The following is a 1,153,433-nucleotide window of genomic DNA, read 5'->3' as shown; positions in this document are numbered from 1 at the left end:
CACTTATGATTCTAATAATAACTCTCTGAAGCAGCCTGAGTTTTGAAGTTGGACAATGTTATGGAAATGTCAAATACAGTTAAAATGCAAGCTGGAAAACTGTTTCACAAAGAAAATGAAACTTCATATTGCTACAAAATACTGTCAACAGCCTAATTTTTCAGATTTTGTTTCCTGCTACCAACAAAGAATGAACCAAACCAAGCCATAGAGAAGCCTAAATTCTCCTGTGCACTGTTCATCTCTCTGGCATACTAAAACAATGCTAGATTAAGGATTAGTTATTTCAATAAAGCTTCTGTCACCATAAATATTTTGTTAATTAAAACAACAGATAATTTAATATGCATTGATAATTCTCACAATAATATGTAAACTAGTAGATAATTTAATATGCATACTAGTAGATAATTATAGATTTCCCCAAACACTGTGCAATCAATAAAACAGAGTTATTCTTTTAAAGTGCCTTGATTAACTTTGGATTTCCACCAACACTGTAGTTGGGCAGCGAACTGAAACATGAAGCATTTACAAGCCTGTGTGTGACAGTCTCTTGGTTCAGGAAGTTCAATAAAAGTTCATTTTCTTGAGGAGGCAAGATTACACTTGCCCAACAATTTTTATATTGCATAGATGATCATGTTTCAGCTTCATATCCTGAGGATTATATCTTGATGTTATTCCTAGGAACCAAAAGGTTCTTTAATTCAATATTTGTGATTGTAAATGACTCAGAAATAGCTTCCTTCCAGAACTGCAGGAAGGCAGGCAAACTGGCATGTTAGTCCAGGCAATGGGTGGCCTCTGACGAGAGCTCTGGCTTGCGGGGGGAGCCTGACTGGACTGGCATTTACAGTCCTCTGTTCCTTGGCAATTTCAGCAGCCCTAGCAAAGGGCTGGTTGGTTAAGTTCACACTTTATTTGTTCGTGTGATTTATTTTCCAGATATGACTGAGAAAAAAGGAGACACTATAATCTTGCTCCCTTTGTAGCCACTTCTGCTGTCACAGTATCATAGAATCATTTAGGTTGAAAAAGCTGTTTCTGCCTGTATCTTCAGCTTTTGAAGGTACAGTATGAGGATAGATTAATTTTTAAACTTAACTTTGTGATTAGTGTTTGCTTTTAGAATCATAGAGTCACTGAATTGTTTAGGCTGGAAAAGACCTTTGAGATCATCTAGTCCAACCATAAACCTAACACTGCCAAGTCCACCACTAAACCATGTCCCTAAATGCCACGTCTACACATCTTTTAAATACCTCCAGGGATGGTGACTCAACCACTTCCCTAGGCAGCCTGTTCCAATGCTCGACAACCCTTTTGGTGAAGAAATTTTTCCTCATACCTAAGCTAAACCTCCCCTGGTGCAACTTGAAGCCATTTCCTCTTGTCCTGTCATTAGTTACTTGATAGAAGAGACCAGCACCCACCTTGCTCCAACCTCCTTTCAGGTAGCTGTAGAGAGCGATAAGGTCTCCCCTCAGCCTCCTTTTCTCCAGGATAAACAACCCCAGTTCCCTCAGCTGCTCCTCATAAGACTTGTGCTCTAGACCCTTCACCAGCTTTGTTGCGCTTCTCTGGACACGCTCCAGCATGAAGGGAGAAGTTTCTGCCCTGGGCTCCCCTCCTCACGGCGTCTGCGTGTGTACCGTCTCACAGCAGTGCTCCCCGTTCACCCCATGCCTCCCTGTCACACAGACACCCTGCCATCTGTCTCAGATAAAATCACTCTAGGTGCCAAGCTGCTAAACTTTGCGCTGGCCTTTCAAGCCTGCTGACAATGGAGGGTGTGCTTGAAGTTGCGGTTGTGTTAGACACATACCCATAGCGTATCCCGAACAATGGTCAGAAAGGGCATTCATCAGTTCGTATGGTACAGACAGAAAAAATGTTGCTGGACTGGAGGCAAGAACTTACAACTTTACCCAAGACAGCCCTAAATAATAATTTTCATCATTGCCATTTACTGGCTTAGTTAAACATAAATAGGCACATTTGCTATTGGCCTTTTGAAGCATCACAAATTGCCAAACTTGTGCGCTATGGGCAGATCTATGTTGTGTTTTTTATGTGAGCCGGAGAACCTCAGCTGAGAACAGTTGAGTCAAAATGAGCTTCACGTGCAAAGTATTTTGGCACCTCTATTCAGGTGCTGGCTTTTGGTGAGCTTTCAGGGTAAGCAGAAAAGTTTCTCTGCGATTCTGTCCCAGCAGGGCTTGCTGCCTTGTGCAGCAAAGGCAGAAGGGGATTTATAGGCAGACCTGTTCAGAAAACAGCAATGTGGATGTAGGGACTGTCCATCAGAAAGCTTTATTCTCATGCTCATATTTCTGTGCATAGTAGAGGAACAGCCAAAGTGGTATTTCTACTCAAAACCATGAAGCTGCCATGATAACTTTTCAAATGGCACTATATCACATTTTTAAAAAGAAAGTTAAAAAGGTCTTGTCTTGAATACATCTAATCTAAATTAAAATCTTTTGAACTGCACGAAACCTTTTTATCTGAAGTCAGTTCAACTGAGTGTTATGGATGGTTTCATGGATTTGTGCAAATGTTTTCTAGCTCCCCTTTCCTCTATGGTCTGAGCTTCTTATTGCCTATACACCTCTCTCATGATGCATTATGGCATACTGTCATGGCAATCATGCACTGCAGGAAAGGCTGCCTAACCCTTAGACAGGAGGGAGGGCTCTAGAATGACAGGTCCTATGAGGCACTTCAACATCACAGGCTGCTGCAACTTCATGTGGCCTTCAATAAACTTTTCTTCATTTGGTTTTAATGCAAGAAAATTAAATATGTTGATAAGAAAATGCTGAAATGTCTCTTTCTGGTTGGGGAAAAAAGGCATTTTCTGTTCTTTTCCGAAACATTTCAAACAATTCCTCAGAATGTTTTGGTATTCAGTCTGTTCATGGAATGAAAGTAACATCAAAATATTTGAGCTTAGAAAACATTTGAATGAATGGTTATGGGAGTCTCAATCAGTCCCAAAAGGAAAAAGAGATGCTCTGGAAGACAAATAAAGAAAGAGGAATTCCCAGAAGACAGTGACAGCACCAAGAAATGTTGGGTACACAAACTGCATCAGACTTTGATGTGAATGACAGAGAACTGCTTTTCATGTATAGTGGAGTTGATGAGACTGAGCGACTCAAATCATCTTTTCTTAGCCTTTTGTCTAGGATGTGATACTACTTGTTTCCTCTGTGTGGATGTACCTCCATAAATCCTCCTTTGACTCCTGTACTATGCTATTATTTTATTTAGTTGAGTTTCCTGAGAAAATTTTTGTATTATTATTTTATTTTGGTGACAAAAGCAGTCAATGGAAAGTAGCTGGCTAATGTTTCTCACAAATTGTGACTGTGGGAAACTGCATGGATGGACCAGTATCTAAGAAGTGCTTTGGTTTTGGGCTTATCACAGTAATGAAATCATACTGCTTTTGTGCAAGCATATGCAGATGTGGGTTCCCTTTTTAATCACTTTTGAGCTCATTGTCCTCATGGAAATCAGCCCTCAGAGATACCTACATGCTGTGATTGGTTAGAGGAAGGAGATACCATACATGCCCTCAGGAAAAGATGTTGGGTGAGGTCATCCCCTTTTACATAATCAACAGCAGAGGGATGATACACAAATAAGCTGGTCATAGAAGAAGTTTCAGATGAGCTTGCACCTTTCTAGACAAGTAAGACAGAAGTGACTTACAAGCTGTAGAAACCAGGCATCATTCATTTTAGTGCTTGTAGTGTTTGAAGAGAAGGTTTCTATTCCTGCCTGATGCTCCCATGGTAGTCATTCATTCAAACAGGCAAGTTCTGAACCTGAATTAAGAAGCTGACAGAGAAAAGACTTTCAGTGAGATGTTTGTGTTCCCACAGTTCTCCGGAGCTTCCAGCCACCTTGCAGCAGTCCTGGCTGGAAAGTGTCAAGGGAAGAAAAGTAACTAAAAATACATGTTAAGTATAACTAATGTATTTCTCTCCACTCTGTCATGTAGCTATCTCAATACATGATCAAGGGACACTGGTGTCTGTTTATGCCACAGTGCTATGCTTGGACCAGGGTTGCTACAGAAAGAAGAGTTGACGTTGGATAGCATGAGGTTTATGAACTCTACATTGTTCCCTTTTTGTTTTGACATCCTGCTACCAAGCAGGTCTTCTGAGGAAGAAGAGATGAGACTGTTTGATAGGATTTCTAGGTCAGACTGGTGTTAAGTAGAAACAACTGAAATACTTGCATTTCATATAGTATGGAGTTAATACTCCATGACATTTTGATTTAAAACCTTGCTTTGTTTCAGAATGGGAAGACATTTTACTGTATTTATTAATACAAAGACCAGGGAGGGGAAGTTCCAGAAGGACCAAAATCCCTTCTTTAGGAACAATGCTATGCTATAAAAACTGTGCTAATTAAATTTGCATATTCTGCAAAGAGAGCTGAAATAACAAATTACTAAGCAATGGGTGTTGCTTAGTCAAATGCCACTTTGACTTTAGTGTAAATGTTCAGCAGAAAGCTTTTGCATGAGATTTAGATCTCTTTGTAAGAGTCATGCTTCATTTAGCTTCTGGGAGGGGAAATTCAGCCTAAATATGTGAGATCAGTAGAGATGATTTGTACTCATCTCAGTCTGAAAGCCACTAACATTGAAAGTTGGTCCCCATCTATACTGTGAACTGAACCTAATACCCATCCAAAGTAAACACTAAATCTGTGAGGAGGTCCAAATCAAAATTTGGATGCCATGGCTTATGTGTAACGTCTAAACTTTTCCTTCCATAGTTGGCAGTGTCTTAGATTTATCTCTATTATACTGCTGTCAGTGCTCATTGATTTTGCACACTCCAGCTTGATGGACCATTTAATTAACATTAATCTGTTTTGAATATACAGCCTGCATAGGTAAAATGAGTACACTGTAGTAACCAGTTTCTTTTAAGTACTATCTTTATACAATTAACTGTTGATAGCTTATACCTCATTTACAGATAAGCTCCTTATAAATTTCCTGTAGTGTGGCAATTCTTATTTTAACTTTTTTTTTTAATGCAAGGTCATTGGCAAAGTTGTAAGTGTAATTTCTTACTGTAAAGGCTGACTTCTAACACCAGTCTGGTAACTGGACTATACAGCTGGTTCTTGAAGATAGGCCTTTGAATCATTTGCCATCTGGTTACTTGGAAGTTTATGGAAAATGAATTTGGTGTCATTCCCCAGATGTCCAGCCTCTTTTGCCATTTATGTTAATTTACCCAGTTTGCTGGCCAGCTCCAAAGAAGGGACAAAAAATGAATAGATTGTAGAGATCAAATTTCTCCGTCTCTCACAGAAATGACTGAAAGGTTGGCAGGATGGAGCAGAAGAGCTGGCACTCTCATAATTTACTTTCCAATAGGATTTCTTCTTGCAGTAGTCAAGGAATTTGTAGAAAATTTGAATGAGATTTTTTTTGTCTTATTTAAAGAAAAGCTTTCATTCCCAGAGGATATGGTGTCTATTAGAGCAGTGGAAATGTGCATTCAAGGTGAGCAACCAATATTAGCCAAGCTGAAAATTATTATAATGGGTCACAGAGGAGTAGCTGGTTATAGGGGATTTTTTTGTCCTATAATCAAGGTCAGGAGGGAAGAACTAAAGATTTATTCCAAGTTTTTCAGGTACATCTGGAACAAAAAATTATTATGAAAGAAGAACAGGAGTTGCCTACCTTCTCAATGTAGGTATCAAACTACAGAACCGTACTATCTAATTTGAATCATTCTTTAGGAAGAGGTGAATATAATGACTCGGAATTGTGGAAGGTGAACTTACTGAGTGTAAAGAATATTAATATTAGAAATATGAAAAGATTTGTCGTATGCCTAGCTCTTGTGAAAGCTAATCTCTCAAGTCACTGGGGTAAAAAATGATACCAAGTTTGTGATTTCTAGCTCTTTGATTCTAAGATTAACCAGGGTCCAAGAATTTTGCTAAGAAAAGAACTTCAGACATGGGAACTTCAATGTTTCTGGGATGCTGCTTACACCGCAGACCTATGCAGACCATATCTTTACAATGGTAATCATGGGAGGCACGTGCACTCCCAGGACTCAATACGAGAGGGAACTGAATACCCACCACATCAAAGCTGGAACTTCAGTTAAGCAAGTACAAGAAGTAAATCATTAGCTTTGCCTCAGGAGCTGATTTCTGTTTTTTAAAAGGATTTACTAGGCAGACCTGTGATCCACATCTTAATCACTGCTTCTTAGAAGGATTGATTATTAAATGCAGACCTGTGATCCATATGGTAATCACTTTCAAAATTTTGGATGCTCTTCATGGCAAAAGGTCTAATGTCAGGTCTAGATTTAAAATCTCGTGGTATTTCACTGTCATTTTTTGGTTTATACCAAAGACTCCACTGAGAGGTGAAGTTAAAAAAGGGAAGAAAGAAAGCAGATGAACAAGGGCTATGCTCCTTAATTCTGTTCTGGGACCTGGTAGCAGCCATGTCAGCAAAATACTATTTTGCTGATATAAATGAGGCTGTGAACATCCATCTTTGTCCAAGCCAGGCTGTACTGACTGGAGATATTATTGTACCCAAGCTGCTCATTGTTTGCCTGCCTCCATCCACAGTCTTGCAGATGAAAATAATCATGCGACCACTTCTGATCCATCTGGGTGTACTGAAACCAGAGCCCTGGGTGGACTGAATCCACTGGCCATGCTGGCAGCAAGTGGAGAAGGGAAGGGTCCCCTGATTTTCCTACCTGGAAAACAGGGATGGTGACAGCTCCCAGCAAAGAGTAGGCAACAAAGAGGTGGGAATGCGACAGCACACTCAACCTGCAGGGCTGATGTGTAAAAATGGCAAAAGCTTCTTTTAGGATGGTGTGCTGCTATGGTTATTCCTATACAACAGGAAGGTTTTTCTAGTGAAAAGAGGTTTAAAATATTCCATAGACAGTAGCGTGAATGTGTATGTTCAGAAAGCCTGCATGTAATGAATATGCAAGAGGTTGTGCAGACACATTTAACTTTGGCTGGGTTTGCAGTCTCTATGTATTCTGAAGATAGCTTTTATATGGAATGTATATATATAATGTATTTAACATAATCCAATGCTTTTTCTGTATGAAAGAGCATAAAATACCTTGACTTCCTGTGATGAAACATTGCAAAAAAACCTCAGAACTAATGTATTTAAATTGACTGATGTAAAATGGAGGCTTTTTTTTTTTAAGGCTCTGAACATTTTCAGCAGTACAGACACTTTAATTCACGCTCTGTGCTTAACTAATGGCAGCTGTATTCTCCAAAATTGCATACTTGGTCCTGTCCTCCCACATGCTCTAACAGCTAACCAACAAAAGCTCTCAGAGGTTTAAAAATATTCTTACTGAGCTCAGGGCAAAGGAGGATTTTACAGTGATGATATGCTACAGGCCTTCGAAATCAGTTTATCAAACCCAAGATAAAGCTACAAACCTAGAGATAAATTTTTAATTCTAATTATGCATGTGGTAATTATTAATAAACTGATGGGCAGCAGTTCATTAGGTACTGAGTATTAGTTCTGCAAATGTCTCATTTATGTTGCTTTTAACATTCAGATACCAAAATAAATCATTAAAACAACCATTGGCATTTTTAATTAGTGACAAATCCAGATGATTTTGATGGAGCATTAATTTCTGAAGAACCGATACTTCTCATCATCACTGACACTAATTGACTGGAACCAGTAAGAAGTTTCACTGACCACAGTTTTATTTACACGATTAAGTTTAAGTAGCCAGGTTTGAAAACAGGGCACCTAATTTAAGTACTGTTTTTGACAGTGTCATGTCTAGGACGACATACTGCTCAAAAGACAGACGACGTAAAAAATGTTAACAGTTGGTACAAATGATCATAACAAAGGGAGAGGAAGAAATCACCCCTTTTTCCAGAGGAAGCATTTGTGTAGGAATTATATTGATCAGCAGTACTTGCTGTGTAAGGACGTGTATTGGCAGATGCTGCCTTACAGTCACGGTACTAAAAATTCCAAGAAACTAGCTTGCAATGCAACCAGGAAAAATACGCCGATAGCTAATAAAAACCAAACCCAACAACCCTTGATGTATATTGCTTGCTGTTTTTAGGTATTTCAAGGGTTTCACCTCCGCGTCCATGCATGGCATAGTCTCCAGCTGTGTAGCCACCCCTTGCCACTGTATTACCCTTTGTGCCAGAAACAGCTAGTCACTGTGTCATAGGCAGGCTCTGTGTTTGGGGTGGCTGGCTATCTCACCCTTCCTTCATGTTCATAGGAGTGCTGTGACTGTGCAGGGCATGCACAGTGGTTTCAATGCTTTTATCACTTGGACCATCCATGAAAATGTTAGATCAGACCAGTCTTTGACTTTTGATCTGCATTTTGCTTAAGAGTTCAAGGGTTGTCCCTGCACCAGGGCCACATCATACAAGTGGAAGAAGGGTTGTGGCACTGTCCAATGCTACTGGATAATCCAAATACTAGACCAGGGTCATCCTTGGGCCAACAGTACACCCATTCCGAGTTTACAGCTGGGCCATTGTTGTTTTCCTTTTTGTTTACCACTGCATTCAACTCCTGGTCTTCTGGCCAAGGGAAAATTTTGATAGACAGTCATTAGGATCAGGATTAGGACCTGTGCTGCCAAACATAAAGGATATGATCTTTTTGCTGTGTAACAGCCACTAGGAGAAGCATCAGCCCAATGTCACTTTGTGACAACAAGTATAGTAGGGCCAACAATTTTATCATCAAAGGGCTTTCACATGTCAGATGTTCACCCAGAAAGATTTTGAGAGCTGGAAAAGGAAACAAGTCTGGGCAAACCCCAAACATTTGGTAGCCTTGCTCACAGTCACGAGTGTCCTGATTCACCCCCTGATTCTACTTTAGTGCAGCTGCTTGCCATGTGTTATGGGAAACAAAGTCAGTCACTCTGTAAGAGATGTCTCTTTGTGCCATGTGTCCTCCCAGCTGCGAGCTGCAGCCTTCCTCCTGCACCTTGACCCCATATGCTGGAGGTGTAGCTGAGAGGGGAGACACTTCTACATGTGTAAGGGCATGATGCAGAACTAACTACAGAGTTTCAACTCCTTTTGAGCCTTACTGAGTCTGTAATTTTAACCACTGTAAATATGGGAGTCCAATTCCCTTCTCCACCTGTGCTGCTGTTCTAGCATCATGCCAATGAAATGCTGCTGGCTGCTGAAATCAGGAGTTGTGTTTAAAAACAAGACTAGTAGTCTTAACATATGTTAACATATGACTAGTAACTTAATATATGGTTTTTAACTGCAAGCAATCACTAGAACTGAGCTGGTAAAAAGGGACGTGGGACTAAGCAAGGGAATAGGGGAAAGTAGATTAAGGGCAGGAACCTAGAAAAAGGCAGAAGGATGGAAAAAGCCTGGGAAAATTAGGGAGGAAGAAAGAGGATGGAAACAGAAGAATTATTGCTGGAAGAGAAGGATGCATTGAAAGTGAACTCACAGATGCTGGCAGCACAGTGGGGAAAAAAGAAATACAGAAAAAGAGGGAAATGAATAATGTATTGCTCCATTGCACTTCAGTTCTGAAGTGGATTTTGGAGTTATTACTGCAATCTAAAAGTTTTCCAACTGAATTGGAATCAAGCCCTCACTTCACCCTTCACATCCTATTAGGCAGTTCTTAGATCATAACTTATTTATAGGTGCTCATAATGTCCCATCCTGACTATGGTAGTTTTGCTACAGCTTGACCTTCTTGAACCTTAAATGTCTTCCTGCTGGCACAGACTAAACACAGCCACCTCTGCATCCATCTGAAGCTGGCATCTCTTTTCATCTTATCACTCAGAGTTTCCTTTTCCCTTCTAGAACCTTTCTAACAGTTTCTCTGTTTACCTGACATGTTTTTGCCATCATCCCATTGGTTGTGTTTACGAGGCAGGCTTCCATGTACAATGCCTGTCACATCTTATATCATGTTGTCCTCTACGCCTTGAATCTCTTCTGAATACTCTCTTCTTCCATGAAGTCAAGAAAATGGTATCATTGAAGTGTGTTTTATGGAGTAGAAGCTACATTTTAACAGAAGAAGAAAATTTTCCTGCCAAGCTCAGTCACCAAGATGCAGCCTATTGTAAACTGCATCCTTTCAAGTATTGTTTGTGAATTTTATGTTCTTTGGGACAAGTTTTGCATTTTCTCCTGTGGCTGGAAAATACCTACCACATGGGTACAAGAAAACCATTTCAGAAAGTGCTGAAAGTCTTAATGAGTAATGGCCATAATAAGCAAACCTTGACTTGCAGCCTGGCTTGCTAAGCTTTTGCTTTAGGCTACTGGGTTTTCTGAATCTCTCCAAGAAAAGGAAATGGAAAAGCAGCACAAAGGTCATCTGATTTACAGCTGAATGAGTTTTGAGACTGAGAAAAGACAGCTTGACTGCCCACCTCTTACCCACCTCTTGCTCACCTTTGGCCCTTCCACTGCCTTCACCTCTCCCTCCAGCACAGAGGGATTTAAATTGTTGCACATTTAATTATTTCATAGCTTGAGGTAAAGGAAAGACTTAACTGCCTTCATCTACATGTGTTGTATAATGCAGGGAATTAGCAATAGGTGGTGACACTGATATACCCTCTCTAAGGCTGGAGAAAGCACCAGCAGTGCAACAATTCACCATTTTCGTAATCAGCAGATTAGTGTCTCCTAATATCTTTGGTGAGCCAAAGCAGTCATCATCAGAAACAGTTTGTCCCACCAGCCTTAAATCTGTTCACAGAGCAAACGTCAGGCCTTGTCCATCACACTCCTCGCCAAGAGAGGAAGAGCTGATCATGCTCAGTGAGAAATTGAATTACAGTCACAGCAGAAGCCCTGCTGTAATTTCATTTGTTTCTCATTGCATTCTTAAAATTATTTTGTTGTTTGCTTAAAAGTTATTGTTTGGCTTCAGTGATCTAGCAATCCAAAATATTTAAAGTATGCATTTTAAATATAATAATCAGATAAAGATTATAACATGGGAAATGATTAAAGTATGATCTCAGCCTTTAATAACAGGAAAAATATGGGCATTGACAAGATATCTGTAAGTCATCAAATCAAGTTCAATTGTTTTTAATAGAATTAATATTTTTAAGCTCACTAAAGTAGTCTTGTAAATTGGTACAGTTTGAGATTTTCAGAAAATTGAAAACTTCCCTTTGTGCTTTAGAAAATTGCCTGAACATTTTAATGACTAACAATTTCTTGTAAAAGTGTTTTGTATGTCTTTATAGTATTCTCGCATTAATAGAGTTCCCAGTTAAAAACAGAACCGTTAAAATACATGTGAGCAATTAAATATTTCCTTTGCACCAGGAAAGTCTGAATCCCAGTGAAATTACCTATTGTATCAGAGGAAATGTGATGTTATAAATGAGGCTGTTAAAGCCTGGTAAGATATTCAGCCCGTATTTCTTCTATGTGTAAGAGGATGTAATTGTGTGTGTGTGTGTGTATGCTATTTAATATTTGCCCATGTGTTGGCTTTGTGTGGCAAGGTTTTGGTTGCGGGGAGGGCTACAGGGGTGGCTTCTGTAAGAAGCTGCTGGAAGCTTCCCCTGTGTTCGAGAGAGCCCATACCAGCCGGCTCTGAGACGGACCCGCTGCCAGCCAAGGCCGAGCCAATCAGCGATAGCAGTAACGCCTCTGTGATAACATTTTTAAGAAGGGGAAAAAAAGTTGGGACAGACAGAAAACAGCAGCCAGAGAGAGGAGTGAGAACATGTAAGAGAAACAAGCCTGTGGACACCAAGGTCAGTGAAGAAGGAGGGGGAGGAGATGCTCCAGGTGCCGGAGCAGAGATTCCCCTGCAGCCCCTGGTGAAGACCCTGGTGAGGCAGGCTGTCCCCCTGCAGCCCAGGGAGGTCCACGGTGGAGCAGATCTCCACCTGCAGCCCAGGGAGGACCCCACGCCGGAGCAGGTGGGTGCCCGAAGGAGACTGTGACCCCGTGGGAAGCCCACGCTGGAGCAGGCTCCTGGCAGGACCTGTGGATCTGTGAAGAGAGGAGCCCACGCTGGAGCAGATTTTCTGGCAGGACTTGTGACCCCATGGGGGACCCACACTGGAGCAGTTTGTGCTTGAAGGACTGCACCCTGTGGAAGGGACCCACGCTGGAGCAGTTCGTGAAGAACTGCAGTCCATGGGAAAGACTCACATTGGAGAAGTTCATGGAGGACTGTCTCCCGTGGGAGGGACCCCATGCTGGAGCAGGGGAAGAGTGTGATGATTCCTCCCCCTGAGGAGGATGAAGCGGCAGAAAATAACGTGTGATGAACTGACCGTAAACCCCATTCCCTGTCCCCCTGTGCCACTGGGCGGGGGGGGGGGGGGGGGTGGTAGAGAATCCGGGAGTAAAGTTGTGCCCGGGAAGAAGGGAGGGGTTGAGGGAAGGGGTTCTGAGATTTGGGTTTATTTCTCATTACCCTACTCTGGTTGATTTGTAATAAATTGAGTTAATTTTCCCCAAGCTGAGTCTGTTTTGCCCATGACGGTAATTGGTGAGTGATCTCTCCTGTCCTTATCTCAACCCACAAGCTCTTTGTTATATTTTCTCTCCCCTGTCCAGCTGAGGAGGGGGAGTGATAGAACGGCTTTGGTTGGCACCTGGCGTCCAGCCAAGGTCAACCCATCACAGCCCACAGTCTAGAAGCCTTACTGAGTCTGTATTTAGTCATTACTCAAATTAAACATCCATTGGCTTTTGGAGGCAGCAGGTCTGCTATGTATACAGCCTGAAACTTAAGTACAGGTGTGTGGGCTATGTCTTTGGTGGTAATACTAATTGTCTAGTCTTACCTTTCATCTTTGTCATGCACTTATTTCTGGTACCTCAGCTGTCTATGGTGGTCACATCAACTTGGATGCACTGCGATGCTCTTGTGGGTCCTACAAACCTTGAAGCCTTGCAGACCCACCTAGTATGCACTTTCCCAGCTTTATCTGCATCCCAGCCTTATCCACAGCCCACAGTCACCACAAATCACATTATCTGGCCCTTTACCAGACTATTAAGCAAATGCATGACCATGCTGCCTAGTGCTCCCACGGCTCACGGCAAGTCACATGAGACCTGGGACTGGAAGGCCATATGATGCCTACTCCCAACTCACCTAGACTTACCTTTTCCTCAATATCAAAGGGAGTTAATGCAGGTTATGCCACCCAGTAACCTGCTTCTGCCTACCCTACAGAGTCAGCTCTGGAGCGCTATCCCTGGGTAGAACTGCCACTGGGTAATGAGATACCACCAGCTACTGCTAGGACCATGTACTTGACCACTCACACCTCTACATCAGGAACAACCATCATTATGTATTAGCATTTTTGTTTGTTTGTTTGTTTCTGACTACAATCAGCAGAACTGTATGCATACCATTAGACTCATAAAGAATGTTTTCCCCTCTGCCTATAAATGTCAGCACCTGTATCTTTTTTGTTTGTTTGTTTTTTGCTATTGCTACAACTTTATTGGCCACTTAGCTCATGCAATGAATGGACAAGCACATACAGACTTTGACGCATTTTGGCACCTTATATTGAAGTTATTTGACTTTGGAACAGTCCTAAGGTATTTTACAGTTCTGCAAGCACTTACAGTTTAAGAAGTGTTTGGCCAAAGCCTCCAGACAAGGATGGACCCATCTGCTTTTAGCCGTTTTAGAACAGGGAAACCAAAATGCTCTAGTGAGACCACTCGTCCTGCCACATCTGACACAGCCCACGGCATCCACTAAACCTCAAGAGGAGGAAAGTGTCCTCTCCTTCTGCCAGGAGCCAACTCCCATACCAAAGAGCAGACTCCCCAAACCAAAAAGCAGACATTCTAAATTCAGCAAAACAGGGCAACTCTGCCTAATCAGCAGCAAAAGAAAAACCTCTTTTACATCACACAGAAGAGGTATCTGTCCCTCTTAGGAGAATAGCCCTACCCACAGGGACGTGTGCTTTTTAACTGTTCTTTTTGAGGTGCCTGTACCCGAAAGACAAAAATCTTATTTTCCTTCTCTCTCCTTCTCGGCCTGGAAATCTCTTAAAATATTCTCTCTGGAAATCAGATCCATGATATCCAGAACATATGCTTAGTGTGTCCCATTACTCTTTTAGCTCTTAAAAGGCCTAGATGCTCTGTTCCTCCCCATCCTCTGGGTTTGAGTGCTCTCCCTGACAGAGGCTGCTGCATGGGCATGGTGGCTGGGTGCTACAGAAGCCGTGAGCATACTGTAATGCATCTTCTCTGATTATGGGCAGTTTGAAAGGAATGGGCAAAAATCGGGCACAGAAACTTGGCACTGATGCTCATAATTTTCATGTCCCATACTTCATGGCATTATCCTGCCAGTTTGAGCCTGTACTTGGAGCCACAAAAAAGTGTCCCAGGAGCAAATCTTCACTCTCTTCTGTCTCCTGGTGTGCTAGAAAAGAGGAGAGGGCAGGCTCTACATTAGAAGTCAGGCTCCTGACAGATCACTACTCACATTCCTTTGCCAAGCCTGGGCTCATTTCTTTGCAGACCTTGTCCCAGCAGAATTGCCTGGAGAAGATCTCTGGCCCCAGGTGGCAACACCTGGGTGCCTGGCAGAGCCGTGCTAATGGCACTGCCCTGCTGTCTGTCTGTCTTAGATACTTGACCTACATCTATGTTGATAGAGAACCTGTGGCTCCTTCATATGTCCTTGGAAAGTAAAATGGGCATTTGAGATTAGTGAAGTGATGGTGTGCTATGGTTACAGTACATCTGCTTAATGCCACATTGACCCACACTGGACCAAAAAGTGGTCTAGCCTGGAGTGTTATAACTACTACAGGCTGTTGACCACAGCCTGCAACTACCAGGGCTTGAAATTTGCCTGTTTACATGACTGATAGGTGGGGACTAGATTTGCAGTACAGGTCTGAGGAGCTGTGAGTGTGACTAGTAGAGCATATAACCCCTTTACTGTGACTGCTTTACTGCTGGGTGGATGAAGGGAGAACAGCAAAGATGCATATGTGGAGGAGCCTGGGAGAGGGGGGAGTCTTTTGGAGAGCCTTCCTAGCCCCAGGCACTCAGGTCTGCCCACTGGCTGCTGGTATGCCCTCCATAAACAGGGGTGTGCCGAGTATGTCCCCTCTCTAAAGATGACATTGTCTTCCCTTCAGCCTTGCTCCCCTCACCAGCAGCATGTGTACCTGCGCCAGCACACTCGCAGTGCAATGCCACAGAGCTGGCTGGCTTGGGCAGCTTAGCTTTGACTTGCCCTGGAGGGGAGGAGAATCATAGAATCATAGAATCATTTCAGTTGGAAAAGACCTTTGAGATCATCGAGTCCAACCATCAACCATGCCCCCTAAACCATGTTCTGAAGTGCCTTGTCTACGCGCTTTTTGAATACCTCCAGGGATGGTGACTCAACCACTTCCCTGGGCAGCCTGTTCCAATGCCTGACAACCCTTTCAGTAAAGAAATTTTTCCGACCATCCAACTTAAACCTCCCCTGCTGCAACTTGAGGCCATTTCCTCTTGTCCTATCTCCAGCCATCTGACAGAAGAGACCAGCACCCACCTCACTACAACCCCCTTTCAGGTAGTTGTAGAGAGCGATAAGGTCTCCCCTCGGCCTCCTTTTCTCCAGACTAAACAACCCCAGTTCCCTCAGCCGCTCCTCATAAGACCTGTGCTCCAGGCCCCTCACCAACTTGGTTCCCCTTCTCTGGACACGCTCCAGCACCTCAGTGTCATTCCTGTAGTGAGGGGCCCAATGTCACTGCCATGGCCGCAGACTGGGCTTAGAAAGAAATAGTTTGCCTCCTGTGTCTTGGAAACTAGTACAGACCAGATGGGTGATCTGGCTTGGTCATAGCCACTTTCTAAAGGATCTTGCCCAGCTTGTGGTAGCAAGGTTAAATCTGAGCAGCTCCAGACTGAAGATTTTTCTCAGGGAACAGCCACGTTCCACACTGGAGCTGTATTTTGAAGTGAAATGATTTCCTGATCTGTGTGTACCAGGCCTGGGACAGATTCACTGCAACCAGACCATTGCTTCTGGGAAATTAGTGCTCATCCTCACCACCTTTGCTGCTGTTACAGCGGATGTGAGGAGGTGAGAGCTGCTCTGTCCAGCAGTGCATGTCACAGCATGGAGCACAGTCACGGTGCCTGTGCCTGGTGGCACAGAGCGATGAGGGGGCAGGATACCTCGGGGGCAGCAGACAGGCAAACTGGAATCCAACCATGTGCTGTGACCGTCTGCGGATGCTGTGAAACTATCTGCCTGCCTCCAAACTTTTCCTCACAAACACATCGACATGTAGGCAGTATGGATGACTGTGGACTAGGACTCCTGCGAGAAATTCAGTCCAACAGTACAAACACACCTTCTCGGTACATATTGCCACTGTCAGTGCTAAGAGAACTAAAGTCATATTTTGTTTCTCAGGAGTCAGGTGAGAGATATCTGTAGTTAGGAACGTAGCCACAAAGTGTCAGGACGTTATCAACAAGATCATATGAGAAAGCATTGCAATTCCAATATATGGGGTTTATGCCCTAAATATTGTAAGTTTTCTCCCTCTCTTGGATGAAGTTTTGTGAGCAGAATCTTTGCTGAAAGGAATCCCAACTGCTTTTTCATCAACAACGCACGGTGCCAGCGCATATGTTCCTGTCTGAATTGTGAAATGGAGAAAATGGAATGTGAGACAGCTGTGACGAGGTTAATAGTAAATTAGCATTTTTCCACTGGAGTGTGAAGAGGGAGGTGAGAAGCATTGTTAATTCTCAATCTCCCTAAAATGTCTTAAGAAAACTAGTCAGTTATCTTGCAACTTAACATTTTGCAATGCTGCTTAACATTCAGCTACAGTAAGTGAAAGCCAGCGCTGGCTACTGTGCTGTACTTATTAAAGTTAACAGAGCATTAAAGAAAAAGATTTACGGTTACTAGCAGGTAAGGAGGGAATGTTTCCAACAAGAGGGAAAAGAAAATAATTCACAGTGCAAATGTTATTTTTATTTTGTTTTCATATACAGTCTATTATTTACCTAGTGCCCCAAACTCAAAATATAAGTGTTTCTAAAGAAAAGGAATCCCTTCATTAATGACATGTACTTTCATGTAAACAAATAAACAACACACTGTACCAAAAAAGTTTTATATTACTGACCAATTGTCTCAAGATTGAAGACATATCCATAGATTTAAACACTTAAGAATATAAACTGCCCTAAGTTACAGGGAGTAATTTCACTACAGTTGGTGAAGTTGCTTGGTGTTCACATCTGTATGAGGGAGATCTTTTGTTTCTATTAAATCCCTGTGCATTCAGGTGATACAGTATTCTTTTGACTGTTGCATGGTAGTCTGCTTAATCTTGGAACAAAGCACAAGGAGACAAAGATATTATTGAATAATAGTATTTCTTTAGTGATGTATTCTGAGTATAGGGCTTTATCAAAAAGGCATACACACATATATGTACATTCCATCTTCTGAGTTCCCCAGGTTAACTGTGTATTGGGGTGTTATAGAAGACAAATGTTATGCTTTTGCATAATGACATGAGGTATGGAGGGACAATTTGGGTGGTTTGTGAGCTGAATGAAGCAAGCTGATAATGAGTCCAGCCACTGCTCAGCTAGAATACCTCCTGATTCTTCACCCTTCTGTGCCAACACAGGCCTTCAAATACCTCCCCATTAAAAACTCAGTTTTAGTATATGCTTTCCACAGATACAAAGATATATAAACCTTTGTGAGAGATAAGCATTCCTCTTATGCCTCCACCCATGTATTTGCCTTCAATTTCCTGTTTGTTAGGGGTGATTTTCCCACATCATCTGTGTTTGGACTTTGCTTTGAAACCTGAACAGGCATGAAAGAAATCTGCTGTAGGAAGGCAGACTATCCTAGTGTTTATGCTTTTCACATACTGGCAGTAAGAAAGGAACCTCTGAGAACAGTGGCAGTGAGCACTGGGGATAAGGCTGGAGAAGAAATAAGTTGTGTAATGTTCCAGAACAGGCTTGAAAAGATTCTTTTAGTAACCTTTCTAGCAGGCTCAAAGCTTTATCTTGTTGGTTTTTGACTCAAGTGCTTACCCAGTATTCAGAGTTGTGCCCAATTACTCTGCTGGTAGGGGAAATTGATTTTTACAATAAGGTCTTTCTTTAGTGAAATTCAGTTTATTTACAAAGAAATCTACACAGCGTCCTGCTTGTGTGGACATACTAAGACCAAATAGCAGCAGCCAGTTCACTTCCTCACATTTTCCAAGCTGTCCTTTCCAGCGAGTTTCACCTCAGGAGCTCAGCGTGCTCCTTCCCTGCACAGCTGCAAACCTGGCTCCCTAGGGTGATGCCTCTGCCCTCCGTTCCTTGTTCCCCTTTTCCTTGGATCGACAGATGCACATAGCTGCTGTCAGTCTGTCTGCTGGTCCGCGCGGTTTAGCTGTGCTCTGGCCCTGCCGTCCTACCTTCTGGCCTTCAGCTTCACATTCAACCGCTCCTTCATTTAGCAGGAGCAAAGGGCACCCTGCCTGCCCAGGGGCTCGGTCCAGGTGTCCTGCACCTACAAACACCAGCTTCTCCCAGCACACCAGAATGAATGGCTTCCTCCTAAAATTCCGTAACTTCGGTATTGGAAATATTTGTTTCTTTTTGTGTATGTTGTGGCTAGCGCCTGCTGAAAGTCTAAGAAAAGTGTGACACTGCCTGTTTCAGCTGAAGTGTTTGTTGAATTTCTTACTATACATTTTTGTTACACAACGTATTGCCTCAAAATAAAAAGGGAGACCCTTTGCACATGTGGATTAAGAAAGGAATATGAAGAGCAAGTTTGGGAAGAAATGTGCACATCCCAATGTCAGGGCCACACTTTTCACATGGACCACCACTGCTAACAGCTCTGAATTCCCCAGGATAGAAAAAATAGCAGTGGGGGGTGTTTAATTTTATGCAGAAGACTTATAGATCCAGATTTTTAAAAAGCACAGTTGGATCACTTAAGAGAAAAAAAGTGCAAAGTTTGAAGCAAGTGTGAATGTGAAGTTTCCTTAGGGACTGAAGGAGACTTCTGCTGACCAGAATGTAGGAAAACTTCAACAGGAGAAATGAAGTAAATGTCTTGCTTGGTAATAAAATCAATGACCTATATTTACAAACATTCGTTTTTATTATTTTTAAGTTGGTAGTGTTTAACCTATTACTGTTTATAGAAGGAAGTTAAAGAATTTAAGTTAAGGAATTTAAGTTAAAATCCTAGTTGTGCTGTCATTTTGATAGTATTTTACTTCCAAGACTGTTGCTATCATGTGTATTTATAATGAATAGAAATTTTTGTCACTGGAAGAGCTATCCAAAGAAAACCAGACTTTTTATTTCACAACTAAAATATCAATATTTAGTAGTAGTCAACACACTGAGTTATATCTCTGATACTGTAGTTATTTGTTATTTTACTACTAAGATTTCACTGTAGCTGCCAGTATGAAAACTGCTGACTTTCAAAATATGAAAAAAATGCTGACTTTTAAAATATATGAATGGAGTGGAGGAGACAACCTCACTAGTTCCTTTACACTGAAAATTTTCAGGGTGTGACTTTGCCTAGATTTCCCACTGCTAAGGACACTGTCATTGTTTACATAACGCTGAACTTGGTTTTTCCTGCAGGGAGTGCATGACACACAAGCTGAATGTTTTCATATTTGTAACAACAAAATATGATGGTGTTTAATTTTCTGAGACTTTGTTGACTGTTTAGTCTTGAATTCTTTTATAAAATGTTGCCTGCTACACTGGAAAATATCACACCTGCTTTCTTTGTATTCAGACCAATAAAGAACAGCATTTGAGGAAATGCTACATCAGATCTTTTATCACTACTCTTCAAATTTATAAAATATAAGATGACTGACCTGTTATTTTGGTGCTCTGCAGACTAGCAACATAATCTCTAAGTCAATACTTAAACTGAATATTTACTAGAAAGACATCGTTTCAGAGTTTTTCATTTGGATGCCTTTAGAGTCTACTGAAATCGAGAAATGGGCATTTTCTTTTTTTATTTCCATCATTTTATATCATCTGATTGCTGAAATTCTATCTTCTGTATTCCACCAGTGAGCAGCTACAGCAGCATTTTGGGTTTGTTTGTTGGTTTTTTTTTTTTAACAACTATGACAGTAGATCAAATGGTAAATGTTATCTAACAGATGTTTTACATTTTTCAATTTACCAGTCTTTGATGATGTCTTGTTTTGAACAGTATTTTTCTGATTAAGACACTGTGTGATCCTTTTGTATTTCTGCAACAGTTAACTCGACTTTTTTAATTTGTCAGTAATTACTCTTAACGGACTGTTTGCTGAGCAAGCTAAATAAATGTTGGTAGTCATTCCACCCGTGGTAAAACTCAGAGGTCCTGTAGTATAATCAGTACCAGCTACTCTTCTGAATTAAAAATGTACAAGGAGGAAGATTCTGACAAGTTAAGCCACTTTGGAGAGGATGAAATATAGGTCAGATAACCCAGCAGATGAAAGACTGGCAGTGTAATGCTATGAAAGTGAAATGTGATTGTAAATTCCCTTCTCCTTGCAGCTGCTCGTTGCTAGCACGGCTCAGACCTTGGTATAAGCGCATGTACAGTCAAGCTGGTGAGGAGGGGTACGGGTAGGGACTCAGCCCTTTTTCCTGGCAGCCTCTGTACATTGGTGTCATTACAGAGCTCCTTACAGTGGCTGAATCCGTGTGGTAGCCACATGGCATATGTGCCTGATTCCAGATATACTTCACCTCCTGCATTCACATGCATGGAATTTTTTTGTTAAAGAAGCACTGGAGTTACCTGGCAGCATCTTTCCATTTCACCTCCAGAGCAAAGCGCACCACCCGGCACACATTGGCTTCTGCCCCAAGAAAGCAGCTGAGCGACCACGTGTGACAGGCAGTAGCCATCTCCCTAATCCCCTGCAGGATACTCAGAGATCACAGCAATAAATGCAGTGTAAAAATGTGTGTTGAATAAAATGGCATGAAACATTGTCTGCTCCCACAGGAGTTAATGGGTGTTTTGTTGTTGACTTCAAATTCATGTAGAATTCCACCTATGCTATTTCAAGCTAATTGGAACGTTTTCTTGAAAATTTCTATCAAATTTGGAATTTTATTTTTTTTTTTTTAAATACTGAAGGCTTCCTCCATATTTAATTAGGCAAGTTTGGATTTTACTGTTTATCATCCTACTGTCTCACTGGAGAGGAATCTCAAACTCATGTTGCTGTTGACTATGGAATTGCTCCTCTCTCCATGACTCCTAAAGTCCTATAAGATTTTATAGCTGTATCTAATAGCTATCTGATCCAATTCTGAACTAAAATACTAAGGTGTCATATGCCTTTTCATCTGCATCCTTTGACTTGTTGTTATTAGTCCTTACTGGTATAGATACATATAGATTTTCTTATTTATTTCCTTAATTACGTTTACTGAAGTTCAAGATATGCTTAGCAAATTGTAATTGCTAGTATTTCTTTATACATAACAAAAAACCTAATCAGTCCATCTTTTCATTTCCAATTCCTTAGATATGATTCCGGCTCTCCCTTAGCTTACAAAATATAATTACAAGTCATTCAGTAATTTTATTAGTGAATACCCTGAAGACTACAGGATGTGTATCTTCTAGACTGGCTCATCTTTATATATTCTGTTTCTTCATGTATTCCCTTACCTGCCAGATCACCAGACATAGTGACATAATCTTTATTACTTAATTATAATTATTAGTCAAGGGGTTTCTACCCCAGACATATAGCTTCCAAAAAGTCTGTTGAACAGATTAGCAACAGGTTTAAAAAATAAAGCATTGACACTGGGAATATTATCTGCTAGTCACCTAAGAAGAACAGTGGGAGAATAAATACTGATTTATTATTTGGAGAATGCTATGTAATGAACAAGCACAAAGACAGAATCAAGGCTGTATGTGCATCCATTGCTAAAATTTATTCACTTTTGAATGCACTGCAGTTTAAAGTACTTTTTCTCTTAACATATAAATTATGCATGCATATATGTATATCAAAAATGTTTGTATGTTGCTTACATGGGCTGGGGTTTCTTGGCAGGAGAAAAATGGGGGTGGGGTGTGCCTTGAAATTCCAATGAAACCTAATTTGCAAGCAATTTGCACTAGCAGCTATAAACTTCACTCAAGAGATCTCCAGGTGTTTGGTGCACATCTATACATGGGGAGCATTTCCCAAGAAATGAAACCTAATGGCTGCAGTAAAATGAATCAGAGGCCTTATCTTGATGCAGGGTATTTGCATCTCTACTCTCTGTGAGTCTTTACTTCATGGATGCATCTTTTGCTTTTTGTTGCCCTTGTTTTTTGAAAAGAAAGCAGATGAATAGGCTTTCTACTAATAAATTACACTAAGAGCCTGCTGAATTTCCAGACATACATTTCATGAATGTACTTGTCTTTTACAGAGGCAGTTCTTTAATTTAGTTTACTATACACATTATAGCATACTTGAAATCAGATTCCTTGAGCTATGGGTGCTGTGCATTCATGCAATGAGACATCCACCATCAAAATCTTTCCAGTTTAAATGGAAATGGTGGGCAAAGGGGCATTACCTCATTCTTTACCTTGGAAACTGAGACTCAGAAAGGCTTTGTTTTTTCTCAAGGTCAATGAGGATAACTGCAGCAGAAAAAGTTATCTCTTGATTTAGTGCCGATTTGTGCCAGCTCCCATGGAAGTCCTGTCAGCAGCACTCCAATCTTGTATTATTCTTGACCTTCCTTTTTTTCTTTTCTGGCAAAGCCTAAATGTCACAAATTGTCGCAGAGCTAAGTAGATCTTACAGCTAGGGTAGATTATCCTATGCAGAACTGTCTATACTGAAAGTGAGACTTTAGTCTGGGTTTGTTTAATGGGTAGTTCAAGTAGGTAGCAAACTGAAATATATGTGATAGGTTCCACTTCTCCATGCTACTGCTTGGAAGAGCAAGAAATTAGTAACTAATGAGCAGAGGTTTAGAGTCCACAGAAAAGTTGCAGCAATATGTGGAGCTTTCAGTGACCTTTCCTTTGTCAAGGACACTTTAATCCTTAGAGCAACAAGCACCATGTCTGTATTGAGCCTGGCCAGGAGAAGCCAGCATGTTAGCTGCAAACAGCAGCCGAGTTGGAGGTTGTCTTGATGTCCCAGGTTGGTGGAATGAAATTTTATAGTTCTGCGCCTATTTTCAGCAGGTTTTATCTCCTCCTACAGGAAGAAATTGCCAGACCAAGACAGGGATTTGTTCCTGCACTTTATGTCCACATTCAGGCTAGGAAGTTGAAGTCTTCCAAGGAAGCAACCAAGTGAGTTTTATCTTCTCCTCAGTGTCTACAGCAGCTTCTCTAGAAAGCTTTATCTGTTTAGGGGATTTAGAGATTAACAGCATGCCCAGAGTGTATACTGTCTCTGGACACACAGATTAAGTGTGAGGAAATATTGGCTTCCCCTCAATTTTTATTCTTCCAGCTCTAGATCTGTGATGAATAAGGAGGGGGAGGAGGGCACACAGAGGAGTGAAATGAGAGACGGGTGCTGCAGTGGCAGCTAGCTGGGTTTCTGTGACACAGACCAGTCATCAGGGACAGGATTGCAGATAGCGATGGAGGGTTTATTACTGACAGAGCCTTTGTCTTTACCCTTTTGCCCCGGATAGTTATGAATAAACAAGTAAAATTTGAACAGTGTGAAAAATAACAAAATGCCTTTCTGAATTTTAAGAGACTCACATGATAGTTCAGAAGAAAATGATCCCAGCTGCCAGCATTTCCAGGAGTCCCAGATATCTCCTGCAATGCAATTATGCGGGCGCAGTAGAAAACTATTCTGCACATTTGGAACTAAAGGACTATATAATAAATGACTGCAGTGAACTACATTGCTATTGCATCAGATTGCATCTGAATCCACTACTAGTGGGTTTGCTGGTGCTGGAAATCTGCCCTTCAGGATCTCATTGTCCTCTTGTTTGTTTGCTTACGTCCTTCTTGATACTGCAATACCAGTGTGAGTCCAAGGTAGATTAGAAGCAGCTGTTTTGTAGCAAACAAACAAAAGCCTTTGTCTATTAGCCATTATCACTTCTATCAGGGGGGGAGCCAGCTGTCTGTTTGCAGACAAGGGAAACTTCATCAAATGGTCGAACTTTTTACAAATGGAAAATTTGGAGCTTGATCCAAGAGTGATTTCAGGAAAACCTGGTATTAGTGGAGCTTCATTTACTTTGAGGAACAATGCTAATTCCTGCAGTTCATGATAGAGCCTGTAGCTCTGAATATTGCCATGAAAATATTTCAGTGTTATTGTGCTACTGCTCACTTGGAGTGTGTCAAAGACTTCTACAAGCCTGACAGGAATATATTGAAAACATCTTTTCAATAAATAATCATCATAACATAGTAGGACTAAGCTTGAAAGGAAAAATGAAGTGCAAAACTGTCTGGCACAGTGGAGAACTAAAATGGAAAATGACTGAGTCTAGTGCTAAATGTATTTTTTAGCATATTGAAATGCTCCTCCAAATGATCATGCTAATTGTAACCCACTGATCTCTGTGGCTACAGGGGAACAGCGAATATGAGGCAGTCTCTTCTGCTGTGGACCTCCCACTCCCACTCACAGCAAATGCACTGAAAGATGCAAATGGGATTTAGACACCCAGGCCTTAATTTACTCCTGAAGCTCTAATGACTAGGTGAAAATGTACTGTTGGTATGTTCTCTGAAATATAGGTGACAGAATGTGAATGTCATAATCTTAATCTTCTTTTCACATTTTCTTGTATTTTAATTAAAAGATGGAGAAATGCTAAAAACAAAATGTAGGACATCTTTCTTCACTACAGGATATCACCCTACCACAAGGTCCAATTAAAATACTGAGTTATTAAACTCAGGACATTTTATTTTAAATTATATTGCTGAACATTGTTCTTGAATATACTAATGTACATCTTCAGGCACAAAGTCTTGAAATGCACTTACTCTGCCTTCTGTGTAGATTAATATAGGTCTGCTTTTACAAATACAGGTAAGTTTGTATATTAGATTTCAAACAAAGGCAGTTTTGGCAGAGTAGACTAGAATGGTCTATAAAATAACTTTGTAAATGGAAACAAACTAAAAAATTAAATTACCTGCTTTAAGTTCTAATTTACATGTGTATTTTAAACACACTTGAGAACTAAAAAGTTCATGTTCATCTTGGGGACTTCCAGCGCTTTGCAAATCCCTGGCACTCTTAACATATTACCACGTGGTTTTTGACTTACCTTGAATGGGTGAGCATATGACTGTACTGCCAAGTTTTATTAGTCAAGTCATACACAAAGCCTTATTGAGAGTCTTACAATTTTTTAATAACCATGTGATTTGGGGCAAGGGAAGGTGAGACCTGGAATGACTCCTAAACTGTTTGGAATAGGTACTATTAAGATTAAGGTACCTAAATAAGAGTGGAAGGTGTAACAGTGTATATTAATGTAATACATATGTATATACAGACACGTGTGTGTGTGTGTCTACTATAATTTTGGACCTTTGACAGAATAACTGTCATGTTCAGAAGTTTAGGCGCAAAAGTGTGGTACTCCTTGGAACACTTTTGCTCAAGCCAGTAGCTGTCAGTTACTGGGTCTGTATTTAACAGCCTGAGAGAAGCTCTTAGAAGCCCTCTCCTCTAACCCTGTCTAACCTGTGGATTATGTTAAGGTCTTACTACAGTTAGCTAGATGATCTAACAGTTCTCATGAACCTTCACCTAAGAGATATCATTGCTTTCGGATTTAAGACTGGAGTTCCTTTTGCCAAATTTGATTCAGTCATGCATTACAAGCCAAATTATGACTTTGAAGGATAGTTTCCACTGGATGGAACAATAGAAAGGAAGAGTGACACAAAAGTAATGTAACCCCTCTCTGAACATCTAGCTCCTGTAGGGGTTCCTCCCTGTGAAGCTAGCAGCTATCCTATCGAGTGCTCGTGCCCACCTCTACAAGTTTACACCCCATGGTTTTCTCCAAACTGCAACTCACATCTATGAAATGGCATTAGGTATGGCTAAGCTGAACAAAATCCATTAAGAATTTTAAAACAGCAACATCCCGACTGCTATTGAGTAAGAAAAACAAGCACTTCAGTCTTGGTCCTGAAGAATTGTAGGCATCAGTTTTAGCACATATTAGGGAAGGAGACTGGCTTAAGTTCCTGAATGCACTAAAGGGCTGCAGAGCTCCTCTGGCTGAGATCCTGCACTCCAACTCAAAGTCCTCCACTGGGAGGTTATGGGTGTGCAGTACAAACAGGTGATCTGGAATCGTGGCTAAAGATTAGCTGCACTCAACAAGATAAAAAAAATCTATCTGGGCAAAATATTAATATATCATATTGGTTGTGTTTTCTTCCAGTCCTGTCAATATGCAGAACACGATTACCGCTATAAAAACTAGAGTTCGTTCTGCTTCTTTGAACTTTGGGCTATACTTTAGAAGTAGTTCACTATTTCAGACTTCATGCTGTTTCTGCCTTAATGACCAGTGGGGACATGATGTGCATGTGCAGGCCAGATGAAGAAGGTTCTAATTTAACCTAATTAGAAATCAAAAATATTAGCACTGTCAGTATGGAGCTTGAAAAGATAATTGCTTCAAAAATTGTGTGTAAGTAAAAATAAATTTAATTTAGGAAATGAAAAATTTCACAAAAAAAACTGTAGGCCTTTTAATAGCTCCTTCCACACTAGCTAATTAGCCTCTTAGGTTTTGAAAACTGCTCATGAAATGTTCTGTTAGTATTGAAGAGATTTTTTTGTTTTCTTTGCAATCATGAAGTCTTTTGTCTTGGCTTTTTCTTCCTTTGGCATATTTAGGTTTTCTGCCTTTCTTTTTCCCTTGGTCTTCAGATTTGTCTAGTCTAAAATTAAAATAGTATTACTAGTTTAGTTCTTCATTCTATCCATGAATCAGCTGAATAGTTGTGCTCTTTCTGTGATTGGATAATTATTAAAAATTATTTGAAAGTTTTATACAAATATCTTTGCCTATAAATTCATTGTTTTGACTAGACTTTAAACTCGGGCTTGTCTTGTGGGTTTATTATGTTTTACACAGTAATGTGTACACATGTAAAAATCATACAGATATTTCAGTGATAGACGTATCAATGAGCAGATCCTGTTCCTTACTCCTGAGAAACTAAATCCAAAGGTAAGAGAGTGGTTGCTAAGAGCAGCCTTAGGTCTCTAATGACTGGAGTGAAAGACTAGATTTTCTTCTGAGATGTGATGTGACTATGGACTAGGATTCTGTCCTATCTTCTGATGCTATTCAACCACTTTAGATAACCACTGATGCTTATCTAGTGCACTGGAAATCCTGTAGTAAAATAATGCTAATATAGCAGTGGTGCTTAAGCCATTTCTGGGGCTGTTATTAAGGATGCAGGCAGAGGAATGAAGGTATCACCATACTTGTTGACCTTTTCCTGCCATCTAGGCCTACATCTCCACAGAAAGAGTTAAGCTGCTTTAGTTAACAGTAAGGAAAGAACAAAAGCAGTTTTAACACCAGTAGTGTTACTATGTTGTAGGTACTCATCTAAGCATTACATTACACAGTGTGATTGCAGGCTGAATTAGGTCACACTTTGTCACATGGCTTATTCCAAACTGAAGTTCCTTCTGTTTTTGTCCTTGCAGCAGCAGCAGTGTACTTTAATAAATGAACAAGCTTGGGCAACATTTCCAGAAATGTCTAAAACTACAAAATTAGTCAATAGCAATTCATGCAGCACATGACAGAAGTGCTATTATTGTCAGGGAAACTATAGAGCTTGTGACTACAACTCATGATTTAATCTGAACAGTCAGTTGAACATAGAACAGTTGTAATAATATTTAAAGCATAATATCCGATACATGTAAGAGAGAGAGTCCAGATTCGGATGACTAACAGGAAAAAATAACTACTAGTACATTAGGGACATGAATTACTTTTAACAAATTTTGTAGGCAGTTCTTAAAACTTGCTTGTACACAAATCCCTTTCTCCTGTGGGGGATCCAGTTACTCAATTTAGATTCTAGGCAAAGAGCTTATAAACTGTCTACAAACAGGTCCTCAGGTGATAAAGCATGGAAAAAGAGCAGCGACTTACTCCAGGTGCTCTGTAGCGGTTTGAAGAAACTACTGTGAATCCCAGAAGCAGCTAGTGGAGCACAGTACTTAAACTAATATGCTGTACAAAATTAGTTTGGGTGCAAGTTACAAGGATGCAGCTACACTGCCACTGGCTTCAGACATACTTCATTCGCAGTTAACTGAGCTATATTTGGACTCTTTTCCACTGCACAACGTACAGCAAGTCCTATGTTTGCACAGTCCTTAGCAAAATGGGACCCTACTCTTGATTGGCCTCTAGACCGCACAATGATACTAATAATAAATACCAGAGAAATAAATGATCACTTAACACATTTTATATATTTCCTCCAACATGCAACAGTAATACTGATGTGCACATCAGCACAACGCAAGCAGATTCTGATGCATGCTATATATTTTTAACACAATGGCCTTGATCCAGACATTTCTGGCACCATCTTCTACTGTCTTTCATCAATTTGCAGTGAAGTTCTGTAGGGTACTCTAGATTTGAGGTAGCTGTAGAATTAAAATTAACGTAGGATAGAAATCTAGTTTATTAGCACCCATTAGATAACTGCTGTGCAAACAACTGTTAAAAAAAAATAATCACTGAATAGATGGAACAAATAATTTTTGTCCCAGTCTTCATAGGCTGTGCTGCAAAACAAATGCAAATCTGGGACAGAAATCTACTTCCTCTGCTGCCTACTTTTTTATGCTTTAAGTTTATAAATAATTGATTTTGAAAAACTAATGTCACAAAATAAGAATAATTAGAATTCTATTAATGTCCTTCTTATGATAAAGTACTTGAGTTCTTCTGCAAAAAACAGGTGAAGTAAATTCAGATGTGATAGAGGTCTCACCAAAAATTAAACACTGGTACTGAATAGAGCAACATTTCTTATGACCTCACCTGAAGGGGACAGAAAATAATGAGATTGGTGAAGGAAAACTACTGTTAACTCCATTTAGCTGAGATCTGGTCAACCTTTTAAATTGTCCCCATTCTTATGTCTTGTGTCTTAAAATGGTGCTGAGTAGTCCCAACCAGGACTTGGCATTAGAGAGACACTAAGATTGTCTCCTACAATTTTACAGACGTCAGAGCAGGAACAGAGAAAGGAATGGACTGGGGAGAACTTTTACAATGGGTCATAAAACTGCTGTTAAATCTGTGGGTGGCATTTGCTAATAGCATAGTCTGAAGTGACAAAAGAAAGGGAGAACTGATGAAGAAGGGGTATGAAGAGAAAAAAAGAAGAGCAAGGACAGAGAGAAGGAAGTGCTTGTGCCAGGCAGTGAAGTGAAGCTGAAGTGACTGTAAACAACCAATCATCAAAAAGAAAACAATGTTCAAAGTAAAACTACTGGGGGAAAAGATCATATGCTGATATCGTCAGTGGGTGCCTGATAATTCTTGCTGAAGCTGCTTCAGTAGCTTCATGTGCCAACCTTGAGCTTCAGACAGAAGAATGACTGCCTGTTACAACAAGGTGAACCATGTGTGTACTTTCAGGATGTTTTATCTTCACCTGCCTTCAAATACAAAAGAAAGACGGTGTCAACTTCTGTGCCTGCTTAAAATGATTCCTATTGATAAACTTCTATTAGTCATCTTCAGATAAGAGTAAAAAAATCCCACCAAACAAAAAAACCAGAATCATGATTATAATTTCATGCGTATAAAGCTATGTCTGTGATTTACTACATACTTTTCAGGTATAGGAGAAATGATATTCTCCTCCCCAAACATCAAAGAGATTAAGACAGACAGCAGACAGCTCTCAGCAGAGGCCAACAGAAGGAGCAGCAAAAAAAAAAAAAAACAGGAGCAAGACTTTTTACTCGGGTAACTTTGCTAGGAAAGAAGTTTTTTGAAATACTTTGAAGTTCACAGATTTGGTGAACTTGCTAAGGGTGCTACATGGGACGATGTTGCTTGACATCCCGAGTGTCTTACCTGGACTACTAACACATTCTCTTCCCTGGATTTAGAAGATCCAGCTCAGCTCCTATGCAGGCAAACTGCTCCTGCAGAGTTTTTTTTTCTCTAGATCATTACTTCAGTGTCTCAAATTTTGCTTGCCAAGCTCATTTAGTACTGAGGCAGGACTCTTTTGCATATCATCCTTCACTCTGTGTCTTTGAGAATGTTGAAATTAAGCCCATGATGCCAGGGGTTGATGCTTTGCTCTCTGCTGCCATGAACGATCATCCTGGGTACATGGTAAAGGGTAGCCACTTGTTTGTGCAAGTGATCGAAAGCAGTTTCACAAACAGAGATATCTGGGTTGTCTGGAATAGCATTTAATATGAAAAGATAATTACTGTTGTCTTCTTTGTTATGCAACTAAAATCTATGGAAAGAGACTCATATCACATCTCTCAATAACGTACAACTGGGTGGTAGAAACTGTGTTGACCTAGATAGACAAAAATAACTTTGGGAGGAATGGAGGAAGGCTATGGATCATGTGCTGATTTGTTTAATGTTGACCTATCTCTATGGCAGAGAGTTTAACAGGTTCCAGTAAGGACTTGCACCCAGCACGTACAGCTGTAATTACTGTGGGAGGGTGAGAAGTCCCTGTGTGTTCATAGGCTCTGTGTGGTGTCTGTTCATAAAAGCAGTAAAGCTTCTCTCAGTACTACAGACCAGACTTCCTAAGCATCCTTCCAGTGCCAGATTTAATAATTAAAAACAAAAAGAGGAATGGGATACACGGGGTGGAAAATAGGGCATCTGAGGTTTCACTGAAGAAGTTGGTTAGACTTGCAAATAGAAAGAAACCAAAAAGGTTGTTGGCTAGGATGCTGTGAATGCTTTACTTATTTGTATAAACCTGTAAGTGAAGGGTGTTTTCTTCTTCCTTAAAGTGTTAATTTTGTAGGCATACTCATGGCTTCCAAGAGGTGAAGTCACATCCCTCATAGGTTCAAACTGTGACTGGACAATTTTACTGAACACTAATCCATTGAGGATTATTAAACTCAATGATACCATCTCTAGTACAGGGTGTTCCTGGGACACAGCTTCTCAGAGCTGGAGAGCGTTCATGCTTGTCTGGTTTACCGTCCTTCTTTGGTGACTATTATTAATGCTGCATCTTCATCCAGATACTAACCCTTAAGTAAACCTCCCCTCCCTCTCAAAAGAGACATCCCCCCAATATACTTCTCTTCCTTCCCAAATAGATGGGGATTGGGAAATAAATGTGGGAGAAATCAGAGAACAACAAATGAAAGGAAACGGTCTCAAGCTGAGCCAGGGGAGGTTTAGGTTGGGCATTAGGAAAAATTTCTTCACCAAAAGGATTGTCAAGCACTGGAACAGGCTGCCCAGGGAAGTGGTTGAGTTGCCATCCCTGGAGATATTTAAAAGTCGTGTAGACGTGCCACTTAGGGACATGATTTAGTGGTGGACTTGGCAGTGCTAGGTTTACAGTTGGACTCGATGATCTTAAGGGTCTTTTCCAACCTAAATGATTCTACGAAAAGAGAGAGGAATGAGGAGAAACAGGGTAGAGCACTCCCCATAGCAATCACCATTTGTGGAGCAAGAACTTTGGTCTGATCCAACACATCTGTTCTCCTGGCATAGACACAAAGCCCTACCAACGTAAATTAACTTTTGTTTTCTCAGGAATGGTAGTATTTTGTTTTTCCAAGTCGGTCAGTTGATCTAGTACAACAGAGGCGATACGCTTCTCCCAGTCTGCAACAGGCACTGCAAAATTCAAGATAAATATAGATGTTGCGCTCTGAATCCCACTTGCTTTTGACACCCAGTTAAACAATTGAGAGCAATAGATAATTGTGCAACAGGAAAATGGTGTCATTAAAGGGTGAAAGACGGGCAAGCCTAATTGAACAGGAAGCGTCAGAAGGAATTTCTACGCGGTCCATGATTTTGGATGCCATGCATCCACAGCAGTTACGCTTTTTGCTCCCGCGGCAGTTTTTCGGTCTCGCTGGTGAAATGCAGATTCGGAGGTCAGAAACACAGGGGCCGCCAGCTTTATGGATTGGGTTTGATTTCGCACACAGAGCTTTCTTCAGGGCAGAGCGCCAGGGCACCCAAACACCCGTTCGGTTATTTTGCGGGAATCCAGGCTGCTCCGCCGCCGTGCTGACGGTAAGAGTCACCCTCCCTGCCCGCTCTGAACCCTCCTCCTCAGAGGACACCTCCTCGGGTCAGCGACACGGCGGCGCGGGCGGACAGGCCGGCCTCGGCCTCCGCCTCCGCCTCAGCCTCAGCTTCGGCGGGTGGCGGCTCCCGGGACGGGGCGGGCCTGGCGCTGCCAAGGGCGGGCCGAAACCCGCCGGCGGCGGCGACGGAGGAGGAGGGAGGCGGCGGCGGGGCGGCGCCGCGCCGGAGCGGGGCGGCCCGGGCCCTCCCCCGCCGTCTGGGGGCCGCTGCTCCGCTCCGCTCCGCCCCGCCCCGCTCGCCCGCCCGGCCCGCGGCTGCCGGGAGCGACTCCATGCGCTCGGGCCGCCAGTGCGCAGCCGCGGCGGAGCCCAGCCGGGGAGGAGGAAGCGGCGCGGCGCGGGGGGAAGGAGGCCGAGGCCGGTGGAGGTGGCGGCTCATGGCGCCGCGGGCGGGCGGATGAGGCGCGGGTGTGCGGGCCGCTAGCGCTCCCCGAGGCGGCAGCTCCGGTGGGCGAGGCGCGGCCGGCCCCTCTTGCGGCGGCAGCAGCAGCTCCGGCGGTGGCAGGTCCGGCTCCTCGTCGCCTCCCTGCGGGCTGGTGTTATGGCCCCTTGGGGGAGCGCAGAAGGCTCCCCGGCTTGGAGGTCAGCGCAGCTCTTGCTTCTCGTCGTCTCCTGCTGCGGTAGGTACCGGGGCAGTGACGCCACCCGTCCGTCTCCGGGGCCGGGAGGCGGCCGCCCGCCGCGGGGGAGGGGGACCACAGGCGGCCTTTCTCCCGGCCGGCCGCCGCCGGCGGGGGGGGGGTCGGCCCTCCGCGGGCCCTGGCGCCTTCCCGGGACCGCCGCCGCCGCCTTCCCCGCGGCGGCCCTGCTGGCGTCCCCGAACTTCCCCGCCCGCAGCCCCCTTCTCCCCTCCGAGCCCGGCTGCTCCAGGACTCGCTCCGGGTTTGTTTTTTTGTGTCCGTGGGGGTGGGCGGAAATCTCCTCAGGGAAGTCCTTAAAACGGAGGCTGGGATTCGGCCCAGCTGCCTTCGGCTTTCTCTCTCGCAGATGTGTGTTGCCGGGAACTCCGGAGTTGGCGTGGGGCCGCGTAAACAAACCAACCCCAAATCCTCTGAGTCACGAATAATCGCTGTCTGTGGATAATGGGGATGCTTGGGAGATGCTCCACGTCCGGCCGGGCCGGGCCGGAGGCGGCCTGGTGTCCGGGGGCAGGACGTGCCCCTCAGGGGGACGAGGGGCGGCTGGCGCCGGGTGCTGAGTTCGTGACACATCGGCGCAGGCCTGGAAGCCCTTCCAGGGACCTTTGCTTCTGCTCAGCCTGCTTCCAGTTCGTTCCCGAACGGCATTTCACCTCCGGTTATAGACCCGTCTTTAAACAGAACCGCTAGTGAAAAATACTTGTGTAAATGTGTTGGGGGGTTGGTTTGTACAGTGCGCAGGTGGCCCGGTAATACAGGATAGATCAAAATGCAAGTACTTGATGACGAGAGTCGTCACATGTTTTCTCACAGAGTTGTGTTTGTTTTACGAACTCGAGCATAGGTTGTGTCCGTGGGCCCCTGACTTGGGAAGCAGCCTTTGGCACGGAGCTGGGCATGTGCCTTGCTCTCAGGAGGACAGCAACAGGGCCCTGATTTAGCAGTTTCTTAAGTAGGTGCCTTTGCTTTAAACACGTGATTGAGCATCTGAAACATTTTGGGGTTGTCTGCGCAAAGTCTTTGTTCCGCCCATGCCTGTGCTGCAGAGATTAGTGCAAACTCTTTAAGTGCAGATGCACCACGAAAATTTGTAAGAACATTTCATATTTATATGAGTAGAAGTAAGGTAGGCTTCTTCAAACAGAACTACAGTTGTGCCAGTACCTGTAACTGAACAGTTAACACTCGTATAAGTTAATTTTTGAGAGGGCCTACTCACATGAACTAAGTGAGGTACTGACCGGTCTCTTAAATGCACACAAAGTCAAGGAAAATAGTTTTAATATCTGTATAGGCTGTTAAAAATTTGATATGTCTTAAAATGAAAGTACAGCTGGAAAGGAGTTGGCTTATGGTAGAGCAGGAACTGGCAGGGAAAATCTCAAGTCTGGATATATCAAGTTGTCCTTATGTTTGTATACTTAATGTACTTCATAAATTTAACTTCTCTGTGAAGGTTTTTAACAAACTCTGTTTTTGTTTATTATACTCATGACAGAATTGAAGTAAAAAGTAAAAATTATAATTGTTGTGATAGCCCTCATCAGCCTGACTTGAGTAGACAGATTCAGATTGCAATGCTGTAATTTAGGCAGTATTGTCAGCATTTCCACTACAAAAATTTAAACTACAAGCACAATCTTTAGTTAAAGAAAAAACAACCAAATAAAATTCTTGCTAACATTTTTCATAGACCTTTAATCAAAGCTTTCATAAGTTCAACCAAGAATGAAGGCTCCATAAGTTTCTTTTGCCTTGCTGAGAAACACATCGCCATCTGTTACTGCCACTGCTGGAAAGAAGCTGCTTCCGATTTGATCAGTGTGCTGCCTCATCCTCATGAGGGATTCGTTTCTCCTAACAGTTTTTGTTACAGATGTCTGAAGTTCTGACCAGTTTCACTGCTCAAAGGAGAGGAACTTTCTCCTCCCCCCGCTAGAGCATCCTAAACAAAAGCAAGCATTTGCTGTGTAGTGTAGCCCTATCTCAAGCTGTCATTTTGGTTTCTCCTGTTTGTTCCTTTTGGGAGAAGGAAGTGGGAGTGGGAACTATTCCCTAATAAAGCGTTTTACCTTCCCGTGCAACTGCTTTTGGCTCTTCCAAACTAAACTAATTTAATATTGGCATGAATATGGTCAAGGTACTGCTGACAGCAGAGCTCTGAACTGTGGTATTGATCCTGAGTGGAGCTTTGTAGATAGCATTATGTTACTGCATGCTAAGGCTTTGAATACAGCAGGCAGTACTCAAGGTAAATGCACATTTGGAAAAGCAGTGGTGCATCACTTTGGTTGCCTTCCGTTATTCGGCTGCACAGCTGAAATATCTAGAATTTTCCACTAATTAAAATGCTAAATTCGCTAAGGTTGATATGTGGGCATTGAGCTCTCCAGAGAATGTTTCTCTGTTTCCCTGTAGTTAGTGAATTTTTCAGACCTTCCTTCTGATGATGACTATAATTATAAAAATTTGAGAAGGAGGAATACTGATGAGTGAAATATTGGAATAGCACCGACTAACGAGAATTATAGCTTGGTAGGGTGTTGGGCAATGATATTTGTTTTTTAGTATGTCTATCCTTCCTGTTGGCTTGAGAGTTTTATATCCAAGAAATAATTGACTGTATGTGTCTATATAATCCTGGCATGGCTTTTACTGGGACAAATATGAAGGCATTTCTGCATATCTCAAAGGCCATAAAAGTTATCTGAATTCAAAACAGAACCATATGTGTCACAAAATAGTTTTTTTTAGGGAAAAAATGTCATTTGAGAAATTGGTCCTGTTCTTGAGGGCAATGTTTTTCAAACCAATGTTTGATGGTTGATCAACTGGAAATCAAAGGAATCTTAGAATCATAGAACCATAGAATAGAATCATTTAGGTTGGAAAAGACCCTTAAGATCAAGTCCAGCTGTAAACCTAGCACTGCCAAGTCCACTACTAAACCATGTCCCTAAGTGCCACCTCTACATGTCTTTTAAATACCTCCAGGGATGGTGATCTTACTTGTTTTCTTGTTAAAAAAGGAGCTTGGATTAGAGAACTGAATTCCTAATGTTACCATTTCGTTTGATTTTTATTTAACCTTTGGCAGGATGATGGCTTATATCTTACCGGTACTGTGATGCAGAATTTTCAGGACCATTTTGTGAGGGATTGGTGTTCTAGAGCAGAGGCTGAGTTATGAAAAGTCTCTGAGGTGGCACAGTGCAAAAGCTAGGACATGCCTTCCTTTGGAATGGAGTCTGGAAGCACGGGTACTTGGCTTCTTCAGATTTCTGGGAAGTTGATTTTTTTGTAGTCTTAACTATACTTGTCACCCTGATATATTAATTTGAATTTCTGTCCCACTGAATGTAAGACTACAGGAAACTTTTATAGTGTTCTGTACGGTTGGTAGTAGTCAATGCAGTAGTACAGTACATAAATTTCTCTGCTTCTGGCTTCATCAGATGTAAGGAGCATCAAAGAAAAATATTTACAGTAGTAGGACGACGAGACTAAAACAGTTAAGAGGTAGAAGTGGGAGCAGATAGAGATCAGTCTTCATTCTCATTATTTCCAGAATGGGTTTGGCTTTAGTGACTGAAGTACTAATGGCTGAGAAACATTAGCAGAGGTCAGAAAATGATTATTCCCCAAAATTGTAGTTGAAACAGTGTTGTATGTTACTACTGAGACTGCAGAGCTATTGACATTATTCTGCCCCATTAAAGAAAGACATATTACAGTTTCCTAAGCTTTGAAACGCTTAGTTTTGGGTTAGAACCATTCCAGGTTTCTGTGGTGCAAATGTTGCTTGAGATTACAATGAGACTATGTATATAATTCATTGTTCACTTGGTTTTAAGATAAGGCAGGTAAATTGTCATAAAAGATTCCTGGTCAGGACCCAAATTTTACTTACATGTCAGTTTGCTAATGATGGTATGAGGAAGAATAAATAATTCTTGAGGTTCGTTCACCTTGTTTGAAAGAATAGCCTGAATCATGTAAGCAAATAAACTCTGCCAGACAGTTTATTTAATTTTCTAAAGAAGTTGAACTATAAAGCCAGAACAGACTGTCCTAAAGGAATGGCTTGGCTTAATAAATTACTGTACCTTAAACTCCTGAATGTCACTCTTTAGTGATACTTTTGTGATACACTGAACAGATTTATTTTGCTAAGCTGTAAATTGTATTATTGGCAAAACTGCTTCATTTAGTTTATTAGAATGGTTTTGTAGTCCTTGAAGTGTAAATGTCCTAATTCTAGTGGCATAAAAATTTAGATTGTCTAATAAGCTGATGATATGTCAAGTTGTGCAAGTACATACATATTCAGCTGGCTGTTCAGAGCAACAGTTAGGTCTGTGGTCAAAGTATCTGTGAGGTCACGTGAACAATATTTATAGTGTTCGTTCGAGGGGAGAAGAAAAAACCCACACCCCAGACAACCTTGTAGCAAAAAAAGTTTGAAAATTTAATCTAAGGTAGTTGTTGTGATTGTTATTATGTGGTAAATGAGAACATTGTCAGCCAGAGGAAGAGCACAGAGGTACTTGTAACCAGAGTAGGGACAGAAGCAATCTGACTCCATTCCTGTCATCAGAGCAAAGCATGTAATTAGCATGGCTTTTTCATCTGCTTCTGTCATTGCTAGGAGAGGAAGAGCTCTGCTGGGTTAGTGTTGAAAGGGCCCTACAGGTGAATCTGACTTCTTTGCTTTAGTCACTCCTATTTTAGTATCAAATAGATGTAAACTGTATGGGTATTGTTTTCAACTAACCCCTAAATATATTCTTTTATACTTGTCCTGGCTAAAACTTGCAATTATGATCAGTCTTGCGGTTTGTTAACAGATCTCAAATTTGTAAACTTAGTGTCTTTGTTATGTTAGGTACATCCCCACACACATCATTTATCTTTTACCATATGCCTCCATTTCCCAAGCTGTAGACATTATTTTCATACTTGTTAAGTATAAATCACTAATTTCCTTACAGTTTTTAAAAAATTCATGAGTATTGTTTGTGCTGTGTGCCTAGTGTAGTTTTGCTTTCCTAGATGTGTCTGCATTTTCTAGTTTAGTGTTCCACTGATATTGTCCCAGATAGTTAATGATGTTAGATACTGGAACAGCTGAGGTATCTAGCTAGGCATTAATTGAAAGAGTGTGATTTGTCAACAACCTGGGATTTTTTGGCTTGTATGCATTTCAGAATTACTAGCTGTAACATTTTGCAGTACTCGTTATTACCGAGGTGTCAGTTGGTTGGCAACTTTCAGCCTACTTAGTTTACATGGTTATAAGAAGCTCTGGGTACCAATCCATTTGATACTATGGAAGTTGGTTGTAGATCCGAGTTCCTGTGTTTATCCCCTCAGTAGAAATAAATGCTCGAAGTGGTTTATAGCAGGCTATATGATACCATACTCTGAAGAACTGTGTTGTTGTTACTACATTTTTTTGTTGTTTTCTACACTTGATTTTTTGCTGCCCTTGTTACTTTACTAATGCTTTATTACATGAAGGTTTACAGTTGCATTGAAATATATAGTATTGATTCTTGTGAGGATCTAAGTTTAAACTACTAAATTAGTGTAATTGACAGATCAGTGCAAATACTTTCAAAAGCACTGTTCTAAATTGTGGTTCTGACTTGTTTCTCTGAACAGATGCTTTAAACTTGGATATACCATAATTTTTGCTACATTGTTAACATGTTGATGATGTTTTTTTAGCAAGGCAAGCATGTTTTGTAGCTATCTGCTAGATTTTTTTCCTGCTCTTCTATTTGGCACTCTGAGTTTTAGGTTATGAGGGAATTCCTGTATAACTTTCTCATCTGTTTTGTGAGGAACAACTTTCTGGAACTAGTCAGGAAAAAAGAGTTTAGAATCTTACACCCCCACCCCCCACCCCCCCGCAACTTAAATGTTACTGGATCAAAAGTAAGTTAGCAAGTAAGAATAAGAGCCCCCCAAAATTGTAAGAAAGCTTACAAGCAGTGTGTACTTTGAAGATGGGGGTGGAGGGGGCAAAGTCACATGAAAACATTTGGTTTAGTAGCTTGAGTTGTCGTAAGATGGTCTCTCTTTTCATTTAAGCATCTAGTGACTTGTCAGTACTTTCCCAGATACCTTTAGTCGGTTGTGGAATTTTTTGATGTGCAAGAAAGCTGAACTTGCTCACTCTTGGTGAACTATAAGATTTCCACAAAGCAATGAAAGAGAACCAGTTATATTTCTCTGCAAGTAGAAAGTACACTTAACTGTGTATTAGGATGTGAACTGCATGTTTTCACCCATCTGATTGTGTGTCTGTAATTCATGACTACCCTTCCATTAACCTCTGTTTCCTCCACTAAGTGGAAGCCCCCCGGGACTGACTCTGGGTAATCAGAGCAGACTTTTTAAGTCAGTTACAGCCAGAAAACAGTAGAGTGATCCTCTAACAAGCAGTGTGTGCACACTTAGGCATGTGGTGGAAGTCTATCGTGAAGTTGCTTGTGTTTGAAAGTTGGGGAAAAAATGACTCTGCTAGAGGCTCCTGTAACTTGGTTTTATTACTCCAGCTTTGCATGAACTTACTGGGAGATATAGATAGGTCCCTCTGAAAGTACACATTGTGAGAGTAGTTCTTCCATTAAAAAAAAAAGGATTTTGTTTTTCCTCTAATATATACAGTGTTACCAGTAAAAAGTTTGTTCTAGTCAGTCATGTCTCTTAAAAATTTAGTTATCTTACTCATTGAAGGAATCACTTGCTCCTTTAGAAAGAACTTTTTAGTAACTGAAGGTGAGCAGTTCAGAACAGAAAGTGGAAGTCTTGTTGATGAGTCTTGAAGAGGGAAGGCATGCGCTTACATTCATGTGCTCTGGCTTCTAGATTTTAGCTGTATATGAGTTTTCATAAGACTTTGGTTAGTGCCTTTTTTTCCTACACTTTATAAAGGGTATTAGAATCCAGTGAATTAGTGCACCCTGTTAGGGTGTTTTCTTTCTATGAAATTGTATTTTGAGTATCTCAAGTAAAAGAAAGTAAAAGCTTCAGTTAGGGATATTGTAGTAACTGGGACTGAGACAGATAATGAATAGGTCACATGCAGTAAACGAATCCATATACATGTTTTCCTCTCATCGCATAGTTTTAAGTGGAGGCTTTAACTCTCCCCTCTTTTTTTTCCTGCACTTAGGGCTCAACAGAGTAATTTCCAAAGAGGGAATGATTCTAGAGTCCTAATTAACGTGCAGTTTTATTCATAATTCTGTTGTATTTACTCCAGTCTGCTCTTCATACGACTAAGCAATTACATTTTTCCATTTGCTCTCTTCTAAAGAAGTGCTCAGAGAGAGTGCACAGGGATTTAACTCAAAATGCACGTCTAAACTGTATGGAAACGTTTGTAATTGGACTTGGAAGAGTACATATTTCATTTTTTTTTTCCACAGTTGATAATTTTTTTTAAAAGTATGAAGACAGAACATTGCTCCTTTCCATGATGTAAACATGAGTTTAAATGTTCTGAAAGAGATGCCTGTTGGTGAGTCAGGAAGATGAATGATAAAATAATCAGTCACATGTCTCTTGCTCACAGCAACATACAGCTGAAGTACTGACTGGGATAGATTTGGGTAGTTGTGTAATTAGTAGAAATGGCTTCCCTCGTCAGAGCACCTTCCATTGTTCATGTTTCCTATCTGAAGGTACTGAAAGAGCAATCAGTTCCATGGGTAGAGTTCAGCTGGTGTCTGTGGCTAGAGATATTCATGAAGACTTGATTGCTGGCATGGCAAGGGAGGGAAAGATTGGGACATCTTGGGAAGGCATGTTCATGGCTAAAAGAGGCAGAACCATTCCTCAGCGTGGAAGAGGAAGCCAAGCTGTCTGGGAGAGCAGCTATTGTTTAAGGCTGTGCAAGTGGAAGAGAGGAAGGGAACCAGCCTTTTTATTTTAAGGGATGTTATGGTGGCTTAGTGAGCATCTAATCGGTCTAAGAGATCACTCTTACAAGTTACCAGCAAGCAATAAAAGGTGTTTGAGTGCAGGAGGAACTCAGGAATCGCATGAGGTCTCACTGTCAGGCCTTCCAAGTATTCTCAGGCATGGGGATGTTACAGAAACACTAGATTCTTGCATTTTTTGTGTGCTTTAGAAAGCAAGTGGATGACCAAACAGATTTTTGAGCATTTTGTAACTCAGTGTATGGCTTTCCTCTATGTTTTGAAACATCCTTTTTTGTCACCCTGGTGTGCGTTCCACTTTCTGGCTGATACTGGCGTTTGGCAATTGTGTGCTCTTTAGCCGCTTTACTGCTGGATGTACCTGGGAGCTGTATGTTTCTAGAGTCTAGTTACTACTGACCTCCCTGTTGCTGCTGATCCAGCTAACGCTGTTTCCAGTGCTTGTTGCCTAGGTGTTGTCTAGCTTGTCTCATTCCAGTCCCCAATTTCAAGTTATCTGTTGTGTCTGTCATCTGTGCACACTGTAACAAAGCTTCAGTGGTATCATAGTTCTCATGTAAATAGCAATTCAATATACCAAAGCTGAGTGATAATGTTACTAATCTCTTGCTAAGTCCACAATACTAGCTTTCTGGTTTTCTTCATCCATTGTGGAAATCTGGGACAGTATTGCCTGTACAGCCCTTTTGCCTTTACACTGTAGATGAATAAGGCTTGGGAGAAGGACTGTAGCTTTATCCTCTTGCCTTAGGAACACAGTCTGCTTTCCCCATTATCATTTGGAACCACGCAGCTTGTGTGTGGTGCCTTTGGGAGGCACCGCACATTGCTTTGGGAGGGTCCATGGGGAGTTTTCCTGGAATAAGAGATCGTGTGTTCTAAGTGTGCAGATTAGGAGGAGTAGCAGTGCTGCTAACTGTCCTATGCAATGACATCTCCCAGGGATGACTCCCTTGCAAGTCAGATCTGTCCAGAGTGAAAAGTTAAGGTCATGACTGGGGAGTTGAGCGACCCTCCTCTGCACTCCTAACTAACAGAAAGTTCTAGTTGTGCTTGATAGTGACTTTTTGGAATGAGTATACTCAGCTGTACATCTCTCTTAAAATGCTAATTAAAAGCATGGAGGCCAGGGAGACGTATGTGGGAATCAAGTGAGTAAGTCTACGTTTGAATCTTCCACCAGTTTTCTGGAACTGTCCCTAGTTTGTGGCTTTACAAAGGAGGTGGATTTGAACTCTGGATATAGCCATTTAGAATGTTGGACATGAAGGAATTCAGCATAAAATGCAATAGCTTTCCGAAATTATTAATGACCAAAATAACACTGAATTTAACTTTTTAATCTGAGATCCTGCTTGCTGACCATACTGCACGTTTGGGAGCCAAGGAAGTGCTCAAAGCACCTGATTTGAAATAAGCATGCGCAGTTTCTCAGGCATGTGTGTGTTATTTGAGTAAAATGATCACATCAAACAGGTTTTTTCAAGGGAGATGAGTTACTGTGATGGGAAGGAGGTCTGAACTAGCTTTTAAACTTGTGAGTTGTTGGACATAGTTTATAAATTATTGCTATGAATGTAAGAATCATGACATCAGATTCTTGCTAAGCAACTCCTTCATGCCTGTACTGAAATACTGTGTACTTTGATGTATTTTTGAAGTGTCTGAATATATTTTAATTTATTTAGACATGTAATCAGAGTTTGTGTTTTGCAGTTTATGGGATTTTATTGTTCTGGGTCTACTTTTCTCCCTATACCTGGAAATCTGCTATTAAACAGGAAGGACGTGTACTTAAATGAGCGATATACTTCATTATATAAAAGCAGGTAAATAGAAATGTGAACATGTAGGCATTATGTCTGACATTGATCTTGTACTTGTCACCGTGCTATGTCACATTTTTACTATTTTAAAATACAGTGCCTCCCTTTAAAAAGGGTGTAGGAGCAAGTGCTGAATTTTGTTAGCAGGTTGGCTTTTAATAGAGTAGAATGTCTGCCTCTATATGTAATTTTTTACCTTTTATTTTACAGCTGAATTAGTGCATTGAAGCCTAATTTACCCATTTTCCTCTTCAAGCTGCATTCCTTAAAAAGGAAACCCATAGCTCTTTGAGCCTTAGAACCTTTCTGTAGCAGTATAGAGCGAAGCATCCCCTGTTGTAGCATGGTCATGATTATTTTTTTAAAAGAATATTGCCAAGTGTTGTATTCTTCAGTTAAACTTCTCAAGAGAGAGGATTTGTGTATTTGTGTAGGGCAGGCTAAGAATTTCTGTCTTTAATCTACAACTTTGTTTCCTATGCCAAGACTAACTCTCTGTGCTTAAGGTTGTCTCCTGTTAGTTTTGTTGACCGTTGCCTTAGTCCTCCCTTAGTGAAGTTAGTCATTGACTTCATCCATAATTCTGCGTCAGCAGAAGTTGACAAAATCAAGGTAAATCTTTGGGTTTCCAATGTGCACAGCATATGATTTTGTGTAAGTACTACTAAGTCCTGTGGTTGCTTTGAATATGTATGTACATATTTGGAAGCGGGAGGATGTGGAATTTTCATCCATGCTCAGCCTTGATTTTGCTGTGCTTTGTTGTGATCAATTTAAATTTTACTGCTGGCATCAATAAGATCAAAGTCAAATCAAACTGAACTGCTTTTCAAAATGTAGTAAAATTGTTACCTGCAGTTTGATAATTATAAGCAATGAAGTTAACCTTAGACCTTAGGAACTTTCAGTGGTGTGTTTATTAATTCAGAATTATCTTTATAAAAAGCTGCATTTGAAAGTTTCACCCATCCAAGGATTATTGTAGGACATTTATGTTGTAGGTGGTCCACATTAGAAACCTATACAATTTGTTTTGCTTTGAGAGGACAAAGACCAACAGGAATGCCATCTGTACCATAACTTTTAGCCACAGCAAGCCTAACAGTTACCTTCTGGGAACTGAACCAGCTAAAATACTTCGAGTGAAGTATTTTATAGCTCTCTTGAGAAATCATGTTGTCTTGGTGCCCCAACACTGGTAACGACTGAATCCATGTAAAAGTTGTCTTGTAATGTCAATGCTGAGCCTCTGAGTACTTCTGCAGACAATCCAGAAAGGAAAATCAAGTAAACAGTCAAGTGGGTAACAATCAGTGGTGAAGTATAAACAGTGTAAGAATTTGCAAGTATTCTGTCTTCACTGTATCTACTTTATGACAAATAAGCCTTGCTCTTCAGTTTTGCAATCTATGGCAACTTGAAAGTACTTCTTAATTTTAGAAAGTAGTATATGTATATAATATCAATAAAAGATGAGGAATGGAAAACTCAGATACCATGAAATATTCCAGACTTCCTTTATAATTCTTTCCCAGAACTGTACCTCTTGTAGTGATACCCTCTTCCTTTTTTGAATAGCCAACACACAGCGAAACCAATGCCCTTAAACTGTGCCTTATTATTATTCATTAGGCAGAGCTGCCAGTAAGGAATTGTAAGGGTTGTAATCTGCTTTCATCAATGCACAAGTGTAACAATGCTTTTCATGCAAATTGAAAAGAAGCTACATCCAAAAGAATACAACTGCCTGTCAAGTTTGGTAAATGGTATTAACATAAAAACTAGTATCTTTTTCACATAGCTATTTTTCCGAAGCATTCTTCATCCCTCTCTTTAAAAAAAATCATTTTGTTTCATTCATACACAGGTTGAATCTGAGTGTCCCAACAAATTGCTGCTGTTTGAGTTTCTTTCCCTTGTTGGCAGTTAGCTCATTTGTGGCATCTCTTTGTAAAAGAACACTTGTGTATCAAGCGGTGACTTGCTGGTACAGAGCTTTCTTCTTGAAGATAGGCTTATACCAAAAGAATACTATAAACCTAACTCGCATTTAAATTTACTGTGCTTTACTGATGTGACACACTTGGGAACAAACCTTCAATGAATATTTTTCTTTTAAAATATTCTTTGAGTAGTTGCTTAAAAGCTTTTTATTATCTGAGGTTTAAGTACTAAGACAGACTAATAACCCCTCACACTGGCAGTATTCCTGTGAAGTATTGTTGTTTGCAGGGTACAAGCTGAAGCACAGAAAATAAATAGCTGCTCCATGGTTGTGCATGACTAGAGTTTGTTAGTCCACATTTCTGGTCCTATGCTGATTTTGTGTGTGAGTGTGAAGTGGGGAGTCTTGGTTTGGCTTAACTTAAGGCAAAATCAGTGTGGGAAAAGGCAGGCTTACTAAAGGGATGAGAGGCAACAGGAATGTGACTTTACTGATCTGAACTGCACTTCAGAGACATCTGGTCTCGATTCTTGGTGTTAGGCAGACTAGTCTGTCCCTCGGAGGGAAGATAAAGGTTGAAGAGTGGTCCTAAAGTATTTGAATGCAAACAGCACCCTTTTGGCAAAGATGCAGTTGCTGAGATTTTGTTGTGGAACTGGAAGGAGGCTACTTTGAGAGCAATGTGTCTGTTCTCCTTCATTTAAAACTCTTAACTCCTATCCTTGTCTGTTTTTACAAATGTGATTACCAACTAATTTCTGTCATCCCCAAAATGCTAATCCTCTTCTGTTCATAAGAAACACAGTCCATTGTATAATTCAGCTATTGTTTCTTAAGTGAATGGATGCAGACTGCTTTAAAAGGTTTAGTGATGATCTGTCTGCTGCTGCCGCCACTTAGAGCTCCTTCAGACCAGCTATCTTTTATTGGAAGTAGACTGGTAGAACATTTTTTTATCATGGATTATTGTATTCTGTGTGGCATCTCGTACATTTTGTAACAAATTTTACAATGAAACACAAGTAGAAATGTATAATTTTTTTTAAAAAAAATCTTATTAACTGGATTTTTGGGACTTGCTCTTCTGCTAATGTGGTAGAAATAGTCCAAAGTGTTTGGAAGTTGTGGGGAAGGTACAGATGTGCACAACTGTTCTTATGCCATGTGATCCATGGGAAACTAGGCTCAAGTTGATATTCACATCACCAGATAACAGTGAATATGTGCAAACTAAACTGAAGTTGCTTTTGGAGTATCTGTTTGTGAACTGGATGGACAAAGGGGTGTGCAGTAGTTATGCAACTTGACCTTCAGTCATCTGGTGTATATTTGAATGATTCTTGGCAGGGATTTCCTCAGAGGAAGAGTCAAAACATGTTTTGGTTTAGTATCCCATATATTAGTAAGATTTTTTTTTAGAAAGATGGAGGGCAGAAAAAAGTAAGTTGTTAAGACTGTTCTCAGGAAGGAAGTTAATGACTCATCAAAACATGTGTAGTGAGAATTGTTTTTTTGGTCAAGAAAGGAATAGAAGAGAACAGTTGGAAGAGCTTGTGACAAGGCAAAAATGGAGATAAGGTGTACTGGGTCTAAAGAAACCTGCTGGAAGGTAATTATAAATATGAATGTCAGGGTAAATGGTGATAAGGATTTTGGAAATACCTGTTAGATCACATTCTTTTCTCCAAGGTGATCATTCCTCTTATTATGTTTAAGCTTCTCTTCCTGTTTGTGCTTTTGTCATAGGAACTCTGTCCGAGAGACAGTGCGTGCATGTGTGTACACGCTCACTCGTGGCTACCTGCTTTTCCCTCCCTTGGGGGGGCTGGTGGTTTGCTAAGATTTTTCAGTATACTGCAGTGTGAGGCTCTGTGTATTTTCTTGGTGAACATCCCAGGACCTGGAGGGGCTGGGGAGCATGTGCATGTGTGAACCCCCTTTCCTAGTTCTGGCGGTAGGACTGGCATGTGGGTAAGCCTGAGAACAGGGGTATTGGACATTGGCAGCCTCACGCTGGCAGTGTGGAAGCTGAGAGGGTTGGTACAGTCCTAGGTATGGCTGTTTCCGTAAAAGGAGGCAGTTTATTTCTTTGTCATTCATCTCCATAGGGCTTTTTCATTAAGATAGTAACATTAGGTGGAAGCGAATGGGCCAATTCACACCTCTTTGTAAATATGGGTATTTCAACTATCTAACTTCTTGGAAATCTGTTTGCTCTTTTGAATTGCTGTGGACTTACATCTAAAACATGAAGGTTCAGGGTGCGATGAGACACCAAACTGGGGTTTATTTGACCCTGAGATAACCAAATAAAGCATGTATCATGAATTTTATAGACATTTGCAATTTCTTCCAAAGTGCTCTGATGGTTTTGGGGCACTGGGGTTGCATGTATATGGTTGACAGAAGGTGAGGGTGGGAACATCTGTACATCTTTGAGAAGGAAAGCAGGATGTAGTTCAAATTGCGTGTCACAAAAAAGAGTGAGGTAAAGCTGAAGGTTGCAGGACCTTCTTGCATGCTTAGAGCTACTGTAATGTAATAAAACTTGGGATTTTGTGACCTGTACCATGTGAGACTTTTTCTTACTGACTCTATTGAGAGTAGGCACAGAAAGTGCATTTGGGGTCATACAAACAGCCTTTATTGTACACTATGGCATCTACAAGTCATTGTGATCTTTTAATTTCTGTAAAAAATATCTCGCCTTGCAAAAAAACAAAACCAGAATCCATATAGGAAATTAGCTGTGTGTCTACTTCAACATGTTAAAGTTTTCCAGTGGTAATTTGTGTGTCTCAGGGATGTCGTTTGACAGCAGGGAAATGATACACTTAAGTGTTTTGAAACAAACTTTGTTCTGCTCTTTTTGACTAATGTTACCTATGCTATGGCTGCCTTGAAAGCGCACTGTACTCTGCTGAATTGCAGCTGCCTAAACTGGCTGTCAAGTCAAATGCTTGTTCAACTCTACAGAAAGGATTTCGTTGCTTCATTTTGCAATTGTGGAGTCATAGTATTATCCAACACTCTTGTTTCTAATTCCTGATAGTAGAAGGTTGTGTTTATCTTTTTTAACTACTGGGAATCTTCATGGCAAGAAGCTCCAGGACGCTGCAGTACTATGCAATGTGAAAAGTATTCTGGCTGTCAGATGCGCACTTCTTTTTATTGCATATAAAGGTGGCAGTGTTAACTGTCTTTATACTGCAGTTCCTGTTTTACAACGGTTCTCACATAAGTGTTCCTGTCTCTCTAGCTACCTCCAGCACAATTAATGTGATTCAGACTTTCCCAAGGGACAAGCCTTTACCTTTGGTGTTCTGAATTTTGAACTTTGTTCTCAGTGATTTGGGGGAGAGAGGGAAGGTGAGGCACCATGAGGAGCTGTTAGCACGGGATAGTTATAAGTCAAAGTAATGTTTCACTTGGTTTTACTATCCTGTTGTCTGCGGTGGTTCTTTAGTACTGATAGCTTTATCATTTACTAACATTACTCAAGTTTAGCCGTTCTTTCCTTTGTGCTTCCCACCACGTGGGTAGATCTGTCCATGGGAAGCACAAAGCCATCATACTTGCTTTCTTCAAACCTTCTTGACTCTGCTGTGGTTCCTATAAAGCACTGCTATTTGATTATGTTTTGGCACCTGGTAGGCTGGGATTTCCAATTGTTTTATGTATTGTGCTTTTTTAATTGTGCTTTCCTTTACCTGATAAAAATGTAACATACACAGTTTTCACAAAGCAATGAGAGCTCTGTGGAGCAAGAGTTGTTTTTCTTGTTTGTACAGTACCTGACAAAATAAACCTATAATCATGATAAAAGGTTATTTGTGCTGTTATGAAAAAAATGCAGTAGTATGTTACTGTGTTTTACAGATATCATGAGCCAAATAAAGAAGACTAAACTTTTTGCAAATTTATTTTTAAGACACTGCATAGTGTTTGAAATAGAAGGTGTTGAACTCTTTTAAAAGTGTACTCATACTAACATGTGAGGTACAGCACCAGCGTCATTCTTGCAGGACAAGAATCACAGGATTAATATTTACACCTATTTGTCTATTTATTTGAATTATAAATACACGTAGAGTACTTCTAGACTTTATAAAGTATCTGTGGGGCTTCCTGAAGTTTTCTATTTTAGAATCCATGACTTTAATCAATGCAGTAGCTATAGCAGAGATTCTGGAATTGTACACATCTTGCATAAAACATTGGAGAGAAAATAAGTTTTACTGGATTATAAATTTTACTGGATATTTCCCTTATCTTTTATTTTGCTTTGATGAAACTAATTTGTTTGAACAAAAGAATGTAAAAGTAGCAAGGCTGCCACGCACAGAATTCTTACACGGGTGTTGAGTGTACTCATGTGAGTTATGTGTGCACACATGTTTTTACCAGGAGCATTCCTTGGCTATTTTAAGATCTGATTATTAATTAAAGAAGTTACTAATCTGAGTAAAATCAATTTCATATCTTGCAGGCAATCTGTCTTCTATTAATGTCTGTCTTTTTTGAATAGAAGCAATTCACAGTGCATTTTGAGGAATGCAGTATGTTATGACTGGCAAGTTATAGCAAGTTCATCTCCTATTCTTCCTAAGTCCTGAGGATATTTAATAAACAGTGTAGTTTAGGCAAGTCTAGAAAATTAGTGTAACTAATTAATAGCCTTTGCTATTGTAGTGATTGAAATTTTGAAGCTGACAAATAACAGTAGAGAAAGAGCTATGTGGATTGAATGTCTTTTTAGTAGTGAAAATGGAAGCATCTACATATTGTGGTTCCCTCAACTCAGTGACATCTCCACTTCTGTCTGCTATAACTAGAGCAGATCAAATTATTCATAATAAATAATGAAATTAATTTTGCATGTGGGTGTTTGCATAAGATTAACAAAAAGCATTGTTTTACAGATGTTGAAGGCACAGGCAAGAAGTGCATTACCTTAGGAGTTCTTCCCTCCTTTGACTGTGCTTTTTACTGTGTAGTTGCAGTCCATATGAATGATTGCATGCTGACTTAACACTGTGCAAGGTTACTTCTACACTTTAATTAGTTCAGTGAAGCAGTAATAAGGGACAGAGACTCTGTCCTGTATCACTGGAAGATAGCTGGGCAGACTGCATGACATTTTGTATAAGTTCAGTTTCAATCTGAAGAGGTGTTAGGTCTAAAAAGTCTGGTTGCCAGACTTTGCATAAACAAGTCTGCACAAGTATTTGCAAAGTCTGTGGTTTCTGTGAACTTTTTTTGTAAATTAAAGAAAACAAGCTTTCTTGGGAACTCTGCAGTGCTTTTTAATTCTATCAGAAAGAAACCAAAACGCATTAAAGACTATAAATGGTCATCAAAATCAAAGTTTTATTCCTAGTAATAAGTAGCAAGAAGGGAAGAAAACAGTTTTATCTTTCAAATGAGGATTTTTTTCCTAGATGCAATAAACATGCTGTGCTTTTATGATTTTTAGATTTGATGTATGTGCAAAATGTGCATGTAAATATACTGCTGCTTCACCACCTTTTCCAGTAAACTGCTTGCATCCAATTCAGTTATGTCATTACAGTGAATGCAGCTGGGATCCTTTGCAGTTAATTCTAATTTATTGTTGTTACCTTCATGAAGGCAGAGTTGAAGCTCAGCAGGTATATACTCTTGACTCCAGTATTCCCTGGTTTGCTCAGGCCAATGTTCCAGAAAGACTCCAGCAAATCTGGAAGTTATGGTTAAATTTTTCAATCCCCTGCTTTTGCTCTGGTCAGAAGTATAAAACTTCCTCCTTGATTACTGCCTTAATTGTAACATCTTAGTCCTTCTGTTGAATAAAGACTTAAAATAAATAGTTTTTGTAACTTTATTTTATGAATCCAACAGTCTTTCTTTCTGGATTTTGAAACCATTGTTCTCTGGATGTATCAAGTGATGATTATTCCCCCCCCCCCCCCTTTATAACAAGACTAGTGTTTTTCTTTTTCTCTTCTGTTTTGAGTTGTTGGTCACATGAGATGTAGGCTCCATAATAAAGATGCAGCAGTGGAGCAGTGTTTTTCTTCTTTTAAAAAATCCTCGTGATTCTCTCCCACCCCCCAATATCAAGTACTCCTACACTACTTAAGTCTTTTTTGGAAAAAAAATCAGTTGTAAATCTGAGTCATGCTGTCATCTGGAACTAGAAGCTTGGATGTTTTGAGGGTTCCTGGTAGGGATTCATGGGGTAATAGCAGATAATATTTTCATTTCTGCAAGCCTATAATAGATTCATGATGGCTGCAGTTATTAGTTTATGAATAATGATTTTGTTTCTTCTGTTAGCACTTTTTCAAGATGGAATAGAATAAAATCATTTGAAGGAAACAGGATAACCAGCAGTATTGTATCTTAAGAATATATGACCTGAAGCCCTGCTTTTTCCATCTAACTTCAACAGAGGCCTGAAATCTTCTGGTTGACTGGAGATGTTTGGGTTTTGTTTTGTTTTTTTTTAAATACAATAATACCAGCTGTATGTAGACTGTTGCCTACTGCCATTTGTTCCTGTAGGTATAAGGAATTAAGATGGGAAATCAATCTAAACCTGCATAGAGCAAAAACAAACCCAGGTTTTTTTACTGCAACAGTGATTTAAAGAAACTGTAGTAGATAAAAGTATGAAGCATGTGAAGAGTATGAATCAAATCTGAAATGCTCTTCCCCCTACTGTATAAGCACCGTGCAGCCCACACATTGAAATTTTCCCCTAGTCTGGCACTTCTCAAATGTGAAATACTTTCAGTATCTGAAATGGAATTTCAGAAGAAAAGAGTAGTTACTGCAGTTGAACATGTACAAAGGCTGTGAACAGTCCTTTGTTAAAATAATTGAGTTTTATTATTTTAAACATAGCTGTTTAAAATAGCTAGAAACTTTGGGTTTTTTCTAGGTTTGTAAGTAATACGGCAGTGGAATATTTTCAAATAGGAGAGCAACATTGTTAGGTTTGCGTTCATGATAGGTTCTAATCAGTTAAGAATAGGCACCTAAGCCTTATAAAGGAGATAGTTAATTTAAGGATGGGTAGGCAGTATACGCTCTCTTGCTCTTGCCTGTCCCCCCCCCCCCCCCCCCCCCGGCCTCAGTTTCTGGTCTACTCCCTTTTCCTCTGTTTCCTTATCATTTTTTTGAAGTAACTTGAGGTCTAGCTGTAATTTAGAAGACTGTATTTGCTGTTTGAACTGTTTAATTAGTTTTAGTAATCTGTTTTTTTCTTCTACTCTGTTTAATCTGAAATGCTGCACTAGATTACCACCTGAGAATGTGTACAACTTGCAGGCAATGCCCAGTCAAGTAACTTCCTTTATACCTGGCTGGGCAGAAGTATAGCGTTTGACATGAATAGAACTGCTTATGTGCTTAAAATCAGGAATCTTGTTGAAGCTGAGCCAGTGTCTCTGCTAGATTTTCAGTTTCCACTGCTTGCTGCCAAGTATATTAGAGCCGTCTATAAATAGTTTGTGGAATTTTTGAGTGAGAATAAAAAAAGTGTCAGGGTCTTTTCTGTCCCCACCTTTTCGAACTACAACTGAGAAGCTTTAACTGTTTTGGGGGGGTGGAACTTTCACACAAAAATTCTTCTCTTAAGTCAAGTTAGTTTAGTTACTAATTTAAAATTTTGTATTTTAATGAGAATAGACTAAAAATAAAAATTGTCTTGTGGGATTTACAGGTGTGACTAAATGGTTTTTTTCACCTGCAGCATTAAATCAGAGTTGCTGTAGTTACTACTCTAGCTTCTCTTTTGCAACCTAGGATAAAGGAACCTCAGCTTATTTTGCTAATTTGGTGTGCAAAGATCTCTTTCAAAAGTGTTTCCTGTTTTTTCTCTTGTGAGAGTCTCTCTTGCTGGTACACCCAAAGAAAAGGTTTGTGCTGCATTAAACACAGCCAAGTACAGAACTGCTGGTTGCTTTGTATGTTTGATTGTCAAGAAGGAAGAGCTGTCCCTTCCTATAGAAGGAAGAGTGGAAAGTGACTGAGAAGCCACACCTATAGAGCAGGAATGCGAGAGCTCACATTGTAGACTGCAGTGTCTTCCAGGTGTTTACCTGATGTATCCCAGTGGTGCTGAGGGCTGTGTTTGAATACTCCAGCATCATCTGGCTGGCATCATCTATGTCAAATTTGCATTATGCTAGCATCTTATAATGGTTTATATGGAATTTTGTAAATTTTGTGTGCTGCAACAGCATTCGCAGTTGGTGGAATACTAGTGAATAATGTGTGCAGTGCTTAATGAATGCAGAAAGAGAGCTTGTGTTGCTCACACTAAATGACTGTGGAGACTCTGAAGCTTATACCTGAGGTTGAGGTGGAGCCTCCCTGGCAGCACTGGAGCTGCGGTGAGCAGAGAGGACACTTGGGATGTTGGGTAGCTGGAGGTGTCTCTGCGTTGGCACATCCCACAGCCTGGCAGAAGTGGATTTGTGGACTAAAGTTAGGCTGAAGATGTAAAGTTTGTACCGTATACATTTTTGAAGGTTCTTCTTTGGACTAGCTATAGTGTGGTCCAATGGACTGAGTACCCATTACCAGTAGGAGTGTGTCTTCAAGATTAGTGTCATCTAAAAGGAGTCCAGTTTGAAGGTTCCAAGGCCACAGCATAATGTGAAGTGGAGCAGATCAGGAAATTAAGAAGCATGCTCCTTATGTAAAATAAAATACTAATGCAGACAAATCCCAAGTTAGCACCATAAAATTATCAGGAATAAAGGGTATTTTATGTTTTGGCAGAGAAGTTAACAGATCCGTTATGACCTGATCATTATATATTCTTCAAATTCAAAACATTTATTTGTGTAGTGAACTTTTTAGAGTACCTGTTTTAATAGTCAGTTTTTGAAGAACGAACGCACTTTGGGGGGGGGGATAATCTTACAATGCTAAAGAATGTAAAAAGTAGAGTATTTTTCCTTAGACATTTTTAAGTCACTGTTATCAAGATTATAGGAATAAAGGTATTTGCTGTTGTTCACTCAAGTACTGATTAACTTTGGGTTTAGGCTCTGTACAGTGAATGTAGATTTGAAAACTTCGTGGCTGTGTTTTATTCACCAAGAGATTAATAAAGACCTGTTTTTCAAAAGTACAATGCAGCTAGGTGTCATTTAAAGTCCCTCTGTGAGGAGGAAAGGACAAGTAAGAATGCGGGGGTGATACAAAAATGCAATGTTGGACAACAGGTTTTAAGTATACAGTGCAGACTTTCAGCAGCACCATACCCATTGTTCTATGCCCAAGAAATAATTTTCTAAGCACAAAATGGTAGATAATGGTTGTTGTAAAAAGTAAAAATAAAAGTCTAAAACCTGCATAAAACAATTCCATTGCAGAATTGATTCTCTAGTTCTTGTCTTAGTTTTCTAAATAAAACAACATCACAGTCGGTCTAAAATAAAAATGGTAATACACAAAACAGCAGCATCGGGTATTGTAAACAGATTCTGTGCTCTATCTGTTTTTACAGTGAAATTTTATGTGCTTATTTCCTGCTTTTTTATCATAAACACTTTGAAATAATCCACTATTTCAGTATAGTTTAATCTGTTAGTCATTTTTATTGTTTCCTTAATTAAAGAAATTAATTATGCCATTGTAGTGTTTGAGTATACAACACTTTCTCATTTCACGTGAACATTCACTTTCACTGTTTGAAATTGTAGGTATATTTACTGTATCTTCTTTGTAGCAGATGTTCTTCTGTTTATAGGGATTTGGAATAAATCTTGTCACCCTGCTGCTCAGCTTGCCTTTAGTAGAGAATTCTGACTGTCTGCACAGCAGTAAGGCTTTCTCTCAGTGTTCCTGCCTATTGCATGTGTAAATTTATATTAAAAGAAATGGTTATTTAATCCTTCCCTTACCTGAAGGATAATTTACATCTTGCTGCACAGCTTAATCCTGTTCTACAAATGACCACCTGAAATTCCTATGACTCCAGTACTTAACCGTAAGGAAATATGGAAAAGAACTACATATAACTAGTTAACACCAAACTGTTGATTTAAAAATAAATAATACAAAATTTGTCAATAACTCTTGCAAAGATGCTTTAGCTAAACTGGATTTTATTGATTAGTTAATGCCTAAAAGTCAATACTGGCCTTTCTCATGATGCTTTTTTAATTGCCTTTTGTCATGAAATACATGAACTTAAGCAAAAGCATGTGTTGCCCTTTGTCAAGGAAGTAAGTAGCAGTTAGGTGTAGGACAGAAACTTCTGGTCAAAGATCCACTGCACTATATAAAAAAGAACAATAAAGACACGACAATATGAGATGACTGTGGATCATGCATCTTATCTTGAGTAGTTAATCCAAATACATACTGGTGCACAAATGTGTTAATTTGATTTCATCCGTGTATCTAATCAAAATGCAGTGATTGCAAACTAAGCCATCAGAAGGCAGGAGATAATGGTGTCACCTGTAAAGGCTGTGACTCGTTTCTGTAGGAATCTGGGAATGACACTGCTGCTTCACTTTGTAATGGAATATAGAGACATAACAAATGTTGCCTGGCTTCAGTGGACTGTGTACTCTGAGCTCTGCCGCACCTTAATTTAAAGCATTCCCTGTAGCAATAATACTGTTTATTTCATGAACTGTTCTGGGAGGGTAAGTTTCAAATGCTTAGACTGCTTTTTTTTTTTTCTTTCTATTTGCTCCACTTTCAGTTCCTTGTCTCTCATAATGTTGAAGTTGCACATGCAGCTCTGTTCCTGTCTTCTGAGGAAGGCAAAGTCTGAATTTCTGCAATACAGTTTAGCAGTGGTGGGAGAACACATTTTGCATAGATGAAGAGAAAGTGCAGGAGAAACCATATTCTCAGAGACTTTTCTAGATTATAAAGGTTGAAAAAACAATTCTAGTCCCTTTCATACCTTCGTGTTCATTTGAGATTATAGAAAGTGTTTTTTTTCTCAGTTGCATAATCTCAGTTTACTGTGTACTGCTCCTTCTGCGGTATAGGAGTTTGGCAGCCGTATGGCCATATACCTATGGATATGTAGCTCTTTGCTGTTGTTACAGCATTAAATCCCTGCAGCTAATGCATTTAATTCTAAACACACAGTAGTTTAACAAATATAGGTGCAAAGTATTCAGGAGATGAGGTTGTAAATAATGAGCCAAAAGTCTGAGGATCCTACTTAACTTTTTTGGTTCATTAACTGCATGTGACCTACATGTAAATAATGCAATATAGTGTTTTGGGTTACATACTGAACAAATGTTTTTATCATAGAATGGTTTGACTTGGAAGAGACCTTTAAAGATCATCTCGTTTATCTGGAGGAGGGTGGTAGTACTTGTTTTTCTGTTGGTCTCCCACATGCCCTGCTCTGAGCTGTAACATCTTAACCTTAGATTAACCATAGGTGTGACGGGTAGGCAGTTAGCCTTTGCTGCACTTTTCTCCCACAGACTCAACAGATGAGTGTGACTGTGGTTCAGCCTGACATATGGCGTCTTCAGGTGGAGCTTGTTTCTGCACAACGGAGCTTAGATACTTTCAGGAAGTGGGGGGTGGGATGGCCACGGGCTGGGACTGTCACAGAAGGTGCTAGCAAAAGGGGTCATTTCCAAGAAGCATGGTGGAATATTGCAGAAGCATCATGGATGTTTCCAGCTCCATTATCTCTAGATCAAAAAGGATGTTACTATTTTTTGGACTAGGGCATCATAGGACCATTGCTAAGTGTCTGTTTAGTGAGGTGATATATAAGGCAGCACCAATTTGTTCATGGAACAAAAGTAAAATTCTTATTTTAGCAGCATCATCCGCACTTGGTCTCTTAGAAGCAAAATTTAGTGAAGATTAATGCAAAGTAACTTCAGCTGACAAGAGGTAGTGTAAACAAGTTAAGCTTACTCTTTTCTTTGTAAGGTACAGAGGGGACAGGAATTTTGGGAGTAGGATGAAGAAAGGAAGTTTGGTCATGAAGTACATTGTCTAAAGCAAAGCAGGTTGAACATGTACCATGATAAAGGGTGTTTGGAAATGCATTATATACAGGAGGTGTTGTTGATCTCTTCCTGGTAATTGTGGTTCAAGAGAAATGTCCTGTCCAGTCTGCTTGTGGAATATTCATTATGCACCACAGTACCTTTTAACTCAAGGTAGTTTAGAAAAAGCTCTCTCTTTGTAGCCATCCAGTTACAGCAGTTCCTCAATTTATACAGTTCTATTTATAGGGGGGGTTGTAATTTGGCTGTTAAAGCTAATGGCAGAGGCTTAATCTTTATATAGAATAATTCAGCTTTGATGGAGATACGTCTGCGTGATTTTTTTTGTGGACAGTAACTACTTGGTCTAACAGCAAAAATAAAGGTAACTTAAATGTGGTGTTTGCCACTATGGATATTTTTTTCATTTTTTCATTTCAACAGTCAAGTTAATTTCTCTCTGTAATACAATCTGAATTTAACTGAGTCCCAAGATACATGATGTTCTTCCAAACTGAAGTTATAAAATTCAATTTTATAATCATGGTGGACAAAGTTGCATGTACCAAATTTTTGGGGGTGCACTTTTACGGTATTCATCACTTCACTGTGTGTTCATATTACTAGTTTTAGTCAAATTGAAATTAAAACGGAGTTTTCATTTAAGACTCATTATTTGCTACCTCAAATATATCAATATTTAGGTAAACTTCTTGTTCTTTGTCTGAAACCTCCAAGTTCATATATCTGGAATGGAGAAGCTTATCTTGTTTAATCAGAATGTTTGGGCTAAAAGGGACACTCAGTTATTGGGGGTGGTGGGGTATCTGTTTGGCTATGCTTTTTGAAAACTGCATGAATTTGAGTACAACTTAAAGGAGAGGCTCATTTCAGGACTACAGGCTTAGTTTTATGCTCTGAAGTTATATGCAGATAATCCTCTGAGTCTGATACTGATCCTGTTTTGAGAGCGAGCTGTGCTGTGTAGGCTATGGGGAAGGAGGGATATAGGGGGGTAACATCCTAAAATGAAGCATGCTGCATTGTGGTTAGCCTCCGCATTAGTCTGAGCATCACTGCTGCTGTCTGGGTTTCAAACATATAGAACTTGGCAGCTATTTCTTCCAAACGTGTCATGTTTTTCAACTGTGAAAGCATTGTTTTTTCCGCACGCTCCCCTTATAGTCTTCCTCTGCAGTTTGGTTGGTTTTGCTGCTGCAATGTTTTCCTTGTTGTCAGCCCCACTCCCCTGGCCTGTGTTTATTTTCCTATCTGTGATGAAACTGAGAAGATGTTAGTGAGTCAAATGCCTTCAAGGCTACGGTTTTCATCTTCCACGTAGTTTTGTTCGCCTCTCCAGATTCTGTATAGGAGTACAGAGCTCATGGCTCTTGGACCAGGATGTTTGGAAGTGATGTTGAAGGTGTTGGGTTTTTCAAGGTGAGGTGGGGGGTGTTTAACATAGTTTCATATAGACTGATAGGGGAGAAATGCCACAACTGCTAGAAAACCTCAAGGCAAACCTAGCATTGTCTTGCCTTCTTATGTGGCCAGTCAGCTGTGAGACACAAATCAAAAAGAGTTAATTCAAGTGTTTGTGGAATTACTAGTCTGTTTCTGCCTGACCCTAAGACAAGGCAGCATCTCAACCTGGAGGATTTGACTGGGGTAGAAAAAATTGACAAAGGTCAAAGGGACTGGCTTTGTGCTGTGAAAATAAAATAAAATTTTATAGATGAGTCTTTGAATGTTTAAGAGATTTTTAAAGTTATTCAAGACAGAAAGGCATCTCAGAAATTGGAGATTGTTCCATACTGTAAACACACTCTATAAAGAGTCTAACTCATTTAATAATCAATTGGCAGATATTTTTTTAATTGCAGTCAAGGAATTTTTAAAGATACCAGCAGCAAGAAACTCGTGTGCATTTAAATAGAAAGCCATTAAAAGTACTTTCCATACTTTTGTTTAACCTATAGGTTACCAGTAGTTTAACATATCTTGTATCCTATTTATCAAAGAATCTTTTTTTTTTTAGAAAAAAACATAATAGACACTCATTTTTATCTTGAGCCTTGTCCGCGTGAATTTTTTAACTAAAATGCAGTTGCTGACCATATCTTAAGCTTCAGTGTTAAAGTTGACATACATTTCTGTTTAATACCACTTAAAATAAGTGATCCATTTGTCATAAGTGTTTATAAAAGGAGATGGGTATAGTCCTGGTTACACAAGTGATTTTTTTAAGAAGTCACACAAAAAAAAAGTGATGGAAGATGTCAGTTTTTGAAAAGCAAACTTGGTTTCTTGCAGGCAGAATGGATCCATGCAGGAGCTTCTTGGTGTGTGTCTTCCAGTGCTGTGCTGTCACATGTACTTAACCAGCTCCTGTAACTGATGTGGACAGACTTTGTGTCAAGTTTTGCTAGGTAGCACCTGTTTCAGTTTAAAACTTCAGGTTCAAATAGGAATGAAAAGTAAATATTTCTTTAAAGCATCAAGAAATATGAAAGCTTACTAGTGACCTAAGAAAAAATTTTTTTATATACTCATACTCTGCTGTATTAAATAGATAGACTAACAGGAATTTCAAAGATAATTATGTTCCCATATCTTAATGGAAATTACTGATCTGCTATCTGATATATGGATATTCTAGTGGTCTCAGTTTATATGGAACCATGTGACATAACTGTTGAGGTCATATAAGGATCATTGCCTAAAAATTTCTTAAAGGTTTCAGCAGTTAGTAATGCTTAAATGACATCTGAACACACTCTATTTTAGTGACAGTTTCCAATAAAAAAGGAAGTAATAATCTGAGAGGTTTCTAAGGTTCAACTTTAATGTAATGAAAGATTATTGGGAAGGAAATAATTTTTAAAAAAACACCTTATTTTTGTACTATAGTACTTGGGTCTGAGTTGAGGCTTCATCATCAAACAGTGCTTCTTCTGGCTAATCACTGATGTTAGTTTGACAATAAATCTGACATCACTTTACATCAAGAGATTAATTGTTAGATCATAAAGCACATTTAGATGGAAGATATTAAAGTGTTCAATTTTTTGATATTGACTGAAGTTTTCTTAATTTAACCCACTAATTCTAAGTCAATGTGTACAGGATTTGGATGTGAGTTCCATTTTAGTATGCTTCTTGTTGTTCCTGATCTATAGTTTTTGTGAATTTTTTATATATACATTGCTTTTCTTTCCACCACTACAGTGTTATGTCAGTATTTTCATGGTTTATTATTGTATTTTTATCAGAACTGATTTCATTAAAATTCGGGGGGATTTGTTTTCCTGGCCTTTATGTATAGGCAGCTTGTCTGTAATTCGGATTCCAGGGGCATCAGTGGAGTGCCCAGATATTGACTGCCTTCAATGCCTTTACTTCAGGGTTTATCATGTTTCGAAATGTTTGTGAATTCCTTTTTTTTTTTTGCCATGCTGTTTGTTTTCAGTGTTCAATAACAACTGCAGATACATTTCTATGTGCTATGTGCTAATAACCCCTTTTTGAAAATACAAAACCAGAGATAATCCCTACTGTAATTTGAAAGATGAAATACCAGTAAGCTACTTCTAGCTTAAAACAAGAGGTCTTGAAATGTGTTAATGTTTTCCCTATGTTGATGGAAATAATAGAAAACAAGACAATCAGAAATGTGCTTCTGTGGAATCAGTTACAAGTAAAATCACTTTACAGCAAAGACAGTGTTTATTTTGTACATTTAGAGCTGTTATTGAAGACATGAAATCAGAGCAGTAAACACTCCTTAGCATGTCAATTTATATGTAAAATGCAGAAATTATTTGGAGAAGAGCTTTTTAAAACTGATAGGTATATTTTACTTTTGAAAATAATTTAATTGGAAAATAGTTGCTCACTAATAGAATATTTGAAATAGTTTTTGTTTTAAAATACTTCTGTCTTTTGAATGTTGAGGGGAATTGTTAGTGTGGAATTTTTTTAAAAATTGAGACAAAGCAATGTGGTATGTAAATATATGCAGCAAAATTAGTTCATTAAAAATGGAGGGGAAAACATGTCACTTTTAAGAGCTCAGTAATTCAACTAAAAAAAAAAATTAGACTTGCTATTTTTTCTGCAAATTCTGATCATTGGGTTTCTAACTATTGTGTCTTTAGGAAGTAAAAAATTATGTCTTTGTGCATTTGGTGTCAACCCTGGGAGCAATTTCTGAAACATTTTATTTGTAACCACTGCAATGGCAGAGTGTTGAGATGCTTGCTTAGGTGTATATATTCTAGGTCAAGTTTAACAGTCTTTAGGCTTGCTATAAAAGGAATTTGAGTTTTCTTCTTATTTAAGTTTTCTTCATATTTTCTTCAGTATTTAAGGTTCTTGTTACCCAAACATATCACACTTATATTGCAGCGCTGGTAGAACAACTGATGTCACATGTATGAAAATCTGTGTGACATGGCAAATCTTCAATATTACAAAAATTTGAGGGATGAAGAGTTGTGGTTTTAAAATTTGCTTAGTGATGTATTTTACATTTTAGATTCACTGCCTGTGTTCAAAGGAGCTTATTTATGAAAGTAGGTCTCTCCTTCCAAAATGCCTGGAAGATTTTATTAAAAATTTGTTGTAAATGTTCAAAGAAAAGATGTTGAATAAAGAGGAGGGAAATGAGAGCTGTTCAGTGGGAGAAATACGCACAAAGACAACTTGATCTGTTACATCATGTAACAGGGCTATCACCTGTCAGCAAAAGTATTTGCCTTAGCAGACTACTTTTACTTTGGAGGAGTACAAAGTAGTATGAGATTTGGAGGAATAACTTTCTTGTCTCTAACTCTTGATGACCACATGGGTCTTGTTCATCTTTGCAAGTATGCTTAGTTTTAATGAACACTGATGGGGGGTTAGTCTGGAAGGTAGCTAGTTCCTGGCTATATCTGAAACATCTTTCTGGATAAAGGGTGTAGGCTGCAATTCATCATGAAATAGATGGATGTCTTCCCCTGGATGTCTTTATTTGCATAGTATTTACTTACAAATCTCGATTTAGGAGAAGATGGGGAGGATGCATTGAAATAAACCTTTCTTGAAAAGAAAAAGAGCATCTGATGCAAAATCATGCAAAGTCTACCATCTGAAATGCCTGAAGTTTCTCAAAACTTTCTTACTGTCAGTCTCTCGTTCCTTAACTTTCTAGTACATTTAATTGTCCTAGAACACTAATGATGCTTGGGGGTTTTTTTTTCATTGTATAGTAACTTTTTCTCTAGTTTTTCTTTTAAGTTTTATCATAAAATGAACGTAGGACCTTTCATGTTTAATATTAATTAAAATAACTTCAGTTTTGTTCTTTCTGTTCTGTAAAAGGGTATCTGAAGAATTTTTACAAATTTTATCTTGGAAATTAGCTTATTCATTATGTTTAATTTTAGGAAATGGTGCTCTTGCAGAACATTCTGAAAATGTGCATATTTCAGGAGTGTCAACGGGTAAGTCATTTTTTGTAATGTTTAAATTTCATGCATGACTTAAATAGTAAATATTGAAAGCCACCTGGTATCTTATGAAGAGATATTTGGCTATAAAAATTATTACTGCCTTTTGCAGCATGTAATAAGGAATGAAGCAACTGGAACATGGAAAAATTCTCATAAGATAAAATTGATACCTGCATGCTCATGAACAGATTATGCCTTTCTAAGTGGACTGCTTAATTATTTTTCCATACAAACATTGAACTAAGAGAAAAGTTGGTTTAAGTTGAATTGATATTTTCTTTCCACAGTAAAGTTTTTGTGAAATGAAATTTATTGAAATGTAATTTTGGACACTGCTACTATCAAATAATATAAATCCAGGAGTTATGCGTTTCACCTGATTAGATTGAAGCAGTAACTGAAACTACTGTACACTTGACTGCACAGTTTCCTTAATACAAGAAAAAAAGAATTTTAGAACTCATGAAACTGAGAAACTGATGAAATGCTGGGAGAATATGGGGTATAAAAGCAGCACATGTTGCTCAAAGGTTGCTACATTCTCTTCCAGTACTTAGGCCTCTTCTGGGCAGCAGCCACGGTTGGGACTGTTCTGTGTTACTGATATGACTGTATGTCTGTTAAGGCATTAGGTGATACCAGTGTATAGTCTTTGTTCTTCAGATGTTAAGCTGTGTCAGCTAAGCTGCTGGTCATGTTTTATGATACAGATACTCAGAATATGTGCAAATGGGGAGATAAACACTGTTCTTCAGTGGGTAGAAGAATGCAAGCCTGATTCTTTCAATAGGGAAGCTGCCACTAATCCCTGGAAATCAAACTGATTTTCGCATCCTTCTCCTAAAATAAGAGTCAAAATGCAAACTCGTCCTTTTTGACAACAGCTTGCACATCTCGCTGTAGTTATCTTTTCAGTATCGTTTCAAACATTACATTGCTACTTGTGGACATGGTTAAGTTTTTGGATAAATGTATTGTCAGTGGATGGTGTCTGTTACACCATACCACCTTCTTTTTCCCTTTCATTGTTTCCCACTCAAAGACTGTCAAAAGTCTAATTATGATCTTTGCTATCCATTCTTGTGCTGTATCATGAAGAATGTTGTTGCTTTTCAACAGTACTAATGCACCAAGTATCATATATACTACATTTATGGCACACTGTAAATAATAAATAACACAGGTACTTGCCACTATGGGAACCATTGTTGCTGGAATTGGCTTGTACAAGAAACAGACAGCCTAAAATCTAGCTATGCAGTTTTCAGGATGTGTTTTAACAACCTTTCACCCCTTTGTTTACTGCAACAGTCATATCACAGGTTGCAATACAGGCAGAAAAGCATCTGCTGGGTAAGAGGTGAATGGAATTTTTGACTCTGCTTTCAGTACTTTGGCCAGCATGCTTGAATAGGCAGTGCCAAGAAGAGGAGAACACAATGTACTTTCTATGCAAGATAACAGCAGCTGGTAGACAGACCTTTAACTACTGAGAAGAAAGATCCAGTGAGGACTTCCATTTAAAAATAAATAAATAAATAAATAAAAGTTAAAAAAAGTAGTTCTGGCGGTCCTGTGTTCTGAAACAGCTTCCTAGCTGGGGAAAAATAAATATCATTCTCTTAAAGTTTCTATCTTGATATAAAGTGAAAATTCCTCACTGGAGAATTTTGAGATAGTGGGGATGGGGGTGGTCTGTTAATGAAAACCTGAAGAAAGCATGTAGACAGACGCAGTGACATTTTTCTTACAGTTCTTTGTATGTACATCTTGGGTATATGGTCCAAGTATAAAAGATGGGGATGGATTTAGACGATTTTTGAGTTCCTTTGAAACAATCTGGATCTCCCAAACATGTTTTTGAACTTGCAGATTATATATTTGATCAAGCATACCTGGACAGCTTTATATTTATCAGAACAATTTTAAGCAGAGTTTCTGTAAAATAGAACCAAAGACATCTGGCCTTTAATCTTTCTAAATCCAACTTTAACATGGTGTTGAAATCAAGCAAGCGAATTTCTTGGACAGTTGCTACTGAGAAGGGATTTAAAATGAAATGATTGTCTTGATGGTAGATTTCCTGTCATGCTGCCGCTGTAAGGCTACATGACCTACCTTACTAAATTATATTTTAATAGCACAGACCTCTGTGGTCTTCGGTATTTATGCTTCTGCTGTATATTATATCTGCCAAGTTACAGGTACACCTCTTAATATATGAGCATGCTTTTTCTACCAACAGCAGTAATGGAATGTTGTCTCTTGCATATAAGCTATCACTAGAGAGCAAGTGTTTATGCCTTTAAAGTCTGAAAAATTGAGAAGTATTTTCAGGTCTGTCTTTAGGGTATGTTGCACCATAATTGTCACAACTGCAAAACCAATCCCTCTGCCCCCTCTGTTTTAAAGAACTTCTACACTGGTGAAAACACTAGTTCACAACAATTTAAAAAAAAAAAAAAAAAAAAAACAAAACAAAACAAACCAAAAAACCCAAAACCATAATGATTCCTTTTTGCTGAGTGTGTCTCTGTATTGCAGAGCAAAGGGCATTTTAAATTAAAGCTTTTCAGCTTGACCTGAAGGTAAAGATTCCTGTGCCTTCCTCCCCTGTAGTTCTCCAAATAAGACTTTCAGTGGCTCCTGAGAGTTACAAATGCAATAATTATCCTCCCTATTCATGGTTTAGACTTTATCACAACATTATTCTCTTTTTATTCTAAGCTGTTTTAAACACCTTCAGATCATTTATCCAGCTGCATTCATGTCCTTACCGTGTCCAATATAATGCGTACCTTATCATCTTGTGGTTCACATTGAAAGCTAATTCTTTTATCTTTTCAACTAATCTCCTGGCATTACTGTGAAGATAAATCCCTAATCTCCCTTTCCCTGCTTTTCTGAAGTGACTTTTTTCTTTGACATGTTGTTCACTGTTACTACAGGTACTTTACTTCTCTAGATCTTGCTACAGAATTTTTGCATAGGTTTCTTAATTATTTTCTTGTTATAACTTGCAAGTTGAATTTGGTACTGTAAAGTTTTCATTGGCTCTCTTCTGTTTACCAGTCAACATCCCATAGGTAGTTCATGGCCATGTTCTGTAATGTGGGGTGGTGAACAAATTTCAGGAAGAAGGGAATAAGGACAACTGTTGTACATGTTTTTAAAAAGTCCACAAGAAAATCCATATACACCAGAAAACCATGTGCACAACTTATTCTCTCAGCAGGTTTTTTTGACCATTATTTTGCACTTTAGTCTGTGAAACATCTTCAGTCCTAATTATAGTATTGCAGTCTACTGAACAGAGTTATATTATAGCAAAGTAACAGTTTTGCATATGGATTGTTAATGAAATAAAGGCTTACAAAGGAAAGAGTTTTAAGCACATAGGAGACGGATGAGCAGAAATGTACCAGAGAATATAGGGGGATTGAGAGGAATGTAGGCAGAGACAACACCCATGTAGAAATGGTTGTGCAGGAGGGATTTGTTCCACCCAGAAATCTTAGAGCCACCAGCATGAGATTTGAAAACATCTTGGACATGCATCACTGTGTGTCTTTGCTTCTTTATGATACAGCCTTGTCAGTTTGTTTTGTGCTTCTGCCTCGGTTGCAAAGTCATCTCCTCTTTTTCTGACTCCTGATTTTCATTCTGCAGTTTTCTTATATATTTTTAATACTTCTAATAAATTATGCCAAACTTAAGTCAGTTTTCCTGTAATTTCAAGTTCCTATAACCATAACTGACCTATATGACAAATGCCTGCAGGGCCACTAGCAATTGAAATTAGAAGTGCAAATTCTCCACAACTTAGTGTAAAGATGTTTGCTTCTATTGATAGATTTCTGTTTTATGCACTACAGTTGAATTGGTTTTTTGATTCCCATGTCCTTCTTGACCATGTTTACAAACACATGAATAAAATGTATGTTACATTATATTCCCAAAAGCTTTAGAAGAGACATCCTAGTTAAGCAGAGGGTCAGGAATTGATTTTGATGGGCTTGCTATTATCTTTATAAAGTAGATTCCTTTAAAAACTGTTCTGTTTCAAAAAGTTATCCTTGATTTTAAAAATCTTTCTGAGAAATTATTCTCTCTGAAAATGACAGCACTTCTGAAGTGCAGCTTCTTACACAGTTGATCTTGATCTTTATACTCTTTTTAAGCAAATGGGAGATTTCTGTTGTCTCCCAAGTTATAAGTAAGATTTCAGTTCATGGATGTATACCAAGTACACAAGTACATTCAGTTTATCTAGCTAACCTGAAGTTAAGGAAGCTGTAATTCCCTTTCCAAGTCCATTCCATTTTGTTTTTTGAACCCGCATTTTGTCATATGCACACTTTCTTCTGTTTGGTTCTCTCTTCTACAGCAGAAGTACCGTATTGTTCACTCCACCCTGTATTTTAGTGCCTGTGATCATTGTTGCTTCCTCATGCCCTCCTTAGTCGACTTCTCTCTTCCCATATTAGATGGTGCTGGAAATGGTCATATTTTGCCCCCAGCTTTTTAGTGTTAGCTTTGGTGGAAACAGAGAAAAGGCCATCTTAAGTAAAAAAAATATAGAAAATATAGGGATATGGCTGGTATTGCAAACAAAGGCTAAAAAAACTGAATTTGAGTAAAACTGGAAGTTTTCATGGTGCCCTGAAAATACTACCTTTGTTATACAGGCTTTCCATGTGGAATTTCTTCCGTTCAACCTCATGTAACAAGTAAAAGTTGCTGCTTGTACTACTGCAGGGATTGGATTGAGTAGGTTATAGTTGTCATGATGCGCTGTGCCAGCATAGGAATTTGCAGAGCTAATTGCGTAGTAATTTACAGTTGCTAGCAATGTTTGGAGGTTTCTATTTAATAGACACATGGTGTACATGTATTTCTAGCATGCTTAAGTTTTTGGAGGTGAACTTTGTAAAACAGAATGAACATGTGTTGAATGGATTATTTTTATTTTGTAGTGTAAGGTTTTTCTTTGTCAGGCAAATTTTAAAAGCTTCCTTAGGTTCTCAGTGACAAAATCTCCTATGTCAATTTGTAAATATCTAAAACCAGGTGAATGTTGTAATAGCATAAATTTCACCTGAAGGCAATTTATTTTAAGCTGAGTACTATTTCACTAGTAACCAAGTAGTGCATGGAATTGCTTGCCAACATCTGCCAGCTTGGTACAAAATGTTTTACACATTCTACTTTTTTGCACGTTTTTGTTTTGAACCTGTTAAAACTGCTATTTTACGTCAACATTTAATTGTGAATAACCAGTTTTTCTCTCCAGTCCTTCCATTTCTTGTCTGAACAGAGGTAAAGTATATCCAGATCATTCACACAGGAGCACTGTTCCAAAATATCATGGTATTAGAGCACCACCTATAGGGTTTATTCAAAATTAAAACAAGGTTTCCAGTGAACAGTTGATTGAATATTCAAATAAAATAATATCTTTCTTTATTTTGAGACTTTTTTATCCCTAGATATTAGGAGAGGTCCTGTGTTCTGTAGCTAAATTATGTTAATATTTAACTGTGCAGCATGAATGAAGCTCTAATAAGAAATGTGAAAAACTATTAAAGCAGTGTTTTCTTACAGCTGTACTTGAAAACAGTAAATTTACTGAGTTTTGTTTGTAGATTTCTGTATTTAAGCTAATACAGAAAATTCAGGCATATGCCAGCATTTTTGTCTCTTAATCCTTTTAAACCTATTTTTAGAAATGTATGTTATTCCATATAGAATATTTTTAAGTAATAATAATTTAAGAATATAGCTGTTTACTGTGTTAGAGCTGGACAGTAGTCTCAGGTCCCTGTAATCTTGAAAAATTATCTTAAAAGCTTAATTGTGGATAAAAATAGAAAAAATTAAGAATCTGTTTACAAATTACATGATTACAACTCTTGCACTGTTACAAATGCAGTTCATTCTTCATCGTGTTTGTTCACTGCATCAGTTCTGATTTGTTATTTTAATCAAATACATATTCAAAATTTAAAAAATTCTAACAGCTTTTGATCATCAGACAATAATGAAAGCGCTTCCTCATTTGTAATAGTTCTTGTGTTTGAACTACTGTGCATAACGGATTGTGCTACCAGTAAACTTTGAGAGCTTGCAAGTTTTGGACTAGCAGTGAGGAAATTGTAAAATAAGACCATAGAGGGCAATTACTTTTAATGTGTTTTCTGACCTCTGAAACTTCCTCATAATTTCAAGCTCTGTAGCGAGCCTGGCCTTCCTATTTATGTGATGGTTGTGAATATGCTATGTGACAGGTGTTGGACCTAAGGCTGCTAAGGGGGGGAAACCCCCCCCCAGCAAAACAAAACCACAAAACTAGTAAGTACATTGCTTGAAATAAAATCAGCAGAGCTGGTAACACTTCAGTGAAAGGAACAAGCAGCTGAGTTAAGGCCAATGCAGAAAGCAACACCTATAATAAAGTAAGAATACAAATGGCTGAGTTACTTCAGCTGCATAGAATTAATCCTATAAATATAAGCTTTCTAGTCCATTATCAGAAATATAGTATGCAAGTCCTTCTTAAGAATAATCTCTTGTGAACCTAACTTTTAATATCTATAAATGAAGTGTGCTGCAGTAAGTGTTCTTTGCCTTCCAAGCATTTGGAATCGTGTGTTTGAGGATGATTTCCATGCTAAGGGCTGGAAGGGGGTATTTAAGTGATGGCCAGGCACTGGGTCTTCCTGAGATGGGAAATTTCAGCTGCTTGATTATTTAGCTTTAATTTATTTTTCACCTTCTAATGCGTTTGTCAGTATGAGGTGTAAATGCATGGTTAAATTGAACTGAATCTTTGTGAAGGCTAAGAATAAAAATAGGAAATACGAAATCTTTCACTTCAGTAATAAAGTTGTCAAAGTCTGTATAGAATAATATTTTTTAATCTATAGTACTAATTGACATTAGTATAAAAGTCTGCACTGGCAACATTGGAAAACATCTTTTGGCTGACATGTTCCATTATGAACTCCTTTAGACATGTTTTTATTGCTACATCATCTAATTCAGTGTGATATTTTCCCTGATTAGTGCTGATTTTTTTTTTTTGTCCTACTGGCTTTTAAAAAAAAGTGGAATTAATCAAATTGCTTTCAATATATATGTATTTTTTTAGCTTGTGGAGATATTCCAGAACAAATTCGATCACCAAGTGGGACAATCACAAGTCCAGGGTGGCCCTCTGAGTATCCTGCCCGCATCAACTGTAGCTGGTACATCCATGCAAACCCAGGGGAGATCATTACTATAAGGTAACAGTGCTCCTGTATTAACCACGTGGACTGAAGAAGTAGTGCCTAGACTTTTTTAACTGCCAGTTGTGTATGTACCGATTTCTTCTTCCTTCCTGTAAATGTAGGATTTCTGTTTTGTGTGTTTTCTGCCTTTCCATTCATCTGATTTGCTCTCATGCAGCCACATAGCATTTGTTTTCAACTGGAGAATTGGTGACTAGAAAAACTTCTATGTGCTTATTCATTTGATTTCTTTTTAATGTCTCTGAAATACAGGAATTTTGCATTTAAAAATGTGTAGGGGAAATTCTATAATGCTTCATTGCTGTGAAGTTTCATGGTGTGCTTAAAAATGACAGGGTGCAAATAGTAACTTAGTAGAAATGATCGCAGTTTTGGAAATGCTGAGTTTTGGTGCAGGGAGCTCCTCACAGTTGCATGTATCTTGTAACTTCTCTGAAGAAGCAATGTAAAAAAGTTTTATCATAGGTTGAAGTTGTCATCAGTTCATTCCCCATTACTGCCATAAGGGAAATCTAGGCTTGTGTTTACCATCAAGATACAAATTAGTACTGCTTCGTAGGCTGATCATGAAACTACATTAGCTGAAGATTTACTTCAGTTTCCAGTACAGACTTGCTGACCTAAGAAGCAACTCTTCATTATGAAGTATTTGCTTTGACATCAGTTACTTATTTAAAGTACTGCTTTTTAATTTAAACAGTCTTTCTACTAAATATTAAACTGGCATAAATGCAATGTAAAGTAGGTAGAACTGTTCATCTACTAGTATGCTTTCTAAACTTTTTCATACTGGCTTATTTTTAATAAAACTTTTTTTCCTCTCACGTTGTTTTTTTCCACTCATACATTTCACATTTCATTTCTGGTTTACTGCTCTGCTGTCTGTACAGACCTGTTTTGCCCAGACTGTCTCCCATTCACACTTCATTACCATGACAGCCTGTCTTAGTATAGTTGTAGCCATACCATGACATACCTGTTGGGTAACCAAGTAGTGCAACTGGGAGAAAATCTTATCTGAAATCATAGTTTTGAACAATTTAGCTGTATTTATAATGTCAAGTCATATCATTGGCTAGGTGTAGCATTAGCTAAAGTTCTGATGAAATGTGGGTTAAATAAAACCACTTAGTAGTATATGAAAGTCATTAAATGAGACTCATAAAGACAATTTCATGAACAGAATTTGTTTGGTTTTAGATAAAGCTTGCTTAATGTGTTTTTTGTAGTAAAACTGAGGTGCTTTAAGTAGTGGATGCAATATTTTGGTTGACTGAATGGATTCATGCTGTCCTTATAATGTAAAAGCATCATCACCACAAGGTTAAATACTATTTTTACATGGGTAGAGAAGCTGCTCTTTTTATTTCAGACCAAAAAAGAACTTACAGCTAATTTCCATTTTTATGTGTAGTAATTTATCAGCTTGGTTGTGTAATATCCAGTTAGTTCAGTAGCAATTTTGACTTTTTTTTTTTTCCTCTTTCCTTTCAGCTTTCAGGATTTTGATGTTCAGGGATCACGACGATGCAGCTCAGATTGGTTAACAATTGGAAGCTACAAGAACATCGAAGGGTATAGAGCTTGCGGCTCCTCCATTCCTTCACCATACATCTCTTCACAGGATCATGTTTGGATCAGATTTCATTCAGATGATAGCATCTCCAGAAAAGGCTTCAGATTAGCCTACTTTGCTGGTATGTTTCAAATGATACCTAGTACAGTTTTATGGTTTCATTTTTTGTTTCCTGTTTCAAGAACTACTTCCTTGTAGCAGGGTACAGTATGTGTATTTCCTGTAGTCACTTCAAGGCTTATTGAAATTGGAAAATATACATTGTGTAAAGTATTTTGATCCCATGCACAACTTGAATATTCAAAGTGGGAATCAATGATTACAGTAATAAGCAGAGTGAATGATTTGGAGAGGAAAAAAATTCACTATTAATGCTAGGCAACTGGAAGGTTTTTTTAACAGTTTAAGATTTGAAATGTTTTCAAAAGACTAAAATTAGTTTGTTAAAATAGTTGGGTAGACTTCTGAGTACAGTAAATATGGCAGGAGAGGGAAGAAATGGCAGGATTTCTTTTACATTTCTCATAGAAATTGCATCATTTTTTCCCATCTCCAGAAGGTATACTATCTTTAAAAAATAAAATTTAAAAAACCCCACATATTAATATGATGGATTATCTAGCCAAGTACAGACATGGTTCTGTACATGCAGAATTTTTCTTGGATAATTCAAGTATGCAATATAAGCTAGTTACTAGTAGTAATAGTTTGAGACTGTTTTGTGGGCAATTCTTGCTCTAGTAGCTGTCATGGGTAGCCAGTCATGGGTAAAGACTAGTTCCAAACTTCTTTTTGGCCTTAAGAGATATTACAGTTTTATGCAATAGCATGATTTTGGTGTTCTATGTCCTGAACATCCCAAATACTGGATTATATTTTTCTTTGTTTTCATAATGGTTTCACGTTCTCTTGCTCCCAATATATGTCTATATCCACTGTCTGGCCTGCTCCAAATCTCTGTGCGCCAGCTTTTAACTCCTCTCCATAAAACAACTCATACTCTTACACCTATCCACTGCCACCCATCTTCAAAACTATTCCACCAAAATTCAGTAAAATGAGTCCTGATCTCCTCTAGCCTAAGCCATATTTGTTCCTGGTCTGTATTCTGTACTCTTTGTAATGACTTTCTCCACCTTGTCAGCGTCTTTCACAAACCTGAAGTTTCCAGGCGGGCTTATCCCTCTCTGTTGCCTGTTTTCAAGCTTACAAAAAAGTTCCCTCTACGGTTCAGCTCCTTGCAGCTTAGCAAGTCTTGGGAGAAGTAATGTAGCCTTGCATTTGATGCGGGCTCAGCTTTCAAGGCAATGTTCTACCTGTGCTTTGCTTACCATCTCACCAAGATGATGATGGGGGTGGGAGCCACTGTCTAATCAGTCATGCTCTACTACTGTTTCTGTGAACCGCCCACACACACACTGTTATCCGGTGTGAGGCATCGGCTTCTGCCCTGTTTATCTCTCTCTCTTCGTAGGCGCAGAGGGAAGGCAACATTCCTGCCTGAGGGGCTTTGAGAAGGAAGGACATTTTGGATAGGGGTGTGGAATGAGCAGGGGAGGCAAGCCACAAGCTCAGTAGAGTTTTTCTGAAAAATCCTTTCTTCTCTTTTCCTCCAATCTTGAAACAATTTCATGACGTAACCCCTCTTGGAAGAAGCTGTAATGTTTTCAACAATAAGCAGGTTTTTCTGTTACTTGATTTCTTGTTAGTGCCATGCAGTAGTACTCAGTTTAGAGCACTTAAGACTTTAATCCTATGTTTTCAAATGTTTTTTTAAAAAAAAAGTTTTGTTTTGGGGGGAGGGGCTGGTTGGTTGGAACTGTACTGAAACTTTGGTTTGAGCTTGGTCCCTGCGTTTGATATGATACTTAGGAAGTATTTCACAATTGAGGTGGAAACGTAGTGTTTCAGTGATCAGAGGAGTCTTCTAATGTTGTAAATTGGCCTGTGTATAGCAGAAGAGTTGAAAACCTGCTTTAATAATCATCTGATCCTTTTCACTTTTGAGTGTGAGAAGGAGACTTCTGAAATACTAACAACATTTTTGTTATACGTTCAACTGTGCCATTCTGTTGTTTGATTTCTTCTCATTAGCATCATGCAGTAGTGCTCAGTTTAATGTCTCAACAGACTATTTAATTCAGTGTTGTTAAGGCTACTCTCAAAGGTGGCATGTAATTTCAGAAGAAGGGGAAAAATAGTAATACTTCAGTTACATGGATGCAAGTTAGACCTACTTATGCTGGAATGATAGAAACAATATAGATTACAAGCACAAAAGGGACCATTAGGGAGCTCCATGTTTAAAATCTGATATGGAAGATAGGCCATGTAAATTGTTTGAATTGGTTCTTGTTTAAAGTAAATAATATCTTCCAGGTAAATATTCATATTTCATTTTAAACAAACAATAACAACAAAAAAGCATTACAGTTAGGAAGGGTACTTGACTAGAAGGTAAATTTGTGTCACTTGTTGTTCTTCCCTCTGTCTTCCTCTCACCACTTTATCAGCCTTTTTAATTATGGGTATCAGAGTGGGACAGAGTTTACTAATGGTGATGTAGAGTGGAAAATAGAGTTAATGAAAGTATAGAGGTATAGGTTCACTCTAAATGCATGGAAGGATTGTGTTAGTCCTTTGGTTACAACTGCACATGGGTTCTGCTAATTATCTTGTACTATCCTGAAGTCTTTTGTGGTACAGTTTGCAAAGGTATTTTTTTGTACATCTCTTATTATTTTAAGACTCTAATTTTTTTATTCATATGTAAACTTTCCTGATGTAATGACTTCAGGATCAGTGATTAAAAATGCTAAATCAGGATAAGTGGGCAGGTCTTTTCTGGGATGTTTAAAAGACTGCAGAAGGAAGAGCTTATGTTGAAATCGTATCCTGTTTTGTTACTACAATATTGCCATTAGTATTTACAGGTCTATTTTACAGCTTTCTGCTCAACCTCTTCCAGGCTCTGCAAGGTAGAAGCATTGAGCTAGAGTACAATCAGTACTTGAACAAGTTCAATGACTCTTCTTATGCATATTCTACTGTATTGCCTTCCACCTGTGGAGCATAGTCATTCAATTTAGGCAGGACAAGTCTAGTAGTTCAGTTTTACAAGTTTCAAATTCAAGGCCAAGGTTCTAAGTATTTGCCATACTAATATTATGAATGATGTGTGTGTTTGTGTTTGAGTGTATTTTATATCTATATAGATATAAAATACGTATATATATATGAATACATATATATGTATGTAACAGAACAAGATGATCATACCATTTATACTAGATCCCTGGGTTGTTTTAGTGAAATAAACATTTTCTAAAACTTAATTACCAGCAGCATATACATTTTGCTCTCCTTTTACTCTGTCAGCAAATTTTTTGGCTTAAACACTCTTCAGCAGTGCTTATAACATTTATCATTCTTGTTGGTTTCACTTTTTCCTGCATTCATTTTTTAAAAACCTTAGCATTTTTGAATTTTTTAAAATGCTGACATTGCACCTTTTTAAAAAAAAATATTTCAAGGTAGAGTATTTCTTTTTAATGCTTTCTAAGCTACTGAAAGAGCAAAAAGGAGAACAGAGTGACTTGACCTATCACAGCAGATTAGTTGCAGCAAGGGAAATTCAGGCTAGATATGAGGACTTTTATCACTTCGTGTGGTTAAGCACTGGAAATTTGAAAATACTTGATTGGACAAGGCCCTGAAGATCCCAATCAAACTTCAGTTAGCCTTGCTTTGAGCAGATGATTTGATTAGGTGACCTCCAGAGATCCATTCCAATCTGAATTGTTCCCTTGTAAAACAAGATAGAACCTGCTTCTCCTGGGAAAGTCTATATTTCAGTAAGTTCATCATGCTGTCTTTCCTGTTTCTTTTTTAAAACCCTAAGTATAGTGGTATTTAGATTTAGTATATATTTGTGTAAATTATTTCCTGAGTTACTGCTGTGCAGGACCATCTGCATTGCAGATTTTTTTGAGGGTTTTTATTTTTTTTGGAGGATTGACCACAGCAGTTTGTTTTATAGGCCATTTTACAGTCTGTACTGTCATTTTTAGAAACTGCAGTGATTTTAAATGATACAGCGGTATTTGACTCTGCTAAATAGCTTGCTTCCCAGCTATGCTTCTGTTTAACATGGTTGGAACTTTAATAAATGAAGGTGTGAAAAAAATATTCTTGAATTTACAAGTGTGGTAGTAGCCAGTAGACCACATTTTCTTAAATAAAGGTGTCTCAACTTCCCATGCCCCTGTCCAGAATAAAAAAAAAAAAAAAAAAAAAGACATACCACATCCCCCCCCAGACTCTTCCATGTTTTCTAGACTACTACTTGGATCCTTAACTTTTAAAGTATAATTTTGTGTTCAGGCAAGAATGTGTTTCTGCATTTGCTGCACTCTCCTCTTAGTTGCTGGAGGAGAGGCAGGAGTAGTGGGAAGAGGTGAGGCCAGAACAGAGGTTTTTCTTTGGTTGGTGGTAATAGGTAATCTTCAACTGTCAGCTTCTCTCTTGCCATAAATCCATTGGTACAAAGTAGAAACCTATGAAAATAGGAGAGAGGTCTGAGTGCTTTTACAAGAAAGAATTTGAGGAGGTAACTGGTACTGCAGGATAAAATGTTTCTGTATTTTGAGTGATAGAGGAGAAAAACAGTGCAGTATTTTTCTGAGTTATTTTTAGCACCTTATAAGCCAAATTTTTCAATCACTATAAATGAGCATTGTTTTCTTGCTTGGGTTAAAGTTATTTGAGTGAAAGCAGCTAAGGATGAGGCTCATGCTGATGTGCTGACAGAATTTTGACTCAAAAAAACTGTTTTATCTTGAAACTTACTGAAAGCTGTGATGATTTACAGAGACTTTAAATAGTTATTTTGCCATTCTGAACTACCTGGTGCAGCACATAAATGTGACACAAACCATAAAGTGCTAAATTCTAAAAAGAGAACATTTTTATAATTTCTTTTCTTTTTTTTCTTTCAGGGAAATCTGATGAACCAAATTGTGATTGTGACCAGTTTCATTGTGCTAATGGGAAGTGTATTCCAGAAAGTTGGAAATGTAATAATATGGATGAATGTGGAGACAACTCGGATGAAGAAATCTGTGCCAAAGCTAATCCTCCAACAGCTTCTGCCTTTCAACCTTGTGCTTACAATCAGTTCCAGTGTCTTTCTCGCTTCACCAAGCTTTACACTTGCCTTCCAGAATCTTTAAAATGTGATGGTAACATTGATTGTCTTGACCTAGGAGATGAAATAGACTGTGATGTGCCAACATGTGGGCAGTGGTTAAAATACTTTTATGGTACTTTCAGTTCTCCCAACTATCCTGACTTCTATCCACCTGGAAGCAACTGCACCTGGCTGATAGACACTGGTGATCATCGCAAAGTAATTTTGCGATTCACTGATTTTAAACTTGATGGTACAGGTTATGGAGACTATGTCAAAATATACGATGGATTAGAGGAGAATCCACGGAGGCTGTTGCGTGTGCTAACAGCATTTGATTCTCATGCTCCTCTTACAGTTGTTTCATCCTCAGGACAGATAAGAGTGCATTTTTGTGCTGACAAAGTGAATGCTGCAAGAGGATTCAATGCCACCTATCAAGTAGATGGCTTCTGTTTGCCCTGGGAAATCCCATGCGGTGGAAACTGGGGTTGCTACACAGAGCAGCAACGCTGTGATGGCTACTGGCACTGTCCAAATGGAAGGGATGAAACCAACTGCACCATGTGCCAAAGAGATGAGTTTCCCTGCTCTCGAAATGGTGTTTGCTACCCTCGTTCAGATCGCTGCAACTACCAGAATCATTGCCCTAATGGTTCAGATGAAAAAAATTGTTTCTTCTGTCAGCCAGGAAATTTTCACTGTAAAAATAACCGCTGTGTGTTTGAGAGCTGGGTTTGTGATTCTCAAGATGACTGTGGTGATGGCAGTGATGAAGAGAATTGCCCAGTCATTGTGCCCACTAGAGTAATAACTGCAGCTGTCATTGGGAGTCTTATTTGTGGATTGCTGCTTGTCATTGCACTGGGATGTACTTGTAAATTGTACTCACTCAGGATGTTTGAGCGAAGGTAAGTAGAACAGATGGCCTTGAGAACTTAAAAGATATGAAAATATTTAAAAAATTTATGGTATACTTGAAACATTTTTATTGACATACAGTTACTGTTGCGTGTGATTTCTAAAGGTGTTGTTCCTTCTTCTTCTTCTTCTTTGACAGTAAAAAGAGGTTAGTTAATCATAAAATCATAGAATATCTCAAGTTGGAAGGGACAGATGAGGATCATTGAGTCCAACTCCCTCCTTCTCACAGGACTACCTAAAGCTAAACCATATGGCTAAGAGCATCATCCAGATGCTCCTTGAACTCTGACAGGCTTGGTGCTGCAACCGCTTCCCTGGGAAGCTTGTTTCAGTGAGTGACCACCCTTTCAGTGAAGAAAAGGGGATAGAAGTATTCTGATTGCTTAACTATTGAGAGTTAAGCTTTCAGATGTTGTTACCAAAAAGAAAGTGTGGAAAAGCTGCATTTCTGCAATTAAATACCTCAATTCTGTATTTAACAGCCTGTTTCTTCTATTGTAGACTCTCTCATACAAGGATTATGCATTCTTCAATTTTTATAAAATAATAAAAGCATTTGTCATCATTTTAACCCCAGCCAGCAACTAAGCACCATACAGCTGCTCACTCACTCCCCCCTCACCCAGTGGGATGGGGGAGAGAATCAAAAAAAAGTAAAACTTGTGGGTTGAGATAAGAACAGTTTAATAGAACAGAAAGGAAGAAACTAATAATAACAACATTAATAAAATAACAATAATAATAATAAAAGGATTGGAATATACAAAACAAGTGATGCACAATGCAATTGCTCACCACCTGCTGACCAAAGTCCAGTTAGTCCCCAAGCGGCAATCCTTCCCAGCCCCCCTCCCCCAGTTTATATACTAGACATGACATCACATGGTATGGAATACCCCTTTGGCCACTTTGGGTCAACTGCCCTGGCTGTGTCCCCTCTCAACTTCTTGTGCCCCTCCAGCATTCTTGCTGACTGGGCATTAGAAGCTGAAAAATCCTTGACTTTAGACTAAACACTACTTAGCAACAGCTGAAAACATCAGTGTTATCAACATTCTATTCATACTGAACCCAAAACATAACACTATACCAGGTACTAGGAAGACAATTAACTCTATCCTAGCCAACACCAGCACAGCATCTCTCATGGTGCCTTTTATATTTAGTCCATGGTGGTTTGTTGGGGTTTTTTGTTTGTTTGGGTTTTTTTTTTTTTAGGAATTTATTGTTAGGTTGGTTTTGTTGTTCTTGTCTCAGCTGGACAGACCCATAGGAATGACTGCAAGGACTTACTGTATATTCTTTGTCAATTAAATTTCAATTAAATTAATAAAACTTCATCTGCTGAAATTTATTATTTCAGATTATAAAAGTCTGATGTAGTTTTACTCTTAAATATATCTATATATACACATCATAGTCTTACGTATTGTGAAATTTCTTTTCTCTTTGAAAGATCATTTGAAACTCATTTGTCAAGGGTTGAGGCTGAACTGCTAAGAAGAGAAGCTCCTCCATCCTATGGACAGTTAATTGCCCAGGGTTTAATTCCACCAGTTGAAGATTTTCCTGTTTGTTCACCAAATCAGGTAAGATTCCAAAATAGCAGGCAGACCACTTTAAAATTTAAGGAGGCTGAAATAAAGGTATTTTAACTTTCATCTGCTTTTTTTTGTTCTATAGCAGTTCATTTTCTTCCTTTCAGGCCAATACTATAATATTAAGGGTTAACCATTGGACAGAATCATGATACAGTAACACCACACTGTTTTCTTTGCAGGCTTTTTTTCTTGTTAGTAAATGCCAGTAATGCATACTATAGAATCCCTCTTGCATGAAAAGTAATAGATTGGTCGATCTAGTTGTATGTTCTGTATTGATGTCATTGTATAAGTTAAGATTGCAAGGTAGCACTTCGAAATTTGGGAAAGAAGAATTGAGACCTGTAATGCAAACCATAGTTCATATCCACTGTGCACATGTGTTTAGGTACGATCATGCCCACTGTGCATAGAAGAGATGATTGCAAAGGTAAGGCTGTCATATCATATAAAATTAACAGGAATGAGTAACGAAGTAAAAGCTAGTAAATGGGAGTTAATAGTGTCTAGCCATCTTGATTCTCAGATGGATCATTAGCACAATTCTGATTTGGTTGATGAATGAATTTCTATTGAAACAACTTTTTCATTTAAAAAAAGAGTGACTTTCAGTTATAATGCACTTTTGTGAAATAGAAGAAAAGTCTCAGTCTAAGAATCCTGCTGTATTAAAGTTGGCATTAACTTGTATTATGTGTTGCAGTTAATACAGTAAAGTTTACTGTTAGCTACTATTGCTGAGCACATAAGAAAAATAGTTTTAAGATGGTAAGAAGGGGAATTGGTTTCTTTAATTTGAACAGAACTGATCTCATTACGCTTATTCTGCCATAGATTTCACTTATTCTTTCACACATACATGTTCACAAGCAGCAGCTGTCATCCATCACAGAGGATTTTGCAGAGGAGAGGAGGAAAATGAGTTGCAATTTGCATGAGAAACTTAGAAAACATATCAGAAAGAAGACATTGTAAAGATTTTTCAGTAGCTAAACTAGCACTAAACTTACTAATTAGCTTATTAATGAATGCCCATAATGAACATGTAGAATTCCTCATTCTTACTGGATGGGTTATCATGTTTATTATAAAGATCAGTATGTTTCTGTTTAAAAAGAATTCTGTACTTTCATAAATTTGGCTTGTAGTCCTCTTTTCTGAAATTAAGCTTAACCAGTTTGTGATGCAGGTATGCTCATGAGCCTCTTGAGGTAGGGATAGGTCGAGAAAGTCTGTTAAGACAGTGAAATTGTTATGCGAAGATGTGTAAGTCCTCTAGTATAGGTGACTTGGAACAAACCAATGTTTCCTGCACACCCCTACCCTGTATGGGACACTTCAGGTTTGGTGCACATGAACACGTTTAGGAATCATTACAATTTTTAGACAAACAGCTTGCTCAGACCTGTTTTTCATCATGAAACCCCACAAAGGTAGCCTAAAGATCTTGGGTTTTATTAAAATGAAATCTCCTGATAGAGAGGACAATTCTGGAAAACCCAGACATGTAGTGGCTGCAGTCAGAGATTGGTACTGGAGCTTCTAAAAAGCTGTGCAATTACTGACATTTTCTTTTATCTTTAGTTTGACTTAAATTGAATTAACCACTGTTGCTTTAGATATATTTTAATTTTTTTTTCAGAACTAAAATATAATGGCATTTGAAAGACTTGCTGAAAGTGGCAATTTTTCATAATGAGACATAACAAAATGTAGTTGCTTCATAGTCTTTCTATGTAACCATGATTTCACAGTCCATAAAAATACTGATGCATGTACAATAGTTTTGAACAATGAAAGTGTGTTAGTGAATTCGCATTATGAAGACCAGTATTTCAGATAAGACTTGTGACCTTGAAAACTTAAGTAGCTGTACTGGGAAATTAACTAGCATAAAAATAAGGAATAGTAGGGAGCGGGCCATCACCTTCAAAAATAATGAAAAAGTCATTCTAGAGCATTGATGCTTCCATGATAAAAATTTATACTCTTATTTAACCAAGGAAGTTGCATTGTTTAAAAAATTGTTTTTCAGAGGAGAGAATATCAGTAAAAGCTTAATTTAATGTAAATTGAATTCTATAAATTATAAAGCTCAAATTAAATTTTTAATATGGTTAAGTGTTGGGGGCAGGGAGTCAGTATTAAGTTAGGATGTGTTCACTTGCTTTGTTTTGAGCAATATATCCATCTTAAGATTGCAAATCTGTGTAGGACTGAAGATACCTAGTTGAGGTTTCCTGGAAGTTAGTAGCTTCAAGCTAGAGGAATCTTGGTTGTTCTGATTTGTATGTAATGCTTTCCTCCTAAAACCGATACATGCCTTCAGACCTGGATTTTCAAGGATGAGTAGCAGTCTCGCCAGTAGTTTTTGAGTAAGGCTACTGAACATAAGTATTTATATGCTTGAATTCAAATATCATTCTATGAACTATTGGAAGGGAGGAGGTAGGTTGTGCATGAATGTATGTATGCCCAGTGGCATCTGAAGGATTGTAGAAGGGAGCTGAAGGAGACAGCATGAGAACATTGAAGTTCAGTGTTCGTAAACGAAGCGAAATACATGCATATATGTCAAGTGTTTAATTGGGGAAGAAAACCAGGCTGTTCTGAAGAATATTCTATATTTTTGCCATAATCGTCATTAAAAGATGCAAATATGGGCTTTATCCTGTAATTAAACACATCAGTGAATGTTTTCAGAATCATGGGCATCTGGCAGATCTTCTGCCCTAGAATTTGAGAATTGAGCTACTTAGCTGAGGCACTGTTTTCTGTAAGTTTGAGTAAGGGACACCCAAGTCAATGGTGTTAATATGTTTATGTTACCTTACAATTTAAAAGTTATACAAGGTTTTAATCAGAAAAATTCAGGCATGCATTGTTCTATAGGTGAATGACTAGAAAATGTATACCAGATTTGGGAAATGTATGGTTTAGAACATGTAAGATAATTTTAATTAAACAGAAGCATTAAAGCATTTTGAAACTGGAATTAACTGATTATGCCAGAATGGGGAAAAAATCAAACTACAAGCCTCTGTTAGAGAGGATATTTAATTTAGTCTCTACTCTAGGCAGCCCCATGGTAGTGGATAAGGAAAGGTCACCTCTGTTAAATCTTTCTGGAAGATTTAGTTTTTAAATCCTAAACTTTTTGAGGCATGTTTCTATGTACTGTACTTTTAACATTCACAGTGACTACTTCATCTTCTTTGTAAGATTATATGTAACATATCTTGCATACCTGGGTCTGCACTGGGTCTGTGGATGTACTTTTCTGTAATCAGTGTTCCACATCCAGGTTATAGTGCCTTGGTTTTTACTTTGTCTTTATTTAGAGGTTCTTGATTTGGGCAGAAATGTACCTTATACACTTCATTGCTCTTTTATTCCCCTTTTTCTTCCATATGTATTTCTGCTTAATTTCCTTGTTCATAATATTTTTTGCTCAAGAGAATCTAGACTTTTTTCGTGCTTGCTTTGTTTTTTAAACAGCCTATTGCTACATACACCAGATTCCTAATATTAAAGATGCAACATTTTTTAATATTTAAGACACTACATTTAACTTTGCGGTTATATGCCATTCTGCACAATAGTGGCCGTTCTTTTGTTCTAACAGTGCCAACATACTGTCAACACTTGATTGTTGCTTGTCTTCTCATTTAGGCTTCGGTTCTGGAAAACCTGAGACTGGCAGTACGATCTCAGCTTGGATTTACCTCAATCAGACTTCCTATTGCTGGCAGATCAAGTAACATTTGGAATCGAATTTTTAATTTTGCACGGTCACGTCATTCTGGATCATTGGCATTGGTCTCAGCGGATGGAGATGATGTTGCCAGCCAAAGTACTAATAGAGAAGCTGAAAGAAATAATACTCACAGAAGTCTGTTTTCAGTTGAATCTGATGATACAGACACAGAAAATGAAAGAAGAGACACAGCAGGAGCAGTCGGTGGCGTTGCTGCCACCTTGCCTCAGAAAGTCCCACCTGCAACAGCAATAGAAGCAACAGTTGGAGCGTGTGGGAGTTCCTCTGCTCAGAGCGGCAGTAGCGGTAACACGGATAGTGGAAGAGAAGTGACGAGTGTAGAGCCCCCAAGCACAAGTCCCGCACGTCACCAGCTTACTAGTGCACTAAGTCGTATGACTCAAGGCTTACGCTGGGTACGCTTTACTTTAGGGAGATCAAGCTCAGTGAATCAGAACCAAAGTCCTTTGAGACAGCTTGATAATGGGGTAAGTGGAAGAGAAGAGGATGATGATGTTGAAATGTTAATTCCAGTCTCTGATGTAGCATCAGACTTTGACATGAATGACTGTTCAAGACCTCTACTTGATCTCAGCTCAGATCAAGGACCAGGGCTTAGGCAACCTTACAGTGCAACACATCACGGTGTAAGGTCATGCAGTCGAGATGGCCCCTGTGAGAGCTGTGGCATCGTACACACTGCCCAGATACCCGACACTTGCTTAGAAGCAACAGTGAAAAATGAAACTAGTGACGATGAGGCATTATTACTCTGCTAGGTACGGATTGTTTAGGAAAGATTGTGTACAAGTTGGAGCAATATCTGTCATTGTTTTGTACTTCACAGTTAAAACTAGTTTTTAGTTTAAAAAAATCCAGGACAACATTATGTTAAAACTATTTTAGCCTGTGTGGTTGATTAAACATTTCTTATACTGGATGACATTATGGAACTATTAGAGTGAACATTTTAATGGCTCTGAATACACGATGTGTGTGTCCAGTATAATCTGATTACTCTTTAAACTGAAGATATCCCAGTTAGTTTGAAATTTAGTTTATCCTGGTACTGTAGTTCAAACCAGAAACATGGCTGCTCAAGACTTATTTGGCTGCCTGTTTAACCCCATATTAACAGGTGAATTTGTACAGAATTATTTTCCTTTAGGAATTGACTCTGTTGTATTATTGCCAACATACTTGTAACTTAATATACTAAATACTGGTAAGGATTGTTAATGTAAAATATGTACTTTCCTTTGAGTTTATACAACACTTTGTCTAAATATTCTTGAATTTCATCATAATGTGAACTTATTTAAAGGGAGGAGAAACTTTCTCCAGGAGCATTCTTTTTCTTTCAGAAGTACAAAATGCAATGATTTGTGAAATTTAGATGCAATAGATAAACTGATGGCAAAAGCTTTTATAGCGCTGACTTTCCTAAACTGCAATCTAATATGGTACAGCCAAATAGTATGTAAAATCCCCAGTCATTAGTCTTTTCGATTTGAAGGAAAAAAGGGCCGAAGATATTACAATATGTGTTAGTTCTTTAAATATCCAATATGTACAAATACACTACAGAATAAGTTCCAACTGGTAATAGATCTTTCCCTAATACTGTAGGGTATAAAGCTTGTTTGGACTCAAGGGATTTGCACTAAAATCATATTAAGGTCTCTAATGAGCTTAGTGCACAAGCACTATCACTTTAAGTACTATTATTGTCTAATATTGCAATGGCTATATATTTCCATGGCTCTTTTCTTGGGGTGTTGCATTTTTGTTGCAATTGAATTTGCTTTACTAATTCCCTATTTATTCGTTGTATTTAAAAACTGGTTTACTTGGTTGCAGACTGGTTGTTCAAAAAAAAAAAAAGTCCCTTTTAGTGTATTTTTTTATGGTATTACATGTTGGAGCAAAAGATCAGTGGGAAAAAAGCTCATAACTTCCAATTTTGTGATAAGCAGGTTAATATGTGGCTACTAGCGTGACAACAAGAATCTACACTTTTAAAAACAAAAATGTCAACTACTGTTTTATTTATTCTTTGCCAGTCTGTTTTCAGTAGGCTTAAAGATCCAGTATGAAATGTATTTGTGTGTGATTGTATGCTATTTATTAAATTTTAAATACTTTGTTGAATGTCATTTTAAAGCATGTTTCAAGTCTCGTGCATTTCTGTCGTGTTATGCTGTCGGGCAGAACTGACTAAAATGTTTTAATATGTATCAAAATTAAATTGAATTTTTGTTATGTTTTTGAGGTACTTTTAAAGATAAATCCAAGGTCTGTCTGGCTTTTTTTTTTTAAAAATATCTTCATCTCTGAAGTACAAATCACATCCAGAAGAAACAAATAATTGAATGGATTCCAAAGTGTATATATCTTCTCCCTCTTCTCTTCATTCACAGACACTGGGATGAGAAAAATAAACACTTTTACCATCTGGTTGATTTTATTCATGAGAGTTAGCAGGTAAATTCTGAGTTCAGGACACAGTATGTAGATTTGTGCTTTTGAGGAACCTTATGTGCAATACAGTTGTAAAAGTTTTTATTATAATGACCCATGCGGTTTCAAGTTTCAGAACAGATCACATCACACTGGTACCAGATCAGGTACAGATTGGCCCATAATTACACATACTTGAGTAAAAGTCATCAATGGCCATTTTTATTCACATTGAATAATATCTAAATCTGTGGGTAATCTTTAGTTTGATTTCAGTGGCATTGCTTATAGAGCAGGCAACTTTGCAATATGAACATGGTAACACACCCTGAAATATATGTGAACAGTATGTCCTGGTATAAAATACTGGGTTTTTAAACCTTCCTAACTAGTTGTCATTAGAAAGTGGTTATGGAAATGTTTGTCCCCAAGGCAGATACATTTTGAAGAAAGAGTCTTCATAGAATACCTTCAGTGTTAAACACACACATAGTGATCTAAATTTGTTCCATTAGATGCCCCAAAATAGCATGTACCTATGGACTCCATATTGCAGATGTGAAAAGAACACAATGTTTAATTTGTTTTAAAGGAGAAATGCTACACATTTAGCTGAGAAGTTGGATTTGATTGAGAATTTGGAAAATTGTAAATAAAATTCATATTTGTATGAGGCTAATTTGTTGCAGTGATTTTTTTCTTGGTGATTTTAAAGGGAGTGGTTGACTTTTCTTTTGATTAATGTATTAGTGATTGGGTTTGGGGTTTGGGGTTTTTTTGCTGTTTGGTTTGTTTTTACTGAGACTTCCATTAAGTCATATTACTTCATTTTGTTTTGGTGGTTTTTTTTTTTATTTTGGAGAGTTTGAATTTGTTTTTTGTTTAAGTGATTCTTGATTTAGCTATGCTACAATGCTAGGGCATTTTGAACAAAAGTCAGAATGATTCACTGTGGAATTATCTTACTTTCTGTAATAAATCACTTTCATCTGAAAGCTTTGAAGAATGCAGGTTATTGTGAGGCAAGTTTTCTCCTTAGGTAAAGCTTTCTAAGCATGGAAGGAGTTTGTCATTGTTCCTTTTCACATATCACACTTTTCTTGTCATTTGATTTGCATTGAAACATTAAGGGAGCTGACTGAGCTTCCAGTGCTGCAAGGGTTTGTTTTGTTCCCAAAGTCAAGTCAATTTTCAGTAAAAGTTCAGCAAGTACTGCTTTCAAAACAGGTTCTGGGAGAGGATGCTGGAATTAGTTACAGTATCTTGCGTTCCAGTTCCTATCCAAATGCCAAAGAAAGAACTTGTGGCAAAGCTTGGGTTCAGTCTAGGGAAATCACAGTTCAAGTTTGGGCCACAGATACTTTTTCAGTGAGTCTTTACATTAAATATTGCAGATCAAAGTTAATCATGGCTTTTCCTGTTGGGATGAGTTTTTGCTTCCTTTCTGAAAAGTGAATATTCCCTTACTGGCCTGTTTCATTCTCCTGCAGCTCTTCGACTGCTGCAGTTGTCCTGAGGAAGTACTGCACATTTCCCATAAATCTTGTTTTAAGTCAACAGCTTTAATCTTCGTGTAGTTGTGATAAGGCTTTTTGTGGAGTGTTCTGTCAGTTGGTTTGTGGGGTGTTTTTGGCTGTGTCTCTTTTCTTCCTCACCTGGGGGTTTCTGAAAATAACCCATTGGTAACTGAACTCCTCCAGGACATCAGCTACAATTCAATTGCCCAAAATGGGGTATGTTCTGAAAGGGCAAGGGAGAAGTTTCCCTTGTCCCTTTGCCAAGTCATTGCAAGTATGGAGAGGTAAGCAGATCAATAGTTAAAACTTTCCCTTCTATCCTCTTTTGGGATTTAACTACTGTATTTAGCTTTCCTTCATCAAAGTAAATTAAAGTCCATAATTATTGTACTTGATAGAAGTGTTATAGCAAAACATTCCTTTCATGTCAATGTATTTGTCCAGTTGAGGCTTCCATTCAGATCCAGTACCACACTGGTCTCTCTGGTGAATAGTAACTTGGGGGAAGAGAATGTAGTATTTGCTAAATTGAAGTATTATCTAACAATTTGGGTAGACAAGACTTCCTCCGTCACTGATGGAGGAAAGAAGTAGCTCTGTAAGCAATCTAGGTTAGTGATTCCTAATTGCACTTTGAGAACAGGCATTTGGGGAAAGCCAGCATTAACAAAATGTAGCTAATCTCTGTGAATATCCAGGCACAAATTAACACTTTTAATATTTACACGTACACACTGAAATCTAGCAGAAGTTTAGCTTTCAGCATTAGTTCCTCCTTGTGACTAAGTTGCATCACATTACCAAAGTACCAAAGCAAAGATACAATCTGAAATACTTCACTTGCTTTCAATTGGAAAGATTATTCCACATGACAGTCACCCCCTATGCTGCTTGTGCAGGAAGGAAAGGGATGGAACACAGGAGGCAAAAAAATTAAGGTGAAAAGATGAGTCACTGTATTTTGAATTTGAATGATGGGAGAGTTGTAATAAAATGGACTAGAAACTCTAAAGGAATATAATTATAATTATTACATTTTGCAAAGGGTTTTTTTTGGGGGGGGGGGAGTGAGGGGAGATAAGCAATTGTAGGAGGCCAAGTCAAAATGGGTAGGATGTGTCAAATCAGGAATGTGTAAGAGAAGGAAAGGAGGAGTTCTGGTTCAGGGTGCGCTTCCTAACAAATAATAATGGTTTCTTGTGCAAAATGTAAAGGACAAAGGAATAAGCTTGTTTTAAGGACTAAGGAAAAGATGCCTGAAATAAGGATATGTTGTAGATGTTACCTAGCAGAGGCAGATACCTGAATCTAGAGCAGAAATCTCAGATTTTGTCACAGCATTGTTGACTTGTGGTATTACAGAGGTAAGGCAGAATAATTAGTAGAATTGCATTCATACCTTTGCAGCCAAATAGTCATGTATCTAAAGGTTTGCCAACAGAAGTGCAGACATAATTTCTAGCTGCTTCTCCAGGTGTAGAAGATTGAGCAAAAACAATTGGTAAAATTTAGTGTTTTAAAGCTGTCATCTTTCCTATGGTCAGTTAAGAAGGACCTTTGACAGCCACAGTTAGAGGAAGCAGTTCTGGTGCACCAGATGAGAAACAAAGGCAAGAGCAATATACAGGATAGTGAGGAAGGTCATAAACATTTCTGCAGTGGTGTGGCAAGGAACAGAGGTGTTCAGCTTTGCTTTGTCTTGGCTGGTATGTTGGGCAACAGTTGCAATTCTGACTTCATGCTCCTTCAAGAGAGAGAGATTGAGTTTGAGAATTGGCCAAAATAATATAATTTGCAGTTTTTTCCTAGATAATGCATTAGTAAAAGTAACAGTTTCCAAAGGAAACTAATTTCTGTGCTTTTGTGGTTATGTTTCTTGGAGTTTAGAAAAATCCAACTTATGAACTGGCTTGTTTTGGCTGAAATTATCCACCAGGAAGCAACTGACAGATCTGATGAGTCTTTTTTGCCCAGAAAGTCCTGAGACCTAGAACTTCAATGCCTGAGTTGAACTGCCTTTATGGTGTCACAGATTTTTAGAAGGTGGCCATTTTACTGGACCCTTATTAAGCCACTATGGGAAATGAATAGTGAAAAGAGCATAGTGTTAGGGTTTCTTAGATGCTCCTCTGCTGAGTTCCTGGTCTTTCTTTTCTCTTCCTTGGTTGTACTGTCTGTGATCCATCGTTTGTGTTAAGCAAGTTCAAGGAGCAAGAGGCACTTAGCCTGATGAAAATGTGAAAGAACAGTCACTACTTATTGTTCCTTTAAAAAGTAGGATGGTCTTCAGCACATGGAACAGCTTCAGCTGCCTACTTTCATGTCACAGATTTGGGGCCCAAGGCTGACTGCTAATGGGCTGCAGCATCATTTCCAATATATTTGGGGAAAGACTGGCGCTAGGAGCTTGGATGTGGCCCAGTACTTACACTAAGGAGAGCATATTTATAATTGTAGAGATGATGTGGAACTACAGGATTCAACTCCTTTCATAATATTTTTTGAGCCTTGTTTTATTATAGGAAACCAATAAGGTGTACTTGCTAGTTTTGGAAAGCATTTACAACTGAAGAAGCCTTTCGAGATAAGATTTTAAAATATCACCACTTGTTTGTGTCTGCAAATGCATCTCATGAAAGTAGTCAGCATCAGATTGTTCAGAAAACTAGTTGTTAAGTTTTGACAAGGAGCACCTGACTGTTCTCACAATTACAAAGATTTTCCAGGTGCAATTACATGTAGATTTATTGAATGAGTATTAAACTCTCACTGCAGAAAAGAGGGGTGTGAATGTAAATCCCAGGTGAACAGGCATTATAGATTCTTTATAGGAATTGCAGAGAAATACCTACTGAGTATTCTAAGTCCTTCTGACTTTCTGAATAGGGGAAAAGATAACCATTTGTTCCCTTCTGCAAATCCAGAGTTCACCTCAAACTGACAGATCTTTACACCGATTTTTTCAAAACCAAGTGCTTTATCCAGCATTACTGAAAGTCAGTGGTACCCTTCCTGTTAATTTTCTTGCGTTGAAAATCTGGTTCATGATCCAGTCTTTCTTCCTTGGAGTAAAGTTGTCAAAAATGGAAAATATGATTAATAATGCATCTTCACTAGCTGAGCTTTCTCCCCACTGCTCATCATCAGTCTCTAGTTTCCTTCACAAATCATCTTTATTGTTTGTCCCAAAGCCTGTTTGTCTGCATCTCCTGAATTTGAGATACATCTCTGCTTCACCAAGTTTTATTTGAAGCTTAATGCCAGTAAGAATCTTTGGGTTAAGAAAACGCTGAAGGCTGAGTGATGATAGAAGTGCTTTTCAGAAGTAGGATATGGTAGGAAAGATGTGAAAATGGAAGCAAAGTGAGGATAAGAGTAAGATGGGATAATTACAGCAGAAGACAGAAATTAATAACATTTTATGCTGGGAGGTAACAGTTAAATGTTCCTGGGGAGGTGGGTGAGTGTGTGTGTCAGAAGATTTTGACTGTGTCTTCATTATAATGACTTTTAGAAGATGTTCTCAAGGTCTTCTGAATGTTCCAAACTTCAGTTGTCCATTTCTTAAAAAACTATTCCTTAATTTGCTGAATTATTTTCTTTTGGTAAATAATAGATGTGGATTGGGTTTTCTTCAGGGTTCTTCACCTTAAAATTAAATCAGTTAAGTTAATCATTAGGTTACTGAGAAGTCTCTTTGATCATATTTCTGTGATAGCTACACTAAACACTACTTCCAATGTTTAGATTTCCAGGATTATTTGCTTTGCTGCAGACCACAGAAGCATTACCATAAGATTCAATTTCAGGGTTGCAACTGATGACTTTTCTGCAATGTCTCTCAAATCATTGAACTATTATGCAATATTTTAGAATGACTAAATGTTTAACAGGAAACTTCTCTGCACGGTTGTCATGGTTTAACCCCAGCCAGCAGCTCAGCCCCACACAGCTGCTCACTCGCTCTCCCCTGCAGCAAGATGGGGGAGAGGCTGAGATAAAGACAGTTTAACAGGTAAAGCAAAAGCTGTGCATGCATGCAAAGCAAAACAAGGAATTCACTCACCACTTCCCACTGGCAGGCAGGTGTTCAGCCATCTCCAGGAAAGCAGGGCTCCATCACGTGTAAGAATTACTTGGGAAGACAAATGCCGTCACTCCGAACATCCCCCTCCTTCCTCCTCCTTCCCTGAGCTTTCCTTCCTATGGTCTGGAATATCCCTTTGGTCAGTTGGGGTCAGCTGTCCCAGCTGTGTCCCCCCCAACTCCTTGTGCCCCCCCAGCCTCCTCGCTGGTGGGGTGGGCTGAGGAGCAGAAAAGGCCTTGGCTCTGTGCAAGCACTGCTCAGCAGTAACCAAAACGTCCCTGTGTTATCAACACTGTTTTCAGCACAAATCCAAAACACAGCCCTATACTAGTTACTGTGAAGAAAATTAACTCTATCCAGCCCAAACCAGTACAACAGTTCAGTCGGCCACTGATGACAGAGCAAAGATTTGTTTAAAACAGTGCGAAGAGAAGGATAAAAAGAGTAAAATTATTCATGCATGAGTGAAGGTTACAAAGCCAATTAGGAGCCAGAAGCCTTGTTGTAGCAGCAACATGTGTTCAGTGATCACTAAGAACTTGGGGCCAGTTGTCTTCTCACAGTATTATAAGGATTATTTCTGTCCCACAGATGGTATTTCAGGCCATTTTTTCCAGGGACAGCTGAGCTTTGAAATATCGAATATTTACCAAATGTACATAAATGCAGCTGATGTGAGATTATCTTGTTGGTCCAAATGGACTAAATAAAAGGACTGCTTAGACAATGTTATTAACTACCAATAACCTATTTAATGTGTTCAAAACCACCTGTGGGATAAATTCAGTTTTCCTAGGCACAGTATTATAAGACCTGACATTCAATTACCTTGCCAGTTTGTGGGACCTGCAGCTTTGAGATGGGTCTGAAGTTCCAGGTAGCAAGGTTTAGGCACTTAAGAGTAGGATCCATGAAGTCGAAATGAGCCAGGAGGAAATAAGCAGGGAAATGGAGCTCAAGCCCAATGCTGTTCAGAAACAGAGGTAAATAGGATTTTGAGCCATGCTACTCTTCGCGCATTTAGGTGTCAAAGTCATGTCAGCTCTTTACTGTGCAACACATTAAAAAAGGGAACTGAATACCCTGGTGCTTACTATAGTCTGCTGTGATGTGGCAGGCCTGCCTTCAAATCTCCCTCTGCCCAATTTGGGGGAAGGATTTGAGCAGGAACAGTTTACCATTGCCACTAGCCCAAGAGCATACTTGGAGGTGATTATCTAGGTCTGTTGTGTAGAAACTCATGTCATGGAAATAACTAAATATTTGTTGGCCAGGGAGAAATAGTAAGAAAGTGACTATTTTACATTGGCAATTTTGGCACCGAGCTGGGAGATTCAGGGAGAAGCTTCTTTGCCAATAAATACTGGATGATTTGTTGATGCTGTTCCATGTGAAATCATTAAATACGCATTGGGGCAGGCATAGGAACTTGACTGCTGCACACCACCCACCACCCCCCCCCGTGACTGTGCATGATCAAGTGAACTTCTGTCTTTGCCACGCCCTCTCCTCACTTAACAAAAGCCATTTCATTTATATGAAGTAAAACTTTTGCACCCAAGACACACTGATCTCACATCCCCTGCAGTCCAGCTATTCGGGTGCCCATCTGCATGGTGTGAGAAATGGGTGCACTGCCTCAGCAGTGAACACTCTGAAGTATAGCCCCGTTACCCCATTTCAGTGCCCACCTGGACCTCTTCTGTCCTCACTCTCTAATGTTCACAATTCCTGTCTTAGAGCATCATCGTTTGACTTCTCTCCTGCGCCTTTATTCCCCAGCTCTTCATCTGAATAATCATATTGCTGAAACTCAACAGTTCCTGGCTCATCAATACCATTGTAACCGGTGAGCCACAGCGCCTGCCTGAATTCCCATCACAGTACCTTGACGCCTGCCTTTTTACTGGCTTTAAATGCAGCAGACGCGGTAGGTGCATGTTGCCCTTTCCTGCCCATTCGACACCACAGGGCTGCCCTGTGGGCCTTGGGGCATTTCACTTTGTCGTTCCCATTCTCTGCTCTGCTTTTCCAAATGAGTTTTGACCTTTTCTGTTGCTGTGTGGTGCGCTGGATGCCGGTGGGTCTCTGTCCCACTGTACAAAGGTAAGGCCTAAGACGAGACACTTTGGGATGAGGAGATACAAAGGCAAACTTCTGCTACTGCTCTCCTTCCTACCTGCTGGGAGAGAAGGCACAAAGGTGACATGCTGACGAGAAGGTGAGCATTTTCCAAATCTAGTGTCATTTCTCTAAGCGTCTTCTCGGTAGTGTGTGCGTGCACCCTCCCACGGCCCTCAGAGACAACATTCTGTCTTCTGAAGCCCTCGTGGCTGACCTGGAAGAGCTCGAGGGGACGAAGATGCCGGTGTTCGGCAGGTTCAGGAACACGCGTGAGCAGCGTTGCTGCGAGCGCGCAAACCCCGGGTTATTGGAGGGGAGAAAAGGTCCGTAGAAGCGTGTGCCTCTGGGACGGTGCAGAGCAGGTCCCTCCTCTGCTGCCGCTGCCAGCTTTCGGCTCATTTTCTACCCGTCCGAATTTCACTTTCCCGCCTCTTTCTCCAGGTCTATATCCTGCAAGGTGCCTCTCCCAGCCGGGGCACGCTGGCCCTGCGTGACACCCGCCGCGGGTTCCCCGACTGGCCCCCTTCGCCGGGATCTGGCCGCCTCCCCGGCCCCGGCCCCGGGGAAGGGGCGATGCGAGGGCGCGGGCAGAGCCCGGCGGGGGCGGCGGTTGCTGCCGGGGCGGCCGGCGGTTCTGCGGGCAACAGTGCGGGGCGGGGGGGGAGAGGGGGGCGGCGGTGCAGATGGCGCAAGGCAGCAGCTGCCAGAAGACTATTTTCATTTGGTCCTTCGACAGCGGCCATGCGGCCCCGGCGGTTGAGCCTCCTGCGGGCAGGGTGAGGAGGGGCCTCGGCAGCCTCCCGAAGTCCCCGGGGAGCTTCCCCCCCCCCCCCACTCAGGCCGGTGTATCGTCCAAGTAGCGGCACTGGGGAGGGTGGTGGTTGTGGGGTCCTGAGGGTTGGGTGTCCCAAATCATCTCCTGAGAAACAGCTCGGGAGCAGTTCCTTGATAGCCGGTGTCCTCCGGCGGTGGCTCAGTCCCCTGGCAGCAGCGCGGACCCCCACCATAGTGGCCTGCGGGGGCTCGGCCGAGATGGGTGCCACGCTTGGACCGCCGCAGCCCTGCACCCTCCCGGCCCCTCTGCCCAGGCAGGACTCGCAGGCTCCCCGGGCAGTGCTGCGGGGAGCTCAGGTCACCCTTGGTGTCCTCAAACCCCGTCGCAGGGAGCTCAGGTCACCCTTGGTGTCCTCAAACCCCGTCGCAAGGAGCTTGGGTCACCTTTGGGCCTCACAAGATGACGACGAATGGCCACGTTTTCCAAACAGCCCAGCATGTTTCAAACCCCAGGGTGCACAGGGCAGGCTGGAGCCAGTGCCATGAGATCCTGAAAGCCTGGTCCCGCTTTCTCCAGGCAGAGTCTGGAGCAGAAAGGGCCCGAAGCCATCGCTCCGTGCCGGCCAGCCACCGGAGGCGGTAGGTGGAGCTGCCAAGGGCAGAGGGGGCAATTCCTCTGGTGTCTGTTTAAAGAGCACTGTCTGGTGTGTGTTTAGGGCCATTTGGAGATAGCTGCTGCTCTGGGAGAAGGGTAGGCGGTGAAATACTCTCAGGCCAGAGCAACTTTCTGAGCGGAGGCCTCACTCTCGTCTTCTAGGCTCTCATGGCACACCAAAACCTGGCTCAGCAGAGACTTTTGATCAAGGGGGGAAAAGTCGTGAACGATGACCGCTCTGTGGTGGCTGACGTGTACGTGGAAGATGGAGTGGTGCAGCAAGTGGGACCGAACCTAAACCCTGAGCCACCGACTGGACTCGTTGTGCTGGATGCGACCAACAAGCTGGTGATCCCTGGGGGCATCGATACTCATACACACATGCAGTTCCCTTTTATGGGTAGCAGGTCAAAAGATGACTTTTATACAGGAACCAAGGTGGGTGCACATATGCGTGTCTGTGCGTGCATCTGGGATATGCAGAAAGAGATGTCTGCTGGTTATTCAGTATTACTTCCAAAAGAGAGAATAGAATGTGAATCAAACACAGGCAATTGTTGCTGTTCCTTGGCTGGGACACCATAATAAGCAGCTGGGGTACTCAGAGGTCCACATTCAATCAGTATGTTATTTGGGTTCCTTCAGAGACTTTTCTGGCTGTGGGTGGCAAGTGTTAAGCGCAGTCGTTTACCCTGGCTGTTGCCATGCAGGCTACAGCTTGCGTTGGTACATGCAACAAGCTTCATACTTTTCTGAGCAAAGGTTAACTAAAGCAACAGTTTAACCCTCCAGTGCTCTTATGTGGTAATCTGATCTTTCTCCTCTGTTATCGTGGTGGAATGCAAGCTTTTCTTCTGTCATTCACTTTGGACCTTACTGTGTCTCTCAATGAAAGTCCAGTTCAATACACTTTCTAAAAGTATCTCATTTCTCCTTTACATTTCCACTTGGAGTGGGTTTTTTTTAGCTTTTTAGCTGATCTCAGTACATTCCCTGCATTAGCAGTGTATCAATTACTAGTATTAACAGTATTATGCATCATCTCCATACAGTAAAAATACTCATACAGAGCTCCCTAAAATTTGTAAGGTACTTTTCTAAGAGCTTTGCTGTGCAGGCTGAAATCCTTTGCCCACAGAAGGGATCACATTTGTATTGGTTTTATGTGGCAAGGCTTTGGTAGCGAGGGGGGTTACAGGGGTGGCTTCTGTAAGAAGCTGCTGGAAGCTTCCCCTGTGTTCGAGAGAGAGCGAGCCCATACCAGTCGGCTCTGAGACGGACCCGCCGCCGGCCAAGGCCGAGCCAATCAGTGATAGTGGTAATGCCTCTGTGATAACATTTTTAAGAAGGAAAAAAAGTTGGGAGAGGGAGAAACAGCCGCTGGAGAGAGGAGTGAGAACATGTAAGAGAACCAAGCCTGCGGACACCAAGGTCAGTGAAGAAGGAGGGGGAGGAGATGCTCCAGGCGCCGGAGCGAAGATTCCCCTGCAGCCCCTGGTGAAGACCCTGGTGAGGCAGGCTGTCCCCCTGCAGTCCAGGGAGGTCCACGGTGGAGCAGATCTCCACCTGCAGCCCGTGGAGGACCCCACGCCGGAGCAGGTGGGTTCCCGAAGGAGGCTGTGACCCCGTGGGAACCCCACGCTGGAGCAGGTTCCTGGCAGGACCTGCGGATCTGCGGAGAGAGGAGCCCGTGGAGCAGGTTTTCTGGCAGGACTTGTGACCCCATGGGGGACCCGTGCTGGAGCAGCTCTCCTGAAGGACTGCACACCGTGGAAAGGACCCATGCTGGAGCAGTTCGTGAAGAACTGCAGCCTGTGGGAATGGCCCACGTTGGAGAAGTTCATGGAGAACTGACCCCGTGGGTGGGACCCCACGCTGGAGCGGGGGAAGAGCGTGATCAGCCCTCACCCTGAGGAGGTGAAGCGGCAGAAAATAACGTGTGATGACCGTAAACCCCATCCCTGTCCCCCTTGTGCCGCTGGGGGGGTTTGGTGGAGAAATCCGGGAGTGAAGTTGTGCCCGGGAAGAAGGGAGGGATGGTGGGAAGGTGTTCTGAGATTTCGTTTTATTTTCTCATTACCTTACTCTGGCTGATTTGTAATAAATTGAGCTAATTTTCCCTAAGCTGAGTCTGTTTTGCCCGTGACGGTAATTAGTGAATGATCTCTCCTGTCCTTATCTCGACCTGCAAGTTTTTGTTATATTTTTTCTCTCCCCTGTCCAGCTGAGGATGGGGGAGTGATAGAACGGCTCTGGTGGGCACCTGGCGTTTAGCCAGGGTCAACCCATCACAACATTGCCCTGCTTGTCTTGTGTATTAGCCAGCATCCTCAGAGAGCCTGTTATATCCTGTCCCTCTCACAGCAGAACTGGGGCTTGCTAAAAAGCAAGCAATAGTGCATCCCTTCTAAAGAAATGGATTTCACTGATGTGCATTTTTTCTGATGTGCAAAATACTAATTTGCCCCCTTGAAATAGTTGAAATAAGTTAAATTCAACTCTATTTAACAAATAGTGTGGTGCAGTAACCACACAACTGTTAAGAACCTTTAAAACTTGCCTTCTTGCTTAGATGGACCCTTTTCTTTTAACAGATTTCATTTCTTACTTGCCCCCATCATGTCATGAGAGTGCGACTTAGATTGTCTGAGTGGCATAACTGTACATTTCCATACTCTAACAAGGATTTGACTTTTTTTTAATGTTGAGCCCAGAGTACTGAAGGGAGAACTACAAATGACCTGTATGCTATCCTTAAATTACTGGCATATTTCTTTCAATAACAATATTCATTCCAACTCAAGATGGTTTTGCTGGTGTTGCTGCTGTTACTTGAGTGGAAATATTTTACACTGGATAGTTTTAAGCACTAGAATTACTCTTCTTAATGAGCACAGACGTTGTAGTGGCTCATTATAATAGACTGTAATTAGTCTGCAAAACTTTGACAAACAATTATTTTTGGCCATCACAGCAGATCTTTCCTGCCATATCAAAATGGCTGTTATGTCAAACATAACATGTCTCTCCAACTCAAACATAAGATAAGATGTAAAAGCAAAGCTACAGCACTGAATTTCCACCTCCAGAACCGATAGCTGGAAAGGGATTATAAATTTGATCATGGGAATTTTTTTGCCCAAACTTAAGTCTCTTCCATAGCTACCTAGTAGAATTGAGGGAATCTATTATTATATGGGCCTAACGATGCGGTCTTTTTCATTTACCCATAGACAATTTTGATAAGTTTTGATAAAGTTTTTTGATAAAAATTATAGTTACAGAAATGGCTTCCACAAGCAGGTTTTGGTCCTCACACTGCTTTTTGTAGTAAATGGAGAGAAAAAAATCAAGTCCACAATGTCTGTTCTGTTTGTCTACAGACATCACAAAGTATGTCACCTGGCTGAATAAGTGCTGAATTTGATTTCTGGAATACTTAGTTTACATGATTTATAGTACACAAATATATATATTAATGTTTTGTCATTTTCCGCAACAATCCTTTAGTTCTTTGTGATGACCATTTTTGTAAACTAATTATCAACAATGTATTTAGAAATTTGGCATTGCAAGAGAAATCAAACAAATGTGACTTGAAGCCAGAAGATGATTTTGTTTGACAGGAGAAAACATGTAAAAGAAACAGCAATGACTTAAAGTGCCTCCATTGACTTTAAAGAGAACCAAAGATGCAGACTAACTCAGGTGTAGGTGCCTACACTGTGAAATCCCAAAGTAGGGGAGATAAATTGTGTGCTAACTTGCAAAAAAAAGTAATAGTTTTTTGAGTTTCGAGGTTTTTTGAATAACTTTTTGAGGCACTGGACAGGGAAGCTGCAAAACAGAAACTACGTACATGAAACAGAATGTCCAGATAGTCGCTTTGGTACCTAGAAGAAGACTCTGGATCCAGCATAGTGATCAGATGTCAAAAACGTTAGATATTGTGGACCTTCTTAACACAGGTCAAAGTGTGGAAAGTGTTCAGAGCTATTTACTGAAGGTCATCATCTGACATATTTTGGCAAGAAAATCAGGGAGACGGAGTTGTGTTGCAACTATTGCAAAATATGCTACGTTGATTAGCTGAGATTGACCCATTCAGTTGAATAACAAAGGCACAGAATACCCCTCTTTACAAAAAGAGGGGAAAAAAGAGACTTTGAGTGGAGTTGTGGAACCCATGACATTTTTTTTTTCTTGAAGTCTATAAATATTCTTTAATTCTAAATCCAGTTTAACAAATAAGAAGTCAATCTGCCTTGTTGAAAAAAAAATTGACAGTTTGAACAACTTTTCTTGGAGAAAACGTTTTCCTGAATTCATCAGAGATTCACAAATGTTTACATCATTCTCCAAACTTCTTTTTCTTTTTGCAAAATATACTAACATATTTACAATTTTGCATCTGATTGCTAAGTGAAGAGAAGGAAGGAAGGAACTGATTGATCTAGAAATAGGAAGAGTAATGTAGCATTAATTTGAACTGTGTATATGTTGATCTGAATTGATTGTACCTGTTGTGCAAAGCTATGTTGTTCAGAGCAACAGAGAGGGTTTCTCTGGCTAATTTGGAAGATTGCAACAATTACAGCAAAGGAATTTCTATATTGGCTCAATTTCTGTTAGTCGAGGATCTCATTTCTGGGAATGACCAACAAAGATCCTTCAAAGGAAAAAAAAAAGTAATTTTGAATTGTCCATAAAGGAGAGGGAAAATTATTGGTTAAAAAGCAATTTTTGATCCTCATAACATACATAAAGTAAGATTTTTTGTTTATTTGTAAATACTTGTAAATATTTATATGGAGGATGTAAATACCTCATTCTATTTAAAAACCTCATATGCAGTTTTGTTAAATGATACTCTGTCAGTAATACAAATAATTTTAAAACACTTTAAAAATCCTTTTGGTGTTAGACAAGAGTTTGGGGATTTTCACACTGGATTTTCAGACTGAATCTGTTTTTTTTTTTCATTGTGTATCTGCCCCTTAATACTTTCCTGTCACACAGACTTGTTTTTTCAACTACATAGAGTCCAAGGAAGCATTTCTCAAGCTGACTATGGTCTTCTGTTGCTCTTCTTTCTCAGTGATTCCACCCACTTAAGTAAACTCACTGAGGCATGAATGCTCCAGACTCATCTCCAGATCTTTGATAAGATTTTGTACATGTGCAAGAACTTCTCCTTCAGTCTGAGAATTTCCCCGTGATTCTCCTGAATATCTCTTTGAGAACATCCTTCTCAAAGGACGTGAAATTAATCTCCACAATCAATTTGCAAGTTCAGACTTTACTCGGGGAAACTTCAGTGGCTTTTGGCTTTTCAATGCATCAACATTAATTATTGCACAGGGAATCAGAGAGGGTGGGAGGAAATTTGCATTCTTTTTGATTGCTAAATGTTAACCTTCTTCCTTTCAGGCTGCTATAGCAGGAGGAACCACTATGATCATCGACTTTGCCATCCCTCAGAAAGGCTGTTCTCTTACTGAAGCCTTTGATACGTGGAAAAGCTGGGCAGACCCTAAAGTCTGCTGTGATTATGCATTGCACGTGGCAGTAACGTGGTGGAGCAACAAGGTAGACACAATAGCTGATTTTCAATTCCATGAACTGGTACCACACTGGCTTTGAATTGGTCCTCACATGCTAAATATAGCTTGCTTGCAGTGTAATAGTATTTTTGTGTGTAAAAACTACATTTGAAATAGTTCACACCCTTCTAAATGTACATGTATTTGAAGAAATGAAGAAAGTCTGCAGATAGCCTATCTCTTTGGATAATACTGCACAAAGTTAAAGGAAAAGGAAGCAGTTCTACAAGACCAAGACCAGGGAGGCCAGAGGGGGCAAGAGGTGTTTGTATAAATTTTGCCTTTTGTTACTTGAACACTTGATAATCTATGCTTCTGTTGAGTCTTGGTGGGTTTTTGTTTTTTTTAATAAGGGTATATGTGAAAAATATGGTACTTAACTTTATTTGTAAAGGAAGAGTTCTATTCCTGGGTGACTGCAGTAATATCTCCTTAAAGTAAAGCAGGACTGAAGCCAATAATTACTTGAATGTGAGATTATCTAAAAAAACCTTTTTTTTTGGAAATTACATATGGGAGAATCGTCTTTGTTGTGTGAATGTTTGCTGATAGCCTGACAGCTTTACTGAATAAATTAACTTTTCAGGTGCTTGACATCTATCTGAACCTGACCCATGTTTTACAAGACCACTTTGGATCCTCAGAGGACATGCATCAGTACATAGATAAATTAAGTAAATTCCATTTTTAAGTATGAGTACTTCCTCTAATTTTTAACTTTTGAAATATATAAACCAAAGCCTTCACTCTGCAAACACCCTGTCTTTGGTATTCTGTGCACTAAGCACTAAATAGACTGACTGCAACTTCTAGCTCAAAGCAAAGACATAAAATAAATTCTCCAGTGAAGTTTGAGGAATGTGCATTTGAAACAGCCTTAGTGGAGAACAGTGGAATTGTACTGAAAAATCCAATAAAACTAGGGAGGTGTAAATCAATGAAATGTTCTGGTTTATGTTAAGAAGTTAACTGTTTTTAAAGGCCAAGATTGAAAGAAATAGAAAGGTCTGATGTTTTGTAGCTGTAAAAGACCTGGGTAAAGAAGTCTGATATTTCGTGCCATTCTAATTAACTATCATGTCCTCAAGATTTAAAGTATTCATTAAAAACATACATTCTTTACAATGCCTGCCCTTAGTCATAGTAATTAGTGAAGAAGAAAATAAATTACATGCCTCTGTATTTGTGCTAGAGCAGGGCCTTATGTAAGGTATTTATTTGTTTGATAATTCCCACTCAAGATATGGTCCCATCCCTCTTCTGGCTAAGTCCAGAAAATTTCCCTGAGTTTTATACCAATCTCTCACCCTTCTTGGACAGATCCAACCAGATTATTAGAGAGAAGATGAAAAATAATGTTTTACTCTTTGAAAGGAATTCATCCCATGGAAATTGTAATAGCATCACAGACACATGTCAATTACTGTCACCATCATTTTACTGGGAAGGGAGAGCAAAAATTAGGTAATGGATAGTTCTAGCTAACTGGCTGTACAAGAAACCTTTGGGCTAAATTCTGCATCTTTCTTTCTTTGGGACGTAATGTTTTGCTGGGCTTCACAAATGCTAGCAGAAGCAGGGAACCCTATCAAAGAGGGCATACAAGAATAAAAACAAGCTTGCACCTAGAGTTTTGGAGCCATTTTGTTTGATGACAAAATATTTCAAAAGGCTGTGTGTTGTTCAGAGTCAGAACAAAACTCTAGGGGATAAGGTCTTTTCTGTCACTCTAATGTGCCAGAAGCTGAAGTCTATTATGATCCAATTTTGAAAATCAGTTTTGCACAGATCTCCATACTGTGTAAGTTGGATACATTGACTGTAGTATCGGACTGGGTGTTTTCAACATCAGGAGGTTTATTTGGAATAAAAATCTGCTTCACTACCTGTTGTAAAAAGCATTCCCTTCCTGAAATTAGCTTGTGCCTCCAGTATCTTCACTGCAGTTGTACTTGTTTATATACTTTGAGAATCAACTTGATACAAGAAGAATAGTGTAAGTCAGTCTTCAAATATGTCACTTGGGCTGTTTGGACGGAATATGTTTGATGGGTGAGTAAAGGCTCACCTTTCATACTTACAATTTCTTTATACAAAATATAATATTGCTGTTTTTTGAAAATTGCTGACTGTCTTTCAGGTGAAGGAAGAAATGAAAAGTCTTGTTCAAAACAAAGGCGTCAACTCCTTCAAGATGTTTATGGCCTATAAAGACCTATACATGGTCAATGATGAGGAGTTATATGCAGCCTTTTCCTGCTGTAAGGAACTTGGAGCAGTTGCTCAAGTCCATGCAGAGAATGGGGAGCTAATTGCACAGGTAGGCATTTGGCATTTTGTCCATCAAAGTCAGGAATATAAATGATCCTGTTAACTAAGCACTTCAATAGATGTATTAGTACCATCATTGTATCATAGGGAAAGGCTTTTCTACCCTATTTTACTTCCAGGTAACTGAGGACAAACGTCTTGTCCAAGGTCCTAGAGGATGCTTGTAGTGGGCTAAGAAATTGTAACCTGGAGTCCTGGGTTCAGGGTAGACAGGAGGCAAATGATCCTGGTTCTGTGAGAGTTATACTTGTAGTATAATATATACTTGCAATATAATATGTATACTTGACTGACAAAGAAAGCAACAGTCAGAGCCTGACCGTGGACCAAGTCAAAGGGGGAATACTCGGCCAGATATTGTGATCCCTAACCCTAGGTCTCTCCAAACATAGTCAGCTCATCTAACAGGAGTGAATCCAGAAGTACCAAGAAAGCTTCACTGACTGGGCACAAAAGTCTCAGTGTCCCTCTATGCATAGTTAGCCTCACTTCATACTTGCTACTGCCACCTTAGTACTGTGTGGAGGCACTGTGAGTGTAACTACACTGATGTCTTTGATTCTTCAGCTATTCTAGTCAATAGTGCTTTGACTCTGCCCCAGGTCCCATAATGGAAATGAATTTATTGCTAAGTAATCTCACATCAGCAAAGCATAAGTTCCTGGAATATAGCAGGGACAAAATCTTATACCTCTTAAAACCTTGGAGCCTCATTCAGAGGCTCTGGATGTGTATCTTTGTGATTAGTAAGGATCTTTTTTTTTTTTTTTTTTCCCCATGAGGGGTTAGTACTGTCATCTCAGTTACTGGCTGCAATCATTTAAGAGTACATATTGAGAGAGGTATAGGGTTTTCAAAAGCGGTGATTTATCCCTGCAAGCCAGTGGAGTGTGTTCTCTGAAGTCACTTAGGTATTCTAAGACCTGTGTTTATTGAGAAATATATGGGATTTCAGATAACACAACAATAACTTCTCTTGAAAAAAACATAACTGCCTTGTTTTTTTTCCTCAAAATAGCTGCAGTGGCTGGTTTAGGATCCATCTGGCTGGCAGCATGTTCACAACACCATGGTTGCACTTCAGCTGACTCTTACATGTTTTTATGTGGTGTTCAGGGTGCAAAGAAGATGCTGGCAATGGGAATAACTGGTCCTGAGGGACATGAGCTTTGTCGTCCTGAAGAAGTGGAAGCTGAAGCTACGCAAAGAGCAATTACCATAGCAAATGCTGTAAACTGCCCCCTTTTTGTAGTCCATGTAATGAGTAAATCTGCAGCAAGGGTGATAAGTAATGCACGAAGAGAAGGTAAAAGTCCTAATTCTTTTATGCTTGGGCAATGGCATTGGAGAAAGGGTCACGGAAAACCAAACTTTGCATCAGTGTCCTACTTGTTGTGGGTGCCATAACCCTCAGAACATGGGTGAATTTCTTGGAGTCGGATGTCTAAACTGTGTGTGTGTGTTGTGGGGCCCAAGGGGAGCTAAGCAGCATGGAAGAACAGCAGCTAGGATTGAGACTTTCCCTTCTCCCCAGAGCAAACTTTTTTCTCCTTTGTACTGTAGCTCCAAGATCAAAGTGATGGCCAGGACAGCATTATTCCATTAAAAATGATCTGACCAGCCCAAGACAATGTATACTCTGCTATTCCCCTCCCTTGAGTTAGAGTCTGCAAGCCTTTACCAGCTATTTACAATGAGAAATTCTACAACAGAGACCACACCTTGTCTTTACAAATGGTGCCATGAAATGGCCAGGACTCCTATTCACTGGGCACTTAGAAATCATGGTGATGATGACACTGTCTGAAAGCCTCAGTTCCCTCCAGGGAAAGGTTTCTGAGGTCATGGACTGCAGAGTTCATAATAGTTCTCATCAGCCAAGGCAGCCTGACCCTTTTGACCATCTATTGGGCAGGCTAGAAGCAGCCTGAAGGCTGTAGCGATCCAGGATGTTTTACCTCCTCATCTGTAAGTTCATCCAGAGCAGCCTGTGGAACCATAGCGCTGTGAGGAGGCATTATATGGGTGGAAGGAGCAGGAACAAAGCCCATGATTTGGAGGGTCTAAAACTATGGAATATCTGTCCTCGTTATCTTTTTACATGTCAGCTTGTGTTCATCTGACCTACCATGAATTGCATACAGACCTCAGTTTCCTTATTTCTTGACTTTAGATGATGCTTACACAGGGGGTGTAGATTATTAATATTAAAATGCAGCGTATGAGTTCTTGACAGAAGTGCAGTCAAAACCAGCATGATATCATTGTGCTAACATAGATGGATATGTTTATGTGCAATATGTATTGATTATGACTTCTAGTAAGACTTATCAGTAATTCGAGTTTATAAAAGAATCTACCAAAATATTTTTACTAGTACATCTTTTGGTATTGTGCTATATTAGATTCCTCCACTAGATGACAGTGCTGCTGGTAATGTGGATTATATGCATCAGCATACGGTTATTTGTACATTCACAGGTGTGGTGTCAACATTAACTACAAGAAGCCATAACAACAGTTAAAATACCCAAATTAAAGATGAAACACTGTCTGTGAACAGAAAAGAGCTAAGATAGGAGGTGGTGTTTTACAACACACTATTCAAGTAAAAAATTCTATGCTGATAGTAAATACTGTAAAATATTGTTAGGCATGTGTTGTAAGAATAGTCTGCAGTGCCAGTTTGATAACTGATTTGATATATGTATACTTCTTTGATGTGTAAAAAGAAGAAATTGGTACAACTTATGCTTATTGTGGTGCAAATTGGATTTTATAGCTTCCTGCATTGAAGTAGTCAGAATCATCAATGCTTGCCTTTGTGCACAGCAACATATAACATCTCTCTATAATTAATTTCTATTTGCATGGAAGTATACTGTTTAGGAAACAGAAATCTAGGATTGATTAAGAAATTTCAAAAGATAGATAGTGTACCACATAGATAGTTACAACAATTATAGTTTTTAATGAGACTAATCTGTATAAATTCTGGCGATTAGAAATTCATTGTCATTAGTTTCAGTAAAAGTTATTTTTCCATTCTCCAATTAAAAGTGGTAATACAAAACAAGGAGTTCCAGATGAAAAAGTAAATTTGCAAAGTATTGTATGAATGACATAGTAATACCCAAATATTTTGCTGAAAGATACTCAACTTGGACAGGTTAAAACCACTCTGATGTGAAAGCTGTGTAAACTCTCAAATACTGGAAGGCTTTCAAGCATTTGAAATTATTTGAAACTCTAATGCAGTTTATTCATCTTTTCAAGATTATTTTTCCATCTCTTGATGCTAGCTTCCTGATATTTACAATTTGGAAGCTTTTCGTATTCCTTTCCAAGTATGAAGTACAGTGTGTGGGTGCATATTCATCCCTGCCCATGTCAGAGGAAGATTGATATCCCTTCCTATTACATCACTGACCTCAGAAGGGGAGAGACTGATCCTCAGTGAGCGTAATCTATTTTCTGGGTGACAGTGCGATACCAGGATTGAAGCATTGCTTCTCAGATTCTGTGGGATGGTGATTTTCCTACTCAAAAATGGAAGTCAGAGCCCAATTCTTCTTTGTCCCTCATTTAGCTATACAGGTGAAAAATAATATTAGAGCTAGAGACCAAAGGCCTGATTCATTTTGCTGAAGATAGTAGGCATAATTCTGTTGCCTTCAGTGAGTTATGGCTCAGACCTTAAAGGCTAAAATCAGTCATACACACTGTAAAGGGGTACTAGTTCTTATACTACAATAAGCAAACTTCAGGGGAATCACAAGTGACTGTCTTTCCTTCTCCCTTACGTGCCAAAGTCCACCATCTATGTCTGCTCTGATCTCCAGCAACAACACTCACTGAAGGAAACCTCCAGATTGTAGCAGCATCTTTTTCATGTACATCAGTAACAGCTACAGTGCTGCTGAATATTCAACAGGAAATCCAAGATTTCCACGTTGTGACTGTGTTGGAGACGGACAGGTTGATTCACGCCCCCATCCTGTTCTTTTTTTAAGCCCCACCAGCCTCTTTGCCAAAAGCAATGGTTTACCATTTCTCCACTTGAGGGGGTCAAAGACAGTACCCCTCTGTGAGAACTGTGCTTGCTCATCTCTTTAGGCTGTCCATGTGCAAAACATGATCCTGAATCTTGCTAGAATAGGTAGAGGAACTGTCTGCTTCCACAGAAGGGCAGTCTGAAATCTCTGTGTGCGTGACAGTCTCCTTCCCTTGAGTGGGAAGACAAAGAGGATCCTCTTTCTGCTATTGTGTAAAGTCTTCCCTACAATCAGATGACAAGGCTGTAGAGTGCTGGTGTCAGGCAGTGCAGCTCCCTCTCCTTGTTAGGACCACCTCGTGAACTTACTGGGGAAAACTAATGTGGCCCTGTCACCCACTCCTTCAGCCAGTAACACCTATGAGGAAGCAAGGCTAATAAAATGAAATTTAGGGGTATATGATTTATACTGGCTCCCACTTAAAATTGCTTTCATTCTAAGTGTACTAAAGGCCAGAGACCATGTCCCTTTGCTCATTTAACTGTGCTGTTACAGCTAAGGAAATAAGACTTTCTAATGCAGATCAGAACTGGAGAGCAGAATCTCACTAAAAAGTCATTTTTTTAAAAAGGTTTCTCCCTTTTAAAAAAGCTCATACAAAAAATATGTACTTGGTCAGATTACGAGAAGCTTGCTTAGACTTTCAGACCTCCTACCATCAGTCATGGGTTAGGTCTGCTTTTGGGCATGTCCATAGCTGTGGGTATACAGACTCTCAAGCTGACTCTGAGCCCAGGAGTGCAATTAAAAATGCCAACTTTTTAGCTGGCTCAAGCAGGATAGCTCAGGTTCAGACTGTAGATAGCCTAACTGATGCAATGCTATGCCTGATTCAATAAACAGTGCCTTGCAGTTCTGCTTCTTTGAGATCATAGCTGGTCAGTGAGTATCTTTGCCCCATATGACCTTATCTTAAGTGCTTCTAAAACTTTTACTAGAATAAGCACACAGAGACCAGTTTTTTTAATGCTGTAAATGTTAGTCAGTGTTTCTCAAGATTATAACTCTTTTTGAGTTCTGATAGGTGGTAAAATGAATTGCAATCGCATGTTCTTCTTTGTTATAAAGTAATTTATGTGAAAATAGCTCTTGCCAGCCAGTTTGGGCATCTGATGAGGAAGTCACCAAATACACAGCTATCTCCCAGCAGCTCAGAGATGTCAGAAAGACTAAACAGCAGAACACTTTCTGCTTACTGTTTTTACTGCATGTAGGAAAACATAACAAATGGAAAGATCTGATTTATTACCGCATTACTCCACTTTTATGCCTATAGGCAGAAGCCAGTTGAGCTAGAAGAACCTTAATGCAGAATTTCCTTGTTGCCAATTGAGCTAAAAGAGCCTTAATGCAGAATTTCCTTGCTATTTGGATTAAAGCAGTATCTTAATATTATTGTACCCTTTGGTCTGCCTAGTCACAGTCCAAATGAAATGCAAGAAATTGCACAGTCAGCAGAAGTGTCCAGATGTAGTCCATTGAAGCTGCAGTGTTCAGACTCAAAATCAGTTGAGGAAATGGCTTGTACTCGTTCCCACTCCTGGGATCAAGGGGAGCTGCTCAGGTCAAATTCTGAGTGCAGAAATACTGTCATCAGCTGTGGTACATGAGTTAGAATCAACTCAGCATAAACGACTGTGAGCTTGGAGACTTCTTTTCATTTTTATGTTGTGAAACCGAGATAAGAAAATTATTTATGGAAGCTAAACATTTACTCCTTTCCTACTCCTTTCCTACTCCTTTAACTTTTATCATTTATAGCTATGTCCTAATGATTCATAGTTCAGGTTTACTTTGAGTGGAAGTTTCTTTAGCTTTTTTAGATACAGTAGGAAAGACACACACCACACCACACTTACCCCCCCCTCCCCCTGCCCCTTCTACTGACTTTGCTCATGAAAAATCTGTGAAAAGCCTAATAGGTAAATATAGGAGATTGGTTAAATATATGCAGGACTTTTTCTGTGTTTATGTAGGTTTGTGGCAGCCTGCCCTCAAATACTGTGTTTGGAGTTGCACAGGGAAGGCCAAGATCCCTGTGACTCCTGCAACAGCTCTGAATTAGGAAAACACTAATCTGACTCAAACCTTCCCATTCACCAAGTAGTCATATCACTTCCATGGATGGCCCCATATTAAGTGCTTTAAGTTTTTAAAGTAAGATGCAAGGCCCAGAAAATAACTACTGAAGTCATGATTTCAAGTCCAAAAAATGGTGGTGGTCTCCCTCTGAGCCCAAGTGTAAATCTGTAATACATATGTAGATAAGTGGGACTGGGAGCTTAAAATGCTCCAAGCCAAAGAGTCAATATGAGACAAGCATGTTCAGCATGTCAGGTCATGCTGAGGTGGTTATAGCAAATTAATAATGCCAATAGGGAGTCTTTAGGTTGTGGAAGAAGTTATACTATGTAGTACTTGGAGTAAATGTACGGTACAGTAATGTCAGAGCAAGTCTTGAAACCTTGTAGAAATAACTGTAGAACTATGGGTTTTAAATGGTATGAAGCCTTTTTGCAAGTCTAGCACAGAAGATTTAAGGAATGGCACTACTGCAGTGGGAAACATATTTTGAAAAGAATTGAGCTCCTCAGTAGCTACCTATGCTAGTGTAGCAGTTATAATCCAGTAGCTCACAGAAGTACCAGAATCTAATGTACAGAGAGAAATCTGCAAAGGTTTGCTTTGTTGTTTTCCTACAGTACTGTGAATGTATGACTGACTGACATGCAGAAAGCCAGAGAAAGGTTACTTTCTTTATCACCAAGCAATTATCAGCTGAACCCTTGCTGGGGTAATGCAGTGATAGTTCTAATAAAAATTGTGCCTGGAGTGAAATCTGGGATCCATAGCAAGATACTCACTGTCTGTAGGAAACAGGGGAGGGAGAAGGCTCTTGCTGGGATCCGGCAGAGGCTGCCTTTAACCAGCACCAAGCAGCCTATGAGTGGGTGTGTGAGGTCCCAGCTCGCTCTGGTTCTTTGGTGACCATCACAGTCAGGGGCTTTACCACCTGTCGCCTACAGAACTGCAAAGTGGCTGGACTGCCTCCTCATCTTGTTTCATCTCCCCTCTTGTTCTGATGAGTGTCAAACCCATGTTTCCTAGGAGGAAAAAATAGTTAAAATATGTTAGCTCTATCCAAAGGCTAGCAGCTGGTCTGGGTTGGTGTCCTCTTCTGAGGAATCTAGAATACTGTGCAGCAAAGAACTAAAGATTAAAATTTGGGAAATAACTTTTAAAATTAAATTACTTAGAGTTTTTCATTTGGGAAATATTTTTACACTCTTTAGTTTATGTCTGGTGCCATATTGTTCTTCCTGGAACAATCATAGCCTGACAATTAAAAGTACCACCTTGCAAAGCCTGTATGCTGTATATATTAACTTACATTGTTACACAGTCAATAATTTCAGAGCACCAAACAGGTGCTACCAAGAAATATATGGGTCTTGAACATAATTAATGTAGCTGAGGACTGTGTTCCTTTTGAAATCTCAATCACATGCTTGGTAAACAATGTGTAAAACCCATTATAATATATCTGTCAAAAATTTAATTAAAATACTTGCCCAAGCAATGTTCTTATGAGGAAATATATTGGGACATCATCAGCAGAATATTCACAACAGAGATGCTGTGTTATAGCTTAGTTTATTATGTCCTTCCATATGTTGGTGTTTAATTTGAAACACTCATTCAAATTTAAATCCATTGCCACCAAAAAGATCCAGAACAGAGAAAATACAAGATAAGCATTTTTATGTTGTTTGATGATGATACTATTGCTTTACATTTTTCAGGAAAGGTGGTTTATGGGGAGCCTATTGCTGCTAGTCTTGGCACCGATGGCACCAACTACTGGAATAAAGACTGGGCTCATGCTGCAGCATATGTCATGGGACCTCCACTGAGACCAGATCCATCTACTCCTGGTTTCCTCATGAACTTACTAGCCAAGTAAGCAGATGAACAAACAGTGACAGCTAATGCCCAAATACACAGCAAATTCTGTCTGGAGGCTATAATAGCAGGTTGATGCCCTGGAGATTTTCTAAGTACAGCATGTTACATTATCAGGAATGAGAAATTGAAGGTGAAACCATAGATGAAAAACACTTTTTGTTGCAGAAATTAGAAAGCGTTCAGATTTTTTTTCTCTGAATTCTTGTGACCTTCTGTCCTCATTTGATTTTAATCAATAAGCCTTGCCTTGCTAAAACTGCAGCAAATATTGAAACATGACCAGGGGGACAATAAGGCTGTAAGTTGGTGGGAAATGTGTAAAAAGTGGGTCACAGCTAGGGGTTCTGGGTTTTGCTGTCAGCTGCCTTTTTCATGTGCAATTTGGATACTGCATAAAAACTAAGGCTGCTCACTTCTTAAAGTAGATATAAGTTGTCTGCTTCATAACATCTCCTTCAGAAGGAAGGAGGAACAGAAGTATCCTTCAGATACCTGCAGTTAACAAAATGTGTGGTTTGCTGGTATTTCATTACCAATAAAGCTTAACGCCACAAAAGGGTTGAATTTGACCAAAGAGTCTGTGAAGGTATGCCTGAACACTGGCTGATGGTTGTGCAGGTCTGTGATTTCACAGTGGAGTGACACAGTCTAAAAATGCTCTAAGTGAGGATGCAACCAAGCCCCTTGCTCTGGGCAAAGTGGGACAGTCTTCCATTTGTGGGACACCTTTGACGTATCCAAAGTAAAGGTGTTATTTTTGGTGCTTAGTTTCTTCTGAGGGGTTTCTGAAGAGGAAACTGCTTCACAGGGGAACTGGCTGTTACTGTGGAGCTACTCTTGGACGATGGGACTGAAGACAGGCTGGCAGGGCATTTCAATTTTTCCTTGCAGAGGAATGACTGGCTTTACCCAGTCTTGCAACAGATTTTCCTATGTGGCACTGTCTGGTACATGCTCTGATTCATAATGAACTTTGTTTCTCCATAGTGATGACCTATCTGTGACAGGGACTGATAATTGCACCTTTGACATATGCCAGAAAGCTCTGGGGAAGGATGACTTCACAAAAATCCCTAATGGAGTGAATGGTGTAGAAGACAGAATGTCTGTTATATGGGAAAAAGGCGTTGTAAGTATATCAAGATGTCTGAACATAGAGGTAATTGATTTCTCCAACGAAGTATAATCTCTCAGCAGTATCAACTCTCCAGTTTTATCAAGTGTATTTAACATATGATAGCTCCTTTGATGAAATACCATAACAGAGCCCTTGCTAACTCTCACTTTATGGTCCTGGGAGATAGAAGAAGATTGTTAGTGCTTAAAAAATAGCACTAGAGAACAATTTTCATCATTTAGCAGCAAAGGACTGCTATTGTTTCCACAGTAGTGTGCAGTACATTTACTTGCAGCGTTTTTTTCAACAGATGAAAGGAAAGTAAAAGGAAAGAGATACCCACAGTTTCGATTTGGTCAGTTCAGTATTTTTTCCTCTTTGATCTCTCTCAAATTTAGCTGTTGGAGGAGCTTCCGTACTGGGTGTGTGCCTGTCAACTTCTAATTTCTGTTTTCAGCCAGAGAAAACAAGCTAGAGACAAGAACTGCTTCTCTAATGTATGGCTCAGTCCTGTGATGTGATGAGATGAGCACTTTCAAGTTCCGTTGACTTCAGATTATCAGGGCCATCACAAGAATGCTTGGTGCTTCTTAGGACAGTGCCCTTCAGGCTCTAAACAAATATAAACATGAAATGCCCTTCAGGTTCTAAACAAATATAAATATGAAAGCTAGTGGCCAGGCTTTTGGGATGTGGAGTAGCCTCATGAGGGGGGCTGTGAGGCAGTCTGGTGAGGGATCTGCTGTTTACTGGGTGTTACGATTATTCTGGCTAATACAATACTGTTAAGTTCCAGAGGCTCTAGTTCAACTTTCTAATTAATATTAAGTTCTCTTGCAGCAGTGAAGTCTTGTCGATAATGCACTGCAGAGCGTATTTATTTGTCAAAAGTACAAAGTGGACTTCTGCCTATATTCACCTGTGGCATAGTTCTAGTGTGATTATTTATGGTGTAAACTGGAATACAATGTAGCTTGTGGTTAGTATGAAAGTGAGACATGAATATGTACATCAGTGCTGCTTTTGAACAGTGTATCCTGTTGGGCAAGATGATTTTTCAAAAGGTTCTTCAATCAGTAATATCCTCCCTTTTCTTACTTGTAAAATATTACACGGCTGTGAGAGTTTTTCTGGAAAACTTCCCTCCCTTCCCACACACCATTATTTAGAAGAGCAGTGTTCACCACTTTTGTTATGCTTTTCTTCTCAGATGGCTGCTGACAGGCCACCATACAAACATGTTTTTGTGACATTCTGATTTCTAGACTGACCTATGCACAATATTATGGCCAGTGTAGCTGGCTTTCTGAGCAAACAGTCATGGAGGCTGGATTAAATTAGATACGTAGCAGTGGACAGTCTGAAGACACATGTGTATCCATTCTTGTTTGCGATTTTGCTGATGTGTCACATCAGCAAATGTGCTTTTTATACTACTTGATCTCAAATGTTTACTGAACTGTGCTATCCTCTGTGTTATTGCTGAAGATACTTGCAAATCACCTTTCCTGTATCACTCATTGTGACTTGCCTCTCCTTTATCATGTTCTAGGCTCTCCTTAATACTGTCTCACTATTTTCCAAAACCTAGATACTTGAGAGCTGTTATGTCTCCTGAGGAAACTTGAGCAGAACTACAGATTCAAAGCCAGCTAAAAAATTTGATTTCAGTTGACTTGGGACTGGATTCACAGGGAGTTTGGCTTTAAAGTTGTCTCTTTCTCCCTTTGCTATGGCATAAAGTAGGATAAAGTTATGGTATTCAGTGAATGTAAATTGCAATATGTGCATCTGAGACAAATAGTTATTTTTATTTCTTTTAAACTCTTCGCTATGACATTAAAAAAAAAATTGATGTCATGTTGGCAGAGAGCTGTCATTCATCCTAGCCTTTTCAACAACAAGAACATTTTTTTCATTCCTTGTTTAAAAAAGTAATGAGTTTGCTTTTGTGTACTCTTCCGCAGTACAGTGGAAAAATGGATGAAAACAGATTTGTAGCTGTTACCAGCACAAATGCAGCAAAAATCTTTAACCTTTACCCGAAGAAGGGGAGAATCGCTGTGGGTTCTGATGCTGACATTGTGATTTGGGATCCCAAAGCTACAAGGTATGTATGGGTAGTTATTTCCTCCCATCCAGCCTCTCTGCAGGAAGAAATATCTCAAAGCCTCTGTACAGCAATAAGCCTTTGGGGTAAGGTTTTGGTGTTTTTCAACAGCACTTCATGTGAATTATTTACAGGTTATTTGTCTCCTAGAATAGTGTATGTAAGCAGAGATCTTTGATCTCTAGATGGACTTAAAAAAATTCTCCTAGATTGCTGACCAAGTGCAAAAATAACAAGGTCTGTACATTATGCTACCAGGGCTTGGTGTCCTAAGAGTAAAAATAACCACTTTGGGATCTTAGAGTAACTCTGTTAAGTGCTAGAGTACGTTTAGCTTCCTCCCACTGCAAAAAGAAGGGAGAGGAGCCTGCATTCCTGCAGAATGACCCGTTGCAAGCTTGTGTTTTGAACTTAGAGCTACTTCAAACATATTCAAAGGTGGTCAGGATGGGTGGTGAAACGGTGATGTCTTGACCTCCTAATGTATGCTCCCTAGCTGATAGAGCAAATATAGTGGTAGAGCCAGGAGTGAGCTTAGTTCTGAAGCTGAAGCTGTGCATTTAAGGAGTTTTCTGATTTTGTGCTCAGTAAGTCTGCTAGAATACTCACAACAACAACAGGTGTGCTTATGTCTCAACCTGCATGACTTGATGGCATGCTACATTTTTGCTACAAAGAGCATACAGTGTCTGGCTTTTGTGCCCATCCTGGTCTTGTTTGAACTGCCTGGAAGTGGTCTGGCGGCCGTCTGTCACAGAGCCAGCTCACCTGAGGAGTTGTCTTTCTCAGCTGAGATGCCTATGGGCTGTGCAAGTGCATCTCCACTGTTCAAATGTTGAGCAGGTTAGCTTAAATCTGCAGGCACTTCTAACAGCTGAGTCTTGCATCTGATCACATCCAGCCCTGCACATAGCAGCAGCAGCAGCAGATCAGGTGGTGTGCTGGGATGGTGCTTTTGTCTTGGGCTCAGCTCTAGTGAGCAGTGTGAGCGTACAACTGCCCTGACGGCACATGTTGGCCCTCTTTGAAATCTATTCATTAGTGTCATCCAAATAGTAAATCCACAGAAGATAGCAATCACTAACCCTAGATGAGCTTTGTGGGGTATTGGGCATGATGACAGTATGGGCAGCTTTCATCAAGGTACCACTATGTTTGGTGTTCCTAAAGCCTGAGCTGTTGTAACTCAGATGGCATTAGATTTTCAGCTTTTATTTTTAAAAAAAAGAGTTGAAGACTCTCCTCATAGTAGAGAAAAGTTTCAAAACATTACTGGGCAAATCTGATTTTGGAAGCCAAATGGAGGAAGAAAAGCCCAAATCCTGGATATACCTTACACAACCAAAATTTTCCTGACCAATCTTCTGGTTTGTGAATTTTTGATAATGCACTTGTCACTAATTTCAGTATATTCTTGAGTACGAAAAATGTGTGAGAGTTAGAGGAAAAGCATTCTGTGTTTTAAGCTGCAAAGCCTGAGGACATGGAGGTTGCTATTCAGAAGTCCCACAAAAAAATGGCAACACCAGCAAAAGAAGTTTTAGGAGTGTCAACCCCAATAAACATAGAGGCCTGCCCAGCACTGGGTCAGAGAGATTTTCACGTGCATTATGCCTTCTGGCATGTTGAGCAAGCATATTTTGAGATACTAGCAGTGAGCTATTTCAGGATGGTGGAGCTATGAACTCTGACTAAAAAAAAACCTGAAGGATTCTTTTCTGAGCTCACTTCTGCTCTGCCTGGGGACAAATGAATCTGGAAGAATAGCAGAGTTCTGACATTGTTCTCAAGGTGCTTTGTCAGCTTGTGAAATTATTTATCCTTGTGCCTCCCAAACATTCCTTATTCCTCCTTTCACTCTCTCCTGAGCGCTCTCATTGCCTTTTTGCCCACTGCAGCTGTAAAGGTGCAGTTTTTCTTCAAATATTTTTTCAAATATTAAACTGTATTTTCTTACTGAGCAAGCTGATTTTAAGTTCAGCCAATACTTTTTTTTCTGATCTGGTATTGTTCCCATTGTTTATCCCTTTGGCTTTGCTGGGAACTAGCCTCTCTGCAGGTACAATTGTGTGAACTACATGAGTAAGTATAAATAAATCTCACTAGTGCTTGTCTATTCATTTCACTACAAATCCTGAAGAGGGCACAAACAGCACAGCAGAAAAAAAAGATCTAGCTAATGGACTTCAGCCATTTAAGATATTACACAAGGTGCAGCCTCATGTGCTTTTGTTGACTCTGGGGAGTGATTTTCAATTTCACAATACGCTTGTTCCTCTTTCTTGCAAAGTCCTTCCTCTTTTGAGCATGACATTTTTTCTTGTTTGTAAATCTAAATCTCGTAAGAGAGGAAAATGCAATTTTCCAGTTCTGATTCGATGCTGTGTTGCTGTAGTCTTATAATACCGGCTGATACTAGCATAAAGAGTTAGACAATTGCTGAAATATTGCTGAGAGGAACTAGTATTATCACAATGTGTCAGAGGAATTCTATAGGGAAGATTCTGAAGTCATTCTGAAAGGTAGCGAAGCTCTCAAAAAATACAAAAACTTATATGCCTACAAACTCAGCTGCATTTCCCCTCCCACATCATTGCAAAATAGCAACATGTTGGGTGCTACCGGAGGATTCAGGATTTTCTCCTTCTAGGTTGCAAGAACCTAGTGAATTCAACGTGACAGCTCTGCAAGCTGGGAGCAATTGCAATTCAAGGTTCCACTTCCAGCACTCTGCCATTTTAGCTGAGGCTTTCCTTCTACAGGTCAGCTTCATTGACTGGCCTATTTCTGTAGCATTTTATGGTAATTTCTGCAAACAATATTACATGAACAGTAATCAGATTTGCTACTGTACTTAAAGGCTTCCAAATACTGGTTTTAGCATGTCTGCATGAAAGCAAAGAGTATTGGGAATGTATACATTAAATGTATAAATTCTTTAGAAACTGCATTAGAAAAGACGGGTTGTGAGTTCTGCCAGGTTAGGTCTGTTTCTTAGCTTCCTTATACTCATTGCATATTCATTAAAGAACACACAAATACCAAAGGGACCTGTTGGTTTATTGCAGCCATGTGCTACTAAACATCATCTTGCCAGACCTCAACACCCTCAGCATCCCAAGTACAGCCTGTGCACACAGGATTGTTTTGTGAGAACTCCTTGGAAAAAAGCATGTAGGCAGCAAATGTGTACTCACTGTACCATCTTATTTTAATCTGTGTTTTGATCAAGAATCTTCACTGACTTCTTTCAGCTGCACACAAATAATATAACAGCCCCAAGTCTGTGAAACAAAGGCAACTGTAAAGACTGTTCCGGAAGGAGAGGGCAAAGTAAGCAAGGAGAAGGGAATGTCACCTGTCAGCAAGTCAGCGTTCTCTGTAGCTGATGCCTTTAGCGATTTGAAAGCAAGCAAGAATACAAAATCTCTAGGGCTTGTTTCAGAAATGCTCAGCAAGGAATCTAAATACTGCAGTACCCAATTCAGTCTGTGAAAAGAGCTGAGCATCCCTTGTAAAGTAGGGGCAGAAGGTGCTGAAGATCTCATAAGAGACATTCAGCTCCTGGAAGATATTAGGGCTCAATAAACTCACTGTAGCCTATCGGAGCCTTGTAAATAAGCCCTGGCTCAGGCCTCAAAAGCAAGATCCAACACCAATAGGGATAAAAAACCTGTCTCAAATGGAGTTTAACTTTCTAAGTCCAGCCACTTCATTATAACAACGTGCAGTCTGGGAAGCCTCACCCACATTTTTTTTCCAGTTACCAAAGACAGCCTAAAAGTTAGGTACTTTTTGAATGCGGAGGCAGAGCTGGCTGTGCAGGTAGCAGTCTCTCACCCCATCCTCCTTGGACTCCACTGGAGTGGCCCTCTTTGGCGGACCCAGCATGTGCCCCACGTGTGCCCATGGAGCTGGGCTCAACCCTGAGCACAGCAGTGATGGCTGCAGTCCCAAGTGCACAGCTGCTGGAGCGGGGTCCCTGGTTAGGAGGGAATGCAGGAGTCCCGAGGTGAGGAGGAGAGGGAGGAAAAGGACGTGTTACTCTGTAATCTGCGTGCTATGACATGACTAGGGGAAGACGTGGTTTCTAGCCCGTTTCCAGTATTTACGCATTTTATGGGAAACAGTCACTGGATGCAAATCAGCGAGAAGTCAGAGTGCCCCAGTCTGCTGGTATATGTTCCCTCAGTGCCTTTGTTTGTGTGTAGATATGTTCGTGGATAAATCTTTTGCATTTGTTAGAACCAAAGTCTGCAGCCCATGTCTGTCTCATTTGTAGTCAAGTCTTTAGCCTCACAGGCTTAAGTGGGGACAAGTTACAACATTTAAGCACTCTTTGCCAAGCAACTGCCTGTAATTTTTCATAACATGAAAGAGGAAGAAACCAAAATGTTAACAGATGATTAGAATAAATAATGCTGCAACTGTCTTACTCTTTTGATGAATGAGCATAATTTTGAATACTGAGTATATGGATAACTGCATCTAGACACAATGAGGCAAAATGAAATAATGTGGCATACAAATATGTATGCATAGGACAAGTATGTTTTAGCATTTTCAATAACCCCATATGCTTTTTCACAAGTACAAGCATGTGCATGCATGAATGTACACTAATTCACTAGAATTAGAGTTCCTGTCAGAGGCCTGTTATCTCAAATTAGGGGGACATGGAGAAAGAAACAACAGGCACAAATTAAAACACAGGAAATTCCATTTAAACATAAGAAATAGCTTTTTTTTGCTGTGAGGGTGATCAAACACTGGCACAGGCTGCCCAAAGAGATTGTGGAGTCTCCATCTTTGGAGGTACTTAAAACCCGACTGGACACAGCCCTGAAAAACCTACTTTGGCTGACCCTGATCAGAGCAGAGGGCTTGGAATAGGTGATCTCCAGAGATGCTTTCCAACCTCAATGGCTCTGTGGTTCTGTGAACTGTAACAAAATAAGCCTCTGTGAGAGAGCATGATGTACGTTTCCCTAGTAACTTGCTGTCTCACGAAATGTCAGCTGCTCTCTTTAGAGAACTGAATCTTAGAAATGTTACAAAAAAAAAATTAAGTCTTTCTTATTTTCTCCTTATATAACCTTGCCTTTTTCTCCCTGGTAATCGCTTCCAGATCTTCTTTAGTCATTGAATAGACTAATTTGTATTTTCCTCTCTTGTTATGCTTTTCTGCAAGCTTAATTTCTCATTACTGTTTCCCTCCTGACCATTATACAGTTTGACAATTTTCACTTCCATCCCATATCAGCTTGGAGTGATTGATAGGACCAGACTGGTGGTATTGTTGACAAATGAGTTACTTACCGTAATCAGAAAAATAATTTTGTTGCTATTCTCTACCCATCTTAAAACAATGAATTTTAGGAGATATGATTGCATGAAATAGAGACCTGATCCCTCAGATAATTCACTTCTACTTGGAGCTCGCAAACATTAACTTCTTACCTCTTCTTGCATCTGTTATCCGCAAATCTCCTCACTTCATATGACTAGTGAAAGGCAATGCTTATTTAAAGATATTTTTTAAGAGGCTAGGAATACAACTTTACGAATAGTTGCCTGCATATATTTGCATGTGCAGTTATTGCAATTCCTTAATATAAAATAGGCCATGGGGGTTTTAATCCACATTATAGGCTTACAGCTAGCATATTTACACATAGATTTTAAGACTTTCTCTTTCTTCTTTTTCCTCTCTTTTTTTCCCCTCCTTTGCTTTCTTTTTAATAAAACTGACTCTTTAACAAAGTTCAACTTAATTATCATTATAAATGAGTGGTGGCTTAGGACAGCACAGAAAGATGAATGTTCTATTTATTTTTTTATAGATTTTAGAAAAGCCGGTTAACAATATGGAGAGTTCAAAGGCATCTGAAAGTGATGTGAAGAGGCAACTCGCAAAAGCTGATACTATCCTCAGCAAACTGGCATTTCTCACCTACCCCCAGCTCCAAAAAGCTTAGAGATACTGCACTGTAAGCACAGAGAGAAATTGCTTACAGCTCAAATATTCACTCTTACATAAGTTGGTTTTCTATGGCAGCTGTCAATGAAACAGTTGTTTTCTCTTCAACAATGGACTCGGGTCATGTTAACTGCCTTCATTACTATATTTTAAATTAATTAATTAAATAATTATAGAATAGGTGTCCTCCTTTTACTGAGACGTTGAGCAGCTATTTTTACCCAAGGGCTGTCAACTACAGAATTCCTTTGTATTCCTGTACCTGGAATTTTTTTAACAAAACTGTGAGGTATGCACCCACTTTCCATTGAAAGTAATTAAATTCTTCATTTTCTTATGCCCACTTTGAAAATTAAAGTGATAATGCTCACAGCAGTCAAAGTTTAGGTTCTAGAGCTCACTCCAGTCCAACAGATCCACCTTCGCTGGGCTGATGTAGCTTCATGTCCTATGCATTATGAGGGGTAGAAGATCATTCTAATGTCTAATGGTTTCCCTTCATCCAGTTCCCCCTCCTGCCTGACTGTAACTCACTATTTAGTATTTCAGGCTCTGACTGAGGCGTAGACATGTTTATGATGGTCCTGGGTTGTGTTTGACTTGAACTGAAAACTGGTACCTCTAACTCCTTAACAAACCTTCAGGGCATAACTTTTCAGCTCACCACCTGTACAATCTTGAATTTCACCCAACAGCTTACTGCGTTAGTCTAATCTGATGCTCTTTTCTAAATTTCAAACTTCAGTTTGTAGTTTATTTAGATATAATTTTCTAGGAGTGGCTGTAAAGTCCTTTCTCACATAGAGCATAAATAAATACAGGAATCCTCACACAGTCAGAAAAAATCTGGTAATTGCATTTAGACTAAAATAATTGCTATTTTAGCTGTAAATTAGTTGGACAGAAGCACTGCGTTGAAAAAAAAAAAACAATTTCAGAAGCATGTCTTCCTCTTTGGTACTAGAGGAATGTCAATTTTTATACTGACAGCCTAAAATGTCTTTGCAAGACAGGTGTATCAAAAGCAGCTGAAGTGAATTACATGGAAACACTGATGTAAGTAGGAACAAAACAGGGCCTGATGTCTTTACAGTATCCTCTTTGCAGAGGAGAATGATCTTTTACATGTTGAAGTAATCATTCTGATCTCAGTCTCTGTTTGAGAAAGGGTTGCCTGAAACAAGAGCCACTGTAATTTATAACTAGAATTAGAGAATTTTACAAATTTTATAAAAGAAATCCAATACAGGTTTTTGAAGCCTGGAGTCAGAATCTGCTCTCATATTGAGTAAACCTTTACATCAGGCATCACTTAGGATGCTGGAGTCAGCTGTTATGTTACACTTCACTATGGTGGCAGTCTTGGTTTCTTGGATGATAAGTAAGCTACAGCCATTCTTGCTATTAGCTGAGTGACCAATAGTGTTCAGACATTCGGAGCAAATAGTGGAATTTCACTACAATTCCCAGCAAGCTGCCTGCTACTGAAATGGCTGATACAGCAGTAAACAGTTGCATAAGGTTGCTGAGTTGTGAGCTTCAGATCCAAGCATACCATCTAGTGCTGTGTTAATTGGTTGTTCACTTGCTACCTGAAACTTTCACTGCCATTGATAACATCAAAGGGTTAAAGCACAGATGAATTTTTGTGATATCCATCAGGGAGAATGCGCTTCACCTTTAGAAAGGGCAGTGTGACCTAAGGCTTGTTTCAGCAGAAGAGTTATAAATGAGTTCTATACGAGTTTGCTGTTGAGACAAGCTCTGGGAAATGTGTTTTGTCATATTGTGAGGTTTATCTGTGCTGACTTCCATTCATTTTGTATCTTTCTGAAGGACATACTTACCTCTGAGGTGTGTTTACCTCTAGTGATCCTGCTCTAGCACATTTAAACAGCTCCCATGTTGAGTTGAAGTATCTTGCTTATTTTTCTGTTCGTTTGCTCAAATTACCTTTTCCATTTTTCTTTTCATGTCCCAGTGCTATTGTGCAAATAGACATGATGTATACCCAGAGAATGCTAAATATAATTATATTACAGTTGTTCTTACTTACTGTTCTAGCGTTGGACTCATAAGGGTAATGCAATAAGCTAGAGGAATATGTTCACAAACTCTTGGTAGGGCTATTGTAACACCCATGGATAAAGTTGTTCGACAGTATTCATAGGACCAGTGAATACAAGAGAGGTCTAACCTCTATTGCTCACTCTTTCCACTGTGAATCTGCAAGATGATGCTGATACTGGTGAGCAGGCATGCATAAGTTTTCTGTCCAAGGTGTGCTGAATAAGGAAAAGTTTTTATTCCTAGGGCAGACTGGTCATAGAGAGTATTTCTATGTATACAGCCTTTGGAAAGTCAGTTGCCACCAAGATTTAAATGTAGACCTTAGTAGAACCATTTCTCTTAGTTCAACAGAACAATATGAAAGGAAAGCTAAGTCTCCTTCCACAAATTCTTTTTTCCTCTGTATAAGTGATTACTTTTGAAAATGGCTATAGTTCAAGAAAGATACAGATTTTGTTGTGGTTTTCTCATTTTGATAAGGATGTTAACTAAAGTTTTAGAAAATTTCTTCTCCAAACAGATCAATATTTTAATCCATTAATATTTCATATTACTTTTGACTTTGATAATTCTTTTTCAAAAGATGCAGTCTCTGGAATAATGTTAATGCTATATATGCATGATAGGTTTTTGATTGTGTGAGCACCTACTCTGGAAAATTCTGACTGCTAGCCAAAAGCATGAAGCTTCCTTCCTTTCAGAAATTACAGATGACAATAAAAATGTAAACTCTCCAAGTTATTAAAAAAAAATATATCTGTAGATTGGAAACAGGAAGTTAACACAATAATTAACTAAAATTCAAAATCTTGTGACCCATTTTAGATACAGTAGATAGTAAGTAGATCAGTAGGGAAAGTAGATAATAAAGGAAGTATACACAGCCTGGACTTCCAGATGCTAATGTCAGCTCTAGCATTGGCTCTGCCTTTAATGTAGCCAGTTAGGGTTGGAGAAATTGGCTAGAAAAATGGTGATCATAAAGAATGAGGTCTATGCATAAACAGAGCAATAACACCATAGCTCAAATGAGTCCTGTTGAGGTCTAAAATTATAATTTGCTTAATACCCTTGGAGGAAAGGTATGTAGAAGTGTGACGTTGTCATTATTATTTAGTAGCATCGAGATATTTGTGCTGTCAGTCACTGGATCAATCCAAATCACATTAAGATTTACCAAAATTCATTACCATCTACTGACTTTCCAGTGAAATAGTCTTTGTGTTATTTGTGAGTCTCAATCTTTGAAACATTGCAGCCATACTTTTCAAACTTGAAATTGCAAGTCATTCTAGCTAAAAGGTCAGAGCTTTTTCTGACCTTATTGTGCACAGATATTTGCTTGACAAGGCAGAATGAAATCATGTTATTCAAATAAAATATTACAACCTGATTTTTTTTCCCCACTAATCTCTTCCTAGTGGAAAATTTTACATTTCAAGGCTGCAAAGTTCTGTCTTTTACTCTCCCTTTTCATTCTTTTGAAATGCAATTACTGTTCAATGAAATGTTATTGCTCTATCCTATTTTTACAGCTGTTCCATGATGTACTGTACAGTGTCATAGTTTAATAATGCTGCTAAATTTTCTTCCTTTATCAATTTCTCAAAAATTTATAATGAAGTAAAATGCAAGGATCATAGTAATTTTGGGCGTTGTTTTGTTTTGTAAACACAGGACAATATCTGCAAAGACACATCACCAAGCCAACAATTTCAATATATTTGAAGGAATGGTCTGCCATGGAGTCCCAGTTGCGACAATTTCAAGAGGCAAAGTAGTTTATGAAGGTGGAGCTTTCAATGTCACAGCAGGAGAAGGCAAATATGTCTCCCGTCCACCATTCCCTCCATATGTCTACAAACGAGTCAGGCAGCGGGAGCAGGTTAATTAAAATAATAAATCTCTGTAATGCTTTGTACAACATGAGGATAACTAGCTCTTGGGAAGAGAGGTTTGGGGATTCAATGGTAATTTCCCTTACTAAACAAAATCTGCCAAGGTGGGAGGAAATGAAACTAAGGACTCAATTTTTATTGCTCTTTATCTTACAGAAAAATATCATAGACTAGTTTCTGCTTGTAGGGTAGTCTGTACAGCTCATAGACTAAGCCTGGGTACTTTTTAAAATAAACACTTCCCACTTGCAATAAAAGTGGGCAAAGTTTTGCTCATAAGTAATCTAACTGTTACATTTCATCACTGATTTCACTGAAAATCAGAGAGGCTTCACATCATATGCAGGAGGAAATCTTACACTGAGGAAGAAATCAATAATTTTCTAAATCTTTCATGGATCAGATATTTGGATCTAAGCCCTGTAGAATGTTGAACACTTTGCTGTGTTCCAGCAAGAATGTGTTAAAAACTGAACATGTGCAAAGTGCACTGCTGGACCAAGATAGTTCTGTTCAAGCTCTTGTTCTTTTTTTTTTTTTTTTTTTAAGAGAAATATTGCAAAATACATGAAGATTGAATTTTCAGTGCTTATTTACCATGGAAGCATTCATGAAGAATGCTTTTGCATCCTGAGTGTTACTTATTGTGAGTAGGATTTTCAAAAGCACCCAGATAAAATGTATTTTAAAATCACAGCCTGAATCAGTGGGATTCACTGCAGGATCTAAAAGTTGAATCAGACTAGGATCCATGTAAGATATGGCCCATTGAAATGCTTCCAGTATAATTCTGTATATTTCTTCCTGCTGTTGTCTTGATGGACTGAGAAAGGCATGGAAAAGTGGCTGAGTGAGGCTTTCCTCCAAACACCACACTTTCACAGGAGCTGGTGGGCTGTCTGCAAGTTGATACATATAATACAGTGGATAGGCAGGGAAGTCCCCATGTGACCACACAGTTTTTCCCTGGGAGCTAAGAACAGAAAACAGATTATTGCATTTGGGGGTTTTCCAAACATGAAGGAACACTTTTTTTTTTTTTGGTGCCAGAACAAGTCAGTGTAAATTAGATAAACTAGAGAGATTTTTCACTTGCATTATGTTAGCATCTATGCTGTTTCTACTTTGCTTTTTATTTTGAAACCAGATTCCTCATTTAAATCTGTCCACAAATTTTATATATTCTATTCACCTTTTCAATGTGAATGAAGGTTAATGTTTCTCAGGGAAGGGAAGGGCAAATGAAATAATCTGTGCCTGGACTTCCCAGACTAGTAGAAAAGCGAGCCAGTAGTCCTAACTGTGAAATTGTCCAGATAAAAGATCTTCCCTTTCCACTGAACATGTGACTGAATTGAAACAATTGCTCCAAAAGTCATGCAATTCTATGGCTAGCTGCAGATAAGATGGTCTCACAGGCTAAATAGTGAGAACTGGTTACCTACAGTAGACTCATTCTGCATTTTTAATCTAGATAGAATCTCTTTGCAGTGTTCCTCTTAGAAATCGTAGTCCTTTGGGTCTGTCTTCAGTGGGATATATATCATACACAAAGTTGTGTGTGCCTGTGAGTCTATTTAATCCACTGGACATCACTGAAGATATTAGGTACTTTGTTAATGAGGGCTGCTTACTATTACAGCACGCACTTTGTTGTGCAGTGTTGATCCCTTTGCCTTTTAATGCAAAATAAATGTCAGGTAATAGTAATTGAAACTAGCTGTTGAAAACAGATTTGTACTAGCATTACACCAGCAAAAACTTGGGGCGTTACTTTTCATGTAAGAGAACATGTTGCACTTATTAAATGATAATTAGGTGCTTCCTGAAGCATAGCTGAGTTTTAGTGACTGCAAATCCTGGCATCTCCACTAAAGCCTTATATGCCATGTTAGAGGAAGATTAGTATCAAAACTAAACTACAATTTATAAGAAATTTGATAATTACAGAATTCTGAAAGACTTCCATGAACATGGTGGTTTCCATTTCCCATCAAAGCTAGAGAGAACTTTCTCTTAACCAAAACATCAAGTGCAGCATGTCTTCAGAAGTGATTTTTCAACCAGCTCAACCTCCTGTAGCCAGCAGCTGGGATAGTGGATGGTAGATACCCACACAAGCCAGGATTCACTTTGTTTCACTGATGTTCATTAACCTCTCTTACCTGTATTAAGAGCATCACTGGAAAATGTGATTACTTTAACAAAGAACAAGCTTGTAACTTGAACATGCAGTGAGTCAGCTGTTCTGGAGAGCAGCTCAGGTGTGTTTTCTCTGTACCTGTTCTCTCCTGGGATATCCTGAAGTAGCTGAACTGAGATTAAAAAAATACACAGAAGCAACCAGATTAATTGATTTGTGCTTGTCTTTTAGCATATCCTGATTATTTGTGCCATAATCTCTGGGATTTTGCCACTCCAAGATCTGTTTGGACTAAGGAAGGGAGAAGCATAAAAAAAATGAGGTGGAAGATACTCAGTTGTTTCTTTAAAAAAATGGGTTTAGAATTGCTTTGTTACATTGCTGAAGAGATTGAGCCACCCAGCTCCTGATGAAAGCTGAAAACTGAACAGTTTAATCCCAGTGTAAGGGTTCTTTTCAAGAGAGAGGTTTGATGAAAGTGTTGGGATGCATAACATAAAAAGCTGGGTTATCATAGGACTGCTATTTTCATTGTGTCCAATTAGCAATTGCAAGGGGAAGACAAATAACAATGAAAGATTTGAAATATTTTACTGCAGGTCTGCCAGCCTGTTCCTGTTAAGAGAGCACCATATACAGATGTGATCTCAGCAACATCCATCACACCAAAATAATAGGCTCATTCCCCAGCTTTGGCTCTTGCAGGTAACTGTCTCTTTTGATTAGTGAAAACTACTTTACTTAATGCTTCTTGGAAACTTCAAGAAAACAAAAGTGTAGCAGGCCATCTAGCTTGTGACAGGCTTGTCTGAAATAAGCCCTCTTAGAAGCCGAGTTGTCTCAGTATCTTTAAAGTTGATGAAAATGTGTAGCAGCCCAGGTATGGAGGACCTTTTTCTGATTGGAGCCTCATTTAAAAAGTCAGGTTGAGAGAAGCAAATGGTGTTTAACTGCTAGACTGAGACATGGGTATGAAGGCTCATAGAAAACCTGAGTTCAGTTAGCACCAGGAGTACAAACAAAACATAAATGTTTGGCTTGCAGGTTTACAGAAAAAAAAAACCCAAAAAATCACCTTGATGTGAAAAATTAAATTTTTTAGTGTCCCTGTGTTACAGACAATAACTGTCCACTAATTGTGCTGTTTGGGTTAAGCTGATGAGATCTGTTTTGCAAAGACAACAGCTGTCTTCATGCAGTAGAGGTGCTGCAGTCAATGCCAGCAGTGGTCTAATGGATGGCTGAGCTGTTGTAAGGCTCAGTGCTGGTAACAGGGGAATAACACCCAGCATCTCCCCTTCCTTCCTCTCCAGCGTCCACAGTGTGTAGCTTGATTATTGACACTCCCTCACCTGTATATGCCCTGGTGCTCAGCAGATCTTTCTGTGAGCTGATTTACTTGCTAAACCAGTGGAAAACAATTAGCTTCCTTTTTCTGGGTTAGTTTTCTGTCGGCAGCTGGCGAGAAGGACTAGGTGACAACACCTCGCTCTTTAACAGTTTACCAAACAGAAGAAATGCTTCAGGAAAAAGTAAAAGAACTAGGTAAGATCTTCAGCAAGCACAATTGAGACATGATGCTGCTGTATGCCAACTGCAGCTGAAATGTTGTCTACTGCAGCAAGGGATTTGATTAACGTGGGTCAGGGGGACAGTGGGTGGCAGTAAGCATGACAAAATCCAGGTTGAGTTTTTGGGTGCATATGTGTACCAGCAATGAGATCAGCTAGTTTGAGAAATGATTTCCCAACAGATGGATGTAAAGCCCCAGTTCGCACCTCATATAAAATGGGTCTGTTCTTAGTGCTAATTAATATGAGGATAGGAACAAACCTGCAATGGTGGGAGGGTGAAGTTAGCTTTTGCACATTTCATTGTATTATTCCTTTAAAGCTACCTCACAGTGAACCTCATCCCGGGCATCAGTAGCAGCAACAGAGTGCAGCATCCTATTTGTTTTCCTTTGTCATAAGGGAGAAAGCTTTTGTAATAGAGAGGACTAAAGGCTAAAGCTGCAATAGCGTGAGGGAGCAATAATCATTCTTTCTAGCTCCTAGCACTCTTTCTCCATTATTACCTCTCTGAGTGACAAATTGCAAAGCAGAGATTTTCTGTTGAAAGATTATATCATATTGTCTTTTTCTTCTCTGTAGATAAAAGCAAATGAAAATGACCCTGCTGTCCCCATCAAAGCAGTGCATTCTGGGTCCAACAATCAATCCACAATCAACTTCTCAAGAACCAACATGAAACAACAGTAACCAATAAACATTATACTGGGCTTCCTGCATGAAAGTTGTCATTGCAATTTCTCTTTCAAAGGAATTTTGTTATAAGAACTGGAAAATTCTTTTTAGAAAATGGGGCAATAATAAAATAATAACTACAATTATAATGTGGCAGCAGCTCAGTAGGTTCTTAAAAGTAGGTGAGTTTGGGGATGGTATTTCTTAATATTTAGAAGTTATCAGCTAACCTATAAAGTAAAAGCAATGAATAATGGCCTTTAAGCACATTTTCTACATTCTTCCTCTGTTGGGTCACAGGAGATGAATCCTAATTCTCTAGTTTCATGTGTTAGGAAGATGTCTGTTGTGCTTAGCAATGCATAGAATTCTGATAGCAGATGCTGATTTTGATTTTTTGTTTTTCCCTTCCTGGAAGGGGTCAGGTACAGAAAAATGCTGATTCAGGAGAACTGTCACAGTTTTAGAGCTGCTGCTACGTCTCCCTTCCCTGTCTTTAAAGGAGTTTATACATTTTGTCCCTGCCAGCTGCACAGCCAAGCATTTATTGGTGTGTTCAAGTGTTTCTTTTGCTACACCCTAAGCAAACCTATGCCAACCATATTGGTGAACTCATCTATGATACTGTTTTGTGTGCTGGCTTTATGGAGAGACACACATCCATAACTTGAAGGCTTATTAAGTGGGATCACCAGAGCAGGAGCATAATGTGTTAATTTCAAAAACCTTCTTTTTCTGAAAACGTGAGTTTTTTCCCAATGTAACTAACACTTTGTCTTTTGTAGGATAGGATTCTGGTAAAAAAAAATAATCTGATTTGATCAATTTATCTGATTTCCCATTTGAGAGATAATTGTATTCTTAGAAGCATGATTCTGCTACCATGTCTAGACAGGTTTTGCCTCAGAAACCTAGACTGTTGTTTAAAGTTGCATTTACACATGTGATAGCCCTTCTTTTCAAGCAATTGTTACTGGGGAATATTTAAGAGAGAAATGAGGTCAACACAAAAACACCTCTACAGTGAGTTTATTGTCCCGTGTATAGAAACAGTATAACCTGTACTTCTGTGCAACCCGTGGGCCAAACAGGCACAGAAAGACTTTCAAATTTTAAGACAGACACAGAAAGCATATGCTAATTACTGTTATTTTTAATTTGACAGTGGAAAGCAGACTTGTAGTTCCTGCTATGTTCATGGCATACAGTGATGTATGAGCTTGAATGAGAAACAAACTGTTACTAGGTTGGTAGTTCTTGTGTCTCTAAATAGCAAAGGAGAATTTTCTTTGTAAGATGGTGGAGGATAATCATGTTCAGGAAGAGCTAGCACAGGTTCCCATTTCTCATGTTGTATTTCGGGTGGCAGAACAGCAGAACCAGGCATCCAGCACTATTACAGTGACTATTACAAGGGAGTGGGGTTCACTGTTCAGTGGAGACTTCTATACTGCAATGGTTTGCATCTGAGTGTGTTGCCAAGTCTCCCTCTATAATCAACAGAGAGAAAGATGCCTCTGCAACATTATTCATCTCTGCATCAAGATCTAAAACAGGCTAGATGAACCTGTCCAGAGTTGTTCTCTTTTGGGATGAGATGAGTAGTTTTCTCACAAATGCTGGTTAGTCTCTGTTGACTACAAAGAGAATACAGTGTGACTATGATGCAGATGTTTACTCTGCAGCTGCCTTCCAGCTAGCCCATCTTTGCCTCTCAGAACTGGAACTTTCCGTTATGAAGGATGCCTGTTTTTTCTTATGTTTTGTCTCATCAAGAGTGCATGTCAACCATGGATCCATTCTTTTTAATTAATCTTCTGCTACCTTGGAAGAAGAGCAGAAATTTGAGAAAAGTAGGGGAAAAAGCAGGGAGGGGAAAGGACTTATTTCTACTTTCAACAATAACATATTTGTGTGGAGTCTTTCATCTCAGGCTTCAGGTTTTAACTATTATTAGAGCCTTGCAATTGCATGATATACCTGTGAGGCAAGTAAATATAATTAGAATATGTTTACAGTTGTGAGAACTATGGATGCTCAAAGCTCTGAAATCACTCAAATGATTGAATATATGTAGTAGCCTTATGTTTAACATCCAGTGAATATATGTAGTAGCCTTATGTTTAACATCCAGTGTTGGCTTAAGTGAGTTGCTCAAGGCCAAAATGACTCAATTATGACAGAAATGAAACCCAGGAGTAAAGGCTGCCTGTCCTTTGGATACTGTGGACGTGCCCAGGACTTTCAAATGTCCTTTGGGCTCTTGGGACACCTACTGAGATCAAAGTGATACAAAAGACTGCAGATCATGAAAGCCCAAAGGAACAAAGTTAGTGATTTTTCTAAAAACAGATGTTTTCACAGTGTGATAACAGCAAGTAGTTTTATGCGTTATATAAACACCCATTTTGTAAATTGAGCTCTCCAAACCATGAAAGTGTATTATCTGTGGAAAAATGTATAATATTTTTAGGTTTCCTACAGATTTTTATTAGATTAGAAATGAGGAAGCTTCTCCCTGTACAATTAGCAACAAGTTCCTGATCCCTAAGTTGTTATTTACTGCTCTCTACCATGGATTATTCTCACAGGAGGTATCCTTTGGATTTTGTTCTTAACAAATGCTTACTTTTTAATTCCAATGACTGTTTTAAATATTGTGCAGATGTCATAAAAAAAATTACCTGCATATTGTGAACTGGGGTTTACACCAAAGCATCTGCTGTATTTTTACGTCCTTGAGTGCAACAAGTTATTGAGCCTGTCAAGTTTTTGATATTTATGAGTATTTCTTTTGCCATGACACATGCTGGCCCTAGTACCTGAATCCTGCCTCTAGCCACAAGGAGCCAAGTAATAGCCCTTGAGAAACTGTGTAACATCAGAAGTATTTCAGCTGTGTTATTCAGGTACTGCTACAATGGTTGAGACTGTCAGGCTCCAAATCTCTGTGGTCCTTGTTTTTTTTCTACTTATGTGAGGCACACTATAATGGTGGGATCTCCACAGGGATATAATTTGGGAACTGCCCAGGTCACTATTCCAAAACACAAATAATGAGTGACAGCAGACCCAAATACAGTAGAGGTTTTTTTCTAGTAGGCATGTAATTAATTTGGGATGCAATGGGATTATAAAATGCATTTAAATCAGCACAGGTCCTGAACTGGAGCATTGGAAGGAGCACTGAGTGGTCTCCCAGTCCTGTCTCAGTCTCTAGACCCTGACAAGACTTCTCAATTTGTCCTACAACCTCATCCCAGCTATCGCTTCCTCATTACATTCTCACAAAGTTGTTGCTGGGCCTGTTGTCCTAAGACAACAGATGCCCCATGCTGTGTTGGAAAGCTGGTATAGAGATGATTTCTGCAGCCCACAGTTTCCTTGAGCATTTCAATGGGGAAGTAAGGCAACATTTCATGGGGAAGTAAGACAACAATTGCGTTCCCAGATGTTTAGCCACATTTAGCCACAATCCTCAGGCTTCTCCAGTGCCTACTGAGAAAAGTTTGCTTTCTTCGACTCTTCCTTCAATCCATTTGGTCACTCTGCTGGAGTACACTATCTCTGGTTGCTTTGAGAGGTGGCATTGCTGCATTAAACCCCTTTTTCTCTCACTACAGAGGAGCTGAGGATCTGTTTTGTCAAGGCTGAAACACAGAACAACCTTTCCTTGCTTAGCACTTCCCTTTGGGATTCTGCTGGTTTCACCTTGCTCTTGTATGGAAAGGTTGAAGACTCAAATACATTATTAAAGTAAGGGAAAATCTCAACCATATTTTTATCACTCTCCCCAGCCAGACAGAAATTTGGGATCTTTAGCATTCCATTCTCCCTGGCAACATGCATTCCAGGTGCAGGAGCAGAGAAGGCATTTGGGAGATCTGATCCTGGCATACCTAATATTGCTTTCATCCCCATCATTTGCCATAAAAATCCTCATATAGCCAGTATGTTGCCAGCACGCCCGGTTGTCTGTTGGCTGTCATTTTGCTACCTGAGCTGACACGTGCAGTGCTTCTCTCTTCAGCCTCAAGTACCAGGGGATCTCTGCAGGGAGTAGCAATACTGGGGCATGTAGCCTTACTGGGCCACTGGAGGGCAGGGCTGGTATTATGTATCAGGAATGAAACGCGAAAGAGGTTACTCGTGCACAGCAGCACCCATGAAGCATGCTCACCTATTTTGAAGACTGTGCCTGTAAAGTCGGCAATAATATCCCCATTTTCTGGCCTTATTTCATCATCAGCAGAGTGATCCTTTGATCCTTACTACCCACTTTTGTCATGTAAAAGAGAACTAGAGGAAAGGCTTTGCCTGTTCATTTCTTCTTTAATTGCAAGCATCTCTGGGCTATTTAAACTGTGATGAAAACACAGTGAGTCAGTGCGACAATATTGACAGAGCAGGGATGGGGGTGAAAGCAGTTGTAAGCCCAGCATCCTCTGACTTTGCACACCCAGCTGCCCACACAAAATACTGCAATGAAACTAGCACAGAGGAAAAAAAAGCCTTTAGCTTAGCTATGAAGCAAGCCAAGTTCGGGGGCATGGGGTGGTGATAAGGAGAGTTCGATAAACACAGTTGCTGAAAGGAAACATCCTTGTTTGTATTGTGTTTCAGGAGGGTCAGAAGCACTAGCATGTCTCTCTGAATTATCTTCACAAGACAATCAGGTCAGCCTTTCATTAATTTTACAAACCAGATTTGATCCAATTGGAGGATTTTTCACAGTAAATCAAACAGCTTCTACACTAGTGAAGGACATTTAAAAAGGAAGTTGAGCTCTGCTGTGAGCTGGGGGGAGGAAAGGGATGAATGAGTCAAAAGCCAAATCCAGACTTCTCCTCAGATGCTTGTTCTGAGTGCTGAGTGCATTTCTGACAAGCCCTAGAGAGGCAGTTAGAGACAATGCCCATTAACATGATATATATTAAAAATTTCCATTAAGCTAATAAATGAATAAATAAAATCCTTAATTTCAACTGTACCTGTAGTTCACTTGTGCTCAGCAGACAGAAAAAACACATGCTTTTATGTATGGGAAAGAATGACCTACTGAAGCAGAAGAAAACATACCAAAAGAGGAAAGAAGATTTTGAATGACAAAGACAGGAGAAAAAAACCAAAACAAAATGTAGGAAATGTGAGGAGAGGGTAGGCAAGAAGAGGAACAGAAATAATTGTGGATGGAATACTGGGGTTTTATGGTGGTAACTTGTAGACTTCTTTTTTTTTTTAAGAAAAAAAGAACAATGTAATCATGTGGTTGAGGGTTATGGTAAATAGCGAGGCAAAGGGAACAGCTGAACAACTTGCAGAGGAGACAGCTGAAGATAAACAAACCTCCAGACTTCCCCAGCTCACAGGACAGAAACAAGTGGAAGAAAACAGAAATCAAGTAAGGTCTGCAGAGAATGAGAGGTATGTCTCTGTGTAATACCAGTGGAGAGACAGACCTGCCTCTTCATCTGTATGACTAAAGAGGACCACTGGGCAGGTGAGGGAATAGACCTAATACTGTGGATCAGGGTAAGAACTGTTCTACCACTGAGATAAACCTCAATGTCTTTGAGGCACCAAAGGTGAATTTCTTTTAGAATTTAAAAACAAAATGTGCGGAATATACCATTTTCCCTGGTAACCCAGGTTTAGGGAGATGAGTGAAGAGCAACTTATCTCCTTTGCCTGCCTTCAGCACACGGGTATGCATGTGTATGGTCACAGAAGCAAACAGTGCATTAGTCCACTCAAGTGCGTGACTCCAGTATGAGTGTAATGGCAACAATATCTGTCAGGTGCTACCCTGGTCCTGGCATAGCACATTCACAAATTAACACAAGCTTTTGCTGTGTATGCCTAATATGTTTTCTGCAATGCTTTGTGTAAAAGTCACCAAATCACACAGTGGCTGAGGCTGGCAGTCACCTCTGGAGATATCTGCTCCAGCCCCGCTGCTCTGAGTTGCTCAGAGCTATGTCTATTGGGTTTTGAATATCTCCAAGAATAGAGACTCCATAACATCTCTGGGCATTCTGTTCCAGTGTTTGACCACCCTCACAGTAAAAAAGTTTTTCTTATATTTAGGTGATATCCTAGCCAAGTTCCTGGACTTTATGTTTGGAAATGGCTTCTAGGGGAAATTGCTCTATCACCTTCCCACAGATTGAGGTGAGGCTGACAAACCTGTAGTTTAACAGATCCTCCTTCTTGCCCTTCTTGAAGATGGGAGTGACATTTGCTTTCTTCCAGTCCTCAGTAACTTCTCCTGATCACCATGACCTTTCAAAGATAGTTGAGAGTTGCCTCTCAATGACACCAGCCAGCACCCTCAGCACCCATGGGTGCCTGCCATCATGTCCTGTGGACTTAAATATGTCCAGTGTGTTTAAATGCTTTCTAACCATGTCATGCTTCATGGGGGGGTAAGTCTTGCTCCAGACTTTCCCTCTGGTCTGAGGGGCCTGGTATGGCTAAAGATCAGTCTTACCTGTCAAGACCTGACAAAGAAGTACCTTGGGCTCTTCAATGTCTTTTGTCACCGATAGTAGGGTCAAGCATCTAGGTAAAATGTTCACCAGAGCTGAACATTTTGTACAGAATTACAATTAGCTTTCCAAGAAGGATTGGCTTTTATCACTGCCATGACTCTTACCAATCTGAGGGGGCAAGCTAAGCAATACTCAGTAAGCTGCCCTGCCAGTTAGTGTTGGGAGCCCCAGCATTCAAGTACAACACTGTTCTGTAAACTCTGCAAGGTCTCACCTATCCTACCAAAGACTAATGGCTCTTTTTAATAGTCATTCCCACTAGGCTTAATTTCCTGAAGTAAATACAAAGTACAGACATGGTATTGTCCTGAGACTGTACTCCAGAACTCAAAATCCTAACAGATTTAGGTATCTCTCCCAACCATTGACCTGCATCTGAGTCATTTTGATGAACCATTCCCATGTGCTGCAAAGCTTTTGCTTGCTGCTCGCAGAACAACGGAGGGAAAAGGTTGCTGGGTGGCAACACACCATCAAACAGGAAAGGCAAGAAACTCCAAAACAAATTTTGCATCCTGATGCCAAACGAAGCAGTAGTGTTTTGTGGTAGTGCTGTCAATCAGACCTGCCCCTGCCTTTGGGCATTGTAATCAGTAGGAGATCAGGGCTTCTCACCAGTCTGTCCTTTGGGACTGAAAGGAGCATATCCAACTCCGACCAGCAATGAACTTGTCAGAACTCAACCAAAAATGCTCAGCTCTTGCTGACATTTAACTCTTCAGCTTTCATCTGCAATGATAACAAGAGTGAACAAATATATCCACTTGTCAATAGTACCTGGACAGCTAGTCTGTTTTGTGAAAACAAATTTAGAGCAACCTTCATTTTGCTGCTTTTTCACCTGAATGCTTCTTGCTACTGGTCCTTGACAGTAGTACCTGGGATATAAATGATGTTCTGCTACTACCCAAGGCTGTCCTGCTTTAGCAAAAGAGGACATAGCCAGGCCACTCGGAGACATTCAGCACAACCCTCAATAATGCATGGCTTTAATCTAGCACCTCATTTTCTACAGACAATTTATTGGCACACCGGCAACCTGAACTACCTGTGTCCATGGAGGAGTGAGGCTTCGTTTCAAAGACCCAAAGAAAAAAAGACTTGTTTTTTTTCAGTGTTTCAAGTGGAAAATAACTTCTGACACTTGCTACTGTCTTTATTCATTCCAATAACAGAGACATCGATCAATAGCTGTCCTGAGACCATGCACCTATTATAGAGGAACAGAGTAGAGTTTGCTATTATGCAACCCAAAGAAAAAATTTGGCTGTGGCTGAAAATCAAGAGTATACTGCCTGTTGGGTAGATTTTTAGGTCTACATTAAATCTCTAGTGCCACGTCAGTCAAGCCATTCCTATGTCTTTATGCTTTTAGCATTTGTTCTTGTGTCATATGGTCACATCACCGATGTTAGTTGAATAGGTGAAGCACTCGGTATTGGCTCAGTTTTGTTTCTTTGAAGTCAATGGTGGCTTTATCAACATAATTAAGCCCATTTTTGCCACTTCTGCAGGCTCCCTCGGACTGCAAGATTCAAAGCATTGTTCACCTCTGCTCGTATGCCCCTGTACCTCAAAACCGGCTTGTTTGCACCCACAGCACCTGATTCCTCTGTATTATAGCTCTTGTGAGCATTCCCATTTCTGCATGTGCTACATTACCTGTCTCATGATCATCAAAGATACAGGACAATCTGCACTAGCGATACAGTCTATGGATATGTGAAAGTGGGAGACTAAGAACAGGTGAAGAATTCCAGGTAGGAAACTAGGATTAGAAGCTTTGGAGAGACAAATCAGCAGAAGTAAGTGGGGGAGCCAAGGTGGGAGGGAGAGTTTGGCTGGGCTAGAAGATTGACAGGGCATGTAGACCCCTGGCCCTGCAGAAGAGATGACTACAGATGCAGGAGCAGGTATATGAAGCTAGGGATGGGAAAGAACACGGCTGAAGGGTTTGGGGCAGTTGAGGGTTGAGAAATAGAAATGTTTAGAAACATCTAAGCCCTCTAGTTAGGTTTTTGGCTAGCCCAGAAGACAATGGACAGCCTCTGCTGTGTCTTCTATCTTCAGTGTCTGGCAAACGTGAAGAAGACAAACCTGCTACTGCCATTATGTCCTCTGTTAGCTCAACACAGAGGTTTGTGCTGTAGTCCTAAAAGGTCCAAGGTGTTTGATTGCTTTTACGCAGAAGAACAGACCCTCCACAGGTTTCTAAAGTACCAGACAATGCAGACCCCAAGTTGAAAAACAAGTATTAATGCAACACAGATCTCTCTGTGGTGGAAAGCACACTGTCTCCCGTGGCTTCTTTTCTGCACTTTTCCAAAAATACTGATAATTAGCCTTTGATCCTATTTTTTACATTTTAAAATTGACATTCCATAGGAAAGATGGCTGCGAAACACAAGTCCCTGTGGAGCTAGAGCATCTCAGCCTTATCCAAAGATTCACTTGGTCTCTTTCACACCATGCTGTCATTTACCACACTCCTTTCTTTCTTCCTCACTGCCTCAAGTATTGGAAACCAAAAGTTGACCTGAAAAGACAGAAATATGAGGCTATGGTCATAGTAATATTGCATTAGAGATCACCTAGACACTAACATCCTGTAGAGTCAGTACTGAAGGCTATTAAAAAAAACAAACCAAAACAAACTATATGTGTCTGCAGCTATCTATCTGGATTTGCCATAAATACATGCATATGTGTTTGTTATTTCTGTTAGTGTATATATACAGGGTGAATGTTTTCGCAGGCAAAAAGTTCTGTTTCCTAATGGTATTTGCAGTTGCACTCCCACTGTGTTTTAAAACAGAAATATATCACCTTCCATTTTGCTAAGCAACAACTTAACAACTTTCTCAACATTAAGAGGCTGCTCACAAATGCCTAACATTTTCTTTCTAGATTGCAGGAATACTTCTTGTGCTGGAGGTGCTTTTCATATATTCATGAAAACCAAGTTTCTTTTCTGGAGACCTCCAAGTCTGAGGGGTATGTTTTTTGCCAGCACATGGTCATCTGGGTGTACCCATGTCATGTCTGGTGCATGTGTGTTGAAGGACAGAACAAAAGAATTACATGACCTAATCTCACCATTAGGCAACTTGTCCCTGCCCCCTATGCAGGAGAGCACTGGGGAAAGTCTATTAGCACATAATTGAAGTTAACAAGTGTTTAAATATTTCCTGGATCTGGCTACCACCCTGAGAAAGGAAGATCTTTTTTTTCCCCTAGGGCTGATGGCTTACCGTTCTAGCAAACATGTTCTTCCCAGTTTTCTCTTGTAGCTTTGCTCTTTTCTTGAGTAATTTTGCATGCAAATAATGTATCCGTTTCATCTCAGTGTCAGGATAAAATGAAGTTGACACCAGTATTTTAAGTTGGGTCAGGAGGCCAGAGAATAACCCAAAAATGATTAAGAAGAAGATGATGACTCCAAGCTGGATCCATGTTGTGGAAGGAGCGAGCTCTGGCTGAGGGATGCAGTCATGCTTGAACAAAGAGATCTTGAAAGGATCAGTCTTTTGAATGCTCTCTGTCATATGAAAGATAAAGCTATTCTCATTCCTCTGCACAAGAAAAGGGGAAAAAAAGAGTTGATTATAGTACAGATTCCCTCCTTTCTTAATACTTCTCCCATTGGTCATTCAGATTTACAAAGGACCATAAAACATCTAGTCCATCCAGTGTCTATACATGCTATGCTCATAACAATATTATTTATTGGTTATTTATAAATGTTTCAGACTGCATTTTCACAATTTCTCTTGGAAGACTGTCCCACAATTTGGACTGTTAAGAACTTACATTTTCAGTGGCTCTGATAGACAAATATTTAGCTAATCTGGTTATAATGGTTTAATATATTCCCACTCCCACGAATGTGCTCAGATCCTCTGTTGGAGGGTCCTTCCTTCAAACAGCAGAGCAGAGTGTGTCCATCCCTTTGGTTGTGGCTCGGTACATGATCAGCAATGCATCCTCACCCACCGAGGCAAGTGCACTGACCACAAGGTTATCATGCAAACAAAGCCACCTCTCCTCCTCTAATAGATGCCTTTACTTAGAAGAGCTGATGTCTTGCACTGTTTGCAGACTGAAATGCTGAATGAGAGGGACTAAATTAGACATGCTGCTGGGACCAGTATTTCATACTGACAGGCAACTTTCTATGCTGTGTAGGAACACTGTAGGGACACTGAATCCCCCAGCCCTCTTTTCTGACCATGTCAGGGGGATATGTAGCTCTTCCTTGTGGCTCTTTGTCCTGGTTTCAGCTGGGATAGAGTTAATTGTCTTCCTAGTAGCTGGTACAGTGCTATGTTTTGAGATCAGTATGAGAAGAATGTTGGTGACACTGATGTTTTCAGTTGTTGCTAAGTCATGTTTAGTCTAAAGTCAAGGATTTTTCAGCTTCTCATGCCCAGCCGGCAAGAAGGCTGGAGGGGCACGAGAAGTTGGGAGGGGACACAGCCTGGGCACCTGACCCAAAGTGGCCAATGGGATATTCCATACCATGTGATGTCATGCCCAGTATATAAACTGGGGGGAGTGGGGGTGGGGGATCACTGCTCGGGGACTAACTGGGTGTCAATCAGTGGGTGGTGAGCAATTGCACTGTGCATCATTTGTGTATTCCAATCCTTTTATTATTACTGTTGTCACTTTATTAGTGTTATCATTATCATTATTAGTTTCTTCTTTTCTGTTCTATTAAACCATTCTTATCTCAACCCATGAGTTTTACTTCTTTTCCCAATTTTCTGCCCCATCCCACTGGGTGGGGGTGGAGTGAGTGAGCAGCTGTGTGGAGCTTAGTTGCTGGCTGGGGTTAAACCATGATACTCTTCTAAGCACCCTTCAGAGGCCAGGCAATTCTGTTAGATGCTCATTGGAAGGATCAGGTGCCCAAAGCATGCTGCACATTTTCAGCCTGTTAGTCTTTCCTCAACATTATCCCATTCCAATCTACCTCAGTACATTTTATCCCTAAACTGAACCAATGTATAAGAAAGGAAAAACTGCATTAGGAACTCAATATGAAACAGGGGTACAAGTGCATGAAGAACTTTACTGTTCATACCAAGAACAAACATCTCAAGAAGTTGCTGAGTCTGTCCTGCTCACCCAGCCAGCTTCCTAGACTCCCTGAGATCAGCAGCCCTGAGGCTTGTTATGACAAATCTGTTGAGATTAAATTTTATATTTTAATGTGACTAGCCTTCCTTGGGGAACTGGAAACAATCTGATGATGGCATAATTTTCTGTTTAAGGACAGTCAAGCAGCTTTCCACAGCAGTGAACATTGCACATAAAGAGAGCAAATTCATAGTACAGGACTTATGGATCAGCCAGACAGGGTCAGGCTCAGGCCCTTTGCCCATGGATGGTGGGACTAAGCTCCTTCTTTGCCCTGAATTGGGCCACACCCAAGGCAGGTGTAGTGTAACCCCCCCGCTACCAAAACCTCACCACACAAACCCAATACAGCAGATCATGAAAAGGGGGTGTCCTTAAGGTATCAAGGAGAAAAACACAGACAAAACCACACACTGCAGTACACAGAGAATAGCCAAGGCTACAGCAGGTTGCTTAGGATTAGGTTTTTAATATCTCCAGGCATGGAGACTCCACAACCTGTCTCGGAAACCTGTTCTAGTGTTTAATCACTTGAAGAGTAAAAAAAAAAATTCTAACATTGAAATGGAATTTCCTTTAATTTGTGCACGTTGCCTCTTGTCCCTGCACTGGGGACCACTGAGAAGGGTCTGGCTCCTTTTTCTTACACCCATCTCCCATCAGGTATTTACAGACACCGATGAGATCTCCCTGAGCCATCTCTTCTCCAGCCTGAACAGCATCAGCTCTCTCAACCTCTCCTCGTATGACAGATGCTCTAGTCCTTTAAGCATCTTCTTGACTCTTTACTCATGTCCTGGTTTCAGCTGGGATAGAGTTAACTGTCTTCCTAGTAGCTGGTACGGTGCTATGTTTTGAGTTCAGTATGAGAAGAATGTTGATAACACTGATGTTTTCAGTTGTTGCTCAGTAGTGTTTAGACTATAGTCAAGGATTTTTCAGCTTCTCATGCCCAGCCAGCGAGAAAGCTGGAGGGGCACAAGAAGTTGGCACGGGACACAGCCAGGGCACCTGACCCAAACTGGCCAACGGTGTATTCCATACCATGGGACGTCACATCCAGTATAGGAACTGGGAAGTGGGGGCAGGGAATCGCCGCTCAGGGACTAACTGGGTGTCGATCGGTGGGTGGTGAGCAATTGCACTGCGCATCATCTGTACATTCCAATCCTTTTATTACTACTGTTGTCATTTTATTAGTGTTATCATTATCATTATTAGTTTCTTCTTTTCTGTTCTATTAAACTGTTCTTATCTCAACCCAGGAGTTTTACTTCTTTTCCCGATTTTCTCCCCCATCCCACTGGGTGGGAGGGAAGTGAGTGAGCGGCTGCGTGGTGCTTAGTTGCTGGCTGGGGTTAAACCACGACAACTCAACTCACTCCAGTATATGCCTCTCTTGTAACTGGGTGTTGCCCTTTGCCTGCCTCACCAGATTCAGCTCCAGGTGGGCTTTGGCTTTCCTACCCCCATCCCTATACAATCAGACAGTGTCTCTCTATTCTTCCTGGGCTCCCTGTCCCTGCTTCCCCCTCCTCTATGCTTCTTTTTTACGTTTGAGTTTTGTCAGGAGCTCCTTGCTCATCCATGCTGCCCTCCTGCTGCCTTTGTTTGATTTAGTTGGGATGAATAATTCTTGAGCTTAGAGCAGGTGATTTTTTTGAAAATCAACCAGCTGTCCTGAACCCTTTTTCTCTCAAGGACCATATCCCAGGGGACCAGGGCCATTTCACATGCTATTTTGGTGATGCTAGATCACAGCTGCTGTGCAGCAACAGGGTTAATATGAGGTGTAAAGCCTCCTTAGCATGTGTAGCAATCTGCCTCCTCAACATATCTCACATTAGACTGACTGACCAGGTGATGAAAGCCTCTCTGCTTTTGCGCAGGAATTTGACCTCTCCAGGATAGCTATGACTTGCTATACGTGTGCTGATTGCACAGTTACAGTGAATCCAATGGCTTTTGCACCTACCTTCCTAAAGGAAAGTTCAGGTAACGATTAGAAAGGTAACAAGTAGAAGTTGGCAGCTGCCATCCTTTAGCAAAAAGTGGGTTTCCACTGACAAAAACTGGGAACCTTTGGCTTATGTCTGCCGTACAGATACTGACTTTCTACTCTTTGTTAAGATAAAATTGGACAATAATTTGATTTTTATCCCATGGAAGTGTTTGATATTTTGCTATACAATATAAAATATTATCATCTGAAGTATGACAGAATTTGACCAGCATCTTGACTTCATTTCGGCTAATTGCATTAGTAGTTCACATTTGCCTGAAGTGCTACCATTCCTCAAGGACACTGTGCACTACATCTCCCTTCTCCTTCATGGTTCAGTCCCAACCAGATGAATGTCCCATGACACACCGGGACCACCAGTCTGCCACAACACTGTCTAGGCTGAACCTGCAATGGTTTAGCAGTGTGTCATAGAAAATGTGGTCTGGCTGAAGTAGCCAGCTCAGAGGTTCAATATGTCATGTATGGAAAAGTGAGAATGAGAATCTCTCTGCCACAGATTGTATGTATGTCCTGTTCTCTTTGCTTGTAATTTCAAGCAATGCGCTTATTGCATTGCTCACCTTAATAATCTTACTCCGTGGAACTGCTTTTGGCTAGATGAATTTGGGGGGGGGTGGGGAGAAATGGGAATGAATACTCATTATTATGAGCTCTAAGAGGAAGTAATAGAAAATGCTGAGTGAGAAAAAATTGACAGAAGAAAAAGCATCTATCATATTGTACTAACACACCAGCATCCCCTTAAAATCTTTTTATCCTGACAGTATCAAAGGGTTATATGCTTTTGGGAAATGTTTTAAGCCTGATCTTGCAAGCTATCAAACTGGGCAGCTTTCCTGTGCCTGCACAGCATCACATGGGTCACACACTCCAGCGGTAAAATCTCCAGCTTTAAAAGTATTCACAGACAAGACCCTGAGCAATCTGATCTGACTCTGAAGTTGGCCCTGTTTTGAGCACAAGGTTGGTCTAGATGGCCTCCAGATGTCCCTTCCAACCTAATTACTCTATGGTTCTCAATGCACTGCTGCTCCTGCTAGAAGAACCTTGAGATTTCAGCAACGTGTTATTATTTCGTGTATATGCAGCCATGCTTTTTTAAATTATAAGCTCCTCACATTACTCAGCTAAAGAGAGGTAGGCAGTGTCACAGTGGCATTTGGACTATACAAATGTCAGCATTCTGAGTTTCCAATTTTAAGCTTCCGATATTTTCCACATATATAAATGGAGGAATAAAAGTCCTTCTTCCTATATTTACCATCCTCTGTAATTATGAGGACACTTTGGAAAGTGCAGAGAACTATCTGGTCCCATCCAACATACGTATCTGTAAAGGCAATGGCCCTTTTTGAAGCGAATGATAATGCCATGAAAGAACTGATGGCTCATTGGCTGTATGTTTGCTCCTGCAGCTGCTGAAGATGAAGGGAAATTTTTCAACACTAAGCTAAGAAATATGAAGTACTGATAAGTACTTACTTGCTGAAAGAGGCTGAGTTCAATCTCTAGATCCGGTACTTCTTGGAGATGTTTATTCACAGAAATAATTAGCCAATAAAACAAATAATCTACTGCAGCAAACAGAAGCCATATGCAAAGATGAATGATTACAGGGAGAAAAAAACGCTGCATGTTTTTTCTGTCCTTCCTTGTGAGGCAGAAAGATGGGATTGTCACATAATCTTTTCTTTCTTTTCTGTTAAGTGGCAGAAGACAGGGTCGTTGCTGTTGCTTTTGGTGCTCATCAAATGCAATAAACTGTTTTGTGATATAAGTATTCTTAAATTTGGCACTGTGAGAGCCCACGAATTTTTTGATAAAGAGACCAGTTCCAAAAGAAGCTAGAAAAATCCCCAATATAGGCAGTGCTTTCTGGCCTATATAGGGCAGTACAGTCAGCATGAAAGATATCTGGTTGGCAACTCTCTGGATTTCTTGCTTTGTGTCATTTAGTTCTTGTTTTAATGCATCATCTGAAATTGAATAAGATGGTACGAATTCATGCCTTAGGAACACTATCTGTTTAGATAGTTCAGGGGAAAGCTTGGCTGCCTCATAAATCCATTTTACTGCCTCAACATAATATTTTATCAAGGCAAATTGCTCATACTCTAAATGACAGGTTATACTGTCTGCCAGAATCTTTAGGTTGTGAAAAATATTTTGGATGTTGCCGGCCACCACAACACCTGTGCCAGCAGTAATAAGAGCATTCCTGCCATTTTGCAATCCACAAGAAAGGAGGAACAGGACACTAAAACAGCGCAGCTGCTTGAAACAGGACAGCGCGATAGAAAGTGAGATCCAGATGAATCCAGAAATCAGTAAGGGACCCAAAGGGTGGTGTGCCAGGGAGAAGTGCATGCCAAGGAATAAGAGAAAGCTTGAGAGGAAGCCAACTGCAGAGCAAACTGCAAAAAGCTGCATCAGATACTTCCAGCCGGGCTTCCTTTCAGATATAAAAATTCCCCATGCGTTCTGGGCTATTGAGACAAATGTTTGCATTTTCTTCTGATTGCTGCTGACACTGTGATGGCTCAAACTAAAAGGAAAGGAAAACAAAAATACTGTTAATCACAGGGTGACACTACTGACAAAGATGTGCTTTTACTGGCAGGTCAATACTTCTTCACATTGCAAAAAATGCAGGTCCGACTCACATGGGGGCTGAACTGCCCTGTGCGAGACCCAAATCTTCGTCTCCAATACCACATATATAAACATGGAAGAGATTACTCTAAAAGGTATTCTATCTTTTCTTCAAAGTATTTTTGTCCTTTTACTATTTGTGCGCTTTGATTTCTCATTTGCCGTACAGACACAGCAGTTCATATGTACATATACGTGTGCGTGTATTGCATCAGCAGGACGCCAGCCTCCTGTAGCACCCGGTGCTTCCCCACAGATGCTAGCTTTGCCTTACAGGGGCTCTGGGGAGGGAAAGAGGGAAGCATGGAATCTTCCCATTGGTACCCCGATGCAGGGGAGTGTGGCTTGACCCTCGGGGAGCAGCCAGAGCAGCTGCCAGGGAGGGAGGAATGGCTGGAGCAGCTTGTGCATGCTGCCCGGGAATGGGGAATGAAGTTCTCCTTTTTCAGCTGGAGATAGGTCAGTACAGAGGGAAGAAAGTGTGTCTCAAAGGCATCATTCCTTCTTTGTGTCTCTCCTGGGATAGCACAGCTACAAATTGGTCCTTGCACACTTTTAACCCTAATTGCTTGTACTTGTCACCATCTCTCCTGCCTACCAGCATGCCCGTATTGTAAATTCCGAACTATTTCTGTGACATTCAATTCAGTTTGATGGGAGACAGTCCAGTGCTCACATATTTCCTTCTTCTTTTACAATATAATATTTATGGTGCAATTTGTCCAAAGATGCAAGATCAATTTATATGCCTATTAGCCTTTTAACATACTAGAACAAATGAGATACTAATTAAATAAACTGTTGCAATTTTATCTTATAATAGGGAACAGTTGTCATTGCAAATACATCCCAAAGATATTACTTTGTCTTTTGTTTAGCTTGAACACAGCAAGTAGCCAGGAACTAAACTATTATTTTGTACACATACTGTATTTTACTGGCATTTGACTTTATGAGTTCTGCTAGCATTCGCTGCACCGTTTTCCCCTTCCTCCTGTTGTAGTTAGTTATTAGTTATGTCATTATCGGCTTTGCATGCAACAGGAGCTGACGGTGACTGGAGCAGGCATCTGACCCCAACTGGGACCTTCTTGGACTGCTGCGCCTCATGTGCTGCTTTTCCTTGGCCTCACTTGAGCCTGATCCTTTCTAGTGCTGGGGACTATCCTGAAAGATGCTGAGCGTTTCCAGTGCTTAACTGCTTCAGCAGGGATTAACGGTGGGTGATAGCTCTCAGGGTGGGCTCAATCCCTGGCACTATCACTCTGCTTGGGAAGGCTGAGGAAATTGCTTCCTTCCAGGGCCTCAGTGAACTCAGCTGTAAATGGAGTATAACAGCAATTAGCAGCTCCTTCACAGAAGCACAATTAGTTAATTAATGCCCTGAAGTATGTAGAAGTTGCCATGTGTTTGGGAAAGTGGCGCAAGTGAAATGGAGAGGAGAGGTAGCACGCAAGCTGCCGGGCTCCAGTTTTGCCATGAGCAGAGCTGTCCTCTGCTTCAGTGGATTGTGTGCTTTGCCCTTTTCCTGCTGAACTAGAAATTACCAAGGCGTTTTTAGGAAACATCATTAAAAAGAAGATGTTCATAATCCTGGAGTAAAGCAGAACCAGACCTAACAGCTAGCAAGCCCTGCCAGTGAATCCTGAACCTCCTAGATTGGATCCTTGAACAGTACATGCTGCCACATCTTCTTTGTAGAGCTAAGAAAAATTGCCCTGTACAGTGAATAGATCTGGAGTTCTGTTCTTAATTTAAGAAGCCATAAAAAATCAAATGCAAAAAAGCTAGCATTTATGTAATATTATACAAAAGCATCAGTGTGAGGAAATAACACATTTTGGGTTTTCTTTTGTAGTGCTGATTTCGCAGCTGTTCTCAAGCCTAGTTTCTGCATGGTTTTGTGTGGTTTTATGTATGGGTATGGTGTATTCCTGTTAATGTTTATAAGCATTTGGTAAATGGCTGCAATATGTGACTGGGAGTTTGGCATGACTGCATCTAAGAATTGGAGAGACAGTCAAGAACGAAGCCTTAGAATTAACAAAAGCTGTACCTCTGGACTAGGAGGCTGGACACTTGCAAAACAGGGACAGAGCTTGCAAATAATCAAAAAGTCTCCTTTACTGGGCAGATTCAAGGCTGTTACATGAGATCACTGCACTACTCAGCACATACATGGCAGTTTTGTCCCTAACCTGCGTGAACTCGGAGTTTTAAGGCAGGAAAGGCTTCATAAGGAGCCGCTGAATTTTGGAGCCAGTGGCACGGGTGCTCAGGTGTCTCTGCGTGATGACTGAAGGTTGGGAAGGGAGCGCTCCCGTCCCCTGCAGAGCCCGTCTCTGAGCTCAGCCACCGCAGGGGTCGGAGGCAGCCTTGCAGCGTGCAGCTCTGTGCCTTGTCCGACACCTCCGTTTTCCCCCATAAGACATCAGCAACAGATGTAGATATTCAGCACAGGAGAATCATGCGAAGGATGAAAACTCTAAACCTAAAAAAATGTGGAGGCTGAAAATTCTTGTATCAGCAGGCACTTAAAACAGCTGTGAATCTGGCTGAGAGGCAGAAATAAATCTTTGGCTTGACTAAAGAGGCTAATTCAGTGTTTAAAGAAATATTAAACCTTGAGAGCTTTCTGGAAAGATTCCTCTTGAAAACATAAATCACAAAAGCTCTCCTGACGCTGTTAGGTGCAGATATGAATTTTAACAGGAGGCTGACAAGAACAAAACCTTCATTTCAGTTGCAGTCTGAAGCAAAGTATTTTTAATTCTGTCCTGTAACATGAACTAATGTGGGGGCTGCTACCATTATTTATGTAGCATAAGGGAAGAGTTATTCTTGGAAAGCAGTTTCTTGCTCTGAAGTGCCAGTTTCTTTCCACCGTAGTTTCTCGTCATGTACGACACAGAGGGGAGCTGGAAACTGTTGTGCTCTAGCTCTGCCTTTGAACCTGATTTTTCTGTAGGTCCAAGGGGAACTTCTCTATACCTTAGTTTCCCTCTCTAGGAAATATTTACTCAGATCTGGAAGTGTGATCTTCACCTACCATATGGCATGCTGGCAGGAGTAATTATAAGAACAAATTCTCAAATGAAGCCTCTCCAGCAAGGAGTTTGGGCCGTACTTCTTAAGGCTTGTGATGTACTGAAATTAATGCAATATAATTAAGAGGTATTTCTCTAGTTTCATTTTAAAATAAAAGAGGAAAAATTTAAAGAGTTTTTAAGAGCCTGCTTGTGATATTTCAGATATTGGCTACAGTTTTTAAGTAAGTGGAGGATAAGTACATAGCATCAAGAGTCCCTAGAAAGTGTCTTTCCAGCTCAGCCATGAGCCCTGTGCTACAGCTATGTCATTTTTATACAGTACCTGTTCACACTGTGTATGATTTCTTCCCTGCCTGCTATGGAGACTCCTCCATATCAATTGTCCAAGAAGTTGTGGCCATCTTCACTACCAGTTTGATCCTGACCTAGTCCTTTGCTCACCCCATATCTGATGATGGCTTGCTACAGTTAGAATAGAATAGAATAGTTCAGTCAGAAGGGACCTACAATGATCATCTAGTCCAACTGCAATAGATTGAAACTCCTTATACTTGCAGGGAGTATTTCTGAAACCTTTTCTACCCAGGCTACTGTTTGCTGAGAGGTGATCAGCAGGCCTACATTTCTAGTATATGGATTATCCACCCATGCAAACTCTGCCAATTTTTAATGTAACGGAAGAAGCAGATGTTTCCTAAAAACGTATAGTGAGAAAAAGAATGGGATTTACTAAATAATTCCTTTTTAAATAGAGACACAGCTGATTTGGCAAAGCATGACAAACAGAGTCAGATCTTTAAGTCTACTTTCTATTTTGATATAGACCTAACTCAGAAAAAGCCTGGGGACTACGAGTACCGCTGAGTTAGGACCGATTAGTACCACCCAATTTTTTCAGCCTCACACAAAGTCTGACACAACTTTTCTTTGTGGAGCTCTTGTTTGAGCTGATCTCAGGGGTATGGCGGTTTGGCAGGCCCTTTGCTTTGCACAGTGCACAGGATCCTCATATATAAAAATAAAGTCTAATTAAGAGAGACATTAGGTTAAATGGGAAACTTATATCCCATTGATGCTAAAGCTTCAGCTACACAGTGATCTTTGCCTCATAAATCCTGTTTGGATTTTATACAGGAATTAAGGAAGAGAATGCACACAATAAGAATATAAAAAATATTTCCTTTTTTGGCAGTTTCAGCAGCCTTCTCTCCTAGCCTGGATCAGTTACATTGAAATGGAAGAGAATTACTTCCCTTTTTTGGACACCATCAAAAAATACAGTGCTGAACTATGGTTTAGTAAGAGGCAAAAATACAGGAGGGAGTCCCACATTATTTCCTTTGGTCAGTGCAGGGCATTCAGCAAAGAAATAAAAGCCCAATCAAAAATCCAGCAACATTACTGTAACTATCCCCAGGGCTTTGTTGAAACCCCTGTGATTTCTCATGTTCACTTTATTTGCTTTTAACTGCAAGGGGAAGGAGAGCAAATGGTACTAAACACAACAAACACAGGAGAGGACTAAAATATCTAATCAAATATATGCACATAGGAATATGAAATACTAAACACAGCAATGCAAATAAAACAACAATTTATACACATGCAAAAACAACCAAACAAAAATAACAACTGGTGAAGATCTCTTTTTCTTCATGTATTTAAAATACATGGCTCAGGAAAATTCTGAACACTGCAAGATATTATAAACTCTTTAGGATGCCACAAATTTGTTAAATGTCATCTAATATCAGATGTCTGTAGCATTGGGGGTTGGACTAAATGATCTTTAAAGGTCTCTTCGAATCCAAGCCATTCTGTGGTTCTGTAATGTCCACATCTGAGCTAACTGGTTTTATGTCAATGAGGAGAAAAGAGCAGTTACCCAGAGCCATACTTCAGACCTGTTTTAGAAGTCCATCCTCGCATAAGATGGATTGCATCCTATGAGAGCTTTTTCTCTATCTTGACTATGAAAAGAGTCTGGATTACTCAGACAGAGCTATCCAAAGCCAGGTGAGATGAACATCTCCCTGTGTTTCTCCATTGCAAGCACAGGTTATATTTGACTGAGCTGGGCACTCAGAGCAGGACACAGATAATGTGTCATGGGCAGCCATAGAAAATGGACAGCTATGGAAGGGAAACAGAACAAGAAATCAAATTTTCTCATTTATACTGCTATGGGCCGTGTTACATTTGGAAGCTCTGATGCAGCAGACCCACAGACATATTCTTCCTTTAAAGTGCAGGCAGGAATGGACACACGGTTTAGGAAACCCAAATGGTAGTTTGCTTATTGACAAAAACAACTCTACAAAACACAGAAAATTCCACTATGAGGAATGGAAGGGAACATAAGAATTTACATAGTCCCTTCTCCTACACATAATATCACTATACATAGTTTTGGGAGAGCTCAGGACTAAATTGTTTCATGAACTATAGGAATAGACCCTCCAATCAGTAAGGTGACAACAATGAACTTAAAGCAAGTCCTTTTACCTTAGAACAGCTAACTCAGTCCATGATACTATCCACAGTTCCTTGATATTAACCCTAAAGCATTACTTACAGGCCCTCCTGTAAAGCGCAGGAAGGATCTTCACAGTGCTCTGTCTCTTGATTTTGGTGAGGAACTGCGACGGGCACTAGGAAAAAATTTCACATGAGTAATTTGTTTCCCATACCCTCCCTCAATGAGTCAGGCACACTACAATTTTGAAATTATTCTGGTTTTGACAAAGATTCATGAGGAAGTAACTTATGCACAAGACCAAAATAGTATATAATTTGGAAGTGCCACTTTCCACCTTTTTTCTGGCAGAGTAATAGATATCAGCAAATGAGTTCTGGGCCCAGATTTCAAAGACTTAATTTTATGTTGAATAATGTCTGACGTCTAGAACATCTAAGCTATTTTGGTGGTTCCTATTGAAACTAGCAGCAATTCAGTGCCCAAATAACTTTGAAGCTCTAATTGTTTTTACCCTACAAATGTTCCTGCTGAGATCTGTGTAAATATTTCTGTAGACGATCTGTCAGAATATGGCCCTTAGAATGGTACCCACCTTAAATATCCAACAAAGACACTCAAATTATATACAACAAGTCCTTGGTTAATAAAGATAATTGATATGCAGGAGGGTAGAGCTGCTATTCAGAGGAATTTTGACAGGCTGGAGAAATAGATTGACAAGAATCTCATGAAGTTCACCAGAGGAAAATGCAAAGTCCTGCCCCTGGAGAGGAATAACCCCAGGCACCAGTACAGGCTGCAACTGACTGGCTGGGAAGTAGCTTTGCTGGAAAAGATCTGGATCTCTTTGTGGAAAACAAATTGAACAGAACACAGCAATGTGCCCTCATGGCAAAGGCGGCCAACAGCATCCTGAGCTTATTAGCAAGAGTCTTGCCCACAAGTCAGGGGAAGTGGTTCTTCCCCTCGACTCCGCACTGTTGAGACCACATGTGAAGCGCTGTGTCCAGCAAAGAAATCCCGGTACAACAGAGCAACATGATCTAGCTGGACCTGCTTTGAGTGGGGAATTGAACTAAATGGCTTCCAAGAGTCCCTTCCAACCTAAATTGTTTTTTTCTTCACCAGTTGCCTTACCAGTCAAGACTGAGATATCAAATCCATTTAAACTTGCTTCTGATCTCTAGTGGCACAGTACCATGTATATGTACCATGTTCATATTCTACATTTGCTGTAGATAAGTTTAATGAATATTACACACCTATGAAAAGTAAAACATTCTGCCTCAGTAACAAAAAAAAATCCACAACAAAATATTATTACTTTGGTAGCTTTGAGGTCTTAAAGAAAGGGTGAAATCAGTCTGTCTTCCAGGAGTTTATCTGCATAAAAGACTGCAGAGTAACTTAGGGATTGATGTTGGCATCTTAAATACCCTACAGCTTTTGTAACTTGAATAAGCTGACATATGATCTCTTATTTTTGCAGGACGGTACTTTTCCTGCAGAGAAATGAAAAGTTCATTTATTGGACGTGGCAAATGGATTTGCTTCTTGCTTATGGTACTGAGAAAAAAATTGTGAGAAGTACTAATTTGTGTTCAAACATGAAAGGAGTTGAAAATCTGGGACAAATTTCATTATCCCAGTGATATGGAACACAACACACAGCAGAGACTTCTAGTAACTTCTGATTCATTCAGTAGCCAAATAAGATCATATTTCTTACAACTTTCTGGAAAATACATAAGAATCTTATTTTGCTTTAACTTTGGCATTCAAAATTTTACTTTAAACTGTTCATTTCTGCAGACACTACAGTTTTTATGCATATTTGTGTGTATGGGAGAGAAATAAGGTAATTCTGGACACGCATACTCTGCACTTGAAATGGGTCACACAGATCCTACCACTTATTAGATTGATCCATTGAACCAGTCAGTCCTTTCATTCAGTTGTCATCAGGGCCATCTGATAAGAGGACTACAGATTTATTTTAAAGGAAATCAAAGGCTGATATGCTGCTTTACAAACAGCAACAGAAAGAATAAGAACCTCACACACAATCTACTAAGCACCTACGATACCTTTCCAGTAACATTCTCCACACACTGTCTCGTACAGCCACTTTCAGAGCTAACTTGCAAATATGGTTTTACTGTTTATGTTTAAACTTCCAGATCCATTTTTGGAATAAAATGTATCCATTGCTTTTCTCAGAAATGTCATAGGTGGTTAGGTCCATTGCAGAGATGCTACCTACTACACCTAACAAATTCTAAATTGGAGATTGAGTCTCATTTAGACTCTGATTTCAAAGATCCAGGGCTGTACACCAGGCTCAGTTCTGTCCTTGGTCTCTTTGTAGAGTCCAGTCCAACCAGCAACTACTGAAGTGCTGGCATGTACATTATCTATTTGCCCTTGGTTGAAATGTCCCTGTGTGTAATTTTTCCGGACAGCTGGTTTTCCAGCAGGTACAGATAGCACTGAAGTAGCAGGTCTCACTGGCTCATGGTACGACCAGGTTTCCCCTCCACAGAGCAGCCATACTCCTGCTGTTTCAAAAGCAGCTACTGCACAAGTTCAGAAGGCTGGCAGGCAGCAAGATGAACACAGCATAATGTTCATAGCATCTAAATTATGAATCATGTAAGGGTATAATTAGATACAGTGGACCATCTATAACTGGAGAAAGTCTCTGTTCATTATAGGATGAATGAATGAAATGATCTTTTAGCATAACATATCCTTCATAGTATTATATAGCGGAAAATTCTGTAAAATGATCCAGGTAAGCACATATTGAGCCAGACCTGGTCTCCATTGAGACCAGCATCTCAGCCTTGAGAGCAGCATACAGAAGATGTTTACAGAATCACGGAATGATGATTCTGGACCATCTGGACATGGTCTAGGTGACCCTGCTTGAGTGAGGGGTGGTTTGGACCAGATGACCTCCAAAGGTCCCTTCTGACCTCAAACATCCTGTGATTTTGTGACAGTCGAGATTCCTGTTGGTCCATTTCTTCAGCCTCTGAGGCCACTCCAAATGGCAGCACAACCATTTGGTGTATCAGGTACACCTGCTAGTTTTGGATCATCTGCAAACTTGCTGAGGGTGTACTTTTTCCACGTCGTTAATGAAGATGTTTTACAGTACTGGCCCCAGTATCAGCCCCTGGGACACACCACTAGTGAACTTTGTCCAGCTGGAATTTGTGTTGCCAATCAAAACCCCCTGAACCTGGCAGTTCAGCCAGGTTTCAATCCACCTTATTATCCATATATCTAACCCATAGCTTGTCAGCTTGTTTATGAGGATATTATGAGAGACAGTGTTGAAAGCCTTTCTGAAGTCGAGGTAAACAGCATCCACTGCTCTCCCCTCATCCACCAAGCCAGTCACCTCATTGTAGGCTGCAGGTAGGGTAAGCACGACTTCCCCTTTGTAAATCCATGTTGAATACTCACTGCAAATGGTTACCAGGATTAGTTGCTCCATCACCTTCCCAGGGATTAAGATGAGGCTGACCAGACCATAGTTCCCTGGATCCTCCTCCCTGCCCTTCTAGAAGGTGGGAGTAACATTTACTTCTTTCCAGTCCTTGGGAACCTCTCCCACGTGCCATGACCCTTCAAAGATAATCAAGAGTGGCCTCACAGTGACATCAGCCAGAGCCCTCGGCACCTGCGGGTGCCTCCTATCAGGTGCCCCGGACTGACTTTGTTTAAGTGCTCCCTGACCTGATCCTCCTCCACCAAGGGTAAGACTCCCTTGCTCCAGACTTGCCCTCTGGTCTCAGAGCCTTGGGATTCCTGAAGGCTGGTCTTTCTAGTAAAGGCAGAGCTGAAGGTGACATTGAGTACTTGGAGCTTTTCCATGTCCTTTGTCACCAGGACCCCTACTGCCCTTAGCAGTGGACCTACAAAAGAAAGACCCCCATGTCTTTCTTTTGCCACTGATAGACCTGTAGAAGCCCTTTGCGTTGCCCTTTGCCTGCCTCACCAGATTCAGCTCCAGGTGGGCTTTGGCTTTCCTACCCCCATCCCTATACAATCAGACAGTGTCTCTCTATTCTTCCTGGGCTCCCTGTCCCTGCTTCCCCCTCCTCTATGCTTCTTTTTTACATTTGAGTTTTGTCAGGAGCTCCTTGCTCATCCATGCTGCCCTCCTGCTGCCTTTGTTTGATTTAGTTGGGATGAATAATTCTTGAGCTTAGAGCAGGTTTTTGAATACCAACCAGATTTCCTGGAACCCTCTTCTATCCTGTGCCATATCCTATGGGATTCTTCCAAGACCTCTGAATAGACCTATGTCTTTCTCAACATCCATGAAGCGTTCATTGCTAATAACTTTGTTCATCTCTGCATATAGTCTAGAGAAGATGCTATTTTCCTCAGCTGGGATGCTGTCTGTCTCCTAGTCATTTCTTATATAGTGAAATAAAACAGCTTATAGGCACAGGTTTTATCTCTTGGCCATGGGAATTCTGCAGCACTTCATAATCTCTTTGGGGCTCCAGGAAGAAAAGGGGCTCCCACAGCACCATTACCAGCAGTGGCAGTGTTCAACAGGACTTTTCTTCCATGACCAGCCAGTTATGGCACTGAAAGTTTGTTCATAATAACCCAAATGCTGGTCAGGTCAGAAGCTTTTAGCTAAAGAAATGGGTCCAAATAGGAGGGCAGGGAGGAAGGAATTTTTGCATCCCCTTGGGCTATATATGAGAAAGAGAGTAGTTTGTGGTCATCTGGGTGAAATAACTTTCTCCACCCTTTATGTTTTCAAGAACAAGGAGTTGCAGGCAGGCTTTACCCGTGCTTGCCAATTTGAATCAAGTCATGGCAGTGACTGGCAGTGCTCCTAGCCTCTCCTAGAGAATCAAACCAACCCGTAAAGTAGATAAAGGCAATGCAGAAATTAATCCTGTAGCCTGAACAATGTCCTGACATTTCAATTACCTAAGGTCATAGCTCCCTTCAGTGATACAGCATGTAGATGAAGAGCCTCAGCTGGTCTTTCCCAACCCATATTCTGCAACCAAGGACGCCTCTCAGGTGTGCTGCTGTCACTGAGGGTTTTTTGGCGTTCTTTTAAAGCAAAACATTTTAGTGACCCACTCACAACACACCCTCACAAACTGTTGTGTCAGTACAACAGTCAACTGTGTTTTCTGGGACCAAGGTGGATGCCCCCTGACTGGGGGTGGCTGAGGCCACCGCATCACAAACTACAGCATGAACATGTTGGGGGAATTTTTTCTCTAGCTGTCAGCAGCTGCTGGGGCTGCCTGGTTCCTGGACTTCCCTGCTGTTGTCCAGTACTGGTCGCTGTAAAATGGGAGGAACTGGCAGTTTACTAATTTGAACAACAGTATGGTAATGGCTGTTGTTTTTTTCTTCCACTCTGTCTGCCAGTGCAGTACAGATCCCTCTGTCTGCACTAAAAAAGTGAGGATGGTTTCAGAATTAGTGCATTTCTGACCTCTTTTCCCATTTTGCTTCTTAATCCCTGCAGAATGACTAGCAAGATTTGCTTGCACATAAAAGCATTAAAAATGTCACTGCTCAAGATCCTGCTGTTCTGGCAGTTCCTTAATGCATTTCAATTGATAACAATGCTATGATTAACACAATTTTGGTAACACTGTGCTTCAACTGTTTCAACATAGGATGCAGAAGGTTGCTTTCTTTTGTGACGTACCTGTCTCCTGCAAGAACAAAGCAATTTCAGTGTTGTGAACACCATGTTGCATTGAAATCACTCAATATTCTGCTCTGCCTGCTTCTGCCTAAGGAAGATCAGCTAGCAGCTAATAGTCCTTCCTTGCGTCTGGCTTCCAGAGAGCCAGGAAAGAAACAAAGATCAGCATTTGTAAATATTTGTGCTCTTGTTTTTGAGTCATGGTTTTAATTACTGTTTCTGTTTTACTGCTACAGCAGAAATTTAGATTAAAATAAGACAATTACATTTTCTTTTCTAAAAATCCGAGGAAATGAAATAATGACAGTGGATCATTACTCACAGTGAGCAGAGCTCCACCGGATGAGCAGTATGTCTGGAGCCAGCGACACAACAGCTATGAGTAAATGGTTCTCAGAGTGAATCAGGATTGCAGAAACTCACTTCTGATGGGCTCCAGTGAAAAACCCAATCCAAATACTGCTGAGCTTGGGTAAAGCTTGTATCTGTTGCTGGTAGCTGAAGCTAATCTTTGTATGATATAAAGGTAGTGTTTGAGTCACTGTGAAAACACTAACTTGATGCTTGCTATAAAGAGCTATTCATGTAAGTTGAGCTGGGGAAGGTTCCTAACACTCTCCAGGAAAGCAGTTTAGCAGGGAGTTTTCAGGTGAATAGTCATCATTGATGGCCACATAAATGCTCCTGACTTGGTCCCAGGAAAATGAGGTCTTGATACCTCTCTATGGAGTCTTGATTGAGTGCCCAACAGATATCGTGCAGTTACTGCCCAAGGCACAGATTTGTCACATCCTTCTTCTTTTAACGAAAGCTGAAAATGCCCCCCTTCACTATTGCAAGTTACTTTACTTTGTTTATGTTTCATAACCTCTTCTGTGTTGGAGATGTCACTCCCAACAAATTATGCAGCCAGCTACAGCTGCTACCTCCAACTGCAGAGAGAATAGGCATTTAAAATGAAACATAAAATCAATGTTTAAAAAAGCACTGGTAGCAATTTCACAGTTATAATGAGGAGCTGCACCTGCCTGACTAGCTCTGCTAAAAAGGAGGATGCAGCCTCTGTGGGATCCTGGGTTAAGGGGTCTGTAATAACAACTGTATTTGGAAACAAATGCTTGCTGGGTCAGGGATGCCTGTGGGATTCCTGCCCTTCGCTCCATAGCCTGAACCATTGGGCAGATTCATGGACACATGCTTTTGGGCTGGAGCTTCCCCTGGTGCAGTCATGCACCTTGTTTTGGGCTCATGTGAGTCCTTGGCCTGAGTATTCCCACCCTCCTTAGAGTCACGTGCCCAACTGCTCATGTATTCCTGCTTTAACTCATTTCAAAAATCACACTGCTTAGAAAAAGTATGTGATTAAAAAAACCTTAAAATAAGTATCACTTTGACACTGTTATACTAGGTAGAGATTGCACAAGAGGTTATTCCAGAAAATCTGAGAGGGGAAGTAATCTCTGCTGAGCCATAATGACGGGGATGGGCTGGGGAGAGCAAGGCAAGTTCTCAGGCTGAGGATGCTGTGGAAGCTCCTGCTTAGTTGGGGGACACCTGGGGATACTCACAAAGCACATTTCCCAGAAGTAAGTTCCAGATCATTTTCATCAGCTTAAAGTAAACCTCAGGCTATTCATACATTGATAACTGATTTTTCATTCCTTTTTTTTTTCCTTTGTGTTTTCATCCTTTTTTTCACTCAATACCCTATTATCTTTTTCACCAAAGCAAAAGGTACACCAGACATAAGAATTGACTCTTTTAAATTACTCTAAGGAAATGAAAAACAAATAGGATGCACCACAAAAAGGGTTTGCCCCAGCTACACAGTAGTGAAATACCAAACTATTCCAATCTAATTTTTCCATAATATATGCTATTCCAGATAACTGAAGTCAGCATTGCTCCAGTGAGGGCACCCATACAGCAAAGACTGCCAAAGTGATAAAGGAAAAAGGTTATATGGAAAAAAGAGAAAAATGTAATAACAGCATTTGTTGGACCATATCTTACCAGGGAATCTGATACATTACTAATAAATTCCTTACTATATGTTATGAAAAGAATCAGTGAAAGAAGGAAAGAAATTATGTAGCCAAGGAACGGCAACTGGATAGCAATCTTTGCATAGAATAATGTCAGTAGAATTTATAATGGATCTATCAAAGCATCTGGCAATGTTGCTGTAAAATAGGTCTGGGATTTCCATCTTTACCCCTCAGTTACTTTGAAGGAGTTTATAACTTTGCTAACTTGATTGAAACTTGCAATAAAGTATTATTTTCCAGTCTTGGATGTTTGAGTTTTGTTAGTGACTAATAAGAAAGTTTCTTCTGACAAAAAAAGAGAAAAAGAATCAAAATGTAAGGCAGCCTAAGGCTTACAAGACAATACTTCACACAGTTCTTTCCAAAGCCTTTCCTTATGTTGTCTACTTCTGGCCAAAGACTGAATTCTCTGTCTTCTGTTTTCTGACTCTCCCATGGTTTAGCAGAAGAATGGCTTCTTTAAATTGAAAGAAAGAGGGGAGGAAGTGGCTGATGCAATAAAATTAGTTCTTGTGCACAATGAGTATATGATACTAAAACCAGTATAGAAATAGAGTATTTTGAGGAAGAAGAACTGGTAAAACAAAGGGGAAGGCCCAGAATGAAGCCCACAAGATTTATAAAACAAACCTAACACATACAAATTTGCAGAGTTATGGAAATAGTTAGAATTTCACTAGACATTAATATGTAGTGTTATGGGTTCCTATCTGTCCTGTAACTTTACAGGATATGCTACCTTCCCAGACAGCCACAGCCTATATCAGCTACAAAAATACTAACAATTCTCTAGCCATTAAACAATTAACAGCATAGTTTATCTCCTCAGAGGTATAAAACCAATGAAGGTTTGATCCTGAACTACTTAGGAACTGAGAATATGCATTATCCAGCAGTTCCCCCAGCTAATTAGGGCAAAAAACCTGTAGTTTAATGCTTCTGCATGGATGTGGAAAGGGGTAGTGGTGCTGTCATTTTAGCAAGAAGAAGAAAGAAAGATAAAACAGGAAAGGGAGTCATGAGCGTATATATGGCCTTAAAACTTAACCTTGACCCACCCTGTGACAATCCTTCTCTGCAGGCAGGCTCTCGGGAGCCTCTGCAAGGAGGGGGACTAGCAAACAGCACCGCCCTTAAAATGATGCTCCTGTTTCTGCCTCTGCAGGGCCCTGAGTTGCAGGACATCCAAGGGCACAGAGAGAAGACAATTAAGAGCAGACCTATCCTGGAAAGGACCCACAATAAGAATGGTGACAAAGTGAGATGGGAAAGATTTATATCAGTCCATTATAGCTTCTGTAATGGATTTTTTTTTTTTTTAAGAGTATTTGGTTTGTCTGACTGGAGGCAATTAAATTATTCTTTATGGAAACAAGCAAAGAGAGACAGCATACATTCTACCAACTGGAAGTCGCAGCTCATGACAGTTCTGGTCAGAAGGAAGAAGATAACTCAAATACGGAGAAATTAAATGTTTATTTATAATTAATGTTACAACACTAGTGAAAATTGAGCTCCCAGTGAAATGTGGGATGCTGCTTTTCTTCTGACCTACCCAGAGATTTTTTTGACCCCAAAATTCACTAATAAAATCAGAGGATTAGCTGTATGACATTTTCAGAGAAATTTGTTGTAGTGCAAAAGTGAAAGAAAACCTTTTTGTCATTGATGATAGTAAACACAGGACAATACTGCTAGTTGTTGGCAAAGAGGGCAAAATGGAAGAAATTTTCTGTGGTTATATAATTTTGAGAGATCTTAAACCAATTCATTATAAGTTTTGAAATAAGTCTGGTGCAATGATTCCAGCAATTAATTATTTAAGTTGTTACAGGTAAGCACTCTTAGCATACATCTAATGAAGAGAAATATAAAAAACAACACTAAATGTTGAAGTATGTCATTTATAAGAAAAGGAGTTTCTATTCTAGCAGATTTACTTCCTTCTGCATTTCTATGGAAAGCAACATTCAGGCTTCCACTATATTATCCCTTCTTCAGTAATCACAACTTCAGTTAGCATTTATCAACATCTATACTTTGTTAGGAAGAAAACAGCTAATCAGCCATTTCCTTTCCTGCAATCAAGCAAAGATTGTGTTCAAGATGAGATAAGCCATTTTGAAACTATAAAACATTCTGTAAATATGGGAAAATTGGGGGAAACATAGATTTTATGATCAGCCAATAGGTTGCAGCATGAAAGCTTTCACAGGTAATAGAACATGTTACAGAAAACAGGTGGGTGAGGAAGCTTTGAGGAAGACAACTTTCCAGTTGATGTTAGCCAGCCAAAGCCTGAGTTTTTCTCCAAGTACTCAAACAATACAGAACATATGCCAGCACCAGAAAAATATGGTTAAAAACTGACTTTACCAAGAGATTTATAGGAAAGGTAGCTGTCTTGAGGACACATTTGTGTTGAACTGTAATTACTAATGGGCTGAATTACTCTGTGCTGAGAGAGCTTGATAATAGCCATGATGCTAATAAGGATTGTTTGGAGACACCAGCCAAACCTCCTGGAAGCAGGACAGGGAGAGAGCCTGAGGCTGGTTCCTCCCCTGTGAGGACCCACAGCAGCAGAGAAGTACTTTGCAAAGAGAGTTAGCCTGGGATATTCTCAAAATCTGAAACGTAGGTCATGTTGTAAGTTAAAAGCTCTACCATACGATAATTAAAATCAGTAATTCTTGCTGAAAAACTTGCTCCTAGCTGACAAATGTCCTATTATGTACTTTTCAATGTTCCCAAAGAAAATACCAGTGCTATGACAGAATTACTGCATTTTCTTCGCTTCTGGCATGCAGTAAATGTTCGAGTCAATTGGATGGGGATAAAGGAGGATGCTCAATACACTGTAATTACTTTTCCTTTTTCCTGATTTACCAGTTCTTGATGGATCTTCCCCCCTCGTCACAATTATACTGAAAGCTTTTGTTCTATTTTCTTTATCCTTTCTATGGAGATTGTTTAAATATTAATGAGGTCATATGTCTGTAAAAGGAAATGCAACCAAGTCTTCTCAGTAAAAGTCCATGAATATCCTTGTCTCACTGAAGTTTCATAAGAAGATTTATATCTTAGTTACTTAGCTATTAGGCAGAGAGTACAGCTCAGATTAGGAAAGAAAAAAACCTTGTCGTACCTTTAGTCAAATTGATTTGCTACCATTTATTCAGAATACCAATGCCATGGAGAGTTTAATCTTGCTCCAATATAATGAGAACTGTTGATGGCTGTTATGTATTAACTCTTCATTTCCTGGAGCTTCCTAAATGTTCCTTCTCTTAAGATACAATTAGTTCCTTTCACACTATTAATGGTGAAACATTTTTTTTTAAGTGCCACAGCCCCTGTGTCACTACCAAGAGAAAATGCCTAGTGCTTAACATCAGTGGAATTTATGCAGGAGGTGGTTAGTTTGAGCCAATTGGTTTATCCTCTTTTTGGCAAAACTTTAGGGCAGTTGTAACTGACCTTCTCCTACAGCTCCAGTCCTCCATCCAAGCAGAAAATCTGGTTTTCAATTAAGACACATGATGTTTCATATCCATACAATCTATGTTAACATTTCTAATAAACTAATGATTCCTTTCTTTATGCAATCCAAACAAACCATAGATCCAGATGAAACAATAAAATACACCTTCCCATGCCTCCCTGCTTCCCCACTCCTGACTGTGCTTCGGGCTTCTCTCCTAGAGAAGGAGACCCCATGTCACACGCAAGGCATTTCCTTCAAGTCATGGGGCCTCTCGTATCGTCTCCTATCCTCCCTTTCTAAAACATCCAAATTTCCTTTCTGTATACCCTCTCCTCCATATCAAGATGAACCCATGAATGAACCCTTTGTCAGGTTGTTGTTACTGTCCCCACCAGACCTGCTGCTTCGCTACCAGCCAACCCAGGTGCTTTCTTGGCCTGGCCATGCCCTTGCTCAGAGATTTAAGCAGAAGTATTTTAGAGCTTCACAAATGTCTGTTGTTAGTCCTGTGTCACCACTTCCAGAAATTTCAATCCAAGATGAAGGCAAAAAATTTGCAGATTTGGCTAGTCCTGTAATCAAAAGAGCATTTGCAGTTCATGACATCAGCTGGAAATACCACCATAAATAGGATACATATCACAAAATTGCCATGCAGAAGTGATGGCTGTATTCCTCAGCCTGGATACATTAGAAACTGGCTGAAAATGAGTGTGTTTCAGTGTGAAATGATACAGGCCAGATCTGTCACTGTGGACAGGGTCAGAGCTGTTATATGCATCATGGGACCACCTGGCACTTCAGCTTCATCACAGATGTTACCCTCTCTGCCTCCAGCCAAAAGCCCACGCAGCAGCGCTCTAGCAGCACGCAGCCCTACAGTACCAACCCACTGCACCCAGTGCTCTCCTGTGATGCCCCTGCACAGTGAGAGTGGACATACTAGTTGGGATGGTAGCAGAACCAAGGAAAAAACTAAACTAGCTATTTTTAAGAATTTTCTGAGGAGGAGGGGAGGAAGGAGAGCTTTAGCCTTGGCCACTAGCCCTGGTCCACTCTCATGCCATGGTCTTTAGACAGGGTTGGGGGCTCTCCCCCATCTCCAATCCCATAGCTAGTGTCAGCTGTGCAGTCAGGCTTCCCAGCCTAAACTCGTGTGTGCATTATGAAGAAAAAAAATGAGGAGACCTTGTGTTGTGATGGGCAGACCAGATAGTCCTGGGGCAAGACAGCATGACAGAATAGGCAGAAAGGAAGGCAGGCAGGACGGAGAGAAGGCAGGCAGGCAGGCAGGCAGGCAGGAAGGAAGGAAAGAAGGAAGGGGTGGTGACCCTCTCCCCTTCTTTACCTTGCATGCTCATGATCATGATCGCTCCCTCTCTTCCTTGGGTTTGGGGTTTTTTTTGTTTGTTTGTTTGGGGTTTTTTTCCTGTCCAGGCTACATTTCTCCTTTTTGATATAACATAAAGAAAACTCACACGCTGCCTTGTCTGTCGACAGCTGGACTTGTGCTGGGAGAGAGGAGCTGGCTTCCCAAGGGACCATTTGGAGGATTTCACCTCAACCATGTATAAAGCTGTGTAATAACTCCATGCACATTTGAAGTTTACTTGGCTTTTTATCAGTAAAATACCTGCCTACCCTTCAGGGTTCTTCTTTGATGGGCCTTTCTCATATGTCTTTGCATTTAATGGATTTTTTTTCAGTTTCAGAGTGGCAGGGTGTGCCCCTGTGGGAGTGTGTGTCAGAAGAAACATAAGACCATTTTACAGCCTCGCTGAAACGTCTTCTTTCCACTTGTCAGAGTGTTATAAGGAATAAGAAAAGCAAAGCATCTCTTCAGTTGATCGTACATGTTAGATGCCAATGTGATACACATTATCGACAGCTTTTGGTGCAGACAGGGTCCTAAGGTGTGTCTGCGTGGGCACAGCCTTCCTGGGGTATCTTATGGCAAGAGCCCACTGCACTTCCTATCCAAAATCAGCATTACTCAGCGTGCACCCCAGGGCTTGCCAGTGATCCTTCACCTTAACATGATTGCAGAACGTGCTCTCAAACTACAGTAAACTGATTTAAAAACTCTTTGCAGGCGTAACTCCATGCAGCTGGCCAGGATGTGTCCTGCCCACACCCCAAGCTTAAATAGTATTTTTAATATAGCTGTAAAATTATAATTTTTTGCAGACTGTTATAATTTTTTTAATCTAAATGTGAAGTACTTCATTTATTTATTTCCCTCCCTTTAAACTGCTAACCAATACTTGGAAGACCATACAAAATGGCCGGTGGATTTTTTTCCCTCAAAGTTCAAGTTCTTTACTTAAAAAAGGTTGAGATAAATGGCTTTAGTGATACAAATGCATCACATTAAAACCAGTTATTAGCCTGTGTGGCAAAAAAGAATGGGATTTGTTCCTGTTTCCCAAACTCAAAATTATTGTGTGTATTTTATTTTGTTTTTGTTTTTAATTAAAACTCTAGTACAGCATCTTTTGTGTTTGTGGTAATTATTCTGAACTTTGTATCCCAAAGGAGAAATGTGTAAATAGTTCACTCTTTTGTGGCTATTTGTTCCTGCCATTAGCTCAGGAAATGTGTTTTCCAAGTTCTGCATTAGTTTAGCCAACTGGTGACAAAAGTAGTCATTTGTGTTAACACAAGCAGAGCAGTGTTAAGCAACAGAATAGGCTACGTTTCTGAGTAACGTAATATGACCAACTGATGAAACAGTAATTGTACAAAATGTTTTGTCTTAAGCGTATTCTTTATTATTCATGTGCTAGTTGTCCCTGTGGATGGAGAATGGTTTGTAAATCATGGACAGCTGTCACTGGAAACATTTATATTTTGAGGACTTTTCAATCCGTCCTGCTGTCCTTGAAGTCAATGTGGATGCTACTCTCGACTTACAGCATAACAAACAGGGGGAATTAGGTTTTATCCAAACATACGTTGTGCTACCTGCTTTGGATTTGAAGGATCCACTACAAACTCAGCCCAGAAAGGTGGCTGGGGCTCTGCCCTGAGCCAGCGAGACTGCGGCGTGCGAGCCGTGGTGCTGAGTGCCACATACCAGCTGTCGGAGGGGAAATAACCCCCGAGTGATCCTTCACCAGCACAAATGCAACCGGTAGAGCAGCAAGGCACAGGCGTTCCTGAGCTACCAAATCAACGATTTTAGAGAAAAAGGGGTGTGGATAAAGCCACATTCATCCCAGGCAGAAACTCTGAAGTCAGTCCAAGTCCATCAACTTGGAGCGAGCTCCTGTGGAGGTAAAAGTTACAGCACAGGCAGTTTGCACCCTTTGGATCCACGGAGAGCGCGAGACAGCCCTGGCTCCCCGCGGGACTGGGGGCAGTGACACCTGCCCGGTGGCAGGGAGCCGCCTGCAGAGCTGCCCACGGTTGCTGGAGAGCCCTGCGGTGCTCCTCCGTCCCCACCAGCTCACTGGGAGACGGGCAGGGACGCGGCCCCTGCGCTCACGCTGTGTTGACAGACTCCTGTGGGGCTCTGGAAGTGCAGACACCCGCCGAGCTCTACTCCTGGCCGTCCTCCAGCTCTGCGCTCTCCAAGCCTCCGCTCCCTCCCCACGTCCTTTCCCTCTCCCCGCTTCTCCCTTGGGCACCCCAGGGCTGCCCCTCCTGCCACCTCCGCTGCCAGCCTGCAGTCTCGGCTGATCCCTGCTGAGAAGCCAGCTTGAGTTTGGGCTGGCAGCACCCGCATCCCTGCAGGCAGCCTGCCACCACCCCGAGCTCCCTGAGCTCCCAGCCCCGTGCTGTGCCAGCCCATGCTGCGCAGAGCCCGTGCCCCATGCCAGGCAGCTGCCTGCTTCTGCAGCCCTGGAAATGCCTTTCCGAGGCGCTTCCCAACTTAATGCCAGGAGTCGGTATGGAACAATACTGACAGATCATTTAGAATGGCTAATATGTACTCCCTTAAAAACAACACCGCTAAACCCTTACTGGTCTACAGTGTTTCAAATACTCCTGTTTTACACCAAAGCCAGGAGCTAGTCCTATATCAAACTATTAAATGCAATAAATCCTGCCAAGTAGTCTTTTTGGTTAAAATTTCACTACATTTTGCACTTCAGAACTTGACTCTCATAAAAGGTGAGTGTTTTCTCAAATGTGTTGTGTCAAACTGAAGATCCTCCCATCCCATCCTGCCCCACCAGGCCACATTACCCAGACACTGATATCCATACTCCCTCAAGTCCCCTCTTCTCCTATGGCCCTAATGAGGTCCCATCCAACCTGAATTATCTGTTATCTCATGATTCTACTATTTCTCCCCAAGTGCAGGACTTTGCATTTGCCTTTTCTGAATTTGTCCTCTTGGCCCATTCCTCCAGCCTCACTAGGTGCTTCTGAATGGCAGCACAGCCCTTGAGCATATTGTCTGATTCCTGGCCCCAGTTCAGTGTTGTATGCAAACTTGATGAGAGCAGACTCCACCACCTCCTCCAGGTCATCAGTAAAGGTGTTTCGGTGGACAGGTCCCAGGATAGACCCCTGCACTCCACTTCTGCAGCATCCAGGTGGACTATGGCCCATTAACCACTGCCCTCTGAGCCTGACCACCCAATCAGTTTTTACCCATCTAGCTGTCTATCCATTCAGACTGTCACGACCTAACTCTGATACGTGAAGCACTTCATGTTTGAAAAATAGAGCACATGCCCTTCCAGCTTGTACTTCTTCAGCTTTCTAAGAACTGCCATGTGGGTCTCTTCATCCATTTTTCATGTCAACTTTAGCACCTTTAAGAGCTTCATCACATGTCCTTTCCTTGTCTGGGATGTGTCTCAAATGAGTCTGGTAGTACAAAGACACAGATCATCCAAACTTTAAGTGGAGCTTAAAGTCAGAGTAATCTTATGCATCAACCAGGTTTAGAAAAACATTACATTGTAAACACCCTAACCAATGTCTATTTATTTCATTGATTATTTTATATGACATTGTAGTTGACAGCTGGGAGTTTTCTCCTGTCTGACTGTTACCGTTGACCTGTAATGCTTGTATTTTCTGTAATGAATCAGCGACACATGAACAAGAGGCAGTAAAACTATTCTGCCCCTCACAAAATGCTGGTCTTTATAACAGAGTGTGCTAAGGAAATGAGGCATTTGGGAACTAAAGACAAGTAAGGCTTGGCTGGTTTTGTTCTGCTCTGGCAATGCAAACATGGTTTTGCTGGCCAGTGTGCTCTGACTGCTTTGGTCTGTTCTGAATCTCTCCTTAAAAGTTGAAAAAATTTAAGTGGTTCTGCCACCAGACTCCATAACAGCAAAACATTAAAAATAGCAAAGGATGTTGTTCAGTGTTTATTTATGAACTCTTTGCTAACTTTTAAAGCCCAAAGATATTTCTAGACAAACCATGTATATTAAAATGGAGATAAAGCTGCTCATCAGCAAGATAAGGCTAAGAATGAAACACATACCCCAAATAATCTATTCTGAGCCTGGAAAATTCAAAGTTGAACTAACTGAAGTGAACCATGTTGACTGCTACTGATGTATCACTGACACATCCACAAAAGCTTAATGCTTCCCAGCAATGACAATGATGTGAAGGAAAAATATTTTAAAACCAGGTCTTTAAAAAATCAAGAATCAAAGAGTACTTGAGGCTGGCAGATGCCTCAGGAGGTCATCTAGTCCAGCCTCTTGCTCAGAGCAGAGTCAGCTACAGCAGGTTGCCCAGGGCCGTGTCCAGTCAGGTTTTGAATATCTCCAAGGATGGAGACTCCACAACCCCTCTGGGCAACCTGCTCCACTGTTTGACCAAGTGAACAGTAAAAATATTTTTTTCTTATGTTGAAATGGAATTTCCTTTATTTCAGTGTGCCCCCACTGCCTCTTGTCCCTGCACTGGGCACCACTGAGAAGAGTCTGGCTCCTCGTCTTTACGCCCACCCCCCATCAGGTATTTACACACACTGACAAGACTGCCCTGAGCCATCTCTTCTCCAGCCTGAACGGCCCCAGCTCTTAGCCTCTCCTTGTATGACAGATGCTCCAGTCCCTTAATCATCTTTGTGACCCTTCACTGGGCTTGCTCCAGCATGTCCTTGTCTCTCTTGTACTGGAAAGCCCAGCACTAGGCACAGCGCTCCAGATGGGCCTCACCAGTGCTGAGCGGAGGAGAAGGATTGCCTCCCTCGACCTGCTGACAACATGAAGCCAAATACAGCTGAAGATACACTGGCTTCCTTGACACAAGGTCAACCTCTTGCCCACACTCCCAGGACTTTCTCTGCAAAACTGCTTCCCAGGCAGTTAGCCCTCTGCCTGTGGTGGGGCATGAAAACCCTTTTAATCTATTCTGTCAAGAAAAAAATAAGGGCAACATTCAAAATTACTTTGGCACCTCAGAGCAATTAGGTGGACCTCACATACCTATGGTCCCAAGAGCCCTTCCAGTACTGCATTCAGGTCCTGAGAAGCTGTGGGAGTGTGACTGGCCTCATCTGCTTCTACATCTCTGCATGCGGGTTTGCCCTTGGCAATTCTCTTTATGGACAATGTGTGCATGTACGGTACAATTTGCCCTGACTGCTTTAGGATGAAATGGGTCATATGGCACAGCTGCTTGTGTCCTTCCATCTGCTGTAAATCAGAATCTACACGACCACTTGGGTCAAATGAATCCATCCCTTGGTCTCCATGCTTTCACAGGAAAATGCGGGACACTAGATGATGCTACTTTTTCCTTCCTTGTCCTGTGATTCCCACCCTTCACTGCCAAGTGAGGACACCACACTTGGGAGTCCAGGTGATGAACAGAGAACTGATCTGGGCTGAAAATAACACATAACAGAAAATGGTTATTTTTTCAGTTGAGCTATGTTTCTGCCCAAATAGTTGTATCCACACCGGGGAGGGTAGCAACCAGCAGCTGCATGAGCAGGAGGAGATCTATGAGGAGCTGCAGCTAAGCACATGTTAGGTACACCCCACCAAAGTCATCTCGGAGGCCTGCTTTTAGGAGTGCGCTGAGCCTCTGACACATGCTGCCAACACAGAGTCCAAATCCTGCAGGTGTGATGCTGCCTTTTACTGCTGTGGCTGTACTGGTCTCGCCTTGGGAGCACCAGAACGTATTGCTTCTCCTTTGCTTCTCAGCCCTTCCCCAAGTTGCCCTGTGCTGAAGGCATTTTCTGGGAAAGAAAAAGAAAAATTACTTTAAAACACCTTAGATAGATAGTATATGGAACTGATACAAAACTTCCCTCCACTGGGCCACTGGGCAAAAACACACACAATGTCTTCTTTCTGGCTCACCTTTAAGGGAAAGAAATATAAGCCAGTCATTCCCATCCAAAGAATGTGGCTGTGCAAAACCAAGTCTCACAGAAGTGCCTCAAGGCTGCAGGTAGGCACTTGTGCCCAGGAAAGACAGAAAGAGAAAAAAAAAATAATCAGTTGCTTCTTCAGAGTCATAATTTATTTATCTCTCCTTTTTCCTCCCTTTCTATGTTTGATGTGCCAGCACCCTCTCAAGACAAATGGGATGGCTCTGGGATTTCATCTCTGCAGGGCAGAGGTAAGGATGTTTTAAGGATATTTCAAGTTAGTTCGTTTCAAGTTACAATTCAAATACCATTTTCCAGGTTTGTAATTCACAGTTTTAATAAAGTTATAACTTTGTGTTGCTCTGTGCTTCCTTCACTGTCTTCCTTCAATGCCATCTTAACACCTCTGGGAGCATCAACAAGCAAACTAATCCCATTTTTCCTATGCATTTAAAAAAAAATAAATTGCAAACATGGTTACTGCTAACTGAAGCTGCACCTCCCTCTACAAGTTCTTCTATAAATACACATTCTGTACTATTACTAAGAAAAATTCCTCAAATTCTGACTATTCTCGTAATAAAGCACTTCTGTTACTGAAGCTGTACATACAGGAATGACTCAACTTACTGAACCAAGGACAAAGGGTTGGAGGTTTTTTGCCTCGAATATGTGTGAGCCACTGAGCAATGCAAAACCTCAGGGTCAGGCTAAGGCTCTAATGGTGCCATGCCCACTTAGAAAGTCAAGTTCCTCACACACAGAAGAAGCTGTAATGACTCAGGCTGCAGGATGCACAGTGGCTGCAGGTTATAACAGCAGCAGCTGGTCAGGAGTGATCCAGAAGTATCTTCTGAACCACCAAGGGTCCCAGGCTGTGTTCACTGTGATGCCATGTCAAGGCCAGAGATAATGTGGCTTGTTTCTGTTTCAGGTCTTGTCTGAGAGTGGGCAAAATTCCTAGTGTGCACTTGACACGCTGCCTGAGCATTGTAATGGCAGTTTTTTTCCTTTCTTTGACTACAAGCAGAGAACACGCTGCACTCTATCAGAGCAAATATCACCAAAATCAATGGATCATGCCCATGGATTTCTAAATTCAGTATGGATTTCACTTTCACAGCACCTGTTCCTAAGTCTATGGTAATCAATGAATTTCACATAAGGACTAAGTATAGAAAATAATGATAAAAATGTCAGGTCAGATACTATGGCCTAATTTTTAACAGCGCTTACTAAAGTGCTTAAACTCATGGTTTTTATGTGTGCGGCACAGCAGACATAGTGGCGTAAATCAGTCACGTACCAGTAAATGACTCCTTCATCACACCAGCCTGTTCATGGGGAGACAAGCAATGCAAAGCTCCCTTCCCAGCTGAGGCTGAAGGGATCCCTTCTGCCAGGAAGATAGGATTGCCCAGGACAGCAGAGTTCCCATCACATTTCTTACGTAGCCCAGTGGCCAGAATGGCTCACCTTCAAAACCATGACCAAACCCACCCCTTTAGGGGAACGCTAGGTATAACTCCACGCTTAGGACTGGTGCAGCGGTTCTCGGTGGGAGAAGGCTGCCTCCTCATTGATGGTGCTGCTTTTCCGCTCCGTTGCTCAGAGCTTTCCTGCCAGCCTCCTGCCTACCCTAAGACAGCTCACTTGAACAGGCATGGTTCAGCTCAGGAAAGACGGATGAAACCAGAGCACATAATGATACAGCTGGAGACCATCTGCTCTCTGGTCTTAGCTCGAGGCAATAGGACCTACAGATGTGTAAGCACATGCTGCTACAAAGCACAGAACAAGCAATTGTGTGTATTGTGAGGCTGAAGCTGTGAATGGGAACAATTAAATAAGTGTAGAGGCAGAGGCAGAAGTAACTCCAGGATTTGTGGAAGCAGTGCCTACAGCACGGGTCTCCACAGCTGTGTAGCAGTGCCCCGGCCTGGTGCTTCTCTCCCGCCAGTGAATATCTGATTGTTACACACAGAATCGAGGACACTTAACAGCATGGGTAGTATATTCTGAAAACACTTCTTAGTTTGTGCCCCTCTGCCAACGTAGGCAGAGGATCACCTACTTTGTGGATCCAGGTAGGGCTTAGGCAGTACCAGGCAGGCTTAACTAAGACCTCAGTTGCCAAGGCAGCTTTGCTGCTTAAAACCTGACTGACACTTGTGATCAGTGAGGATAACTGTTAGCAGTTGCATGATGGGGGATTCGATGTTTACAGAGGCAGTTAACAGAGACTAGGGGTACACCTGCAGCAAGACTCTGCTCTATTGCTAAGGAGATACATGCGAGCTGCTCCAGCTGGGCAGCTCCAAAGCATGGTGCTTGAAGCCAGCTGTGCTGGTTTTGGCTGGGATAGAGTTAATTTTCTTCATAGTAGCTAGTATGGGGCTGTGTTTTGGATTTGTGCTGAAAACTGTTGATAACACAGGGATGTTTCGGTTACTGCTGAGCAGTGCTTGCACAGAGCCAAGGACTTTTCTGCTCCTCACCCCACCCCACCAGCAAGGAGGCTGGGGGGGCACAAGAAGCTGGGAGGGGACACAGCTGGGACAGCTGACCCCAACTGACCAAAGGGATATTCCAGACCATAGGACGTCATGCTCGGCATGTAAAGCTGGGGGAAGAAAAAGGAATGGGGGATGTTTGGAGTGATGGCATTTGTCTTCCCAAGTAACCATTATGCATGATGGAGCCCTGCTTTCCTGGAGATGGCTGAACACCTGCCTGCCCATGGGAAGTGGTGAAAGAATTCCTTGTTTTGCTTTGCTTGCACACATGTATTTTGCTTTACCTATTAAACTGTCTTTATCTCAGCCCACGAGTTTTCTCACTTTTACTCTTCTGATTCTCTTCTCGCTGCAGGGGAGAGTGAGTGAGTGGCTGTGTGGGGCTGAGCTGCCGGCTGGGGTTAAACCACGACACCAGCACAGGTCCCGTGCACAGCACTGAAATCCTGGGGCAGACCTGCCCTTATGGTGCAGCACTGCAGCCTGGGGCCAAGCTGCTGCCAAGGGAGGTGGTTCCTCCCTGCCCTTACCCAGTGCCCATGTATTCCCCACTCTACCTTCTCCTGCCCTGGATCCACCAACTACGTGGTACTGGATCAGAGAACGAGTGAGAGCTAATCCTGGGCATACTACAGCTTACTTTTATTGGCAGTATGACACAGCTCAGCCTGACTTGACCTGAAATCCCCCACAAATATATATGCTTCACGTTGAGGAACAAAAGGTTGTTCAAACCCAATATCCAACCCAATATAGAGTGGGTAAAAATTCCAAACGGTCGCATGCCGACTGTGTGAACAAGAAGCGGACTTGTATTTTCCTGATATCAAGATAATTACAGAAGGGATTTTGCAGATTGCTGTCATATGAGCTGTCTCTGCCAGTCCTTTTCTCAGCTCTCTGCTCAGGTTTTCATAAGGCCTCTTCTGGGCTGATTTTCCTCCCTCTATGAAATACTTAGTTTTAATTTTAGAGGGAACTGAGTAAGGTCTGTATAGCACAGTTCCTCAGGTAAACATAAAAATACAAGGGTATAGGTAAAAGTTGAAGTAAGCCCTTCTAGCCAGAGTCAAAACATGATTTTGAGTAGCATTTATCTGCTAATGATCCCTTAATGGTTGTGTCTGACAAGTAACACAATGAAAGGAACTTAAAAAATGTCTCTGCTGATAGCTATGACTACTGTGGTAGGAGATACAGATCTGTCTTGGATGAGTCAAAGGTAGGGTATGGCAAACATTACAGTGACAAGTACTTTGTTTCAGATGTTTCTCATGGTCTATGGAGAAATACCAGTTATGGAAGTGTTGCATTTCATCTGACCCTGACACTGTAGGAAGTCAAGCTTTCACAGATCGGGGTGGGGATCGTAAATCTTTGTCCCCTTGCTTTAAAACACAATAGTTGGCTCAGAGAGGCAATCTTCACATTTTTGGTCTGGCTGCAGAACATGTTTGGCTGCACAGCATAGCTGTGGTTTTCCTTCCTATTAAAACCAGGATATCATGTATTCAGCTATTACATTCCTTTATTTTTGTTATGTAAATGTATAATACCCAGTATTACAAGAGGCTGTCCCCAGCCTACAACATGAAACTCTGTGTTACTCACAAACCTTCCCACCAGCGTGAAGGAGAGCTTCCAGCCCTGCCAGTCACCTCCTGTGTGCCAGTCTCTGTCTACCACCACCGCAGCGCCAAGCGCAGGGTGCTCTCACAGCCCTCCGCGAGGCTGGTAGAAGTAATTCCTTAAGCCAGACACATTTTACATAAAATGTGGGTGTGGGAGATAACCATGGCTTTGGGCTCCTCAGAGCTATGTTTTGGAGGAACCATTTTCCTAATCTTCCTCCAGTTTGTTTTACAGCATTTTTTGTTTTCACGGCTGGCTTAGCAAAGCTGGAAATCATGGGAGGAGAGGCTGCAGAGCAAACTCCTGTAAACTAAAGGCCTGGTGCCTCAGGACTTCGTAGGCTGTGGTACTTGAGGTGTTTTTTTCCAAGTTATCTCCTCTCCTCCCTCTAGGTTATGGAGGCCTTTGCCTACAGGTTTTGTGGAGTCATTCCAGAGCCTTCACATGATTCTTTTCCCCAGCATCATTTTGGTCTTCAGTATTTACAGCAAAGGCAGTTTCTGAGCATAATGTTTGTCACACTGTAATCAATTAATATGTATAATATGATAGAAATAAACAGGGAGCTGCTAAAGTCCTGTGTACAGCCCCCATCAGCTAATATTTAAAATAGGGAAACAATAACTAGACATGATTTAGGGTTTTGGAATAAACTACTAGACAATGGGGCTTTGTAAATAGGTAGAATGCTTAGGTCAGAGAACGTAATGGATTGTGGTCTGGTTAACAAACCTTGAATAACCGCTTGGAACTGCCACGGCAGAGTAAGAAGTAGGTAAAAGGTAATTCCTACGGGGGGAGATCGCGACCACCGACTCACTAACCACCTACTCAAATGATACCACCTACTCAAAAGAAGACAATGAAGGAAGAAGGCAGAGTCTGTGCACTAATTTATATGAGGGGCAAAGAAGAAAGAACCAATCATGAAGGAAAATAATAATGAATATGTATTAGTTGAGTGTATAAATGTGAGAATTTTTGAGACAAGTGTGTGCTGTCTTGGGACAGGCACCCATTCATGCACATCCATGAAATTAATTTGAAAATACCTCGACTCTGTGTGTTATTGGCTTGCACATGGGGTAAATGGACCCTATTTGTGGGACAACACCACATTGTCTTAACAGGAAAAAAAAATCACATCTGCTTCTGCTGTTGCTTTTACTTTTGCTCTGCTTTCACCGACACAGGCAGCACATCCCCAGACCACAGCACTGGGACATCAGGGGACTGTGTAACCGTGTAGCCGTGTACTACAGTATTGCTTTCACTAGTAACAAGGACTAGTAACAGCAAGTTCTCTAATTGTTCACATGTCTACGGCTAACATCTTTTATTTTGTGTGACACAGCCCTAACTTTAGGTGGATACCAGGCAGTAACAAGCAGTTAACTTTGCACTGACTGAGATACCTACCACTCCAACACCATGATGTAGTGCAGAGGAATACAGACCTGGTGCAAAAGCAGAGGTCTTGAGAAGAAAGGACACAGGATGGAGCATAGAGGAGCACAGGCAATGGGTGATATGAAATGGGGCGCAGGCTGTCACCAGAGACCCTCTAGCTATAAACAATTCCCTAATGGTCAGTTAAAGAAGTACAGAGACAGAGCTGGAGAAAAATGGTTTTAGGGGTAACAAAGAGAACATGAAGTAGTATCTAACATCTGTAAAAGGCACCATTTATAGTGAATTTGGATACAACATGGAGCTGAAGACTGGTGAAGAAAGAACAAAGGTGCAAAAGTGTGTTAACAAAGGATGACCCCAGGTGGATCTTGGAGAGAGGAAGAGGAAACCATCAACATGAACATCATATTCCTCCAGAGAAGCACTACAGGTGCTGGAAACTTCCCCACCAACACCAGAATACAACCACCAACCTTAGGACCCATTGGAGCAGTGGAACAGTGAGCGGGAAAAGGGGTAGAAAATAATATGTGCATAACAACTTTTAATTGGTTTCTGGTTTTGGGAAGCACCCTCTAAGCACAAAAGTGAGGTACACAGAAATGCTGTGTGCTCTGAGGTGTGACGGTATTATTATTATTATTATTATTATTTTTTCTAAATTGGGAACTGAGGTGCACAGGAATATGTTTAGTGTACTTAGATATGACTTCAGTGACTATTCTGTGATTTCACAAGGAGTCTGTGAAAGGCAGGCATCCCAGAAGGGGTCACTGAGTACAGACCTTCCAGTTACAGGCACCACATCAGTCCTATTAGAAAACTCTGAAACGTCTCATGGTCTATCCATTCAGAATTACTTCTCCATTTACAGAAAACTGAAGCAGTTATGCCTCCCTCAAGACATAGAGCTTCAGTTCTTTCAGTGAATGTTTATACTTTCTGACTTGCTATTAATTTTATTAACATTATAAAAGATATTCTTGGCACTAAAGAAACATGGGGACAATATTTTATATGGCTACTGTATAGCATCTGGAAGTTTCATGTTTCATGCCTCAGCCTTAACAATTCATGAATGCATCCAATTCCTAAAAAAGTCCCAATAGCCACAAACAGTCTTATTCATTTCTGTTGTATTCAGGAGGTCTGGAGCCAAGGTTTTAGTGCAAGACTGCTCCTGAGATGTTTTCTGGAAATAGCATAAGTAAGTTGTTTAAAGTCTGCCAGCATCCAGAGGCAGTGTGGGGATGCTTCCATTACTACTGCTTTAGTGGGTAAAAGGAAGACTTTACTGCCCAGGGCTATCAACCCAGCCCTAAGTTTGTCTCCAGCAACTTCAGTTCAGTGTTTGCTGAAAGACAATTTTGTGAAATCAGTTCTAGTTATCTAAACAAGATGGCGAAGGCACAAAACCCCCTTGCATAGTCACTAGAAATACTCATGCAATTTTCAGTAATGAAAGTAGTGATTTGGTATTTGCCTTCTGAGCAAAGCTTTGAGGTAATTTCAGCCAAGCAGCCATGATATTGTAGCCTGGATATTTATCAGTCTGAAACATGTTAAACATTGAATGACTGTTACTGCATTTCTGAGGTTTTTGATCCCCAAACCCTTGGAAGTTAAAACCAGAGCTGAAATCTAGTCCAGTACTGCATATGTGTTGTACACAGTCGTTCTTGCCTCATAGGCCAGGGAGACACTGCTGAGAAGTGAAATTGGTTGCTGCAATTAGCAGAGGTCAGTGCTTGTGAAACAACTGCACCATCTTAACATCAGTGGTTTGTAGATCTTAGGATTTAGCTTTCTCTACATGTGAGATGAATAACTGAGCAGAAAGTAATGCAGCCTGAGCAGACTGCAAAAGTTTCTCGTTTGTCTTCCCTCTCTTTCTTTTATTCTCATGATTTCATGGGTCTCATTTATAAGTATTGATTCTTTTAAAAATGTTAGTATGGGATTCTCTTCCAAGAAAAAGGTCAAAATATAAAACCGTGTAGTCTACTGGTCATGTAACAAGGCTAAGTGGGACAGTGATGCATCTTATATCTACTGAAGGGAAAAGTGCCATCAGAGCAGGAGGATAGAAGAGAGGGTGTCAGGACCCCACTGAACAGATTCATTTCACTCCATGGCCTGCCCATACACTTGTGTCTTCACTGTGCCTGTGTGTGCATATGTCTGACTTCTGTCTGTCAAATACAGTATATGCATAAAGATAATTCTGAAGATCAGGGAAAGGTAGAATAAACTCGGAGAGAGGCATAAAAGCCCATCACTAAATCATGCTCTGTTCTAGCAGGGAAAAAGCAGTGGACATAGCACAGTTCAGCAAAAGGCTTTTCAGAGAAGTGCTGGGATGGCTGAGTGTCTGGTTGCAGCTGTGCTTTCCACGGAGCCTTGCACTTGAAGAGCGAAATAATCCAACCTGAAGTTCATCTCAGACCTGCACATCATGTGCCTGGGAGTGTGACTGCTGAGGCTGCCACGGACAGGCAGCCAAGCGGGCAAGGGCCGTGCGTGTGCTGGCAGGAGAGGCTGCTGCCAGCCTGTGGGTCTGCTGTCGTGTGCCAGTAACACTTAGTACAAGCATCTAATGTAGAGCTCTCTTTTTTTTTTTTCCTTTGAGTATGCCGTGATCTGCAGTGGAATAAATTAATCCTCCAGTACAAAACCACTATTTTCTGCAAGGATGAGAAGGAGAACCTAAACCCTTTCTCCACAGGCAAGGCAGAGCCCTCAGAGCTAATTAGCAGGGAACAAACTGTACTGATAACTCTCCACTTTGCCTTTCCTGGGGCAGGGGAAGCAAAAAGATTCAGAGCACCATTAAAATTGAAATTTATTGTAGGGAGCAAACCTTTTAACATAGGAAATGGGAGGCTTTAGTGGAGATAAAACCTTTTATGTCTTGGTTTCCTGCCACTCTTCAGTGCACAGGGCAAGCCTGTTATCTCCCACTGGTTTCCTGGGGCTCTGCAAGGCCCCCAGTGACTCAGAGCAGAGGCTGCACATCTTCCTCCCATCAGTCACCCTCAGCTGACTGCTGCTTTCGGTGGCTCTGTCCTCAGCCAGCCTGGAAATCATCTGCCCTTCTCAGCATAACTCTTTTGTTTACCTTTGCTAAATTCTGGAGAAAACCAGCGTTTTAGTAGAGATAATACATTACACTCAACAGCTGTTGTCAACACTGGTTTATTATGAGGTAATAAAACTTTTATGGAAGTGCTTTACAGTGCGCTGCCCTAAACCAAAAACATGTTTAAAGGCTGGCTCTGGAGCCGAGCCAGCAAACTGATGTTACACCTCTGCTGAATCTGGCCCGTCCTCTACTCACCCTGACCGGCACCAAGTCCTGCTCTCCTTTCTCTGCTAAACCTTAAAGATAAGTTTTAAGAGAAATGAGAGTTTTACTAGAGGGAAAACATTCAAGAAAGTGTCTTTTTGTGTTGCTCATCCTAATAGTCACCATAAAAAAAACAAAACCAAACTTTGCATACTTTTTTCCATTCCCAAGTGACAAATCCTTAAAAGTCAATGGATGGAAGTCCACCGGGTACAGTTCTAACTGCATCAGTCAACAGGAATTTTGTTGTTGACTTTGATGAAATAAGGATCTGAGACAGACATCTCCAGGGTGGGCTCCTCAAGTTTAAACAATAAATTGTTTTAAAAAAGAGAGTACAATTCCTGGGCTGGTTTTGTGTGTTCTCAGCTTGTACTGAAATCACGGAGGCTAACTTGCAAGTTCCAGTTCCTTCCTTTACGCAATATCTTTTCTACAAGCTTGGGTTTAAAATAATGTGCAAATTAAATAATAATCAGTTCAACTGAAGTTTAATAGCAGAGCCAGAAGATGGCCAGAGAGAGAAGCATAGGTAGAAGTAATGGCATTCAGCTTAATTTCAGCCACTTTAGAGATAATATATAATAATAAAAATAATTTATTATCAAATCTGCTCTCCAAGGTAACAATTATCTTTGTTATTTACCAACATACCTGCACAGATCTGGTTTGGATGCCATGATCATTTCCTGTTCCTCTGAGTGCAAAGGAAAAGAGATGGATGTGAGAAAGGATGGGTATACTTAGGCCACAGAACCCGTCTCTGAAATTCCTTTATAAAGCCACCAGTCTCCTCTCATGCTGGGGGATATCTTTTAGTACAACATCCAGACTTGAAAGGCTCACAGTGATGCTGAAAGCACCATGTCTGTGGTTTAGCTGCATCATTAAATAATAATTTTCCAGTGTTTCAGAAAAGAAAGTATGCCATTTAATTGGAAAGTGTCAAATGCCTTAGCATTTTGCCTTTGATCTTGTTAACTCTTTTCTGTGGGGCTGGACACCTGCCTATTAGCGAAAGTTTTGTTCCTGAGTAGAGCAGCTCTGAAAATTTGGAAGGGAAGCCCAGGAGTTATTGGTAGCATATAGAAAGAATTTTAGGAAATACAGGTAGTGTATTTCCCTCGGTGTGTTCTGGCTTGCTTTCTTCCAGTGTCTACTGGGTTGCATGCTTCTGGAGCAGCCTCAGGAGGCACCGCTCCTTCTCTACCTGTGCTATATGTTAAAGTATGGTGCTGTCACCTCCTTGGACTTGACTGGCCTCTTGGTGTCCATAGGACTCACAAAGAAACCTTTCTTACATGTTCATGTTTTTCTCAACCAATGTCATATATAATGTTTTAGGCTAGTTGTCTGTGCTACAAAACCAGTCCACTAAAATCAGGATCAACCTGCAGGCATAGCAGTGACTTCTCCTTACACAAGCGAGATCCCCTTTAGCACAGCACTACAATACAGCCCCGTGTCCTCCTAGCACATGGTCTATCACCTTCCCCAGCCACAGGTCTCACTGGTGTTACTGGAACAACAGGAGAAACCCAGGCCCAGCTGATGTGTATGCTGTGTGTATGTAATCAGGCTGCACATCTTTGTACCTTGTTGCGAGCCTCTTCTAGACCTGTTTTTCTAGCGTTAGGGCATTTCCTTCAGATGCAGGACAGACTGCTGCTGAGAATTGTGAGTGGGCAACAGTGTCAGGAGACCTTGGCTGAACTGACATCCTTCTCTTCACTGTTTCTGTAGGTGGAGTGACAGCTTGGGTGTTTTGGCTCATTTTCAAGTGTTGTCCATGTGTATTCCATGCAAAGCCTGGGTACCTCATTCAGAAGTGGAAGCCCATCGGGCAGTAGATTCAAAATAAAATCGGGTTAGAAACTTCGTTAATATACCCTAGAGATGTCAGACAGTACCATGGCTTTACTTCTATCTTCTATCTCTTCTCCAAAGTGCATGCTTTCTGATAGCTTTCCTTCTCAAGCATGTAGACTGACACTTTAGAAAAGGGAAGGACGCTTCTGAATAGGTGACTGGATAGTAACTACAACTGAGACAAAAACTCAGTAACAGGTTTTCCCGCTGAACATCATTCTATCCAAATGGAATGAACGTGCATCAGAGGAATAAAATTGTACAATTTTAGGATTAAAATGATGGTTGATAGTACACAAAAGACAAAATTGGAAGATTTAGGGAGATTAAAAGAAGAGGTATTCTTTCAGACAGCAGATATAGGCTGCTTACGTATGAAGGCCATGTCTCTTGTAGAAAGTGTGGTGGAGACACAGGGTTTAGTCTGCAGCAGAGGAAAAGAAAGGAATTGAAGCCTGTTCTGGGTTGTGAATAAGGTGGTCTTTGAGAGGTGGACAGTCTCTAGCCAGGGATGTTGGTGTGTATTTTATTCAGCAGCTGTTTAAATCCAAAATACAGAGAGGTTCTTCAAGTCCTGGACTGGAACTCAGGCATGCCTAACCCGTCAGCTCAACCAGCACTCCCACACGCCTGTCCGCCTCTGCCTTGGCTACCCAGCCACCTAGTTTCACAGAGGCTGGGAAAGTCCCTTTTCCATGGCATGTCTCAGAGCTGGCTCTTGGGAGCCCTTTTGTACTCAGCAAAAGATTTGGGAGTGAAGTCTTTCAGCAGTAAGGGGAAACTCAGTCTCATTCTCCAGCATCTGAGGCTCATGCTATAGGTGAAAGACTGAGCAGTACAGCTGCCTTGGCAAGCTTTTGAAAAACAGCCTGAGGCAGAATTAGTTACCTGAGAGAAGAAAGGCTGCAGCCATTTGTCTTTGGGAGAGGGCTCTCACTCTGCACCCCAGAAACAACTCCTGAAGCCCTACAATTTCAGACATATCCAGAGATGTCTCTGCTGTCTCTGCTGGGTTAGCTCAAGGCACCTCTTGCCCTGCAACCACTGAGGTTATTTCAGCCGCCATCCTGCAGCACTCAATATGTGTCTCCAGTGGCCTCAGACTGGATGCTGCAGCGGTGCCTCTTCTGTGCTGGAGCCACGTAGGAGGCTTCAGTCAAAAGCCCGTTTCAGTCAATAGCAAGGCTCAGTTAATGGGATTCAGTGGACTAGATGTACATCTTGAGCTATTCCCTTTATAGTCAGTGACGAGAATAGGTACAGCTAAGCTATGATTCATTTCCATCTTAAAGGAGACATCTAAAATGTCAGAGAAATTGGATTCTAAAAGTACCATTTCCATTGTCTATACAGGGAGACCAGAATGAACCACTCAGATAAACACGTCCACGTGGCTGACCTTTGAAATCAGGTGAGATGAGTCCTATCCCTAAAGACTTGGCAGACAGCAGAGCACCCTCAAGCTTTAGTACCAAGGCAGCTTTACATATGTAGGTGAAGGCACTGTAAAACACAGTGCAGGGAGCTAGGGGAGGTGGTGGTAGTTGACGTTCTAACACATGGAGCATGCATAACCCCATATCAGGCATTTATGTAACCCATGCAGCAGGGAATGGAGCCTGGTGCCAGGGCAGGAGGAGAGCCCAGTCTCTAACAGGGATCAATGGCCACAAAATCTGTCTAGTGTCACTAGATGCAAAAGCTGGAAAAGTCCCATCAGAGGGACATAATGTGCCTCTTATGCAGATACCAATGGGTAGTTTATTTACCTGCCCTGGCGAGACCCAATCTGCTGGAGGAGTGGAGCACTTGGCAGAGGGCACTTCTCAGACACTGCACTGAAAGGGTTTGCTGTGTATAACATAACTCAGTGCTGACTGGAGCAATAATTAGAGGGCAGGTCTTCTCCCACAGCTCATGGTGCCTCCATATCACTTGAGAGCCTAGGAGTCCTTCCAGCTCCTCCACACCACCATTTCACTAGTCATTTTTGGTACCTGCATTTTCATTTTTAGTGAGACATCTAAACGCTTCTAAAAAACCTGGCCCTGGCTACATGCTGATCACCATCGAACATAGCCATGCCCATCATCGCTGAAGATCTCAAGTGATCTGTGTGGTTTCACATTCCCAGTAAGCAGTTCCTCTGAGGCTGACTTGAGCTCCTCTCCCAACAAAAGAAAGTTTCAGTGAAGGCTCAGTGGGAGACAACTGCATCGCAGCTTCTTCCAGCTTATTCTCCCCCTGCAGAGCTTTGGGTAATAGTTCTTAAAACAAATTCATTTTTGTTCACTTCCAGGGGAGATGATGTATGGGATTTGGAGTCATTTGACAATGGCCCATTGTGGAGCCTTGCAAGGCAGGCACTTATTCCTTAACTTTCCTTTTCTGCATGAATTGTGAGCTGCTTCCTTCCAATTTGCCATTTTCTTCTTGGCCTCTACCCAAGACAACGCTTTTTTTTTTTTTTTTTTCAGAGAAGAACTTGTCTTGAACAACTCAAGCTGTATTAACAGTTATGACCTGTATACATGTGCTCAGTAAAGATAGGATAGTAAAATAAAAACCATAACCACATTTGGATGTAAGGGAACTTGAGAAAGAAAGAGGATGTCAATTGGAGACTCATAAACATGATTTTTACACCATCTCATTTCACTGTTACTTGGCATCATTAAAGACTGCAGATCAGCAGCAAGATTAAGGCTAGCCTCAAAGACCATGGGAGTCACCATCCTGGATCCCAGCCTCTTGTTTCACCTCGGTTTGACAAGTACCCCTGCTAAATGCTTCAGAAGAAAGTACATGACATTCCTTGGTAGATAGGAGCAGGATAACCTGCCCCACCAGAAGAGCTTGTCCTTCTCTCTGGTGTTTGGAGATCAGCTTCAGCCCTGAAACTCAAGTAACTGCATCCTTTCCAAAAACCAATTAGGAGCAGTTGTGATATTGAGGTCAAGGATGGCTGTATCAGAAAAAACACCTGCATGCTGGTTTGTTTCTTTTACCTGTTGAAACAATTGTGGGACAATATCACAGGTACTGATCTAAACAAGACAACACCCTGGATGCGGCCAAGGGATGGAGAGGAATGAATTGAACTGTTTAGTAGCATTTTGGGTTTTTTCCCCCCTCTCCTCAGGCTTTAATTACTTTCCTTGGTTCATTCATGTTATCCTTGTTAATTGTGATTAACTGGCCATGAGTCTGTCCTCTTTTTGCAAACTTGTACAAGTAGGACCAGCTTGAGCAAGGTAAGACTTGGCCAGAACAGCAAACTACTGGGAAAGTGGAAAATGGATCCTGTTGCTTACTCTTCCTGAAGCAGCTCCTCAGCAAGCTGGCTGGCTCTTACCCTTCCTGCTGATGGGGGGCAGGCAACATGCTGTAGCCTTTTCTAGTACCCCCTCCAGCTCCCACACCTCCCATCTCTCCTGTGGTGGCAGCAGCACATTGTGGCTTTTCAACACCAACCAGATGTTTCTTTTAACTCCACTTAGCCTAGGCCTCCTGGGGTAGGGAAGAATTGGCCCTTGTATGCTTGGGGCCAAAATCTCCGATTTTGCTCACAGTGCCTAGGAGCCTGGCCATCTTACAACAGCTTTTAATTCCTGAAATTCTTGTTGACTTGTCGTGGTTTAACCCTAGCCAGCAACTAAGCACCATGCAGCTGCTCACTCACTCCACCCCCACCCAGTGGGATGGGGGAGAGAATTGAAAAAAAGTAAAACTCATGGGTTGAGATAAGAATGGTTTAATAGAACAAAGAAACTAATAATGATAATGATAACACTAATGAAATGACAATAGTAATAATAAAAGGATTGGAATATACACATGATGCACAATGCAATTGCTCACCACCCACCGATCGACACCCAATTAGTCCCTGAGCAGTGATGCCCCACCCCCACTCCCCCCAGTTTATGTACTGGGCATGACATCCCATGGTATGGAATACCCCTTTGGCCAGTTTGGGTCAGCTGCCCTGGCTGTGTCCCCTCCCAACTTCTTGTGCCCCTCCAGCCTCCTTGCTGGCTGGGCATCGGAAGCTGACTTTAGATTAAACTACTTAGCAACAACTGAAAACACCAGTGTGTTATCAACATTCTTCTCATACTGAAACTCAAACATAGCACTGTACCAGCTACTGGGAAGACAATTAACTCTATCCCAGCTGAAACCAGAACATGACTTCAGCCTTTCTCCCTTAACAGATCTGCATTTATTTAAGCATTTATTTAAGAACACATGGAGTAAAGGAACAGGCTTCAAATCTGACAAGAAACATGCTGTGTGCCCAGTTTGGAAAGGACTGATCTATCCTTTGCTTATCCACCTAAATTCCCATCTGGCTCTGCGTCCCCACAGGCAAAGGTGGCCAGTCTGCATCTGTAAGCAAGGACAGGCCATACCCTAAAGCCCTGGCTGGTACCATGCCTGCTGTGCCATTGCTGGCACGGCCTCTGCCATTTTTAACCCATGGTTTTAACCCATGACAGACAGCACTCTCCCAGGAAATGCTTTGGAGATGGCATAGGCCAGCCCTCATTCGCAGCAGTTTGGGAGAGGCAATCTTATCTGACGAGGGGAAGGGAAGGGAGGAAGGAAGAGAGCTCAGCTTGCAAAGCAAGCCGTGCTGCTGGGTGTCTCTGCCTGAGGACTGGAGCTGGTGTGTTCTGTTGAGTAGTGCAGATGTGACCTGACTGAAGGAGGTCCAGAGGCTGAAGTGAGGCAGGTACACTGGGACGATGCTCTTGCAGGGCTCCAAGCTCCATCCTGCTTGTCTGCAAGTGAAACTCAAGCAGCTGTTTGAGAGCAGAAATAAAGCCCATCCTTATGCCATCGTCTGTCACCGAGGCCAAGGTCAGCCATGGTGTTAGTCTGAAGTCCTGAGGTTTGCATGAGAGGGCGGAGAAGCTTCAGCGGGTACATTTTCCCCTTCCCCACACTTTTGCCTTCACAACATTCAAATTCAGTGTCATTCAGGTCTCAGGAGAGAGACTTTCCCAGATGTTTTCTGGGAGCAGAAAGTACTGAAGGGAATAAGCACCAGGTATTCTTTTATGTCTTATCCAGAGGGTGGCATTGTTGTTTCGGGAACTGTTTGCAGGGCCTACCTTGGGAGCTGAACTGCCTTAGGCCTCCTATGCAGCTGAGAGTGAAAGGTGCTCAAAATGGCTTTCTAGAGGATCCTAAATTAGAATTACCCTGGAGGGCCTCCTGTCTCTTTCCATTGAGTACAATTAAATAGACTCTTAATTTTGGCCCTCTGAGTTTCACCTAAATTAGATGTCTGAAGACAGCCTGAGTATCCATTTTGGGCTGCAAGTGTGGCTTGCTGAACTGCATTGACATCCAGCCGTCAGAATTAAGTTTGTTAATCAGCACTGGTTAGGAAAGCAAAGTTACTGAGAGAGGGAAGGAGAAAACTATATGCCAGATTGTTCTGAGTCTGTTGCCTAAGTCATCTCCTCACTTTTAAGTATAAAACAGACACATATTAAATGTGGAAGGTCACAGGGAGGCAGCTCGGTCGTTCTCACAGTTTATGGATCGTTCTTAAAGAAAACAAGGAAGTAAAAACTGTGCCTATGCAGGTAAATAAAACAATTACTATATAAAAATAAGTTCTTAGTTACTCAAGTGTGTAACTAAAGAAAACTAGCCCTACAGCTGTACCAATACTGTGATCTTTACTGATACCTCAGCACGCTAATTGAAAACAAGAAATCCTGCGTTAGAAATGAATGTAGTTCACAGAAATCTGAAATGGGGATTCTTATGTTAATTTTTTTTTTTCTTTTTCATCTTACTGAAACTTTCAGAATTGAGACCTGTGCCAACAGGGTTTTTTTGGTTTAAGGTTCTTTAAGGTACTGGCAAGAACATGTCACCTCTGTATCTCCACTCAACATTTCCTTGTCTAGTACCTGGCTCGTATGTTGAGGGGACAAATTAGAGATGTGATTAATTTTTAGCTGATTTAGTGGCCTGGTTCCCTTCCTGTGACCCAAATGCTTCTTGGCTCACTCTGAGATCTACTCTTCTTAGCTTTCACTTTGTTTCAATGGCCAAAGTGCATCAGGATATATAATAAATATCTCTTCTCCAGCTTGTAACTTTGCCAGTGAGGAATAAAGTTATCTATTGGTGAAGTGCCATATTACCCCAGGGCTGTTCCTAGAGAGCCAGAGCTGTTGGCTTGCAGGCGGTTGGGCTTGTACAGCTGAAACACAGTGAAGGACAGGACTCCTTTGTTTGTGCAGGTGGCTGTGTAAATATGTGCACTGATGCCTCAGGCATGTGGCAGGTGGTAGCTAAGGCTTCTGAAAGACCAAGTTAGCAGATCTGAGAGTAAGCAGGTCTTGCGTTCAGACTCCGAAACAAAAAATCACAGCTTGGAAGTTGGTATGGAATCAGAATATGGGCTGAGAAAATGTTAAATAAGAAAAATCTTGGTGTCATTTCCAGTGTATGGTAGACTGTAAGAAAGCACTTCAAATGTCCCCAGGCTTCTTAACCAAGTTGCTTCCCAGGCAGCAGCACTCTCAGTGTGCTGCTCCCTAGGAGGTGGTGCCTGATATAAATGACTCTTCCTCATCTTCAGGGAGCTGTCTGCCACTACTCAGGAATGCTGCAGCTAAAGTGCTAATTAACCAGAAACAAAACAGGGGATCAATAAAGTATCTGCCCATTGTTACTTTGATAATTTCACATTCCTGCTTCATCCCTCAGTCTTCCCTAAATCTGCTTTTTATTCTCATCAAGGGGATAATAATTTTGGCCGCTATTGGCATTCAAACTAGGTTGACATGCACTGGCAAGTGTAGTACTGGCCTTTTCTTCATGTATCAGATGCACTATTGGCATAACAGGACATGTTGGTTGAGTTTTGGCCTAGTAAGTGTTGGTATATTGTGTTGTTTTCATTTCAGTGGGTGGTGTCACCTTAATATAAATATCATCTTTAAAACACTGATCATTCCCTACCAAAAATGCAGCTAGGCAGAAGGACTTTGACTAACAACTCTTACACTAGTCCTGCTAACACCTGTCCAGAGAAATCACAGAATCATAAAATCATAGAATGTCTTGAGTTGGAAGGGATCCATAAGGAACATCCGGTCCAAATCCCTGCTCCTCGCAGGACTACCTAAAACTAAACCGTATGACTAAGAGCATCGTCCAGACGCTCCTTGAACTCTGACAGGCTCGGTGCCGTGACCACTTCCCTGGGCAGCCTGTCCCAGTGACCGACCACCCTCTCGGTGAAGAACCTTTTCCTAATGACCAATCTGAACTCCCCCTGACGCAGCTTCATTCCACCTCCTCATGTCCTATCGCTGGTCACCAGAGAGGAGATCAGCACCCCCCCCTCCGCTGCCCCCCTTGAGGAAGCTGTAGACTGCGATGAGGTCATCCCTCGGCCTTCTCCTCTCCAGGCTGAATGAGCCAAGTGACCTCAGCCGCCCCTTGTAAGTCTTGCCCTCGAAATAGTCTACCGGTGCCAAATCCACTCCCACTGCATTGAGGTATCCTAAACCTCCACGTCTATAAAGCTAATGGCATCCAGTGCCACTCAGCCATTCCATCTTCATGCCAACACCAGTTCAGCAATATGTACATTTTGGATGGCACTTAATAAACTGTTCTTGGTTGCAGGAACAATCACAGAGGACAGGCATTTATGACAAACTTTTCCTCAGTCCTGTGTCATGCACTTTCTGCAGATTGAGGATGCTCTTTTCTTTCTGTGTGACCTCATGTCAAATATATTTGGGGGTATTAATGCCCTATGGTTTAATTAATATGGCTGCTTCTCTTTCTTCCTGGGGCTGGGCTGAAGAGTGACCTGACAGGGCAGTGTGTCAGATCTGGGAAATTAATTCCCAGCCATTTCCTCCCTCATCAGTCATCGGCTGCCTGCTGCCCTCAGACCTGATAATTATACAGGCAGTTCAGATAGGACTTGATAATGAAGGACCATGGAGTCTTTGTTCTTATTGCTGGCTGCTGAGGCTGCGTCCGCTTCTCCTAAGCTCAGCAGCTGTGAAATTAGACATTCAACCCAAGCCAGTCATCGCTTTCTGCCTCTGTGGTCAACGGGAAGAGAGGGAGAGAATCTGATCTCCCCAGAGTGACTCACCCCATCCTAAACAAGACAGCTAAAATAGGCAGGTATTAAACCAATAATTCCAGAAGTTAATTTATCTTTGGTATTAGTAGCATATAGCTTTAATTTTTGCCAGCTAAAGCTAGATCCCATTAATCTGTCCTAAATGCGGGCCATTCTTGCCTGGGAATATGTGCATCTTCTTTCTCACAGAGCTGCTTGCTCCTGATAAAGGCTCACTCTAAATACTTGCCAAGGAAGGGACAGAGAGAGTAGTCACAGTTGGAAGATTGTTGTAAGACCTACAGCTCTGGTGTCTGCTCTTTGCTGCTTGGGTGACAGGGAGGTGAGAATTGCACAGAGGTATGAGCTAAGGAAACAAATATGAACTGCTCTAGACTCCCTCACAGCATTACCTAACTTTGTGAGGAAGCTGTGAAATCTAATGCTTCGTTAACTTTTATGTCATATTAAAGCATTGGTATTTAACCTTCTGTGTAAAAACACTTATTTTTAAATTAGTAATACAGTTGAGAACAGCTATTTGATAGTGGGAGGCTACAAGAATGCAATGATGTACTGGTTAGCACGTGCTGGCCCCACACTCACCCTCAACATGGCAAGATCATCTCAATACTTAAGCCTTGAAGACCTGCAGTAAAGGTACGGCAGCAGAAAAGCCCCACAATTAGGGTGACATAGTGTTTTACCGCATTTTTTATTGGCACAAACACTTTCCAGAATAACCATCTGAGCCAATGCTTAGTAGTCATGAGTAAAGCGGGACTGTTAAGATTGAAACGATCTACAGTTTTGTTTTGTTTGAAATTAAGGGGAGGTGGGCAAGAAGGTGTTGGTGAGGGGAAACAGCAAGCAATCCGGAGAAACTGTCTCAAAGAAGAAAAGGACCCTTTAGAAAAGTAGTATATTGTGGCTTTTGGGGGCCTGTACAGCTGTATCAGCACACCTTCTCAAGCATTTGTGAAGTGTAATTGTGTTTATTTCTACGGAGTGCCAAAGGCAGATGAGCTCTGGCGTGTTGAGCTGTGGGAGGAGGTGGGTTTGCCCACCACTGGGCTGGAGGTGATGTCCTCCAGGGTACGGGGCAGCTTCACCCGCCATCACAGCCCAGCTCCAACCCAGGTACCCGTCTGCCCTGTCACCCTTGCAACAGCAATGTCAGCATTAGCAGAGGAGAAGAGGGACCTGCTGGGATGTTACTGGTTTAACACACCAGAAATTTGGGTCTGATCCCCCAGCACCCCACTTTCAGATGCAGTACACCAAACGGGAGTTTCCTTCTTCAGAGTTCCCACCAGTGCTCTGCCCAAAATACACTTGCTTTCTTTCTTGGTGGTTTTATCTCACGACAGTACCACAGTGCTTTTCTTTCACCTCGTATTTGGAAACGAATACTCACATTTTGCTGTGCAAACTGCCAGCCAGCGTCTCAGCCTTCAGTAAATTTCCAAGGCATAGGTACCCGACTTAGTGGCAGTGCTTGTGTTTTGCCCCGTCGCCACAGCCTGTGCTGATGCTGCCTCTGAGCAGTCAGGTAGAGAGAAAAGCCTCCGCTCCCACCATCTCCATCCCCATCTCCACCCTCAGCCCCTCACAGAGCTGTAGAGGTGTTGGACCACCGCCTGTTCCCTGCTGCAGAGGCTGCATCAGCCCCAGCAGCACCACTGCCGCCTGGCTGCTCTGTCCTCGTTTGTGCCCTGCTCATAGAAGAAAGGCACCTAATATTAGGTGGCATCTAGGGACGGGGTGGAAGCTTGCGCACTTACTCTTTTTAACAACCTGTTTAATATTATAGTCCAGCAGCTAAAAATCTAAGGCTACAGCTTTCCTAGTGGCAGGAACCATACCTGGGCAGGGAACACCGCTGGCGTTGCCCTGGGAAGGCCGGGCAGTGCCCTCCTCACCCACCCGGACACGGGACGGGAGTTCAATCCACAGCCACCCCCAACAGCCCCCTTGAGTGTGGCCACCCAGTTTCAAACGCTGGAAGCCTAACCGGGTGGCACAGCTGCTCCACGCCAGCCGGCAGCAGCACTTCACCCTTCCAGCACGTTCAGCGTGCTGGTTATATAGGAGACAGAGCACATCCTCGCAGCCCGGGGTGGCAGCTTGGAGGCAGCTCCAGCCCTGGAGCTCTGCGCCTGTTTCGGCACATGAGAGCAGGAGCGTGGCCGCAGCGCGGAGCCCGACGCCTGGCTGGGGGACGGGCAGACCCAGCCTCCCACCAATCCCCCGGCCTGCCTGCACACACCGTACCAAAACCTCTGGCCGTGAACGTGTTATCTTAAAAATGACGTTTCATTGGCAGCACTGCTCGGAGAAGAAAAGCTTGCTGCTTCTTCAGCTGCATGTGCCGTTTGCCACGAGCTCCGCTGAAGGATGCTGCCGACCATCTCAGAGAAAAGCAACAAAGTGCTGCACACAAGTTCTGTAAAGAAAATGTTTTATTTAAAGTGTTAAATACCATCACCAGAATGAGTTTGATTTACATTAGTTGGTGTTCATTACAGGCCTAATCTGCCCTTTTTTTTTTTCCCCCAACTGTAATTCCTTTTAACGTTTTAAAACGTACTATGTACAAGACAGCAGTGATCACTGGAATAGTGCTATTTACATGACTAAACCATAAGTAGAGTTGCAGACATGTGAAAATTAAAAAAAAATACATTAATTTTTTTAAAATAAATACTGCATAATGACAAGTATGTACAAACCTTCCATGCGTCATGTCCTTGATTTTAAAATTTGAAATAATTTATCTAGGACTATGCATACAAGAATGTGTGAGCACATCCCACAGTATCAGGAAAATGCGTATGTATTTTTGTTTAATATCCTAGGGGATACTGTAGACTGTATGTTAGTAGTATTTATTTGCTGCTGGTAGACAGGTGTCTAAATTATTTCAATAAATATAATTTTACCAGTCTGTCCATTAACTTAACAATAATCCATTATATAAACTCTGAAGACAAGACACAATCTTGATTTATATGATATTGCACAAAGTAAAAGGCATTTTAAGTGATACTGTTATTACTTTTGCCCTCTTATGAGGCAGGTACAATTTCTTAATGGGAAACTTCAATAGATTTTCAAATAAAATCAGAATAATTCTGTGTGGCCCTAAAGGTAAATGTAATGTGTATTTCAAAAATTATTACAAGGTTTCAATATTAAACCTTAAGTAGGTATTAAAGGCATACAAAGACCCAGAAAAAAAGGATATTTTGTTATTAAATGTTAGCCAGTTACATTCCTTTTAAATAATGAAATTTAAGGAGAAGCTTGAACTTGCAGCACCACCCAACGGTAGTTACTGTCTGCTACAAAAAAACAGGTTTTTGAAGATCCACTGACTGCAATGAGGGTTCTGGTAATGGTGTCAAATAGCTGTCGGAGTGGTACTGATAAGCTTTCTTTAAGGCTATTTTACAAACCAAAGACTGATATTTTCCAGACTGATATTACCTAATCATGTCTTTTGCAACACAAATAGTTTATGAAAATTGAACTTTACAGCAGAAGAACTGTATGAATTAGTAACCTTTGTTGCTTTTGTAATCTCAAAAATGTAGCAATTAATTTGGTTTAGTGCAAATAAAGGTGTTTAAATTTATTTCCTAAAAATCAACCATGTACTTAAATTTTTCCTCTTTCCAAAAACCTTCAAGAAATGATAGTTCAACCTTTGAATGAAAGATGCTGGTGCTGAAAACAAATTTATTGAAGACATCTTACAATGGCCACATGATTCCAGTATTTTGCTGTAGAATTCAATTTGAAGGTGAGAAAAAATGAAAATAAGTTACCATGCACTGTACAATAAATTGCAAAAAGTTCAAATATCTTCTTTATCAAATACATGCTGAATTACATTAATGTACTCCCAAGCCATGTTGCAAAATCCTTTTCAACATGCTTGAAAAAAAGTAAGTTCTTAAACAATATTTTTCTCAAATAATTCAGAAATGCAGAACAATCTGCAACCCTGAACCAAATACGGGGCATAAGAGAGTAATAAGTCAAAAGGTAGCCATTTTAGAATATGATGGTCATCCTGGGAGGTAGAGGGGAGAAAGAGCAAAAGGAAGAAGGGAGACTGGGAGGAGAGATAGAGAAAGGAGGAGGTAAAAGAAGTGTACAATTTGCACATTATGTTGAACTTTACAAGGCTTGTACCTTTTACATTTAAATAAATTTAATATATTACACTTATTTCTTGTCACATAAACAGAATTTTAAATATTTGCTAGAAATTATTTTTTATTTTTAATATATGTCTGCAAAAATACAGACCATGACTGGTTTAAAGAATGATAAACGTGGTGTGTCTTTGTATCACCCTGTTGCATTCTCTTCCCTTTAAAACCATGCACTAGTGAAATTTATTTTTAAAAATAATATAAATTGTTGAAAATGGCTGATTTATTCTTTTTTTTTTGCAAGTTGCAGCCCCAAGAAAATAATTTAAGTGTTCAGCTAAATCTGTGTCCATGCAAAAAAGTTTCTTTAATTTCATACAGTACAGTATATCCACAGAACTTTTTTTTTCAGAGAGTCCATCATATCTGGGTTTCACTGTATCTATAGCTGGAGGTATGAAGCCCGCCACTTTAAGTCTTGAACCTTTTCAGTATGAAGAGTTTTCGGATCTCCAGCAACTGTTTCAAACGACAGTTGACTTTTCTAGCATCCTTACATTCTTCTTTGCTTCCAATGTCTGCTAATCCACTGACTTGTAACATGGCTTCATGGGAGGGTAACTCCATTTCTGTGGCATAACCAAGCATTAGGAGGGCAGGGCAGATAAATAAAGAAACGGGAGCAACAAAACAGATATGCCATTGAAAAGGACTTTTGTTGCATGAAACAGATTGATTCTTTTAGTTTAGTCCATGGCTTCAGATTGGACCAAAACTGAGTGTCCCTGAACTCCAAACCTATCAGTTCTTCATGACTTCAGTCCTTCACCTGAGGGCCTTCCGTAGGGCACAATGTGTGCAACTTCCTTGAGAACACAGGATCGCGTTGCAGCCCTAGAAACAGGCTCAGAAGACACAACATTAAGCATGCAGTGTTACCAGGGTTTGCGACCTGTAATTTTATTTTTTTTGTAACGCTGGTTGCTATGACAACAGTTTCACAGCTGCTATGAGCGAGCATACGAAGGTCCTGTTGAACTTTCAAGAGATGATTGGGAAGCTCTTCTAGTGAGAGGAGCTAAAGTTGGGTCTACTAGGGAAGAAGGAGGGAAGAGTTTGAACCACCCAATCACCATGTTGGACAGGTCCAGTTCATCTAAAAGTATCTGTGCCACTCCCATGAAGGATTTGTGATCCATACGTCCATAGTCTCCCCAAACAATTATCTGTTAGCAAAGAAACACAAGAAAATAGAAAAATTTCAGCAAAAATGATGACAGCTTCAATCTGATTCGTCAAATGTCTCTGCTTATTTAATTATAGTAAAGAATGAAATATTTGACTGCTGACATAGTTTAGTTCTGTGTATACTAATCATGATGCAGTGACAGAAATGACCTGGGCAGTAACAGAGAAGTTATCCATGATACTAGAGAAAGCCCAGTGAGAGAAGGAGCCCATACATATAGTAGAAGCAAAATAATCTACAACTAACTTTTGCTCTGCACTTTCTACCTGCATCAACAGTTATTACTGTAGTATTTATCTGCTCAACAAGTATTTGAGATAGCAGAACTTGCCACATGAAGCATGAAAGGAAGTTTGAAACTCATTCAGTGAAAACTGTACAGGTGATGTTTTCAGATTTGGAAGAATATTGATGCAAATTACCTGTAAAACTTTTCCTTGGGGACTTTCTTCAAATGATAGAAGTTGCTGATAAAGTGGTTCCAGCGTTTTTCTTGCTACCTTTGTTTTCTTTTTGGCTATGCAGACTCCATTTTCTAATAGATACACCTTTACATATGGTGCTTAGAAGAAAGAAAATAAAGAACAGTAAGTAAAGAAGTCCAGATTTCTTGCATAACAGATGCGCTGTTCTATCACCATATGATAAAATCTGCCTTTTACTGGATATATAACTTATATGAACAAATCTCCACAAGCAATATTAACATTTATTCACATGCAAAGCATCCATGCATTTCCTTTACTTTTCTCCATGGTGTAATTTTTTCTTTACTTCTTTTTTAATGTCTCTCTTGCCATGAAACAATTCAGATTCTGACCTGGAAAATCAGATATTCCTATATATAGTATCCCTATACTGTACAGTATGCAAAATAGGCCTGTTAAGTAAATGAATGACTTGCATTGACTTTGGAGAGATTTGGATCAATGCTCCAAATTGTTAATAATTTCAATTTATCTACAAGGTGAAAATCAGTGAAGAAAAGACTCTGACACAATTTCTACTTTGGCAGAAGAGCTTGCTAAAAATATCATTATATTGTCCTTTTCACATAGTGTTATAGGACATCAGATTATAAAATAAGGAGTAAGTAGCAAATACTGGTCTACTTTTCAAGTAGTTACCTATTCCACACCTCTTGTTGATAACCTCTTCAGCCCTAAGATTCCTATATCACATCTTCAGTATATACCTTCCTTTCTACCGCATAACCAACAATGCATTTGCTGTTACTGAAATACTTTTTTGTCTTCTGGTAGCCCAAACACCAGTCTGATTTTTTTTCTCCTCCTTAAGTAGGGTTGATTTTTTGTATACTGTTATGCATTTCACTGTACAATACTGTCATCTACAGATATGTGAATTTGCTAAGAATTTACGTAAGTTGAACAGTAAAGCCTCAGAAGTTGGGGTTTTGCTGGATTTTTTTGGTAGAACTCTATTCTTGTTGCTAAGATTTTTCTTCCTTACCTGGCAGTGTCTTTGAACCTGGTTTTACAACAAGGCCACGGGCTCGGATTATTTCTACTTCCAGTTGTCCTTTCTTGTCCATCATTCCCACCTGGATATCTCCTAGACAACAGAAAGAAATCCTGGCATTGTAATTCAGAAATACCTCAATATATGAAAAGCTACGGGAATTTCTAGGATGAATGCATGATGACTTGTATGGTCTGCATTCTACCAGTAAGTATGATATGGATTTTAACACTACTAGATATTTTAATACTTATTCTCTTCACTGCTATTTATGTTAGTAAACAATTAAAAACCCCTGCAATAACATCTTGTCTCCCACTTCCCATGCCACCATCACTTCAAAATAAATTACTTTTTTTGTCTTAAGAATTTCTGACAAAAATAAAGGCAGCAAGGGCATTAGTACAAAGCAGCTTTGTAAAACTGTTTAAAATCTCTTCACCATGCCTCTAGTTTAAGACAAGCTGTGAAAAGATAACCTGCGAATATAAAAAAAGCCTGTAAGCACAATAATAACAAATACTTTGCACCTAAATTTCCATTTCTATTCAATACTATCCAAGTGATTCAGAGAAAGGACTGGTCTCATTAGCCACGTTTTAAAGTTAGAAAACTGAAGAAGAAGAGATACAAGACTGAATTTTTCAAAGCACCTTTCTACTTTTGAGTGTCTTAATGAGCATCCACAATTATGTTCAACTTTGGCTGAGGTTATAGTTTTGGTCTTAACCGAGTTGTTCAAAACCACATGGGAAATCCGTATTTAAAGACTTGGACTCTAGATAATTTCTATGTTCTAATTACCAGACCCAGTAGATTATGTCATATCTATAGGACATAAATGCTTACCCATTGATGGTGTTGCCAAAGTCTGTCGTCCTACAAGCTGGGCAGGACCAAGTCCATCCAGAAAATCACTGAACTGGCTGTCTGCAGCCAACCTTACACCGGGGAAAATCAAACTAAAAAATAATATTGAAAAAAACAAAAATAAATACAGTTGAATTTGCCCTTTTTTGTTTTCTAGATGTTTTGCATTTATCGTTTATGGGTTTGGTACTACTGCTCACAAGGAACTTATTTACACTGACAAGATTACAAAACAATTACTGTAATTTTCAAAACTTTACAGTGTTCAACAAGCAGCAATTTGGCTTCCGGCATATAAACAAACAGGTGAAGAAAGCACTAACCCTCACTAAGTCTAATTTCCACAGTAATATTTTTCCATCATGCTCTCTTTTCCCAATGTACTAAAGACCACTGTTAATTATTGTAGTATTCATATGTGACCAGTTCAGTAAGATATTAATACATGCCCTTACCAGTAATTTAGTTACATGAAGGCATCTCAGTCAACATGAACTCAATGGCTGAATGTCATATGTATCCAGTGAAATTATTACATTAGACTGAACACTGGTCACTACTTTTAAAATCAGCATTCTTTATAAACATTTTGTTTCAAATGTCTTTGGTAATGATGTCTATTCAATAATGGAACTGAAATCCATTGTGGCAAATGACCAAAGTAACTTAAAATCCAAATTCTTGCCATAAGTTATCTGTGACCCATTACAAGGCAGTAAGAACTAATGAGATTTGTAATGACCAACCAAAAATAAATGTCCATCTCAAACACATATATAGTGCATCAACTTGGACGTGTAAGATATATTGTCCAGTGTAGGTGTATCGTCCAGCGCTGTGAATACGACTAATAAATCTATGCAGAGTAAGATTTTTCTGGGCAATGTCTTGAATATACCACTCAGAAGTATTTTAACTTGGGCTTTTATGAAAAGCGTGACACATGACAGTCTCATACTTCTGCCCAGGATTAATTAGAAGAATCTTTGAAAAACTCTTGAGCCCAGTGAAGGACACCTGGAAATGCTCTGCTCTGCAAAGCGCAGACATATGCAAGGATTTTTCAGAAGAGGACCTGTCCTTTTCTGTGTTTTACCCGGCGCGCTGCACCCGCTGCCCCTCCGGCCACACCGCACGCCGATGCTCTGACCCACCAGGTGCCTTTCTCATGGCACACCAGAAACGATCCTCGTCCTTCCTGCACCAACAAGGGGAGATTCTTTTGGTCACAGGGGACGACTTAGGCTTGGTCCATCAATGACACTAGCTTGTGAAGGGAATTCTGACAGAAGAGGGCCTACAGCGCTCACCGCACTTTTGTCTAACTACCGGTTTCCTGGAGAAACGTCAGGCAACCCCAGTTGTAACTGCTGCTTACTTTCCCTCAGAGCTGTAGCTGTTCATGCTCCCATCCGTCGACTCCCGGCTGGCCTGACGGGTCATCCAGTTCCTCATCTCCACAGCCAGCCCTGTCTCAGTGCTCCTCTGGACGGTGCTCCGCAGCTTCTTGCCCCCTGCTTCTGCGGAGACAAAAAAGCAGCCCCCATCGCACGGCGCTGTCGCGGCTGGGCCGCCCTGCGGGCAGGGCAGCACACCACCGCTCCCTCTGGCAGAAACACTCGGAGCCAGAAATCGATGGCCTGTGCCAGAACTTCCAGTTAAAAAGGACCGTTTTTTTTAAATAATAGGCAAGCAGCAGTGTAAATCTCTTTTACAGGACCTTAGCTCTATCACCGCCTGCTTTCCAAGGGCAGACAGCATACGCACAAGTCTGCCCACCAAGGTAACCAGATTTACACTATCCGTAGTCCAGTGTGTTTAAAATATGTTTTCTCTGGATGAATACATCCCTCTTAGCAATTCAATTAAAATGTTACCATTATGTCAAAACCTGCAGTGTCTGAGGAATGTTTTAATTCAGATGAATTATTTGATTTAAAAACATTTGGTCATCATCTGCTAAATCAAGTTACAGATATCCATTAGTGAGGACAGTAAACAACAAATCAAGAAGTCTTCCCATTCTTTCTTCTCTATTCACGCTCTTCTCATTTCACTAGCAGCTTTAACTGTATATCTAAAAAATACAGTATTGACTTTTATGCACAATATGAAACTTTATTACCACCTCCAAGAGAAACATTTTTTTGTATCCACTTGCATAGTTTAATTTTAGTTGTAAAAACAGCAAAGTGGCAGATAGCTGAGTATCAGACAAGGGAAAAAATACTCAAAACTTAATAAAGCAGCATTTTAGTGTAGGAATTTTGATCAAGACCTCAGCCAGAACATATGTTGAAAGCAAAAAAAAAAAGGAAAGAAATTAATAGGAATGAAACTTCAGTTTCACTTTCATGGATAAGACAGTCACTCCATGTCATTTCTGATTTTAAATGCTGGACCCTGCAATGGGGCAAGGAATTCTGTATTCCAATTTCTTTTATCTGTTCACTACCCCCCTGACTTCAGCACAGTGGTGTGTGATATACTGATAATATTATAAAAGAACAGTAACTCTAAATGTACACAACACCAAATAATATCAGAATTCTTAAACAGTGATACAATGAGGATAGAGTAATATCCAATATCCTAGGATATCTAGGGACTCACTCTCTTCTGCAGTTGTTTGTAGCCTCTGCTACCCTTTACACCTTCTCTGGCTCATCATGTACCAGAGGTGAGAAGAACTGCTGGACCTGTGGGGTTGGTGAAGCTCTAGGATTCGAGAAAGGAAATGAGCAAGGAAGGAGATTGTCCTGGGATAAGGACTCTCACACCCCGAGAAGAACATGTGAGCACAGGGGCTGGCTTAGAGTAAGAGGACCTGCACCCTCAGACAGGGAATAGGAGTGGGACATCAATTTCAACGTCCACACTCAGTGTCACTCTGTCCTACAGGTTGCAGTGTAGGCTGAAGTCTCTGTGCTGGTTTTGGCTGGGATAGAGTTAATTTTCTTCATAGTAGCTAGTATGGGGCTGTGTTTTGGATTTGTGCTGAAAACAGTGTTGATAACACAGGGATGTTTCGGTTACTGCTGAGCAGTGCTTGCACAGAGCCAAGGGCTTTTCTGCTCCTCACCCCACCCCACCAGCGAGGAGGCTGGGGGGGCACAAGGAGTTGGGAGGGGACACAGCCGGGACAGCTGACCCCAACTGACCGAAGGGATATTCCAGACCATAGGATGTCATGCTCAGCATATAAAGCTGGGGGAAGAAGAAGGAATGGGGGATGTTTGGAGTGATGGCTTTTGTCTTCCCAAGTAACTGTTACGCATGATGGAGCCCTGCTTTCCTGGAGATGGCTGAACACCTGCCTGCCCATGGGAAGTGGTGAAAGAATTCCTTGTTTTGCTTTGCTTGCACACATGTATTTTGCTTTACCTATTAAACTGTCTTTATCTCAGCCCATGAGTTTTCTCACTTTTACTCTTCCGATCCTCTCCCCCATCTCGCTGCAGGGGAGAGTGAGTGAGCGGCTGTGTGGGGCTGAGCTGCCGGCTGGGGTTAAAGCACGACAGCCTCCCAGGCCCTCCACTCAGGAGGGATATTAGGTCAGATAAAAAACACGGGAATTTTAGTGATGTGGGAAATAGACACCCAAACCACCTTGAAACCCACTGGCCCCTTGTCAAGAAAGATTAATAACTTTGCAATATTTAGCAGTAGTGAGACATTTCTATAACAGTATCATGAGTGGTTTAAATCATATTGCTTATTACAAGCCTTCTATGCATTCCGTAAGACCATAACTTTTAATGAGTATATAAAAATAACAGAAGTAATAATTTTCCTCTAGAACTTCAACTACCCACATGAATTTATTACCCAAGAGAGTGAAATAATTTTTTTACTATGTCAAAACTACTTCTGAAAATTCCCATCAATACCTGGTGCAATAAATACAAATAAAAAAGATGCAAGGCTAACATTACATATGAAAAATGAAGGGCAGAAGTCAACAATTTCATTTCTATTGGTTTGTACTGTTCCAAGTGTCTGCTGGTTTTATTATTTATATTAAACTAATGAAAGCTGGCAGCTGACTTCCAACACTGGTCCAGAGTTGTTCTAAAATCCAATCACTCACATCAAAGAAATATTCCCACAAAACTGCCAGGAAAAAATCGTGCTACAGTTTTGTAGAAAAGGTACACTGCATCATAGTTACATGTGAAAGGCACCCAATTCCTGAAGCTCCATGCTCTTTTCATTCAAGTATTGTTACAGGATATTGCTCTTACTTTGTAAGAGCTCTTTTTGATTAGTAAGCATTCATTTTCGTTCAGCCTTGTTGAATGGTGGTCATTCTCAATTCATTGTTGCAAACATGATTTCTCTCATGCAAATTTAACAGAACATCTCCATCTTGCATGATTCTTCTATCTCTTCATGTCATATCTTTCAAAGATTTTGAGGTTTGAGATAAATATGTGTTTGAATATGTGATATGTGAAGGAGTACATAGTAACTTTTATTAATTAGTAGGGCAGATTTTTTTCTGAATTAGAATTAAAGTCTGTATGCCTTCACTCTAGCAGAACATTCACAGGAAAAACAATCAGCACATCTGTTGCACATCAATTTACTGAGAAATCAAGGCAGAATTGGTACAATTCCCATTCAAGTCTTCATAGAGGCACATGTGTAGCTGTTCTTAGCATCCCTCTGAATCTTATTTTTAAGCAGTTTTACTTTTTTTCATTTTAACCAAAATAAGTGCTCTTGCTCACATGAAGACAGGCCGACAGCTGCAAAGATACAACTTGGATACAGCATGAAAGTTAGGCATGCATAGTATATCCAGCTTTTGTATAAGTGCAGGTGGTAAACAGTAATTATTTTGACCTTAACACTGAATTTAAGGAGGGTTGAAAGGAGGCTCTGTGAATAACTGTTTTCCAGTTTTCAACAGAAACAGGCAGAGCAATCTAATGGTCTCAAAAGAGAAATATCTGACCTTTCAGCAATAAGGCTCCTAATCATGATGTTGATGCTTTGTGAAATAATAAATGAAGACTTTAACAGCAAAATGGCAATTTGGAATAGAAGTAAAGAAGAAGACCCAGATCACAGGCATGATTCCTGAGCCACTGCTTTAGAGATGAATATTCTTTCAGATTAAGCTAGGCTAAACTCATATGTAATAATACACATGAGAAATACCTACACTTGATTGCCCACAATACTTGCAATACATTGGTCCCTGGAAAAATGTAATAAATAAAAAATAATCCCACAACTCCTCAAACAATTTAAAAGCAAAGACAGTACTTACATAATCCATAATTTGTGTCTCATAAATTCAGCATTAAAATACTTAAAAAGTTGCAAGTAGCAATGAAAATGCAAAGTAGTTACTCAACTCAAAGAAATAGTCTTTGGTGCCATACTTCCAAGCTGTAGCTGGTAGAAGATCTGGTTGAAGGTCTTACCACTAGTAAATCCAAACTGTTTTCCCTCATTCCTGCCTGGAAATTAAAACCTTCTCTGTTGTGCTAATTCAACTACTTGTGTGGCTGCACTCTGTCCTGGACCCAGCCCAAAAGGAACAAATCAACAATATATTTTAAAGTTGTCCTTTTTGTTTTAAGACAAATCATTTCCCAAAAGCATTTGTGAAAACAAACATACAGTTGAATGAACTCAACTGAGGTGATGCTAATCTCTAGCAAGATGAATAACTTGGGAATGCATCTGACACTAACACAGAAGTAAACATGTAACTAGTGCCACTGTAAAAGTGTGGGTTGGTTTTATAATCATAAAGTATATAGACATATACGCTCACCTCATGCTCACCCTGTTTTTAATACTACCAAATGAAAGGATGTAGAAACAAGAGAGTTCAGTAGTATATTTTGTTGCTAAGCGTGTTGCTGACTACCTACATTGAAAATCACTTTACTCACAATTTACTAAGCTCTAATAAAGAACATTGAAAATGTTCTCCAAATTAGTCTAATCTAATTGCCCTAGAAAGAAGAAATTTCTCTCAAGTCCCCATCACAAATATGGAATATATTATCTGAAAAACACTAGTTCAGATTCTTGCAGCCATATTGTAAGGAGTGGAATAAATTACCAGAAATAATTGCTTTGGCATTTAAGAAAGCACATTCATTCTTACAGTTAATCACACTGGTAATTTAACTAATATGGTTACTGCAAATAGACTCCACAGGCCACATTTTCTAAATTACACATGGAATTATTTGTTCCCACAACTTGGAGTGCAAATCACTTGCAAATTAGGGGTGCAAAACTACCGATACGATCTTCAGTATCAGATGAGGACAAGTCGAAAACTGCAGTGAATGCAACAGATTGCCTTCCGTGATCTGGGATCTAGCCAGATGAAACTTGCCTGCGGCGGGGAGAGCTCGAGCTCTCAGCTCACTGTCAGCAAGAGCCTCCAACAACAGCTCACCACCAGGCACAGAGCCCCCAGGGGGGACGTCGCTGGCGCAGGCAGAGGCAGGCGGGCCATGCCAGTCCCCCGTGCTACGTGAGCTCTCGGTAGGACTTGTACTGAGCACAGAGCAGCTGCGGCTTCAGGAACACACTCAAGTGCTTGAGGTGCCTCTTCTCTCCTCTCCTCACCTCCCCTCACCAAAAAGGCTGCATAAAAACTGCCTCAGCCTTTTCATTTGAACTCAGGAGTTAGCTGCCTGTAAGTGACCCTTTTTCAAGAGTAAAGCTCTCGAGATCTGCTCTAGGCATGTTAAGAACAGGTTAGATAAAATCATCAGAGACAGTCCAAAAACCTTTGATCCTACCTAAGAAAAGGGAGATGGGGTAGGTCTCAAATTCCCTTGCAGTCACACAATTCTGCGTCTGGAACAGCCCAGGTTTGGGCCGCACTGAATGAGGCATTTAGCTCTTGTTTAAGCACTGCCGGGAACCACAGCTGAGTTGTTTCTTTCCTTGTGTCACCCACAGACCCCAAGCAGCAGCCACAGATTAAGATCTACTAATTTAAGCAGGCTTTGGGAAACCCAGATTCCACTGTCACCTCAGTTTGAGAAGCTATGAGCCCATCTCACCAATTCTCAGAGGCCAGTGCTAACGACCAGCTTATGAAGCATCCTGTTACGGTCCTTCTGATGGAGCTTTTTCACAGCACATGCCATAAGCATTTATGAAGCCCAAAGAGCATCTGCAGGTCCAGGGAGAAACTGTAGCCAGGGGACCTCCCTTACTTCGCACTTGTAAGGAAGAAGGGAAGACGTGTTCCAGTTCCTGCTCCCATGAGTATCTGAACGTAAAACACTGAGAAATTCCGACTGGGATGGGGATGTCCTGCCCTGATAGCCCAAAAGCAGAGCTGCCTTCAGTGGGGAAGCTCTTCATTATGGGAGCAGCCAGGTTTGGAAACTCTCAGAGTCTGGACTGACAGCCTGAGTTTGTCCTATGCATTTTTTAATTTCTTGGGAGACCTCACTAGTTTTTCATTTTCAGTCAAAAAATACTTCACTCTTGTCCTGTGCCTTTGTGTTTCCTCCTCTCTCTTTCCTCTGGCCATACTGGAAGCATGGTTAATTAAGGTTAAGGTTAATTAAGAAGCTTTTGGGTCCCATTCTTGATAAATTCCCATACAGAGGACCCAAGAGGCAGCCATCACGAATCTCAGTTGTTCCTGGGATATAAAGCTTCGGCCAGGTTGCAGCATCCTTTGCTGCATTTCATTTCCCTGTCATGGCAAGGCTGGTCGTACCTTCAGTCTGGAAAAGATCCCTGTGGCTTGTTGTGGCCGCATGATGCAAAGTCAGTTTACCACGCACTGCTCCCAAGCAACGCTGTGGTTTAAGGCAGGCACCTGCTTTTTATTCTCTCCCACTTTTTAATGTGTTTAAAGTTATATTCTGCCACTTTAATTTCACTGCTGTGCTAATGTCCATTCTTCAGTCCTAACTGACCCTTCAGCAAATTCTTACGAGCACCAGACAATGGAAACTGCTTTTCTCTGTGTGGGGCATCCATCAGTTTAAGCTCTTCAACACTGGCAGTCCCAAAAGTTTTTGAAACATTTTTACAAGACTGAAGTGTTAACAAAGAGCTGTTTTTCTACATACATGATAATTACTTCCTGTTCCTAAAATTCCAGTATCCCCTGTATTATTATTCAGAATCACTGCTGAATGTCCTACACATAAAAAGGACAAATAGCCATCTCTGACAGCTTAGAGCTTGTTTCCAATACCTGTGCTATGTAAAATGGAAATCCCAATTAAGTGTATACAGAACCACAGCATGGAGGTTTGCTGCTTGGCCATTCCCTTGACAAAGAATTTACCCCAATAACAGATAACAGACAGCCAACAGACTGGGAGCCATCCCAGGGAATCAAAACTAAATAACTGCACCTGTAAGGATGACAGATGTTAGTACTGATATGATTTCCACTTCTCTTTTGGTTACTTGGTTCTGACTATGGAACAACAAACTGGCTATGCAGATCTGGTTGGACCCTTTGTTTTAAAGATCTTGATTACAGATCTTGATTTTAATACACAGTAAGAAAATAAACTAGTTTTTATATTTTTAGTCACCTATTTGGCCCAAGAGAGATCAGGACATCTCTATTACTTTTAAATTATTTTTTTCAAATGTATGCCTGCAGGGCCAAGAAGGAATGTTTTCTTCAAATTTGTGTAAGATATATTTCCAAGTCAGCTGCTATCCTGAGGTTTACTGAGCTAGTAAAGTACCCCTTGACTAGCCAGTCCAACCAGAGATCCATAAAGATTTGAAACTAACTTGGAAAAACTCTGTTGCACGTTAAATGTCTCAAATATGGGATCATAAAAAAAGTTTAGTTCTGATTGCAATATAAAACCAGCAGACATCAAATGCAGAATTAATATGTTATCCTAATTACTTTTATTTAGAAATGCGCAACTCCTGACAGTGAGATGTGAATCAGGAACACAACTGCACGCAGCCACTCAGGCCTTTCCAGCACCTCTGCAGAAGTCTCTGTTTCTGTTACTAAGACCATTGGTTTTCTAGGTGTGGTCAAAAGCCTTGTATGATTGCTCTAAAACTGAACCCAGAGGTACAACAATGAAGTAGCACATGGCATAGATGTTCTTATCATTCAAATATCACAGGTCTGACTGTGCATATCTTGTGCATGTGTCAAAACAGAATGGTAGCATTTTACATCCACTTTGTACATCCTGTACAACAATCTACGTGGCTACAAAAAGTGCAAAGCAGTGGGAAATCAGTCTCATCCCGAAGCTATTAAAATCCTGAAAAAATAAGGCAAGTAATTTTGTGGAATTACATTCTAATTTTATATGCCATTTACATAAGGAATCACTAAATAGGTGCACATCTTCACCACAAGAAATTTTTAAACACAGTCTTTGATTTTGCCAATGACAAAGGATAACCATCTTAAGTAAAAAGAAACCATCACTGCAGTTTTGAGTGATAATGTTTTTACGTTTATATGTACATTCAAATTTCTGGATGTATAGCATTCTTATGCACTTATTAATAACAATTATTCCATGCAGTGCCAAGAGCAGATTAAAACTTCTTAAACAGGGAAGAGTGTATATATTGAGGAGCTTAGAATTGCTTTTTTTATTTTTGTGTTATATGAATTGAGAGATGCTTTCTAAATAAGCAATAATGACAGTAACACCATTCTTTAACCCAACCTTGATTATTTTTAGTGTAGCTAGGGTCACTGCATACACTATCAGATGGATCTGCACAGCATTTTTGAATGATGTAGCAATTCAACACCCTCTATTAGGGCTTAATGAGATAGATGGTGCCAAGTAGTTGGATGGCTACTGAGAATACACAAATTAGAAACAGTTCTTCCTCCTAGCTTTGTCTAAGATGAGTAATGATACCATGCAAATATCATTATTTAAATAACCACAGTTCCCAAAACTCTGAGCAAATTTCACACTGTAATGACCCATTTTCAAACTACTGCTGTTAAACATTTACCTCTCCAACTGAAACAATGGCAACACAGCGTGCCACTGCTCTGACTATACTGTTGACCTTGCCATTGAAAAATGACAATTACAGCATGTAGATATAAGTGAGATAGTTTTTTTCAGGTTTATGTAGGTACCACCAGAGATGAAACCTCTCATACAGTGTAGCTCCACTGCTGCTGTTATAGCCGTACCTGAGTTACCTGTTAGTTATTCAGGTACATGCTGCAGTGTAAGTAGCAGCTCAGAAGAGAAATACAACAAATGTAAGAGAAATACAGCTTTAAAACTCTGTTGGGCATTTCTATCATATAGTCAGTTTGAAGCATGTTGTACTTTCAATGTCAATCCTTCTGCAGTCTCTTCTACTTTTCTGTGGATCTTCCACGTTTCCCAGAATACATGTGTTTTGTTTGTCACACTCTTTACTTCACCAGCAACACTGTAGTTTTTTCTATGCTTCTTTTTTAAAAGGTCTTACCCGTCTTGGCATCTACATCTACTTCATCAGTATAGTACCTGAGTGTAATTGGTAAAAACACTTGGGAATGGATAGAGAGATGCAAATTGCTGGAAATGACTTCTGTACTGCTTCCACCCTGGAGTCAGCCCAAGGAGCTGCAGAAGCGGGAGAGACCCAGCCCCACCACACTGACGGAAAGGCTGACTCAGCTCAGCCCCTGAGCAGTGCCCTAGCAGCAAACATACAAAATTATCGACCATAAACTTAAATGTCATACAAATTCTGTATGGAATGATTATTACTCCATATTGTGAGCGATTTTTATCCTCTAAGATGAGCCACCCCGCTGTTGCATGAGATGCGCAGCAGACAGTCTCTGGCGTGTTAGCATTAATCAAGCCAAGGTCTTTAAAGCTTCATCTTTTACAGTGATACCCTGCCACAGGGCAGCATACCCTTCTTTCATATTCCACCTTGGCTCTGCTTATGAATATTGCACATAAACAAGGTCATCTTTACCACCAAGGCCAAAAAGTAGGCTAATTCCCCCAAGAAGATGTAGTTATTCTCATTTTCTTCATTGCTTGATATTCCTACTATTACTTTATTCTTTTCAAGAGGATAATTTTAAAGCATAACTACTTCATGTGCAGGATTCTCTTCACTTTAATAATTACTGTGTTAATGAATTTATTGTTACTACTTCCCCCATTTTCTATTTCTGTTTAAATTATTGTCTGCTTGTTATTGTCTACTGGGACCTCCACAGGGACAGTGTGATCTGGCGGCCTAACCACAGGAACAGAATCCAGGAACTGCCGAGCTTTATCCCAGCTCTACCAATGAGCAATGATTAATCAGTGAGAAATGCCACTGAAGCCAGTAACAGTGCTCAACTGAGCAGTTCAGCAGACATCTAAATAAGTCCTGATCCTTCACTCACTAGCATCAATGGCAACACTCCTGCTGATACCTGTGTGGGATCGAACAACCCCTCGAGCAAGTTTCCCAGATAGTTATCAGCCAGGTGACAGGAGCATATCATGTGCTTCTATTCCTGCTGAACTCCTGCAGGGACACTCAGATACTTCTTTTGGTAGACATCAATACGCAGAACTGTAATGCATCTTCTCCTCAGCTAACACAACTAATTCTTGCTATTTTTGGCATGATTGTCTTGGACTGAAGAACATTCTGTGGCTTTTTTTTTTCAATTGCCTTTTGTTTTTCTAACATACTGGGAGACCGAGATGCTTTCCAGTTCTTTCTGAATTAATTTATGTCTTAAATTATAAAGAATTATCTCTTGAATTGTCTTCAGCACCTGCAAAGCATTTTACTTTCCCCTTGAATCTCATAGCTTCACTACCACCCAAAAACTTTGGCAAAAGAAGACATTAAATTGAAATATACACCCTTTTGGAGGGCATAGTTCTGCACACAGATCTTGCCATGACTAGCAGTTCCCTAGCTGCACTCCTGGCAACCTGCTATTTAACAGTTTATATCAACACCTCAGTGTAAATGCAAATCAGAAGTGAATGTAAATAGAGCATAAAAAGGAAACTGTAGCGCAAATTTATTACAGCAAACAATACACACGGTATAACTTGAGGAAGCACCGAGTTAACCGTCCCACTCATAAAAATAGACATAGGCTTTCTAGTGACCACATGCAATCTGAGCCTCTCTTTTCTTTTCTCAGTGCATGTTGGACAACTGTAATTCTTCTCCAGTAACCTTCTTGTACATAAGAATCGTTTGCTCTAGCACATTTTCCAGTTGTCCACAGGAAAGTTTAGTAAACTCATATCCACTACTTTTAGATATATTATGTGCAAGAAATTTTGCACTATGACTACCCAGAAATCTGAAAGGATGTCACACACATTTACATTGGAAATTCCTTGGTCTTTTTAATTTAATGACAAGATTTCATTAATTTCAACAAAGTCAGGATTTCAGACAAAATGTGAGGCTTGGGATGCTCCAAGAGCATTCAGAGAGGGACTGATTTGCCCTCTGTCCCCATACCACTTCAACAATTTCTAAGTAATTTAAATCTGTTCCAAGCATTAAATCTGTTCCAAGCATATCCCCACTTTACTATGCAGGCTGTACACTTTATCATCAATGAATCTAATAAAAAATGCAAAAGACACCCTTTAATAACCTTGATACTTTGATAACATATGTAATTTGCCCTGGTACCATATGACATGTTAGTTCTGTGTGTGCACATGCACACATGCCAGAAATAAATTGATGATGAAAAAACCTGACTTTTCAATACCTTTTACTAGACAGAGCTAAGAATAGAATAGAATAGAATAGAATAGAATAGAATAGAATAATCTCCTTTCAAAATAACGAATGTGAATAAACTTGAAGGACTCATCTAACTGATCAGCAAGTAGGAAATGCTAGAGTGAACAGCAGTTCCCTGTGGTGCAAACCTGGTCCACCATGGCAGGGTCAGGCCTACCCATGGCAAGTTCATGGCTACCAACTGGAAAACTGCAGCCCTTCCACAGCCCGCTGCTTCAGTACATTACAGCTTGGATGCCAGGGCTTAAGAAGTCTCCTTCTTTAATCAACTGATACTCAAATAGATCTTCTCAATCATCATGTTCAAAAATAGTTTCTAAAATTATTCTTATTAATATGTTGTATTGAGTTACTTACTATTCAGTTACTTCTGAACTCAACAATACTCGTATTCTTTCATACCTGAAGATTTACCTATGGACCAGTGCATTCATTTCAGCAGTTAATGAAGAAAAGTCTTCAAGCGAGTGTCACAAATAAATGCCTCAACAGGTCAGATTTTCCATTTGTATTAAAAATGTGATTGAGTGGGAAATGTAAAAGCACCCCTATAGCAGGTTAACTTTTTTTAACCTATCCATCACATGCAGAAATAACTACATCTTGAGGATGCATAACTTATGAAGTAGGTTTAACAGCTATCTTTTTCAGATTAAACTGTAGAAGAGCATTAAGTACATGAACATGGGAGTGCATGTACAACACTCACTTAAGGACACTGGTGGTACATAAATATAAATTGCACAGAAGCACTCAAAAGACAACAAATTCTTATTTGAGTGCAGAGGTGACTTGCCATCAAAAAAACCCATCGTGTTTTTTCTTTCTAATCTCAGTGAAAGCACTTGGGAAAAGAGTTTAGCTGTCATGCCTGTCACTCCCTCCGTAACCTGGTATGTCTGAAATCTCAGGTAACAGAAACTCAGCTCCCTAAAAACTGCATAGCAATTATACCTCTGTTTTTTCATTGGAATTACATGAAATGCATTTTCAAGTGTAGCCTACATCTAAAATAGGATCCAATAATGTAAACCAACACAACATGTAAAAAAATCCGTATACATTCTTTTAACACTTCTATTTGGATAACTTGCCAGCACAAACCAAATAAATCAGTATAATTACCCTTAAATTAACAGATATTCTTCTACTGACTTCCATATATTTCATATGTCTTTGAACCAGTGAACAGTTTTAAACATTCACAGATCTCAACTGAGGAATAAGTTAAGTGTTTCTTAGAGAAGTCAAGAAAATAGATCAAAACAAAACAAATCAATACCCTGACTTCACACAGCATAATGCAATTGTTGTAACTAATAATCAGGATTGAAAAGACAACTATTCTGGAATGATGGAGAGAAAAATCTTTAAAGAACACCTAAGCATGTTTAGCATAATGCATGATATTTTCAGTGTTTTAAAAATGTGTGTTTTCAGCCATTGTGTTTATTAGCATGGCAAAAGATTAAAAATGCCCTCTAAAGCCTAGCCTGCAGTCTACTGGCAATATTTTGCAATTCACTTCATTGTTCAAGGCAGGGAGCAGATGAGAGTACTGAAGGACAGCACACTTCGCCCCAGGGGGCAGCTCCCTCTCTTTTATGGGAAGGGGCAGCGTGGCCAGCCCCAGAGCAGGGTCCGGGGGAAAGGCAGGGGACCACACCTCAGCATCGTTCGCATCAGACAAGGAAAGATGTTCTGGAGAAGAGGCTTTAGGCACTGTTGCACATGAGAAGATAAAGCAAGACATGTGAAGACTGGGGACAGACGTTTGCTGCTGAACCCTCGGTCTGAGATGTGGGAGGTGATATATGCAGATATTTTAAATACAGATTATGAATGGTGTACATGCATGTTTGCCTAGCGGCATTGGACGTATACTGATATCTTAATTTGATATTGCTCAAATCTGTTGAAGGTGCCATGTGCTCCATTAATCTTAATGAAATTAAAAATCTTGAATTAGTTCTGATAAACACTGGGAAGACCATCAGTTCATTCTGTATGTAAACATATTTAAACACACCATGCTATCTTCTTTATGAAATGAGTATTTTCAACACAAACTCATGAAACACAAGTTCTGTCCTGGGTAGGGGTTGGTGCCATGCTTAACTCTATATGTACATTTGTTACACACATTCCAAACACTAACAGGAACTTTTGATTTTTCAGGTTTTTTTGATAGCTAGCTTAGACTTTGTTCTTTTCTTTTTATTGGCCACAGTTACACAGAAAATCCATTGCATTTCTCTTCTTTTTTATGTAAGGTTGTGGTCCTGCAACAAATAGATGGAAATTATACACACACCTTACTGGTTGGACTTACTTTTATGGGTAACGATTTACTGTGAGTGACAGCTGCAAGGTCTACGTGTACGCAGAGCCTTGTACCTACACTGGTGTTCCCAAGAAAAAGTTAATCAGGGCCAGTATTTAGTTGTTCAAGTCTAGCATTCTTTGTAAATGATGTTGTAATAACGGACAAGGGTTACCTGAGCAAGCCCACGCCGTGCCAGAAAACCACCCGTGAGGAAGTGTGGCTTGTTTTCCTTATGAATGAGCAGAAAACGGAGAGACCCTCTACCCCATTTTTTTTCCCAACATAACTAGAGCTCAGCTAGTAACTTCATTTCCAGCGTGATGATAAACATCACCATTTAAATCACACCTCATTCTCCAGTTACAAGCCCCGTCTCACCAACCCCTCTCTCACCACCAGCAACTCTCCGGGCGCCGCGTCTCCGCGCCGAGCTCCGCGCTCCGCACCGCCGCTCGCCCGCCCGCCGGGACGGGGATGGGGACCCCCGGCCCTCCCCGGCGGGGTGCCACTGCCGGTCCCGCCCCATCCCGGGGACCCCCGGAGCCCCCCGCGGGACCGCGGGCGGGGGTCCCACCCCGCGCACACCTGCTGCCGCCGGCCCCGTCCCGGTCCCGGTCCCGCCACGGCCCCTCACCTCCGTCCTCCTCCTCCAGGGAGTTCATGCAGGGGAAGTAGACCGCCAGCGCCTCGAAGGAGGCGGAGAGGCTGCTCCGGCTCTGCGACCGCTGCATGGCGCGACCGCCGGCCGCCGTCTGCCGGCCCATCTTGGCCGAGCGGCACCCGCCTTTGGCGCGGTACAAGAAGCGCGGCGTCTTGGCGGCGGGCGGCGCGGAGCGGCGCGGAGCGGGGCGGAGGGGCGCGGAGCGGAGCCGAGCCCTCCGCGGGCGCTCAGTGCCGCCGGGGGTGAGGGCGGCGGGGAGCGCTGGGCGGGCTGCGCGCCGCGAAGCTCCGCTCGCTCTGCCCCGGCTCTGCCCCGGCTCTGCCCCGGCTCTGCCCCGGCTCTGCCCCGGCTCTGCCCCGGCTCTGCCCCGGCTCTGCCCCGGCTCTGCCCCGGCTCTGCCCCGGCTCTGCCCCGCTGCCTCCGCCGGCGCCGCTGCTCACGGCGGGGCGGGCCGCCGCAGCCAGCACGGGGCCGCCTATCAGCGGGGTGAGCCGTCAGCCGGCGGCGTAAGTCACCGGGGCGGGCGGGCGGGGGTGGGGGGGGGACGGCGCCCGTGGTGCCAGCCTCGCCGGCGGGGCGGCCCGGCCCGGCGGCCGTAAATACCGACCGCGCCGGAGGGAGGACCGGGAAACGGCGCCGGCCGACAGCGGCGGGCCGTCCCGTCCCGCAGGCACCGCCCGCAAACTTTGTTCCTCCCCGCCCGGTCCCCGCTGGGGCCGACGAGTGACCCCAGCGCGGCGGGAGGCGGGAGGGGAGCGCTGGGGGCGGCCGGGGGCCGAGAGGGACGCTGAGAACGGGGAGGAGGGGGAGAGGGAGAGGGAGAGGGAGAGGGAGAGGGAGAGGGAGAGGGAGAGGGAGAGGGAGAGGATGGGGCCCCCACGCTTCGCCGAGGCGCGGAGAGCGCTGAGCGGCCCCGGGGGCAGCTCGGGCCGGTGCCCACCGCCAGCGGCCGCGGCCGGCGCGACCCACCTGCAGCCGCCCGGCGAAGCGGGGTTTGTATGGAGGGGGAACGAACCGCCGGATCGCGGGAGGGTCGAGGTGGGACGGGACCAAGGCCCCTGCTCCAGCGGGGTCACCCGCAGCCGGTTGCCCAGGTCCGTGTCCAGGCGGCTATGAGCGCCTCCACGGAGGGAGACCCCGCAGCCTCTCTGGGCAGCCTGCGCCAGTCCTCAGTCACCCTCACGGTGAGAAAGTTCTTCCTGATGTTCAGAGGGACCCTCCTGTGTTTCAGGTCGCACCCACTGCCTCTGGTCCTGTCAGCGGCCCAGCAGCTGGCGAGGAACCAGCCCCAGGAGCCACAGGCAAATCCGTCTCCTCTCCTCCACTTCAAGCAAGCTGTTTTCCTCTAAAGCACACCTGCCTCCTTAGCAAATGTAGGTGTATCTCTGCTGAATTCACAGAATTTGCTCATACCTACAACACATCATTTTTATTTTTGATTCAGTTTTACTGCCATATTTTCCTCACCACTATGTAACATTACCTTTCTCTTCTGTTTATCCAGTATGTTATATTAATGGAGTGTATAGCATTTGGCAACCTTCCCCCAAAAGTGATAAGAAACTAAAGCACTGGACATCATTAAAAAGAGCTACGAGCCACTGTAGCAGTCTTCTGCAGTATCAATAGCTTACTCCACTATAGTTCATGACAGTGCAAAAGCAGTATCAAACCTTGCACATGGGTGTTGTTTCCTTACTGGCCCCTTAAACAGTAATGATAGTAAATGTGGTATTTTTTTTTCAGGTTTCTTTCAAAGGTCTTTAAATCCCCCCAAATAACGGTAAACAATATTTAGGGTTTGATCTAACTAACTTTGCAAACAGAATGCCAGTTTGAAGCCAGCTGAAACTCTTCATGAAGAACGTGTATAGAGTCACACCCCTGGAGCATATTTTCATTGAGTTGATGTTTGGAAAGGAATATTTGTGCCTGGATAATGAGAAGAGATTATAAATGGCAAACACTATTACTCTCATGCTTTGCTAAGGAATGAAAACTAATCAGAACTTCAGCACTCAGGGATGGAACCCATCATCACTCGATCTACAGGGAAACAGTGAGTTTTGGCAGCTATTTTTACAATATGCACAGTATTTTCATTTCTAGATAACTATAATCTAGTATTCCTAATAAAACATGTCTCATGACACCATAGGAACTCATTTTAGAACAACATAAATCCTCTTTTCCTCTGCACCGGCTACAAATGATGACCAGGGCAACTTGTCTAGGCTTTGACATCCTTTACACCTCTCATTCAGGTCATACTCCAAAATGTGTATTTAGCTGGTCATTCTACGTAAGTTCATGTTTCTCTGGCCGCATGCTAAAGATTGTCACCTTGCAATGTATCTGTGACTCTTTGCTGGTTATCAAGAAGGTGAGCGGCCGAGACCGATGGACACCTCCCCTGTATGCCACAGGCAGGCCTGTGGGCAGGCCATGGTCACCGAGAGCTGCTGAGCCACTCTGGTTTGAGGTGACCACCCGGTGGTTAGCCTGCAATACCTCTAGCGCTTCCTCTAAAATCAATCTTTGCATTTGTACCAGCGCTACATCACGTTAAAGTATGTTCAAGTTGCAAAGTGAACTTTCTCTGTTTACAGTTTACTCTAAAAAGATGTTACTAAAAGACTATAAAGCAGACAGCTCTAAAATAAATTGTAATGATAGGAATAATAATAATAAATCTCTAATACACAATTATCATGTAATTGGCAAAACCCAATAAAAAGTGTTCAAGTAGTTGCTAAAGATATCTATAAAAGACTTGGTGACTATATAATTTTCTATCTATAAACACTAAAGCAGACAAAGTAACTTCCTTCAACATTTTTATCAGTGTAAGATATGGCAGAAAAGTAAATGTCAGTGGCTTGATTAAATAAGAATTCGTGACTGCTTTTGAGAAGTTGGATGCAAAAAAAAAGTTAATGTTCATTACATTTCAGCTGAACTACCAATGACTTTCATGAAAACAGCTGAATAAAACTGAAAGATGTTGAGGATGCAGAGAAAGGCAAAACAACAGTTGGAAAACTTGGAGATATTTACAAAACTACAGGCAAACTGTAGAATATATATTCAGGGAAGACCAACTGATTTGTAACATCTGTTTAATCTACTTTCACTCCCATTTATAAATACTCCTTTTGTAAGTAATCCCTTTACAAGTATCCCTTGTAGAAGAAATAACACCTGCTTAGGAGTCAGCAAGCTTTCAAGCAGTCTGCTTTTGTTTTCCTTCCCAAATAAGAAGGTAAGCACCTCTGCCACCTCCCCCTAAGCTCTGACCTCAGCAGAAACTGGAAGTCCCCCTCTGACACGGTGGCCTGATGTCCTGCTGTGACACGACCATCACAGGGGTGGTCGGCACCCCGCACCAAGCAAGACGCAAGACACTAATGGGGCACTTTGTTGGTGATGTGTGGCCTTGGTGGGAATTTGGCTGCACCCTGAAGGCTGTGCCACAGTGCCAGCCCCCCCCCAGCTCTCAGCCCCTCAGCACTGAGCGAGACCTAGCAGCTACAGCGATTATAATGAGTTGATGGTTTTGCTAATATTGCACACTATATGAAAAACCCTGTTACTGTCATTGATAAAATCAGCCTTTACCAAGAAAATCACTTTAAATGTTCCACAATCCGTAGTCAATTCCCAAACAGAGGATGTGATACAAGACACCTATTCAGCAAATCTGTGACGAAGCACTGGATCATGATCCTGTCCAAGCTTCCTCAATATGCTTCTCTCTCCTGATTTTCTTGCTTTAAAATAAAGGTTTAAAGGGAAGAATGAAAACAGAGACAAAGAACTGAGATAAGAAAGCTATAAATTGTCAGGATTCTGGAATTTGGGGAGGCTGTCCTCAAACAGTTGCTAATGACTGCGTTATACAAATAATCTAGTTGACAGCAATCTAGACACGTCTTGACTGCAGAAAACAAGATTACTACCCTGACATTGACAACATCCCCCAGTTGTTTTGCGGATTTTTAAAATTTTAACTGCTACTTACTGATTTGTGTCACCAGTTGCAAGTGAATCAAATTCCTGTTAAAGAAACTGCATTCAAACTCCCATCTCAATGCTAAATATCAAGACAAAGCATGAGACGCCCAGGTATCGTATTTCTTTAACATTTTCTGATAGTTTGCTGAAAAAACAGTACGTTGTAAGAATCCAGGTCAAACAGAACAAGGTCAAACATCTGCTATAAATGTATGTACTGTCCTGAGGCAATTCTATTTGTAGAGTTGGATATATTATAAAATATTTTGGTGGCTCATCTACCAAACCAGGAAAGCGATTGCTTACTAGTTGTGTTCCCTGAAAATTACTACAAAATGTCATGTAATATGAATTTGTGACATTGGATCTTCAGTGCCAACCTGCTCTAAATACAGCCAGCTAATAATGGGATTCTGAATTTAATAAACGTATCTTACTCTTTTTAGGTATACTATGTGTGGTAATTAAAAAAATTAGTATGGAAATTAATGTATTCTTCACCTTTTTCCATGTTTAGACTGTAACTGGGTGTATTTCAGCACGCGTGCTCCAAGTGAACACAAATTGTTAGACTTTAAATGGGGATGCTTCGGAAAAATAATGAGTTGATGATTCCTTCATAAAAACATACCTTTTTCCCTGAGGAAAAAAAAAAAAAGAAAGACGTTTCTTTACTTCCTATTGCTACTTCTATGTACTGAACCTAGAGGTCATAATTTCCTGGACTTGAAGAATGCAAATTTATTTGTGCAGATGATTTTTTTTATTATTGCCTATATTATGGATTAATTCCTACAGCCTGCTCCGGCTCCTGAACACAAGATAAAAGCCCACATTGCCATAAAGGGGTTCTTAAGGCCTTGTGCACATTTTAGAGAGGATTGTCCAAAAGCAGACACTACGGAAAGATGATCTAAAGTTTCTGAATACTCTCTTTTAAACCTGCAATTAAGGAAAGTATTCTGGGAATGGGACTGGAAAGGAGTTATTGCCCTTTTATCTTTGTCACCTTTTCTGCTCTTTTGTCAATCATTGCTCACAGATTTCTTTTGTTTGCTACAGGAGGGATTTATTTTGGTCATGGTTGTCTTCAGAAAAGACAATTCAGCTGCCTAGCTTTCTGTACAGGTTAATTATCTTTACCTTGCACTACACCTATCAACTATGAGGCATAATATATTACAAGTATAATTCAAACTCTTTAATGACTTTCCACTTATGAGAAATCTTTGTGCAATGTATCACTACAAGAAGGGCAAGTGGCTTCCTCTTACAACACGAGGGACAGTTCCCCACACCTCCCACTGAGGTGCAATCCAGAAAGTGTTTTATTTAACTGAGTTTTGGTCTCCTCTCATACCCTCGGCCTTCACTAAGCAGAGACAGCCAACACACATCAACAGAGAAGAAAAACTTGATATACATCAAGGGCCTCAGAAAAAGAGTTAACTGAATTATCTCCCCCTCCAAAAATTAACCCAGTTTGAAAACTTGGCATTTCTCTAATTCTAGGAAGATAGAAAATGGAAAATAAATACCTGTATTAGTTGGAGGAAGTGTTATTCTCCAAAGAAGTTATTATTCAAGACATTTCCAGTATTTTGTCCCGGCTAAGTATCACTGGGATATAAGACTGCAATTATTACCAAATTAAACTTTTTGCCTTTTTTTTCTTTTTGAAAAGCTAAAACAATACAATGAAAAGATCATTAAAAGTACTGCCCAGTCAGTGTAAAATGGGGTTTATGTACGAACACTTGTAATATGTAGTAACAAAGTGTTACTCACTGTAATTTGCTAAATGTTAGGACGGTGCTGGCTGTCCCTGTTCCTACAGAGAGGGGCATGTGCCAACTCCAGCCAAGCACTTGGAAGGGGCAGATTCCAGAAAGCTACAAAGTCCTTCACAAAGTAATGGCTCTTTTTACTGTTTCCCATCATATAACAATTCACTGTTCTTGCCTTAGTATTTTTCTGATCATGACTAACATGATCATGAACTCCATCCCAGGGCAATGGCTCCCAATCCATGTAGCACTAAACTTCAGTGGTCTCCTACTCTTCTTGAAGTTTCATGATATAATGACCATTCCTCCATGGTTTCTATGGCCAGCAATTGGATATAAAGTTTTCTAAATTCTATTTTTTTTTTAAATCAATACATTTTAGATTTTCTGAGCATTCCCTACTAAGCAGTCATGGACAATACAGCCACGCTTTTCTGTCTGCTTACGTGGTAACAGTAAATTTTTCCATTCTCCCAATTCTTTTGGCATTTTCTATTGTAAGGTCAACTCCACCCCAAATATCAAGCTAGTTACACAGCACTGATTTCTACCAAAATAGCTTTGCTGACTGACACACCTGTTCTGGGAGAATTCCCTAGTTGTTACTGCAAGTGCAGTTATATGAGCAAAACAGGATTCTCCTAGAACAACTTGTTCTGCATGCCCACATTAGGACTCATTTGCTGATACCCAATTCCAGTATTCCTACAGTGGTAAAGTGCTCCCACTGTTCCCATCACCTTAACAGTCTGTGCCAGTGGAGCTCTACCTGTAAGTAATTTAGCCTTTGTAGGGATCATTTCAAAGTCTTGCACATTTTCAGAGGATATAGATTTGAAGAGCTGAAAGAAATTGCTTTATGTCTTTTCCAAACCCACAGATTTCAATTTCTGAAAATGAAATTGGAAAATTTTAACATAAAAAATGTTTTAAAAGGTAGAAATGGAAAAGTAGTTAAGATTTTTCTCCCTGGAAACATAGAATGCTTTCAGGTCCATGAAGATACCAGTTTTAGTTTCTTAAACAACATAGTAGGATTGTTTGTCCTGCAGTTGGCATTCTCTTCTGTATTATGCCTTCTTTAATGAACATGAAGGAAATCTGTATAAATAAGTCTCTCTTTTGCTTTAATGCTAATATTACTCACATGTGAAAGCTGTCTGTTCTTATTTAAATAAAATATGTTTAACTTTCCTCTCCAATGTTTATGATAAAACCACCAAACCAAACCAAAGTCATAACTTTTCTAAATAACAAAGGGAGTTGTTAATGGGCTAGCATGCAGCAATGCAGTGTAGCTAGCTCACAAGAAACTAAGAGGTCAGAATTGAAGCAGAAAACCTTTACACAGCTGAGTATTTCTATTTTGATTAGAATAATTTCACACCTTTGTGATCACAAGGCAATCTGCAAACCACAAGGTGTCTTAGAGCTCAGCAAAATATATTACTTCATAATGCTTCATCAGGGTGAGAAACAAAGAGCACAGAAATAAAAATGTGCATGCTCTTCTAAGGAAATAGTGTTTTTGAGAAAGATACTCACAGGAAACAATATCAAGCTGTAAAAAAACCAAAACCAGGTGGGGTTTTTTGGTTTCTGGTTTTTTTTAAATGCATACATGGAGACTATCTGCTTTCTCTGTTTAGATCCTAATCCACCTTTTTGTCTCTGAGAGTAACCTTCTTCATAATTCATCAGACCCATCAGCTTTGAAACAAGCTGCAGTTATTCAAGTATACTCTCAAATCTTATTATTTCAGCTGCCTGTGTACTCCACTGAAGGTTTTCAAAACGTCTTAGATGAGGACAATGTAATTAGTTTCTGAAACTGTAACTTCATGAAACATGATTTGTTTCCCTCTATGATTTAGTCTTCAGTACAGAAGGTACAAATCCAGTACAGAACTACTGGCACTTGAGCAGCCTGTGAAGCACACTGTACTGCACAATGAAGGCACCCAGTCAACGCACCTGTGGTAATGCAGCAGTCTGCTGATGTTACTTAAGAAGATATACTGTGGAAAAGCATCCTATGATCTTTATGCTTGTATTTTTCCAGGGAAAAAAAAGTGCAAAAAAACCCCTACTGAGATGAAATGTATTTTGCAAACAACCCGTGAAAATGACAAATGAAAATGACAACAGGATGGAAAGCAAGGTATGTACCTGTCACGCACTGTTCTCTGCACTCAAGGACTGCAATGTCTAGAGAGTACGTAGTTTGCCGAGGACGTTGCCACTACAATGCAGGTCTGGTTCAATACGCTTGCAGTATAAGACTATTACATTATCATCAAGTGGTGAAAGCTTTGGTGAGTCCAAATGTCAGCATTGTAAAGAGACATTTGTCTTGCAAGGCTGTAACGTAATTTTGACATAACCTGTAGAAGGTTAATGTGTATTAAGCAGGGATGATTTTGCAAAGTTCTGTGCCAATTAGGTTATCTCTTTTTCTTGAGACCACAGACTACATTTCTTGGAAACACTATACGCCACAGTCCTGTGCATTATTTCAGTGCAGAACAACCTAACAGAGCTTTACTGAGGCTTCTTCTGCTATGCAAAGCCCTGCAGAGACTTGCCCCATCTATTTTGTAAATCATGCTCTTTAAAATTGCCTGCGCTGTGTAGTCCACAGGTAACCAGCTCCACTCGTCAGCCAGCCTAGCTTCCACTTACATCCCTATGGTTAGTGCTGCCTGGTAGGTGGGAATCTCTGAATGCCTGAAAGTGCCACAACGTCAGTGGAAGCCACACCATTTTAATCAGGTCATGCAATTTATTTCTTAGTGGTGCAAATATATGTGCTGTGAATATTTTAAGTTGTAATGAGAATTTTACAAGGAGACCATATTTAGAGAATTCAATTCCCTAATGAAACACCTTAATTTTAATCGTTAGCTCTAAACTCACTGACTAGAATCTAAGTCAGTTGGTGGGCACTGGGATTCGTCCATAGCTCTCCAAGCGAAGTCTAAATGACCGAGAGGAAAGACACATATTTTTATCTACTGATGTCATGTTTAAATGACAAAATCACAAATTTTAGTTTTATTTTGTAAGTTTTCACACTGTTTGTATTTCTGGCAGAGGAATGTGTGCTGTTGTCATTACACTGCTCTCATTTCCATGGTGTTTGTGTCACAGCAGTATCGCTTCAGCCATGATCACACAATCAGTGAATCCCAAAATGCCATTGCTGATGAAAAAACTTATATTTTTCTCTTTCATCTGGTTTTATTCTGGTAATCCACAGCTACGTCTACATGAGTAAATACAATATCAAGACACATTCTGATGTATGGGAACGAGATCATTTTACTGCTACATTTTTAGAAGAGTCTCTAGCACAGTATCGGCTTGACGTTCTAGAGCATCTCCAATAAAGTCCTGGTTCAGGAGTTAAAATGGGCCAGAAACCACTTCCAAAAGGCTGTTTTAGAGGTTAGGAGAGTATCACAGTATGGATTTGGGTAACTCTGTGCCAGCTGGACTCAGTGCCAGAGAACAACCCTGTGTGTTTTAATGCTGTAATACAGCAGAAAACTATTTCTCTCAGAATACGGCACTACTACAGATTTAAAACTGCCAGGCAGGAATTGGATTGCAGGTACAAAACATGAAGTTATCTTGCCAAACAACTTATTTGGCTTCAGAGTCACTATGCTACAAATAACTTATTTCTTAAGTTAGCTGTTTGAAAGCCATTTACCCATGCTATCACTATATTAATGAGTTCAAATGTGATTCAAAACACCATATGTGAAGTTTTAATTGGTGTGTATGACCTGGAACTCTTAGAAACTTTTAAGTCACATAGGCTTACATGTAAGGCCTTACTAGACATCTTTTCACAATTTCATATTTAAGGACTGAGAATGACAGACAGAGAGCAGTAAAATTCCATTGACTAGTATGCTATTACTACTATTACTGTTGTTACTACTAGTAGTAGCACTAGCTAATATTGATTACAGACCTGCAGTGCTGGTATAAATTTGGCCTCATGCATGACCTGTGTTGGATCCTGCAAAATGCTGAACAACTTTAGCTTCTTCACCTACATTGGCCTTTAAGAAATAAAATTAATAAAATTTACTTCTCCAGCTAGTAGGGTGTCCCATCCAAGATGATTTAAAAATATCATACTTTCCAAAGCTCCCTCAGATATGTGGTTCAATAACTTTCAGGTATAATTTAGGCTGTCACCTAAAGTGTAAATGACTGAAAATAAAAGAGGTGAGAGAATACCATTGACGTCAACCTCAAGCCACTTTTGTTTATCTGCAAAACTACCCATGAGCATGAGTCTGTGAATAATGTTCACAATTTTGATCAATTTTCCTAGGATTATGCTATTTTTCTATATTTCAAAATGTTGGTCCCTTACCTTCAGCTGCCTACTTTTTGTTTTCATATTTAGTTAACATTTGCATAATGATAATGCTAGAAGACCAAGAAAGCTTGGACCTGAATATAGAAGACACTGCACAAACTCATTGTTTGAGTTTTTGCTCAAAAGAGCTTACAGTCTGAAAGGCACAGCAGATAAAAACCACAGGCTACAGAACAGAAAGAAATGGCACCAAATTGACACCAGCCCCAGTAAGGCAGCAGCAAAAAGTTCCTGCCATCTGGATAATCTCCATCAGCACACAATATTTCAAATGTATTAGCAAATAACATCCTATTAATCTTTCCCTACCTATATAGAGTAAGAGATAATTTGTATCAATTTCCATTTCATCAGTGTAAATTCAGACTGGCTTACTGAAGTGAGGACTCCGATTTCCTCAGTGCAAATGAAAGTGAAATGTGTGCCTTTTTCTTTATCTCCTTGTATGAGCTATTTTAAATAAAAACCAGCACTGGTATAATTCCAATAAAGAGAGGTCCATTTAACAGTACAAAATCTAGTAATTCTATTCTTTTTCAAGGGTCACGGCAGTCCCCATTGCTAGTGGTAGGTGACTCATCTAAGTGCACAGGTGTTTCTTCAGGTTAGAGAGGAAAAGAGAGTCTCTAACTAAAAAGAAAGAAAGAAAAAAGAAAGATTGGAAGGGTTCATGCTGTGTGACATAATGTGTTTACTTACGCAGCACAATGGAGTTGGTACTTTAGTCGCAGCTTGGGTACTGGAAGCTACATCAGTGCTGGCTTTGGCTAGGCTAATAGTTTAGCAGGATATGTCACTTGTTTGTCTGGAGTCAGCTCAGGTATTTGTGACCCTGCTATGCTTTGTGGCACTAACATGCACCAAGATTCACCTCATTTCACTGCTGCATATTAGAAGTAGGAGACTAGTTTAAGCCAGCTGCCTAAGCTCCCTCTGTAGTCAATGGACAAAAATTTGAAACAATCTGATTGTAGCAGACTGTAATTCCAGAGTACCAACTATGGCAAATGAATGAATTTTCAGTCCTAGAGAAGTTAACAGTTAATGTTAACTGAAAATAGAAAACCTATGGGCTCAATCAGGAACTACATACAGACACAAAAATAATAGGACCAAACCTAGAAGATGACAGAATCCCAAACAACCGATACTGCTGGTGACTGTCAGCTATGTAAAAGAGGTTCTCACACCTTTTTGGACTAGTCTAGTAAAGGCACATCAAGTTTTGAACTCAAGAGAGTGCACAGCGGTACAACACACAACTTCTTCCGACTCACCCATGCAGAAGCCCATGGGCCAATGTACCGATAGATCAAATAGGCAGGTTGCCTCCCACCTCCCAGTCCAGACAGAGATGCCTAGCTACGCTGTGACTGCTCCTTTGTAGTACACACTTCTGTGTCTGGCTATATGCACATGTATATTTATATTCATATATAACAACACAGACACACATATAAAAAATGCTGTCTTGTGTTTATTCACACACACTTGTGTCTATATCATATTTTAGTGGTTTTATAATGCAGAAAGTGTAGGAGTTGATGACGGACTGAAAAAAGCAATCAGGACGACAGCCCATCTGTTTGCCATATCTCACAGACAATGTATATTTAATTTGAAATATTCTTATATATAAATGATATGTTAAAAATAACCCCCAAATAATCAATGTAACTAAATTTTTATAAAAAATATACAATTGTTAAGCACATAAGCTATTTTGCAGAGGAGCTGAGAAACTCTCCCTCCCACTTCTTTTGGAGGGATCTGTCAGGAACTCTGGGTTCTCAGAACCCTAAAAGTCAAGCCAATAATTCTTTGCTTATTTCTTCCCCCCCTACCCCGTTCCTTTTGTTTCAGAAACAAAATAAAATAGATACACATTTTGTTAATTAAAATTCCTTTTTTTTTTTTTCCTGTATGAATACTGTCTATTGTTACTTTCTAAAATAATCTTTTGTGGATTTAACAAATGTCAGACTTTCATCAGGATTCTGCACCAGCATTCTTGTTTAGAGAGCTCTACAAAATTCAATTAGAATAGAAGCAACCCACTAATGCAAATGAGTTATTTGAATACAGTTTTTTTACCTCTGCCTATTACGTAGTGCGTCAAAGATAGTTGACTCTTTTCTTAATTTTACAATGTGGCCCTTCAGTTAATGTTTTAATGTAGTTTAGTTAATAAACTTCTTCTCATTTTCTCTCTATGCTACCCTCATTCAGTCCCAGCATATTTAATAATCTTAATGTCTTTGTGTTTAGTTTGGGGAATATCTTTAGGTTCAAGGTTGTTGAGTTCAGTCCTGTATGCATGAAAAAAGAGGAAAAATGTTCTCTAAGCACAAATGTGACAAATGACCATATGAGAACATTTTTTTCCTGTAAATATTTAGATGATGTTTTAAACTTGAATTTAAACCTTATTTTACTCTGTGCAATGTGATATAAAACAGAAAGGTACAGATAGTTAAACTGTTGGTGCCAATGTCTACTAAAGACATGGGGCCACCTCCTGGCTTTGCTTACACCTGTGCAAATATGGAGCTACTCCATGAGCCTCTCTAGATTAACATTAAATCTGAAGTTTCATAGAAGTATGTCAGGTAAGCATAGTAATCACCTGAGTTATGCACCTATTTGCTTTTAGATCTGTTATAATTAAGCTAAGATCATGGTTAGAATATTGTTCTTAGGGGAAAGATAAGTATTCTTAAATGGGATTAAAGACAAATAGTTTGACACAATGTTAAGCTGTTTAACTGGGATAATGAAACCCAGCTTAGATATGAGCTACTCAGACTTTTGCAAAAAGCCAAATAAAACTTATAATGGATTAAGACTTCTGAATGAGGAAACAAGAGATGTTTCTTTAAAGAGCTGAATCTGCCATGCTGGGTAAATCACATGAGCTTCTGGTTTCCAACATCCATGTAGTCTAATAATCAGACTGCTTTTTTTCATGGCCCAGACCAGAGACAAATACGGACAAAACATAAGAAAATAAAAATGGACATATCAGGAAAAAACAAGGGTCCAATTATTGAATATCCTGTCTGTCAGCATGGCTAGTACCAATGCCCAAGAAACATATGTCAGAAAAAAAAAAAAAAAGTTGTAGGAAGGAAAGCCTCTGTTTCACTAACCGCTGGTTTAGAGTCTCTGTGAGTTAGAGGCTTTTGTGTTTAATTGCCATTGCTAGATCCAACCCAACTCATTTTGTCTAATCTCTTTTTGAGCCAATATATACATCAGGTCCGTACAGTATCCTATAGAACGGGTCCCACAGTAGTTTAAATTTGTAGTGTGAAGAAGTATTTCCTCTTGCTTGTTTGCCTGGTAATTGCCTGCCATGCCCTAGTTCTTGCATTGTGAGAACAATGAATAAATCATTCTGTAGTCACCTTTTTCACAGTATTCTTGACTTTACAGCCCTCAATCATCTCCTTCAGTCATTTTTTTCTGAACTGAAAAATCCTATTCCATATTTTTCATCACCCTTGTTGCATCTCTTCCTACTTGCTCTAACTCTGTGTGCTTTCTGAGGCTGTGGGGCCATCAGAGATGCATACAACACAATAATGATATTTTCTGTGCTGCTTTGTTATACTATTTTCCTAATAATTGTAACTTCATAATTGGAGGGGGGGGGAACCCATAGGAGTTTGACTGTAGAGTCAAAACAAAGGCAGGAAAACATTAAAACACACTTTCAATTTGAGATGGCTTAGTAAGAAATAAGCTTTCTTGTTTTTTGAACAACTTCTAAACTGTAAAGAGTATTTCCCTTCTATTTTGGAAAGCCTCAACACATAAAAATCCATGTTCAGAGAGTGGCCTGAGAAAGCAGTGACCAGCTCTGGGTGCTTGAACTCAGGGACCTATGCCTTTTTCAGTATACAAATTTTGACTCGCGTTCTATGCTTACTTTGTGTTGCATCCAGCAGGACTGAGGCGAGTCAGATAATCCCATTACAAGTTCATGTATGATTGACACAGAAAATTATAAACCTAGACCATTTTACTGCCATATGACAAAATGAAACTATAGAGAAAAATGGGAAACTTTTTTAGACTTCCTAACTAGAAAAGTCTTTGAAGATAGGTAAAATTTTGTGACAGGATTAAGGAAAATTAGTGGCTAAGGTATTGGCAAACAGGTAATGAGATCCATCAGAGGAAGCCAGCAAACAAACCTGGGGAGATAACTGAAATGTTAGGTGAAGATGTTATATAAATGAATGATAAAATAAGAGAAATTGCTTCTTAGGCACACACCAACAAATGACAGAGTCAAAGAAATATATGTTTAACTAGAAAATACCTCAATCTGGAATTTGATGCAAATCACGCAATTAATTTTTATATGGGACTAGGAGAAATCACTGATTATCACTGCCAAATTTCAACTGGAACCCTTTCATGCAGTTCAGGCTAGCCAGACGAGAGTGAACTAGAAGGATGACTGTAGCCAAGTACCCAGTAAAATCTTTGGCCCAAGTCACATAAAGGAACCTGTAGACACAAACCCTAATGGCTGCAGTATCCTGGTGATACTAATGAAAGTCTGCAGGGACATAAATGCTCCTGGACTGCCATTTGCAAGACCCATACCTTAGGAAAAGGATTTTTGACATGGGCAACTACATGAAGAGGCTAGTTGGAAGACAAATAATGGGTGCAGTAGTTCTCCTTTTGAGTTCAGTATGACCAAGGATGGGCTTTCTTGAAGAGGAGAAAAGATCTGAAACAGGCAAAGTTAGTTGTGAAAGGGAACTTCAGTAATTGTATGAAAATTGTGAATGTGGGGAAATTTGCAATAGATACAGACAGGGGAAAGTAGACGGAGGACACAGACTGGGGCAGCTGCAGAAGGTTGTGCTGGGAGTGTTACCTCCTGAGATCTGAGGAGCCAATGTTGAGTTTAGAACAGACTGAATTCATTCCTTTGGATTGGGTGAAACTAACCGAGAAATGCATCTATTTTTATTACTGTGATTCCATTACAAAGACCCACAGAGGCTTTGGTTATATTCTAGGCTCCAACCAAATGCCCAGATAACACACATAACTGACACTATAGGAAATTTGCCTTGGCTTTCAGCTGACTAAAGCATCAAATACTGTGGTCATTGCCTTTTCCACTGCCTTGAGTCCCTACCATGTGCTCCCTGAGGTGCAGGGAAGCAGGTCCTTCCAGCTGGTACTCTCTGGCCAGCTCTGTCTGCCAGCTGAGGTGCAATCATGGGACAGACACCCAACAACGACACTGCAAAGCATGACCTCCAGTTGCTGTGAGGGAGTAAAAGGGCAGAAAAGAGGGGGATTCAGTTGCTGTGAGGGACTAAAAGGGCAGAAAAGAGGGGGATTCAGTTGCTGTGAGGGACTAAAAGAGCAGAAAACGGGGTCTTTGCTCAACACCTAAGATTTAGCAGGTCTGATACTGACAGTCATCAAAAGTGCTTTTGCAGGTATCTCTGCCCATGGCAGGGGGCTTGGAACTAGATGATCTTTAAGGTCCCTTCTAACCCAAACCATTCTATCATTCTACGATTCTATGATTTTCTCTTAGTCAGACGAATTATTTTTTTTTGTTTGCTTGTGCTTTCTTACTACGGTCCTACACCTTGGCACCACATCCAAGGTTACTGCTAGAAGGCTGTTTTATATACACATGAAGGCTGTTTTATACCTTATAAGAGGACATTGTATCTTTGATTCACAGTTTTAACTCCAACACACAAATTAGCAGCCAAAAGCTACTTAAACAGACACTTTTAAATTATGATGACTTATTCATTTTGTGTCATGGCTACCTCAAGAACTACCTCTTCCTTTTGTAATGACTCTGCTAGTATCATCTATACCTAATCTATCAAACAGAAAAAACGTAAGAGCAGAGTATTTTTAGAAAAGGTTCCTTCACTTTCAAATGTAGTTCTGCCTAGAGATCAGAAATCACTGACTTTTAGGGGAGTCTGTGAACCTTTTCTTCTTCCTTAGAATTTTGAAGAGGAGAAAGGGAAGCTAGGAGGGAAGAAATTGTAGTTTTTAATCCCAGTGGACTCCGAGTAAAAGTAATAATTTAATATAGACCTTGTAAAAAACAATCATTAAGTCAAATATAGGATGATTGAAATTTACAAAATAAAACAATTTTTAAAAACAGCACTATATGAAAAAAATCCTTTATTTCCCAAGAAAAGGAAAGAAATTTGCTCAGAATCATAGTACTAAATAAAGTTTGCTCTGTGAGTTATATAATAATTGACCGTATTTAGGAAGCAACTGTTTCATTAGAGAGGATTCTTTAGCCTCAGTTTATTTCAGGTTTGCATTGAATCAAAAATCTGACCTAGTACTTTGATTGCGCGGGGCAGTCCAGAACACATGGCTGGAAGGGACTTCTTGGGTCACTGAGGCTGCAGGTCGCTTGCTGCAGGACTTTTGAATCCAAGTTTGAAGAGACTTAGCATTTGCAGGTGGCCATGCTAACATCTTTATTTTTCAGTCTCTCAGCAAGAGGTATTAGATGCTTTGTGTCAACTGCGCTGCTTCATTGTACTTCTACAAGAGTGACAAAGGCCCAGTAAGCCTTTCTGATTCTTTGCAACAATCCTGTCTAGGAAGACTAACCAATGAGAATATCTGGATCTGACTGCAAAACAATCTTTTCAGTCAGCAAGGTGGTGGGAAGAAACAGTTAAATGCAGATTAACTGGGGTAAGAAATAATTATGCTGATACAAAAGAATATTGTCATCATAAGTACTGAATATGATGAATCTGGGTAAATGGTCATATGAAAATCAGGTTAATAGATTTCTAAAAGAGCTTTGGAGTTCAATAGCAAGGAACACATCTGTTCTTCCTCGTGACTGAGATACTTTTACTGATCTTTTCTTTAAAAAGCTGTACTCTCAAGACCACACATCTATTATTTAACATTGCATTAAATACTTCTGCAAAATCAAAAGAGAATGTATGTGCTTAGAACCTCTAAATGATGAATTTGAGAGTGGAATGAAGTCGCATTCCTGTTCCTTTTATGGTTCTCAAATGTCTCCCTGAACCGGCAATTTATTTTCAGAACAAATAGAAGTAACATTGTAATTATCTTTCTATGTTAACAGTTTTGTTATTGTATTAAAAATGTTTTAAAAGGAACACATGGCATTCACTGGCATAAACACTTGTATTGTGAAATGGCCCCACTCTGCTTATGCCTGCTTCTTTGCTGATATAATTTTCCGGCAGTATGTCTATATTGAATTTCTATTACTGCAAGTTATCACTTTCATGAACAAATACAGTATTGCTTGCTTTCACAAAATAGAAGGAAACACAGTAGTTCTCTAAATTATTAAGATCATATTATATAATTACTTGCAACATAACTTGTTAATTTTGAGCATTTATTATGACCAGATGAAGTAAAACGCAAAAATGTTCAGAAAGGGATCGAAACATCACCTGTTAATGGCTAGGATAAAACGAAATTTTTTTCTTTTTGGTATTATAAGACAAAACAGGGTGCAAAGATGTATGAGAAAGAAGTTTACTGGCATACTGTTAATGCCTGTCAGATGGTATGAATGAAGGTTCAACACATGTTCAGGAAGTGGGAAGAGTGCTAAGCATGAAGAAAACCACATTTTTGTCAAAGCAGTCAGGGAGCTGATGACATAACAGAGGTGCAGGTTGGGTAGAATCATTTTAGGCATTCAGTACACTTTACACATCAACCATGCACAAGACTAATCTTCTAATGAAAGTTACTTCCACTGAGCTCTGCACTGCCTGATAGCTTATGTTCATTTCTCCATCACTGAACAGTATCCCCCCCAAATTCTTTTCTGAATGTTCATCTTACCTCCCTTGTTGAATTATAATAATCTAATTTTTTTTTTCCCGTGAAGTATAGTGCTGTATATGTATATGTAAACAGAGTGAGTGAGAGAGAGAACAATCCTTTTCTTTTCCTATAATAAACATTCTTCATTTCCCCTCCCTCCTCTCGTGGGGTGGAAACACATTGTTCATGTGGCCCATTTTGTTTCCTAGCCACTGAACGACCATGTAACCCAAGCCTGAGGGCCTAAAATTATAAAAGAGAGACCTTTTACCTAGTCTGCAAGTGTGCAAGACTGTATTTTGTAATGAAGCAAAGGAATTTACTCATAAATGATGTCTGAATACGTATTGATAATACACTCCTTGCCATGGTCTACCCATAGCTGTGAATAAACATAATTTGCTAATTTTTATTAAGTTTAAATGCTATCCGTGCATCTAGCTTTGCTGTCAGAGTGAAAGGAACAGAAGTAATTTGATGAGAAACAAAACTGAGTAAGGATAAGAGGAAGAATCCTGAAGGTTGTTGAAGTTCAGGACACTGAGGTTAAATTTATGGGGATAAAAAGGAAGCGAGAAGGTCTGTCAGAGCAGTAGGTAAGGAAGATTATTTTAACTACTGAGTACATGAGGGCATGCCGACATACAGGAGAAACCAAGATATCCGGGGCTGCAGGAGAGAAGTGCGTATACAGCACAGACCTGTACAGCATAAGAATAGGACTTGCCTACTTTTGGGGAAGGGTTTTACTATAAAAAAGTATTTGCCTTAAAAACCACATTGTTTATAATTTTTTCTACGAGCAGGCCAAGACTAATCTCTTTTTGCCCAGAGAGCAGCAATGTCAAGTCTCATTATTCCTGTGTCATACTCCTGTCTAATAAAAGTAAGTACTCCACACTTATTAAGCTAAGCAAGGACCAATCATAAACTGCTGAAGAAAGTAACAGTAAAAAACAGCTCCAGGAATAATCAATGGTGAAGTCTTTCATTTCATTTCATTTCATTTCATTTCATTTCATTTCATTATTTCATTGTTTTATTCATTCTTTCAATTGATCTTCCTGCGTAGGGCTTAGGCTTTCACGTAACAAAGCTTTAGTGCGTTTTCAATCTGGTAGAGAGTGGGTGGGAGTAATAGTCATCACTAAGAAAACATTTCCGCACCTGCATGTAATCGCACCCTTCTCTTCTGGAGCACTTCCGTGGCTTTCTTCACTCATGCCTGAAATATATTAAATTTTGCACATGATCTGCATATGGAGAAGGATCTGTAGATTGTCTCTGAAGCTGTTTTTGACAGATCAGAAGAAAAAAGTCCATATCCTTGCTACTGCAAATATATTACAAAATGAACTGAAGAACTAACACAGTGTGGAACAACTTGGATGGAAAAGTCACAGATCAAGCTGTTGCTTGGCTGCCAGAGAAAGCGTCAGTGTAGGCACTGTGACATGGTGACTTTCTCACCGTGTCTCAGTTTGGAAGATAGGAATGAAGCAGCTAAATCAGAATAATAACTATCACATGTATAGAAAATACCAATTTTCACTGGGAGGATTACAGAAATTAGAAACAGAAAACTCTATTAAGCCAGCTAGCCATCGCCAACGCCAGAACAAAGGTATTCACTCTCAGGCAGCCCATTCAGGAAAGGACCAAAAATCCTACCGGCACGATGCTATTAGCTACCGTATGTTGCATGAATTACAATTTTTAAAATAACTCAGCATGTCTACAACATGCTATTAATTGTTAGGAAGAAATTAATTTACTAGCTTCACTTACATAGATTTGGCTTTAAATTTGACCGAGAGTCCAATTCACGATGTAATCCCTCAGAAAGACCTAACAAACTTTGTGACCAAGCATCCACCCAATTCACACATCCAGCTGACAATTCTATGCTCAGCCCAGGCTGAGAAGTGAAGATAAGAAAAGCTCCATTTCAGGACTGAAGTATACCATCAATATTAATTATCCTGTCCTGATGCACCGAGAGCCCACCGAGTGCTGCAACCTGACAGGGTAACTGCAGCTGCCAGGTACAAAAGCCGAGTGTGTGGTTTCTAGACCTCTCCTAAGGAAAAGGTTCTCACAGGGTTGCACTGACTGCCCATGCAGACATTCTCTTCTCCTTGCTAATTTTTGAACCTATGGAATATTTGCATTTGAGTTCCACAGTAGCTAGAGATCTTAAAAGTCTTAGTTTCCTACAGGTTTAATGAAAACCAATGGCTGCTAAGAGCTGCAAACCAGTGCTCCTGTGAAGGAGCCTGAGCTCAGGTTGGACTGTGCCAGTCACCATTTGCACAGCTTGCCTCCCACTAGGAGGGGATGGGGGAGAGGGATGAGAGCGCTCCAGGGATTTAGGAGATTTGATCAAGAACGGCAGTATACTGAGTAAGAGAGGTGAGATTATTGTTGAGAGGAGAGGTGTAGGTGCCAATGCCTCTAATATCTGTAGAACAATTGGTTAGGTAAAAATAAAAAAAAAATGTATATAGAAAATACATGTATGTGTATATTATATACATGTATCTTTGACAGAAGTGTGTACATCTCAAACATATTTAAATCACACTTGTTTTCTTTGAGACTGTTGGATCTAAATTTTTTCCAAAGAATTGGACATTTTCCCTCTACTTCTCATTACCAAGTCAAAAGACGTACTTCAAAAAGGCACCTTAAAAGGCATCTTAAGGTAACATAAAAATCCAGACAAACTTTAAATTCAAAATAAATAGAAAATTTAACACAGCTGGCTTATTTTTGTTTATTGCATTGAGGACAGGCCTGTGAAACTATAATCTGATTTCCTGTTCCCCATAAAGCAGTGATTTTCAATTACTATTTTTGTTTATTGAAACTACAACACTTTTATAACTGTTCGATATTAGAAACCCACAGGTGATACACTAACAATAAATAATTACTGAGCCCAAACAGTAGCAGAAAATTAATTAAGGATTACAAGGAACAGGGGAGAAGAAAGCATGACACCTAAGTAAAAAAAAAAGAATTTCTGTCTGAGTTGCTTATGTACTCTGCTTTCCCCGAAGGATTGTCCTAGTCACTCCAAGCAGTCCTACACAGTTCTCCTTCACAAAAGCTTTTCTCTTTTGCTATATTCTTCCCCAGCTGCTGTTCTTCCTCTAACTCCCTTGTTCCTGATTCCCACACTCTAACCTGCAGCCAGACCCATGCTGTCATTTAGTCCTCTCCTGCGTGTGCCTCCTTCTCCTTCTTTCACTGACATAATTGTTCAATGTCTCCATACTCCACTTCCCTCACCTCTTGACTCTCTCTCACCCTGAAGTCTGCCTTGCTGCCTCCTGCTGTTGTTCCTCCTCACCAATCACTTCTGCTCTCAGTCTGTGGTTCATCTTTGACGAAAATCTTCTCAGCAGGCTGTCTGCTACCAGCCACAGACGCTGAGCCCTTCATCCTGGATCTGTGTGGTTTTGCTACTCAGATATACCTTGCTACCTTCCTTTGATATCAATATTATACTATGATATCAGTACCTTCCTTTCATTCTGATTTAAGACCAGAGTCTTATGGGCCGCTGTTTCCATAAGAACTGATAGAATAGGTTCTTCTTAATATTTATAATTATCAAGTCTTCTTCCTAGAATCTAGAAAATTCCTAGGAAGTCACTGTTTTCCTGTCTGCTATCATGTCAATGCTACTTACTTTCAGTGAGATCCAAACTCTCTCTGCACTGAAAACAAAAAAGCAACAAAATTTGTTTACTTCTCTGGTATTTAGACACTGGACAGACATGCCATAACTCAGGATGAGAGGTGGAGAAAAAGCAGGAATTGATGGGCTGAAAGTGGAACTGGAAAACACAGATCCCTGCTAAAGGGAAGGAATGCAACTTAGCTAAAAATGGCTAATTAGCTACCTACAAAGTATTTTCAGATGAGAACAGAATTCTTGGTGATATGCCAACAAAATTGAAAATAATTTCAAGGATTTTAATGAGTTCTACCTGTGTGATCACTGACTGTGATTTCAGCCACTTCTATCCTGTCCACACATCTATATATATGTAAAAAAAAAAAAAAGTAACGCAAAGCTATAAAACTCAGAATAACTAATGTGCTGCAGCAGGATTTGCATGCAGGTAGGTATTATGAGCACATTGCTCTGCCATCCACCTTATCCTCCTGAATTTAATTATCTTTGTGGTCTACTCATTGAAATGTAGATGAAATTAGCCAAGGCATTATAAAACTACGAGGTATTATGGAGGGTGCACACAGGCAAATAAATCCTCCATCATGGAGGGATGATTGCATGAAACTAATTTTCTCAGGCTTTATTTGTAGTACTGAAGTCTACAGGGGCAGGACACTGACTTATAACTGTCCTCATGATTTCTTAGCCCACTCCTTGCTACTGTTTTGACCCAAGCCAGCAGAGCTTTCCCAAAAAGCAATTCAGGAGACAGCACGGGCATGGGAGGATTCCAATAGATATTAAGGATGAGGTGATCCTGTTCTGAGGAAAGCTTAAGATAGGTTAGCCATATGGACATCAGCCAGATCTTCCTCTCAGAACCAGAGACAAACCCTGGTCTTTTTATTTATCTGTACAGGTGTAACCTTAAGTGATCATAAGATTGAGAGCTTTAGAGGTCTCTCCAGGAGGAGACCTTCAGATTCCTTTCCACGTGTACTGTGAATCTTCAAATGCCAGATGACTATAGGATGGCACCAAGGTAAAATCAAATGACAGAAAGTTTCTTCCTCAACCCAGGAAAGCTGAGAATATGCAACATGGACAAAACTGGCACATGTTTAGATTCATCTCCCCACTGAGAAGAGACAAGCACGGTGGCAAAAGCCAAGATCCAGCTTGGACCATCTAAGAAAATTCATTTCAAAATTGCAAAGAATCCTTTTCCCAGTGGGGTTCTGTTCAACAATTCCTATAATCTGCCAGCACGCTGCATGAAAGCCCTTGCTTAAATGGAATAGCAAAAGGCGTGCAAGCTAATGACTTCTGCTGTGCACTGAGCACATACAGACTTCTCTGTAAGGAAGCCGCTGGACTGACTGATCTGTTCATTAGCATGCAGCCTGACCTCTAACAGGTACCAGTCACTGGCACATAGCTTCTGTCAGTGCATTAATGGAATATGAGGAGTCTCTTAGCTAGCTGAGAAGTGGTGCTTTTAAAGGTAACTCCTATGGCACTATGGTCTTCAGCCACCGGGCAGCTGATGGAACAGCCCAGTGAACAGTTCTCTCCAGACTTTTATGTATTTCACGTATTTAACTGCAAGTGATTTCCTACGCTTCTTGGCATTTCTCTCCCTTTACTGACACAGACATGACTTTGGCTATTGATAAGATGATGATGTTAAAGCACAAAGTGTAGTAATGGCAGCAGCAAGACAAGCTGGAGAGTTTCTCTAGTTCTCATCTGTTAGTGGTCCTAGCAAAGAAAGAGAGCTGGAGCAGAAAACAGGATTGCTTTTGTGTCAAAAGTGGATTCACATGTCTTCCCTCCCTTTGTAAGGGTTGGTATCCCTCAAATGTACCACTCGCTTCAGTGGAACTACTCATATGCTTAATAGCAAACACATGTACTCAGCTAATTTCCAACATCCATAAATAATATTCAACCTCAAAAATAAAATCAGAATGTCTTTACAAGAGGCAAATAATAAAAAGTCTCCCTAAACCTTTTTCTTCCTTCAAGTTACACATATCCATAGAAAACAATTTTATTCGCATCCTCTGGATGGGAGCTCAGTTTTCAGTCAAGTAATGCAACTCATGTTATACAGAGATCGTGAACTGAAACAACTTTTCAGTTGCCTACAAATTCCACCGAGAAACAAACTGAAATGCCTGCTCTGCAGATATGTGCAAGAACAGCAGGGAGCTCGGTAGTCCTTGTGAAACAGAGAGATCATATCTAACTGAGAAAGAAAGAGTGACATAACAAGGAAATATAGCTTGTAGCAGAGAGAAGAGGTTTTTTGCCCTGTTCAAGAAAAGGGACATTTTGGTGAAACACAGGCAATGCGTCTAACCGGACCTTCAAATTCAATACTAGTCCTATTTTAGTTTTGAAGACCCTTTCAGGATGCATGAATTTTCACAAGATAATGATTCCAATCTGTGAGTTTTAAGTTTCAAAAACATTACCCAATCTTGCACTCTCTTGAAATGACTGAAAATATTAAATATTAAAAAGTGATGTCAAAATTACAAAATGTTGACATTTAATCAAGTCATAATGTTTTATATGAATGCTTATTCCAAAAAAAGTACTTGTTAACTGATAAAGTTCAGAAATCAATGAGTAAATTAATTCAGTTATTAAAACAGATCTGTAAAGAATTTTTCTGATGTTCCGTATCATAGCATACTTTTATGCTGTATTAAAACAACAGTAGAATATTGTCTTACTAGAATATGTAATTTACAGATTTTAGAACATCTACGATACAGAGTTTCTATAAGAATCAATTTTATTTTGTAAAGTGTTACTATGTTATCCTTTCCACTTCATATTAGTTAAATATGGCACTGCCTGCACACTGCTGGTTTCACAGAAAATTTTGCATTCATTTTACATGTTCAAAAATACTTAAGATAGCCACCTTATAAAAAAACTCAGTAGTGTTGATAACTATTAATTAATTTAGGTAATCACAGGAAAGTAATTTTTCCTTCACAGTACAAATTTGTTCTTAACAGGTCTTACTGCAGCAAATAGTAACAAGAAGAGTACTTATTACTGTGAATATTTTCAATTAAGTCTCAATGTGATTTCATAGACCAAGCTAAAAATAATTTTTGCTGGCACCAAATTCTACCTAGACAATGGCAAAACCTAAATATTAGAGTACTATTAGTTACAAAAGTGGATAAAATCTGAATGTAACTTTCAGCTGGAATAAAGTTAATTTTCTTCTTAGCAGCTGGTATAGTGCTGTGTTTTGGCTTTAGGATGACAATAATGTTGATAACACACTGATGTTCTAGTTGTTGCTAAGCAGTGTTTATACTATGTCAAAGACTTTTCAGCTTCTCATACTGCCCTGCCAGTGGAGGCTGGGGGTGCACAAGGAAATGGGAGGGGACACAGCCAGGACAGCTGACCCAGATGAGCCCAAGGGATATTCCATACCATATGACATCACACCCAGTATATAAACTGGGGGGAGTTGGCCAGGGGGCACCTCGGCTTGGGGATTGGCTGGGCATCGGTCAGCGGGTGGTGAGCAATTGTAGTGTGCATCACTTCTTTTGTATATTCCCTTATTTATTTATTTATTTATTTATTTTCCCTTCCTTTTCTGTCCTATTAAACTGTCTTTATCTTAACCCACGAATTTTGCTTCCCCCCCCTTCCCCCCTGATTCTCTCCCCCATCCCATTGTGGGGGGAAGTGAGTGAGCAGTTGTGTGGTGCTTAATTGCCACCTGGGATTAAACCATGACACATATGTAGTTTAACATTTCACATTGTAATGAAAAGATCATGACAGTAAAAAAATTCAATGTCATTCACACAAGCACTTGCAAGCATAGGAAAACCTCCCAAAAATAGGTATAAAAAGACAACAGCCCTCCCAATGTTAAGGAGACTGTTTTGATTACTTTACAATAAAAAGTAGGACTGCTAAGAAAATATCTCCCAAAGGATCTGTTCATCTTATGCAGATACACAAAGAACCATACACAAATTGTTTAGCTGATGAGGAAAAAAATAAATTTTTGCCTTTGTTAAGGAATCATTTACCATTTCCTAAACATGTTCTATTAGGAAAGTTTTGAGAACAACTTGCATGTTTCTTCCTTCTGTGACATGTTCTCAATGACAATTTTTTGCTTCTTAATATATTCCCCGAGCCAGAAGAGAAAGTTTAACTGAACTCACGTATGCCTAACAGTATTAAAGAAAATCCTATCACTTTTTTCAAGCAGTAATCAAAACACAATAACAGAACCTGTACTGACGTTGAAGAAAGATCTTGGATGAATTCCTCAGTCGTAAACTACTAAAATATAAAAAACTCTAGCAAAAATATACAGTTCACCAATGCACACCTTGAACTAGATTCTCAAGTTTCCACTGAGTTTAGATGAGCTTGTGATGTCTTCAAAACCCTCACTATCCATTGCCAAAGCATTTGGTAATTGCTAAGTATAAGGATGTGGTTTACTTCATCAAATCGGAAAAAAAAAACCAACAAAAAACCTGGAGTTGTCCAACAGCATAGTTAAGAAGCACAATGTATACTCAGAAGGACAGAAAAAAATTCTCACAATTTTTTTTTTTGCTGTGTTGCTAAAGTATGGAACAGGGACTTGACAAGTTTTAGGCTTATATTCTGGCTCTCCATTGACTTCTGCTGGTCTCAGGTAACTTCTCTTTTCTGTTCTTCTCTTCTCCTCCCCCATGTTTGTCTTACTTCTCTATACAGACTGCAAAGGTCAGATATGAATAAAAAATGGTTTAAAAATGGATACAAGTGCCTAAAATGCACAGGAATTTGGCATCTCATTCCAAAGAAATAAGCCTGAAAAACCCTGCTCATAGCCCCAGTGGTGCCTAAATTCCCCCAAATCAGCTTTTTTTATCCTAATTTTCCCTCTACTTTTAATTCTGTGCATGTTGAGAAGCTACTGACTCTTGCCAACATGACATGGCAGGGACCTATCCTACACATCAGCATTCAGAAAACACAGGTCCTGCACATTCTGCCTCAGGGAAAAATCTGGTAAGCTTTACAAACTGCAGCAGCAGGACTCGGCTCAAGAAATGTAGTTTTGGCCACTGCTTTCTTTTATTACATCTCTAGAGAAGCAGAAACCGAATCTCTCTCTTATATTGCAACTAAGAGGATGTATCCATGATGGAGGGAGATCTGGGTTCAGAGCCCCTCACCTGCTGGAGAAGACTAAAATATTTCCCACTTTCTTGGAGAGTACCTGGCGCACACCGTCTGACACATACCTGACATACACTATTTTGCACACTGAAGTTTTTGCTAGCACCCAAAAAAAGAAAAAAGGAAGACCCAATGGGCCAAATAAAGCATTGGTAAGAGAGCTGTGACTGTAGGCTAATGGTTAGGGTAATTTATTTGGGAGTAGAGGGTTCAGCTTCCTGATCCAATCGTTGCTTGTGTATTTTCTGTGACTCATCACTGGTACACTTAGCTTATTATAAATTACTCTGTTGTTAATATCATTTCTCCTGTAAGAGTCTTCTGTTAGTGGCACATACAAGTTTCTTCTTCCATGGAAGACAAAGCCAGTCTAAATGGTCTGGAGATGCCTGGGAGGCATATCCCAGTTCATTTTGAGGGACATCAGCACAAAGAGTCCAGAAGTATGAAGAGCCCACACTACTGTATTCTCAGTATCTGCATGATTTCCCGTGAGCTGTATATCTTGTGCAGTGTTTAAAAGCAGAACTGTAATATTTACCTCCCCATTTTATCCTATGGAAAGCACAGATTACACTTACTTATAATACAGGCATACAACAGCCAGATGAAATGGGCAATATGGGAGTGCAGTAAAACTGAACTTTTTAATACTGCAACATTGACATAGGTTGCATACCAGTTGAGGCCAGAGGGCTGTTCTGAATTAGTCAGCAAAGCATTCCTCTAATATCACCTTTACTTTTGGGGCTATTTTACTTTCAGGTAATTATTTTATAAATTACCTTCTATCCTTAGGAAAAAAAAATTCGTTTATGATAAGGGTATTAATAGTATTGCTGATAGCACAGGTAGTGTTAAAGACATAAATTCAATATTGAGATATGACTTGCTAAAGGACCTTTAATATTGCATTCCATTTAAATACAAGGAAGGAAATCCTGTATTATTATGAAATGTTAAATTAAAAAAAAGATGCAGCCCCAATGAATCTGTAAATATAAATGTCATATTTATTTATTTTTGGTCCTAAAGCCATGCTTCTGATAACTGTCCAAGAGCAAAGTACAAGCCCTCTTTCTGGGGGCTGGCCTTCGGAGATCTGAAGTAAATGTCCCTTCACAACACATTGTTATTTAGTGAAGGTAGTTCATAGGGCAATATGTAGATGGGTATTATCCTTCTGGAACAATATGAACAGTAGTCATTGAGGTGGCTATGTAAAAAATTGACAATACTAGAAAAATTATTTCAACTGGAAAAAAAACCAACTGAGTTTTCTTCCCTAAAATATAAACTACATAGATACACAGAACTGTCGCTACAGATAAGTATCCTAGACATTTCAGGCAAACTAAAAACAGTAATTGGCAGAGTAGAAGTATGAAATTGCCCTATAAAGTTCTTTGTGCTCTCAAGTTCCAGTAGAATGAAGTCAGAACCCTCTTTCACAGAATATCCAACAAGAAATTCACATATATTATATCACATGTTAACTAAGGGATTACAAAATCCCAAAAGGAGTTTTCAAACTGAAACTTTCTTAAGGAAAGCCTAAATTATTCTGTTGACTAGCTCTCACATAGCCTAAAAAAGAAATGCTCTCCAGATTGAATTAATTCAGAAGGACTGTGATGGGTTTTCCTTATGTAACAACAGAAAGAACAAATCTTGTTTACTGTGAAAATAGAAATAAAACAGCTTTAAAGTTTTTTGATGAGATGTGTATTTTTTTTTTTAGCAGGGATCTTATGAGAATTCTTCTGCTCTGAATAAGAAAAGATAACTTAGCAGTAGTCTTACCAAGAAAGATCACCCTACATTTCTCTCTCTATTTTTACCTCTAATTATGGAAAGAAAAAAAACTTGTGGAAGGTCAAGCTAAACGTTCTGATCTCACTTGTAGCTTTCTCCTTTTTTTCCGTTATTAATGAGATCAAGTGGTAATAGAAGTAAGTTGCTTTTTAAGGAAAGGGTTGGCAGCACAGAAAATCATTTTTTGAAATAAAAGTAGATGTTTTTAATCATATAAATACCTACAACCAGGGGATTTAGTTTTACTTCTGCTACAGTTAGCTTGAAATCTCACTGGTGTATATCTTGCTGAGTTGGTAACTACATATTACAGAGAGGAAGTTCAAGGAGTAATTTTTGGCTGGGGCAGTATTGCTCAGTTGGTGTACATGACCTGCACATTTTATCCCCAAATTAAGCCTTTTATTCTTACTTCCTAGTCTCATCACAGGACTTCCATCTCATCTGCCTGGAATTTCTGCTTATGTATGGCATAAGGTGTATCCCACACTTTCTGTGTGAGAAGTGTCTTCCAGAGGACTTCTATAAGATCATAGCTAGCACTGCCTGGAGTTCAGTTCTGATACCTCACCTATATATTTCATTTCAGTGCATCCTTCTCTCACAGAAGCTTTATGAAAATACAAGGACTCAAATATATGCCTATGTCCTCTACAGAAAATCTGTTGAGGAGAGTTGCATAAATTTTATACTGCCTTATCTTCTTTCCTATTCTTTTCCTACATGTGGAAGAAAACAACTTAAAACCAAAAATCTATCACCTTAGTAAAATACATTTAAGAGCCTGTGTAGTCAGCCTTTTTAGTTTGCAATTAGAGTCTATTTATTTATTAGCATACTCTCCAGAGTTTATTTAGTAAAAGCTGATTAATGCTCTTGGTAATGTATTTATTATAATGGTACTTTCTCTTTGGTAGAGGATTCAGGTCACAATTCTCAACTAATCAGTGAGACAAATTGGTCTTAATCTCTTGTCAACTGCTAATCCTATATTTCTATCAATGTAATATGGGTTTATTTTGAAACTAAATCAGATTATACATCAAGAATACTGATACAAGTATAATACTACACATTAAAGCAATTTATTAACTATAGTGATCTGTCTCTGAAATAGGAGAGGAAATAAAACCCCAAACAAATGGCTTGCTTCAAATCACCTGAATTATATATGTGATTTGAAAAAAATTAAAATACATGGCTAGATTAAAAGTAGTGAGTGATAATTTCAGTTGCTATTTTGGCCACATAAATTAATTCTAGGGATGGAAAATAGTAATGTATATTATGAAAACAAATACACTTTTAGTTCAGTAAGTTGTTTGCTTAGCATATTCTATCCCATTTTAGACAATGAAAGGCAATCAATGTAGTTTCTCCTTTAGTTACCACTGTTAGAGTGATTAATCATCTTTTTAATAGGAAACATATGTACTCTATGTGTGGTAGAAGACTGTTTTTTATATAAACTGGAACTTTGAATTGAGAAATGTGAAATTCCGTACAAGACCAAGACCAATGTTCCCAACAGATTCCCTTCAATTATTCCAGTAATTGAGGAAATTGCTCTACAGGCTGCATGGTTGGTTCATGACAGACATAACTAAGACTATTCTACTTATGAATACAGTACCTTAGACTGTAGTTTCAACACCCTACAAACCATATAGAATCCAAAATTTGGTTTTGAACACACACACTCTCTCTCACAGAGAAAAGAAAATCCCACTCAAGATTTTTGTTCTGAGAGACCTACTTCTCTTACAAGTATCAAAATTTCAAAATACTTTAACCTTGTTTCACTGGGGTTACCCTTTGGACCTCTCCAGAATTTGTTAAAATAGAAATGCCTCTTTTTGATGAAAGCTATTTAATTGTCTCTAGGGCAATCATAATTTTATTTGCACTGAATCAACTGATCTTTGCTTTTTTTTTCTACACAGAAATATAACTTCAAGAATATAGTGCCACAGTTTAACCCCACCAAAATTATAAAGGATATTAAGAGAGCTCAGAACACCATGACGCACTGTCGCAAAACTCTACTTTTACAGCCCTATAACTTCATGCCACATATGGCACCTTGCCAAAATTTGTCTTCCTGTTAAAGGACGGACAGACAGCCTTTATCTTGGTCATTAAAAAAAAAAAAAGCTTTTTGGTTCTAATGAGATTCTAATAGAATTTAATACTTGTCTATGTCTTGGTTGACCTTGCATAGTTTTCCAATAGTTTTCTGATGCTTTCCTACACCTTTTATCTTGGGAGAATTCCCTATTAGAAAGAGTAATTAGCTTACATGGAGCAACATGCCGCCACAGAGAAACTGCTGTTCAGGCAGTGTCAGTTGACCCCCAGCGTCGTCTGCTAGGTTCAGGTGCGCTGGGCCCTCTAGAGCACTATGCCTTGGAGTAATGCTCTACAGAGACACACAAGGGCAGTTTATTTCTATTCAAACACATAGTTTCACCTCTCTGCAGGCCTTACTGCACTGGTCACTCTCAAGTCATGCTGTTACATGCTTTTTGTCATCTGTTTCCATAGATGCCATCTATTGTGGTCATATACCCAAAGATGTCATGGGACTCACTCTCTGAGAGTGCGCTGGACTCTGTACAAGTGACTGAATGTACACACAGGAAATGTTTTAGTATATATGGTCCATGGTGTGGTCCAGATTCTAAAAAAAGTCTTGGAAACATAAATTAAACACCTTAGGCTTTTGGCTATATTCAGCCTACAAACACAATAGGTCTTGGCTAACTAAAGAAAGACAAAATATTTTGTCAGCTAAAGGAGAAATGTCAGCTAAATAAGGGAAGTCAAGATGCCCAGGTATCCAGACGCCAAAGACAGTGCGTGTAAGTTGAAGGGGAGATCTAAATATAACTGAGAGTTACAGGTCTGCACCTGTATGGAAGCTTGATCACCAGCTCCCTCAGGGCTGTCCATCAGGAAAAGGATTGCATTCCAGATATGAATAGCTAAGCAAACAGTATTAAGATGCTGCTTGGGATCTGCATTTTGTATTTTATTTTCCTCTGTAAAGAGAGCCAGCTTTTCCACTGGGAAGAATGCCTGTGGAATCAGGACCTGAAGTTTACAACATAAACTCTTTTTAACCCACCAAATGTTAGCTTCTAGGAATGATTGCTTGACTCAAGTGTAGAGAGTATTCCTTTAGCTATTTTTTGTAACACTGAAAAGGTACAGGAACCAGAACTAAAATCAGTTCTGATTTAAGTTGCCACTCTACTCCATAGTATCTTGTCTTTTACTAACGTCTTTTCTTAAGTAAAAGTTACCTTAAGTAAAACTACTTTTGTGTCATCCAACCATTATCTTGATTTCAAGGTTAAAGAAATTGCAGCAATTTCCATGCTCTTTTTTTTCTTAAGTTGCTTTGAAATAAATCAAATCAGTTGACAAAATATTGATCCTGTATATTCTCACACTTAAAATTTTCATTCAATCAAATAATAGGAAAGAAATATCACAGCAGTGATACACATTGTTAAAAGGAGTATGAACATTTAAAAAATAAATTGCAACTCTCCTTTAAGCCCAAATGGAAGCCAGAGAATGAGTCTCATCTATTTTTATTCATGTTTTCTGTATTCCCATGGTCTTAACACTGGCATTTTTTCTGCTCTTTCTTTTCCCATAACAATAGTGATCCACAGAGCACCACTTAAGATCTTTTCATGTAATGGATATGAGAACACACTTGGATTCTCTTGCTATGATAAACTGAAAAGATCAGTTCCTAGTGCCTATGTTAATGAGGTCAGATCTTTTCAACTTCTTGAATTATTATTTTACTCTCATAAATTACCCTTGATGGGCTTGGTCAACAGAGTTACTGGATTAGCAATTTTCTAGGCATGTATATGTCTGAGGAGAAAAGAGCATTGCTTATTCAGGTTTTTGTCATATTTAAGATATATTCAGTTCTCTCTGGAGGCCTTCCAACACAGAATATACAGTAGCCATAGTTGAATGAAATCAAAATACCTTTGCTAGGTAATAAATTTTGTTATTATTATTTATTATTATTACTACTACTACTACTACAATTACTCCTTTTATTCCCACCTATAACAACAAATCAACATACCTTTTACCCACGAAAACCCCAAATAACTGTTCCTACCTGAATATACTAAAAGAATTGCAAATCAGAATAAAAAATACGTTGTTGTATGTATTTTGAGTGTCAATTTCTTAATACTATGCCAAATGACAAGAAATAACAGAAAATTAATCTGAAAAGGCAGTAAAAACAGACCTTTTAAGGCATTTATTGTAAGCCTGATTCACAGTCCTGAAAGCAATTATGATGACCTACTTTCAAAAAAACTTCTGGCATAGATTTAGTTATAAAATATGAATGAAGAAAACTACTAAAATACAATTATGCTGTACAAAACACTTGAAAAAAGTTTCAGAGATACCGATAGGCATTTCTTCACTGACTTCCATATGACCGCACAGTTTATAAAAGTCTAGTTGCTATAAATATGATCACAACTTTCAACAGAAGTGTTATTGTTAACTCATGATATCGGTACACTTTTTCAAGCCTGGTATGTAAGGAGATACTTAGCTGATCAATTGAATGACATAATTTCTTCAGAAACTACCTAAGGACCCTTTATACTTCGAGCAGTTTCTATGCAGTACCGAGGCCTTGCCACCTGAGTATCCCCTGCCTCCCAGTTCCAGAAAACTGTACTTACAGGACGTCTATAGCACATTAGGGTTTTGATCCCACCATCAATGCTTGTACCAATACACCGCTCCTTGTGCAGGCACTTACCATCTGAAAACAGGAACTTGATGAGATGGCAAACCAGGGAGGTTTATAAATTCATTGAGTACATTAAGTGCAAGTTTTAAACCTCTGGCATTCACGTATAATATTTTCTTTACGATAGGCCGATGGATGCTTAAGACATGCAAGACACTTCTTCGTGATGTGACCTCACCCTCACCCACCCAACAGGCCATCGCCTTGTTATCACAGGAGACACGGCACCATACACGTCCTTCACCCACGTGCCCACAGGCTTGCCTACCGCAAGACCCAACTATTGAAAAGACGCACAAGCGCGTCCTGTTAGGAGCAGCCCGATGTGGAAGGAGCGCTGTCGAACCGGGCAGCGGGAGCTGGTGTGCGGTGAGAGCTGCGCAAAACAACCCACAGGCAACCGAAACACGAGGGGCTTCGGAGAAGGCGGCAGCGGGAGGGAGGAGCGCTGGCTGCTCCTGCTGGGGCCAGGCACGGGCCAGCACCAAGCACGGACCTCTCCCGGGGAGCGGCCAAGGGAGAAGGGCTGCCGGCCAGCGCCGTGCAGGCTCCCTTGCTTTCTGCTGTGCTTCTAACAACGCTGAAATACAGCTCCTGATTCAAGAGCTTTTCAGAACACCCCGTTCACTGTCAATGGGCCAAAAGGCCTTGAGTACTTTTGAGAGTTACATTTCACATTTGTCCCTGGCTTGAGCAGCTAATCAGCTGTTGGGCAACTGATTGGTTGTCACAGAGAGAAAACTTCAGATTAAAAGTCCCAAATAACTGAGACAGCATGGTATTTAAATCAAATCTAGGCAAGGCACACAATACAGATTCTCTCTAGTGATGAGACATACTTGAACAGCATACAAAGAGCTGACATCCTTCCTTTAATATCTCTTACGATAAGAGAGACCAGATTAGACCAGAACTAGTAATGTAGTGCATTGTATTTGACTTGATATCCAAATATATCAGTACAGTTACATACCTGTGTACTATCACATGAGTAAAATTTAGATTTCGAGGTGAACAAGTGGCCCAGTTTTTTTCTTGCCCAACCAGACACTTCCCAGATCTGTACAAACATGACTTCATCTTTTGCCTTGCGTTCATTTGAACTCAGAGAAAATAGAAACACATATGAAACTGCCATTTCCATAACCCGCAAGTGAGTTGGTAAAACAGGAGACTGCTGCAAAGACTTGCCTACTGATGTGTTTACATCAGTGTCTGCATGATATTCAGAGCTTTCACTGTATACTTTCTTTCCCCTCTTCTTCATTGTCTTGTCTCATATCGCATTCAATAAGACACACGCTCAAGCTCCCTGCTTTCTTCCTCTGCTCCTCCTTCTTCTGCACTGTTACCCCTCTTGCATACCCTTACTTTCCCCTTTTTAACTTCTACTCTTTCCAGGTACTTTAAGTCCCCATCCTACAAAAGTTCACTTACAAAATTTATCATGATTTCTGACACTGCAAATCATTGTTTTGCTCCCTTTACTTGTACATTAAAACTCTTATCACTTTGGTTTCACGTTATAAACTGCAAGCCTTCCAGAGAACTGAAAAATCTCTTATCAATGTTTGAATGGTGGTTAGCACAATGGAGACCTTCAGACGGGACCACACACAGATGAACACTATAAACTTAAGCTGAACCACATGACAATGTTACAACAGTTTTGCTAAATACTGAACATACAATATATCTTATGTATACACCTTGAAAAATATAAATATATATGTGCATAACTATAAATTGCTTAAGCACTTTTATATATATATATATCATTCAAATATAGTCTTTTTCCATGTAAAATACATTCATCCTATACAGCTTCCTTAATTGACAATGAGAGCTTTTCAGAGTGCATTATATGGATTTTCCCTGAAATAGGAGGAATAGAAAAAAAGCGTGTAAGATTTTAAATGCTTTAGGCATCAAAGAAGAAAGACTCTCCATTTTTCCTAGGTAGAATATATCAGTATCAAATTTTAACTGAGAAACAGAAATGAGGAAAATTTATACTGATGGTGAATAAGCTTGTAGGCTGAAAAGAAATTAATTAAAAAGCAATAAAACAATTGTACTAAAGTAATAAAATATAACATATAATTTTGTTCAGGAAAATTGTTTTGTTTCAAAATAAGGCTGCATGTTCAAATGTGAAAAAACCCAACACATTGAAATATGCAAACACTATCTGTGACAAAAGCAAAGGAATTTTGCATCATTTCAGCAACCCTTCACAAACTTGCAGTAAGGATTTCCCCCAAACAGAAGTGCAGCAGCTCATGTTGGCTCCTGAGAAGCAAGGAATTAGTGAATTGAGCAGGTTCCAGCAAGAAGAAAATAAAAGCCTCAGTCCAACCTGAAAAGGACTTTGCTAAAAAAAATAGTTTAGTAAATGTCCAAAGAAAAAAGATGTTTGACCTTTTTCTTCATTCCGTAGAATATTGTTGATTAGGCAACTTCAACAGGATATCCAAATGGTTAAACCATAATACATACATATTATGTACATTTAAATGATAATTTGAGAGGGGGAAAAAAATCCAGTTCCTACCAGTTTGGCTGAGTTGTGATGTGCTACGGCTTTTTCGCGAGAGACCCACGATGGCGACCATCTTTGCCCCGATGCTGGAGCGTCTCTTTTTGCCACCACCGCCAACAGTGCCCACCGCTGTGTCCGACTGGCTGCCATCGTTCTTCTCCAGCGTGTACATGTCCCCGCTGATGCTGGTGCTCTTAGTCATGTTCTTTCCTGAGGCGCCCATCTGTCTGCTTTGCATTTTGGATGTAAAGACACTGTCAGCCAGTGGATGGATAAACAGCGCAGACAAAGAAGAGTAAAAAGGGGAAGACAGAAAAGGACAGGTTTCAGATGGAAGGTTTTGGGAGACTAGAGGGTAAAAGCAGCTAATTCACACAGGTAGGGTTTGGTTTTTGAGAGGTAAAAAGGAGCAATTTTAATTCTAGCTTCCTGTTTGATCTCCTGTGAACATACTTGACTCATCAAAATTTTGTTTTAAATAATAAGCTTTTATTTATTGATTGTCTTAAAATACATTACCAGCAAAAGCATATAAAAGAATTAATACATCAGTATACCATATATACATTTTTTGCTAGGGAAATTTAAGTTCTGCAATCAGTTTTCTGCCCCTCTTCTCACATACATACACACAAATAATCTATATTCCTCCGGGAAACAGATACTTGATTCATTACTGAGTGGAATGAAAGGATATCAGTCTGAAGCCTAACTTTGGTTTCTAAACATCCAGACATTTCAAGGATGTTTTCAGTAATCTGGTTTAGCTCAGTCATCCTATGATTTTGATGAAATTCCATAGTAATGAACAGCCACAGGGTTTTTGCTCCCTCTTCAGCAACAAATACATATATGATATATGTATTTCATACAACACTTGGCTGCTGTGTGAATTAGCTCATCACTACTGATAAATGGATTTTAATTCTAATATACCTTTTGTACTTATTTATAGACTGTTTCTGCATGCTCTCCATGGCTGCATCTAAATTATCTGCTGCAGCATTTCACAACCTCCCCCAGGGGGACCTGATGTCCCAGTGGTCCAGGCTAAGGGACCTTTCCTTTGCACAGAAATGACAATCTACACTGATGACAGCAGTACCTATCCAAATCTTGCCCTGACATCTAACTGATAGGTGTCTGGACAAACATCCAGACCTGGAAACTCTGGAGCACATGTGGGCCTGAGAATACATAGAGACTATTTCTATTTCAGTGTAGTTCTTGCACAGATCTTAGATCTTTATTATTCTGTTCAGTACAGTGCATCTTACTAAAAAGTCCCCACTTTGTGTTAGACAATCACAAAACAGTGCAATATTTCTGGAAACCAGGGGAAATTATTTTTGTGTTAAATCACCAGTATATAGACTAACAAAGAATATTTTTGCTTTTTAAACAGATTTTCAAAAACATGACAAGGCTATTCTTAGAGCTTTACCACTCAGCAAATGGCTCTAGAGTAAATTTTAGTGGGTATGGCCACACTCCTTTCCCCTTACCTATAATGGCCCGAATCTATTTCAAAAAAGGAAGGTTGAATTGCTGCTTTATGAAGGCTTTATAATACATGTTCTCTCACACAAAACTTATCTATGGAGTTAATGCAGTGCCCTCAAAAGCAAAGGGATCACTGGGTCCCTTCCCACTCACTCAAGGGGAAATAGGATGAAGCATCAGGTTCGGAACAATGCTCAAACTATTTAAGATATTTGAGAGGTACCCATAACGTGCTTTGCTCTTTAGGTGACAGCTGCATGTGCATGAAGGCAGAAAACACTTGGAGTTAAGCCACAACACAGAGGAAAACATAAGAGCTATTTTATAGAAGAAGTGGACCTCTGCCATTAAATCGAAAAAATATTGGGTGTGTTTTTCTGAAGGAAGTTATAAGGAACAATATGAATGAGAGTTTGGATCAAGAGATGGAGAGGCACAAAACAATGTTGAGAGAGCACAGTAGTGGCCTTGCCGGGACAGAAAATAACAAAAGAGAGAACCTGAAAATTTTTTTCTTATTCTTTTTTAACTCCCTTTGTTGTTATACATTAGTACACACTGACTTATATTGGTACATTTAACACTAAGCAAAGAGTGGGATAGGTTGTGGGTAAAGAGGAAGGCAGGGAAGAAAAAAAAAAGTGGATCTGTATTTCTTGGGCTTTTTAGCACTATGATAACTTATGTGTCAGATGATAACATCACATGCCATAATTTCTTTCAAACACCTTTAGGGATTGTTTTACAGAAAGGAGATGCCACAGAAACTAGTTCTCAGTTTCAACACTGTTTTGCATATAAGAAATACTAGAGAGATCTAAGAAGAACAGTGTTGGGAAGAGCTAGTATCTTCAACTTTATCTTATGCAAAATTCTTTCTGGGAATCAGCAAATTAGAGCCCCTTATCCAGTAATGCTGTTTTAAACCCAGGTTTTCTAAGGAAATATGATTAAAGTGACTGTGTTGTCTGTCCAGTCTCTCTCTTTTCAATGGTTTAAAAAATCAGTTCAAATCTGACACAGGAGTAGAAAACTAGAGCTATTTAGTTTCTAAAATTGTTTTGAAAACAGATCCCTGGAGAGAGATCTTATGAATGCCCTTTTGAGGAAAGACTGTAGTATGAGTCATTACTGAATCTCTGTTATTTCATGTGGGAGATCGTTCACACAGCACAGACTGATAGGGGCAGTAACATTTTTACTGCTTGAAGAACAACCTATTCCAATGATCCATTTTTCAGGAATGATATCCAGAAAATCAGTGGGTTCCTGTCATATTTACTAATAGGAAATAATACTTATGGCATTGCTTTATAAGTGATATTAACATTTAGGAAAGGTCTTAAGTCATAGCAGTGAAAACAGAAATATTCTATTTTCTCATAAAACTTACACTGAGGAGAAAGTTCCCATTTCCTGAATCTAATGTGCCTTTGAGGTGCTTCATGTGTCATTTCCCAAGATGTATAATTCTATTTAAGTGCAATGGATTACAATAATTACCCTTATTAAAGAAATCTATGTGCTTAAAAAGCTTGGCATGCAAACAAAGTTGCTATAATTTCACTAGGCAGTTAACTATGAAAGCACTATGCATTACAAAAATTTGCTCCTTGGCTGCTGTCTAAAGGCTTCTGTAGCATGAAATGAAGCTTTGCTGTGTACACCTGCCAACAATGAGGTAGACTTCATTCAACCACGTTCTTTTGACCAACTGAGAAATGTAGGAAAGATAATTCAAGTAAAGAAAAGGGGACTTAGATCTAGATTTGTGTGGATATACCACATACTATTACAAATGGCTAATATTGAAAGTTCATTCACAAAACCTTTTTTGTTTTTTTCAGTAGAGTTCTAAAAACATTTGCTTTAATTAAAGGATTGCTGTTGGGTTTTTTTCCCTCTGTAAAAGCAGCAGACAAGACATCTTTGCTATGCTTCCAACTAGCAAACAGCTCCTGGAGAAAGCCATCACAGCTTTGTTTTTTCTCAATTCTTCTCTCACCAAAAAAAGCTTTGAGAAATAAGTACCAGGAGAGTTCTGAGTGGCTTATAGTACCTCACAGTAAATCTGCAGTGGTCATGAGCAAGCCAAGTGCTTCATCAGCACTCTGAACCCTTTCTGGCCATCCAAACCCTAACTCACTAATTTTTCTTGGTAGATGCTTGGTAACCTCACCAGTGAAGCTATCTGTCTACCCAGACTGTCTTCTGATAGTGCCAGAAATAGATTATTCCCAGAAAAATAGGGTGTTGTGTGTCAGGATTAGCTCCTTTCTGAGGTAAGAGAAATACAAGATGGAGAGAGTAAATTAAGAGAGTAAATCCTACAACCTATTATCTTAACAGGAAACAGAAATTACTTATACATGAAGTTTTCTTTACATGTACATATACACAAACTTAATCATACACTCACACATCCAGTTAAATATGTACAACAATATTTTAAAATTGGCATGAAATAAAAGTAATTTATGAGATTATATGAGTTAAGGAATAGATATGTACTAAAAACAGGGTTCTCAAGGTGCCTTATAAGCTATTAATCTTAAAAATATCCTCTGCAAAAAGAATATGCAGCCAGATGAGGAAAAAAAACCCAACAAATTAGATAAAAGAATTAACTATGCTCGTCCCAATCACATGTGCATAATGGCATAATAATCACCCTTTATTAGAATCAAACCAAGAAAAAAATCATCACACAACCCCAGCTGCATGGCAGCCCACAGCCTACAGCAGAGTAGAGTGAAGGTGACAGCCAGGGCAGTGGCTTTGGCTTATGGCGACCAACTAGTCAACAAGAGCAAGGTGATGGGCAAAGCTCACACAGGAACGTTCCTTCCTGCATTACCTTGAAATTCAGGAAACTTCCTCAAGAGAACTGCAGACAGGTCTCTGTCTGTGTAAGTAGGCTAGAAACTCTAGTCGGATGCTTCCATTTTCCAGAGAAAAAAGAAAGATTTCTCTACTTTACCTTCAACTTCAATCACTGTCTTTTCTAGTTTTTCTCAGTCAGGAGAAGTATCTTTATACAGCCTTACTAACATACAGTATTCCTCTGTAATCTCTTCACAAACAAGCAGAGGGAATACTTAAGCAAGTTAAATGACTAATAAGCTGAGTGTAAAACAAACTCTGAAATCTGATCAGCGATTAAAACAGTCTACTTAAAGCAAACTCAAAACAGGTATTAAGCATATTTATATTTTCCCAAGTGATAATTATTCCAGATAGTCAGGATCAAGCTGGGCATGTCAGCTTCCTATGTACTTTACAGTACATTTTCTTAACTGTTTGTGGCCACCTACACTTTGGATAAATTTTAGAGGAATATGTTTCCAAAGCTAAAGCAGAAAGTTCTTCAAAACAAACGAGAAAAATAAGACATTAGAAAAGAAATTAGAGCAAGGCATCTGTATACATATGTACTTTAAAGCCAATGGTGGAGTATGGCAACCCTAAGCACCAGATAGTATTCTTAAAAATATACCATACTGGCCAACTGAGGGGAGTCAGACTGACAGACACCTATGACAGGAAATTTAATATGGTCCTTATTGTCACTGAAGACCCATGTGCCATACCTACAGTAGTTAATAAAATGGCTCAGGCCTGTTCTCTGACCTTGACAGCTTGCATATGGACAGCTAGCTTACATTCTTCCCAAAACAGGTTTTTCTCAGGCATGCTGCCTAGAGGAAACAGATCCCAACCCGTGCTATCTCCTGAATTGTGCGTGGGCTGAATCAGGGGCACCTTATCAGTGTGTCCAGCACAAAGCTATGCCAAGGAGGACACAAACTGTTTAAATGATATGGATGATCAAGACTATGTCCCAGCCCTGTCTAGCTTACTGGTATAGACATAGCCTTAAATTCCTTGATGATACTACAAATCTCAGATTGCTTTCAAATTCTGATATTCAACAGGCCAATTCTAGCCCATAAGCTTTCTCTGAGTGCTTTTAAAGAAAAACAGTAAGCAAGTACAAACCTGCTATTCATACATAGCCTTCTGGAAAATGCAATGTTATATTTCCAGATTTCTTAAAGGCATTAATCTACAAGATTTCTTTGCAGAGCCCCACTTGTTTTCAAAACAGGGAGTGCAATTATTCTCTGGAATCAAAGTTGCTGTCAAGGTTTTCCAGACTCCTACTATAGCAGATAATCAGAAACTATCTCGTTTTTCTCCCCAGTTTGTCAATATCTGTGCTGAATTACAGAAAGATTAGAAAACATTGGCAGAGAAACTCTCCCAAAATCCTAGGACTGGCTACTTGGGAAACGATCCCTTCTGGAGTTGATGCATAGCCAGAAGGGAACACCATAAAGCACCTAAGGAAATCTTCCTAGAAGGGAGGGAGAGAAGCAGGTCTCATAAGAAGATCTTTGCTTTAGTCTTGACATCTCCAGCTTTAGACATACCATTTCCTTGATATCTGACCAAGAAGGAAAGCAACTGTTTGTGAGGTTTGGGTTAAGGAGAGGGAAGATTTCACAGTACAAAAGGATCCTGCCCTCAAGGCAGAGAAACTGATTGAAGCCACTTTATAGACAACAGTATAGCTGGTAACTCTTCTACCAGGTAAGATGGACTGCACTGTGGGCAAATGCTTCAGATCCTAGATAAACAGGTTCCAGATAAAAACTTGGTTTAATCAACATTTTTGAATGTGAAGAAGTAAAAAAAACCACATCAGAAACTTCATCCAACCTCTCCCAATTTCTGACTTATTACTGCTTTAAAAATATTTAATAATCTTACAAGAAAATACTAATTTTAGATTGATAATAATGTTGGCTGCTTTTATATTTTCCATGAAGCAGTGGCAGACACGCCGAATCCTCATTTTTCATATGTACCAAATGGAAAGTCTCATCCTGTTGCCATAGTTAAAAACCTGCAGTCTTTGGCTGCAGCTTTTGAATCAGTTGCAGAGTTGGAAAGCATCTCACTAGTTGGTCAGATTCTTGCCGACAGAAACAGAAACTTTATAGCAACTGGCTGATTAGTATGGTAAGTGCCAAATTTCCTCAGGAACCTTTTGTTTAGGCCAGAAAAACGAAACAAAACACAAACTAAAAAAATCCACTGACACCTGGGAGTCCTTATGCTTTATTGTTGCCTTTTGAGATTTACAATATGTGACAAACCAACCAGAATGGGGATGGAGCAACTGAAGACAATGACTCCTCTGAAAGCTGTTACGGCTATAAAAAGTAATTATGAAGTCCCGCAGGTTAAAGAACCTCATTAAGATTTTTGCAGGCATCCTATGCTGTTGTGCAGGGCAGTACCGCCCATTCTTTCTGTACATTAAGCAATCCAACTGGCAGCAATGAGAAAGGCTAAGCTAGGAAAATACACTGACTTAGTCTTTCTCCATAGACAAGAAATACAAAAGACAAACAGGGCCAAACCCAAATCCTAGAACACCACGGTCACTCAAAAAACACAGATCATATCCTTTCAGACATCCTCTGCCACCATCTCATTCTTCTTTCCTTGACTTGTCAAAATTATAATTAGACTCTTGTAAGGTGAACACCTCTCTTTCCCTGTATCTCATTTGTTAAATAATATCACAATCCATCTGCCAGCTCAAAATAAGTCCCAGTGCCAGGAACCCCACACCTATAGCTTAGCTAGTGACTCACTGAACTGAACAGTCATTTCCCATAATCCATAACTGTTATACGGCAGTTTCTCCTGTCTCTTCTCCCTGCTCTTCCTTCCATCATCTTCCTCACTAACATACCGGCAAGACAGATGTTTTGTGTTGGTAGATGTAGAAAAGCTTCCTCTTCCCTCTTCACTAACCTGGTAAGTTGACATCACATCAGCAGGAGTTCTGCAGGAGTAAAGTACTGCTAAAGCTATGTAAAACTGACTTTTAAATCAGGCCCTGGCCCTGAAGTGTAACAGGCTGTGGCAGAAAGCAGCACAGGGAGCAGTACAGAATCCTTACACTCAGTGACTCCGTAATCACTAACAAATTACAAAGAACATCACTTATCCTACAAAGAATAAATAAAATTGCTACTCTATCTGTTTCTAAGTAAGAGTGATAGACTAAAACTATTATGAAAATATTGATTTTTTTTTTTCATTTACTAACAAATACACTTTACTAAAACCAGTATTATGAAGCACAGGCATTTTTCCAATCTGCAATACTACTAATATTTTTAAATGTGAAGGAGAATATATCAATACTATCCATTGTACTGTATATTGTTAGTGGGATTTTGGAAGGGTTTTTTTTGTATTTTTGCAGTTGTCTTTACAGCAGAATTGGAAATTAAAACACATGATCTTGCTGCTCTGTCAAAAGTGTATGTATTGGAGAATCAGATTTACACTTAAGTCATTTGGTGGATCTTGCAGGTTTCTTTTTCTCCCAATGCAAAGTCAATATTACCACTTCCTTGTCATTTAGCTTAGTTCTCTGGTAATGATCCCTAACGAAAATAAAGCACCTGCAATAGTAAAAATCCACTTTGCCAAGTGTGGAGTACAGCTGTGTGCTGTGATGTTCTAGGGAAAGGATTTTAACAATTTTTCAATTGTTGTAATAGTTTCTAATACATGTCTCTTCTGAGACTGGAAGACCCACTAACGGCTTTGTTTACAGCTTTTTACAAGCAGGAGAGGAATTTTAATGCCATTCTTAATAGACCTCTTAACTCAATTGGAGAGGCTCTCATTTCATTAATTTGCTGAAGAAATTTAACAAAAACAGCATTATGGGGACAGCTGTGATGTAGGAAATAACATTTCCATGGGAACAATGCTTCCGGCCAGTGCACGTACTCATCTGCCAATTCACATCAAAGAGAGAGACTGCAGGTTCAAAATTATAATGACTTAGTCTCCTGAGATTCACTTGGTCAAAAATTATCCTATTAACTCATTTGTGATATAAATCTCTAATAGCTACTGGACTGACTTAATTATTAGGTTTATTTTATTGAAATTTTAACAGGAAAGTTGGTGAGAAACAATAAAGCAATGATTATAAAGTATTTTGTTATGTATATTACTTTTCAAAGAAAACTTGTGTGCACATCTCAAAATAAAAGTAACAATATTTTTATATGAAGTATCTGTTTCAAAGGTCTCTCATTACAAATCAGAAATACCTCACCTGTTACAGCACATAGATTGATTTCAACCTCATCTTCCCCACTCTGCTAGATATCAAGCTCTGAACACTGCTTTATTATTATAAATTAAAAGATGTATAGCTTTTTCCATATCACGCCTAGCATGTTTTTTTTAAATAGGAACAAATCTCAAAACCGTTTGGGGATAGGCCATTGGGGTACTTACCAAGCATTGTCACAACAAATGCATGGTGCAGAAAAAACACTGTAACAGATAACCGTTTCCAAACACTAGCAGTTGAATCCTTCACAGAGATTCAGAGATTTTTGATAAAAGTTCTCACAGTCTCTGAGAGAATAATTGGCCATTTTTTGTATAAAAATACAATTTACAACAATTTTTTAATTTATAGCAACTTTAAAATTTAATGTTGTAATGAAAATTATTGTATTCATATTCATCTACTGTTGATAAACTTTCAAGTTTTCCTTTACAAAGTTACAGAAAAGCTTTATTACTCTGCTAACAGTAGTGAATCCTCACTGAAATCCCTTCCTTTGATGCAGTGAAGTAAACCAGCCATTTCCTATGTGTGAATGCAAAAGAAGGCTAGCAAAAAACCCTAGCTGAGGTCCAAAAGTCTTGCATTAGTCAGCTGTCATATTAATTTGTAAATACACGCAGTCCATATGAGCTCTGAAGGCTGGGAAATACAGTAAGTACATTCCAAACAAAGACAGAGTCTGTTTTGAATAACATCCAAAATCTTTGAGTTTAGAAAGCATCTTCTTTAACCCAGCCTGGCAAAGAAGCAGCTGCATTTGTAAAAGCAGATTAACCACAAGCTTGCCAAATTAAAACTGACAGTAAGCAACCTGATTTAACTGAGGGTGTCTCTTACAGAAATATACCTTGCATGTACGTAATCTGAAAGTTAAATGTTATGTGCTTATTCAAACATACTGCTGAATTACAGTCTTCCAACAGAGATGGAAGAGAGGGGCCATTCTGTTTTCTATATTAACACAGCTGACTAAGTCACAAGCTATACTGCAAGCTTGCTTAGTGCTGCCCAGATTTGTTCCTTGAAGGCCTGAAAAGAGCTCTACGAAATGAAAAGCAAGCAGTGAATTGATAAACCAGACTTTAAATCCACTAGGTGTCAAAACCTAAAACCACCAGAGAAATAATGTAAAATCAAGTCAGGAAAGTGAGAAAAATTTCAGACTTGAAGGCAGAAATGCTTAAAAATATATAGAGGTAAAAGTGATCATGTATTGCCTCAGGGTAAGAGGAATCACGATTTATCATCTTTACTTGCTAAACTGAAACTAGCTATAAGGAAGATTTTCTTATTTAGAAAACACATTGACAGCTAGAAAACTCTGGAAGATAGACATGCAGGAACTGGATGCACTACTGAGATGACATTAAGGGGAAAATAACATAATACACAGGAAAGAGCCAGATGTCCTGAAAAGGCTTTTTTTAAAATAAATTGCTGTAGTCAGTATGGATTTCACTATAGCTGCATGTATACTTCACTCATGAAAGACTGGATTGCTTTGATTAGTACTGTGCAATGTGGATATGCTCATGCTTGTTGTACTGCTTATGTGCATGCGTGTGACAGCGGGCTTCTAAAGAATTAAAGCAACTCTGACGTTTCCTTCATTCCTTGTAAATTCAGGTTGCCTGAGGACTCCAAAAAATCAGGGTCAGAATAGGCACTGCTAACATCTCACAAACCCATAGCATCTCTTGAATTGATCTTCTGGGACTAAGAGCTAAATGGACACGAGCAAGAGATCTGAAGCCATAATTACCTCAACCAAAGAGACATTATCTGGGACATCATGATCTTGCCTTGTCTGACTTCTGTCACTTTGACAAAATGACTTTGAGTCACTTTGGGCCTCTGGGGGAAATTAGAAAAGCATACAGAAAACTTAAGACCATCATAAAAGAAAATGTGAGGAAACGTGGCTTACATCTTTCTGAACACAAGTCTGCAAATTTTGTTCTTCTGACCTGGAGAGGACACATCTATGACCAGAACTCCCTGCTGAAGCAATGTACACTTTGTACACCATGCACCTTTGATGCAAAGGCTCCTCTTGTTTACCTTGGGCCTCCATAGGAATCATGCTCATGTTATCGCTACGATCTGGGAAGTGCTGGGCTCCCAGTGGTACTTGTAGGGAAATATATAGGCTTATTTCCTACTAGGGGCCACCTGATGACCCATCTCCCACCTTGTTTAGGTAGCACCTTATGGACTTTATAGACTAAGATGAGTATGAACACCATGCAGGTACAGTGATAGTACTGAACCAAAATGTTCGGATGCTTGGTCAAATAACATTAAAATCAGATAGACAGGCAACGGCAAACCACTGGGGCATCATCTTACCATAGGTATTAAGTATGCAATAGTAAGACCAGCACTGGGCCCCTGACCCTTAGTTAAAATATCATACTTGCCAGACGGGTCTGGGTCTGGCAATGAGTTTCAAAGGCACTGGCACAAAACCAGTAACTATGTTTTAGAAATACTTTTATGAAGTACAAGAAGGAGTTTATTTTTGTTTCTTAGAAGGCTAAGTGATAAGCTTATTAATTATTTTTAATGAAGTACATTTAGAGGAATCAGAAAATGAACTTATTAATTTTACAGAATCTTCACTTTTCTATTAAAATAATACTCAGGCAAAAATAGTGAAAATACGCAGCACTAAGACAGACCCACGGAATCATAATATCAAAGAAAGAAAAGCCCGATAAGCTTCAACATTCAATTCCTTCTTTTTATAAGTTTCTACCCCACTTTTAGTTGTTGCTATTGCTACTGTTGTCCACAGACCTGTTGTGCTCACTCCTGTACAAATAAAGATAAAAAAGTCTGTCTATTGAAGAACTTATGATTCAATCTAGTTTTAAATATCTTGAGAAAATTAAAACACTTAAGTGTTAGAACTAATTTCAACATTTATATTTGCTTCAAATCCTCATTTTAATTTTTCCCTTCATCCTTACTTCACTGCATGTCTACAAGGCTTTCCATCTGCACATCTTGTTTGGGTTTTTTTAAAGTACTGATGCACTGTTTTTAAATAACCTTTAGTAACAGGAGCACATCAGTACTTTCTGGATCACAGGTCAGAGTTGACTCAACAGAGGTTAAAGCACAGGCTGCATTTCATGGAGAGGGAAGCAGTCTCGATGATATTGTGTTGCTGTCAAAGAAAAATGTCTCAGTTCCCTGCTGGGCACCATATATCAAAGCTGCAGACTGTTTCAAATGAGGTATTGTCACCATTCACCTGTTAATAATGTGTACTTCCAAATTCATTACTTTATTATTTCCCAGTGGATCAAAATGAGTTTACTAGCTGTAAAGGAGTCTATACATCTTTTGTACTTACTCCAAAGTAACAGGAAAAAATGCGTCTCCAAGGGTTTGATAGATGGTGACAAATAACTTAGAAACAGGTGACTTTGCTAGATTTCTTAAATGATTTTTATTCTACTCTCAGTACAGATTTCACAACAAAGATATGAATTCATATAATTCCTTTCTGAACCATCAATATTTTGTATCCTTCTCCATAATATTTTTCCAGAAGTCACAGGTAACTTTCCTCTGCATGTCATCTACGAAAGTGTAAAAAAACAAATGGCCAAATTATTCACTCTGTGTGTTGCTACAGACCCAGTAGCTACATGAATTCACAGCTTTTGAAGATTTGCCTCTCTGTGGAATAGTAAAGTTAAAAAGCTTACATCAAAAAGTAGTGGCTTTGAATCTATGCTTCAAATGGGAGAAGAATTTGCCATGAACTGCTAACAGACTCTACACAGCCCAATAATACTAATGAAATCTTACTGAAAAAAAAGTTTGGTTTAGGTCCTGTGATTTCAGAGTCACAGACTGGCAATACATAAGCAGCCCTCTGCTTATCTAGTCAGAAGTATGCAGAAGAGATATGTTACAGGGACACGAAGTTGGCTGCTTTTTGTTAAAGGACTCAGTCCGTCATAACTGCCCCAGCTGCCTGAATAATGAAACATTTTGCAGCTGAAAAGAGCTGGTGAACATTGTACTGCAGTCTGCCGTCCTCATCCCAGGAATGGCAAGGTCACTTTGTTGTGACGTTAAAAAATTTGTTACACCAACATCTTGGGTTGAGAGCTGCAGGAAACTGCATGCTGACATGTTTTTGCTGAAAAATTACATGAACATTGACATATCTGTACCCAAGTTCTCTCTCCCTCCATGGCAGAAATCACAGTGGGTGAACCTTATCCATCTGTCTATACATATACAGATAGATAAAGCTATTGGGAACACAGACTGCCTGTCCTGTAATTTTGCTAAAGGACCTATCATACACTGGGGAAAGAGTCTCAGGCTACAGCTTTCACTTACAAACATATGGCCTGTTTGGCTAGAAAGGTTGGGCACAATTAACTTTCTCCATCCAGTAGTGCAGTTGGAGCAATCATTATAATCATTCTGAAATAGCTTTAAGAAACCAAACAGCACATGCACATTGAAAATGGTTTCTTGATTATCTTTTGCACAGTTTTTGATATTTTTACTAGAATATAGATTTTCAAAAAATGTTACTGGCTTTCACCCCTGTGAAAGAGCTTGCACAGACCAAACTGACGTGCTTTTTCATACAGCTTTGCAAAACACTGCATTTAACTGATAATGGCTGCAATCACAGTGGAAAGCTCATAAAAACTGAAATACTAGGATTACAATATAATGAAAAACTAAGGAACAAATACTTATCAGGAATCAGTTTTAAAGCCTACAAATTAAATTCTTTAAAGTTTTTTTTTACTGAATGACACAAAAAAGAACTAGAAAGTGAATTTGAAATGAATCTTTATACCCAATAAAGGAAGGGGCACAGAGATCATGAAGAACCATCAGGAAGAGAAAAAGTTTTGTATCTGAAGAAATCCATTACTTAAAACTACGTCCTGCCCTCTGTTTCTTGTATCTTCAAGTGCCTCTGCAAAATTACATCGAGCTGACTTTTTCTACTACAAATTCTCCTTCCTCAGTTGTGTCATCTTCCTACTTAATCAGCTCTATTTCTTCTAGTCTCCTTTAGCATTCACTTCTTTTCTTCACATGGGCTGACATTGATTTCTTCCAATACATAGCAAAGCACATGACTGATTCTTCTGTGCTGTCTCTGTATTCTCCTCTTTATACATTTCTCTCCCCTTGCCCCTGTCATGGGTGCAGAAATTTCTCACTGGATCTCGTCATCAACTGTTTGATTTGCCTAAGTGATCGTATGCTATCTTCTGGTCTCCTTTCCCCCTGTGCCTCTTTCCTTATTCTTACCTCTAGCCACCTGGTCATCACTGACTCTTTCCCCAAATCATAGAAACATGTTTTAGTATATCCCTTTAGAAAGTAAAGTAGAACTTCTAGACTCGCTCTTATCAGTTCTGCAACTACAGCCACATCTCCTTTCTCCTTTTCATCTCTGAATTAATTGGACACATTGTTTTAAGTAAGTCTCTTGAGTTCTTGTTTTCCAATTACATTTCAAGCCCCTTCCGAACAACTATCTTTCCCTTTTTGCATTCGGTTGAAACTACTCCTGCCAAAGTCTTTAACGATTTCTTAAGCTTTCAAAAGTACACTGTTTTCGTCTTTGCTTTGCTACAGTTAACCATGCTCTAATATGTTACTTCCCTTAAATGCCACAGTTCATCCCCTCTCAATTTTTTTCTCTCTCTAACCTTTCATTCAAAACGTGCTCTAGTAGATTCTCATTTTCTGCCCACCCAGTTAACTGTGATGGTCCCATAGGGCTGTAGCACTGTCTCCTCTATTGCTGTCCCTCAAACATCATCCCTTCATCAACAGGACATCAAAGCATTATGCCCTCTGCAATAAAAACTCCCTCTTGCCTCCCCTGTTTCCTCCTGCCTACACTAAAACCTCTTTCCTTGGCACCTCCTTGTGAATCACCGATCTCAACTCGGTATTGTTAAACTTAGTAATTCCCTCCAAGACCTCTCTTCTGCTTTTTCTCCCAGCCATGTGGATCATGTGTGTCATTCAGACCTGCTATTTGGGCAGGCCTTTTAATTCAGGCTTCATATTAGGTCCACTTTTTTGTGACTTGCGCGTGCTTTCTATTTCACAGCTCTACCCTCTCTGTCCACTCACACAGCTAATTATTTTGCTTACTCTCTCACCATTTCAGACACCAGCTACTGCAGTGCTTTTCTCCAGCCTTGGCAATTTACCTACCCTAATCCCTTCCAGGATACAGTAGGAAAGATAAGTTTCATAGCCTTTTAATTTGGCTGTGTCACCTTTCTCCATACATCGGTAAAAAGCTATAATCCCTTTTATCTAGCTGTATATAATTCATCTTTATTTTCCAGTATTTTAGCAGTTGTGCCTCATCGCATTTATCTTCTCACATTCAGGACTGAGAGATCAGCTCCTGCTGCTCATCAGACTTGCCCCATCATCCACTTGATATATTTTTAGTAAGCACCTCCTGTTTTTTCCTCATTGCCTCTAATGCTTGAAAAGAGCTCTCCAGAAACATTCTCAAAGCTATCTTATTTTCTTTCTTCAAATCTCCCCTTAGTACTCTCTGTTGTCAAGATGTCCTCAACTCAGTATTGTAACTATCTCCTGTCATGTGGAAGATTTCTTAATTCTACTGTGTGTTTCCCTCCCTGGACTCATATGTCATCTCATGATTTAGACTCCGTGTGCTTGGAACAGAGGTTGTATTTTTCTTCCATATTTCTACAGCATGTAGCATAGCGAAATCCTGCTCTGTGATTACAATTGCTCTGTGTTCATATGATAAAACAAAACTATCCTGACTATCAGAATTATTGCTTAGGATTGATATTTAGAGAAATATTAAGGAAGGTTAAGATTTAGAGCAATCTTAAACAGATTTCCTGCAATAAAAATCACGAGTGCTCACACATTAGATCTAAGAGTGGTTTTTTTGTCCCTGATATCATCAGGGAGCTGGAGTAAGAAATAATATCAGGGAACTGTACATAAGGAATCCTTAAAAATTACAAAACAGGGAAGCTTGATCCATGCTTTCTGTTCACTAACATGTATTGCCAAGAAAGAACACAATCATGTTTTCCCTATAGGTTAACCATATGCCAAGGTTTAGTTTTACAAGGTTTAATGAAGGCAAAATCTGATGCTGCAGCTATTTCTGCCAAAAAAGATTTATTGATTTATTGTGCTCCAGTGCTCCAAAAGCTAATGCAGTTTATTATGCTGAGGGACTCTTTAAAATAGGCATGAGATGAATCCATGATGGATATCTGTCTTCACGGTCATTTAATTTACATTGAACCCACCTATGATCTCAGTAGATTGAAGCCCTTAGTGTGACTATTACCATTACTCATAAAGTATATAAGCACAGTGACATCAAGAGGTATGATGTATCCTTAATGAGCTAATTTTTGATGGTGGAGTGATTGAGAGCAGCCCCTGCGTTCCAGATTGCCCAGAGGAAAGGTGACGGCTGTTCAACTACAGATGCACCTCTAAAGTAAAAATATATGTTGAAAATTCCCACCTGCAATATATCTTTTGTTGATGCCCAAGATCTCAAGAACTAGATGATAATTTATTACTGTTCTGTGATGGATGAACTGGCTGCTTCGGTTCTGTTGGGTCTCTCAAATACGTATTGATACGTTTAATTTTTAAGTGATGCTTTGGTGATTGTTTAATATTGGTGGCATGTCTGAAAACATTTTTTGGAAAGCTGAAGTTGTTAACTTATCTTACAAGTACCTTATAAATTTCCAGGTATACGGTATCTTATTAATTGCCAAACAAGCAAGCAGAAGGCACTGAATTTACAACAATGTTTAGGATCGATTTTGCCTTTGGGTTTGTCCACTGAATACACAGGTCATGATACTTCAGTATGTTACTGAGACACAATTATGTGGGTATATAAATGTATATATATACCTATAGCTGTACCTATATCTATATCAGAATCAATCTGTGCTTTTCAGTTTGCTTCTTACCTAGAAGAATGTTCACACAATACTAAAGAGATGAGCACTTATTGTACCTTGGGAAAGGAAGGTGGATTTAGAGAAACTTTCCTTTTTATTCATAACTTACTAAAAGTGGTCAAAATGGGCAAAGTGAGCACATAATACTAGAGGCTGGTTTCCATGTTGGAAGCCAAAATCTAAAACACGAACAAAAGTCACTGCACAGCAGTCTCTTAATAATATCTTGTTTCTCTATTAAGTAGGGACTCCTGACTTCTGCTGCTTCTTCCTGAAGGCAGAGAGCAGCTAACAAGCAGAGGAACAAGCTGGCATGGGGCACAAGAACTTGTTTCTCAAAGAGGACTTTTTGTGAGGGACAGTGTTTTGTCTGAAGACTAATGTGAGTGAAAGCTGGAAAGCAGACACAGGGTCATGCTTTTTGAGAGGCAGGACTTCCAGATCCATTAAACTGGGCACTTAGTGGGAGCTGGGAGGGAAAAAGGTCTTTGCAAAAGGTCCTTTCCCACACTACCATTTAGCAGTCCCTGGAACACATATGCCAAGGCAGTCTTAAAGACAGCTGTTTCTAAACAACTGCTTTTGCTGAATTCTAAAATGCATTCACGAGTGAAGGAATGATGGCACTTAATGTATAAAAGCAGTAGCATGGCTATATTGGTCCATATCACCCCAGACTGAACACTATGCATTTTGATACTCTTTTTGTACCACCTTTGCTTTGTGCATGTTCACATATGTGTGTACGTACAGGCATGTACACATGTAAGTTTATAGCAAAGGAAGAAAGTGGATTGCCATAGAGTGCTCTGTGCTTTCCCTAATCTATATGAGCACAGTTTTACAGGTGTAAGTTATCTATAGGTAGTGCAGAATTAGCAGGTTAAAAGAAAGTATTTTTTTCTGAGATTTTCTGCCATTCTTGTGTAGGTGAGAAGGGGTTCAAGAATATTCAACAAATCTCAAACTCATTTTTTGCTAATGAAGAAAGAAGGTATATTGTGTTTCTCTTAATGCAAATTACATGGATTTTGCAATACAAAATGTCACTCATTTACATTAAAAGTCATGGTTCAAAGTAATTGTGGTAAAATGTATAAATCCAGAATCTTATTTGATAAAACCTTAGCCAATTGTGCTGAAATGTTTCTGGACACATTAGAGCAGCAGATGTACACAAACCCTCCACAATACAGCAACCCATGACAGCTATTCACATGGAATAAAAAAAATGGAAGACTCTGCTTATCCATGTCGATTGTCGATCAATATGCACATTTATGAGCCTACACAAAGAAGATTACAAAAAAAAAAAATCCAAATTCTCTTCTTTAGTACTGTCACAAATGGAAGTAAAGATGGTTTTGATATTGATCAGATACCACTCAACAAAAGATTTTTCCCTGAAATAATAATTCAAGCAGGTAATATAATAAGGTACCTTATAATTTCTATTGTTTATTATAGTCAAACTCAAACTCTAGTCTAAACCAATTTAAAAAATAATATGCTGTAGTTGCATGCATAATAATGAGTCAAGTTAGTGTGCTGCATCATTTGGTATGCAGAACAAGCTCACTGAAGCTGAGAGTGAAACTTGCTTAAATATGAAAGCATCACGATTGAAAGCAAAAAAAGCTGCAGGGAATATAGACAATAAGCTAAGCAAAAGGGGAAAAAAGGGATAACAAGTAGGGTCCTAGTACAGGAGGAAGAAGAATAGGTCTATAGAAACAGAAGTATATTTTACCTGTCATCCTCTTTCCCTTCCTCAGCTTGGTCTTCTTGAGCTTTTTCATCATGCCCTGATCCTTTGATTTCCTCCTTATCACAGTTCTCTGTCACCTCTTGCCCTTCCCCTTTTTCATTAATTTCTTGCTCCTTTGCTTTTTCCTCCTCCTCCTCCTCCTCTTTTTCTTCCTCCTCAGGAAATATTCCATTTTGTTCATCCCCTTCCAGCCCTCCCTCTTTTTTTCCCTCTATATCCCTTGTCCTTCTGAAGTCAACAAAAATTGACAAAGACATGCAAAAAGAAAAAAGAAAAGAATAAATTAAAGTTAAGGTCATGGAGAAGAGCATGCATGAACTCGCAAGAAAGGAAATGCAAAAGAAAGGAAATAAAACCTAAAAGATGGAAGCAGTCATAAATTAAACCATGCTGGCTGAGACTCAAGCCTACTCTAGAGAACCTTGGGATGTTTTCTTAGGACAGTGTCTAAGTCCCTCTTCAAATAAAATTTGCATGGCAATACATCACATTTAGAAATGTATACAAAACTGTATGACAGAAATAATGTGGCCCTAACAGTGCTCATATAAGTAGCTGTTTAAACAATCTTTCCAAACACACGATTTCTCTCAAGAGGACATTTTTCTGAGAATTAATATAGGCTGGCATTGAATTTTGCTGAGAGATGCAGATGGGTTACACCTTCCAAGAAAAACAATCTTTCATTCGTTCTACAGGTAGAGCTCCTCTGAGTGTGCACAGGGCGCAGGCAAAGGCGATGTTGTGTTTTGCTCACAGATACACTGCGTACAACTTGTTGAAGAGTACTTCAATGGTTGTATGCTTACAGTTACGTTGGACTAGTGTAAATATTAAATAAATTGAATTGGTCTGTGTAAGCATTAAATAAGACTTCTATAAAAGTTCAGCAGCTCTAATTTAAAAGGAAATTAAGATGCCTGTGACATTGCTGGCACAAATTTTCAAGTTAAACTGTCTTTTCAGCTACATTATTTTACTAAATGGTTTTCAGAAAGTACAAATCTAAGTGTATCTAATGCTTGCTGACAGCACATGTTTGTTATTTTAGGGTATGTTAGTATAACCCAAGATGACAAAACTTGGCTAAAAACAGATACCATGAAGACTTCAAAAAGCATTAGATGAAGAAGACACTTAAACCAGTATTTTGCAATTTCCCTGCAAATTTCAAACTAGGCAAAACGTTAATTTCAAACACAAATGTTCAGTTACTTAAATTACATGGCTATGGCTGGCACTACAGCTCCTCGCACTCACCTTATTTTCTTGTTTCCTCTTGGACGCTCTGACTGGACGGACATGTAGCTTGTGCTGCTGAAACGTGAAGCACTGCTTGTCCGTGACACAGCGGAGACATCACTGACATCGCTGTCTGAAGACTTATTGGAAACATTGTCTGAGCCTCGCTGAGGATCCCGTCCTGACCGATACTGTAAGAGGAAAGGGACAAGGATACAGATGTTGTCAGTGACATATTACCATGAATCAGCTATGGAGCTGGTCCCTGATGCTATCTAAACTGCCTTTGTCACCAGACTGCCTGAATTTTTATAATGAAGTTTTTAACTGATACAGAGTACAAGTTATATCTTGGTTTCTATTAATTTTACTCTGCTTTGCTAGCCCATTCAAGCTATTGGCTCCTCAGCTTCTTCCATAGAGTGACTTGTACAAAACTTTCAGCTCCTCCAAAGGTTTCACAAACCTTAGCAAAGACATCTAAACCATCACAGAATATTCTTACCACAACTGTTTCACCAGTGCACAAAGCAAAGCAGAGAGACTTAATGACTTGCCCATGATTACTGAGCTCATGAAAAATTGAACAAAAGACAGAATGTGCTTCCTGCTATCTATAAAATACGTGTCTCTTTTGGGGCCTAGCCTATTTACAAGAACTTCTAGTTGACAAATGTTGATTTTTTTTTTTTTTTAAGTAAATAGATAGATGAGATTATCAAACCAGAGGACAGAGTGATGTAGCTGTGCAAACAAACCATGCATGTTACTGAACTGCTGGGCTGGGAAGTCTGAAAGAATGGGACAGGACTAGAGATAATTTGTACTGACAATGTACTAATACCTCAGAAACTAAAAAATTACAATAGTATTTGAACTTTTTAACAGTATATTCCAAACATGGAACTGGCAGGTGACTGATGGCCATACAAAATAAGCAATGTTTTGCAGAGGTATTCAAGTTAGATCTGAACAAAATATTATAGCTATTTTTTCTTGTTACACAAATTAGCTCTAAATTAATGCTAAATCTGTGCCACTCTGCATTGCACTACGTGCAGATATAATGAATAGCAGAAGGATATTTTTCCCTCTCCTCTTCATACACAGACATTTCTGTGTATACAGAAATCTGATGAGTTACTATTGATAATCTTTCCAGAAAAACAGTACTGCAAGATGAATTGTCAGTGATCACCAGCTAGTTGTTTGGCTGCCATGGAAAGAAGACAGTATGGAAAGATGTAAAGAGCAGCACAGACAGGACTGAAAGAGAACAATGGGGGAAAATAATCTGCATAATACATCAGTGGCTTGTTGAACTCTTGGGGGTAGCAACATTGGGCTCATCCACCTGGAGAAAATAATTCACAATGTAAAGTGACAGATCTGTGTAGTCCTGCAGAAGAGAAGGGTGTCCAGGTTTGGCTATCAAATTTGTCTGGTTTTTATAGTTTTAGAATAACTGTCTTTCATGAAGTACACAGATCATTTCCTTCTGTTCTTTTGCAAGGAATGTTACACTGGGAAATATTCTGAAAGACTGTGCAGTGTCTAAATAGCATTTCAGAATAGCATTTGAGTGCTTATTTACCATAAATGAATTTTACACTTAGAAGTAGTAAGTTATTTTGCCTATTTTAAGACAGAAATGAAATAAAAAGAAAAAATGCTCATGCAGGTTACGCTGTACACATGTTGCAGACAGTGACCAAGCACAACCTGAACTGCACGCTTACATAAAATGGTTGCACATGCTGCAGCTGGCTTCCTGATCTGTACTAATTTACAGTATTTGTGTCCATTGACAAACCACTCAAGCTCTCCCCAGCCTTTAAGTGTGAGAGTGCACTTAGCCAGACATAAACTCACAGAGTGTCTCTGTGATTACATTTAAATGTTGTAATATTTACTGACTGTTTTTACTGATGCCTTTAATATCTTTGCTTGATAAAGAAGACAGTACATATTATTATTGATATATTCATTTGGGAACATAAAAACAATGATAAAACAGCTGTCCTGATCAGCAGAGATAATAGAACATTATACCAGAATAAAAGGATTGTTCTTTTTCAGCAACTCCTTTTAAAAGAGCAACTACTTAGCCCTTTGGAGAAGAAAAAACCAACTATGTCTGGTGAAATGTGTATATATTGAGTCCCATCTATTCAGTTCCACCCACCTAACCCTCCCTAGAATAATTCTGCATTGAAGACCAAGTTATGAGTGCAATTCGTGTTGATTTAGCCTAAAACTACCAAGACTGGGAAGTACAGCCTGGTGTACTGGGCTACCACCACGCACCACAGAAAAGGCAACGCAGAGCTGCCCTCAGGCCTTCAGTCTTTGCCGAGGCTCCCAAGCAGATGTACTTGCTGTGAGAACCCTGTGCTGCCAAGGCTACGCTGCTACTGGCTCCCGACAGAGCTAACGTACAGCCCAGCTGTGCGTGCCTATAGGAACAGCTGTCGTGTTGACAGTGGCTAGTGACCTCAGGGTAGACACAGTGCTAGCATTACAGACCTAATGTGGCTGTCCTTTGGGAAAATAAGATAGACCGTAGTGTCAGACATAGAGATTGATGGAATTGTTAATTACATTCCAATTAGGGGATAGGTAATTACTTGTGGTGACTCATAGAATAACAGACCTCAACCTGCAGATCCCACACTGAGCTTGCCAAGCAGTCCATGGAAATGAGCCCTTCTAAATTAAATACTTGCAAGCAACATAAAGCAGCAAAGGGTATCAGCACTGCACAAAGTTATTCTAAAGAATCATTCTGCAGCAAACTGAAAGCTTCAAAAACCTATGCTTTTGATTTTGTCTGTTTCATTTCCACACCTGGAGAACATCAGTTCTTAAAATACGTTTTTCATAGCAAAGTGCTGTATATAACAAATCGACATTTTCATAAATAAAACAACCTTACTGTATTTTTTTTTTAAAAGCTAATGCAATAGTAATAATCTAGTGATATATGGTGAAGATTGATAATTGCTATGGCAAGAAAAGCAACTTAAAGGTAAATCATTTCAGAAATATAATGTGAAAAAAGATCATCAGATCATTACCTTGTCTCTTTTTTCTTAGTTGTATGTAATGGTACTTCCCATCGAATGTTTTCAATCAGGTCAGATGGCACAGAAATATTATTTGACCTTTACTATTTCAGGATGTTTTAGATTTCAAATTGGGAAAGTTAATGGATCCTTTCATTAAATCTGAATGTCTTAATATATAATATTTGGTTTTAAAAGTTTTATTTGCACATTGTCTGAGTTACAGTCTCAGCATCTGCTAGCTGCCTACCAAAGTAACATCTAGAAACTGAACCTAAATTGTCTTTCTTGCTGGACAAAGCTCAGACACCTCATATTCATCCATTAACTCCACTCCAAATTGCTCTTTATTCTGCTGCTAAGGTCTACTTTTGAATTTATATCATCTGACTTAATTTTGTTTAGGAAATGGATTATAATAGTGAGTGTATTGCATGTTAGTGTTTCAGTAACTGCAGCACAGAATACAAAAGGAAACATACTGCTTGTCTGACAGAAGCCATGCTGGCATTTCAATTTTACATTTGTTTCTTAAATTGCAATTCTATATAAGGCAGTTTCTGAAGTTCTCCTTTGCTCTCTGCCTCAACAGTAAAATGGCACTTCTACTGTGCGAATATTGATTTTATAAAAGTATTAGTTCTTTCATGTCATACACTCTGACTGTAAAATGAACCATTTTTGCATGATTTTGTACTATTCTTTCTTCAGTTTTTGTGTGGCTAAAGTTGCCCCAAGGATTACATCATCATATATTTCATATACCTCCTTGTTTCCTTCCTCCAAATTTCACTTTCTTTTTTTGTAAATGTCACCAACTGTATGATAAGGTCAACTATTAGACTGAAAAGGTCATTATTAACCAAGTGCCATCCACCCGTTGTACTTGAAACACTGCTACCATTTCCAATCCCTCTCCACTGCTGTCCCTACGTACCGTGCTGTAGGAGCCTGCACTGTCTGAATGCACACTGCTGGGGAACTGCAGCCCCTGGGGCTGGATCCTGGCAGTGGCATGGCCACATGTTTGGATCATCAGATCCAGCAACTACCCTGTATGCTCCAATTTCCCACAGAAGAAAATATGGGCACGAGGACAGTAAGGGAGCCTCATGTGCACTAAGAGCTGCCCCGGTCTGGACAATCAGGAGGTCCAGGCTGTGGTGAAGTGCACTTGCCTACTACGTAGGTTAATTAAATACTGTTTCTTTTTAATTTTTTTCTTTTTTCTTTTTTAAATAACAGCCACAGCAGTAGGAAAATTATCTCCTGACTTTTCCCCATGCTGGAATTATATGCCTCTTTTATTGGAATAAGGTTAAATTTTCATTTCCAACCCAATCGAGACTCATATAACATAGGCAGCATTCTGGACTTTACGACCCCTAAAGCAGTAAGACTAGCCAGCCTCTTCAAGCTGTTCCAACAATAGGAAGTCTGCTGCAAGCAGAGGGTTTGATTAAAAGTCACTTTTGTATTTTTAATAGTAACCTGATTTTGTCATATTTTGCTGTATTGAAGAATGGGATAAATTTCATTATTACAGATTCTATCAAACAAGTTTTAAAGTTTCTAAAAGCCCTTTCCCCTGCATTAGTAAAATAATCAGCTGGAGACCCTAATAAAGTGGCAGTTAGGTGTTTGTGCCAATATCTTGTAGCTGCAATAGATTACTTTTCTGTAGTAGTGAATTCGAGATTATTAAAGCTGAAAAACAAATACCTGCTTTGCTTGCTAATACAACCTCTGCAAACATTTTGACCTCTTTGTGAACTACCACTGTATGACTGACAAGCCACATGGAGCTACAACTGCTCTGATACTTATTTCTCGAAAGAAACTGTTTTGGAACTTCTAATTCAAAGGGAGTCTTAAAGTGTTTTATATTGCTTTAATCTATTGTTACCACTCTTCCATCTTGGACTATACAGTCATGCAGTTGTCCAGGCAATTGAAATTGTCAGTGATTTCCAACCGTCTTTCTATTTTATTATCTTTTTTTCTTCTGTTTTATAGTCTACTCATCAGTTTTTATTTGCTAGCATTTACATAGGAACATGTAAATCTGGTCAATGTTTTTACTGATCAAAATGTTGGGAAGATGTTTCAGACAATTGTCCATTGTGCTCCTAGAAGAAGATTAAAGAACCATTCTGGACTGTTTCAATAGTTCTTTGCCCTGCTGACAAAAGCTCTCTAGCAGCCAGAGCACAGCAATTGTATGAAATGTTCTGTAATTCCAGCTGTAGCTTTTGGTGCAAGTTCACAGCCTCTAAAGGCATTGCAAAGTTTAGTTACCACACATCATTTGAATGAATGTTATTGGATTGTTTGATTCTTCCTAAAACCTTTGTTAATGGCTGCCTAATGAAGTCTGCCATTAAAAATAAAGCCAAATACTTACTAATATTTATAACAACAACATTACATTTATATAAAGCAAAAGATTCTAAGCCCTTTTTACAAAATACCATATACAAATGAATACATAGAGAGGATATATGTTTAATCTGTAGCTTGCATACACACAAACTCAAGATGAAGGCTATGATGAATCTGCCCTTGCATGTAATTCATACTTAGCCAATTCAATAATCTGTGCGTACATTTGTCACTCCTGTCAGGCTCCATCAAGGCAACTGAGGTACATCTAGCCAGGTCAGACTTTGCCAGCCCTGCTTTAGCTATCAGCTGCACATAGCATCCATCAGTCCCTTGGGAGATTTAAGGACTGACCAGGGACCTTAATTCTTGCACTGCTCTGGTATTAGGTATATAATAAGCTGCACAGTTGCCTTGGGCTTCTCAATATGGAGCTATAACCAGTTCTAGCTCAGACTAATTCTTGGCTGCTGATCCTGATTTCTGCTTTTTAGTCCGGGATCCTATCCTGTATTCCTCCTTTTTATTCCTAATTCTTGGATCCTGCTTTCTTAGCCCTGTATTTGGCTTCTGGTGAGTCCCACTGGCACTGTTCCAACCCTGTTCTCTCTTCAGCCCATTCTTGCTCTGCATTAGGCACCCCTTGATCTCCTGACCCTGGCCCTACTGTGCCTCTCTTGGCATTCTTGTCTTGCACTAGCATAAAAGAGAGAGCTACACATGGTGTTGCTACTTCTGAGCAGTACAGTTCTTGAACCAGTAAATCCAGCTGGATGTAAGGTGGTTTCCTATACATCCATTCCTTGCCTCCATTCCTTATCCAAGATAATTTTTTCCCATTATTCAGAACATCCCAATCTACTTCTACCTTAAATAAAAAGAGCTAACTGTAACCTGATTTGCGAACCCCACCTTCTAAACCATCCTAATCTCCAGTAAAGTTAGGCCACCAATTGAAACATGTTGGTAAAAAGGAACATCCATATTTCTATTGAACATGTGAAAAAAACCCCTACTTCAGAAGTTCTCACATCTTTCCCGTAGTGGTTTAGTGCCATCTGTTTATTGATTTCACTAATCAGTGCTCATGTATACAGTCTTACAAAGGAGCTCCTAAAACCTGATTTCACTACGGGACTACGCAATGTTGCAAACAGCATCCTACTGCTAAATTAGTAAATTAAAACTGAACAATGAAAAAGATCGAGCAAGTCAGCAGTGGGCCTTGGCAGCAAAGAAAGGCAGCCTTGGTTGCGTTGACTGGAACATAACCAGCAGATCAAGGGGAGTGTTTATTCCCCTTTACTTGCAATCACTAGACCACATCTAGAATATTGTATCCAGTTTTGAGACCCCAAGTACAACAATGACATTGATAAACTAGGATGAGTTTATTGGGGGGCCACCAAGATGGCTGGGGCCAGAGTATTTGCCCTGTGAGGAGAGGCTGAGGGAGCTGAGCTTGTTCTGCCTGGAGGAGTGATGGCTTTGGGAGTACCTAAGAGAGTCATACAGGGAGGATGTCAAAAAGACAGAGCCAAGCAATTCACAGCAGCTCTGGCTGGTATAAGAAGGCACATTTTTACCACAGGTACAATGAAGCAGTGGATCAGGTTGCCCAGACAAGTTGTGCAGCTTTCATCCTTGAATGTTTTCAAGACCTGACCGGACAAAGCTCTGAGCAACCTGTGCTGATTTCACAGCTGACCCTGCTTTAAGCTAGGGGTTGGGCTAGACAGCTCCCAAGGTCCCCTCCAACCCCAATTACTCTGTCATCCTACAGGTCAAGGTGATCCAGGAGCTGAAGAAGAAACTGCAAGGGCAGCAGTAATGCAGAAGCCGCCAAAGGATAACTGGAAATCTAGAGGGTGGCAGTCTGGAGGCAAGCCAAAGCAAAAGACAAAAAATCGTCTCCTTAACATATGTTGGCATATGTTGCAATTTTTTTAAGAACCCCCTAAGTGCACAATGTGAAATAGATATAGGAAAGCACTAGAAAATATTCTGGGATTACATCAAGGAGAACTTACAGGACCTGCAAATATTTGGTAAAGTAGAAAGCAGCTCTTAAGAAGTATTTGGGTCTTTTAGTGAGTTTGAGAATTAGCTTGTCAACAAGTTTGTCTTCCTACAAAGAAATCTGTTCCTGCAGTCAGTTTCAAAACACCAAGCAGTCTCTTGTTCTGATGTTCTTTTTCATAAAATATGACTTTTGGAAGATCAAGACAACCTCTAATTTCAGCTGCATTGATATCTGTTCTGAAATCAAGCTGTTATAGATGCAGAATTAATTCATAAAGGTAGCATCATCCAGTCAAGGGAACTAAGCGTTCTTATTTAATCTTACTTTAAGTCAGGACCAAATTTTACAAATTTTGAAAGGAGAGAGCACTGAAAACTCTCTGCTGGGGTATATGAAGTTACCACATTATTTCAAAGGCTGTTAAAAATCACAAAGACACTGTTTAAAATCCCATCTGTCCTACGAAAAACACGTTGAGTAAAAAACTGTTGTTTAAGGTAAAGTAGAAGACAGGTGAAACAACACAAGGACAATTCTAAGCACCACCTCAAAAAATTCCTTAAAAGGCAAGCCAAGATGTGTTGCACACTGGAGTGAAAACATAAGGTTTATAATGGCCAAGCAGATGTTTCATAATATCTCATCAAAAGCTACCTTAAAGTCACTAACCACAGAGAGAGCTTTTACTCCAATCATCAAGTCATTGGAACAGGACTCTCGGACATGACATTTCATAATAACAAAAGGCTACCACCACTGGCCTGCATCCTTCGGTAGTATGCCTCATGTACTATAGAACTAGACATCTACTTTAAAAAAAAAGACAACTAATTTCTATTATCTATCAAGGAAAGTAATTGAGATTTTTAAGAAGAGTTTTCATAGTCTGAATATTAAAGTAAGGTCATCTTTTCCATGGTTCTAGTTGATTCTGACAGATTAAATGAGGTAGAAGAGAGATCCAGGTTTAGCATATAGCTAGGGTGAAACACCGGTAATTGACTGTATAAATTGGAATGAATAGAAAATCTCATGTGTCCTGTGGATGGACTTCACCTTGTTACAAGATCTGATGATTCAAACGTGCCTTAATAAGTTATAGGTGAACCATGGAATGCTCTCATGTAGCCAGAATATTCCCAACAATTTTTGAACAAAAGCAAAGATCTTGAAGAAATATGAGTCTACATAATATGAAGGTAAATAAGTATGAGCTTCAAAAGAAGAACCCTTTAATGAGAATTAAGGATAGGAGGATGTCCATCAGTCCCCTTTTTCTGACATGAAGGTAACTCAGGAAAGCAGGCAAAACGGAAAATAAAACAAAGCTCTTTCTAAGATTTATTTGAAACGTTTGCTGTCTAAATTTCCCTTCATACTGCTGACCTTCTCCTGAATTTTAACTGCTATTTAAAACAGGGTGGAGTCAGTCACCAAGTTTCACTTTAGAGAAACAGGTCCACAGTCTGGCTTTGTGATGGTGGGTAATAAACTCTTGATGTAAATCTTCTCAAACTCATTAGCGTCTTTTTAATTGCCACAGATTAACTTCTTGACTATCTTATACAGAAGGACAAATATCTATTTAAAATAGAGATCAGCAATCCTTTAGCATTCCAGAACACTGTGCCAAGTCTCCTGAAGGTGCATCATCATGGACGCTGCTCACTGTAAAATATCTGAGCTGTTCAAGTCAGGGTGATTACAAAAATGCAGGTGTCCAGGGCTTCACAATCTACTGTGCAACTGCATTTAACGGTACGTCCAGTGCTTTATCTCCTGGTGAACTCCAGCATGTTCGTTAGGACAAATTGGTGAGCCTGCCTACAGTTAACTCACTTGTTCAATGGGTTCAGTTTCAGTGATAACTCTTAGTTCTGTTTCTGGTCTGGTTTAGTCTTCTACCTCTAGTGAATCCTACTTACATTGGATAAACAGAATCAAAGTGTGCTTCCTGTATTTGCTTCTGTTCCTCAAGCTGTTCACATGCCATTTCTATCACTACTGCACTCAAAATCTCTTGCACTTCATGCAGTCCTGCCACCCAGGCAGCAGCTTATTTTTCGAAGAGACTAAGGAGGCAGGATTTCGGTTTTAAGAAATCCTCTTTTGCCTCTGATCGTTCTACCTAATTTGGGCTTCTTTGAGATGTTACTTTGCAAACACAAGCTAGGAAGTCAAACAATACGCATTTTAAGGAGTCCTCATTTAACCTGGATTTTAAACTACATTTCCATAATTTCTTTTAGTCCTTGGATCATAAAACCAAAAACAAATAAAAAGAGATGGAAAGGCAACCATCTTTTCTTATCACAGAATTTCTGTTTCATTACACTTTATTTCACCCCAAAAGCCTGTTAAGTATTTTAGCATACCTGATGGTTTGAGAACAGAGATATGAACTTCCCCCTTAATCCTACTTTCCCTATGTAACATTTAAATATGACTTTCACTGAATTTGTCCTAGGACACAGCACCTTCAAAGGAATTCATGCTAAAGAGAACAGCTGGATTGACACATGGGACATCTGGTGAGTGCTTATACCTGTAAGCAGAAGTGCCTAAGGATATAAATATATCTTTGTATGATTCCACTTTTTAAGTCCTTAAATCCATAGACATCAGAGGGTAGCCTCCATGATTTGACGGAAGGTCCCATAATTTTTTTTCTTAATCTCTTGTTTTCACTGATTATTAGAATACATCTTGGAAAATCCCTGTACAATAAGAAATATATGAGCTCAGCTGATAATTTGTCTACAAATTTGGGAAACAAATCTGCAAGATGTAGATACCACCATCTCCCCATCTCCTTATCCCTCCATAGGCAAGTTAAACTGCTTAGAAAACACTACCTTTCCCTAAAATGTATTTCCTCAGCAGCTTTACCCTTGTTACACTGCAACTAGGGGAAAAAAGGCTACAGGGAGATTCTGAGCATGCAAACCGCTCCTAGGGAATAGAGAAACTGAACTCTCTCTTTAGTCATTGTGCTTCAGTTCTCAAAGAGGGACTAATTAGAAAACATGTATTACTTATGTCTGTCATACCGCATTGTAAATACTATAATAATTTAACTTTTTGCTTGCTTGTAAGATTAATTTGAATTCACTTTCACAGAAAATATGCAACACCTATTGACATTACTTACAACTTCAATTTTATCACATAGAACGATTTAACAGTAGGATAATAATAGGTAATATTTCCAGAAAAGAAACAAAAAACAATTCAATTGAAACTGTATGAGAAATTTAGATCATTTCACAAGACAGGTATCTATATTGGAACTATTCTGGGGTCAAAAACTCTTTAATGTCTATGAATTATGAGAACCCTTGAAGTCATTTTCATTTTACAGATGTTTCCTTAGCATACCATTAACATAGCATTTCCTAAATTTATGTGACTAGAAACTAGTTTAGAATTGGGAAAGGAAACATTTCTAACTGCCTCCTAAAAAACACCCAAGTTACTTCTTTACAATTCTTGAAACTGAAAGTCAGCCTGTTTACCAGAAGTGAATTTGCATTATAGTCTCTTAGATATAGAAAACTATGTCACAGTGTTTTGAATTTTGTTTTTAGAAAATCATATTCAAACTACATAAAATGCAGATATTATTAATTAGCTAGTTGCTTCAGATTAAACTGCAGATGTATGCAAATCACTAGAATTGTTTTTTACCTGTGGCATGTGTCACTTGATAGAGAACAGAAACAGGATGATGCATCCTGGTTCTCTGAAATTTAATGGATCTAAGACACTCTATATGGGGAAAAGAATAAAACATCTTTTAAATATTTTACATAGTTTACAGAAAAAAGATATATCAGATAAATTTTACTGTGATAACACAAGTTGAACTTTTTGACAAAACTGGTTGTATGATAGATGAATTTTTTTCCTCAGCATAAACTAACTCTGGAAGAAACACAATTTCCAAACTTCTTTTCAGCATGGTACTTAAGGTTATTAGATGAAAAATCTCTATATATTCAAGGCACAGATTTTGGACAAGATGCTCTTTTATGGGGGGAAAAAAAAAGAGGTTTTGTTTATGCAGACCTTAATTTATTTGGTAGTTTTGCTAAAATTTCATTTTCTCCTATCTTGGATTACTAGTAGTAGAATAAGTTTGCTGCAATAATTTAACTATTCTACTTTTTGTATTATAAAAATGAACACCTTTGGGGTACATTATTATTCTGTTCAGAAGTAAGGATTAAATTTTCAGGACTGTTTTTATTTTTTTTCTTGTTATTTCTTGTTATTAGCTGATTCCAGACTGTCAGTGAAACCTCTGGTAAAACAAGGATTTCCATCTGCAGAAGGAGGATAATATTCCTTCTGATGTATTACTGAAGAAAATATTGTATTGCCTAACACTAAATCAATAATAATTCTTGTAAGCAAAGACTTTACTTCCAACAAATGACAGTCAGAAATACCATAGGTTAGAAGGGCCACAGAGGTAATGTCATTTCTTAGTAACATTCTCACGAGAAGTGTTGCTGAAGGCATTAAGGCTTTACAAAAGAAAGCCCTCTCTATGCTGAGACTCCAAGGTCCTGACCCTACTTTGCTTAGCTCCATCACGCAGAACCAGCTTCTACAGAATAATGGTGGTGTGTTACATATCCATCCAAATCCTTCATATATACTACTTGCAATACAGATGCTTGAAGACACCATTATATTCACTAAAATTAACTGCAAGAGATGATGTAGTTAAGATACTTCAAAAAAAAAGAATCAAAAAAATGCAATACCTTGGGGAAATCTGATTGAGATACATAGCTTTTTTCTTGCATGACAGATGGCAAAAATTCCTCAGAACCACAAATCTGTTGTTTGGGAAAAGGATGATAAACTGGCAAAATTTCCACTGATAACTCTGTGGCTGCCATCAAAGAAAATCAACCTGTTTAATCAAGAGAAGCACTCCCAGAGACCGAGCTGAAGAAACCAGCCACACTGCTAAAACCACTTCACAGGCCTCATCGTTAGAGTCAGAATTTCAGATGATTACAGTAAGCTCTGGGCAAATCCTCCCTCTGAGGCATGCCCAGCAGAACCGTGGGGAGCGGCTCTCGCGGGCCGTCCCAGGAGCACCTTCTCAGGCTGTGGCAGCACCGGAGAGCCGGGCTGGTCTCCTGCTGCTCGTAATGTCCGATAGTGCTCGGTGGCCCCGGAACCACCAGCCGTGAAGCAGACAAAGGTCCTGCTTCTTCATTTTGAATCCTACATGTTCAAGCAGGCTTCATGCAAGCACTGCACTGGGACTTCAGGTCTATCCTTTCTACCTGCGTGCCACCCTTTCCTTGTTTTTTCAAGGTCAACAGCCTAGCAAATTGATCTAGCAAACATGTTTCCATCTAGCCGGAACCACTGCTCTACCCTTGTTATCTGTCAAACGTGAATAATGTCCTTTTTGCGCCTATTCTGCCTGGCAGAGAATTAAGTGGCACAGACTGCAGTCTGGTGTGATACGTCTTATCATAGATGATTATTCTCATTTCTTGGAGCTCTCTGACTGTTGCAGCAATTCAATTAAGTTCATATATTCTCTATTTTTGAATGTCACACTTTGGCACCCAGATATTTAGTACATATTTCCCAGTTAATTTTCTTTCTTGTTTTCCATAGATTTTCTCATTTATTATCAGCATAACATCAGTTTCAGCACATCTTAGATAATTAATTCAAGCACAGTCACACTATTTTATACATTAATTGTTACTCAGTTCAATAGCATCTTGGAACTTCTTTACAGCTTAAATTCAGATAAGAACTGTAAACAGAAATAATTGAATTTACTATGAAAAGATAGCCACTTTGAAACAAAATAGACTAACAGTTTAGTAATTCACATGTCTATACAAAGCAGTTCTGAAAGGAAAATATCTTCTACTACAAAAAGGCTGAAAGGATTTAAGATAAATTGCAGTGATTACTCTGGCTGGAAGTTGGTCAAAACAGCACTCAGGTGATTTTAAAATGTGATTATTAAGGAAATGGTTACAATCACATAATTGAATCTGGCTTTGATAGAAATCTTTTGGTATACCTTTTGATGTATATTCGATTTATATGTGTTTGATAAAATAATTTTTTTCTGAAAAATATTTGCTTTTTTGCAAAAGAATATTTAACTCATTACTGTAAAACTCAAGACTTTGTGTTACACAGTATTTTTTTAAATGTAAAAATGTAATTTTCTGCTATTGAAAATCCTTTTTTTTCCAATAAACTCCAGTAACTGATGAATATTCAGAGCCAAAATAGACTGATAATTTTATATTTTTACTTTCTCTTTAAGATTCATTGTAAAATTACAAGGTACTTTAACAACATTGTATAACGTATTTAACCTTTGCTTTCTAGATATATGATTAGCAATAGGAGCTTACATAAAAACTAAGAAAATGGCTGACAATAAAAAGTACGTGCTGACAGATAAAGACAGCCAGTATGAGTCTATTGCCAGATGTTTATGTTTCAGCCATAATCATGATATGTGAATGCCGTATTTGTGTTAACGGCAGTATTTGTGTTAACCACAGTATTATGTTTACAATACCATGAATCTCTAATAGAGGCATGGATACTCAAGATTAAAAACTAAATTAGAAAAGCATCAAAACCAAAGTAAATTAAAAGAGAGCTTGAATTAAATGAAAAAAGAAAATGACAGCAACAGAAATCTTTTCTGAGAGTTTGGATATCATTGACTAAAGAAGAAAATACTAGAAATCACACCAATCCACACCTGTATTCAAAGTCACTAAATTACTTTTAACCCATCAGCAAAATACAGGTTGATAAAAATAGAAAAGAGAGAAGAGATGTTTTCTACATTACCATGCATATAGAGCTCAAATCTAGAATTCCGACTTTATTTCATCTAGCTACATTTTTAAGTCTTATAATTAAACTTTAAATCCTGTATTTATAGGAATGAGGACTGCAACATCAGCAATTTATTACACAAACTTTTTATATTAAAACCACAATAAAATGCTTGATTGAAAATATAAATGCTATCAGCACTATGGGCCAGAGAGTAGCAAAACTCCTTACGTACCACAAATGAGCATGATTGATTGATTAGGTAACCTGAGCACTTACAGGCTGTTGAGAGTGACAGGACCTGTCCTTCCAGACCAGACAGCTGGTTTAGCTATCAATTTTCTTATCCAAAAATACAATTACTGACTAGTCCATAGGAAAGCACAAAAGCCGTGGAACAGGCAGTAACTAAATAGTTTCCTCATATGGAAAATTCTTAGCCTAATTGGTGTTTGGTTTATTTCCTGAAGCAAAGAGCTTACCGGTTTGGCGGAGGCGAAGAGGAAGATGAAGGGGTTCCATAAAACTATGCACACCTATTCCCATTTATAAGCCTATCAAATTCTACTCTTTAGGCCCTTAGTTTTACAGGTATTTTATAGAAATTAATTGCATGGAATATTTGCGTGTGTTATTATCTGTGTTAATTTTTGCCTTCTTAATTATTCTTCAGCATAGCTCTATTCTAATTATTTCATCGTTCCAAGTTGCATCCAGATATCTAAAATTTTAAAATTTAAACTGGTATGTTACAAGGAAAGCTATACAAAACAAATTTCCATTTTCTGCACTGTTTTGAGGGAATATGGATAACTAATCTAGTCTCCATTTTTTATTCAATGTTTTGAATATTTCTAATTACATCCTTAACAATTATAGGATCAAAGAAGTATATTCATAATTATTAAAAATTATCAAATTATTACTGGGCATATCATGATCTTCCTAGAACTCCCAAACTCTAAGCTTAGATATTCAAAAACAATTGCCAATTTGAAACCAATATAAATCAACTATAGCTTATACACAGTAAGAATATCAAAGGTCTCATCATCCTATTACCTTGGATGTTTGTTCAACCCCTCCTCTGCAAGGGTTTCAAGAAGAAAAGTGACAAGTGTTTCTCCTAGCAATCTTTGCTGCTCTGTGTACTGCTCTGTTTTGATTTTTAAGGAGGGGCCAAGGGCATTCCCAAAACACCATTAAATCAAATGCTTCAACCAACACAGGTCAAAGGTTACCACATGTAGCTGTACCAATGACTCAACTACTTACTACAGGCTTCAGAGGAAAAAAGCAGTTCTTGGACACCTTTGCACATTGTGACAAGACTGAGCGTTAAGGAGATCTGCCACTGATGTATTCAAACTCAATCTCTTCCACCTCCAGTGTTACAGTTCTTACCTTTTGCACATTCTCTCACACAGGTAACCCATAAGGTGGTACTTGATTCATTGCTGAATCAAAGTATCTCAGTCTGAAGAACTGCAGCTTTTCAGAGCCTGCATGCTCCAAGGGCATTTCAGCAGCATCTACACTATTCAAATAAACTGAACGCATGCTTAACTCTTCTTTTCCACAGCTTAATTTGTCTTGGTCTTGCTAATAGGTTAGAAGATTGCAAAGCTGCATGCTAGTATGCCTAATACTACTAGTTTCCTATGCCAAACACAAAGAATTATGCTCACATCTAAAACTTGAATTGTGGCTATTGATTAACAGGAACTGCAGCATTACATCTGATGATGTAGAAACTTTCAGTCTTATCATCAACATGAATCATTAAAGGTGGAGTTAGAAAGTCCTATTTGGTGTTTTGTATTATTCTCTATTTGGTGTACTCTTTTCTACATTTGGCTAAATAATCTTGTCATCAGTTCTGCAAAAATTTCAGTTTTTCTCTGGTCTTTTACCTCTTTTACCCCAACTTTGTTCCTTGCTGCTCTAATATACTATATTCCTAATTACTACATTACTGGCTATTACTAATTGCTGTATTACATAACTGGATTTCTTTGCCTTTTTGTAGGTCATTATTTTCTCCTAATAAAACAAATAAAATGAGCCTCATGATACTTTGAGGTTTAAATGTGTGTCAGCTAGTTGTCAGTCTCTGTTTTACCTTTGTTCCTAAAAAACCCCAATCGTTTTTCACTATTCTTACTCCTACCTAAATTCAGCACCCTTTAGTTTGGCATTCAACGCTTTTAGTTACTCAGACCCTTTTGTAGTGGGCAATATGGCCTGGGTTGATGGAATTCTCTCTTGATTCTACATTGACTTCACATTGATTGCAAACACTTGTAGGGCTCCACATACAAGAAGTATCTTCTTGGATTTTTTCTTAGTAACAACAAAGCTTTTCAGCTCTCCCCAGTCGATCTGCTGGGCATCTTCCAGTCATGGGGACAATGAGTGAGGAATGGCACGATTCCTCACACCCTTTATTCTTTGTTTGTCTGCAGGGATTCCTGAATCTGAGCAGTGGTGGGAATGGCCAGGAGAAGGAGTTACTCACCAAGCACAGCACTATCCATTTGTTTGCCAGAAGAGCTAATGGCAGCAGCACCAAGCAAGAAGCAAGACAGAGAGGTTCAGAGAGGTTTTAAGAGGTAGTTTGGGACTTGACTTCAAAAGCCAGTTCAACCAAATGCAAACAAAGTGAATCTAGAATGCTGCTCGCTCAGCTTCTCTGAGCTCCCATCTTGGCCCTTCCCTCTTCACAGTGCATCTTGCTCAAACAAGAAATGGGAAGCTTTGTTTTTATGCAAAACAGTAAACTAGTCCTTGAACGATTTTTGAGGAAAATCAGGCTAGTATTGCAGAACCACAGTATGCTAAATGGCAATTTTTCCTCTGGTGGATCACTCTTGTGCTATTGTGCTTTTTTTCTGTATTACCAGAACTCAGGTTTTCCTGCATGTCAGCTGCTACCAGCACTGCAATTCAGACTTCAGTGTATAACCTATTTAGTACAAGTCTACAAGTACTCAATATTCAGAAATAAATAGTTGTTCCAGTACCAGAAATACTTTTACCTAATCCTTAATGCCCACGCTGTTTTTCCTCTCACATCTCCTTAGTTGTAAATATTTTTACATGAAAATAAAATATATTGCTTGCTTTCCTTATGTCTGTGCTGAAACCATATTAAGCACCTTCTGCATTTAAGAAAATAACTCTTATACACAATATATTACCTGCCAAACTCATGTATACAAAATACTATGGAAGCAGAATACTTAGTTTTCCAAAAATAATGAAGCATGTATATTAATAATAAAAATACAACCTGCAATTTTATCATGAGGAAAAAAATATAAGGGATAATCAGTTTCATATTTTGGCAGCTTCTAAGAATACAAATGTCTGGAAGTAAACTTTTCCCACAAACTTCTTAATGTATGATTATGCACAATAGAAGTGTAGGTACCTTCCTCTAAAGCCTCTAGTACTGACTTCCAGAGGTAGAACAAAACTAGAGAGGTATAATACAGGATGCCTATTTTAATATTTAGTATTTAATATAACTTCTACTGTTACAGCTTTTGCTTTCTCAAGAAGGAAGGATATTTTTCTTAACTCAAGGTAATCATGAGGGACATACAGTTGCTGTTGACTTCCATTTAGAGAAATAAATAGAACAGAAAGGTAAAAGAAAATTCCATGTGCTAACTTCCCTGAATTTCACTTAGTGCCTACTTAATGATATTTTTCTCAGGCATGGCACGCTTGACTGCCTGCTTGTGCCAGTTGACAGATTTAAAAAATGAAAGTCACTGTATAGTACACAGAACATGAGACTTCAGTCAGCATTTGAGATAGGTGTTTCAGTTCATGATTCCAGAAGAATTTTTGTAGAAACCAGGTAGATAAATTGTACTTACTAATTTTCTGTCTCTAGATAATATAAACACTTAATTAAGGGGAATTGAAGCAGTCGTAGTAAAAAAGTGAAGACGGAACTCTCATATGGCTTATGAGAGTTATGGTTCTCATATGGCTTTAAAACTACACAATTTTAAGAATGCATTTCGAATTAATACGTATATGTGAATACTCAGTGTCTAGTTCCACGAGTTCATTGACAGAATAAATAACTCATTTTCAAATACTGAAACTACACTTTGGCAGAAGAGTAAATTAACTGTTTATTTCTGGAGACAATTTGTTCGATGTGTGCAATAAATAAATCACCATATTCATAAAATAATTCCATTTATAATTTTCCTCTTTAATACATTCCAATAATACTGAAGGTAAATTTTTAATAAAAAGGATAAAAGATGTAGAGTGAGGCCCAATAATATGGTGTAGGTGAAATGGAAAAACAAGGGTAGGAAATGTTTCCTTAGGTAGTTATATTCTACCCAGCTCCTTTACATGAGAGCCCATTTATTCTCTTTTCTCCATACCAGTCCTACTTCTGACTCAAATTTCAGTCAAGCATTGAGGGAGCAGGAAAATTAGCAGAATAAGTCTGGTTATACATACAATACATAAAGTCATATTTTTGTGGTACATACAATCATAACACTTACGAGAAGGTCTGCTCACAGCATTATGCTCATCTCTAAAAGGTAACACCTTTCAAAGGCGACAATATAGACACACATGAAAATAATTTTGCCATAAGTGTCAACATAAAGGCATCTAAACATGACAGTATACCAAGTTCCTTCTACATGTTAATAAAAATTCCTATGCCTTCTGTAGTAAAAACTACATTTGTAAAATACCCAGATAATCATGCAGCACATTTACAGAGGTTTTTAAGTATTTTTAGTCATTTTCACAGCTTTCTTTTTGTTTTGTCAGTTCTAACTATTTCCATCAATAGCGTTTTCCATTTTGTCATGGGCTTTGCTAAAGCTTTTTCTCTATTTTCCCACACTGAAATGTACATTCTAGAAAGTAATTATATCAAGTATATTAGTCTACATTATCTGCAAAACTAATAATAATAAATTGGATGATTTCTTTGTCTTCAAATATTAAATGGCTCAGTTTACAGTAACTTTGCCAATCCTTGGAACATCCTGGAAATGAAAGTCTAAAACAGATTTCTCTTCCTCAGCCAGCTTTTATAGGTCAGAAGTCTCATGTTTTCCACTTACATTCTGACCTCAATTAATGAAATCTTTTAGAGGACACTAAATTATTTTTGTATAATAGAAGTTTAAATTGAAAATATCTTGATTATTTTAATTAACACACTGCATATGACATGACCCTGTTCCAGATAGCAGGAAATTTTGGATAGTATATTTGAGGCTATACTACTACATAATGATTCAGATTTTTGGCAAATTGCCACAGCTGGGGTGGAAGCTTTTGCTGATGTATAAAATACCTTTCCAAGAGCTACACTGCCACTATTAAACTAAGTAACACTACATCTTCCAGTTTTCAATAGATAAAGATAACCCTGTGTTCAAATATATGAAAGCTGTGAACAGGTTTCAATAGCTCTCATTCCATCTGTCACTCAATAAACCTCTATTTTCCTTCTCTTTGAGTTTTTAAATCATGCCCCTATTGTTCATTCCAATAGATAATTACACTGCCACTTTCATTTGCTTTAACTTATCCTTCTTAAATTTTAATAATCAAGAACGCTCTGTGTTAAGGGTTTTGCTGCATATCACCAATAATTTTATTATAGACACACAAGAAACTTTAACTGAAGAAACAACCTCCCACTCATCTATTACTTTCTAAAAGGATATTGGATATTTCAGTTTAGCATATTTTGTTGCTTTTCAAAACAAAACACCCTTGCCTTAGAATGATAATCTTGTTCCAGCCTGGAATCTGATCCTGCTACCTGTTTGTACTTGCTCATTTTCATTTGGCGACTCCGCTCTTCTACGTCCATTGCACCTGTTAAGTTAGAAAAAAGAAAGAAAATAAATACACAAGCAGTCCTCAATTCCAAGTTTAAAGTTATGCTCATGGAAGTTTTAACAGAAAAAGATGAAATCTGATTTACTTAAATTACAGTGCATATAATTTTAGTTTCTGAATTACAATTTTGCAGAAAGCCAAAAAGTTGTAAGAGGAGGAAAATAGTAGATGAGTATTTCAGCAGAAACTTAATATGTGTTGTATTATCTATACAATTCAAATGAAATCAACTTTGTGGAAGAAATGGATGTAAATGGAACACAATGTTTCCACAGAATAGAGTTTTACTATTTCAAAAATATTTAAGAGAAACTGAGTCTTTCATTTAAAAAAAGGAATGCAAAGACAACCTGCTCATTTTGGGTGGAGATCCTGGTTCTGCATTTGTTATAGTGTGATATACCAAATTACTAATGAAGTAGACCTTCCGTTTACCACTTGAGCATGTTCTTAGTATGCTCAAAACAATCTGAAGATGTCTAAAGGAATGTTAAAGAGCCACCCAGTGGCATCACTGTATTACGTTCTAATGACACGCAACTTCAAGAATGATTTCAGGATTCAATCTTCTTGGACCAAATACATGATTAGTCTCAGTTAGGGATGGGTTCTTACTACGTGACTCGGGCAGCAGCTGTTTTCAACCAACTGGTACTGTAACACCATAATTTACTATGTAAAATAATAAGGAAGTAAGTGCCAAAGCAGAGGTAGAAGAGTGAGAAATAGAAAAATGGTGTGGCGGGGGAGACTTTCAAGCAAAACATAGTTATCTATTACACACACACAGGCTTGATTCTCTTCCACTTTAACATGGTATAAATCAAGAGCAATTTATTATCCACTGAATGTTAAAAAGTATTCATTTTGACTGACATTTGTCTTAAACTTTCTATAATTCTAACACAAAAGTTGTCTAGGATTAAGATTTCAGAATCCCACTAGTCATAAATGGCAGTTTCTGTACATTATATGTATTGAACAATCTGGACTTTATTTATGGAACTGAGATGGCAATATTAGATTCCTGTCAACTATATAAACCTGATTTAAACTATAAACCTCAGTTCTAAGTTGTAATCTAATAATAAAGTGGGCCCCTGAACAGGGCCTCTGCAGGGCTTCTGAGCTTTGTATTTTCTTTCTTGACAACAGTAATGGTAGTAGCACATACTATGAGACCTGCCAACTAAGTCTTGTGGCACTTCATAGGAAATCTGGAAGGAAGGGGGTAAAAGGAAGAGGGAATGTGATAAGGGTAGACTGTACTGTTATCAATAAAACCTCTGGCTTCTGATTTTTGTTTTCAAATTCTCCATCTTTACTGCCTACAAACAACATGAATGAAAAGACTTCATCAAAACTTTTAAGAGAAATGAAAATCAAGATAAATGAATGAAAAAGAAGAAATGGTGTTTTATAGGGAAAAAAACAAAATGAAAAAGACAGCAGCAGATGAAAATTCCTGACACGAAATACAGCTAATTTTTCCTATCACAATTTTCCTCAACCATTATAGGCCCCAAAGCAACATTTGCCAATTTATCACTAAGATGCAGTGATTTTTTAAGGATCTAGTTTTGAAAGCTCTAAAGATATATTTTTTTCTCTTGAAAACAAAAACTTTAAACCGAAAAATGATATTTTTTTTTCATGACAGAAGTAACACATAAATGGTCTTGAAGTAAAATACTCTAAGTTTTGCTGAGAGAAAAAAATAATCTTTTGCTGAAATAACAACATTCTGCAAATCCACTTGTCATTCTTCAGTAACTTACAAAGGGGATATTTTTCACCAAAAGGGAAATTTTGTCAGTTTTTCTTATGAAATTTTTTAATGAAATCATCACATACATTCTTTGTCCACAGATATTCTGCCAAATTTCAGGAAATTACAAGAAGTAATGAAATAACACCTCTTGAGCATAGATTAGAAATTTCACAATTACTTGTGAAAATATTCATTCTTATCTATAATCAGTTGGCAAAATGAAAGTTAGTTTTCCACAAATCCAATTGCCTATGATCCACAAAACCAAGCACTCTGAAATATGCCATTGAAAAGGGGAGTATAACATGTAAGCCCTTGGTGTGAGTTCTCTGTAGCAAAATAAGCAAAATTGGTGGCTCATTTTAGTCTCAAGAGGAAAACAAGACAGAAAAATTTAGAAAAAAAAATATTCAATTCCCATAAAATCCTCTTAAAAGAAAATCTAACTTGCTATGTATTTTTGAAACTGTCTTTAACAAGTGAGTGAATCCAGTTGTATGCAAAAAAGAGGGAATCCTGAGGGCAGTGGAAAGCTCATAATGCAGAAGATCAGCTTTGGTTCTACTATGCATGGAACTGACATGCAGAAAGAGTGTGCAGGGTTACCAGCTGCTGGAGGCTAATCGCGATGTAACTTAGGCCAGATGCAGCCATGACCTGGATGGGAGTACGAAAGGTTGAGAGAGTGTCATGGCACTTCCCGTTCACATGGTCCAGCATAACACATTTTCAGGACTATAGAGACTGACACTAGGAAAATTAAAGCTACTTCTGATACACTTTCATGTACTGCCATGATTTACCAAAGTGTGTGCAACCAAATTTTGGCCAGGCAAAAGTGAGCTCAGTTGTACACTTCTGCCTTAACTTCCTTCCAGAATTTTGCATCTAGACAGTAGCTGTGCCTCCAACAGAAATATCCAAAGAGACACTCACAACACAAAAAATTAAGAAAGACTGATGGAAGAACAAAGCCTGGTGTTGCTCACCAAACACAACTGGGATCATCACACTGTAGGCAACATCTTGGAGTTTTGCTTATTTTGAACAACTCTCTAACATTAAAAACCCCGTGGCCTGAATGTTAGCTCAGTGGGGTTTTCATCAGCACAGGGAAACTCCTGGCTGACAAAGAGCCAGCTGCTGATTCAATACCAGCCATTTTCCGTATTTTTAGAAGAGAGAGTGCTGAGGGAAAGCAGCACGACTATAGTGCAAACACAGTCCTGAAATGCCAGAGTAAGGCACCCAAGTACTGTGCACATCAACCCTGTAACGTGGCCTTGAATCCACCAGGACTGTAGGGAGAGACTAATTTGTGCCAGAGTTTAGCACTAGTGACTAAAGTAAATTAAGCCTCAGGCTATATGAATTGTACTTTAACCTTTGTTTTTATCTATGGAAATTAAACTGGTAGATAAGGAAGTATAAGTAAAAATTTAACTGCAGGATATTCTGTAACAAAAGATAAGGAAATGTCTCAAGACACAGACAAAAAGGGTGCCTGGAGGCTGTGGGAGTAAACAGGATTGGATAAGCAGAAGTGCCATCAGGAAATCAAGCGACCTATAGAGCCTACAAAATCCAGTAACAATTGACAGGCAGAGCCCCTCCTCAGGGGGACCCAGCTCGAGTTGCAACTACTACTGCATATTAAATGTAGTAGGAGAAGGAAGTCCAATACTTTCATTAAAGTGGAACCCAGGGACAAGCCCTGTTGAGGTGGCATCCGCATAATTCCTACCATGATCTAGGTGGCGGCTATATAATTCCTACAACAGGACTCAGGGCAGGCACTAGAATCACTGCTCCATCTTCGAATGCAAACCATTATTTTCATGTTTGAACTTGAAATAAGATAAGTTTCAGTCACTTCACCACTAAAACTTTCCTAATAACTAAAATCTAAAGGTTTATTTCATGCTAAAAATTTTAAGGGACTGTAATCAGCGGTGTGTTAATACCCAACTTTCCCTGACCTCAAATGCTCATAGAGTCACATTTCTACAAGGAGATAAGCAATCATTCAAATCAGCCTGGAATTAAAGACTGTTATTTGCTCTTCAGGTCAAATGTTGGTTACTCTCTAAGGTAAGACTCTTCAGTTGATAGCCTATGGTTCACACCAGAGAAAAAAGGGACATCAAAATGGCCTTACCACCCAGCTTAGCCCCAAGGTAAACCTACCTATTTAAAAAATAAGAATAAAAACAGCTGGGAGATGTGTTCTTTCATTCTTTCTTTGATTGCCTTCTCCAGTGGGAATTATTAAACTATTCTAGCTACTATAGATGCTGGCAATGGTGATGTGTTTTGGAGAAGGAGTTTGCTGTACAGTGGGGCTCCTGGGGCACAGGGAATAAAAGGGAAATCTGGGGTATGGAAGTAAAGTGGAGTTTCTCGTAAAATATTAGGACAGATTTAGTTTTGGATAGGCATGGGCAAGAGGGATACAAAATTTGGGAGGTATAGATGCTCATGCATGGGGGAAAGCTAGTGATGAGGGGACTACAGAAACATTGAGATTTTGGAGGTCAGAAACCTGTAAAAGAGAGGAAAAAAGAAGTATGCCGGTAAGCACACTGTGCCTGGAGTGGGGAGGACAGAACAGAAGTCTTAAGGTGTACAAGAGCCTTCTTTGGCTGATTCTGGTCTCTTTCTGCCCATTTCTCACCCTAATTTGACTCCCTTAAAAAAAGCAAAGGAAATACATCTGGGAAAGCCCTTTCTTAGTTTCCATTTCCTAGTGTCTCTTTTGAAATCCCCAAAATACATTGAAATTGTGATCCAACTCTATGGTACACATTTGTTTAAATATAATAGATCAAAGAACTTAAGGGAAAAAACATGAAAATGTTTTGAATAAGTCACCCTACCTGTATCCCCATTCTCTGGATCTGCTTTCTTTTCTTCTATAAACAAATGAAAGCAATATGTAAAACAAAAAGAGGGGGAGAGAGAAAATGCAGAAATAATAATAAAAGTAATATAAATCATGCATTCAAAAGGAAAAATGAATAAAACCCACCAAATTAATTTAATTTGTTGAGTTTAGTTGACCAACCAAGTAAGGTGCTCTACATCCAGAGGCATATTCACTGCATGCTAGTGTACACATTTGTGCACTCTTATTGAAGACTTACTGGAGAGAACCCATGGGTATTTTGTGCACTTCCAGAATCATTAACACACTCAACACAAAAGAGAGTGAGGCAGGTGTCAGACATAGTTACTTTACAGTTTCCTTGAATAGGTGACACAAAAATAAAAGTAAAAAATTTGCTTGTGCTGTATGTTTTAGGCAGTGCACACACAATATGCAGTTTAATGGTTCAAGCATAAAAATTGAATGTATCAGAATGGTTTTCAGTAATTACTTTAAATCTTCATTGGTTTAATCAATTCTCATAGCTTCTACAGGTTAAAAGGTTCAATAATGATATTACCGTAGCTTGTCTTAGAGTTAAAAAATGATGAAGAACAAAAGACACTAGCAGCAATACTCAGAACCCAGTTCATGCACATAAATCCGGCTAACTGATGCCAACAAATATTCTGAATGCACATCAAAGGTTGCAAATGGCTCAGGGCAGTCCTCTGTCACAAAGAAATGAAAATACATTGGATCCCTATCAAATACTTTGGCAGCCCATAAATACTGCACTCTGAAATCCAAGTTTGGTAATTAATGTGAAAGAATTTTAAGTCAAATGAAATTTACTTTAATTAGAAATACATTAACTTTTAAACAGACTCTCTGTTTCTTTTTTCTTACTGTAAGCCAAAATGATACTAAATTCAATTAAAACAATCGCATGAATATGGAGCAACAACCCCCAAGCTACAAACCAAAAATAGCATGCATTATTAGAATTAAATATTTTTCCAGAATTATTGGTTATTGAGGGTTGCTCACAAAATTATGATCTACTTTATAGAACACAGACTGAAGAGGGAAATGGAGCTGTTATGTTTTAAGGAAATAGCATTTTGTAAATGGGTATCAAAGCAGAGGATGAAGTCATACTTAAAAAGAAATCATACAGGGGGAAGGTGGAAGTGTAAGAAAGAAAAATATGCTCCTGCAGAGAGCATAAATAATGCACCACACTTTAATAGGGTCTGGCATCCCATCCTGTGTGGGATCAAGGTTGTTCTTCTGCTGGCAATTCCTAGTTGGAACTGTTAGGCAAATTAATGGGAAACAGATATGGCAAGTCATAAGCCTACACTTTTGGAAATCAGTGGATACCAAATGAGTTCTTGAAATCTCTCCCATTCCCCGACCTTTCCTGCCCCATATTGTACACAGTTTATAAATAAGGCCTTTTGCATTCTTCTGCTTTGGCTTTTGGGTAGCCTGGCTTATATTATCTATGTGGGTTGTAGATATTGGTAGGAAAATAGCAGAAAGAGAGAGATAGTTGTATTTGCTTTTTAAGCTTTCAATTATTATTATTTTTTAAAATTGCTGTCACCTATATAAAAGCTACAAATACAACAGTCTTCTACTGCCTCATTACTTTCTAAAGCAGAAAGCAATTTGATAGCAATACCACTGATTCAACATAATGCAAAATAGATGAAAGTGAAATAAGAGTCATTAAAATACCCTTGAGTTTGAGCTCAGACAGAATGATGACATTTCTAAGTTATTTCATACACATGGTGAAAAGAAATCTTTACTTTGCCTGAAATATCATCTTAATACAGAAATCTCATACTATATAGGATAATTCCTTTTTTAAAATGCCTAGAAGTCCATTCATCCATACATCTGGATGTCTTACAACCATGAGTCTTTTAATAAAACCATTGTCAAAATAAGGGAAACTTGAAACCTGTCTGACTTTCACTTGTTCTTGCTCCATGTTTAAAAAGTATATAGAAAAATATTTCCAAATTGACTTATAGACAAGAATGCCATAGTATTAGCAAGCATAAAATTCTATTAGATTCTTGAATTTTGAAAATGTAATTGAAGTGCTGTGACATTTATTAAAAATCTCTACAATAAATAAATCCTTTAGATTTTTACAAGAAAGGTCAGCATAGTGGATCCTACTCTGCAAACTGAGGAGAGTTTGTATTGTGAAGAGCTGTCTGAAGAAGTACTAGAAAGAACAGAATATTGAATTGAGAAAGATCTCACTTGGTGGGAAGCAGCAGAACTGAACAATATTGGTATTGTCCATTGACCAAATAAAACAATGCTAACTTCTCAACTGCAAAGATCTTCACAGCAGCTATGGGCCTAGTCATCACCTCTTAAAAGAATTCCGAGCAGGTTCAGAATGTTGATACTAAAGTAATTAATGCTTTTCGTTCCCCCCAGTTATTAGGTGCTCGAATCAAAAAAAGCTACAAGAGCCTTAATGTCTTGAAAATGCTGAAAACCAGTAAATCACTAAGAGGTGATTTTAAAATCTCTCAGACTAAATAATATAACATCACAAAGTCACCATTCTTTCCTAAAAATCTTTGTCTATTTCTATTTACATGCTTTCTTCAATATCACCACATCAGTCAATATTTTTCTACATCACTTCAATTAACCTTGGTTTACAAAGTGAAAAGCATATACTGTATCCTGTGGTGTAATTATCTCAATTTAAGAACTAAAGTTTTTCAGAATTAAAAAATTTGGAGAAAAAAACCAATGCTTTCATGAAGGAGACGTTTCTATACATTACAGAAAATAAATATATGTTTTCAGCTTAATCAGAATACAGACATATTGAAATATATTAATGAAATACAGAGATGAACTATAGGGATAGAGAGATTGAAATGCTGAAAGATCCTCTCTCAAAACATTCTTCCACCATCACAGTTGACATTGCTACCATAATGACCACTGACATTTCATAAAATAGTAGACACAGCCATGTTCCCCTGGTCTTGAAATGGTCTATTCTTTCTAACAGGTATTAATATATCTAATAGGCATCTAACTGTCTGACACATATCTGGAAGATAAAATGAACAGAAGAGAATTCTAATCAAGAGACTCATACAAGAGTGGACTTAACAAGAACTAAAACTGATCTAAAATGGCCTCGATAAGGTATGTTTTCTTGGAAACGTCTTAACTCAATGAGTTCTGCTGTTCTCATGGGAACCTGGAGGTCCCATAGCCAAAGCACCCTAGCGGGCTTCACCCACCTCACCCCAAGAAGTCCCATGGACCCCACGTCCTTTGGAACGGACCATGACCATCTCCATACATGTCCAAAGAGAGTAACAGTTCCACAGAAGAAGCAGGATCGCAAACTTCTCCCTAGCCATGGAGACTGATGGCAGCATTGAACAATTGCTCAAAAATTGCTGGCTTCCTTGGGAGCATAAGGGGGAGCTTGAGTCTGCAGCCTTAAGATTACAGCTGCGAGGTGCTGGGCTTTAATGGTCTGGTGCTCTTGAACCGTCTCTCCCGCAATGATTTTTACCTATGCAGGGATCAGTTCAACAGGTTGGTTCAGGATAGTAATTTCACCTGGGATCCAGAAGAAAGAGATTTGCATCAGTTCAGGTTGGGGCCTAAAGTAAACCTAGACTTCCTTGCTTTGCCAAAACTGGTGGATGTGCATCTTATTACAACAGATAGACGTGGAACTCCTTGCTTGTCTCTTGAGTTTAGGCATAAGATAGGACAATGACATAAAATGTTTTATGCTTCTATTTTTCATATTTGCAAACACTTAAAATCAGCAATATGACCAGTATTTTTATTTATAGAGTGGATAAATTAGCTTCTTTACTTAAGTGCTTTATTGAGAATTGAGTCTGATTTTTCAAAATAGTGCAAATCATTAAACAACATTTTATTTTAAAAATCAAATGTCTACATAGGACCCTAACTTTTGGTAAGTACTTTTAAAAATGCTAGCCCAATTTCTTACCAGAGATTTCTCTTGAAATGCTAATTATAAGAATACAGGAAAATCAATTTTATACTGAAAAAAATCCATGAAACAATATTCTTATCAAAACAGGCAAAGGAAACAAGATTATCTCCTAAAAGCAAAATCTAAAAGTTATTTGCTTTGAACATCAAAACTTGTCAATTAAAGGACTTGCACTCAAAGGACTACATTTCTTCCTATTTCCAGAGCCATTTGATTCGAATTCTACCTCTAAGAGATTAACTCTAAATTTTGTCATTCTGGCTGTCTACAGTGTGAAAAATGTAACTGCCTAACTGCCACAGGTTTAGCAAAATATCAGGTGATGTGTGATATAAATGGTTGCTGAACTTTGCTCCAGGGCTTTATGCCCAATATGTGGCAAATAGAAAAAAGTTTTCGTTGCAGCAAGGCTTTTCCAAGAAGTCTGTGATCCACATCACAGTCTGAATGAAAAGAATATGGCTGACACCTACAGAAATGTGGAACAAGAACAAAAATAAAAGGTTGTTTAAGTGTTTTTCTAGTACCGTTTAAATGAGATTGAAGTGTCAATTATTGCCCTTAAAAGGGAATCCTAGAATGAAGACTATTTCAGTTAGCCAGCTTCCTAGTGGGGGAGCATGCCTTTGCATTCCTGTTTTCTATTTGAGAATTGCTTGATGATTTTGTTGGGTTTTTTTCTTCTTGGCTTCAAACTTGACACACTAAACAAAGACTGAAACCCGGGGGACATTTCTCACCAATTAAACACATTTTTATCACAATGCTTAAACCATGTTAACAATGTTGCTTTGGATTATTTGCAGAATACATGGCACTGCTTAGTAAAAGAACTGAATAAAATGGTGTGGTCATCTAAGCTAGAAAGTTAAAGAATCTCTAGCGTCATGTGTTCATAAATTGACAGGGTCAGCTTAGGTCTTCATCACTAGGGATAGATCAGTGCAGCTGGTAAAGGACAAAGGTCTTTTGAAGCAAGCTGGGACGTTCTACTTTGCATGTTTATTAAAGTAATGATTAGGGTTATGACCAGTTGTTTGGTTTTTTTTATGGTGTGTGGATCCTTTTCCAAAGTGATTTTTGCAGGGTACTCTGTCATGTTTGTCCTTGCTGCCTCATACAAAGGTGTACATACATTTTGGTGGCTTTTGAGAAATACTGAGCACCCACATGGAAAAAGGAAGAAAGAAAGAAGCATGAAGACAAATATTAGCTAAAACACCCTATTTCACTTCTCCAAATAATTCTGGCACATCCTCTCTATATGAATGATATGCAATAGGATTTTTAAAATGTAAAAGAAAAATATCTGAGGGGTCCATGGGCCCTTACATCCTGTACTCATAAAAATCCACTCAGATCAGCCATGCTATAAACTCTGCATTGTCTTCATGAAAGCCTGAGCACAGTCTTATTGTTACACTCTCCGACATCCTGTTTGCCAAGCATGCAAGCTCCCTGGAGTTCCCACCACTGATATACTCCACAGTATAACCACAGAATATTTCACATTCTGATATAGCCACTTCAAAACATAGGCACGAACACTTGGTGATAACTATGCCTCTGCTTCCAGAAAAGCAAACAGCTATTAATAGAGATTCTTCAGCCATCCTAAGAATGCAAGACATCTTCATTAGAACCTACATAACCAGAAATATGGTCAAAGATTTAACCAAAGACCACAAAACCAACAGTGGTGTATGCACCTGCATGTAAGACTCAGGAGAATTACAAATTCAACTAGCAAACCTTTACTGATAAAAAAATATACACATAATGCTATTCTGTCTTTTGCACAATTATGGTCTCTTTTTTAATTATATAATCTGGTGTTTTTACTGGTTTTCCTTCAGCAGACTGAAGATCAGCCTTTATTTACGTGGTTCAGTACAGAGGGCTATTTTGGGGGTTGGATTTTGAGGCCTTTGGTTTCTGGTTTTAATTCCAATAAAAATTAAAAATAAGGACAAAGAGCCTCCCAGCCATCCAATATGATCCATCTATTAGCATGCTAAGTACCTTTAAACTGAATCTGGAGTTTACCTATCCCTTTGGTTTTTGTTGACTGAATACAGATCTAGACTCTTTAAATGTCTCAGTCACAGTCTAAGGCATCAGATTTTAAACACGCCTGTCAAACTAAATATCACAGAAGCCTTCAGAGATGCACAAGTCATTCGATCATATTTGTGCTAAAAAATGTTACAAATTCCATCCAGAAATTTGTTTTCAAGATAAGAAAGATGGAAAAAAAACAAAGCACCATCCTGGTCTTTAAAGGAGCGTGTCACTGAATACTGACTATAACAATACCTCAAAAACAGAGGGGTGTCATGTTCTGTCTATAAAGGGCAAGTATATCACAGTAGATTCACTCTTGGAAAGCTTGAAAAATCTCTCATGATACTGTACAAGTTAAGAACAAATCCAAATAACTGCTCCTCCTCTTCTACTGCAGTTGACCTCTTAAACTCACTCAGTCTTACGAATTTTTTGCCCTTGCTTTCTCCAACAGTTTATTTGCCAGATTCTTCTACTGCTTGGCCCTCCACTGTCCAGGGCTACAAGCTCTTCCAATTTTGTCACCCATCTTTAATAGCGTTTTTTAGTTCTTGTAGGTTTCACCCCCAGCAATCATGTTATTACAAAGAAACATCACTTTCCACAAAAATGATAAAACGCAGGAAAAAATATATTTCAAAGTCTTTGCCTATTTGAATTTCATTCTCAAAGTTAGGAAAAACTCTAATCAATCCTTTGTGTGCTCTTAACATGAGAATTTTGCTCCAGATAAAAGATAGAGAGCTGGAGTCTCTATTTCCCTGCCTTTCACGGCCCTTCAGAAAGGGAGCTCTCCCCACTACTCCATCTTCTAACTTCCATCCGCCTCCTTAGAAAGCACCAATGACTGGGCATTGCTACACCATCTCTCATCCTGAAATAAATCTAGAATTAATTAGCCAGCACTATTTCTGCTACATGTACACTGCCTGCCTTTAAACTGTCATGGATCAGCCTTTCCATTGTATTGATCAATTTTGGGGTATAGTTACTTGAGTGAGCTCACATCTAGACCTAGATTAACTTTGCAAAGTTGAAGAATGTTTTCTGTATCTCATATGTTTGAAGACCACAGTAAGTATTACTTGCAATTGCAAGTAGTTGTTGGCACAAAAGTAACTGGTTGGTCTGAACCTTCTTCTTGATGAAAAGATGTCTGCTTCATCACTAAGGTTCTTTGGCAGGCAGGGGCTTATTTCCATTGCTCATACTGAATACACAGGGAGGTGAACAGACGTATGTCTCCCTAACAGTTTTCACAATACTTGAATCCTATGAAACATATTAAATTATTTCCAAAATATGATTTTAGAAACAATTTGTGAAAAGTTTGCAACACAAAGCTCCTCCTCCACCCAAGGAAAACAGGGTTTTTAAGGATAGCATCATTAAGGATAGCATCATTAAGGATGCTATCAAGCTGTACTGCTGTCAGATAACAAAATTTATATAAAAATATTATTGCTTGTTAGCTTTCTGAACTTGCTTCCGTGCTTGCAATATACAGTATAAGCTTTGCATGCACTGTCATAGGACTTTTCAATTTAAAAATCTAGATTTTTTTCAGGGAATAAAATTTTCTCATTTTTGTAATTAAAGATTATAATATCCAGACAGAGGAAATGGCAATATTTTTCTTTCAATACAATATTCACATATTCAGATATTTAGCTCTCACAACACCTCTTGGTCTAGTAACATCTAAAATCAATAGCTAATCCTTTAATTCACATGAATGTTTAGTAGCATGGTAAATACCGTGAAAGCCATTTCCTAATGAAGTCTGTAAATGGATAAGCCTAGTTCCACTCTTTTTAAAGCAAATTCTAAAACTATGGGAAAGCATCTCCTTCTAAAGGTATGCCTTTGAAATATCACCCATGCTTTTAGCTGCGTGCACAGCTGCTCAAAGTGCCTTGTACTGAAACATGTAAGCTATTTTGTCATTGAGGTAAAACATGGAAGAGTACCCATTTCAAATGTACATCTGAAAATATGTTACTATGCACAAAATAAACCAATTGCTCCTGAGTTTAAGGGCAATAATAATAACTTTTTCAACTGCACTGCTGATCATGCTTTTGCATTTCTGTGATAGACAGTTAAATTTATCAGCGCCTAATACATTTACTTAACACTGTTGGTGAGCTAAACAGTGTTTTGCAAAACTGCATCTGAATTGCAAAGTCGAAAAATTTTAATACACAGGTACTGCCTTCTCACATATGTTCAAGAAACATAGGTGATGAAAATATGTGTTTTTCTGAGACACTAGATACCATTTTAAGGTCTGATTTCTTCCAACCCCAAGAATCAGATGGGCTGATTCAATATTTTGATTCAATACATTGAGTCAGTCAATAACTCAGAGGAAGGTTCTTGAATAAAAAGGTCCACAACTTTCCCTTTTTTAAATTATGAACAGATAGGAAATGGGTCACTCAATCCTCTAATTTCATTTTTGTAATAAAAGAGATTCAGAATCACTGCACAAGAACTGGGAATGGATCATAAGCACAAGGTAAGTAGACTCAGTCTTTCTAGAGCATAATTTATTGATTCTAATAGTGGTGATTTACAGAAGATGAAATTTAGATCACACTACCAGTTGTCTTCTCTATCCATACTGAGATTTTGTACCCTGTAATTTAAGTGATTTCTGTCTTGAGATTTGTTTAATATGAAAACCACAGCAAGTAATATCTGCAAGATTCCGTAAATATAAACTCTGATTCTGATTAGGACAAGAGTAGTACCAAAGGTAAAACTGAGTTCTGAAGGAGCCAGACATGGTAGAGAAAACACAAAAATGTTTGACTAAATACCACCAAAGTTTAACGGACCAGTCAATGTACCCCAAAACTGCTTCAGATTTTAGAAGCTAAATGGCATCCAAGTGGCTTCTCTAATTTGTTGGGATAATAGCAGAAGCACAGGTAATTAATTAGAGCTTTGACACAATAACTGTAAAATTTAAATTTTATAGGTGAGTTTAATTAAATTAAATATGGGGAATTTTGTACATACCACAACTGAACAAGCAGGGAAGTGTGAACAACTACTGCATTTTCAGAGCTAGGATGCCTTGATAGACATTAGTTCTCTGCCAGTAATATCAAGTACATGGAAAATTCAATAAAATGGCAGATTAAAATTCAATATGAAAGGTGAAACCACAAGTAATGCACAATATGAAAGAAAAGCCATGAACAATCCAGCTAAGTTAGAGCTCCTTCAATGTTTTGACTTCTCGCTCTCTCTTGTTATCATAACCTTATGTTTTACACTTTTTGGCATAAGAGAATAGCTTTTGATCACTTACAACTCTACATCTAATCAAAATAGCTTTTATTCAATGAAGCTAAGTTTGAAAATCCAGTGCATGAAATTTAACTTACTAAAATTGTTCAGTTTTCAAATTATATTCTCCCCAGGGTGAAAAATAAAGCTATATCAGTGTTTCCATAATTTTTGTAGCAGTTTTCAAATACAAAGATAAAACAAATTATGGATTGTTTTCATGTGCTAGTTGGAAGCACAAAGGCTGTTTTACAGATAATGGAGATGGGAAATAAGAACTGATATGACAGAAATCAAATCAGTTTAAAGTCTTAAGGTATAGCACACGTCAGTTACCTTTTAATACTTTTTGTAGAGTACATAGTTTATAGGTAATAAAACTTGCATAAGCATCTTAAATTCTTACAGTTTGCCAATATTGAAATATATTGAGGGGGAAGAGAGTGAAAAGTATGTGAGGTGAGCTGTGATAAAATCTATAGGAAAGATAAAATGAAAAAAATAACACAGAGAAAAGCAGTAGAAGAGACAGACCTGAGTTTCTTCTCCTTGATGATTCCACTTCTTCTGTGATCACATCGTGTAATGTACAGACATAGACAAAGGAGATGGGCGTGAGAGGATGTATTCAGAAGGTTAAAACTGACACTGAGGGAAAGGGCCAAAAATTGTTTTAGAGAGAAGTCTGCAGAGCAGAGTTAGTAAATGGGGAAAAAAATAACACAGACCAGAAGGAAAAAGAAAGCTGAGGAAGAAGTGGTTAAACTACTGTTGTTGAAAAAGAACAGTAAGACAGGGTTAGTATAGGAGCTGAGGAAATAATAAAAGTTATAATTGACAGCAAAGTCAATCCTTGTAATGAAGCTGAAGAAAAAGCTAGATAGTAAAAGGTATGTTAACTAGCATAAACACTTTTGTTCATGACTGTTCAACTTTTTGGAACGTTACCTACTTGAACACAAGTATTATTTTTCTCTTTCAAGCATTGAACATTCAGTTTACCGTCACCAATGGGAAGTCTATTATTAGATTTTTCAATTATTAAATTGTTGTAATTTATGCTGAACCAAACTTCACATATCCAAAGCAGAAACCACATTATTTTCAAAAGGATATACAAGCTCAGGAATTTCAGAATCCACATAACACACTCTGGAAAGGACTGCATTACTGTAACACTCTGCCAAAGGCAATATTTGCAAGGCCAAAATACAGAACATGAGAAAAGAGAATGTATAGCTAATAACTCTCATAGTCAATGCAGCAGATACTTTGTCAGAACCAAATGTTACTCTCATCCCACAGAAGTCTAAGTTACTGCAAATGCATGCAAGTTAAATGCCAAAGCAACTATCTCATTACTTACTTTATTACTTCACATTCAAAAACACACTGCCATTTCAGACATGGAGAACATCTGAGGGACAGTGTCATTCCCTGTACTGAGAATCTCTTTGTAGCAAAAGAATGGGAGGAATTCATCTTGAAAAGTAATAATAATTACAAAGAACTGTGAAGCTACCATCACAAGCAGAAAAAGTGCATTCTTCCAAAAATTCATCAAAACCAATAAAAAAAAAATCTATAAGTCCTGATCTAATTTCAACTTGCAGTTTGTTAATGAGTCACGAAACATTGCTCACAATTCATTAACTCTGCAGATGTTAGACTAAGAATTGCAGAAAAGTTCATACACCACAAAAACATGCTATAATTCTATCCACATTTTACAGTCAATATCAAGATACCATTGAAAAAAGCAAAATTAGAATAAGCAATATAAATCAATAAAATGAAATGAAAGATAACACTAAATTTCATCTGATAACCACAGTGTTCTATAGTTAAACAGTTTTATTCTATAGCTGGCAGATCATAATTTTCATCTACTAGCAAATGCCAAGATGGTACCAAAACTTTGTTGGAAACACAAGCAGCTTGTAACATATATATTTAGAATGCATTTTTAGGCAATTAAATTTGCTTACAGAATGAACACACTAAGTGCTATATATGAGATATGCAATATGAAAGCATAGCACAAAGGATGCTATGTTTTCACATGTTAAAAAAAAGTAATGGCATATAAATATCTTCATCTGGGCAGGAACAATGAATCCATAGGATGAAACACAAAGAAGCAAATGCAAAGACCTACTTCTCCCTGGTGTGTTACAGCTTGTATTAACACAGTGTAGCTGTTAAATAAATAAATAAATAAATAAATGACTATTACCACCACCAAACCAGCTACACTACTTAAAATTTTCTGAAAATGTTTTCTATTACGTATCTACAACTCTGAAGCGAGCACTCCTACTATGTTAAAAACAGTTATTAGAAAGTCTCTATCATGACCTCCTTATAATTTATTTATTCTTTTTAATAGCCATAAGAATGCATAGCTTTGAGACATATACTGCATTAAGGTAAATCCTTCCCAAGAAATTTTCAAAGGATGTTTGGAATCACATTATTTCCAAATTAGGAATATGCATGGTATGGTAATGCAAGGCATTCTAGTAGTGTCAGTGGAGCTCAGCATGGACACGACTGAATACCAGGGAAGCTCTCTTTGAAGATTTTAGAACCAAATGACCAGTATTTCACCGCATATCAGTCACATGTACCAATACTTTTAAAAAATTGCATTTTTAAAAGTCCTCATGCAAAGTATTTGTTACAGAAAAAAATTATTTACACATCAAAGCAGGAAACAAAAATTATTTTTAATTACAAACATTTTTCAGTTTTAAGTTTTTACTGATAAAATATATTAGAAGACTAATTCTAATAGAAGCCAGAGAGGAAAATAAAAGATAATAGATATCACAGAGATATCAGCTGATATCTCATCTCTTGTGATAAATGGCTTATAATATTTTTGTATTAATTGTTGCAAATATTAATGACTTAGTAGAAGTTCTGGCATGGTAATGCACCAACTTCTTTCAATTAATGATGATAAGAAGTACTAATAGACTGACTAATTTAGACACAATAGCACTTATGTGAATCAATCTCCTCCTGATTAAGAAGCCATGCCATAAATCCCAAACAACAGTTGGAAAATTCTTTGGCTCTGTAGCTTGTAATCCACTAAAATAGATCTTTGTTGATAGAAATACATTAAAATCTGAGAACAAAATCACGGAATGAAATTCTATTAAATTTACATCATGTCAATAGGCAGTCTTCATTTGCATAGTTATTGCTTTGTTGTGGAACTAGCATTTAGTTGGATCAATTGTTCATCTTGACGTGTGAGAGTAGTATGTATAAGGATATTATACACAGATTTAGAAACAAATGAGGCTTTCAATGAATAAACATATAAAGTAAATGCAAACCAGGTATTGTACTGCAAGTCTGAATAAAACAAGGCAAATACCATCTATTTTATCATGCTTTGATACAGAACGCTGCATTGTAAGTAATGTCACTTATGAAAGAGAAGTATTTAGGAACTTAGTGTTCAAAAAACATGCTTGAAACCTTACACAGCAAACATGCCCATCTGAAAATCTAAAAGCAGCATAGGACAAAGAGATGTAAGGTAATTACTCTTTTTTTTTCCTCAAGGCTTTTCTTAATTTCAGTTTTCTGTTCTCCTTTAAAAACAAAGATCTTTCATTGCATACAGGGTCTCAGAAATTCCTGTGACTTCCAGATTTGGAAAACCTCATTTCTGGACACATTTTTCACAAAATAAGATGTGCAATAGCACAATCAAATAGGCATTATCTTAAAACATGGAGGAGACTTTAAGATAGAAATGTTCTATACAGTCTGTATCTTCCATAAATACACGTCATTAGTCTGGATATGATTAGATCTGAAGAATGACATAATGCATCTAACTCTCAGGAAAGATGTTCCCTGACACCATTCAAAATCAGCAATGCTAAGGATACAGATAAAAGAGGAAGAGTAGATAGCAGAACAGTAAAGAGCAGAAATATTTGTTAAAAGATTTAGAGTGAAAGTCTATTTGACTACATTGAGGTGTGAATATCAGTTTTCTTTAATCTTCTTTAACAGCATTAAGCCACATCTTCCAGTTACCCTCCCTGTAGATACAGAGCCTGTTCCACACTTCTGAATTTGTTTTAATGAGGTAATTCCCTACTAGTTAAAGGTGAGTTCTTTATCTTGAAGTGTATATCCATACACACAAAATCACAGGTGTATACTGGACAGATGCTGACATTTTTCCTCAAAAATACAAGCAGAGGACTAACTAGGATAAAGAAAATACAGGGAAGACAGAAGCAATACATTTAATTTTGCAAGTACATAATATACACCATGTAAAATATACACTATATATAATATACGCTATGTGAAGACAGTAAGAATATGGAAAATGTGAGTTATTCCTACCCAAAGATAAGGATAATAGAGAAGGTAGAAAACAACATACAAGAAGAAATACTAAATATTCTCAGTAGCATGAACTCTATAAATTAAATGAAAGCATGTAGACTGCATTACTTTTTCATAAGTCTCAAGAGATAAACTAAATAAGGAATTCAGAGAGAGAGCTTTTATGATTTTGTTTCTCTGAATAAGGTTCACATTATAATTTTACAAGTGGAAAAAAGACAAAATAGTAACATTGCAAAATATTAATGCACTGTAGTTTCACACTGGATTTGAAATATCATAAATCCTGAAAAGATAATAAATGTCACTAATAAGTTAGGTGATTCGGGTAGTCAAACATCAATACTACAAAAATGATACCTAACAGCATAGATACAAATACACCCTCTATTATCAATAAAGGGTAGATGAGCTATCCTAAATCAGATATCTCCATATTCTAAATCTATTCTCATCCTAGTGATGTCATGAAATTTTACCAACTACAGAATCAGATTGTGCAGGAGATCATAGTTAAGACTGCAGGAATGGTTTCCAAAACATGAAAAAGCAGTAAAAGGATATACACAAAAAGGTGTGTGGTTTGTTTGTTAGACATTTTCAGGCCACCTCGCTATTTGTGATCTATCATAAATTACCATTATACCCTGAATTAATGCAATTTGGCTAGGACACTGAAGTGCAATATTTGACTGCATCTGTGCCCCACTTACACTGGGACTGCAATTCCCATCTACAGAGTCCCTTTTTCTCTCTCAAATCCAATTCTTTGTTACTTTGGTACAGGCTAGGCATATTGTCTTTCAAAGTGGTATAGGAAAAAAAAGAAAGCAAATCTTTAAACAATCAAATATATGAGAGGACTATCTGTTTTAAACACACCATTTATTAACTGCAAGAAGAGTCCCTGGGAAGTGTGCAAACACTCACTTTTTTTCCAGAAAACAATTAGTCATGCCATATATTCAATCTATATTACTTCTCACTTGTCACAGGTTAAAAGATCCTCATAGATTCAACATGTAGTTCTTTTTGTAAACTTTAACCACGTCACTGCTTTTCAGACTCCACAGCATCCTCATAAGATCCTTTTCTGTACCTTCTTCCCCAGCCCTTCACAGCACACTGAGACTTGCATCAGGGCCATGGATTTCTTCTTCTTCTCTTTCCCAATCCATTTCTTTTGAAAACTGTTCTACTGCCCAGTCACTTTACCTCTTCAGCAATCATAAACTAGTCCATGACTCCACTCTGCTCCTCTCCTTTTCACAAGCTGGTCATTTTATACCAGCCTTCTTCTTTAACCATAATTTCGAATTTACCCAATGCTCATGATGTAATTTATATGAAGTACTAGTGTGCTCTCCTCTCTCTCTCTGTGTCCTATCATTATTTTATCTTTTCCAGCCTCATTCATTACCCATTTCTAACCATATCTCCCTTTTCATAATTTTTGATGTCATACTTTCAATTCTGACTACAAACGTCTTTTAAAATAACCACTACTTTGCTTTGAATTTTTTTGACTACTGTTTTACTACTTCGACTGATTCCATGGTGATAGATAAACTACAAAATTAGAGTCACATTAAAATTATTTATGAAAGGCTTTGTCTATGTACAGTCAAGGAATACTTCCACCCAGGAGAGAGACATAAATGTTCCATGGATAAAACAAGCCATGATTCCCTTGAAACTGAAAGCCAATCTCTATATATAAAGACTTACATTTGTAAGCATGCATTATCTTTGTATTTTTTGATATGTTTAACCTACCATTGTTATGATTCCTCTAAAATTTTAGTACTATATTAAAGAAATACAGCTTTCCCCCCAATAATTACAAGGACACTCCAGTTTTGCTTCATTCCATTCCAAGATGTATAAATCCATTTCAACTATTCTGTCTGCTTTTGGTCAGTCATATTAAAACATGTCAGCACTTCCCCATGGTTCTGTTCTTCAACTGTTGCTTAGAAATTAAACGTTTCTGTGGCAAAGGTTGGATATTTGATGACACTGCAATCTTCTCAACAGGCAACGATAATGAAACCATGATGGGATGGTTTTCAGATAATCATCAAATCTACTGTCTCCAAGTAGGAAAAATGGGGGAAAACCAATAGTGTTTCCTTTGCTATCTCATGAAGGTAGTTTCTGCATTACCTGTATCACCTCTGGATGGAGACACAGTTCTGCATTCATCTTCCAAAACTTTGGCTAGTGAGACTGATTGAACACTTCAGAAACAATTGACAGGGAACAGAAATGAGTATCACTGCCTTGGTACTCTAAACTACGTGCTTTCTCCCTTTAAGTAACCCTGATGGGTTCAAGAGAGACTAGTGATGATACTAGCTGAAAATAATTGCTCTTTAAGAAAAACAGTATCTTGCCTAACCTTATCTCTATCAGTACAGGACACATTCCCTACCCATAGCCTATTTCTTTTCCAACTTCTTCTCTTAAGGCCTCACATACAAAAATGCAAAACCATGTGAAAATGTTTGCATGCTGTGCTTTTCTTTCTTTTTTTTTTCTTCACTAACCAAGGAAATGTGATTAGAGGACTAGAGCTTTGTTCACTTTCTTTCATATGCCATCTATTACAGCTCAGAGGCAGGGGTGCTGAAAGTTGAAATGCTTAATAATATTAGATAGGAACAAATAACTATTCCACATGCTCTTTGATTCGGTGGTGTCCTGAGAATGCAGTATTCTCTGACAGAGTGCTGACATCGGCTAAAGGAAGGGCACACACAATCAAGACATGTCTTGAATTTTGATGCTATGCTTACCTATGATGCAATTTTACACTTCTAGTCCTTCAAAATCTTTATATAAATACAATTGACTCTTTGTAATATATGGAACAATAGTTTTGCAAATTGCCTTAGAACTTAGAGATTATGGGCACTGTTAAGACAACATGTTAATTTCTGATATTCAGGAACAGGAATTTTATCAGCATCTTCTACTGAAAAGCCTGAAACATAAGAACCATTCTACTACTTTATTTAATGACCTTAAATTGTCCTCCAACAAATTTGTTAATCTTATTTCTAATCATGCATATTTCTTGAATATTAATGCTTCACATGATACAGTATTACTGTTATTTTTTCTGTTACTTGGAACTATTTTTATTATCTATTTATGTTTTCATCCACAATTTGCTCACAGTCTGAATTCTTCACTCAAGGTATTTAGGTAACCAATATCTATTTTTTCTCACAGATTTTCATAGCTATAATACTGCCACAGCTATTTCCATGTGACAGACAAAGTGAACTTAAAAACAGGATAATCTTCCAATAACAGGCTATAGCAGAAAAATCATATGAAAAGGCAATCCAAACAGGGCAACAGCAATATGAGGTGCCCATATTCCTCCTTGCTTCTCTCTTCAGGCTGCCAACTGTAGCCAGGGATTAAGTTGTATTAGTATGACCTTACTGTTTTCTGTGCAAACAGAACATTTAAAGGATACTCAGATGAAAGGAAGCACAGTCCTGTGCAGAGGGTAAATCCCATATTGGAAAGCTTCAAGGAATTTGAAGCTTCCTTATGCAGATTCTGTCAGGCTACATCAGTGGTAGATCATGGTCACAGATAGAATATATCTCAACACCCGGGGGTGAATACAGTGTTATGGCACTTCCAGATGTCCTGACTTCTAAGCCTTGGAAATGACCTAAGTGTTTGTAGTGATATAGGGATGTCTATAGGGGACAGTAGTGTGTCACGCATAGCAGATGATGCAAATCCTGGGAGCTGCACTGGTTTGTTACACTGGTACACCTCTCCTTCTACCACTTTAGTACATAAGGCTTTTTGACGAACAGAGAGAATCAGCTTGGAAAAGCATCCTAGGAATGTAGGTATGCACTAGTTGGTGCCCACTGTAGGGTGTTCAGAACCACCTCAGATGTTTCTGCCTCACGTATCATTGTCCCATGTGAACATACCATGGAAGACATTATTGATAACGTAAATCAGAGCAGAATTTATGTTCTTATCAGGCACCAGCCCTCACAGAAAGACCTAGGACTGCAGACTGCAGAACACAGTTTTTACTCAACTTCGTATCTAGTCTAGACTTCGGCAATTGTGCCTGTGGCTTTCCAAATCAATTCTGTGTATTCCCAGCAGCACTGGACATCAGTGGTAATGTTCCAGAGGGAAAAATAGATAAAAATCAGATAAATATTGTTTTAATATACAGAACACTTCTAAAGTGACGACTTTTTAATGTCCATATTTGTTTCTGATTTCTATTCTTCTGGGTTTTTTTGTCTTACAAGATTTCAGTTGTTCCAAAATCTAGAATGCCTCAAGAGCAGCATCTAACAAAATATGGCTCCTGTTTCTAAAGAAATGGGGAAGGTGGCTCTAAACAAGTATTGCTAATAACCATGAATGTGCCATCTGCGTAGACCACAGTTCTAAGCCCACCTCAGCTGGGAGATGGAGATAAAGTTCTTACCTAGCTACTATGTAAGGGAAAAGTCTGGGCAGAGGCATTATTCTGCAGAACTCACCCTGGAAAGACAACAGCAAATGTCTGTAGACATTGTATTTTGAATCTCTCATGCAATAGTTAAAATACTCAGCTGGAAAAGAAGATAAATTACATTCTGATCCTGACTCTTACAAGCAGTACTTGTTTTATCCTGTAACTTCCTCTGATGCATTAAAAAGTCAGGGAATGGGAAATGCAACTGCAGGTGTGGCCTTTTGCAGCTAGGTTCCCTAAGTTACACAGCCAACCCAGATTTTGCTGCTCTTCAGTTCTGACTCTGGCACTTTTAGCTGTACAATAGTTAAGCTTCAACAAAAAATGTGGAAATGATCAGCATGTCAGTGAGCCTAAAACTGAGATTACAGCATTAATTTAGGAGGTGGCACAATTGGCCAATCTTGTAAACTTTAACATGTGTGATTGGGAAAAATGTTATTAGAGTGAGACAACCAATATGCCCAATAGAGAGAGATTTTGTCCTGGTTTCAGCTGGGATAGAGTTAACTGTCTTCCTAGTAGCTGGTGCAGTGCTATGTTTTGTGTTCAGTATGTGAAGAATGTTGATAACACACTGATGTTTTCAGTTGTTGCTCAGTAGTGTTTAGACTATAGTCAAGGATTTTTCAGCTTCTCATGCCCAGCCAGGGCACCTGACCCAAACTGGCGAACAGTGTATTCCATACCATGTGACGTCCCATCTAGTTTAGGAACTGGGAAGGGGGGGGCAGGGATTCGCCACTGGGGACTGGCTGGGTGTCGGTCAGCAGGTGGTGAGCAATTGCCCTGCGCATCATTTGTACATTTCAATCCTTTTATTACTACTGCTGTCATTTTATTAGTGTTATCATTATCATTATTAGTTTCTTCTTTTCTGTTCTATTAAACCGTTCTTATCTCAACCCAGGAGTTTTACTTCTTTTCCTGATTTTCTCCCCCATCCCACTGGGTGGGGGGGGAGTGAGTGAGCGGCTGCGTGGTGCTTAGTTGCTGGCTGGGGTTAAACCACGACAGATTTGCAGCCCAAAATGGAACCTAAGTATTCTTGGAACTGAAAAATTCCCATTCATTTGAGTAGATGTGGATCAATCTTTTAAAGATTCTATTGCTTTCTCTTTCCCCTTTTCTCTTTTTCTTTTCTTTTCTTTTCTTTTCTTTTCTTTTCTTTTCTTTTCTTTTCTTTTCTTTTCTTTTCTTTTCTTTTCTTTTTTCTTTTCTTTTCTTTTGTTTTCTTTTGTTTTCTTTTCTTTTCTCTTTTCTTTTCTTTTTCCTTTCCTTTTCTTTTCTTTTCTTTTCTTTTCTTTTCTTTTCTTTTCTTTTCTTTTCTTTTCTTTTCTTTTCTTTTCTTTTCTTTTCTTTTCTTTTCTTTTCTTTTCTCTTTTCCTTACTGTGCTTATCACCATAATATCAAGTACCTTAATACCTTTTGCAACTGCATAAATTAATGAGATCAGGACCTTTTATTGTCTGATTCAGAGGAGAGAACAATACTATTATTATCATCACGATCACTACTAGGCTTACTTTTTATTGCAATGCATTTGTAGGAAGAAAGATAGAGCCAAAGAATTGCACTTTATGTTTAGAGTGGAAGAGAGTTTGTGATAGTTTTTAGTTTCAGAAGAAATCCATTCATGTACAGGACAGAGGAAGGAAGAGTCCTCTTCGATTTGAGAACTCCAGCCATATGGAGATATAAAATGCAGCTTGTATAAAAAATGACATTGGAACATTATTTCTGTCATGTGTGATGGTGCAAGAAGGTTTCAGATACAAGTCCTTAGAAGATGACTTTCCCACTATACATGCAGTAGATACCTTGGTTTGGTCAACTAAATAAGAATCAGCATAACTCATACTTGGATTCCTGAGGCTTGCACACATAGATAAATCATAACAAAATTCAAAACTAAAAAGCAATCTAAGTCTAATATTGTGTTCTTTTCTAACACATGTGCATTCTAACACAATTGTTTACAAAAGCAGATCTATTTTGGCTATTCTAAAACAGAACTATGTAATCTAAATGGTCTCTACATACTAAAAATTTCACACCAAAGTGAAAAAAAATAAGGTACATCAAGCACACACGCATTACAAAAGCATGAAATGTGTTTTTATAGTCTCATGCTTTCATGTGGTTTTCCAAACCCTGACAAACCTGGCTCAGAATGGTGTTTCTTTTTCGGCAATGGTTTGTCATCAGTTACTGTACCATTCACCTTTTTCTGCTGGTCCTCCCATGTAACTTCTAGCATAAACCAAAAAAAAAATCAGAAATATTACGTAACTTACATTATAAGATACCTAATATAATTCGGGACAACTTGATCTAAACAAATGTACTATCATTAAAATGGCAAAAATTTAGATTAGTTCTTTAATTTAGAGGCCTGTGGTGGAGAGAATTAGTAAACATTTTAAACGTGGAACAGAACATACTATACCAAAGTTAGTATCTATGTAATTTGTCAAATATTCTGCTCTCTTTAATATTTAACAACTGGAAAAAAAACCCAGGAGGTTATTTACACAAGAATTTCTTACATTTTTAAAAGTTAGTACTCTATAGTTTCCTACAATACCTTTGTATTTCTGTAAATTAAAAAGGAAGTAAAAAAATATTTTGGTAAAAAAGTCCTTGCAAAGGTATAATTAAAAAAACCAACAAACCAAACCAAACCAAACTGAACCAGCAATCATGTATGTTTACTTTAAATTGACAAAGTATTTTTACCAATGAGTTGTTAAGCTAAAACTAGGTTAGATTTACTTTCTAAATCTGGGATTTAATTTAAATTCAGTTTTTATTTTAGGCAGATTAAGTTACTCAATAAAAACTTTCTTGCTAATTATGGATCCTGTACCCTGAAACCAGCATTTCTGATCTAACTTTTCAGAAAAAGAGCTATGAATAGGAGCATGTACACTCTTCTCCAGACAGAGACTCCATTCTCTAGACTTGCAAGACGCTAGTCTTTCTGACGTTGTCAGGTATTTTTGTTCTACACTTTAATTTTTCATCTTTTGACAATTAAACTGGGTGGTTAGCATAATACTATAGGTTTTAAACCTTTCAGTATCTCATGCCAAAACAAAATCTAGAGCAATTAACTAGACAGATTCAATACCCTAAACTCAATTTTTGCTTTGGGCTGTTAAGAATCAGCTTATTTTGCTGATCCCACAAAGTGCAAAGTTCCTCACAGCCATTTCTCACAGATACAACCACTTTTATGGTCATGAAAATAGCCAGTGATGGAGAAGAATATGGTAGATATGGAATACATTTTCAATCTTATAAATTCAAAATTTTGATTTTTGAAAATGATGGAATTGCGGGCTTCAAGTAATACACCAGCAAAATTTTCAATATAATGGTTTCATGACACCACAGATATGCATGCTGAAATAGAGGCTGTCATCTTTGAAGTACCATGTGTAGTAAGTACTAAATAAATTTCAAAAGGAACATTCTGTTTCCAAACTGTGGAAATAAAATCTTATTAAGTTTCTTCCTAACAAAAATGTGATTCTTTTTCTCTATGAAAATCGCATTTAGCAATAAAATATTTACTGATGCCATCTATGCTTCCTCTTTCTTGGATGACTCCAGAAATGTCTTCTTAACTAACACACAAAAAAAATTCAATGACCCTAGAATTTAAGGAATAATCACTACTAGGAAAAAACAACATTAGACAATCATTTAGGTCAAATAGTGGAGATACTCAGAATAAGATAAAAAGTAGGCAGACAGTAATCTCAAACACTGGATTTTGTCAGGATTTGTAACCAAGTCTAAACACTGAAGAATATCAGGAAGCCCAGAGTGATTTCCACGCTAGCTTTAGACAACTAGTCCTGAGACAGGACATTCTCAGTCAGAGTTCTTTCTCAGAACTCCTGATGCAGTTCTGAACCTAAAAACTGTAGTTTGCTCAGTCACCAAAATCATTTATCATACCAATGTTCCCTACCAAAAGAAAAGCTTTCCCAAGCCTTGCTCATTTTTTCAGAGCTAAGTATCTACAAAATAGTTAACCTACTTGGGAGCACTCTAGAAGTGCTTCTATATTAAAACTTGAATCGACAAGCATGATGAAATAAATATCAAATAAAAATAAAAGTCTTCGAATAAATATTTTTTCCATGTGTTGACCTTAAAAAAGGAAAAAAAAAACCAACAAAAAACCCCCCAAAACCTATTCTAAAGAGCAAGACAGGCTACTTTTTTATGTTTATACTAAAAGTGATAGTATGAGCATGTAAACACTTTCAGAAAAGGTTCCAGAGACCATCCTTCTATAGCTTTAGTTATTCTTATGGCATGTCAGTGTTAAATTCAAATGGCTGCTTAATTTTATCAGCAGTTAAGTACCACTCTTAGCCTGAGTATATGCAGATTGGAGGTACTCCAGATTAGATGAAAAGCTTCATTGACTTCTAGAACATTGCAAGAGTTTGGATAGTAATGGTTAGTATTTCAAGTGAGAAATAAAAAATAGATATATCCATTAGATTTACTCCAACATTTAACCTTTTCATCACCATTTTCTAATTCCATTTCCATCTCCATGCTCTACAAAGCTAAGAAAATATACTGTTAAATGAGAACTTTCTTTTGGGGAACTAGTAAGAGATGCTGATGAATAGGCAAAATGCTAAAAGTCAGTGCTGCCCATATCCTCTCTGTTTAGATAAACATGCATTATATTCTCTAAAATGTCTTTTCTTCCCCCAAGGCTAAGGGCCACCATCTATCCCCTTGTTGTTTTAACCAAAGCCAACTTTGGTTAAATTGTAAAAATTTGGAAAGAAACCATACAGTTGTCTAAGTCATCATTCACCTCTTACCACTCGCCCTTCCCATACAAATGAACTTCAATTTGTCTTCTGTTGTGATAATCAGTTTTGAATTACATATAAAGAAAGGTGTAAAATTCTTGAATATTTATACAAAAAGACGTCATAAAGATTACATAAAATATGAGATTCTTGAGTCAGATTATTTTAGTTATCTGATGCACCTTTGGGGCTAGAAGGATTTGACAGGTACAGTGATCCAGATTTTTCCCATCAGCATGAAAGGTACAACAATCTTTAGATGTAGTTGTTTCATTAGATGCAGTTGTTGCACCTACCCCCTGGGCACTGCCTACCACAGTGAATTATGTAGCCAGGCTCTCCCTGATGCACATCAGGATGACACTTGGTTGTGTGTCATTCCCTCTTGAGAATGATACTCACTTGTGCTGCCTGGGAGAGGGGGGTGGTGTGCTCCAGTACATCTAGTGTTAAGTAAAACCTCAGCATTTCTTACATTTTTGTTTAGAATATTCAATATAAAAAATATTAAAAAATCTGGAAGTAATATATGATAAGAACAGTTGCATATCTCCAGGTTTTCTGAATTTCTAAATGTGCCATCTTAGCACCAGGAATGTTGCAGCTGAACTGGAATGTTGCAGCAAACTGCAGAAGTACAAGATGATGCAGCAAAATACAAGATGCTAATGATGAGGAGTTTTCTTATGCAAATACTACCCCCCTCCTCTCTTTTCTTCGTACTGCAGACAGTAATAGCCCTTTTCACAATTACCCTTTGCTTGAAACATTTTAATATACTTTCTCTTTTACTTGAATTTGTCTTTTTTTATTAAATCCACTCAGCTTTTATATGCTTTTCAGCACCTAAAATTTCTGTGAACCAATTTTTATCAGTGCATTTCTAGTTTTAGACTTTTAATTAGGTTGTCATAAAGTTTTCACTTTTTCATCAGGACACACATAATTGAGTCATCTTTTCCTGCAAATGAAAAATCCTCAGAACTTCTTTCTATTTTTAAGTTTATAAGATGAATGCTCAGAAAGGAATTATGTTCTTAAAAACGTGTGGAGGCAACTACTGTAAAAATGAGTCAAAAGTGGGTTTGGCTAGTGCTTCTTAAACACAAAGCATCACAATACCAAGCCATTAGAGCTGTGGGATAAACTGTCAAAACCTGAGAAACTACGTTTTGAACCAGATACTGAAGATCTTAATGCATGCATTAAGAATACAAGAAGAAGAATTAATTAAAGACATAAAAAAGGCTAAATTCATGTTACACGTTTTAATTTACAAAACAGAGTCCCTAAGAAGATAAACAAAAGCCATCAGTCTCAAGAGTTCACACAGCGAGAAATATTCTCAGCTGTGTCAAACCTCTACTAGAGGAAAGCAAATGGCTTCAAGTCATGACACATGAATTGTCCCAGACATACTACATTATATGGAATTAATCCAGCCCCACCTTGCACCACCAGCATGCTGCTAAGGGCATCAAGGCCAGCTCCAAGTGACACAAACTCAGCAATGAAGGCTTTATGCCAGACTACTGCTACTCCTACATCACAGAGCCCTTCAGATGCCTCAGTAAAACAGTACTGATGTTCCCCTACCCTGCCGTAACAGGAACTAGGCTCGTCCAATACCTGAAGACAAATAACACCACACATAGTCTTTTTCTGACAAATTTAGAGCAAGACCTCCTGTCTCTGCCAGTAATGTTCTACAGCAAATCTGAGGACACCATTTTTTAGCTTCCTCTTTTGACACAGTAACAGTTGATCTACATTTTTTCCTCCATACACTGGAAGAATAATTTAAAGAATGATTCTACACATTAGAGCTCAAGGCATTCATCTGAGATGTGATGATCTGTGTTTCCTCCAAAGAGTGAAATGAATTTAGGTCTTGCATTGTCCTAGAAGTCTTAGAGCATTGCCCTAAATGCTGGTAAAGTATGGACAGTATAAAGGCAGGGACAGCACCTTTCCCTTGTGTGTTTTATGAGCCAGACAAAGAGCATGCATGCACACACATCCCCATTCCCCCTTCACACACACACACACACACACACGCCTTCACAGGAAATTAGTTTGTAAATTTGTGCCAAATCAACAAATGAATGCTGGGATATGTTAATAACACATGTTAACAACATTGTTGTTCATAAATGGCTATGTAAGCAACACTTTTATCATCGTCTTAACTAATACAGCATTCCAATAAAAATTCTGACATATCTTAATTATTTATTGTTTTGATTTCATCTTCCTTACTGAGCTACACATTCTGCAAAAAAAAACCCCTGGGCTTCATTCCCTGGGGCTGCAGTGGGAGTACATTAAAAGAACTTTAATGGAAGTCATTAGGTAGGCAATATAAAATATCGCCACGTATCTACTTTTAATGTTATCATTACTAGTGTAACAAAAATGATAGTGCACTGTAGGTTATTCCTTTACTCCAGAAATGTTTTCTTCAAATTGACTTCAAGGCTACATTAATTATTTGTAGCTGGAAATCACTTAACAAGCCTAGTCCGGTAGTAGTCTCTTCTCATCATATTCCCTAGCTGCAAATCCCATCAATTCTGTTCTAAGCTTATTTTTAAAATGTTTTACTAGTGGATCCCTCTATATGGGGAATAAATTGATTGAATCTTCTATTGCTTATTTTAAAGAAAAACTGTAGAAGTACTCAAGCAAGGTCACAGAGGGTACTTGTTACAGTATCACTTAGTTAAGTCACAGCCTACCTTTAGCTAAAAATCAAAGTGTCATGTTGCCGCTTTTATAAACATAAGAGAATTATAAAACATCAAGAAATACAGAAAAACTTCAATACACCAGATTAGTCAGAAGAAAAAACACAGTCAGTTAATGGTACATTAAATATGTGTATATTAATATTTAGTAAAGTATATTTAAATATCACAAAGTATATATATTATTTTTAAGCCACTATCAAGGCTTTTTTTCCAGGACTGTTTGGGGCAGGGGAAGGATTTGTTTGGTTCTTTCTTATGTGTTTTTAAAATATGGCAGTTTTGCTCCCTCTTCTGGTTATGTGCCTGAAACACGTTAGAAACGAATGCAATACAGCTGGCCTGCTGGCCTATTATCAATAGGTGTATTTTTAATATCTCAGAAGAATCGCTCTAATGAGTCACCTGTTTGGTTAAGCACTGCAGGTTTATGTTGGCAGGACTGATTTAAGGCAGGAGAAAGGGTGCAGAGAGCCTGAGGGAGGCGAAGACACCATGTAAAGATACCACTGATGTTTCTGTAGCTTCTTGAGGCAAAAGTCATAGGAGACTGGGGATCCAGTACCCTGGCTAAGCACTACTACACACTTGTTCTGCTCATATGCCTTTCCCCCAGCATCCACGCCCGGTCTGCTGAGGACCAGACACTGGGCTAGACGGATTTCTAGTCAGAACTGGTATGGCTATCCTCATACTGCTATGAAAGGCAAACACAAAGAAAGCCAAAATATCTCCAGAGTCTAATGATTAATGAGTTTAAATAAGGCAAACTACAAGTAATGGCCAACATAAATGTGGAGAAAAATGCACACCTCTGCTTTGCACCTCTCTTCCATAGTCTCTGCTCAGTTTGTGTTGCTCATTCCCTGGGTGCCAGCGAGTGCTCTGTGCATGCAAGGAAAAGTGAACACCCTACAAATCCACCCTACAGAATGCAGGATGTAAGTTTTAGCTTGGTACAGTGGGGTTTTTTCCAGTTATTTTTATTTTTTACTGTAAAAGGTGCAATCTTATAGCACGTCTTCAAATATTTTCTACGCAGAAAGGTAATTTATTATTATGTGACTTTACATCTCTCTCTCACACACACACACAAAAAAGCTCTGCAAGAAATCACAGGTGTTCTATCCTTAAGTGCAGTTAAGATTGAAGTTTATGACACAATTCTAAAATGTAAAAAAAATTATTCAGTTAAAAAATGGTTCTGAAAATAAGCCAGTAGTTTTAAGCACTAATACCAAGCAATAAAGAAAATAAAATAAATGGCTTACAGAAAGATGAAAAATACAGATTTGTTTCTTCAGAAAGCTCTAGGTTCTTCAGAATACCAATTACTACTAATTAATAACAGGTAAGTTTTCTTATTGCTCAAATTTACATGCAAATTTAAATGCAAATTTTACATGTATTTTTATATGCAAATGCTGTCCACAGCAAAACACCTGTGCTATTTTTCAGCATTACTTATAAAATATTACATTAGTAACCAGACAAACTATGTTTGACTAGCAGACAAAATGACATCACTTTGTCATGTACCAGTCTTAGAAAAGTTACTTTATATTGTGATGTAGTTTTTAAAGATGCCACCTCACATTTTGTGTAAATAAGTCAAATTTGAAGCTGTTTATGGACAAGTTAGTAGTTAAGACTCTTTCTCATCTGTCATATTTCCCTGGTAGTTTTAGAGCTAAATTCGTAAAATAGTCACCTATATCATAAGGAATTTCAGCAGAATGTAGGTTCTTCAGTCTGGAGAATTTGCATCTTATGGGTACTTTACTTCTACTGTTTTGTGTTGTTCTGTTGTTTTTCTTTTTTCATTTCACCATTTTCTTAGGGTGCAGATTGCAGTTATGGGCTCGCCTACAACTACCACCGTCTTAACTGGTCTATACCTTACTTAAACCTTACTTGGCTTGAACTAGAATTAAAATGTAGGATTATGCTAGGTACTCTTAACACATATGTATATGTTAAGTATTCTCACAGCCCACATGAAACACATGTTCAGTATAATTTTTCATGCAAAATTCAGAAGCTGTTATGGTCTCTTAGTGAACTCTACAGTCAGTGGGCTGGGGGAATAGAGAGCACACAAGGGACTTAGGGCAGTCATGTTTAGTGGTTCAGGCAAAGCATAGGCCCCATTTCCAGGAATCCCAAATGGTCTTACATGGAAGAAGCTGCTCAGGTCAGCCAGCAGGATGAGAGCTCCCTCTGGCATGACAGCCACATGCTTGTTTTTCAAAAAAGCGTATGTATACACTATTTCTGCAAGTCAGTTAAGCAGGTCCATCTGTCATCACTTCTTTGACTGGGGTCCCTTTATTCTGCCTAGTTTGCACTTGAGTCACCTAAATTCTTTAGATTGTGTCTAAACTGTGCAGCAAGTCTGGAATACAGCATACTTTCAGTTTTAGTCCTCCAGGCATCCAGACTGCTCATGAGTTGTGGGGCTCCCACGCATGCAGAAACCAGAGTGCATAGAAAGGGGAGGACTTGGTGATTTGGGTCTTATCTTGGTACAGACTCACAATACAAATAGGCTCCAGACACTTCTCAACCTGGGAGATGAGAACTGGAAAGCATTCCTGATTCCCATAATATAGACAAAGCTCTTGTGTAATTATGTAAAATATTCTAACAAGTGAGGGAACTGATAACCTGAAAGGCTTAAAATTTTGCTTTGGTAACTCTATCATCTTTTATGTGCCCTAAATTAAGACAGTAAAGGACAGAATTACCTGGAGCCTTTTCTTACAAACTCAAATGATCAAAAGGTGTCATATAAAATACATGAAAGAGAAATGCAAAAGACCTGAGGAAAAATTGAAAGGGATAGTGGTTTTGGTAATAAATATGTGAAATCGAGTATTAGGCACAGACCAGACCATTCTTTTGGAGTAAAAGGGCTCTGCAAAAAAAACTTCTAAAACATAAAATGGTCACCTCAGAAATTAATATATATATGAAAACAAACTATTTTAAATACCGGTTAGTAGCATTTAGTTTATTGTGCAAAGTACATCTTTCAGGCTCTATAATTAAGTATATAAAATACTGGTTTTGTTGAAGGAGTGGAAGAGAAACTGAGAACAAAACCAGCTTTAGCCTGACTTAATCACTGATTATTGGTTTGTCAACCTTGTCAAGTCAGTGGCAAAAGCCTCTAACTTTACCAGGATTGGAAATAGGATCTTAAAAGTATAAGACACTGAGCTATCTGGTAATTAGCATGCATTACAGTTACAGCAGCAGACTTCCAGCAACTGAATTAACTCAGGACTATGCTGGCGCAGCCACTAGAGTAAGGGGGGTGACCCTGTGCATTGCTCTTCTGGGCTGCCGACACAGTGCCCTTTCTGCAAAGGCATCCAGCCTGTCTACGCTGGATAATAAGTGGCATATTAAAAATGGTGTGGTCTTCCCTGCAACACAATGAACTAGCACAGGCAAAACTGCATCCCTGCTATCCTGATACCTGTATTCCCTCTGCTAAGTTATTCTAGGGAGGAGAAAGCTAGGAATAACCTGTAATAGTGTAACTGGGGCTATTCCTCACATGGGCTCCTGGTAGAGTTGGAAGTGTAAGAGTGAATATCCAAATTTTAATAAAGCCAGGGCACTATTTAGATGGTATTTCATTCACTGGCAGAAGATACTGATGAGACAAAGTCTAAATGTAATATGGCTTTAGAAGTACCTGGAAAAATAATAACAGGTTTCTTCAAAATTATCAAAGCAATTTAGAAGCATGAACTGGAATAAAACTTCAAAATAAGCTGTGGTTGTTCATTGCAACTTTCCTGTTCTATTTTTATATAATAAATCTAAATCTCCATGTTAACATTTCAGTGTTTTGAATTAAGCTTATTTCTACAGCATTTGAAATAGAAAAGAATATAAAACATAATAAGAACTAGACAATAGAGATGATTGCTAATAACATAAGCCTTTCTCTACCAGTATAGGCTAACTAAAATGGTCCAGCTCTCCTGTGACTAGCAAAAATGTGCCAAACTTGTAAAATATACAGCCAAGTGACATAGAAGTATATAGACATGGTAAAAAGTGGAAGACTGCAATTTTGTAGATGTCTGCAAACTGTACTTGGTCTCATAGGGCAAGGCAGACTGGGAATTCCTAAATGAGCAAAAGTACAGAAACAATTCCACTAGTTCTAAATAGGCAACGTGATCACATATCTAGGTGGTGTAAACTACATCTTCAGTAATACAATTAGCTGTAAAAAAAAAACAAATCTGGAGCTTTTGATTCCAAGAAAGATTTTTAAAACCACAGGTGAAAAAAATTATTTTAAGTGCAAGAAGTAAAACAACACATTAAAATTGAACATACACGAACTTGCTAATTTTGAGCTAGTAGAACTAAGCAACACACACATGCAGCAAAAAAAAAGCAAAATTTCTCAAGCACCCACAAGTCACTAGCAATATCATCATCAACTTGCCTTTTCGCCCATTAACAGGTGGGTTTTGATGTTTTTCCTCATCATCTTTATAACATTAAAAACAGACAACGATGATTAACAATTGGAACAGCTACTATGATGAACAATGTAACTATAGCACACACAAATATTTTGCAGACTATGTTAGCACAATTCCATGCACTATGCTTGAGTTATCACAAAACACACAGAGTGAACAGCACAGAGTACACACACCAGTGAACAATACACACTTAGAGACAAAACCATAACAAAAGCAAGAAAAATGTAAACTGTACTATAATGAAAAATGGGAAGGCAAAGATCTTAAAGAACACTTTGGGTGCTTAAGTGAAAACTAAATTTAAAAAAAAATAATAATCCTGCTTTCCGGCTCCCAAATCTTGAAATTACTCTAGCATCCAGATTTCTGAACAAGTAATGAGTCCTACAACAGTGATTATTCCTGACTTTGTTTCAAGAAGAAAATCATAATCCAGATTTTCCTCCCTTAAATAACAATGGGAATAGGGTCCAGGACACAAGATTCCAAATAAACTGTGATCCAGGCACTTACACTTTTAAGTAGGGATGGCATTTTAGCCATACTTATGTTTAGCTACTAATTTTTCCTACCAGCTAGTACTAAATGTGTTTCTTGCTTAGCTTGTCATTTTTCTGGGCCACCCTTCTGGAGCACTTAATTCTCTCCATGTAACTGCAGTAATACCCTCAGTGCATTATCCTTCTCTGGGCTGCATTCCACGGGCCTTGAGGTATGTACCACACTGCCTACTTTTAGGCAGCTAAGTTTAGCATTGGTCTGGCCCCAAATATTTATAGCCAGAAAAGCTTGTCTGTGCTGCTCCTCCGCATCCACCACAGCTGACGTATTGTCACAGACAATTATTAACAGGGATAACAGAATGTAACCTATTAACAGTGCATGTAAATGCACATTTATGCTTTCATGAGTCTTCCTTTGAGAAAGAATCTTAAGAACAGAAAAATGGTGGTTGAAAAGGTCTATAGATCTCTGCATGTCTTTGAACCCGTACAGTCTGTGTTTTCTGAAATTAGAAGGTAAAGTTGTTTATTTTAATCACATGGCATTTGAGTTGAAAAAATATTTGCATCTGATTGATTTGATCATCATCTATCAGTTCTCATCACAATAACTTCCTTTTTCTACCAACTGAACTGTCTTCCAAGCAGGATGAGGGACATTATACAAAATACTAAAAGTATTTCCATGTAATGCAGTTTCCTACTATTTTTGTTCAGCATCATCAGTCCTCCTACACAAACTGGGGGAAAAAAAAGTGTCATGATACAATAATCTTTACTTTCCCTGCTTGTAAAAAGTATCAATGCAAAGTAGAGGGTGCCACTTCTAAGGGGTGTCCTCCCAGATCTGCTAAGTCTGTAACTTGATCATAGTGACAGAGTACTTTCATAAAGAGGGATAAAAAAAAGTGAAAAAGGTAAGTGATTTTTTGCAGGTTGAACTATTTTAAGCATTCACAAACTGATAAATAAACTATGTTATATTGAATTTCTTTGTCTTGTTCTTACATAAAATTATATAATTATTATCTGGATTTTGACTTTTAAAATCTTTACAAGCTGGCTAGTAAAGCTTCCCTACATGCTCAGGGGAAAATGTTTCTAAAGGACATAGGCACTTGTGGTCAGACAGACCTGCCTTGACCTCTGATTCCTGAACTCCAGTATGCTTGTTTTCTTCATCTCCTGCTGCATTTGTATAAGCAAGGTATGACAGGGGGAAAAAAGCAAGACAAAAACATGCATGCTTTGTTACACGCTGTTCAAATAAAAGATAAACATCAAACAAAAGACATTCACAATAACATACAAACCCTCAGTCTGTGGCATAAATTATTTTTTGAGTCAATCAGAGATTAAATAAATCCTTGTGTTATTTTCATTAATATCTCTGGTTTACTCCAATGAGATCTGTCTGCAAGTAATGATGGTCATATGCAGCCCTTAATATCCCTTGTTGCCAATTTCTTATTAAATTATTGAAGCACTGGGAAGCAGACAGTAAGTGCCAATGCAGAGAAAGCAGACATGTATTGGTAGACAATTGGTTTAAAGGCATTTTCTGCTTGGATTTACTTTAGTTTTTCTAGAAATAAAAGTCCAAGCCTCTGTTCTTGAAGAGCATATTTAAAATTGTGTATAAATCGTAAGCAAGTGGGCATACTCAGTACCTTAATAAGAGTGGAAGAAACAATGCAAATGTTTTTCCAGCTTGGAAAAAAATCCTCAATTTGCCAGACAATATGCTTTTTACGTGGATTTCAGAGTAGTTAGAATTCAGAAAGAAAGACACTTTTCCATCAGTAACTACAGTCGCCTAGAGCATATCTAAATATTAGAGAACACTGAAATAGTTGGAAACAATGGTGACATTACGGTTAATGATAAGCAACATAAATATATTTATTTTATGTTATTAATAAAGAACCACAACTTTCCCTTGTGACAAAGCTCATCTAATACCAGGGTAACAACAGTAATGATATAGTAGAGTGTTGAGCTGAATAACTGGTCTACCATATGCCTGCTTTAATTTAAATGTCTGTTATTCATTAAACACTGTTTTGATGTGATGTAATACCCTGTAGTTTTTCAAGGTTCGGGTTCTGATTACTTACTGATTTTTTGTATTCTCTGTTCCCAGATTTTTTTCTAGTTCTCTCATTACTTGTATAGGTTTATGTACAACTAAATAGCTCATTGAATTATTTGACTTCAGGTTTAGCTAGCATGTAATAATAATTTTAAAACTACTTGTTCTAACAGGTTATTGTTGTTAGGGGGAATGATTTAGGCTATAATCAAAGCCAATGCAATGGAAACTAATCTCTACATAGATTTCTGCTCTATAATTCTGTGTCATAAAATCATGACATTTAAATTCCAGTTGAAATCATGACATTGAAAATTCCAATTAAAATAGTCATCACAGGCACCACCTATACAGTCAACCTTCTCTCATAGAAAAGAATGTATAGAAGGTGTGCCAAAGACTTTAAAAAATCTATTCCAGTAGAATTGAACTAAAATGTTCTTGGCATGTTGGTACCCTGAAACATAAATAAACATCAGCTATTATGAGCACAGCGGTATGACTCCTTACTCATTTTTCTTTATGCCCTTTGTAGTCTCAGACCTAGACATAAGACCTGCAACTGGCATAAAGATGGAGGTGTGTAATTCCTCCTTTTGCCAATCCAAGAGAAAATTATGAACCATTACTTCCCTTGAAAGGTCAGAACCTTTCAAGTAAGCACCCTAAGCCCTGTGTTATAGGTAATGTTTGTTCAAGTTTTTCTATGGAAATTGTACTAATGCAAATAAAATATTTTAATATTCTTCAGGGGCTGAGGACTCTGCCACCTATCAGGAGAGTGAACTAAGCATCCACAAGTAAAACCCAAAGGTATATTTTTTCAAATTCCTAGCTGAAATCAAAACCCCAAGGTAGATTCATGCATTATCCTAAAGCAGCCTTGTTACTGATGTTAACTAAGCTATTCTCCTTACTTTCCCATCAAGTGCACATAATGCAAGCTACCCTGTGCAAGCATGAAGGTGTCTAACATCATACAGTCAGTACCACAGAAATATCCACACAAAAAGTGGGTGGGTGCAAAGATATGTACCTTCAATTTTTAGACTGTTGTGTTTGACTAAGTCATCAAGTCAAGGCCGAGTTGAAGGTAGTCCAAGTTCCTACCCTATATTATAGACATGTGATCAATCACCTTTTACAAAACAAACTACCTGTATGCCATATATTTTTAAAAACCTGTGAAATCACAGCTGATAAAGTATGATAGAATTACAACCAATGTGAATACATGTTCTCTGCAATTGCATTAGATGTCTTCCTCTGTCTCCCATCAAACTATGATAGAGCACTGGAAAACAGACAATAACATTCCTTCTAATTTTGCAAAATTATGTCTCATTGAACAGAGAAATTGTATTCTGAATGAGACAAAAACCCTCAAAATAAGCAGTATGTCTTTCTGTCAATATTATCTGTGTTTTCACAACTGTCAGAGTGTCTCAGTAACTTGCACTCCATGCTGCATGAGTTGCAGCAACAATACAATTGACAGTTTATATATTTTCTTTTTAAAGATTCATAATTGTATCTGAGAGATATAAAAACTGGAGTCATGGCTGATAGCTATCCCTGATTAAACCTAATCAACTACCCCTGTTAATTCCATTTGTAGACAATTTTATTCTGGAATAAGATCACCCATACCTGAAGTTAAGAGGGGACAGTTAATCAGCATTAATGTCAGCTTTAACAGCTTCTGAAATAACTTTCTCCAGACACAAGATTATTATGAGGTCATGTAATTAAAGTCTGTACCATAGAGCATAAATAGAAGGGCAAATCCTCACTGAGCTCTACTATTTGGTAAATTTCTGAGCACTTCATTTTTATACTTGAAGGTTTTATTACATTTGTTTGGCTTGACATAATTTTCTCATTTTTATGGTTGGGTGGATGGTTGGGGTTTTTTTGTAGGGATGAAGAAAGAAAAGGCTATGTTGATTTTTAAGAGGAAAAGGAAAAATCTATATTAGGAAAAAATACTCTCTCTCTGATTAGTAATTAACAACTGAAAGGGCTAATACTGAATGCTTTCAAGAGCACTTTATGGTCTTCCATTTTAATCAGCAGCAAGCAGTCATTGAGTTCCTCCTTCTAGCAAGGCAAGTAAGAACAAAGAAATATATTATATCCACATATAAATAAAAAAAATCTTGTTAACCCTTAAGAACTATAAATATTCCAGTATTCACTTATTGTCTATAGTGCTAATAATACAGAACATTTAAGAGTACATAACCATTTCACTGCTAAAAATTAAAAATTTAATACTATTGTTTTTCTACAAATGTTCATTAGAAACAAGAAATCTCTATCTCTAGCATAATTTAAAAATATACAAGGAAAAGTTCAGCTAAAAAAATGTCTTCTGGCATTTCAGTAGTGAAAATCCAGGAAAACCTTAAGTGGTCCCAGACTTCTTTTCAGAACTATTTTCCAGCCATCTAACATGAAAATATACTAAACTAACAAACTCTAAAGCAAAACCCAAACTGCTTAGGCGCTTATGCTATATTCTGGTTAGATAAGATAATGACATGCACTTCAGAGATACCTTGTCTTTCTTCTGAATGGGTAAATCTGATACTGGCAGCAACACAGCTGTGGGAAGCTACGAAATTAGCCAAAATGTCATGACCATAAGAGACTGTAAATGCAATGTAGCTAATGGTATATGTATATTCTCCTACTGAGCATGTGGGACACTGAGAAAAAGATATATAGGTCAATACACTACTGTTAGAAATGGTCCTTCATAGCTACTCACAGCTAGATTTCTCAAAAACCCCCCAACTTCTCTGGCTATTGAAGAATTCTGAAATAAATTATTCTGTGGAAACCTAATTGTCCTGGAGCAAAAACCTGCAACCACATAACACAGTTCACGGAATTAAATCACCCCAAATCAATGTCTTTTAATTCTGATCCTAATCTGGAAAGCAGTTACCTGGAGGTTTTTTTCCTGTAGATTCCCTCCCTTCCAGTTCTAGTCACGTAGCCATAAACACACAATATTCCACGTTATACTGAGCACTGTACTGTGACAAAAAATCTCCCCAACTGCAAATTACTCCCTTATTTCTACTTGAGTCCCTGCATTTCTAGCACATTTTAAGAAATGGTATGCAGTTTCAACCTTGTAACAAATACAGATTATTCAAATGTACACAGACTAAATGAGACTACTGTAGGAGTTAGAAACATAGAAGTTTTTCTTTTTGTCTTTTACAAAACTGAGATGACTTCCAGTTCCTTTTTGTCTATAATGCATCTTTTATTAACTCTTTTCTCCAGTATGATTTTAATTTAATCTGGTCAACAATAAAATCCTTGATTTCAAAATACAGAAAGGTTAACCTTCACAGCATGTTTCCATGCAATATAAAATTCCCTCTCTCATTTAAGTCAAGCATATGCTTCTATAATTACAGAAAGGACTACTCTGTGAAAATGACATTTTCCGGTACAGTCATATAGCCTTCCCAACAACAGAAAACTGTTTCGATTCTCACCAGGGCATATAATAACATATCAAAATCTACTCAAATGTCTGTCAAGTTTTCAGGTTTACTTGCTGCTTTATTTGTTAAATAATAACATAAACCCCTTCTACTACAGTCAGCATTTTTTATTCTACTGAATTTCAGTTTTTAAGACTGGTACTTCATTTGGTTAAAATAACTTTTTGTAAAATTCAATTCTCCACAGTAAAAAAACCTGCTATTAATCATAATTACATTCTGTTACTGACAGAAGTTAGGTAATCTGCTGTTCTTGTAGAGTGTTATTCCTTTTAAAGAAAATTATTATTCCCCTTAAAGAAAAGGATTAGAAAATGCTAAAGAAGGATAGAAAAAGCCTCAAAGTAGAACTATATTGTTATTAGAATATGAGCTCTTAATTCATGACAGAAAATTCTATAGAATACTGTGTGAAAGCTGTATCTATGGTTTATGTTTTTAACTACAATGTTTACCACATTTATATGTGTAAAATTCAACATGAAATGTATCTAGTTACTGTATCTTGAGTCACTGATGATGCTTTGATTGTATATTAAAACTCCAATATCTGTGGATTTGGCAATTTTCCATAACCCAGATTTTCCAAAAGACTACTTTAGACAGAGGTACAGGAAAATATTACTCAGTCTTCAAGTAAAAACAGAGTTCCTCAAGTCCCAGCAGTACTTACCAGAGCAAACAATTCTAGCACTCCTATAAAAAGTAATTATTTGATTGTGTTTATTATATTTCTCTCTATAGAACCTAGGATCTAAATAAGACTGCTACCCTCTCTAATCAAACACAGTAAAAATATGCAGTACTTCACAACTGCTGCCCTAAAGAGCTCACAGTCTAAATAGATATACTAAGCAAAGAGCAGGGTAGACTGGTAAAACATGAAAGCATATACAGCAATGACAGCAAACGTCATGTGATTAGATGTGATTATTTCCTGGCATATCTAGACTGTACTTCATATAAGCATTTCACAACACATAAGACAACAAAGAAATGAATATATTAGGGTGATGATCTGAGAAAACAGAGTTTTCTTTTCATGAAGTTTTGCTTCCAAAATGGAAATAAACACTGTAAACATTGTAAATACTAAATTAAAAAAGTCTGATGACACAGTAATACTACATATAGACCCTCAGTGGTATAACCAAGGACTGCAATTGATATCTTGTGGCTTGCTATTAAGCAAATTAAATGGTTTTAATGGTATAAAATATAAGGGGATTTAATTTTAAGTGAAAGTATTATAACTTTTTGAAAGACTATCTTGATCCAATTAATTTTTGCTCCTATATTATTTGAAAATTACGTACTAATTCAGGAACTGTATAACATTATAACATATTTGCAATAAAAACATTGGTCTGATAAAATGCATGGCTAACATTAAACAAGTCAAATAGCCTCAAATGCTTAAATTTAAATATAAGACTGAAGCGCTAATCCTGAAAATGTACATACATACGTAGGTTAACTGAAATACTCTTACTTGCTGCACTATAAATCCTTGGTATTTAAAAATGGGTACATGTCTAGGTACTTTTCTAATGATGATCGTATTTAGATAGTATTATTTATACTGTCTTTTTTTCATTTAGAACCCTGTACAATTTATGAGCCACAGGCCTGAATATAAGAAAGACTAAATAATTATGACAATAATTCTGACTATGTCTGTGCAATCAAGTAACATCAATTGCAGTTGGGTTTATTTTTCCCTATATAGCCTCTCAAAAAGGCTTTCAGGTGAAAAACAAACCCTCCTTTATGTACAGACCTTCATAAGATTCTATCTCCTTGTCTCCATTGTCTAGGGAAAGTAACAAAAACAAAACAAACAAACAAACAAACAAAAAAAGGGAACCAAAGCACAGGGGTTAAAAACAACAGAAGTTTTATAAAAGATACAATATACATGTTAAGAAGGATTAAAAAAAAGGCGTGTATATGGCCATTTAGACTGATTTTGCACAGCACATTTAGTTAGCAGAAGTGGAAGGGTGAAAATACATTTGCTATCAAAAATGTGTTTATATACCTGTGTTTCTAAACATTTTGGAAAATGTCTCCATTGACCAGTGCTTTTATAAGACATTAAAGGTAAGCACAATTACAGTACCAGTAAAACATGAATCGTGAAATATCTCGGTGACCTTTCCTATTTTAAAGATTATTACCTCTCTTCTTGCTCTTTCTGTTTCAAGCTGCAGAGATTTTACATTAGCAATCTATAACACACTCCATGTGAACCCACAAGTGATCAGCTATGCTTCTAACTCCCCAAAGAGCCAGGGTTTTATCACTAAACAGCATACAAAAGATCACTTCCCGTGCCTGTCAAAGTCAATGACTAAACACCTATTGAGTTCAAAAGGAACAGGATTATGCTAATAGTTAGTCCATCTTGTTTTCGTGTGTATTGCACTGTTGATGATTATTGTACTGCTGATGAGTCATTTCAGTCAAGAGTACTGTAGATAATAAAACATAATAGAAGAAAATACAGTACAAAATACAATACTACTACTGGATCCTAATTCTGTACACAAAAACTCAAGAGATTTCAACTGTAATGCCAAAAGAAAAATAATAAATATAATCAACCTTCATGAGCAACTTTGCAACATGATTAAGGAGAAAACCATACACTTACTTCTCTCCAACGTCCCCTTTGGTGGGAGCTGCGGTAACTGCCTGCCCCTTCGCCCTACTATTGGAGTACTTGATGGACTTGTCTGAACAGACCCAGTTCGAGGATGTGACCTATGAGACACATATCAAAACAAACCATAGCCATTAAATGACAAATTCATCCTTAAATACCATCAAGAACTGATAACATGACTAAGTAGGCTTTAGATCACTTGGGACCCTTGCAGTCCCATAGTGAAACTATTATCTCTTCAGAAAAAGACCTGATTAAAAAGAGAAATCTCTCTGTGAAAAAGAATAAAAGAAAGCCAAACTAAGGCTGAACATCCATAAGATGCTTCTTTGCACAGTCAAGCCAGAAAATGTACTGTGTGTATATTCACATGCATGCGGATATAATACCCACATACACATAAAATTATCCACAAGTCAAATTCAATGATCTTTACTAAGCTTGTATTTGGTTAAATTACCATTGAGTGGCAATGAGATTACAGGGATTTGTCTAAACAAAGTAATAAACTGAGAAAAGACACTGGTATTTGACTCTAACTCGCACTGGGGATTTGATGTTATTAACTTTCAGAAAACAAAAGAATGTATTCTGCAGTTCTAAAATAAGGAGAAGCTTTACTGAACATCAACTAGACCAAAAGGTATGCATCTTTTTATTGCAGTATGTTTATTTAAGTTAAGAGTAATGTATAGAAATCTTCAAAATGTCAATCAGTAAAGTATAGCACTCAAACAGGAACAATACAGACTATGGCACAGTAAAATGTAGTCAGAGAAAATGGTGGTTAAAATGGTAATTAATAGACAAAGTTAGTACAGTCCATTTAAAGAAACTTTTTTTTAAAAAAAAAATAGTTTCATTTGATGTTGTTATGATTGTTGTTCCATAAGCAATGTCTGATGAACACAAAGAACTTCTCATACTGTAAGAGAAGAATATGATAGTTATGAGGTGCTTTATGTGAGAAACCATCCAGGATTCCTGATAAATGAGAAATCACAAACAAATGTAGTTAAATACTGTTAGCAAACAATTTGCAATGGCAGCCACACCATTATATCCAGAGTAGAATATAAATAGTGTGTTGGCACTGAAAGGGTTAGTATCTATTGCTACTAGTGATCAGCTAAGGATGAGGCGATACCAATTAGCTACTGGGAAAATAAAATGGTGAGCTGGTAGGGCAGAAGGGGATTAGTCTGATTGATTTGTCTGTTTCACCTCGGTAAGGCAGGTGAAGGAGGGGCAGATCTTCCAGTCATTAATGAAGGCATCGACCTGATGAGGTTTGAGTCAGGACGCTCTGTGGATCGGGAGCGGGAGTTGGTCCGCTCTAGCATAGGACGTTGCTCTGTTGATCTGGATCTTTGATATGGCTGTCTATCTGCTGCTTCACAATTCCTGTAATGTTAGTCAAAAAGCAGCTCAGTTGACCTTTGACTTTTCTATTAATTATAAAATATGCTGCATGATACTGGCTTGGAGCAAACCATTTTGTTATGTACATTTTTGGGGGGCGGGGTGTAAGTCTGAGTTCGCTTCTTTATAACATAGAGGGTTTTTATACACGTATGATTTGGCTTGCTCCATACTCTTGGTAAATGGGCTGAAATGTTTCCAATGTCTCTGTAATGACTATCCATGCAATAGTCTGTTTCCTGACAATTTCTGGGTTAAAAAATTGTTATTTTGTTAATTAGTATATCAACCTTGGAGGAAAAGAACAGCTGACATAATATTAAGTCTCACTAAAGCTAAGGACTCATTTAGTTGTGCAGTTTAATTGAGCATTTTCACTCACATGACTAGATTTTTACAGACTGCATTATCTTTAGAGGTAGTACTCTTATTCCAGATGTTATAATTACTATGTAGCACTGCTGAGTATTATTAGACTCAGGATGTCTGTCAAAATACAGGCTAGGCTACAGTGATGGATTCATATGCGGTGCTTGGACTGTAGTCGGATGAAAATCTACAACACCACAAGTACTTGCAGAGGTTCCACAAACTAGACAAAGTTTGGTTTGTAAGGAAAAAAATCTAACCTACAGCCTAAAGAACTGTGCCAAAACAGCAATGGAAAAAGTTAGCATTAGAGATGCCATGGGGAGAAATTAGACTGAGTAAACCAGAATTTCTTGATTAAGCAGTCTGGTCTTCTACTATCTTAGGCAACTAATCATGCCATTACTTTCAGAAATTAGTCAAGCCCCACCTTTTTTCACAATGTAATTGGTCTGTTTGCAAGGAGTAATATTTGCTAGCTATATCCTAAAATATATAAAATCAAGGTAATTTTAAAAGTAAAATCCATACCCTGATGGAGCTACTTATTAAATTCACACTCCTCCCAGCTCTCCTTGAGTAACTGAACAGCTATAGAATACAAATGGGGAACATGTATCCTTCAGGACTTTTCCTTGAGCGAAGTCATGCATTTTACAATGAAGTCAGTTAATACAAAGAGTGACTGGATGGTGATTAAGTGTAACAAGAAGCCGAATTCTAGGTAGTATCAAAAAAGAGAGAGACATACCACAGCCTCATTATGAAGAGTCTTATGTTATTAACAGCATTTTATTTCTAAAAACCATATTGAGACAGAGTATAGTTGTCTCTAGGGTGGCTAACTTTGCTGAATGGGTTGATAAAAGATTCATTAAAATGGATGTCTCTTCAGGCCTTGCATGAGGTAATAACTGGTCTCCTGGAGCATACAAAGGAATTGCCACAGACAGGTTCAGAATAATACCATTCACCATGAACCTACATCTATAAGCTCCTAACAAGCAAACACACCACAGTGAGACACATAATGGTAATTATAAGCTGAGGCACTAAAGATTGGAGGAAAAGTACAATGAGCCTGGCACAAAACCACAACAAAATTACCTCACTTGTTCTTCTATCAGTTCTGTTTCTGAATGGGAAGCTTCATCAGCAAAAACATCCACTGTCTCGCTTCTTTTACATTGTGGATAGACAAAGAAACACAACCTTAGCTTTGATATGAATGTTGCTTATTTTAGGTAACTGTTTAAGAGAGGTTTCAGTGCTATGGAAGGTGAGAAGGTGTCAGCCATCTGCATGGTGGTTAAAAAAATGACCATGGGAATAAATTCTTAGACTATGGGAATAAGTTCCAAGAAAAAATATTCCTAAATTCAACAAAATTACAAAAGAGAATATGACCAAGGTACAGACAACCCACCCCTACCTTGTTTACCCACATATTTAGAAAATTAGTGAGCCCACAGAGACTTTCTTCTTTGGGTCTGTCACACACAGAGAGCTACAACAACCCTTCTCCTGCCACTGAGTGGGAGGCTGCTGGAGCACACAGCAGCAGGGACTGAGCAATACGGTGAGAGGTATCATTCTGTTTTCTATTTCTCTCTCCTTCCAACAGCCAGCAGGACATACAGAAGGACAGGTGAGTAGCAACCACATGATTCTCATAAACACTTGATGAGAAGTTAAGCCTCTTTCACTTGTTACTCCTAAGGCTTCATTCTCTTTAGCTGTAGTATAAAAAGTATTTTTTAGGATGTTAGGGATCTGACCCATTGCCTGTATTAGAAGGCAGAGAGGCATTTTTACCATTAGGATCAATATTAATGGCTTAGTGGGCACGTTTTGTATTCTGCAGATCATCATGGAGCCGCCATAGCTAACCACTGTGCTAACAGATAAAGGCCTCAGAAATTTCATATTCAGTAGTTAAATATTCAGTTTGCCACAATCTGCAGCTGGCATTTACTTCAAGTGGAAAAACAACCAGGAGTTCCCAGAAGTGAAGGAGAACATGGATTTTGGCAGTGAACCTTTTGCTTTTATATGAAGCGTTGGCACCACTGTCATTTCGTAGACTGAAGGATTTGAGACTAAGTTGAACCCGGAGGTGAAACTGAGTTGTTACCCCCAAGCTACAGCCTACATGCTGCAAACCCCTCGGTACCCTCAGCAGCAAATGGAGAGCTATATAGGCTTACTGACAGTCTTCCACTTGGAAGCATCACTGTGTGGTTTTAGATCGTACACATAAAAAGAACGATTCAATAGATGGTTTTACTGTCTGTTCTTTGTCCTCACATATTTTTTTGTCCTTTTAACAGTAAAGACATGTGCTCTATGATCCAGGTCTTCAGAAATGAACCATCCCTTTTATAGAAAATATATCACTCCAATAATCTGCTTGGGCAGTGAAGCTCCTCACCTACCACAGTATACAACTATGCATTAATATCACAATCCAGCCATAAGTGTGGAGGGGTTGTTTTTAAAACACCTCAGTGAATTAAATACAGAACTTCATAACTTTTCAGGTAACATTCTTGAGGGCTTATGCTCCCAAGTTACCTAGATGAAAGTTTCCTCTCTTCTCATTATAATTTATATCAAATGAATTACTTATATTTAAAGAGGGAAATATAATAGTCTAACTTAGAGTATTCAACACTCATATAATATTTTAATGTATGCTAGAGCTGTTTGTCTTTGCTAACAGACTTTTCATTACAAAAAAAACAGTTAGTGAAATGTCAAATAGTGACCTCCTCCACTTAGTATTGCCTACTATAGCATCCTTCTACTTTTGTGAAGGAAAACATGCATGGTAGGTGGCCTGTTCCCCTGTCAAAGTCTACAAGACTTGTCAGCATAACTCTCCCCTGCATGGAGGACAGAGTACAGCAGTAAGCTTTTGCTTCTTAATCAAGCACACCTATCACTCTGAAACTGTTTGAGCTCTCTGTAAGTCACCATGCAAAAAGCTCTTTGAGTATTCACAATCTAATTTTATATTCCAAACCCATCAAAAATTAGAATTAGAATCCCATACTATACCACTGTAAACTCTAGTAACTACAGTATCTAACCAAAGGTGCTACAACATTTTGGTTTAACTACTGATTTATCTGCATTGTTCTATATTCATATTCTGGAAATTTCAAAAGCTACCTCTTTTCCCAATGCAGAAAATAACCATTTCTAATTTTTAATTTTTCAGATTTGTTACTTTTCTTACAAATAAGGAGAATTTTCAACAAATTAATATATTCATTGATCTAAGCTTATGTATAGAGAAAGCCTTATAAGAGATGAACATTTTTCAACAGTAAGCAATCATAACAGCTTACAACACAAATAAAAGTTATTTTTTCCCAAAAGTAACTGAAAGCAGTTTATTTGAAAGCCCATGTTAAATTCTTTTACTGTGTGCAAGACTAAAAAAGCAAGCTATGACATCATGCCAATCACAATTTTAGTACTAGGTTGTTCTTGTAACAAAAAACTGAAGAAATAAAAATAGAATTGCTGTAGGATTACAGTACACTACAATTCAGCTCCTAATGCATCTTTTTTCATCTAGAAACACTGAGCACAGAACAAGAAAAATACAGCGATACATTTTCTAATTATCGTAATTTCAAACTCCAGCTAATATACAATGGTAATACCTGTCAGTGTCTGTGGATGGCTGCTGGATTTCAATCCTTGGACATGTTATTCTTCTACTAGCTATAGGAACTTTGCTGTTTAGTCACAGACACAAGATCCTCTGTTAGCATAACATAGATAAGCATGTCTACAAACAACTGAGATTTCTAGTACCAAGCAGACCTAAATTTGATTCATAAGTATTGTAATGGAAAATGGGAAAATGGGAAGGAGCAGTATACTGCCAAATATCTAAATAAACTGGTGACTGGATATCTCACCAAATCACTCATCTATACCTATAAAGAAACTTAATACAAAATTATGTGCTGCTATAGTTTTTAAAAGCCAGGAATGTAATGCTTTTAGGTATTCTTGCAAAATAAACAAAAATATGAAGCAAAGCAAGATATTTTTGCTGCAGTAATATTTTATCATGCTTTATACATATGTAGTATATATATCTATACACATACATGCACACACTCATATGATGTATTCATGTGCACATTACACTGTGGCGTATGTGGTAGCTACAGGTATATCTACATGACAGTCACAGGGACAACTAAACTGTTACATGCCAGTATCTGAACTACTCTTCTACTAGCTAAGTCAGCTAAGCAGAAAAAACAGAGAACTCAGCTGCAATCCCAGGCATATTGTGCTCCACACTGCTATGCGCAGACTGCTACAGCTACAGAAACTCAGTTGCTTACAGCTTGCTTAGGTATCTGTGCATGTCATTGCAGTCACTTTGGTGATTCTGCTGTAGACCTATCTAATCATGCTAACACATGATGGCATGGTACTACTATAAAAATGCTTAAAGAAAGCACATATTGCTGTATCTATAGGGATTTACTCTTTGAAATATGTTTCATCATCGATATATTTACTGAGGAATAGCAAAGCCCTGCTTTAAGTAGGGAGTTAGACCAGATAGTTTTTCAAGGTTCTTTCCAGGCCAAATTAATTTATGATTCTATGGGATGCAGTCAGAGGTTTATGCTAGTTATTGCACTCAAGTATCAATAAAACCAGTAAGTAGTGTCAATCCTGGAACAATTAAGACTGAAATGATAATCTGAAATTCTTCATATCCCCTTTATCTGTAAAATCAGACCCAATTTTGTGTATTTTAGAGGAATAGAAAAGCAACTTGTACATTTGAAGGCAAAATAGTAAAAATATGTAAGCAATTTCTTCTTCGTAGAAAATCTCAACATTAAACAAAAAGAATTGGTGAATGATCTTGAGAAAGAGGCTTCTTAACTTCCAGTTAACACTATTTGTAACTGCATTAAAATGAAAGCAAACACAGCAAATGAGCTAGTAATAATACTAATTTCACTTAACTGGTTAACTTTAACTAGTTTAAGAATCATTTTCCAGTATTTTACTGAAACATAATTTCTTAAAAAATGAACCTTGCAGGCCACCATTTCCTTACACAGAGGTGAACCAATGAATGCAAGCAACATATATGTTGCCTTATGTCTTACCAATTGATTTAGCTTGCACTGACTTTATCACATTACATTTATTCATATTTTTATTCTGTGCCTACAATAGGAAATGTTTGGATGTATTCCTTCACTACTAATTTAAAAGTCTGAGAGACTTAGGCAGATTTTTGCTATAATGTAATATGTTAAGTGGGTTTTTTTACATTATTGTTTCTGGTACTTCTAACATACATTTTCATTTATATAGCCGGTTGCCTTTTATAGTACCTTGTATTTTGCCAACTACTTCCAATTTTCAGCATCTTTAGCAAAGACCATCAATTGACACATATGAAAGAATTGCACTGCAGGAACACATATCTCTATCTTCATGAGATGACTCACTGAAGATCATGATAAAACTGATTAGCATTCAAAAGCTGGGAACACAAAATTCTCAAAGAAGAAAGCTGAAATCCTCTTCCCGCCACTCCCCAGCTCAACTTTATAACTGAATATATGACTGCAATTCTCTCCAAGATAATAATCTAAATTTTAATAAAAATATTGGAAATATTCCAAAATATGTGTTTCAGCTTTACATTATAACTTTATTACTCATTTTTTCCCATTTCAGAACACAATATTTCACCCACTCAACTTGAATGTTGTATCATAATGTATGAGCAATGACAGGAACACTCAAGGGTTTTAATGAACATGTATTTCATGACTGAAGAGTAAGTGGTATGAAAGACAATGCATAGAGAAGCTTGAGAGAGAAGCCATGAGAGAGAATCATTTCCTAGTAGGGCTTGAATGTTCAAATGCAGTTCAGCAAAGCACTCAGACTATAGACTAATCAAGTGAATCAGCTGTAGGCTTAAAATTAAGCACATACTTAAATATGCCTTTGTACAGTGCAGTACTAAATGCAAAGTTTGAAAAGTACTTGGTTCTTAGTGGGTTTTGTGGGATTTTTTTCCTCAGATCTTAAATATAACTGTAGCTGTACAAGGCACACTGTATTTAGTTGGCCTCTATTTTCCAGTAGCATTTTAAAAGACCAATAATATGGCAGACATTTAATTAGTAAATTATCACAAACAGGGCTTAATACTGCAAATGCATGTTTATCTGTCTTCTCAACTTTTGGCAACAGGCCTGTAACTCTGACCTCACTGAAGTCAACAGTTCTGTCACTTGATGAGGCCAGGATTTCAATCAGATCATTCCAAGATAAGCAGTTATGTATGACTTTATTATTTTTTAAACTCTTAAATTATGAATGAGCAAAATAGCATACTGCTGCTGTTAAAGGCATTCTGTAAATCCATTGTTCTTAACAGAATCTGATCCATTTCAGTAGTCTTCATTCTATTAAAGTATGTTCTATGCTTTACAGTCTACCTAAAAGTCATATTGGTTCACAACAAATGTTCTTATCTATTATTTCTTTTTCCACAGCTTTTTGGAGTGAAACTTAAATGGAGTCAGAGAGTACTAACAAATAAGCTTCTTTTTCAAGTTAGAGATCTGGGGGTTTTTCCCCTGATATTTACCTACGTTAGCATCTATACAGTACTAAATCTAAGACAAGTGAAGTAAACCAGACCTATTTAATGTGACTATCAAAAGCAAATACAAAAACTTGGTTTACACTAAGCACTTTCCAGACTTCTTCAAATGCTGTCCATTTTCAGTATGCTTGTGCACTTTCCCAAGAAGAACTAATAAGCATGGCCCTTGCCATAAGCACAAATTAAACATATACTTCAAACACTTAAAATTGAAGAACCAGCAAACAATGGCACTCTGGTTCAAAAAGCTAGGGAAGAAATATGGTCTCAAGTAAGTCTCTGTGGCTGCACTAATGTTGAGCCAAAAGACCCTTACAAACTTCTCTCTAGAGAAGAGAGAAACTTGCATTAAAATATTGAAGGATTAATTCTGTGTTTTACAGGATTTTTTTAGTTTCAAGTCAACAAAGTCACTTATGTTCTCCTTCAGTCTCTGAATTCCTTAAACAGAATTCCTGTTTTAGTCAACATATACAGCACAAATATGAATCAGAATTTTATTTAAACAGCCTTAGGGATGCAGGTGAACTGTGACTAATTCCTTTTATATAAATCTCTCTCTTCTGTTTTTAATATATATTATCATTTTATATGGTTTGTTATATTCAGCAGAGTATAATCTAACAGTCTTCCAGTGATCTGCTTAGGTACATAACTATTTCTCCAGGGAGATATATTGACTTGTATCACCACAAAAGAATAAATAGAAAAACAAAATTCAAAGTATGGTTAATAATTAATTTGCTAATAAGTAATTAATTCAATATTCATGCACAATTTACATGTTATTAAGTATTTGTATGCACAAAGTTACAGCATTTGAGACACCAATGTCTAGCATTGTTCTGTATAATTTCACAACAAATATTTTTGAGATACATTTTGTAACTGTTAGTCTTCATCAAGGAAAAGTTCCCGGTAACTCTGTGGGGGTTTCATTTAAGAAGTTCAGGATTTACCAGCATTTTGGACCCACACCATATGTTTGTTTGGTTTAGTCAGCCAAAATGTGCCACTAGCATAATCCAGCTCCTACTTACAAGATATAGAAGGGCAGAAAGAAGCAAGCTCTGTGCACATTCACAAAGGAAGTAAGTAAAAATAAAGAAAAATGTTGCAAGAGCAAGAAGAAAATGAGGGAGAAGCAGTAAAGTCAAAGAACTAATTGCAAGGAAAAACTGTCCGCTCCCTTGATCAGGAGCCAACTGCAGCTGGGAGGAACAGAAGATTGGGAGGTACACAGCACTTTGCATGGGTTATGCATCAATCACACAGGAAGATAGGTTAGACAGTTGGAACTGGGAGTATTTCTAAAAGTAAAAAGTACTAGGTCTCAAAGACACATTCCCCAACACTGTGAGTGTAGGCAGGTATTATCAGTCAAAAAGCCCTTTCTCATTAAAGCAGCCCTGAGCAGTAAGAACATGTTTTAAAAATAGTTCAAACATAATTAATGTTCTTTTTCCATTTGTAACTGAATAAAACAGCTTAATCTTGGAAAAAGACTAGCACATAAATATGACTTAGTCCTGAGTCAAGAGGGAAAGACATCAAGAAAAATATACTTATTAGGGATAATTTTGGTACAATTATCAATTAACTCTTATTACAAAGATTAGAAATACATTTTAGCTATATCTGTAACACTACACTCTTTACTTACCCATAATTTTCAGCTGAACCATTGACTACATGATCTGCCCATGAACTTGCACCATTGTACCACCTTCACAATGCAGTTAAAATAAAGAAATGTTATAAAGAAACATAAGTATTATTACTAACACTCTAATTCATATGACTTGACCACTTCTCAATAAAATGGAAAGCTTTCCAAATATTTCCAAATCATTTTGTACATTTCCTATTTTCTCTCAGGTATGAAGAAAACCATATCTTTTTTAATTAAAACCCAAGCAAATTATATTTGATTTTTCCTGATATAATTCTTAGTATATTTCACTTTTATTCTTTTCAGCAGTTTAGCCATTAATTTCAGTTCCATAAAGACTAACTGATGCCTTATCTTTTCTTACACAAAAGTCTTCATGTTTTTCATGGCTATTGAGTTTGTGGCATAATTAAAAAGTAATCGTGGAGATATAACATTAACAAAAATAACATTCTAAGTGATAGTTTAAAATACTGCTTTTAACTTCAAAGATCTAACTTTTTCAAGTTTATTATTTTTTCTATTTGATAGAGTGGTTGGTTTTTACAGTTATTTAAGAAGCAGAAGAAAACTCACTTCCCTCAGATCAAACAATGAAAACTAATTAAATTTTATACCTGTATTATTCTTCCAGGTACTGAACATCATTTCAGCAAATCAGTTGAAGACAACATAAAACACATGTAGAAAGATTTTATCTTAAGTAGAACCATTGAGAAAAGAACTAATGGGACAAAAAAACCACTTTCATTTCAGAAAGCAGGGGATAAACTGTTTATGTGCCATTACTCCAGTATATTAAGAGTATATACAAACCATCCAACATTTGGTTAAGGAGTTTCAGCTGGACCTCTGGAGTTCCATATTTTCAGTATCTTGCTTGGGTAAAGCCTTGGAACTGCAGCAGTCCCACTATTCAATGATTTCCACATGACAGTGAGAAGCAAGGCAGGGATATTCAGAAAATATCAAGGGATGACCATATTATCAACTTGAATATAAATCTTCTTTGCCTGTACTGAAAATCCTAGCCAAAGTCTGCAGGATGAACTTTTTAATGGCTTGAATACACTTATCCAAGGGTTTTCATGAATCTGCTCCTGGGAATCACAGCAGGTTTTTTTGCATGACTCAATTTTTTTCTAGACTTCTCAGATTTCAGAATTGGAATTTTGCAATATGTTTACAAACTAAATAACCCCACACTGCCTGGTCATTATGTCGAGACAAGACAATATGGAGTGCAGTATATGTGAATGTCACTCAGCTGCTCTTGTTTCTTCTATATTAAATTGGATGGTATGGGGAATGGCATTTTTTTTGCATGGTTTGTAGCCAGATCCGTGACTAGATGAAAGTTACTTTACTTGGTTTGTAGCCAGATCAGTGACTAGATGAAAGTTACTTTACTTTAATCTAATTTAGGTTTAGACTACATTTAGATTTAGATCAATCTAAATTAGAATACAGCTGGACGATGACAGGTATATCTTTATAGTCTCCCTGATCATCCATATCCTTAAAACTGAAGCCAGTCTCTCCAGTTTGCCAGTATTTTAAGTAAGATTCTTCTGTAAAATTACATTATTATAGACACCATAAATACATAAGCATGGTTTTAAAATTGCAGTGCACTTTATTTTTTGTTAAGTATGACTGCATTTATTCATAGCAATCAAAAACAAAATTTCTTGCTATTAGTTAGAAAATAATCCCTGCATTACCTGCTCCCATACTGTAGACAAAAATCAGACACTGACTTAAAAATGGACAGAGAAATATAAAAGATCTAATTGTACAAAGGAAAAGGAAGATCAACTTGCTTCTCTCTTCAGATTTCTTCTTTTTAGACTTTGCCTAGCTCTTTAAACATGAAATGATGTTATTGAATAACTATTTCCAGACTGCAAAAGTTTTCATATTACACGTCAGATTTTAGTTATGTTCACTCTGATATACTATATGCATATCAAAATTTAGGAATAACAATAGTACTTTCAATCCTAGCACAGCAAGCACCCAAAAATCAATTTGAAGGCATTCAGTTAGTCCTTTTTTAAGCCAATACGGGCAGTAACACGACAAAAGCTGAGGACCTTCTTAAGTGACTCAGGTTATTAAAAGAATGAAATTGAGGAGTCTAAATTGTCCTATAATCACTCCTAGTGACTGAAAAGCTTAGCCATTAGATATATGCTGCAGTTAAGTGGGGAAAAAACTCTGTACTATTCAGTTTTCCTCCCACATCTAATGAATAAAAAAATTTTCAAGTTAAGAATTATGTTTTAAAAAAATCCAAAATCAAGTTAATGGACGGCTAAAGGAAAATGAAGTACTTAAAACTATGGAGATTAGTTGTTCTGTATTTAGAGAAATACTGCATGAAGTGCACTGTTAATTTAAATCTCATTAGTCTAGGCCAATTAGAAATTTTAGACTACACTTCAGGAAAAATGTATTACTTCACTTTATCTATTTTTATTATATAGATTAAAGTACCTTTCAGGAGTATAGGTTGTGTCGTCATAATATGAATTAGGCACTCTTCTCTCCTGCCTAGTCCTCCTGAATATGGAATAAACAGCACAGATATTTCAGACATTTTAAAGGGTGCTTCTTTCATGATGTTTTCCCTCACTGTACTATTAAGATAGTGATGAACATACAGCACATTTATCTAAAGTTCAGTGGTATATTCTGAATCTATTTTTTCATATATCTGTCATTTTAAACTTCTACTTTCAAATTATACTCAGAATTAATTAACAACATATTAAGAACACTTGATCAATGCACACATATTTCATAGGAGTGAAAAGTTACATCAATAGAAAAACAGTATTGGAGCAGTTAAGAAATTTCACCAAAAATAGGATATGGATGTTAGAAATTTTCTGACTGGTAAAACAAAAGTCAGAAAAAAAAAAAGGAAGCCAAATTTTGTTTCCTTAAGTGAAGCAACAGAAATTCTGCCTGAAATAAACCTCATATCCTGCACAAAATGTGCACGAACCAGCTTTTAATGACTTCCAAACACTACCCTCAAAGGGTAAGTAATGTTCTCAGTGACTAAGCTGAGCTCTGAGATAGGTAAGTTGAGAAAGAATGTCATACAGTAAGGTTTTCAGCAGATTTTTATTTGGGAGGAACTGCTAATATTTTAATTTTAAGAACAATTGGGATAATAATCTTGAGAACATTACTCTGTCATTGAGTTCGTGTGTATGACAGCCAATTTAAAATGGGTGACTGTCAATTTATGAACTAGCCTGTATAACTCTATAGGATTGTGAATTGGGGGATATAAATAGAGGCATCAGTAAAGCTCTACATGTCCAGCCACGTTGTCTTATATATGTTCAATCTGAGTAGCTGCAGCAGTGTCAACTGACTGATACCAGCTAGTGTTGCCATGCTATCACATTAAACAGTCAAGGAAAATTGGAGTAGGGTACTGAGCAGCTGGGTGTTCTTGAGAAAGCCCTGGGTCCAAAGGGCACTGAAGTCACTGAAGCTGCACATGTGCCTATTGACTTTCTCAGGCACATGCTGGAGTAAGTATCTTGTCAATGCTGCCTCTGTTTCTTTTGGGAGGGAAACAGTTGGACTACTTCAAAAGGAGGGAACTATCATGAAGACAAAATGACAAGTGCCGCAGTCTAAGAACAAACTCAGAAATTAAGGGTTTTGATAAAGTAAATGTGTCCTAGAACTAATGAACTAAAGACTATCAAATCTGATAAACAGTAACCGAAACAAACTTCAGCAGAGAAAAGATGAAAGAGAACCAAGTAGTCACTCTGTGGGGAAAAAAAAACACTAGAAGAGACCACAAGACTTAATGGGCTGGCTGTGAATGACAACAAGATAAGCAATGAAAGGAACCATGAATAACAAAGAAAGCAAGTAATTTTGACTAGTGTATCTGTATGACATATTTGGCTGCAGGACACCAACGCTGGTGGATTCACAGTGACATAAGATACAAAACTCTCTGTCCCAGATGAGAGACTATTCCCTGAATGCTGGACTGTGCAGAACAATGTTTGCTATTTTGATGAAAAGTGGAAAGTGGAAAGTTATTTCACATGCTTGATAAAGTGAAAGCATAAGGCAGGAAAAAAGCTTGTTTCTTGGTATCAACATGACATTGATTAAGCAGATGGAACTAAGACGACAGGACTAATACCTTAACCTACAAAAATAATGTAATTTAAAGTAAGCATTAAACAGGGGAAGAGTGTAAAGATAAATGAGGAAATACTGTTTAAAAAGTAATTTTTCATATATTTCCAATAAATAAAATATGGAAGAGGAAGTTACTTAGTGTTTTTCAATGGATAATGAGGAAATGAATAAAGATTATGCTTTAAATGGTCCTTAAATACCTAAAGAACTCCTGTCAGAATATGGAAAGACAAAAAGGATGAAAAACTAGGAAAAATTATAGTGGCTATGAGGTACTTAGAGTAGTTTCTATCTGGTAAGATGGCTCAAGTAACTTGAACACTAACATTACCCACAGCCAGCCTGGATTCAAGAGGGCCAGGGAATCCAGGATCGGTTCCTAGGCACAAGGAATCTCAAGATACTCTTCTAACAGTGAGCTAGAGATATTCCACTTAGTTTCAGATTTTCGTTTCTGACCCCAGGAGGAATTAACTTTAATAGCCTTCTCTTCAATAAAGCTCTGGAGAAGATTTACTCCATCTCACTGCTTAAATCCCAGCTTTTTCATCTTTATGCAGTACTATCACTTTTGCCCCTTATTTTCATTGATTTTACTTTCTTTTTAGGAAATTAATTTCTGTAGAAAGATTAAGATTTGCAAGTCAAGATCCTCAAACTAAGACAACTTGATAATAGCTCCAACTTTCAGCAATATCTTAACAGTCACAGGTACAACCAGCAATCTGAAACAGATTCAGATATACTAATGCAAATGTGAGTATATAACTAAGGGAAAAAACAGTATATAAAAACTAACTATTGAAATAGCATATGTATAAGCACATTTTATCACATACATTCAGAAAACAAACCAAAAATCCCTCTCCTTATTAAACTTTCTACATGCAGACTGTACTATTTACAAACTTCCTTTACATTAGGTTTCATGTAAAACAGCATCATTTCAAAACAAATATCTAACTGAGTTCTAAGGGTTATAATGTCCATTATACTATAGCTTTGGAGAATTTTTAAAAAGCAATATTTATTTGGAAGGAATACTTCTATGATATAAAATTTTCAGATTCTATTTTGTTTCTGCATCCAAAAGTAGTTTTACACTTACTAAAAATATGGTTATATATGATCTGAGTCCAGAGCAAACCTTAATAAACTTCTCAGAGGAACTCATATCCAGAGGGCAGCCATGAAGTTAATATACCAAGAGTTCTTTAGTTCTTGCTGTGGAAAATTTTACATGGCCCCTCTTGTAAAGCAATACCCATATCAACCATGATATCTGCTATTTGAGATCTGAAGCCACCACTTCCTTTTTATTGGCTCACAGTTTATCAGATTTATAGCCTTATTTCCATTCACACACAACCATGTAGACTTCTTCCTGTTTTGCAATATTTCTCAAAATATCCTAATCACAGTACTACACCAGCATGTCTTATTACAACTCTTGAAAGCCACTGTATTTCAAATATAATTATTTCATAGACATTATTATGGGCTTAACTTCTCTCTGCCGTATATTTCATATATAAATAGGAACTCTGATGTTCTGTAATCACACACAGGTATTGTGAATGTATACAAGTACTCATAAATTACAGAATAAGCACTATACAAATATCTACAACATAAGCTTATACTTTTACTTTTCACTCTATTTTTCAGTTAAGCAGAGTATGACATTTCAGGAAGACTTGATTTCTATGTACTTTGAAGTAGATAGATAGATTTTTCCTTATTATTTCAACGAGAATAATAAGTACTATAAGCACTTTGGAAAATTCCAGCAAAAATAAGGGTTATACAAAGACATTTACATATAATAACCATATAACCTAATTTATGAAACTGACTTCTATAAAGCTATTCATCTTCTCTTGGGATTTACCCATAGTCCTGAGTAGTCAGTTTTAGTTGCATACATACTCACAGAGTATTATAAAACATCTTCATTGTATGTGTTTATCACTTAAAACATACATCACATTCTCATTTTGGAAACTAAACACAGTACAGTCAAAGTATAAGTGGCAGAGTTAATGATATGCTCCACATCAGTTATACCTCTCAAGATCATAGTAAGCACCCTCAGAATAGGTACGGCACATCTTACGGGAGCGAAGTAATCTGATTGCATCTTCACAAAATAGAGGATATATTGTGTGATCCTGGCTGCCAAAACATAAAGGGTGAACACAATGAAAAGCAACACAAAGATGAAATGAGGACAAAACAACATGAAAAGCAAGTAATGTCAGCAACAGAACAAAACACTGGAACAAAACTCAGCTGGAACTTTGGTGAATTTTGCAAAATGACTTTTAAAAATTGAGGTATATTGGCCTGCAGCTGAGACTATGAGAAAGGTATCACTCCAGTTTTATCTATCATAACCTTTAACACTGCCATATATGTATGACATTCTGTATATGAAAATCACAGTATTAGCAGGTATTTATGTTTGTTGATTTAAATAATTTTCTTTATTGTTTTTTTAAAAGACATTAGAATGATGTAAATATAGCATCACCTTCATGGACCACCAATTACATACTATTGGCACTGAAAAAATGCTTAAAAAGTGAAACACTTGAAGACTTACCCAGTGTTTATCTACACACTATTAAGAAAACTAATGCTGATATTAACTCAACACTCCTGAGTTTTCTACCACAATACACAGACTAATAAAAACAGAAGTGGACATGTAGGTACATAGCAGTACATGCATTATCCACACAGAGTCACACAGAGGAAAACATATACCTGGCATCTCTGTAACGGTGATCTGTGGACTGGGTATACCGGGAACGAGGTAAAGTAACATAATGACTGAGTAGTAGATGGCAGAAAGAAAAATACAAATATGAGACAATAAGATGGAGAAGGAATGATACACATCACATAACAGAAGACACAAAAATCTGAGAATACAGAAGCTACAAAAGCATTGTGTAGAGCACTGAAATTATTAACAGAATTAGAAATCTGATATACATTTCTAAAGGTAAAATTATCTAGATGATTCACACATTTATTCTGACAAGCCAGTGGGTGTCTACGGATCAAGTGGATAGCTAAAATTTGGGCTTTTCTACATTATTTCAGTTAGGAGGAAAAAAATGTATAAATGTCTGTCTGAAAGCAATCTCAAGAAGTCAGTTTGCCTGTTCCCTTGCTTGAAGGCAGTGATAACTTCAGTATGAATAATATCTTTGGCAGAGGTTTACCTAGTCTGTTCAAAAGGCTACTACCATTGGGAAATCTGTCCCCACATAGCTAGCTCCAGAACTTTCCCATTTCTGAGCCTAAGTTTTCCTAATATTTATCCTATTGTGATAAAAGGTGAATTTAGATGAAAGCCTTGTTATTATTTAAATAATTAATGAAGAGATATAATATCTGTAACAGAATATGCCAAAAAAGTGCATGCATTTCAAAATAATAAAACCAAGATATTTGTTTTTTGTTTGTATTTTGAAAATGTCAAAATTTATATATTTTAAATATATTTGTTACAACACTAGATATTTTCCAATTATCAAAAACTGAAGAATGTTATTTCTCTTTTAGTATAAATATATGCACACACTACAGGCAAAATGGTTTTGAAAATAACATTTCTCTTCCAATTTACAAGGTATTATTAGAATGGAATCCCTGGTTTACAAGTCCTCTGAAGTTGGGGCACCTTGAAGGAATGTCTAATCACACAAGTCCACATTGGAAGTGTAAACTGGCTTCACAAGAAACATGGAAAACTTCATGTTTATCCTCCACTTTTATTTCTCATATCTTAATTTGCTTATAATTAATGATTTTCTAGTAATCAAACACATTGTTACAGGTAGCTATATTACCTACATTTATTATCGTTACCTCTTTTGCATGTGGATAAAATGTATTATCAGCCACATGTAAATATTCTTTATAAGCATATTAGGTTAATTATATATAGTACAAGAGATCTTTGTGCTCACTTTTTGCCAAATAAATGCGAAAGCATAGTCATCACTAAAAAGCTTCTAACTCAAAGTCCCTGATTACGCGATTTAAACTTTGCAGTTTGTTACAAGAATGAGGAGCCGTACACAACTCAGCAGGGCCCAATTTGACATGGTATGCTGAAAATCTGAAGATGAGATCCTAAGAAGGACTGACAACTAAGAAAATAATCATAGAGCTACACCGCAGGCTACAAAAGGTATTAGGGTTCTTCAACTAATGCACAGACCTGAGTACCAAAAGGACTCTAACCATCACAGCCTGGCAGTCAGCATGCTGCCAAGAAGTATTAAAAAATAATTCCATCATGTTCTTAATACTTGCTTTAGAATATATGCACACCCACAGGAAGAACAATCAAAAATGTAGGAGTCTACCCCACAGTGATGATGGCAAACAACTGCATACCAGCTTATTCTCACCACTATGTGGTGACATTCCCAGGCTATATCCACATGAATACACCCTTAAATGATTTAGATGCAACCATGCAATTAACATCACAAAACTCTTGCAAATATTATATTAGTATTAATAAGCAATTAAGTGTTTCCAACTGGTAGATGACATTTTAATGATAACAATTCACTTTCACTTCCCCTTTTATCTCTCCAGTGAATTGTTGACAAGTTTTCTTGATAGTCTTTCAAAAATATAAGACATCAATAAATATAATATATTCAACCAGTTTTTAAAGAGCAAAGCTTTAAACAAAACTAGGACTTCAAGCACAACATGTGTTACAGAACTTGAATTTCAGGGGAATGCAATTGCAAGCAGCTTAACTTACTATCCATAAGAAGGAATACCCCAGACTGTTCCCTTCACTTACTTGTATGTGAATGAAACATCATCAGTTAATGTTCTGCTTAGGATTTGAGCCCTAACTACTTTTCAAATCCCCACTAAACTATTCTAAGTGCCTAACCTCTGGTATCAAGTTTTGTCCTAATACTTCTAGAAACTCAGAGCTCTAGTGTTCTTACCAAGTTCTGAGACTTTTGCTTGCGAATGTATGGCAGGCAGTTCAACATTTTTCCTTTTTCTTTTTTTTTTATTAAATTCAGGAATTCAGAATCAGAGTAAGCTGGCATGTAGATACGACCACATATACAGTTTGATATGTAATAACTTTTAATGAGTTTGAAATATGCTTCCTCTTCATCCAGAACTCTGCTTGTCTATATAGAGAAGCAAGGTAAGCTTTAGCTTATGCTTGACCTGATTGTCTGGCATTACTAGCTATTCATACTTTTCCCTATTCTTTAGAGCCCATGTTATCCATGCTATCTAACTCATAATAGATAATAACTCATTATAAAATTTTCTTAGAAGTGCAACATAAAAAATGAGATTGTCTGAACTCATCAAGAAAAATCAGTTCTATACATGAATTAACACAGTAACTTACTAGAGTACAAGGCATTCATCATAAATCAAGAATATATAACCTAATGATGTTTGTATATTTTCATAATATCTCTAACTATATAACAATAATAAATATAGACATATTATTCATGTAAGCATGTGTCTTTCTTTGTCTGGAAATGGTTTCTGTTGAAGTACAGTAATATTTTCCATAAAATGTGCACAGTTAGTAAAAAAGAAAGGAAAAGTGCATGCCATGTCTGTATGGCAGAATTACCAACATCGCATAGGTCAAAATATTATAGTACGCGCATTAGGAGGCAGCATATTTTTCTGTGCTTTATGTATATCAACATTTAAGCAAAAGGCTTAAGTGCCATCTATCTTCTGAGCATCCAGTCAATACTCAACTATTTGCTTCTTTATTATTAATACTTTATGCATTTATCTTAAAATCAATTCTTTATGTTTTTATTAATGTGTTAACAACGTAACACCAGAAATGCCTATCACATACCTAATTATTACTGTCCAAAACTGAAACAGACGCAATTTTCCTTTGGCTATTAGCCAGTCTAAAACACTTAAAATCACAATGTAAGTAAATCATAATGTAGTAAAATCATTAAGCTTTGCATTGCGTAAGTGCAAAAGAACTCCAGAAATGTTCCAGATCTGCATCTAAAATAAACATTTCTTTTGAGTTCTTCATGAAGATCATGATCTTATATGCACATGTAGATGGGAATGCTTGGAAGACCATGGAGACGTAGAAAAGGTTTAGATATAGCAGATTTTTAAAAAGATAAAAGAACTCCAAGATACTTTTTTTTTTTTGTAACCTTCATTTAGACTTCTAGCCTTTTACCACACATTCCTCACTTGCTACATTATAGTATTTGATGGCAGAAGTATATCAAATAATGGTATGGCAAAATGAAAATATTCTTCTGCATCCTCACATATTTCTGAAACATTACACATTTTGTTACAGATAGCATATATAGAAAATTTGCAGCAGCAACTCAGTTCACTTATATTAAAATAATGAAGTTAGTCTGATAAGACAGCATTATAGGTTTTGCAATACATGATTAACGTACATCCCCCCCTGCCCCCCGCATCAGGTGAAAACACATTTCCACTATTCTGACAAGAAGATTCCAGACATATAGGCAAAGATGTTAACTTTCCTTTTTTAAAGCGAACAGAAAATGATGATTTAAAATTTTCTGATGTCACTCACTTATTTTTCCATTTCCTTACACCTTCATAAAAATTCAGTTAACCATGAGGGTAACAAGACAGAGGTCAGTGATTCAGTGACTAATTAGATTGCCTAATTGGAAGTACTTAGTATCCTGGAACAGGCTTGACATACCAGAATGGTCTCAGAAGCACACTTGAAAACACACACACATACACAGAGTACCTCACTTGAACCATCCATGGCATACCTTTCTGTTCTTCTTACTGTGCAAGGGGTGCTTAACCTGGTCTTTACTGCTTGGGATATTTTATTCAATGGTAAAGACAAGGCATTAGAAGATAATCTATTCCTTTCAATTTTCATTCTCTGTGACCAGGTCCCACAATTTGATTAACATTCCAGCTTCCTTATTAGAGTAAGAAGTTGACCCCCAAGTATTTCTGTGGAAAAGATAAAGTACTGGAGTACTATTACATCCTGACAATCTTGTGCTTATTGGAATACCCATAAATAATTCTGAATGCAAAACAATACTTTCTGTTCCACTGTTAGACCTACATGAATCAAACTCAGTTGACACAAGAAACTTCTATCACCCTATTACTGTTTATCTATTCTGATAGTCAGGTTTTTCCAGTGTATTATCTGATTGTAATTTAATTAATACATTGTATCATTGGCAACATGACTATCCTCCATTTTTAGTAACACTCTCTTACACTTTTTCAAGTGAAATAGCAAATTAAATGTATGACAACTATGAAATTATTAAGACTGCTAAAAAAAAAATCTAATTTTTTATTGGTGTGAATGTGTCTTTAACCAAATACTCCCAAACTTTTCAGGTTACAATTTTCTGAAAATCTAGCAACGTGAAAAAATAGGAATTAGCTTAATCAGACTGCAGAGTAAGAAACAGGTGGTTCTTTGGGTCGATTAGTCAGAAATTCAGGGGAAAAAGACCCACTGAAAGTGGTAGAAAGGAAAAGAGAGAGGGCTGGCATATGAAATTTAGGGCAAGTACTGTGGGAAGGAATGAAGTAAAAAACTGGGCCTGGGATCAATTTAGGACTGCAAGATAAAGCTCAGAGTTGCTCAAGGGAAGAGGAGGCTGGAATTAATAAAATGATGTGGCTTCAGGGAAAAGGTGGGCTTATACTTCCTATTAGAAGCTTACTCATTACAATGATTTTAAGCAACTACTACAACTAGTTACTTTTTCCAAACAAGTGAGGCCAGTGATATGGTTCTAAAAGTTTAGATTCTCATCTGAACAAAGCAGGAGTTAATCTGCTCTGTGGCAGAATGTTTTCCGTGTTGCTTCATAAACACCTGGGAAATCACACTTAAAAACTACATAAATAAAATGTGAAGTCGAGCTCTCAAGCTTTAGAAAATGGCAAATGCCGTTCAAGAATAAAGCATTGGTCATATAATTTCCCCTGCTACATTTCATAGAAAAGATTAACAGAATGCTTTTATTTAATAGTTTAGTGAGGTTTTTTAAGGGGAGAACTCATTTGCTTTATGTTTAAACATCAACAGTTTTTCCACCAATAATGGTATGGATGCTTTTTGTCACATTAAGTGTATAGAAATTCCTGCTTATGTCCTGGGACAGATGACATCCTAGAAATATTCCAATTGATTGCAATTGACAGCTTGAAGACTTTAGCTGTGAGACGACAGCAATTATCAGCAGAGAATTTGTGAACTGACACAAATTCAATCAAGATGACTTTTAACAAGAAAATCAGTATCACATTATCACAGTGCTCCCCATAATGTATTTGACGTTTCTGCTCCAAAGGGCATAACACTGAAGTCTTTTATCAGAACTGCAAAATTTTTCACATGGGCATTTTGTATGTGCATTTTATTCTGAGGAATGTATCTATGACTTTTTGTTGTTTGTTTTTTAATTCAGCTCAAAAATTCTGAATCATGAATCCTTACAGATGTAGCTACATTTGCAAGACTGCACTTCTCTTGCTGCCTTCCTACTCCATCCCTCTGTTGGAAGTTATGATCTTTCAGCAGATGCATGGAGGCACCAGGTGGGTGGTGCAGATAATTGTCCAATTTAACAGTAATTTCACTGTGAAGTAATGTGCCCACTGTAAATAACAGCAGCTAAAGAGCAAACACTCTTTTTCTGCCATCCTTACTGCAAGGCTAAAACATGGCAGTGCACGCGGACTGCAATCCCTTCAGCAGTTAAATCCATTAGGGCTCATGAGTGAGAGCCCGGGGAGAGGAAATTGTATTTAGCAACATTGTAAGTAACTGCAAACAGAATCTGTTAATGGAAAGTGCAGGACAGTCTTACTTACCTTACTATTGTACCAGTAGGAGTTCCTACTGGTACAATCTCTAGTATGTTTTTTACTTGCAATTGTTGGCGTAGATATAAAAATATTAGGCAGTGCAATATGCTATTAATGCACATAGTAAAATTTTGAAAGGAGAAAAAGAACTTAAAGAAATGCTGCAATTATTGAGATTTAAGTTGATGCACACATTTTATAACATAGCTATAAGAAAATTTTCAGCAATGCATTTCTTTTACTTTACTGGGTATTTGAAGAAGCAAAGAAACAATGACATTGCATACCCACATATAGGTATGTACCCATATGACACACAACCAAAAATTGAAAATATCCCAGATTTTCCACATAAAGCATCAGGCATCCTTTATACTCTACAATATCTTTGTATCTGTAATACACACTTAAACAATTGTACTGTAAAATATTATCTAAATAATAAATGACAACTTAATGACATATTATTCAGCTGTGTATTTAATAAAGAATGTGAAAATAGAATTATCTGTTAAGCTTTCTGATTTTACAATGGTGTCATGTCTCAAAAAACTCTTTTCCTAGTTTGACCTAATCTGGCACCTAGCTATTAACAATGCTGGATTAGGAGCCTGCTACTTATAGATAAAGCAACTGCCAGTATAAAATGACTTTTGGAAAAGTAGAATTTATATTGCTCTTGGCCACATTTAATTTTGTGTTAAATAATGGAAGCAGCTGATTAAATGGCATCTTATCTAACATGCAGCAGACTCATGATAGTGAATTATTTTCATCCTCACTGGTTTGATTACACTAACCAGAATTTTTGGCAGGTATTTTGGCATTTACTTTAAGGCACGTTTAAAAATAACCTTTCAACGGCACGAAACAAACAAAGTGTTCAATAGAAAGTCTGTATTTAAATGTGCTAATGAAATCACCTCAGTAATAGTGGTGTGATAGTCATGCTAGTCCCGGCATACCAAAATACCTTCTCTGAAGTGATTTAAAGATAATGGAGAATACTTCTTTAAATAATCATGGCTGTGACTACACCATTACTTTAACACAGCAGATAATATCTTTTGTTCTTTAAAATGGAAACTGCAATAGTCCTGATGAAGGGATAGCTGAGTCAAAATTTTTGTTTTCTCTCTTGTTTTCTTGTAAGTGCCTAGTAGAAAAATATTTATACTTTAGGAGTTTTCTCATACATTCCAACTGCAAGACTATTTGAGTTAGGCATTCTCTGAATCCCCTGGCCTACTACATCTACACTAAATTCAGCATTAGCAATTTCATGCCTCAGGGAGGGCACCTCTAGGATAAAGAATATAGTCAGTTGCTAAATAGTATCTAAGCTGGTTAGAGCTGTGGGCCTGAGTGCAATTTCCTTACACTGTCTTGGTGTTTGTTGTCAACTGCTGATATATCTTTCCGAAAGTAATACACGGATATAGTTCTAGCTGATGTCTTATTTTTGGAACTATGCTAAGTTTCTCACATTGTTCCTTTAATTCACCTAATTATATTGATAGCTTAAATATAAAACTCTGAGGTCAAATCTGGCTGTTTCCAACATTTTCTCTGTAGTTGGATTAGTTTCAGTTTCTGAAGTGAGGTAAAAGTCAGCTTTAGGGAGTTTATTAGAACATGTGAAACTGAAGTTTACAAGGTTATCCCATTACAGATAAAAGATCTCATGGAACTTGGGGCTGCATTAGGTCATAAGCATTCATATCTCTTTCCATTACAAATTTAGGCTATTTCATAAAAGAGTGTGGGTACTTGCAAAAAAACTCCTTGCGTTTTGACAAAAATGTACTAGTACATCTATATTAAATGTGTAGTTAACAAATTAACTTGATTTCCCACTTTGTTACCAGTATACACAGCACAATTCTGATATCTTTGATAATACAGCAACAGATATGAATTTTAACTGTAACTTTACCCGGTGAACAAAAATCACTATATGATTTGATAGCAACATTTGGCAGATTTAAAGGCTTGGTGTTTGAAATTAAAGCCATCTCAAATTAAATTTAAAAAATCATGTCTTTCAGCTTTTTAAAAATAATTTGATTTTCATTTCTAACTATACATTCAGTTTTGAAGGAATGTTTAAATTTCCATTAGACTTGAGGTCATTAGACATTTTTGTGTGTGGTTTCATCTAACTCCTTAATGCCATATATCTTAGAGAACTTTACACTGAATTATCTAGAAAAAGAAGGAAAGAATTGTCTTCCTTATGTTCTCAGTCATATTTTGACTTAGCAACTGAGCATGTCTACAAGAACATACTTTTTCAAAGACCCTTTTTTGCAAGTAGCTCCATGGGATAAATGGACCATGGAAACAACAAACCATCAGAGCTGTGGGAAAGCAAAGTGTGATTTTTTTTTCCAGAGGTAAGTGTGGAACAAAAAAAGGATGACAAGTAGAAAGATTATAAACCTATACAAAGGTTCAGTTTTTCCACTTCTCCAAACTGCCTGCAGTTCCAGCAGTTTTCAGAATCAATACAATGAAAGAGTTACTTTAGGGGCTTGTGTACACACCATTGTTTTTTATTATGTAACACAGACAGTATAACAAATACTCACTAACAAAATTTGAAGTCTAATACTCTCTCCATTCATAAGACCACTGTCAAACTAACAATGAATATAAAACATGATAAATGTTTGAGAATAGTCTTTTTCTATTCTCTTAAGTGTTGCCTAAAACCAATATGCTTCAGAGACTGTATGTTGCAATAGAGGCATAACTAGTCAACAATCTGATTACACAGGCAACCACTCACCATGTACAAACAACAGAACTTGTGTGTTTTGGAAAATACAGGTGACATAAACCTGTGTTCAGAGATTCAGAGCACACCTAACAATCAAATACCTATTCATCTAGAATGGTTGTGTGAAAATTCAATAATCACATCACCAACAACTTTCTGACTTTTTTTTTCTGACATAGTCTGAAAAAAACCAATTCTCTATCTCTAAGCTAAGCCAGTCCAGTACGGATTAATTGAAGTGATGGGGAAAGATTGAGGTTCTGTACTTCAAGCCACCTTTCACTGCTATTCATTTATCTGGGAGGCAGCAAGTAAACTTGCACAGTGAACAAACCCAGGAGCATTCTATAAGGTATATACAGGCTCTAAAGACAAGATTAGATCCTATTTCAAGGATGACTGGTCTAAAAAAATCAAGATAATATTATCCCAAAAGCATTCTGTTCTTTTAAGGAAACAGCTCAGAATCCTTAAGTTACTGCCTTCTGTATGAAAATAAGATAGCCTCATGAGCCAACTAAATAGCATTCTTCTTTTCTATAACTTAAATAGAAATATTAAATAGTTTAATGCAAAAAAGAGTTAACCTATTATCTATTATACTTGTAATGAATACAGATGAATACAGTTAACATTCTGGATGATAAATACTTGATTGCTTTTCACTATCTTATTTTTTTTGCCCTTTTGACTTTTTTTGGTCAAATTCAATTACAAATCACTTGAATAGATATGCACTTTTTTTTTTTTAGCACTCTTTTTTCTAACTTACCTAATTAGGAACAAAAAATTGTAATTTTTTTTTCTGAAAAATTTTGTCTTACATTCCTTACAATCACTGACCATCACATTAGTGTTCTTTTAAGACATATTCACCTTTTCTGTTCAATACTGCTAACAAAAAGCCACTGATTTCTCAAAGTCTTTGTATTACAGTTAGCAACACCAATTATGTGCTTTGATGCCACCTGAGGAATAACCTGTAATAATCACCTGTAAAAGTGTTAACTTCAAACACTAGTCAAATAGCACTCAATAAGATTACAAAATATATCTGTATTACTTCTTGCTATATACAATTATAAAATGGGACAACATCTAACAATTATGCCTCTCTGATTATAATGTGCAGGTTTTCAATTTGGTGTATAAGAAGCTGGAAGATGTTCAAAATTAAAGGTAAAAAATGCTTTTCCTTTTGATTTTCTGACCTGAAGACAATGAGGTGGGAAAGGTCTTATCAATATATTTTTTTAATGTCGGAAAGGCACTACCACAATTTATTCAGCAAAATTAACTACATTAGCCAACTATTGTGTGCAATTCTTTCTTACATCATTAAAATTCATAGAGGTTGCTATAGCTCTGCTCACTCTTTAAGAAGTTCCATTAGGCAAAACATTAGTCATGGGAAGATGTGCCTCTAAACACGAAGACCCCAGTTCCATTCTAACTCACATTGCCATAACCTTTTATTTATTTCCCCCATAAAAATGGCTCATAATGTTTAGGAAAGACAAACACAGTGCTAGAATATACTTTTGTTATATCCGTGAATTGCACTGTATCCAATGGGAGCATTACATTAATAATGAGCTGAAATTTTCCATTTTTATGCCTCTTTATTCAGCAGCAAAAATGACCAAATCTACTGCTAGAGTTTTTTAAAGATACTCAGCACTTAAAGAATTTATTAATATAGTACACAAAAATATTTTTATAAAAAAGGACAACTAAGCTATTTGTCTTTTATACAGTACAATTTCTCACAGATTGTTCTGATTCCCTCTTGGCAAAGATACACTAACTTGACAGTTTTGCCAACCTTGTGTGAACTGTATATTTTTTAATGTATATCATGTAACCAGTGGTTAAATGAGTAGGGAAATGCTCATCTGTGGGATTAGGTAAGTAATTTTGCTATTTACTTCAGTGAGCTACCATGCTGAAGTAATTCACCTTGATGAGTATAGGCTACAGCTGTCTCTAATTCCAGTCAGATATTTACCTCTCTCTGTCCGGGGAGTAGTGGTCATCTATAACACGGTGTCTATCCATTCGATTCAGGGTATTGTAATGCGCAGGAGTAGATCGAGTCCCTCGTGGTCCCTGATCCACATTCCGACTAAGGATAAAAGACATCAGATTCTGAGTTCTGGGTGTGCCTGGACCACATCCCCTCACTGGTTTGTACAGACAGTTATTAGCAAACACGGTGGTAATCAGTTGTGTTGGCTGACCTGTCTTTTGTATACTTTTACTCTCAAATAATTTTAAATCTCATGGTAAAAAAATTTTCTCCTACAGAAAAAGGTGTTAAGTCCATGCTAGGGATAGGGATTTTTTCTTTTGTTTCAATGTTTGTTCTGGAAATGAGAGGATATCTTTTTTTTTTTTTTTTTTTAATTAAAAAAGTTAATTTTAGACAAAATTTCCTTAGTCCTTCCAGACTAGTACATTCAAGGAAAATTTCCTTTCTAGCTGAAACATACACTGTGCAAAGAATTTTCTGTGAGCTCTTGAGTTTGGCTATACTATAAAGATGTAAGCTGTAGTAAGACACAAGGAGGACTTCTGGCCGTTATGGTAGAGTGCAGCCTGCTGAAAACTTTGTTATCTGAATTAAACAACAGGTGCTTGTTTTGCACTGGAAACTTTATTCTGTAATCTCACTAGCATAGAATCTGAAAAAGACAGAACTGTTTAATTAGGTGTAACTGGTACACATAGTGCAGGCTTCGTTAAAGGTGATTGGTGCTCTTTACAGTTTTGTACTATTTGAGACCAAAGCTTTGCCCATTGATTGCTTTACTCAGTTTAACTATTAATACCTACTGATACACACTAACTTCACTTTTTCTGCTCTGTAAAACATATCCGTAAGAATAGGAAGATAGAAAGACAACAGCTAACTGTAATAATTATTGGATAATTAAAACATAATTGTTTTGTATAAATTTGAAAAAAACAGTTTGCATGCTTCCCTCCATGCAAATGCAAATTTTAGACCAATAAATTCTTCTGCCTCCTGACTTTTCCTGCAGTTTTCCCTAATTTGGGCCTCTTTCCCCCCACTCTTTCTTTCTCTTTTATACCATTCAGTTGCTGCGTCCTTCCTTGTCACTTTGCCCTTTTGGTACCTGTCATCCTTATCCTCTGTCATTTGCCAGTCCCTGATTAGTGTTAACCTGTATGTGTATTCTTCGTTGCTGTTGCCATGCTGTTGTTTATTTCTGCATATAAGTGCTATGAAGATGTTGCACTACACATAAAGTTTTACCATCAGTTCTACTTCATTTCTCATAAAGCATTTCTCCACTCTGGCTTTCGTGAAGCCAAATACAAAGTTTACTCTGGCTAGTAAACTTTATATTTGCCATATTAAAAGTGAGTACAATTCTACCTTCTACTCTACAACTCTTCCCTGCAACTTCTCTGGATGTGTTTTAACCCCCTTATTTATACCCAAATGAAAGAAAATCCAGTATAGCCTTTACCCTGTCATTGGACTCTTTCATGTATATTTGTACTCCAAAACGGACATTGACAGGGCTCCTCTGTTGTTCTTAACTTTTTTACTCTTCCCAACAACCAATTCTCATTCCTCCTTTCTGAATTCGAGCTTCTGTCTGACTCTTTTCCTCAGGGTCTCTCTTTTCATTCAGGTTTAAAAAAAAAAAATCTTGGTTTTTTTTCTGACTATAGTATTATTGTCTTGTTTTACTCATCTCTTCTTTTGACTTAAATATTTAAGCTTTCTCAGGCTGTAATTTCTCTGCAAAACTTCCCAAAGATCTGACCTTTGCTGTCTGCCCACACAGTCAAAACTCCTGCCTAAACTCTGATTATAAGCCTTAGTCCTGAAAACTCAGTCCCATTCTGTCTGCCTAAAACAGTTTCAATAAGATTGTGTTATTGGCTTATTGTTCTAAATAAATAATTTCTTTGAATTTCTGTATTATATCAGATTCTGACTTCATGCTGCTTTTTAACATCCTACACAACTGTATTCTACTTCAAAGTGTTACTACTAATTCAGTTCTCTTTCACTCTGCTAAGGATGCCTTTGTCAGCCAGGTTTACTATTTAACAGAAAATGACATATTTTCTCCAGTGAAACTTATTCTATAGAAAAGTTGCTTTCATAACATATGTCTTCACTCTTTTGGAACTTTCTTGCAGTTGACAGAATGTGTATGGAGCAACCAGATAACAGGTAAGCCAGTGAAAAGGTGTAATTGCAGGTGGTGATGGTAGAGAATAATGAGCATCCTACCAGATTTACCACACCATTTCAGCCTAGCCACTTTCTATAGTCACCTTCATCTTGCTTTTTCAAATGCACAGTCTTAGAAAAAGCTAAACATGATGTTGTTCAGTGCCTGCCACAGTCTAAACTCTATTCTGATCTACAGAGTCCATTAAATGTATTAGCTGAAAACAGAAGAGCAGTAACAATTTCTTGTCAGCTACTATGCAATGTGGCTTTGGTGGAGTTTATTAATGAAATCCAGTAGAAGGACTGAGGACTGTGAAATGGCTTCTAAGATATAACAGCAACTTGCACTTTTATGGCCCAAGAGCTCCTGCCTGCAGAGGCATCAATTAGTACTTGGGAGATCTCTGGGAGTGCAGCATGCTTACAGCAGTTAGAACATGTCTGTAGGAGCACATGTATAACAAACTCAACTAAACATGGTGCAAATGTGATTAATAATGCTTATAGCTTTGCTGAGTACACCTGGATTTTTATTAGAATTAAAAAAGACATTTCTGTAACCCAAGGATTATGCTTCTTTTCTACAAACTCTCAAGTTCTGGCAACCCAATTCTCTGGGCTCAACAAGTGCTCAAAGAAATGATTTGGTGAGTGGGCACGGAAATAGTACATAAATAATGCATCTGATTGTGACATTGTAGGAAATAGCTGAAATATTTTTCTCTGTAAGTTCAAAATTGTATTTAAAAATTTAGCTTTAGGAAAGTCAGGAAGCAAGAAACATTTCATACATGTAAAAAATGCAAAACTACAAGAAAATGAAAAGGTTTTTCAATGGTGTTAGACAAGTGTTAATTACTAGCTCGGGTAAAAGTTCTGCACACAGCATGCAGGCACACACAAAAACACAGACATACACACACACAAAGAGATTTTGCTCACATTTATGTCTATATCCAAGACAAAAAAAACCCAGGAGATTTAGCATAGGCAATTACTTAGACTGAAATCAGTATAGTAGAAATCAGAATAGGCCCCTGTAGGGGTCGGCGTTCGGAAGATCTCGCGTTGTCACGGAAAGTTAGAGGGTTAGTCGCAGCCTTGTGATGTACCTGTAACCCCACCTCCCCTTGTTAGTATAAAAGGAATTAACTGCGCAATAAAAGGGGGAAGTTGGCGCTCACACTGCGTGTGTTATCTGTCTCTTTCCCTGGTCCGGGCCGACCAGTGATCTAAGCGTGGCACCTTGATATGTAGCGAATGCTACAGGCCCTTCTGTATCTACTGTTTACATCTCATTTAAAGTCAGGCTGCTTTTACATATGGTTTTAGATTTCAAGTAGAAACTTACAGTTTCTGCCTGTTAGCTGTCTGTGATGATATGGGATAATTTGGGATCCTAATACCTCACTAATGCAAAAGGATATCATTTATTCTGTGTCTGTTAGAGGAAATGTAAGAGGATGTTCTCTTAAGAGGAAATTCTCTTAGATGAGTAAGAGAATATGAAGTCAAGAGAATTTTAAGCTAAAAAAAAGACCAAAGCTAACAGAAAGGAAAGCAGAACACAAGAGTATCAGAATGCCTGTAGAAGAAAGGGATAGACACATGTACCTGACATTAAATATTGGATACCAGGTCTTCAGTATTAAATGGGAATTGTGAGCATTATGGGCAAAGAAAATAACTTCCCTTTTTATTCCGGACGAATTACACCAGCTGGAAACCTACCCATACATAGTGACAAAAACGCTGGAAAACAGGCTTCATTCCCCTTTACATCTGTCCTTCTGCTTCCTTTCAAGAAAGCTTACCCATGCAGGAAAATTCTTAATTCTAGCTTAAACAGTATATTCAATCAAGTAGGAGTCATTACCAAAAATGGCTAGCTTTTAGAAGAAATGTCCTGATCTTTGTTTCACAAGATAAATAGTTATCAGAGGCCTTATAAGATCAGAAGTTGATATTTTTCAGTATAAAATTGTATGTGTGTCAATTTATTCTTAATGCTTTCAAGGTTTGAAAAAAATAGTAGAAAGAAAGCTACTATGGGCAGGAAGTATGGCTCTCCCAGAACCTTAATTCTACACAGACAAAAGGGTTGAAAACATTCGCTGACAAATGAATGCTAAGAAAAAGTCAAACCATCACATGCTATAAAACATGGCACTTTCTAAATAGCTCTTGCAAATGAAAATCTGGAGAAATATTTTACTTTCCTTAGACTGGAATGTACTGATTTTGGTGAAAAATAAGACAAAACTAGGTGACTTTTTTCACATCAGTATAATGTAAGAAAAAACATTATTGGCTTTACATAATTTCATAAGATCTAACTAATTGATTGCCATTTTGAAAGTCTGGAGATTCTTTCCAGTATTGTACAGGATCAATACCACTTAAATTTATATACCTACGTAGTTAAATAACAGTTTACCTTTGTGGGGGAGGGACACTAGGAGACCACGATCTAGTCCGTCCTATACTATCTCCACGGTGAGGGGACCCTGATCGAGAGCAATGATTAGATGACATAACTTGTTCTGGCACTGATAGCGTTGAACTTTGAAGATCTCTCCCATTATGTCGATAATCTAAAAAGAAATGCAAATATTCAATTAATTTGAAATTGCATTTTTTAATTTCCTACCATATTTGTAGTAGCTAGAAGCATGATAAAAGGTAGAACTTGATCAAGAATGTTATCATGTATTCTTCTTGGGTTTTGTAATAAAAAATACATATGTAAAGTTGATTCCTGTTGTTATGCTTAATTTAAGCACAGCTACAGTTCCTATAGTTACACTTTAAAAGTATAGAAATAAATTGCCATGCACCAAACTGGGGAATTAATAACAATAAATATATCCAAATTTACCATGTATTTGTGGTCAATGTGATGGACTAATAATAAAAATAATAAAACTGACTTTTTTCCTTAGAAAACCATACAAAATTGATTATTGCATTTTTAATTAAAATTGTATTGTAACAATTGTGTATAATATACTTCAAACAGAAATATCCACAATTAAAAACTAATCCAAAATTCAGTTTAAAAATTTGGGATAGGAAACTACTATGGGGTTAAATACAGAGTTTGGGTTCAAGAAAGATGTGTAATTCAGAAACAATTAAAGAAACAATGACTCAATTACATCAGATTTCACTCACAGTTCTGAACTTAAACTTGATTCCTTCACAAATATATGAGCTAAAGCTACGCAGACACCTGCTTACATCCTGGACCTAATCTTGAGTTAGGATAATAGGCATAAATGGTCTAAGCAAAAGCCTTCCCAGTTACAATAGCTTAAAAGGCTACCACGTGGACATTTTACATAGGCTTTTAAGAAAAATCTTTTTTAAAAGCTGGATGTGTTAAAGTGACTGTCTGCATCTAATTGAAAAAGTTGAATTCACTGTCCCAGTGTACAATGCTCTCTGTGAAAAAAAGATGCCAGCTATACAGCAATTTCCAAGAAGTTTCCACAAATTTTGTGAGGATCAAGTTAATATACGATGATAAGAAATGGAAGAATTGCAAATATCTGATGGTAAAGTTTTGCAGAAATAGGTCTTCAGGCAGCTCCTGGTGGCTATGACAACTGATATAACTGACATTTTATTCTGAAGACAGTAATCAAGTAAAGAATATTTAGAGAAATCCACCTGGTGCTGGAAATATTCTGGCTTATACTGGTCTTCTACTTCAGATTGTTAGTTTTCTTCCTGGAAAATGTTTGGTAAGCACCTAAGCAAAACCTCATTAATTCAGTCCATTTTATGGTTCCAAGAATGTTTGATACTTCCAACTGAGTATTTATATTCATTGTATGGCCTTAGGATAAGGATATATATGGACCATTCTAATTGATAAATAACTTCCTCCTATGTTTAGGTGTAAGCTGCTTTGTGTGTGTCTGTGTATCTGTGTACACAGAGGGTGGAAATAGCACATCACCATTACATTAATATAACAGTGTTGAGGATCAGATACTCTTTCCTCACTTCAAAGCAATCAAGTCACATTAAGTGTAGTCTAAGCTGAGAGTCAGTAATGAACTACAGACTTTTATGCTCTGTATGAAGTACGTATATTAGCATACACACTGATTAAGTATATAAGGACCAGTGCAACACAGTTCTGGGTGAAATCACCAAAGGAGAGACAGGGGAAATTTTACCTGTGTTTGAAAGAGGGTGTTGCTCACTAAGGAGTAAAATATAGAAGATGTCTAAATAAAGTTTTTGCAGGTCAGTCTGGAAATCAATAGACTCTGCGATTCTGCAGTTCTTTAACCAAAAAAGAAAGAGCTAAAGTAACAGCTGAAAGCTCAATAATGTTAAAATAAAAAATGTAACAAAGCAGTAACAAATTTCTTAATTAAGGACATCCATGAGATATTTGCCAGTTTTATATACTAAACAAATATTGTCTTCAGTACAAAAATAATGCATAGAGAACTATTACTTATTGATAAAACCAGCATTTCTAGAGAAAGCAGCGAAAGGATATATAAGATATTTTAATTTGCCCAGGAGCTGGAAGAACATGAAATGCACTGCAGAGCAGAGAGAGGCAGGAAAATGAAGTGGATAATTTGGCAGGTTCTTTGAAGACTCTGGTCAAGATGTCATCAAAAGAAAAATTCTACAGGTAACAGGCAGCCAAGGGAATACAAGTGATCTGTGAGGAGCTTTGTAGGCCACTATCTGCTACTCCAGAGAGGAAAAGAGCTATAAGCAATTCCGAGTTAAGACCCCAAGTGAGAGCTCTGCAGACTGTTTTTGTATATACTACAAGTTATTGTCTCCATTCTTAAGTGTTATTTTTTATATTTTACTGTTTTTAATTTATGGTATCTAACACTAAGACAAAAGGTATTGTGTAAAGAGTAAGAAATGTACTGAAATAACCAGCAGTTATTATGCTATGATATCATGCCATAGACTGAAATAAAACAATGCCCCAAATCTGTATTTTCTGCAGAGAAGCCCAACAGAAATTGGGATAATTTAGAAAGGCTTGTTTTTTTACTATGACAACAGGTGATTAATTGCAAACAGCATCCTTACAATGCAAACCACATCTTTTCTAATTTCACAGTGAACAGCTTATTCAAAAAATGTTTAATATTTCCATTAAAAAACTGAAAAATCTGGAAAATGGCTTATCAGTTATTTTTGCTGATTATATTAATTTAAAAATATTGTAAATAGCAATAATAAACAAATTTCTAAAGATAATCTTAAAGTGGCAGAAAGGTTTTAATCTCTAAAAGACAAGATGATACATTTGGGGAAAATAAAAAGTTATCTCAAGGAAGGCATACTCTGAAAACACATTGTACTGGGTTTGTGTGGCAAGGTTTTGGTAGTGGGGGGCTACAGGGGTGGCTTCTGTGAGAAGATGCCAGCAGCTTCCCCCATGTCCAACAGAGCCAATGCCAGCCGGCTCCAAGACAGACCTGCCGCTGGCCAAGGCCGAGCCCATCAGCATCAGTGGTAGCGCCTCTGGGATAACGTATTTAAGAAGGGAAAAAAGTTGCTGCACAGCTGCAACTGCAGCTGGAGAGAGGAGTGAGAACATGTGAGAGAAACAGCCCTGCAGACCCCCAGGTCAGTGAAGAAGGAGGGGGAGGAGGTGCTCCAGGCGCTGGAGCAGAGATTCCCCTGCAGCCCGTGGGGAAGACCCTGGTGAGGCAGGCTGTCCCCCTGCAGCCCACGGAGGTCCATGGGGGAGCAGATCTCCACCTGCAGCCCATGGAGGACCCCACGCTGGAGCAGGTGGGTGCCTGAAAGAGGCTGTGACTCCATAGGAAGCCCAGACTGGAGCAGGCTCCTGGCAGGACCTGTGGACCCGTGGAGAGAGGAGCCCACAGTGGAGCAGGTTTTCTGGCAGGACTTGTGACCCCGTGGGGCATCCACGCTGGAGCAGTGTGCTCCTGAAGGACTGCAGCCCGTGAAATGGACCCATGCTGGAGCAGTTCATGAAGAACTGCAGCCCATGGGAAGGACCCATGTTGGAGAAGTTCCTGGAGGACTGTCTCCCGTAGGAGGGACCCCACGCTGGAGCAGAGCAGGAGTGAGGAGTCCTCACCCTGAGGAAGGAGTGGCAGAGACAACGTGTGATGAACTGACCCCAAACCCCATTCCCTGTCCCTGCTGCTGTGGGGGAGGAGGTAGAGAAAATCAGGAGTAAAGTTAAGCCTGGGAAGAAGGGAGGGGTGGGGAGAAGGTGCTTTTTTAAGATTTGGATTTATTTCTCATTATCCTACTCTGATTTGATTGGTAATAAACTAAATTAATTTCCCTGAGTTGAGTGTGCTTTGCCCATGATGGTAATTTGTGAGTGATCTCTCCCTGTCCTTATCTCAACCCATGAGCTTTTTGTTATATTTTCTCTCCCCTGTCCAGCTGAGGAGGGGAGTGACAGAGCGGCTTTGGTGGGCACCTGACATCCAGCCAGAGTCAGCCCACCACACACATAAGTGAAGAGCAAGTTATTATGAACTTATATATAATGAAATAAAACCCATGATTTACTGTACAAGTACACATGACAGAATATTTACTATTATTACCCTAATAATCCATATCTATAGATATAAAAAATGCAGAGATGGTTCTTAGTATTCTGCATACACAGGAAGCATTTGTATCATTTGGAGATGAAAAACATAATGAAGAGCAGTAATATGAAGAAATGGGAAAATCCTTTAAAAAAAGAAAATCTAACATTCAAATAAGCAGTTTTCTACAATAATTGGTATGTACAGACACTGAAGTACAAGGGGAATGAGCAACAGCATAAGGTATTCTACCTGAATGAACATAGTGAAGGGCAAGGAGTTCAGTCAACAAAACACAAAAAACCTACTCTGTCTAAAAAATTCCTAGAAGTGAGAACTAGTAAATAAAAATAATTAAATTTATTAAATTTGCATACCTAAACAAATTAATTAATTTTTTAAAAAGCCTCCTCAAGCTCTAACTTGTTATTGTATTGACCACTTGCACATTATTGTTGCAATAAATCAAAATATAAGACTATCTAATTAAATTGTCAAGTATAATTCTGATCAAAAAATGTTTTACATTAAATTAGAAGCAGACATGCAATGCTTTCTGGTAACTAACACTGGTAGTGCTTCCTTGTAACAATTTCAAAAATAATTTTGCATCAACAGAACTAGACATGTTAAGCTGTGTTTGAAGAAACAGATTAATACTCTCTATGCTTTGTTGCCAGAAAATAAACTTTGAAATTCATAATTAATTCACTGAAAACAGAAACTACTCTATTTACAAACTTCTCTTTTGCCAACAGGTCACACATTGAAAAGCAGCAGTTTCAGTAGGGCAACCCACCAACATGAGTTAATTCCAAAGTCATCCTTCAGTTTTGTAGAGTTAATGTAGCGCTCTGCCTTCTTTCACACTATGTATTTTCACTAGCTAGGAGTCAAAGCAACACAGAATGCTACCTCATACTGAAAATAACCATATCAGGTTTTCACATAACACAAGTTTCTGTGAACATCTGTAGAATTTAATACTTTTATTCAATAAAAATGTCTGTTCTATAAATTTGCAATACCAGAAAATATTAACGTGCTTAATGTGGAGAGGAAGGAGTTTAGGGATAGATCCAGTAAGGTTCTTAGGTTTCTTGAGTATGGTTATTATCATTCCAACACTTTACAACCAGAACAAAATCTAAGCTGTAAAGGAAAATATTTAAACTGTATGAATGCATGAGGAAAATCAGGTATTTCAGAAAAATGATCCAAAAAACTACATGTTGTTAACACAGCCATGAAGATGCAGGTCACAGAAGATGCCTTGTTTTGAACTTAGGTGCCAAAATCAAGGATGCAAGGAGGATGCTTCCATCCACTCGGTATCCAAAGCCCTGCATTTTCTCCTGACATAATGCATCTTAGAGTATTTTTTAAAAGAATTGAATAGGGATACGGTGAAAACTGTCTTTTCATTTCCTGGGAATGTAAGAAAGCTGCTAGGCTTATGTAGGGGCTAGCTGACTAGTCACTCAGACTATGCCAGTTCTGAGAAACATGTTCAGAGAAAAAAGTGCAATCATGTACAAAATTTTCAGACCCAAAAGGTAAGAGCTTAGCAAGTTTCTTGATCAGTTTTGGACCATGTCTTTATGCCACCTATGCACTGATTTTTTTTTCTCCAGCTGAAACCAGATGAAAAAGATGGCACATACTAGACTGTACCTTGAGACTTCAACTGGTATGGGATTTCAACCCCAAATTTAGAAACTATAAGAAACCACCTTGGATACAGTGGGATACGGCAGGAATATCAAAAGTACTTAAGAAATTGTTTAAGAATAAATTTCACAAGATGAAGTATATTGAGACTCTGCTGATACCAAAATAATTGTTTCAACCATCCTTCACTTGTTTATTCTTTCATTGAATTTCAATGGCTTTCGTTGCAATTACTATTTATCAAATAAAATACTTCTGTATATAGCAAATTTGTGCCTTTCATTGACACATGAGCTTCAGAGGAAAGACAAGCATGTGGTGACCCTGCAGTCAGAAGAGAGGCAGAGAGCAATGGGCCAGCTCCTCAGTTACAAAGTTTCAAGAAGATGACAGTAACACAAAGCTTACATGGGAGGCGTAACAACACACCTAGCACCAATCCCTACACCCAAGAAGTGGCCAGCACCGTAACAAGTATGTTTAACCATCAAGCTGGAGTTCTTCTAAACCCCAAACAGACTTTGAAGTTGCTACTGATGATTGATTGACCATGGGATATGAAGTGGTAACTAACTTTGGTACTCCTAACTTGAGAACTTAATTCTTTCTAGAACATGACTGGCTTTGCTTGCCCAGGAGTTTAAACATTCACGTCTCTCTCAAGACAGGTGACATTCCAAAAATTACAGTGACATTCTTGATTGAAAAAGGTATGGTTTAACTTCCAATTTCAAAAATATTCCATGTCCTGGAAATAAGGTTAGAGAAAGAAAGTAAAAATATTCTCTTGCGGAAAGAAATTATACCCAGTAAAAACAGGTCATAAGTGCAACTTGACCAAGGAGCTGTTACTGAGCAAAGCAGATAGTTATTTATAGCAGTAGTAAAAATAGGATAAACATTGGAATCTGCTTGCAGCTGGAAATATTAAGTCATTACCATAGAATCAAAGGCTCTATAACTATGGCAAGCATCTTAAATCAATGTACAAAGCACACAGAACCTGATAATCAGTATAGAAATAATCAGCAATAAACAACTGTGAGCTGCAGACACTGTGAGATGGGTACATGACAAAGATATCTGCAATGCTACCACCTTCTTCTTTTCATGGGAGTGTTTCATTAAAAACTATGATACACATCAAATGAGGGATTTTACAAGGCACACTAAATATAGCTTCCTCTGAGCTGAAGTTTTAATTTTATCTGCTTTAAGAGAGAATATTAATACATTTGACTTAAAGTATTCATCCACACAGTATGGCTGTACTGTGCTAATATTATGCTATGCAGTGTACATGTTCAGTAAATACTAATATTAATAAATTGTTATAAAATCCTGCAGCTTTCAGGCACAAAATTACAGAAAATCACAAACCTCCAAATAGGAGGTTCACATCAACAACACTAAAATAAACCTAAAAAACCCCACTGAAAAGTACTAATGAAGCTTTTAATTTAGATGTCTTGCTGCTTGATTGACTTGAGAGAAACTCTTTGTATTAAAATTGTACTAGAAAAGCAATATTAGAATTGCCGTTCATCACAGGCAAAATAATTGGCTTGTTTCAGACACTGATGTTAAGTGATGTTTTCTCCATTTTAACGTCTGTACTTGATTGAGGTGTCAAGCCTTCTCTTAATCAGATATTTAATTTTTAACACTCACTGTGGTTGGGTTTAGAACAAGCACTAATTAAAAACAATTATATAATCAAATTGCCAGAAATGCTTAACATACCAAGATTTCACACAGGGGCACTTTGGTGAGAGTTCAGTTCTTTTATACAAATGTGCTCAGCTTCTATGGTGATTTGAACATCTAAATGCAGAATTTGGATGTCCTCTGAAAAAGTGCTGACAGTAACTGATCAAATAAATTCAATTATTAATATTTGAACACTCTATAAATTGAAGGTATGTTATGCATGGGTTTGGGGATTTTTTTGGCATCAAAATATTATTCTACAGATATGGGAAGAATGAAAATATAGTGAAAGGAACCAGAAAACATTACAGTAGGAACAATTGGTTACTTGCTGCATAGTAACTCAGTTCCTCAAGAGGTGTTTCTAGTTCTACTGCTCTAATGGTATGTAAGGACCCATTACACTTGAGACAATTCATTTTAGCATTAATGCGTATGAAGAACATTCCCACAGAGCAATAAACCACAGCTTGACGAGTTTTCAGTGCTGTCCCTACACCCAGTATGACATAAAAAGCTTGAAAAAACCACAGTTACTATACAGATAACGTTTCTTCTTATTTAAGTACTCATCCATGTATATTTTCTGCTGTCCAGCAAGTCCCCCAAACTAGCCTCCTCTTGACACTGTTGATTGGAATTTATCAGTCCTTTCACAGAGCATTTCCTTCTTAGAAGTGCTCATCACCACATTTGTAACTCATCCCAACTAGGCTTTTCCTTATGTGAGAAGTATTGATCAAGTCTCTGATAGGAATGCAACTGCCTTGCAGCTTTCCACTATCTGTTAGATGCCTTTGTCACTCTGTAGATATTGGGACTGTGGTAGAACATGAACTAACATGCTGAGTTCATATTTGCTTAACTTTACTCGAAGAAGAGAATGCTGCTGATAATTACTGATCATCTGAAAATAAAACTTGAATTTAATTACATTTTTACTTTCAAAATGGAGCGATACAGCTTATACTTAAAAATATAAAACTAGTTTTAGGAAAAAAAGGTATTAATTGAGAGAATTTGGATGTTTGAAGAGAAAGATGTTTCTGAGGAAATGATACTACAGATTTTTTTTTTAAAATAGTAAAAGTATTACTAAACTTTGCATTTGATAAATTAAAAATGAAAATAAAAATACAAGGAAAAGCTTGAAGATTGATCATAAAAATTCCTGTGTTAAGAACTGTAGGCATAAAGTTGTAAAAATTACACACTTCATTTGTTTAAAAGCAAGCAAAATGGTTAAAGACCCTTTGACCTAATGGATCAGCAATAAGGACTATTTTAACATTGCTTGAATCTCACTTCCAATTTTGGCAGAAATTTTCGAGCCACATAGACTCTAAGTTATTTTTTACTGAAGGAAAAACCCACAAAACACATGGGGAATGGGTATCAACACATAATAGAAAAAGCTTGTCAATGTTTATGTCTATAGTTACCAGGCTTTTGGGACACTACAGACTCCCATTTAGGGCTAGCTGGTGATATACAATGACATCATTTATTTTAGTAAGGGTAGAAGTCATCCACTCTACATACTAATGCTGTAAGATATATTTCAATAGGCAGATGATTTCAAGCTGTAACCAAAGTATCTGTGTGCTCTGTATCTGCTCTGAGCAGCAATCATCAACAGAATCCAGGTATAAAAATGCAGTTCACATTATCAGCAAGTAGAGAGGACTTTTTTTCCTCTGCAGGAAAGGCTGCAACATGACAGTGAAATAACTCTTTTGAACAAAGGACTCCTCAGGTATTTTGAGACGTGAAGCAAAAATGAGTAATTGCTTTTCATTCTTCTTCAAAAACAGAATAATTTTTGTAATTTCAGTAAGAATTTCTTTACTGGTTGTTATTATGGTTTTTTAATCTACTTGGCTCTAACTATCCTCTGAATAAATATCTTATTTGCTCCTGAGACAACTTGCTATCTTTTGCCTAATGAGAAAAACTTATCACCATAAATGCTTTTCTTCTCAAGGCTGGAGACTGCATTCTTTTACTTGGAAAAGCTCTTCTCTACAGAGATTTGCAATGCAGTTTATGCAGAATTCACTGCCTTACATTCTTCCAGGATTCATCTGCCGAAACATATCTCAGATTACAAGTGTTTCATAAAGTGATGTAGTGCAGTTGAGATATTGGTGTAGAACTGAATTTTAAACATTAGTATCTCACACAATATTTAAGTCTCACAACAGTGATAGGTGAGACTTTTCATGATTAAAAGGTCTTGACAATACATGTCTCTGTTCATAAAGTCAGACTCAGTAGGTTACTTGTACTTAGTAGGTTACAGCAGGTTCAATATACACTATGAGGAAGTACCTGGGAAGAAAACTATTTAGAAATTATGGTCCATATTCATTGAACTTCATTAACTGTAATGCCCATTCAACTTTGGTCAATAGAAAGAAAAAAAGAAAACAAAACAAAACCGCACCCTGCTTTTCATTGAATTGTATTTAGTATTATGATAATTTAAAAGGTGTCCTCTAAAGTGATCTGCAATTTTTCTAAAATCAATATAAAAATACTGTATTGTTTTTATCAATAAGCATGTAAGAGCATTCTAAGGGGCTGATGTGCTCCCACACAGAATGGCTGATGACAGACAACTTTATGAGGGCCAAAGCTTATTGTTCAGGACAGCAAAATGAATGCTTTAAATGATTTGAAGGCTATGTACAAGCAATCTAAAAGACAAAAACAGAACTGCTGGTGACTCTCCTTCTGCTATCCTGTACTAAGATTAAATCCAGCAGACATGAGATATAATAAAGATTATGTTCTAGTGGTTTTGATACCGAGATGAAATGAATGTATATTGTATATAAAGAGAGCTATTTTAAAATCTCGTCAAAAATGGCTTTTGCTTACTTGTTTAAATACATAACGCTTTCTGAAAGTAGCTTGCGTAGAATACACATATAACTAGAAAAAAAGACACCGAAGTTTTTCAATCTGTATATCATTATTTTCTTAAAAGCCTTTCCTGTTGACAGGAACAACACTCTCTTTTATAAGCCTGAAGTTTATTAAGTTTGTCTAAGCAGGATAAGATCCAAGCCACTGGAAGTGATAGCTTTTATGAATAATTTTTCCAAGAAATACTTGAATTTTTTGTAAAAATTAAAGTATGGTATGGGAAATAGACATATTTTAAGCATTTTATCATCAGGAAATTAATTTTGTGGATCAAAAGTATGACAGCAGTGACAAACATCAACTGCATATATATTAAAAATAGATGATGATGCAGGGAACTGTAGCTTATAAAGTTCCCTCTATTTCAGCAAATACAGTCTAACACAATCTTGCTTACAGATGTACATTAAGAAAGATCTTCCATTGGTGGATTTCTACCTATCACCAGCTTATCCAAAGACGAAGTCAATTGACCTTATGGGACCAATACCAGAGCAGCTATATAAAAAGGTGTTGTGGAGAAAGAGAAAATCTCAGCTTCAATCAGGAAAATGGTGAAGCCAGACAGCATATATCTTTCAGTGAACTATAAATAAATACATAATGAGATCAAGGAAGGTCCATGGATTTCATAGAATCATAGAGTCATAGAATGGTTTGGGTTAGAAGGCACCTTTAAAGGTCATCTAGTCCACTGTTTTGAATAAAAGTAAATTAAAGAGAAACCAAAAGAGAATTCTTGCTCTTCTTAAAGGTTTCTGGAGTTTAGTTTGCAGGTCCAATATTTTGAATAAGCATTAATTTTATGGAAAGGATCGCTGAGAGTACGTGACAGATATTAGCAAACATTCTTGATGTGATACAGTATTTATATGGCAGAAGGAAAAAGAGCAAAGTGAAGTGTCATGTTAAATAAAACCTGAAAATACAAAATGAAAGAACTGGGGTAAGTAAGAAAGAAAGAAAACAAAGAGAGACAAATGGCTTCGTGCAAAGAAGGCATATATTTAAACCAAGATTGTGAAGAGTCTGCAAATGAATAGAAAAACCTTAAACAAGAGAAGGATGTGGATGATAAGACAAGACAAGGATAAATCAAAAGACTTGCTAACATAGTGACAGCAGCACAAAAAAGAAAGGCAATAAATAAATATTTCAAAAGCAAAAGACATCAAACTTTCCCACCCACACAGCCAGTCTGAATTAAAATGCAACTAAGGTGTAGAATTGTCAGCAGAAATCTAAAACCTAAAAGATCCTAAAGGAACTAAAGGTACATCAAAAACTTAGGTAAGGGAAGTAGACTCATTCACTGAACTGTAAAGACCATAATTTTACAAGTTGTCAAAAGAGGAGTTTATGAAATCATAAAATTGTAAATCTAGGTGTTTCACAAGAATCCTGCTGATGTTCAAGCACCTGGTAAAACTTCTGCAAAACTCGGTACTTTTTTCCAGGACAACAGAAAGATTTCATTTTCAAAATGGCACCATAATGGGCACTCTAGACATATATGCATCAACCCCCCTTTTTCCTCCCTTTACTATTAAACTCCAAAGTTGGGTTGCTGCATTTCTAATTTAATTGACCAACGGGAATGTGAAAGTCCTTCCCTTTGGGAGGACAGGCAATCTGAAAGCCTTAGTAACGACTAAGCACATATAGAAAGCTAACCAACCTAAGACCGAAAGTACAGTAAGTAGGAACAAGGGACTTCTGAGGATCACCCCCTCTCTGGTTCCAACACTTTACACCACTCTGGCTACGTATCCTTCCTGTCTTCTGACTGTAGTAAAGCAAATAGGGGAGTGGGAATATAAAAATGCCCTAAATTTTTCTAAATAACTTTCTAATTAAGGTAATAATCTGAAAACTGAGCCTATTACTGTTTGAAGATAAATGATTTAAGGAAGATAGAAAATTTAATGGTCTTGCATCCAGTGTTCAGTCTCTGGTAAAATTGCTGAAACCTTAGAGTAGAGCAAACCCTTTGAGCAGAGGTTAACAAAAATCTGAATGTTTTTACAGAAAAGATAAAAATTATTCCTTTGAGAAGGAGTAAGTTTTACTGTGGAATATCTGCAAGGTTAGATTGTTCCAACATGAACAAGGACAATTTGTGCTTAAAAAATGTCTGCTTTCTAAATATTCTAATAAGACACCTACAATGAAGCACAGCCAATAAACATGCTAACAATATGACTTGCCCTGTTTGTACCGCAAAGTCTGTATAATATTATGTTAGTTAAAAAAGGGGTTTCTTGATAAAATGTACATGCTATTTAATAAAAAAAAATCTGTTATCCCATTTTCCCAGCAACCACAAGACCTATAGCAAGGGAATAGCAACATAGCAGGGTCAAAAACTAAGCAGAGCCTAGGAGATAACCATGAAATATCTGGAAATACAGGGATGACTACACAAACAACACAGAAATGCATCTGAGCTCAGACTGGTAATGGTTTTTAAGACAGGACTGTGCAAACTCAAGTAAATAGGTAGCTCACTAAATGTTTGGATTTAACAATACTCAGCTGCACCCCACCTTGCAATATCCAGGATGGCCTATTTTACCTCCTTGTTTTCCTCTATGCCCAGGCCCAGCTGTGTTCCTCTGACTCTTGTTTCCTCTGTACTCTTCCTTAGCCTGCCAGCAGCATGTACTATACCCGGTGTAAAAGCTGCACCATATGCTGAGAGGTGGCTGCGTGGCAGGAACATGTTTTGACTGACCAGCTGATCACTGTCTTACAGCTGGTGCATAGACCAGGCAGCATATACTGTTCCACCTCTGCTGAGTGAGGTACACAAATCACTGTATATGTACAATTTAGCTAGACCTGAGCTGAGGGAACCAGAAACTGTCTAACACAAACTACTCTGAGTGGGTTAAAAATCTCAGTAGAGCAGTAGGGTAACGGAGTACACACTGAGCCGTTCAGCCTACTCTCTGCTGGCACCAGTAGCCATCAGTACTGGTTTAAAGGTGGCATGGCTGCATCCTAAATATATTCTCTGTTGTAGTCAGCAAAAGCATATGATTCTCTCATTTTATTGTTTTCGGCTATGACTACAGTATTATCTTTTCTCTTAGAAGAGGAGGAGAAATACTCTTTCACATAACAACTTTTATCTCAAATACTCATTAAACTCCTAATTCCAATACTTCTTAGTAAAACAGATTATCTGTTAAGCTATCTCCTGTCCTGCCTTAAATGTTCAGGCTTCAGACCTTTTGAAGTGTTATTATTCCACCATAAAGTTTTAAAGGGTATATCAAACCCAAATGTCTGTCAAAAAAAATCAAACACTTTCTCACATTTAATGGAAAAACACTTTTGTGCAATTGTTGCTTTTTATAAAAGCAACAAAGAAATTCACACATTGATTTTTTCCCTCTGTTGGTAATTTTTGTGGTTAAATATGCATTACCCATAAAACTTATTTTATGTCTGTTGGAAAAATACACACTTAGGTTCTACTTACTTGTCACTAGAAAACCATTATAAAATTCATAATAATAAATTATAAATAAAAAAGATTGCTACTTAACTAGAAGAGTAAATTCAGACAGTAATACCTGAAACAACACCAATTCCATCATCACAGTCATAATCAGAGACTTCACTGTCGCTGATTCTTTTGGACCCTGCCAAAAAAAAAAAAAATTAAAAAATCAGAAATGTATCATTTATCTTCCTGTAAGTTATAACTATTCTCAGCCAATAATACATAAATAAATGTAAGGATTTCATACTAGACAATGAAGCATTAATTTATGCACATAAGGGAAATTATTAATGTTACATTATTGCAAATGTATTACTGTACCAACTATTATCAGCTAAATGTTTAATGTAATATACAATGAAATGCTGAAATACAGCTCTACATTGCTGTTATGAAATATACTTTTTATCTACATGTATTCATTCCATATAGAACCTGGCATCACACTGTTCATCTTCCAAGTTTTCATATACAAGGCAGCATGCCTCCCCAAAGTCTTTGAATACCAGGAAAATTAATAATAGCAATAATATTAAATGGATTCTTTAGGGTATTAGTAATCATTATCAGGAGAACAGGCAGCTTCACACATATAGTGTGTCCTGAAAAACAAAATCTCTCTGTGATACTTTAGAGGCAGCAAACTATTAAATACTCTGTAAGAGTACACCTGTCAAAATAGCTAGAGCTTAGTTGGCAAAAGCAGATTCCGCATCCACAATTAGAGCCAAAATGTAGGTCACGTAGGACAAATATATGTGTCAGTTTGTGTTTAGCTTAATTTTACTTCTGCCTTCTGTGGCATCTTTTAAACAGCATTTGATTGCTGACATCAGGATTAAGCACTGGCATGTGAATAATTATTCATTTAGTTGTTTTAAATGTGAAAGTCCCTGTTCTTCAGCAAGATGGTTTGTCTGTTCTAATTCTCTGGCCATCTAAAAATAAGTAACTAGAAGGTAGAAGCTTTAATCTAATTGTCACCAAACCTTCAATCATGTGCAAGATTTTTTTTATTCATACCACAGGATGATTTATTCTGAAAAACACACACACAAAAATACCAGTAAAAACTGGGAGTAAATGTAAAGAAGCCCAGGACAAAGGAGGATTAATGTTCTATCTGAGTGACTGGCACAGAAGGACTCCTATCCTCCTTTCCCAACAGAAAACTGGGAGAACAAGTGCTAAGAGGATTTTTGACAAAAATAAAATTTTTTTCAGTCTAAAGAAGTTTTGGAAATTATTTAAATCATAAGAACTGCTGTCATTTGTCAGACTGTCTAACGTCTGTCTACCCACCATGGGATAGTAGAAGGTCCTCCTTTAGTGGAAAGAGTGTGCTTACAAGATCTATATGGAAAAAGTTTTCTGTGTTGCACCCTTTTAGCTTTCAGCAGGCAGGGGCCCTGGCAACTGACACTTCTAAGCCATCCTGTTTACTGTAAGTCATTAATCAACCCATTCTCCACAAATTCACATAATTTCTTTTTGAGTCACAGTATTCACTTGGCCTCTATAAGATGCTATGTCATTAAGTTCTGCAGTTTAATTTTGCATTGTGTGAAATAGACTTCCCTCTGTTTTATTTGTATTATGTTATTTCAGACAGTGGCCTCCAAGCTTTTGTATTCTGAGAAACATGAATCAGCATTCTGTATTCTCCCATAGACATCTCTTTTTCTGAGCTGAAATATCATTGTTTATTTCCTTACATATGCAAACTAGTCTGTATTTCTGATTGTTCCTGCTGTATTTGTTTGTATGTTTTCTCGTTCTTCTGTGCCTTTTATGAGAAGTCAGAACTGATTGCAGCAATCAAGATGTGGGTGTATGAATTGATAAACTAGACTGCAGACTATCTCCTTTGGGATAAAAAAATGGTCTGTTAAAAATTATTCAACTAGAACATGGTATAAGTGTGATATGTGTTAATTCTCAGAAAACACAATCTAGCCTGCTATTACATTATGCAATTCCAGTAGAGCAATGTTAATTATTGGTATTGAATTGCAGTAAAGGTTGGGGGTTTCCTCACAAATAGGAAATTAAAATTAGTACAAGGAAAGCCATGCTTTGGTTTCCTATACCCTGCAATTCTTACCTGGTAGAATTATTAGTTCAATTTATTATAAAAGTTTAGAAATAGCCATGATACAATGGGGAAGGGGAAAGGTGTCTTTGAACTCAAGAAATAACAAGAAGTAATGTCTTTCTCTAAAACAAGAAATAGCAAGCAAGTGATCATAATTAGCAGTTGAGAAGATCTAGAAGATGAGGGCAGGAGTGAAGGAAAAGTTTTCAGCCTCCTAATGGACTCTGAGAATCAGGATTTCCAAAAGCAATTAAGTCTGACAAGGACAATATTCAATCTGATTATTTTCTTATAGTATCACAGAGGCCCAGTGAAAATCTCTCTTGCTCCCCGAAGAAAGAGCATCCATTCCACCTGTGATGCTGTTCCTGCTGCTATTTGCAGCAGAGCCTTCTACTCGTGTGGCGATATACATGCCAGTGAGCAAGAAGGATTAGTCTCCATTCTCCTTAGCCACTAATTCAAACCCAGGTCATTAAATAAGGACAATATCTAAGCAAGAGAGCCCTACTAGTCTGGCTGGGATATGACTGGGATCTATAAGGCAGAAGCCCCCGAAGGGAGTGCAGAGCAGTGCAATTCTGACCTCTGGCAACCCTGGTACTGATCTGGCAGCAGGACTGTGGCTGCTGTGCAGAGATGCCAATAACATCGCTCAGGCTCTATCAGAAAGAGAGGGTTGTGGAATGGGAAGATGAGGGCAACTGAACAGTTTGCTGATGCTCATCACATGGATGCTGGGAAAGTTTTGTATCATGAAAGACGTAAGAGCGCTGACTCAACTATGATTTAAATGAATGTCATTTACTCATCATCTAATTCATCCTTATGAATGAATTACAACTGAGGCTGCTTTTTATTTATGTTTATATTTACAACTAAGTACATCTGCTTTAATGTATTTTTAGAATATTATATTCTCTATTCTGGAGAAGAGATTTGCATCTTTGAGGATTAAAATAGCCAGCTGTTGTCACAATGGGCTCTAGACTTCGCAGCTGCATAGCTAAAATTATATGTTGTAGTAGTCACAGGATACATCTGGCAGAGAAGAGAGACTAAGAAGCTTCAACGGACCACGGGTATAAAAGACAGGGGTCTCTCTCTCTTTCTCCCTCTGTCCCCTCAAACAACATCCACCTTTTCCAGATTCTCCTAATACCTCAACTCCAAATCAACTTCCAGGATCTAGAGATGCTTTTCTCTTTTTACATACAGACCTCTGTCTACACTCCCATCCAAGCTGCAGGGAAGAGCTGGGGCATGGGGAAAGCGAACGGGCCAGGATTGAGACCTGCCCTAAGGATGAGTGTAGGGAAAGAGTAGCATCAAGGGAAGAATTAGATTTCAGGGCTTTCTCCAATTGCCTTTGCTGCTGCGAAGAGGAAAGTCTCCTGTAATAGCTGACATCCCTCAAATACAAAAACTTTATCTGTAAGATGAGATATGAAGCTTGTTCAGATCAGAACATCTGTTCTCTCCTCCAGTAGAGGCTACTTTAAGCCAACTCTAACAGACTTAAACCAACTGAAAAATAATCATGTTTAAGTAATGTTTCACATTTACTTATAAATGTAAATTTAAATGCTGGTTAAGAAGTCAGAAGTCAGAAGAAATTAAGAAGTCAGAATTAATTACTTGGTTTTATCTTTGGAATTCAATGTTTTCAGGAAGGACAGAGGAAAGAAAGCATGTCAAATATGTATTGTCAAGAAGTACTGCATGGAATATGTAACTTCTGCAAAGGAATCAGATTATATTTATTTAAAATGTCTCCCATTAACTTCAGAAATGGAACAAACTAGAAAGCGCACAGGTCAAAATCCTTCATTGAACTGAGTATTTGAAATACCAGTGTAATTGCTGGCAGCTTAGTTTAATATTTCTTATAATTTTTGCAAGAGTATTTCATCTGCTATATATTAATTTTAGATGGTAATTTTCTTTTTAACCTATTGACAATGTAAAGTTGAAGATTTAGGCTTCAATCCCACCTTAGCCACATCTTGTCAAAATACCACTTCATTATTTACCACTAAGTAATTTGAACCACTGATCATAAAACAGAGAAAGGACAATTCATAGTTCATCTGGGAAATGTGACAATGAAGCCTCTCACAAATGATTCCAAACGAATATTACTAATGAAACTGTTATTTAGTCTTTTAAAGAATATCTTACAGTGTTTGACAAATATGTTATAAAATATGGTACTTATTTCAAGAGCAAAATGATTAAATGTATTCCAACATAAATTCAAAATTCAGTACAAAGTTTAAGCATGTAACACCCAGGACACTGGGTGCATCAAATAAACACATTGGTGCCAATGGTTTGCATTTAATTAACTTTTTCTTTGATGGATTTTAAACATAAGGAATGGCATTAATTAAATCTCACTGCCATCGCACTGGAATATAGCTTATTAATGAAACATTCTTAGGGATATTATTACCATTTTGTCTGATAACTGGGTGGTAACAGATGGTAAATACGGACTTTTGAATGCCTTCCACCAGGATTAATGGTTATTACAGTTACAGACTGAAGACAAAAAACACCCCATGCTGTATGATTAGCTAGTGTAAGCCACACTAAAAAAAGCCTTAATTCAGCATAACCCCAACCCCAGTGAAATCAAAATATATATTCTTATTCACTTTAGCAGGTTTTGGTTTAATAGCCTTAAACTATTAATAAAACTGTTTTCCAGGGACAGTTTACCTTGGGGAAAGACGAGAACCTCCCCATCAGAATTTGATAACCCTCAGCATCCTCCTTCCCTCCCATACCTACCTACTCCTTCCCTGCTGCTGCTGCACAAGCTACCATCCCACACAGCATGACAACTATGCAAGAGCATGTACACACTAGAACTGGAAGTTTATAGCACTTGCGCTGTACCTTTCATTGCAGGGTTGGGGAAAAACACCACCACCTAAAAACCATTAGGCCCATTATTTTAAATCTCCATTTAAAAAGTACTTTGTATTTAAATTTCTACTACTTTACTGTTTTTCCTATTTACATTTTTACTTTCTATTAGGCAGAAGAAGAATTTAAAATACAGCAGTGTCTTAGTTTAAAAATCTTCCTTTTTTTCATCTTGATGGCTAGGAATAATGTGAAGAAAGAACTGAGGTGTTTAATTCCATTTTATGAATCAAATACTTATTTTTTTGCTAACTTTTCATGGGCTGCAGTGTTGGTGGCCATGGAAAGCTTTAACAACTTCTGAGTAAAAATAATATGGAAATCATTGAAGAAATTTTTAGACAACCTTCTTTGGATGTCCCATGCTTGTCAGTGTTTAAGAAGCATTTGGACAATGCATTTAATAACATGCTTTAACTTTTGGTCAGACCTGAACTGGTCAGACAGTTGGACTAGATGATCATTGTAAGTCCCTTCCAACTGAAATTATTCTGTTCTATTCTATTCTATTCTATTCTATTTCAACAGAATCACATTTCTCTCCATAATAACATTCTAAATAACTAGAACTCTTCCCAATGAATGAAACAATATGCAATCATAAATATTTTCTTGCAAAGCAACCAAAATCTGTGGAGAGCTCTTGAAGGTATTCTGAATACTACATGACAACCGAAGTTGGCACAGAGCTGTGCTCCACTCTATTATTAATATACAGGGGAAACAATGCAAGATATAATACCTTTTGTGCTCCATATATTGCCCATTGATATTTCTGATAAAGGCCTCAAGAGAAGACCAACACGAGGTTCAAAACTCTACTAAAGCCTATATGGCCAACCAATATAGTTATCAGAATGGACTCGGACAGGGGATAGAATGAGAAATAAAATTTAATCAGCTTAAATACAGAAGGAAGCGCTAGATTTATGGCTCAGAAATTCTCTGGTTTTCTTGTTGAGAAAAAAAAAAGGAAAAAGAAAGTAGACCAAGCTCCTGAACTGGGGATTCTGCCCCTTACAATGCAGGAAGCTTTTACAGGGTTTTGTGGACTCCTTGGGGGAACAAGGGGTAGTGAAGCATGCTTATGAGCTCCTTCCCTGAAGCTCACAGAAGGCTTTCACAAACACTTAAAGTAACTTAGCAATGCCTGTAATTGTTCTGTGTTCAAAGCTGACATATAAGCAACCCTAAAATCAGTCTCACAACTGTCTTAAGAATTTGCTCTCTCATATTCATCCAGTCTGTGCCTGAGGGTTCTTAGTGTGAGCTGATTTCTCATGCAGTCCTGCTGTCTCCATGTCAATCTGTCACTTTAACCTCCTGCACAAAATAGTCGTTTTTTTATGGTTTTGACCAATTCAATCTATATTGACAGAGGGGTATAAATACCAAATTTAATTAAGTTCCTACAGATCTTTGAAAATGGTTGCTGGATAGAAGAGAGAGATACAAATCAGAACTCCTTAATGAAAAAGAAACATTATCAAGCTAAAATTTGTGGTTAATACACATGTGCACAAGTCCACAGTCATCACAGCAAATACGGTCTCTTCCCATATGAAGATATCATAAAACATGAGAAGAATGTAGAATTATTTTAGGAGATAATGGAATAGAATAAACACGGGAGACTAAAGGTAGATATAAGGGAAACTGGGTTTTATTAGTACTACTCTCAAGAAACACCCTGTGGGGTTTTTGTTTCTCGCCACCATGGTATTGGATCTATTTTCTTAACAATGTGTTTCATTTTTTAAACATAACTAAAAGATAATTAGACGAACCAATTCTCAAAGAGATTCCCATAATTAAAACTGCAGGAACTGCAAAAAGTCCCACATGAAATGCACTACAAAATTCAAGCTGTAAATTATTAATTTATTTATATTTAATTAAGGCAAAGTTCTCAGATATAGCAATTGGATTTGTAACTGGGGATTTAAATCAATATGAAACTGTAAAAATACATGTCAGTATAAATACTGATTTTGCCAGTACTTCACTTACCCCATGTCTGTATTCTAAAAATACTTACACTAGTTCTCAAATAGCTGTAATACAACAGTGTTCCTTTTAATATAGCTTAAGCAAAATAGCATTTTCCTAGTATAGTTAATACAGCTCACTACAGTTTACCTACCAAAGCTCTACCTAAAATACAGGCAGGCAAAGCAAGTATAGTGTTACAATACTGCTCCAATATCAATACTGAGATATTAAGAATAGAGAAAGAAAGCCAACAAAAGACCTATAACTGGAAAGCAGACAAGAAAAGCTAAAGAACATTTAAGCAATTTAGCATCTGCACAATAGGTAGCAAAAGCACACGAATAAAATATCAAATTAAATTTTGCATGTATATGGAAGCAATAAGCATTTCTGGCATGCTGAAAATTTACCTGAATTATATGAATATAAGCCTTTATCTGGAAAACAAATATTGAAATGAAGTAGTGTCAGGGAAAAATACATGAATCAATACATGTAACAGGGATGGTTAGAACCTTAAACTTTGTTATAATTGCTGCTGGAGACTGAAGAATTTGATATTGTAGGCCACATTCATTCAAAACAATAAAACTTAAGCAGCTAGGAGAAATTAAACCACAAAAATGCCAATCACTTCTGGATCAACATTTATACACAGTAGTCATGAAGGACTAGTAGAGCTATTACGGTCATTTTCAGTTCTGAAATACAACTGCACACCTTACTATAAGCAAGTGTTTAACATTTTAAGGGCAAAATGTATGTTCAGCTAGGCATACAATATGAGCTGCTACCCTTAAAGTTACTGCACACTGCTGTTGGCAACTCAGCAGGAAGTTATTAGCAGAACTTTCCTGAGATGTAGCTATGAATCCTACTTAAATTTAATAGACTCAGAAGTGATGTTCCAGTCAATCTTCTGTCTACAGTTAGGTCTTGATTAGGCAAATATGTACATACATTAATACCTTATCTACATTATCATTGTTAACAGTGAATTTAAGAGTCCTAATGTGAGCACAATGACTAAATAGTTGCAATATCTGATTTATTGTTTGCATTCCTTAAGTTCCTGGCTGTTTTATGTATTTTAGCTTTCCATAGAGCCATACCAGTTTTTCTAAGCTTGACAATATAATAGTGTGCAAATATCTGGACAATTATGGAAATGTGAATTATTACTTTGCATTTGTAGATTTTGTAAATGTGACTTCCATTAGGTAATATGAAGAAGCCAGGAAGTCAGAATAACATGAATAGTATCTTGCCATTAGCAAGACGTTAAGAATGTTTTTATTCCTTACAGTTGAACAGCTCACAGACACCATCTTAAAAACTAAAGAGTGACAGTCCATGAGTAAATGATGCACCTCAGATGACAAGATATGACAACTAGAGGAAAAATGAAAATTTCAATTTCTTGCTAACTGGTGCTGTTAAGAATTCACTGGATGACTAGGTACCTTCTGGCAAGTCACACTTTTTCTGACATCCAGGTACTAACTGTTTTAATGTGTAGACCTTATCACTAAATCATCTACTACTTACAATTTCTAACTCTCTGTATTTTCAAATTGGGTTTCTTGACAAACATAATTAATTTTTATGGCCCAGCTCCAGAATTCCATTAGGTTATATAATTTCAAAGTGAATTATGGGGGGTGGGGGGTGGGGGGGTGGCGTTCAGCATCATTTACTAACTTTTAGATGGGAGCTTTACTGCATAACTTCTCTAATATTTGTATTCCATGGTACTAATCTCTTCCAGTTACAAATTTCATGAAAAACTGAAGCTTCTTTGGCTACAAAATTATGAAAAATGGAGTATGGAGAAGTTTTCTAGTTTATTCCAGCAACATCAGAAAGTCACCAAAGGTTCAAGAGTGCCATCAAAAAAAAATAATTTAAAAAATCAATTAACACAGTCTAGAAATTATTTATATAATTAAAACCAATAGACTTTCTGATTTTAACTTCTGGAAAGATCTGTAAAAGGGTAGAGCTTCTTGAAGACCACAAGAATATAAAAAAAATGAGATTATAATCGGAGTGAGGACTAAGGAAGCCGTGTTTGTTTCTGTACGGTTATAATACAGAAAGGAAAAAGTCAGAATAGTATCAAGCCCATCTGAAAACTTCATCAGAACCACCACACTGTTATATGATAGTTTATTACGCTTCAAGAATTAGAAAAAAAAAATACACTCTACCTTTAGCCAGAAAAGGAAGCTACTGTAGGGACCTGTATCTTTTAGAATCTTTGTAAAGGTCACTTGACTTGCTATTTATTACACTGCCTAGCAAGGTTACTTTACCCTATCCACTGAGTTATTTCAAAAAAGAGCATTGATTTTCTGTCATCATTACATGACAGAAGAGTAGTTTAATAACATTATTCCATCAAGTAACCAGAGCAACAATGTTACAAATAATGGAATTCCCTTAAACTGCTTCAGAACAGGATTTTCAGTATTTTTGTAGTTTAATTACAATTTAATAACATTTATTTTAAAATTTTCAAACAACAAAAAATTAATATAGTAAATATTTCTTTTATAGGGAAAAGAAAAATATTTTTAATAGTTTAAGGCCTTTTCAGACACCCCTGTATCATGTTAAATACCTTTTAATTAAAGTATTTAATAAACAATAGATGTACAATAAATAGAATAAATAAATCATAGGTGTATAATAGATACAATACTGGTATATATATCCATATTCTATGAACAAAACATCAATGCATGCAAACAAAGATAACATGCCCAAGGCCTGTGCTCCATAAAAGAAAGAGAAAAATTAAGGAAGAAGCATGAAAGAGAAAAATTAGTGTTATTCTTGCCCTCTAAGGTGAAATTCTTATAATACATTCATCATTCATAGTCTGTGTCACTGACCATAAAATGCTCCATATTATAATTTGAAAAAAAGTCACTGATGCATGTTCCTATTAAGTACAACTCGCTTTCCTACTAGTGAACAGCTTTATTGTAATTCCCTCAAGTAAGATTTGGTGACCCTGATTTAAAATTATCACACTGACTTACCATATTCACAACAAACTAAAAGGAAATTGCTGAGAGAGCATGATCCTGATTCTGCAGTAAAATGAGACTCCACAGAGTTCCAAGGAAGTCAATAGCTTTCATTAGAAGACTGAGGTTTGAAATGCAGAGGCTCAGATTTCAGAGGGTAAAGTTTCAGGTACATTGTAATTAATTATTATTAAACTTTAATGATTTTGGTACTACCAAGTGTATCTCTTAACGTTCTACAATATAGACTTGAAATTTTTAAAGTTTAAATAATGGAAGAGAGGGCTTGAATTAACAGTTATAACATTCAACACATCTTTGATTTGATGGTACAGCCACAGAACTTTTAAAAAAAAGCCCTCAGCACCTAGCAATGACAAGTCCATCCAAAAATATTTTTCAAAAACTAATAAGCAGTGGGGTCCTTTATTTGTGAATTCAGTCTATCAGTTTGTTTTTTCTAGTCAGATGTAATAATTTTTACCATGTTAAAGTCTCAGCATTGCCCCAGAAAATATAGTCTGACTTGGGAAAACGTACAAAGCCGACAAAAGAAGATGACAAAAACTTTTCATGTGGTTTAAACCACTTTGCTTATGCATTATAGAATTTTTTATTCCCATCTGAATGAATACATAAAATTCAAAAAGGGGATGTTATATATAGTTTTTTGCACACTATATGCAGATTTTTTTGTTGAACATAAAGATACTCCATTTGTGTCCCCACAGTTTAAATACGCATTACTGTAATTTCTCTCCCTCCAGACTTTTTTTAATATACTTTAAGAATCATGAAACCCAGTGAATGGAGTCATTGATGACTTTAATTCTAAAAGTGATGAAAGTCAAATTCCCTTTCAAAAAAAGCTACTTCACAGTCTATTTATTTACAATTATTTTGATTCTGACTGATTTTTCTGGTGTTCAGTTCTTGAAAAAATACAATTTGATCCACCATTTTGGACTTCTACACGTTGATTTCCAGACTCTGTCATTTCTAAAATCTAGATCTTGTTTTCAGGAGAGTTTATCTCACGTTGATTTACTAATTTTCCCTTACTGAGGAAGCTCAAAATATTAAACTTACTTTTCTTTTTCAAACCATATTTTGCATTCTCACGGCAATTAAAAGCTCTCCTTCCATTGCTGTACATACCTATGCTGTAACTAGAGACCTGAAAATGTCTGGTTTTACTGTTATATTCACATTTCTTCCCTTGTTTGGGCATTTAGCTTTTATCTACACTGTGGACCCACTCTCTGTGGTCTGCTGATCAATAATTCAGACAGTTTGGTTTTAAAGCTGAAAAATCTGACTTAGAAAACTAGTGTAAGTTACTTTTTAATCCTAAGTAATGGGGAAATTCTTAAAATACTTGAAGTAAAACCCAGTCTGCTTCTAAAACAAATTCAGAGTCAATATAAAACTAGAAACAATTGCTGTTCTTCAAAATACACAATAAGCCAGTATTCTTTATCAACTAAACAGTACCAGCTCAAACCGCACAAATGCACACATTACATGGACATAACTGTAAAAGACTGAATAAGAATGCCTCAGTTCCAGTTTGATGTCTGTTATCTCTGTATTCTGGGCTACATGGAGAGAAGTAATTTTTGATTTGTAATCCCATGGTGTAGACTCTGCTTGATTTCTGCATCAGTTCTGAATAAATAGTAATACTAACAATAACTTCTATCCCATTGATCCTAACAACTGTGAACACACCATTCAAGTCACATTCAATTTTCAATGTAATCTGTAGTAAACCTCTTACCTAATGTGAGATGGAACAATAATACCGTGGCCTAACCAACAACACGAATTCCCAAATCTTTTTTTAAAATTATCTTTATTTTTCTGTTTACAATCTCTTTTCAGAGACAATATAAAAAGAACTTCAGTTCTTCTTTTTTCTTCAGTCTGTAATTCTAGTTAATGCTGTCTGGAATTCTTAATGTGTGGCTGATTTTATGTCAAATGTTAGAGAAAATGAAGCCATTTTAAAAATTCACTTCAAAAGTTCAGCACAATAAATAAAATAGACCTACTCATTACCTCACAATTCACATAAGATAAAGCTTAAAATATACTTATTGGATAAAAACCAGTCAGTTTATGAAAATCTGAAATATAATTAGCTGAAACACCTAGTAAGTCATAATCCTATGTTCTATATTAGTTCCAGTTTCTAAGTAGATGTCTTTCAAAAAATTGTAAGTAAAAAACATGTAATGATCCTTTATCACTAGGAAGTTAATGGATTGTATGGATCAGAGGATCGGGCAAGAGAAGGTGGACAGCTGGTTTAGATCAGTCTGTACCACAACATAAAGCCCGCTCAAAGATATTGAGAGATAAATACACGTAGAAACTAAGCTACTGCCTCTGAAAGCAGGTTCCTAAAAAAATGGCATATGGGGTTCTGTGGCAAGCTCACACTTTGCTACTGGCTATCTGTAAATATAGGAGTTCAGTCTTCAGGGCTGAGCGTCTGCTCTTCTTCAGGTATGTTACAATTCAGTGATATTAAAAAGAGAATAGAGGTAAATGGTAAGTGTAGGTGGTTCTTTTAAACTACCGTTGGAAAATAACATTTAAGTATTGTCTTCAAATATATATATTTATAGCTACTTGGCAATCACGAAGATAAGAAAGCTTAGATGTGTAGATATGTATTTATACAAACAACAAACAACCTTGTAATTCAAAATATCTCTCTTGCTATTTCTCACACTAACAATTTTGGGGGGCATGCAATAAAGTACTTCATATTGTACTCACTAATTCTATATATAGAGGCATCACAGAAATGAACAAAAGGTGGGAGGACTGAACTGCTCAGATTTTGCAGCCCCAGAAATTGAAAACAGCCTACTGTGCAACAGCACAGTAAGTGTTCTGAGATGTGCTTTGAAAAAGATAGACAAACTTGCAAGACATGCCTTCTCTTCATACTGGAGATTTTTTTCACATTGTCATAATGTGCCACTGGAGAAAGGGCTTCACACAAAACAAACTAAGATGTTAAGTTTAACTTAATATTCTTTTGAAATCTCCAAAAGAAAAGGTAAAAGAACCAGACTTCTATATGGTGTTAACATATTATAAATATTTTATTTAGTGAAGGCAAAGTCATAAGATGTGCTGTCCGCCCTTCACCAGTGCCCTTGTGATGACATTTAGGTTGGGAAGAGCTTTTTGGAGGCCATCTGGTGCAATGCCTGTTTCAGGGTTGGCCAACTGACATTGCATTGCTTATGGCCTTGTCCAACTGAGTTCTGGATATCTCCAATAGGATATTCCAGCACCTCTCTGGACACCAAGAAATACTTTTATTTCCATTTCAGAGATGTGACACCGATTAAAAAAAAAAAAAAGTATTTTTTAATTGCTAAATGTATTATGCTACCATTGCAGAACTCTGACCAGATGCTGAATTTCCATTTGGATGCCTTTTCAGTCCCCCAAAACGGGGGATTTTAATTCTGAGACCTTGTTCATTACATTTACGACTATCTGTTTAAACTGAAAGTCATTTATGACACACAAGGATTCAAGAAGTAGATATATTCCCAGGACACTAGAGAAAATCCTGCTTTATGGGATTCTGATCTCAGTACAAATGCAATTACCATAATTTATTGTAGGAGTATGTGAATTCTCCAGCAATCACAGTGAATATCTGACACTGCTTATTTGGCTGAAGTTTTTAGAACCTTGAGTTGTCAAAGTACTGCTCTGGGAAGAGTCAGGCTAAATCATCTTCATTGAAAAGCAGGACTTCTACACCAAATCTTTGTGTTTCACTAAACCAGAAATTTTGATAAGTCTTTCCCTCTACATTTGCAGGCAGGCATATAAGATTGCTCAGTTAAGCACATTATTAGTATTAGTATTAGTGTTAGCATTTGTTAGTGTTAGTGTTAGTATTAAAAAAACTTATTGACTTTCAAATTTTGATTCAGTATCATTGAACAGATCTTTAGTCAAGTATTACTACAGTCTTTTCCAAAATAAAGCAGTTACTGTTTTAGTCATTCTTTATGGCAGTCATTTACTACATAGACAGGAATTACTATAAACAAACAGGGTTTGTTTGCAGGACTGAATATTTCCTGAAAAACAGAATTTCACTAACTTCACATAAAAGCAGATACTGAAATGTGTGGCTGGTCTGTAAAAGTAATTTTACATGGAAAATTTAACTTCCTAAAATGTGTTACAAGATGGCAGAAAAGATAAAAGAAAAATAATTTTAAAACTTTACTGAAACAAGTCATGGTACTTGAGAAGACAGAAGAGGACTGAATTGAAACAGAACTTAGCTGTTCACTATCATTTCATTCCTCCTTTTCTGGATAAGTATAATCTTAACAGCTTGAAGGGTATGCACTGTAACTCTCTGTTAATATATCTATCTCAGAACATTATGATATGGAGCATTTTAACCCTTCTCACCATCCAGTGCACAGACACAAAAACCGTCAGCTACTTGAAATACTTATATACAAGGGATTAGGTAATAGAGAATCCACATGGAACATATGAAATATCCAAGCTTGTTTGCATGGCTACACGCATATGTTTCTGTGAGCTTGCGTGTAACATATGCACACACACACTCACATACAATGACTCAAAAAAACCCAAGAATTATTAGAAATAGTTTTTGAGATATTTTTTTCTTTACATCAGCACCAACTGATATTTTATAAAGTTAATAGCTTTAAATCACTGACAGTACTGAACAGTTAAACTAGAGAAACAATGAAGTATTAAGGAAACAGATTTTCACCCTTTACTGTATTATGTATCTGGTTTTATTAGCATATTGTATATACCCTGTTTTCAAAACATCTACTGATAACACCAAACTACTGTGGATCAAGTATACCAAACTCTACAAAACAGAATATTAAGAGAAATTCCATCTGTGAACGTAACCACGTAAAATAGTATCAAAACAAGGCAACAGGCCATGGTATTAATTTAGCTACATATGATGTTGTATACATGTCACCTTACTTTTAAGTATGAGCTAAAGAGAGAAGTCCTGCACATTCACTTTTGGTTAAACAATGAAATGATAAACATAATATAGAAGATGGGACTTCAAGATAAAAAAAGCATATTGCAAAAGACCAAGATAATTTGTTCAAGCTCAGGATCTGAACTAGGTAGTCTCATTAAGAAAAAACTGGTGTGTTGCACAGTGTTCAATATTACCATTTGTAGCACATCAGACTTGCATCAGTAATCATAAATGACCTAATTCATAACAGCTACAAATGCACACACAAATTCTGTCAGCTTCCCATCTACAAGAATTTAATATACTTTACACATTAATTCAAATAAACTATACACAGTGTGTAAAACTAACAACCTACTTTGTAACCTCCGTGTGGGACTCTCGCCATGGAGTTGTCTGCGTGGCAAATATGGTGAGGGATGGGGAAGTGGCAATGAAGAGACATCATGTGTTTGAAGTTTGTACCAGTGAGGTTCATCATCTAGTAATGCTGTCTCTAACTCAATAAGAATCTAAAAAAGAAAAAAATGGTTAAAAGTAGGAAAGCATTACATAACAGAATATTTTAAAATAGGTACGTTCATAAATTTTATTCTATTATTCTCTTATTGTTAAGGACTTTGTCTGAAGTTTTATAAAAATCTTGCATTTAATATGAAAGGAGTTCCTGTGCCTTTCACAACAATAAATATACCAAAAATCTTTCACAAAACCTTTATTACCTTATGAGAACCTTTACAGCATTCAAATATCTTGTAGCAAGTTAGTCAGCAACATGCCAACATTTTGGTAAAATACAACTATGGATCATATGGATTTTGACAAACAATTCTAAAAGAAATTGAGAAACTGTGTGCATACCATTAATAAAACAACAAACACAGAAAGAATCTCATGTCAGTACTATGTGATAAGTGCAAGATCACTTTTTTACTACTAATCAAAATAAGGACAAATACAACAATTTAAAACAGTTTTGCTTTGCTATATTTAATCATTTTTTCAAAAATACTGTATGTAGACATGAATATGTAAGCAACTGTATTTCTATAGTAACTACCAATAATTGTATACCTCTCCTAAAAATTCACTTTCTTCCTCTCGAACTCGTGCTTGGTCCCAAAGAGTAATTTCTAACATTCGTTCTCTAAACTCTCTCCGATGAACTGGAGAATAAATGAATGTCTGATTCCATTTAGGTTCCAATGTTTTCTTTACTGTTTTTGTTCTTCTTTTATTTTTATCACTGAAAAAAAACAATTAAATATTAAAAATGTTCAAAAGACCCTTATACTGTAATAAGTATAGCATGGAAAGTAGGAAATCTTAAATCAGCAGTACATTTTGTAGTATTATGGGCACTATAGCCTATGTCAGGATTAGTCCTTTATGATAAAACAAAGTTCAGCACATATATTGAGGAAAATTCATAACTTTGTATTAAAAACTAAAGTTACGTGATTTCCGGTTCATGTGCCAATTCCAATTTTAATAAGTTCCCTGAAAAAACAGAAATGTTTTAATACATTCGTTTTGGAAACAGGATTTTATAAGACAAAATATACTTCTGTAAACGGGATTTCCATGAGGCACAGTCTGACAGTAGAACACGTATGCAGACAATATTAGGCATAGCAAAAATCTGCATTTCAGATAAACAAGCCAGCTGGTTCACTCAAGCTTCCAGTCCTACAGCGGCTGACTCTTAAACTGGAGAGCAGGAGGGAGCAGCTGGCCCACACGAAGGAATGGTCAGGGAGCTGCGGGCAGCACGGGGCCTTCTCTGCAGGGTTTTCCTCACTAAGGGCTCCACAGCTGGGAAACCAGAAGCCCTGAGAATGAGTTACATGCCTTTTTCCAGCAACACTGGAAGAAACAGTGTTCTCAAAACAGCTCCCCAAATCCTTTTGTGTCACCCCAAGGAACTGCCCAGGTTGAAGGTGGATCTCCACTACGAGGTTTGCCTTACGTTTCGGAGCCCCGTGAGGTCTTCATACAAGGCTACCATGGAACTCCTGGCTCTGGCTCCAGGGTGGTGTTGAAAGCAATGTGTTTTGCAGAATATTTCTGCTTGAAAGAATTAGTATTTTCTGATGGAAACAAGTGCCGCTGGAAAACGCCCACACTCCTTCTACTGAGAATACTGACGAGAGTTCTCATAACAATGCTTAATTTTAAACCTGCTGATTGCTGCATAATGCAGCTGTGGTACTAATTTATGTGGATTTTTTAATATGGCAATGCAGATATTGTCTGTTTGCTAATACTTGCAACTGCAATATAGTTATTGTATTTCCAAACTGTTACTTAGAAGCTGGATGAAAATATTAACTAAGAAATAACATTTTTAGACACAGTGTTAAAACAAATAATGTAATTATTTCTATTATACTAAAGATTTGTTTGCCCTTGAGAACTGAAATAAGTTACTTTGGACAAGCTTTTCCAATGAAATTTGTTTAATGAAAGAGAGTTCAGTAGCTTCATCTAATTAAATGCTTGACTTATTTAAGTGTATTTTACCTCTAGCACCTTTCCCTCTACTACACAAGACATATATTGTTGCTTACTTAGCTTTTACCTCTAAGGAAAGGAAAATGAATTTGCACGTCAGAAAAAAACCACAATTCAATAAGACAAATTGCTGATTCTTACATAAGTGATAGAAAACACATATAATAATTAAAGAAAAAGTTCTGAATACCTCACATAAATAGAAAATACCAGTATAGCATAATAAACTTTTATGTTATGTAACTTTTTGTATCTGCATTCTTGAAAGTATTTAATTAAATATTTTCCTTCTATGTATTTTTAGCTATTACAGCTTACATCGTGAAGCATTCTGAACACAGACATTTTTGGTAGCTTTTTCCTGAAAAAGCAGATAAGATAATTTAAGCAGAACTGATTCTCAGTTTAGCGCAGCTTCAGCATCTCCAAACACACTAAAGCAATTTGAATAAACTAAGAATCTAGTCCAGCAGTTCAAATATTGGTGAGTCAAAGAAAATCCATCCAAAAATTTTTGTCATCAATGATACAGCAGATTATGCAGTCACAGAAAATTTTCTTGTCAACATATGATATATACAATGAAAGAGGAAAAGTACTGTCTTCCAGAACTGAATAGCTTTAATTCCTGCTGAAGTCAATTGGTACTGGAGGTAGCTAGCATCTTCCCAGTTTAGCTATTAGGAAAGGCAAAGGATGTAAAAATATAAACTATGAAGTTACATCCTATTCTACAGATTCAGCAATCCACTGGTCAATCTATATATACCGAGTCAGGTTAAATCTTTGCATTATTTGGTTGATACACTACAAAATAAAGCTAAACATGTTCCCCTACTGACACAATCTGAGGAAACACCAATAAAAAAAATCAACTGGGGAACACATTGTCCCCTTTGCTGTTCCTCCCACTGCCTAAGTTGAAATGGCAGAAAATCATGGACTAAAAAATTAAGGAGCTATTCAGGCATATGGGTCCCTACCACAGTTAAGTTTTCCCTAAATGCATATATAAGGCCAGTCCAGATTAATACCAGTCCTGTGCTGTAGGGGAAGTTTTCAAGGTACATCTGGGAAATCTCAACTAAGTCCCCTTCAGCCTTAACTCACTTATACTGTGATATGAAATCTATGGGTTTCGAATGCCAAACCTGTTCCTGCTTTGTTGTGTAAAGTCGGGGCAAACCAAAATGCTGGACTGATCAGTCCAGAAATTCATGAACCTAACTTTGTAGCATTTTCTTTGCACTAGACAGAAATAACTGTCATAGGAAATAAGGGCATTATAAAACACTAACAACATTCTTTGCAAATAACAGATCGCCATGCAATGACATAAGTTTACCTTTTTTTTTCTATTCAGTATTTAATAAAATATCCGGTGGAAGTGAGTTTGTGTTTAGACTTCAAAGACACATTGCCGTTTCGTAGCATGTTCAAAAAAGAAACACCAAACTAAGATTTTTCCGTATGACCAGTAAACTCAGCTGTGTGTACCATCTGAGTATCAGATTAATTCTTACTCATATGTTCCTTGTCTTTGTGTTCACCCTACCTTCTGTCTGGAAGAAAGTAAATTTTAACATAAGGATTCCTTGGCCTCCCATCTTCCCTTGAAGGAAGATCCTTTGCTCCCAAGATTGTCACTATTAACTGATGACCAACCTTGTCATACCACAGTTTTATCTGTAATGAGAAAATATTAATTAGTGAACTCATTTCTACAACAAAGTAGCATATTAATCCTTAAAATTAATTTTGCTCATAAGCTATTATTTATACTGTTTACTTAAACAGAAAATATCATGTTATACTTTGTATTTATAACAAAGCATAAAAATAGCTTCAGTATGTACCAGGAGTTACTCTTTTTTAAAAAGCCTGTACAATAAGTACATTATTTCATACTAATTGTTTTTCACATGGTGCTTTGGTTAGGATTATTCTCTCTTGGCAGTGATATTGTATTACTTGCATTACTGATGTATGGTATTCATATATATACATTTCTAAGGAGTCTATGCACAATGAGCAAATGAATTTTTCATGTCCTGTTGTGCTGGAAAGACTATGGGAAAAGACCATAAATATTTCAAACCTCTAAATGTTTTTCAAGATGCAGGGACTCATGCTGAAATCATATAAGCCCTCCAGAAACTGTAAGAGAGAAAGGCTCAGTAGTCCAGCCCTCTTCACAGTCCAACTCAGCAACAACAAGGCAAAAACTACTATTACTCATCTGTAGAAATTATTATAAATCAGTCTTAGACTTGGTCTGCTATCCTTTTTTACTACAGTCATTAGAAGCTGCTATTTAGCTATTTCAGTTTGAGTACTATAGCTGCAAATACATTATTCAAGGAGAGGATATACCTACTTTAGAGCAGTCACTGTGGAAGGGGGAAATGGTGCAGTTAGGACAAAACAAAGCTTTCCAAATAGCCAGGGAGTTATTACATGGTGGTACCATTGCAGTATCATTAACTATAGCTGACAGAGGAGGCTCTCTTCATGGGGAGTTTGCCTGAGACAGAGGACAAACTAGGACATTTAAAGGAAACACTGACCCTGCCTGAACTTAAGGAATTCAAAGAGGATAATGCCCAACTCCACACCTGACCAAGCAGTGCACCTTTAGACATGAATATACCCTAGCTAAGGTAAACATAACCATTGGAAGATGCACTTTCTGTGGAGCCGTTCTCACATAATTTCAGAGGCAGGGTCTCCATTTGCTGTCGTAGCTCCTCATCTTCAGCATTTCAGTCAGTTAAAGAAAGGCCTTGATGCAATTCTCAAGACTTTTGACCCACCAACAAGAGGCTGATTCAGCTTTCTGCCATTCCTAATACTTCAGTAAATGAGATTACACTAAGACACTCCAAGTCAATCAATGGTGGCAGTGTACTTCTTCCTTCTCCATTACTTTAGATCTTTCAACTCCTGTAGCCACCAACCAGCAGTGTTTGAATGGATGTTAAAAAGGGGAGAATACCTGTCCTTTATTATCATGTTGTTGGCCCTACTACTGACTTTATAGGTTTCTGGTACCAACAGTTAAAGGCCTCTGTGGCCACTAACACAGAAAACTGTGTGAAAGAAATTATCCTTAATCAGTCAGATTTAAGAGAGTTCTAGATGCTCTTCCTACATTACTGCAAAGCAAGGGGCTTTGTCAGTATTTTTTCTAAACTGAGAATTATCTGGACTGCTAGGTATCTTCATCCAGCTACAGATCACAAGTAGAAAGCTTCGCACCAACTGTATGAATCCAAAGCAAAGCTTTAATGACCTCTGAAGTGCAAATCAACTTAAATGTTCTCTGACAGTAAATGTATCCACCCACAGGCTTCCTTGGGAGTCCTTGGGCAAAGGACAGACTTGGCTAGTCCCACACCCCAAGGGTAGTAGCACTGAAGACAGTGTTCTTCATCTGCTTTTTTGGGAGAAATTACCCTTGCTTAAGCAGAATGCAATATATTTGTGATCCAGACACTATCACAAACTGTGACGGAGTGAAAGTGGGATAATCTAGACATGGGTGCCAAAAATATAACCAGAATTATGTGTTCATATTTAGGCTGAATACTTCGTCACTATATTTGTTTCAGACTGAATTTTTGCAGGAAAACTTCAGTCAAAATATTTGGAGAATGAGTCTAAGCAGAAAGTTAAATCATCTGACATAATTTCTTTGAGATGCTCTGACATCTGTGTTTTGGAACAAGAACTCGAAATTTGTATTGACTTATACCTTCTACTTTTATATTGATGGTCTGAAAAAAATTGGAAAAACTTGTACACAATGGGCGTATTTTCCCCACAATTCTGCTTGTTACAGGAAAGGTCAGGAGGCAGAATTATGACCAGACAGTTCTCTCTTTCCTGTGTACACACTGCTAGCGCTCCAATATATAGCACAGGCACTTGTAACCCAAGAATTCATTTGACTTGGATGCAAAGAGAAGAAAGGAAGAAACTTGGAGTGAGAGAATGGACAAAGAGCCCCATGGAGAGGAGGATGGGATTGCGTTCTCATGGGGTTAGAAGAAGGAAGGAGGGACAAATCAGAAACTGCTTTAGAATTACTGGGAAAGTAAAGGATACAGAATGCTTCTTGGTGAAACAGGAAGAATGAAGCCACTAATGTCAGGCACCATAGAAGAACAGAGGGGCAAAAAGAGACTGAATGAGAGAAACAGATTGAAGTGACAAAAGAACCAGCCATTCTGTAACTGGCACAAAATATGTTGCACAGAGAGACTGGGATGAAAGAAAATCTGACAAGAAGTCAAGACAGGAAATTGGAAAGGAAAATGAGAAACAAGGAGTTAGACTAGCATACTGAACATGGAAAATTAGTTTGGGAATAGGACTGATCTAATTCTGACTCTCCTGTGCATAAATATTATGACAATATTTGGATAGTATGGTATTTTCCTACAAGAACCTGTTCTTCTCTATTCACAGGGAGAGAAAGGGCAGCCATTTAAGACAGCCAGGTGCAGTCCAAGAGGAGAGGATTCCAGCCCTTCCTCCTTCCCAGAGCTCTTGTGTATCAAGGGGTGGATCCCTTAAAACATTTCTAAGGGTATTTACAAATTGAATGTTCTTCATTGTCTGGAAGCCTGGTATGAGACCCTCGCACCTGATTTGTAGTGCTAAGTAAAGCATTGGAACTGAAGTCTGTGGTGCGTATTATGCCTGGGTAGAACCTGGTTGTCTCAGACTCTGATCACAGTTTCTCAATTCTTAATTAGTAAATGCAAGACAATCCTACCACACCTCATAGAACAGTATATATATTTTTATGTTGTGAAATAAACATGGGATGGCACATGTATAACAGGAAAGTTGATGAGGAAATGATTTTTTCTTTTATAGCTTTGTTGAGTTGTATGCAGAAAAGATTCCTAACACCAAAAAGTGAAAAACATTGAATTATTCAATCCATAGGGTGAAAGTCCCACAAGAAGACACGGGTGTGATTCTCAGCACTGAAAGACTTAAGCAGCTGACTAACAGAGCAGAGTCTACAAACCCTCCATTCAGCAGTTTTTTACACATGCAGGAATGGCCCTTTTAAAAGCTTAGAACATTTAAGAAACTGTGATGGAAAGGGAAGGCTAAAATTACAACACATAAAATACACCACAGGAAAACCATCCTGGCTGATGCTAATGTGGAGGCTAACATCTGTAAAAAACTTCTTGAATAGGACTTTGTCTACCTAGATAATTTAGGATGTAGGTACCTAAAATTCACTTAGAAAGTCATCCAACCTGAATGCTTTCTAAACATCTTTCAACTTAGTATTGAAGTCCTGGTAACTTACTTGCCACACACATGCTCATATACTTTCCTTGCCTAGGCTCCTTCCCTAGGCAGATGTGCATCTAATTCTTGACTAAATTTACATTGCAACCTACATTCAGGCAAACAGTCATCTACATTCAATGCGTCCTGGAATTGTGAGATGGTCTGTTTTCCATAGAGTTATTCTGCTGCACTCCTTGAGACAGGCTTCCAGGTAAGAATACCTGCCATGCAGAGCGCAAGAAACAAGAACTCTTATGCAGTCAGGTGATGAAGGTAGTCATCAGGGGGAAACAGAGATGAGGGTCTGGTCCCAGCTTGGTAGGATTCTTTCTTGTTTTTAACCAATAGTAGTCTAATACAATATCAATACACATTCTGGGTAGCAGGTCTGGAATCTGCTACACCAAAATCAGGCTTTCTTTGCTATCACCACACACTTATATTCCCAGCCACACAGTATCTCAGCTTCAGATGAGACTTCATACTCCAGAGAAGAAAGGGATGTACAATAGTTTGATGATAAAGGCACTTTTCTGAGAGACAGGTTCAATCTCTTCAGTCTAAACAGGGCTTAACCCACAGATGTCCCGTTTCTGGAATGAGCCTCCTACACATAGAACAGTATTTAAAAGCTGACTGCTGGTGTTGCATTCTGAGAAATGAGAATGCAGGTATCTAGTGTCCTGTTTGATCCTCTGTAGCCTCAGAAGAAGATGCCTCCCTCTGGAGAATTAAGTCACCCTCTGAAGTAGCCTATATTTCAAATAGAGTTAATGAGGATAGGTGTCCTTTATTTGGGCTGGATCACTCACTGCAGATATTGAGGTATTTAGTTCTTTCCTTCAACTGTACAAGTCTAAGCTCCTTCCCAAGGTACCTCAGACTTACTTGAAGCTAGCACAAGTTAAGTTATATAAATTAAGGACATAAATTCAGTTTACTAGATTTCATCCTTTTTCTTTTATATCTCATCTTAACTAGAAATTTTATTCAGAGTGCTGACTGAGGTCAGAGTTCTTGAAAAGAAGTAATCACGTAATTAGGACCTATAGTCTAATACATATGCATAAGGGAAATCAGTTAAGAAAATCTAGATAATATCATTATTGCCACTTCCTATATTCCTATTTCATGAATGTTTGACTCTTTGCTTAACTATGCAATTCTAACATGGTTTTGTGCACAGCATATACAGGCATACTATATCTTAAGTGATAACTTTAGATTTAAAAACAGGGAATATTTGAGGTTTTTAATTCTATGCTACACTTTATTTCTTTCTTTGTTATATAAGGGTTGCTTCACGAATCTCATGGAAAAGAGATAAAACTTGTGCCACTGGGAGAGACTGCCTGCCCTGCAGCTTAATTTCTACCACCACAGCCTACTCAAATATCACTGGGTTTGAGAGACAGCTGGTCAGGCATTTTTGTTCTTCTGTTGTTCATTATAATTCTTCACGTAACCTACAGAGCTGTTTTTTAGTATAATATTTTGAAACTGAGATACTACTTTTCTTTCTTGCATTATGCTGAAACAAGAGGTACACCAGCAGTATCTTTTGTTGCAAAAAAAAACAAACAAACAAAATTTCTCAGTTTATTTAAAAAAATGCCTACAGCAAACTTTTTATTTGGACTTAAGCTTATGTAGATGCAGACACTGCCCTGAGGTGGTGACGTCTTCAGTATAGTGAGGTGAGCTTTGCATGTTGTTAAACATACCTCTAACAAATCCTGACTACTGAGGGTTGCTAAACCAAACTACTATTGCTGTCTGCTTCAGTTGCTGTCTGATATGCTGGAAAAAATACAAGAAAAGGCTGTCAAATTGAATAGCCTCTAGGATATGAGGGCCAGAAAATTATGGAGGTATTTAGGCTGCCCTAATCTAGATTTCTTTTAAAAATTTTTTTCTTAGTGGCTTTATCTTGATTTCAATAATGCCAAATAGGCGCATGCATATATCTTTATACATGATCAAATATAATGATGTTCTGTATTAAAGAAAAAAGGATGTCTGAAATTTTTGAAATTAGAAAAAAAACCAGTGGTTTCATGGCAACTCTGGCTCAAAAGGAGGCTCCACCAAGTAAACAAGAGATACTGCATGGAAAACACAAATTTAAGAACAGATCATTTCCTACAAAGATATCGCAAAGCACTACTCTGTAAGTTAGAAATTTGCTGGTACGCTAAACTGGATCTAAAAGTTAAGGAAATAAATATGCATTTTTCCAAGTACTGTAGTAGAATTAGTAAAAGTTCAGGAGAAGGGTGCATGTTAGGGAAAAAAGGAAATTGAGTGGGTTTCTTCCCAATAAAATAGTAATGATGATGGGTTTTAAATCATCCAGTGGTACAAGAGCTAGAAAATGAATGGAATGACACAGAGAGAAGTGTGGAACAGGAACTTGTGCCAGAATCTGGGACATTTATCACCAGGATCAGTTTCAGACTAACAAGCAAAGAAGATGCAAGCAAGAATAAAGATGTGCATTTCCTGTTGAGAGCAATGTAACAAATAGGTATAAACAGAATGTTTGGAGATCCTAATTCTTGTAGGGAATTTACAGACACAGCTATACCACAGCCCACAATGTAACGTATACTTCCTGACAACCATCAACAACAGCTCAGAGCTCTGAGTTAGCTAATTTCTCATGCCAAAAAGTAACCAGAGTTCTGCACTGCTGCTGGACCGCTTCTAACAGACTTGTTTAAAGATCACTGGAGAATTTATGTTCTTCTCTGCAGCCTGCATTGTAAATAGATCTTAAATTAATCCATGTTAAACTATCTACCATCCCTACTAAAAGAGGGCAGATCGGTGACTTTTTGTTTCAGTCTAGTTGTAAAGATGTTGCCAAGGTCGTAAGTTTGAGCTCTTCAGGAACTGGTCACAAACACTATGTTTAGCTTTGACTGTTATTTAGCTCTGCAAAAAACTGTTAGAGAGGTCCACAATGACTCCACAGACATTATGCAGAAACAAAATTGCAGCTAAAGATGATTCTTACCTACAATATCAAAAATAGTCCAGTCAGAGGTGAGAGAGTAAGCCTTATACACTTTCACCTCTTGTTGGATATTCTCTATTAAGTATCACACTTGTTTTATTTTCTTAAATGACTACCATAATTGTTTGGTCAAAGTAATTTTTTTTGTTTGTTTGTTACAGGATATTAGCCTAAGTAGAACTGACAATTTTTACATCTATTTCTTTATGTTATATAATGTGATTAAAATACGGAACTACTACATGTTACTTCTACATTACAACATTCCATGAAACATGCAGGTTTCAGGCAGACGTTTCTTTTTTAAATTGAATAATCAATTGTCATATCATTTCTTAATTTATTTTGCACATCTCTAAAAAGAAAATAAATATTAAAAGACTACTTCTGTCATATACAGTATTTACCTTTATGAACTACTTAACAACTTGTGATTGAATTTGTACCCCTCTGATTTCACTACCATGAGCAGAAGCCAGCTTTCTTAATCATGCTAAAGGATGTTTTAAGTTTTTAATACAGAGACAGTTTATGTCAGTAGCACATAATGATATGTTAACCTAAAACAATTCTATCAAGACATTACTTTTTTAATCTCAATTTTTTTCTTAGATTTTTTTATTTTGAATTTACATTTAAGCAGTTGTAAGGACTATTTTCAGGAAATAATATATTATGAAAAAAATTATACTTTATCAAATATGAGTCATAACCAAACCATTTCCTACACTCTTATTTAGAATTCCTTTATAAATATATATATATGATCTTTTTTCCATTTCAATATGAAATTTAGTCATCTTATTCTGATCATTTAGATCATCCTTTACATCTTTCTTTGAGCACTTGATCAAACGAGAGAAACATTTATACAGCTCCCACACAAAAGATTAACAACTCCATAAAGATATTTTGTAAGAAAAGCAGATAATATTCTATTTACAAAAAAACTGAAAAACATGCAGCAAAGAAAGATAAGCATTGTAACGTATTAGTAAAACCTAGTTTTGCATTAATCTACAGTACCTTAGGAGTTTCCTAATGAAAAAAGGCAAACAACTTGTACCTAAACAGAATACCAAAGCTAAATAAATTCAGTAACACAATGGAAGAATTCATTTTTTATTTAAATAGAGTTTTGATTATTTTGATGTACTTTTAAAATGCAAGAACCAAGTTTCATACAAAAGAAATCTGTTTCTTTAAACAAGGTACAAATTTTTTGCCTGTCTTCCACTCAAGGCGCTACTATTACTTGGAAAATGCAAAAAAGGATGTGTTAAGTAATGATAATGAATGATTTAAAGAGACATTCATCTTTATATAATGACCTCAAGCACAAGATTATTTATTTGCTTAAACAGTACACACATTTTGTATGTGGGATGCATAGCCATCATCACTATTGAAACCTGTATGAGTTTAATATTGGGTAAACAGCAAACTAAAACTAGTTGTCTCTTTAAATTTTAATTTAGTATTTTAACCCTCATGCAGAATTTTACAAGCTGCTTACAAGATGACATGGAACTTGTTAATATGGTTTAAAGCAACACACTAAAAACATGGGAAAACGAACTATAATGTAACGTTTTCCTACTATGCATTTTCCATAACAAACAAAAGAAAAAACCACAACTTTAGTTTCTGTCAGGCAGACGAAGTCTTTACCTGAACCCTAGGAACAAAAGGCGTTGTTCTTCTACTAAGGCTTTGGCTCTGGTAAGCAAAATTAAAGAAAAAGCAATAAAACAAAACCAAAAAGGACAACACGCTGGAAACTAAAAGACCAAAAGTAAAAACAAAGACACACAACTATTACTTTAAACACAGCTTTACACCAACGACATATTTATCTAACACAAAGTATTTTAATGCAATGCATAAATTAAATCTGCAAATCTGTTACCAAATCATACCAAAACCCTCCGATGGAAATTCTGGCCTTAGGGAAGTCAGCAGGAATTTTGCCACTGATTCCCCAGGAGCAAGGATTTCACTTTGCAGGTCTACAGATAACATTTGTAATAGATTTAGAAATAACATTAACAAAAGGAGCAGGTCAGCAAAGTGTGATTTAAAAGTGGGGTAGGAAACATAAGTTCAGCTTGATCATCCCTTTCAGGAAGATTGTAGATGCATATTCAGAGAGAGAAACAAGTACAGTTCACGCACTGACAGCTTTGGTTGCTTTCTAGAGTACAGCAAGTAAAGTAAGAGGCATTTCTACAAAAAGCCCTCCTAAATACTTTAAAAAATTATTAAGAGAAAGTTAGTGCTATCTGGTATTAGCATTACATGGGGGAAGGTACAATTGATGTATTTCAATTCTCCAGCAATCATGACAGAAATGACATATGGTATATACAGAAAACCCTTGCATGAAATGGGATCTGGAGCATTTAGCAAACTTAGTAGTTGCATTGCACACATAGATGCATTTATAACTCTTATTTTTGTGATATAACACTTCTGACCACATACAGCCTTGTGGATTCCAGTGGCTACATCAACACTACATCAGTACAGGCAACACTCCTAAGTTCCTGGACTAGCTACAAACTCCAACCAACCACTGTCCATCTTCAGCTTAGGGCAACAGCTAATGGAGTGGCACAGAATGGGTACTGAGTATGGGGAATGGACAGGAACAGGAGCATATGTTGATACCTCAGAGGGCCAGGGAGTGGGAGAACAGGAGCATGGGAGTAGGTCACAACAACCACAGCAATCTGATGGATTTGAATCTCCTTCACCTCCCTGCTCAGTTTTCCTGAGATTATTGATCTATTTTGAAGTGATGGAAATAAGCTACTACTCAATATTCACTTCCGTAAGAAATGTACCCGAAGTATGGAGATAGGCAGTGTGATGATGCTTCTGCCACCCTCCTTGCTTACTTGGCATGCACAGATCCTGGAGAAATCTGTTCCATAAAATGTGTGAAGTAATCTGTTCTCACACCAAAGCAAGAGGATATATAAGAAAATTTCACAGTCTGGATGACGTGTTTTCTCTGATGTGCTCCTGTGCTCTGCAAGGTGCAGCAGCTGCACACTGCCCCCCGCTCTGCACAGGCAGTACTGCATAGCCCAATGTATGGGTGACCTACTCACATAAAATAAAAGCAGATTTTCACATTGCTTCTGCTCTGTATTACAAGACAAATACAGATATTCCAGAATATCACAATCCTAAGAGGGATAGAATATCTCCAACCATGCACCAGGGACCCTCACCTGCCATATTCTGCCTTGGGAAATGGAGGGTAGTAAGCACCTTGTGTGCACTACCTAGAACTTTCCAGGTTTTGACGTTACAGAAAGAGCAATTTACTTGTGTAGAGGTAGAAAGGGGAGAAAAGAAAGGGGAAAAGAAAAAGGGGAAAGGGGGAAGGGGAGCGTGTCTCATACTTGACCTCATCCCCCCAACATGCTGACATATTATGTCCTTCAAAATGTACAATATCCGCTTTCTAATATGCTACAGATATTACAACTAAAATTAATATACCTGTATTTTTATTGCTTTATAAACTGAATATGTATGGAAAATCTACTGAAGTGGTTCTGTGGTTCAGCTGTACAAGGAACTAGATTAATTTTTAAAATTACATCCCTTTTCTCTTAGAATTTCCACCAGTACAAAAATGAAATATTGTAATTTTATACTGGTATCCATTTACACAGTCTTCTAGTCATGTTATCAGTCTCTAAACCTAACTATTGCAAAAGCATTCCAAGTTATAGTTTTCATGCAGTATTAAAAAGGTAGCCAGAATGCAGTAAGGAAGCGAAGAGCACCAATACACAAAGAATACTGACTTTTTCAAAATGATGTTAAAGGAAAAACAAATCAGTGAAAAATCACAGAAAGAGGAACCAGACGAAGCAAATAATAAAACAATAATTGCAATAAGAGTCAGATACTCCCCTGAAAGAACAATGTGGATCAAAAATGCCATAAAATAAATTGCACAGAATACAAATAAATTATTTATATATATTAGTAAATTATAACTGCACAATAGTTTACTGTAGCTGCACATAATTTGTTAAATTAAATATGTATTTGGTCAGAATAATCATTAATAGAAAGATTTCCTAACTATGTGAGATGGTTTGCTTCATGGGAAATCCTATTAGCCAGCTCTGGATTGTCACTGTAACCTCAACAGAAGAAAACTGGTACACAGACTAATGCCAATACAGAGGAAAACACAGAAGACTGAACAGACAAAGACATCCCTGAATAATATAGAGGCATCACTGCAGCTAAACTGGTTAAAACCATACTGAACATAAATAAATACATTCCAAAACACTATTAATATAAAAACCCTTGAAGTATATGTAGCACTGTCTGAATAAGGATGCATATATCCAATATTTATTCAAATACTTCAGACCTCCACCTGAACTGTAGGTATTTCCACTTCTGCCCACAACTCTTGTATTTCACAGCCTATTAACCACAGCTGCCCTAACAACAGCCCATCAGGACTACATAGTATTGTCCAAAAGTACAGAAAATACTTCCAAAATCTTGCCTATCATGTGTTTCCTCAGATTCATCACACCTGTCTGAACTCAGCCACCATTGCCCAGAAAGTCAACTGACCCACCACTTCCACAAAGAACAGCATCCTGTCCCCACCTACTGCCAGGGCTCTGCAGTTATTCTCCTGCCTCGGCTCTCACCATAAAGAACACATTCCCAAATACATTCGGAATTTAGTATTTCATTCCATTTAGGTCTTATTTGGCTATTTGGAACTAATGAGTGTTCCATGAACTGTTCTGTCAGAAAGGAGCTGATTAAAATCATGGAAAACCAAAATACTGAAGCTCATCCATTTTGTAGTGTTCAAACTAAAATAGTTATTGGAACTTCAGGAGACTTTTAAAATTCAATTTTTCCCTATTACTTCACCTCTGCTAAAGGCCCAAAATTAGAAAATCTCATAGTCTGTTCTAATTTTAAAAACATCTCCAACTTTACAAAGAGCTGTTTTTTTCACTAACTCTTCCAAAGTTTCAAAACTTTTTAAGATTATAAAATGAGAAACTAGAATTTTTAAAAGTGAAGGAAAAACTACTCATTGCACTACCTTCAAGGCACATAAACCCCCAAATTTGAAAAGTAAAAAAATTTGTGATTTTTCAAAACTAACTTAAAATATCAGCTCAGAAAGAAACTACAGATACACACTGTTTTGAAAAAACTGTTCCTCTAGCACACTTCAATTCTCTTAAAGTCAACTTTTTCTAAAAATACACTTTAGTCTACACATTTCAATGTGCCCAGTTAGGTGCCACATTGCTATGTATCTACACCATCTTCAGACATTATGACAGCCAGCCTTTGTCGCAAAGCAAAATGTTTAGTACTGGCGTCCCAAAGCCTTGAGCCCACAGCAGCAGGAGCTGGGTTGTGCCATTAACATGATTAACATGAAATACAGCTATTTCCAACTTTTCTTTAGCTGATGAGTTAAGATAAGTGTCCAAATTGTCAAACTGTCTACTAAAGTTAGGTGTCTATATTGAGACAGTGGGGCTTTAATTTAGAAAGTTACAGAGCATTTCTGACTTCAGTGTCAGTCAACCGGAGCTATGTGTTCTCAGATATCAGCTGCTCTCTGAGGGAAACAAGGATATTGTGTAGTAGGGGGTATTGTATATAATTGCAAACAGTACATAAGGGAGTACAAAGAGGACAAATGTAGGAAAGATCTTTAAATGTGTCCTAACATTATTTGGTTTCCTTAGATGGAAAGAAATGCTATAAATTTTTTAATAAAGGCATTTATATCTTGAAGCAAGAAAAAAAAAAAGGAATGATGCCTTCTTGAGTTAAACACTGAATTTATATGCCATTCTGAGATATAAAACCTTGTGAATTCTGTTATTGTTAATAAATTAGTATATACCTCCAAATCTCCTGATACTATTCTTATGCACCTCAAACTGCAGTATCCCGTCAAACCACAAAATCAACAGACTAACTGACTTTACTAATAAATCCTAATCTTAAACTCCTGAAGATTTTGGTTTTGAAACTGAGAAAGTATGAAAGTCAGTTCTGTGTGGTTCCTATTTGGACCATCATTCCACAGTGTCTGTGCATTGGATGTCTGAGCAGCTAACTCTGGATCTTGAATTTCATGCTGGTAGCTAGGAACCAAAACTTTTTGACAGCCTAATCTTTCATGAGATTTGGACAAAACAGATTTCCTTCCCCCCTGTTTCCACTATCAACAGTTTTTGCTGTCTTGTAAAACTAAATTGGTTTTTAGAAACCTTGGTCTGTGTATTTGACAGTTCATGTTCATGTTCCCTTGTCATTGTATTTTGTGCAAAGCGTTCTGCACTCTACAGTCAAGATTTCTAGTTTCCATTTATCCAAAGGATTGAGTCTTTCAAAGCAGTTAAGTACAACAGTTACAGAAAATTAAAAATTATATATTGTAGATGGCTGATCTGATGAGCAAAACAAATAATGGCTCATGCATTGCAAAATGGACCGAACACGGCTGCTGAATAGACAGAAAAGTATTTCTTCCCCTCCTCTATCAATACCATAAACCATTTCTGTGAGACTTATAAACAGTCTGCTTAGATTTTATGCAGATTTTTATAGCGCACTCATTATCTTAACATAAACAACTTGGAAGAAATATGAATGTGACATTTTCAAACTTGTTTAACACCAGTTTTGCACTGCTTCCATTCCATTTTCTTTCCTTTTCAATGTGTACCAGGCCACAACCGAGCACTTTTGAAAAATCACACTTTGGAGTTGTAAATGACACAGAAGGGTGTACAAAACCCAAGTTCTTCAGTTTAGTACAAAAAATTACCCTTTTAAAGAAAACATTCATGCAATGAACTTTGTTCTCAATGAGAATGAAGAACAAAAGTGAATAACACTGGTACAAATACATTAGTAAACAATCAAAAGGATATCTGGGGAAAGGTATATATGAAAGCTAGTGTATAAGAAATAAGCAATATTAATGTCCAAGCACACAGGTAATAAAATCTACCAACTGTATGTGTAAGTGTTACAGCTGAAAAAGCGTATATACTCAACAGCACAAACATAACTGGAGGCCAAGATTAGACCTTTCTGAAAATTTGACTCTACCAGTCTAGGTTACTAGATAAATATACATATATATATATATATATGTCTCTAATTCATCATATATAAAATTTCCAAAAGCTAATAAAATGGCATGTCCTTATGAAATTATGGCCCTGCCTACACTGAGATACATAGCATTAATCAAAAAATTTAGCTCGTTTAACAAGAAATTTGTTAGAAGTAGCTTGCCCTCTGCAGTGAGAGTTGTATATGCTGCAAAAAGCACAACATTAATATCAATGAAATGTTTACATACTGAAAGTTGTCCAGACAAGAACTGTGGAACATCCCTTAACATGCCAGGACTCATAGGAGAAGTCACTGAAATAGAAGGTCGGTCCATTTTTTGAGATTCAAATGAACTAGAACCTGTAATTATAAATAAAAATATTTTATAAATAGTAGCACTTACGCATTATTTACAATGTTCTTTAAATAAAAATTGTAGAAGTATAAGCAAACATACAATAAAGTTCTGATAAATATTGCTTTTTTATCTATGTAAAATTACCAAATAATGATACTCAATCTTTTGGTGCTCAGATGCAATCAAAAGCTTTTACTTATAGGATGAAAAATATTTTATTCAGATATTTCTGACTACGATTATATCAGTAAGTTGAAGGCCCAAAATTCCTAAATAGGAAAGCAAATACTTTATTGTTGTCAAAGAAATTCAGTCTTCTGACTTATTATCTTGTACAGACTAATTTTTAATTAGATTTTTACAAAAACATCAAGATGTATGTAATGGGTTTTGTGCATTTTCTTTCAAATCTACAAGGTCTGCAAACTGTCAGAGGACAAATTTTGACATATAAAACATAGAGTAAAAGTAAAGTATTTTTATAAATACAAAAGACAATCCACATCTCACAAAACATAAAATGGATTTTATTTTAAGACTTGGCTGATCAGTGAAAAGTTATTGGAGGAGTTTTTCATATTATTATAATCAAGTTTATGCCACTGCATTTATTCATGGCTTCTATTATAAAAGAGTTCTAAAACAATGATAAAAAATAACTGCAGGCTGAAATCCATCTTATCAGATCACAGCCAAAGAACAAGTTATTTTTCCCCACATGAAATATTTGTTTAGCCAATTTAAGGAGTGCTGAATGGTTCTAATAAAGTAGAAGTATTCTGTTTTCAAAGTAGCTATTTCTCAGGTTGTAAATAAAGAACATTTCATCCCCCTTTTTAGTTTATAAGGTTCAATTGAAATGCAAAACAACAAAACAGGAAATTAAAAATTACTATTAATGTTCTTGTATCTTAGTAAGAATTATGCTTTTCTATTCAATCAGAAATAGCCTAAGCTTGTAACCAAATGTCAAGCCTAAATCAAAACATCCTGACTTTTGATAGTTTATTATTAAACAAAGGTAGATAGGTAATACAGTAAGATGACATATTGAGACAAATAGGGACAAAGAGACGAGAGCTATACTGACTGTAGATGACATTTTTCAATCTATTTGTGCTTACATAAAAGAGAGAGAAGATTTTCCTACCCCACAATTGAAACTTACTGGACTCCAGCTGTGCATGTGTGCTGTCAGGTATTCTGGGAATGTCCCTGAAATCAGGAAAATTAAGACAGGCTGATCCTTTATCTAACAAGCATATTCAAATTTCAGTTACGCTATAACACTTCTCAAGTCCCCATGGAAGGCCTCAGGAAAGGTGTATGATCTGCTGGCTGTCTTCAGCCAAGGGGAAGATTTATCTTTTATCCAGTATAAATAATTTCAGTGGCAAATTAAAGCCTACAGAACAAGTGGTTTGGTTGAAGCAGGAGACAGGCTGTACAGTCACAAATAAAATAATTCAGTAAAAAAAAAAAAGAACAATCTCAGAGTTAATGGTTGACTAAAACTGTGAGTAGTAGACTTTCTGATGACATCATACATTAACTAAATCTATTGGACCTTCTTCGAACATACTAGACTGCCAATAATGGCTATCCCATTATGTCCTTCACTGTCCTAGAATCCCAAATTTGGACAATCTTACCTTTTCCGTGACTAAATAAAATGCGCGATTTCATTTGGCAAAACTGCATACTTGCATATTCGTGAGATGTTGCAACACCTGTATTAAATTGTGTGTACAGCTATGTAATTTTAAAGCACTTTCTTGCAATGAGTAAGTACCTCGTTACACCCACCCACCCCCAAAGGAACATATTCTTCCTACAAAGGGCAAACATTACTGTATGCTAAGAAAAACTATCAGGATGCTAATAAATCATTTCAGAGGTATTTGAGCAAAACCAAGCAAGATGAGGAGCTTCAGCTCTGAGTCACAGCAAGAACAATATTTAGAATCATAATGTGTGTTTCAGGGCAGTTGGTTTCTTCAAGGCTGCATTAAGCACAGATGCCCAGGTACGGGCAGTGGGGGCTGCAGGGGCCGGTTCTGTGAGGAGAGGCCGGGGCCGCCCTGTGCCGGACACAGCCGGTTCCAGCCGGTTCCAACTGACCTCAACAGACCCACCGCAGGGCATGGCTGAGCCTGTCAGCCAGGGTGGTGGTGCCTCCCTGACAACATATTTCAGAAAGGGTAAAAAAAAGCTGTGCAGCAGCTGTGAGAGAGAAGAGTGAGAAAAAAACTTGAGAGAGCATCCCTGCAGATACCAAGGTCAGAGCAGAAGGGGGGGGAGGAGGACTGACTGCAGCCCCCTTCCCCCACCCCCCTGCCCTGCTCGGTGGAGGGGGGAGGTAGAAGAGCCAGCAACAAAGGAGTGAATTTGAGCCTGGGAAGAAGGGAGGTGAGGGGAAGGTGGTTTGGGGTCTGTTTTTATTTCTCACTAACATATTCTCTTATTAACTTCTAATAAATTAAATTAATCTTCCCCAAGTCGAGTCTGGTTTGCCCATGATGGTAATTGCTGAGTGACCTCCCCATCCCTATCTTGACCCCTGAGCTTTTCTGTCTTATTTTCTCCCCCCATTCTGCTGAGGAGGGGAAGGGAGAGAGTGGCTGGGTGGGTGTTCGGTGGCCAGCCAAGGTCAACCCACTGCAAAGGTATGTGAAAAGGAAGGGGAAGTTAAAAATGCTTTCAGTGATATCTACTGTCTCATACAATAAAAAAAAAAGAGTCTGTACTATATATAAATAAAACTTATCTAGTTCCTTTTTGGTATACTGTTTCCAAACTTTTTTCAAGACTCACTAGAAAGACAGCTTTACTAAGCAGATTGAGGAATATTTCCAAGTGAACTGATGCACAGTACCCAATAATTCAGACAACTTCAAACCTTGAAAGCATGTATCATTGTGAACAGATTGAATATGAGTTTTCTATAGATAGCTGAAACAATAAACTTGAAAGCTTTGAGCACTATCATTTATGTTCCTAAAGCATACAGATACCAGTATTTCACAGTAGTGTGAATGGTATTTCTTACAAGGAATTCTCACTGAGATAAACAGATGTAGGAGAAGCAGAAGTAGTTTAAGGCATCTCTTTACATTTTAAGATATGTTCCACTGCAAGCAGATTGTACAAAATAATTAATAAAACACAATGCATCATTCCTTCCAAATTCAAAACAGTAGTAACTATGAAAATAACATGCATTTTAAAATAACTATTTCTGAGAATTAGAAAGCAGAAAATAGACAAGTTCTTGTGTATAAGAGACAGCCAGCTCGCATAGAATAGGAACTTGGCCATCAATTTTTATTTTAACATAGAAAAAGTGATAAATTGCATGCCAAAATGGTGTGATTTTTTTTTTAAAGGAGCTTTCCATTTTAACTTCCTTTATCAGCTTAACTTGTCATCTTCAGTTTTCATAGCAGACAGCCCATAATAAAATGAAGAACTAACAATTGTGTTTACTGGAATTTGGTTTGGTATGCAGAATATCAGGACGTGACAACAGGTTCTCTCTCTCAGCTAAGTTAATTGCCAGTAACTGCCTGAAGATTTTTGGCATGCATTAGTGCGTTGCCATGAGAACATCAAGACACTCTCTTTATAAGTAATAGGATATATTTCAATGCAAAAGTGAAATCCTTCAAGTGGTCATCAATTATTCTAATTATCGCTTCTGACATCTGGTAAATCTGAACTTTTAATGATTTTAAAAACATTGAAACTTTATTCTCTGGGGCAGAACACAGACCTATGGTGTTACATTCCCTTGGGCAAGGTATTAATTTCTATAGTCCATTTGATTATCACCTGAAATCTTCTAAACTGAGAAGGTAATATGTTATTTCCAGTTCATCAGTTCAAATCCCATGAAAAACATTTCTGAGGTTATATTGTCAATATCAAAATCCAAAGAGTTATATACATCTAACCAGAATCCAAAACCTTACAAACTTGCAGAAAGTATTCATCACTGAGACTTCAGTTATAAACCCATTCAGATTAGTAACTGAAATTTGGGAGGGGAAAACCCTCTTTTACATCTACTGCAAAAAGACACTGGGAATCAAGTACACAGAACAACCTTTTTAGCCCTGATCTGGCTCAGTTCTTCAGACTATGTGGCAAGCAGTTAATGCTGAAGAAGGCACCTTGAGAGCCCACATCACTTTCCTTAAAGAATTATAGATGAGCTGCTCTAGGGACAGCAAGTGGAGCACATGGTAACATAACAGAAGACATGATGATAATGAAGGCAAACAACAGACAGTAAATATAAAAGCACAAGAAAGAATACAGGAGGTTTTGCACATTGAAGAGAATGCAGAAAGAAAAAAAAAATTGAATATTTTCAAGACGTGAGCAGTTCCTTGAAACTTTTGCTATAAGCTTCTGTTTGAGAGAAACTATGAAAGATCTTACACCTGTATGAAATGAATTTGAAACCTCCTTTTCTGAAACTATATTCTTCTAGTAATGTAGTTTTGTCCCTTAGCATTACTATTATACCTACAACTCCCAAGTTATGCAAAGGTTTTGAAGGATAGGACAGATGATACAGCTTTTACCCTAAAGGGGTTGCAATTCAATATGTATTCAGGAGATAACCTCTTATCTCACTGAAAAGATAAAGCAGTTTTTGTTATTATCAAGTTAGTGTAAAATTCTCAAACCAAATTAAGTTCCTACACATTAAGTTCCTGATGCATCAAACACATTAAGTTGCTGCTATAGCTGAACTGGTAACCATGAAATTCCATCCTCAGATTATATGGTTCTAGATTTTTTTTAGTACTTCTTAATTTTAAGTTGTTATGTTACCCGTGCTTTCTTGTATAAAGGTAAGATAATTGTATGCAACTTACACAAAATAAAGGGATAAATATATTTATTAATATATAGTTATAGAATCATAGAATACCCCAGCCTGGAAGGCAACTTGAAAGACCATCTGGTCCAATGTCACGTGGAAAAGGGAGCCTAGATGAGATTACCTAGCACCCTGTCCAGTTGCATCATATACATCATAATAAAATCGGGGGGGGAGGGGGGGGGCAGAAAATTCTTAACAACTGTAAGCATCTTCAAATTCAGTGATAATCATCCCCCTCTTCACAGCCCTGGTGCGATCAGCTATGGAACTTCCAATGGAGAAGTAAAAAAGGGATGGATGTGACTGTAGGCTGTAGAAACTTGGAAGAAAAAGAACAGATGAAGAAGGGGAAGTATTCACAGTCTAATTTAACAAAGCAACTATTGTTATGCAAGAAAAAATTAAGTTTAGACATTCAGAGATAGGTCTGAAAGTTAAGAAAACTGGGCAATGGAAAGCACCAAAGAAAAAGTCCCACACAGTGGGAGTAGTATTCATTCAGGTAACAAGCATTTTAGGTAACAAGCAATAATTTAATAGATTTCATAGATGAAGGTGATGAGAATGTGGATTCGAGACTTTCCAAAGCATATTGATTATGTCATTAGCATACTGTATTTTGTGCAAAATTCTACACTGCAGACTCAATAAATAGAGTTCATCATCAGTTCATAGACCAAATATGAATATATTATTTTATATATACTATATAAAAATGGGAATGGAGAAATAAAAATCAAGAGTCAAGAATTGCAACAATAAAGAGTATAACTATAGTTTCAGAGCATATATAGGCTGGATCACCAACTAAACAAGCACAGAAGGGAACCTAATTTTTACCATATTAGCAGATAATGCCTGGGACTCGGAGAATACTGAATTTCGTACCAGCTCTTTTTACTTACTGGTGTGATCTATCACTCTAGCTATGTTTTTGCTTTACAGAATTTTGCATACAGTTTTACTGTTTACAATGTTTATGAATCTGTTTGATATGCTCTGCCCTAAAAGTGAAATTTAGCAACATTTTAATCATATTTAATACAAAAATTTATGAAATTACTTACCCTATTGGTCTTGAAACAACAAGCTCCACTTGTGGCTCAGGTTTGGATTCTAAAATGATGTTATACACCTCCTCAAAGGTGGCTCCTTGTAGTAGCCTTCCATTCCATTCTAATACTTCATCACCTATAATTTCAGTAATAACACTCTGCTTAGGAAGTCTGCTGTAGACTGTACTTACAATGACAATTTAAGCCATTCTACTTCCAGTTCAGTGAGTTGTGAAACCTGTGTTGTAGAACAAGTTTGGAGTACTTCATACAGGAAAATCCTGAGTATTAAAGGTTTTCCGCAGCTCAGCTTCAAATATGTAAAGTTCAGTGAAACAATAATGTCGTCAGTAGGGCCCCTACTGAATTAGATACAGCTCTTACTTGCGTTGGCAGATGTGGCTTACAGAAATCCCAACATGCTCTTTAGAAAATGCAGATCTTTAAAACAGTGTATCTCATCAACTTACTATTTTGAAGATCCATTTACCTCTACAAGTTTAGTATTTAAGGTTCAGATAGTTCTTATGTAAATAGTTAATATGTCTTGCACATTCTCCAGTCTAGCAACCCATGGTTTGCATGTTGGGATAGAAGTAGTTCCTTAGCCATGCTGGTTCTGTTCACACATTTGTAATAGCTTGATTTGCTTTAAATAAAATATACACCACAAAATGACTGGGCAGGACATCAGTGGAATATTATTTTGAGTATACAACCATGAATAAAAATGTTAAAATATGACTTTGAACATGAGAATTTATATATTTCACAAATGCAGTAATGTCAATAATCTAGAAACTGAATGTCAGGTTGAACTCTGCAGTAGTTCATCACACCTATTTAACATGATTTAACATCTAATTAAACTCGCTCACTTGTCACCTTCAGAAAAGCAACTCAGCAGTATAGATATATAGTAGATACATACCTGGTCTAAGATGCCCCACTGTATCAGCTAAGCTTCCTTTTTTAACTTTGGTGATAAATGCGCAGAGTCGACCTGATTCCGTCATCTTTCCTCCTACTACCTGTTTCAAAGAGGAAGTATTTTCATAGAATGAAAATTACTTTAAATGACTTAAATGTTCTCACAACAGAAAGAAGAATTCAATTATTTCCTTGCTTTTCAGGTAGCCCAGGTAAGACAGATACACTTGAAAAAAACCACCACAGAATTTTGGCTATGACAGGTTATGTTTGTACCTATTCCATCTATTTGTGTGATTTAAACACAATGCAAATACAGAATGCTAAAGCTTTTAAACTTTAGCAAATATATGTATAGTATTCACTGTGTTATAAATTACCACACCAAAAAAAAGTAAGGTATTGGTCATTAGACTGTTTACTTCAATACTTTTTAACTGAAAACAGATATATTAATGTAACAGAACTCATGATGTTCACATTAAGCATCAAACGTCTCAATTTATCAAATTCACTTTGGCTAGGCAAGTCAGATGAAAATACTTGTCATACTGAAGATTTCTCTACAGGAAACTTCAACAGGTTTGACTTTAATATTTATCTTACAATCAGGAGATTCACATACCAGAATTGGTTATAACAGCACAATCTTCAAATTCTTAAGTTTTCTTAACAGTTTTCATATTGGAATTTAAAATTTGTAATACTAAATCCAGTTTACGTTACTTTCCATAATACAAATATTTGAAAATTCAGGTCAGGAATAACTGCTGAAAATCACTCTTTTCAGATGTCTATTGAGATTAAAAAGTAGTTTCTCTTGCATCTAAACTGTTCTTGAATCTCAGTGAAGAGTTCATCTTTACAATAGAAGATTTTAGAATTTTAAACATAGAAGTTTAAACAAAAAGTACTTCATAGTACTGTTAGGCACTGTTAGCCTCTTCTCTTGCATTTTCTGACATTAAGACAATAACACACATACCAAAAGTGATGCTTAACTGGCTTCTCCACTGACTTCAAAGTAAAACTGTTTGTCAATTAAATAAAAAATTCAAAAATTTGCAAAGCATGTTAGTGTATAAGTAACTACACAGACTTAATCCCTACTTACAGTGCATGACTATAGCCTAATTCGTGTACCCAAAGCGAAGTCAGTGTCACGCTAAATAAAGAATGGAGAATTAATCAAACTTCTTAACAATTTCCCACAACAAGGACGTTGAATCAAAATAAATACATGCTTGTTTCTTTTACTGTGTATAATTCATTCTCATTCTTGTACTAGTATTGCTGGAACTACAAATAATAATATCACATGAAAATGAGATCAAGATATGAGCTAAAAATAGCTTCATAATGTGTTTGAAGAGTACTGCATCACAAAAAAGATGAAACACATTACTTTGTGATAATATAAAATAAATATTAAATAATTTTCTGTCTTGTGTATTTAAAATGTAGCAAACCAAACAAACAGAGGGGAAAAAAATCCAGAAACAGGCTCTTCTATTGGCAGACTCTGCTCTGGATTAAAATGTCCTTAACTTCCAGATGTCCCCCAGATCTTCAAAAGAGATAATTTATTTTTCACATTTCTCCCCTCTTTTGGGGAACAGAAGTTATACCATGGTGCAATGCTCAATATTGAAGAAAGCAGCCAGGGCTTGGCTTGCCCAGCAAGGATGCAATTAGTACCCTTGCAGAGCAGAAATTCTCAGCAAACTTGTGAAAACATGTCTAGTCTTTCAGAAAAAAAGAATTTTTTGAGCCTGTCAGGGACCCCCTAAGATTAATCTTGGTAATTGAATATAAAATGGCTCTATATTGTAATTTTGAGAATGATAAGGCATTATAGATATTGGTATGCATACACCATATAACATGAGAATACTTTCATTATAAACATACCTAGTTTAACTGAAAGAATTGTTAGTTCCAAAATTATTCATCACCAACCTTCAATCCAAGCATTGCTCCTGAGTCTCTAGGCACACTTCCGTCTTTTAGTCGTTTATTTAACAAAATCCGACCAATGAGACGGTCTCCATCTTTGGATGGTTGCCAAGTTACTGGATGCTATCATATGGTGTTAATGGAAAATACAGTGAATAGGATTTTAAAGAAAAATATTTCAGTAATACTTTTCATTTCCTGATATATTTTAAAAATACCATGAAAGTATTATGATTACACTAATATTTAATGGTCTAGTATAAGAGTAATACTGAATAAGTTTAACTCAAACCAGAAACTTGATGTGAGACATTTCTTCTTTTTCCACTATTCCAACATGTCAGTTTTCTCTTAGACTGACAAACTTTTTCAGTGTTTTACTCTCTCTCAGTAGTAGTACATTAAAAATTATAGAATACATTAAAAGGTATAGTCATTACTCTATTTAAATGTATTGTTTGTTTTTTGGAATAATTACTTCACATATGAAGCATAGTTACAGTGAACGTTATCATTCCGTTACTATACATGGGCACAGTTATCCTTGTATATTGGCATAATTAATAAAATTTTTACATTTTATTTTGTGTAATCATAGCACTTTTTCACAGAAAAATACTATTTCATGCTCTATTTCATGCAAAATTAGCAGGCACAGACAAATCTGCTCCCATTACAACTAATAACTCTAAAAAGATTTATCATAATCTCCACCAAAGAGAAAGCAAAAATAAAAAATACCAAAGCAGATGGCAAAGCCTTTAATTCTGCACAATACTGCACAAAAATGGCATGGCAACAAAACAAAAGAACAACCATGACAGTGAAAGGGAAAAAAGAAAAACAACTTTTCTGTGCAGAGAGACCCAATTTTCTCCCTTTTTCACCTGGGGTTTAAACTATTAATTTAATTTCAGCCCCAGGAGTTTGAACATAGTAAATCAAATAAGCCAATCAGTAGAATCCTTATTGTTAATTACTTTATACTTGAAGGTAATACCATGATATGCTATTATGCAACCATAAGAACAACATTCCTTTATGCCTCTCAATTTTTTTCTTAGGCTGCCAAACAGTAAAAGCTGCAAGCATGCAGAGACTTTTCATTTGTTTTTCTTTTCTGCACCTTAAGAAATGCTACATTGTCTCTAGAAACACCCTATCTTTTATTTTATGCACTATTTTAATGAGTGACAGAGAGCAAACAAAGACCAAATGAGCAGGTTAAAATGCAGGCTCCATAACTCAGTACCTTCTCGCTATGGCTATGTTCCTCGTTTAGAGTTGTGCTACTACACGTATCTACCCCAGAGTCTTTTATCTGAGGCTCAGACCATTCCAAGTCCTCTTCCAAAGAGTGGCCACCAAAGCACACCATTTTCTTTTGCCTCTCGGATAAGGTGTTAGAATCCGACAAAACTGCCTGCTCACTAGTTTTTCTTTTTCCCCTTTGACTGTCCCCTATAGGTGTGGGATAAAAAAAAGGATACAAAAAAAGAAAACATGCAAAAGTGTAAATAAAACAAAGGAAATGTGAAATGATAAAGGAAACTAAATGGTAAGGCTCCACATGTCTCACCAAAGACATTGGGGATGCCTCACTGCTATGCCAAGACGTATGGTCCAACCAGTTGTAATCCATGTCTCCTGCGAGAATCAGACAAACAAGATAGTGCAGTAAAGGAAAGGTGAAAGAAAGGACAGACAAAGATACAGTAAAGTTGTAAAGACTTCTGATTATCCTATCCAATTCATAACCTCAGCTAGCAGGACTTGCAAAGTGCTTCCAAGAAAAAGTTAAGGATCCAACAACAGAGTACATGGAATATGAAATACAGTGAGGAAGGAGGTACATTTGTGTGTGTCTATGTGTGCATAAAATTATGTAGAGTGTAAAGCATCATTGCTTTAGAGTTTTTAACTGTTCCTATAAAATTACTTACAGTAAATTAAATGAAAAGGCATATTGTATTGTATTCCTAACAGAATTTTCAGAAAGGAAAGCATTTGAATATGGAATAAGTTTTCATCATAATCTAAAGAAACAGTTATGTCTTAAGGAACATATTTCTTTGCTTTTCTAACACAAACTAGTATTTATTCTAATCACTTCAATAAAATACTTAAAACAATGGTATTCTATATTCAGCTGTATAGTAGATGATGTTTTAAGGAAGGTTAAATGATCTGGTAAATATGATACACTGATAAGAAAAACAAATATAGAAACTATTTTTAGAATAAAAAGCATATTAACTTTGCTTGAAATTCCCAGAGAAATGTCTATTGGTTAAATATCAGGAAGAATTCTAGTAAGTACAGATACCTCATAAGTGGGAATAAATGTGTAGGGTTTTGACAAAATATATATATCTTTTATAGAATCAGAATTTAACCTGTATGGCAGACACATGGCAGGAAGAAAGGTTTAAAAAACAGTTTTAAAGAAAAGGTCTAAATTAATGCTGCTGTCCATAGAACTGGAGAATGACTCATGTGTTTTAATAAAACATTCTCTTTTATGTAGGTACTTTAAATTGTAAATTATGCCCACACATTCTGCATTATTACATTTCTCTCTCTCACTCTTTTTTTTCTCACCATTGTTACTACATATCACACGAAAAATATTTTGTTAGTACATGCTACATAATATCTTGATACTGTTGTATGCAGGAAAAAATGTTGACTTTTCTATTTAACTACATGACCAAAAGAACACTAAACAAAAGTAGTTCTGCTCTTTTTAGCACAGACCGCAAACAACATTTTTCTATTATTTCCATTACTTCAGATCCTGCTTTGACATTGCTCAACTTACTCCTCTGAAACTACATCAGTAAGTTGGTGAAATATAACTAATAGGTCTAATCACAGTCTTAGCATTTGTCTAGAAAACCTTACAGAGAGGATGTGAAGATACAGCCCCATAAAACTAAGTGACAAAAAGCTAATACATGATTTAAAAAAGTAAAATATGGTCTTCTCAGAGGGATATTATGTACAATGAGAAAAATGATCTTTTTTCACTTGTTTTTCTCCTAATATATAGACTTGCATATGCTATATGGAAAAAAAAAATCAAGCCTCATTTTCATTTTAAAGAAGGAAATGTACAGAATATGAAGGTTTTCTTTACAAAGACACTTTGAACTTAGTCCCTTACATTTTACAGAAACATTGTAGCATATTAAATATCCTTTGATTTCATAAAAACAGTGCTAAAGGGACCTCATAAAATGATTTTGAAGCTTTAATTCATTCATATTTTCTAAGTAGTAAATAGGCCTGCTCTAAATGTATTAACTGTGTTTCTTGATTCTTGAAAGGAAGATAACATTTTAAAATGGGAAATTCTCACCAAAACTGCTTTCTCATGACTGTTAACATCTTGACTATATTACAGATAAAAGTGTGGCTATCCTGCTAAAGGGAAAAGAAATATTCTTCTGAAAGCTAATAACATTTTGCAAAAGGTACTTCTGCCATGGAATTTCCAGTGCTGTCTTACCTTGGCCTCCAAAGACATTGCTTCAGGGGAGCTGAGTGAAATCATCAGTGAGCTCATGAAGATCTAGCCTTTACTGCATAAATATACATCTAGAGCTATCCAGAAGATAGCAAGAGTTCCAGTCTACATATTGCCTATTCACAAATCCTGGTTTTAAAATACATTTAAAAATGAATCTTAAATGAGAAAAACTCATCTCATTACAGTAATGATGACTTCTCAGCTCTAATTGCATGAATTAAAGGCACATGAGCCCATACTGGTTTTTACCAGCAATTATTTTCTATGTTATCAATACTACTGCTGTACCCAAAACCAGTCTGACTAAAAAAGTTGTAATTTGGTTCCCTATAATTTGGTATCTAATTCTAGGAGCAGAGCACTGAAATGTAATGGGCTTTATAAGCAGAGCAGTTAAAACTGTTCATTCTCACTGATTCCAATTCCTGACTATTTCTGAGAAATGGTGTATTTTCATTGAAATGACTAAATTTAAATGTAGAGATCTACCATTAGGCATTAAGAATCTACCACTGCAAATTCCTGGCCATTTTTTAAGCTTTTAAAATTCTCAGCAACAATCTTGACTATCACTTATAATCCAAAAGTCACCAGAAAGGAATCCAGGAGTATAGCTATTATGTCCTTGCTGTTCTACAGTGAACATAGCAGTTTACCTGTACTTTATGAAACCCATTATGGCTTTGCCAGCTCTACTATTCATGCCTTTTCCCATATCAATTATACATTTTTGTATGAGCTTGTCAAGAGCAAGGATTCCTATCAAACTGAACTTTCACTTGTGTGTCTACATAGAAAATAACCTCTTAAAAATGGGAAAGTAAGTTACTGAAAATTTGAGGCCCCTGAGATGTACTGACCATATACATATTCCCGCTGCAAATGTGCATATACCTAGTCACCAAAAACTGGTCTAATCTTCACTTGCTACTCGCATGTCCACAATATGTGCATATAGGTACACACTCAAAGACAGAAATTAAATTAGCTTTACAGTAACTGTGCTTTACAGTACAGATGTGCTGTGCGTATATAAGTTCATCCTATAGGTGTTTATATGAGCAAATGTTGAGCAGTGTTAGGCTCTAACATTCTGGCATATGCACACCCACATTTGAAACATACACACTGACTTTCAGTTAGAGAAAGAAATTCTGGATCCTTTTTTTTTAAATAGAGCTATCCAAAATAGTTATCTACATACATTAATGCATACAATAGTATGTGATATCACATATTACTTAAGTTATTGGGCATGATAAATTATTGAGTGATAACTTAAAATTTTAAAAACTTTCCAGTAAAAGTAAAATACATTGGTTATTTTCATACTATATAACTTCCAATTTCTCTCTGCTTCCAGGGGAAAAAAATTATCTTAAGGTAAGTCTTTTTACATCCTGTTAGAGAAATTTTACAGCCAACTCTCAAATATACTGAATATAGGAACCTCTAATTCTTTTACCCAAACTTTGGATATTCATTTTACAGAACTGTACATCTGAATTAATCAGCCTATGTTCCTTTAACAATCAGTGAAAGGAAACAGATCTCTTTAAGGTGTGGTTCATTTGACCTGGTTTAGACATGTACTTCCAGGTGAGGTAAATCATACCTTTGTCATACCCAAAATGTCCTATTTCTCCTCCACTGCTTATAAAGGAGGTCTCAGGGGCTCATTCAGACGGTCATCATCTTTTCAGCAGGAGGATCCTGCTACCCTAACCTACTATTTTGACATGGTCTCAACTATTTGTTTACATATACAAGATAATACCAAAATTATCACAAAAAGGACTCGGGACTTTTCAAGCTCTCATGGAAGGCAGGTCTACTGGACTGATTTTATACAATTAGAAATAGCAGATATTTCTTTTAATATGTCATTTGAACAGGGTATCTGTCCCAGTTTTGGCTGGGATAGAGTTAATTGTCTTCCCAGTAGCTGGTATAGTGTTATGTCTTGGGTTCAGTATGAGAAGAATGTTGATAACACACGGATGTTTTCAGTTGTTGTTAAGTAGTGTTTAGATTAAGTCAAGGGTTTTTCAGCTTCTCGCGCCCAGCCAGCAAGAAGGCTGGAGGGGCACAAGAAGTTGGCACAGGACACAGCCAGGGCAGCTGACCCAAAGTGGCCAAAGGGGTATGCCAGACCATGTGATGTCATGTCCAGTATATAAACTGGGGGGAGTTGGCCTGGGGGAAGATGGCTGCTCGGGAACTAATTGGGCATCAGGCAGTGAGTGGTGAGCAATTGCATTGTGCATCACTTGTATATTCCAATCCTTTTACTATTATTATTGTAACTTTATTATTGTTATTACTATCATTATTAGTCTCTTCCTTTCTGTTCTAGTAAACTGTTCTTATATCAACCCACAAGTTTTACTTTTTTTTCCAATTCTCTCCCCCATGCCACAGGGTCAGGGTGGAGTGAATGAGCGGCTGCATGGTGCTTAGTTGCTGGCTGGGGTTAAACCATGACAGTATCATATACCCTCTTTTTCACTCTTCACCTTAGCAATGGTGACTAAAAGGATCTTTGGACCAGTTTCTGCGTTCAAGTCTTTAAACATAGGTCCGAGGCTCAGCTGCTGGTGTAACTGATTCCTGCTTAGTAAAAAAGTTTCCAAGAGTCCTTTCACCCATGTATTACTATATGGGTGCATATACATACTATATGTGTCCAAGATTAGACACATTTAGCCCAGCATACCCAAGGCATTAGCACATAGAAATTACTTGCATTTTAAAAGATCCAGTTATTTTGCAGCAACAGATAACTCTTTATCAAATGGTAAGCCCTGAACCTAAACCTGCACAGAGGAACTCATGCAAAGTTGAGCCTGTGCCTGATCAAAGTACTCCTGCTTCTTGCTCTACTATTTTCCCCTCTCCTTTTCAGTCAACATGTAGAAAGCTGACTTTCTTTTTAATTTAGTTGTGTCTCACAGTAAATACTAATTATTCTGAAATTAAAATGATAAGAAAATAAGCAACAACTCCATCCACAGACTCTTTTGTTCATATCTGTACTCTTTTTTCCATTAAAATATGTAGCTGTATGTTTCAAAAAAATTGTCATAGAAATTAGAAATTATAAAGCCCTTGTAGATCGTCTAGATTTTGCCCTTAACACTGTATTAAGTCATCTAAATGACAGATCTAAATACTATAAAAGTTAATAAAATGCAATCAAACTATTATTAATAAAATATTTAAACTTATAAAAATATAGCCAGGATGACTGTCTGGAAGCCCTGTAGTGTATCACATTTCTATGAGAGACATGTATTGCTTAGTATACCCACGCTTTTTTGAGGTAAAATGAATGACTCGATAAAATCACTGGACATAAATTTTTCAGTGCAAGTTCTATAAATATTAAAATCTTGACTGGGTAAATGATTTGTGAAATATTGTAAAATTAAAAGTAATACATGTAAGACACATAGTTCTTTGTTTCCCTACAAGAAAAATAGTTAAACCATAGTCTTTCTGTAACAAAGACACTGTAGTTTTAATTCTGACTACCAGAGAAAGCACTTGGTAGTCTCTTAGATATTTTTCTTCCACAATTGCAGATGCTTTATTATTGAGAATATGTGCATTTATGGTGTGCAGCAGAAATGACTCAGGAAAAAATGTCACCTCGTTGGCAAATTATATAAGCTATAATTTCAATGCCATCTTTCATGGAAATAGGAACTAATATATTATTAAGCAAGATACAATCTTAGCTAATGTCGTTATAACAGCATTCAGATGCCTCAAGAGTTCAAGAGTGCAGTTGGATACAAGAAAGGACATATGTGAGGTCTGCTCTTATTAATGTCAGTAAGCTCTATGTGTATATGGAACATGGTCAAATCAGGTTGGGAGAAAAATCACATCAGTGACCTAGCCTTTCTGTATAAATGGTGTTAAGCTGAAACCTTTGTAAGCTTACTGATGTTTAGCATGTTTTGCTCATTTTCTTTAGCCAAGACCAAATAGGCAGAGGATAAGATTTTCTTCTTCCCCACCCAGGAACCCACAGCGACAGGAACCTTGAATGACAGTGTATATTTAAAAGAATTCCAGTACGTTTCCATTCCCCTTACATTTTAATGTTTGATTATGTATTTTTTTGCTTTTTAGAACAGCCTTCCCACCCAGAAATATGGTAGTTAAGTATCTTTTAAAAGTCGCTAAGTAATTTGAATCTAATCTACACAGTATGTGTCTGCTCTTTCTTGAGTGTTGTCCAAGTTCATGGTCAAGTTCAAAACCATTTATCTTCTAAAGAGTTTAGACATAAGATGCTCAATTTAATTGGCTCTTCTAACATACAGAGTCATTTTAGATGCTCTGAGGTGCACAAAACCTTCACATAGGATATATGGATGACCCACACCCTTTCTATCTAAACCAAGACCTATCTAAACCAGAAAGTCCCTTGGTAAATTAAAAACATCATCTTGCTTTGAACCAAGTAAAACAAGAACATTTCCTCAAATTCAAATCTCACTGTCAAAAAGGACAGGTCATATAACTTTAAATTCTTCAAGCTGTGAAGTCTACCTGACTACATAGAGCGTGCTGAACGCACACTACATCCTTACTACGTGGGCCAATGACCTTCCATATGTGACAATTTATAATGGGGACTCAGTTCACCACTGCCAGCTGATATCTTCTTAATATTCAAGTTTCTCAGATTTTCACACCTTTGTCATGTTCCCTGCTACTCTATTTATAATAAGATCAAGGAAAACTGGAACTAATTAAGCATGATATCCTATGGATTTCTCTCTTGTGTGATTGTCTTTAAGACTGTTTTAGGAAGATATTTATTCCAGATTACACTTTTGACCCTACTTCTGGCATTTTCACTTTTCTACTTCTTCCTTCTCTTCTCTCTGTAGGAAGTTTTGAGCTTATGCCTGGAAAAGGAAATTCCTTCAGCAGAATACAAAGGAAAACACACTTTGGAAAGCTTAGATAGGACAGTATTTCTGGATCATGCCCAGTAGTAAGTAATTAAAAGCAATTTACTACTTTTTTATTATTATTCTAAATAGTCTAAATTTTCAGTCCCTTCTTACAGGATATGCCTTTTTCTTCCCTCTTCACATCCGCAAAGACCATACATATGTTCATGGGCTGACCTCACACATCTACTTGCTTATCTGTCATTACCATGCATCCCTCCACCCCAGGGTTCCAACTGACAGCTTCATTGCAAGTTCTTCACTGTCTCAGGCTTGGAACCAATATCAGCAATACCACCTTGCCTATACTTGAATGAGGGACCCGTTTAAAGAGGAAACAAACACTATTAGTAATGCAGGGGAGAATAAAACCTATTAATACTATTAAAGAATCCCCTATCTGGCCCTTGCTCCAGCAGCTCAGTCTTCTCTAACACTGTGATGATATTCCCATCAACTAAAAGTAGATAGCCTAGTTAGGTGTCCTGAATGAGTCTACCTCTCTTCACAGACTAGTCTACTGAAGTTAACAAGCTCTTGGATATAATGCACACAAGAATTAACTGGTGGCTGGAAGATGAGAAAAAACCCCTATGTTTCCCAAAATGCTGGCTCAGAAAAATGAGTCACCTTAGAAAACAAATGCTAAGAAGCACAGTTCTGTCATACAAGCATAGAAGATCCAATGGTTCTATGACACGTTGGTGCTGCTGCACAACTAGGAACCGATTTGCACATGCACAACAAATTCCTTCCTCAGACTTTTAAAATAGTCCCAGCAAATTCAACTGCCTTGCTGCCAACAGCAAGGCAACAGTAAAACCTGACGAACTCATTGGAAATGAGCTTTATAGCACCCTGGAAGAGAATGCGGTTTATAATTGGAGCACTATGAATATTTGTGAGAAACAGCTGCAATGTTTAAGAAACAGGTTTGGGTCTTGTGTGCTCGTGATACCTATTTCTGTTAGATTTTTCTTTTCATTACCATTTTATTTACACTCACGAAAGGAGGCTTGGTTAAACTGAAGAAATAAGTAGCTTCAGGAAAACTCTATTTAGCATTAGTAAACATATTTACTTATCCAGTTCACTTTGTGCTGGCTTACCCTGTATTCAGCTTTCCACAGATATACACTCTTCATGCATCCTGAAGTTGTAACTTCGGCAAAATGACTGTCAGAGTAGCTCCAACAAGGCTGCCTGGCATCTGGAAGTCTCAGGGGCCTAGGATTTACTGCACATGCACTGAATCCTAAATGTGAACCTATTTCTATTTGGATATTTTGGACAGACATACGAGCTCTCTACCTTTGAGAGGCAGTGTTTAACCAGGTGCATTTTAACTTCTTTTAGAAATGGGCATCTGCTGACACGGAGTCTATACCAATGTTTTCTTCAAATAATACATTTAAGACTACTAGAACAGCTAAAGCCAATGCAAGTAATAAAAATATGTATTTATTTTATCAACATGTATACATATGCATTGATCCTTCTCATACTTACTAGCAACAGAAAAAAATACAGAAAAACTAACCCCCTATATTGTGCACTCACTTACTTTCAAGCTTTAGTGCTTTGATGTCAACACTAATTATTACAGAAAATAACCCAAAGCTACTTGGAATCAGTATATCTTAATTACTAAGTAAGCCTCAAATTTGCAAAGTGAAGACACAGGAGACCATGAAAGACAGCAAGGGAATGGATTCTTTATGAGAGGTGATGTCAAATTCACAAACAAGAACATAAACTGAGCATTTCGTTGTACTTATGACAGAGCTGTATTAATTTCATCAAGAGAAAAATCAACCATAAATAATGCTGAAACAGTGAACATGTCAGGAAGGAAAGGAAAATCTTAGCTTAGTTTTAAAGAAACGTAAATATATTAATGCGTAATAGCTTTCTATATTTTTATCCCCAAAGTCACAGAGATAATCCTAATGAAAGGAGACACTACTAAAATAGAGATGCCTCCTATCATAGGCACATCATTATCTAGAATCAATTTCCATCATCAGCCCAAGAGCCACCCATGATTGAGGATCAGCCAGTTGTTTCATTGATTACATGTTTTTCCTTTCTCTCCACTACTTCCAGTCAGGATCACTGACATCTTGCTATCAAAAAGTAATATTAAGAAATACTCATCTTGTGATTTGCAGTACGAGATAACCAATAAACAAATAATGTATCTGTGTATCTAATAGAATAATACAATAAAAATAATTAAAAAAATGTTTAAAAATAGAAATATTTAAAATTTTGAAGTGAAACAATCTTATAAAATAACCAAACCAATATCTAGGTTCCAGTTCACCATTGCGTTTTTCTGTTCAGTTATTGGGTTTTGTGTGGGAGGAAAAAATATCCTTCACTTTTACCCTAGGACATAGCTGTTGTCCTATAAGGACAGCTGGAGGGAAGGTGTAATGCAAAAAAGGTCCAGTCCACATTTTTGAGCATGGTATTCCCAATAATTTATTACAAGCTCCCAGTGGGCACAGAAAAGGACTCTAAATTCACTTCAAATGTCTTGATCACCAATGAGGAAACACACATTTTAGAATAGAAATAAGAATAACCTTAAAAACAAAATCTTCTGTATTACATACTTCAACAACTAGACATTTTGAATAGCAAACCACCACCAGGAGTTAAAATGACTTATTTTCTTGTCTGTAATTCTCAGTTTGCATTATGCAGAAAGCCATAGGCAAATTTTGAAATTCTACCTAGCAATCAAGAGGGAAATACAACTACTGTGGTATATGCCACCAGTTTAAAATTAAACTATTTATAACAAGGAATACAGTATTTCAATACAAATCATATAAGTTTTTTTCTTTAAAGCTGATCTAACATTTCACATGTGGAATACTAATAACAGCTTTTCTGATTGTCTAAACAAGTGTAATTTTTAACTAATTCAACCTGCTACCTTCTCAAAACCAATTTCTAAACTGCAGCAGACACAACATAGACTCACTTCACTGTTAAAATGTTTTTATTTAAGAAACAAGAGCTCAATCACAGCAGTAAATCCGAAGTATCATCCATCCCTGGCAGCACACATACTGTAAACGGTCTAGAAATATGCAGTGCATCTGCTGATTCAGTAAGCTGGAGTGACAGCAAAAAAAATCAGTGCGAGAGGGTTTTTCACCACCTTGACACTGCAATAAAAGCCTCTGTAAACTAGTAATTGGATCACTAACTATTGATCTCCCCTTTAATAGTCACAATGAAGAAAGACATTTGGTATATGTAAAAACACCTATTGTTTTGAGTTTGGTTATATGTTATTTCTGTCAAACCATCTTCACTGAAGGAAATCAATTACCTCCTTAAAGAAGGACATAAAACCTGAAAAAGAAACTCCAGTGGATTCCAGAAGTAACAATCATAATCAGCTAATTTAGTTTCATACCTTCTATGCACAGACTTTACAGTGTGTTACTACATAATCAAATTAGTTTAGAGCAATGATGGTCTGTTATACCTGGTTTACAGTTTAAAGAACAGATGTGCAAAAATAAAATACCAACGACTGTGGCTGGTTTGTAAGACACCTTATCACCATCAATCTTATTTTGTGCCTGTATATGTTTATATATACATATAAACATGCAGGAAAATTCACATACATGTTACATTAAGACAAAGGTTAGGTTGCAAAATGAAATATTCAGAAGGCAAGAATGATATGAGACTTAAGTTTGCCATGGAGCATTAATTTAGTCCCTATGCAAATGTATTAATGTATAATCTTTCGTAATATGATGGCAAACTCCCCCCATCCCCCAGGACCACAATCATCTTCTATGCACAGAACAAACCATGCAGATTAAATAAGTAACTAATCAATATCTTTGTTTCTTCAGTTAATGACCCCTTTCATTAGTTACTGAAGATAATCTGAATGCAGACCTAAATACAAAATTATTTCTCTCCTGAGAGTATTTCTCTGGTGCTCTCAGACTATGTTAGTTCTGCAGGAGTCGGGGTTAAATTCAAGGAATTTTTGTTTGTTGCCTGTCTGCATAATGAAAGGAAGTGGATGCTACAATTACCTTCTTTTAAAATGAGCTCCTGATATACAGACATAGAAGTGAAAACTGTGAAATATTACAAACAATTTTCAGTGCCAAACTTGAGAAATATGGGACTTGATTTTTCTTCAATAATTTCTAGGGTTGTAGTTCTGCCTCTTCCTAACTCTATTATACTCATGCTTAGTAAAGGACATGAATTTATAAAAATCTATTTACCAAACAAGCATTAAATTTTATTATATGATTAAAACAAAAAAAATTCCTCTTCCCAACATCCATCCAGGACTGCTCATGTCTATGTATACAAACTGGATGGAAACCTCCTTTGAATAAAAATTGTCTAAGGATGTTCTTCAAAAAGAACCAATATGGTTAGTAAAATGTAGACATACAAGGGTAAGATTGTTAAAGTCAGAGAGAGAGAGATATGTTCACATTCCAAAATTAATTTTGAATCCTAACCAAAAAAAGTAGATTTCTTAATTGTAATTTTCAGTGTCTTCATGATTTCAAAACAATACAGAACAATGGAAGAAGGGTCCATGAAAGAATAGTTAGATGCTGTTAGCTCTGCAATTATTTCATTTAGCTGAATACATAAATAAGTATGTTGCTCAGGGACCTTTCCGCAGTCAACAAGAACTACTCCCATAATTATAGCCTTCATGGTAGCTAAAGCTGTAATAAAAGTTACGTAAGGGATTTAATCTCAGTCTCCTGTTTTTATATGATCACAATTATCCAAAAATATATCTCCCGAGACTAAAAATTACCAGTATGAGTTTAAGCAAAAGGTCAGTATTTTTCATTACTTTTTAAGGAAAATTCCCTCACATCCACTTGTTCACCTTTAAATTTCTGTAAAGTTGAGATGAGAGGAGGAAAAAAAAAGTCATAGTACTTAATGCCTGCAAAAACAGCAGGGAATTTCATCTCATCAATTGGACCAGGTCCTACATTATGGAGACTCATTGCACAAAGCAGTCCTTCAGCCAGTGTAACTTGTGTAGCTTACACCAAAAGAGTTTTTCAGAAGCAAACAAGTAGTGTAGATGAGCCTGGACCACCAGTCTCTTCTCCAGGTAGAAGAACTATAGTCACAGAATAGAAGTTGCACATTTCTGATGTAAACACTGAAACTATACTGCTCCAAATGATGTTAATAACTCATTCTTGTTACAAATATATCAAGGATAACAAAGCAAAATGCTTCAAAAGCCACCAAGTGACTTCAGATAGAATTGTGTAAGACAGTTGTGGTGCAGCCATTTTCAAAGCATCCTCTTCTCCCTTGCTTCAGTTGCTTATTTCCTTAGGTATGCACCTTACTTGACAATAAAGATTAACACAACCCCTCAAATAAAGCTTTTCACATTTGCCTTGTGACTCTTCACATCAGTTTTATCTTCAGATAAACTGCTGTTGTACTAACCTGCTACTACCTAAAAACTAGCAGCAAATGCATCATGTTCTCTCCATTGCCTGTCCTCTTCAGAGACATGCATTTCACTCATGAACTACTTATTTATCTCTGTGGAGAATAAAACTGAAAGCCTTTGATGGGGAATCATAACAAGAAATATCAAAATTACATAAACAATTTTTTTAAAATTTTAAATTAAAAGTGTCAAAATCTGCTGAAATTAAGTTCCAGGGTATTACCATTATTCAAATATTACCATTAAGGAAGATATTTCTGTTGCCTTTTATGGTGAAGGCGAGGAAAGCAGGGCAGAGGCTGCCTCTTTTCCTCATCATGCATTCCTGATATCTCTGTACAGGACTCAGATGTGAAAAGAAAGATTTGTGGGATCCAGCTGGCACAGGTGTCATCACAATGACCTTAACAGATATGGCCAGCTGACTTGTAAACAACAGAAGGATCATTGTCCTGATTTAAATCTGGCAGTGAACACTTGGAAAGGCACCCAACAGTCCCTTGAAAGACTGCTCAGCAAATTTTTCTTAGAATTCCCCAAAACACTCTTGTTTTCTGCCTGTGTCTGCTTAGCACAGACAAAATACCATAAAGCACCTTTGCTGTGCTGTGAGACCTGCAGTCCTTGCCCAAGTCAAGGTTTTTTAAAAAAGCAAAGCCTTGAATAAGCTATAAAATAATAAATTTATTATTAGAATATTGATTTTTAAATTTACATTTTTTAAAAGTCTGTGATAATATTTTACTTATTTTACTGTGATTAGAAATAATTTTAACCTCAGTATTCTTCTGATTTTGCTTACTATTACGCAAGTAAATTTGGACTGTTTGTATCTATCAAAAGAAAATAAAATTAGCTTAAAATGAAATCTTGCGTAGTAATACTGCAAATACAAATACTCACACTATTAACATTTATTACTATACATTTCATAATGGACTGTGATTTGTAATTCCCATTTCTAGAGTTGATTTGCTGAAATAAAGAGATACCACAGGTTTTGCAAACATAGGATTGGCTATGCTCATAGCCATACACTGTAAACAACACAAGCAGTTAATGACTTTTTAGGGTGACATTGCTCTTCCTGCCTATTTTTTTTTAGATCATCCTCTGTCAAATCCGATAAAGAACTGGCAAGTATGATATGCTTTGGGAATAACAACTTTGGCAAACTACATGTCTCAATGAAAACAGTTATAGAATTTAACTGCTTCTCTGCCACAATTCAGCATCTTTTCTTTTTCCTTGTTGCTTTCAAATGAGAAGTTATGAAAAAAATGGCTTTCATATATCATATATGACTGTGTTCTTAAGATCAGTTTCTTATAATTTTCTTTTTTGTTTGTTTTTACAACATCCTTTCTTTTATAAGCAGAGTATAATAAGCAATTTGTTATTTCTTTTATTAAAGTCAGAAGCAACAAAGGCTGATAATACAAAAATCCCCTACTCCCTGGCCTTCATATATTTCCAAGTGTAAGAGTGTCCCAATGGGGGAAAGGTTAAAAACTTACTGCACTTTTCTTTAATTCCAGGTACTGCACACACCAAGAACTTAGTAGGAGTTTGCCTATTCCTATAGAGAATAGAAGGAGTTCAATAAGACCCTTCACAGTCTTTTACTAAAGTGTCCTTTACAACCATAAAATCTTTACTCATCTCCAAAAACTGTCACATGCTATCAACATCATGTAATCAGACATGGGAGCTAAATATATAGGTGAATGCAATGCTAGTGAAAGACAACTTTGGATATAAATTTACTCAGCTATAACAGTTGCCCCAACCTTTACCAAACCATGAGAAAAGTTCCTGAGCCAGTATTACACTGCAGACAATGCCATAGTCCTCTCACCAGCAGCTGCAGCTTTCACACTTAATTTTACGTGGCTCTGAACAAGACAAGGAAGCACGTCAGTCAACACCTTCCTGTAAGCCATAGGTTATGAGTTACCAATCCACAGTGTAGCAGAAGACCAAAGTGACCATTGACCTCATCTTGACAGCTTGGGTATATTGAGGAATGGGAGCTATCTCATCTATGACAGGCATAATAAAATAGTTAACTCTGGAAGATTCATGCACTTCTTCGTGTCTGTAATAGTAATAAATACTTTCAGAACTGTAGTGTAACCAGCAAACAGGGTATGGTGGATGTCAAGACTCTGCAGTTCTTTCCCTGGCTTAAAGGCATCCAACAGGAGAACTAGTGGGCAGAGACAGCACAAGGAAATACTGGTGTGGATTGTTCTTTCTCAAACACTATAACAAAGGCAGGTATGCCACACTGGAGATTTCAGGCCCTGTTCCCAGCGATGGCTTTGTACAACGTCTTGGTTACTTAATCTGCCAGAACAGATAAATCATAAAAAGAGTAGATTTAAGAGAGCTTTGAGGATAGCAAAAGGGCTATGAAGTTAATGTACAGGAATGAACACATGCTAGTAGTGCCAATAGAAGAGAGTCAAATGGGTATCACAGTTTGAGAATTTAGATTTTGATTTTTGCAAAATCTTACAAGACCCAGAGCGGACCAAAGGAAGAAGACCATCACACAAAATCAAAGAAGCAAGCCTGGGGGTTAGAGGGAAGTGAACTGAGTGCAGGAAAAAGTCAGATCTATTGCTTTGTTTAAATGCTTTGTGCCTGAAGAGAACATCACTTCAACCAAAGTTTTGGCAAGTGACCCCCAACTGAAATCTAAAAATTATAACAAAGGTTAACTGAAATGTGAATCTTCAGTTCTTCCCATAACAGTAATGAGCAATGAGCTCAAAATACAAGGGATCTGAACGCTAAGCTTTGTTCTGACAGTGATCCATTGATTTCCAGTCGATAAAAATCAAGATAATAAAGCTTTCTTCCACCTACAGAGATAAAGGAATGAATGTGAGCTACTCAAATACTACTGTGATGAGTGTTCTGTAAAGGACCATGAAAAAATGGACAGTTACAATAATCCAGGCTCTTTCAATAAGAATTAAAAGAATAAATATGTCTCATTTCTCCAGATACCATCCATTCCCTACAATGAAAAAGGCAGATGCCTGCTGAAAAAGGACCATGGGGTAATCAAATTAAAGATATTGGTACAAAGCAAATATTTAAGGAAATTAAGTACAGCTGACCATGCAATATGGTTACTGAAATTTTTTAATTCATACTTGATTCTGAAACACAACAATGTTCTATCCAAATTCCAGTTCAAGGGAAGAAGTAATCAGAGATGGGCTCTGATTCTGTGCATAAAGGAGCAAATGCCTTCTCAAAGGTGACTGCTCATGGTTGAGATTCCTCAGGCTAGTATGCAGCAGCTTATTTTGTCACACTGTGAATTTAGTTTTCAAGAGTAATCTTAATTTTTTACACCAGTACTTTATTTACAAGCTCCTATTTACAGTTCTTGTTTGCTTTTGAGTTAAATCACATTCTAGTAGGATAATTAGGAAAACAGAAAGAAACTACATCAAAAGTTTGCCTAGTTCAGCTATTTCACATAAAGTGAATTGAAATTCAATTACTTAGCCCACATATAAATAAAATGAAAAAAATAAATGTACTTGCAGTTGTGATGTTTGGGAGTATACATACATAATTTTTTACTCAATTTGGATATTATTAATTTCAATATTAAAAAAAATCTTCATTATACCTTAGCAGGTACCATGTTCTATTAAACAACATCAAAATACTGTTCTCAGTCTATATTTGACATCAGGCAGATTGTTGTCAGCTGGCATTGCAAATACACATGTGAGAACCTGGTCAAGCATTTCTCCAATTCTATTTATATAGTAGTTTTTTCTTTTGGCTTAGGAAAATATTTGGCTTTGTTTTATATAAACATAGCCCTTTTAAATGCATACATTATAAGTTTTGATGGGGATTTTTTTGTTTTGTTTTGTTTTCTCCTAACATCACAGAAGTGAGGATCATACAAACACAAGTATCCTCGTTAATTAAATTACATTAAACACATTAAACATATTCATGGGCACACTATTTTGCAGAATAGAGAGAAAAAATGTGTTTCTTCATATACAAAATTCTCATTTTGGAATTTATAAAATACTATAAAAATTAGAATACCTCACTTTCATCTGTCAAGAGTAATTATTTTTGTAGTTTGAAAAAATTTTGCCTTGGGTGACTAGTGTCACATGGTTATACTAAGCTGGAATGTGTAAAGTAGCATTGTTACAAAAGCCTTACGTTAATATTCTGAAACCTTTTGGTCTTTCTGTAAGCACACACTGCTGCATTTAATAGAATTGTTCCAGAACTTCATCATGAAAAAGTTCTGCTTACAGTAAAACAACACACATTTTTCAGATATGGAATACTGCTTTGTTACTCAGTTTTACATCAAGCGTGTGTTTATTATTTAGCTTTTCCACACACAATGAACGTAAGCCCCCAGCCTGTTTCTCACTAGAACTTTCTGAAAAATCTACACTATATTGTGCAGCATATGGAGAACACAATGCAATAGATAAAGAAAAATGATAGTATTATCAGTCTGCTTCATCATTACTATCAACAGTCAGCATTTTAAAATATTACCACACTGTTTCAATACTTATTTCTGGAAACATATTTCATATGTTTCATACTACCATATTATTTCATATTGTTAGCTACTGGGACAATATGAAGTAAGTTATAGGTATAAACCAGTTCATTAAATTCCTAGTTTTGATTATACATTAACATTATAGTTACTGAAAAAGATCCATAATCTATATAAATGCCTCCAAAGGAAATAGAGAAATTCTCAGCTGCATTCTGAATTTCTGACTTGTATATTCTGCCCTTTGCTCTGTCATGTTCATTATTCATGACTCAGGATAACAGATACTAGTACACATTAACATTTCAAATTGAAAAGTGAATTCAATTTTTGTACTCTTTTCTAGCAGTGGAAATATTTTTCATCTACAGGCGAAAAGTATTTTTGTGCATATGTTAAACATTCTCTACAGCAAGTTCCATGTTTTAATGAAGAGCTTAGCATAAGCCAACATTATGCTAACAATTATATAAGCCAACCATAAGCCAACATTAGATATCACATGTACTTCACATGCTGGATTTCCACTCTCAATTGCTAGTATTTTTTCAGCCATTTTCTTTGCAGTGTTGTAAATGTCTGAATAGGATGCTGTGTAAACGAAATAAAGAATCTAATTTCTTAGGAACTGGCGTAAGTGGAAACTCTTAATACAACTCTTACTTTCAAAATGAGAACTTCAGCAATCAAAACACCAGAAAAAGGCAAAGGTGACTGTCCCAGACAAAAAGCAAATGTTGCCAACACACATCACAACTAGAACTGAGATTTCCAGTCATTGCTCAGCTGAAAGGGGTTATAAAAATGTGGAGCTCCACACTGAACTCTCAGTGATTTCTGGATGAAATCTGCCCATATTGCAATTTTAAATGTCAGTTCTGGTCACCATCTTCACAGGAAAATCAACCTGCACCTTAAGAGCCTCTTCAGGCTTGTACACCTCCAACCATAAATTGCTCTGCAAGCAGAACTTTGCTGATGTTTGGGAATGAGAGGCAAACCATCTCCTCCCAGCTCTCTGGGGTGCTTACAAGAAACACAGCAAAGAACAGGTTAGCAGAATGAAGAGATTTGACAGGGATAGCAGGTCTTTTCACTAAGATGCCAATTTTAGAGTCATCTTTCTGAGGAAAAAAAGCTCTTTCATCTGTAGCCCAAGAAGATGTAAAACATCTGATAATATTAGATTAATATACTGTGCTAAGACTACAATCTGATAAGCTTTATGAACACTTCTTTACTGAATTTCTACATTGAATGAGAAAGTAACTTCAAGTTTGTCTTTCCTCCATGTTCTAATTTACTTATATGACATATAAATCAAATAATAATAGGAGTAACCACTAACAGTAACATAATGAGTTATATATGAAAATAATTTTTGTTATAAATCATGAAGACCACAAAACAAAGTACTAAGAAATGGCAAATGCTTTGCTGGTGTCAAGTTCTCTGTTTTGTTTCTACTTTCCATTCTATTTCTTCAGTTGTGAGTTCTGTGTAACACTGCAGAGATACCAGGTATAAGCAAAAACACATATGTAAACTGTACAGCAAGCTTTGATTATTGCATGGTACATATTCTGCACCTTTTCTAATTACTTGATTGCTTAGGAAATGGGAAAAGTAGCTTTACCATATTTGTAAAACGTTGGATTTTTCTGGTTGTTCTTGAATTTACTGATGTTTCTAAATTTTTCCATTTGAAATAATAATAAACTTATTTGTATTGCAATTTGAAAGCTTTCAGTGAAGGCCTTAACAGATAAATTTCTCTGGTATAATGGACTCATTTCATATAAAAAAATTATATTTTATAAAATATTGGTAGTATTTAACATGTATTTACAGGTTGATCAAGACTGCTGTTATATACCTGCCTATTTTCTTCATCTAACACCAATATAGCAAATTTTACCCTTAGATCTCAGAACACTTTAAAAAGAAAATCATATAGAATCATAGAATAGTTTGGGTTGGAAGGGACCTTGAAAGGTCATCCAGTCCAGCCCCACTGCAATGAGCAGGGACATTTTCAACTAGGTCAGGTTGCTCAGAGCCCCATCCAGCCTGACCTTGACCCCATACCACAGGTTGCTCCAACCCAGGTGCAGGACCTTGCACTTGGCCTTGTTGAACCTCATGAGCTTCACATGGGCCCACTTCTGGAGCTCGTCCAGGTCCCTCTGGATGGCATCCTGTCCCTCAGTCATGTCAACGGCACCACTCAGCTTGGTGTCATCTGCAAACCTGCTGAGGGTGCACTCAATCCCACATATCATTCACAAAATATTTCAAATTTGAAAGATTAGGTAAGGAAGAACATAAAAGTGGGAATTTGTGTATATTTACTTAAGAGTATAGCATCTAACAGTCTTGAGGGGAAATAAACTTCAAATTTTGGTTCATAAATTCTCTCAAAACTTTATCATTCAAATGTTAAAATGAAAGGTGAAGAAAGGAAGTGAAATATGCATTTACTTTCTTTGTATGCAAAACTGCTTATTTGTATCTCTATTTTAGTCGTTGAGCTGGAGGTGGGATTAGTTTGATCTGACACACACAAGCAAAAGGATAAATGTTCAGAGTAGAAGATATGCCCTTCCCCCACTACAATTCATTTTCTCTTCAAAAACATATGCCATCCCATCCTATTTGTTGACCAAATCATCACTGAATTTCAGGACAACAGAACAGTATTTAAGAAGGTGAAATTGCAATAAAAGATTCAAAGTTCCAAAACCAGATCATTTGAATTTTTCTTTTACAGTGGCCATGCATTGAGCAGCCATGAGAGAACTTGGAGGATTTGTATTAGCAATGCTTTTAGCCATTTTAACGGTTCTACTCATGTCGATGACAGGCATTAACTTCACGATCACTCTGTTTGCTGCACTGCAATTCTGTAGTCTTACATGCAAATCTAGGGTGTTAGCCCGGATTTAGTGCCCTCCTATCCTACTACGCAGACCTAGATCAGCCCGGTGTCCCAATTCTCTTTGTTGCAAATGCCTCTTGCCAGGTCCACACAGTTCCCATTTTTCTTCATTTTCCTTGCTACCACTATGATTTTTGTCTCTCTCTGCTCTCCATTCTAACTGTTTTAGCCCCTTTTCTTTACTAGGGTGCCAGAAAAAGCAAAGAGTGATTCTGCTGTATGACTGCCTCCTCAGGTTGGCAGACGCTTTCTGACTATCTCATTATCCAGATTTTTTCACAGCATTGGACCATGCTACCATCACTGTTAGGAAATAACTTGCCAAATGTTTTATCACCAAAATACCATGGAAGTGAATCCACTGTGAACAAATTGTGAGCAAACCAACATAAATTTTTGCCCATGATATAAAGGTTCCAAGTTTTTCCATTCCAGAATGCAATCCTAATTTAATTTCTTTTGTGAATATGAATACTTTGCTTGATCAAATCTTACCCTGTGACAGAATGATTTTTTAAAATTTAATTAGGTCACAAACAGCTACCTCCCCCCTCCTTCTCCAAAAGCTCCAGTTTCTCTGTTTGCTAAGAAATATAAATATTTGTAGAAGAAAAAAAAAATCTTCTTAATAGTGTTACATACATCTAATGACACAGCTATTATATTAAAAGTCTGTTTTCTTAAGGGCAATGTTTAAACAAAGACTAGCAGGGGATAAAAAAAACAGAATAAAGAAAAGACTAAAGATTAGACACAGAAATATGTCCAGATAAAAGGTGGTTAATCCCAAAGACTTGAGTTATAGAGGATTATGGGGCTCCTGTAGGGCAGATGTTTGTTTATTGATGTCACAGAACATAAAAAGCAAACACAGAGGGAAAATCTATAGTTCTTCACTGACTACAGATTTCCAAATCTTAGATACACCTAGTAACAAAAGCAGTTTTCAAAACTGCTGAACAAACTCTGGTTTGCCTACAGACTTTGTGAAGGTACTAAAGAGTTCTGTTTTCTCAGTTTTCAGATATACCCCCCAACTTTTTCCATAGTTTATAACTATTATACTGCAACTTTCATGTGTGGCAAATCTTTACAGTTTGCATTTATAAAGAGAAGCATTAACACTCAGACAAATTACAGGATATAAAGAAGGTCACAACTAACAAGTCTGTCCTTTTAAGTTCACCTCAGTGCATGAGCACTACATTATAATGATTGTATTCTCTTGTCCTTTCCGTTCTTAACAAATAATGTGTTGTGCTGTTCTCACTGCCTTAGGAGAGCATCCCATCCCAAATGAACTCCTTCTGCAAATGTGAGTAATGTTAAACAAAAGATAAGAATGCGTAGGTTGTTTAATAATAAGTTGAATCAAGAAACTAGTTATGAAAAATAAAAGTCCCTGTAGATATAAATGTCTACAGCTGCAGAATAAGTTCTGGGACTGAAAACTGGGAGATTAATTCAGATTAAACACTTACAATATTTCATTGTCACTTTGACTGAACATGGTATTAAAAACTCAAAGTCTACAATCACATTATCTCAGCTTTATCATACTTAAGAATTTGTTGTGCCAAAACACTCTTTTATTATTTTCTAGCTGAAATGTCTGGCTGAAAGCAAAACATTACTTACCTTTTTTTCTTCTACAATTTATTCAGACTGTGAGCATTTTATTCCATGAGGAATGTACATCAAGGAAGCAGAACAGATATCATATGCACAATTTTCAACTGTATTACAATCCTACTTTTTAACATGCCATAAATCAAGTTTTACAACACAACCTACTATAGAAAAAAGAATGTAGATGACATGCTTTTTACTGCTTAGTCATATGTGTGATGCTATAAAAAGATGTAATCCTTACAGCCTACTTATCAGAGAGATATTTTAACCCTGGACTTCAAAAGTGCATCTGTTATCCACCATCAGTTTGAATTTCCCTGGCCTAAATACTACTCTTCACCAGTATACTTCCCTCTTGCACTGCTGAAACTACATTTGTGATGATACTTTTTTCTAAATATTCTCATAAAAATAAACTGTCAAAAAATCATTAAGATAATTCACCAGGGCCAACATATGGCAGTATTTGTATAAATGTAATTCAAACACTTTCTCTTACAAATAATATCAATGTACTTGAAAAGACAACTAAAAATTTCAATCAAAAATGAGGCATAGCTTTATAAAACCATTGCAATTGGGGCACAGATGCAATTAATAATTATGTGCAGATGATTTTCACAGCAGAGGTACAAATGCTTTACTTAGCCACATCTGCACAGGCATTTGAGAACAGACTTAATCTGGTATGCCAATTCACTACCATAACTCTTAACAAAGGTTTATAATACTATTAATTAATCTGATTTTTTTTTCCTCTTTGAGAAAATAATTAGAGTTTTCTAAAAGGCAACAAATATTTCATTCAAAATTGTGGCTCCCTTAAAAATTGTTTTGATTTTCAAGACTTTTTTCAAAAGAAAAGTTAGGAAAAAATAAACACTGTCATTGAAAGTGTGCAAGCAAGCAGAGTAATTTCTTCTTTATTTGTCTTTTAAGGTTTTGTAGGATTAAAAATATCAAGCACAATAAACCCCAGGTATTATTCCAATCCTCCACATAAATGTGCACTTGCCACTCAGATATTTAAATATTTCTCTATCACTTAACAATCTTTTCTCACTCATGCTTGTGTCTGGTGTTATAATATTCTGCCAGCTTCATTTTTATGTTGTTTTACTTGAGAAGAAGATTTCTTAAGAAATCTGAGTCAAATGACCACTTAACGCTTTCACAAACTGTATTACTGTCATGGTCAACTTCTATTGGCTTCTACAAGAAAAACCTAGGCTGTGAGCACTAATCTTTGCAAGAAAGTGGCTGAGCATTTGCATTTGTTAAAACAGGTTAACTTGAAGGCACTTAGATTAACTGGATTCATTTTTGTAATTAAAACATCAACCCTCATTCCAACTGATCCATCTGAGAGACTTCCTACTAAATTCAGGGGAGCAAAGATATACTGAGTGGATGAATTCAACAGAAAATAAACTCAATGTCCAAATCTTTGCATAAACTCTTCAAATTAAAGTATAAATTTATTTAAAAATAAGAAGTAGGAAACATACTTTCTTGCATTAGAATTGGACACTTTGGCGGCTTTGCAACCAGTGATAATGCCCCTCAACATTTAGACTGAAACCTGGCTATGCTGAAAACCATCGGAAAACTCCCACTGACTACAGTGGAGCCTAGATTTCACTATTGCAGAGCAACTCGGGGATCCTGCTGACCATCAGGGATCTGTAACTCTCATCTTACCATTCGGGAAACAAAATCTTTGCTTTTAGACTGCTTTACTCACCATTACTCATGCCACAGCTGTTCTTCCTGATTAGCTACATAGGCCAGACCAGAAACCTGTGAGGTGGTCAACTGGGTGAATCCGAAACAGCCTTCAGGAATACAGTCACAAGCACTACTACCTTTTCTCCCTTCACCACACTCAATTTTCTCTTCTGTCATTTTCTCAACTTCTATATAACCAGTTCCAAAAACATCCAGCTTTTGAACTGACTTCATGCTATCACCACCATCATAACCAGTATGAGAAGGTCAGATATAGTAAGCAATATCGTCCAAACTGATAAGAAAAGGAAAGGAGGAGAAAAGGCAAGGCAATTAGTATAGCCCCGAACGAAAGTGTGGAGAGTAAAGCCTACCCACTCTCAAACAATATATTTACATAGTCCTGTACCTATTCCACCAAACAAAGCAACCAGCAATGGGAAGAGCCTTTCCCTATTTCTTTATTGCCTCTCTTCCTTTTTTTTTGTTAACGGTACCATGATCCTAAATTGAAGAAATAACATTAGCAAATGCAAATGAGCCAAAACACCTCATTTCATTGCCTCTCCTTTTCCCCAGGAATAACAATTAGCACCTGTGAGAGTCCCTTTAAGAGGTGGGGTGTTTTTTTTTCCTTCTGAGGATCTTACAGGATATGAAACAAAAAAGAGAGTTGTTCATTATTTAACTTTCTTAGTCCAGCTATTTATTTCTTTTCTGTTTATTTGTAGGTGTTATAAATGTAAATAGCAATAACTAACAGAATTATTTTTCTGTGAAAGAAAACCCTTTATCAAAGCCCCACAAACCATAATGAACTGTTCTGCTGCTGCAACAGTGAAAGTAAAGTATTACCTTTACACATATTATTCCCATCCTAATAATAGGTATCATCTATAGAGTCAAAGGGAGCAAGGTTGATATGCTGGTTTAGATTATGATCTGATAAACTTCATTAGAAAGAAATCTACTCGCACTTTAATCCACTCTATCCTGCAGGAGGCTGGCAATATTAGCAGATATGCACAGATCCAAAGCAAAGTTTCTCAGCTTTGTAGACAGAATTGAATTTTTCTGCACTGAGGGCTAGTGATGTCCCATAGTAAGGGTCAGGGAGGCAGATGAGATGAAGCTGAAAATGAGGGCGAGAGTACATTCAGAGCCAAGTTTCTTGTTCCTGCTTCCTCCAGGCCATGGCTGTCACTGCCGCTTGAGGAGATCTCTCAGCTCACCCTCTCCTTCTCTCCAGTAGCAACCACTGCACCAAATACTAACGTCTCTTGCAGCAGCAACAGCAAGCTCAGCATGCAAAATAATCAACTGGGCAATTTCACCAACCCTGATTATTCTGGGCTGCTGCCTACTTAGATTAGTCCTGAAACACATCCAGGACATTATCTACCCAGTCAGTTGCAAAGTCCTACATGCTTACTTCTTCCACCACCTCTGCCAAAGATGCACAAACGAGCCCTCAATTGGAAAGGGCGTAATTGTATTTATGCAAACTGTGATCATGCCAGTAAAACCAGCCACTCTGTTGAGCTTATTATCAGTCACATACTAACATGTGGAAATGGCTGTTGAACTGGGGTTGGCAAATGCCCCTCTAGTTCAGAGTACAGAAGGGGCTAGCACTCAGCTCTGTGGACAAGTTCAAGTACTAATTTTATCCATTTGTATCTTGTTAACAATTCCAGGCAATCCAGGTAATAGAATACATCAATCTTAGAGACACAGAAAATTCTGCTCTTTTTAGCAAACCTGAAATACTTGGTGCCACATTTATTTTAATAGTCTCAATATGTTACTTCTACATGAAGAGGCCTTGCAGAGTATGTGATACCAAGTTTATTGACTATCCATAGTTTACTTAAACTCTAATTTTTGCTTTGGTTCATTGCAAGTACTTTAGGATAGAAGTTACAAAGCATTTCAACCTCTGCTCCTTCAGGCTGGTGTTACCTGGTACATCACAAAAACAACTACAGCTGCTCACACTTTCAGGAAGGTATGTCAATTCAGGACAAACCCTCCCTGGCATCAGCCTGCAACAGCATCCCCTCTGCCACCAAAAACTCAGTGTTCACCCCAAAAGAGCTGGCAAGAGACTTTTTTTCTGTTTCTCACACCGCCCCACCAGCGAGTAGGCCGGGGGTGCACAAGAAGTTGGGAGGGGACACAGCTGGGACAGCTGACCTCAACTGACCAAAGGGATATTCCAGACCATACAATGTCATGCTCAGCAATAAAAGCTGGGGGGGGAAGAAAAAAAATCTGAAAGAACACAAATTCTTCTGCAGTCCAGAGGAAAAATACTTCATGTCTGTTCTCACTCTTTGGCAAATGCATTCATCAAGAAATGGATGATGAAATCTAGCTCTTTTATTTTCTTTTTTTGATACTTAGCTTTCAGTTATCATAAACTTTTTTTTTCTTTTAAATATTATCTGAACATGTGAAGTCAAATTATTACAGCTTTTAGATTTACATATAGTAAAATATGATACTGAATGTTAACCAGTTACAAATTAAATAATACCAAGTAAATTTCTAATTTTCAAGTATATAATAAATCTTTAATGAATTATTTATTGAGTCTAATTTTAGAATCCATATTTTCTCCTCATATAATTTTAGGAATGCCTCCCCTCACTGAATTTAAATTCACTAAGACTATTTTTCTAATAAAATGAACAGTTAAATCATAGCACCATATAACATATTCTCTTATCACTGGAATGATAATGATAGACATAACCATTCTCCATTGATTTCTTGGATCCTCATTTTAAATGGCAGGCAAGTACTTAATCTAATGTAATTGGTTTTCAAATTTTCTTCCAATAAAACTTATCATTCTCTTTTCTGTAGATATTTTCCTATATTAATTTTTATTTACTATTAATATTTTTCATTAAATTATATTAATCCATTTACAGGTTTGCTAGCTCACAACATCTAAATGACTATATTGAAAACCTAAAGCAAATCAGCTAGTTCAGACACAGCACATGACGAAACATACTCTCAAACAGAAATGTCATTCTTTAATTAAATCACAATATTATTTTGTCTGCTCATGTCTTCACATCTTTTAAATTCAAAGCTCCACATATTAAAAGGTGGAAAAGATATCTAGCTACACTCCAGAGCAGACCAGTTAGATCTGTTTAGGGATCAAACCAAGAATATTTTATCTTTTTAGTTAGGCTGAGTCCTCATAATTATTAATGAAGATGCATCCAAACTTAATAAGACAAAGTTTTGCCATTTGCAGCAACCTTAGGAGCCCAGATTACATATAGGTATGAGTGTTGCTCTCTGTTTCTGTTCCCACACAGTCTTAGGCAAATGCAGAAACTTATAATTTATGATTAATACCACTGACTTTACCAGGCTGATTCAGAATACATAAAATTAAGCCTCTACATCTTTCAAGATGAAGGTTTAAAACACATGCAAGGCTAGATGAATGTCTGCAATCTAAATCCTCACCTTAAATGACAACAGAAATAATCTATTGAAATTAACTATTAAGAGACACCATAGATTCTCATCTCTCCTTCACACAAACGCTGGATGCCTTTCAAGAAATGCCCTTTGATCAAACACAAGATGTTCTTCAGTCATACAAGTTACGGAGCTCAATAACAAATTAACAGCATGACACTGAATGGACTGTAATAAATAGCAGGCTGTATTAGATGTTGTAATGGTAATTATTCATTTCAAATTCTGCAAAACTATAAAAATGGTTTAGAAAAAACAGCAGAAATACTACACAAGTACTAAAGCAGAGCTTTCCTGCTCCATAAAGCATTGTCAGTTGACCAAGTTAGACTCTAGACAGCAATATATTAGTTCTATTGCAATAGTACCTAAAAGCAGCAGTCAAGGATTAGGGCCCTCTTGAGTATGCCTCAGCCTGTAATATGAAAATGCAGCTACTATTTTATGCTTATGTTTTTATCATAAATAGTTCGCAAGTACATGATCTGATGGGGTTGTCTAGTTCAGCAAAATCTGCTTTATTTTTACAGGGAATATAATAGCCAAAGCATCTGGTGGATTATGCTACATAATACCAAATTTAAACCTCTAATAGGCAGGCCAGATCCCTGGCCTTGAAAAAGACCTACTGTGCACTCCTAAGCCATCAAAGTGGGCTTAGCTAGCCATCTGACGAATTGGCCAATGTGAGAAAGTTTTGGGGTAACATAGAAATGAAAATGCCAGGCACTTGGCATATACTTGTGGAACCAAAATATTTCTGCACCACAGCAAGCCTTAGCTAATAAAGTATAAACTGGAGAGGCAAACGCATATTTACCTTTCCAGTGAACACTGGGACATCCCAAGCTGATGTGATACAGTACAGCCACAGCTGTGCAACTGTTAGACTGCAGCTGTATCCACCACGAGTCACACTGAGATCCTATCCACCCTGTCCCCCAACAACAGTAGAGCTTTAGGGAGCTGTTGTATATATAATTGCAGTTACATATAAAATAAACAAACACAGTGAGTAACGATCTACAAATGAATACAGATCCAAAGCCTGAAATGGAGAGGAAAATGCAAATCCATCAATTTTTCTTTTACCATTGAGTTGAATTCCCTCGCATCATTCACTATTAGACAATCCATTTCAAAATTATTTACAACTCCTCTTGACAAATATGATTAGAAAAGATTTGCCAACTGTACTAGCTGTTCTCATATAAGGGTAAATCTTTAATAACTTCCACTCTTGCAGCAGCAGAGTTTTCAAAAGGAAGTTGGAGAAAAAACATCCAGCTAGAAGGATCTAAAGAACAACAAATACTCAGAAAACTGTATACAACAGCAAAAAGAAGAATGATGAAATATATTAACAAACTAAAAACTTATTGAAATTTTTTTCACAGAATGCAGTATCTGAAGTTCTGTTTTGTGAGATTACTGATCCCATTGCTATAATCTGATAAGGACTGTGTCACAGTGAACAGGAGAGACAGTTTCTATGGCCTGTTATTGCCATAGAAATCACTTAAAAATGCTGTTTAGTGCATCTGCACCAGAGGCCTTGACTGTAGCAATTTACTCAAGGAACAATATTTTTACAAGTCAAAACGAACTATGACAATGAACTTAAGTAAACTGCAGAAAGTACTATCTGAATAATATTTAAAGTATTATAATTCTTCCCAACCAATATAAGGAGTAGCCCAGTTTAAGCATGGGTCTGTGATGATCTATTCCATAAGGAACAAAATATTAACACATAGCTTTGGCTGAAAAAGATGCTGTTTGAAAAGGTATTACACTGTTTTCGTTTAATACAACAAGAATTTAATATAGAGCTCTCACTCAAATCTCTTTAATTATTTGGTATAACTGTTAAAAACTTCTTGTCTGGAGCATATTTCAACTTGCAGAAAGGATCTACCATCAACTGTGCAGACAGAGGGAAAAGTGTTTAACTTCTCTTGAAGTATTATGGGTGAATGAAACTCATTTTTCTCTGCACATTTCTTCCTTCCTCAACCGTGGCTTCCCCTTGAACAAGAGGCATTTTTAATGTTGTAACAACACCTAATATGAAAAAAACATATAGCAGGGGCTGGAATCAGGTAAAAACCCACTTGTTCAAGACCGCTAAGGAAATGGGACCTTGCAAGAGTGAACTTATTGTAGAAACCCTGGACCAGCTGTTCAGTTCAGATCTGCCTAACTATAGTGACATTAATGGAGTTAAATATCTAGGTAAACAAAACATTTATTTTGCTCTTCTTAAGAACATAACAGTTAGGAGAAATAGAAGGGCACTAGTCTAAAGGTCTGTTCTAGTTTAAAAAACCAAGTATTTGAGAAAAGCAGAGCAAGTAGGATAAAAGAGAGAACTAAATAAATAATGGATTTATGTACTTGCAGAATATCACAACAAGCTAATTTTAACAAAAATTGTGTCACCTCTGTTCAGCTATATTCTCTAGATGTCAAATTTTTTGGTGTTAGTACTCAAATAATAACAATGAAAACCCACACAGGGAGAAGAATAAGAAACGCAGATAGAATTCTAAGATCAAGTGCTCAAAAAACTGGGAAATGGCACAGTTAATACTACCAATCCCAGTCTCATTACCAGCTCCAGATTCCCACTGGCTAGCACTAGTCCTCCCCTCTCCCCCCTCTCTCGGCTCCCCAGCCTCAGTCTGCCCTTGCCAGAGTCACCAGTCCCCTCTCACTCCCACAGACCTCTGTCTCGCCCATCTACTCCCAGGGACAGTTTCTCCATTTCCATCTCCTGTCTCTGTCACAGAATTCTTGTCACAGTTTAGAGGTTTTCCTCCTGAAATTACCTTTAGTCTACTTTGTAAGTCATCTATTTTTCCCTCCCGAGGTCAGCAGGATGTGGAAGATACATCAAGAATACAAAATATATAGACTTTATTTGTACTCCTGTACTGCCTTGGTCCAGAGCAGTTACATGGAAAACTAGTTAATAATTCCTTTGGGAAGGTCCCTATATATTGTGGTTATACACAGGAGCTTCAACAAGTTCAGTAGAGCCATAGATATTAGCACCTGAATGCTAACAATTCCCTCCTAAGCCTATGTTACTGTGATTTTTATTTAGAGGCTTATAATGCAGCCAATTCTGTGCCAGTTTTCAAAGTGACATGAAATGCACACCCCCAGAATGAAGGTGATGCACCACTTCAAATTGGTGTCTTAAGTGTTTTAACATGGACAGAACAAAACATTTTCCTCTGGAGTCACCCTTCAAAATGGTTGGATTACTTTTTCTGAATTGTTATGGTTCATTTGCCTACAGCACAAACACAGCAAGGAAAACTGCAGCACAAACAGCCAAGTCTCACTGAGATGGAAACTACAGATAAAACAGTCTCCAAGTAGCGTAGCAGGTCTGAGGAAGTCTTAATGTAAGGCAGTGCTAGGACCTGTTTTTTACAAACAGGCCAGGTGACCTGCAACTGTTATCTATAATTAGCAACTAAATTATATAATTACAATGTACTTTCATTGGACTTCTTACAGCACATTTTACCGTTGTCAATAAAAAGCCAACTTCAGCTTCACCCAGCTCTGTAAAATGCTCAGTGATGCGTATCTGTGCAGAGTCACTGAAGGTCACTGCCTTCACAGGGTGATGAGATTTCACACTCACACTACACAAATGTAAATGACTCAAAGAGGTAGGGCACTGTGTACAAGTCTCTTTCCGGATATTTAAAAAGAACAAAGCTGTTGACTAAGCACTCTGTGCTCTCACTGAATTTCATAGGCACGCTGAGACTTTAGCACTTCTGAAAAATAAAGCTCTTATCTTCCACTGCGATGCATGTTGTCTAGTCATCTGATCTACTGTGAAGTGAATACAAGGAAGGTGTTAATGTTAGCAAATCAGAATGGTAATGTTTTACACCCACTTTTCAGTCACTTTGTACAGATAAAAAGGGAGTGGAGCAACAGAAAATCAGGCTCAGAGAATGCTGACTGGGAATCATGTCAAGATCCCTTCCTTTGTTACAGAAAACTATTAGTGAAAAAGGCAACAGCATCGAGCATATGATCCATTTTTCTGGTACAAAGTTTGCCATAACCATATATCTTTGTGAACTTAACCTATAGCAGTAACACAAAGTATTGCCATTTTCATAGATGCTTCTTCTTGTCTAACGGAGGTGCCATAACAGATTCTTATTTGCTCAAGCTTACTAAGTCATCTTCCAGAGGCCAGGGCTGAAAAGCCGCTTATCTCACACAGTATCTGTACACCAGTAGTCAGCCTCTGTAGTAATGAGGACATAAGCATAGGAGCTCAGCACAGACTCGTTGCATCAATATAGACTCGTCACGTGAATATTTACCTAGGCTCTCAGCAGTAGCATTCTCTGCAGCGCCAGCGCTATCAGTCCTTTAACTACCGCCCTCAAAACCAGTTCTTCTCTGTCAAGATGAGCTGCAGTCACATTTCGGACTGCAGTGCAGCCCTATCTTTAGGTACTTGGTTTCAATTTTAGGAAAATAGGAATTCCAAGAGGCTCTCACCTACTCTATCACCTCTCAAGCTGTCACATGCATCACCCTTTAAAATTTGCATTTTTGCCTATGATGTTGCCAGCGTTGCTTGAAAGTCATGCTATTATTTACCGGTTAGTGTAAATGTGGTCCATAAGATGGCTGAGTTACCTAACAGCTCATTGTCACTGGATGTGGTTGTCTCATTCCTCTTCTCCACGCTGCTCCCAGTAGTGTGACTGTGCTCTTTTGTGACAGTTCTGGTAACAGTGCAGAATGCTACAGCAATTCTTCAGCTTACTAAGGTGAAAGAAAAGTGTTCATTTGTTGTAATGGTTTAGTTTTGTACCAGTGTAGTGACCTAAACTGGGTCACTAAAAGTCAGATAAATATTAGATTTGGTCCAGATCAGTGAGCATGAGAGAGGATGAGGAATGGGGCTTTCATTCAAGCTGGCAATGAGCTGCTGGCTCACCACCACAGCTCACCTTACTGAACCACGCTTCAAGATGAAACCTTGTGCTCTCTGCTCACTGCTTAAAGTGAGACACTGGCACTTGGTGTCTTCTCAGCTTTTAACGAGGACTTTAAATTGGTTCAGCCACTCTATCGGCCTTAGCGTCCACGATAATTTTATACTTTTACAATGAAATTCCTGGTTTTGGATTGATTTATCTTTTTTTGCAACACTGCATACGTAAAACAAATAGCAGAAAACCTGCTGCAGCCAGCCTTAATTATACTGAATTACATCCACGAAGCTTCAACTACTGACCAGCCTTGGCTTTTGTAAAGGATCATAGCGATTGATATGAGGCAATGGATTACATATGTCTGAAAACAAGGAACTTTCAGCCTCATAAATATATTTTCTACACTGAAGAGATAATAGCAGCCTTTTAAATTGTTCTCAGATGATTAGTCTCAAGTTCAAACCTAATTCTGGTGGCTGCTATGGGGAGAATTAACTCCATCTCAGCCAGACCCAATACACCTTCATTAGTCAAAATCTTTCAAGAACAAATTAAATTCCTTCAACTCATCAATATGCTAGCTTAAAAAAAATGCTTTTTGTTGCAATTTTCTTTTTTAAAGTGTATTAAAATTGCAGGATGAAAACAGAACAGGAAGACTTTCAAAGGAACTCAGCTTTTAGATACTCTCATTATGAAGAGATTTTTCAGAACAGAGCTTAGAAAATTTTTTAAAATCAAACTACAATATGCAGAATAAATGTTAAAATTCTTAAAAATTATAAAATCCAATGGAAAATAATGGAAAAATTCTTGGATAAGTTATCATGTAGTATCTAGACATCCTGCATAGTGCGTCACAAGCCAAGCCTTTCCTTGTTCTTATAAATGTATATAAAAAAGGCCTATGCATAACAGTAAATAGTCATGGAGGTTTGTGATGAAAACTTTTATTTGATTCTTATTTAGATTATGTAACTAATGTCCATATATTTCCATTTTCCAAGTAAACAGATTATATAACTATGGTCCTAAAACGATATTCATAATCTAAATGTTCAGAAAGGCTGAAAGTATAAGCACTGGAACTATTTCTTAAAGAATGTTTCTCTAGAATGCTATTGATCTGAGTACATTTCCATAAGGATTGCTATCTTCAATCTGGTCTAAACTTCAGTGTGTGACACAGGTATTTTTATGTATGTATTGATTCAGTTCATCTGTCTTTACACATCTCAAAAGAATATCTTAACATAGAGAATATAGAGAACATTGAGAATATTGCTGTATGAATACAGGCTATTAAGTTCACTTTTCTATTGAAACAGATGAGACATAATCCAGAACCTGCATTACCACACACCCTTCTTTCACAATCTACATCTCCATGTTCACAAATGCTACCCAAGCTTTCCTTTACAATAAGTTACTTAATCAACAAGGTGAAATGGGGAAAACAGACATGTGTGACTTCCCACAGTACATGTGACAATTTAGCAAGTTAAATATTAGCCAGAAATAAACTGGCTTAAAAGTCTCTTCAAGTCTGAAAGCCTGTAAGTGCTGCAGCATGACCAATCAAATCATTGCCTAAACTACATGGCTTCAAAAAAGAGGGAAGGAAAAAAAAAAGTACAAGAAAAATTAAAAATTCAGTAAAGGGAAAAAGCACCACTGAATAATGGAAAGATTTTGATGGGTTATACAAAGTGGGAGCAGGCTGCTGTGTAAGTAGTGGCAATGTTGCCACAAGGAACTCAGTCAAGTTTTTAAGTGATCTCTCTCCGTTTTCCCCTCTCTCTTTTAACCTGTAATGGTTCTTTTAACATGTAACAATGCCCAACCATAATAATCTAGTAGGACCAAAAGACTGCAGACTTGTTTTGTCCTCAACACATCTTATGTTCTAAGATGTAACTATTTTAACAGTAGAACATGACACATTTTATAGGAAATATTTCAGAAATAAATTATAAATTATATTTTTCAAATGCTTTCACATTCCAAAGCCACGTAGAGAACTTTATAACTAAAAAAGTGATGATCTATAGCCAAGAAAAAACAACGCTGAGCTAAACATTATTCTTGTTTTCTCTGTGCAATAGTCTTTAACTTTTCCATGACAAATAGGATTAGTTCAGTAGAAAAGGTGAAAATGTTAGCATACATGTTAGCATAAAACTTCACTCTTAGGAGAGATGTAGGTACTTTGCAACCCAAGGCAAAATAAATTTCTCAATGAAATTTTACAACGGAACCACTGAGCACCAATAGGATAGACTGCAATGACCCAATTCTCTTCAACCAGTTTTATTTAATATTTTCTCAATTATCAGAAAAGTCATTATCATTACATCACATTTTCTCTATTTGCCCCTAAAATTAGGATTTTAATATCAAAACAGTGGACCACCACAGGAAAAATGCATTAACAACCCTTGAAATTAATGAAAGACACTAAAAACTTCAAAAGACATTTATAGGGTTTTAAATATATTTTCAAGAAAATATTACTGTTGGAAAAAGTTAGCTAGAATTTTCACAAATAGGGTGAAATTCAGTTCCTAAATCAGTAATCCGATTCCTAGGCCGCTGGCCTGATTTTCAAAGGCACTCATCATTTAGACGATTTTCACTGGTGGGGTGGTGAGGAGATGCAGTGTTTCACCCTTTTGAAAAATTTGGCCACTTCCTCAGGGCTCTGACTGAGAAGTGGGGACAGATTTCTGTAGGACTGTAGCTGTGACAGCTCCTGCCCTAAGCTGCCTGCCTCACCCCTCACACTTGTGCCTTCATCACAGGACCAGTTCCAATGTTATATAGCAGCCCCTGAACAGCTGTAGTTGAAATTACAGCCAGACCCATTAAAGGACACAGAAATTGGTGTCTCTTTACCTAGATTTTTCATGCCAAATATTCCTGGTGCCTAGATTGTGATTTGCAATGGATGAGGCTTGGATGGGGAGAGAACTGGGAAAAGATGGTAATTATATGCTTTCCTCTGGCAAACATACGCTTCCAGCTCTCACCTTTGACAATATTCAATTTAATCTCAAGCAGCTTCTGTGACTAACTCCGGGTCTTGGATGGCACATTTGGGGAAGCTTGGGGCAACAGGGCTAAAGGACAGAGCATCCTAGGAACCCAATTTTCAAGCGAATGACATATATACAGCCCATTCTGCTTACTCCCCTCCACTTCTGTTTCTCTACTTCTTCCCTTCTGATTACCCTATCCTTTAATATCCATAAAAATAACAGCAGAACAAGGAAGATGCTTACATTTTTAAAGAAAATGTAAAAAGAAGCATGCCACATTATTGATAGAATACTCCTAACTAAAAAAATCATTTTTTAAATTAATTAAGATTATTTGACAATGGCTCTTTTAGTTTCTGATAGTTAATTGGGGAAGTAGCAAAATTACCTGCAAAGTCAGTTTAAATATGTCATAGGAAAGCACTAACATAATTTAAAATGACACTGAGTCTAATCCAGTCATTAGATCTGTGACAGACAGGTTTGACTGTTTTGTTTTACTAGAAGAATAATGATTTCATCGAAGTATGCCGAAAATTATAATTTGAAAAAATAAATGTCCCATGTGTTCTGGAGATGTTACATGTCCTTTTTTTGGCTTTATTTCTGTTTGCTGGGATTCCTCTGTGAAAAGTCTATAAGTATCACAGTATTTAGCTAAATATTCTGAAAACTTCAGAGAAAAATTCCATGGTGGCTTTTTATTCTATCACGGCTTTGTAAAGAACTGAAATGTTTTACACAGAATCCATCAGGTCTTCATTTTGGCTTATCTCTGCCAAATCTGTATGAATTAATAGCAGTTCCTTCTGATGCAAGACTCAGATCGCAAGTCCCAAGTTCGTAACGTAGTTAAACTGAAATTTTGATTAGAAATAAGTGGACCAGGCTGGGTAAGATAAGAACTAACTCCATAAAAAGCCTTGCATTTCTTAGGATTAATCACTTCCAGGCATGTTTTGACAGTCATTTCTTTCATTGCTATTTAAGGTAAAAGGTTAATGAATATTTATTGAGTTTATTCAGCAAATATTCCAGCTACCAAGATGTGAAAGGATAATGGGAAATTATTTTGAAAGTATAACACAAGCTTCTTTTGTTTTCTATTTAAATTTGAAAAAGATTTGAAAGGTGCTCAAAGAAAGCAAAAAAGCTTTATATGACACTTTTAAGATTGGTCACTCAGACAATTCAATGGCAGAAAAAGAAACATCTTTACCTTCAGAATAGAAAATTTTGACAATTTCCAGGGCAAAATACATCTTGTAGCTAGTGTTAAAAATATAAACTGAAGATAAGTTCCAATGATAAAATTTTTCTCTAAGTTAAAAGTATTAAAAAACATGTTGTCCTATTAATAATCAACTTAATCTCATCTGGAACCGTAAATAACTACAACTAATGTGCTAAAATACTTTAATAATAACTCATAGTTCTTCCATTGCATCACATCAGGAGAGAACTAATCTGGTGCCCACACAACACTTCTGCTATAGTTGTAGTTCCAGCAAAGTCCCAAAGTAAAAGGAAATATGATTATAGAATTACAGTTTTAATGGTTTGTGTACGTTTGCATATAGAAGGTTCAGGTTGTAATTTAGTCAAGGTTTTAATCAATAAAATTGAGAAGTAGACTTTTTTGTTGGAATCAAAATGCTATGAAATTTTTCATGTTTGTTTACTTCTGAGAAAATATTCTGTCTTCTCTGACTGTTATGTGAAAATATTTCTTCTTCCTTACTTCAGCAAATCCCTGTCTACACTCAGATTCTCATATGGCATAATCAGTTACACACGATCTTTTCAGCATGCATTATAATATCTAAGAAGATATTCAATATAATTTTATCAAGAAGCTTCAAATGTTAATATTTACCATCTTTTTGCCTAATTAGTGTTACCCCACAAAAGTTTCCTGTCTTGATGCAGTGTGTACCTGCCTGAATGCTTCTGCCAGGAGAACTAAAGGAGTGATATAAGGATGTGAATATGCAGCCAAGAATTGGGAAAAGGCAGGGCTCTTTCTGTGAGGGATATTATTGGCTTATGCCAAGTTTGAGTGACTGTAAATTTAAGATATTATACAGTAGATTCCTCTAAATGCTGCAGAAGATCACATCCCTTTATCTTCTAAGGAACAAAGAACTGTCTAAAGTAGGAGGTTTGGCAAAAATATAAAAAAGCATTCTTTACTATTAGAAATCTCTGCATCTTTAAACATTCTAGTTCTGTTATCATCTACACATCTATGAAAAATATATTTGTAGGAAAACTCTATCTTAGCCAATTCTAATATTTTAAAGTAGCATGATACTTCTCATTCGATGTTGTAAGTACTTTAAAAGCAGTGATTTTTTTATTCCTTGAACATATAAGGAGAAAAGCGTAATATTTCTTATCTCTCAGTATTTCTTATCTTTGCACTTAAAATAGAGGTAGTTTATAGGAGAAAGCTGAAAAGAAAAAAAAAAAGAAGAAATAGAAAAACAGAATTCTGAATTTCCAGTCAAACTCTTTATACATTAAAACCACATTTACCTTACATAAGATGTAGAGGTCTCTATGGAAAAATTTATTTCTTTATAAATGCAAAACACAATCTCTTACACTGCAATATTAAGTGAAATAGTAATAAAAAATTTTCATAGAATCATAGAATCATTTAGGTTGGAAAAGACCTTCAAGATCATCGAGTCCAACCATTAACCATGCCCACTAAACCAGGTCCTGAAGTACCCTGTCCACTCGCTTTTTTAATATCTCCAGGGATGGTGACTCAACCACTTCCCTGGGCAGCCCATTTTGTGACTCCCTCAAATCTGGCTCTTAATAAAACATGTCAAACATCTCAGCATTTTAACTAATCAATTATTCTCCTTATGACCATTCAAAATTTCATACGTTGAATTCTAAGATATCTCTATACTGAAACTGTGTGCAATTTCAAAGCCTTTTGTGTTTAAGTCAAGTGCTGCAGATCAGCCCTAAAATTTTGCCTTCTAGTATAATTTGTTCCAGAGAAGTTAGACTTTCAGGAACTCTCTAACCTGAATGAAGCAAATTTTAGAAACAATGACCTCATTCTGATCTAATTTAGCTCAGTGTAACTTTGAAGCCAAAGTTGTTGAAGATATATCAAATTGGCACAAGTAGGATTGAAATCAGGTCCCTTATCTCTTAGAATTTAAAAGTGAGAGCACTGTGACAGTATCCCACTTGCTTGGCATCTCTGCTCATTTAAGACATGCACTGTTCCTGCAGTAGCACTCAGAAAGTGTGCTTTCTGCTCCTCGCACCATGAGCTACCATACATTTTCAACTTGTGATGAGTATATTGTTTCCAAATAGACTGTATTCTCTGTCAAAAATGGAACTGTATGTCTACCAGATTGGTTTGAATATTGCAATAAACAAGTAGGTCCTGCAAGCTGTTCCAGACAAGAGGACCTTTTTAACTTCTATAATGAAAAACTGCAGTTATTCATGTGTTTGTAAATGACCATAACAAAGCCAAGGCAGGGTTATATATCTATGTTTTCAATGCAGTTAGTGACAAAGAACAGTGTATTAATGCCTTGGCCTGCAAACACACATTTCTGCTCACACAGCCTGCGCTCTGCAGCTTTCAGTCAATAACACAGGGACGTTGAAGTACGCAAGATCACTGCAGCCTATCTATCCACATGTTATGGTGGGGGTGCTGGTTGACAGCCACCTGAATATGAGCCAGCAGTGTGCCCAGGTGGCCAAGAAGGCCAACGGCATCCTGGCCTGTATCAGAAATAGTGTGGCCAGCAGGAGCAGGGAGGTGGTTGTTCCCCTGTACTGGGCACTGGTGAGGCCGCACCTCGAGTGCTGTGTTCAGTTTTGGGCCCCTCACTACAGGAAAGACATGGAGGTGCTGGAGCGTGTCCAGAGAAGGAAGAGCAATGAAGCTGGTGAAGGGTGTAGAGAAGAAGTCTTATGAGGAGCGGCTGAAGGAACTGGGGCTATTTAGTCTGGAGAAAAGGAGGCTAAGGGGAGACCTTATCGCTCTCTACAACTACCTGAAGGGAGGTTGTAGCCAGGTGGCTGTGGGTCTCTTTTCCCAAGTAACAAGTGGAAACAGCCTCAAGTTGTGCCAGGGGAGGTTTAGATTGGTCATGAGGAAAAATTTCTTCGCTGAAAGGGTTGTCAAGCACTGGAACAGGCTGCCCAGGGAGGTGGTTGAGTCACCATCCCTGGAGGTATTTAAAAGATGAGTAGTTGTGGCACTTAGGGACATGGTTTAGTGGTGGACTTGGCAGTGCTAGGTTAACAGTTGGACCTGATGATCTTAAAGGTCTTTTCCAACCTAAATGATTTTATTATTCTATGGTTCTATGCATATGAGTTTCTTTGATAATAAAAATGGGCATCCATCTAGCTATCATGTTTTAATAAAAGAACAGTGAAAGAAAACACTAAACTTAAGAACTGCACCTCTGACAAAACAGAGACACATTTGCCTTTCCCACCACAGATTCCACCCACATCAGATGTCAGCCACCGTCTGTGCAAACAGATACCTCTCGCAGGGTGCTCTGGAGGGTGGCTGGGAGCATGGTATGCGCGTATGCCTGAACTGTTTACCACCATCGGAAAATCTACTATGTCCTACTTTATATTTAGAGCAAATTAGAGCAATATTTAGAGCTATCATGCACCTAGATTTCCTTGAATGAATTATCTCTTTCCATGTGAGATTGTCTCTTGCTGGAACCCTGGTGTTTGAGAGATTTTTAAAGAATTGTAGGACATTCAGGACCCCCAAAATATTTGGGGAAGGAGCAGAAGGAACCCCAGCTCAAGCCCAGGTCACCCCTCTGTTGCCTACGTTCTGAGTGGGGGGATGACAGCCCCAAGAACCACTGGCTTTTCTGAGCATGGCTGTGGCAAGTCTCTTCAGACCGGCACTTTGGCGGACTGCAGGTGTGACAGTATTGCCACAAGGAATATATGGGCAGTGGTACTGTTTAATTTTCTAACTCTACCTGGAAAGCCTGTAGACACAGAGAATAAGCCTGTAGGACTCTGCTTCACATCTGCTTCATGCTGGCTGAGAAATTTTGGGGGGCCTTTCAAACCTGCCCTAAGGCCTATTCCTTACAATTGCACTGACAAACATCTAACTGAAAATGCAAATAAAAAATACTTTAATATTCCCTCACAACAGAAGACACTTAAAATGGAAAAGTGATGGAGACAGCTTGGCCTAACTTGCACACCACAAAAAACATAGCTTCATTTAGAGCTTTGTAGATGACATAGTTCAATGTTCACTTTACTGCAATTAACACCACAACCATTCTTACTTTATAAACCATGTTTCTCAGAGCCTTGAAATTGAACCAAGTAAACAGAGATGGTTTTGAGAAAGAATTGGTGAACTGAACAATCTAGAACATTTAAAAGTAAGTCATTATGATCTTTATGTTTACTGACTGAGGATCCATTATGCTGCCATTTAAAATTTACAATTTCATAAAAGCACTAGCATTTCAAGAATTGCTTTTCTCTAACATTTTAAGCAATTTTGTTCTTTCAGTATTAGGGAAAACAGAAATATACCTAATATTTTGGTTCAAAACATATGGTCACCTTCTGGTTTTTTCCTCTGAAAAGTGTATTTCCTCAAACAGATGGGGAATCCTGCCGTGGAGATACAGCCTTGGACTACCCGCTACCCTGATCTGCAGGACTGGCAACAAATGTTGCAAACGGAGACACTGTCTTTGTGGTTTCAGAAGCCTGGTATTCACATCAAGAGTAAATAAAGGTCCCTTAGATAACTTGGAAAAAATCTTGGGAGCTTCAGAAAACATTGAATAGCACAATAAGTAGGAATTGTTCATCCTATGCACAGAAAAGGCAGAGGCCATCTGGTAAATTAGTATTCAGTTATGTCACCAAGGACAGTTTTAACGTGTATGAAGATCTGCACAAAATTCAATCTGCAAAATATGTCTAATTCTGGCACAACCTAAATTTCAAGTGAACACATCTATAATCTCACTTATGTCCATTTAACAGTGTTGTCATGCATTGTTTCCTGACCTTTTAAAGAATGAACTGGTCTGTCACACCACTGGCTCCTCACCACGCCACTTCTCATCTCGCCAACCCCCCTCTCAGCAGCTCAGGTCAATGCTGTCAGGTCCACGCTCCTTGCTAAGGGAGTCCCAGTCCCTCTTTGCCAAAGCTCTGAAGCCCAGCTCAGCCCTCCTGTCCTTCTCTCTGAACGCCCTTTTCCCAGCCCCTCACCGTCAACCCCAAACTGCTGCTTCTGCTTCTCAGCCAAACTCAGAATCCTCTAACCTACCGCTCAGGAAGCTCCAGTTCTCACCTTCCCAGTTAGGTTTATCAGGTCTGTTTCCTTCCCAAACTACAGGTCACAGGTTTGACCTACCTGCTTTGCTCTCCCCTCTTCTTCTTCAGCTTCCACTTCCATCTCAATCCACCTGTTTCCAGCCACCCAACGACATTTTGTTTTGCAGTTCCTAAACTTCCTCGCCTTGTCTGCTAATCCTCTTGAAGCCTCATGATTCCCATTCCAATATGCCAGTCCTCAGCCTAGTTTATGACCCGAATTTCCTGGTCCAAATATAGTTGCATTACAAAAACTATGCAGTATCTTAAGAATCTTCTCTTCTGGAGTTGAATCTACATCTACAATGCTTCTTCTCCATGCCTGTGTTTCATGTGGCTGTCTACTGGGTGTCTGAGTGTTGTCTAGGTGTTCATCAGCTCCCCTCGTCACCCTTAGAGAGGAGGCAGGACCATTCCAAGGCAATGGTTTCTCCGGCCATTACCAGAAACATGCAGAAAAATAGTTTTGCTTTGTCACCTCCATGAAAACAATCAGTTTACATTTTTTAAAATCAAGGAAAAAATTACCTTAAAGCAGATAGCTACTGAAGAGAGATCAGACCCAAATACTAGAAGTCACAGGCATTCAGTAATAACGGATGCTCTTCCCAGAGCTCTTAGTCCAGCAGCTAGTCCATGTCTCTGTTGGACATGTGAAATGAAATGGCTATCTTCATTTTGTATGCATATATATGTTCCAACCATATATATGTATCAATCCTTTTCATTTTGGAGAAAAGCTTAAAAAGGCAAACTTTCAGCCCTTTTAAGAGCATATGACTATAATTTTTCCTACATTTTCAGATAACTCACAATTTTCAGACTAGTTTCTTAAAAACAATGTCAGGGCCTTGTAAAATCTCAGATGTAATTCAGCAAACAGCTGCTCCTCCTGCTCAGGCCAAGGCTGCTCCTCACAGCTGAGCAGTTGTTAATATTTGTTTGCAGAATCTGTGAAAAGATATGGGTAGTCCATAGAGAAAGAGTTGGAGGACAAATTATTCTCCTCTTTTGGAAAACTTATTATTACTGCATCCAAATTCTCACTCTAACATTGCCACCCTTCATCACTCCAAGGCCAAATATTTTATATTTATCATTATATCTTTGGCTAAACAGACTTTGTATGTGGCTTAAAAGGACAGCTCAGAAATCCCCAGGTCTGGGGAGTTTTTGAGGGGCAGAAAACAAGTAATTTGGGGGGAGGAGAAACCCATTTTTACAGGAGGTGTCTAAATTAATTTATTTTATTTTATTAATTAAGGAAATAATGTATTGCAATACAAGGAAGGCTGGTGGGGGTTTATGTGCTGGATTCCTTTTGGTGATATTCATGAAGAAACCACTTGCTTATAGGGACTCTGAGTGCAGGCTGGTTTATATGGTAAGCGAGGTTCATGAAAATAAAAAGAATGACATAGGAGTTTGTGGGTCTAGCTATAGCAGCTGTGAAGTCTGGACCCAGGTGCTGAGACCCCCTCTTCCTGTTCATCCTAGAAGATCTCTCTTCCCCATGCCTAGCAGAAGCCAAATCTTCCGAAATCCACTCAAACAAATACTTTTCCAGAGCTTCCACTCCAGGGGTTAAAGAGTGGGCCAGAAGTATGAATGGGGCTGAGGTTACTGTCCGATAACGTGCCCAGGGTTGCTGAGGCTGGCACCAGCTGGCCCTGGCTCGGGTACAGGTGTTACTGCGGGGATGGCTGCCTGTTCCATGCATGGTCACTGCCCCCCAGCCCGTCAGCAAGGGCAGAAACAGGACCCTCCAGCTCAGGCAGCGTCAGAAGCAGTCAGATCTCTTCCCCAGTTCAAGCAGTTACTCTCTTTCTCTATGAAAAACCAAGGCTGTTCTCCACACTGGTTCCAGCCACAGGTCACCACTGGGCCATGTCATGAAAACTGCTTACAGTAATTCAGTCAAGATTAACAAAACATAAAACAGAGCACATTTTTCCTGGAAAATTTTGCAAGATTTTCATTCATTTATAAAACACATGCTCAATTTAGCTTCATTCACTACCTCAGAAATCAGCACAGAATTGATATTATCATTATTATTGAATACTGTTATCAATAATAATGTTTCCTTTGACAGCTAAAATACAAAATTATTTAAGTGAAAGCTATAATTTATGTCAGATTATTATGATAACAGAGAATCTAACATTGTATAGCATGTTTTAAACGTATATGTTTTGTACATTATGTGTACAAAAAATATATTGTTTGTATATTATTCTGTATCCTATGTTTCTTATGCTGAATTTTATTAAATAAACACTTTGTTACTACTTCTCATATATCGATTGGGTCTATTTTCCTCAAGGTTGCTACTAAGAACAAAATTGTGAACACCCTGAAGTTCATAGAAGTTTTTCTACTCATCAGGAAGACTAAGGGAGTCAAGGTTTCATCACAGTTGTTTCGTGTAAGTGCATGTAACCATCTACTTTGACCTGGGTGAGATTTCCTTCCATTCTACACTATCTTGCTCCTTATTTATCAGACCATGGTTGCTACTATTGACATGTGAAAATTCAGAGTTACTTCACTAACTGTAATTAATTACTTGCTTCAGAACAAATTTGATAGCAATATTAATAACAAAGAGTAGCAAATTTTCTAATTCCAATCCACAACAGCAGATGACCATTCACAAGAATTAGTAAAGGTGCACTAGCATAGGAATAGTAACTGAAAACAGGTTATAACTATTGTGCTTTAGACCAACAACATACAAGAAGGTAAGCAAACTAATATTATTCATTTGATTCAGTTTAAACTGATGGTCCCCAATGCTTTCATATTTAAGACATACATTATCTTTGGATAGGTTGGGAATAATTTCAATTAATCTTAGCTTTTCTTGCTGACAGTGGAGTGACTCCAACACCATGAATCCTAAAAGGCACTAAAACTGAAAAGCACCATAGCCCCACAGCAAAAAGAAACCTCTGTTGGTATAAACCACATCAGTCATTTTAAATTTGTTTAAAAACTTGAATGGGTTAACTTTATATACACAGGTTTTTTTGCAGATCAGATGCTTTTTAACCCACAGCAGACAGCATGAAACTGGCATAAGCTCTGTATCATGCGCTTTAGTGAAATTTAGAGAAATGTGGTCATGCACCCACACTTGATTCAGAACAAATATGCACTCATTGTGATCCAGGAGTACGCAAATCTGGTATCAATGGACATGAAACCATTGCCTTATATGACAGTCCAGCTTTAGATACTCTGCAGATTTAATTAACAGGTTTTTCAATAGGCATGTTTTTTCCCTTAATGTATTCAAATACTTCTAGTAGGTGTGACGTTCTTTTCCATGTAAATCTTTAAATTTAGATTTAAGTAAATGAAACACAAAATGAGAAAAAAACAACTTCCATCACAACAAACTTAAGTCACCTGGGAAGGGCTGTAGATATGTGGTTGCAATCAATTCTAACAGGTAAAATAAACATATAATTGAATGGAAACTAAACCACATCTATATATTGAAACAGTCAAAAAATTAGAAATCTTACCTTTTTCACTAACACTTTCACTTTCAATCTCTACATCATCACAACTCGTATACTCTGGAGTGGATGCCAGTTCTTCTTCTGAGCTACTTAATGAAACCTGGCGCATTTTACCTCCCTTTTTTGTTTTATGGGGCTTTGGTGGTGGAGGTCTGACTGATTCAGACTGGTCTGAGCTGAGTGAATCATTCCGTAACATGGTCTCCATCTTTTCACGTTTTGTTTTCCGTACGGCAGAATTGGGATCCAAATGGTGTTGTTTCCTTAATGAATCAGAGCGCCTCATGTCTGGTCTTTCCAGAGGAATTGGACTCCTCCTAGGTGTAGGAGGGCTATGATTTGTGGTCCTCTGACGATTGGGACTTGGTCCCTGAGCCTCTCGAGTTCTTTCCATAGAGTATGAACGCTGATTTTCCATGGCAGCCCTGCGCTCAGACACTGATCTTTGTCTTGACGGTCGTTCCATCCTCAGCATAGACATCCGAGAATCTTCCAACTCAGTATTTGCCAATGAGACATCACTATGTCTCCGTTCATGACGTGCTCGGGACACTTCGGCATGGATACGCATTTGTTCCTCATACGGTTGTGGCTTGACTGGATAACGAGCCAAATTAGGATCACTTCGGTACCGTGCCTGGTATTCCTCTTCCCTCCGCTGCCTTTCATATTCTTCCCTGTGTTGTGCATCTTCCTCTTCTACCGGATACTCCTTGGAACGCCTGCGACTCCTTCTGTTGGAATCTCTATAATCACCCAGTTCAGGTTCTTCATATAACTGAGGCCCACGCTGCGACCGTCTATCTGAATAATCTGATGGTGACCTGGGCATCGCACTGTCTGATGTAGCATACTGTGAATATTCGTCTCTCTCGTCCCTTTGGTCGTACCTTCTGTTCTGTTCTCTTGATATTGATGGGCTTCTTTTCCTAAATAATCATGAGAAGAAAGAAGAAAGAGAATTCTGTCAATATTTCTTGCAGCACAAATATACAGTTAATTCTAATTAAATGATAGAATGATCAGCTGATGGAAAAAAAATCCGTTTATTGCATTTCTTTGTGAATGTGCTCACACATTTTCTGTACTAAATTAAAGAAAGCATGTCATGCTACAAATCTGCTTATGGTGCACAGTTTAAATCAAAAACAGGTTTAAAGGAAAAATGCTAATAAGAATTATAAAATATAGAATACAACTACTTGTGCTACTTTGTAGTCGTAACTGCTTTACAAGTACCAAAATTTTATAATCCTTTGTAATCATTTTACAGCGATATAACTTGACCATATACTTCCATTACAGAGGGTTTTATAACCCACCATAGAAATTAAGGCTAGATGGATCATTCAGTTAGTTTGATCTTTTAGCAGCCATTATTGCTTAAAAATATACATTTCAGTTCCCACAAAACTATAATGTGTGCCAAAGGCATAAAACAGGACAGACAAAGATCCAATGGCAGCACTTGTCTAAATCAGATGAACTCAGAAAACAAAACATTTTTTGTGTTGCCTAAGAAGGGAAAGAGCTTCAAAGTCCTGCCTGACTTGACAAAAAAATCCTTACCATTCCTATAGGGATGGTGATAGTATTAGTCCAAGCATTTGAGCAAGACGCACCAGCCAGATACGAGAATGGTGTTCCTGTACCACTTTGACTCTCTGTCATAGAAGATATCTAGCCACAGACAACTTCTGAGGCTTCAGAGGAAGGTGAAAAAAGAATTATCAGCAGATATTCCTTCCTGACACTAATAAATGATTCACTGAAGCATGTGATTTTATTATAGGCAATATTTTAATAGAGGATGTGTCTGGAATATATTAGGAATGTTATATGTTCTGTTTGTTTGCTACAACATTGTTTGCTACTTGATTAGCAGGGATCAATTAAATAGGGAGTAGTGATTCATAGGGAAAAACCAAACTGGAGTTTCAGATCCTGCCTTTATCAATCCTAATAGGGTAATGAGCATTTAAAATGCTACTCTCAGACATGTCCAGATTCGTACTTAGTTTTTCAGCCCAGATGGATCTGAAGGAGTTACCTGAAGGAAACTGGAGCAAAGGTCCCAGATGTGGATAAAAGAGATCGAGAAGTGGGCCTTCTCTGGGATAAGATAGATCACCTCAAGCTTTAAGTAATAAAAATATGTATGTGAACCTATTTTTGTGTTACCAGTCCTTTCCGCTTATATTTAGTTCTATCTTTATAATTAAGATCCCTTTGAAAATGTTTTCTACCCTTACAAATAGCCACTGATCCTGAAGGGCAGCCTTGCAGGCAGCAACCAGAAGATCCTGCCTAGTGTCAGGAAGGATGGGAAAAAGGAGAGGAAAGACACAACCCTGTTGTTGCCACAGTTGTCCCAGAAGGGATAAGGAAAGGCTTCAACTTAGTGAAGGGAAGAAGGAAAAAGAGGCTCTCCTTGGTGCCCAGGAAAGTAGAAAGGGCTCTGCCTAGTTAGTAGGCGGGAAAATGCCCTTCTCAAAGCCAGAAAGGAAATGTGGTCTCAGCTCAGCAAGGGAAAACCAAAGCTGTCTGAGCAGAGCGTGCATATTGGTGTGACAGGCAAATTGCATCCTGTCTTAGGTACCACACAGGGTCATCAAACTGTGCTTGAAAGATTTGGACCCAGTCTTGCCTTGTAAATATTAAAGTATTTTAGCCTTACAAAGGCATCTGCAAATGAGGAAACTAACTCAATCTTGCAAAAATGCAATTCTTCCTGTGAAGCATGACAAGTAATATAAGCATCATTTGGATGCCTATTTGCTTATGGTGAAGCTAAGATGTCCTATCTGTCTCATTAAAGTGTCATGCTAGTACCAGCACAAATCATAACCTCTGTAAGTTTAACAAAAACTCTATGGATTCTGCTAGTGGGGACTCAAGTTGAGTCTTTCTAATGTGACGTGAACAGAGTTTCACAAGTCTAAAACCAGAATGGCCAAGGGGAACAGACAGTTAGGACAACACAACTACCAGAACCCAGACAGTTTGCAAAGACATAGAAGTTTTCATTAAGACAACAGAGATTAGATGTGGAAACTGACTTTAAGGAAAATAAATATTTTTCATTTAAATACTTCAGCTGATGAGAAATATGCCACATGCAAAATAAGTTGTTCCAATAGCAAATTACCTCATTGCTGAAAATTACTGCCATGCCTATAAAAAAATGTGCCTAATTTCCTCTCCCCAATTCTGTCCCCTATATAGGCAACATCTTTTATCTTTATGCAAATCCAGTTGGAATAAATTGCACTCAACAGATATGGTATTCATCCATGTTGATCTCATTGCAAAATTGAGACAAATACGTGTGCACGTGGAATGTACACATACTCTACTGTTAATACTCATACTGTGTATACTCAGTCTATATTACATATGGATCAAGTTGTATTCACAGCCACAGATCTTAGCATAGATTTGATCCTCCAAGACATCAAAGCACTCCAGTGAGTATGGTTTTATAGGGTCAACTCCATCATGAACCGTGTAACACACAAAACCATACAGAATCTAGTTTGACAAATCTCACATGTGCCTTGGAGCAGACTCAGTGTACACATTCTTCAGGATTAAACATCTACATGCATGTATCTATAGTAATATAAACAACAGAATAGTAAGAATTGTTTTAGCTACATATAGGAGATTATATATATACACACACACACACGTGCGACTCTATATCACAGTGTCCTCATATGGATGCAAAGAATAGTGGACAAATCTCTTCTGGAAACATTGCTCCTACAAAGTCATGGAGGAAGAGGCTGAGGGGATAAAAAAAGATGGAATTTCTGTATGAGTAAAAATACTTATTGTAGACCTTTTGCTGAGGCAAATGTACTTCTATCAAGAAAACACATCGTCTGAGAAACTGGCACAAGATTTACTAAAAAATCCACCTTTTTTTCTAGCATGAACTATGTTAATGAGAGGAGGATGTGCCAATGTAGCATTATATTTTTATACCTCTTACACAAACATTTTCTAACTTTGTCTGTTACATTTACCACAAGCAGTCATTGCCTTTCCTCCATTTTGTTGCTAATAAATGAATATAGGACATGTCACCATCTATGGCTGACAGTAAAATAACGATCAGCTGGGTCCTGAATCTATTCCAATCTTTCAAGAAGAAAAAAGCTTTACACAGGTGCCCTGCTTGTGGCAAGTACTAGGCCACATGCAAGAATAACGACCTTCCTGAAAAAGCAACCTTTTTCTTCAGAGGAAGCAGCCTGATAGATAAAAGTAACCAATTTAATTCCTGGCCTATGTTGATTGGCACTATCGAACTCCCTTTCTAATTAATTTCATCCCTGCTGAAGGGATCTAGCTTCACTACCAGGATCAAATGCCAGAAGTTGTAATCCTATCCATCAGAAATAAATTAACTGTACCTGTACACCTGATCGGCCAGAAACCTTGCTGGCAGGAGAGGACTCATCCTGCCTAGCAGTCACCATACCATTTAGCATTCAAGCCTGTCATTCTCTTTACTGGTCATCACAACACAATTAGCCCTCTTTTACCATCAGTCACTTTTTTTCATTTTAAAAATACCTGCTACAAACACAGTTGCACAACGTGTGCCGTACATTTTAAACCAGTGTCACTAAATCGTGGTAAGAGGAACAGTACTCATGAAAACTTATGGCCAGTCATTACTATTAAAAATCTGCTGTTATTTTTAGATCACAAGCTAGTTCTTACCTTCGTGAGCCTTTGTCTAATATATTTCTCACCATTAACTACCTTAAAGATACCTTACTAAAAGCCTTTCCTCATGTACCTCCAGCTACATACACCATGGAAAATGACTAGTCCTGCCTTTCCAGGACTTTCCTGGAATACTAAAAGTTAAGAGAACTTTAAATGTGTGTCAACAGCTGTGACGTGCCCTCCAGCTGCCAGCTCAACTAAGTACTATATATCTCCTCAGAACAAATACCACCTTTTCTGAAAAGGTTACCACACCACTGAAAAATCCTCCAGGCCATTGCGATTACTGCTTTTTTGAAACAGTAATAAAATAAAATCTTTATTATGGTTAGAAAACTCTAGAACCTGCACAAATCACTTCATCAGGCACATTCTATAAATATTATTTTTTCGGATATAGAAACTGAAACTTATTTTCTATTATTATAACTGTATATTTATTTTTTAATTGTAATTTATCGATACATGACATTTTGTCTTTTAACACACATCTCTTAACCTTACACTGATGGAAACATTATTTGCAATGCACTACAGATATCACTGGTACTATGAAAAAGCAAATAGCTTGACTGTAACCTGACCTCCTGCTCATAAAGTTAAATTATTCAACTCCCCCACACTACAACAGGAAGTAAGTATTTAAAAGATGGGATAGAAGAATATAAGACAGCTATTCTGCTTTGATGGCTCTGATTTCAGTAATGGAACTAAATACCTTGAAAGTCTTTGGCATTCATTTGTATTCTTCCTTGAAGAGAAAACACACTTCTGCTTTGATTTAGATTTTTAAAAAATTAACCAAAGCATTCTGAGGAAAAGGAAATTTTAAAAGGTAAGTTTCCATTGCATTTCAGAAGCCACAGATATTCAAAAACACTGTAACATGTAAAGTATTTATATCACAGTCAAAACTAGATCTCAGGTCTTCCTGGCTACTAATCTTGTTCTCAGACCAATAGAAGACACATCTGAAGTGGAGAAAACTTCCAAGAAATTACCATTCTAAAGATATGTTCAAACATATGGGTACCTGAATTAATCTATGTTTACTTGGAAATCTTTATAAATAAGAAGTTTTGGGTCAATTAAAAAATAGTAAGGGTTCAGTGGGCCTGAGCCATCATCAGCTATTTGAAAACAATATCGGTCACCTATTTGTAAGACCTAATTATAATTTACTTTCATATTTTGTTCTCTCTTTCCTGTAAATTAGAAAGAAATAAAAAATGACTGAAAAATTAAAACTGAAAATATTTTTCCTACACATATTGTAATTTTGCTTCACTGTTTTCAAAATGTGATCCTTACAGTACATGAAAGAATAATTTGGAGTAGGTAAAAATTCACATTTCCCACTGGAACTCTGTCACAAAAGCCATGCAGGAGAAAGGGCTTCTTGTTGGAGACCTCGTCAAATACACTGAGCACAGCTTTGTCTCTCCTTTACTATATGGCTCCTTTCAGGAAAACAGCATTTGTTGGTTCCTGAGTGATGATATAAGAATAGTTCTACTATCCTAAACTTTTACACTTCTATGTGTTGTATTCAACAGACAGTCAGGCACTTGTTTTAAAACAGTGACAGGGAGCAGATAAAACACCATCATGACACTTTGCAAAAAAGTTCCTAGGCTGCAAGAAGGTGAGCTAAACACACTCCGGACCTTGCAACCAAAACTCCCATGAGTGCAATGAACGCAGAAAACTTGCTATGCAAAATTAAGATCTGACTGCCTTTCTCAGGGAGGGTCCTACTCTCACTGTTAGGTACTCTTATGAAAGCATTTCCACAGACTTCCTTTGCCATACTGAAGAATCTGCAAAATGTTTACCTATTTTGGGAAGTGTTTTTAAGAAACTAGCTGGTATTGATTTAACTCCTTTTCTCATTCTCTGCTTATAACCTTTGCTTTTGCTGAGTCACATTGTGCATGAGAAATCATTTTGCACACTCTCCAAAGCAGCTATGGCTCCAGCTTATTGAAAAAAATAGCTTTTTCTGACTTCTAAGCAGTTCCAGTTTCTACTAAGTTCTCTTTTTGCAGTTCTTCTACGCTGTCTAATTTTATATTAGATGAATCTTCTGATCTGTCTGTTCCCCTCTCCTTGGTTTCTCACCCTCCCACCCCCAAAAAAAGAATGAACATAAGTAACCAATGCACGATTTGCAAGCTAATTTGTTTAACAGCCTACTCTGATAAAAAGAAAAGGTATTTCTCACATTTCTTGACCAATATAGTTTTAAAAAGACTGCCCTGGAGTACATCTAACACTCAGATATCCAAGCAATTCACTAAGTAAAGTTCATCTGACACATTATTTCATTTCTCATCTCAGCCATGCCTTACAAATTTTGTTTTACAGCAACCATATTTTGAACCATTAAAATACCTTCCTGCTAAATATCTCCAAACAATAATGAATTAAGTTTACAATGGTGATTATAAAATTTACTGAGGCATGAAAGCGATACTGCAGATGTTGATCTCTATTAGATTTTAACTGAAAATACAAATTCACTGAATGCAGGCTGGTATCAACGGAATGAAAGGAATCTGTAGTAACAAAACATTAACGTAATTAAATTCACCACTGATAACAACTTTGCTTTGAACTTGACATGACTGCACAGACATATAAACCAATACAATTACTTCAGAATCACATCTTTGCTATACAAGCAATTCAGCAAAAATTCAGCACTGCAGCTTTCAAGGGCTAATTTCAATTTGTATGGGGAAAAGGGTCAAAACATGGAAAAAATGAGGAACTGCTTAACAAAACTACTGATTTTAAATATTCCTTGCTAATCTACAAATATTTAGGTAATAAGTTCATTTCACAGTTTTTTATTATATCAGAAACATCACAGATAGGAATATGGGACCACCAATAGAAAATGGCTTTGCTATCCTTTATTTTGACTGAGGTTTCGGTAGCTCTTATATCATATCATTTGATTTTAGAGAACTGCAAAGAGAGAAATAACTGTATTTTAATCTTACTGTTCATTCAGCTACATTGATGAATGCTTACCTTTTACAAATAGGTTAAACATCCTGAGAGTTTTCTCTATTTCTACTTTTGAACATTTTGAAAATGAATATTTTGCTAATTATTTCCACTTAATATATAAACAAGTAATATCTCACCTACTTTTTCAGTAAAATCTCTTGTTAAAAAAGCTAATCATAAAAACAATGCTAAATGGATTAAATTGCTTTCAAGAATAATTGGTCAGAATGTGCATTCTAGTTACCTGTCTCAGCACTGACACCATAGAAATCATTTGCAGAAGGGTGGAATCAATTAACAGCTGCCATACAGCAGGTCTCAAATGAGTTTAAAACCCAGGGTGTTAGAAGAATAGTAGGTCACGGAAACATTAAAACATAAAATGAGTTAATACGATACTGAACTGTTACTGAAAAAGACTTCAAATAATATAAAATACAAGAAAATTCTGAAATTCTGCATATACTATTTTTATGAAAAGAAATCCAACTTTTTGAGAAATATTTTTGTCACAGAAAATATAATACAATTTCAAATACTAATTTAAAGAAAAGTACAAGACTTTGTTAAAGATACTATGCTCATATATCTGAAGCACAATAAAAAGTTTTTCAGTACTTCCATGGAGCTTTTTTTGCTAAAAGTAAAAAATATCTTCCTAATCATCCCCAAAAAGAACAAAAAATGCTGAGCGTTACACATCGTTTTCACACAACACATTCAGCATCTTTCTTCCCTGCTTTACCTTTTGATCAGCCACAGCACTTCTGGGAAGTAGGAAGCCTCGGGTTCATGAGAATACATCAATTTCTGTTCTGGCTAGGTCTTTCATTTAATCCTCTAGGTTCAGTGAAATCATATGAACAGTCTCTTAATTTTGAGACACAATTTTTTGGATATATTTTACAATCCTTTCCTTCCCCAAAACACAGTTACAAAATATAAGGCATCTAGGAAAAAAAAAAAAAAGTCTAGGATATGAAAAAACAGCAATTCAAGTCAGAGAGCTGACCCAATGGGAAGCTATTGAGAGCATGAGAGGAGTGTTATGGTTTAATGCTGTTACCATGTGCTGTATATAGCTGGAGGTCAAGTAAGAATTTACCCTATAAGGAGGATTATGGTACTTAGCTGATTAGTGCCTTGCTACAGTACTATTGCCTACAAATGTACATGCTGGTCAAGGCATTTAATTTAAACTATTTTTAAAATTGTGCAGCTCCAGTATTTCATGTTTTGTGTTACTAGGTTCAGCATCTTCCTTGTGTTCTAGGTCTCAAATGAAATTATATAATATCTATTATTTTTAGTTTGCTACAAGTCAAATTTTGACTTAATTTTCAACTGTTAGGTTAAAATAGCTGTAGCATCTACTTCAGTCAGACATACTGAACATACTTTAGAAATGAAAATACTTTTTTTACATACCATTTAAAAAAAAAACCACAGTGAAAATCAATGGACTAATTATTCCTAGCAACAGTCATCAGAACTCACTTTCAGAATACAGTGAGAATGTGAAAATAATAGAAAGTGAATGTGCAGACAGTGTCATTTGCATTAAATAATTATAAACACATTTTTCCACAATTTCACAAGCAAGGCATCTTCTATCTATGCAAACTAGCTTACAAATAAATTATATTTAATATAAAGTACCATACCCCAGCTAAAATTGACGGTAATGAATTTAAACCATGATAAAGTGGCATGACATGGGAAAAATACAGACTTAGCAGCAACCTAGATTTTCTCCACCTCAATAATAGTGAGTTCATACTCCTAGAAAAGGCATTCTGACACCAAAGTTTTTTCCCTCAGTCATCACAGAGAATATATCATAACACACTTCGTCTATGCATCATTACACCCAATTTTGATTCTAATCTTTTTAAGGTATTTCAGTTTCTTACCACAGGGACTGTTCAGCAGACGCTTTTCCCAGCAGTTGAAAGTATCCTGGTTTTTCAAAGGAAACCTTTAAGTCTGATGAAGAGGAGAATTCTCTTTCAAAGAAACACTCCATTTTACTAGGGTATTATCACTATTAAATAAAAAATATAGCTACTTTAATAATGATCAAACAGTAAGAAAATGTCAGCAATGTGGACAGTCATATGAGAATTGTGTTGCCTAATAACATCTCTGCAGGCTGTTTTGGATTGTTGAACTCCTAAACCTGTAACTTTACTAATGAATGTGAGTCAGCGTATCTTTTCTTTTTCTTCTCTTTTTATTCTATCCACAATTACAATAGATACGTGATATCATACAATGAACTTCAGTTTTAAAATATCTCTGTGGTTCATATTTCAGTCTGGAAGAGATGAAATAGGTCATACTGAGCTGTTTTGATGTCTCCACAAACGAGCAAGCAGAAAATAATCAGTATGAAATGTCCAGTTGCTTCAGTAATGTGAGGCAAAGGCTCATTATTAAATCCAGTGAATTAAATCAGTGGTGGCTCATCAATGAACGGTGGGCTGTGTGCAGTGGCTTCTCCGAGACAAAGCTGTCAGGCTAAACATGTTCACGCTAGGGAACATCAGCTGGACCACTATGAAATGACAGAGGTGTGTTCAATAACTCTTGGAAATTACCATGGTACATAAAACTTTAAATTTCCAATTCAGCTGTCATTCTCAACATGCTAGTGAGACAGTATTAAATGTGTGTGTTTTTAAAGCAGTACCTAACTCTATCCAACACAGATGCAGACCGTAAGTTTACAGAAAAATAATTTGTATTTCTGTAAAAAGCTATAGCACCTATATTACATATTGGTAGGACATGACTTTACAATGTTTTTCAAGCTGGAAGAACTTGCTCCACAGCAGTTTAAGTACTGGGCTCGCAATCCCCAGTCCTTGCATGAGCCCAAACATGTGCCCAAATGTGCAGGATGGAACAGTTACGGCTGCCTAGACAGACCTCCTTCAGTTTAGATCCCAGGGCTCAGACAGGAGGTAGGGATGTCCACCATGTCTGTGCTGCCTGGGTTTTCAGAGATGTTGTGTGAAAAACTTCCCACCATACTACCATGTAGTAACAACATCATGTGCATAACGACCACCTGGTTTCATGAAATACAGCAGATAGCAGGACCATCCTCAGATACCCAGTTCAGATCCCTGAATTAGGTATTTCTACCAGAGCTACTTTGCTTTTCTGCAGTGCTAAGACCAGCTCTGGATGTTGCCCCCTCTTAGTTTCTTCTTTTCTTCACCTCTGATCATCTCTTAGAGATGTCTGCACTAGAGCAAGCCTTCCATAAAAGAGGCTCAATACATAGCTTTCCAAAGAAGAAAACGTATTCCCGGATCTTTGTAAAAATCCATATGGAAGATCACTAGCTAGTCTAGAAAGTGTGTGGAAGTGAACACCTGGAAGTGAAAAGGGCAACCCTGGCTGCCTAGCAGCTTTTATGTGGAAAAGCAGCATCCAGTCAAGATGACAACAGTATAGAACATACGGAGGAAAATACCAACCTCTTCTAGCAGGAAGCAAACCAAGTCCTTGCAGAACTACTAGAAACACTATAGCCATGAAGAAAATTCACTGAAATATATAACTATGTTTCTTCCAAGAAAGTTGTGTGGGAATCAAAGGCGCTTTAAAAGGAAACAACTAAAATAAACCTAGTCTTGTAAACATAAACAAGCCCTTATATGTATTCTGCATTCTACTGCAATGAAGGTAGATTTAATTAGTCTTACTTAAAAAAAGAAAATAAGATGGTAGCTTTTTATATTCCACAGGAGAAATGAATGCTCATTTTGTAACTCCATGTGTATATAAACATCTCAACTAAGTCAAGCTTTACAGTTCCTGTCAACCAACATAACCTGCTTTACCCAAGAAGCTAGTTTTCAGTAGGTTTCTCCAAAGTCAAGATACGAATGATGAAATTCTAACTAAAATTCAGGGCTACATATTAGAAGATTTTGGACCTAACATTGGTCACTTCTTCAATAACAACAGCATTTCTAGAAGAGGTATGGGAACTAATAAACAGAAGGCCAGCCAAGACCAACTAGACTCAATTGGCAAATAGCTGAGAAACACTGAGAGGGAATTGTTCAAGTCGTACAGGTTCTCAGCACCTTTGATAACACATGATTATTATGAAAATTACAGAGTAATCTCAATACATTGAGATATTGACAATCTCAATACATAATTGAGATTACAGAGTAATCTCAATAACTCAGTCTTAAGTAGAATGTGAGCAATCAGCTAAGAAAACACAGTAAAGGAACAGGAAAAAAGTAATTAAGGAAAGTGATGACTTAAAACATTTTGTGAAGACACCCATGAAAGCTTTCAGAGATTAGTGATGACTTCATCACTCTCAGTACCGTTATTGTCAGATTGTTGGGATCAGTAGTATTTTTTAAGTTAACTTTTACTTTCATTGTTGAGCTAAACAACAAGAAATGTTAAATGCATGCTCACTGAAGCACTTTTCAAGCATGAGAACAACTGGATATCAGGCTGGGGAGCCAGGCTAACTTTGCAAGAAACTATAAAAGACATTCAAGATGTTTGAGTTGATGGAGCAGAAAATGAAGATCAAGTTTCTGTAATTTTACAGGAGAAAAACAATCAAAATGAATAGTTGGACAGATTTGACTTTTACAATTGGCAAAGAATATTTCATGGTATATAGCAATTTTGATGTGTATATCCAGGTGAACTAACACAAAAGTTACAAAATTAATAGATTAATATATAATAATGAGAGAAGGATAACCATGATCACATAAGTTCGATGTCCTTCCTCCACAGGGTGTTTTTTCCAGAAATTAGATTAATGCCAGATATAACTGAAACTTTGCTGAGAAGGAAGAAAAATCAAATTAAATTCTTTATATTTGTCCTTACTGTGGCACCAAGCTCATTTATCCTCATTGTTAGGGTGATATTTCCCAAAGCAATGGATTAGATTACTTGGGTTTATATGGAAGATATGCTATTAATAGCACAACCTAAAGAACTTTTACCTTTCCACTACCTGGACATTTACCTACAGCTGTAAGTCCTGTAGCAAGGTGAGAACCAATGGTAGTCAGTTGGAATTTTGTGTTTGATTTATAAATACATAGAAACTTGAGGTGGGGAGGAGGGGGGAGGGAGAGAGGGAAAGGAACTGGATAATGATAGCCATGTTGTTAGAAAATTCTTGCCACAGATATAAACACTTGAAACACAGATAAAATCTTGAGAGAATTACCACCATCAGAAAAAAATGGGTTTCTAAAAGCTAGTTTTGTGAAAAGTGGACAGAAAGATATTATTGTGCTAGATGTTATAGACATTTTTTCTTCAGCCCTTTCTTGCTTTTTTAAACTAGTTTAGAAATACCTTCAGTAATGCGTTAGAGACCATCTCTGAATGGAGAATTTATGTGCAGTTAGTGATCAATAGTGTAAAGGCTAAAAACTGACATTAATGGTACGAAAGCATTTTCTAGCTAGCATTTGCCCAATAGTCCCAAAATATTGAGCATATGAAGAAAAATTCCAGTTTAACAAAAATGTGAGATGGTATTAGATCAGTTTAACTGAAAGTAGAAACTTCACCTATGACTTCAAAAGGATATTCCATGTTATAAAAATACAATATTAAAGCATAAATTTATTTTTGAAAACAGGGACTTTATGACTTATTTTCTCTTTCTCAGTCATTTAAACTAACAGGGAAGCATTTTTTCTATGCTTTATGCTGTATTACTGCTTTACCTTGCTAATAGTTTATTCTGCACTAGGACTGCTCGTGCACCTTGGGACAACTCTGTTCCACTAAGCAGTTTAACCACATACAACAGTTAGACTGCACCAGCATTAATTTCAGCAGGATAGTTCCTGTAAGTGCAACAACCCTAGAGACTTTTAGAGACAAATGCCAGCCTAGGTTCACCTGCTCTGCTTTGACAGGCACTGCGGCTGCCCTATTCTATGCATACTTTTGCCACAGCTCTTCCTTAAAGCACTGGCTTAAGGGAATGTAGAGTGGAAATTTTTAATGCTACTGGAAGAGATACGAGAAAAAGAAGTCAAACTGCTAAAGTCATTAGGAATGACACACATTTCTGCAAGACAGCAAACTTAACATGGAAAATGTTCACAGCCAAGAGATCCATCATTTTGCCAGACATTCTGAAAACTCTTTGTCAAGAATCATCAAAGATACAGGCTCACAGGCAAAGGCTGGTCCAGCAAAATACTTGAGGACTTTGCAAGGCTGGCAAGGACTGGCAATTATGTAATTCAAATACAAAATTCTGCTTTCTCTCTTTCTCAATAAATTGCCTTAAGAGAACACTTATTGAATGAAAAGTCATTTTCAGGTCAGGTCAGCCTAACACTGGTAGGACCATGTTGTCTCACCACCTGCAAACACTACTTTTTTAGTTCAAAATTTTTCAGGTTTAAAAAAGAATCTTTCACTTATGCAGGAACCTGGCCTTGACATTTTGGTTCCAGATTATCAGGGATAATGGATCTATTCATCACATAAAATAAAGTGATTAAAGACTGTAATAGCAACAGTGAGATGATTGGCATTTTATGCAAATTATGTATAATCAGAGGGACTAACACAGGAGCCTATAAATACTGCAAGAACCTGGACTTGGAACTTGCTCAGGACTACTCTGCTATTATCTAAAAAATACAGCTTGTGTCTGCAAGCAAACACAGAGATATGCATTTCAATGAAGTGGACTAAAATGCTTTCATTAATTGTTTTATTTGGAAGTTTTATGTCTTGCAATCAGTATTGACCACTAGTTGATACGATAGGCAAAGAAGCTCATGAAGGAATGAAGAATACGATAAATTTTAAATCTAAGGAAGTTGTACTCAAAAAGATAATCAAATTTTGCTTAATAACAATTTGACAAAAAGATAAAGCTGCAAATCAACATTACAGCTTTACAAATACTGCCTACAGAAATCAAGCAACAAAAAAAAATCAGTGCTAGGAAAGATGGACACAAAATAAAACATAATTCAGGAAATTTCTAATCTAAGTTTCTGTCATGACTTTAGATTCTCTATAATAGCAATGCTTGTGGGAAACAAGAAGGGAGTGTTGTATATTGCTTCTGTACACTGTACAGGACTTGCTGGGTGTAAGTACGGGCTAAGTACCCGTGCAGGAGCAAACTGTGATATTCTGGTTTATTTACTTGCCTAGACATATGCCCAGAAATATTCCTGGTTTCAAGATGTTTCTTATCATTGCCACTCCCAGATTTTCAAATTTTGTTAGTTTATTCATAAACTTTGTCTTCTGGCTTCCTATGATTAGGAGTTATTTGCCCCTTATTATTCCTTCTTAGAACAGATATTGCCACAAGGATTCTTCTAGTCTGGAATAGGACAGCATTTCTTGCCTACAATGTTTAATACCTCCTTGTCTATGAACTCAAAGGAAAGGAGAGGGTTAGCTGAGAAACATATGTCCTAATCATCCTTAGACTAGCAACATGACAATAATAATTTATCCCTCACCTTTAAAAAAAACCCAAAACATGCACTTTTGCACTCCAAAAAACATCTGTGGAAGGCCAAGTTTGAGAATTCAAGATCATTAGGGCCTTATCATATATACTCACAAACTCTTTTAATTTTCAGTACATCTTCTTAATAAAGTTTAACAAGTAGGAGTGCAAGTCTCTATGCTTCATTGTTTATGGCAAGCTTGAAGGTGCTTGAAAATGTCTCTGGGATGATTGTCTCATAAAAAAAAGGGAATGACTGCATGAGTAAGTTTAGGGCCAGTACATCAGTGGCAGGTGTCCCTATAAAAATACTCCTATGAACAGCCTTTGGAAGTGAAGAATCACAAGTGATTTTGACAGGGACATGTGAAACATAGTTTTATCACCTGATTCAGTGACCAAGCTCAAGCACCAGCATAAGAAGAGGGGGTTTTTTAATGTATATTACTTCCAAAGATCAAAAGAAAATTAGTCCTCTGGACTTCTGTCTTAAGCTAGCTGACTATTAAAGGAAGCTTCAACACAGACATGATTTCCTTTCCTGATTCTAACTGCTGTCTAACAATACTTATGCTAGTGTTTCATGTAGTACAGCAAAACATAAATACTCCAAACATTCTAGTACATGGGTTCATTCATTCTGGTGCGCAAAACCCAAACATAGCTTTGTTCCAGTAACACAACCTGCACACCAGTTTTATTGCAAAAACTGTTTTCTGCATATGCATTTTTTTAAACTTTCCAGCTCTTTACATGTTCCACAGTTGACTGGCATATTGAGGCCCATAATACAAGATGGCAAAAGAGCAAATAAAAAGCAATACACCTTATATAGATATGCATTTCATTTTTCAGTTACTCTTCCTGAATCCACACATGTTCCTATTCTTTGCCATCAAAAGTATCTTGTGACCATGGCAAAATTGCAACCTTATCAACACCAGGATTGCGGGACCTATATATTCCTATACTACCTTTTAACAAGAGGCATTTAGCTTTCAGGTACAGTGCCGTGATTGTGTCCAACTGCAAATCAGATCTCTTCTGTGAGAGAATCTGTTTGCATCAGGCTTTCCAATAAAACATATTTTTGAAGTATTTATCTTCAGAACCTTTTCCTGAGAGATCATACTATCTTTTCAGGTCATCTTTACGACACCCCATCCTGAGGGTAGGCAACAAAAAAGTCGACTTTGGGTTGAACTGTAGCTCTTCATATGAACTGGAGTTATGGAGGATTTTCTCAAGTAATGATTCGAGATCAGCATGGGAGACAAAATTGAAACACACTGATATCAGAAGTGGATAGAAAGCAAATAGCAAGATTAAAAAAAGGCAATTGAAATTAGAAGACTCCCAGAATTCTTGGTTTGAGGTGACCCACACATTTCTCTTACAGTAAGTAGTACACTAAGGAATAGTGGAACAATTACTCTACTATTATTAACAATTACTTTTACAGTTGAAATCATTTAATATGCTATCTTGACCATTCTTATGCAATATTCTGTTGCAGATTGCAGAGTGGAAGATACCAGCCTTGAGCAGAAGTTCAGTGTGAAATCACAATTATGAGAACACTTAAGCAGCAGTTTGGCATGTAAAGACTCCAAAGTTGCAGCCGCATGAGGAAGTTTCAATGCCAATTGTTCATGTTCCCTTGTATGGAAGCTAGGACACATGTAACACCAATGCACACTTACTCTGCTCAGAAATAACATTTAAGTCTTCTGAATTTGTTACTTTAGTAACAAATGGATAAAAAAGAAATAGGTCAAACCTTATTTGGAATTCAGATGGATAATGCAAAGGAGGAGGGGGATTTATGACCCAAACTTCCCAAAAATTTCAGACAAGTAGTTATGCAATGGATGGGTTTACTGCACATCCAGAATGTGACCACCTCCAGATTATTCCTCTATACCTTCAGCATAAGAAGGAATGGTGAGACAGAAGAAAGAGGGAAGCATACATCTGCAGAACTTCAAAGAAAAGGCTGGGGGGAAAGAAATAGAATGAGAAGCAAGAGAGCATGTGCAGCATAACCTGCACCTACTGTAAATGAGGTTCCCTTCATTACATTAGGAGACCTATTTAGTGGTTCTGATATCACCAAATTTACTCCAGTTAGGAGTCTGAGATTCTCAAAAGTGCCTAACATCTGAGTCCATATTTCATGGCTTTTCCCAAACCCATTACTTTAAGACAGATCATCTTCACCAGAAAAACTGTTTTCCTCGTATTACTTATATCTCAGTAGAAATGCTGCTGTTGGGGATTTAAAACCTATTTATAACTTTTCCATAAGACCCAGACAAATAGAAGTCTGAACTTCAGAAATCTATGTGAAAAATTGTTTAAAATAAATGTTTCTTAAAATAATAAGCCCTGGTTATAGTATGATTAATTTTTCTCAGAGTAAATTGTAATATGGCAAAACACTAGTAGGTCTGAACATTCGTTTGGAATATTCAGTATAGAAAATTTAACAAAAAAGTGACTGGTTGAAACATGGTTAAAAATTGTTCTTATATTCCAACTACTGTTTTAACAAAATATTCTTTTTTTTTTTTTAAGACTTTATTATGCTAAAGAGTAAAAACTATTCTAGTATCACTAGCAATCTTCTGTAGTGTGACTACAGAACATGGTTTGCCTCATCTTTGAAGAATTTCTCACCCATTCCTTGAGAGGTGACATTCCTGTCACATTATTTTGTAGTGGTGTTTAATAACATAAAAGTTATCCAGTCAGGATAACTATCAGAAGCCAGTAAATTTCAAAGCCTATTCAAAATGAAAATAATGAAATCAAGTCCACATACTCAGTCATATCCAGAGAATTCAAGGGATTTCAACAAGATTTAAAGCTGGGATTTTTCAAAAAGTAACAACAGGAAATAATTATTCCATTTATCACTGGATTTTTTGGGTTGTAGTTGTCTTTACTAAAACTTTTTTGCTCCTTGCTGTTGCTATAATAAAAAGAAGACAAAAAATTAAAAGTATTAGGCCAAATGCAAAATGATGCATTTATAACAAAGCTTAATCTGACATTTATTACCTGTGACCATTTCCTACCAAGATCACTATTAACAATAATGTGGCATCCTCTAAAGAAATCCAGACCACTAAATCTGGAAACAAAGGCCATTAAAAAAAAGCTATCTCATTTCTAAATCTCAACTAAGCTGTATTTTCTGATGAAAACTAGAATGTCAGAAAAAATGTCTATATACGGATATCTTCTGCCTTTATTTTATGCGGCTAAAACTAAGTATTGTTAGGGAACCTGAATTTTAGAAGGACAAAGATGTCCAAATAGACATAACATCAATTGTAATTCCAGGCATGACCAACAGATACTGCCAATTTTTAAAATACGTCCAAAGACCTGTCAGTGCGATGAAAGCTGGCTAAGGCAATGGGCAACCATGCCATAAGTTTAATAAAGTTTCAAATCTTTTAACCAGTAGAGTGTTGACAATGCCATGAGATAATTTCACTGTAAGCCAACTTTCAGTGCTTAAACAGCTAACATCAAAACCTTCAATGAAGTGCATGTTTATGAACTCTCTGGCCCACTCTATATAGATCAAGATTTATACCTTTATATAAATCAAAATATTGCTATTTTACCACATTCTGTTCAGTAAAACAGATATTTCTGTTATGTTTTCAATAATGAACATAAAAGCAAACATGGCAAGTAAATGTCTTTAGAATTCAAATATCTTTTCCTAAATCCCAGATTACATTACTTCTGAAATAGAAAACAATTTACAAGTACTTGTAAAATACTTCTGAAATAAATGAAGGTATGCTTAAACATCTTATGCTCTTATAGCTAAAAAGTGCAACAGCTTTTCTTGTCAGGATCTAATGGGGACATTGTGCTGGGCATAACATAACTGTTGGATCAAAAGGCAGAGAGGGAGAGAAGAAAAGACGCTCTCTTGTCCCCTTTGGAATATTGCACCTACATTTGTCACATTTCCAAAGACATTTATATGAAAATTTCTCAATTATCAAAATTCACTGTGCGCCTGAAGTATGATCCTGAGGCTTAGAAAGCCTTGGAAATTTTAACTTATGTTTTCTCTCTTGAAAATCATACTTCAGTGATTTCATTAATTTGAGGTCTCTACACTTCATGGCTTTTTAAATCCACAGCATCCCTTACTTTCCAGCCAATGACGTTGTACAAACTTTTATTATCAGCTTAGAATAGAAAATATACTGAAATGCAAATAAATTCTATTTTTCAGTATTCAGAAACAAAATTATTTTTACAGTAAGTAAATTATTATCATTATTTTATTAAAATTTCCAGACTTCTGGCATAGAATATTTTACTCATTTTACCTATCTTTCCACAAAATTAATGATATCATGAAATAATTATATATAGTAGCTGTTTTAGTGTAAAAGTGGTTTTATATTCTACTAATGCATACATTTTTTGAAAAGTTGAAGGGTTTTTTTGCAGTGAAAGGGACAGTTTTTAAAAATAACGGTAGTATTTAGTTGATATTCTAAAAAGCTCCATACTTTTCATGCCATTATCAGAACTAGAGAGTACATGCTGGGGCTGCATTGTACTTTCCGGTTGAAAGAACAGCAAAAGGAGACAACTGCACATTTAGTCTGATATTCACTAGAAAAAAACTTCAATCCCTGCAAAACAAAAACCATACATGTTCACTCCGAGGGACAGAATAAAAATGTGAATACAGGATCCTTTCAGCAAATAATGACTCATGCATTTATTCTTTGTTCATTTTCTCTTATGGCTCATATGAAATGTTACAAAATACTGGGTCACTGAATATACAAAATGTAACTGCACACTTAGTATCATAAAGACATGCTTCTTTACAGACTCTTTTAATACTAGGACGCAGCTAACCAATTCAAAATATTAATGCAGTCTACTGAATAAACCATAAAAGCGATATGCCTCAGTCTATATTTGTGACTGTGCTTAAGAAATGTAATTAACTGGCCAAGTACCAACAGAAGAATCTAATCAGAGCTGGATTTCTCACAGAATTCAGTGCCCTGTACAAACACGCAGGTTTTCAGCAGAATTCTCAGAAAAAGCCAGTGAAATAAAATCATCAGAGGAAAACATACAGTAATACATAAGCAGCCTGCTTTTTATTTATTTTCCAAGGTGCAGACACCAAAAGAGAAGCAGTATCTACAGTAATTAAGGTACTGGATCAGTTATTCAGGAGCATTACCTTCCAAGAATATTTAGGATGAGCACAGATTTTAAAACCTCCAAAGGAAACTGAGGTCTTTTGAAAACTATTATCTTTACACTTCTATGAATCACCAGATATTATGCAATAGGTCTGGATGTGTCAAAATGTACTTAGTTCTTCCACCTGTGTCTGTAAAAACAAATATTTAATTTATCTACTTATTGTTTAGCCACTGCAGATCAGGGAGATACATACAAATTTCACGGGAAGAGGCAGACAGACTTTTTGGTAGTTTATTTTTAAGAGTAAAGGGTAACAAAAAAGATTCAAAATTTGTTTTTACAGCTAGCTTTTGCAGTCATCACTTTTGCACATAATCCCTTTTACTCTCTCATATATGGAGACTTAATCAGTTTGCCTGTTTATAGAAATAATCATAAGAAAATAAAAAAGGAGAGAATAATTACTTACCTTAGAGTAATTGGAGTTCTTTGAGATGTATCGCTTTGATGCACAGACACCTCAGGCACTCAACATGTAATCTTAAGGCCATCGGTATTTGTTGGGGCTGTACCTGACTGCTCCCACCCTACTCCCTACAAGGCACGAAAAGGGCGATGTGAGGATCTGCAGCTCCCTTGCGACTGCAGAATCCGGATGGGAGATTCCTCAGTGGTGAGGCTGGAGGAAATACCATACCTCCATATGCCCGGAATGCCTCAAGGAACCACAGGTATTGACATCCGCTTTCTTTTTGAAATGACTGGTCATCAGCAACTCATTTTTGCTGACTCACAAACAGTAACCTGATATGCAGAATCTAGATGCTCCAAGTCTATCTAAAAATGACTCATACGATTCTGCCAAAATGAGCAGCATACCTATAAGCCTTTATAAAGAAATAGTACCCCATAAATGTTCATATTAAGCCCCAGAGAGCAGCTTTTTAAGAAAACCTACAATCCAGTCCTGAAACTGAGGACTCAAGTTCCAGCATGTTCATCTTCATTTAAAATAATTCACTGAAATATTAAAAAACAACACCCCCCCTGCCCACAAAATATCAGATCACTCAACATTTCACAGTATTTTAGCCTGGGCAGAGTGCCCTCCCAGAAAGGAAAAACAAAGAAGAAAGGGGGAAAACGTTAATTCTGCTTCTGTAAGCTTGTTTAAAACTAATTATGGGGAAACATTATAGAACAACTTTTAACTCAGGGTTTAAAAAATGTGATGAAAAGGTTAGTCATAAATAAAACCTTTTTTCTTCTCCAATTCACTACAAGAATAGACTTGATCATAAAAGTGATGCTGTCAAAGGGACATTAAATTTCAGTCTTGCTAACAAAGAAAAGAATGATTTTCTATACCATTTTGCTCATTGTGTCTTATCTTGCATTAACCCGGGTATCCCTATCTGTTTAAAATTATTTAATTTATATTTTACTGCCAAATGACATTGCAGAATTTAAATGCTTAATTCAAAATATGTTAAGAATGCGTACACAGGGATTATGTTTTTGTTTTACTTTAATACATAGATGAGGTATCTATATAATTGTGTTTTAGTAAATTATGTTTACCTACCTAAAAGTGAATAAATATTGAGCCTAACATTATCAAGACTACATAAAGATAAAATTCATGACTACATATGCTTTTGCTGTGTTCAGTAGCAATGAAATCTGATCTATAATGTAATAACAGTGTGTGTACATGTGTGTATGTTTGGAATCTCGTATCTGAAACTCAGCATATCTAGAAAAGATGAGAACTAGTAAACTAAATAACACATGTACCAGAAACCATATCATTCTGTACCTTAAAATAAAAATCAAATGTAGTACATTTTACTCTAGAATTAACAGACTTTACTCCATCTGACATGCTGAATTGTGATACTGCTTTTAAGGATGCAAAGAAAATAGACTGAGGTTAACTATCTCTATGCAATATGGGACAAGAACCTTAATTTTCAACATATACCTTAGTGGGTGCACACTGACCTACAAGTGCTTACACAGCATTATGTTTTGTCTATGTACTTACATATTATTCAAACACTCTTTAAGTTAGCTCAGAGAATCTGCTCTCCCCAGGCTCCCTCTACAGTCAATGGAGAGAGGCAGACGACTCTAACGGGCAATTCAGGGCAGAAAACTAAGTTTAGTTCTCTGCATCATCCCCTAGCGAATCTATCTCTTTCCATCGACTATGAAGGGAGCCAAGGGAGATGAGCTTCAAGCTAAAGTTAGCATTTATGAATCTGTTGCATGGTATCACATAGTGTAAAGTGTGAATGAACTATCACAGTCCTCATGGCTAAGAACTGGAATCTACATCTCTTTTGGACAATGCTTTGTGAAAAATCAGAAGAATCATTAGTTTATATATGGCAGTTTCCAAAAATACTAAATGAAATTGAAACTTTTGCCTTTCTGATACTGAACATTGTATGTTAAGATGTTCAAACTAGCAACCGTCATCATTGTCATCATTAAGATTCAATTGTACATCTGGAAAAAAAACCAGCCTAAAGACATTATCAATTTGGGTTTCAATAGAGCAGCGGCCTTTTTTACATTTTTATTTAAAACAAAACTTTTTTTATTTAAAATTTTCTTTAAAACTAATGAAACAACAAACCTCAGACCCAAAGGTACTGGGTGATCTCACCTCGTTTGAGAAAACAGTAGTTTAGGCACTCCAGAGACAGCTCCCTGTCACCAGTCACTCCCTTGGAGTCACTAGAAAGAAATGGCACTTGTAGATTCTAAGAAATTTTAGATGTCTATCAAAGGAAGAGATTAATTGCTCCCTAGAAGTACTTATATGTCTCAGTTTACTGTAAAGGGAGACTAGGCAACTAAAATACAGACTTCTACATTGTAGAATTGTAAAGCCAAATGAGATTAATCCAAAATGAAGAATACCAAAAGCACTATCCCAACAACAAAAAAAACTCAAACACAAAAGGAAATCAATCACATAGAGAAATATGAAATATAGGAATAGAAAGCCCTGCTCTAAGCTGTGAAATAAGTGACAGAAAAACAAGTTTTATTAGGATCAGAGTACGAGAAAAAAACCTGTCACTAACTTTAGGACCATTATGGTATAGGTGGGGTATGTGTGATGCAGCTGCTGCATCATGAATCGACACCAACAGCATATTGACCTAAACCTAAACAAGTAATACTACATGTAGTCCTACCTGATCTAGATGATGTTTAAGAGTCTGTGTATTGCTAATACTCTGCTAATGCTTATATAACTTGTCATGACATGAAAAGTCAAAATACATTGAAAAAATTTAAATAAAATATTAAAATAATCTGTTTAATAGGACCCTTCTGCACCTTGGTCTCCTTTTGATGGTGTTTTCACTGAGTAAGAAGAATTGCACAGGCTGCTTATTTAGTACCAGGACAGACAGTATTTTATACAACCATAGAATGGTTCGGGTTGGAAGGGAAGGGACCTTTAAAGATCATCTAGTCCAACGCCACTGCCATGGGTGGGGACATCTTTCACTAGACCAGGTTGCTCAAAGCCCCATCCAACCTGGCCTTGAACACTTCCAGGGATGGAGCACCCACAATTTCTTTGGGCAACCTGTTCCTGTGTCTCACCACCCTCACTGTAAAAATTTTCTTCCTTATGTCCAATCTAAATCTACACTCTTGCAGTTTAAAACCATTGCCTCTTGTCTTGTCACTACAGGCCCTAATAAAAAGTCTTTCTCCATCTTTCTTATAAGCCCCTTTAGGTACTGGAATGCTGCTACAAGGTCTCCCTGGAGCCTTCTCTTCTCCAGGCTGAACAACCCCAACTCTCTCAGCCTGTCTTCATAGGAGAGGTTCAGCAGCCCCCTGATCATCTTCCTGGACCTGCTTGAGTGGATCCATGTGTGTCTTATGTTGGGGACCCCGGAGCTGAACACAGTACGCCAGGTGGGGTCTCACAAGAGTGGAGTAGAGGGGGAGAATCACCTCCCTCGACCTGCTGGCCAGGCTTCTTTTGATGCAGTCCAGGATATGATTCGAATCTTTATGATACTCTGCAAGAACTGAATAATCAATCCCCATCCTACATGATGAGGAAAATGTGGCATGCTAAACAGTTTCACAGATTTTCTTATTTTACAAAGTTCCACTTAAAGGTTGGGCAGCTGTTCTGATAGCTAAAAGACTTGGTGCAACACCAGAGCAAAGAATCAAGATATAGGATTATTTTACCAAAAAAAGTTAATCATAAAACCTTTCAAACTCAGTGTATTTCATTTTCTGAATTACAGTCTCAGTATTGGATATGTAATAACTCAGGAAAGTTGGCATTTCAAAACATCAACAGTCCTTAAGCTAACAAAGAAAAACTAGTCTGAGCATACTGACAACATAAAAAATGCTATGCAGTTCATCTTTACATATATCTTTAACATTTCTCTTAAACCTTTCAAGATTAATTAGAGTCTTAGAAAAACATAAAATCTCTAGTAGAACAAGAACTAGAGTTGAGAAAACTTTGTGTATTTTTGCATCACTGTTATCCTAGCGTTGCATCTTTGTACACTGTAAAGCCTAAAATTAACATGTACACTGCTTCCTCAGATGCAAAGGATTGCTGCCCTGCATTGGTATCTATTCCACTATTCTGCATGAAAGAAAACTTAAAAGTATCTGTCTGACATCTATATTTCTTTCCCCCATCTTATTTGTCTTCTTGCTGCCTAACTCACATGCTGTCTATCACCGTTACATATCTGATAAAAAGGATGAGACCATCTGGCATGAATGTTCTTTTCTCTCTCTCTCAATAACTGACAGCCAGGATGATGGCACCGCCCTCCAAATGTCCAATATGAACTTTCAGACAAAAAGAGGATTGACTCAGACCTTGCCAGCTTTAAAGCAGGATCCAAAAACAAGGCCTTTTTCCTTGACAACGCCTCAGCTGGTTTTGGTTTATTTTCCAAAACAGTCTCAAAGAATTTTTTCAGAAAAGTCAAAGAGCTTTGATTTTATTTTAGTAAGTGGCTTCACAGAATAATTTCAATGTCAGGAAACACTGTAGGACTAATAAAAAAGTTGTTATAGGATAGATGTATCTTGAGTAAATGTTTTTAAAATTAAAATATATCTTTTTAGTCCATATTAACAAGACTTCATGACTTCTGAGCAGGCAAATTTTCTGTTATATCCTTTTATCAAACATTCATAAATTTTATTGGAAAATGGCTCTAAGCCTAAAGATATTTTGTAAACTGAGAAGAAACTGAGTATTGTTAAGTGCTCCTGGAGGGTTCTGATTTTTAACTTGATATTTAATAAAATTATTTGGCATTATTCACTCAATTTTTTGGTTTATTACCTTGAATTACGAATATCTCAAGGCTCTGTCTACAAATATGAGAATGATTCCATCTAATTTAGTAAAAATTAGTATTCTGAATATGTTACAGAGCTTTAAATGACATACAAAGTGAATCATAGAATCACAGAATCACAGAATCATAGAATGGTTTGGGTTGGAAGGCACCTTAAAGATCATCTAGTTCCAATCACCCTCCCATGGGCAGGGACACCTTCCACTAGACCAGGTTGCTCAAAGCCCCATCCAACCTGGCCTTGGACACTTCCAGGGATGGGGCATCCACAACTTCTCCAGGCAACCTGTTCCTGTGTCTCATCAGCCTCACAGTAAAGAATTTCTTCCTTCCATCTAATCTCAATCTACCCTCTTTCAGTTTAAAGCTGTTAACCTCTTGTCCTATCACTACATGCCCTTGTAAAAAGTCCCTCTCTGGCTTTCCTGTAGGCCCCCTTTAGGTACTGGAAGGCTGCTATGAGGTCTCCCCAAGACTTCTCTTCTCCAGGCTGAACAACCCCAACTCTCTCAGCCTGTCTTCATAGGAGAGGTGCTCCAGCCCTCTGATCATCTTTCTGGCCCTTCTCTGGACCCGCTTTAACAGGTCCATGTCTTTCCTGTACTGAGGTCTCCAGAGCTGAACACAGTCCTCCAGGTCAGGTCTCACGAGAGCAGAGTAGAGGGGCCAGAATCACCTCCCTTGACCACACTTCTTTTGATGCAGCCCAGAATACGATTGGCTTTCTGGGCTGTGAGCGCACATTGCCTTGAATACTGAGAAAAATATATATTTCTAAAGTGTATTGGTCCCTCATGAAACAATCCAGATTACTTTGACAATATATTGATACCAGTTTAGATAAAATTAAGTGAAGCCCATTGCATCAAAGTTTTATGGGAAATTCTAGATTTTTGTTAAACAGAGAAGACACTTTTGCTTTCTGTTTTATTAAACTGATCTGCAAAAGCAAAACAGAGGAATAAACTTTAATAGTCTGTGGTTTTAGATAATGTGAGATCTTCCTGCCAATATATCTTTTTAAATAGTATGCTGAAGTACTATATTATTATCCCAAATACAATAGCCACTCTGACAGAACACTTCCAACCAATTTACAAAAGCTCTATCTAAATGATATTGAGTATAACAATTTTCTTAACGAAGTAACAGCTAGTGAAATATAAACTAAATATTTTTCTGAGAGACATTCAGGCACCACTGATTACCTACTGACTTGAGTATGTATCTTTTGCAGTCAGTCTTGAAAACCCTATTCCTTAACAGGGTCTGTTCCAGAACTTGAATGCCTTCATTGAGAAATTTTACTGAGTTTAAGCATTAATGTGAGCTGACAGAATGACTGGCTCATGTTCACAAGGTCAAAACACAGGACTGTGTTAAATACACATGGTTAAACACTGCAGGAGAGAATAAGGGGTTCTTGTGTGAGTTAATTCCATTTCAATAGAATCTGTGTTGCTTTATTGAGATCTGAACTTCTGCACTTCCTGACTAAGAGTTTCTCAGCTGGAGGGTCAAGAAAATCATGTCCCCTAAACAAGCAATGCTTAAGTAGACACTTGGAAGGCACACATGGTCATTAATGAACCATTTTTGTATTACCACCTATAATTTTTATTTACTGAGATTACATCCGATAACACTCACAGCTGTATCAAAGATTAGCTATTGCCCCTAATCTGATTTGCTGTATCTCCTCCTTAATAAGCATCTTCAGTCACCGTTTTGTCTCTTTATTCAAGTTATTTAGTAGGAGGAGATATCTTGCAAACTTGCTAAAGAAAACAAATGCAAATCATTTGCACACTTCCTATGCGTGATGCTGCTAAGAAGAAAGACCAATTTTGTTATCATCTAATGTAGACCAAGCCAAATCACTTAGAGCAAGGGTTATAAATTTTTAAACTTTGACTTACTCTTCACCCTTCAATCAGACTGCAGCACCTTCTCTAACTTCAACACACTTTCATGCTAGGAAATTATGGTACTACTCTATTTCCAAAAGGACTTCATTGAAGCTTGATATCTGCGTTCTTACATAGGCTTCAGAATCCAGATGTAAATCTTTATTTGGCTTTTGAAAGAGAAAATGGGAACTTATGTAAGCAGCTACTTTTACACCCACCAGGTATAAGGATCAGAAGGGTAAATATTCAGAAACCTGGGAAACAGCTTAGGTAAACCTTCCTTTCCCCATCTTCAGTCAAAATATACCCCAATATTATTTGCCTGTAGACTTTCACAGTAAAAAAGTGATATCGTGTTTCGAAGGCAATTCACATTTTTATGGGAACTTAAAGCCAAATTGAAAATTAAAACTCCATAATAGTCCATTTTTAATGCTAAAATCAGAATAGAGAAATGTAATTTTTAACCTTTGTCATAACAAGCTAAAGAAGCCAGAATAATATATATTTAGAGCCCATAAAAAAAAAACCAACACCTTATGTCAAAATTAAATAAAACTGTTGGAAAATAAAGGCTTGTATAAGAACACTAAAAAAAGAATAAGGAATATTTTAAGAACAAATTATTTCTTTAAAGACAAATGAAGGCTCCATTTCTAGTAACACTTGCAGCATGTACAGTGGTCCATAAGTCACATACTGAGAACAGGTACATGATTCAGTGTTGAATTTCAAATATGTTACATGAACATTTTGGTAACGCAATTCAATATCGTTCAGAGAGAAAAAGATATTTCAGTAAAGAAAGTACAGTCCAATTAAGTACAGTATACCCAGATTAGCTGTTCAGTCACTCCAAAGTAGGAAAAACTTGTAGTTACAGTACAATGAAATCTGAAATATTTTGCATTCTGATCATTCTTAACATTCTCAACTGTGCTTTCACAGCTCACTGCAACCTTAGTCAGCTATTCATCTCAAAATAACATCAACTTCAGCTAAAATTTTAGCATCTACATTTTGTTCTTTCAAGTTACTAAGTGTTAATTCACTGTTAAGCAATTTACAGAAAAAAAAAACCAAAACCGTAAAAGCTTGATTAAAATTACTCTTTTTCTACTGTTAAGGAAAACCCCCTACCTTTTTCATAACGGAATATTATACTGTGTGCTATATTAAGCTTTACCACATTCTATACTGTATTACATCAATATTGTAGTTTAACATACTTGTGCCTCAGATAAAAAGCCTATTCAACCATTCAGCTCTTCAAAAATAATGTGAGCAAAGTAAAATGTCTTCACAGATTATGCTTAGTGTCTTTTGTCCTTCATACTGGGACTTGTCAAGTGAAGAAAAAATCACTCTGCAACCAAAAAATGTAAGAGACAAAAGACAGAATTATACTTTTCTTTTTAAGCAATGTTTTCATGTGTAGGAATATCCACATTCAAGCCAGAGGCTACATGAATACCTTACCAAGCAGAAAACATGATGAACTAATTAATTTCCAGTGTGATCTCATTTAAAAATTTACTTCCCAGAAATAATGGTTCAGCAAGCAGCGTCCATTTTGCCACATTTACTTAAAAGGTATAAGTATTAGGAGTCTGTCATTAGTCAAAAAAAAAAAAAAAAAAGAAAAGAAAAGGAACAGGAGAAGGTAAGAGATACCTATTTCAGCTGTGTAAGCATATATGTATAGCAGTTTGTAATTCAGCCTAGCAAATGAAGTAAAAAAAAATACAATGGTACACAAGGGATTTTCTCCTAAATGAAGCTTCAAGCAAAAGCTCAAGCTGCCTATGGGAGCTAATTACATAGCCTTCAAAGACAGTTGGTGTAGGTGTTTAGGGGCATTGAGGATAAAAATAGGAGTCTGAACAACTAGTAAAAATTCTGTTTGTTGTTGGGTGGTATCTCTAATTTAAACCTTTTTTTTTTTTTAAGGTAAAAAAAAAATATTCTCTATATATTGTACAGAAGCATAACTAACAAATTATCCCTTAGCAACCAAAAAAAATCAAAATTTAGGGCACAGGTTTTTAATAACTGCTCTACAGTTAAGATGTATGGGGAAGAACAATGTAAAACCAATTGTGTTTCTTTTGTGGTGTAATTTCACTACAATAAATAGAAGTCCAGTACTGTAGAAGTGGACTAACACATTATCTCTGACCTTTATTAACAGATATTCTCTTTACCATAATCAAATACCAGTACCAAATAATAGAACACAAAGCTATGGCCCAGCAGAACTCCTCATGGGAGCACAGAAAGTACAGGGTCCCCAGTATCTGTGCTTTCAGTTTGACTCAACTGCTGTTCATTTAATCAGGATCTAAAATGCCATAAGAAGTCATCCAACATGCTGCTCAAGGATGCACTGCCTGACTTGAAGGAGCTATGAATGAGCACTTGCAGCACATGTCTTTAGAGGTGGGAATGTGGGAGCCAGGATATGGGACAGATGAGAATGGACCAAAAAACTCTTTGTCAAAGACAACGTGTCATCTAAACGGCATTCTGAGCAGGCTAATTGATGACTCACATATTCAAAGTTAGGTACGCACTTCATTATCTTCCTGCACAGAGATAGTCACTTGCATTTTTAAAGCCATATTTCATCACATTCATCTCATTATAGATGGTATTTTTCTAGGGCTCATCCTATTTTACCGGTTTTTTTCAACTCCAGTGTTAGCAAGAACTCTCATTTAGCATCATCAAAGTATTTAATTAACAGAATATTAATCTCTAGATACTTTAATAAAAATGTAGCATGTGATCAGATTACATAAATCCATGTGTTACTCACTGATCTCTCATCCTGAACATTACCATTAATCCTAACCTACTGTATGATGTCATTCCATCTCTTTTCAACACATGCAATTGTGCTTATACCCAGATGATTTGAAGTAAGACAACTTAAGAGATTGCATTGAAGTCTTCTGCAAAGCACAGTAAACTATGCATCCTCTTTATCCTCTTACACTATTTTGTCAAATAAAATAGTTTGTTAAGCGATATTCTTTCTTCCTACTTTCAATGTAACAATTGGGTTTAGGGTCCCGTACTGATTTACAGATCTCTTCCTTTACACTTTTTATTATTTTACTAGGAATTTAAGCTGGATGTAGGAGATGGAATTTGGCAGGTTTACATGCCATAGTTTTGAAGATTCATATTACATATCCTATCTCATCACCCTACACATTTTTATTAACTTTTAAAGCTGTGGAAATCCAAGATACAGCAACTAGGCTGGAACTCCTTTTGGATATTTGAAATTGCCAAACTAGTGAATAAAGTTGGAGAAAGGTAATAGACTCAGAGAATTAACAACAGGGTCTGATCCATCTCCTAGTGAAGTCAGTGGGAGACTTTCTATAGATCTCAGTAGAAGTTGAATTAGGCTATTAAAGTAGACAAAGGCAGTTGAGTACATACAGTACTAAGCATAATGGACCTCAAAGAAGCACTTATACTATCAGGGACTGGGTATCTGGGGACCACATTTGAAGGAAGAAGAAAGCACTTAGAAAAAGGAAAATCTGTGCTTCTCTACCTTTCTCTCTCCTTCCATCATATCAAACATTAAGAAGACCTGGGGTTTATACAATCCTCAGAGCCAGTGGTTGTAGAGTGGGGAGAAGGTTACCAGACAGACTCAATACTCAAGAAAAAGGGTCTTTAAAGGCAACAGAAAAGGCAAGCATGCAAGAAAGCACAATCAGAGAAAGACTGCTCTTCTTTGATCAAAATGTGTATTAGATAACTTATGACACACTCATCCACCATGTGAACTTGGGAAGTATGGATGGGTAATAATGGCTGCAGAATCGTAAAAATACATATCTGAGTTCCAAGTTTCCTGTTTCTCTTTCATGGGCACAAAAGATGTATGCTGATAATATTCAGTATATTTGCAGATGACTTCTAAACAGACTCAAATACTGATATGACAGTTTTCACCATTATTTAGAAGACAATGAAAACTGACTGCTAAGAATTACAATAGAGATCTTACAATAATGATTGGATAATAAACTGGCAGATATTAAATGTGAAAAATATAAAAGGGCAAAAATAAACCTAACCAGACTTAACTTGTAAAAGACCATATATTAGCTATTATCTACTCAAAAAACAGAGGCATTGTGGACAGTTTTCTGAAATATCATCTTAGCCATCAATAGTGGTCAAAAGCATAGTAATAATGCTTTGAAATGTTGAAAAGAAACAGGGAAAGCTGATGGAAGCAGACGTCAGTTCATAAAATCATGTACGAAAAGGAAAAGATAAACAGGAAACAATTACTCACTCTATCTCACAAAACTGCATGCACCTGATGAAATTGTCAGATTAGATTTTAAAACAAACAAGAAGGAAACACTTTTTTCCACAAAGGATGTAATTCACGTGTTGCAATAGTAGCCTGTGGATGCCAATACACCAGTTGGATTAAGAAAACTATATAAATATGGGATGACAGGGCTACCAGAGACAGTTCAGTCGTACCATGCCTCAAGAAGGCCCTGAACTTCTTTTTCTTGGCAGCTAAGATGTTCTACACTTTCACTGCTGTTCATATTCCTCCCTAAACCTCTGTTGCTCATCACTGTCAGAGATAGGACACTGAGGTACTCAAATCGCTGACCTGCACGGCCTCGCTTACATCACGAAAAGGCAATGGGGTGGGATAAGAAAATACAAAGGTGATGCTTCAACAGGCACAAGGAACCAGACTTTTACATTACCATTATACGTCATAGTCTATACCATTAGACTACGTGCACAGTTATAAGTGGCAACTATATAGCTAAAATAGTTGTTCTGTTTTCTCTAAATAATATCTTTGCTTTCCAATGGGATATCTAGTAAATCTTTTTGCCGCTAAAGTAGCAGATGGTGAGTTCTATGTAGCTGACCGTGCTCTACCCTCCATTAACTGATGGACTCATTGCTTCTTATGAGAATTTATGCAAGCTGAATATTACTTAAACGACCTACACATTAAGCAGAAAAAAAGGAATCTCAGCTTTCTCATTTAAAAAGTAAATACATAGGGTTTTTTATAAGATAAGTTTCTAGTCCTTTCAGTTACAGAGAAAAGTAGAAAACCTGAATCTAAAGATTCTGAAATGGGAATCTACAACATCCATTCTTGGGAACTGAAAAAAACCACAACACACCTCTGTGATTTGACAACCAACCTGAACTGAATCTTTGAAGTACAGTTTTGGTTTGTCTTACTCCTAAAAGTTGTCTGCACAAGTGTTGTTTTATAAAGTTATATAGTATATAGCAGAAATTAAGCACAGAAACGTGCAGCCCAGAACCATCCATGCTCACCAGCTGAATTTGAGAGTTTCCAGACATACAGAATCAAACACAATAACAGAAATGGGGAAATTTAATATTAAAAAATGGAATCTTGCTTAAATGAAAAAAACTGCTGAAAACAATGTGGTCCTTGACTGAAGCAGTTAGAGGAAGCAAGGGAGGTGTTTCTAAATCAAATGCAGTGTACATGCAGTGGCCATTCACAGCATGACTGTAGTATAATACAAAGGTGTGTTATAGTGAAAAAGGCAATCATGAGTCTAAGACTAATCAAAAACTTACTTTCAGCAACAGGAAGAAGTATTGGTATCACTGTAGGAGGCACTGTAAGACTCTGTTTAGGCTACCTTTAGACTACTTTGTACACTTGTGTTCACTTATCTTCAAAAAATTAAATCACATAAAAGACCTATTGCAATGACTAGAAAAATGGAGAATTTCACAAAAAAAATAATATTAAATAGTTTGGCTTATCTAGTTATGCAAAATGAAAGTCAAGAGGGAATATTATGACTCTATGTAATTGAGGACAAATATGGAGAGAAAAGCACAACTTAAGCTACAGGATAATGCTGTAACAAGATGAGATAGATACAAATTGGTCATGAATAAACTAAGACTAAAAACCGAAATGTTATCTAATCATCTACAAAGTATTTTCCTAGAGTTGCATTCCAAACAGTACCAGAGGCATGAAACCTACATTGTTTTACAACAGAAAGAGTAATTTTAAATGAGGTGTCATCTGACCATGATAGAAATATAAGCTTGAGATATGAGCACATAGAAGTCTGTTTAACTGCCACACATAAGGAAATCTTGAAAAACAAGGCGTGGATCCTGCTTGTTCCACCATCTTATTTAACAAGTCCTGTGCTTTGTGACTTTCAGTGCTCACATGTACATCCTTGTTTTTCCAGAAGCATGATTTGATTTTAGGTTTGCTAGACTTTAGTTTTCACTGATGTGTGAGAATTTGGCTCTATCTAGCAACAGATTTTTGAGAGGAGGACAAGTGTGCTCCAGATGGTATGAAAAAAAATCTCAGCTGTCTTATTGTTGTATTTTCCTTACCATTTCATGGATAGACTAATTGATGCGATTGAGGTCAAGAATGAATTTTAGCTATGTCAGATTGGCAGGGGCTTATTTTTTGTCTTTCTCTGGAGTATAAAGTATGGTCTATTTTTTAAGGTCATTTGGCATTCTTATTTATGTGTGTTACTCCTTTTGGAAAAATATAAGATACTGGTAAAGCTCTTGGTCATTCCTTCCCTTTCCCTGAAATCTTACACTATAGGTCTCAATTTTTTAAGTGTAAAAAGAAAAGGAAAAAAACAAAACAAACAAAAAACCCTACAGTGCTTTGTAGTAGGCAGTTATTTTGTAGACCTCTCAAAATTGTCTACTTGCATCCTTAACTGCAATGTAAGGGATTAGACCCAATTCTAGTACCTTTCACCCTATGCTCTATTTGAGGATATGTGATCTCCTTTGAAAACCTTTATACATTTCTGAAAGTAAGATGTTAATTAGCAGCACAACCCAGCCAAGAAGAGCCAAAGGATTCTCATTCGAACAAAGACTGTAACATAGTTTTCCCCAAATCAGAAATAAGATGTTAAGTCAGAGTAAGCATATTTAGTAAATGGGTGAATTCAGCTACAAAGAACTGTTCTATAAACTGCAACATTGAATGTGCCTCAAATAAATGTGACCATAGCCCTGCTTGGCTGAGCTCTTTATACACTAAGAATTTATGTGTTCTAGTAAGTCTTATTACATGATCTCATTCATTTGGAAAACCTTTAAATGGAATCACCTTTGCTCTTTTCCCCATAGGGTACAAACATTATATTTTAGTTTTTAAAGGTCTTTGTTCTCTCTCTTTCAAAAAATGATTCTATTTCACATTAAGGGCATGCAAAGGTTGGTGGGTTGTTGCTTTGTTGTTTTTTTCCCTGAGTAGGCAAGGAGCCTAAAGGAAAAGGACAGAAAGAAAAATAGGCTGTTTGACTTGAAAGTGTACAAATACTGGCAAAGTAAGTAAGAAAGTGACCTAAGGGACACTTCATCTACATGTCCTGTAGTGAGTAGTAAACCACTAGGAACTTTAATCTTGCAAAATGTCTGCCAAATATCATTATGGCTATAAGAAGGCAGCTTTAAGTAATAATTGTACAAAGGAACAAAGTTTTGGGGATTCAAATGCTGCTTGCAGTTGCATTTTAATCCACCAAGTTTAATTTCAAAGAAAGGGCTGGTTTTCTCACTAGTAGAAAAATATAGGCAAGGTCTTTTGAAGGTAACTAAACTGTCAGACAAGGTTATCCAAGATGTCAGTGAAGAAAACTGCCCAAGAATGTAACCATATCTTGCTCGCTGGAATGGAGTAAACTAAAGGACATATTGGTTTTAATGGCTACCCAGCCCAAACAGCAAGAAAAACAAACATGTCCATAGAGGGAACTATAAATATCCAAGAGATAGATATGGTCTTTGATGATCCCTGTTGATGGAATGTAATGAAATCTTAAAAAAAAATCTGCAAGAAATAGATACACTACTGGATGCCATACTGCCTTCTAAAGTCAAGATCCAAGATATAATTATTGCCTGATGGGCTTCTGCTACTGGTAATGATACGTATCAGAATTAATGACACAGCCATACAACATCTTTGCAGGTTATAGTGATTTCAGAACACTAAGAACTAATGATTATTCTTGAACACATTATTGATTGCATTTTGGAATTGAACTTTTGTCTAGGTGTGGATTTAGAACATACATGCACCATTTCTAAAAAGATTCATTTCTTCATACAATTCATGTCACTAAATGGGGGTCAGAAAATTCGCTTTACTATATTAGTTCCCTTTAGTTCCTTTACCTACCTTCTGTTCACTGAAGAAGTTTCAGTGAAATTATCTCAAACATTTTTAAATCAATGTTTTAACTTATAAAAACAAAAGACAGACTAAAAGCTTGCTATAATTTCCCAGCCAACCATGAGCAGCACTTAGTATGCACATAATTTGTGTCATGGGACAAAGGGTCAATCATCTGTACCACTTCCAGATTATGGTTGTCGAGCTTCAGACTAGGCACAAAGCATCTAGTTACACTGGCTAAGTAAATGACAAATTCCTTCAGACTCATCTACAGGGTAACAAAAGAAAAGTTTTTCATAATGAGGAGACATTCTTATAAGCATATATGCCACACATACTGGAAGTCTTAGCCTATCAATGCCAAAATGTCCCTAGAATTTTTTAGAAAGATAGCTGTCAATAGTGAAAAAAAAAAATTTCATCAACACCAGACAGCCTTTACAGAGATCATCCTGAGAGGATTAGGAACTGGAACTAAAACTTAGTAACATCCTAGGTATAAATGATCACAATTACTTTGTATTTGTTATATGATTCACAGTCAAGTCCAAGCCTGTAATATAGGCACAATGGGTTTTAAAGTAATCTGTGCCCCAAAGCTGAAAACAATTCCAAATCAGGATCCAAGGATCCAAATCAAAAGAGGGAAAAAAATGTGAACTGAAAAGTGGAAGTTCTGATCAAGTACTCCTCAGAACATTTTAGCGGCTATCCTTTACTTCAGCAGTAAGTGAAAGCAGTTACACAAATATAACAAGTGGAAAAGACAGGAAGCTGAGAATAATTAGCATAAAGCTAGAAGTTAACAGAAATCTAGTAATGGAATCAAAAAGATATAAGGAAAATCCCTTGTCAGATGAGACGAGAACAAAAAAATGTATGAAGTATTTCTGCAAGTATATTAAGAGCACAGGAATTCTAACAATTATATGAGTCTGTTATGAAATGGAAAATTTTCAGCTGACAGACAGAAACGCTAAGTATTGCTCTCCTGTGGTTTGGAAGGAAGCCAGAAGATATATTGATATTAGGTGGTGATGATCATAAATATTTCCCATTCCATCAGTAGCTAAGGAAATCTCTAATTTTAGTAAGGATTGGTTTACATTTTTAAATGATACAGAGTTTGTAAGTTTGTACCCAGTAGCTTCAAAAGGGCTACGCAAAGAGCAAGGTGATGTGTTAACAGTGATTTTCAAGATCCTGAAGCACTGAGGCTGTTGTGCCAATAGTTATTTACACCTTGATATTTACATATCTCCCAAGTAAGCATGAACTTGTCAGGATGACACTGACTGAATGACTAAAGGAAAAGGATAACTTCAGAAATCATGTTGCAGCACAGCTAAATGTAAATCTTAACAGCTGGGAAAAAACAGGTAAGCAATATCATTAGGATGGATGACTCCAAACTGAAAAGTGGTCACTTCAATTTTCAAGAAAGAATCTGAGCAAAGGGGCTAATACAATCCTTGAATGTATAAATAAGGAACTAAGGAAATTGAATTCATTACAGAAGTTGTATTTCCTCCGTTATTGCTATAAAGTTATATTGCAACTGCCTCTGAAGACCATGTCCAGTTCTAATGATTGAACTCCAACAAGTACAGATAGGGATGGTTCAACCACTAGGAACACATCACTTAACAAAGACTCGATTAATACAGTCTATTTAGCTTATGAAATGGGAAATAAACTTCCTAATAGGTACCTTCTTGATTTAGGAAAAGAGTAACAAGATCTAATATGTGGAAATGGAAAGTAAATGATGAGGTGTGCTCCTTTAACAATCCTCTTTGAATTGGAATGATTTTGAAATATTACAATGGATTCTAATGAAAACTTGATTGAAATATTAATATTTTCTCAATAATATCTATTATTTAAGCCATGAGGCCATTTAGTCTCAGCACTTATGAGGTGAATTGATAAGCATAGAGATAAATTGATGAGAATCATAACAAATATTTTTATAAGGGCCATAGAAAACAGCTACCTGTGACTGGAGTGGTGAATCAGCAATACCCACCATCTGGGGAAGCTTCTTAAAATGCACAGAAATCATATCCACCCTCCAGTCATTTGGACTGCTAAAATTGAACATAAGGCATGCAATACATACAATATAAAACATACAGTAGTACACATTTAAGTAATAAACTAGATTTAAAATTATATTGTCAGGTAAAATAGCTAAGCCTTTAAGGCTTGTTTTAATACAAAATTAATGCTAAAATCAATATTACTGGAAAATCCTGCTATGGAAAATTTGCTTGAATTAAAATATCTCTTCTTGATTGACTGCAGCTGCTAAATGCATTACTAATAGATGTCAAAAGAAAAGCAAGATTTTCTGAAACTCAGTAATCTGGCTCATTGGAAAGAAGAACATAATACAAACAAATGTCTGAGCGAAAAAAAATAAATAACATCATTGTGTATAATACTTTATTAGCAAGATGAATGGTTAAAATTAATTCAGAAAGCTTTCTTCAAAAGTTAAATAATGTTCACCTACTTGTGCCCAGTTAATATTGCTGCTTTTTCATGTTATTGTTGATAAATACATATAAGTTCTTCTATGTAGATAAAACAATAAAATTGGAATAATATTATGTTCACAAGAACTAAACATAAAGACCATTTCACACAGGAATATCTGGGGGAAAAAAAGATCTATCAAATGACCCTGATGTCTGATATATTCACAGCTTTGACCTGCTGGATGTCCATAAGCAGACCACATTACTTCTATGCACATTTGCACTCTCTTTCTATATAACATAGTTTTATCTCCACCTGGAGACTCAATTCCTTACTTTTACTATAACCTTCTTTATCTCCCTTTGTCTCAAATCTTTGAGGATATAGCTTTCTGTACAGAATTTTACCCTCCACTTGGCCTTTAGTTAGTTCATAAATTAAATTCTAAAAGAATTATGCTTATCAACCCATATGGTCTCCCACATTACAAAGGTCTAAAGATTTCTTACATCAAGACCATAAACTGCATTTGAGTTGAAAAATAAGCTTTTGAAAAACATTCAATTGTGATTTAGAGTCTTTTGATGTAAAGTCCCGCAATTCTAGAACAAAACTTCTACCCTCTTCTAGTCTGAGATGTTGCCTTCCTTTCAGCTAATGGATTTTGTTGGACCTAAGAAAACTTTTCAGGGAGCAGGAACCTATCAACCATTATCAAGTAAACATTTCACCTTCTTTAAATATACTGCATCTTTAGCCTCTTAAACTTTAAGACAAGTTTTCCAGACTTTGAAGCCGCCCTGTGAGCTTTCTTAAGCTCTTGCCAGGAGTGAAAATCCCTTTGGAAGACCTGAACCTAAAACTGGATACAGTTAATGACCTTACTAATGTTTTTCACACTTATCTCCCACATCGGCAAATCTGGTCATACTTGCTTTATGTTCACACCTCTCTGAAAGACAGAATTTTGTCTGAATGAAAGACTAAGTCATGAAACACAAGCCTACAGGCAACAAAAAAAAGGTACTGATTTGTCAAGCCATTAGGAACTCACCCATTTGACACTCCTACTGTTCCTTTATTACTTTTCTACCCAACTAATTGTCCTACAATTTTATCTCTATCATGAGTCAACTTTAGGATTGCAACACTCACATGAACAGTCCATGAAATATAAGCAGTCCATTCAATTTTTCAGATACTCGTGTTCTTGCTTCAAACTATACCTCACATCCAGTCCTGCTTGATCCTTCTCAGTTCTTTCTCATTTCTCATGTATAAGATTTAATCACAGAAACCATAACATAATACAATAACCATAATAATGATAATAAGTCACACGCTGCAGACAAGGTGACAGATTTTTTGCACTTCACTTATGATATCCACAGACAGGGTTCTTCCTAAGCCAAAGCCACAGGGAAGAGCCTCCTGATTCTTCCCTGCTTCTTTCACCCCCTTTCATCAACCCATCTTTTCCCATCCATCGGGTTGACTATACTGACTGCACTGTTCTGAGGTCAGCTGGATACCATTTAACCACTTCCCACAGTGTACTGTGTTGGAAGATCTACCTTACTATTCTCTTCCACGACTTGTAAGCAATTATTTCTGCCAGGGTTTGATCACCTCAAGCTACAGTACTGTATAAGACTACAATAAAAGTAGTGCTCTGCAAGCTCATACAATAATAATCTACTTATTTATTAAGTAATTAATAATTAATAATCTATTTATGGAAGACAAAGTAATAGTAAAATAAGTTTTTACACTGGGCCATAAGTCAAATATTAAAATAGAGAGTTGCATGGAAATTTTTCACTTTATTTATGTTTACAATTAAATCTTCACAGAGAGGTTTAGACAAAATGCCAAGATATAGTTTCTTCCTAATTTAGAAATTAAGCCCCTAATAGTGAAAACAGAGGACATAGATTTTTTTAAATAAAAGGAAAAGTTTGCATGATATGTCTTTGTTGTTGCTGATGCTTACCTTGTCACCTGTAATCTATGGACAAATAGCTAACTAATAGTAACTGATAATAACAGCATGCACTCCTGCGCTTACTTCTGATGTATAGAAAAAATCTCAAAGATTACCGCATCAAGACCCCAAAATACGTTTGATTACAGTCTGAAAATGCATTTCCAATACACAGTTTCCTTTAAATGAAAGTACTTGAATCAGTCCTGCCTCTCTCATACTGCCTCTGACAACAAACCCTGCTTTTCAACTTCTCAAGAGCAATCTCATGCTATGGGATGTCAAAGCACTCTGACCAATATTCTTTACTCCATCCCACCGTCCCCCCCAGCCTTGGCTGCTAACCCACCGAACAGAGGAAAACAGAAGCAAGATAACTCTGTATTTTTCAGTATCTCTTGCCAGAGCCTTAACTTACCACACTACCATCTAGAGCTGAAAACCAGGAAAAAAGCTGCTGATAACACAGAAAGTATTAGTATTGTAGACTAAAGTCTAACAGGTATCTTTAAACTCTGGTAACATCACTAACTGAGAATCCCTAGAAGGAGACTCCACCGGATTCCTTTGCGGTCCTTTAAATAGCAGAGAGGGAGCAAGAGTGAATAGAACAAATTGCCCTCAAGTTATGACTCTGCTCTGCTGACATTTTTAAGATACAACACTCAGCCCATTTGCTCAAAAATCTGGACAATACTTATCTCTGTACTATATAATAATTTTGTTTTCCATTTCTTCCTTCAATGTCTCCATCAGTAGAGAACTGGCATGTTTTGTATTATTGTATCTTTCCACAAAAAATATCTATAACATGTTGCTTAATGTGCTTAGCAAGTAAATTTTATGCAGCACATATCAACAGCTAAGATGTTTAACTACAGTTATCAAAGTCTCAGCATTTAATGTAAAAGGGAGCATACAAAACAATGTATCAAAGTAAAACCAAATAATGGATAAATTATTAATTATATATGCTTTCAATTAACCTATAAAGATTCCTTTATTTTCTCCAGTTTTATAGGACCTTTCTACAGCATACTGCTTTTAATATTTACTTTGTTGCTTGAAATTTTGTAAGCTTTATATGTACAGGAAATGAACTCAAACAGAAATGTTTACTTGTTTCTTACTCTAAGAGCTAATGAATATATTTCAAAAAGTACTGCTGCCAGATTTTATTACATATGTGTAAATATAACTATCCATAACACATATAAGAGAAAAATAGGTGTAACTGTTTGCCTCACCTTCTAATCAACAATATCTTAAAATCGGAAAATAGGAGCTGGCTATGCTAGTGGTGCAGAGTCAAAAATGAGAAGGCAAGATAATCTTGTTTCCTTACAAGAGCTTAGGTATGGGGACAATGACAATTGCCTCATAAGTATGTAGTTCATGAAGCAGGAAACAAAATAGTAAGTTAAGCATTAACAGTTCTTATATAGCAAATGAGAAGATTTAGGAATTTGAGAATTTGACTCACTATGTTTCTAAGCAGTATATGGGATACCTAAGTCAACAAATACATGGCCCTCCTCCAAGACTCCACCAAGTTCCCGGCCCTGGCGAAGCAGGCCATCCATGTCACCAGCAAAGAAAATCCTTCAGGGATTCTGGCATTTTGAGGATCTACTCTCACTCCCTCATCTCCTGCTTCCACTGACTCAACTGCGCCTCTGACTGGAGTGTCCCCCACCTCCTGGGTGCCTCCAGGGAGCAGTGGCCACTACCTGGAGGGCTCTGCTTGGTGTCTCTGCGGTCCAGTTTTGAGCCTTTGACACTCACAATACTTCCCTTTCTTCCTCTGTGTCTTTCGCTCTAGTCACCTTCTAGGAGGCCCTTATGCTTTTGCTAACAGGAGGACAAAAGATCCCAGGCCGCAGCTGGGTATTCTCGTAAGTACGCTGTGTTTCTGAGCGAGTGTGTCCACGGCCAGTGTGCCTTGTGCTGGCCTCAGGGCTCCCTGCTTCTCCTACCACATCAGGGAGCGCCTCGCTTGGGAATCCCATCCAGTACTACACATTTATTAGGTGGTAAGACGTTCAGCTCCGCAAAACTGGTAGGATCTCCTCAGAACTGCAAGCAGTATGTAGATTTAGTCATAAAAATGTGCGTGTCCATGATCTATCAGCTACCTGGGTACTTATCCACAGATTTCTCTGAACTGTTTAACTTATGAGATGCACACAGGTTTATTTTTCAAAATGTAAACCAAATAAACAAAAAAGAGTAATTCTTCTTTAGGACAGTCATAAATCTGTGTTAATTATTAAATGTATTTTAAAATGTGTGCAAACACACACTGAAAAACTTCCTTGATGGATTTTTACAATAATTTATAGTCTACATTGCATCTCTGGATGACTGAACAGAAAACTTATCTGGAACCAGTCAGACTGACAGTGCAGTTGGATGTGTGTCCTGAAGCATTCGGTGAAGTATATTTTTTACTTGAATGAATTAATTGTGATTGTCTCTGTACAGTATTTCAGAGCTATTCAATTAAATTTTATGTGGCTTCTGCTTTACAAAAAAAATAAATTGTAAGACAAGAAAGTTCTGGAGATTGTAGCGCAAGAGACAAAGTTAGAACAGAAATAAACAGCTAATGATAAATCTAATTTTAATTTTTAACATATTTGTATTAAATTTTTCTCCTGTGGCTATTCTTTAAACACAATTAGACTCAATGTAACCATCTTATTAGACAAAAAAATATCTGCCAAGCATTGCTTACTACTTTTAATGAATTAGTATTCTTATTTTTTATTTGGCACACAAAGCCTGAATTAATATTCTGGAAAATGTGGCTATATTTTGTGCTGATTCTTTTTCATTTCAGTGGTTTGGCTGCAACAGCTGCTGTTGACAGACATAAGGGAAGAAAAGGTAGACAGCACCATAGTTATCATTAGACTAGCATGAATGTAGAACAGATTTAAGAACAGATTTGAATACATTGAAATACATTATTTTAAAATGTACCCCCTTTGGCAGTATGCTGATTTTTCTATGAGTCTGCAATATTTTCTGAGAAATTTTTTGTGTAAGATTTTATTTGATATTTCCTCTTCACTTTAGAAATCATATTATCTTTGTAAAGTGCAGGAACTTGAATGGTGTTAAATGGTGAAGGCATTTGAAAAATAACTCTGAGAGCAGTATATTGATAATCAGTATAGTTAGAAATAAGCTGCTTCTATGGCAAATGATACAGTACAGAGCTCATTTTTGGCAAACCACATTAAACTGTGTTTGCAGTGAATCGTCTGACAAATTTACCTTATGAAAAGTTCCACTGCTGTGAAAGCATACAAGGATAAGCAAATATTGCTGCAGGCTTGGACTTCCACTTAAAAGAGGGTTCAGAGATTTTTTTTTGCATTTCAATAGATTTATTTGAGTAGCCTCAATCAAAGTTTTAGTTTTCACAGACTCAGGCTGTGGTAATTTGAATTTCATTAATCTTATATTACTTATTTCATTTAATTTTTACATAATAAATTTTTGTGTTTATTCTCCAAGCAGCACTGTTCCTCCTATCAACAACCATAGTAGCTAGATGAACAAATAACTTTTTTTTATATAGACACTACATCTCAACTACTAAAAGAAAAGGATAGCATTTCTCTATCGCACTATTTGAGAAATTATTTCTTTTCTACATATGAATTTTCTTACAATCTAAGTAGAAGGAACTGCCTTTGCCTAAGGAAAAATAAAGAAATTATTAATGCTATAAACAAATATTTATTCTTTAGCAACTTCTGTTTTCTTTAGAAGTTATATCATCATTAAATATTTCCGCACATTATAATGCTGAAATAACCACTCAAATCACTGTAACAAGGGTACACTGGCCTCATTTAGACAACTGATTCAAAATCTGGGTGCATCTAATAGTCACATTCATATGAGGTAATAAATATTTGTCTCACACTCCTTTTCTCAGAATACTCTGAGTTTCATTATAATTACCATTAACTGGTTAATTATCTTCAGCATGTAAAATGTTAGGCATGCAATGTGAGCCACGGGCATTAAGGTGCGATCTAGGCAGCTAGGAAATTTTCAGGAAATAGCAGTAATTACAGCCTTTGCACTCACATCCCTCTGTAAATGTTAGCTCCCCAAAAAGATGAAGCTACTACTACCTCAGCTTTTCTGGTGAGCAATACACTTAAATTAATGTAGCTGCTTAAAACATGTCAGCTGGTTTCTGCCCTAAAATATCTATGTCTCTCCACTGATTTCACAGGAAGCCTATGGTGCTTTGATTAGTATCTGTTAGGTGAGACAGAGCTCGGCAAAGTTCTCATTTCCTTCTGCAGCCTACAATGGTCTCAGTGCCTGATACGAGTCTCCTGAGCTCAGTGTTAGCTTTTGAAATGTCCCTTCTAGATTTTGAACTTTTAACACAAGCTCCATTTCAGGTGTTTGTAAATATACTGTCTGACTCAAAAAGTTTATATAACTGAAAACTATTTCAGCAATGCAAAGGGTAAAAATTTCTGCTGAAAACTTAGAAACTGCACATAAGTGCAGCAAGCATTAAAAATGCCTTCAGAATCTATACATTCTTTACCTGGGGTTTTTTTCTATTTCTTTATATAGATACTTGACTTCTGAATTAAGTTTTATAAAGAAAGACAAAATATAGAGTTGGAATTTAAGCAAACACAACTTCTGATGATGTTTTAACTACAAACTTCTCATGTGATCAGGTGGCAGCTACCTCTTTGGAAAAAAGGCTGTTAGATTGGTGCTAGGTCAAATTAATTTTAAACGTTATGGAAAGAAGCACATATTTTATCTGTGATACTATTCTTTAGAGAATCTTCCAAGCAAATAATTTACTCTATAAAAATTTGTGTAAAAGTTAACATACAAATGCAGTCCAAACACTTTTCTGAAAACAAGGTTTTGCTTGTCAAAGGGATAATTTAGATAAAGGGTAAATAAAATTAATTAATTTTCGTTTCAGTTCATTGGCTTGCCTTGCATTGGACTGAAAGACAGTAGAATTAGCAAAATATGACAGAAGTGATACTCACATGATGCAGAAAACAACAGAGATAGTAGCAGTAGTATTTGCTCTGTTAAAAATGTTATTTAGTCCACATGTTTTAATTAGGCATTCATGTACTGTAAACAATAATTCCTACTTAATCTTAATGAAAGATGAACTTCCAGGGATAGTATTGAAATCTCAGCTGTTAGTATACTATACCGTATTGCGAGACAGTAAAAATAATCAAAAATGCTTCCCTTTTCTATCTTCACCTGAAAATAAATGGCAAAAATAGAACATAGCTAGAGATGGAAAACATTTATTAGATCATCTAGTTTGTTTCCATGACAATGAAGGATCTTTCCCCACAGTACATTTTATAGAGTTTTCTCAATCTAATTTCAGAAGTTTTTATTTTTTTAAGGCTTATACCATTTCCTATGTGATTCATTCTATAATGTGGTAGATTAAGAAATCTGCATGGGCATTCAGTTAAAACCTTCTATTGATTACATCACACTTTGGGAGGGAGGGGTTAAATCTCCTAAATAAATCTCTTCCCTTCTTGCTGTTTAAGTAATTAACACATATATATGCTGCTAATCTGTCTCCTTTCAACTCTAACTAAACCAATCTGGCCATATTTCCATTTCTCTTCACTATTCTCTTCTGTATTTTTTTACCTCCTTTTATTGCTTTTCTGAACTCTAGATTTGCTAAAAATGTATGTCCAGAATTACGCACAGTGATCCCAGTGTCAGTGACTCAGAGTTGTTTAGGACCCCATGTTCCACCTTGCATTTAACAGTTAGAAATACTACACAAAACCTAAGATGATATTCAAAACTTTTTAGTTAGGTGGTAACCCACCAGTCATGGTCAGCCCCAACAGGCATCTGTGGGTTTTATGTGAAAAACATTGTATTTCCATTCTACAGATGATGTTTATCTGAAGTCCACTGCTATTTTCTAAAAGTCTGTTATCTCAGTCTCAGTTCCTGAGTGACATACAATAAACATATGTTCATCACGAAGAGTTCAAATATAAAGCCCCTTTTTCCAACTAGTTCACTAGAACCCAAAATTCTCATCAACACATAGAAAGATGGTTTAGAGAAGGAATAGAAGGATGCTTGGGAGGAACACTGTAAGAGCTTTTCATGGCAAACTGTATACCTAATTTATTGTATTAGATTTACTGAAGACAACAGTAGATACTGTAATCTTCTTTTAATAAATAAATTATTATTCTGTATATAGAACTTAAAATATTTAAACCAACATAGTAAAAGCAATCTTTATTGACTAATCAAGGTCAATAACGATACATGGAAAGCAATCTTTAGTTAGCCGGTTTTAGTCTTTTTTAGTTAGCAGATCATATAGCTACAAAGAAACTGAAAAAGGCTATACTAGTACCATATTCCTTGTAGTGTTTGTACAGAGTTGGAAAAAAATGAGACCCAGTATGTACATATTTAAAATATTATCTTACAGGATTAGAGATGCTTCAAGATACCCAGACAAATCTAGCTTTCCTGAGAGAATGCTAGGAATACCTGAGATTTTTGTTTTCCTTCATACAAGCAACAAAGTTAAATTTTCTGCTTCAAAGAAAAAAAGAAAAAAAGATTTAACATTAACTATGGAACCATAATTAATGAGTGATAATACATGGATACCTGTATAAATGTAGTATCATTCCTGGTTAAGTATTCAAACTGCTTTATTTATTATACATTATTATATACCACAAATAAAATGCAGCAGCCCTGCAGTAGAAAGTGCAGCTAATCAGCACAAAGTATATTATAGACAGAAAATATAATCAGGTGAAATGGAGGCTATGCTTTCACTGCAGAGTTAATACAGACTTCTGCTGTGATATTGACAGCATCCTTCCTCACAGCTGCTCTCATAAACCTCTTCTTCCAGTTCAGTAATGCTTCTAAATTGGAATTCCTGACATGTTTTGAGTACAGGCAAAGTCCAGATATACGGTCTATATGCAAAGGTCCCTACTATGACTGTACCAGTTTCATGCTGGCATTAGTCAATTTGTAATCAGTATAAAGTGCATTAAAATTAATCATTGTAGCATTTTCTTACATTTTCTCAGTGTATCCAGTTCAGTCTTTGCTAAAGCACACTCTAAAAATACACTGCACAGAAGTGATTAAGTACAAAACCTGTCAAAATAATAGAAAATAGAATTTTCTTTCTAGATCTGCTCAGTGCATAGACTCATCCACCACAGTGCTGATAAAAATCTGAAATTAATATATTGGCCTGAGAACATGTTACCTTCTCTTGGTTTTGATTATATAACTTAAAGTTGCAAATTCTCTTCTGGAAAATAAGAAAAGCCACCAATGGCTGTTAATGCAAAATCATTTGAAAAACTGAAATAAATATAATTTATTTGGTTTTAGCTAGTGATATGAGCAGGGAAAGATGTTGAACTTTGAATGAAGTGCTTTTGTTATGCAATAGAATAAGATTCATCCCTGTATAAAGTAACTAGGAAAGAAATTAAAGTTTCTGAAATGTGTTATTTAGGTACCTGGAGATAATGGAATATTCCACTCTATTGCCATAGTTTAAATGTTGCATTACATGAGGGACGCATGACACATGATTTAATAAGGATATTCTATTATTCTGCAGCATATTCTTGTGAGGGCAGAGAACTGAAGCAGGAGAACGAAAAAAATACAGACAGGCAAGAGAGAGAAATAACACACTGCAATTCAGTGAATAGGTCCATATCACAAACTCCATTTTCTATCTTATCTCCACACTGTTGCACTGCTTAGATTTCAGTGTACTTTTTCCACACATTTTCATGGCAATTACAATGAGCTAACATTATTTTCTGGAGACAAAACCATATCACATCACTAACACATCACTCCAAATTTGAAATTGTTATAATGAAACTCCCAGAATTCAAGTAAATCTGATGTATTGCCGAAGACCTATTTAAAAATATTTTTTTCTTTCTTCTTTTCAGTTAGCTCACCTCACTTCAGCTGAAGCAGCAGTAGATTCGAGATTAGTTCTCAGTCTGACCTAAACTGTTGTTTCAACATCCACTTGCTCAAATCAAACTAAATATATGCAACAGACTTTTTTCTGTATGAAACAAGAACAGTTTGGATATCACCCATATGTGATCAAAATGAAATACTGATCAATGTACCTTGCATAATTCCAGTAGAAAAGTGGTTATTGAGACAGCATTTAGAGGCCAGTGATTATTCAAAAGATTTCTCAACTAAAGGTAAGTAGGAAATGTTCAAATTTCTCAGCTGTGTTTATTTCTATATTTAGCTGTGAACTCTAAAATACAGACTTATTCATAGTGGATTGCATCAACAGACCAGAATCCAGTAAAGATCCCTTTGCATTAGTTGCGTGGAAGTACTGCGACAATAAAATCCACAAAAATGCAGATCTGCAGGTTTTTCTCCAGTTTAACATCAGGAGGCCACACGACACCCCCTGCAGAATTAATGATTTTTTTCTGTGCTTAACAGGAGAACAAGGTATTTCTGTACACTAGTGCAATCTTGTGAGCGCAGGCTCTGAGTATCTTGCATAGTAGCCCAAGTTTTCAGTGTTTCCATTACACTTGGCAAATATTATCAAACATGCCTACTGCACAACTTCCTCACGTGTTAAGAATTTCTTTGCAAATACAAATACATTTGCTATTTGTATATGAATACAGAATTGCATAATTACGTTCAGTTTTTAAATTAATGAAAAAAACTTCTGAAAGACCTATCCCAAGACAAAAAAAAAAATCAGTGTAGTGAGGACACTTCAGCTGTGTAGCTGACAGTGTGTAAGGAAATAATATAGTTAGTAATATGATGCAATTTGCAGCTGGTATGACGGAGGTCATCGTTGGTGCAAGTGAAGGATATGGCACAAAATACTTGTGTATCTCTAGGATATTTAAGCTACTCTGCCACATGGCCTAAAATCTAAAGATGAACGTAAATTCCCAGAAAATAGAATGCAAATTTAATTTGATCCTTCACTTGCATATACTTACAAACCCAGGATCACGAAGACCTTTGCAAATATTTATAAATTAAACTTCAGAGACTCCCATGAAGTATTAAATATGAAATACATCCCAGAAAACTCCAGCAGTGAAGTTTACATGATTTTCCTGGCACTAAAAAGGAGATGTTGACAGTGGCAGGTGTAGAATTCAGACCCCTGCACCCCCCAGTTCTTTGACTGAACGACACTAATACCTTCTTCTCATGCTTTATTCTAAAATAAGAGATCTGAATTACTATTACAGGTACTCCTTATAAACCATGACTATGCTGTGTCCTGCAAATGAGCGCACTTTAATATTAAAGATCTATGCTAAGCGCAAGCAAGCTTTTGTGCACATAAACTTGCTGTGTTTTTAATATCATAATTCTTGTTGCATTTTAAAATCTCTTCTGTTCTCCCTGACACTTTTCCAAAACTCCTAAAAGTCCGACAGTTAGATGAAGCAGTTTCTACTGGAAGAGTTCTTGAAAACAGGGCACACACTTACTTAGAAGCTTTTACTGTAGGTTATTTGAATAATGATCAAAGAGTGTTAGAGTCACTGTGATACAGAAGAGCTATAAAATTTGGGTCTTCTCTAAACCCCACATTTTACTTGTAATTTTGCAGCAGAACAATGCCACCATTAGCAGTGAAAAAATTGAAGTCCTCCAGTGAATGAAATGCTGAGCACCCCTGGGGTCCTAACATCTACACAAAATGCACTTGCTTTGAGTGCAATCTGAACACACAGGAGCAACAACATAAAAAATAATACTGGGAAAATCAAGAAATGTAAAAAAACACATTGGTATATAGAAGAGGAGAGGGTAAGAGGGGAGGAGAGCTTTTAGGCTTGCTGTTTCAGCCAAAGTTTTTAAAGTTATCCTAGATTCTTTTTAATTGTTTGTATTTCTATACTTGCAAATAAATTTTGTAGGATTACAGATAATAAATCAATAATTGGAGTGTGAAGCTGCGTTGAAATTCTGAGGTTCCATCTTTTAGCAATGTTTTATTCATCATCTTGGGTCACTTTAAAATACTATTTTGAATGTGTTACATGGAGAAAAAATGCTAAAATTTGTAACAAATATTCTCATTTCATTATTCTACTACTTATTTAATAATGAAGTGAGTTATTATTTACTTACAAATATACATACATAACACATGGCAAAAGGTCACATCTTTGGTGCACAATAGTTAAACCACGTACTAAAGTTCTTTGTTTTAGAGTATTTCTCTGTGACTTTATGTACTATTTCATAGGTTAAAAATAATAGCTATTTAAAAGCAATTATCATAATTGTATTACCTTGCTTGTCAACTTAATTTTGTGCACCTCCTAAAAAGTAAACATTATTGTTCCTATTATAATATGTATGGCTATTACTATCTAAGAGACATGGACTAAAAACTAATGTATTGAAAATATTGATGAAGTTTCATGATAAAAAATTATCTTGAATACCAGCAGATAGGAATTTGGAAGTATATCTTAATCATAAAGATAAGTCAAAAATTGCAGGGAGGATAAACTGTATTATTCAAGAAATATTTCATTCTTATAAATAAAGACACCATGCAAATTCACTCTGACTTCTGTACAATAAATCCAACTCAATTCTTATTCTAAAACCAATAAAAGTTATGTTTCAGCAATTAAATCTGTAATCCCTGTCACACTTAGACAAATTTGGGACAAAATTTTCCAATACACATTTTTATTTAATTTCTCACTCTCATAATTATTTCTTAACAGGTTAAGGAAAAAAAAAAAAAGCAGACAGCAAAAGCAGCTACCAGAAAGCTGCCTTTGCCTCCCTACTGCAAAGCACATGCTGAAGTGAAGCCAAGGACTTGAAATACTTCCAATTTCTGCTTCAAACCTTTTATCTCAGGGTAAAGCTAAAATGATACTGTTAACTCCAATACTCATCTTGGATTTCACAGTTTTTCAGGGGCCATTATTATATTTTTTATTCCTTTTCTCAGAACCTTGTAAATCACTTGAGGCCCAGATACCAATCTTTCTTGAACTGTTTTGAAACATAATGTTTTCTACAAGTAAACCTTCATTCTGCTTTTATAGTGCAAAATCAAAGAGTATATTCCTGAGAAATCTAAAGGGACACTAGTTCCACAGTTAGCAACTGGTAGGAAAGCCCTGTCACACCTGAAAGTAAAGAAGCAGTGTAGCTGCAATACTGCTCTCTTCCATCCTCCCCAGTTCAACGGGACCTACACAGCCAAACTTCCCAATTTTATTTGTGCTATTCTGCCCACCTGTAAGTTGTGGTAGTGGAGGTTTAAATAGGTTTGGTTTCCCTTCTAATCCTCTTCCTACTCAGAATCATGCTGTGCCAAAAAGATGAAAAAGAGGTAAAAAACCATCAAGAAACAGCAGGGCCCACACCAACAGGAGTGGTCATCTTCCATTCTACTGCTTCAATCAGTCAGTAATGGTGGCAGGAATAGCCAGCAAAACTTCTCTATCAAGGAACGCAGACATATCTTAGTTCTGATACGGAAAGTTTTGCGTTTCGAAGCCCCATGTTTCTACAATGCATTATAATTACTACTGCTGACCTGGTAAATTAATAGTGCCAATAGTAGGCACATTGTGCCATAAATGTGCATGTGATTTAACTTACTGACCCAAGAGGAAAAGAGCTAAAAGGATAAAAAAAGGAGTGAAAACGAGGTGAGGGACTACATGAGTGTGGTTAAACATTTTTTTACATACTTGGTATTGAGCAAAGCAGGACTGGTGAAGACTCTCACCAGGAGTTTTTGAACATACAGGTGGGAAAACAGAAATATTTATGAATATGAGTCTGACCAGCTGCAGCAGTCTGGCATATTGACTTTGCCTCATACCAATATACCAAACTCTAAACTGAGGCAGTATGCAGCCAATTTGCATAGCATTCACAGCAGTTTTACCGGAGTGACAGCACCGTGAAGAAGCGTCAAATGGATAGCTGGGGCTAGTTATTGTTTCAGTCATCACAGCTCAATCTATCCCCAAATGTATCTACTACCTAATCAAAGGTCATGACTAGCAAATTTGATTTCTGGATGTCTGTGTTGGAACATGCAGTTTTCATAAACTACTGGGCTCTGTCATTGAACAAATCTCTTTAAATGTTTCAAGTTGAGTACAAAAAATCACTCATCATTTTTTAATATCATGGCCTCTGCCTTTTCTTCTTCCAGAAAAAGAAGATAATACCCATATCTTATGTGGATGTTCTGAGGAATGATAGAAATTATCTGAGTTATTCAAGAATGGAAAGAGATTATATATTCTGATCAAAAATGTGGTACTTGGTAACTCAAATATAGCTTAGATTTCTGTTGCTCTCACCCAGGTGAGGAAAAAAAAATCAAGTTTTAAGGCATGTTTAATCATTTCCAAATTTAGGATGATTTAAATTTGCCAGTTTAACATAGTATCTGAATTGAGATAAATTATCCACCTCTGACCCATCCTCTTTTTTCTTCCTGGTGGGAGGTTAAGATCATATGCCAGCTAGGTTTTTATTACAATCATCAGATAACAGCAGCTGATGCACAATGAGAATAGAGAGAAACCTGTTATGGCTGCAAATATCCACAGCTCTGTGAGATTCATGGAGGAAGCATATGTCACCTTATTAAATCTGTAGCAACTGAGGTAGAAGTAACAGAAGGTATCTCTCTCCAGAGCTGGAAGACATGGGAAGAGAAATGGTTCTGTAAGGAAATCTCTTACTTTTCTCTCTCTGAAAATATCTGTAACAGGATGTTACAGGGATGGTTTTTCCTAGAAATAGGGATTTAAAAAACAAACCCAAAACCCAACAGCTGCCAAGACAGGATGGAATACAGAACTTCTTCTCAGAAAGAAATAGCTTTGGGGCAAGTTAGTACGTTCAGTTGCTTCCACCAAGGGAAATAGAGAGATGAGAAGTTTTAAAAACTCATGCTACTTGTCCCACTTTCTCCCAAAGTAGCAAATTAAGTGGCAAAGGATGGATGGTGTTAGATATACTTATCTGCAGCTCAAAGAGGACATAGAGTGCTCTATGAAAGGATGTATAGCAAAGGTGCAAAAAAGACCAAACACACAGCTGTAAGAGTCTCTCTCTGCCTTTTACATACAACCTGCTGCCCCAGCCAATCTTCCCTTGTGTTTACAGAAGTTTATGTATATATATATGCAGATAGGGATTCACCTGAATATGGCTTATGCCTCTAATTTAGGAAGAAAAAAAGATAAGAGGATCATTTGAGATGGATAACCTCTCTGAAGTAATATAGACATCTAGGGCTGGTGTTAACTTTGTTTTAGAATTCTGATTTTGTCTGATGCAAGACACGAACAGTTAAGAACCAGGGGAGGAAATAGCTTTGCTATGCCATTAACTCATTAAGGAAAAAATACATAGTAGAAATGCAAATAAAAGTTCTGGATTTTTTTCCAACATTGCATGGTTTTTCAACTGAGAAAGCACATTAGCTGCAAATTTCAGGAAATTATTTAAAACAGGATTATATGAATCTAGGATGGAGGTAAAAAGGGAGCAGATGTGAAAATCCCAACAAGCTAAATTTTTATAGGTAGTTATAGACAAGCTAGTTTTTGAAAGTGAGGAGAGGCAGTTTCAGTTATTATTCACTACTGTATGTCAGAATATGGACAATATTATCTCGGTTCTGATGCCATCAGTGTGTTTTTATCCTTGGCTCTGAGACTAATAATAGTTGAAAATGCAACATTCTCTTAGAATTATAGCAAACCTCTTGCTTTGTTGAACTGATAGAGTCAGGAAAAAACCTCAGATCTATTCTACAGAAATATCTCAACAAAATTGTTTCCCAACAAGGAACAGAAAATTATCTTTTTCCTTCAATGTCAAAGTAATCATTATTTGCACCATGACAAATAACAATTGTCTGTGCCAGTAATTCTTGACATCATGTGATGGCTTCATTACAAAATGGAGCATTGGTAAATAGCTCATAGGTATATTTAGGAAACAAAACTGAAAATTAAATAATGAAAATATATCATATTTTCTGCTAAAATGATATTTTCTGTGTAAATATCTGGTTTCATGAACAGGCTGATTTATTAGGTATTTTAGTAACCTTTTGAAAATCAATGTCTTTATGTAAAAGATGCTTACCAAGGGATTGAAAAAGTGAAAACACATAAGAATCTTTAAAAATTTTAGGGTTTCATTCAATGAAAGAAAATACAGTTTACTTTTTTAAACTAAGTGTGTCTAATTTCAAAACATGGATCATTCCTAAGTCTTTGCTGTACATAGAATTTGTGAACAACCTTTGTACTATTTTTGGGCCGAATATATTGGTTATCTTATGCCCCTGTGTGGCCAACCTAGACAACAAATTCACATTCACATAGCTGTAACAAAGAAGTAACAATGTGTCGTGGGAGCAACCAGGTTTAGGTAAATCCACTGTTTTCCATTCTCACCGAAAAGCTGTTAATATTTGCTGCAATGGTAAAATAGGACTGATACTTTTCTGTACAGTTTGTATCAATATTAGTCACAAAGGATACTCGCCATTATGCAGTGATGTGTTAATCTGAATATTGCCCAAAGTAACTGTGACTTCACAAAGCACACTGCTACAAATAGAGCATCTGACAGCACAGTATTTGTACACTAAACTCTAAATGAAGAATGGCAATCAGAAAACCCAGCTGATCTGATAACTAAAGGTTTTTAAAGACATTTAAAAACTTTATGTCATTGTCTTAATCATCTGAATGAAAAGTATGTCACTGAAAGTCATCAGAAAAATTTTAGACTGCAAAAAGCTGAAGCTCCTTTAGATGCTGCTTTAGAATTTGGATGTAATGTAAGAAGTTAGTATGTTTTCAGAAAAGGTCTCCTGATTTCTTTTCCCATACGTTCTTCTCCCAGACACATAAAGAATTTTATTCCACAAACTAGCTATTTGCCAAATGTTAAGAATGCAAAACAATTCTTGTGATTTCCTGACATGAGGTAATTCTAATCATTTTTCAATAGAAAGTAACCTATTACACAGGAAATAGCACTACAGTCCCCAACGTAGGTGAAACACAATTTTGAGGTAAAGTCATAGGTCTCTCTTACTGCTTCAACTGGCTGGAGTTGGTAATGTCAGATAGAGACGTGCAGGACCAGGAGGAAGGCCCAGTAAACCAGCTATTTCTTTTACACTCACAATAGCATCTTACAGCAAAGTGTTGCCATGTAGCTAGGAAAAGAGAACTAATAGTCTTCCAACAGAAGCTGTTAGCAGAGGATAACTAAACCCATTTAAATGGCAAAATCAATCTAACCCATGAGGAGTTTAATATCATTTGGGTCCTCTCATGTCACCTACTGCAATGCAAAAAATATGCAAATAAGACCCCAACTCATATAATGTTTCTATGGGAAATGAAAAAAAAACAGTTTTATATCTATTCCTGTTAATGTTTGGTATAATTTCAGAAAGCGAAGGCCAAGATAACTGGCTTTCCTGCAACAAAATCACAGCATATCTAAACTTTCAGAAGAACTGAAGAAGTCCAAGAACAGATGATATGAAAATTAATAGCAATGTATTTTCAGTTACAGTTATATGCCTACTACCTAGTTCCCTCTGACTTTCTGTTTTATAGTCCATTATCTACCATACTATTAGTATGCATTAGCCTGTTTTCTTCACATTATTACTTTGTGTAAGCAGCAGTTAATCATTCTGTGCTTAATGTCAGCTGTTATCTTTCTGGATTCTGAATTTTACTTTTCAGATGCAAAACCAGAAAGAAAAACCTTAAAAAGAAAAAGGATCATCTCTTTTCAGTCTGACAAAATGTTTAGCTTCAAAGTCCAAAGAGACAGACCACACTATACCTCACTGAAGCAGAACCTTTTACATGCTAGAGGTATTTTTGTTTTCCTTACCATAGTTCTGAAACATTAACTCTTAATGCATGAACAATTAGTTTTTAGACTTTAACTTCAGAAGACACAGAAAGCATGACTTAGTCTCTTATGATTACTGCTGGATAATGTTAGAAAACTGCATGATGTTTTCTTGAGGCCAAAAGCATTGGTACCTAGAAAAATATGACATTGCTCCTTATAAATATAGAAATATTCTCATCCTAAATAAGACAGCCCATAGTAGGTAGGAGGCTAGGTTTCCTAACAATCCTTTCTTGTTTGCCAGTCTTCTAGGATAAATATAATTCTAAATCTCAGGCACAGCAAATGCAATCAAATTCTCTGATGTCTTTTGATTTGAAGCTGATACTATACGCAGCTTTTGCTAGAGACTTACAAGCAAAATACACACCTAAAAGCACTATGCACATGTATCTGTAAAAATAACAAAAAGCATGCACCTTGATCTGCAAAAAGCATGCACTTTGAGCTGCAAAAATAGATCCAGAGAATCAGGACTTGGTTTGTAGCTGATTAGAACAGTTGCTAAGGGCTTTGTTGGTTGCTGCAGGCCTGAAACTATGCCCTTACAAATATGCACTGTTTTACAATCACAGTTGATAATACATAAATTATTGCTCCATTTTGTAGAGCTTCAAAGACTTCACAGTACACCAAAGGGATGTAAGAAAAATCTCACTGACTACAGATTTCATATATATCTAAGAAAATCTTAATTCATTAAAGTGATTATGATTGCTATAGCTACCTCCATAATTTTACATGTCTAATTAGAAATTCATAACCAAGATAGCAAAACTTGAAAACAGTTAACATTAAATAAATATTAACATATTTATAAAGAAAACACCAGCAGTAAGGGAGAGAATCCTTACAATAATATTCTGGGAAATAAAATGATAAGTTTTCTGAAGTATTAAGTGCAAATATCACTGTTTTAAGAAATAATATCCCATTTAAAAGGGATTCCTCCCACAGATACAGAGAAGAAGATTAAAATGCTGGATATAGTCTCTGCAATATTACTTCCACCCTTTTTCCAGAATGTTTCCATCAGTGCACTATCTTTATAAAAAACTAAAGGATTCTTTTTCTCCCTGATCTGCATTCACACTGTTTTAGATAAAATTCTTAATCATTTTTATTGTTAATATTTAATAGCAGTATGAAAAAGTTCTACACGAGTATTATAGTACATTTACTGAATAATGCCACAAAAATGAGTCATTATTAATTCAGTTTACCCCCCCAAAAAATCCTAAGAAACCAATTTAATAATTATCTCACACCAATAAACGACTTCTCCTTATCATTTCTAATTCCCACAAAAAACCAGCTGTTCATAAAAGGATAGCCTACAGAGCTGACTGACATGCTGCAAAGCATCCACTGATCAACTACAATTTGGCCAGTTAAAAAGATTATTGAAAAGCGTCGCACACAGAATCTAAGTCTTCTAAAAATAAGAAACTGCTTGCTGCCGATTTTGCAAAAGGTATGCAGGACTACTAATTTACATCTTCCAACAAATTATGTATGGTTAAACAGACATATCTTTGAGCATTTAATCCTTTCACTGCCACATCCACAAACAAATCATTTTCTCAGACAAATTTGTTTATGAATAGTTAATATGCTTTAAGGATTACAGCTAATAATGCTAGCTTCTAATGGTAGCTAATGTATTTGAAAGATACATAACCATCTTAAATATTTTATTCTATCTCTGCTGGCTTGCTTTCTGCAGATTGAGTTCTCATTTAAATCCTTACATAAACATAAAAGCACCAACAGAAGAGACTCACTGCTACCATAAAAATATTAATATCTAAGAGTGCGATTATAAAAGTACTCCACTGAAAAACATGCAAATAGATTACTGTCAGCATAAGCATAGCAATGGTAAGGCAAAAATGTTTCATTTCTACTCACCTAGTGTTGTTCAACGTTTGTCCAAAAAGATCATTTTGTAAAATATTTGGAGGGGATGAGAAAACCCCATGAAAATGAGATAAAACAGAATTGCAGACCTGGCGCAGTGTCTCAAATTGCATTTTCTCTCTTTCCTTCCCTTCTATTTTTCTTCACCACCTGTCTTAAAAGTCATCTATTTTGCACACACCATCAAATGCAAACATGCCAATCAAGTTCCATATTTTTCCTGATCTCTGTAAAAACTGTGCCTAAATGAGCAGGGGCTGATAGTTAATTGTACAGTCATTATTCTTCTAATTCAGTCGTAGAAGATTTAGTACCCGTGCGGCTTTCTCCTGACTGTAGCAAGAATTCTAAACAGCAGTAAGCTTTTTGGGCATTCCCAGCTGAAGTGTGAAGCTGAGCTGCTTTCACGTACTCTACTCATATTTCTCTAAGCCTATTAAAAACACGCAGTGAATAGATGCTGTCGTCAGGAGTTTCAGCACATCTGGCTGCCAGCAATAAAATCTCAGAAGTAAAAAAAATGAGGACAAGGCATCCTCACGCTGTTACTACTGTCTAAGAGGAGGAGGATTTCTGCATCTTCCCCTCCTCCTTCCCTCCCCTGTAAAAATGACTAACATCAGTGACCATGTATGTAGGTCTTTTTTTTTTCTTTTTTTTTTTTTTAATGTAAAGGCAGCTCTACAGGACAGAAAGAGCACTCTAAAAATATTCTTCATATAATAAAAAACATGTAGCACTGAGACTGTAACAATAGACCTTTCATCTCATACCTGAAAAACTATACCGTACCTTACATGAGATAACAAGTTTTTCAGTGCAAACATTTAAATGGAATATCAATCCATGACTGAAGCAAACAGTATACATTCTATACGTAACTAGTCTGTTAGGTATTGTACATACAGCATCAAGGCAATGATTTATCATTCAAACTTGATCAATTACTAAAAGGAATGACTGCATTATATATGTACTACATTTCAAAAATACGAAGTCTTCAGCATCTTTTAAAAGTTTATTGCACAGAATCAGCCATGATGCAACCGAGCAAAATCAATTTCTTCTCTGGGTGCTCCATACCTGTCTATTTCCAGGAAAACCCACTGTCTTAGGAGCCTACGTCTCCAGTACACATACAGTATAGGAAGTCAAAGAGCAAGAAGCAGACTCAGTCATCAAACAGAACACAGTGAGATTCTGCAGCATAATATGCATGGTGAATACCATTAAATGTACAGAAAATAAGTCTCCCTGACTACAAAACATATTCTTCCTCTTTTCTTTCAATGCTTGTGCCCGAAGATGACATTACATAACATTAGAGAATATATTCTATCATTGTCAAATTGAAAAATAACAATTAAAAAGATTTTCCTTAGAATATCTCATTTTCTATCCAAGCTTTTAACATCTTAGCACTAATTACAAAATCGCCAAATAAACCAACATAAAATGAGGGCCATTATTAAAGCTCTTCCACTGAAAGCGATTTTAATCCCAGAAGATATGGGAATAAGCAACCTTCCAGCTAATTAAAGTGTTGTATTGATGTGCTCAGAAAGGAGTACCCATGCAGGCTTCTTTGGCCAAAAGGATGGCAGCTACAACTCAGATTTTCAAACAAAAAAAGAAATAGGAACAAATTCATCTCTAGGTCCCTCTAAAAGAGATATAGAAGACTCCCTACTAACACCCATGTTAAATATTTAAAAAAAAAAAAATCAAGACAATATCTGCTAATAAAACTGTTCCCAAAACTGTTCCCAAAAGTCATGTGAAAACCTACAAAGTACTACACAAAATAGTTCTTAATATCTGGGTTTATGCCTATAGCATACTTTGCATTACGGAAACATTTGTATTTGAGAAATGCATTACAACTTATGGTAAAAAGTACCAGGCTATATGTATGGGAAAGCTGGTAACTGTTGAGATCCCAGAGTAGGACCTAATGGGTGTTTATGGCTATCTCAGTATAATAAAATGAAAACTTAATACTTGGTAAATACCTTGCCTACATTACAGAGAATTCATGTTTGTAAGATAAGAAAATTTGCCTTTACGTTCATTCCATCAAAAAGACAAAATTTTCGTATCTGCTGCAAGAAACAGAATCATCTTGTTACAAATTATTCAAGTTATTCAAATAATTATTAGTCTCATATGCACCACTTAACCATCCAGAGAAAATGTTGACCATGGAGCAGGTACAAGACCAATATTTTAACATATATTTCAATTATATCACCATTTTGGTTTGTGCCTTATGAATGGTCATCAAAGCCAAAATGTTCCTGTAGTTGCAACCAAGGCTTTCACCTTTCTGTGTCTTCACTTTCAGATATTTAAAATGGAAGTTATGACATACATTCTTTTTTTTGTAAAATTGTTCTAAAACTACTGACAAAATGGGATACGTATTTAAAACTTCTAATTTTTTCGTTTAATTCTGGGGTAAGGAATGAAGAGTACTCTGCAGATATTCATGCAAGTAAGACCTTTAATATGGAAAAGATAAAAGTAAAAGGATACTTTTAAAGGCAAATAATCCATAGTTGCTGCTAGCAGAAAAGTCAACTATAATGACAAGGGACTTGTACAAATACACATTTTTTTGGATGTCTGGAATTTTCATCAAGATTTAAGTTACTGTTGATTAGAAATACAATTTCTTTATTTCAAAAAATAAATGGTACAGAAAAATACACAGAATTGCCTTCCTTTCCTAACCCTTCTATTGCTCTCCATGAGACCCCTTGGCCAATAAACAATTCCTTCCTGTATTTACTATGTGGCCTATATTATTGTATTGACCCTATAATGTAGACTTATTACTAAGCCCTCTTCTTAGTTACTTCCACCTTTTCCAAAATATAATCATTTGGGCTGAGAAGAATTAAGGAAACAAAGAGCCCTAGCAAGAAGAGGCTGGAGGGGATGGAATGAAGGAGCACGAGCACAGTAGGCTGTGCCCACTGAAGTACCCATCCTTTCAGAGCCAGAATGGAGCTGATAATCAAAAGAAGTCTGTGGAACCACAAATAAAATTTATTTCCTGTGCACTAATATTGTTTGAGAACAAAAAGTACAGCTACTAGTTACCTTATGTCGATCCTGTTAGTGATCTTCAAATGTCTCAGTATTTTTTACATTAAAAAATTTCCTGTGGTGAAGGGCATAGTGATTTGGTGTCATTTTTAAGATTTAGGAAATTATATCCTCAGCATTCCCAGATTAAAAGCTTCACATAAGAATTCTGGAAAAGACAGGAATTAATTCTTTTCTCTATTTGATATTTAACTTCATTACACCTGAGATCTCCTTTTCTCTTCTTCAGGTCACTCACTCTACACCCACCAATATCCATATTATAAGAAAAAAGAGGTCCGCTGTGCACAGGCTTTTTTTTTTCAAAACACCCCTAATTGTATACTTCAACATGCACTAGGTAAGCCAAGCACTACTCAAGCACTTGTGATTCTGGTGTTTCCTAACAATTGAGGGCCTGATTCAAATAATTTTGATAGTGATCTTTATTATAGTATTTTGTGTATTTATACTTGCATATATATGTACACAATCTTGCTAAATATGGTTTAGTAATAATAAATTTCATTTCTTCACCAGTTTTACAAAGGATTTCATAGACATGAATATAAAGTGCTTTAAAGATATTACACAGAATGGGAAAAACGAGTACCAGACAGTCTAAGCAACTACCTGACATGGCTGACAGCCTATTTCAAAATGAAAAGACAAGCCTGGAAAAGCATCATTGGGTGCATTAAGCCAGGCTACACTGAGATCCATACAGATACCTATTTCTCTATCGAAGCTGAATCTTAATAAACACCCTCCAGCTACAAGTAGTTTGGAAGAAAAGTTATTCTAGAAAGCTCCCAAGTATGTGTGAATAATTTTCAATTCATATAAAACATTTCTATTTCAAATATAAAATTAAACTTCTTTGATTTTGATTCTAGAATTCAGAAAGTTCTTAAGGTAAACCTACTATACAAAGAAAGTTGACAATATATACAAATATGTTGTCCCAAACATTACTTATAGGCATGACTTCTTTATTATAGCCACACAGAAAAGACATTTCACAGAAAGTCGTAGCTTAAACAAGGTAAAGTCTTGCAACCTCATTAAAGCTATACATTACAGCTCATAAGGCAAAGATTGTTCTGTGATAAAAGATACTATCAAGTACAACTTTGGATTCAATGCCATTCTAATTTACTGGATATTACATAAATATAGCTTGATGGAATCACAGACAAAAATGGTAAAGATGAGTCACCTGGAGTTTGGGGGTAAGAGTAGGATTTTTTAAATGTACAGAAAATCAAACCTCTATTTTTTTCATCTAGACACTAAATAAAATTGGGTAATTAATAGCACATAAATACCTGTAATGCAGCTACCATTGCTTTCCAACATGCCTTTACCAAAGCATTTAGCTAAATATTTAGAATTAAAAAATTTTTACTTTTTCATTATTCTCATTATGAGAAGAAAAAACATCTGAACAAATGCTTTTCAGACAGGTAAGTTAACAACAGTGGCCTTGCACATTGGATGGTATTACATCATTACAGTTTATAAGACTATTCATTTTGGGTCAGATTAGCGAACTGATGCTTCAAGGTGGGACATGATTTTAAAGGACTAACTTAAATTAAATTCAAGGATGGACATTTCACTTCACTACTGCAAGTGAAATGCAACCAGACTTTCTTCTGGCGTAAAGCACACGTTCATTTCTGTTTCATCACATCAGTGTTCAAAGGTTCAGCTTCACAAGGGAAGATTAGCAAGAACTAAGGCAAAATCTACAACTGTAAATTTAATCACATAAGAATAGGAGTCATAGAAGCCAGTATCCTGAGTATCTAGGATAGGACATAATAAAGAGAGGGATGCAGATAAAGCCTCAACACCAAAAGGATAAAAGTACCTAAATCCAGGCTGCAGGGAAGCATCAGTCTCTGCCCAATTGTAATAATGAATCCTCTCCTTGAGCTGGCGCCTGAGCAGTCATTCAAAACGCACCCTTCTTTTTATTACAGGAAGTCTGGCAGTTAGAACATTGTCTGGGAACATGGAAAACTGAGTCCCAAGTTTCTCTTCTGGCTTCCTCAAATACGCCCACAAAGTCCTCATCAACACCCTCTTGATTATTCCAAAGGGAATTTGTCTTTGCTGTTGAGACTGTTCTCTCTCCCGTAAAATAATTAAATATTGAAAGAACTATTTAATTCACTGAGTTAAACATTCATTGAGAACAGAAAAGTGATACTGATTTTATTCCCTGGTAGTCAGGTCACAGATCTACGATGGAAGATACTGAAATTCCAGCTAAGAGACCAAACCTTGTTACAGAAAATATCCACTAACAAAGTGCAGTAATGTAAAAGAACGTAAATTCATCCTCATGTTCAACCATCAAATATTGTTTTTTCTTGCTTGCATTTTTATCTCAGTATCATCCACACATCCCTGATTCCATACTTTCATTTTTGAGGCATTCTATCCTTATTCATTTAATTCTTTTTAATGTGCTTCTTCATCTTCCTTCCATTTAGCCCTTTAATAGTAATCTATACTCTCCTTTTAGCCTAAGTTACAGATTTTAAACCAAGGATATGAGACTTAGAAACCTGGACAGTCTGTTTATGCATTTTTCTGTCCATATTACCATCTATCACCGTGATTAATATGCTTGAGGAGACTGGTTAATTTCACAGGGGCATAAATATTAAAATAGTTAAATTCCAGCAAGCTGTGTGACAATCAGCATCATCATAGGAGGAGAAAGACCCAAGTCAGTGCACATAGAGGAAGGGTGGGTAGAACTGAGCCATTACCCATTGACTTTGGCAGTAGAAAGACAGACAGAATATGGTCAGTAAATAGCCACGTCATTGCCAACTTAAGTTTGACAAAATTATTATAAATGGTAGGAAAAGGTGCTTAAGTTATTGTGATCCTCCACCACATCACAGAGGAAATAGGACAGAAAAACATGAGACACCATTATAGGCTGTATAGATTCTGGCGCTCATGGAACCACCTCTCTCTGTTGTATTTAACTCCCTCATTCCTCAGTTTCCATTGGACTTGCTGCTAATGGTATCCCATGCACAAAGGACTCACCAAAGTTTATCTCCTGGTCCACCAACAGTAACACCAAATGATGAAATAATAATAAATCATCCTTAGAATGAGCTTTACAGAAATAGTTAATCATCACAAACCTTCTAAGTACATTATCTATTAAATACTTTAGGAAACGAAGCTTAAGTGATCTGGTTCAGGTTACACATAAGAATAATGTCAGTGCTCCAGATAAGATGTGTGAACCCCAATCCATTCTCTTACTTGCTGCGTTTAGGGTACTAGAACTTTGCTGTTCCAAAGCCTGTTGAGCTACTGTTCCCTATAGCAGCAACTGTTTAGTAGCCTAACTCCAGTGAAATCAGGGATAACACTGCATGCCAATAGTCTTTGGATCAAGGCCCAAAAGCGCAGTTCAGCACTATGCCTCTAGCGCGTTTCCAAATTTTGGAACTGTTCTAGTGCCAGTGGAAGCAGTCTGTGCACTGCTCCTGTCCTGGTTTCAGCTGGGATAGAGTTAACTGTCTTCCTAGTAGCTGGTATGGTTCAGTATGAGAAGAATGTTGATAACACTGATGTTTTCAGTTGTTGCTCAGTAGCGTTTAGACTATAGTCAAGGATTTTTCAGCTTCTCATGCCCAGCCAGCGAGAAAGCTGGAGGAGCACAAGAAGTTGGCACAGGATTCAGCCAGGGCACCTGACCCAAACTGGCCAACAGTGTATTCCACACCAAGTGATGTCACATCTAGTATAGAAACTGGGAAGTGGGGGCAGGGAATCGCCGCTCGGGGACTAGCTGCGTGTCGATCGGCAGGTGGTGAGCAATTGCCCTGCACATCATTTGTACATTCCAATCCTTTTATTACTACTGTTGTCATTTTATTAGTGTTATCATTATCATTATTAGTTTCTTCTTTTCTGTTCTATTAAACCGTTCTTATCTCAACCCAGGAGTTTTAGTTCTTTTTCCCGATTTTCTCCCCCATCCCACTGGATGGGGGGAGTGAGTGAGAGGCTCCATGGTGCTTAGTTGCTGGCTGGGGTTAAACCATGACAGCTCCTCAGTCATGAACTCACCCAGCAAGTACCACAACACTCCGAATGGTTAAGAGGACGCTCTGATTAATCTACTTACATTCAGGATAAAATACAAAGATAAGCTGTCAGTTTACATTTTGCACCTTCACAGGAGTCTGGATATTTCCATCTCTGAAAATTCTCAGAACTAATGTCATCAACACGGGGGGGGAAAGGCAAGCAAACGTCTATTTTTTAATGAAAGACAAAATTAACCTTGACATGTACAGATTCCCAAGAAAGTCAAGGAGTATCGACTACATCAGCCCAAAAGGCCAAGTTGTGGGAGATTCCATATCAGCTTTGGACTTCCTTAGCAGGAAAGTGCCAACTGTCCCTAATTGAGTGTGCTGAAGTTCTGTGGTGAGACCAAACAATTCATTTCCCTGCGTCTCATCATGGTCTAAGTAAATGACAGAAATAATCATGATCCACTGATCAGTATTGCTTTAAAACCTTCTAGGTGGCAAGCAAGTTAAACATGAGATTTCACCTGTATACTTACTAGTTTGGAAAGAATACATTTTACAAATAAAATATTTGGAAGCTGAGTTTTTACCTTATTTTGACCAGTTATGGCTTAATTAAATTCTAAACCTATGAAAGGAAAAAATGAAAGCTTGTGAAAATTAAATGCTAGATGACTTGTTTATTATAAATAGTTTCAGTGTTAAAAAAAATCTACATTTTTTAAAACTCAGATAACACAATGATCTGCTCCTTATGCAGACACTAGGAAATGTGCCATATGTTCACTTGGGAAATCCTGCTGTTAGGCCTAGTATGGACACATACAAAAACTGGCACTGACTGTACAAATTGCGCATTCCAGAATAAGTAAGATAGAGGAAAAAAAGCCAAATAAATTGGACAAGGGAAATATGAAAATTATCATTTAAAATCCTTTTGCTATTAATGATGATAGACTATACCACGACAGTACTACTTCTTGAAATGAATCAGTAGTTATGCCTCAGAACCAGGTATACCTCCCAGTATAATTATTTTTAAGCTATCTTTAACACGAATAATTTTGACTTATTGGTTAATTTCCTTAGCTCAATATAAATTATGGCTTCTCAAACCTCTCCGTGGAATTCTCTTTAATACTTTAGTTGAAAGGCAATATGGGAAATTTTGTTTAAATATGACAAGCCACAGAATAGTTGAAAGTAATTACATGAAATGTTTAATTTTAATTATTTTTCTTACCTCTGTCCTTCTCACCCTTCTGAATATTACACAATATATACAACTTGCATGGTAAATCAAAAAGCTTCTATTGCTAGGGCACACCACAAGTTGCACCAGGTGACTTAAAAACATGGAATAGTACAGTGTTGAGTTTGAGGGGTTTTTCCAGCACAAGTGGAATAAGGCACTTTGGATTTTGCTGTTTTGATAATAATATTATATGCTACATGACATGTTCACAAAAAAAAACTCTGAATACTGTTTTAATTACATTGTTGCCTACCTGTGGTCTGCAACAAAGCTCCAGTGCCTAGTTCCTGCCTCACTTGCCAGAGCTGGGCGTTTCTAAGTATTCCTTCCTTAGGGAATTCTGTGCTTGAAAATGAAGATGTTATTGATTTTAGGCAAATTCAGAGGTTGAATTTAGATTGCCTGAATCATTGTCTGAAGTTATTAACACAGACATCCAGATTCATTCCACTTAAATATAGATGACTAAGGTGTGTAGTTCAGAAGCCTACCCATCTTTTTTTCCTGTATAATCAATAGAGAGAGGAGCATGTAAAAAAAAAACCCATGTGACGGAAAATTGCATGAGTGCCCAAAAATAGGTTTAATGAAGTGTTCTTACGCTTGTCTAAGTACCTTATTTAGGAGGTATGAATATAACTCTGCGGTTGCATTTCTATTGCTGGATCTGAGAACACTTTCCAATTCCTGCCTTGGCTGTGTTCTGACACCATGTCAGAAAAAAATCCAGGTGTGCACATTCTCTCCCTTTTTCCTACTCGTGCATTGTCCCAGCATATAATCCAGGCACTTTATGGATCTGCATGTTTTCTATCAAAATTCCTATTGATGGCAGATCTCCCATGTTAAAAAAGAAGCCCTAAAATCTAGTGATACATGGGTTTTAACACACTGCCCTGACCTAAGACATAATTTATCTAAAAACCTGCTGGGGCAGAAATTGCATTTGGCAAACAAAACCCAACCTATTTGTCTAATAAATGTAGAAATTACTTCTTCAACTTGCAAGACTGCAATTCTACTTTGTACTAAAATAATTCACAGATATTGCTAATTTTGTTTCATGTCTGCAGGACTGGTGGGCTTCCTACAGGAGAAATACGTCCGGTTTTCTCCACAAAATAATGTCTGTAAACTCTGGGTCATAGAATGATCTTATAATCAGTTCTCCACTTTCCTCAGAGTGTCTGACATTTTACTGAAATGGCTATACATCCTAAGCTTTTAGTATTAATATATACATTTGTGCAGGTTCATACATGTGGTATAAAATACATAAATAATATTTTTTAAAGTATTAAAGGAATACTATTAAGATGGAAGAATCGGGCAATCAGAGTTAGAAAAGGTCTAACTGAAAATTCATTTCCCTGACTAAAGGAATAGCGCCATTACCTGACAGGAACAGAAAGCTGTTATACTCTGGTTGAATAAGCAGAGGAGTACGTGTAATACACATTGATACAGCAGGCTCAATATGCAGTAGATGCTGCACCTTGCAGAATGTGTGGTTTAGAGTAGTATATTTCAACCAATTTTACCTTCAGCTGACTCACAATCAATTGATATTTCTTTGCACCTCATTACAGTACATGAATCCTGCTTTATGCCTCATTTGCAGTTCTGGATGGTTCACCAATGAGATGTGTCTCACTAGTCAAGAAGTGCTGGCCTAGAACAGAGATTTGATTGATTTTTGAAACAATGCATTGAAAACTTCATCTGCTACAAAAGAAATTTCTGTTCTTCACTCTCATCAAAAGTTATCATTTGTCACCTTTCAAAAAAAACAAAAGGTGATTTAAAATATTACTAACAAAATATGATGCATGATTAATAGTGTAAAATACTAAAAACAGGAGTTGAAAATACACGCACTAACAGTTTTCAGACATCTGTCTTTCCTCTCTGCCTCAGGATGATGTATTCAAGGCGAGCGTTGATTTCCTCACTGCTCACAGGCAGTTTGTACTTATATCCCTTATTCTCCTAATTATACCAATTTAATAGAGGACATGATTAGCACAAAGCAGACAGCAAAAATTAAATCCTACAACAGTCCACTGATGATTACCAACAACGTAAATGCACCCAGTACAGTAATGATTTCAATATACACACTCAGGTAAAGAGATAATGTTCTCTTTGTGAAATACACAGTTGTCATCCTCTGTGGATGAGATCCTTTACACAAACACTTCTTTGGGTGAGCAGGCTGGTCATAAAGCTCCTTATTATGTAAAGAAAGTAACAGTTATACTGATCTCAAAGTCCATGGTGGTTATGCATTGCAGAAATTGGCTCTCATTCCCTGTGAACCTGAGAGTTTAACTAATTTTAGAAATTCCTTTTAGTCACCTGGAAAATAACCTAAGAGATTTATTGCAGTATCTCTACTTTCAGACAACTAATTTGGACCTTAAAAGGACTCCAAACTTGTGTTGGGTGTCAATGTGTCCAGGGGATCTGTGATGGAAACAAAGGCTAATATATAGGCTAGAAGATAGATCATTCTCCAAATGACAGCAAGATTAAGATTAGCCTTTTCATTTTGTGAAACAGGAGCTAGGAGAACACATCTATGCACTGGATTGTTTATTAATTTCTGCTGTTCAGTACACTGGATAAAAGTTGGAGCCTTCCATATCTTGGGAATGAGTTCAGAGATACTAATTTATCTTCCTTTCATGTCATTATAAGACTTATGGTCTCCTGGGTTGCTCCTATCTTCAGCTGATTGGAATACCAGAAGAATATTTTCCTGATGATCACACACCTCTGGAATTCATTTCCTTTGACAGTGTCATGGAGCCTGGGTTTTATAAGCATTACAGCAGTGTAAATATTTTACTTTGGAAAGATTTCCATTTAATACTGGAGTTTTATGTTAATGGAGTAAAGGCACTTCTGGTCATTACATTAAAAGCTTTGGGAAGGGGGTTAGGGTTAATTTCATAATTGATTGTTATTTTAACTGTAAGGCTTCATGATACTGGGTGATATACCACAGTATAAATTTCCAAATATCATTTTCAGAGAGAAAAAAATGTTTCCAAAAGAAGTACCCATATGCCACATAAAGCATGAAATTTAAAATGCTTGTCTTGAGGGAAATCTCCTGGTTTAGTTAGCTTCACCAGGCTTAACTCTGAAAATAACTGACAGCTTTTCCGAATATCTACAAATGGGACACAAGCATTCTTATAAACACTCTTAATTACTTGAAGGGGGAGTGAAGAAGTAAAGTAGGTAAGAATGAATGTTCCTGATCTATGCCAGTGCATCAGTCATTACTGCAGTATAGTCTATCATCATCCAAAACAAGTTTGTTGAAGAGAAGTTGAGACACTACTAGTACTGGCCTTAACATCCAAAGTTCCAGAGTTTGTTTTGAGTCAGTCTCATCTATAAAATACTCCTCCCTTTTCCATTGTTTAAGTGACATATCTTCCTCTTTTCCTTCACACTCTGATTCTCAGGGTCTTTATAATTTACATTCTCGTTTAGGGAAGAATCTCCGCATCAAAAAAAAATGTATGCTGAGTAGCAATTAAATATCTAATTTCTTCCTTCAAATATTAATACATATTTTCTAAATTAAAATAAATTCTCCAGTCATTGTATTTACTTGAGCTATGAGACATGGGAAGCACCCAAAATATATATTGTTTTTTAATAGATGCAAACCCAAGTTAAATTGGGTTTCTTTCAAGAATTCTTTTTTGTTCCAATCCCTGTTAATGAATGGTACAGGAAGATGAATCATTGCATGTCCATTTCAGGAATAAAACGCAATTATCTCAGCATCATGAGGAGGTGAAATTGCTGAACTAACTGTTGAGTTGTCAAATTTTTTATATTCAAGAGGTGAAATTGTTGAACTAATTGTGATTCCTCTTCTAGGTTAAACATTTTTCAGAATTCTAACTGGAGCATAAAGAAACAAGTGATATAGGTCCATTTTTGTCAGCCCAGCACCTCATGCCAGAGTCAACAAGATTTAATTAAAATTAATCTACCTCTGGGAAAAAAAAATTGGTTTTGTGCACTGATTTGGAACTTTAGAATGCAATGTCCTTCTGAAGCTTCCCAGTTGATTTGGAATTACAAAGAAAATCAGATGCTTTCTGCTTTCATCTCATCTGCCTTGATGGGTATTTTTTTAATTATTTTTTTTAAGTGACCATCTAGGAAGTCTATCATTTAAAGTCCAGGACTTTCACAAAGTCATTACAGAATAAAACATCTTGCAGCTAAAATGCATTGCTTTCTATCAAGATATTACCATAAGAACTGTTGTCCTTGCTGTTTTCTTTTTGCCAGAGAAAATGGGTTTTCTGCAGCAAAGTTCATGGTTTGTCCTATTACAAGCTGCATAATAAAAACTTAATTTGGCAGATAAACTACATCTAGGGACCCATTCAAGCATGTAATATCAGCTGACAAAACACTGGACCAGAAATTGGGAAAACTGTGTTTGGAGCAACTTACCCTCCTCTTATTCTATGAAGTTGATACACTTACCAAGTCCCTAATGGCATTTCCAGGGAGCCCAGTGCTGCAGAAATGGGCACTTTCTGATGTCATTTTCTGAAACACCAGGGCATGATTACAGGGCACAGTGCTGCACAATGCACAGATGTCAGAGCAAGTTGTATATACACAACCCACTGCATATCATACATAGATATTACCTTGGAATTTAAAACTCCACTTTAAGTTAAGAGTCACTGACTTCAGGTCACCTACATTTTCTACTTAACTTGAAAAGACATTGTACTGCACTACTTTGCTAGAACAGGTAACTATTCCCTTAAAATATCTGTGGCTGTCTTCCTTTTGGCTAGTAAAGAATGTAGTGAGGCCTGTTTTTACTGAAAGCCACAAAATTAAGATTTCTCAAAGCTTGGGAGAGAAGTGTCCAATTACTTTACCATAAATCTGAAAAGGACACTTATGAATAGTTGCAGAATTGGAAATTGAGGAAGAGAGGTGAGCTAGAGCTAGGGGAAAGAAAAAGAACTGGGTTAGAGAAGAAAAGAATGTCTGTCTTTAAGTGAAGGAATACCATGACTATATCTTTGAAAACACTTCCAATGTCTAGCTAGAGTTTGGTACGAACTCACACCAGTAAGAAAGAGATGATGATACACAAAAGAAAACAAGCTAATAGAATAAATAATTAGCTAGATAAAGACATTCCAGAGTAGATAAAAGGACAAAAAAGGATTTGGCATGAAGAAGGGGCAGAAAAAGAAACAGAATAATCATGCTAAACACAAGGTAGAAAACAAAATAGTATTGCTTAATAATGTAATTTTTAATTATGAAAATATGGTCACCCTGGTCCTATTGCATTCGTTTTTTTAGTTTGGGGGTTTTTTTCCTCAGATCTGACTTAATAAAATAGATTGACATTTACTAAAATTATTAAACTTGCCATGTAAAAGATATATGACAACTAAATTGCACTGCAGAAGTGATTGCTTTATCATTTGTGACTTCTACAGGCACAAAAAAAGAGCCAAAGAAAAAATCTGTACCAGTAACAATTATTCATTCTCATTTTTATTTTATATAGTTTTGGTAAAAAGTATGAAAATATAAGGCCATTCATCGAATTGCCTCCTGCTGATTCCAGAACCACTTTGCTGCCAGAAACTACAAACTTGAGTTAGCAGAGTCCTTTATTAAATGTTAGCCATTTCCCTCGGCTGCACTCCACAGATGTAACTTATTCACCTTTACACATCAATTTTGTAAATATGAAATTCAAACAAAATCTGTTATTTATACTCCTGAAGAGAAATTAACCTCCAAAGAACAGAGCACAACACAACTAAGGATTATGAACACACAGTGAGCTCTAACATTCATGTTTGTGCAAGGTCAACAAAACAGCACTTTAAGAAGACATGTTCAACCCAGAAAGGTACTGGCCTCATTAATTTAAAAAAATAAATTAAAAATGGTACTACTCTCAGGTTTTTTTCTGGTATTGCTTTCTTTCAGGGTCAATTTAGATAAAAGCAAAACTACATTTAATTCCATAAATGTTAGCTGTGGTTAGTACTTAATAAAAAATGTTCAATATTCTGATACAGCTGAGCTCTGTGTTTAGAGATTTAGATTATTAATGGTCTTTTAGCACAGTTAAAGACATAGCTGTGATATACGGAAACATAACACTGCAATGGAAAGCCAAACTCCACTTCAAAGATACCAAATATCAGCACCAAATATCAAGACTTCCCTGAGATCATTCTGCATAAGAGTGAGAAAAGTCAAATAGTAAGTGCTAGTTTTCAGTAAGCAGAATGCAACAAATATGCATAATTAAGAAAAAAAATCAAGTAATCAGTAACAGTAAGCAAAATACAAACATCATGTTGCAATGGAATTATTTTTGACAAGGCACTCTACAGTAAATTATGAAAGTGAAATTCCCTAAAACCAACATGAGATTTGCTCACTGCAGAGAATGACTGCAGCTAAGGTCAGATTGTCACTTAAAGCTGAAGTTCAATCTCTTTGTTATGTGTTTAATTAAAACACTCTTTAATGTTTGAAAAGAAACAGCAGTTTTAGACTGTTTATTAAGGTAGGTTAGTTCTGCTACAGTTAGGGAAGTTTCCTCTTCTCTTTTTCTCTTCTCCAAACAGATTAGCTTTCTCTAAGAAAAGGATCCCAAATTGTATCTACCATTGGTCAGGGGCCCAATGCTACTCAGTACAGATTCTACAGCTAGATAAAAGCTGGCTTTAAAAAAAAAAAAAAAAAAGCATTTCTTTTAATAAAACATCATCAGAAAAAATTTAAGAACAGCCAGCTCATTGGTTGTTCTGCTACTGTGGGGAAAATAAAAGGGGACGAAGGAAGGGAGGGAGGGAAGGAAGCAATGCACATCTCAGAAAAAAACATACTGAAGTCACAGTGTGGCTGCACGGCCTGAATGTTGTGTTGGCATTGTCACTATTCACATGAGCAGGAGACCCACAAAACCGACATTAGGAGACAAACAGAATTGTACAAGCAGTTTTGTTTGCCAGAAGACAGACAGTTCTGCAAAGATAGTGGAGAGAAAAAGCTCCCCCTCTTTTCCAGAAGTTAGAATAGAATGGAGATGCTACAACCCCTTGCAACCTATGAACAACAGCATACCCGCTATAGGTAGTCTGCATTGTTGATAGACAATGTCAGTACCATTTAGGAACTTCTTACAGACTCTGCATTACAGATGGTACCAAACTCCTTACTCATCCTCAAAAGTAGGTGTAGTTTAATCCTTGTCATAAGTGTCTAATTATTTCATTAAAACTTCTGCACTGAAGGATATCTGACTTTCCTGGAACCAAGGTACTTCTTTTCAATAATTAAATACTGCATTTTCTCTGGCTCCCTTCCCATAAATTTCTATTACTTCCTCTGGCCATAGTTATTATTAATTTCCTTTTTATGCCATTCCAGATTGTGACAGCAGATAAGCATAGCTTTAGTTTCTACCGGAAAACTGGAATAGCCATGAAATGTTGATCCACACCCCTAAGCCTATACGTAGAGGAATGAAATAATTAAAAGAGGACATCTGTGAAGAAGAAACTAACTCATCTCTTCTAAGTTATTACCTCAAGAATCATACAAAGCATACACTGAAGTGGAAGATAGCACAAGAAACAAAAGCAAAACTACTGAGACTACAGTTTTTGGATTGACATTGGTTTCACATTACAGCTCCAAGGACTGACTATCAAAGTGGTGAAAAATGCTGGAACAGGAGCAGGAAGATAAAGATAAAACCTTATTTGGATGCAGCCCAAATCCTGTAAAACTTAAATCTTTGGTTAATATGTTAAAAATACTGTAGGGTACCTCTAATGCCTAAATTTTGCATCCTGTTCTAGCACCAGGGAAAGTCAGTAACAGCTCTTTGCAGTCATGCATGGAAAAGAATATTGATTCAATTTTAAACTCAACCTGCAAAATACTTGTACAAAGTATTAGATTTATTCATGAAGTGAAAGAATATCATTATGCTTTCGCAACAATTTTGTGTTTTTTCTACTGTGGTGGCCATCAATGTTAAAAAAAAATAAATTCATGTGAGTTAATACTTACATAAAGAATTCTAAAAAGTTTAGAGACACTGTTGTCCTTAGTGGATGCTTCTGCACACGAACAGATCTTCACATAACATTGCCAGTCTGACTCTTGGATATCAACTCCCTGATTTTAAACATTGTCGCCATACAATTATTTTAATATTTCTCACTGTCTTTAAATATGTCAGCAGGTAGAAAAACATAGGTAAAAAAGTTAAAATGCCTCTATTTTATTTGAGCATAGTTTCAAATATGCTTCATTTCCACAGGTCCAGGTAAAGATTGTACACTTTTTTAAGACACCTGGGCTAAAGATTTATCTTCTCAGAAATAGAAGCAATCAAAATCAGAGGCTGCACCACAGTGCTGTGTCATAAGTGTTGCAGAAGAAAAATAGTGATAATCGTGGGAAATGGCCAGTTTTCAGCCTTTCAGAAAGAAATGTAATTGACTGATTCTTTAATGTTACATTGTCGTACTTTAAATTGCAAAAAACTACCATCAGTGGTGTTCTCAGTATCAGTTGTTCATAATTCAGCAATTAAAGAAGAGCCATTTGAAAAAGATATAACATGAAACAGATGGACACACATTTTCATTTATTTAATTCATGCTGCTCTTTGATGTTTCTCAGCTAGCTTATTCCTGCTTTTTCCTCTCTCCTCCTCTTCCCTCTTATTTTGGTCTCTTTTTTCTCTCTGTTCACACCCTGACATCCCCAACGGCAGTCCCAAAAGACAGAGCCTACGCTGCCAACTCATACTGGCACTCCTTCCAAGAACGGAAGCAAAGGGACACAGGGGACCACTTTCATTCTACTGCCACTGGTAACGCAATAGAATAAAACCTTTATATGTGGGAAACGTGTATACATTCCATAAAGAATATATGCACAAAACCTGCATCTTCAGACTCAAGTAGCCTCAACAGTCTTGTTTGCAGTTCTTACTCAGAATAAAATGCATCCTCCAAACCCACTACAGTGTGTGGAAACCACCATGAAAATCCTCCTTTTTTTCTGAGATAAAAAGGATAGAAAATGAACCCCCAAAATACATATGTATCTCTGAAAGGAGAAGGGAAGGAAGGGAGAAGGAGGATATATTTTATCCATGTGTGCTGGCCTGGAAAATAAATACTGCTGTTGTACAATTCTGCAGCTGCTCACTCTCTCAATTTGTTGTTTTCGTTCTGTTTTTTGTGATTTGATCTCATATACTTACAGTTAATCTGAAAGGGGTTCAGGCAGCTTTCTTCATTAGTCTTGCTTTAAATCATGATCTTACAGATCACGATCTTTACAGATACCAAGAACTAATTCTTTTTTTCTGACATTGCTCACCCTCTGACAGATGCAGCAATAATAGATTGACTCATGAAACATGAAAACAAACTTCCTCATGATATTTTCACTTCTTTTTTTTGCATTGAATCTCATGAAAAGTATCCTTAAGGAGACCTCTTCTTACACTAATAGAATGCATGACAAATATATATTGTAAAATCAAAGTTAACATTTTCAAATTTTGGAAGCATTTTGGATTCATACAGGACGGATTGGGGGGATCGGGGGGGACGGACACGGGGACGACCACACTTAATCATTCACATCTACCTGAACTACATAACATCATTTCAGATAGGCATTAGATTAGAAATAGTAATGTCATCATAACTATGCACTGGGAAGACACATGGGTTGTCTCCTACTTCAAGAGAGTTATTGCTTAAAAAGGATAGTGAAATGCCACATATATAGAAAAGAGGTTTATAAAGCAACACCTCTGGAATGTCACAGAAGATTTACAATTTAAAACATTAAATTCATCTGTGGAATATGACTGAAATGGCTTTACAGTGGATCCTACCAAGAGCCAGAAAAATAATTATTTTAAAACTAAAGCAAGGCAACATCACCTGAAGATCTAACAATTCAGGCAAACAGAATGACACATAAAAAACCCCTTTGTATCAGCATTAAGGTTCCCTGTTCCCCAGCTTTTATTATTAGGAAGTTATACACATTTTAAGAGGACATTATAAACATTTGCTTTGGCTTAGGTTTTGGAATGAAGAAAACAACCATTTCACAAGCTGATTGCCTGATACAAAATGACTCAAAAAAGATTATGTCTATTCAAATAATTTTGCTGCTAGAAAGAAAACACAATGTATTGAATGATGAGTAGCGTAGGTCTCGGGAACAATAGAGTACATGAATGGTTTTGATCAAAATAAAATAAAAGACCCTTTTGTATAATCCAAAATTAATGTGAAATTGGATAGTACAAATCAAAGAACTGCAGTGCATACAGCCATAAATCTACCATCTGTGCACAGCAGACCTCAGAATGGACCTTCTGAGTCTATGGATTACACAGAGTAATATTTTGCATTTCTTTGGTTCACATCATTGGGCAGTTTTCAGGGAGTCTAGCGTTATACTACAACAGCATGCATACTCTGCTCACAAGGTTAAGTCTATGAAAACCACTATATATGGTTACTTTTCAACTGCTCTTAGCATAAAATCTCCATGTGATACAAATTATGCTAGTATCACCTCAAACAATGTCAAATATAAGACAGTCAATTATTGAAAGTAATCTAACACTGGACCCTATTGTGTGCTTGCTGCCTCTGCCTTCTCCATGGGTTTACTACTAAAAGCACTGTAAGGCACATTATAAATATTGGATATGAACTAGAAAAAAATTTAATAATGGAAAACTGTTCTGCTGGTGGTAACTACTTGCTCCTGAATAGTTCTTCTCTTTTCTTTTCTTCCGCAATAGATCCAGTGTAAGAAAAACATCCCTGGAGATGTGCAATCCAAAATCATCCCAGACTTCTTTAAGACAACAAATATCAAAACAGTCAAAGAATATTTACAATCAAGTACCTATCTGTCTGTCTGAACAGTTTGGGATCTATTGATTGCATACATCAAGGGAACAGAATACTAGTCTAATGGTTGAAACAATATTATTTTAAGGAAGAATAATACTAGCAAAGAAAACAGGAAAAGTATGGTGAGTAGTACTCAAGAATGGAAAAACAAAAAAGCACAACCAAGTAAAATATAGTAAGGAATGAAACAGAAATGGCATTGGTGTTCTTGAGATTCAAGGAGTGAATGTTGCCCTTTACTCTGTGACCAGTTTGTCTCCAGACGATCAAGATAAGATATATACTTGATATAAAGAACTACTAAGTAATGATTGCTGTAACATCAAAGGAAGCTGCCAATGTTAAAAAAACTTTGATAAAAAATGACATTTTACCTTTGTATTCGAATCATAAGAACCCAAGTATAGAGAGTCTTAGCAATTACTTTTTTCACAAGTGTTTTATTGTTTTTAACTTTTAAAATTATTTTTTGTGTCAAAACTAATGTGTTTGGGATGAAAAATAAAACAGACAATATAGTTCTCACTTTTTACTTATTTCTATTATTGACATTGTGCAAGGTAAATAACAACCACTTCCAAATATTTGAGACTTTTTTGGCTATTTCCCTATTATTTTGGACATTTTGAACAGCCATGGTTTTCTCCTAGAATTAGCTTATCTAGACAAATGGTCTACCATAAGAGAGTATCTCAATTTCTGCACAGAATTAATTTAAGAATAGAAAAAAAACCTGTCATGATGATCTCCCATTAAACATGTTTCTCTACTGGCTGGTTCTTTCAGTTAATGTTAAAAAAAAAAAACCAAACAACCCCAAAAAAACCCAAAAAAACAGCATAATATGAAGCGTTTAGAAAAGACAGAAGACGAGAAGCCTTTAGGAAAAGTTATCTACAATCACTTGACCACAACTGCAAGTTTCAAATAGATAAAATTAGTTTTCTTAACTTGATCAATAATAATAAAGAGAACATAGATGGATTTACAAATCTTAATATTAAAATTATATCAAATTATGATACATATTCTATGCATGACTTCAGTATAAAGATAATAATATATTATCTTCTGTTCTTAACAGTGGTTGAATGTAATAAAATTGTAAGCCTTCTCAATATTATTGCTGAGAACAGCAATGGCACCACAGCATATATAGGTACAAACTTAAGGCCTATCCCCAGCCTTGAATTCTGGGATAGTCTCTCTCAGAGGTGCTGATATTCTCCTCTAAAAGCCCATTTGACCAATCAGACATTGATTGGGCATCAAGGAGGAGTCTTTTTCATTATCTCCAGCAAAGGAAAGACAGTTAAGGTGAGGAACATTAGGAAAGAAAATTATTCAGAAGACCCTCTAACCTTCAATAGCATGTAATACATCTCATAAATATACTCTAAACATACTTGTATATGTTAATCAGGGAACACTAGTATTAGTATCTAAGTAAAACAGGAAGAGGATAATGGCTGAAAAAACAATCTGGATTTAAACAATATGTTGAGTAGAAGTGATCACAATTAGCAGAATGGTTCTGATTTCAGGCACAAATTCTACATTCTTCCTGTTGGTAAATATTACTTTATATTGTCCATGTTTATCATAACATTCTGTTTAGGATAAGTGCATATTACATATCCAAATTATATATTTATTTGTATATCCCGCCCTCCATCTCTCTTACTGCATGCATATAATATAAAAACACTTTCAGAGTTAAATTACTGCTGAAAACAAGAAGGGGGTTTTTCATCATCACTTTATGTATGATACCATCTTCCTGGCAAAATTAAGGAAAAAGAAGAACCACAAGAGAATCAGTCTCTCTTTCCTGCTCCTTAGCATCACGTTAAGCTGCCAGCTGTATTTCTCAGAGACCATGCATACAACTGAGGAGCACTCAGGGCCACTAAATACTGAACCCATCAGCTGAAGTCAGAGCAAAGGGCAACAGGCAGAGTAAGTTAAACAAAAAAGGGTTAGATTAACTACATTCAGTTTGTTCCCAAATAAAACCAAAAATAGGAAATAAAATATGGTAGAATACAAGAGGTGAGGGAAAAGGAAAACAATTTTAATTATATTAGCTGTAAAAGATATTATAGCTGTCTCACTTGTTTCAAGTTTGCGGAATAAATATTGTAATGAGGTCATAGCTGGGCAGCAGAGGAAGACTGCCAGATTATACTGCTCTGGCTGCCAAATTCCAAGGCAGGTGGAGGTCTCTGGAGAGAGGGCGTATCATTTCCATGGAAACACGTGAGCAAGCTCACTCTCTTCTTTCTCCTCTCTCCATATTTAAAGTTCTATTCTGGTCTTGCTTAGAAAGAAATTAAATTTATTCAATGAAACATTTTTTACTTTTGTGTTCCAGTAAAACATAGCCACAGAGGTTGAGAGCCTTCTGGTGCCTTTTGGTACAATCACATCAAGATAAAGGGAGGGAATTTCCAGCTCCAGCCTCTGGCTAAACTGGGTCTTACTACATTAACGCTGAAACAGCCACAGTTTCAACCAATGCCAAGTAACACTGAGATAAACCATTGAAGAAAAAAATTTTCATACTAATGACAATAACTAACAGCAAGAAACTGGGAAACCATGAAAAGACTCAAGGTCATCACACAAAGATTTCACCATCTTCAATACTATTTATTGCAAGTACTACCAGATGATTTAGTTCAGTAGTCTGGACAGCCACCATCTTCCATTAACTTGGTTTTTTGAGCCCTGTTTTGGATTACTAAGATTCTGCTATAAAGTTAGTAGCCACAAAAGAAAAATGGTAACATTCTGTACAGCACAATGACTATAATTCGAGAAAGTTGCAAACACATGGACAAGCTCTGTCACACTGCAACTGTCATTTTCCATGTTGTTTTTTTAATGGAAAGGAATGAAGAACACACATTGTCTGTGACCATCTGAATACAATAAGGGACTCCTCAGCTGCTGCTTCTTAGAATTGTTTCAAGAAGCCCAGTATATATTTTATAGGCTATAGAATAAAAATGAGATAAAACTTAAAAAGACAAAATAAAAATTGTAGCATAAATTCAGCAGATCTTATCAGTAGAAACATCAAAAACTTTCTTACCTGTCTGACGTTGTGTCACTTGTTACTTGATGCTTTACTCCTGAACCATTCTTAATTGAGTCTTGCCTTGTGAGCCCTTGAGATCTGTTTTTGTCCAAAACTTGTGTGGATATGTCACCTGATGGTCCCTGGTACTGTAAATGCTCCTGCAGCTTTGCTTTTTTCTCTTGAGGTGCTTCCTCATTCCGCAAACCTCTAATACCTTCTTGGTCAGGCTGCTGTGGTGCATTTGATCCACTGTTATAGAACCAGGCTCCAGATTTTGTGAGGATTTCTTGTTGTTTTCGGCACAAGTTACATACCCACATTACCTGTTCAGACACATTTAAATGGAAAATCTGTTAGCTTGTGAACACTGTACACAAAGTTTTCATCAAGCATATATCAAATAATTGTTGTCATTTTGAAAGGCAGAAAGAATACTGTTTTAATTCTTTCTATTAAAATTACAATAGTTTAGCCACAGCACAATAAAATATGTCCGTACAACCTTGGAGGAAATAATTTCAGAAAAAAATACAAACTCAAAAATACTTTTATTCTACTTTTGCTGCATCATTTGTAATACAAGGGAAAACCACAGACAGTAGCAATATAAATGAAAAGAATCTACATATTGACATTCCAATGGCAGTAAATGTAATATTTGAAAATGAAGACTATAGGTTGAGGATGATAGAATGATAGAAAAAAGGAATAAAAAATGAAAATGCATTAAACATTTAATCTCTTACGAAGTCAGAGTGAGGAACTTTGGAATAGATCCTCTCCTGTTGCAAACAAGTAATTTTATAATTGTCCAAAATGCCCTGCTGATTTACTTCAGTGGTGATCTGTATCTTACATTTACATGAAGAAGCTGACTTCAAAAAGTGACTTGCTTTTCAAAGCTATTGTAAATCAAAGCCATTTTATAAATAAAGTAACACAATATATAAGGTGGTGAGTGTCTCCATGGCCAAGATTTAGCTTTCTCTGTATGCTTACTAAATTATTAAAATGATTACAGCTTCTCAGTTGTAAGATCCTCTGCATAGTAATGAGATTTTTTTAATATTCTAAAATGTACTTGCTTGCAAAGCTTTTGTATCTGATCACCTTAGTCACATGGCAGTGCAGGAAATTGCCAATGCCAATTATCTGTAAATTAATTTCACATTCAGTTCTTCTGTTACATGAGAATAAATCAGGTTGTAATGAATCAAATACAAAAGACTGGTTATTAATACAATGGCACATTCAAACTGGTTATTGTGTTATCTTAAAATTTCGATTGTACATAGCATTAATTCACCACAAGTTTAGTCCTTCACTCCTTAATCTCCATTTTTCTTTAGCTTTAACTCAGTTCTTCTGTTATATATTTTTGTCTTAGCTCACAGACAAAATTGTATCTTTTCTACTACATGTTCCTTCAATGTCTACATTCAGCCTTCAACCTAGTTATCAAGCCTACAGTTTTAATCCTACACCAAGCTGCCTCTTTTTCAAGGGTTTACAGTACAGGACATTCAAAGGCTTACATTAATGCTCTTCATTATTCTTTTAAATGCAGTTAGTTCCATGGTTGAATCACATGGAAAATGTAGCTTCTACCTCCACAATACATCTGCCTCAGTCCACCAGAAAACATTTCAGGAGCTGCAATCTGTATCTTAGTTTTATTCTCCAGACAGCTATCTAATAGAAAATTTAGACCATGCTGTTCAGTCAAGTCTCACCAAAAATGTTTTGATGAAAGCATCATATAGAAGGTTACTTGGATACAAGGTTTGTACTCAAATTAAACTCACTGACTACCTCATTCACAAACTGCCATGCTGGGGCAGGAAAAGGAGGCATCACTTGTCCATTTAATGGTGGCAATATGCCCCATCATGGTAAACTTCCTTCTTAACTTTTTATAATGCTGATATTCCGTCTATGAGAACTCATGTCTGATGGTTTCAACCAGACAGAACAAAATATCAAAGCAGGGTAAAAAAGAGAGACTCCCTGAGCAGCAGCTTGCTGTCTGAAGCAAGTTAGAGGTCCTGAGAACAAAGGTCAATACTGTGTATGTTTCAGGCCTGGCCATCATTCAAATACAAATTTAAGAACAGCTCTGTTTTACCTTTGCTAATTAAGTTAGAAAGTACATGAAAGCTCCAAACTGAAATTTCAGCACGAAAGACAGAAGTATTTTTGCTCTCTTTAATCAGTAACAATTAAAAGCCTTTAATATTTCTGCTTGGTTTGTACACAGCTGAAAGAAGTTCTAAACTTTCCATATATGTGTCAGGGCAATGAAAGGACCAGATCTGAAACAATTCTTTAAGTATACAAATATATAACAATTTGAATGACTACAAGGTAAAATCCACCAGGTTTTTTGTGTTATTTTTCCTTCTATTAGTAGATGTTAAAATGTCACAAAAAATAGATATCACAGTCTAAACACCTGAGCAACTATGTCCTTGGCTTACAGCCACATTTTGTCCCAGGATAATGCACTCCAGGATGACCAGTATTATTCTCTTGTACCCAAGAGAATGAGAGGTCCTTCTGAATGAATAAGATTTAATATCTCCTCCTCTAAAAGTAGAATCAGGAGGAGTACTCCTGACCTAACCTCTTCCCCGTGATACACAAAATTTAGTGATCTGTTTCAACATAAATCTTAGCTCCTGCTAAACTAGGTAGATGATGATGTATAGCAGAACAGAGCAATGGAATTGTCAGTGCCATGAGACCCATGTGAAACAAGCAAACATTTTATGGTAAAAGTTTCATCAAACCCAATCCCTGATTAAAGATGCTATGTTATGCTATCTTTGTTGTTGTTCTCTACTGTATAATCATCTGGTATTTTATTTCCACCTCTATAGCTTGGAAGCTGTTTTTTAGTGACTGTCAGTGACACTTCAGGGAAGACACCATATTATCTCCCAGGCTCTGCTGAAGTCAAACTGGTTTCAACAGTTTCCACTGTGCAGTGTTTCTTACAGACTACCAAAGTAATTGGGTCAGGCCTGCAGGAAACAGTATGAGCACTTAAACTGAAAGCACTTCATGAAAAAAAAGAAAATTTTTACAGAAAAGAAAAATTTACTTAAAGTATTTCATGTTAAAAAAATTAAAATATACAGCATTAAAAATGCATATATTTATGTATTTTGCAGATTTTTTCTGCCCTTCTAAGAGTGTTTCATAATATTTATAGCTAACACTTCCAATAAAGCCTTATTTGCAAGGTACTTGCAACATGTAGACTTCCATAATGTTGACCCAAGTAGCTATAATTTTAGCTTCAAATAATCACATACAATGAGCAGATTGGCAACTGTTGCACACACATAGAAATTTATGTGCTTTCAGTGGGCACCAAGCAGTTAGCAGTTCAAGCCCTCAATGAGTACAGGGCTAAACTGGCTTCTCCAACTTATCGTAGCATGTAGAAGTACACTTGCAATTTAAAAAATAGTGGTAATTTACAGTGCAGACCTCTCAATTAAATGACAGACATACATGTAAGATAGTGTCATAAGAGCACAGACGGGAAGGTGGCATATTCCTGGACAGGATTTCTGCTTTTGCCCCCAGGTGCCTGCAACAGAGCGCTCAGCAGCTCACATACACGCAGAGCAGCTCTGTCCCTGCCAAGTCCCCACCAGGACGGAGCATTTCATGTGACTGTGACAGCAGCACAGCAGAGAAGGGAAGGGGAGACTACGTGAGTCGATTGGATGCTCAATACATGCATTTTGACATATCTGCAAAGACGACCCACAGAAGTTTCCCTTCTAAAACAGTAATTAAAAAAGGGCTAATCCCTTACATCAGAAATCTGCACTCTAATGTAGGCACGCTACCTACTACACCCATTTCCAAATCTCCTAACCACCACTCTAAAGAGTTCAACAGTCGTGAACATATTTTGTACATGAGCATCAGTGTTGCAACTTGTGGGTGTCAGTTCTTCTCAACATGGGAACACTGCCAATTTGAAAAGGAAAAAATGGACAAAAATCTGCTCTCCAACATCTCTAATTATTATTTAAGTATTCGTTTAAAATTAGCATCTAAAGTGCTAGGGGCACTGTATCGAGACGTGCATTTCAGTACAAAAGGCTGAAACACCACCTAGTGCCTAGGATAAGAACTGCTGAAGTTCTTTTCAAATAAATTTCTCCTGTAAACTGTGAAAATAACCACACAAAATATATCTAGCCTGACATTTTCGCATTAACTCTTAATTTAATTTGGGGTTTTTAAGACAAATTTCTTTTTTTATCCAACACTGAGAAGAAGTATTCCGAATGTGGATTAGACAGATTTACCTCAAACCTTCCATGTGCTTTCATTCACAAAGATTAACTCTATACATAGAACAAATAAGTTCTAACACATTTTGGATTTCTTCAGCAGTTTTTACAAGATTCTTCATAATATGCTCTCACTTCTGCTAACACTACCCAAAAGCTTTCATCACATAATATTAGCACTTTTTATTACAAAAGCCCACAAAAACAAATTCTGCAAAACCTGCAATTATCAGCCATTTCAAATCTACGTATCACACATAATTAATGCACAAAAAAATCACTCCCTTGTATTGTCCTAAATCAAACATTACAGATTTGTCTATTAGATTAAATTCTTCAAAACACATTTCACACACCACTTTAAATTCATAGAATCATAGAACAGTCTGAGTTGGAAGGCACCTTAAAGATCACCGAGTTCCAACGTCCCTGCCACGGGCAGGGACACCTTCCACCAGACCAGGTTGCTCAAAGCCCCATCCAGCCTGGCCTTGGACACTTCCAGGGAGGGGGCATCCACCCCTGCTATCTCTGGGCAACCTGTTCCAGTGCCTTAGCACCCTCATAGTGATGAATTTCTTCCTTATACCTAATCTCAATCTACCCTCTTTCAGTTTAAAGCCATTACCCCTTGTCCTATCACTACATGCCCTTGTAAAAAGTCCCTCTCCAGCTTTCTTGTAGGCCCCCTTTCTGGCAGGCTGCTATAAGGTCTCCCCAGAGTCTTCTCTTCTCCAGGCTGAACAAACCCAACTCTCTCAGCCTGGAAAAGATATTTATAAAGAAATTACATCTGCAGACATCTTAAAGCAAAAAATATGTAATTTAATAAAAAGGATATAGTATGACATTCATTTTAATATTTTCAGGTAAATTATGTGAAAAGACAGCTACTTTACAAAATACCATTCACTGTTCCCCTAAGTATAATTACAGATGGCCTAACACTAACTTCTAAGAACAAAATGGAAATCTCATTTTATTTAAAATTAGATTAAAAGGCACAGTATATTTGATTACACATCAGCCTGAGTTTGATAGCTTAGTCACTACAATCTAAGAAATAATGACACCAAATCCTCATCAGCCTTCAGAACACTACTTTGAATTACAGGTGGGCAGAGGTGCAAAATCGTACTGGAATGCTTTCATAGGACAGTAAGGTTTATTATTATAGTTTTATCAAATGTCTTAAGAGTTCAGCTGCTTGGCAGAAGCACCTAATATATTAGCATTATATTAACTGTTGTGCTTGCTGCTAGTGTTGTTCAGAAAATTTCACTTGGTTTAAATATAAATATATATTGGGTTTTTTTTGTCCTCATATTTTATGTAAGATACAATTCCTTAAACATTATACAAGGTAAGAATACAGCATTGAAAGGAAGGTGGAGAAAAATGGAAGAGTAGGAAAACTCTTTGCTCGGGTCCAACATCAAGGTAACTAATCATGTTTACTAACCGACATACATACAGTTAGTCCCTCTTTTTTTTTTTTTTTTTTTTTTTCAATCTGTCACAGATGTAAAGCAACTTCATTACATCACAGAGCAGTGCAATGTTTGAAGCCACCCTGCACCAAGGAAGTTTCTTCAAGGAAGGAGTACTTCATCTCCATTAGTCACTATGTTGACTTGGAATAGATAACTGCCAAATCAGCATTGGCACTCAGTAACATGAGTCAGCTTCCTCTGTACAATCACGGCAGTTACGATTATTTAGCAAATGTATGCATCTTTGGCTAATGTGGCCCTAGTATAAGTAGGACCCAATGGTGTCTTCCTTCCATCCAGTCTCAATTTCTGCTGATCTTTCCCCATTTTGCCTATTTGAAACATAACAGTGTTTCCAAGGAACTTAAGTTTAATCACTGGGTCTCCTGGTTCTGGGACTGAGAGGGTCACTTGGAACATTGTCTCCCCAGAAAATGAGACTGAACTGCTTTTCTGGTTATTGGTTTGTTTCTGAATACATTAAAATCCCCCAAAGTTTTCCAGTAAAACAGCAACAGCACTATTAATTGTCCCTGTCAGAAGTAAAACTTTTTAGTACTCTGCATATTATTTAGAGTTCAAAGCTCTTTGAATTAGAATAGAAGACTTCTTGAAGTTAGCTAAAGTATAAAATCCTACCTATTTGGTTCTATACACCACCAAAAAATGGCTCATGTTTGCTCTAAAAACAATAATTTACTTCCCCCCCCCCATCTGAAATCTGTATTCTCTCTTACAACTGAGAGTACTGATTTCCATTATGGGTGAGGGAAAATTTGTATCCCTTTATATGAGATGCTTCCTTTAAAATTTTTAATTTTGATATTCCTTTTTAATGGAAGCAACTGCCTACAACTGTGTAAGACATATACATAGCATGCACTATCAATAGCCAACATTCATATTTCAGGAAAACATAGAGGCTTTTACAATGGCTGGAGGATTTAGGGCTTATCTATAGGGACATCATTCTAGAGGTTTAGGTCCAGATTACTGATGCATCTTTTGTATTTACTAAGATCTATTTTAAATACACATTATCATTTTGCAGTGAATGGAATAAATCATACCTACTTCAAGCTCATACATTGTAAACAGAAGAGTCAGGATAGATTTTTAATGAAGCAGAAACTTTTCCAATTCATTTTACTGCTCTGACTGTACAGACAAGTCATCATCATGTAAACATGAGGGACCACCCATCATCAATTTCTACCTTTCTTCAAAGAAATCTTGTTTTTCTTTTCCTGCTGTCTTCTTTCCAAGCATCTATTATTTTTCAAAACTTAATAGTTTTTTCTTTTCCAGTATCAATCCTACTTTGAGCAGGAGGCTGGACTAGATAAATCCCAGGTCCCTTCCAAATGGAATGTTTCTATGATCATTTGCAACTGCATTTTGGTAACTATTTTTCTACATAAAAATAAATCCTAAATAACTGGTTTAAGGTCAATAGAACAACTCTGGATTTATTTGATTGTAACTGAGAACAAAAACTTGCAGTGGTTACAGTACTGTGAAATATTCCTTAATGATGGTTTAGGTTTTTATTTTCTATCAATCAGTTTTACTGCTTCTCTTTCAAGGCAAAATGAATCTGCAAGATTTCATATCCTCTAAAAAGGAATTAATAAAATTATTGGCATTGCATGGTACCTTCTCCTACAATCAGAAGATTGTAGGTCGGGGAGGTTTAGACTGGACATTAGGAAACATTTCCTTACTGAGGGTGGTCAAACATTGGAACAGGCTTTCTAGAGAGGTGGTCAGTGCCCCAAGCCTGTCAGTGTTTAAGAGGCATTTGGACAATGCCCTTAACAACATGCTTTAACTTCTGGTCAGCCCTGAATTGGTCAGGCAGTTGGACCACATGATCATTGTAGGTCCCTTCCAACTGAAATACTCTGTTCTGTTCTATTCTGTTCTATTCCATTCTATTTTAATCCAATACTGCACTATAGCAAATAGACGTTACAGCTCAGTGTTTATCTATTCAATTCTACTTCATTCATTCAACTATACCTGTGGAATACCTTCACCCTTTGTGTCACACCATTTCCTTCTGTGAAATTAATGCATTTAGTCAATGAAGTATATTACAGGAGCAAAGATAATCTCTGAATTTGCTACTGTTATGAGTTGATAAAGATTACCTATTTTTTCAATATTTTGCTATGCCACTAGTCTGTGCTATGGTACTGACTTTCACTTTCATGCAAGTAATAATCAGTTTGACCAAATGCCAAAACTGCTATAATGTTTATTGGCCCTCTATCCATAATGGCACATGGATACCCATGCCCCAAAATTGCATTAAATACCACAAGGATTCCAATACCAGTTAATAAAAGTGGGAAACATTACAATACTGGTATGAGGCTAACATCTTTAAATGTATTTTAAAGGATATCTGTACTCACACACAGAAATTCTGTATACTGAGAGGGTAACTATACTACACATTTGGTCTTGTGTTTGTAGTGAATGGATATATTATACATGAAAAGTTATGATAGTCATAAACAACCAAGATGGCATAAAATAAGTATATCCCTTCTTGTGCATGCATTTGATACAGTATATAGTTACATGATTCTATCTTTTAAGCATAAGAGAAAAATATTATAAGTTACTGCAATTTTTAAAAAGTATAGTCACTGTTTTGTACTAACGCAGTACTTGCCATCCTAATGGACAGTGCATCTTTCTTCTATCCATTTTTTTATTATCCTTAAGGCATATACTAGCAATTTTTTTCATACATTTTTTTCAACCAAGAGTACAATTAGCGAGTAAGACACTGACTAGCAAAACAGATTATTTGTGTTCAAAAAATGTGAAAAAGGCTGCCACAGTAGGACTCCACATGCATAGTAGGACTAGAAACTGTTAGTTGGAACACTAATCTAGGTGGGTTAATATAAGCCAGAGCACATCCTTCCTAAAGTATACTGTATAAAAGGAAGCAGTTCAAGTATAAAATAACTGACATTCTTCAAGATCTGTAAAGGTACTAATTTGCTTTCTCCGTTATGGCACAGGCATCAGTCAACACTGCCCAGTCCAAAGCCTTTCTGTCAATGCCAGTGGAAATAATGCATAATTCCTGCGCAGTGCCATATTGACCATACACAACTCCTTTACAAGCTTTCATGACTTCATGAAGAACTGGATGGTGTAAAGGCTTCCAGTGAGGAAATGACTAATGTGAAATCAGGTGTGATCTGGACATAGTACCCACTGGTGAGTGTTACGTCCCAGCAAATACAGCTGCACTGCTTCCAGAGAACAGAGTTTGTAAGCCCACACAGTACTCACAGGGCCATGAGGGCTCATTAAATAGGTGCAGTGGGTTTTGGCATGAAATAAACCTGCCCTAAGTGAACAGAATCTGCAACATGGTTCCACAAAGTCTTCTTTAACCTTGGAAACTTGCATAATTATGTAATATACTGAGAATGTACAGTTGACCAAGCTACACCTTTACTAAAGTTTCAGATTTGTAACAATCTTAGGAAAGCAAGAGAACTGAGCATACATCGGCTGTCCTTTTTCTCAGCAAGTTTAAGCTCACTCAATAAGGATACTGGATAGAAAGCAACCTCGTGTATTGATTCCAGTTGCCTGCTGCTTCAGGCAACAGCATTTTTGTTAACAACTTTGTAATTTAATAAAGTGCCATCTTAAAATTAACTAGAAATAATGAGGCCAAAATCTGTCAAAATGCTTTTCCAAGTCCTAGAGCTACAATGGAAAGAAAGCCTTTTAATTTCCAGTGCTCATTTATTCCAAGCTAGTTTATTGCTATTTATTCTTGTACCAGTGTTCTCATCTAGTTTAAATGGCTCCTTTCTCTCCTCAGTGTTTGCTGCCTGATGTTTTTATAGAGACCAGTCAGAACCCTCTCTGCTTTCATTTTTCAAGACCAAATAGATTTTGCTCTTTCAGGCTATGCCTATACTAGCAAGACATAATGACATCACAGGGCCAGGTGCTGGTCCATGATTGCCTGCTAATTCTTATGCTTCCTGACACAGTTAGGGCTTTGCTAACCAGCATCTCCCAGACAACGCCAGCACACAGTATAGGAGAACAGCATGGAGCAAGAACTCCTAATAAGCAGCTTAGACACAGCTACCCTGCTATGGAAAGCAGAATTCAGGGTTGTTGAGCAGGACTGAGCCACACAGGAGTCCCTAGCCTGTAGTTCAGAGTAAAAATTCTTACTAGTCCTTAAATTCCTGATTTTACACTTAGTGCTATTTAATCTCATTCATTTTTACTACTGGAGTTCACAAGGTCATCTGGTTCTTTATTGTAAGGTATCCCATTGCTCGCCTGTACTGATAAGTATCCAACTTTGTGTCACCAATGTATTTAATTACAGCATTCTTGTTCTCTATGCCAAGGCCACTAGTGAAAATATTAAAGAACTTCCCCAGCACTAATGCTTGAGGAACTCAGCTAGGAAGTTGCTTATAGCCTTCCCCTCTATATCATTATTCAGTTAATCCTCATTGTTTCAGTTTAACCAGCAATTTCTAGGTGGTCTTGTACCATTTAAACTTCTGCAAAGAAGTTATAGTTACTTGTTACACTCTAATCCCTAGCCATCTCTGCACGCGAAGGAGTTCCTTGAACTCCTCAGTCCAGCCACTTTTTGCCTATTTGTTCCCTGAATTCCTCAAAAAAAAAAATTTCTCTATAGAAACCGTTGTTAGAGCAACTTTGCTGATGGATTAAAAATTTCTGATGGCAGTTAAATTTTTGGTAGAAAAATACAAATAGTACAAATAGAGGGTTATGGCTGGAGTAAGGTAATATAAATAGACATTAGAATCATAATTTTCAACAGTTTTATAGCAAAGTGATTGATGCTAACAGTTTATAACACAAATCCAGGATGTCTGAAAATATTAAGTTTTATTCAAGAAAATATTATTACAACATTTTCTTGTTTTCTTAAATATTTTTGTAATAATTAATTCAGGCAAGTAAGTACTGTGTTCCACCAGATCTGGCACACAACAGAAATCATCCAAATGACTGTTCCAAGTTGTTTTATTTCACAAAGATTTTTACTCTCAAAGGTACTGGTAGAAATATCCAAATATCTTACAGTGATTTGATTTTGGGTCTTTTGTTGCCTGAAACTCTCAATTAGAAGTTATTTATGCCGCTTCGTTAGGGAACCAGCTAATAAAAATAACAAATGATCTACAGCACAGAGGTGCTGAGCATATTCATTAGTTAATGCTTGTAAACTGTCTGAAGATGAATGGTACTAAGTGTTCACAGGTTATTTAGTACTACAAGACACAGTATCAACATCAATAAAAGGCCAAAAAGGGAGAAAATGTGACAGGACCACAATAAGCCTGGGGTTTGTATGCAGACAGCATTAAATTGAAGTCAACAGAAGTACACCACTTACATCATCTGTGTCATCACTCATTACTGAAATTCTCTGAGAAAAATGAAAGATCCAACTGTAATGAAATGTATCAGAATGGTAATAGAAAAATTGAGATGCTTATCATGCAGTTACTGCTGTATTGAATCCCACATAAACATTCTTCAACTTAACATAAACTTGCTGCCTAGACTCTTAACAATGCAGTCACAGCAACACAGCTCCCAGTGCAAGCTGCAAAGCTCGGACAAAAAATAAGACATATAGAATCATAGGATATCTTGAGTTGGAAGGGACCCATAGGAAGCATTGGGTCCAACTCCCTGCTCCTCGCAGGACTACCTAAAACTGAACCATATGACTAAGAGCATCGTCCAGACGCTCCTTGAACTCTGACAGGCTCGGTGCCGTGACCACTTCCCTGGGCAGCCTGTCCCAGTGACCGACCACCCTCTCGGTGAAGAACCTTTTCCTAATGACCAATCTGAACTCCCCCTGACGCAGCTTCATTCCACCTCCTCATGTCCTATCGCTGGTCACCAGAGAGGAGATCAGCACCTCCCCCTCCGCTGCCCCCCTTGAGGAAGCTGTAGACTGCGATGAGGTCATCCCTCGGCCTTCTCCTCTCCAGGCTGAACGAGCCAAGTGACCTCAGCCGCCCCTTGTAAGTCTTGCCCTCGAGACCTTTCACCATCCTGGTCTCCCCTCTCTGGACACACCCTAATAGTCTGATGACCCTCATACATTGAGGCACCCAAAACTGCACAAAGTACTCAAAGTGGGCCGCCCCAGTGCGGTGTAGGGTGGGACAATCGCCTCCCTCGACTGGCTAGCTATGCTGTGCTATACAGGCTGGAAACCTACACTGAGTTGCATGCTGCAACAGCTACACAACTTAACCGTCCATGAGATGCAGCCACAGTTAACCGTGACAGAACAGTAAGAAAACCTAAGATTAAAAAAATACTTTACATGTATGTCAGTTTGATGAATTTCAAAATAGTAAAGGAGAATAAGAGTAGAAAAGCAACAGACTTAGTGACACCTAACACCGTCAGGTATATATTATTTATCAATATGCTGAAAAGAGCAACCATATTCTATGAAAGGAAAAAGGAAGTTATGTACAAGGAAATAAAGCTAATTTTTTAAATTCCAGTGTCAGATAATCCCCTTTGTTAGGAAACACATCTGGTTAATTGCCTACATTTCTACTTTATATATATTGACAACTCTTTGTACTTGCATAATAATTTCTTCCTTTAAAATATCTACAAATTCCACATATGCAAAGTCCTTCTGCTACTTCAGCAGCCTGTTGAGGTGCCTAGGTGAATGCTTCCACTTCACTGCCAGTATAAATTAGCAAGCTTTGAAAGTGTTATTTGTGAGAATTACTGCCTTCCCTAAAATAAGTACTACTTCGCATTTCACTCAGACAGTTGTATCTACAGTTTAACAACCACTTCCTGCTTTCTTGTTCTTTTGCATCCTTCTTACTTGCTGGGAAAGAGAGATAGAAGGTGGTAAAGATCTTCACATACACAATATATGTGAACTGACAGTATAAAGCACGACAATGCAATGTCTCAAGTCCTTCACATCCTTCAAAACTCATGAGAATACAGATGAAGTAAGAACAGGAAACAAGTCACGGACTAAATGTCTCAAAGAATACCAATAGCTGAATAGGCTAGTACGCTCTCTTCAAAAAAGTGTCCACACTATGCTTTCAGTTTGCAGCTAACAACTAGCAGAGTTTTCAAAGAATATTACCTAATTTTAAAGATAATTTAGTCCTGACAAACTTTGCATGAGGATTTGAAGGTCTCATCAGAAGAAAAGACTTTCTAGAAGCATGTCCTGGAAACTGTTTGTGCCTTAGAAATGACATGCAGTTTACCCAACAAGGAGCATGTAGTTTGTTAGGAAATCTTTTTAAATAGGCTGCGCAGTTAGTACATTCCAGCTCTACAGCTGGAAGTTCTTATCAATTTACCTTGATAAACCAGCATATCTTACTATTGTCATCTCCATGTGGCTTCTGCTTCTCCCTTCATTTTTTCAGCATACACTACAGACAATGTTGAGTGAAGCAAGTCAAGGTCTGTGGAGACACTGCATGCAGCCTACATAAACGGACTAGGTTAAATGCTTGAGGTTTCAGAAAGAAAAGTGGTTAAACAGGCACTTTCACTGAGATTAAATCCTGACACAATGGTTTCTTTATGAAAGAATTTTTACCTTCTCAAGATATGAAGTTATATGTGTTTTCATTCCCAATTCTGGACCAGACCTAACCCACATTTAACTCCATTGAAAGTGAAGACAGTGGTCTATTTCTCTCTGATAAAGCCATCCCTTTCTTCCCTAGCTGTTATGGGTAAGTTCGTAACTGGTGGCATGCTCTGCCTCAAAAAATTGCTTTATGCAGCAGACAGCTCCTGTTTTGTGGATTTGGGGCATGAACAAACCCTTACCTATGACAACTATATAACATGTAGATTAGAATGTGCCATAAAGGACACAGCATTATGTTACACTTTCCTGGAGTTGAATAAAAAGTAGAAATGGAAAGCATCTGAAATACTGACTTGGCAATATCATAATAAAATATTTCTGGCTCCCTCTAGTGGGCTTTAGTCGTGTACCACGTTAGCAATGTTACAGTAAGGCACCAACAGTAAAGGGCTTTGGAAAGTTGTAACAAAAAATTCGAAGTCTTCACTCAGTACTTCTGGCATTTCTGCAAACAATACCTAAAGTTGCCAGATTTCTTTAAAGGCTCCTGCTTCATTTTCTTTTTCTTTTAGATTTCAGATCTAGATACTTGAAAGGCTTAGAGGCCCTGGTTCAACAATGTATTGATCTAATACCTAGGTGTCTGAATAGTCCCCCCCACTACAGTGTTCTCTGATGAAATTGTCTTGTGCTACAGTGTCACCTTTTCTGTAAACAAAACTAAGTTTAGGTACTTTAAGATTTCTTAAAATCTGTGAAGTACAAATTTTCACAGTGCAAATCCTTGAATCTTTCTGAATTTGCAAAATCCCCTATGTCACCAGTGAACACCAGCCACAGATCAAGATGCTTCAACTACTTTTATTCTTAGAACAGTTTGGTTTGGTTTCACATCTTTTTTTTTTTTCCTTAAGATTTTTTCCACCTCAATAGTATGCAGGTTCTCCTTAAAATAGCTGGTTCCAAATAAAAGACTCATTTAAATATATTAAAGTGACCAAAAAAAATTAAAGATTTCCTTACAATTCTGTTGCACAGGTCATATTATCAGAGCATCCAGTAGCAGGAACTTTCAAGTTCCAAATTAGAACCAGTAAAGTGCTTTATTTTTTTTGAAATTGGCTAAAAATATACTTAAAGAATTTCAATTTTATTCTCTAATTTGATAGCTCTTCCTTTTTTTTCTTGCATCTGCCAGTACAAAGACATCAAATGTTTGAAATCCTAATTTAAATGTCATAGAAGCACTGACAAAGTTTTATGTAGTCTTTCAATTGGTTTTGTTCTTTGTTTTTTACAATTAGGACACTAGTTGCAGTAATAAGTTTAAATCAAAGTGGATGACAGATGACGAGTATGCCAGTAAACTGCCTCCTGGTTTTATGTAATGGATGACCACAACTGAGCTTATGAAGATCAGCTTACCATCACAGATTCTAGAACTGAAATTCCAGCCCATTCTTCAAAATACACTTATATACACTGATAGCATTTCAAAAGATTTTTTTAAAAAAAGGTAAATTGTAAAAAAGAAATTCTGAAAGATTGAGGGCTTCCCCTACTACAACTAAGGTTTGCAAAGGCAAAATTGTTCCAGCTTCAACTAAACTGCCACAAAGAGATAACTCTCTCAAAGACTGATTCCACATGACTCAGATTTTCAAATGAGGGAAGGAAAGCACTCTTTCAGGAAAATTTTATATCAGTATTAGTTAAGTGTGAAAGCAATAAAGCTACCAATAGACAGCACAGAAGACTTGATATAATAAAAGGGAGATGGTATTCTGTTTTTTAATGTATCTAATCTGAAAAACATGTTCCCATGACACAGCTGATACACAATTTACAGCCTGCTGTATCCGACTATGACTGACTCAGCTAATACTAATGAACAATGGAAACTCTGTCCTCAGTTTTGAACGAACATGATAGTACTGCATTTTTCTTATATCTGTTCAGAATTGTATGTTGTTTAAAAAAATGTTTGTTGAGTAACACTGGTTTTGAGAGAGTAACTCACAGATAGCTAACCTCACCACAGTAAATGCACACCTGCTCTGACTTCTGAATGCAAACAGTATGTACACTTCAAACTTTTAAAAAAGGAGCAACAAAACAGTAAGAATGCTGCACAGTTTGTTCTCATATATTCAGAGTATTTTCCTGAACATTCTCAAATATCCTATCAGAAAAGACAAAAATTTTGGTTCAGAGAGAAATTACTTCCAAAAATTATGATTTACAATTTTTTTTTATGTATTTTAGTGCAGTTAGTTACACTGCAACCAAGAGAAGTGAAAATAGCAGTTCTTCCACCCAAAATCAGAAAATGCTATGTTTCTTTATAGGTCAGAAAATGGTAACATATTTAAATTGATAACTAGAGGAACACTCATTCAATAAATCCTATAGAGTAAGGATACATACTTTTCTAAGTTTTCTATGATTTTTTCTAAATTCACTAAAATCATCCTACTCAAAAACCCAAGTCAATAAAACTAGCTACTTTCATCATTTTCATGACATTCACATCAGGTCCTCACATGGACATAGTATCAAGTTCATAGTTCTGAAGAATGATTTCTTCAAAATATAGAAGTTCATAATACTAAAACTATGAAGTACAGGCAAAAAAACCCACATTCATGCAATTTCACTGATTGTTGAGGAAAAACAGGATGAAGATGAAATCAAACTTCAGTAATTTAAAGGATTCCTTGGGACCTAGGTTGAAGTGATTGGAAAGGCAATTATTTTTAATCTATTAAAAATTTATTTGTAGAATTTCTTGGGATCAGTTATGTCTTCACTCCCATCTGACAAGTTGATTTCCTGTAAGTATATGGCACATCAGACAGGGGAAGAGCTGCTCACATCAAAATTAGCATCACCATATATATAACTATAACCAGAGTTTGAACATGATCACGCACAACTGCAAGGATGAAAGCTGCAGGATGTACTGGGTTTGGCTGGGAGAGAGTTAATTTCCTTCACAGTTCCTAGTATGGGGCTATGTTTTGGCTTTGTGCTGAAAATAATGTTGATAACACACTGATGTTTTAGTTACTGCTGAGTAGTGCTTACACAGCATCAAGGCCTTTGCTCCTCAGACTGCCCTGCCAGCAATTAAGTTGGAGGAGCATAAAAAGTTGGGAGGGGACACAGCTGGGACAGCTGACCCCAACTAACCAAAGGGATATTTCATACCATATGACATCATGCTCAGCAATAAACTGGGGCGGAGGTTGGCGGGCACCTGCTGCTCAGGAACTGGCTGGGCATTGGTCAGTTTGTGGTGAGCAACTGTTCTCATCTGCATTAATTGGCTTTCTTAGGTTTTATTTTCCTCTCTGTTTTTTTTTTTTTCTCTTTTCCTTACAATTTTATTTTTTATTATTTCTTTTTAATTATTAAACTCTTACTATCTCAACCCACGAGTTCCTTTCTCACTTTTACCATTCCAATTCTCCCCTGATCCCACCACGGCAGGGGAGTGAGCGAGCAGCTGTATGGTGCTTAGCTGCTGGCCAGGGTTTTAAACCACGACACAGGACAACAAAGCTTCTATTTCACAGTAAAACCACTTTTTATGAACTTACAATAGTAACATCTAAGCTCCTTGCCTAAGTAGCTTCTTTGCAGTGCTTTCTAATTAACTGTAGGAAATCTAGCAAATGCTGGGATATATGGGACAAGTCTCAGTAACTTAATTATATCCTCAGGCTTTAAGAATAATAGCCACAGCTCCCTCATTGGACAACCACAACTGTAAAGACATAACAAAGATCTCACTGCAGAATTTTCAAATGACAGGGGAAAAGAACCTGATTTGCTTTTTTACACTTCATGTAACAATCATAGGATTGCTTTAAGGTTTATTGTAACTAAACAGAAGCATATAACCAGATCTGGATGGAATGATTTTGGTATACATGGAAAGAGTTGCACTTGCACTTTGAATAAAAAAGGATGCTTCATGTCTAGTAGTTTTTAAAAAAATATCCAAATTATCTCAGGACTGTCTAAAAACAAAATGTGTTTAAGTTCCATTAATGCCCAAAATTCAGTGTTGTACTCCTCATGTGCCAGGACTGCTGCTAATGAGGTGAGAAATATTGGCTTTGGAGATGTCAATAAAAGGAAATTCACAGATTTGTATACAACTCTTCTCCTTCTGGCCTAGAGACAAACTCTTTTCAATTCAGCATCAGCTGTGAGAAGTACTGCAAGCTTGAGGGAAAAACAGGGGAGAGCATGCATGAGTATTTACAATGTAAATTACAAATTTACAATATGTGCATGTCATCTAGCTCTGTTTTTCCACATCAACAGATGTGAAGAAAACTTTTCCAGGCTAGTTAGAGGCTTGAGAAAAGTAGATCACTACAGCATCTCGCCTACTGAGAGCATTATCACAATGACAGGAACAAGGTGGCACATTGGGGCAGTGGCTTTGGATCAGTCGTGTCTTCACCATCCTTGAAGGAAGTAATGTTGTGTTTCCTATGCTTACTAATTTCGTCACTGCAGAGTACATCCAGATTTACAGTACTATTATTCTCAGTTGGCCTAGACACTGTATGCTTTCAAATCAAATGCATACTTATGCATACAAATGCATAGTTATCTTTTTTATTTATTTATTTAGGAATATTTTTGACAAAGGTATGACAAAGATCTGAAACGGTGACTGATCACAGAAGTTTTATGAAACTTCTGATTTAAAATATCTTGCAGCAGATCACTTCTGAGGGACATGCACTTCGCAGATGTGTTCCACAGAGCCAAAACAGTACTTTGATGATAAAGATACAGGCCTTAACATAAAATGACCCAGTTAGTTAGTTTACAGCTACCTTTTTCAGCATGTCACCTATGCTCTATAGGAGGCTTCAACTAACAGAACCCCATGCTGATCTGAATAGTTACCAGTAAATAGAAGTTTATCTATTGAAAAATCACTCAAAACATGGATCATGTCTCCTTACCTTTACTAAAAATGTTAACGTTTCATTTACACAAGGTTTTCCTTAAATAATACCCAGATAATCTCTGCTGCTAGTGTTGTACTAAACATGAAAAGGAAAGATTAATAAATAACATTAAGAAAAGCTAAAAGTTATAGGAAAAGGAAAAGCCTAATAGGCTTGGATTCATTATTATTTAAAATTGAATTTAAAATTTGTGACACAACTACAATAAAAGTATCAGAATCCTATTCACAATACAAAATGTATCTATGGTATTTTATTAAGCTTTTGACACAAAAAAATTACTGAAGTCTAATGTTGCAGGATCATAGCTATTTTATTTCAAAGTCTCTTATAAATAACCAGTTAAGATAAATACATCAAGAAGCTATAAAACAAAAGTAATTGTATTAATCAAGAAAGAGTCCAGAAACATACATTACCACAGAATAATCTCTTTGCAACATGGTCCATAATAATAAAGCATTTTCTCTTGAATAAAAAATAACTTTTTTAGACATTTTTAATGAGCACTTGAGATTGGTGTCTGGTTCTATGGGCTCAATTGCGAGCTGTTTTTCACTTTTTGCTACAAACCAAATATGTTAATAACAATGGAAACAATTATGCTTTTCCCAAATATCTGAGGCCAGACATCCACTATAGTGAAAGTTTTCTTTGGTCTCTTGCAATGAAGTCCATGACAAAAACAAGCAAAACCAGGATTTGATAAAACTAAAAAAGAATTTAAAGCAGATTAATACGAATTTCCTTCCCACGTACAAAGCAAACCCCATGATTTTATATAATCATAGAATCATTTAGGTTGGAAAAGACCTTCAAGATCATTGAGTCCAACCATCAACCATGCCCACTAAACCATGTCCTGAAGTACCCATCTACTTGCTTTTTGAATACCTCCAGGGATGGTGACTCAACCACTTCCCTGGGCAGCCTATTCCAATGCCTGACAACCTTCTCAGTAAAAAAATTTTTCCTAATATCTAACCTAAATCTCCCTTGCCTCAACTTGAGGCCATTTCCTCTTGTCCTATCTCCAGCCACCTGACAGAAGAGACCAGCACCCACCTCACTACAACCTCCTTTCAGGTAGTTGTAGAGAGCGATAAGGTCTCCCCTGAGTCACCTTTTCTCCAGACTAAACAGCCCCAGCTCCCTCAGCCGCTCCTCATAAGACTTGTGCTCCAGGCCCCTCACCAACTTGGTTGCCCTCCTCTGAACACGCTCCAGCACCTCAACGTCTTTCTTGTAGTGAGGGGCCCAAAACTGAACACAGCACTCGAGGTGCAGCCTCACCAGTGCCAAGTACAGGGGAACAACCACCTCCCTGCTCCTGCTGGCCACACTATTTCTGATACAGGCCAGGATGCCGTTGGCCTTCTTGGCCACCTGGGCACACTGCTGGCTCATATTCAGCCGGCTGTCAACCAGCACCCCCAGGTCTTTCTCTGCCGGGCAGCTTTCCAGCCACTCTTCCTCAAGCCTGTAGCACTGCATGGGGTTGCTGTGACCGAAGTGCAGGACCCGGCACTTGGCCTTGTTGAACCTCATACAATTGGCCTCAGCCCATCGATCCAGCCTGTCCAGATCTCTCTGTAGAGCCTTCCTACCCTCAAGCAGATCGACCCTGCCTCCCAACCTGGTGTCGTCTGCAAACTTGCTGAGGGTGCACTCAATCCCCTCAACCAAATCATTGATAAAGATATTAAACAGAACCGGCTCCAACACCGAGCCCTGGGGAACACCACTTGTGACCCGCCGCCAACTGGATTTCACCCCATTCACCACAACCCTCTGGGCCCGGCCAGCCAGCCAGTTTTTCACCCAGCGAAGAGTACACTTATCCAAGCCATGAGACGCCAGCTTCTCAAGGAGTATGCCATGAGAGACAGTGTCAAAGGCCTTGCTGAAGTCAAGGAAGATAACATCTACAGCCTTTTGCTCATCCACTAGGCGGGTCACCTGGTTATAGAAGGAGATCAGGTTGGTCAAGCAGGACCTGCCTTTCGTAAACCCATGCTGACTGGGCCTGATCCCCTTCTTATCCTGGACTTGCCATGTGAGTGCTCTCAAGACAAACCGTTCCATAATCTTCCCCAGCACCGAGGTGAGGCTGACAGGCCTGTAGTTCCCCGGATCCTCCCTCCGACCCTTCTTGTAAATGGGCATCACATTGGCAAGCCTCCAGTCCTCTGGGGCCTCCCCTGTTGACCAGGATCGCTGATAGATGATGGAGAGTGGCTTGGCAAGGACTTCTGCCAGTTCCCTCAGTACTCTTGGATGGATCCCATCGGGACCAATAGATTTGTGAGTGTCCAGATGGCGTAGTAGGTCACTAACTATTTCCCCCTGGATTAAGGGGGGGGTGTTCTGCGCTTCATCCTTACCTTCCAGCTCAGGGGGTGGAGTACCCTGAGGATAACTGGTCTCCCTATTAAAGACTGAGGCAAAGAAGGCATTAAGTACCTCGGCCTTTTCCTCATCTCTGGTTGCTACGTTCCCTTCTGTATCCATTAAAGGATAGATAGTCTCCTTGGGATTCTTTTTACTGTTAACATATTTGTAAAAACATTTTTTGTTGTCCCTTACAATAGTGGCCAGATTTAGTTCTAGCTGAGCTTTTTTTTGCCTTTCTAATTTTCTCTCTGTATGATCTAACGAGATCCCTGTACTCATCCCAAGTTGCCCACCCTTTCCTCCAGAGATGATAAACTCTCCTTTTTTTCTTGACTCCTAGCAAAAGCTCCCCGTTCAGCCAGGCCAGTCGTTTTCCTCGGTGGTTCGACTTGCGGCACATGGGAATAGTCTGGTCCTGAGCCATTAAGATTCCTTCTTAAAGAATGTCCATCCCTTCTGGACCCCTTTGCCCTTCAGGACCGTCTCCCAAGGGACTCTCTAAACCAGTGCCTCGAAGAGGCCAAAGTTTGCCCTCCGGAAGTCCATAGTGGTGGTTTTGCTGACGACCTTCCTTGCCTCACCAAGAATTGAAAATTCTATTATTTCATGGTTGCTAAGCCCAAGATGGCCTCCGACCATCACACCTCCCACCAGTCCTTCCCTGTTTGTAAACAATAGATCTAGCAAGGCTCCTCCCCTGGTTGGCTCACCTACCAGCTGTGTCAGGAAGTTATCTTCCACACACTCCAGGAACCTCCTAGATTGTTTACTCACTGCTGTGTTGTATTTCTAGCAGATGTCTGGAAAGTTAAAGTCCCCCACGAGGACAAGGGCACACGATTCTGAGACTACCGCCAGCCGCTTGTAGAATGATCCATGCCTCTCTTCAACCTGGTCGGGTGGTCTATAACAAACTCCCAGCACAATATCTGCCTTATTGTCTTTCCCTCTTGTCCTCACCCATAAGCACTCCACCTTGTCATCAGAATCGTGTAGCTCTGTACAGTCAAAACATTCCCTAACATAGAGAGCCACCCCACCACCTCTTCTACCTTGCCTATCCCTTCTGAAGAGCTTGTAGCCATCCACTGCAGCACTCCAGTCATGGGAGTTGTCCCACCATGTTTCTCTGATGGCGACTAAGTCATATCTATCCTGCTGCACGATGGCTTCCAGCTCCTCCTGTTTATTGCCCATGCTGCATGCGTTGGCATAGATCATCATAATCATCATGGTGTTATAGTTTAAAAATGAACTAATACTGAATGCAAACAGACAACTAGACAGTCATACATGTTGGGAGAAAAAAGCATTTGAACCCTATCTTCAATGTAGAAGTAAAACTATTCTACTCTCTTGGAAAGATACCATACATTCCCTACCTAGAACTGTAAGAAATCCAATTTGTTAACAATAAATATCATCTTTCATAATCATATGACCAAGTATCTAAAAGCAAGAACACCTTAATTAACCAGGTCATGACTCTGAAGTTATGTAACAATTACACTGAAACTGAAAGATGTACAGGCTAAATGAACACTAGTGATTAACACTGCCCAAGTTTAAACTTTTAAAGATAAATGGGAGGTGTACCTGTATACATAGTAAACTAAATGACTAACTTCATTTAATAAAGATACAGCTATGATTCCATCAGTATAAAAACACTCTAGGGATTTATTGTCCCCAACATCAAATAGAACTCCTGTTAATTTTTTTATGTATTTGGCTTACAAAGCACAGGTGTTTTAGTTCTTGCAGTTGTAAAATGGTAAGAAGGACTTGTGAACTACATGAAACTAATTCTCAACAAACTACAAACATTAATACACATAACTGGCTGAAATTGAATTAGCTACCTGAAATCCAGGCTTTTCCGTAGATCTCCTTGATGCTGAATGAAGGCACCTTTATAATAATTCAAACCAAGGAAGTTTTAATTTTCAAATACCCTCCTATTTATACTTCATAGGTGACACCTTGTTTAAACACAGTATTTTTCATATTTATTTAAATTTCTCCATGAATGCTCTTAAGCCCAATATCTGCTGAAGTCGTCTATATAAAGTCACTCATACTATGCTGAATAACTGTCTTGCATGTGCATCCAATATTTGATATATCAACAGATGCTTGCCATACGAATTCCTTTTTCACACAGCAGATCTAAACAGCAAACAGACAATATTAACCCAGATGCAAGGCCTTTTTCATTTAATTCCTCAAGCTATCAATAAACTGTTCCTTGAAGACAGTACCTAAATAAAGCTCTAAGTATACAGTTGAGGAAAAAAAAGCCACCAAACCACACCTTGGAAGGTTTGCCGCTTTATTACTAGCAATGTCTTCATTATTTATATATATAGGCACTGGTTTCCAGCCACTGAAGCTGAGTCTAGATAATTAAACATTTATACCATCCCCTGCTGTGCCATAATGTCTAACTGTGTCCAAAGAGTCCTAGGTGTGCTGTTACACACCTGGGACTGAAACAAGGAATTTGCTGAGCTACCTTTGATAAAGGTCTGCACCTGGAACTTAATAGCACATGATATGGTTTCTGAATATTGCAACAGGTGGCAAATATAACTTACTGCTCAAGAACTGTTTCGTCTCCTGGTTCTAGAATTGCAAATAGCTCTATTAATTTGAACAAAAATGAAAGTGAGAATTCACTGATGTGATAAAGTATATATTGTTATTACACTGTTTCCACACACATTTTAAGATAAGGTTATTTTAGGATAGCTTGAAGAAGAATTTAAATGGAAAATGGATCTATTTTGCACAATTTGGAATTAAAAGATAAATTTCTAGTGCTATCAGGATAAAAGAAATAGTCAGCAAAACGAAAGTCAGCCCCTCTAATTCCACCAGGCTCTCTCTAAATCAGCCCTAATGCTTTTCAGAAATTCAGTATCATCTAAAAGCAAACCAACTACTTCTAAATTCTGTACTATAAAATTGCAACACCATAGTGTACATGTACAGGACAAGGTTTATAGGAGGAACTAGTACCTTTTACACTGGCTGTTGTAGGTGAAAAAATTATACAGGTTTTTGGGCACATAAACCCTTGCTCATCTAATATAAAGTACATATATGACTGTAAAAAGATTTTCAGACTTACTCTTCTAGTTAGTTTTCTGTTCATTCTTAAGCAAGAAACATATCTGAGTGTGTTCTTCAAGCATGGAGCTTGCTAACAAAAGCAAAGTCTCTAAACCCCCATGGAGTCATTAGATTGAACCAGTTAAGACCATTCTGAAGCTACATCATGTCAAGAAGTTGTTTTATTTTTATTTTCCAATTAACATTCAAATGCAAGAGAAGCTGGAAAAGGAGACTGGCAGTTCCACATCGCCCTTTCCTTGAACACTGTGGAATTTATGCCATTGATCTGTGCATGAGGAAATGGCCCAAAGGGCACTGTGGTGAAGGGACAAAAAAAAAAAAAAAAAAAAGAAGGAAGAAGAATTCTTATTCCTTCCCCATGTTCCCCAGCTTCTCCAGCAGCTCACAGAAGTTAATACGAATATGAAGTTGGACTACAATGTAGTGTAATCCCTATTCCTTGACTGTGATGGCCAACACAGAGTGTATCTTAGTATGACAGTAAGGCCATCAAAGTTTATAACACCTGGGATCTAATTTAGAGAAAAGATTTGTATGCCAATTTAACCATCAGTAGGATGCATTTACTATGTGTGGTCTTCATCAGGATTTCAGGCAAGTTTAAATCTGCAACTTTAATAAGATGTATGTGTACTGACTACATTCTATTAAATGCCACATCATCAAAGTCTTGAAAATTCTGAAAACAGAAAGCTAGGCAACATTTTTGAGTAGAGGACATGAGTTGACTGTGTAATCAGAGTAATTTTGACAGAGAGAAAAGAAGCAACTTAGTATTTAAATATATTTTCAGAGAGGCCATTTTATTTAAGTTTTGCAATCCAACTCCAAGAAACAGAAGACAGAAAAACCATGCGCTTTCAGTGCTGTGTTCATTAAAAGCACCTTCTGCTGCTGGAGGTGCATTCTGTAGTGATGAAGGAAAAAAGAGTGAGCTCTGAACACAGTAAGATAAAGGAGAGCAGCTTAGACAAATGGATACATGAGAAATAGGATCAGAGAACAGTCTAGGACAAGTGGCCCAAGATGTGAAGGTCTAAGTTGCCAACTCTCTGAATTACTTTTAGAGATCCCAATCTGAAAGACAATACTCAAGAGCTGAGGAAAAACATTAAGCTTCCCACAGCAGAGAGATATCTTAGAAAATGATCCTAAATAATAGCTGGTATAGGAGGTCTTTGTCAGAGGTATTCTAAGTCTAGGAAATATCCTATTGTTTTTATGAGTCTCTTTGTAAAAATGGGTTTGGGTTTTTTTTCCAAATTTCAGTAATCTGGAAATTAACGTATTTCTTCGTTAAAAAACCCCACCCTTTAGAGCATATACAGCCCATGAAAACCTTGATGAGACTCAGAGTATGTTTCTTCATAAGACACAGTCTCAGTCAAGTGTCAAGAATAGGGTAGGAGTTTACCCAAACAGATATTTGCCAATAGCAAGAAGCTATGCAGCGGTAGGAGGAGCAACCTATGGTTTCTACAAATACTTGTCACATTTGTGCAATTCCAGGTGAGAAAGCTGTAAGGCATTGTGGAGGTACAGACCTGCAACACAGATAGTTTAGAAACAACAGGATTCTTGGTATGGCCCAGGACCTGTTCAGAATGGCAGAGGTAAAATGAGAAAAAATTTCTCTCTTGTTTAACAGTGAAATTTCCACAAAAATGACAGGAAGCACTCTCACCACCTTGGTCTCTGCTGACTGGAATAATAATATTCATTACTCCAGAACATGGTGAAGGAAAACTGGGGAATAGGAAGTTTTAACTGCAATAAGACAAAGGGAGGGAGAATAATGCCCTATGATAATTGCTTTTGATCTTTTCTAATGTAATTTTATATAGAACTGTTTTATGAGACTAATTTGCTAAAAATAACTGCCATTGTCTGAACTGTGTCTAGGAATCTCAAAAATTATTAAACTTTTATTTAATTATTAAAGTTCAAATAAAATTCCAAAGTCAGTCAAGTTATTAGGGAAATTAATCTAGGAAACTATTCAGTAAATACATTCGATTCTGAATTTGCTTAGAGGGGTCTTTGAGATAACTATCAAAAAAAGATTCTGCAGGTTCTAAGACTGGTGAAGGTTGAAGACTTGATTTTTAAAGACAAGCTATTTGTCTGTGTCTTAAGTATTTCAAAATTTATAACATTACAAAGGTAGAAGACTTAGTCCAAGGGAAGTGTCAAATGTTTTATCTACCTGCACAGGAAATAAAGACAGAACAAGAAGGAAGTTGCCTAGCATTGCTCCTCAGGTTCATCCTTTACAGAATTATAAACGGTTCTGTTGAAGGCTTTTATTTACCTATAGCAGTTTAAAAGAGATTCCTTAAAAACAACTTCCTGAACCCACTAAAAGAGATGAAAGAACAGAGGAAGTATCAGAACTTCCAAAGGCCAGGCCACTCAATTGCCCATTTCACGTCACTTTAAAACTTGTCACTTGAAAATGAACACTTGAAAAACATGAATTGATGTCTCTAAACCTCATATGTCCATAACTAAACACTCTACATGGATTGTATCAAAGTTTTTAAAAGCCAGATCACAACCAGCAAGTGTTTAATTTATTATGCAGAAATAAATCTATGAAAAGAATATCTATTCTTCCAGTTTGAGTTACAGGTCTGTGTTAGAATCTGTGAGATTAATACTGAGTAGTTCGGTCTTTCCAATTTCTCTGATGGACTACAGAGCAGGTTCCAGTACCATCAGTGCTTCCTCAAGAAACTATTCTTCCTAGCACTGAATGAAGGGGACGCAAGAAAATTAAGATGACTTCCTCTCACTACCAGGACTATAAAGGAAAAAATTCACTAATCACACTATTTTTTCAATTAAAAAATCAACTGTTTCCTTCTCAGAGATGATCTTTTTTATAATTGTCGTGGTTTAACCCCAGCCAGTAACTAAGCACCACGCAGCCACTCACTCACTCCCGCCTACCCAGTGGGATGGGGGAGAAAATTGGGAAAAGAAGTGAAACTCGGGGGTTGAGATAAGAACGGTTTAACAGAACAGAAAAGAAGAAACTAATAATGATAATGATAACACTAATAAAATGACAACAGTAATAATAAAAGGATTGGAATGTGCAAATGATGCACAGTGCAATTGCTCACCACCCACCGATCGACACTCAGTTAGTCCCCGAGCAGCAATCCCCCATCCCCACTCCCCCCAGTTTCTATACTAGATGTGACGTCACATGGTACGGAATACCCTGTTGGCCACTTTGGGTCAGCTGCCCTGGCTGGATCCTGTGCCAACTTCTTCTGCCCCTCCAGCTTTCTCGCTGGCTGGGCATGAGAAGCTGAAAAAACCTTGACTATAGTCGAAACTAAACATTACTTAGCAACCGAAAACATTAGTGTTATCAACATTCTTCCATACTGAACTCAAAACATAGCACTGTACCAGCTACTGGGAAGACAATTAACTCTATCCCAGCTGAAACCAGGACAATAATTTAACATAAATTATTTCTTTCTGGCACATTTGGGTCTCCATTTTTCAAAAGTACTTCTTTATATGCTGATACCAGACTAATGAAGGACTGGAACATTCATTAGTCATTCCCACCTTCTATGTGGAACAAGGCACAGTGAGCTTCATACTCTGAAGTGGTATTAGTATGTAATATAAGTTCTCTTCCATGCATGTTTAATGGTACAACTACAACATTACAACACAGTTAGAATCCATGTCCAGCTCCATTTCCCACCACCATAAATAGCACCAGCAGACTGGTGTATGATCGTCCCAATCATTCAATACCATGTCCTGTCCCAGCTTTTCCCTACAACCTTAATCTTTAGCAAAAGATGAGACGAGATTTCTACGGGGACATACTAAAATGACTTTCTACTCTCTAACTCTTCACAGACCTGATGGTTTGAATACCTCATTTTCCAAATCCGTGTCATTTAATTGGGTCAACATACAACCAGCAGTCACCAAGTATCTATAGCTTTATCTAGGAGCACTGTAGATTGAATTTGCCAATCTATGATTATAAAATACAATAGGCCTCTTAAGAAATACTGGAATTCACACCTTCTCTGATATGTTAACACGGAAAATGAAGGATAACCAGTAATATTAAGGATTCTCTAAGTGGGTTAACCTACCGGTAAATGCTGTATCACACAAAATTAAAAAATCCTGTTTATATTCAAGTATCTGTTTTGATGGTATCTGCTTACAATACACCAGGGTTTTCAACCTTACTGTTAGCACTAAAATAGCAAGATGAATACAACTGCTGTCCCTATTTCACAATGTTTGTAGTCAAGAAAAAGTTGACCTAAAATACTTACTGTTCTTTCTGCCTTTATAACTTCTAAAACATCTATTTCAAATCCAGCAGAAACAGATATTACCTTAAAGCAACTTGAGGCACCATCATTCTTTATGGAAAACTCTAACTAGTTGATTAGCTAGAAAAATTCCAGTCCTTTCCCTCCTTAACACATGTACATAGTAAAACTAGACAATTGTACAACCTTATTACTGTGATATCCTTCACTCTTTTTTATTTTCCAAGCGAATTTAGGATTTGATACTGATACAATATAGATGTGTACCTCACAGACATTAGTTGTTGGATTGACTGTGGGAATGCTGTTAGCTTGCAGCAATTACTTAATAAGATTATACTGAAAGGGTAAATTCTTCAAGGAGAAAATTGTTTCTTTTATTCATCTACCTTTTGTACTCTACAGCTACCTCTGTATTCTAGGAACTGGTGTTACTTCGCACCTTCTATGAGTTCACATCCTTTTAATTGTGAAAAACTCTAATGATGTAGGCCAAAAGAAAACTACGTAACCATCTGACAGACTGGGAGACCAGTGTGTTGCCCACCACAAAGATGGCTTGCCTGCTAGTGAAAACACATCCTAAATGGTAACAACAGCAGATGGCTTACAAATTCTGTATGAAGCAAAGTATTTCTGAACCATATATGTGAGTTAAATGTGAGCCTTGACACTGCTATCAGTAATAAAACATTACATTAATTGTAGCAAAAGACTTTGCTGTGTATACATTCACTAAATGCAGATGAATGCTAAAGAATTTCTTTACTTCATCTAATATAGGAACTTATTCGCCAAGCACTACAGGGTAAGTTGCTTTTGCAATTGCAATTCTTTAGAATACATTAGAGATTTTCATGGAAGAGCAGATTTACTGTAGCTCAGGTATTTTTCTCAATTCTGTTATTTAAAAAAATCACATTTAATTTGGTAAAATATTGAAATATATCCAGGCTTATTCTCAAATTCAGATTTATACTACCTTTTCTAAACATACCTAAAATAAAATCAGATTAAAATATTTACTGTAGGTGTAATATTAGCAAGACAAACACAGTGTCAATGACATGCATAACATCTAACATTATTTCAACATTATGCTCAATACAATATGTGCACTACATTTTAGGAATGCCTACATACCATTTAATTTAGAAAATAATTTCTATATTAGTGGATGACTCTATGACATTGGTGGCATATTCCTAAATGTTTAGAATAAATATGTTTTCTTAATGTTTACTTGTATCTAATTGTATTGTCATTAAAAATCAAAACTGAACTACCATGCTAAAAAAAAAATTAAAAGGTAAAATGTTGAGTGCATATATATCAATGATACAAACACGACCACCACAGGGTGCAAAAATTATTTTGATAACTTTATGCCACTTCGATAAAATTCATTTTTAATTTTGTAAGAGAAACACCTATGAGACAATTACCTATTTAATTTTTTTAAACTGTGCACATATCATATTGCAAAACTAAAGGAAAAGCAGGGGCATGCTCACAAAAGCTGCAAACAGAGAGGAATATCATGCATACTGTTCACAACAACTCACATATTATTAGTAAGTTATCTGAAAAACAGGAAAGCCTTTCATGCCAAACATTGCTTTCATTTTAATGACAGTAACTCCCCTTGCCTTCAGCAGGAATTACACCTGCGTAAATGAAAGCAAATGTAGGCCAGGAAATAAGTCTACCCAAAAAAGAAAAGAACTTTAGACAGAAAAAAGGCTCTAACCACTTTGTCCTCCTGGAGTTCATGTCCACGAAAGCAAGAAAGAAAGGACAGAAAAAAGACAAAGAAGGAAAGAGTCACTTCCATTTTGAAAGCAAGCAGTAGTATTTGTTAGTAAAATAAACAAACAAATATCAAAGGAATTAATATATATCTTTCTTATTTCCCCTAGTGGTGAAGAAAATCTAGTGAAAAATATGTCATTTTAATAATTTTCTTAGTCCTTTCATGGGTGAAATTGAGAAGATTTTATATATCAAAGAAAATATTTTACAAAAAAATTGCACAAAGAAAATTATTTTCATAAAAATAATTTGGGAGTCACATCCGAATTGCCTTAATAAAACAAACTGGTCTTCTCATAAAAAGGATGCAGAATTTAGCTCTACATGCCTTGGACCCCAGTACTGCAAATGATTAGCATGCATCAACCCTTTGCACTTGCAAAGAGTCCAGTGAAATGAAGAATGTTTATTTACTACAGCCAGATACAGGGTATGCATAATGGCATAACTGCATGTTAATCACTCAACAGATCTTTAAAATACTAGAGTTTTAAAGCATAAAGAGACAGAGTTTGTCACAAGTGTTTACTGCATGTCATGTCAGATCTATATCATTTATACTTTCTTTTTCATACCCATAAATATTAAATACAAACATTCCCATTGATTATTATTTTCCTTGAAGGAATTGTCTTTTTAGCTGTCTAAAATTGTAAATGGAATAATACTTTAGAAAACAAAAATATTCAAAATGCTTTTAGTCAAAACTATTCCCGTTTTTTGTGAACGGTGAATGATGATTTTTTTCTGCTACCTTAATTTCACATGCCAATACAGAGACTAAATCTAGGCATGCAATTAAGCACTTAGCTGTGTTGGAAAAACAACTGCTCACCAAGAAAGGGTGATAACTCATTTTATAGATTTGTTGTTTGGACACCTATATGACATGCAACTTCGTGCTCCTGTGCTCTTACAGAAGTTTTAGGTTCCCCCCAATACTAGAGATACAAACAAACAGGAGAGAATACAACAGAGGCCAACCAAGACAGTCAGGGCACTAAAGCACACAATATACAAGGAGAAGTTGAGGGAGATTTTGGCTTGGTTAGCCAAAAGAAGGCTGGGGTAGGGAAGGGTGCAGGAAGAGGGGAACTACTTGCATTCCTCAACTACTTAAAGCAAGCTATAGGGAAGACAGATTCTTCTTGAAGATATACAGCTAATGGACAAAATGCAACAACCAAGGTATTGAATTGGATATAAGAAAGAAACAAAACAAGAGTGGTTAAGCACTGAAAAGGCTGCTCAAAGAGCTTACAGATTCTCCACCCTTGGAGATTTTTACAACTCAGTTGGACAAGATCCTGAAAACCTGGTCTGACTTTGAAGTTAATCCTGCTTGTAGCAGGAGATTGGTCTAGATAACCTCCACAGGTCCAATCTGACCCAACTTACTCTACGATCCTATGTATGGTGGTAAAAGATTAAAGTATTTTCAAAGATGCTATGGGTTTTAGTGGCATTCTCAGTTATACAAATAGCAAATATCATTGAAAGCTATGTAAATCACAGGACTTCTAAGCATTATCACCCTGTGTGAAGAGACACATTTATCTGCACAGCACCAGGTGCTCTGCTACCTTCCTAGCAGGGCTTCCAGTCCTACTGCAATAAGAGTGGCAGTAGTGCTCACAGATATTTTGAATGGAAGAATCTAGTGCCTTGATTTCTTATCCTCACCTCTGAAGAAATATATTCTTCCATGCAAGAGGAGCATAATTCATAAGCAGGTATTTTTAGCACAGAGGCTAAGCAATTTTGAAATTGTAAATGCCTGATTAGGTTGCTTTCTCAGTGAATGTCTTGCAGCTGCAGGAAGGGGTAAGTAACAGCACGGAAGAGCAATTAAGTCAGAATAGTGCAGCTTCTCACTTTAGGGATGTAGAGAGCAATTAAACATAAAATTTTAAAACAAAAGAACTTGAGAAGCTCCAACAACACACAGTAGGTGAAATAGCACATGACAAAGATAAAGATTTTAAATACATTAAACCGAAAAGTAAAGGTAGGAAGTTTCACAAAAAAACGGGAAACAGACACAGTGATATTTCAAACTAGAAATTAGGAACATCTTTAAAACAATCAATATTGAACGAAAAATGTAAATATTAAGTAGAAAAGGTTAAAACATACAGATTTTTTAAAGGGGCAACATCCTTAAGAAAGCAAATTTTGAGACGAAAAGTATCTGTATTATTTGATTGTTTTTATCATATAGCTTAGCTTACATGTTCTACATGCCTAGGCTGACTATTCTTTAGAGCAGGATTGCCTGTTTCTACCACACTCCTTAATGTCTTAATAACTTTTAATATCTTCAGTTTTAACTTCTGTTTTTCATACTCTGCACTGCACCACTATACCAGAAAATTTAAAACAGACTATAAATAAGGCCTATAATATTTCAAGAAAATTCTTACAATTTGGGCTATTTCCTTATAATTTTCACTACACAAGACCCATAGTTTGGTCATTTCGTGACAAGTAGTATTATGTGTATTATTCTCCTCAAAGATACTGTATTGGTTTTATGTGGCAAGGTTTTGGTAGCGGGGGGGGGTTACAGGGGTGGCTTCTGTAAGAAGCTGCTGGAAGCTTCCCCTGTGTTCGAGAGAGAGCGAGCCCATACCAGTCGGCTCTGAGACGGACCCGCCGCTGGCCAAGGCCGAGCCAATCAGTGATAGTGGTAACGCCTCTGTGATAACATTTTTAAGAAGGAAAAAAGTGGGGAGAGTGAGAAAACAGCCGCGGGAGAGAGGAGTGAGAACATGTAAGAGAAACAAGCCTGCGGACACCAAGGTCAGTGAAGAAGGAGGGGGAGGAGATGCTCCAGGCGCCGGAGCGGAGATTCCCCTGCAGCCCGTGGTGAAGACCCTGGTGAGGCAGGCTGTCCCCCTGCAGTCCAGGGAGGTCCACGGTGGAGCAGATCTCCACCTGCAGCCCGTGGAGGACCCCACGCCGGAGCAGGTGGGTTCCCGAAGGAGGCTGTGACCCCGTGGGAACCCCGCGCTGGAGCAGGTTCCTGGCAGGACCTGCGGATCTGCGGAGAGAGGAGCCCGTGGAGCAGGTTTTCTGGCAGGACTTGTGACCCCGTGGGGGACCCGCGCTGGAGCAGTCTGCTCCTGAAGGACTGCACACCGTGGAAAGGACCCATGCTGGAGCAGTTCGTGAAGAACTGCAGCCCGTGGGAATGGCCCACGTTGGAGAGGTTCGTGGAGGACTGACCCCGTGGGTGGGACCCCACGTTGGAGCGGGGGAAGAGTGTGATCAGCCCTCACCCTGAGGAGGTGAAGCGGCAGAAAATAACGTGTGATGACCGTAAACCCCATCCCTGTCCCCCTTGTGCCGCTGGGGGGGTTTTGGTGGAGAAATCCGGGAGTGAAGTTGTGCCCGGGAAGAAGGGAGGGGTGGTGGGAAGGTGTTCTGAGATTTCGTTTTATTTCTCATTACCTTACTCTGGCTGATCTGTAATAAATTGAGCTAATTTTCCCTAAGCTGAGTCTGTTTTGCCCGTGACGGTAATTAGTGAATGATCTCTCCTGTCCTTATCTCGACCCGCAAGTTTTTGTTATATTTTTCTCTCCCTTGTCCAGCTGAGGATGGGGGAGTGATAGAATGGCTCTGGTGGGCACCTGGCGTTTAGCCAGGGTCAACCCATCACAGATACACACGGAAGCATGGGACAAAAGGCAACAAATACAAGTTGGAACATGGGAAATTCATTCGAGATATAAGAAAATTTTTCTTCTGTTTTTTAATCATGAGAGAGGTGAAGCACTGGAACAGGTTGCTCAGAGTGGTTGCTGAATCTCCATCCTTGAAAATTCAAAACTCAACTGAGCAAGGCCCTCTGAAAACTCATGTAATTCAATATTCTTTGAGCAAGAGGTTGGATGAGATGACCTCCAGAGGTCCTTTCCAACCCAATTATTCTATGATACTTTTTCTTCACTCATGAAGAAAATCTAGCTATATTACCCTTTTTAAATAACTTTCCCCTACATACAATAGACCTACATATATTTAAACATTGTTTTGTCATTCATATGGATTTCTTTCCCAATATTATCTCTATTCCAAAAATAATTACTAATGTAGTTTATCCATTGTCCTGACTACTTTTGTGCTGTTCTAATATAATATTCCAGTCTAGCCAAATTGGAAGTGATAATTATATATAGAAAATTTTACCTTTTAATTATTCTAATAATCTTCTGCAAACACACAGATGATCTGCACCTCTTCATACTATGAATTATGTTCTAATCTATTTTATTCACTCAGTAGTTTTCACCTAAGATACGAGGACTTTTAAAAGACTTATGAGGAGTAAAACCATAATACACAAGAAGAAATGTGAATTCATGCAAGAAAAGTAAATTCAGATGACAACATAATGGAGTATACATACAATCCAGTAATAGAGACGACTCAGAAATCAAAAAAATTTAAAAGAGAGAAACAAACTCTCACTACAACACTGATACATATTTTAGAAAGGACAGTTTAAGAGTTTTGAGACAGTTTTTCTAGTACCTACTCTTGCACCACAAGGTTCTAATGTAAGAAACTATTACCTTATAAATATTGACTTCGTAATACTGTTCTGTTCCACTGCTGTCTCATTTTGCCAAATCTTAATTTGCGTTCAAATCAAGAGTTTCCAAAAACGAAACTTAACTTTAATCACAGAAAAGATAAGACATACTAAATGCATCCTAGAATTGTAAGCAAGGAGAACATAATAACTCACATTTCCTAAAACCCAGACTATATTAGTGAAAATCATGGCTAATCAGTAATTCTCATGTATTATCAGATATTATCAATAGAGAAGTCTCGCTGTCTGTTATCTCAAATTATATTCCGAAGTACAAGCACCACTTAGACAACAATTACAATCATATATATGTATTTATAATCTATACACTAAAAGAAGATGAAAGATTTTTCTCATAAATTAATGGCATAATGAAGAGTCTCAAACACTTCACCATGTACGTGTAAGCTTTCCAACACAAAGCAGTAATCCCAAAAACTGGTGGCTTTGAAAGGGCAGTTAAGACTCCAAATCTTGTCATTCACACTGTGATCATAACAGTAAACAAGAGTTGGTTCACACAATCTACCTATGTTGAATAACCTCCAGGACAAAGAATCTCTTTTCAGAAACAGGCTATGAAATATAAAGATATATGAAGAAACAGGCTATGAAATATAAAGATATATGAAGTTCAAGATAAGCCATCACGCTTTACTAAACACCTAAGACTACCTCCATCCTCTCAGATGCCTCCCGCACATTGCTGTCAAACGTTCTTGAGTTCATAGCAGGACAATGCAAGTAGCGGCATGACTGACCATATGAGAGACATAGTTAATCATTTCAATAGCAAAGACATTCAAGAAATTATTTAATTCAGTTCTCAAAGAATTGAGGCTAAAAAAGTAACAAATCGGTCTGACTTTGGTGGTATTTGTTCTGTTCCACATGAAAAACCAAGTATATTTTAATATCGGTATTATCCTTTTAAAAGAAAATCTGTTAGAAGGTCAATATGGCATATGACTGAGTGAGCCAAAGCCACTCTTCAAGACAGTATTTTTTCACCTTAAGTGCCTAAAATCATCAGCTTGTCTAAAATTATCAGTTCTTCATTGTGTCAGGATCATAATAACCTCTAAGGTTTTTGAAAGCTTTGCAATAGAGTGAAGAGTTCAAACATGCCTAGCCTCTGTTGAAATTGAGACCATCATCTACCATTTAATGAGATTCAAAACAGCTACCAAATGAAATAGTTTCAAATAAATAAAATTAATAACAGAAATAGTTTGCGCAGTTGTCATTTGAAGGGAATAGTCATATCCACATAGTTTGTATTAAAATCACAGCGTTCTTTTCAAGAATCAAGAGAACACGAGGTGTCAACACAGACAAGCAGATTCTGAATATCAGTTCTGCTAGGCATCAATTTGCAAGAAAAATTTACAGGCTAGAAAGTAGCAACATCTTCTGGTTCAAAATTATAGCTGTGGCAAGGTTTTTACTCTTAATATTAAATGCAGCAATTTTGAAGAAGTGTTTTGCTGGGACAGCACATTATTTCTATACTGTCCAGGCACAAGCAGGGTCAGCAGCTTGGCCAGGGCCAGGAGCAGGGTACAGAGGGTGACACAAGGCAGGCTATGCCCCCACCTACAGGACTGTGTCCCACAGCACGCATGCAAGGGGAACAGGGTAGGGCCCAAGACTGTAACTAAGGTCACGCAAAGAATCCAAGTCCCAGCAGGTCTATGGTGATGAGACAGAGCTGAGGCCAGTCAGGAAGCCAAGCCTACAGATTCAGTCACCGAGGGACCCAGTCAGGCAGTGGCATGGCTCAGGCAGAGACCCAGGCTGAGCGCCTGAGCTGAAAATCAGGTGAGGGGCTGGAGGTCCCAAGAGGGCTCATTGCAGTCCCTTCTCACACAGCTCTTTCCCCAAGGCTGATCCCAGGTTACAGCTGCACCACATCAGAGCTGCCTGTGAGCACAGGCAGCCAAACCCCGTTTGGAGAAGGAGTGGGGAATGGTACAAAGGACCATGATGAACTGTAGTCCTGGTAAGTTTGGGTATAACTTTTGAAAGAGTAAAGAGGCCCATCACCTCAAATGAAATGGAGCTGATCATTGTTTAGAGATGTCTTAACAATCACAGATATTCACTATGGCATTAATGTTGGTCTCATATAATCAGGACAAGATTTCAGATTGGAAGTTTTTAATATATTTGATAACACAAACTCTATTCTATTCATGGAGAGACTGTGATGTGAAATTCATCCTAGTTAGAAGGATAACTTTTACAGCCTCCCGTTGTGAATTTACAACTTCTAAATAAGAGATTGTCTTTGGAATAATTTAGCCGTTGACTTTCATTTCTTTCAGAGATACTTGTACTGAGATTCTCCAGAAAGATGAATACAGTTGTAGGTTATCAGATTTTAGAGGTGTTACATGGACTAAACTGAAAAGAAAAAAAAGAAAAAAAAATACACTTGGTTTAGAGAAATCCTTTCCTCAAGTTTGCAATGTCATGTGTCTTTTCTAGAGAAATGCAGAACCAAGCTATGTCTCCTAAGGACCAACTTATTTGTATGGGATAGGAAATCATTGGGTTTATCCCAAATCCTAGTGACTTAGAAATCCTGATTGTGACAAACTAATTCTTCAGTGCTTGCCAATTGTCAACAGAATGAAATAGATTATGCATTAGCACAAGCATGCTGAAATTTTGTTTTGTGACTCCATACGGATGGTCACACTGCAAGTCCTGCAGTGAGAATCATTCAATGAAGAGAACTTGATGGTTATCTGAAAACCAAACATAGCCTCAGAGAAATAATCAGAATGCAAAGCTTTCACAGAACCAGAGGGAGCTGACAGAAGCTCCCTACTTGCACCTTACATGTTTTGCACACAGTTGCTGGGTCCTATAAAACAACTGAAAATCTCTTACTTTTGACACTCAAAGACAAAGAGAGAAGGATGTTTCAGTAGCTGCAAGTGATAGCAGGTTGCCAAACACCCTGAAAGAAGGTATTCAGCATGCATCAAATTAAGTTTTCAGATGAGTATTGTTTTTTTCTTCCACAAGTGAAATGTTGGTTTATTGAACTGGCATTCTGAGCTGTGGAAATTTATATTTACAGCACAAAAAGTTGTATCCATCTGGAAGCTGTATTTGTCCAATATTTTAGCATGTAAATCTCTCAGCTGCATAAAACTCATTCTGCTGTCTATTGCCTCATTCAGTGTGCATTTCCCTATATAAATCAGTATATAATTTAGAAAAGAATAGTAGGATATTTTGTATCTGAGTGGTACCTATATTGCTAAAAACAATTACTGCTTGCTGTAATGTGATTTATTATTTCGGTTTTAATCAACGTGGAGTTTTTCATAAACATAAAAGATAACAGTTCAAGGTCCCTTACTCCCATGAAATTTAAGCCCCCATCCTGGCTGAATACTCCATTCACTAAGATAATAAGCAGTACAGGAGCAGCAGTACCACCATTATCAGTTTTATTTGTTTGATCTAGAAGGAACTCCCACATAGTGATAATTTTTGTACAACCTGAACTGAATTTTAATGCCTGTATTTCAGGCACTGTAACTAAACTAAAAAAGGAATAAATCATTCAATCATTCTAAGAGTCCTGATCTAATGCTCAACATTCGACAAATCAACAGTCAAATATTTCCATGCTCTGCTCCTACTCATGACCATGAACCTTATAAGCAGTAGTCCACCTTGTGACCTTTGAAAGAGAAGTGTTCTTTGCAGTTCAACATCTTCTGAGATGCATGCTGCTAACACTGGTCTATACTAAAGTATTTAGTAGCAGAATCTGGTGTAAATGGCATGAATTTGGCTTGAAACTTGATATTATGAAAAAGATCACAAGCAGATCAAACAGCTCCATCAAAGAACATTTCAGACAGTTTAAGAATCACCCTATATAAGGTCCAAAGCAGATATATATAACCTGTCAAAAAATGTCTACAAAGACTGTAGAAAATCTAGCAAAGTTAAAACAGGAAGTTAGAAGTCATCCTTCAAGGAGTTGAAGTTGTATCCATTAAGGAAAACAGAAAATAAAGAATTCTGGTAAATTCTGGTAGAACAAAAATAATTTTCAGGAAATGATGTGTATAGGCATAAAAGAGATCATAAATAGGAGACTGCCACAGTCTGTCTGAATTAAATCTTTTGTATTCATGTTCATGGTGATTAGAGGGATATTTACTCTAGAATATTGTTTTATGCAGAAGGAACCAGAGGATATACTTCAAACTGATATTTCTGAAAGAGAAGCTATAAAGTAAGTCAACAAAAAAAACCTGTAACAAATTTTTTAAATCAGATTATATTCAACATAAAACATCTCAGCTTTAAAATATCTAACCATTAACTGCAATACAGAGTCTTTCATTGACAAGAAGAATAAAAATTGGCAAATATTATGCCAATTTATGCATTTTTAAGGAATTTCAGTGTTAGATCAACTGAACAATAGACAAGTGAGTCTGATATCCACATTGGACAGATCTGTAGAAACCAAAATAGAAAATAAAATTGGCAAGCATATGAATAAATTATGATAAAATGTGGAAAAGTCAGAATGGCTTTAAGTAAAAGGAATTTCTGTCTGTTACATGTATTAGAATTCCTTCAAGGAGTCACAGAGAAAGTGAGTAAATGGGATTTATTCATTGTCCTGAGTTGGGCTTCCAGGCTTTCAAAGAATCTCAGCAGCCATGGAATAGGAATAAATTCATTCATGAGAAAACTTAACTGATGAAAAGACAAGAAGAAAAGAACAGGAATAAATGGTCAGGGATTTTTAAGGGAGAGGTATCACCAGTGAAGCATCACAGGGGATCTGTCTAGAGATGCTCTGTCCAGCATATTCATAAATTATCTAGAACAGAAATGAATGAAAGACAGAAAAGCATATTTATTGCACTAAACTATCAACAGTAGTAGAAAAAAAGCCAGCTGAGAAGAGCTGCAGAACAGATTCATAAAACTAAATGGAGAAGTCAGCTTACAGAAAGACAGATTTAGGTTAGACAGTAAGAAAAGCTTTCTGTGGTGAGGATGGTGAAGCAGTGGAACAAATGACCTAAGAGGGTGTGGAAGGATCTCATTGGAAATCTGTCAAGAGAAGTCAGACAAATATCTGCCAAGTTCACATGATCCATCCTGAGGACAGTCTAAATGATGTATCAGAACATTTCATTAGGAGATGAAGCCTTCCTCCTAATGCACTTTTTCTATATTTCTAAGTATGTAGACAAAATGACTTAATTATCTGTCCTGATTGCCTTTTATAATCAGATGAAATTAATACAGAAATTATTCTATCTCATTACTGGCAACACAATTTAATTTGTTATAAAAAAACAATAAAAATATGTGAGCTTACTGAAGACAAAATTTTAAAATTACCTTAACAAAATCCAAGGCAGTTTGAGAGATTTACACATAATCTCAATTACTTTAATCATCAGGAAATAGAAGATTATTTTATACTTTATCAATCAAAAACTTTTTTTTTTTTTTTTTTTTTTTTGGAGTCCATTATTTAAGCCTACCTTTCAATCTTGGACAAAGAAATATATAACATTTATACCATTGTCTCCTACCTTCCAAAAGATTAAGATAATATTTGCAGATTGCATGGTATTTGCAATTAATGTATTACAGAAAAAAATAGATTTATTGAAATAAATTATACTGAAAAATTAATAATTATTAAATTATTGTATTGGTTTACAAAATATGTGTTTCCACAAAAGATGAGCATAAGATGTCTTGAGTATTGTCATGAATATACTACAAGTATCTGTCAGAATCTGAGACATGTATCAGATGTGAACGTTTTATCTAAAATGTTGAATAAACTGATATCAGAACTGTTTTCCATGATTATCTCAGTTTTGCTGAATTTTTTACTCTATGATCCAACTTTTTAAAAATTCAGATTGCTGTTTTACCTGTTATACAATAAACACCAGTATACTAGCTGTAACTCTATATTGTTAGTGCATTTAATTTTTTCCTAAAAATATTTTGACATTTGTATGCAAATCTATATATGCATATACATAATATATGTGCCTATGTATAACAGATAATTAAGATTTAAAAGCTCCATAATATATTGTATTTACTGTTCTAACACTAATTTTACAATATTCTTTACAGAAGATCCTGGGCAAGCAGAAAAGAAACAAACCCTTGCTCTAACTTGTAATAATTGGTGTCTCAATATTAGCATCACTAAATCACTAGATATACTTCCCTGTCTCCAATACAGAGACTCAGTCCTCCAGTCAAACAATTGTACTTTCATGAGTCTGTTAGTAGAAATGTGGCATGTATTAACTTAAAAGCCATAGTCACAAATCCGTCTGCAAATGGAAATTATTTAAATGAGGACAGATGTCTTAAAAGCCCTTAAAGTAGATATCATTACCTCCTTAAAGGAAATCGGTTTCAGTAACTATGTGATTTGGATGCATAAGCAATGAATAAGAGATACAGAGTTTAGGAGAAGCTTGTTACTGAACTTTTAACTCCATACCTTATTTGACCGTAAAGACACTCTTCCTCCACAGCGCGCACAGAATTTAGTTTGGCAATATGAACAGTTATGGCCACAGCCATCAGCAAATTTTGTTTTGTGGCAGATGCCACAGGTTGGGGCATCACCCTTCTGCTCCTGCTGCTGCTGTGATTCTTCACCCATCTTCTTCACTTGCTCCTTATACATTTCAAACTGCTGATGTAATTTTCTGCAGAAGAGAAGAGATCATTAACAGTTGTTTTATTTAAGCCCACAAATACTTTGCATGACTAAATTGCAATCAATTTCAAAACACGAATCAGAGAGAAATACTGTAGTAAAGCAAATACATGTAATTTATGATGCTCCAGAAGTATAACATTCAAGAATTACTTCTTTTTCATCATAACTAAACTTTAGGAGGAGGCCCAATGCTGATAACATGCAGCACACAGTCCAGCTGTTACAAAGAGAAGTAACTTGCCCTTAGGATGTGACCAGCTGTAAATTACATCAGTAGGAAATGGGCTGAGTGATCCAAGAGCCCATGGCACTAGACAATAAGCTAGTTAATATCAGATTAAAAAAAAAAAAATCTACTTTATTCTTCCAAGTGTACTTTTACCTAATTCCACCAGACAGATGCAAGTATCTTATCTTGATATAGCTTATTTTCATTTATCCAACAGTACTGCACAAAATAATGATTCTAAAATGCTTTTTTAATCACTTTTCAAGCACTGGGTGCAAGCTTGTAACAAGTTACCTCAACTTAACAAGTTGTTATAAATCATTTAAGCCATTCATATCATTATATAGGTACCACCATCTCGTGCCAAATATAAGGTAGAAGACTACCTTAGGTGTAAAATCCAGGGACAGTAGTTCAAGATACACACACATTTTACCTCCCATTTCCAGTGGACTAGGAACACATTCATAGTCAGCTGCCATGTGCATACAGAACTGCAATGATTCTTTCAGGCATGCTACTTCATTCGTATTTCTGAGCCCACAATAATCAAATCTCCATATATGATAGTTAAAACTCTCTCACTATGACCAAAATTACAGACTCATTTCACGTTCTACAAGGGCAGTTTTTTTCTCAAAGCCCCTATTTCTGAAGGTAAATTATGTCATGGAAAATTTCATTTTCATTGTAAAAAGTTGTAATGTATAGCTCCGGTAGTTGCTGAAAAAAGCTGGAAAATGTGACATTGTACTATAATCTCTTACAATATGCTAAGAGAAAACAAAAAGAACTTTGATTTCTTTTTTGTTTTTATCTTTGTGATTTAAAGGTGTCTGAACAGTGATCTTTAAATTCTTAGCATGGAATTCCACTCACATAATTTTGCAAATAGAGACTGTAAATTTTAGCAATCTAAAAATTATTAATCTAATTTAAGCAGGTTTTTTAGCTCCCTGTACAGGCACAAGCAAAACCCCCAAAATGAAGCATTTTCTATGAAGCATTAATATGGTATACTAAGCCAAAAAAGTAAAAGTGCCAGAGAGATTTATTTTTCTTTAGAATTATCCTTCCAGAGATTCTTGAGATGAGATTATTAAAAAACACACATGAAGGCTAGGATAGAACAAAGAATAACCTCCTGGAAAAAAACTAAATCCAGGAGACCAACTTCCTTAATGCAGAAATATATCCTTTATATAGTACAGATAAAAATTAATGATACAAAATTATTTCATCAGAAGTGTCAGAGGCTCTTACCAAAATAAATATTACACTGAGTCAGTTAAAAATTATCTCAAACAATTATTTGCCATGGATATTCACACACATGGTAAGAACTGTTGGGATTTGCTTTGTTTTTTCAGGAAAACTCCCCTAAGAATGTACTTCACATTATACCATAGAGGAGTTGTAGGAACAAACAGGCAGCTCCCTCTCTTCATCAGGCAAGACAGGAGGCTGCAGGCATGCCTCTTCTTCTGTGTACCAAAATGCTGCCTCGAGCTCTCAACTGCCACTGACCTTTTTCCAGAAAGAGGGAAAGCAGGGCTACTTCTGTTGCTTATGTGTCATTTTTCTAATCTACCTGCTCTTGTCACTTGACTTCAATTCCAAGTCCTCAGGACATGCTGTCCTCAGGACATAGCAGTTGCATGTTTTTCTCTTGCTTTCAGCCCTTCTTCCCTGTGTGTGCAAGCCTTCTGGCCTGTAGCAGAGCAGGGAGAGAGGTCATGTCTCTGGCCTCCACAGGAAGGACGTGAGGGTCACCATTGCCCTAACAGGCATTTGTGGCTTCCTCTGCCTTCTCACTGGTTCAGAAAGAGCTCACTGCTGACGGTTCTTTCAGGACATGAGTTACTAGTTAGAAACAGCTGAATGAAGTTGAGAGCAAAAATCGGAAATCTGGAAACCTGGCACATTTCAAGGTTTTACACTGACAACAGTTTATAATTGGTAGTTGGTAGTCTGGCCCATTTCCATCAATAACACATGTAATCTCTAAGACCTTGCTTGCCTTTTAATTTTGCCAAATACTGTGTTCTTCATTTAAAGCATATTATCTATGCTGAACTTCAAGTTTATTTTAGGTTACATTCAGTCTTGTGGCTTCCTTATAATCTACAGCCTTCGTTTGTACGATTAGTTGCTTACCAGTCTCACTGATGCATAAAAAGCACAAGCCTTTTGCCAGTTCTTAAGCCTCATGCATCGAAATAATTTCTCTTTTGTTTCCTCTTGGGCACAAGAATCTATGTAAAGGTCACAACTTTTACCTCAAAGTATAAACTTTTCAAGGTTATAGAGAGTAGTTTGCTAAAATCCTTGTTCTAGTAGCAAACAACTTATAGTCTGCCAAAATAGCTCATTATTACATCTCTTTCTGTTTCAAGAAAAATATTACATGTATGGATAGCTGTCTGAAAAAATAAAACATAGAAGACAAAAATCTGTTAAATAATCAGTTACACACAATATGTTTTACTTACTGATCAGAACCACTTGAGATGAATATGCATACTTCAAACAAAATACAAAGTATTCTTTTTAGAAAGTCCACAAAAAACCTTTCTGATCTATATAGATTAGTAATTATCTTTTATCATCTAGCCTGCAAGGATTTAAGACAAAAACTAAACTAATAACGTGCAGCAATAATTAGGTGTTTAGAATAGCACAGTATTTCAAACACATTTAGTAAAAATTGTATAACATTTTTCAGAAAACGCAATGCAAATAGAACTCCATTTTGTTTAAGTTGTCTTCACTCACATCTCTACCCGGAACATTGCTGCCTGAGAGGGCTCAGGAGTTCAGTTACCAGAGAACTGAAAGTACCAAGGCAAACTTCAGGGCCTGGAGCTGAACTCAGGTATCCCAAGGCTACAATTCCCACTCCCTATACTCCAGTGAGTTACTCTGCTAATGCAAGTGGCCAAGACCTCTGCTGTGAGACTGAACACATAAGGCTCTGCAGATGAGCTGCATTTTTAGGCCAAAATGCTTATCCATAATACAAATCTTATTCTTAGGCATGACAGGGGTTTTTTGGTTGTAAACTGGTTTGGGTTTGTGTGGCAGGGTTTTTGGTAGCGGGGGAGGGGCTTCAGGGGCGGCTCCTGTGAGAAGCTGCTAGAAGCTTCCCTGGCTCCAAGTCAGACCCGCCTCTGGCCCAGGCTGAGCCCATCAGCGACGGTGGTAGCACCTCTGGGAGAACAGATTTCAGAAGGGGAACCGGCAGTGAGTAGGGGATCGGAGTGTGAGAGGAACCCCTCTGCAGACACCGAGGTCAGTCAGGAAGGCGGGGAGGAGGAGCGGGGGAGGAGGGGATGCCCCTGCAGCCCTGGTGAGACGGCAGGCTGTGTCCCCCAGACCGTGGAGGGGAGCGGGGGAGCAGAGGCCCCCGAAGGTGGCCGGGACTCCATGGGAAAGCCCACGCTGGAGCAGCCTGTGCCTGAAGATCGGCCCGCGGAAAGGACCCACGCCAGGGAAGTTCGGGAAGAACTGCAGCCTGCGGAAAGGACTCATGTTGCAGAAGTTGGTGAAGGACTGTCTCCCGTGGGAGGGACCCCACGGTGGAGCAGGGGAAGAGTGCGAGGAGTGCTGCCCCTGAGGAGGAAGGAGCAGCAGAGACAACGTGTGACGAACTGACCGCAACCCCCATTCCGCATCCCCCTGCGCTGCCAGGGAGAGGAGGGAGAGCTGGGGGGAAGGTGTTCTAAGGTTTGGGTTTACTTCTCATTATCCTTGTTTTGATTTGATTTGTAGTAAATTAAATTGATTTTGTTTCTTCCCTAAGTTGAGCCTGTATTTTGCCTGTGACCATAAGTGGTGAGTGATCCCTCCCAGTCTTTGTCTTAACCCTCGAGCTTTTCTTTATATTTTTTCATCATCCCAATTGGGGCTGGGGGGGAGGAGTGAGTGAGCAGCTTTGAGGTGCTTTGTTACCAACTGGGCTTAAACCATGACAGGCACCCAACACGGGTAATTACATCAAATGATGCAGTAAGAGATCATTTAAGTAGAAAACTCAGCAATGCATATCTACAACCCTTATATATGTGTATTTTGACAATGGCCTCAAAAGCAGATGCCATCTATCTGTACTGATGCAAAATCTCTCTCCTTTTTCCACAGTTTCCAAAAATACAAGTATCCACTTTAATAGCTGCTATAAATTTTAGAGGTAAAGGAGAAGCTGGTATGAGTTTATGCAAAGACCTAATGATAATGAAAAGTTAGGCTGGAAAACTGATATTTAAGTTCTGCTCACTTTCATCTCTTGTGAGAATGAGTTTCCTGAATCACATTCATATCTTCTGGAAGTTACAGTAGTGAAGTTCATGAGGCTTATATGACTAGTCAAGAGTTTTTTTGTACTATAAAACATCGTAACCGAGACAGCTGCACAGAGGACTTCTCAGTGTCAAAAGCAACTGTTTGCAAGAGCTTGGATTGCTCTACCAAGGTCAAGAAATAGTTTCTATTGGAATACTCACTTTGTTCTGGAATGGAGTAAATTTAATTCTGCTTATTCTTGGTGCCACACACGTTTCTGGAAATGAGAAACTCAATACCAACCAAAAAGCAGCAATCCATGGTCCTCTCATGATCTATGAGCTACTGCCGAAGGCCAGTAAGAAAAGCAAGTTCAGTAGTCTGGGGTCTCTTATTGTGCAGAAGTTTTTATTTTCCCCTGTCCTCCAGAAATGCCCACAAAACTTTCAGCATTTTACCAAAAAAAATCCTTAATACTGACAAGAAGTTCCAAAGCCTTTCCTGCCTTCCAAAAGTTCACTTAAATGTTTCTGAAATTTCCAAAGCTGCTTAAAATCTGCCATTAGAAGGGCAACTATTAAGCAAGTATCCAGGATATTGAGGCCAGATGTAAGTGTAGCAGCCACTTCTCATTTCCTGCCTACACTTCTCTCAAAGCCCTATTACTGATTGTAGCCTGTGCTTCATTTCCTATTTCCCAGCATGAAGCACGGATGTGGCTGGAATCCAGGCTTCAAAAAAGTTTGTTCGCTTTCAGTTCTGCCAAGTCCATTCATTCAATAGTTTTTCTGCCTGGTCGCAATGACTATGTGGTAACATACAATGTTCTTCCCTGTACAGTATTAAACACTTAATGCTTTCTACTTTTACAATAGTGCTAGCTAACCTGCCACCAAATGCAGCCACTTCTCTTCTGAATGGATACCATTCTTATATATATAATCCCATGTGTTGGTAGAGTTTAGGAAACAACTGGCTGAGCATCAGCTTTGCTGATAAGAAACCCTGGAAAATAGGGTGGAAACCAGGCTATGAGCCAGTGGTGTGTGTGTTCTCATTATAAATTGGACAAATTAGATATGGGGCTACATTATCAAGAGTATGAGCAGCAGATAATGGGAAGTTATTTTACCCCTTTAGCTGGCACTGGCAAGGCTGCACCTGGAATAATGTGTCCAGATTGCGGTCCACCAGTTCATGAGGTATGTTGACAAACTGGACAAGACCAGTTTGTCAACAACAACAAAAATGGGTGGGGTCCTAAAGCATGTAGTCTGCAAGGTGGGAATACAGGAGCCGGGTTTGTTCAATGCAGTGAAGAGGAATGGACTATGGAGTGATCCAACACCTGCCTGAAACTAGCTATCGAATGTAAAAATTACCTGAAGAAATTACAGAACCAAATTCTTCCTGGTAGCCGCAAATCCAAAACAAGGAGCAAAAGGCACTATAATGGTATATTGGGAAGTTCAGGTTGGACATTAGGAGAAGTTTTTTCACTAGAAGGGCAGTGCAGCGCTAGAACATGTTGTCCTGAGAGGCTGTGGGATTGCCATCCCTGTAGGTTTTCAAAACTTGCCTAGACAAAGCTCCAGCTGCCCTGATCTAGTATTGGCAATAGCCATGCTTTGAGTGGGAGGTTGGTTCAGAGATACGCTTCAAAGAGCATTTCTATTATTATATACTTGGTAATGGTTTAGTGGAATAAGACAAGAAATATGAAGTATAAACTCAAGCAGAAACATAGGGAAAAGTATTCAACAACAATTATTTGGCTGAGCAGTGCTGAAAAAAAAAGTGACTTATTACCAATAGAAAAAAACCAGCCCTTCATGCTTTTTATAAACTACTGTGAAAATAGTTAACTAAAAGTTTGACCAATGACCTCACATATATTTTCAGCTCCATGTAATGCAATGGGCAGCAAAACTTTGAGTTTATGCTTTCATACTGATGTGTGGAAGCTATAAAAAAAGCAATTAAAAAAAAAAAACACAAAACAAACCTATGTTCAGTAATGCAAAACAGAACTTTTCTTAATTGCAAAATGCCAGCTTTGCCAGTATTCAACTGAAATGAGAAATGGCATAACATAAAACTCCTCTTCAGAAGACCATGATTCTGCTTTAAGTCTAGCAGATAAAGAAAAATTATTAAGCAATTAAAGACTCAAGCCTAACTTCAAACAAGAACCTCACATCCAATTCTGTTTAAAATTAATGGATTATCATACCCAGGCAGATAACACAACTACAGTCTTGATGCCATTCACAATTCAGAGTTTGCAGCTTTCATATCAGTGAAAATGAAATATTGACAGAAACTAGACGTCAGCAGAGATCTAATCCACAGCACTTTAACTTTCTCACTGGCAAAGAAACCTCTACTGCCTCATTAGAACTGATGTACTATTTTAATGGTCTGGTTTCCTCAAATAAACAATAATTAACTATTTTCCACTGTCAGTAGGTTTAACTTCAGAGCCATCTACCTAAGTGAAATGTCTAAGCTTAAACTTTAGTTAAAAAAAACTACCAAAAATATTTAGAGAATGCAAACCGAAAAGGGTTAAACCCCACAACGGTAGAGTAAAAATGCTACTTTTTAATCTATGCCCCAGAATTCACAATAACTGGGAGAAATCTCAGATATTGAAAAGAGCTAGTCAGAATTTTCTAATTAAATGTCTTTTCATTTGATGCACGCACTTTGATTTCCTGCTGTAAGTACCAGTTTTGTCTAAACTTTCACTAACTTTTTTTTTTTTTTAAATCTCAGATATTATATCCAGAAAACAGAAGATACCATCAGAAAATCCAATTCATTTGGGTATTTACTTGAAATGTAAGAGACCTAGAGTTTAGTTTCTACTTGCCTTGAATACCAGTCTTCCACAATCTATGCAGGAACAGCAACTCCCAAGCTTATCTCAAAACTGTGTATAGTCTTTCCTATGGGAGTTGTTGCACTTCGTATAAATAATCTGAATATTTTTAATCTGTTCAAGTGAAGAATGTAGGGGAAAATGAACTCCACACTGTTTTTTTCAGGTGGGAAATACATTTTTTTCCCAACTCTAAAACAAAAGTTAACAGATACAGAGATTTTTGCTAGCTGTCCTGGGTTCAGCTGGGATAGAGTTAACTTTTACAGGAACCTGGGAGGGGGCACAGCCAGGAGAGCTGACCTGAACTAGCCAAGGAGCTATTCCATACTATGTGACATCATACTCAGTATATAAATGGGGAGCGGGCTAGGGGGTGCTCTCAGCTTTCAGTAGGGGAAGTGGTGGAGCATCAGGTTCCAGGTGGTGAGCAGTTGCACTGTGCATCACTCATTTTGTATATTCTTTTATTAGTACCATTGTTGTTGTTGCAACTTCTCTTTTTATGCTGTTCCAGTAAAATGTCCTTATCTCAACTCACAAGGTTCCATTTTTTTCTCTTTTCTCCTTTCTGATTCTCCTCCACATCCCTCCAGAAGGGGGAAGGAAGTAGTGAGCGAACGGCTGCGTGGTCCTTTATTACAGACTGGGCTGAAACCACGACACTAGCTTTTTAAGTATTTTGTTTAGAACAAGAAGGTTAAATATAAGCCCTGTAATGACAATAACAGCAATGTTCAGGAGTGTCAAATAGTAAGATATTTTACTAAGTTTTTTTCTAAATGTAGAGTAAATCCTCCTGAAATTGTCAGTACAAATAATTCTGAATTTTTTAGCTTTTTCACCTATGTATGGTTTAAGTTGTTTTACAAATGGAGCTAACTGGAAAAAAACCACTATTTTCATGTTTCCCATTCTCTAAATTATTAAGGAATATGTACTTTAATTATTCTGTGATATTCATCAACCTGAAATAGGAACAGAGCAACAGTGATGAAATTTTAAGTGCAGAACATCTTTAAAGAGCCTACGAAATAGTCACAGAATAAGGAGGTCCTAAACATGGTGAAAGACTTACTTACAAAAGAAATTACCTCATTCACACTAAGAAAAATACTACCCGTCTCTCAGTCACAGAAGTATTTCTTTATCAATACAATACTCTTACTGAATTCACATGAAAAACACAAGGTGGCCAAAATCTGAATCCTAGGTTAAAAAGACACAGAGACAGTTAAAATAAGTTACTGCAGTTCACACATATGGGACATTATGTCTTCCGATAATTTCACTGGAAGAACTATTGTAAAAAACATATACTTTCATTCTAAGTGAGTAAATATACTCTAAATCTAAGTGAATTACACTGACTGTGCCTGAAATGCTGAAGAGAAGAAAAAGAGCTAAGAGCATGGAAAGAAAGGAGCATGGTTGCTAAATGATCTTGCCCTCGGTTGATACCAGTGCTGCTGCTCCCTTGTAACTCAAGTGGGAAAAGTCAACTACAGAAAGCTAATCAGCATCCAAAACTAAGATCTCTGTTTCAGTCTCTCCTTGTCATGCAAGGGAGCAGGGTAAAGACATCCTATTATGCCCTGACAGCATTTGCCTCACACTGGTGAATGCAACCAAAAATTCTCTGTTGGTGGGAACTTCATACAATCCGCTCTTGGAAGTAAAGGACATGGCCAAGATGAGGTCTTCAAGCTGCCCTGGCTCCATTCTCTCTTTTCCCCATTTACTAGGGCTTTCTGCAAAGGCTTCTAGTTCACACTTTACCACATTTTGTTCTCAGCTTATTTGACCTCCCTCACAAAATAGCAAATATTCCTCTCATTGCACTCTTCCCGATGTCATACTGAATTAATTAATTGATCTGGTATGACCCTAAATAAGTTTGCTACTACAGATGAAGTCATGTCAGTGAATCTAGTTTATTTTAATACATTCAGAAACTCAGTAAAAAAGGACAAGAAAAGATGTGGGGAAAAAAAATAAAACACCTCAGTTTTAATAACTGAGTAGGATATGACTCTGTGAATGAATCAACAGATTACACACCAGCTAGACAAAAAGTCTAGCTGGAACTGGCAGGATTACCTTACCTGTCTATGTATTGAATAAAACTGCAGCTTTTGTTCATTAACTTTGTTTATTAACAGCAGTGAGGCTGCTCTTCGCTGGCAAGGTAGCAGTGAACAATAGCCAAGTACAATAGTCCTGTGCAAGGCTACAAGAAAAAGTGAACATGGAGAAGATGAACATATGGCCAATTAAAGGCTGACCCAATTAATGTTACAATATTTCTGTGTGGTTTTAATGATATCAAGATAAAGCTAGACAATATATAAAGGAAAAAAGAATTAGGTAACTCCTGGCTGTACCTGTTACTTCCAGTTTTCCTCAGAACAGACAGATACTTGCTTCTACCTTTTCTGCAGCAGTTCAAGCTAACTACAAGATTAAATTGAGAAGTGGTATCTTTGTGACTAATTGTTTCTTCTTGTTTGTTAAAATTAATCTTTAACTGAATTGTTTATTGTATTTTTACAATCTGTAATATACAAAAAGCTATAAAGTCCCTATTAAGGTTTAAAGAGGCAGAACATAGTAACACATCCAATTCTTCTAGATCTGTTTCAACACTCTTTTTTAGCTATAATAAATAGAGGGGCATTTAAAAATAGAGAATACCACATTCGTCCAATAGTTTAACAATGGCCAAATCATTCAAAACTACCTAATTTCTCCATAACTGACAGTTATGAGACTAGCTGGCTATAAGTAAGCAAGGTTCCTTCATAACTCCAGACTGAAATTACTTTACACCTTTGGATATCTTCATACCCCTCTGTGTTTTATTTCAATGTAACTGAGAAGGTTTAATTATCCTTTTCTGAATCTTATTTAAACTCCTAACTTAACAACAGAAGTTTCCACAACTTTCATACAAATATTTTGGTGATTATACTGGGTTTTTTTTTCCTCATTCTCATTAGCTGCTTCTGTATTAGAAAAAAAAAAATCTATAAAAGAGCTTCTTTAAACCATTATGAGTCTATCAATTCCCATCATGTTTTTCTCATTTGTTTCTAAAATAAACATTCTTAGCTAATTTTTTCATTCTTTCTCCATAAAAATTCTTCATTATTATTCTAATATATTTTGCCACCTACTTCTGCACTTTTTCCACCTATACTGGAAATATCAGTAGGATTCCTTTTCTAATGTTTAAGCATCAAGCGGGTAAATTAAATCCATACTGTTACACACAATAGTGGTGGTTTTCCTTCTGCTCTTTACCTTTGTGACAAGGCCAACACTTCCCAGGTAACTTTAGGTCTCATTCAAAGTAAGATTAACCATGCCAGTTGTAACTGAAAAAGGGAATCTTCCAGTGCCTGACTCTCCAAGGAAACTCTCCAAGTCCATTCCACAACTGCATTCCCTCAATTAAAAATATTTTATCTCCAGTTCCATAGGCCTTGTCCTTGTGTTTGCAATCCACACTATCCCAAAGGGGTTGCTTTGGCAAAGTGCTGAAACTGTAAGTACTAATCCTCAGCTGACAATGAAGATCAGGAGCAAGCAGTTGAACTTCCAGTAAAAGTAGGCTACCAGGAAGTGTATGTGGCAAAGCACAAGACTATGATCTTTAAAGACAGGCATTTGTACTGTCATTTCATTTATTTTTCATCCCAGTTATAGTAAGTAAAAGAAATTACAAGATTACAGATTAAAAATTACAGATAAATATGGTCAATTTTTTCTTTACTAACTCATTACAGAACAAGATGTAAGCAGTCATTCTGTGTGCCTTACATATCCAGATATTGCTGCTGCTAAGCAGTTTGGACAAGTGGTAGTGGAGTTTTCAGAAACTATGCATAGGAGCAATGAGTCTTTCAGCATTCAGTGTCATATTGCTGATGAACAGCATCTGTCCTTAATTTCTATGACAGGAAAAATCTGTAGTATGTATGTTGCTATAAAATAGGCACAACAAATGTAGCATCATATACGTTTAGAATCATGATACTCTTGACTATCACCACTTGAGGTAGACTAGGTATCGGAAAACCCCAACCAGAACTCAAAATTTCTTAGACCTCTAAGTCAATCAGCCACAACAGACCCCCCCCAGGTAAAAAGGTAGAAAGAGTTAGAGCTCCTTGCTAAACCGAAGGGAAATAACATCTCCTGATTTACTCTGTAACAGAAAACTATTTTATAAACTAGAATTAGGATTGTTTTGCAGTTATTGCAGCACCCTTTTTATGTTATGAGCTTTATGCAAAAAATTAAGACTCCTATTCGGATATTTTCCATGCACAGTTGACACAGATGTACACAGACTTTCATCCCCTATACAAAAATTCTCACCTGAAATCTAAATCACTGAGGAATACACTTGGCTCTCATAAAAATTTTCTTTGACAGTCTATTTGTATCCTGTCATTCTACTTTTTATATTTAAAAAAATGCTGATTTTTATAGCTACTATTACATGTTTCTTCCTAATTCACTCACTTGATTGAAATGTTTTATAACAGAAATATTATATTAGTCTAAAAACATTAGAAATATAGCTGCATGTTGGCTATTACTACATTTTTTTCTGATACTGTTTGTGTTAGGAATTCAAATAAATATCAGTTTTAAGAAAGGTGGGTCACACCTATATACTTTTAAATTACTAGACCTTTATTTTTTAAACAGCCTAATTATTAAAAATATACAAATTACTGTTCTATCCAAATAATTCACACACAAAAAGTTTCACAGTTCATCTTATATTTGACTTGTTTTCATACATCATACTTTTATTTACTTTATACTAAATTTCATTTTAAAGGTATGCAATATTTACCAAATGTACCTTAAAAAGAGGTTAATTCAGTTGCTGGCAATTAAGCACATTGCAACATTATTACATTTATAAAGGGCATCTCCAGCAGAGATAATATTTCTTACAGTCACTCGGGTTACTTTATTTGCATCATCAGTTGACTTACAAAAGGTACCCATTAGCTTCACACCTGTAGTTTTAGAAAAGCCCAAAATAACTAAGTTACCGTGTTAAACTTTTTTATCCTTACTATGAAAGGCAAAATTACTTTTTCATTAGACAGTTACACACACCGATAAAATAAATACATCCTAAATAATAGGTCAGACTGTCTTGGCTCTGAAATGTAACACCTCCTGACTTTATAGTATCATGATTAAAGCGAGTTCATTCCACATTGTTTACAACATTCATGAGCATTTTCAATTATTAAGTAGCCCCTATCTTTTTACCTCTGTGACAGGATTGTTCCTATCTTGGTGATTTTCCTTTTTCAACAAACAGGAAATAAATTTGAGCAATGCTAGTAAAGCTAGTGTAAGCAAGTCTCAGTTGTGCTCACCATATCATTGTCTCAACTTCATCTAAGCAAACTACATCAACATGCTTGTTGCTGAATTATCACCACCAGAACTGCTGGTAGTATTTAGTTGTGGTGCATCTTGGTTTTGACTGTATCAGTATTCTTACTGTAAAAGTACTACCAGTAGAGCCATATAGCTAGCAGCACTATAGGGGGAGATCCTCTTGAAACAGTTTCCCAATTCTCAGAAGACTGTGATTTTCCATACTGTTCATATTTCAAAAGTAACAGGAAGTAGGGCCAAACCACAAATTATTTTCATAATGCTAATCTAACGTCTTCTAGAAACAAACAAAAGAAATGGGTCTTGAAACAGAAATTCAAATACAAAAAATAATTATGATTTTTTTAGGAGGAAGGAGCTCACAAATGGGGAGAGATGCTCTCACCTGCTGGAGAGACTTTTCATAAGTGCATGAACAAGGTGTGTAACAATTTTCCCCATACTAATTACATCTAAACCCGTGACTCCATAACTTCCCTTTCCTCAAAAAGTGCACTGAACTTAAACGTTACTTCTCAGAAGTAAAATATAATGTCAGTTTAGGTTGCAGCAGTATTTGTCCATTTTAGATAAACAGTATTTGATAATGATTGAAAAGATAAGAGATTTATGCCTCAAAAACTGTATAAGTAGTAGTTAATCTGATACCATTTCTGAGATATAATGCTTGAGTATTCCAAATGATTGGAGCTATGCAAAAACGCCCCAAAAAATCAGTGCCAGAGAGAAGATCAAAATTCAATCCTATATTTAAATCCTTTAACCTCTTAATTAAAGCTTATTAATTAACCATTAAGAGCTCAGAGCTACTGGGTATAAATGAGTGTTGTAAGAGAGTCACATCGGGCCACCAGTAGGCCTGCTGATCATGCTCTGCTGTTCATAATCCCATAGAGTGGAAGTATGCAGTAACAGCAGGCCCTGTAAACTAGCAGAGGGAGCAAGGACACTGTGACACTCAAAGGGCAGGAACCATCCCAGGGGCAGCTCTGTGATAATTTGTCTTCCTATAGCACTTGAACACTTTTCTCTCCCAAGAGTTTGATATCAGTTTATTAAAGCTTTCTGCTGGAGTACTTCTGTTTGGAAAAATGGTAAATATAAACAGATTCTACTCATATTTGGTTTAGCCTAATTGCACTTAAACAACTAGAACAAGTCTACTTCTGCTCTTCATCAACCAATTTTTTTCCTGTATAATAGTTCTCATGTTCATGCATTCTATTTTTTCATATTCTTGAGCAGGGTTCACAGATTACTATATTGCTATGTGATTATGTAAATTGCTAAGAAGTCTTTTTGTTTAAATACAAGATCTACGGCTGTAGCCCCTGAGTGAGTTCATCCCAGCTCAGATGTTCACTGCAAATCACATGTGGCAGACTCTGGCAGAAGGAAAACTTTACTTTAAAGTGTTGTTCTCCCTTTGCCCCTTCTCAGTGAGGTATCTTCAACTGCCATGGTGTGTTGGTTTTGGCTGGGATAGAGTTAATTTTCTTCATAGTAGCTAGTATGGGGCTGTGTTTTGGATTTGTGCTGAAAACAGTGTTGATAATGCAGAGATGTTTCTGTTACTGCTGAGCAGTGCTTGCACAGAGCCAAGGCCTTTTCTGCTCCTCACCCCACCCCACCAGCGAGGAGGCTGGGGGGGCACAAGGAGTTGGGAGGGGACACAACTGGGACAGCTGACCCCAACTGACCAAAGGGACATTCCAGACCATAGGACGTCATGCTCAGCATATAAAGCTGGGGGAAGAAGAAGGAAGGGGTGGATGTTCAGAGTGATGGTGTTTGTCTTCCCAAGTAACTGTTACGCATGATGGAGCCCTGCTTTCCTGGAGATGGCTGAACACCTGCCTGCCCATGGGAAGTTAGGAAGGAATTCCTTGTTTTGCTTTGCTTTGCCCACATCTTTTGCTTTACCTATTAAACTGCCTTTATCTCAAACCACGAGTTTTCTCACTTTTACTTTTCCAATTCTCTCCCCCATCCCGCTGCAGGGGGGGGAGTGAGCAAGCTGCTGTGTGGTGCTTAGCTGCCAGCTGGAGTTGAACTACGATACATGGCCTTTCAACAAATCTACTATCCTAAATTAAAGACATTGTGGACTATAATTTGAAGAAAGAAATATCTATCATCATTCCTACTGCAGAACATGGTCAATTCCACCTAAAGAAAATAAATCCAGATGTCCAAAATCAATCGCCATTCTTATTTTGCTTAAGTCTTTTGTATCCAGGATTGACCAGACATTACTATTCAAAGACGACACAATATCAATACTGATAAATTTCTAATTCTTCTTTCTGGTAATGTAACTAAGCTGTCTTTGTTACAGTAGGTTTCCAGCATTGGAAGTAGGATCTTTCTTTAAATATGGACACCCAAAAAAGAAGCTGATTATATATACATCTCTCTTTCACTTTCCCTGGCCTCTAAAGGTACAGTCAAAAGAGAGGCAAAAGCCTTGGCTATGACATAACAACCAATAGTTGAACAAATCACCAGAGGGGATAAAGTTGTGATCCTAGGATTATCATCACTCATTGATGTTACATGTTTAACGAAATATTTATTTAGTGTACATAGGTAATTAATATTGTAACAGTTAAGAAATATAGACAATAGAGTCACAAATTCAATAGTAAGTCTTTTAGAGAATAGTTTCCAACAGAACAGACAGCATAACATTTTCTTACAAGATTCAGTATGGATACTGTAAAGAGGAGAAGAGAATGCAGCATCATCACTACATTTATTATCTTACATTTATTACCTTAAATAAACATTTAATCTTGAAACAGACAACATTCTGCTGTTTCAGAATTCACCTGTTAATCAGATTTTTGTCATACAAATGTTAGTGGTTTTCACCCTGTTGGTGAACACTGCACTAGAAACCATAAAACATGTTTTGCTCTTAGGTACATAACTGGGAGATGGGGGTGTCCACAACTGTTCCAAACTGTTTTCTGCCAGTCTATATCCTTGGATAAAGCACACCTGAGATGAGAAGTCTGACTGTGTTCCTGTTGACATAACCCAAGTTCTCTCTCTGCTGAATATCCCTGCACTGAACCAAGAATATCCCTCTCCTAAAACAAAACTATCCTTAGCAATTAGCTGTGGAAGCAGAGAATACAGAAATGGATGTAAAGCTTCCTAAAGGATGAGAAAAAGGTGACATGTAGACCAAATAACTGGAATTACTGACAAGCTTTTAAATTTTGGAATCATTAAACCATGTTTGTGACAGATCAAAATTCCCAATAGGCCACAATAAAAACTGGATTTTTGTTTCTGAGACCACCTTTTTTTGCTCCGTGACAATCTTCACCGTCTGTTAATGTTATTCATAGATGAGACTTTGTACCCAGTAGTACTCATCCTCACCCCAGGTTTCTGATCGACTCACCCTGGCACCATCTGTCTTTGTTTGTTCTGAGTCCAAGATACTCCAGGAGCCACATCACTATGAATTTACTTCAACTTTCTCTCTATACGGAACATAATCAGAAAAACATCCTTCGGAAGAGATAAGTGAATTTCCTTCTTCTGTAAAATCATTACTTCTACTATGATCACAGAAAGCCACCTGTGAGCACACACATAAAAGCAAATGGGAATGATTATATTGAAAAATTAAAGAGATACATTCATCTGTAAAATAGAAGAACTCACTGAGGGTTTCATGATATAAATCTTTTGAAGACCATGCTCCTTTTGGAACATACCTGAAATGTTTTGGATATCTGTTCCATCATTCTCAGATCTCTAAAACCAGAACTAGAGTGAGGACTACCACCACATCACAAAAATCTGCACCTGGTGATAAAGGACAATTGTCTCATCTAGTAAGTCCTCCCTAGGTAAACATGGCAGAGCTCCACAGCCTGTAGTCAGCCTTTCTAAATCAGTCTAGTCCTTTCCTGCCTTAAAGAAGGGAGGATAAATAGACATTTCTTTCCTCTAGCCTTGCTGCCCCTCCACACCTCTTCAATTAAGGCATGAATACTTCATATTATTTTTATCTAGCGAATTGACCAAATACTCCAGCTATTCCTTATCAAAGGAATAAAACAAGACAACAGTGAAAAGAACACTTTACTAACCCTTACTCACTCTGAAACATGTAATACAATCAACCACCACAAATACATCAAAATAAAAGCATATAACTGAGAGAATAAACTCTTCCAAAGACAAACACAACACTGATTCATAGCTATCAGTTAATCAGAAATGTTATTGAAAGGAGTTGTGAGTTTAAAAGCATGTAACCAACATTTGAACTTTCTTCCAAAATGCTCTGCAGCTGGGAATCCTAATTGTATTTCCAGTAAACCTAATTGTGTTTCCTGACTCCAGGGGACAGGAATTCCCGAGATACTGATGACTGACAGGTCTGGTTCTGCTTTCAACCTGCAAGTAAAAATACCCACTGCTATATGAAGCTTAGTATGAAAAACAACCACTCTTTCCACTGGTATCATTAGCAGCTCGAAGTGCTCCATACTTCATAGCAGCATTCAGCACTACTCGCAAGTGGGTCATCTGTAGAAGTCATTTGCACAGGTACAAACTACTCTTAGTACACGCATTCAATAGCAAACATTAAAGTGTAGGGCTTAAACCACACAGGTAGCCTTTGTGAAGTGCAAAACATCTTTTACTACCAAAGAAACTTGATGGAGATAAAAGGTATCCACCAGCACTTCTAGAGTTACTGTCATTAACTGGTTTAGAACCTACTTCCTGGTTCTGAAATTGGTTATTGGTTCATGAGCCTGATTTTTTCTTTTTTAAGAATTTGATCCAACTTTTTGGGGGTAGTTATGTAGTTACAATGTTATAATTGATTCAACCAAGATCACTAAATCTCTCCTAAATATTTATTCAACATTGTTCATTATGCTCTTTTCATGTCTTAGTATCTCTAACTGTGGTGCAAAATAAAAATATTTAGAATCTTTTATATCTCAAATTACCATTCATTAAAACTACCCTTTGAAAGCCTCTTTTATTACACTAATCACTACTGATTTAAGAAGTCTGATGCATTAGATACAGATAATTAAAAGTCTTCAGTAAATCACTCTGTTTCAGGAAATGTTGGTTTGACTTCTAAATAACCTTTTATACATCTCTGACTTCAAATTCTTGGTCAACTTTCTTCCCAATTCATCCAATAATTAAAAGATGTCTCCTAGTTATTTTTAGAAACTTTCCAATCACTCAGTAACATGTACAGCAAAAGAAATGAAGGTATCCTTTGTTCATGCTTTCTTACTATCAGTTTATATGGAAAAAAAACAGGGATTACTCTGGGAGAAAGCTACTGCTCTGCAAAAACCAAACAAGTTACCATCTCTATGTTAGTCCTACCCTTACTCCTGTGTGATACTCAATATCCTGGGGTTTTATTCCGCTTCAGTAAAAGCCATTCTGAGTTTTTCCAGGTGAATTGTTAAGAGGATGAAAGGGGTCAAAAGAAGGTGAGAAGGAGGAATAAATTGAGGAGAGGTACTGAAGGACTGTTTTAACCTACAGCCTCATGCAAAAGGTCTAGAGAACCATCCCAGGAGAAAGTAGCTCTTAACCTGTAATACCAGGTGAGCCTACTTACAAGAGTTGAACGCAACAGTGAGCTCAAGTCAGCAGTTTTCATACAAAAACAGAAGCTGTAATGCCAAAACAAGCCGAAGTTACCTGTGCCATAAAAATATTTCCCAAGTGATGAAGATAGACACCCATATCTCTGCTGTCTTCTATGAGTGCTTCCTGAACATACTCTTTACATTTACAGTACTACTAAGGTAGCAGCATGACTCACAGAAGCATCTTTTTAGGGAAGAGATAGATAGATAGACAGATATCAGTTCCACTGAAGTCACTAACTCATTCCAACATCCTTTGATTTTGTGATTTTGACCACTAAGCTTATTATTTTCTCTTGGAAACCTCAACCAAAAAGAAGAACATTAACTAATAAGAATCTATTTTGACACATTTTTTAAACTAGATGATAATGCAAACAACAGTATAACATGTTGAGCTGTTCTTCCAATCCACTAGTATTAACTGAAATTTAAAATGTTTAGAATCACAGAAAATACTGACAAGAATAACTAATGTCCATGGGGAAGAAAACTGTAATAGAGTGGACAAGCCCAGAGACCCAAAAGAAAGTACATTGGGAGATAGAACTTGCCAGAGAGAGATGGACACAGAAATCTTTGAATGAGAAAAAGGGAAATCTTGAGTTTGAAAAAGATGGTCTATGAAAATATTTTGTGTGTGTTATTAAAAGGAACTGTCTCAACTAACCAAAGTCCAGAAATACTGCAGTTAGTGATGACAATTGCATGCTACAGATCTCAATTCTCCACACACTGTAGGGGTCCTATTTGCATGTTTACTCTACAGTACATAAATCTGTGCACACTGACTATTTCTGTCAGAGGTCAGTGTATAAGGAAACAATAAAAAACTGTTTCAGCTTTCAGAGTCACAAATAAAACAAACACACAACTTCATACTCTGTTGCTGACTTCACACCCTTCTTCTTAAATGACTATGTTTTTCGTTTACAAGGATGTTTCAGACACTTTTTCCATACACTCAGAAAAATAAAAGGTTTGTTAGCTATGTTCTGTGTTCCAAGAAAAGAACCACCATTTTCTTATAGGAATTTGGGATGTTTGCTACCTCATTAATTACCATATCTTGGTCCAATTTAAGTTGTTATTGAAAGTACCATCACCATTACTATCTGGTCTTCAAATGGTAGCAGGCTCAAAAGTTGTTAACATATGTAGTAAGCCTTCCAATTCTCTCCCCCATCCCACTGAGGAGGGAGTTAGCAAGTGACTGTGTGGTGCTTAGTTGCCAGCTGGGTTTAAACCATGACACCAAATTACATCATTACGCCTTCAGACCATACACCAAGCACAGTCTGACTGTACCATATGGTTTTCTCCTTTAGGTTTCAGACTAGGGTTCTGTCTGCAGGACTGCTGTAGAACTGCTGAGCTTCCAATCTTCCCGTCAGCTCAAGCACCTTAACTGCATTCCCATATGATCAAGTTTTTGTGCTGGACCTATATTCCCAATGGGAATATTGAATCAGTAAGAAAAATTTACTAGAGGGCAAAGAATAATTTAAAGCATGTTATGAAAAGTGATTTAGATAATATAAACCTCATGGAAATTCAGAATTCAGTATTCGTTATGTTCACAGTGAGAATCATGAACCTGGCTACTATTCATCAGTGTGATACCACTTCCCATATTCTTTATTTTCTACCCAAGTATCAGAAGACAAATGGTCCCTGCTTGAAGAGAAAGCCAAAAGTAGCAAATAGCTGACAATACTTTGTATCAACCTGCAAAAAAAACCATAAGAACCAGAAGGTATTCTCTTTTCCTTTTCTTTTGCTTAGTCTCTACCAAGTCATTTCCATGAATTTGACTAAGAGATTATTTTAACAAAATAGAAGCTCTATAAGAAAGCTAAGGATATGTTGCTTATGACAATATTTCATTGGCTAAAAAACCCAGTTATTAAAAACTTACTTCTGCAACCTTGGATTTCCCTCAAAACTGGTATTAATAAAAAAGATATACACCATGAATGCTTAAAAATTGAGACACAATCCATGAAAAATACTCTGCACATAGCAGCACATAGAGGTGCACTGAACAGTCACTTTTCTAAATAAAAGTCTAGATGTCTCTACAATGTAAATCTGTATTTTCAACAATTAATAATTACCTACATTTCCATATATGCTCTACCCTGAAAGTGAGTCTACCCTTTGTAAAAAAATGAAGCTTTTTTTAATTTCCAGCAAGGTTTAGTCAGATTCCCTCAGCAAAAACAGTCACTCCCTTTGCCAGCTTAGACCCCGACAGATACAAAAAAGGAAATAAAGGAGCAGGTATCTGTAATGGACTTAAAATTGCACGGGGAAGTAGAAGCATGTTAGAGGAGGGAAGCAAAAATTTGAGTAATGGATATTCACACTATTCAGACATAGGAGCTTGAGAGAAGTTGCTCACTTAGCACAAGAGATGGGATAGGAACTATACTGAATAGCCACATGTTGCTACACATGTAAGTGATCATTTTCAGTCTAAAATGATCGTGAACATTAGGAAAAGCAAGGTTCCAATTTTATTTGGCAAGTCAAAAACATCTTGTGCCATTTTTTGGAAAAATTCCTGATAAAAATAGCGAACTAGCAATATTGCAAGGAAAATAAGGTTCACATCGCTTTTAGCACAAAATACAGTTTGCCCCGTCATTTTAAGGAGAAAGACTTTAAATTATTAAGAATAATGCACAGCCAATAGTGCAGCAGCTGTGATACAAGCCTCTTGAGAAGTTTTGACCTTCCTAAGACAAGATTTGATAAACTTCATACAAATTGAACTTGCTGTATTATCTTTATCATCAGTTCTTCACAGAATGAAATGCACAATTCTTCTTTGGAAAAAAAAAATTAAAATATCCATTATAGTTATGGTCAATGCCAAAATGAGTGGATAGCCTCTTATGTTCTGCAAGAACCCCTTTTACCACTGTCATGAAGGTAGTTCCATTGGAGACTGAGGGCAGTGATTCAGCTGCATGCTTAACATGCTTCCCACTTATTATAGTAACAGTATCACTTCTGTCTTGTTTAAGTTAAGCTTAAGCCAGCATTTTCTAAATCTATTTGCTTATCTCATTCAGACAACCTGTCATCCCTCTAGGGGTACTGTCCATTTCTTTTGGAAAGCAGTTCAAAGCAGGATGTTCTCAGCATATTAGTAGTACCACAGCCTGTGACATCCACAAAAATTTCAAAAATTGTAACACAGAGAAAATACTCTCAAAGCTTTTAGGAGCTGCTTTAACTACATTACAACATATTGCAGTCTGTATTGTCTAGATAGCAACTGGTTTATTTACGCCTGTATGTATATACATATGGAAACATTCTGTTCTTCAGTCATACCCTTTTTTTTTACTTCTTATTATGTTGCATAACACAAAATAGCTAGAGATTTTAGTATACAAAATAGTTCAAATATAGCTCCATTTCAGCCATTCCATATAAATAAGTGGAATTATTTTCCTTTATTACTACTTTATCCAATTTCTTATTTGAGTAAAGTATATATGCTTGGATTATCTCAGTTTGGGGGGCTTTTTTCACCTTTCCTTTGCCCGTAATGCTAACTGCTGGCCAGCTAAGTATTTTTGCTTGTGTTCTTCTCTTTCTACTTGCAAGTCTGTTTTTTAACCCCAGATCCTGAAGAAATTCCTCATTATACAATATTACCTGATTTTTGTTCAAAGATTAGTTTTTTCTTTCACAAACATTTTCTTAAACAATAGGTTCCTCACATTGTCCCTGAATATTTTTTAATTCCTTATTAATAAGATTTCTTAATGTATTAAAAATGTGAAATCTATTCTCTTCGAACTAACATTCTGTAGGTTCGTCTGCAGAATCAGAAATCTGTGTGTATTTTAGGATTAAAATAGATCAGTTGGATTCCAAGTTAAATATAGAAATATATTTCTTATGATCACTATATTTACCTGTCCCCAACATATTTATCTTTGCCTTCTGATAAAACTGAGTTCTACCATATTCATGACTACTATCCTGGCCTCACTAACATTGTGAACAATCCAAACAAAATAAGTCTTTCGTGTATTAAATATTACGATGAAAAAATCTGAAAAAAAGTCCAGGGCATCTTTACAAGGCAAGCAACCATAATCTTATGCTTCAAATGGTAAATTTAATAGTCTTATAACAGTAAGAGTCAGGATCAGTCATCAGAATCACACAACAGAAGTTGTTTAGGTACCTCATATTTATTAAGGAGACAAAACCAGTTTTATAGTTAAGAAGGTATTTTGCGGATTTATATTTTACTTCGAAATAGCTACAATCTCCCTGTTTCTTTTTTTATACTGCAAATTATAATTTTATTTTTAGCTCATTTACTGTCTTTCCACCTACTGCCTAAGAAAATAAACACAGTAGAGTGCTAGACTTCTCATGACTCCAATTTCACAACTGTATTGGTTGTAGAGACATTTTTCTCTTTCAGAAAAATATTCTTTCAAGTGGAGTGTGTTAATTTCAACATGTTCTGTTAAACACCATACTGAACAGGAACTACACAGACTGCAAATAAACCCACTGACTATACATAATGTAAATTTCATTAAATAATTGTTTATGTGAGCTTGCTATCTGGGGTAGATAATCTGAGGAAATTCAAAGCTACCTCGTCATTGGTGGACATATTGTTTACACAGTAAATTTAGAATACAAAAATAATGATCCATTGATTTATGTTAAATATTTCATAAATGCCAATCTATTTTAACTAGAATTCATTAGAGATTCTAATAAATGGAGCAATCTGTTTCAAAGATTGCTTTAATTTAGAGACAAAAATATCCAGTACTATTTCCTTACTGGACATTTCTAATTTTATGAATAAAATAACTTATCTAACCTAAGAAAGTCTACTTGTCAAATGCTGAGTTTGGGGACTAGTAAGACTGCATTTGCATCATAAACCAAAAAAATGTAGTATGTATTGCATCTTACAATTTATTCTGCTCTTTTGCACAACTTTATGCAACAGTGCCTTAAAGGAGATGTGGAATAATGACACTGTCTTCTCTATAAATACAGTACCTGTTCTTTACAGTATACATATTCATATACTGAAAACTTTTCCATTACGTCTAGAGTGATTTTATACCAACAGGACAGGGCATGTCAACAAAACTATGTGTGTGATCACAGAGGATGACTACATATTGTGAAAATTCAGTATTACTTGACATTTCAAATAGCAAAGGAATTAAAATGTAAAAATCAAGCATTCTTCATGGATAATTTCTTTCATTTACAGTTGTTTATAGAACTCAATTTAAAAAAAAAAAATCTATCTCTTCAAGACTACAGGAAAAGGCACTTCACTGAAAATTTTACTGGTTTGCTGGAATGCTCTTCCAACAGAAAAATTAATTTCGTTTACAGAAAAATATGCAGAAAAAGGTTTTACTAAGTACCATTTTACAGTAATTTTCAATCTTCATTTCCCATAATGTCAACATAACTTCCAGAAAAACATATAAATATCTATTTATTAAAAAGCCATTTTTAGCAGAAAAATTCCCCCATGTTATGCTAAGCAATGTACATTTTTTAATCTCTCCTACAATTAGTCCAGTGAATGTACAAAAAGGCAATTAGATATTTTAATATATTTATTTTTAAATATTTTAGGTACAAAAGGCGTTATGCTTAATGGCTTTTGATGCTGACTGTATTTTGTCTAATGTTTATTAATAATGTCCTCATAATTATCAAAGCAAGAAGAAAGGTTCAGTTCCTGCAGCCAAAGTCAATGATAGTCCTCTTACAGTTTGTAGCAAGCCACCAAACCAACAGAGACTCACTTCCAGCCTGAAAATAAACAAAATTGTTCATGGGGAAAAAAACATCATCTTTTCAATATTTGGATATCTCTAAGCAGCAAATATTAGAAACTTTCTTTCCTAAGCCACTGTATACAATCACAGAGTACCATGAGTGACACCGGTGAACCTTAACTCAAAAAGATCTAATAGAATTTTTAAAAGAAGACAGGGCAACAGGGATGATCAAAAGCACAGAGTGCCTTTCATAGAATGAGAAACTGACTCTTCAGCTTAAAAGGATGACTGTATGAAATATAATAGACTGCATGGAATACAATAAACGTGTAACGGTTATGCATAGTATAGACAAAGTATATAATGGATTACATAACACAGGACTAGGACTCCCCAATGAAATTAATAGGCAGCAGGTTTAAAGCAAACAAAGGCTAACAACTCTTCTATAGAGCAGATAATTAAATTGTAAAATTCATTTTCCCCAAGTTCTGAAGCCAAATATATAAACAGGTTTAAAATGGGACTGAAAATACTTATGGCAGAAAAGATTCCTAATGGCCATGAAATAAATATAGCAATATGCATGCAGCCTTTTCCTCAGAAAGCCACTAAAATACCTGAAGTCAAGTGGCTGTATCAGAATTAGTCTATGCATGCCCTCCTCCTTATGTACATTCTTAAATATCCATTGCTGGGCACTGCCAATACACAATATTAGACTAGATGAATCTTTAGTGCCTCCTAGCATGGGAATTCCTGATTGGAGCTTCATACCATTACATAATGTTCCAAGATTCATACAAAAAACAAAAATATAAACTCCAAGTCAAATCATTAGGCACAAAGATCACCACCAAATCCTAATGAGGAACAATCTGAATATACCTTTTAAAAAATAAATGCCATATGAATTTGAAGAAATAAAAATTGACAGGCTAATCGTTGAGCATCAAAAGCAGTTACTTCAGAGGGCAGCTAAGGATTTCTATTCTGTAAAGATGACAATATGGAAATATCTTGAACACTGCAGATAAAACTCATGATGAAGTACACAGGAGCTGGAGATAAAAGTAACTCTCAATAATCTTTCACTGATCATAGCGATTGGGAGAGATGCCTGATGACTGGAGGAAAGCAAATGTCACTCCCACCTTGAAGAAGGGCAAGAAGGAGGACCTAGGGAACTGCAGGCTGGTCAGACTCACCTTGATCCCTGGGAAGATGTTGGTACAACTAATCCTGGGAACCATTTCCAGGCACATGGAGGACAAAAAGGTGATCAGGAGTTGTCAGCATGCATTCACCAAGGGGAAGTCATGCTTGACAAACCTGATGATCGTCTACAATGAAACGACTGGATGAGGGGAGAGCAGTGAGTATTGTCTACCTTGTCTCCAGTAAGGCTTTCGACTGTGTCTCCCATAAGATCCTCACAAAGAATCTGATGAAGTACAGGCTGGACGAGCAGATAATGTCTACACATTCCAGTATGATATTTATCTCTTTCACAATACCACCTCTTGCTCAACTTACATACGATTATGGGCCTCTGATTGTCTGACAAAGAACTTCTACCTACACCATTTTTCTCTATCCTATGTCAGCCACATAAACTATCCCTACATACATAACTACACCACCTTGCATTGATCCTTTTGAATGGCACCATAACCATAGCTTGGATCTTTCAGGATGATTTTGGAATATAAACCTGCTATTAGATGTTACACTTCTCCCAGCCTTGTGCAACCTGTAAATTCAGTGAGTATACAACTCAATTCATTTCTTAATTATTTAATAAAAACACTGAACAAAGCCAGTTCCCAAAGAGATCACTGTTCAAAAAAAATCCCTCCATAATAAGAGTAACCATTTATAAATATTTTTTGGCAACTATAACTCAACTGTTTACACTGCATAAATAGTATATAGTTTCTTCAAAACCATATGCTTCATATGTACAAAACTGGTAAGCAAACTGGGAATACAAAGGAGGTACTGATGTGCTGTGAATAAAATTTATAATTGCCAGTATCTAACAATAACCAATAAAGAAAAACTTCCCTATTAATATTATATGCAATATTATAAGAACTTAAGTGAGGATGTCAGAAACAGAGCTCAGAATAATACATTGCTTTACAGAATATCAATTTTATGGCCTATTTCTCCATTTAATTTTGTGAAAATTTCTCACTGTGTATTCTCAAAAAATAATTCACAGCTTTCATGGCCTGCAAGTATGAAATTCCACTTAAATATACACATTTAAAAATAAACTAAAACTGATTCTACCTGGAAAATAATTAAAAATAAGTTATATGCATGTTTTAAACCAGTTATGCATGGGTTCAAAAGCAAACATTTCTTTTATCATGTGAACTTACAAGGCATTCCCCTTTAGAAGAAAGAAAAGAAAGCAACTTAACTGTTTAAAGCTTAAATAATATCAAAAGTCAATTTTAGTATTTCAAAATTTGAAATAATAAATTTTTTTTGTTTCTATGAAAAGAATATTTTCAGCTCCATGCTTTAAGTTCTACTCTAAGACTGAATGTCCTAGCTTTGCCAGTTTCTGTTAAATCTTAAAATTTTCAGAGAGCAAGAAAAGTAAATTTTTTCATATGGCTCTTATACTGGCTTAGCACTGTAAAAGGTCCATGGATGAAATACTGGCCCCATCAAAGTCAAAATTCCCTCAGCTTTGACAGACCCAAGATTTCACCTTATATCTGCTAAAGTTTTGAAACTTCACAGATATTTTAGAAGCATGAAAAAAATGAAATGACATTTTCCTGGTCCTTAAAAAGCTCTTCATACATATTATGTAGATTTGTATAGCATTCTATGCATGACCAATATCACAAATACCATGCATGTGCATAGACATGCTATATACAATACTACATGTCTTATCATTCCAGCTCCTCATGCACAGAAAACACACCACTTCACTGGGAGTTTCATGTATGGAACATTTGCAGAAAAAGGCAAATGGAGCAGTAGTAACTCCTTAGATTGTATTCTAATGTAATCAATTAAGTTACTGAAAAGCAGAGTACAACCTGATTTTCAGTTTTCCCTTTGCAAATGAGGGGTCAGAAAGAAAACCGTGTCAGCCTGTGAAATACCCTCATCAGGATGTTCTAAATGGACAATTATTTTAAACATACTCTCCAGTATGTTTTAATGCTGTACAGACATTACTTAGTCTAGAGAGAGCAGCTTACTTACGTCTGGGGCTCCTTTTCATTTTGCTGTTTTTGCTGTGGTTGAAGAACGTTATTTACCAGCTCAGTGATCCCACTAAAGGGAAACCACCTGTTTAAATAAGCAAATAATGTGACTGAATAACCAATAAAACCACACTAGTTTAAATGTTTCTTATCCAATGTTAATAGAAATATACAGGCGGAAAAGCTAGAGCCAATGGGAATGTTAGCTGCAATACTAAGTCAGCCACTAAGGATGTAAGGGAAATAAAGTTTTACAGTTCACCAGTTCACAAGCAGGCAGCAAGAACCTACATCCAGCTAACATGTGGATGAAGTAAGAAGCTGCAGGCAGCTCTCTTACAAGCCAGTCAGGAAGCAGATGACAAACTAACTGCAGCCTATCAGGTATTAGTGAAAGCTAATACCATCAACGGTGCAGAAAGCAGAACATGGCAAAGGTAGAAAAGTCAAGCCTATTGCATTTTTAAGATATTTTACTTACTGTGTCAGCTGTGGTTTTTGCTCTTCTTTGACCCTAAAAAGATAAGTTTGCACAACTGAGTGCAACATGTTGCAAAACAACTACCCTGAAGTTCTATAATCTGTTATCAAATGGGCAGGAGAAAGTTCTTACTTTGAGTTAAAAGGTTTTCCTTTAATATTTATTGTATATTTATATTAAGTTGTATTCTGTGCATACTTCCACTTAGGATTAAAAATGGGGAATGCCAAGTATCTAAAACTTTTAGTTACAAAATGAAATCAGTAATGTTCTATAACTGGCTTCCAATTCTTTGGACAGAATATCATGTTAGAACATTTCCAGCAATACATTCAGCTATAAATTCAAAGGAAGGTGCTTTGATTATGTTAACTATAATCTATTTTTTTAAATTTTTATTTACAACCAAACTGCCTATCATAATTCAAGGTGAATTTACAACATGTAATATGCCATTTAAAATGCAATACCCTAAACTAATAGAGTAAAGGAATATCTGCACTATATTTATTAAACTACAATGATGTCAGGACCTGCAGATAATGTAACTCTAAAAAATAAGGAAGGAAAGCTAAGGAATTTTACTCTTGAGTAAAATTTACTAGAACTTGCTAAAAGAAATAACTAGATAGTACATACAGTAGGTCTGTATAGTACTGATTAATATTTGTCCATTGTCTTTAGGAAAATATTCTATCATCTGAAATACATGCTTTAACTTGAGTGAGAAAGCCAATGTTCTATGCAACTCCTCTCCATCAAACCCAAGAATGGAGACATTGATTCACAGGAATATTTACAACATCTAATTGCAGATATTGGTCTTAAATATCAAGTTAGGATCTAGCTTCCCTATATGTTCAAATAAACCAGAAAGGTTCCTGAACAGATATTCTGAATGTCTCTATGGAGAATCCTCTCTTACCTAACTAAACAGGGAGTGTAGGCTCCCAATTTAAGTGGATGCTTAATGTGGGACAGAAAATTAAGGCCACCAAAACAGCTCCACATCTCTGCCACCGTATGATAGATATCACAGTGAATACCTCTATAAACAGGGTTCAGTGACCACAAGAACCTAAATACATGGACATTAAGATACACTAAAAACTTTCCAAAACTGACTACAGAAAGAGAAAACTGAACATGCAGCACACAGTAGAAAGTCTTCTAGCATGGTTTTGCCTCTTCAGCACTTTAGAAATTTATATACAAAGAAATGTTCCAGTAAAAAAAAAAAAAAACAAACAAACAAACAAAAAACACCAAAAAAATCCCCAAGCAGATATACTCCAAAGGTAAGAAATATGAAAATAAAAATTTCTCATGCAGTTGCAATTCCACTCTACCATGCATCTTAATCATAATATTATCTTTAACCAAGAGATTCCATACTAGTTTTTTGACACAGGAAATTCAAAGGGGGAGAAGGGGGGAGGGCATCAGGGGGGAAGGGGGGAATCAAAGCATTTCCATACATTTTTTCACTAGGCCGCTTAGGACATTTAAATTCAGATCCCCCAACATTAAGAGCCTAAAAGCTCTATATGGTCAACTGTGAGAAGGAAACACTCTCAGACAATCATTCAAAGCTCCTAAGTCACATGCCTAGAGCTAGACAAGTGTAAATATCACCTCCCTGGCAATTGAAAACTGAATATGCAGCTAATCCTTATATTCCTCTCTGTACATGACTTCCAAACATATTTACTGGACACTTTTAAGTTATTACTTCATTGTGAATTTTTCTGTTGAACTAAACAAAGGAAATCTGAGTGCTTCACATAATCTGATTACAATCAACAGCATTCCTTTGGATAGTGACGATGGTCAATTTTTTTCACATGTGGAACTGAGATCAAAATAGAGTAAGATTAAAATTGCAATACTGCACATTAATTCTGAGTGTGCCATTTGAAATCTTTGGTATCTTTTTTTCAAGAGGATCTAGCATCTTTACATAATAGTGTATGTTTGGTGACTTCAATTGCAGCTGCAAAACCTTGGTATTTTTTAAAATCTTACAATCAGATTTTTAGTTTAGCACCATTAAATAAAAAACATTGCCCATTAGCAGACACTTTGAAAACCTGCATTCAAAATTACTTTCTTAGTTTTTTATAGGAATACTGTGTTCTAAGTCAGGATATAATTTGACCCTACAATCCAAAATATATCTCCTATGAAATAATCTTTTTTCCTCCTATAATTTTGTGTCTCATCCACTATACACTTTCTAACACTGCAGTTATGTGAGGACAACAGCTTCCATTATTATATAACTGTGACGCATTCCTTGAGCACTCTCCATATATCTTTCAGTCCCTGGTTAGCAACAATCTTCCTTGACTTTATAACAACCATGCTACAAGTTGAAAAGAAATTATGAAAAAATCTATTGACAGATGTTTTTAACACAGCTGTGGTTTAAATAGCCTTTTCTAGACAGAAAAGGTCTGAAGAGACTCCAGATTCTTAAACCGTGTCTACATACAAACATACACTTGTATTTGCTTTGGTTACAAGAACTTCTTTGTGTTTTACTGGATTGTGTACTCCCATATACATGCATTGCCTTCTCCCCTCCTTTCAAAAATCAGCAACCAGTAATTGCTTAAAACAAGTGGACTGACAGGTCAAAAAAACCCAAAACCTCCATTTACTCAACAGACCAACTGAAAAATCCCAAGCAGTATGACTGCCTGTCTTCAATTTACCTTCCCACATCTTTTCAACCTTATGCTCTCAAAACTCTGTCAAGGACAATGCCACTTCTAGTTATTCACTAGAAAAAATTTCCGATCAATACCTATTTAGTAAAAACACCAACGGGCTGCAGATAATGTGTCTGATCAACAGTGACTGGGACAACGTATTCTAACAATGCAGAATATTAAATACTTTACCACATGTTCTCAATTTTGATTATTTCTGTCATTATAGGAATTTACTCAACACTTTGCACAAGCATCAAATAATTCTAAAATATTAGAAGAGTCTGAAGCTTTTATCAGAATTTTTGCACAGATTGTAACTCCATGTACTGCTGCACCTGAAAACAAGCCAGGATTTTTCTACTTGTCAACTGTGCTGGTTTTGGCTGGGATAGAGTTAATTTTCTTCATAGTAGCTAGTATGGGGGGCTGTGTTTTGGCTTTGTGCTGAAAACAGTGTTGATAACACAGGGATGTTTCTGTTACTGCTGAGCAGTGCTTGCACAGAGCCAAGGCCTTTTCTGCTCCTCACCCCACCCCACCAACAAGGAGGCTGGGGGGGCACAAGGAGTTGGGAGGGGACACAGCTGGGACAGCTGACCCCAACTGACCACAGGGATATTCCAGACCATAGGACGTCACGCTCAGCATATAAAGCTGGGGGAAGAAGAAGGAATGGGGGATGTTCAGAGTGATGGCATTTGTCTTCCCAAGTAACTGTTACGCATGATGGAGCCCTGCTTTCCTGGAGATGGCTGAACACCTGCCTGCCCATGGGAAGTGGTGAATGAATTCCTTGTTTTGCTTTGCTTGTGTGCGTGGCTTTTGCTTTACCTGTTAAACTGTCTTTATCTCAGCCCACGAGTACTCTTCTGATTCTCTCCTCCATCCCACCTGGGGGAGTGAGCGAGTGGCTATGTGGTGCTTGGCTGCCAGCTGGGGTTAAACCACAACATCAACAATAAAGAATTTTTGCAGCTTGCACTTTGTCATCAGGAACCTCTGCCCTTTGAAACATTCATAGCACCATTCCTCTTGTGTTCCTCTGCAAGCCTACACAGTGCAAGTGCAAGACCCCTTTGATCTCTTCCAAGAGCTAGCATCATTAGTTTAGATCTCAATTCTCAGTGAACACTTTTTGATGTTAGATCCTCTCCATGTACTAAAAATTTGCTCAAAGATTATGGCTAGTCCCACTGGCACAGAGAATGAATAGGAGAACGGAACAGAAAGAAGAGGGAAAAGAACAAGAAAAACGGAAGCAGGAGAAAAGGGAGTGAAAACATTAACACAAAAAATATTCCTAGCCTTTTAAACTCCTAATTTTTTTCTATTCTTCAATCTACTGCCATCAGTAAAAGCTCCTCTCTAAAATCTACTATGTCAAAACCATAAGGCATTCTTCCCAAAAGGTGCATTGGTCATAGGTAAACCAACAAGCACTCCATTATCAGACCTCTTCTCTACTTTTACATACTTGGATGCATGCCACAAAAACATGTGGGCAGAATTCGGGGGCCTAAATCCATGAAAATGATCCTTAAAACACACTCTACACCTCCTAGATATCTGAAATGAAACAGGTATCTAGTTCTTCTTCAGCGAAGTTTAGGGAAATCCAGATTTCAGAATCAGCCATCCTTGGCAGGGATAAACATTTTAGTATTTATCTCAAACTCAACAGTGCTCTCAAGATTCACAACCTTGCCATCCACGGACCTACAAGCACAAGAAGATCCAATCTACAGGAATAGTCTGGGTGTACCTAATGTCTCCTAGAAACACTGAGTTGAGCATAAAGTGTATAACACTCTATGTCACTTTCATTTAAAAATGTTACAGGCCAGTAGTTACAGTCCTTTGCTCAGTAGCTTTCTACACTCTTCTTAACTCCTAACCACCTCAGTGAGGTGATTAGAAGAGGATAGACTAGGATAGAAGTTTTTTCTAGCCCTTTTGTTGAAGCTGAGAGAATTGGAAATACAAATCAATCTTTTGTTTGGGATTCTGATTTCCCTCATCCACAAACAAAAACATCTAAATATTTATCTGTTATTAAAATTAGTGTTGTAATTGATGTTGCTGGTATCAATTTAATGAAGTTGTTGATTCTTCTACAGTAGCTATTTTTATTAACTATATGACCCATGAAGTCCAGAGAGTGGGACACTTGTATGAAATTTTAAGTTTAGAGAACATAAAGCCTAATGGCCCAAAACCCAAAGCCGAACATTATGTACAGTAGTCTCAATGAGCAATGCATGTTACGCTAAACTTGATTAAGATGAGATTAAATACTCATGTGAAGAACTATCTGGTCTTCCTAAAGCAAATCATACAGGAACAATGAGGGATAGTCTCAGATCTATAAAAAGAATCTTCACATTTTGCTTTTTCTACAGATACAATACTGACATTGACCTCCAGCTGTGTTCACAGTAAAGAAGTAGAAAATAGTTGAAAGAAGATTGCAGCAATTAATTTTGTTTCAAATACAGATTTCTAGTTACATACATTAAAAAAAAAAATCTATAGAGCTGGTATCTTTCAAATAAAAACAACAGCATGACTGCTAACTACTTGACACCCACATATATTATAAAGTGAATTAATCTGGCAAATCAGGATTTGCCTTTGTTATTCTTTGCACTCCAGACCCCACTAGCCTAGATGACAGTACAGAGCCAGCAGCTCTCTCAAGAGTCAAGATGCCAACACGCAATCTTTAAAGGAAATGTTCTCTCTCTCTCTTCAATAACTGTCTCCAATTATTAGCAGATTTGAAATATTCCAAAATCATTTGATAATAAACAGATGTCTTCTTAATGCAAACCTAGTGAAAAGCAAAGAGTGAAGACAAAACTATAAATTCAGTTTATAGATTTTAAGTTAGATAGATACTGCTATTTCTTGCACAGAAGTCTAAAAATGGAGATACTACTAATTCACAGGACTACTGTGACTACATCACACTGTAGAGTATTCTGAAAAGTAAAAAGGATTATGCAGAAGCCATGTCCTGTAAGTAGTAAAAAGACAGTATCTCTGTGTTTGTGGTGCTTGTGACAGTTGCTATAGAAGTGAAAAATCTTATGAAAAGTCTATTACTAACAAATGCCTATCAAGGAGATATTTTTAAAGCCACCCTTTACAAGCTGATGCTTCTGTCACCTGACCAAAGAAGTTCTAACCCATCTGAAAGGCAGAGACGCCTATATCCTTAAGGGCACACCATTCAAAATGAAAGACATTTCATCAAAAATTCATAAGCAGATCAAAAAAATCCCAACTTAAATCACCTTAGTACACTAAATTGTGTTGGTATCCAACATACACTAGATGAACAAATTTGTTCAGACTATCATCTGCTCACACATCTGAAGTCAAGATATATGACACATACACGATATATAACTTTGCCTGCACCCACTCTTGACAACACAGGGGAGGTAACACAGTCACACAAAGCAGTGGAGGTAACACAGTCACACAGTCAAATATGTGTAATATTAGCTATTTCCTTGAAAGAGGGTACCTCTACAGATTAAGTTAAACTATGTAAGTATATTTAACTCCAAGAAAAGAGAGTGAAAGAGGTTAAATATAAACATCATGTCAATTGGATAACTGTAAAATACTTACACATTAACTGAATTGATTCTCTGCATTGATTATCCTATTGATGCTATAAGAACATTCACCTTAGAAGATTCAGCCTTATTATTTTTGATCAAAATCAAAGTCTTTATTTTACATGGCTGCTCCAAGTTTTTCATTAATTTAGAGAGTATAGGTAGTTGAATTAAGAAGGATCATATTTTGGACAATAAAGGAATGTCTTTTAAAAGGAAGATTTTCCTGAAGAAGTGTGTAGGTGATTTTCCTGACTAGTTTTGACCTGTTTGGAACAAAAGTATCAGCAGTTTCCACAAAAACACCTCCAAGATCAGTAGCTGAGAGGTAATTGAACATTTCATATTAGTGAACAAGCAGGTGGAGAAGTCAGGTAGTTGGGCTAGAAACAGTAACACATAATAAATTTAAAACCTGCCTAAATCCAAGCTGAAGAGGTTAAACATCCCTGAAGTCCAAACTGCAGTGATGTTAAAGATACAAGAGAAACAAGAAAGCACTACACACATTTTATGGATAAGCGCAGACCTATACATGCTCCTGTATAATTATAATCTAGGCTGAATGAACTCCCTGCATGAAACTCAGATGAACATCACCCATAAACACAATAAATTCTGTAAGCTTAATACTAATTATTGTCTAAATGTCAGAGTAGAAATGGGATAGTTTTATCAAAGGTTCCAGACAAACAAGTCTCAAAGTGAAATTTTGATAATAATATTTATAGAAAATACATACTAAAATGTGGTTCACTGCAAGTGAAAACATAGCACTCAACAACCCTGTACTTTCAACTCTAAAACTGAAGAGACTAACAGTATGTTTTGATTATTTTAGAACCAGCACAGTAAGTCAGACTCTGCTTATCTTAGGATATAAACTCTTTGGGGCAAAAATGTTTCCTATTATTTGTTTCTGGAGTAAGAAATAGAGACACTGTGTTCTACAAATGAAAGCTCCCACACTTCTCACACATCTCGAAGCTTGGTCAGACTTTTTCCTTTCTGTTATGGTGTTGATAGTAAAACCATAAAACAAGTGTCAAAATCACAAATCATCACATAAGAAAATGACTGTAGTACAACTGTAATAATAACTAAGTACTACACTGAATGGTAGCCGTTATGTTATGTGCAGTTTCAGTAATTAATTCATGGATCAATGCTCTCTTTTGAAGGTTATCCAAAATTGCAAGCAGGAGGCCTCGACCAGGGAGGTGATATAAAAAGGTCAATATTAAAAATCTAGTGTTTGTCCAAATATACCACATTGTTTAAAATGGGCTACTGCAGCTTTTTCCTATATTTAGCAAACAAAAGAGTATTTTGGTTATCACAGAGTAAGTGGGAATTTGTAACTGTCAGCAATATAATTGGTTGCCATGTGCAATATGCCAGCTGCTTCCCACTTGGGTATCCTGTGTCTGCTGAGGGAACGAGGCATGTACAGAAACTAGGAAAAACAAAAATTATAAAGCAATACTTAATAGAAACTCTTGGATCAAGCAAAGTTGTCAAAGAGGAGCAATAAAAATAGCTAGAAGACAGTAGCATTATTAAACCTGTATAAACAATATTAACATAAGAAAATATATACAGTGAAGAAGTGTCTTCCAATCTTAACATACCAGAAGTTTTTTTCAGATTGTCACATTACTAACTTCCTTGAATTAGGAGTTTCACCAGTCTGACCTTCTCTGGGTAAATTGTCCATTACCTGTTAGTTGTTCATCTCTGACACCGTACATAATAGTTGCAAGATCAGACCAGCTAACTTGCAACATGTAAAATCAAAAATTAGCCTGTATTAGAAATGCAGTAAGAGCAAAACATCCAAACAATGCATACAAAGGCTGTCAAGGGCAGCAGTTAAAAAGAGCAAGCAAGTTTTAAGGAGTCCTTGAGCCTTAGTAAATATTTCTTTAATAGAAGTTTACCCACTCAGTTTCTGTTGGCTCATTTAAAGAGCAGCTAGTATTACATAATTCTTCACTAGAATGAATTTCCAATTTCAAGGACTTGAGATACAGGTAAATACCTCCTTGAATATAATCAGTTTGTTCTGTCAGTGGATTCCTTTCTAGACAAAAAAAGGCTACATTCCTACAAATACCAATTTTCTTCTCTTTAAGGAGCTACATTGTGAGACAACAGTTTAATCATTTGTCATCTGTCCTGCACTGTATTTGGTCACACTAATGTCTCTCACACACAATCTGAAAAGCCCTGACTTCTCTATAATCTTAGTGCTCATACTATATACGGGATGAAAAGCCTCACATGGGCCTGATACTTCTTCAAGGCCTCTACATAAGCAGTAACTGCCTTCACTCAGGGTGTTCTACAGTGTTTTAACAAAATTTTAGCTGGTTAAACTTTAAAAACATGTATATTTAAGTTCACTGGCAAAAAAACAGCTTTAGGTTTCATTTTTTTCCTCTCCAGTTTAATTAATGTTACTCTCATAAATCCTGCAGGTATGTGTATATTTCAGGCAGGTGATTCACAGAGAAAAAAATATTCAACCTAAAATAGCAGGAGTCAAATCAGAAAAAAATACTGGACTTTCCTCTCATTTTCAGAGAAGGGACACAGGCAAAATTGTCCAAATGTCATGTAAGATTTGTTACTAAATGCAATTCTGTGTAATTATGGGAACCCCATAGCAAGTCTTAGGTGAGATTTGGGTTGAAAAGTGTTTGAGTTATGTATACTACTACAACCCAATCTCCTAATAAAGATTAATTTTTGACAGCTAGAATTCATTTGAATGTAACTATTTTTAAATAAAATTGAAGAAAATTCTAATTACCTTTTACCTTATTGTTGTTGTTAGTTTGAATTTAGCCAGATTTGGGGTTTGTTTGTTTATTTTCCTACTTTTCTAAGAACAGTTTAACAAACAGTCAACTGGAAAGAAAATTTTCCTCCAATACAATCCTTAAGACAAATACTCTACCCTTATACCTCGTTTTACTTTTAAAAAAAATCAGGTTTCACCGCAGGAGTGCTAGAATAGTACTTAGGTCTTAGGTCTACCACTTTAATCTTTTATATTTTCTGTAATAGAAAAAAAAAAAGTTTTATAGTCTTGCCTACAGAATATGTGAAGCATACCACAATAGCTGTGTTACAGTAAGCCATACTTTACTTCTGGAAATGAAGATGACTATAACAAGATGGCTGTGAATCATACTGTCTTGCTCATGATGAAAATGCAAACATTTACCAGTATCATTGATAGTAATAACACATGCACAAATATATCTCAGTGTAACATACAGGTTTACAAGACTACTCAAGCTTGAGTAATTCTGTAACTTCCATGCACTATTTTACCAGAGTGAACTTCAGGAACAGATAATCAAACACCAGTTTAGTGGTTGTCCTACACTTGTTTTTCTTAAAAAAAAAGACACCAAAAAAAAGTTGTGGGGCTTTTTTTTTTCCAGAGAAAGGTCTTTCTCTTAATACTTGATTCCATTTAAATGAGAATTTTAATCATAAGGATTTTTAAGGGATATTTATTACAGTGTCTGGATTGCAACTTTCCTTATTTAATGTAATTTCTATTAAACTTTATATTGGAAAGATGAGACTTTATTTTTACTTACGCTTCAAACTGGTTTGCAACTAACTGAAATTCTAAGGGAAATCATAAAACAAAGCAGAAAGCCTAATTTTAAAACTGATACAAAAGCTAGGATACTGAAATCAAACACATTTAAACACTTATCAGAGCATTAGTTGAATTCTACATAACATATTTTAAATATTCTGCAAAAAAGATGGCCTCACAAGTAATAAATGTATAGATGTAACAATGTAAGTAGAGTTTCGTTTTAGAACAAACTACTCCCAAAAAGTAGGTTTTGCTAGGGGTTTTGGTGGGTTTTGGTTTTGGGGGTTTTTTTTTGCTTCTTCAACAGTAGATGGCATTCCAAGCATCTCCTGCCGAAAGTGCTTACCTAGATGCTTGTACTGTCACCAGCTGCTACAGTGAAATATGCAACCCTGGGCTCAGCTGCTAGCAGGTGAATGAAATAAAAATTCACTTTCACTCTGTAATTAATTTGAAATGCACTAGTAATTACTTTGGTCTTGATATGTTATTTTGCCTGTTAAATAAGGATTTTATAACATTATTAGCTATAGTATATTCACCAGGTGAAAGTCATATACACTGAAGAGCTTAACAACTACACAACAGATAGTAAGTTAGTATTTCTCAGACTGTGACATTTAGCTGCGTGAAATGGATTCAGATTCCTTCCAGAGTGCAGACAATCCTAGAGAAGGACTGCTTGCAGAGGCAATAACAGGAACAGAAATGAGAAATATCATGAATTTGTTCTTGTTCTCAGCCTCCTCAAAATCAGCCTTACAGAGAGCCCTTTTGTAGGGCAGACTTATGTCCTGCATCCACTCATATATGAAGCTCTGAATTACTATCATATAATAAACTGTAGTATTGGCAGTATACATACTTCATCAGTAAGGCCGGCTTACTAAATGGCATGAAAAATACAAGTTCCCTACCAAAAAAGAAACACAATACAGCTTCTGCTATGAAAACAAGATTAGAATCTAAGATTTAAACAGGAAATGAAAAACCAGGAGAAGACAAATAAACGAGAAATACAACAGTAATGCAGAGTCTACTGTTCCATATGCATTTTGTGACAATACTTTCAAATAGATTTTTTTAATCTAGGAAGTGTTATTCTTACTGACACAGACTTTACTATGCCATCTTCTTGTTAAAGAACAGAAAATGTAATTACATATATCATAGATGTGGCCATGTCTAATAGCTAATTTATCAAGAAATCATTCATTTTTGCTGATTTGCTGTTGCTGTTCACATAAATCTTGAGGTGGAAAAATTTTTAAATACTTTGAGGGAATAATTCCAATATTCTTAAGACCTTCTGTTAATAAGAATAAAACAAAAAATACTGGTTTTTTTCTAAGAATATAATTAATGGAATAAAAATATAAATGGGAATACTTGTAGCTCACTTTGACTTCTCTATTCACCTATTCTACAGAATTTATTAGTTTATATCTGGGAAATCACTGGAAATTACTGTGATATAATCTCATCTATCTGTGATATAATTTCTCTATCCACATGAGATATCTGAGGTACATACAATGCCCAGTTTACATGCTACTAAAAGAAAGCACAAGTGATTTTCTTTAAAAACACATGTCTTGTGATTCATTTGATGCATGGAAGAGCTAGAATCGTAAATAGACTATTATTATAAACTGTCTGCATAACTAGTTACAGTAACAGTTTACATTAGTGGAAATGTTCTTTTCCATTAGTTTTATAAGCCTGAGTCAATGTTCCACTAAGAAATAAAAGATATCAGTCTATTATTTTACAGAATGGTTTGCTATTTCTGTCTACCTGTCTTCTTTGATCAGTACTCTGTTGGGGTTTGTTTGCTATTTGCATCTTTATTTCAAAGTGAATTAAAGTTAGATAATACTTGGAACTCACCAAATTTTTCTAGACTATTTCTGATTCTTTTTCTGAGTCCCCTTGTCTTGTACTCATTGTTGTATGAATAAGGCTCTCCTACTCTGAGGAGTTTATTTAAATTGATAATTTTTGTGGAAGTTGTTATTTCTTACGTTGTACAGATGTATTTCCAACTAGCAAGCAAAGTGATTCTAATGCTTTATCATAGATGCCAATGAAACTCAAGTGTTGTAATTGTTCAGTTATTTTTATCTAGTGACCAGGCATTAGGCTCAGATTAACATAATCCAATACTATGAACATAGCCAGATTTGAAACTACTGACATTCTACTCTCTCTACCATTAGTTTCAACCTTTAAGGTTTTTAAAATGATGTTCAAAGAATACTATCTGTCTTAAAAGAGGAATTGCTTTGGTAAAAGCATTCTAAACAGAAACCAACTCATCTGGTCTAATTCATGAAGGAAATACCACTTTAAAAAAAGAAAGAAAAGCTTTTGCAGAACACATTGGTGAGATTAATCTTTAACAATTTTGATTTTTTTGGCCCAGAACTAAAATTCTTTCAAATAGCTTCCATATCACAAATTGCACACTAAGCGGAAGCTTAAACGCATTTAAGTGATCTGCTATAAAAATTAATGAAAATCATTTCTTTCAAACTAAGATGTAAGGGCCTCTGATCAGAATTCCTTAGCCTCTCCAAAATATCTTGTTTTGGCTGAGAATATCAATAGTTTTAAAAGCTAAAACTATATTATTTTGATTAATTTTCATTAACTCCTGCCACATATGAACTTCTGCAATCACCAGTGGCTGAATCTAACTGAGACATTTCCTGGTTGAGTGAGTTGTGCTTTGACTCAGCCTACTAAAATCTTGTCACACCAAAACTTGAGCAGTGTGATGTTTTGAGTCCATTAGATTTGATGTCCCAGAGTGCAATGCAGATTGATGAATCAGGCTGTACTAAATTTTAAGGTTGTTGTGACATCATATATTTGTTTTCTCTTTGGGTGTTAATTTCCTTCAGTGTCTTTTTACAGTTTATTCAGCAAATTGGTTTTAATAACAATTGAAAAAATTCTTAAATATAATATCTCTCTGCATCGTAGAATGAAGAATGAAATAAGAATCTGATCTGTGTAACTATCCCCATTGCCCAATGAAAGCAAAACATCTACTCTCTAAATAGGCTCCAGGAAAGAACTCTGGAATCCAAAAATGAGAGACCATAACCAAACAAAAACTGTACTACCATTTAGTAAATTCTGTGTTTATTTACACTCCTTCAATTGGTTTTCATAGGACAACTACTCACACACAAGTATAACTATTCCTCTAAGCAAACTATCTAACCTCTAATATCTTACATAAATTAAAGTCTAAATCTATAAAAGTTGTTCAAACACTTAATTTCATTCTTCTTCAGGTTCAAAAATACCTCACAGTGGTTCCTGAAAGTAACACAGACATTTCTGTAAAAATTGAAAGTCTATCCCAGAAGTGGTGAAAAACTTTGATTGTGTGATTACTTTTAACATAGATTTTTAAAATCATAAAGAAAGTATAACTGAAACTGTAACAGTCGTACCGTTTCCTGTCTGACTTCACTTTCTTCTAATTTTTTCCTAAGATTAACTTTCCTAATCAGGCTGCAAAAAATCTTGCAACAGTCAGAGGCAAAATCAAGTGTCTAGGTTGGTAGCCTTTAAGCCCTTTCACCAAATACCAATGAAAATTTTAAGTGTAAAATTAAACATCATACTCTAATTAAATAAAACTACAGTATTCTCTCAACAATTAACATTTCAATGTTGACTTAACACCTAAACTTCTTGAAAGGATGTAATGTCTCTTGCATGACATTATAAAGAAGAATCTGAAGTCTGCCGCCTTTGTTTTCTGTTTCCTTGGAATAAAATTTAGGAACCAATTAAGAACCCAGAACCCTCTCCCTGACATACATGTCATCTTGAATGCTCACTACTACTTTGTAAGAGTGATCAGTTTTGGATTTCAGAAACTTAGGATCAGCCACAATAGGTTAAAGGCACTTGTAGGGGGAAGGCAGGGGTAGAAAAAAGAAACTTCAGTTCCCTAAGATCCCATCTTCTTCCTCCAGCAAAACTACACCTGTACTAGGGGCATAAACAGAATGCTACCTACAGAAATACTTACCTTTGGTGAGCATCATTCTTCATAAACATACGTTATTCAAATTCTTCTGTGAAGAGAAGTTCTAGATGTTTAATAAAGGAACTCTGAATTGCAGCTTTGGGTGATCATTTAACTCTTAAGTCTTTATTGTAATGCAGACACTCATTGTTCTCATTTCCAGCTAATTACAGGCATTCATTCATGTCTGTTTGCAATTAGGGTGCATTTAAAATGAATAGAACTACCATTCATGAAGACACTATATATAAATGAAAATTAGTAAACACAAAGTGACATCAAAAACAGCCCAGAAAATAGTCCTATGATTTAAAATGTGGCACATGCAAAACATTCTTGAAAAGCTCCCTAGTTAACACATTTTGCAGAGCTACAACACTAGTATCCATTTCTAATTGGGAGTATGAGACTAAATTTTGTAAATTCAGTATTTTCTTAAATCCACACTAGTAGTATAAATGAAAAGTAAAGACAATCTACAGAAAACAAGTTTAAAAGTGATTTTCAAGTTCATATTTTAGTGAATTTGTATGATGCTGTTTTCTAAGAAAAATACTAACCCCTTTCTTCTGAGGAAAGATGTACATGCATTTTTGCTTAAAGAGACAGTGAGAGAAAAAAAAAATGTACTTCATACATGAAAAACCTACTCAAAATCAGCACAAGGAGTAGAGTTCTCAAAACTGCAGAAATTACTGATGGAAGGATGAGTTTACTACATTTCAGTCATTATTCTCATTAGTCATTGCTATCCCAAGCACAAGTTCAATACACACAGTGATGTGTGAGGGGCAAATGAGAAAACAGTGCATTAAATAGCTTAAAGTGTAATAAATATTAGACCTACTACCTTCTATCTTGTCTGAATCTCCCAAACTGCAATTTAAGCTCAATAGTTCTTGTCCCATCACCTACTACAGGCATGAAGAAGAGCAGCCTTTCGTTTCTTTGAAAATCTTGAATTTCCCCTCAGTCTTCTGTCCTAAAGCATATGAAATCTGTTCAGCATCTCCTCATGGCATGTTTTCTAGAGATCTCACCTGGACTGCTGTCAACTAATCCACCCCTATTTTGAGCTGCAGTTTTCAAAACTGGACATATTCCAGCTGGGCATTTACTGGTGCCGATTAGAACTGAAAGATTGCCTCACAATTTTGGAGGACATAGTAATGTTTATACAACCTGTGGTGGCAAATACCCTTTCCATAACAACATGGACAATTAAAGTTCATGTTCAGCATAAGAGGCAGTTTACAGCCTAGATATTGCACTTGGGAATTGCCACCTAATCAGTTGCTAACTTCAATTTAAATGTATGATTACATCTAAGCATAGTACTTACTGAATAACGGCTTTGTTGTGTATCATTCAATAATTTTAGACCATACCTCTAATTTGTCAAAATCATTATAAACCTCTTTTCTAACATGCTTGCAAGTGCACCCTATTCTATCATTCTGGACGTTAATGAATGTGCTTGACAACTTCAGCAAAGTTTCATTTGGTACATCTTTTTGTTTAGACAGATTACCATCCAGAGATACAAAGTAAAATTTTCTGACTATTATTCATTGGTACATATTACTATTCTACAGCAGTTTCCTCTGTATCACCTGCCCTGGCTTGCTTAGGAGTATGTTCTGCAAGATGATATTAAAGCCTTCCTCAAGTCAAGATATGTTATCTATTACCACTTCTCTGTCTACAGAACCTGATACCCATTGCAGAATTAAATTAGATTTTTTGGCATGATTTGTTCTTGATAAATCCACATTAACCGTTATTAATTTCTTTTTTATCTTCTAGATAGTTACAGGAACTTTGCTTATTTCTTCCACTGTTTTTCTGGGAATTAAAGTGGGCTGATTCACTTCTAATACTCTGGCTCTTCTTCCACCCATGCCACCACCACTTTTTAAAGGATTCTGTGTTTGCTCTTTTCTAGTCTTCTCTAAGAGCATATCCAGAAAAGAGATTCCATCAGATGTCCTCAACTCTTGAAATAACTTAGAATAAAATCCATGAGACCCAACTAATTAGTAATTTTATTATTACTTTTTGACTCACAAATACATTTAAATTCACAGTTTTAGAGACAATCCTAGCATCTCAGTTAATTAAAATGCTACTTCAGCCAACAGAAACAGAAAACTACTTTCTAAAGCCCTGTCTACTCAGACCATTTTGTCTGAATATAAATATTAGTAGAAAGACTACTCTTGACCTTCTAGGATCAAAACAAGGTATAGAATATCTGGGATCACTTTTAAATTTTTTTCTGTTTTTTTGATGCAATAGTCCTGTGTACGTGCTGAACACTCTCTCCTATGATTAAAGTAAATGTATGAACCAAGAAACAAAATTTAAAAATGTTTAATACTTTTGGGCAACAACATCTAGGAAAGCACAACGCTTTCTTACTAATACAGATGATCCCTATTCACCAGAGAAAGTTCATCTGTCATAGCCCTGCAAGGCCTGTCTGTGGCACTGCTCGCCTGTATCAAACATTCCAGGTTTTTTTAATTTATGTGGCCTATTTCCCCAAGTTCTCAGGATTCTTAGTCACAGCTGAATTCTTACTTAAAGAAGTGACCCTAATGGAGAACACAAAATGCACAGAGATATGGATGTGTTTGTCACAGCTGCAGAAACAACACATTTGGAAACTGAGCCTAACTTATAGTCTCAATTTTTTCATATAGAAAATAATACTTTTTTTTTCTCCTCAAAAGAGACACCAACTAGAAGGAGAAGAACCCAAGTAGCTAAACTGAATCCCAAAACTCATGAACAGGGTATAGAATTCAAAAAATCTACTTAAACCTTTCTTTCCAAACAAAGTACAGCAAAAGAGGGGTGAAAAGAGTGACCAGCAAAACTGCAATATTAAAGAGTTCAAAAAAGATGGGCAAGAATGGCATGAGAACTGGGGAACTGTCAGTGAGACCTGAGTTCAGGATTTTTTAGCCTTGTTGGAAAAGTAGTAAAATCAGTAACTTGATTTCAATCTTATCAATTTCTATATATACACAGGAGACATAGACACTTTAAACAGTGTTTTGACTGTGAAGTTGGTTCATTTTCTCTCCCACTTTGGCACTCTAGCTCCTTGATCATCCAAAGTGTACACATACTAGTTACAGCCAGGCCTATTATGGCTGAACCAAACAGTCATCTTGATGCAGCAAAAACAGCTATGAATCAGAAGATAATAGAGATAGGTCTGCACAGTGAATACAAGTACCATCTCGCTTGGAAGCCTGGGCTTGTTTCTTAACAAACATAAAAGGACAGTATTAATAAAGACTGAAAAATCTGTTCTCAAGGAATAGAAGATGGCAGTGGGGGGAAGATTAGAACAAAAATGCAAATTTTAAAAGTTGAGGGTTTTTAAATACTGAAACATTTTACTCATAAAAGTAGTGAAACTTCACAATTTTAAGTCAATATTTGATGCATTCCTAAATATGTTCTATTTCCGCCTCACTTTCTTGAGCTTGATGCAATAACTGCTCAGAGAGATTGTATTACATATGTGACAGATGAAGTCAGATCATAATGGTCCCTCCTCTGACATAAAAATCTCAACCACTCTTCCCTTCTCTTACTATGCACTCAGAAATTTTCGTATGTGCATGAATCCAAACATGCAGCCTTTTTTAATTTATCATCCCCCCTCCAAGATAAGCCATCATCTATTATGTCCTAATCATATATTATTAACAACCACCTAACTGAAAAGTGAGATATATCTGAAATGAACATTATGTGAGTATTTTTACAGTTACTTTAACATTTTTAAAAATGGATAAATAACAACATGCACTGAAAAGATAAAGGTTGCATTCTACGCAAAGGGCATATTTTAAGTTAATACAGTACCACCACACAAATTTAAAGTTATTTCAAATGTATACTATACAGTTGATATTTAAATAACAATGAATAATGTTATCCAAAAAGATACAAGGGTTTTATGTGTCCGTTTTGTTCATACATTGTCAAACAAATCTCTGTAGTTTGCATAGCTAAAACTATAGAAGTCAGTTTTTCAGTTTGCCTAAAATTATTTTGTTTCAACATCTCTGATAATAGCTGTAATAAAAGCAATGCTAAAAATATTGCAATATTATCTCATTGACTGCAGGGACTAAAAAAAGTAGCACTGTGAAAAAAAAAAGGCCACATTCAATAAGACTAGATGAAACTATAAAAATGTAAAATTACTGAGCTTCAGAAGGAGAAAATCACAAATTCTTCCAATTTATGTGAAAAAGGATCTTTTTGTTTTCTGGAAAACTTGTATACAGTGGCTTATCATGCAGCTTAAAGAAGAGATCATACCTGAAAGAGAAACACTTAGAAAATGGAAGTGTGGAAGCAACCTCATTTCTGTACAAAATAAAAACACTCTAGACTGACCTATAAAAAGCACATAAAACTACCACCTAATTAATTACATGTAAAGTTTTTTACTGCTAATACAATGCTGCAGAATAACACTGATTTACTCAAGTACTCTGCCTTCTTCCACAGTTCTCATAAGGAAATAGCAAGCTCTCTTGATTTCAATAAAAAGGCACTCTATAAATAAAATGTATTTATATCTTTGCAAATAAGCACAAGAGTTACACTGATCATGGCTTTAGAAATCTTGCCTAATTTTTCTATGATGCTTCAAAGCCCAGCTTAGCATCTGGATGTACTGATTTTTATCACTTATAACGATAGCAGGGTTTCACTACTTGAACAAGATCTCTTCAGGAATGAAGAACAGCTGGTGGAAGCTGAACAAGATGAAGTGAATGGGCAGAACAGACCACTTTGAAATGTTTCTATCCCTATTTTGTTGAACATATATACCCTCAAGCTGTCAACTCAGTCAAATATTTAAGAATTCTCTTGGAATTCCTCCTGATAATGGCCTACCATACAGCACCTACAGCTGTTTTCTCCTTTCCTAGCTTGTCGGGAGATTCCATTTCACCTTTATGGGTGCCCATATTTATTAGCTGCCATTATCATTACCTATCTCAACCACAGTAATGCAAAATTCCTCAGCAAGAAGCTGTCAGCTGTTATCAAATTCCCATCTACATTTTTCCACCGTAAGGGCTGTAGCCTAGTTTTCTACTCTCTGCATTGATTTTTAACAGAAGAGAGCATCCGGTAGAAAGTTTCATTTCTTATGTTCAAAACACTCGGCATCTTGTGACCAACATGTCCAGGATAAAGATCATGGTCAACAATTTCACTCCTCAGGCATAATAATGGGTTTAATTTACATGAAAGGAGACAGAGCTTTTCTACAACAATCCTTGACTCTTAAACCACTCTGTCTTTTGTTTTAGCTGCAAGGTGCACTGATCTCACCTCTTCTAATATGAACACTAAGAAATGTACATATTTTAAAAAAACACCGTATTAAAATAAACCCCGCTAACTGCACATGAAATTCCTCCCCCAGGGAGGGAATGTGAGAGAACAAACCAAATGTAACAGATGTTAGTTATGTCATTTAATGCATGACTGAAAGACTAAAGATACTATGTTGATGAGGACAACACAAGAACCTCTGCAGAACAGAACAGGATTAGCTCTTCAGTATCTATTGTTAAAAATGAGGGAACAGTAGAAAATAAAAAAAGACAGACAATTCTCTTTTTCGCATTTAATTAAATTGAAAACTACGGAATGCCCAACAAAGATGCTTCAGAACTTCTAATATGCAATAAAGCCTGCCAAAAACCCAGAAGACTATGATTCAAAATTAACATTAAATCAGCCACAGATGACACAGCACTGCGGTCAAACTGATCGATACTAATAATACTCTGTTTGTGATGTTTTGTATTGTTCCTGTGTATGATTTCAGGATGTAAATTGGAGAGACTTCATTATAAACATTACACAAGCTAGTTACTGAAACCACAAATGAATGTCAAAATTCCTAAAATCATTGTATTTGAAAAAAAGCTATAATTAAAAAAATATTAAAAGTGACATCTAAAAAAAGTATAATTATTGTATTCATTGGCAGTTACTTAAAAACCTCAGGGTTCAACTCAAACTCCCATAAAAGGAGCACTTAAAGTTTAAATGTGTTTAAATACCATTTAAAATATTTGGAAAATGCTAACCACTTTCCTATATACTAGTTGAAGTTAAAAGAATTACAAAAGAAGGTGGTCAACTAATAATTTTTAAAAAACATATATGTATGATATGCAAACGTATCTGTGGAATGGCCAATGTAGTCTTTTCTGTTATGAAATTTCAAGTAGACAGGAGATGTAAGCTACTATTCATAAAATGGAGCAGCATAGCAGCATCTCTGATGACACTGTTACAATTAACATATTTTATCTTAAATCATCATCTCCATGATAACTATGCAAAAAATATATTCTGGTCGGAATGTCAATGACTATTTAAAAGATATATAGCTCTTTAAATATAAATCAATTGACTGTGGATACAGTAAGTCATTTTTAAAAGAAACAAAACACAAATTCATTATCATTCATCCCCCAAGAAAGAAGGGCAAATTCCCTATAATCATTTTTGGAAGGAATTATATCCTAGGATTCGTAGCCTTGTATACAATTGATAGCTTAGAGCTTTTTAGCACTCAGAGACAAAAATCTTAATTGCAATATCCTTAGACTTTCCAGGTTTCTAATTTAAAAATAACAGCACTATCTTATCCATGTCTGTTTGATATTTCTTACTATATCAGGGACATATTCATATGCTGTGGCCATAATATAAACATGGCTGTCAGGCAAGCAAATATACAGGTCTTAAACAAGGCAAGTCTAAATCAGTCTTCAAGAAACAGAATAACTGCCCAGTTAGATTCCCAACAAAATTATTATTTCTCTGCTTTATGATAGTACATAGAGGCCCCAGACAACCCTCTCCCACCATTTTTATGTTAAAGTCTATACATACAGTGAGAGAGCTGGAGAGCTCTGTTTTCAAATAAGTTGAAGGTCATGCTCAAAGACTGCAAATGTTTATGAACATGCTTAACTTTACATAAGTCTCTGCAGAGGCAAGGACTAAAGGCAAAATTTAGTGACTACCGTGCTGCATTCTTACAAGGCTTTAAAACTACCGCAAGAAAACTATTTAAAATGTCTAAATTATGCACTAAGTACAGTTAATGAAGTTAACTATCCTCAAAACAGAATCCACACACTTGAAAAACTGATCAAGAAACTGTATAGATCTAGCTAACAGAAGGGAAACTACACTGCTCTTCTGAACTTCTGACTCCTCCACGAATTTGGGTACCTGACTGAGGCCTCTCTACACATTTGAAATTATGTGCAATAGTACCATGAATTGTCTTTTCACAGAATATTCTTGGAGAAGTCAGAACCTAACTGAACAGATTCATTCTTTTTATAAACGTGGTATTGACCTTTTAGATAATAGCTTGTCCATCCAGAAATGAAAGTAACAGAATGGAAATCCAGACCTTTTTACACTCCCAGATGAAGTTTGTACCTGTACGACTAAAAAGCCAGGCTCTCCAGCTTGCTTTCCTGTCAGCCTCTGAGTTTTTCTGTATTGTCTGCATAATATCATAGGTTCAACACCTGGGATAATGAAGGTCCTATCAGACTTTTCACCTAATTCTTGTAGGAGGTGTGAGTCTCAAACATCCCAGGTGGAAGGTTATGGAGCAAATCCTACTGGAAGCCATGTCCAAGCACAGGAAGGACAGGAAGGTCAATGCAAACATGCCTGAATCACCTAATTGCCTTCTGTGATGGGATGACTGGCTGTGTGGACAACTGAATGTAAAGGCTTGTGACCCGATCTCCCATGGCGTCCTCATAGCCAAACTGGAGTGACATGGACTGGACAAGCAGATGAAAAATTGGTTGGACTGCCAGGCTCAAGGCATAGTGATCAGACATTGAAGTCCAGCTGGTAGCAAGGAACTAGTAATGTTCCCCCAGGATCAATCCTGAAGTCAACACTGTTTATTATCTGTATTAACAACATGGATGGTGTCCATCATCAGCACATTTGTGGATGATACCAAATTGGAAGGAACAAGGGGAATCTGTCAATATATCTGTCAAGGAGGGCAAGACTGTTATGCAGAAGACATCGAAGGTCTGGAAAAATGGCTAACAGGAACACTATGAATTTCAACAAAGATAAGTTGAAAGTACAGCATCTTGGAAGCAACTCATGGCGCAACTAGTTAGAAAGCAGCTTTGCTGAAAAAATACATGGAAGCCCTAGTGGAGAAGATGAACAGGAGTCCTCAGTATGCCTTGCAGCAAAGGCCAAACACATCCTAGGCCATATTAGTAGAAGTTTAGCCAACAGGCTGACATAAGTGATTATTCTCCTCTACTCAGCACTTATTAAACTACACCTGGAGTACTGTGTTCAGTTTGGGGCTCACCAGTGAAAGAGAAACATTGACATACTGAAGCAAGTGCAGCAGAGAGCCACCAAGATGGTCAAAGGTCTGGAGCACATTATGTACAAAAAGACGCTGAGAGGCTACGTAGCCCTTAAGAAGAAAAGAAGGTCAAAGGGAGGTCTTACTGCCTAATGGAGGGCACAAAAAAGATGGAGCCAGACTCTTCCTGGAGGTGCACAGGTATAGGTCAAGAGGTGGCAGACAACTTGGAACGGGAAATTCCAACTACGCATAAAGAAAACATCTCATATTTTGAGAGTGGTCACATAGCAGAAGGCATTGCCCAAACAGACTGTGGAATCTCAGTCCTTGGAGATGTTCAAAATTCAGCAAGTTCCTAAACAACTTCACGTACTTGATCTTGCCTTGAGCAGGACCACTAGATGACCTCAGGAGGTCCCTTCCAACCTGCACGATCTTATGATGCTATGACATGATCTGGGCTTGTATTCTGACCACCTTCTCTCGTTCCCTTATAAAAACGTAAGATGTTTTCAATTAAATATAGTCACATTTGCTGTGTTTTATGACAGAGTCAAAGCCATAGGTATTCATAATGTGAGCTCACTGTACTTCTGATGACGCTCAGACAGAGTTTAGGAACTTCTCTGACTGGTTTTTGTATCACAACAAGCTGAATATCCTGTTTCTTCATGCTAGGACATCTGTGCACATGCTAGGGCCCGAACTTAGACATGCAAGGAGCAAATACCTGGTTGCATAGCCATGGTTAGGTGTATGGCAGAAGATAAATTTCTTAGACATCTGGATCTTACATATATTCCTAAGACTGTGAGTAACCTTAGCAATTTTAGAGATTATTCACTTTACTAAAGTTAAGCATGGCTGTTCAAGGCAAAGTAGCACATTAACTGTTTGTTGCTAGCATCCGTGTTGTTTTGATCCTATTTCAAACAGAAATGGCTCATTCCACAAACAAGTATCAGCTCCACTTTTTATATTACATTTCATTCTGTCATCATTCATTACACTGCCCATTCATTTCCAAATCTTAATGCAGTTTACAAAATCAAATATTTGAATAAGGATTCAAAGAAGCTTCTGTACAAATACGATTTGCCATTTGGCTAAATGATAGATAAGTACTAGCGTAAAAAAAGAGTAATAATGATTTTCATTTAAGTAAATACTGTCCAAAAAAGAGACAAATTATCTGTTCAGCTTTGTCATCTGAAAAGCTGAAACAGCAAAATCTACACATGTTCCATTTTTGTGATTGTTGGAACTTACTACAAAATGTACTAGCTGTAAAAAAAATTAAGTAGGATAATAAATATTTGTACTGAAATGTGCAAACACAGTTCCTGTAATTGTTCTTACCTAAAGCAAAACACGTCTAACAAGCAACTATATCAAGCAACATGACAGGTGGTTTCTGACAGATGCCATTGATCCTTCTTTGTTTAATACAGAACAAGCTGTCACTAAGTGACAAAGTGAACATAATATTCATAGAGTCATTTAGGTTGGAAAAGACCTTTAAGATCATCAAGTCCAACTGTAAACCCAACACTGCCAAGTCCACCACTAAACCATGTCCCTAACATTTGCTTTTTGAAGGATTTACCACCAGTGACATGTTGACTGGCTACTTTCATTTTTTAATTATTTTTAATATTTTCAAAGCATACTGTAAAAAAGGAGTAAATTCATCCTCTTGATATTCATGGATACCAAACAGGCATTTCCTCTTCTTCAGTTCACAGAACTTATCTAAAACATTTCAATGAATTGATACATGAATTGATGTCTTCCTTTTTAATGGAAAACATGAGAGTTACAGTTCCAACAGTTGTCCCACCATGAAAAGTCATTCAAACCTGGGGACTAAAACAATCAGGCAAATGAAACATGCCCAGGAAATATGCATCTGAAAGAGTATGTTTCACGACTTTTCCTCTTGACCCAAAAATTTGAAAAACTATGTGTATACATTAATACACATTTGGAAAACAAGAGATCATGTGATGTGTATTGATAATAGCATGATTACTAGCTATTGTCAATATTTTTTCCTAGTTTTGCAACAAAAGGAGACAAATTCTGCTAATCTTCAAACCACAAAGTTTAATATCCAAAAATAAGGGGAAGATACAGCAGACTAGTTATTTCTAGCCAGCTCTCATAGCCAAAGTTTTTAACACAGACTACTACAAAAAATCTACAATCTGTTATACAGAAGTTAGACCATATGGTCATAATGACTCCTCTTTAGGACAAGCTATTCAATGCTTTAAAATGTATGACTGAACATTTTAACTATGAACTATTAGGATGCATGCTGAATTAAGTTTAAGACAGCTTGAAACATTTTGAGTAGAACTGACCAGTAACAGCAATTTTTAATTTCTTTCTGAAAAGAAAGCCTAAAATGTCACATAAAAAAAAATTTCTTAACTATAGCAAATAGTGACTATTGTTTCATTAGCATTCTTTTTTTAAATAAGGTTAAAAAAAAAATCTATTCTCTCCTACAATAGCAAGTCATTCTTCATTTTCATGACAATTTAGTGACCACATACAAATAGACTGATCTTTCAGTATGAATCTAATACAGAAGACTACTTAGAAATAATGACACTGGTAGGTAGAATATTTAGAAGGTACCATAAATAAATAAATCAGCACAACTATTCCCCTCTAAATATTTGGTTGAATTAACTTATTTCTATGGAATGTTTTTAGTTCCACTAAAATGTATTTAATTTTGCTTTGAAAATTTTTATAATACGAAATGGAAATTAGCAAAAAAATTGAACAACCCCACTTTCAGTAAGCAATTATTACACTATATATGATTAATGTATACATTATTTTATTCTTCCTTTTCATTTACATGTACAAAAGTAAAAAGAAGGAATTCTCAAGATTGAAAAAGGTCAGCTTACATCAATGCAGTCATGGGGTTTTCTCTGCCTTGAATAGGAGGTTAATGTGACATCCTAACTGCCACAATGATAACTGTGGGTTAAAACAAAAAAGCTTTCTAAGTTTAACAGTAGTTTACAAAAGAGTCTGTCAAGATTTGGAGACCTAAACTTCAACTTAAAATACCAGCTGGGTTATTGTATTGGAAATGTGCTTCTTGAAGTCTCCGTTGGTCTGTCACTGTGCTTCATTCCTAATGAACTCAGGATATGAAGATGCTGAACAAGAAGGAATCCTACTTTTGCACTAAATCAGCAATCTTGCATATTGAATTACTATAAGGACTCTTAAAATGTCAAATATCTTTGAACAATTAATATTGACAGGAAAAGATACAAGAGGCAGATAAAGTAAATTAGCAACTGAAGAAAACTTTCCTTTCAAAAAATACTTCTACCACCAAAGGACAGTGTGTTAATGATGAATAGTAAACTAATCAGAATGTCATAAATTAGCCTTAAATGATGGAAAAAAAATACCAATTGAAGAATGGGCTATGTTGGATTATTTATTTAGTCATCATTTGCCAGGACAATTTGCCATCCCCTCATCTCCTGTGGCCCAATAAAACAACAGTAACAAGCATTTATTGGCCTGATCCTAAGAAATACCCCAGCCAGACCAAAATTTTTAAAAAGGCATCTCAAGCAGCTACTTGTAAATCACAGAAAAAAAACTAGAAGGCAAGACTCAAAACCTATCTCAACGGTTCTTTTTCTTCTTTGCCTTTTATTTCCGCTTCCCTCCCACTGCCACCACCAGATCAGAAACTTCCTTCCTAGCCACAGCCCCACGGCTGCAGCACCCCCATGGGCCAACGGTGAGTAAGAGGGCTAAAAGCAATGACTTAACTACTTCAGGCTAACAAGACTTTGTGCTCTGCCTGTACTCCTCCAGCAATGAGTTGCAAACAAAAATTAATACAAAGATACAGCTTTTCTCTTGCTTTCCTTTGCCCTCTCTTTATGTTTTCTTTTACCCTCCCTTTACGTGTGTTTGTCAGTAAAAGGAAGAAGAATCAAACTAACAATGGTCGCTAAAGCCCATCTGGTCTAGTTCTTTTCTTTTTCCTGATGGGACATCTAAAGACTGTCAGATGTTGTGAAAAATAGTTTTCTTTTTAAAAAATCCCTTGCTAGCATGAAAACATTAAGATGGACTGTTAAGAAAAGTGTTATTTAGCATTTTACACTTTTAAATCTTTCAATTGTTTTCCTTCCTTTCCTGTCATTTAATCAGAGATTTTTTGTGGTCAACCTTTCCATAAGATTAAGCAGGCCCAAATCTCTTTTCTCAAAACTTTTAATTTCTTTTAGCTGTTCAGCAATATAAAGCTATGCTGTTAAACTATTTGCTGAAGTCATTCATCCCCTCAAAACTGGCAGACTATCACTCCTCTATCACAGCTCAGCTACTCTATTATTATTAATCTGCACTCTGGCAGCCTCCTGAGTGTTAAATGCTATATGAAGTATAAGACAACATGACCTCTCCTACACCAAATCAGCATTTTCAATCACTAAACAAAAAAAGACAGGGGAAAGTAATACAATATACAAGTTAATAATACCATATACCCACAGGGTAGGTAATCGCCATGAGGTCAGAAGCACACCTTGCTAAAACTTGAGGCTTTTGTAAGGTCAAGCAGCAAAATTATTAGTTTCACAATTCTATTTGAGAAAAACCAACACAATTTAATGAACAAAGAAGTGAACTGGAATTTATTTTTCTAACTATCAATTACATTGTGATCGGCAAAGTTACTGGTTCACTGCAAAGACAGAAAGGCTCACTAACTACAGCTATTTAAGCCTTCCATTTTACCAACTGCTACAATGTTAACATTGTGTTCAAATAATCTGTTTTCACACTGATATAAAGACAGAGTAAATGGCAAATACATAACATTTTTTCATTTTTTGTATAAAGTATACTTTAAAAAGTTAAATCCCACTTTCCATCTCAGAAGAAAATAACTAAGGTCATCCTTTGATTTACTGCCAAAACTTTTCAATACAATTTAAGAGATTATTTAGAATCTTAGAAAGAAAAACTACAAATTCATCTAGCAGGAAGTGCTGGTTCTTTCTGTGCTTTAGGCAGGCTGTGTGCATCACAGCTGAGATACAGCACTGCCCTCATAACCAGGAGCCACCACCAATGGGAATGACCATTCCTCATCCACACTCTATCGTGCACATAAATACACTCCAAGTAATACAGAGCCTCTATAGTCACAGGCTGGCGTGGAGAATGACGTTGATACATTTTATAAAAATAATACGTCAGCAAGCCAATTATTTTATCCCATGTTTACACCAGTCAAGCTAGACGCTCTCTTAACTTCAAATCAGATTATATCCGCTTCACTTAGCATACTTAAAAAAAACCCCTCACTACTGTATTTGCCACTTCTCTGCTTTGTACTCCTTAATAACATGAAAGAAAATGTTACATAAAGTATAAACAATTCATGTATCGAATGCAGACAATTAAGCAAACTATCCTACCTAGTCTCAATAAAAAGTAATTTCAGGATGTAAACACGTCATCAATGCATAGTTAAAAAACAAATTTATATTCTCTTTTTATGAATTTAAGTATCAATTCTCTGTAATATGTGAGGCATCCCACTTCTGTAGTACAAGTGTACATTCACAGACAACAAGCTTCTGATTCTGCCACAAATACACTTACAAAGAAAAAAAAAAAAATTCCTTTACACTTGAGAGTTGTTCTAGAGTTCTCCCAGTGCTGCCAGAGACCATAAAAGAGAGCAATTTTTTGTCTACAGTGTATAAAAAAAAACAAACTTAAAATTACTGTCTTAATATGTTCTTTTTGTGGTTTTAAGTCACGCTCCTACTTTAATAAGTACATTTTCATGAATTTTCACCTCCACTAATATCTCCAAGATAGCACTGTTCTGACAATGAAACAAATTTTATTTCAATTTACTTATTTTTCACTGTGCTATATTTTATGTTACCTTTAACCTCTATTCATTATTAGCAGAATTATTTACCAAATTCCTTTTCCTGATATCTGAATATTTTTATGATGAAGAACATAAGGGAAAAAAAACCCATCAGTTTAATTAGCAACTATGAAGTGCTAAGATTTTGTTTCGGGGGGGGGGGGGGTGTCTTTTTTCTGCTTTCTGAAAGGTGATACATTTAACCACATGTATGTGGAACTCCATACTGTCATTCATGTCATACTTAGCCATTTTTTAAAGCATAACCACATGATGGGTTGCCTGTTCCCTCTACTGTTCTCATATACTGTACTAAAGACATAATATTTCATACAGAGAGCACCAGCCCCTATATCCTAACAAATGTAAAATTAACCTTATTGAGGTTTTAGAGTAGATTCTGGATTTTATTTTTAGCAATGTGTGTGCCATACTTTCTCATAAATTATTTTTCAGTTCAGGTAGGTATAGGTTAATGAATATTCTTCTTCATTAATAGACAAGGATGACCATGCACTTCCCATTATAAAACACTGGTTTGAATTGCATAAAACTTTGTCACTTTTCAACCATTTGGCCTGACATTCTACATCACAGGTATTACTTCACACTGCATTTCTTTAATAACCTCTATAAAGGTTTCTCTATTTACAGAAACAAGCTGCAAGAGAACAAACTGCTTTATTTTCAAAAAATGACCACAAAATCTGATTACACCGTACTGAGCAACATACTTTGGAGGAAGGCCTTAACATTTAAAAAAAGATGTGCCATTGGTCATCATATGGAAATCAAGCAAAAAAAACTTCGGGAGCAACTTCAGATCACACATACTAAAGAGAATTCTTAGATTTTAGAAGCCAAATCCTCCAAACATTTCATCTGCAAGGAGACTCTTCTAACCTGGGCTGAACAAAACCATATCTGAAATGATAACTCTGAGCTTCTATGAGTCATATCAGGTTTTGATCCAGACACTTGAAATGAGAATAGAAAGGCTCTTTCTCCTGAGCTCCTTGCTGGGATCAGGCATCTTACAGGAGATGCATTATAATCCTCTATAAATCCTAATATGTATTACACTTATTTCCCACCTCAGCTAAAAAACAGAACCCACAACTATCAAGCATTCCTCTGCTAATACTGCTGACAGTCACTGGCAGCATATCCCATCATGCTCTTTCTATGCATTCAGGCAGAAACCAATGAGCAGTCACTGGTAACACTTTCTTAGCTCCTGTAACAGAGACAAGAGTGGTCACCCTGAAGGTTCCATCCTTATGAGGATCACTGCAAGGCAACCTGATGTGCTATGTTCACGCATCATCACTTCTGTTTACAAAGTGAGGAACTGAAGAGTTAGAAAATATATCAGAAAATTAGCATTGTTTCTGTGATCTCTACTTGGATTCTATGCATGTGTTACAATAACTACATCATCGCACATCGTTTTTACCAACAATCCTATGTCTCACTTAGCATAGTGTACGAGTCAATTATATGGAACTTAGTGACTGGGCCTGAAAGTAGCTCATGGTCGCAAGAGCATTCCAGACACCTTTAGAAGGCCTTGAACAGAATAAACAAGAAGACAGAAAAAGAAAGATCCCAATTAGAAAAACAGGGGTGCACATTCCACGATAAAGGAAACGTGGCACAAACAACCTCAATTCAGCAGTTTATCTTGACCAATTAGACTGAGACAAGTTTCGCATGTTTTAGTTAATATAGCCAATTATGTCCTATGTTTATGCGCGTGTACAGAGTTAGTATAACCAACTATATCTTATGTTTATATGCGTGTACAGTGTCGATATAACCAATCACATTTTATGCTTGTGTGCGTGGACACTAAATGCTTGCATGCAGCAGCCAATCAAAGCTTCTTAGGAACTTAGAGAATTGTATATGAATGATCAGCTAGGCTCAATAAACTGGCAACTTTGATCATCATATTGGTGTCCTGTCGTCCGTCCCACATGGAATTTCACAACAGCATAGTTCAGCTAAGCAGCAGTTATTCAGTATTTTGTGTTCGTTTCAGATGTCCTCATCCTCCCCATGCTGAATTTAATGTATACTATTCAAATCTAGCTCTCACCACATAATTCAGTATTTGCAATAGACTTTTCAGTTATTTTTGCTACTATAACCTGAACCTTTAAAAAAGAAAGGTTATTTATCACTAGTAAGAAATTCTTCAAGATATGTAATCCATAGACAGGTTCCCACCAAGTGTGAGAATCATACTTAAACATTCAAGATCAAGCATTTTAGCTTGAGAGTTCACACAGATTCCACTATTTCCTGTGCTGCTCACCCACAGCTTTATGGCAGAACTTCTCTACCAGATGCTGCATCACATTTGGAGGTCACTGAGGCATAATGCTTAGCAAGAGTCATTGATCTGCAGATCTCAAGGATGCAGGTTCTCTTTGCAGTTGATACTGTCATCACCGTCTCAGGCAGTTGACCCTCACCCCCAGTGTAGCTAGAGTGTAGCTAGCTGTTTCTTAGTGTTTTCATACCAGTCAAGAAACAATTCTGATAGCCTTTACTGTGAGGGTCTTCATGTACCTCTGATTTAGAGACAGAAAGATAACAGTATTTTGTTTAACATACATAAAATATAAATTATTCTAGACACCCAGGATGGAAAGTGACGTCCAGGATGTGAAGCAATGTCTCAGTTCTGGAACAATATACATTAAAAAATGGAAGAATTATCTTAATTTAAAGAACACATTGGAACTTATCCTGGATCACTTCCTACATGAAACCTTACTCAGAAAAACATCATATAGAGAGAATCATCCATAAGTCTTTCTACTTTTCAGGCAAAAATGGCAGCCAACAGAAAAGATGTGTTTGTCCAGAGATGAAGGAGTGACTTTATTGCCAGAGAATAAAACACAGTGAAGCACACGGGCACCAAACAAATCTACCATCACCATCAGTGATATCATTTATCAATGTCTGAATGGCAGAGAAAAGTCACCTCCAAGTACAATAGTGAAAAAATTACTCATAATGAGAACAGTTGAGGAACTGGAAGTAGAACAAAGGAATGTCGCTACAGTTTCGCAACCACCTGAGTAGCCACGTGTCACAAGTTAAAGAGGTTTCTTTGTTCCATGCAACACCACTAGATTCTGAATAATCCCCAACTCTCATATCTCTGTAGTGGAGCTTTTAGAAAGTAACTCTGCAGGTATACTGGGTCTGTCTGGGATGGAGTCAATTTTCTTCATAGAAGCCTGTATGGGGCTGGGGTTTTTTTGGCTTTGTGACAGTGTTGATAATGCACCAGGGTTCTGGCTATTGCTGAACAGTGCTTGCATCAAGGCTTTTTCCCAGTCTGTCCCTCCAGAAGTGGGCTGGGGTTGGCAAGAAATTGGGAAGACACACACCTGGGATAGATGATCCAAACTGATCAAAAGGATATTCCATACCATATGACATTTTGCTGAGCAATAAAAGTTCAAGGAAAGGACAAGGAAGCAGAGATAGTCATGGTTATGGAGTTTGAACTGTTCTGTGTACTGAGGCCAAGTTTACCAGAAATTGGTTAAACATCTGCTTGCTAGTGGGATGCAGTGAATAAATTCCTTTGCTTTGCTGGCATGTGCAGCTTTTGCTTCACCTCTTAAACTGTCTTTATCTTGATCCACAAATCTTTTCATGTTCCTTTTATTTTATCCCCATCCCACAGGAGAGGGGAAGGCACGAGCAGCTGTGCTTAACTTCCAGCCAGGGTCAACCCACCAAAGCAGAAGAGGAAGAGCTTCCTCTAGTGCCTCTGTGCAATGGGAAAGACCATGATATTAAGGTCAAAATGATGTTCTAAAGACCAGTTCTGAAGATGATACACACTAGGTAATAGACTAATTTTGAAAATTCCTTTCTTGTTCAAGCACAAGTCCAGAGAGAAACCCATCCGACATTCTAATTAGATTGACCTAAACTGCCAGACTGGAAGTTACATCTGAGTGAAACTCTCAGACAAGTTGTTTTGAGACTTTTTTGCAGTTCCTTCCTATTTCTGAGCTCAAACGTCTGGCAATCACTACAGTTCTTTCAAACATGTCTTCACCCAGACAGACATCCAAGAAGGTAAGAATGGCTGTCTGACAGAAGGATGCTATACTGCATGCCAAGGAAGGCCTGAAGCCAGAGGATTTTTTTAAGAAGCAGCTTTGTGAAGAAAATGAAGTCCATTAAAAAGTTATAAGAAATGAACTTCCCCCTGAATACAAACAGCCAGGAAAAGAAAAAAAAAGTAAATAAAATGTAAGTAAATAAAGCAAATACAAACAAAACAAAAAAAAACTATAGAAGAGTTCCAAACAAAGAGAGGCTGTTCCAACTTAAACATATGGCATCCAGGATGTGCTTCATTCATTTGCATTTCTGAGGAAAGTATATGGGGCTGAATAGGAGCATGGTGCACAGAAATGACTAAGGATAACAAAGTTCTTGAGACCACTGTAAAAATCACTCAGTCAATATTAGGAACTACAGAATCATAAACTAAAAGGCAGTAACCGTTCCATCGGTCATCAGGATTGTTCTTTACTGTGTACCTAGAGATATAATGTTTAGTCTTGTTTTGAAAGAATCAAATAACAAGAGTTCTGGCAATCCCTGTAACAGACTACCCCATAGACTAATAAGTCCTCATTCCCAGAATTTTTTTGTTAAAAATTTGCACTTTTTTCACTTCTTCTCCTTGATTTGCTTCTAAAAATGTGCCGACTGCTATATTCTTCTCCTTTTACTAAACCCTGTAATAACAGGAAAAAATAAAAGAATTCACATTCTTGATCCTTTCCCAGGTTCTTGTAAACAGCTTCGTAGTTCCCTGAACAACTTTTAATCCATCAATTTACTTCTTACCAGGGGCCTTAAAAGTGAATGCAATATTCTAGCAAAGGTCACACAGAAGATAACAGGAGAGGAATGGTAACATCTCCAAAAGAATGGAAATTAATTCACACACTATGCCTACATTAGGAATGTTTTTCATGGATAGGAATTCTAGTATACAACTGAAAAAATCTTACTAATTAAAAAAAACTGTTAAAAGAGAAAGACTATACTTGAAGAAAATAGTCCTTTCTACTGAACATGCCATCCTGCTTTAAAAGTTTAAGTGTGTCTCCATTAATAGTTTTGCCATCACAGCAAGTTGTTAATTACATTTTTATACCACTATTTATGCTGGTAGGAATCTCACCTAACTGTCCCAGTGATGCTTGGGCTTCTAAACGCTCAGATTACTTTTGCGAAGTTACCTCTCCTTCTGGTTGCAAAAGCAACTCCATGTTTGCTGGGCACTCAGCAGACAGACGTACCTCATGTCTGCCTCTACCTTAAGTCTGCTTAGCAGTTGCAAGATAAAGTCAGACTAATTAAAGTTTAAAAGTAAGTCAAACTAATCTTTGTCTTTCAAAATCTGTTGATTCTCAAGGAGAAAAAAAAAACAACACACACCAACTAGACTTAACTTGTCTAGATTTCAGTAAACTTTTAAGCTATGCCTCAAGGAAATTACTTGCACCAGTCAGGAACTGACCCAAAAAGATATTGTATCCTATTAAAAGAGGAAGCATTGAGCTGAAGGAACATAAAAAGTTCCTCTAGAATTTACCTCAGGAAGAATTTTTTTAAAATTTGTCATTAATCTCAGAAATAAAAGTCGGAGCACAACATGTATTTTTGCTGACACCACCAAGTAAGGCACACCACTAGAACTAAGGCAGACAAACACTTTGTACAACATAAACTAACTGACATGAAGTAAAATCACCACAGAAGTGGGATGAGAGCCTGTGTGGTTGTGTCACACGGAGCTGGGACCACTGAAACAGTCGTTACTCTCCAGGGATCCCCTCAGGACTCACCTCTGACCTGCAGCCTCACACAGCTGCCACCACCAGCCTGTGGAGAACCTTCCAGAAGGGCAGGCACAGCCCACACAGTAACACCCAATCATCAGTCGCCACAGCATCTCGAGCCAATCAGAATGAGGCCTTCCCTCCCCACACCTATAAGTGACAGGGTCAGGGTCCACTGAGGCCTTGTGGCAGTGGAGCTGGGGAGCTGGTGGCAGCAGCAGTGACCACCACAGCACCACCGAGGACTCCGGGCAGTGAGGTGAGGGCACCCCACAGCCCCGCACCCGGACTGCCCTGGTCAGCCCGACCTCTTCTGGGACTGTGCTCTCTCTCTTCACAGGAGGCTGTGTGAGGAACCGTAGCACTGACCCCAGCTTTGCTCCCGGCCATGCCACCTACCCCGCGGAGCAGGGTGGCTGTGTCACTCGTTAACGTTAAATGTATCCGTGATTAAGTGTGTGGCTGGTGTACGAGCTCATTCAGTCTCCACGCTCCCATTTCCTTCTTGAACTGCTACAGACAGTTGTGCTAAGTACAAGATCACGCATTTAAGAAGCCAATAGACAAAAGGCATTCAAGTTCACAGAATGACTAGGAATGGCCAATAATTAGCAGAATAAAAGAGAGCAACTGGAGAAAGGGAACCAGTCCAGCCACTTCTGCTAAAGGAAGGAGCGCCAATACCAACACACAGATCCTCCTAAAACTTCATCTTGAACACACAGTCCTGTTTATCCCTCTTCAAGAAAGATGAACTTATACCTGAAGAGTTAGGGGCATGATTAGGGAACAGGGAGCCTAATTTAAGAAACAGGATGAGAAATTTGAACTGTAGTAAAATAGATGAAAAAAATGGAGTAAAAGTAGAGGCAAATATCAGAGAAGGAAGAAAAATGTTAAAGAACAGGTATAGATCATCTGGGACTGGTTTAAACAGGAAATTAGAAAATGGTTTCTGGCTCTAAAGAGAGCGGTATACTAGCACACCTTCAAAGAAGAAAAAGTGAGAGCAAAATACACGTAAACTAATCAAGCTCTACCTTTAAAATAGTTATGAAATGGACTATTAAGACATGCTTGTCTGAGAGGTAGAGTTTGGACCTGGTAACCTAAGGATCATTCATTCCTTCTAGGGACTCATCTTCCATTCAGCTACACACTAAAAAGACAAGGATGAAGAATAATTATCAGTTTTCCTTTTAAAAGCAAAACAATCAATGATTTTTTAATTATGACATTGGTACTAAACATGCGTATACCAGTAGCAACCTGGCATTTCTTCCCTTTGCCTCAAACACTTCCATATCTTTATATGTGCATATGCCCCACACATAAAAATATCTACATTTTCAGTAGTTAGTTATAAAGGTGCCTTGGATATTGAAGCTTACTAGTAAGACTTGGAAAATAGTCTTCAGTAAGTATTCTGTGTGTTATGTGGAATCCTCTGGCTTGTAGGAGCCTTGTACATTTTTCAAGCACTGCACTCACAGAACACAGTGCAAATGCAGTACAGTAGGTGCTTTATAAACTTCCCAAAGCTATCAGGAAAAACTGTAATGCTAAATTTTCTAAATGTTATTAAAAAAACCCAGAGATGGAAATGGCTATTAAAGATTTAAATAAATAAATTTAAAAACATTAACACCTGGCAAGAACAGCACTCCATCTGTTCTGTTATCTAAATTATAGTCACATATACCATTTTAACAAGATTTCCAGGTAAGTAAATAGATCTCATACTATGACCATATACACATATATCTATATTCTCTAAATTGTTCCAATTGGCACTGCTTTATTCCTTTTAAGGCAAACTATAAATTCTTTACAAAAATTCTGAGCAAAAAAGATGGCAAGTTTTATTCCATAAAGTTATAATCTCATTTAGACCACATTTTCTATAATTTCTTTTACATTTGCATATATAACTATTACAGTCTAACATATAATAATAAAAGTCTGTCTTGTAGTTCTGAGGTGCAAAAAGATTTAAGTTCAGTAACTGGACTATTAGAAGGCGGATGAATAATATTTGTATTCAAATCAACTTCTGATATTATCAATTTAATAAAATTATCAAACTACAGGAACTCCTTATCTGTACTGTACTTAGGGACAAAACAAATCTGAGAAAACCTTCATATGGGGCATTAAAAAGTTTTAATTAAAATATATGGGTTTAATCCTGTATTTAGTGCATTCTCAGTTTAAAATGGCAGTTCTCAAAGCTTGGATATCGTCACCTAAACACAAGGCAAATATGAAAAAATAAACTTTGGTGAAAAAATTCCCCAGTGGTGAAAAGCTACTGGAATTTGTAGCTGATTGAGAAGAATTGTAAGAAATCTTAAAAGACTGAACAGACAGGTAACTAAACGTTAAATAATATTCACTGTGGGTATGTACAAAGTAATGCACATGGGAAAAATAGCCCCATCTACAGATATAAAGCTCGCTAATAAATTAGGTATTACGTTTCAGGAAATATAACTTATAGTAGTGGTCAAAAAAAGCAAAAGCAATAACTTTGGGGGTTTATTATGAAAGACAATCTATTACTATATCACTTGATAAAAATATGGTATGCTTGTACCTTTAACCTCTCAGTTCTAGTTACCACCCCTCAGAAAGAATAAAATTTATTCAAAAAAACTAGCAGCAGAAAAACAGAAGCAGAAAATTATTTCCATATTGGAAAATCTATACATGATCCTTTTAAGGACCCAAGATCAAACTGAGATAAACTGAGATTGTCTAAACCATAAAAAGAAGCAATTGAGGGGGAATATAACAAAAGTCTATCCAAACACAATGAATGTGGTCAAGGTGAATATGGCTTCACTACCTTCCTCAGAGAAGTAGAGCTATGTGGTGCCTACTAGAGTTATAAAGTAGCAAATTTAAAAATAAATAAAACTGAAGGCTTTTCTTTCACACTGCTTTCATTCATTCAGTTGGGAACATGATACACAGTATGTTGTTAAAAGCACAGGTATGAATGGATTCAAAAAAGATTAAGAGAAATTTATACAACAGATCATCAGTACCTCTCATGCCCAGTGGTGTGAGTACAATACCCAGCTCAGCAAGTCCTAGATTCTGGCAAAAAAAATTTCTGAACAAGGATAGCTATGAAAATGCTCATTGAGATATTCTTTCCTAAACATTCATGCCTGGCCACTGTCAAAGATACCAGCCTCGATACCAGTCCAGGGGGACCAATGTGGTAGTTTCTACATTTTAATAATTTAGTTTGTAATTCAAAAAAAATATTATTTTGTCTTTCTTTTCTGTTATTGAGAAGGTGAGACAAAACAAGGTATTTATTAAATAAATTCAAAGAGATTTACAATGCACAGGTAATCCAGATCATTCCCCACTCTGCAATGAACTGTAAAACCAGTGTAGTTCAGCCTCCCTAACTGTCAAGATGGAGACTTTGTTCCAACTCTTACAGAAAACCTAGAAAAAATGCAGAAAAAAATTATTTTTATTCCAGTTTTGCAGGGAGAGGGGGAAAAGACACATCTCCTCTAGTATTTAAAGATTAGTTCCTGAATTGCACTACTTACTGGCTTATTAAGTCAGGTTACTAAAACTGAGGGAAACAATAGTTTCCTTTACTGTTTCAATTCCTGATGTCTCTGACCTTTGCAATACGTACATCAAGTTATGTATCAGAAGACTCTAAGAAAGGCATAGTGCACTGTTTCTTTCCCAGCACATTTATCAATGAACAGTCAATAATTACATAGTACAGAATTTCAAATACTTATCAACATACTAAATCACGTCTGTCTTAACCTCATTTTATTATTGCCCATCCATAACTTTCTCAAGAGAATGGCAAACTTAGTGCCTCATATTCCTGTGGAAGTTGAAAAATACTTCTTCACCACTATTTGTGGTGAAAAAATTAAAAGTCTAAGGATGCACTTACATGACATCTCTGATGTTGAAGGTTGTTAATCTCCTTGGTACACGACTGTATCATTTACTGAAAGTCCCCTGTGGCCCCAAATCAAAACAAACTCTTACTTGCTTCTTCTGCAAAACCCCAGTTTGTCTGATACATCTGCTATGTTCTGTACATTTCTATTGGATAAAAGATCATTCCATAACAAATAATATTCCTGATACTATGTGATTTAAAAATAATTTTAAAAAATCAATATCTATATCCCCAGCTTCATCCAACAGGTTTCACATTATTTTTAATTCTATTCCTCACCAACCAGTAGAACAACAGGGGCTAGTGTTACACACCTGATACCAAACTTTATCACAAGCTACATGACTCATGCCCAGTAAACAGATCAATTGAAAGGTATTACAAAATGTAAAACATATTTGGTTTGCAAAATCACTTCAGTTGCGGTGCCCTCTTGTAAAGCTATCTGTAGGAAGTGAAAACAGTAGTCTTGACTTAGTATGCTTTTTCTCAGCATTCATTTACAATACACTTCTATGACTAATTTGCCTCATTAATTAATACTTTGTGTCCCATCAACACTAGCTTCTTGTATGGCCCTTACCATAGCATATTCTGTGAAGTCTGAGAGTTCTCATAACATTTCTTCGTGTGCCATGCTCTGTAAAAAAGCCCTCTAGCTTACCGCTTAGATTTTTCGGTCTCTGACTCTGCTATATCCTTTTCCATATATTTTCTTCAACACTTCAGAAATCACTGTCCTAGCAACATTAAACTAAATTCGTACCCATGACAGTTGTCTCAGGCATGCATAGTAGTAAATGTGATTGCTTTCTGTATCATCTTATACCCTTAGCTTGGGAAATGATTACTTATAAAGATCTCTTTAATATAAGAATATTTAATGTAATATGACCCTCTGTTTAACACAAACGGGAATTCCTACTGCTCCTGAGACACTTGAGCCTCATGAATTGACAATTTTTAATCCACAATTATTTTAGCATTTGACGAAAATTTAATACCTTAGTTTATCACAGGTATTGCAAGTCTATGAAAGCAATCCCAACTCCCACATTTTGCACTTGCGGTAAAGACAGAACAGCTTTTCTGGTTCCTTAATCTGACAGAGGTACAACAGCGCACCCAATCTGTAAATGGTAGAATACACAAGTGAAGCTTGGTCCATAGGGATCCCAGAAGTGGCAAAATAGCATTTTGGAAAGACCCACAGCGTCATTCAAACACAACTGGCAATGATCTGCCAGGGCTTGAGCAGTGTTGGGCTTCGGGTCAATAACATAAGGAAGAAAGAAAAGGCAAAACAAGAGCTAAATATAGGCATAACTATACTAAATTTAAAAAGACATAATAAAACATGCTTGGTGATTTCACATGGCCATATTACCAACAGACTTTCTGATCTGTGCCACTTTGGAAAAAAAAAAAAAAAGAAGGAAAAACCCCACACCTTCCTAAAACTCTCTTGGAAACTGCTGAGAAGTCCTTTAAAATATATGTGCATAATATGGCACAAAATATTCCCAGTAGATGGTCATATAACCATTTGGGTGGCCTCTTTCCTAAATGTTCTGTAGACCAAATAGAAGACACCAGAGGAACACAAATTTAAATAGGAACCCTGATTTCAATACACACTCTCAAAAAGTAAGTCTGTAAAAATTTTATTGTGCTAAAAATTGACAAAGATCTGATATCCACTGTTTCTTCATTCTCTGTCTGGAACAAATGGGCAGTGACTAGACTCTAAGAATGCAAAGCTTTTTGATGGAAACCCAGAGATTTCCCACTGGTCTTCTCTGATCTTCTACTTTGTACTTGAAGGAAAAGGGTCTGCTTTTCAAAATGAGGACATGAGGAAATTTCAAATTTTCTCTTTACTCAGAATTCTCCAAATTTCTCTTTAGGCAGCTTAATCTTCTGTCATCTAGTCCTTCAGACTCTTTGGACAGCCTGTCATTTTCTAACAGAAACTGAAAAAAAAGAGAATTTAAATAACCCAAATTTCCGAAGGACAGAAAGAACATGCTTTCAGTGCCATCACTATATTCTACTCCAGACAGAAGCCCTGAAAATCTTCTCGACACACTTCTCATCTTTGAGGACAACGAGCTTTTGGTGGTCAGGCACCATCCAGGCACATAACACTCCCCAGAAAGTCCAATTCTTATTTAGAATGAGCAAGGAGTTCAAGATGGGAGTAAAGGATCAAGCTAAAAGGTGAAAAGTCCAGTTTGATTCAAATTTCTTTATATGATTTCAGTCTGCCATGGGTATCAGGTACAGAGACTGAAGCCATAAACTTTCAGAACATCAAAACTGATCACCACACCACAAATTATTTCTAAGCTAATAAAAAATTCCTCCTCAGTTTCAAGGATCTTCAGAAAAAACAACCAACTCTTTCAAGAAAATTACTGTCCATCTGTAAGAAACAGTCTTGGCAAATTTGTTTTTATTTGCTATTTTATAAACAGCAACAGCACCATAGCGCTCCATGCTTTCACACAGATTTGCACATGTAGCCTGAAACAAGGAATAAATACAATTCTGGAAAAACATGCCATAGAATCATTCAGACTTGAACCAAGAATGGTGAAAAAGAGGGAAGTAGTTATATTCTCCCAAGTGCAACAGAGCAATTTGCTTCAGCCACAAGTCAAGTTTCAAGCTTTTTTCATTTGGAATGCTAAACAAACACAGGAGAAAAATATGAAAATAAAATCTTCCAGGTTTTCTTAGGATATAGTAATAATTTCCTCAACACCAGCAAGGGAAGTGAAAGTAGAATGTAATTTAGTCTTATAGTAAAGGTGTAAGACCACATCCTCAGCTAGTATAAATCAGCATCTTCCAAAATACTTTTCTGACTAGGTCACTCACTCTTCATCATTTGGAGCAATGTCCAAAGACAGTACAGCAGTAAGTGCATTTTTCTCAAAGCTGTTTATCTGTGAATAGCTCAGACACATTCCCCTTATTCTCTTGGCTCTCCTTGTGCAGATACCCATTCTTTTTTTCAGAGATTGACCCCTGACTAAGAGGGCAGCTGTCTGAGCCTGTGGAAGTGCACCAGTAAAGTAGTCCTGGGAGAAGAGCCCAACGTGAAATTCAGGTGGTGGAGGAAGCTATAAACCAGGAAACAGAAGGGGGCTGTTCTCAGGCCCCAACCTTTTTTAGAAAACTGTTCCAAAATTTTTCAAATTCTGACAGTTACAGTGACCAAAAAAAAACCCTAAAAAACAAGTGAAAGTGTGAAATACTGCTTACTTTTTATCTTAATCTCTTTGAATAATATCCGGTGATAAATGGAAAAAGAAAGAAAAAATCCACCATGTGTCTGACTTCGTAATTAGCTCGCTCCAATTCTATTTAAAGAAACTGATTAACAAAGATGCAGCCTTCAAAGAATTTTAAGGTTGAAATTGGTGTTAGTTCTGAGTGTTATTTACTATTCTCCTTTTTCATTTACAAATGTTTATTGTTGCCTCTTCATGTGTTCTCAGCATGAGCTCTCTTCTGGGTTGCCCAAAAATTAATGAAAGCAAAAAAGCATATTTAAGAGCAGTTCCTTTGGGGAATGTCAATCACAGTTACATTTTAACAAAACTTGCAGAAAGGCAAATAGTTACTACAAATTTTAGCATAATCCAGAGTAGACATGCACTTCTAAAACAACAAAAAGTCCTGCAAGCTGCCCCCAAATGCTCATGATATAAATTAGATAAGGAAGAATAGGGAAAGGTAGGCAATTAAATTTGTTCTCTATTATTCTCTAAGCATGGGACTAATTTAGTTTTCTGAGGAGTTAAACAAGTTTCTTGTTCTAAATGAGACAACAGAAGGCTATTTGTTAAGTGATAACAATAATTAGCAGTACATTTTGTTTGTTGGCAGTGCTGAATACACAGAAAAGAATATTTAAACACTATAGAAAAGAGGTAATAATGCAGTTTTTATAACAGAGGTTTAGCCCACTATGCTGTCAGATTCATATAACAGTGAAGCATTGGTTCAGCAAGAGATTTTAATCAAATAGATAAATAGAACAAAACCAATTTAACATTGTATGCCCATTCTGGGTGAAAACTGTTGGTTTATGTAGTTTCAGTAGTTAGTGGGGAGATTCCAGTCCCTAGTAAAGAGAGAGGTAGTCAGAGTTAATAATAATCTCTCACTGTACAGATTAGCTAGGCTGAATTGTTTTTCTTACCCAAGAAACATGTCAGATCACACATTCATAACAATTCAATATTTTTATTCATATTTCTGAGAGCACTCTTAAGGCATAAACATTGTTCTGTAACTATTTTCTGTAACTGACTGAAGAGTGAAAGGTAAAAGAGAGGAAGGAGTTACTTTCATTTGAAATACCAAAAAATCCAGACACGAGAATATTCAAAATCCACATACGGAAAGGAAGACACAAGGTTCAAACCTAGCAGTGATTCCGTTTTATAGAAGAATGAACACCAAAAATTCAGAAATTTTCCACAAAGTGCAATTATTGTTTTCGACCTAGTTTAATCTGGAGTCTGGGTTTTGCAACAAGCCACCTGACATGCTGCCCAGAACGAAGGGTCCTGGAAGCCCCAGCTGTCTCTGTTGCTGAAGAACTGAGGACTGAACAACTCAAAGGATGCAGAATACGGCTTCCCACCAGCCTGCCAGCGAGGCTGCCAAGGAGCTGGGGAGAGGAGCTGGCAGAAATTCTGGTTTCTCCCAGCAGAATCCAGATATCAAACCTTGTCTGGCTTCTAGCAGTACATGGAAAGTTCTGTCAAAAAAAAATCCTGACAAAAATTGAAAAGATTTTTTCATTACCTCGGTGAACACGCAAATCCCAACAAAAAGTTGAGAAAGTCTAACGAAGCCTTGAGTACACCCAGACCTCACTGAGGATGTGAAAACAAGCCAAGGAGCCCACAAGAACATACACCTTTTTAGTACTTCTGCACAATACACTGCAGTAGGAAACTCTCCCCTCAAGAACTTCGCAATATCACTTTCCACCTGGATCAGCCTTTCAGCGGTTACACTGAACAAAACTCAGACACTCTTCCTTCTGCCTTCCTTGGCCTCACATCTTCTGAATGCCATGTCTGATAGTGCATGCCATTCCTACAAAGAAAAAGTCACTGTAGGAGCAGAGTAACGGTTGCACTGGACAAAACCTGCCTGTGTCATAGAAAGCTCTTACAAGGAATAAGCACTGCAGGGGGAAAAAAGGGAGAGAGTGAAAGGAAGTCTGAAAGAGACAGTGAATGAAGAAAGAAAACAAGTGCTACCCAGTTCTGGCAAAGTCAGAATAAACGTACTATAACCTTAAATATTACACATCAAATAAAATCTTTCCCTTATCCCATTTAAAAATATACAAGGAATTTTTGTTCCCATTTTAAACTGAGAACCCTAAAATGATAACCTATATTGAAATGGAGTGTTAGACCATAAAAGAAATTGAAAAATACAGGGAAGATTCTGAGGCTAGCTGACGAGATCAGGAATGAGTAATACTTTGTCACAGATCACTTCTTTGATCACTTCAAATGAAACCAGAGGAACTAATAGCAGCCAGATTTAGTGCTGTGGTTTCTCCTTTCCTTGCCCTTTTTTTCTTTGTTTTTCCCTTTTTTTCCCTCCAATGTTATTTTACCTTTATTTCTGACCCAAAGAAATTTATGGCAGTGAGCTAAATTCATCCATCATAAATGTCCTCACAACAGATAGCCTGATTTATAAAAAGATTTTTTCTACTGTGTACAAGGCCTGAAAGGACAGGTCAAATAAACCCCACCTAATAGTATTCAACAGTAAAACTGTTAAAATAAGAATAAATGCTGTTATTCACTATTAGACTACAGCTAGGGGCACAGCAAGCTAATTGCTTCATTACAATGGACAGATTAGATTATTAAGAGTGAAATGATTATCAAGTGCACAGTCATGGGGTCATACTGGATTCTTCATTTCTCCTGGAGGCACAGTTGTACTGATGGCAAAGAGTGTTTTTAAAACCTTAAGTATCCAGGAGGCTGCACTTTTTCTTTTCAAATGAGGACACTGTCACTCTGATTCATGCTTTAATCATTTCCTGATCAGACTACTTCAACTTTTTCTAACGAGGATAAGAAAACATAACTTGTATAAATTCAGCAACCTCCCTGTCAAACAAGAATAACCTGGGTGAAGACACCTCACCACAATCTCTATGGTTAAAAACATCACTGCAGGCCAAACTGCAGATTTTGCTCTATAGATACTGCTATACTACACAGGCGTAGATACTACAGTGCAATGCACTCTGCTGGTAACAGAATTCAGGATAGGACCTCGGGTGAACCTAAACAAATCTTTCATTGTGCATCAGGACCCAGAGAGCCTCACATCTGAATTATCCAAACCAGCTATTTTTTATAGTATGCCATGGCTCTCACCTGATGCACACGGCGATGCTTCCTTTTTGTGGAAACCAGGGCACAGGGAAACGGGAGAAAACTGGTACACACTTTAATTTTGTCCTATTATGGAGTAAAACCTCAAAGTTGAGTTGCACACCTGGATCCAGAGAACTGGGACATGTACCAAGCTGCAGATACCAGGAAACGCATTCCGAGAAACTCTTGGATTCTCAGTATTGAGAATTGCATTCTCAATTTGGAACACAAGTTTTGCAACTATTTATTTTCAACTACAAGACTGAGCTCAAATTCATGTGCCCCTTAAAATGAATGGCCTGCCTTCCCATTGAAAACTTTTTGCAATAATGACATCCTTCCTCAAGGACAGAAAATAACAGAAGCAGAAAGAGAGAGACAAAGATGAACACACTAAGATACGAGTCTCGTGGATGATGTGCGTTTGCTCTATTTTTACTAAAAGCTCAGAGAAAGGAACAAAACCTACTTGTGCTGCTTCAGGGGCAACATTTGTTCAAGGCTGTGAAAATGTATTTTGGGAGTGCAAGGGGATAATCTGAGTCAGATTTGTTCTTTTTTCTAACCACCTCCTTCTTTGTGAGAGTGCAGACAATCCCCAAACTTGCTAACAAATGTTAAGGTCAGCTCCATCTCCACCTCTGCTCAGGAAACACCCACATAGCTGCTGGAGACGGAGCGTAGCAGGCCTCCTTCCTGGCCCTGAAAAGAGCTTTGTATCCCTCTTCAGCACGTAGTCAGGAACAGGACTGGGTGATTTCACTGTATGTTCAGCATTTTAGTGTCACTCTTACAGGCGCCTTGACTCAATCCATCCATCTTCTGACGAATTTAGATCAATCTGCTCTAACTAAAACTGGATAAAACAGCTTATTAAAATAAGAAAACACGGGAAAACAAAACTAGTGTAGAAATGCAGACTACAACTTAATTTAAGTGTGTCTGACAGATTGAGAGAGCACAAGTAGGTTGTAGCAAAGCAAGAAAGTGAGTAAGCAAATGAACAGAAACTGATAGCATCCAGGCTCTTGCATTTCGACTGGCACGGCTGTCTGTCACAAGCAAATTAAAAACAGCACTTCAGTTTGAAATGGTGCTGCTGACAGCACAGAAAAAACCTTCAGCTATCAAACGCCAACTGTTAGAAATAACATTAATTAAATACGCCCTTTTCAAATTTCTGTACTTTGATTCTTACTTGACTAAACTGGATAAATTTAACTACAGACAAGAGTTAATTTTGTTAGTACCCATGAAGATGTAGTCCTTTAGCAACAGACATATAGGAATTTGCCACCAAAAATTGCTAAAAGAAAGATACCGGGATAAAGATAATTCAAGACAGAAGACAACTATTTTTACATATTATCTACAACAGATAAAATAGTGCTAAAATGTTTTATAGTGTAACACAGAGAGTAAAAAACTTTCAATCAGAAAGATCTTCTTAATGAGACCCCGAAAGATATTGACTTGTTATTGCTTATTTTTCAAAAAGAATTTACATTTTTCACAAATATCGTAAATACACACATACAGAGGACATTTTAGATTTTTAATATTAGACAAATGCATGCATAATTTCTACTTTGCACATTATTAATTAAACAGCTTTCTTTTAGCTTTAAATCAGAAATATTCTTCAAATATTTTTAGATTCCAGAAAAATTTGTATAAAGACTGATTCAAGTAACTCAAATAATGAGCGTGCTCTTACAGGCTAGTTAACTGGCTGTAAAAAAAGAGAACGAGAACCACTGAAAGCCCTATTGTCCTCCCTTTATCTACTGCAAACAAATAAAAACCTAAAGCTGTATCTATATACAAGATGATGTCATAAGTGTAGATATCAAGTTGCAATTTCCTTCAACTTCCTTACTTTTTATTTTCATAAGCACAATACTTGCTACACATGCAATTATTCTTGAACTTTAACCCCAAAGCTTTATCATATTTGTGGAACGTACACAAGTTTCACAGTTTATTAAAATGCTAACCTTTATACTGTGCATATTCCACAAACTGACATTACACAAAAATATCTGGAGGTAGCAGAGTAGCCAAAGATGCGCAAGATTAACAAAGTATTTAAGATTAAAAAAAAAAAGGAAAGGAAAGGAAAAAAACTCTAGAAGCAACAGTGAACACAAGGAAGTGCCAACACTACAAGACTTGCTAATTTCTTCATTACTTTGTAAGTTCATTTTTAATAGGTACAGTGAATAGCTTGATTAATTTCAATTTTATAAAGGATAACCATCATTTTACTCGCTTGCTAGGGCATTCTGGGTAAACTGACTCACTTTTCTGTATCTATTTTACAGATTTTATCCACTTATCTACATCTAGTGGAACACTAGACATGATGTTTATCCACTTCAAGGAGGAAAAACATCATCAATCTTTGAAGAAATTACAAGCAAACACCTTACTGTGTAAGAATAACAAAGATATCAGCAAAATATTAGCAGCCAATCTACAATCTATGTTTTCAATACACACACCTCCAGCTCAAGCAGTATTAACAGTAAACCTAAGAAAATTCGGAAGCCTGTACAGTGATTATGGCAATACGATAAGGGTCCTCTGTATCAAGTGAGAATGGAAGAAGTCTTACAAGACCAAAGAATACAATTCCAACACGACACAATAGGGTTTTATTTGTTTCAAGATTTCCCCAGGATGGGCACTACACCTCACGTCAGACTGCTGTTCTCTCTGCTCTTCCACAGGCAGCAATGTCAGTCCAGGAACTACAAATTCACTGCTTAAATTCTACAGGAGAGGAGCGAGGCTGTCTGCAGTCTCTCACTCCCGCATGGCCATTATAGGTTTCGACATAAATGATGAGGAATAATGGGCCTAATTTTTTTTCTTTGACAATAAGATTAAATCAGAAGTGATCTAATGACATCAGTAGACTTACAACAGAATAAAAGAATGCAAGTTAAACCAAAATCAGGCTCAATCATTTTATTATGGAAACAAAATTTTCAGGAAAGCATCACAAAAAAGCGATAAAGCGTTTTATTTGCCAGTCATATGGCCTAACACAAGTATTTTCTTACAAGCTCCATCCATAAAAAATGAGTTGGTGAAAGTGTATAATTTAAAATTAATCTGTACTAAAATCTACAGGACTGACAGATTTAAATGTCCATCTCCCAGAACACTTTTATATATAAAATGGATATAAAATTACAAAAATTGGAAAATCCTATCTTCTATAACCTAAATGTAAGTAAAATTAAAGATATTAAACTAGCACTTATATAATTTAAAACATACTTGGAGCACTGGAAGAAATATATTATTTCTGGGATGGAAAAAAAGTCATCTTTAAGAGGAACATGCCCTCTATAATATCTTCCTTTTTTTCACAATAATTCCATTATCATCTCAGATAGATCTCTATTGAAGTTCCATCCTCATTTTCTACAGAAAGAAACATCTCATATAAGTGCATCTTCTTTACATACAGCATTAGGAGGAAAGACCTTTTAGTATTTCATTTTACAGTAATACTGGCATTAGAGCCAGCAGTACAAACCAGTAATGGATTCACTGTAATCCAGTCAGACACTGGACATTTGTTAAACCAGCCACTGAGACAGTCTGAATATTAACCTGTGAAAAAGTAAAAGCTTACTATACCCTCCAGAAATTTGTGTCTGATATTTATAGAAAAAATGTTCAAAAGGAAGTTAGTTTTAATAAAATTGCTGGCTTCTGAGTGAATATGACATTTTAAAAATGTATAATTTATTCGTATTTTGGGGCAGCAAATCATTCCAGAAGAGTAGGCTTTGATTCTGAAAGGAAGACCATCACACACATTTGGGGGTATAACACATGTTAACGTTAAAGTATTGCTTCTGTGGTAATTTTTACCAGCATTCTAGAGGGGAGGCATAAGAGAGGGGACAGCTGGTTTATTTTTCAATAAAATGCAGATCAAAGATGTCTGTTATAGCAATCTAAGAGGAAAAAAAACCCCAACATTTTCTAACCAATAGTAGAGTGTAGCTCCTAATGAATACTGGGCTAATATTAGCAACCAAGTAGTATAAAATATGTGAATATTTAATAGTCCTACATAATAGTCCTAGTCCTAATGGATTTATTTCTCTTCTGAAAGAATGAAATGTCCTGCTAAATATAGCATTGCTTAAAAATAAGACGGCTAGGTAGGCATTCAGAAAATTGCTACTAGCGTGGTAATATTTTTAATTGCTATATTTCTCAGTCATTTTTTCAAAAAATTCAATTAAGTCAATGAGGCTACATATCAGATGCACAAGTTTGCAAGTCTATAACTTAGCAGAAACAATTACTTTTATTATAATTAGAAAAAATTTAAATGCTTTTTCTTATGTGTTGGCATACACAGTAGCAATGGTAAGTTCACGCTTTGCATTTCTCTGTGTAGTCTTACAAACTTTCAGGAGTTCATGAGTTCATGACCGTACCATATTGAAATTCAATCATAATTGTTGTCATCTATGGGATTCACTATTTAAAATGATGTTTTAATAAGATATTAAATTACAACAAAATTATTGATAAGTCCTCTTTTTTAAAATATCCATGTAGTCTGTATTTCTAGTAAATTGCAAATAAACTTAGAGCCAAAGCCATCACATAATTTGAACAATCAGAATATCTTATCTCCATACAAAAGCTGAAATACTAGGGGCAAAGCAGCTCTCCCATTATTGTACACAATAAAAAGAGTGTCCGGTCACCTGTGAAAATATAAGAGCTTGTGTGTGCAGCAATTACAACTAGGACCTTTGCTACACATCTTTCATTATTTACGTCCCAGATCCCATTGGAAAATACAACACACAGCTTTCTAGAGCCCATTCACTTAGCCAGCTTCATCTAAGATATTTCCTCTGCCCTTTCTTTCCACGTCCTATGAGCTGAACAAACTTATTCCATTATGTCAGAAAATCAGAGTTGTAAGACTGTCTGAGGGAAAAAAACGTGCATATGCTGTTTGATATGGAGACACAAAACCTAGTTCTATCTGAACTAACACTGGCAATGGTCTTCCACCTTATTCAACAGCAAAATTTTATGAGCATTTTCTTTGTTTTCTTCACGAGAAAAACTCCGAGCACTAATTTTGGCTGCATTGACTCATAGACCTCAAACAGCACCTTCAAAACCAGAAATTATTTCATATGCGTTGACTGCTGCTTTTCTCAATGACTGCAACATACCAGTCATTGCAGACTGTGGAAATAATGGTGGAACAAGTCCATTGATCCCAGAAACTCCAAAAGTACTGTACCTGATCTCTCTCAGCCCTTCAGTTGTGCTAGCTCAGCAGCTTGCAGGACTGTGTGGTAAACCAGATCAGTTCTTTTTTGTAGCTTAAAAAAAACCACGTTGTGCTGAAATGGTGAAGGGGAAAATACTTTTCACTAGCTTAACTTCCCTGAAGCAGTTTCACTAGGCAGTTCAGCAGACACTTGCACCAGAGCCATGATGGAGCCACGGAGGCAGGAAGGAGCAGCTGGGCTGGCGATGGAGCTGCCTGTGCTGAACTGACAGCAGAGAACTGCCTGGGGTTCCAGAGCTGAATTTAGGCCCTCAGAGCTGCCTTCTGGAGAAGCCTTTCTTTCTCATGCTGTGCCAATTCCACAGAGAACCCAGGAAGAGTGGTGTCACTAGGCTCAAGTTAGCCTTTGTAAATGTATTTGCAAAATACTGTGGTGGGTTGACCTTGGCTGGCTGCCAAACACTCACTCCCCAAGTCACTCTCCCATTCCCCTTCCTCAGCTGGACAGGGCAGAAAATAAAGTGGAAAAGCTTGTGGGTCAAGATAAGGACACGGAGATCACTCACCAGTTACCATCACAAGAAAAACAGTCTCCGCTTTGGGAAGATTATTTCAAATTATTGCAAATTAATAACAGAGTAGGACAATGGACCTAAAAACAAAGCTAAAAACACCTTCCCCCCAATCCCTTCTTCCTTCCCAGGCTCAGCTTCCCTCCTGGATCTTCTACCTCCACCCTCCAAGCAGTGCAGGTGGATGGAGAATGGGCATTGTGGTCAGTCTATAACAGTCTCTCCGCCACTCCTTCCTCCTCACACTTTTCCCCTGCTCCAGCATGGGGTCCTTCCCATGGGATACAGTCCTTAGTGAACTGCTCCAACATGGCTCCTTCCTATGGGCTGCACCTCAAGAACTGTTTCAGCATGGGTCCTTTCCATGGGGTGCAGTCCTTCAGGAACAGACTGCTCCGGCAGGCGTACCCCCACAGGCCACAGGTCCTGCCAGGAGCCTGCTCCAGCACGGGCTCCCCACGAGGTCACAACTTACTTCAGAGCACATCCACCTGCTCCAGCGTGGGGTCCTCCATGGGCTGCAGGTGGATATCTGCTCCACCGTGGATCTCCATGGGCTGTGGGGGGACAGCCTGCCTCACCATGGTCTTCCCCACGGGCTGCAGGGGAATCTCTGCTCCAGCGCCTGGAGCATCTCCTCCCCCTCCTTCTTCACTGACCTGCAGGGTTGCAGGGTTGTTTCTCCCACATTTTTCTCACTCCCCTCTCTCACAGCTGCTACGCAGCATTTTTTATCTTCCTTTCAGCATGTTATTGCAGAGATGCCACCATGGTCACTGATGGGCTCAGCTTTGGGCTGACATAAGGGCAGCTCCTGGTGTCTTCTCACAGAAGGCATCCCTGCAACGCTCCCCCATCCCCAGCACCCAGACATGTAAACCCAATACAAACATTCCATACCAAAAAAGAAGTGATAAAAGTTTTAGTTAGGAATCCAGTCAGTTACATGTTTCCCTATAAATACTGATGTATGCAATATGAGCCTAATTATAAATTAAAAGGTGAAGAATAATCGGGTTGATGGGCAAAAGTTCAGTCACAATCCTTTCCTCCCTTTGTTTCACACATAGAGAAATTTTTTGAAGAAAAACTTTATTAAACTGAAACTAAGGCTAGAATACGTTTCACTAATGTAAATATAGAAACTATTATGCAGATGTTTAAACCATCCCTAAAAAAAGATACTAATGATGACCAAACATATTAAGAAATGGAAATGCACAGTAGAGCTCTTGTATAAATCTCCTTCCACATCAGGATAATACCATTCAGTAACTTTATAAATACTGAATAAAAGTTATTTATGTCCCAAGATAGAAGATATTTAATGGCAATTTCCCTCTTTTAACACAAGACACCATTTTTGTTGTGGGCAGCTTTACTGAACACCCAGCAGTGCCAATGGGAGGAAGGAGCTCTTTTAAAATAGGTCATCATTATTAAGGAAGTGCTTAGTCTTACTTGTGTTAGGAACAGCAGTCCCTTTGAAAGACAAATTTGTCATGAATTACTATAATAAAACACTTCTAAGCCCTTGGCAGATGTGGCTATGAAGAATGACAAAAAATGCTACCAATTCTAAACTACTTTTTCTTGTTTAACCTAAGAAAAAAATTATTTTAATAATAAAACCAAAAAATATACAACAGTACCTTTACTTATTTAATGACCTACTGAATTATTGAATTTTACTGGTAAACTTTCAGGAAATCCTTTCTTATTAAAAGAGTAAACAGTGTAACTTGCGAAGCATATTGTATATTCTTTATATGCACAATGGTTAAAAACTGAAAAAAACCACCTAAACTGATTATTAACTATTGAACCATGACTCAACTTCCACAGTGAAACTCCAGTTTCAGTGAATGCTTTTTTTTTATTATTTTAAAGTGTTATTAAGGCAAAATTATAAAGTATTAAAAAAGGCACTATTTCAACTCATATCCCCTTTAATTAATGAATCCCTTACTTGTAAATAACTGGTCCTACTGAGTTAAGAAATAGTTGTTTATGTCTGAGAAGTTAGATTGGGGCACAAGCGTCGGTGTGATCATGGCCTAACCCTACAATTATTATCACTCTTGTTTGTGCAGGGCAAATATGACCATTCATACTAATAGTTAAAAATCTAAATGTTTGTTTTGTCTTTCTGCAAATCAAAGCTTCTTTCATACAAGAGAATATCTGTGTTATAAAGACTTTTCAAACATATAACTCAGAACAAATTTTAGACAAGAACATGCGGTAAATGCTGCAGAAGACATGTTCATATAAACACTACAAAGTAGCTAAAAACACCTTCCAACCATGCCTACATAAATTCAAAATATATAAAAGTACATCAGTGCTCAGCTATAGTCCATTAAATTTCATTCATCTCTGGCTACCTGCATGTTCAGATATCAAGCAGACAGAAGAATTCAATGCTTTCAAATACCAGTACTTTCTCTGTACTCTACTCTGAAAATACCTATCTTGGCTCACTGTCTTCACAGCACCCTCTACAGCATTTTTTCAGATAAACCATACACAGGGCAGGAAAAAATATATTTGGATTTTCTGACACATATTCTTAAACATGGAAGACACAATTTTTAAAAATAAATGTGGACACTAGGTAAAAATACAATTTCCTTTCAATCATATTGGGGGTTTTCTTAACTTTCCAACCTGCTAACTTTTGAATTTCCCTGGCATTTTGGTAAAGTTCAGCAGAATAATTAAAATCACTGCTTCACTTGAAATGTCTTCTGATGTGATATATATTAACATGGAAGTAATATCAGCACTTGAGAAATATTTCCCATTCAGTTAAATTTAGCTCCTCAAACCTACCACTTATATGTAAATCAGACTATCAGCAAAGCATCCACAGGCTTAATTTTACAACCAATCCTCAAAGCCAATAAATTATTAAAAATCAGAACAGGAAGCTTCATTCTATTCATAAATTAAAATTAAGTTCTTGTTTTTAAATAGTTCATATTGTTTACTGTGATATTTCATATCTGTAATGCTACAAGTAGTTTGGAAAAAGATTTTCCTGAAGCATTTTAACTTTAGTACAAAACACGTGTTCAATAAAAGTATAATCCTCAGCCTTCTAAACGTGACAGTGATGCTATTTTCTAGCTGTTAGATAATACATGGTTCAGCTGTCACTTGCAGTGCAGCACTCGGTTACACAGAATGAAATGAATCATAATCGCAATGACTAACCAAATTAATGAAAGCATGCTGAATCAAAACCCATGTTCCCAAACTGTCTTAGGGCCTGATTCAGCAAAAATGTATTTGATTTCTATACCACACAACATCTTCCACAGATACCTGTTTATCCAGGCTTTTAAAGCAAGAAAGTGCTGAATTCAGAATGCATAGCAATTCAATAGTATGTTTTTAACAGACTACTATCAAAAGTGACCTATCAACTTGTAAATACACAGTAGCTAAATACTGTTAAAGCAATGGCTAACTGGCAGAAAAGAAGAAATTTAAAGCATAGAAGATATTCAAAGCATATGTTGAAATCTAACTTCCGTCGATGCATAGCAGAAGAGAGATAGTGTGTGAGTTACGAAAAGAAATCATCAACTTAAATTGAGTTTATAGAGTTTTCTTTGGGTCTTAATGCTACACTGTTTTAAGTTTACAAGTAGTAGACAAATCCGGTGTTTGTAACTTCCCATCTAGCAATCAGACTAGCTTCAGCTATGAGATTCTATCTTCTGACTTAAAATACCCACTAACAATTCTTACTGGTGAATGGCATGTAGATTTTCCTTGCAATGTACTTTTGTTGATAGGTATGCTTAATCCCACATGCTGGAAAGATCTTGTATTCGAAGGACTTCTTTTAGAACTCATTCTTCAAAGACTTTCTGAATTTAGTATAAAAGATATACCAAATCCTAAGAATAACCTTGGACTAGAAGGGAAACATACTCAGGTTCCCAGCAGTGAGTCTCAAATAGTAAAGATATGGATAAATGAGCATGCCCTAATTAATAATTGATTGAAATATAAGCAAAAGACGCAGATTGACAAACAGGCTTCTAAAGAAATCTAGAGAACTGTAAAAGTCAGTGCCAGTAGGGAAAGTGGCTATGACAGTCTTATAAGACCAAATAGTGAAGAGTTACTCTCAAAGGCAGAACTCTGAGGTTGAGATTCAGCTTACCTAGCTCAAGATGTCTGCAAGGTAGACCTCTACATCTGACACAATCACTTTATCTTCTTTTTAAGTCCATAGCCAGAAATAGGCTCTGCAATTCATTCAGCCTACTTGGAGTGTCTAATTTAAGATGAGATGGATCACATCCTAAAGGCACCTCTTTATTTCCATTTGCTTTAAACTGAATCCAAGTGATTTCAGATGTAGATGTCCTACACTATAGACATTCACATCTGGTCAGAAGAACCCCAGAGATTCTCTGGGCTCAATCCTTAACCCAAGCTCTAAATGTTGTAAGACAGGAATGAAAAAGATACCAAAACCGAGGCAATCATTTTCATTAACCAAGCAGTTCTATGAGTGCTGAACCTAAAGAAGTCTGACTTCGTGAGGACTCACAGCTCATGATTGATTTATTTTGATGTCTATGGTTGATTCTCCCCTATGAGGACTCCTTGATACATAACATGGCATGAGCAGACTTTTCCACAGTCAAGAGGTTGGACAATCCCTTTCTACTACCCACCTACTTACTAGACTCTTAGTAATTAAGTCTCTTTGGGACCTCAACTTTTTTGTCAAATTTGCTGTAAGTCAGCCAACAGCTTCCATGGACTGAGTAAATATAGCAGAGGACATAACTGTTACCCCTACAATAGTGTAGCAGTTGTGTCTTTCCAAGGAGGTGCAAGACCTGTGTTGTAGACCCTCTCAGCTTAAGGAGATTTGAACACAGCTCTCTCTTCCCTAACAAACAAGCTATGGGCAAAACTGGAATAAGATTATTCTGCACCCTACCAGTGAAGTTTTGCAACTGTGCAACGAATGTAAATGTATGGACAAGCAAGAGAAAGTCTAAATAGCTCTGTGATTAGGATACTCTCTAGAGGCAAATCCTTGTTCTTGCTCCAAGGGCTGTTTGTGCATTTTATTTAAGCACTCTAATGCAAAATTCATATGAGGCATCCGATACAGACAGAATACAACTCAACAGGGATGAAGACAAACACTATGCATAGCTGAAGTAATCAACTTCAAAATATAAAATGAGGACTGATTGATTCAACAGCAGTTCTGCAGAAAAGCGTGTTGAAGGTATAGTAGTAGATCACAAGCTGACCGTGAGTCCATAATGCTACATCACGACAGAAAACCCAAACACACATGACACTGACTGTACCAGGAAAGTGTTCTGTGCAAGACAAAGGGCGTTATCTTTGTGGTCTCCCCATACATTTTTATTTGGAATACTGTGTCTGGTTTTGGACACTGTATTTCAAAAAAGATCAGTTAGAAAGTATATAAAGAACAGCAAGAAGAATGGTCAAAAGTCCAGAAAATATGACCTGTTGAGTCTACAGAAAGCAGATGATGAGAATCTACAGGAGGAGATATGTTCATATTTATGAAATGTATAAAAAAGCTTGTTGCAAATGGAAAAGTAACAGACTGCTCTGCATTTCCATTGAGGACAGAGTAAGTAGCAAATGGCAGGAAAGAGATTTAGGTTTAACAGTAGGGGAAAAAATCTAATGGTAAGGATAATGACTCTGAGTAACTGAGACAAATTACCTAGGGAGTTCAAGGAATCTCCATCCCTGGTTAGGTCAGTAGTTGGATTCATTGTTCTCATACTTTTCACTAGTAAACTATAATTTGAAAAAACTATAAGTTTCATACTGGATTCAAGAGCTTTACCCTAAGATCTGTTTGGCCCACTCCTCACTTTCTGCTATGTAGGCAGCACAGCTCTTGCAGAGCTGATTAGCTCAAATTCTGTGTGTCATCTGTTATGTGCCCTTGCCTCGGCCATGAAGCCTATTTATTTCACTGGCTAGGTGGGCCCTCACAGTTGGGAATCGCTAGATTAGACAAATAAGTGTCAGGAATTGCTATTTTATAGTTGGTCATACCTCGAGGCAAAAGATTAATTGGAAGACCTCTTGAGGTCCAAACCAGCCCTATTTTCTATTATTCTACGTGTTATCTGGGCTTTAAACAGCTTTAAAAGCATTACTCCTCACTCATCCCTTCTGTAAAGAGAAAAATGTATAAATGCAACAAGAGTTAGAGTAACAGTATATGGAAAAAGATTTCTTGCTGACACACTGGAGTACTCATTTCTGAAAAGTTATTCGAAAGATGGTTGCAAAACATTTTCAAAAAAAGGCTGACTGCTTCTAACTCACAATTTTATTTAAAGGTCAAAACATTTGATGTGCCTCATATGCTTAAGATAATACACATTTTAAAGAAAGGCTGCCCTCACAAATACATAGAACCAAAATGCCATGTTATATCAAATACCTAGTAATGGTATATGACCTGTGAGATATTCTATGTACAAATACAATACAATACTTGCTATAAGAAACCATTCACCTTAAAAACAGTAATGTTAATAAAGAAATGGTAAGTTATCAGGAAGCATTTAAACACCTTCACATGAGATTTAAGAAGAAAGAACCAACCCCAGAGAGACAGTAAAAAGAAAATAACTTTTTTATGGTTTATTTGAAATTTAAAGATTTTCTTCATGAATTTTCTAAATAGAAGCACTCGGACTGTTTTGAAACACAAGTTCAGCTCTCACTAACTCCTGCTAGAATAAAGAGGATGTCTCACTATGGTTTTATTCAAAGAGTTCATAGTCTAAATCAAAGATATTCTTTAGGCTTTCACATCAAAACTTCAAAACTCCAAAAGATACCTAAAGTAGACTATTATAAACTCCTATCCTATCAAAATGCATTAATTTCATTTCATTTTATCAAAATGCAACTAAGATCACCCTGCAAACATATTTAGGCAGGGAAATGTGATGAAAGCTGGTATTTGAATTCAAGACTATAAAAGAACAGTCTTCCACCTTCAATGAAAACAGCAGAGAACAGTATAAATTACTTTGAACTCTTACTCTCCAAAACCAGTATGTATTAACTTCTTAAATGCACTACTACTCCCCTATACAATCTTCTACCATTACATTAACTCATATAATCTCAGTCCTCACTGATTCCTTCACAGCTTCAAGACAATACCTTGGAGAAACAACATGAGGAAACAGTCAAACATAGTATCATGCAGAAGCAGCTTTTCAGCACAGCACTGATTGTGTAGTTTTATTTTATCGCCAGAAGTTTAACAAATCATGAGGTGCAGTTGCTGGAGTTTACTGAGTTTACAAAAGCACTACCAGATTAGATGTAAACTGTTCATATTACTGAAGTATAATATGCCCTCAACAGACAGTTATACTTCAAGGTCATAACAGTTCCTCCTGTTACACCACATATAGTCCTGCAAAAGAAACAAAGTCTAAACTCAGTAAGCATTGAAAACAATGTGGTTTGATTTGAACTTAAATTTTCTAACATGAATTCATTTGCCTGAAAGACAACTGGTTTTGAATGCCATTTTTAAACAATTAGTATTTAAAGAGATTCTTCCTGCTTATGAGTTTAAATTAAGAAGACTCACTGTTGTTCACTTTTAAAGACATTAGGTTGTCTATGATAACTTGTAGCTATTAACGATGATATAGTAAGACTTATGATTAAGACAGCCCACATGACCTAATCTTAACTCAGAAAATCATCCCCACCTCAAAGCTCATTGTTAAGGTGTAATATCTGTTGCAGTCAAACAAGTATAACTCATAACTCATCATTTCTTGTGTTCTTTTGGGTTTTATTTCCTGAAGTTCCTGTCAAAAAAAGCCATCAGAGAAGATGTTCAGAAAAAAGGAAAGGTGGCAACACACAAAAAACACTTTCTTGGAAAAGGTAGACCTAATGGACTCAGAAACTTTCACAGCCTTCTGACTGACTGTCAATACAACAGTAAAACTTTAAGGAAGCCAGTAAAGCAGAGGGTTGAGAGGTGGCATTCAGGTGAAGAAAATTCTCAAGACTGTCAAGTCTACCTTTCAGATGAAAACTAAACATTTATATACATAGCTAATTTCACATTCCAGTGGATTAAATTTCAAAGTTCAAACCATTATATTACTTTTTTCCTCCTTATTATGGAACTTCGGATATGCTACAAGTATTTTAAAACTTCATTGGCAGGGTAGAAACACATTTTATATCAGTTCTGTAGTAACCTATCACTCCTGTGTATTTTTGCACTTACAATATATATACCAATTAAACTGTTGTTTCAATGGAAAAATCAATTATTTGACATTCTCAGTTATTTAGACATTACCCAGCTCACAGATGCATGCAGACAAAATCCAGAATGGACCATTCAGCCCCCTAACCTCACTTCCAGAGACCACTGAATTTCACCCAGTCACCCACCACTTTCTAGGATACAGTCCCAGCGCCTTAAAGTATGATCTACACTCTCGTCTTTAAGAGGTAAAATTAAATGTTTTTTTCTTTTTGTTTCAAAGAACACAAAAGCAGATTTATTTGACAAGATTCCAGAAAGCACCTACTGGCTGGTGTTAAATATCTATTTTTTGGCTTCTTTGTTAACTAAATCCTGTATCAACTTTTCTATTTTTTGGCCCCATATTATGTCAAACCTTTCTACATCCAACCCATCCTGCTTGAACTTTTTGAATGAGGGAACATCAGCACCATTGCAGTCTTCTGAAATTTTACTCAACATTGACATTAGCAATCCCAGTAATTAGTGTAACTGCCAGTCTGTATAATCTCCAAATACATTCTGCTTAGTCACTAAGAGGAAGTACTACTGCTGTTATTTGTAGACAGTGCCCAGAAGTGTGCTAGATGCTTTAGAGGACAGTTGTAAACTCTGGGTCTTCTTGAAGAGCAAATGGTACAAGCCATAACATCCTGGCGAGTATTATTTAGAGTATAAAATGCCCAAGCATGTGGTAAGGGAGAAAACTAAGGAATAATGACAATTTTGAGAGAGGCCCAAAAAGCAGTACAAATTGTTAAAACAAAAGAAAGGGGAGATGACAAAGAATATTGGGAGGGAGCAGAGAATGAGGTAGTAGGAAGGGAAAAGGGCAGGGAAGAGGGCAGGGCAGGGCAGAGGCAACTATCTTCCTCAACTATATATTTTTGTATAACTTCCCCTATCACTTATTTTACACTGTATAAAGTTATTACTTTTAAAGTCGCCTTGACAGTATTTTATTTTATAATAAATAGAAACAAGAGCAAAATGATGAGTGGTGTAGCGATGGACTGTTCTGATCAGCACTCCAGATTCAGATAAAATGCAGTGTAGCTGTGGAAGCATAACATGAACAACTAACATTGCCTGGAGTCCTAGTTTACTATCTAGCCAAAAGCAAACCTTTTTGCATTACCCTATAAACTTTGGAAATTCCCATATACATATCTCTGTTCTCCAAAAACAAAACCAATAATCACCACCTACTTCTCTTTCATTCCTCCAGCCCTGAAATCCAAATCCTAAACAAACAATACTTTTAAAGCAGTTTAAATCAGAGTTGATTATTTATAAAGCAGGATAATTATTTATAAAGCAGTATAATAGCTTTGTGAGGTGGACATTTACACTGCTATGACTCACAGCTATCAATCTATTGCCTCCTCTCCCCCAGGCCCAGTATCCCGCCCCACATCTCACTCACCCCCAGTGCCATCCAGAGTCCACACAGCCTAGCTTCTTTGAGGTCTGCTCGTCAGAGATTTTTGTTTCAGTCAGTGTAGCTACCCAATTTTTACCACAGCTGTAAAATCACCGACACAGCAATCGAGCACACGCAAGCCTGCAGTGAGTCGTGCCTTCCTAAAGCTTACTCTGGACTTGCCAGTGGTGGCTAACGGACAACCACCATTCTCTAGCTAGGCCACCGTGTTTCCACCTGTCTTCTTCCCCTGGATAAAACAGATGACAATGCCAGCTGATTTCAGACACACACACATACAAAAGAGATCTTTTATAAGGACCTCATGGTAAACCTGTGATGCTTTGCAAATATATGAAAAGCTGGGTGATTTCATAATGAAATTTCTCTTCAGAAAACTTGTCTTCTACTGGGCCAAACTGTCCATACCCATGAAAAGTTGAAATGCATCTATTTTCAGAGCTGCGAGTCTGACTTTACAAGGACAGCATTTTGTCTTTAGAATAGCTAGGCAAAGGAGCAGGAAACTCATGATACTGCAAGTAGGAAAGCGTATACGCACATCACATAGGCTGAAACATAAGTCTTTACAAATAATGTCATCTTCTACAAATCTTTTTTCTGTGTACATCCTCTCAAGCCAATCCTTATGATACTGCAAGTAGGAAAGCGTATACGCACATCACATAGGCTGAAACGTAAGTCTTTACAAATAATGTCATCTTCTACAAATCTTTTTTCTGTGTACATCCTCTCAAGCCAGTCCTTTGATAGAGAAATAAAGTACGAATGAAAAGTAAAAAAGCACAAGACTGATCCCATAAATCAATCCATAAGGAGGAAACGTGCTATCTAAAATCTGTTAGAAAGCTTACACACACAAAACTAGAATTTACAAGAGGAAGGATGTGCATAATGTAAAGGAAAAGCCATGATCAAAAGTTCTATGCTGTATCCAAGTGAGTAAAACAGCCACAAACATAAAAGTTGAAAACATGTAAATATTCCTGTAACAGAAGGACTTACACCCAGTGTGCAGACATAAATTCATTTTCTCTGAGTGTCATGCATTATGTGTATTAAATATTATGCAAAATATATGTTCGATAACCTTGTCAAGAAGGCACTTTCTTAGTACATGACATTCAAAATGCACTCTAAGGGTCCCAAAAATTCCAGAAGAGAGACAGTCAAAGCAGCAGAGTTTGCTGCCCATCCTCCTTTTTTAAAGCAGAAGCTCCGCCACAGGAACACAGTGCACAACTGTAGCTAGGCGTATTTCTCAGACCAAACCAGGCCAAAGGAGAGAGCAAATCTGGAAAGCTTCTGCTTTCCATGCCATCATGTTCCAGCAAATCCTGGCAAGAATTCGAGCTGACCTGTTCACTATTAGTTGCTACAGATTACAACTCACTACCATCTGCATTTCCTTTCCCCAAAAAGAGTAAAACAAGCATAAGGAGAATAAGTTATGTATCTATTTTAAATCCACACATATTTACCCCAGGGAGTGAAAGGAAAAGAATAAATAGTCCACATTACAGATGTGAGTCACACTACTTAATGCACTTTTGGAAGATACTCAAATACCTCAGTGATGGGCACAGCATAAGAATTTGAAAAGCACAAAATAGAAATAGAATGCAGAAAGGAAGTAGAGCCCAGGGACTAGCCATTCATACTGACACTCAGTCACCATAAATTATCAAAAAAATTAGAGGAAATCCACGCTTGCCACTTTCTACAACATTTGAACAGTTCTTCTGAAAATATCTCTAAATGTCAACTCTTGTTTTCAGCATCTTTTTTTATCCTCCCATATTTCTCCACGGAATGAAATGACACAATTTTATTGCTTAGTCAGACAAAAATACCTTCCACTTCTAAAGGAGCTTGCCTTCGAGGAGAATTACACTTGAACAAAGACTGCAGGATTTAGCTCTATATTTATCTCTATGCAATAACAGTAGTTCATTCATATAAATATGGAGGGGGGGGTGTTCTTTCTTCTTCTTTCTCTTCTCTTGACAGAAGGAAAACATCTGTCAAGAGAATTAAACTCAGTAATAGTTCCTTAAAAATGCAGAACAAGCTCTGGTATGACTTTGGTGGAGGGCTGTGCTTAATAAATCTGTAGATATTTTCAGAGTAAACATGTACTTGATGGTTCAAGGAGCCACTTCACTTTAAGAAAAATGAAACTGGTGAGTTATTCATCTGACACCAGAACAGTTCTCAGTATCCTGTAAAACATTGTGGGCCATCTATCCAAATTCCACTGACAACAGCATTTTCCTGAGAGCTGTTCTAGGCTATCCTCTGTGTATAAACTTTATGCCATACCATTTCCCTCACGGCTTACACAGAACTCAAGAGGAAGCTTTAGTGAGACACAATGGGAAACTAAACCCCACATGAAGTTTATAGTTTATCTTTACATTTGATGAAGACCTTTCTTTTGTCCATGTCTGCTTCCAAGATTCTGAAGATTACAAATGAAAACAGTTCTGTTTCATTTCTTAAGTTGGTTTTACCTGGTGATTACTTGAGAACAGTTTATTCTTCATTTGTAAGCTTAACAGTTCAAGCTGATCCTGGTATAATACTGAAATCATACTTTATAATGGATCATAAGTATTATCACCTGCAACAAGAGTTGCCAGGAGCCATCTTTAAAACTATAATGCTATTGTTATAGCTTTAAACTGCAACTTGAATAATTTTCCATTTCCTTCTTTGTTAATGATTTTTAAGAGGGCAGAAATTTTAGACAAAAAATTGCATTTATTTTGATACGCCACACAATTTAGAAATGTAAAGGAGTCTAAATTGCTTTAAAATAAAAGTATCACAATAGCAAGCAAACTGTATAGCATGAGACCGAAAGGCGGTGATAAAACCAGGTACGGCACTTTATTTCCAGTGCTTACATTACACTGATACTCTTCAAAATAGTCACCCAATAAAAAAGTCTTTTTTAAACAGACATTGAAATGTTTTTAGATCACCTCACAGTTCAGCAGCTGTCACACAAACGATACCTGAAGTTTTCATTACGACGCTCACAATAATGCAATGAACCTTGGAAACAGACTTCCAAAGTCAGCAACTAAAGCCCAGAAGACAGTTTCCGGGTACTGAGTGTGAAGGGCCAGCTGCAGTTAACGCGTCCAGGACACAACACTCATTTTGGTTTAAAAAACCCACTCAGTGCCTCAGCTTCGCCGCACTCGTAAAAGTCATGCCCGCGAGAGTAGTAGCTCTGCTTATTTTTAAGCCCTTAGAAGCCAGCGTGATTACTCCGCTACGGAGGGAGAACAGTTTTCTTCGGTTCGCTCGGTGCCTGCCAGCCAGCCTAGGGAAGGTCACGACCCACGCCGCTCGGGAAAGCAGGACCCCCGCGCCGCCGCCAGCACCGGTTCCCCCGCTGGGCCGGGGCAGAGCGCAAGGGGAAAGCTCAGGCTTCCCCGCCCGCCCCCCCACCCCGCGCTGCACGCCGCGCCCGGGCAGCAGCGGCAGGACGGGACCCCGCGCTGCCGAGCCGGGGACGCCCAGCCTCGCCTGGGGCTGCCGGGGTGGCGCCGCCCCGGACAGCTCCCGGGGCCGGGGCCGGAGCCGGAGCCGGGCTGCCACCCGGGACAGCTCCCGGTGCTGGAGCCGGGGCCCCGGCCCGGACAGCTCCCGGTGCTGGAGCCGGGCCCCCGGCCCGGACAGCTCCCGGGGCCGGAGCAGGGCCGCCGCCGGGGCCGCCTCCCATGCCCGCGCCGGGCGGGCGGCAGGGCGCCCCGCTTCTCCCGGCGCCCGGGGCTCACGCTTGGAAAGAGCAGCGGGGCGGGGGCGGGCGGCAGACACGTTGTCGGGGGAAGATGGCGGCTGTGGCAAACCCACCCAGCGAGACGGCCGGAGCCTAGGCCCCGGCGGTCCCCCTCCGCCCCGGGCGTCCGCGCCAGCGCCGGGCAGGGCCGCCGCCGCCGGCCCGGAGCCCGCCGCGCCCCCGGGATGGGGCCCGATGCCGCCGATCCGCCCCCTCCGGCGGCGCCAACCGCCGCCCCGACCCACCCCCCCCCTTCCTCCCGATGGCACACGCCGGGTGAGAACGGCACCTGTGCGGCCATGTTGGGCGCCTCGCCCCCGCCAGCGCCGGGGCGTGCGGGGCCGGGGCCGCCGCGCCGCCTCCCGCCCCGCGGAGCGCGGCTGAGGCGGGCGGCGAGCCCGGGCCGCGGCTCCCTGCCTGCCCGGCGGCCTCCCGGCCCCGGCTCTGCCCGCTCCCGCGGCGGCAGGTCCCGTCCCCCGTCGTCCCCCCCCCCGTCCCCGTCCCCCGCCGTGCCCCACACTCGCCCGGCGCCGAGCGGCCGCCGGGGCACGGCCGGCGGCGAGGGACACCCCTGCCCGCCCCCGTCCGCCCCGCTCCTCTCTCCCGCCCCGGCCGTGCCGCCCCCGAGGCCGGGGAAGAGACCTCCGCGCCCGCCACCGTGGGCCGGGAGGACGAGGAAGGGATGCGCCCGCCCTTACTTGAGCACGGATTGCTCCTTCTCCTCTTCCTTCTTCTGGCGGTCCATGACGGCCAGAATGATCTTCCGCTCTTCCTCCGTGAGGTGGCTGAGGTCGGGCATCTCGGGCTGAGGAGCCGGAGGAGGCTGGGGAGGAGCGGGGCCGCCCCGGGGCCCGGCGGGAGCCGACATGTTTGGTGGGAGCTCGCCGCCGCTACGGGAAGCGCTGCCCGAACTCCAGCGGCCGCGGCGGCACCAGCGGGAGCGGCCGCCGCCGGCGCCGGGAGAAGCACATACAAATCAATACCCTGTAATCAACCGGCAGCCTAATGACGGCCCCGCCGGGGAGGGGCGGGGTGGCCGGCGGCCCCGACCTCGCACCCACCCGCCCGGCCGCCGGCTCGCCGCGGGGCAGCGGGGCGGACGGGGCCGGCGGGGCCCGGGGGGCGAGCGGGGAGGGGAGAGGGCAGCGCCGGGAGAGGCAGGGCCGGAGGCGGGGTGGGGACGGAGGGGGGGGGAAAGGCAGGATTAGCCGCGGGAGCGCTGGGGTTTGGGGGCGAGCGCGATTGTCCTAACCCCGAGCACCCGGCGGGAAGAGGGGGGACGGAGCCGGCGGCGGGGGGGGGGGGGGGCGGGAGACGGGGCCAGAGGCTGCCGGGGGGGCGAGGCGGGGGGGGGCGTGCGAGAGCGGAGCCCCGGCGCCTCGGGGCGCGCAGCGGGGGAAGCCCCAGCGGGCGAGCGCCAGTCCCGGCCGCCGGCCGCGGCTCATAATTCCTCGCCGCCGTCCATGGAGGGGGCCGCGGGGCGCCGCGCCCGCCTCCCGCCGCCGCCGCCTCCCGCCGCCGCTCCTCGGCCGGGCCGCGCCGCTCCCTGCCGCCGCCTCGCTTGGCTGGTGCCCTCTCGGCTGCGGGATGGAGTCCGCCTAACCCATGGCATGGCGGAGAGCCGGAGTCACGGGAGGGGGCTCCGCATCGCCCCACCGCCTCCCTCACCCGAGCGGCGCGGGGCGCGGGGCCCGGCTGCCGCCCCTAGCGGCGCCGCGCGGGCTGGGCGGCGGGGGGCGGCGGGGGGGCCGGGGGGGGGGGGGCGACCGCTGTCCTTATTTATTTATTTATCCCCGCACAAAAAAAAAAAAAAAAATGGACGCGATAAAAATCACGCGAGGAAGGACGAGGAGGAGCCAAGGCGCCGGCGACGCGCTGGGAGGACCGAGCCCGGCGGCCGCGGGGGGGTCGGGGAGGGCGGGGAGACGCTGCGCGGCCGCCGCTCCCGCCGCCGGCTCTGCCCGGGGGGGCGGGCGGAGAGGGGCAGCCGCTGCGCGGGGCCCGGCCCCCAGAGCAGCCCCGGGGCGACAGAGCTGGCGGGGCGGGGGGGGGGAACGGCGGTCCCCGCGAGGCGGAGGCAGCGGGAAAGGCGAGGGGGGAGCGGCCCCAGAAGGCGGCAGGGCCGCCGCAGTCCCGTCCCCTCGAAGGCCCGACGGCGCGGGCTCCAGCTTGGGCCGAGAACCGGAGAGCGACGCCGCGGGGGGCGCCGGGCCGGCCTCCGGCTGCCCGGGCCGGGCACGGCCCCCCTGTTGGGCCGCGCGGGTCCTGCCCGACGGAGCTCCTGCTCCGCCGTCGCCTGGAGTGTCCTTCAGCCGACGCAAGGCGTGAAATTTGCCCCAGCGTCTGTCTGGACAGATTCCTCCGACCCAGACGAGAAGGAACGTGACACCGATGAGAGAAGGCTGGAGAAGGAAGTCTTCCTCCCACCCAGGAAGCCAGGCAGTGGCGGAATAAACCTCTCAAAACGCTTTTGCTGCCTCTAATCCCCCACCTGAGCAGTCACATTGATGGCAAGAAATAATTTCCGGCAAAAGAACCCTACGATGCCCAGAACGCCATCCGGCCCAAATAAACGGGAAATAACCTATCGAAGAATGCTGAAGAAACAATTCGATCCAGATCTGCAGGTTTTCAATCTAGTTACAGGCAGTAGAGTTCAACTGCCATTCTCCCACCTTATGAGACGTAACTCCTATTTCGCATCAGTGTTGAATATCATATAAGCATATGTAGCAATAATAAAGTGGTTTTGTAAGGTTTAGTGTGGACAGTTTGAAACCTCCACTGCAGATCATACGTTCCTGGAGCTGGTGCTATTTCTAGCGGACCGTGACATCAACTTATAACCAGGTGCAAAGGCCTCCCCCACCAAAGTCATCTTCCTGAAAGTATCCTGGTCCTCATTAGCTGTATTTCCACAGAGAATAAATTCTAGGATGTGGCTCCACTAGCTGAAGAGTTCTGCACGCGATAGTGGGCTGAAGACACAAGTCGTTTGGGGAAACAAGTTCTGGAGGAACAGATCACCAGAAGGACGTGATAGGTTGGCTGTGGTAAAGCAAGTCTTAACAGTAATCCATACCTATTATCATGCACATATATTCATCAAATTTTAATTTTGTCTAAGAAATGTCATCGGCATCCTTGGCTGAAAGTAGCCTGTTCCATTCCTTGAGGTAAAATTATGTGTAACAGACCCTTTGTTATTATACATAAACCATTGTGTAGAAACTGAGCACACCATATTTAAGCACATAGCCTTGTAAAATAAACTATATGATTTTTCATCGAGTCCTGAAAGCATTCTGCTCTTCCCATCCACATCACCTTCACCTTTCGGACTGGATTCCAGCCAGCTGGCTCTCACCCAGTTCCTTGTTTCTTCCAGGCACTAGATAAATCTGGCATCGAAGTCAAAAAGAGAAGGAAATGTAGAACTGTGTGTCATCAGATTACCAAAGATAGTACAGTCCTTATCAATCTATAAATGTTGAATGGAGGAATTAACTGGACTGATCCCTTTGGGAAACTGCATTTTGTCCTGGGGAAGTGAGGAAAGAGAGAAATCACTCCATCACTTCTAAGAATAATTAAAAAGAACCAGACCACTTGAAAGAAACCTATCCACCCCATCAGGTTACACAGTTGTTTCAAAAATATTTCATGACATGTCTCAACCATAAACACTAACAGTATCCTGACCATAGTTTTGGTTGCCAGACCTCACTACAGCTCTTTGTGCATTGCTTTATTCATCTGAATTTCTTTCCGATGGATATTTACCTCTGAACTTTCTGAATTTACAGTGCCTGCTTCCGTAGTCATTTCAACACGCCTGTGATTTTTCATCCACAAATTACAAATACCTGCTCTCAGCATGATTGTAGAATTTCAAGAGCTTTCTTTTCTCCCTGGTATTTGCCCTGGTCCCACCGAATCCTGTACCATTAAGCAGGTAACTATAAACAAAAAAATCCAGGCACAGGAACTCTAATCCCCATATATTATCTAGCTATTTGCTTTGAAAAGAGAGAGCAGATTCAGAGCAGAAGACATCCCGTGACTCACTGAAGAAATGGTTCAACCTGACCTTTCTATGCTTCTACCTTCCTTTCTCCCCATGAGTTCCACCTATCACTCCTCGCATTTTCCTGCAATTAAATTAAAACACTATTTGTTCGTGTTCCTGTCAGCCTGCACAGAATTGTCTCATGTTGTTACTGTTCTTTACATTACCCAGGTGACATACTGATGAAAATACAGCCAGAGCACAGACTTCTCTACCTACTCCGGAGTAATGGTGTCAACAATAATCTACAATCAAACAAGACAGATTATTATCAGCTAGTATGATCATTTATGAAACTTATTTTTAAGGAGCGTTCATTTGTAATTTCCTCAGTAGTGAAACATCTGTAAATTCTGACCTTCACATTCACGTGTCTCTGGGTACCTGCCCTTCCTGTCCATCTCAGCTCTCATTCTGAACTCACTACCATACTCTGAAAAAACAGATTTCCATCCCTGTTTTACCTTCTTCTGTTGGAATTGTTCTTGCACTGTATAATCTGCAACTGAAAATTCACTCCAGTCATATATCAAAGGTACATGATACTTTCTTTTGGTGGCTTCTCTAAGTCATATAAATGTACTGACACCAGCAGGGTTATTAATACTAAGTTTTCTGATACTGGGGGTTTTTTTCTGTTCCTTTCCAGTTCTGTTAGACAAGAGTGGTTCCCAAGGAAACAGTGGTATTGTAACCTGGTTTTATATATCGCCACAAAATGTCTTTCACTAAGGGTCTCATTATACTTACTCCCATTTCCTTCCTCATAGCAACTATGAGAGTAAATGAGTTGGTAGATTCATCATTCAAGCATGCTAAGTGTAATTCTTTCCTGAAAAGGTAATGCTAACATCTGCTTTATAATGTTTTGTATGAGGGAGAAATCCAGTGTAACTAATTCTTTCCGTTATTTTTGTCCCAAGTTGAAACATTCACTTGGAAAACATCTTTATGTAGCTGACATGAAAGGAACTTTAAAGTATTCTGTTATGGATCAGCGAATGGAGAAAATGAAAAACATGTTCTTCATTGAAAATCTCCAGCACTTAGACTCTGGATGGATCATATTAGATGTATAACCAGCAAGAAATGCATCCCATAGGACTCTTCCTGGAGGCATTTTGCCAGGGACTCCTCAAATTCCTGTTGAGGAAGGACAAAATTTTACACTGCAACAATTTGTGATTCCCAGGTCCTATACTAAGTGCTATCAAACCATCATGGACCGGTTTACTGGTGCAGTCTTGGATCTTTCCCAGCTTTCCCCTGTCTAAATTGAGGAAGCTAATTATATTGTGTAATGCCACCTACATTTTCATTTGGTTTCTTTCAGGAGGATTTTGCTTACTCTATGTGCAGTTTTGTTCTGCTCCAAGAAAATTTATTTTAGTTGGGTACTTCCCCACAAGTGATTTGAAGAATCCTAGACATTTATGGGTAAAAGCCAGTTTTCTTTGTTTGTTACTCTCATTTCTCATAGAAGAGGGTTATCCATGGTTTACACAGTACTGCTCATACCCCTATTCGACACATAAAGCACGGGCTCACGTTGGCACAGCAGGTGCTTAGAACGTTGTCATGTGTTCCTGTAAGGTATGGATGCAGCATTGCCTTCCCTGTTTGCTGCCTTCTAATCCCTCTTCCCTGACCTCTCCTACCTTTCTGAAACTCAAGTTGCTTCAGAAGAAACACCGGTATTCTTAAGTCCCGTGTGATTTTTTTTTTTTTTTCATTCAGTCATAAGATTGTCCTTCAGAGTTGGTACAGAGTATCCTGTACCAGATCTCAGGAATATATTCACTCCTATTGTAGTGACACCTTGAAAGTCCCAAATCTCCTGATTTTATACAAGATATAAATGATTGCTTGCCCCCCCCCTTTTTTTTTTGAGTCTACTATGTGATTCTGTCTCTCAATTCATTATTCATTATTAAAAGTAGTAATAATATCCTGAATTACTATTATTATTATTACAGTGATGCCTAGAAAGCCTAGTCATGTATGAAGAGCCTAGTGCCCTAGATATTGCTAGGAAAAATAGCACAGACAACAGCCTGTTGCTACAGAAAGGTCAGAGAGCCATAGACAGAATGCAACGGGTGGGTAACTCAGATAAATGCAGCAGGTTGAAATGAGAAGACAGCAATAAGATAAAGGTAGCAACACTAAATAAGTGGAAGATGACTATTTTTTCACAGACATTATTGTAAGATGAGGTTAAACTGATCTTTGAAGAAAAATAAGGACAGAGGGTTTTGGAGGCGGAGGGGCATTGCTGAAGAACTGTTGAAGCTTTTCCCAAGGTATCACACGAGTGGGAAGTTCTCAAGGTAACATGCATCCATGCAAAACCAGCCCATTACTGAGGCCCTTCTTTCACTGCACCCAGTTTAAGTTGTGACCTCCCTGTTGGCGAGAGAAAGAAAACACTGGTTTGACTGCTTATTTTCCTCAAAATCCAAAGGCAGATGGGCTTTAGCTGTTTGGATTTTCAACTAAGGTTAATTCTTGCAGACCTGGAATATAGCAGCTTTGATAATGAAAACGTGCCTGAAAGGGATGATAATTAAAACTTAGCATATGGTATTTTCTATCTAGAAATCTACCTATCTAGGTTTCACATCTGCCAAATGACCAGAAAATTAATCAGGAAGTTCAATTAATTCAAATAATGGTAAAGGCAAAAGTGGTAGCACTGCTAAACTCCTTCTAAAAGCATAAGGGTACAGGCAATTTTTTTTTTTTTTTTTTTTTTTTTTTTTTTTTTTATTCAAGCAAACAGTCTTTCATTACAATTTTAGCTCGGGTACATGAAGAAAGGAGCCAGTATTTTGTGAAAGTTCATTTTGTACTCCAGAGACAGAAGGCACTAGAATGACAAAAGCTAAAGTCTAATTGGAAAACAATTTCTTTCTTGTGTATTGAGATCATTAGCACTTATTTGACACTTTCTAGTACTGCTTTCCTGAAAAAGCTCCCCATGATACTAGTTGACATATCTTGGATAAAATTAAACTGTGCAGCATGAAAAGTTTATGAAGAACAGTATTAATCAACATTAATCAACTTTGGCATTTTACTAGGCTAAGGGAAAAATTGCATTAGGCCAAATGAGAGTCAGCAAACGCATGGTAACACAAAGATGCCTGCTTTGTGTTCTGCTCTGCAGACCAGGATTCTGCCATACTTAAAAGCACAAGTATGATTAAAACAAGATTCATCCACTAGCTACATTAATATAATTATATTCATAATGATTTCCTAATAACTAGGAAATCAAAACATTCTGAGAAGGGATTCATGTGCACTAAAGCTTGACTATTTTTACTAGCAATATTGGTCTAAGAAAATATACAACCTTTGAATATAACTATTACCTTTCCCTAGGCTACAGTATCTTACAAGTTGATGTGAAATGTATGTTAGGATTGCTGACAGACAGAAGAGATATTTAAAACATTAATGGATGATAACTTTATGTTTTTGTTTTTATTTCCAGCTTTTCCTGATGATAGTAAGGTAGAAGCAGCAGGAGCTTGGACACATTATCTGTTTTCACAGTGGACAGAAAAAAAAATCATTCTCTATGAAGATTTGTCTTGTGAAGGAAGGGACAGAAGGGAAGAGGTAATAAAACATCAGCTAAGTTTTGACATTTCATCTTGCATTTCAAAGAGGTATATCAAAAAAAAAGAAAGTGTAGTGAATTTCCTTCTTTGAATGTAAAGGGGGTTATTTCACTCTCAGTGTGCAAGGAATAAGGAATCTCTTAGTGAGACAATACACTATCAGATGTTAATGCCTGCCTTGTCTCTTACAAAAGGGACTACATCCACTATAAAACTAGTGGATGACACTTTCAAAAGCAGGGGGTTTATGAGTTGGAAAGGAAAAGAACAGAACCAGAACTACCCTAATAGCTAGAAAGTTCACAATACTGAGCTAAAACTGCTACTTAGCCTATATTTCATTAACAACCATACTACAATTCAGATTAGTGCTACAGAGTTGAGGTACTACAAAGCCCAAACAGGATACACTTGTCCAGAAAGACTTCCCAGCCTCATCTCTACTTTTGCACAGGGAAGATTTCCACAGCAAATTTATATGCTCTCCTGCAGAGCAAAATGAGCGGGCGTTGAAGCTTTCCAGCATCGACCACACAGTGCATTGAATTTGTTCTACGCATTAATTTAGGGGGGCAGTAAAGCTGTTGCATTTGCAAAAGCAAGAAGTTATCCAGCTGCACTGAGTGTCAGATGTTTATAGTTGCCTCAGTAATGCAGTCCTGTCCTTACAAAGCTCATCTCATTACTGTTGTACTTCTCTCTGTAACAGTGGCTAGATTGATAATCTTTTTTATTTTCAACTGATGTGTTAGCAGTAAATATTGAAATAAATTCTTCTAGTTATCTGGGTGTATTCTTTCCTATATTTCTGTCTTGAATATGAGTTGTTCTGATGAGTAGCCACCTTTCTGTGTGCGTATTCTCCCCTATGTCAGCAAGTTCAAAGGATAGCAAGCAAGAAACCATCAATAACAGTTGATGGCATTTTGTTGGTCATACTATGGATTTCATAGGTATTCACCTGTCATTCACCAGCATTTTCAAAAGCATTAATGGCTGTGTCAGCAGTTAAAAAGAAAAATAGAAAGTGTAGCCTGTAAGACACCCATGTCCAAAACTCAGTCATAAAAGATACAGAAAAATGAGTTATATATGGAAATAAAGCAGTGCTACTTATGTAAAAATCACTACACCCCAAGAAGAGCATAGGACAAGTCAACATTTGACAAATCAGCATCAAAACCAGGTTACCTTTCTGGTCATCTAGTTTTAACAAAACTGGCAACCTGCCTTCTCCAAGAAAATAATGATTTACAGCAGTGACCTAGGGGTTTTTTCTCCTTGCTTTCCCTAACTATACAGACCATGGATCCAGTCTCCAGGTTGCAAGCTTTACCAGTGTTGTCTTTGGTAGAATAGAATAGAAATATTATAGGAATAGAATAGGAATATTATAGGAATAGGAATAGAATAAGAATAGACTATTTCAGTTGGAAGGGACCTACAATGATCATGTTGTCCAACTGCCTGACCAATTCAGGGCTGACCAAAAGTTAAAGCATGTTGTTAAGGGCATTGTCCAAATGCCTTTTAAACACTGACAGGCTTGGCACCTCTCTAGAAAGCCTCTTCCAGTGTTTGAGCACCCTCTCGGTAAAGAAATGCTTCCTAATGTCCAGTCTGAACCTCCTCTGATGCAGCTTTGAACCATTCCCACACACTCTACCCCTGGATCCCAGGGAGAAGAGCTCAGCACCTCCCTCTGCTTCCCCTCCTCAGGAAGCTGTAGAGAGCAATGAGGTCACCCCTCAGCATCCTTTTCTCCAATCTAGACAAACCCAGAGTCTTCAGCCGCTGTGGCAGGTACACCCACCCTGATAAAGACCAAATCTTCTCAGCCACTGAAAGGAAAGAGTTAAACTAGAAGCCGTGGTTTGGGGGTCGAGCCACCTGGCCCACATGGTGACTGGAGTCACGTACACAGAGTGCCCCAAGTCAGGTACCCCAGATACCTGAGCCTGCCAGAAACACCTCATCCAACGAAACCCCTCAGGTAAGAGAAGTTTCTAGACCTCCGACCACGTATGACCACGAGCCCCAACCCGAGCCAGGGGTATAAATGGAGCTGCCAGAAGACCCCTGTGAGCCAGTCGTCCTCAGAGCAGCAGGTCTGCAGTCAGAGACTCTCCCCTCAGATGGGGACAGCCTCTAAGGAAGGTCCCTGGGGTTGAGTGCCTCGCCTTATCGGTGAGTGATATGCGCATCTTGAATCATCATTGTAAGCTTAATTTGGTTACAGTTCGTGTAGTGATAATGACATCCTGAACCTGTAAATAAGTTGTGTTTGTCACAGTGTTTACAACCTAATATTCCTGTTCAATCGGACTGTTATGTTTCAATACCACATAACATTCCTGTTCAATTTGACCATTGCATTTTGATATCATTAAAGAAAATTGACCTTTGAAACATATCGCTGTCAGCCTAGTGTTTCTGCAACAGCCGCTCCTCATAGGACATGCCTTCCAGCCCTTTCACCAGCTTTGTTGCCCTTTATTGACCAACAGATGAGACATTTGATCTGACTTCAAAAACAACCCACTTCAGTACAAAAAAAAATGTCATTTAGGCCATTGTCTGCAACGGAACATTGACAATCTCATTTCAAAATAGGCGGTCAGATTTTGCCAATCTGGCTATTACTGAAAGCACTTCCGTTGCTCAAGACCTCAACATTTCTGTTACAGAAGAAAAAGTTAAATTCTTTCTACCCTTCAGCAGATGCAGCCTAAGATTTAAAAACAGAAGAGCTGCATCTAACCCATAGTAGCAGATGACTGCAGGCCAGCTAGCGACAACACTGCTGACTCACATCCTGAAAGCAACAAGGACATGTTGGACACATGGCTGCTTCCTTCTCTTGCAAGGAACTGTTTCTCATTTCTTGTCAGAAAGTTGCCTCCTGTGACTTTGTCCACCTGATGTAGCATCTCAGCCTTTCATATATACATCTGCTATTGCCCTGAAGACTACACTGTTACTGTCCGTGATTTCATATCCAGCAACTATTTAATTCCATTGCTTTCTGTCTTGGTTTTTTCTGTATCAGTATATGAAATGAGAAGCATATGCAAAGATGTCTCAGCTTTGCTTTACTCTATCACAGAATAGCTTAAAGTGGAAGAGGTAAACCTGTTCACTACCTGACTAAACCCTTTCATAGGGAGGAATATATTGTCTCTCTATCTGATGAAGCCCACATGTGCTTATCATCAATGATGTTTTGCTGTGTTCAGACCTCCATCTCAGAAGCAGGATGAAGGCAGCATGAAGGAAGTAGCATGAAGCATTCTGGTTTTGTTTACATTAACTTTTTTTTCCTATGTGGTTCTATATCATGTATATATACTGATTGCCTCTTGTACTTCTCCAATTTTGGTACAATGAGTTCTACATTGTTCTTGAAAAGGAAGAAAAATCACAACTTATTTTTTTTCCAAAATGGTGACGTTAAATGAAGCAAAAAATACATGACAACAGAGTAGGGTGCAACAGAGCTAATCACTGGAGAAAGCAAGATCTGGGGTGATAGCAGGCAACATTTGCATGACTCAAGAAGGAATAGAAATTTCTACAGGGCATAGATTCATGAGTCAGAACCACATATAGAAAATAAGCAGCAGACAAATTTTGATTTATAGAGATATAAATCTATTGAGAGTTTCTGTTAACTGGACCATAAACTATCTGAACTTCACTTCTGTGGTTTATAACATCACTGAAACCTCTTGTTATAGTCCATTATGCCTCTCTATTTTCCCTCACATTATCACACTCACAAATGTAGGAGTCTGCAGGACCTGAAGGATCAGTTAAATACTGAAAAGACCTAATTTATCAGATTTCTAATCACGTGCCATTTAGGAGTGTTTTACTTCAAGACATTATGTGCAAAAAAAAGCATTTCAAAAAAACAATAATAAAATAGTCCACCAGACAACATATAACAGTTGTAGTATTTTCTATGTAAATGAAATTAGCTGATCGCTGAGAATAGGATTTTCAAAATCCTCTAAGCACCAGATATGAACAAATAGAGGAAAAGCTAAATTAACCTGCTTAATTCTGAATATACTAGAATACAAATTGCCAGAATTATGCAGAGTACATACACGCGTGCACACACACACACACACACCCCCCACCAGAGGCAAACCCACATTTTTCCCCATTTCAGGAGCTAGTACCTTGCTGTGTTGGGTTGCTTAGGAGACTCTGATCCAAAGAGTTATGTCAGCAGGATTATGTAAGCTCCCGACAGGTCTACCAAGGCTGGGTACATCAAAGATAGAGGCCAGACAGAAATCTCTCTCTCGATTCTTCAAGCGTGGGAGCTGGATGCAAGGCTGACCACCTTCCTCTTTAAAAATATTACTGGCTAAGTCTTCACTTTGTCTCCATGACAATTTCCATCTCAGTTCCTTGGATTAGTGGATAGTCCCAAACAAATCTGTGCAACAAGCATCAGTCCAATCCTGCCTCAGCAAGGAGCTCGAACCTTGAAGTAGCTGCTGCTCCAGAGTCACTCCATGGTATGTATAAGGTTCTGGCATGTACATACAATGCTGCAAGCTGGAAAAATCAGCTCAAGTTATGAGGGAGATGGAAAATTACAGTATTGATATTCTCAGCATGAGTGGGTACAGATGGTCAGGAACAGATTGTATCAAATTGAAGAACAATAATAAAATCATGAACTACTCAGGTTCCCCAGCTGGAGAGAAAGAAAGAGTTGCGCTGATTGTGAGTGACACCGTGTAAAGAGCCCTGCGAGACAGACGAGGAACCAATTAACAGCAAAGGAGCAGGTAGACAGTTCAAGGTAGTAGGTGAGGATGAAAACCCTCCAAGTGCTACCATGATACAAAACTACTTTCTAAAACATCCTACAGTACTTCATTAGCAGCAGCACACCCTCATTGACGTGGCTGGGCATGAATGGGAGAGTAGGGACAACTAATTATGGACTGAACATGACTTGGGTACCTAGAGATTGTTCACACAACAGCACTGATGAAGAGGTCATCCAACTTTGATAACTAAATCATCCATTGATAGCAAGAATATGCTCTTCTGCCCACAAAATCACATCAGACTGGTTGCAATGAAAACACAGGCATACCAGGTTTTAACCTGCAGAAATTTTTGTTTGTTCCTCCTAATGTTTGGGCATGTAAGTTGTATGTGCCAACAGTGAGCATGACATATGTGCTGCCATCGTGAAAATAAATTTAAAGCAAATACTTGCAGAAGCAGCAAATAAGAAAATCACCACTCAAATGTATGGAATTTAAATGTCAGTTCCTAAAAAGCAAGTTTTCCACAGACAGGCATAATTTTCAGCTTTCACATAAACAAATTTTGAGGCTCTTTGGTAAAACACGTTAGTAGAACTAAGAATTTTCTGGTATTTTTCAATGGCTAGAAAAAGGAGGGGGTGGGTCACTGCAATGCTACAGAGCGGCATCATCAGAGAGGGACCAGCAAAGCAGAACCTCCTAAATGCTCAGGCCAAAATGCCATTAAAAAAAGGAAAAAGGGAATAAATAGTTAGGGAATATATGGTTATGAAGAAAAGACAATCACATTGGCAGGCAGCAAAAAGAGGGCTCCTGAGGATTGTCTTCCAACAACAACGAGCTTGCAGGTGATTTTAATCATAGCTAGAATGAATTAATAAAAAACAAATGAGGAAATATTATTACCATAAAAAAAATTAGAGAGAATACTTTCACTGCATACTGAAATTGCCTTGTCACCTGAAAAAAATCAATTTGGATAACTCAAATAAGACAATAACTGTGAGAAAATCATCTTGCATTAAGCTGAAAGCAGCTTAAAAAGGAAGAACTGGAAGGCAGAGTGTAGGGTAAAACAGATCAGATCTGCTCAAAGGCGGCAGCAAAAAGGAACACAAAATGGTGCTCTAAATCTTGGACTGAGCACAAGAGAATGAGTCCACTGTAGAAGAACATAGAAGAAAAATCTTAAACTACCTGAAAGACACTTTTAGTGACTATAAAACTAACATAGCATCACAGTCCTCTCCAGAAAATTCTTCTACATACTTACACTGAATTAGATTTGCAACGTCGCTGCATCTTCAGGTACTTTAAGAACAACAGATTACACTTTTGGCAGCCTGATCTTATGCTGACTGTATTTTCAGGCTGTGCACTGTCACTGAACAACCAATGCACACCAGCAACACATGGCACATACCAAACATACTTGGATTGTGTTGACTTTCAGAAAGCTTTCAAGAGGATCTCTGAAATTTTTCAGTGACTCCTTACAATACCCAGAAAATTTGGCGGTTTTCATTAAGACACCAGGTGGGCCGAGATCTCTAACCAGTTACTTTGGAGTTAAGACTGAATTTGCCATATTTTGGAGGTAACAGATCTTCAAGACAGTGAAATTCTGTGGTGAGGTCATGAATGTGTAGGTCTGGACATTGCTGATGGTATCTGCCTCATGGAGACATTGATAAAAAACCCACGCCGCTGAAGAACTGTCAGAACCGAATGAAATGTCCTGAAGCCAGAAAGTCAAAAAACAAAGGTGGTGAAAACCAGTGTGACCTCAGATAATTGTATTGCTCTGTAAAAAGGAAGTCTTGAGAAGTGTTATTAGCTCACTTACTAAAACAGCGACTTTTGCATGATCACATCTGTGAGTAAATGACTCAAGTGGAAAGCCTTGCTTTTCCACGGCTGGCCTCCAGCAGGGAAATCTAACGCCCTCCACGACAAGCTAGGAGTCTTTTGTAGCTATGCATTAAACATATACCTGCGGGCCAGGGAGGAATGGATGGAAAACTGCTTTCCGCATTGGTATTCCCCTTGGTTACTCAGAGAGACATAGTTGCACAGACGAAAGCAGGCCCTGTTCTTGGACTGGGCATGCCTTTACATCAAGGCCCAAGTCATGTGAACTTCAGCATCCCCAGAGCCAAGCAAACCAGAGGGGCGTTTTCAGCAGAGCATTCACTGAAGCAGCAGTTTGGCAACAAAATTTGGAAAACTCTGAAGGCATTGGCTTCTGATAGCACATCTTAAAGGCAGCTGAACTCTTACGCTTTTGACGATATGAAATGTGGGTTGAATTAAGACGGACAGATAAAATGAGAACCTGACTGATCAGCAATTTCTTCCTTCAGATATCTCTTGCTGAAAGACTTGACTGGTTAGTTTAGCATCCCACTACACACTATTTCAGCTCTTCCCATCTTGTGAATAAAGTCTTTGGTTACTAAACATTTTAACAAAACTTTTTCAATGGATTTTTTTTTGAGTGTTTAGTTCTGATCTGTTCTGCCACATTTTTCTGTGTCTGCCACCATAAACGCATCCCTTAGTGTGACTACCCAATTGAATTTTGACTCGGTCCAAAATTCACTATGACATTTCTACAATGTACAGAGCTCAGTCAAAATCTGTCTAGGGCAGTTCACATAAAAGACTCCACAGAATAAGGCAGAAAACCCATAAAGGTATTTGTCTTTTGAAGCAAATTACTACGCATTGTCCATAATTTAAAGAATTGTCACTGAGCCAGATTCCTGTTTTTATTCTTTTTATTCCTGGGGGAAAAAAACCCTCTTCTGATTAAACCTTAGTTTCAAATCACATTTAGACACCCAATTACCACATTAAGTTTATTCCACAGTTTGACATCAATATGATAATCCAGTTACCTACTCCATGCTGCTTTAACTTGTGATAGTGAACATTTTCTGTTCAAGATGTTGTACCGCAGCCACTGGACAGCCATAACTGACAGGATTATGTAAAAACAGTGGCTTATCATGAATGTCCTAACATTTTCTGATGTTAAATACTCACTTGAGAATGACGCAACTGCAAATATTGCCAGTGGTTTTGTTTGCCAAGGTTATATTTTGCCTTAAGTGATGCAAAAGAACACAGGCTCCATTCCTGAAATAGCTGGTCTATAAATACGATACCTTTAGATATCCAGCTGAGCCAATGAATCTTTTGCCTTCAGACTTAAATGCTGGATTATCCCATTTGCGGAAAAAAAAAAAAGTAGGCATTTTAGATATTTCGCCTTACATTCTTACAGCATAAGAGAGATTGATTTTTCCCTATCGTCTTTACTCAAACTGAGTGAGAAAACTGCTGACACGCTCCTTCCTTTTCCATCTGTGCCTTGCAGCTCCCCCGACTCCTGCCATGCCAAACCCCACCCCTTTGGCCAGTTTGCAAAACCTTGTTATATTCTGGTAATAATCCTTCCCCTTTGGCTCTCCTCTCTTCTCATCCTCCAAGCATTTTTGAGACCAGGTTTCCTTTCCCCTAATACATCCCAAACACTATGCACACCATAGTGTAGGTTCATAGGCATCTGCAAATGACTAAAGCAACCATAGGTCTTCTGGAACTTAACGGTCCTCACTTTTGGGAGCAATTCAGGGTAATTTTCCACCAGATAATATTATAAGGTTGAAATAACCTCAAGAAAGAAGTATTTCTGTTTTCTGGTTAGCAAAAGCTGTCATACAGCCAAGTCAATGATGACCATAGAGAAAGCAAGAACTTCTGAGGTGTTATTTAAGGAAGAAGGGATGTGAAGAGAACAAAAACAGAAGAGAAAGAAAACTAACACTGGAAAATCTGTAATCCTCTGATCAAACCAATTTTACAAACACAAAGAAGTGATTTCATCCTCAGGTACTATTCAATCTCTACCTTAGATCTCAAAGTGCAGAAAAACAGCAAACAGCTGTTCTTGCAGGACAGAGTGAAAGGGAAATGAGTAATGACTGAATGCTGCTGCCTAGCTACCCGAGGATGTTTGCCCCAGATAGTAAAAGCAGGAGTGCTCAGACTGAGCCTCTGCAGCTGTTGATAAGGTTTGGCTCTATCACGAACTAGCTGACTTGTCTCATGCAGGTGTTTGACGCAGTGGCCTCTCTTAGCAGATGTAACAGATCCCCTATCCCTTGCTACCTCCCACCGTTCACTTGTACTTTATGCCATGACAGCTTTTATATGCTGTTTTGTAAATTAAAGGTATTTTTCGGGTCGCTGAAAAAAAATTGTCTTATTCTACAATAAGGCTCTTAGAATAAAGTTACATCTTCAAATAATTCCACTCTGCTTGAAGACAAGTTAGAGGTTTGGATGTCAGTCTTGTAATAAATACGTGACTGCAGCATGTCTACTAAATCTATATTAAATCTGTGGTTTTCTATCATATTGTGGTTTTTAATCACATTTTTACAATGACAGTCAAAATACCATCTCCATCCATTTATCTTCTTAATAATCAGCAGTGCTCCTTTGTCTGCTGAAAGATCTTTGGTTTTGCCCACACAAGCCCTAAAAGTAGAAAACATGATGCAACATGCTATAAACTCCTGATCATATCCATCTACCCACTGAGAACACATCATTTGCATCTGCTGAAAACTGCTCCAGACTTCGACAAAATGAAATCGCTAAGTATACTAACATTTATTAATATAAGAAAAACTTCAGAAAACAAGATCTTCCACTTTATATCCTAAAATCCACAGAGATCCCAGATCAAACTTTCAAGGCACTGAAAAACAGCAGCTCTGCTTAAAGTCAGTATAACAGTCAGTATAACTCATCACCTTTGAAAATAAGTCCTTAAGTTTGTTTCAAACTGTGTAAAAAGAACATGATCTTCAACTCAGAGGAAGTGTGTATTTTTTCATTTAATATAGCAAGGAATGACATTTTCAGCAGTTTTTAGTTGGTGGTATTTGAACTATGATCTTTGATTTTGTCCTAGAATTCTTCACATACCTTCTAAAGTCCCAGAAGTCCTAGGTGAGCACATCACAGCCTTTTCTTTCTAATTAAAGTCCCTCTTCTTCAAATGCCTTTCTATCTTTCTCTAGTGTAACACTGAGCTCTTCAAGTTTCCCAAAAACTATTGTCCACAGAAATTTCTTTGTCCTCAGTTACAGAACCTCATTCATCCCCCTTCAATGTCTTTAGACTTTTGTGATGCCAAATAGCAGACAAGAACTTCCAGGTGTTCACCTGTTACTGGTTTTGCTCATCTTAAACCTAATCAACTCTGTGTGTGATTCTGTCCAAACCTAGACAGATATTCACAAGTTAACTAGCCAACTTTCATATCACAATGTTAGTTATAAAATAAAATAAAGTTTTAAATGATAATATAAATGTCTTAAGTATGGGAAAAATGTCCCCTAAAATAACAATTTATCTCCACCAAGCATGGATCGAGATCAGGTACACAAAGCTCTTCACCGTGCCTGTACTGTAGATATCTAAGGTTAAGCAAGATTAATTCTACTCCAACCACCAGATTCTTGGTCCAATAACTAGGATTAGCAAATTAAACACAAAGCCATGGCAAGGATCAAAAGAACAATTAGTGAAAACCAAGGACACTGACTCACTAGTCCTAAAACCATCAAAGGAGAATGATTCAGATCATTGTTCCTGGTGCAAAACCAAGTAAAATAAGTGTAGGAAACTCCCTAGAAAGCCATGGAAACTGAGGAATTACCTAAAGGGTTGTTGTGGTTTAACCCCAGCCGGCAGCTCAGCTCCACACAGCTGCTCACTCACTCTCCCCTGCAGCAGGATGGGGGAGAGAATCAGAAGAGTAAAAGTGAGAAACTCGTGGGTTGAGATAAAGACAGTTTAGTAGGTAAAGCAGAAGCTGTGCACACAAGCAAAGCAAAACAAGGAATTCATTCAGCACTTCCCATGGGCAGGCAGGTGTTCAGCCATCTCCAGGAAAGCAGGGCTCCATCATGTGTAACAGTTACTTGGGAAGACAAACACCATCACTCTGAACATCCACCCCTTCCTTCTTCTTCCCCCAGCTTTATATGCTGAGCATGACGTCCTATGGTCTGGAATATCCCTTTGGTCAGTTGGGGTCAGCTGTCCCAGCTGTGTCCCCTCCCAACTCCTTGTGCCCCCCCAGCCTCCTCGCTGGTGGGGTGGGGTGAGGAGCAGAAAAGCCCTTGGCTCTGTGCAAGCACTGCTCAGCAGTAACAGAAACATCCCTGTGTTATCAACACTGTTTTCAGCACACATCCAAAACACAGCCCCATACTAGCTACTGTGAAGAAAATTAACTCTATCCCAGCCAAAAACAGCACAGGAGTATAAGACTTCTTACAGGATACAGGGGGGTGAGAACTTATGGACAGAGCAGAGAGAATTTGGGGACTATGTAAAATTTATTATGGTGTGGTTTTTTTAAGGGGATTGCAGCAGCATTGAAAACTTACTATGGGATGTTTAAGGGAAACACCAAAGGTGTGTAAAGGGAGGGACTAAGGTAGACTGGAGAGAAACAAGCATGGAAAAACCAAGGACAAAGAGGATAAAGGGGCCCAGTCCCATGTAGACAGCTTACCTATTACGCTTCAACGCATGAGCCTTGCACTTCATCACTGCAGTCCATCTGGTGTTCGTATTACACCCGTGCTGGTCTTGTGTGCACATACATGTCAATGCTAGCAAACTTCAAGTGGGACTAGCCCACGAGTGGGCCAACAGGAATAAGTAGGAGCCACTGGAGCAGGACCACACATCTTAGGGACTTGAGGGTCTAGGGGCCAGCAGCTGGGAGAGACAGGCTGGATGGCACTGACTGCATGGCCTGTCTCACAGCAGCTACCAGAGACCCATACTGCAAGTGTGTGCACACCCCGCAGGAGAACTCCACACCAGGCCAGCTGGAGAGAAGGAAGAGGCTGGCGCTGTAATACCCGAGCGCAGCCTGTGCTGACACAGGAGCCAGTAAAGGCACCGCTCTCTCCCCCTGTTGATTTGTGGCTGGCCATGTGTTTCTTGTCTGTGTTGTGTGTAGGTGCACACTCTGCATAGGTGTGCACATGGGTTTCGTTTTGTATTGTTACAGGCTTCTGGATACAAAATCACAGCAGCCTTGGATCCTTTGGATTGGGAGGGGAAAAATCCCCCCCAGTCCCAAAGGCCAGGGGATTCTGCTACCATGAACAGAGTGAAGAATGCCCAAATGGACACTGGCAAAAACACTCCTGTGGAATTTTTTTAGTTGGTCTAAAATTTTTATCTATTTCCATATACATCTCAGAAACCCAACTGGCAGTTTAGCTTGTTTTAGATAACTAGAATACACATTGAGTAAAAAGAAATTATTTTATTCAAATATCTGTATCACTACATAGCTTGGCTATGATAAACAGGAATAAAACGTTGATGACTCCATAGATGCTTTATCATGAAACAGCTAAAATTCACCAAGGCTATGAATACCGATTTAAATATTTCTGTATCAAAGAAGTTATTTCTCTTTCAAAACAGTCTTTAAATATCTTCCCACAGTAAGAATACATACAGAAGTTATCTTTTTTTAATCAGCAGGTATGTAGGCACTGCATTTGGTTTAGAAAATAGTCCATCATGTCCCTTTTTTTTTTAACTTTCTCCACACACCACCACACACCCCCAGTCAACGACACCAAAATTTTGAAGGCAATCATTAACAGTCTCCTTATATTTTCAGTATCTTATGTAATGCTAAGGATTTTATTCTACAAACACTTGGGTATGCATACATGCAAATGCATGTATCCATATTCTTTTTGCATATAATGATTTTGATAAATCTAGGTAACTCCTTTAAGGTGATTAACATGAGGCCAGACTACACCTCTCAAATCAGAGGGGGAAAAAAACCAAACAAACCACCAAATAAAAAAAAAAAAATTAAGAGCTCCAGCTCCTTTAATGTAATTTCTAAACTATTTCAGTGGTGGCCTGTGACAGACTTCTATGAGCACTTCTTGCAAGCAGAGCTACCACTTGGCAACTACTATATTTAAGTAAGTTTAAAAACCCTACTCTGAGGATTGTGGCATTATGGATGGCCACAAAAAGTGTTGGAGACCACCTGTAAGGGTTTCCAAAAAGGACAAATCAACAACAGCTAGCCCAACAGCATACAAATCCATGGCCAGGGATCCTCTGAACAGACAGACTGCAAATGCCACCTGCAAAATTCCAAACAACTGACTTCCCACCAGAAAGCCGCAGTCCACACCTACACTGGTTTTACAACTAACATGTTTCTAGAAGCCATAGCAAGACTTGATTTTGGAAAACAGGCTTTTTCCTGCAATGCTAAGAGGGTGCCCCACTTGATGACAAGACTAAGATCTCTTCATATCCAAATACACAGCCTCTGAGCACCCTCCTAACTTTAAATTCCTTTTTTCAGCATGCTGTTACAATGTCTCTAGCAACATTTTTAGTCAAACCTGATCCTTTGAGTTTACTGTGGGGCCTGTCTGAAAGCAATAGTGCACAAGGGTCTTCGGACATGAAGAGATCCTTTGGACATGGCTTATGCAGTAGAGCTCCACAGCAATACCACACCGTAACCAAACTAACTTCAGAACTGAAAGCTCCCTAGTTACATTCAGAGTTCTGCACCAAAGCTAATAAATTCCAAGCAGCAGAGCTTGTTCACACCAGAGGTTATCATGACTCAAGAAATCACCAACCAACTACATCAACTCAAGCTAAACTGACAAGGCTGAAAACTTTTAATCACATACCAGAAGATTAGTCTGGTTTTGCAAATTGTACAAGACTTGACTACAGCTGTGTCACAAGCCATACTTTGGACCACACATTCTCCCTCAATTTTCTCAGTGTTTCAGGAAGAAAATAAACTGTATTTGGCACAGAGTGCACTGTATTAGTACAACAGGCACACAGCCAGCATCAGTCTATTCCCTGATCTGTTCCACTGCTTTTCATCATCCTACTTATAGCTCTTCAGATCTGCTTCTCTTCCTGCATCACCCCATAAGGTAAGTGATCCAGAAAGTAAAAGATACATTATGGCCTCTTATCACCAAACAGCCATAATTTTGCCATGATGATCCAGGAATCTTGCCCAAACAGTGCTAGAAGAGACAAGTGAAAGAGTAAGAACTAGAAATGCATATGGATGTTAGTGTCAGTAGATACATTAAACAGGATGCTATATGAAGGCAAGTGCTCAAATTTGCAGATTGAAAAAAAAGTTAAACTATAAAGTTTATTCTAATTGAGTTCATAAATTTTTTTGTGTGCATAAACTCAGGACTGGGGGAGTGTAGTTAAAGATTGTGTAGTAATGCAAAGGCTTAAAAAATTCCTTTTGTACAGAAGATGTTAAGCAATACTTATAGTTATTATGTATCTCATATCCCTGCAAGAGAAGCCTTCAGCTAGGAGGCCTAGTTGAGTTCCAGCATGGTTTTCTGACCACCTTAGTATCTTTAGTAAAAAGTTAAGTTTATCCCATTGGAATTGAAGCAGAGCATTTTCCAGACAAACAATAAAAGAACTTTGGGCTATAGGTACCTGGTGAAATATGAAGCTTGTATTTTATTTTTTTTAATATAAACTTAAAATAGAAGGCTTATAATAAATCTTACCTAAGAAGTTTCTGTGTTTTATACAATTTATGTCATCTTTCATCCAGATTCTACAAGTTTTAAATAAGCTAATGAGAAAAGATACTTGTTCAGCTATGTCATTATTAATATTAGCAACTTCAACAGTCTGAAGTTTTGTCAAGTCATGTAACAACAGGTAAGAAGACAGAACAAAACTGTAAATATGTTTACATTTGTCTGAGAATCTCATTGAATGCCTTTTGGATAAAAGAAAAATAATATATTGTACTGTAGTAAGTATAACACAGTACATTTATCAGTCGGAATAATCAAGACCTAGTCCATTGCCTTAAGGTCACTTGTTTACTTTATTAGATTTGTTCAAAAACAACCCCCAAAAAACCAAAACCAACAAACCCCAAGCCCAGAACTAAACAGCATAAGGATAACTGCTTTTATAACTCTGTATGGAACAAAGTTTTGTTGCCTCTGACAAATCTGAATCTATTTTATCCTTCTTTTGTAGTAATGGTACCAATGAATAGGACTGGAACTACAGATGTCTTCCACCAACTACCAAGTTATCTGCTTATGTCAAAAGGGCCAAACTCCACTGCAATACACAGCATTGGGCCAGTAACATCAGACGGGCAAATGGCAACAGAAGATTACAGGGCCAATTCTTATGACTACCCAAAGCAGACAGACTTGAGAAATCAGAGCATGTGTATACTTGGAAGAAAAGCCACATTTCTGGAGCCATATGCTGTCTTACTAATGTCCATCAAATTTTTTACAGTGGAATCATTCAATAGTGACATTTTCTTTCATTGTGACATTTTGTACACGTGAAAACAATTACTTCACTACTGCCACAATATGTTTCTTCCTCTCTGACACAAATGGCATAGATCCTGGTTTGCTGTGCTTACGACGATTCAGTTCCCTAGAAACAAAAAACAGAAAAATGAAGTTCAGTAGTGAGCACAAAGATTTAACAAATGCTAGCTTCCTCCTAAAGCTACTAATGAAGATATCCTACAATTTAAAAAAATTTTAAAAACTTAAGAATTGCTCTGCTTTTATTAATCAAAAGCCACGTACTTCCTCCTTTGAGAAGAAGGATTGTCCCTTTGAAAAATAACTTTAAAATTGGCTAATTTAGAAAAGTTTCAAATCAAGCTTGTTCTTTGGAGCTCAGCTTACTTGGTTTTCATGTCAACAGGATTTGATTCTCAAGTTTGTAGAGTCTTTCAGCCAAGACAGATGACTAAAACCCACCACTTCTTGGGTTTAGTGTTATTTTGATGGCTACAATGTATGCCACCTAGAAAGTATACTCCTAGAAATTCCAATGTGGCAACGATCCAGGTGATGGAAAACACTCATCCTTGAGCCTAGCATAAAAAAAAAAAAACAAAACAAAAAACCCCAAACCCAGCCCACAAAAAAACCAAAACAAAACCAAAAATCCTCCACACACCCAAAACAGTCCCTTCTGTTTCCATTGCAATGTTGCATGATACCATGCTTAACACAGCATTGTGGCTCTTTCCAACATCGTATTTGCTCCCACTTCAAGTGTACTTTTGGGAAGCAGCCAGTTCTCACTGATACTGGCACTTGTCTGCATTTTCCTTATAATCAAAGGTTAATCAATCCAGTAGTTCATGATCACTTATTCAGATGTTAAAAGCAGCTCATACTTGTTCCTCCCACACAATGTAGCTCTATCACTCCCATACATTGCTGCTACGGCACTGCAGTGATGTATTTTATTAAAATCAAGAGGAAACAAAGCCAGAAGAGGAAGACATACTTTCGCCGACGAGCTTCTCTCATGATACGTTGCTCCTTGATTTGGCAAAATATACTTTTAGGCAAGTGACGGTGTTGAGCTATGCGTCTGATCTGCGGGTGATACTGGAACTTCTCCTTCAGCTTCTGATTGTAATTCATAGCTGCCTTCTCTCGTGGTGCAAGCTATGGGGAAAACAACACAGACAAGCATGGTGTAAAAGAACAGGGATTCAGCTGTCACGATTTTCTCTACAAAACAAAACTTTAGCTTTTAATTCAAATGGCTTCCTTCTAGCAAATGGCTGTAGCCACAGGAACTTCAGAATTAGGGCAGGTAAGTACTAAAACCCTACAATTTCAACAATATCCCAAACACAAAACATTATCACAGTTTCAAAGTTCAGTGAAGTAACTGAATTTACTCACTGAAAATCAGATTTTAATGTGCTGTAGAGAAAGAAGAGAGAATAGAAGTAGCTGACAGTAAAACCTCTTTGATCAGAGTCTGCCTGCTTTCCTAATGTCTGATGACAATCAACTTTTGCTGTGAAACAAAAATTTGCAGGCATTTTAATCACAGTACAAATGCTATAAATGAATTGTCTTCACGAACAGCTTTACAGACAGCTCTTTAGGTGGCCTATATCTTACCCAGCACCTTGATCCGTTAGGAAACACACGGCATGTATCAGATTTCAAGCATTAGCTTGACCATATTGCACACAGGGAGTTCCAACTTTCATCACACAGCTAAAAATATCTTAGTATCACAAACACATGAAATCCAGGTGAGCTAGCATTACCACAAAAGTCTTTAATTTTATCCATGTTTAAATTTATGTCTGAGCCACCATTAACAACACTGAAAGTGAGAAATGCCTTTTCCTGACAGCTGACCTACAGAGGATATATTTTTTTTCAATTAGGCATGTTTCCTTTGGTCCTAATGCTTATTTATCAAAAGGAAAAAAAAAATCTGTGTGCGCTGTCTTTATGTTTAAAGCATGCACTACATCATGAGGAATATCAGTTTCTATGTATTTTGGATTTGCTCTCATCTCTGCGAATTTCAGCTGCATTTCAGCCTAGTGAGCTTTCATATAAACAGAAAATCTGTTAAATATTAACAGTGGATAATCCTACCCTCCTCTTCTTACCCTCCCACCCAAAATACGCTCTAACTCCAGTATTTCAGACATCTTAAAGCCCTCCATATTTTCAAACAAGCAGTGGCAAAAGTTTTTTGCCCTCCCACATTTCTTTCACCCACTGCTACCTGCACCTAAAATATTAAAAACAAAACAATAGTTCAGATAACTTCTATTTATTCAGCTTTGCAAATGACTCCGTTTCACTAATTTCTTGCTTTCTCAAGAAAAAACAGAACCTGAGTTTCAGATGCTAACAAAAAAAAAAAAGGAGTAACAAAACCAACAATTTTATTACATACAAAAATTTGGAAATTCCACCTACAGGATTATGAAACACGCTTTTTTCCCCTTTGAAATCAGCAGTTGGCTATTTCTTCTCCAGTCAGGAGGTCACTTCAATAGAAGTGACTTCTGTTACAGTATTTAATGAATTCTGAAAAAATAAGTATCATAATCAGATAATTTTGGTCCAAAATACCATTAATGGTCTGAAAGCAAGTATTAATAAAACATATGGCAAAGGAGTTTCTCCTTTGGGATGATAAAGAAACCAGGTACCAGATGCAAAATTGCTCATCACTCAGAAAATTCTTATTCGGGCATCAGAGATATATAATGCTCTTAACCTCTGTTTCTCCACACCGTCTCATTCGTAAAAAACCAAACCTTTCTGCTTTGCTTGTATTTATCGTGACCTCTCAAATTGCAAGTGAGTAAATTTTACAATCTTAACCCATGAAAACTATGCCCCCACACCATTTACCGAAATTCCTTCTACTGAGCCAGCCTGAATAGCTGATTCACTCTCAATAAATCCCAGGTGTTCCTACTCAGCAGAAAACTGCCAACATAATCCAAATTAAAGAGCTTTTATTTTAATTAAATGCAATGATTTTCCTTTAATTTAAGAAGAGCAAATTGCTGCCGATTTAGTATAACCTTGATGATTCTACAGACAAGAGGTGAATCTGTAAATTAAAGATACATCCAGGATATCTTATTTAAAAAAATAATATAGATTAAGAGGTGGTTATGTTTGAGTCCGATTCCATTTTCACATTCATGTGGTATATAGAAAGGCACAGAGCTGGTGACTTTCCATCCAACTACCAAATGCCAACGCCCCATATACCAGGCTGTGCTAAGTGCACCCTCATCTACATGATGGTAAAAGAAGATTCTGCAGTAATAACAAGTTTCTGTCTATTTATGAGAGACAGCAGATAGCTAAGAAAGCAGACTGCAATAATACACTGAATTCCAACCTCTCTTGCAAGTTGTTTTAGAAAGGTCACCATAAACAGCTGAAGAGCACAGCATTAGTCCCCATTCTGTTTTGAGCTGCAGAAGATGCCGTAAACACAGCATGATTTAGCACGATTAGAGATTTTGTTTATAGGGACTAGAACGCTCTACAATATAATAAATCAGGATTTATATGACATCATGAGTGGAAGACATGCTCAAAGATGACGTATGACCCTTTTTTCATACATTCCAAAAATGAACATGCAACTTCCTTCCTATATAAGGGAAATAGAAATCATGTGGCAGAAAGACAGCTGATTTGTGCCATTACCACAACAGTACTTCACAGCAAATACCTAGAGTGAAAAAGGGGGGAAAAAGAACTCTAAAATGCAACCAAGTTGTCAGCAATAGGAAAATGTGTCCTCAAGTAAACTGCCTATGCCTCTCTCCTCCCTCCAGATGACAGAGGCTGGTTATTTTTCCCACCTAAGCAGAAGGAAGGTAAGCAATTTTCCGGAGCCCTGATTGAAGAGCTAAAACCACCTTTAACAAAAAGTTCTCCTTTTAAAGAGGACTGTATTTGTACTGTGCAGTATTTAAAACTCCACACTACTAGATTCTTGTAATTCATCATGAGAATATGAAATGGCTGTTTATCTATCCTGTCCAGGTTGCCCTTCTAGGTTAGGGCGGACAGAGCACAGATGCAACATATTTTTAGAATGCAAACAGTTTTCTACACTATAGCTTGTCTCTATTTTTTTTCCATTGCTCTGCTGAAAACACCTTTCTAAATTTACTGCTATGAAGTTTATTACTCATTGTTTCCTTGGACCAAAAACTTACAGCTTCTTTACATCTAAATGGATGACAAAAAAAAGAAAGGTACTGTAGATATTAAGAGCACAAAGTCATAGCTAAAGGGATGAAGTTACATGTGCATTGAATCACAAACCCAAAATCACTACAAAAAGAATGCCATGTCACACCGTATCTGGTACTGCTTGTTATCAGCCTTATCTCACAAAATGGAACTGTATACTAGAAAAAGACTGAAAGGACATACAACTACTTAGACAGTTTTGATGCACTCCTCCCCTAACACACTGCTAGACCAAAACCAAAACTTGTAACTGTGTCCTGGTTTCATCTAGGATAAAATGAATTTTCTTCCTAGTAGCTGGTATAATGTTGTTTTGGATTTAGTATGAGAATAATGTTGGTAACACACTGATGTTTTCAGTTGTTGCTAAGCAGTCTTTAGATTAAGTCAAGGATTTTTCATCTTCTCATGCCCAGCCAGCAAGAAGGTTGGAGGGGCACAAGAAGCTGGGAGGGGGCACAGCCAGGGCAGCTGACCCAAACTGGCCAAAGGGGTATTCCATACTGTGTGATGTCATGCCCAGTATATAAACTGGGGGGAGTTGGCCTGGGGTGGGGATCGCTGCTCGGGAACTAACTGGGCATCGGTTGGTGAGTGGCAAGCAATTACATTGTGCATCACTTGTCTTTCTTGGGTTATATTTCATTCTCTTTCTGTTATTTTCCTTTTCGTTATTATATTTTATTTCAATTATTAAACTGTTCTTATCTCAACCCATGAGTTTTACTTGTTTTCTATTCTCCTCCCCATCCCACTGGGGGTGGGGGCAAGAGTGAGTGAGCAGCTGCATGGTGCTTAGCTGCTGGCTGGGGTTAAACCATGACAAACTGCACTTTCTCGTATCTTTTTCAGTCCTTAATAAAAAGCTGTTATTTCTGCATCTTGTAAGAAAGCAGCAAACCTATGCTCCGCTACTGTTACATTCACTCCTGACACTAGTTTTACACTTACTGAAACACAAATCATTCCCAAGCAGAAAGTGCTCTGTTCTAGTTCTTAACTACCTTGGAAATTTAACAGAGCCAAAATTTGCAGCCGTTACTCACAGAAGTAACATTACTAAGCATTTACACTCTAAGAACTGCAGGTGTAGATTTTTTTATAACATGTCAATAGACTGAAGAACAATACAGCTTTCTGAAGTTTTACTGATGGTTCATTGCTTTCACTACAATTTAAAAAAACCCAATCTATCCCTCTCTTTGTATTAATTAGATTCATAAATTCATCCTCTTTTCCTGAACAGCCAAAACCATTTACCTTTTCAGAAATCCTAAACCTCTCCAAGAACACAGGTACAGAAGCCTCAAACATACTTAACATGTCATATTTTATGTATTTGAACAGAATGGAGTATCTTGAAAGTCTTGTTTAACTGAGCCTTTTGCTTCTGGACATGCAAAGCCAGATGTTTACTGCTTTAAAAATAACATCTGTTAGGTCTGTTAATAATAATATTTATTATTTAATCAACTTTTACTAAAAACCCAAAACATTGCAAATTATTTTAAAGCAAATTCTGCTGTAGCTGCAACAGAGAGATTTGGGTTTTGTTACCCCTATATAAAACCAATGCAGACTTAATTGTCAGTGGAGTGGAGACACAGCATGCCTCTGGCTCCTCCAGAGACTTTTATTCTTACTTTAATGTTTCACTGATTTTGAATAATGAGTGTGATGCCAAATACATTAAAAACCAAAAGAAACATGCATGTCAGAACTGATGACTGCTAGGGTAGCCACAGTTCAGAAAGTACAACTTTCCAACTGGGTAAATGTTCACCAGTCACAACGTAAGTACTATATACTCACTATAACTTCCTTGGAATCCAGCAACGCTAAAAACAAGACTAAGTACTCACCAAAATAAAAAAATAGTTGATTACCATTTTTCTTTCTCTTTCAGGACGCTGGTCTCCATCCACCCCCACCCCAAAAATATCCATCTTAAAATACAATGTATTACAAGATGTTAGCATTATATCAGAAATACAGTGACCTTTGGATGAGTCATTCAATCAAATCTTCTCAGCAAAGAAAAATAGCAGACCAAGCAACTAAGCATTTAAGACATATTCTGACACTTCTGACAGAATTACTGAATGTTCAGCTTTGAATATTCAAAATGTTCAAAAAATAGCCACAGACTATGGAGGAACTGGACATTTATAAAATGAGCAAGCATATGTCTATGAAGATAAGAACACCAATCCTCTAAAAATGAAGAAGCAGGTACTAAAGAAAAACAGTGGAACCTGATAAATAGCCATTAACAGTTGCAGTGTTAAGAACCACAGGAACTACCCGGTTGGATCAAACAAGGATTGGCACAGTTGCCTGAATCCAAGCAACATTTCCAAGGTATATCCAAGAACATGATAAGCCATAAAGATTCCACTCTTAAGTCCTGTTAGCAAGAATAATTCTCTAAACATCTGAAAAATAAAATTTCATAGTGCTTGTAAAAAAATTTTTTAACAAAACTACAGCAGCTTCAGACAGTTACTAACTTAATACCCAAATTCTTTGTCTTGCTAAATTCAAGGCTTCAACAGCATCATGCTTGAACACATTTCCACACAAGACATGAGGATGTGACACATTATCTCTTCTTATTACAGCATAATTCTTTACAAGTTCATTAGCATCATCCATGTGAAATGACAGCAGTTTTTCTACATAATTCACTATGCCCCTTGTAAGTTCTTCCTGTATTCCTAGATTTTGCTTTCTTAAGATGTCTTTTGATGTTGCAAGGTGGGTTTTTTTAAGATAGAATGACAAGTTTTGTATTCTACATGATGGGTGACTTTCATTTCTGATAGTAAAAAAAACCCAAACAAAACAAAACAACAAAAAAACCCAATGCAAAAAAAAACCCAAACAAAAAAAAAAAATCAAACAAAAAACCCCACATGCCACTTGACCTGTGTGTTACAGCTAGCTATTGAGGTAGTTCTCTTGGGAGCTACAGCCAAAGAGCTTTGACAGAAATGCTTACAAACCCTTACATGCTTGCATGCTGCAAAAGCTGTATTTGTATGATCCCACCACAGCAGAACTGAATCATATGTGCAGCCTCCAGAAGGCACGTCAAGCAGCAACACTGTACTTACAAACAGGGGAAAAAAAAAAAGGACAGGCTATTTTACGTAGGATTCACTGTCAGATCAAGAACACAAGAGTACTGATGCGGAGAACATACCCAATACCTGATAATCATAATTGGTAGTGCCTTTTTTAGGCTCATCCATGGCCAGTTTTCACTGATGCAAATACTACAGAAAAGAGCAGAATGTCATTTACCACTCTACATTTTGAACACATAAACAATAGCTAAGTTGTCCTTTTGGTATGCAATATTTCTACAATGCAGGACTCTTTGGGTTTGACTATTACTTCCCACAGCCAAGTTTCCTTACTCTTTCATAAGAAAAGGAGCCAATGCCATCTAGTAGTCAATAGAGTGAATTTTCTGTTCATACCTGAAAACATTAGGAATCATTCTATATGAAAACGGTATTTTCGACACTCTTTTTACCCACTTGTCCTTCACACAAAGGCCACAGAGTAAAGATGCATGTCAAAAATACCAGACAATTCTGTTACAGAGCAGCATCTTAGAGAGAGACAGCATGCTCTCTCACTAAGAATATAGTGAATAAAGAGAGAAAATTTCAGTTAATATTGTAAAACAAGGTGAAAAGGGCATTGCCATGAGCATATGGCTACAACAATAGGAAAACAGGTGATATTTCTGCCCAACACGACAATTTCTAAGCAAATTCAACATAAAAGTTACATCAAAAAGTAGAGTCTATAATGAGCTTTGCAGAGTCCTTGGAATTAGCAAGTATAGGACTGATACTTAAAATGTTTGACTGAAGCACTACATGGGCAAATTCCAAGAATCAATTAGAACAGAAAAAAGTCACCCTCAACAAAAAAGAAGAGTTATTCCTTTAAAGAAATTAAACTTAAATAGCAGTTTGCAAATACTGTACAAGCTACAAAGTTGTGGGTTTTTTTATCTATAGCAAAGATGAGAAAAATAACAGCGACTTCCAAATACCTATGGTGGGCCATGGCTAAAGATATATATGGTGTTTTAGCTCTGCTACTCCATATCCAGTGCTTCACAGTGTGCAACAGTCCACAGATTATCCCATCCCACATTGTAGCCCTAAGTACTCCTACCACTCCCATTCACCTGCCACCTCTCCCAGCTCCACTCCACTCCCCTTCTACGCAGATACTATTGCTTGATGGAGCTTCAGGTAGCCACAAGCAGCCCTAGACATAACTATGCAATAGATCCATCCCCTTAACTGTACAATATTCTTCCCTGAATTACAGCTTCCCTTTCAGCCCTCCTCAATCTTTCACAACATCAAGTAGAAATTCCCCCAAGCATTATTTGACAGCTATGCTGTTGGGCTCAGAAAAAGCAATGTAAGCACCTCCAAAATACCGTAACAATATAAAGCTACATAAAGGGATTACTCCCAGCAGCCAAAGTGTCAAATTCATTCTCCAAAGTCATTCAATACTTTAATACAACTGTGCAGATGAATATATGCAAGTGGTAACTGTAATAGAATATTTTGGCTTTGTCTATACATAAACATTTGAACAAGGGTAACTGAAAAGACATGTATCTAATTAGACTGATGTCTGTTTGTACTAGGAACACTTCAACCAAACTAGCTTACATTGAATTAAATGGACTTCAGACACCACACTAGTTTGCCCACTCAATATCTGAGAGTTATATAGGTTAATGACAATCTCACCTACACATTGGTGCAAATGGTCTATTTTACAACACATACACTTATCAGAGTATGAACTGCATGTGAACCAATAGTATGCCAGTCAAAATTTTTAAAAGTAATAATCCTGAGCTTCAGTAGAATGACCTACATATGGCAAACCAGAATTTATTGCTTTTTCTCTAGTGCAAAGGGATGAATTCTCACCTGTAGCACCCAGGTAAAAAACTCTAATTTAGTTTAGTTAGAACTGATGATTATTGTTAACATTAAACAAGACCAAAAAAAAGTCACCTTGTGTAGTAACAATGAGGCATGTAATTTTATTGTTATTATAAGCTGCAGTGAATGCAGTGAGCTATACCGTGCATGTCAGTTTTCAAATTAAATACAAACGTCAGACTACAATTTTGTATTTTCCCTTTACAAACAAGTTTTTAGAAGTTGAATAGGCTAACCAGTTGTAATAACAACAAACCCCAAACTTTTTGCCTTGTGATAACAAAAAGCAAAATGCAAGTCTTACCACTCCCAGTTTTTCAGAAGCATTAGCTTTCCACAGACGAATATTCATCTCATCTGAGCCACACAGAATATATTTGTTATCTGAAGTCCATTTTACAGTGATGACGTGCTGCATTCGTTTTGTATGATATACCTCCCTAAACCAAAAAGAAACATTTTTAAATGATCTATCATCTCTTTTCCCACCAACATTACTTTCAAATAGCAGAAAGCATTCTGTTCAAGGCAGAATATATTTTTTACTTTTTGTTGTTTGGGTTTTTCTTTTAAATCTGACTTTTTTTAAACACCGTGCTGATCTTAAATCTAGAGGGAGAGAAATTCAAATAAAGTGTGATGGTTAGACTGATAAAGGACCGCCTAGGATGAGATGCTTTTTAAGTAAGTGCTTTCATAGAAATAACAGTAAATAGCTAAAGAATAGCTAAAGAATGTTTTGCAAAACATGCCATGGGTATACAATATGGTATGTATACTGTTACCAAAATAATTTTCATTAATATGCTGTTACAGCAGTCAAGCATTAGAAAATTGGACTGCAGAAGAATGGGTGCCAAAGAATCTGGCACCACCATTATGAACGAGAACAGTAAACAAACACCTCCAGCTGTCCATTTATGACATGGCAATGGATTGGCTACTCCTCATTGTGATTTCTCTCCTTTCCCCAAAAATGGACTTCCTTATCATTGTCTAAAGGACTCCTAAGAAAAATTTTAAAACCCTACAAACTCAAAGAAAAGTCTCTAGACCTGCAAACAAGAACTCAACAAGAAACATCAGTTAGTAGAAAAGGATTCAAAACAGCTGTGTGGCTATGAAGTGTAAACTACATTTAATTTCTGCAGATCAGACTCCTGCTCAGCAAGTGCTGGCACCTGTTGAAAAATGCTTCTACATGTTACATTTAAAGCAATATTTAAATGAAACTCTTACCTAATCTTCATTAAGTACATACCAAACAAGCAGAACAATATTATTCATAAAGCTATTCTTTTATTTCTTCTATAAAAATATAGGACTAAGTAGAGTTTTCCGGTAATTTTAATTATTTATTAGCATTCTAAAGGTGAAGAGTAAGTAAGGCCTACTTATTGTCCACTAATACTCCTCCTTTGGTATATCAGTCATGCACTGCAGCTTATAGACCATTCTCTTTCTTCTACCCAGTTATTTTTACAAGTAAAATCCAAGTAATAACAGAAAGGAAATATGGGAACACCACCTATTCAAAAGCCGCAGGAAAAACTAGGCTGGTGTTGAGCTGGAGGATTTGTGGGAAAACCAAAAAGTAATCAATATATCACCTTAAATAAGCTTTAATAAGCTTAACCACCTCTTGTAATTCACACTCAAGTGATGCTCTACAAGAACAACCATGTGGAAGACTGAGCATGAGTACCTTTAGAAAACATTAATACTCACATCAGCTTTTTTCTGATATTGATGTTTAATAGCACATGTGCACACACTTATTTTCATAAGCATCTCTATGTTTAGTTTCATTTTACTAGTTGGCTCAATAGCAAAGCTTTTCTTCACCCACCTTTGGGGAACTAAGTACTTCTTTCCTTACTCTAAATTTTCAGCCTTTGCCTCTCCTGTTGCTGTCATCACAAGTTATAAATATTGTTCTCAGGGAAAGCAAAACCACAAAACATGGCCAAATAACCTGGATCTGTCATTTAAAAAATTCAGACATCCAGTTCTGTTTACCAAAATATTACTAAATTTATTCAACTTCATAATACATCTTATTTCTTACAGCTAATCAATTTCCTGATTTAAATTTTCATTTTAAAATAAAATAGAAAGCAATGGAAGTTAGGAGTTTTTCAGACTGGTGGGACATCAAAAGGCAAAACTGGAATACCATCAGGATCCTTGTTTACAGATACTTTTAACTGCCCTCTCAATTTTCAGAGGGGGATCAGATCTTCCATTTGGAGACTTTTCTCCATTGCATGGGATTAATTTCAACTGTGCAATTCTGAAAAAGCCCAGCTTCTAAAGAATTTTAAGTGTCAGCTTTCATGAGGCTTAGTTCTTCATTTGTAAGGCTCTTCCTCACTAGATTTACGGCCACCACCAGATGGGGGGAAAAAAGGGAGGACAAAGAGGAAAACTCCTTCCACAGGCCTTAGCAGCAATCTGCTATAATGTGGAATAAAGCCTTTTACTGTTGCATCACGAGGTCTGCAAACTTCCCCTCAATGATGTGCTTTAACTTTGCATATCACCACTTTTGTGAACATTACTATTCCATAGCAAGGAAAAATCTGTAGAACACAGGAGCTGCTAACCGTATTGTTTAATAACACAAGAATTAAAAAACCAAAACGAACCCACAAAGGAATTGCAATACCTAATTACATTTAAAATATTATTGCAAGACAGGAAGAAAATTAAAACTACCTGTAGATCAGATATAAAGGAAAATGTAAACAGTCCCTCTCAACCTTTAATGCAATATAGGAACATACAGTTATGTTGAATAATGCATACATAACTGCATCAAACAATAATAAAAATATACTCTGCCCCTAATCAATATTTCAACATTTCCACCCCCCAAAACCACCTAGAACTTGACCTAGTAGCAACTTTTTGGGGGCTGAGGTCGGAGAGAGGAAGGCATCTAGGAGTAAAATAAAGTTAGGAATATATAAAAAAAGAGGAAGAACTGACAACAGAGAATAATGACAGCAGGTTTATGAAGAACAAATGATACCAGACAGATCTGATAACTTGCTTCAATTTTCATCAAACTGAAAAAAAAATAATAATAATGGAGACACAGTAGATCCAATCTGAACTTCAGCAAAATATTTAATACACTACCTTATGAAATCTTACATGAAAAACTAATTCAAACTGAATTGTATTCAAAGCATTGTCACATGAATCAAAACCTAGTTAACAAAATATGAACAAAAGGTAATAAGCGTACTGAAACAGATCACAAAATTGTCCCAAACTGATCCTCAGGAATTCATACAACAATGCTTTTCATGAAACGTCTTTAGCAATCATCCATATAGGATGAAGACCGTCCCTAGAAAACCAAATGCTACAATGTTGTAAGGCACTGCAAACTTAAGTGGTGACAGATACAGTACAAAGTGACCTAAAAACATGAAAGGTCCATAGAGGGAAATAAGATGGGATTCATCTTAGTAAAATACATATGAGTACACCCAAGAACAATAATCCACACTAATTTAAATCCAAAACTGCTTAAGTACTGCTATCCATTAAGTAGAAGTTCTACTCTAATACACACTCCAGAATTATCTGTCAACTACATGACCTGTCAACTTCAAGTTACATACAGAGTAAGATTTGAATATTCACAGGAAGTGAATGCCCCAATGAAAATGGTTAATGAATGAATTAAGAATTTTGAGGACTAGGGAGGGAGGTCACTGGAGCGAATGACAGCAAGAGAGAAAGGTGTAAAATCACTCACCTGCTGTGACCTTTGTCTACAGGAAAAATGCGGACAGACTTATCAAAGCTGGCAGAGACAAATTCTTTCCCAGTGGGCGAATAATCCACATCAAGAACAGCAGACACATGATCCATATGCACCGTCACAGGTGATTCAAGATAGCGCATATCAAAAGTATATAGGCTTTAAAATAAATACACCACAGCTTAATATCTTAACAACTCCTAAGTAAATAATACATTTTTGCTGAACAGCTACTTTAATCATACATAAACCACACTTAAAGATAGATCCATATTGCAGAGGGAACTCTAAAACTGCTCGTAACACATGAAAAGAAAGAATGATGTATTGTTTAGGGCCTGAAAAAAGTTTATTAATCAGAAGCTTAAGTTATTGGATCATACCTAGGTTTCTTGCTCACTGTCAAAGAACAGATAGTCTCCACTATTCCCTTCATCATCTGTTCATGGGTCACTGACCAAACCTAGTTCTCCAACCACCACACTGTCCTCATTTACTCCATCTGCAGATACAAGTATATAACCTGAACTTGGACAACCACCTCTGAATCATTACGACAAGCCTATCAACTCTGCAAGGTTTCTAGATATTCTCATATTGGGAACTCCTAGTAACTCAGTGTCTACAGTCAAGTTCCCATTTGGTTGGCACCCTTTCCTACCGCCTAATTGTCTTTAGGCCAGACAATGCAGAAGTCCAAGGAAAGCTTGGTCCTTCAATACATGGAGTTACTAGTTCAGAAGAGCACACTACCTGTAGAAAAGCATTACATTAAAAATAAACATACAGCTGCTGAGCCGCAGCTGGTTTGCTCTTAAGCACTTAAAAGCTCACATGAGGTCTACCTGTACTCCCTTTGAATCACCAAGCCCAGTGATACATAGCAAGGCATGAAAACTGAGATCATTAATTTGCCTAGTGCCAATAAGCAAGGGTGCTTTACAGACAAAGCATTTAATGAAACCTGCTCAAGGCATACTATTTAGTAGAACTGCTATATTAAAAATTTGTAATTTAGCAGATTGCTCACCCTCCTTGCTGCAGATGAATGCATAACTGGAATTAATTCAATGTCTCTTATTCAATAGTTTACTGGCAACTATTGCTTTTTCCTTCTAAATTCCCCAAGAAAAAGTATGCTAGCATCATATTCAAAACCGCTACTCCCTATAATCAGCTAACGCTCGCATGTGCGTTGTTGATATATGTATTTGCCTTTGCACTTATATGAATTGCTTTAGTTTCAAGATGACAGTTGGCCCTGACAGTAACAGCTACCATTTTTAGTTTAGCAAGAGGAAGAAGGAAAAAACAAACAAACAAACAAAAGACACATAAACAAACAGATTAGGTAGCCTGGTAGCCTTACCATACCATAATCAAAATAGGTGAAAAGGAATACATTAGGTACAATGCCTACTTTCAAGGTCTGGGCCAGATTCCATTTCCTTGGAAAAACAGCCTTAAGACAAGTGATAAAATTCCTATGTTCCAGAAGAAAACAGTGATCTAACAATAGATCACTGACTTCCTGGAAAAAAGGATATGAAGCACATTTTGCAGTGGCCTAGTTTTGAAGACACAGCTTTTTCAATATCAGATTAGCTGTTCACATGAATAGTATTGTTCAAAAGTAAGAACTCCTCTGAGACATTGAAAGGATAAGTATTGCAGACTGGAACTGTTTCACAAAAGATTAATTTTATTTTTTTTTTTAAAGAAATGTTCTCATCAAAATAGCTGATCAGTACAATATAACAAGCTTCACAAGAGCTAGCAAGAAAATAAACACTTATATTGCCTCAGACTGGACAAATAGTACTTATTTTCCAGGTCCCATTGCAAGTTACACTTGCATTGGTTCAGCTGCATTTTTTCTAAGTTACACTGCTTCCCCCCCCAGGTACTGAAATACAGAGAAAGAGGCAGTTTACTATCAATTCTCTTTTTTTTTAATCAGCAAGCCTATAATTCTCTAGGTTATTACTTAAGTGATTCAAATTCAGAGCTTAAGTACTTTTTTAAAAATTTATTTTAGCATGGTGATAAATCACCAAGATACAGATTAAAAACATAACATGAGCAGGATTATCAAAAAGCAAGGTCACACTTACTTGTAATCTTCATTTGCTGCAGTAAAAACGAAGGCTTCCATTGGGTTCCAACACAGTGTATTTGTCCTCATATTCAAGATAACCTGGAAGATATTTACACATAGCTACCTTGTTATAGGCAGTAAAATACTTGCTATAGTTCAAAACTTCCTATATCACTGGAGACAAGTGCTTTCTAGATACAGAATTATGGCAGAGAAATAGTGACATGACAGAATGTTTCCTTAGCAGTGTTAGAATTGGAATTCAAGAACTTCCTGTTCCACATCATATGCTCACTGCTTTATGCTACACAGCAATTAAATTCTCCTCTGTAAGTCATCTTAGAAGCAAATTCTTCTAAGTGGTCATTTAACATGTAAACATGTTAGCAGTCAACATGTAAACCTGGAACTTCTGAAAAATTTCATTTCTCCATCATATTTGCAGGAACCTTTAGTTAAGTAATCTATAAACATGGCTAATTAAATGGTTATTTCAAGGGATATAGTCATTAATTGACACTGTGAACCAGCATTTGCAAAGCCATTATAACATTTTTATGTTCTCCCAGTTATTACTATCCCTTTGTTATTTTATCTCTGAAATTGCAGTTCATGAATTCTCCAGGACAGTTGCCGTTTCTTGTTGAAGTGCCAAGCAATGTAGGTAGAAACTACCGTGTTGTAATCTACTCACCACTGTCACTGTATTGGCAGTGAATCATTTGCTACATGTACATAAGACACGCTTGCTGCTAGTAAGCATATGGTTGCAAAGAGGCCAGTTTGCCTTGAAGTGGGAGGAAGGCAGCTGATGACAGTCTAATAAGACCCTTCTACTTTGCTAACAGTCGACTAGACAAGAAGCATTAAGAAGCTATACGTTGGATGCCTCCACCTTGGAGGAGGGCTGTGGCAGTAACAGCTGGGCCCCGGTGGGAGAAGGGGAGGCAGGGAGGAGGGCACCTGACACTCCGTACCGCAGAACGGCTTTGACTTCTGCCGAGTCTTGGAGGAGCTTTCAACCACTGTATTTAAAAATAAATCCCATAGAGTACGCCTGACACAAAGTAGATGTATAATTGCAGAGCAACTTATTAACAAACTGAACAACTCTAAACAGGATTTTCCACAATGCTCCAGGCCAGCCATAATCCTACTTGAAAATCCTGAAATTTGTGTGTTTAACGCTATGGTACTCCAAACTCATTTTTGTTCTCAGCTTACTATATCAAACACCATAAATTTACATACATATAACAAAATATAGTTGTACAATTACATCTCAAAGCAAGTTAATAGTGCTGACCTCTACTGAACCCACCCCCAAAAAAGACTGTGAGTTTATGAGTGTGTGCATATTCTCATGATTCTCATTCTCCGTAATTCCTCATTTCCGAGGTGACATTATCCTGTTCAACATGAAGTCTGTGCTGCAAAATACTGCTCATTTTCAGAAACTACATGCATCCAGAACTGAATGTAATCATCAGATGTCGAAAGTGATCTCTGCTTTAAAAATTACTTTACTGAAAGGATAGGCCACTGAAAGGCCCTACGTTTACAGTAATGTCACAACTAGAATTTGTTCAGATTTCAGTATTGTTCTAGTTATAAACCTTGCACATATCTGGGAAGCTAATAATTAAGGAGGATTCTTTATTCTTCCCTGTCCAAGTTTTTCAGCCACTGCAAAATGAGTATAAGATTAGTGTTAGCACATTATATGTATAATAAATATTTGAAATCATCACACAAAATAACTCCTAATATTGCTGAAAAATCCAGCTCTTTTTCAAAAGGGGTCAGGTTTGGTCAAAGTCTAGGTTCTGTATCTTGCTTCACTATTTTTTCCACCCAAATCTACAAGCATTCAGTTTATCTCAGCAGTGGCATTTGGAATTAAAATACTGCCTAAGAAAAGGCTTCTCTGTAGAGTCCTAGTATTATATTCAGTAACCAACCATATAAGGCAACCTGGGCTGGAAGTGATTTAAGTTGCTGTAAATATGTTAATAATGGCATTTCAGAACTATCTAAACCTGTAGAAGAGCCATCTTCTTACACTATTTTTTAATCAACTGTAGATACACTTAGTCATTTCATAAGAAAAAGTCCTCATTAAGACAAGTCTAAGTTGTGAAGTCCCTGAAGACTTGGCTATCTTGGTTGGTTTATTTTAACTGTGAGCATTTGCTTACAAAAAGTGTCAGCCTGCAGATTTTGAGATTACTCTAGCACAAAAAACAGATCACCCAAATAATTAATCTGTCCTCCTTTACTACCAACAAGGTATTTGGTTGAGGTGAACAGCTAAGAATGTTACAAGCAATTGACAACACAGTTCCTGTCAGCTGTTGAAATGCTAAGTCTATCTTTAAAACACCCTAAGCTTTCCTGTGATCCCACAGGTTGCACAAGAATGACTTTTAAAGTGTACCAACTTCTATTAAAATATCCCCATCTTGGCATGCAACAGGAGTGCTTCCCTTCATCTTTTCCCAGCTTTTTTAGACTAGTTCTTATTCTGCACTTAGGCAGCATCTCACCATCTTATCTGTCCCTCTTTGAAACTTAAGACTTCAAACCTCACAGAGAGGACAAAGGGGCAAGAGAGCTACTGCTTCATGATGTGGAAAGTTGTACTCCTATTTCCATTAAGGAAGGGACTCCCACTGAGTTCCAAACTCAGGGCAGTGTGTGAGCTGCTTTGCTGACCAAACACCAGGAACACAGCAGTGCTAGAAGCCAGTGCCCATACACAGGTAAGGTACCTCTAAAAAGCAGCACCCTTCTTCTGGGAGTTACAGAGCTCTTAGGTCTCAATGCAGAAACGGACATTCATCCTGCATCTCCCCAGGAGGATCAACCCTATCCCAGCAGGAAAGCCAGTACTGTATCCACAGATGCAAGGAAGTATTCAGCAGTGTTTTACTCCTATAGCAGGAAATACACCTAAGCATGCTGCTTACTACAGGAGATACACATATACACATATGTGCACACATGTGTATAAATGCACATGTATGTATACTTTTATATATTTAGCATATAATACATATGTAAAATTCTGTTAGATTTGAACTTAATTCACAAAGGCTCAAACTACATCCTTTTAACCTGTAACCGCAGACCTACAGCACTGACTGTGTTTGTTTTGACATTCAAGTCTCCAATTGGCATCACTGGCACCTTTTTATAAGCACTGCCTCAGTGGCCCAAATGAAACTTCATTAAAAATTGTTGGGGCACAGGGAGAGAAAGAAATACTGTTATGCCAACAACATTCATATTTTATAACTAAGTACCATTATAGTGTTCTACGGTATATCAGACCAGTGTCTTTGCAGACAGTACACAACATACCAGAAGGATAGTGACTGTATATTCACAAGCCAGAATATTGTATTTCAAGAAGAAAATTGTTAAGATAGTTTCGGGGCTCAAAACTACTGAACTTGACCAAGGTTAATATCTGCATATGAATGACGGGCTTCTTGTTTTAAATACATACATACATTCTCTTAAAGATAAATAGGAATCTTCATGTCATTGGTAAATTCCACATACAAATACAATTTTGATTCCACTGGAAAGGATTTATGAATGTTTATACTAGGTGCATAGTGGAAGGTTCATCTCCACACAAAAGAAAAACACCTTTTCAAATGCAGACCAAGGCTCGCCAATGGTGGAAAGGAAATGCCTTAGAAGTTACCTTGTTTCCTTCTGGGAAGGAGGAGGAGAAAAAAAAAATAATCACATATACACAGACAGAATGCAATATAGGAACATAAAGTTCTTATTGTGAAATTGCTGTCAGGTCAGGCACTTCACCAAGAATTACAAAAGTGTGAGCGCAACAGCCCATTTAAATGCAGAAAAGGACTCTTCTAACTCTTCGAGGTTTAAATCCCAACATTAATTCAAACTCAGTTAAAAGACTGAAAATTACACGCTGAAAACTCGGTGAACTCACAGTTCAGAGCTTCCCTTTCTCTATTGTCATCAACAGTTTACAGACTCTTCAGACTATTTACATATTCAGTATGATTACTAGTGCCAAAGCATCTGTTAAAAAGAAAAAGTTTACCTTCTTTAACGGAGTTGATTTTCTCATATCATATAGTACAATATTTCTGTCAGAAGCACAGCTTCCCAAAAGGTATGTCTAAAAAAAAAAAAAAAAAAGCCATGTATGGTCTTCTAAACACTTCTAGAGTATGGTTAACAGCTTACATTGGATATCTAAGCTATTTAGTCAAAGCTGGTAGTCAAATAGTTCTTTTTTCAGACACGGAAGTACATTCATCGTTCTTTCTGTGCAGCTAATTACTCAGCACAAACATTTTAAATAACTTCCCGCATAAGATTCAGAATCACCCAGTCCTCTCTACTTCAAAAGTAACAAGCAATTCCTCATAAACACTTTGTATGCGAACACAGCCCAGCCAAGAGGTATATAGGAACTGCTGTAGAAGATCAAATGCAATTGTTTTGCCATGGAGAGGGGGAGAAGTCTTGGTGACAGGGAGTACAATACTGGAACAGATGAGAGCTCCACAGTCACATAACTGCTACATTGTCTGATTAAGGTATGTATTGCTGTGGGCAGAAGAGAGACCACACTACGTTTCTTTCTCCTCTCCCTGACTAACAGAGATAAAAAAAAAAAAATAAAAAGATGAAAATATAAGGTACTACACTGCAAAGCAATATAGCTATAAAAATATATATACACACCCCTAAATATTATGTTAAAACACATATCAAAATCTAAATTTGGAACAAGCCATTACAGACAGTGTTAATAGAGTTTAGACCTTATACTGCTCAAGAAAAATATTGATTTCCAATATATAACAGAAACATTACCTCAATAGGATTAAATTTTACACTGCTTATGCTATCAAAACCCCATGTCAGAGAACACATGGGACTTGTCCTTTGCTCATCCCAAATGTCCACTTGATGGCCACAGGTGGCAAAAACAGCTTCCTTCCAGTGGTGATCAATTCCTGTATACACTGTCTTTAAAAGAAAAAACAAACAAACAAAAACAACAAAAAACACCCACAAAACAATTTACAAAACCAATTGTATACACAAATATGCAAGTATATTGTTACAAAAAAGATCAACAAATCATTGCATATCGAGCCTGCCATGTTTTTATCCATTTATACTACTGAAAACCAAGTCACCACTGCTACCAGAAACTAAGTCTTATGGGATGTACCCTTACACAATAGACTAGCTTTCTGTGTACTCACCTAATGTGCATACGTGCATTTCTTGTTAATTTACAATGGAGTCAGCATTAGAAGCCCATTTACAAAGTCCTGGCTGACTTTAAAGCAAATGGAAATTTTAAGGGTGCAACTACAAATTTTTTATGTGGACCACAACAGATTCCACAGACATTACAATAATTAAAGAGTTTCAATCTATTTACAAAAAGCATTTAATGTTGTTCTTAAAATAAGCTTATCATAAATTGAAAGTGCTGAAGTATACATTTTTAGTCTGCTTTGGTCAAAAAGAAACACATGAGGTTAAAATTTTGTATTGAATGGCTGCAAGGTATTGGCAAGAAAAGTTATTTAATGCAGACTAAGCACTGACAACGCACGTCTGAAGAGAAAGAGACTACAGAACGATCTGACCAGTTCGCAGGAAAGGGATTATTAGCAGAGACAGAGCTAAGTAGTCTCTGATGGCATTTGAGTTATTCCTTTCCAGTTACATGTAAAATAAATGTAACAAAAACTTGAAGATACTTTAAAAGTGCCATTATAAAATTTGATGCCATCACCTTACAACCCATTATGATAACATGATAACAAACTATTTATCTCTTTGTAAAAGCTAGATAATAATTGGTTCAAACTTAATACAAAAGAAGAGATGTGGGAAAATCAAAACTTAGATTTACTACCTTTCCAAGAATTGTATGAATAGGCTCCTCCTCTTCTCCATATTCCGGGCTCTCCATTTTCCACTGCTTCACAGTTTTGTCATCGCCAACCTAGAAATATTGGAGAAAGCAGGTACAGTTTTACATAAATATATTCTGTTTATTTTACTAGATACGCTTTGCAGTTAAGTACAGGCAGCCTTTCAAAAGAGAATGATCTATGACATACACAGAAGTAAAGTGCTCTTCTGCCTATTCACTGTTTCCTTTTATAACGCTAAGCTGAAGATTAATTCTCCTTGTCATAATATTTCACTAGAAGCTGAGAAGGTACATGTACATCGTCTGCCTGGAATGGAGTTAACATTCTTCATAGCAGTCCATATGGCACCGTGTTTTGGATTTGTGGCTAGAACAGCGCTGATAAGGCACCAATGTCTTGGCTGCTGCTGAACAGTACGGTATCAAGGCATTCTTGCCTCCCCCACTCTGTCAGTCATCATCCCTGCCCGCCCCATCAGCAAACAGGCTAGGTGTGGGCAATAGACTGGGAGGGGAAACAGGTGCGACAGATAACATGAATTGGCCAAAGGAGTATTCCATACCATATAACATCACGCTCAGCAATAAAAACTGGGGTAGCGGAAGAAGAAAGGGGTGGCGAGGGCTGGCTTCCAAAGTGGATGCTGTTCACAGACTGTCTGGGGATCTGTCTGCTTGTGAAAGGAGGTGACCGACTTCCCATTTGTCACTGCTTCCACCACCAGCTTTCCTTCACCTATTCAACTGTCCTTATCTCAATCCACGAATCTTCTCCAGTTTTCAAAAGAGATACTTCCAGGGTCAAATGGGAAAAAGGTGAGCTGGAATGATGACTGGTTTTTTAGGCTACATTTTGTGATTCTTAATCAAACAGCACCTTAAACTGCAAATTATTTTCTGGAAGTCGTTTTGATAAGCATGTAAACAGTTAAAAGGCACTTTCCACCTCAGTTGCTCCAGACACCTGTTCCTAACATCATGCTACCTCTTGCACTATGCCAGCAAACGCTTTTGTGTGGCTGTGCAGTGACCTGGATCAGGCACACTGGCCAAAAAAATGTTAGCTATACAAGTTTAACTTCCTCTCCTGACAGCACTACTACTGTTTCTTCTTCCTCTCTCTCAATTTTCAGGCAGAGTGTTTGTCAAAAGGGGATTCTAATTTGGAGTCACTTAGAATTTTTTGCTATGACTTCCCCTACATCCTAACTACTGTCCTCATGACCTGGTACGTACTTCAGAAAAGATAAATATATAGTAGCAAAAATAGCTCTTCTATGCACAGCTCAAAAGAAGCAAAACCGCAGGACACTATTCTTCAAAACCAAGTCTTTTTATTGTATCATCTTAGAATTGTTTCAATGCAAACAGGAGGACATACTATTTCCAGACAGTTTACATGGAACTGAATCAGTTATGGTTGACACAAGTTAATAAAGCTTAATTACCATGGAACCATCTTGACTTAATCAGCTTACCTTTAATCATAGTATATGCAAATGGTTACTTTAAGTGTTTGTAGATCTTTCAATGAACATAATCTATCTACTATTTTAATGAAAACTAGTTTATTCAAGTTTTAATTACATGACCATTCATTAGCAATTTTCTGGTATTTATCCATTCCATAGTCTTGAATAACATCCATATCGCAGCATCAAAAACAATTTCATCAGAAATAGAACTGTCAGGTTCACTGACAAATTTAATAAATGTATTCATACAATATTTAAATATTGTATGGCAGAGAGTAAGTTGCTCACTGGAAAACAGATGGTGAACAGGCACTCTACTGCTACACTGTACTAGGGAGACACATTATACTTACAGTAAAGAATGATGTACCACAGAAACGAGCACACATGCCTCGAACAAAGCCTTCATGGGCTTGTATAGTACGAATACACTGTCGTTTGGTCAAGTTCCAAATTTTAACCTGTTAAAAACAGAAAAGTATTCTGTTGTTACTTAAGTTTTCTACAGCCCACAACTGCAGTTCATAATTCAAGTACAAAAGATCACATATGTTGTAATGAAATAGCACAGCTGGCTTGAACACTGGTCAGATTTTATAATGTTAAAACTACTCAATTATTCCCATCTTGAAAAAAAATTTTAAAAGTGCAAGTCTTTCCTTCTTACCCCTTCCCCCCACTCAAGCTGTATACTAACTGTATTTTTGCATTCCCCTATTTTTGAACTAGAATCCTTGCCAGCAGCAACAATTTTAGCAAAAAATACCCCCCTAAAGAGAAAAGCACAAGGAAATAGCCTTTGGAACCAACAGAATGTTTCCAGTCCAGTTGCTGAGCTACATTTTATACAGATGTCCACCTCTCAGAGGTTTCGGTTTCAAAGCATTTGGGCCCATTTAAAACACAAAGAAACAGAGGTCAGTTTTTATATTTGTATATATTTATAGTACCCAGTACTTTACTCATTCTTTCAGTGGATAAGAAATCTGGCCAATGTTTCATATAAATTTATCCCCCTCCTTTCTGAAAAAGTTAATCTCCCTCACACTACTGCATGACATACGCATCTTCTATAAAAAGCAGGAAGCAACCAGCTACCCAGAAGACAACTTCAAAATATACCAGTACTATCAAATGAACAATACAAGGGTGAGAGAGGACAGAGAAGACAGAAAAGACAGGCAGTCTTTTTCTGCAACTGACTCCAATTAAAGTGCCCTTGCTTGCTATTTGTAACACTTCTGTAAAATAATCAAACAAATACAGGGTTAGCATTTTTTAGGCAATATAAATTATTATTCCAAAAAGTTTTTGGTTGTGTGCCCCTTCCCCCTAGCTCATCTGACTTCATGTAATTTTCTTCATCTGCAGCAATTTAACCTCTTCAAGGGGAGGAGGGGGATTGCATGGGCAGCAAAAAGCAGTCACTATGGACTGTAAATATTAACATTCAGTGCTCCATCCTAAGGAACTGAATGTCATGCCCCCTGCTCACAGCTGAAAGCTGCTCCCTTTGTGTTCTGGGAGATTATAACCTGCACTTTGAGAAACACTGCTCCAAACTGGGTAAGTTGCACCTTCTGAGAGAAGACAGGGTATCATACTGAACAAAGACACAAAAGAAAGGTAAGCAGGGCGCATTAAAAAAAGAAAAAGAAAAAAGAAAATAGAGAAAGAAAAAAGAAAAGAAGGAAGAAAGGTACCTCATTTGTTGTGGTTTGTAACTGCAGCTTACCTCTCCATCACAAGCTCCAGACAGCACCGTAGACAAACTCTTTGGATGTTTGGCCATGCAATTAACTCCATCTCTGTGGCCATCAAGCGAGCTAAGAAAGGGTTTTGCAAATACACGTTCTAGCTTTGTTGCATTCAGAGCTCTTGTGTACTCTCGTGGAACCTCAAATGGATGCAATGCAGGGTCATAGTTTCTTGGAACTGCAGTAAGAGTAACACACACATTAGAAACCCACAGTATGTAGTGTAGCTCAAGGTAAGCTGAATGTACAAGCTCTTCTCTTTGATTTCCCTGCCACGGGAGAATTTCCTGCAACACTAAGATTTTTGCCATTCCTATTGTTTTGAAATTGGTCCGTGGGATCATTACTATGTTCACTTAACAAGCTCAAAGTTAATAAAGTCTGAAATAACTCTGAAATTATTTTATGTCCTTTTCAAGGATATGAATGTACACAACAAACTGGAAGTTAGAATCATAGAATCATTTAGGTTGGAAAAGACCTTTAAGATCGAGTCCAACCATCAACCATGCCCACTAAACCATGTCCTGAAGTGCCTTGCCTACGGGCTTTTTGAATACCTCCAGGGATGGTGACTCAACCACTTCCCCGCACAGCCTGTTCCAGTGCCTGACAACCCTTTCGGTGAAGAAACTTTTCCTAATGTCCAATCTAAACCGCCCCTGGCACAACTTGAGGCCATTTCCTCTCATCCTATCTCCAGCCACCTGACAGAAGAGACCAGTACCCACCTGGCTACAGCCCCCTTTCAGGTAGTTGTAGAGAGCGATAAGGTCTCCCCTCAGCCTCCTTTTCTCCAGACTAAACAGCCCCAGCTCCCTCAGCCACTCCTCATAAGACTTGTGCTCCAGGCCCCTCACCAACTTGGTTGCCCTCCTCTGAACACGCTCCAGCGACTCAATGTCTGTCCTGTAGTGAGGGGCCCAAAACTGAACACAGCACTCGAGGTGCAGCCTCACCAGTGCCCAGTACAGGGGAACAATCACCTCCCTGCTCCTGCTGGCCATGCTATTTCTGATACAAGCCAGGATGCCATTAGCCTTCTTGGCCACTTGGGTACACCCCTGGCTCACATTCAGCCGGCTGTCAACCAGCACAGGTATCTTGGAAATATTATTTAAAAAGAAGCCCAAAACACAACCACCACAAAGCAAAAAAAACCCACCCCACAATACCAACCTCCTACCACTAAACTCTAACATACACAGAAAGGACACAGCTCCATGGACATGCATAAAGAGAGGCAACCTAGCTCTCTTCATGTTTAGTCAGCTGCAAGCCAGTCCCAGCTCAGAAATGAGACTAACGTTAGTTTAATTAGCTTGGTCCTCTGCTAATGCTATCTGGTTTCCCATACAGAAGTGTTTACATCCAACAAACTTCAAGCAAGAGTGTCTCTTCATCCACCTGCATAGATATACCCTAGAATAAATTCAGAAAGACAGTGGATATTGACATTGTGCTTCTGGTTTTTGTCTCTCTCATTCTGTTTCACACAAAAAGGTTGAAAAGTCAGTAGTGCAACTCACAACGGATCACTCATTAGGAATCCATACGCTAGTTCAGTCTGCTGGTTTCCAAAGACTATTTGATGCACATCAAAACCTCAAAAATCTCTGATGGAGTTGGGTATGACTCTGTAATATGACAGAGAATTTGATTTAACAGTTTACACACAAATCCCACTTAGAAAATTAAGAAATATTCAGCTACTGTCCCAGTGGATAACTTCGGTAATATTTTTCCATGTTGTAAGTATATAACCACTATTAACTAACTTATGATGCTACCTTGCACAACATAGCCACCTACCTCTATCTCAATCAAATAACGAAGCATACGCAATTTAAAATAATACAGGTCTATTGCCCTTCTCAAAGTAGTTTAATGCATCCAAGACACCCAGAGTTTTATTCCTGCTCTTTCTGACAAAGGGTGGCCATCTTACAAACTTTATTTCTGACACTAGGTAGAAGCTAAACCTCATTTCTATCATGTTACTGAGGTGGGACTGCACGACTGTGTAAGATCAATTCTACGGAGGCTGAGCAGAGCAGAGCATGGAAAGTCATCATCTCACCTGCCAGGCTACAGCTGCTGCATCTAAAAACGTGTAAAATCCACACAATTTTTGCCAGTTATAGTAAGGGGTACACAAGAAGCTGGATGAGATGAACCAGGAAAGAAACAGTAGCAAGCGCAAGAGGCTGCTAAGAGTAACCCACGTAATACTAAGAGTAATCTCGGAGTACCGGAGCGGTGACTAACCCCCCCAACTCCGCACTCCGGCTCTAACGGCGTTTCCAGGCCACGCTCTGGCAGCCCCAGCGCCCACGTTCCAGCAGCCGTGGCGGGGCAGCGAGCGTGCTTCTCGGCGGACGGCAACCGCACGCCGGCGGGGCAGAAGCCGGCGGGGCAGGCCGCACCGCCGCCGGCGCCTCACGGCAGGTCACGGCCCCGCCGCGCCACGAGCGGGGCTGGCCGGGCCGGCCGGGCGCACGCACACGGCGAGCGTTACCGCCCGTTCCGCCGACCGGCCGAGCCCGGCGGCGGGAAGACCACCGCCCGCCGGGGGCTGGGCGGCTGGCAGCGGGCTGGCACCCTCCCCCGGGGGCAGCTCAGCGGCGGGGCCGGCGGACGCCCGAGCGCCTTCCCTTCCTTCCTTCCTCCCTCCCTCCCCGCCACCGCCCTCGGTCCTCCCGGGCCAGCGGAGCTGACCCCGGGCCGGCTGCCCCGCTCACCGCGCTGCAGGTCCAGCTTGGTCTCGCGGAGGTAGTCGTCGGGGTTGCGGCTCAGCACCTTGACCCGCATCCTCGCCTCCTCCGCGCACGCCGCCGGGAAACGCGCCTCCCTCCCCGCCGCGCACGCACACGTGACCGGATGCGCCGGGCGGGCAGTTCTCGCGCGACGCTGCTCCGCCGCGGCCGGCTGTCAGCCCACGGCGGGCGAGGGAGGGGGGGGAGGGAGGAGTGCCGTGCCGCCCCGCCCGCCCGCCCGCGCTGCCGCCGCCGCCGGCGATGAGCGCCCAGGGGCCTGCGTGCGCCGTGGAGGCGGCGGCCGTGGCGCCGCCGCCCGTGCGGTCCCCCTTCCGCCACGTGCAGCTGGAGAACCTGGCGGCGGGGCTGAGCGGCGGCGTCGTCTCCACCCTGGTGCTCCACCCGCTGGACCTGGTCAAGATCCGCTTCGCAGGTGAGGCCGGACCGGCCGCGCACACACACGCACCACCCCGCGACGGGCCGGGAGGCGGTGGGCCCCACGCCGCGAGGCCGCCGTGCCCCGGGCGGGGGCTGCCGTGGCTCCCCGCGTCCGGGGTTGGGGCGGCCCCCGCGGGGCCGGGGCTCTCGCTGAGGCGGCGGGTGTGCCGTGAGGGGAAGCCCCCGAGCCTGGCTCCCCCCCCCCGCGAGAGCTCGCCGCTGAGGGCTACAAAGACAGACCGTGCTTTCAGCGAAAAACGCACAAATCTGGCTGAGCGCGGCCTTTCCAAGCCGGTGACGTACCGGCTTTTTTTTGAGGGAGGGCACGGCCGGATGAGCCTGCCCGGTTTTGCCCGCGGCTGCATGGCCAGAGGCGCCGGCAGGGTGGCCCCACGGCTTGGAAGAAACGGGCCGTAGGCTGAAAGGGTCGGTCTCCGGTTCTTTTCCCCCCCAAGCTTAATCTTCTTGTCGTTTCTAGGGACTGTAAAATGTGCTGTGTGCCGCGGGCTCTTTTCAGGCAGATCAGAGAGCTGACGAGGCTTTTCCCGCTCCTTCCTGACCGCCAGTGCCATAGGACACGGCAAGATTGTTTTTAACAGGCGGATTGTCTCAAGCCATCGTTCAAAGTTCGCCTTCATGCCAAAGATTTTCAACGCTCAAAGCGTAACAGAGTTTTATAATAATCTTGGTTGTTAACAGGAGTGGTACTGTTTTGCAGAAAACTCTGACTTGTTTGGTTTTCCACAGGGCAGCGCGTCGGCTTCTCCCTGTCGATTTTGTCATCATTATGAGAAACACGTTGCCCTTTTATGATATTCTCTTTTGTAGAGATTGAAACGTTTTACTGAATCTGTGGATTGTTACATGGCTGTTTAAGGTCTTAAAAACAAATAGTGAAGTATCACAGGGAAGTTTTATAAAATTTAAAGCATTACATTTCCAAACAGACTTCTTGCAAAGTTGGATTTAAACACTTCCCTGCATATCCTATTGTGGGCACGTCCTGGGCTGTATTGCGAAGAGCATAGCTGGCAGAAGTGCTCCTTTCTCTCTATTTCGCACTTGTAAGACTACGTCTGAAGTGCTGTGTCTAGTTTGGGGCTCAAACTGACATACTGGCGTGATTCTAGTAGAGGCCACCACACTGGTGAAGGGGCTGGCGCACATGACATAGGAGGACAGGCTGACAGAACAGGATAGGTTTGGCCTCACGAAGAGAAGGCTGAGGGGAGATATTGCAGTCTATGACTGTGTGACTGGAGGACACAGAGAAGTTGGAGCCAGATTATTCTTGAGGGTGTATAGTCATAGGGCAAGAGGGAACAGGCAGAAGCAGGAACATGGAAAATTCCAGTTATTTATTAGGAAAAAGGATTTTTATTATGGGAGTCATCAAATACTGGAAGAGGTTACCCAGAGAGGCTGTAATCTCTTCAGCCTTGGCAACATTCAGGAGCTGACTGGGTGTGTCCCTGAGTAGCCTGGTCTAATTAGATCTGTTTTGAGCAGGAGATTGGCTTCAGTCACCTCTGGAGGTCAGTTCCTTTCATATGCTTGTTTGGGTTGAAAATAATGATTCCTTTGTTTTGTCTTCAACCTGGAAGTAAGACCTGATATCAGAAATCAATGTTATGAAGATTCATGGCAGCATCATTGACAGACAGACTTGCCTTTATGTCTCTGATTTCCCATGTTGTTTACTGTGTTCATAAATCTGATCTAATGGCAGCATGGTAAAAAAAATCAGAAAGGCCTTTGGGAAAGCTCTAGCGGTGCTCATTCAGGAGGGAGAAAATAGGCATTTAATTTGTGTGCTAGTTTTGAGTGATTGTCAAGGTGTTGAGGCCTTGTCACAATGTGCTCAGAAAAAGCATTTTGTCTTTAGCCCTGAAGTCCGTCACAACACACAGTACAGTATAAAAGTTCAAAGAAGAAAGAATAGTAAGTGTGCCACTGAAAAGAAAACATCTGAAATTCATGATTACCAGGATTAATGTTGATGGGGACACAAAAACTGCGCTGACTGTAAAACTTTGAGATTAATTTTCAATAAAGTTGCAATCTAGCCTTGTGTCTATATTTGAAAGCTGCTACTGTGTTGGCATCATAATCTAGGTCAGAAGAGATCTATGGAGTTCACCCTCTACTCAGATATGGTCTGCTTAGATCGGATTGCTCAGTCTTGTCTGCTGGCATTTTGAGTAGCTCCAAAGATGACTCTTCAGGAAACTTGTTCCAGTATTTGATCACTCTGATGGAGAAAAAGTTCTGGTCAGAATTCCCTCTGTTCCAGCTTGTGTCTTTTACCTCCTGTAATCTCACCATGTGCCTTATCACACACGTCATCAGTAATTGACTCTCTTGCTGTTACGGTAGGACGAATAGTAGTTACCCCTGTAAGTTCTGTGAACGTCTGTGTTCTAAATGAAGTCTGTCAAACAAAAACTTGCATGTGTTTTATCTATTTGACAGTGATATTTTCTGAATATTTGGACAAACACCTGTTTGGTTATTGGGTGGGAAAAGTGTATGCATTTGGTGTTTTCCTGCAAATCCATTCAATGAGAATAGAAGGAGAACACGGGAATTTTTGACAGAAATAACCTTTGAGTGTTCTGGTGAAAACTGACTCTGGAATCAATAAGACATGACCCGTTGAAAATATTCAGACCTTTATAAAACATTTTAAAGAGGAAGGTTGAATTTAAGAGTTGTTATTTGGGGCTTGTCTAAACTCCTTATAGAAATGTGTTGTCAAAGACCCCACATGTATCACTTGAAATATGAAGTGAAATTGCTGGGGTACTAAGAAGAAGAGACAAAAAACTTCAATTCAAAGCTGCTGGTCACCAAAAATGCACAGCAGTGCATTTATTTAGCCTTGTCAGATTGATCGGAACTTTCATCTCGCAGAGCTTGAAAGTTCTTTTTCTTTTCTTTGGGTTGTTTGGGTTTTTCTTTAATTCTTTAACTCGAGACTTACGAAGCTGTAAACCCCAACTCTTGCATACTTTTAAAAGAATACTTTTAAAATACAGCTGATCAGTTAAGCTGCAAATAAACATGAAACCTGCTTTGGAGGCTGTGTGTACTTCTGTGGTGACTTTTACACAGCTGAACTTCAGCTTCCTGAAATGTTTTTCAGTATAATTTCTTTCTTTCGTAGTAAGTGATGGATTGGAGCTGAGGCCAAAATACAATGGGATTCTCCACTGTATGACCACTGTCTGGAAGCATGAAGGACTACGAGGCTTATATCAAGGGGTAACTCCAAACATGTTGGGAGCGGGGGCTTCCTGGGGACTTTACTTTTTCTTGTAAGTAGAACTGTAAAACGTGTCATATCCTGTGCAATGTAATGTTCAGATATACACCGCATCTTCTTTGGGGGGTATAAAGATGTGCTAAGTGGCTTATAAACTTATGAATCTTTTAGTAAGTCCAGGTCTGTTACCCTTTATTATGGTTTGCTGTTTTAGAATTTAAGCAATTTGAGTCAGAGACCTGTTACTTTGTCAAGTGCATTCCCCTGATGCTGTGAAAATACTAAGGAACTTGAGAGATGGTGACATCATTCATGTAGACTCCTCTAAAAGTGCAAATACACTGTGCTTAAAACCTCTTGAAAAATAAAACCCTAAACTGACATGTTAAGAATTAGAGAACATGATGAAGTTTTCTACTAAAGTTAAACGTTTAACTGATTTTTAATAATTTTAGTGACAGTCAGTTCATTCATTGTTTTTATTAGTTGATGGGCTTTGCTTATAAAGCCCATTTTTTAACACTCATTCTTTTCTTTTTTTATTAGCTATGTAACTGACCTGATTTACCGCTGATCCCTATTAATTGAAACACTTTAGGGAATAGTTGGTATGCCTGTGCAAACCTCACTTGTCAGTTGTCTAGACTCTGTTATTGTTATACTTCAGTCTTCAAGCTTTGCTATAGGTTCCTGTTGACATTTCAGCTCCTGTTGACAGTTTCTTAATCCACAAAGACTGGAAACTGGATCAAGAGAAGAGAGTCAGTGTATTTCTGAGCTAGAAGATAGATACCTGTCACTGTTGCTCTCAATAAAAAGGAGGCTGTCTAATAGGTTTCTTTTAGAAGTTAATTCCTGAGATCTGGTAGCTGTTTCATGATGCAGTCCCATTGATAGTGACAGTAATACTTTATCAATTTAAATATGTATTACCATAGTTCACTTTAACAAGCTAACTGCTCAGTTAATCAACTAAACAAAGGTAGCTTGCTTAGATACCTGTTTTCAAAGGCTGTGTACCACCTAATGTTTTCCACGATCTTAAGTGAGGTGTTTTGTTGTTTTGGGTTTGTTTTTTAGTGATGAAGGTTTGTTTCCACCTTTACCAAAATATATTTTACATTTTCCAGTTACAATGCCATTAAAGCTTACAAGAAGGAAGGGAAGCTGGAAAGTCTCAGTGCAACCGAACACCTAGTGTCAGCTGCAGAGGCTGGTGAGTTTAAATGCAAAGAAGATTAATGTTTGCTTCTAGCCTTTCCATATGTTGCTCCCTGCTTTTGTGTGTCAGTACTGCTTTTTCTTACAGGTGGCAAGTGTAAGTGTTCAAGTCCAAATGCAATCATTTATTGTCTGTAAATAAGTTAATGATGTCTAAGATGACTAGATCACTGTGGTCTCTTCAGTTTTGCTCAGAAATAGCAGTTGTCAAAATACCTTTCGACCTTGTTTTCATTGTGTATAAGCATTTTCCATATTTAGTACTATATTGAGTCCCAAAATATAACTATATAAATCTGCTGGCATCAGCTTGTTAACTTGTTAAATGTTTAACACTTAGACCTGGAAAAGAGAAGGACTATTGAAGTTAATAGAATAAGTGAATTGGTCATTGGTCTTTGAAAGTCTTTATCTATGGTCCAAGTTTTCTTAGAAACTAAAGATTCAAAATAAAAATGCAACTTCTATCAGCAGGACTTTTAATATGTTGTTTCTAACATATGTTCTTGTACATGCTTCTGTGTTGCGTTTAATCTAGGCAATTGAGAAGACTTTTTATTAGGATGTTGGAGCATTCATTTAATGTTGAAATACAAGACATATTGTTTGATGTGAAAAATAGTAATGGGTTATTTTAGAACTGTATTTTCAATAACCTATAAAGCTATAACAGGTTGTTTCTATAAACCCATCAATGATTAAGCAAATTTCTCATGACTGAGGTGTCCATTAAATTTTGAACAATTATGTACCCAAAGAATAACTCAGATAATCAGGAGTACATTAAGAAGTTAATGACGATTCCTATCTACTACAGATTACACTACTGACTGTGGAAAGGTGAAGAAAAGGGGGGATGTACTAGGAATATTCATAAAGCCGTATGCTCTACAGAAGTACCCCCAGCAGGAGTAGGTTGGACTTGATCGTGAGCTTTGAAGGCAGAGAGAGGCAACAATGGTGGGCATAAACTTTGCCTGTTTTAAGTAATATAAGTGCTCTTGTAGGAAAAGTAGTTTTGTCATTGTAGAAGCCTGTGTTACATTGGACTGAACAAACTGGGACAAGCTTTGGATTTGGCATAACAATCAGTCTAACTTCTATCTGTTCTCAGGAGCCATGACGCTCTCTATTACAAACCCAATATGGGTAACGAAGACGCGACTTGTGCTACAATATAATGCTGGTGTTGATCCATCAAAGCGGCAATACAGAGGAATGTTTGACGCTCTTATAAAGATATACAAGACAGAGGGTATACGTGGCTTATATAAGGTAATAAAATTTAAGAAAAATTCCAGGATTCACTGGCGTTACTCAGTAGCATGGTGAGACTTGTAAATACTCGTCTACAAAAAAAAAAAGAGCAAGTAATTTTTTATATTAGCTCACTTACTTACTTTTATTTTGTGAGAGTTCTTTCCCACTGAAGAACTGCAGCAAAAAGGCTTAGTCAGAAGAAAAGCTATTATACTGTTGAAATGTAGGAAATCACTGAAGAATAGAGTGTAACCTTTACGGCTAAGCCATCTCCTATTGGGTGATAATGCTGAAATAAGAGTAAACTACAAGCTGCTTTTTAATTTTTTGGAGTCTTTTTATAATTAAAATTTGCATAAGGAGGGCAGCAATAGTGTAATCTATCTTGCTGCTAGTGCTTTCTTCCATTTCATCCCTTATCTCTCTCTTTCTGACATCTTGTGGAACGTAACATATGACTAAAGTAGTTGCTAATTTTTTTCCTCCACAATGGACGGTTTCACAACTGCTCATTTGCCCTCTGGTTATTGAGGTCTGTAATCTGTCATCTGTAGATCCATAAAATTTGCAGACTTCTAAGTATGGTCTGCGTGTGTGGGGGTTTTTTATTCCCTTTAATTTAAGGAAACAGATGGCAACTGGATTTGGACTTTTTGCCGCCTCCTTCCTTCAGGCCATGACATGAAGATGCATTCATCAGTGCCTGGAAGGTGTGAAGAAACCTATTTTAGTTCAGTCTGGCTCTTCTGCAAGTAATGCTATAGAACAAGAACACTATCTCTTAGGAATTGTCCTAATTACTGAACATTAACTTCTTTTACTTACAGCAAAAAATATAATCCTTCCTATGTTGAAAGACTAGTACACCACATACCAATGAATGCCGAATTCTGACACTAGGAGCAAGGCACCTTACTTATTCCTAAATTGAAATTGTCAGTATTTCTGATTTGCCTGCCTGGATGTCTGCTGTGATCCATGTAGATAAGTTCAAATTTCTGAGGGTTTAAGATGTCCTTCCACTGAGTTACTGTTCAGATTATTTGTGCATGTAGCATGTGTTGCCTTTGGCCCTAGACACTTCTTTGTAGTGTTAATCTGCAAGCGGGAAATTAAACCAGGTACTTCCTTTGAAAGAGCAAATTACTTAAATCTGCAGAGAAGGTGACCTAGATAGGTCCTGAGTGACCTACATAACTATGCACACTGAGCAACTTTCATTTGATGTCAGGATTCTCTCAACCTCATCTATACTGGGGAAGAAGGCACCTCTTCAGGTGGCTATTTGACATGTCCATACTTTAGCCTTCCTCCATTTTCTGTTTTTGGGGGAGTCTTCATTTTTTCTCTTTCTTGCTTTATTTGAAATTTGATGGCTGAAGTTTTGTTAATTGCCCTGAATTGCAGGAGCTGTAGTGCACATGAATGTCTTCTTTTTCCCCATAATCTTAATTTCAGATAGAGTTCCTTATAGCAAATAAGGGGATCTCGGAGAATACCACCACAAATTGGAAATAAAATCTGGAAGTAGTTTCATTCTGATTAATTTGAGATTAGTCTTCTAAAGAATGGTATTTCTGTCCAAGCAACTCTGTGTCTTGCTCTCTGTTGCACAAGATGCACTGGTCTGAACAATTCCTTTCAGACAAGACTAGTAATGTCAGGATGCATCGATCTTTCTAGCAGGGATCAAAGCTGTCTTTATTAGCTCTGTTGGGTATTGTTCATTAACCTATAGTTCATCTGAAGTTGGGTTCCTCAATAAATTGTTCATCTTGAACTTGGCCTGGTTTTGAAAAGACAGGAGCCTTTCTTGCACTAATTATCCCAGTAATCATCATCAGTGATCTTCCCACCCTCCATCCATTAGGCTTTGTCCTTTGGCCTCCATCCCCCAGATGACTGTGGACAGAGCTGTTCTACTGCACACCAGGCTGAGGAAAAAACAGCTTGGGGTTATGTAATTTGAACATGCCTATAGATCTGTTGGAGGTCGGAGCTCTAAAAATTACTTTGTCATGAAGTTGAATGTCATGCAGCCATCTCCATGTTAAGAGTGCTATAAGTTTCTTGTCAAGCGTAAGGCAGGAGAGACCAAACGTCATAAAATAATCGTAAGCTTGTAGGAGTTGGCGCTTTCAGAAAAACGTAAAATATCTCTGAGCTCTTGGGAAACTGTTAGATGTCTAGTCTAGAGTGATTGACTACTAAAACATCAATCAAGAATGCAACTAACATTCTTCCTGGCCTCCATGCTTCTGTATTTCTATTTTCAGTTTTGTTCTCTTTCAGCAATGATGTAGAAGCAGGAATTAGAAATAGAGCAATCCTTAATAGACAACAGTAAAATAAAGAGGAAGTGCAGAAAATTTAAGGAGATTAAAGGAAAATACAGTCTTATCAAGACTGAGAATAATAATGCAGTATGCTAACAACAAAAAAAAAAATCCTAGCAGTAATGTGTACTCATTACCAAGTGAAATAGATATTTTGGACACTTCTGTATTGTCATTTCACCTTTGGTAGGCAAGATTCTATACTCTGAGGATAAAGTATTTTTTCCAGTCCATTAATGTCTCAGGCACTTACCTCTCTTTATTTTGCTATGCTTTTGCTTATGCTATTTTGCTGCTTCTTGCAAATGTGAAGCTTGTAAGCTAAGTGACTTTCTAGGTCTTTGTACTTGTATGTAGCAAAATCCACTGAGATTTGCCCATCTTGATTTTAACTTTAGTGCCAGGTTCTACAGAGAGACAGAAGGGTAAGTAACTTTCACATAAAAGATGGTATGATTTTTCACCATGAAGGAATCGGGAGGCATAGGGAGATAATGGCATATTTCCAGTGTCTTTCTGTGTAAGTTGTCAGAGCAGAGCACTCTGATACTACTGGTCTTTGGCACACTGAGAACCCAACTGAAGACAACACTAAACAGATTACAAGGGGAATCTGTGGCATTCTTTTGAAACACATAGCAGAGACTGCTCTGGCGTGAACGCTTTCAAACACTTCAGGCAGCGATGTGAGTACCCCATCACCAAATGAACCTTTTTCCTTACTTTACTGAGAAGTGCAGGCTTTCCACTATATATACTTGCTTACGTTCCTTTTCATTGTGATGGGCGACCTTTGAAACACTAACCAACGGGACCTTTTTCTCTTGTCTTGGATCCTCGGCACTTAACAGCTGTTTAAGTCAATTTTTAAATACAATTTTCTTCCCACTGTCTACTGGTCAGAATTACATGCTTTGCCATTTAAATTTCTAATGATATATTTAATTCTGCCTACTGTTCTAATCCTCCAAAAGAGAATTCAAACAGGACTTCTTTGAGCAACCATTTCTCCTGTCAAGCCCTCGTGGCAAAAATCTTCCAAAGATACGTTTAGAATATTAGAGTAAAAAATAAGAAGTACATAAAGTGAAATGATTTTAAAATTGATCTTCAGTCTCATTATATATGAAAAATAAATATCAAATTCTATCAAATTTTGAGGCAAGAAAGATTTTTGTGTAAAATCATAAGAATAAGAAAATAGAGTAAGAATATCTTTTGCAGACTTCACAGTAATGAAATATCTTGGCTGAGGAAGAAACCGGTTTTGCTTTGAAACATTTTTCCATAAGAACACATTGTTTTGTATGATCAATAGAAGCCTGGGTCAGCTCTTATTTTACTGAGGCGCATTGGCTGACAGTTGCTTCACTCTCTTCTTGCATTTTTTAATATTGGCTCAACATTAAAAGTCCTTCAGTCTTTGGAAGTTTTCCGCATGAGCACAAGACTTAGAGCGTGCTGGTACTCATTTAGCAAGTATCATCAGTGGATGCTTTAGGACTCTTGGGTGCAAGTTATCCAAATCTGCTGGCTTAAATTTAAAAGTTTAGCACTCTTAAATGTTGTTTAACATTCTTCTTTTTTTGGTGGGGAAAATATTGCCTCATTCTCCTATGACATAAATACATCATTCTAATTTTTTCCAAGTACAGAACAATTACTTACTTTGTCTTCTAATGCTTTTACTGTCTAATCATGGGTAGATGTTTGTGAAGATTTTCCCTGCTATCACTATACATAAGTTTTATACCGTTCCTTGTTCTTCTGACCCAGATATTTATTCTTTGATATTTTTGATAATCTAGTTTGTCTTTTTTCCTCCTCTTCTGTTTTTATATTACTGGTTAATTTTCTTCTGATCCAGGATTTCTGAAAACCGGAGTTGTCCTTTTCCCTGTTTTGTGGCCCCTTGGCTTCAAACTTTGCAAAATTCTGTGATTATGCTCACAGTTGAGGAAATATAGATGTTTGGTTTAATTACTTGTTCTCATTTGGAGAAGTGTTTTTTCTGGGACTTTATCTAGCCCTTAATGCATTTTGTTAGTTCATGGTCACTGATAATTAGTTCATGACCATTATTTTCTACCGTAAGAAGAAATTCATCCCCATTTATCAAAGAGATCCTAAAAATCACTTCCTGAATGGCTGTAATATTGTAAACTTAAGAAATCTATAGCATGCAGCGAGCTAATCTCTGAAGTGGTAGAAGCTCTGTGCAATTTTTATGCCTGCTGTTGTTTTAGGGTTTGGGGGGGTTTTTTGCTGCAACTTAGGAGTTTATGAAGTAATTTATCATTTTGTCCTGTTATACTATTCCAGTGGACTCCTACCAGGATCGCTTCTCTTTTTCTTCTCCTTCTCCAGGCTCTTAGTAGTATATTGATTGATAAGTCTTTATTCAACAATCTGGGCTACCGATTTAGCCTAATACAGAGTTCTGTGTCTGGACGCATCTTTTAATTCCTCTGTCTCACCTGAATGAATCATGGGAAATAAGATAAATTTTCCCTAAAATACTGGTATCAAACAGGTTTTGGTTCTTTGAGTCCTTTTACCCACACTTTGATCACTTACTCCATTATAATTGTCCCTTTGCAACAGTTTTCAGCAAGCTTTTGGCTCCCTTAAGTAATTTTTGGCCAAGATGATTAATTCCCCATTTATTTGTATTTTTCCAGTGTAAGTGACAAACTCTTCAAAAAGAGAGTTAGTGCATCTCAGAACCCGTGCAGCTGTTGGCTCATTTTCTGCTGAGCTAGTCCTGCTCCTGAAGGAACTCTGGCCTTCACTTTCTTGTAGAGACACTTCAGAAAATACCTGGTTTCCCCCTTCCTTTCAACTTTTTGAAACAAAACTCTGTATATTTTCATATTATACTCTTTACAGTCCATTACTGCCTCTTACAAATGGGGAACATTTCCCAGACTGCTTTGTTACACCTTTGGTCACCTCTGCTGGGCTGCCTTGGGATGTGCTCTGAGCAGGGTGAGGGACGCAGTCAAACTGATCCAAATCTTAGATTTCTTTCTTTAATGTAAATCATCCAAAAGTCCTTGTATGAGTTAGCTTTCCTTCTGTGCCCTTCAACTTCCCACTGTGCAAGTGTGTTTGTGTGTGTGTGAAGGACATCGAGGTGCTGGAGCATGTCCAAAGACGGGCAACAAAGCTGGTGAAGGGTCTAGAGAACAAGACCTATGATTAATTCATGACCAGCTCCCTCAGGAGCAGCTGAGGCAACTGGGGTTGTTCAGTCTGGAGAAAAGGAGGCTGAGGGGACACCTGAGCTCTCTACAACTACCTGAAAGGAGGTTGTAGCGAGGTGGGTGTGGGTCTGGAGAAAAGGAGGCTGAGGGGACACCTGAGCTCTCTACAACTACCTGAAAGGAGGTTGTAGCGAGGTGGGTGTGGGTCTGGAGAAAAGGAGGCTGAGGGGACACCTGAGCTCTCTACAACTACCTGAAAGGAGGTTGTAGCGAGGTGGGTGTGGGTCTCTTCTCCCAAGTAACAAGCAATAGGACAAGAGGAAATGGCCTCAAGTTGCACCAGGGGAGGTTTAGATTGGATATTAGGAAAAATTTCTTCACCGAAAGGGTTGTCAAGTACTGGAACAGGCTGCCCAGGGAAGTGGTTGAGTCATCATCCCTGGAGGTATTTAAAAGATGTGTAGTCGTGGCATTTAAGGACATGGTTTAGTGGTGGACTTGGCAGTGTTAGGTTTATGGTTGGACTTGATCTTAAAGGTCTTTTCCAACCTAAATGATTCTATGATTTTATATATACACACACATTTTTTTATACAGAAATGTATATATATAGATCATAGATACACATTTATATATACACACACATGCACACGTGTACATATCTATCTCCGAGACTTGATCACAAGAGGTTTTTCGTACCTCTACTCCTGATGGCCCTCCTCACTGAGACACTAGCTTCTGTCATTGCCTTACCAGTCTGAGGTGGGAACTGAACAGGGTAGTGCCAGTCCCTGGAAAGGGGCAGGCACTGAGCAGCACATTTGCGAGACTGCAGCTTGATTTGTATTCTTAACGATCCTGATCCATGTTACGAGTTTCTTAAGACCTGTGCTTGTGCTCTGTGAGGTGGAGTCCCTAGGCCACTTGTTTCATCTTGCTCACTCATTATGTGTCTTTAGCCTGCATGTCATTTAGAGAAAAGTAACGTATATTACACTTTTGTGCGATGCCTGCCATTAAGAATAACCAACCCAGAATCAGCTTTGAGTCCTACTGCACAGTGACAGTTGTGCAGTCACAATTTGTAAAGTAATGGAGGACATAGGTATGTGTGTAAGCTGAGCTCTGTCAAGTTGTATAGTTTTTGTTCATTGCTGTTTAACCTTGTTTTATTCCTTTTTTTTTTAGGGATTTGTGCCTGGTCTGTTTGGAACTTCACATGGAGCACTTCAGTTCATGGCATATGAGGAACTGAAACTGAGATACAACAAGTATAGAAACAGAGCATCAGATACAAAATTGGTACGATTCTTGAGAATAAAAATGTGGTGTGTATGTGAATAAGCAGAAATTTATTCCATTTGTCTAGGTCATAGAACAGCCAAATGTACAAAGTATTGATACATTAATTGGAATGTAGAATATATAGAAGGAAATAATACTTTTTCACTTTTCAGGAACAAGCAACTGGTTAGGGCTGTTTTCCTGTAGGGAAACCAACTTCTTATTTTGGCAAGTGTTCTGAGAATTTTAGAGGGAGGAATGGGGTTTTTTTTTTTCTTTCTTTGTGAAACCATAGGTGGTGGTCTTAAACACTTACATGGAAAACTAGTCAGGTGCAAGTTGGGCAAAGGTAGTTACTTTTGGAAGAAGTGTTTCACTTGATAGGAATGAGAGGGCATAACACATGTTTTACAATTAATTATTTGTAGCCCTGTATGTAGTATATGTCGCCATTTTTTTAAATGTGTGTATCGTAAGGGGGAAAAATCTACAGTATTTAGTTCAACATTTAAAAATCAAGTAAGATTTTGGGAAATTGGCTAATTTAAACCATACTTAAGGCAAGCCTGGTAATTTTTGTTGCTTCTAGAACACTGTGGAATACATAACAATGGCAGCTGTATCCAAAATATTCGCTGTGTCAGCAACATATCCCTATCAAGTTGTGCGAGCTCGTCTTCAAGATCAGCATAATACGTATTCTGGTGTGTTTGATGTGATCCGCAGGACATGGAGGTAGGCATGCAGAATCAAAAGCTTATGTCTCGGAAAGTGAGTTTTACAGAATCAGAACTATGTTTACTGGCTTCCATGCTGACTTGCAGAACCAGTGCAGCTCAGAGCAAACAAAATGTTAGCTGTACAAAGTCATTTTGTGCAAGATGCCACTAATAGCAATAATCCAAGGACAAAGAAGGAGATAGGAGAGGGTCAATGCTGGGCTGCAGGCTGCTGTTGTTTATTCTGTCTCCTTTCTCTCTTCCCCAGCAAATTTCACTTACAGGTTAAAAAAATAACGTTGAGTTGGCTGTTTTGGGGCTCTTAAACAATGAAGTGTCACTTGAACTGCTTTACATTATCACATATGACAGGAGTGTTGTGCTGCTGGGAGTTGTGGCTAATCCAACTTCCTGGCAGGAGGAAGTGAGCTAGCCAGAGCTGTTTATAGTGATGTCCCTGGGTTACCCGGGGACCTGACGGCATTTGTAGTCTAGTCCCAGCTTCCCGTAGAACCTTTAGAGAACTGTTACCTCACACCTATGCATATCTTTTCACAAACTCTCTTCCCTCTGCTCCACAGGGCATGTGAGAGTTCTCACACAGAACTCTGTAGTTACTAAGGTTGGCCACCTTTGCAGCATGCAACCAATATTAATCTTGCTTTGGACAATGTTTCTGGGTTGCAGCGTATTGCTAGAGATGTGAATGGAGTCAGCTAACTCCTGGGGTGTTAAGAGGTGCCGCCTGAATGGGTGAATGAGGCTGTGTTGTTCCAGGACCACCCCTGGCTGAGAGGCAGTACAACTATTTTGACTGAAGCCAATTCAAAGGAAATTAGCTCTGATGTCTCAGTGCCACAGTCTATAGGAAGGCTTATTAGTTCTGAAAAGTGTGAATGTATACAGCTATTCTGGGGCCACTACTGTACTCATTATGAAACAAATGCAACCTAGAGCCCTAGGGAGGGTAGTGTAAACCACACCCAAGCACTTTCCAGGATCTGTGTTAACTGTTCTCATCACTCCAGGTGTCATAGGCCTCTATGAAGCTGGAAAACAGGGAGCTGAGATTAAAAGTCTTTGAAACTTTTTAACAGCCCTAACATGAATACTCTGATTCAAACTGGGGGAGGTTAGATCCTCATTTATTGGCCATTGGAATCAAAATTCTGGAGGAGGCGCTTACTTTCCTTAGTTATATTGACCCTCAGCTCACTTGCTGTTACATGACCCAAAACCACCAAGCCTTTCAGCCCTGCTGGCTTCAGTGAGATTAAATATGTAAATGCTTTTTGGAACAGGCTGCAGAAATTTTAAGTTATTTTAATCTGTTACTGTGTCATGAAGAAAGATAGTAAATTGCCTTCTACTCAGACAATACAAAAAAAAAACCAGAAAAACCCACCCAAACCCTAGGCTAAATAGCTGATGTACAGAATACTATCATATGTTCAGAAGAGAAAATGGTGGGTTAAGATTTGATATAATGTGGCTCTTTAACCACTACAGTAAGAAATTATTCTGAAATTTTTATTCCTAACCTGAAGCACCTCTCTCAGTGAGCGCACAAGAAGAAAAATGCCAGGCTTTGTTTTATGTCTGATTTCTATTAAAAGACATTAACTGAAAGTAAATGTTTTTCTGTGTCTTTAAAGGAAAGAAGGAATTCATGGATTTTACAAAGGAATTATCCCCAACGTGATCAGAGTGACTCCTGCCTGCAGTATTACCTTTGTCGTTTATGAGAATGTGTCTGGTTTTTTACTTGGTTTTAGAAAAGAAAATAATTAAATGTATGAGCTTGTGTTCATAAGGAATCTATCCTTTATTTTTTATATTTATGATCTTGGAGAGATTTAGTTCAGCAGTCTTCTCTGACGCTGTGAATTGATCTAGTATTTTGAGGAAAGAACCTGGAGATAGTAAAACCCTGCCAACATCTCTTCTGCTGAGTGTTCCTACATTGCTGCCTCCTCTCTGAATCAGCTGCGTCTGCTTGAAACAGATGTCTCTGCAACTGTGAAATAATAGCACTGTGACTGGGTGAAGGCAGCTGTGCAGCAATTCAGTTCATCCTGGCCTGCCTGGAATAACGGACTAATCTGTTTTGACAAGTCTTAAGGTAACAGTTGGTCAGATTCTGTTCCTACAGAAGTGGAAAACTTCATATAAAAGCAACTCTGGAGTCTGTCAAAACTTTCTTAAATCTTTATCTGAGTCTCATGAAGAAAGTATGTATGTAGTTGTTTACAGCAATGTCTTCTGAATCCACCTCTGTGTTATTTGTCAGATTTTAGCATATGGAATGCTCCAAATTCCATTGCTCATCCAACACAAAAATGCTGCCTCAGTGGGGTGCAGTTTGGAAACTCAAATTGTTTTGTAAAACAGCTGTCTGTTCTTGGGTTTGAATAATTGCCAATCTGATGAAACCTAGTTCTTGTCTCATACCAGGACAGACATTGTGGTTTTGGCTTGCTTTTAGCACCAGACCAAAGTGTATGTTGTGTGCATCGCTGGCCACTTACTTAATGCTTTTTCTCTCTGTTCCCTGCCCGCTCGCTCTCTCTCTGAGCGAGATTCTGTCTCCATTACTGATACATCTGACCAAATATTACTAAGTAAATGCATTTTTGAAAGTAGGCTTACATTTTAAAAATGGGTGGGGTTGGGGGTCTAGTAATCCCATAATGATGCAGTTTTCAAAGCACTGTAAGAATAAATATGACCATGCTTATTTTCAATAATATTCTCTGGGGAAAAAGAAACCAACCCATAAGTAGTCTAGAAAGTATTGTGCACAGGACTTCCTTTAAAAAAAACAGAATGATCCATTAATGTCTTCTGATTTGGTCAAAGGACAGGACTGTAAGAATATATTGATTGCTAACTTAGTGATAAACTGAATTACAATACATCTCAGTAAATTTGTATAATAATGATGTTTATTTGCATGCCAATAATTGCTGTCAAGGATATGTACTTTTTGAAGATCTGGGTTTGTTTTATTTTTTTATTTCTTCTTTAAGAAAACACACTGCTGGCTATAACATCTGCCTTCTGCTGTTAGTAAGAAGGTATTAAGTATCTAGAAAGTATCACTTAACTAAGGAGGAAGTAAGTTAGCAAAGAATATTCAACAGGTAGGGGGAAATAGTCAAGTTTTGTAAGGAGCTGAGAACACTATTCAGCAAAACACCTGAATAATCACTTAGAGAAGCTTCCTGTTTAACAGAAGACTAACCTAAAGCAGAAATAAGGGTTTTTTTTTATAAAAATCTTAACAGATTAGGGAATTGGTTTCAATTTTAAGTTAAAATCTAGAAGACTACAGAAACTGCTCAATATTTTGAATCTTAATTCAGCAATCCACTTGCTTGTTTCTGCTGATACTATTGCCACATAGCACATTTTGTGTATACTTAACTTTATTAATGATTTACACTTTCTCCTCCATGATCCCATCCCCTGTACTGATACAGTTGATAATCTCATCTGAAAAGGGCATATGGCCATTATGGCTGGCTTTGGTTTTTATTATGAAAGTTTCCGTGTGTATTTAGCTAAAGATGAAATTTACTGCAAGTTTACCATACAGATTACTGCATAGATCCCTAACAGCTATTAACTTCTTCTGCCTTTGGAGGGTGTTTACTTAGTTTTGTGTGTTTTCTACGCACGTTATGCAGAACGAATGTAATGTACCACTGAGTTAACTCTGCTACCCAAGGGTCCAAAAAATATTCTGAAGACGTATGAATAAATCTTAAGAATAAAAGTTGTGCACTTATTCCCCTGGATTAGGGTGCTCTAGGCCCAGAACAGCTTGCTCATGCTCCAGGATAAATGCAAAGACAGGCTACAAGCATGTACACAATCAGTTACTGTACGTTAACTGACATTTTGTAAATTCACACCAGAGCTTAGCTCATAGTAACTTGTTTGTGTTCAGATACCTTAAAACCCATCGTCCAAGCCAATGAAAACAGTACACTTCTTCAGAGACGAAATACCAGCTGTATGATTTGCTGGCTTGCAGCAGTATCACACATAAGCTTGCATTTGGGAAACCCTGAATGCTCTCCTAGCTGCAGGTGAGTTCCTCTAGCATTCTTAACAAAAGCTGCAGACAAGAGCTACCACTTTGAGAAATGCCTGGGGAAAATCTTATAACCTGTTCAGAAGAAGAGGTGAGATTTAATCCTCAATAGCTGAAATTCCTGATCTCAGATAATGTTTTTTCAATTTCTGGGACAATTGTAAATTCCTGCATGTTGTACATGCTTTTTCCTGTTTTTGGGTTTTTTTTAAATTTCATTAATGTAAAATTGATTTTTGTAATATACGCGAGTATTGTTTCCCTTTAGAATCTGTCCAATTTTTTAAAATATTTGAGTATATCACTTGTTGCATTCGGAAGAAAATACTTAAAACACTGAAGCTCATGCTGTGCTGGCATGATCAGTGTTGTCACTTGTCCGGTCTGGAGGCTGCAGTCAAATGCCTGTCACATCATTCTTTCACTTTACCAGTACACTTTTTGAAAGCCAAGGCATTTTCTATGCCTTATTTCTATATCTTCCAAACTATTTAATATATCTAGCTTTTAATTAACACCAAAGTGATTGTATATATCTGAAAGGCTAAATCTAGTTGAGACCAATAATAGATGTTTATACTTAAATCCTGTCTCTCAAGAAGTGAAAGAGTTAAAGCGAAAGAGAGAGCTTAGATAGTCTATTTTTACTTAGTTATTCAAAACGAAGTATTTAGTTCTTACCACATCATCTAGGTCACATCATCAGTTAAGTCAGCAGGAATTTGTTGAGAGACTTTAGACTGCAACAGCAGAGCATCCTATTCTGTAGTCAGGTTTACAGTAGCAGAATTTACATGTTTTCTGAAGGCTAAAGCCAAGACATGAGTTTACTTTCTTAGAACTTTCTATGAAGTCTTCTAAAAAAATTAATTGGGTATCATAACACCATGTAAAATACCTTAAATAGTTGGATGATCAATAAAATAGCCTGGATTTTTTTTTCTTAAAAGGTCTTATTTATTTGATACAAAAAGTTACAGTTAATTCTTAAAATGGTGGTGGTATATTTTCATACATCAAACAAGGAATTAAAAAAGTTAATGAACTTGGTTTTGATATATATACTCTAAAATGATTATTATAAAAAGCCTCTGCAATGTGCAAAAAAAGGCTACACGAAGACTACAGATGCAAGAGTTTGGTGCCTTTCAGTCAAATACTTGCATCCAACTCTATAGAAATAAATTCTGAAGAAAATTGTACAAAATAAAAAGGGAGAGATTACAAAAATGGAGGGGAAGTTATTTTGGCAGTTCTTCAATGATGATTCGGGAGACTGAATTCCATCCAGTAGAAGCATCTCCCCGTGGATAATCTGAGCAAGTCCCAACCCAGATGGCAATATCCACCAAGCCAGCATTGATCCCTTCACACAGACCTTCCACTGGTTAAAGACAAAAATCAGGTTACCTCAGCAGACACAATCACTTATTTGACAACTGAAGGTGGACACAAGTAGTTAAGAACAGCAGTTCATTGTAAGCTCATGCTGTTTAGTTAAACCTGACTAGCGTTTTTAGAAATAAAAACTATTACTTAGACATGTGGCAACATAGGTTACGGAGTCATGCACTGCCTCGATCCATGGTGCTTCTTGACATCTGTTGCAGTACCTGAAGCAGATCACAATCCACAGTGTGGCTAAATGGGAGGTATACCTGCTTCTTTAAATGTCCACATTTACAAACTGGTAGCTGGGATATGGCTTCGGTCCCATCCAGCCATCTTTTTAGCAGTGATGGGGAGGGGGGACGGGGACACAGCCATACCTGGCTTCCACAGCTAAGCCCTGCAAAGGTGATTGTCACCCTGTCATCTTTGCCACTCCTAATTCACTGCTTCTGTATAAAGTTCCACTTCTGTTGCCCTTTTTTTTTTCCCCCACTAGCACCACTAGTTGGAGGTGGGTTAATGAAGACAGGTGGGTCCTACCCCTTGATAAAAAAACCCCTATCATAGCTCTAGAGGAGGTTGAAGAAAGAGTATAGACTTGATGTTAGTCCCTATTTCCTACTGTCACCTCCTTTTATGTTGAATGACTTCACTAATTTGCCTTTTGCTTAGCAATTGAATAATTGTTCCTAGATACCTCACTTTGGAGGTACTTTTGTGCCGCACCTGGAATTACAGTAGAAATTCCAAGAGGAATAAGTCTCACTTTATGCACAGATAACGTGCAAATATCAATATTTTAAGCCAGGATGACACTGTCTACTTGGCAGTAAGGCAGTTTCTCCGTATGCTAATACAGCACAGAATGTCTCTGTATTCATGTTGTAGCAGAGCTCAGTAGAGCTGTCTGGATAGAAATCTCTTCCATTTCTAAATTGCAGGATATAAGTACCATGAAAAATACCACAGTAATAAAGTACCACTTAATAAATAATTATGTTAGTATTGATAGTCAACTGCAAGACAGCAGCAGAGTAAGAGAACAAGTGTTAGTTAGCTGGCCGCTCTTCTGCCTCCTCTTTCAGTCTTTTGACTTTGTAAGGCAGACTGTACTCTCTGCATTTGGTAACTTGATTTGCTCCTGGCTTCTACTCCATCTCAGTTCATGCGGTCTCGGCATACATACCTGAAGAAGTTCGGTGTATATTAATAGTAGAATTCAGCTCTGGGCTTCCTTGATCTAAATATATTATGGCTTCAATAGGAAGTGGCCCAGCACATTCTGCTCCATTAAAAGTAAAGTACCAGCGCTGACAACAGGCATTTTTGCATTTTAGCCGAAGCGATCCACTGAAGAGAACGCGGAGAGCACTGTTCGAACGCATCTTTGTAAACGTACATTCCTAAGAGGAGACAAAAATGCTTTGGCAGCAACTTAGGGTTTTGAACCTATTTATTTTCTATATATTTAGGAAATATATTTAGAAATATATTTATTTCAGAATGTTTTGGCTATTCTCTTTAGTCCCTTCCTTCTGAAAAAAAAAAAAAAGAAAAGAAAAAAGTAGACCCTGGCAAATACCATACAGTGCAAAGATGCAAATCAGAAACAGCACCTCATAGATGGTAATGGAGAAGGGGGATTATGGAAATTCTTAACTTTATTTAGATAATACCTGCTGTTAAGTTGGTAACCTAGTTACCTTCTGGGTTTACATAGAGGCGTATGAGCTGCCTGAAAGCTGCACTGAAGTCCTTGCATGAGAGGACAGTATAATTTCTGTCTCTGTTACCAGAAATCCTGGATTTAACAATGATTATTAGATTTGCAAGAGGCTTAAACCCTGATAAAAGCTCCACAACTGAAAAAGAAACATTTTCTGGTTTTTTAAGAGGTTGTTATTCTGTCTTCAAAATGCTGGATATCAGGGGAGGGGGGGTTGGGGTTGAAGCTAGGGACAGTTCTGCAAGTAGAAGACAGTGAGAAATGTCTACTCAAAAAAGTTGGTTCTCACTGTAGCCACAGCAATAGCAGTTAAATTACTCCAACCAATCTGGGCATTGCTTCATAGCTGGGATTGAGCTGGGATTTCTTCCCCTCTTCTAGGCTTGCACCATTGTATTTGAAAGTTTTACACCCGGGGCTGCTGTGGAGGACAGAGTGGGTTAGTCTGGGTAACACTTGGTAACGCTGCTCCTAAGCAATGCTGATCCTCTTTGTAGTAGCATCCTGCAACTGGGTTTCAGTGAACAACTGTTTTGAAGCAGGAGTTATAAAGATGGGCACAATTAACAGATTGAAGAGGTACATCTCTCCTGCTCCTTATGCTTGAAATGGTAAAAACCTTGCCCTGTTTTGGGCAAGCTGGAGGTACTTTTTTGGTAGTTTGACTTCCAGCCGCCTTCTAAATATACTCTTACACCAGCCACATCATTCTTTTGAAACACTATTACAGCAGTGAAGTGGGCCCATAGCTGTGAAACACAGCTGTGACGAATCCAAAGTAGCTAAACCTTGGAGAAGTTCACCCTTTTACATGTAGAAAAAGGCTCCAGTAGGAAATCTGTACGATTGGTGCTACGCAGCTCATAGAGCCTGCTGTGCTTGGTGAAGTGCAGCATCCTAGGCAAAGCTAACTTACTGCGATCTTCCCAAGATCGATGCCATAATTAAGTGCACTCCACGAACACTGCTTGAAGTTGGGCGTCCAGGACTCCTCGATGCTCTCGCGCATGCACTCGCCCTTCTCGCCCTTCAGCCCGTCCCGTCCTGGGATCCCAGGTGTCCCAGGGATCCCGTTGGCTCCCGGGTTTCCATCCCGTCCAGGAACGCCACTGGGGCCTTGCAAGCACACGCCGTTGTACTGAAAGACAGAACAGATCTTGCTGCTTCCATCCATTAACTCTGAGGCTAATGAAGTTAAACACAAACAAACAACAAGGACAACAAAACACAACCCCCCCTGCTGTGACAGAAGCTAGTGGGCTATTTCTGGAATACCAAGACAATAGTTCCATAGAGGAAAAAAAGGAAGAATAAACTTTAAAAGATAAGCAGTGCCAGCAGAATTTGCTGTAAATTAAGACACCAATTATTTTATGAAAAGATGCATAAATCCTGGAATTAAAAATTGGCCTAGTCCAAGGACTAAAACCTGTTGGAAAACCTCAGAAGATTCAGAACTTTCCAATACAGAAACAGAAAAAAGAGTTACATATGAATAGTTACTTTCTCCTAACCCACCATTGCTTGTATAACTGCCTCAGCTAATAAGCCTTCATTATTATTTTTTTTCCTTATTTTTTAAGTAGAGAAACTTCTGCGTTTCTTAGGGAGCGGAGGTTAACATTGGTTTTCTTCTGTCGCCACTCCCCTGGGACAGAATCATGTTGCGATAGTCAAGCCACACAAGTCAGACTCCAGAGCGCGCACAGTATGTCGGCATTGATGTGGACATGGGAAGCTGCACCCTGGAATAATCCTCAACTCGGGATCCCTGTTCACAGCGGTGGGAAGGCGCACGTGGGAGGACGGCACGCTAACGACCTCCCTAACATCACAATATTAGGAAAGGTTAAATGTTGCTCTCCCATACTGCATGTTAACACATGTTGCCTTCATACCTGATGAGATTTGGGGTTGCCCTCCTTGGCGAGTAGGTTTGTGCAGCCCTGAGCTCCTTCCCGCAGCAGCCCGAGTGGAGCTGGCCGAGCAGGCACTGAAACATTGAGCAGGAGCCTGCAGGGGCTGGTGATGGCAGGGCTTTTTCTTTCAATGCTCTTTCCCATCTGGTGACTGACTGCTTCCTTCAGTCTTCATCCCAAATCCTCACAAATAACAGTATTCCACTCTTCCCCTTTCTCACACCTATTTCTCTTCATCCGTTTTAAATGATCGTGCAACTATTCCCCCTCCTGCAAGCCATGCCACTATCTGCACCACGGAAGCTGTAAACTACAGCCCCTGCCCTCTCTCCTTTGTCAGACTGGTGAACTTTCTTCTTCTGGGGTTGTTCCTTTTCCTGTGCTTTGGTGCAAAAACCAGCATGAGCATCACAGGCTCAGCTGGAGCCTCTCTATAAATAAAATCAGTGACTATATGAAGAGGTCTAGCAAGAAGTAGATGAGAGTTGGACTAATGGATGCTGGCATGCCCCTGCTACCTTCACCGAAGAAAACACCACTGGCCAATGGCAGTGGAAATAGTGGGATATCATAATCAAGAAGGCCACATTTAAAAAAGTTAGCTGGAGAGAAGGCTGCTTGGCCAAGCACACACCAACCTAGGGACCGTGAGAATAATGCAAAGACATTTCTATTTCACACAGCACTGGTTATCTGCTTTTGCTGCTATTTTTCCATTGGACTCACGGTTTCTAACAGTGACTGGCTCTGGTTTTACATGTGGTTACTCACCACAGAAATCCCGCCGACCTGGAGATCGGTGAGAGCCAGGGGCAGGCTGAGGCTCAGGCCCGTCACTGCCCCGTCCGCCGGGGGCACCAGTGACACCGGGCAGCGGCACCCCGAGGCTGCCCTGAAAGAGGAGCTGCCACCGCTGCTGCCTAGAGCCGCACAGCTTCCTTCCAGAGAGAGCAGCTTAGCCATTGCCCACCCAGAAAAAAATTGATGTGAGCAAAAGAATTACCTGGGCTTCAGGCTATGCTCCAACTAAATTCGTCTACGCTTGCCAAATCAAGTTTTTTTCATGCTTTCTTAAGCTGGAAATGCACAGAGCATCTTTTTAAAATGTCTGCTGAAGGCAGGCTCCCCTCCCAGGCATGCCTTCGTTCTGCCCTGGAAGGGCTCTAGCTGAAGCAGTCCGTACGACCGGGCTGCCCCTGACTCAGCTGCCATCGTTTTACCTGCGCTTTGCTGCTCACTCTGCTGCACCCAAAAGCACGGAGCAATGCGAGAGAAATGCGGGGGGACCCTAAAATACCGCTGCCACAGAAAACGTAAGCTCCTCCATGTGTGCAGACTCCTTATTCTCGATGCAATTCAACTTCCACAATAAAAGCGAGAGGGTCATGAGGCGGTGTGAAAGGGAAGGAGCTTTGGTGCCAGTGGTGCTTCCACGTTGGGGGACCTCTCCGGTGATCACGGCAGAAATGGCCATGCCACTGATTTTCTAGAGGAGGTGAACGGCAGTCAGCAGCTCACGGAAATAGTTTCACATCTGCTTTCTACATTCCAAGGACTGGAAAATCTCCCTCCTTCCTTCTATCCCTGAGATGGGATAGTCCCAACGCATTCGGGTTTCTAGTTGCAATGGAATTGCAAAGAGCGGTATGCAGTCCCAGGTGCCAAAGGGAATAATGCATTAACGCCGCTCCAAGGAAAGGTGGGTTCAGTAAGCGTGCAGATACAGTTTTCACGGCATCTAACGGCTGCTGCAGCGCAGTCCTTTTATTTCTCTTTCTGAAGGTTATTATTACCCGCTAGCCTCTCGGGAACGAAGCAGCAGCTCCTACTTCTGCTGCAAGGGTTGTAAGAGTTCAGCGTTGCCCCTGCCACCGGCAGCGGGATGGCGGGGAGCGGCTCCCGGCGCAGCCTTTGGTCCCGCCGCCCTGCGGAGACCGCGCCGGCCCTAACCGCAACCCCCCCGCCCCCGGCTCCGACCCTACGGCGAAAGCACGAAGACACGCACCCGGCCGCCGAAAACCAGCCGTTTCTCTCAAAGCCCGTCCGACCCTTTCTCAGCACTTTTCCTGATTCGGCACAACCGAGGCGTAATTAAAAAAAGAAAAACAAAAAAAAAAAAGTCAGGAGGGAGCCCAGACGGCGCATGGGAACGCGGCGGCGGGCCCGGCGGTGCCCTGCCCGGTTTTTCGAACCCCCCGCTGCTTTTTTCGCTTCTCCCCCCCGCCCCATCTTTGCAACCAAAACGCAGCCGCTGCGGCCGCCCCCCCCGCCCCTCACGGCCCCCAACCACCCCCCCCTCCGCTCCGCTCCCGTCCCGCCGCCCCTCTCACCATGTCCACCACCTCCCGCTGGCGAAGCGCCTTCTGCTTCCCCTTGGGGCTCTCCGAGCCGCCGGGCGGCGAGGCCGCCGCCAGCAGCAGCAGCAGCAGCAGCAGCAGCAGCGGGCCGGCGGCGGCGGCCGGGGCGCGGCGCATGGTGCGGGCGGGGGGCGTGGGACGGGGCCGGGGGAACGGCAACGGGGCCGGGGCCGGGGGAACGGGGCGGGCTGCGGCGCAGGGACCCGTCTCCGCCGCTCTGGGCGGCAGCGCGGGGATAAATGAGCCTTTCAGAGCGCGGAGCCCGAGCTCCCTCCCCGGGGAGGCCGGGAATTTCCATCCTGTAACCGAGCGGGAAGGTCCAGGCAGAGCCACCCCCCACCGCAGCCATTGGCACGGGGGCCGGGGGGCTCCCGCCCCCTCGGGCCGGGCCCCGCCGAGCCTTCCCCGGGCCGCGCCGCCAGCCCCGGCCGCGCCGAGCGGCGGGCAGGGCTGCCGGGGGCGGGGGGGGGGGGCTCGGAGGCGGCCGGGTGGTCCTTCGGGCCCCCTCGGAGCACCGCATAGCCCTCCGCCAGGTCTTCGGGACGCTGCTCTGCAGACGACAGCACCTTTCTGATGAAAGAGCCAAGAAATCGCATAACGCCCCAGCAGGAGCCTGACGCACCCCGAGTGGGAACAGGGGCAAAATAAAATAAAATAGCAGCTGGGCGTAAATCACGGGGTTCACTTGAACAGAAGCGCAAGGTAAGGACGCGAAATCCTGCCGAACAGCAGCGGGATTTGGACTTCTGTTGAAGAACTTGGCGTTGCCCCACTGAACGTCGTCAATTTAATAACGCGAGGAAAGCCCTCGGCAACCCAGCGTAAACCATCTCATTTTGCCTTCATTTCAAATAATATTTTACTTTTCGTTGTACTAGAAATGAGCACTATATAATAAAGAATGCTGTATGTCTTTAAGCTTAAAAACAGAAATAACAAATGCTTGAAAGATAACTTCTGTATGCCGCAGTCTTCGCGCGCTTTGTAGAGGTAGAGTTTCCAGAAGGGGGAGATAAGCTTCAATACATTTTTTTTCTGAAGTGTTTAACAAAACCACACATTTCTCCTCTAGGAATGCATGTTATGAGTCGTTGAGCCATTCATGCTAGACCGCGCAGAACCAGATTTTTGTTTACACTAAGCCTCTTCATGTTGCTCTGACTGCAGTTACCTCTGCACTTTAAGCCACTTCTGCCTTTCTCCCCGTTCCACGTCTGCACTGGCTGAACAATAGCAGTGAACTGAGATTTGCACCACAGGTCACACTGCTGTCATCAACCCTGTCACACTCTGTCCTGAGAACTGGGACTGACGTCAGCCACGTCGCTGAGGTGTGGGCTCCTGCCTTCTGGAGAAGTGCAGTGATACATCCAGCCGACTTCATAAAATGGCTACTAAATAATAATGGTTCCCTAAACACCTTGGGAAAATTTATGGAATGTGGTTAAATCCTTAATTATAACAATTGCTTCTGTGACAGCCTCGGTGAACATCCACGAACACACACACACAGAGGATTCATCAGGCAATTGTGCGCCGGCTGCCAGCAAACCCTCCTGCCTCTGGTCCGGGTTGGCAGCAATGCTGTGAGGATGGTACTGCTTGACTTCTCTGTAGCGTGCATGTTCACACAAGCATTGTCACCAAGTGGCTGGGGATCCCCAGCATCTGTATGGGCTGCTGCTAAGGCACTTCCATTCCCAGACTGCCACGCTTCTGCGTTACAGGATTAATTTCTTCAGGCAAGGTCCAGTAGCTGAAGCACACAGCACAGCAGCACTGTACGCCTTCCTAATACAATTACTGAGTATTTTAGATAACAAAATTCACATATACATCTGTATGCATTTCCCCACCTGGGTTTGCTCCCCATTAGAGTTTGAGTCTGGGCCAGAAGTTTTTAAATTCCAAATGGCTGGCTTTGCCAGGGGAAGAAAACCGAGGAGCGCCGTAAAAGAAGGTCATAGCAAGTAATGGTGGGACATCTGCTTTGTGCTCTGGTAAGTGCACTGTGCAGTTCCTAGCGCTCATTTGATTCGCAATGTGCATTACCATCTGGAAAACAGAAGCATCAACATCCTCCTCAGCCTGCTTCAGTCCGAGCAAGCCTTGCCATCTGCTAGCCTTATGCTCTGTGGGCTTTTGATATATTTAAATGATTCTGAGGGCAGCAACCTTTGTTGAATGCTGGCGAGATACTCGAATTGAATCAGAACTACGGGTCTACTTTGCCTTAAATATTTCCCAGGCAAAAGGAGCTGTTGTAATAAACTTGCCTGAGCATCTTCAAAACAGAATCCATGTTACGTCCACTAGTGATTCCTTCACCTTACCCATACTGCCACATGATACAGAATTTATCTTTTATATGTGGCTTTACGAACATATCAGCAAAGATGATGAGGTACAGACATCCACCATTTAAATGTCACCGAAATCTTCCATGCAGTCAGTCTGCTGCTGCACAATCCAGGCAGGCGCACGCAAGGTCGCTGTCACGCCGTCAGTGCACTGGGCACAGCAGATGCTCCCACCGCCAGGCTGGTGCCATGCATGCAGTCTCTCTGCTACCACTTGAGCTGGTTCCCCCCCTCCTCACATAGCCTCTCAGCATCCCAAAAACCAGCCACACAAGTCTGGAGAGGAGGATGTGTTCATACACACATGTGTTCCATTCACCTCAGCTATAAAGTTTAAATTCAAGGGGCTGCCCACTGGGTCGCTGGGTCTCTCCACCTTTCTTGTGCAAACTCTTCCAGTTTATGAATACTATTTATTAGAGCACTGGTTTGAATTCAACCAGTAAATCATTGCTGTTCATTCCTTGGTCTTCAGAAAGTGAAACAACTGCAGTAGGAAAGATTAGGAGCATTTTATCATGGGAGGCCATTGCCCACGGTTAATGCAGAGCCTGGGAATGAAAGACCAGGTCCATATTCCAAATCTGGTAGAAAAGACCCATATCTGGTAGAACAGACCCATATCTGATGGAAGGGTCTCCTTATACAGTGAGGAGAAGCTTTAACCACTCAGAAATAGGTTCTTCTCAGATGTGGCTTTTGACAGCTAGGAAAACCAGGCTTAGGTGTCTAAATATTAGACGTTCAAGGCTGAGGATCCTGAGCGACAAAAAGGCCTGGTGAGGTAAGTGCCAAGACCTGGACCTTTCATCTGCTTTTAACTCTTGCTGCTTTATAAATTTCCCTGTTCTGGTGATGTCTGGGGATTTTGACTGTGATTGTCAGTTCTATCTATGCATTGCTTTGGGGAACGCATGCATACCCCAGGGTAAGCAGCAGAGAGCTCAGGCTCAGCAATGCTGTGCTCAGCATCCCAACACACAGGATCTTTGCTGATCTACCCTCGGTGCTTTTAATTGTGGAGTTCATCATTTAGCTCTTGTTCACTTTATTACTGCTATTTTAGGGTGAGTTGTAAGTCCATGTAAAACGCTGAGATCAGAGAAGACTGCTGAATTTCTCAAATGGCTCCTTGCAGCCTGCCTGTCTGATTGAGGAAACAAAAAGCCATCTGTACTGCTGTGGAAGAAAACCAAAGTAAAAGCTCTCAGGAAAATTTGTTACGGGTTTAAGAAATAGATTTCATTTTCTTCCACAAAAAAACTTTGGAACTGTCTAAAAATCCATGGGATCATGGCCTCGATCCCTTCTAACACCTTTTAATTTAAATATATTATTTATAGAGCATGCTTAATATTTTAAAATAATCCCAAACTTCTCTCCTTCTATTTCGTTACTTTACTAGCACAGATACACCTATTTATTTAAAAAAAATCTTCCAGTGGCTTCTACATAAAATTATAAGCACGGCATTGTAGTCACAGCAGTGTTTTGCAGGTACACATGTTAACACTTGAATCTTAAAAACTAGTTTGGGGCAGATTTTTAGTGGATTAGAATAGGCAGTGATGCCCTGTTTCTGCCTTTGATAAAAGCTTAAAAGTGTAAGTTGTACCCATATTCTGCTTGCTGAGACTCTATACCTCCAGGTGACAGTCAAGTCATGCTAACAGTTCACTATGCAAGCCATGAAAAAAACCCCTGATCATCTGAATGACAGCCAGAAAGGACAGGCAGAGGTGAGAGCACAACAGAGTTTGTCAGAGACAAGAGGGGCATAACTGTCAGGAAAGCAAATGGTAACCCTCGGGAGGCTTGTCTGCAGAAGATTCCTGTGTCCGTATACAGGAGGATGGCATTTTCTGAGTGTGAGAGAAAAATCCTGAAGTTAAGTGTTAATTCTTTACTTCTGAATAAGCACACGGCAGTTCTTAATGTTACTATAGGAAACATTGTATATATGCACAATAGAAAACACTAGAGAGAGGATTAACACTTTTTATTACTCAGATTAATTAAGTTTTCTATGGAGATAAATCTTTAACATTGTTACCAAGTGAAGACCAGGACATAGCTCAGATACCAAGGAGCTCAGCTTGTGGAAACAGGTCCTTTCATAGCCTGCTGAGGCTTCTAGGCAGATCTTTTTTTTCTGTCCAAGTCATCAGTTGATTTATAGTTGCATTTCCCTATAGCTATGGCTTTTACAAAAATAATGGAAGCATTGAATATTTTAAACTAAACACCACTCACAAATTGTCAGAGTTAAACATCAATGAAACTATTTGGGAAAACTGCTTCACTGATAAAGGATAACTCAAGATATTGAGACATTTCCATAGTGTAAATTTTATGATGAAAAGTCCATAGTGAGACCTGTTTTCACGGATTGCTGGTGGCAAATGTCTGACTCTGAGGGACCCTGGTCCGTACCTCTGCAAGACAATCCTTGGCACAATCCTTGGCTGCGGTCATGGAAATGTTTGGGTTGGGAGGGGTGTCTGGAGTGCAGCTGGTCGAAGCAGGTCCAGTTAGATCAGGTTGTTCAAGGACTTGTGCACATGGTAGAATGGGAAAACTAATTCAGTCCAGTTTTAAGTTAAATTCATCGGTCCTCCAGTGAATTATCATGTGCAGGGAGAGAGCTGAGGCTCAGGAGAAACATTTTCTTATTAGAGTGGCTGTGAATTAGTTAATGGTAGAAAAATTACTTGGCTGCCTCATGAATCCTCAATGAATAGAAAGGCCTTTTGCAGAACTGAAAAGGTACATTTCCTTGAATCCTGTGCTAGCAAATAGTTATTAGGATGTGAAATACAATGCTGCATCCAGACAGGAAAGCTTCTTCACTGAAGGGAACAATCTTGGGTTTTCTACACCATTCACCAAGTGCAGGGCCACAGGTCTGTCCTTCCAGTTTTGGAAGATAGTACCTCAAATTAGTGATAATCCTGAAATTAAAGGAATGGACTTGAACTTGGAAATGGTTTTTTTGTTTGTTTGTTTGGTTTTTTTTTTAATCCAGCAAGCCCTTTGAAAAGGAGTTCCTCAGGATAAGCAAGGCAGCAATGAGGAGCGGGCTGCAGGCTGGGGAAGGGCTACGTCACACTTCGGGGCGGCTTGCAGAAAGCAGAGGTCTACAGCCACCACGGCTGGCACACACAAAATACACAGAAGCCTGTGGATGCAAAAGGATTTGGTCACAGAAACAAATGAATTGGCCCACGACACTCAACAGTTGCACAAAACCCCCTGTCTCCGAGAGGAGACAGAGCGAGGGGGGCAGAGCCACAGCAGCAGTGACAGATCTGAACGTGCACGGTCACCGCGGCTCTGCCTGTGGAACGTAGTGCTGGAGCTCGCGGCATTCCCGAGACCCGGCTTCTCACATCCACGCTGTCCCCCCAGGTGGCCTGACCTCAGCGAAGCAGCGCCATGGCTTGCTGCAAGCAGGGCTGCGGAGCTTCGGGGCAGCACCTACCTCCTCTGGTCACTGGTGACCCACTCTTCACAGGGGCTGCTGGGTCGGGCACTGTCAGAGAGGTTCACCACGAGCGTTTCAGTGGGGTCATCCCACACCTAGCCTCGAGGATACTTCAACAGATAAACTCTTGCATTAAAATTATTATATATGCTAAAAGAGAAATCTTATTTGACTTGCATCAACAACTGACTAGTGCAGTGGCACTGGAAAAAAGGATCAAGCACAAGACTGAATCCCTGGCTCACATGGAGATGAAATGGTGTTTGGCCAGAACAGCAAAAGACCAAGAGGTTCCCATGAAGAAAAATGCCTGTTCAAGTCCATCTTTGAGTTACTATTTTTACATGAGGTGCTCATCTAACTATGCTTTTGTGAGGCATGACTTTGTTTCTAGCGTGGTTTCCTTACTTCTGTCCTTGTACCTTTGCTGTAATTACAGCACCTCTTGGTTGATTAAAAATCTCATTTACAAGTTCACAATTTCTCATTGTCAAGTAGGGAAACTTTCATATGGGTGCCCTAAAAATATCTAAAGCTGTTGAGGTTATATTAATTTAAAAAGCAAAGACCTCGCTTGTTTTTTATCAGGTGTGCTTTCTTGGGTTTTCCTATTGGCTTGGTGATTTTCCATTTCTCTCCATAGAGAATCCCATCCCAACTATCAGCTTCTCTCACAGTGTCCATTCTCAGGATGATCTTGCCCACTACGATCACAGGAAAAGAGCTCCAGTTAATTTCCATGGCGAGTCCCAACTTCAGCCAGCCCAACACATTTGCATCTCATCCGCTCACTGGCATGTCACACCCCTGTCAGTAACACCTTTTCACGTTTCACGGAATGATACATGTCTGCATTGTTAATCCCTGCAGTGCATCCCCTCGGTCTTTAGTTGGAAGTCTGGATCGCAGCCCTGCCCGTAGGAGTCTGGAAGGAGACCAAGCCCCAGAGAGGACTGTGTCCAGTGGGCAACATCAGTGACCTAAACCCAGTGCCAAGAAACCTGTTCAGCTGTTTCAGCATCCTCAAATCCTCCGTCTTTGGCTGGGTCAATCAAGACTTGCATGCACTCTTGGATAGTAGGTGTGATATTGCTAGAGGTGGGTGTGGAGAGAATGCAGCTTCCCAGCTAGCTTAAGCCATCGACTAATTAACTAACTTGCTAATCATTTCCTCCGGGACCTTATCTGGCAGTATCTTATTTTTGTACCTGTATAATTTCTTGTGACCCAGTTTCATATGGTCAGGCAGAACATCAGGAAGATAAACTGGGATGCAATTTATCTTCATAAAAATATAGATACTTTGGTCATCCTTCATACACGGCCAACATGGAACATCCTTTTTCCTGTTAAGATCCCTTTGGTGGCCACGTCGATCCCTTTGGTGTAATTCTGTGACTTACAAACCTACTTAATGGAAGTAAAATTCCTTCTTGCCGTTTCTCTTCACCCTATAAGTCAAGAGTGAGTCCTAAAATATCAGTGTACTCCTCTCCACTTAAAACACCTGAAGTTCTCTCATGCCTACACGGCCACACCTGACAGTGTGCTCTCTAGGCTGCAGACCAGTGTCCCTCCAGTTCACCTACACCCAGTACCGAGTGCCCATTTAGCGCTTCCCTTCCCCCCAAACTGCTTTCTTCCACACAGCTCTTCTTGCAGAAACCATTCTCCTCTCCCGCTCCTGTTTGCGCTGAGAAACCAGCTGTGAGCCATTTAAAGAAGATCTTTGTATCTTTAAAGATAACTCATGTTTGTCATTATTTTAACTAGTAAGACCTGAAATAAAGCAAACTTTTATTTTAGTTTTGATGAACAAAATTGAAATAGGGGGAACAAGCATTAATGAAGAGCTCAGATATAAATGTCCTGGCATGTTTTTAATCTTTTAATTATACTTTGCATCTCAAGTGCTTTTTAATAGGAAGTAAAATCCAGTTAATATACAGAAGTGAATTTCAAAGACTTACATCAGAAAGATACTCTGAGCTCTGCTTCTAGAGATCCAAAGCAGACAGCTCATGAAGGTGTGGTATAGGTTGCCCAACTCCTTTAATTACAGTTAAACTCTAGTCCATTAAAAAAAAGGTAAGTAAGATAAGTATGACAAAAATAAGAGTGAAAGAATAAGTGCAAAAGTAGGTAATGCACAGGAAATAACATTTATTCCCATGAGACTCTAAAATGCCTTTGGTGCCAGACATCGAAATTACTGCAAATACCAGTGGTTAATACTGGCAGAGATCTTTACCAGTGAATGCAGCCAAACAGCGAGCTGTCAGACACCTTCAAAGACCAATTCAACAAGTGGCCAGTGTCAAGGGAGGGATGTAGCATTTCTCCTTTGATGTGCAGCCTTCTGAAATTGCACACTGAGACCGGGTGGTCAAACTTCAAAGGGAAACGTGATTCCTCATTCTATTCAGCTACTGCATTTTTCGATGCTTTGCAGAATGCTGAACTTATTTTTATTAAAGAAGATCAACTTTTCATATTTAAATTTTTTTTTATTTTTGCTTCTGAAATTCAACTGGATTTGACTGTCTTTAAACCAAGTATATTCTGTATCCTGTAAAGAAAAAGGACCTACAGTTCTCTGTAAATCATTTGAACAATTGTCAGAAAACCGTATGCTGCTTCAGCTTATTAGTGCTCCATTCCCGAATTGTTTAAGTTTCAAAAAGCAAAAAGATTTAAAGAGGTTTTAAATACTGCAGAAATTTTTCTTATTATCCTTTTAAATGCTACAAACAAAATAATCATTTTTTCCATATCCCGGGTTAGTTTTACAAACTTGGATTGTTTTTTTTCCAAATATGTGCATAGATTTATTTTATACTCCAGGTAAACTTTACCTGTTTTCACTAAAAAAATTTAGGAAAATAGGACGGTAAAATACAGTATACATGACATGTAGCATAAAACTACTGTATTAGTAATTTCAGGTGCTGTTTATATCATAAATCAAATATGATTTAGTATGTTAAATTTATCTTGTCCTTTGAAAGATTTTATATGCAACCTGAAAACTCAGTGTAATGCATGCTTTGAAGTGATTTATGAGAGATCCATTAAGAGAAAGACGGGAAGTAAAAGACCATTTGGCACACATATTTTAAGGCTTGGAGAAGCTGTCAGTACCCTTTATTTTAGCGTTCTGCAAACAAAGGCAGGATACAAGACTAAAATGACTGTACCAATCTTTTAAATTGTTGGATTTATAGAGCATCTTTCAGAAGATAGCCAGTCTCGATTAAATGACTTCAATTGATGATGATGTTCCAGTAAGAAGTTATTCTTGCAGTTTAAGAAAAGCCCATTTAATATCAATTGCTTATTTTCAGTTTTAACTTTGGTCAGATAACAGATGAAAGCAAATAACCTAAACACCTTTTGTTAAGATAAACTGTTTATGAGCTTCTCTGCAGTCCATCACTGTACAGCAGTCTTCCATACCCTGACTCATCTCTGCACCTCTTTTCTTCCAGTTTCTTCCCCTCCATCATTTTTGTGGGCATTCAAATAGCTGTTTAACTTTCCAGTTACTACTTGGGTATTTCAAGGTTAAAGCGTCCAGAGACCACAATCTCTTTAGCTATAAAGGTCACCTTGGGAATTCACAGCCTGTATGTTATTTCTGGTACAGCAGCATGGGAACACACAAGTGCTACAGTCTCCATCTACCACTGATGCATTTCACTTCCAATGAATGTTATGATTACTGCTTAGAATTTCACAGTTCTTTGAAAATGTATCAATTTTTAAACCCACAGTATTGCTGTATCTTCAGATTTACTTTGTATTAATCTTTTTTAGAGCAGTGACCTTCTGAACTACCTGAAAAAAGGAGTAATATTAAATAAAGATGTGTATCAACATTTTAAGGTTGCAGCAAGCGCATAGTGTGGAAATACGTAGTTTATGTAATCTAAAGGAGGTCTTTAACTAGAAGTCATGAAAGAAAGAATGCTCTAAACCTTAGGATGAAAGACCTGGTTCAGTTTTTCATTCTTTCATAACTCTCCGTGTTCAAGTGAACAATTCCCACCATTGTTCTGTCTCAGTTTCTCATTCAGGAGGGATAAAAACACTGCAATACTTATTACCTCACACAGCTCTAAGAAAAAAAATACATTCAAGTGTCTTAGGTGCAAAAATACTACAGTAATAGAGCAACAAACATGCTACATCTAGTTAATAAGAAATATAAACTCAGAAACTCTTACTATACAACAGGATATTTTATTACGAACAAAGACAGTAATAACAAAACTACTGAACATGTATATAAAGTTACCCGTTTACAAACATGACTACAACAATGAAGGGTACTTAGTGTGCATTTTCACAGGAGATTTTTTGGATCTTTCTCACTTTCTCAGCAGTAAGAATTCTGTATATTTTTAATGGGGAAATAATAAAAGAAATAACATGTCCTATTTAAGGCAATAAATTACAAATGCTAAAATGCAGATGCTGCAATATAAAGGTAAATACATTCAATTTTTAATACACAATGGATAAAACAAATAATTTTGGTTTATCAGAACTGTAGTTCCTGTTGATTCAGCATTTACATGACCTTTGACCCATGCAATTTTGCTTGATTGCTGAAAGCACCACCATGAATGCTGCCCAAATTGGAACACAATTTCTCTGCATAATATCAAAATATTGAGAAATATTTTTATTAGTAATCAAGATACTGAACAGTCTTACAAAAGCCATTGACATTCAGGTTTAGAAAACAGCAAAATCCTGGCTCCAAATTATCTCAAGCAATAAATCACATTGACTTCATTGGAGCCAGGATTTCTTAAGAGCCAAACAATGAAATTCTTATCCGTGTCAGTAGTACTTGCTCTTGAGAACCACCCTATCATAAGGAAGGCTACATGTATTAAGGCCTTTTTGATTTAAAGAAAATATATTGCTGTAGCATATAGAAAATTAAGCTTTGTAGAAAAAGTATTAAGGTCTTCTTTTAAGTAAATATATTGTTAAACAAGCCTGTATATTAATAACTCAACAGTTTATTTTCTGCAAGATGTTTCCCTACGGAATTCTAAAAAATTAAGTTACTTGCATAGAAACAACGTGAAACATATAATTTCACTGCAGCTCAGTAAAAAACCGCAAAGTGTATACTTCAGATTCTGTCCCCCATGCCGTGAGAGATCTGAAGTGTCTTCTTCTTTGGCATGATGCACTGGAACACCACACCAGGAGGGGCTCCAAGAAGCATTTTTCTGAAGCAGTGCTGCATCTAAGGCATGATCCCTGTAACAGGATGCACAGATGTCTGACCAGTCTTGCCCCAAATGCACAGTGTATGGTGCATGTTATATATAAAGGCACAATCTGCTTTACTCAGAACTAAGTAACATTGTCTGATCATCACAGGACTGTTGACTTTAGTAACAACCTAATGGAAGCATGTTAACTTTACCAAGTTTGTACAATACATACAAAACAGTAGTTCTAAATATTGACCTTATGCAGTCAGTTATTTACAAAATTCATTTTTATGTACAAAATAAATCACCATAATTCCAGATTCCCTTTCATATTCAGTGTACAAGCTACCACAAAACAGTGCTATAATTGATACATCATGACACATAATTTAGAGTATTTATAAATTTGTGTATCCCTTATTTAAGTGATACTGCTGTTTAAGACACAGTAGAGAAAAAAATTAACAAGTTTTGAAAAATATCAAAGATGCAGACAGAACTTTTATGCCTTGAAAAGTAAGAGTGCTTTCCAAGCATTATTTTAATGCAATTCATTACAAAGTGTTCTTTATACTGGGAATAATATTTGTTTCTTTCGTCTTTTTCTTAAATTACTGCTAGTCAGTCCAGCCATGTCCTAGAGAACTTCAATTTCCATTATTCCTGGATAGGATTAAATATAGTACATTATTGCTAGCTGCCCCCCACAACAAAACTTAACATTCTTTAAGTGCAAAGCAAGATATGTGTGTTTTTTAATAAGGCACAGAATATCCGTTACTTCCAGTGTAACACAGAATCCGTATCGGTTTTATACATTGAAAATGTTCATATAAAATTTCAATCTTTCAAGGGTTTGAACTGTTTCCTGAATCCAACTCTCTTCTGGTGTCTGAAGCTGAGTAGACAAGTAGTGATACGGAAGCTGACTGAGAGACATCAGGTATTTGGGAACAGCTGCTTTGTAATGGAGGAGATTCAACAAAATCATTTTTAGGAGTTATTCTGTAAGTAATGAAAAATAAAACACAGGGAGTCAATTTTAAGCACAGTGCATTACACTGGAAAAAAAAAAACATTTTTAGCAATGAAATTATAATATATCTTAAGCTATACTCTTTTCAAGAGAACACAATACAGTTCTGTATACTCTTCCAAGCTTAGGGTCACCTCTCAAAATGATTGCATTGCAGCCACCGATTTCTTGAGGGTCACTGTTCAACAATACGAGAATATCCTACAAGTTGAAGCTCCAGCACTCAATGCTTAAAAGGAAAAGAAGAATCTTACAAAAATATAAAATAGCCCATATGAAACAGTTTGTAAGAATTACAGTACTCTTGACACTTACTGAGGGTTAATTGTATACTGAGAGTATAGTGATTCTTCAGAGAGAAGAAATAGAAAATGTACAAAAATAGTGGCAATACTCATAAACAAGCAAAAGACTGAGTTAAGGAGCCTTACCTTCCCTCACCTACTCTCTTCATACTCTCAGCCAAGCTGCTCATATCACATGTGCTATCTGCTTTGTTTCTTTTTTCCACCTGATCCACGGTCAGTTTAGAACCAGATAACATTTGATCTCCACTGTTTTCATCTTCCTCAACTCTTTGGGCTGACGTTCCGTCTGCCTCTATCTCTTTCTCAGATGTCTCTGGAGAGGTTTTAATTTCTGCAACAGTTTCTTGGCTTAAGTAATCATGATTAGTGATTGCTACTGCAGAAGTTCCATGATTTGTTGTGCCACCTGTACTAGTCCCCATTGACTTCGAAATGACTTTCAATCTGTGTGAAGTTGATTTGTAGTGCTTCTTTTTATGTTTAACTTTGGAATTGTGCCTCAAGAAAAATTCACATGATTCCTGCAGCACTCTTCGACTCTCACTGATTGGACTGAAAGAAAATACAAGCGTGTAACTGAATGAAGAGGATAACCCTAGATACAATGTAATATAGCTTCATACACAAAAAAATGTGGAAGAATAGCAACCAAAGATGCAATCTGAGCTGGATGTTACCGAACACGAGGGAGAAAATTACATGTGAAAAGAGAAAAAAATCTGATCATAATGGCTCCAAAGTAATTGTGTCTGTGGAACAATTAAATAAAGCAGATTTCTACATTTCTTACTTCTGCAAGTAGGTCCAATGACTTCAGTAGATTAATCATCTAAGAGAAGAAAGCAGGATTAGCTCATAAGCAGCTGTATTACCAAATTAACTTTATGTAAAGTAAACCTCGTTCAAGTGGAAAAAAAGGTAAACATTACAAAATTGACTTTGTTATTTTTAAATTCTTATAGCTGAAAGCAGTTAACATCTGAAACACACGAAAAATTATACAGGAAATGGAAAAAGAGGGGAGAGGGAAAGGAAGCTATAAGCTCACCCTCAAGGAATGTAGATGTAAAATAAAAGGAGCTTAAGGACTGCTGCCTTGGGAAATCCAAAGAAATGAAAACATCTAAACCCACAGTATAATTTACGAGTAACACAGATACTCTAAAAAGAAATAATCAAGGAAAAAAAAAAGTAATGGAAAAAATGACTACAAGAAATGGAGATGACATTTATAATCTGTTTAAATCCATAGATACAAATTTACTAAAATCAAGTAATAAAACTGAATTATTCTGTTTCAGAAAAAAATGAGGAACGGTAGATTAATACAATAAAAGTGATACTAAAGATAGGTCAATGAAAATTAATTTTAAAATAAGACAAGCCTGGCAGAGGAGAAAAGCAGAGGATGTTTTTACTGCATGATAGTAAACACAGCTAAGTACTGTGCCAAATGAACACGTGAAAAGATCTAAATTGATGGCTGAAATTATCTTCCCTCATTCAACTGGAAACTAGAGATTTATTAGCCAATGCTAAACACAACAATATGTCTTCTGCTCTATGAAAGAGAACAGATCAGCAGAGGAAAATATTTTCTATCTTCTGAAAATGTTGTCAAAAAGTCATCACATATGTAAAACTTCCACAGACTCCAATGGAATTTTGCTGATGCCCATATGCAGCATTAAGACTCTGAAAAAGGAAGGGCCCAAGGACAACATTTTGATTACCTGACCTATATTTAAAGAAACATGTCTGAAATCCAACTCATCTTAAACTATACACTTTAAAAAACAGGAATAAAAAATTGTTCTTACTCTCTTTTGCGGTTTCTGTTGAAGAAATTGGCCCATTCAGAACAGGTCTTTTTACTCCCCACCCAGAAGACTGGAGATATGCCAACAATTAATGTCAGCAAATATTTCATCAGAAACAAAAATATTTCTGGTCTTGCTAGTGCCTTTGCCTATAAGATAACAAAGTTTAATAAATGCAAAGAAGAAAATGTACTTGTTGATTAATTTTTTAAATGCAGAAAACAAACAAATTATGTAAAAGAGAGACTTTCTCTTACGGCTGCTGTTCTTTGTTGAGGCTTGTACTGTGGACAAATGTTAGACGTGTACAGTCAAGTCAGACCTGGTTAATGTCTACAGCTGAATACACAGAGAGGAGATTAGTCAGAAGGAAATATTTTTCTTTTAAATTGAAAGGAAACATAATTTGGGGGGTAATAGTATTAGTAAACATGTTCTTCAGAAATAGTTTGTATGTATAAGATTTATCCCTTCAACTTAAAAGAAACAGTAAGTGGATGAGTTGGGAGTTAATCAGATTAGACAGCATCGTCAAGGAGCCGCAGGGAACTACATAGTAGTTTTCTGTTTATTGCAAAATTAATCCACCTATTTGCAGAACAGGATCATAGGAGCTGAGACATATAACTCAGTAAGAGATTATTATCTCCTGCTCCCATGCTGCAAATTTAATTTACGTTACCTGGCTTATCTGCGAGTCCCATCTATGAAAGTCACTGCTTTTGTTAGCCAGGTAACATTAGCTACTTAAACTGAAGTTTGTTTTTATTTGGTTTTGATCTGGCCAATGTAATAAAAGTCTACAAGCTCGTTCAGGTAAGCCAAAGCCGAGCATGCCACTTTAAGCTACTCCACAGTTAGCACACGCTGTTTGTTATAGGGACAGATCCCATTAGGTATGTCTGTGTAACATTCCCTGTTGCTATTTACTCTTTCCAATGGGTTAATTAAAGGCTGAGAATACATGCCCTTTCTGTGTTATTATGCCAAGCTGTTATATTTAAGCACTACAAAACAAGTGGGTTTTTTGAAAAGCATAAAAGCCTTGTTTTCAGCCTTGTGTATTTTGGACGACTTAGGTTGATACAGAGCTCAGTTTAAAACCCACTGAAGACAAAGTGCACTCATTAAGAATGGTAATGGAAGCAAAAATAACCAAGAAGTCTGTGAGCTGTGCTACTCTCAGCTTACACTGACTTCAATACAGAGGATATAGAGGATGTTTAAGAATGCAGCAGGATCAAGCTTTATCATTCCATAGTGCCTGTGTTTATACTCCTCTTTTTAATCATAGTTTATTGCAGTAAAAACATAGATGGTAAGTGCAAAGCAATGAAAGATGACATGAGACACTCGCATTTCTCTTAGTGATGGAGTCTTGTTTTATATTTGTTCTTAAATGGAAAGAAACAAACCACAAATTACTTGCGATTGCAGGGATTTTTATGTACTTACAAAAGATTAAATCCATAGAGTACTGAACATGGGCAGATTCACTTTAAAAGCCTTTCCAAGGAAGTGGTTTTTTAAAGAGTCAAATGTTAAATACAAACAGCTCTGCAATTTAAAGTGCTGTTGGGTTGTTTGGGTTTTTTTTGTTTTGTTTTTACTTGCTTTTTGTTTGGTTGGTTTTTTTTAAAGATTTCTTCACATTACTGAAAATCAGCCTGCAAATGACAGCTATCATGGAAAAAATATACTGGAAATTTGTTTTGTAATTTCAAGTGTTTTACACTTCTACACTTTGAAGAAAAAAAAGACGAGAGTGATTTTAAAACTATGGTTATAAGCAACACTTTAAATCCAATTTAGACTCAATTTTCAAGAATCATTATTTCAGCTGCAACTGAAATTGATGAAAATTCACCTTAGGTACTTTGATACTGAGCTATGCACCCAAATACTGAGCAACTACCTTTAGGAACAGACACTGTAAAGAATGATCCTCCCTCAACACAATTTGTAACATGAAGTTCAAATATCACAAAGATTATATATTCCGTTTAGAGTGGTGAGTTGGAATTTAATTGCTGAGTGCTGTCAACTTGATTAGGGAAAAATTTCAAAGCAAAAGTACCATACCACCTATTTTGACTTAAAAAGAAACTAATCAGTGCATGTTCATGAACTGATTACTTAATGTGAAAATAATTTACTAACCACATGGCAGACACGATGATGCATAAGGGTTTTTGTTAATTAAATTTCAAGTATTATTTATAAAGGAAACTGCTACTTGCCTGATAAGGACAAGGAATATGGTACTGGTCACAGTGGTCAAATACCCAAGTCGTTTCCCAGATTTTCCGGTTCACCAGTTCATAGATGTAACATCCAAGAAGTGCTACAAGAGGCACCAAGTATAAACCACTAAAAACTCCGATTCGGATCATAAATTTCTTTAGCTTCTCCTGGTTTCTGCCATCATGCTGTATGACTTGCCGCACATGATTTAAAGAAATAATACCAGCTAAAAGAAGAGAGAGACCAAAAAAAACACAAAGGCACAACGGCAAAAGCACAAAGTACAGAGAGGCATCCAGATCGTAGAGACCCACAAAACAGACTCCACTGATATTGTCCCCTTCAACTTTGTTCATTGCAAGGAGCATAATGGTTAGAAAACCAGGTATTCCCCAAGCAACTGCGTGGAACCACATGGCCTTTTGTGCAATAGCTTCACAGCTCCATTTTCTTCCCGCTGCCAGGAACCAAGTGATTGTAAGAATCACCCACCATATAGTTCCTGCCATAGTGAAAAAATACAAAACCATGAAAAGGACAGTACAGGCTTTGTTTTGGGAGCCAAGAACAACTGTTTCACCAATTTCTAACTTATCATCTGCCTCGTTACAGGCAGTTCTGTTCCCAAGTAAAAATCCAATAAAGTACATTAGAGAGACTATGCTGTAACAGACGGAGTAATATATGATCGGCCTCTCCGGGTACCTAAACCTTTTAACATCAATCAGAAAAGTCAGGAATGTGAAAAGCGTAGCACAAAGACAAAAGATTGAAACTATTCCAATGAAGCTTTTCGCAACATCCAATTCATAATTTTTGAAGTACATATTGGGACATGGGGGTGCACACTGATCAATTCCTAGAAACTTGTAGCCTTGTCCATTGGTAGTGTGTAGGTGTCGTGGACACCAGAATCCATAATCCCTTCGGGTCTGGCCTGGGGTCTTCTGAGTTCCATGTATGTTTGTAGTTACAGCAGCTGTGGCAGGAACAGTCTCATCACAATTGACTAGTCTACATAAATAAACAGAAGAGGAAATATCTTAATACCCGTCATTCTCACTATGATTACTTCTTAGAAATATGAAAAAAATCTGATTCTAAGCACTGTTAAATTTTGTAGATAATGCAAAATGTGCATTATATGAAAAAAAATCAGGCATCATTTTAAAAAACAGACTTCAAATATTTTCAGTTTAGAAGACTATTCAAACAGCTATTTAACTGTTGTTCTCTGGTTGTTGTTTTAATGCTTACGAAACACTACACAGATTGCAATTTAGAGTCTTAAATTCTACTAAACTTTTACATATGTACATAAAAATATTTACAGTAGCTGTTTTTTTTAAAGCTGGGTAACAGTAGACTGTTGGAGACAAAACACTTGTCAAATGCAAGCTTCAATCAAGGAACAAAGAAAGAAGGCTGACAGTATCTAGAATTAACTGATGACTACTGTATGATTATTATTATAATTTTTTATGTTATAGTAATATTTCATTGTCGACAACTATAAAACCATCTAACTGAAAAAGACAAAAGCAGAAAAGATAAGCATTGTAAAAAAGGTCACCATTTTAGCAATTTTTTTTCTAGCTCCATAATATTCATTTAAAAATTGCTCAAGACTCACTTGCTCAAACATTTAATTGGACACAATACGCGACCTTTTTATATGGTTAACACAGTATTAGCAGTGTTAGACATACCTTCAAACTAGCTGATGTAAGTATAACTCAAACAGGTAAGCATTTACTCAAAATGGGATTTATATTTATATGCATTCCAAGTTTAAGCACGTATTTTAAAAGAACAAGCTTTGCATTCTAGCTTTTAAAGTAAGATTCTGTTATCTCAAAATGTTCTTTGTCAAATGCTACTATAAGTCCCTCGATGTCAGTTTCCAAGCTCTGCTTGAGCAAAAAAACTTCAGTTCTTTGTTTCTCTGCATTATCATGCTGTCCAAATAAATCCAGACCAATCATTAAGAAAACTGATTCTGTAGCAGATTTTTTCATTAACCATGGGCCAGACCAGTATGCACGGCACCAATGCGGACTTTAGTCTCCCATGTCTTAATAGGCATTATGTATATCTGTAAGAATACAAGAGTGTGAATCTCAGGATTCCAGTTAGTGCCCATCCTCACACCAGCTCCTCTTCCATGGGCTCCAGCAGGAGAACATCTGCTGTTTTAAGAACATCCTGCATTACATGGACTTCTCTGTACCGGCTATTGGGGAGACATCATTTCATGTATGAACAGAGCAGGTTCATCTTCATTAAATGCTAGCAGTAATAGAATAATTCAAAGCTGCAGTGATTCCTGCAAAAATGTAATTTGACCTAAGATGTCATTTGAAAGATACATTGAGTAACTGGCTTCACTCGTAATCTTTCCTAATTTTTCAAAACAATTCTTGAAGACATTTGCTCCTCTGAGTGGCACTACTATTGCACAGAAGCTCACACCAGATGGGAAAAGTTGATCCCTTCTTGTTTTAAAACGCCACAACTTCAATTTTTCTGCAGAATTAAGGGAAATGGCATTAATACCATCTGTCATATTCACTCCAATACGGATTTCTACCAGAGATCATGGCACAGGACTACAGTCCTAGCTCTCCATCAGCCCTATTACAGATTAGCAACTGCATGGGGGTTAGCAAAATGACTTGAGTTTCCACTCTCTGCTCCTTCCCTGTACTTCTTGCCCTGATGTGTGTTAAAAAATCCTAACTATCTGGCCTTAATAATTTATAAATATCTGCAGCTGAAGGTCAGATTCTCAAGAAGATTACACTGGAGTGTTTTCCGTGGTTTCCGTTTAACATATATAGACTCATCTTTTCCCCAAATGTAGTATTAACGGTCTTGTCTCTGGAACAGACCTGTGAACACCTTTGAGAAAAAGGTGAAATTTTAAAAAAAGAGACTTCTGGCAGGCAGTACAGGAAAAACAACACAAGATTGAATTTGCACATTTAAGCGGTTAGGAGCAAGATATGGCTTCTACTATTTAATGCTCTGTGTCTCTTCAAATACAGAATGTTTTTATATTTCATTATTTTGTGAGCAATTACTTATAAAACCCCCATGAAGTAAGTATGACCATCCCTAGTTTAGAGATCAGAAACCAAAGCAAAATCTACACTGTAACATTTAATATTTTAAATTTTAAGAAACTTACAGTAAAAAGCTTCTTTTAGCAAGGATCTGAATACTGAAAAGAACCGCTGTAGAACTTTGTTGTAAAAAAGTCACAAGCAGGAAACGTAGGTGATCATTTGAATAATTAAAAAGTTTTAATAAAAAAAGTAGTCCTATGCATAAGCACTATAGGGTCACCAGGGATGAGGAAGCTACAGCAAGGTAGTATTTAACATCCTGCCTCAGATTTTCAACTGAGTCTAGGTCAAATATGAAAAGGTCACCCCCACCACCTGTCAACATGAAAAATACCCCACCTGGTACATTCTAGCTCTTCAGGCCATGTGATACCAAAAGTGTCCATCAACTGCTTACAGTCAGAATACACTTTCTCACAGAGGCTTCGACAAGGGTGAATCACGTGAACTTGCTCCAGGCAGGCAGGGACAAAGGCTTTGCACAGAAATGTGTGGACATCTGGTGAACAGTGAAGATTCATAAGCGTAAGAAAAGGCTAGGGGAAAGAAAAAGGCTTTGGTTAATAATTTTAAAAATATAATTCAAGGCATCAAAACTAACTTTCTTCACTATGGCTCACATTTGTTCCCCTGCAGGTTTGAAAAGATACTAGAAAGTAGTGTTTGCTCAGCAGTTGTGAAAGAACCAAAGCCAGTGGTCTAAGCAGTGAGAAGCTCCGTTAGCACTTCTAGCCCAGCCCCTGCCCTGGGATCTTGGCCAATCTCTAACTATTCAAACCTGGTTCTTCCTATCTGACAACATTAGAAATCTGAAAGGTATTAGGAAAGCGCAAGATTTAAAAAAAATAGGGTAAAACATTAAGTTCCTATGTTCACCGGTCAGCTTCTAAAGTGGCCTGAGATTTTTAAAGGTGTGTCTGTCTCTGTAGTTCCTGTTAAATTACATTTTCAGTCTTAAGTGGTACGTTGCACTCATCATCTTCTCCCATGCTAGAGAGGTTTGGCTTTTTTTGATTAATGAGGTCCAAATGTCATTATTCCTCATTTTTGAAACACTGCATTTCAAAATCTCAACATGACTGAGAATTTCTCTACCTGCATTACCGAGCACCAGGCAGTGAATAACTGATGACCGTTCTTAGCAGAGAATTCACAGAATGAAATTTAATGCAACTTTTTTTCCCCCCCATTCATTCAATCCATTATTTACAGTCAGACAGGCTTTAAAGGAAAAAAGCCCGACCTTCCTTCAATACATTTTATCAACTTTATTATTAGGGAAAATTATTTTAGCCAAAATACTGCTGTGTGTGCAAGCTTCAGACAAACCAGAAGCTGTCGGTCATTTTTGCAAGTGCTGTGCCATTATAAGGGCAGCTTATTGAGGGAAGCAAGCGACGACACGCTAGCAGCACCCCAGGCGCGCTGCCGTACCTCTAGGTGGGCTGCACCTCTAAAGCAGCAGTGCCAGCAGAAGGGAGGGGAGGTGCTGGGGGGCTGCGTAAGCAGGCCCTGGCATTAGCGAGCACAAGCAGAAATAAAACCGAAGAAGCCAACCACGCAGCCGGTGACCTGCTGGTGACTCTGGGCCCGTGGATGCTAGGTCACGGATGAGCTAGGGCCGCCACGCATTGCCAGGACACAGGGCGCGACACCTGACATGCGTAAGAGGGCCGGGGGGATGCGCGGAATAACGGGTCCGCTCCTCCGCCCCGCTCGCCGGGCCCGCAGAGACTGCCCACGGAACACGAAGGGAAGAGGCGCGCGTGTCGAAAGGCTCCGACCCTGCTGGTTCCCAAGGCTTCGGATCCACTGCAGGCTGCCGTTCGCTGCCCTGTCTGCCACGCCGGCAGTATCCGCGCGTTCCCGACCCAGCTCATGAGAGTAAAACAAGCCAGTTTGAACACCATTCTGAGGGAACTAACCCACGGCTCAAGGTGAAATCCATCTGCAGCATCATGTCACCCTAAGTCCTTATTAAGCAGGCGTTTTGACGAAACGCTTCTTGTATTTCAGGGAAAAGGAATCTCTGTGTCACACATAAATAGTCAAATTCATGCATCAGGAAAGCTGAAACCATATTTAACACACTTTGGAACGTGCTGATAAATAGGGACACTGCACAATATTTTCAAAGTAGGCAAAGCTGTTAGTAAGATTTTTGTTCAGGAAGAATTTTATTTAATTCTTTGCCATTAACAGCTATGTCTCTCAAATATTCAACAAATGACTGGTAAAGGAAGGATTAACTTCTGAGTCCAGAACAGCATCCTTACTTCTGTCAGCTTTTAAGTATCTCTTATATATATATATATATACACACACACATCCATACCCAAAGAGCAAGTCTTACTACTGAGCATGCAGTTTAAAAGAAAAGACTTTGATAAATATATTTTCCCCTTCAAAAGGGAATATCTTCAAATCCTCAAGGGACCTTTATAATAAATGTAGGAATGTGTGGGGTGGGGGGGAAAGGAGAAGATAAGGCAGAGCAAGAATAACATAGAAATGCTTTATGAAAAGCCAAAAAAATGTTGGCACGATCCTTCAGAGCACTCAGGCTGCGTGCTGCATCTGCAGATGCCATTACAGCAGGCGCACAGAAGTCTGATCCCCGCTCTGGACGTCTGCTCTGGAGCTGCCTTCGCAGGAACCCGAGACTTGAGTATTTTATGACAAGGAGAGAAGTATAGCTCTGGTATAATGTGCTCCAGTTCCATAAGTTGGAATATTTCCTAAATGCTACACAGCTTCAGATGAAAAAAGTAGTCAGGAGTTAACCCTAAATGAATGAAATTCCCTTTGCATAATGATGCTTGTTGCCTTTTCAATTAAATATTATTTGCTCCAATGGTTAATATATGTTAGTTCTGTTCTTCTTGGCCCTTAGGATAAAATAAAGATAATAGCCTGGGTAGTCATATACAACTCCTACAGAAATGGAGTTTACTTTTCAAAGTAATTCTTGTAGAAATTGTCTTGATTTTTATGAATTCTTCCTTTTTGTCACCCACAGTTCATCTCAGTTGATAAAAAATAAAATTAATTTTCTAGAGCAAGCTTTGGGGTACCAGTCAAGAGCTTTTGCAGACTTAGGTAAAACAGCAGTATTTTGTCTAGAAAGAAAGAATTAAAAAACAAACAAACAAACAACATTCATATCTATGAAACCAACTTTATATACAGAGATATTTTAATAGCTATTTTGAAATGCAGCTAACAATTTTTAAACAGCATTTTCCAACATAGCTAAAAAGGCTATATACTGTAAGCTTGCTCCCCTGATACAGAAAATGAGTATAAAAAAAGCAATGTCTGGTGAAGAAAGTCAGGATGTAAAACCAACCTTTACCATTCTAACAGAGTTTCTGTTATATGAAGATACTTAAAAGCTAAAATATCACAAGAATCACTACATAATAATACTGTATATTAGAGGCAGATGATGACAAGCAAAAAGTAAATGTTTGCAAGAGTTTTACTACAGCATTTTGTCATTGGCTAAATACTGTTGTTTAAAGAACATCTTTTATTTAAATGCAAAACTACCTTAACAGATAAATACAAAATTTTAGGAAGTAAGCTATGCTCCGTCTGTAATGTAATCAGAGGAGAAATCCAAGGACTTGGCTGGCAAAAGTAGTTGTTCTTACAAGATTTCTTTCAGCTTGCTAAAAATATTTACCTTTTGACTCCTGAAAGTATGAACACAAGTTAAGAGCAGGAGGTCTGATGTTCTGAAAGCACAAGACCACCTTCTGAGTCAGACCAAATGCGCATTGAGCTGGCCACCCCATTCTCACCCTGGCTGGTAGCAAGGGGAGGGTATAATAAGACAAGCTTGGAGGTGTTAAAAAAATGTGTAGACGTGGCACTTCAGGACATGGTTTAGTGGGCATGGTGGTGTTGCACTGATGGTTGGACTCTATGATCTTAAAGGTCTTTTCCAATCTAAACGATTCTATGATAAGCTGACATCCCTCCCAGTTTCCTACAATCAATGGTTTAGGAAGCCAGCTGCAGGTAATAACACCACCATTGTGTTGAAAAGACACTGACAGACCCCTTTTCTGCCTAGAACACATCTAATCCCTTTTTCAATCATTTACACTAATACTCTTTGTAAAATACTACAGCAGTAAGTTATATTGCATAATTAGTCAGGCACTGCTGAGAAAATACTGCATTTTATTTGTTTACTGTAACTCCTTGTTTTGCAACCTAGTTTGTGTTTTGACAAACAGCTAACATTACTCTCTACGTTTTCCATGTCATTTTGCCATCCTGCTATCATTTACATACTATATTTATACATTGGCATAATGATGTTTCAAATTTTCATTTCTATTCCTGTTATAATATACTTTGCTTTCTATTTGCCTTGACTACATTTGAACACTGCCTCACATTTCCACAGTGGCAACAAAGACTCTTTTCTGAGTGACAGTAACTAATATAATACTGTGCCCACCTACTGGTATGGATAGTGGGGGTTTATTTTTCCCCATATTCATTACTCCACATTTACCAACCCGAAATCTCTCCTACCATTTTATTGTCCAATTGCATCTATCACAAGACCCTTTTGCAACTCTCTAGTCGATTTTGTTTCTCAGCAAATTCACTATCCATCCCTCTTCTAGGTCATTTATGAATTAGCTGTGTATCAGATGTTTCAGTACAGATGACTTGGGAGAACCACTCTAGTAATTTATTTGGTACAGGACAAAACTATCAGCTAATGATTTAATACTCTTCATTGTAAAAAAGCATTTATTTATTCCTACTTTTCTTCTTGTTCTTTAGGCAAGCACTGGAAAAGAAAGTCCCCATTGGGTCACCAGCATAGTTTCTTTAAAAAACGTAGGTTATGACCATGTCAAACTGAAGTATAATATACTGGCTGAACCACCCCTTTCAACAAATGTATCGAGTCCCTCAAAAAACTCCAATAGATTTTACAGGCAATGAGTTCTCTCAAGCAAAAAAAACGTGTAAAATGTAAAACTTCGCCTCAAGCACACACAAATGTGATCTGTAAAATACAGATTTATTTTCAGAAACTGCCTACTTTTACCATTTAAGAATAGCAAAAGAGGTAGTGAATTGTGCCTGGAACTCTGCTAACAATTAGGTATCTTTAAATGTGGGCTTCACTTCCAGCTAGCCAATTTGGAAATGTTTCATTATAGAAAATAACAGGTCTGCATTTCCTGACGGACCATAAAAGCAAAATCTTACCAAAACCAAAGTATTTGCTCCTCCAGCTGCAAGGCCTGTAAGCAAAAAGTGTAAAGCAAGATCACAAGCTGACACTAAGAATCAGTTGCTTCAAGGCTATATTATCTAGACCATGGGTGTCTCAACCACCAACCAACCATCTTTTACCCAAGTGGTTAGTTGAGTAACCTGCACACATGCATGCACTGATGTCTTGAGCATCCAAGTCTGGGACTAAACTGAGAATCTAGTACCACAGTCCTCTCCACTTGAGTAAGTTCAGGATCCGCAGGTGGCACAATCACACGAAACAGGCTCTTCCAGGAAACCAAGGCACTTGGCATTTCTAGCATTAGCAACCACTGCCCTGTCACATGAAGAACAGGGACAAAAACCTGCAGATTTGGTGATGCTAGTGCTAAAAATAAAGTGAAACCAGACTCTTAAAACCAAGAATGGAGCCTCACAAAGCCAATGTAAGTCCTTAAATAGAAATTCTCATCTTCCTGCCAATGGGAAACAAAGCCCAGTAAATATGAGGCAAACTAAAATACATTAACAATCTACCAAAAAAAAAAAAAAACACAAACCCAACAAACTAACAGCGACTGTAAAGCCAAAGATGATGTAGTCTGTAACAACAGAAGAGGCATTGCCTCAAGCAACAGCATTGAAGAACTGAGGACTGTGGGACGCAAACTTTCCACTGCATTGTCAATGCAGACTATGAGAGGGGCATGTGCCCTGTACAGAAACCTCCCAGTGCAAAATGGTCTGAATTGAACCCCATGAAGCAATCACATACCCACTGTGGACTGTGAATACAGTTGAACACTTGAAAGGAGTAGAACATCACTAGTCAGTGAGAGGAATATCCTCTGCACTGAACAAAACACCAACACCTTACTTAGTAAATCCTAGGTTCTTTACAAAGTATGTCTATGTTATATTTTCTCCAGAAGCAAAGCCAAACTATTTCGGAAATCCAGTTACGGTGTGGTCCTACAAACAGTAGCACAACTGAGACGAGTGAAAACAAATGGTGCAGAGTACAGAATAAATGGCTAGGTGCAAACATGCTCTTAAACACGCTTTGCCAACAAGTAAATTGTGACCTAGAACTGTATGTGAATCTCGTGCTCAGCATGCTTCTCTGTTTTGTGCTTAGCAGGCTTACAAGTCCAAGACACAAGAGAAACAAGCTCATTATCCCAGACAGACAGTGCAGATGCTCTGTCCTACCTCATCTCAGTTTTACCCTAGAGAAAGTATTACCAGAGAAGATCAGATGTCTCTAGAGTTGGGATGTATAACTGGTAACATATGTCAAAACATGTAAGTGAAAATGTTCTCCTGCACCCTGCTTATTAATATCACAGAAATATTTAAATAATACAGAAAACAGTGGATCCAAACATTGATGTATTTGTTACAATCAGCTATGGCAAACCTTGACTGTAAGAGACAGGAAATATCTTGAATTGCTGACATATACAGAAGATAAGAGCCTTTGTTCAGCCATTGGAGCCAGTTACTTAAGAGAGTAACAACCTACTCTCCTAACCACTGAGGTCTAGCTACCAAGTTAAAACATTTAGCTTAGTTAATCTAGTTAACACTGAGGTTAACGAAGTTCAACAATGAGAGACACCAACTGTCTCAATGTTAAGCATTGGTACCTGTTTCATGGTATGATACGAATCTTCTGACCTAAAGCAACAACATTACAACCTTGTCACTTACCTAACTGCGTATTTCAATCTTGGAAGCAAACACGGACTTAAATCTGAATTTCTACAATCATACTACACTGTGTACTCCTGATTCCTACCTATATTAAAGATACACATTGTTATTCATGAAATATTTACCTGCTTTACAAGAAATAACACCTCACCTAAATGATTAATAATTAAAATCATATAATATCTCAAGTTGGAAGGGACCCATCATTAAGTCAAACTCCCTTGCTCCTCGCAGGACACTTATGATTAATAACTAACAATTAACGATTAATAATTTACAGTACCAGACTTAAACACAACTGCTGTCCAGTAAGTGTCACTATAGAATTAAAGTACAACCTCAAAACCTAAACACAATACACACACTTTCATATGTGATACTTAGGAAATACAGCCACCATCAACCATGGTACGTATAAATGGTCTCAAAAGAACAGGCAGTAATTACTCTTAATACTCACAGAGCTATACTAACAATTAATCTTCACAGTATCTTTAGCCACTTTTATAATGATAATTTGTTTCAATTAAAAACAGTGACATAAGTATCGCACGGTTGATTTAATCCTACATTATTGTTTCAATAGAGTTATTCTGGACTGGATGTGAACGAGATTAGCATCATACCCAGACAGATTAATGCCTTCATAAAATTCCTAGATGGGCTGGCAAGGGTGGTAATTTGCTGATGGCCACAGTGAATCAGCTGCCAAGAATGTCTGACTTTTAATTCACGCACAATTAATTAAGTCATGATAAATAAATGTCCTAACACATAAAACTAAATGAAGGATGAAATTTTCAAGTTTGATTAAGATTCAAAGCAAGGTTGAGAAAAGACTAGGTTCTTCATATTGGAAGTTACCTTGATGGATTTAGATCAAAGGCAAGATAAACACACTTTTAAGTTGGTATGTAAGGATTTAGAAACTATTTTGCAGGACTCTAAGGCAGTTTAAATGTCAGCATCTTGTTGCTACATGTCTGCTAGAAGTTGCTACTTAAGCGCAGAGCTGCAAAACAGAAATGTGGGTGCAGCTCATGAACATTGATGCAATGTCAACCATCCTTTAAACTACCAACGAAGATGGTATGAACTAACTTGGGGGCCCACATACTCCATGTCACTACCTTAGCTGTGGGTAATAATTGACTATTGCTGCCAGCAGCAAGTATCAGTCATAATCTATATTTTCTAAACTCAGTTAAAATTACGTGGGTAACTTCTCTACAACAAAAGTTTTTCGGGACTAAAATTCACTGATAGGAATAAAATATTTTAGATATGAATATATACAAGTTTAATATATATCATTAGTGCACCCTAATTTGACAGAGGTAAAAGAAAACCATCAAAAGCACATGAATTTGACTTATTTTAATAAGCTGCTTTTAAACAAAGCAACATTACTTTCTGCAGGTTTCATAATATAATTAAGGCAAATGCAGTCATGTTTAATTTAAAAGCTTGTCAAACGTTTTTTAAACGTGATCAGTTTATAGAGATAAGAATGAAATCTTTTGTCAGAGTAGAAAGTAGGTTATCCCTGTAGTTTAAAAGACAAAATAGTTTAAGTTTCCTACTCAAGGACAATCTGGAGTTCAAGGAGCAGGTCGGGGGGGGGGGAATGCAGTAAACAAGCAAGTGGACCAAACAACGCTATTCTGCAATGAAAGGAGTTTGCAAAGATACGAGCTTTCATCTTTGTCCTTCAACTGAACAACAAAGGCAACACATGCCCTCGGACTTTCCAAGGACTCTGAACAAAGCGTGGGCACAGCTTAACTTCCAACAGTTGATAAGGCACGGTCAGATGGCAGTATCTTAAAAAATGCTGTGCTGTAAATACCAGTGGCCCAGGGACTGAGCAGCCAGCAGTCAGGTGCCCGTGCAGTGCAGACTCGGTGGGCCAGAACTTCATCCCACCTGCCTCAAGCTAAACTAGCCAGGCATCAGTTCAGATCCCAGGCTGTGCAAATAGTGAGCTGAATTACTCATCATCTAAATGTTCAATATATTTGTAACAAAATCACGAGTATATCTGCAAACTCTTCACCATCATTCACCCCTACACATGCAATATACCTCGATATACATATTCAGGCCTGAACCTTCATACTAGCTGTTCAAAGTTGATGGGAATATCAATCAGAAATCCAACCAGGGTAAGGACAAGGCACATGGGGGAAGGTTTTCAAAGGTCAGTAGGGCAGCAAGGCACTTATGCACTGCAAAAACACCAAAAAAACCCCCAAACTCCAAAACACTACTCCAACACCACAACTGGGCACTAAACTTGCCATTGCCAGTATACACAGACACCCGCACAGAAAGCTAAAGCAGGCTATTCTGCTTTTTACTCCTAAGGGCTTCAGACTGTTTTACCTTAACAAGCACCTACAGAATTTCTTTCTGTAGTACAACTTAGTTCCATGTCCCCTTTAAGTATTTTTAAATGCAAAATAAAAATACATGTATCTGTATTTTTTTAACTATAGCAAAGGTTAGAAACAAAGGAATATTACAACTCACTAAGAAGTTATTCTGAAGCAAACTAAAGTCCAACTATTCCAATACTTTCCAAAATAGCTTATTAGCAAAATTCACTGTATTTTGTGGTTCTAAGCTAAATTATAGCTTGACCTAAATTATAGATATTCCAGCCTCTGCAATTTACAGTCCAAAACAAACATGAGAGAGTTTTCCCAAGCATTACAGAACTCAACTATTTATACAAAGTTTTCAATTATATATGGTTTTATCTCCATGTATACTATACAGAGCATAAAAGACAGACAAATATAAGTTAACTGAAGGAAAGTACCCTGTGGGCCCTCAAACATCTAAAGTCTAGACAGAGCTTCATCACATCTGGACTGTGGTAGCAGAAGAACCTCAAAATAATCTTAAAATCTTCATGTATTTGCCATGTATTACAGGAATAAATGGATTTACTACTGAACTTTTTGTGTAGAACACAATTTAGAAGATTACCAGTAATACTGTTGATATCTGCTATCTATAAAAAAAGCTCCTAATTTGAAGGGAATTCCAGCAGAAGTCATTATTGTTCTGGTTCCAAAAAAAGACCAGATTCATGTTTCCCCCTGTCTTTGTGAGTGTGGAGACGCACGTTAACAAAACAGCACCTCCCAAGTTACCAGAGTAGTAACCCTGCACTATGCTTTCGTCCTTGCCTACTTCACCATAAACTAAATCAGGTAAATCTCAGTCATGGCAGGATTGATCTTCTCAGGCAACCTTCTGTCAGTCTTCTGTGACATCAAGTAAAGCAATTAAGAGCCAGATCCACAAACAGGACTGGCTATTGCAACAGAAACTTGTGATGCCTCACTTCCAGGCACTTCACAAAGTCCTCACAGCAGTTTCCCTATCTGATGTCCACGCAGAGAAGCACCCGAGAATAGACATTCACAGTATTCAGGAAGTGAGATAACCTCACAGCCAGAAGAAAATGCTCAAGAGGAGCAGGAATCAAATAGTACAGATCTCCAGAAGTTAGGCAACTAACACCAAGCTCTAAGGCAGTGTTTATGTGACAGACTACTCAGAACGCTCAGGGATCCATGTTCAGACACTTTCTCTGCCAGTCTATAAAATAAAAATTTAAGCAGTCTTAAAAAAAGAGAAAAAAAAAGAGCTTAAATCAATTGCTTAGTGACTGGTATGCTCATGGAAGAGAAAGTGGGGATCCTGTTCCACTGAGTATTTAAGTATTTCAAATAAGGTCATACAGTTAAGAGATTGACCTGTCAGTCCCAGCTCAGCCTGGAAGGGACAACCAGTCCTCTTTCCCACAAATTACTTTTCTAAGCCCAAGTCATGCTAATACTAGAAGGACACCAGAACATTCGATGTCCTTTATCATTACAGAGTTATCAGGATGGCAAGAAAGCCAGTTCTATGGATGCAAAGGCATCTGAACCAGCTCTGCACAGACCAACACCAGCCCAGCCAGGGGCCATTTCTACACGGCTGCCGATCGTGCTCCGAGTCTACCCAGGAACAGAGCTGTATGGCACAACACCTTTGGCTCAAAGCTGACCCCATTAGACCTGAGGAAGCTCTGCAAGGAGCCACACTGTTGCCTGCATCAAGTTTTCCACTCTTCACAGTCCTGGGCTAGCCATGCTATTGGTTAGATGGGGATAGAGATGCTGTACTTAAGTTGGAAAATCTTCTGATTTATGAAGTTAATTCCCATGCTAACAGGGAATAATTAACTGCTACTCTCAGTCTCCCAAATCCAACAAAATGAAAAGTAACCGCATCCATTGATTTCTTGCCTATGTCTCATAAAAATGAGACATAGCTTGTCTCACAGCCAGCCAAGCAGTGTGTCAGTGTCCCAAGGTATGACCAACTGGAAATACTGAAATCAGAAGGCAGAGGTAAGAACTGCAGGTGGTGAGGTAGATAATTGCAACTTCATGGGCTTCAACTCAGTCATCTAACTTGTGCATGCCTGACTGGCGTTGTTTCTTACATCACAACAAAGTGAATGCATTAGTGAAAGTTTACAGAAATGAGTAATTTTTACAGTTTTTGTGTACAGTATCAAATGCTTTCCTGAACTTCAAATAGACTGGCTTAGTCCCTAGAAAATCTGCAAAAGTTGCTTCTGTCATGCACATGGGTTGACAAGGCAGACAGGATCTTCTGAATGAATTCTCAGTAACACAGGAGCACAGACCAACACAAGTCAGACACAGCACTAGAAACGAATGACTTGAAAGTCTGAGCCACAAACCAGAGACATTTCAAAAGAACAATGGAAAACTGGATGGCAGCCTCTGTTTGTTTTTTTGTGTTTGGGAAGCTTTCACTATGAAGCCAACTTTCTATATAGTTAGCATCTACCATCTGCTGTAAATTTTGATCTGGAGTAATTTTCTGTCAAATCACTGCTTCTGGGAAGATCAGTATGCATGCAAAATGGAAAACCAGGCCTTCCGCTTTAAATTCACTTCTATAGCTATCATCTTCACTATAGCCTGAAAATAGAAAATTATAATTATTAATAATAATTATCATTATTATTCAGAGTAGAACATTATTGTAATAGGAAAAACAGTCCTTAAGATTTTTTAAAAGATACACATAAAATCTCTCTTTGAAAAAAATTTGATACTTCATTCCTAAGCATTTGTGGGAAATAGTTCTTATCTTCCACAGAGATATATTTCTTCTGTAGCATTATTGTTCAGTTATTTATTTTTATGAAGATAAAATGTCTAAACCAATCATAACCTGAGTTGCTAGATTTTTGCTCTGTAGACATATGTATGCATGAATCAAAAATCAAAACTTTTATTTACTTTTAATTTTTATTTATTCCAATACAAAGGCCAACCTGAGAGGCAAGAAAGCAAGAAAACTGACTTGCTTTTAAATAATATTTTAAAAAATAAATCCAAATTCTAAAGGATTGATAAGGCAGCTGTTAAGGAAGGAAGCTAATTCCTTTACCCCATTACTTTATGATAACCTCCTTCCTCCAAATCCAAGATAGCCAAATATAAGAAAGGACTCTCTTAAAGCTAATGATATTACTACAGGAGCCTCTTTCTGCACACACTGCCTCACACGGACTCTCCTTCATCCCTCCGAATTCTCCACCCAAATCCTTGACACCTTAAACATCCTCTCTCCTCCTGCTAGTGAGATCAGAGTCAAAGCAGGCAGTTTCCCAACAGTTCATTGCTTACTGTAGCACAGAAGTAACTTATCACTACTCGATGGGACAACCTGGTGTGAGCTTTCACCCAGCCCTCACAGAAGCCAGTCTAAACAGAAACAGGTATATTCCCAGCACCTCCATCACGCTGCAGAAACCTTCACCCATGAGAAGCTGGGGGCCGTAGGGAGCTCACAGGCCATGTTACTGTACTGTAACCTCAGAGGCAGTCAAGAACTCGCATTTGCTTTTCTTCTCCTTCGCAGATGCCTGTGATAAAGAGGAGGATGCGTGCACCTCCATACAAGAGGCACATGCAAGGGCACCTCTTCCTTCTCCCCCTTCCCCCAGCATCTCACTCCTAGACTGCTGCAGGCAAAAGGCAGCACACACCCTGGGGGGGTCACCCCGAGGCGATGCTGCAGCACCTGGCAGCTGAGGTGGCACTGGGGAAGGCAGACAGAGAAACAACACTGCGTAAGTCATCACTGACAGGCCCACCAAGGACATGGAAAATGACCAGAGCAGCTCTTGGCCCACCTTGCTACCCAATTGGTAAAGGATCAGGAGGCTTTAGATATATGACAGGGGTGGCAATTTCTGCAGGAGACCTTCCATTTCCCTCCAGAACTGCCAAACTGTTGACCATAGATAGCAGCAAGTGGTGGGGCAGATGAACGAAGGCTTATAAGAAGTCAGCCCAATCCTAAAGACACCTCCATCCTTACCAATAACTGCTATTCACCCCTACCCACAAGCACCTGAGCACCCAAGGGAGGGTGGCAGGCAGCATGCTCAACACAGCAAGGTAGCTGCTGGGATCCCTCCTGGTCTCCCCAGTTCTGAATGCCTGTATTAGCCAGTGTTTCCTTATTGTTAGCCCACAATGTTCATTTTGTTGGCCATGGTGCCTTTCTCCCCCATTATCTTCCCCATTTCTCCTGTTCTAAACACTCAAGGCCACCTTTTCTTCTACCCTTTCATCTTATCACATGGGCCATGTTAACTTTCAGCATGTAACATTTTCTTTGTAGCTCCAGGCATACTCCCCAGAGAGATCCCCCACCCAGCTGGATTCTTAAGCTTTGCTTAAAATGGTGCACCTTATACCTTCCTAGCAAGAGCATTAGCTCATGTGAAACAGTATGGAGCTGGGACATGGAGTTTGGGTAAGCAGGTATTGCTAGGTCACCATGAGGCTGGATGGGTACAGTCCCTCTCTGAAGAGCTGATTTTAATTTTTGTATACAGGATAAATGTGTAGAGAGTTTGGCCACCAGGTGCTTTGTGGTGGTAGTTACTGGGACTGAAGAAATATGGTTGTGCAGGCCTCTAGGGAATACAGCATGAGCCAAACTGGGAAGGATGTGGTTGTTCTCCGAAAGAACTTGATCCACCAGATGTTTAAGCACAGGGAAGATGGATGATTTCTACCCCCCCTCCCAGGAAGCTCTCATCTGTCTCACTACAGGGATGGAAAGTAGCAGGTATCTTTGGAAAGAGGACATCCTTTCTGTCCTGCAAAGACTGATCATCCAGGCCTGTCCCCTATGCCTCTACATCATAGCAAGTTTATCTGCCCCCATTTACAGTAGCTGATTACACAGCTCTTATGCTCCCCTGCATACCTCCCCTTCTTCTAACAGCTAAGCAGAAAGCAAGCAAGTCTCCACTCATCTCCACTATGTAGTTCAGGAAAAGAGGGCAGATATATGCATCTTTTCCTCTGGCAAGCAAGTTACTACTGTGATGCAGCAATCACAGCTGCACACAATACACAGAAAAGGTCCAAAAAGACAACAGGAGACAAAGCAACCATGTTTGCCCCAAAGGGCTGGTGAATCAACAGCAAACAGATAGAGGAAAAAAAGGCAGCAAGCTTTGTGGTGCAGACACTCCCACCCCCTCCTTTGGAATGGAGTAGAGAACTAGAGACATGACACAATAGTAGTTTTAGAAATTGTCATATTTAATCACTACATTGTCAAACTGGAAAAGAAAGCACTGACATTTGACCACATCCCCTATCCCATGTGCTCTTTTCCTGGACCATTTGCTTTTTGTGGCCTTTATCAGTGAAGGCATAGATAACATCCTGCAGCCGAGTTGTCATCCTGAACATCACATCCATCTTGCAAACGGGAAACTAAACTTGCACTCCACCTCCACCTGCATGCAGTAAGGGCCTGGGCTCCATTCAGCCTCATGACCCATTCAGCACTGTGGACAAACAGCATCTCTCACAAATGTAGGAAGGCACCTAAACACCACAAAGCTCTCTTCAGAAAAAAGGCATCAGAAACATCTTCCATTCTTAGACGAGATTTGTAGAAGGCATAAGCATCATAAGCCTTGCAAAGATGTCCACAAACATACCTTGGTGGTTCACCAAGGCCTACAAGACAATCAAGTTGCTGTTGCCAGAGCTGTCACAGGCCAAATACACCAGATGTGAGCTGTTAATGAGATGCTTGATCCCACACAGTTTGACAACTCACAGACAGCAGAGGGAAAACAGTGTGGGCCACCTGTACACAATAATATACAATTTTGTCCACTTGTCTACTATTCAAAGGAAGATAATGTGAAGAATGACCTTTGAAATCGTGGTCACCTCTTCACCCTCAACAGACTTATCCTCCCTAACCAGATTTGCCACTGACCAGGTGAAGTTCATGAGGCTCCGCAGGGCAACAGCCACTTCCTTAAAAACATGGAGATGATCTTCAAATTGCACCTTTCCATGCCTGAAAGCTTTGAACCCACTGCTGGCTTTCCCCACCTCCAAGGATGACGTGTTCCCATCAGTCTGGGCTCAGCTCCCAAGCCCTAACTGCCACCTATCAATGAAGGCAAAGCAGTTCCAAACTCAGTAGCTCTGTCCACATTTTCCTTCTCTATGTAAACAGCTTTAGGGAAGCTTGCATGACTCCATTCATTCACAGGTGTCCTTCTGGAGTAGGCTACAGCCACAGGACTAAGCCCATCACTCCACACTTACAGTGCCTTGGTTTAGCCAGTGACCACACTTAGCATATGAGTGTGGAGAAGAGGGGGTCTGAGATGTGGGCTGCACAATGAGACTCAGAAACCAGCAGGGCTTGCAGCTACACGTGAACACTAGAAAGGGCACTGTGGAAGGGACAGCAACCTGCAGGAGACCAACAAAAGGATACCACAGTATTTCCCAGAAAGGTCTGCTGTTGCGAAAGATCTGGAAGACAGCCTTCTGTAGGCCAACTTCAGACCTCATGCACAGTAGGACTGGCCTAAATCTAGTCCAGAGTAAAACCGCTCAGTCTCATGCAGTGGACAGGTAAGAAGTGTGCTAACAACTTCACCTAGTGATCCACTGCTGTAACACCAAATTATTTGCTAGTGTAGACGTAGCCTCTGAACATGGATGAAGATGAGGCTCTGGGAATCACACTGTCAGCACCATCTCAATGAACCCCAGTCACCATAGGGTAAATATCCTCTTTTCATCAAGCATGCATTACTTTGGACCCCCATGCATTCTAAGCAGCATCCTTTCAGAACAAGGAGCAAGGGAATACTATTCAAATTATCAAGTGGACAAGGAATGCTGTTTTGACAAAGCAGCATTAGATTTTGCAGGTGACTGATATGCTTAAAGCCAGTATAATAGGATTACACACATTCGCCTGTTTGGTCTCAGACAATCTGCACAAGCTAATCATACTTGGTAAAGGGCCTCAGTACTACAGGTAACAAACACTTTTTTAGTGGCTGTAATTTAGTGTATCCACAGGAATCAGCAAAGATGGTTTATGAATGCGTTGCTGTAAGAAACACTGTAAGAACTAATGATGACTTGCGTTTCTTTGGAACACCTGAGAGCAAGAGAGTGCAAAAATGAAAATACACTTCCCAAATTTGTATAGTATTGTACAAAATGACACAGATGTGTCTATTTCATATGGTTTTGACACCTTAACCAACGCTTTTCTACAAGCAACATGGTGATGCTCGAACCAGAATTATTCATGTCCAGCTATCCTATACATCTAGAGACTTACCCAGCACAGAAGTCTGTAGTACTGCTTTGTACTTCCCTTGATCCATATGAAGTGTCTATAAAAAAATACTTTGGCATTTGCCAACTTTCATTTAACAAGCAGCAATTTAGCTGTTTCATCACCAAAATCTTTTCTAGCTTAGAGGAAAGTGGTGGTCGCAAAAGTTACCTTAGTTTGACATATGATTTACAGCATGCTACATTTACCACTTTTTACACAAGCCTTCCCTGTCCATTAGTAACAGTGATATATGGTAAAACAACAGCAAATATGTTACAAGCAAAATATGAATTCAAGAACCCCTTGTGCTTGTTCCATTGGGTCAATGTCCACACCTCCGCACCCTCTCTCCAACTTAGGCTCTGAGGCAGCATCAAGAACAAAAACGTAACTCCAGGCCAACAGAGAATATTGATTGCTTTCCTAATTGAAGCTGAGCTACCAAAAATTTAAGAGCAGAGAGATTTAAGCTTCAAGTTTTAAGTACTAGTGGTTCACGTATTACACCAAGCACCAGTCATATGGAGTAACAGGGAGAGGCAGGATGCCTGTCTGTAGAGGTTTCAGTAAATTCACACCTGTGCTATTTTGCAGAACACCCCCATAACAACCTTCTACACAAAACAGCATTTATTTCCCTAAAACTCCCAACCTACAGAAGGTGGACAGCTTCTTCCTCCCTGTGTGTATATACACACACACATATATGTACAGATTTAAGCTTGCCAGACACCAGGTTTCCAGTTTTTGGCAGTATCTTCATATTGAATAAATTGTAAATTTATATTTAATGGAAGCAAATTAAGTGATTACATTAAAAATTTTAACTCACAGAACTTCAGTATTAAGCTTTTGAAGGTACTTCTTAATCCACTTCAAACTCATTTTGTTAGTTTAAACCAACCTTAGCTCTCATACAATTTCTCCCACTGCTGCAGCCAGTTGCACTGAACACTCCATAGAAACACGCACACATATTCTGGCACATGGTCATGAATTCAGAAGTGAACGGAAAACTTACTACTGAATCATTTTTCCAGTCTCTCTGAGGTACTTCATTGTTCTCTGTGGGACATTTTCCAGTGTTTTGTATAGTCTGCTTTAAAAACTCACTGGCAATCCTTTTGCCTTTGTAATTCTACAGAGCTGTAAATCTTACCCAGGTCAGGAAGTCTTAAGGGCTTGTCTATGGTGGACACATTCCAGAATCGCAGCAGAACAGATAGAGAGATATGAACAAAAAGTTACGACACAGTAATATTCTCTGCCTTGGTGGAATAAATAATGCCTCATGTTGACAACCTATCCCAGGATACTTACAGTAGGAACTACTTTAGAAGTGACTTGGTTTTGTGGATGACCACGAGGGGGAGTTACACCTATTTAACTATAGCTGTAATGAACCAGCATCCATCCATTTTCCTCACTAGACAAACCCTAGATCTTCAGCCTCCTAGTCTGAACTAGTAGTAACATGAGCAGTGTTACTGTTAAACTGTTTTGAGATACAGATACAGTAAGCATCTGCAAATAATTAGATTCCACCATCATGCAGCTGCTTAGCTAACATACGCAAAACACAAAACTTTACACCACAAAGCCATGTGGTTTTTCTTTCCTAAAATCACCATTTGTTGTATAAACAAAACTAATCCAAATACAAAGTCAAACTCAAGTAGCCTAAACTCAATCTGCCAAGTAGTGGTGGGTTGACCCTGGCTGGATGCCAGGTGCCCACCAAAGCTGCTCTATCACTTCCCCCTCCACTGGACAGGGGAGAGAAAAATATAACAAAAAGCTTGTGGGTCATGATAAGGACAGGGGGAGATCACTTGTCAATTACCATCATGGGGAAAACAGACCCGACTTGGGGAAAATTAATTTATTACCAATCAAATCAGAGTAGGATAATGAGAAATAAAACCAGATCTTAAAAACACCTTCCCCTCACCCCTCTCTTCTTCCCAGGCACAACTTCGCTCCCAATTTCTCTACCTCCTCCTCCCCTGCAGCGCAGGGGGATGGAGAATGGGGGTTGAGGACAGTTCAACATAAACTGTCTCTGCCTCTCCTTCCTCCTCATGGGGAGGACTCCTCACACTCCTCCCCTGCTCCAGCACGGAGTCCCTCCCATGGGAGACAGTCCTCCACAAACTTCTCCAACATGAGTCCTTCCCACAGGCTGCAGTTCTTCACAAACTGCTCCAGCGTGGGTCCCTCCCCAGGGTCACAAGTCCTGCCAGAAAACCTGCTCCACTGTGGACCTCGATGGGCTGCAGGAGGACAGCCTGCCTCACCATAGTCTTCCCCACAGGCTGCAGGGGAATCTCTGCTCCGGCACCTGGAGAACCTCCTCCCCCTCCTTCTTCACTGACCTGGGGGTCTGCAGGGTTGCTTCTCTCACATGTTCTCACTCATCTCTCTAGTTGGAGCTGTGGAGTAACTTCTTCCCCTTCTTAAATGTTATCACAGAGGCGCTACCACTATCTCTGATGAGCTCGGCCTTGCCCAGCAGCAGGTCCATCTTGGAGCCAGCTGGCATTGGCTCTGTCAGACATGGGGGAAGCTTCCAGCAGCTTCTCACAGAAGCCACCCCAGCAGGCCCACCGCTACCAAAACTTTGCCATACAAACCCAATACACAAGTTGAAAACTTAGAATAATGAATAAATAAAATTGGGGGGATGGACGGAGCAACTGCAAATCATGAATTTTCTACTTTAGAAAATCAGATCCCAGAGGGACTATCATCACTAGCCAGAACTCCCATAACAGAGGCCATAAGATTGAGTTAAGTCTTTTTTCCTGCTCTAATCAGTTCCATGTTCTTGTTTATAACACATCATTATGAAGAGTTGATACATGAGGCAGAAATTTAAGACCACGGATCAGCTGATTTCCTGAAGGACAACCACCACCTGAGACAGTGGCTCCACATCATCCTCTCTTAGAGAGTTACTATGAAGACACCATCCCAGAAATGCCAATTCAACACCTTTCCAGAGAGCAGAGAAACTACACAGAAGCCTTTGTGCTCCCACACATGGAAAGCACAGCTCTTCTGGCTATACAAGACACCCCACAGGAGAGCACACCTGTAGAGCCTTCAGAGTGGGACAAAGGAAAGAGTTACCAGTTTGGGAGAGTGAACTTCACCTTCAGGTGAGACTTGTATCCTTGACAAATCTTGATTCTTTCTGGGAGTAAACACTCCAAATATGTAATGGGAAGAAGTCTCCAGAGGGGATAGGAGCAGAAAACAGGACTAACATCAAGGCCCTTTCTGCACAAAATACTTGGATTTCTTGAAGGCTCCACCATGTGCCCTGGGATTGCATGATTAAGCAGCTTGCTCAAAGTCAGTTAAGATAAAGTGAGGAAAATATTACAAGCCTCAAACTCAAACCCCAGTGTTTACATCCTAAGACCATGCCCAGTCTTGAGAACAAGCTGTGGGGAGGGGAGGGGGAAGAGCAAGATGGAATTAAAAACCACAGCCTTTAAGCATTCCTACTGAGGATCAAAAGAAAGTTTTAACTAACATACTATTAAAATTCTTTCTTTGGTATGAACAAAGTTTGGATTACCAATTACAGAAAAATTCAAGCTCTTAAAACAACAGAAGTCTCCTCCACCTCCCAACCCGCTGCCTCTTTAGGGCTGCAAGGTGAAATGAAACAATATTCCTGAAGTCAATAGCTCCTCCTCTCCTGCTGCAACACCAAGTCCCCTGAAAAGCAGAACCCTTTGACAATCCTGAGAAGGTTTCCTGTTGCAATCAACCATGGACAAACTATACTGGTGCTATTACTGAATACCATGTAGAATCACATATAAATGTGTGAGTGACATTGGTACACACTGGTGTCCCTCAGAAAAAAGGCCCAGCTATGAACCACCACAAGCTTGCCATACTAACTCCAATCTAACCGTCAGCAACAGATTCAACACAAGCTATGTACAGAATGGGAGGAAACTTCCTTACCCTTTCACCAGTAAAGCAGCTATCTGAAAAATTCAGTTTGACCAAAGAGTCAATCAGCACTGCTAAATCACAAATAAAGGCAGGCAGATCAGCACACATACACATTAGGTAGCTTAGAAACATCCGCACAACACTGGAGTAGTGAGGTATACCAAATTAGAGGCCAGACAGTGGCAATGACAGGACACTAGGAAGCAACTGAAACAGGATAGGGAAATCAAACCCTAATAGACACTGTTGTTCCACACAGCCACCCAGTCAGTTGGCTGAGTAGTGATCAACCACTGCACTAGCCAGAGGTGGTTGGTTATAAGGGAGACAGGATGGAAAAACAGAGAAAACAAAACTTCTCACTACCACACCCGTTTTATGATGAAGTAGCTACAAGAGAACAGGTAAGCCATGAACCCTTTCCAGAAGGAACTCCCTCCACACAGAAGGCATGCACTAGGCACAAGTTACTGACAGTTCAGAAAAGTCAGTCATAGCAAACTAATAAAAATGACTCTGTGGTCTCTCTGCTGTAACAGCAGCATGACTGGAAGGCATGAATACTGACAAAAGCTGGCTCAACAGTTGTAGTTAAAGACACACCAAGTAAGAACCAGCTGCATACCTGACGATGAAGTGGCAGACGCTGTAGCAAGCATTCCTGACAAACAATGACTGGAGACACCACTGCACAGAGTTTACAACTGAAGCCTATAGCCTGCCTTCCAATTTAAAAGCCCACAATTTGTCTGAGATCTGCAGGTGAATTCAGTTGCTTGCATACAGGTGTCTTAACATTTGATACCAGAATTTCCCATACATCTACAATGGGCTGGCAAACACAATGCAAGACCAAAGCCTGTGCCCTTCCAGGCTGGCAGCTAGAGGCCAAATAGGGAATCCTGACTATCCCAAGCAACACTAAAAAAAAAATGTTTTGGCAACTGAACATAGCTCCTCCTCCAAGCTCAGTAAAGAATATGCAAATAAGATTTTAGTAATAGTAGCCACCTCCAATACCACCTATATATTTTTTTTCCAAACCAGAAACTTCTTAATTTTCAACTCACTTCTGTTTCACTCTTTGCACAGCACAAGATGGTAAGCTTTTCAAGACCTGTGTTAAGATGTTCCCCCTCCTCTTACCACTGAAAAGCCATTATTAAAACAGGTTTAAAACTTGTTTTACAAGCCTCTCACCCAGAGAGGCTCTGGCCCTTTATAGCTATTGCTGTCAGCATAGCCTTTCCACAAGGTGGCATATTCTCAAGGGAGCCATATGTTAGTCAGTTCAGGTAAGAACAGTGTTTGTTTTCAGTTTAAAAAAAAAAAAAAAAAAAGAGGAAAGTTGCTCTTTCAGTCAGAAGACAACTGAATGCAAAAAACACAATGGAGGACAGGGCTAAGAATAAGTTTAGGTACCTCTTCTTAGCAGACATAAGCTAAGAGAGGAACAGAGCAACTTCTAAACATTATTTCTGCACTACCTGAGTTCAGGTGGGCCAGGATATCATAAGCTATGTCCCCAAAGAATTTCAAGAATTGCTCTGTGTATCAATGAGGTGCCTGGGTTATCTGTGATCAGCTCTGCCAAAGAGCTCCAAATAGCCACATTGCTGTGCTACACCCATGCCCCTTCCATTCTAATACAGGGTCCAAGGTGTGTCCGTCTGTATCTCCCTTACACAGTGCTTAAACAATCAAGCAGCTCTAGTGCACTGCAAAAAGATTCAAAGAAACATGTAGTCACTAAACATTATCTGCTTTGTCATTCAGTGCAACAGATGCCACAAACCATTTCTCAATGACAAAAACAGGTTGTTTCGCAGTGTTTATATTTACATACTACAGTTGGGGTGGGAGAACTTACCTCCATTTGGAGAGCAGCTGTGTCCTGATCATAGTGTCCCATGATGTTTGGGAAAAAAGTCATATTGTAAGGCATTCCTGAGCATCTAGAAATAGTAATTGGCTCACATGTGAATAAACTGTGTCCTCGCACCAGAGTCAGAAGTAAACTGCAGGTCGCAGAGAAGGCAAGTACTCCCATTTTGTCAGGATCTCCAACTTCAGCACATAGCTCTGCTCAGTAGTTAGACAGACCAGCTTTGCGCGAGGATAAAAACACCCATCTTCCTCTGCCCGTTCCGGTGCAAGGCAGGGACGCAGGCAGCGAGGCAGACGATCGGACTCCTCACCGCTGCTTTAGGCATTTCCCCATCCTGGCTGACTGCAATTTGAGCAAACCCCTTCCTCCTCCAGCCTGCACGCTGCAGAAGCGGGAAAAGACAGGAGAGAGTCATTCACAGCAGCAGAAACAACCCGACCGCGACCGCCCGTCCGAAGGCCGAGCTCGGCCTCCTCCTCGCAAGCCCGCAGGAGAAAGGGCAGCTCCCGCCGGGCCGGGCCGGGCCGGGCCCGCACCGTCCCCCCGCCCGCCCCCGCCGCTCCCCCGGCCCCCACGTACCCCGCAGGGGCCGCGGCACGGCGCAGCCCGCGCTCCCGCTGCGCCCCGTCCCGGGGAGCGCCGCCTCGCCCACGGCGGGGGCGGCCTGTCTGGCCACCGCTCCCGCCCGGGCCCCGCAGCCACCGCTGCTCCCAACGCCCCGTTGCCGGCGCTCCGTTCCCAGCCCCGCCCTGGGAAGCGGCGCCCGCGGGGCCGGGCGGGGAGCCGGCCGGCCGAGAAGTCGACCCAGGAGCCGGGGCTCGCCGGGCGCTGCCCCGGCGCCGCATCCCCGCCACGCCCGGGTCGCGCCTCCGCCGCCCCCTCACCGGGACCCGCCTCCCGCCAGACGCTCCCCCTCACCGCCCCCCCCCCCCCCCCCCCTCCGGCGGCGGCCGCCCCGGGGCACCGCTCCGAGGAGGAGGAGGAGCCGCCGCTCTCCGCCGCCACCCCACTCACCCGGGCCGGCCGGCCGGCCAGCGGCCCCCTCCCCGCCGCGGCTGCGATGGCGGCGGCCGCCCCTCACCACCGACAGGATGTGGCGTCTGGCGGCGGGGGGGCGCTCGCGCGATACTTGGCGGGCGGGGGCGGGGCGGGAAGGTGCGGGCCGCCCCGCCCCGCCCCGCCCCGCCCCGCCGTGCGGGCCGGGGTCTCCTGGCAGGGAGGCGGGCGGCGTGGAAAACCCTCCCAAGCCGTAGCGGCACTTAGGTTTTGACAAAAGTACTCGGCGTGAGCTCCGCAGCACGCTGTACCGCGGCGGTTTACGGGCTGCCGAGCGTCGGGAAGTGACCCTGTCCCGCCTGTGGAAGCCGTGCCCGGGCTCGTTGCCAAACCGGCGCCCGGGTCGCCGCCAGCCGCGCCGCGGCCGGGAGGTGCGAGGGCTCCGCGGGCGGCCCGGCCCCGGGCTCCGCGCCCTGGCCGCCAGCCTCCTGCCAAACGCCCGAACCCTGGTGAGGCGAGGGGTGCGGGCCCTGGCGAGGCGAGGCTGGGGCTGAGGAGGAGGAGGTGGGTGCTGGGAGTCGATGTGGAACGACGGAGTTCAACGAAGGAAAGGGAAGCGATTTCAGGCATTTGCTCTGGTGCTCGGGCTAGCGCTCTCTTCCAGAGACCCGGCTCAAGGATGGGCGAACTGTCCTGCGGCACCCGCGTCTGCTGCTGCCTGAGACCACGCGCACCGGACGAGTACGTGTCCAGTTGCGCTTCCCCGTCTTCGCAAACACAGGCCTGAGCTAATGAGAACTAACTATAGAAACGCTGCAGGTTACTAGGCAGAGGTGGCCGGATTTCTCTGCGCCGCACCACCCGAGCGAGGTCTCATCAGGCTGCTCTTCAGCCATGCAACTCGCTCCGCGCTCCAGGACTGGAACAGGAAACGCCAGATGCCGAGACATGCAAACCAGGTTTAGAAATGGCTTGAGGACGTTCAGGCAGTGCTGCCTTTCTGCTGGTGTGCCCCAAGGTAGTCCCTGCAGAGTCAGGCACGTTTACCCAGAGAATCCGACGGTGGATGGCGGAGAATGTGAAGCTGCACATGGTTGTTCAGAGGACCACGAGCATCTAACCCCGCCCCCCCGCCTTCGTGCGGATCTTTTGTGTATCGTTTCCTGTGTCACCCCACAGAAGCACAAAGCCACTCCAGATTCCCTTTCGTGAAACCATTTTAGCACCTGTATGAGTCATCAGGAGGATTCTACCTACCTGCCACAGGTCCACGTAGCTCTGCCATTTGAGCAAATGGGGTAACTTGATAGATGGAATTAAATTTGCTGTACAAACAAGCGGGAAGGTGACTAACATTTTCCCAGCAAGTTTCACAGGTGATGTTAAATGAAATGTTGTTTGCAGGTTGTGGAAGTTAATGTGCTCTAGTGTATGAAAACACTCATCTGCATTACCCTTTGTCATCGCTCCAGTTCTCATCCTCCAGCTGGCTTCTGTCCTAGTCTCTCTCAGTATCTCCTTCCCACCCTAGAAGTAGTACATTTTTCTTTTCATGAGCTCTGAGAGGCCACACACAGTGTGGGTCTGGCAGTGAGAGCACCAGGAGCGCGGAAGAGAGACAGTCTCCCCACTTCACGTCTGCAGAAGCCAGTCTAAGGAAATCCTTGCTCAGCCCTTGATAAAGTTGCCGAGTTGCTCTCTGCTCTGGAACACCATCAGTTCCTCGGATACGCTGAAACCTTGCAGGGACAGGGACATGTTCAGTGCAGATTCACCCTCCAGCAGATTTCTGCTGAATTCTCTAGGACCATCTATACCAAGTGAAAAGTCTCTGCTTCCCAGTAGGTAGGGGTTGACAAATTCTTAGACAAGCTTCTGTTACAATTTTAATATGGGAAAACCAGCATGACTTTCATAAAAGCTTAATAAGAAATTTTGCTCAAAAAACCAGACAAAAATCCAAAGTGTGGAAATTTCAGCCAAACGACAGAGATTTGTCAAAGTAACAACCACCTGAAAATAGGGTTTTGTGAGGAGCTTAGCAGCCTTAGCTGTAAGCTCCGCTAGCATCACACTGTATAAATATGGCACTATATAAAGCAGTGGCTTAGTTCCTTCCATCAGAATGCATTTTCATACATAAATTAAATCTCTGAAAGACAGATATGGCTAAATAACATTGTTTTCCTTACTTAAAGACTCTCCTGTTTTTGTTAGATGATGGGAAAAGGCAGAGAAGAGGAAGGATAAGCCCTTTCTTCAATCACCTTATTAATATACTTTCTTTGCTCACAACCTAGTTGCTAAGCAAGTTATTCCAGAGGTTGGTTCTCAGTGCCGCGATCTAAATATATTTGTGTCTGGCTCTATAAAGGTCTTGAATAACCAGAGTGAGGAATGTGAGCATTCTCACTGGTATCTAGCAAAGCACCTTTAAGCATCATTAAGTATTTTAAGCATGTGCTCAAATATATTGCCAGTTAGGGATACAGCTACTGGGATATGTAAGTACTTTGCTCACCTGGCACTGGAGATACTGTTAACATTTCAGTTAACATAATATTAATTTGCTGACCTTTCTCCAGCACCGCCTCAAATGGTTATAGATTAGCAATTTTTGCTACAAAGAGTTTAAGTGATTTAGAGCCTTGTTTAAATCCTAGGTCATCTTCAGATGCCTTTCAATAAATGTAGCAGAGGGAGTTTCAGCAGTGGCCAACCACAACTCCCTTGCAAGCTCTGCTGGCTCCTACCGCCTCTGCGACAGATGTGGTGGAACAGATCGTCTGCCCTCCCTCCATCCAACTAGCTTAAACCCATCCTCAGCAGAAACGTTGACAGCTTGCCTGGATTGTGAACTGAAGCACCCTTTTCTCCTTCAAATTTTTGTGGGGAGTCCCCTCCAGGAAAGGCAAACAGCAATGTGACCGCATTTACCTGCTGTGGGGACGTATTAGTGCCCCACGTGCTCCTGCACTAGGGAGGAGGGATCTAAAATGGGCGGCAGTTGTCAGGAAGAAGCCTACCTCTGAGACACGAGGGGTACGTGTGTGTGTGGCTTTAGTGCTTGGAGTCTGCACACGAGTAGTTGTGCGCTGGCTCGAGTTTTCTCCTGTTGGCACATCTAAAAGCTTCATAACTCAATTACACTGTTGGAACATTGTACCAAAGTTTGACTTAATGTAATTTTAATGTTACAGATTTGCCAGTTACATAGTTTGATGTTGGCTGATTCATTTATAAGGTTCATAATGTTCCTTTTATTCTGCATTTAAAACACATTATTCATTATTTGGTGAAATTTAAAAGGACTAAATAGCCAGTAGATGGCACCAATAAATCCTGTTGTGACACTTCAAATTGAAAAGTGTAATTCTTGTCTTTTTCTCAAATGCATTTTGGGAAAAAAAAAAAAAAAAACCAACCTAGACAAAACAGCATTATTGGTATAGTTTATTCTTATTCATTTACAGTAATAGTCAGGGAAAACAGTTTATAAACCAAATGTGTTTCCTAAGTCAAAACTCTACCATTTAATTGAACACATAGACTTGTGAGAAAGGCTTAGTAAGAACACATAGACATGTTACAGTAACCTCCTAGTTAATTAGAAAATCCAGTCTTTGATGAGTTAATGCTTTCTGAGCACTGCTCCAATCTCATGCAGCTGTGTCATCTTAAACCTTTCTTTATAAAACTTTTTTTTTTCCCCATAAAGCCTATAAACTGTAACACCCCCTGCAATGCACAACAGCAATGAAAACTGGAGAAGGAAGCATACTGAGAAAGCCAGAAGGTTTATGCATTGCCATGTGCTAACTGCATTACTGGGTATTTGGAACACATGTCATCTTCTTCCCCGAACACTGTATGACCTGTTTAGACTTCAGTCCTTCAAAATATTATGGCTGTGTGGGCTGTGGCACCCACACATAAGAAGATGTTGATTTCCTTTATGCTAGAAGGATCTCATCTTTCATTTGTCTGTAAATGACAACACTGTGTCTTCATAGCGTTGCTTTAATAAAACAGTGATTATGCTAATGGTATTCCTTTCCCAACAGCTTACCTCACCTAGCCTTGGATATTAAGCACAATGTAAACTAAACAGGAAATATGCTTGTAAAAAGTAAACTTTCCTAAAGATGATCAAGAATATTTCATTCCTTGTGGCCTTTTAGCAGCCGCCTTCACTCCTGATAAATCTGCAGCCTGTCTTCTTGGGTGACAGTAACAGTAGCAGTGACAGTGAGTGTTTTTGCGGATGCAGCCCATCCTCTCTCGTTGTTTCTGTGGCTGGGGCGGTACTTACTTTGGACAATGTCACAAAGGCTGGGGGAAAGGAAATCTGTGCTACAGGGCATGAGTCATTTCCAATGGAAAAGACTGATACAAACCAAGCACTCTGTTAGAGTGGACAGGCAAGGTATGAGTGGCGCTGACAGCAAAACAGAAAGTCGTGACTTAATAGGGTATAGTGTATCTTTGTTCTTCACTCCCTCCAAAACACTGATGCATTAAATTGAGTTGAACTGTCCCTATCAATACCGTGTGCAATTAGCAAAGCGGGATTGACTTCTCACACATTTCAAATGCTGCTTAAGTTGGTAGTTCAAGACCTTTATTGAAACATGAGGATGCCAGGGATACAAGAAAACAATAGTTTTGGAAGCTCAGGTGCTAACTAATACAAGGTGATTCCAAAGGTACTAATCAACATCTTAAAGGCAGGCTTATGAGCATCCACAGCACTGTTCCAGGGTATTGGTAATTACACCCATCCCATACCCAGCTAATGCATACTGTCTTCCCATCATAACAATCCTGTGCTGCAGGGACTTCCCAAGTTCTGGGGAGATACATAACAGAGTACCTTGTACAAAAAATCAGATCTGTCTGTAAGTACGTCCTCCCAACACCTCCTCCCAGTGGGATTTCTGGAGTAGCAGATTCACTATTTGCTAAACTGTGAAGGAATAAGTTCAAACAGGAAGTATTTTGGTTTTCATTGCTTCATGATTTCATATTTATCTTTAATAGCATTTCTTTGATATTCTATGGAGTAAAGTTATTGTTAATATTTAAGAATTAAGTAGAAAGTATCGTCATCATTGTATCCATCATTTTTACAAATAGAACAGCAAGTTGTTTTCTGTCAAATTTTTTGTCACTATTTATGAAGACAGTAAAATTATTTGAATCTTATGGTCTTAATACTCAGAAATAATGAATGGATAGGTTTTTCCTAAGCTTCTTCACAGGTACTCCCAAGCTATTACAAAATGGAAACATCATGCAGAATACTAAATACGTTTTCAGCTGAGATGTACAGTTCTGCCTGAGATCAATGCAGAATACAAAAATGAGTCACACTTTAGATCTTAGGGTAACTGTAACCACATAACAACTCATTTCTTGGGTTAATAAAATCTGCTGCACTCCAGGACTTGTGTTGGCATTACTGTTTTAAACTAGGATTTGCAAAATATGCTTATGGAACCAGTTATACCATGTCCTGGGAGATAGTGCTGACCACTGTTAAGACTTACAAATTATATAAACCTCATTTTCTCAGTCTCCTTCCGTGTCTTTTCATCCTTGCTGTTTAGAATCAACCATTATATCACCAGTCAATGTCTGGAAATGAAGCCTTTCCATCCAGGAATTTGTAGTCAGAAAGATTATGGAGCCAACTGTGTGAGCGTGAAAGCATCTCAAATACAAACTATGGCAGAAAAATGAAATGTGAAATATTGTTAGACAAAAAAATAAAAATAGACAAGGCCAATAATGAGTGAGAAAGGAAAGGCTTTAGGAAGTGTCAGTAGTAAGCTCAGTAGGTCATAAACAGAAAAAAAATGCTTCATTAGCAAGGAGTTGATTCTAAGCACAAAAATACATTTTCTTGACTATATCTAGTTAACATTCGAATTTGTCTTCCCACCTGGCATAGCAGAGTTTCGGTAATTCACAGATATCATCAGCCATGACTGACAGACTGTTTGAGAGAATGGAAGTCAGAGGAGGGGCTAACCACTACTCGGTTACATATTTTTACGTGATTTTTGTAACAAAGTGTATTGGTTCCATGTTTGTGCCTTCATTTTCTTTCTTGGTCTTTCTGCCATGTAACTGGATGTGTTCAACTTGAAGGGGAAAGGGGAAGCCAAAAGCCAGAAAGTAAAGCTTCAAATAGAGAAGGAAGTCCAAGAGGCAAGAGGCAAGGGACAGAGGGACGGGCTTCTCCGAGGCAGTGGGATGAGAAGCAGAGAGAAAGACCAGGAGGCTCTTTGCTTCTCTGAGCAGGGCAGACAGGAGGCTGGGTGAGAGTGTACTTACTGGAACTTCTAAAGCTCAGCTCCTGGCAACTACTAAGGATCTTACAAAGCATCCAGAATGGCAAAGCAAAGCAAAAACGTGGCATATAACAGTAAGAAAAGAGAAGAGAACCCTGAGATGCGAGGTGGGATTTGTGCATGTCTGTGACACAGGAATCCTAACCCACCCTTCTCAGAGCGCTGGTTCATGAAGGCTTATGGTCTTGGTTTCCAAACTGGGAATATGGCTGAGAAGTATCCATAAAGCATTCCCTCTTACAAAGGGAAAGTGGAAGGCACTCATACCATCATGGGAAACTTCTCTGGCCTTCCTTGCCAACAGCAGCCTAATCATCATGGTTGTCTTTGTCCTCAGAGGACCCAAACTGCCCTTGAATGATAGGGGTGCCCATGTCTCCTTCCATAGAGACACTCATGTACGTTGGTGTGATGCCTCTGTCCCACAACAGAACACAGTTCAGATCCTCATGGTTAGCAGAGGACAATGACTTAGCAATGGGGAAGAGTTCATTATCGGTTTTAACTGTCCTGCAAGTCTGCCTCAGGGCCTTAATTTTAGTCCTGCACTGCTATAAGTTCCATTTACACCTGTGCTGGGCACAAATGACCATGGTGAGCACCCCATATGCTGATGACCATTTACTCAGACTTTCAGGCAGTTTAAGGACCATCTGAGAGGTTCAGTCAGGATCATGACATGCTAGAAGTACACATCCTTCTGGAACACTGTTTTTAATGATTGCATTAGGGATAAGTCTGGGATGAGGTTCTACGTCTGGTCCAACTTTGCAGCTGTACCATGCTGTAGGACCAATGACTTTCATGGTGAAAAGTGAAGATAAGCAAAACAATCCCAGCATGGTAGTAGAGGCCATAGGTCTACTGAGCATCTAGATGGAGAGGCTGATCATGGCTGGTAGCAGATACAGACCTAAAGATACTGACAGCACTTAAGGGACTAGGCCAACCGAGCAGTCCAAGTCTCTAAAAAGGGGAGCAGGGACATCCAGGGATGGCAGTACTGTTTACAGAGGTCAGAAAGAGAAGGGAAATTACACACCAAAAGTACTGTAACGCAGCTCCTGGGACCTTTTCAAAGTGTCAGTAGAGCAAAATGGATAGACAAGACCAAAATCAGTTTAACTCACCCAACTCAATTTCTGCTGGAAATGCAATTGGAGTAATGTAGCTAGGATTTTTCAGTCTGGCCCTTGGATTCATAAATTTAATTTTACTGTCTCTTCTTTGTGCATCAAATGTCATAACAGCTAGCATAGAGTAAGAACTGAAAAAAAGTAACTAGGAACTTCATTCTTCACCACTCAAGAGCAGTTATTTCCTCCTGCGCAAAGGGACTGAAAATAAATACAAATCAGTAATAACAGACAAAAATAGTGGGGGTTTTCTATTCTTCTCTTTGTACTTGCATTATACTAACACGTCTCATTGTATTTTGCACCAAATTAATCCAAAACTCAGGCGAAGGTGTTAAGCAAGTGTAGTGGAGTAATTTATACTAAAACCAGATACTAGCTTTTTTAATAGAAGACAAAGAACAAATTCTGTTATCATATCAAAAGTTCTAATGTATTAATTGATTTACATGGATATAACTAGCAACAGGATTTAATCCAATGGACTGACATTTCCATAATTCCGTAGTTCATGTTTCCCTCATTCCATTCTCCTCTCTGTGCCTGTTTTGGTAAGATATACATGTTTCTGCATCTCTGCCAATTGCATTGTGTCTTTTCTTCAGCCACTAGCAAATACAAGGTTTCTACACTCCTGGGAGTAAAGAGAATAATTCAGCTGAGCTTTTGTTTGAGGTCTACACGAACTGTGTGAGTGAAACTGTCGAATGCCAAGAAAGAATTCTCAAATTTCTACCAATTTGGAAGAATCAAAAGCTGCTTTATATTCAGGAGCTCTAGCTGTGTCAGTTCAAGTGCTGGTTTTAACCTGTTTCTCAATCTGAAAGCAATAAAAAGGGCAGAAAATCAAAGCTGCATTACTGGAGCTTTCTACTTTCATACTACTTGACAGGAAAGCAACATGGTTTCTTCTGGATTATGGGCTATTGTGGGAGAACAGCAGCAGCATAATACATGTTGAGTGAATAAAGAAAGAGGCTGTTTTCACTTGTGAACACACACAAAAGTAATTTATTTTTATATTGTATAAAATTATATAAACAAAAACTTTGGAAAAATTACAAACCCACTGATTTTCACCCACAGTTAAGTCACCTTATACCACACTGGCAATATAAAGGGCTTCGTAAAAATGTGCAACATACACTTATTTTAAAGCCTTTATGCTAAGAAAGTAGACAGCATGATATGCAATGGTATTAGAAGTGAAAATCAGTGTCACTTGAATCAAAACTTACCTTTGGTAGGTGCAACCGAAGTAGTCAGTGGAGGAAGAAACATGTCACAAAGAGCTATCCCCACTGAGTTTTAAACTGCTGTTTTAGATATGTGGAAGAAAATCATAGAGTAGAAACAATTTATACTAAATAGCACTGGTGTGGCTAAGCGAAGCTTGAACTTGCCTGCCATGTGAAGATGGAAATCATTATCTCTTTTAACCTCAAAGACATCCCAAATACCCAGCAGAAGTGGAATGTGCTGTTACTTTTCTAACAGTCCAAAAGGCAGTCTGAGACCAGTGGCGAGATGTATTTATTTATTGTACTACTCATGCCAAAAAGTGGTCACCTGGGTTTGCTCAAGCAAATCTCCAACAGGTTTTTGAGAGGACAGAAATATATCTAAGAATTCAGTAGCACTGACTGTTCAAGTATGTAGGATAAACACCGTTTGAATTTGAAGAGAAACAGTTCAAAGAACTGAGCGGCCATAAATCAGGATATCCTGAGACAGTAAGAAAAGATCATTAATTTATCACTGGAGAGGTCTGTAAGGTGATGATAAATGTGGTGAATGAGAACCAGCAGTACTTCCTCTTACAGAGCAGCTTTCCAGCTGCCTCAAAGCAACCAAAATAAAAGTCCTCAGTTATTAATACCTATGACAGTGGACTTTCAGGACACAATGTGCTTGAGACAGTAGGAAAGACTTGCCGTTAATCTAAGTGGATAACCACAAGTAATCAAACGCATTTGAGAAGTTATCACTCATTGGTTTTGAATGACTGACCTCCTACCTGGGACAGGGTGACTGACAATCCCTGGGGTAACTTCTCATTGCTTTGCAATGTAATTCATGTGCTTAAACCACCAGTGGAAGAAGGTTCTCTGATGTATGAAAAAGGCAAATTTTGAATCACTGCAGGATCTTCCAAGGAGGACATAGAGACTGCGAGTATGGATCACTTGCTTTTGTCATGAGACTTGCTTAACTTGAAGAGTGTTGAGTCAGAGAAGCACTGCTGATGTGGCCAGGAGAAAGAGCTGAGACAAAACTTTTCAGCAAATGTTGGTCACAGAAGCGCTTGGAGACATTAGAGAAATTACCTCCCATTGCCTGCATCCTGCTGTGGCCAGGGCAACCTGACTTTGTGTACTCTCTATAAATAAACAGGACTACAGCAAAGATACCTGGATCTGTCATCAAAATGTCCTCCTAAATCAAATGATGTGAATTGTGCTAGTCACTTTGATCAAAAAGGGGTAACACATGGTCAGTTCTGGAAGGATTAATTTATCGGTTTTCCCAGGTGTATAATTAAAAGTAACTCAGACTTTACAAATTACAAGAGTGGAGATAAATGAAAAACTTTGCCTTTCACGTGAGGAGTATCATATGGACTTTCCTTAGTCCAAATTTTGTCCAGACCTAATTCAGCTATGGGCAGTTGGCAGCTATAGTTCTGAAGGCATCAGCCCTATTATAGCTTATCTTCAAAATGTCAAGGTTAGTCCCTTCTAGAGCAGGCTGGCTGCATCCACACTGCATAGTCATGGAGCTTGCTTAGTCCGTATCCAGCAGACTTTCCACTGGTTCAACCCTTGGCCTTTTCTGGTGTGCTGTGTATGGCACGTCCCTGTCTCATGTATGACTGCATCAGCAGACTCCTCAAAAACTGTCTGTGCACTCCCCACATTGACATCCTCTTACTGCAAGAAAATGTTGCGCACCACTGCTGCTATTGCACTTGCCATTGCAGCTGCTTTCTGCTGCTTCTGCTACTGCTGTATTTACTGCTCACATTCACGTAGAAGAAAGTTTGATGTTACCTGTGGTCTGTCCAAAACCTGACTCCTACTCTTGAACAAAGTCTCCCCAAAAGAGCTGGAGACATCAATCCTGCCAAGTAGAGCAGCCATCCATCGTAGGGAAGCCAGCATATGGACCTGAGAGACATGAACTGCCAGGAGTCACCGGAACTATATTCATGCCAGTTTCTCTGTAGTTCAGAAAAGATTTGTGACCCAGGATAGCGGTGTTCCTGGTGGGACTAAGATGTGGCAGAACCACCTGGGACAACTAGGGTTGGATACCAAATTCTTCTATAGGGGAGCATCTCCAACAGTTGATGGAGGTGGCTGGCAGCAGCCCATGGCAGAGGACAGTGTTCTGAAACCTCGTCACACTTAAGACCACCAATTTTTGACTATGGAAGTATGATCATGGTGGACATTTTTGAAGCCATCATCCAGATTGTTTCTCCTTAAGTGCACTGGGTATGTTTATAGATCGATGACTTACCAGTGATATTGCCACAACTGGTAGATACGGAGTATTGTGTCTGTGCTGTATGTGTCTGTATGTGTGTCTTCTGGTGGGTTGTTCTTGTTGTAAAGTGACAGTTGACTCTAAAGCCAGCATGTGTGTGTGACTAGGTTGTGCTAATAGAACATTCATTAGGTTATCAGAAAGCTACAGCTTTATGGTGATTGAAGGAAAACAGGGGGTTGTAACAGAAGTCCCTGCAAGTACAAGCACAGGGTGATAGTAGAGTTCTTCAAGGTGCAAGTGCAGACTGACACTAAAGGTGCCAGGACTGTAAGCACAAGTCATGCATGGTCAGTTATTAGTCACTAGAGGAGAACAACCCTCTGGATTGGGTTAAACATGTTTTAAGGATAACAAAGAGAACAAACAATGAGCCTCCAACATAAGTAAAATATGCTATGTATAGCAAATTCAGACAAAACATGGAATTGCAAACTGATAAGGAACGAGCAAGTAAACAGTCTGTGTTAGAAAACGTAAAAATTACTCCAGACAGACCTACAGTGAGGAGGAAGAAGCTCTCCAGCATCAGTCATACTCCTCCTGGAAAAGATGAATATTAACTTCATATTCCTCAGAGGCTCCCCCCTTCCTTCTTGAAGAAGACCAGTGCCATTGACCCTAGGATGCAGAGGAGCCGGGCAGGATGAGGACAGCCCCAGACAGTGGGGTGGGTGCTGAGCAGCAGGTGTCCTTCCTGGGAATGGGCTGTAATAACCGGACAGTTTGGACTATCAGTATATCGCTGTATAACTGGACCGATAGTACTTACTTTATTGGACTGTTAACATTTTTATTAGACTAATAATAAATTCTGTGCATATAAGATGTGTTTCTTTAGCCCCTGTAAATTGTACTGACTGTCCTGGAGGACTGGCAGTTAGAATTCAGTACAGCCACAGACACAGAGAGCCCTTGTGAGAGCCCTGTGGCATTTTTGTCAACAGTCCTTTGTAGGCACCAGCCTACAGTAATGACACAAGATAACAATTGATTTTACCCAGACTGTAACTTCTGATGCGGTGGGGTAGTACTTGTAACTGGAGCATGGCTGACTGTGTAGCTGAGTGGAGAGCATCCGTGTACATAAGTGGACAGAAATGTGTGATGAATGAAAGCAGAAAGAGTGGCCTATTGTGACAATATAAGTGTGTGAAAAAATGCAAGATCCCAGGAAGGCTGAGCTATGGAAGAAACAAGGAATGTGTGTGGGGTCATTCTGCCTGGAGAAGGAGGGTGGAGACTTAAAAGCTAAGGGCTTGGCCTGAAGTTGTGCTGCCCAGGTGACATTCTCCAGGAAGCTGGGAAGGAGGAGCTGATAGGAACTTTCCTGGCTTTCATGATGTGTGAAAACACCTTTCCCAGAGTAATTAAAGGATTGCTCTGCAGCTCACAGAAGCAGTTTATAACACCCTACCAATGCTCTGTGAGATGTGCCCTGAGGCATAACACAAGGGCGTCCATGGGTGTGCCAGGCTGGGATGCCTGCGGGGTGGTAGAGGTATCTGTAGGGCAGAGGGAGAGGGATGCAGCTCGTACCGCCTGCAACGAGCAGGTCCTGGGCCAGCCCTTCTCCTGGGCCAAAGCCCGGTTTTATTGCAGGCAGAACCAGTTGTTTTGTTCCTGTGTTCACCAGGAGTGAACACGCACATGTGTATGCGTGCAGTGCAAATGGTCTGGGACTAGGATCCAGGAGCAAGTATTGGAGTTAAGTGATTTGGCAGCATAGATGCACCAGGTGATAAAAATGCATTTGTAACATGAAACGCCAGTGAGAACTTATGAGAGGGAATTGAAACATACCTATAGAGTACAGGCTTAAGAAGCTGCTTTCTTACCATAGATGTAAGTAATTAATGCGTTGTAAGAAAACACAGCATCCAGACAGATAAGCAACAATGACAGCAATTTCCTGCTGGAAAATGTGGCCCAGTGTATATTCTGGAAGTTATTCTGTTGTACTTATTAATTATTCTTCTAGATTGTCTAAAGATTGCCATGATATCAACCACAGAAAAGGGACAGAAAATCCTTATTTGGTAGGTGTGAAATCCCAGCTAGAGTAGTCAAGTACTGCATTCCAGAAGTGGGTGTAAAATACTTGCCTCAGCAATGATTTTAAATATGTTAGTTCATCTGAAAGATGGTTTTGAATTGGAGACATGAATAATGAATATCATTTGCATAGAGCACTATACTTGTCCATTAATACTGAACTCCCTACGTCCCAACAGTTCCCACTACTTGTGTGGGGTTGTGGCTGGACAGTGAATTGATAAGAAGTAACTGTGCTCCTGTGCTTGACAGTTTTGATCATGAGCTTTAGTTTCCCCAGGTCCGTGTCTGAATTGGTAAAGTTACGCTCTCTATAATATAATAATGTGTATAATAACGTGCTGCAAAAATTAGATCATATTAATACTCTGAATGAAGCGGAAAAAAATGTTGGGGGGGGGGAACAAATTTGAGGATAGGGTAGGTGCTGCAGCACTGCAGAAGGGCTGCTTGAGGGACATGGACAAGACTCAGCACCTGATGTTTTAGGTTCCAATCAGCCCCTCAGCTCTTGAGTCAGGCAAACTGAATATTAAGCCGCTTACTAAGCGTGACCCAGAAAGGTCTATCTGCCTTGCATGAACAAGCCCAACACTTTTATTTCCTGGTAAGAGCAAATGACCATAAATATTTTCATGCCTTTTGCATTTGATAGCTCCTCATAGCTGATAAAGAATAGGCTGCTGATTAGCTATGGTGCCTTTTCTTAAGCTACTTTTTGACTGTGAGCAAATTGTTCTTTCTATCCATGCAGTAATGCCCCAGACGTATTTCCCTGTATCCAAACATGTGGGTGTTTTGCAAAGGTTAGTGGAAATTAAATTAAAGCTGAAAAATACTGATTATAATGCAAGAGTGTGCAAGCAAGGCTAATTAATACAACTGGCAGCACAGCTCAGTCCTGACCTGTGACACCACTCTGTTTCTTTCTCCCTCAACTCTATTTTTTCCTCAGCAGGCACCCACAGCAATCTAAAACTGCTTGTTTCAAACAGTCTAGCCAAGGACAGATTTACAAAGGCATCCCACTTCTCTCACTCAGGACTTAAATGATGCTCAATCCTCTAGAAAGAAAAGAAAAGCTATTACATTCTCCCTTCTTCCTTCTTGCTTATGAACATCCTAGTTCTACCACTAAGATTAGAGTATTTCCTACGTTTTAGTGTTTGCTGAGCTTTTCTGTGCAAGGAGCTGTTGCAAATAAACTTGGATTTTATATAGTTGAAGTGGCATATGTCAACAAATGTCTTTTCTGGTGAATCACCTCACCTTTTATCCTATATTAATGATCCAACTTTGCCATTAGTTTACTCATGGGCAGGAGAATGGCTTTTAACTCTGGATAATATGCATAGGCTACCTGAAAAAAAAAATCTGAAAATCAGACTGGAGGACTTGAAAACCCCAGGATGATAACAGGACAGAACAAGAGGTCTTGCACCTCTGCATCTTAGACCACCACATCTTATTTCTTTCTGGTACCTGTTCCACAACCTTCACTGAGAAAATCTGGAAAGGAGGCACCTGGGAAGGCACCAGTGCAACAGGGGATGGCTGGCCTGAGGACACTGACGGTTTAATTTTGAAACATTGCAGTGTATTGCATTCTTCAAAATACGAGGCCAAATTTGCCTCACTGTGGAATGAAAATGTGCTGTGGATGCACTGTGTACACGGTGTTGTAGATCACGTAACACCTCCTAAGCTTTAATTTTAGAAGTGCCACCTTGGCACGTATTCCCCAGAGGCACAAGAGGATCAAAGTCCATTAAACCCCAACTGCTTTGAGGCCTTCGTTTGCAACAAGCTCCCCTCCTCCATCACTCCCTGCAGCAACAAGGGCTCTGCTTGCAAGGCACAGTTCGACCCCCGGATTTGAAGCATCCTGTCTGTGGGGTCCCCATGGGCTCTTACACGCCTGACTCTCCCCAAATCTTTTTTTCTTTTTGGCAGATCTGAAAGCCCTTCCTTTGATACTATTCTTCCTTTTCCACAGGAAACAAACCAGTTGCTGTGTCAGCATCTTGGCCAGGAATCAAAGAGAACAAGCTACTCCTCAGACAACACCCAGAGGCACAGGCAGTTAGGATGGGGATGATATTTCAGCAAGAGTAACCCTTTCTGGCACTAACAAAGGTATCTTAAAAATTCAGTGTAATTTGGAAAAAAAGTGCTATCTGTAAAACTTGTGAGTTTATTTCTACGGCACAGCAGCTCCTTTCTCTGCCCTGTGCTTTCCAGTTCAGGCAGAAGCAAGGGTATTTTATTAGCCATGTATTCTAGTTGCCTCATACATTTATAACACCTGCATCAAATAAACAGGGAAAATAAACCATGTCCCCTTTACTCTCAGCACCCCACTGATTCTCCTGCTGGGTGTGAACCAGGCTGCCGGCTGCTAATCTGTTGCTGCTGGAGTCCTGGAGACCACAGGCAGTTAACAGGTTTGCTGGTAGCCTGGGCCATGCAATTTCTCTAGCAGCAGCTTTGTGCTGTTTTCTTCAGCAATGTACTTGACTGCCAGTCTTTCCAGACTACCGGATATTTTTTTTTATATTTTTGCACAGGTAATGACTAGAATTTGTCATTATTTCATTGATTTTTTTTTTCAGTGTCACCGAAAACTCTAAGCACCATAGATATATGATGTTTAATGGGGACCCAAATGCACAGCCCATATAAAAAAGAGCTTCTTGTACCTGCTGTGTATGGCAGCGAGGCTCTCAAGCAGTATTCGCTTTTTGCTGTGTCCTGTGGTACTTTTTAATCCTCCTCTCACATTTGGCTACCTTTGTAGTAGTCACTCATTTTACCACATTACAGGAGGGTCTCAAACATATCAGCAATGATTAATACCTTGTGCAAGAAGAGGATACGGCTATGTCAAACATCAGAAATGCCTAATATTCTCTGCAGGAAGAAGAGGAAATAACTATAGCCCGAAGCCTGAACTGGGACCTCCCTGGAGAACAAGAAGTTCTAGAAAATTGAGTAGAACTCGGGTTTCTGTGGGTTGTGATAGAACACCACATGAAGTGAAGAATCAGTTCTCCCTACACCACACAACAGGTATCTGTCTACCGTGATCTTAAACTTTCCTAGACAATCTGTCAAATACTTACTGATCCTCAAATTCTTTATTTTCTGGCATGAATCTTTCCAACTTCCCCTTAAGTCCAATTCTTCTTGTCTTCTTCCCAGTCAGTGTAAAGGAAGACCACAGGCCTGATCCCATCAGTGCTCTCTTGTGCTCGGCCTTCCTCGGGCCCTCCTGGGGGACTGGGCCTCCTCCAGGGCTGGCGATTGCTGTTGCGGGTCTCTTCCCGGCCTTCTTGAAGTGAGGTGCCAGAAATAGCTGAGAGCTTCAGCAGGGACCTTCCCGAGGCTGCGTGATGGGGAAGGATGACCTCAGTGTGTACCAAATTTGCTATTTCTAGAGGCAGCTCAGAGTTGGCTCTATAACTCTCAGTTCTCAGTCTCCTCTCTCCCCCCAGTAGTATGACATCTTACTAGAGAAAACGTCTCAGTTTCCCAGTGTCTTCCACTTTAGTCATGACAGCAACCACAAACTCTCCCATTTATAATTACAGAGCTACATTTCCTCTCATTTTGACCTCAGAAGCCCTCTTTGGCAAATACAGCAATTTCTTATGGGGAATATATGTATTTTAGCTTCTTTGATGTGACCACACAGTCCATGAGTCACAGCCTGAGGACATCAGATACAGAAATATTCTGATTCCATGAAGAGAGGAGGTGGGAACCACTCATTATACCTTCGCAGTCTTTGGTCTTAGCTTTTAAAGATACATCAACCGCAAACACAGGAACATAAAATGCATGGAGTAATAAACAGACACTTTAAAAATTTTCTTTATTTTCACCTTCAAGTTCAAGGTCAATCTTCAATAATTTGCAGATAAAATGAGAGTACAAAAATGCTCCTGTTAGTCTAGTTTGAATTTAGATAGATAATTCATTATTTCCAAATAAAATGAAGCCTGCTTTTTCAAACACCATTTCTGTGCACAAATTATATACCTCATTCTTTTCATAAGGCATGTAAAACAGATTTACGTTCAAACATTAGATCATTTCACACTTGGGTGTCAGAATTAAAAACACAAGTAAAATGTTCACAAAAAACCATGCCTGAACTGCAGAACAGAAGTACACACTAAAGACATTACAATGTACTCACGCAGAGATATGCACATATGAATATATATGTATATGAACATAATAGGAAGATAAAAAATATCTGTTTTCTGTTTTGTATGCGATCTCAGTCATTTAGATAACAAGAATGCATGTTTAACCCAGTACTCGTATATTGCTTACACAATAATTATACTTTCCTATTTTTTCAGTACAAGATCATTTCTGTCACATAGTAAAATTGTGTGTCTTCCAGTCCATGTCCTACAGTAATGGTGAAATGATGAAATACATTAAGGAAGCATAAGGGACAAGATGAAGGAATACTGAAAGATAAGATTGCACTGAGTCTTTGAGAAGATGAATTTGCCTAATGATATCTATGGGTAACTGTAAATTCTCTTCTTTACCCAATGTCCACTTTCTTTTGAGTGATTCCATTTCTCACATAGTGGAAGAAAATGTATTTTACATGTATATACACATTGGAGGAAAATCCTATCTATACATTGTATTGGAATTATAGAAATATGACAAAGTAAGTTTGTTTCTGTTTAAAACCTGAACGCAGGTAAATCACAAAAACTCACCACATGTTGGCAAATCATTCCAGCAGAAAGCGTGTTGTTTCAGTGTAACTGTAGAAATCCTTGTGTGCAGCCAAGGGACATTGAAAAAATTAAGTGGCATAACATCTTTTGGGGGAAAATTACATTTCAAAAATCCTGTCATATAAGAAGACAGAGATGTCCACAAGTCCTTTACCTAAAAGTCTATGTCTTCTAACACAGTTATTTTATTTCCTGTATTTGAGCTCTTTATATTCAAAAGATGCTACTCGAAGAACAGACCCTGTAAATAAGACTCTTCACGCCTAGGAAGGCCACCTGGAGTGAAGATGTCCAGATGATTCTTTGAGCTTGCTTCTTCCACTAAAACCAGCACACAAATCTATTTTTAGGACTTTAAATTGTCTTAAGCAGTACAGACTATATTCTGTCACCCTTAATTATACAGAGTAGTATATTATTTTATAAAGAAACTGGTTGTTTCTACTGTTGGTTGTCTCTAGGAGAAGAAAAGTAAAGAAAACATAAATATAACCATATCTATGTAGAGAGGCACGATCCACATCTCCACAACATGGTCTTAGTTTTATTAAGGTCATTGGAAGCTTATGCATCAAGAACTAAGAAGCCACCTACGACATAATGTAATTTCTTTTCAGTTACCACCTAATGAATAAGAACAGTAATGTGTTACATGAGAAGATTTTATAAAGTTGCTTGTAACTAGACATCGTTTGTACCACAGAAGTTGGATCCAGTCTTTGAATGCCCTAAAGTTAACTTTGAGGATATAAACAGGTTTATGGGATCTTGAAGTAGCTCAGGAAAGTTATCATGAGCAGACAGAGGTGTCATCCAGGGCAGTCAGCCTTCACCACTCCACAACTGACAACCTGATGGTGGATGTGGTCAACATAAGCAAGGTCAGTTGTGTTGCCCAGATGATTATGTACCAAGGCCATCTCCTGCTAACCATCTTATCACATCTCATGCTCTGAATGCGAGACTCAAAAGCTGCCTCCCTGCTGACTGCTGGACACGCAGCTAGGACTGTTTCTCATACTGATGCGCTATGCAGCATTGCAGGCTTGCTTCTGTTGCGTGACCCAAGCCATCAGATGCATCTGGTCAGCACATCATTACAAAATAATCTCTTAGCTAGTAAATAATCTCACTGCCAGGACTCCTTTGTTCTTGCATCTGCTCACCCTAACATGGTATCTGTAGCATTCGCTACATATCAAGGTGCCACGCTTAGATCACTGGTCGGCCCGGACCAGGGAAAGAGACAGATAACACACACAGTGTGAGCGCCAACTTCCCGCTTTTATTGCGCAGTTAATTCCTTTTATACTAACAAGGGGAGGTGGGGTTACAGGTACATCACAAGGCTGCGACTAACCCTCTAACTTTCCGTGACAACGCGAGATCTTCCGAACGCCGACCCCTACAGGTATCCACCCAAGGCAACTATCTGTGGAACAGCTTCTTACACAATGAACCTTCCCTTTTGCCTGCCTTCAAAATTGCCTCTACCCTTTCACACACCAGCATCATTAATCACTTTCCACAGCTTTCCTGTGTCATATCGGTTTATACGGCACTCTCTCTTTCAGTAAATGCTTTGAAACAGAAGCGGGTTACAAGTCTGGCACAGATCTGAAATGGTTCGTCTTCTGCTCTACACTAATAATGCAGAATCCTGAACGCGTGCTTTCAATTAGGTCAGTACACAGCCACCAACAATGGCTATCCATTTCTAAATTAATACTGCTGATCTGCTACAGCCACTGTTTATTGTTAGAGTGAGTCAAGTCCCTTCCTCTCCTATAAAGTTGCCAGCAAGTTGGCAGAGAGCCACAGCTTGGAAGGACATATGCAGACTGCTGTTGTCTTACCTGTACAACACTATTTTCAATATTCTTTAGTTCTTCTACATAAATGTGCAGCACAAGATCACTTACCAGATAACACACTGACCTGCAGAAAGCTTAGGACAAGTTCTTTGCCCCTTTTTAGGATATGTAAAAATAAATATTTCTTATATGTATGCTATTGTATGCAAAAATCTTGCACTAACTCTGGATTTAAGTTTGCCTTTGTGTTGGAATAATTAATAAACAATTCCCTATTGCATAGACTTGTACTCCAAGGAACGTATTAAATACTCACATACCCAGCAGCAAGTTATTAAAACGATCCTAATATGGAATAAATTAGGATTCAGTCCCACAATTCTATTTATACTTATTTGCCTATGTGTAAAAAGGACTTCTTACAGTTCATACATGGATTTTATTCCCAATGCCATCTGTTTGTTATAAACACCTTTTGACTAGTTATTTTAAATGGCCCTCTAAGGATACTCATATATGTCTGATGGGGGAGGCAAATAAATTTACCTCTTTTATCTTCATAAACGGACAAACTCACAGAGAATATATATTAATACTTCCATATTAAGAAGCAATATGTTGAATTAATTCCTGGTCTTTACTACGCCGAACACTTATATTCCTTTTAGCTGTAAATTTATGATAAACATGGAGTACTATGATACAGGATGTTTACAATTAAATTAAATAAGCCCTGCACAGCAAATCAACTATATCTGATCAAATAAAGTTCATTTTTGGAGCTGTCATTGGAATACTGTTTTAAGAATCATGGTTATTTTCATGTAATGTTAGTGATCATTTTTTTCCAGCTCAGTCTGGGCCTCAACATAATTAAAGGGGCACATATAAAATAACCAAATAGCCAGAACCCTACCTGCCAATTAAGACTAGGAACTTCAAGTAAGGCTGATCAATATGAGAGTTACTGTTTTTAAGACTCAAATTCTGTCAATACAGAAAATAAATTAAAACTAAGTAATTAAAAGGCTAATATGTAAAAAGGTTACTATATGACTGAACTATATAAAACTGTCAAATATAGTTTCAAAGATATTTAATGGAAGCCACCTATGTGTCTCTTTCTGAGATCTCTGGGTTCAAGTTTTATGAAAGTGAGCACTTTAAATGAATTCCGTGGGTTTGAATGTACACACTCAAAACCCCTTATGACTGAAAATGCAGATTAATTTGTTCATTTCCTGGTTTAAATCGAGAAGAAATGTACCCCTCATCATCCGGCCTCATCCTAATAGCAATGCAGAATAGGACATACACAAGGAGATAATATAGGACTTAGTAAAAACCAAAAATGGCACTAATTTTGGCATATGTCTGCGCAGTGCCACTGCTTTAGACAAATGACATCTAAACATCCTACAGTGTCTGCAGCTGGTTTCTACAAGACATGTTTCTGAAGGCACTCAGCAGCAGCTGCCTGCTGTATTCAACATGGAACATCTGGAGATCTTCATCTCTTCAGCGACTGAGGACATTTAAAGCACAGCGAAGCATTTTTAGGTCCATCCTCACCTGCGCTTTCCTTCGTTAATTGACGCAATTCTTTGTTTTCCTTCTGTCACTTTGTCTGATGTTTTTTGTAACATTAATGGTGACTTCTTTTGTGGACATTTTCTGTGCGTCCCGTTTACTCTGTGAAAGTTTTAAACAGTACAGTGAGTTCCACACTGACAGCACAAAGAGTCATTGATGATTACCTCCTAATTTATGAAAACAGTTCTACTTAATAAACAGAATGCCTCCAGCATTCTTCACACAGTACTGTGATATGAAGCAATGTTCTCATTCAGCATGGATGCAAGCTTTTATAACTGCTATTAGGGCTGTGGATGTCAGTAGACTTTGGATCAACCCTCTTAGCTGTAATTATCATCTCTGCACATGTGTATTCTAAAAGCAGAGCAAATAAATCTGGTTTCAGTCCAGAAGTGGAAATTAGAGGTTCCTTTTGATGTCACTGGGAGTTGAGTGTGACTAGTCTGAGACAGAATTTTCTCCACTTTATTTTATATTTCTTAAGTGAAAATATAGTTTCAGAATAACTTAGTTCTGCCTGCATATAAGACCCAAGTACAAAAGATACCCTTCAGAGCTTCATCAGATTATTTCCAAATATTCAAAAAAGTCAGTCTGTCTGAGGCATGCAAGTGCATCCCTAATTTAAATTTATTCTTCTCCATCTCCTAGTCTGTCTGCTTGTTGCCATAAGCAACGCACTATACTGCGCAGTAAACTGGATAGGTCTAGCAAAGGACACTGAGAATCAGGCCGAAAGAGACAGAGAGCAGCTGAGTTAGGTGGGTTTCATTATTGCATTTCCAATGTTTCATGAGACAATTTGTAAGTAAGTGTCAAGAATGCCAGGTAAATTAAGCATAGTTTATATGGCAACAATGCCAGGTGGAGTAATGCCTGGTAAACTTCCACTGACATCAGTGGAAGGTACAAATTTACCTGAGAGCAAACCCTGGTGTTTATTTGCCGCTGTGTATTACTTCACATTTCTGCAGCCTGAATACACCTGCTCCTTTGCTATCCACTCCCCCCATGCTCCTGTTCACACAAGGACTCTCCAAAGACCACACATATCCTGAAAATCCAGCCAGGTAATTGTCAGTCAGTGACATAATCTGGATGCCACCTTTGCTTTTGGGGTGCCTAACCATTCTGTTGCCTTCACTGGTATTAGGAGTCCTTTCGTCATCAGCATCTTTTACTTCCAAGTTGTATTAACGTTACCCTCATGAAAGGATACTAAAATTTCCCAGATGCAGCCCGTGTCAAATCCTTTCCCTTTCAACACCACAAACTGTACCCTGTCACATAACCGATGGTAGGGGTAAGGCAGTAGGAAGTTTTAGAGCTTGATGCCTGAGAAAATGAGAAACAGTGAGGTAAAGCAATTTACCCCCTACTACCCTACAGACCGGTGGCAGAACCCAAGTCTCCTGAGAGCACCGTGTGCTGCATCGCGTTCTATTCTACAGCATGTAGAGCTAAAAGAAAAAATGTAGTCAATGTGAATATTCAGATGAATAAAATGGGCACATTTTGAGTTGGGGGGATAGTCACATTCTCATCTCTAGGCACCTATACTTTAGGTGTCCAAACTGGAAACCTGCTCATCTTACACTTCCCTAAACAGGCAGTGGAGAAACAGAAATTCAGAATGGCAAACCAGAGCTGGAGCCTAACTTAGATACTACACTTTTGCTGTAGGAAAATACATTTCTTTTTTGACTATAAGAAGTCTGGACAACTTACCTTCCTTTCTTAGACACCTGCATTAGATGTGTAGAATAACGTAAATGCCCTACTTATAATCAGAAATTTTGTTTGCACTGGCTTGCAACAGTACAGATACATATTACTGAATTTATCTTAGCTAGAAAAACGCAGGAGGGTACATTCAAAGCCATAGGGCCCCAGTTCAGGAACCCACACTTCACTGAGTAGTCCCATTACAGTCAACACTCACATTATTAACATGTTGTGGGAATTTGCCCATACTTCCTAGTAAGTCTAATACAGAAGTAATTTTTCAGTCGCTTACAAAAGTTAGACAAACAATTTTCTCCAACATACATTATAATTCTTAAGTGTGGCCAAGTCTTTTTCAAATTGGATTAATAATTATGTTAGTTCTGTTCAACCATATCCAACCTGACCAATTCATTTTTCTCTGTGGGCTAGGGCCTACGACAGGCATTTATGTTTTCCATTTACAGCAAACCCATGGCTCTAGACGTCACGCTGCCGTAAAATGTGGCCCTATACATCTGGAGCTGCAGTATCTTGTGGAAAGATACAGCAGGATCCATGTCACCGGGGAATGTTTCTGTACTATAGCAGCACAGAAGGTAATATAGCAAAGGCATAAAATAAACACACATGTACCAATGTGGTGTTTGTTAGCAAATGCAAGGTGAATTGAACCCAAATTCCCTTTTTTATTTGCTCAGTCCCCCTGGGTTTAAATTTCCCTCTCTCAAGGATATGATTCCCAAGAGGGAACAGCTTCTTATGGGATGGGTGTAGCAGTTCCACCACATGCTGTGCTGAGAGGTCTTCCCATCTAAGAAATCGAGGAAGCAGTAAACCAACCATAGGTTTTAGATTACTTTAATCTGCAGCAGCTCAGCAGCTGCTACAGAAACAGGACAACAGGTGGAAATATGTGAGACAGGCAGGTAGGCAGCTACCACAGGAGAAGTTTGTGCTTTGGTCTAGCCCCAAAGCCTTGCGTGTTCATACGTTACTGTTACACAGGATGATCCTTCTACAGCGTATACAACATATAAGCGAGGGGGAGAATGGGGGGAAGATCTGATCCAAAGCCTGCTGAATTTATTGCAAAGACTCCCATTGACTTTTTCAGGCTTCACATCCAGCCTTGAATGAACCAGGGTTCGTGCAGCGCATGTAATTTAAGCGAAACAGCAATTAAGGAAAAATCCATTCCCTTTCAGATAATTAATCTAAACAGTTTGCACAATACATGCCACAGCTGGACTGAGCTGGAAAAAGGCAAGTGGCGGGGGGGAGGGGTTGCTGTAACAAGTGCGTATGTTACTCTGATCGCCAAATAAAACATCAATTTTGTGGCCGTTCAGGCATGAGGCGTTGTCAGAGGTGCTAGGCTCAATCATGCCATGGCTGCGGTGCAGCCATTTTCTCTTATCCCCAGGCATTAAATACAGTTTGACTGCAGCGTGGAAGATTGTCACTAAAGTAAGTTCGGCCTGGTTGAAGCTAGTGCTGAGTGTCAGGGAGCCCAATTATACTCTTACCTCTGCTGTCCTGCAGCCGTTCTGCCTCTGCGTCGGAGCTCCCGTGCCCGGGACCATAGGGTTTGCACACTGAGGACCACAGTTGCTCCTCTTCTCAGGGTTCAGCGTTCCAGCTGTGGCTGATGCCGTAGTTACACCTGTCTGAGCTGATTTCCCATCCTCCAGAAGACCTAGCAGGGACACATGACACTGTGCGATTAATACTGAGGAGCAGTTTATAACTGGTTCTGGCTTCCCTCTACTTCACCACATTTTTGTGATAGCGCAAGTCATGGAAGGTGCGGTACGGTACTACAGTGAGAGCAGTCTACCTCCTTTTTGTCACCTTTATCTTCACGCTTTCCATTATTTGGCTTTTCTCCTATAGTCCACTGCCCTGTGAAACACTGGCTCAGAAAACATGGAGAAGCTGTTAATGAGTGCAGCATATCAGTAGCCTTTTGGTCACCTGCACATCTCCATTGGCTTCTCCACACTCACAGCTGCTTGCATGACTGAGGGTTTAACTAAGGACCTAGAGAGGCTCTCCTTAAATCTGTTTCAGTTCTGGGAAATGAAGGGGTTAGATGTGAGCATGACAGATGAGACCAAGATGGATAGACTGATTGCTCTGTTCATGGCCTTGAGCATTTTTTTTCATCAGAAGTTGAGGAAAGAAATTCAGGAAAAATATATTTCATACTGGTTTGACTATCAGTAATCAAATAAATTATTAATTTGCTTTCTGCTCTAGCTGTGTGGATAAGGCATGTGTTGTACAATATGATATTGGCTAGCCTAAAAGAATTTTCTCATCTTATTGCATTAACAATAACCAGTTGTCATTTATGGTGAGTGCAGAGAACTAAATATCTGGTTGCAACACTGGGTCTGAAATCCAAATACAAAGAGCAAGCGGGATGCATGACTGTAGCTCTCAATTTTATTTTTGGCAAAGCTCATTTATAACAAGCTTTATGTTCAAATAGAAAAAAAAAAGCAGATTTACTAACTGGCGATGCAGGTGTCAAAACTGAAAGAAGAAGCAAGGAGTCACAGATACTAAGTGAAAAATAAGTATGAGGAAAACCGATGACAACTCATTGCTACTTGAAGTGTGCATTATGTCATCAAAACCTTCTGCCATGAATCAGGTGGGAATTCAAGCACAGTATTAAGTGTATTAAAAAGGAAACAAAGCCCTGAATTCTCTCCCAGAAATCTGTAAGAAAAGCTGCCTTATCAGTAGAAAGCAACATCAGTAGCAGCTAGCAAAGGCAATGACTGAAATCAATAAAGCTTCAACCAAATATTCAAAGTCTTGATACTGAAAATATCTAAAGCTGTGTAAGATTTAAGAAGTCTAAATAGAAACTAGTCACTGTATTTCCCTGAGCAGTCAGAAGATGGTGTTAGAGTTTTCCAAAGACAGTTTAACTTGCAGTGGTGGTAACTAATAATGCTAAGTCATTTACTTTTTGATAGAAAAGATTTTGAGTTGAAACTTGAAAATATTATATTATAGTTCATTTAAAAAAAAAACAACACCAAAACTTCAGTCTTTGGAAGCTGCCTTTTCTGCTAGATATAAAAACTAATGTTCTCCCATCTAAATCTATAGGCAACTTCCCATAAGACAAGAGTAAACCTCATCTCTCCTGCATCTCCCAAAAGTCCACACCTACTTGTGTTTTTAGGTCTTATCTCTTCCTACCACTCCACAGTGCCAGCTGAGAGGCATTACATTGACTTGGTACAGAACAGTAAATGGCATAGACTGATATCATAGACAAAGTCAGTTGTCATGAAGGGAGATGGAGAGGCAATTAGCCACGTGTGAGTCAAAGCTCTAAGCCAGCAGTCACGCCGTAGTCTACTGCTTCACCTTGCGCTGGAGCTGTGAGAACAAGCTTGAGCACAGCTTTGAACAGGCAAAATGCTCTAGGCATTACATACTAATTCCATTAATTGAATCTTGGATGTTTCAAACATATACGAATTATGAGTTTTTCCTTCTGTGGAGTCATCCTACTAAATTACTTTCCACCAGGTGTCCCTTTGGCCATCTGGCCTCTAACTAAATTGTCTGGTGAAACAGCTGTCAGCTGAAAAGCCACTTTGTTATTAAGCACAATTGTTCATTTATCAGATTGTGTTGCATCTTTTGGTCTCACGCAGAACAATTTTTCTTACATCAATCCATTTCTGGAGGCTGATGGAAAATGTCAGTCCTGAAAATGGTATACCTGGTTCATTGTTTGTCCTCTGTTAGTTTGCAGCGTGAGCATCCTTGTTGCATCCTGCATTGCAGGGTTGAGACTTTTTTTTGCAATAGTTGTCAGAAATGAACCAGGTATCAGTATCTGAGCCTTCCACTATCACTCTACTATGCTTTTATATGGGTGACCTAGTTGTCACCAGTACTAGTGCAAAAAGCAGTGCAAAAACCTTTATTTTATTCTGAAATATGTTTGCTATTCTGAAGTTAAGAATCTATTTTAGAGTTCTGTTTCATTGGCAAATAGATGATTTATAGAGTAGGCAACAGTTTAAAGACTTCGGTGACTTGCCCTTTATGTATGAGCACTGAGCAGAAACTACAGTGAGAATGTATGAGCAGTGGAAGTAAAAGCATGAGATTTGTTGGCAAGTCATAAAGGACACCTATTTTATAGACTAGATATATTACACAAAATGCTGATTGCAAAACAGAAATGACATTAAAAAAGATTAGGAACACATGGTTGCTTTTAAAATAGCAAATATTTTTGCATTGCTATTTAGGGTTTGCCACAGTACACAAAAATGGAAGAGTTAAACTTTCTTCTTCTGTACAATCTGGAATTTGCAAGCTAGCAGGATGGCAATACCCAGGGTCTTGCCTCAGTGCCGTTTAAACCAAGCTAACTGTCGAGATATTTATATCATCCTCACAGTATGGGTTTGGTAAATATCCTCGTAGGTCTTTCACTGTAGAGCTTCAGTAGAAATTTAAACAAACGGGTTCAGTAATGTTGTTTTCATTCTCATGTTCTCCGCCAGGACAACCCCTGCCAAAAGTCTGTGGGTCTCCTCAGGCCAGGGAAAACAACAGATCCCATCACAATGCTCTGTCAAATACACGTATTTTATTTTCAAATGAACTGGCAAGCCTAGAATATGCTTATGGCTCCATTCCCAAAACCTGAGTTTCTGGGTGATTATCAAAGCCCCACCAATGTGATGGTGACCCTTTCCTCAGGAATGGTTCGTCAGGGTTTGGGGGACTGCCAGGCTGGTCCCATTATGGGGAGAAATGGATGACAAGAGGCAGGTATTTCATTGCATGTAATCGGGTTTATTTATAAAGAACATACATGAGTTCTCTCTCAATGGACGCAGGTAGAATACCCAAGCAGCAGCCCCATTGCTCACAAAACCAAGTCTATCTTTCCAGCATGAAATGTGCTTAAAAGAATTTGCCCCCCCATGGCAATGCTTACTGTCATCTCCCTTTACACTGGCTTGCTAGGCTGCACGGGTGAGCTAACTCTTGCCTTTCTTACCAGGCCAATAGAAATCCTCTAGGCTGCAGTTTGATGAATGCTTTTTTCAGCAGCATGAGGGAAAAAAAGGGTTATTTTAAACTGAAATCTATCCCTAGACTTTATTCATCACCCAATGACGCAAGCAGTCAGACTGGCACAACTTGGGAGGTAGCACAAGAATCGAAACAAGCAGCAGAAAGCAGCTTAGGTTGGTGTGCTATCCAATAAAACGAAACCAAACCAAACCCCACTCATCCAGCTACACTCGTCCTTCTCACTGAGTTGCCTCGCTGAGCTATCTAAATCCTTTGGAGGCATATTCACATTGCTTCCAACCACTCCGACGTCAGGGGACATACATTTGTTTTGTCCATTTAGCCGGGATTCACCAAAGATTCCGGTTGTGTTACAGCGAAAACAGTGTTACAGAGTTGCAGACCCAGAGTAAGATGTGATATGACTGACTAGTACAAAGGAGCTTTTTTCCTAAAACCTCTTTCACGAAAAAGTCTGATGATTTACACCAAATGATGGCAGTTCAAATAATCAGAGACGGCAGATCAATAATCAAAAAATGTGTGTATTTTCACATGCACAATTTGAATGGTTTTTGAAAAACCAAATTTGCCCAAGGTTTTTGTTGTGTGTTTTTTTTTTTCTTTTCCCCATTAAAATGCTGGCATTAAAGTACTGCCTTTTGTTCAAACTTCACAAAATATGAAAGTTTAGAAAAATTTGGACATGGACAAAAATCAATTCCAGTTACTGAATTTTATCAATCAAAACTAAAAATCGGTCCTTAGGATATCTGGGTATGTTTTAGCTGTTCCACAATTTAAAAGAAGGGCATTTAAGAACAGTTTTACAATTATATTACTATGTAATGAACAGAAAGCTACCTAAAATCAGAGGCCTCTCAATGTAAGTATGAAGACCAGCAAGACAGGACAAATCTGTCTGAAAGATGTATCCTATGTGGAGAACAACAGGCATATTAAAGGTAGTATAAAATCCCAGAAGAGGACAAAGAGAATAGAACATGACAATTGTCACTACACAAAAACAAAGGCACTGGTATTTTTATGTAGCTTATATTAACAGTATAAATAAAATTAACTCTCCAAGAACTGCTGCTACTCATAATTAATAGTCTACCCTAATGTTGAATATTCAGACTGCCAGTAAGACACCAAGTTTTTCCGGTCTTTCTGGCATAACCTCCTACTCTCTCTGCTGTAAATGTAATGAAAAATTCAGTGTGTCCAAGCAAACATCAAAATGAGTTTTTAGAAGGAAGACTCTGAACACATCAATGCTTCTGTTACCTTAATTCTCTAAAATTGTCTTTATCAATTAACCACAGTTATCATCATCATGATTCTTTGTGTTTCAGACTATTAAGTCATGTATTAATCCCAGGTACCATTTTCTAATGAACAGAAGTTTTCTTCAGAACAGAATTGTAGGCAGTAAACTGTTTGTACTGTTCAAAGGCATCTTTCAGTTCCTAAATGCCAGGTGGAAATCTGACGGAAATTCACCAATGCATTCACAGTACTCGGTCTGTGATGCCCTTTTTTCTCTACTGGCTCTAACATACTTATGCCCTAAGTTCTCTCTCTCAACATCTCCCTCTCTGCCTCACTTATCTTCCTGGCAGGCTGTACCTCACTTCTCTAAGAGCAAGAGTCACGAAGTCCCATCTCCCACCATGTTCTATGAGACCTCTTAGTATGTGCTAGCATGTGGGGTTTTGTCTACAAACCTAATAATTTTTGAATTTTGAATGAGTTTTCAGAAATTCCCAGACAGCAGCATCCTTCAAGTATTTTGTAATTTAGGAGATAGATACTTAAAATTGTAGTTGAAAAGTCACTCACAGATTTGCAAGCTTATGTCCATTCAAAATAAAGCATGCTTAAATCATAGTTTATAACTTTAAAAAAACCCCAACATTTAAATGGGGAGGGAGCAGTCTAAGAAAGCTTTTAAAAGATTGTTTCAGTAAATAGGATGTTAATCACAGAGAAGTCAAAGAAAATTTAAAACATGGAATGGCAATTTTAGACATTAGACCTGTATTTCTGATTTCTTCTATTATAATGACAACACTAGCGATAACAAAACCAAGGATAATCAATGCATAGATGCTGCTGTAGTTCTTCATACAGCCTGGTTACACTTAAGAATTCAAATGATCCTTTACGAGAGTATCTCATAAAGAGGAGAGGAAATTTTTACTCTTAATATTTAACTCTTTCTAACCAGATTTTAGTATGGAAATAAAGATGGTGTGAAGAGTGGGGGAAATGGCATACTTAATTCAGATTGTGAAAGGAAAACTGGACTAAAAAGCAAAATAGTGTCATGGATTGACAGCTGGCACAGAGGGAAAAAAGAGAACTAGGGGAGTCAGTTTTGTGCAGGACAAAAGATAAAGGTATGACTTCCTCAAGGCTTTTTGCTAGACCTTATCTATGTATTAGAAAGCTAATATATATTTGCTAATGATCAGGAATGGGAGAAGGAACCATATAGCAACATTTAGGGGTAGCCCTTAGTTAGCAGGACTACAGGAAACTTTGCAAACCACAGATAGCATAAAAGTAGGTCTGCCTGGATCTCTTTGCATAGACCTCACCAAAGAGCAATATCTTAGTAAGATCCAAGATGAACTGAAAATTTCTGTGACTAACAAAAAGTAGCAGTGCTGCAATAGCTAATGCTGTCAAGAAATTTGGAAGGGCTATGAAGCCTTGAGGTATGGAGGCGAAATTAATCTCAGCCAAAAGGATCAGACCTTTGTGGAGAAAATTATTCCACGTGTGCTTGCCAGAATATTCTCCTACCTGATTTTAAAGCAGCAGGTAGTGGCCGAAATTGGACATGAATTCCGACTCAAATATGCTATAGATCTGACCCAGTACTGTGGACCCTGTGCTGTCACATGCTCTGCTACTGAATAACAAGCACATATTTGTTTAAAGTGGGTAGCTGTTGATTAGTATGCTAAATTTTTATCTTTGGAATTGACTACAAACAAACCAGCAAGGTTCAATTTTCTGGTTCAGCAACACCCTTTTTTATTTATCATGGCTGTTATCTCATGAATAATGCATAAGATGCTGTTTTAGAAAATGCCTGCATAATAAGATGCTGCACTGTAAAAATGGACTCTGAGAAAAGTCACAGTAAAGATGAACGAACAGTGTTGATCACAACATGCAGTTGCTTCCAGTGGAAATATGTATTTGTTACCATCACTGAGTTTCTTGCTTTTAATGCTACAGAGTGATAGTAAGTATAGAGAGCACTGAAACTCCTGTCTCCTATACCTGTTTTCCTGATTTGAAGCTATTCATGTTTGGGAAAGCTATGTGACTGCAGGCCTGAGTGCCAGTATGTACTTCTGCTGCAGAAATAACACATAGCACAGATCCTAGCAAAAATGAATGGAGTGGAGGTTGTGAGAGAAGTCAGGTTTAAGTCATTTCCTCCAAAGCAGTAGCCTCAGGGATAAGGCCAGATGCTCAGGAAATCTGCAATAGCTTTTTTCCCTAACAAGAAAGAATTTGGAAACTTTCACACATAGCAGAGAGTGGGTTTGTAAGCCAGGACGAAGGATCCAGAAGATCTGCAGGGGGAGGACCTGCTGCAGCAAGAAAACGTCATCAGAAAAAAAGTTTTGTATTTATAGAATTGGCAAATGCAGTAACGCCATAAATGTGCTGCCTAGATGTTCAGAGAACCCAGTATGATTTATCTGAACTCTAATACGATACGAATTTTAGACAGTGAAGCAAAACAAAACCATGGATTTGCATCTTCTCCACGTTCTGCACAGGCCATCGGAATTCTGTGGAGTCTCTCCTCAGAGGTGCCGTCGAAACGGTTCCCCCACAGGCTGGGGAAAAGGCAGGGGAAGGAGACCTGTCCTCCTTCCACGAAGCCCTCCAGGCACGGCGGGGACCCCCCGAGCTGACCCCAGCCAGGCAGGGCTGAGCCGTGCCCTGGCACGCAGCAGGCGCGGGGAAGCGGGAGGGAGCCCCGTGGTTCCCCCCTACTTCCAGGGGATGCTGACTCCAACTCAGCTTGCCCTGGAGCACAAACAGCCTCTTCGTTTGGAAGGTACCTACTTTACTTTCAGCGCTAGGGAAGTAGCTGATAAGCAAGAGGAAATTCTCTATTTACGCAAAATGGTGGGGCTCAGATAATAGCCAACAGCAGAAGACAAATCAGACTACGAGATCCTCATCTGGCCGTGGTTTTGTCACGTTCATGAGCCCTGTGGAATTACGTTCTTCTCTAAGATTATGGTTTTAAATGTCCAGTACTAAAAGAACTGGCTCACAATGAATATATGTAATGCTTTTAAATGACTATATGCACACTGGAGTCCTGGCAAAACTGGGACACAAAGCACTACGCCTTGCGACAGTTTTGGCTGGCAGGTTTGCTTATTTTCCTATTTCCTTCCACTTCATTTCTGAGCATAAAACAAAGAAGAGTCCTATAGATTTCTGTATTTCAAAACTTCTTTTACCATTGCTGTTTTGAAATGAGGCAAGAGGCTCCTCTTTGTTAGATAAAAGGAATTTCTAAAAGTTTTTAAAACTGGAATTTAACATGCACATGCATAAATAAGCATACGATAAATAGCTCTGCAAGTCTGATGAGATTTATCACTATAGTATGAAGATTTCTGCTAGACAGTATTCAAGGATTCTAGCAGACAAGTAGAATACAAAAAAAGGCAGCATTAAAGCTGCAAACCTTAATATCCCTTACACGGCCTAATTTCCCAGGTACAGGCAGATGCTAAATCTTTGCATATTGGTATATTTTGATTTCAAAATATGATACAGAATCATGGTATACCTATCCTGTAAACAAACTTAACACTGTTGCAACCACATCTATGAAATGAAAGGAGAATATAAAATTTATATTTATTCCAAATAGAAAAAGCACACTGCAACACTCTTTAACAATGTGTGATCATTTATAAGCTCAAGACAAAGGATACTACATGGAAAATAGACTCCAGAAGCAGAATAAGGAGGAATTGGTCTGACCATGAAGGGAAGATAGGAAAGGTAAACCTGAAAGAATTGTAATCAGGGGGCTAGGGGAGGACTTAATGGCAGAAAGACAACAGAGCTTGATGGATGAAGATACAAATTTTAATAACTGGAACAGGAAAGAAGAACTGAATTTTCACTATATTGTGGAATAAGAATTGGCAACATTTTGGAAGACACTGAAGGCTGAGTACATTTATTCCTGGGAAAATCACGAGACAGAATGGATTAAGCAACTTACCACTGCCACATGATGTGCCAGAAACAGATCACTCATTCCTCCAAAGTGAAAAACTAACAGAGAAATAGAAAACCTCTGAAGTGCTTTCCATAATGCTGCATTTTAGAAGGATAAGCAGCGCAGGCATCTGCTTCTCCACATGCAAAGACACAGGCTATGTGGAAAATTCACCTTAAAAATTATACGCTCCATGCACAATACCTAACATCACGGCTGTCCAAACTAAGTCAAGTCAGCCTGTTTTCCAAAGGTGCTTGCTTTTGGCTCAGTTTCTGTCTTATACCCTTTCCTTAAAATACAAAGAAAGAAGTTCCCATTGCAGGAAAGCACTGTGCAAAGTGGAAAACAAGCAGCAGACTGCTGGCCCTCTTTCAATCATCCTTCCCACAACTATACCCACCCTGTTTGAAGACAAGTTCTGAACAGTGGCTTAGATTTGTAGACATTCACATGGTCTTTCCTTCTCCTTCAGGATGTGGTAATGAAACATCACTCATTATGTTTTAGACTAATTTCCAACACAGAAATGGAAAGTAGTATTATCATTCTCATTACCTAGCTAATCACGCATGGAATTTTAAGATGAGTAGATAATATCATTGCAATTAATCATAATGAGGAGCAGCAAAATGTTTAGGCAGACTAAACAGAAATCCTTATGAAAAGCATCTAAACATACATGAAACTTGAGCTGAAATGACTCTTCAGTTTTGCTTACCATGGTTCAGCAGCTGGAAATTGAAGCTAAAGGTTCCAGGTAAGAGATTAGACATGTATTTTGACAATGACTTATTAGGTACTGGCCTAATTTACAAAGGCTTAAGCAAAATGTCAGCCACTGGAAAGCTCTAAATTAAGTCTGAATGTCCCAAACATATGCTCCATACAGGAATTAATTCAGGGAAGACCAGTGGGCTGTATGACCAGGTGACATTTCCAGCCTTACAGGGTATGAATATATGAAAGGATACTGATGACTTAACTGGTTCACGGTATGACTGTGATCATAAAATGCTTTGCCTTAAGATATCTGTATGCATGTGAAAAAGTAATCACTCACATTTAGTGTTCTCCTGGTTTCGGCTGGAATAAAGTTAATTTTCTTCTTTGTAGCTGGTATAGTGCTGTGTTTTGGCTTTAGGATGACAATAATGTTGATAACACACTGATGTTTTAGTTGTTGCTAAGCAGTGTTTATACTAAGTCAAGGCCTTTTCAGCTTTTCATACTGCCCTGCCAGTGGAGGCTGGAGGGGCACAAGAAGTTGGGAGGGAACACAGCCAGGGCAGCTGACCCAAACTGGCCAAAGGGGCATTCCATACCATATGACATCACGCCCAGTATATAAACTGGGGGGAGTTGGCTGGGGGCACCACGGCTCAGGGATAGGCTGGGCATCGGTCAGCGGGTGGTGAGCAATTGTACTGTGCATCACTTCTTTTGTATCACTAGAGGATTGGCTGATTATTTTGCTCTTCAGTAGCGAGCGTCCACCTGGACAGGCTAGCCTGAATCCATGGTCTTCCAGGAGGAATGAGAAGCTCCACGTTACTTCTTTTTCATCAGCTGCTTAAAATTTAAGGCTCAGTCAAGCAAACAGCAATGCAGAAACAATGGTGGGTTCAGGAAAACCTTAAAATGGAAAATCCTACCTCACAGCCTACAGCTGCCCATGGTAATCGGTAAAACATCACTCTGCCACCTACCCATTTGTTTTACTTTTAACCTGTGTTTTTCCTAAACAGAAAAGGCAGTGCGACAATCTAAGGAAGTAATTATGCATGTACTCATCACATAATAAAATTGGGATAGGAACGTGTTATTTATTTGCGTACAGTAAAGGACCAAGCCATGTTTTTCATGCAAGGTCACCGCTGAGAAACACACGCAATCGCACAGCTTTCAAAATACTGTACGCATAACCTAGAAAAGAGTGCTGCTTTATGTAAGTCAAACAAGAGCCTTACAATAAACTCATGGCTTCAATCATTCAGTTTCTGAGTCTTAACTATTACTGTATTTTGATTTAAGATAAAACACAACTCTAAATCTTAGATTTTTTTAACTGTAATCAATTTATTTCATTTTTAAACTGCAGGAATACCTGAGGAAAGAAAACGGACTAGCAGTATCAGTTCTATTTCTGTAAAAAAAAAATTTCTATCCCTGACTACAGGTATAGAAAAGACAGATTTCTGTCACTTAAATGCTGGATTACTGCAGTATGTGCTCAATGTGGAAATTTTGAAAATTTTAATCCATGGGCAATAAGGTAAACTGCACTCTGAACTGAGTATCCTGTATGAAATACATTACACCTCTACTTCGAGATTGGCAGGAATCTTCATTTAAAGCTAATTCCATTTTTAAGTGTTAGTTTTGAACTATACATTCCTAAACTGGAAAATACAGGATTAGAACTGGCCAGAAAGTATAAATTCATTCCTAAGGAAAAGAAAAAAGAATTTTTAAATGTCCTGAATCAGGATATAGAGGGGGGAAAAAAAAAAGAAGAGGAATTTTGCAGAGCAATTTCCTTCCAAGCATCCTGCAGGCAGGACCTGTCATTGACAAAACCCATCACTCAGGTGTCCTTCTCAAACCCTTGCAGAAAAGTGATTTTTTACTGGCAAAAATGACTATTTTTCCGTTTGTGAGGGAGGCATACAGCTGGGTGGTGCATTGCTGTTATTTCCCTTCCATCCCGCAACAATTCCCACCCTTCTCCTGCAGACTTGCTGTGAAAAGGTTGACTGAGTCCCTAAAGCATATGGGAATGGTCAACTCCTCTGCAGCAGCAGGGGCTCTGGGCTTTACCATTGCTTTGGTTTACCTCCACGTTTGGTACTGAGTTTGTACTTCCAGTACTGACAGCAGGGTTTGCTATTTATGTGGTCTTCCAGAGGTGTAGTGAGGTATGACATAAAACTAGGTGCCACTTGTAAAGAAACCCTTTGAAGAACGGCCTTACCAAATCATGCTTTTAAGAAAGTGATTTTCAGAGGGCTTTCAACCCAATCTTCTTCTTGTGCAGATGGAAGCACCTACACAAACCCACTCTACAGAGGCACTTTCCGCATTTAAGAAGCCTGTTACCCAGCCATGTAAATGTTAACACAGAAGAAGTAGGTGTACAAAGTAGAGGATACACATAAGAAGGCTGCTTTCCGAAAGCTAGATGGTAAAAACTAGATGCAAAAGCTTTTTTTCCCTACTGTATGAAACTTCCCACTTGCTATTTTTTCTTTTCTTCTCTTTTTGGGTGGATTAGAAAGGTTTCCTCAGTACTGCCCTCCATACAGAGGCTAGTGACAACTGAAATGGCAGAGATCATATAATTAAAATCCAGAAACAATATTAAAATGGGATTCTTCAGCAAATACCATATCATTTGTGGTGGGTTGACCCTGGCTGGATGCCAGGTGCCCACCAAAGCCGCTCTATCACTCCCCTCCTCAGCTGGACAGGGGAGAGAAAACATAATGAAAGGCTCAAGAGTCAAGATAAGGACAGGGAGAGATCACCCACCAATTAATGTCATGGGCAAAACAGACTTGACTTGGGGAAAATTAATTGAATTTATTGTCAATCAAAATCAGAGTAGGATAATGAGAAATAAAATCGAATCTTAAAAAAACACCTTCCCCCACCCCTCCCTTCTTCCCGGGCTCAACTTCACTCCCAATTTCTCTACCTCCTCCCCCGCAGCGGTGCAGGGGGACAGGGAATGGGCGTTGGGGTCAATTCAACATAAACTGTCTCTGCTGCTCCTTCTTCCTCAGGGGCAGGACTCATCACACTCTTCCCCTGCTCCAGTGTGGGGTCCCACCCACAGGAGACAGTCCTCCATGAACTTCTCCAACACGAGTCCTTCCCACAGGCTGCAGTTCTTCACGAACTGCTCCAGCGTGGGTCCCTTCCACGGGCTGCAGTCCTTCAGGCACAGACTGCTCCAGCATGGGTCCCCTGCGGGGTCACAAGTCCTGCCAGAAAACCTGCTCCAGCGTGGGCTCCTCTCTCCAGGTCCTGCCAGGAGCCTGCTCCAGCGCGGGCTTCCCACGGGGTCACAGCATCCTTTGGGCACCCGCCTGCTCCAGCGTGGGGTCCTCCCCGGGCTGCCGGTGGAGATCTGCTCCACCGTGGACCTCCCTGGGCTGCAGGGGGACAGCCTGCCTCACCATGGTCTTCACCAGGGGCTGCAGGGGAATCTCTGCTCCGGTGCCTGGAGCACCTCCTCCCCCTCCTTCTTCACTGACCTGGGGGTCTGCAGGGTTGTTTCTCTCACATGTTCTCACTCCTCTCTCCAGCTGCAGTTTCTGTGTCGCAGCAACTTTTTTTTTTCCCTTCTTAAATATGTTATCCCAGAGGCGCTACCACTGTCGCTGATGGACTCGACCTTGGCCAGGGGTGGGTCCATCTTGGAGCCGGCTGGCATTGGCTCTGTCGGACACGGGGGAAGCTGCTGGCAGCTTCTCACAGAAATCACCCCTGTAACCCCCCCCCGCTACCAAAATCTTGCCATGCAAACCCAATACATTATTATATCCAAGGTCTGGACTAAGGCGGAATAGGGAATTACTGTAATATGTCTACAGTCCAGGAAGAGGCTGTATTTATTCACTTTTACTGTAATTCTGAACAATAATGAGGTTATCTCCTGAAAATACCACGTCAGAATCACTGCTATAATTGTTTCTTAAACATAGCAGATTTTTAACCAACCCGTTAATAAAAGAACAGTAGTAAATGGGCATAAGAGCACAAAGAGATCCTGATACACCCTTATTATGCACTAGCCAAAGTGATCCCTCTTTGGCTCTTAACCTAAAATAGATTTTTTATTAAACACTTCTCTGCAGTCCGATTTACGAGAAACCATCTGCTGCACCAAGTTCTTAATTTACAACCTGATGCTTGCTTATTCATTTTTGTTAAGCTTTTGACTTTATGTATACCTGGTAAATGAAAGAGCAGATGACTGCAGCTGTGGTCCCAGCCAGCACCAGTCCCTGTTGTTATGGCAACTGGTGCTCGCACAGCCCTGCTTGTCGGCTGCGGCTGCTTCCAGTCCTCCTACTGTAAAGGATGGAAAATTGATTTTCAAAAACTTCTCTGTGAAAGGTTACCTCTGAAACCCCGTATTCTGCATGCTGAGTCTTGACTAGAGCCTAGCTGCAAAGATGAACCTGGTCTATAAAACTTCCCACAGCTGTCAGCGATCAGAAAATAGTAGAGCAGCAGCATAAGCCAGCCATTTAACCCCAGAGAAAAGAGCAAGAATTATTCATAAATGCGCAACTATATTACAGGCAACTATGCAAGACAAACTGTTAGCCAGCCAGATTGCTAGAGTGTGATAAAACTTCTCCTGTATGCCTCTGATTTTCACTATTTATTTTAAAAAGGACTCGATTCTACTCCCATTTCGTAGCTATTTTGCAAATGTCTTCACTAGGGGATGAACTGATCCTAAATCGCAGATTTCATTCCCGGCAGACCACTGACTGCAGGTACGTTTGCTGATACCATGAGGAAGTTTTTCTCCCAAGTGCATCAGATGAGTCTGTGTGAAACATGGATAATTTTTTTTCTTTAATATGCTTCAGGAAAAACGTCTTTACTATAGAAATAGTGCAAGGTACAAAGAATAAAAAACACTTGTCTGTTTTTAAAGGCTTAGCTGGTACTGTGAGTCAGGTAATGATAAAAAACAAACAAATGTTTTATTAGTTGAGGGACTGAACAAGTGAGCCCTGAAGCAATCAATATGCCGCTTTTCAGTTCTGATACAAGAGAATTCTTTTTCATTTGGTTGCTACATCATTTAAAAATTAATTATTTTTATTTGCATTTCAGTAACAATCTCCAGCCAAGACTGGGGTCCTAGTGTGCTGGTCACTGTTGGAAAACAGTAAGGAGAGATCCTGTCCTAGGGCATTTGCAGTCCATGAAGTAAACCGTATTTGTAAGGTCTCTGACCACAAGGCAACATGCTGCTTTATCCACTCTGAGGCACTTTCAAGTATAATAAAGAAAAAATAATTGAATACAGCAGCTAACTTAGTCACTGAAAAATGGAAAGAAATAGAAATCAGATGGCTTAAAGCCTGCTTTAAAACAAACAAACACAAATTTTGTTATAGTCAATATTGAATGGGTTTATAAAGCACTTTTACAGTAGTGGTTTCTGGCAGGAAATTATGCATCTTAAGTTACTAGCCTACACATATATACATATATATCGGCAAGGTATCCCAATGTAACACAGCAGGCTATGCAAACGTGTTCCAAAATACTTGACAGGTTTTGTGCAGTTTCTGTTAGTTCAGCCTTTTCCCTGCAGTTCGCTTGTAACCCATGGTGACTGCCCTGGGGACTTGCCTGCTCCTGCAGATTCTTACTTCCCCAGAAAGTCATTACTTGTGCTAACGCTTCCACTTAGCTGAATCAGACCCTCTAAAGAGAAGGCAATTTGTGCAAAGGGTTGCAAGGATCAAGGAACGGTTACTAAGCAGAAATGTAGTCTATTATTTTCCCCAGCTATAGCCTACGCAGTAGCTGAATCCTGTGAAAAGTTCTTCGCTCACATAGCAATGGATGTTCTTAAGAGAAACTGCTCTATTGTATGGGCTCTCTGTGAGTCTTGCGGTTTTTCCTCCCTTGTGGAAGCCACTCGCCCTATGAACAGTACGTACGCTTATCTTCTAGAAGTTGTCTTTCAATTTCACCACCTGCAATTCTTCATGAAGTTATTTATTACTTTTCTACCCTTCTTCACCCGTATCAATTATTTACCCTGTTCATCATTGTCAAAGCCTCAGCAGTGTGCTTGCAACAAGTTGCTACCACCTATATTTGTGGCTCTCAGTGACTTGTCATGAACCTAGGAAAAGTTGTCTGTCTTATTTTAGCTATAGTGTAACAACGGATATTGTCCTGTATGTCTTCCTGTAAAAAATAGGGAGACTGCAATATTCATTATTAAAATGGATGTAAAAAATCAAGTAGGGAAGTGAACAAATATTGTAAGGAAGGGTCAGCTGAAATAGGAAGAAAGGAAAAGCGAAGGGAAAATTAAAAAACCTCATGACTTCCTTTTTAATTTAGTAATATTTTAGCTTTCAAAACGCTTTAATAAAGATACAAACATTTGGCTACACAAATACATATAGTTCCAATGAGAGCAGACACAGAAAGCTAAATATGCTGGCTGACAGAAAGAGAAGGATATAATCAAATTTGGGGTGGGATGAGATTACTAAGGTCAATACACAGTAGTTACTAACCCTTTCTTCACTGATATGCTTGCTGATCCTGTATACCATACATTCTTTCATCCCTGAGTGATTTACCCCTCTTTCCTTTTAATGCTTTTGGCTTTTTCCTGAAATCTTGCCTTCATCCTGCCTCCAATTCTCTCTCTTCACAGAATTTCACCAATTTATTCCAAGCGAAAAATGACAAAGAACAACTTCGTCCTCTTCTCCCCAGCTGCCTTTGGCTGGTCCCCCCTTCCCTGGCTGCCTCCTCCCTTTCTACATCCCAGTTACAGAAATTTCCTACCTGCACTTACGCCAGTGTCACATCCCATCTCCTCATCTCCCCCATCCTGCTGTTATCCCTTCCCTTACTCTTCCCGTTTGTCTCTCACTCTCAGGTAGTTTTCAATTCTCACAGTAAAGGCATGTTTTCCTCTTCACGTCTTAAACCCATACTTGACCTCATTTGCCCCTCCAGTTGCTGCTTCCTCTCCCTTTCATCTGTAAATTCACTGAACGTGCTGTTTCTAGCCCCTGGAGTACCTCTCCTTATTCCTTTCCTTTCCTACCTCAAGCCTTACCCTACAACAGCTCTCAATGAAGTACTTCATGACTTTCAAGGCACTAATCAGGACCAGTGTGTGTTCCTCAGGTTCCTTAAGCTGCTGCCACCACGGCTGTGTTGAAGGGCGAATCTCGCCCTTCCTGAAGTCCTGCCAGTCCTTCCTTTGTTCCTTGTACTAGTCTGTCCTCTCCTCATTCCCCTCCTCTAATCTCTTCTGCAAGGCTTTCTTGTAAAGAATTTCTCTTACCCTAATCAGTCTCTATTGGACTTGAGCGTTGTCCTCTTCTCCTTATCTCTGGTATTCTCATCTGTAAACACAAATTGAATTATCGCATGTTTCTAGGAAGAATACTAACTGATCTACCTCTTTATCATCTCCTATTCAATATCAGATCTTGGACTATATGGCTTCTGTTTATGATGTTTAGGCACCAACTCAAAGTAAACATGGCTAAGATAATGCTAAGCCTGGGTACAGAGGTAACACTCACCGTGTTTAGCCTTCATCGCTGGAGACAAGACTGTCAGCTGTCATTCAAGCTTAGCGGCCAGTATCGCCTTGAATCTCTTTAAATTCCTTACATAATCTTCTTTAATACAGCATTTCGTATACCAACTCACCTTCAAATTCTCATAATTTCACATGTGATTACTACAAAGTCTTTCTTTAGCCTTCAGGAGTACAACATAGACCCTTCATCACCGCTCCCTCCCTGTCATGTTTCGGTCAGCACAGTCATCATCTCCCTATTCCAGTTGGCCTGTGATGCTCACCTTTCTAGATTTTCACTCCTACACTTTCATGATTTCTTCCTGGTGCTTTGTAGCTCGCTATAAAAGTCTGCAAAGCTACTTCTTTTCCTCTGAAGCTGCCTGTAGGCATTTACTTCATTATATGCAAATTATAATCTTTCTGGGACAGCGACCATTTTCATGTTGTGTTTGTACAACACCGAGCACTATGAATTTCTGGACCTAGATTGAGATTTCTAAGCACCGCTGCAATACATAATAATTCCGAGAACATTTTAAACCGCACGTCAGATCAGAGCTCCTCATTCCCTTTCCCATCTCTGTCCCTACTGAAATACCTGAGGCGCACAACTGAGAACGTACCACGCTGACAAGAACTGAACTGGGAAATTCAAACTTGTAGGTCAGCTCCTGTGCAGCCCACCATCCGATCAGTTTTCTTTTCTGTGTATCATCCTAACCGGAGGCAGCGTGGAAGAAGGCTGGCATACCACCACCTCTTCCTTATTTGAAACCTATTTCCTAAACGACTTCTTCTGCAGAAAAAGCCACTCATTGCCCAGCAAGAGCCTCAAAGACCAAGTCCTCTTCCCTGCTGGTGACGTGACTACACCGCCGGCGGCACTTACCCGCTCTCTCCCACAGCCAAGCGCGGTCGCGGGAGGGTCTCTCGGTCCCGAACAAGCTCTCCCGAGACAAGCCCGGGGCGCGGACGGCCGGTCTCGGCGCGCTGCCCGGGAGCTGCGGGGCCGGCCGGCAGCGGCGGATGCTCTCGGCGCACCGTGCTGCCGGGGCGAGCCCACGGGGGTTTTAACCGCAGACTTTGGCGTCTACATTCTGGTTTTGGGTTTTTTTTGGGGGGGAGGGGGGTAGAAAAAGACATTCTCCGAGAAACAGGCAGAGCGGACAGATAGGTGGATAGGCACACCTATACACACTCGCTATGTATCTACAAACACAGGCACGGCTGTTCCAGCCTCGCCCCCTCCCCGCCGTGCCGCCGTGCCCACCCGCGGCGGGGCCCCCACTCACCGGGGCGCGGGCCGCCCTGCTCCCGCCCGCCGGCCTCGGCGCTGCCGCCCTCCTGCGGCGGGCTCTCGGAGTCCGTGTTGGTCAGCCAGGTGGACTCGGTCTCCCGCGTCCAGCTCTCGTAGTAGCGGGGCTCGATAGCGTCGGCCCTGCTGCCCCCGCAGCCCATGGCGGACCCCCGCCCGCCCGCCCGCCCGCTCACTGCCGCCGCCGCCCGCCGGGCAGCATCGCGCCGCCGGGCACGGCTCCCCCCTCCGCCCCCGCTCACCACCTCCGCCCCGTCCTCGCTCTCCCCGGCACCGCTCGCCCGTCTCCCCCTCCTGCCCGGCTTTATTATCCCCTCTGCCCCCCCCCCCCGCCTCCCTCCCTCCCGGCTGTCCCCTCCCCTTCTCCTCGCGTTCCCCCCTTCCCTCCCCTCCCCTCCCGCTTTTCTCCTCCCTCCCGGCCCGCCGCCTCCCGGCCCGGCCCCGGCCTCTCCCCACCCCCGGCCCCCGGGAGCCGGCGGCGGAGCCCACCCCCCCCCCCCAGGAGAGGGGCAGCGCTGCCCCCGCCGCGGCGCCGGCTCCCCCCGCAGGCGGGAGGGCGGGGGCGGCCGGGAGCAGGCGGGCCGGCAGGCTTTCCCTCTCCCCTGGGCTGCGGGGGGGCTTGTACAGGCGGGACTTACGTGCACATCTGGGCTGGACTTACGCGTCTAGGCTGGACTTGCACATCTGGGCTGGACTTGCACGTCTGGGCTGGACTTAGGCGTCTAGGCTGGACTCGCACATCTGGGCTGGACTCGCACATCTGGGCTGGACTTACGCGTCTAGGCTGGACTCACACATCTGGGCTGGACTTATGCATCTAGGCTGGACTCGCACATCTGGGCTGGCCCTACGTGCCCGCCTGCCATCGCTAGCACTGTGTAGCAGCCCTCCTGGCTGGGTGTCGCGCCCCATTTGTGCACCCTGGCTGGGCCTCGCGCCCCGTTTCATAAAGCCGTCTGCCCCTTCCTTGAGGGAGCCGGGAGAGCCTCGCTCCTGCCTTTGGCTTTAGCTGACTTGCTGCTGTGTCGTGGGGAGCTGAAGATGCAATACTGAGTGTTCAACTCCAGAGGAACTCCCGCTCTTTCCTCCTGGATACACATCTTGGGAAGCAACCGCGAACATGAGATTCCTGCAACACAGCCTATAATTTATGCTACTGCCGGTCATCTAAATGACAGACATGGGGATCTGACACCAGTTTGAGTCATATTGATGGTGGCCGCAGTTTGTATTGCGACAGCTGCTTCTCAAGGCCCTCCTCAGGGTTGGAGCAACCCTCACACTTGGCACCGTGGCATCGTATCACAAGAGGGAGACTTTACCCCAAATAAATGTTTCATGTCCTGTAATCGTTTTCTAGCAGAGCGGCAGGTAGGACGCTTTCCCCTAAGACAACTTACAGAGGGATACAGAAGTCGTGTACTGCACTTCATGCCATTACACAGCACAGCTGTTGGCTAAAAACGATACATTCAGTGAAATCTGGAGAAACTCAGGCTGTCCTGTGTTATCAGAGTTGCGAGTAGAAGCACAAACTCTCTGGAGCTAAACGATCTCGTTCCTAAAGGCTGGCACCAGATCTTTAAGAGGCTCCAACAGGCCCTAGCTTTGCATCCCAGCCGGTAGGTCCCCCCTTCTTGTTCCAAAGTGATGCAGGTCGGAGAGCGCTGCCTGGGTTGCTGAATCACCCATTACCCTTCCCAAAGCAGATAACTACTGAGATGTTTCTAAGCAGCTTCCCAGCCAAATACTGACTCACGACGATCTTACTTCTTTACGGAGATCTGCTGAGATCCCTCACAGCATGGGAGTGCTGCCGACATTTATTGCCCATGTACTTGTGCTACCAAGGTCCCAGGATCAGCAGGGCAGCAATCTCAGAGGAAGCAGCTACTTCTTCATCACTGCAGTAATGTTTTTGTGGATTAATAAGACTTTTTTTTTATGAAAAGAGGGTTCCAACAGAGATTTTATTTCAATCAGACTGCCCCACCAGCGGGTAGCCCCCAGGGCAATGGAACATAGTGGTGTCTGAAGCCAACAAAGAAGTCTAACACACATCCCACTTCCCACGAACTGTGTGCGCCCTAGGTGGGCGAAGGGAATGGCCCAGGAAAAACTGCCAGACATGTTTGAGTCTCCAAATGAAAACCTGAGCGACACAGTCAATGTCTCACACTGTGACTGTGTGAGGCAACTTTCTAGACCAAGAGCACTAAACAACGTACACACTGGAACAGAACCTTGGGGGAGTCTTTTTATTTTGTTTCATTTTAACTTAAAAGTTGGAAGGGCTCTGACAGGATGCCATCTCCTGGCACGTGTACTTTCACATTGCATAGGTATCAGTTCTACCTGTACTTGCAGGAACTTACTTTTTTCCTAGCACAGTTTTCAAACCCTTGAAAAGCCACGGGCCACTGGCAAGAGAACAACGGAAGGCTTCTCTTTCTTTTCTGTTATTACTACCACCACTAGAGAGGAATTAGACCGTCAATGCAAAGTAGGGTCTTAAAGCATTATATCGAACCACGTTCATTTTCCCTGAGCCCTCCACAGGTGCCTGCTTTGCAGTTGCACTTTGCATCAACTTTCAAATTTCTGCTTTTAGTGGAACATGGAGCAAATTACTGCAGAAAAGTAATAATATAACTATAACTTCTTTTGTATTTAAGCGGCTGGTGTCATTTTTGATCGGTTTATTAAATCAGTTGGACAACAGTAAGACCTGAAAATTTTCACTCTCAACTATTAAGGTTTGACAAGGTTCAAATGAATTTTAAACTCCTTCAAAATAAAAATGTTTGCATGACTAATACAAACAAAATACATTTGTTAGCTCTAGTAAGTAATGGTTTAATTTTATTTTCATCAGTTCCTAGTAGAACTGAGAACTGCTTTTTGAAACTGGGATTTTTTTCCACAGCTAAAAGAACTTTTATTCTTTGGTGTGTTTTAAATTTAATTTAAGAGACTAGGACAAAAACAGAGTTTTGTGTTGTTTTGTTAAAAGAGTTGAATGCAATCAATCGCAGGTACCTTTGTACAAATAATCCATTCTGATTAATTAAGAAAATTAATTCTCACTGACAAGTGTGCAAGGCACAATGGTCATGTATCTGCACCCTTCTGATTTGCTCCTGAGCTAAAGAGCAAACTCCGAGGTACATAGCAGTTATGTGAGTGGGCCTGTGCTGTAGCTATAAAGTACCACAACCTCTGGCAATGAAATGCACGTTAGCTGACATGAAACAGTTGGTGGCAGCTTTAATACAGCAAGGTAACAATACAAGAATATTAATTCGGTAATATTAATTTTGCACTGAGAATCATATCAGGGAAGGAAGTGGACAGAAAAGGAAATCTGTCTTCAGAAACACAGAAAATACTTAGAATCAGATGAATCATTCCTGAGTCCATCTCCTACGGTGGTGTAATCAGATGGGAACTAATCTGCCGGTGAAGCCAAGTGGGGAGCAGTTGGTGTTGGGCAGGAAGAGGTTGATGGCAATGTATGAGTGAAGAATTGAAATCTGCAGAAATCTTGGGGGGAAAAACTTTACAGTTTGTTTTTCTTCCTTTACTTCAGCACCTGAGGTGGTGTAGCCTAGCAGGAGTGAGGTTAAAAATGCAGTTTTTTGGGTCTCGTTTAATTCATCATGTGGTTACCCTCATGCCAGGGGATGATTAAGGCAGTAACATGTGACCTCTCTCCATTAATCATTAGCAAAAGGATGGTCTCCCAGAGATCCTCCTAGTGGAGCTTGGACTGTATTTTAGCTGCTCTGGTATTGTGCTGCCTGATGCTGCCTGTGCAGCGATGCTTTTCCTCCTCACTCTGTCGTTAATGCCTGCTCTGTATATGCTGGTTTCTATGGCTGCTCCCTACTCCAAAACCAGGAGTAGGAAGTAAAAGGACAGGGGGAGCAGGGCATGAGCAAGGGAAGGGACTCTTGGGGATTTTACATTTAGAATTTTTCTTAAATGGGTTTAAAACAATTTGGTTTTATACTTCTCCTCATAAAATCAGTATGAATTGTTGTAGAACCTGTTATTAATTTTCCCCTCCAAATTACTGGGTTAAATTAATGCTTTTGTACCCCAATGACCATTACTAGGTGGATGTTAGCTTTTATATTTGCTTTCAGTGTTAAGTGCAGAAGCAGCAATAGGAGGTTTAGGCAAAAGGTGTCCTGTCTGTCTTCAGCTTTTTGGGTGGTATCTCCGCTTGTTCTGTTAGATGGTGTTTAGCAGGTACACCAGTTAAATCTGGTTTTAGGTCCCAGCTTTTCTCATAAACCTGTTCGCTTCACGCCAGAAAGCAGAGAGGAGGTCAGTTTACGCACTTATGTAGGGACCCCTGTGGTTCAAGGGCATCATTAGAGGGGAGTGAGAAGTTTGTATTTAAAAATCGTTCTTTCTAGTCAGGTATTTTGTGTACCTGAGAAGTAAAATTAATTAGCTGTGTTATATCCCTTTGACATCATCACTCCAAGCTTGCAATATGCCTGGAAGCAAGATTGCCTCCGAAGCTTTCACACTGTATGTTTGAGTCAGCTTTCCTCCTGACAGCAGATATTTGCTTCAAGTAAAAGATAAAGCATTCGTCTTTACTGTTGTGAGTACTTGGAAAACATTTTATTGGCTCGATTGCTCCAATATTTTTCTCAAACAATTTTCAGATGTATACCATATAATTTCCACATTGCTCTGCATTAATTATGCATTTCTTTCAACAAGGAAATGATAGCATTCATTTATCTCATATGGCCATTCAAACCAAGAAAGTTTTCAGTTTAGTATTCACAGCTTCCTGAACATGTATAGGTGATATTCAATGTTAGCTACAGCTGAAGGTTTGGTAAGATGTCTCCAAACAGCTCATAAATAGGAAGAAGTTAATTAACTCACTCTTCCACTGCATCTTTTTCGTGTTTGGAGATGACTCTGAAACAGAACCTCAAATCCCAATATCCACATAGTCAGAGAGCAAGGCTTTGAATTGCCCCATCCAAGCCTGCCAGTTTAGTTTTAAATTGGATTAAAAACCTGTTGTGGTTTAACCCCAGCCGGTAACTAAGCACCATGCAGCCACTCACTCACTCCCCCCCACTCAGTGGGATGGGGGAGAGAATCGGAAGAAAAAAGGTAAAACTCGTGGGTTGAGAGAAGAACAGTTTAATAGGACAGAAAAGAAGAAACTAATAATGATAATAGTAACAATAATAAAACAACAATAATAATAAAAGGATTGGAATATACAAAACAAGTGATGCACAATGCAATTACTTACCACCTGCTGACCGATGCCCAGTTAGTTCCTGAGCAGCATTCCCCCCCTGGCCAACTCCCCCCAGTTTATATACTGGACATGACATCCCATGGTCTGGAATACCCCTTTGGCCAGTTTGGGTCAGCTGCCCTGGCTGTGTCCCCTCCCAACTTCTTGTGCCCCTCCAGCCTTCTTGCTGGCTGGGCGTGAGAAGCTGAAAAATCCTTGACTTAGTCTAAACACTACTTAGCAACAACTGAAAACTTCAGTGTGTTATCAACTTTATTCTCATACTGAACCCAAAACATAACACTGTACCAGCTACTGGGAAGACAATTAACTCTATCCCAGCTGAAACCAGGACAAAACCCCAAAGAATAATTTCCCAGATTCCTAATTGTGAATGGTTGTGTCCCGGCAGCATGGAAATTTCCCGCAATGGCGTACTATCATGAAAACTTTGCGGTTGTTAAGCTTTCCAGCTTTCTCAGTCTTTGAACTACAGCTGGACTTTAATGCTGACCTGTACTTCTCATCAGTCCAGTCTCCTTCCCCTGCAAATAGTGAATGTTTCCTAGTGAACCAACTGTAAGTTTTGCATAAGCAGGAGGTTTAGGATCAGTACAAGCATATTCACTTTCCCAGCAAGTAGTGGAAAACTATTACATAGCAGGTATCAAAATGTCCACACTGCGTGGAATCCTACTGATATTGTATGACTGAAAATTGGGCCAGACGTGCACGTTTGCGCAGTGTCCATCGGTGTGCTGTGTGCCAAGAAATCTTCAATATCGGTGTGTGGAAAGTCAAAATCTTAGGTTTGCCTCCACCTAACTTCTAAAACATTGGGAGTTCAAACATTTTAGAATTACACCAGAATATTTGCTCCATTTGGAAAGTGAGGGTCAGTACTTTTTGCTGCACTCGTAATACAGTGTCACCCCGTTTGCAGTCAAGGATGGAAAGTGGATTGCAACCACTCAACACAGGCAGAGATGTGGCGTTGGGTGGTGATGGAAACTGGGTTTTCAGGAAAGGTTAATGGCTAGGTGTATTTGCCCTCGGGGAAAATATCTTCTCAAATGCTTTCCTGTGAATTCAAATAGTTTGAAGGCATCAAGAGAGAAGGAAAAATGGGTGCAATAAAGGTTTGGCCATATTACTTTGTAACATCAAGAGCTGCTGGTTGTTCTAAATAACCGTTGCCTTCACCGGGGTGTTTGAAGGGCACGATAACCACCTGTGGAAACACATCCCACCAAGCATTGCTAGGCTGTGACAGCCAAGCTGAGATGTCCTCCTTTTTAAAGAAGGTAGAAGGTCTTCCTCCAGCCCCTTTGGGTATCCCAGACCTGTCCAAATAAACCGACAGCTAGCGAAATAAAATTATTTTCTGGGAGAAAAAAAGTCAGCTGTGCACCATGCTTTATTTGAGAGTGTTTAAATATCTATCAGCTAAGGAGCCTGAGTACAGCAGATCAAGTGAAATAACCAGCAAGGATATTAAGTACAACAAGAGTAATACAGAGAGAAGCTTAAAATTGTTCACCCAGGGAATTTGTGGTGGCACTCCCCAGAGGAAAGAGCTATTGAGCTTATCACTAAAAGTGTGCAAATCAACCACTGCCGCCTTGCAGAAGCTGGCACTGGCACCAACCATAACTTCGCTGGAAACCTCAGACCTCAAACGGCGCAGCAGCACTGTGTGGTGATGGATTTATTCTCATTTACCCGAGTATCTGCAGAGCTCCTCCACATAAAATCTGTTTACCTTGTACTCTGTTCCAAGACTACACTTTGTCCCTAATTAAGAAGGTAAATCGTAAAACCTAGTTATGAAATCAGTATTTCATGTAACTAAGTATCATACTGGGTAAACATTTATCACTTAAGATGTTCCCGGCAGAGTGCGTCTGAAATTTTATGGCCCTAATACCTAAATCTTAATTAAAATAGCTTTGACTTTTTCCTTCAGATTCATTCTTCTCTCCACTAGTATTACAAGATTAAGCAGGTACTGCTAGGTTTTAACTGTTTATAGGTAATTCATTTGTTTTGCTATAGACTAGATGGTCTAACAGCCTAAAGCAAGAGCACAGGGAAATCTAAATGCAATTAAAAAGGAAGTAGGCAGACACTCTATTAGTTGTGTACTGCATTAAGAAAGCTCTGTAAATTGAGGAATTGCTAATTCTATACATACAGGATCCATTCAGTCAACTATAAACCTGACAAAATACAATATTTTGCTCTCTTCTTAGGCATTGTTTCCATTCCCTACAGTGCCAAGAGGATGAAAAATGAGAGGGAAACTGGCAGGGTTTGATTACATTTGTGTTATCAGTGTGTTAGGTAAGAGTTCAATTAGGAGTAATCATGCTGAATATTTAAATCATGTTTTGTCATTTAATAATTAAAACATTTTAAAACAAGAAAGAGAGATCATCTCCATTCAATAAGCACTTTTGAATATTTCTAAGCTTCAGCACAACACTTTCCTGTTGTACGAGTCTTCCTTTGAGCTCCAGTGCTCCTGCTGACTTTTTTTAAAAATGAAATTGAAAACTTACCTCTGTACAATTATTCTGAATTCAACCGCATTCTTTATAAATGTTAATTCTGAAAGAGCCTGTTCTCCTGTTCATGTCCTCTTTTATTCTGTCTAAACACTGTGGATGGAGTCTAGAGCAGCTTCTTCCTAAGACTGCTCCAAAGTTTTGACTCCTCGGTATGATGTGGTCAGTCCTAGCGGAAACCAAAATAGCGGTACACCACCAGTGCCCAATGCCTTGTTACACTGAGATGTGAAATGCAACTGTAAATATTTTGAAGTTTCAGCCCTTTTAGGTTGGTACACAGCATCTGACTCACCGGCAGCTGCACAGTGCCTAGGTTTGCTCTTGTGTATCCGTGCAAGAGGAGAAAGCGGATGATGCCGTTATTATGCAAAATCACTTCCACCCACCCTAATGACTCACCAGCACGTCACCGAATAGGATTTACATCAGTTTCAAAATATATCTCCATTATCCATGCCTGCCTCACCAGATTATTTATTTCCTCCTTCCACTCCTTCTCTGAATGACAACAACACGGCTGCATGTTTTCCTCTCGGAAGCGGAGCAGGGCTGGCAGCTGCTCCTGGCTGGTTCAGCTCAGTTTGCCAGAAGCAATAGCCTCTCGCTTATGGATGGAGCAGAAACGCTCTGTTGCGAGGGCTGCATCTTCCCTCTCCGTTGAACGATTGAGCCCTTTTCCCATGATGGAGGGTTTCTTCTTCAGCTAAGATTTTTTTGCCTCTATTAAGAGCAGGTCCATTCATTTGTATCTTAAAGAGTTGACTCATCTGTGAATTAACGTAAGGTAGCACTGATCTCTGCTAGCTGTGATGTGCCAGTCTGTAAACGATGACGACTCAAGGGCTGCTTGACTTAAGACAGACTCTTTACTTCAGTTTAAATTTGCTACTGCTTGTAACACCTGAGTCAAACAAACCGCAGTGGGAAGCCAGTCGATTTGGGAGAGGAAAATGAAGATAATCTCTTTTAGAATAGCTAGTTATTCTCCAGTGGTAACATGCTATCTCATTGTTGTGGAAACACTATAACTTATTTTGACCTGTTAATGATATTAAATAATTAATTGCATTCTTATTTATTTGAGGAATTCTATTAAATTATGAGTTTTGTGGTTCTCTGCCATACTTTGTGTCTAAATGTGAGTAGATGACGTATAAGTGTATTTGAATATTTGGGCTTAAGTTGAGATTGGATGGATTTACAAATCTGAACATGTCTGGAAATTTGGAGGTTTTGCCCTGTGCCTCATTTCTCAAACCTGCAAAAAGGGAATATTCCAGCCTTTGGGCTGCTGCCAAAGTAAATATGCACACACAGTATGGGATGCCACGCCGGTACACAAACTAGGACCTAGTATATAAAAGCAAGAAGGTCTATCAAGAGGAAGATCTATCCTGCGAAGGAGCCCGGCCGCTCTCGAGGAGGCAGGGGCTTGCAGAGCCGCGGGAGCACTGCCCGCCACAGCGGCTGCTGGGCCAGAGCCGTCCGTCCCGCTCCAGGGACCCCAGGGATCCCTGGCTGTGTTTGAATTTGCCTTCATCGGTTTTCCCCATCACTGATGGAGCTCTGAGGTCTGGCTCAATCTGAAGGCCCAAACCTAAAGGAAAACCCTCTGGAAGAAGCTTCGCTCACCTGCCCTATAATCCGGGCCATGCGTACTGAAATGTGATGGTTGATAAATATCTGGCTCTTCCAATATTTTCCACAATTCTTTATTTGACAGTCTCCATGCATCACTTCCCCTTGCACATACCTAAGTTCATGCCAGTTTTTAAATGTCAGAAAATTTATCTTCAGTATCTTTTCAGGCCTTCAGTTCCACATAAAAAGATACACCTTTTTAAAATATTTGAGGACTTACCTTTCCCTAGGAATTGTTTGCAGGTGAAAGATGGGTGTTCCTACTCTGACTCCATGCCTTACTTTATTTCCTCTTTAAATAGCTGTTTGCAATTACAACTAACCAAAAAAAATAAGACTATGCAGGAGCTTCTCATCAGCCAGAAGGTTGTGTCCCAGCCACAGCTGAATTCCTTTCAACAGACCATTTTCTTCTTGACTAGTCATCACAGACCTTTTGAACAAAGATCTGGGTAATAATAATAACAATAACAACAACAACAACAATAATACTAATTCAATTGTATTGCCCTTATTTCAAGAGCTTCATCATTAGGTGTTGGCTAGGTTATGAAAACCCACTTCAGAATAACTAACTTTATTTATTAGAGCGACGAGTTGTCCTGAGTTTGAAAACAATGGTTTACAACTTTCTTGCTGTGGTGTGGTTGAATGATGAGCTGAAGTTTCTGCTTTTTCTATACACAGCAGTAAAATTGCAACTTAAACAGTTACCAGATTTCACCGTAAGACATTTTTAGTAAGTATTGCTGAGAGTACTGGGATACTGCTGTTCTCTTACAAAAGCACAAAGCAGAGGAGCTATACACTGAATAAAAATCTGTTATTCTTAACCACTATGATTTTCCTTTTAGGTTTTCTTCCTATCTACTTTTTGGCATTTTAACCTGGCAGCACAGGAAGAAGTCGGTTCACTATGATACAGCTGATCTCAAATGGCTAAAAGCCCATGCTAACACAGAAGAGCTAAAAATGAGAGAAACTTTTATATTCATTTTTAAACAGAGAGGATGGCACTGCACTCATTTAAGTATAACTATGGCTTACCGAAGTGTTAATCTATTTAGCTGTTTAAGACTATGTGTTTTACCAGCAAATAAGCACTAGCCACATTAGAGGTCTTCCCTCAAGAGGGCATCAAGGACAGCAGATTAAAATAAAATAATGATGATCTTCTTTCTGATCTTCTTTGATGCTAGCCTAGTGTGTGAGGAGAAACGTAAGAGATTTGTAGAGTCTGATCAGACCCAGACCTCAAGGCAAGGGAGAGGGGAAATTAAGCTCCGGTGATTTCTGGCAGTGAAGATCCTCATGCAAAAACATGAGGAGTCCTGCTCAGAATACATCAATGCGGCTGTGAGAAGAGGTTAGTAAAGTCAATTCTCTCCCCGCTAAAGGGACATTTTTCTTTTCCCATCTTTCAGGAAGAGAAGAGTCAGAGGTTTGTGCAAGATGGCATGCTGATATCACTGTGGGCAAATAGCGTTCGCCTGTGAGAAATGATCCAGGAAAGGGAGGAGGAATTAATGCATGACCACAGTGTTAGTCACAACCGTAAGGACTTCGAGGCCTATTTTTAAACACGACAGTAGGAGCACTGCATGTTGGTCAGCCATACAGCCTTCTGTAACTGCACCCTGGCTACAACCCTGTTATCACTAATGATGTTGCAAGTCAGAGAATGGGAGAAGCCTAATTTCACATAAAATCAGTGTGTTTCTTCATCTACCCTGTGGAAAGAGAAAGGTGGGTGTAAAGAAGAGAGGCCAGAGAACAAGAGCTATTATCCTGGTATACTTACAGAAAAATGTATCTCTGCCATAATTGTGAGGTTACTCTGACTGCAGTGATGAGACAGAGTTTAAACAGTTACTTTAGTGAAAAATCAGCCTTCTCCAGATGTCACCTAACACAGGCAAAGCCTGCTCATTCACACCGAGAACATTCCCTGAATTTTGGATTTACTCAGCTGTTCTTTCCAGAAGGAGCTGTGCTACAGACCAAAACACTGCTGGAGGGCGTTGCCTCACTTGGCCATTAAGTCTATCCATGACATCACTTCAGCGCACAGATTACTTATTCGCAGTTTCACTCTGCACCTGGGAGCCCTTACTGTGTGCCGGGGATTTATTGTACCACATCTGTGCAAGCAGAGCAGCCTGAGTCAGCCAGCCTCGGAGGACGGCAGACCAACAACTAGGAGGGCATCGGTTGTTGTTTGCTCTTTGCATTCCTAGTAGTTGAGACAAAGTCATGAGCCCAAATCCATTGTCGCTGACCACAGCTGTACGGCTCATACGATAACAGTGCGTTCAATGTTCAGCTGGGTTCACATGTAACAGGACGGTAGCACCGTTATTTCATGCTCTGTGTGCGAATCATCGTAAGGATAGGGAGAAAACCCACAAATTTAAATAGCTTTGAGAACGGTTGAAAAGCAACAGCAAAAAAAGAAAGCTTGAAGTAGCCTGGCATAACACTGCAAAACAGTGATTTGTAGAGAGCTCCGTCTAAGAACTGCAGCTTGAGACGGGAGGTTGGAGTCATCGTAGTATGGAAATGAAGCCCTTGGGATTCAGTTAGAGAAGAAGACATCTAACCCCCTCTGCAGCCCATTACAGTCCATGGGGATCTAAGGAATAGCTTGGAGAGCAGTTCAGCTGCCCAGCCAGAGGGGGTCAAGTCAGGCAGATAAGCAAAGCACCTCGTGATCCAGGCAGGATACAGAAGGATATGGGCCTCCCGTTGGCCCCATGTCTTACCTGTCAGTCCTACAGTTAGGCTCGGTGATCTTAAAGGTCTTTTCCAATCTAACCAATTCTGTGATTCTACCAGGGTATCTCAGCTGCCTTATGGTGTGTGAAATGGCGCTGGACACCTCTGTTTATACAGCTGTAACAACCTACATCTCAGGTTGTCTATGGTGACAGCTTAGACATCCAGCTTACATGCAGACAACATGATTTTTACTCTCTAGAGCTGAATCTTACACCTCACCTTGCTTAGTTAAGCCCCCTTCTGTCTGCTAACTCTGCCCCTTTCATTCTTTTGCAGATGTTCACGCATCGCGATTCCTTTGCCATGTTATGCAAAAGGGTTGGATACTTCAGAGTTTATTGCTTTGAAATATTATCATTTGCAAAGATTTACTTAAGATACAGCAAGGTGGTAGTAATTACACAGAAAAAAATGAATATAGTTAGTACTGTAAAGTAGCTGACCCACTTCTGAAGTTTGTTGTGAAATTCACAATTATCTTCTAAAACTCAAATTTCACAGTTGTGGGGGTTTTCTTATTGTGGTTTTTGTGTTTTTCTTTTTTTTTAATTAGGAAATAGTTCAAGAGAAACAACATTCCCACATAGTTATTTTAAACATAAAAAAGATTTTGTATTATTGTTCAGGTTTGACTATTAAATTTCTTGGGGTCGGTTGTGTAAGAGCCAACGAGAGATACGAAGGCCTGACTGAGGAACCTGAACTGTCTTCCAGCAAAGCAAAGCAACAGGGAAATTATAGGTTTGATTCAGCATTTTAAGTGTAATCCTAGCCTGACAGAAACAAGTGGCAAGACTGACGTTAACTGTTAGGGGGACGGTATTTAACCCATTCATTTTAGCTTTTCCAGTTTTGAAGCTCTAAGGTTTGAAGTGTTTGTATATTTATATGAGGAAAGTACTTTTATTATTACAACAGGTTTTTTTCACCTAAACACAAGAGAATCCTTTTCTCCCTGTCTTAAGTAATACATTTTTCATAAGGTCAGCTGAAGTATTTAATGAATCTGAAGGGGTTTTTTTAAGAATGTTAAGCTTTTTTTTTTAAAAAAAATGTAAAGTTATTTTTACCTAAATAATTCTCTTAATATATTTTTCCATTAGAAAAAAATTATAAAATTATTTGAAACTGCTACCTTACAGTACTAACCACATTAATTATTAGAAAAATGCCAAGATGCATGTACCATAATCCATTCTGGTATGAGCTGGGTTAGATCTTGCTAAATAGTTTCATTATCAATTTTCCAGGGTTTGGTCCTATCAAAAACACTCAGAGTAATGGGTTTGAACTTGTTGTCTGTATTAATAGTGACTACTACAGCAGTCATACTGTTGAACATGATGGCGGTAACTGTCTACTCAGCATCTATAAAAACTATGGCTAGCTGTGTAGGTGTTTCATGATGGCTTTAGTGCTATTGTCTCAGAGACAACATTCTGAGAGGTTTTCCTCTTCCTTCACTCATCTGAATAAAATAAGGCACCATTTATATTGCCTTTGGACAAATTCATATCTTCAGAGAAGGAATTGTTGATGTACCCACTTTGCAAAAAGAGTCAGTCAGAGCTTTCTCTATCAAAGCTGAGGAAAAAAGCTTTTCTAAGCTGCAGCATTTCCACAAGCTGAGAAGTCCAGGTCAAGACCGGAGTGAAAATTAGATCAAAAGCACCTTCACCTGGTAACAAAGACACTCATAGATATGCACTTACAAGCACTTTTCTAAATTCTTATGAAAAGTTTGCCACTACAAGTGTATCACTTATGCATTTTTAGAAACTAACCATTTTGGACAGTTTAAGTGAAGAATTCATATTACATCAGTTTGGTATTTGGGAAGAAACTTTTTCTATTTCATTCTGCTGAAGTAAAATTGTGTTGTTATATTCTTCAGAGTTATGTGCCCCAGTTAAAAATGTGATGGATTTACTATTTAGCACAAAATTGCTCATCGCTATTAATTTCAGATTTTGTTGCCACCAGCAATTAAAATCTGATTTTTTACAGTTTCTCTGTAAGTACAGATACATGGATCAGCCTCACAATATTCTGCTGAAACGCTTTGTTGGTGTGATACTAGTACAGCCACGGTCAACCAGTATAACGACGGTGTCAGAACTAATCCTTTTTGCATGAGGAAATAAACTCAGCAAGTATTACGATGGCATATTAAGGCAGACCCGGCCACTTCACACTGGTGTAGCCAATACAGCACAGGTTGTGTGCAGGTAAGAGCAGTGGCAGAGTAACTGCATCCCACTGGTTCAAGATTCATTCATTTTTAATGGAAAATTACCTGTTGGGGGGTAGAAGGAAGCCAAAAATATTTGTTAGTTTAGAGCAAATGACAGTAAGGAGTTCCTACAGGGTGGGGCTCTGCATGACGGACCTTTCTCTCCATGCAATGATTACTCATCACGGTCTGAAAAACTAAATTTAAATTTAGGCCTTACAGTGTCTCTAAATGTGCTGAGCACTTCTAAGCAGTCTCGATGCCCAGTATATAAATGATAGGCTGATAAAGCCTTTGGTGCCATATTGGTACTAACATGTCTCCCACAACAGTCCCAGCAGCAGTACAGACGTGTCACTTTGTGCTGAACCCCTCTTTGGTTGCATTTGCTGTCTATTTCCTATAGCATTCATCTAAGCTCATGATGCTTGTTTTTGTGTTCTTTTCTGGCACCTATTTACTGAACCTTAACCTTGAACTGAGCTGTAAAAACACTGATTTTGGTAATTCTGATGCACAGTTTTGCAAGGGGCAACTGGGACTTTGGGGATGGTCTGACTTCAGTAGCTAGTGAAAACTGTGTCTTTTCACCTTGCCTCTTCAAACATTGGCTGTACTATTGGTAACTGAAAAATCCATATATAATTTAATTTTTCCAGACCCTTAATCAATGGAGCATAATAAGTAGATTAGTCAAATAATTGGTCAGCATACCCTTTGTCTTACAATGCTTTGGAGCCTTGATGATTGCTGCAGCATGACGGGGCCTCAAGTTGTATGCTCCAGCGCTTGGTCCGGGTTGGATAAGCCCTTACAAGCAGATTACAGGTCTCTTCTAATGACACAGTCAAGAAGTACGTTGTGAAATATAACCAGCTCTGAAACAGTATTGTCCAAGAAATAGTTTTACTAATATCTACAAAGTTTCACATGGGTGAATTTGGCAAGTTAGGTTGTTGTTTAGCTATGGGAGATAAAGACAAGGATGCATCTGAATTTAGGGCAACCGAGTGGCGATTGGAGATACTGAATACTTGTAAGAAAACCAGGCTGCTAAGAGAGGAAGAATATCACTTAGCAACGTGAAAACATTCAAAACTGCAGCCTCTGGTAGAGTGGCAGTTTATAAATCCAAGAGGAAAAAGGAAAGGGAGCAGTGGAAGCGTGTAAAACAGAGAGCAAGGGGAAGACGGGAAAGTTGGAGTAGCAGAAGGACAAAGAACTAAGAGATTCAGTAAAGAGCATGCAATGACCTACGACAGTGATGCAACCATGGTGATATGACAGAGCAGAACAAGACTGGGGAGCAGGCAGGGCTAAGCCACTGCCTTTGGCTGCTCCGCTGTGGAAAGCAGGTCCTTACCGAGTGAGATGGATATACGTATCCCAGACTGACGTTTGTTCTTACAGTTGCTTTCTCTGTCATGTTTACAGGTGAAGTTAAGTTGAAAACAGTTTTTCTGTTTTCTGCTAGCCAAAGCAGGTAACTGGTACATGGGAAAACAGGTGGGTTTCTGCTGGACCAGCTGGCAGATCTGCCTTGGATTGGCACTATTACTGACACAAGGTAGAGAACGGCAAAACAGACCTATGCAAGAATAAAGTAACTGTGTAATGATGTCCACAGTACCTCTGTCCCCAGAGACTATGCATTTCTCCTGAAGAGTCTGGAAAGAAAAGGCAAGCCTCCACCAGGCTCTATTAGAAGTTATCAAAACCCTACCTTTTTAATATTTAACTTAAAATCTTAAGTTTGTTGTGGAAGGAAAACTTGATAGCTCAGGAACTACAGGAATATTTTCACACATCAAAAAAATCAGAAATCTATTTAAAAAAGAGAAAAAGATTAAAAAGCCTGCAACAATGTTTTACAGCCTTCAGCTGCAGGACCAGTCTATCTTTTCCCTGAGTTTCCATGGGTATGAAGCAGGGCTGTATATTGCAAAAGGAGATGATACAGAAAGTTGAAGATTTTTCCTTTGTTGGAAAAAACATGTGATCCCTAATAATCCATTTAATATTTGGTAAAATCAACAGAAATAGTAAACAGTGTAGTCAAAGAACTCACTTTTAAGATATTGAAATCCCATAATGTATCTGAAAATAGACATATACTACTTTAAGTAGCAATTCTGAGTCCACCAGAATTCTGTTCCACTGCCAGGGCATGTCAATCTCTTCTCTTCAGGCTCTTCAGTGAGAGGTTGAAGATGTGTGTGACACCATATAAATCTCTAGGGAGTATGGGGAAGCAAAGCATAATAATTATGGACAATATTAAAACTTTTCTTGATATGACGAGACCACGAGATGAAATCATTAAAAGATCCAACACTTCAGTTCAAACCCAAATCATTCAGCAAAGGCTTCGTTAGAGTTTTAGCCTGGCAGCTCTTTGAAAGTAGCTCGAGATCGCTCTCTAGAGGTGAAAAATAAGGATTTCATTTCTGAGACTTCATTCAATCAATTCTTTAGAAAGTGCGTGCACATACACACATGTAGTAAGACAGGAGAGGTTCTTAATGAGCCTACATCGGACAAAAGCTAAAACCACCACATTTTTTAGAAGAGCGATACAGGAGCCAATAAATAGGGAACAGCCCTACGACACTGTGCATATTCATGCTTCTTTTTTGTAACTCTTTGAGGTAAAAGCGCAGTTGTCTATTCAAAGCTGGCTCTCCAGCACGTACTTTTGCTTAACTTAGCTTCCCCTGCAGTTTTGCCATTGGCTCTGTCCAGTGCAGGGCTCTCCAAAAGCGTTCACACAGCCGCAGCTTCTCAGGTCCTACTGGCACCACCATCTAGCCCCTCAGTCTCAGGGAAATATAACATTGCAATAATCTGCTTATGGGCTCAAATGAACCTCAGGAAAATCACATTAAATTCAATGAAGTTGGAGGAATTCAAATATTGCACTTGTATTTCCCCTGACCCTACAACAGGTGAGCTGCTTGGTGATATGCAAAACCCAGACCTTTGCAAGACGAAGTATTCATGATTTACTCTATCCGTGATTCTTGCAGTTAATGCCATAGTACAAAAAGTGAGAGAGTTCATTTGTTTATACCGAAGCAACATTAAAAGATCCCAGACGGGGATCCCATCCCAACAAAGTGAAGGGTGATGCCATTTGCTTATGACTCGTCTCACATGTTGTGCTCTTAAAGATATGTAAGTTGGTATAAGATAAACTATACGCTATCTGCCCGGAGACAAATACTAAGCTACTGGCAAATGTTCGAGCCTTTCACTCGAAGAATCCAGTCCCAGTTGGGTGGAAGACGAACACTGCATTTGTGGATGTAAGCGATGGAACAGAATTCAAATGTCCCTTCTGCAGTGGGAATTCTGCCCCCAAAAAACCCAAATTCTTGTACAAAGGTATCTAGGAAAAAGTTACATTCTAAACACTTCTGCTCAGGAGTCAGTCACTGCATGCAACGTTTTTCTGTATCTAATAATTCAGCAGAACATAGATGTATTTATCTTCCAGAAAGTTTTCAAATTCATTAGTATCTTTATGAAAATTAAACTAATACAGAAGTTTAAAAGCTGAACATTTCAAAATGCTATTATATTAAAAAAACCCAACAACAAACAAACCAGAGATCTCACATCCACTGGTCACTGTGGATTGCCATATTTAACAGCTATAATCCTTTGTCGTGGTTTGACCCCAGCCAGCAACTAAGCACCACGCAGCCGCTCACTCACTCCCCCCCATCCAGTGGGATGGGGGAGAAAATCGGGAAAAAGAAGTAAAACTCCTGGGTTGAGATAAGAACGGTTTAATAGAACAGAAAAGAAGAAACTAATAATGATAACACTAATAAAATGACAACAGTAGTAATAAAAGGATTGAAATGTACAAATGATGTGCAGGGCAATCGCTCACCACCCGGTGATCGATACCCAGCCAGTCCCCGAGCGGTGATTCCCTGCGCCCCCCTTCCCAGTTCCTAAACTAGATGGGACGTCCCATGGTATGGAATACACTGTTGGCCAGTTTGGGTCAGGTGCCCTAGTTGTGTCCTGTGCCAACTTCTTGTGCCCTGGCTGGGCATGAGAAGCTGAAAAATCCTTGACTATAGTCTAAACACTACTGAGCAACAACTGAAAACATCAGTGTTATCAACATTCTTCTCATACTGAACTCAAAACACAGCACCATACCAGCTACTAGGAAGACAGTTAACTCTATCCCAGCTGAAACCAGGACATCCGTAAAACAAAAGCAGCCCCAGAAGCAAGTGCTTGAACACTGCAGGAGCACTTACCACACTCTGCCCAAAAAAATAAGAAGTCTCAGGGGCATCTTATCAATGTTCATGAATAATTGATGGGAGGGTGTAAAGAAGAGGGAGCCTGACTCTTCTCAGTGGTGCCCAATGGGCACAAACTGAGACACAGCATATTCTGTCTAAACATAAGAAAGCAGTTTTACCGCACGGGTGTTTTAATACCAGAGAAAGTTGTCCAGAGAGGTTGTGGAGTCTCCAGTCTTGGAGATTTCCAATACCTTACTGGACAGTCCTGAGCAATCTGTTCTAGCTGACCTTGCTTGAGCAGGGGTGAGGGTGGACTAAGTGATCTTCACTAGTGCCTGCCACCTCAACTACTGTCATTGTGTGGTCTCATCAGTGCTGAGTTGAGGGGACTAATCACCCTCCTCGACCCATTGGCAATGCTCTTCCTAAGGCATACCATTGGCCTTCTCTGCTGCAAGGGCACATTGCTGTCTCATGCTCAACTTCTTCTCCAAAAGGAGCCCCAGGTCCTCTTACTGCAAAACTGCTTCCCAGCCAGTTGGCCACCAGTCTGCATTGGTCCATGGGGTTTTTAGTCCCCAGAAGCGGGACTTCACATTTGCCTCTGTTGAACTTCATGAGGTACCTGTCTGCCCATTTCTCCAGTGTATCAGGGGCCCTCTGAATGGGGACCCTTTGGTGTATGAGCCACTCCTCCCAGTTTTGCATCATCAGCAAACTTGGTGAGGGTGCACTCTGTCCCATCATCCAGGTCATTAATAAAAACGCTAAACATTGGCCCAAGTATTGACCCCTGGGGTACACCACTAGTAACTAGCCTCTGGGTGGACTTCACGCCACTGATGACAAGCCTTTGAGCCCACCAGTTCACCTGGTTTTCAGTCCACCTCACTGTCCACTTACCTCATCTGTACTTCATCAGTTTGTCAATGAGGATGCTATAGGAGACAGTGTCAAGGGCCTCACTGAAGTCAAGATAAATAACATCCACTGCTCTCCTCTCGTGCACTGAGCTACTCATCTCATTGTAGAAGGCTATCGGGTTGGTAAGGTGCAAATCCACACTGGCTACCCTTAATCACCTTCCTGTCCTTTATACAGTTTGCTCCATCCTCTTCCAGGGAATCAAGGTGGGGCTGACCAGACAGGAGTTCTTCTTGCTCTTCTTCAAGACAGAGTGATGTTTATTTTCTTCCAACAAGTTCGTTTGTGGTTCATTTTCCTTAAGCTCACTGAAATTGTCTCCTGCTCTGTTCTCAGCTATGGTGACACTCCCCCATGCCCCTTCCTGCTCATTAATGAGAGTTACTAGCTCTTTTCTGCATCTGCTTAAGCGCCTCTTCTACAAGCTCCTAGCTACCACATTTCCTCTTCTTCTGCCCAGTTCTCCGCTCCTTCTTTTCCCCCGTCCTGGTGATCCTGGAACTCACTGCAGGTATTGCTTTCTCACACAATTTCATTACTAAGTTTTATTTGTCAGTTTTCAAATGGTATCCATCAGGATTTCAATATCTATGTTAAACCTTCTAAAATACTAGTACATTACTTCTGCTGTGCAGCAGCTGTCTCCCCTTCTCAGAGTCTGACTACAGACATGTAAATTATAACAATCCAGTTATGCCTGCTTTTCCTATTAGGACATAAATCATCTGTTGTTACTTACTACAATAAAAATAAAATTCCTACACTCCTCACATTTTAGAGCAGACTACAGTCTTCATTTCTTCCACAAATTACTTTCTATCTTAATCACCTGGCATGCTTCTCAGAAACAGAATGAAAATTTTCCATTTCTACACAGTTCAAACCCTGTTCCATTTGGCAGAAATCTTTTAAGAACCATAGAAATATAATAAACTGTAAAAAGAGAAGATTTTGGTTCTAGCCCTTCCCCATAAATGAAATCTAACACAGACTAACTCCCACCCCCTGTATCCAAAGTATCTCTCTTCACCACTACAAAAGCCCAATGGTATCAGACATCAGCTATTCCATGGCTGGTCACTAACATTTAATACCCTTATTATCTTCCCTTCCTTGTAAGCAGCAATTCTCAGTCTGTTCGGCCACAGATAACTCCAGCCTAGGTGCACCACTGAAAGGAAACGCACTGCAGGTATTTCCCTGCAGCCCATAGAGCGGACCACAATGGAGCAGGTATTGTCCTGCAACCCATGGAGAGGTCCATGCCAGAGCAGATATCCACACTGTAGCCTCTGGAGGACCCAAATCAGACCAGGTGGACATACCCTGAAAGAAATGTGGCCCACAGAGGACCCATGCTAGACTAGGTTTATCCTGAAGGACTGCAGCCAGTGGAAAGAGCCATGCTGGAGCAGTGGAAAAGTGTGAGGAGGAAGGTGAAGCAGAGAGAAACTGTTACGAACTGACCATAACTCCCCATTCCCCATCCCTCTGTGCCACTGGGCAGAAGGAAGGAGGCTGGCAATAAAGGAGTGAAGTTAAGCCTCAGAAAAAAAGAAGGGGGATAAGGTGTTTTATTTTTTGTCTGCTTCTCACCATCTAAATCTATTTTAATTGGGAATAAACTAAATCTTCCCAAATCACATCTGTTTTGCCTGCAACAGTAATTGGTAAGCAATCTCCCTGTCTTTATCTCAATCCATGAGCTTTTTCACCTTATTTTCTCCCCCATTCCATTGAATAGGGGTAGTAAGAGAGTAGCTGGGTGGGTATCTGGCAGCCAGCCGAGGTCAGCCCACCACAGCCTCTCAAGAGAATTTCCCATATTCAAACTTGTGTCCTCTGCCTCTCATCTTAATACCATGTACCTCTGAGAAGTGCTCAGGCACATCAGAAGGCTCCATCTTCTCTGTACCCTCTGCTCTGGCAGTTGTAAATATCAGTAACATCTGTCTTTTGCTTTCTCTCTGTCTCTTCCCCAGTATGAAGAGACACAATTCTCCCAGTATGTCATGGTGTCACATACCTCAGCCCCCTGATGAGCATGGGTAGCTTCCACCAGACTTCCTCCATTGCAGTACTCCATTTCTTGTACTACAGAGAACAGACATGACCTCACAAGTGCCAAATATTGGGGAAGAATGGCTACCCTCTTACTAACACCACCCCAGGAGATGGTTGGCCTTTGCCACTAAGTGCAACTTGTTTTCCACAAGCAGTACCAGGTCCTTTTCTGCTCAGGTGATTCCTGGCTGGTCAGCCCCCAACCTCTACTGGTGCATAAGGGTTATTCCTCCCCAAGTCCTGGACTTTGCAATTCTCTTTGCTGAAGTTCATGCAGTTACCTGTCAGCCCATTTCTCCAGCATATCCACATCCCTTGGAGCAGCAAACCTGTCTTTCAGGACATTGACTGCTTCCCTCACCTTGGGTGGTGGTGTCATTCTACTGTCCAGCTGCTTCTTGCTTCCATTCATTTGAGAAGAATCTAGTGCTGATTTAGCAAGCACTAGGTACCTTGAACAGAGCAAAGTATACAGCAGTTTGTACAGTACTCACTGGAATCCTAAGCCTTTATACTGCACTTACTTGTAGGAAGGCTTTGAAAACAAAATCAAGAGAACTACGATGAAGAACAGAGACAACAGTTTACCCTGATTCCTTCTGTGATCAGGGAAGCTGGATTAAATGCTACAGTGGACCAAAACTCTTTACCCCTAAGTAGTTTACCTCAGTTACAGCGGGCTCAGAACCAAGACAACTATCTTTGTACATAGTAATAACAAAAGCCAGTAGAAGGGACAGAGCTGGGTGATAAAGGGGAAAACCCCTTCCACTTGCTCACACATTTTAACAACCTGGTCACCACAGTAAGCAGCTGTTAACTTCTGTGAGGAAATGCGAGAGACCATGGGAGTGTGAGCACAACTGAACACTTGATCTCACTCTTTCCCCTTTTACCTATAAAAAATAGTAAGAAAAGCAAGTATAATTTTACACGGTAGATTTTTTTTTTTAATAGACTTCAAACCCCATTTCATTATCAGTAGCTAGATGCAAGTCTTGCACTCAAAAGCTAGCCTTCTGTTGTAATAATTAGAGATCTCAGTGTTGGTTTATCAAAGATGGTAAATTCCTCAAAAGCGCTTCTGGTTCATGATTAAAGATTCTATAGCTGAAAGCTCTATACAGCTTAGATTCACTGTACTGGTATTTTCAGTTAGTGACCAAATTAGAAAAAAAGTCCAGTGGTTACAGTAGTTCAAATACTAATTTTGACAAATCAGTGCTCTTCCAGTCTCAGTCTTAATTCAAGTCAGTTTTAAAAGATACTGCAGTTTTTACTGCATATTTAGCAACCGGAATATGTAGAATACTTGCAATAGCTGTGATAACTGCTTCTGAAATAAACAACCCCTCTCTATACACATTAAAAGGAAGCTGTCGTATTCCCTGTATGGTAGAAAGGATGCTGCCAAAAAAAAAAGCGAGCATCTAGTAGTACAGTATTCAAAGCCATAAAGTAGTCCCAAGCCTCAACTGATTGAAAAGAACAAAGAATTATCAAAAAATCCCAGATCAGCCCAGCTCATTAGCATCCCAGGTTACTCCCATCTTCCCAATAATTGTCTCTTTTTCCCAGAGTCACGAAGATATAAACATGAAAAACATAGGTTTGGTGGCCAAACAAAATACCTGAGCATTTTCTGTACAAAGCAAAAGAAATACCTGCATCTCTTGAAAGTATTTCTGGTGAAGCCAATTGTATTTCTGTACCACTGCATGCAGGATGCAGCATTGGTTTTAAGACTTAATACATTGCTTCAGGTTAGACATAGGTATCTACAGTTATATGTGGTACAAAAAAGTGACACGTTTGCACAGGTATATTTATTTTGTCCTGTGTTTACAGTGCTTCAGTTGCAATTTTAAACCATTCAGAAAGCACAATTTCATACCAATTTTACATACTTTACATCACAGTTCAACATTAACACAATTGTATCTACTAAATCAAATGAACAAAATGGCCATGAACATTTACACTATTCTTCTGTAAACAAGTTTTTTTTATAAACAATGGTAAATGGAATTAACACAGACCACCATATGAAAGAGGAATGAGCTTTTCCTTAAATAAATCACTCTGTTTATAAATACTTCAATTCTCTCAATATACATTTACAGACATAATCGATTAAAAGCAGATTACCTACACTGTTCTTTAAAAAGAAAATGTCTAGAGATGGACCACTGTGTGTTAAACTCACCTAACATAAGAAGCAAGCATATGATTAGCAGAGTGTTAAAAGTATTACGGTACTTCAACTTTACTTCTGTTTGTTTACACCAACACTGAGAAGATTGTCATGTTAGGGAACTTTTACTTGAATTCAAGCAAATTACAATCGATCTTGTAGTACACATATGGGTAGTACTCCTGCTGACTGAGGTTTAAACCTGGAATATCCATAGTCGCCTGCAAATAAAGTTTTGAAACCAGTTATACTCTTACAATTCAGAAGTAGATGAAACATTCATATGTTTTAGAAGTAAATAGGCCAGGCTAGACTTCAAGCTTAAATTTTCACATTCAAGAGACTGTTTAAGCAAGAAAGTTAGAATTTTGACAAATGAGTAACAGTATTTTTCAAAATTAAATACAAGTGCTTTTCCAAAATCTAAGTAGTTTTGTATCAATAATTCACATCTGTTGCTATAGTAAACACCGCCACTAAATGGAAGGAAAAGTACTGCAATTCTGTTTTACTACTTCTAAACACAGACAGTTTATGAAAAGAATGTTATAGGATGGTGAATGATCCAGGAAGTTACATGAAGTTCTGCACCTTTAATTTTCACCTTAATTCTCTCACATCCCCTTTCCCCAAAAAGGCCTGGAAATACTTTGGAAAAATATTACATGAAATATAACGTTAAGAAAGATTTAAAATAATCTTTTTAAATTCAAATAAACTCACTGTGTGGTCTATCTTTTGTTCATCTTTAACTATGAAAAGCACTACTTTTCAATACAAAACAAGTTACTAGAATAAGCCTCCCAGCAAACCAGTTTTAAACATGAAAATGAGACCTCTACAGATGGAAAGGATGACTCCATCTTGGCATCAATTCAGCCTCCTTCAGCAAAGAAGGGCAACTATGTTAACTTAAAAACAAAGACAGCGATGCAACAAAAAAAAAGTTTTTTCAGTATTAAGGCCACTGTTACTGTAGACTGAGGACAATTTATGTATTCCTTCTGGGCTCAAAAAAGGTATGAAACATGTTCAAGTTCCTTAAGCCTAGTTTCAGATCAAAGTTGACTTTGTTTGAATTCTTTGAGGATATGAGTATGTATACAGTCTAAGATATCTTTCCATCAGTAGTAGGAAAGAATGCAGTAAGAAGAAAACATGATACTTTTATACCAGATGGCTTGTCAAATGCATTGGTTACAACTTTAAATACCATCTGCTTTGCAAAAATGTACAATAGAAGTGGCATTTTTATAAGGAGACATTATTTTCTGTACTGTGAAAGAATGATGGAGAATATGGAGAGGTATACCTTTTTAATAAACCCAATAGACTGTTTTTTGTTTAAACAGATTAAACTTAATATTGAAGGGCAGTAGCAGTTACAAAAATACTTACATCAATGATAGCTGCTGCACTGCTGTCAAGGTGCTTGTATAGGTCATACAAAACCTCCCTCAGTTTCTTCATTGTTTTCTTATTAGGCTGAAGCAGCATTGCCTGGAAGTTAACTGGCAAACCATACCTGAGGAAGTCAAGCAGAAAACAACAAAAATGCTGGAATAAGCCTTCTTATATCTTTAAAAGCAGAATCTTATTTTATTTTGAGAAAGAATCCTATTGCTGAAGAGGGAATTCTGTTCATTTTTATTTTTGCAAGACCATTCTCTTTCTACACTTCATAAGGCATCGGTAAAGTAGAACTTCTTTCTTCAAGTTTAAAATAACAAAACAGAAGTCTAAATGCTTTTAACATCATTTTAAATCCTTGAGTACTTAGCACAATTCTCAAAGTTACCTGAAGTCTCCGACTAAGTTTTGAACATTCCAGTTAGTTTACTTGCAAGACTTTGCTTATGCCACTAGGTGGAGAATCTAGTCTCTACTAGGTGTATGGAAACATTTGCCAATATTCAAATCAAGCTCAGCTTTCTTCCTTACTCAAGTTTGTCTTCAAAATAAGCTAGTAGCAGCTATGAAACAGACTAGAATGCAATCTAATGTGATATTTTTTTTCTTTCTCTCCTCTGGTTGTCTCCTTTATGATAATTTATCAAAAAGGCTAAAAAAAACCTTTCTGTTTTCTGACTAAGGCAGAAGTCCTTTCAACTCTAAAAAAAAAATCCAGGTCCCTCCTTCTGCAGAACAACTACAGCTGTTCTTAAGCCAACTTAGTAACTATACTGCTGGATAGGTATGAAGAAAAAAGCAGAGAAATTTTATAGTTAGAATATTGAACAATTTAATTCTGAAAAGTTTAGACTACAAAATTCTTAAGAAAGGCATGTTTTAAAGAAAAAGCATACATTGCAAGATGTCAAGCTATATTACTCAAAGCCTGAATACTTTTTATTCTGAACTATTCACATTTCCCACTTAAATAGAAGATACAGCAAGCTCTTTTTACAAGCAGCTCATAAAGCAAGCTAAGAATCAGCAGAAATGCCTTGCTGCAATTTACAGAGTACCTGTAATTCCTAAAGCACTGGTGGAAAGACTATACAAGGGGCAAGATACACAATTATCTATCTCAAATATTCCACAACTGGCAACAAGAGCCATTGCCATCAACTATTCTTACTGTCCTATTTCTTGACTCCTGCTTCCCGGAAGAGTGGCATTCACACACCTCAGTTTGGTAAAACCAAGCCAGATGTAAATTCTTACGAAGTCTAGGAAAAAAGCACTATGAGGTCTGCCTCATTACCTTAAAACAGATTCAACAAAAACTCGTAGTGCTTTCACATGAATCCATGCAATGAAAGCTTCACTGAAGTTAACTTTCAGCCACCGAACCAGAGGACCCTGTGAAAGGGAAGGGAAAAAAAAAATTATGTTATTCAAAATTCAGAAAAAAATTCAGCCCATTAAGCATGTTTGAGCAGATATTCAGTATCTGTACCATGATAATAAAGACAACTTAAAGGCAGAGTTCACTATAGTCATAATGGTTCAAGGGTGTTTCAATACTAAGTAGAGAGAAATTTAATGAGACTTCTGTTGTCTCTTCAGTACACCATCTCAGCTGCTGTGGGCTAACTGTATTAAGGACCATTTTAGTAATATCTGATTATTTCATTCAAATACTTGTCTGTTTTCAAACTTAATATATTATCAGCTGGAATATCAGCACTTGGTTGAACACAGTGAGGAGCATTTCTGCTACAGGAAACTCAATTATCCCTGAGCAGACTAGCTGGATGGCAGGCTGACTATATCATGTCACTCTTGCAATGCTTTCTCAGAATCACAAGTTCATGAAATTGTTACGTAGCACTAACAAGTCTTAGATGTCTCATGTTTCTATAATGACTAGTTTATAAAGACTTACAAACTGTTTCTTCTTGTCAGTTGACAGTCTATTCATTTCTTCTTTATCCGCTTTCATCTCTTCTTCATTATACTGGAAGTCACGGACCATAAATCTGCATTTGGAAATGAATAAAATCAAAAGTGGCTATCTAAAGATCCTTCAAAGCATGAGAGACAGAACACACACAAAATAAGCCTTACTTAAATTCCCTGGCTTTATGCTTGAAGTCATCCACTGCCTTCCTGAACAAGGTGACGTTACAAAGATAACTGTCTTGATCCTCGAAGAGTACACTACACAGGAAAAAAAAAAGTGTCAGAATTAATAACATTCAAGTCACCACAGATCTGATATACAGTAGATTAAGTTGTACTTATTGCTACTAGGCAAGAACATTAATGTAGATAATCACATGGGATTACTTCCCAAATTAAACACTTTATACAGAATGTAACTGAAACTTTAGCAACTGCTCTTATTACTCCCTTTGTAAAGGATGGCAGTTTCCATTTTGTATTCAGAGACTTTACCAATCAAAACTACTTCATACATGTCTGGATATTTGTTCAAGTTAAAATTATTTTACAGAAAAAGGAACTAAAACGGGTTTAATACTGAAAAGTTTGGGCTACAGAGTTCTTAGAAATGCATGTTTTAAAGAAAGAGGAAATGGATTTAAAATAGAAAAGAACACAAATTAAAAGGACATAGCTTGGTAAGAAAAAGTGTTTCTTAAGCTGTAAAGATGACCCCTAGATTGATTATTTTATAGTTCAAGACAACACTGCTTATTTTGAGATCTCACCTTAGGAAAAAAGCTTGCAGAGATTTAGACTGTTCCGCAGCGTCATATTGTCTTCAAATACAAGCATTATCCAACAGTTTAACAAGTCAACTCTTAAGCTATCCCTAGATCATGGTTTCCCAATAATTCAATAAGAATCATTAGCAGATCTCCACTAGGCTTAAGCTGATCCAACTCAAATGTGAAGTTAGTCAGAGCAAGTTCAGATTTTATAACTGGCATAGAGCTGGTAATATCAGCTCTACCTGATCAAACCCTTACTCTGTCAGTTAAAGTTAACAACATAGCAATGCTTTGTGCTACATGTTGACTTTATTTTCAGCGTGCTTACAAGATTGCTTAAGTGGCTTAACAGTTCTATCAAATCCTGGCCTCAAGTCTTGCCCATCACAGACACCAAGCACCAGCTTGGCACCGAGGACCTTTGTGAGCCCGAAAGAGACAAGTTACTTTTCTCTGCACACAAGAAAACTATGTACACTTCCAGTTCTTCATTCTTTAGCAGCTTTCAAAGAGCTTATGTAATTTGTTTCAAGTCCTCTGAGTACAGGCATAAAGCTTACAGGCTAGCAGCTAGTATTTGTTGCTAAAACCCACCATTCACTAACTGGAAGCTGAATGTGCCTAACCTGAACTAGATCGACTTTTCAATTCTTTTAGTCTTCCCACATAAGTTAATTTTATAACTTTAACCCTAGAGATCCTTTGACTTTTTCCTCAACTACAACATAATCAAGCTTGATCAGATATAAGGCTAGACATTTTGACAGGTTTTTGACCAATCTTTAAATTTCAAAGTTACTATAGATAAAGAACACTTATAAAATATAATACATGAAAATATGAGATTTAGCATTTAACAACTTACTTGCTGGAACGTGGTACAACCATCTCTGCTAGTGTTTCATATTGCTTAACCCAGTCATTATAATTTAACCTAGAGAATACACAGGTTATAGTCAGGCTTTCAGTACTGTAGTAAGAAATCTTAGATTAATGGATCAATTTAAAAAAAAAATGTTAAAAACATTTAATCATCACATCTTCCAACCCAGGTGTAGGTTGTCAGAAATAAACAAGACATCAGGGACAGTCCTCCTCATGCTGTTTTTAAGATTATTGCTAAATAAACTATAACGATAGCAAAAGCAACATATTTTATCTTCAGTCTTTATAAGTTTACAAGTGTAAAATTTTTGAAATCAAAGAACTATGAAATTAAATTAGTCATCATTAAGTACAGATCTCAGGGGACCAAATGGACTTAACTGTCAAGATTTATCAGAAACTCCTTATGTAACTCTGCTCTTCTGAGTTACTAATAGGAATACTTTTTCCACAATTACAAACAGGTTCCCCAGAGTCCTGCACTTTCCTGAAGGACCACTGAGAATTTTGGAAGCCCTACCTTTCTGTAGTTGGTGAAGAGGTTCCACCCTTCCAAAACCAAAAACAAGTCAAAGGTAAAAGAAAAAAAAAAACAACAACAAAAAAAACAGTAGAGAGATACTAACGACCTGTTTTCTGCTAAAGCCACTGCAAAACTGTTTTGCCTCACCAGAGTTTTACATGTGACAGAGACTACTGCTTCAAGTGATAACCAGCCTACTGGATCTCTTTACAAGTTAGAAGCTCTGTTTGTTCCCAGCTCCAGAAAGACAGTCTAGTGCCATTTTCTCATTTTACAAGAGTCTTAAGGACATCTATATCACCACTTTCCTTGGCCAGGGGAAAAGGTGGATTTTCTGTTTTTTGAACATTTCAGACAGAAACAACCTGTTCCCAGCAAACCTTTGCCATGACATAAGCAGTGTTCCATTGGTAGAGACTTAGATAAGGAAAAAAGCATTGTTCTGGCAATCTGAAAAATTGCAGAGCAAAGAAGTAGAGTTCACTTTGCTCACTGAGTGCTGAAAGCCAGCATAGTCCTAACCAGGATAATTCAATCACTATGACTTCTAATGCAAAACAAGTCATGTTTTTACTCAGTACTTATTATTTTCATAAGGACACCTTCTGCAACATGACTAGCCATGGCTAATATTAGATAAGAGACATAAGTCCAATCTCCAGTTTCTTAAAGAGATTCAGGAGCACTTGGCATTCCTTATGATGAGTTCTCGTCAACAATGGAATACAGGTACACAGGCTCATTTGCCTCTACTAAGCACCCAAAAGTTTGCATTAGTTCATCCAGGGAAACCCCAAACAAATTCAGATGTCCTTTCTCACAGTGTTATAAGGTTGTGGTATCTATTATTTGATTTAAATTTCTTATTTTATTCTGCTCTTCGGACAAACAATAAACTTACTTTGGTACAATCACTAATAACGTGACCAAATATTCTGAATCAAGTACAAAGTCCTCTTTCTTTACAATATCGGCAAGGCTTCTGGTTAGCAAGCTTCCCCTGCAGAGAGGCAAAGACAGACAGAGTAAATACATGTTTAAGAATTGAATTCATCTAGACAACAGTTTCCAATGCTTGACAGCATAACATTTTCAAAAATGTATTTTACTTAAGCATTCACTATTAGCAGAGCAAACTAAATGTCCTTCTATGCATTTTATATCTTACTAAAGTCAAAGTTTTTATCAGTAGCTCCACTGCTGTGCATCATTTCCATATTCCAAATACCTCACACACTTAAGAAGCCAAGTTCTCTTTTCAAAAGTAATTTAAAACCACAAGAACCATTAAAATCATTAATTGTGAAGTCTAGTATATGAAGTCTCAGAGTTACAACTGACCTAGTACAGACCTACACACAGAACCTCAATAAAAATTTAAAGCAGCATATTGCCTCCTATTTACAAAAGACCAAGAACATACACAGATTTAATGGGGTTTAGCTAACAAATTACCACAGCTGAAGACAAAACTTAAGGCTGACTCAAAATGGCTATTATTAGTATGACCCATGGTTCTGAATCAGCTAGCAAGCTTGTACCATTAACTGTAATGGTAGGTTTGGGTCAAATTAATCAACCATATTTGCACAGAACTACTGTACCTCAACTGTATTTCAGATAATCATCACATGTACATGACAAGACAGCACGCAGTCCTTGTATAATTTATCATATGCATGTATGCAATAGCTGTCTCTCTGCTGGTTAATTTTGAGGGAAGAAACCCAGTAATACTGATATGCTTAAAGCACAAATTGGAGTGAAAGGAAAGAATTCCTTGTTTAGACAGACACCCAAGTAGCAGTGTTACACACTACTTTAACAGCAAGCTTCTCTCAAAAGCTCCAGCAATTTATACTATTTCTACATGGGTTTGTGTATTTCATAATTGCTTATCAATCAAGTGAGCTGTTACCAGCAAGTTGGCTGGTAATAAACGTTCTTTTATGACAGCTGCTATTCAAGATTGATAAACACCAAAAAAATACATTAAGTTTACAGCCTGTACCTCTTAACACGTTACTAAGTTTTCATGGTTAGATAACTTTCCTGTGCTACATTAGCAAAAAACAATATGACTTACGCATTCTTTCTTTCCAAATTCTGAAGGTTCCCTTTCAGATTATTGTATGCTGAGGCTCTTGCTTTCAGATCATTGTCAATCTGGTTTACTCCCTTAAAGATAAAAAGAAAAGGAACAGTGTCTAAAGAACTAGAACAGTTTTTAAATGACTTCTCAATTTCAAAACTTAGATCTGCCAACAAGAACTTAATGAAAAATGCACAAGTTAAAATATTTATTTCTCTAGTGCTCGACAAACCTCACTCAAAACTCAGAAAACTCTAAAGTTAGAATTCCTTTAAAGGAAAAATCAACCAATAATAAAAGTTACACAGGCTCTTCTGGTATCCTGCTGCATCCCAGCTGATCATTACTCCATCACCTTGAGGCTACCACTTTCCATCTCAGCTGACAGGAGAGATCATTTGAAGTTTACCTTCCTACTGTGATAAAAGTATACTTGTGAACACTGGGTAACATTTCCTCCAGCTGTTACCTCACTTCTCATTATACTTTTCCCCTCACTAGAGTTTCAGTGACAAGAATGATGGTACAGTTTTATGAGTAGCAAATCAAGAATCAAGTAATCCCAAACGCTAATGCTTTGCATCATCTACAACTTAAGAGGACACTCTGCTGCACTTGTGTTTGCCTACCGCAACTTGCACCTTTCCTTGAGATGAACAGCCTTGATCACTCAAAGATAGAATATCAACTAAATGCATCATCTACCTGATTCCAAATGGCTGTTACGTCTTCCCCCCCCAACAGAGCTATTTCCTGTTCTGTATGTTTGCACAGCAAAATACAATAAATTATATCACCATCTCCCTTCACAAAGTCATCTTTTATGCTGCTGTTTTACCTTGACAGTGGCTTACAACTATAAAGAAAAATCTGTTTTATAGACTTTCTTCATTTAGTTAAAACTTATGTATTTTGGAATGACTGAAGTTGCACAGGGCCAGTTCCAGGGTAGACAGATAAACAGTATTTCAGACTTGAATCCAATTTCTTTCAGACAATAAATACATCTGTTGAGTCAATTAGAGGCAGCATTCTATGTTTAATGTCACTGGCAGCCTTCAATCATCTTTCAAACTTCCATATCAAAGTTCCAACTATTTTAATGTTTAGACTCAGACTCTCACATTCAGCTTGCCATTGCTGCTCAAGTAAGTCATCTTTCTCAAATCCATCCTCAAGGATTAATTAGAATGATTAGCAAAAATTATTCACTCCCAACTAGGTAACCTGGCAGCAAGTGGAAGAACACAAAACAAATTAAGCAATTAGTAGGTCTTAAACATCCAATCATACTCCTGTCAGTGTGTACCCTATACAAGGAAGTATTTTAATAATCAATACACTCAGTAGCAGTTGGAAAACTGAAAGAACATGGTACAGTATTGGTCTGGCATCGTAATGCTGCCTACTCCCTCCTTTACTGCTTCCTCGCTATGGCATGTAGGTACAAGCATATAAAAATTCGCAGGGACAAGTATCTGAATACAGTCAAGGGACTCTCCCTTTATTTGGGCTTAGACCATTGACAAAACATTTTGCATGCATACAACACTTCAGCTTGGAGATCCAGATATGATTTTATTTCCACAAAATTAATCTCTCTTAAAAGCAACATCACTTAAGTTATATAGTGACCTTGCTTATGGTAACACATAAGTTCTCTTGTCTGTAGCAGGAAGAAGTCATTAAAAGCCAGAACATTCTGGCAGTTTCATTTGGCAACTTGTTAACGGCTTGCACCTTTACAGATACAGCAATGCTTTAGACAAAATACTCTGAAAATAAGACAATTTACTTTTTAAAACAGATGAGTAGTTAAGGTTATTTAAATTCTTTGACTGATGTAATCTTTTACAAAGCATGTGGAACATTTCAGCAGGTGTCACAAAGCACACATCTTCGTGTAAACTTTTTTATACTACAAGAAGTGGCACTAATTTATTTTTTTTTGTACAGCTAGCAGACAGCATTAGGGGAAAAATTAATCAGAAGCTATTAAGCTAGTATCTTTGTGCATGTGGACTTTTTCCCAGACTGACAAACTTCCCCTCCACCTTTTCCAAGGATCAAAACTTTCAACAACAGTCTAACTATGCATTGTTTAATGACAACAAGCAAAAACCATTGATACAAAACACAGCCTTTACAAACCAGTTCTGTTCATAGTTTCCTAATTGCCAATACTCTAATTGCATTCATTTGTAAAGTCAGTAGCCTTTTAAAAGATGACTGCTTAGACAAAAGCCTCTTACTGCTGCACTGGCTGGAGTTTACTGTAAACAAGAATCAGCTTTGCTTCCTATTAAAATGTTAGAGAACACAGAACCGCAAACAATGTCACAGCAGAGCTCTTGAAAATATATTTGTGTAAAACTGCCAAATGAAGTGATAATACAAACTTTCTTTTGGTAGTAGAATTGGTGGATAACTTACAAATGCCATTGCAAAATGAGGCCGACTTGTGATACTGCTAAAGAAAGCATCAACCTAACATAGTTGGCCTATTTCTACACACAGCAAAACCCAGATATTTAAAGCCCTTACATAGTCATTGGCAATACATGAGTGTCATCTTATAACTATACAATTGAACTGTTGTACTTCAGTAGATAGCTGAGTTGCTGAAAATGTTGGACTAGGGCTCTAAGGCTATTGAGGTCGTCTCCTTGCATAACAGTCTTACAACTGTAATTTCAAATACAAAGAATGACTAGATTAAGTGACAGCTCTCACATGGCACAGGTACCATCTTCAAAGTCTTCAGTGTTGACACTGGGGTTCACAATACTTCTGAAAGTTAAAAGCTGAAAAAACTTGATGGATAGTTTCAGTAGATTTCCTTCTATTTTAAACATTTCCAACACTGCTACTCTGACAAACTCCCCACTGCAGTTGCCATTACTCTCACTTTGGCAGACATCAGAATCTGCTGCTATAATGAGTGAGGAGGATATAAAACCATACAGGAAAAGTAGCACCTCATGATGTGACAAGCTTTTCAAGTTAACATCAACATGTCAAGAGGCTTCACAGATTTTAATTAATGCAGCTCTATCAATTTTCCTATACCTTTATGTTAATCACATGACAAAGTGAAGATTTTAACTGCCAGGACTCTCTTTGCCTGGGGACGAAACTGCTTCAAGTCCTGTGACATTATCTCCTAGGTGTCACCTCTACAAGACCCTAAGTCAGTTTCGGTCATCCTCCTTTTCTCCACTTTATGGACACACATCTGTGGCTCGCAGCTGAAAACATTTTGTAAACTATTTGAAATTAGATTTATTACATAGGTGTCCCTGAAGCTGTCCCTATAGAAGACAGATACAGCTAAACTTGCAAAGAAATGGAAACCCTCAACAGGATGATTCAGGCTGAACTCCAGCAGACCTGTTTCTCTGCATTTAGTATCCAGCCTAATAACTCAGTGAAGTCCCTAAATTAGATGAAGAATGTAATCCAGTTATTTAATTTAAAGTTCAGGTTTTGGACTACAACTTCACTGCAAGCAGATGATTTAGCTAGCAATCTCCAGGACACAGCACAACATGCACTGAATCCTTTATAATATTTCAATAAAGGGCATATCCCTTCATGTTCTTTGTTACTTTTTCAACAAACTTAATTGCCACAAAAATAAGTTCTATACTATGGCAACAGGCAAGTTCCAAAAATGAGACAAAACACAGCTGAAGACTTTTTTTTCCCTTTTTAATTCAGTAACTTTCACTCCTATTCTAAGGCTAAACCAAAGGAAAGGAACTTTTTCATGAACCTCCTTTTAAGACTTGTAGAAATCACTTCTCCCTGTCTTACGTTCTCTCTATCCCTCTTTCCCCACCAAGTTCCTCTTCTCCCAACTTAAACTTAATGCCTATACCTGCCAAGTAGCTCCAGTAAACAGCTGAATGCTTCGTTCTGATACCTTCTTCTGAAGAAGCAAAAGCTTATGTACTTTAGTGTCAGATATTAAGATTATTATTTTATATCTGTGGGAAATTTTTAACATGCAAATCTTAAGAGTCATAAGACAGTCTTCCTCCAACAAAACTCCACACTGCAGATGTTTTCTAGGAATAGTTGCTAAGTGTAATTTGTGGAGTTAAAATAGTGGTTTCAGGAAAGAAACGAATATCTAAAGAATCTGCAGTTACAGCAAAGCATGAGTCTGCCAGCACTTACCCCATCCCCACCCCGATTATAGTTCCCACATATCCATCACCAAAGACCATCTCTATAGGTACCCAGAGCAGTTGCTTCTTTTTTTCCAGGTTCTGTATTTTATTGACACAGATAATTCCAAGAGCCAGTTTGCAGATTACAGAAAACAGAAAAGAAAAAAGACTGAAAAAGCTGGGAAAATATTACAGCAAAGGTAGCTTACAGAGAACTCTTTCACTGTTTGAATACAGTAAGTCATTGCTGAGGACCCTATCTATGCTCACAGCAAGTACAAACCAAATGAAATCCCCAAAGTGCGAAAAGCTTTACCAAGGTAAAGGCGGGGGAACACCCATGACAACACTCAAATAAGCTTTCCTTACATCTAACACTGTGGGCTTATTTTTCCCCTCACAATTGAGTGCCATAGCTTTCAGAAGGTATGCAAGTTCCCTGGTTCACTGCTAACAGCCCACAAAGTTTGAGAACATCAGACAAATGGCATGCCAGTACAGCAAAATTTAAATGTAACATCATTTGCTAGCTATTTATTTGTTAAGTCAGTGATCTTTGGAAACAAAAATCAGCAAAGACAGCATGATGGCATTCAGGGAGCACTCGCCAAATCCTATTCCCATTCTAATATTCTTTGGTTACTAAAACACAGATGCTGCTACCAGGTTCACTACTGCTGTTATCAAAATTACATGAAGCTAACAAAAACAGACAAATAGCTTTGAGTACCAAGTTTTGTGTATAAATATGTCAAGTTCAAGTAGGAAAGTTTTATAAAACAAATTACCTTACCTTTGCAATAATTTCTGAAATATTCTTCAAGGATTGCTTGATTGGGTATTTGGCCATATCCCACTGGAACCTTGTTATATAGGTGACCAAGTCAACTAAAATTTTAAAGAACTTTATTAAGACAAACAATAAAAAGACTGATGTATTATATTCCATGTAGGATTGGTGTAACAGAAGAGTACTGTAACAAACTGTTTGTGGACCTTCACACGTGTGGACCCTGTTGCTTAAGAAATTTGAAAATAAACAATCAAGTTGTAAGTTATCCCTGACCTCTGCCTTCAGATACTGGTTTCTCCACCTCTGTAGATCCTAAATGATATTTACTACTAAGTCAGTAACGGCTGGAGAAGTACAGACAAGACCAACTATTTTTTGCTTTGTGTGAAAAATGGGTGGAAGCAGTGAGGGTTACGATAGAAAAAAAACAGGCAAAGATTATGCGGCTCACCTGAAGCAACTGTTTTGTTGTTTGAAAACAAAATATTGATTTAGAAACCAGCGCAACTCTTAACTATAATAAAATGGACAAATATTTCCATGACACAACTTGTTTTATAAAGACATTCTATCATAATTCGGGAACAACCGAGTATTCCAGCACAGCTTACATAAAATCATACCTATTCAGATGACAGACTAATACAAAGAATGTTTACAGTAATCAGTAACAGTAATTTTTATGTTCCACCAGAGACCAGTGACAAAATACAGCCCTAAAGGATCAAAAGGCTTCTATAAGTGAGTATTTAACACATAAATCTAATTTCTTACCATTCTGGATCCTGTAATTTGTTTCAGGGCAAGTGACTCACAGAAAAAAGTACTTCCACATCTAAACTAGGCTTTCAGAATGTCATACAGAGAAGCAGCATTCAGTATGTTCCAGGATCATTGCCTTCCCTCCTACACTTTTAGGATGCACATATCATCATTAACACTTTACCTCCATTAGCCAGAAGATTCTCCTGAACTTTATCTTTACTGTCTTCTAGAACATCAGCCATATACTGGGCCACTTTCTTTACAACACTGAAAAATGAAAGATAAAGATATGAAAAAATAATTAAAAAAACTGCCATTTTGAGAAATACCATTTATGAAAGATATCTGAAACTGCCTGAGATTGGATCAAAAAAGGAAGAGCTGATTGCTTTACTCACGAGCTTTTCCAACTTCTAAAATACATGCCAGAACTTTATTTAAATCCTTCTCTAGTGCTGCTACTCATCAGCTCTCAACAAAGTGAGGCTAATTCCCTCGCCTCCAGGTAACAGGGGTTCACTTCAGGCATAATCTCACTATATTCCAATCTTTTTTTGAAGTCTGTGGTACTTTCAAAACCCTAACCCCTTTCTAAAAATAGATAGTGAGGTAGAAATCGTCAATAATCCAAATTAAACACAAGGCAACTATGACAATGAAACACCAAAGATAAATGAAGAACTATGGAGAAACCCCAGCCCTAAGCCCACATGAGATCTGACACTCAGGACCTGCCTTCCTCATTAGAAAAGCTACGTTTAATATTACTCACATGTGCTGTGCCAAATAGTTCCCTTTTCTATTTAAAAACAACTACTTAACACTTCTCTCCTTGAAACAGAAGATGGCTCCACAAGTTCTCGTTATATGAAATTCTGCTACGTTTGCTTAAAATCACCTTCAAAGGACCATTAGTTTCTTCAAAATGAATAGGTTTTGCATTTTGATATTAATGCTGTTTAATCATCTCTGTGGATTAGGAAACAATGTGGTTACCTTCTCAAAGTCTGTAACTAGTACTCTAACTTGCTAAAAGAACAGTTTTTACTCCATTTTGTCTTCACTTCTACAGCTGTCAGGCTCAATTCTTAACAGTTCTCCAGGACCCAGCAGCACACAGCACTACTATAGGGAGAACCATCCTTCATCAATGCGTAATGTCCCTCTATTCCACAAGAAGTTCAGATTTTATTTTTTTTTCCAAGTACAGATACTAGGAAAAACAGCAGCTTAGCTTTCTGAAATCTTAGATTGCTGACTGCCTGCAGAGGACCACTATGAAACAAAAAAAGCTGGAAATAACCTGTGTATTACTAGGACTCAGCAAACCATCACGCCATTATTCTAATATTTTGCACGCTAGTAAAAATAAACTATTACCCCTCCACAAATGCATCCAGTTTAGCCAGCTCATCTGACAAACCAACCAAAACATCCAGTGTGCCAACCTAGAATGAAAGATCAAAATGCATTAGCAATAGTATATAAACATAGAAAGATAAAACCAAGTTACAATAAAAGCTGAATCTCCTGAACAGGTACATTTGCAGAACTACATAAAATACTGCACTCTAAGATTTCAGACTTGCTGATATAACAAAGTCACCCTGTGTTTCATTTGCTCAATATAGCCCTAAAGCACTACTGTATCAGATCCAACTCACTCCAGTTTGGTGCAGTTTCAGTCCTGCACGCCAGCCATCTAAAACATGTTAAAACAAATTTTACATTATGAATTGGCTGCATTTCCCACAAGTCGCTTGCTTCAGCATTTGATTTACTACTTTAGATCAAATCTGAAATTTCTGTAATCAGGTATCTCAGTGCTGGAGGCGACTAGAACATGAAAACTTTGAAGATACAAGAGTACTGCAGCAGTCAGACCAGCAAGAGTCTGGACTTTTTGCATCTGGAGTAATGGAACATCTAGCTTGTCTACAAGCTTTGACTCTTTCTTCCCTAATTTCATGTAATAACCTAGAAGAATACATATACCTTTCTGGGACCAGGATGACACCATTTTAGACTCTCTACAACTCAAACATGAAAATTACAGCACAGTAAAACACTCTGTTTAGCTCTTTCATAAACAAGTCTCAAATGGGTCTAAGACATCAAAAAGGGTAAAACCAGTATAGCTATGCTCAAGTTAAACAGTCAAAGGGTGATTATTTTTAAATAGGTCATACGATATCAGTGTTTCTTTGGTTCTTCCCAAGTACTTACATATTTGTTCATTCTGTTCAATGCAAGTAGGAGATACCTCCAAAAAGACAACTCCTCTTATCTTTAATATTTTAGCTACCAGTTCATATTTCTTGCTGAAATATTATTAGGCATAAGTTAATCATCTTACTAGTCAAGATGCTATTAACATCACTTTTAGTCTAGCATCTTTGTTCTATATATTTGACCACTCAACTTCACGTGATTCCTGTTCTCTTTAGCCTTGAAGCAGAAAGTAGCACAATTACTTAAGTAACATCACAATCAAATTGCTTTCCATGCCCCACCTTCTTCTGAGCTACATGCAGAATAAGGAAGCTAACATTTTGATTAGTCACTTACAAGCCACAGGATAAGTAAGTCTTTAAACAATAAGGCTGCTGTTCAATGAAGACTAAATCACTGTTTCAATGAGTTTTAACTAAAGATCTTAATCCTTGAACAGTTTTACCAGGTCCACAGAAGCCAGACTATTTCCGATTGTATATAAAGTATACACAGCTTCTGTCCCTTTTAGGGACCAGAGTAGAAACAAAAAAAAATCATTTATAACCCTAATGGGCCACAGCAGTTTTCAGTGATAACTTTTCTAAATGCTGTAGGCACCCTACAGTTTGAAAGGCATCCTCGTGTCCAAGGATCTCCTGTGTAGTCCCTCTTCTTACCTCTACTAGTGTATCTCTTGAAATAACTCAGGACAGTCTAAATGTGAATATAAGTTACAGCAGCTGGAAGATCCTCTTAAAAGACACACTAAAGCACTTTGTGCCCTGGGCCCATTTCTTAGCAGAGACAGGAAGAAGGCATCACACCACGTGAACTTGATCTATTCTGTAGATAGAGATTGGTGGCATTTTTTCCTCTTCATTTTGATATGCTTTGATGAGCTTTCACTCAGTTAAATTCAGCTCACAGTTCTTGTTGAGGAAACATTTGTGTGTCAGGATTCATTTCCCTAATGAATACACTGGCTCATAACTTTACCATATCCTGATAATTGTATTTAACCAAAAGAAACTGCTTTCAGATTTTGTTTTTCTTTGCTTCTCACTGTCACAGTTCAAACAGTTTTCTTCCCATTTTCTATAACACACATTAGCAGGTCACACTGGAATGCTCAGCCAGACACAACCACTACTCTAACAGAAGAATATTACTTCTGGACAAAGAAAAGGCAGCACCTGTTTGATCACACCTGTATTTTAAATTGAGCCTTTTCACTGCATCTCAGCCAGGAAAGTAGAAGCAGACAATTCAGAAGTAAAAAAACCCAAAAACCAACAAAACAAAAAACAAAACAAAACAAAAACAAACAAAACAAAACAAAAAAAAAAAAAAAAAAAAAAAACAAAAAAAAACCCAACACAAAACACAACAGAAAGCCATCAAAGTAAACCATTATCATCTGAATACTCAGATCACAAGTCTCCATTTTTCTTCTAATTTTCTTCTCCAGCTAACTGCTAGCAGTCATGAGGTCAAGAATACCATCTCTGGAAAAACTGCTGTATTAGCTGAAAGAACACAGCTTGCTGAATCTTTATAACTTACAGAGTGAAGAATTTTTAACTTAGAATTTCAGAAAAAAGATAATTGTTGTCTAAATTATTTTTAGATCCACACAATCATCAAAAGAAGTCAGCTGTTGTCTCTACAGAGTCTGCAAGTATTCCTCATCTACAGTTTTAGTCTAAAGAAACAAAGATAATGAAAACCAAACATACTTCTAAAGGACACAAAATGGGGCTTACATACCTTCAAATCTGGAATATTGAACTTTGAATTAGTAGAAAGATTGTTATTTTTTGTAGTTGCTGCATGTAGTTTCTCCCATGTCTGTTGACAGGTTTTTTCCCCAGGAGCAGAAATCAGCCAAAACTCGGTCATTTTTGTGTCTTTATCTTGACGCTTTCTGCTTCTGAATACAGAGGCAAGATGCTAGTAGAAGGGAAACAAGGCAGGGCAGGGTGAGGAAGAAAGAATATCTGCCATTAGTTCAGGATTCAAAGCTTTGCCTGAAGAAAAACATCTCATTCCGTGTTACTAAAGTGCAGTTCCAGCCACCGCAAGAGATTTTACCAAGAGCATCACATGGTTCCAAATTCATTTTTTCCTATCTTCCAAATCACATTTGCACAGTTGGGAAGTCTTTTTCAACTGCCCATCCTGCAAGTTAAAGTGTGCTGAGTTTGCACATTAGCATCTTTCAACCGCAATTCCACAAAAGATTATAAGCAAACAATCCAGCTGAAAATAAATCCAATAAAACATTATAAAAGCTATATTTTCACAGCTGTATATATTTTCCAGCATCTGTACAACAGAAAACGTTTTCTGAACACATAAGAGGAAAAAAAAAAAGCCACAAATTTCAACTCTGATGTTACAGCTTTTCCAATCACTTCTCAGATTAGGACAGTGTTTTAAAGCGAGTAAATGCCTAAAAAATATTTAAATGCGATAAGCTTTAGTTTATTCTTTCATTCAAAGAAGATTCTCCTGGCAGCTAAAAATTTCAACAAAAAGGAGAACACTTTCTAGTCTTGGTATCTCTGTTGTCACTGCAGACCTTCAATAATGTTACACATACTGGCATTAGTCAAGAGAGTATTGGTACTAAATACAAATTATGTTGAGCTACTTTGCAAACGAGCTCAAGAAGTTAAGAGTATATATGTTATTCTGTCACTAAGAAATAGAACAAGCTGGTTGAGAGTTACTGGATGTTTTTAATAAGGGAGTGAAGAACAAAATCAAAGTGTACCTTGACAGAGTCTAAATGCCAAATTTTGATATTTGCAATGTCTTCTGTAGCAGCTTTGAAAGAGTAGACTAACCTACATTTTACAATGAGCACAGACTAGAGCACTCAATTTTTTTTGAGCAAGAGAATCAAATATTGTATTTGTAAGAATTAATACACAGTAGCAAACTTTGCCCAAAATAACACACATAGGTCCTTCATCTGTGTAATCATTCTAGGGTCAACAAGTTATCAAGGGTGTTGAAGTTGAAAATGAACTAAAGAAAGGCCTGTGAGCTGATTTTTTTGTTCAGCTACTCAGGAAGCCTAAAGCTGAAGAAAGTTTACCAATCGTTAAATTAATATCACGAAGCACGTCTTGTCACTGGCATAACAGCAATCCTCCTTCAATTAAGGGGCCTTTTTTCTAACAAGAGATGATGACATCCAGTTATCGAGCCTCCTGATACCCCACACTCCATGATGTCTGACACTGCATTACCAGGTAGTAGCACAGCAGTGCTAGAATGCTAAATACAGACAATGCCAAGGCAGGTACAGGTATTTGAGAAATCAGAATATTTACAAGACCAGACACATGTCCCAGCCCACACAAGCTTGTCCAGCCTGACCCAGCCCAGTTCTGGGCACTCTCCTGTGCTGGGGCCACACACCTGCCCAGCTGGTTCTATTCAACAGCAGAAAGTCGAGGACCTGAGTTACCTGTTCTCTCCTCACTGGCACTACTCTCTCTTCTCTCCTAACAATTTGCCAAAGCAGGCTGGAAGAAGGGATAAGGGGTTCTGTGCTTCTGGAAATAGTATGGGTGAGAAAAGGGGTCCTATCTCTGAGAAGGACGGGTGAAAAGACTGGGTCTATTTCCTCCCCCGTGCTGTGGCCTTGACTGTTGGGGGAAAGTCCACGAGAGCAGCACCAGAGAGTGGGTGAAACCCATGCCAACAGCCCCTCAGGCACCACTGGCCCCTCATGCTCTAAAGTGCATACTGTTAACATTCCTTGGTCATACCATACTGATGATTTTGGTATCAGGAGGTATCATTAAAAATTAAAGCAACATCAGTCATCACCATGTTACACAGCTTCTTTGTTTAGGGAAGCACCGACTGGATTATCTCACGTAACAGGCCTCCATGGGACGTCTATTAATTATCAACAGTTTGGAATGAAACAAAATTTCCCCTTATTCAGACTACTTCAATGCATCATCTTAACACATGACAAACTCTGTGAATCCATTGCACATAATGTTTTCCTACCCTTCACTAAACTCTGGCCCTATAAAAGACACAGCCAAGTTTACAGTAAACTTCACTCATGCAGGGAGCCACTACAGCTGACACGCACAAAGTGCTTAAGTTTTAAATTGGTTTTTGTTTGGATTTGACTAGGCTAGGACTAGAAGAGGCTTTGGTATAAATGTTGGATAAACAAACTAGTTTAGGTGGTAGTGGTAGAAGCCTGCAAATACCCAAATAAAAGACAGAAGACACAGAAATCCAGAATCAGATTCAGTAAGACAGATGGAACATTGCATTCTCATGCTTTCCACTAAAACATAAATAGCCCCTAAAGAATATGTATAAAGTTTCCAGAGATTATATCACCTAAGGAAACAGTTACATGTTTACAATGACACAGTCTCATTCCCTGTATTACAGATTAGGAAAATCAGCTCACCATTAAAAATCTAAACATCTTTTCCCAGGGGAAAAAAAAAAAAAAATCTTTAACAGACACATTGCAAAGAGTAATTGCTTTCAATAAGTAGAGTTTTCCAATCTTTTAAAGTTAGTTTTCAAAGAGCAAATGTTCAGACTTCATATGATGACTACAAGTCTATCATAAACAAGCCTGAAAGTACAAACACCTGACAGACTTGCAGCTTTTCATGCTTAAAACCCAATGAACTAGAGCACTTCATGATTCCTTAATATCAGAGGCAAAAAATGGATTGTTCAACTGAATAACCAGGGTCTTTTTCTACTGCTCAAATTGAAGAGGCACAGGTGGAACAGCTGTAGCTCCCAGGAATCATTAAACTAGTAGACCTCTCTTCTCTTCCTCCCTCACTGTTTTTGTCTGTGTGGTTGGTTTTCCTGAAGCTCTGTTTCATTTCTAATAGCCATGGGAAGTAACATGATTACCTATTTCATGTATCCACTCAATAGAGATATTGTCAAATACATACAAGGAAAAAAGCCTGCTGGAAGAGTTTTAAATGTTCGTATGTTTGTTTTACGCGATGGAGGATGGAGTTTGAAATCAGAACTATGGGGAATAACGAACAAGAAGTGAAGAAAGGAGAAGTGATACAGAATGGTAAGAAAAACAAAAAAATGCTAGTCAGACAAAAATTACATACTGACCCACTGTAAAATGAAAACCATGAAATTTAAAGAGAAGGACCACAGAATAAAGCAGGAGATACTAAGCGTTCAAATAAAATCCAGAATAAGCAATAAGAATGGACAAGTGAACTGTTGTTTACATTGTGTGCCTCGATGACCAGCACTTTTTTGCAATGTACTGTTGAGTAGAATTTGTCATAGCATAGTTTCATTTAATCAGTCAGCTTTTTGTTATTTCAATTTTCTGATGTATGTTTTTAAGAGAAGAAATATTCATAAATGGATATCTGCATACATAAATGGAATTGTCTACAACACATAAATCTATCAATTTAAAAACATTCAATACTATAGCATAAGTACAGTTAATCAAGCTAACGCTTTCAAGGTGGTGGTTTTTTCCTGAACATTGTCCACGCAGTACCCTACCACACTATGATATTAAGTGCGTAGAAATTATGGTCCTAGTTCTACTGAATGCAGGTAAAGCCACCTGTCAAGGAGTGAAACTGCTTCTGAGATGCCATTGTAAGCATTTTCTGGCCAACTTCAACAAAAACTTTGCTATACAACTGTACAAATAAAAAAAAGTCTGGAAAATTAAAAACAAAGTTTATACAAGAATCTCTCTATAGACCATGCTGAAGCAAAGTTCAGGACTTCCAGGAACAGGTTCTGGAAATCCAACTTTACATACAGCACTGAGCTAGCTACCTTGATACTTACGATTCCACAAGTCATGACATTACTATTTTAATAGTGAATGACCAAACCATCTGTAACTCCAAAAAAACCACCAAACCTGAACCTTGCAAGACCATCAGTCCTTTGACCCATCTTTATCTTGTTCACTACTCAGGAAGAACGCAAGTTCTCATTTATAAAGGCTTAATACTAGAAATTCATTAGAACGCGTTTTTCTCATCTTAGATTCAACAACTAGGCAGCATCCCAGTGTTTCCCTTCACACTTTCTCATAAGTATACCCGCAACATAACTCTGAAGTGTAGTAGTCTTCCCTGTGCCGTTACAAAGAGATTTAAGTAACACAAACACGTTGCCAAGATGTTCTGCTAGTTGAATAAGCACAACTCATCTACAAAATGCTTGAAATATTTCATCCCTTGAAACTTTCCCCTAGAGCAGCTGTTTTTGAACCCTAACTGCTCTAATGCCTGAAATAAATTTGATACATTATTTAAAATGTATTTTGCATTACTACCCGTAATTTATACTGCTCAATTTCTATGTTATTAGGAAAAATGGATTTCCAAAGAAAAATCCTTCATGCAGTATACCATACTATAATCTAAGTGATGAAACTGCTAAACGGCTGCTTCAGTGCTGTACCTGGAAAAACAGAGGGTGATGTCAAAACAGAACCTCAGCTAATACATTTTGCACTGCATTTTTCAAAAACAGCAGGGCTAGGGGGAGGAGACAGTTGTTTCTTCTTTCCTATTTCGCTCAGCAGGAAAGCTCGATTTACTAACGTGACTCAGAAGTCTCCCGAAACCCAGCACAAAGTCCCCAAGACGTTGTTTCTTCAAGCTCACTCTCGGAAACCACTTCTGACGCTCGGCGTTTGGCCCTCACTGCCTCCACGTTTCACAGGCAGAAGCGACCACAACGAGGAAGCCAGAGCTACACCCGGGAAGATTTCACAACGGGGAGCTCGCATGCCCCGTGCAGGGGCAGCCTGGGGCTGGCTGGCTGGCACACCGGGCGGGGGGAGCTGGCTTTGCTCTCCCCAGAGCCGCTGATCTGGATCACAAGGATTAGAGGACCGTCCCGGTAACCCGGGCAGGCACCAGCTGCCCCGGCAGCCACAGACGCCGCCTCCCGGGACGGCGCTTTCCCTCCACCCTCCTCCGCTAGACAAGAACTCCACAGCGGCAACCTCGCCCCGGAGAGACGCGGCGGCGGGCGGGCCCCCGCGGTACCGCCGGGCCCGGCCGACGCTGCCCTTCACGCCAGGCCCAGCGCGGCCCGCCGCCGGGGGAGGCCGGAGCGCTCCGCTAGCCGCTCGGGGCGCGCCGCGTCGCGGCCCACACCCTCCTCCTTCCCCCGCTCCGCTCCGCGGCCCAGGCCCGGGACCCGCCGCGGCTCCCGCCGTCGTTTACCCGTCACTGCTCCATCCCCCGCCGGCAGCCGCAGCCGCGCGCCGCCCGCACACCCGCCAGCGGGTCACGTGAGGCACCCGGTCAGCTGACGCCGCCGCAGCGCCGGTCACGAGACGGCGGAGCGGCGGGGCGGGGCGGGGCGGAGGGGCGGGGGAAGGAGGTGTGACGCAGCGGCGCAGTGACTGGCCCGTCCTCTCGGGGAGCTCGCTGCGGTGGGGTCGCGGGTTCGAGACCCGGGTCCGAGACCCGGGTCCGGCCGGGCCCGTCGCTGTCATCGCTTCACTCCTCCCCACCCCACAGCTAGGGCTCGCCCGGGGCACCGCCGCCGCCACGGGCACCGCCAGCCTCCTCGGGACGCCGAACCGAGCTTCCTGCGGCCGCCACGGGCGCCTCTGGGCCCGGCGGGCTCCAGCGGGCACCAGCCAGCACCAGCCGCCTCAGGGCCTGGTCAGCAATGGCTGCCTCAGGGCATGATGGGCTCAGGCCATGTCTGATAAATCAGGGCTTGATTAGGGAATTTGTGGGAAAACCACATACGAATCACAGCGGCCTCGTTCACCACGAGGATGCGGATGGTGTTAAGAAGGCTTTATACGATTTTGCCATTAGGGCAAAGGACAGTCGGGGTTAAAAACAGGCGTGTGTGTGTGTGTGTGTGTGTAAGCACGTGTTCATTCTCGCTGCAGTCAGCTAATTTTCCTCAGATCGACTCTTGGAAAACACAGTCTTGGAAAAGGCAATGGTAGTTCAGTGATCAAAACTATCAGTGTATGTGTCCTTAAATGCTTTGCTGCTATTGATCTGCAGTGAAGGACTTGGGCAAGAAGGCAGTATGCATGCAGGTGAAGAGTGGGGAAAGATGGCCTTGGAAAGAAACTGTTGCAGTTTTATTTTGGCACCAAAACCCATTTTTCTTACCTCGCACAGTAACTGCTAAGTGAAAACAGCAGGCTGTAAATTGCTGTATTACTAGCAAAGTCAATTCCTTTTATTGTGTGAAACTGCTTATCATCTTAATTCACAATGCTTTCTGGAGAAAGCAGGAACTATATACAAAAAGCAAACTACTTTGGTTTGCTGGTTTTGGTGAGCCAAACAATTTGTTCCTATTTTTCTTCTTTTTTTCAAGTAGGCAAGAGTTGGGGCCACGCTATAGCTGTCCCCTATAGCTGTGGGTGGCTAGTGGGGAACTGCAGCATAGAGGAGGCACAAATGCAATCGCAGAGACCAAAAAGGTGACTTCACATGGTTCCAGCCCAGCAAAGGATGTGGCTGCATGTCTCTGGGAGCAACTCCAGGCCTCTAGTCCAGCGGTGTTCTCCTCTGTAAGTATTAATAGATCTAGCAGCTCCAAACTCTGCTTAGTCAAGTTAGAAGTGTGAATGTTGTTAAACAACCCCTAATGTGGCAGGTCAGTCTTCCTTCAGCCATTTATGTTGTTCTTCAACCACCAGAGGCTTCTGAAAATGTTCCCATTACTGAACTGCCCACAGCCATTTGTAATGCTCTTGACATGTCCCTGCTGGTACAATTTTGTTAGAGAGACGTTTCTCATATCAGTATAAAACCATACTCTAAAATAACTTAGTAAAACAGAAACTTGTCTACCTTAAGTGGGGGCAAACTTATTTTTAAATACCTGCATTACAAATTCCAGCAAGAATAATTTCTTAATAGCTGAATTATTAACATTCAGTCAGTTTTCAGTGGAAATTCTTATAAAACTTCACAACAGACACATTTTCTCATTATTATTGCAAGCCATTTCCTCAAAATATGGCAATATATGCCATATGCCAACACTAACTAGCAAATGCAAGTCATTATCTATGTTATTTTTGGAACAAGATAAGGGTTTTTTTAAGTGATCCATAGCTCCAAGCTGTCAGACGGAAACTTGGCATTAACCTCTATAAATAAACAGAGTAGTTAGTAAATGATACTATAAAATCAGTGCTTAACAGAAGGATAGCAAGCATTTCTAACCTGCATGATGACAACATGCTTGTAAAACCGCAGGAAGGGATTCTGAAAACAAGGACCTATGATCTGCCACTTAAAGGCCACTGCCTAATGTGGTTGGGTTTATGACAATATTTGCCATTTGGTTAACTAAGATCAAGGAGGTACAAAGCAGGCCTGTAGGCAATCTGTAACTCTTCACTAGAAAACAAAAAAGGAAAAAAGAATTACCACACGTTAAATAATCGGGATATTAGCACCCTCAGAATAAACACAGAGTAACAGTGAGCTGCAACATGGTCTTTAAGTGAGTTGTCAGTGAGAAACCCAAGCCAGGTGTACAGTACCTATAAGTGGTATCAAGGAGAATACTGTAAAGAGTAACATTTAAAACCACAGCTGCTATAATATGAGTGGGTATATGGTAGATTAAACAGATATGTTCACTAATATATTTATAAATGTACTTGCCTGTAACATTGCTCCATCTGGCCTGACAGGGATATTTTTATGAAGACTCAGAAGCCTGAAAGAAGTAGTACACACTTTTTTTAATGGCTTGAGAAATTTATTTGTTGAAGTTTCATTTGGAAGGGGGACACACACGACTGTAATGGGTCTTTTTGACCTCAGTTCTTTTCTGTTGTATTTTTTGAAAAATAATTATCTCTTTAAATCATTGCATACAAATCTCATCCCACAACCCAAATTTATGTCAAAAAGGACCTTAAATCAGCTCTACACATAGGCCTGTATTCAGCTCTGAATATCTGAATGACTTATTTTTGTTCAGGAAACTCTCATGCACAGGCTAAACACAGACTGACTTGAGTGTGCACAGGCATGCACAGATATTTGCAGATAAAACCACTAGGGGTTGAGAAAGCTTACCTAGGAGTTAGGCAAGAGTCGGCAGCAGGGCAAGGTTGTCCTTAGGCCTGGTCTTTTACCAGCTGTGGAAAGTGGTTGCTGTTTTAGATTTGGAGAGTGAAAATAAGAGCACATGAGATGGGTTATGGAAGTAGCTGCTGCCAATGAAAGTAACGCTACCCAGGGGTAGAAGACTCCCACAGGGCTTTGCATGACCCAGAGCATGTGTGCTGCACCAGGCAGCGATGGGAAGTCCCCAGCTGGGGAATCCATGCCTGCTGCGCAGGAGCCTCAGCCAAAAAGCCCGTTGCAGGCTGCTGTCAGAAGCCATCCAAGGACTCCGTCCCGTGAAAGCCCTCTCATTTGTGAGTCGAGGTTGCCATTCCACATTCCCTCACAATGACGAATGTTTCCAAAATGAACATGGTGAAAGGATTTTAGCTTTTCATTCTAGTGCAGTGACTCTTGCATCTCTGAGCATTTCTGAGGGAAATACAGTTTTTTATTTGATTTCTGATTATTCACCCATTCTATTTCTATTTCTTTGTTTTGATTTGTAGCCAAATTTTCTGCAATGATCTCTGCAGAGCTACATGTTCTTCTTTGGTATGTAGATGACACATAGAACAGAGATTGGCAGAGATGGTATAGATTTCCCTCACTTTCTGGCATTCTCTGAGGTCATGTTCCTCAGATATTATACAAACAAAAGCTGAAAATCTGACTTCCTGAAGACAATGGGAGTATTATCATGAGTTTTATCATGATCAGAATTTTACTCATAGTTTTATAAATGTGGCAGTGGGACTTTTTATTCTGGTGATAAAGGTGCTAAAATAAAGATTCTATACAATTTGCAGGGGTAGAGCCCTAAAAATGAAAAGCTTTATTTTCTAAAGCTTGAAAATATCTGTAGATCAAAAGATAGAAAAAAATAATTTTGCTACACATATATCCCAGTATCAAGTTGCACATGATTCAAATATCTGAAAAATAAGAAATACAGTGGGATAAGATCATGATGTTCTGTGTAACACAGGAAAACTGCAGTGTAAGACCCCAACCTCCAGCCTCCATCGGTTTGGCTGGTAGGAGAATGAGAGAAAAAATATTACTGTTTTCCCAAAGTTATTCAAAGAAAGTGGAGAGAAAATAAAATTGTATTACTTTGTTATTTACTTTTATTTTTCCTGGAGGTGGCTTTTTGAAAGCATTTTAATAAAAGATACCTATCAAAGCACATTGCATTTTAATCTTTCTTGATGTTGCCTGGGAGACACAAACCTTAAGATTGAAATTTAAGTCTTTGAAAAAAGAGGTTTGCAAACCAGAGCAGAAATGGTATATTTTCTTCAGCCAAGCTTTGTGAAGGAGACAGAATGTCTCTTCCTTAGCTGCTTCTCTGTTTCAAAACTGCCTCCCTGGCTTTCAGCTTCAGATCAAGGACTCAAGGAAGATAATAAATTTGAATTTTACAAAATTTTAAAAAATCCTGAATTACCTCAATTGACATTGAAGTCTCCATTTATATGCATATATACATATGAACATTTAATTATTCTATACAATGTGGGCAGCATGTTCAGGACAGGTGCAGAAAGACTTAAACCAGCATGCCTAAAAAGCTTTGGGGCAGGCTGTACCCTGATGGACTTGAAATCCACATCCAAAGCCTTGTTCCAAATCAAGCAGAGAGAAGTTATGAACAGCATTTACTAAGTACGTGCTCCACCCAGACAGCAGTGGCCTCTGCCTTGCCTGTTCGGTGCAGGGCAGAGAGTCCTTGAGTACCATACCAATGCAGGACTCAGAGCTGGGATACTTGGGAGAGCACCTGATTTATGGACAGGGGCACCAGGAAGCTCAGTGCTGTGTTTCAGAGCCTCTGATATAGAGCTCTGTTGTAGAGATAAGCTGACAGGGGCTTCTTGTTGGGCTCTAGCTCCAGGCTTGGATTGATCTGAAGGGGCTGGGAGGGCTGTAGCCTTGTACGGTCAGCAGTGCCTGGGGACACATTCAGCCCCATCGCTGCACAGCACTTCCATCCACACGCTGCTGCACCGGGCTTTGTGTTAGTCCCACTCTCAAATAACGTCTTCTTTGGCCAGCACGCCTGTGTCTACTGCAGAGCTCAGCTGGCCTGACTAGGCCAGCAGAACTTTTCAGGGTGCACAGTATTTCAGACAGTTATGAATTTGTCCAGTGAAGAAATCTCAGAGCCCGGGGGGGTCTGTCAGCAGAATGGTTGGATGCTCTGGGAGCTGTGGGAGCAGCCACGAATAAGCTCTGTGGACACCAGTGATGCCAGATGTCACTTCACTGGAGCTAAATGCCTGAACCCAACTGTGAATCTTCATTGAATTAAAATTCCATTTAGGTAATTTCAGTATCATAGAATAGTATTTAAATGAATTATATGTCTGTATACTTTGAAAAATTGAAGAAATATATAATCACAGCAGTTATAGCAATAATGGATTGGCAACTTACATTTTATGAAAAATTGTGAAGATACAAGTGACAATAAAGTACTAACTGTTAGAACTTGGCGCCCAGCTCTGCAAGCACTCATTTAACTAAGCAAAATGTCCCTTGTGCCTTTGTAGATGGCACCTTTGAACACAGAAGTTGCTGGCTAGAGTAGAGATAATACAGGCTACTACCACAGTGGTTTTAACAGGAAAAACAACAGCCCTGTCTCACTCCTATATAACCATCCTAGAGATTTTTCCTTTAAAAATTATTTTTAAAAAAACAATTTGAATAATTTACTGTATTATCCTAAATTCTCAGTTTCCTCTCATTCAAATCCTTTGGTTATAATCCTGGCTTTTCCCCATCACAGCATTATATTAGAAAAGGTTTTAGGGCATAATTTGATAAGAAACTCTTTGACATCAGAGCCAGCTTACAAAGTCATCATCTTCCTTCTGTGTCCTTGCCTGCTGGTCCTACACCACATTACCTCCCTTTCTGCCCAGTGCTGCACCAGCACAAGCAGTCTGCGGCCACACAGTGGACTCATGTGGCTGAAAACCAACCTTTTTTCCACCCCCTCCCGTTATTTTTCAGTTGAATCAGTTCTTTAACCTGACCTACTCAGTGGCTACAAATGTGCCAGCGCTTGGAAGGAGAGAGCTGGTGGGAGAGCAAGAGGCTCAGAAGGTACAAGAGCACTGAGCTGTACAGCTGCTTCATGCAGCACTTCCACTGAATCATGTCTTCACATAAATAAAATTATGTAAGTGTTTATGGTTTGTATGGTGTTATATGTTTCTTATGCTAACTATATTAAAAATATCTGCCAAATACAAAACTCATAAATCATGTAGGTGTTATCTTTACTTAAAATTTCTGATAGAGGGCAATGTTAGTACAGCTCATCTTGTTCTTCCTAGTTCTGCCCTCATTTCTCACAGCCTATGAACAATGACATGTCTGGCTCTTTACAGACATGCAGCAAAGCTAATATTTTACTCGAGGTTCCCAGGAGCTGACGTCTCATTTTGCTCAGCATACCTCCAAGGCAACCACATGGACTATGTGACACACATCACTGCCTGTTTTATTTTTAATTTGCCAAAAGGGCAGTGATTTACCTGCCAGTAAATTTAGATCTTTGAGTATATTCCCCAAGTGATGGTGGAAATTCTTCACTCTCTTCTCACAGTGGGGTTTTTTACCAATGGGCAGATGGACTACAGAAGTGCAGCGGGGAAGAAGACCGTCCTGGATGAACAGAGAGCTTTGGCTGGAACTCAGGAAAAAAAGGAGTTTATGACCTTTGGAAGAAGGGGCAGGCAGCTCAGGAGGACTACACAGATGTTGTCAGGTTATGCAGGGAGAAAATTAGAAGGGCCAAAGCTCAACTAGAACTTAATCTGGCTACTGCTGTAAAAGACAATTAAAAATGTTCCTATAAATACATTAGCAACAAAAGGAGGGCTAAGAAGAATCTCCATCCTTTATTGGATGCAGGGGGAAACACAGTGACAAAGGATGAGGAAAAGGCTGAAGTACTGCATGCCTTCTTTGCCTCAGTCTTTAACAGTAGGACCAGTTGTTCTCTGGGTACCTGGTCCCCTGAGCTGGAAGACAGGGCTGGGGAGCAGAATGAAGCCCCCATAATCCAAGGGGAAATTGTTAGCGACCTGCTACACCACTTAGACACACGAAAGTCTATGGGGCCGGGTGGGATCCACCCAAGGGTGCTGAGGGAGCTGGCAGAAGTGCTCACCAAGCCACTTTCCATCATTTATCAGCAGTCTTGGCTAACCGGGGAGGTCCCAGTTGATTGGAAGTTAGCAAATGTGATGCCCATCTACAAGAAGAGCTGGAAGGAGGATCCGGGGAACTACAGGCCTGTCAGCCTGACCTCAGTGCTGGGGAAGGTTATGGAGCAGATCATATTGAGTGCCATCACATGGGATGTACAGGACAAGCAGGCAATCAGGCCCAGTCAGCATGGGTTTATGAGAGGCAGGTCCTGCTTGACCAACCTGATCTTCTTCTATGACAAGGTGACCTGCTTAGTGGATGAAGGAAAGGCTGTGGATGTTGTCTACCAAGACTGTAGTAAAGCCTTTGACACTGTTTTGCACAGCATTCTCCTGGAGAAACTGGCTGCTCACGGCTTGGACGAGCATACTCTTCGCTGGGTGAAAAACTGGCTGGATGAGCCAAAATAGTGGTGGTGAATGGAGTTAAATCCAGTTGGCAGCGGGTCACAAGTGGTGTTCCCCAGAGCTCAGTATTGGGGCCAGTTCTGTTTAATATCTTTATCAATGATCTGGATGAGGGGATCAAGTGCACCCTCAGTAAGTTTGTGGATGACACCAAGTTGGGTGGGAGTGTTGATCTGCTTGAGGGAAGGAAGGCTCTACAGAGGGAGCTGGACAGGCTGGATCGATGGGCCAAGGCCAACTGTATGAGGTTCAACAAGGCCAAGTGCCGGGTCCTGCACTTCGGTCACAGCAACCCCATGCAGCGCTACAGGCTTGGGGAAGAGTGACTGGAAAACTGCCAGGTGAAGGACCTGGGGGTGCTGGTCGACAGCCGGCTGAATATGAGCCAGCAGTGTGCCCAGGTGGCCAAGAAGGCCAACGGCATCCTGGCCTGTATCAGAAATAGTGTGGCCAGCAGGAGCAGGGAGGTGGTTGTTCTCCTGTACTGGGCACCGGTGAGGCTGCACCTCGAGTGCTGTGTTCAGTTTTGGGCCCTCATTACAGGAAAGACATGGAGGTGCTGGAGCGTGTTCAGAGGAGGGCAACCAAGCTGGTGAGGGGCCTGGAGCACAAGTCTTATGAGGAGTGGCTGAGGGAGCTGGGGCTGTTTAGTCTGGAGAAAAGGAGGCTGAGGGGAGACCTTATCGCTCCCTACAACTACCTGAAGGGGGGTTGTAGTGAGGTGGGTACTGGTCTCTATTGTCAAGTAATTAGTGACAGGACAAGAGGAAATGGCCTCAAGTTGCACCAGGGGAGGTTAAGATTGGACATAAGGGAAAATTTCTTCACCGCAAAGGTTGTCAAGCACTGGAACAGGCTGCGCAGGGAAGTGGTTGAGTCACCATCCCTGGAGGTATTTAAAAGATGTGTAGATGTGTCACTTAGGCACATGGTTTAGTGGGACTTGGCCATGTTAGGTTTATGGTTGGACTTGATCTTAAAGGTCTTTTCCAACCTAAACAATTTTATGATTCTATGAAGAAGCCTTGGTTTTAAGCTGATGTTCAAATGAAAATGCTGCTTGGTCTAATGTCTTTTCTTAAGTACTTATATGGTCTTCATCAGTATAGCATTAAAATTCTGGGAGTTTTCTCATGGCTGTTGAGGTTCCTCTAACTTAGGGATAAAGTTAAGGTGATGAGTGTACTCTGAACTGGGCAGTAGTTAAGTCTTAGACATGGAAACAAAGCCTGCTTTTGAAAATGGTGGTTGAGTCTAGAAGAAGGCTTTGCTATGTTTGAAGAAATATAAAGTTAAATCTTGCCAGACTAAGTCAGCTGCAAAGCTTCCATTGAATGTATAGAATAGGATTACACCCTGGGGATACAATTTAAGCATATTAAGGTTGCAGTCTGTGTATGTTCAGGAGGTGGATTTTAACATCAAGGTACAGGTAAACAAACATTCATACAGTCCAACCTGCTAACAGTCGCAAGCCATGTCATCTCAGACCTGATTTTTTACTGCTCCGTAGCACTATATTGATTTTTCCTATGAAAAGAAGACCTGAAACACAGCCAGGCTAGTGGTTTAGCATTGTGTATTAGCCAAAGTGAGGTAAAGGACTGTTTTAAAGGTGAACTACTGCATGTTCATAGCAGAGTTTGGGAGTCCAGACAGGCCATTTGCTCCCAGTAAAACATTGCTTGTTGGAAGGATGTTCATCTCTTTACCAGAATGAAATGACCTCACAGGAGGCACCGGAGTTTATTGTAGCACTTTCTCCTTATTTGCAAGGATAAGTGATCACCCAACAGTGGCATTTTGGATATGTTATCTTTGAGCCTATTCTACAAGTGTATTCCAAAGTTCAGAGGAGGAGTACATTTTATTCCCTCTCACAACTGGAACACAGAAACACAATAAACATCTTTCAGTTAATTCCATCAGCATCCTCTGCATCATTTTGCCCTTTGTTTATTCTGCAGCTGAAAATATTCAAGGTCTCTCTTTTTACTGGGCTCTTCTGGACTCGAGTTAAATAATGTACTAGATTCTTCCATGTCAAATTCCTTTGAATCACATGTATTCTGCCTGGGTGAATTAATAACTGGATCGACTGTGTTTCAGTTAAACAATGAAGACAGACGTGAGCTTGCACTGAATTCCCTGGATTTGGAAAATACAATATGAAACACCTTCCTAAGATAAGGCATGCATTGAAAACAAGAGAGATAGCTAGAAGAACTGTTGACACTTGTTACATGAATTTGAGGCAGCTGTAAGATAAGGAGGCACATTTTTTTGCCTAAAGCAAAACTTTGATGGCAAAAAACCACATTTGGTAGATGCAGTTACGGGTTTCCTGTGAGTAAATGCCTAACACATTGCAGGTGAGAAAGAAGATGTAAAAGTGTGAATAATCATAAATAATAACAGCAACAACAATATCTTTTTAATACCACTTTCACTCATAAATCTTAAAGTGATATGTGTCACTTGTATATCTTTGTTTTATGGATGAAGAGAATGAAGCATTAGGAATGGACCTGAGTTATTCTCTTTAAAGTGGTGTTAGAGCAAAGATTGAACCCAGGCCTTCAGTCCCTAGCCCAGGGTAAGAATGGCCCAGCCCTGCTGTGGGAATGGCTACCTTCTCCAGACTGTCTTTTCTCATCAACAGCAGAAATACAGATTTGCATTTGAAATGCAACTCTAGTAGTAGGATTGCTAGTTCCTACCACGCAAAGGCTGGCTGAAAGGATGCACTTCTCAGCAAAGAAGAGGAAGAAAGCAAGAACAGGAGAGCTTCAGAAAGGACAGAAATGGTACAGTTCAACTTGGAATCATTATATTTGAAACCAGCTGTCTCAATACTGTCTTATTACCTGTGTTTCAAGTGAAAATGTACTTAGAAAAGGCGTAATTGCCAATGTGAAAGAAATGGCCTTGTCTTTGGCCATGATGGAGGGGAAGGTCATTTACCTGGACAGTAACTCTATGGAAAGCTTTGGTTTTGCACTTTAAAAAGAAGATACTTTTTGGCAGACAGTGCTTCTGGCAATGCAGAGCACATGTTGCTCACGGAAGTGCTTGGTGGATCACTTCCCTTCCTCTGCAACTGAACAAGGCCCCTATGCTAACTGCAGCAACTGCTTATAAAACAAACTGTTATTAGGAAAGTATTTTTTCCTTTATTTAATGATGTTTTGTGTGTTTTATTTCTTCTTTGAGCGAGTTAATTGCTCTTGACTCTTTCCCTCTCATCTGCTTTTCTTCTTCTCAGTATGTTTTTCCTACTTGCAGATTCTTCCTCACACATTGCACATTGATCTGCTCCTCTGCTCCATGAGCCTTCCAGGGCAATGCTGTCCTACAAGTGAGGGACCATGCTGGTTGCTGTGCTGTGGTAGCCCTGATTTGGAGATGGCCCTTGATTTTATTTCACCCCTCCTCTTAAATAACAACAGCTACTGGGAGCTTTTGGCCCAGGGGCTCACAGGTTTTCAGGGTACCAGGAGCAAGACTTCAGCTTATCCTGATCTGATCCTCTAGTTGCATCACTGGGTTTGGAGGAGTTACAAATATCTGGAATTTTATTTATACAGCGCTTTGGTGGGAGCTACTGTATGCTATGGCCACGAGGACAGAGCATGTTGGGAAAGCCTGGATGAGCCTCCAGCACACGCCTGGATGAGATGCAGCAGTTGTGCAGTGCATGTGCAGCAGCGCAGCACTGCAGAGGCTAGCCAGATCTACGCTGAAACCCCCAGCCTTGCTGCAAGACCTCCCTAACCTCACAAAGCAAAGCACTCAGCATGGACTTGCCTCCACTCCTTGTTTCTATGGCATTTAGAGAAACAAAAGCTGAAGCCCACTCAGATACCCAGAGAGAAATGCTGAATAATTTAGGTTGGAAAGGACCTCTGCAGGACCCCAGTCTGACTCTCTGCTCAAAGCCATTGCAGGGTGAGGTGAAACAGAAGTAAGAGGCCTGGGGATTGGGGCTGGAGGTCTGCAACCCAAAGGAGGGAATTGGAGCCCCATGGCCCTTCAGCTCTCTGCAAACAGCATGCATCAGTTGGAAAATGCCATTGTAACAAACAGAGCAGGAACACTTGGGGCTCAGTGTCTTTCGTTCAGGGGCTCACACACAATTAAGCCTGTTTAATAGGTACAGTCTTTTTTATAGACACGGTAGAGATAGGGAACATGACACCTTGTCACCTTGTCTGAATTACTTAAGTTGCAAAAATCTCACTATTAAAATCTCACATATTAGAATTGTTGAGTTAAAGTAGGGCAGTTTTTCCATTATAGGCATGCCCTGGGGCATGGAGGGATTAACATTGCGCCTCCCAATGTCTAGAGCATCCATGGCTCCCCTTAATTTTGTTTAGGAATATGAATGCTTAACATTCGTGAAAATCTGGCCCTCAGGAATGGGCCCAAGGAGATGTGTATTTTTTGCAGCAAGCGAGTGATAGGAATGAGAGCAGAAATTTGGGGTTCACGGCAGGGAAAAGGCTGAGGAAAACCATCAAGCAGCTCTATAGTATGGCTCTGCTCTCCTACCTTCCCTTTCCTTCATAGCCAGCCACCACTGGTCATATACATAGCTGTATCTGTATGTCCCTGGGGTGATCCAGCTCTGCAGTGCCCTGGTCAGAGCTGCATCAGCATCAGGAGATGTCCAGGGAGCCAGGATTGGTGTCCAGGGTACACAGAGCGTATCAGCTTGCTTTGCCATGTTAGCTTGTTTCTGATAAAAGTAAATTATTTACATCTCTGTGGTGAAGAGGATCTCGTGTCTGTGTGAAGAACACACGGCTGAGCAAGGGCTGGCCAGGCGGAAAGAGTAGGGTGTGTTTCTGTACTTCATCGCTCTGAACTGAAATACCGATAGTAATGTGCAAACTGCAGCATTCTCAGCTCCAAACCCCTCAAAATAAGTAATTTTAAAAAATCTTATGATTGCATTTTAGAGATATTTGCTCCTTTCTGATGCCACTAGCAATCCCCACCTTTGAGTTTTTCTACACAGCTCATGATTCTTTTCCTTTAATGAACGTGCAGATCCCTTTGCTGAGGCAATTGGGCAGAAAACCCATGTAATATCACAGGCTCTTGCAATCCCTTAGCAAGCGTTGCGACACTGCGGCTGGCTCGCTACATTTGCAAAGAGACCTTTTGCCTTGGTAGCTCGCATATCCTGTTGGTCTTAATGTCATGCTGCCGGCCTGATGGATTAATCCAGACTTTGTGATCTGATAAGAGCTGGTGCTTGCAGGGAAACTGGGGTATTGGAGTGAGATCTAATACTTGATATGTCCTTTGCCGAGTTGGCAATATGCATAGACTGCTGGATATTTCTGCTCGTGTGATTCTTTTTTAAATCTGATTTCTTAATACTCAGAGTAGGCTATTTTTACAGAGAGTTCATACATATCTAAATAGATTTCTTATAAGTGTCCCTTTGTGGAAAGGAATTGTGCAGGGCTAATTGTGGTTGAGAATTAGCATATATCTAAGGCCATAACATACTGTAATCTAAGACATATATCTGGTTTTAAAGGGCAGTGAACAGACACTCCTGCAAGCCTCCACCTCCCATCCAGTCACTGGGTAGTTTGTTCACTAGATTTGACATTTTTTGGATTTTCACTTTCAAGTTATTAATGAATTTATACGAGAAGTAAAATACACAAGTGGGTGAAAAACTGCTTAAAAGGAATGCCACTGTCACCAAGGCTATAACTTTTACAAAGTCTCACCATTTTTTAATGTGACAGCCATGTATATGTCACACCAGCTGTTTTGCTGGATTAGCTGCATGGCTTACATAGTCCTATGTCCTTTCTTGACAGTAGTCAGCAGAGGAAGTGGCAAGAAATGTTCTAATCTTGATTAGCTGAGGATTGGGGTAAACCCTGACTGCTTTCAAAATTTCTAACTGTTGCAAATCTGAACGCTCATGTTAGTATTCATGCCCTTACTGACTCTTACAGAGTTTTTGCCATCAGTGACATCTAATAGCTGGGAGTCCCACAGTTGAACTGTCTATCATAAGAAACAACCTAACTTCACAGCACTTCTGAATGTGTCACATTTTAATTTCTTCAGATGTCCATTTCTCCTTGCATCATGAGAGAGAATGGAAATGCATACTACTCCTTTTCTATATTGTCATTATCTGATGCATTTCTGTTACTCATGTTTCTGTGCTTAAGCAGACTTTTCCATCTTCAGGCTCATCCACCCTGGAAATAAGCTGTTGTAAGTGAGAGTGTGAATTCAAAGTGCAATACCATTTTGCACAAGCTTCTTGTGTGGCCACGCCTGCTCTGCACTTGGAGGGCTTTTTAAAATGTGTTCCAGCTTACTTCTACTGCACACGGAGAGCGCATTGCAAAAGTCCCAGTTTACGCCCCATAGCTCAGATCTTTTCCTACCACACCTCAACAAGCGGGGCAGATGTGCTGGTGCAACTGCATAGCAATACCATATGGGCAGGACAACCATGTCCCCTGGCAACCTCCACCACTGTCCTTCTGTAGGCAGCCTCTCCAGGACGTTGTTGATGACCTCCTCCAAAGCCTCCTTTAAGCCCCTCTGACTCTATAGTTCCTGAAATAGGGTTAAGTGCTGTCTGCAGGTGTGTGGGGATGGCTAGGCACATTGAAAAATGAAGGGCAGAGAGGGTTGTAGAGAGATTACTTGGCTGGAATTTTACAAATTCTGGGTAATATGGAAGATTAGGTTTTAAGCAATCAAAAAAGAAGGTAGGGCAGAAGTGTCCTTCCATTTGTCATCTCTGCATTTGCTGTGCAGCCACAAACTCTTTGGCATCCTGGTTCAAGGAGAATTTTATCATATGGGCGAGTTTGGAAGGAAGCTGGGTGTAATTCCTTAGCTTTTAGGGCAATAGTACATTCCAGGTGGGACTGTGCAGAGCTGTCAGTTTTATTTGTTGGTTTTCTTTTTTTTTTTTTTTTTTCATTTACAGATTATCGGAACATTTGAGCTACAAGCGTAATGTGGAAATCATGTATTCTGTAAGGACTTTCCCCTTAAAGGCAAGCTTACAGCGTAAAAGGTCTCTCAGGCTCTGCAGAGGGCTGGCAGCAGTTTCTGAGTGATGGCCAAAAATATGTTCTTGCAGCAGTGTTTCCACATTGACGGCACTACAACAGAGGCAGCTCCGCTAGAGATGGAGCAGGCAAACCCACGCTTTGGCAGGATGAAGAGAGAGTTCTGCCTGCCTAGACGTAAGGGTAGCTGTCATCTTTGCAGTTTTATTTGTCTTCGCCTAAAGCAATGATAGGAATTATGTTCATACAGCAAATAAAAATAGGCCCAGTAAAAATATCTCAGGTCTTTATCCTCTCACTTTTATCTTACCCAAGAGTTACCCACATCACTTTGGAAAGCTGATACTCTCTGAACACAGCACAAGCCTATATAGTGTTGGGTGCTGTGACTAATTACTGGGTAGTTAGTTACAAGTGCTGAAAAGAGGGACAGAGAAGAGAAACCCCCTGAACTTTCCACTGTTTCAGTCTTGCTTAAGCTGCCGTGGATTTAACACCCTTTTCAGCTGGAGCCAAGAAGAGGTTTCAAATGACTCGTGCAAACGGACTAAAGTTTCAGCTTAGCACATGCCCGGGAGGACATTCTCTTCTACCTAGCTAATTCCCAAAATATAATCGGCAGGCACCGGCTGAGCCGAGGGAGCCTCTCGCATGTACAGTGCTTTACCCTGCTGGTTGACCTAGTTGTTGGTGCACGGAGTCACACACAATGCCAAGCCTGTTAAGTGACTGCAGATTTCTTCACGCAAACAAGCAAACAAGAAATTAAAGAAAAGCTTCAGCCATGCTGATAAGCTTGTAGGGGCACATAGGGCTTGTTTGTTTGGTTTGGGGTTTGGTTTGGCCTTTCTTTGAACCCGGTTAAGATGGAAAGCTGTAGTAAGCTTCATTGCAGTGCACGAGGCTGGAGGAGGCTGACCCGCAGCTCTCTGGCCACTTCGGACTTGCAGGAGCCTACACAGCATCAGTCCTGCTCCATATGTCATGTCCTCTGATGCCCTGGAAGTGTTTGCTCTGTCATGCTGGTGTCTTCGTCGGAGAGATAAAAGGAAAGACTGAAACAGTCAGTGTTACAACACACCCTAGTCAAAGGCATCACTAGGTTTCTGCCAGACGAGCAGTGTCAGTGACGTTTCCATGCCTACCTACCCATGATTTCCATATCACTGAACATTAAAGACACTTTGAGGAACATTAAAGGGACCTGAATTTCAGAGGAAAAGTGCATAGCAGGTTGTGATCAGTTGCTCTGTGAGGACTACATTGTCCTTAAAGGATCAGCTATGAACTTACAAGTGCTGGTCTAAATCCTTTTCACTTCTAAATGCACACAAATACAAAAATGGTCCTGTGCTTGCAAATACAGCTTGTACTAGCCGTGTGCGTTTTAGGACCATGCCATGTAAGTATTTTGGGATGGCATTTTAAAATAATTTCAGTAATATTCAGAAAAATCTTTTCAGTAATATTCAGAAAATTCTTTTCAGTAATAAAACTTTCTTTTCAGCATTAGGCATGGTCCACGAAGCGTAGGAGCTTATAGTAATTTATGATGATGCTGGAGAAGCGAGGCTTGCTCCTGGAGGAAGACCTTGTTTGTAGCCTGTAACACAGATATGCAGAAACTGGTTTTATGTTCTATTTTGAAAGATTATTTGTGAACACTTTAAGAACTGAGGACAGGATTTACAATGCACAGAGCGAGAGGACGGTTCTTTGCTCAGTGATATTACTGCCCAAAGCACCAGGCACTTTACTGGGTCATTTGTTGCCCTGACCTTTTTCAGAATATTTTCATCAGGTTATTTTCTTGTTTAAAATACATCTTCAGGCAGAGGGAAGTGGCCCCATCATTTTGTTTTATTAAAAAGAAGGCCCATTAATTTTCCTTCTCAGTTTGGCTATATCTACAGGCTGAGTGCTGTGTATGCCCCATGGGATTTGGTACAAGACTACAATGCATGGATAACATTCAGGGCAGTGATGCTTTAGATGTATAACTGCGATAAGCCGGAGGCAAATAAAGCTGATCTGCATACAAAATATTCTCTTAATGAAAAGGCAGATAAAGCAAGGCAGATCTTGCTTTGTTACAGCTACATTTTTTCAGGATCCTAAAGAAGATCACAGGCTCTTTCTGCAACATTTTTTGTGAGACATGAATGCTCTAGAAAGCATTCTTCCTATAAAAGATGCCAGCATGGATAGAACCATGGAAAGAATCTCCTCGTCACCAGCAGGACAAAGGACCCCCACAGAACTGCTTTTTATATGTAATATATTACACTGTGTAAACATTAATGGGCCACAGGTGCTGGAGCCAAACCTTCTGGACCAGATCCAATGACTGCAGGTGTTACCATGGTAGTGCCTCCACCAGCTTTGAAGCAAAGTCTTCTACTTGAGCAGCTCCACCGTGCTGGCTTGTGTTCAGAGCCTGGGGCCTCAACTCAGTCCCACAGACCTACTTTTCCTACACAACTAATTATTATCCTCTCATGCCTTTGCAACACAATTGCATAACCACAGCAAAGGTTTGTGCTCTTCATGACAGTGCTGTCAACAAAAGGTCTCTTTGCACAGCTTTTGGGTCATATTCTCAGAGATCTGTACTAGAACAAGGTTCCTAGGGATGCGGTCATGGCCCCAAGCCTGTCGGTGGTCAAGAAGCATTTTGACGACACTTTTAGATATATGGGTTAACTTTTAGGTTGGCCTATGTGGAGTCAGGAGTTGGATTCAATGATCCTCATGGGTCCCTCCTAACTCAGGATATTGTGTGATTCTATGTCTCTAGTGTTTTCTACTTTTTGCACTTCCGGATATGTGACTACAAGAATTTTAGTGCAACAGCTTGGTGAAAACTTTAAGATCACTGGGTGCAAGAAATAAGAATAGAAGAGGACTTGGGCTTTTTCCTTAGCTTTTAATCATACACAAAATACCAAATAATGTTGCTCATTTACTATGCAACAGAAGTATCATCTGTTAGAGAAGGACAAAGAAGCTAATATGCAAACTCAAGCCATCCTCCAGTGCATGTTACAACAGCTGGTCGAATTTTTACAATCTGCCTCCTCTGTTCTTGTCACTTTGTTCTGCCTTGGAAGTCTCTACTCAGTTGTAAGTGTTAGCAACTGATCAATGGCCTGCTAGAGCCTGGATGTGAACCGTTTGCAGGATGAGCCCCAAAATGCCAGCAGCAGCTGGCCAAGGGCCAGCAGTGGGGAGGTGTGTCCCTCTGTCTGTAAAGAAAATCATAAGGCATGAATAGTGAATCAAACCAGAGCAATTACAATATCTTATGCAATGTTTTTAAAAGGGCATTTATTGTAATATGTTGTGAATATGGAAATGTCTTCTTCTTACCCAGCCCCCAAAAAAGCGTATTGCAACATATAAAAACTTTGTGGCTTGTTGTATTTTTTCAACTGCAGGGTTTGTTCCTCGAGCAGGGCTTTTTACGCACGATCCTTTTCACTACAAGATCTAACCAGAGGGTACTTTATTCTGCACCTTCAGTGATGAAGAAGGCACCATTTGTTTTATGGGAGGAGGCAACTGCAAGATTAAGGTCTCTTCCTAACAGCTCAGTAGCTGCATTACAGATAAGACCACCACTTATACTGCCCATATTAACATAGTCTAAATATCACCAGAGAACATAGGCTGCAAGAGTCTGGGCCGAAAGGTGTCAGTTCCTTGATCTTACTTTTTGCAAAGCATAAGAAAAGCCCAGCCATGGTAAAATGCTCTTTGCTGCAAGCTACATTTTAAGCACAATTAACATTCAAGGTTCAAATCTGCAAAAGCTTCAAAGAAGGATTTCTGTCCTGGGGTTCTTTGAATTAGTTCTTTGCGCATTATCTGTAACCATTAAGTCCTCAGTATTGGTCTCGTATATATACACTGTGCCCCACTGTGAACTAAAGCAATGTTTTCATACAACAGAGAGGACTGAGATGATACTCGTTATCACATTGGTACTGATTGTGGATACCACTGAAATAGCTTTTATAAAATTAACTGCTTCAGGAGACAGGTCATTGGACTTATCAAAATGAGTTATTTCTTCAGGATCTATTTGTAACCTGATGGCTTGCAAGAGATGAAGCTGAAAAATAAGACAATTATGTCTGCAATTAGCACCACACATCCAAAGTATACCTTGAACTTGGGCTCCTATTATATCTGGAGTTGTTATGACAAGTTTAACTGCTGTGTGGCCTTTTGGGCCAAATCCTATTTCAATAATGGCGATAGTAAAATTAATGTATCTGAAGCTTCTGTAAAATTACTCTGCTGAACTTGGGCAGCTAGTATCACCTATGCTTGAGTATGAATTTTTTTTAAAATGTTTATCTCTCTTTAGAAGCACAAGTATTCCCACTAACTCCATCTGCAAACTTTTCTGGTTGATATTTTTCCCCCAGTGAGCTGTAACTTTCACCTAATTGAATGAACCAATCCATATTTGTTTGCAGAGATTTGGACAGCATATACCCCATGTTTAGGACTTCTTAACCTAAATCATTGCAAAAGAGGAATTTAAATGTTTCCAGTGTCTTTAATTCCAACTGTAATTTCAGGGTCCCTCTGATCTTTCCCAGCCTCCCAAGGTATACAATACATGAGGTAGTTCCTTGAAACTTGGTCTGCTTCTTTCCAAAGCACCCACCCAGTGAGGAGGGGATGTGAATTACTGTTAATGCATTCCCTGCTTCGTATTTTATCTCCTGAAATACTGCATACAATTTGGTTGATTTTGCAATTATTGTAGTGGATACTAATACTGGGGGTGGGGGTGTTGTTGTTATTATTATTATTATTTAAATTATGTTCTTTTTAATAGTGTTCCAGCATGTCAAATTCTAAGCACATTCCTGATAAGGAGCCTCTGTAGCTCATAGCTCCTCCTCTCACAGCTTAGTTGCTTCAGTTGATGCTGTGACTGCCATTACAGTGACACTTTCAGAGCATCACTCAAGCACATTAATGCAGCTTTAATTACTGGTACAGTTACTCTGCCAATATACAAGCTCCACTGTACCATCCAGATAATTCTTCATGGACATTTATGTTTATGTATTTACCCGCAGCACAAAATCACTTGACCTTTAGTAAAGTTTGTTGCTTTGTCTCTGTGTACCATGCTCCATACAGTCCTCTCAAAATTTATTCCTCCCAGGTTTAAAAGCCATCATTTCCACTGTCTTATTATGAAAACCTGAACTTCTGACCTGGGGTTTGGGTTGACTTTTTCCTTTTTATTTTCCCCTGCAGCAGGGATATCAGGATTCCGATCTGCCTGCAAACCCCAAGCAGTTAAATACAACTTCGGGCAGTTTTTCTGCTTAAGGGCATGATTTCGGGTTGCTTGTTATGACAGCCTTGCAGTACAAGTTGTTATCTGGCATGGGTAGGTATATAACATTGTATTTTCATTGCAATCTCACTCATTTATTCTCTGTTCTGCGAGTACTGGAAGCTTAACATGTCATTAGTATTCTTTGTGATCTTTTGAAAAATATCAGCTGAATCATTATAACACAAGGAAAATGGGTACCTCTCAAATTTCTTTCAAGTTTCCCTCCTATTAGGGCATGCAAACTATGTGAAAAACTTCATTTTTGGCTTGAGCCAAAAGCAGTTGCATGTAGAGCTGAACATTAGTGAAAACTAATTATGCCGTCATCAGCTTCCCGGCAGTGGAAGAAAAGAGGAGTTATCAGAGGAGGATGAGCCAAGAGAATGACCTGGTTTTCCAACATTGTGCACAGAGAGAGACATAAGCCGCGGCTGATGAGGAATGCTAATGGTATCGTGCAGCTGGCATTTCACGCTAAAGCAAGCAGCCACAGTGACAGCTTGGTACCGCCATCAGAAGTCGGCACCCGTCTTGCGGGAAGCAGAGCTGCATGCTTTCTCATCAGTGTCCTAAGGGATTTCACTGCAGCACTTTATTAGCACCTTTATTTTATACTTCACTCACTGGGTCATTAAGGATGCCATGTGAACGCGTGATTTAGATCTCCCATATGGGACTCTAGCGAACGGAAATGGTGTGTGGGCCCCATGGCTTTGTGGTGTCACCATCCCATAGAAGCTTATCTAAGGTATGGTAGAAATAGATAATTTGCTCCATGGACAGCAGCAGTAACCATGTCTGCTTCCCACAATTTGTGCCTTATTTTTCATACTGTAGAAATCCTAGCTCACCTTATCACATCCCCATCTCCCTCCTTCTCCACAGTCCCAGGTTCTCCCCAATATCCCCTAACACCCCTTGCCCACAGTAGCCTGCCAAGGGCCGACCAGGGAGGAGGCAGTGGGTGCTGTGGCTGGTCCGAGCCATTTCTGTCCAGCTAAACAGAGCAGATGATTGCTGAACTCCTGCTGGTGCCTAATCTCGGCGCAAGCGGCCACTCTGCTGCAGAAAAAAATGATGAGCAGAATGTGAGTTTTATCCCGTGCCCTCCCACCAAAAAAAAGAAGACGCTATTTGCTAAATAAATCCTCTTTACTTGGAAGAAAAAGCTGAAGACAAGACCTGCAGGTGGGATTTTTAACATAACTCCCTAGAAAAAGACAGGTGCTACTCTGGAGAAATGCAGAGACTTTGGAGCGCTAAAATCACAGAGCTGTATCCGACCAGAGCTGAGGGGAAGGTATAGCAAGTATGATGGATTGCCTTTGCTGCAAGGATAGACTGCTACTATCGGTATCTGTAGCCTTCCCTCAAACTGAAAAAGAAGCAGCTGTCTGCTGCTTTCTGGCATTTCTGTTGGAAACCTGAAGTTTAGAAGTCATGTATCATCTGTCGAAAATCATTATGAGTCTTGCTGTGATAAATGCAGGGGTGATGAATACGTACTATGGAGTTTTGCAGCAGAGAAGCAGAGCTTGCCATTTCAGGCAGCCCTAGCCCAGTCATGTGGAGTTTGTTAAGGGCTCTTTTATCTAGATGGAGAACCTCAAGGAAATGTTATTCCAGCCAAAAGGTTGGCAGGAGACAGGATGTCATCTGGATGATGGGAATATTCTTCTGATCAGAATTTAGAAACCAGACAGCTTACAGAGACAATAACGAGAGAGAGCTTTAGAGTAAAGGGTACCAAACAGAGCAGCGTCTTAGCTGTGGTCCTGCAAGTGGGATTACCCATGTCAAATCTCCCTGTTGTGGTTGCTGGTTTTATTCAAGGTAAACAGATTTATGAACAAATTATATGGACAGCAGAATAAGTATGATTTGAAAGTCTAGTCCATTTTTCTCCTTAGGAAAAATACTAAGATGCCCTTACATCCTCATTTCTACATAGTCCTTGGCAGAAGGGACAATCTATGGTTGCTAGTTTTTAAGATTTTACTGAGAACAATATGGTATTTGGGGTGCTTTTAAGTGTTCGTAATGAAACACCGGTATGTTTTCCAAGTTTGCCTTTTTCCCTAGTGATCACCTCTTCCTATCATCTTCAGGGGAATTCAACTGTTGAGAAGAAGAGTCCTCTGCACAACAAGGAGCAAGAAAACATGGAGCTCAGAAAATGGGGGAAGGTACTAGGATGCGAAAAAATCCCTGAGTAATTAGATAAATAGAAGGAAGAAGAAACACTAAGGAAATTGCAGAAGAGTGTACGACTTAGAGATGTGCCTGGTGGGGCTGCAGCCAGGTGCAGGTAGAAGTAAAGGGAGGAAGGACTGGGAGAGCACAGGGGGGTTGGGAGGGAGCAGGCCAGTGTCTGGGGGGTGGCTGGGGCTGAGCACCCCGGTGTAGGTGGCCCAGGGCCTGGCTTGACGTTATTAAGGTAACAACAGAAAGGGAAATTAAATGCCCCCTTCTGTAACCCCTCATGTTATGAAAGGAAAGAATTTTCTCTAAATAACAACCAGAATTTGCTGTGCCTGCATTAGTTTGAAACCTGGAATAAAACAAATCAAGGTGGGACAGACCTGTCCTTTGAGGATAGGAGGAAATTTGAATATGAGTGAAAAATACGAAGAAATTATTTTTTTATAAATCTTACAGCTGAATTTTTAAAGTCCCTGCGGTAATTTTGTTTTGCTTCTTTTTTTTAAAGACTTGAGGCTTTCAGTGTAGTGTAGCACATTGCAAAACTCAATATGCTTTCCACTGTAGCAGTTAACTCTACAGGAAGACTTGCCAGCATCTTGGAGATCTGGTATTTTATGTGTGCCCTGCTTTTGCCACCATGGAATTTCAACAGGCATTGAAATATCAAAGCCTGACATTCACAAGGTAGCTTTAATACCTTGCAGAAATGGTAAAATTTGGGCAAGTAATTTTTCCTTAAGTCCAGGCACTTATGTTTTCAGTCAAAACATGATTTCTGGGATCAGGTACTCTGCTGCTACCTGTTTCCAGCTTTTTATTTTGTAAGGCATTTACATTCCTCAGCTGGATTAGGTCCACATGAAGAAGGCATATACTGAAGGAAAGAGGTGATAATGGAAATTCAGAGTGCAGAGCAGTTGAGTAAGCTCCATGGCAAGCAACGTTACAGTGTAAGGGCTAACAATTCATAAGATCAAATATTTGTATTCTCAGGGACTACACTCTCTTCACTAATTTGCAAGTACCATGCTAAGCTCATGATAGGTTTCATGGGGGGAGGGGGGGGAAGTAATAATTGTCTTGTTAATAATTAGAAGAGGCATTATGTTAAAAATGCCATAAGAACTTTTAAATTCAGACATTTTCCTTAAGATTATATATTCATTAAGTGACTGTAAATCACTAAGAGGCAGCATAATTAAGATTTTTTATTTATGCAATGATGAGAAATACATACAAAATTCTTACAGTTTAAGATTTCTTTGTGAAAATAATGACTTGGGCATTGACAAGGATTTATTAGATGGAATGACTTTTACTGGACTTTAATATCTCAATTTGAAACTTATCAGTTTGCCACGGTTTAAGATATATTAGACTTGTTAAATGCAAGAGTATAACCATTAGCTTTGGATAATAAATGGTCTGTTGTAAGAAATAATTTAGCATATCATCAAAGCAAATAGTAGAACTAATTGCATTTCATTTATCATTGGCCGTGTCAAATCTGGTGTGGTATTTAAAAGCAAACTTTGTCCAAGAATTAAATGGAAGTCATTGACATTGATTATGCTTATGATTGTGTTTACATGTGGTAAAATCTCAGAAACACAGTCCCTAGATATTATTATAATAATTAATTTAAAATCTGCTTCTATGACAGAAAATGATAAACATTTCTTTGGCTTCTCAGAGTAAACCTAAGTCCAAAGCCCTACACCATAACTAGAAAAATATAGGGATGTCCTGAGTAAAGGACTGTCTGGGAGGTGGTAAACTTAAGTACACGCTGCTTTAGGCATTTCTTTACTGTGATGGATAACAGCTGGGTAGCCATCTCTCCCTTCAGCTCCAGCAGCACCTGAGCTGATGTGGGCATCCAGCTCAGCCGCAGGACTGCAGCAGCTTCCCAGATCCTGTGCTGGGTCCTTGCTTCACACTTGAAGGCAGTAGAGAAGAGGGAAGACAAATTCTAAATTATGCAAGAAAATTATATGTAGCAAGAAAGATTTTTTTTTATTTTTTTTTTTAATTTCAAGAATGAACAGCAATTATCTCCCCCTTTGGAAAACCGTCTTTAACAAAAAAAAACCCAAATCCCAGTCTTGGAGCACCAGGCAAAGTTAATGGCCCAAGAGTAGTTTCGGTGGTCTTTTTCATAAGCAGATACAGGATAAGTAAGCAGGGAGCAGCCACCACAGTATGCTTACTGGTACCAGTAATAGCTCCTCGAATAAGACCATCTGTCTCCTCCTTGCAATGGTTGAGCTTGCAGGGGCTGGGTGGTTTGCTGTCCCCTGGCCTCGGAGCTCTCTGCGGGGAGGTAAGCAGCAGAGACATGGCCCTGGCAGGACACCGTGGCTGGGAGAGGGTCGGGACCCCTGAGGACTGCCCGGGGCTGAAGGCTGAGCTCAGCTCAGCAGCTCTCAGCAGCTCGGTCCTCCTGCTCCACAGCAACCCGGTGGGGCCCCGACCACAGCCTGCGCTGTCCTGGGGGCTTCCTGGCTGTATGTGACCCCACTGCCCTGCGCAACATCTTCCCTGGGGTCTTGCCTTAGGGTTTTGGAGATGTTAAAACTGGTTGAGATCTTCTGGCTTAGCACTTATGTCTTCTGGTTTGAGCATGAACACTGGGCGGTACATTCTTGCTGCTGAAACAGGGCATGACAAAGAGGATCGCGTACTAACCAGAAGACACTGCCCCAGCATTGCTTGGTGTTCAGCTTTCACTTGCATGTCGAGCTGGTCAGATTTGGAAGGTATTGACTATTTTGACCAGCTGCGAGGAAATGGAGTGTAATAAAAATAACCGAGCCCTGGTTGCTTTGCTTTGGTAACTTTCCTATTGCTTCTGCAAACCTGGCTGGCAATAGCAAAGCCACGGGGTAGCACTGACACAGTACCCTGAGCAGATGATATCCGTAGCTACTGTTTCACTTCCAACAATGTTATGTCTGATCCAGGACATATCCCCACATTCTTGAGCCAATGGTGGCTGAAGTCCTAAACAAGATCAGGGATCTTAACAGCAACAAAATTAAAAAGGCATTTCCTTCCCCATTTTTGAGGACCACAGAAAGGCTGAACCTGGAAAAAGAAATTGCAAGCTACAAATCTTAAAATTAAGAGCCAGCCCCAAGAGAGAAAGAGCGGCAGGTACACGAACACAGTTTCCTAGACGTGAAGATCAAACTTTGTTGCATACAATTAGGGACTCAAACGCATCTTGACAGATGACCTGTTTGAAGGCCCTCAGTACCAACAGCATCATTACTGTAGTGGTCTGACAACCAAATGCACAGGTCCAGAGCCCGTTCATTCCTGCAATTGCATGACATGGATCCTGCAGATCCTTCTGTATGCTCTTAACTGTGTTATAGGGGTAATTATTCCATGCTGGTCACTAGTGCCAGCCCATCATCTATGGGTTTTCTGGTTTTTATGAGGAAAAAAAAAATTCTTTTTGTAAAGGTCTGTCAACTTCTAAGTGAAAAATGCATGTGTTACAGAAAATTCAAATGCAGAGGGAAGCGAGTAGAGCCACATTCTGCTCCTCTTCCTCCTGCTAACATTAGCAACTCTATTCAGGCAAGCAAAGTAAACAGGATTTATTTTAAATGGGTCAAATGCTTTTTTTTTTTTCAAATGTGTTGTCACTTGCTTTGAAAGCAGTGAAAGAGTTTGCTAGCGTTTTGTCTGTCTAAGAATCCTGCCCCTTTCACCCTGGTGGGAAAGGCCTCTGCCTTGACTTGTGGTTCTCTCATCCCCAAAGTGTGTGAGACAACATTGTCAATGAAACAGAAAATGCAGGCGCACGTTTGGAGGCATCTCAGACAGTGCTGGAGTGCAATCTCAAGAGACCACTTTCCTTCTTGCTGCTCTTGGATGACAAGGGGGAGATCACCACCCCCTCTCAGAGCTGGGAGGGTGATGAAAGACATTTGACAAGCGGAAAGTGCTTCTCCAGGGGTTAGCTGGAAATCTTCCTCTTGAAGACTGTGAGTCTTCACTCTTGACAAAATGGCTACCAGCCAGGGGAAGCTCAGCAAAACTGGGGGCTGCTGGAGGACAATGTGTCCAGAAATCACAAGAACATGAGTGTGTTCGGAAAGCTGGAATGTGACTGACAAGAACAACTAGCAAGCCAAGCAGCCTGAAAACACTCTTAATCATTGCCTAGAGCTACGACCACATTTGGGGAAGACTACTTACACAAGAACTACAGGGCTGAGAATAAACATCTGGGAACAAAAACTCCTTGCAAATGCAACAAACAACAAAGAGAGCATTAATTTTGAAAGAGTTAATAAAAAAGAATCTCCCTGTTTGGTAACCACCAGTAACAGCACATGATATGCTTATTTTTAACCTCCCTGCATGGTACACAGACCACTCTATCCCACTTTAGTATTTGGACTGTTGCATTTTAAAGTTGATATAGTCTTATCGCTGCTGACTGGTTCACTCTTCTGGGAACCGCCTCCTGTTTATCCACAGAGGGAAACCCATGTCTCTTCTCAAATCCAGAGATATGTAATGAGAAATGATAAATTCCACAGACGCCTTACCCTCAGCCTCCAACTCATCCTTCAGGTTTTAGTGATGATCCATGACATATGGATAGCAGGAACTGCAATGGGTGTGATTAATACACAACTCAATATCTATCACATAACGAATCCAAGTCATTTCTAACCTGGGCTGGACTTGGGCAGATTTCCTAACAGTAAAAAGTCCATATCCTGTTGCAGATACTTAAAACTTTTGAGTTTTCTTTACATGTTAATGTGGAGCAAGCATGCAGGCGGCTAGTAACACTCATGTTTGAATATTCTCTTCAATAGTCCTTATTTAGTAGCTCAGATATTTAGTTCACAGTCATTTTCTTTTAGTCTCTGCCCACCCAGTCTAGATTTTTTGGAGGTAAAAACATTCTAGCATTGGACTGAAAGGACCTTATGGTATATTGCTGGACACTCCTAAGCCAAGACTGAATTTTCTCTTGCTCCTTCCTTCTACCTTTGATTTTGTAAAAGAACCCCAATTTAATTTTACTTACTTGTGATACCTTTATATAGTGCTTTGAGCTGCTGTTTCCATTAACGTTGTGTAAACAACTTAGCACAAGTATGAGATCTATTCTGTAACTATTCTCTGTAGAAATTATACTTAAACTCACCCTTCTTCTGAAACCAAACGAATCCATACTAAAAAGTTGGGACCTTATTTCTGCCCCAGTTGTTTTGATCCAGCAAACCATTCAGTAAATATAGGTGAGAGGCGACTGCTCCATGTGAGTTAAGGCAGAGATGTTTTTCCTCCCACCACCTCTGGGCTTTTAATAATTATGAATCATTCCTCCAGCTGGTTATCAGTATTTCTGTCAACTGGGCAGGAACAGTGATAGCTCCAAAGTATACAGCAATGAAAAAGGTCTGACGATCAGAGTATCAATTCATATTACTTCCACAAGCTCCTATTTATACAGGTCATTTTACTAAAAAGAGGGACTATTGGGGTTCTAGTATTTCTACAGCATTGTGGGCACAAGGGATCCAGAGCTGTCACAGCCTTCATTTTCCTTTTCTCATGCCTCTGCCCTGTGCATGGGCATTCCTGCCCCAAGTAGCTCAGACAAAAATGCAATTTAGACTGATTCTTTCCTCCCACTGCAACGGCTGGGTGCTCTGGCTGGACGGCTACAGATTGTTAACTATACCTGGCACTGAGGGCTGCTGCATGTAAGAGGAGCCAGGACAGGGACCATATTGTCAAGTTCAAGCATTCAGAAATCACAGCAACCTTTTCCCTACATCCAAAGGTGGATCGTTATTTGTATTTGTCTTCTGTTGTGCTGAGTTTTCAGTAGCTAGGGACATTTTATTCTCAATGGAAGAAGAAATTCCTGTGTAATCACATAATTCCTGCACCTGAGGCTTTAAGAAAAAACACCGACTGCTGCAGGAGTTGGCAGCAGTGGGGGAAGAGGAAGAGGAGATGGAGGAGGAAATAATCTCATTCTCTCCCTGCAGGAGCGGAATCCAACCCCGCTGCTGATGCCTGGTGATAGAGGGTGCATCAGAGAGGGAGAGGAAATGGGAGCACCAGAGGAGAGAAGAGGTAGCCTGTAGGAAGACATAAAGAGAAGGAAATACTTGGGATTAGCAGGGAAGGTCATCGGGCTATGCAGCCTTTGGACAGCTGTCCAAACCAGTTTGCAGCTCCTGACTGCTGGGTTGCCTCACCAGTATTTTTTGCACTCCAAAAGACGAGGCGGAGACGGGTGTCTTTCCTGCTCCGGTTTATCTGCGTCATAGGGATAACACCTGATTTTGTCTACATCCAACTATGAACTGTGCTGAAAAGAAAATGTGGAGAAAAAAAAAAAAGAAATGTGGTAGAAGTACCTCACATGTGGAATTAAGGGGAGCTCAGGGCTGGACATGTGTTTTGTGCTGCCTTTTTATCTTTGGAGAAGAAAACATGAATTGTTATTCTAGTAAACTAGTAATATGTGCGTATGGAGCCATACAAGGTTAAGAATCCAAGTATTAAAACTGAGTGTAGAGAAATGTTAATGAGGCAGAAGGAAATTTTATGTTAGCTTTTTTACATTTTGCCTCTCCAGACAAAACAGGACTGCTGTTTCATGTAGCATTGTACTAAAAATACACTGAGCTATGGCATCAGTTTTCTAGTTCTGCATTAATATCACCAGTGGTAGAGAAAACATTGTATAAAATGTTCATCCATCAATTTTTTCTCATTTTGTATACAGTGACTACACAGTTCAGTCTTGTACTCACCCAAACAGTGTGCCACTCTTTTTTTTCCCCAGTAGATATGAGAGGATGAAGTTTATGTTTCTGTTTTCAAGTGTTGCTTCCTCTATATGAGCAGGAAATCCTCCTTCCCTCCATATGTTTTTAAAATAGCTGACAGTGCCCCCAGTTAATTGCATGTCAGACTGAAGTTCTTTTTCCTGTCCTATGCAACTGTCCTCCCCTCTTAAATAGTCCATCTGTTCTCTTACTCCCAGTAAGAATATTAAAAACATCCCCTACCTACCAAAACAAAAACTCTGCTGGGAAGATGAATGTAGATGAGGTAGCACTAACTGATGTGCCAGTTACATCACTCTTGTATGGGTATTACCATCAGGAGATGTCTAAGAACATAGATAAAATACATAGTTCTACATGGAACTAGTATTGACTTATTCTTTGCCTTTTCCCTGCTGGACACTTTTTGGCTGCACTTAAACTCCTCCAAACTAGTCAAGTCCTTTTCCTAGTTTAAATCCCTTCCAAAAATGTGTTTTAAAAGGTCTGCCTTCCCAAAGAATACCATTTTCTGGATTGCTCCTCTGCGTGTATCACTATAAACTTTGCCCTCCGCTCTAACCCTTCCTCCTTTCTTTGCCTGTTAATGATTTGCATTTATTGTGCCGTGTCCAAACTGTGCCCAGATCTCTCTTCCTATCTCTCTATAGCTTTTTTGGTTTGGGTTGGAGTTTTTGGGGGTTGGCTTTTTTTTAAAATACACTCTGGTTCCTCCTCCTGCACTTGCATTCTGGAATAGGAACCCAAACGAACAGGTAAGTCATGGATACAGGGTGCGATACGGAACATACCTGAGAAAACAGCCGTGTAAACCACTCAATTTTTAGCCCTCAACGCAGGTTTGTTGCAAATGTATGTGAGAGGTCTTCTGGCTTTCTAATCAATGTGCCTGCTTTTACTGACTTCATCCATAACCTACTAGAGCTGTTATCAGGAAAGATGAGACTGTAATGAGACTGCGTATATTTGTCAGTTCACTTCCTCCTCATTTAAAATGATTTGCAAAAGAGAAGGTGACAACAGATGAAAAGAGTAAACAAACTCCATCCCCGCATGCTGTGGAACCTCAGTCTCATTTTATTTCTGACGACATGACAGGTGTGCCTCTATTCACTGCTTTTCTAAGTTATCTCTACTATAAAACTAAGCAAACCCAGCTTCGCTTTGGAAAAAAAAATATTTCCAAACTGTACAAACATACCTTTTTAAAAAGAAAATGAATGTGCCCTGTGATGAACAACTACTTTCCAGAACAAGTATATCTTTCGGTGGGTCTCAGTGAACTGCATAACTACGTATTTTAGCGTCCGGAAAGAATTGTGACCACTGGAATGAGTTTTTTAAAAAACAGGCCTGTGTGGTTTGGTAAAGTTGACATGGCAGACTGGGGCCGGCAGATCAGGGTTCCTCCTCAGCTCCACCATGGAACAGTTTTGTGACCTTTAGCTGCGGCACCTGACCTCCGAGCGGCTCTTCTCCACTCGCAGCTGAGCCGAGCTTCCTCACGAGGGGGTTATGAAAGTACAAAACGCTTTGGGATGCGTCAAAGATGTCCCAGTGCTTCAGTGAAACTCGGTGAACTATACGGGTCAGCCAAGTCCTTCAGGTCACGTATTTACTTACGGTGGTCTTGAAGGCCCGGAATTCGCGAAAAGCCGAGGCTGCCAGGCACGCAGCGCGATTAGCCTCCTCCAGCGAGCCTTACTGACGGCTCGTCCGCGCCCAGCGAGCCAGCGCGAGTTATTAGGCTGCTGTTAACTGGGTGCACGAGGCTCCTGACTGGCCGTCAAGACCCGGGTTCTTCTCCCACCCGCTCAAAGCTGCAGGCACGCAGCAGGACGGGTCTTATTTTTGCCGAAGCCATGACTGACGCTCAGGTGCAAGCTGCCCCACGACCTGCCGTACGGGTGACCGCCTGACCCGGATCCCGAGGGACGCCCTCAGCTGAGCCCTACGTGGCCCCTGCCCAGCCTTCCGTCAGGAACCGCCCCGGCCTCTCCCGCCAGCACCCACGGGGCCAGCCAGGGAGGGCGGCCCGCCGGACACACCGGCCTCGCCGGGCGGGTCGCGTCCCCCCGGGCCCGGCCCCGGCCCCGGCCCCGCCCCGCCCGCACCTGCGCCCGGCCCCGGCGGCAGCGCGGGGGCCGCCGCGCCGCCTCCATTTTGGGCGGCGGGGCCCGGGGCGGCGGTCGCGGTGTCCTCCTGCCCGGCGGCGGCGCTCGCCGCGTGCCCGCCCGGCGCCTCTCGCGCCCCGGCCCGCCGCGGGCGGTGGGGGGAGGGTGGTGGTTTCGGCGGCGGCGGCGGCGGCTCCCGCCCCGCGGTGACGCGTGGCGCCGGGTCCCTCCCTCCCCGCCCGCCCGCCGTATAAGAGCGCTGCCGGCGGCAGCCCCTTCTCCTCGCCTCGCCGCTCGCCTCGCCGCCCGGTGGCCGCGCTCCCGCCTCCGCCCCCAGCTGCCGCAGCCCCGCGCCCCCGGCCCGCTCCGGCTCTGTCTCTCTCTGCCTGTGCCCTCTCGTCCCGGCGCCGCGCTGCGCTTCCCCCGCCGGTCGCCCCCGCAGCCTATGGCCCTGGAAGGCGCCGCTGCCGCCGCCTGTATTTCTGCTGTAGGTTCCCACATCCCTCTTTAAAAATTCCGCCTAAAAAGAGAAGACGATTTACCAAATCTTTCGGGCCGTTATCTCACGTGAGTACCGGTGCCGGGGGCCCTGGCGCCCCTGGCCTCCCCGCCGGGCCGGGGCTCGCGTCCGCGGGGGAGGCGGCGGGCGGGCGGGAGGGAAGCGGCGACGCCCACCCCGAGCTCCGGAGCGGGCCGGGGCGTCCCCTGACACCGGCGGCGGGAGGGAGTGGAAGGAGCTCTCCCCTCCCCGGGGTCTGGGGCTAGGCGGCGGTTGGAGGGGGGGGGGGGCAGGCCCTTGTTCCTCCCCCCCCCCACCGTGGAAGGAGGGGAAGGGGAGCGGTGGCCGCGGCACCCGGGAAGGGCGGAGGGGCGCCTGGCGGCCGGCACCGCCGCCAGCCGCCGTGGCGGTGCCCGGCGGGGAGAGGGGGATGGGGCCGGTTCCTCCCGCTGCCCTTTCTCCGCCCGGCGGCGTGGGGCGAGACCGGCTGCCACCGGCGGCGGCAGATGGAGAGCGGCGGGATGAGTCAGAGCCGAAGCTCCCCCTCCTTCCCGGTGCGCAGCGAGGCGCCGGGCGATGCGGGGCCGCCGCCCGGGGGGCGAGCGGGCGGGCGCCGGGGCCCCCCGCGCCCCGGCGGGCGGAGGGGGTCAGCGGCCGCCACGCTAACATGGCGGACAGCCCTGCATGTGGGAGGCGGCGAGGCGGGAGGGGGAGGCCGGGGACCGGGGCGAGGGCTGCGCCGTGGCCGCCGTTCCCCCCCTCTCCCCCGACCCCGCAGGGCGCGGGTGGGCGGCGGGGCCGCCGGCTCCGCGGGGAGCGGGGGCTCGGCGGCCGCCCTAACATGGCGGATTCCTGCGGAGGGGGGCTGTGTGGTGTCTTCCCCCTCGGCAGCCGGGGCCGTGCCCCGCGGCGGGAGACCCGTTCCCGCCGGGCGCCGCTGCCTCTCGCAGCGCGCCCCTTCCGCGGGAGGCGGCGGGGGGCGTCCTCGCCCGGACCCCTCAAGGAGAGGGGCTGCCCCAGAGCCCGCCGTGCCGTCCCCTCGCCCTGTGGCAGCCGCCCGGGCTCGGGATCACCGGCTCCCGCGCGGGTCTCGGCGGGTCTCTTCCCCTCGGGTGCACCCGCAACGCAGGCAGCTCCGTCGGGCCCGGGGGGGAGCAGCTGTGTGACACGCTTCGAGGCTGGGCTGGCTGGCGGGGGGCAGAGAGGCTGGAGAAGTGCTGGTGGCATGGCCGTGGCGTCTCTCCTCGCTTGCTTCTCAGAGGCCATGTTGTGCGTCTGTAACAGTGACTATCCATCCGGGCTTCCACTGTCACGCTCCTCTTTCCCCCTCACCTGAGCTGTGCCTGCGGGCGCCTGCAGGAGGCCTCACCCCGTCCCCTTGGCACGGTGGACATGGGGGCACGCCAAGGAGCAGGGCGGCGGCGCAAGCCGTCAGGGCACCGCACAAGTTGTAAGGGCATTGCACAAGTGATGCTTTCCAGGACGAGTGCTGGGATGACAGGGCAAATAGCCTTCACACAGAGGGGCTGCGGGGTCCTCCAGCATATGGGAAGTGGAGCCCTTGCCTCCTGTTAGCAGCCTCCTCCCTTTGCCAGTGGCGTTTGCTGGTCATCTCAAGGACGCACATATTCCCTCTCCCCTTGGTCAGTCTGTTAGTGTAGCAGCAGGAGGTTTGGAGCCACCAGTCCTTCTGGAAGTCTCTTGGTTGAGCCTCAAACTCCTTGGCTTGGCTGCCTCCGCCAGTACTTGTGGTCCAGTCGGCCACTGCTGCACTGGCGGCTTTCAGAAAGTACGGAGAAGAGGGTCCAGTCGCTGCTCAGCTGCCAGCTGGGTGCGTGTGTGTAAAGCATGTGCAGCTGGCTGTCAGGGTATCCTCTGTGTGTGCGTGTGTGCTCGCTGTGGTGCCATTCCCTGTTTGGTGGGAGGTCAGCGGAGGTGCCTGCTACTGGTTGTAGGGGAGCTGGAAGTACAGTGTGGGAGTGGGGGGCTCATGCCTATGTAATGGAGATGGTGCAAACGCAGGAACATGAGGCAGTGTTATGGCTCGTTACTAGACGGCACTGCAGGTCTTCTCCATTTGGCAGTCTGGGTTCGTTCAGAGCCCAAGAAGATGCATGTCTGTGCTGAGGGGACCCCAGTTGTGGTGAAGAGGGAAGTAAGTGAGCTTAAATCTTCTTTTGAGTCTTTCTGAAGTGCCTCTCCTGCAGTGCAAAATCCTGCACAGACGACATGTGCCAGTAGGCAGGAGAAGCGCTGCGTTTCAGACCTCTGCAGCAGTCTCCAGTGACTGAGCAGGATTTGATTGTGTAGTCCCAGTCGAATATAGCCGCCCTGAAAGAAGACGCTGCGTGGCATCCAATAAAGCGGGTTAGACCTGCCTACCCTCCCAGCCAGACGCATGGCTGGGTCTCCTGCTTGGCAGTGGGTTGTGGGGGGGAGAGTGCTGCCCCACTTCTGCCCTCACCCCAGCTGCTGGATTTTTGGCTCTGAGGATACTGCACTTGCCCGCTATTCTTCCCTGGATAAATGAGGGAGGCAGCAGTGCTGGGGGGGAGGTGGGGGTTGTGAATAATGGTGATGGTAGGAGGGGTTTGTTCCAGTCTGGACTGGTCCAGTCTAGTTCTTTCCTTCCTGTCACCGTGTGAACAATGCTGCTGCTGCCGTGGCTGATGCTTGCGACACGGCAGCCCCCTCCCCGTGTGCTTCAGGCTGTGGTGAGCTCCCTTCCCTGCCTGCTCTGCCTGCTGTAGGCTGAGCCCCCCGCCCCCACCCCCACCCCCCCGGGCCTTGAACTGTGGGGGAAGGTTATTAAACCCCAGAAAAATAAGGGTCTTCACAAGACTTTGGGAGAGGACGGATGTTGTTTGGTGGTGAACAGCAATAGGAACGTTTCTCCCGTGGGGACAGTTTTACTGGAGGCAAGAGGCAGGCTTACCGCGGTTCTGCACTGCAGCCTGCCCCCAGGCAAACAGCTTGTGCCTCTCGCTGCTCTCTGTGCTAGAAGGCTGGTGCAGGTGTGTGTCTGCAGCAATGCTGGGCTGTACAGTCTGGAAATGATTCCATCTCTAATTAAAGGAGAGACAGAGTGCTCTGGAAGGGAATTAAGACCGTCCCTTCCTGAAAGGGAGGCTTAATTGTGTAATGGACTAATTTGGTTATAATGGCAAGTTTCAGTTCAAAATGCTGTTGATGTAGCGCAGGAGCAAGAGTGTGGTTGATGGGAGAATTCCGCAGGTACATGCGTTCCCCTTGGGACCTGCTCTCCCCCAGGTACTGCTTCACCACAACACCCTGGCCCTGATCTGGAAAAGGCCTATTGTAACAGAATAATAGCTGGGTTTTTTTGTGGACCAGAGTAACTTTGGTGCCTCTGAGTCTCTCAGTTGGTGTAAATGTGCAAGGTCATTGTATTGCTAGATTTGTAGGGTTTGGTTCACAGATATTTTAGCTCGGGTCACTAAAGGGTCTCTTTTTCAGAAATGGGGAGATGCAGTGGATCATTTTTTTTCAAGGAAAATTAATCGGTGCCCAGTTTTGAAGTCCTGTCTGTATCAGACATGGGGAGCTGAGGGGGCCAGTGAGTTGGAAAAAGCCTGGCCCTGACTAGCCTTCTGGCACTCATAGGGCTTGCTGCAGGGGTGCAGTTGTTCTGAAAAACTATGCACTGTGGACAACTGGTGGTTATTTTGTTCCTCAGGTGAGTGTTACTATTCAGGTATGAAATACAGCATTGCTGGTCGAGCTGCAGTCAAACTTGAGGCACCTGCTAGTAGAGTGTACTAACAGATGATATATAAGTACGTACATATAGGTGTCACTTGAGTATTAAAAGGCAAAGCTGCTTTGTTGATTATTCCTGCAACTCAAAGCTCACTGTTTAGCAAAGAATGCTTTTATACCTACTTTAAGACCCTTAAACAATGAACACTTCTTTGTGGCTGATCACATGTGCAATTTTTCTAAAACTGGGTTTGTCCATATGGGTTATGGACATCTAATATGCTTCTGCTGCTTAAAATGGTAGTCCTGCTCTGCCACAGTACAGCAAACTAACTCTTTGTCCTGGTTAAAGCTGAACATAATTACTATGATTTGAAAGGTTCTAATCATACAGTTTTCCTTTCTGAATATTTAATATTGGCAAACCTGCACAAAAGAGGGCAGTCAGACTATTTTCTATACATTTGTATAGATCCTTCAGATAAATAATTCCCTTTTAAAAGAAATTCTGAAGGGCAATTGGAATTCAGCACAGCTCATAGTTGACTATTGCTACAGAAAATGAATGGTTTTCATTCCAGCTCCATGGGAACTTTCACTGCACACTTCCTTCTTGGGACATGTGAGAATATTTATTGAAATAGTACTCCAGGTGATATTTGTATGAAGCATGGCTTTTTAAGTTTTGCACTAAAGGTCATGTGCTCTCCCTAGAAGCACCTGTTTTTAATGACTTGTTTTGCTGGGAAGGTAAACTTAATTCATAATCACTGGAAAATTTGTATGATTTCTTGAGTATAATCAGAACAGCACTAGAAAATAGTGGAGCTACTAGCTAATTTTACAAAAGGAAAGTGTTGCCAGCTTTTAAAACTGTTGTGTGCATTCTCTGAGAACTAAATGTTACTGACTTCTTGCTTTAGTGGAAGAAGGGGATAAGATTAATTACACTGCATATATATTAATTCTACTGGCAAAATTCCTTAATATCTCAATTAATTTTGAAGCACTGAGGTTTATTTTTAATGTTATGTGCCACTGAATGCTAATTTATATGGTAAAGCTGAAGAGATTGCTCTGTGGAGTTGTTGTGGAACAGTTACCCTCAAGTTGCATTCACTCCGTAATTCAATACTTTATAGGGTATACTAGTTTAGTTTTCTAGTAGCAAGAATAAGTGGGAAAAATACACTTCAGCAATTTGCTTAACTGTAATGCGGTTGAAAAGATGATCATTTGGGTTAGGTGATTCCCAGAAGCCAGGTTTTTTGCAGTTGGCACATGTAGTCTCATTTAAATAATGAGAGCAGCAAAGATTTATTTTTACAATAGGTTGGTACATCCCATGTTTCATGCCATAGACCACAGTGAATTTGTAGAAACTTCGTTGTATGTTGGGTTTACACATGACCAGTTCTGAACTGTATTTTATTCCATGAAAATGATGGTTCCTTTTAGAAGGAATAACTCTTCAGCAGTGCTGGTTAATATTTCCTTGACTGCTTTTTATGTTCTTTGTACTGTTTTGTGATTGTTTTATCTTAATTTGAGTAAGCTAGCCTTGTACTTTAAAATGCTGCTTTGGTGTTGTGTGTAATAGCCTTTAAGGGCCAGCTGAAATGTTTCCTCATTCCTGAAGGCAAGCATAAGGTTCTTTCTTTTTACTGTCTTGCTCATCTCTGAATTTGTCTATATGGCGTTCAGTTTCACTATATAAAGCGCTATTTTTCACCCACATGCCATGTTCATTCATAGCAGAGGGAGAAAGAATGTGGCAAGGGAATTCTAAAATAGAAAGGAAGTGGGGAGGGGAAGAATCACAGTGGTTACAGGGTTAAAAACACTTCTGGGAGGGTAGTCCATTATTAAGACTTACTACCCTAAAGCAGGATCATGTAGAGCTCTTTGCCTTTAGTTTTGAAAATCTTCCAGTTCAGGCTATGAAAGATAAGTACAAACAAGCAGTTTCATGTGCCTAATTCATGTGTTTTAGCAGTTCTTTGTACATCTGACTTGATCTGGCTCAGAGTTTACATTCACTCTTGAAAACTGGGCATTTTATGTGATTATCAACTTTCATGGTAGGGTGTTGCAAACCTCCTTAAAAGCACTACTGAAAAGGCATTTGTTATGTGTTTTAAGATAAAGCTTTTATTTTGTTCTGGCTATTAAATTTAATTTTGTATGCATTTTTTCCCGCAGGGCAAAATCTCTGATCAAGTTTACAACTATCCAGAGGGCTTAGGAGAAGTGCTTTATAGAGAACAGTTCGACTTCAACGCTGAGCCACCTTGGGAACCTAGCTGATGATAGTAGGGTTCCATCTCCTAACTTGTCCATGTAAGTCTCTTTTCCTTCTCTTTTCATCTGTATGCAGCAGGAGGATAAGCACTTCCAAAAATACAGAGTGTATTGGCTTTTTGATAAGCTACATCAAGACAGTTATCTTGTTTATCAAAATTTGAAAATAGTGGCATGCATATTATACGGGGCTTTTATTCAAGGGGAGACTATAATTTTTACTCACCTAAAACTTTTCTCAACAGAATTATCTGATGAATTTCTGAGAGACTTAAACATGTGTGAGTAAACTTTGCAAATAGAGTGAGTTTTCTGAATTAGGGCTGTTGGCTGCAGAAATCCTAAAATAAAATGCTGTAACTTCAGTCTCCCAGTGGTAATTCTGACATCATGAATTGGCACTGCATGACTGTTAACATCAAATTGTGATTTGCCAAGTACTGTGTGATTTCTTAGGGTATTTTATACTGCAATAGTTAAAATTTGCTATTGTAAACAATGCTGATCATGAAGGGTGTGCCTTCCCAAATGCCTCTGTCCATTATTTGCTAATTACTATCCACTTCCACAAATAGATGTAGTTGAGCTACAGCAGAATGTGGAATTCTGTGTTGGATGGAAATCGTGTACCAATTATAAATGCCTTTACATTTTTTAAGAGACAAATAGTTATTAAAGAAAAACAAGACCCATGATGACTGAAAACAAATGAATGCTCATAGCTGAACTTAAGGAGCACAGAAGACTCTGGAATGTGTGTGGTTATCCTGTTCTGTTAACATAAAACAATAGCTTTATGTGGTTTTCACAATAGCCATAAATGTGTTTCTAATATCTCAGTTAAGCTGATTTTATACAGTATTACTTTTTTCCTGTCTAGCTGAAGGCATTTTCGTTTGGCTTGGTACCTATAAATTATATAATGCTTTTTAATGTAAAACTTGAGAATAAGAATGATTAAATGCATCTAACTGAGCCAGGTGCTTTTTAAAGACCACAAAGAGTCCAAATGATAGTTCTGTTAGTATGTCTCTTAATAAGGTATTTAATGTAGATTACCCTATTCTTTGAAAATACTGCTGTAAGGGAGGCACAGGGTAAGTTTGGTTTATCATGATTTCTGGCTTTGTCTCCAGAGGTTATATTCTTTTTGTTTTGTTTGAAACTTACTGAATTAGCTGCATATGTCTGGTTTTATGTAGATGACTGCTCTATTCAAATGAATACAGTTAACACTGAAAATTCTCTGAATATCACTGTTACTTTGTAGGTGTCACATGATCCTTATAAGCAAAAGATCTGAGAAAATTGTTTTTCTTGTTCAGTTACTGAGTTTCATCTCACTTTTGTATGTGGGTAGAACTCTTGCGTGACATTTTGCACTTCAACGTTTTGCACTTCCAACAGGAATAAAGTAGTAAAAAGATAGGAAAGGCAGAATAATTGTTAGGAAAGACAAGTGAATAACGTATGAAATTTTAAGATACTGTAAATGCGTTTTAACTCCTAAAACTGTTGTGAAGGAATCTTGGCTTTGAAGTTTTTTTCTTTGAGGAGAAGGCTGTTCTGGTACCTTCATTGAGACTATTCTTTCTCTAACTGGTAGACTCATGTGCTGCTGTGGCAAATAGTGCAAGGTATAGCTTGTCCTAGAATGGAAAAGCCACTGCATTTGCTGTATTTGTAGCTGAATGTTCAAATGATCTGTGTGTTTATTTTGAGCTTGGCTCTATTATGTGTTCAGTAATAATATACTGTACACAAATATAAGTAGTTCAGTATTGAATGTAGTGGTGATGTGCATAGCAGTAGACTGCAAGTGTTTGTCAGTAAATCTGTACCTGTTTTGGTGTGCTGAAGCACAGGTAATTGCCTCAAACACAGCTAAGATGCAAGTTAGCTAGCTAACTGGTAGTTTGAGTCCTGTTCAACTTGCAAAGTGATTTAATGGGAAAAAGGTCAATTGAGCTTTTAAATATAATTATTAATATTATGTTCCACTGGAACTCAAATAACAATCTTCTGTCTGGAGGTGTACTTACATTCCCATTAAACTTGCTTCCTTTTTATAATTCTCTCCCTCCCACTTTTGTCCTTGTATTACACTGGCCAAGGAAGAACTTGGGATTTAGTTCTGTCTTGCTCTTCAAGCTCTGACTTCCTGAGCACTCTGGAAACTGTGGCCTGAAGTCTTGCTCCTTTTGAAATCTGTTCTATTTATTGCCACATCTGGTTGATGGAGGGAATTAGTGATAGAAATCTGATCTGTTAATGAGCCCTGTCTATGCCAAATGGAAGCAGTAGTTATCTGGACTGGCTAGCCTTTAAAGCTCTCTTGACTTTGTCTAAACGGAACTGGGTGTTGATCTGGGAACAGGAGAGTTTGGAGTTTGGCGGGTTGTGGGGCAGTGGGGAGGCCAAATACTAATATTGGCTAAGCAGGTAAGAGAATAGGGTAGGGAAGTAACTGCTTGCACTTCCATGAAAGAGAAGTGCTGGTATGGTTCCACAGAAGTATGCATGCACTTACAAGAGTGCTCATCTTTGTAAGCTTTGCTAGCTTATTGGCTTTGAATAATGTATTCAAACTTCAAGAAAACAGAAGGAGGTTCTTGAAAGCATCATTCCTGTAGAAGAGGTCAGATGGGGCATTATTTTTAGTATCTTAGCCCTTTGCTTGCTTACTTCAGCAGACATGCTCTTGTTACATGGCTCGTGTAACTGTGTTGAATACTCCTGAGAAAGGTAGGATGCAACTAACCTAAGCTGTACAGGTACTCTGCTATGACCCTCAGTGGATTTGTACTGAGAGGCAACTTGGGTAATGCAAAATGTGCACTGCCACTGTAAATAGACACCTGTTTTGGCATTGCCATCAGTTGGTTAGTGGCTGCATTCAGCTAACTGAACTATAAGGATGTAAGTTGGTGAAATGGCATCTTGGAATATTTTTTTAAAGATACTCCCATTATAAATAGGCTTTTCCTCCACTGAAAATAGAGGTCTTGTGTTTCTACTTTTCTAGTATACCTGTTGTGTATTTAATTGCCAATGTTAACGATAAAATGCTTCTACTTTTTGATCTGTTACCCCTGAAGAACCAGTATTATAAGGAATGTGAGATGAATGTATTTTACCTCTTTATGATTTTTGCATCAGCATAATTGTTAATCTCATAAATATTTATTTTGCTTAATAAGACATGTAGTTGAAAGCATTGGGAGTCCCTTTGGTTTGCAGATACTTTGTTCTTTGCAGAGGAAGTTTTTAATGAAAGAACCAAACCTCAAGGTTTTTGGTGTTGTTTTTTTTCAGGCCAAACAAGATGTACTTCTGACAATGTAAAGAAAAAAATTGAAAATTATGTGTTTGTTATGGATGCTTGCATATGACAAGCATGTGTTTACTTAGTCACTTTTCAGAGCATTTTAATTTTCTTCTATTCCAGATGTCTGCATTAATTGCAGTGTTTAAATATGTAAACTTTTATCTTAAAGTTCTTCATCTGGGAAGTCATTGTGTTAAACCCTAAAGAGCCTGAGGATATAAAGGCTTACTTCAAAGAAAGTAATTGCATGCCTATGTAGAAGTCTCATACCACTTGACAGCTTTTGTTTGCCCTAAAATATATGCCCTGGAGCATTGTGCAGACTAACATTTCAGGTGGTAAAATGGGTGGTGTTACCACACTAAGTCTGTCAAATCATGACTTGCAGCAAGTCAGCAGTTCCAGCAAGGACTGAACTCTGTATTGTAATGATTTATGACTCTTCTTACAGACATAGAAGAAGTATTAAACCGTCCTCTTGATTTCTTTCATTTGATCTTTCACAAATTTTATCATTGATTCTCCCCCCTCAGGAGGAGGGCCAGGGGCAGTCAGAAAAGAGTAAGGTTATAGCACAATCCCAAATCCTGTTGCAGGTGTTAACCCCTTAAAGAAACATTTCTCAAGTATGCACTGTTTTGTGGTGGTGCTGTAGCAGTGCTGGTAGGAATTTCAGTTTTCTCTTTGTAGGTTATTCTTTATATCTTGTTCTCAACAAGACTGAAAAGATGTAATTTCTTCCAGAGCAGGAGAAATTGGAGAAGAGAGGAATAGGCTGTGACTGAGGACAGAAGTTGGTAGGCTAATGTTAGCTTTTTTTACTAGATGAGTTTGCTAAATGAAAAAAGTTAGATGTCACAGACATGCTTAGAAAAAGTAATTGCTGTTTAGCAGCCTGGGAGAGGTTATACTAGGTTGTTTATGGTTTGTTGCAAACTATTCTATTAAGGTTGTACTAGCATGGATTCCTTTTCAAGATGCTTTTGGATGCATGAACTACAAGGGACAGTGTCTGATTTAGGAAATTACCTTGATCAAAGCTAACTTACCAGATAAGTGTTCTTTTTGTTGTTGTTTTCGGGGAGTTAGTGGTAAAGAGGCTTTCTCCTTCTGTGCTTTACTTAAACTGGTTCTCCCCTTCCTTCCCCACAGGATTTCCCCAAAAGTAAAAGGGCAGCTTTTGGAGGAAAGTGTTGTTTTACACCATCTCTGTCTGAAAGCTATAGACAGGACAGCCATTAACTATGAAAAAAACTTTATTTTGAGAGTACTGCAAAATTAGCCTAAATCTACTCCAGTGTAACTCAGGTGAACACCAAGACTCAGAGGAAAAAAAAGCTAGGTGGTGTTTAGACCAAGTGAGCTTCTTCATTTTATGGGGTGCAAGCAATTAACCTGCAGGGTAGGTGTGTGTCTGGTGAGTCTAAAAATCTATGCAGTGCTGTGACTGGTTCCACTGGGTTTAGTGAGACCTCCCAGCAGTACAGATTGGTCATGTGTATTCATTGAGAGGAAGGGACTCTTGACCATCTGCATGCTTTAGAGTGTAGGAAATTTCTTATAATAATAAAAAAAACCCAAACACCAAAACTTTAAAATCTAACTAAGTAGTACCCTTGTATATACAGTAAATCCTTAAAATGCTTTAGTTTTGCCTTCAGGCTTTTTAACAGGTTTGTACAATATGTCAGGGAATTGTGAGCTTATGATCAGAAACACGGAATTTGTCCAACTTGAATAGACAATAAAAAGAAGCTCAGATGTGAGGCTTCTGCCAGCCCAGTCACTTCTCATGTGTGTTCAGTTGCAGGTAGTTGCAGTATTTACTGGTTGGATGTGAGTGGGGAGGGAGAAAGAGGAATGGGGATCATGGAAACTGTGCTATGCAGAGTTACTGTGTCAAAATGTTGCAACTGAGTTTTGTTGAACTTTTTCTGAAGTCATAGGACAGATTAGATGCCTTCTAAAAAAACATGACAGATTCAGATGCAGCACAAAACATATTTGAAATTTGAAAATTTTCCTTTAACACACCTCTGTGTCACAAAAGGATTAAAAAACTTATGTTTTTTGAATGGTTAACAGATCTGCTACATTTGAATCATCTGCTGAAAATGGAAATTGCTTTGCTCTTGCTGTGTTCACAGTGGTTGGTTTACTTATTCCTCCCTTTGGGTATTATTTTTCTTGCAAGAAGATGACTGAAGAGCTATTATTGTAGAAGAAAAGTTTGATGTGTTTATTACACAACCAGCAAGTTCCTGAGGATGCATAAAGTACTTTAAAACTTAGCTAAACATTAGGCTGTTTAAGACATAGTATAAAGAAATCATGCTAAAAGAATTAAACTCTGCTGTTAGCTTTTTTCCTTCTGATCTTCATGTTTTGAATACTCCAGAACTATATCAAATTTTCAGTAAAATGATGGTGCCAGCTTTTCTTTGGCGGGGGGGGGGGGGGGGGGGAAGCCCAGGGGCAACGTGGCAGGAAAACACCCCTTTTTGGTACTCTGCTCCAGGAAATCACAGATGTTTTATGGAGGTGAATGTGTTGAGGACTTTGTGTTAATCAGCTAGCAAATCAAGGATACTGATGAAGTACCTGTTCAGAGGGTGACAGTAGCTACCTAAACATGACTGTGATGTTCGTGTTTGTTTCATTGATTCCAAGTCAAACTTGGTTCACAAGCTTGGGTTTTTTTTTTGTTCAGTGTTTTTTTAGGGAGTTTTAGCTGTTACAAACTTAAACTGAGATGTGACTGACTGAAGGCGTTTTTCCTGGTCATAGTGTCTACCACCTAGTTGTTGTTTATATAATTGTAATTTACTTAAATCCTTACATCAATGTAATAATTATCTTGCTCTTTTGTGATTGTTTTGGACCTTCAGGATTCACTTAAATAAGCATATGACTCACTGTATGTTTGAGACAAGTATGTTCTTACCCGGCATACTTGTCTTTATCATTCAGCTTCTGAATATAACTGAAAATTCTTGCTACCACTGAGTTAAATTCACCTGGTAGTAAATACTTCTCTTTAGAAACATAGGTGGCATACTTGAGTTATGCAGAGAGCATACAAAATGCTGCTGGCTCTTTTCCCCATTATTTGGTGTAATGACAAGCAGGAGCAACTGCTACTTGGTTGTCTTAGTATTAGCTTGAGCAAAAGTAACTTTGTTCGTATGATTAACAATGTTGACTTGTGTTGCAAATTGTGGAATTTTTTTTTTGCCTGTAGGGAAGTGGTGGAAGAAACATGAGACAGAGTTAATACCATGGCCTTGTGACCATTTGAATCCAAAATTATCATCTTTGCTTTTAATGTCTTAGTGAAGCATTTTTTTTTTACCTTCAACTGTAATGTTTCTGGTTTCTATTAATACTTTTAATTAGGAAAATAATTTTGTTATTTTAAAGCCAAGTACAGGTGGCTCTAGAAAGCAACCATCTTTTTTTTATAAATACTATGCAACTTTTGTTGAGAGATTAAAAAAAGTCTTGGGTGTTCATGTAAAGGAGGAATCTAGTTAGCTAGCTGGTTTTGATCGGTCTTGTGTTAGACATAAAGATGACAGTTGAGACAAAGTCTGGTCAGTCAGTTTTTATAAACTAATAAACTGCTTTTAAACAAGACCTACAACTCTAATGGAATGTAAACTGCGGATTGTTGTATTCGTCAAGTAAGGCTGATGAAGGTATACAATCAGCTGTTGGTAGTTTTCTGCTGTCTACTGTTTTTTACTTGAGACTGACTATTTAATCCATATTTGAAGACTGTGTATATTTAACAATGTTTTCTGTCTTTGGACTTTGTTCATTCAGATTATCTTTTGGAAAAACCACTCTTTATAAACAACATAAAGTTTGCAGTGAAGGTCTGAGGAAAAACAAGATGCAAATAAAGTTAGGCTCTAACTCTTACTTTCTTTTAATACCAGTTCCACATACTGAGATTAATTGTCATTTTTAAAACTGCTTCTAGCTAGTGGCTTCTTTCTGTTAACCTCTATTGAAGTAAAGATTTTTAAATGTTGTAGGTAATCTTAAGAACAGAACAACAAAATGTCTAGTAAATACAATGTGTGAAGGCAATGGTTATAAACAGCATCTAAACAACAGCCAGGATGTTAATACAAATATGTTAATCTAACAAATATCAATGCTAACATTTAATCAATAAACTACAAGTTTTCTTTAACAAATTCAGAAATGTATTACAGACAGTTTTCCAGTTGCATACTTGATTACTAATGTCACTTAAGATCTGTACTTAAGAATAGCTGAGCTGAGGTGTTTGTACAAGTATGCTACACTTGTAGTATTTTCATAGTTTGCATAAGCTCAACACAGATCAGTGTGCATACAGTCTGGGATTCTTCTCAAGAACAGCCTTGCATCAGTTGTTTCTTACCTGTCTTTAAGTTTTGAAGTACGCAGCTTTTGTTTTATCCTTGGCTTCTGTAGAATTGTTCTGTCCTTATCCCTGGCAAATGGAGAGTGAACAGAGTAGAAAAAAAAAAACAACAACTTTGAGTTTTGTAGAGGGGGTGTGTATGTTACTGTTTCTAGAAAGCTCTTACTAATTTTTAAATAGTGGCATAGTATGCTTTGTGCCTCTTTTCCCATTGATTTATATTTTCTTTGTACAGTTTGTTGCATAATTTAAGGACCCGGATATAAGGCTTGGAAGCCCATCCCTTGTGTTTCTTGGTTTATGACTGTCGGCTTTGTGGAATACGGCTGAGATGAAAGGATTTCTTGAGGATGCAAATTACTCCATTGGTCTGTTGGATGAAGGAGCAACTCTTGCAGATGTTATTGACAACTGTATTTATGAACATACTCATGTAAGTTTTTTTGTAATGTAATGTAACTAAATCTTTGGTTTAGTTCTCTAAGTCTTCAAACTAGGTCAAGGTATTTAGCACTGATGAGCTTACAGCAACAGAGGAACAGTCGGCTAAAACTCACCTTACAAAGTAGTTTCCTCTTCTAATTCTACTTCTTTGCTGTTTGTTTTCCTCAGGTTGAATTTTGTTGGGGAAGTTTGGGCAACAGTTATTACCTCCCTGAGTGTGGCTAGCAGGAAAGTAGTCTTGCTGCTGTAATTAAATGCAGGTTCCCATCTCATTCTTTCAAGAGATTTTATTATCAGTGGGGTTTAGACCAGGAACCTGAAATTGGGCAAGTGGATATTGCTGAGTTAGAAACACTTTTGTTGTTGTTCTTTCCCTAAAAATATGCCAAAATTTAGACAAATTTGTATGCTGAGCCAGTTTAAAGCCATGTTTAACATTTCTGTGGTTGATCACAGTTGTATGGTTATACATCTTCCCGTTACCCTTCTCTCCATTGGAAACATGGGTATGAGCATTCTGTGAGGTGCTACCTTTTTTCTTTCAAGGAAATAAACTGATCTAAAAGCTATTAAGGTTTAGCAATCTACTGGAAAGAAACTTAAATAATTCTGTATATACAATAGTAGTTTTATTGAATAAGACTTCATTCACTTAGGAAGCAGGAAGATGTTGTAGCCTTTTGTTTTATAGACAAGATTGTAGAAAAAGTAAGCTTTAAAAAAAATATTAAGTTTGATTAAGCAAATCCTGTGTCCTTAACATGCCATACCTATGAGTTGTTCACTTTTCCCTTGGTTTATCAGAATTAATGTTCAAATGCAAGTGCTCAACTATAGTACAGCAAATAGCTAAATCCCGTGGCCTTCTGAACTCAGGTGTAGGATTCCCAAATCCTGATTCCTAATATTCTTTTTCTGTCTAGCAAATAAATAGGTAAACTACTGGCAACATGTCATGTCTCCAACCACTGGCTGGCTCACAGAGGATAGCTGCCTCCTGCTGCTTTCATTTACTCCTTTAGCTCAAGGGGTAGAGGCCTGTGTCATGGATCTAAAGCTCCAGATCCCATTCCTGCTGGTGACCCGTACAGGGGGTCAGTATGCTTCCACCCGATGGAATTTCTATTTGTGTTTTTTAAACAGAAATAAAGACATTGTATACAATAAGCCACAACATAGTTTTATATCTGCAAAAGTCAAGGGCTAGAATTGACATTTGATGTACAGTCTTAATTCAGATGGATCATATATTTTGTGATGGTCTTTAACTGATAAACAGTAGGCCATTCTTTTACAGGAATTTTACTGACTGCACATTATAAACAAATATAGAATGATCTGTTTGGATTTCAATCCACTACATCCACATCATGACCTGATATGAGAAAGACTATGGTAACAGATGTACAAGGGGGACTGTTAACAGTTTCCAGAAAAGTGTCTGTGCGTTTTCTTAAACATTATGTACTTGACTCTGCAACCTTAACACAGAGTTTAGTTCTTAAAATTCTGTTTGAACTCTGTGCTTCACAGATGTAGAGAACAGTCTCAAATTTGACTTCCTGAATTAAAATACTATCAAACAAATTTTTAGTGAAATGAGCTATTAGCTAGATGTTAAAATAATGGTAGAGCATTAGATTTTATTCCTTGTATAATAAGCTATAAATTATGTTGAAACTGGAAGCTTTCAACCCAGTGGATTTTCTTCCTCTAAAAAGTTGCGGTCTTCTGAAAATACAAAGTTGGAAAAGATTTGTAACCTGTTCTGTATTTTTAGATAAAATCAGCGTTTGGCATTTAAGTAGTGTCTTTTGTTCAGGAATCTCAGAATACTGTCTAAATAGCATTCATAATATCTCTGAAGTGGTAGGTATTCCCTTTGAGGTTTTTTTAAAACTAGTTCAAATTGCTAGGTGAAAGTAAAAACGAAAGCATTGTTCATGGTCAAACCTAAAAGTTAATAGCAGGGTGAAAAAAAAACGTACGTAATTCTCTTAAGACTGTTTCATGGGTTGTTTTTGTTTTGACAGCAAACCCACAATTTCAGACATTTTATTTTCTTATTCTTCCTTTTTTTTTAGGCTGGAAAAAGAGCATTTTATGTTGGTGATCTTGGAAAGCTGGTAAAGAAGAACATACAATGGCAGAATGTGATGGCACCAATAAAACCATTTTATCCTGTAAGATGCAATTCTACTCCAGGTGTACTCGAAATTTTGGGAACCCTTGGCGTTGGATTTGCATGTTCCAGTAAAGTAAGTTTTTCTTTTCTGTGTATCTGTGTGCCTTATTTTGTTCCATATGTCTGCTGTTTTAAAATCAGCTTTTTGGTATTAAGTGCTATGGTTATAAATAGTATAATTTAAATTGTGAACTCCTGTGTAACTGATTGTTGAAAAGCTATACTTCTACGCTAGAAGCAGTGGGTAGTTTTCCTCTTTAGTGTGTTTGACTATTTAGTACAGTACTAGAGCACATCTAAAAAATTCAGTAAAGATACTGCACTGGACTGTGTCAAAATCTGTTATACTCTTGTTTTTCAGTCTGAAATGGCATTGGTACAAGACCTGGGCATTTCTCCTGAAAACATTATATATACAAATCCTTGCAAGCAAGCTTCTCAGATAAAGTATGCAGCGAAAGCTGGGATAAACATAGTGACTTGTGACAATGATATTGAGCTGAAGAAAATTGCACGTAACCATCCAAACGCTAAGTAAGTATCAAAATTCTGGTTTTGCTTTTTATGTGAGGGAAACTTAATTTTGCCTGTGTTCTGGGTTGAGTTGCAAGCAAGGTACATGGCTTCTTTAATACCATTCTATTTTTCTCTTCTCTTTGTCTCCTTTGAAGGTAGCTTTTTTGTAACTTTCCCCTTACTGGGTCTTAGCTTCCTAATATGATAGTAAGGCCCTTGTTTTGGGAAAAATCTTGCATTTTGATTTCATAGGGCAATCTTTACATAAAGGTTTCAGTGACTGAAGTTCAGAAGTTGGGCACCTCATCATGTGCAAGTACATCTTCCTCCTGCTCTATTGTGGCTTCAGTGTTTTCTTTCAGGGTATTCTGTTTGGATATTAGTGGCTTCAGCTGCAGTCAGGGCTGAGGCTATTAGCAAATGAGCATGTGCATCGGGTCCTATCTAGGCTTTGGGCATGCTCTGCAGGTCTATTAAATACACCTACAGATATTTCCCCACTATTAAAAGAGTGAGAAATTTGACTCCGGGTCTATTTTTAGTCACTTCAGTATAGGCCCAGATACTTTCTGTATGGAAGTGATGAAAGCTGATGTTCAGGTTAAAGATGAGAATTTTATTGCTGCCAGTGTATCGTGGTCTCTTTGGACTGATGGGCACTCATGCTGTTAAGAGTCACATCCCTCACATATGAATACTTTGGCTGTGGGCCATACCTTTAAGAAATTTGGAGTCAGAGCTTAAGTGACTGTTACAGTGCTTTCCAGTGATTAATGAGGTATAACTTCCCACCAACGTTATCAGAGCACACTAAGAAACTGAATTCCTGACATCCTTTACAAAGCCCTTGGTTCTAGATAGTCCTTGTTAAAGTGTCATGTCTTCTCCCAAAACTGGACATAGTTGTAGAATTGAGAAGACTTTACCAAGTTCAGTATCTGGAGACTCTGCTCATCCCACCTAGTTACTCCCTCTAGAGTCAATATTGCTGCTGCTAGTGAATACACTTCATCCTCATGGAAGCCTCTCAGTGCTTTGTATACTGGAGAGTACTTCTGTGCAAAGAATGCTATGTATGATAAATGTCTAAAATGCTGGCCTTGACATACTCCGTGCATTTGAAAGCCTTGGTAATGCTAAAGGTGTCTCATCTCATTAGTGTTTTACCAGTTATCACTGGTGTTTTTAATGTTTTGTTAGTTTTTACATTGATTTATTTCCTTGAGTCTAACAGCCTCTTTTAGAAGATGTTGTCTATGGCAATGTCCACAGCAAGAGAAGTTAGGATGCAGGTTTCTCTTGAGCTGGAGAAACTGTAAAGTGGGGAGACAGAATGAAGGAGTTTCATGAGCTAGAGAAAAACAACAAACTCTACTTCTTTTCAAGGATCCCATAGTCTAATATTTTATACCAAGTACAAGAAACTCAATTTCTACAAAAGAACTGCAGTTTGCCATCTAAATTTACTAGAAACCTGATCTCCAGCTCTCCTACTGGGTAGAGATTTGTTTGCTTGTTTTATTAGAATTCTCTTACTCAGGTCATTAAAACTTGGATGCTGAAGTGACAACTATGAATTTTTTTCTTTCTCTTCCTTGGCATAGTTTAAAAAAGCCAAAGCCATTATATAGCCTTGTTCTTCCTTTGTGTGGTTGTTATAGCTAGGTTGTCTTTTTGTAGATGAAGCTAATGATGCTTTGGCTGTGGAAATCCTGCTTAGAAAGCTGTAATTCTCCTTATTTTCTGAAAATTCTTGTAACTTTCTGCACTAAATTCAGTAATGGGTGGGTCTCTATAATTGAAGTTTCTGCCTTTGGAAGTCTTGGCAATGCAAATGATTGCAATTTTTTTTTTTCTTTAGGAAAGAGGAGAAATGTCAGAAAGGAGTCCTTAGTCTTTCATTTCTTTATACCTTTGGATTTTTCCAGGCAAAGTTCTAACTGCTAAGGTTGCTGCTGTCCTAAGAGTTCTAGCAGAGGCATGGTTGTTATAAGTATTAATGCTTCCTTAAAAATAAACAAAAAAACCAAACCCCAAACACACACATCATCCTCTAGCCCTGGTCTAACTGGCTGAAACCCAGGAAGAAGAATCCTACTAGATTTCTAGAAACCAGAATTATTTTTTTAGTGCAAACCATTGAATAAGTGACTTGACTCACTTATAATACTGCCATAACAATTAATCAATGAAATTTAACATTGTATGTTTTTAAGAAATGGTTTTGTCTAAACTTAGTGTGAGGTTACAAACCATAGTATTATGGATTTGAAATTTTTTTACATTTTAAAGAGTTTAACTTTTGACAATTTTTTGTTATACCTAGCACTCTTTCCAAATGCCTTACAAAATATTGACTACAGATTTCTTGAACAGAATTGTCTGTGCAAAGCAGGAAATGAGAGGCTAGTCAGAGTTTTCTCAGCATGAAGTGGTATAAATTAAAATTAACAAGGATTTCTGGGCAACCTGTGTGAGAACTTAGGATTTTTTTTGCTATTTGCAAAATGCATTTTAAACACATCCTGAGACATTTGGAAAGGGCTTTTAGAACTCAAGGTAGCTGTTAGGCCAACATGTATTTTGTAGTGGCTAGGCTAAGTTTTGCTTGTTGCATGTCTTGAACTGTTTCACTTTGAGTGCAGAGCTTTTACCACTTGTTTATGCTCTCCATCTTGGTTAACTGTAGTGTGCTCTGTGCAGTCTATGTGTATGTCATGACACAACTTCTGTTTAGTTTACCACATGGCTAATTAATTCATCCTTATTGGGGACTGGGGAGGGGGCAACTTTCTTAGTGGACAGTAGTTTGAATTTGTGGGCTTTAGGGATATACCTCTAGAAGTTTTGATGTGAACATGCCTTTGCCACTCAAGTGCTACTTTGATGTAGAAAACTGTCAATACTGGTACTGCAGTTTGCCAAACCTACCCAGAATGAGGCTTTGACTGGAGGGAGGAAGGTGTTTTGCTGCATGAGGCTGTAAGAGGTGGTACTCATTGCCTCTCTTCCACAAGTGCCCTGGAAGAAGGGGCAGGGAATGGACTGACACCCCCATCCCATCCCTGGTCTGTGTCCTCAGCCAGGAGGGGAGGTAGAGGGATGTGGCCAGGGTGTGCTTTCAATGTGTCAGCCTGGTGTTGTCCAGATGCTGAGTTTAACCAAATCTGATACATGACTGACTAAAGGGGAATCTCTATGCTCTCCTCTTGGCTAGAAAGGAGGACAGAGATGGGAAAAGCATGTTACAGTCTTAATGGTTTTATGAGGAATTATACTTTATGAGAAGGTAACATTCTCTTTTATTACAGCACTCAACAGACTCTTGCTGCTACAAAAGAGTCTTAGTTGCTGCATTTCGAAATCCCTTGTCCTTGTTGGCTCCATGTTTTAGCCCCTAATTGCTAGTTTTTTCTCTGTACAGGATTGTTTTTATTAGGTTCACTTGACTCATCCATCGATGGAGCTGGAGTACTGACAACATAATCAACACACTTCTGACAGTCTTCAGGCTTCACATGTGCTGATGATGTAAACCAACTGCCCCAATCATCTTCCCCTTCTCTTAGGCTCTTACTGCACATTGCCACAGAAGACATTACTGCTGATGAGGAGATGAATATGAAGTTTGGCACCACCCTGAAGAACTGTAGGCACCTCATGGAATGTGCTAAGGAGTTGGGAGTCCAAATAGTTGGTGTCAAGTGAGTAACTTTATTGTTCTCTGCTGGCTGAGCAGATGTTTGTATGATGTACTCAAGACATAGAATATGAAATAATTTTTTCCTCCCCCCTTTGGCAGTATTTTACAGGGTTTAAAAAACCCCAACTTTTCGGGTCATGAGTTTCTGCTTGCAAGCAAAGTAACATCAAAACAATTTGAAATAAAGTATCAGAAATCCTTCTGTCAGCATAAAAGCAAAGTTTAGAAGCCTCTCCTATTTTCTAGCTGTACTTTTGAACTTTCGTGGTAACTTGATTTGTATTTTTCCAGCATAACAGAAGTGCTAGTGTAACATGGAATAGCTTGGACAGACTTTGAACAAGATGAACGTGGGGTGGATTTTCTAAGAGTTAGGTCCTTACGTCACTCTTTGATCATATCAAGACAAACTACTCAGATAAGCTTTTGACTTGCAGATGGCAAGAATGAATCCTACTGTTCTGAGAGCTTCTAAATGATCTGTAGTGTTTTAATTTGAAGTTTGAGAAAGATTTTACTAAATGGAAGAAAAATGCATGCACAAGTCTTTTCTGTCTACCTTTAGCTACTAAGGTATCACATGCTCATGAATGTTTTAAGAAAGCAACCAAACAAGTAGGAGAGGGTGGGTCATCAAGACAGTAAAAAGTATTTAAAATGGAAGCCAGATTTTGAGGATTTAAACCACAATTGTTCTGATGTAAATATGTTTGAAATTGATGTTAAAGTATAAACATACTATAATCTTTACAAATGACAAATATATTTAAAAATTAGATGATACTACTGAGAAAATATACCTCATAAATATCTAAAGTAACTTTAACAAAAACCACATGGCTTTTGTGCATTTTTTTATAAAAAAATAAAAAATCCACATGTGGGTTCATGCAAGTAAGTCTAAAAAGTGACCTTTGCCTCAAAATGGCATTCCTTAAAGGAGTAGACTTGGAGTAGAGAGTGTCATGGCTCAGATGGGTGTGTATATGGTCTGTCCAGAACCAGTATACCATACTAGTCTTTAGGAAGCTCATGGAAATGTTGGCGCTCATTTTAGCACCTCAGTTACTAACAGTATTATGATAGTACTTAAACCTTTTAGACAAGGAACCAGAGGGGATTCAGGAGTCTGTGGGAGGCATCAGTACTTCTCTGCCTCTGACCTGTTCACCAGCCTGTTTGGCCTTGCTGTGAAACTAGGACCTGGCCTGGGGTGAAGAGGCTTCAGAACAGGTTGGCAGTGGGACACACCTCTCCTCACCCTCTCCCAAATGTTGGAGAGAGTAGATAGTGTGCACAGTACAGCCTTAGCTTTGAGAAGAGAACTGGATGGCCCAGGAGAGAGGGTATACTGGTGAGGCAATACAGAGTAGGTTAAGAGAGGAGAGACCGTATACAGGTACGGTTAGCACTGGCACCCACTGAAGAACAAATTTTAACCACTTTGATAGTGAAGACTGAAAGGTTCAGTAAATCTGTTCTTATTTCTTAAAGAAGAGAATATTGTAGGACATTCTTAGCATGAAGAGCAAGACAGGTCTCAAGTACAAATCCAATGGCATAGAAGGCAATCTTCTGAGCTTATTCTTTGCACAGTTGCTGATTATGCCAGGTTGTCTTGAGCCACTTGGGAATGAATTGCTTCCATTGCTGTTTTAGATGGTGAAACAGTTTGCTTGGTCTGAAAGCTGCCATGGTTCAGTGTACTAACTGCATTTTTATTCCTTTCAGATTTCATGTTTCAGGCTCTTGCAAGGACCTGCAAACGTACATTCATGCTATATCTGATGCTCGGTGTGTGTTTGACATGGCTGTAAGTAGATACATATACACACATGCAATTGCTACAGTAGAGGATCCATTCTGTTCTAATCATATGAACAAGCCAACTACATTATTTCCAAAATATATCCATGTAGGAAATGGAACTTTTGGTAAGGGACTAAATACTCCATTGTGAGACATGTGGTTGAGGTAAAACAAACTTCATAATCCTAATTGTGGACAAAGGTTAATGAATGCTGTCCCACTGACAGGCAATAGCCTTGTATGCTATTTTCAAATAATAAATTCATTTCCCACTTTTGGCAAAGGCTTTTTGAAATTCAAATCTGTCCTGCAAATACACTGCTGACATTTTTGAGTTACATTAAAATATTAAGCATTTGTATGCTGGGTTTTTTTGTGATATAACCACTAATTTGGTGCATGTGATCTCTGAGGCTAATAATAACTAAGCATCGTAAGAAATAAAGGTGTCATGTTGTGGGGGGATATCCAAATTTGGACAAAGAGGAATGGATTTGTTGGATGCTTCAGATGACCCTGAGTCTCACATGTTCTATGTGTATTTCTCATCGTGCAAAATTCAAAAATACCTTCTCTGAACATCTGTCTTCCTGTAAATGAGAAGGTTATAAACTAAATAGAGAAGACTGTAAGTCTTTTTATTCTTAGTGCTGCAGTTAGTGCAGTAGCTGTGACTGGTAACACATGGAGGGCAGCAGAACTAAAGTTCTCACTGATCTTTGTGAAATTTGTTGTAGCAATCTTGTCACGTAAGCACTATCCAAAAGATGTGCATTACACATTCGTAAATTCCTAGAACTTTCTTTTGTCAAAATATACCACCCTGTTCAACAAATACTGTCTGAATATAACAAATGCCACGAGATGGGAGTTGATGTTGCTGTGGAACTTCTACGTGAGAATTGTGTAGCCAGCCTCTGTTGACATCCCAATGCTATCGCTACTAGGTTTAATGGAACTATAATTTTGCGATGCCTTTACTCCATCACTAGGCATACTCTGCTAAATATGCTCAAAAGTATAAGTACGTAGAAAACAACCACAGTAAGGATCAACAAAAAAACATTTTTACAGTTACAATTGTCCGTGTACTTATGTTCTGCCTATGCATTTTTAGGAAGAATTTGGCTTTAAGATGAACATGTTGGATATTGGTGGGGGCTTCACAGGTTCAGAACTTCAGCTGGAAGAGGTATGCAATATACTGAAAGTTGAAACTCTTAATTTTGATTTAAGAAGTTGAAGTGGTTAACCCTTCAAACTGCAACTAATGTTGATAGCTGAAACCTATTCTAAATTCCATGTTAGACTGTAATTCATAAGATCCAAATAATTGGTTTTATATTCTTATCATGGGTAGTGTAATCAGTCCTTGGAGGTGACCATTATTTCTTTTTAATCCTGTTTATATTGGGTGAATGCTGACTTAAGCATATCACAGGTTAAACTACTATGCTAAGCCACCTTAACAATAGTAATTCAATTTTTTGGGGCAGTTGACCGTTGTTGTCCAACTGGTTACTGTATTATATGGTTTGGTCCAGGATTGCTTAGCATGCTTTGGATCATAAGCCATAGTGCTACTCTGAAAGTTTCTGGTGCTTTGCGTTAGAACTGAAGACTAAAGGTCTTGCTTTTATCTTTGCTTTGTCTAGCCTTTGATTTGGCCTAAATAGGATCTTTAGTATGCAGTGGCACATAGAGTAACCTGTTTACGCTATTATGTTGTCTTAAAGACAAACTCCTTGAATGTAGGACAGTGAAAGTGATTCAGTGAAAAGTTGCTAAGAGCAATCTGGGCTTTTCTTAGTTCTAACTGTTCTGTTACTTGTCCAGAATACTTGTTAATCTTCAAATATCTGGCTTAAGATTTGAGCATCAGTATTAAATCATTTCGTTTCTAATACAACAATATTCAGAACTGATCACAAAAAGGTCCTTTCCTTGTTCTTCTGGGTTCATACGTAATTTTACATTATCTGTTGTGCTGGACAAACTTTGAAATGACTTGCACAATCTTGAGTGTACTACAACTTGAGCTTTGGCTGGGAGGGGGGACTGTGTAGTACTCAGACTCATAGTACTCAATCTTCAGTGTTCAGCAGAATGACCTATTTTCTTAAACGCTTCTGTAAATTTTGGACATCTGGTAAGGGCACTTCTCAGAATAGAGGAACAGAGTAAGCTTTTGGTGTGCTCACTAGAACTGTTGCTGGCTGAAACCATGTGTGTATCTGATACATACATAAGCTGAGTTTCCTTGGTCTTACCTCTGACTTCAATTTCCTAGGTTAATCATGTCATCAGGCCCTTGCTGGATGTCTACTTCCCTAAGGAATCTGGTGTTAATGTGATCGCAGAGCCTGGATGTTACTATGTTTCATCTGCATTTACTCTAGCAGTTAACATCATTGCAAAGAAGACTGTTGAGTATGATAAACTTCTTCCTTCTGGAGGTACGGGTCATATTCATCTTTTACCTGTTACGGATCAATACGGATAACTGCTAACTCTTAGTCAGGATGGACTAGTTGGTCTCAGCATATATTTAACACATTCCCTTATACTTCCACTGTAATCCACCTTGGGGTTCTGACCATATGTTATCTGTGTATCTTTGTTATGTTGTGTCACCACTTCTTACTAGGTTTCCTTCCTAGGTTACATGTTTGCTTACTAGGTTTGACTTCTCAATGGTTAAACCTATATTGGGTGCTTTACAGAAGGTGTACTAGAAGGTTCTGTATTATAAGAGCATAGAAAAATGTATCATAGAGCGAGCTGCTTCTCTGCTAAAGTAGAAATTGGATTTATATTCTTAACAGTGATTATTACTGAAAGTATTAATTTTATTACGCCTCACACTTAATGTTACAACTGAATTTATAATCTGGTCTCATACAGATTACTCTGCTCGTAATTCTCCCATTCCAGTATATATGGAACCCCCTTGGCAGGAGAAAGCAGTTGACTTAAGTTAGATTGCAAAAGGACTACTTATGACAAAAAATGCATGCAAGACAACTTCTTTTTTACTTCCAGTGGAGCAAACCAGGAACGATGATGAACCAGTATTTACATATTACATAAATGATGGTGTTTATGGTTCTTTTGCAAGTAAATTGTCTGAAAAACTGAATACTATCCCAGAGGTTCACAAGGTGAGTCCTCCTATATTCTTCAGAGATAGTCCTTATTATCCTTATATTTTTAATACCCATTTAAGACTTCATATGTATATAATTATGTATTGTTTATAAAATTATCCTTATGTATATTTGAAAGTTTTCTGATTCAATAAACTGAAGCCTGAATTACCTGGATCATTTCCACATAGAAATACAAGGAAGATGAGCCTCTGTTTGCAAGCAGCCTTTGGGGTCCATCCTGTGATGAGCTTGATCAAATTGTGGAAAACTGTCTTCTTCCCGAGTTGAGCGTTGGAGATTGGCTGATCTTTGATAATATGGGTTCTGGTACCTTAGGTGAACAGTCTACCTTTAACGACTATCAGAGGCCACTGATTTACTACATGATGTCTTTCAGTGACTGGTAAGAAAGTTCTTTTGGTAGTGGCAAGGTTGTTTTCAGTTCCTTCAAGAGTGTACACTTACAGCCAAATATAAATTATATTTGATGGCAAATATTGGAAGGTGTAACTGAGCGCAAGAATGTGCCTTTTTAGTTTGTGGGTTTGATTTGATTTGGTGTTTTTTTTTAAAAAAAACTATTGTCTGACTTTTGCTAAGACTAAACTGAGAGCTGTGATAAAATGCCTACTTTGCTCTGAGGTTGACAAAGGAAAGCAAAATACCTAATGTTGACTGTGAGTTCAGTGGTAGTTGTAAAGCCTTTTACTGGTTGATGTCAACCTTTGAGCTTTCCTAATACTAGTAATTGGAACTTGCGTACAATGTTAGCACCATCGTTGTAGGCAGGAAGGGCAGTAACGCTGTTGTGAGGGTGGGACCTGGGTTACCTGTTCCAATACCAAGGCAGCCAGGACCCTGCGCTTCTGCCAGTGGAGAGTCACGGCCTCTCTGTGTCTGCCAGGCACTTGAGTAGCTGATTCTCCCTTCTGCTGAGGCTGGGTCAGCCTATCCAGGGACAGTAGACTTCAAATGCTATATTCAAGGCTGGTTTCTGATGTGAAATTGTACATGAAAACACCTTATTACAACTCTCACCCTCTTCTGCTGCAGGGATGAGATGCAAGATGCTGGAATTGCTTCAGACACATTGATGAAGAACTTCTTCTTTGTGCCTTCTTGCATTCAGCTGAGCCCAGAAGACCGCTTTTCCACTGCAGCTTAAACAGGCATTAACGCTTCATTTAGACCTGCAGTTGCAAGTCTGTAGTTTGTCTGGTCAACATTCCAGTGTGGAAGAAATGGAACAATCTTGAATTCAATTCATTCTCTTCAAAACTTGAAAAAATAGTAATAGCTAATGGGGACCAGGCAAAACGAGCTACAGCTACAATTCACTGGGGGGTGGGAGGGTTAGATAATGGTGTCCAAATTTTAAAATCAAGTTCATTCAACCCCTGAGCGTTTAAATATGCAACAAAATGGATGACTTAGTGGAGATGGAAACCCATCACTTGGGTTCTTCAACAGTTTACATACAAGTACACAGTTTTTATACTAAGGATTCCTGTTAGAAAAGTCTTGTAAAGTTATTGTCTTTCGCCCAGATATATCAAATGTCAGTGGGAGACCAGTGTGACTTCATTAGATGTTTAGTGTATTTAGAATGTGTAAATTTGTGCTTTGAACTGTAGTTTAATAAATGTAAAATTGCATCATAGTATTTGTTGTATTTGACCCTTGATGTATCCCTTGTATGATTGCAATAAAACTTTGTGTAGATTTTACTGTTTTTCAGGTTAACTTTGGGAGGGTCTAGGCAGAAGAGGTAGCTATAAAATAGATGTATACATGATTGTTTTGAGAAGCCTTCTTTTCTCTCGCCCATTATTTCAGCTTTGTATTAAACCATAAAAAAATTTAAGATTGATAAATCTGTATGAAGTGAAAGTCATATAACTTCCTGGAAGGCTAAAAAGGCAATTTGTGGTGTGTTTTTTAGATATGACCTTAGATTCAGTTCTTAACACCAACCAGCAAACCTGCAATAGATAGAGGTGTGCACAGAAGAAGCAGTCTTTTAGCTAGTGTGCATGTAGTGCCCCTGAGGCAGCATGGGTTCACCCAGCTCTGCAAGTTGTCACAGAACCTTTAGCTTTTTTTTTTAAATGGCATTTATTGAAGTCTAACTTTCAACTTCAGCCAGTTCTGTATAGTGTTGACTTCTAAGAGAAGGGCTACACCAGCCTTCAGAAACCTCAATGCTCTCTTGCGCTGGACTTTGTTTAAATATATCCCTGAAGTAAAGGTAAAGCACACTACTAGAAGTACATATGCCAACTGCACTGAGTAACTGGAACTGCTGAAACTGGTCAGAGGATTTCTTTGTTGTGTTACTAGGGCCCCTTGATTTCTTCAAGGTCCTTTTCTTTATCATTTTAACTTCCCCTACTTGAAAACTGGGGGAAGGAGGAGAGGGGTGTTAGGGCTTTGAAATGGTGCATTAAGTTCTGGGTCCTGCAGTCAAAGGCGACTCTAACCCTTCAGTTGGAGGTAAAATTTCTACCTTTTGGTTGCAAGTATACTTTACATGAGTGCCAGCTGGTAGGAAGTCTTAAATTCTGGCTCTGCAAAGATTTCATAAAACTTGATGAACTTTTACTTTCAAGTAAAAGAAAATTCTCAGTTTGGACTCGACTTGTCAGAACAGTTTTATAGGCCAGCTAAAAGAGGTACAAAATGGCTTATGTTTTGAAGATACAGTCTAAGAAGTATTTATTAGTGGAATTAAATGTGGAAGTAGGAAATGGAGTAAATAATGATAGTGGGAAACCTGGTGTTTTGTTGGTTGGGGTTTTTTTTTGTTGGTTGGTTTTTTTAACCCTGAAGTTACTAGCCATCCCCATGTTTCAAGAAGTGATATACACTTCAGTCTATGAGTTGAGGTCTTTCTCTAGACAAAATGGACTGCTGCATGGTTTTTGACTAAATACAAATTACAGTTGCCTAAGATAACAGGATTCTGTTATGCAGTCTTGAGGAGATTTGTTTTATGTTAACTTACAGGTCAGTTGAAAAAGTTCCTCTATAAATGATGCAGTGGTCAGAGCAGAAATATTCATTGTACTTGAAGACAGTTTGCCATTAAAAACAACCTGGAGTTTGAACACAGTATGTATTTCAATTTGATTTGCTAAGTGTTACTTATTTATATTGTAATTGCAATTCAGAATTTTACTCAAAATATAAAAGCTGGGTGGTTTCTATATAGTATTTGGAACTAACATAGCTCTGTCATGCTCAGTACATGTCTGCAACTCCTCTTGTTGACGGAGGCCACTGCTCTTGTAGCCCTGCTGGTACAGCTAGCTGCAGTAGCCAGAATTTGATATTGATATTGATACATGCAAACAGTGTTTCAGTGTATAATACAATTACTCATTGTGCATGCCAAACAGATCCCACCTGCTTCTGCCTGAAGTACTCGCCCAATACAGCCCTCCAGTCTGCACACCATTTCCCAAGGGAGATCCAGGGCCGTAACCTGAGACAACGCTGTGCCACTAGTGGTGCCAGTTACCCCTCAGGAACGGGAGAAAACGATTCTGCCTTTTCCTTGTGCGTCTAAGCAGCTGCGCAACTGGCTTACATTGGCTCAAAATAAAAGTGGGTGCCTTGGATCCACCATTGGATGTGTTGCCACTTCATATATACTCTTAATTGCTGCTTTTTGGGGGGGGGTGGTGGCATGGTCTGTTAATGTGTTTTGTAGTAAGCTTCTACAGGTTTGAACCCTGCTTTTTAAAAAAAAAAAACAAAAAACATTGATCCAAAACTAAACAGAAGCAGATGCTTTAAAAGGTAGGGCAGGCAGTGAAAAATCAGGTTTGTAGCTCTACTTACCGCTTGGAAAAAAAACAACCTGCTTTTAGTCCCTGATAGCTGGGTAAGTGCTGTGCTCTGGTCTAGCTTGGTCTTGCTGATCAGCTTTGCTCCCACCCAGATGACGGGACCCTGTACCTTTGGTCTCCTGTGTGAGGAGTAGAGCGGTGGTGCTCTGGGGGCTTTGCCAAGGCCTTGGGCAACAACCAAAAAGCAGAGAGAAGGCTGCTCGTGGCCGCAGCAGGGCTCTGGTGCTGCTGCTCAAAGGAGGGGCTCCGTGCTGCTCTGCCCGTCTCCTGAGGGGCAGCCCTGGGTGCTGGCGATGCCGGCTGCCTGCCAAACACTGCAAGGAGCCTGGACGAAGCAGGGTGTGTACCAAAGGTGGCTTGTCTTAACTGGTCTGACGGTAATTGAAGGAGAAAGTCATTTCTGTGACTGCCACAGTCCTCAGGTTCATGTGCTGAAGGAAGGCCTTAGACTATACACGTTTCATTTTTCCTGACGACAGAAACGCCATGCTGACTGCAGGCTTCTTGCTCATTCTCTGAACTCTTATTTCCTCCCTTTATCAAAATCCAAAATTTCAAGTGGTGGCATGTAATTCACTACCACAATTTACTGCTATTTATTGCTTTAATATATGATGAGAGTGGTGCGCTTCAAGGACTTGCCCTGCGGTTTAGGGAAAAGCACGGCCTGTTACTGCCCGCAGCCTGCGCCCCACAGGCACCACTTCCCACCGCCGAGGGGGGGCAGGTTGGTTTGCAGTGCTGGTTACGAGACTACTGATGGAAGGTGGGTAAAATTCTTAATCCAGGACTGTGGGGCTGTTCCCACAGAGCCTGACAAACATGGGAGCCTGTCTGCTCCGCAGCCCTGGGAGAGGGGATGAGAGCGGTAATGGCGCGAGAGTGGTGTGGTCCCCCCCTTATTAAAGTCTCTATCCTTGGAATTACAAGCTTTCTCTCACTTTATATTTTAATCTCTTTGCAACTACATAGTCTTTAATCTGAATTAGGGGCATTAATAGGATTACCCTGTCTACTACGTAGGTCAAAGCTAATTGCGCTTGTCAGCCTGAGTCAGAAAGGAGAAGCTGTTGGGGAGGTGGCAGCAGGGGCTGGTCCCCTCTGCCCTCAGTCTGGCTGGCTGCTTCTCATCACCTCTGCACCGAGAGCCAGCAGCCTCTGGTTACAGGTAGGTCTTTCTCCAAAGACTACGTTGCCATTCCCATAAGTTCTGTTGAATATAATACTTTAATGTAGTCTGAAATGCTGCAGTGGCAGTAGTGCCGACCACAACCTCCGTCAAATGTGCATCATGTAACGACACGTGTCCTACTGTACTACGTCAATATAGGGCAGATAGTTGGTACCGGCCAAAAACAGGAGGGAAAACTTACTTCAGGCCCAAGAATTTATAGCGTGATTTAGCGAGTACCTGCATGATTTTAGATCCTAGTTGTCGCTTTTGCTTAACTACACGGTCTCTGGACAGGGCCCTTCTTCATACCATTCAGAAAATCACACAGATATTTGCGTCACGAGTTTATTACACTTCTGACATGGAAATACCTGCTCTTAAGGTGGTGACAGTGGAGGGGAGCTGATGTTTCAGGTCTCGGCAGCAGCAAGGCAGCCTCAGGTCACTGGTGTGTCGGTTGCCGTGGCCGGTTAGGTGAACGCAGAGACGGCAAAGGGATGCTGCGCTGGGCAGCAGAAGCCATGGGCTCCAGCGCTGTGGTCTGGGACCCTCCTCCCGGTAAACCCCCTTTAAAAAGAACGGAGATAACCCGCGAGCCCTCCCGTAGGCACTGCCGCTCGGAAGCAGCATCCGAAACAGCGGCCTCGGGGCACCGGGGCCAAGCTGCCTCCGCCCGGACCCGCATTTTCGTCCCGATGACGGAGTTTCGGCAGCTGCCGGCCGGTTCCCGGGGCGTCCCAGCCGGCGATGGGGAGCCGCGGCCGGCAGGGAGCTCCACCCGCCCGCCCTGCGCCTTCCCGGGAGCTGCCAGAGCCGGGGCGGCGGCGCCGGGGGGGCGAAGGGAAGGTCCCCCCGCCCTCCGCTGGAGAGACTCGCACCCCGCGGTCAGGCAGGCTGCGGCCTCCACGTGTAAGGCTCTAACCCGCTCCTTAAAGGCTCCTAGAAGTTCGGGCGGGGGCCGGCGGCTGGACCTGAGACACCCCCCCCGGGCCTCTTCCCCACAGAACTAATTACCCTGTGATCCTGCGGCACCGGATCACGACGGCTCCTCTCGGCTCGAGCGGTGCCACCGCCCTGCCCGAGCGGTTCGGCTCACCCCGCGGGAGCCGCGCTAGCAGGTGGCGTGGACAGGGAGAAGCCGTTTCTCCCCCGAGGTGTCTGAGGGTCCAAAACCTCCCTGTTCCGCGTAGGGATGGGGACTGACCTACCCACGCCGGTACCAGCTGGAGGGCAGAGGGGGGAGTCCCGGGCGACTCGGTCTCCCACATGCACGTGGACATTCCCATCAAAAGTTTCAATTTCAAAAAACGACTACTATTTTCCCAACAACGAACGCTTCAACGGCAAGGTCCCAGCCAGCTCTAGGTCCCAAAGCGAGCGGCCCTGGGACACGGGCACCGAGGGGAAAGCCGAGGAGCAAAGACGTCTTCTCCAGCTGTCCTTGACCCCGCGGTGCCCACAGCTCCGCCGCTGGCCCGCCGGCCGCCCGGCCCGAGGCCAGCTGCCCTGGCGCGGGCTCAAGGCCGTCGCTCAAGGCCGGTGCCATCAGCAGGGCCGGGCTGGCAGCACCCGCGGCGTGGGCACAGCGCTGCCGGCAACAGGCTCCACGTTCCCGCGGGACGGGGACCGGCACCCACCGGCCACCGCGCCCGACCTCCCCGCTGCTATCCCCCCTCCGCGGGCTGCGCCGAGATGAGTGACTGCAGCTGGGGGACAGCGGGGACAAGGAGGAAAGCCATCCCTCGGCACCCCGATGGTCGGGGCGTTTTTCTTCCAGGCTGGGCGGTATAACGGAGGCGGCAGTGGCCGCCATGCCGCTCGAAGGCTGCATCGTCCCCCGCGCTCCCCCGGGTTCGGGTTTCCTTTCCCTCCCCTCCGGAGCCGCTGGCCCGTGTTCGAGGCAGCCGCTGCCAGACCCAGCCCTGCCCGCGTGGCAGGCACGGGCGCCCGCGTGGAGCCATCCCTCCCTGCCGTGCGGAGCCAGCGGCAGCCAGGCCTCACCTCCCTTCACCCCGCCAACCTAAATCAGTTCAGCTGAAATTTTCCACTTGAGACGCATGCGAGACCAGAATAGATTTCCAGGGCTGGTTTTTTTTTTTTTTTTGCCCGCTAGTTAAAGGAAGGCCAGACAATGCTTTGCAATGTTTGCTTTTAAAACATCCTCCAGGTGGCTTTTGGGAGTCCCCATTGCACCCGCAGCCCCACAGGGGAGAGCCCCTCGGGCTCGAGGGTGCCAGGTTTGGGGCACCGGCTCAGCTGCTGCTCCCCTGGCAGTCCCAGCCCTTTGTCCCTGGGGGCTGGCGAGCCGAGTCCCACGGAGCCACGACACGGTTTTTCCACGGTGCTGCTGCAGCAGCTGCGGGAGCCGGGTGGGATCCTGCAAGGGCGCGGGCAGGCAGGGGAGGGCTGGGCTGCCACAGGCAGCAGGAAACGCAGGAGCAGAAGAGGGATTCCCAGCTCCAGCTCAGCTCCCAAAGCGGCCTTTTATTTGGCAGCTCATGCAAAAAAACAAATCCGCAGAGCAAAGCTGGTTTAGCTTAGCACATTTTGGCATGCTGCTCCTCTGCTCCTGCCAAATCCATTTTGCAGGCTCCCTGGAGCAGGGGCTCTCCCACTGCCTGTGCTGCCGAAGGGCCGGACCCTCGCTCCGGCGGCGGCAGGCAGCCCGCAGCTCTGGCCCCGATGCGCCCACGGCACGCACTCATCCGCACCCACCGCTGCTGCTCTGCCTGCACAGCCGGGGTGCAGCTGCTGTCCCCCGAGCCCAAGGCCTTGAAGGATTCCACCTGCTCGGGCATTTCTGTGGGGTTCAACCATCCCAAACCTCAAACAAGGCTGTTTGTTTGTTAACAAGCTAAGAGGAGTCATGCCCAGCCCGGCTAGGAAAGGGCAGGCACATAAAGCCCAGCAGTGCCTTTGCTGCCCGCTGCCCATGGACAGGTCTGGCTCCAGACCTCGGTGCTCCGGACTGGACCTGCCGGTACCGCTCACCTGGCTGCGAGGACGCGGGGCTGCAGCTCCGGGTACCAGACCTGCACAGCCACCACACAAAACCACTCCCGGCCCAAGCAGTCACTGGCAACCATGAGGCAACCCCCCCTGCTCAGAGCAGGGAGTTTCTTTGACCCCAAAGCTCTATTAAACCTGCAGACCAGTTAAGTTGGATGCAGCTCAAGCAGGAAGAAACTCCTGCCCCGACACAAAACCTCGGAGGACACCAGAGTTAGGGACATTTCGGAGGAGGGAACTCTCTCTCACCTGCCAAGTGTCCTAACGTGCACTCAGGCAAGACCAAATGACCCACGATGAGACGGTGTCCGCAAGCCCCCGCGTGCAGGAATGCAGACAGTCTGCACGCCGCAGCGCTGCGCCTCAGCCGTGCCAAGCAGCGGCATCCTCCGCATCCGCCAGCCACGGCCAGGACGGGGCTCAGCACCGCGGGAGACCACTCCGGACATGCCACAGGCAGTGGGGGAGAGGAGAGAGGGGACGTGGTGCCACCGGTGCTCCCTGCCGTGCCGGAGCCTCCCGCAGTTCGTTAGGGCTCCTTTCCCCCCAAAGCGCCAGGTTTTCCCAGGAGCTGGTGAAGGCTCCCCGTGCCACGGGCTGATCCCTCCTGCCCCGTGGGCTGCCCTTGGCACCGGCGGGGCGTGGAGAGAGGGCGGCTGGGCTCGCTTCCGCTGCCTGTTCCCATACGGCCACATTTTCCTTCTATGTGTGAACTTTTTTGGCCTTTCCAGTGACTACTCAGGATCCCCCAAACTCACACTGACATTGTCCCTTTGAGCTTCTGGGGTTTGTCTCATACTGCAGCAACTTCACCTTAAAATATGTTGTCTTGCAAGCTCTCTATTTGTACCTGTGTTTTACGCACACACATAAAGCTGGGCCTTGGGATACTTCTGTGGCATGTCCCTGTGACAGACATTCGATAAACCAGCCATTTCTTTACCCGGTACAGTTCCCAGCTTCTCACTGATTATGCACTCAAATGAGATCTAAGGTTGGTTGTCTTATTTTTAATTTTGAATGAACAACTGCAAATCCCAGGCTCAGGGTTTCAGATAAGGCCTCCAATGAAAGGGTGAAGTTGAGGACATGCGCCGTGACTTATAAAGCAGCCTGGTCTGGAATAAGCTACGCTCAAACTTGCTGAAGGCCCTGACAGCAAGTCAGAAGGCATTGTTTCAGCATTAAGTAGATTGTTAATTTTTTCAAAGAAATTCAGCTTCTGCACTAGGCTCTCTTGCCCAGCTGAGCAAACTGATAAAAGTAAGCAGCAGAACTGTAACACTCGAGATGAAAGCCTAGTGTTTGGCTTGGTGTTTGTAATTCACATAACGTTTCTATGCTGTCTATAAATCGCAGGACAGGATGAGCAGAGACAGGCCTATTATATGATTCTAGCTTTTGTGTTTTTTTTTTTAAATCAGTGCTCATAGGATTTCGCAATAGATTTCCCAAAGGCCCTTTTGCCATGGTTCACAGGTTGTCCTGTGCCTACAGAGAAACAGCAAAGGAGGCGGGTGACGTGGTGGTTTGCCGGTCTCCCCAAGGCCTCTCCGGAGCTGGCACAAGTTGTGGATGAGTAACCGTGTCTGCAGGCACTCCTGAAGGACAATGGACACAGCCACCGGGCTGTCACTCCCTGTGTCTGCTGTCGGTGCTTTCAGCCCACAGCAGAGACTTCTCCCACCCGGAGTGGAGAGGAGCTGCCGGACACTGCCCATGCCCCGGCAGAACGCGAGGCTGCTCTTGTGGCAGGCACCGAGGGAGCAGGGCCATCCCTGGGGAAGGGGCTGGCACCTCCAGCCTGCTCTATGGACCAAAGTCCAAGTGTTTGGGAGCAGGCAAAGGGAGCACATCCTCAGCCTAGCAGTGCAAGTCCTGCAGACGAACTTACACCCACAGCAGGTACCACAGATGTCTGGGACAGCCACAGGCTCCTCTCCTGAGCGTCACTGGGGCCACATGCCAGGCTACAATTAAAAAAAAAAAAAAAAAAGGCTATAGGAGACGAGTGTAGGAGAAGGTGCTGGTACTCCAGGCAGGTGGCTGGTACTCCATGTGAGTACTCAGCTTTTCCCATCGCAGGGGCAGCTGCGGGGCACGTAGTCCTTCCAGGGCTTGGAGTCTGACTTGTCAGCTCTCATTCTTGAAGCCAGAGAAGAAACAGGGGGAAAAAAGCTCCTTTGATAAACTGCTGGGGACAAGTGGTCTGTGAGCATTTTCATTAACAAAACACCTGCCTCATTTCCAGCACTTGCAAGCAAACAAAATCTAATGTCCCTGGCATTTCAATACTTGCAGAGAAAGCAAAGTAAAAGTTCTGGTTTTTTTGGTGTGTTACTCCCAAGGAACTCCCCTACTCCATGGGAGTAAAACCCTAAATCAGAAGTCAAACCCAATATTAAAAGAGTGGCAACAAGATCCAAGTCAGGTCTGAGGATGGGTTTGTTTTCCCTCTACTTGGGCTTGCTCCAGCATACTGGAGTCTGTCAGCTCACCTGCTCCATCACCCAGGCAGCTCAGAAAGGCAATACTGACCCTGTGCAGCCCAAAACCACGCTGCAGAGCCTGGCTAACAGGACAAGGAGGCTGACATCCACCTGACCACAGCCGCTTCCACATGGGAGACAACCGGGGAGAAGACGTGAAAAGAAGCCCCTTGCTTGCACCAGCCTCCCCCGAGGTAAGGGCTGGTGGTTCACTTGCAGCAGAGCAGCTGGGAGGGCACCGGGACGGTACGTCCCGCGGCTGCAGCTCCTCCGAGCTTCAAGCAGCACCTCGCCAGACATGGGGATTAGCGCAACAAGCTGCCTTGGGAAGCAACACCAAGACAGGCTGTGCTTTCCTCTTCCTGCCCGAACAAAACTGCCTGTGCAACGTGAGAGCTTCCCGCTCAGGACCCACGTAAACAGAGCACACACGGCCCCTGCAGCCTTTCACCTACTAAACTCTGTTTACATATTTCACTCCTCGCTTTTCTCCCCCCGCTGCAAACCAGTACCTTTGTGTGTGCGCGCATGTGGGTGGGTATTGCATTTGGAAGGGCCGTATGGTGTTTTCCTGACATATATTTGAGGCCAGATACATAATTGTACTGCCGAGAGATTTAAGATGAGAAAACCTTTCCAGGACATTTAAGCTATATAAATAAGCATAATAAAATGCCTTTATAAATCTCTATGTTTAGTTCTGACAATCTCCTTGCTACTCAGTACAAAATACAGACACACTGTGACTTAAGAACTTCCTCAGTAAACAGCAAATGAGTAAGATAAATGGGTATGTGTAGAGAAACAAATGCTTCTTAAAATTCCAGTTAAACACATTTTTATTTTTATTTTATGGCGGCGAGAAAGGAGTACTTAGAAATTATTTTAACAGGGAAAAGGTCTTGCCCCGATGTACTAAAATAAGCAAAGAATTATGGCTGAGATTTTCAAATCTGCCTAAGGGATTCAAGTCTCCAACTAAACCAAACAAAGTGAGCATCCAAATCCTTTAAGCAGCCTTGAAAATCCTCCTATCCATGTGCACAGGGCCATGCATATAAAAGCATATAGAGTTGCATGAGTAAAAGACTTAATACTCCTTTCACCAAAGCAACTAGTTCAAGGGATTCTGAGCATATAAATCCATAAAAATGAACTCCAATGAGTTGCGGTATTTGAAAGAGTGCTCAGTTGGTCCGTCATATGATCTAATCAATACTCACTGTTTATTTAACAAGAGTAAATTTGACCCAAAAGTTTCTAAAGCCTCTAGCTCTCCAACACCCAGTGCCAGCAGGATTATTTAAGGGCATTCACCCAGAGTTGCCAAATAGTCCTGCAGTAACCAAACAGACCCACACACTATTTGAGTTTGGGCTGGCCAGAGCCAGGGCTATTAATAGTCATCCCAAAGAGGGGACAGGGGTCTGTGCATATAGGGCCACACATAGATCTACTCCTAAAAACTGTAGCTTCGTCGTGTCATCTGTGTCTTCCTAATTTGGATCCATAAAGCTTCCTTCAGCATGAGTTGCTATGCTGTGTTTCCCTAGTTTAACAGATGCTTTCCAGGCATGGTCTTATTTTACACATATGTACATTAAGTGTCTCAGCTTTGCCTTCCATAGGTATGCTGACCAGGACGGTGTATCACGGATTTCACTATGACTGCAAGCAGTCACAATGCCTCTAGTTGCTCTCATATGAAATCTGAGCCTTTAAGCCACTGCAGTTAAGGAAACAGATCCAAACTGCAACAGACTGACGATATGTGACAACGCAGCTCACATAGGGCAGAAAATACTGGGGTGGAGGAGAAGGGGGTGTCACACCAGGTTTAGGAGTTCCCAGGACTTCTCCAGAAGTGAGAATTCCTGGGAACCTGAACTCCTTTGCCTGACCGAGGAGCAGGCAAAGCCTTCTGGAGAATTGTTATGGATGCTACCTGCTCCAGAGAACTGTACATTACAGCACATAACATACAAGGTCTCATGAGGTTGACCTGGATTTGAGGTTAACATCAAAGCTTCCTGAGGACAAAGGAAGCCACCTTCCTCCTCTTGTCTGTACTCATGTTCCGGCACTGGTTCCAGGCAGCGCTCACTGATCGTGAACAGGACCCATGCAGATGGCATCCACTGTCTGTGCATCCAGGTTCATGCAGCGGAAGGCTGAATACTCAAGCAGAATACAAGTGTGGAAAATGTGACCCACCTTATCTGACAAAGCCTTCTGTGGGCACAAGAACCCCCCGACCCTCACTCGTTGCTTTCTCTTCCACTCACACTCACATCGATGCTGGAAGTGTCCTTTTTTGGAAGGGGTCTGAAGATGGTTCCTGGTAAGTGCCAGGACAATGATCCTGACCACGCAGAGCAGGATGGAGCTGTTTTCTGATAGTTACAACTGTTCCAGCTGCAAAACAAACACATGTACACACACACACACACATTACAACATCAATGTTTCTTTTACAACTGGTGCCATCAAATAAATGAAGATGGTCTTCAGGAGCGCTTTTCGAAACCAACAACTGGATGCAAGCTTTCTTCTGGTAGAGATCTCTTTCACATTCTGCCTTTCAGTCCTTGCTCAAAACAGTTCACTGGACTGGGATCAACAAATCCAGAATGACACCCTCTTTCTTTCTGCCCAGTATCTGCATTTTCAGTCCCTAAAGGCAGATGAAACAGTATTTTGCAAGAATCATTTTGTCCTGCCACTACTGCAAACCAGACAGTTACTTTTCAACAGCACCCATGAAAAGGCTTCATGGAAGTTCATGCTGAAAATGAACGCATCAGTCAAGCTTCAGCCATTCTTCTTGGTGTAGAAATAGAGCTTACTTGCAAACCCCACCTCAAGTTAACTCAGCAACAGGAAAATACTAGCAAAATGTTGAAAGTGAAAGAAAAAAGCATTTCACAAAACCAAACATTTCTGGAAGTAGCAAGAAATGAATGTCAGTTCTCTCCTGGGAGAACGGAGCTATACGCAAGCCTTCTCCTGACCTTTTTTTATTATTTTTAAATACAAGCCACACTTCTGAATCAGCTCTGAAAACTGCAGGGATCACAAAGCTTTTGACCCCAGTCTTACGGCTACACCCAAAGAGACAAACGCAAGGGCCTAAGAAGAGGTTCATGGTGGACAACCATGGTGGACAATGTAGTAAATTTCTAAAAACTGAGCAGAATAGAGCCACTGCCCCTCAGCAGAGCAAACCTCTGAGAGTCAGTGACAGTCAGCTGCCATGCTGCATACCACATCGAGGGGGAATAGGGGAAAATGGAAGCTTCTGGCACAGGATAGAGGCAACGAAGCTGTTCCCCGGGGGAGCTGCGCTGGGAGAGCCTGGTTCCCTACAGGGTCTGAAACTGTCCTCTATGTGCCCCATCTCAACAACTACCATATTCATTCTTCTCCACTTCCTTTGTGCCCTCACAAGATCCTCAGACTTCCTCAACTTCTCCTAAATTTGAGTCCCCATCACAGTAGCTCTTCTCTCCCCAGTGTTTACCCAAGTCTCTTGGCAGCAAAGGGCAGTGTGTGCTACGTCCGAGTTGCAGCCATGCACATGAATGCCTGCACACCAAGCAAACAGGCAGGCCTGAGCTCACTTGGTCTGTCTCTCCACAAAACTCTCCTCTGCCCAGCTGATGGTTCTCATTTGCCTTGTAGGCATTCATGGTGGGATCCACCTCACCTCACTCCACCTGCTTTGTAGATTCACCCACCTGTGGTAGCTGCCCAGGATCCCATTATCGGCACGAGAGATGTAGTCAACAGAGCTCAGAGCGCAATTCATCCCACATCAGGGAAAAAATGAAACATGCCTGAACCCTGTGGTTTATATTTACTAGCACTCCACTAACTATAAAAAGAGCTATAAAAACAGATGCTTGTGTTATAAGCACCTAATCTTAGATGAACTCCACCCATAGTGACTCTAGGTACATTTATATTCACTTTGCTATTTGAACCCGAGAACAACCTTGGGCTCAGGGTCAAACAGTGCAAACTGGCTCGCTTCCCAGCTGCTCACAAGGGTCCTTTGGAGCAGTTGATTTGCACCCACAGAGAAGATGAGCAGGAGCATGCCAGCGCACTTTCCACCTCCCCAGGCCTCCTCGGCCTCCCGTGCCAGCACACTCACTAGCACAGGCCATGCTCCACAGCTTTCCATGGGTGTTTTGCAACAGACATGTGCCTACACATCTACACCCTTCCAGGCATTGACCTCATCCACCATCCCTTCTTCCTCTCATGGAGAGGAGACTTTGGACCAGGGAGACAGCAGTCACAGGCGGATTCAGATTGATGAAGTCTTCACAAGGCTGCCTGCCAGCCCTTTAACTCCGGCACACTGGGCCCCCATCTCAATGGACCGGAGAATCGCCACCACCCTTCGGAGGCTGGCAATCACCACAGAGTCGCAGGTACCATAACCAGCTACACGAGCTCTGTCTGCACCGCAGATCCTATCGGTGAAGCATGCCCTGTCTACTATGGACGAGCCACTGCCCTCTTATTCTAGAAGAGCTTCCATGAGGTCAGGGTGCCTCTCTGCATGTCATCTCAAACACGTCCCCATGGTCCTTCCCCTTGCGACTGTGGCTCCTGCAGAGTGAACGTCTGTGGGACCAAGGTGCAGCGTGTCTCCAAGGACGAGCTGCGGGACAGAGGTGACTCCCCAACAGTAAGCTGCAAGACCAAAGTGCATATCTCCCATGAGGAGCTGTGGGAGTGTTGTGGTTTAAGCCAGCAGGCAGCTAAACACCACACAGCCGTTTGCTCACCCTGCCCCCTGCCCCAGTGGGACGGGGGAGAGGATTGGGAAAAAAAAGTAAAATTTGTGAGTTGAGATAAAGACAGTTTAACAGAACAGAAAAGGAAGAGAAAATAATAATAATGATAAAAGAATTAGAAGATACAAACCGAGTGATGCACAATGCAACTGCTCACCACCCGCCAACCAATGCCCAGTCAGTTCCCAAGCAGCGGCCCCCGGCCAGCTTTCCCCCTAGTTTATATACTGGGCATGACATCACATGGTATGGAATACCCCTTTGGCCGGTTGGGGTCAGCTGTCCTGGCTGTGTCTCCTCCCAACTTCTTGTGCCCCCCAGCCTACTCCTAGCAGGACAGTATGAGAAGCTGAAGAGTGCGTGACCACTGCTTAGTAACAACTAAAACATCAGCATGTTATCAATATTATTCTCATCCTAAATCCAAAACACAGCACTATACCAGCTACTAGGAAGGAAATTAACTCTATGCCAGCTGAAACCAGGACAGGGAATGAGGTGCACCTTCCCAAAATTGAGCTGCAAGAGCAAAGTGAGCCACACAGAGAATTCAGGGAGCGGTGAGATGCCAGCACCCTGCTGCCACGCAGGTGGTTGGGATGGGTTGCATGTTGCAAAACCTGCACAATCTCCAGCTAAACCACTCCACAGGGATCTGCAAAGTCCAGGGGTTTGGCACACCTGATGAAAATCTTTGGGCTAGTTCTTCTGGTCATGAGGGCAACCCCACTGACAGTGGTTCCCTCCCTGTGGCCTCTGACAAAGCCAACACCATCTCTGCGCATTATGGATTTGGAAAGTAAACAGTGATCTCCTCTGCAGCCCCTAGCGTAGATCTGACATTGCAGTGGAGACACTTGCACTGAGCAGCACCAAAGCTGGCTTTCACATAGGCTGTTGTTTTAAAAATTTAAAATAGTATTGCTCAATCCTTATATTGCTGCCAAAAGACTAACTGAGCAGCAAAGCTGTGACTCGTATGATGTCTCTTTAAATGAAACACAAGGCCTTGATCTCTACAGGTCCCTCAAGTGTGCCCTCTGCCCTTAGTTCCTGTGACATCTTAAGGAAAAAAAAATGAAATCAATTCCTAATAGCTAGTAGATTGCTTAACAGCATGCCAGTGGTGTGTTTTGTACCACGACACCAAGGGCGTGGTATGTGAGCCAGGCAATTGGCAAGAGACAGCAGCGGGATATGGGAGAGCTCAAGGCCTGCCGACACGTACAGGAGGAGTGTATTGGGTGCAGGGAGCCAAACTGGATGCAGTTTAGTCTGTATTGTATGTAGGACATGCTACCTGCATTTTTGCACCTGCATTTTCCTATCCAGAGACCATTTGCTTGCTTGAATATACACTAAGAGGCACGCAGTGGGGTGGAATCAAGTATTGCATCAACAAATTAACACTGCAGGAGATATTAACATCTCTATCTCATCCGTCATATGGGGCTGAAACTAGTCAATAGTTCAAAAATTATTAAAGGTAGATAGGTTTAAAGAAAAGAAGGACCTTCGTTCACATGACTTCTGCCACCATACCTACAATGGGAGATGTAGAAATGCTGTTACCTGTGTTAGAAGGAAAGGCAAAGCTGTCCCTGCTGACTTCTATACCATACTGATTTGTCACATGAGATGCCCTGGCCACACCACCATCTCATCTCTTTCATACCTCCAGGGTTTAGCCCACCAGAGGAACTTGTGAAAGGCAGCAGCCATTAAGTCACCGTGTAACAAGTAAATTCTGTTTGGGCACGAAAAAGCGCACATTTATCTGATTGTAGCATGCACAGGTGGCTTTGTTAGCTACACGAGTTCATTCTACAATGCTCAGAGGCTGCCTCCTTCTCATCTCACTGGCTCACAGTTCAGCTTCTAAGTATCTGATTTTGTTAGCAAAAATTCAGATTGATCAGTTAGGTTTTATGCTAAAGAGTTAAATAAATTGTGACACCGGGAAAACTCTGAATATAATAAATACACCATTCAAAGTGGTGGAACACACAGACCTGTATGTCATCCTCGCAAGCAGAAAAGGTTCTTAGTTGTGTTTTCTGATATTTTCCAAGCTCTGTCTGCAAATAAACAACGCCACTTTGCCATACTCCTCCACAGCTCTCCAAAGGTATCCATGTTTTTGTGAAATGGCTTATCTCCACATCACACATAGGACCCAACAGTATTGCCCTTTACTGGAGGGATCAACAAAACCACCAGCATTGCACAAGTGAAGAAAGACCACACAAAATGCTAAACAAAAATAAACACATGGTCACACCATGTGAATTGAAATAGGAAGCATGATCTGCATGGAAAGAATCAACAAATCATTCCAATATTAACTCCTGATTTCCACTATAGAGAATTCCCAGGATTTCTTGGACCAAGACATGCAGCGAATATGCGACTTGGCTGGTTTTTGCTGAACAGACACCCATTCTGGCTGACCTTCCAAAAAGATAGATGGGAAGCAGGGCTGTAGCCGGAACCATTGTCCTGTCCATTGTCCTGAGAAGAAACACAGTTCTTGTGACAGCCACAGGACCTGAGGAAAGTTCTGGTTGGCATACAACCTGCTCCTGCACTGAAGGAACTGAATATAAAACCTCTCACAATCTTCAGTGGACACTGAGGCAATCATTTCCTCACCTAGTTTCTTTCTGCTCCGACTAAAATAACCATCTATCCCACAGTTTTCTGTGAAACAGGTATACGTCTAATATCAGAGGTTAAAAATACCCCTTGATGTCCTGTCACAAGAAGTGGAAAATGGCTCTTGCCTATTAGTATGTAGAAGCCAAGAGTTTAGGGTAAAGGAGCAACTTAAAACGCCTTCTTAACTCTGCATGCCTTAGCCGAGGTAAGCTGCAGATAAAAGAGCTGTATTTCTTAAGAGCAGGGTGAAATTCAGGAGACTGGAGTTTTGCCTGACCTAGCCTCAGACCCTAGACTGCTGGACAGGACTGCACTTACACAGCTGGCCAGTGATTTACCAGCCACGTTGCCAATTCTCTTCCCTAATTTATCTTCCCAATCCCATGACAATTTAGCTTTCCACATCAGAAGAATATGACCTGCAGGCTGGATAAGTGGTTTTCTGGGAAATTTAAACTTAAGATAAAGTGTAATAGGCATACATAAATAACCCACAAGTGTTTAAAAGTCAAAATCCTAAACATCTTCCCAACGAAAACCCCAGACATGTCCATTTTCTCCTGGGCGGCAAAAAAACACATCCCAAGCTTCTCTGGGAAACTGAATGGAAAATACATGTGAACTGACAGTGATCCTTTAGCTGCCTCCAGTGATTGCCAGAGAAAATCAGTTTCATGAAAAACTGCTCACTTGCCAAAAGAAAGTTTCTCTTACCTGTCCTAGGCTTCATTTGGGGTGTCTGAGGTTTTTTTTTTCACCTCACGAGGCTGTCTCCTATGGCAGCAGTGCAAACATCAGTGCTGCAAACAGCCTCTGAAGCCTTCCATTGCACGGCGCTGAGCAGGCACGGCAGGACTGGAACTGTGGTGACTCAGGAACAGCCACAAATGCTCCGGAGGAAAAGGGCCATGAGCAATACTGTGTAAAATGCACGTACACAGAAACTGAGGTTAGTATCATGTAAGGCTGGGGAGAAACATGACGCTGCCAGCCAAACAGGACTTGCTGGCAATCAGACTGGTAAAGCAAACTAAAACCCATAAACTGAAGTCTTAATGACAAGTTAGGTTCTGTTTTTCACCTGGTATTCTAATAAGCAATTGCAGAACCAGGACAAAGCAGGTTTTTCCTAAGGTTGGGATGTGTGAGGAAAACGGGGTTTGAAAAAGAAGGGAAAAGAACTTAGAGGAGACAAAAAAAGGACATAAGCTGCCTTGTTGCTGATTATATGCTCCACCTCCCCAGTTATCTGATATATAAAGCTTTGCAACTGCTGTCTGTAGCAGCAGACACACTTTTCCAATTATTAATAAATGAACACGAGCAGTAGTAGGCGTGCCAGGGAAAAGAGAACAGCCCCACACCGTACAGCCCGCTTTTGCCCTGAGCTCGCCATCTGCTGCCCCCGGCCCTCCTTCCGCCCCCTCCCCATTCTCGGTTTGCTCCCTTCCTTCCGTCCTTCCTCTTGTGTTCCCCGGCTGCCACTTTCCTGCCATTTCAGAGCTGCGTTTCCCTGGCCACCCCCTCAGCCTCAGCTGCTTTCAGACACCCACCACATCGCTCTGCATATGAAAATGAGCTGTCAAATTTTCCAGCCCCTGAAGCAGAGATTATTTTTGGGAGAGGTGGTTTTGACAGTTCTGCCCTGCAGTTCACAGGCAGAGCACAGGGCAGGCTATGTCAGTGCAGGGGGAGAAGAGGAGGGAGGGTACAACACACACATGCAGGGCTCCTGGCTGTGCACTCAGAAGGGACTGAAGGTCTGTGGGGGAACACGAAGCTCCCGTGGGGTATGGGAATCAAGGAGCAGTTAAGTCTCCCCACTTCCGAGGTCTGCTCTTTCCCAACCCATGGCCAGCTGCTAGCAATGCTGCTACAGGACGCACCACCAAGGTGGCAGTCAAGCCTGCCTGTGGAGGACAGGCACAGAAGCCCCTCTCCACCCTCTCACACAAAGTCACTCACCCTGGCTGCATCCCTATCACCCCCAGGCCACCAGGCAGTCTCTTACAGAGCCCATACTCCCTGCCAAGTACCACAATCAGCATCCAGACCTCATCTGAAGATCTCGCCCACAGGCCCTGAAGAGGGAAAGTGTAGCAGGATTTTGACCCACCAGTCCAGCCCTAGCCACTCTGTGCACTTTGACTGCAGCTGGTCAGCGCATGTAATGCAAAACTTGGGGGGCCAGAAGGTCCTGTGCGCCTGGACGGTGGCAGCAGAGGACAACCACTGACATGGTGGGAACAAACCCCAGGGGTGAGAGGAGACACTGACACAGGTGGAGGGAGAATGAGCAGGAGGCTTCCCCAGTGACCAGAAGAGCAGACTGAAGAGAAGAGCAGCTGCAGGGGGTTGCTCTGGAAATTAAAGTTGAAATGAGCCAGTTAAAAGAAGCAAAGAAAGACAGCAGTTGGGGGGGGGGAGAGGGGGCAGAGTTGGGAGCACCCTGGGAATAGATAGGGAGGATCCAGAAATGGCCGAGGAGGCGGCAGGCTATGAATGGCCGTAGGTGGTGCGGAGCAGGCTCCGGCAGGCGCACTTGGAATAGCCACAGGGAGAGGCTTTCATGGAGCGAAAGCGGTACAGATGTTGTGAGAAGGAAGGTGCGTTAAGAAGTATCAAGGATTAAGAAGCGGTGCGTGTGCTAAGGGCACATGAGATTGGCAACTGGGAAAGGCGAGCTGTGGGGACTTGTGGAGAACTACCGCTGGAAGAGGTGCTGCAAGCAGCAAGGGTGATCCTGCAGGACCCGCAGCAACAAAGGCAAAGGGCCAAGAGGTCTTACTGGAAAGCCAAAGCGGCTATGGACAAGGAGGTAAAGCAAGGACAGAAGAAGAGAGAAGTAAGAGCAGGAAAAGAACAAAATGGAACAGGCCACCTGAAGCGGGAGCCAATATTGCAAGTCAGCCCTTTGTTATTTCCTCATAGTTATACCACAGCAGAGTCCAGAAGTACCTGTCAGTGTTGGGTCGCATCCTACTTCATGATGCATAAACTGAGAGAGGTACAGCCAAAATGCCAAAGTATTTACAACAGCCTTGCTCAGTGTCGCCTGAAAGCTACCCTTACGACAAAACTAAAAGGCATGTGATCCAGCTCAAACATCACTATACTAATTTCTTCATCTTTCCATTTTATGTGAAAATAATTCTGTTTTCTCCAAAGAGCAGTTTATTTCTTCTAGAAAATTACTGCAGAATCACCTTAACTTCTACAAATAGTCCAGCACATACCTCCAGCATCTTGCCATAGCAAGCAAACTAAAAATGGTAACAGTATTTCATGTTACAGACTGTTGGCATGTTCATGTTGGCAACTGCATTTTTAACACTAAAGTTGTCACTGTATCAGTAAAACTTCTGTGTATATGCCTTACATACATGTAAGGGTGAAAAAAGTGGCAAAGATCTGCCTAATTTTCTGCTGACATACAGGCAGAAGCTATTAGTTTTGTGAGTGAACTTATCACGTCAGGTTAAACTGTAATGCTGGTGCAACTTTTACAGATTTAGTTTTAGGGGCAATAACATGCTTCAAAAGATATTTCAAAATGTTTTAAATAAAAACCATTACAATCACAAAACCCATGACAGAACCTGCCATAAACAGAAAACACAGAATTTCACCAAGAACTATTGCGTATTAGTTCCACAACCTTTATTTCAGCCGGAGCAGATGCAGACAGATGCACTCACGAGCCAAGAAGCCTTTCCCCAGCAGTGCCTCACGTGACGGTAGCACCTTTTGGCAAAGGACAGCATGTTCCAGGAGTCAAGCAACCATTTCATCAACATTTTTTCCTGTTGATTTCAGTGGGAAACACAGAGTAAACACACTTTCTCCTGTTAAGACACCCAGAGATGTGGGATCCAGTGGAGTAATTTGTAAACAACTGTTTGCTACTACTAGTGATTTGGATCATCCTGAAGTGAATTCTCTTTTGGGAATTCCTTCTAGATAAGGCAATCAAGCCAATCAGTTTCCCTGCAGGCACGGCAGGGGTCTTAAAAAATCTGGCCAAATGGCAGGCAGATACTCAGGTTACGCAACAGAAACGGAAGATGGGAGATGCAGATTTCCCCCTGTCAAGCAACATGTTTTCTCAGACATGAGAATCATGGAAGCTGAAGCTGTAGGAGTAAGAAGGATCCCGCCACTGGCAGTCTGGAGAGTGCATCCCACCAGATGCGTACGGGGTACCAGTGTGAAGCCAAATAACAGAAATTCCAGCTGTACAATGTATCAGTGGCAACACTGGAATTAAAGCAATACCAAAAAAAAGTGTCTTCCTGAGAATAAAATTACCACTCTTCTGTCAACACCCAATTCTTTGAACTAATTAAGAATTGTTTGAAATTCTATTTTACTCTGTGTTTTGCAATTGTTGTATCCTCATCCTTCCTTCAGGCTGAAGAAGCTGCTCGTTTGCGATTCTTGCAGCGTTTTTTTCACTTTCAGACATAATTAAACATTCTGGGAGGTTTCCAGGCAAGTTACAGGAGGACATAACCTGCTGTCAGACCCCTTCTGTCAATTGGGATTGGCTGACAAGGGGCAGAAGAATTAAGCAGAAACAAAGAATACTGGACCATGACACCATGGAAAAGGGGAAAGACAGGAAGACGTATCTCAGAAGAAGGAAAAAAAAAAGTAGAAAAATGCTCTGAGTGAACAAGGCTGGACTGCCTAGGAGAAGTAGAAGAAGGAGAGATGTCTGAAGCAAAGCTGATTAATTAGGAGAAACAGAACTGAACCATAACGAAGCATCAAAAGTATTTCTAGAGCAGAACGGCACTCTGGGACAAGCTAGCACTCCACAGCTGCAGCCTGGCTCGGGATCCCGCTTCTCAGGTGCTGACACACACAGCCACCTTTTCCGCTTTTATTACAACTTTCTGACAGGAGCAAGAATCCTCCCTAATCTCTGCATCGAGCAGGATGTATCGAACGGATCTCGCCCTTCTGGAGTGCCGCAGACTGCAGCGTAACGTAATTAGGAGTGACCCAGCTAACTGGCAGCTGTTACCCAAGCTGGCTGGATGGCAGCTGCCGGGAAGCAGGGCAGGGGAGTGCGGGGGGCTGCGGGCAGCGCGGCTCGCCCAGGCCAGCTGCTTTGCAGCCGGACACCGCCGAGCCGCCACGGGCTCGGGCCTGCCAAGCCGAGGTGCCCCCAGGCCCCGCGGGGCTGGGAGGTTTTCCCCGGAGCTCCCGGCCGCCGCAGGGTTCTCGCCTGCCGCCGGCAGCCCTCGGGAGCGGGCCGGGGCCCTGCCCGGCCTTCACGGAACGCCCCGGGCGGCTGCGGCCTGCAAACCTGGGGTGATCCCGACGCGTGGCAGCAAACACACGTCCGCCCCCCACCGCCACCACCACCACCGCGCAGACGCGGCTGCGTGGGCCTCCACCCGGCGTGGGCCCGGGGGTGCCGCCAGGACACGGGTACCCAGGCCCGCCCAGCCATGGTGTTTCCTCCGGGGGTGGTGGTGTGTGTGGGGGGAGAGCAGACAGGCGGGGGCGGCCTGGCCGGGCCTCCCTCCTCTCCCCCCGCCCGCGGCCCCGCTTCACCTCAGCCCGGCGGGGAGCGGGCGGATGGGCGGGGGCCGCGCCGGGGAGGCTGCTCTCCCCCCCCACCCCCCCGCGCTCCGCAGCCGCGTGACCTCATGCTCGAGGAAGCGCCGGGCCGCCCCCGCCGCTCCCACCCGGAGGCGGCGGGAGGAGGGGGGGGGGAAGGGGGAGGGGGCGGCACTGACTCAGCCGGCGGCGGGGACTTACCGCGGGCCGCGCACACGCCGCGCTGACACACTGGCCACGCCGCGGGGCAGCCGCCGATCACGCGCGGCGACCCGGCGCCCATTGGCGGCCGCCTCACACACCTTTGCCGGCGATTGGCGGCGGGCGGCGGGGAGCCCCGCCTCCCCCCCCCCTCCGCGCGCGGGGCCGGGGGTGCCGCCACCTGAATGGGGAGCGGCGAACAAAAAGAGGAAAATAAAGGCAGCGGGCGGACGGCGGCGGCGCGCGCTCCGGTCAACCTCGGCTCCCCGCCGGCGGTGAGTGACCGGCCCGGCGGGCACTGCTGGACCAGGGCACCCCCGCGAGTGCGTGGGGCGGCGGGGGACGGGGAGTCCCCAGGTGGGGAGGGAGTCCCCAGGTGGGGAGGGAGTCCCCGGGGATGGCGCGACAGGGGGGATCCCGAGGGGACGGCCGGCGGTCCGGGCGAGAGGAGGGACCGCGGGCAGCGGGAGATCGGACCTAGGCGGCGGTCGGAGGGGGCGAGCGGGGCTGCGCTGCGGGGCGAGGGGAGGGAGCGGGGAGAGCCCGCGGGGCCGGCGGGCGAGGAAGGCGGCGGGCGGGAGGGAGGGAGCGGAGCTGCCGGGAACCTGTTGGCACCGCCGGGCCGGCGACGTGCAGCCCCGTGTGCGTGCGTGCGTGCCGCGGCGCGCCCAGCGCGGGGGAGCGCCGTGGGCGGCAGGCTCCGCGGCCGCGTGTGGCAGGCGGCGGCGGGGGCGGGCGAGGCCCGCCGCCAGGAGGGTGGTGGGCGGTGCGGGGTCCGGGAAGCCGGTCGGCGCTGCGGGGAAGAGCCAGCCGCTGCCCCCGCCGGGCGCTGCCGGAGCCGCGCCGCGGGCCCGCTCCTCGGCGGAGACGCCGCTTCGCTTCTCTTGCCTTCCCTTCCCCCGCGGCGGGAGGCGCCGGGCGTGGCGGCGCTGACCCTCGCCCGGCCCCCGCCCGCTGCGAGGCGAGGCGAGGCGCGGCGCGGCTCCCCCGGTCGGGCTTTCCCCCGCTCCGGCTGGCCTGGCCCCGGGAAGGCGGGGCGGTCGCGGCGCAGCCCGGCCCCGCCGGCGGCGGCTGTGGCGGGCTCCCTTCCTGCCGGCGGAGGGCGGGGGCGGCCGCGCAGGGAACTGGGTGAAAGGTCGGCGCGCGGCAGTGCCCGCGCCGCCGAGCGGGCGCCGATCACGCTTTGTTCACATGCCCCCGCCCCGGGCCGCGCCTCGGTCGGCGCCGGCCAATGGGCGCCGGCGCGGTGCGGCGCGGGGAGCCAATAGGGGAGGGCGGAGGGCGGCGCGGGCGGGGAGCGCCGGCGGGGTGCGCTGAGGTGAGGGTGGCGCGCGCCCAACGGCTGGGCGCGGGGCGCGCGCCCCGCCCCGCCCCCATCCCCTCAGCCCCCCGCTGCCGCCGCCGCCGCGGGGGGGCCGTCAGTGACAGCCGGGGCTGGTGTCCCGCCCCCACCGCCCCGGGGGTGGCCAGGTCCCCTTGGAAAGATGCGTCTTACCCGTGACTCCAGCTGCCTGGAGACGCGGCTCTTCCACCCACGCCATCTCATTGCGGGGCGGTGGGGTGGGGTGGGGCGGGAATTCGCCAGAGGCGGCGGGCACCGTCCCTCAGAAACCGAAAGCTGTGCTAACGGGTAATGGTGGAACGTACAGCTTAGGAGGCTTTCTGCGTGGGTTGGTTCCGTGTGGTGATCGGTCAGGCAGTGAATACACTTACGTATATTTCAGTTCTCCAAGTTGGTGATTTTTCCTTCCATGGATGTGTGTGTGAGACAGGCCTTTTGAGTATTTTCTGGAACATTTGTGGTAGCTAACACCTATTGAAGAAAATGTGCATCAGTCCCAGTACAGTCCTTTCTCATGTGTCAAAGTAAGCAGAATACTGAGGCCTGTGTTTAAAGTAAAAGTGGAAGGAGGGTGGGGTGTTGAAGGAAGTTTTGTTTTCTTTTTTTCTTGCGCGAAGAACTTTATTAAGCTTTCAGACACACCACTTGCGATACAGAATAACTTAAACTGTTGCTTAAGGTTTGGGGGGAGTTCTTTTGTCTCAAGAAAATCTATAAACTTCAGCAGATGGCCAGATTTCCCCACTAACAACTTCATAAAAATATTAAATAAATAAGAAAGGTGGCAGGAAAATACAGGCATACCCCCCATCTGACCAAGTGTATTTATCTTGGACAGGTTGTTTTGTTTGGTTTTTACATTGCCTTCTTATAAGTAACTGCAAAATATTCAAATTTAGCATCAGGTTCAAAGTGGGTTTTTTTTTCCTTTAACCAAAACAGGAGGAAGAAATGGAGATGATGACTGAGAAACAGAGAGATACTAGGTATTTCTGGAACAATACTCCTGAAAAAGGCGATTATGAGGCTGTAGAAGCCCTTATTTCTATGAGTTGCAACTGGAAATCAGACTTCAAAAAACATGCGGAAATGAGACCTATAACTCCAGCATCTGATATGTCAGAAGAGAGTGACGAGACTTTGCTTCCTGGAGCAGCGGACTTCCATGCGATACCAGCATTTGTAAGTTTTTTTTAATTTCTACATGTGCATGCTTGTTTTTAACGGTGTGGCAATGTGTTGGTAATGTGCCCGCCCCTTACTGTGTCTCTCTTCCCCTGCACAGTGCCTGACTCCCCCCTACAGCCCTTCCGACTTCGAGATGTTGCAGGTGGTCCATCCTGGGGCACCGGCGCCCACTGCAGCGCTCGGCAAGTTGCTGGCCGAGGCTGCCAAGACTCCTCTGGCTGCACCTCGGAGAGAGGCGGAGAGGCCTCCAGCAGCCGGGCCTCTGAAGGCTCAAGCCACGAGTGTTATCCGCCACACGGCTGATGCCCAGCTTTGTAACCGCAAAACCTGCCCGGTGAGAACAGCCAGTGTGCTGAAATACCAGGACAGTGTTTCGAGGGAAACGAACAGTAAACAAAACGCTGAAGAAGCAGAACATTCGGTGTGTTCCGCTGTGGCGCCGAGCAGAGCCAGTGATGAGAGCAGTGAACTGCCCGTGGCAGAAGGAAAAACCGCAGAAGCAGCTGTCGGTCTGGCACCCTTGACAAAGCCCTCGGTCAGCAGGCATCAGCCTGTCCCTGGATCGGCACGGCAGTCGGCGGTGCTGGCACCGCCGTGCCCTGCCCAAGGCAGTGGAGCCCCCCCCGTGCCAGTGATTTGCCAGATGGTCCCGCTGCCCGCAAACAACAACGTTGTGACGGCTGTAGTGCCCACCGCCACACCAAGCCAGCAGCCGGCTCTCTGTCAGCCCATGGTCTTCATGGGCACCCAAGTTCCCAAAGGTGCTGTTATGTTCGTTGTGCCCCAGCCAGTTGTGCAGAGCACAAAGGCTCCCATTATTAGTCCGAATGGCACGAGACTCTCTCCCATTGCCCCTGCTCCCGGCTTCGTACCTTCTGCAGCAAAAACCACTCCTCCGGTTGATTCTTCAAGAATCAGAAGTCACATTTGCAGCTATCCAGGGTGTGGGAAGACGTACTTCAAGAGCTCCCATTTGAAGGCTCATGTCAGAACACACACAGGTTGGTCGCTGTTGCTGGATGTTAAAAATTAATGTAGAAAATTGCGGCTGTGTATACAACTTGCTAAGGTTCTAGCGATTACCGGATTTATTCATGGAACAAATTGTGGGGCAGCAATGAAATACTTTTTTTGCCAGCATGTGTTATAATGCTGCCTAATCTCAGACAGGAAATCTCCGGAGGGGAATTTGACTCAGCAGTTTGTTTGTGCTGGACTTGCTTCGTGTCAGAAGGCGTTCAGTAATGCTTCTTACGAGTGCGGAAGCAAGGCCTTGCCCAATGTCGAGTATGCTTTTCCAGAGTTAAAGACGCCTTATTAGGCTTGTCTGCAAGAATGGCTTTGTCAGAAGTGGGTAAAACTCGAAGGGATTCTTTTAAGAAAGAATATGAGGATCCACCCCAAACTATTCTTACCTTGGTTATTTTAGAGTAACTTCTCCACGCCTCAGCTCTTAATCGCAGTAGCAAAAGAGTCGCATGCATTTTCACATGGGCTCAGTGTGCTACCAGAGCTCTATTGCATAAAACGTTATTACAGGTCGTGTTTCAGAGGGTTGTTTTGGGCATGCTAAGTGGTCATGGTCTGCAGTTCAGGTGCAGCTGAGAGTTAAAATCAGCTGTCTTGAGACACTAAGTATTTGGTTCCAGAGAATTGTTAACCCTTTGTACTACTTGGCTTTGAGAATAGTGAGTCTGCATGTTTATATCTTGGTATATAAACAATTTTTCACATTCTGTGTACCTAAAAGTAATTAATATTTATGTAGATTTTTGGCTCAACTGTCATAATAGAAACTTTCCTTTGAAAAAGTCAAATCCTGCCAGTCAAGGGCGGTAGTGTTTGTTGCTCAGTTAGTACTCAACGTTTTGTTTTTTTCTTTTAGGAGAAAAGCCATTTAGTTGTAGTTGGAAAGGCTGTGAGAGAAGGTTTGCAAGGTCAGATGAACTGTCTCGCCATCGCAGAACACACACCGGGGAGAAGAAGTTTGCCTGCCCAATGTGCGAGCGGCGGTTCATGAGGAGCGACCACTTAACGAAGCACGCACGTCGCCACTTATCGGCTAAGAAGTTACCAAACTGGCAAATGGAAGTGAGCAAGTTAAATGATATTACTGTGCCACCAACATCTGCGACTGCGCAGTGAAGGGACTCATTCTGAAGACAGTGGAATTAACTGTTGTCGCTGGGATATGCCAGCTGAAAAAAGGCTTTTGCTCCAGGTCTGTGGCTCTCCCGCACTGGCTGCTGATGGTGGCACAGCAGAGAGGCAAAGGCAGTCTGCGCTTGGTCACAAAACCTGTTGCTGGGAGAACCGGTGGCTGACTGGAATAGCGGGTGTCTTTTGCACTGGTAAGGAGAGAGAGAGAGAAAGGGAAGGTTCTAGAGCAGAGCAGCACACATTGTGCCAGTTTTGAGTTTTGCAAATTATTGATATATATACTCTAGATCAGTCACATGTAAGTGTTACTGAAGGTTTGCTGCTGACGCTTGAGACCAACTCTGATTTTAATTTTCACTTGTCAGCCTTCAGTACGGCACAAACTGGGAAGATGGCAATGTATGGGCGCAGGCTTGAAACCCCAGAACGCACCCCCGTAAGATAATCTAAATCAGTTTTCCTACTCCTGCCACCTTTTCTTGGCAGGAATCTTTTCCTCCTGTCCATTCTCCAGCCCCGGCCCAAGTGATGATTTGGTGCCAGACTCCTGGAGATTCTGGAACTACCCTCTGGCGCGGGGTGTTTAACACACCCAGCTGTATGCTGCTGTCCAGAGGGGCTCGGCCTGGGCGTTCAGGGGCACCACGAGGGGCAGCTGGAGGGTGGGAGCCTTTCCAAATCCTCTCTGACTTTGTAATATTTTCCCAGCTTCTTTGGCAAGCATTGCGATTATTACAATTGGATATACCTGGGCGCCATATGATGCTTCTGCTTTTGTGTTGCTTAGGGTTTGCTTTATACCTTCTCACAGTTCTGTACCACTGCATTTTTTATAAGCGGATACAGTGCACTTTTAAGAGAAACATGGTAACTGTAAACTACTCGGGTTAATTAAGGAAGAAGACCAAGAATCTTAGGCTTCTTGATCATGTTATTCTTTGAAAGACGGTTTATACTAAAAATGAAATGGATATATTATGTATTGTATTAAATTAGAAAGTTGTGATTCAAAAAGTAAAACGAGGCAGTGAAGACACGGGCCTAAACTTTAAACTGTAGCTTTTGTGACAAATAAATGCATCAACTTTCACTATTTCTATTTTATCATATTATGTTGAAGACATATCAGAAAGTGAACAATTTGAAAATAGTGTATTAGATACGCTTTTTGTGACTACTTTAAAGATTTGCACATTTCTTATGTTGTACTTTATACTTTGTTTACAATAAAACCAATTTTCTTTAATATAGACCTCTCTTTTTTTTTTTTTTTTTTTTAATTTTTAATTCACAGCAGAACTTAGCCCTTTGCAAGGAAAATACCCGCAAAACAAAATAGTGTCCGTTATTATGTGCCCTGACCAGTGAAACACTCTCTCTTTAAATATTTTTTAAAGCTCTTATAAAGCCCGCAGGAGTGGAGTTCCAAGTCTGCACTTACTACTCCGAGTGTCTGTTTTGTTGTGTGGGTTTTATTTTTTTCTCCCCACCCTTCATGCCCCCCTCCTTTTCTTTAGGCACCCAAAAATAAATGTGCTGATGTGGGCCATTACAACGCTGGTGAAAAATACCTCCTTTTTGCAGGTGATGGAACCGCATCATCGCCCCAAGGGTCCCCCCGCCGTGCTGCCCGTGGCTGGTGAAGATGGGCGCTTACGGTGTCTGTTCTCCAGGGCGGGGGTGTGCCTGCCCCGCTAGAGCTGTCTCCCGGGGAGGCTCCTATGGGGAAGGGGACGGGGGGGGGTTCTACCTTGAGGGGGGGCAGCAGGTTTCTCTGCCTTCGGCCACCCCTGCCTGCCTGCCTGCATGCAGGGGGTGGCCGCTTAGTCCTGCCCGCGTGGGCTCTTCTACCTCCTGCTCCGGCCGCCCTGCCCGCAGGGATCCCCGGCTTTCACAACGGCGAGGCTGTTGACTCGCTGCCCTGCCCTGCGGGGTGTTTGGGGCAGGGGCACTCCTTGCCTTATCCTGTTTGACGCAGGGCTGCCTGCGTAAGGAGATCGTGAGTCATTGCCCTTTCTTCTTGTTCCAGGGGGAATACGCCATCGTAGCCCAATGCAAAAGAGACGCTTCCCCAGGAGCGCGAGTCCCGCGCCACCATCTTGCTTCAAGGTGGTGTACCTTTCATGGGCATAGGAGAAAAAACCATTGTAACACCTCTGGGTCTGAAACCCTTCCGTGGCTGCAACTAGCCATTGGGCTAGGAAGCCGGGTCCCCTTGCCAGCTCTGCCTGGCACGCTGAACCTTGAATCCAGTTTTGTGCCACGGCCCCGTGTGAGGAGGGCATAAAGAAAGTGCTACCCCCCCGTTGTTATCCCACCCACGGCGAGCTGGCCGTGGCTCTCCTCGGCAGTGCGGGCGGTGGGATTTGACCCTCCTCCGGCTCAGCAGGGAGCTGAACTCAAATCTGACTTCCCGGGCGAGTGTTCTCGTGCTGCCAAGCAATAAAAGGGGAAGAAAGGGAGTTTCTGTGCCGTGGCCATCTCCGCTGCCTGTGTTTTCTGAAGAAAAAAGCAGCCGCTGGTGCTTTTTGTGTGGCATCTAGCTCTGGAGGCGTGTGGGGGGCATGCCCTGAGAGCACCCGTGGGCGGCACCGCCGGGGAGGCTGCAGAGGGAAGCCTGTTTCTGGCATTGCTGTCAGCTAAATAAAATACCGTTTCTCACTCTCAATACGGAATTTAACAGGGAGAAAGTGCACTTCTGACTGGTTCCAGGCGAAGGCAGAGCTGTAATTGTGAGTTTACCTCACGTGCCATTTCTTAAAGCCTAACCATGGAAGCCAACTGGAAACTAAACCAGCTATTTGGGAGTTTAATCCAAGTTTAACCTGAAAAATTTAGCTGAAAGGGCATTATTAGACACCTTTTCAATGCTGACTTTATTATTGTGCAAATTTGGTTGCATAGTGGGAAACTTAATTTTTCTAATTTTTCTATGGATTTCTGTCAACGATTAGAATTTCCTTACTCCTACATGTAAACCGAAAGCACTCCTCGTATTCTGCCCTCCTATTTGGGTTTAACGATGAAGCCAAACAGAAATGCAAACCAAAATGCTCTCGGCAACGCCCCACTTGGAATAAGTACGTGGATGCCCACACCGGCAGGCACCGGCTGCGGCGGGGGGCTGCTGGGGCGGCCGCTGCTGTCGTCTGCTGTGCCGACACCTGGCTCCAGGCAGCCAATCTGAAGGGATCCAAGAGATCAGCATATATTCTTGGAAGCAGATTTCGGAAGTATCTATAAACCCTTCATCTTGCCGTTTCGCGCTGATCTCCAAAGTGATGCCCTCACATAAAAATCGACGCCGCGCTGCTGACATCGATTACGCGTGTTGGGGTGAGAGACGTTCCCCGACCTGGCGGGCAGGGAAGAGCAGCTGGGGTCTCACAGCATGTTGTCCTGGGAAGGGTGGGAGCGAGCTGCTGTGTCCAAAACAAAGCGATATAACCCCCCGGTTGGTATGCCTACCTTGCCGGTGGGCGCTGGGGAGACGAGGACCATTTGGGGGGGCAGAGGGTGGCTGCCTGCCCCAAGGGTAAGGCAGGCAGCTCGCTCCTGCCACAGGAGGAGCTGAGCAGGGCTGAGCAGGACGTGCTGGGGGGCTCGGGGTCTGGTTATCCCACCCCTCTGCCTAAACCAGGATGGATCAGCAGTAGGGGACTGCGGTGCTGGGGTACCCTGTCGTGCCCTGAGTGTGCCTTTGCCGGTGCCCGGGGATTTTAATCTCTTCGGAGAGGACGGAGAGAAGGCTGGAAAAAGCAAGAATTTTCCCTTGTGGTTTGGAGAAGAATAATTTCCATTACAGCAGGATTATTTGTGGGAGGCTTAGATGCTCTATGAGTGAACTAATATGTATTCTAAAAGAAGAGGGGTCCTGAGCTGGGGCAGCTTGTCTGGAGCCACAGACGCAGCTGAGACGAGGACCAGGGCAGCCTGTCTACCCGTCCCGCCTGGAGATCTTGGCTTGCTGAGGTTTTTCCTCCCGAGCTTTGCCATCCAGCGGTGCTATTTCAAGACACCCTTAACCAACCGGTCCTGCGATCCTGGCAGAGGGTCCAAACAGCCTCGGTGCCAGGGTGGGTGCCACGGTGCAGATGTGGCACGTGCCCAGAGAGCCAGGAAGAAGGACTTTATCGTCAGCTGGCCTGAGACTTGCACGCCGCGTGCAAGGGCACCAGGTATTCCCCTGGCATCTCCCCACCTTTACTGTAAATAGATGATTCATGTGTCTGCTTTGGCAACAAACTTAGATCACCAAGGAAACACTCACAAGCTGTCAGAAAAGTTAGAGCATAAAATCAGGTCAAGAGAAACGATGAATGAATGAGTATGTGCATTATGGGCTCAAGCACCTGGTTCTGTATCCCAGATTTTCTGCAGAAATCTTCGCTTCTCCTGGAGCATGTGGTCAGGGGGGTAATATTCAGCGAGAAGAAATGTTTTTGGAATATGCCTTACGATGTAATTGAGTATGTCACGCTGAGCTTCCATGTCTTTTCTAGGGATATGGGGATCTGGAAGGCTTTCTGTTGTCACCAAAAGAAAATGTGGTACTTAGCAATAAGAAAACAACAGCAAAACACAGCTTTAGCCATCTCTTTATATTCACGAGAAGACGGGGCCTAAACTTGCTAATGCACTTGCTGTGTTGTGATATAAATCAAGTAATAATCCTATAAAATGCATTAAATAATTCAGAAGATTTGTTAGGATACCACAGTTTTGATGAAACTTTATACTTGCTTGTGTATTCTACTCTGAAAGTCAGAGTAATTGTCAGGTGAAAAAAATTCTGCTGCTACCGCTACTTCAACTACTTGGAAGATTTCGGTAGATGTCAAAGTATTCGCATGGCAACAACTTCCCAAATAAACGGATGCAGCAGTCGCGGGGACTGCCCATGTGCTAACAGCTGCGGCGAGGCACGAACACACCCCACCTCGGCTAAATATTCCCCAGGGCCTCGGCAAAACTTAAATGGCTTTGAACAGTTGAGGCATATAGCGTCTCCTCTCTGCCCAGCTCATCTCCTGACTGCTTCTGACACATGCAGGAGGAACTGACATTTGTCAAGTCTTTTTTTTTTTTTTTTTTTTAAACCTTCACAAACTTCTCATTTCATTAATGCCATCCAGGCTGAATTCCATACAGCTTTCATCATTTCACTGTGAGGGCTGGGATCTTCACAGCGATAGCTAGGGGACTGGCACGGGGTGCTTACTGTGAACAGCAGCCTCAGGCAGTTTAAACGCTTCTGCTTGGGAAACAGAGCTTTTAATGTTTAATTGCCTAGCAGGCAGCTGGAAAGTACAACCCCCACCTCCCCAAAATGAAAAGAGAAAGAGAGTTTCACATGCAGCCTGAGTAGAATTGAAGACTATGTAGAGTACAGAGAGTACAATAATGGCCTAAAATGCAGGGTGGTCAAAACGTTAATGAAACCCTCATCAAGCAAACAATAAATCCACTCCCCTGACCGCCCATCAGCCACGCTGTAACCTCGCCAGTCGTGGCACACCGGAGGAGCAGTCACTAAATAAAAAGGCAGTTAGAAGCTGCAGCGTGGCAAGAGGACGGAGCAGCCATCTTCAAACGAGCTATGCAATCAGCTTAATGAAGACATAATTCTTGATCAGCTGTCATCAGAATTCCTCGAGTGATCCTGACTAAGGGGGGAGGGAGTGCAAAGCCGGGAGCGAGGGCCAGGTTAGCCGAAGGGGTTCCCCGCTCCGCAGCTGCAGCCCCGGGAGCGCAGCAGGGGGGGCCGCGAGACCCCCTCCCGCCCCGGGGCTCTACAACCTGCGGGCGCGCGTGGGCTGTGGGGCTCTGACGGCTACGCAGCTTTGGGGAGCAGTTGCCTCCGACGCTCGTGGTTGCGCATAAGCGGTTCTATTTCCTTTTCTTCTCCCCACCCACGTTGGGTGGGTGCTGCCACGCGGGTGCTCTGGGGCTCTTTTGGGCTCCCCGGAGCTGTCAGGCTCCCTGCTGCGTGCTGCCCTCAGGAGCGGGGGTCCCTCGCGCCCCTGGGCTGCGGGGTGGGTTACGGGGGGCTCCCACCACCAGGAATGAGGCCACATGCTTCCCACCAGCACCGCAGCCCTTCCACCTGGCAGGTGGCAGTCACCCTGTCCCCCCGTCCCCCCCATCTACCCGGCACCCCGCTGCTCCCGGCTCCGCGCCAGCTTCCGCAGCCCGGAGCAGAGCTCGGGAAATGGGAAACCAGAAGTAGCCCCGCCGCGTGGGAGCCTTCGCTGGGGGCACTGGAGCAGCTTGAACCCCGCGTTGGCACTGTGCTGCTGCCCGGCCGCATCCCTCGCTGACCCTGACCCATGGGCTCGCCTTCCCCGCCGGCATCGGCACTCACCGAGCCCCCAGCCCCGCTCGGCAGCAGTCCGAAATTTGGATCTCTGCTTCTCACGAAGCCTGGGAGATATTAGTGTCTCTGGGAGCTCACCTCCCTGCGTGGCCATGGCCGAGGTGACCCGTGGGTTTCCCACGCTGCCCGCAAAGCTGGTGGCTGCTCAGGAGGGTGGTGTGATCTCCTCCATCTCCTTTCACTAGGAAGCCACGCTGGCAAAAGAGTCTTGCGATTTTCTGAAATAAAGGGGAAACTGTGGCATCCCTGTGAAATTCTTAGTGCAGTACATGGATCAAAAATACCCGTCATTCATTGAACTGAGGAGAAAGAAATTGTTACTGTCTGTAAGTACCCAGAGGGAAGCAGAGTGAGTGGAAAGGACGAGTACTTACAGATTAGCTGGCCCAGATAGCATTGCTTGTGTCTCGCACTGATTCATCCTAACAATAACCCTCCCAGCCATGGGACAGCAGAAATTATTTCAGGTCTTTCCATAGGAAAATATCCTAAGTGGTTAGTTGCTAATCTGCAGCTGGGGGGGATCTTTTTTTTTTTTTTTTTTTTCCATTTATGCAAGAGATTTTTCAATTGCCTGTTTAAGTGAAGCAACAAGTATGATGAGTCGATGATGAGTCACCAGGCCAGGAAAAAAGCTGCAGGAAGGCTGGACTATTTATAAACCATAAAAGAAAGAAAGGAAATATATTCTAGATGCAGACTGACTGATCTGGAAGGTGACTCCAACTTCTCTTGTGCGATCGTATATTCCCAGGTGCTGGACAGCAAACCTCCCAGGAGGGAGGGGGGAAGCGCTGGCAGGGCGTAGATGCTTTTTTGGAAAGGATTCATTGACATTGCACGGAGCAGCACGCTTTGCGGCTCTCCTCCGAGGGGCACGGCTACGCAGCCAGGTTCCCCCTGGTTTATCGCCTCTGTACCGGCTCCGCGTGCTGGGAGGGGAGGTAAGCCAGCCCGAGCTCTCCGCTGCCACGGCACAAGTGTTGGCTGCGTGCGCCGAGGCAGCTCATCGGGAGTAAGGTCGGGTACCGCCGTGTGAGTCACCGCCGGTGCAGATGTGGGGCTCTGCTGGGCGAGCGGTGGTGGAGGCAGCTGGAGGGGCTTCCTCCACCTCGCTCTCTGCCAGCTCCTCTGCTGGGAGGTACTGGGCCGTGAGCGGGAGAACTCTCCGCGGTTCAGCCCCTGCAGCTCTCGGCTCATCCGGCTCACACCACCATACCGGGAGGTGGGATGCGGAGGAGCCGCTGGGAAACAAACAAACCAAAAAGCTGTCTGGCAATAATTGTGAAGCCTTGGCATGGCTGGCAAGGGCACTGCTGAGTGTGCGAACTGGCCTAGGTGGTCGCACAATCTGGAGATGCCACCCCCTGACACGGGGCTTGGGCGGCGGGCAGCAGCCAAAGCTTCACCTCCGCCAGACGCTGCCAGGGCTGTCTCCAAGGGCACGTGCAAGCAACGTGGCGCGGCCTCCTCGCACAGCGGACGACCACACGTCTCCCTGGGTTTTGACAGTTAGATTCTGGGTAACTGTAGCTGCTCTGGGATGCGGTTGGGCGGGGGCGGAGGGAAGGACCTGTTGCCAAGAAGGCAAAGAGCACCTGAGGTCTTGAAAGTCCCACCTGCAAAACAGTATCGATGTCTGTCCCATGGGGTTAGACTGCAGCAGTACCTGATGCTTTTGGTGCAGAGGGGTCTGCAGCCCGGGTCATTTGGGTGGCCGACACAGCTTTGCCCTCACGTCCCTGCCCTGTGCTCACACCGTCCCTGCTTCCAACACTGGGTCAAAATCCGTGTCACGGCACGGTTAAACAGATGCTTAAAGAGGACACATGGACTGGAAGATGGTGATCTTTGTTTATTGCTTTAGACACGGATTAGGTGCTGGTGGCTTGATTCAGCGCTTACGGTTCTTATCCAAGGCACGGTTTGGTGCTGACGCTCAGCGCACGTCCCAGTTTGTGGGATACCTGCACACCTAATGAGATTTAATGTGCTTAGGAGTTTATTTAGGCTCTAGTTCGATTAAGCACTGGATCTGGGGAAGAAGGAGGACGGATCTTTAGTGTTTAAGTGATAATTTCTCTTGACTAAGTGTACAGAAGGTGAAAAAATGGTCAGTACTATTTGCACACTCTTTCAGGCTTTGAATCGACAGCAGTTAGGTGAGTAAATAGCTGAGTGACAGCTCCTCCACTATGCATCTTTAAAGAAATCAACCAAATCAGCACGTTTCTGGGGGGAAAGGAAAGTGATGTCTCACTTGAGGAAAGTTAATTTTGTTTGCTAACAAAATTGCTTTAGATTTTAGTTTTGTTTGTCACCCACAGCCTTTAAGGAAAAAAAAGGAGGCACTCAATTTGTATGTGCTTAAAGTGTTGTTGGTGTTAGTAGGTAACAGGAAAACAAAAAGAAACGCGTTCCTGCAAGGGTATTTCAGTAGCTTTTACCACCACCATCAATGGAAACTTTGCAACCAAGTATTAATGGATTTAGTTTTGCAACACTGCTGCTGGGGAGGAGTATTCCTCAGTGGCATAATGCGTGCTGTCTTGGCTTCATCACGTCATATCTAAGAAATACAGGACCTGCCTCCTGAAAGCACTTAAGCCTATGTTGAAAGCCATTCCAACACTAAAGCAAACTTTTAATTGTACTGAAAGGTGTTGTTTTCCTGAATCACTAAAATAAAAATCATCCTTGCAATAAGTAATTGATCTGCTTTATTTCTGTGCATTGCTAATGTCATCGGTTGGCTTAAATAGGCTATAAAATAAATGATTTCTTTTGCTTGAGTAGTGTTGTTGCAGTACACAGTCTGCGACGGCTGGGAGCTCTTGGGAAGGCACTGCCTTATTCCACAGAGTTTCAGCAGGGCTTGCAGGGTCTGGCATCTTCAAGCTAGATTTCAGAAGTTATGATATCAGCCGCTTCGTTTTGGTGCCAGGCAGGACAGCCTGCGCTGGTTAAGTCTGCAGTTTGGAGACAACCCGCAGTGTTGGTGTCTGGCTGGCAATGATTTACTGTTTCTTTCTCGTGGGCTCTCACCTGCCTGTCTTGAGCTCTGAGCCTTTTGTGTATAGTTACTCTGTGAAAGCTTTGGTTCTTGTCTTATTGACAGCTACGCTAGGCTTGCTTGGCAGAGCTGATTACCTGTGCCGATCTGGAGGAGAGTCAGGAGGACCAAGCATCACTTGGGCTCAGGGGCGTGCGGTGGTTTTCACTTCCCCCCGTTCTCCCTCTTCTGGGTGCTGATCGGCCGGGGAGGAGGGAGCCCACGCCGAGCCTCTGCACTAATACACCTCAGCAGTGGGGTGTGGGGAGGAGGAGAAAACCAGGCAGGAAAAATGGAGGTACGGGGCCACCCCTCACCCACCTGCGCCGGGAACCATGGCCAAGGCATGGCCTTGACACTAATTAGTGTAATTAATACCCATGTAACAGGAACTTTTTTACAACCCTGAGCACTGATTGCAATGTAATTTCAGTGCTGCGTTTGAAGCCACAGGACTCTCTCTTAGTGTCACCAAAGTCAAATAAAATGTTGCTATTAATTAACTCTTTTTGCCTTTTGGCCTGTTTTTTCCTGGTACTTTTTTGTTTACATGCTGATACTCTCCTTTCTGTTTTCCTCACTGCTGCCTATTTCTTTCTCTCTTCAATATTTATCAAGGAAATTTAATTCCCCATCCTCTCCACAGTCGCTTTGCCACCGTTTTAGTTTGTCCCCAGCTTTGTAGATGCGCTGCACAAGAGGAAGCAGGATGCTTTGAAGCGCTGGGTTGGATTTTAAAGTTTTGACAAACACAGGTATTTCCCATGGCAACAATCCGCATACGATACAGCACCCAGCACAAACCTTGCTCTTGCAGAAATAAATGTAGCTCTGAGTGTCAACTGCTTTCTAAGCAGATGTTTAATTGCAGGTGAGATATGAAACGGGGTCCTGGGGCCTGGGCAGGGTTTGAGGAACCCCACGGCTATGTTGGATACAGCAGAATTAACTGCCTGAATTTACTGGATGTGACCTGAAACTCTGCAAAAAGAAGAGTTTGCGGCTTTTGCTAGGACAATAGTTGGTGCAAAAACATCCTCCAGAAAGTCCCCCTTGCTCTGGCACCCTTCTGGGTCTCCCCAGGCAGACGGCACACCTGCCTCCCAAAATGCATGCCAGCGGGTTTCAGATCTGGGCACTTGCTGCCTGAGACATTGCTGCATTAAACAGAACAGTCATCCGAAGGGGAGGTTTTCAAGGCAGCCCAGGACGTGCCACCACGGGAGCTGGTTCTCTGGCCTTGGTTTGCCTCCTGGCTGGCCAGGGTCGGCAATTCAGCCACGCCATGCCATTTTCATTACATCAAATTTCTAAGGACATCTTGGAAAACCCTCCTGATCCTAAGGCCACAGGAAGAAAATTAAATCCATTTTATTCTTCCCCCTCACCGCTTCTTTCAGACAAAAGGTGGTGTTCCCTCAAGCTCTACCATCTTGTACTACTGGCACACCAGAGCCAGGACTGACCGAGCCACCTTCTATTTCAGTGTTTCAGGAAAAAACCTACAGTAGTTGCCCCCACCATTTTTTTTTTTTAAAGAATGTCCAAAATAGTTTATTCCTGATACTTTATTCTGAACAAGTGCTTACACAGCTGCTTGCTGAGAGGTTCCTGAAAGGGACAGCTTTTCTACATGACGGTGTAGGACACATCAATTGTCTTCTAAGGCCTCACGAACCTGCCTTCGCAGGCATAGCTTCAGGCAATTTGCTATTTTTAATGCAGGGTTCAAAGAGACTATGCTTATCTTAACCACCGCGATGAATGTGGGGATCGGAGCCTGAACTCTTTGCCCTGGGAGACGCCGATGAGTTCATGGCTGCAGCTGCGGCTCCTCGCCAGCAGCGGTAACGCGGGGCAGCAGATCTTAGGTCCCCTCACGTCCTTGTGGGCTTCGTCCCCCGTGTAGCCCCACGCTTTGTGCCACGCAGCGTGAGACCTATGACCCACGGAGACTGCCGAGGGTCGTGCCGCGGGACTGCCGGGGGTTGTGCAACAGGGAAGGAAGGAGGCGGCAGCCAGGGAAAGGGTGTTGCAGAAGGACCAGCCACTTCAACACCGTGTCCCACCGGCCAACACTCTGGCGTGCGTGGTGGGCGCTGGGCGGTGGTGGCTGGGCACAGCAGCTCCCAGCCCCGGCTCAGCCGCTGCTCCGGCCACCGCGGTGCGGCAAATGGAGTTACAGGAGAAGGAGGTCCACGGGGAGCTGCGGGGGACGGGGGTCGAATCGTGGTGGAGGAGGGTTGCTGCCCCAAAGGAGGGGGCTGAAGGAAGGCAAGAGTGCAAGGTGGGGGGCAGGGAGTGCAACGGGTCCCCGAGGAGTGCAGGGTACGGGGTAGGAGGGGATGTCTCCAGGGATGCTGATATTTTGGAGTGGTGGCTCATGGCGTTCAAAAATGTGGTTCCCTAGGACTACGCAGAGCATAAAAACTGTAGAAATTATGAATTTAGATGTAACCCTGCTTCCCTCTCTAATGATAGCATTTTTAATGAGCTTCCCACAAAAAAAAAAAAAAAAGCCCAAATAATGTTTTCCTTTTGTTGTTTTCTTCCTCTACTTCAGCATGTTGGCATTCCCCACACATTCCTCTCGTTGACTCAGACCCCTGGGAGAGAGAGCCAGAGGGATGGGCCAGGGCGAGAGCTGCAGCATCTCCAGCCTGGCAGCACCGCGTTCTCCGCTGCTGTGCCGCCCACGTTCGGCAGAGGCAAAGGCCGGCACCGCGATGCAGGGCTGCCGTTCAGTGCCATCCCCTCTCCTGTCCATCACGCACTCTGGAAAGGAGCATAGGGAAGAATCGTTGTTCAGAGGTTGTTTTTCTTGTAGCTGCTCTTCCTTTTTCCCCTTTCGGACTTATGAAATCAAGGGCATGAACTCTTCCAAGCGGGGAACTAAGACCTTTCGATGGGAACATCTGCATGTCCTCGGCATAGGCAGTGATGGGGAAGAAGGGCTGAAGATGCCTGTCAAGAAGGAAGCAGAGAACACTGAAGGACAGAGAAGCAGCTTCTCTTCTGCTGTTGCTGAGCTAGGAAAGCTGCTGCCTGTGGTTTCTCTAACATCACATGCAACCTCCTGTCTCCCAGCTTTGAGGCTGGTCCTGTAGAACCCACAGCTGGGAGTCACATCTTGGCAATGTCTTCGATTTTCTCTCCCACCCCCAGTAATCCCAATTTTTTTTTTTTCCCCTAGGTGTTGTGGTTTAACCTCAGCTGGCAACTAAGCACCATGTAGCCAATAGCCCACTCCTTCCTTCCCTGTGGTGGGATGGGGAAGAGAATCCCCCCCAAAAAAGTAAAACTTGTGGTTTGAGGTGAGAACAGTTTAATAATTGGAAAAAAAAATACTAACAATAATAATAGTAATGAAAAGGAAGATAACAAAAAGAGAGAAAAATAAAACCCAGGAAAGACAAGTGGTGCACAATGCAATTGCTTACCACCCGCTGACCGATGCCCAGTCAGTCCCTGAGGAGCGATCTGGGTCTCCTGGCCAGCTCCCCCCAGTTTATACACTGAGCATGACATTCTATGGTATGGAATGTCCCTTTGGCTAGTTCAGGTCAGCCGTCCTGGCCATGCTCCCTTCCCGCTTCTTGTACCCCTCCTCACTGGCAGAACATGGGAAACTGAAAAAATCCTTAGCTTAGGATAAGCGCTACTTAGCAACAGCTAAAACATCAGTGTGTTATCAACATTATTCTCACGCTAAATCCAAAACACAGCACTGTACCAGCTACTAGGAAGAAAAATTAACTCTATCCCAGCCAAAACCAGGACACCAGGTAATCCTAAAATTAAACAAAAAGGGGCTGAGAGGGACTTTCGTAATGCAAAGCAGGTAACAGGCTGTGCTGCCAAGGCTTCACTCCCCATCCTCACTGCAACTGCCTCTGCCTGCGTGTTAGTCCTCACGAGCCGCTGTGGTGAGACAAAACAGCGTTTGTCACGTCTTGCTGAGAAAGGGCCTCCCTGAAGCGCTCAGACCTCCTCCTGCCGCTCTGAGCGTCATGCCTGGATGCAAGGCAGCCTCCTCCTCCCCTTCGGTTTGCCACGTGACGGCCCATTTTGCAATTCAGAAGAACATTGGAGAAAAACTGCTTGTGTTAATTTTTATTTTGGTATTAGAAAGGCAAATTGCAATTCTCAGCAGATTGGACTGATCTGATTAAATTTTGAGTGGTTCCTGTGCTGGTGGCAGTACTTGAAGTAACTCAGTGGCAAGTCAAAAAAAGTACTGCTTTACTGAGAAATCTGGGAAGTCTATTTTTCAGTCTTTGCTCTAAGAATTTCTCCTTTTTTTAAAAAAAACACCACTTTTCTGAATATGAATATACTGATTTGAAAATGAAGCCATAAACTATGAACTCACCCATCCTTAGACCTTGGTGTCTGGAACACAGCCATGGTATTTTAGAAAGAAGGTCACTCCATTTCATGAAGTGGGTTTTTCATTAGTCAAAGCTGACAAAAAGCCTCTGGCCTGATTCTTATCATTCTGCTGGAGCTTCCAAGGGCATTTAGGGGATCATAAATACAACAAGAGCCTTTAGGAAAGTTTGTTACAGAGGCGGTTTTTAAGCTATGGTTGACCCAAAAAGGCGTGGAGAGCACTGATAATTATATGGATGCCTGAGTTTACATAGTTAATTCTCTAGTAAAGTCTGTATTAGTAAAAGATGAAAAGGCAGACCTTCACACACCCCAACAACACCGATTTCCCTGCCATTGCACTGCTGGAATGAATTTAAGCCCACGCATTAGCAGCAGAGGGGTTATTCAGTGAGCGGTGCAGCCCGTGGGGGAGGTGGGTACCTCCAGGGCAATCCAGAGCCCCACAGCGAGGGCTGTACCTCTCTCCGTGTACAACCCAGGTCACTCCACTTGCTGTTTGCAGCTCCTGGCACTGAGCCTGGGGATGGTGAGACACTGGAACAGGTTGCCCGGAGAAGCTGTGGATCTGGAAGTGTTCAAGGCCAGGTTCGACGGGGCTTCGAGCAACCTGGTCTAGTGGAAGGTGTCACTGCCCACGGCAGGGGCATTGGAACTAGAGGATCTTTAAGGTCCCTTCCAACCCAAACCACTCTATCATTCTATGATTCTGTGATGTCTTCAGCAAGAATTGGTGTTGGGACACGTTGGCCCCAGTGTCAGGCACTTGGGATTTGAGATGGCTGGGCTGGGTCAGCGTTGAGCAGCGCTGGGGCCGGCTGCAGCCTGCCCAGGGACAGAGCCTGGGATGTTCCCCTGTGCACGCCCGGACCCCAGCCCACGGACTGCGTTGCCTGGGTAAACACCGGAGCCGCTGGAGCAGCAGCGAGGAAGACATGCTTGCTCTCTCCTGTTTGCATTAGTCACTGCATACCTGGAAAGGCCAGCTCTGGAGGGTTGGAGTGAGCCTGACTCGTCAGCCGGGACACCCTCCTGATGACAGCTCTGCATCTGGTGTAGATGCTCCTAAATGGCAAACACAGGAGGGATCCTCACCCCAAGGCTGCAGTCAGGAGCGTTTTGACCGGTCCCTGCTGCAGGGCTTTACTTGCCCAGCTCTGTCCTTCCTGCCATGGAGAAGAATTGCTCTAGGCTTGCCCACTGCCAGCTCTTTCCTGGTGGGCTTCCCTGAGAAATGTGGGCTGCAAGGCTCATCATTTTGGGGCAGAAGGTGGCCTAGGACCAAATCTGCAATCTCCTCTCTGTGTGTTAACTGAGGCGTTGCTGCAGAAAAAGCCCTGCCAGCACCTACAGCAGAGCTTTGGAGAGAAAAGGACTTTAGCTGGCTGCGGTCAGCGCTTGGCAGAGTCTGGCTGAAGCTGCCTCTCCAGGAATTTCAGCCCTGTCCCAGCCTTCTTCAGATCCCGGGAGACCTGAACTGGGAGCGGAGGTCGACAAACCACGGTGCTTCTTAGCAAACACCGGAGTTCGCGATGAAGCTCCTGGTGAAGTTAGTGCTCCCTGACATGTGGAAGCTCACAGCGTGCTGACCAAGCACTTCCCTGCGTTGTGGACAGTTGCATTCAGCCTGCTGCAAAATCTGACTCTCTTCAGTGCAGAAATTGGAGCCAGGTGGAGCAGTGGTCCAGGCAAAGGACAATTATTTTTTCCTTTTAGGCCCATAAGCAGAAAATCATCTTGTGCTGCAGATGTTTTTGTATGCTCCTTCTCTGCAAATATACCTGTATCCAACACCTGAGTTGCAGCTGCTCTGTGCCAAGAGTAGTCCACCAACTGCACCTGCTGCCCTTCTGTACCAGGAGTGAATGCCCTAAAATAAACAAGCAAAAAATAGGGGAAGAGAAAAAGAAGCGTGATCAGAGAGAATGTCAGCTGATAAAGTAACAAATCCATTTGCTAACATAACTTTTACAACCCCTGAGAACCTCAGCCAAAAATTAAGCAATTCCCTTGCTTTGCTCTGGTGCCAAGTGACTTTCAATCTGCACCATCTATATTAGCTCATATGAAACTCTCTTACTACTGCTTTGTTGATAGAAGAATTTTAAAGCCCAGCTATCTTAGTGTTTTAAATTTGAATTAATGTGGCATTTACTGGTGTGGCTGGCAGAAAGCACGAACCTATGCAGCTTGCTTTTGTTCTTTATTTTTCTTTATGGATATTTTAAGGTTATTTCTTTGCCCAATCGGTGACACTGGTGATGGTCACCTTTATTTCAGTTGAAATGTGTGTGTCTTAAAACCCCTAGGAGAGCCTGCTGACAGGCTGAGTCGCTTCTCCTCTTGGGTCCTCTGTGTGCCACCTGCCACAACCCGGTGTCACTACCCCAGCGAGAGGTGACATGAGTCAAGGCTTCTCTGGTCAGAAGTAACTAGCCTTATGTGGTCAGCATGGGTGGATTTGTAATCATGTGCCTTCGGTCCTCAGCGCTTAACGGAGCTAAAAAGTCTCACTGCAGCTGATGTGAAAGTCAGTGTGGCCCGCTGCATCCCGCCTGAGACTCTTCTAGCTGGTTTTGGCTCTTTTATATGGTGCTGGGCACATCTTTGCAAGCATTTATGTGCCTTTCATAAACGTCATGTAGGCACAAAAGAACAGGTAGGGTATGTGCAAAAGGATATACCAGCACTTCCTATAAAAATGCTAATGCTGCTTCAGGCCTCTTGAGGGTGTTCAGTGATGTGCAATAAATTACTTTTATATGGCTTTGTGAGCAGTTGTGAATTTAACACCGTTTTCAAGGAGCAAGAAGTGTCTCTATAATCACAGTCAAGGAGATGGAATAAAAACAGTTTCAGCCAGCAAGCATAAAAATATCTGGCCTTTACCTTTTGAGTCTTCCTGATAATGTTTGAAATCCAGTTAAACCTCTATACCCAGGAGAAAACTAGCACAAATAATGTCAGAAAGATTGATGCTAATGCTAGGCAAGGGAGAGAGCCTCTGTCTCTTCAAACACATTTAGTTACCCTTCTTTCTGTAATAATCAAAGGAATATTCTAAAAATGTTAGATTATTAGAGGTAAGCTCATCTCCCTACTTGTTATTTGTGATACTCTGCTCCAGCATAATGAACGTAAGTGATGAGCTGCTGTTTCTGCCAGATCTCATGGGTCTACCCACATGAAGAATTGGAAGCAAACTGCTCTTCATTTGTAAATCAGAAGTGGAGGAGTTCAATGGTTAGAAAGCTGTTAATAGGTCAGAAAGAATAAGCTGAGGTCTAGAAAGTCACCTGAATTTAAGTGGAAAGCCTGGGTCCCCCTGAGGTGGAACAATACGGATGAGAAGGAAGAGTGCTGTGGAGTGTTTTGCTTCCAAGCCGGCCCCCATGATGGGATGGATGAAGTCAGGTCTGTGGGGTGTCATGAGGAGACACTCCTGCACAGAGCCCAAGCCTCAGATTCACATCTGTCCAAAACACAGGTGCCCCAGGACTGACCCAATACCACTGGAAGAAAAGAGCTCAAGGACTGGAATTCAAGTCCTAGAGAAACCAGAGGCTTTCGCAGGGGCTACAAGATGTATTGAGGTATTTAGGAATTGAGAACTGATTCTTTCTTGTGTGGATAAGTGTTTAACTAGTAATTTTGTTTATTTCTGATTTGAAAGACAAAAATTCCCTTACAGAAAATGAACCATGCTGGGATTCGAGCTGCTGCTGTCATTGGCAGGGAATGGATGGGAGCTCCTTCCTACGCCCTGCAGCGGGACTGCCCCGGGATGGATGTACGCTCAGGAGAAGCTAATGAGCCTTTCAGACCAGCAGACACCATCAGGTCATCTAGTTCGATGCACAGTATTTCAGGCCATTACATCTCAGCTGGTTATCCTTGAACGGAGCTAGATCTTGTGCTTGACTCTGGTATTTGATGAGAAGTGTCCACTACTGCCGCAACACACCATCAGCAGGGGGGAAATCCCACCAAAGCTGTTGGTAGCATGTTCTGGCCATTGCCTGCCTTCGTTCACCTCACTCCGTGGTCTGGGTCCGGGCCACCGCCTTTTCTACCGGGGAATGAACAGGCCCCTGGGACCTGTTTTTACCCTTGGATATGGGTGGCTGGCCAAAAATGTGGGATCTTGCCATGCTCTAGTGAGAAGAGATTGCCGAAGGAGTGAAGTATTTTTGGTGCAGCCTTGGTTTGTTTACAGATATATCCCAAAGCCTGTGCCTCTCCCCATTTTGGGGCAGGCTATTTGTGCAGTCCTTGCTGGGATCTCCCTGCACACTCTTTTCCTGTTTGCATTGCTCCAAAGTCAGCTCTCCTCCTAACATACAGTTTAATGTTCTTGCTTTAAGTTTGTCCCTCTGATTCCTTCTGAAGTTGTTTGGAACCTTTACTCTTTACTCCTTTAATATTTCGCTCATGTTTTTATTTCCTCAGGTGAAACACAGATTTGAGCACTCTCTGTACCATACCATGCCGGGTCTCGGACATATAAGAATTCTGCTGAAACAATTAGGTGCTGAATGTAGTCCTCGGGCAGTCTGGGGATGCAGCATCTCCCAACATGAGGACTCCAATGTCCTCAATCCCATGCATGGCTTTTCTATGGGAATTCTGATCTGAAACTGTTGGGTTTTTTTCTGACACAGTTGGTCAACCTTACCCTTGTTCTGTCATTAAAACATTCCCAAAGAGATGGTCAGAAAAACAGAAAGGTCCCAGCGTTGCCCTGTGTTTGTGCACAGCTCCTCATCCTGGGTGCCTCCTGCCTCCAGCTGCCGGGGACGTGGCACGGCACGGGCCCAGGGTGCTACCTGGTACGGAGCAGGGGCCATGATAATCTGGCTGCCCTTGAGGTGCAGGGTTTGTTTCAGGGTCACCAGCACCCTGGGGACAGGCCATGACCAATAAATTCACATCACATAGGCTGTTAGAGGGCAGATTTTGGTTGTGCTGCCTGCTGCTAACTGACACCGGGAGGCAATGCATCCCTCTGCTCCTCGGCTACACAGTCCTCCGTAAGTTCATTTTTAAATCTCTTTTAAACCCGATTTTACCTCGCATGTAAATCGTACCAGAGTGAGCCTCTGGCTGAAGGCAAGCTCCGCTGCATTGGCTTTCCTGCTCCCTGACAGCGCATGGCACCCGAAGGCACAGGGCCAGGGCTGAGCAGTGGGAGTGCAGTCCTGGCGAGCCATGGGTATATGTTTCCTCCCAGACCTCCCATACGACTCAAGGGTTTAGGCAAAATGAAGTAAGTGTGACAAAACATCTGGCTGCATCCCATACGCAGCGCCCCGTGTGCTGTGGTTCCCAGAACCACGTGCTTGCATCAAGGACTGCGCCGGCTTCTGGCTCAGTCCCCTCCGTTTGCTGTCAGGGTGAGGGACCACCTCCTTAAGGATTTGCCTGTGGTTTGGAAAATTCCCCCCAAACACGGGGGTCACGTTTGCCTTAACTAGCTCCTCTGTGCAAGGGCTCTGGGCGCATGCAGTGGGATTGAGGTCGTTTATCCCACTTCCACAGCAGGCTGCAGGGACCCCAGGAGGAGAGGCTAAGCGGGCTCCCGGTGTGGTACCCGACCCTGCAGCCACACAACGCGGGTACCCTCTTTGCTCTCCTCATCACTAACTTCCCCGGGTGGGCCAGCGCTGAAGGAGCTCGGCAGCGCTGAGGATGCGAAGCCTGGGAAGTGCTGGACGAGCATCCCTGCACTGTCCCTGCCTGGGAGCCAGGAGGACGAGTGCCAGTTTCCAGGAGCTCCCGCGAAGGCAGGGCTCAAGCTGCAGGGCAGCCTGTGCAAAGCTCTGGTAGGAGCCGGCGGGATGCCCAGCCCCAGGGGCCCCAGTCTGGCCTGTGTTCACCGATGTATTTACTGCTTCTCCCTTTGTGTGTGCAGTAATCCTCTGCCATGGCGTGGCTTGCTTTGCCTCTGTTTTCCAGGGAAAATAAGCACACATAAATGGTTGAATAATACTACAGTACAGGCATTGCTCCTACTCCTTTAGTAGCTGCTCTGTGGAGTAAACAGTGAGGGCTTCCTCCAGTTTGTTTTGGTGCTTTAATCTAATGCGAAGCATCATTCTTTGTGCACGTTTTGCATACCCCTCCTAGAAGAAACCCTCCATATTATCATGAAGTCATCTGCACCACATTTAAAATGTCATCGTGCTCACTGGGCACCCAATCTAGACTGGAAGGCTTGGAGTTTATGTGGGCCAGTCCCTTGAGCTATTTTTAAATATTGGGGTGAGGATCACATTACTCTGGTGCATTAAGATTCATAAATCTCTGCAGGTGACAGCCCTGGATTTCGAGCTAAGTGCCTCGCTCTCTAGGCACACTAAGCAGCCAAGGAGGGCTAGGGACCTGTTTGGGGAAGGTGATTTTTTGACACTTTCCCCAGAATGATAGAATTTTCTGCACGCTTTGCTATTCACTGTAGCACCTGAGAGCACGGTGAAGGAGTTTCCATCATGAGCTGTGATGGATCACACATGGTGTGGTTCTGAGCGTGTGGTGGCCAAAACACCTGGCCTGGCCCCACAGATGCCGACGCTTGCAGCCTTGCCACCACAGGGCTCTCTGTACGCAGCGTGCTCTTGGCTCTGAGCAGTAACACTCACTCCTGGGCATATAAATATCTCTCTGTTTCTCCAGGGGGATTAACTTTGCAGGTGTTCACAGTAATGGTGCATTCTGCTGTGTGCAGTTATCATCCAGGGAATATAGCAGGAATAGAAAGTGCTCAGGACCTGCCATGAGTGGACCCCAAGTGCTGGCATTTTCATTTATTCCTCTCTTTTTAATGTCCTGCAGCCTTACTGTATTTTGCACTCAGTAAAACCTCAGCAAGGCTGCGTGACTGGTAGCTGCTACATTCTGTTTTCATTGCGTGCTACATAGCATGCTGTTTTCAATCATTCTCTTCTGCTGCCTCTCCACCAAAGGATGACTTTGATTTTAGTGATTTATCTGCATGTGCTCCTTATTCCCAACTTGTTCTCAAACCTCACATCTGTTACACCAGTCACCTCTACTGCCTCCTGCAGATTCTGCTTATATGTAAACATTTCTAGCAGGTAATCAAAAGAGAGGGAGAAGCCAAGACACACACACAGAGCAGTGGGAGTCGGTGCTCAGCATGGATGTCGCTGCTGGCCTGAGCAGGAGGCAAGGGGCTCTGCAGCACCTCAGAGATGCTCTGACGGGGACTGTGCTCAGGCTCGACTCTCTGCACTGTACCTGCTCAGCCCCAATCGCTCCTCTTCTGCATCCCTTTTCTGTTCCCCTGCAGGAGCACGGAGCCTTCCCTCCCTGCTCCAAGTGCTGGGCTCTGGCGGGGTCTGTCCCGGTGGCAGCCTGGAGCACTGGGTGCTGCAGGGCTGGAGGACTTTGCCTGGTGTGATGCTGCTCGTCGCTGGGCTGCGAGCAGGCTGGCAAGCTTTCCTGGTCTCTCTGCCTTCCCGCTGACATAACTTTTGGCTCAAATTCTCCTGAAATGCTTATCAGGCCACAGCCAGATGCTCTGAGCGGCACACAACCCTGTGGCGCGCAACCCTACGCCCCACAAACACAGAGCACGTGGCGGCTGGTGACCCCCCAGACGACAAGCCCAGGGCAGCGGGGGACACGAGGGGAGCGGGCGAGCACTGTCACCACCCAGCCGTGTGCTCCGGCTGCTGCCGGCCCCTCTCGGCTCAGTCCGGATCCGGGACCCACTTGGGCGTTGGGGCCCAGACCTCAGCGGGAGGGATTTTTTTTTCTCTTCTGATATGTTTTGAAGTGCCACATCCACTCGTGTGACCATGGGGCAGAGCCCTGGCAGCTCTCCCTTTTGCAGGCACAGATGCACAAAGCTATGTTAAAGAAAAACAAAGAAAAAAAGAGGCTGCATTTTATTTTTCTGGCAAGTTAAAATCTGTTTCAGTAAGGTGCAGGGGATGATGATTTTCCCTGTAATTTGATTAATGGTTTACAGGTTTTTTTAATTTTAACATTATTTTCACTTGCAGGCCTTTAAAGACTACCTGCAAAGCCCCACGTTAGGGACCAGCAACAAGGGACCAAAGAGCTGAGACACCTTCTATTATTTGTAATTAATGTTGAGATCAAGGAGAATGATTACATGGGTATGATTTCACAACACCTACATCTAACAGAGCAATCGAGAGGATAACCTCATGGACAGCCAAGCTTTTTTGACCTAGACTGGGATTTCAGCCCTCACAAAGGGCTCCATCTTTTAAGAGAAGAAGACAACCCCATGCATTACTTGCCAAAAGAAAGGCCCGACCTACAGCAGTTGAAGTGGGGAGGGACAAATGGGATGTCAGGGGGAATTAGAAGATGGCCAGAGATGGAAAAATAACTTTTTATTCAAGGGACCAGGGAAGGGACCCTCAGGGTGAAAGAGGAGTAAGGGCCAGTGCTCCATGCTGGTGGAGGTGGCAGCTTCTTGATGGTCACAGCGAGCACGCTGGAAGGATCAGCTTACTCCTAACCTAAATTCAGGGCAGGATGATTAATGAGGTGACAAGTGCAGGGTCCAGAATGTCAACAAATCCACCGAGTGGTACAGAGGCAGGCTTGAATCCATGGGTCCTGCTCTGTCTTCTAAACTCAGTGCTTTCTCCGGGGGAGATGACAGAACACGGGCTTGGAAAGCTTATCTAAGAGACGGAGGTGCCAAACGGCCCGGCGAGGACAATGGTTAAATTTAACTTTAAGCACCAACAAAGTGGATGGGTGAAGTTTCTCACCTGGCGTGGAGGCGCAGCGGAGGGCAGTCGCACCAGCCGCACGCGGCGGGTGTGATCCCAACATCCTCCCGTGCCGCTGCTCGGAGGACGAGGATCGGAGGCGTGAGGAGCGGGGCTGGCCCCTGCCACAGGCAACCGCTTTGCTCCTTTGCAGGAACAGCCCTCCCGCCTGGCACTGCCCGCGGAGAGAGCGGCAGCCGCCTGCCCGGGGCCGTGCCCGGCTCTCGGGAGCAGCAGCGCGCCGGGACACCGGGAGAGGAAAGCTGGGGTCGTTTTGGGCCTTCCCACTGAGGGGTACCGCTCTCCCTGGTTTTGCAATAGTTAGGAGAGAAACACCATTTCTACACAGCCTAAGCCCACAGAGCGCTGCTGGGCCGTAGGAAAACCCCTAGAAATCTGTGACCAAAGAAAGGTCCGGAGCTAGCATCCTCGGATGACCTCCCTTTACAAATTTCTAGGGCTCTGCCTATTTATAAATGCCCCGATAAGGCTGGAGTTCAAGAATGCACTAAGGTTTATAACTACAGAGCCAAGTCGCCCTCTCGGGCATCTTCCTCATGCCAGGGAATTCAGAAAGGGTATTTGCTATATGAGGATAGTCAAAATTGGCCCCTAAAATAATTTTGTGCAATAATATGCTGAAGAATACATTAACTCCTGGAAGTCCCTATTTGGGCTAATAGCTGTGGTAGAGCTGGGCTGCTGAAGCAAATGAAACTTGCCTTATCCAGAGCTGTACTCCGGGGGGAAGAGCTGCAGGATCAAAGATCAATATTATCCAGTGTAGAAACCTAATGGGATGGTGGTCTGTCACCAGGGCTCCTGCACACCCAGAATCACAAACCGCAGCTCTAACTCTTGCCCTCCTCTTCATTTGCTATTAGCGTTGCAAATAAAAATGCCAGCTGCAGTGGGTGCCAACCTTATTGCTTTGTAACACCACCTTCATCGGGTTTGCTTTTAAAAAAGTTACGCAGTGGTAAATTAAAAAAAAAAAATCTGCCACCTAGTGGCAAAGGAATTTCTTTTAGGGAGATGCTGATATGAGCACATGTTGCTGTGTTAATGGTAGTTTTCCAAAGGCATTTTCATGTAACAAACTCTCAGCTAAGCAGTATTTGGAGGGAATGGATTTCAAGAATACTTTGGGCTATGTCCCAAGGTCTTTACAGCATGTAGGTATTCACAAAACCAAGTGACACATTTGCTTCTTATGGACCTTATGACAGAGGTCTTAAAGATGCTCCTACCAGCCCAGACTAGCATTTCACGAGATATAAAATGAACTAGGAATTAGGAAGGTCTGCCTCCCAGCCTTCAAGGGCTCTTTGACTTTAAATGCTAGGAGTCCTAATTGGTAGGAAAAAAAGTGGCTATTTGTGGCTCATTTCTGTAAGAAAAAATATAAACCAATCAATTTTTTCCTAAATGTTCCTTTAATAACTAACTAACTGAAGCGTGCTTCCCCCTGAATGTTTCTTCACATCCCCTGGGCTGCCACGCCAACCTTCTCCGTGTCCGCATCTTGAGGAGGAGCAGCCCAGCCATCCTGCCAGGCTGCACCCTGCCAAGCGGGCACCCTTCAGCGAGCTGCAGGGCTGAGAGTGAAATGGCCGTCTGGCAGGAGAACCTCGTGCAATGGAGTGTCAGAAAGATATAGAGACCTCTCCGTCTTGGGAAGATGATAAAAGAGCCAACACTGTGTTTCTACTTCTGTACACTGTATTGGGGGGGGAGAGGGAATTACTGCAGCCAGTCCTGGCGACCACCTTGCCAAGGGCACTGAAAACTTGAAAAGGGGGGCAAGAAGGAGCTAAAAATATTAAGAGTTGGACACCAGGTCTTACAATGAGAAACACCAGAATTTCAAGATTGAAAAGTGACTTGCTTACAGTGTAGGAGAAGTTCATAGCTGCTACTGAGTTACTATAAAGTCAGCTTCTGAGGGCTTTTGTCATCTGGCAGAGAAAAAAAAAAAAGAACTGACGATGCCAGACAATCTCGTGTTAGTAACAAGGCACGACATTTAATTGCAAGGAAATTACCAACTGGAGCAAAGTACAAAGAGAGGTGCTGGAGTTTGCCTCCTAAAGTCTTCAAAAAAGACTAGATACCTTCCTGGAAGTTAGGCTTCAGGAAGTTTATTTGTGGTATAATATAATAGGAGACTAGGCCCGATGATCTGACAGTGCCTTCTAGTCTTGAAATCTGGGAATGAAGTCATATCTGTCAATAAAGTCTTGCTGCTCAGAAGTGTAATTTGGTGTTAGGAGCCTAACTTAGGAACAAAGTGTGAAGAGCATGTGTTAAAGGATGAGCAATAAGGATAAGAGCAGTCATAGCCAGCCCTATGATCGCTGCAGGACTCGATATATTCTGCAAGTCTGAAGTCACGGGTAGATGGGAGGTGTTGAAATACATTTCTCCTCTGCATGCTTAGACAGCTTTGGTAGAAATAGCTACAAAGTGAGAAGACTGTATCCCAAAAGGGTTTCAGTTTTATTACTCGGTGGGTTGCTTCGTAAGAAGATGGTCTTCTCTGGGGGTTTGTAGCATCCTCAGTCCCCATCCCTGCCAGCTGCTCTCACAGGAGGCTCCCTTGCAGCCTCCTGGTTGAGGTATGGCTTATTAATGTCCTTAACAACATCAGCAGAATCAGGCTACCTGTGCGTAGGTGGCCTTTTGATTTATAAAGACGGCTTATAAGATGGAGAGATGCTTTTTACCAAGGCTTGTAGTGACAAGACAAGGGCGTTTAAACTGAAAGAGGGTAGATTGAGATTAGATGTGAGGAGCAAGTTCTTTGCTGTGAGGGTGGTGAGGCACTGGAACAGGTTGCCCAGAGAAGTTGTGGATGCCCCATCCCTGGAAGTGTCCAAGGCCAGGTTGGATGGGGCTTTGAGCAACCTGGTCTGGTGGAAGGTGTCCACACGCATGGCAGGGGGGGTTGGAACTCGATCTTTAAGGTCCCTTCCAACCCGAACCATTCTACAATTCTATGATTATATGATTTCTCAGCCAGGCTGATGGCAGGGGACAACACCCCACTCTGAGGGGTTTCAAGTGGGTAGCACACCTGCATGGTGCCGGCCCGCAGGCTGCCCACCCTCTCCCCTGACAGGTTAGTTAATGTCAGAGGTTTGTTTCTGCACCAGCACAACCTAAAGCGTTAGGTTCTCCCCCAGGAAAATCTGCCTTGGGAGAGTGCACCACAAAAAGCGGTGGCAACATTCCTCCCCCTGGGTGGCCCCGGGGGCTCATGAAGCCTGAACCGGGTGGTGCTCGCTGGAGAGACAGCTTGCCCAGCCAGCTCGCAAATCCAGGCATCAGGTAAATTGTCTTGTTACGTGCCTTTCTGCAGTGAAAGCTAATGCTGCTTCCCGCAGCAGTGTGTGCCTGCGTGCCGAGGCCAGGGCAGCAAATGCAATCCCCTTTCAAGGCTGTCTTGGTGTCACCCCCATCCCGCTGATCCTGCTGGTCCCTGTGCTCAGGGACAGCGAAGGCTGTGGCTATGTGAGGTCCCACTTTGGACCTCAAATTTTTCGTTAATATTACCTTGAAGGAAATATATTGACAATTCTTCCCCTCTTCCAACATGAGAAATGTTTTCTTATTAATTTGGAGCTACTGATTCCTACAGCAGGAAATGCTTTAGTCATCCCCTCCTCAGCTGGTAAGCACTCTGCCCTAGTCCCAGCGTCTTGTAATGATAAGCTCTCTGTCCTTCAACCATGGCTCTTCCTGGCCAGCCAGCCTCTGCAAGAACCAAACCAAGGGGACAAACGGCACAGCTTGTATTTTCGGGAGAAGTCTCCTCCCTTTGAGGTGTTTATTATCAAGGTTTTCTTCCTAGAAATATCCTACAGCTCAAATGGAAGTGGTGGGACTGAGAGAAGTGTCCTTACAGAAATGTGACTGATCATAAACGGTGCCTTTCAGCCTTTAAAATCCATGAGATCGTACGCAATAGCAATACCAGCCCCGAACCACGCTACCTCCAGCCGTGCCTTTGGTACCCAGCGAGTGACCACAGCCAAGTATGCCCCGAACCATCTTTGCATTTTCCTGCTGGCACCCCCTTTTTTGCCCACCAAACTCCTTCAAAATGAGGCTCGCACACATCCGCTTGCAGTGCTGTCTTTTATTTCGGAGGAGGCCCGAGGACCTGCTTGCTCCCAGTTAGCGGGACAGACCTAAAGCTGATGGGGAGGAGGGCTGCGCCAGAGGAACGACTGCGCCAGGGTGCAGCTCCCTGCTGCGGCTCAGCGGCTCAGGACACAGGGGTGGCTCCTGCGTGCCATTTCGATCTTCACGACGCTATCGGGTCCCAGCGAGTAGGTCACCTCATCCTCGCTCACCCCCAGCGGCAGGCTGATTTCCTTCGTGATGTTTCTGTAGTTATACTCCGTCCCTGTTGCGGTGGTGTGCTCCTCCTCATGCTCCGCTAACACCTTCACCTTCCTGTCTTTCACTGTTACGGTAACTTCCTCGGGGTCAAAACCCTTCACGTTTATCAAAGACAAAACCTTGTGATCACGGCAAGAGTTCAACATCCTGTTAAGTCTTCTTTGCATGCTGGAATAAGAACAAGAGGACAGCCTTTCAGTCCAGCTCACAGAGGAATGGGTGGACCACCTTAAGGATAAGAGAAGTAAATAGGAAACTATTGGATCCATCCTCATGCTGACGCACAGCACTTGGGCTGGTGTCTGCACCATCAGGAGCTCCCACCTGCACACCACAGCAGTCAGGAGTATTTCAGTGTCCCCTCTTGGGATGGGGCAATTGTGGAGCTGAAAAGTCCTTTCGCCTAAATACAGAGAAGCCAGCGCTCTTCTCTCACACGTACAGATGCCCACAAAGCCATGTGTGTTCATCTTATGCCTTGTCCTACATTTTAAATGAATAGTTACAATAGATCACATTTCCCAGTTATGAGTTTTGTTTAAAGCAGTCAGTGGATGGGAGACACATCTGGCAAAAAAAACCCAAATGCTCCTGCAGAGCTGGACCAGAGGCTCACTGAGCCATTAAAATGATTTCTAATAATGTCAAACAGCGACTCTGCTCAACCAGAAGGCTGGGTCTTATTCAAACCATTTGTAAAGCAGACAATGGAAGGGTCACTTAAGTTATAATAGCTAAATTGGACACAGGGCACCAAATTAAAAAGATAATGGGTGTGATGGAAGAGGAAATAAGGAAAACAATGAGGGAACCGGCATGACCACTAAGGTGAGAAATCCCTAACGAGTGGCTCGTTAGCAAGGTCCACCCATTTCAGCAATCCTACTTAAAGCCTGCAATGATTCAACCTGGTGTGGTGATTTTGGGGTGTACTTTCTGTGTGGGCTGGTTCTGTCACCTGTTGTGCCCCCCCCCCCCCCCCCTTTTTTTTATATTGCTGGTCAGAGGAGAATAAATGTGCTGAGAAGAGTTGGTCCTTCCCAGTATTTTTGTGGGAAGTGGCTGGCTGAATTCCCCAGCGCAACTGAAATCCTGCTGTGAGGTGGTTTCAGTATGGGCTTGTGTTCACACCAGCAAGTTGTCCCAGGCGTGGCAGGGCTGGGGAGCCTGGCACTCAGGGAGAGCATGCCCTGGCATCCCACAGCCCATCCTGAGACACCTCCCCACCCAGCTTCCATTCAGAGTGAATTTCCATTCCTTCACTGGGATTTTGGTGTGCAATGATTCTGCAAGGGGATGCTGAGTCTGCCTAGCTCTGATACCCAATGCACTGATGAAAGTCTGGACACAGACACCAGTCCTGTAACACCTGGGATCTGAAATCTGCTGCTCTACAGCCCTGCGCGAGCTGCAGCTACTGGGTAAGTTTAAAGTAACCTCACAGCAACTTTTGGTTTTGCTGAAGTCGGCGTAAAACTAACCCAGGGGTCAGGCTTTTTTTCCTTTTTCCTCTAACTTTATTGCACCCAGTAGATAACTCGCGTGGCAGGCTGTGGGATGATACTTGCTGCTGTACGGATAATGAAAATGTCATGTTTTTAATTGCCAAGGTGAAGGTCTCATCATCACCAGGCGCAACATGAGGGAACTCAAACCGAAGCTTGAGTTTGGGGAGAAAATACCAATGCCACAAATGCAGCAAGAGATTCCCACCGCTGCTGATGACCAAGGGACTTCTTAGCCCTTGGGGTGTCTCAACGTTTGGTTGTGCCTTAACGCAAATAGTCAGGTTTTATCATTCAACTACTCCCTTCCTGTAGGGCTGCCTTTGGGTTTTGTCTCTTCTAGAGTCAATCTTGAACTCCATTAACAAAATCAAATCATTACACCAGTGGTCAAAATGGAGATGTAGAAATCCTGACACTTATTCCTCCTACTGTACGTGGTGGGAAAATATGGATACATGTCTGTGATGTTTCAGTGCTACACCCCACCACGTACAGGCACATTTTGGCTACTGATGAAGATAATGACGTGTTTACCAGGCTTAAACTGAATTTACATTGAAGATGGACTTTGTTCCGCCGCTGAGCAGCTTTGGATCTAGTTGTGTACTTTACTTCAGATGCAGTTTGCAAGCTGGTTAATGTCACAACGCCAAGGTCCAAACCCTTTCCAGTGCAGGCGCTGCCCGCACAGCTCCTCTCGGGCTGCGGGGCCACGCAAGCCATGCCTTCCCGTTCCCCTTTCAACTAATTTATCTGAAAACGGCTATTTCTCTTCTGTCCTGCCTATCCGTTTCCACCTTTGCTCCTGATACCGACGCCAACCCCCCCTTCATCCTGCCTTCAAGGGTGCCGATGCCTGTGGGAAGCGGGCGAGTATCCGTCACCTGTCCAGTTCTCGCTCCACGTCCAGCCTCGCGGTGAGGGCCGTTCCCTCCCCGGGCCGGGCGTCGGGCTGGCGCAGGCAGCAGCAGGGGCGCAGGGACGGGCCGCGCAGGCCGGACGCGGGCGGCTCCTGGCAGAGCTGCCGCAGCTGCAGGTCCATCAGCCTCATCTGCCTCCGCATCTCGCTCGTCACCCGCCTCAAGTCCCGCTCGACCTCTTCCCAAAGGCGATCGTGCAACGACATCGTCGCGCTGCAAAGCGCGTCGGGGCGCGAGTGCGGCCGCGACAGCCTGCACTCGCGGCGGGGGGAAAAATTGCCTTGCGTTTCGTCTGGGGGCGAGCGCGTGTGTCAGCAGCGCCGCAGGCGCTGTCGCAGCCTTCCAGCGGGCACCTTATGACGTCACGGGTCCGCTGACCCGTCACCGCTCCACAGTCGCCGAGGCCCAGGTCCGCTCCCGCCTGCGGGCCGGGGGCTTGTGCCATGGCCGGGCAGCGGAGCCGCCAGGAGCGTGGCTTGGATGCGGTTTCATGCACAGTGTTGCTGCAGCTCGGCTGCCCACGCTATCCCCCTCTCCCCTGCCCTGGCACACCAGCGCAGAGGGAACGCAAGCTGCCTTTCTCCGCTCCCAGGCTGACATCCCCATGGACAAAGCCCAGGTCTCCGCTCAAGTCTTTAAGCTTGGTCTCCTCTTGAAGCTTGTGGGGATTCCCATTCCCAGGTCCTGACCACCACCGCCTTGGGAGAATGGAAACATGCACCCAGCAGCAAGCTGCTCTGCCAACCTGCTGCAAAACCACGGCCCCTGCGGCCTTCCCCCCCTCGCTGCTTTTGCTGCTGTTTACCACAGCCTTAAAGAAAAGTTGTAAATTAAGGAGACCTGCCATGCTCTTTATGTTTCTCCTCTTTTTGCAAGTGCTTTGCACAAGGTGTTGGATGTGTGATGCCTACATACATTTTTCGCTGACACCCGGCATGGCCTGCCATGGCGTTTAGGCAAAGGCGACCAGGAGCCTTGGCCTGAATACGCATCAGGATGGTCTGCGGGGCGCTGGCACCCCCGGGAGCACCAGCAGCTCCCCCAGTGAGTGCCAGGGAAAGGCGAGGTGCTCACAGCAACTCCTGCACAGCTTCTCCCTGGCAGAGCAGCCTGCCTCCCTGTCCTGCTGGCTCTCCTCTCCTGGGGTTTTCTCCAGGGGCTACAAGTTTCAGATGTGATTTCAAACCTGCTGCTCCATCAGGAACTTCTCCCTCTGCCTGTTGGCTCTCTGCCTCTTTTTTTTTTTAATGAGAAAGAAACAGCAAATGGTTAAAAATGTCCAGAAATGGGAGTTTCTCTTTATGTCCCTTACTGACAGCTGCAGTTAAGGTACTTCTGGGAACTCTTTGAGAACATGGACCTTCAAAAATATTTATGTCCCTGCTCTCACACCATATTAAGCAAACAAGACGCCAAGAAAAGCAGACTCAGGTCTTTGCTTCCCACCCTTACAGATGTTACTCCACAACTTTCATCTGCCCATGCATCAGAACAAGGTGCTGCCTTGGCAAGAGTGGGTGACATGAGGATTTTGGTCAATGGAAGACAGCAAAAAGGATGCTGCATCCCACAATTATTTTACAGAGAAGGACTGTCATGGTTTAACCCCAGCCAGCAGCTAAGTACCACGCAGCTGCTCACTCACCCCCCACTCAGTGGGATGGGGGACAGAATCAGGGAGAAAAAAGAAAAAAGTAAAACTTGTAGGTTCAGATGAGAATTTTAATAGGACTTCTTGCTGGCTGGGTGTGAGAAGCTGAAAAATCCTTGACTTAGTCTAAACACTACTTAGCAACAACTGAAAACATCAGTGTGTTATCAACATTCCTCTCATACTGAATCCAAGACATAACACTATACCAGTTACTAGAAAGGAAATTAACTCTAGCCCACCCAAAACCAGGACAAGGAGACAGGGCACATGCGCTGCACGCACACAGGGCACTGCTGCAAGCACTTATCTGAGCTGACAGCTTTACCTTTGCAGATCCCGTGTGTGCTGGGATCTGTTGCCTGCTCACTCGGTGAGCTTGGGCAGGGGTGCCTGAGTCATCAGCTCCTGCCTTGGGGACTTCTGAAGCCATTGTGTCCTGTCAGGCTGTTGCATCTGTTTTTCCTGAGAATGACCTGCATGGGTTTCAGTATCAGCAGTGCTTGCAGCATGGATGGCTTTGCCTGGTTCTCTGAAAAGTCCCTATGGTGTACTTTAATTACAAGCAGCATTGACACCAAAACCTCCTGGGTCTAATACTGCCAGAAAAACTAAAAGAAGACTGGGGGGAAATCTGGTCTCTAAGGGCTTGCAGTGGATTATCAGTGCAAATGCATCGTCCCTGTGTATTTAAGAGAGTAGAAGACTCCTTGGAAGCCTGGGAGCTGCTCTACCCTGCTGGCACCTTCCTGCAGAGGAAGCGCCTTCCACAATTATTAGCTGTATCTGAAAGCCCAAGTAGCCCCAGACAAGAAAATATCCCCCGCAGCCTCCAAGGAGGTAAAGCTGAGCTGGTCCCAGGGACTGCTGCTGCGGGGCAGCCTGCTGACCGCCTGGAGGGAGCCAGACCTGTCGGCAGCTGAGCGAGGAGTGTGAAAGGGGGACCCCGAGAACCACAAAGGGGAGCGGGTCACGTCTCAGTTTGCACAAAAATACATGAGGCTTCCTGTTGGACACCCCTCACATTCAAACATTGGTGCATCATGTGCAAGAATAAATTAAAAAACATTCAAATAACTTTATATACCCAATTACATTTACACATACCAGCAATGAAAAACCTTTGTTAAAAGTCAAATGCTTAATACATACTTACAAAGCAGAACTTCTTAACAACCCCCAACTCCCAGCAATGATACCATCAGCTTCTGTCCCATCATCCCTGATGAGAGCTGTAGTCCAAGACATGATCTATATTCCCTCAGACTGGCCTGTGACACAAAAGCTAATCCCAACCTTGGCAGCACCAACACCCACGTCTCTCAGGCATCTGCAAACTGGTGATCTGGATGATGTGTTATTTCCCCAAGGTGAAATATGAGTTTGGCTTTTCAATAAATCAAGAGCCAGCTTATTTTACACTGAATGGCAGTTTAATCCAAAAAAAAAAAAAAAATTGCTTTATGCCTTATTATTCATAAAAGGCATCACTTTTTCTGTCTGAAGACAAATCTTTTATTTAAAAGCTGAATTCAAAGGCTGCCAATGTGTGAAGGGTCCCTCCTGTATGAAGTCTGTATACCTTTCTGACAGCAGTATTTTGTCTTTAAAACTCTGACACTCTCTAGTCTCTTTGGCTCCATATGAAAGAGTCTTTCAGGAGTTCTCTCTCGCATGGTAGGAGCCTGAATCCTTTATTTCACAGAGGAAGTTTTGTTTGCCAAGTCCCTTCTGAAGAGACGAGATCTGGAGCACACCACTCGAACCGAGCATCAAGCTAAACCTTCCTGTCAGAGCCCTGGGTGTACAGACCACAGGAGCCGTTACGAAGGAAAGATGCCGAACACGAGGATGTGTGTCAAAATAAAATTTCTGCAGGAAAAGCAACAGCTTGAAAATGACTTGAAGTTAAACCTCCCTGGTGCATGAAATCAGGGGCTTTGGGGATTCACCACGTGCTCCGCAAGGGAGCGGGGAGGCTCTGCAGGCAGGGGTGCCTGTGGGGTGCTGCCTCCTTTGGGATGCGTCTTTATGCCAGGGGATGTGAGCTTTTCCCCGCAGGCATGCTCGCCCAGGGAGTTTGTTCCCAGACCTGGAGAGCATCACCGTGGCCCGCGACCCTGGGCACCGAGCAGAGGGACCTGCCCGCAGAATAAACTCGGAGGGTACCACCACACATCCTACGCAGGATAAGCAGGTGTCTGTGGACACAAACCAGCCAAGCAGAGATTTGCTGAGCTGCTGCTCTCCTCCTCTGCCCCTTTCCCCTCCCACCACCACAGGCTGAAGTGCAGTGGGCAGCACTGCTCCTGGCGTGCAGTGGCCCTGCTTCGGGAACAGCGCGTGCTTTTCCTTGTCTCACCGTGTTCCAAAACCTCCTGGGAAATCCTGCAGTAGGATGAAATGCTGGGTCGGCAAGTGCCCTCTGTGGAATCAATTAACCCAGGGGTAGCAACATGGGCTTACAAAGGCTTCCCGAAACACCTGTGTGTGGAGCTGCTCATCCCCAAGGGCACTGTCACACAGACTGCATATCTTCACTTGTATTTTCCATCAGTGTTTAAAAATCATAAAAACCTATCTGCAGGCAGGACATTTTTTTAATGTTCTGAAATCTGGGCTGTAGTTTTTAAACCAAAAGGAAATATACAGCTCTGAAAGTAATTTGTAGCCTTGTTTCCCTTTATTGCAGCAGCTAAGCAAGAATTGTATGTTGGCAGCATGCTTTTTTCATGCCTCTATTGCTGTTTTTAGTTAAACCCTCCCCACTTTAAACCCTTGGTCTTCCCTGTGCAAATCATTCACTTTGCACTTAAAAGGGATGGATGGGTGGCTAGACTAGACAACTTAATAGTCATTTTTCATCTTACGTTTTATGATCTTTGTATAAAGATGTACATGGTGATAACCCTTACTATGACTTCCTAGAGGTTGAGCAGAAGTGTGCACCTGCTTTGGCTGTGACAAGTGACTCTCTTGATCATACGTACTTGAAAACAGTTTTGGAGGGTGGCTGCTGCCTCTTTCTAGCATTCAGCACTGTTTGTAGATTATGGCAGCTGAGTATTATAATTTAGTTTCAGCATTCTCAGTCATCTGTGATCATTTCCAGTAGCATCCCCACAGAGTTTACTGTCTGTGGATGTCATTTTTAGGGAATGGACCTCAAAAGCATTCAGAGAAAGACTGATCTGACTCTCTTGGCAAACGATGGCAGCAGATGGGTTGCCTGGTATCCCTTTACAGGCTTTCATTCCCTTTGGGTGCTGGCGTTATAGAGAAACACATGATCTTAATGGTTCAAAGGAGTCAGATCCCACCTCAGCCTGGTACATAAAAAACAGCAAATGTTGACAATAAGAATCCCTGAATTACTGATGTCACCTGCTCCTAGTACAGTGAGAGAAACTGGGGACAGGTTGGGAAGCCAGCAACCTGCACAGGTGGGTGAACCATAAAGATAAGGTTTGTCACCAGCCACCCTTTTGGGGGGAAATGTGTGACTCAGTATTGATGCTGCAATCACGACAGATTGGATGGAGCAAGTTTTTTCCTTGCAGGTGCCAAGCCAACAGTCCGGGACCCTGTGATGAATGGAGATGTTAGTAAGTAATTCTGAGCCCGGGCTTGACATATCTCAATAGGATGGAGAGAGGTACATAGATGACCCATAAACTGACTTTGGTTTTTGGCTAAACACTCCAAACCATCCAGAATGTGGGTCTTGCCTCCCTCTACCTTCTCTCTGCCTTTTCCCTCAGCTTCTCTCACAGTCTTGCTTCTCTCTGAAAAGATGATGGTGTAGCTGGCATCTTCGGCAACATCACTGTGAGTAGGTGACTGGTGAGGCAGCTAATGATGTCTTAAACGACTCAGTGCTCAGTCAAACTCCATCAGCTCCGAAAAGCCTGCTAAGCCCATGCACCAGGCTTGTCATTGAGTGGGCATCAGCTCACAGGGTCTTCCATGGGCCTCCAAGGTGACAATGGGCTATCAGCTACTCCACTCGCCATGGTGTTTGTCTTGCTAAACTACTCAAACAAAAAGAGCCCGCATGGTGCCTTGTGAGAGAGATGGTGGCCATGGACTCCACCCGCAGGGGGTTTCACCTCTTTCCACAGAGCAGGGCTAGAGGCAGGTGAAGGATGAAGGTCCCACTCCCCGGGTTCTTCCAGCCTACCCATGGGCTGCGGTGAGGGCAGCCCCTCAGATGTGTGCTACCACCACATATCACCAGACAAGGACAACATGGAAGCTCTCTGCCATGGCTGTGAGGTTGACCCCCTGAAGGCAGGTACTGTGTCTTAAGGCATCACCATAAACAGGTAAGGAGACTTTCTGAGGCTGCTGGGTTGCGGTGGGTTGACCCTGGATGGGTGCCAGATGCCCTCCCAGCGGCACACGAGGTGGGGAACGGGGGTTGCAGTCAGTTCATCACACGTTATCTCTGTCACTCCTTCCTCCTCAGAGGCAGCACTCCTTGCACTCTTCCCCTGCTCCAGTGTGGGGGTCTCTCCCGTGGGAGACAGTCTTCCATGAACTTCTCCAATGTAGGTCCTTCCCACGGGCTGCAGTTCTTCATGAACTGCTCCAGCGTGGGTCCCTTCCACAGGCTGCTGTCCTTCAGGCACAGACTGCTCCAGTGTGGCTCCCACAGGTCACAAGTCCTGCCAGAAAACCTGCTCCAGCGTGGGCTCCTTTCTCCACGGGTCCACAGGTCCTGCCAGGAGCCTGCTCCAGTGTGGGCTTCCCACGGGGTCACAGCCTCCTTCAGCCATCCCCCTGCTCCGGCGTGGGGTCCTCCACGGGCTGCAGGTGGAGATCTGCTCCACCGTGGACCTCCCTGGGCTGCAGGTGGACAGCCTGCCTCACCATGGTCTTCACCAGGGGAATCTCTGCTCCAGCGCCTGAAGCACCTCCTCCCCCTCCTTCTGCACTGACCTTGGTGTCCGCAGGGTTGTTTCTCTCACATGTTCTCTCTCCTTTCTCCAGCTGCAGTTTCTGTGCCACAGCAACTTTTTTATTGTCTTCTTAAATATGTTCTCCCAGAGGCGCTACCACTGTTGCTGATGGGCTCGGCCTGGGCCAGGGGTGGGTCCATCTTGGAGCCGGCTGGCGTTGGCTTTGTTGGACATGGGGGAAGCTTCTGGCAGCTTCTCACAGAAGCCAACCCTGTAGCCCCCCAGCTACCACAACCTTACAAGCCCAATACATGGGTCTCCACCAGAAACCTGCATCCGTTCCTGCAGAGCAATGAGGGAGACTCAAGGCATCTCCAGGTTAGGAGAATGAAGAGTATTGCAGGTGGAGATGCTAACAAGGCATAAGAGATCACCAGCCTTTGCCTTTCACTCCCTTACCAGGGGTGGATCAGAGTGGGAGGGCATGTCTTTCAGGGCAGCACCACCCTGGACCACCTACAGCTGGTCCACGTATGGAGCTGGTGAGCTGTGGAAGCAGCACAGGAACCAGCCAAGTAAATGGGAAGTGGGGGCCACACCAGTGTGAAACGGCTTCTGCAAAATGCCTGCTACTTTTTCAGTAATTTCTGAAAATACGCAACTCTGTAATAAAGGGTTGGGCTCCTGACTCACGAGGAGCTGTTTAATTTACAGAAGCAGCTCGCTCCTGAGGCAAGCTAATCTGCCGTGCATTAAACAAGCATTTCTTGATGGGCTGCTTCCCCCAGCCAGAGCTACGTCCAGTCCGCCCCTTCCTCCCCAACTCCCCAGCATCGACATGCTGTCCTGGGCTTGACCAGCCCCAGATGGGAGCGGACTGGATGGCGAGCCCGGGTTTAAGAATCACACTGGGAAACGTCACCCACCATGAGTAATGCTGCCGGTGCCTCTGGGTCGTGTCAGGAAGAGCTTCGTGCTGCAGGAAGGTGAGCTGCTCTGTAATTATTTCCTGTGAGCTGTGGGAGAGCTTGCTGGCCCTTCTGGGCACGGGTGGGTAATTACGGGCAGACACTGGAGGAGTAACCAACCACGTGCAGGTGACTTGGCCAACATCACCACTGAGGAGCTAGCGACTTCTCAGGCACACGGGAAAGCGGCACCCACGTTTATGTGGATAGCAATTGCTTTGAGTGCACGTCAGCTCCACCTTGCAAGTGTGCTGTCTGCCATTTCAAGAACCAGCTGAGCTCCATTTCCCCAGGGGAACGAGGCACTTCTGCCACACAGTGTGTGCTACTCCAGCTGCTGGTGGGGTAGTCCCAGTACTCCCTCTAGCAAAGAGGGTCTTTTAGTGGTTCTCCTTCACTGCAAGTCACCCGGTGTTGTAAATGCAATGTGCGAGTTGCTGGCAACACGCTGATAACGTGGATGCTGCGTGTTACTGGGACATGAAGAATTACCATGGTAAAACCACTGTGGTACGATGCAGGCTTCAGCTTAATCAGGTCCCTGCTCAGTGACGTCAAGGTGAATTTTGACTTCTGCTAAGATCAGGCAATGAAACATATTTGGGGCTGTTAAGGAAGTGAGTCCACAATCAAGCCTAACTTGCAAATGCTATTTTGAAATTATCTTTTCTTACCAGTGGAATAGGACATCCTCCTGCTTTGAGTCTGCTGCACTTCTGGGGATTCTGCATAGTCAGATCTAACCCAGCGTGAGGAGGAGGATGAAGGAGTGCCTACACCACAGCACTCATCTCTGATCTGGCCCTTGACAGTCTCACAGATTGTCCTGAACTCACTCCCATGGTGACCTTAAAGGCAACAACATCCCAGCATACCAAGCCAAACACAGTACGGGTTCTTTGGCTTGTTATTTCTGAGCCTTTTAGTGTCCCTGGCTGTCAAGATCTTCCTGACACCCATGAAGCTGAGCACTTTTCTCTTAAAATGTAAAAGTAGAGTGGAGGGATGGAAGCTGGAACATGTCCTTCAGACCACTGCTTACTGCTGGGTGTGACTGCCTCTCCTTGTCAGTGAGGAGGAGGGCCCCCACTCAGCATCTACCTTGTCAGGCAAGTCCATGGAGATGGACTTCAAGATATTCCAAATGACATGAAACTTGCGAAAAAACCCAACCCTAAAACCCAACCTCAAACCCCGAAACCCCCAAAACCTAGCCCTAAGGGCTGGAAGCACTGCTGCCTTCATTGCCTTTCCAAATATAATGCCTGAATTAGCCTGTTCTTTCAAAGCCTCTCTTGGTCCCTTTTGAGCAAGAGCAGACCAAGCACAGCAAGTACTGATCAATTCGAAGAGTTTGGTCAATATATTTTCAGACTTAGCAGGTTTTGACAGTGTCTGACATACTGATTTACAGATTCCAGCCAGAATCTCTTAACACCCCAACCACGTTATTAAGTGTGGTGTGAGGATATCACTTTAAGCCCAGTCTGGACTAACCCTCGTACAGAAAGCCAGACGTTGTTTAACTGAGAGTGCAATTGCATACAGAGCGCTGCAGCCACACACTGAAATCAGGTAACCATGTGCTCGAATGGATAATAGTGATCATTTTCCCCTCTCCTAATTTCCATATGGAATGGAAGTAATTAGCCGTGTAACTGTGCACCTATGTGTCCAGCCAAGTATTGCTGAAAGGCTTGGAGCAGACCCAGGTCTTTAGGCTCCAGCTCAGCCTCCTGTTCTTTGGAGTGGCATTGACTTCCCATACAAACCTGTAGAGTTAACTCCTAGGGATGGTATTTCTGGATTCCCAACACACTGTTTATGTAAATGAGACAATCCCTTGATATCCTCTTGGTTTTACGGACAGATTTAACACTCTTTAACCTTCATGGGCAAAGATATTCATGTTATATCAATAACTGCTTTTTACATCTTTCCTCAAGGAATTCTTTCTCCACTTGAAACTCATAATGGAGCAATTGAGTTCCTTCAATTCAAATTTAAATGATTCATTGAACATTTTACACTGACTCACTTCTTACTCTGCTGCTCAGACACGCTGACGCTTAGTCAACTTTCAAAGGGTTTTCTTTTCCTTGTTTTCCTAGTGCTGTCCTAAGGTGTCTTCCTTTCAAATAATGGTTCCCGCATCATCCTGTGCTCTCTTCCACTTCTGCTCTTCCACTGACACATAGCGGCGAGGATCTGAGAGCAGGGCCATGCTTTCTTACACCTAAATGAATAAATGTTCTTCTTCCTAACAAGGTCTGGTCTAAACAGTCCAGGTGGAAGAAAACGCGTGTTACCCTTCCCTTTTATAGCAAACCAGTTAAGTAATTGCTGACCTGCCCATGGTATTATTCACTCTAGCTCTGCGTGTTTGAATACAATTAAAGCAGTGACAGGTATTTCCCCAGCACATTTCAGGGCACCATGGTATCCAGCATCGTTGCTGAAGATGCTTTATCCCATGTGTACACAGGACCTTGACTGAAACACCCTGGAGCACCACACCTTGGAGAGCAAAAGCCCGTGGCATGCCTGTTGTGGCATGTCAGTTGTGCTTATTCACTAAGCTTGCCCTTTCTAGAGCCTCTTCTAACCCCAAAATGTCCCAACACCTCCCCACTAGCTCTGGCTTTCTGCCTGCACACTGCCCCTCTCGTGTGCCGGCCTCTGCCACAGCCTGGCTGTGCCACCCCTGCCGTTGCTCCTGCGCTGATGGGGCAGTGCAGACCGCTTGGAAGATGCACTCGCAGCAGCTCCTTGCCATCACGCAGATTCGGAGGGGGTGATGCTATGGAAGAGCTCCTCTCTCCCTCCATCAAGCCAGTCCACTCTTGCCAAAGGTAGTATCTGAAAGCTGCTGCAACGCTTAAAGAGAACAGCCTGCTGATACATTGAAAATCCTTCTCTCTGTCACAACCAGAGTCATTTCCAGATGCCCACATCACCTTTTTGTAGCACAAACAGGAGGACTTCACTAGTCTTCAGGCCCTAAAGCTGCTCTGAAAACCCCCTTGCTTCAGCTTTTATTTTCAGCCAACATTACTGTATTCCTACTGCTCCCATTTAGTTCAAATAGCTCAGCAAACGGCGAGTCTGGCATCCAGAGAGATGTAAAATGTGGAGCAGCTGAAGACAGTTGCTATCTGTGCTTTCCAGCTCTCAGGTGCGTGAATGAGAGAGGTGGGTATTACCCAGCAGTGCACAGCTTGCCCCGGGGGCACAAACTCCCATCTGAAAACAAGTGCCAAGAGCCATTGATGCCTGTGCAGTTTAGTACGTAGTGTATTTGCTGGGTCTTATTCTTCCATTTTAGATATCTTGCTTACCTAAATGTAAATAAAGAAAAAAATGTTATTTGCTATAAAAAAGAGTGCATTTTATGTTGTTAGTTAGTAGCCTGACATCCACTACTGTTCAGGACAGTCCTCTACAAATGAAACTCAGCTTTGCTGCAGGAGTGTCAATGTGCTAGTGCAATGTAAAAGATAACTCTTTTAATGAGAACTCTCTCATTTCCACAACATCCATGTTCGCTTCAACAGGAAATAGTTTGTATGTACCAAGGCCACCTTTTGTCTTCTCCTCTGCAGGATGAAGGTCACTTGTCAGAGATGTGCCCAGGATACTCAAACACTGGTGAAGACCTCTGCACTTCCATCAGTGTGCTTAAGAAAGTACTTCCCCCAAAGATGGTATTGTCAGTTGGTGCTGCAGCCCTGGAAGATGTCCCTGAGCATCCGATAAGATGCGAATGAGAATTCGCGCTGTGGTGGGCGTGCTGGACTGGCTGCACCATCACTGAACACAGGAGGAGACTTGCATATCAGCAGGGATCACTGGGCTTCCTGATGCTTATGCAAGGATGCTTAGAGCTGCATGAGACTCAGAAGTCGCGTTTTCTTGGGAAAGTCAATTATTTCAAATCTCCTTTCATTCCAAATTGGAACATTATTTCAAATCTCATTTCATTCCAAATTGGAACATAATAGAAATATCAAAACCAAGCTTATTGAAGTCCTTCGTTCAGATGCTGGTGTTCTGATATTTTATGGCATTCATAACAAGTTGAAAAAGATTTAAAGTGTTTGATAATTCTGTCTTATCTCAGTGAAATCAGTGATTATGTGAAACATTTCCACTCTCATCTGTTCTGCTAGGAAGAAAGAAAAATATGTCAGTTTTAATGAGAAATGAGTTACCAAAGAAATCTATACCACTCACCAGCATTGGCTGGACACTCCAGACTACTAATGATGTCTTTCTCTGGCAGTCAGTTCTCACCACCAGCCTCCCATCATTTCTGTGACAGCTTCTCTCTACACGGATGGAAAAAGGCACGGGCTCTGGTGATAAGAAAACCCCAACCCTAATTTTGTCTTCCTTTTCTCAAGCTTTTGTTCCCTGTTTAAAGAAGGAAGAGCAGTTCTTGTTTGCAACAATTTTCTCACCAGCAAGGTGCAGCAACGGCAGTGGCCCAGAAGGACGAGCTGTACAGCTGTACAGGTCCTACCTCATGGCACCCAGCATGGGCCACCTTTAGCAGTGGTGAAACGGGAGCTGTGTCAGTCTTAAGTTCTCCAGTGAGTCTATCCCAGGGCCTCAGGGGTTTTATCTACAGTATCCTCAAAGCAGATGTAAATAACCGGGTGTTTAAAATTGAAGAGCTTCTGGTAGCTTGTTTCTGCACTGCTAGCAACAGTGGTGAGCATAAGTAAAGGCTGGTTTAGGGCCGGTCACGGGGATCTGAACCTCTACCTGGAAATACCTCTAGGCATCAGGTACATCCTGATGTGCCATTCTAAGAGACGCTTTTACCACTTAAGTATTGTGAAATATGAAGTTCCTCAATTTATGGATTTTTCTTTCATTCTATTTTTTTTTTCCATGGCTGGCTTCCAATTTGGGGAACACCTGGACACAAAAACTAAATCAACCCCAAAAGAAGCCAGTTCTGAAGCTACAAGTAAACTTCTCCAGGCTACATGAAGCTGCAATGGCTCTTACCAAAGGGGGCTGGAGCTTCAGAGCAGCGATGGTAGCACAGGTAAACATGTTACTGAACTGCAGCTGCACGCAGAGGAGGAAGAGTGCAAGATGTCTTTGTGAAGTGTTGTTACCCAAGATTTGTTTGAATCGATTTTCATCCTCTGTGGGTAATTATCAAATTAAATGGCTTAAGAATGAAAACTGGGAAAATTCTTCTTCGAGAGGAAAAAAAGTTAGCCTTGGAGCATGGTGTCCTCTCCCAAGAAACCTGTGAAGTATCTCTTGCAATGTGGGAACAGTAATTTGATTATATTATAAGACAGACTGGAAAAATGCACAAATTGGAGTGACAAGCACTTCCAGTCAGCGGTGATTACAAAAACCCCAGCTCACAGCATGAGTTCTCTCTAACCACATCCAGGGGGGTGTATTTGTGAAAGGGATCAAAGACCAGACAAAACTGTTGTTCTCATCATCTTCATTTTAGATGAATTCTGAATCCCTCCGTATGCTGCTGCGTAAAATTTCAATTCTTTCCCTCCTCCTTTAGCAGCACTGTTAGGGTGTGAGGCAGGGTCAGACAGTAACGTCTTATATTACTGAGGAGTTTAAAATTAAGCCTGTGCTTTGATGAACCGTAACGATCACACCCTATTTGAGAAGCATTGATCTCTGATATGGCCCACAGGCGTCAGGCAGAGCGAGAAATTCTCTGCACCTCTCAGGCTCGGGTCTGTGAGGGCTGCTGCTTTGGAAGAGGCAATTACCTCTGCGCATGGATGTTGTGGTGATGAGCAAGGGTTAGGTTTGCTCTGGCACCCTGCCACTAACAGTCTTGCCTGTGCTGAATGCTTCGGAGAAGACCCTTTTTCATTTCCAGCTGGAGGTACGGTGCTGCCGCAGCACGTCCTGATGCGAGGGGTCCAGCGGACGCCAGCGGGTTGGACGGGGCTGTGCCTGCCACGTGCGGCAGCTGCTGTTGCTGCTGGCTCGGTGTTGCTACCGTCACCTTTTCCTTTGTGTCACACCTGCCTTTGAACTTGCCTTTCCCGTTTCTCCTCCCTACTCAGCAGCTCTGCATCCGAGCGGGCCCTGCCCCGGTACTGCTCCGCTCGGCACTGGCGCTAGGCGCATGGCTGCGCTGAACGCGGGGATCCAACAGGCACGCAGTGACACGTTAACCCCTGTGGTCGAGGAGATGAGTCATGGGAGGAGCACATCCTCGCTTCAGGGCAACATGAAGGGCTGGAGAGGTGACTGCTTCAGCTGCCCAACAGCAAGCGGGACCTGCGAGTCGCTCAGCACCCCATCCGGGGCGGTGCTGCCTTGGGAGCGGGGACGGGCAGGCAGCTCCCCGGCGGCAGTCAGCAGGCACCTTGATGGGCTTCACTCACTTCACTTCAAACCTCTACAGCCAACACACCCCCTCCCCTCTAAATTCCCTCTGCAGCCAACGGAGAAGAGAGGTGCTCCGGGGGCACAGGCAATCCCACCAGCAGCTGTACAGCTGAGTGTTGGGTTCCCCGCTTCTCCCCGCTGGCTGTAAAGAAGGTGCAGGGAACTAGCTCAGGTGTGGGCATCACCGCTGTAAGAGCAGGTTGAGGTTGGTGTTGCTTTTTGAGTCCCTAAGTGAGAGACAGGGAACTGAGAGTCTTTGGATGTAACCTTACTCCAGTAACACCACTGGAAATGCTTTCTGTGCGTGCACGTAATCCTTTCTGAAATGCAGAAAACCTGCTCTGAAGCAGGAAAGCTCCAGATGTTGCTATAGCCCTTGCACAGTTTTCCTGCTCCAGAAACTATATTGGAAGAAAAGGCTTTCCTTTAAATTAACAATGGAGTTTCTGCCATTACAAAATGTTTTGGAGCCCTTCCTCCCACAGCATCACACGGGGACATGGCTAACAAACACTGCTAGACCATCAAGTGCAGAGCTAGTCTAAACCTGTCAGGAATACCCAGGGCTGATTCTGTGTGTTAATTATATGTTGTGTAAAAAAAGGATTTCCTAAGAGCTTTTTTTTAAGTTAAACTGAAGATCTTGATCTTTCCTTTTTTATGTGTCAAGGAACTAGATAAACCAGAATGGAAAATCCTGTAACAGCCACACTTCATGCATCAGCATCGCCTATCAGTGTCACATCTTCTCCAGAGTGCCCCCATTTGCCTTGTAATGAACCCCTGTGTTTTAAAACGCATCTTTCTTCAAAGAAGCATCCTCAGGCTTAACATGTATTCGTGGTTTCTCTTAATTTATTGCTTATCTTTGAAAGAGTGGAGATCCCAGGGTCCACTTTCTGGGTGCTAATGGCTTTTAGCTGTGATGGGTCATCATGACAGGTGGGCCGGGAGGAGTGGGGAACGTGCTGGGCAGGCTTTTACTACGCAGCGAGGATGGGTGCTGGCAGGCAGGAATTTGCAGGTGCCGCACCATCACGGGGTTCCCACACATAAGGAATTTCATGGAGACCCTTAAACCCTGGCCAGCAAATGGAAGACATGTCCTTGGTGATTCCTCAATCTTTCAGCTCCCAGTTTCTTTGTAGAAACAGGCTTAAATGGAGGTGTTCAGCTATGAAGTAGCCATAGGAAAGAAATCGAGTGTTAAGAGGATTAAGATATCGTAATTTCAACTACTTGGTACAGAAATGGGGGCTTTTACTTGTGCACGTTGACATTGTGGACATGCAGCTTTAGCATTTTAAATTGTTTCACCTCAATTTTCTGGAGCATCTCCATGCAGAAAAACCACCTGAGGTGGCAGCATGCCTTCATGAGATCTCTGCTGGCAAAACCCACCCTGAGACAAAGCACAAAAGAGATGAGACTGGGTGGCCCTGCCTCCAGAGGGTTAGTCTGGCTTGAAGTTACCTTATTGAAATCTCAGCATGGGGAAGGTTAGAGCCACGGAAGCAAAGATCTTTGTTAAGAACCTAATTAAGATGACTGCAGGCATGTGCTAGCAAAGAAGCCTGGTCAGACCTTGCCTGAACACAGAAGTCAGGGCTTCAGCGCTAGTGTGGACAGGACCTTCGTGTTGAGTCTTCAGGGATGGTTCTGGGAATGGCTTACAGCCCCCTGAAGCTGCACTGATTTAAAATGGGCTGTGAGGCATTTCCTGATTCTTTATTTATGGAAATGAATGCAGACTAAAATTTTTGTACTGCAGTTTCTGGGAAATGCCCAGGCTGGCAGGTGGTGATGACTCTCTTACAGGTGCCTGCGCTGCAAAACTTCTCCAGCGCACTATAGAGGTTTCCTAGCAACTTCCATGGTCTTTGTGCTCAGATTTGTTTTGAGATGTGGGCCATCACAAAACAGTATTTCTGTCTATTTAAACTAGTTTAGTTCTTTTAAGCTGGCAAGGCAAGTGCAGTACAGCGGCAGTGTCTGATTTATATCCTTTTCAGCTATTCCCTCCAAAACTAACAAAAACCTGAACCAATGTAGGTGGGTTTCTCGCTTTTTTTTTCACTAGCCAGATTACCAGTCCATTGCTTAAATAGCTGAGCAACAGGAAAACTCCTAATCCATCTTAAAAAAAAAAAATACACAGGAGCAATGTTTTCTCTGATCTCTGCATCTATTACATTCTTGCTGAGCTGCTCTGGCATATCTGAAACCAACAGATGTTGATCATGTGCTTTGGACAACTCTTTCCAAATACGTGACAGACATCACATTTTTGAGCCAAAAATGCTCTTAAAACCAAGCAAAACCAAAGTAGCTAAACCATGCTAACCTTTGTGCGTGTGCATGTGTATCCAGTTTAAAATTGGCCATAGGTTTTAAGTCTGTAAATTCACTGATAGCATCCAGGTTTGAATACGTTGAAGCATTTATTCAGTATTTTGTATTGGCTCAAACAGTCAGCTTGAAATGACAGCCTTAACTAGAAAGGAAGCGAGGGAGCGATTTGGTGAGTGGAGCAAACTTGAAAGAGTTTGGGTGTAAGGGGATACAGAAGAGAAATCCAGATTATCCCCATCTCCTAGAGCAGCACTGAGACATTATGTGTTACTGAAGTCATTCACTAGACAAATATGTATTTCTTCAAAGATAGCGGAGGGGAAAAAACTACTCCGCCCCTCATTTAGCAACTGGAAAGCGAATGCCAAGTGCCTCAGTGTTTTCCTTGGCACCTGTGCTGCTCTGTGAGCTCCCTCATAGAGAACCATGAGCAACTGAAGTGCAAGAGGAGATGTGGAGTCAAGTCCCCCCGTGCTGCAGCCAGACTCCCTCCTGCCCTCAGCAGGATCCATCCCCACATGACTCTGAACAAACCCCATATTCATGGGGCTTGGCATCCCACCTGGGCACGGCTGAAGCACAAACCCAGCCCTTCCAACACCACCCTACGTGAACTTTCTCCCTAGGCTTGGCTGTCACCATGACTATTTTAACCCAGCATCAGGCACCTCCATCAGAGATTAGCTGCACTTACACTCTTGAGAGTGTTGGGGATTTGCCAGCTCCTGCCATTTGCCATACTCCACTGCTATAAACCATTGGCTTTCTTGCTCAGCACTAGTGTTTGCACCAATGTGGCTATGTCAGCTGTTGGCATCGGTTGCAGAGATCAGGGCAAGCTTCCAGAGCAGATCAGGCCTTGGATTTCTATCAAAACCCATCTGTTCTTGGCTGAAAGTTATTCCCACCACCTTTATAGGTGGGTGGGATAGTGAGCTATTGAACCCACAAATTAGCACAACATGGAGCTCTTTTAAGAGCCTTCCTCTCCAGAAAGTCAAGGCTGTTACCACATCTTGTGTACACCAGCCAGCTGAGTGCGCTAGGAGGACTTCCAGCTGACGGTGTCAATTGTTTTTAAAGTGTTACTGCACTGCTAACATTTGAAAAAAAAATTAATATTTCTCCCATGACAGTCACTTCAAATACTCTGGAAACAACTGGTACGAAACAGCGGACAACAGCCACGATGCTTGTCTTTTCTGAGGTGCTCAGGTTGGATTTGGGTACAGCTGGTGCCAGGCAGGACTACGAGGTGAACGTTGCAGCAAATACACCTCCTCCATCAACCTAAACCCACTTGATCATCGGTCACGTGCCGGAGGGTTAGCCTCACACCTCAGGCCCTGCCACGGGAGCGTTGTAATTAAAGAGCGCAAGGGCTGAAAGGAATTCAGGCAGAGCTGCTGTGGCAGCGCTCCCTCCGCAGCCAGCTGCGGCGCCAAGGGTTAACTCTCTGCTGCCTGCCTCCACAAATCTGCATAATGCCTTGCGTTTGGCAGCTCATTTGCATAATTTTAAATGACTCTTTTGTCTCGAAAACAAAATCTAAAACACAGCTTCAAAAATAAGTGGTAGATATTAACATTTCATACACTAAGAAGGCTCAGTTAAGTCTATTTGTCTGAACTCATCAACTGAGGTTGTAAAAATAATTTTAACAACGCGATGTTGTTTCTTTATTGCAGAGCCTTGAGTGTTCTTTCCCAGTGCCATTTTGACTGCGCTAAATAAGGTCTAACGTGCTGACCCACCCCACACAGAGGGGCTGAAGCTGGCCTACACACGCTCAGACCATCCGGAGGGCTCAGCAGCTCCAGCCTTTGCGAGGGGGAACTGGAGAGACAAAGCCAGCAGCTGGAGACCGAATCCCTGCCATCAGCACATCGTTATCATCCTTATCGGGGATGGGCTTCCCTCCAGGCTGCAGATGTGTACCCAGTGGCGTCAACACACCGGTATGAGGTCAGTGTCCCACCTCCCACTGCCATGAGGGATATGGCTCACCAGAGGATGGATACCTACATTTCATCAGCTGAATCACACACCCAGCTCCATCGACTGCTGTAATGAAGTCTCCACTGACTAGAGTGGGAGATTAGACACCTAAATTCAGGGATCTGTTGTCTGGATCTGATTCCCACTCCAAGCTCAGCTGACAGCCTGTGAGTCGGTCTTTGCGGGCTCAGCCCCGTACCTCTCAGCTCTTCTGTCCCTCATCTTGGGAGACAGATACAAAGCACTGTCTTCTACTTGCAGTGATGTGTTTCAGTGTAGCAGAAGGGGCTATTAGCCTGAACTGGCACTTCAGCGTGTTTTAAATCATAGTTTATCAGAGCAGCAGAATAAATCCTAGGAAATAGGAAGTCAAATAGATAAGATATGCATTTAACAGTAAACTGACCTGTTGTTATGACTGAAGCCTATCTGAACTCCTGCCTTACATACTATAAGCTTCTTTACATTCCTCAGGCAAAGACCTGTAATTTCTGTATTAAAAAATTTACAGCATTTCTAAATGGGACATCCCCAAACAATGCACTTGTGCTCTTGACTTTGCAGTCCCAAAAGCTAGGCGACACCCCAAGACATTTCTCGTTCGACACCAGCTCCCCACCGGCAGCAGCGTGCCCAGCAGGAGCCCTGCCCAGAGGAGCAGCCGAGGGGCAGGAGGGCTCGCTGCCTCCTCCCCTGCCAGCTGGAAGGCCATACATCAGGGAAGCTTTCGGAAAAGCTAGCTGGGTCTAGGTAGTTTGTATGGGGAAAAGGACAAGTGTAGGTATGTAATCCTGAGTGAACAGAGCCGTCAAATACTAACAAGTTTCTACCCGGCATGTTTAGTTCAGTTTTTCTTTTGCCCAGTGCTCATAACTCAAATTCAGGTGAACTTTGAAGTTTCCTGCAAGTGATAATATACTGACTGCCCTCCTTCAGACTCTAGTGGCATTACAGTTTTCAATAAAATGTTTCAAATATGATTTAGGGCCATCTTTTTCTATCTTTGCTTTTAGCAGTAGCTAAACGTTTTACTTGACATTTCTGTTAAAAATTAGACAAAGGCAGATATGCGGTATTAAACATTTCAGCCCAAATAATTAAAGCCAGATAAATTTACAAACACGCCGGTTCACCTCAGTTTATAGCAGTAGGCAACATTCATTGCAAGTGAAACTACTTGTATGTTCAGTTAGTAGCAAGTCATTCTGTATTTGCAAACCTGCCTGCAGTTTCATGTTAACTACCAACCCATCTATCTAAATACACACACCAACACATACGCAGGCATATACAACAGACAAGTGTTGTAATTGCTGTTACTCACAATAAAATGTTTATCCATCAGTTAACTGTGTCCCTTTCCTCCTACACTGCAATGGAAAAAAACCTTCCAGACTATTTATTTGTATTTTCTTTTCTCCATTAGTTTCACTGAAGCTAAATGTTAACCATCAAAGCGGTTCCCAACACAGGTCTCTGTACTGCATCTCCTACTGACCACTGCCCCCACTGCACTTTTTTTTCTCCCTTTCAGCACTGAAGGTCCATCACCATGAAAATCCTAAAACTTCATTTCATGGCACTCCCATCTGTTAGAGCTGCCTCTCTTCACATGAAGTCAACATCTTTTTTTTTGACATTTAATCACTTGCACGACTGGTTGAGATGACCCACTGCATTTATGTTCTCAGCTTGGGAATATGCTACAGGGACATGGAGGAACAGTTAAAAAACGGTCATCCTGTTCTATATAAATGTCCTTAGTGATTTAAGGGGGGAAAAACAAAGAAGAAAAAAACTCACAAGACTTCTAGGAGAATGGTGAGATCTTTCCTGAAAGCAAAGCCCATCATTTAAAAGGAATTGGGTGGTCCAAGAGATGAGAATGTTTTCACTCCTGGAAAGCTGTGTTTGAAACTGTGCCTGCATGCCCATGACAGGAGCCTCTGGCTGCTGAAATGTGGAAGAGCTATTTCAGAAGGGACAGTGAATTTGCAGCCTCTGTGTACACTCATTCTGCACAGGCCAAACTTGCCTGAACAGCTACTGTTTATCGCTTCTCAAATGACACAGCCTCTGGTTTGCTTAAAATGCCAGCTGTAAATGGAGGCTGCTTTGGAGCTGTTTCACGAGCAGATCAGTTTTCTCTCTGTGTGCCTGTGTTTTGGGTTCAAAACTTGTCTCCCTCTCACCACCCTCTGGTTCACGTTGCAGAGCAGTCTGAAAGCACAAAACCTGGCCTTCTTTGGGGTGAAACCAAATGGAAACTTGTGCTCCCAAAGTGCAGCACAATTTCTGGGTAAGCTGTGGATGTTCAGTCCGTGAGGTACTCCTAAAGCTGGCCAACACAGACCCTGTCAAAATGCAGCACTGCAGATGCTTGGGCACCCAGCACCCGCTGCTTTATGCTACACTTGACTCCTCTTGAATTTTAAGCATTTTTCAGCTGAAATTAAAACCAAATGCAAGAACTATCTACTATTTCTTTCTATATTATAAATAGCTGTCCATGACAGGTGGCTATTTGATGGCAGAGGAGCAGCAGCTAAAAAGTAGGCTACTACACAGAAAGGTAAATCCTGGCCCCATTGAAATCCATGGAATAATTCATTTGCTTTTGCCCTGGAAGGCCTCCACTCCTTTCCCTGCCAGAAACAAATTTACTCTGCAATGATTTCGGAAGGTGGTACGTGGCCTTACAGAACTATTGCTGTGAATGCAGTTCACCCTCACAATTTATAAAGGCAATTTTTTTTCAAAACTGCCACTTTTGAAGGTAAATATGCTTAAGGCAAGAGTAACTAACCCAATCAAATGGAACTAACAGGGAAATAAAAATTCTTTTTTGTCCAGTTAATCATCCGGACTCCCTTGGCAGCCTGCAGACAGATGAGCAGAAGGCAATTCCACAGCGAACCCAGACAACCCGCTAGGGCCACATACCTGCCCTGTCAGTTGCTAAAGTTCAATCAAATTCTATCTTTCCTTACCATGAGCTTACAGGAAGCCGCTCTGATGTAAATGAGCACAACTCCGCTTTTCAGCTGCCTGCACAGGAACACCTGCCCAGGTGACACAGCCGACACAAAGCCGCAGAGGTACACCCACCACGTATACTGTGCACATGAGCTCTGCCCACACCACCTTCCAGGGACGGTCGCACAATGTGGCTGCCCACAGCCTCTGTTCCCAGGACATTCAGCTCCGGCAGTGCCCAGGATGCCTGGTGACCTCCTCTTGTCACGCTCAGCTGCATTTGCCAGCAGGCAGGTCTGGTCTGCACATATAAAAGCCATCACGTAAACTTTTTGTTTGGGTCTGGACAAGAAGAGATGTCCTGGATGCCTACTGAGAAGGAATAGGTGTTCAGAAGCGTCTCTGGGAGCTGGAAGAGAAGGATGCAAGTAAGGGGCTACAACAAGGGTAGCGAGCAATGTCAAGTGAGGGATCTGACAAAACAAAATCTCAGTCTGTCAGATACTGGTGGATCTAAAAACTCCACTGAGTACTTGGCAGAGACCTCACCTCAGTCCCAGACAGACTGTGCCAACTCCCCTAAACAGAAGAAAGTAACCCTGACTATATACTAAAGAAAGGAGAAACAGATGCAGAATCCTAATTTCTAGCCCAGGAGTCCTTCACTGCAGAGTCAGGGAGAGGAAATGCCAAGCAGCTCAGACAAGAGAGGAGAAAGGAGATCAGGTACCTGCAGTATTGCCTGATTTTAAACAGATATATTTCAGTCCACATGTGGTAGCAAGTGTTGTATCAGCAGGCTGTGTGTCAAAGTGTCTAGCTCACCATATTAACTTCTGAATATCTGAGGTTCTTTCGGCCAAATTTTGACACGAGTTTCTGGTCTCAGAGATCTGTTAACTTAATTGACCCAAGTATCAGAGAGAGGGGGCAGGAGAACCGATTAGTACCACAGCTAAAGGAAAGACTGCAGCAGAGCTCAACTTTTTTAGTCACTGGAGAATCCACACACAGGGCAGAGAGAAATGGTGTGTGCCCTATTAGACACTGAAGAACCCACTGTAAGAAAAAAAATCCACAGGAAACAAGTTTTCATCAGCTCTGAACCTTACTAAGCTACCTACTCTTTTGTGGCCTTAAACCATACTTCTTAAAGACCAGTATCATTTTGTGCACAAGACAGATTATTTTTCTATAACAGCGACCTCTTCACTTGACAGCCAGGTACAAGTTAGAAAATAAGAGATTATAAACACTCAATACCTGGCATCAAGATGAAGTTTAAGCTGTCATAAATAAGCAAAGTATAAGAAAAAAATCAGGCTATGACAACCTGGGACATGAGCACAACAAAATGTAGCCCAGGACAGCAGAAAGAAAATGGCTGGCAGCACAGTTCTCCTCTGCTGGAATTGTCCGATTTCTAGTGTTAACTTGCAAACTATGCAGGTACTTGTGTTGCAAAACACATGGATGTGGTTTAAAAGCCTGATTTTCCCAGCCCCAAACAAACTACTCTCATGCTATACCTAGACAGAGGGAGAGCAAGAGGCAGCGAGGGACCTGCTTTGCTTCAGTTTGTGGCACAAGGCACAGGAAACAAAATTTTTCTTTGCAATGCACTTTGTTGCTCACTATAGGAGCTTCTGCTTGGCCTTGGGAATAATCTAGAAGCTGCAGTTTTCTGCACAACATTCTTGTTGACATTTCCAGGAATGCTGGCCTCATTTCTGCCACAGCAAAATACAATCTTATGCTGCCAGCCTGATGTCATCTGTGTTGACATCTGGAGTTAACAGCCTGGAAAGCGCATACTGGGGCTCTCCTTAGCTGCCTGAAGCCTTTACTTCTGCCCAGGGCCTCCTCCTTGACTTCAGCACGCCACACCAGCCGCAGGCACCGCTGCCGGTGGTACACCTGCCAGCATCTGCTTGCACCGTTTACAGAGCAAAGTCCCTTGCAGTCCTCCTACCCTAATCCTCCCATCTCTAGCAGGTCCCCTCCCTTTAGAACTAACAGACTTCTGTGGAAAGCACCAGGCCTGCAGCTGCCGAGTGACTTTAGTGAGCGGTTGGGAATAAGTCTGCCCCATTGCACATAATTCAGAAGCTGTTTCCAATGGGAAAGTTCCTGTTCTACTGGAATTGGACATGCATGGAGCAGGAAGCTGGATGAGATGACCTCCAGAGGTCCCTTCCAACCTGTGCGCTTCTACCTGTCTGAAAACTTCAGGAAATGCTGACCCTCATCAAAACTCAATTTCAGACATAACAGCAATGATCCCACAGGAGTTATTTTATATGGTATTTCCAAGCTGGCAAAAACTCTCATACAGACAAGTATACCAGCAAGGAACTTGTTCTGCTGGTTGGGTGTTGGTGTATTTATAGCTGCACCTTCATAAGGAAGTTGCTGCTTTATCAGTATGCCTGAAAATAGCACCATCTATACACCGAGGAGTTGTGCAACACAGGGAACTAAATTTCTTAGGCCAAGACAGAAGTCCTGTCTTAAAGATACATTTTGTAAAGTAAGAAAATCTAGTTTGGTTCTTGATTTTTTTCATGACTTGGTAAATATGAACTTTTAAACACCATTTCAGTATCGGATGTTGTCATCCAACAGACTTAGGCAATCCAGAGGACTTAGGAAAAGTCTTTTATTTTGAAGTTCTTAAAAAAAAAAAGTTGTAAGAATAAACAGTTCTACTACCAGAAAGCAATTCTATTGAGAGTCATTTCAGATAATTAAAGGACCATCAAACTCTGTTACCTGAGTGAATATCTTCTAAGAAATGCATCAATGGACAAGACAGGCATTCAATGAATTGCCAATTACTGGTACTCCAAAAATCAACCAGTAAGATGCAGCCTTGCATCCTTGTTAGAGAAGTATGGGTGCTTCCGACAGTGCACTGGAACTTCCGCCATGTTACAAACTCCTGTCAGAATAACAACATCATCAGCTGAACACTTGGTTTTTTGTCCTCTCATCTACACTTAGGATTAGTTGCCATTTTAGACAGCAGTATAAACTCTTAGTGTGAACAAAAGCTGACGTTTGCATTACTCAAGTTTATTCTGGTTCCAAGAGCAATTTCCCGTGGAATCAATTTTAATTTTTTTTTCCATTTTTGCTTAAGCTGAGCGTTTGCATTGGCACTGCCATAGGCAATGGCTAAACCCGGGGTTCAGTCATAATGTAAATAAAGCTACAGAAAAGGATTACTTGGAAATGCCAGCAGAAGACTGCCTAGCTCTAACAGACACGTGCCCCCTTTGGGCTTTTCCAGCTCTTTTCCTGTCTTTTATCTAATAGGTTTCCATAACCCATTAACTTTTAAAGCTCGCGTGTGAAGGGTGGAAAGAAGAGAGTAATGGAAAGCTCTTCCTTATGTCTAGTCCCTAAGAGAACTCCACTGAACAAGTCACGTTATTTGGAAATGTAAAAGCTTTGGAGAACTAGATCTTGATCCCCAGAGCAAGCACACATATATGGAGCTTCCCAAACCCTACCAAAAACTCTTGAAAGCATTCCCAAGGATGCAACAAGACCTACTGCAGGAGTTCACGTGGGCAATCGTCCTACAGTTCAATGGAAAAGAGGAATGATTGTCAAAGGCAAATACTCCTTTTTTGTCTGGAAAAAAAATATGTAATTGAGATGCAAGGTTTTTCAGGTGACTGTCAAAACATGTGATTCTGATAAAATGACCGAGGTCAGGACAGCTTAGAAGAATCTCTCACTGCAATAAACAACATAAGTGTTTTCAGGGAAAGCATAAAGACTGATGTTCAAAGAAAAAAGAAAAAAAAAAAGCAGTACAAAACTAACAAACTTTGGTACAATCAAATGCAGAACAACTCAAAACCTCTTAGCTCTGTCCTAACAGGAAAAAAAAAAAGTAAATCATGGATCTACCAATTTTTAAAATCACAGCTACTGCACTGTCTCACTACCAAACAGAATGAGTCCTGTTCCATGCCCCGTGTATTTCCAGAAACCTGTTAGGATTTTCCTTCTAGGATAAGCTAAATTACCTATTTGCATTCTTGAACCCATCTGAGTATCACTGTCACTTGAGAACAGAATATATGGGGAAACAGTGCCTGAGAATATGAAACCTGGAACATATCAACTGAATATTTCTTCTCTTAACCACATTTCCTCATGTTAATGACAATTGTATTGAAAAAAACCTTCACAAACTCCCCAAATCTTTGGGCTGCAAGCAGCTACATCGGCTGATTCTTGGATTAGCTCCTTTCAGCTGCACTGGAGAAAGAGCCAGGGAAGAAAGGGGAATGGAAGATGCGAAGTTGCAAAATTCCCTAGATTTGATAGTGGCGAAACAAACTGAAGATTCTCAGGGTTTATGATTACATGCCCTCGAAAATTAATTATAATTCACTGAACTAGGTTCTAGAATTTTTTTGTACCATTATCATGTGATTGCCAGCATTCCTCACACGCTAAAAAATTCCAAGCCGGTTTTCTAAATTTCCGATTTCCTGAAAATAAGCGAGAGCAGGCTGCAAAAGCAGCAAATTCCAGTAAAGAAAAAAAAAAAAAAATCAAGGCTTGGTACGATCCCAGCCAAGGTGTTAGTTTCTATAGAAACAAATGGCTGTTTTATTGACTTTGTTACTCAACTTTCAGCCAATTGAGATGTTAATTTGTTAAAAACAGCTCCATTTGCAAGGTATGCTCTCTTGGAACAGTACAGTCAAACCCCGTCCACAGGGAGGGCGCGCAGTCAGTGGCATCGAGCGCTTCATCGGCTTGGGAGGGAACTTTTTATTCTGATATACCACCAACTTCCCTGAAAAAGGGTGGGCAATTCTGGCTCTCGGAGGGGGGGCCGACTGCGTTACTTGCAACTAGGAATTAGAGAGCAAGCGGCCGGCTCTGGCGAGCAGGTGATGAAGGGCAGAGCGTTTGCACACGCCTGCCGCCACCCGTGCACCGGGGGAGAGGCCTGTCGCACCCCCCCACCGCGGACCCCCCCGGAGACAGGCACGGCCTCACACACCCGCTCCCCTACCTCCATCGCCCACACCGCTCCGGCGGGCCGCCCCGGCCCCGGCCCCGGCCCCGGCCGGTCACAGTGCCGCCCCCCGCCGCGCCGGCAGCAGGGGACCCGGCGGGGGCCAGCGAGCCGAGGCACGTGCCACTCACGGGGAACGGCTCGACCCGCGCAGCCCCGCCGAGCCCCGGGAAGGCGTTCAACGCGCTACAAGGCCGCGGCGCGGCGGGGCGGGGAAGGCCGGCGGAACGGGTCGGGGCGCTGCGGCCTGTGCCCGGAGAGCGCTGCCGGCACGGCGGCCGGGTCCGCCGCCTCGGAGCCGGCCCGGCCGCCGGGAAGCGGCGTCGGCGTCGGCGCCGCCAGCCCCGCCCCGCCCCGGCTCCCGCCGAGGGAGGCCCGGCCGCCGGGCGTGGGGGAGGGGCCCCGTCCGGCGCCTCAGGGAGCCGCGCGCGCCACCCCGCCCCCACCCCCCGCCCGCAGGGGAGCCGCTCGCCGGGGCACGTGGTGCCATACGTCTCTCGCGCATGACGTCACCGCGCTCCGCGAGGCCTCCCCGACCAATCGGCGGCGCGCTTAGTGAAGGGGCGCCGCGCGGCGGCGCGCGCGCCAGTCAGCGCGAGGCTTACACCGCGGCCGCGCGCCGCCGCCCCGCCCTCCCCGGCGCGGCGCACGGAGGGAGGGAGAAGGGCCCGCTGGAAGTTAAGATGGCGGCGCGTGTGTGAGTGCGGTGCGGGCTGAGCCTCCTCCCGGCGCCGTTGCGGCGGGCTCCTTCTTCCTCGCGCTCCGCGCCGCGGCGGGTGAGCCGAGGACTCCGCCGGCGGCCTCGAGCGGCCCCGGGGGAGAGGCGGAGGCCGAGCGCCCCCTCCCCCGCCGCCCCCCCCGCCCCCATTGTGTGCTCGGCCCCCGCCCGCCCGCCTCCCTCCGCCGGGGCGGGGGGGGCAGCGGCGGCGGCGCGCAACATGACCTCGATCCACTTCGTGGTGCACCCGCTGCCGGGCACCGAGGACCAGCTCAATGACCGGTGAGGGGCAGGCCGTGCGGCGGCGGGGGGCGGAGGGGAGGGGCCGGCCTGGCGGGGCTCGGCCCCCTGTGGGTGAGGGGAGGGGCCGGTGGCGGCCGGCCGGAGCGCGGCGCGGCGGGGGCGCCCCGGGGGAGCGGGCAGCGCCGGCCGCGGCGGACGTCCCGACCCGTCCCGACCCCCCCCCCCCCCCCCCCGCCCCGTGCCGTGCCGTGCCGCGCCGCGCCGCCGTCCCGCAGCCGCAGCGCGGGGCCGCAGGGCCCTGGCGCTTTCCTCTCGCCGGGGTCGGCGGCGAGGGGCCGCGCGGGCCTCTCCGGGCGGCCGCCGCCGTAAACTTTGCCAGCCGCGGGGGGGGGGGGGCCGTGACCTTCGCCGCGGGCCCGCCGCCCCGCGGTGGCCCCGGCGGGGACTCCGGCCTGCCAGGGCAGTCCCGGCGCCTGCCCGAGGAAGCGGGCTCCCCAGGATCCCTGGCCGAGGACGAGGAGGAGCGAGAAACGTGTCCGTGTATTAATCGGAGAGGGAGCGAGGCAGACAATGCGGATGGGGGATCGCGGTGTGTGTGTGTGTGAGAGAATGACGGGAGCGAGGATAAAGAAGACGTACGCCAGGGATGTTACACGCGCACGTACCGCCAGTGTGCTCTGCCTTCTCCTTCACACATAGGTTTGTTTTTTTTAAATAAGAAAGGAGGCCCCCATCTCCAGATTACTGATTGTGTGCGGCTTGGCTGGGGTGGGAATGACAGCTAGAACAGAAGCGCAGCCTGCTTGGCTAACTTTATGTTGGATTGGGGGAGGGAAATGAAATCGCAGGCTGGGGAGAAACTAGAATGCTTGGGAGAAAATAAATCCATGAACCGACTTTTCTTCACTGCCTGATGTGTATCTGACAGCACTCTGTGTCAAATATTTCTTCTGTAGCAATTACTGATAGTATGTGTTATAGCTCGTAAATTTTACTTGTGCTCATTGATACAGAAATTCTTAAGAAACGTGCAACTATTCATCTTTAATTTCTTATAAAATTATGCATGAATAAATCGAAGTCTTTAATCATCACTGGGTAGAAACCTACATTTTTTTTACACTAGAGATAAATGTTATTTAATTTTTATAAATAGTATTTAAATATTTATAAATCTTAGAAAGTATGGGCTCTTGGTTGTATTCTTCTGGTTTTTATCTTACCAGGTTTCGGAGTAGGTCAGGGTCCAGCTCACTTCCACTATTGTTTGTAGTTAGACCACTTTTCCTAGACCAATCTTTGCTGAGATGTCTCTGTTAAAACTCAGATGAGGTTTGAGGGAAATAGGTCATTGTAAAGATAAAATTTCTGCTGAACTACATCATCCATGCCCTTAAACAGGGAAAAGAAACTTCTATTGATAAAATAGGTCCGAAACCTGATGTGTGTTGGTGTGGAGTGTCTTTTTTTTCCCCTTAATCTGATAATACATTTTACAGTTTCCTGCTTCCTAGGAGGCCTACCCATTCCTAAGGGATTGTTTGGCTCTCTCCACAGTAATACATTGAAATTTAACATACATCATCTTCCTTTAGAGTGACAAACTGAGAGGTAATGCTGTACTAGGACTTCTTCCATTTCTTCATTGCACTGTTTTGATTTAGGGTAAGATCTAGGACTTTGAACTTGAAAGGACCCTAGTGGTTTTTCTTTTTCTTTTTTCTTTTTTTTTAATGTTGATAGGTCCTTGGAAAACATTTAGCATGTAATTATCACGCTTTGCTGAGAGTGAGAGAGCTTATCTGTTTTTTTCTTTAATGTCACCTGTTTTGTTGACTTACTGATGTTAAATATGATGCCCCTTCAGTCTTCATAATGCTTCCTAATTTTTTTTAATTTCTACCCCCCCCCCCCCCTTACCACAGCAGCAGCTCTTTAGAACTTCGATTTGATACAGGAAGCTTTATAATGTGTGATAATTAACATGCAGAGAAAGCTGCAGAAATGCTATTAAGTAGTGACTTATTCTGAAAAATCAAGTGGCTCCTTGAGCTGAGCTGCAAGTCATAAATTTCCACTTCATAAATATAATTTTACTAGAAGTGTGGTAGCTGTGTATCAGAACTTGTAATGCAGTGATATCAGAATGATTCATAAATAGTGTTGAGGCACACACATATGTGCTGGAAATGCCAGTTCAATTTTATCAGTAGCACTGCTGCTTATTACTGTTCTGTCAATATAGATCAGGATCCAGACAGGTTAACAAATTCTCATATACATGCTCATAGAAGTTAAGATCTTGAGACATCTCATATCTCTATGATGTTTCTTTCCCCTCTCGCACTTTATAGGCTTTTTTTGAGTCTGTGCTGCAGACAGAGGTCAGTAGCCCAAGTTAGGGTTTTTTTTCTGTCTGCATTCTGAATGATAATTGCTTCTCAAAATCTGATTTTGGGACCCTAATTCTGCATTGTATGCTTTTATTTTTAGTGTCTGTAGAACATGATCAATTGTATTGCTTTCAGTAATGCATCCATGTTCTGCATCTAAGGAATAATCACATTTTAAAACACAAGGGATTTATCAGTGCAATCTTTGTGTGTTCAGGATACATGACAGTTTTGAATTTTTATAATAAAGTATTCGATACGTTATGCTTAATAATCAGCATAGATGTATGAAGGGGGTGAAGTGTGTTTGGAAAGCATCCTTCTGCTGAAGTGTTGCTGTGCTCTTAAACAGTCTCTAAGGTGTGAAGAAGTAGTTTTCTTCAGTTTGGTTTGGCACAGTTTGTGGTAACCTGTTTTACAGTTTTTATTAGATTTTCTGTGTAATTTGTTATCCCTCTTATTCATGCAGCAACTCGGAGAATGGTAGAACACTTCGAAGAAAAAAGGAAAAAGTAACTGTAGAACCACAAATAATTGGGAAGACTCCCGAGCACACTTACTCATCATCTGAAAGTACTTCTTAACTAGTGTTTTTGATAATACTACCTTGATGGTAGTTATTAGACTGGTCTCAAATAAGTTGAAGCAGTGTTGGCTTGTTCATGGTATTCACTCAGATGTCTGGAAGCTAGTTGCACTGAAGAGAGCTCTAGAGGACAAGTTTATATTTAGTTTTGCAGTTGTATTAGGATTCATTTTTTGAAATGGATAGTAGGCTGAACTTCTGTTTAGGAAGAACTGACGTAGTTAAGCTTTTTCTGGTAAGTTTATTAAGAAGATAGGTAACCTGGAACTTTTCCCCAAAGCAATTTGTTCTCTGCAAACTGAATATGACACGTTTAACGTGAGAAAAACTACGTATGGCCTGCAGTTTAAGAAACAACTCCATGAAGTATTTGGGGTAGAAATAATTAATGGCTTTAGTCTTTGAAAAGAGATGCCCAGCTTCTGTTGCAGTGGGTGTTAGATGTATTTTGTTGATATCTACCTCTTTCATGTATGTCTCAGGGTTGGAGACTTTGTGCTTTGTGAAGGAAGTTTGACACACAATTTCATAGATAATCAATCTTAGTAAATTCTTCTTAGTGTATTTCTTAATTTTACGTTGGGTTAGGAAGTGGGTGTAACCATGACAAATAACCATTTCTTGGCTATTATGAAACGTCACAGGAGCAGTTTAATTTTCTACTCTGTAGAGCGAGAAGGGGAGTCTTTCACCTTCTGTGAATGGCTTTCCATACGTGAACTAACCTTCAGGAACAGGATTCATCTCAAGGCTTTGCCTTTGTTTTTACCTTATACTAAGAAAATTCTTGTCAGCTGAGCCATTTAAGTCCTAGCATATGGTAAGATATAATTTTTGAAGTGGTCATCGGCACTATGTTGATGTGCTTTTTTTGTCTTGTCTTGAAGATGAGATGTAATGATTTTGGTTAAATTGAGGGTATTCTGAATTTCAGATGAGTGTTAAGAAGTGGTATGTAGTAAGTTTTCTCACAGTAAGGTCTTTGAAACAAGTAATGTGACCGAGAAGGGTTCATTCAAAGCTTCAGTGAGTATTTATGTACAGTCAGCTTTGGGGGAAGAAAGGATTATCTTGCTCTTATGTGAGTTTGTTTTTCCTTAATAATATATTCAATGGCTTTCTCTATTACTCAAATACTACTTACTTGAGGCCATGCCTGAAATGAAAAATTAACTAGTGTACTTTACATTTCCCACATTGTTTACACCCTCTGATAATCAATTTCCATGGAAAAAGTACCTAGCAAGAACATACCCTTTGAGTCTGTGCCTGTGTTGTCTCATAGCTTATATACATGAAAACATCATTTCAAGGTAACAGGCAAGTGATCAGTGGATATGCGGGCTGCTGCTCTGGCAGATTTTGTTACACCCCCCTTCCCTTGCATTCACTGATGAGCAAATCTGTTAAAAATCCCAAGCAGATGTTGCTGGAAGGAGCTGGTGTAGGGTGTGGTATAATTCTGCTCAGGGAGCCAGCAGGGATGTGGAGCTGGTGTCCTGGCCCCACTTGTCTACAGGAGCCATTGGCAGAGGGGGAGAGAGTGTTCCTGGTAATGCAAGTGTTTGTTTAGCCCCGAACTCCCTCTTCTGTGTCCACAGGCGTGCTGGGAGAGTACCTGTCCTCTTGTGGAGAGGAAGGCAGCCCGAGCATGAACTTCCTTGCTGTTACTTGCATGTAATCTACATTGCAGCTCAAAGCTGGGGATTGACTGACTTGTTCTTAAATAGGAAACCTGCAAGTTGTGTGCAGATAATACAGTACTTCTTTTAGCTCAAGTGATTTATTTTGGTGTGCTTTAAACCATTTCCTAACGTACTTTAGCAAAAGTGAAGTTAGCCTGCCTCAAACAGGAATAGATGGTTTAATTACAGGGAAACCATTGCTGATGTAGTACTTTAATTCCCTGAGTTACAGTTGCTTGATGAGACTTTAGTAATGGGAGAAGCGTTGACTTTGTTTTTAGGATTAATTTCCTGAAAGCATAACAAAATTTAAATTGACTTCTTTTAGAAGAGAGTGAGGGAGTGGTGTGACTATCATGGCATTATTATTATTAGTATTATTATCATCAGACTTGTAGTTGGAAATGCTTTTTTAAAAATAAAATGTTTAGCTGCATCAAAAGGTTTGCACCACCCACTGAGGTTGTACAGACCATATAGGATTAATACATTGAGAAGCAGTGCATTAAGATTTGATCTTATTTCAGTATTGTTATTTAAGGATGATAATTTGGGAAGTTAGGCATCAGAACTTACCCATAAGCATTATTTCATATCTGGTTGAATGTGAAAGGTTGCTTATACACAGGCCAATAGTCTAGGCCTTTTTGGACTTTGCTCTGCCAGGGTCCTCTTCTGGTTACAATTGTTTGCTATGCCCCAGACACTGCTTTTTAGAGAGTATGTATGTTATTGTCTGTGAATGTTCTTGCTGAAACTTTCCTGGGATGAGTCAAAGTAATTGCTCTCTTCTGAAGGGGAGAGGTTTGTTTTCCCTGCTTCCTTACCTTGCACTAACTTAAGTGTCTGATCTCACAATAAACTGACTTAATTTGCTAAAATGATATAAAGCTAACCCTGGTAAAGTGAAATGAACACAGTTTTGTGGATTAGGAAGTTGAACTGGTTTATCTCGTGGTTGGGTGAGCATCAGAGTAGAGGGATAAAAAAGGGGGGATTTTTAAAAGTGCTGCAGGAAGGAGAATTGGAGTGAAGAATGGGGAAGAGGAAGCAGGGTTCCATTTTGAAAGCAGCAAGTTTATTTTGGCTACTGTAATGTGAAACTGTACTGTGAATGTGATCCGGGCTGAGAGTAGTTGTGACCTGTCACAAGGAATTTAGTAAAACAGTAATTGGGGCACAAATGTTGCCTCTTTTTTTCCTTCTCAAATTATCTGTGAGGTTTGAGCATATTTGTTGTTAGACCAATGGTAAAGTAAGATTAATGGAGTAAGATATTAATAGCCATACTTTAAGGTTGGCAATGCAAGTCAGAGCTGTCAAGAACAACTTTTTTTAATTCTAAGAACAGTAAGGTATCAGTCAAAGACATTTATGTGCTAATTCTTGGTAAAAGTTAAAATCTATAATCAATGGCGTACTTTTAAGGTAATTTTGGTATAGTATTTATTTATGAAATGTTCTACTTGCCATGTAGGATACTTTTGTAAAAAGATGTTTGTAAAAAAATTTGTAATTAAACCATAAAATAGGCGTAAAGGGTATGGCACTTTTTTCTCAAGCTGCCTAAAGTTTAAGTAGATAACTGTTCAGTACGCAATTACATTTAGGTGAAAAATTACTTAACACTTGAGGAAAAACAACCAGGGACGTACCTAAGCATGGCAAGCTCTGCAGTGTGTTGTAGCTGCCTTTTTACAGTTATGGCATGGTTAACTGTTCATGACTTAAATGAAATAGATGGTAGCATGTATTTGAAAATTACATAAAGAAGGAGAAGGGGTTTCAAGGTAGCTTTTGTTGTAGTGATTACACTAACAGCAATCTAGGTAGTTAAATTTGCAAGATGCTCCCTGTAAAGGCTGCTGTTTTGTCTTTCTCTGCATCAACTCAGCAGCCACTTATGCAGAAGAAAACCATATACAAAAACTACTTGTACTTTTCAGTTGCACAAACATTTATTTTTTTTTTTAAGCTTGAGTTCAGTGAAGTCCACTAAGGATTTGGCTCTTAGTAACAGCTTCACACAGAAGACTGCAGTAGTTGGCATATGTATAAGCCTCAGAGAAAACATGGGGACAAGGCCTAGCTGTAGTGGCTAGAGGATTTTAAATTCAGAGGAACGATGAGAAGAAAAAATATTGAAATAAGTGTGCAAATGTAATTTTTGAGGTGCACATGTGTTTTGTCCAAAAGTGTAAGCCTGTCAGTTTACATGAGGATGGTCACAGCACTAGTTAGTCCACTACAGCTATAATTATCCAGGTTTCAGATCTTAATTCTTTTCCCTTTCTGGCATAGAACTGTTTTGACAATAAACTGTGCTCTACTTTTTAAAGTCTTTCTGTGCCTAAACAAATCAGTCAACCAACACTGCTTCCTTTTCTCTTACCCTTCCCCTCCAAGGAAAATTAACTGTTTTGTTTCAATTTAAAGAGCTTTTTGTTACGTTTGAGGGAGAACACGTTTGCCTATTCTAAACGCTTCAAACATACTGTAAAACTGAGTAGAAAGGTGTAAGGTGGGTGCACTGGTCATCTACATTTATGTAGAGCTGCCAGTTTTGTTCCAACTGAGGAGTGATGTAACTACTGAATTTGCTATCTTTGAAAATTTTGTCTTCTCACAAGTCTCACTGCTGCTGCCAGCATTTGTCAGGGGAATTTCTCATAGTAAATATGCTTCATCCTGTCTTTCAGCAAACCTTAGCTACTCTGCTTTGAAGTGCAGTGTGTTTTACAGTACCAATCCACGTTGGTACAGAAAAGTTTTGAATATTCATTTGCCACCCTTTTGTAACACATCAGCATGATTGTTTTGTTGCAGTTCTAAAAATGATCTTTAACGTAGCATCTTACTGTTTGTCTCATTGGCTAGTTTTTGTAATCCCAAGTCTGTTGGTATTATGCTGTAAGATGTCTCTTAGTGATTTCTCAAATTGTTTGCATCCACAATGGAGATGAAATGTGTATTATCTGTAATTTTGTTTTGGACAGCCTTTCTTGATTAAACTCGTTACTACCTTTTATCAGAAAAGATGCCCCAAAATAGCTTTGGCCCCTTATGTTTCCAATTTAATTTTTACATTATGGTATTTTATTAAAGAATGCAGAATAAAAAAACTTTGAAAACATTCACATGATTAGTACTATTTTGGACATTAACTGTGTTGGAACTTCTCACTATCATTGCTGTTTTATTGCCAGTTGTGAGGTCTGCCAGTTTAATTTGTGACAATGGTAGTGTAACTCAACAGATGAAAGCACGAAGGCTGCTGGAGACTTCAATAATGTTATGAAATTTGTCTTTGGGAAAAAAAAAACCCAACACATTGAAAGAGGGTGTGTTTTTTGTTTGTTTGGGTTTTTTGCTTTTTACTCAAAGTAATCGATAGTGTGGGCAGTTGGGAATATCTTGAGTAATCTAGTGTGATTATACCCATGCAGCTGTAGTTTGCTTGTTCATTAGAACATAGCCCAGAAAGAAACTCTGTGCTCTGTACAGAAGGTTTGGTGGTATTACTTTCTGCAGCATGTTTGCCATCATCTCTAGTTAAGCTAGATGCTAATTTTTGTCTTTTTTTTTTTTTTTTTACACTGTGTAGAAGTAGTAGTTGACTAGTTTAAGCCAAGCCTGTGTTAAAACAGCATTTTAAAAATTTGCTTACAGTCTTTCATTATGCTTCATTCTCTATTCTCCATTAGGTTTCCTCAAACTCACCTTTTTCACCTTTGGGATAGATTGTCTTTTTATATACATAGGTGGTTCTGACACAATGAGATAGAGCTTGATTGGGATCTCTGGATTCTACTAAAAATTACAATTTCACTATATAGTTTCCAGTGTGGAGTCTGGCATTAACTTAATATGGACAAATGTTTGTGCTACAGCATTTTTTACCAAAAACTTAACTGGAAAATAAATACTACTCCTGTGAATGCAGTTGAATGAAAGCTGTAGGCCTTACTCTGTTGTCATTTGAAGTCACTGGGGTTTGTGACTTCCTTCAGTAAGCGTGGTATTTTAATTTCTCGTTCATCTTGCAAAATTAATTTTCTTAAATGTGTGTCTCAGTGTTTATTCTTCCATTTATGGTGTGAAGTTTTGCTGTTCTCTATCCAGCCTGAAAATGATCAGAGCTGCATTTTTTTTTTCTTTCTAGTAAATATCAATAAGTGTTTTTCTAAAGAGGATTTATGGCTTTTAATCCATTTTATATTGTTTTTCTTTTTAATATAACTAAGTTATTGTTGTCTGACCTTTAATGAAGATCTCTTTCTTAGGTTGTTGAAATCCTTTTCTTCACCTTTGACCATACTTAGTACATTAGTAACAGCAGTTTTCCTTCTGTCTCTTTTTCTTTTTCCTTTTAATTTTTTTTTTTTAAAACCATTATTTATGCAGTTAGCTGACTTTGGCAAAATGTATCTGTCTCTAGAGCAAGGATTTAAAGGTACTTAATAAAACATTCCAATGATACAAATCATAGCATCTTGTCATCGTGGGGCAAATTGGGTAGGCAGAATGTAATCTGGCTAGGATTGCCCTGCTCTTGGTGGGAGGGTGTGAGGGGATAACAGGCTGTATGCTGGAATGGCCAAAGCTTGCTTTCTCTTGCGGTGCAGAATCTGTATCTGGCAAGATTTTTACCTGAAATAGTATGGCTGTAGGCAAAATGTGAAGCAGGAGGTAAGCAACGTGCTGCTTCATGAGTTCTTGTAGAGGAACCAAGATACTAGTTATGCTGAGGGGAAGCACTTGGACTTTTGTGGCTGCGGTACAGACAGCTGGAAAAGAGAAAATCAAAATCTGTTTTTTGGCAATGCAAAAAAAGTATTGTGGTGAGCTGTGCACCTCAAAAGCTGGGTTTTCTTTTGAGTTATTTTGCCTGCAGTGTGCATCTGACAAAGCGATTTGGCTGCTTGTTTTTCTGGCATAGTGTTTGCTCTCCGCTGCCTGTGCCAGGCCTCATTCCATTCCTATCTAAATCAAAGATGCAGTGTCTGAGAAGAAGGTTTTGAAAGATATATGTTTAGTAGAAGACAGTGCAGTGTGAAGAGGGGAGTCCATGGTATTTAAACGGCAGTTTTTAACAAGTTTGAAAAAGTGACATGCAGGTAATACTGTGATATCAGAGTTTTTGTTGAAGACTTCAAGCCCCGGAATTGGAGGAATTGGCAAGTAAAGGACTGGACATGCTAAACGATCTTTCCCTATTGCTGAAACTAATTCAGCATGTGAATAAGCATGCTGGACTTTATTGCAAGCAATTACAATTCAGTGTCTTGTTTGTGCTTTGTTTTTAATAAAATTGCTTGTACAAAATATACTGTTGCTTTTCTTCAGCCAAGACGCACAAGTATTTAATAATGTGACCATTTTTAATTTTTAAAATATTTTTGTAGCATTTAAGTGCTCTAGTCAAAGGCCATTTTCTAACTTTGCACATAGTGGTCATGGCTTCCAAAAGCTTAGAGCAAGAACGAAAGGGAAAATGGTGGAGAGGTTATGATTTGGGTTCCCACAGTAGCCTCAGCTGGGACCAGAACCTGGTTCTCCTGGCTTTAAGCTGGTGTGCTGGTAAATACACAGCCTCCCTGGTGGCTCGTAATTAACTCTTGAAGGAGCTTTAACAATCTATCACTATGAGACACAAAAAGGTTTTAAGATTTTTACAATGACTGGATTTTTATTGCGATAGCAGGTTTTTTTAGTGGCATCACTACAGCAATGCTCTGACAGTAAAAAATAGGATATTTTTCCCTTTGTCTAAATGTGGTCTTTTAAGTGTCACTCGTAGTCAAACAAGTGTACAGCTTCTTAGCTACATTTTGGTAGTTAGCATTCATATGTTGCTCAATATAGTAATACTGGCTTACGTTATTTCATGTGAGTATTTTTCAAGTATCCTTGAAGACAGCCACGGGGTTCTAAATTCCCATTATCCGCACTTTACTATAATGGAAGGATATACTTACTGAAATGATGGATAGCTAAATAGCTTACAAGTTTCATTGTTCTTAAGATTCAGAACTTGCACCTGAGTTGGTTGATCCAATTGTTTAGCTTTTAGTGGTCTTCTGGCTAAAGAAATATCCTTCTGATAAACATTAAACAGAATTTTGTTGCAGCTACAAGGACTTTATGTAGTTGAACAGAATCTGGGAACACAGAATGATGATTTGATGCATTCTATACCAGAGAACAGATTTCTGTCTTGTACTGCCTGAATCTGTGACCCATATTTTTGGAAGTCTGCTGTCATAGAATAACATCAGATTGAGGCTGACTCATTCTCCTGTAGTGTATTTTTCTTTTTTCCACAGAAACACCACTAGGCATTTAGGCACCCTGTAGCTGTAGATCTACTTTACTACCAAATCCTCTGGATATTGTGCTAAATAACATATATAGGTGTGCTGTAACTGCTTTGTGCTAGTCCTGTCAGGATCATACCATTGGTGATTTTATTCTGCTTATATTCAGACTTTTCATTACAACTTTTTTTCAGAAAAGGTGCTATGCTGTGTCATAGCTATTTTAGGATTGGGTGTTTGCTTGTGGTGATGTTTTCAGTGTCACTTAAATGATAAATCTGAAGAAAGGGTGTAAGTAGATTTTGAACTGGAGGAACCAGTCAGCTAGCCTAGAAATTCATTGTTAACCAGAGACATCTAGTTCTGGCAAACCTAATGCTGCATTTCTCAAGTCCTAGAGGTGGTTGTCCCCTGGTCTTGCTGTTCCTCCTAGAGAAACAGAGTATTTCCATATGGATATGTTAGTACCCATGAATATTTTTACTCAATGTCTAAATAACAGTTCTCAGACACTTACCTGGCTCCTTGGTGTAACTTTTTTCCCAAGCCACTGCCTTTACAGGGATTCTATAGCAAAACGTGAGCTCTTAGCTTTTCAATGGCAAAAGGTATCCTTTTGTTACCCTGGTTCCAAGTCAAATGTGTAGAGATCATATCCTGAAAGCAAAAAGCCCGCAGAATCACAGGATGGCTGAGGTTGGAAAGGACCCCTGGATGTCATCTGGTCCAACTCCTGTGCTCAAGCAGGGCCATCTAGAGCTGGTTGCCCAGGACTGTATTCAGATGGCTTTTGAGTAACTCCCAAGGATGGAGACTCCACAACCTGCCTGGGCAAGCTGTGTCAGTGCTTGGTCACCCTCACAGTAAAAAAGGGTTTCCTGATGTTCAGACAGAACCTCCTGCGTTTCACTGTGTGTCTGTCACCTCTAGTCCTGTCACTGGGCACCACTGGAAAGAGACTGGCTCTGTCTTCTTTACACTCTCCCTTTATGTGTTTATGTATGTTGATAAGATCCCCCCAGAGCCTTCTCTTCCCCAGGCTGAACACTCCCAGCTCTCTCAGCCTTTCCTCATTTAAGAGGTGCTCCAGTGCCTTAATCATCTTTGTGGCCTTTTGCTAGACTCTGTCCAGTATGTCCATGTGTCTCTTGAACTGGGGAGCCCAGAACTGGACACAGAAGTCCAGGTGTGGCCTCATCAGTGCTGAATAAAGGGAAGGATTGCTTCCCTCAGCCTGCTGGCAATGTTTTGTCTAATGCAGCCCAGGATACCATTCGCCTTCTTTGCCGCAAGGCATGCTGGCTCACGTTCAACCTGGTGTCCATCAGGACTCCCACGTCCTTTTCTGCAGAGCTGCTCTCCAGCTGGGCCATCCCCAGCAAATACTGGTGCATGGGGTTGTTCCTTGCCAGGTGCAGGACTTTGGACTTCCCCTTGTTGAACATCATGAGGTTCCTGTGCTCTGGATGGCAGCATGACATCCCACTCCTCCCAGTTTGGTGTCATTAACAAGCTTGCTGAGGGTACACTCTGCCCACTCATCCAGGTCATTAATGAAGATGTTGAACAGGACTGGACCTGTTATTGACCCCTGGGGTACACCACTAGTCACTGGCCTCCAACTAGACTTCGTGCCCCTAATCACTACCCTTGGGGCCCAGCCGTTCAGACACTTTTCAGTTCATCTTACTGTCTGCTCATGCATCCATACTTCATGAGCTTCTCTGTGAGAATCTTACAGGCGACAGTGTCAAAAGCCTTACTAAACTTTAGGTGGGTGATATCCACTGCCTTCCCGTCGTTCTCCTATACAGTGATATGAAATCTGCCTTGCTTTCTTAAAAACTAGAACTGAAATACATGCTTACTCTTTCTGTAGGGTGAAGAAGATGGGTAAGTCATTTTACCACCCTCTGCAGTGTGTGTTTAATTCTGATTATTAGATGTTGGTGGGTATCTGTCTTTAACCTCCTGATGTTGTTGCCACTATGCTATCTTTGCTAATTTTTCTTGTCCTGCTTTAACCTTGTTGTGGGCTAGCTTATACCTAACTTTAGATATATGTCGTAATTTATATTAGTGTTGTTTTATCATGAAATAATAATGGTCTGCTGTAAGGGAATTTACTTTCTGCAATCATAGCATTACCTGAAGACTTTTCAGTAATAGTGCAGAAAACTCTTTCAAGAGATTAATTTGTTTGATGTTTACCATATTAGCTTCCTACTGTAGCTTACTGATTCAGCACAGTGTGTTACCATTGTTCCAGAGATGACTATTAAATGGTCAGAACTACCATTATCAACCAAACTGACAGTCTTACAAAATAGAAAATAAAGTTTGGGAGCCGTATTCTGTAAACCCGTGTTGATTGATATCATGAAACATAAGAATAGGTGTTAAAGAGTCAGACAAGAGGTCCATCTTGTTGTCCTCCTGTTTGTGGCAGTGACCAGTGCTAGATGACAGGAGAAGAGTGTTAGAATAGGGCAAACATACAGTGTTGCTTTTCCAGGTTCTAAGAATTTGCAGCTTAGGGATTTCCTGAGCAGTAGGTGTTGGTTTAGTATGCAATGACTGAATAGTGCTAATTTATATTTCTTGGGATGGGGAGTGGACATGGTGAAAGCCATGGTACGCCTGATTACTGACAGAGTGGAGCAATGACTTTCTTTGTCATCTTATTTGTTTTGGTGATCTGTGCATTATAGTCTAAACATGTTGTCCCACCCTACTGCTGAGTAGTATTGGTTACTTGGAGGCTGTCATTTTGTACTTGCGCTTGGGATTTTTTTTTAATGTGCATCACTTTGTATTTTCTACAGATAATATTATTGCCTGCTTTTGTGTAGTACTTTAGCTTTTTTTTTTTTTTTTTTATGGATGCTCCCCCCTTCCTACCCAGAATGACTTAAAGCACACTTTAACCTTCTTCTGCCCTCCTCCCCTCCCATGGCACTTTCCTCCTACTCATTGGTGGAAAAGAGGTTTTCCACCTTTATTTCTTCATTTATTCCATTGGGAGAAAGGTGTTTGGCACAGGAACTGTGGAAGGCTGTCCCTTTGGAAACTGCTTTCTGATGTCTGACATGGCAATCAGGGGTGGGATGGATCTTTTTGTATGCTGTATTATGGCATGGAAGATAGCTGGATGTGACTTCACATCAATGACAGCATCCAGTGTCCATGACATCCTGGGATGTCGTGGAATCAGGAGATCAGGATCAGGAAACAAAGATAACATACTCACTTAAGCTTCTTATTGGTGTTCATTTTCTGCATTTCTGAGACTCTGTTTTCATGACACCAATAGACAGGTACAGGAGTTCATTTCCTTGTGATTCAGGATAGGCAGGTGTGAAAGGGCTTTGATCTGCAGGCTGTGCAGCTCTGCAGGGCTAAAACCTGTTAACTGGCCACATAGCTGCCTCCTTGGGTCTGGCTCCCTGTGCTCAGAGCACTTCAGGGTCTCAGCTGAGGGATGGAGATGAAGGTTGTATTTACTTTTTAAGTGTTGATAGATATGTTACTCAATACTGTTTTCCAGTGCTTGAGTTGTTTGGTTCCACCCCCCACCCCCACCTTGGATATCTGCTTGTTGTTATCCTACTCTTGGAAAAGCATTGTATCAGTTCTTGTGTACTTCTTTCTGCGCTGGTGTGAAAGTCTCCTAAGTTTGTTGGCTTACAGACTTCATTGACATATTAAGTTGTCTTAAAGAGGCCTGATCACTTAGAAGAATCTACCAGGCCTAAATTAGTTTTATTTTTAATTTCCCTACTCAAAGTTGTTCATCATATCAAGCTATTTATTTTTTTTTTAATATGTACCTTTCCTTTTCCTCCTCTGCAATTTACCATCACCATGTGGTGCTGAAGTGAGGAAAGCTCTTGTGGTGGGTCCCCTGCCTGATATTTTAACTTTAAAGTGTACAAATAATTTTTTAAGGCTATAAAGGAGCAGCTTCAGAAAAATCCAAGACAATCTTCTGAATATTGTGTCTGGGACCCTGTAGTGTTACTTGCTGAGTACAGAAATACTTTATTCCTTCTGGAGACATGCAGCATGGGAGCATTTTATTTTACATCTCTGTGGTTAAATCCTGTGTTTGCGTTGCTTAGCTTCAGTGATTTTTACTATGTGTTCTTTAAAGACCTGACACTTAAAAATTTAGACTACAGTTACAAAGAAAAATGAAAAATAGCTTGCTTTATATCATTACAGAAATTCATCTTTGAGATGGCAGAAATTGTTCTAATACTTAACAGTACATCTAGCACATTTATTTTTATTTGACCAAAGCTGCAAAATGTCAGATTAGATATTAACGCCTGTAAATACTGTTTCTTTTTAACTTTTTGAGGGGAAAAATATGTAAATCTTGCTACATGAGATTTCTATTTACAGTGCGCTATGCTTTTTATGTTACTTGACTGCTTGAGAAGGTCTTGCAGATGTTCACTGTGTGTAGATGTAGGTGGGGGTTTTTTTTCTTTATTTTTGTAACTTGGTTTCCTAACACAGGGAGATGGATGAGCATACATTCATTGCACTATTCTAAAGTTGTAGCAGTAGGAAAGTTCTGCTTATGTCTTACGGTTTGTTGGTCTGTGAACTGTTGCTGGCACGATGGAAATATTTGAGAAGGATTAATATTCCTGCAGGATCACTAGCGAGGTAGGACTGCTGCTGACAGACTGGTGCAGGGAGCTGAGCATGGTGAACATGTATTACAGAAGTCTATAGCGTCGTTTAAAAAAAAAAAATCTCAGGACAGCCTGCCTACTTTAAAACAGAAGTTTTTTATTCTTACAAATTGGGTAAAAGCACAAGTTGTAAACAAGGATTTTGCTTTTGTGGATTTAAGCACTCATTTAAATAGGGTAAAATTACTTTAAAATGTACTGAAGTCCAGTTTTTCTATAAAATACTTGGTATTTTGAAGTGGAGTTTTACTGTAGCTCTTGCATTTTTGAACCTAACTTGGTTTTAAAAAGCAAGATGTGGTGGAAGGATGGGTCCTCAGATAAACTTCTCTGGAAATAGAAATGTATTTTGAGAGAAGTAATACCTTGTTATGAATAAAAGCGTCACTTGTGGAGTCTGAGCTCCTGTAGTCCTGACCTGGAGCCTCTTCGGTTGCTTAGTGTGAGCACAGTTGCCTTCTCTTCTGGTCAGTTTGGAGAGGCTAGAAATTGTAGCTGCAAAACTTAAAATCAAAGCAATCCCTACTTGGTTTGGACAAACTGAGTTTTTGTTTTCATCACAACTGTTTTTGAATGAATTGTAATAGGGTTATTTAAAGAATGTGTGTCTTAACACAGGAGCCATCATCACTAAATTTTTTGTCTAAAAGTGTGGCAAGCTAGTGCATTTCCCCAAAAATGTGTTCATGAGCAAATTACATGTTGCTTCTAACTTCATCCTTTGAAATAGTTCAATTGCCTTTAATGAGAATTTTTCAAAGTTTAGCCTGTCCAGGCATTAATATCAGAGATTCATTTTACCACAGAAAGGTCTCAATGGAAGCGTTGACCTTCCTTAATGCAAGAATTGATTAAGTCATCTCTGCCTGTACCTCTTCCTCCAGTGCACCATCAGCTGAAATTATTGAATTGTATTGTTAAAATTAACCTGCTCTTAAATATGTGTTTTGAGGGTTGGTAGTACCATACTATGCAACTGTGCAAGTAGAAAGGCTTAGACTGCTGCAGGAAATGTTTTTGTGAAATTATTTAGAGTTTTTATTTGAGCAAACATATTCTCCATACAGAATATACAAACGCATCTTTCTGCTTTACTCTTGTTTTTCTGCTGGCTCAGTTTTGTGACTGGTGTTCATGTGAATGCTGCTTGCAGCACAAGGAAGGGGGAGGACTGGGGGTGAAACCAGCAGCTGCCCAACAGGGATGTGGTGCTGGGGAACTACTCCTTTTTCACTCAGTGGTGTTCTGCGTCAAATTCAAGTTCTCATGGATCTCTAAGCTTATTAGGCAGTACTTGATAATTGTGCTATTACAGCAGTTGTGTATGAGATGGTTGGGGGGGGGGGTGAGATAGTTGGTACTCCCCCCCCCTCCCCTTCTGTAGAGACTTTAGTACTTTCAGCTTTATTGCTTACATCCTTCTCTGCTCCCTCCCCTTAAATGTTGACAGCAGCCACTTTTCAATAACGTTAGATCTCTTTTGACCTATGCTTGTTGCAGATAGACCTACTCTTTTGAGATTGGTGTTACTTACTAATAGATTCACTGAGTATGCAGGTCTTAGCTTTGTGTGCATATTCCTTCGCTATCACTTCATTATTTTTTTACAAGTAAAAAAGGATTATGATGATTTTTTACAATTTGAAAAATGTCTATTTCTTTGGTGGCGCTCAAGTTTTGTGGCACAAAGCTCAGGTAAGGAAGCTTTAAACGTTGCTAATAGACTAGTCTAGTAACCATCTCCAAAAGCGCTGCTCTATTTGCCATCAGCTTTTCATATAGGCAGTGCAATGAACTTAAAAGGTAGGTTCTCCTATTCTGTAATTATTACTCATGCTTACCAAGGGGAAAAATGTTAATGGAAAACTGCTCAGGATTCCTGTGGGAAACTGTTAGGCAATAAACTTAAGACACGAAACTTCAGGGATGTTTAACTTGTCATATATTATGCAGCAGATCCCTGCTTGCTTTCTAAAACTGTACATTAAGCTGTGGAGTGTATGCCATTCATCTTCAGCGGTCATTCCCTGTTCTCCCACAGTAGTTCACTCTTGTGGGGTACCTTTCACGCAGATGTGAAGTTTGTGTTCTCTCCCTTTTGTGGGTTGTCTTCACAAGAAACCTTATCTATGTATGTAATCTTGGCCTGTGTGGAGTAGTTGTGGCTGGAAATTGGGAGTGTGAAATTGCCTACTTACACACCAGCAGCTTGGCTTGGATAGCAAAAGGCGATTCTAAGCACATTCACTTCCTTCTTGCTGTCCTTTCACTGTTCCTTTCTTCTTGTGCTTGAAAGTTATTTCTATCAGTATAAATTATCTTGTTTCTCAAACAGACATATATGTTTTTTTTCTTTTTTTCCCCTCAGGAGAAGGGCTTTAGAGTTAAATGCTATTGATAACCTTAAGATTTGGCTGTTCGGACCTCTAATCTGTATTCTTTCTCATGCTCAGGGTTTGCAAGTAACTGAAGTCTGTTGTCCATAGCAGTTTGTAGAATAGCACTTCAGTTGTCCATAGCACTTCAGTAGAAACTGAAGTGAAGCAAGCAAAAAGAAAGGGTTTAAAGACATGGATTCAGACAGAGGAAAACTGTGCTGGTGTGCCATGTCGTCTTCTTAGGTTTAGAAAGGTATTGCTGATTAAGAAGGAGATTTGTGGAATGCTAGGATGAACATGGTACCAAAGTTGGGATTTTTTTTTCTTAATTAGGAAGACCTTGTGCTATTTTTACAGGATTCATCTCGGTTTTATAACTTAATGTAATATGAACATTGTAACTAAAATTGGAAGCTATTTAGGAGCTTTTTCAGATTGCTTATCATCTTTGGGAAGAAAGGAGCCCAAGTTTTACCTGAAATGCCTGCCTGATGCTAAGAGAGTATCTTTACTGCCTGGAGAGGATCTTTTCTAAGTGGATTAGAAATTACTGTGTTGGTTTCCACTTTTGAACACCAGATACTCTAAGCAGGGGTGGTCTACAGGTTGGCCCCTTTTTTGGGTTCTGCTCTTCCATTTGGTGAGGTGTCATGAAAGTGAAATGGAAGTACTTTTGGAAACATTCTTTCCCTTTTAGTAAAGGTGATATTTTACATAACCCTATATATAGTGAATTTTCTCTGGATTGTTTCTTCTATTAGTCAAAGTTTGTTGTTCGTCCCTTTTGATGCTGGCTTTTGCACATCTGTTTTCCTGTCTTTTCTGTTTTGGAGAACTTACTGTCATATTTTTGGCACTAATGTGCCACATACTTGGATTTCCTAGAAAATTATAATCCTGTCTACTCTGGGATACTGTATTCAAGCTTATATGAGGAAACACAAGTATATCTACAGTTAATGCTCATTGCTTCATCTGCTCATTTGGTGTGTAAAGTTGTAAATGGTGGTAACAAGGCAGGAGCAGTGCTTTTTGATAGTGACTTACAAAACACATAGAAATGCAAGAAAACATGGGGTTTGTGCCAAGATAGTAGGTGGAAGGGTAAAACTCTAAAGCAAAAAACCTCCAAAACAAAAACCTGATTTGAAGCTGAACACCATCCAGTTCTTACACAGACTTCCAGCACCAAGTAGTATTTACATAGAGCTTCATTAAGTGTGGTAAGTTGTTCCTGTAATGTTGTAAATATGCTGCAGGTGGAGATCTGCTCCACCGTGGACCTCCCTGGGCTGCAGGGGGACAGCCTGCCTCACCAGGGTCTTCACAGGAGCTGCAGGGGAATCTCTGCTCCGGCGCCTGGAGCACCTCCTCCCCCTCCTTCTTCACTGACCTGGGGGTCTGCAGGGTTGTTTCTCACATGTTCTCACTCCTCTGTCCGGCTGCCGTTTCTGTGTCAGCTGCAACTTTTTTCCCTTCTTAAATATGTTATCACAGAGGCGCTACCACCATCTCTGATGGGCTCGGCCTTGGCCAGCGGCAGGTCCATCTTGGAGCCGGGTGGCATTGGCTCTGTCAGATATGGGGGAAGCTTCTAGCAGCTTCTCACAGAAGCCACCCCTGTAACCCCCACTACCAAAGCCTTGCCACACAAACCCAATGCAAGTGGTTGTTGTGTGCTGTGGGGGATGTCTTTCAATCGACAGCTTAATTTCTTTTCGTTTCAGATTAAGGGAAGTTTCAGAGAAGCTGAACAAATATAATTTAAACAGGTAAGGCATATCACAGGCTGCTGTAAATCATTTAGGAAAGTACAATTTTTCAACAGCAACAAGAAGTAAATGATTAGATTGTAGATATATTCTTAGAAAGCCTCAATACTACGAATACCGAAGTTCAGAAATGCTTCAGATAACACAGTTCTTGTATTAGGAAGAAAATGTTAGGTTTCCAGTTACCATAAATGATATTATTAAATACCCTCCTTATGAAATGACTCCTTAATTTGAAGTATAACCCCTGATGTTTGTTGCTGATCAAATTAAATGAAAACTTATCATCTTTTAAGGTTTTGTTCTGCATTTTCTGTGCTTAATGACCAAAACCACATCATAGCTGCTTCAACTAATGCACATGTTTAGCCATTCTTGAATGTTTTTATATTGGTAACCGTCAACTGTCACTGCACGTTGTTCCTTCTATATGCTACTTGTTTTTAATTTTTTCAGACTTTAAAAATGTTATACATGCTCACTTTTTGTTTTCAGCCACCCCCCTTTGAATGTATTGGAACAGGCCACTATTAAACAGTGTGTGGTGGGACCAAATCATGCTGCATTTCTTCTTGAGGTAAATTATTTAAATCTGCTCAGATAGATAATAAACTTGAAACCACACAGTTAAAATTATTTCTTCTAACATCAAATTGATCAACATTCTTCAATAACTGAAGACTTGTTTTTGTTTGTATTTTTTTCTGTAGCTTGTCTTACATTTCAATTTTGGACACTTGGTTTTCTTGTTTTAAATACAGGATGGTAGAGTCTGCAGGATTGGTTTTTCAGTTCAACCAGACAGATTGGAATTGGGTAAACCTGATAATAATGATGGGTAAGAAATGCTTTTCTTCATATTAAATCATTCTTTTGAACTGGATAAGCAGCTTGGCTTCTTTTTTGGTTTTGTTTTTGTTTGTTTGTTTTTAAACTAGATTGCCTTTGGTATGGGTATTTTGAGTAGATACATAATGGTTATGGTGATGCAGCCAAACAGCTTAGCTTGTCAAACTGGTGTAGGAATAAATAGTAGATGTGATTCTAAAAGAAATGAGACAGGATCTCTTTAACTTCAAGAAACAAACCCCTCCAAAAATAATCCTTGTGAAAGAAACTGTGTTAAACTGTTAAGCTTCATGTAGAATCCACTCTGAAAGTGGTCCCACCTGGAGAGGCTCACTTTCTAGACCTGTTGTCTTCAGTCCAGGTAAGTCTCCCTTAATAGGAGTATTTAATGGTTCATATTTGAATGTAAACCACTTCTTAATATTGAAGTAGCATACGCAGGCTAAGGTTTATGGATAGAACACGTGGTGATTACAATTTATACATATACGCTAACTGAATACTTAGCACAGTGGCTAACTCAAATTACTAATTAGCTTAATATGTATTTGCAACTGTGCTATTATGGATTGCCAATGTACATAAGATCTGTTAGGCATGCTTTCCACTTTCTTTTTCCAGCGTACCTCTTAATATACAGTTAGATTAGTTTGGAATATTCCCCAAGGGTGTTGCTTAAGCTGGTATGTTACCAGACTAAGTCCCTGAGAATTTAGACCTGGGATTCCAGGTTTTGTTCTTAACCCATTTGGGATTGTTTTGTGACTGATTTACCATCTTTTACTTTCAGTTCAAAGTTGAGCAGTGGCTCAGGGGCAGGAAGGACATCCAGGCCAGGCAGGACTAGTGACTCCCCATGGTTTCTGTCTGGTTCTGAAACTCTGGGCAGACTGGCAGGCAACACCCTTGGGTAAGTTTTGATAGGATTGAGGCTGCAATCTGTTTGTTCCATATTTGAGTATATGTGTATACACATATATAAATTGTATGCAGTATGTATAAGGGAACGTATAATTACAGCAGTTGTGTAGGTAGGGTATAATAAAAAAAATAATTGACTTGGTTAAAATAACAGATATGTAAGTGACCCTTCAGTACCTAGGATACAGAGAGTTCTTCCTATATGTGTGAAGAATAACTTGGTTTTGGCTGTGTTGTCTTTTTTTGAACATTTTTTTTTAGTTCCTTGATTTTGAAAAGCAGTTTTTTGGAGGGACACTATCAATTTAAATGCTGATAGGCTAGCAGCATAAGGTAAAATGAGTGCATTTATGCAGGAAGAATCTTAATTATCTGTGTTTGCAGACCTTTGTGTGCCCAGTTTTATTGTGCCTTCCTCTCCCCCACCCCAAGTAAGGAGCAGTGTCTTGTTAGTTGGGGTCTTATACATAGTAATAGGAAGGGAACATCTGGAAGAGGTTGTCACTCAGAACCTTTAAAATTGTACTTATATACCAAATGTACTATACAGGTTCAATTTTTTTATCATTAGCTTTAAAATTGATGGTGTCCCTTTATATAGCAATGTAAATTAATCTTCACAGTGAACTCTTCGTTACATGCTTTTGTAAGACATACTGAACAGTGCTGCTTACTAAGGCTACTAACTGTAGTAAGGAGAATTGCATTTACAAACTGTGGCTTCTGCATGTGAATGATTTGTTAAGAGGGAGGAACTACAGCTTTTCCACAGAATGAGTATGTTGTTTATGTTACCAAATAAGCTAATTTCATCTGGGGATTAGTTGCATGAAAGATAATCCACCCCTTTACATGCCCCCCAAACTTTTTGTGAAACGTTTATGCATGTGAACCTAAAATCCATGTGTTAAACTTTAGAGGCAAACTGGTATTGTCATGTTTAAAAACTTACTGTGGAAAGTGTAAGACTTTTTTCCTTGTTATTTTTACCTGAGCATAACCAGTTAAAATTGTTTGAAGCTATGTGCTTAGGAGACCAACCCTGAAGAGTTCCTAATTTCTTCCCTTGCATGTTTCAGAACTAGTAGTTGAAAAGTCACTGAACTAGAAAAGTGGCATTAGACACTATAACTGCTCTGTTAAATGAAGGGAATACTTAACTTAATAAATGGAGTCTAAAAACATTCAAACTGTGGAGTCCTTAGATTAGATCACTGGTTTTAGAAAATTGCTAGCATGCTAGTGGGCAGTGGAAAGATGTGGAAAACTAGTAGGTGAGCAGAAATGAGCAGAAAGATTTCCATTCTATATTAATATTTATTCTAGGTTTAGACAGCTTTCATAGGAATAGCTGCATCCTTTTTTTCTCTATAACAGGACCAAGTTAGGACACACTTGGAATATTTGAATTATTACGTGAAATTACATGGATTTAACTGTTAGATGTCTTAAGTCTGTCATTGATAGTTTATAACTTAAAGTAGAAAATGTATCTGTAATAAGTATTAAAATCTAATACGTAACCTTTTCCTTAAGCCCACATCTTCCCAGCTGAGAGATGAATTGAGAATTGTTGTATAGGAAGAATTTGACTTCCCCTCAGCCCCCTTCTTTTCCCCTCAGCACCCTTCCCACCTTTAGGAACAGATTAACTAGCTTGTTTTATTTAAAATGACACATTCTTCTTTGGTTTGGTTTTGGTTTGTTTTTTTTTTCCACTTTCAAGTATCTTTTTTGTTTGTTTTTATTTGTTGGTTTTTTTTTGTTTGTTTGTTTTAGAGCTCTCTTTCTAACTCACGAGACAAGACTTTTCCTAAAGTGATCGTTGAATTGCTTTTTATCTTGTCATTGTCTGTGTGGTTGCTGGCTAGAATCCTGAAAACAGACATCTCTGACAGGGCCTTGTCTTAGGCAGATAGTTTAGTTATGCTGTGATTGCATGGCCTTGTCAGGAGGAAAAAAAACCAAAAAACAAAACAACAAAAAGAAGAGAAGGATGTTAGTAATCAACTTAAGCCATGAAATGTAAGACAATTATTCTTACTTAATTAGCTCTTATAGATACATGTGGTATACTTTTAACATGAATTTATTAGATGCTGTTTCAGAGTACATGCCTTTTTTTTTTCTTGTCTTATTTTAAATGTTTTTCTTGAAAGGAGACTGATTAGGGTGGTTGAGAGCAGGAAAGTGCTGCTGATACTGATTATTAAATAGCAATAATACCATATCCAATATCCTTTAAGGTAGATTTGTACAACAAAGCTTAGCTAACCTTGAAGTACAAATTAGACTCGTTTAGCCTTTCATGACGACAGGGTATCTAGTCTTACATCCAGAACAGATTCAGTTGACACAGTTCTGTGGTATTAAGATTAGTGGAAAGTTGTAATGATGGCAAGTTGTCTATTTCTACAAATCATTGCCTTTTTTACTCCCTTGTTTTGATACTGACTCATAGAAATGAAAAAAATGTTCAGTCAGTTTAGGCATGTTTTTGCAATGTATACAGTTGATGTTGAATCCTCCAGTAGGAATAGGTTCAGAGTAGAGCATCTCTTGAAAACCATCCATGAGGATCAGAGAACTATCTAGTGTAAGATTTGTTTTGCAGTAGATTACTTGATTTTTCCAGTGTAATCCTAAGCAATTTCTTAATGTAAATCAAGTCTCAGAAATTTTAGAAGACCCATCTGAGTATAGTGACCTTCTGTCAGACACAGTCTGCCGACCATGAAGCTGCTGCATATGTGCTTTTATAGTAGGAAGTTAACAGCCAAGTGTTAGATGTTATGCTGCTGCTACTGTTGCTTTTAGAGACTCTGGGGAATTGGTACATGCATGTATTTATGTAGGTATACATCTACACAACTGTATGAGTAGGAAAAAGTGCAACTTCCAGTTGGAGTCCTGTTTTATATTTCTTCTGTGTAATTCAGAACTTCTATCAATTGCCTGGTGCTCTTGTTCTTACTAGTTTTGAGAGATACTTTCATAGTGTTTGTCTATGAAGTCAATCTGCAGTATTTTTCAGAGACTGTCTATAAGGTATTAATAATAGAACTAAAGAGTTACTTCTTGAAGTAGTCCCCAAAGTATGCTGCTATATATATATAAAAAATAAATATTACAATCTAACTCTTCTAGAAGTCGCTGGAGTTCAGGCGTTGGTGGAAGTGGAGGAGGATCTTCTGGTAGATCGTCTGCTGGAGCTCGAGATTCTCGAAGGCAGACCAGAGTTATACGTACAGGACGTGATAGAGGATCTGGACTGCTGGGGAGTCAACCACAGCCAGTGATTCCAGCATCAGTCATTCCAGAGGAACTCATTTCACAGGTACTTGAGCTAGAAACTACTTGTTGCCAAAAACCTGGGGACTTTTCTTGTAGCACGTGAACAGGGATGTATTGTAATAATACTACATTTTCTCCAAGGAGTAATGGCATGTAGTTGAAAAGATTGACTTTCTCTAGCTGAATTGCTTTTATTCGTAAATGTGTTGTGTGAGTGATAGACTTCTTTCGGATTCTAGAATTTTCGTTTCCCAAAATTCCACTAAGACAAGGTATGTGTTTAATCTAGATGAGGAATGTCATGCATTGTTCATTTGCAGATGGAAGATGTAGTGAGAAAATCAGATATTTGAGAATTGTATCAAGCATGTAGCTAATAAAGTTAAGTTTCTTGAAGGAGTATAAGGAAGGGGGGCAAGTTGACTTTTTTTTCTTTTTTGATAAAAGGAGTGATCCATTTCAGATCTAAATGAAAGACAGTAAACATGTTTAGTCTCTTTAAAATACTTATAATTTTTCTTCATGGGCACCTCTACTTAATTTTTTATAAATGTAACTGATGAATGTTGGGTATAAGTTGCTCTGCTTTTGCATCTTAATGCACTAAAGCCTGAATAAGCTGATGGACTTTGCATTGTGTGATTAAGTGGAGTTTGTTAAAATAATGTTTTTCACCATGTTTGAAGAAAATAATAGATTCAAAATATGTGACTAGTTAATGCATTTTAATTCTTAGTTCAAAACAAGTTGCTGGTCTATATTTCTAATACGGGTGTTAGTTGCTAGGCCAAAGATAATGTGCTTGCATGCTTTCAATGGCCTATAGCATGACTGGCACAAGATGGGAGATAGCAGGCAAGATATCTACAGTCCCACCAGTGACAGACTGGCTTCTAGTTTCTTTCTCTCTTTGAACTCAAACACCTGTAAAAGCTGGGAGCTTCTCCCTTCACAGAGGCAGGATACTGGAGGTGTTGGTTACTCTGACGTTAGCTCTGCTTTCAGGAAGTGGTTTGGTTGATGACCTCCAGCGGTCTCTTTCAACTGTGGAGTGGTGGGGATTTTTTGACTTAATTGTTCACCTCCAAGTTTCTTTTGAGTGTTTACTGACATCCTTGATACCTTACCTGAAATAGAAAAGCAGACTAATATCCCTTGGTCCAGACAGTTCCATTCTGTAATCTAACATATGGTTTGTTGGTGAAATTTTAACTTTGCTTCTCTTGCTATGATATTTTGCTTTTTTTTTTTTTCCAAAAAAAAAACCCCATACTTTGTCTACCTTTAAAACAGAAGGTGTCTAAAACATTTTGGGGGTAAGTCTAAAGCAGACCAGTGGGAAAGATCTTCACAGCTGGTCTATGTAACAAATTCTACCATGTCTCGAAAATCTGTAAAGGTCTGTCATACAATATAACGACAAAAAGCTTACCTTTGTGTGCTGTTAAAATGTCGTGTCCCGTCCCGTCCCCCCCCCCCCCCCTTTTTTTTTTTTTGTGTGCCTCATTTTTACTGTGTTATGAAAACATTCAGTACTGGTTTTTGACCTTGTTCACATAGTTTGTGATCTCCTAGAACTCTGTCATCTTCTCTGGCATTCAATAGAGGGTAGTCTATCTGGAAAAACAAAATGCTCTGAGTCTGAGGGTTAGTGGGATAGACCAGAATGCTTCTGGTTTTTGTAAATTCATTGCATCTGTTTCACATTTGGAAGGTTTTTTCTGCATTTGCACTTTGCTAATCTAAATGTTGCAGAAACTGCTGAAGATAAGCCTTTAGAAACAGAATGATGAGAAAAAGAGGGAGTAAGGTGGTTACATACTGAAGGGCAGTGGAAAGAGAAACCACTGTCAAAAAGACAGGAATTGAGGTGTAATTTTAGAACAAGTTGGTTGGCAAACTCTGCTGATTGACATAGTAAGTTTAAACACTTTTTACAGAAGCATGCAGAACATTCTCAAAACCAGATTTTGCTTATCCTTTAACTACAGCATTAAGCGTTTCAAGAAGTAGATTCTAAGATTACATTAGGAAATTCAGCACCAAAGTTGGAATTCAGTGGACTAACTTGAACTGAGAGAAGGTTGACTATCTAGCACAAAATACTGTGACAAATGTATGTAAGCCTTTGTCTGCATGTACTGTGATTGACTTTTGTTTTTTATTAGACTTCTTGCAGAATTAAGCATTCTTTTCTTATGAATGGTGGTCGGTGAGCTGAGAATGACCAGTAACCAATTATACTCTGCTGTTATAGGCACAAGTTGTTTTACAAGGAAAGTCCAGAAGTATTATTATTCGGGAACTCCAGCGAACAAATCTGGATGTAAACCTTGCTGTAAATAATTTGTTGAGTCGTGATGATGAAGATGGAGATGATGGGGATGACACAGCAAGTGAATCATATCTTCCTGGAGGTTTGTATCCTGCAACTTTTGATAAGAAAATGCCAATGTGTTCTTATTTTTCTGTATTTAAATACTGACAGCGTGCTCCGTGGTGTGCAAGGTATGCAGCGAAGACAGTTCTTGCTTATAGGAGCAAAGTCTAAAGATGCGCAAAACAAAAGATGCACTGGGATGTGTTGAGGGATTAGGTTAGGCATTGAAGAATAACTGTTGACCCTGTTTGTGGGTGGCAGGAAAGTCGGGTTTTGGTTGTTTTTGTTTTGTTTTGGGTTTTTTTTTGTTGGTTTTTTTTTTTGTTTTGTGTTTTTTTTTTTTTTTTTTTTTTAGGATCCCAGGCTTTGTAACATCAGCATTACTTAACGTCTGTATTTTGCTGCTCAACGAGATGCTGAGACTGCTGTGTGGCTTGCTCATAAAAGCTAATTCTAAAACCTTCTAGTGACTTGCATGTTTTTTACTACTAACATATATAATTAAGATAAAGCAGTTTTTAGAGCAAAAATTATACAGCTTTTTTCTAACCAAAATGCCTCAAGTGAGGGCAAAACAGCTTACAGTTGTTAGAGTTAGATAGATAATTTATTCTTCATCTCAGGTTCCCTTCATAAATGCTGTAGTATTCTGGCTATACTGGTAAAATGCTGTAATTGAAGTCCAGATATTTTTTAAATATTGTCTGTCCCATAGAATTGCTTTTTATAAAAGACTTTGAGTCTTTTTTTGCATTGGCTAAATAATTTATGTAATCTTTTCTTGCTGAGTAAACGCATTTGAAAACATAGCAGCCAAATTTAATGTTTGTGTTAGGTACACTGCATGAAGAGAACACATCCGAACTCTGACTACATATTAGCTTTTCTTTCTGTGTGTCAAAATGATGTTTTGATATTTTTCTAATAAACGTTTTTTTTCTGCTCATCTGGTTCACCAGGAAGGTTCATGGGCTTCCTCCATCTTTATCCTGTCAATCATGTGATTAGACACAGGCTTTTTTGTTCTGCAGCAAAGGCTTTGTATCTCATTTTGCCTCTTCTAGTTTTAGTTGCATCTGTCAAGCTGCTTTATTTTGCTGTAGAATTAAGAATCCTCTGGTGAAAGGGGTGAAAAAATCTTTAATTTGAGTCTTGTTTTTTAGTAATTAGCTTAATAGCATTAGACAGATGCATTGGAGGAAGTAAATTCTCTTAACTCTTTCCAAGTATTCAAAGTAGGAGTTCTTACTCTAAGCATACCTGAATGCATTCCTCCAGAACCAGCCTTCAGAAGATAAATCACTGTTAGTAATCATTTACAATAGATGTTCCTTTTAACCATACTAACCAGCTTTCTACAGCATTAACTATTCTCTTAGTACCTCTTGAGATCATCAGGATCAGTTAATAAGGACTGTCTGACAACCTATGACTGGTAACTTTTATTTGAATGTGCCTGTGCTACAGTCTGTGCGTATTTTGTATTTGAGATACGTTAAAGTAGTAAACAGAGTTTCACTGTCCTCACTAGCTGTCCAGAAAACAGTTTTGGCCTTGGCTTAATTTTTAAAGCTTCTCCCTTGTTTAGACTAATCTTTCCTACACGAGATTGCAGCCCCCTGATATTAGTATTTTTTCTCTTTTTTTTTCTTTTACCCCACAGAGAAACTGGGCTAGCTCTTCCCTGGTTCTTGTGGGAAATGAAACTTCAGTCTTCAAAGATGTAATTTGCAATTTGTAGAACATGCTATGCCGTCTCTGTCTGGCTTAATTTATTTCAGTTTTATGGGAAAAAATAAGTTTGTTGCACAGAAATGAATTAATTTGATATCTGAATGTGATCAAAACAGTAGGAAAAGTCTAGCTGAACAGTAGTCAGTGCTGTTATGAATCTACTGTTGGTACATTAAATAGTACAGATTACCAGTCCTTGCTTGTGTCACATAACCATGCAGGCAGGCTGGTTTTCAGGAAAACCTGATGGCCAGAGAAACTTGCCTATAGCACTCTGGAAAAACACCAACACTCTGTCCTTCAGAACTACGTAGAACCTTTTTTTAAGTCTTTTGCTCTAGAAACTTGCTCTTGCACTCTTGCTTTCAGTTGTCATCTCACCTCTGGATGCTCTTTTGGAACTGTAACATCAGAGTTTGTTAAAGAAAACTGTAGATAACTATAAATGCTATATGCATTCAATTCTTAGGTTTTAGTAATGATTCTGAAAGATAAAGAATATTTTTTTCTTCAATTATGTCAAATTATGCTTTAAAACTTTTTGATTTTGTTCTTTCCAAGCACAAAAAAAAGCCAATGACAAGACTACTTTTGCCTCAGGACTTTTGAGGCTCTTGCATTTTGATTAAAAGTGTATGCTAATTTTTACTTTCTCCCTTCTGCATGTGTGGTGCTTTGTGACCCTTAAATTTAGGGGTTATTCCTCTAAGCCTTCCAAGACAGAGAAGCTTTTTTAAAACCACTAATTTACAGTTGACTTAAAAAATAAAAATAAAAATTAAAAAAACCCCTAAGATACTTTCCAACCACTGTGAAATTAATAAATTCTTGTTTAATACATCATAATTTCATTAATATATCAGTTGTGATAATTCCAGTTAGTATTGTAAAGGTTGTGCATCTGAATTTTTTTAAGGTAACAAAAAACATGTCTCAGTTCTTCCTGAATTCTGGAAAATGTCTTAAGTGAAGAGCAGAACTTTACTTTTCTGTACAGATTGCCTTGAATAAGTGTCTCTTGGATATTTATTTTTGGAGCCTTATGTACTTTGATTTTGCCTTCTGTAATCTAGTCCTGTTTCTTTTGTTTTATGGTCGTTAGCAGAGAGGAAGTGGGTTCAGTTGGTACGTAACAAATACATGAGGAAAATAATCAAGGTGAAAACTACATAGAAAAAAATCATGTAGCACAGAAAAGACTTAAAGGTCTCTAATTTTCCAGCTCACATCAAGTTGTATTGTTAGAGGCTTCTACTGGGTTTTATGTTCTGTGAATCTTCTGTATAGATGTTCTGTGGAAGTTAAAATGTTTTGTTGTTTGTATGGTTCAGAGGTGTGCATGCTTGCTCAGTAACTTCTGCATGATATAGTGGGTTCTTGCTAGTGGGACTTGTGAAACATAGGTTTGGTAACATCCAGACTACTTTGGATTTTGGAATTGAGATGAGCTTGTTTAAAAATCTTTTTTTTTTTTTTTTTTTTTCTTTTAAAGGAGAGAAGAGAGATGAGCTGGTATTGCAGTAGTACTTACTGTATTGTCTTGTAGTGAGGGGAGATGGGAACCAGAGCACAGCATAGTATCAGTTCAGTGGCTTGCCTCTGGGGAAAACAATTTGGTGTACGTTTTTTTTCTGTGGTTTTGTTGGTGTGATTTGGTTTTCTTTGTTTTATTTATTTTTTTTTTTTTTAAATGAACTTCTAGTTGGGTAATGTTTTGAATAAATATATCTTATCAAGAAATGAGTTCTGGAGTTCTGTTTGAGTCAGGTTTCCTAGGAAACCAAAATACATGTTTCCTTCCCTTCACTGTCACAGTTTTGCCAATTTAATCCAAACTTGAAAGACGAGGAGATACTGAAGTCATTGAATTGTTGAATATTTTATAAAAATACGCAGCTGAGAAGCGGGGAGAGAATTTATGATTGCCCCCTTGAGGGAGAAGGTTTAATGCGAGCCGAACTTGAGATCGGAGTTGACCTAGGCAGCGCCTTTAGTTAATGAATCCAGTGATAATGCTATGCATAGGCTACTGAAAATAAAAATTCTCTTAGTACTTGAATTGCTGCTTATGTGCATACTGGAACTTGGGGTAGGGTTTTTTTTTTCTCCTTTTGTCTGCACTGGATATCCTTTTCCTTCCAATTTTCAATGGTATTTACTAGTGAATCCTAGGTACTTTCTTACCTAAATAGGTTGATCAGAATTACCACATCTAAATGTGAAGGGTGTGGTCTGATTCTGGTCTAACATGGCACAAGAGATGAATTATATCATCCCATGGGATTTTTCTGAAGAGCAGGAAAATAAAGTCATAGAGAATGTTTTTTTCCCCTGGATTCTTAAACTGGATGTAGCCTTGCAGTATCTGTGTTTTCAGAGCACTAAAAAAATTCCAGTGATTTTTGAAGGGGAGTGGATTTGGCTCCTATCCCTACTGGTTTCAGCACCTCTGTTTGCTGGTATAGAAAATGGAAGAAGGGGTATCTCTTTGCAGAAATATTGGAAGAAAATTAAAGTCTGATTTGAAGCTGAAGTAAGAGGGTAAAAAAAGGCTTCATTTACTCACTTATCTTAATGCACATTTAGCCAAAACCCACGTAGTTTTGGTTCTCAAGTCTGATGGCTTGAATTTTTACTTTCCTTTTTGGAAACACAGCTAAACTAAAGTCACCTAACATGGTGGAAGGTATGTGTGTGTCACAAGTTAGTGTGTATTTTCCGTCAAGAGGATTTCTGGCTTAGCTTACCTTTAAAAAAGTGCCATATTATCCATTTTGAATGAGTCTGGAGAGTTCTTTTCTGTACTGGCCAATTGTGCTCCTAAAAAGACATCAAAGTTTTTTGCAATTTTTGGCTGGGTAGTGACCAAAAAAAATTGAGAACAAGTTGCTAGACTGTAGAGAGGTTGGAGCTTACCTAGGAAGAGATGGTTGTGGTGGGTGTGGGAGGAGGGAAGAGGAGCAGTCTGTGAATATTGGGAGATACAACAGAGTCTCAGCTGTGTTTGCAGCTCTTAAAGTCTGGTACTTAAAAGTTGACACTCTTAAGGTGAGGTGTACTGCTGATTTATCATTGTGGAAAGCCAGTGGAAAATAGATAAAGTAGCAGGCAGGATAAGGCCAGTCTGAGTTGTGTTTTACTGACACAGAGCCTGTTTGCCAAATCTGATTTTTTTTTTTTTTTTTTTTTTTTGTACTAGGATTTCCAAGCAGTCTGTCAAGGATGACTTCCTAAAATGTACTGCATGAACCATTGAGTCCCAAGTGGTGTGCTTGTAGAAGCACAGACTACACTTGTGGATTACTTATTTAATGCAAAAAGCACTTGTGCAGGTCTTGCTTGCTTTGAAATCCACAGTACTCACTAGTTACAGTGCTGTTTTTCTGGGGGCAGCTGGTTGTAGTTGGTATGTTATATTTCCTGGAGATGAGAGTTTAGAAATTTAAGGATGAATATTCTGATATGTGGGGATGTGAAAGTCTAACGCTTTAAATATCAGTAAGTGGAACAGTAAAGTGAATTAATACTGGCTGTAAACTGGACTTCTGGCTCCTGTTCAGTTTTTGGATACTCTCTCCTTTTTGTGTCCCCCGCCCCGCCGGCCTTCATTACAGATCCTGAGAAAAAGACCCATAATAATCAGTTCCTGCTGTTAAGAACACTTATATTTAACTTCAAACCTTGATTTCTAGCCACTATTTTGTTTTATGCTGACAATGAGGTAGAGGCTGAGAACTGGATGTGTTGAAATTACATGTGTGCTCTCTGTGTTTTCTGAAGGGACTCTGTGTATAGCCTCATGTTAGCTTCATGAGTGGTTAAAGCAGATGAGGTTGTCCTGCTGCCAGAAGGAGCTATCCTGCCATTCCCTTGCATGGTGGTGAGGTTTGTGTGCCTGCATGTGTTAGCTGAAACCTAATTTGGGGAGCCTGGTATTTTAGTCAGATTTGCTTAAAAGTTTGGGAAGGGGCAGAACTGTCTCCTTTGGCAGCAGTAGGGTCTGGTCAGCTTTGCTGAGTGTGGTGAGGCACCACTTTTGGAGCTCTGACTACCCAGTTAAGTCAGTCTGAAGATTGCTTCCCACCTTACTTCTATACTCTACAAAGTATTGTTTCAAGCCAGGTGAATGTGCTAGTAGTAGATGTAGAAATCCCACCTTGCTCCAAGGAGGTGCCTGCCAACAGGGATGAAGGAAGGAAGTAGGACTGTCCTTTCTGTAGCAGCAAGATGGTAGTCAGGTGTAGTTGTCTTGTCAGTCCATATTGCTGGACTTCAATAAAGTACATGAGTTTTCAGTGGCCTCTTTTGTGTGGATAGTAGCTGTAGTTTAGTAAAGGAAGGAAACTATTTTATACTTTAATCATGATCAGCACTTCAGAGAAACTCAAGTTTTCTAACGTAAGAGCTAGGGCAGTTACAGTATTTAAGTTCATCTTTTTGGTTTTGGTTGTTTTTCTTTTTTTTAACTCATGGTATTAAAAAATAGTGCTTTTTCCAGATAACAGTTGTTGTTCTACTAGCCTGTGAATTAAACAGGTGCGTCATTCTCTGAAAGAAACGTTCTGTGGAGGAACATACAGTCTTTGACATCAAAGATGTGGCTTTGTGAAGGCCAGCTTTCACCATGAATTCTGTCCTCCCTTAATTCTAGGTCATCTTTGGAGTTCTGCATTCCGTGCATGAGTGTGTGTGCACATCTATGTATATGTATCTATCTTATCCTAGTGCTTTGTTCTTTCAAGTGACAGGCTAAAGTTTGAATTTCTGGGTTACAGAAAAATGTGTTTTGGACAAGTCTTGTTTGGGAAATGTGGTTAGATAAGTGACAGAGCAGTTCTTGTAGGGAAACTGGTTTTGTTCACTTGTCCACCAAGCTTGATTGTAAATGTGGTTGCATAGGAGGCACATGAGTTTGCACTGGTGAATCTGAAGAGCAGAAATTCAATTAATAGATAGGATTTTTTTGTTTTGATATTTGTTTAGTTGATGGTCTCTCTAGCTGATGTTTTAAGTAGCTGATTATTCACTTAAGACCCTTGTCTCCTCTTATAGAGGATCTTATGTCTCTTCTGGATGCTGACATACATTCTGCTCACCCAAGTGTCATTATTGATGCTGATGCTATGTTTTCAGAAGATATTAGTTACTTTGGTTATCCATCCTTTCGGCGCTCATCACTTTCCAGGCTAGGCTCATCCAGAGGTAATTTTGCACCTTTTTTCTTTGTAATAAGTAGTTTGCTGTGGAAAAAGCTAGTGATAGTACACACTGGTGGTTTAGATTCTGATTTAATGCGAAAGTAGACTGTGATATGTTGTGAAATATAGAGTAGACAAATAGACTGTTACTCATTATCAAAATTATTAATGAATTCTGAATATTAGCAGGTAAGTTCTGCAAGAACCTTGATAGTCATGTATTTTAAATCTAATTGTTGATCATTGGTGTTGCAAGGTGTTATAAAATTTTTGCATGTTAATTTTATTTTAAACTCTAGTGTAAGTACCTACTAATACATAGATTGCATTACAAGTATTTAATTTGGCTCAAAAATGAATAACAATCGATGACATGCAGCATTCTTGATTCCCTCGCCCCCCTCTTTCTTTTGGGTTGCTCTTTGTTCACTGTTCTTCACATTTCCTGAATTGTTCCATGACAGAAGTTACCTTTATGGAATGAGGAACTTTAGGTAGTAAGGAGGGAGAAGAAATCTAAATTTTACTTTTGGGAAGCATTTTTATAGTTAAATAAGGAAAACTATTGGCAACTGATAAAAAAAAAACCTCCTTGAGCAGTGTCAAGGCATTTTACTTTTTTTTTTTTTTGTAAAAGCATATTACTCTTAAAAGATTTATAACAGACCATGCAGCAATTTCCTATCTTTTTGAAGCTGTTGTGCAAATGCCTAGAGTATGTCCAAACTGTTAATCCAACCTCTGCTGTGATTGTTTGTTTAGTACAGTTTTGTTGCCTTTCATGAACATGAATTTTAGTATATTAATTGCTGAACATGTAAGTTCCTGTTACAAAATTATTAGTCAGGGGTCAGTGTCATGTTTGCTAGAAAATAAGTACAGTACTTTATGAAATGTAACTGTAAGACAAGCTGTAGTGTTTGGCTTATGAAAAAACTTTCCCATTTGTCTAATCCAGCAAAAGACCCAAGACTTGGCATAATTTGTTGAAACTATGATATAATAATGTGGTCATCTCATACATGTAATTCCAGTTGATTTTTGTGGGCATAAGTAAAGTACTTAATAGGTTAAATGCATTATGTGCATGTACGAATATTCAGCATCTGACATAACTCCTTCTAAATTCCTCCTTTTTTTTCCTTTCCTAAGGTTATTCTATATAAGACGTTACTACGAATTTTATAATCCTTATTTTCCATGCATAGTTGACTCTTGGAAAGTTAGTTTGATTACCTGATTTAAAAAAATTTATCTGCATGAGCGAACTGCAGAGTACTGGCTTTAGACAGTTTGTAGGCCAATTGGAGGGGAAGCATTTTGGTAAGGAACATTTTCCTACAAGGATCCTTTTTAAAACTTGTCTGACTCTTGAAAAGTTTTCATTTGATCTATTCAAAACAGATACACTTTAATTTATTAAATCCAGTCCTATGGAATATTGCTTTAAACAAAAGGGGTTGGATTATCAAACATGTATACGAGAGCTTTTTTTAATGCTTGCTTTCTTTAACCTTTTCAAATTACTGTTTTTTTTGGGGGAAAGTTGTTATGAAACTCTCTAATAAATACTCTTTTTTGGTTTGCATAAAGATATCTAACAGACTATATAGACTTAGATTTTTTTGTTGTTGTTGTTGTTACTACGTTGATAAAACAATACTACAAAACTCTGCATATTGTACTATAAAACTTTAAATTGCAATGTTAAATGTATTTGGCCTCTTATGATGTAAGTAAAAATGCTTTAGCATTTTTTTATAGTGCACAAAACTGTAAGACTTCTTTATTTCTAGCTTATTTTTATGTTTAGTAATTCTAAAGTACATATGCTTGAAAGGGTTAATATATTGAATGTTGCATGTCAGGACTTTATTTTTAATCTGTATGAGTAGATTTAACTGCTGTTAGTTGCATCCTGAAGGGTCTTTACTAGAGAGTGGCTTACTTTTATCCCACTGGTGTGACCCAATTGCATACCAGTTCTCCTTCTTCCCTTAGAGAGAGACTCTGAGCTGTTGCGTGAACGTGAGTCCGTTTTACGTTTGCGTGAACGAAGGTGGCTTGATGGAGCCTCATTTGATAATGAAAGAGGCTCTACAAGTAAGGAAGGGGAACCAAACCTGGACAAGAAGAATACACCAGTTCAAAGTCCTGTTTCTTTAGGAGAAGACTTGCAGTGGTGGCCAGATAAGGTATTGAATTTTTTTTACTATTTTATTTGTGTGCTGTGCAATATATCTGTTTATTTTTTCCAAATAAATACTCTGTGTTACCTTTTTGAATATCACATCTCAGTTTATGTGAGATAATGTAATAAAGCATATTCTTTATTATGCACTTAAGAAAATTATAAATAACTAGTTACACCCCTATAGCTGTGCTTCTGTTATTACTGTTTTAATTTTCTTCTCCCTGTGTTTTAAAGGCACTGCTGTAGATTGTAAGATTTGGGTTTTTTCTTTTTTTTTTGCTTTTTTCAATTAGGTGCTCAAAGCATTTAATAGGCAATAGAAAACTCATGAAACAATTTAAACTATCCTTCATCAAGGAAACCTTTTTTTGATTAGTGTTATTCTACCCAGAGATACTTTCAGTTTGAGTGGATTGGGCTTTTAAGCAGCAATGCTGAAAGCTGACATTTATTTGCAGTTGTGTTTTGAGTTGACCAATAACTTAAATGAGTATTGGTTGCTCCTTCAGAATCTCTTTGGCTTTGATTAGCTGGTTTTCTTTGTAACTGGAATTCCATTTTCAAGGCAAGAAGTAATTCCCACATGAGATAGAAGAATGATAGGAACACCAGTGATATGTTGCTAATTGGGTATCTGTAGTCATTTTCTTTATGAATTACCTACATGCTTGGGAAAATGACTTTAAAAAACAAAACCAAACCAAACCTGAACCAACCAACCAAAAAAAAAAAACTTCCCAGGAATGGAAGTGATAATCTATGTTTATTAGACCAAATTTTATGAACTTGGGATGTCTTTCTAGTGTTCCAATTTCTGTCTGCCTGCAGTATCTGCGAGGTTGCTATTTTGATGTCATGCTTTCTTTTTCTGTGTGTCTGTTGTTTCCTTTCAGACTAAACATAGATAGAGAGCTTGAAGAGGGAGGTGAATTTTGAGGCTTATTTCTGCTTACAGTAGCTCACCTTTAGCTGCTGTCATCTTCATTCAGGCATTCAAACTGAGAAATTAAGATACCTAAAAAGAATGCTTGTCTAATACTTGCTCTCCCAACTGGACCCTTTATGTCTAAATTGTGATTTTATTTTTTTCAGCCAGTAACACTAAACTTCTGTGTCAGTGAAAATTGGCAGCTTTTGTCCCCCTTGCTTTGTCATAATGGCAGAATGAGAGAGTCATCTAGCTTGGGTAGAGAGAGATTTCAGGGGTTATAGCATCAAAGAATAGATGTAGTTTAGATTTGGAATACTAACAACTTTCATTTCCGCTGCTGTGTTTTGGTAACGTTATTATAGCCATTATTACTGTTGTGCTTCTTGTTATGTTCTGTTTTTTTTACTACTTCAGGAATGTTTTTCCTGTTAACCCCATTCTTCTCTCTGGCCCTGAAACTTAGTAACTAAATTAGGGTTTAGGTTTTTTTTCCTGGATTTTTTTTTTATTTGCAAACTCAGCAGATCCTGCCCTGGGACAATTATTGCAGTCTTTTACTGGGCATCTTTTATGGAATTAACTTGCTGTGATATCTCATTGCGTGCTTGTTCAATTTAAATACACTGAACTTCTTTCGAGATACCTGTTTGCATATGCACTCATATAAACCCTAGGTTTCAGTTAAATGAAGGTGTCTTATGGAAAGGCCTTTCATCTTTATCCAAAAGTAGTTAAACTTTTCATCCTGTCCTTCAGCCGAATGTTCATAAGAAATTGTTCTGCATCTTTCTTGCTGTAGCCCCACTCTGAAGTTTTGCTGGTGGTATTTTCCAATAGAAATTCTTCAAGGTGAATCCTGAGGGAGATGATTTAGCTGAGAGGCCAGTTCAGATGTTTCTTCCATTTTGAAAATTGGAAAGGAGGTCTTGAAATGTTAATGGAGAAGACAGTAAGCTAGGGGAGAGATTAAAGTATGTGAGAAATCGCTACAAAATAACCAGTCTTGTTTGCAAATATTTTTCCTTAATATTTCATTATTTTGGCATTCAGCATTTGAGACAGAACTGTAGTAGCCCATGATGAGGATGGTTAACTTACGTTTATGGGAGGTAAAGTACCAACCTGAGAGGAATGGATGAAACTTTTGGAAAGCTGATAGTGTTCCCAAATGCATCAATTTCACCCACAATCTGAGATGAATGATGTTGAGACATGTTGCATAGGTACTGAGTTTTCTCCACCAAATAAGTGAAATCTACTCCTCAAGAATTCAAGTCAATGAATGAATTCTTCTGATAGTTCAACTCTTGTTGGACTATAGTACTATTAGTCTACACTGCCATGTATCAGCATTGTGCCATGTGTATCAGAGCCACTCTATAGTATGGTAAATATGGCTAATTTTTAATGCTAGACTGTAGTAGGTGCAAGCTGAGCCTTTAGTTTGTTCAAGTAGGTATATTCTGTTTAGCTGTTGAGATACTAAGATTTTGTCAGCAACCTGCATCATCTTCGAGTATGTAATTTCTCTGGTCTGAAGTCAGAATTTATAGCTGAACACATAAGACTCTGGTTACAGAACCAGAGCTGTCATGTTGTTCATGCATCTTTGTGCTGTTAGTCTTTTGAATGGTGGAGGTGTATGTAGCATTGGTCCTGTAGCATTTAAATCACAACTGCTAATATTTTGATGGGAGAGAAAAATTTTGAATGGCAGGTCTCTTTAGTGTTGAGCTTGTGGTATAAAACTGTTTGTTTATAGAAAGTTGTAAAACATATTAGCAAGATTAAACATCATAATGATACTATTTTGGAGCAAAAATTAATTGCTTTCCATACTTAACTTTGAGGCATTAGGCCAGATAACGTCTGAAAATTCATTTATGCTGATGAAGAAGAGATGCATCTCATTAAACTACAGGAGGTTCTGATGGTAGTTCTTTATCAGAATATGCAGTATTTATACGATGGCAAGTATTAATCATGACACAGATTAGCATTCATGCTACTTCTGTGCTGTGTTGGTAGATGCCCTCTGGAGGCATATAATTCTCTTATGATTTAACTAATTCTAGATCTTGTTGTCAGGATATAAAAGAGAATTGCTTGTGATTGCTTCTGTCCTTTCCTGCTGCCTTCTTTCTCTTTCCCAAAATACTGGTAAATATTTTGAGCTATGGGTAAGAGAGGTACTGAAATCTCATGTTATTCAAGGACATGCTCACACCTTTTGAAATGTGCACTTCTGGGCATGAATATAGTAGAAGAAATAGCATGAAACCAGATTTATGAAACTAAATGTTTCCACTTGTAAACTTCTATAGCTGAAAGAAAAGTATCTTAATTCAGGGGACAGATAAATGTACTGGGTGGTGGGCTTGTTTTAGTGGTCTGGGAAGAACCAAGTTTCTCATCAGTTGGTTAAATTGCTTAAATGTGATATATTGTAATCTAAGAGAGGCAGCTAAAGGTATTCATCTGGGAGACTACAGAGAAGACTAGTTACCATGTATCTGTCTTTCAGATTTGTAGCTCTGGAAGACAGTATTTGATTTTATACCAGTTTAAGTTGTTTTTTTTCATTCTTTAAAAGCTGTATTCTCCCTTAAGTGCAAGGAAACTTTTAGTTGTTACCAGTAAAGAACATGTTTAGAAGTTCAGAAAGAACATGTCTTTCTAAACAAGCTTAGAAAGAATATAGCTGTGCTTCCTGAGGAGCAGCGAATGGATGGGCCTTAAAAATGTTTCTCAGTAAACAGAAGTAAATATTTTGTGAAATGACTCAAATTCACAGGTCTGTAGTTTTGAGATTTGTTTCAATGCAAGGGGGAACAGGAACTTGGAAAAAGTGAGATTGTAACTGTTGCGTAGTTGCTGCAACATTAATATACAACCAAATCTAAGAGGGGGAAGAACAGGCTTGTGACATACGGGTAAGGTACAGGATGAAGCAATTGAGCAAAGTGGTACTACCTTAGTAGTATAAAGATGCTATACAAGCTTTGGTAAAATGTTAAAAAGGAGAAAAAGGCGGCAGGGGGATAACCCATAATTAGAAGCTTTTCCAGCATATCAGGTCATAATGATGCATTCATGTGACATGTAGCATGCTGATTTTTTTCTTTTTAATTGATCTTGTTTGCAGTTATTTACCTTCAGAAGTGAAAGATAAGAATAGTTTAATTGATGAGGCAGTGAATTTGATAATTGATTTCTCAGGTAGATGGGAGATATTTTCATGAGTATACTTAGGAATGGAATAATGGACTTCTCTTGCTTTTTTGTTCATTTCAAAAATCCAGAATTTTAGAGGGAAACTGTTTTTTAAATGTCAGAAGCCAAGAGATCTTCCTATCTTTAATTCTATGAGCGGTGTTGTGTTCTTAAAATATTATGGAAGCTCTTAATAAACTGTCCATGTTGATTGCCATGTATATGTTACTGCTAAACTTCAGGAAAATATCTATTTCTTTCTTCCCTTACTCTGTCAGGAGCAATAATGCTTTTTTGTGTGTGTGTTTGAGGGCATGCTCAGCTTGAGACAAGCTGGATATATCTTTACTTTAAAGTTCAACATTCATGGGAACTCTAAAATAACAGTTGCAAGTTCATATTTTGCATTTATATATTTATATATTTGTAGTATTGCTGTCTTAGACTTTGTATTTCTGTATTTGTAGGATGGAACAAAGTTTATTTCTATTGGAGCTCTGTATTCTGAGCTTGTGGCTGTTAGCAGTAAAGGAGAACTCTACCAATGGAAGTGGAGTGAATCAGAGCCTTACAGAAATGCACAGGTACTGTACATCTTTAAATGCTTACTTTCAGAATTATTTATATGTTTTGAATATCTAAAATATTTTTTTGTTTCCAAAGAATCCTTCACTGCATCATCCACGAGCCATGTTCTTGGGATTAACCAATGAAAAGATAGTGCTTCTTTCTGCAAATAGTATTAGAGCAACTGTTGCCACTGAAAATAACAAGGTATGAGATGTATGCTGGTTGCTGAATTTGACAAAGCTGGTTTTTTTTTCAGTTACTTGCAGTATATTATAGAGAAGTTGATTCTTCAGCTTCATCAGTAGTAGAAAGTAGTTAATTCATTTGTTTATTCCACTTTTTTTCTCTATATAGATGTAAAAACAAAACAGAAACCCAACTGGTGTTTTGTAAAAATGTGAAAAGGTAAAAAAAAAAAACCCAAACAAAACAAAACCCAAAACCTGACAGATGTACAGCTGAAACAGTGAAAAAATACCTGTTTTACCTGAGTATCTGAAATACTTGACTTTTTGCTATTACAGTAGAAGCTGACACTAGTTTAAGAATAGAGAAGCTTATTAATGTTCAGTATATATTTGCAAGAAAAACTAAGGGCATTGAAGCTTTCAGTGAGGTAAAGTAAGTTACCTAAATATGCTTTTCTGCCCAGTTAAGGGTGAACTTGAAACTGATTTGGTAAAGTATATGCAATTGTTGGAATTATTTTTATGACACCTCTCTGTAATTTTTTTTTTTTTTTTTTTTTACTTTTTTGTTTTTGTTTGGGACTGGAAATGGGGGGGAGGAGGGATCCTGAAAAGCTCTTTTCTGGGGAAAGAAAAGGTGGTAGAGGATAAAATCCCAAAGGGAATAATTTTTTTGGTTGTTTTTGGTTTTGGGTTTTTTTCCCCTTTTAAAACCAGTAAATATTACATTAAAGGTGCAACTTTTCTTTTTCTTTTTTCCCCCTCCCTTCTCTGTTCCTTTCTTCCCTTCTCCCTTAGGTTGCTACGTGGGTAGATGAAACCTTAAGCTCCGTAGCTTCTAAATTAGAACACACTGCACAGACATACTCAGAGCTTCAGGGAGAACGGATTGTTTCTTTACATTGTTGTGCTCTTTACACATGTGCTCAACTAGAGAACAACTTGTATTGGTGGTAAGTAAATACTGTGTTTATATACAACAGTGTAGATCCACTGGATGTCTTCATGTCTTTGGTTCTGAGAAGCATTGCAAAACTACTGGACCACGGGTGTTGAGCTCTGTAACTCTGCACTTGAGCTTAGGTTCCCTTTTTAAATTATATTTATTCTATTCTTTAATGCCTAAAGCTTTTGAATCCAATTATAACATCTTTAAGAGAATAAAGTTACTCTTTTAGGAGATGTGTATAAGTGCTTTAGCATTCAGATATATCAGTACTACACAGTATCAGAGAATAAACTTCTTTATGCCTTTTAGGCCTTTTTCAGATTATAAGTGTGGAACAAACTTACCCACATATGAGCTCCACAGTCTTTTGTCACTGTTAGAAAATTTGCTCTGTTAGTTTGTGGTCCAAATCTTAGAAGGGAGAAGTAACATCAGATGCTCCCTCTGGAGCTTGTTGTTAAATTATAACACTTTTAAACATTGTAAAATACGAACTGTTAGTTAAAATATTTTAACTAACAATTTGATAATTAAGAAGCCTATGTTTTTAAAAAAAACAAGACCCCAAACCCCCTAAACTAAAAAAAGGCCCCAAACCCTCAAAAATAACATTCCCAGAAGAGCTCTGAAATTAATTTCTAATTTGAGTGGATTCATTGAAGATTACTAATGCATTGTCAGTATGCGTTATTTTTTGTCAGTGTGTCAGGAGTTGTTGCGTTACATATCATGCCCAAAGCTGAAGTAGCTTTTAGGCATGCATGAGTTAAATACTTGATGATGAGTTAGAAATCAGAGCATTGAACACTGATTCCTGAAACAGCTTTTTCATTAAATTCTGATAACTCTCTGGAAGATATTTAAGTAGAATTGCATCTTAAACACAGACGTATTTTATTTTAACTTCTAGTCCCAAATCTCAAAATTACAACGCTCTGATTCTTGGCCATTTTGATATGTCACAGCTGACATACCTCAGTTAGAGTAATTACTCTTAGCATAGAAACTAATAAGCCATAACACTGGAGATATGTGGCTATTAGAACCTGCCATCTTTACTGCTTTTGGAATAATCGGTGCAATGTATGAAAAGACTTATTAGCATTTATATGTAATCTCTGAAAGCAATTTATTTAGTAACCAACATGTCCTTTCTGGGAGGGGTTAAATGTCAGCGGTGGTGATTTTATGTTAATCAGATTGATGTAGACAGAAGCTTCTGTTACTATTGGTATCTTTAGTTACAATGGTCTAGTACACTAGACAGGATTTCAATTTCCAGTGTTGCACAGGACTGATGCTTTTTATGTTTTACTTAATGTGAAGGTTTTCAAATAAAAGCATCTAGCTCTATAACCCACTGACTAAAACATGAAGTATCAAAATAATAAGTATGCTTAACTGTGTATGTAGGCGTTATTTTCAGCTAAACTGAGTGGATCCAATTATGAAAGAATTGTCCTTTTTTCCCCTCTTGCAGCTTAAGTCTGTCTTAAGAGTCCTAGACTCCTTCAGCTGTGTCCCCAGAGAGAAAGTGAGGCTTTCAGAATGTAAAAACAAAAAAGCTTATCCTGTTCCCCAGCAACTGCAAATTTTGGAAATTATCACTAGTCATGGGAAAGATATCCTCAAGTTCAGAGGGGACAACCCACGACTTTAAAGCTGTGGCTGGACTGTACCGTCTGTGACAGAGGTCTTGCAGCATTTTGGACTAGAAGGAAAGCCATTTTGCAGTGACATATCTTACGTGCTCTCCCTATTCCTCCTCTCACCAATAAATTGGCCAGTTGAGATGAATTTGGAAAGTGGAGGTGAATATAGAAAAAGATGTCATTTCTACAGTGCTTTGAAATTTTGGAGAAGGTGGCACACAGACTTGTATGTTTGATGACTACATTAAGCAGAAGGAATAAACTTTTCAAAGTTATAAACAAAGTATTTCTTTCATAGTCTTTTAAAAAATAATATGCGTTTTTCCACAGGGGTGTAGTTCCTTTCAGCCAAAGGAAGAAAATGCTAGAAAAGGCCAGAGCAAAAAATAAAAAGCCGAAGTCTAGTGCTGGTATCTCCTCTATGCCAAATATAACTGTTGGAACCCAGGCAAGTGCAACTGTCACAAGTGGCGTTTTTACAGTGCTATATGATGAGCTTACAGCCTGCCCTTCAAAAAACCAAAATAAAACAAATTAGGTTCTGTTCTTGTTATGCACAAAAATTCTATTAATAATATGGAATTAAAATAGCATGTTTTAATTATATGACTGTAAATTGATGTGTCCTGTTAGTAGTGTTGTTGTTTTACTACTATAATTACTGCTGCAAACATGAAGGAACAAGCTGTACTCATACAGAATATTCTGTTATAACTTACCTACTGATTCTGTATTTTGAGAGAAAGTAATTGCATAAGTACGATTCTCAATAGAACACATAACTTTGTAAATGATTTGGCATTTAAGTGCCTGCAGTATTAGAGTCTGAATTTGATTTATTTATGCAGTGGGAGAGGCCTTTGGTTTGAAGCCTTTACCAAAAAGGTTAACAGCTGATACAGAGCTGTAGGATTCTTTTTGTGATTAGTATTGGAACTAGTACGAGACAAAACAGCTCTTTCCCAGGGAGCACATTTCTTCCAGTTCCCAATCCATTCTAATCAACTCTGGGATGAGTCTTTATTATTGGATTAATTGTTCCTTCTGTGGTTGAGCATCTAAATATTATATATTAAATAGTTGCACTGCTAAAGCTGTTGGTTTCAGGTGTGAATTGCACAACAGCCTCTTTCTTCCTAGCAAAGTGCATAGTAAGTCATGCTGACTTTCCTCTTCATCTAGTTCTGTAAGTTTTCTTATTTTTCGACTACTACATATGTCACCAAGAAAATGCATGCATATATGATTTCCCTCAGTATAATCCATTGTTCTCATAGAAATAAATATTTCTGTCTGTAGGTGTGTTTAAGAAATAACCCCCTCTATCATGCTGGAGCAGTTGCTTTTTCAATCAGTGCTGGAATTCCTAAAGTGGGTGTGTTAATGGAATCTGTTTGGAACATGAATGACAGCTGTCGATTTCAGCTTCGGTCACCCGAGAGCTTGAAAAACATGGAGAAAGCTAGCAAAACTACTGAGGCAAAGTAAGTGTTGAGAACACACATGCATACACACAGAACATTTATTTGATATTCTCTTGGTGATTGATTAAAAATTGAAAAGAAGGAAGGTCACATTTTTATCAGTTTGAACTTTTTGCCTTTTTTATAAGATTCTAGCTTTCATGTAAACTCTGCTAAATGTGCAGAAATTCTCACCACAGGAAAGGCATCTCAGTTGTGTGAAACCACTACGGAGATGTGAAATGCAGAAGGAGTGTTAAATGAAGACTTTCCTGCAGTGTTCCATAAAGTTTCCAAGATTTTATAATTGGATAACTGGAAGTGGTTTTGTTATGGAGCTAACTGTTTTCAGGCCGTTCTTCATGGCATTGAGACCCCTGTTTCAGCCCTTCCATAGTGTGAAAAAGTCACTGGGTCCACAATTGCCAGTTAAATGTTTCTTAAAATGGATTTAAACTGTTTCAAGAAAAGCTTGAAAAAGTTTAGCAGTTCTCGAGTTTCGGGTTACTGTATAATGCTAATAATTCTTCCTGTCTTCAAATGAAGCACACGGAAGGATGTTATTTTCTGTAACATTGTATCTGTGCTCAGGTAATGTTATAATGCTAACCTCTGATTAAGCAGCATAGCACCATTCCCAACATCAGATATATAGCCTTGCCAGTTAGAATGGTGGTTTGTAAGTATGGAGTTATTTCGTTAAAGTATTAAAGGAACGTGGCTGGGATCCACTGACACTTTGACCATTGTCATGGAAGAGGTTGCACCTTTTTCTTTCTTCATTCTAAGTAACACCTTTTATTCTAGACCTGAAAGCAAACAGGAACCAGTGAAAACCGAGATGGGTCCTCCACCATCCCCAGCTTCCACTTGTAGTGATGCATCTTCAATAGCAAGCAGTGCATCAATGCCATATAGTAAGTAATGTGTAGCTCATAGTGACATAAAACATTTGTGTAGATAAAAAGTTTTCATAAAAGGCAGTTCTACAAAGATTCTGTACTAATTTCAGAATGCTTTTCAGTCTTTCAGTCTGAACTGCAATATATGTAAAGGCTTTTGTAATAGGCTTCAACACTGACAATTCACTATCTAAATTCAGATGTATTAGTATAAGCAGTGACTATTTGATGTAAGGTGTATCTACGCAAGCATAACACTTAGTTCTCAGAATCAAAAGTATCTTTCAGGAGGTGATCAAGAGGAAGTCTGGAGATAAAGTTGTTTACGTTTTATTGCAGTGTGATAGTGAGTTTCTTTACAACCCAGAAGTTGGAACGTGTTTTGGAAAATTCCTTTTAAGATTAAGCTGTTCTTGCACAGCTTGCCTTGCAGGTGAACTTCTGTGCAAAAAGCAGTAGTTCGTCATCTATTACATAAAATGTCTAAAACTAGACATTCTTTACTAACATACAAAAGCAGTGAGAGAAGTTTTACTTAAAATTTGTACTTTTAAGTACAAGTTGTACTTAAAAACCTAAAAGGCTGCATTCATGTAACTGATCTCTTAAGCATTTTTTTTCCTCCCTTTAAACCTATACATTTAGAAAGGGTCGATTACAAGACCATCATTTGAAGAAATCTTCTCTCTGCTCCTCTTTCTTCTTGTTGTTCATATACTGCATTTTTAAGAAGCATTCACCTAGAGAATCAAATGGCCTCATTCAGCGACTGAGAATCTTGTATGCTCAGATCTGCAGTACTAATTAATTTTACTAGTAGAGTTTTTTGCTACTGATTTCTTCTTTTTGCAGTTTTCAACTGTAATTTTTCACTGACTATAACTTTGCTTGAGTGTTTGAAGTTAACTTCACAGTTAGTTTAGAAGTTCTCTGCTTCTTCCTTTAAATATGTTGATAATATTAATTATACCGTATACTCAATTCAAGAGATTAAAGGTTCTTCTTGTCAGTGTTAATTTAGCCATGTTATGTATTTAAATTTGATCCTGAGTGTACTACAGTTACTGTTCAGATAATGTCTTTGCAGCAAATCTAACTGTACTGCAATTGCTATTAGCCCAAATAGCTATTTTCTGCCTCGTTTGCTACTCTTCTAGATGTTTACCAAAAATTCATACATAGTGGGCAAGCAGACTTTTTGTAAGGGTGATATGAAGCACTGTAGCAGGCTGAGTGAAGGGTCTTAGAATGTCAGCCTTTTTACTTACAGCATGAATATCTGAGCCCTGCCAAAACAATTTCTTGTATTCTAATTATTTTTCTTAAATGTCCTTAAAAATTGCTTTGTTTATCAGATAGGCTTTATTAGTGCTAATTTCATGGAAAAACATGAAAGTGGTGTGGTATACTGTTTGGTGGCTCTCACTTTTAAAGTCATATTCTTGTTAACCTCTTGTTAATGTCTAGATTTGACTGTTGATAATCTTTTTTGGGGGAAAGGTTTGGTGTTTACTGACTGTTGCATTTGGATGCTTTGATTAAATATTTCAAGTCTTTTTTTTTTTTTTTTTTTTTTTTGGTAATAACTTTTTTGTCTCAGAGCGACGACGATCTACTCCTGCCCCAAAAGAGGAAGAGAAAGTGAATGAAGAGCAGTGGTCTCTGAGGGAAGTTGTGTTTGTGGAAGACGTTAAAAATGTTCCCGTTGGCAAGGTTTGTCTAAAATACACTGTCGCACCGTCTTTGGAGAGGAAGAAAAAAAATGTTTTTCCTTTTAGATAAGCTAACTGTTTAAAAGAATCATAGTTTTGGGGACGCTTGAGAATGTTTCTGACTAGCGTGACTTTTGTTGCATTTTTATTTGTCCATAACACAATGATAGTAATAGACTGAATGCGTTGTGAATAAAACGTGATGAATCTTAAAAAATAACATTCTGGTACTTTAAGTTGGACCACAATATTAAGTAAAGCAGATGTGGTTTTATCCAAAAGATTATTTTTGGTGACTTGAACAATAGCTCCCACATGTCCAGTGAGATTGTGAAGAGTTACAGGTGTTGTTACTGACTTCTGCATACACATCAGCTGAACATTTGGGTGAGTCTCATGTTCTGGCAACCAAAGAACAGAAATGTTTTGATTAGAAATTACGTGCTTCATTAATATGACTATGAAGTTATTTTATTTATTAATCCAGAAAATCTGATTGTTTGGTCCTTATAACTTTTTCATTTTCTCTCTAGTAAACCTTTGCTCTGACTAAGAGTGCTATAGAGGAAAATACTATATTTCTCCTTTGACATTGTTGTGCAACGTTAGGAGGGATTAGAACTGTCATCTAGACAGTTCTCTGCTATGCTTTTCAAAAATAAGAGCAACAGGAAAGCCAGTAAATGTTTTCCACTGTATTGGGTCTGGCTGAGATGGAGTTAATTCTCCCCATAGCAGCCCTCATAGTGCTGTGCTCTGTATTGTTTGCTAGAAAGGTGTTGATAACGCACCAGTGTTTTGGCTACTGGTGAGCCGTGCTTGCACAGCATCAAGGCTGTCTCTCCAACATTCCCCCCCTGCCCCCCCTCACCAGCAGGCTGGGGCTGGGCAAGATCTTGGGAGGGGACGTAGCCAGGACAGCTGACCCAAACTGACCAAATGGATATTCCATACAGTATGATGTCAGCTCAGCTATAAAAGCTAAGTAAAGGGAGATGGAAGGGAGGGCATTACGTTTGTCTTCTGGAGCAACCGCTACAAGTACTGAAGCCCTGCTTCCCAGGAAGTGGCCAGACATCGCCTGCTGATGGAAAGTAGAGAATAAAATCTTTTTTTTCCTTAGCTTTTGCATGTGACCTTTGCTTTTGCTTTATTAAACTGTCCTTATCTCGATCTGTGAGCCTTCTGTTATGTTTTCTCTCCCCTGTCCAGTTGAGGAGGGGGAGTTACAGAGCAGCTTTGGTGGGCATCTGGCACCCAGCCAGGGTCAACCTACCACGTCAACAAAATGAAAAAATTGGATTCTTTCTACTTGACTCATAGAAGATTAAAAAAAAAACCTGTTACCAGAAGAGGAAATAACTGTCCAACAGAAGGCAGTTGGATTTAGTCAGAGTTATTTTGCTTGCATCCATAATGGGTTTACTTGTGCAGGTGTGGAAGATTTGCCTTGAGCAGTATCTTTGAAAGTATGAGGCCCACAATGAATTTTCGTTATCAAGTTTAGATAATTTTTGCAAAAGGGGGTATGGAGCAACTTAATTCATTGAAACATTTCAGTTTCTGTAAATGAGGTTTTGAGATCTAGTTGAAGTTGCTGAAACCATTGTTTGCCTCTCATACCAGCTTTGGGAAAGCCCTTGTTGTCCTTGTTTGTCCTTACTGTTTTAGATCCTAAAATTTTCAGGACAGAGACTGTTTTACTATTTCTGTATACAGTTGTAAAGGTGTCTGTATGCTGCGTCAAGAAGAACTACTATGATAAATATAGAAGAGCTTGAATTGTTATATGTTGATATTTTCATGAAGTGCTAAAACCAGTAAGTGGGCTGTCTTCTGAATAGAGTTATTGCTGCTATTCTATTCTATACCAGTCATTTATGGCAAAGTTGCCTTTTTTTTTTTTCTTCATAAAGCATGCTGTCCCTTTCCAGTGATGTATATGGTCATTTACTTTTTTCCTTTTACAGTCTTATAACACTTCAGAGTTTAGATAGGATCCAGCAGACAAAACCATAAAAAAATTTTTGCCTAGTGGTGCCCAGGTTAAAGACAAATACAGTTTATTCCTTGTTACATGTTCTGTTTGTAATTTGGATCAGTTGTGCAATTGTATGAAAAAGACGGGAGGCACCTCAGTCTGCAGAAGGGTTACTCTTTGCAGTGTTGTACAGGCTCAAGAATAGCTAATGTTGTTCATTGTTGAACAGTAATGTTTGTAATTTAGCTTATTGCGAGCTGAATAAACACAAAGAGGATTCGAATTCTGAACAATCTGACTGTTCTGCGCATAAATAATATTTGAATGTGTACAAAGGTTCAGTCCAGTCTGCAAAAACATAATCATACAGGTTTGGAGTCTTAAGATGACCTTCATTTGGTCTTCCATGGTCTTTTATTTACTGAACGATGTTCCAGAAAGTCACATCTTTGATGTATTGGTATGGATGGGCTCAGTGGCATGTTCATCCTGCATGAGAATATACTATTCCTATGTAACCTGGGAATTTGTTACCTTTGGTGTTTCAGAAAATTGGAAAGGCTTTGAAGCACTGTTTGGAGTTTTAGTTACTTGATGTTACAAAGCATGGTGTCAATAGAGCAACACTTAGCTTCTGAGTGCTGTCATCACGTAAAATATGTGGTCATGGAGCATGTGAATATTGGGACATCTTTGAGAAATATGCACTGGTATTTGGTGGATTTTTTTGAGCACAACATGAAGTCAATTGCACTAAACTAATTGATCTGTGAGGCCAAAAATCTTGTCTTATGTAATGATTCAGGTGTGAAGTAGTAAAAGGAACAAAAAAATTATTTCCGCCCTTTTACCTGCAAGAGCATCTGAAATTTTGAACATTTATATTCTTTAGAATAAAGTGTGTTAGCTATGAGTGTCTGTCAAAATGTTTGCCACCTTGTAAAAAAATTTACATAATTCTTTGTTTTACGCAAAAAAGAATTGTTCACTTAGGCTTTAGGAGGTAGACTTTAGAGATAGGAAAGGGGTCAGATTTACTGATGCTCAGCCTGTGTTCCTGAAATAATTTTGTTAGTGGAAAATTTGTGTTTCTGTACTTCTGGATGTACACAACAACTTCATGATGTCTCCAAAAAGTGCTTGGTTAAAATCCTTCCAAGACCGCTGTGGTGCTCTGTTTGTAGAAGGGTGGACAGGTAAATGGTGTCAAGTTCTAACATGCTTGTTTCTCTCTGGGCTCTTCCTGATCTTGATATAGTAACAGCCCTCCCCTGAGTTGAGTGCTAAGATCTAAGGTGACTGCACGTGATTGTTCTGATACCAGTAGATTGCACAACCAGCGTTTTACACACTGCTTCATAAATGTGGATTGTGTGTGGTGCCAAAGCAACAAATGACCAGAGAGTGTGGCGAGAGTGCAAAAATTCTTACATTGGGGCAGTCTTGAAAGAAATGAAGAAAGCAGAAGTCTGCTAGATAAACTCATGGATTTAGTCATCTTTCTCCTTGGAATATATTATCTTCCAATCTCATTTCACTTTAAATCCTTCGTAGGCTTGGAACAAAACTAAGCCTTTATTCTTCCAAGTCTGTCATTAGATGGAGGAGGTAATGATTATAAAATTATCCACCTAATGGAAGACTCATGGAATGAAGCAGCCTGGCACTTGTGTCTTCTGTTGTCTGCATTGGTGAGAAATCTGATGGAGTCTTCAGTGTAGTTTAGAAAAGAAATGGGCTGAAATAAGCCTTTGTTACTGTCGCAAAATGGATTAGTTTAGACCACTTAAAGAATCACCTCGAATGGTATTGGTAAAAAAATTATTTAATAGGATTTTATGTATAAGCACAACTTCACAGAACTTGATGGCAAGGTTCACTCTATTACTTAATACATGGATGAAATGCACAAAGGAAAATTTAAGTTGGAATCAAACTAAAATTATGTATACAGAGGCTGAAGATGCAGTAGGGTAAAAGAGAAACATACAAAGAAAAAACAAGTTAGAATTGATTTCTCGTGATTTGTACAGAGATTGGGAATGCAAAAAGGTAGGGGAGACCCTCTGGTTGAGTCACAAGGTTCAGAGGAGACCCCTTTGCTTTCTAAACTCCTGTTGGAGTCTAGGTGCAGCTGGATCAACTCCTAGTCTCCAACTTTGTCAATAGTTTATATCTAAAGAGATTGTGAGTATAATAGCAGCCTGAGATTCATTCACAGTTGAATAAAGTTCGAGACAGTAGTTTAAGTACAGATTTGAAAAACAATATTTCTAATATCCTTGCTATAGAATATTTAGGTTAGTACACGAACACATGCATAAAGACACTAAGATATATATATATACACACACATAAGTGAGTAAAAGCGAGATACCTGTTAAAAATTCCCCTTGGGTTCAGTGAAATTGTTCATGTCAATTGCTTCAGCATGTTTCTCAGCAGGCGAAAGGTTGAGCCTCAAGGACTAGAGAGTATCAGCCCAAGTCTTGTCGGCTTTTGGCAACAGACCTCCGATCTTCACAAACTTTTCAGTTTGTGAGCTCTGAGAGGCGTCTCAGAGGGAGATACTGGTTGCAGCTCGCTGTGGTCCAGGAGAGCTCAAAGGGTCTCACTTAGTACTGCTGCTTATAGCTTTGGGACATGATTGGCTTTAGTTGTTAGCAAATTACTGGAATTCCAGTTTTGCTGGTACCATTAGGCAGGAGTTATGTTTCAGATAAGGAAGGCTCTAGGGCTGTCAGAGAATGAGTTAAGATTCAGATACGGGATGCTCCAAGGTGGTTTGGAGAGGACTCAGATATGTCTCAAGGTTGTCAGGAGAGAACAAATTATCTCTACTCCCATCCCTCGCCTTGGCTGGGAAGCAGGAGTCCTTGAAGCAGTCAGCACGACTCCCTGTCTTAGCCGTGCAAGAGTTCCTGATACGGTCAAGGGATGCTTAACTGCCCAACTCATTACACTTGTGCTGAGGCCTAGCGAGACTTCCCAAGTTTGTACATCAGCCCAGAGAGGGGAAGGAATGCACCACCACGGTTACTGCTCACTGGTATCAGAGGAATAGAAGCTGGTTTTGTCCATCTCATGCACTTTGGGATATTCTACTTACCTACATTAGCTTTTGGATCCCCTCTTCTGGAATGGCTTAAATGGTATCTGGAACCACTGTTAGAACAAAAGGGTAGGGAACCTGGGCTGGAGCTGCTTATTTCTTCTCTGTCAGCTGCGGTTCTTTTTGGTCCGAGGCTTTCCATTGGCAGTGTCCAAGGCCTCCCCAAACTGCTTCTGTTCATCAAAGTTATCCTCAATCAGGTGAGACTTCTGCGTATTACCAGTTTTGCAATTCCTGTGCGCAGAAAGCTTATCAATCCAAATTTATGTTTCACAAAATCCCTAGGACTTGAGTAGTTTGTTCTTTAACTTGTACTTTGTATTGTGTTATTTCAGTCAGTCACTTGAACTTTTTTTTTTGTTTGATTTCTGTCTGAGATTGAAGCCTTCCCATGAGAAGGATAAGTTGAAAGAACTCAGGCTGGATATAGTCCCAGAAGAGTTACTTAATCCCTATCAGGAATCTGTTTTTAATTCTTCAAAGTTGAATATTTTAAAAGTTGTGTCAGTATTTCTTTGGAAGTGCTTACTCTACTTTGAGAGTAGAGGTAGAAGCCTTTTCTGTGATGTTAAAATTTCTTCCATTGTAACAAGGAGATTTGATAAGAAATAAAAAAAATATATTTTCCCTGGTCTTCTGCTGCTGTGTCTTGAGAGGGAATATGGTGATTCTGGAGAGGGAAAGATTCTACAGGTTACCAGTGGATCCAAACAGTTTTGCTTCTGAAAGGCTCAAGTGCTAGTAGTTAACTTTTGTTCTTTTTAGAGGCTACTCTGCCTATCGTTAATGTGATTTTAAATAAAGAACTGTAAGAGGGAACAGAGGAGAAGTGGGGCTCAGGACCTGCCTCCATTTCCTTTTGAGGAAGGGACTTTCTTGAATGTTTTCTGTCAATCAGTGTGCTTTGGCATTGTGGTTTAAAGGAGTGTGGCAGTGGGTTGACAGTAAGGATAAAGGAGGTAACAAATATGTTCACCTTTCAGTTTATCGATTCATTTTTTTCTTCCATTAAAAAGAAAGATCAGATCTCATTGTCCTGTGGTTGAAAAGGGTCTAAAAAGGTATTTTGCTTTTGGAAAAAAAATCTTTAAACTTCCATTTTGTTGCTTGCTTTTTTCATTCATTTGGTTCATTTCTTTTAATTTAGTCCTAATAAGGCAAACATTGTCTATGTAGTTCTGTAAAACGCTTGTTTCCAGTTGATGAAATTTTTGCCTTAGCAGTATGAACAGTGTAAGTACTTCTGTAGGCTAAAGCATCTAAATCCTTTAAGCTCTTGCGTTTTATTTTTGTTTAGTGCATTTTTCAATGAATTCAGACTTACATAATTTCAATTAAAGAGGAGTGTTGATGTTGGTTTTTTTTATCTTGTTTTGTGCCAGCCCATTATACCACATTTCTGCTTTGGAGCTTTTTGTGTTTCACTCAAGCTCCTAGTTGCAAGAGGTGAATTTCTTCTCAACCTAATATTAATTAACATATTTTCCAGTTTTTAAAGATATATGACTTTCTTCTTGAACCACAAAGTGGGAAGGAAAAAAAACATTTGGCATGTGGACTCTGAAAGAGTCACTGTAGAGTTCCAGCACTTTAAAAACTGTCAGCATTTCTTTCAACACATGAAAAGTGGTGTAAGTGAAAAGTGATGTAGGTGATAACACTAAGAGCAGCCAGAATGCATGTAGAAGAAAACTTATAATTATGAAGATAGGATATGTTAATTATTTGGGGACTGTGCCTTTTCTTAAGGCGTGTTTAAGAAACTCCCCCCTACCCCCCAATATAAATTCGAAATGTCATAAACAAGATTTCATATGCCCTGCTAGACATTGACCATTTAGTATCTTCTGGTTTTGGAAGCAGCCCAAATTTACAAAGCTTTTGTAGCAACATTTAGTTACTTAAAAAAAAAATAAAATCCTACATGTCAGACTAAAAGCTGTGGTTGAACCATTGGCATGTGATTTCAGGCTTATGAGTTAGTCTGATTACCTTAAAAACATCTAAATGTACCTTGATTAATTTTTTTTGACCAAATCATGATTTTTGTCTGGAGTGTTGTATTGCAAGTCTCAAAAGAAATCTGTCTTTGTATGGTCTAGATCAGAGTTAATGTTCCTGAATCTTTTGACTAGGTCTGAATTTTGAAATTTTTGGGTAGTATTCTTATGGCCATCAGTGATGTTCTACTACTAGAATTAGGAACTCTGCTACTACAGTGAAGTTTCAGCATATGGGGAACAGGTGCTATGACTCTATCCACAATATTCTTTGTAACAAAAAAAAAAATCTGCTAATACGTTCATATTTGTCAATATATCCTTTTCTCTAGCGTGCTTGATAGGCTGAACCTAGCTAGAGAAACTGGGAGAAACATGGAAATGCCTGGATTCTTATTACCTATAATATCTTGAAAATTTGAGAGTTGATTTTTATTGTCGGGGATGTTTTAGATAAAGTTGATTACATCTAGATCTTTAATACTGCTTTGTAAGCACTTTATGTGTAGAAACTACTGTGAAATTAGGGCCTAATCAAGATTGACAGTTGCTTGTATCTACTTTTGATCAAGACAGAGCATACCAAGATCTTATTTCTACTCAAAATTAAAACATTGTCTGTCCTTCCCCCTGCCCCCTTCCCTCTTAGCTTTGTTTTCCTTCTGAGAAAATTATGGTCTCAATTGGAAACACAAAGGGCCTTGCAGTTTGGTGATAGCATAAGATGTTTCTGTATCGAGGAAACCTATTTTGACAGTTCTGATTAAATATGCTCGGCAGCAATTCTCTAAAGAGAGGCTTACAGTCACAGAAATGACTGTGTCAGTGTGGGGTTGAGTAACTTCCATTTCATTGGGGGGCAGAGAAAGACACAGATGCATGAAGTATGACTGGATAGACTTGTCTGTATCCTTCAGTCCTAAGGGACTGAGTGGAGAAATTTATCATCGAGTAAGGAACAGGTAATAGACCCATAAACCAACACATCCTTTTTTCCACTGTGCACAGTCATCTTGAGGAATGAGTGCTAAGACTCTGCAACAGAGGCTTTAAAAATTCTTAAAAAAAAAAAAAAGTGTTTCTTGTAGTACAAGAGCTATTGGGCACTTAAAGAAGTAAGAGGCTCAATGTAGATGTTTTTTGTTGAATTGTTAGCTAATATTTGGAACTCATTGCTGCAAGAATAGTGTTTATTTCTGAAAGTGATTGGACAAATTAATTAGAGAAGGGTCTATCCAGGCTATTAAGCATGAAGTTGTCCTGCTGTTTCCAGTAGGCAGAAGCTGAAAAGATACCAGGGAAGCATCAGTAGGAGCTTCTCTAGTCAGTTGGTGTTGGTTCCTTTGATCTTGTTCAGCATGCCTATGAAGTCATTAAGAAATCCAAGTTTTTAAGATTTTTTAGCAAAACAACAAGACTAATGACTAAGAGCTGTAGAATTTTATCACTGACTATCGTAAACTTTTTTCTTTTCCTGATAAAGGTCTGGTTTATTTTGAAACAAATCAACCTAAACAGTTTCTGTTCAAAGCATTTGGTAAAACTGTAATGTGTTCTGCTTATAGGTGCTAAAAGTGGATGGTGCTTATGTTGCTGTGAAATTTCCAGGCACCTCCAGTAATGCAAACTGTCAGAGCAGTTCTAATTCAGATCCTGATCCTTCTTCTCTTCTCCAAGACTGTAGGCTGCTCAGAATAGATGAACTGCAGGTATGTCTTTGTGAAACATTGAGAAAATGATTGGTATTTTGAAATGTCAGCACTGTGTGCTTAATTGCATCTTAAAATTTTACATATGTTTTCAGGTTGTAAAAACTGGTGGAACTCCAAAAGTTCCTGACTGTTTTCAAAGGACACCTAAAAAACTGTGTATTCCTGAAAAAACAGAGATCCTAGCAGTAAATGTAGATTCAAAAGGTAAGTAGGACTTACCCTGTAAGATACTCTGTTGGATCCTTTATTACCTGTCTCTCTTCCTAGTGGAAAACAACTACAGTCAAACTAACAAACAGTTGTTTCTATTGATATTAGTAATTCCTTAAAAGTGTTTTAGTTGGGAGTTCTTTTACTGGTTGCCATCAGTAAAAGACATTAACTTTTTTCTTCGTGTATCTTTGAAGGAGTGCATGCTGTTCTGAAAACTGGGAACTGGGTTCGATACTGCATATTTGACCTTGCCACAGGAAAAGCTGAACAGGAAAATAATTTCCCTACTAGCAGCATTGCATTCCTGGGTCAGAATGAGAGAAGTGTTGCTATTTTTACAGCTGGACAGGTTTGTGGCTTTGTATCTCAATCATTTAACCTCATTGCACTTCACTTCCATCATCTTTGAATAGGATGGTATAGCCTTTTGTAAGGTTTTTCCAATGATTGGCAAAGAAATAGTTCTTCAAAGGGGTTATGAAAGACTTGCTGCTACCATTAATATTTTGAAGGCTCAAGGGGAATTGCAATCTCACTTAAGCACTTTGAATAATCTTACTCAAATTCTACCTAGAATAAAAAGTAAAAAAAGAGGGGGGTGGAACTTGACAGAGTAGTTCCTGTGTTAGTGTAAACTTGTTATGTAGCTATGTTTTGGAATTGGGTCAGGTGAAAATCGACTCTTGAGAATAAATGGAAATGTTAACAAAAAAACCCAACTGTATTTGATACTAAAAATGATATATCAAGGTTTTGTGCAACTCTTCTACTTTCCAATGTTAAGTATCGTATTTTATCTGAATATAGAGCTTGGTTACACTGTGCAGGCATCCATGAGAAGGGCTGAGAAAAAGTACCAAAACCATTTTGGTGACTTCCATAAACATGGTATACTTTGCTTAGGATAGTTGTAGGAAACATTTTTGGCAAAAGAACTGAATTTGAATGTTTCATTTCAATATATTCAACTTTCTTTGGAGCATTTAAGTAAGCTAAAAGTATAGGTACTATATGTTTCATTGGTAATGTTTTATAATGAATATATATCATAAAGAAGATAATTTTAGTAGTATTTACTATGTTAAGCACACTTAAGGCATTTGAGAAAGGGCATCTGATATCTCATGCTGTGCCACTTGTAATGATAGGAGGCAATGGCTTAAATGAGACTTTTAGGTAAACTGTTTTCATTGTTGGCAGTCAAGCAGAACTGGATCTCTTGGAAAGGATAATATTTATAAATTGTGGAGACTTAATGATAAAACTTTTTTCCCAAATGTAGGAATCTCCTATTATTCTTAGAGATGGAAATGGTACAATCTATCCAATGGCAAAAGATTGCATGGGTGGGATACGAGACCCTGACTGGCTTGATCTTCCACCTATTAGTAGTCTTGGAATGGGTGTTCATTCCTTAACAAATCTTCCTGCTAACTCGACCATCAAAAAGAAAGCTGCTATTATCATTATGGCTGTTGAGGTAAAATATTTTCTTTACTACAGAACTATGTGCTTTTTTTTTCTCTGGCTTTTATAAAGTTATGCTTAAAGCATCTTTGTGTTTAGATACCGATTTGTATTTTAACTATTTCAAAGACAGTAATTTCAACACAAGATTCTCTTGGAAACATGAAGGCACAAATGAATTTATGCAGTAAAGTGAAAGATCCGTTTTGGGGGTGCATGTCTTCTGTATGAGGCTTCTAACTAATAATGTTTTTTTAGGCATTACTTTTAAAACTGTTACCTTCTTATGTATACTACCAGTATACAATTTTATTTGTTTTATGGATGCACAGTTTTTCTGAGTGATCCAACAACTTTTCTTGTGAATGCAATGCTTTTTTACTTTTTTAAAAATCTTATTTGGACCATACATTAGGAAATTATGAGAGTCAAGTGAAGATTCCCCCCCCGCACTTGAATCTCCTGTAGAGTTCTACTCATCTGTGGTGCTGTATGAATAGTTCCGCTGCGAATTTATATATCATACTTGTATAAACCCATCAGTGATTTGGTGCAGTTTAGTTAGATCTGCTGTGTGCTATGCTGCCACCAGGAGGTATTGTGTACCTGTTAGTCAGATTGATTTCACAGTGGAGTATTCCATCACTGTGGAAAAGCTTGTTATATATGGGGTGAGCCTCCCAGACCTTCAACAACTTCTATTCGTTCACTTCTCAGCATGTATATTGCTTTGTTTAAAACAAATATGTAAGAGCTAGTTAATGTAGACCCCTCCCATGTTACATGTGGCCATGAAATAGAAGTAATCTATCTTAAGAACCCAGCTATGAAGCCAAAGGCATACTTTTGTGAGCCTGATACTTCTGCTGCTTAAGCTTCTCCTTTCCTTTAACTTGTCTGTGCCTGAATGCATGCTGTCTTCTCTTTTTAACAGTGCTATAATTGAGATGATGCACATTCTCAACAGTTCCTGCACTGACTTCGAGCCAATGTCCTAGATTTAGACTTTTCTATTAATTTCAAAACTGGAAAACTAGAAGTACTTAGGAACTTGTATGTCTGCCATTTATATTTTGAATTATTAAAATATTCTATTCTTTTGAGTACAGAAACAAACTTTAATGCAGCACATTCTCCGATGTGACTATGAGGCTTGCAGACAATACCTGATGAATCTTGAACAAGCAGTTGTCTTGGATCAGAATCCACAAGTGCTGCAGACTTTCCTTGGCCATAGATGTGATGGAAACCGCAATATTCTGCATGCTTGTGTGTCTGTTTGCTTTCCAACCAGCAACAAAGAAACAAAAGAGGAAGAGGGTGAGCTCAACAATATAATGAAAATACTTTGAAAATAAACTTTTAATGTATTTTCAAGAACATTTGAAATAAAGGCTGCATTCTTCATATATGGGTATCTTAAAATTTAGCACCTAAAATGTGTCCTAAGCCTTTCAAAGGTGCTGAGACATCATTTTTATTACTCTCATAAGGATTTATAAGAATTCGATAGTTAAGAATACTAAGCTGTTTTTATTGATTGTAAAAGACAAACTTCACATCCACGTGTGAATTTTATATAAAACCAAGTATTTTTCCACCTTTATATCACTAGTATCCCTGTTATATCACAGTAAACTTTTAAGAGAAATGTTATTTAATATTTTTCAAGTGTTGTAGTATATGTTAATGCATCCAATAAGAAATGCTACTTGCAGTTGACATGTGTGAAAGAATGACCTTCTGTTAATGCCAGTTACTGACACCATTTAAAAATGTCTATTAAATACTGTTATGTAAAAAGTATGCTAACAGAACAAGGTTGCTAAGCCAAGCACTCAAAAATTAGGAAATGCCAGAATTAAGTTTACCCATGTGCTATACATGGGTATGCGTTGTGAAATGGTCTTTAATTACACCATCATACTATTTTTTCCACAGGACTACCTCATTCAGTGCACAAGATGGACGGTGCTCACCGAATGGGTAGCTATTCAATATTTCTTTTTATCCTCATCATTCAGTGTGTGGCCCCATTCCTTACTTACTGCACACCATACAAACCCTGCACTGAATAATGAATGAACTTCCTTGTGGGATTTTTGTATGGTGCTGTCATTGAATTTTAGTCATTTATAGACCTTAATTGTTCCTCATATCCCTATTTATAAAATGGGGGTAGTGCTGCAGCTTTCTCATCTCTTGAAGGTATATAGCTTGAAGTTTTTCTGTATTAAAAGCTGTTAACTAATTTTGAAGGTTCTGTTTGAGAAGCCTAGAGCCTGATCTAAATTTTTGAGCAGGTGTTATTTCAAAACACTTTATTCTAGAGCTGGATTAATAGTAGTTTTAGTTGTTCTGTGAATGTTAATTATTTCTGAGAGTCAGGCACCTTTTAGGTATCCAGAAATGAGTAAAATGTATCACATTTGTCTGTAAAAACTTGTTTTACTAAGTTCTGTGTGCTGTTAGATGTGGCAGAAATAGGTTCCGGTTCTCCAAAGTGATGTTCAGTGGCATTAAACACAAGACAGTGTTTCCCCCCTCTCCTTGCCAAGCTGTTGCTGCCTTATTACATGCCTTCTAAATGTTGCAGCAAACAAGGCATAAACAGCTTGCTCATTGTACAACCCTTCATCTTTAGTGTGTCGTCCATCCTGTGCACTGATTGAGGCAGGGGTCTTGTTGCTGGGGGCAGGGTGGGAGGAACAAAAAAACCCAAACCAAAAAACTGACCCCAAACAAACAAACAAAACCCAACTGTGTAACTGAAGATTGGTTTACTATAAGCACACAAGGAAGCTGAAATAAGGATGCATGGGCAAACTTAATCTGATTTTTCCTAATTTGAGTGCTTGTCTTTGCAACCTTGACATTTTTTCAGTAACTTCATTTGGATGTAATTTAACTTTCTGAAAAATGAAAAACATGAACCTGATAAACTTTTAACACCCCTCTGCCTCTCTCTTTCCCCTCACAAAAGTTGTTTTAAAAGGACATTCATATCTTTAGATTGAAATCGCATTCACCTTCCACTGTAACTGTTAGCAATGGATATTAGGACAAGCTTATTTTCTGTGCATCATCTGGAGGGCAGTGGTGACTAATGTTTATGTCTGTAAGTTATACAGCCATCTGTTAAACTGTAAAAGAAGTTTGATTTAGGAGTAAAGGCTTCAATTCCAGACTCCAGATATGATGTTCCTTAACAATTACAGAACATACTGCCCCTTCCCAGCTGGTACCTGCCTGAGATCCTTCACTGTTCTTCATATACATTCCTCCTTAAGTAGCAGAAGGGGAATATTGAGGGCAGGGTTAATCTTTTTTTCTCAGATCCTGTGCCTAGTTTGACCATAGCTCCTGCAGTGTTGGATAAATGAATTGCAGGAAAAGTGGCCCAGACCTGCAAAGCTGGGGGAAGTCTGCTCTGTTTCTCTGTGATTTGATATCTCAGTCTTGCCAAAAGAAGGGATCTTGGAAAAGACAGGTCCAAAAGAAATGTCCAAAGCATGTGAAGTCATTAAAGAGTTATGATACTAAATTTCAGATAACTTTACTGAACACCTACAAACTGAGGTTTTTGTCTAATGAAATCTGTCCCAGTTTTCTAGAAAACAGAACAGATAATTACCCTTAGAGGCCAGGCATTTAAATTGATGGTTCTGCAAAAGTGAATACTAACTTCATAAGTGGAACAGTGAAAATTCAGTTACAGTTTACTGTGGGACCAAGGACAGGTGAAATCTCTCTGTTGCAGAGAATGGTTGTATTGCTTTTTATTGCTTGAGGGATCACTCTCAAGAGCTGTACTCCCTGTGTGAGGGGTCTGGAAGTACTATGTGATGGGTCATGAGTTAAGAGCACTAGTGGATCTTAAAAAGGAGTACAACACAAATACAATGGCAATTAATTTACAACTACAGGTCAACCAGTATAGAACTAAGGGCATGAGTAATATTCTGGTAAGTGCTTGATAGTCATCTGCTGTGGGTAGTAGGTGATTTTTGTCTAAGAAACCTGCACATGCTTGAGAACATTCAAAACCTTTGATCTTTGCTACTTCAGGTAGTGATGAGTAGAAAGATCTAAAGAATAAATATACTATAAAAGCTGATAAACACCACTGAACTACCTTTTACTTTGAGGTCATAGAATAAGGTGTTAATAGTACATTCTTGTTGTTTTTTTTTTTTTTTTTTTTTTAAAAAAAAAGGAAAAGGGAAAAAAAAAGGGAATTAGCCAGGTCTTAATACTGTCAGTGGAGAAAATATGTGTGCAGAGGATGGTGACTGACAGTTTGAAAAGCCTTTAAATGGAAAGTGAGCACTAGCCATAGCAACTTTGAGAAAGAACAATCAGAGTCACTTTAAAGAAATTTTTTCTTTTTTCAGAAATATACCTTTTCCTTCTAGTTTGTGTAAAAAATTGTCTTTTGCTCTGTTGAAAGGAAAATTGCCTCTCTCCTGGCCTGTGTCATGCTGACAGTGGCTTCTCTTTCAGTTCTTTCTGGATCCATGCTGTAGTGATTCATAATTTGCTGTGTAGTGGCTATGCAATCTTTAATTGTCAGTAGCTCCTAAAGAAGCAGTGACTGTTACTCAGTGCAAACCTTGTACAGCTGACTTTACTGCTTTATCTGTGTATTTATCTTGCAGATAAATAAGTCTACATTAGGTCTCTGATTCAGGTGGCTGCTTCAAGTTGTACCCTAACTGTACAACTAGGCAATTTTTTATATTCTGTATAACATTTGGCACAATTTGGTCCTTGTTATGACTAGGACCTTTAGGTGTTCTGGTGCTTAGGGTTTTAGGTATTAGAAGAAATGCTCATTCTTTCTGATGTAAACGGAGTATAAGAAGGTAGCACAATCATAACACAGTTTTCCTAAGCATGCTCCTGTGTAGAGTGTGTAACTTAAAAGCCTACAACTTTGCACTGTTGTTGATAGCTGCTCTTCGTGAAGTGTGTGTGTGTGTGGGGGGGGTTGTGGTGTTCTGGAGTCCTGGTTTCAGCTGGGATAGAGTTAATTGTCTTCCTAGTAGCTGGTACAGTGCTGTGTTTTGAGTTCAGTATGAGAAGAATGTTGATAACACTGATGTTTTCAGTTGTTGCTAAGGAGTGTTTAGTCTAAAGTCAAGGATTTTTCAGCTTCTCACGCCCAGCCAGCAAGAAAGCTGGAGGGGCACAAGAAGTTGGGAGGGGACACAGCCAGGGCAGCTGACCCAAAGTGGCCAGTGGGATATTCCATACCATGTGATGTCATGTCCAGTATATAAACTGGGAGGAGTGAGGGCAGGGGGATTGCCGCTGGGGACTAACTGGGCACTGATCGGCGGGTGGTGAGCAATTGCACTGTGCATCATTTGTATATCCCAGTCCTTTTATTATTACTGTTGTCATTTTATTAGTGTTATCATTATTAGTTTCTTCTTTTCTGTTCTGTTAAACCGTTCTTATCTCAACCCATGAGTTTTACTTCTTTTCCTGATTTTCTCCCCCATCCCACTGGGTGGGGGGTGGGGGGAAGTGAGTGAGCGGCTGCGTGGTGCTTAGTTGCTGGCTGGGGTTAAACCATGACATCTGGGTTTTTTTGGTTGTCCTTATTTTGAAGCTTTGACTCAGCAAGTGTCTGGAATCAGCTATATGATAGGTCCTTGCCTCCTGATACTGAAAATTGAAAGCTTGTTCTGGAATGTAGGTGCCTTGAATTGCCTTTCCTGATGGCCGTTTAGAAACCAAACGCAGTCAGAATCATGGTTAAGCTCATCCAAAATAAAAATTTGTATGTGAACTTACTCTGTCCCTTAAATCTTAAAAGCAGGGAACATTTTATGATGAGTGGCATTTCATGCTTTACACTCCTTCCTTATAATTTTCCCAAGTGAAATTTTGGCACTAATGCTTTTCCTAATTTTTCAGAAGCAGAGCGCTCTGAAAGGAATACATTTGCTGAAAGGCTCTCGGCTGTGGAAGCTATTGCAAATGCAATCTCCGTTGTGTCAAGTAATGGTCCAGGAAATCGGGCAGGATCATCAAGCAGCAGAAGGTAAACTGACTAACAGTTTCTTCTTGTTTTCTGTATGCTAATATCTATAATAATTACCAATCTCTTATTAATTCTTTCCTTCAGTCTATTTTAAGAATGGGCTCTCTTGTTTAGTTTAAAGTGTCTAGTCTAAAGTCAGACTTCACTTCCTCAAGCACCAAACTAGAGGTCTAATGGTTTTTTTGGAAGCCTTTTCTAGTTTGAGAACTAATGGTGGGATATTTCTAAACTAATTATGTTTTCTGGGGTTGGGACATTGTCTCCTCAGTTGTAAAGTGGAAATGCTTCTCCTTGTGGAGAAACGGAATTTGAGGATAAGCTCTGGTGTTCTTTACCACGGAGAATTAAGTATTGTGGAAGTACAATGATAACGCCCAGGCTTGTTCTTTTAAGAGAATTTTTGAGGGATATGGTCACTTACACAGATGAATAATACTGAGATCAATATAACACCAGTGGGGAAGAACTTAAGTTAATTCTTTTTATCCTAAGCACTCATTGTTATAGTGGGAGTCCTTTGTATCAAGGTGGCCTTAAAGGATTGGTTTCTGACCCTGACAGAATCCTAATTTCTGATGACATTTATGTTCTTCCTCTTTCCATGATGGTAACAGAGTGGTGCTCATGTCAAGGGAATTTGACAGTATCTGTACTGAGTTCTAGTCAGTTCAGAGTACTCTGGATGAGGGCATAATAATTTTTTTTTACTTAGCTCTGTAGTCAAAGCAATTGACATGAAATGTCTTTATCCTTCCCAAGCTACAGTCCTCATCACTGTGATCTTTTTGATATGGGAGATAAGGGTAAGGGTTGAAGCTTCTGTCCCACATTCTGTAGGAGACATTACTCTTAAGAGGAAGTGCATTTAAAAAAACAACAGCCACTTTTATATTTGTACCTCTGTATCACACTGGGTTCTTTGGCTTCTACCTTATTCCTAATACCTTGCCCTTGAGTAAGGTGATACAGAATTTCTTGAAATTGTTTACTGACTGTCCTCTGTAAAGTAGTACTTTCATGTTAAATAACTTTAAACAAATAACTCCTTTCAAAAAATCTTTTTTTCAAGCCCCATTTTTATTCTTCCATTAACTGCTTCTTGCAGTTAGATTTTAAAAAACAGCAGCAACAACAAATTCTCGCGCAAGCTTAACACCCCTGGCCACGAGTTCGAGGTAAAAGGAATGTCAGATAGTGGTAATGCCCATCAACTGCTGCTCCCTGCAAGAGGCAGTGGTGCAGTGACTAGGGATGTGTTCTGGGCTCAAATCTGCCTTGATGCTTTGCTGGCTGACTTATCTCCCAAGGCCATTATATTCTGTTGCAACAAAATGGAATACAGGAATGAAAAAATACTTCTTTGCTCATTCTTCTTTATGCTGAAGAAAAATGGAGATAAGAAGAGTTTTGTTTCCTTTTTCAGTGTGAAATTCCGCTTTAAAGTGTTCTAATTTATAGCTAAAAATGAGGTTGTGTTTTTATCTTGGTTTTGTATTCAGTTTGAGATTAAGGGAAATGATGAGAAGATCCTTGAGAGCTGCTGGACTGGGCAGACATGAAGCTGGTGCTTCCTCAAGTGATCACCAGGACCCAGTTTCTCCACCAATAGCTCCTCCCAGCTGGGTTCCAGATCCTCCTGCAATGGATCCCGGTAAGTCTGCTCATGCATCGCATTAGACTGTAGAACGAGAGAATTAATAAAGGAACCGATGGCTTTTAAGGTGAATCACTTAGATTTCAGTGTGAGACTAAAATACCTAATTTCATTGAGGTAGCAAGAGGTCATTGGGGTAGCTTTAAGAGTTTACTGAAGACTTAACAGCTGTTTTTAAATCCAGTATGTGTCTTTCTAACACTGGTGTCAAACTTCTGTGAAGTGTGTTTTGTAATGTGGAGTTACATTACTAATCTAGGAATGTGGCCGTTTGTAGGAAAGAGTACCAATTAAGTACAGAAAACCTGCAGTGTGTTAGACATTGCAGAAAGAGCATGTTGTTAGGGATGTTTTTATGTATTGATATACATCCTGCTGTTCTGTTTACTGAAAGATGGTGACATTGATTTTATCCTGGCCCCCGCTGTGGGATCTCTTACCACAGCAGCGACTGGCACCAGCCAAGGACCTAGCACCTCCACGATACCAGGTGAGGACATACTGCTTATCTGATTATGCTTTAGAAGGAAAATGATCTCAAAAGCTGTCTTTGCTTGCACAGACTTTCTGCATATGAAAATGGCTCTTATCAGATGAAGATTGGATTGAAGCAGGATTTCACAAGTGTGCAGAAAGTAAATGAAGCACCATGCTGTGTTTTATGTAAAAATTATTTTTACCTGAGGAATGACAAATATGTAAAAATATGGTAATCGGTATGAAATTGGGATTAATGTCTGTATTTCAGAATGTAATTTGGAACTGAAATTTACAGTACTTCAGTGAAATGTTACTGAAACTGGCAAACCAGTCAAGCTACTGATTAATCACCCCAGTGAAACATTGAATTATTTGCTTTTAATAGGTAGTTATTTTTTAAGGAAAAACTGTTTCTCTGCAATTTTATTTTTTCTCATTACAGGTCCTTCTACTGAACCATCTGTAGTGGAATCAAAGGATCGGAAGGCAAATGCTCATTTCATACTGAAATTACTATGTGATAGTGTTGTTTTACAACCTTATCTTCGAGAATTGCTGTCAGCTAAGTAAGGATTTTTGTATGAATTCTCAGTATCCTTTGTAATGTTATATCACCTGAAATTTTTATGTAGAAGCTTCTTTAAAAAGGTTGTTTAAAGGTGCATGAGTTAAAATGGAGAATGTTAGAATATTGGCTGTATTTGTGTCCTGCCATCCCTTAAAATTAGGTCTGTTTCACAGAAGTAAAACAAATAAGTGCTTATTCACTCCCTGTTTTTTCTGTTTGCACAAGATTAGGAGTGCTAAGTTTTTTCATATGTTTGTTTCCTACCTCTCCTGTTAGAACAAAAAATTTCAGTGTGTTTTAACTTGTCTGGTTTTTTTTCCCTAGGGATGCAAGAGGCATGACACCATTTATGTCAGCAGTTAGTGGACGGGCATATCCTGCTGCAATTACAATTCTAGAAACTGCACAGAAAATTGCTAAAGGTACACCAGTTTCAGTAATTATTAGCATGTGGTTTCCTTCCAAAGTTATGGCAGATTCATTAACAACAGTGCTTTTTTTGTGTGCAAAATTACACGTACTTGAGCAACTGGTGATGGTGGTAAACGCATCTTTCTAAAACACTGTATACTGCTGCATGTTTTGGAAATCTTGCTATTATGGAATATCTTCCTCTTTTGTAGTGTGTATATTATGATAGATTTCTATGAATATTATTGCTTTTGTGTTCTTTATAGTCTTTTCAGCACTTCATTGCTTTACAAACATCAGTGGATTAAGGTACTATTTTTCAGTTGCACAAAGGAACTTCTTTCTTTGAATTGGAAAAAACCTGTATGATAAAGCAGTATGTCCAGCTAGATCCTGTTCCTGAAAAGACTTCTTTACAAACATGTGTTTTGTGACTCTCTTTCGATGTTGGTATTTAATTGTTTAAGAGAAGTATGTGAAGTTGAAGTTATGGAGAAACTTAAGCAGATTAGAACTGTGGTGTGACAAGGTCTATAGGACAGTGTGTGTTCCTTATAAGAATATTGCCCATAAAATATTTTTTTTAATCCTTCAAAATGGTGATCCACTGAATTATTAGAATATCAGTGAGTTTAGAACTGGGTAAGAGTTGGTGGTTGTATTTTTCAGTCAGGAGTTTGCAGCAGCTTTTATAAGAAATACCTGTAATGTGACAAGCAGAAAGCTTTCTCAAAAAATTGTGATAGAGACTTTATTCAAATTTTTAATTCTGTATGGGACTTTGTAATGGCAGAGGTCTCTCAAGTATGGGTTCTGTTGGTGGGTTTTTGTTATTTTTTGGGGGGTCATTTTTAACACTGGTATTCTATTGTTCTTTTAGCTGAAGCAACTTCCAGCGAAAAAGAAGATGATGTGTTTATGGGAATGGTTTGTCCTTCTGGTACAAATCCAGATGACTCTCCTTTGTATGTTTTGTGTTGTAATGATACATGCAGTTTTACGTGGACTGGTGCAGAACATATTAACCAAGTAAGGCGCTTTTTTTTTTTTTTTAATTTTTAAGTAAATAGGAATGTGTTTCAACCATCTATTGTGTTAGTCTACTAGTATAATTTTTAAATTATTAAAGTTGTATTGTTTTAATTACTGTAACTTTTAAGTCTGGTATGGTTATTGCCTCCCCTAATTGCTTTGTACTGTCAAAGCTGGCTGTGTTGGTCAGAATATGGCTGTTCACTAGCTTTGTCAAAAATTTTGATGGCAACAGCTCTTTGTAAACACTGAATATCCTAACTAACAGCAAAGTTTCACTTTCTAGAATTGAGTTACTTGTAAGTGAAGGCATCAGTTTGAAAAAGTGCAATTTTATTGTAACCTGAAATGCTGTGAGATTGCAAGTGCTGTAGGGAGAAAACTATGCATAATATTTGTGGTTAATTTTTTTTAGGATATATTTGAATGCCGAACATGTGGCCTATTGGAGTCTCTTTGTTGTTGCACAGAATGTGCAAGGGTCTGTCACAAAGGACATGACTGCAAGTAAGTATTGTGTTCTGTTTCTTATACTTAAATCAATATTTTGTGGTTTCATTTGTTTACTGATAGTTAATAAATTTTTTTTCCTTGGTTTAAGTGTTCAGATATTAGCAAACAGAAGATTAATAAAATGTTTAAAATTCTTCTTTTCCTTCTGTTCTGTAGGATATATTTTACAGGTCAAAATTGAAAGAGTAACCTGAAGCAGTCTCATACTTTTCACTTTGTAGAATTTAGAGTAAATGAGTAATTCCGACACCCTCAAAGTGCTTAATATTCTGAGAATAATATATCTAAATAATACCATGTTTTCATTTTGGGTGCCTTCAGGAGTTTTCTGAAGCCAGTGAATCCTGATGACAGATCATTGTTGTAAACTTTCAGAAAGGACATATTAATCTCTAAGATCAACTGTAATAAAGGGAAAAGTGAGCAAGCAGTCAAATGAACAGTCAAGAAGTCTCTGATCAGACTGGTCAATGCTTTGAAGCTGCAGATGTTTTGTGCCACTGTTACAGGGTGTAAATGTTACAGCATTAATATCCTAGCTATAACAAGCTAACAGATACAATTACAAAGATATTCTCAGCGTTGTAACGATTACTGAGATTTTACTGCATGTCATGAGGATTTCCAGCTTAACTTTCTTGGCTGGGGGCTATTTTGGGAAGAATAAATGATATTGGATGAGTTTTACTAAGGCACTATGAAAAGCTATATAGTGAAACTGCCCACTTAAAATGAGCATAGGAAACACGACTAGCAAATGTCAAGTCTTGCCACATATAAACTGTATTTCTCTTAAGCTAGGTTTTGGCATCTTGCAACTATAATAAACAACAAACTCTAGCAGGAATCTTAATGTGTACACTAACACCCTCAGTCTGCACAGAAAATATTTGGTATATTACTGAACAGTGTTGCAGTTTGCCTTTTCTATTTCTTGTAGGCTCAAACGAACATCTCCAACAGCCTACTGTGATTGCTGGGAAAAGTGCAAGTGTAAAACATTAATTGCTGGACAAAAGTCTGCTCGCCTTGATCTCCTTTATCGCCTGCTTACCACCACAAATCTTGTTACCATGCCAAATAGCAGGCAAGTTCATATTTGCAATGACTAGGGCAGAATAATTTTTATTTAAGTATATGGTATATCAGAACTTCACTGATCAATTTTTCATTACAGGGGAGAACACCTGCTGCTGTTTTTAGTACAGACAGTTGCCAGGCAAACTGTGGAACACTGCCAGTACAGACCACCTAGAATTAGGGAAGATCGTAATCGTAAAACTGCAAATCCTGAAGGTAAAATAAGAGAATAAGTTTCAGTAAAAATAAATGGCAAATTCCATATTTCAGTACCTCTTTCTTATATTGCTTTTTTTGTCTTTTTAGATTCTGATATGCCTGATCATGATTTAGAACCTCCTCGTTTTGCCCAGCTTGCTTTGGAACGTGTTTTGCAGGACTGGAATGCACTGAAGTCCATGATCATGTTTGGCTCTCAGGAAAATAAAGACCCGTGTGTATTTATGCATAGTTGTCAATGTAAAGTTTGATCTGATATTTTAGACCTGTTAACTTATATAAAATTTATTTCCTTTCTTTTTGTTTTTTCCAAGTCTTAGTGCAAGCAGTAGGATAGGTCATCTTCTGCCTGAAGAACAAGTTTACCTTAATCAGCAAAGTGGAACTATTCGCTTGGACTGTTTCACACACTGCCTTATTGTCAAGTGTACAGCAGACATTTTGGTAAGCACTCTTAGCCATGTTTTATATAGATTTTCTGAATATTGTGATATTACAGTTTATCTCAGATGATATGCTTGGAGACTAATTTGAAAATAACTTGTAGTTGTGTTTTTGTAAATTTATACTGTTATGACTGTGTTCTCCCTTTGAATCTTAATCTGTCTTGTTTCATGCTTCTAAATGACACACTGTTATTGGGTTGTAATGACCTGTTTCTACAGCTCTTAGATACTTTGCTGGGTACTCTAGTAAAGGAATTGCAAAACAAGTATACGCCAGGGCGCAGAGAAGAAGCTATTGCTGTTACAATGAGATTCCTGCGTTCTGTGGCAAGAGTGTTTGTCATTCTTAGTGTGGAAATGGCTTCCTCCAAAAAGAAAAAGTAAGTGGTGGGGGGTGTGTGTGTGTTACTGGTGGTGTTTGGGTTTTTTTTATTTGAATAATTACTCTCTTATTAAATCAGTTGATAAAAATCACCAGTGGGCAGAAACATCGGAATTAAGTTGAGGTCTGTAGGCAGCATTGTGTGGAAAGGTGCAAACCTCAAGACTGCACAATAGCTACTGGTATGTCACATAGCTTTTTAATACAACGCTTGTTAAACTTACATGTTCATACTGAACCTTTCTGTTTAAATGGTTAGAATTTTTGGAAGTAGGGTTTAACACATTAAAATTACAGTCTATGGTTGTTTGTCAGTAATAGAGTTAGATATCCAGCCTTAGTCTCCAAGTATGGAATGATAAATGTTTTTAACTGATGTTTTTATAGCTGTGCATATTGTTACTATACACACAAATGTATGTATCTGTTGAAGATAACGGTCTTAACCTTTTGAGAAAAAAAATTGATATCACCATAAACTTTTTTCAAAAGAAAGACATATTTGACCTTTATTTTTCTGTATTTTTTTCCCCTAGCAATTTTATTCCACAGCCAATTGGAAAATGTAAACGTGTATTCCAGGCATTATTGCCCTATGCTGTTGAAGAGTTGTGCAATGTAGCAGAATCTCTAATTGTTCCAGTCAGGATGGGAATTGCACGTCCTACAGCACCCTTTACTCTTGCTAGCACTAGTATAGATGCCATGCAGGGAAGTGAAGAACTGTTTTCTGTGGAGCCTCTGCCACCCAGACCATCATCTGACCAGTCTAGCAGGTAAAATTTGCTAAAGCTCACTATTAATTCTTTTCAAAGACTTGTTACAGGTGGTTTTGTTTTGGGTTTTTGTTAGCTTTTCATTAAAAGAAATATGGTGAGTCTTCTTATTCTGGCAAAGCGTTTTGGAAGTACTTTCCTACTGACAGATTCCTATAGTAATTCAGGTTTATAGTGATGTCCAGAGGTCCAAATCTGCCTTTTTTTTTTTTTAAAAAAGTTCTAGTCAGTCTCAGTCATCCTACATCATAAGGAATCCTCAGCAAAGACGAATCAGCCAGTCACAACCAGTTCGAGGCAGGGATGAAGAACAAGATGATATCGTTTCAGCAGATGTGGAAGAGGTCAGTTTTCTTTTTTTGTATATTGTTTTTCTTCTCAGTATGGCACCTAATGCATTAGCACATGCTGTAACATCTGAACCAAAAATCCATGCATCTAGACCTCCGATTTGCAAGAGATGTTGAGTAGTACTTCATGAAGTCCTACCGTGCCATAAACATTTTGTTTTAACAGAGCTTTGTAATAGTTGTTTTGTATTCAGCAATATTTAGTCATTTCAGAGTATACCAAATGCCTTGCATTTGACAGAATTACAGTATGATTTAGAATACTAATAAATACACATCATTTCCTTAATATAGCATAAGTTTATATATAATAATTCCCTGCTAAAAAAGTTTTCAAGTCTTTCAGCACATGGTTGCTATTACGTAGGTTCTATTAGAGAACTAGAGGGTCTTTTATTAGGATGGTAGCTCTTCAATATTTAGAAACTAATTCTAGGTTTTATAGTCAATTTTACCCTTTCAGCATTAAAATCTACTGTCCAAGGCTGTGTTTTATTTGTGGGCCTGATTTTTTTCCACAACACTATGGACTGTACAATCATGTACAAATACTGTGGCTGTAAGTTCATTTTCTGTTCACATCAATTCAATTGTGAGATCATCTATCTTAGACGTGTTTTTTTTTTTGTTTCTTAGTTTGTAAATCAAATTTTGCACTGAGTTTTTGAAAAATATGCAGGTTATCTCTGATATGGAAGGTACTCTAGCATGAAATTACAATGCTTTTTCCAGGTTGAGGTGGTTGAAGGGGTAGCTGGTGAAGAAGACCATCATGATGAACAGGAAGAACATGGCGAAGAAAATGCTGAAGCAGAAGGACAGCATGATGAGCATGATGAAGATGGTACGTATAATGTACATCATGCACATTACTGCTTGGATGTGCAAAGTGTGCATCAAAACCAAAAGGCATCTGTGGAGTCACCAGCAATAACGATTTGGGAGACTTCTGTAAGTAGAGATAATCCAAGGGTTTCAGACTTCGCACCTTACAAAAGGAGATGAGTAAAATTACAGATAACTCATAGTAGGCAAGTACATGAACGTTTTTATTTTTCTCTTTCTGCACAAGGAGAAAATACTAAGGTACCAAAGGATAAAAAATACCAAACCCAAGTGTTGTTATATGCTTGGTTAACAATATCTATTTTGCCTTTTGTATTTGCTACTGTAAAATGTTGTTGACGTAAACTACTTGAAGGACTAAAAAAAATAGCCTAGCTCTTGTATGGCTAATAATAAAATAGTGGTTATGGCAGATGTGTTCTCAAAAGGGATCTGAATCATGGTGAGCTAGTTTTCAAACAAATCACAAAATATTAAATTATGGTTCAATATTTTGTAGACAAAATTAATCTATTGTGTATGAAAATTCTTGCCATTAATATGACTTGTCTTGTATTAGTATGGGATTAGATGGCCCAAAGCTATGATTTAAAAAAAAAATTATCATCTTCTCTTTCTGACTGTGCCTTGTGTTTCCAGTCAACCCATTTACAGTACAGGAAATTTGTTTATTCACTTGCTGAGTATTCAGAAAATTTAATTCTCAAAACTTAAACTTGAATAGAACCTGTATTTCTTAATTAGAGGTTTGGTTTTTGTTTTTTTTTTTTTCTTCAGTATTCTTTAGATACTCGTTTGAAACAGCATATGGTTAATTGTCCTAATACATGTGCATGAAGAGATGTGGAGTCTGTTGGCTTGAGTGAATGATTCTGAATCCTTAGTGTCTTAATTTTCTGTGTGTGTGTGTGTGTGTTGAATGTATATGTGCAGTACAGAGTGAGAGGGCCAGAGGTTGCTAATTGCTGGAAAATAAGAAGATATGCTCCAAGTGTTGCTGCATGTTTGCACTGCTTTTATGACCTCTCCCTGCCTATCCATTAACTTCTGCTATAGTAAGAGGCTCTGGCTTTCATTTAATATGTCTTATATGAGTCACTACAGTCATTATATTTTTTCCTTTTTTTAAACATGAGATGTTTTGTATATTGTTTTTATAGGCAGTGATATGGAGTTGGATTTGCTAGCTGCTGCTGAAACAGAAAGTGACAGTGAGAGTAACCACAGTAATCAGGACAATGCTAGTGGGCGCAGAAGTGTTGTCACTGCAGCTACTGCTGGGTCAGAAGCAGGTATGCCACATCATCTTGGGTTTAATCTAGCTGTTTAAATTTAGATATTAGTATTAAGTTGTTCAGGAAAAAGAAATGTGATAGTGATTGAATATGGCTTTATCAAGGGCAGAACTGGCTTCACCTAAAAAATACTATTTGCCTTTGGATCTGGACTGCATCCAGCACTCCAGAGGTATACTGGAGAAATTACTTCACAATTAGATTGGACAGAGCAAGAATTACCTGATTATGACATATTTTTCCCTTGTAATCTTATTTTCCCTTTCTTTCTTTTTTTCTCTTCACCCAGCTTCTTCCCTCCCACCTCCACCTTCCACATGTTTCCTGTTTTTCCTTTGCTTTTCCTTTGCCTGTAATTGTAAGGTATACTATGCAGACTTCTTGGACAAGGAGATGTGCGAAGATGTAGCCTATCTTTTTTGCTCTTACAGAGCTTCTGCATGTGTTAGCCAGAGATTACCTTGCACTCTTGTGAAGTGAAATGAAACGTTTTCACTCATTTTTAGTGTAGAAGTTAGATATGGTTTAAAAAAAAGCCACAAAACCTGACCAGTCATTTTAAGCCTTTTTGAAAGCAACTGCTCTACTGTCCAGTTTGGAAGCAGAATCTTTAGAATTCATTGCCTGGGGGCAGAATCAGTGAAGATTTTTTAAATCAAATTATGTCTTAATTAATCTTTTGAAATGTAAGTAATCTTACTGCTTATTCATGAAACCTATGGAAAATTAGCAGAACGTTATAAGGATAATTTACTAAAGATTTTCAGTACATGTAGTTTCTTCTCATGTAAAAAGCTTACAATGCTAACATGATACATGTATATGTGCACAGATGTGCAGCTGTCAGTTACTGTTTATTGCTTATTTTCCTCAACAGGAGCTAGCAGTGTTCCAGCATTTTTTTCTGAAGATGACTCTCAATCAAATGATTCCAGTGATTCTGATAGCAGCAGCAGTCAGAGCGATGACATAGAGCAGGAGACGTTCATGCTTGATGAGCCTCTGGAACGAACCACAAATAGCTCACATGCCAATGGTGCTGCCCAAGCTCCCCGTTCTATGCAATGGGCTGTACGTAGTACCCAAAACCAGAGGACTACTAGCACTGCTCCTTCTAGTACATCAGCACCAGCAGGCAAGTCTGTGTAAAATGCACGCATGGATGTCGGTTAACTCTGGCTTTTTTTCCTTCCTCTGTTTTTGTTTGTTCTCTTAAGGGTGAAATTTTACCTATTTGTCTTAGAAGGACAGTGCTGACCTATCTTGACTGTTCCAGTTTTGGTTTTGAATTTTAAAAAAAGAAGGATCTGTTGTAATTCTTAAGAAGATATGAGTATGCTTACTGTAGCTAGTATTTTTTTTGCTAGTTACAGTTGTGATGCCAGTAATATTTACAAGCTTATTTCTAGAAATGTTCATTATATCAGTCCCTACAGAAAATATGTCACAAAGGTTAAATAAATTCATTCATGTCATATTTTCTTTTATGTTTAGCAAGTTCAGCAGGCTTGATTTACATTGATCCATCAAACCTACGTCGGAGCGGTACCATCAGTACGAGTGCTGCAGCAGCAGCTGCAGCACTTGAAGCCAGCAATGCAAGCAGCTATTTAACATCTGCAAGCAGTTTAGCAAGAGCATACAGTATTGTGATACGGCAGATATCTGATCTGATGGGTCTGATTCCAAAGTACAATCATTTAGTATACTCCCAGATCCCAGCTGCAGTGAAGCTGACTTACCAAGATGCAGTTAACTTGCAGGTAAGAACATCCAAATCTCTGTAGAGAAACATAATTTCAATACAGTTGGGGTTTTTAGGTAAAATCATAGAACTGTTGAGGTTGAAAGTGACCTCTGAATATTGTCTAGTCCAAATTTCCTGCAAGGTCAACAGGAGAAGGCTGCTCAGGACTGTGTCCAGTTAGGTTTTGAGTGTCTCCAAGGATGGAGACTCCACAACTGCTCTGGGCAACCTGTTAAGTGTTTGACAAGTCTCATAGTAAAAAAGTTTTTTCTTGAGTTTAAATGAATTTTAAAGTATTTCAGTTTGTCCCTCTTGCCTCTTGTCCATTCATTGGATATCACTGAGAAAAGTCTGGCTCTGCATACTTCATACCTTTTTATCAGGTATTTATACACACTGAAAAGATCCTCCTGAGTTTGTTTCTTGAGTCTAAGCTGTCCCAGCTCTCTCAGCATCTCCTCATATGAGAGATGTTGTAGGCTGAAGTAGCTATAGTTACTAATTCCATTAAATTGTTCGTATTTCATATACATATATTCTTTCAAAACAGGAATTTCGGTTGATTTTTTTCCACAACTAAGTCTAACTGGTATCTACTTAATAGTTAAGTCAGGATTGACTGCTTTGGAGATACTAGTGGTCTCTACTAGAGATCTTTTGCCCTATTCTTTTTGACATGAACTGTTGAGTCTATAAAAGAAGAAAGTTAGTAAAGGCCAAAAAATTAAATGGCATAAAAGATTTGTACAGGTAAATGCACTGTTAGCTGTCCCTTCTTTCAGGGACATGATCATCCTTTCCCTGTTACGTGTATATTTTTTGCTACAGTGCTCTTTACAGTTGGTTTTTGAAAGTATATGTAAAATGCATCTTTAGAGAAATTACATGAAAGGGAAGACTGGTATCTGGCTTGTATAGAAAGAAGTTTCAGAGACTTAACAACCCAGGAGGAACTTCAGTGTGTTCAAAAAGTATGTATCGTGGGCATAGTGTATAGAGTAAAATTATCTGTACTGAATTTAGTACAAAAATCAACTGTCAGAATAATACCGCTGCTTTGGGGAGCCCAAGAAATCAAGTGATGCTGTTTTCTGTTAGTAGTACTGTGTGCTGGGATGTGAAAAAAGGATAACAATATATTTACTTGTAATTGAGCCACAAAGTATTTGTATGGCTCTGTTTTCACAGTACAATGGAAGAAAAAGGCTTCTGATTTGGGAGAGGAATGTTACAAAGATATTTTGGGATCAAATGCTTGGGGAAACATGCAGGGAAAGAAATGAGAACATAGTTTTATTATGGAGGGGGCTAAAATCAGTTTCTGTTCAGGAGATTCTTAGCGGGAAAATATTGCCTCTGCTTTGTAAAGCTGTTTTGCAAAGGTTACCTCCTTTGCCAGATGAGTGCACAGGAGAGCTGTCCAGCTGAGGCAGCAAGAGATTTGTATTAGCATGTGAAAGCTTGACAGTAGAGGTTTCATTTGGATACAGAAATGGGGTTGAAACAGCATTTTGTTAGTTTAGTGGATACAAGAACATTTGGAGTGTGAGGGATGTTTTTGAAGGCCAGAATGTAGAGGAATGAAGAAAGCAGACTGATGTTGGATTAAAAAACCCAAGGTCAATGGAGTTAGCAAATGGCAAGAAAAGCAGGCTCCAGAGCCAGTATTGGGAACAGGTGAACAAAAGACTGGACTGGGAGGAGAGCTTTGTATGCAGACATAGTTCTCTATGCAGGTCTTAACTTTGTTGTCTTCACTGAGTAAGTTGCAGGAGGTGAAGAATGGTGAAAGATCTGGCTGGCGAATGCCATAGCAGGATGAGGGCTGTTAAAGCTACTAGTAAGTCAGGAAATGGACCAAAATCCCTAAAATAGGCACACCTGGGAGATGCTGGGTGGTCATAAGGTGAGTAGAAGAGATACCCAAAAGTGAGAGAGGGATGGTGAGAATGCTTTACAGACACCAGTGTATTAAGTAGGGAGAGCTGCATACCGCTGCAGTAAATCAGCAGTCTCAGTAGAGCTTTTGGAAACTGTTCATTGGTCATTCTTGAATGTGGTTTTACAGCCTCTTTGTAGGGAATCAGGTGTAACTGTAAAAGCCATGGTGGAGGCTTACGTTGAGATTGCATTCTCATCATCTAGTTCTATTGTTTGCAAAACTAATTAAATCCCATTTTCTATAGAATTACGTAGAAGAAAAGCTTATTCCTACTTGGAATTGGATGGTTAGTATCATGGACTCTACTGAAGCTCAGCTGCGTTATGGTTCTGCATTAGCATCTGCTGGTGATCCTGGGCATCCGAATCATCCTCTCCATGCTTCTCAGAACTCAGCCAGAAGGGAAAGGATGACAGCCCGTGAGGAAGCTAGCTTAAGAACACTTGAGGGAAGAAGGTAGGAAAATAGTTTGATTACTGCATGTGATATGAATTACCAGTTTTAAGGTCAAATCTCCTTGTTCACTGACATTTTAGGAATCTTAATTTTGTAATGCAGCAGTGTAGTTACTGGTTTGATTTAAGTTGGCTTCCTGTGTTGTTGCTCCTATTTCATTTATTCTGATGTACTAGATTCATCTCAAGTATCAACTGTTTACAATGTACTGCACCTGAGCTGCTTATAGTAAAGCACAAAACTATGATTGTTACTCTTATTATCACACTGGTTTTGTAGGGCTTTTTTTGAGTTTTTACATCTATATTTCAAATATAGACACTAATATGTAAAGGATGCATTCTATTGTGATACCTAATCTCTCTGTATTCAATGCTTTTCTTTCACTAGACGTGCTACTTTACTCAGTGCCCGTCAGGGAATGATGTCAGCCCGTGGTGATTTCCTGAACTACGCACTGTCTTTGATGCGTTCTCACAATGATGAGCACTCAGATGTTCTTCCTGTTTTAGATGTCTGTTCACTAAAGCATGTAGCATACGTTTTTCAAGCCCTTATTTACTGGATTAAAGCAATGAATCAACAGACAACATTGGATACTCCTCAGCTGGAACGGAAAAGGTATTGAGGCTGACTCATAGAAACAAAAACTTTTGCAGAAATGGTGTATGCCCTTTTGTTTCAGTCATTGGTGTTGTTACTCAGCAACTCATACAAATATATACATATATCTATGTATATCTGTGTGTGTAGTAACATGTATGTTATAAAAAAATATATATAATGGTGTATAATGTACGTATGTTTGATTGATAAGCCTGTTGCAGTATTCTGTTCAAATCTTTTTATGCTGATTGCTGTAAAAGGTTTTCTTGCCACTGAAACTTGAGTTTGATTTTTAACTCCATGGCAGTGCCTCTAAAAGATGTACTCTGGACTATTTCTCAGCTGAAAAATGCAATCTGCTCCTCACATTTAACATGATAACAACTTATTTAGAATTCTGTCAAACATGTTAATAATGACATGGGAGAAAATGTCAGTCTGGTATGATGGGCTTAGTAGTTCTGTTTTCCATTTGGTTGTGGATATTTGAGACTTACCTGATGATTTAAAGCACGGTAGAGAAATTAATAGCTGAAAATGTCCTCAAGTTGAAAATCCCTGCTACTTCAACTACAGCATTTTACAAGGTGCATTTATTACTTTTTAAAATGTCGTAAGACTTTTTTTTTTTTTTAGAAATGTTCTTTGATTTGAAATGGCAATTAATGATCATAGAAATGTCCACATGTTGGTAGTCCACACCATCTGTTCCCATTTCTTACTAAGTTTTGAGGTAATGTACCCGAACAGTCTTAGTCAACAGTTAAATAGATGCAAATCTTTGCCCCTTCCTGCCTCTAATTTTCAATATTGCAGGTTGAACTTAACTTTTCCTTTTCTCTATGAATTTAGTAACTGTAAAATACAAGGTATCAATATTACAGATATATGTTGGGACTGCTGCTTTAGTTCCAATGTTACGTTCAATATATCTTGGTAATGTAAGACTTGTTAGGACCTCAAAATGTGTACCAGAGGATGTTGTTGTCAACAGTAGTTTCCTCACAAGTAGGGATAATTTAATACTGTAACTGATTGAATTTTTGTGCTGGCTAACTTCAGTAGTTAGAGCTGTGGCTTTAAGCCTTTTCCATACAATAACATACATCTGGAATCTGCTTTGTCCCCCAAAATTCACATATTGAAATCTGTCAAATAAATGGTCATCAAAGAATTGCAAAATTCCCGTGAAATGCTTATAAGCTATGAAGGCCTAGACCTTTTCAATTAAAGGTGAGTGGTTCAAGTTCAGTCAGCTGCTTCTGTTAGATGACATTTTGGTAGCCTGTATGAAATGGAATTTTATCAATCTTCATCTAGTTTCAGAACATATTTCACAATGCACAAACTGCCAGAAATGTAATCAGAGTTCTTGATCCTTTTTATAATTCAGTGAAATCCATTTCTTTAATATGCAGCTTGCAGACTTATCTTCTGAAACGTGATCATTGACATTATTTTTATAGGACTAAGCATATTCTACACCAGTAATTATTAGAATAGTATTCACTTACATATTACTTCCACTAATGCAGGGTTCCTAGTTTTTTTATATTGACAAAGTCTTTTAAAACAAGCATACCCGTCACTGTCTGAAGCTGTAACTTTTCAGATCAAACTTGGTAGGTGGCCGAATGGCTATAAGGGTAACCGTGCGAGTAATGTAGTGAGTGAGTATGTAATTTGTACTTTGGTTTTAGAGTGAGTTTGTTCTTGTTATGTATAGCTCTTAAGTATGTTTACTTGTTACGCCCTTACTTTTATTGATTGCTAGAGATGTAAATGTTTTGCCTAATTTTTTCGTCAAGAGGATTGACTTCTTTCCTTTTTTTCCTTTTTTCTTTTTTCTTTTTTTTTTAAGAACTCGGGAACTTTTGGAACTTGGTCTTGACAACGAAGATTCAGAACATGAAAATGATGATGACACCAATCAAAGTTAGTATACAGAAACACTTCTACAGTATGCCAAAATGTGACACTTTCTTAGTGTTTTTTCCCCTTTAGCTAGCTGAGGCTGAATAAATTTTGTTACTTGTGTATGTTACATTAAAGTTGGCTTTTAGTAATATTTTCTTACCGTTGTTACTTTACCAAATTCCTTCTGCCAATGCCCGTTCTGATTTCGAGGCCCTCTTTTTGTCTCCTTTCTCACTAAACTGCAGAATTTGTGCCTTTAATTATCATTCTACACAATTAAAGAATTTAAAATTCAAATCAGAGTTAAACTGATTTTTTTTGATCTGATGAAACTGCTGCTGAAAATGGTAGAAGGTATACTCTATACTAAGTACATATAGTGTAGGAGTGCATGTTCAGTAAAGTTTGTTACAGTAGAAAGAATAAAAGTGATGGCTAAGCAACTTAATAAAAATATGGGATTTGTGGAAGCATCCTGTAGAAGTATTAAATTTGCAGAGGTGCTCCTCCAGTCAGATAGCTAAGTGGGAAGTGTATTAATTTTTGGTATTTTAAAGCCTTTGCTTTTGTAACTGTGAAAATTGAATTGAAATCTTCTCTGATATTTAGGTGCTACACTCAACGACAAAGATGATGACTCCCTCCCAGCAGAGACTGGCCAAAACCATCCATTTTTCAGACGATCAGACTCTATGACATTCCTCGGCTGCATTCCACCCAATCCTTTTGAGGTTCCTCTGGCAGAGGCCATCCCGCTGGCAGACCAGCCCCATCTATTACAGGTGACATCAGAGATGGTGTTCTGGAAGAAAACTGCAGTTTGCTTTTTCATTTCTAACTGAAGTATATTATTTACCCAGAATGCTTTTGTTAATTTTCAGCCAAATGCTCGCAAGGAAGATCTGTTTGGCCGACCAAGTCAGGGTCTGTATTCATCTTCTGCCAACAGCGGGAAATGCTTAATGGAAGTTACAGTGGATAGAAACTGCCTTGAGGTATATTTAAAGGTTTTATTATTTTAAACAATAGGGTAATTTAAGCGAAGTACCTTCATTCCTTAAAAAGACACTTTAATGTTTTCAGAGAGAATTTTAAGTTGCTTTCAGAATGATAACTTAAAGGCCCAGTAAGTGTGAAAACTTGGACTTTTTATGAAAAGTATGCTTAATTTTTTTTTAAATGCAGGATCTTTTATGATTACTGATTTATAGCAGATTTCAGGCAATAGTTTTAAAGGCTGCAGTACAATCCCGAGTTAATTTTGAAATACCAAGTATATAATTAGTTGTGATAAGAAGAACTAAATCTCCCTATAGCCCAGTAGATTTGACTTGCCTACAGACTGAGCATTAAGTTGCAAGCGTATGAAATGTAAACATAAAGTGGGAAAATGTTTTTTTTTGTATTTGTCAAAAATGATTGAGGTTATTGTCTTTTAACAGGTGAATTACACTGAACACTTTTGTGTGGTTTAAAAATTACATACATATATCTCCTGAAAAAGCCTTCTAGACTGCTTTGAAAGTGCAATTAAATTTTACTTCTTGTTTAGGTTCTTCCAACTAAAATGTCCTATGCAGCCAACTTAAAAAATGTTATGAGCATGCAAAATCGGCAAAAGAAGGAAGGGGAGGAACAAAACGTGCCTACAGAAGAATCTGAGAGTTCAAAGCCGGGACCTTCAGCTCATGATCTTGCAGCACAACTGAAAAGCAGCTTGTTGGCAGAGATAGGATTGACAGAAAGTGAAGGGCCACCTCTCACATCTTTCAGGTAGTTTGAGTTAAAAATTACTCTATGAAATATTACTGAACTGGTAAAAGGATATTTGGGACTCTGAAAAGTCTTTTTAAACTAAAATGGGTAGCTTGCTTTAGTGTGTAGTTTGTGTTTGGTAGCTTTTAAAAGGAACAGTTGAACAGTCTTCAAAGAGGTCTGTGCAAACTGTAGTGAAATTCCTTTACTACCTGAATTCCTGCTGCAGACCTACTATAGTGTCCTGGGTAGCTAAATTTAAAAATTGGAATTGACAGCTTGCCATCTGTGTCTGGTGATACTGACCATGCTTTATGCAGTTAGGGATTGATCTGGCCTCACTTGGAATTATAGAATTTTTTTTACTTTTTTTTTCTAAATTTAAGGTCTTGATTGAAGGGAAACCAATAACAGTGGATTCCATCTAGCAGTGAAGTTACATGCTTTGAGAGTAATTTCTCTTTGGAAGCAAGACTTGCGTTTCAGCTGAAACCAAGCAGCTTCATGTGCTTTTGTCCACAAACTTACTGTACTGTGTTGTTGTTTATCAGTAATAAAGAACTTTGTTGAAGACAGAGGGTAAGAAAAAGCAGAGGTACACAAAACATGTTTGAAATTTAACTTGATTTTGCTTGTCTGTCATTTTTTCTCTCCTCCTGCTAGGCCACAGTGTAGCTTCATGGGCATGGTTATATCTCATGACATGTTGCTGGGACGTTGGCGCCTTTCTTTAGAGTTGTTTGGTAGAGTATTCATGGAAGATGTTGGAGCAGAGCCTGGATCGGTATGTATTTCCCAGTGTAAGGACAATTCCTCTTAAAACTAAATTGTGACCCTCCCTCATTCTGATTTGGGTTTTTGGTTTTGTCTTTTATTTTAAGATTTTGACTGAATTAGGTGGCTTTGAAGTAAAGGAATCAAAATTCCGCAGGGAGATGGAAAAACTCAGAAACCAGCAATCCAGGGATTTAACGTTGGAGGTAAAAAATGTTATTTTATATTCTGAATTTGTTTTCATTAAAAGTTGTATTATCACACATTGCAGTAACTTGATAGGAGAAGTTGTATTTCAGAGTCCACAAGCAGGTGTCTTAAACCTTACTTTGTAAGCTGTGTTGCAATTACTCTGTAGTTTTTTACTGTCTAACTACTATTTTCTGAGTCTATGCAGAAGTGTCCAGAAAATTCTTGTGATGCTGAAATTCTCTCAGTGTGATGATTAGTAAAGAGAAAACTTTTTTGTGTTTTTACTAGGTTGATCGAGACAGAGATCTTCTAATTCAGCAGACCATGAGGCAGCTCAACAACCATTTTGGTCGCAGATGTGCTACCACTCCGATGGCTGTGCACAGAGTAAAAGTTACTTTTAAGGATGAACCAGGAGAAGGGAGTGGTGTAGCACGAAGCTTTTATACTGCTATTGCACAGGCCTTTCTGTCAAATGAGAAACTGCCAAATCTAGATTGTATTCAGAATGCCAACAAAGGTACCCATACAAGTAAGTGATGCACAGCAGTTAATCTACAGATAACATTCATAAAAGCCTTGGATGCTTTTTTACGTTGAAATACTTGGCATTGTCTCAGAGATTTCTCTTGTTAGCTCAGCACGGGAACTGTGAAAATTGTGCATGTTACTTCTCTGAGGCAAGGAAATGGCTTTTTTTCTGCTTTCAGAAACAGGAAGCTCTTGTTTTTCTCGAAACAAGAGTCTGCTTTAGATGCTCTTAGCTTTTTTGAGCATCTTTCTCTCCAGTAGGTAATAATTGTCAAGATTTTAGCTAGTAGGACCTTATACGTTTTAATATGACTACTCCATTTGGCTTGTCACAAATATATTTTAATGTTTTTGAAAGTATATGTAAACTCTTGAATTATTTTGGCATTTTTAAGTTGGTACAAACACTTCAGGTTCCTTTCTTAAGTTTGGCTGAACCCCAATCACTACTTTAAGTGAAGTGGTTCTACCTCATTGATGTCTTTCAAGCTGTCTTCCAAAACTGTGCCCTCCTTACAATGAAACTTAGGTAGGAGAGAGAAATACAGATGTTTAAGCTTATGAGGATTTTTCCCCTTCAGGTCTGATGCAGAGATTGCGAAATAGGGGAGAGAGAGATCGGGAAAGGGAGCGAGAGAGAGAAATGCGGAGAAGTAGTGGCTTACGAGCTGGTTCTCGGAGAGATAGGGATAGGTAAGTGATATATTTTTAATTTGTTGGAGATACTTTGTCAAATAGAATAATTGCCTTGGTTATCTTCAGGAAAGATACTTTTACATCCTCAAATTTAAGGATTCTGTCTTTTTCGCTTTCAGGAGCAATATACAGGGTAATTTCTTGAAATTCAGTATATTCTTTAAAGAATAATTATGCTTACTCTAGCATTGATAGATTGTGTCTCAACCGTATGCCATCAATATCTCCTGCTAAAACAACAATAAAAACTTGTGTACTAGTAGGAAATTGTGAGGTGGTTTAGAAGCAACATTGCCATTGGTGGCATGTCTGACTGCTGTATCCAAAATACTAGTGGTATTAAAATCTCTGGTTCATTTTGATTCTCCGTTTCTGAATCATTCTTTCCAAGAGCTATGAGCAACACTACTGTTCCAGCATAAAAGCTAATGTTATTTTGAATCTGTGTGCAAATGAGACTGTTCCAGAGGATTTGTGCATATTTCCTCTGAAATGAGTACAAACTGCTCTCATTTTCTTAAGGGACTTTAGAAGACAACTTTCCATTGACACACGGCCTTTTAGACCGGCATCAGAAGGAAATCCTAGCGATGACCCTGACCCACTTCCAGCACACAGGCAAGCCCTTGGAGAAAGGCTCTACCCTCGAGTGCAAGCAATGCAACCAGTAAGGCTTAGCTATCTAATACACTTAATGATAAATTGTTCTTGTCATCCTTTAACTTAAAAATTAATCTCCTTGTCCATTATAGTTTGACATAACTGAAAATATTTGAACATGTAGGCCTGTTTTTATATTCTTCGGCATTTTCTTAAGATTTTGTTTCTGTAATTTGTCATTTAGCTTAGGAGGTATCTTGTAATGCGTTCTGTATTTACAATACTAAAACTTTTATAAAACCATATTTGAAAATGAGAGAACTGGAGGAGAATAGTAAGATATATCATTCCTTATCCCCAGGCATTTGCAAGTAAAATCACAGGAATGTTGTTGGAATTGTCCCCTGCTCAGCTGCTTCTATTACTAGCTAGTGAAGATTCTCTTAGAGCAAGAGTTGATGAAGCAATGGAACTCATTATTGCACATGGCAGGTAAAGTATCAAGGAATTGGATAAGAAATGAAAATGATTTTGTGGCCAAAGCACTTCTACTGTGCTACATCTAACCCTGATGCATGCAACTTATTCCTGGCTTTGTTCTAGGTGTGTCTCTTTGGCTAACTGACTTGTTGACTTCAGTTTAATCTAATCTGTCTTGTTTCAGAATATGACAGTTCCTTATTGTGAAATTAAATCTGCATATTTTTTTTCCCTTTGTCAAGGGAGAATGGTGCTGACAGTATATTGGATCTTGGATTGCTAGACTCTTCAGATAAAGTGCAGGTAACAAACTGTTGCACGAATTAAAGTTACTTAAGATCCAGTTGTATCAATTAATTTTAAAAACTTAAGCAACTGGAGCCTTCCTTTATCATGCAAGACAAAGTTCTGTTTAATTATTTTGTGGAGTCGCATTTTTTTTTCCCTTTTTTTTCTTTTGAAAAGATTAAGCAGTAATTACTCAAAAGTATAAAATGTTACGATCAGGAAATATCATGGAAATTCTTAATCAATGGAACTTGAATCTTTGGGTCCAGTAGCAAATAGCTTGTTGATGTGTGTCAGCAACTAGAAGTAAGTTTTTTAATTGCTGTTCTGACTTTCAAAACAGGAAAACAGAAAGCGACATGGTTCCAGCCGCAGTGTAGTAGATATGGAATTAGATGACACAGATGATGGGGATGACAACGCGCCACTTTTCTACCAACCTGGAAAACGAGGTTTTTATACACCAAGACCTGGTAAAAACACGGAAGCAAGGCTGAATTGTTTCAGAAACATTGGCAGGTACGCTACTATTAACTTTCTGGTCTGAAAAAAAATATAAAAGATATAAAATACCAGAGAGACTACCAATTATCCAGGCTGCAAAAACTTTATTAATTTTACACTATGTATTTCTCACCTGGAGCTGAATAGTTGGGAATTTGCACACATCAACTTGAGGCTTCTTTTCCTGTTAGATTTTTGTTTTATCTTTTTTTACAATCTGGAAGTTTTATACTGCAGGAAATTTTTTATCTTTTTTTTTAAATCATCTATGTCCATGATTTTCTTTTGGGGATTGATAGAGCTGGGAAGTTAGCTGCAGCTTGATTTGTAGAATACTTTAACTTCCTTAATGTGAGTTTGCTGAAAGATCTCCAGTGTAATTTCTGTATTACCAAAACAAAATCCAAACATTTATTTTCAGAATCCTAGGATTGTGCTTGTTGCAGAATGAGCTATGTCCCATCACGTTAAATAGACACGTAATCAAAGTTCTTCTTGGCAGAAAGGTAAGTTGAACATAGAAATCTGAATTTCCTTTAATTAAATAAAATCTCATTTTTAAAAACAGCTTTTTTTCTCTAATGTGCATGTATTGACTAGCAGAGTTGATATTGGAACTGTAAGGATGCCTTTAAATTTAATTTGAGGAGTATTATAATTTCCTGGATTTTGAACTGAGTAGATGTACTAGAAGTCAGGTATTTGACTAAGCTGGAATGATTTGTAAAGGGTTAGCCTTTGACTCTCTTCACAAACAGCTTACTGTCTCCCCTTTTTCTCTCTCTTTAAGTCTCCAGTCTCAGGAAGTGTGTTGGACAGTACTAGGCAACAGCATTTCAGCTTATGGAAAAGCATTTTCCTTTATATTTTAGAGAACTCATTGAATTGAATTGTAATTAAAATTTTGTCTTGGGTATAGGTATAATTTAATCCAGAGCAATAATTACCTAAACATTTGGCAAAAAATGCTTCCTGACCCCAATAAACACTAATTATATACTGCACATTTCATGCATTAGTCAATAGCATTGTAAGTTCTGACTGATGGAACAACCTTAAACCAAGGTTTATTACTGCTGGTCTTCACTTAAAAACAATGTTGATCACATAATCAGCTATCCAACATACATGTGATTTTTAATGAAAAAGGGCTAATGGGAGAAAGATATGCCTCCAAATATCCCCTGATATCTTGCAAGAGACATTCCCTTCTAAATCTGTTCTTCATGTTTATCTTCCTGAATATGTATTCCTTCAAGTTAAATATTGGATACATCAAAGAACATTTTAGTTAGTTTGAGTTTAGTTTGTAGATGACTTCTTTCTAAGCTGATAAAGAACAAAGAAGCAAGGAACTATAGAAAACAGCAAGAAGTAGACATTGGTATTTGAATTGTTGGAAACTGGTATGCAGCTACTGGGCTGTCAGTCATTTAAGTGTGTGTGTATATAGGTCTGTGTGTGTTTAAGTGGAGGGGAACTTTCAGCAGTTTGGAGCACTGACGCAAATTGTTTCCAGCTTCAGTCAACCTCCATCAAATCTCTGTTGATCTAGGTGATATGTAGAAGAATTTGTTTAATAAAAACCCGATAAATTTTCTTTATAATCTCTGTTGTGGTTTAACCCCAGCCAGCAACTAAGCACCACGCAGCCACTTACTCCCTCCGCTGCCGCCAGTGGATGCGGGAGAGAGTTGGGGGGGGGGGGGGGGGGGGGACGGGACAAACAAGTAAAACTCATGGGTTGAGATAAGAACAGTTTAATAGAACAGAAAAGAAGAAACTAATAATGATAATAATAACAATAAGAAAATGACAATAATAGTAAAAGGATTGGAATATACAACTGATGCACAATGCAATTGCTCACCACTCGCTGACTGATGCCCAGTTAGTTCCCGAGCAGTAATCCCCCCACCCCACTTCCCCCAGTTTGTATACTAGACTTGACTGGTATGGAATACACCTTTGGCTGATTTGGGTCAGCTGTCCTGGCTGTGTCCCCTCCCAGCTTCTTGTGCCCCTCCAGCCTTCTTGCTGGCTGGACATGAGAAGCTGAAAAATCCTTGACTTTAAACTAAACATTACTTAGCAACAACTGAAAACATCAGTGTTATCAACATTCTTCTCATACCTAACTCAAAAACATAGCACTATACTAGCTACTAGAAAGAAAATTAACTCTATCCCAGCTGAAGCCAGGACACCTCTATGCCTTTAATAGCAGGAAAGGGCTTTACAGGTCTGGCTTTACGTTCTGCTAATGCACTTCAGTTGAGTATTCTAATGTACCTTCAATAGCAGGCTGAAGGTAGGAGTTTGACTGTCTTTATTTCCAAGTGTTTGTATGCTTTGTTACATGGGTTATGCACTGCTGTATGCTAGTGCATAGATTAGGCACAGATCACATAATTTTGAATATATTCTTAAACAACTGGTGTGTTTCAAACACCTAGTTTCAAACATCTATCTCTTCTTTTTTTTTTTTTTTTTTTTTTTTTTTAGGTGAACTGGCATGACTTTGCTTTTTTCGATCCGGTTATGTATGAAAGCCTTCGGCAACTTATTCTTGCTTCCCAGAGTACAGATGCTGATGCAGTATTTGCAGCTATGGACTTAGCCTTTGCAATAGACCTGTGTAAGGAGGAGGGTGGAGGGCAGGTAAGCACAGCTAAACCTGTGTCTCTAGTTTCAGAATTCAACAGCTTATGCATGTTGTAGTGTACACATAATCCATGTGCTTCTGAGGTGGCAGAGATAATGTTTTACCCTTCCTAGATTCAAACACAGTGTTCTCCTTAGACAATGAAGTGTGGGTTTTTTCCCTTGAAGGTGACATAGGGTGTACCATAAAGTCTGGATAACATAGTCAATCCTAGGGAATCTTTAAAGCTAACCTCTAGTAGTAGATTTTGCTTGTTTTTAGAGGGATATTAAGCAGTAAATCACTGTGCAGCAAACTGTGGCTGTTGTAATAATCTCATTTCCTTTTTTCCTTTTTTTTCCCTTTTCTTTTTTTTTCTTTTCTTTTTAAATGGTCCTTGTTACTTTGCCATAGGTTGAACTTATTTCCAATGGTGTAAATATACCAGTCACTCCTCAGAATGTATATGAGTACGTCCGGAAATACGCAGAACACCGAATGTTGGTAGTAGCGGAACAGCCTCTACATGTAAGTCTTTGGTGGAGTGTTTTTTTTTTTTTTAAAAAAAAAAAAAAAAAAATCTGTAAGATTTCAGTCAGTTAATTCTTTTCATTGTTATGGTATTGCTAATCAGGTTTCTTTTGAAGCCTTGACAGCTTGATTAAAAATACTTAATTTTCTAATTTTTTTGTAATTGTAGAGCTGTTCATGCAGTACTGTGAAGACTGAGTACCTTGAGCAATTTGCCTTTTTTTTATAGAACGAAAGAGAATTTCTTTTAAACTTGATCTCATTGGTTAAGCATATGTGTTCATTTCTTGAGCTCAAATGGCATGTAGCCTCTTGTAATTTTTGCTTTGTATTTAGCAGCTACTTTATTATAATAATCTGTCACCTTTGGTTTGTTTAGCTTTTTAAACAAAGATTAAAATGAAATATCAAAATATTTACATAAATCACCTTGAACTTCTGACTTGTGTCCTTGTTTTAAAAGAAAAAATCAGTTATGAAACATACAACTTTGTTCTTATTTTACTAGCCTGGCAAGAAACCTAACAATTTACTATGAAACTATATTAAAAATAATTTGGTTTTTAAAGCCCTTTTATTTAAAAGTTATGGAATAATATATTTTTGTAAACAGTTAATGAAGGTCCAGTGCTTAGAACCGCTTACTCTGTCATATGATACTACATCTAAACTTGATCATTTCTGCTGACTGTGGTTTCCTGCTGCACTTCTGAGATAACGCTAGCAGACTGCTTTGTGCAGCTTGGGTCCAAAATCCTCACAGAAACATGTTCCTGGAATTAGGCTACTTGATCTCCATGTCTGCCTGTATTAATAGTTTGACTCTTGTTTATTTTAAGAGTTGAAAACCATAACATTTGTATTCATTTTGGAATTTGCTAAAACAAATTTATTCATATTCTTTCATTTTGAAAATGGAATTTCCAATCTTTTCAGGACATTACTTATTTATATAAAACGTGTGTGTGTGTATCTATAACATTTTTAAAGCAGAGTTAGCGTGTGAGTGTCTGAGGAAGCAAAGTAACGTGCAAGATGTGGTTTTTGTACTTACCAGATTCAGCGTAGCTCAGCAAAATACCTGAACATTTTAGCATTAGAGAGTACGTTTGCTTCTGCTCCTGGTGAATATTAGTTCAAACCATTACCGCTTTCTTTTTGCGGTAGTAGGTAGGGTTTAACAGATTGGTGCAGTTCTTTGTTTCAGAAAACTTGCATCTCAGCTGGTAAAGCTTTGAAGGAAAAGAACAGCTAGGAGAATAATGAATTTTGAGTTAATAGGGGATTTCACATGGAACTTTTCAGTACTGCATTTAAAGTCAATCTGAAAGTGATATGGCTATAATGTGTGTCTTGTGGTTTTCACTTAAGGCAATGAGGAAGGGTCTCCTGGATGTACTTCCCAAGAATTCATTAGAAGATTTAACAGCAGAAGATTTCAGACTTTTGGTAAATGGCTGTGGTGAAGTAAATGTGCAAATGCTAATCAGCTTTACCTCTTTCAATGATGAGTCAGGTATGAAATAACGTTCTCATTCAGAAACAGAGTTGTGCGGATAACTTAACGCTGTTTGTTCTGTGTGGAGTAAGAGTTACCAGCATTAAACTTGCACCTCTTCAAATTTGACATCAGTTAATAAGTCACTGAAAGTCCTAATAAAATTATTACTGTGTTTTGTACATACCTTTGAAAATATTTACCTTCAATTGTGTGTGTGTGGTGGGGGGAGCACGTTTTCCAACTCTGCTGTCACTTGATGTTAAATACAAAGATTGTATTATTGGTAGCATATCTTTCCTTCTGAAAGTTCTGACCTAACTTCAGAACTATAAATGTGATGGATGCAGTCTAATATTTCTTACATAATTTTAAAACTATTTTTAGCTGTTAGGCTTTTTGGTAGGGAGGGGGTGGGAGTTGTACTGAGATATGTCAGAGTTAGCCTTTACATTCAGAAGTATGTGTATTGGTTTTGAGATTACTGGTGTCTCCAATATCAGGACTCTATGAATGAGAGTGTAGCTGAGATCCAACTTGCAGTACATGTGAAACAGATCTCTTAATATTTTTGTCCAGTGCACCAGCTGAATTACATATCTTTTTTATTTCACACAGGAGAAAATGCTGAGAAGCTTTTGCAATTCAAGCGTTGGTTTTGGTCCATAGTTGAGAAGATGAGTATGACAGAAAGACAAGATCTAGTAAGTTGTCCATTCCCAGTGAAAATGTGCAGAAGAACCGGAGTGACTTTGGCATCATTACTGTTTTTAACTGTGTCTACCTGCAGAGACTTTGTATGTGAAGAGTTAAGGTAGCAGAACAGGGTAGTAGGGTTTGATTAGACTTCCAGTTCTGTAAACATCAGGTGTGAATCCTAGACCTTCTTACAACTGAAAGTAAGCGTGGTGTGTCCTTATCCATATTCACAGGTCTCTTACGGAAGCACAGTTACAGTCTCTGCACAGTCGTTCTTAAGCTGAGTAACTGTGGTTAGTCAACTGTGTTGTGGGCTACTAGGGTTTTGAGGCTGAGTTCTTTTCTCTTCCTGCATCATCTACTCTCCTGACTTCTGTGTATCCCAAGAACAACACCTGTGTCCTCTCTGTAAGATGTCAGTAATGATACTATCTCCTTCTCAAAGCCCTTTAGGAATAGCTGGTGAGAAGCTTGAAAGAACAAGATACTGTTCAGGGGGGTTAATTTTGGAAAACTTGCCTGTAAATTGTATTCATTGTACGCTTCTTAAAACTATTTGCTTTTAACTTCCTACTACTTAAGGTACTATCTTTCCTTTACAGTTTGCTAAAAGGAAGCAAGGACTAATCTGAAAAGCGGAAAATCTAGAGCACATTTGTTAAGGAATATCTATGGTTACACTTGGGTAGTGACTCTGCTCTGCAAGTCAGTATTTCACACTTGAGACAGTAAACCAAATATTCTCTGTTGCTGCCTTTTGTCTGTACAAGTACTATATTCTGTAGTCACTAACTGGTTTGTGAGGGATTTCTGATGCATTTTGTATTGATGGCAGTCACTGTCTTCCCAGATGGATTTGGGGACATTTTATTTACTGAGGATTTGCTGATAGAGGAAAATTTTGAGTGCTGCTTTTATCAGTTTTAACAGAAGTATATAATGAGCAGTTGAGGAAAGGAAGTGAAGGAAACTACTATGAAAGCATGTAGCATGACCACTGAGGTTTAGCTGGCATATTGAGCAGAACGTAGTATGATTGAACTTGCTGTGACTGTGCAGTTATTCTTTAACCTTTCCCTACACAACATGTAGGCAATGTGAATTTGAGCCTTGTACAGCAAAATTTTAAGTGCCGTCTTCTTTTTTCAGGTTTACTTTTGGACCTCAAGTCCATCATTGCCTGCCAGCGAGGAAGGATTCCAGCCTATGCCATCAATCACAATAAGACCACCAGATGACCAACATCTTCCTACAGCAAACACTTGCATTTCTCGCCTTTATGTCCCACTCTATTCCTCTAAGCAGATTTTGAAACAGAAATTGTTACTCGCCATTAAGACCAAGAATTTTGGTTTTGTGTAGAGTATAAAAAGTGTGTATTGCTGTGTAATATTACTAGCTAAGTTTTGTAGATTTTTCCATTTGTCTATAAAAGTTTATGAAAGTTAATGCTGTCATACCCCTGGTGGTACTTTAAAGATTTAAATGCAAACATTCCTGTACTAAATTTGTAACGTAAAGGCCTAAGGAGCACTGGCAATATCTGATTGCGACAGTTTGCTAGTCAATAACTCCTTTGCCTAACCCCAGCCAAAGATGACAGCAGAACAATATAATTTACACTGTGATTTATCTTTTTGCTGAGGGAAAATATGTAAAATGTTCTGAAAATTCACTGCTGCCTTTGTGGAAAGTGTTTCAGCAAAGGTTCTTGTATAGAGGGAGTAGGGAATTTCGAAATAAAAAATTAAGTATGTTCTGTGGTTTATTTTAACTTTTTTTATGGTGTTTAATTTGTGGTTGGCTGCAGTTGTGTATCATGTATATTGAACTTGTAAAAAGTTCCTGACAGCTCAGATCCCGAAGTTGGGATTGTTCACTTATGAAACCACTTTCATTGCAATTTTTGTTCTGATTGCATTGAACTCTGGTGCATCAGATACCGTCACTAATATTTTGCATGTAATCTGTACCTTTAGTGGTTTTGTTTTTTTGGTTTTTTTTTGTACATATGACGAGGCCAATGCACAGTATTTCATAGTTCACAATCAACATTTTTGTATCCCTTTTTCAGTGAACAGACAGTCAGGGGATTGTTCCACTACCAGTTCTAACCTGACACTTGTACTACGTTATCTAACTATGTAAACTCAGCCTGGGCACTTTCTGGTAACTGTAAAATGTTTATAAGATCATGATTATTGAAGATACATTTTGGAAAACTTTAATGTTCGTGAGCAGCTTAACTTCTTTTGTATCTAGCCTTTTTTTAAGTATCTTGTTACAGTTTTTTAATAAAGAAATTACAGACAAAATACCAAGTCATACTTGAAGAAACAATAGTTTTTATTTATTTAGCCATTTATACTTTAGCTAACGGCATACATTAAACATAGTTGTTCATTAAAAATCCGAATTTTGTAACTGAAAAATTGACACGCAGAAGACATTCAGCCCACATTTTACAGTTAGCAGAGAATCCTGAATGAAACAGGCCAGGCAACCCCTTCTTTTCACAGAATTCATTTGAAGGGAAAGTGGCTGGTTCTGAAAAAAATCAAGGTTATTAGGTTAGAATAAAATTCTCAAGCTGCATTGTAGTGGGTTCTACTGTATGTTCACTTTTGAAGTGGTTGGTTGCCTTTGGGGAGGGCAGTCTTTGACCATAACCTAGGACTTGTTTTCCCCAATGCTTGAGAGTTAGGAAGTGATTAATAAAGGAAGGAGCTACTTTTTCTGTGTCAAAACAGGTTTCTGAAAGCTTAGCAGACTGAAGTATTGAAGGTTAAGAGCTTTTTTGTGGTGGTGTTCTCCCTCTTTCTTGCTTCCCCAACCCCATGAGTCCATGTTAGTGATTTTTTTTTTTTCCTAGGGAAGAACTAGACTAAGGTTCCATCAAAATCCGAGTAGAATTCACCTTTGCCAGAGCTCCACTGGGTTTTCCTTTCTGCCAGCTAGTTGAGGATGACCAGAAGTTACCTACAGTTGTGATTTTTAAAAAAGCCTGTTTTCACCATTTATTTAGTTTCTAGAGGTATGGAGGACAGTTGAGATCAGAAATTCTGATCACCAGTTGCCAAATTGATGCTGAAAGTCCTGTTTTCTAAATAAGGCTGGCTGTTTCAGGCTTGTGTAGTTAAACTGCAGATGAATTAAGTAAACAGATGTAGAATTATTTCTGCATGTACTAATACTTCCTAAATCAATCATCCTAGAAAATGATAGTTTCAAAGTATGAGGATTGGAGTCTATTCTGGATTTCCTATTGTGACCTCTAGTGTATCTCAAGTTCAAAACTATCAGATTTTACTATGCTAGTATCAATTAAAAATAAAGCAGTACAGCTACACAAGTCTAGATATAGGTGTATTAGGATAGAGAAAATTTGTACTGGTATGGCTGTTCTCATATACTAGGGAGGATAGTTACAAAGGTACAAAGCAACATAGACATTATGCCTGGATTTCTAACTGGTGTAATTATTTCCATTACCAAAAATGCCTCTGAAATGTGTAAAGTTAGTAGAAAGCAACAAAACAAACTGTTTAGAATAGGCATCAAACCTACAGTCTGTAAAATAAAGCTCCCTCCCTCACAAAGCTTTGTGAGACTTGATGTATTAAAAAGTATCCAAGGCCCTTGGATGAAAGGCCATATACAAATGTAAAGTACTGTGTGTATATATATATATATGTATTGTGTGTATATGTATATAAGTGTATGTGTATGTATAACATATAAATATATGTTATATGTATATATATTTCTGTATATAGCTTAAACTTTTTTTAAGTCCTGTAATGTATAGCTAGACAAAAATTATGCAGATAACTCACAGTAGCTCACCATATATACACACACAAGGCATTCTGATAAGTGGAGAGGGAATCTAGAATGATTTATGCTGTCGTCATTGACTTGAAATGTGTATGTAGCTTTATAAATAGCTTTTTTCCTCTGTATGGTATATTTAAACTATATCAAGATTTTAATAAGAAAAATGTTTATTAAAATCATACACCTCATCTCCCTTTGACTTAAGCCCTTCTGTTAGTTCACTTTTAAGATGTGGTAGAGAAACTAGTTAAAGGAAAATTCTATAATGTTAACATTTTTTTAATAGTCTAAATCCTTAGCTGTTCATAACTGCTGAAACAGGAGATAAAGGTAGCTACTGATAAAATGTTACCACCAGCTACTAGACTAGTTCCTATCCTGAATCTAGGGAAAACTGACACCTTAGTGCTAACTTCCATGGCTAATTCTCAGCGTTGTTTTCTGTTCCTTAGCTAGCTGTATCCAACATAGAAAGTAAATTGCTCCAGCTTTGTTAGTTTTCCAGAAGTGAAAAATTGTATGGACTTGTCATCAAGCGGCCTTTCCCATCTGACGTTTCTTTCCTGCAAGTTAGTCATTTGGTCGTTAGATAACACACGGTGAAAAAGCTGTAATCTGGCAAATTTGTGAATCAAAAGCAATACCCTTGGACAGCAGCAGTCATTCAGGGAGGCAGAGGAAAGGAAATTTTCCTAATCTCTTAACCTATGTTTATCTCTATAATTTGCACAATTGTATACAGACGTGCTGTTTTTCAAAAGTTTACTTCCATGTGTGCAACCAAAGAGAAGTGGGTAGAGAGCAGGGTGTGAACCTCTCCTCGGTAGTTGGCGTGCAGGTGGGAGAAGTGCCCCAGTCACCACCAACTGTCCTCCTTGCGGTTCTGCTTCTCCTAGGGAGCCCTCCCTCGTTCACCACACCTCTTCTCCATTCTTTATGCCATGTGAAAGATTGTCCAGTAGATTAGTAGTAATCTCCTTGGAGGAAGCTTACTGCTGTTCTCCTTTAACTCCCTTTTTATAGCATCATTATAGCCTGTGGATCATGTCTCTGTGTGTGAATCTGTAAATGCCATTCTGAGCTTTTTCTGCATCTGTACTCTTCGCTTCATTGACACCTGTATTTCTCTGGCTTCCTCTCTCTAGGGAAAACTACAGATACCTAGCTTAGTAGCTTTGATTCCCTTTCTCTTTTCAGGCTTTGTATGATTAGACCTTTTTTCTGAACTCTTCATTTTGGCTTTTTAATAGTGGGTCTGCCAGAATAGAATAGAAAATTCTGCAAGTCTGGATTAGCTGGATTTCAGTGTGTGTGTGGCATTTGCTTATCCCAAGGGTTGAACATCCACACACAGATTGAAATGTGTATGTGAATTGATCGTGCGAAAGCTTCGGCAACTATCTGGAACTTGCAGTACTAGAAGTTCCCGCATGGTCTGTGTGAGGAGGACACGAACAGGCTTCACAACCGGATCCTGGCCTCCCTCGCATCGTAGTCATTGCCCGGGAGTTAAGAGGATAACTTCATGTCTTGCTTGAAACACAAGCCTGTAAGTGAGACTTTTTTTTTCCCCCCTTTGTCCATGACTTTCTTAATATAAAGGCATTTTTTTGTCATTAAATAACACCACAAGTTACTATTATAGTAATATACCATTTAGTATAGCAAGTAGCAGTCAGTTGCTCCAAGTGTTTCAGGACTTCTTTCCATAACGGTGAAACTTTTCAGTATCCTTTGTCCAGTGATAATGGCAGCCAACATGAATGTGTGTGTTTGAATACTGTAGTCATGCAAACCTATTGAAAAATAAGTTGCTGCAACAACCAGTGGTAAGGTTTCTCTGCAGGGAGAATCTTTTAAGAAAACAGTTGTTTTGGACATACTGAAAATATTCACAAATTTATTTTCATACAGTGAACAGTTTCAAGCTGAAAAAGCAGATTTCACTTTAATTTCTAAGTGAAAATTCTTCAATTTAACTGAAATGGCATTCTTCATATAAGAAAAATGGTATTTATAAAGCGTTTTTTAAAAGCTGCTAAGTATTCCCAAAATAAGTAGTATCTTCTGAGGGAGAGAGGGAAGAGGCATTATAGTTCAAGCTGTGCTGACTGCATTTTGGGTGCTTTAGTAGATAAAACTTCAGGACATACTTTGTATCAGTAACTTTGCCTTGCCATGAAAGAGTACTTTGCCCAAAAAGTTGTAATTGATGCTAGCACAGATTACACTTTTTTCATTGCTTTTATTGTTTTCAGAACTACTAAATACAGCATGAACTTGCTGATTGTTCTCATACATGTCCTCCCAAAGGAGAACATGGACAGGCTTTTTTTTTCAGTGAGTGAAAATTACTCTGTTGGACAGAGCAAGCTTTGGGAATGCAAAGCTGTGCTAGTAGGCCCGTAAGGTCTGGGTCTGTGCAACAGTGTACTAAAGGCATGTGCTACTGCTGCACCTCCATTAATTGCAATTAGCAGAGTGAGAGAGCTGTTGTGAAGCCACAGGCCACCCTGTGGGAACGCCCGTTCTGGCGTGCTGCCTTGCTGCGGGTCTTCTCCCCTCCCTGCTGTGGAGTGTCCTGCACCTCCGGGAAGTGCCACCACGCTTTCGGGATGTGACAGTGGATGTGATCCTGCAGATCGGAGTCCCTCCCCATGCAGAAACACCTCCACAACTGCTAGCGCGCGTGTGTGCGTTGTGAACGAGCGCAGGTAAGGGGCCGTGGGGACCGGGGCAGGACAGCTGGTGCACCGCCCAGCAGTTAGGAGCTAAGGAATGACTACAGCTTCCACCACCTCCTGCTGGGGAGCTTTTTCTAAATAGGACATTGCAGGTACAGCTGAGTTATCTGAAATCGTGCAAAATCGTGCATAATGCTATATTTCATATGTATGTTTATTCTGCCTGTAAACTATTCTATAGTTCTATAAGTGCTTTTTCCTATTTCAGTATCATGTACATGATGTAATTAATTTATATAAAACAAAGCTAACAGAAGTTGGTGGATTTTTGTGGAGGTGCAAGAACAGCCAACTACTGTTTTGTTAATCCTTGTTGTACATTTTCTTTGCAGTATTTTTCCTTTTATGTATTAATGTTTAGGCACCATGTAAGTAGACATTTGCTGTGCATCTGTAAAATGGCAGGTGTGATTTTTAAGAAGTTATCCCAGATACTTGGAACTCCTTTCTATTCCTAATTCTATTAATTTGTGGTAGTTCTTAAGCTTTGTCAAATACTCAGCAGGACAATCCATTATTTGGGGAATTCTGAAACAGCAGCCAGGATAATCATGTTAGGTGGCTAGGACAACTGATAGGCAGGTCAATGTTACTTAATATGGTCAGTATGCTTGAGTTTTGCTGCTTGTTGTTTCTGGCCCAGAAACTCATGTGTCTCCCTCTTAAACCATCAGCACACTCTGCAGTACATACAGCAATATAATTTGTCAGAGTTAATGTGTCAGTTGGGTTTGCTCTACATCAATCAGTGTTCCTCTAACGGTTTACTTTGCACAAAAAACTGGAATCCCTGGTACTCAGTATGCCAATGAGCGGAGCTGTTATTGGATGTGAATATTAAGCAACTTGTATGGGTATCTGGGTAATAAAACTTAAAGGCTGTAGTAGTCAGGTAACAGCAGATGTTGTTAGTGTAAAACCACCTTTTCTCATTTACTGTTTGTGTTTCTGGTGACTGTTTAGTAACTTGCTGCTTAGGCATTATTTCTGCTCCTGCGAAAACTCAATGAGAGAAAACCAAAGCAGTTCCCGTGCTTAGGAGCAGCATGGTCACCCATGTGGCACAGCTCTCTCCACTGAACTTTCCTTGCCCCCTGTCCCGGTGAGGCTTGAGCTCCTCTCACAAAGTGTAAAAAAAGCCACAGAGGCAGGTACAGTCTGGAGAAGCCCAGCTGGCCTGGCTTCCACTTCCCGTGCTTGGGAAATGGGGAGAGGGGAGGTCTCGGTCACTCTCTGGTGGCCAAGTCCCTTAAAAAAAAAATAATTAAAAAAAAAATCTGAGATTCTTAATGACAGAGAACTTACACGATTGAAGGTTACATTTCTGGAAAAGCATACCAGAATCCGTCGAAGCCCCTACCTGTGCACTATGTACCTTCCCTGGCTGCAGGGCGTTTGGGGATGTTTGGCCAGTGCTTGGACTGGGGAGCACCGGGCAGCGGTCGCAGGGACGGTTCACAGTGTTGATGGACTCGTCTCCACTGAGGAACACCAGGTCTCCGGATCCAGATCCTCCTCCTTCTCCTGAAGGGACCATCCTGGGCTCAGGGCATTTCTCTTGGCCTGCTTGTGTGCTGCCTGACTGTCTTGCTGCTCCTGAACTTTTAATTCTCACTCACTGGTGTTTGCTTTTAGGTGTGTCTTTGATTTTAGGTCTTTGTGACAAACCAGGCGGTACCCATTGGGTGGGACTTTTCTTCTCTTTTTCCTATGCACTGTTTGATTGTTTTGGTAAATGACCCAAGTACTACAGGAAAGGGGCCCGAGGGCCTGGCTGGTTTTGGGATGAGGGAGGAAGAGGAAACCACCGAACTCCGCCGGTTCCCAGCTCTGGATGGAATCTCTCTGCTTGCAGGAAGTGACAGGAACAAATGTCAACAGTACTTTCACTCACAGTGTTTGCACTCCCAGGCCTCCGAGCACCTCCCACCACTACCGCTCTGTCTGCCTGTTACACAACTGCTGGAGGGTGTTCCGAGGTCTGTATTAGCTGAGGATGGATTTAAAAAAGACAACTTTTCTTACGTCGGTTGCTCTTTCTTGTACATTTTGAGAGTGCACCCATGTACCCAGTAACAGACACTTCAGGTTATGGCTCGGTGACAGCTACCGCTACCATCTTCAACGCTGAAGAATGCATCCGGTATTTGCAACAAAGCCGTTAACTCCCTCCGCTAGTTATCACCTGCCGTTATCATCTTTCAGAGGCTTGCCTAGGCTCTTCTCCTAATTGGGGTGGGGGTGGGGTGGTTGTTTGCTGTTGTTGTTGCCCTCGGCGCTCTGCCTCCCTCGCTGCTCGCTCTCCCTCCGTCCCGGCAGCCGGCACAAACCTGCGGGCGCCTGGTTGCCCCCTCGGGCCAGAGACCGGCTGGAAGCGCCTGCTCCTTTCCCGGCCCTGGCTGGAGACCACCTGCCCCGGAGCCCCTCGCCGCCGTCGGCCCGGCGGTGCGGGGACGGGCCCTGCCCGGGGCCCGGGGCCGCCGTCCGTCCGCCCGCCCGCCCCGCCCCGCCCCGGGGAGGAGGAGCCGCGGCCGCGGCCGTGGCCGTTCCCCCTTCAACCGCCGCCGCTCTCTCGCGGCCCAGTCGCCGCCGGCCATGGGGGAGCGCCGGGGGCGAGCGGCCCTGCAGGAGGCGGCCGGGCCGGAGCGGGTAAGGCCGGGCCCGGGGCGGCGGGTGTCCCTCGGCGGGTGTCCCGGGCCGCGCAGCCGCTGCCGCCCGGCGCGGGGGGTGGGACCCGCCCGGCCGCCGGGGCGAGGTGCCGGGGGGGCGTGCGGGCGTCTCCGGGGGGCGGCCGCGCAGCCCTGCTCCGCTCCGCCGCTGTCGCGCCTCCGGCCTTGCAGGCGTCCGCCCGGCCGGGGCCCTGCCCGAGCCGCCGGCTCCAGCCGGGCGCCGCGGCCTCCCGTGCCGCCGGGCGGCTGCTGCTGCTGCTGCCGCCGCCGGGCCGGGCCGGGCCGCCCCCGGGGAGCGCGGGGCTGGCACGGAGGGGGCCCGGCCTCCCCGGCCGCGGAGGCTTCGCCCCCGGCCGCCCCGGGGGTCTGGTGACACGGCTCCGTGGCGGCGCGCTGGGGAGCCCTGAGAGGGCACGGGGCTGCCCTCGCGTCCTTGTCCCGCTCGGGCTGGGGAGGGTCGCGCCCTCCGGGCGCCGTGACCGCGGGGAGCACCGAAAACGTGCGTGTGGCGAACAAATACGGTCAGCCGGGATTCGGGCCCCGGTCCCGGCCAGGCCCCGGAGGCCCTGGGTGGCCTGGGGCAGGGCCTGGGCAGCGCAGGGCCCTGGGGGGGTCTGGGCTCGCAGCGCTGTGCCTGCCTGGGGCCGGGAAGGCAGAGCTGGTCCCCCCTGCCCGAGCTGCCCCGGAGGCGGGCCTGGGCGTTGTCGGGTGGTCCTGGCTTCCCAGCCCCTGTGGACCAGGGGAGCCTGTCCCCAAGAGGCGTCCGAGCTCCGTTCTGGGTTCTCCCCAGTACGACCCCGCGAAGCCAGGCTGAGGTGCGCGAGGGTGAAGGATCTTTACGGCAGAGGAACCCACGTGGTCCTCCCAAACCTTCACGTCTCGGTAGTAATCGAGTTTCCAAAAACTGGGGTGTGCGGTGTTAAATATAAGCCTAAAACCCCCTTAACGTCTCCCTCTGTGAACAGCGGCGCGCTGTACCTGCAGTGAAGAGGAGCTCGCTCTGGCCTGCCGGAGGCAAGCTGGAGTCCTGTGCATCCCCTCGGGCGTGCAGAACCAGCAGGCGTCGTGCTCCTCAGCTGCTGTGCGGTGGAAGCCATCTCTCCCGGCAGTGCCGGTGATCGTCCCAGCCTCATGGGAAGGGCTCATGGTCACATCCCATGTGCCACATCGCACCGCTGGCTCTGCCAGCACCTTCAGCTTTTTCCTTGGCTACAGCTGATATGGGGCGTGTAACTGAGATACGTGTGCATGCAGCCCAACAGCTATTGCTGTGGGGTGGCGATTGTACGTGTGTGTATATACATTAATTGTTTCCGAGTTTGCTGAATTTGAAATTAATGGAAAGAGCTTCAGTAACACTAGGCAGTTTTTGTTGTCCATTGGGTTTACTGTCATCACCAGAAGAGATTCTGTCTAGTAGTTGCAGAGTAACGGGGATATGAGGTATCGGAGTGTGTCTAGCAAAGGGCTAATGATTAAGAGCCTGGAGCATCTGTCATATGAAGAGAGGCCGCAAGTGCTGGGGCTGTTCAGCCTGGAGAAGAGAAGGCTCTGGGAGATCTCATCAGTGTGTGTAAATACCTGATGAAGGGAATGAAGGAGACGGAGCAAGGCTCTTCTCAGTGGTGCCCTGTGATGGGACCAGAGGCAAGGGGCATATGCTGAAACACAGGAGGTTCTATTTGCATGTAAGAAAACTCATTTACTGTGAAGGTGGTCAAATGCTGGCACAGGTCGCTCACAGAGGCTGTGTAGTCTCCGTCCTTGGAGATACTGAAACCTCAGCTGGATATGGTCCTGGGTAGTCTGCTCTGGCTGACCCTGCTAGAGCAGGGGTTGGGCTGTGCCCGCCAGCTTCGGCTCTTTTACGTGTTTGGGTCAAGTTGTCTGAACAGAAAGTAGCGCATTCACGTTATAAACTGGATGCTCTTCATTATTATGGTGAGTGTTAACTGTTTTATGCACCATCATAGCATTAAGGAAAAGATCCAGGGTGCAGGTGGAAAGCAGGAGGTGTATCAGCCTAGTGACTGTTACCTTTTCCAGCTCCCCGTACCTCTGCCAGTGCCCCCTGGGGCCAGGAAGGCAGGGCTGGAAACACATTGTGCTCCTTCAGCACAAGGTGGTGGCTGCTCTGAAGCCCCAGCAGCGATCAGAACATGCTGTGCATCCAAAATTGAATTAGAGAAGGATCTTCCGTGAATCTTCAGCTGAGTTATACCAAGACACGTACTCCGTTAACAGACAGCCTAGGTAATGAGTATTACTCTGATAAAACTTTGGCTAAGAGGAATGAAAACCAAAATGAAGAGAGACAGGACTGTCTCGTACCCAAGAGCTTCCTGCCTGCCAACTTGGAAATGGAGCCTGCCTATGAAACTCCTCTCCATCCCAGAAGAGGTTAGGGGAGGTGGGTTGAGGGGGAGGTTCCAGTATGGTGTAGTCTCTGTGGGCTGACCCTTCCTTTTTTAAAATTAAAAAAAAAAAAAAAAGCCACTTATTTTTTTAAAAACTTGTACCATTTTCCAGTTCTGCGTGGTGGTCTTTCTCAAGGTCATGCCATCACTGTGAGTCTTTGGCTCCTGGAAGCCATCCTTCTGCTTTCCTGCCATCAGGGGTCTCCACAGCGTACATGCTATTTCATGGGCTTTTTCTTCTCTCACCTGTCTCGCTGTGCACTAACAGTGTTTCTGGTAAGTTAACTCCTCTCTCTGTGGTTTGCAGCATGGCAGCTGTTAAAGGCCACTGGAAAAATGACAAGTGCACCTTGTCTCAGTGTTGGTCTCTGGTTTTCTAGCGATACTGGAACTTTGCTCCACTTCACCTCTGTACACCAGACATATTTTTCAAGTAACCTCCCTGGATTATGGGCCTTGCATGCTGGCTTTTGAATGGCTCAGGAACATCAAGACTGAGGTTAGTAACTGCTAGTCCACCTTGTTAGGCTAAAATCAATACTTGGGGATAGTTGCCAGGCAGTATAGAAGGGTTTTGCTCAGGAAAATGCTGGGCTAACAAGGAGGACTTTTGCAGTGTTTCTGTTATCAAGGATGATGGCTGGTGCAGAAGCAGATGGAGATGCTAGCTGCGTGGCAGGCCCTGAGAAGGTGTGTGCTAAGGCAGAGTGCAGTCCCCACTGGGCCCAGATTCTCCCCTGTGGCACTTCTAGTGGGTTACTGCAACCATCTCTGCATCCTGGGAAATACAAAAGGTCTTGCACTCTCGTGGCGTTCAGCAGTGACTCTGCAAGATGATGCTGGGAAGTTTTTCTCATGTAATTGAGTAATATTTAAAAGTGTAATAAAGTGGTAAAATTGTAACCCAGAATGTGTTTCCTGATGTGTTTTCTCTGGGAATCTGCAGTACGTTTGCCAGCTATGCAGTGTGTGTGTGTGTTTGGTTTTTGTTTGTTTTTTAAACGTGAGTAGAATTATTTGTTTGAGGTATTTTCCAAATTGAAGTAAAGGATTACTTTTTATTATGTGAGTGGTTACAAGCAGACTGGGTAGAGAAAGGACTTTGGCACTTCCTAGGAGGGTAGAAGCAACGGTATTCAAAACCTTTTGCTCCCCTTCTCTGCTGTATTATATATACTGCCTCGTATGCTGCCTGTGGTTAGTTATCCTCTACAGCAGTGTCAGTGGGATCTCAGAACCGACCCAGAAAGGCATTTTGCTGGCTAAACTTCTGATCGGTGTGAGTCGCCAGCCCTTCTGGAGAGGTCGCAGCGCGCTGTCCTGACAGCTCTTCACGGTGGTTGTCTTCAGTAGGCGCTTGGTGACATGCCTGGCAGGGATGCTGCCTGGCGCTGATCCCAGGAGCAGCTGTGCCCAGCTGGAGGCGAGGTGAAGGCCCTGCTCGTGGAGCGCCCCGTCCGTGCTGCTCTTCACCGGCCTGTCTCCTGAACGCCGGCCGTCCCCACCTCGGCTGGGCCGGTCGCTCTCCGAGGAAGAGCTGTGCACGGGCGTTCTCCGGGAGCCTGCGCAGGGGGAGCGAGGGGTGGGGATGGGTGACTCCAGGCAGGGATTTTCCCGCTGCCTGCTGTTGGAAAGAGAGGCACGTAGCGGCCTGCCTCCTGTGCGCTGCGGGATTGCACACGCAAACCTCCGCGCAGAGACTCGCTGTGGCGCAGGGCTCTTCCTCTACCAAATGGGATCAGTCGCTGTGATCTCATGGTATTTTTAAGCAAGTCCGTCCAGGCCCGAGTAGCTCGATGTAAAGCGAACGATTTGGAGGAAACCTGGGCGGCGAGCCTCGCGGAGCCGTGCTGGATGGGGCTGGCGGCAGCGTGCGGTGACCTTGCACGTATCTTCCCGTGCGCGGCACCGCGGCCGCTGATGTCTCGCGGGGCAGATTTCCTCGGCGTGCCGCAGAAAGGCTTTCTCTTTGGCACGCAGGCGTCGGGCGCTTCCTGGCGCCAGTGCACCTGGGAGGGGGTGGTTGGTGTGAGCGGTGCCGGCGAGTGCCAGGCAGACAGGCAGCGCTGCCGCCCCGGCAGCCGGAGCACGGATGGAGGGCGAGGGGGCAGGTACCCCGGGGATGGGTGTTGCGTCCACCCGAGCGGGGCAGGTGAGTGTCTGCGTGACATGGGCGGCTTTTGAACCGCACCTGCGGGCTACGGGGAACGGGAGGAACAAGTAACGGCAACCTTAACCAGAACTGTGCCTTATCTTCAGAGATCCTCTCTGAGTGCTGCTGAAAATGGCTTGGATCCTGACGAGGAGCCTCTTCTCAGAAAAAATCCCCGCCGGTTTGTCATCTTCCCCATCCAGTACCCAGACATATGGAAAATGTATAAACAGGCACAGGCCTCCTTTTGGACAGCAGAAGAGGTGAGCTCTGGGGCCAGTGGGTTGGTGCAAGGTGCTCAGACCGGGGTCCTGGCGCTTCCTCCCTAGCTCTGCTGCTGGCTTCTGTGTCGTGAGGGTTGGAGTTAATTGCATCAAAGGTGAGGTGCCTGCACCAGAGCAGGACTCCCTTCATGGACGGTGGAAAGCAAGCTGCTTCCGCAGGGCGATTCAGCGGAGCTGTTTTAGGTGTTTGGTTTAGGACGAGGTGGAATTGTATCCTGGGGTGCTTCTCTGGTTATAGAGGGGAGCCTAAGTCATATAGCTCTGATTTGTGGTCACGTAGCTCCTACCCTGCTGTGGTCTCTGTACCTACAACTAACTCCTTGCCTGTGTAAGATGTTTGGGGCAATTTCATGGGAATTCTGTTCTTTAATGTTAGGCACCTATTTTCTAGAAAGGGTGATAATCAGGGATACTTGCTAAAAATGCTTCTAATTGACTCCTGATTGCCCTGGTCAGATGCTTGCCATATGTTATAATGTAAGCTGTTAAGTTTTTCCCCTGAGGTTGCTGGTTAGCCAGGCCTGAGCAGTACTCAACTTTGCTATGTTTGCAGCAGTGGAGGCTTCCGAACACTGCACTGATCTGGAGAGATTACCTGCCAGCTGAGCTGGTTGTTCCAACTCAAAGCTTCTGCAGCCTTTGCTCGTTTGTGAGCAGCAATCTGCAGTTGCAGAGGAGTGAGCTGAAAGCACTGGTAGGCTCTAAATAGGCCAGAAAGCATCCTGGGATGATGAGGAGCAGCTGTCCATCGAAGCACTATTCTATTGCCTGTCTGGGAGGCTTGCTGCCCTGTTGCAGTAGAGGTTGATTTAAGCCGTTAAAGAAAAAGCATTAAAACTCCTGCCTGATCAGCATTGCCCTTTTACCATATTACTGATTCCTTCTTGCGCTGTCCTACCATCTGTCAGTGCATTTCAAAATGAACTGGGAAGTTAACTGTAAAATTGGTTTGCGTGTTTATATACACACACATATACACATATATAAGTTTTTAGGCCTCTTGTATTTTTCACATCTGGCCCTACTTAACTGCTGCTGGAGAAATCCCTCCAAACAAACAAACAAACAAAAAAGGCCTATGTGAAGGAAGTTGTGTTTTTCTGCCGTGGCTAGAGTTCAGTCTGGTAGACGAGAGCAGTTGTACAGCATTCACCCCGTGCCATTCTTTGGCAGGATGGAGGCTGAACACCTGCTAAAGGCAGAAGAGCAAACACCAAAACTCTGCCTTAGTCATTTGACTAGGCTGCTTCTGTTCTTACAAAATGCCAAACTCAAAAAGGCAATAATGTTTTTCTTTTTTCTTTTCATTAGGTTGATTTGTCAAAGGACCTTCCTCACTGGAACAAGCTGAAAGCAGATGAAAAACACTTTATCTCTCATGTTCTGGCATTTTTTGCAGCCAGTGATGGAATTGTAAATGAAAACCTGGTGAGAAAACTTTACAGAGGGCTTGAATACTTTTTTTATTGGCTTTTCATTTAGGTTTTCTCACATTAATGCATAAGTTTATTAAATGTGTACTTTTTTTTCTTCCCATCCTCTCACCTTTGCCAAGGGGAATAAGCAGCTTTTCTGCTGGGGCCAGTGTCTGTGTTAAATTGGGTCAGCTGTGGTCAGCAAGACTCCGAATCACATCACTCTTGGACACAGTTTTTAAGCTCAGCCCTCTGCCTGGCTGTGTTGATCTGCATTTCTCAATGAATTATTAGAAACCCATGCTTCTCCCCGTACTTCTGTTAGATGAGAAGTAGGGAGGGATTGTGCTGTGCCATGGTCTGTATTCTTAACTTTGGTAAAATCCATTTTGCTCTCACTGAACAGCATCCTAGAATCTTTTAGGGCTGCAGGTGGGTGCTGCTAAAAAGGTGGGGAAATCTTTCTGCTGAAATCAGTTCTGGGCTGCTCAGTGTCTTGCTACAGTGGTATCTGACTGCAAATGCCCAGTTTAGATCTCCAATTTCTATAAAGCGTAGAAGATGGCATAGTATATGTGCATATATTGCATGAACATGTCTTACGTCATACTGTTGATTTTTTTCAATGATGAACAAAAAGTCTGAGGCTTTGTTCAATACAAAGTGTTTACTATTGCAGTATTTTGCTGTTCTCCTGTGCACGCGTGCCCTCATGCTTCACTGCAGCTCTCTATCCAATATGCACAGCAGATGCATTTACTTCTAGCTAGCTTGCTTTATTTTCTTCGGCACCACACCTATCCTATTGACATATCTGTGAATAAAGTAGGGCTGAACTGCGCCCATCCTTTCTCTGTGGTAGAGATCTATTGTCTCTCCCATTAAGTTTGGAGTACTGTCACGCGGGACTGGTTTTACTGTATTCATTGCTGTGCTTTCTGGTTTTGGTAGGTGACACGTTTTAGTCAGGAGGTGCAGATCCCAGAAGCTCGTTGTTTCTATGGCTTTCAGATTCTTATTGAGAACGTTCACTCAGAGATGTACAGCTTGCTCATAGACACCTACATCAAAGATCCTGAGAAAAGGTAAACCTCTGGATGTGTTTAAACAGCAACATGGGTTCTTTGGAGAGCCCCATTACCTTTGTTGTCTGGAGAACTTCCTAGTCCAAATGGTAATACATTTGAAAAGCACTTTCCCTCAGAGACTCCACCATAGTGATGGTCAGGCAGAGCTTGGTTTCCCGCAGTGACATCCTGTGTGGTGACTGTGGGAGGACTGCAAGGTTTCCTTTCAGGTGTTTAGCCTGGGAACAGAGCCCATGCTCGTGGGAACTGTCCAGTTCCTTTTGTGGAGTTGGGCAAGAGGAGGTTTAGCTCAGTGGGTAGGAAGTGGCTGCCATCTGGCTTGAAGTCTGAGAGGCAGTGTGGTCTGGTGGGTGAGCATTCCTGGGATGGGACGTTTGAGTTCACTTCCCATCTCTGCAGCTCACCTCCTCTGAGACTTGGGTTTGTTGCTTTCTGCATATCTGCCACCCTGTGCTCTTTTTAACAGAGATCATCCCCCCCTTGGCGTGGGAACGCTCTCTTGCTTGGGTTAGTTCAGAGCCTAGCGTAATGGGTTCTGGTGGAGGCAGTAGTGACAATCAGGGCAGACTTACATAAATCACTTCTTACTATTTTGATGTTTTCTCTTTGTTTTCTTCTGTAGGGATTTCTTGTTTAATGCTATTGAAACAATGCCTTGTGTCAAGAAGAAAGCAGATTGGGCTCTGAAGTGGATTGAAGACAGAGAATCCACTTTTGGTGTGTAGCTTCTTAAAAACTTGTTTCTGTTGCGCATGTCACAAACTAATCCTCTGGGAGCAAGCTGCATCCCTGGAACGTGAAATGAAATTCTCCACAAATGATGTATTGGCTTGTTGGTGTCTGGTTTAACTAAAGAACTAGAAGTAACTTCTGCTGAGCATATATGTCTTTATCTTCAGCTAAAGCAATATAGTAATGGCAGTGCCCACTAGAATCATGTTGTGAAAAATGCTTCTGGGTTTCTCTGCCTTTTTTTGTCTTTATACCGAACAACCCTAGTTTTTTCAGTTTTCGCTTGTAGACCTTGTTTTCTAGGAGTTCTGATTATTTCTTCCAGTTGGCTCCTATTTTTTACTCCAGTGTTCAGAACTGGGCAGCTGAAGTCTTGCACGTCCAGGCTTTTTCTGTGTTCATGTTCATATAGACAAATTTGTGTGTGATGTTAGCCTTTGTTTTGTAACAGCATGACTGAGCCTGAGCAAAAAAGATTCAAGAATCATCTGTCTCTGGTGTTTCTGGTTTGCTGTTGAGACCAGGTTTCTAGTTTTTGTATCTCATTTGGGAGCTGGGACACTGGCTCAGTTTCCATCAGCATGGTGCAGGGCATCCTTTCTAGTGTTCTGCATTCACCTTACAGTGTTGACTGTGAAGGATGTGTTGTAGCTGAAATGAATAATGGTCAGACTCTGGAGAATTTTCTAAACCAAACATTCTCTATACTTAGAGAAAGTGTAGGAGATGGAGAGGTTCAGCCAGATGAACAAAGTAAATCTGAATATCACTCTTTTGCAGCATCTGTTGTTCACAGCTCTTGTTTGAGTGGGGTTCTTTTTGTAGCTGTAGATTGTCCCATCCTGGAGCGTCCTGCTGCCTCCCCAATCTGGCTTTGCTTGCTGTGTGTGGAGTCCCTTCTTCATCTCCGTCATTCGGTTCCCAGCAGCTTGGGGTGTGCCAGGAATCAGAAGGTTTCTGAACTCAAAAAGCAAGGTTCCCCCCAGCCCTTGCTCCCAAACTTCATGCATCCTATCCAAAGTTTTGTAAAGTACATTTCTAGTCTTCTGTTTTCTCATCTTATTGAGCTAACTTCCCAAGTTTAAAACATTTGGGGGCCCCGGATCTTACAGTTATGGATTATGAGATACGGTATATGAAAGTGGCTGGCTGGCTTGCTTGCTTGGTGTTTCCTTCCAGTTTGGGGACCTGGCCTGCAACCGGGTCTCTGCAGCTTTGGTTGATTTCTGATGCTGAGGGTTCAATTGCTGTATCTGTTCTGTGGACTCTAAGCCTCCCAGCATGCGCTCACGTTATGTGGTGCTGCTGATGGGCAATTTTTGTTTCAGCATAACTCACTTGTATGATAGCTAGTCAGGTGGAATGTAGTAAAAACCATATCAATAGTCAGTCTTGTGCTTCATTAAACCTATATTGTGTGAGCAGCATTTCTCCACTCCTCTCTAGAAGTAACCTAGGAGATTTTTAGTGTTGCTGGATAAATTCTTTCTGTAGTAACTTCTGTGATATTTTTAAGTTCATGTCGCTCTTCATGTTTTCCTAACTTGAATTTCTTCAGATCAGCCAGCAGATGGCATTTGCATCTCGTAGAGGAAGTGGGACATCTGGCTATTTTGGGTTTATTTTATTTTTCAACAAAAGTCTGTGCAGTTCTCACTGGGAAAAGGCATCAGCACTTAATGCAGAAGCTCTTCATGTTAGAATATACCCAAGGATCTTGTGAAGTTGTTTAAAACAGAGTACATGGAATGATGTGTCATCACCAAGCAGTCATATGGTCTTGTAGTCTGAAAAGACATTCCAATAGAGAACAGGGAGAACTGAGATCAACAATGCTGTGCTTTCCTTGGACGAAAGGTGGCTTAACAGGTGGGATAACATAAATTGTTATTTGCGTCTTGATGAGTTACATTCTGTGTTCTTCCACTCTTCTAAGAATATGGTGTTATGTGGATTCTCAACAAGCAGAAATTGAGGTGTAGGATTTTTTGTTTAGTTTATAGGAGATTGGCACTTCTCTCAGTTTTGTCTATTAGTTAAACAGCCATTTTCCTGCCTTTTAGGAGAGAGATAAAGGAGTACTAATGCTTGGCCACTTTGGGCAATTAATTATGTTCTTTCCCTTTTGACTTGTGGCAGTTTCAGTGGGTGCCCTGGTTCTTCTGTTCTGCTGGGGTTGCCTGTGGTTAAGTGCTGTTGTGGGTGTAGACCCTGTATGCCTCAGGATCTGCTGAAAGATGTGGTCAGATACAGCACCTGGTGCTGCAAAGGGGATTGCTCCTCTCCAGCATTGGTCTGTCTGATGCAAACGGTGCATCTTGCTGACGAGCAATACACTGTTTTGTGTCTAACTGAAAATGTGTTACGTTAAACAGGTGAAAGAGTGGTTGCTTTTGCTGCAGTTGAAGGCATCTTCTTTTCGGGTTCCTTTGCTGCTATATTTTGGCTGAAGAAGAGGGGCCTGATGCCTGGACTGACTTTCTCCAATGAACTTATTAGCAGAGATGAGGTAATGTGTCATGTCCTACATACTGTCTGGGAAGGAAAGCGAGTTTCCAGGGGAAGGGCAGAATTATATTCATAAAGGTCCCATAGTCTCGCCAGAGCAGCCCACCTCTGGTGGCAGGGAGGGTTGGAGGGAAGGTGAAGAGAGCAGAAAGCAGTGTTTGAGTAGGAACCAGTGAAGAAGAGAATCCAGCAGTGAGCAGGGGATGCATTTCTGGGTACGACGGAGCCTTTTTAATGTTGGCAGTGCTGGAGGCCAAGGAGGTGGTAGAAGTCTGAGCAGGTTCTCTGCTAGCCAGTGTTAGCAGCGGGGTTTTCCAGGGAAGGTCCACTGTCCTGGTAGGTAGCTGCAGGTTATGCCAGGTAACTGCAGGCCACGCTCCCTAGAGCTTCTCCCACAGTAAGCCTTCTGTGTCTGCTTTGACATCACCTCCTAGGCAGCACAGAGGAGAGACTTCCTTCCCCCAGAGAAGTGCCCGACCCTGTTTCTGCAGCCTGATGGAGGAGCTGTAACTGCTGACTTGTAGGAAGATTGGAGTCCTGCAAAGGAGCAGGCTATTCCCAGAATATTTGTAAAAAGGGGAAGAAAAGACTTCTGGCTATAAGTTACTAATGAACTTAAAGCCTAGGTGCTGCTATGTCCCTGGGCAGAAATACCTGTTTTTAAAGGGAGTAAACATAAATATTAGCAATACCCCAATGCATAGTATGATCAAAAAGGTGGACCTTTTGGATTAAAGGGGATGTTTGTTTTCCTGTGCCATGAAGCGAAGCAAAGGCCTGGCTGCCCAAGGGCTGGTGTGGAATTGCATGGTCCCCCACTGCAGTGGGGGCTGGCCTGGGCAAGGACCTCTAGTTAGGATGTGACTCTCAGCCTTGCTCTGCCTTAACTGCTTCAGTCAGGTTCAGGTGGCCTCCTTGTACCGCTCCCCATCTGCCCCTAGTTGTGGGTCCCAGACCTTGCAGATGGCCTTCTGCATCTGTCGCGTGGCCAGCTGTGGCAGGTTGGTGCAGAAACAGCAGATATTGTTCCTCTCCGTGTTCTTGTGCTCCTGCACAGCAATAGAATCTCCTGGGAGGGCGCAGCTACAGGTCTGCATTAGAGGGGAGCGCTTCTTCGCTTAAGATGTGATGTGTCTGAGGGTCTGCATGTCAGCACACCAAATGCAGCAGGCCACGTGCTGACAAGTGCCCTTTCTTTTCGCTGCTTCCTGCACCGTTGCCTGCCAGTTGGCAGCAGTTGCTTATGGTTGGGGCCTGTCTTTAAGGCACTGCACAACTTATGGTGCTGTCAGCACTGAAAAAGCAGAAAGACCAGTTTTGTATGCAGTGTAAACATGCTAGTGGTTTGAACTTACCAGAGCTGGTCTAAGAGAATATAGAGCTTTATCATAATGGAAGTAATTTCCATGGATTAGATAAACTGATTTGAAAGGAGGCATCTTACAAGAGGCCTTTAATTTAAAAGACACTTTTGAAGAAAGTGATATGATCAGTAAGCAAAACCAAACACTTCAGCTTTGACCTTCCTTGTGTCTTCTGCTTCTGTGAGTCATCATGAACTGATCCATTTGAGTGAGGAAGTATTTGTTAGAAGGATCACTTGCAGGTGAATGAGATATAAGTTCCTCTATACAGCAGTGTAACTATACTTCTCTGCAGAGTTGAGCACCAAAAGGCTGAATTTTTCTTGAGTTCCGCTGGCGTAGTTCCAACTGCAGAGCTGTTACGAAAGGGTAAGGCTTGGTGCACACAGCACCTGCATCGAAAACCAGGAAATGCTGTTACAAAAGCAGTGGCAGTAAAAAGAATCCACAACGGAAAACTACATGAACTGTTTTTCTGATGTACCTGAACAGATAAATGGTTAATGCTCAATATGTTTTTTGAGCTGCAGGCTCTGTTCCCAGGCTGTTCTTTGAGCTGGTGCATCTCTGATTCTTAAAGGTGCAAAGCTGCTGGGAGCACCAGTCAGCGGAGCACACCAGTTCAGGTGAGAAGCCAAGCATGTCCTGCATCCTGCTGGTGATGTTGCCCTGGACAAGACCACGGGAAGCCCTGCAGCAGGCAGCTAACGCTGTCCCTACAGGGGGAGTATTTCCCAAGTTACGTTGTTTCAGGGCTGTTTCGTGACCTGAAGCATGAGGGTTTTGTAGCCTTTCTGAAAAAGGTTTTGCTTCTTGGTTTTGTCTTGACCCTTGTTAACAATAGCACTGTATTGTCTCATAGCCCATAGTCTGCCAAATTCTTTTGACTGGTTTTCACTCTGGATGTGCCCTCATGGTGTTCATAGGCTGTAATCACCACCTTGCTGTCGAGAGGAGAGATGGTAGCACGGTGCTCCTTTAGTCTAGCAGCAGTGGGTATGGCTGAAGCCAGAGGCTCGAGCTGTAGCCAGGCAAGTTCAGATAGAAACCGAGGCACCTGTTGGAGCAGCTGTCTGGTACCTGCCTCAGACTGCGAGCGATTGCTCGTCTCCTGATGTTGTCTTACGCTGACTGGAGGCTTTTCTGGAAATCTTGGGAATTAACACAATTTACTGGGCTCTGTGGAGGATAGCTGGGTGAAATGTGAAGGTGGGTTGAGTTGGGCACAGTAGCCTTAAGTGTTACCAACCTATGAATGTTGTGTTAGCAAATTCCTCACAGTAACTGTATGTTGTGTAGAGAGATGACTTGTTAGTCTTGGATTTGGTGACTCTAATCTGAATCTTCCTTTCTGAAAATGCTGTGAGGAGAAGCAAGGGAGGAAATGCTACTAATAGAACTTAAAACAAGTATTTCTTTACAGGTATCTCGAAGTGGAGAGCAGGTAAACAGTCTATGTTAGCTGGCAGGTAGTTTTGCAGGTCTTGATGTAGGAGTCTTTCTGCAAAAGCATCTCTGACCAGAGACAGGGACCCAGCAGGGCTCTGTGTAGGATCCCTCACAGTAAAGCAGCTCTCAAAAATATTTTCCTGAGAAACTTGTATGCTGAGTGTTATTTTGGCATAGGTGGCACGTGTTGGATTTCAGATTCAGGGTTGTAAACTAAAAGTGCCTGCTACACGTGGTAACATTAAGACTTGTCAAAGAAGCAGGAGGCTAGGAAGCTTCAACCTGAATGAGGCTGCCTCAAAGTAAGAGAAAACTATGTGGAGGAGGGAAAAATGACTTTTTTGTTTTTCATTGTTCTCTGTTATTTCAGGGTCTACACTGTGATTTTGCTTGTCTAATGTTCCATTATTTAGTGAACAGACCGTCAGAGGAGCGGGTCCGTGAGATCATCGTTAATGCTGTTGAAATTGAGCAGGTAAGCCTGGCCGTGACGGCATTATGGACAGCACAGGACCAGTCTTATGTGCCAAAGTAAACAAATTAACTTCTAACTTTTGGGATTCCATATTTGATACTTGGTTCAGACCTGGATCCCTGATGCATTATACCATCCTTTCTCTCTTTCTTAATGGTGACAATTAGAGTCAGAGACTTTCTGATTTGGTTGTCAAGGAGCTGGGAGAAGTTGAAGCTGGCAGCTGGTTTCCTTTTTAACAACAGAAAGGAAGAAAGACTGTCTTAGTATAGAAGAGAATAGTTCCAGTTGGAAGGGACCTGGTCATCATCTGGTCCAACTGCAACTCCTTTCTTAGAGGAGAGTTTGTTTACCACTGTCCTTTCAGGATCTTTGTCTCTCCCTACTGTATACACATCCCTGCTTGTCCTCAGAAGACAGGGTCTGTTCTGGCCGTGGGTACCATGCTGGGCTCTGACTTTTTCTGAGGTTGCTGTCACATTCTTTCACATGAAGTGCTACCCATCTGTAACTACAAGTTTCTGCACTGCTGAGTGTTTGGCAGGATTGTAGTTTACTCTTTCTTTTCTGTTGTCATCTAACTACTGTGATGATGATGAATGCCCCAGCTTTGCCTCGCAACACTGACAGGTATTGCATTGGTGCCTAAACATATATGTGGCTGGGTTCAGCACTCATATATATCACTGTCCTGTCTGATCTGTCATTCTATAATGGCTGGAAGCCAAAGAAAACTGGAGATTTCTGGATCTATTCCTGCTCCCACTAGTATGATCTGTAGGTTTTACTGAACGTGGAGCTCAAGCTTATGCTGAAGTTTGGGATCTTATGGGGGGGGGTGGAGAAAGGCAGATGAGAGGGGCAGTAATAAAAATTCTTGTGCCTTTTCCAGAAAAATATGCTAAAAATAAAGGAAGATACAAACAACTACTGAAAACAGAAGATACTTGTTGAGTTTAGTGACACAAGTTATTTATTCAGATGACTGGCTGTGGAGCCTGGAAGTATCACAAATTGTGTTACTGTGAAACACAGGTGTCTTTCCTTTTCTCTTCTTAAATTTCATTTCTCTAAATGTTGTCTGTATATGTTGTCTGTATTTTAACTTACAGGAGTTTCTAACAGAGGCATTACCTGTAGGTCTGATTGGAATGAATTGCACTTTGATGAAACAATATATAGAATTTGTCGCAGACCGGTTACTAATGGAGCTTGGGTTCTCAAAGGTAAGAGATGCAATTGCCCAGAATGCTGGCCTGCCAGGACAGCCCAGGAAAGCTGTCAGCACAAAGCACTCTCTTAATGTGCCTGGGAGCAGGTCATATTTAGCGCTTGCACTTTCTGTGAGTGACAGCCGAAACCACAGCATTAATATATGTGCTTCAATGTTTAAAAGAGCAAGAACAATTTAGGCCATTGTTTCCCTTCAGCTGCTCTGCAGGTTTGTAATGGGAAATTTATGCTGTACTCAAGTGCTGCAGTCCTTGAAGGATAATAAGCACCTTGCGCGACTGAACTTCACCATGAACCGAACTCCTGGAGAGTGACAGTACTGAACTTGCTTAGACAGGTGTCCATAGATTCTACAGCATATTACAGCAAGGCTTGATCTAGTTTGAAAGGGTTTGACTGTTTTGTTTGTTGGGGTTTTTTAAAGCATTGTTACCCTATCAGAATCACCAGTGTAGTATCCCTTCCCCAGGTCTTTCATGCAGAAAATCCTTTTGATTTCATGGAGAATATTTCTCTGGAAGGAAAAACAAATTTCTTTGAGAAGCGAGTTTCAGAATATCAACGTTTTGCTGTTATGGCAGAAACAATGGACAACGTCTTCACTCTGGATGCAGATTTTTGATAACTTGGCAAATGAACGGTGACTGTTTCCCTCTCCCCATCTCACTTTCTGCTGTGAAGTTGTCTTCACTTCCTCTCCTGGAATTGGAGTCTACTGGGATTTTTTTCCTGGGTTTTCATGTTGTTTGTCTGAGGAGTAAATATATTTCTGTCTGTGTCATTTAAAAAAAACAAAAGGGGGGGTCCTTTTTAAAAAATTTATATGACTTTTTAAAAGGATGGCCTTTTTAAGATTCCCTTGACTCATCTGCTGTGATTGCTGTCTTTAAAAATAACCTGGATACTACTGCTTTTTTAAGACTTCGGTAGTGTTTTAAGAAAGCAAACTGCGTATTTACCTCATGTTATGGTATTTTAATCTGAAAACCAGATGAGGTATCACTCTATGTATATATGTTGCTAAAAATTATTTTCATGGTTTCTATTTTCATGTTTATAGATTTGGTCTAGAGTAAAAGCTCTTCCCTTTTGTCCTGCTGCAGATAGAGTAACAAGTGAATGTGGGAAGACATTAATAAGGTATGAACTATAAAATCTTATTAAACCCAGGGATACAGTTTGATCTCCCCATTAACCTGGGTTCTGTCTGAAAACGTTTCTACTCTGGTTGCAAACCTGATGGCTGCTGGTAGGAGTTTAAATCAAATACATATGATTTTTGTCTTACAGCTGTTACTGAGCAGGTCAGTGGACTTTGAAAGGTCCGTGAAAAGGCAAGCCTTTTAACAGTGGAGGAGAAATAAATCCTGTAGTTCTTTGGCTTGTGCTGCCTGTTTTTCCCTGCTTCTCTGAACAAGTGCCTTATTAAGTAGTCTGTAGTTGTGCCGAGTTGCAATCAGCATCTGACACTGGAACAGCCAGCTCTGGGTGTTGTCTGTCTTCCCTCTGTTGTGCTGGGTATTTTGATATTCTCCCGTTCTCAGTTTCACTCTTGAGTTGGTGGGGTGAGAAGGCATATCATTCCAAGGGATTATCCCTTGAAGTGCTACAAACATACTACTGGGGCTGTAAGGAAGCCCAATACCAATAATGTATGAAGGTACTTCAAGTTGCATGTTTAATGTAAACCATTGAAACCATTGTCACAGAAGAGCTTCTGGAGGAAGGTGTTAAACCTTTCAAAAACAAATCTTGAAGTAGTATGGATTAGCAGCATCTTACAAAGGACTGCTATTTGTTTTTTGGTGTGTTCCAGTGTGTGCCTGAAAACTTTTTTTAATTTCTTGGCGTCACATGCAGAGAACAGAGCAATTGAAGAATGGCTAACATACTGCAGTGGTACTTGAGATGGAAGGGATACTTACTATTCAGTTGTAGGTGGATTATTTGCAAATAGATATGGTCATTTTTTTTCAAAGGTGAAGTGACTGTACATGAGCTAGACAAAGGGTTCTACTTTATTAAACCCAAACATTTTTTCATAATGTTCAGCAATTTGTATAACAGCTTTTATAAGTCTGTCTTATTGTTGCAAACATCTTGTGCTGCTTTTGATATGCCTGGCATGAGATGAGCTGACAGTCCAGGGTTATCAGTGATGGGGTGACATAAGTGTTATTTCCCTGCCAGCCCAGATCATCCATAGCCCTCAGTACCTGAGTACCATGAAATAGGTCCATTGCCTTAGCATAGTTCCTAGTGAACAATTGTCCCTGGTGTAAAAATAAGCAGCAAAACTATTTTTGTTTGGTCTCAGTAAAAGATCATGAGTATGTAATGAACTTGGAAACAGGTCAGCTTCTTTTCCTAGAGAAGAGCCTGCATCATTTGACATAAGGTACTTGAGGAGGGCAGAGGGGGACCTGGAGAATACAGAGAAAAGCTGGAACTGGTGTCCTTCACTAACATCCTGCAACTGCAAGAGAAATATGGACTCAGAGAGAAAATCCAGCACCTTTTGGAAATACTGTGTTAATGGGGGAGAAAGATAAAATGTTGTAAGTGGGTCTGTTGTTGGAAGAATGGAACCTATTTTTGTGTCACTAAAAGCACTTAGAAGTATTTGTTTTGAGTGTTGTGAATTAAGATGAGTATACAGAATATGAGAGTATACAGAATATTCAAATATGAAACTGCTATGTGCTCAGGTTCTGTAAATGCCTACGAGATACCAAAGTCTGGTACAACAGCTCCCACTCCATTTGTGTGTAAAATATGTGCATAGTTTCAATAAAACTTGAACATGGAGACAAGCATGTCTTTGTTTGCTACTTACATGCTTTCTTGTGAAATCCAAAATGATAAAATTGGGCCATGCCAGAGTAAGTCGGTGTTCACAGCTTTTGGGTTGTGGGAGAAAATTAAAAGTGCTTCATATGCTGTCTTGTGCTTTGTGAGCTCTCAACTTGTTGTTTCTTCTTCCTGGGAATGGGGTTTGCAGTCTAGGGAGCAAACAATTTATTATTTTTTTTTCTGGAATTTTCTGGCTCAAAGAGAAATCTCTTGGGAGTCCCTTAGATTCAAAGAAGAAACACTCCAGAAATGTAATTTGGGTGGGTGGTAGCTGATATCTGATCTACCAAGGGCATCGTGCCCTCGGGTCAGGCACCGTGACTGTGCCGGGGCACAGCAGCGTGGGGTTCAGCCCCCTGAGCTGGGTCCAGCCAGGCCAGCCTGCAGCCAAGCACCGGGCAGCTGGGTCTGAGCCGGCAGAGGTTCACACCTGATGGCATCTGCGCCCTCAGGGGTGTCGAGTCAAAAGTCTTGTCCCTGCTGCCCCTTGATGCCTCCTTGAGACAGGCACGAAGGGCACAAGGTCCCTTCCTCTCCCACCAGCCCTGGGTCTTGGGCAGAAACCGCGTGCCTCCGAGGGCTCTGGTGGGCAAGCTGGGTCTGGCTCTGCGCCGTATCTCGCGCTGTGGCCATCACACTGATGGGGTGGGGGGTGGGAGAGAAGTTGTGATGCATCCCTTCTATATTATAGTCTGTGTGCTCTGGGTTGGAGTCCAAGGCTGGTGCGTGACTCCCGTTATAGCCAGCGGGACCAGAGAAGGTGCTTCTGGAGGGGTTCGTCTCGTGGTGAAGGACATGTCTGCAATGGTCAGGTGAACAGAAACCTGTCTCGGGGGGCTGCAAGGGGAGCTGAGGCTCACGCGTAGAATCCCACGTTTTAATATCCAAACCGGCCTCTGTAGCTCCCGCTGTCCTCGTTCAAGCAGACACGAGGGTCCTAGCAAAACCCATGACTTGATCAGCAATAGGCACAAGCGGACAGCGTGCTCCCTCTGGTCATGAAACCACTGCGGAGTGCAGTAGGTCAGTGACTATTCCCAGCTGTTGCTGGGGAAGAAAAGAATGTGGGTGAAGACAGGGCAATTAGCAAGCTCGCTCTTAGTGTTTTTTGTCAGCCCGGAGGCCGTGTTGCTGGACTGCTAAGATTTTTGCAGAGGACGAGGATGCCGTGTGCCGTGTGCGTGGCACACCCGGAGCTGCGGCCAGCCCCTGGCCGACTGACACTGCGCTAGTCCAATTCTGCCAATTCTGTTTCTCATCCTTGCCTTTGAATGTTGTTAAACCGCAAGTCTGGCCCCCCTGCCAGTCACTCCCCAGCCTGCCAGAAGAGTGCCTTCCTTCTAGCCCTTCCAAGGGGCTGATGCGGGCTGGTTTTCCTCCTGGTGGAGCCCTTGAATCAGCAAATATTAATGTTTCTGTTGCTATATTCTCTAGAGCTCCTTCTGGGAGAGAAACAGTCACCGGACGTGCTGATGTGTTAATACTGCGTGTAGCCGCTTATGTGTTTGCCGGGAAGATGCTCCTGTGACTGGGGCCCACTCCCCGCACTGCGCTCTGCAGGAATACACACGTGCGTGTATAAACTTTATATCTGTGCATAGCGATGTACACGTCTGGTACGTATAGACATACGCACTACACGTGCAGAAGCAGAGCTGAGGGGAGAAGCCTTTGAACATCAGGTTTTAGCAAACCCTCTCCCTGGAGCAGAAGGGTAAGACGGACGCTGATATTGCTGTTAAGAGATGCTATTCCTGGTTTGCCGGCAGCTGCCTGCCTGATGGGCACAGATGGGCCGGCAGCAGCACAGCTGGAGGCTTCTCCCATCCCATCGTATGTAATCTGGCTCTAGGAACCAAGGCTGCCAAAGCCATGAGGCTGTGCTCTACTAACCAAAATCTTAAACTAAGTTTTTTCCAGCTTAAAATACAGGTAAATCTCAGGAATGGCTGTGTTTGGCCAGCGTGGAACACACGTGCCTGCTTTGAAGAATAGTAACTTTGGTCTTTGGCTGGTTGAGTGTAGTCACATGGACGGGCTCAGGAATTCCCTGTTGCATTTTGACCCTTCTAATGAAATAAAAGAGGATTTGTGAGTGACAGACATGAGATTTCTATGACAGGCAGCAGTGCTGCCAATATCGCAGCTTCCTGCGGAGCTTGCTGACCGGTGACTCCTGCACTGCAGGTCCTTCTTCCCAAATCTGCTGGAAGGGCTTACCTGGGAAACATCCTTCCCCTGGGACTACTGTCGCTTTGCCTGCATCATTCATCTCTGCATTGGCTCTAGTGTGGCTGCTGGCAGGTTCGCAGGGACATACCTGTATCATCAGTCCCTTTCTTTTACTGTAGTACACAGTTTGGTTAATGTTAGCCTGGGAATGGCCCCAGGTAACTGCTGCAGCATCTCTAGTAAGCTCGTTGTCCTGGTTTTGGCTGGGATAGAGTTAATGTTCTTCCTAGTAGCTGGTACAGTGCTGTGTTTTGGATTTAGTGTGACAATAATGCTGATAACACACTGATGTTTTAGTTGTTGCTATGTAGCACGTATCCCAAGTTAAGGATTTTCAGTTTCTCATGCTCTTCCAACAAGCAGATGTACAAGGAGCTGGGAGGGAGCACGGCCAGGACAGCTGACCCAAGCTAGCCAAAGGGGTATTCCATACCCTAGAACGTCATACTCAGTATATAAACTGGGGGGAGTTGGCCAGGAGGGGCGGATCGCTGCTCAGGCATCGGTCAGTGGGTGGTGAGCAACTGCATTGTGCAGCACTTGTCTTTTCTTGGGATTTATTTCTCTCTCTTTTTGTTATATTCCTTTTCATTACAAT

At 39.6% G+C, this 1,153,433-nt stretch overlaps 15 protein-coding genes and 6 long non-coding RNA genes across 85 annotated transcripts; 8 read left to right on the top strand and 13 right to left on the bottom strand.

Annotated features, from left to right (window-relative positions):
• Window positions 1-32,771: 32,771 nt before the first annotated feature.
• LRP12 (LDL receptor related protein 12) lies at window positions 32,772-85,799 on the top strand. Of its 2 annotated transcripts, XM_075023798.1 has the most exons (7): window positions 32,772-33,106; window positions 62,261-62,317; window positions 69,477-69,612; window positions 71,113-71,315; window positions 76,192-77,293; window positions 78,763-78,895; window positions 82,580-85,799. In XM_075023798.1, the coding sequence occupies exons 1-7, from the start codon at window positions 33,028-33,030 to the stop codon at window positions 83,441-83,443; spliced, it is 2,574 nt and encodes an 857-aa protein (XP_074879899.1). In that variant the 5' UTR covers window positions 32,772-33,027; the 3' UTR covers window positions 83,444-85,799. The 2 variants fall into 2 exon arrangements, with proteins under 2 accessions (XP_074879899.1, XP_074879900.1); XM_075023799.1 differs by lacking the exon at window positions 62,261-62,317.
• An 8,548-nt stretch (window positions 85,800-94,347) lies between these two features.
• DPYS (dihydropyrimidinase) lies at window positions 94,348-127,922 on the top strand. The gene is made up of 10 exons (XM_075023797.1): window positions 94,348-94,719; window positions 99,712-99,870; window positions 102,025-102,204; window positions 103,332-103,521; window positions 110,074-110,230; window positions 111,224-111,365; window positions 113,321-113,463; window positions 123,191-123,398; window positions 126,154-126,259; window positions 127,708-127,922. Exons 1-9 carry the CDS (start codon window positions 94,450-94,452, stop codon window positions 126,226-126,228), a joined length of 1,524 nt encoding a protein of 507 aa, XP_074879898.1. The 5' UTR covers window positions 94,348-94,449; the 3' UTR covers window positions 126,229-126,259; window positions 127,708-127,922.
• A 7,691-nt stretch (window positions 127,923-135,613) lies between these two features.
• On the bottom strand, window positions 135,614-149,847 carry DCSTAMP (dendrocyte expressed seven transmembrane protein). The gene is made up of 4 exons (XM_075024377.1): window positions 149,797-149,847; window positions 143,002-144,064; window positions 137,603-137,923; window positions 135,614-136,887 (listed from the first exon to the last, which is right to left on the bottom strand). Exons 2-4 carry the CDS (start codon window positions 144,025-144,027, stop codon window positions 136,813-136,815), a joined length of 1,422 nt encoding a protein of 473 aa, XP_074880478.1. The 5' UTR covers window positions 144,028-144,064; window positions 149,797-149,847; the 3' UTR covers window positions 135,614-136,812.
• Window positions 149,848-191,935: 42,088 nt separating this feature from the next.
• RIMS2 (regulating synaptic membrane exocytosis 2) lies at window positions 191,936-681,317 on the bottom strand. 42 transcript variants are annotated; one of them, XM_075023751.1, is made up of 44 exons: window positions 681,148-681,317; window positions 616,321-616,353; window positions 615,838-615,924; window positions 588,088-588,298; window positions 576,888-576,899; window positions 546,833-547,143; window positions 465,847-466,772; window positions 420,767-420,975; window positions 419,518-419,637; window positions 417,560-417,659; window positions 416,641-416,764; window positions 411,848-411,894; window positions 410,569-410,681; window positions 404,835-404,882; window positions 396,381-396,511; window positions 393,386-393,557; window positions 392,670-392,823; window positions 384,649-384,675; window positions 377,288-377,356; window positions 363,257-363,413; window positions 358,609-358,725; window positions 347,672-347,737; window positions 346,970-347,077; window positions 343,214-343,279; window positions 340,706-340,768; window positions 336,035-336,109; window positions 333,468-333,539; window positions 331,794-331,973; window positions 330,558-330,667; window positions 329,682-329,714; window positions 323,417-323,470; window positions 321,737-321,781; window positions 311,829-311,918; window positions 301,297-301,329; window positions 291,370-291,405; window positions 286,598-286,698; window positions 266,512-266,684; window positions 265,234-265,479; window positions 246,813-247,054; window positions 196,286-196,427; window positions 194,887-194,999; window positions 194,029-194,130; window positions 192,978-193,117; window positions 191,936-192,532 (listed from the first exon to the last, which is right to left on the bottom strand). In XM_075023751.1, exons 1-44 carry the CDS (start codon window positions 681,315-681,317, stop codon window positions 192,314-192,316), a joined length of 5,847 nt encoding a protein of 1,948 aa, XP_074879852.1. In that variant the 3' UTR covers window positions 191,936-192,313. The 42 variants fall into 42 exon arrangements, with proteins under 42 accessions (XP_074879852.1, XP_074879853.1, XP_074879854.1 ...); XM_075023752.1 differs by lacking the exons at window positions 615,838-615,924; window positions 616,321-616,353; XM_075023753.1 differs by lacking the exons at window positions 265,234-265,479; window positions 321,737-321,781; window positions 323,417-323,470; window positions 336,035-336,109.
• An 18,983-nt stretch (window positions 681,318-700,300) lies between these two features.
• DCAF13 (DDB1 and CUL4 associated factor 13) lies at window positions 700,301-730,598 on the bottom strand. Its single transcript, XM_075023748.1, has 11 exons — window positions 730,451-730,598; window positions 727,688-727,887; window positions 726,306-726,413; window positions 724,457-724,546; window positions 723,394-723,549; window positions 722,612-722,689; window positions 718,538-718,620; window positions 716,418-716,582; window positions 712,950-713,085; window positions 704,386-704,549; window positions 700,301-703,512 (listed from the first exon to the last, which is right to left on the bottom strand). The coding sequence occupies exons 1-11, from the start codon at window positions 730,518-730,520 to the stop codon at window positions 703,425-703,427; spliced, it is 1,338 nt and encodes a 445-aa protein (XP_074879849.1). The 5' UTR covers window positions 730,521-730,598; the 3' UTR covers window positions 700,301-703,424.
• Window positions 730,599-730,662: 64 nt separating this feature from the next.
• SLC25A32 (solute carrier family 25 member 32) lies at window positions 730,663-748,522 on the top strand. The gene is made up of 7 exons (XM_075023749.1): window positions 730,663-730,898; window positions 734,070-734,220; window positions 735,299-735,384; window positions 736,504-736,664; window positions 743,380-743,493; window positions 744,065-744,210; window positions 745,850-748,522. Exons 1-7 carry the CDS (start codon window positions 730,727-730,729, stop codon window positions 745,983-745,985), a joined length of 966 nt encoding a protein of 321 aa, XP_074879850.1. The 5' UTR covers window positions 730,663-730,726; the 3' UTR covers window positions 745,986-748,522.
• Window positions 748,523-749,117: 595 nt separating this feature from the next.
• CTHRC1 (collagen triple helix repeat containing 1) lies at window positions 749,118-755,867 on the bottom strand. Its single transcript, XM_075023750.1, has 4 exons — window positions 755,661-755,867; window positions 752,328-752,549; window positions 750,872-751,088; window positions 749,118-749,677 (listed from the first exon to the last, which is right to left on the bottom strand). The coding sequence occupies exons 1-4, from the start codon at window positions 755,802-755,804 to the stop codon at window positions 749,535-749,537; spliced, it is 726 nt and encodes a 241-aa protein (XP_074879851.1). The 5' UTR covers window positions 755,805-755,867; the 3' UTR covers window positions 749,118-749,534.
• A 9,886-nt stretch (window positions 755,868-765,753) lies between these two features.
• FZD6 (frizzled class receptor 6) lies at window positions 765,754-798,985 on the bottom strand. Of its 2 annotated transcripts, none has more exons than XM_075023746.1 (7): window positions 798,889-798,985; window positions 797,857-798,256; window positions 775,644-775,840; window positions 772,173-773,190; window positions 769,933-770,081; window positions 768,236-768,664; window positions 765,754-767,773 (listed from the first exon to the last, which is right to left on the bottom strand). In XM_075023746.1, exons 2-7 carry the CDS (start codon window positions 798,034-798,036, stop codon window positions 767,617-767,619), a joined length of 2,130 nt encoding a protein of 709 aa, XP_074879847.1. In that variant the 5' UTR covers window positions 798,037-798,256; window positions 798,889-798,985; the 3' UTR covers window positions 765,754-767,616. The 2 variants fall into 2 exon arrangements, with proteins under 2 accessions (XP_074879847.1, XP_074879848.1); XM_075023747.1 differs by lacking the exon at window positions 798,889-798,985 and adding an exon at window positions 798,454-798,568.
• A 20,752-nt stretch (window positions 798,986-819,737) lies between these two features.
• BAALC (BAALC binder of MAP3K1 and KLF4) lies at window positions 819,738-842,002 on the bottom strand. The gene is made up of 4 exons (XM_075024376.1): window positions 841,893-842,002; window positions 841,803-841,852; window positions 823,400-823,569; window positions 819,738-820,241 (listed from the first exon to the last, which is right to left on the bottom strand). The coding sequence occupies exons 1-4, from the start codon at window positions 842,000-842,002 to the stop codon at window positions 820,137-820,139; spliced, it is 435 nt and encodes a 144-aa protein (XP_074880477.1). The 3' UTR covers window positions 819,738-820,136.
• LOC142029520 (uncharacterized) lies at window positions 836,001-841,498 on the bottom strand. Of its 2 annotated transcripts, XR_012649948.1 has the most exons (4): window positions 841,434-841,498; window positions 840,299-840,359; window positions 837,183-837,303; window positions 836,001-836,667 (listed from the first exon to the last, which is right to left on the bottom strand). It is a non-coding gene; the product is annotated as an uncharacterized LOC142029520 (long non-coding RNA). The 2 variants fall into 2 exon arrangements; XR_012649947.1 differs by lacking the exon at window positions 841,434-841,498 and having other exon boundaries at window positions 840,299-841,381.
• Window positions 842,003-865,425: 23,423 nt separating the features above from the next.
• On the bottom strand, window positions 865,426-888,718 carry ATP6V1C1 (ATPase H+ transporting V1 subunit C1). Of its 2 annotated transcripts, none has more exons than XM_075023744.1 (13): window positions 888,631-888,718; window positions 883,151-883,333; window positions 880,550-880,617; window positions 879,351-879,436; window positions 878,405-878,499; window positions 873,431-873,522; window positions 872,246-872,344; window positions 870,802-870,870; window positions 869,329-869,421; window positions 869,147-869,240; window positions 868,523-868,620; window positions 867,214-867,340; window positions 865,426-866,036 (listed from the first exon to the last, which is right to left on the bottom strand). In XM_075023744.1, the coding sequence occupies exons 2-13, from the start codon at window positions 883,280-883,282 to the stop codon at window positions 865,941-865,943; spliced, it is 1,149 nt and encodes a 382-aa protein (XP_074879845.1). In that variant the 5' UTR covers window positions 883,283-883,333; window positions 888,631-888,718; the 3' UTR covers window positions 865,426-865,940. The 2 variants fall into 2 exon arrangements, with proteins under 2 accessions (XP_074879845.1, XP_074879846.1); XM_075023745.1 differs by lacking the exon at window positions 888,631-888,718 and adding an exon at window positions 887,858-887,877.
• An 897-nt stretch (window positions 888,719-889,615) lies between these two features.
• On the bottom strand, window positions 889,616-891,560 carry LOC142029518 (uncharacterized). 2 transcript variants are annotated; one of them, XR_012649945.1, is made up of 3 exons: window positions 891,484-891,560; window positions 890,617-891,118; window positions 889,616-890,149 (listed from the first exon to the last, which is right to left on the bottom strand). It is a non-coding gene; the product is annotated as an uncharacterized LOC142029518 (long non-coding RNA). The 2 variants fall into 2 exon arrangements; XR_012649946.1 differs by having other exon boundaries at window positions 889,616-889,953; window positions 891,064-891,118.
• A 28,465-nt stretch (window positions 891,561-920,025) lies between these two features.
• On the top strand, window positions 920,026-948,928 carry AZIN1 (antizyme inhibitor 1). Of its 2 annotated transcripts, XM_075023742.1 has the most exons (12): window positions 920,026-920,313; window positions 926,168-926,305; window positions 934,247-934,444; window positions 936,540-936,713; window positions 937,002-937,174; window positions 940,726-940,860; window positions 942,591-942,672; window positions 943,786-943,860; window positions 944,959-945,124; window positions 945,711-945,829; window positions 946,006-946,220; window positions 946,871-948,928. In XM_075023742.1, exons 3-12 carry the CDS (start codon window positions 934,343-934,345, stop codon window positions 946,980-946,982), a joined length of 1,353 nt encoding a protein of 450 aa, XP_074879843.1. In that variant the 5' UTR covers window positions 920,026-920,313; window positions 926,168-926,305; window positions 934,247-934,342; the 3' UTR covers window positions 946,983-948,928. The 2 variants fall into 2 exon arrangements, with proteins under 2 accessions (XP_074879843.1, XP_074879844.1); XM_075023743.1 differs by lacking the exons at window positions 920,026-920,313; window positions 926,168-926,305 and adding an exon at window positions 935,379-935,549.
• Window positions 948,929-957,013: 8,085 nt separating this feature from the next.
• On the bottom strand, window positions 957,014-969,681 carry LOC142029231 (uncharacterized). The gene is made up of 3 exons (XR_012649877.1): window positions 969,579-969,681; window positions 964,521-964,724; window positions 957,014-958,755 (listed from the first exon to the last, which is right to left on the bottom strand). It is a non-coding gene; the product is annotated as an uncharacterized LOC142029231 (long non-coding RNA).
• KLF10 (KLF transcription factor 10) lies at window positions 969,647-975,443 on the top strand. Of its 3 annotated transcripts, none has more exons than XM_075023738.1 (4): window positions 969,647-969,853; window positions 971,863-972,102; window positions 972,206-973,109; window positions 973,994-975,443. In XM_075023738.1, the coding sequence occupies exons 1-4, from the start codon at window positions 969,764-969,766 to the stop codon at window positions 974,251-974,253; spliced, it is 1,494 nt and encodes a 497-aa protein (XP_074879839.1). In that variant the 5' UTR covers window positions 969,647-969,763; the 3' UTR covers window positions 974,254-975,443. The 3 variants fall into 3 exon arrangements, with proteins under 3 accessions (XP_074879839.1, XP_074879841.1, XP_074879840.1); XM_075023740.1 differs by having other exon boundaries at window positions 969,825-969,935; XM_075023739.1 differs by lacking the exon at window positions 969,647-969,853 and adding an exon at window positions 971,157-971,444.
• Window positions 975,444-1,000,996: 25,553 nt separating this feature from the next.
• On the bottom strand, window positions 1,000,997-1,004,142 carry ODF1 (outer dense fiber of sperm tails 1). The gene is made up of 3 exons (XM_075024270.1): window positions 1,004,051-1,004,142; window positions 1,003,662-1,003,949; window positions 1,000,997-1,001,437 (listed from the first exon to the last, which is right to left on the bottom strand). Exons 1-3 carry the CDS (start codon window positions 1,004,140-1,004,142, stop codon window positions 1,001,125-1,001,127), a joined length of 693 nt encoding a protein of 230 aa, XP_074880371.1. The 3' UTR covers window positions 1,000,997-1,001,124.
• Window positions 1,004,143-1,014,175: 10,033 nt separating this feature from the next.
• LOC142029517 (uncharacterized) lies at window positions 1,014,176-1,025,028 on the bottom strand. Its single transcript, XR_012649944.1, has 4 exons — window positions 1,024,954-1,025,028; window positions 1,023,767-1,023,916; window positions 1,015,451-1,015,545; window positions 1,014,176-1,014,555 (listed from the first exon to the last, which is right to left on the bottom strand). It is a non-coding gene; the product is annotated as an uncharacterized LOC142029517 (long non-coding RNA).
• A 5,637-nt stretch (window positions 1,025,029-1,030,665) lies between these two features.
• Window positions 1,030,666-1,127,408, top strand: UBR5 (ubiquitin protein ligase E3 component n-recognin 5). Of its 15 annotated transcripts, none has more exons than XM_075023725.1 (60): window positions 1,030,666-1,030,986; window positions 1,050,740-1,050,784; window positions 1,051,280-1,051,361; window positions 1,051,546-1,051,622; window positions 1,052,424-1,052,543; window positions 1,055,702-1,055,891; window positions 1,058,106-1,058,265; window positions 1,065,015-1,065,164; window positions 1,067,162-1,067,355; window positions 1,071,966-1,072,082; window positions 1,072,162-1,072,272; window positions 1,073,055-1,073,209; window positions 1,075,188-1,075,305; window positions 1,076,157-1,076,341; window positions 1,077,128-1,077,237; window positions 1,078,823-1,078,935; window positions 1,087,593-1,087,736; window positions 1,087,832-1,087,943; window positions 1,088,147-1,088,301; window positions 1,089,235-1,089,432; window positions 1,090,529-1,090,739; window positions 1,091,361-1,091,405; window positions 1,095,345-1,095,471; window positions 1,096,971-1,097,122; window positions 1,097,520-1,097,615; window positions 1,098,048-1,098,171; window positions 1,098,498-1,098,595; window positions 1,099,465-1,099,613; window positions 1,100,032-1,100,123; window positions 1,101,070-1,101,216; window positions 1,101,307-1,101,425; window positions 1,101,516-1,101,642; window positions 1,101,743-1,101,872; window positions 1,102,094-1,102,254; window positions 1,102,793-1,103,032; window positions 1,103,253-1,103,376; window positions 1,104,115-1,104,226; window positions 1,105,389-1,105,520; window positions 1,106,401-1,106,658; window positions 1,107,018-1,107,286; window positions 1,109,457-1,109,668; window positions 1,110,059-1,110,289; window positions 1,112,136-1,112,209; window positions 1,112,801-1,112,973; window positions 1,113,052-1,113,186; window positions 1,113,744-1,113,964; window positions 1,114,610-1,114,730; window positions 1,114,828-1,114,926; window positions 1,115,201-1,115,444; window positions 1,116,025-1,116,136; window positions 1,116,662-1,116,806; window positions 1,117,101-1,117,231; window positions 1,117,462-1,117,522; window positions 1,117,851-1,118,026; window positions 1,118,433-1,118,517; window positions 1,120,517-1,120,672; window positions 1,121,070-1,121,183; window positions 1,122,558-1,122,702; window positions 1,123,303-1,123,388; window positions 1,124,533-1,127,408. In XM_075023725.1, the coding sequence occupies exons 1-60, from the start codon at window positions 1,030,925-1,030,927 to the stop codon at window positions 1,124,743-1,124,745; spliced, it is 8,445 nt and encodes a 2,814-aa protein (XP_074879826.1). In that variant the 5' UTR covers window positions 1,030,666-1,030,924; the 3' UTR covers window positions 1,124,746-1,127,408. The 15 variants fall into 15 exon arrangements, with proteins under 15 accessions (XP_074879826.1, XP_074879823.1, XP_074879830.1 ...); XM_075023722.1 differs by having other exon boundaries at window positions 1,067,144-1,067,355; window positions 1,095,348-1,095,471; XM_075023729.1 differs by having other exon boundaries at window positions 1,067,144-1,067,355; window positions 1,097,571-1,097,615.
• Window positions 1,125,712-1,132,100, bottom strand: LOC142029228 (uncharacterized). Its single transcript, XR_012649876.1, has 2 exons — window positions 1,131,325-1,132,100; window positions 1,125,712-1,125,930 (listed from the first exon to the last, which is right to left on the bottom strand). It is a non-coding gene; the product is annotated as an uncharacterized LOC142029228 (long non-coding RNA).
• Window positions 1,132,101-1,132,481: 381 nt separating this feature from the next.
• RRM2B (ribonucleotide reductase regulatory TP53 inducible subunit M2B) lies at window positions 1,132,482-1,150,566 on the top strand. Its single transcript, XM_075023737.1, has 9 exons — window positions 1,132,482-1,132,613; window positions 1,137,310-1,137,465; window positions 1,138,798-1,138,914; window positions 1,139,853-1,139,986; window positions 1,140,612-1,140,706; window positions 1,143,097-1,143,230; window positions 1,146,413-1,146,517; window positions 1,147,630-1,147,743; window positions 1,148,220-1,150,566. The coding sequence occupies exons 1-9, from the start codon at window positions 1,132,560-1,132,562 to the stop codon at window positions 1,148,370-1,148,372; spliced, it is 1,062 nt and encodes a 353-aa protein (XP_074879838.1). The 5' UTR covers window positions 1,132,482-1,132,559; the 3' UTR covers window positions 1,148,373-1,150,566.
• LOC142029227 (uncharacterized) lies at window positions 1,134,947-1,136,563 on the top strand. Of its 2 annotated transcripts, none has more exons than XR_012649875.1 (4): window positions 1,134,947-1,135,033; window positions 1,135,163-1,135,326; window positions 1,135,431-1,135,549; window positions 1,135,667-1,136,563. It is a non-coding gene; the product is annotated as an uncharacterized LOC142029227 (long non-coding RNA). The 2 variants fall into 2 exon arrangements; XR_012649874.1 differs by having other exon boundaries at window positions 1,134,951-1,135,043.
• Window positions 1,150,567-1,153,433: the final 2,867 nt, after the last annotated feature.

The sequence above is a fragment of the Buteo buteo genome, chromosome 3 (genome assembly GCF_964188355.1).
Source record: "Buteo buteo chromosome 3, bButBut1.hap1.1, whole genome shotgun sequence".
NCBI lineage: Eukaryota > Metazoa > Chordata > Aves > Accipitriformes > Accipitridae > Buteo > Buteo buteo.
The sequence above is the reverse complement of the archived record's forward strand: the minus strand, read 5'-3'. Positions and strand labels throughout refer to the sequence as shown.

Coding starts and splice junctions, on each gene's coding strand:
- AZIN1 (XM_075023742.1), top strand. CDS start 934,343: ATGAAAGGATTTCTTGAGGATGCAAATTACTCCATTGGTCTGTTGGAT. Junction 937,175..940,725: donor CGTAACCATCCAAACGCTAA/GTAAGTATCAAA, acceptor CCCTTCTCTTAG/GCTCTTACTGCACATTGCCA. Junction 942,673..943,785: donor GGTGTGTGTTTGACATGGCT/GTAAGTAGATAC, acceptor ATGCATTTTTAG/GAAGAATTTGGCTTTAAGAT.
- LRP12 (XM_075023798.1), top strand. CDS start 33,028: ATGGCCCCTTGGGGGAGCGCAGAAGGCTCCCCGGCTTGGAGGTCAGCG. Junction 71,316..76,191: donor CAGATTAGCCTACTTTGCTG/GTATGTTTCAAA, acceptor TTTTTCTTTCAG/GGAAATCTGATGAACCAAAT. Junction 77,294..78,762: donor CTCAGGATGTTTGAGCGAAG/GTAAGTAGAACA, acceptor TCTCTTTGAAAG/ATCATTTGAAACTCATTTGT.
- DCAF13 (XM_075023748.1), bottom strand. CDS start 730,520: ATGCGGGTCAAGGTGCTGAGCCGCAACCCCGACGACTACCTCCGCGAG. Junction 726,414..727,687: donor CTGGAGCTTGTGATGGAGAG/GTAAGCTGCAGT, acceptor TGTTTTTAACAG/GTTAAAATTTGGAACTTGAC. Junction 722,690..723,393: donor TAAAATTTAATCCTATTGAG/GTAATGTTTCTG, acceptor TTTTTTTTTTAG/ACATACCTTTTGGGAAGCTG.
- ATP6V1C1 (XM_075023744.1), bottom strand. CDS start 883,282: ATGACCGAGTTTTGGCTGATTTCTGCTCCTGGGGAAAAAACCTGTCAA. Junction 869,241..869,328: donor CATAAAGCCAGGGAATTTAA/GTAAGGCTTATT, acceptor TTCCAAATGCAG/ATTTATGGTCCGTGACTTCC. Junction 868,621..869,146: donor CTGACAAGAAGAAACAGTTT/GTAAGTCTTTAT, acceptor TCCCTTTCACAG/GGTCCTCTGGTTCGGTGGCT.
- RRM2B (XM_075023737.1), top strand. CDS start 1,132,560: ATGGGGGAGCGCCGGGGGCGAGCGGCCCTGCAGGAGGCGGCCGGGCCG. Junction 1,139,987..1,140,611: donor ATCAAAGATCCTGAGAAAAG/GTAAACCTCTGG, acceptor TTTCTTCTGTAG/GGATTTCTTGTTTAATGCTA. Junction 1,146,518..1,147,629: donor ATGCTGTTGAAATTGAGCAG/GTAAGCCTGGCC, acceptor TTTAACTTACAG/GAGTTTCTAACAGAGGCATT.
- KLF10 (XM_075023738.1), top strand. CDS start 969,764: ATGGGGAGCGGCGAACAAAAAGAGGAAAATAAAGGCAGCGGGCGGACG. Junction 969,854..971,862: donor ACCTCGGCTCCCCGCCGGCG/GTGAGTGACCGG, acceptor TAACCAAAACAG/GAGGAAGAAATGGAGATGAT. Junction 973,110..973,993: donor TCATGTCAGAACACACACAG/GTTGGTCGCTGT, acceptor TTTTTCTTTTAG/GAGAAAAGCCATTTAGTTGT.
- RIMS2 (XM_075023751.1), bottom strand. CDS start 681,317: ATGTCGGCTCCCGCCGGGCCCCGGGGCGGCCCCGCTCCTCCCCAGCCT. Junction 363,414..377,287: donor TGGAATTGGTGTTGTTTCAG/GTATTACTGTCT, acceptor ATTTCTTTTTAG/ATTATCGACATAATGGGAGA. Junction 323,471..329,681: donor GGAGATAGAATCTTATGAAG/GTCTGTACATAA, acceptor ATACAAATGCAG/CAGGAGATGAAGAAAACAAG.
- DPYS (XM_075023797.1), top strand. CDS start 94,450: ATGGCACACCAAAACCTGGCTCAGCAGAGACTTTTGATCAAGGGGGGA. Junction 110,231..111,223: donor CTCATGAACTTACTAGCCAA/GTAAGCAGATGA, acceptor GTTTCTCCATAG/TGATGACCTATCTGTGACAG. Junction 113,464..123,190: donor TGGGATCCCAAAGCTACAAG/GTATGTATGGGT, acceptor TTGTAAACACAG/GACAATATCTGCAAAGACAC.
- CTHRC1 (XM_075023750.1), bottom strand. CDS start 755,804: ATGCGCCGCGCCCCGGCCGCCGCCGCCGGCCCGCTGCTGCTGCTGCTG. Junction 752,550..755,660: donor AGCGGGAGGTGGTGGACATG/GTGAGAGGGGCG, acceptor TCTGTCTTTCAG/TACAACGGCGTGTGCTTGCA. Junction 751,089..752,327: donor TCGATCTTGGGAAGATCGCA/GTAAGTTAGCTT, acceptor GTCTCCTCTTAG/GAATGTACGTTTACAAAGAT.
- DCSTAMP (XM_075024377.1), bottom strand. CDS start 144,027: ATGCAAACATTTGTCTCAATAGCCCAGAACGCATGGGGAATTTTTATA. Junction 137,924..143,001: donor AACTCAGCCTCTTTCAGCAA/GTAAGTACTTAT, acceptor TTTCTTGTGCAG/AGGAATGAGAATAGCTTTAT. Junction 136,888..137,602: donor AGAACATGTTTGCTAGAACG/GTAAGCCATCAG, acceptor CTGTCTTTTCAG/GTCAACTTTTGGTTTCCAAT.
- FZD6 (XM_075023746.1), bottom strand. CDS start 798,036: ATGGGAGTACTTGCCTTCTCTGCGACCTGCAGTTTACTTCTGACTCTG. Junction 773,191..775,643: donor GAAGAGCTAGAATGTACCAG/GTGGGGTATTTT, acceptor TTATTTATGTAG/ACTAGTCAATTGTGATGAGA. Junction 767,774..768,235: donor AAGAGAGTAGGTGAGGGAAG/GTAAGGCTCCTT, acceptor CATTACTTACAG/AATAACTCCTAAAAATGATT.
- ODF1 (XM_075024270.1), bottom strand. CDS start 1,004,142: ATGGCACAAGCCCCCGGCCCGCAGGCGGGAGCGGACCTGGGCCTCGGC. Junction 1,003,950..1,004,050: donor CGGACCCGTGACGTCATAAG/GTGCCCGCTGGA, acceptor CCGCGAGTGCAG/GCTGTCGCGGCCGCACTCGC. Junction 1,001,438..1,003,661: donor GTGGAGCGAGAACTGGACAG/GTGACGGATACT, acceptor TTCTTATTCCAG/CATGCAAAGAAGACTTAACA.
- UBR5 (XM_075023721.1), top strand. CDS start 1,030,925: ATGACCTCGATCCACTTCGTGGTGCACCCGCTGCCGGGCACCGAGGAC. Junction 1,052,544..1,055,701: donor CTGGCAGGCAACACCCTTGG/GTAAGTTTTGAT, acceptor TAACTCTTCTAG/AAGTCGCTGGAGTTCAGGCG. Junction 1,116,137..1,116,661: donor TCTCGGAGAGATAGGGATAG/GTAAGTGATATA, acceptor CATTTTCTTAAG/GGACTTTAGAAGACAACTTT.
- SLC25A32 (XM_075023749.1), top strand. CDS start 730,727: ATGAGCGCCCAGGGGCCTGCGTGCGCCGTGGAGGCGGCGGCCGTGGCG. Junction 730,899..734,069: donor GGTCAAGATCCGCTTCGCAG/GTGAGGCCGGAC, acceptor TTTCTTTCGTAG/TAAGTGATGGATTGGAGCTG. Junction 743,494..744,064: donor GAGCATCAGATACAAAATTG/GTACGATTCTTG, acceptor TGTTGCTTCTAG/AACACTGTGGAATACATAAC.
- BAALC (XM_075024376.1), bottom strand. CDS start 842,002: ATGGGCTGCGGGGGCAGCAGGGCCGACGCTATCGAGCCCCGCTACTAC. Junction 823,570..841,802: donor CGCCGCGGGTGGGCACGGCG/GCACGGCGGGGA, acceptor TGTCCCTGCTAG/GTCTTCTGGAGGATGGGAAA. Junction 820,242..823,399: donor ACGGCTGCAGGACAGCAGAG/GTAAGAGTATAA, acceptor AAACTTTCACAG/AGTAAACGGGACGCACAGAA.